General features: G+C 45.0%; 1 protein-coding gene and 1 pseudogene across 9 annotated transcripts; both read right to left on the bottom strand.

Annotated features, from left to right (window-relative positions):
* Positions 1-38,125: 38,125 nt before the first annotated feature.
* NTM (neurotrimin) lies at positions 38,126-918,034 on the bottom strand. 9 transcript variants are annotated; one of them, XM_048512955.1, is made up of 10 exons: positions 917,701-918,034; positions 393,400-393,484; positions 190,184-190,416; positions 143,280-143,405; positions 69,774-69,908; positions 67,273-67,393; positions 60,844-60,995; positions 52,630-52,665; positions 44,301-44,333; positions 38,126-39,156 (listed from the first exon to the last, which is right to left on the bottom strand). In XM_048512955.1, the coding sequence occupies exons 1-10, from the start codon at positions 917,780-917,782 to the stop codon at positions 39,056-39,058; spliced, it is 1,104 nt and encodes a 367-aa protein (XP_048368912.1). In that variant the 5' UTR covers positions 917,783-918,034; the 3' UTR covers positions 38,126-39,055. The 9 variants fall into 9 exon arrangements, with proteins under 9 accessions (XP_048368912.1, XP_048368921.1, XP_048368913.1 ...); XM_048512964.1 differs by lacking the exon at positions 917,701-918,034 and adding an exon at positions 393,634-394,284; XM_048512956.1 differs by lacking the exon at positions 917,701-918,034 and having other exon boundaries at positions 44,301-44,330; positions 393,400-394,284.
* Positions 715,019-715,137, bottom strand: LOC125442311 (annotated as a pseudogene).
* Positions 918,035-923,017: the final 4,983 nt, after the last annotated feature.

The following is a 923,017-nucleotide window of genomic DNA, read 5'->3' as shown; positions in this document are numbered from 1 at the left end:
TAAAGACTCTGAGGACAAACCTTTGATAATAACAGCCTTTAGCATCAATGTGCAATGACCTTATTTTATAGGCCCAAATGTAGGACAAGAGAAAAGTGTGAAAGGAGAAGAGAATAGTATGGACTGTCCTAAAGTGAACTGCACATTTTAAATAACATACATTATTTTTTTTAAAAAAGAGAAATTTTACTTCTCTGCTACCCCAAGAAGAAACATCTGGAACATTTTTAAATGTTGCTTGGTGTACTGGTTAAGAGCAGCAGACTCTAATCTAGTGAAATGGGTTTGTTTCCCCACTCCTCCACATAAGTGGTGGACTCTAATCCGGAGAACCAGGTTCAATTCTCTGTTCCTCCACGTGAAGCCTGCTGGGTGACCACGGGCTAGTCATCTCAGAACTGTCTCAGCCCACCTACCTCACAAGGTGTCTGTTGTAGGGAGAAGGGAAGGAGTTTGTAAGCCACTGTGAGACTCCTTAAAGGTTGAGAAAAAGCGGACAATAAAACTCAACTCCTATTGCTATTATTACCCAAGACTGATAACTACAACAGCAGGCAAATTTTGATGCAGCAGTTTGCATCTTTGTCCATAGGGATAAGTGAATGGTGTTAAAAAATAATGGCCAAAATAGTGTGAAAGGCGGGTGACGGCCTTCCACAAATATGCCTTGTGGGATTGGCTAGAACAGTTAATCCCACATTTTTCATTTCTAAAGGCTGGAACTGTGGATCCCTTCCAGTACTAAAAAGGATTACATAGAATGCCCCTAACTTGCACTCTCAAAGTTGTTATTGGAGACCCAAAACAAAGGAACACAACTGAGTCACAAACAACCTATCCCATACTTCCTGAACAAGCCCCCATTTCAGAATGTTTTTCCCCTAGTGGGGAAGGGGGGGGGGGACCAGAACCATATCAAAGATTTTCAGCAAGTTCTCAAATTCCCTCTGCTTCCACTGACAGCAAGAGCTCTCTTTTTTTTCTGGGGGGGTGGTGTATTTGCACAATAAAACTGAAGTGCAATTTTTTTCCAAAGAAAGGGATGATTAAATTCTCTGTATAATTGGCAGGTGGTATATATGTCTTTTAGCTATATGAATTCTGAAATAAATTCATTCCAGACTGGACAAGAAGTTTGCTCTACAATCACTAGCAGCAGACAAAAAATAGAACAGACAAAAGAAACACTTTGACTTATGTGCATTGTTATTAAGGCTGCAGTCCAAAACTTTGTAAGTTTCCTAAGAACATTCGAAGCTCCACACATGCTCATATGGAGTCCTGTGAATAAGCTGGAGCCACACTGGATCATCACAGTGTAAATATTCAGATCTTACAAGCACAGGCTTGGTCAAACTGTATAGCATTCGCCTCTGATCCAGAGATCCCTGGGTATCCATAAACACTCACAACTCTGCTGCAGAAAAAAGGGACTCACAATTTAAAAGGGCACACAGAATGCTCTCAAAATTCCTTGTGGATCAGGTTTTCCATTGAAATAGATGAGTGCTGTATTTGCAGTGGAAATCCCATGCATAGGGTAGACCAATGAACAAGACAAAGGGCAGGTTTCATTCAGCTTCTTTTATTAAGGTGCCCAATATAAGCGAGATCAGAGGCCAATGAGACTGAAATTTACCACATCTCTCACACAATATGGAAATCACAATCTTTGCCAGGATCTCTGCAGGGGGGTTGCATCTGCCATGGCTTCCAGAATCCCAGGACCCCAAGCCCTGGTGAAGGCCACACCAATCAATCTTTGCGCTTATGGAAAAGAACCCCAAATCCTCCCCAAAACAATTGAAGAATTGCTTCCATTATTTCCAGCTACTGGGGAGCATTAAAAAAAAAACCTGTTCAAGTTACTTGTGCAATGTATAAGTACAATTGTGAGGATCCATGTTGGGTGTACGAAACTGTTAACCTGTCCATTTCTGAGTCCTTCTCTTTGCTAGACTTTGAAGTTCTTCTGTGACTTAAATGCAATTCTTCTAGCTGTGTCAAAGCTATGGACATGCACATTATTTTCACACAATTTATCCTTTAAACAAACAAAACACACACACAAAATAGTAAATAAATTCTCAGTGTTCAAATGCTTTAATGAGAAAAAAAACAAATTCTATCAAATGCAAGTTTTTGAAGCATTTTTTTCTTTTGTTCCATCAGACTTCTAGAGGTATTTTTTTCAGTCTTCATTTCTCAAGAAGCAAAGTCAAGTCTCTTATTCCCATCAATAATCGTATTAAAGGGTGAATATACTACCTGAATTTTGTGCATGTTACATTGTAGTTGTAACCTTTTCTAATTCGAGAAAGAATAAGAGATGGTTGTGATTGTGCAGTGTACCAATAAAGTTTGAAGAAATTTGTACCTTTGGGGAATTTTATCTGAGGCTAGATTTTTTTTATTCCTGAATGACAGATCACACAATAACTAAAACATACACACAGCTGGGCACCTAATTTCTTTATAGTACCCTAATAATTTCTTTACAGTGCCTTCTTTATAGAGCCAGTGTGATGTAGTAGTTAAGAGCAGGTGGATTCTAATCTGGAGAACTGGGTTTGATTCTTCACTCCTCCACCTAAGTGGCAGAGGCTTATCTGGTGAACCAGATGTGTTTCTACACTCCTACATTCCTGCTGGGTGACCTTGGGCTAGTCACAGTTCTTCAGAATTCTCTCAGTCCCACCTACTTCACAAGGTGTCTGTTTTGGGGAGAGGAAGGGAAAGGAGCTTATAAGCAACTTTGAGTCTCCTTACAGGAGAGAAAGGTGGGGTATAAATCCAAATTCCACTTCCTCCTCCTCCTCCTCCTTCTCCTCTTCCTTCTTCTTCTTCTTCTTCTTCTTCTTCTTCTTCTTCTTCTTCTTCTTCTTCTTCTTCTTCTTCTTCTTCTTCTTCTTCTTCTTCTTCTTCTTCTTCTTCTTCTTCTTCTTCTTCTTCTTCTCCTTCTTCTTCTTCTCCTTCTTCTTCTTCTTCTGTAGTACCCTTATATGAAATGAATAAACAGTACAGTACTTCTAACTTTGGCTTTATGCACTGATGCATGCCAAGACCCGCACTGGCACAACCAGGGGTTGTTTAACTCCATTCACAATTGTGAAAGTGGACTGAAAGTGCATTATTCTGCATGTATGAAAGAGGCCCTAGTGGTAGGTGCCCTGTTGTCATCCAGATGTAAAAACTCCATGGTGCTGAAATATTCCCTGGTCTGACAGCTCCAATCCTAAACAGTCATTTTAGTACGTACTCTGATGGCTCTCCTGAACACTTCCTACTCAAACTCCACACCCACACTGGCCTGTCATTTTACGTCTGCCGACAGTCTCATCTCTGCGTCTCACATCGTGAACGGCTGAAATCACATCTGACCATTTTATGTTAAAGGTCCACAAAGACCAAAGGAAAAAAAATACCCCCAAATACAAAGGTGAAGGTCGGTTAGAATGCACTTTTGATAGAAAACAGGCATACTTACCTTGCTAAATAAACTCTTCCAGTATCTCCTTCCATTTTCCCTTTTGTTTCCATCACTCTTTCTGCTCTTTGAATTTTCTTTCATTTTGCTAACCATCGTAAAAAATCCCTCTGCCTCTACCTCCATCCGCACACGGGGCAGCTTGCCCCCTGTTTTCACACTTCACTCACCACTCTACATAGCCATGGGAGAAGTTTGAACTACTTTGCCCTGTTTGAACCTGAAAAATTGTCTTTCCCATTTCATTTCTTCTTCATGATGAATCCAGGAGATTTTTTTTTAAAAAAAATTAAACAGATTTTTGGTGATTTGAATCAAAGCTTTCCCCAAAAATAGACTGATTTTTCCTAACTTTATTTTGCATGCTGCTAATATTGAGATTTTTGTTTTTGCTTGTAGGCCACAAACATACATAGCAGGTCTAAAAATACCCATATAAGTGCAGACAAAACTAACAAAAAGTAGAGAACTGATATGGTTAACAGATATGTTTAAAAGGATTATCCATCCACCCTCTGGAAGGAATATCCACCTACACTGGCATATTCCTCCTCTTCTTTTTGATGAACCATCCAGACACCCCCTATCAGTGTGCCTGCCCAGCTCGCTTTAAACACGGCTCGTTCCACTTTACAGAAAACACTTGAGCATAATGAAATCTTTCCTTTTATCTCCACTGTGCATACAGCAGGGGAAGCTCAGTGCGGCAAGTCTATAAATATACCAGTTAAAGCAAGCAGATAAAGAAAATGTATCTTGCCCCCAAACACACACACACAGAGACACACAAACAACCTACATATGCTTTTTTCAAAGTGTCACTGTAAAACAACAGAAATGCTTCCCCAGATGTAACAATGTTGAAGATGTTTTCGGTTTCTATTAAGACCAAAGGGGTGGGTTGGGGAGTGGATTAAGGGAGATCAAAGAGGACATACGCTTAACTCCTTTCAACTAGCCTTATCTAATTTGGCCATTAGAGAAATTATTTGGATGCTGCAAACCCAGCAACAATTACTGTGCATGGCTTGTTCTTAGCCTCTGGGCACATGTTTTTACACTTCAGTTGGGAATCTATAGCAGGGGAAGAAGAACAGAGGCAGACTAATGAACAAGTCAAGGCAATAGGCACCACCTCTTCCCACCACCACGCTTCAGGGGTTTTTTTATAAATGGCACCAGGCTGTACATTTACTAGGAAGAAAGTCCCTTACAAGTCAATAGAAACTACTTCTGGGTAAACATGCTTAGGACTCAGTTCTTCTAAGAACGCCCTTCTGTTTCCCACCATAATGCAATGCAAATTTTTGGTTTTGCCGTGGTTTTCTTTCAACTTCCCTTTGCTAGAGGTGACGGGAAACTGGATTTGAGGGCATTCCAAGAATATCTCCCCAAAATGCATCAACACATTCCACCCCCACCCCGCACAAGGAACTTTCACTTTTAGGTGTTTCTTTTTGCATCGGAGTCTGGAAGCCAGCTGCCAATTAAACTGGCTTTAAAATGAGAAAGGTGGGGATGATGGAAAGCACCATCAAGTTGCAGCCAATCCTGCGGGGTTTTCAAGGCAAGAGATGTTCAGAGGCGGCTTGCCATTGCCTGACTCTGACCCCTTCCACACTTGCAGAATAATGCACTTTCAATCCACTTTCTCAATTGTTTGACAGTGGATTTTGCTATTCCGCACAGTAAATCCAGCTGCAAAGGGCACTGAAAGTGGATTGAAAGTGCATTATTCTGCATGTGCGGAAGGGGCCAGTCTGCATAGGAACTCTGGACTGCACTGGGGGGGGGGGGGCTCTCCCACCCAAGTACTCACCAGTATCAAGTCAACCCTGGTAACTTCCAAGATCTGATGAGATTGGGCCAGCCTGAGCCATCCAGATCAGGGCAAATCAAAATTGACCAGAATGCTCACTGACACATTTTCTTGCAGACCTGACCGCCTTCTGCAGGAGCCACTCTTTTCTAACACCACTTAGGAGTTAACCATCTCTCACGCATCACGGAGACATGCTCAACATCAGAGCAGGCAGAACAGGGGGCAGGCAGGGAGCTGGCATGGGATGCCAATCTCAGAGAAACATCCTTTCCCCATGCCCATCACTCCCTTTTGCAAATAAGGAACCAACTGAGTGGCAATTAAAATGAGGCGGCTGCTCACAGAGGAAAGGGGGCAGGCATGGTTCAGTTTCCCAGTAATCAAGACAGACAATGCGGGTCTCTCTCTCCTCGCTGCGAATTCAGCAAGAGAGCTCACTCCTGCTCGAGATCTGACAAACAGATCATCCCCACAGACTCGCATTAACAACATTTACACAAATGGAGTGCAAGAGCTCCGAGAGATATTTTTGGTCTCAAGCACAAAGGCCCATTTAGGCTGTTTCTGCAAGTGATGTTTACAGCAGTTGCTGTATTTTCCAGGTTGGCATTCTTACTGTTAGGGATGCAACAAATTACACATTTTTTTTTCTTCCCTCCCCAGAGCGGAATATCATATAGCTGCAGCTAAAGTCGGAAAACCTCTCAGTTTTTGTGGTTGCCAACAAGTTTGTTGACCGCACCATGTCGTCGTGTCTGAACTCTGTAATTTGGAGTAGAGAAATTGCTGCACTGTGATTGAAAACCTTCCTTCTTTTTACTATTTCCCCATTTTCTCGCATCTCATATAATGCTAATATTAGTTTCCAAGTTGTGCGCAGAAGAGAACATGTCTTGTTTAGGTATGGTTGGTCACTTCAGGTCAGACCCATTTAGCATACGTGCCTCCACTTGTTGCTTGCTTAAAGAAAGACATGGCAAGTCACATTGCAAGGCAAGTCACCTTAGAACATCTAGAGTTCCCAATGCAGTGTCTGCCAACACCTTTTAGGACACCAGCCAAGTGTTTTAAGGAAGTGGATAGAACCAGGTAGGGCTTTTGTTCAGCAGTGCTTCTGATTGACTATTGGAGATTGGATTGACAGTGCAGATGTTTTTTTGAAAAATGTTGATTTGGCAGCAGCTGTCACCACAGCATGAGAATCCTCACTGTGCAAATGAAGTTAAGCTGTGGCAATTATTTTGAGACTGGAATAGCCTCCTGCAGCAGCCATCGTCTGGCTGCCATTTTCATGTTCGGTGTGTAAGAAGAAGAAGAAGAGGAGGAGTTTGGATTTATATCCCCCTTTTCTCTCCTGTAGGAGACTCAAAGGGGCTTACAATCTCCTTGCCCTTCCCCCCTCACAACAAACACCCTGTGAGGTGGGTGGGGCTGAGAGAGCTCCGAGAAGCTGTGACTAGCCCAAGGTCACCCAGCTGGTGTGTGTGGGAGTGCATAGGCTAATCTGAATTCCCCAGATAAGCCTCCACAACTCATGCAGCAGAGCTGGGAATCAAACCCTGTTCCTCCAGATCAGAATGTACCTGCTCTTAGCCACTGCTCTTAGCCACTACGCCACTGCTGCTCCTAAAGTACCATTAAGTTGTAGCTGACTCATGGCAACCCAGTACGGTTTTCAAGGCAAGAGTTGGGTTCCCATTGCCTTTCCATGCAAAAAAAAAACCCTTGGCATTCCTCTGTGGTCTCCCACCCGAGAATTAACCAGGGCCACCTGTGCTTAGCTTCTGAAATCTGACAAGATCAGGTTAGGTTGAGCCATCCAGGTCAGAGTGTAGCTGTCATGCTGTGTCAGAATTCTCAATGTGCCCACAGGCTCAAAAAGTTTGAGGGACCCCTGATATACAGAGCATTTCTCCCACCCAGCTGAGCAACTGCAGCTACTCTTCTCCGCAGGGCTTCCCAGCACTTGCCAAACTCCCACCATTGCTTTTTTTTTCATTGCATTCACCTCCAACAGCATCACGCTGAGGTCAAAAAATGCTTTTTCTGGGAACGACTGTGAAAGCTCCCAGCGTCATTTCCTGAGTGCTGCGGCCTCCACTGTACCCGCTCACGTTGCTCGCAGGTCTTCTTCCCAATCTCCGCATCCCAATTTCATGCTGGTGATTTTCTGAGCTTCGGCAAGGAAACCGCTCTCCCTCCGAGCAGGCCGGGCAGCAGCTGTGGTGGGAAGGATACGCCCGAGCGGCCGTGGCAATGAAGCAGATGGGATGTGACATTTCCTCTGCTGAAGACAAGGGGTGAGACCATTAATCAGAGGGCCGGGTGGGAATAGCAGGGGACGAGAGCTGCACCCAGCAGATTCGCTACCCTTTACCGGAGAAGTGCTAGCAAAGTCTCTTGCTCACTGTAGGTAACAGTGGACAGATGCAGTGCCTAGCAGCTTTCTATGCAACACGTGCTTTTTTTGCCAGGCCTGATGAAGGCCACAGTAGTTCTAACCATCATTCTTCACTTGCAAATTACACTGGAAGGGCTGTGAAAAAAGATTTCTAGCTGGAACATGGTAAAGGTGCAGGCTTTGTTCAGAAGAATGAACATTGCAGGAAATAAAACGGCAGTTTGAGAGCAAAAAGCTGGTGGAGTGGCCCTATCAGTCATACCCCCAAGAATCTGCAGACATTACAACTTGAAGCAGTATGTGGGTAGAGTCCTTGCTTCCACCAACAGATATGAAATTGCGTAGACACTAAGCACGGACAGGCAGCACACAGTTGTGTATACCTGCCTGCCTGCCTGCCTGTTTGTCAACCACAATTCCATTTGACTCTTCGAATAAAGAGACTGAGAGCCTCCTGCTGGAAGCTATGCAAGCTTCCTTCCAAACAGGCAGGGCTCAGATGCAGCTGCTGGAAAATTTACTTCTCTTCTGAAGTTCAAACAGAGACTGCAACGTACTCTTGGCGCTATTGATTTTATGTCCTGCAAACATATGTGCCACCTTAATTGTGATTTGTGCGATAGTTCAGTGGCTGAAAGCTTTCGTTTATCTCTACCTGGTTAAACAACTTTAAATAATAACAGGTCAATATAACCGTCCATTGACCAACTCATCGGCCCCTCTAACTTCAGGGTGGGGGAAAGAGTGTTAATCTCCCAGGGCTCCAAAGTCATATCTGAATAGCTGTGAGTCCAGGAAGCTGCTCTTTTGTTTGCAAGACTGGCACCTTCTACCATTTCTCTTGTACTTGGAAGCAACCAAGCAGAAATGCTAAGCCAGTCCGGTGAGCAGCTGCTGGAAGCCACAAGGAAGACGAGGAATTGCAGCTGGTAGTGGTCTCTGAGTTCTCCAATGCATGGGACCTAAAAAACCATCCCCATCCAATGAGCAAAAACAAAGCTTCAAAACACAACTGTTACTGGAAATGAAACAATGTTGCTAGTAACATCACAAGTGCTAGCCAATAGGTACTGATGACTAGCACAGTTGTATTTATTAGATTGTATGTGAAAAGTATTGTTCCCTCCCAAGTGAAAAGAAATATCATTTTAAAAAGTTTGTTTAGTTAGGGTTTTGTGACAATTTGAAGTTCAGTTTTTCAAAACATCTGTATCCATCCTCCAGTGAATTGCAGCAAGCTGGAAATCTCTGTTAGTAGTCTTGAAGCCGAACAATGTTAGCAAGACTTTCAAACAATGTCAGCAAGACTTTCAAACCTCATAAATATTCTGAGTCTACTGGCTATCTATGAGGTTTTCCTTAATGTCTTGGGATTATCTCCCACTTGTGACAAACATATATTCCCGCACCCTGTCACATCTAGATATTGGGGAGGAAGGGCAGTCATGACGCCTGCTCAGTTTTGCACTCAAGTGGTGGATTTAGACACTCTCTCGCTTGTTACTGAACTTCAGTCAAAGGGGTTGTTCTTTTTTTCAGTTCTGTTCTATTGCTCTTCTTTCACCAATCAATAGCAATTCCATTAGCATGCAATCACTGTCTAATTAACTCTGCATTCAATCACCACCACTAAGTGATGTGGTCAGGAATCTCCAACCTACTGCCAGCAGTACACAGTTCACTCTTTAAGTGCGGGGAAAGGAAAGAGACAACACAAAGCATGGGAGGGAATGTTGGGGAGCACGAATCTTTGCTGTGCATGGAAAGGCAAGCATTAGGAATGTAGCCCCATTTTACCTTCGGCTCCCTTCCTATACCTCCCTCCAACATCTCAATTTCTTTCTGAAAATGTTGGAAGTGAGAAACTGGGTATGGATTCTCCATAGGGATGTGAAAATATACTCTTTTCCATTTTGAAAACGTCTTCAGTTGCTGTGCTAACACTGGTGTTATAACACCATCCTGGAGGGACCATGGTGTTTTCACTACCTGGAGGGGCCATATCATTGTGGCCATGTGTATAGCCCTCACCAGGAAGTGTCAGTTCATACAATCGATTACCAGCTTCACTGATCCATGCTTGACTGCAGACCCACCTGTGACTCTGCACTTTCCCATGATTATGCTGTCTTCACATACTTGGGACACTCAGGCCCAATGAACTCATCTGGTTGCCCCTCTACAGCCTTGACACTGGCACCATGAAGTGGATGTTCAAAGAGTATCATAAACTTAAGCACCAATGCATGGAGTCAGCCATTCCAACCACATGCCAGTGATGAAGAAATTCTCTGGCTCTCAGATGGTTCATTTTGACAAGAGGAAGTACTTGGTTCTCTCAGACATCAATGTGGCTTAGTTCATATGGCTCATCTAGCTTCCTTCCAAGAAGGCAGTATTTCTCTTTGTAGACAATGGTCCAGGTATTGAAGTTTTGGGTGTACTCTAGGGCAGTGATGGTGAACCTTTTCGAGACCGAGTGCCCAAATTGCAACCCAAAACCCATTTATTTATTGCAAAGTGCCAACATGGCAATTTAACCTGAATACTGAGGTTTTAGTTTAGAAAAAACAGTTGGCTCTATGGCATGTGTTACTCAAGAGTAAGCTTGGTGAAGCAACCGTGCAGTGCTTCGAACAGGTGAATCACGACCCTAGCAGGGTTTACTCAAAAGCAAGCCCCATTGCCAGCAACCGAGCTTACTCCCAGGTAAAGGATCACACTTTAGTTCTTCTAGCCCCCCCCCCAACTCTGTGTGCGCGTGCCCACAGAGAGGGCTCTGAGTGCCACCTCTGGCACCCGTGCCATAGGTTCGCCACCACTGCTCTAGGGTATCCAGAGGGAAGGTGGCATGGTATATCCTGGTCTCATCTGAACTTGGCAGCTAAGTAGGGTAAGTACTTGGATGGGAGACCACCATGGAAGACTGCAGAGGAAAGCAATGGCCACCACCTCTGCTCCTTACTTGCCTTGAAAACCCCTTGCTGAGGTCCCAATAAGTCAGCTGAAACTAGACAGAAGTTTTACACACATAGTTGCCAGCCCTGAGTTGAGAAAAACTTGGAGATTTTGGAAGTGAAACTGAGGAGGATGGGTTTGGGGAGGGGAGGGACTTCAGTGGGGTATAATGCCATAGAGTCCTCCCTTCCCCCCCAAAGCAGCCATTTTCTCCAGGTAATCTCTATTGTATGGAGATCAGCTGTAGTACCAGCAACCACCTGTAGGTTGGCAACCCAAGCACTGTACCCAGTGGTTCAAGTTGCAAGGCACTTAGCCTAAGAGTCACAGCCCAGAGTTAGATGGAAGATCTATCAGTGGAGAGAAGAGCAGTTCTATACTTAGCCACTGCCCTCCTCCAAGTATCTATTTTCATTGTCATTAGGTGAGATGTATTCTAAGCTGATTGGTTCCCCCTTTGGAGGAAACAAGGATACAAAGGAACAAATATAAATATAAATTGGACTATTTTGAGGCACGTTTTATGGCAGAGTTCTAATTAAGCAATAATTGCTGCACATAGGAAATTTCCACACATTTGTATATGTGTTAGTTCTTCCAGAATAATGAAGATAATACCACAAAACCAGATTTCCAATTAAGCAAGAATTGCTGCATATAGGAAATTTCCACACATTTGTATATATGTTAGTTCTTCCAGAATAACAAAAATAATACCACAGAACTGGATTTCACGTATGTGGTAAAACTCACAAGAGGATGGTTGGGTTTTTTTTCCCACTTGCTTGTTGCTGAGGTTTTCTAAACACGGGCAATTAGGAGAAGGAACACAAGCCTTGAGACAGCAGGTCAACGCTGTTCAACTCTTGTGCAGATTTTAGTACAAAAATGCAGCCACGTTATTAGATTTTATGAGCATAATGAAAAGAAAACATGTGGCCAAATTGATCTGTGCTAGAGATGAGAGTTACACTCATTTTGATGCTCAGAGGACGTGTTCTCCGCTTGCCCTGGGCCGTCTGTCTAAGGGTAATCTCCCCCCTATTTGGATGCTCTGATTAGTTTAAAGTTACGTAGAACCTTTCTGCACTCAAGATTTAGTTGCCCCTTTTCAATGGTTTTGCTGGGTTGCCTGCGGAGGATCCCTTTTGCAGAGTGGCTATGGCCCTGCCCCCCTTCAGCCAGTAAACTCCTTGGTTCACATATTTTTGCAATGCCCTTATGCGTCCCAACTTGGGACTAACAGGGCATCCCCAAATGTAAGTGACCAGTGATTTTTCAGGCACAGTCCCCTGTAAATCAGGACCATGGACAAGAACCCATTGTTACCCAGTATTCTACATGATTTTGCTAAAAGATTCTTTACTTATATCATTGAGAGGCACATGAAGCCTATTCCTGCAGGGCAGAGGATTGGGCTTGGTGGCCTTTGTGGTCTCTTCCTGCTTTATGATTTGGTTATCCTTGCACCATGGGCTATCTAGCATCTGCAAGTTGATACGGGAGGGGGGGTTGCTTGTGTTTGGTGCACACTGAGACCCTTTATGCACTGACCAATAAACACGGGTGAAAAGCGAGTCACATGAACCTGTCCTTGTCCGGCCCCATTCGATTGGCTGACTGTCCTGGAGTGCATTGCCTGGGGCATGCGCCTTCGCATGGAGGTGTGTCTTTTTTTAGTGTTCTTATCTGCCTCTGATGCGTAGCCCTACAGACAGGCACGGCTGATCCCCTAGAGCCATGATAAGACCATATGTTTCCCCACGGCTGCACAGACAGGAGCTGGGGAACACCAAACACACCCAAGATTCTTTTGTTTTGATGCACCTGCCCCCACCTGCGAGGTGTAGTAAAACAAAATAATCGCAAAAATCACGATTCTTGAATAACCGAGGTTGGGGGAGGGATGCAGAGTGGATCCACATTAAGAGCAGGAACTGTGCAAAGCCCCCCCCCCCCTCAATCCGGCTTTTTTTACTGGTGTTATCCTGGTTTAATTGACCTGTGCAGAAAGGACCTGAGATGGTTGTATGAATAAGCTCCAAGTGCAGAAAACAGCAAAGGTTCAAGAAAGGCTGAAAATCATACCTGCAGTACTCCAATGTTTCCAATAGAGGTTATATCATTTGACCTGTGATAAAATGTTTGAAGGCGTGCTCCCAGAGATGCAAAAAGTTAGGGAAGTGTGGAAGGGAAGAGAAAGGCAGTGTCATCCTCGTAGGTGACAGTCTGGAATCCAACCTCAATGCAGACTGCCCCTTCACCTCACTGCCTGCTAGCTTTCTTTCCGGGCTTTCCCCCTGATTCATCATACCGAGTGAAAAGTAAAGATGGTTTTTGCCCCGTAGTTGATATTAGCAAACAGGTTTCTCTCACAACGCCTCGTGAATGTATGGCTCTGCTCATTTCAAGTGACTGTGTTTGAGAGAGGAAAATTCTAGCCTTCCCTTCTCTGGGATTATTATGAAAAGGAAGTAAAATGAAATTTATGATCCGTTGGGTTCACGGCAAGGCTCTGCAGATAAACTGGGATTGATGGCTGCAGTCCCGAGTGGCTTGCTACGCGACGGCTGTTTCTGACATCTCTAGGACTAGTCCACAGGAAGAGATGCGGGGATGGCCTGCCAGCAGCCCGATTCTGTACTACAAATCTGCTTCTGCTGCAATTGCAGGCTTGATTCTGCTTGCAGCAAGAACTGCCAAGCTGGATCAGACCAAAGCGATCTGACTAGCCTGGTTGGGTAATGTGGCTAATTGTTACAGGCAGATCCCTCCTCCAAGAATGTATCTGCTCCCTTTTTCAAGCTGTCTCTCGGCTCACATATCTGCAATGAAGAACACAAGACTGTAAGGGAATACGTGTCAACCACTTACTCGTATGAATTTGGCTGGTCTGGTTTGACTCTCTCGACCAGTCATGTATGCTTTTTTGCTGCAAGCAATTGTTCTGTGTGGCAATGAGTCCCATACCCTAGAACAGTGATGGCGAACCTTTTCGAGACCGAGTGCCCAAATTGCAACCCAAAACCCACTTATTTATTGCAAAGTGCCAACACGGCCATTTAACCTGAATACTGAGGTTTTAGTATAGAAAAAACGGTTGGCTCCAAGGCACGCATTACTCAGGAGTAAGCTTGGTGGTCATCGATGGCTTTGTTTTGACGCAACTGTGCAACTTTTCCAACTGATTAATCACGACCCTAGGAGGGTTTACTCAGAAGCAAGCCCCATTGCCAACAATCAAACCTACTCCCAGGTTAAGGATTGCGCTTTAGTTCTTCCCATGAAAATCAGTGGGGTTTAACAGCACTTAACAGGGTTACCTACACGTCGTGCCCAGCGGCCCAGGCCAACCTAGATGTGTGTGTCGGGTGGGGGGGGCAATAGGTTCGCCACCACTGCCCTAGAACTACATGCAAGAGGGTTGACGTTAGGACCTATCATCACATTTTGTGGCAGTGAGTTCCATACATCAGGTTAGTGTGAAGACATCCCTTTCAATCTACAGCCAATATAGTTCATTGAATGATAATGAGACAGGGGAAATTTACTTGCTTTATTTTACATCCTACCTTTCTCTCCGGTGGGGGCCCAGAGCAGCTGACATTGTTCTCCTCTCTTCCACTTTGTCCTCACAACAACCCTGTGAGGTTGGTTAGGCTGAATCTGTGTGACTGGCCCAAGGTCAGACAACAGATTCAAACCTGGGTTTCTCAGAACCTAGTCCAATACTTCAGCCACTATACCACACTGGCTGGCCTTTGGGTTCCCTTTCTCCAAGCTGACTGTCGTTTTATATGTTTCTGCCATCCCTCCCCTTTTTTATTCCCCCCCTAAATTAAAATGGCTCAGCTGTAGGCTTTTCAAGATGCTGCAGCTCCTTATTCTCAGCTTGTTAGATTTATATCTTGCTCTGTCTCCTGGGCTTGGAGCGATTTACAGCAGATTTTCCAAATGCAAATACCCCCCGGGGACTCTCAGTCTAAAACATAATAACCTGTTGATTTTAAAATGCCCAAAAGAAAAATGACACACTATCTCAAATTCACAGTCAGATCAGATGCTGATACCATTTTCAACCATCCCAAACAACCATCAGAAGGGCACTGTTTTCTGCAATCAGCTGCCTCTGAAATGGTTATCCCATAAACAGGGTTTACAGAGAGAAATATGTTGGCCTTAAACAGCTTCCTTTTTTCTATAGCTTTTCCAGCTTTATTACTTTTTTTTAAGGGGAGTGGCAAACACATAGGATTATATTTTTTATCTCCCCTCCTGTTACCAAAGCCCTACCAAGTTGTGTTTTATTAGCCAAAGTGAGGTTCCTCTTTGCACATTGATAGCTGGAGATCCGAGGACTATGCCAGAATTCTACATCTCCCTCAGGAAGATTCTGATACTCAGAATACAGCTAGCATACTATACTTTCATAATAATTTTATCTGGAGGTGATTTTAATTGAAACATCTGCTTAGGCAAGACTACAAAACCTATGATGGAGTGTAACTGAGAACTGGTCTCCAAGGCTTAATTTCTTATCAGTGAAGCCAATTTCTCCCAATGTATGCTCCTGTGGTTTTTGCACATCCATTACACTATGTCCAGTTGGCCAATGGGGCAAAGTACAAGATCCTATAATGCAATATAGTTCTTACTCAGACCAGAAAACAGAAGTATTCATCACTGTAACCATTCTCCTCTAAGAAGTCTATACAAGGTGTCTCCCAGATCTTCCCTAAGAGCCATCAACATATGGATTCCTCTGCTCGGCATGCAGCTAGTCTAAGATTTGATCTGATTAAAGAGCTAACCCCATGGAGCGACTTAGATTCTGTAGCCAATGTACTTTCCAAAGAAGCAAATCCTGAATGGTATTCCTAGCCTAGCGTAGAAGGCTAGCTACTCCCTAAGCTACTTAAAGATTGTCGTTTCTAGAAAGACACCCTCCAGGAAAGCAGCCCGAAGCTTAAACTCCTTAAAGAAACTGCATTCACAACATGACAGAAATGTGACAAGGTCCTTTTACGATTTCAAAATTAATCTGAGAACTGGTTACACTTCCGAACCTCTGTTGTACAAGTATTGCACTAGAAGAAAGCACACAAAGGGCCAGAATCAAGTGAGCTTTTGAGAGCCCCTCTTCGCATTTAGAGCTTGTGTACGGTTAGTTATTTGAGGGTGTGGAATGGTACAATATAGTCCAGTCTCATCAGATCGGGAAGCAAAGCAGAGTCAGTACTTGGAGGGGAGACCTCCAAGGAAGACTCTGCAGAGGAAGGCAATGGCAAACCACATCTGCTTCATTACTTTCCTGAAAAAACCCACTAGGAGTTGCTATAGGTTGGCTGGGACTTCACAACACTTTATTTATAGAATCCTTTATCAATATATCAGTATATCAGTATATAGAATCCTTTATCAATGGGTTTTCCCCTTTGGGTTACAGATTAGGCATGGTAAAAATACATTCACTATATATTCTGTTGAGGGTCCAAAAGATTTTTCTAAGTTTCTAGAGAAGGAAGGTGGTGAGGCCAGAACTGAGACTGGATGACAAAGGTAAGTTGTTCCAGGTACACTCTATCTGAGGATACTTTAGGGAAAAGGGAAGCCCATATTTCGGAACAGAGTTGCTTGGAGGAGCCACAGAGTGAACTAGTTCAGAACTAAGTTTGCCCTCTTTAAGACCAGGGTCTCTCTCTCTCTCTCTCTCTCTCTCTCTCCTGATGTGGGATAATACATATGTATAACATCAGTTTGCTATCAGTTAATGTTAACTGTCTTAACAATAACATTAAATGGAATTTTTTAAAAAGATTATTACAAAAAGAAAAAGCAGACATTATCTATCTATCCCAAGAGACTCCTATAAAGGAAGAACAGGAACGTCATTTTAGGGAAGTATATATAAGTTTAATTTTTCATGCTGCAGCCCAAAATAAAGCTAAAGTGTTCAGATGGCCATGGAAGGAAGGAAGGAAGGAAGGAAGGAAGGAAGGAAGGAAGGAAGGAAGGAAGGAAGGAAGGAAGGAAGGAAGGAAGGAAGGAAGGAAGGAAGGCAGGCAGGCAGGCAGGCAGGCAGGCAGGCAGGGAGGGAAGGAGGGAAGGAGGGAAGGAGGGAAGGAGGGAAGGAAGAAAGAAAGAAAGAAAGAAAGAAAGAAAGAAAGAAAGAAAGAAAGAAAGAAAGAAAGAAAGAAAGAAAGAAAGAAAGAAAGAAAGAAAGAAAGAAAGAAAGAAGCCAAAGGTGGCCAATAAGCCGCCAGAACACTGTCCCCTATGGTAGTATTTGGGGAGGGGGGGCACCCCCACCCTGTGCAGCCTGTGAATCGTATTCAAAGACCATCAGTGCATGAATGAAGTTAATACCCATGTTCAGCAGTTTAAAAACATAAAGGTGTAATAAGGTGAAAACGTCTGCTATCTTCTCCAATTCACCTTAAAAACAATCTTTGAAAAGCAAAATGACATACTGAGGGAAGACTGATTCTGTAGACAAAGCTTGGACTTTAGGAGATGGAGGAAAAAACAACCTCCCTCCATTCCCCAGAAGATAAGTAGAAAGATATCAACGGCTGATCGCAATGACCACTTCTCCCCCTGAAAGCCAGCAAAAATCATACTGCTTTTCTCTCCTTAATCGGTGATCACTTTGTTTAAAAAGCATGAAATTACCACTTTGCTTTTCCAAAGTACTGGTTGCTGGGGATAAGACGATTATTATATCAGAAGCAATGGGACTCAACAAGGCCAGAAACTCTAGTAAGAAATAATCAAGCAGAAATCTCATGGATTTCTTAGGCATTTCTCAAGTTTGGGCAACTCTTAAAAAGGTATCAGCCGGCTCAGCCAGTTCTTTCTGAACAAAACTGGGGGTAAATGCAGACATTATGTTTTTAGATCTGTTCCTATTGCTGCAATGTGTTCAGAATCAAGCAAGAGCCAGGATAGGCTGCACTTCCGGTCAAAGATTTGTACAGAGACATGTTTTAGCCAGTGACCGCTCAACTTGTAATGCTCTTCTCCAAGTTTTTCATATTGGACCAACTTGGGCAGAGTCACAAGTGCATGCTTGTGAATCTACCCATCATCCTTGGTTTAACTCAGTTTTGTTTAAAACACTCTTCCATTTTCCTCATGAAGGTGGGGGATTGGGGATTGTCAGTCTCCTAGCAAAAATGCTCTTCCTACGTGAGGTGTAACTCATCCCTTGCCAGTAGTCCCTCTTCATCAAACCTCAGACCATGGTCCAAGAAGCCAAAACATTCCTGGTGGCACCACCTGTGAAGCCACTTATTCACCTCCACTATTCTTCTTTCCCCTCCTGGGCCCTTGTCCTTTAACTGGAAGTAATGATGAAATGACAACCTGAGCATCCAGTTTCTTCAGCTTCCTTCTGAGAGCCTCAAAATCCTTTCTGCTGTCCCGAAACCTATGTCTAGCAGTGTCATTTGTTCCTACATGGATTAAAAGAAAGGGATAATGGTCTGTGGGATTGACAAGTCTTCTCAGCCTCTCTGTGGCATCACAGATTTTTGCCCCAGAGAGACAGCACACCTCTCGACACATGTTGTCAGGCCTGCAAATTGCTGCTTCTGTTCCCCTAAGCAGGTCCCCTACCACCACCACCACCACACATCTCCTCTGGGGTTTTGCAGGTGACATTTCATTCTCCCCTTCTCCAATCTGTTTTGCTCCCAGCAACTCTCAAGTGCTTGGTCTATCTGCAATGACACAGCAACGAAATGCTTTTATTCCTTCCCTACACCAGCCGTTCCCTGCAATTTATACCAGAGACCAAGGCATCGTTGCTCCCGCCGCACCATAACTCTGCAAAGCATTCTACAGATTGCTGGCTGTAAGGAGGACAGTATACAAAACAGACTTGTAGCGTATTGATTGTGCTGTTAGCAAAGCACTCTCCTGTGCAATATCCAGACACAGGCTGTTAAAAAATGATCTCTGGAAACCCAGCCAGTGGAACAAAAGAAAAGAAAAACTGCAAAAAGACAATGCAAGCTGCTATGATCATAACAACACCTATTTTGAAGCACTGACAAGGGTAACCGGCTGGTTTCCAGGTCCTAGTAAAGGTGCTAGCTTTAACTGTTGAAGTCCTGAACAGAATGGGCTATGGGAAGCCATGCCAAAGTGTTGTTTTTATCTTAGGAATCATTCTGACTGGCTGTGACCAAGAAGGTTTGGTTGATCTTGCATAGTGAATGTATAACGGGTTGCAATTGTTATAAAGGAACCTGATTTCCTTTTTCCCATTCACATACATGCCATGCAGGCAGAGATTGGAGCCCATGGAAACCATTCGGGTTGCTTTCGCACCTTTGCACAGAAACACTTCTTTTGGGCTTTCTTTTAATTGCCAGAAACAGATAACGTAGCTATGCAGGAATGCAGAAATGAACCCTTCAGCCATGTCGATCATCCCACCATACGATCGGCTGCACCTGAATAGCTGCACATGTGCAATGCGCAAAAGAGAAGAAAAAGGGGCTATCCTGCAATGGCAAGGCAATAACAGGCAGATTCTCCCTTGGCCAGGAGGCAAATAAAGCGCCTTTTCCTGGCTGTTCATGCAGGAGCCGCTCCAACCTGGGTTTTTGCAAAAGGATCGCTGATTTAGTGATTTGTGAAAATCCCATGCTGCGGGAAATAAAACAGGGCAGACTCATTTTAAGGACTGGACCTGTGTGGCCCCCCCCCCAAAAAAACCCCTGTTTATATAGCACCCTAAACCTGTGACATTTGCCCTGTGCAGAATCAATCTTTCTCTCAGAACACACTATCAGAGATGACTGAAGATGCTCTGAATCCTTTTGAATGCACAAAACATCCTCTACCACTGAACCACGCCAGGCCACTTTCTTGTCAGGAAAGAAAAATAAATCTTGTGCACAGATCATGGTAATCTAAATGACAGCACCTGTCATCCCAAGTCAGTTGGCAAAACCTGATGCAACTGAACCAAACCAGTTTGATCCAGTACAGTGACCTTCACAGTGATTGGTCAGTGATAGTATATGGATAGAGCACATTCATTGTATAGTGTCCGTTAGGGTTTCTTAATTGCTGCGAGGCATGCTGCCGGATTGTTCATTTGTTTCACTGTATATAACCTGCACCAACAAGTAAAAACCTTCTTTGAAGTATAACTGCTGTGTGGTGTGGAGTTGTTCTTGTGCCGTGCCAAGCCGTCTACAGCTGCGCTTATCTTACTCTGGTAACGACGCACCTTTCCGCTGATAAGCCGTCTACTCTGTCATTTCTTTGGTTCTGATGCTCCATCTTTGCCACTCTACTACTGTTTTTGTATTATTGGGATTTTAAGCACCGGTGCTACAATTCTTCTTCCTTGAACCTGTAAGCCATGTTGGAGGCCATTGGAATAAAAGGTTCACTAGGAGTACAAAGTCAATAAATAAGGTGGTTCTTTTATTACTGATTACACATCAAATTCCTGACAACCTCAGGAAGTTCCACCTCATGGTGTATACCTGACCTTTTACATAATCAACAGGCCAGTTTCCCTCGTTGTTTTCCCTCTTTGGTTCCTTTTCCAGCTCTGCATTGTCCACTGCTCTTAACCACCATGCTGGTTTCTTATGTGCACATGAAAGTAAACAAGGCAAACTTATCCACCCAAATAGCATTGTGTGTATGTGTGTGTGGTGTGTAGATTGCCGTGAAGTCACAGTCAACTTACAGCAACAACCTTGTGGGGTTTTTCAGGCAAGCGGGAAACAAATCCGGTTCAACCCATTAGAGTCCAAGGCTCATGTGGAGGAGTGGGAAATCAAACCTGGTTCTTCAGATCAACCATTCTGAACTACTACATCATGCAATCTAGTTCTCACAAGTATCCTTCAGACCAGGCAAAGGAGACACAGACATCCTTCAGCAGCAGTGGCGTAGGAGGTTAAGAGCTCGTATATCTAATCTGGAGGAACCGGGTTTGATTCCCAGCTCTGCCGCCTGAGCTGAAGAGGCTTATCTGGGGAATTCAGATTAGCCTGTGCACTCCTACACATGCCAGCTGGGAGACCTTGGGCTAGTCACAGCTTCTCGGAGCTCTCTCAGCCCCACCTACCTCACAGGGTGTTTGTTGTGAGAGGGGAAAGGGCAAGGAGATTGTAAGCCCCCTTGAGTCTCCTGCGGGAGAGAAAGGGGGAATATAAATCCAAGCTCCTCCTCCTCCTCCTCCTCCTCCTCCTCCTCCTCCTCCTCCTCCTCCTCCTCCTCCTCCTCTTCTTCTTCTTCTTCTTCTTCTTCTTCTTCTTCTTCTTCTTCTTCTTCTTCTTCTTCTTCTTCTTCTTCTTCTTCTTCTTCTTCTTCTTCTTCTTCTTCTTCTTCTTCTTCTTCTTCTTCTTCTTCTTCTTCTTCAGCGTCATGCCTAAGAATTGCCCTAGCTTTTTGGATGGACAGTGATAAAGGAGGCTTATTTTTTCCCACTCACACATCCAAATGCAACATTTCTAATGTCACGAAAAGGCTGAGCACATGCAAAAATTCACCCAGTTGTCTGTTTGGCTAAGGGGGACACGTGTTGGGAAGCTGCTTTTAGTCACTAAACATCTTCCCCAGAAGGGCTTCGATTGATGGTGTGACCTCAGCTGCCTTCATTATTACGTGCGTCGAGAACGAGGAGGCTATGACAGCAGCCCGGATGGCTGACGAGGACTCTCAAGCAGCGGAAGTTAATACAGCTACATTCCCGGGTCAGTGGAAATTATACCTCATTAGCAGCATTGCTCTCCTTTGTATAAATATCCTATGCGGAAGAGAGGCGCCAGAGCCAGTCCTCGGCAGTATAAGCCACAGGGCTACATGAGAGTCAATAGACTGATGCTGATTTATACCACCGGAGGAGCTGGCCCGGTGTTTTCAATATTACATTTTAAATATTCGATTAATGGAGTTATGACCCCAGAAGGGAGCTCAAAGGAGCCGAAAGCCGACGGGAGAGTGCACGTCAATTCCAGTTTAAATCAGGAGTTTTTCTTCCACTTTGCATTTGCTATGAAGGGAATATGTAACTAGCAGCAGGGAAAAGTGGTATGTGGGGGGGTTGTTCTTGCCATTTAATACAAACAGCAGGAGTATCGTCTTGAGTTGGGCTAAAACCATGACTACTTGGGAAAGGCTTCTTCAAGCATAATAGAGGGATGTGACCAAGGCCCCTTCTGCACACGCAAAATAATGCGTTTTCAAACCACTTTCACAACTGTTTGCAAGTGGATTTTGCTATTCCGCACAGCTTCAAAGAGCACTGAAAGTAGTTTGAAAGTGCATTATTCTGCATATGCGGAACGAGCCCAAGTTTCTGAAGTTCTTAGGCACCATTAGGATATTCTCATTTCAATTTTCTCCTTGCAAGAACCACCAAGCCCATAGGAATCTTTCTTTTCCACTCCTTTCTGCTTCCCCACACCCTATTTTTTCCCATCAAAATTAAACTATTTTCAGTGCTCCCCACCTCCACTTTAAATAAATAGCATACCGGGCGGGGAGGGGGGGGGAATAATCAAATCATGAAACCATCAGGGACTGAACTCAGTGACAACAGACAAAAACAAAAAGGGCCATATCCACTCTACCCTACAAAGGAACAGCTAAATTCTCTCTCTATTCCCTTTGCAGTGTGATCCAAACTTGGAGTGATTACTGGGATTCTTAGTGCAGGACAAGAAGAAGAGTGTGGATTCAGACCCTGTTTGTCTCAACCATGAGGAGTTTCAAACTCCTTCCCTTCCTCTTCCCAGAACAGACACCTTGTGAAGCAGGTGGGCCTGAGAGAGTTCTGAGAGAACTGTGACCGGCCCAAAATCACCCAGCAGGCTGCAGGGGGAGGAGAAGGGAAACAAACCTAATCACCTCTCTTAACCAGTACACCACGCTGGCTTTCTAGGTAGCTGATTCAGCAAGACATTGTTCTTTGTAAGAAGTGACAAAATAGCATTACATTACTTTGAAAATAGCTTGTATCTCATAATTGGTCAGTGCCCTACCATTCCAATGGGCAAAGTCCGTAGCCTTCGTCTGTACCCAGGAGCATTCTTTCAACTGAAGTGCCTCTTCCACTTAATGGTGGAGTGACCATTTGGCAGAAGAAGTGCACTAAAAGGGGAAGAACAAGCTAACAAAAGACTCCTTCAGAGGAAGGAAATGGCAGGATAAGACAGCACACTGTCTAATGTCCCTTAAGTTATCTAAATGGAGCCCATGCTTTTTGAAGTCCAAGCTTTTAGCAGGTTCAAGCTTTTAGAAAGCCCGCAAGGTATAAGAACAGTGGACTCTAATCTGGAGAGCCATGTCTGATTCACTACCCACCCCCCTCCCCACCCCGAGCAGGTGGACTCTAATCCGGTGAACAGGATATGTTTCCTTGTTCCTCTTCCAGAAGCCTGCTGGGAGACCTTGGGCCAGTCACAGTTCTCAGCCACACCTGCCTCACAAAATGTCTGTTGGGGGAGAGGAAGGGAAGGAGTTTGTAAACTGCTTGGAGATGTATTGTCCAAGGCTTACAGGAGAAAAAGGAGGGGTATGCATCCAAACTCTTCTTCTTCTTCTCTTCTTCTTTGAAGTGTTTCTGTGCATTTTCCATGGCACTTCCCCACAGTGATTCTTATAAAACTCTCCTTTGCTAATTTTCTTCCTGAGAGGAAGAGCAGCATGATATAGCCTGATCTCACCAGCATGGTATAGTCCGATCTCAGCAGATTTTGGAAGCTGTACTTGGAAGAGTGACCACAAGGGAAAGCTTTGTAAAGTAAGGCGTTGGTAAACCAGCTCTGCCTCTCACTTCCCTTGAAAACCCCTTTGCTAGGGTCACCTAAAATCAGCTTTGACTTGACGGCACCTTACACACAAACATTTTTCCTTAAGATCAGGGGATTCCATTATTACCAGCAAAATTTACTTAGGTGAACTTATAACCTGGAACTTAATGTTGCATTTCCAGAATGCACTTGAGTTTTTAAAAATCCAGCTGAATTGTGTGCATGTTTTTTTATGGCATAAAAGAGCACAGTTGTTGTCTTGTACAGCATTAAAAAAACCCTTTCAAAATGAAAGATTCTTAATTTTTATTTTCATATCGCACCAGAGTGCAATTGTGTGCTTCAACTGTGCTCTTGAGCAAGAAAGGAATTGGTTTGAGAAGTGCCTTTTCTGGGAGACTAGATTGAGTCTGATTTTTTTGTCATGTTTTTATGCAGCACAGGTGTGCTGTTGTACTTCTCTGGAAAGTTAAGAAAATTTTTGCTCGTTCTGAGGAGCAGATTGTTTTATGAAAAACACTTATAAATCTTGAGGGAATAAACGTCTGTCTTTGCACAGAATTTTTCATTAACTCTCCAAAATGTCCGTTTCTTCCTGGAAGACAATGAATGTGGAACTCAAAATATGATGATGGAGACACAGATTAAGGGCACATAATCTGTTCATTCCAATTTATTATGTAAACAAGAAGAAGAAGAAGAAGAAGAAGAAGAAGAAGAAGAAGAAGAAGAAGAAGAAGAAGAAGAAGAAGAAGAAGAAGAAGAAGAAGAAGAAGAAGAAGAAGAAGAAGAGGAGGAGGAGGAGGAGGAGGAGGAGGAGGAGTTTGGATTTATACCCCACCTCTCTCTCCTGTAAGGAGATTCAAGGTGGTTTACAAACTCCTTTCCCTTCCTCTCCCCACAACAGACACCTTGTAAGGTAGGTGGGGCTGAGAGAGTTCCAAAGAACTGTGACTAGCCCAAGGTCACCTAGCAGGAATGCAGGAGTACAGAAACACATCTGGTTCACCAGATAAGCCTCTGCCACTCAGGTGGAGGAGTGGGGAATCAAACCTGGTTCTCCAGGTTAGAATCCACCTGCTCTTAACCACTTAACCACGCTGGCTCTCTTAAGCAAGCATTTCGTTCAATTTCCTAACACAGATTATTTATACCTTAATTATTTAAAAGATCCTAAGTATATATGCTTTCTTGCTAAGGTTCACACACATCTGATTTCATCAAATCTTTTTTAAAAGAATGTAATGGTTATACACCCTTGATGCGTATGTGTGCATGCGTCACATGCTGTCAAGTTGCTTCCACCTTCTAACTTCCAGCAATCTTGTGAATTAACAACCTTGCTCAGGTCTTGCAAACTAAGCTCCTTGGCTCCCTTGATTAAGGCTCCTTCCACACATGCAGAATAATGCCCTCTAAACTGCTTTCAATGCTCTTTGAAGCGGTGCGGAATAGCAAAATCCACTTGCAAACAGTTGTGAAAGTGCTTTGAAAATGCATTATTCTGCGTGTGCAGAAGGGGCCTAAGTCAATCCTCTTTGTGTTGGATCTTCCTTTTTTCCTACTGTCTCCAACTTCTCCTAGTTTTATTGTCTATTCCAGTGAGTCTTGTCTTCTCATAATGTGACCAAATTGCAATAGCCTTAGTTCAGTTGTTCTAGCTTTCAGGGAGAATTCGGACTTGATTTGATCTAGAATCCACTTCTGTGGCTTTTGGCTGGTCCACGGTATTGACAAAACTCTTCTCCAACACCACATTTCAAATTAATCAACTTTCTTCCTGTCAGCTTTCTTCACTGTTCAGGTTTCACACCCATACACAGTAATGGTGAATCATATGGCATGAATTATCTTAATCTAGTTCATCAGCTACACAGACTTATACTTAAGCATCCTTTTTCTAGTTCCTTTATATCTGCCTTTCCCAGCCTCAGTCTCCTTCTGATTTCTTGTTGGCAGTCTCCCTTTTGGTTGATGACTCAGCCAAAGAAAAGAAGATCTACTGATGGCTGAAGGTAAGTAAATCAGCTAAGTACATTCCTTCATATCTAACATACAGATTCTGATTTGTTTCGGCGATGTGATCCTCAGGAGAAGATCTGCAGCACTTTATTTTTTTTTTCATCTTGCCCTCAGATCAAGCATTTTTGGCACCAATTTTTCTAAAGGATATGTAAGATAATGGGTTAAATTCCTTGAAGATCGTTTCAGAGGGTAGTACAACAGCTAGATTTGAGTCCAGTAGCCTCTTTTTGGGGGCGGGGCTGAGCTTTCAAGAGTCAAAGCATACCCATAAAATCTGGTTGGTGTGTAAAGTGTTACTGAGTCTCGAATGTGGTTAAATGCTGGATAACTTGATGAATACTCTTCGATGTTGCCTGGAATATATTATCGAGGAAACAGATTTAGAACTGGCGGTCAGCTTAATTAGGGCTGCTAGGCAACATGCAGCTGCTAACTTGGAACCACAGATTGGTGTTTCTATTACAGAATGGTTTACTTGCATTTGAAGTAATAACTTTTATAAAACTAATGTAGGAATATGGGCTCTTAAGGAATCATTCTGACAACTTTCCCACATTCTTGCTTGTAAACCCTGCTCCAAATGTCAAAACTATCTCTCAGCAAGCATGGATGATGGCAACTCCTCCTAAGGAATTGCATATCCACTTTGTTGTTTTTGTTTCAGAGTCACAGGGCACCTGAATGCTTGCTGGTACACCATCAATTTAAGGCACTAACACTCATGTAGGTCTACTTCTGGTTCTATATGTAGTTCAACTCTTGGTTGGGAAATTCCTGGAGATTGAGTGAGGTGGCAGAGCCTAGAAAGGGTTGGGTTTGGGAGGGACCTCCATAGGATATAATCCCATAGAGTCCATCCTCTGAAGCAGCCATTTTCTCCAGGAGAACTGATCGTTGTGCTCTAGAGACTAATGCTTCCCAAGGCCGTTTCCGCACGAATGCTCTGCGGCGCCGGCTGCCCGGCTCTTTCTAGGACCGTCCGTGCGGACGGTCCTAGCGTCATCGGGTTGGCGTCGAGTACTCCAGCGGCGCAGGGCAGGGGGGTGTGTCCCATGGCCTCGGCGACGCGCCGGAGGCCCGGGGACAAGGTAAGCAGGGAGCTAGGGGGGGAAGCGCTGGGAAGCCGCTGCCATTCGCACGGCAGCGGCTTCCAGCCAGCGTTTCCCCAACAAGTGCGCTTCTGAGTGCACTGGGGAAACACTCAGTGTGAAAGAGGACCCGAGGTGGGGCCCGGTGCAAGGGCAGCTCGGCTGCGAAACAGCTTCATGCCCTAATGCGAATGGCGGTCTGGGGACGGCGTTTTTTGCCGTCCCCAGGCCACTCGATGCACTCCGATCTTGAAAGCGGCCCAAGATTAACTTAAAATGAGGGAGGCAATATATGAGAGGAGGTACCCACTTGGAGATTAGCAGCCCTGGTTCTACCCCAGCTGACAACCACAATAATGGAAAGAAAGTGCACACATACATCTGCAAAACATAAGAAATTCCTTGGCTATGCAAACATCAGCATTTCAATGGTAAATCACCAACCGTGCTTCTAACACAGCCCTGGAAGCAGAAGCCCATGGTGTGAATCATTTTCTGATGGCCTTATTAGATCACAGTTATTACAGAAGCAACGGGAGGTGGAGCTGAGAGCCACCGTTGCAATGATGCAGGGAGTTGAGTAGCACCTTATTATTCAAAAAGGTTTATGGGCGGGGGGGGAGGCATGTCTGTGTTTACTGGCAAAGAGGAGATTAAGAGGGCAGTTTTGCAAGGCTGGTGGGTAGGAAGAGAAGAAGCAATACAGATAATACACTGTCTGAGACTGTAGCAAAAGCAACAATAAAAAGGGAAGAGCGGGAGCTGAAAAAGGTTCAGCCTCAAAGAGAGTTTATAGTGGAATTTTTCAGTACAATAGACTATCCAGCATGCATAACTGACAACCAAGGGCACTAGAAGGCCTATTAAAAAGTAGAACAGATGCAGAATATATGAGCATTTGTGAGTTCACAAGGCCTCCTTTTCCTCATATAATACAGGAGCCCTCATCACAAGTTAATAGTAAAAACGGGACAGTATTCTAAAAGGATTAGAATTAAAAGGTCACCAATGTTTCCTCTGCCCTTTGACTCACATCTCTGGGGCCCCCTCTACACAGGCCAATAAACCTGGGCTAACCACGGGTTAAAACCCATGTTTTTTTTGGGGGGGGGATTTTGCATGGATCCCACTCCTAACTCGAGTCCGTTCCATGATTCCCCTCCGCAACCAAGGTTTTTCAAGTATCACACTATCAGTGATTCTTTTGTTTTACCTCGCCTTGCAGCTGCGATTGAGCAAATGGCCCTGGGTGGGAGATGCTTCAGTCTTTGTCTTTTATTGTTTTCTGCCTCTCTCCTGTATAGCTCTGCTGAAGCACATGACTAGGGTTGGTCAATACTAAAAAAATTCGGTAAAATTCGGATTTGGGTATTTTGGGGCATAAAATGATTTGTATGCCCGAATCCGAATCATAGCCGATTCGGATATGCCCGAAAATTCGGGTAAATCCGAAAAATTCGGGTCCGTTTTATTATTTTTTTGAATTTTGGGTGTTTTTACACGTTTTGGCCTGCAGGGGTGCAATTTTAAAGGCTAGCAGCACTAAACTTTCAGGATATCATCTGGAGACTGTCCCTGGATGATTCTCCCCAAGTTTGGTGCAGTTTGGTTCTAGGGGGGGCAAAGTTATTGACCCTCAAAAGGGGTGCCCCATCCCCCTATTGTTTCCAATGGGAAGCTAACAGGAAATGGGGGGCTACACTTTTAAGGTCCATAACTTTGAACCCCTGAACCAAAATCTCACCTGAAACTTTGCTGGAGTATCATAGGGATGCATGCTTTGTATGATACCCCTGACTGGATTCTGCTTTCATCCACTCCCAAGTGACAGTAGCCTCTAAAACTGCACCCCTCATAGTCACCCAAACAATTTCCCCAGATTCTGTGCTCTGTGGTGGCTTAACAGCTGGCTCCATTGCAGCCAATGGGAAATTTCTGTGGGAGGGGCTGTGGAGTGCACATTTCTCATGGTAAACCCACAAAACTTTCAAGGGTGGCTTCCCTATAGGAGAGTCTCTTCATGAAGCACCATCCAGGTTTGGTGACCCGTTAAGCTTGGCAAGGGGTTCAATGTTATAAGGGTAGGGTCCATCTCCCACTGCCCCCATAAGCAAAGTTCCTCAAACCCTGGATGGTGTCCATCCAAAGACTCCCTCCTGAAGATACCCTATGGAACATTTTGTGACTGGTACCTTGATAAATGTGCACCCCACAGCCTCCACCAGAAATTCCCCATTGACAGCAAATGCAGAAGTCACGGCAGAAAAAAGTATCTTGGGCAGATTTTTGGGGGTGCCTGCAGGGGCGCATTTTTTAGACATATCAGCACCAAAATATCAGGGTATCATCAGGAGACTGTCCTGATGACAGTAGCCCTAAGCTTGGTGCAGTTTGGTTTAGGGGGGCCAAAGTTATGGACCCTCAAAATGGTAGCCACCATCTCCTTAGCTCTCATTGGAAACAATGGGGATAGAGAGCCCCCCTTTGAGGGTCCATAACTTTGCCCCCCCAAACCAAACTGCACCAAACTTGGGGGGGGTCATCAGGACAGGCTCCTGATGATACCCTGAAATTTGGTGCCACTAGCTTTAAAAATTCCGGTTTTCATGTTTCACCGCTCCTGCACATGAAGCCTGCTGGAGTGAGTGAGCGGTGAAACACGCTGAAACCAAGCATTTTGAAAGCTAGTGACACTAAACTTTCAGGGGCTATCATCAGGAGACTGTCCCTGATGATAATTACCCCCCAAAGTCAGTGCAGTTTGGTTCAGGGAGCCAAAGTTATGGACTCTCAAAGGTGTAGCCCCCATCCCCCTATCAGCTACCACTGGAAACAATGGGGGATAGTTGCACCCCTTTTGAGGGAAAGTCCATACTGAACATCAGGAACTTGCACCAAACTTGGTGGGTAATATCGTGGACAGTCACCCGATGATACCCCTGATAATTTGAGCCGATACATCTCAAAATGCGTCTCCTGCACTTCTGAGAGTTTGCCCAAGATTCTTTGTTCTGCAGTGACTTAGGTGTATTGCTGTCAATGGGGAATTTTTGGTAGAGGGCTGTGAGGTGCACATTTCTACAGAGGTAGAAGGTCACAAAACTTTCAGAGTCTCTTCCAGGAGAGTCTCTGGATGACACCATCCAGGTTTGGGGAATTTTGCTTCCGGGGGTTTAATTCTATGGGAGCCAAAAAAGGGTAGGGCCCAGTTCCCACTCCCCCCTGAAGTAAAGTTCCCAAACCCTGGATGGTGTCATCCAGAGACTCTCCTGAAAGATACCCTGAAGAGTTTTGTGGGTTTACCATGAAAAAAAAAAATGCACTCCACAGCCCTCTATCAGAATTTCCCTATTGACATTGCAATGCAGCTAAGTCACTGCAGAACAAAAGAAATCTTGTGCAAATTTCTGGGGGGGGGTGCCTGCAGGGGTGCATTTGTAGATGTACCGGTACCAATATTTCAGTGTATCATAAGGAGAGTGTCCTGATGATACCGTCCAAGTTTGGTGCAGTTTGTTCCAGGGGGGCCAAAGTTATGGACCCTCAAAAGGGTAGCCCTCATCTCCTTAGCTCCCTTTCTTGGAAAGAATGGGAGATAGGGACACCCCTTTTGGGGGTCCATAACTATTCGCCCCCCTAAACCAAACCTCACCAAGCTTTGGAGAGTATCATAAGGACAGTCTCAATGATACCCTAAAATTGAATTATGATATGTTTAAAAATGCGCCCCCTGCAGGCCGAAACGTGAAAAAAACCCCAAAAAATAAAAACGCAATTCGGCTGGTGATCCGAATCCCATGGATTCGGATCTGTTAGGATTCGGACAGTTCAGATTCGGCCCCTCCTCGTCCGAATCCGTCCGAATCAGTGCAGATTCGGTAAAAATTCGGATTTGGACTGGCCGAATCTCCAACCATCTCGAGATGGCAGCATGGCTGTGGGGGGCCAAGTGTGCCTGGCTGCGGAGCTATGCAGCGTTGCAGGTGAGTCATGGAAAAATAGATGCACCTCCATGTGAAGGCACGTCAGTGACCCACATTAACTCTGGGGCTGTCCATGTGGAGGCGTGTGAATGTCCTGTGGCTGCACCATGCTCATGTACCCCACTGCTTCATGCTTTGTTTTAGCCATGTGGAAAGCATCTGGGCCAAGTCATTTAGCTCTTTTCAGGAACAGGGAGAAATAAATATGTTTGGGTAGGGGAATAGGACCATGGGAGACCCTCTAGCCTGGCAGATAGAGCCTTTGAACACAAACATGAACATCCTTGAAAACATGAAGTTGCCTTATACTGAATCAAACAGTCAGTCCATCAAGGTCAGTAAGTGGATAATACTGAAAGGTCAACATTGTCTCCTCAAACTGACTGAAGCTCTCCAGGGTCTCAGATGAAAGTTTTTCACATCACCTAGCGCTAGTTGCTTCTAACAGGAGGTAACAGAGACTGAATCTGAGACATCCCAAGCAGATACTCTATTGCTGAGCCACAGCCTTTCCCTGTACATGTGTGGGGCTCCCTCTGTGCAAATATACGATAGGATCACATGGTGAGAGTCTTAAAGACATACAAGGATAAAAACAACCACATAAAAGAGGGTTTTTCATCATGGGGAGACAGGCTCTAACAAAAAGGCAGTGATGGATGAGGTGCTGGAGGTCATCATGACCCCAGGCCTCATATTTAGATGTGCAAGCCTTAATTAAGGATGGTCCAAATCAGACATTTTTGATTCTGTCTGTTTATTCAAATATTATCTAAAAAAGAAGATGTTGCACATGGCTAAAGTATGAGGGGAGAGTAGCATTCTCCCAAATTTCCCAATTTTTCCACTTGAAAAACTGATAGACCTCCAACTGTTTCAAGTTATATACATTTTTGAATGTGGTCAACCTTGCCTTAAGAAGCATTTTAATCTTTCTAGAAAGGGGGATCTTTTTTTCCCAGCTTCCCCGAATTTTCCAGTTTTCCATTTGAAAAACAGAAAACCAGTCCTTGGGAAAGAATGCTTCTCTTTTTTTCCTCCCTGGCGCCTTAACAATCTTGAGTGATGACTTCCTTGAAACAATGCTAGGAATGGTAGTTTTGAGAGGATGCAGAGGATTCTGTTGTTAGACATGAATAGCACTTCTTAGTTCCCAAGGGCCTAAAAATGACTATCAAACCCACTGTGAAATCAGTGGCTCTCTCTGTAATTACCTCCCTTTTCTTTCCAAAGGTGAACAAGCAGAAAGCTCTAAGAGTCATTGCTGCTATAGAAAAGCAAGGGGAGGGGTGTCAAATCTTGTGTGTCCTTGCTTTGGTTGCCCATGTAGCTCCCTTGCCTTTTATATGCTGAGTCTCCATGGATTCCTTCCTAACCCTTTTATGAGGCATGGTTTTCATAAGGTTTCTAACTCTAGGTTGAGAAACTCCTGGAGATTTGGGGGTTCAGCCTGAGGAAGGTGGAGTTTGTAGAGGAAAGGAGCTTCATCAAGATATTAACATGCAAAACACACTCGAAAAGAATACAGTGGAACCTTGGTTTTCATTGATAATCCATCTGGGAAACCTCGGTGAAGTCCGAAATCGATGGAAACCAAGGCAAACACTGGAAAGCAATGGAACTGCACGGGTCACCATTTGTTGTCGCAAAATTAGTGCGTGTGTGCTGACGAAATCCGATGAAATCCAAAATTTTGGGGGAAAGAATCGATGAAAACCGAAACCGACGAAAACCGACAACAACAAAACCGAGGTTCCACAGTACATGCAATCATGTCGATCTTACCTGAGAAATAGAGGCAGATTTGATCTGAATAAATTAAATGTAGGGACCTTCCCATTATAACTGCCAAGGAGTAGGTGCTCAGTCTGGCCAGGATGAACACTCTTTAAAAGGTTTTGGAAAGGCAACTGGTAAGTATAGGAGGAACAAAATTTCAGAGGAGGGATACCAAAACATTGGGATGAACAGCTTTCTAATGCTCACAGGATATTCATACTTGCTCCCTACACGTGCCCAGAATTTCTGAAGCCGTGAACCTCCTTGTTCACTTCAGTAGAGAAGATTATAAAAATCCAGATGATGTGAGAAAGAAGCTGTGGCTCAGTGGTAGGGCATGGAGAAGGTCCTGGGGGCATTTTCTGTTGGGGCCATTTTCTGGCATCTCCCAGGATCCTCCCAGTTAAGATGAGACATTGATAGAACTGCTCATAGTATAAGGCGATTTTATGTGTTAAAGAAATGGCATTGAAGGATACCTACTTGTTTCCGAGGATGCCCTTAAAAATCTACAAATGGACCCCTCAGTACCTCCAACAGTTGTCAGATTAGTGCAGCTATCCTGTAAATTTGTCAGTTTCACTTCCAAAATCTAGTTGAGGTTCTCATTAGTACAACAGACTGAGCATTTGGATTTCATATTTTTATACTGTTTGCACCCAATGAACAAATAATTACTGGGGTGCTGTGTGGTTTCCGGGCTGTATGGCCGTGTTCTAGCAGCATTCTCTCCTGACGTTTCACCTGCATCTGTGGCTGGCATCTTCAGAGGATCTGAAGATGTGCAGCCCTGAATCAGCCAGCTAATCCGGGGAAACAGAATATATAAATACCTGACCATCTTCAGCTTCTAACAATCCTGTCAACCATGAAAGCCTTCGACAATACATTGAACAAATGATTACTTTGCAGCCAGTTCAAGTGAAAGTCTCAAGGTGTTATCTGTATGCGTATCGAGTATACAAGTGGTTTGGGGGAACTACATATCGGGGTGCAGCAGTGGGGGAGAATGAAGGTGCAGTTGGGAGAGGGTTGCTGCTGCAGCTGACAAGCCCAGCTATTACAACTGATTGCCAGACAGCCAAGATCCGTTCCCCTGGCTTCTTTGGAGGATCGATTCTACAACATTGTTCCCTGCTGAGGTCCCTCCCCTCCCCCAAGCTCCAGCTCCAGCATCTCCGAGTATTTCTTAACTCAGGACTGGCAACCTTTGCTGCTCAAACACAAAAGCAAATGTGTGTGGTATCTTGAAAAAAAAAACCCAAATTTATTTCAATCTTATTAAACATGCCCCAGATCTTGCATACATCACATACGCCATCTTCCAAGGCCCCTCTAGCAAGGGCAGCCAATGTTACCCTTTGAATTAAAGTATCGGTGTCAGATTTCAGAAGGTATAAAGAAAAAATATCCTTAGAAATATTTCTTGCTCCACCAAAGTTATGAACCTATTTCCCAAAATAGACTTACCTGAGCACCGGTAGAAAGTGTTGCAAGACCTATTGTATGTTTGGTCTGGCTTTGGAAACTCGGAAAAGTCAGGGAAAGGTACAGAAATTTCAATGAACAGGGAAGGAAAATTGGTAAATACATTGATCTTGTGTTAACTGGTCTGTTGTCAGTCACTAGCTTGACCCATGTTAGACAGCATAATTTATATTATTCACAGCAGGACATAGGAGGGCGGCATGTCATGGCCCAGTCTTCTCAGACGGAGGATGGCTACTTGGATGGGAAACCACCAAGGAAGGCTCTGCAGAGTAAAGCAATGGCAAACCACCTCAGCTTCTCATTTGCTTTCAAAGCCCTGGCTGGAGTTGCCTTTCCCACTGTGTCCCCTGAGAGTGTTACACTCTGCTAGTAAGAACTTGCTGGTCACTCAAAAGCTTTTCTCAACTAGAGTCAGGGCTTTCTCGATCTTGGCCCCAACCTGGAATGCTCTGTCAAATTAGACCATGGCCCAGCAGAACTTATCTCAATTTCATGGGGCCTGCAAGACAGAGCTGTTTTCGCCTGCAGGCCTACAGTTGAGAGCAACAATGGACATGTTTCCATCTTAGCTGATCTCCCTTTCGTTCCCTTCCCTGTTTAGTTACACTGAATTTATTCAGGATATAGGGTCCGAAACGTTCTGAGTCATTCCATCCTTGGACCGAGCACCATCTCTACATGTTTTCTATGTTGTATCATTGTTTCTTGTAGTATAATTTTATTCATGAGACCTTAAAGAATTTCCAAAATAAAAGACTGAAATCTAGAAATCCCCCTGCTTTAATACTGCACAGTTTAGACAGTACTTGGAAATTAAGAACAGAATGGCAAAAGAGATGGCAAGATAGTGGGCGGCAGAATGAACATATTGATTTGAAACCGCACTTGAGGTTTAAGGCGCATAGGAAAATCTAGCATAAACTAAATAGAGTAAGAACTAGACATGGTTGGCGCTGGGGATACTTGCAACACAAATGCAGAATGACCAGAAACCCCAAATGTCTATGTACACACCCTAAACAAACAGTAAACCATATAGCAAAGGATTGTCCACTGAAGGTATATCTAGCACCTAGGCTGGATTTTGTTTTTTAACAGAAACAGCACAGCAATTTTTAGGAAAAAAAATTTTTCTTTTGACTTTGATTTAAGATATATTTTTAAAAAAATTACCTATATTTTAAGTTACTGTGATTTTAAATGGACTGATAGATACGCATTTGATTGAATTGCTCTGCAATACGAAACAATCCCATACAATAAATAAATAAATAAATAAATAAATAGTTTTTATGCTGTTGTAAGCCTGTTGCAGAGGGAAGAGCAGGATGAAAATAAAATAAATAATAAATAATAACAACTCAATGACACTTACATACATTTTTACAGCAGGACATGAGATTATCTCACACTGTGGCTCACTGTCTCTTTCTTGAGAACCACATAGTTCCCTCACAGATGAGGAAACTCTTTAAATGCTGGCCTTCGGTGACTTTAGTCCAACCAATGCTTTGAACGGTGTCCCCTTGGTCAAGGCCATTGACTGACCTTCTCATGTTTGCCCCATAAAGAAATCATGTTCTGTCAACATGGACTAGGTTCGTTCATTTCATCTTGTGCTTTCTGCGGCTCTGCTCTCTCATGTGTGCTCTTTTGTGGGATGTTAAATGACAAAAATGGAATAGAACAAGCAGTCAACAGCTTTTCTGCCCCACCCCCCAATGGGCACTGAACATGGATTGGCTCATGACCTTTGTCTCTTTGCTATTGCTCGCCTGTCCTAGCTAGAGGGAATGCCAAAGCACCACACCAATCAAAAGTCTACAAGCAGCAATTGAGAAGAAGATCGGACAAGGAGGTTAAAAGTCCCTTCCAGCGTTCACCATTGAAGCATCTATAAAGTGACAGAGAAGTGACTGTAAAAAAAGAAAAAAGCCAATTGCAACCTTTATGCCTTTCTCAGATCTCATTACTTGGAGCTCTGCATCTTATATGTTCTTATAGCTTTGTTTTTGAAGGACATGCTATTCCCATTTTAACCACCCCCCTTAACTAGTGAATTGCAGCCATTGCTGTTTGAGGAGTCCTAAGGCTGGTGATTTACAAATGCAGGCAATCAGCCATGTATTGTAGCCCACCAGATGTGTGCCAGAAAACACACAAATGTTTTTTGAAGTCCCAGGCAAATAGTCAAAGATTTACTGATTTATTGACTGGTTTACCACATAGACCTTTTCTGCATATCAAATTTATAATAGGTTGCAGTCGGGATAAAGTAATCCATTTTCCTGTTTTCGCATTCACATGCATCCGTGCAGGCAGCGATTGGAGCCCATGGAAACAATCTGGGTTGCTGTTGTGCCTTCACACGGAGACGCGTCTCTCTCTTTTTCTTTTACTTCCCACTGATGCATAGCTATGCAGGCATGCACAAATGAACCCCCACAGCCATGCTGATGTCTCACAATACGACCATCTGCACCTGCGTAGCTATGCAGATGTAAGCTGTGAAATTTTAAAAGAAGGAAAACAGAGGCAAATAAAGCGCCTCCTGTCCAGGATTTATGAAAAGACTAGCTAATACCGCTATTCTCAAAAAAACCTGATTGAGGGAAATAACACAGGGCAGACTCGTTTTAGGGGCAGGATCTGTGTGAATCCCCCCCCAAAAAAAACATTTTGTTTACGGTCCTGCACCAATCTGTGTTTATTGGCCCATGTGAAACGGGCATATGCAGGCAAGAATGCAGCAAAGTCCATGTGGTTAGTAAGTATGATAAAATATACCAAAGCAGCTACTGTATTTTTCCCATTTTTTCATGATTACTTGTTAAACACTGGTCTTAGGGGTTTTTGAAGACACTCTGATGTTTTTGATGCTACCCCCAGAGAGTCGGATGGATTTCTGAGGGGTTCCCCCTTTCCACATGGCATAATTTAAAATGCATTCCTCTTCCACACTTAATTACAAAGTATGAATAAGAGTCATACATCCAAAATTCCAGTTAATTGCACTAAAGTAACAGGATAGTACATAAACAGTACAATCCTAAAAAAAAAATAATTAAACCCTGATAATTTCACTGAAGTTAATGGACTTAGAAGGGTGTAAATCTGGCCCCTTCCGCACATGCAAAATAATGTGTTTTCAAACCACTTTCACAACGGTTTGCAAATGGATTTTGCCATTCCGCACAGCTTCAAAGAACACTGAAAGCAGTTTGAAAGCGCATTATTCTGCATGTGCGGAATGAGCCTCTGTTTAGGATCGCCCTGGAAACCCACTACCCTTCCATGGGATTTGCTACCAGTTTGGTTCCCCAAACCAGCTCTCTCCTACTGAATCAACATTCAACATTTTATTGAAGACCAACTCAATGCAATAAGGGGATATATATAAGCACATCTATCTAGAAAACCAGGGTAAGAATGAGGGCTCTGAAGGACATCATGAAACATATGCTCTTTTAAAAATGTAAAGTCAAAGACAACCTCCCAGTTTTGACATTCACACCAACCCAAGACAAAGGAGAGGGGTTTTTTTTGTCTTCTGGGAATCCCAAAAGCTCCACATGAAAAGCATATTCTTCCAGTTCTGTCTGATGAAAAAGAAAGGGGAGGGGGATCAAAATAAGTTGATTTCTCATGTAGTCACAGAATTTTTTCCCCCAAATGAAACATATGTTTATTTGAAACTTCTTTCATTTTATTTTGTGTCCTTGTGTCCCCATCTGAAGGTGTGTGTAGACCAGGGAAAACGAAGAAATTATATTGATTAACATCACCCCCCTGTATCAATCCAAATTCAGAATGAGAGGCTGCAGAATTTTTTTTTCATTCTTTCTTTTTCTTCTTTTTTTATAAACGTCTCCAACAAGTAAATAACCCATGGGAAGGCCAAAAAAAATGTAGGCAGGAATTAATTACACAATTACCAATAAAACTCTATCCTTGTGTCCGAGAAGACCAATACACAGCTAACTCCATATACAGCATGCAGTAATGTCAGGAAAAGGACCCGGCTGAGAAATAATGTCCTAGAATGCTAACCAAAAGAAAATAATAATAATAATTATAATATATATATATGTATATTTATATATATACTGTATATATATATTTATATATATAAGCTCATAAAAAGAATAAGCATATCCATCTAACTCAACATACAGTGAGTGTCCACCTCTCGTACTTCCAAACAGTATGAAGACAGCAAAAAACCTTCTCGACTTGGAACACCATAATCATGAATGAAAACTCGAGAATGCTGGCGGAGGCAGTGCTTGTTCACCTTCTGTTCGTTTTGTTTTTCGTCTGCTGGATTTGTCAACTCTCATCCAGACGGACCACACAGACAACCGGAGACAAGTTGACCTTCCACCTCTTGTAAACCTAGTTTAAGAAGCCCGCTACTCGATTTGTTTGTAATGCTTAATAAACTTCTCTCCCTCCCTTTTTTGTTTGTTTTTTGTTCTTTTTTGTTGTTTTTTTATGAACTAACAAAGTTCTAGGCTCATATCAGAAAATATAATTAATAAAATTAATAATGAATCAGAATCCCTTAATATCCGTGATATCCATGTAGTACAATGAGTCAATGTCTTAACAACTGGGTAACTGCGTGTTGTTGTTGTTGTTCCTTGTGGCTGCTTGTGGTTGTTCTGTTGAATCAGTTGTGGTCTGTGGTGGTTGCTGCAATAGTTTGCAATCAGACAAATGAAGGTATAATCCGTGAAGAGGAGGGTAAATTGGAAAAAAAAGCCATGAATTCTTGCACATGGGGCAGCTTTGTAATCCTCCATATAGGAGAACCGAGCACAGAGAGAGAGAGAGAGAGAGAGAGAGAGAGAGAGAGAGAGAGAGAGAGAGAGACTGATGAACCATCTGCCTGAGCAGGATGAGGACAAGAATAGGCACTAAGCCAAATGCACTGGTTAGTCCCCATCAGCTGCATACATGTCCATAGCAGGAAAAAAATGGAAGGAAAAAAATAATGAGAGAAAAAAAAACATTCAGTCGTATTCAAACATCAGCAGGACAATTTAGATTCTTCTTGTGTTTCAAACTCCCTTTCTTTCCCTCCCAGATTTCTTCATAATATACTCTCTTTACTATTGTGATTATTTTTTAAAATTTTAATATTCTTCTTTTTCTTTCTTTCTTTCTTTCTTTCTTTCAATCATTCATTCTTTGTTTTTCTTTCTTCTTCCTTTCACCATAGTTGACAGGGTCAAAACTTGGGAAGCAGGTGAAACAGAAGGACGGAAAGCAGCCAGATGCAGCCAACTCTTCTGGATCCACTACTATTCCCATCATGCACTGCTCCAGGTCCTGTGGGAAGACAGGAGTCACCATGTCAGCTAAGGGAATCGAGAAATAAACAAACTGGACCTAGGCTGCTCCCCCCTCCCCCAAAACAATATCCATTACCGTTGGGGACTACCCTCTTCTTGATAACAACAACAGATCTATCTGCAAATGAAATCCTTGGTGTAAAGGAAAACCATTTCTGTATGCTTTGTGATCCCTGTATTCATAACTGCAATGGGATCCAACTACGTTCAAAGCAGAAGCGAGCCACAAAAGAGTTCATTATGAAGAATCACAGTGTTGAATCTTTTGAATAACTCAAAACACTTCTATGAATGAAGATGCAGATGTTCAAGACTGGAGGAAAAAGCTGCTAAATCATTCCAACAGTACTCACTTGTAAACCATGCAACATGGCCCAGGCTGACCTGATTCTTTTTAGAAAAAAATGCCAGCATGCTTCTTGAATAAAGGATTTATTATCCCACATATTTCCCCACATTTTTTAAAAAAATGTTTATTGTTAATAGCAAATAAAAACACCCGTATAAAATAGTATGAAACAACAATAGAAATAACATAAGCAGAGAACAGATCTGAGTGAATTATAATTTTGGAAACATAAAAACTGATGTAATTAAACAAATAATATTCTATAAAGGCACAAGAATACTCAGTGGGAAAACAGTAATGATTTTTAAACAGATAATATAAAGTTACTATTATAACTACAATAATATTAATTTTTTTGTTTGATATACTTTTCTATTCTATTTCAAAATCATTTCTAACCTTTTTCCCACACAGTTTTTTTTTATTACTGAACCAAAGCAAACTATTTGGCAAACTAAGCAGAGTTGGCCCTGGTTAATACTTGGATGGGAATCCACCAAGGAAATCCAGGGTTGCTATGCAGAGGCAGGCAATGGCAAACCACCTCTGTTAGTCCCTTGTCTTGAAACCCCTAAGGGGTCACCATAAGTTGGCTGCAACTTGGCAGCACTCACCACCACAAAATCTATGCTCCTCGGCTTTACCGGACAACATTAATCTAAATGGCAATATTATTGCCTACCATACAACCTCCCAAAATCCAGTTTGCACCCTCCCAAAATCCAGAATATCATCATTGCTTAACATCTGCATGTCAAGAAGCAAGACCTTTTGAATGATGCATGTATGAAGCTGCTCTACAACAGGTTGCCCCATTGGTTGATCTGTTCTTATATTGTCTGATTGGCAGCTGCTTTCCAAGGTCTCTCATAGACAACTTTCTCACCACCTGATCCTTTATTAGGAGATGCCAGGGATTTATCCTGGGACCAGCTGCATGAGCTACAGCCCCGGCCTAACCCAGTTCTACAGCTCTCTTAAGACCACTCAGTGTGTTTGTAAAATCTTGTATCATTATCATGTTGTAGTTTTCTGTTAAATGTAAACATAGTGTAAAATGCAACTTGGTAGGGATGGACTGACAAAAGCAGCTAAACCCTCTGCAAAAATTCAAGATATGTGGCAAATGAAATTAAGCTTGTGTTGCATTTGTGTCTTTCATCTTCCAGAGAAGGTTGCAGCCGTCACGCTTCCTTCTAGAACGTTCTATTCCTAGACTCAAATAAATCCCAACTTCATAATTTCTCTCTCCCTCCCCAGAACAAACCAAAAAAAAAAAACCCCTCTACGAAGTAAAGAAATATTTCCTGCCCCTGTTAGATCGAATGAGTTTATCGTAACACAGTTGTACCAGCCACCCAGGAAAGCGGAAACCACCAGATTCTTGAAAGTGAAGTTGGCTGCTTTGAAATCTTGTAACGAGTTTTAGAAGGAGCCAAGCACAAAGCTGCATGGAAGAAGATAATGGAGCGCTGGCTGCCAAAGCTGCCATCAATGACAGCAGAGTCAACAAAGAAGCCGGAGCGCTCCTGCTTGGCCTTTGCTGTGGCTTCTCTCCAACATTCATTCCTTGGAGCTCATTAAGGAGACATGTGACAATCCAAAATGGCCAATAAACAGGCCCTGTGGTATCCCAGGGAAAAGAAAAGCTATTTAGTGGCAATTATCCAGTCATAGCAAGCGAGAACAAAGACAAATCATGGGAGAATGAGTAGCCTGGGATACCCTCGTGAATTTACTATCCAGGTGCCAAGTTTGAGCTACACAGGTCGCCCTTTGGTGTCCCCCTGCAATAGTGGAACTCTCTTCCTATGGTGATTCCCTGAGGGCCAGCGGCCACCAGTAAGTTCTGTTTACTAAATTCTCTTTGCATGTGCAGTTTGCTGCAGATATCTGTTGCTTTCATTCATTTCCAGATTTTTATACTATGTGCACATTATTAAAACTGTTCAAAAATGCAATCTTTATGGGCTCAGTTGTGTTTCTGTGTGGGGTTTAACTTGAAGGACCACCACCTTTCATACTGTCTTGCTGATCTAGTAAGATCTTCACCTCAGGACCTGCCCTCTGTCACACTGGGATCCACTATTTCATGATTATAGTCATGCAATTTGGGGCAGATGTACCATGTTTCTTTTCTGCTTTGTTTGAAATCTTTTAGTTTCATATCTTTTTTCTATGTCTATTAATAATATTGTGAAAATTAATTTTAAAAATACTTTAAAAAAGACCTGCCCTTTGCACCCATTTGTGATCTTGACTACAGCGAAAAGACTCACACTCTAGTCCAACTATCAATCACCCAGGTAGGGGGCTGTCCCCCATTTTCCACCACTCATGCATCCTTGAATTATCTATTTTCCCTGGAGACATCTTTGCATGGCTGTAAATGGTTTTTTCACTGACTGCAGAAGAGGAAGATTCAAGTACCGAAGCACCTTGAAGACCAAAAAGATTTCCAGGGTAGAAGCTTTTGATTCAGTGGTCCCTTCATCAGATTTTTTTTCTTTTTTTGTCATCAAGTCACAGATGACATGGCAACTCCATAGGATTGTCAAGGCAAAAGTTATAAAGAGGTGGTTGCCATTGCCTGCCTCTGCGTAGCAGCCTTGGTACTCCTTGATGGTCTCTTGATGGGAACAGCAATGGCGTAGTGGTTAAGAGCAGGCGTACTCTAATTGGGTTGGTTCCCTGCTCTGCTTGAGCTGTGGAGGCTTATATGGGGAATTCAGATTGGCCTGTGCACTCCAACACATGCCAGCTGAGTGACCTTGGGCTAGTCACAGTTCTTCAGAGCTCTCTCAGCCCCACCTACCTCACAGGGTGTCTGTTGCGGGGGGGGGGGGGGGAAGGAGATTGTAAACCCCTTTGAGTCTCCTTACAGGAAAGAAAGGGGGATATAAATCTAACTCTTCTTCTTCTTCTTCTTCTTCTTCTTCTTCTTCTTCTTCTACTACTACTACTACTACTACTACTACTACTACTACTACTACTACTACTACTACTACTACTACTACTACTACTACTACTACTAACCAGGGCTGACCCTGCTCAGCTTCCAAGAACTGAGAAAATGGGGTTATTCTGGGCTATCCAGGTCAAGGACTTCACAACTTTCAGAAGCTCATACTCTAGAATTCTTGTCGGTCTGTAAGATGCTACTGACACTTAGGCTGATCATGTATTGAGCAAGGGTTTGAACTAGATGGTCTGTATGGCCCCTTCCACCTCTATGATACTATGACTCTATGACTCAAATCTTGCTCTTCTACAGCAGACCAACATGGTTACCTACCTGAAACTGTCTTCATTGATCATAGGCGCAAACATCTCAGCATGACCCACCCTTTACAGATGTCAGTTATTCAACTGCACCTTTACATGGTCTTTCTGAATCTGCTTATCATGTCTCACACAGTATTTTCCTTAATTCCATTTTATGCTAGTCCTTCCCAGCCTTTTTAGCAACAGTTAGGAGTGGTCTTCACCCATTCTGAATTAATTATTTATTGACTGTTTCTTGTTTGATGCAGGCTGTCCCCTTTAACGTTTCATCACATGCAATCTGTTTTCCATTCCTTGTACCTTTAAATATAAACATCATTATTACAGATTAACAGTGTTGTTGGTCATGAAAACTCCACTGGACTCCTGTTTTAATTTTGCTGCAATAGAGTAACATGGCTATGTGCCTGAAATCATTGTTTTTCCTTTATCACAGTGTTTTGTGTGGGATTGGCAGGAGGTCAGGCCTTTTGGGATTTCAGGATTTGGTCCAAGTAACCTTTGGGTGTGTTCTAATTCTATGAGCCAGTTTACATTTTCATGGACATCACATGATTCCTCACGGATTCAACTTAATTCATACACATGTAGACTGCAGTCTCTGCTGCTTGTCACACTATGTATGTACATATTATCCTGCTCTTACTACAATGCTTTCTATTTTGTAATTCCATTTTCTGCATCATTTAATATAGTTAGTAATGTGTGTATTGTTTCTAATCCTAGTCCTATTGCATTGCTTATTACATGTTTCATGCCACTGGATTACATTTATGCTGTATAATTGGCCTAGAGTCTCATTGAGAAAAACAGATTGTGAATACAGTACTACACAAATATTGTCACTCAGGCTGCTTTGCTCATCTTTACTACCAATGTTATGACTGACAGTCAAAGTGCAAACTTTCCCTGTTGGAAGGCATGACCTCTGAAAATGACTAATGGAGCTAGAATTTGATTTATGTATGTCATTAAGACCCATTCATACATGACGTGGATAACAAAGATAACATAACAAGGATCTTGTATGTATGAAGTGAGCCTGGACTTCCAGAACAAAGGTAGATCTGAAACTTGACCTTTCTCACACAAATAACGTTTTGGATGAGAAGTGGCAAAGCAAGGAGCAGGGGGAAAGGTCCACAGCAAATAGATATGGAAGCTGTGTAAAGATTACTACAATGCATAAGGCTGCAGGACATGAGGACTAGCCGCACTATTCCACAATAAAGATGGCTGACTACAGGCAGCGTCTTGCTGCCAAAGCAGATCTTTCACAGCAGGTGCACAGAGGCCTTCGGGGTTCAGCAAAACAGAGGCAGGGGTGCGACAAATAAGCAGAGAAAGGAAGCTGACCATCACTGCGACTAAGTCCTTGATGTTAGCTTAGCTGCAGGGGAAGGGGAAAGGGCTGCAGAAAGCTGGGTGAGATTTGAGGCCAGAATTGGGAAGCAATCAGCAGGGTTGGCATGTCTGTTTTTACTGACCTTGCAAAGTTGTCTGGAGTGCAGTGGTTTCTTCTACAAAATTAAAGAACACTGTTATCAAGGGACGAGGAAGGCTGGCGAGGCTTTCTGGCCTACTTGGGACATTTAAGCTGGTGTCCTAGTGGGTAGTTTTCAAGGAACCTGTCAGACAATTCCTGCCTAGTTTTTGGCAAAATGGCCTTCTGGGTCCTCCATCCACAAGCAGTTACCAAAAAAAGATTAATAAATGGCTAATTGATGGCTGTGACAATGATGTGATTGAAATACTGATCACAGTGGCTTAAATTATCACCCAGAATCATTTAAAAGGTCCACTTACTTTTTTTTAAAAAAAAACCCTCATCTGCATCTCCAATCCTACAAAGGATACTACCACACACAAAAAACCTGTAAAGGATTTGTAAATGACTCATCCACCACGGAGCGAATCGATACGTTGGATGTCAAGAGCTGCTTCACAGACGTGAAAGCCGAAGAAAAGTAAAAGTCTAAGAAAGGAAATCTGGGAGTGCAGATCTAAAAATATGTGTTTGGATCAATCAGATGACGCAGTCAACTTTATCCCATAATCCCATTCTGCATGGATTCCTCGGCGAAAAGGACTTCAGGAGTTGCCGAGGAAGCTACTACTGAGGTCAAGTTTCTCAATGTTGCCACAGATTATCACCCCCGCTCCAAATACATGCACACTTTTTCGTTAATCTGACAGAGAAAACTTTGACTCTCGAAAGGTGACTGCTCAATCCAGGGTGGGAGAGCTGAACCTGCCTATGGCTGTGGCGCAGGGCGGTGCCAGCAGATTTGCCCTCCCTGGAGCATTTACCTCTGCAGAGGGGAAATTTGTCAGAGGGGGGCCACTGCAGCAAGAAGACATGATGCAGAGCAACCTGTCAGCACTCCTGTGCCCCCACCACCTCTGCCGGTGTAGTGGGGAGTTCTGGAGGCAAGATTGCAGGTGGAGCCAACATTAGTTGGCTTCCGCCAGGCCTTTGCCTGCCAGTGTTTCACCTGCCTGCCCCACCAAGAAGATCTCCTGGAGGAACTCCGGATTGGACTGTCCTACTCCAAAAATCTTGTTGGTCTCTAAGGTGATCCTGGGCTCAAATCAAACACAAAGGTGGGTGCCATCATTTGGAGAATGGCTAAGTGGGGAAAGAGCAGAGATGGCAAAGGTAACAGAGTTTTTCAGTTAGCTAATAAAACCCAACACCTTGGGGGTTGGAGCCTACACCCTTTTCTTTCCCAATTGTAGCACCCATCCTATATGGCTTCTGTCCATGTAGGTCACAGAATCAAAGAATCATAGAATTGGAAGGGGTCATACAGGCTGTCCAGTCCAGTCCCCTGCTCAATGCAGAATCAGCCAAAAGTATCCCTGACAAATGTCCCGCTGATGATTGAAGACTGACAAGTCCCCCACTCTAACAAAGACTATTTGGGGGAAATGGCCCCTTCCTCCTTTTTTTCCAGAAGAAATGATGGTAGGATCAACTCCTGCTCTCATCTAATTAAATGGAGGAAATCTAAATATAATCTGCATAGTAAGTGATACAGTCCCCTCCCCACACACTAAGTGCTAAAAAGGTCACCCTGACCGAGATGGTCCAGGCAAGCCCAGTCTTATCCTTTCCTAATTGTTCCTCTCTACCATCTTCAGATTTACTACAGCCTTGTGTTTGCTCATAAATTGGCTTGATGACTGTCATTGCGAGTCTCATAGACAACACTAAGGCAACTGCCTTTCTGGAGTGTTGATAGCATCATTAAAATAGCTTAATGACCGGAGGATGAAAGATGGAAAGGTTCTCCGTAGTCCGACAGCAGGCAAGTGGTGTTTTAGCAGGAGGAGATGGAAATAGAAAGATAAGCTTCTGTCATGACTCTTCACCTCAGGGAGTATATACATATATCCGTGTTTGTTTGCAAATGCCTTTATCATGGCTGCTATTTACTGTGGTTTTACTTCTAATTGGCTGGAAGTGTGATGTTGGTTTTGGATGTTTGATTACAGCTTTCTCCCAACCTGCATTCCTTGAGTCTTCTTGAAGCTTGGCAAGAGGCAAGAGAAAGGTCAACGGTTTGTGCAGGCAGGGAAATGAGGTAAAGTTGAGGAGCTATGGCCCTAAAGGTGGCAGGATCAACTGGACTTCTCTCAAGACTGCATATTGCAATTTGGAACCCGCACAACTCCCTGCAAAGAGAAAACCTTACAGCAAGTGAAGGGAATGAGCAGAATCTTTCTCTGTGGCCCATTATGCATGGCCTGCTTCCCTCTTTGCTCCACAGTGGGGCCACATTTCTCTGTTTACAAGTGCGGAAGAGCCCCACTGCTGTGTGGCTTACCTGCCCTCACCTCCAGGTCATTCCTGGTCATTTGCAAGATTGCTGGCTTTAAAAAAATCCCTTAATTTTTAAATATAGTTATTCTTTATATTGTTATTGTAATGGGTTATTATTATTAATTTTTTTAAGTTGATCATCAATCTCTGAAAACGGCCATGAGGAATGAGAAGGGAGAACCAGATGCAGCAGAAACTCTGAAGCCAGGGAGAACATCGAGATTGACCTGCTCACAAGAATCATGGGACTTCGGGGACCTGAGATGCTGTAAGTGTGAGCGTACCTGCAATCAAAGCTTTGCCTTGAAAGAGGGCACCCTCACTGTGGGGCAGAGCACCAGTGGATAATTGGCCCCTGAAATGCTCATTTTCTACTTGTAGAGGGTTTCTTTTTAAAATATATATATATGAAAACGCATACAGGTATAGAAAATTATAAAAAAAGAGAAAACAAACCATGTAACAAACAACACATTAACACACACACACACACACACATGTAAATAACAATAAGATGGATCTCAATATTCGATAAATACAAATCTGAGAGAGAACCCTCTATCTTTCTTATTTCACTGAACAGTCTGTCATGGCCTCCGCTGCTGCAACCGACAGATCCTCTGAGGAAGCCCCTGCTGTCGCTGATAGCTCGCCTGAGAAAGGGTTAATGGAGCCTTGCAGGGAGATTCCAGCTGAACTGGTAGAGCCTGAACTCACACAGGCTTCTGGCTCAGTAGGGCTAAGGAAGATGCTAGCAGCTCTGGGGTGCAGATGGAGATTGAGACTGGCCTTAAACAAGAGATGCTGCTCAGCAAGACTACAGGCTAGGCCAGGGGTAGGGAACCTGCGGCTCTCCAGATGTTCAGGAACTACAATTCCCATCAGCCTCTGTCAGCATGGCCAATTGGCCATGCTGGTAGGGGCTGATGGGAATTGTAGTTCCTGAACATCTGGAGAGCCGCAGGTTCCCTACCCCTGGGCTAGGCATTACCCAGAGCCTTTGCAGGAGCAGCCCTAGGCAAGTAGCTCTGGGGAATAAAAAGCCTTGGGCAGGAACTGCAATTGTGGTTGCAAAGTAGATTCTACCTGACCTTGTCTGCACACCATTGCTGTATCCCGACCTGACTGACAACGGACCGGATTTTGACCTTGATTCTTGAATTCTCCCGATTGCTGGATGCATTCTGGCATTTGACTCCTGACCCGATTGACTTCTCTTTGGACTCTCACGCAGACTTGGCGACCTTAGACTTTATTCTTTGCTAAACTGCCAGCAACCCAGGCCCAGCTCTGAGCCTCCTCAGTACTGCATGTTGCTGTGGCAGCGCACCAGCCCTGCCTAGCCTGCACACATTCTGCTATTCAGATAACACCCACTGATATGCACAAAAGAAAGAGTTAAATATAGCTTTACAAACTGGCCTATTCAATTGATTCCTCTTATTCTAATTTTAATCCCCTTCGGTGGTATTATTATTATTATTATTACTACTACTACTACTACTACTACTACTACTACTACTTCTTGTGGGGAGTTTTGATGCAAATGAATCTTCATGCTGCAACTCTCCCCAGCAACAGCTTGGAGTTGGTGCAATCTACTTTACCAACTCAGGGTTTGCCATCTCAATACAATACAATACAATAGACCTTTATTGGCATAAGAAACAAAAGCGTGAGTATAGACCATCACTAAATTTAAAAGAGTTGTACATGGCGTCTATGAGTAGTTTTACATTCTAAAATCACACTTCATTTATAAAAATAACGAAGATTAAAAAATTTTGTCCATTCCATTGTACATGGGATTGTGAACAGGTATAGTAAAACTACATTTAAAAGACAGGATTAAGATATTCGTTATTCATAGCCTATTTGCTAAAAAGGTATAGCCTTCCCCAAGATCTATAAATTGTATATACTAATTAATACTATAAATTAATTAAATTTCCATAAAATGCAATAAATAACAGTGAGCTCCTTATAAACACCTTCTAAAATACCCCAGGAGTATCAGAGGTATGGAGTATTTCACATTTACAAGACATGGGGATTTCTCAAGAACAGAAGTCAACTTGAAAAGTGTTCCCTGAAAATAAAAACTTGGAAAACCACTACCTTAAGTAATAAAATAATACATATGTACACTAAAAATAATGTATGTAATAGCTGTTTGCTGTTCCTGCCTAATATCTATTCTGACACTTCATATTTTAGGGGCAAGCGCACGAGACTTCTCTCTACAACACCAGACGATGAAAATTCCCATATCATGATGAGGCTCAAGAGATCCCTTCACTTCTGACTTTACAGTAATTTGTCAATTTTTTTTCTATTCCAAGAAAGCTTTTAGTGTTTGTGTCCCTGACCTGTATTGATGTTATTTATTTTTAACTTCTAATTTTATGGCTCCTTTTTTATTCATTTATTTTATGAAATTTTGTATCATGCCCATTCCCAACCAGAGTTGGCCTCTGGGTGGCATACAAGAATTAAATTATAATAATACAATACGTACAATAAATAATATCATTAAAACCTAATAATATCTAAAAGTACAATCTCTTGATGGCAAATAGCAAAATCCTATGTAACCTGTACTATATTTCTCACCACCATGACAGTCTACCCACTCTATCTGAGGCTAGGGGAGAGCAAAAAGAGGGGTATTGGTGTTTGGTAGTTGGGAGGTCAGCAAGATGCAATAACAAACAGCGGGTAGCCTTACAAAAGCCTGGTGGAAATTCTCCATCTTTCAGGCCGTGAGGAACTGTTTAAGTTCCTGCATGGCCCCTGTGTTAGCTGACAGAGTTCCACCAGGCTGGAGCCAGGACTAAAAAAAAGTCTTTCCTCAGGTTGAGGCCAACCTAACATCCTCAGGGCCAGGGACCACCAGAGGATTACTACTGGAGAACCGAAGGGTTTCCTTGGACAACATGGAGAAATGTGGTTCCAAAGATACAATGATGTAAGCTGCTTTGTGTATTATAATTGTGGGGAATAAATAAAAATAACTGTCAAATGCTGTTCTATTCATAAATTTGGCCCAGCATTTCACCCTTCTTCCAAGAAATGTACCTCAGTCTCCCTCTGCTCCATGTTATCCTCATAGCAACCCAATGAGGTAGACTTGGATGAGAAAGAATGACTAGCTGCCCAGTGAACCATGGCTGAGTGAGGACTATAGCTTCAGTCTCTCTGCTGTTATCTGGCTCTACTATATGATAATGCCCTGAGCTGGATGGCCCAGGTTAGCTCTATTTCATCATATCTCAGAAGCCAAGTTGGGTTGGTCCTTGTTAGTACTTGGATGGGAGACCATCCAGGAAGTCTAGGGTTGCCATGCAGAGGCAAACTACTGCACTACTGCAAACTACTTCTGGCTGTTTATTGCCTGGGAAATCCTATGGGTCAGCCATAACTCAGTTGCAGCTTGATGACACTTTTCACCACCAACTACGATATCACATGGGCTCTAATGTTAATACAGAACAACAGTCGCACTAAGCAGTCATATGGTGATTTTATTTATTTACTTATTTAAAATATTTATTAGCTGTATTTTTACCTTAGAGGAACTCAAAGTAGAAATAGAAACATAGCATTCCAAATACATAAATAAAGTAGCTTATAGCATAAAGAGCAATAATCACAACCTTGTATGACAGCAATATATTTCCTAGTGCCTACCTGGCCCTGCTCCCCTCTCCACCAATACCCCACCATTTTGGCATAAATGTTCTATCAAAGTACCATGTTCAATAATGTACGAAATAATGGTTTTGATAAAGGCAGTGCGTAATAATGAAAGGTAATTCTCATATTTGTTTGGGACTATATTCTAATGCAGAAGCATACAACTTAGTCAACTGCTGCACCTCAACAGACCAAACTATCATCTTTCTGTGGGACAGCATATAGTGGCGCCTATACAAAGTTTGGCCGCCCACGGAAAAGACATGATCTCTCCACCTTTTTATCCCATAATTCTGGCAAGTTTCCCATCAAAGTCTACAGTTTTCAAGCATTTATTATCCCCCTCTCCATCCCTGTGATTTCTTGGTAGCCCAGCACATCTGTGTAATCAAAGACCTCTCATTTTTCCTCTCCCCCCAGCAAATAATCACCCATCTCCCCAAGCTTGTCTTTTAACCACCTTCCAACCCGCCCGCCCCCTCACACCCCTGCTTTAGCAAATACAAAAGGCTGCAACTTTGCTAGAAGCTGGTAGAGAAGCCAGTGGTACTTACATGGCAGAATGTAAGGAGGCATGAGGAGGAGACACACAGGGAAGCCATGCAGGAGGAAAGGAAAAAAAACAGAAGAAAAGGAAGAAAAGAAAAAGAAAGAGATGAGTTAATAAATAAGCTCTGCTTTTCCAAATGAGGCAGCTGCGTATCAGTGTCAAGTTCCGTAAGGGGAAAGGGAGATGCAGAGAGAGACAACAAACTACATTCATTTCCTGGGAGTGGTGATGGAATCTGATGAAGATCCACGGAGCAAAAGGATAAGTTAGGTCCATTCCTGAGATGTGTCTTCAATGGAAATGGTAGGGAAATTGGAGAGCTGATTGTAAGGCTGAAAATCCCTCCTCACCTACATTCTGTTAAGATTGGGTTTTATTTATTTTTTGGTTAACCTGTTTAAATACCAGGATTTGGGGCATGCTCCCTTTCTACAATCATGCTTTTTCATCTGCTAGGCTAGGGGATGCAAACTCTTTTTACTTATTACCAGTTCTACATCTCCTCCTGCTAATATTGATCCTTCCTTCTAACTGCCCTGGAGAAAAAAAAAATGCCCGGTCTGTTTGATAGAAGCTTAGGGTTGGATTTAATGCAAAAATTTGGCTTCGGCTAGGGTTTTTATGGAAGTTCAAGGAAAAGGCCATGGTAGCTATTCGCTGTGTCAAACTTCCTGAATCCTCACTCGAGCGTCTACTCACACAAAATTCTGTGTATCCAGTTTCTTGATATTATAACAGATAAGGAGGAAAGTGCTTGGTACTGCACAAAATTCTGCACAAGCAGAAATGGGCTAGATCCGTTTCTGCTTGCCCACTGCCAGAGACAAGTCTTAAAATAAGGAAATGGGCAATTGCAGTTCTTCATGGTATGGAATTAAAGAATGCCGCATGGTGAATAACGTCCTGTTAAGCCACTGTTAAAGGAACAGGTCATCTTGCAACTCGCGTCCCTTCACTCAACATGCTATATGGCATTTTCTTTTGCAGTGGATCTTCCCCTCCCCCCCCACCCTCATTTGAACTGCTTCATCAGCACAGCAGTAGCAAAAAGGTTGTTCAAACTGTACATAACAGTACAGGGTTAACAAACAACTGAGTTCCATGTAGGAGAAGGTGCTTCTCTTGTGCTTCTGAATGACATGATGCTGCATCCATGCGTTGATCTATGCAGGCTTGTACATGCTTGCTGAAAGGGCAACTCACTCAATATGAGGCCAGATCTCATGGTGGTATGTCCCACAACTTCTCTGCCAACATTCACTCTGACCATGGACTCAGAGTAAGTGTACTGAGAAAGAAATGAGGGATGGGAGGAAAGAGCTCTAAACATCTGAATGCTTCTAGTTCTACAGACCCTTCTACTTGGAAAAAGTGTATTTGTTTAATATCAGTTTTCAATGTGATCATCAAACTAGAATCCCTCAAGATGCTGAACATGATTAAAAAAACTGGCATGCTCATAATTGCTTGGAAGCAAGTCTCAATTCAGTTTCTGGTAGGAGGAGATCTGGAACTGGATCCTGAAGCTCTGAACTAAGGGTTGACCAATCAAACATGGCAAGATGGAGAGCAAATGGACCAATCAGAACCTGTGCTCTCTTTCGTTGCCTGGCCAGAAACAGGGCCGTCCTCCATGCAAGTCAAACAGGGAAACAGGCAATGTATAACAGAGGAGTAGGGATGAGGGAGGGTTGCAATTCAGGGCAGCAGAGCAGATGTGACATACAGCAAGCACAATACTGACCTTGGAACAAGGTTGAGCTTGTGGGCTCACTTATTTCTAAACCAGGGGAGGGAACAATGGAAGAGAAAAAAAATGAAGATAAAAATAAAAATACTGTTCCATAAAAATTACCACTCCGTGAAGGACAGTGCTGTGCAAAAGAAAGCGTAAGAAAATGGGATGGAGAAGGTGGATGGGCCTTGACGTGGATGGGCCAACCAGAAAATGGCAAACACTTTCCAAAACTGAAGTGTGAAAGGAAGATGTCAATAACGTTGCAGACGCATGAGACCAGCCTTGCAAAAGAGCTCTTTTTCACAGAGGAGCGGCCATGGCAGAGGAAGAGCTCAAGTCAGGACCTGTCCTAGTTGGCCCAATTGTCGTCTCAGGCAAGACTAATCTGAACAGAACCACCAAGGACTTCCAGAGTGCGCTCGGCCCCATTTGACCACTAAAATGCTTATCTCTATCAGATATGTTATCCAGATCCAAAATAGTCAAGTGGCAAAAAAAGCAGTGGGCAGGAGGGACAGGTGTTTTCAACCTTCCCAGCCACTGCTGTTTTCCCCCTGCAATTTCTTCTCAGCCCAACATCTGCTGCTTTACCCCCACTGCTTACATCTTAGGGAACAGCAAAGGCGAGCAGTGGATCTCAGGGGCAGGAAATAAGTCATAAAATTCCACAGGCGCTATAAGAAAGAGCTGTTCCAAAAGGCATGTGGTTGAGACAACTATGGTGATACATCAATAGGCCCCCTCCCCTCTTTCCCTTCTTCCCTTCCCTTTCCCTATTTCCCTGTTCCCTCTTCTTTTCCCTTTTCCTAATTTCCCTTCCGTTCTTCTTTCCTCTCCTCCCTTTTATTTGTTTTTTATTTCCCCTGATTCCTCTGCAGAGGTCCCATTAGTAAAGTTCCAACGGAAGGTGTGACCTTTGTGCAAACTAAACTCACGGCCTGTGTGAATATTTTAAATTTAAATAATATTTTATCATGTAATTTTAAAGTTTTTATAGGATTTAATGTATTATTTTTACCAGATAGTGGAAACAGCCTTGAACTACTCAGGGAAGGGCAGTGAATAAATCCAATTATCAATAAGTCAGTCAACCAATCAATCTTTGGTTGGCATCTTCAGAGGAATATCACTACATGCCCATGAATTCTGTCTGAAGATGTCAGTCATAGATGCAGATGAAACATCAGGAGCAGCAACTATCAGATCACGGCCGCACAGCCTGGAAACCCCCCAACTGTGTAAGGCCAATATTATTTCACCTATGTTCAATGAAGAGAACAACACCTTGTCTAAGACCACACAGTGAGGTCAGAACTGAACCAAACTTTGAATCTGGGTCTGCTGACTTGCGACCCGCTCTCACCTTTCCATCCGTTACGATCAGATTTGTCTTTTACTCATCAAAGGGGACATTTTATTACTACCAATGGAATGTATTATCCACAATGTATAAACCACAACTGCTCTGTCAATAAAGATTAATGAAGGAATTGGGATTCTGTTCTCTGTTTCTCTGGGCAAAGCTCTGGGTCACCTGTGCCAGAATGACACCTTGGTGACCCTGTCAAATCTCTTTCACATTGATTTTTAGCATGACATGGCCCCATATTCAATGCATGGAGTCTGTGGTTGCCCCTAACAACACAGGGGCCTAGAACTCTGGCTCTTCATGGGAGACCTCTTATGAAATTAGTTTCCTGTTAGATTAAGGGCACTGTGCAGAACCAAAGTGAAGTCCTGCTGAGCTGGCACTGCAGCCAGACAAAAGGTGGGAGTGGAAAGAGAGGAAGAAAGTGGCTATGTTGGGGTTGCGGTAATCCAGCTAGCTATAAAGTGGGTCCCCGCTGCATTCACTTTAGCTTCTCTGGCAATGCCTTTGTGAGCAGAATGAGCCTAATCTGTCACTCCTGAGCTGGCTCCTTTAAGGTACCCCACAGTTCGCAAGATTTAATCATATGACAAAGGTACCATCCTTAGGGGCTCAGCCGTGGGGCGGGGGTGTGTGTGTGTGTGTTGTAATAAGCCACAGCCAGCCCCGCAGAAGAAGCAAAGGAATTCAGGTTAAGAATTTGCAAATAACATTCTCAGTGAAGGCAAACAAAGGAGATATAATGGTGGGAAGCCAAATTCCTTTTTCATATTGGGCTTTCACATCCATTAATCCAAATTCAACTATGAAGCCTGGCCCATCTAAAGCTACCTGTCTGAGTTCTATATAATGGGGCCCACCAAAATTTCAAAGCTATTTTAATGAACATTCTGGATGTACCCCATGACTGCTTTGATAGCCCAGGGACCCCAAATATACTGATGGCATCAGTGAATCATCCAGGCAGTAGGTTACAGCTACCACAGATCCCCCTAAGCCCAAGTGATGAAACCACTGGCATGAGCCATGACATATGAGCTTCAGGGTAGACTTATGTAGCCAGGCACTGGAGTCGAATGAAAATGTGCCTATTACAGAATTCAACTTTCCTGATAAACTCAATCAATCAACCAATCAAATAAAAAAATAGCCAATGAGATTTTGTTTGGTGCCCAGGCAGCCAGATCTCTGCCTAAGCAACCGGGGCATCGAAAGGACTGCTGTGGCTAGTGGTGTGGGAGAAGGCAACAGGAATACTTTATACCTGTCATCACCTCCCAGATCTTTCATAGCCATGAGCCAAGTCCCAAATGAATAGTTGAAATGCTGTCAGAGTTGCTGAGATTTGCATTGCTCCATGAATGTTTGGTACGTATATCCTGCCCTCCCAGGATATACCAACATATGTAAAGGTAGATGGTGCATTTTTGATACTTGGCCAAAAAAAGATTCTCTATCCCTGCTCTAGAAGTTTCCAAAAATCACAATCCATCTCAGTCTTGGCTCAAAGTAAAATAATCTATAATGCTACAGCTGTGGTTTCTTTGTCACTCATCGCAAAGGTGTTGCATTTGTCTCTAACCGTGAAAGTCATGAACTAGCATCAGTTAACCTTGATACTGCAGTTGGGAGCACAATTTTTGCAAGGCTGCATGCTACAATGTTGTGATGCATGTGATGGGAAAGATGTCATCAAGAGTTCATCAATCAGCACTATACATGGTTGCAGGTCCCAAGGTTGGTGTGGATGCCCCACTGCCAGATTACCTGAAAACCAGCTTGGCCTTAATTCAAGCCACACCCACCAGAAAGACTTCCCTTGAGTTTGCAGTGTTCTCACCGAACAGTGGCTGCTTTGACATTTATGCCCAGTGACCTCCAGGCAACAGTCCTCTAGCAGCGCCTCTCCAACGCTAGAGCCAGGGACATCCAGGGAACAAGGCGATTTGGCTGCTTGAGCTTGCAGAAGCTCCCTGATGTACTTTACTGAAAAGGATGTTTTCAGCCTAAGAGCAGATTGGGTCTGACTCCAGCTTCTCCAGATGTTCTGGAGACCTTCAACAGGTGAATTTGTTGGGACTTATCTTAGACCTGCTGGTTCTGAAAACATCTGGGTTCAGTAAGTGTGAGTTGCCTTCAGCTTTAGGCTCTGCCTTTGGCTTTAGAGTCTTGCCAATCTGCTAAAGCACTTTTAAAAAGATATTTCACCCCCATTTTTTACCACTTGTATGCCCCAAGTCTCTAGGGAGTGGGGTAAGAGGGAATTTAAATTAACCAATCGATATAAAACAAAATGAAGAATGAGGGGCCTCATTTCTCACAATCGCACTTGTGATGCAAACAGAGGTAAGCAACCTGAAGCTCACAGAAGCTGAGAATCAGATTTTTTTTCACTTCTAAATTGCTGTGATATATCAAGGTGCCATTTCTGATTTCAGCAGGGGAGACAGAAGAGATTTCACAAGGGTAATGGACCAAGAACATCAAAATCAGATTCTAAAAGAAGCAGTGCGTTTTAAGCCAGTTCGCCCTACTGATGTTTTTTTTACTAATTTCACGTAATCATGTGACATTATCAAACAGTTCTCCTCTCTCTCCTGATTTTTACCACAGGGATTTATGTTTTTAGCATGTCTATGCCCAGTTCCTTCATTAGTGAATTAGCCAGAAACACAGATACCTGCAAAAGCCAAACAAGGCTTTAAATGTCAGATGTATGTAACAGTCTCTCAACAGTTTTCATTCTGAATATGAAAATTCGTTGCAGGAAGCTGTGAGTTTGCATAACACTTTGCCCTCTAGCTGTCTCTCTGCCCATAGGGGATATATACACACGCACATGTGTGCAGTGCCATCAAATCTCTTTCAACTTATGACAACCCTATGAATTAATTACCTCCCAAATGTCCTCTTGTGAACAGCCTTGCACAGGTCTTGCAAACTGAGGGCCATGACTTCACATCTCCCTAGCATTACTGGCTTTGCCAGCATCTTCTCATAAGTCTTCTCAAAGTCATTTTACCTTCTAGGGATTGTTACACACCAAAAATATTGCTTGGGACAGGTTAAACCACCATACTCTTTTGTTCCAGTTCCTCTGCTCCAATGCAAAACTTCTGCAAGAGTGCTTTATATTATTTTTTTTCAAAGATAGTTGCATCATGCCAAGAGATTTAGGCCTCACTTTGTCCCATTGGCAGACTGTGAAATGTAATCCTCAAGCTCCAGTTCTTCATAAGTATTCTATAAAAAGGAAAAGCACTTCCTGTTTAAGAATATTTTGTGTGTTTGGCTCTGCCTTCTGTCTGGCCCATATCTTAGGTTCCCTACAGTGTTCTGGAAAATGCTGGAAACATTTTGGGGGGTGAAGTTTTTGAAAAATAGAGTTTGGAGAGGATGTGATGTCACTTCCAAATGACACCCCTTGTTGCCTCCCCTAGTCTCCTTGACCTTTTCCTAAAGCATTACAGTGTGGAGTTCATTTTGTTCCTCTTTCCTCAGTTTCTTAGCAGCAGGATATTGGGGCTGTAGGGTGGACATTCCCCACCCCAGCTGGGTAAATGAGAGTCCTTTCCTCATCTTTTCCTCTTCCTTTCTCCTTCTTCACTGTCACCTTGGATACTATGGAATCCAAGGACAAATAGTGATGTGACAATGAGCAAATTAATAGACTCCTGAGATGAGATTCAAGTATTCTGCAGCCAGAGTGAACTTATGAGCCTATGAAATTGACTTCCATTAGTCCTTCTAGTCCAATATTGTCATCTCTGGATGCCAGCAGCTCTATAAGGTTTCTGGCAGGGGAGGTTCTTTCCCTACACCTTCAATGGGAGATCTTTAACTGGAGAAACTGCTACCTTCTGCATGCAAAAAGCAGATGCTTGCCTTGACCTCAACCCCACAGAGGGGAGAGGACAAGTAGCTATTCTTCCCAGCTGCTATCACTTTGCAATGGGGGGATCGGGGAAAGTGGTCTTCCCCTCAGCTCCCAACTACCTTATAAAGCTAAGCAACAATGTGCCTGCCATAACGTGAAGAGCCGTGACAAATAAGCCAGGCAATTACAGCTGTCCCTGGTTGTGAGTGGTGTCAGATGGATCCATCACTCTAATCAGAGCTCTGGCATGTGGAGAAAATAGCTTCCAGATAAGGCTACAGAGCTCTCCCTGCCTCCCTTTGGTAAAGTCAATTTTTTATTTTATGTAGCAGTAATAGAAAATGCGACTTGGAAGCAAACCTACGATTGCCGAGCTGCTTGGGTTGTTTATTCTCAAAAGCCTCACCTAACAGATTTGCACTCCAGGGTGGCGGATGTCAGAGAGTGCTCTTTGAGGGGTTTGTTTACTTGATGGTATATAAAGGGGCTTTTTTCATTGCCACATGCCTGTGTTTGCCTCCCCCCACCTGAGGGCAATATCTCAAGAGGGAATGTCTCAATATGTATTTAGAAGACACTGACGAAAAATGGCCATAAGAAAGAAGATGTCCAGATAAACCTCTGAAAAACAAACACCCTCCCCCCAAAAATGGAAGATGACAGTAGAGAGGACACTGCAGTTCCAAGTAGCCATGTTGATCTGAAGTATTTTTTCAAAAAACCATATTGTATTCTCTTTTTTAAATTAAGGCCAACCCAGAATTACACATTGCGTTTCCAGTTGAGAAGTCTTGGCATTAGCTGCTGTGAAAGACCCTAGAAAATCACTCCCAGTGAGTAGACATTATTGACTTAGATGGACCAAGGATCTCATGTGTTCATTTAAGCAATCCTACTGACAAATGTGCAGCATATTCCTCAGTTAGAAATCCGGGAAGAAGAAGAAGAAGAAGAGTTTGGATTTATATCCCCCCTTTCTCTCCTGCAGGAGACTCAAAGGGGCTTACAATCTCCTTGCCCTTCCCCCCTCACAACAAACACCTTGTGAGGTAGGTGGGGCTGAAAGAGCTCCGAGAAGCTGTGACTAGCCCAAGGTCACCCAGCTGTGCTCCTTGAAGAGAATTCCCAAACAATTACAATTTCTGAAGAATCCTACCTATGACATATCAGGTTTTTACTAGAAGTGATGTAACTTTTATTTATTTATTTTTCTCCCACTGCCCTGTTCAATGCTCTCTGATTTAAAGATGTTCCCCCAAAATGTCAAAGCTCCAACGAGAGGCCAGTTTTGTGAGCAGACTGTATCTATTCTGTGATCCTCGTGTCAGTATAGAACCTTTCCCCTCTCCTTCTCAAGAATGCAGCTTCCTGCCAAAACTGATCTTCCATTCTTATAAAACAGAAGCTTCTAATTCTTTGGGCACTTGGAGGTGCCTTTCTGTTTTAGAGCAGGGAAAGTATTATGTGCTATTTCCAACAACATCTCTGACCTTCCTACAGAAGTTAGGAAGAAAAGAGAAAGGGCAGACTTTGGAAGAAGAAAAGGACAAGTTAACAGGAAGAATAGCACATGAGTCAATTTGGGGGTGTATGATGAGACAAGACACCCAGTTTCTCCAATAACTAGACAATGCCTTTCAGCCAAGAAAAGGAAACAACATGGAGACCTGCTAAGAATCCTGTAGAAAGCAAAAGTCAAGGCAAAGCTTTGCTTTGACAAAATTTCCAAAGAATGTCTGGAGAAGGTAGAAGAGTTGATTTGATCAGCAACATTTTTCAAGGGGTTTCAAATGTATTGGTTGATTTTCACAAGTCGATTAAAGAGAGGAAGGGGCTGAAGGAAGCAGGCCAGAAGAATCCTTTGCCTGTCACAGTTGCAAAGTGTTGGTTGGACAAAGCAAGACATGGCATCTGGATTGACTTTCCCCTTATGTGGAACTGCTCTGTTTCCAAGACTCCACCCTGGTAGGACATTCCACTGTTTGTGGTTCCAACACTATCTGAACATGCTGAAAAACCTGTACCTGAAAGCAGTGTTCTTGGGAGCCATATATCACACATTCATATCTTCCTGGGATCTGTATATCACCCATTAATATCAGTAGAAAAAAACAGAGGGGAGGGGGGTAACAAAAATGGTGTCCTACCTGGGAATATCCAAAGGATCAGATTTGTAGGTAACTGAGGTTACCCAGTCTCTCAACAGTTACTCTAAGTGTCAAACTAGAAGAAGAGTTGAAGAAGAAGAAGAATTTGGATTTATATCCCCCCTTTCTCTCCTGTAGGAGACTCAACGGGGCTGACAGTCTCCTTGCCCTTCTCCCCTCACAACAAAAACCCTGTGATGTGGGCAGGGCTGAGAGAGCTCTGAAAAGCTGTGACTAGCCCAAGGTCACCCAGCTGGTGTGTGTGGGAGTGCACAGGCTAATCTGAATTCCCCAGATAAGCCTCCACAGCTCAAGCGGCAGAGCGGGGAATCAAACCCGGTTCCTCCGGATTAGAATGCACCTGCTCTTAACCACTACGCCACCAGATGATACGTGTGATATGAGTTGAGTCACGGGTCTGTGACTGCAGTAGGTGGAGCAACACAGTGGGCCAAACAGCCCCTCTTGCTGTTTCAGCTTGGGAAAACAGCACAGTGAGGAGGATGAGGGCCCACTTGTCCCATGCGCACTCCTGAGCTACAATGGGTCCTGGAGCACTTGGGAATGTTAGCTCTCCTGATGGCACATTTGTCTGCAAGTCATGTCTGTGGATCTGACCTCTGGCCGACTCCCTGACCTGACACCTGTCACATGCAGCTGGGTCCTAAGAAGGATGCCACAGATTTAGCAATTGTCTGGCCCACCTCTTATATGCTTCCCACTGGAACCCTTCCTTGCAAACAAGCCCTTCCAATTTTGGCCTCTTGATCTGCCTCTCTCCCTCAACCCATGCCACCAAGACAATGCCCCTCACGTGCTCTACTTACCGTACAGAATGATGCTGGCATTAGTGTTCCCTAACTGGTTGTAGGCAACGCAGGTGTAATTCCCGTAGTCTTGTTCTGAAACGTTGAAGAAAGTCAGGCGGGAGAAGAAAGCTTTGTTTTCCACTTTCAAACCTTTCTGGCCTTCGATAAGCCTGAGGTGAGAGAGGACAGCAAACCAAAAGGGAGGGGGAAAGATTCAAGATGAAAGATTTTTTTTAAAAAAAATGGCTATCAAGGGCTGGCTGCCTCTTTTAGAATTCTCACTCTCTGCCTTCCCTGAACGTCCTCCTTGGCACCATTTTCTCAGCTCGCTCTTATATAATGCAGAACGAGGCTGTAAAGCACTGAAGCACCGATTCAACACAGAACTAAAAATAAAGAAAGAAAAGGGGGGGATCACATAATAGTGGCCAGAAATCATAGAAACATAGATTTGGAAGAGACCCCAAGGACCATCTAGTCCAACCCCCTGCAATGCAGGAACACACAATCAAAGCACTCCTGACATATGATCATCCAGCCTCTGTTTAAAAACCTCCAAAGAAGGAGACTTCACCACACTCTGAGGTAGAGCATTTTACTGTCAATCAGCCCTTACTCTTTGGGAAGTTTTTCTGATGTTTAGGTAGAATCTCTTCCTTCACCTTGAACCCATTACTCCTGGTCCAAGTCTCTGGAGCAGCAGAAAACAATCTTGCTCCCTCACCAACATGAAATCCCTTCAAATATCGAAACATGGCTATCATGTCACCTGTTAACCTTCTCTTCGCCAAACTACACATACCCAGCTCCCTAATCATTTTGAAGGAGTGAGTGCGAACAGAAAGAGCAGCCCTGAATTAGCAGGGCCCGCCATTGCTGCCTGGGATGGGCACTGCAAAGAGGCCTCGCTATGCCTCCCCTTAGAAGGGCGGAAGGCAGGCGGTGGCCAGGCCCACTACGGGTGTCAGCATCATCAGGAGGGGCGGCCGGGATCCTATATAAGGCTTCTACCCAGCCCTTCGCCCCTCCCTGGAGCAGAGTGGTGGCAAGTTTCCCACCCACCTCTCCCCTTTGGACAATGTTAATGCATGTGTATGCTGTCATAGCCATAGCCGGCAGTTGGGCATGGGAACTGATCTGATGGTGAGGGGAACTGCAGAGCTAACCCTCTTTGGCAGAACCTCCTTAAGAGGATTGGGGTGGAGCAAGCCGTGGGTCAGGACGCCCAGCCGGGGGCTACTGAGGCTTGCGCCCCTTAGCGGTAAATTGGATCTTCAGACAGCAATCTGTTGCCCACCTGAGTTCCACTATCGCTGTGCTGCGCAAAACGGATCCCCAGAAAGGGGCACTTCGCCAGCTGGGTTCCACGGTTGCTGCGCAAGGTTAACAGTTTCCTCCAACATGCGGGTTGGAGGAAAGTTTTCACTGAGGGACAGCACTCGGGCTGCCCAGTGTTCAGATCAGATCCCATGATGTGCCTCACACTTCTTTTCATCCTTTGTCAATAAAACGGTTTGGCTATGGCCAAAATTTTAACCCACAGACAAGAGTGTTGTGTGGTTATTTTGGTTGGGAACTCTGAGCAGTGTCAGTCCCACCCTCGGGTGGCAAGGGGGGATTGAACACGTTTTACAAACATTTTAGGAGATTTGGGTGGAAATGGCATTAGAAGTGCATCTGGGAACAGTTCAGGCATGGTTTTCTGCGCCCACAATCACTGTCTGAAGTCATTCAATTGAAGAAGTAAGCCAAGAATGGGAATGCTTCCTATTTGATTTTTTTTTTTTTGCTGGTAGTGTCTTTTCACAGCATTTTGCTGCTGGATACATGAATTCAGTTGTATTACCGTATCCATGTTGCAGAGCTTTTACATGCAGTTTAAGACGGCACTTATAATAAATGGAGGTAATGTATCCAGATAGAATACATAACATTTCTGATGTGCAAATAACATTTAAAAAGCGTATATTTTACAGAAAACATTTGGTGCAAGGAAACAGAAAGAGAGAGCAGCAAGAGAGACTAATGGATTTGCTTTGCACAAACAAATCAGAAACATAACTGCCTTTCTTGCTTCACTTAGGTCCTCTCAGCTGGGGCCTACTCTTGTGATTTCATACCACTGGAGGTGAGACAAGGGAGCACGGAGGAGGACAAACCATTTTCAACCTTTGCATTTCTCCCACAAGAAGTCAAAATCCTCCTCTTCTCTTCTGTTGCCTGGTAAAGATTTTTTTTCACTGTATGATCAAAAGCTTTCAAGGCCAGACTCAACTTGTTGCTATAGGTTTTCTGTGTTGTGTGGCCACGGTCCAGTAGTTTCTCCTATTGCAGAGAAACACATCTTGTCGAGATATGCCTCTGAAGATGCCAACCATAGATGCAGGCAAAATGTTAGAAGCTTAGGCCACCAGACCAAAGCCACACAGGCAGGAAAAACCACAATAGCCATTTCCCCCTCTTTTTTCAGAAGGAGTTCTGAAGAGGGAAAATAATTAATACATTCCAAAATTACCACTGCCGTGCTGATTTTGCAGTGGATACATTCTTTGCTGATTGCCTTTTCATTTTATAATGGGCACCAGTTTGGTTATATATAGATTTTGATGATCTGCTTTGTATGTTACCCAACACAAAGGCAGGCCCATTAATTTTCCCAATAACATCATTAGTAGGAATGATCAGTCATCCTTCTTCTTCCCGCTGTCAAGTCACATCTGACGTAGGGTGACCCCTGTTGATGTTTTCAAGGCAAGAGACTAATAGAGGCCGTTTGCCATGGCCAGCCTCTGCATCATGCCCCTGGTATTCCCTGAAGGTCTCCCACTCAAATACTTGCCTGGGTCAGCCCTGCTTAGCATCTGAGATCTGTTGAGATCAGGCTAGCCTGGGCTATCCAGACCAGGGCAATCAGCCAGGTTGGTGTGGCGGTTAAGAGCAGCAGACGCAACAGAACCAGGTTTGTTTCCCCACTCCTCCCCATGAGGCCTGCTGGGTGACCTTGGGTCAATCACAGTTCTCTCAGAACTCGCTCAGCCCCACCTACCTCACAAGGTGTCTGTTGTGGGGAAAAGAAGAGAAGGCGTTTGTAAGCAGCTTTGAGACTCCTTATGGTTGAGAAAAACTCTTCTTCTCTTATATACTCAATATATGTAACTAGCATAATAACAATAGACATGTAGCTATATATATATAACTGTATAACTGTATAACTCTCTCTGTGTGTAACTAAAACTCAAAGTCCTAGAAACACATTTAGACAAGTTAACTCAGAGGCTCATTCCACACATGCAGAATAATGCACTTTCAAACTGCTTTCAGTGCTCCTTGAAGCTGTGCGGAATAGCAAAATCTACTTGCAAACAGTTGTAAAAATGGTTTGAAAATGCATTATTTTGCGTGTGCGGAAGGGGCCAGAGTTTGGCAAGTTTCCCACTTAATTATTTAGTGGCACTGTGGTGTGTATTACACTACATTATTACACTAGGATCTGATAGGAATCGAACAAAACTCTAACATAAAAGTTTGGCCAGTCATTATCCCTCAACCTTAGCAACCTTACAGAATTGTTGTTGTTGTTAGGAAAAGGAGTAGTAGAAGATGAAGAGTTGGCTTTTATACCCTACTTTTCTGTACTGAAAAGAGTCTCAAAGGGGTTTACCACCTCTCTTGCCCCCACCCACCCCCAGGCATCTTGTAAGTTAGGTGAGAATGAGTCACTCAAGGTCACCCAGCAGGCTTCATGTGGAGGAGTAGGGAAACAAACCCAGTTCACCAGATCAGAGCCTGCTGCTCTTAACTGTTATGCCGTGCTGGTAGAGGAGAACTATTTTGTGATATGTTTTGGGTCCCCATTAGCAAACTATCCATAACCATAGTCACTTGCTCCGTTCCATCAACAAACAGCTTCCCCCCTTCCCACGCCAGACCCCACAGTGCAGGCTTGTCACCAAAAGGTGGCGCTGCGGTACAAAATGCTCCTCAACTGGTGCAAACCCACAAACTGACTTTTCCTACAACAAAGGTGGAGACGTTGCAAAGAATCAAAATAGTTCTTAACATCTCTGCAATCAATACCCATGCCTGAAATTGACTGGAAGCTGTTGGACGAGCCCTTTTTGCCAAACAAGACCCTTGGATTTTATTTGTCCCTTTTTGTTTTCCTAACCCTCCCCCACCCCCAGTTTACATAATTTGGCTTCTTCATACATAGCTTTTCCCTCCTGCTCTTTCAAAAAATCAACTTCGCTAATTTTTCCCAGCAGGTGCCTTGCTCTGCTCTACCACCGCCCTGGCTTGCTTTTGATTCTGATTGACGGCTTGTAGCAGCCTCCGATTTGAATACATTGCTCACAACACAGCCTAAAACTTTTGAAGAATCCCTTAATCACACAGGCAACAAATCTGGATTTGTGTTCCAAACGGATCTCTGTATTACTGAGATAATTAGGAGGGAAAGGAGCCCTGTGTCCAGCAATTTTGGGGGTGTTTTATAAACAGAGAATGATTCATTCTCCTTTTATTATTGTAGAAAATCTGATAAATAACCCCCTGTTTATGAGTCTGGAAGGAATTATTGCAGACGACCCTTGTTATGGTAATCAGCTTTAGCAAGGAGAACTAGTATTAAACCTAATTGTAAACTTTACATACCAAGGATTATCTTAGGGCGAAGGGCCTGTGCCACCCCCAAACGTTGCCTGCATACTTCTTGTTCAGAAAATTAAGGGTGAATTATGGAATAATTCAGAGTGGGGGCAGGGAGAAATATTCAGTCTTAAAAATTGATGCCTGCCCGACAAAGCTTACAGCAATCTTAGTCAGAGAGGTGACCAAGAGAAGGAAGTAACAGGAGACACAAGGTCACCACAGGCAAATGTGCTTAGACTCCACTTCTTCTCAGAAACAAATCCCTCTAGTTCTAAATCTGTCTATGAGTAGCTACTTGCCATATGCTTAACATCTCTACTATTAATAATGTCTATTTGTGGCTACTAAGGAACTTCCCCATTCAGAGGCAGTAAACCTCTGAATACCAGTGCTCAGATGTAGCTTTGGCTTCTATGCCCTGTGGGTGGCCCTCCAAAATAACTGGCTGGCCACCAGTGGTGTAGCTTCCATGAGGCAGGGTGGGGACAAATAATAATAATAATAATAATAATAATAATAATAATAATAATAATAATAATAATAATAATAATAATATACACATAACAACACAGCACAAGTGTCTGGAATTCATCTCTGAATATCGAGTCCTTCCCAAGGACCTAGGATATTAGAGGTATTTGCGTAGAATGTGTGCAGTTCCTAGAAGTGCTGCTTTCTGCAGCATGTGGACTGATGTTCTGTCCAAGTTTAGGCTTTCCAGATGTTTTTCAAGATTTCTTGGGATTCCAAGAATAATATTATTATTATTATTATTATTATTATTATTATTATTATTATTATTATTATTATTATTATTATTATTATTATTATTATTATTATTATTATTATTATTATTATTATTATTATTATTATTATTTATTGGGTTTATAGACCGCCCTCCCCCGAAGGGCTCAGGGCGGTGAACAACATATAACAGAGCACAATAATAAATTAAAATCCAATAAATATAAGTTAATATGGCTCTAATAATAAACCCTATCTTATTAAAAATACAACATTATTAAACTTAGCATTAAACTAACATTAAAACAAGATGGCGCCAGCTTCAGTTCACCCAGAGCCCCAGAGGGGGGATGCCCCGGTCACATGGGGGGCAGAAAACGGCCTCACACCTCTCCCCTTTCCCTCCTCGGCCGGGCCCGGCCCTGCCAGGCTGCTCCTTCAGCGGGGGGTGCCATTTTGCTCTGGGCGCCATTTCCCCACGCTACACCTCTGCTGGTCAATGTGTGAGTCAGGATGCTGGAATAGGTGGACCACTGGTCTAATCCAGGAAAGCACTTCTTATGTTCTTACAAATTGCCTCCACTGGTTCAATAAATAGGATTTGGTGGAATCCACCTTTCTAATTCCCCTGAGGTGTGAAAGGAACAGTTGTTACAATATCTTCAAGAGTCAGTTGATATGATATGGTTCCAAAGTTCATATTTCAGAAGTGTATGAACACATCCATTTACCTTTTTAATTTTTATTTTTGAACTTTAATGACGTTTAATACAAACATGTGTTAAAATCAAATAATTGTTACAAAGTACAAAAAGTAATAATGATTGGTATTAACAAGTATAGAGAAAAGAGAAAATTTAAAAGAAACAGAAGGAATAAAGATGGGGAGAGAAGAGGAAAAAGAAGAGAGGGGGGTCAGGAAAAGTTATAAGATATACCAGTACAAACTTCTGGAAAGAATATAGAAGAAAAAGAAATTGAAAAGAGAGAGGGAAGGAAAAAAGAGCAAACATGCTTCATAACAAATATTCTAAGTTCCAGACATTCATTTACCTTTTATCATCTTTGTACCACTGGAACTGAGCTGATGGAACTGCGGAGGCATCACATTGGAGGGTTCCCTTCTGTCCCACTGGAACCCCATGACTTTTGGCTCCTGAGATGTATGGTGCATCTGTAGAGGAAGGAACAGGACAGGGGGGTTTCCTTGAAGGTACTGAGAAATGTCATTATCCTTTATTGGCATCAGTATATCATCTTCTCCTCTTCCACATAGCAGATGCCAAAACAAATGACTCGAGGCAAATATTTCTTTTGCCACACAGGGTTTGCGGAGAGTCCCTGATGTGGCAAAGCAATGCACAGGTTCTGACATGCAACACTTAGAATGCAATGAGATGTTCTTCTTTTACAGACCTACCCGGGGACATGCAGCCATACTGCAACTGGGCCACAGGTGGGCCTGATTCTGATTGGGGCAGTGTCGGAAAAGAGGAGCGGCTCTTGCCTCCCATGTTAATTTCAACTGCCAAAATGACCAGCTTCTGACTTGTTTTGTCTACCAAAAATAACATGGGGGAATGTAGGAACCCCTCTTGCCTGCTGCAGCCTTGATAAGAATCTGGCCCATCTGTGAGCTGTCACAAGGACACAGGCAGGGAGAGCTCCTCTCTTTGGCTTACATATCCCTCAGTCAAAACAATGCCCAGGTGCCCAATAAACGACTTCTCCTTGCATTCCTTTTGGGTGAGAAAAGTGAACTGGTGTCTGAGAGAGGGTTCTTATAAACACATGCAGGCCCACAAAACATTGTGTGTAAGAATGTGGCAGCATAGATATGGAGTATTGTGGATGGGCCTGCTTTAGGGTGACCTAACTTCTAATGACTGAACGTGCACATTGAGGCCATGCCAAAGTGCTCTAGTCAGTCATGCCACTCTTCAACCTTCTCTTCTCCAGACTAAACATACCCAGATTCCCAAGTCTCTTGTCGTAGGGCATGGATTCCAGACCTTTTATCATTTTGGTCACCCTGCTGTGGACATGCTCTCCAGCTTGTCAATATCCTTCATGAATTGCCATGCCCAGAACTGGACACAGTATTCCAGGTGAGGTCCAACCAGTGCAGAATAGAAAGGTACTATTACGTGTGCTGATCTAGACACTGTACTTCTATTGATGCTGCCTAAAATTGCACTGGCTCTTTATTTGCAGCATTTAGCTATTTGTTCTGCTTTCCACACCTAGCAGTGCAGCGAATGTGTCCAGTTCTTCAAGCAAAAAGACACGTGCATGCACACAGACACACACGCTCCATCAAACCCATCAGTCAGCATTGTCTACTCAGACTGTCAGCAGGTCTTCAGGGACTCAGGGGGAGGTCTTCCTCATCACATACTATCTGATCCTTAACTGGAGATGCTGGGAACTGAACCTGGCCCAGGAAGCATTCTCCTCACCCAGGGTCAGAATCAGATACCATTATGATTAACCGCATCTCCACTATGTTGTCATGAAATCCAACCGAGAGAAGCTGACAAGTCCTGCCCTCTTTATGTTTAGCTTCACAGAAGTTCCAGATTTGACTGCCTGGCTAAAACCTACCCTTGCTGTGGGCAACACTTGCTGTTCTTTTGTTTAAAGAATTGAGGGGCTGGGGGAGGGAGTGGAGCTGTGAAATGAAGAAAACCATGGAACAAGTATTAGTTGTTGAGGGTTTTCCAGGCAGTGTGGCTGTGAGTTTTAGCTCCAAACATTGTGCCCTTATCCCCGGCTGGCATCTTCAGAGGCATATCATGGTAAAATGTGTTTCTCTCTGTGGCACAGTGTGCAGCCATTGAGAGAATCATATTACCATGATATGCCTCTGAAGATGCCAGCCATAGATGTGGATGTTACAAAAACTACCAGTCTCGAAAACCCACAACAGCCAGTTGGTTCGACCCAGGAAAGCCTTTGACAATACACCAAACAGGTAATTAATCCCCAGTTCAGAAGACCAGGTAGATGCTGGATGTGAAAGACCTCTACCTGTGGCCCTGGAGAGCTGTGGCCAGTCAAGAGATCAGATGGAGCTTGAGAAGACCAAGGAGCGACTGACAGGATAAAACAGTTTTGGGTATTGAAGGCTCATTCCGCACATGCAGAATAATGCACTTTCAAACCGCTTTCAGTGCTCTTTGAAGCTGTGCAGAATGGCAAAATCCACTTGCAAACAGTTGTGAAAGTGGTTTGAAAACGCATTATTTTGCGTGTGCGGAAGGGGCCGAAGTTGGAAAAAGTCAGCTTGGTTGTAGGGCGGGCTGGCTCATCCTTTGAGTTAGGGAGCCAATTTCCCCACAGGTCCCTTATTTCAGAGCACCAGTCCTGTGAAAGTGCTGCCTTCCCTTTGTGGGACATTTCACTGGATATGAAAATTTTGGTTGAGCTGTCCCTTATGGGTATTAACCAAAACAGCGAGACTGTTCCATGGAAGGGGGTGGGCCAAGGAAGCTGGAAGCCCTTCTAACCTCCCCCCCCCCTGCCCAGCTAAATGATAGCCAAAGTGCGCTCACAGTTCACAGTGACGTTGACTCTTCGCACAACGGGAGGTGACACATCATTGGAGGCGCTGCACTCGTATTCTCCTGACTGCTCCCGGGTAATGCCAGTGATCTCCAGGTATTCGTCTTCACTCAAGAATCCCCCAGCTGCAGAGGGGCAAAGAGAGAAAATGACAACCATGGGATATGAGGCACAGAAGAGGGGTCAGGGGGTAGTATCAACAGAGGGGCTTTCTCCAGATCATCATCTTTCACCTGGCACGGATGCTGATGACATTCCCTGATGCAGTGCTTAGAACTACCCCATCTATTTGTCTGTCTGGGTATCTTCACATGCAGGAAAGAAACATTATATATAAATGAGAGGTAAGGCACCCAACCTTGGCAGCCTGCCATAGATAATCTATGTGCAGAAGACACCAAACCTGATGGTTCCTGTGAGAACATTGTGCTCTATACGCAGGAGGATTCCTTCGCTGTCAAGAGAAGAGGCAGACCATGTTCTGATGCATACAAATAGTCTCAAGGTACACACTTGCAGCTCGCTCAGTGTGCATTCATTTCCCCTTCAAGACACTCGAGCTGCGGGAGCAGTTGCACACAAACCAAAAGAGCCTGCCTCACAAGAGAGCCTATGTAAGGGCAGGGAAGCTGCATTGCCGATCCCATAATAGGATACATCAGCCCTAAAAGAAAAAGCAGTTTCAATTCTATTTTATTATTAGGATCCCCAACCAAGGTATCTTGACAGAATATTAGAACCCCCACCACATTTTTATTGAGATAATGAAGAGTTAACCGAGTGTCAAACTGGGTGAAAATTGTAGTAAATACACACAATGGTTCCACATGGCAAGGGCTCTCCATTTTGCATTCATCAGTAACCTAAATGGATAAATGCAGAGGAATTTGCAGGGAGAAGAAAGCATCCAGGAGGAAGTTTTGGTACACCTCCTTCTGCCATTTACCCTGCATTTTTCCCTCACAGCACCACCAGTAGGCTTTTAGAGGCTTTTAAAAACGGTAATTGCTATAGTGCTATAATGTTATAGCACTACAGCAATTTCTATTTTTAAAAAAAGCCCTCAAGAAGCTCTAAAGTGGTCTGGCAGGGGAAACAGCAGATTCAACAAACTGATGGAAGAAAAGTAGTACCAATGTGGAAAATACACACCTTCTCTTCCCGATAGTGTGCTAACACATTGCGGCTACATTCTTTCAGAAAAGACTGCAGTAAACCAGGTTCAAGAGAGAGTGTGCGGAGATGGGGAAAACCTGGAAAACGGATCATTTGAGGATGGTGTCAAGTGACTACTAACCAAAACAGTGCTCCAAGTTGGAGGAAAGCAAAAGAGAACCCCCAGCCCCAGCCCAGCCTCTCATCCAAATGGGTGTGGCCAAGGTTGCAAAAGTATAAAACAGTTTAAAACAGTAATCCAAAGCATGTTCATATGGAAGTAAGCCTCATTCAGCCAGCATGGTGTAGTGGTTAATAACGGTCAACTCTAATCTGGAGAACCAGGTTTGATTCCCTATTCCTCCACATGAGCAACGGATTCTTATCTGGTGAACTGGGTTTGTTTCCCCACTCCTATTCATGAAGCCTGCTGGGTGACCTTGGGCCAGTCACAGTTCTCTCCAAACTCTCTCAGACCCACCTACCTCCCAACATGACTGCTGTGGGGAGAGGAAGGGAAGGAGTTTGTAAGTTGCTTTGAGACTCCTGATGGTTGAGAAAAGTGGGGTATAAGTCCAAACTCTTCTCTTCTTCTACTCCCTACTAAGCCTAGTACATAAGTTTAGGATTGCCGCTTTAGATCTCTGTTGACTTTACACTCTTATGCATTTGTTTCAATTTAGAAAGTTCAAAGTTGGTCTTAAAAGACGGGAAGGAAGGAAGGAAGGAAGGAAGGAAGGAAGGAAGGAAGGAAGGAAGGAAGGAAGGAAGGAAGGAAGGAAGGAAGGAAGGAAGGAAGGAAGGAAGGAAGGAAGGAAGGAAGGAAGGAAGGAAGGAAGGAAGGAAATAGTTCTTTGAGAGAACTGTGACGGGGAAAAGCAAAGCACAGATGGAGCTGTCTTGTTTTTTCTTCCCTCCTCTTAAAATCACTTCATCTCCTCTTATCAAATCTGTTGCAGACAGGATGTTGTAATTACTGAGCAAAGCAACTCTGAGAACAGAGTCACACTTAATATTCCTATTAATTTTAAATGGTAGTCCTTGGTACATATGTGTGGCAATTGGTGTCATATTTTAATTAGGCTTGCCCTACACCATCTGAAATTAATAAAAGCTCGCATTACCAGTGTAATTTATAAATTAACATTGCTGCAGCATTAGGAAATAAATTAGCTCTGGACAGCTGTTTCTAGCATTGCATGACAATGGCAGGGGAAGGATAAAATGGGTAAGGGCTCCCCCACACGAACATACATGCCCAGCCTGTTGGAGATGGCAGCTGCTGTCAACTCTAGTCCATGGGTCTCATTACAACCCAGGCTCAAGAGTCAGGCATCAACTTATGGAGTTAGCAATTATGCTGTAGTTCCTTTACAGGCGACAGTGTGTGATTGGTGCATAGGTACGGCACAGCCATGGGTAGGCCTCTCAGGCGGACCAATTGCAAAGAGTGGAATTACAAAAATAGTTCTTAGCTCTTCCAGACAGATTCAGCTAATGGATGTTGCCGCAGAATTCCCACGCATGTAATCAGTGTTATATATAAAATGCAAGCTTTGTATCCTGTGTTAATTAAGAGCATAGGAAGAGCCCTGCTGAATCAAACCAATTAATCCACGGGGGTCCCAGCAAGCCTCCTTGTTAGATGGGGAGGACATCAGGTTTCCAGGTGGGCTTTCAAAGATTTTTTTTAAAGGACTACTTGCCTCCCCCGTCCTCCATATCCAACAGAAACTTCTTGGACACTCTAATTTGAGATTGTGAATCTATGGCTGCAGTCCTACAAAAAGTCTTCTGGGAGTAAGTCCCAGTGAGTAAAAATATGACTTACTTAAGATGATCAGGGCAGAGGTCAGGAAGTCGATAAGGTGGGAAGTGGTCATTCAGACTGGAAGCCAGCAAGGAAGATGGCTAAGATTTCTTAAGAAAGGAGAGGGCTGACATATTTCTAAACTGCTATAAAGCTTTGCCTGGAATAGCATTTTGAGATTCCTGTTCAGAAGAAACACCTGAAAACCTAAATAAGCAGAAAAGAAGTTCAAGAAGTCTAGAAAGTTTCTTAGGGGAGACCCCCCTGTCCCTAATTCCTAAGAAAGGATAATACTTCACAGTTTCTGGAAGAGTAGCTATGCTAGTCTGTGGTAGCCAACACAGCAATAGAGAATATTTTCATGACTAACAAATTACCAGTAACTGTGCTATAAGTTTCTGTGGCCAACTGTCTTCTACATCTTCACTTCATTCTGCTTTGCAGATTTCTTTTATTTTCTGTTAAATGCTTTCATGGACACACAAACAGTCTCTCTCTCTCTCTCTCTCTCTCTCTCTCTCTCTCTCTCTCTCACACACACACACACACACACACACACACACACACACACACACACACACACACACACACATTGTCTTCTCTGTCCCACATACACAATTGCAGCCTCGGAGAGAGGCCCACAGCAGACACTGTAAAGAGCCTGAGCCATTTTAAAAGGGGCCAAACTGAGCCACTTGACATAATCAGCATCTTCACAGCACTGTGATGAATTGTTCACATCCAGATCCCTCCGAGGTCCAGGGCTGGAATTCCCTTTGGAATATCTCACTGTGGGGGAAAATGCTGAGCTCATCACTTCCTAGCAACATTGAAGGGGAAAAATGCAAAGGCAGTATCCCTAAATCAATATCCTTAGGAGGGAGGGGGAGAGAGAGGCAGAAAAAACTGTATTTTTATATCCCACAAGCTGCCTGGAATACGGAGAAATAGAAAAATGGCTGACCTAGAATCAACTTCTCCGTCGCACGGTTGTGCGCCGCTGATAAAGTGAATATGCAGTTGATCGTCTGGAGGCAGTCCATGCACAAATCCCACTCCAGTTTATGAAAAAAGGCAGCCATAACTCACTCCTCTCCTCATTTCCATGACCACCTTTCCCCAAATAGACATCGACCATTTAGTGAGTCTGTCCCTATCCGGCTAGTATGCCAAAACCCTCAACTGTTGGGAAGGACCCAGTGCTCATTTGAAGCCTGCGGCTTGTTGCTGCGGTCTGAGGGAGAAGCTCTCGGTTTCATTAGCATACATTATAAAAAGCCTACATTATAGCCTACATTATAAAAAGAACGGTGAAAATATTTTTTTTTCTTTTTCTTTGCAGCAGGGAAAGTTCAGCAATAAAAATCTCCCCATCTCTTTTTTGTTCTAGGAAAGAACAGGTGATTGACATGAATGGATGAAGATTCCAGCCAGGAGAGCTAAAGGCACGCGGTCAAGGTCGCTGAAGAAGGATTCGTTAGCCTGTAGTTCTTTTCATCGTTCTTCCATGCTGTGGCTGAAGTGTGGCAAAGGTGGGATCTGCTCACAACGTATTCATTAAGGGAGACGTGAAGCTTCTAAACCATGTAGGAGCTAGATTCGAGCCAAGTAACACCTTCGAGACCAGTCTTGAAAGCTATTACCCTGAAAATCTTGTGGACCTCTAAGGCGCTAACAGAGGGCCTTTCCCCACTTACCGTAAGCCCCGCGCTACTTGAGGAGAGTAGTGTGGGGTTCCTCCTCCCTCCCCACGGCAGGGGCGGCCACAGCACAGCCGCCCCGACGCTGCCGCTGTCGCGCCCCCTTAGCGCGCGGCATCCCAGGCGCTCTTCCGAACGACGCCTTTTGATGACCCCGCACAGAGCGCGGGGTTGTGGGGACGCCTGGGCGCGTGCCTGGGATGCCGCGCGCTGAGAGCAGCGCGCGGCATAGGGGGGATGGAAGGGAGTGGGGAAAGGCCCAGAGTCGAATCTAGTACTTCTGCTGCAGACCAACACAGATAACTTGAAACTCAGCTATAAAAGTTACTGTGAGCACAACATTAGTTATGATCTGTGAGGGATCGGACCCCAAGTCTTCAGGTTTTTTTTTAATTCAGAGGTAGTTGTTTATCTGCTTGGGGAGGGGGAAGTGATCTGTGTTGTTCAGGCAAGGGAATGGTCAAGTTCCACAAGTAACAACCAGATACCAAAGTAGACAGGGTTGTTAATTGTGGGTACTTGGAGATTTCAAGAGTGGAACCTGAGAAGGACAGGGTTTGGGGAGTGGAAGGAGGGTGTGGTGTTGAGAGCCAATGGTGTGTAATGGTTAAGAGCAGGTGTACTCTAATATGGAGAACCAGATTTTATTTCCCTCTCCTCCAAATGAAGCCTGCTGGGTGACCTTGGAATAGTCATAGTTCTGTCACAACTCTGTCACCCCACGCATGTCACAAGGGGTCTGTTTTGGGGAGAGGAAGGGAAAATGTGTTTGTAAGCTGCCTTTAGACTTCTTACAGGAGAGAAAGGTAGGGTATAAATCCAAACTTCCTTCATCAGTGTGTGTGTGCCGGGGGGGGGGGGGGGAAGGTATAATGCTATAGAGTCCACCTTCCAAAAAGGCAATTTTCTACAGATGAGCAGTTGTATGGATACTGAAGATCTACTTGGGGCTTGCAGTGAGGGAAGACAGGGGTCCTCATCCCCCTTAAAAAGAAGGGCTGAAAACAGATTTATTTGGGGGTCACCAGACAGGTATTAATATAGCGTTCCACACATATCTGTAAACCCTTTCGATGCTATGTGTCGTGGTGGTATAAAAGCGTAGTTACAAATATATCTAAAACTCCCTGACAGTTTTCGTGTCAGGGGCCACAGTACCAGTAAAAGGTTATAGACTATATTTTATGGAAGGCAATAGTAAATAGCCAGGTTATGACTCCACTACAACAGGTGACCAGTCTTCCATCCTGCCTCAGCATCCTGCTTCTTTCCTTGTTCGCAGCCATCCTTCAGGGAAAGCCATTCGAGACAGTTCCAAGGAAAAACAGGATCTCCTCTCAAGTTTCTGTTATTTCCATTTTTAAATAAGCCCTTGAAACCAACGCTGTGTTTTGATGGACACAAGAATAGTAAATAAAATCTGAAGCCATAAACCTGTTCAAAACCCCAAACCAGCTGAGACTGTTTACACGCACTGGGTACCAAATAAAACAGGACTCCGTCTCCAAGAGGCATGTTTATTGGCAAGCTTTCAGCCTCTGGAATACATTATTATCTTTTCCAACACCTCCTTGCCCCTATAAAATGAGATTTAATAGAATCGTAGCTGCAGCCTCCCCTGCTGGATGCTACTAGCCATTTTATCTGTCCGCAGAGGAAGGTGGAGATTGAGAGTAATTGCTGCAATGCTGGGGCATTTTGGCCTCTGCATTTTTTGCCTATTTATAGCAGGAAGCCTCATTGAGACTTGGAGACAAATCTCAAGCATTAGCAACCGCCAGGAACAGAGGAAACAAATAGACTGGACCCAAGGAACAGAACAGGGGTTAAGTAAGCACAATCCGTAAACACAGGCCTTTTCCGCATGAGTGGTTTACATCATTTCATACTGTCAAATGCCTTGTGTTATTTTTTTTCAATTTCCACACGTTTCCCTCAGTTTGGCTTTTGAAACGTTTTCTCTTTGTGTTTTCCCAAACAAAATTTTAACCACCATGTGTGTTTTCCCCTCCTGTCCCATTCGGAACCAGTTTCCAGTACACGAGCGAAATGCCCCAAACTTTTTTCCGACCCTCCGAATGGCCGGCAACCCCCAGTTTTTGCCCCACTGAACGGCCAGCACTTCATCAGCTCCCCCCACACTTTTGCTCTATGAAGGAGCGAGAGCAACCTGAAACATGTATGCAGATTTCCGTCTCCTTTCCTCTCTGCTCTCCCGCCCTCCTTCTGCCTTCCCTTCCCATTTTAGCCCTCTTTAATCTGGTACCATCTCAACTAGCTGAAGCAGAGGCAGTGACAGCAGAGAAGGAACAGGCCATGGCAGATGAGAGCTCCCCTCCACAGGGAAGAAGGCAGGAAGCAGACTTGGGAGATTTGCTTCAGAAGCTCACTTGCTCTCTCCCTCACTAGATATGTCCACTGCAATGAGGAGGAAGTGGAAGAGGAATCCTCCCACTTGCCAGCCAGGATTATGGCTGTGATTGTTGTTCTTGCCCCCCCCCCCACACACACACACATTTACCATGCTTATTTTAGAAATAGATATAATATCATGGAATAATGACTCATGATAGGACACTTAAGTCATCCAGCATGCATTGCCTGGCCTAGCATTACAAAGCACTAGGAAGCTCAAGGAGTGCTTGATGGTTTTCTATGAGTAATGGAGTGGCCATCTGCTTAAAATGTCAGGAGTCAACACATATATAAAGGAAAAAGCAAACTGCTACAAGTTCTGTAAACATACGTAAACACATTCTGGTTTGTTACAGGACAACAATCTGAACCATCCCCAATATATGGTGCCCACCTGGCCAGACATGCCTCTTCCCCCAACACATCCATTTATGTTTCCTAAGAAAGCAAAGTACTACTTGGAAAAGAAAAGTGAGAAAATTGGACTGTATTAGCAAATGTGCAATAGTTCACTGATGATATCTGCATGTGCTGGTCTCTTTCAATGTGTTAGGACAAAGCAAAGCAGACTAGGAAAGAAGAAGAAGAAAAAGAAGTTGGATTTATACCCCACCTTTCACTCCTGTAAGGAGACTCAAAGTGGTTGTTGTGGGTTTTCTGGGCTGTGTGGCCGTGGTCTGGTAGATCTTGCTCCTAATGTTTTGCCTGCATCTGTGGCTGGCTTCTTCAGAGGTGTATCACAGAGGGAAGTCTGTTACACACAGTCATTGATATTCGGCAAACTACTAAGATAGGGCACAAGATACAATGCCTGAGACTTTGTATTACCCAGGACTTTGTATTCTTTGGACACGGCAACACTGCCCTTATTTCCTTCCTGTCTTGCTTGCCAACAGAGTAGAATGTGCCTATGATGTTTCGTCTATATGCCGAGACAAAGAAAGTCACGCTTCCCTGTTTTCCAAGGACATCTCTCTTTGCAACATAGGCAAAGCATCACAGTAGAGACTTTAATCATTCCTTGTCAAACACTCCTGAGAGCTTCCTGGCTGTCACAATCAGGATTTGTTCCATTTCTACTTGTTGCAACAGCTTTTGTGAACTTTTAAAAGGATATCTTTATAAGGGTACAATTAGGGAGTGAAATGCTGCAGGAATTAATATTAAGATCACTTATTCCTCAGGGCTGCGGAAGCCAGTATAGCCAGCTCAGGTTATTATTACTATTATTAATAATAGTAATATAACATAGGCTGGAAAATTGTGCAGGCAAAAGTCAGTTTCCATCAAATACACATTCTCCATTCATGGGCTAATTGTACAAAAGAGCGATTGATTCACCTAAGTAAATGAAATTCCACCTCTTCTCTCCTGTTGCTGATTCTGTGTCTGTGCCTATAATCTGCTCCAATTCATAATGCAAAAGAAAGAGGGGGAGGGGAGTTTGCTGTCACACTAGGATGATTTTGAAGACATCCACACTTTACTGGATTGTACCATTTGGGATTCCAGGTAGAGAAACTGCATGTTTGAATGCTTCATTCGTCCCCTATGAAAACAGAGATGTTGCCAAAATAATTACCTGGTTTAAAATATGAATATGTCCCACATGTAATATTTAGGTGTATTATGAATTGAGCATCAATTCCCAGTGAAGATCTCTGGCTTGGAACGTTACATTAGATTTTGCAAATACAAAGCGTGGCTAAGAATTACCCTGGCCGCCGTTGCTGACTGAGAATGGATAGGGAGACAGGTGGGCTCGGCGCCAGCATCCAGCTCAGCAGGTGGGGCCATTCTGCTGCCGATGTGAGCACATGATGTAGGTGGAGGGGGCGGGGCCACGACCTTATAAGGACAGGCCGGGGCTTCCTGTGGCTCCCTTCCACTCAAGCTACAATGGCTCCCTCCCTCCCTCCCTCCCTCCCTCATTTTTCGACCTTGTTGTGTTGCCCTATTGTTTGTTGGGTTTTGCTGTTATTTACCTTCATCTGTCACAGCCTGGTGGGTTGCGCATGGGGACTGAATCATTCAGGGGAGGAAGAGCCTGTGTGCTGAGCCTCCCCTTTTGGTGGGGGCCTCCATAAGAAGCCTGGGGGGTGGTAGCGAGCATGTGTACCACATGCCCAGGTGGGGGCTGCAGGTGGCTCGTGCGTGCCCCTTGGCAGCAAGGGGAATTCATCCAAAGGCCAGCACCCAGATGGCTCCCACTATCTTGCTGCTCCGGGTGTTGGTTTTTCCCCCATGCATCAGGCTGGGGGAAAGTTATTACTGGGGGACGGCAAACGTGTTGCCCAGTGCCGGATCTATCCCCTATGTTGTGCCTCTGCTTCCTTCAGCCAGCTTACCAATAAACAGGCTGTGGCCAGATTTTATTCCACACAAGGTAGTTGTCTGTGTTGACTTTCTGCACCCGCGAGCTCATTCTCCCCTCCTTGGGTGGCAACAGGCTGCTCTGTAGGTATTTGCACGCACGCACACACGCGCACGCGTGCACACACACACACACACACACAAATGTTATTTAATGTTCGCTTCTTACTATTGAATGTGGTTGCGGTCTTTATCCAGATGTAAAAGCGTGCCTGCTTTATGGGGGGGGGGTCATTATGGAGGATTTTCCCCTGTGGTTCTCCATTATGGCTGGGCTGGGAGTTACAGCTCTCAAGGAGTAAAATGATAGCGAGCCAAAAGAGAATGTCAGAAGACAAGTAGATCGCTGCAAATGCTCGGAACTGCTGCGCCAATTCTAAATCAGGCCAAGAGGAGCTCAGCCATTGTTAATTAATTCCCTTTCATGCTCAAAACTAGCCCTTGAAGGAAACAGATCTAGCCCAGCAAGATGACAGTCATGAAATGGAAGGCCCAATGGGGAAAACAGGAAAGAGGGGTTGCAACCACCTCATCTCTGGCTTTATCGGTGCATATAAAAGCAAAGTTTTGTTCTCTGAGCTGTAGCCTGGCAACCCTATTCAAATGGACATGAGAACTCTCCCCTAGAAACCCTTTGGATGTTGCACACAAATAGTGTGTCAAAGCAGATGACACACGGATTGATCGGTTTGCCTGATGAAATGCTATAGATTCTGTCGTACAACTCTAACCATCAAAAAAGACGTACTGGAATATATGTTGTAGAAACACTTGTGTAGTTTTAATTGGCATACAGTAAAAGCTTATAAAGATGTGGTAGTTTCATTTTTTGTTTCATCAGTGACTTCCTCCACCTGTCCTTGCAAGAATTTTCAGTTACCAACTAAATACCACTTTGATTTACAGCATATAACTGTTCAAGTAACGTTTTTTCCCAGTTACATCAACGCCAATAGGTTGCTCGTGATGCAAAACTTAAGCTTTAAAATGACACAGAGGTATTTATAGGGAGGGTGCAGTTAGCTATGGTGAGAAGGGATCTTGGTGCTGGATCTCTGAAGTCTGCATAGGACTGAAAGGGTTTGGTCACCATGAACCCACCAAGAGACCACACTGTCTTAAATAATCTGCATTACTCCCAAGTCAAGCCATTTTGAATTTTGAGCATCCAAGCCCTGAAACAATCCTACTGCTCCTTTCATTGAAACCTGGAAAGACTCCTTACCTGTTTACATGACGTGTGTTCTCTCATCCTAGGTTTACCAACCTCAGGGCTGGGCCTGGAATTACAATTGATCTCCAGACTTCAGAGAGCAGGTCTCCTGTAGGAAATGGCAGCTTATGCCATAGAGTCTAGAAGAAATGCTAAGTCCTAGGAAGGCATCACATCCTTACTGACCTTCCTCCCCTCCTCACAGATCAGTTATCTGGAAGAAATTACAGCTTTGGAGGAATACACTATGGTAGACCTCAGAGTTTAGGAGAAATGGACATCCAAGAATGATATCACATCCTTGCTGACAAGCATGATGTAGTGGTTGAGAGCAGTGGACATGATCTGGAGAAATGGGTTGAATTCCCCACTCCTCCATATGAGGGGCAGACTCTAATCTGGTGAACCAAGTTGGTTTCCCTGCTCCTCTACGTGAAGCTTACTGGGTGACCCCAGGGTAATCACAATTCTCTTTGAACTGTCTCATCCCCACCTACCTTACAGGGTGTCTGCTGTGGGGAGGGGAAGGTGATTGTATTTGTAAGTCGCTTTGAGACTCCTTTAGGTAGAGAAAAGTGGAGTATAAAAACCAACCACTACTACTACTTCTCCATGCTGTTAGATCATAGGTGTCAAATTCGCGGCCCTCCAGATGTTATGGACTACAGTTCCCATCATCCCTTGCCAGCATCATGTTGGCAGGGGATGATGGGAATTGTAGTCCATAATATCTGGAGGGCCATGAATTTGACACCTGTGTGTTAGATGATAAAGTGGGAAAGCCAAGCACTGGACTGCTCTTTGTCACATGTTCACAATTACATCAAGTTTGATTCTGAATTACACTAAGCAAACTACCCTGAAGGAGCCCACACATAGTGACTTCAGAGGGTTAACGAAACCAAATTAGTTTTCCATAAATGTGTGCTCTATGTGTAAAACAGAGAGAAAGAAAGCCAAAGAAGCAAGGTGTTAATACCTCTACTAATCAGATTGGCTGACTTTGAAACCTGCATCTTCAGCTTCTGGGAATAATGAAGCCCATTCCTTGTTAGCACCTTAATCAAGTCTCCCCAAAGGGAATCTAGTTCTTTCACGCTACAGTCTCTCCAGAGGCCATGCTGGGAAACCACCTCATTTCTCCATGGGAATTCATTCTGTAAATCATCCAGACCTTTCCTAATTAAATGCAGCTTCTCAAAGCCAAAAAAACAAAAGTATTCATTAGCAGGAAAAACCGTGTGGGTTGACTGAGGTGGCTTGCTCAGCAGTGCTGATCCACCAAACTACTCATTCACCTAGAATCATAGAGTTGGAAGAGAGCACAAAGGCCATCAAGTCCAACCCCCTGCAATGCAGGAACACACAATCAAAGCACTCCCAACATATGTTCATCCAGCCTCTGTTTAAAAGCCTCCAAAGAAGGAGACTCCACCACTCTCCAAAGCAGTGAATTCCACTGTCAAACAGTCCTGATGGTCAGGAAGTTCTTCCTAATGTTTAGGTAGAATCTCTTTCCCTGCACCTTGAATCCATTACTCTCTGTCCTCGTCTCTGAGGCAACAGAAAACAAGCTTGCATCCCTTCAAATAAGCACAGCACAGGAGCATTATGAATGCCTCCCAGTTTGAACTCAGGTGAGAGAAACCCCCATAATACCAGAAATTGGAGGCACCCAGTGAAGATTGGCAACAGTCAGGACAAACTAAAGGAAACTACTTCTTGACTCAATAATGAAATTGTTTTAACTTGCTGCTAGTGGACATAGTGATGGCCACAGACCACGTTGCTTTAAAAAGAGGTTGTCAACAGATTCATGAGGGAGAAGTCCTTCAATGACTACTAGCCATGAGGACGACAAAGATCCTCTACATGGAAAGTGCCAAACAGTCACAGCTGACATATGGCGACCCCATATGGTTTTCAAGGCAAGAAACATGTGGAGGTGGTTTGCCACGGCCTGCCTCCACATGGGCTGAGAGAGTTTGGAGAGGGCTGTTGTGAAGACAGAATGAAGAGACAAGAACTAGTGTCAGTTTTGGATTCCCATTGAGGAGAAAAGTGCAGCATAAATGGCCCATTCTGAACAAGTTGAAATGTTTCAAACCCCCACCCCACCCCCGTTTGTCCGCACTCACCCCCTGAAAACACTTCCGGGCTCCCATTTTGTGGTTGTTCCGTTTTGTTAAACTTCTTCTTAGATTCATAGCTACAAAGCTTCAAAGCCTCATGCTTTGATTCTCTAGGGGCTGCATCTATGTAGTTACTTAAACACAACCCCCCCCATAAGAAAAAAAAACCAGATGAAAATACAGTGCGAGATGTCCACTGCGAGTTCAGAAAATGGTGCTGACAAGGAAGTCTAGGGACTGTGGAGAGGCATGGGAAATATTTTAAAGAGATTGCACAGCAAGTGAAAAAGTTTCCAAAACATTTTAAGAAAAGAATCACTAGGGAACAGCATGCTTATAACCCATTTTTCAGGCAGGAAATAAAATGTTTTGGGCTAAAAACCATGCGGAACTCCATGGAGGAAACATTTTATTTCCTGCCACAAAACGTTTTATTTGGTTTGTGCAGAAAGGGCCAATATCTTAATATGGTTGAGGCAGCAACAGTTTTTATCATCTAGTGGCTTCCCTCTTTCTCACCTCCTCTTCTTCCTCCAATCCTTTGTGTTTTTATCCTATGTGTGCTTTAACCACCATCTGGATATATTTATATTTTAAAAAATAAGTTAGACTGAAAGATGTGTATAATTTTATTATATTTATCTTATGTTGGAAACCACCATGAGCCTGCAAGGGGAAAGATGGCTTACAAATAGAACAGAATAAATACATATCTGTTACTGAATTAGTAGCAGTAATGGCTAAGTGGAACCTCCCTATTCAGAGGAAGTATACCTCTGGATATCAACTGCTGCTAGGCAGCTGTTGAGGTAGACTTTGACCTTTGTGCTCTGCTCACCGGCCTTCTAAAGCATCCAGTTAGCCACTGTGAGAAACAGGATGCAGTGGTTAAAGTTTTGGACTTGGGTTGATCTGGGTTTCAATCCCTACTCGGCCTTGAAACTCAGTGGGTGACTTTGGGCTATTTTACTCTCTCTCAGTCTAGACTGCCTCATAGGGTTGTTGTGAGCAGAAAATGGAGGCCAATGTTATACACACTACCCTGAACCCCTCTGAGCAAAGTCATGATGAAAATGTGACAGACTGATAGACAGACAGACAGAAAAAAGCTCTGAGCTGATTCAGCAGGGCCCTTTTTACGCAACTGGGATGACTTTATTTACTATCTGTCCCCACCTACTTGGGAATGTGTCTGTCTATATCCTTGTCCCAGTCACTAGTAAACTATGCTTTCTGTTTTCATGTGTTGGAGATGCCATGTTAAAATAGTGACGGGGTGGATTGCTGGAAGTGTTGTCCTTTGAGGTTCATCTCCCTCCTCAGGGTATCTAGAAATTAAATCTCTAAACGAGGAGAGACATCTTGTCTCTTCTGTGCATGGATGTTGTCAAGGCATGCTCATGACTGCTATTAAGACAGCACGCAAAGCCTGCACATTTCAACTTCTGTGTTAGAGGATAGTTACGTTTGGCAAAAATGTCTTGAACCAAAACCTTGCCTTTTAAAATCAGCAGATGACAGATTTTTTGAAAAATAAACTGATACAGAAGATGCAACAGCCCTGCAACGAGCAATCATGGGGATGGAGGGATGGTGACCCTTGCTGTTAGAACAGGGGTGTTACAAGCACAATTTCATCTTGATCAGCAAGATAGAAGACAAGATGAGGGTTGTATTACTTAGAATTTATTATTCACAAAAGGAGCAAGTTAAAAATGGAAGCAATAGCACACGAGAAAGGTCACGCGGCTAGCGTATTTTCATGATCACTACCAGCACCTGCTGTCCACACAAGAGAGCCAGCATTGGATAAGATGCAGATTTATCCTGGAATAACTATAAAAATATTGGGGATTCAGATTTATCCAGGAATAACTGTTACATATTGGGTCCTATATTGAGCGAACCACTGGAAGAGAGGCTGGCCGGAAACAGAATGCCTGGATATCCAGTTTTCCCAGGAGAAAGTCTGTGCTGAGTGGTGCGGCATCTACTTTGCATATAGAAGGTTGCGGGTTCAGTCTCAAGTGACTCTAGTTAAAAGGATCTGGTAGTAATGGATGTGAAAGACCTTTGCCCTGGACAGTGGCTACCAGTCAAGGCAAACAGTGCTAAGCTTGTCAGATCACTGCTCTGGCTCCGTATAAGGTAGCTTCATGAGACTGTGCAGTCTAAAGTTAAGATTTACAGCCCCACGAACTGCCAGGTGGACTCCAGAGGCAATGCCCCTTTAGGTGTCATGGGGCCTTTCCCCACTCCCTTCCATCCCCCCTATGCCGCGCGCTGCTCTCAGCGCGCGGCATCCCAGGCGCACGCCCAGGCGTCCCCACGACCCCGCGCTCTGTGCGGGGTCGTCAAAAGGCGCCGTTCGGAAGAGCGCCTGGGATGCTGCGCGCTAAGGGGGCGCGACAGCGGCAGCGTCGGGGCGGCTGCGCATTGGCCGCTCCTGCCGTGGGGAGGGAGGAGGAACCCTGCACTACTTTCCTCAAGTACCACTGGGGAGGAGTGAGTGAGCAGCTGCACCCCCCATGCAAACAGCTCCCTAGGGACAGCGTTTTTGCCATCCCTAGGGCCCTGTATACGGTCCATGCAGAAAGGGCCTGAGTGAATTCTGAAGCACTCAGGTGGAGTCTGCATGAGCCAAAAACAGCACCCATGGAATGGTAAAAACACCGTTCCAGGGGCACTTTTCGCACGGCTGCCGCCTCCATGAGGCAGCGCTGTGCTTTTCCCACCACCACCAGGGCATAAATGTTTCCTTTGGGAAACAGTGTTTCCCTGCCGGTGCCATGGGAATGACACCAGGTTGGAGACACTGCTTTTTGGAGCCTCCATTCCCCCCCCCCCCCATGCATGCATAAATGGTCCATGCCCTAATCTCGAAAATGGAGTGACAAACAGTCAGTCTCATCATGAGACAACACCCTCTTCATTCTTATAAAAGCAAAGTCTTGGAGTTATCATATGTACCAACAAAACTGACTGAGTGGATAATTAATCTAGATGTGAGACTGTAAAACTTATCACGCTCTGTTCTGCTTTATAGCTCATGGCCCGAAAATGTTGTTTGTGGAATGTTGTCAGTTACTGTATTTTATTTTATGGAATCTGACTGAGCAACATTATGCAGTGGTTTTTAAGAACTGGCTTTAAGATTTATTGTATAAATGATTTTTAAACATCTGCATATGGGAAGTGCACACCTTATGATAAACAAACAATTTCAGGCTCCCTCCCTGACCCGCAAGATCTTGTTTTGGGATTCCTTTCACCTCCCAGCAGCTTTCTCCTCATCTCACAGACTCTGGCTTCACCTCCTTGGCCAAGGAAACTTTTGCGGTCAGAGGCTGCTAATTCAAAAAATATCCAAAAGATGGTTTGCATTCTTTGGGAGGAGATATGCTTAATAAGTCATTGCCCTGACTAACTCAGCCCTGCAGGACTGTTCAATAACCATTAATGGAGAGCAGAACTCTGCATGGAAGCTAGCCATGAGTTGCCTAAACCTCAGTTACCTTTGAACAGTAACTAGTTGCTGGAGGGCGGAGATCATAGAATCATAGAGTTGGAAGAGCCCCCAAGGGCCATCAAGTCCACTCCCTGCAATGCAGTAACACACAATCAAAGCACTCCTGACAGATGGCCATCCAGCCTCTCTTTAAAAACCTCCAAAGAAGGAGACTCCACTACATTCCGAAGTAGTTCATTTCACTGTTGAACAGTCATAAGAAAGAGCCTGCTGGATCAGACCAGAGTCCATCTAGTCCAGCTCTCTGCTACTCGCAGTGGCCCACCAGGTCCCTTTGGGAGCTCACATGCAGGATGTGAAAGCAATGGCCTTCTGCTGCTGCTGCTCCCGAGCACCTGGTCTGCTAAGGCATTTGCAATCTCAGATCAAGGAGGATCAAGATTGGTAGCAATAGATCGACTTCTCCTCCATAAATCTGTCCAAGCCTTTTTTAAAGCTATCCAGGTTAGTGGCCATCACCACCTCCTGTGGCAGCATATTCCAAACACCAATCACACGTTGTGTGAAGAAGTGTTTCCTTTTATTAGTCCTAATTCTTCCCCCCAGCATTTTCAATGTACGCCCCCTGGTTCTAGTATTGTGAGAAAGAGAGAAAAATGTCTCTCTGTCAACATTTTCTACCCCATGCATAATTTTATAGACTTCAATCATATCCCCCCTCAGATGTCTCCTCTCCAAACTAAAGTCCTTACTGTCAGGTAGTAATGAGGATGGGATTACTACTTTTAGGTTTCCTCGAAATATCAGGAAGGCTAGAGCCTAGAGCCACCCACCCTTTGATTCGATGGTGTCCTGTTTGATAATAGGAGCCCACATTAGTCTCACAGAGAGAAGGTATTTTTTCAATGAAGCACTGAAATAATATGAGCTTTCATTTTAACATTGCCGTGAGGTCCCCACCCCGCTCGCCTGCATATGCGTTTCTCAGACGTAAGATGGTGGGTGCAGTGTGTGTATTTCCGATCCCGGATGCCTTACGCATCAATTCTCTATGGCTCACTGGGTAGCACAGAGCCTATTTTGCATGAATCAACCCCCAGGTTCGCTGCCCGGCGTCTCCAGTTAAAGTATCCCAGGGGTGCCAGAATCAAGAAAGGATAATGAGGCAGGCATGAGACCTATATTACTAACACCACTCAAAGGGATCCCGCAGAGTTTGTTAATAGCACTGGCATCATGTCATTCAGGGCCCGTGTCCTTTCTGGAAGCGGGTGGGAGGCAGACGCAGTGGCAGGAATGAGCCTAGAAGAGAAAGGTATAAATAACAGAGCGATGTGTCTCCTGCGGAGCAGCAGAGATAAGCCAGAGCGGGTACATTACAGAGATTGCCATCTACAAGTTGGAGGACACTGTCTCGCTTTGCAAAGCCCCCCGGCTGATGGGAGCTCATCTGTCAGAAGGGGAGTGGGGGTGTCAGCCGGCCAGCAGGCCTGCCCCAGACTAGCAACACTGTCATATGGGCACAAGGAAAGATCGGATCAGCACGAAGAGGCAAAGGAAGGGGACTGGCAGCGTTGCCGTTGCCCATGAAGCAAGAGACGAGTTTCCCAAAAGACAGGTCAAAGCCATGTGGCGTTCTGATACTGATCTGCTCCCATCTTCGTTTTGCAACCATCCCAGAAAGAAAGCCGTATTCTCAAAGGATAGAGAGAACACAGGGCATAACACACTTTCAATTCACTTCTGATGAACTGGAGTGGATTCTACTGAGTGAGATGGCAAAATACACTGCAAATGATTGCTAAAAACAGCACTGAACATGGATCAGGAGTGCATTATTGAGTGTGTGGAAAAGAAGATTGAGTCTAGGATATAACTAGGAGGGCGGGTTGGGTCTCCTCTACTGCTCTTACCAAACAAACCACATCCACAGGCCATACTTCCCAGGGTGAGTGGATAGTTGCTGAAGCCCACTTTGTTCTGCACAGACTTTAGCCAATAAAGGCTCCCCACAAAGAAATGATTGCCCAGAATCCCTTGCAATTATCATGGGATTTGGGAGTACTGTAGGAGGGTCCCCAGTCTGGTTTGAAGGTCTCAGTGCTATCAGCTCATCTGATGATATTTATATCTTGGAAGTGGTACTTGAACTCGCAGAGGCTCAAGAGAGGCATACCTGTGACCACAAGGAGGGAGCAAACAGAGAAGGATGTTGGGAAAAGGGATAAAAGCCATTATTCCTTGCCCTACAACCTGGAGGAGGCAGAGCTGATTGATCATTTTTTTTGTTCCACATGACAGATAATCCCAGAAGAGAGTTGATGTGGCATAGTGGATAGAGTGGTGGAGTAGGATCCCGTGAGATCTGGGTTTGAATCCCTCCAGCGTGGTATAGTGGTTAAGAGCTGGTGGACTGTAATCTGGAGATCCGGGCTTGATTGCACATGAGCAGCGGACTCTTAACTGTTGAACTGGATTTGTTTCCTCACTCCTCCACATGAAGGCTGCTGGGTGACCTATGGTTGTCATGACTGGAATCAACTGGCTGTTGTGGGTTTCTGGGTTGTGTGGCCATGGAATGAGAGTTTTTTGCTTCTAATGTTTCGCTCACAACTATGGCTGGCATCTTCAAAGGCATGTATTGGCAAGATGTGTTTCCCTTACCATGACATGCCTCTGAAGATATCAGTCATAGTTGCAGGCAAAACATTAGGAGCAAAAACTACCACACCATGGCCACACAGTCCAGAAAACCACAACAGCCAGTTGATTCCAGTCATGAAAACTTTCAACCAATTTCTTGGTGAGCGCCCCCTCTGCCAGCCAGCACCTTGGCTTTGCAGGAGCTTGCCTATCCTTCTGGAACAAATAGGACACAACTCTGGAGACTGTTCACAAGTTCTTTACTTCTGTCAGGTAGTTAACAGCATTTCTGCAAACTTGAGCCCCTGCACCACCCCAGCCTCCTCCCTCTTGCCCTGCCTCCCTTTTATCTCTCTCAGGAGGTTCCCAGCCTCCAGGGAGCTCCCTGTTTTAGCCTCCTAGTGTCTGGCAAGCTGTCCGTCTTGCCCTGCTGGCCTAATACTGCGTCTTCAGCTTTCCTGGCTTTCCTCCTTGATTGCAGCCTGGCTGAGCCTGTGTCAGCTCCACCCCACTCTTTGAGGTCAATGTGAACTGCTGACTGCAGCTTGGCTAGGGCTGTGCTGCCTCCACCGTGTTCCATGGAACTGCTGAGGCTTGCTCTAAGCTGCTCAGGCTCTCCTATCATTTCTCTGCTGTTCTTTATTGCTGCTGGTTTCTGGAGGTCACTGCTCCTTGTAGTAAGTCCAGTGGTTGGGTTGTGCTCAGGGTCTCTGGGTGGGCATTTGGGACAAGGAAGGGGTTTGGTACAGGTTGCTGGGTGCAGGGAGGCAGCTGCATATCTGGACACCCTTCAATGTTCCCCACTCCTGTGCACTGCCATTTTAGGGGGGGGGGAGGGTACAGTGAAAGTTGGTAGATCTGACCCTATCTAGAAGACATACACAAAAGCAGCACAACTTATCTGTGGTTGCAATGATAACAGTCTATCTATGACTGCCACTGTGTGAGCCAAGACTTGGACTAGCTGCGAACGCAGCTTCAGAGGCAGAATATTTTATGGAGATAATTTTATTAAAATGTTTACAACAATACAGCCATCGGCATTCAGCTTTAATCAATAGCACAATTTATCGTCCTTCAAGGTGAACATTAAGGCAGGCTTCCCAATGGTCAATACTTACCCCGAAGGTCTATAAATCTTTACACTGCCCCAGCTGAGGCTGACAGCGGCTGATTTGAGATAAGTAAAAGTAAGAGCGTGAAAGATTGCTTCTTTTTTGGAGGCGAAAGACTAACTATTTAATTACAGTCCCTAAAGCAATTCAGAGCCAATTTACGGCTGCCTTCGAGTAATAAAAATTAACACCGAGAGAACTTGTTGCTCTTGGTGACATCCTGAAAAGAAGGGTCGTCCATTTCGCAGGGTGCTTCGGCTCTGGCCCTCAGCCTAAACGCATCTCATAAATACAGGCATTAAATAACACTAATAGAAAGGAGGGGTTGTAAACATGGGGAGGGGCAGGGAGGAATGCATGTGAAACAATCTCTAATTGCTCATGACCTGCAGACCACTGCTAACACCCCAAGTTATTTGGGCAGGGGGTATACAACTCTGACTTGCAGACTCAGATAATCTAGCAACCCAGAGGACTATAAACTTGGCAAAATGAATGTGGTCCTCCTGCAGCAAATGCTCCAAGATTGTAAGAACAGCAGTGGCGTAACTAGGCAAACTGGAGCCCTGGGCAAAACCTGAGTTTGATGCCCCCCAGGCGCGTGCCCAATGCAATGCGCACCCCCCTTGTAGCTACATGCAGTGGTTATTATCTGGAGGCAAACTGGAGTTTAGCGCCTCCATGGGCAGCCACCCTCCCCACTCAAGCGACTCAAGCAATGATTTTTTACACCAGGTTGTTTCAAAGTCACCATCACATTATAGAACATGCCCCAACTCACAAATCTGAGCACAGCAATAAGCCATGCCACACAGCAGAAATAATTTTTTGAAAACATTTTTAAAATGCTTTCAAAATGTTTTATTACTGCTATGAAAAACATTTTACATGGTAAGTTGTATCCGAGTACTTCCCCAAGCTGGAAACAGCATCACTTTTATCAAATGTTTCAAGGAGAATCTGGGCTCCTAGTTTAAAGCAAGTGATGCTGGAATCCACCCCAAACAGCATCATTTTCAATGGTGTTCCATTTTAAGCTTTAGGGAGCCCAGATTCTCCTTTTAAATCTACCTTAAAGGGAGAATCTGGGGTTCCCAGTTTAAACAACATTAGGAAGTGATGCTTCATTTTGGGGCTGATTCTCCCTCACCCTGAAAGCAGCATCTGCTCTTGCAATGTTTTAAACTGGGGACCTCAGATTCTCCCTTTAAATGCTTGTCAACGGCGAGGGGATTTAAAAGAAGGAAAAATCCTGGGGGAAATTTTGGAGGTGCCTGCTGCGCCAGCAGGGGAGTGCACATTGTTAGAGCTAGCAGCACCAAACTTTTCGAGAGGTATCTTTTAGGAGACTCTCTATCGATGATACCACCCAGGTTTACCTAGTGAAGTTTTGGTTCTAGGAGTCCAAAGTTATAGACCCCCAAAGTGCTTGGCCTTCCCATCTTCTGTTAGCTCCCCATTGGAAACAATGGATGCATGTGGGCACCCCTTTTGAGGAGTCCCTAAGTAGCTTTGGACCCTGGACCAAACTTAGATGAGAAACCTGGGTGGTATCAGTAAAAGATTCTCCTGATGATATCTCCCAGGGCTTTGAGGTGAAGTTTGACCCCAGTTCCAGAGAGAGTCCAAAGTTATCGACTCCTCAAAGGTGTAGCCTCATCTCCCTATTAGGCCTCCCATTTCTTCGGGAAAACAATGGGGATGGAGGCACTTCCGGTGGGAGTCCATAACTTTGGACTCCCTGAACCAAACCTCACCAAACCTGGGTGATAGTATCAGGAGAGTCTCCCAAAACATCCCTGAAATTTTGGTGCTGCTAGCCTAAAAACTGCGCCCTCTGCAGGCCAAAAATCCCACAAACAAACCTGCGCCCCCCCACAGGGCTGCGCCCAGGGCAACTGCCCACTTTGCCCAATGGGAGGAACGCCTCTGAAGAACAGGGCATAGATGGTGCAACCCTTGAGTGATTAATGGAGGAGAACTGCAGACTCTGCAAAGATTCTCCATCTTGACCATCTGCAAAAGGTACAGTGCCCCTCTAGAACTTTTCACACTGGCTCCTTGAGCCTTCTTCGCTCCAGCACAAACTTCTCATCCACGCCTTTGACACCATTCTTGGCCTTTCTCCATTAACTATTTCAATCTCAGATCCTGACCCAGTCTTGATAGGATTGCCAATTTACACTTGGGAATTTTCTGGAGGTTTTGGGGTGGAGCCTGGAGAAAGGAGAGTTTGGGAAAAGGAAAAGCCTCTCCAAGGTTACACTCTAAAGCAGGTTTCTATTCCTTGCAAAATGTGAATATATACCTAGAAAGTGTATGGACAATGCTTCTGAATTTGGTATAAAAAGGAGCAGCTGAATAAGACTGGTGATGGTCCCCTTCACTATTCTTCACCCTTTCCCTTAACACAACCTAGTAAATTATGCAGACTGAAAGAGCTGTTATGCAAACATGCTCAGTTTGTACCATGTATACAATTCTGGAATTCAGTTTTTCTGAGCTCAGAATGCAGATTACTTGGGCTGGGTGTGGGATGTTCATTTGTTATAGCATGGAACACATGCAGGGTAGAGATATGCATTGGGTGATTATGCAAAATGTGACTACACGATGCCCCAAGAATGGTGAAAGGCAATCAACACCCATCTTCCCCACCAGGTTGGGGCATTTTCTGCTACTAAATGGCAACCCGCCCCTTCAAACATGCTTAAAGGTCAAGTCCTGAGTGTTATCCGTGAACAGAAACATTATTTTGTACACCAGGGTAACGTGTTACATCGTCTAGAGGCACATAACCAAAAAATGAAAAGGTCCCTGCCCCGAGGAACTTGCAATGTGAACTAAAGCAATCGGGCAGAGGTTGGAGAGTAAGAAGACAAGAGTCCAGCTCTTGGTTCTGGTGGGTTTTCCGGGCTGTGTGGCCGTGGTCTGGTGGATTTTGTTCCTAACGTTTCGCCTGCATCTGTGGCTGGCATCTTCAGAGGTAGATCACAGAGAAAAGTCTGTTTCACACTGTGTCCTTTGCTGTGTCTCTTGTCCTTTGCTGAGAGTAGCATTTGCTGCATTTTCCTGGGGGGTTTGAAGATGGTCTGTAGGTAATGCTTTTTCATCAGTTTCCCTATTTGATCTGTGATTCCTTTGATGTATGGTAGAAAAATTTTCCGATGGTGGGCTGCTTCTCCTCAGTCCTCTGGGTTTTTCTTGGCTTGAAAGCTCTTCTGATTTCTGTAGTGGAGTAGCCATTAGCCTGCAGAGCCCAGTCTAGATGGTTGATTTCATCAGGGAGGAGATGAGGTTCACAAATTTGTTTTGCATGATCTGTCAGAGTTTTGATTATGCCCCTTTTCTGTTGTGGATGATGATTGGAGTTTTTATGTAAATACTGGTCTGTGTGTGTTGGTTTTCTGTATACTGTGTGGCCCAATTGGTGGTTGGGTCTGCGAAAGACCAAGACATCTAAAAAAAGGCAGTTTCCCTTCTTTTTCAGTTTCCATGGTAATTTGTATGTTTGGGTGGATGCTGTTGTTTGCATGGGAAGAAATCACATGATGGGCTTCTCTTACTCAGTCTAGAAGTGGCATGACACAATTTTTAAGAGCAGGAACTGCAACTCAGAAGGTCTGTGATTTAAAGCTCATCTCTGCCATAAGAAATCACTAAATGGCCCCGCAAATCGCTCCAAGCCTCTATGTGTAAGGATGATAATAGGTCTGTCTGATCTACTTGGTAGGGATGTTGTGAATGTTACACCAAGTTAACGTACACTGGACACTTTCAACATTTTAAAACACCATTTAAAAGCACTATTTTAAAGCAGAGTGAGAGGGTCACACCCAGGCCTGTTTCTAAAAGAATCCTGTAAGACCTGGTAAGCTGATACCAGATACTTGCCAAATGCCCCCTTAAATTTGTAATTTTAGAAGAGCAAGCATCCTGTTCATTATGCAAACAGTTTGTTTAATTTTTTTTTAAAAAAACAAATCTTTATTGAAATAAATCTTAATGCTGGGGTTCCGAGTTCTAGGAATTTTGGATAAATAGTTCCAGGTTGACTCTACCTGCCCAATAAATGACGATGGGGGAGGGATTCTGGTATTCTTTTAAGTCTGAGAGATCTACCCCTTGCTCCGAATCTCTTTCACTCAGGTTCCAGCAAGAGAGACAAGAATCCTAGCAAATCTCCATGGCAGCAGGTCAAATTTAAAGTTCTTGGTATTATCACCTAAGTACAGTGAGTGGCTTAATAATATAATATTTCCAAATTCTCCCTCTCATTCTCATACACTGGAGAGACGATTAAGCATCCGGGTAAGGATAGGGGAAGGATTTGAGGATTAGCTTGCAGGAACACAGGCCATTTGCTCTTTGCAACTTATCCCAAATTCTTCTGCACAGTCTCTGCCAATCATGCCTGCTCGCTCCATTGACTGGGAACAATGCTTCCTCCCCCCTTTTCCCCCTTGCAAATGCACAACTGCTCATACAGTTTATAAAATTGGCTCCAGCAGAACTTTCACATCCAATTTTTTCTCTCGCCCTACCCAATGTCGCCTTCAGGGCTGGGCTGGAGACGGCCGCTAAGGGGTTTTTGTATGAAAAATATGCAGTCATACGTCCAAGTCACTTATGAAGAGTGTAACAGATCCTTGAAGAGTGCTAAAGCAGACTGAGCCGGGTTCACTTCCACTAAGACAGACATCACATCCACCCCGACCTCCATTTGTAGAAATCTATCTCACTCAAATGGTAAGCAGGTAAGCACCTTATTTTCTGTCCTGAATAGTGAGCAGGTTTCCCCTTCCAAAGGTTCCCTAGGAATCACATTTCACTCCTCTCAAATGCCAATTGGACTCACAAAATTAATTCCCCAACTTGGAGCATGTCCATTTCCATCTTCCTTCACTTTTCACTGCAAATCCCACAGCACATGAAGCTGCTTTTTATTGAGTACATCCCATGGTCTGTCAAGGTCAGCAATGTCTACTCCGACTGCCATGAGATCTCCACGATCTGAACTTAGTAGCAGAGAAGAATAAGAGTTGTATTTATACCTTGCTTTTTCTCTACCACAAAGAATCTCAAAGTGGCTTACAACCCCTACTCTTCCTCTCCCCACAACAGGCACCTTGTGTGGTAGGTGAGGCTGCAAAATGTAAGAACTAGAAAAGAATCTCATCTTGAACAACCGTCCTCAAATGGGACTCTTTAACTTGTAAGCAAACTAACAGAACAAAGGCCGATTCTAATTCCCATCCCCTCCTATGAATAGGCTACAGACTTCAAGGATTAGGAAAAGAAGCAGCTCCGAAAACTGGTATTAGACTTTTCAGTCTTCAGCGCATCAGGGAAAGGGGTTGGGAAAGAAACCACAAAGGGCAACACATTCAGCATCCAGAAAACAGATGAGATTGAGCCCTGATCTCCGGGGAAAGATCTAGGCAGCCATCCTCTTGATCCCACTATGTAGCTAAGCAGAGAAATGCGGAAGCCAGCAGAACCGCAGGTGCAAAGCAAGTCTAGGGAGAATTTACTGGGGTTTGTGTGTCTAAAAACAGGAGAATCCACTCTGACTGGGACAAAGGCTCATCCTGCAAGTGTGGATATTTTTATTTTTGCTATTAAGTCACAACTGAGGTTTCAAGGCAGAAGACATTCAGAGGTGGTTTCTCATTTCCTGCCTCTGTGTCACACCCTGGGTAGGTATTCCTTGAAGGTCTCCCATTCGAACGCTTATTGGGGTCGAGGCTGAGAGTGGCCCAAAGTTACCCAGAAAACTTCCATGGGAAAATGGAGACTTGAATCTGAGTTATCCAGCTCATAGGGCTCTTTCAAACATGCAGAATAATTCAATCCACTTGCACTATTGTTTGCAAGTGGATTTTGCTATTTCTCACAGTAAAATCCAGCTGCAAAGTACATTGAAAGTGGACTGAAAGTGCTAGTCTGACACCTTAATCACTACGCCATACTGGCTCTCTCTTACTGGATAGGAGCATCCCAATTGTGCCAATTCTGCTATGTAAGTGCATACTCCAGAAAGAGAGTTGCTAATGTGTCTTCCCAAGACTATTTAATTTTGAGGCTCTTGTCCATCGGGGGCAAACACAGGGCCTTTCCCCACTCTCTTCGATCCCCCCTATGCTGCGCGCTGCTCTCAGCGAGCGGCATCCCAGGCGCGCGCCCAGGCGTCCCCACGACCCCGCGCTCTGCGTGGGGTCATCAAAAGGTGCCGTTAAGAAGAACGCCTGGGATGCCGCGCACTGAGGGGGCCCGACAGTGGCAGCGCCGGGGCGGCTGCGCTGTCGCCGCCCCTGTCATGGGGAGTGCCGGGGAACCCCACGCTACTCTCCTCAAGTAGCATGGGGCTTAAGGTAAGTGGGGAAAGGCCCTGAGAGGACAAAATGGTCAGGGAGAGGGCCCCATCTTTCAAATTCTTGTTGAAAAATTCCTGGAGATTTGGGGGTGAAACCCAAGGAAGGCAGGGCTTGTGGGGAGAAGCCACATCTGGGTATAATTGCATATAATTCACCCTCCAAGACAGCCAGTTTCTCCAAAGGCTCTGATGTCTATTGCAGGAAACCAGCTGTATTTTCAAGATACCTTCAGTTCCCACCAGGAGGTTGGCAACTCTGCTTAGATGCAATATGCTACAGCCCCATTGCTCTCTGAATTACAGTGGCAATTCTAATGCCTGCGCTGTTGAAGTTGTTCCGAGCCAGTACAGTGAACAGGCAGAAAAGCTGGCAGGCATCTGGAGTATAATTCCAGTGATTACTATTTATTATTTATAAAAATGTGGTGCCTCGGCTCTATCATGCTCAATGCGACGTAAAAAACAACGATAAATCTCCATTATGCAACATGTAAATGCCCTTTATTGCTTTTGTGTTGTGCTTGTTATGGAAGCAAAACACTAGGAAATGGCAAGTTTGAACCCTGCCCTGAATAAAGATAAGTGAGGATTTCAAGCAGACGAAAGCAACTGCTGATGGAGTCCTTTCTTAACGCCAGCTCTGTTGCCGAAACACCTGCTTAATGACAACGACATGTTTTTTAATACCACCCCGCTACTGTCCTGTTTTACCTTTTGCCCTGCTGCAATTACTCGTAAGCTTTCAGCCTGTGCCAGTGATCAGATATAGCGCGTTAATAAATTAAATGATTGGGGCATAACAGCAAATCTGTTCTTGGTCAGATGGATCTTCCAAAGCCTGCATCAAGCTGATGTTCCCCCTGGCAGCCATGGTGTGGATTTCCTTGGCACCAGACATTCTTCATTGGTTGGGGCAGGGAGCAGCAGTTTCCACTTAATTTGCTACAGAACTCCACTGGTTTATTAGCAGCTGAAATGTGGAGGACATGAACTTTCCATCGGCTGAGATGGATATAAGTTTTGCGAAGGGCTCGGCTTTGTGCGCTTTATAACTTCTCTCAGAATATTCTCTGGATAGGTTTTACCTTTGTGGTCAGGGTTTAAACCAGGGCTTGCTTAAATGAGCAAAATGATATTGTACCAAAGGAATCCAAATCCTGCACTAAGAAAAGCTGGTTATGAGATCTAAGCACACATATGGAACTATGTATTCTGGTTTTCAGCGGAAGCAGCAAGTCAATAAGCCAGTTCTTCAGCTCTTGTCCCCTAAATCCCAGGAAACCATATTCAGCAACCCTTGGTCTTCGGGGATTTCATTACATAAGAATCAGAGATGTCAATTCTCGTATGAAAACTCCTGGAAATTTGAGGTTAGCGGCTGGGAAGGGTTGAATTTTGGGATTGGAGGGGGCATAATCTCCAAGTCCATTCCCCAAAGCAGCCATTTCCTCCAGGACAACTGATCTATGCAGCCTAGAGATCAATTATAAATCTGGAAGATCTCCAGGCCCTACCTGGAGGTTGGCAGCACAACACCGGACTTGCATACCCTTCCAACTCTGTCAGGTTTCCCACTTTATTCTATTCTCAGGGCTTTGGACCCAAACTTTCAATTTTAGGACTCATTCTCAGCACAGCAAGTTGAAATCTCAGGGGCATAAACATTTGATGCCATCTTCTAAACTTGGTGCAAGTCTGCTGGTGGTAAACACTCACATATCACTCGGAGATGGGAGATACTGGCCCTTTCTGCACAGATACTTTAAAACATTTTGAGGAAGGAAATAAAACATTTCCTCTGTGGAGTTCTGCACTGTTTTTTACCCCAAAACGTTTTATTTGCAGCCTCAAAACGTTTTAAACAAATGCTCTTTTAAAAAGACCCTTTAGTGGAAATGTTTCCAGAATGGCTTCACTGGCCTGTGCAATCCCTTTTAAGACATTAAATACATGCCCTTTAAGACACGCCTCTCTGCCTTCTCTACACTTCCTCACAGATGCCGTGTTCTCAGCTCACTCCTTGCCCCTCACCAGTTTTTGCTGCAGGGTTTTCTTTTTATTGCAGGTTTCTTTATGGGTGGGTTGACGGGAATCATTGAAGGATGGACTGCAGAAAGTGCAGAGAATTGCAGCGCTCTGCTGCGAAGCACAGAAGCAACGTCTCAAACAAAAAGGGAGAAATCACAACATGGCAACCAGGAATGGTTTGGAGGGGCTGAGTGCAGACATACATTGTGGTAAAGGGGTGGATTGAAAATGTTTTACAAACATTTGCAGGGATTTGTGCAGAAAGGGCCAATAAGCTGACAGTAACAGTTCTAACTAGAGATACAGCCTCAAGGTGAGACCTGAGTATCCCCTGGAATTGCAACTTATCTCCAAACTATAAAAATCATTTTCCCTAGAAAAAAAGATATTTTTGCCTCAAAGCACAGCTGACTGATGGTGACCCCATAGGGCAGTGGTGGCGAACCTTTGGCACTCCAGATGTTATGGACTACAACTCCCATCAGCCCCTTCCAGCATGGCCAATTGGCCATGCTGGCAGGGGCTGATGGGAGTTGTAGTCCATAACATCTGGAGTGCCAAAGGTTCGCCACCACGGCCATAGGGTAATGAAGGCAAGACCTGTTCATGGGTGGTTTGCCATTGCCTGCCTCCAAGTCACACTTCTGGTATTCCTTGGAGGTCTCCCATCCAAATACTAGTCAGGACTGACCCAATTTAACTTCTGAGATTTGATTAGATCAGACCAGCCTAAGGCCATCTAGGTCAGGGCTATTCAGCTGCACTTTCATTGTCCATAGGCTCTATTTACCCTGCCTCTGCCTCTGCCTCTGCCTCTGCCTCTGCCTCTGCCTCTGCCTCTGCCTCTGCCTCTGCCTCTGCCTCTGCCTCTGCCTCTCTTTCTTTCTTTCTTTCTTTCTTTCTTTCTTTCTTTCTTTCTTTCTTTCTTTCTTTCTTTCTTTCCTTCCTTCCTTCCTTCCTTCCTTCCTTCCTTCCTTCCTTCCTTCCTTCCTTCCTTCCTTCCTTCCTTCCTTTCTTTCTTTCTTTCTTTCTTTCTTTCTTTCTTTCTTTCTTTCTTTCTTTCTTTCTTTCTTTCTTTCTTTCTTTCTTTCTTTCTTTCTTTCTTTCTTTCTGCTATAACCTAATATGGAGATGAGGAGGATTGGGGAGAAGGAGTAGTAGTAGTAGTTTGGATTTATATCCCACCTTTCCTATAGGGAGACTCAAAATGGCTTACAAACTGCTTTCCCTTCCTCTCCCCACAACAGATACCTTGTGAGGTAGACAGGGCTGAGAGTGCTCTGAGAGAAGTGTGACTAACCGAAGGTCACCCGGCAGGAATGCAGGAGTGCAGAAACACATCTGGTCCACCAGATAAGCCTCTGCCACTCAAGTGGAGGAGTGTGGAATCAAACACAACTCTCCAGATTAGAATCCAGCTGCTCTTAACCACTACACCACTCTGGCTCTGCAAATCCCTGCTCTGCCATGGAAGCTTGCTGGGTGATCTTGGGCCAGAAATACAATGTCAACCTCAACCCTGGCAAGTATTTGGATGGGAGACCTCCAAAGAATACCAGGGACATGACGCTGAGGCAGGCAATGGCTAACCACCTCGAAATGTACCTTGCATTCCAAACCCTATGATGTTGCCATAAGTCGACTGTGACTTGATGGCAAAAAGAAAAAAAAATGCAGTCCCATGCACTGTGAGAAGACTGCTGCTCTTTCATCAGGTGCAACACTCCCCTGCCGCCATCCGTCCCCCTCCCCTCACAGGCCTCGCTTTGCCTGGCTCTTCATGGATTATTCCTTACATTGCAGAGATGCTAGAGAATGAAGCCAAACATGTGCTGGGCTTTTTTTGTGCTGGCTTCTCCCCACCCTCCACGTCCTTTCTTGCTTAATTCCTCCCCCCCCCCCCACTCGCCCGCTCACAAGGTGAGAGAGGACAGCATTGCTGGAATGAAAGATTCCCCTCCATGCCCTCTCCCGGCAGCAGCCCTAATTCATTTTTCATGGACCCTCACAGTGACAAAAGCCACTGCTTCTCTCTTGTAAGCGTGCGCCACGCAATAAGTCAAAGCTGATGTGCATTTTCCCCCTGGGTGCCGGAGCTGCACTTTGATTTAATTTGTCCTGTTGTTTGGCTTCCCGACTTCGCCGGGGACTCTTCTTCCCAGACCCCATGATGCAGGGGCCCCTGAGGAGGGGAAAGGGAAATATGGGGGGGAGGGGGTGTCACTGATAGATAGGGGCTTGCTTAAATGACTAGCTGCAATGTGAAGACAGTCGAGAATGACAGATGCTCCAGTGGAAAATTACTCACACACAATCCTATTTGCAGGGAGCACCAGCCCCAAAGTACATCTTAGTGCAATTTGGGTTTTCTTCCATCAGTCTCTCTCTCCCTCTCTCTGTGTTCCCTCTGTTATTTTCTCTTATGGATATATGGCTTAAAGGAAGGGGGGGGGGGGAAGAAACCTTCATTGGTGAACGTACATCATTTTTGCCAGAAAAGGAACCCTGTGAGGCTCCGCTGTGCTTTTTGCTTGCAGATTTCAAGGCCCAAGCAGAGCAGTGGGAGGTCATGCATGAATACAGGGAAGGGTTGCCAGCCTCCAGGTGAGTCAACCATAATGAGAGTGGGGTAGGTAGCTTGAAGGTTAACCAACGAAAAAAAGCACCAATAAGGCTAATGGTATATAAATACCAATCACTTCTAATATTCACTAAACATAACTTAAACGAGCTTTTATACAGCGATAATAATAATAATAATAATAAACAATCTTACAGAAGAACAGTAAAACAAATAGTCCCTCTACAAAGGGCTCCAGGGGTGTACTGCTCAGGGCGACATATGGAGTCAAACGTCCCCAGGCTGCGGCCATTTAGTCACGTAGGGGGTGGAAAATCGCTCCCCTCCTTAAGATGACCTGGTACAAAAAATCATTGTTGGGTTGTGGTGGGGGAGGGTTCCTGCCCATACAGGGTGGAGGGGCGGAAAACTCAGATTTTGCACCAGGCTACATTTTCCCTACAATAATTTTAACATTGGAAACGGTCCACATGGGCTGTCATTCCCCGGTTGGGCTCCCAATAGAAGGCCTGGAGACCAGAGCGGAGCAATGGCCAGAGTCTCCATCCTGGGGAGCCAGGTATTAAGTTCGATAGAAAAATAAGTATTTCTTCTTGACCCTTTTTGGAAAAGGGTTTCTTTGTAAATTTACCAAAAAACGGGCCAATAAGACATACGAAGTCATTCAACAACCAGGATATTTGGAACAACTCCTGTAAGCTGATATTAAGCGAGATGCCAAATGAAGAGACTTGAGTTTCCAGACACACTTTACTTTCACAGTTATTGTGATATTTATTTTCAGCTTTTCTCTCCCCTGTTTTTGGGTGTAAGAAATACCGTGGTATCTGCCATAGAAAGAAGTTGTGTTTTGTTTTGGGTTTTTTTTAAATAATTCAAACAGATCATAAGAACATAAGAACAAGCCAACTGGATCAGCCCAGAGTCCATCTAGTCCAGCTCTCTGCTACTCGCAGTGGCCCACCAGGTGCCTTTGGGAGCTCACATGCAGGATGTGAAAGCAATGGCCTTCTGCGGCTGTTGCTCCCAAGCACCTGGACTGTTAAGGCATTTGCAATCTCAGATCAAAGAGGATCAAGATTGGTAGCCATAAATTGACTTCTCCTCCATAAATCTGTCCAAGCCCCTTTTAAAGCTATCCAGGTTAGTGGCCATCACCACCTCCTGTGGCAGCATATTCCAAACACCAATCACATGTTGCGTGAAGAAGTGTTTCCTTTTATTAGTCCTAATTCTTCCCCCCAGCATTTTCAATGTATGCCCCCTGGTTCTAGTATTGTGAGAAAGAGAGAAAAATTTCTCTCTATCAACATTTTCTACCCCATGCATAATTTTATAGACTTCAATCATATCCCCCCTCAGACGCCTCCTCTCCAAACTAAAGAGTCCCAAACGCTGCAGCCTCTCCTCATAAGGAAGGTGCTCCAGTCCCTCAATCATCCTCGTGACAAGATCATGTCTTGTCTATTGTAACTAATTGTTTTGCCTGTTATAAACAATGGACTCTAATGGGCTGAACCAGGTTTGTTTGCTTGGCCCTTCACAGGAAGACTGCTGGGTGACCTTGGGTAGTCACAGTTCTTTCCAAACTCTCTCAACATCACAAGGTATTTCACAAGGTATCTGTTGTGGGGAGAAAAAGGGAAGGAGTCTGTAAGCTGCTTTGAGACTCCTTACAGTCGAGAAAAGCAAGGTATAAATCCAAACTCTTCTTCAAACGTACTGATTTTGGTCATCTGGGGATCAGCTGTAATTCCGGGAGGTCATGAGGCCCCACCTGGAGATGGCACCCTTATAAGACCACAAAGCAACATCAAGCACACATACTCCTCTCTGTGGCAGGTCTTAAATGGTAGAATTATCGTAAAATGCATTGCAGTCTTCTAATCATTGGGAAGGGCTTACAAACTTTTTTCTTGATCCATTTTGAACTGCCGATTTCAACTGCACATCTTGGATTCTAGTTTCCCTGTTTACAGTTTTGTGTTTTTATGACTGATTTGATTTGATTTATCTTTAAAATAATCCTATTTCTCCAAAAGCTCAAAGCGGCCGACAAACAGATTAACACTGCAAGATTTATAGTATCAGCAACAGCAACTGCCTTGTCAACACATTAAAGACCTTGGCAGCGTATCACCCAGTGCCCCCATTTACACAGCCATTTGGACTAGTTGTAAGCTGTCTTGGAATGGGGGAAAGATGTGGAACCATTTTAAGAAAAGAAAATAAGTGAAAATTCTACTTGCTTGGAGCCAAGGCAGTCCAGACATGTGGTACAGGGGACACATATAGTAACAGGGATTGTTGGTTAAGGGGGTCACAAGCATAAAGGGTACTAGAGGCATGGGAAGGAATCCCCTATTATCCATCTACAGAGAATTTGATAGAGCAGGAAGGTCAAGTTTACTGGGCAATTATTTCTGAGTTGGTTGTTTTCAATGCAGTTTATACAGCAGCTGCACTCAGAAGTCATGATAAAGCATGGATTATAAATCGTGGTCAGATCAAACCCCAGTTAGCTGTGACATCTGTGGGCTGAAAGTCCAACCCCCTGCTTCCTTAAAAAAAAAACCCTGGACTTTGATTTGGTTGACATCTAATTAGGATTTGTAGAATTTTGTACTCCTCGTGGCATGCTGTGTAGTCTGAATTCATACACTACAGGCTGTGGCACTCTTATTGTCTATTTTACTTTAAACATCTGAACCGCTACTGAAAAAGCCCATAAATCGGCCGCCGTTCTCACTTTTACAGTGGTCCGAATTAGGACTACTCCCAGGTTGTGAAGATTTTTAAAGATAGGTACCAGTACCTTGAGCTGAACACACAACACATTGCCAATTGGCCATGCTGGAAGGGGCTGATGGGAATTGCAGTCCACAACATCTGGAGTGCCAAAGGTTCGCCACCACTGCCCTAGAGTTTTCCTGGAATTTCCAATGATTTCCAGGCTGATCTGTTCCCCTGGGGAAAAGGCAGCTTTGGAAGGCAGATTTTGTGGTATACCATAGAGATCATGTTACTGTGAAACTCCTGACCCTTTCCAAACTCCCACCCTCTCCAGGCACTGTGCCAAAAATCTCCAGGAATTTCTCATTGCAGAATTGGTAGCCCTGTCTTTGCAGCTGACTCCTAACAATAAGGAGGCTCCTTTATCTTGCACTCCTTTTGGTTTCTGAATCATCTTCAAGGGCAGCTCCACATAAAGTGTTTTGCATTGGTTGGGTCTTGAAGTTGCTGTCGCTTGGGTCAACACTCTCTAACTGGGTGATCCAAAGGGGAGGGGGGAGACCCCCTCTTTGCGGCATAGATTTACATAACTGAAAAGGATGGCATAAGCCATTCCAGACAATGGGCTTTCCCAGGAGTGACTGGGGCTCATTCCGCACATGCAGAATAATGCACTTTCAAACTGCTTTCAGTGCTCTTTGAAGCTGTGCGGAATGGCAAAATCCACTTGCAAACAGATGTGAAAGTGGTTTGAAAATGCATTATTTTGCATGTGCGGAAAGGGCCAAAGATTTTCTCCTTCTCTGCTGGTGCTCTGTAGTTTGGCTCTTTGGAAGTTACATTGCGGTGCCATTCCTGGCCACTGTTCTATCCCCCACCCCTTTGGATTGGGCGATTAATAGTAGAGGGAAAACGTCTGAGAGTTAATAAAACTGCTACTGTAGCTGCCTATTTCTCTAATGAAAGAGATGGGTCTAACAGGGCATCTAAATGTCCATCTAGTGTGGGGAGCAGTCTGCTGCACTATCAACTAGAGTCATCTCAGTTACGCCAGAATCCACTTTCAGTTTCTTTTGTCTTAGCTGTTTGGCCACTGTAGTTTGGCTGTGGCCCAGGGCAGATCAGCAACACTTGATTGTTTGTTTAATACCATATAAAGTTGGATAACATTAGCATGCCAGTCTAGCCCAATCTTGGAAGCTAAGCAGGGTCAGACCAGGTTAATACTTGGATGGGAGACCATCAAAGAATACCAGGGTCACTATGCAGAGGCAGGAAATGGCAAACCACATCCTTGAAAACTCTACATACTTGCCATAAGTTTGCTGTGATTTGACACCACTTTCCACAACCATTGGTGGCAGAATTGTAGCAATCTATTCCAAAACTGCAGGCTACTTCATTAAAAGGTATCAAACATATATTAAATAACTTTGGAAAGAGAGACATCATAATATGTGTCAAGGAATTGACTCCTGGACTCCTGCCGTCCCTAGGGGTGTGTCCAACCCCCCCCCCCAAAAGATTTAGCCTACTACTCCAGCCACATCTCCACCTCCTCAATTGGTTCTTAACAGTACAATCTAGAGGACCAATGGTCTTAGACTGGAATAACTTTCCTCAGGATTGCATTGGAAGTGTCCCAGTAGTTCTAAACATGGGTGACAGATCCAGACAGTCAGGAATGCATTCCTCATGTCAAGTTGTAAACAGATCCCAGGGTGAGACCGTGACTCTTTGGTTGAACCTCTGCTTAGCATGTAGAAGGTCTCCGGTTCAGTCTTTGGGAACTCCAGTTAGAAGGATTAGGGACTGAAAAGCCTCTTCCTAAAACTCAGGAGAGTGTCTAACAGCCAGAATAGATAATACTGACTCTTGACAGGCTTAGTAAAATACCCAGGCAGGATGGGGATCCGGGAGGGGGTGGGGAGGAAACTGCTTGCTGCTGAGCATTATAAATACTTTTTAAAAGCCTCTTTGTGAAATGCAGCAACATATGTGGTTTCACAATATAAAAAAAAGCTTACTGTTGTTTAAACAAAATTGTGTTAATTAATCCAGGTTAGGCAATCTTAATTATAAGCTCAAAATCACCCTATAGAGTACACTGCCACATAATCATTATATTTTGAATTAATTAATTTAAAATAGCTACCACTTTGAGTTTCCACACTGCAGTTCACTGCTGCAAGTTTTAATTCCTCTTCATTTGCAGAACATGCACACTAGCAACTATTACGATGCAACCTCAGTAAAAATAATGTGCCAGCCGTTTGCAGGGTTGGGAGCGGGGTGTAGGGAGACCCTCTTTTCCCCCTTAACACCAAAACAGAAACCTATCCTTAACAAGGGACCATTGTAACCCATCTAGAAGATGTTCACAAATAACAATAATCCAGAGGATATCTGCAATTTATTCTAGATATTCTAATGGGACAGACAGGTCTGGGGGAGTAATTACATATACTGCCCCCCCCCCCAGTTTCTGCCAGGGATCTGTGTTTTCACTCAAACACACAGAGAGAACTTATGATTGTCTCAGACTGAGCAAAAAGCTGCCATGAAAACAGAGGGCTGTTTAACCCTTTCCTTCCCAGTGGTTTCATGAGAACATAAGTACAGCCTCCTGGATCAGATTGGTGGTCCAGATAGTCCAGCATCCCATTTCATACAGCAGCCAACGAGTTGCCTGGAGAGCCAAAGAAATGGGGTGTAGAGACTGAGGCCTTCTCCTGATGCTGCCTCCTAGCACTGGTGTTTGGAGGTTTGTTGACTGTACAAATGGAAGTTCCCTTCAGTCACCATGGCTGGAAGCCTCCTCCCGCCCATGAATCTGGCTAACCTCCTTTTAAAGATATGTATGCCTGTGGCCATCATTATCTCCGCCAACAGTAAATTCCAGAAATCACTCGTTGAGTAAATCAGTATTTCCGTTCATCTGCACTGAGCCTATTTTCCAGCAACTTCATTGGATGCTCCCAAGTTCTAGCATTATGGAAGAAACAGCTCCCTCTATCCACTTTCCCTACTTCAGGGGTGTCAAAAACACATGACCTGGGGTCTGGATCCAGGCCCTTGTGAGGGCTTATCAGGCTTGTGAGCTCCCTAAAACAAAACCCGAGAAGAGGAGAGGGAAAGCAAAATAAAAGCCAGAACAAAAAGGGAGATCTTCTTTCTTTAAAATCAGCAGTGGACAGAGGTGTCTACAGATCAGAAGGTGAGACAATCCAAGAGCAGAAAAGGATATTTTCAGGAAATAAATGAAGAAGTCCTCTGCTTAACAAGTAAGAAGGTATTGGCTAAAGGAAGAAAATGTGGATGAGCATAAAGCAAAAATAATCACTGGACACATAATTGTCTGGACACATCTGCAGAGAAAGAAATGATTGTGTAAACTGGCAAGATCATGTGAACACAACTGGGAGATGACCAGAGGTCCTGCATGGCACAGACCCATGCTTCTAATAGCTAGCACTTCCAGAAAGAGGACTGGTGATTGAGGGACTGGAGCACCTTCCTTATGAGGAGAGGCTGCAGTGTTTGGGACTCTTTAGTTTGGAGAGGAGGCGTCTGAGGGGGGATATGATTGAAGTCTATAAAATTATGCATGGGGTAGAAAATGTTGATAGAGAGAAATTTTTCTCTCTTTCTCACAATACTAGAACCAGGGGGCATACATTGAAAATGCTGGGGGGAAGAATTAGGACTAATAAAAGGAAACACTTCTTCACGCAACGTGTGATTAGTGTTTGGAATATGCTGCCACAGGAGGTGGTGATGGCCACTAACCTGGATAGCTTTAAAAGGGGCTTGGACAGATTTATGGAGGAGAAGTCGATTTATGGCTCCCAATCTTGATCCTCTTTGATCTGAGATTGCAAATGCCTTAACAGTCCAGGTGCTAGGGAGCAACAGCCACAGAAGGCCATTGCTTTCACATCCTGCATGTGAGCTCCCAAAGGCACCTGGTGGGCCACTGCGAGTAGCAGAGAGCTGGACTAGATGGACTCTGGTCTGATCCAGCAGGGTAGTTCTTATATTCTTATGTTCTTATGCTTTGGACTGGACCCCCTTCCAGGCTCCATCTCTATTTTCAAGATCATTCAGGGATGCTCTTCTAACAATATAACTTGTGTGTCAAATGGTGTCTAATGCAATGGTTTTTAGCGTCTTCCCTGCAGCTTTGGATCTGCGTTCCCCAGAGACTCCTCAAAGCCTGAGCTTGCGTATCTTCCCGACGTGGTGTCAGGTGCTTTGATTCCAACTGAGACAGTAATGGAGACTTTGGCAGGTTTTACCTGTTCCAAGCCCTTATTAAAATGTGTGCTGTAAGTCCCAATAAGGAAGGCCATATAAGTCCATACCATAACACCTGATCCCTTCCTGCTCTGAGGCCGAGGCGGTTCTCCGTCCGTTCGTTATGCAGACCAGAAACTCTTTCAATACAATGGCCTTCCCGCACTTGCTAGAAATTCTGGCACAATGGACTGTGTGGAGGATTTTTATTCTGAGCTGGGGATATTTTTATTCTCCGTTCCTCGCCTCCAGGGGATTGGGAAACACAGGAACAGGAACCATATTGAAGCAGCAGATCTCTGAGGCTCTCTCCCTCTTTTTTGCTTTGCTCTTTTTTCCCCCTCTCCCCCTCCTCTCTCTCTTTTTTATTTTTGCCTGCAGGATATATCTAGTTCGTCAAATTAGGAATTTGCTACATGATGCCTGTCAGAAATAAATGAGAAGTGCGGGAATGGGGCGGGGAGGGGGGGCATCTGGCAGGGAGGCGAGCAAAGGATTGATCATAGATAAATTTCCAATTTTTCATAAGACAAGGAACAAATGTTGAAAGAAAGTGTGACAGAAGAAGCGCCGATAAAAAAGACATGGTGTGGTGACCCAGAGTGCCTCTGGGGAGCAGGAGGAAGCCAAGCAGGTGTGTGTTCTTCAGGGATCTGCAAGGCAGACAGACGTTCTGCGCTTAGCCCTTAGGGTGAGTCTGAAATTTCTCTCTGCCTAGTACAGGAAGAAGACATTACAATGGAGTTGCCACCACAAGACTGAACTTTTCAGTGGTGTGGTACAAGGTCACATGACCAATTACCTGGGTGACTTGGTGCACCTTCTGTAGAAGAAGAGTTGTTTGTTATATCCTGTCTTAATTTATTTTTACTTTATTTTATTATTTATATCTATTTTTCATAGCCCAGAACTCTGTAGAATACCATGGAGTTTTACAGGTTCTACAGGTGAGGCAAGGGCACCTGGGAGCGATCATGTAGATGGCCCTCTTTATCTCATCATTCCAAAGAGAGGCCAAGGCCCTGTCAGGTACACAATCCATCCCAGTCGGAAAATCCCCCAGAGCATTCAGGAGCCGCTCGGTTTCTGTAGGTCTCCAAGGGTGGACCGTTTCAATGGGTCTCTCTTCTCTGAGGATTGTTACTGCAAGTCCAAATCTTTCCAGGAAATGGTAGGTCCACGACCATTTATCATAAAGTGGCTTCAAATTCCTTCCCTTCTCCTCCCGACAACAGGCACCTTGTGAGGTAGGTGAGGCTCTCTATGATTACACTACACACATATAGGATGCGCAGTGTGAATCTATGGTTTCCATAGAGTTTTGGGGAAGAGTGCCAGAGAGTCCCCCCGAGCAATGCTGGTGCTGCCGGTTAAACCAGAAGTTATGTCATTGTGCAGGGTACACCAATCACTCCCTTCTGCCTGCCTGCTTTTGCCTGCCAGCGTGCAGAAGAATGAATCAATGGGCAATTCCTCACAAATAGTGGGCAGTTGGGAACCCCAGGAAGACCACAGGCCATCTCAAGGGAGCAGGGAGAGCCATGCAGGGAGTATGGAATCAGATTAATCTACCAAGCAGCACTTGATCAGCTTGCAGTTCTTTTCCGACCGACAGATGCTTTGATGGAAACACAACCAGAGGAGAAGGTCTAGTCCTCAAAGCTCATGTTTACAACACCAGCTGACTTAGAGGCTTAATCATTCCACCTCCCATGAATAGGAAGTCTCCAGCCCAGCAGTTGAAACTCCTCCTGGCTCTCCTCTCTTGCCTTTGCTTCATATGGTGGATGCACACCAATTATCTGAATTCAGGAAAGTCTAGCGATAATGATCTCTGCCATCTTTCCATCATCTCCATCTTAATCTCCTTTTCTGTCCCTGGCATGCTATTTTCCAGCCCAGCGATCTTGTTCTGCCTCTTATGTTTTATGCCGCTGATATCTCCATTCCAAGGCAAACCTATTGCTCAGCACATATGGACAAAACCGGAGCAGAGCAATAGAAAGAAGATAAGATGGTCTGGGAGATAGAATTACAAGTGTGCTGATAAATGTTCGTGCAGAATAGGGTTGGAGACCTTTGGGGCCTGCAGGCCAAATCTCTTCCCTCCATATACGCAAATGTCCTTTTTCAAAAAGGGAGGACTTAACTCCCCTGGCTGACTGACGCTGTCATTTCTCTGAACAGAGGTATTCCATTTCTTCTGACCTTCTCTCTCAGCTGTTCAACGCTTCTCAGAGAACCCTACAGGCTTCCCCGCATTCTGGCTTCACATCTGGCGAGAAAGTCAAAGTCTGCTGTGTAACAAAATGCTTATTAAATAATCATTTTGTAGGTAGTAGGAATGAAGAGAGCAAATAGGAGGGCTGGGAATGTGTCCCACTTGTGACGGAACAAATTAAATCTGGGGTAGAAAAGAAGCATTTTGAAGGGTGGCAATGGAGAGATTACAATGGTTAAAGTTTTTCTATTCCTGGGCTCAATTGTGAATCGAAATAAAGACTGCAATCAAGAAATTGTCCGTTTCCCCACTCACCACGATCCCCCCTAACCATAATCGTTTTCCCACTCACCACGATCCCCCTATGCTGCGCGCTGCTCTCAGTGCGCGGCATCCCTGGTGCATGCCCAGGCATCCCCACGACCCCACTCTCTGCACGGGGTCATCAAAAGGCGCCGTTTACAAGAGCGCCAGGGATGCCACACGCTGAGGGGGCGCGACAGCGGCAGGGTCGGGGCAGCTGCGCTGTCGCCGCCCCTGTCGTGGGGAGTGCCGGAGGACCCCGCACTACTTGAGGAGAGTAGCGCGGGGCTTAAGGTAAGTGGGGAAAGGCCCAGAAAGAGACTGAGGCTGGGAAGGGCAGCCCAGAAGGAGCTTGAAAAGATCCCTACATTTAAGGAAGTGTGACTGGAGACTGAGCTCAGGATACTTTACACTATGGTTTTCCCCAATACTATGTATAGATAGAAAAGCTGGACAGTGAAGAAAGCTGAGGAAGAAAAGGGATTTTAATTGTGGTGCTGGAGGAGAGTGTTCTGGATACCATGGCCTGCTAGCAAGACAAGTTTGCAGGTTCTAGATCAAATCAAGGCAGAATTCTCCCCAGAGGCTAAAATGACTAAACTGTTGCTGTTGTTCAGTTATCCCTCCCACATCATGACTTTCCATATCACAGTTTTCCAGATGGTGGGTGGAAAGCAACCCCGGGGCTGCATTTACCTGGAGGCTTGGGACAGAAGAGAGGCTGAAAAGGCAGCAGGGCTGCCAGTGGGAGCAAACAGAGGCAGGTACGACATGGAGCAGCAGCCTTAAAGGGCCAGAGGGAGGGAGGAAGAGCCTGTCCCCAGGAGCAGGGCATGGACTGGAAGTGAGGGAAATTTTATGTGGTTTTGCACTGAGCCCCTAACCCCTGCGATGCGGGTACTTTGGTTGTATCATGATCTGGCTGGTCCAGGCTATCCCGATCTTGTTAGATTTCAGAAGCTAAGTACTGTTGGCCATGTCTGATGAGAGACCACTATGCAGAATCAGGCAACAGCAAACCACTGTTAATCTCTTGCCTTGAAAACCTTATGGGGTCACTGTAAGTAAGCTGCGACTTGACAGCACTTCACACACACTCTCTGTCTCTCTCTCACACACACACATCATTAGAAGACAAGACTTACTGGAAACAACAATAATGCTAGGAAAAGTTGAAGGCACCAGGAAAAAAATAAAACGCAATATGAGATGGATTGACTTAATAAAGGAAGACATTGCCCACAGTTTGCAAAACCTGAGCATGGCTGTTAACAGCAGGACATTTGGGAGGTCATAGTCAGAAACAACTGGACAGCACAAAGCAGATCCAGAGGGGAAAAAAACCCAAGATATAAAGATTTACATGAGCATTTCCTTCCAATGGACCCTTTGTAGTTGTTCCGTGGTCTTTGGTAACTGGGCCACACCATATGTTAACCCCATCTCTGCAAGACCTGTAATAAGCAAATCAAAGAAAAGTCCAAACAGATGCCCTCACTGAGAAGAAAGGCTCAAGCTCTCTTTCATTCCCTGTGCCCTCTGATCTGTAATCCTTTCACAAACCACAAGTTTGTGTAATCAAGAGACTCCAGAGTTATCTCAGCCCACAGAAAGCTTCCTAGGGTGGCAGCAACTGACCAGTGCTGAGGTACTAGTAGAAATTCTTGATAGGGCCCTGATAACAGACCACTGCAAATGCTAATGGAAATACATAAGTGCTGTCAAGTTGAAGCTGACTTCTGATGATCCCGTAGGATTTTCAAGGCAAGAGAGGAGCGGAGGTGGTTTGTTATTGCCTGCCTCTGTGTAGCCATCCTGGATTTTCTCAGTGGTCTCCCATCCAAATTCTAACCCGGGCCGACCCTACTTAGCTTCTGGGCCATCTTGATCAAGACATTTATACCTGAAGCAGAACTGTTGTCCTGTTTGTTTGTTTTTAATTGCATTTAATTATTGGCATTATTTCCTACTCAGAGCCTGTTGGAAGCATGGGGCATCAATGGTTTGAATAAATAATGTACAATACATTTATGAGGAAAGCAGACCTTTTTTTCCATACACCCATAAAAACACATGCCATGCTCCAACTCTCCACATTTACCAAGGACAGCTTCTTTTTCCTTCTCTAGTATATCCCTGAAAAGCCCCTATTTTGTTCCTATTTCAGGAGAAATTTCAGGAATAAAATATACTGACAATGCATACACTAATGAACCACCCTGGTAACTCAATATCCAGAGAGTAAATGTGTTAAAGATAGATTCATTGTGAGATTAAAAACAGAAGAAGAATTTAAATTTATAATCCACTTTACCCAACCATAAGAAGCTTCAAAGCAGATAACAAACTCATTCCCTTCCCCTCCCCACAACAGACAACTTGTAAGGTAGGTGGGGAGAGAGTTCAGAAAGAACTGTGACTAGGCCAACGTCACTTAGCAGGCTCCACATGGAGCAGTGGGGAATTGAACCTTGTTCTCCAGATTAGAGTCCAGTGCTCTTAACCACTATACACAACTGTTATTTTTAATATCTGATTCGCTAACACACCCTGGGATTCAGGGTCAGTTTATGTCAACTAAGGGCATGACCAAGAACATTCACAACATTATCCCTGACTTGGAAGGCCCAAGCTAGCCCGATCTTGTCAGATCTCAGAAGCTAAGCAGGGTCAGGCCTAATTAGGGCTTGAATGGGAGACTACCATGAAGGTCCGGAGTTGCTCCACAGTGACAGGTCATGGCAAACCACCTTTGCCTCTTTCTTAGAAAACTCTACAGGGTCATCCTAAGTTGCTTGTGACTTGATGGCAAAACTAAAATTACATATGAATGGCACCACCAAACTCCTACTGGGATACATGGTCAGCCTGCATCAACTAAGGGCACGTCCAAGAGCACACAGAACATTATCCCACAACTGTGGATTGCAAGGGAAGATCAATAATGTTGGGGAAGCTCTCTTTCAGGGAGGCTTGTCTGCCGTTATTGATCTTCTTAGTGAGAAACCTCATTAAATCTCTTAGGAAAAACAGAGTTCCCTGCACAAGCCATGCAAACCATATTGTGAACCTCACACTTTCCACATTAGCCACCGACAAATTGCTGGACTCTTGCCTTCCTTCTTCATCTATCACTTTGTTCTTTTCTCCTGCCTGCATGACCACCTCCCTCTTGCTTCCTGCAGCAGAGGGCTACATCCTGTTTAAACCTGAGTGTCTTCAGCTCCTTGGTGACACCAGAAAGATTTGAAGCCATGGAGCACTGGACAGGAGGGTGCCCTGCGGCAAATGTTATTTAAGGTTTGCCTGTGCCTAGGACAAATGGCTCAGATGCATTCAGGTGCATTGGAAGCCCAAACCTGTGGGGCAGAGGAACAACAGAAAGAAAGAGAGGACGAAAACAAGAGGAAGAGGACAATAAAATAAACTAGAGGTTGCCTCGTCCAGCTGTAGATATAATCCCCCCTTGCCAGCTTTGAAGTTCTCCTGTTTTTTTTCCTTTTGCCTCTGCCTCTTGCTGAAATGGATTCTGCCAGTGTCCCACACATAGGTAAAGTGTGTGTGTGTGCGTGCGTGTATGTGTGAAAAATCCCATCCTTTTCATGTCTTGTCACTGCCGAGTCGAGATAATAATAGTCTTTTTCTGATCCCCTGAACTTTCCCATCTGCTTGGTAAAACAATGGCAATTCTTCTTCCTCTTGCTCTCTCTGTCCTGCTCTCTCTCTCTCTCCTGTCCTCTCTTTTATTTTCATCTTCCTACTCTGTAATTTAAAGCCATGGAGATGCTCTAGCCCCCGGGTCCATTCCCTTCTCAACCCCCCCTTAACCAATTTTTTTTTTAAATCCACTGCAGTTATTTCAAATGGCCTGTCCTCTCCGGCTGGCACACTTTTCTCAGCCGCCCCTGGAGATATAGAACATGTCTCTCCCTATGAGGCTCTCGTCTAGACAGGAGAGAGAACTGCCTCATTAGCTCAAGAAACCGGATAGATCTTGCACAGTGCGTTTGTCCTCGCTCCCGACCCAGTGCTGGAAAAGAGGAGATTCCTTGCCTCCCCCATTACCTTTTCTAAACATGGCATGGATACAACCCAACCTTTGTACGAGCAAATGGATAAATACAGATGAGCATTTACCAAGGGGTACCTTCAAAACCACAAAAGGAGAAGGCTGTGCCGTGTAAACAACAGCTGCCAAAGGAAGGATGCTTCCGAAACAGACTAATTACAGAGTATCAGGCAAAAGGACAGCGTGGTGAACACCTGATGAAGGCAGACATTCAGTAATTACAAATCCTGTTTGATACACCGACTATGCAATAAAGGAAAAATACTGGACAAGAAGAATGAACTTGGATCCCGTAAAAATGCCCGAGGCTGCAACCCCATCGCTTTTTTTCAGTTATGGATAAAGAATCACACCTGCTCTGTCTGAAATTGTACAACTAGAATTCCTTGTAACAAAAGAGAAGTCTCCTTTATTACTGTTTCACTTCTTTATATAATAACAGACTATATGATTTTGTATTTTCTTTTTGGACATCTCAATAAAATAAAATAAAAAAGAATAGCAAGTTCCACCCAAACACTTACTGATTGGTTCCCCACCCTGGGACATGGACAATATACCCCACTAAACAGCAGTGGCGTAGGAGGTTAAGAGCTTATGTATCTAATCTGGAGGAACCAGGTTTGATTCCCAGCTCTGCCACCTGAGCTGTGGAGTCTTATCTGGGGAATTGTGCACTCCCACAAACGCCAGCTGGGTGACCTTGGGCTAGTCACAGCTTCTCAGAGCTCAGACCTACCTCACAGGGTGTTTGTTGTGAGGGGGGAAGGGCAAGGAGATTGTAAGCCCCTTTGAGTCTTCTGCAGAGGAGAAAGGGGGGATATAAATCCAAACTCCTCCTCCTCCTCCTCCAATGCATCTCTGAAGATGCCAGCCACAGATGCAGACGAAATGTTAGGAGCAAGATCCACCAGACCACCACTGCCACACAGCCTGAAAAACGCACCACAATCAGTAGAAAAGAATTGTTACTGCCGTGCCACTTGGTCCCTCTTCTGACTGGATTGCAATCTCTCTGCAACAACTAGACTTGGCCAAAAACCCAAGAAGATACCAGTGCCTCTCCCTGTTTCAAAGGCATCTTAACCAGGCACATGTAGAGCATGCAAGGATACAGAAAGGGGCCATGTATTCCAGGAGATGGTGAATACAAGAATACCAGAAAACACCATATGCCACTGATAGTAACCTGATTTTATAGAAGTTGAAAGGAAAGAAGTAGACCTCTTCCACAAAGCTCTCAAGATCATGGACTTGGGCCAAGCTGAAACTTTAGAGGGGTCGCGGTCTAGCATTGAGGAGAATTCCTCAGCTCCTTGGGCTCTACAGAATGAGAGGAGGATGAAACACCACATGCATGTGAGTAGCTATGCATTAAGGGCCTGATCCTAAGCCCATTGAAGTCAATAGAAAGACTCACATTGTCCTCGAGGGGCTTTGGTTCAGGACCTCAGCAAGGAAGTGAACCAAAGAGCAAACATTCACAGTGGCCAACATTCACGCTCTGTTTTCATCCCTGCTCTTTTTTCCTCCCAGCAAGCAACATTGAACATTCTGAGCTTCAGGGTCTGAGTTATCAAAATGACTGTGCTGAAGCATGTATTGGATATGTTAGTTTGCATTTGCTGTCCTGGTCACATATGGAGGAGTCTTTGGTGCGTGAGAATGCACATGGCTGTGCCATTAAGGTCCCCTTCTTGCAATACATGTAGAAAGGGCTGCAAGAGGACTCTGCATTCCTATACCATCAGAGTAACCCCATGGGAGAGTTTCTGGAGGTCTGATACCCAGAAACTGGGATCATGATGACACGGGAGCAAGCCATTCGCAGTGCAGGAGTTTCACATGTGCCCTGAGGCTTTCCATATTATATGAGCTGTGTGATAAAGAATTGCCGAGGTGGAAGCTTTTAAAAGTGCACAACCAGACACAACCTGTGCAGTTTCAGAGGAGATAAAAGATGAAGTTTGGTTTCACAAACTTCAAGTTCCAAGTTGACAACTTCAAGTTCAGTTAGAGTACCATTATGCTACTTTGATCTTTTAAGAAGTTGCCGCGAACAACCTGAAATGTAAATAAAGTCATCCAGGCTCCTCTAGAGCTTGTATGGTTGATAACCTCCAGGTGGACCCTGGAGATCTCCTGGATTATATCTGATGGAAAATGGCTGCTTTGGAGGGTGGACTACATTGCACTATATCTTCCTGACAACCCTTTCCTCCCCAATTCCTGCCTTCTCCAGGCTTCTCCTAAGTAACCACCTTTGAAATGGTGGCTGGAGATCTCCTGTTATTAAAACTGATCTCTGAGTGCCAGAGATCGGTTCACCTGGAGAAAAAGGCTGCTTTGGGAGATGGATTCTACAGTATTGAAGTTCCTTCCCTCCCTCTCAGGCTCCACCCCAAAAATCTCCATGTACTTCCTGACCCAAAGCTTTCAACTCTAACTCAATCCCCAAAATCTCTAGGAATTTTCCAGCCCAGGGTTGACAACCCTAAGGACCTCATACCTGATGAAGCAGAATAAATTCCTTCCCCCTTGTCAAAGACACACCCTACAAATAGGGTTGCCAGCTCTGGATTGGGAAATACCTGGAGATTTTGGGGGTGGAACCTGAGGAGGGTGGAGTTTGGGGAGGGGAAGGACTTTAGTGGGGTATAATGCCATACAATCCAAAGCAGCCATTTTCTCCAGGGGGGGTCGATCACTCACAATCCCAGGAGATCTCCTGCTATCACTTGGAGGTTTGAAACCCTCCCTCCAAACTCCTGAGCTGTAACAATGTGCATAATGAATGGAAATCACAATTACTCCTGCACTGGGGCATCATGAGAACAAGGTCTAAAGCACTAGATGTTGACACTAGATTCTGTGCATGGACTTCTTTGATGTCATCATCATCAGCAACATTCTCCTCCTTTGCTTTGACATTCTCTTCTAAACTCCACAGCTTCCTAAGTTTTAGCTTTACCTTGCCATAACCTCTGGTCCCATGCCTGGAGGCCTCTTATTTTCCTAGCCCAACACAGCCTCCTAGCAAACCTCTTTAGCGTCTGGAGAGTGCCTCCAGCTAATATCACCACCAACTGACATTTCCTTGATGCTTTTCAGACAGGCGAAGTCCCAAGATGCCGTGCAAATTAACCACACACAGAGCTAGCAGGAGCCCCTGCCTTTGAACCCCATCCCCCCCACACAGCTCACAGCAACACTTCACAGGAACTTGGAGGAAGAAAGGAAACTGCTTTGTGCCCGACCAAGCAGTCAGAGGTGACCGTGCACAAGCCGATACTTCGTCAGACTGCTCGAATAATCCCAGGGTTCCTATAAATACTGTAGGATTAAGGCCCCTGTTTCAAAGCCTACTAGGTTGAGAGTGATTGAGGAACTGTACTTTATAACATATGTAGGTACTGATAATAAACGACTCAAACACATCTCGGCTCCTCATCTGTTCGCACATTTAAGGGCTCAGCTGGGGGATAAAGGGTCTCCCTGCAATAAGGGGGTCTTACTATATATGGCAACACAGTAAACAACATTGATAAAACACTATAAAATGACATACCAATCAAACAAAAAAAGTGGTTCAGACTCCGCCACTGAAGGCCATCCTAAATAAACCAAAAAGACATTTACAGAGTTTATGTTATGTGCAAGGCAGCCAGAACTCCTTAGGTGCTCCAGATCAAGGACACAGCCAGCAAAAAAAGTCCTAGTGTGGAGAAGGATGGAAATTTTCTACTTTATTGGGCTGGAAACCCTATAACATGCTCAATTCCCCCTCTCTGAATCCAGTTCAGGTAACAGCTATCAACCCCAGAATAACGAAGGAAATTGCAGCTCTAAAAATGGAGGGACTGTAATACCCTCAGCCAGGTCAATGTCATGATAAGCAACATGTAAAAAGAGAGCTTTTAAGCAACTCATCAGGCATCTCTAATACTACGATCTCCAATCCACCATGGAAAGTTGCTTGGTGACCCTTTCTCAGCCAGACTTATCTCACAGGGTTGTTGTGAGGATAAAACGGAGGACAGGAGAAAAGCCATGCTTGGTGGCTCCTCTGTGAAGAAAGACGACTTTTCTTCTTCTTCTTCTTCTTCTTCTTCTTCTTCTTCTTCTTCTTCTTCTTCTTCTTCTTCTTCTTCTTCTTCTTCTTCTTCTTCTTCTTCTTCTTCTTCTTCTTCTTCTTCTTCTTCTTCTTCTTCTTCTTCTTCTTCTTCTTCTTCTTCTTCTTCTTCTTCTTCTTCTTCTTCTTCTTCTTCTTCTTATTATTATTATTATTATTATTATTATTATTATTATTAATTGGGTTTATAAACCGCCCTCCCCCGAAGGGCTCAGGGCGGTGGACAACATAAGTAGAGCACAATATCAGATTAAATACAATAAATATAGATTTAAACGGCTCTAGTAAAAATAAACCCTACCCCATTTAAAATGCAGCATAAATTAACTCAGGATGGCGCCTGCTATCAATTCCCACTAAACCCCAGAGGGGAAGGAGTGGCAGGATCTCCATGATGTTATAAAGGAGTATGACATTTGTTATAAATTTAATGTTGCTGACAGTTCACTCTCCCCCACCTCCAACAAAAAGACAGCTATTGCTTCATCAAACATTGCTGCAACCCTTTTGGCAGGTGGAAGAACTGACCTTTCAGTATTCCAACTACTGTTAAATATTGTGAGCACAGAGATCACATGCAGGTCCCTCGTATCTATAGGAGCCATAATAGTTGTGTAAAAGATGCAGAAGTTTTTCTTCCTGTTTCCAGGAAAGCTGTGCCTGCCAAAAAGGCCCAAGACATCTGCTCCATTTGCCAGCCAGTGCCTCTAAACACCACACTCTCTAGCCATGTATCTAATTTTGTAATTTTATGTGTGTACACACTTATCTTTGTCTACCAATACAGGATACACTTCTTACATCTGATGAGGTGGGCCCCAGAAACTTCATTCATATATGATAAATCAGTAAGAAATCTGTTTCAGTTTACCTTTGTAACTTTACCTAGCCCAAAATCTGTGCTAAACTGGGTTATGGTGATACATGACAAGTACCAGGATTGATTTTGCTGACATTATCTAAAAGATTACATCATTTGTCATACAGAAAAATAACCTTTACAAAAAGGGCTATTAAATTCCGCCACCAACACAAAAATAACAACAACCCAGTGCCTGGACTGAGTGCTCTAACTTTTGTTCTTCATAGATAACCACAAAAACAGATTAACGTTAACAAAGGTTTGCTACCATACTACTATTAAGCATATTCTGAATACCTTCTAAGTTGCCAAGCTGGATAGGAATGAGAAGGAGTTGAGACTTCATAATAAGGGGTGGGAGGACATAAAGAAAAAAAACAACTGAAAGGAGAAAGAAATTAATGAGGAAAGAGTAGAAAAGGAGGAGACAAATGAAGGAAAAGAGAGGGAAATGTTATTTTATCTTGCTGCAATACAAGCTCTTTTGCACAAGAGTTTTCTTTCATCCTGCACAGAAGCGAGTCTGGCCTGTAGTCAGAGTGCCTTTTTCTTGAGCTTTGGCTTCCCAGTGTCTCTGATGGCAGCAGGCAGAATTGCATCATGGGGGAAATAAATGGAAAAACATTAGGCTGGACACAGAATAACCCAGGCTTTGAGGGTCTTCCAGATGACTTGCCCCCCTCCCCCCAATTTTTGACTCTCCAGATCCCCTCTCTCAGCAGCCCTGATTTGTTTCAGAAGGAGTGCAGCAGATGAGTAAGATTCAGGTCCAGCAGAACCTTAGAAAACCAGATTTTTTGGAGGATGAGCTTTTGAGAAAAACCTGAAAAAAGGCATATCATCTTTTTGGCCTTTTTCTTTTACCAATTAAAAAAAAAACCCAGGTCTGTTCAAAAGGCTGAGTACACCTGAAGTTGAAAAAGCCGATAACATTCGGCTTTTTTCAGCTTTTAAAATCTCCCTCCTCCACCCCACTCCTATTTCCCAAGTTCATGTGGACTTCAGAGCCAGCGGAAGAGGAAGAAGAGAGAGATCTTCTGGAATATTGGCTTTATTCGGCTTTACCGAAAATCTCTGGGTTAAAAACCCCGAGCTTGAAATTTACAGATTTTTTTTTTTTTATCAGTGCTCATGCCTAGTTTCAAGAGTTGGTTTCATGAGATCAAAGATGCTTCCAGGAGATCAAATATGGTTGTCAGATTGTAAAGACAAACAAAGCCCTGACATCATCAGTTATTTGAAGGAAACCAAGACTTTATGTTGAGATAAGCGACAGTCTAAACGAGAGCATTGCAGAGATTGTTATGGTTGCCTGCTGGTAAAGTTCTGAATTGCAAGAACACGGTGAACTGAGGATGACCCCCCTGTAGTCAGCAAAGAGTGTGGTTAACACACCCTGGAATTGCTCCCCAAGGATAGATAAGATGAACGGAAAAAAGGAGGTTAATGGCACTGCTAGGTTTCAAAAGAAGGTATACGGAAAGCACAGATGTAAAACCCATCTCTCGGGACAGCAAATAAGACACACTGGGATCTTCTTAATGGCCTGGAAACAAAACAATACGCAACAAAAAGAAAATGTGTCTGTTCAAAATAAGAAGGGGGTTAAGTCTTAAGAAGGTAGATGTAGGTTAAGTTCTACAAAGATCTAAAACTTGAGCACTATAGTAATGGAATGAGCCCTCTTGGTTGCTTCAGTGAAAAGGCTGGGCAGGCATCTGTTGCTGCAATGCTTCATTACACTCTACTTAGCACTGCAGCTTGGCTTAAAGCAAGATCCAAAGTGCATTTATGGATTTCTTCTGTGGGAAAGCCTTGATGTGATTTTAAAAGGGAGCCAGTCACCCACCCATCAGTAAGAGCACCAACATTTCTTGGGGAAAGTGTGGAGGTAGGATGGGGAAATTTTTTTGCATGTTTCTTGATTTGCAGTGGTTTATAGCGATGGACTCCAACCTGGAGATATAGGTTTGATCCCTCACCTGTGTCTGTTTCCACAATTCTCCGCATGATGCCTGCTGGGTGACCTTGGGCCAGTCACAGCTCTCTCAGAATTCCCTCAGCCCCACTGACCCCACAAGGTGCCTGTTGTGGGGAGATGAAGGGATTGTGACTGTCAGCCAGTTTGAGACTCCTTAAGGTAGAGAAAAGTAGAGTATAAAAACCAACTCTTCTTCTGTTGCCAGAAGTGAAACTTTTAAGTGAATGTGGCAGTTCCTGTTGGGGCGGTGTCTAAAGGGAGCCCCACCCCATAGTTTTTTGTCCTCTAGATGGATTTCACACATCCTGACTCAAATTCCATAAAGCATCTTGCTGGCTCTCGATTCCTACTGGTGGAAACAAGGGGTTTTGATGGAGGATAACAAAACTGGAAACCACTAACTTTTGAAACAGCTACAAACTCAGCTGTTTTTTTGTAAACAAGCCTGTTGCAGCCAAGAGTTTGACCCACAACAAACCTCCTTAGCCTGTGAAGCTGGACTGGCTTATTCAAACCATAGAGACCTGGCAGGCTTGGCACATTTCCTCCACCCTGGCCCAACATCCAGCTGACATTCAAATCCCAGGGCATGTGGTAGCATCTGGCTAGGCAGAAGCTTTGGGATAGCGACATTTTAGGCCAAAGTGCACAATGTTAGAAAATTAATAGGTGGCATGTTTGAGAAAGTTGTGCAAGGAGGGTGGGTGGGATGGGAAGGTCTTGCCAGTCAGCCACGTTGGCTTCCACACAGGAAAAGGGGCAAAGACTAGTCTTCCCTCCAATAAAGCTTCCCCTGTTGGCCACAAGAATCCCCACTAGAAATTGCAATTTGTACTAAATCATTTGCAACTGAAAGGCCTGACAAATCTTCTTATTTGCATAATGGAACCAATAGGAAACAAGAGTCCCCAGAAGCTGTTCACTAGGCTTGTCACATGGCATCATTGCTGCTCCCTGGTGGAATGAAGAGCCAGAGTGTAGATGCAAATGGATCCTTTTCTCTTTGGAACAGGTTCTACCAGATGAGACCTCACTGTTCAACCAGCAGGCTACAAAAGTTCAAGCCACTATTAGCCACGAAAGTGGTACAGTCTCAGTATCTTCATGCTGCTGTGAACGAATGGGTTAGTGCAGGGGTCCCTAGTGATGCCCACTGAGTATTTCCTGATGTATTTGCAATTGGATTCTTCCATCTGTGTTGCCAGAACTTTATCACCTTAGGCCAGCTGATTGATGGCAAGGGGTAAGGGGCAGGGGATCCCATGCTTCTGGTGGGGTTGGTAGCCCTGCCCCACCATTCTGTGTCAGAATTCTCAAGGTGCCTACAGACTTGAAAAGACTGGGAACACTCGTATAGGTTCAAAAATCCATTTCCAGGCACATGCAAAGCTGGTAATAGACCCCAGGCCAGATGGGAAATGTAGGCACTGTGTCAAACTGCTCATTACAGTGTTTTTGTTGGTTTCAGTTCTCTGCATTTATATATCTACATTTTATCTGCTTTCAGCTTTCACAAAACTTCTTTAGAATATCGGTATTGTGTACTAAAGGATCCCCCTTGACTCTCTTTGCAATATCAACATTCTTTACCAAAGGGTCTCCTTTGCCTCTACCTGGGGGAGTAGGCTGCCTAAAAAATGCCAATGGGCCGCTTACCTTCAAGCCCTGGTTCTGGCCTTCCCGTTTCTTCCTCTAAATATACAGTGGGTTCAAGCCTTCCTGAACAATCTCCTGAGGACAGCTGAAATCAGGCTTTAGTTCCGGTGAAACACCAGGTCAGGCTTAGAAGATCAACCTTCCGCTTTCTCTCCCCCGCTAGCTCCAAGCACCAGTCACATACTCATTCCTTCACCCTGCTCTGCCTCACACACAAATCCCAAACGCGGCTGGGATTCCTCCCAGGCTAATCCGGCAGCAACTGCTCTTGACGCGCTTAATATTCACGGCAGCTAGAACATTTCACGGCGAATTGGATGCACATTCAACTGGAAATGGAAATTTTATGACTGTTCTTACGCCGAGCTGCCGATTACACCAGCTGAGAAAACATGGAAGCAAATGAACAACCTGTGAACTGTAAAGTATATTAATAATGAAACCACAACCCGAGAAATGAAGGCTTTATTCTGTTTATCTTCTGCTCCATTAATAGAAAGCATCCTTAGCTGGCTCCGCCCCATTAGGCAATTGTCTGTGCAAGATGAAAGCTCAGATTCTGGGAGGAGCCACAGTTCACTCCTCCTATCAGGACCAACAGAATAGGCTACATATTCCTAGGTAGACTGTAAGGTTCCAGGTGTCATGTTTCTGGTATCCTGCAAGCCAGATCATGAGTCCCTAGTCCCAGTACAATGCATTAAAAAAAAACCCCTACAAGATGAGATGTGTGTCTGGAAAGTGCTGTCAAATCACAGCTGACTTATGGTGACCTCAGCAAGGGCCTTTCTTGAGAGCCAGTGTGATATAGCGTTTAAGAGGGTCAGACTAGCATCTGGGAGATCCAAGTTCAAATTGCTACTCACACCATGGAAGACTGCTTGGTGACCTTGGGCCTGTCACTCTCTCTGAGTCTAACCCACCTCAAAGGGTTGCTGTGAGGATAAATTAGACGGAAGGAGAACGATACAAGTCACTTTGGGTCCCCAATGGAGAGAAAGATGGGACATAAATGAGCTAAGCAATTAAGTAAAAAAAACCCTAACCTACCTCACAGGGCTGTTGTGATGATAATACAGAGTAGAGTAGAATAATGTGGTAATCTGAGTTTGGTCCCTATTGAGGAGAAAAGCTGGTATACATATCTAAATGAATAAATATGGAAGGAGTGGATATCTCTGCAGACAGATTTTCAGCAAATAGAATAGAATAGAATAGAATAGAATAGAATAGAATAGAATAGAATAGAATAGAATAGAATAGAATAGAATCTTTATTGGCCAAGTGTGATTGGACACACAAGGAATTTGTCTCCGGTGCATATGCTCTCAGTGTACATAAAAGAAAATACATTTGTCAAGAATCATAAGGTACAGCACTTAATGATTGTCGTATAGGTCTAGTAAGCAATCAGGAAACAATCAATAGTAATAAAAACATAAAACGTAAAATCATAAAATAAAATGAAATGTCAGCACAGGCTACAGTGCACAGCACTGCAGGCTTCTCAAAAGCTCCACTTTCATCCAGACTTTGAACCAAAGAAACCTTTTTGTGCAACCTAAAGTAAATATGCTTCCAAATTTCTCCCCATTAGGAATTGTCCCCTGTACTGATCTGTGTCATCTATGCTGCCAAATGCAAATTATTTTCACCCATTTTCCTCTGATGACTTCCAGATTTGCACAGAAAAGGGTATGCATTAGATAGATAGATAGATAGATAGATAGATAGATAGATAGATAGATAGATAGATAGATAGATAGATAGATAGATAGATAGATAGATAGATAGATAGATAGAGAGATAGATAGAGAGAGAGAGAGAGAGAGAGAGAGAGAGAGAGAACACATGCAAAATATATACTGAAATGTGCTTTGTATATGCATGCACACAAATGAAATTCATGGAAAGCTGCAGTAGACTGTTGGAAGGAGACAGAACAGGGCTTATAAAAGTATGGGAATGAGCTCAGAAAGGATTGAATGGCATATGCCTAACTGCGGTTTCATGTTCACCTCTGGAGCTGTAATAGGTAGAAATTTGCTTTAAAAAGGAATGCTGAACTGGATGGCCATTGCCTGTGGACAGACTGCAAAAGGCTAAGCAAATCTGGAGGAATCTTGCATGAATGTATGTGTGTAACACATAATCAAGTTGTAGCCAATTTATGGCCATCCTGTAGGATTTTCAAGGCAAGAGATGAACAGAGGTGATTTGACATTGCCTGTTTCCGAATAGCAATCCTGGATTTCTTTGGTGGTCTCCCTCCAACCAAGAACAAAGCAGGCCAACCCTGCTTAGCTTTTGCAATCGGAAAAGACTGAGCTAGTCTGCATATTTAGGCCAGGGTACATGGATGCACTGAGATGTAAAAGATGGTGGGATTTGGATGCTCTCACTGCAGACCCGGGGCCTGTCTTTCAAACCCGCAGTTCAAATTTCAACAATTGTACAACATGGAAACCGATCTGAAAAGAACTTGCTGCAAGTGCCAGCATTGTGCAAAGACCTCCGTTCCTTTTGTTTGAGCTGTTAGGTTGCATTATTTGCTTTATGAGACAAAAATGCCATTCAGCAGAAGCAAAGTTGGATCTGAGAGACGGTTTGTTTGCTCTTAATTGCAAAATGAGGAAATGGCTTCTAAAACTTAAATGTAAGTTTTGTGGAGGATCACACCACAAACTCTCACCACAAATATTCATGTCAACTTTGTATGAAAGGGCAGGATCCAGAGAACTGAATAGAGCTAGCATGGCACAGCAGTTGGCATTTGGGCAGAGATCTGGGAAAGCCAGGTTTGAATCCCAACTCTGACACACAGAAGATTGCTGGGTAACCTTGGACTAGTCATACATGCTTAACCTCACCTACCTCACAAGGTTGTTGTCCTCACTGGGGAGAAAAGTGGAGTGATGAATTAATGAATAAAGAAATTTCTCCTGCTGCAGCCATCTTTATTGCCAAAAGCCACTCCTGAGGGTTGGTGAATCCTTGGGAATAGCTTAATGTGTGGCAGGGGAGAGTGCCCTGCAATTCAATGAATGAAGAAATGTCCATTTCTCTGCTTGCATCAAGGGGTGGGGGGTGGGGGGTTTCAATCCAATCCATAATAGCCTTAAGAGTGTCTGTTCACCAACTAAGTCTGGAATCCAGCAAAACTGGACCAGAAAAGTATATGGACTTGTCTCCATCTCAGTTTAGTTTGGCATTTTTGGGCTTCCATGAAATTATGGGTGGGAGGGCTATTTGGTAATAAGGATTTTTCTTGTATAGTTTTATAATAGACATTTATTTATTCAAAATGGGCACCTTCGGGAAAGTACAGACCTGATTTACTTTCCTGCGGAGATTTAAAAGCTCCTTAAAACGGGACCCCCGAGGCAAACATTTAAACTGACTCTCCAGCCCCGCTGTTCCCCTACACTCCGTCACTGCACATATGTTGTAAATAAGTAGACATTGTAAACGCAACGCAAATCCCCAGTGATCTCTCCTTCAAAAAGAAACCAGCCAAGCACTGGAGGGCTGCTGCTGGAATTTCTCAGCATTCAAGCAAAGGGGGAGAGCGTGTAACAATACTGAAGGTGTTGCTGTAAATTTTGGGGTTTGCATGAAAATGAAGATGAGGAGGGGTGGGGTGAGCAGGAGAGTTATTGCAGCCTTAGCCCACTCATTCAGTGGGCTTAGATGGAAGCAATTCCACATAGCGCTACCTGTCGTAGAGTTACACCTTTCTACACGCATTGAACTCAGTGGGCTCGGAAGGATGTAATTGTTTAGGATCGCACTGTGCGGATAGAGACAGGTCTAGGGAAAGAGTCTCGTCAAGAAGATCAGACTCTCATTCACCGCCAGACATTCCATCTTAATTCTCGGCCAATCTTCTGTCCTTGGAAGCTTACGAAGGTACAGTTTTCAATCTCGTGAAGTTTTTCGCCGCCTCCCAGAGGGCTAGAAACTTACTTTAAACAATAAAGGTGATATTCTCACACATCTGACAAACACCAGGCAATAAAGAAATCTAATAATATAAAATGGGATCCCAGACAAGCTCTAGCCTGACATTTTCTAAAGAGCAGCAATATTTCTAAGCTTCCTGTTACCTTTGTTTCCAATGCCCTGAAGCTACAAATCTTAATTCTGGTCCTCTTGTACCCAGGGCCAGTCTGCGGAACAGAGAACCAGGACTAGCCAGGGAGCTCAGAAACCGCCTCCAGCTTTTGGAATTGACAAATTGTTCTCAAGTGCCAGGCCATCCCTCCACAGCACAACAGGGGTCCTGCCCATCTTCTCTGTCGCTCCCTCGCCTGGAATGATTTACCGACCTGCAGTGTAATTAGTGACAATTGGAAAAAATGCCAGTCTCCGAGAAGCTGGCTGAGGGAGCCGGCAAGATGGGGCGCCAGATGGCAGAGACTGGAAATGAAACTAGGGGACCTCTTGGGAAGGACAGGCCGGTTTGCTGAAGCTTCTCTCGAGGAGCCGCAAGCTCTCAAAACTGGTGCTTGAACTGAAGGATGATACGAAGTAAAAATAAAACTGATATCCTCACACACACACCCAACACCCCCTCCAAAATAAACAATTAAGAACAGATGAAGTTGAAAAGGAGAAGTTTGTATCTGGAAGCTTTCTTCAAAAACCAGGAACTAGTGCTTGGAACTACAATTTATGGAACACTCTCCCCTCCCCCAATCTGTAGCGTATTCTTCTAATTAAAAGTGATCTTGTGACTGAAGCCAAAAAGGTTGAAACACCTGTTCTGGGCTGGAATTTTCTCCCCTCCTTTTTTGTTTGTTCTTGCAACCAAGTCAACACATTTGAGAGAAATTTTAAAGAAACTCATATTATTTAACCTCCATACTCTTCCCCCTAGTAAAGCAGGATTCAAGTTTGATGTCTTGGTTTATCTCCATTTAGTGAATGGGTTGCCAGTCTTTAGGTGGGGCCTGGAGATCTCTTGGAATTAAAGCTGATCTCCAGATGACAGAGATCAGTTTGGCTGGAGAAAATGGCTGCTTTGGAGGGTGGACTCTATGGTATTACCTCTTTGCTAAGTTCTCTCTCCATCCCCAGATCTCCAGGATTCACTGCTCGGCTCACAGAGAGCCATATTTGCAAAGACCATCTGTGGTGGAATGACTTGTGGGTCCTGCTCATTTTGGCCCTCTGAGGGATTTAGGTACCCCAAGTTGCCATCTGACAAGCTGCTGTCCTGGTTCACCCAACACTCGGAGGGGTTCTCTTGCATTTCTCTTTTGGTAAGCTGCCACCAACTGTTAAATTTCAGAATTACCCATCAAGCGGGTCAGCACATCTAGGCCATTTACACACTTGTGGTTTCTTTCACATTGAACACACATTACCCTTGGGTTGGATTCTTGAATATGCACATGTTTTCCCCTCTTCTGAACCCACCTTGCTCTCAGATCAGAGAACTGCTACAGTTTCCAACAGCTCTCAAAGTGTGACTTTTTCACTCCCTTTGCAGGGAAAGTGAAGGAGATCCATGCTTTCATTCATTCTTCGTTCCTTCCCACCTTCCTCCACCTAGACCACAATAGTTCCTCCCACCATTTCAGAACCAGAGGGGATTTTAAATTTTTTGAAGGTCTATGGATAGACTCAGGGTGACTGATATGAAATTGACCATGTCTAGTGAAATAACACTAGAGCAAAGACTACAACGGAAAACAAAACAAAAATTGGCAGGTAACTCTACAAATGGAGTTGCACAGAAGCAACAAAGTAGTGGCAGACTGGCAACCTGGTGGCTCAGCTTGGCTAGGGACACTTCGCAGGAGGAGAATCCCCATGCAAACAGAAAGCTGCAGGAAAACCTGTGAAGTCGTGGGGTGAGTACTGCATGCATAAATGGTCCTTGCTTTCCTTCCATTTTTCCTTCCACTCCACCTAGTGCCTGCATCTCCTGCTACCCAACTACTGATTACCATGGGGACAACCACTCAGTGAGCTTCATGGCAGAGTGGATTTGAACCCAGGTCTCCCAGATCCTAGGCCAGAGCTTGAAACATTACATCACACTTGCTCTCAAGTATAATAATGGTGTCAGAGTACGATTCATTTGAAATCAACATCACTAAAAGAATGGGGCAACCTGCAAGATAATCTACATTGTCTATAGAAAAGGATCCTCACAGTTTAGAGTCAGATCTAGGGCTATTTGACAGCACTCTCCTGCCGCACCCTTTGTGTGCTGAAGAATCTGCTACTTTACTACAGGCATACATTTATCATCTAGATTCAAATTCCTATGAGTGCATAATTGACTTATGGAACTTATTGCAACCATGTTCACTAGCTTTAAAAAAATTGGAAAAAATCACGAAGAAAAAGATCTACCCATGATAGTTAAGAATAGAACTTCCATTTTCAGATTCTTGGGGAGAAAGGAAGACCATTACATCCATGCCATGACTGTAGGTTTCCAGTTTGGCTTAGACCAACCTTGCTTTGGCCCAGCAAGATAATCCCAACACCCTCTGGCAAACTGAATGGGGCAGCCCTTTCAAGGTGTGGGACACTCTGTGCTTGCACGTGAGGTTCTACAGACACAGCAAATCTTGGAATTGGAATGAAAACTATGCAGCCTGCAGCTGCCAAGTGAACATCAGCACCTCAAACTGAATTCCTGTTCTTTTAAAGTCATTTATGCCTTTGGCTCAGACGCTGAGAAAACCTGAACCACCTGCTGAAGAGTACAGCTGAGCTTCCCTCCCTACTTGAGCACAACTACTACAGCTTATACAGGGGGGAAGCGCGCGCACACACACACACACAAACCCACATCACAGAAGCTAAAATGAGCTGGAGCAGAGTTTTCTGCAGCTGAGGCATCCTGATGTTGACAGAATGGGGACGCATTTCTGCAGCTCGGAATTTTATAATAATACCTCGGGGGAGTCGCCGGCAAAGTTTGGCCAAAATATAATTAGTTTGCACAGCTATTAGAGGCTGATAAAAGGTTTTAATTTGTGCGGAGATCTCCCGAATCTCAGACACTCTGTTCTGGGTTCTTCCTCTGCTGTCCAGAGCTGGCCAAGCCAGTCTGAGCCACGGCGGTTTCCATATTTACAGAGGAAATACGGATGGAGTCCTGAAGGCATCTTTATTACAAAAAAGAGAATACGATAATCTTGCGACACCGAGCGACTCCCACTTTCCCCTCTCTCCTTTCAAAACATGTGCAAATGCACACATCTCTCTCTCTCTCTCTCTCTCTCTCTCTGTGTGTGTGTGTGTGCGTGCGTGCGTGCGTGTGTGTGCATGCGCGTGTGTGAGTGTGTGTAGCTTCATTCATGCCAGGGAACAGAATATAGCAAACTCATACGGCGCTTGCTGCTTGGAGACAAAAATTAACATCTCAAGCAGAGCTCCCAAGCAAAGGGGCTCTGAGCTCAGAAGCTCAGCAGGAACTTGGGAGAGGGAATACATCACTCTGCTAGCTCAAGGCAGGTGTACAGACCTCTGTGGGTTGTGGCTGAGAGTCGGGGCGCACGATTATCCTGAAAATGCACCTGCCTGTGGCAAAATGAGCCGCAATGCTTCCTTGTCGAACCCACCAGCACACCATGCAAATCAAAAGAGACAGACCTGGCGTCAAAAACCTTATGATCTGAATTATCCAGACATCAGAGATATTCAAATGTTCCATCTTACTTTGGGGTTGAGGTACCAGCTGAGGAATACAGAGAAGCTTGGGATCTGAAATGTGTCACTAGACACCCCATCTGCAGCCTCCAATAAATGATCCACATCAAGTTCAGGCCTACTGGACCTCTCTCCAAGAGCCTGTTGGGCTGACTTGGGTGTGATGTAAGGCCAAACAGTAGTTTCTGTGAGCCTTAGTGGGCCTTCAGTTTTACTCCTGGAATCCCTCTGCTTTCAATCTACTGTCCAACCAGCCCTTCAGACCAGATTACAGACTGCCATTCTTTGCAATCCTGAAGGGCAGGAGCAAACACAAACTTGCTGGCCAATGCAGATGTAACAGCAAACAGCTACCAAAAGTGGGGGGAAATCTCATTAGCTCACTACTTGCAATTAGGGTTACCAGCTTAGTGTTGGTAACCAGTGGGGGCATTTTAGGGGTTGGGAGCAATGGGACATAGTGCCATGAAATCAGTTCTGGTTTGTACTCATCACAATGGTCTAGCATTGGTTCATCTCTGTGGTTTTTGCCATAGGTATGTGTTCCTAGAGTGTTATGCCATCAGTTCTTCCTACAAACCAGAAGTGACGTCACCCTGATCCCTTCATCCTGCTGGAGCGAAGACACTGTGGAGCGACTGGAGCCTGGGGCCAGGATCTTGCCTACCATCTCCAGTAGAATGACAACTCTATATGCCAAGTTGCCTGGAATCCTGTCAGAATTATAACTCATTTTCAGACAACAGCAATCAGTTCTCCTGGAGAAAATGGCAGCTTTAGAGGCAGGACTTTCTAGCATCACATCCACCACCAAGTTTCCTTTCTGAGGGCCACCTGAAAGTTCCTTGAATGTTTAATAGGCAGAGCCAACCTATGGTCTGCTTTTCCAGCTTTTCACTTCCAATATTTTCACCACATCTTTCGGTGTGGTTTGCAGTGCCAGCTGGGCTCATGGTGTGTTCCTGGGACTGTGCATACACACATGAACACACACAAGCAGCATCATAAGAAAATCGGAAGTCCAAAGAAAATGGCTTGTGCCAATTAGGGGCAGCCAACTAACATGATAGGCACCAGTTCGGGGGTGCCAGTTCAGTAGCTGCGCTGGTTGAGATGCCCAGGGACTTGGGTGATGGGTGGAAAATAAGTCTAAAAGTAAATAAAATAAATAAATCTACTCACACTGTGCAATTGTTCCCCTTGGAGAGCAATCCCCTGCCCCCATTTCATCCTAGAGCCCTGACAATCTCACAACTGAACTCTGTGTTGCTGAATGTCTCAAACCCCCGAAGTCAGACACAATGGCTCGCAGACTGCAAGTGGGCAAACACTTTTACAAGGGCTTTGTTTGCCACAGACATCCTTCTTCCCCACACCCCAATTTCTTCTGCTGCAATTCAACTTCGTACCGCTCTGCTCTGGCAACAGCACTAGAACTGCTCTTAGGTAAGCAAAGAGTGGGAGTTCAGCGCAAAGAATGTCCTTGACATTGTCTGCGGGCCTCTTGCCATGGCGGCTGCCTTGGAGACGGCAGAGCCACGCTTGGGCATAACCTTTCCCACCCCCTTCCCACCACCAAAGCTCCCCTCTTGCCCTGTTTGATTAAGTGCCCATCAGAAACCATGGCAGATTTACAGGTTAAGGCATGATTTACTGGCCTGAGCCGTGGCCAAATGAAAGCTGGCTATAATATAGTTTACCTCATTAAACAATGCACACCAAGATCCCATCTGCAGTAAAACAACTGGTCTCCAAAGTCTAGTGCTCATCTTCCAGGGTTTCTGGGAGATAATAAATGGGTAATATCCCAGTGATAATGGTAATAGAGTCACGGCTCAGAGCTAATATTATGGCAAAGCAGTAATTATTTCAACAGTAAACAAGGCAACGGTTGAGCTGCCGACAGAATTTGAGCCTGTTGAAAGGTTTCAGATAATTCAGCAGGATTTCAGGATGGCGGGTTGGCTCTCCGGAAGGAGAAGGCCTGCTCTACCTGCTGAGCACATAAGTCAAGCTTTCCTATCATCTGCTGGTTTCTATAGGGTCACGGCTTTTCAGCTCCATCATGCACATAATAAGAACTTTTTACTATTCCTGGAGAATGTCTGACAGTAAAAGTGAAGAAGAAGAAGAAGAAGAAGAAGAAGAAGAAGAAGAAGAAGAAGAAAAGAAGAAGAAGAAGAAGAAAAGAAGAAGAAGAAGAAGAGGAGGAGGAGGAGGAGGAGGAGGAGGAGGAGAAGAAGAAGAGGAGGAGGAGGAGGAGGAGGAGGAGGAGGAGGAGGAGGTTGGATTTATATTCCCCCTTTCTCTCCTATTGGAGACTCAAAGGGGCTTTCAATCTCCTTGCCCTTCCCCCCTCACAACAAACACCCTGTGAAGTGGGTGGGGCTGAGAGAGCTCCGAAAAGCCCAAGGTCACCCAGCTGGCATGTGTGGCAGTGCACAGGCTAATCTGAATTCCCCAGATAAGCCTCCACGACTCAAGTGGCAGAGCTGGGAATCAAACCCGGTTCCTCCAGATCAGAGTGCACTGCTCTTAACCTCCTACGCCACTGCTGCTCCCACTGAACTGAACAAAGGATGGGGAAAAGAAATTCCTAGAAGTTAAACCGTTATCAAGTCAATCAAGGCGTCACATTTCTTCAGCAAAATACTCAGATGCCTTTTAGCTAGACCGACAGAGTTTCAAATGAGACGAATACCTCAGTAGGGGGAGATGATTAAGCAGATTTTGTTGCGCTCAAGCGCTAACTGCTGAGGCAAAAGGGCAGAACATTTAGCTCAGCCGAAGAAGGCAACTGACACCCTCCTTTAGGTGAGGTATTAGAGGCGGTAAGATATCCTTGGTTTTGTTTAAGTTCCAAGTTCTCTGCAGGGATACTCAGAAATTGGTGGGAAAAGAAACTGAAAACAGTGATGCAGCGGCAATGTTGAGTGAAAGCAGGAAGCAGGGCTTGCCACCTAATTATGCCTGAAGTAAAACTTCCTGGGTCTTGCTCGAGTGGAAAAACCTAGCAGCCTTCTGAAAGAGGGGAAACAAAACTTTTGAGAAAACTAATGACATTTCCGGAGGGTGCCACGCATTACCCCTAGCATTCTAAAGCAACGTCGATCAAGTGTGGGAGGGGCGCTCAATATTTATTTCTTCAGGCTTCTCATCAAACAAAATAGCATTTTAAAATTGGCACTTCGAATTTGGAAATCGCATTTGGAACTCCCTACCCCCAAAACACAAAAAAAAATCCTCATCTGTTCCTTTTAAATGTCATGGACCTAAAGCGAAGACAAACCTGCCAGGAGCCGCGCCACCAGTTATTAATACCTATGAATGTTCTACTTTAAATTAGGCAATTATGCGGTGTCCCTCCCAATGCCAATATAGCTCAGTTCTTGACATTCCCTCTCTCTCCATTGCTTACAAAAATCATCTCCATATTACCCTGCCCATCAATAATTGGATTCATCTGCAGACAATTCCCTCCACTCTCGGGCTGTCTATTTCCATGACTGTCTGAGCAAAGCTTGTCATGAGGAGCAGAATCACCAAAAGGCACTCGGTGAGGCGGGGAGAGAGGAAACTGCTGATGGTCAAGGTTTTCGACACCTGAAAATGGATTTCCCTACAGGACCATCGTGTTGCAGGCAGTTCAACTTAGTTTCTAAATACCTCCTTGGTTGTAAACTGTCCTTCCCACTTAACCAACAATCATCGGGACTGCTGTGTGTGGGGAGTGTTGCCAAGTCACAAGCAACTCATGGATATCTCCATGCAGTTTTCAAAGCAAGAGCCTAAGACAGAGGTGGTTTGCCATTGTCTGCCTCTGTGGAGCAAGCCTGGTCTTCTTGAGGGGCTTCCACTTTATAGCACCTCCGAACAATTGTCATGACGGGAGCCTTCCTAACTTCTTTAGGATAGTTATTCGATAGGAATTTCACCAATGTTGAAATGCCCCAGACCATCCAAACTGAAGCAAATTTTGGTTAGTGGCGTAACAGGAACTTCTGGGAAGACTGAAGGTTTATAAGTTAAAAATTTCCCATGCTTGGGACTCAGCTGAGGGCAAACAAGAATGAAAAACATTTTCCCAAGGAAAGAAATAGCACCATTTTCTGTGTGAATCTGCATACAAGTTGAAATAGTCAACACAGGTTCTTCTTTTAGTATCTACTCAGTGGAAGTAAGACTACGGTTGACTGAATATATGCAGGATTTCCAGAATTTCCACTGTGGTGGGAAGTCTTCTGCTGATTACTGATGTTGCCTACCACCACTTAGGAGAAAAATAAAATTGCCAGTAACTTAGGTACCCATAGATCACTTCCAGGTACCACCCAGTAAAGGAAATTAGTAGATCTAGGAATCACCAGAAACTCTATCATAAAACCTATTGCCACATCTGGGTTGTATCCGGAAGTAACAAAGTAATGCTGGCAACATCACATGTTCCTCCCAAGTCCTCACCCCAAACCTGGTGGGTTTTGAAGCTCAGTCTACCAACCCTAAATATAGGGCCAGTTTTATGTGATTGTACTGTTTATATAGAACTCCATCCTAAGGCGTGTTTATTATATTGAGGCACTGAGATACATTTGATCCATTTACAATGACCCACACTCCTTTATTACTTTATTTTTCATTATGCCTGTGTCTATTTCTGTTTACTTGCTACTGTTCATGTGGTTTTAGCCACTAAATTGATTGTTGTTGCTGTTTTTTTTAGCTAATTAACATGATACAATGCACCTTTGACTAAAGGGATTCATCTTCCATTACATAAATTGGATGACTTTGAGGACGAGAGCCAGGTGTCTTCTTTGCTATCTGACCAATGACCTCATACAACTTGTGAGGTTGCCAAGTTTCTTTGGATAGCTATGAGGCTATGAGAATATAAGATACATACTGTCTGAATGTATATTTTATGTGGTTTATTTCTCTTTGTATCTCATTTGATACCATTAAAGGTACTGACTGACTAAAGAGAGATGTCAACCCAATTTAATCATCGCTTTTGATCTATGCTTCCTTCACTACTGAGCCCAATCTAGGTTTCCAAACTTGTCTAAAAACCCAGAACTGTTTGTAAACATATCATCATTTATTCACCCATCATCCTTGTAAATGTGTGTAATTGCCACTTTTTTACTGATCTCCCCCTTTGAAGCTAAGGGGCAGGGGTGTATCTACGGAAAACAGTGCATAGGGAAGGCACGGAAGACCCCTTTCCCCTCTCTCTCCCCTGCTGCCTGGCTGAGTCTAGTGTTAAACTGTATGTGCTGCTTCTGAAGTCCACTGACTTTGGAGATGGAACCTGCAGTTCAATGCTGGACCCGGCCAGGTTGATCACAGTGTCAAACTGCAGCCTCAGACTTGCCAGGTCCAGCTTTATACTGCTAGCTCCACTTTCAAAGTCCACTTGACTTCAGAGGTAGGTTTCAAAGGTGGAGCAAGCAGTATAAAGCTGAATTGGCCAGGTCAAGCCCACAGTTCCTTATTGGGCTCAGTCTGGTTGAGTCTAGCTTTTAACTGTGGACTCCACCAAAGTTCACATGACTTTGGAGGTGGAGTCCACAATTTAAAGCTGGACCCAGTCAGGTTAAGCCCAGCATTGATCGGTGGGCTTCACATCCAAAGTCCATGTGGACTTCAGGTGAAGAGCCTATAGTTTAAAGTTAGACTTCTCTGGGATGATACAAAGTTCTTGGCAGGGAGGGGACTGGACAGCTAAGGGTGCTCCCTTCCAGTGGTACCCAGTGCTCATGTCCTGTTTTCCCCAACCTAGATATGCCTCTGCTAAGGGCAAGTTCAAAGGAATTGTGCAGAATGCAACCAAAACAATCTTGGAGGTCTGATAGTTCCATTAATAACTGAGTTTACAAAGATGATTATGTCTGGAGAACCAAGATGGGGCTCAGTATGAATGGCAGAGTTTATCTGCAGCAGTGATACTTGGTGGCTCAGGAACTACCCATGGCTCATCTGAGAACTGTTCACCAATATGACACTGCTTCATTTTCAGAAAAGTGGGCAAGGCCCTTGCCTGGGACAATTTGCAGTTGCCAAGTGGCTCCCACCTTGAAACAGTCACCACCCAAAAAAATGGGACAGCAGCCATCAACCCAGAGGTGCAGGCCTCCTGACAGGTATGAAAGTAAATATGGCTCTTTGAGAAGAGGGCAATTGCAAATGCAGCTCTCAAAGACCCACTCAACAAATGCCACTGATGCAAAGAAACTGCAGCCTTAAACAGGCAGGGCCTCTCAGCATAAACTGTTTACCAAAGTGTTAATTAAGAGGTGCCTACTTGTTATCTGCTGCCTTTTGTGTGTTCCTGGCAATGCATGCATCTACCGCCCTGCCTACTCAGTGCCAACAGTTCATGGTGACACTCTATGCAAGAGGTTCTAGTAAGGTCCATGCCAATACCACCATCACCTTGACAACACAAGAGATTCCACTGAAGGAGAAAGTGGTTACCATGGAAACAATGGCTTGCCCATAACTAGACTTCCTTAACTAGAGCGCTGTGATTCCTTATTCACATATCTGTAGACAGTGTCAACGCTGCAGGGCTAGAGGAGGGTGAGATGACAGAAGCAACACACACACATATGCACACCTCTAAAATGCTTTTCTGCATAAATGGCATCATCTTTAGCCCTCTTTGGCTGAAGGTTTCTTATCATGTGTATATGAATTCACTCAGGAAGACAATAGAGTCTAATCTCAAAAATACCTTCTTTGTCCATTCTTTTTTGCAGGGAGGTGGTGTTGAAGCTCATGGCTTAAGAGCAAGTCAGGAATATGGAACTGGATAGTCTACAAGCAGTTTAGTCTGTTTCTGAGTCAAGTGACTTATAGTGCCATCCAAAGCAGAATTAAAGACATTGACTCTGTTTTGGATCATCCTGTTAAACTGAGAAGCTATGCCTGAACCAGCAGCTTAAAAAATCTTATTGTCCTCTGTGACAACTAATCTGGTCAACTGTAATGCCATGTTCTGCCTATTTCTAGTGGTGGCGCTGCAGGGCACCAGACAGCAAGTGAACAATTCTTATTTCCAGTGTGTGGCCGTGGTAACATACTTAGTTCCCATAGGGTCTCCAACTGAAGATCCCTTTAACCATGGGTCCCCAACCTTTTTGAGCTTGTGGGAACATCTGGAATTCTGACACAGCATGGCAAGTGCACAACAAAATGGCTGTCACAGGAGGCGGAGTCAGCCACGAAATGATTGCGACAGCTTAGCTTCAGTAACACAGTGTAGATCTTTGTGCTATGGTGGCTGCTGCTGCCAAAGCAACATTTAGAAAAAAAATCCTCACAGCCAATCAAATCAGCACTAGTCAATCAGATGCCTTGCTGGGCAATTGTCCTACCTGGCTGCAGCCACTTCCTAAAAACATTAGGTGAGCATCAGAAAAGTTACTGGTAAGAGTCAAGGCACCATGTTAGTGTTCCTGTCTTAAACTATGCATAACACTTAAACTTCAATCCGTCTGTTCTGTCCTCTATCAAAATAGCATAACCACAACAAAGCATGTAACTTGCATCTTGACAGATTTTGAATACACATGCATTTAAAAAAATCTTATTTCCCCCTTAATCACTCCTTTTTCATAATTTTGTTGAATATAAAACTTCTATTACCCTGCTCTGCATTGAGGGAGTCGGACTGAGAACTACGGGGGCACATCTGAGAAATAATTATAATATGGAAATTGCAAAAGGCAAGAGGACCAAAAATGTTGCCTCAGGGCCAAATGCTCTCAGACATCCTAATCACCCAGGCTCCGTCCCTTCTTGGCATTTGGGGTCAATTTGGAAGGCAAACCAAGCGGCTGGAGAATCAAGAGTTGAGGTTAACGTCTCTGCGCAGCCTGTTGTGGCAGCGTGATGAGATGTTCAAACTTCTGTCGTGGTTAACAGACTGAAAGGTCTGTGGCTGAACCCAATTAATTATAGAGCAACTCTATAACTCCACTGAACAAGTTCACAGAGAGGCTGGCAGAACTCTGTGTGTTTGTGTGTGTGTGTGTGTGTGTGTGTGTGTGTGTGTGTGTGTGTGTGCGCGTGCGCGCACGTGGGGGGGGAGGCAAAGGGAGAGGAGATCTGTTCTCAGTGCCTGCCTGCCTCCCACACACTGTTATGTCAGGTGACCTTCAGTCTGATGTTTTTCCCACTTCCCGCTTGCTTGGCACTGTGGAGGATGCGTCTCTTGCCTGCCAGGGTAACAATCTTGGCCCCTCGCAGGACTTCGACGGCAACCATCTCAGCCCAGCTTCAGGCTGCCGGAGCTCTCCCCTGCCAGGTGCCAACGTAGGCCTGACACCTTCTGCGCTGAAGAGCATTTCATGGTGTGACATCTGTCGGCTCAGGCTAACCACATGATGCCAATTAAAGCTTACGGGCTCAAGCTGATGAAGAGCAAGTGCTTCTCAGCCAAGAGAGGTTGAAAGGGACAGGCCAAACACAGGAGGCTATAGAGGCCTCCTGAGCTGAGGAGAAACGAAGGCATAGGCAACTGCGCACCAGTCTTTTCTCTCACTATAATGAAAATTACTCCTCACTATCATTGGTCCTCTGGGAGCAAGCTTGTTTTCTGCCACCCCAGAGACTAGGACAAGGAGTAATGGGTTCAAGGTGAAGGAAAAGAGATTCCATTTAAACATCAGGAAAAACCTCCTGACAGTAAGGGTTGTTCGACAGTGGAATGCACTACCTTGGAGTGTGGTGGAGTCTTGGAGTCTCCTTCTTTGGTGGTTTTTAAAGAGAGGCTGGATGGCCATCTGGCACGAGTGCTTTGATTATGTGTTCCTACATTGCAGGGGGTTAGACTTGATGGCCCCTGGGGTCCCTTCCAACTCTATGATTCTATGATCATTACGAAACATTCATGAAATATTTAGGAATGATAGTGCCAGAGATTGTACGAAGAGACTCTCGGAAGGAAGACGTTGGGAACAGAATCTGCAGGCTTCAGCATGTAAGTAGGTTCTGTCCACTGAGCTATGGTCCCTCCCTCCATTGCTTGCAATTTAATTCTATTTCATTTGACAGCCAGAAGAATTTGGAAAGGAAGGCACCCTTGAATGACGAGATATGCGAAGGCACAGCAGGCTCCCCTATCCCCATGGGCCTTGAGCATTCAGAGAGATCAGTGGTGGTGGCAGCCCCCCTCCCTTTGAAACAAAGAACCATCAGCTGGAAATTTATCTTCCAGCTCTAAGCAAAAGAACTGAAGTGGTCGGATTAGGGACGCTGCAGACAGCCGTGATGTTTCACTTTCAGTGTGGAAATGACAGATTCTGAATACAGAGGCTCAGAAATGTTTCCGTTTGGCAGGCTGCATCCCAAGTAACCTGGGCCCAGGAGGATTCATATGAACATATCAAAGTGTCTTACACTGAGTCAGACTTCCGGTCCGTCTTCCTCAGTACTGTCTTCTCTACAAGTACAGGCAGAGGATCTTTTACCAGATTCCAAGGACCAATTCTGGCAGGCAAAACATAAGCTTCATCAGATGGCAGTGTGGAAAGTGCCATCAAGTTGCAGTCATTTTATGGCAACCATAAAGGGTTTTAAAGTAAGGGATGTTCAGAGGTGGTTTGTTGTTGCCTGCCTCTGCGTAGCAACCTTGGACTTCCTTGGTGGTCTCCCATCCAAGTACTCACGAAGTACAAATCCTGCTTAGCTTCCAAGATCTGACAAGATCAGGGTAGCCTTTGCCATCCTTGTCAGGGTGCTTCATCAGACACCAGGGGGAAATATTGTAGAAGCATAAAGCAGGCTATTTACTGAAAAGCCGCTATTTAACACTGAAAATCCAAAGCAAGAGTGCTACCTAGTCTTGGCTTGAGAATGTCCGGTATGGAAAAGATCAACACCTGTATCATGTCCCTGTTTCTATTGCCAAATTGCTCTTCCCATTAGGAAATTTTGATTAATGTTCAATGGCAACCTACACTCCTGTAGCATTCTTGAAACCTACTCTCCTGCAACCATTTCCTGACAGCCAGGATGGTGTAATGGTTAAGAGCGACAGACTCTAATCTGGAAAAACAACCTTCGTTCCTCACCCTTCCACATGTCTGGTGGACTTTAATCTGGGGAATCGGGTTTGACTCACCCACTCCTCCATATGAGCAGTGGACACTAATTTGGTGAACTGGGTTCATTTCCGCAATCCTACACAAGAAGCCTGCTGGGTGACCTTGGGCCAGTCACAGTTCTCTCAGAACTCTCTCAGTCCCACCTACCTCACAAGGTGTCTGTTGTGGGGAGAGGAAGGGAAAGGAGCTTGTAAGCCACCTTGAGTCTCCTTAAAGGTTGAAAAACTGTGGAGTATAAAAGCCAACTCTTCTTATTCTGAAATTCCACAGTGAACATGTAGATCCCAGATTGTGAGGTAGGGAATCCATGAGGGTTTTTTTGACCAAAATGAATCAAAAGTTTTTGATAAAATGAATGCAATTTCATGGGGGAGTTCTTTTTAGCTGTTTTCTTGATATGTTGACACTTCTAATGCTGATCTGACCCTCTGCTTGTTTCTCATGACCTTTGCAATCCTGATTGATCATTCCAGGGCCTGCCAGATACTCCTGGGCTTTTCCTCCAGCTGCTATGTGTCACTTACAGGTGTTGCGGCTACCGCTCACTTGCTGCAAGGATGTCTTCTCTCTCAGCTGCCATCCATCCGGTTTCTTTCCCCTGAGCAATCTTTACCTGACTTTGGACCAGATGTCTCCATTTTATTTAGGATTTAGCTGCTATGGAAACAGTCAAAGCACCAAGGGGAGAGAAGCAAGCTAATCAGAAATTACCCGTGGAGTCAGGTAATTTACTGGAGCAGTTTTCCCAAGATTTCCTGTCCAGATTACATGCTCTGTATTTACAGCATGGTCATCCTTAAAAAATTAGGTGTCGGGGCTCTTGGGTGACATTTCAGCAGAATGTCTGAACGTTCCCTCTACTGAAAGACCGTCAAGATTATGATCAACATTTTGAGTACCTTAGAGACCAACAAGATGTTCAGGGCGTAAACTTTTGAGAATCAAAGCTGCCTTTGTCAGGTATCAGTCGGAAGGGAGATCTCTGTTACATTCCAGTCACAAGGTGGGAGGGGTGAGGCAAAGAAGGAACTCAGGGTGTGGATGGACAATGCACATTTAAATCAGATGGATTAGAAGAAGAGGACAAATGCTTAAGGGTAGAAGATTAGTATCTGAAATGAGTGTTGGAATAGGCAATGGCCCGTTCTGCACAGGCACTTTAAAACATTTTGGGACAGGAAATAAAATGTTTCCTCCAAGAAGTTTTGCAGTGCCCCCCCCCCCCCACACACAAAACCACTTCATTTGCAGCTTCAAAGCATTTTAAACGATCCTCTTTTCTAGCAATTATTTTGGCTGAAACATTTTTAAAAAATGTTTTTAAAATGTTTAAAATATTTTAAATGTTCCTCTGTCTGCTGTCCCTTTAAGATACCATTTTGTGAATTCACTTCTTGCCCGCAAGAGCAAGAGCCCTGTTTTTGGAGCATTTCAGAGCCTTTTTGGAGATTCGGAGGGGTGTGTGTGTCAATCTTCACAGCATCCACTATAGAAGACTCAGGGAATTGCAGCATGTGTTCTAAACTCAAGGAGGATTCATAAATATGAGCAGGTGTGTTACAAGGTATGGCCCTCGCCAGACAGTACCATTTATGACTGCAAGCAGAGAATTAAATGTTTGACTATTCACTTACTTTGAAGTTTCTGTAAATGGAAAGCTGGCATATTAGATTGGTTAAAGTCTCTAAAAGGCTAGGTTTCCACAGACCGGGGGGGGGGGCATGTTGTGGATCAGGATTTAGCTACATTTAAAGTGCAACCATCCAGAAAGCACTGTTCCCTACAAATTCTGTTTTTCTGTTTCAGTTCAACATGCTGAAAAAAAATGCAATTTTCTCATAGTAAGACATTTCTGCACATCAGTATTCTACACAAGACATACAAACAGCTATGGAACGTTGCTATATGAGTGTTTACAGAGGAAGGAAATCAGCCATAACTGGAAATCTAGGAACATGTTTCTAACTACAACCACTTATGAAAACCTTTGCATCAATGTAAACATTACTCTCTGTGCATCGATGTTCATAGTAGTTCTTCAACATAGGAACATTGATAACACCTCCCATAGGCCAAGCACAGAGGACTATCCACAAAGCTACTAGATCTAAAGAGATGGATCCCATTTGCATTAGTGCTCTGGTGCAAATGGATTCACAAGTAGATGACTGCGATTAGCTGCTAGTCCTCAGTCAAACTTATTGCTTCCCAACTAGTGTTTCAGTTTGCACAGGATATTCCACAATTCCTGGGTGAACGCACTAGGCGTTACACAAGGTCTTATACAAGCAAATCGGTGCTAAATATGTTTATGTTTCTGCTGACACACTGTTGGAGCCAAGCCAAGATCATCACCCAACTTCCAACATGTCTGACATCAAGAAATCCCACAATTCGTGACAGGGACATTGCCCACACTAGAGCGCACGGTGTATCACACATCATACCTTTGGGCAAAATGTGTCTCCAAGTAATCATGGGGTCTGGCCGGCCTGTAGCTATGCAGGTGAGGCTGATGTTGCCACCTTCGTTGATGGAGATGTCTGAAGAGATCTCAACAATTTTCGGAGGAACTGCAATGACATAAGGAAAGCATGAAACAGGACCACTTAAAGGGACAATGATGGTTCTAACACTTCCGCCTTCTTAAAAAATTGACCAGTTTGCATATAGCCAAAGAACATTACAATCAATCACAAAGAACATAAATCACATCTTTAAAATAACAAAACCTACAAATACTTATGTTAAAATGTTTCATCCTTCAGATACAAATTTTGCTTGTATTTGCTTGACTGCCAAGGCAAACAACAGCAGTCTGTACAAAATGAGCCAGTCAGTACTCCAGAGAAGAAAAACAGCTTCTCTGCTCCCAAGGAAGAGTTTTCTAGGCTTTGCATAAAGAGGGCAGGACAGACCATAATGGGCTAAATCCTCGTGAACTGGAGCAAAGCACAAAGCAGTTTGGGGAGTAGCAACCATCAAGCAAAACTGTTGGTGGGTTCTGAAACCAAAGAGACATAAAAGCTATTCTGAGATTATGAAGGGTAAAATAGGAGGTTTGGACAGAGTTCCTTTTAATCAGTTTAAAGCAGAGTGAAAATGTGGAACATGAGAAAAGTGGATTGTTCACTGACGGGCTTCTGACAAACTACTACAAGGAGAAAAAGAAGAGTTTGGATTTATATCCCCCCTTTCTCTCCTGTAGGAGACTCAAAGGGGCTTACAATCTCCTTTCCCTTACAATCTCCCTCCCACAACAAACACCCTGTGAGGTTGGTGGGGCTGATAGAGCTCAGAAGAAGCCCAAGGTCACCCAGCTGGCATGTGTTAGAGTGCACAGGCTAATCTAGTTCCCCAGATAAGCCTCCACAGCTCAAGTGTCAGAGCGGGGAATCAAACCTGGTTCTCCAGATTAGAGTGCACCTGATTTTAACCACTACGCCACTGCTGCTGTTAGACCAAGAAGGACCAGCAAGTAGAGAAAGAGAGAGAGAGAGAGAGAGAGAGAGAGAGAGAGAGAGAGTGTGTGAGAGAGAGAGGGGGGGGTAATCAGAGTGTGTGTGGGTAATCAGTCACACTGGAAAGCCAACAAACAGGGTAGAGGTCAGGGATTGCCCCTGATGTTGACTCCTATCTATGATGTAGCGGTTCCCTTTAGTCACCATGGAGATTAGCTGCTGGCAGACCTGTTCTTTATGAATCCATCAAACCCCATTTAAGACTATCTATGTTAATGGCCACCACTACATTCCACAATTTAACTGCCTCTTGATTGAAATAGTACCGGTTTCCCTCCTATCCTGAAAGAACTTAACCAAGCACAAATCACAGGATTATAGAGTTGGAAGGGGCCATACAGGCCACCAAGTCCAATGCCCTGCTCAATGCAGGATCAACCGCCCTACAGCATCTCTGATAAGTGTTTGTCCAGCCATTGCTTGAAGACTGCGAATGAGGGGGAGCTGACCCCCTCCCTAGGCAACTGATTCCACAGCTGAACTACTAAAAAATGAATGCTCCAGACTTTTGATTCTTCCTTACGCTCTGGCACTGGTAGCAATAGATACACAAACGTCTGGGCCACCCACAAAAAGACTGAGTAGAACAGCAAACAAAAATACACTTCCAGCTTCCCAATTGTTGCCTGGAAAATAACATGGCTCCCAATGACATTTTTTTCTCTAAGAAAGGTCTCTGTGACATTCTACTTACTCAGATAGCAAAGGGCTGACTACAAAGGTGCCCTAAAGGGTACTGGAGTTCATCTGATTCACACACAAAAGATAAGGAATGGGTTTGAATAAATCTTACTGATTTTACTAATAGTATCTCTTATACTGTTTGGCGGTAGGCTTTATTAACACCCCCTGGTTACTTGTGGATGCTTTGATCATTCAAACAGAGCTAAGAAGAGAACTAGGGGAGAGGGTTTGTTGCTAGAGGCAGTGTAAAATAATGGGTGAAGGAGAAAAGAAAAAAAATTGGATCTACACCCCACTTTTCTCAACCATAAGGAGCCTCAAAGTGGCTCATTATAATCATTTTCCCTTCCTTTCTCCATAGTCAATGGGGGCAAAAAAAAGTATTTGGAAAACAATGGAGGCAAAAGAAGTATTTGGGATGAGAGTGAGAGATGAACTGTGATTTAAGGGGGAAAGAAGAATCATGGCTTTCTGGCCCATTATTTAGCACAAGGTCAACAGGATGACCAGATCCAAGACCCTTCATGGTGTTGGTGCGCTGAGTCATGGCAGAGAAAGGAGTCCTGTGCTTCCTTGGCCCATTACTCCTTCCCTACATTCAGGGCTGGAACCAGCGTACCCTGAGATGGGCCAACTGCAAGGGCCCACACTTTTGGGAAGGGCCCATCGATGCTGAACCCCCACTCATCTGCTCAATTGTTAGTGCTTCACAATGCCTGCTGCTAGCTGCACACACTGCCCAAGGCCAGCTGGGGAAAAGATGCAGGTGCACATGGCTGATGGGAGGGCTTGTGAGCACATGGGGAAGAAGCAGAAGAAGAAGCAGAAGAAGCAGAAGCAGAAGCAGAAGCAGAAGCAGAAGCAGAAGCAGAAGCAGAAGAAGAAGAAGAAGAAGAAGAAGAAGAAGAAGAAGAAGAAGAAGAAGAAGACCCCAACTTTCTTCCTTGTAGGGAGACTCAAGGTGGCTTACAAACTCTTTTCCCTTCCTCTCCCCACAACATACATCTTGTGAGGTAGACAGGGCTGAGAGAGTTTTGAAGAAATGTAGGAGTGCAGAAACACATGTAATCCACCAGATAAGACTCCATCATTCAGGTGGAGAAGAGGGGAGAAGAGGGGAATCAAATCCAGTCCTCCACATTAGAATCCACCTGCTCTTACCACTACACTATGAAGAGGGAAGAATGTTACAAGCATAGGGCACAGTGATGGGCAGGGGAGGAGAGGGATTCCTGGGAACTCTGCCCAGGGCCCTCCAAAACCTGGAACAGGCCCAGCCTACATTCCTTCCTACTAGCGCTCTCGCATGTGTCAGTCACTGGTGCAGACACAGGCTTTTCCAAGGGAGCTGGCTGAGTGCAGAGCAACTGCAGTGGCCTTGCATATATTGCCTCTGACGCGCAGGTAAGTAATTTATTGATCCGTAAAGCACTCTGAGACGCTCAGGAAGGGATTATGTCATGCCAACGCCGTGCAATAAAATAAAAAATGATGGACTTTTTGTGAACACGAGGGTGATTTAGGGTTTGTAGCTGGAAGTGTAGTTAAAGTACATTTTAAGTGGAAATCAAGGTAGGTAATGAATTTCTCGACGTCCAGGAGAGGCTGCCGGGAGTTCGTTTTCTCAGCTTCTGACTCGGGAGCTAATATTCTAACTGTACGCTAGAGGACAATAGAGGATCAAACACAGGCCTCTGGCACTGGATAGGGTGGGGAACAACATTAAATGAAACAGCAGAATATATCTCTTCTCCTGTAACTTAGTAATTGGAGGATGCTGGAAAAGAGGTAAAGCAGAAAGTAATTATCCCAGGGTGGGTTGTATTTCTACAGGTGTCATCACATGGTGGAAATACCATTGCACATTTTATCTTGTAAAACACATCTCATGGAGGTCCAACAAACAGTCTATCAAACTGGCACTCTTGTTTATTGGTTTAAAACAGATTCAGGTCCCTTCCGCATGTACAGAATAATGTACTTTCAATCCACTTTCACAATTGTTTGCAAGTGGATTTTGCTGTTCCGCACAATAAAATCCAGCTGCAAAGTGCATTGAAAGTGGACTGAAAGTGCACCATTCTGCATGTGCAAAAGGGGTCTTATCCTATATATCAGTGGTGGCGAACCTTTGGCACTCCAGATGTTATGGACTACAATTCCCATCAGCCCCTGCCAGCATGGCCAATTGGTCATGCTGTCAGGGGCTGATGGGAATTGTAGTCCATAACATCTGGAGTGCCAAAGGTTCGCCACCATGGCTATATATTGTATGTTCTGTATGCCAATAAAGGCTTATTGAAAATTGGGTCTTACCCTGGATCTCCATCCAGTTGGGCCCCCAAAGGAGCTCAAATAGTTTCTTCAAACACACACCCTTGCTTGGGTCAGTTATCTGAATGGCATGAGACCCCTGGCCCCATAACCTGACCCCAGGCCATTTCAATAAGATTGAAGCTAGTATGTTGTAGTGGGTAGACTGTTAATTGGGGAATCATGCAGGAACAAGTGGAATCTATGAGATTTTGGAAGATTCCCACAAGATTCCAAAGAAACAGTGCACTGTTGAATCAATGTAAGGCGGAATAGCTGGAGTAATGCAGGAAGTGGACTTCACAGGTTTTTGAAAAAGTTTTGGGAACCATCCTGCTCTTCACAATGGAGATCCTTCAGTGCAGTTTCAAATGTGATGATGGAATTTAATATGTATCTAAGATGTTAGTTTATCCTTTCCAAATTTGATTAATGGAATGTGAATGATAAATATGAATCTAGTCTATATAATTTACACAGTGCACTAATCCAAAAATTTAGTCATGTTTGAGAATGCTTTTAAGAAACCAGTTTTAAAGTGCAGAAGGCTGGATTTTATCTGCACAATGCAGCATTTTGCAGAGGAGTATCATTTACCTGGATTCATTGGCATACTACCATTTCAGAGGGGGAGAATTTGTGATTCTTCTAGTGTTTCAGTTTGTGATACATTGCCAGGGTATGGGTCATTGTTCCTCAACCAGTGACATCCCATCAGCAATGCAGAGGTTACAAAAACTTACAGTGAGACAGCTTTTGAGTTGTGCAGTCCAACTAATTGGCTGAAGGTACGGGGAAGGTACACTCAGTTCAGAATCTCAGTTCAGTATTTCCTACCTGGGAACCTTGAATGGAGACACTGGGAATTGAGCCCATACCCATCAGGATGCAAAGCATCTGCTCTACACCGAGCCATGACCCCTTCCCCAAATGACTTTGCACAGTTATTTAATTATTGTTCCTACCCTAACCCTCCCACAGTCTAGTGAAGCTCAGGGCTAACAACACAACCCGAACAACACATGCAAATATAATAAAATAAGCTTTAAACTATTACAAACTAAAACAATAAATTTGATAAGATTATTTTTAAAACCATAAAAGATCGTTTTTAATATAACTGATAGTCTTGGATTAATTAGAAGAAGACGAAGACGAGGAAGAGGAAGAGGAGGAGGAGGAGGAGGAGGAGGAGGAGTTTGGATTTATATCCCCCTTTCTCTCCTGTAGGAGACTCAAAGGGGCTTACAATCTCCTTGCCCTTCCCCCCTCACAACAAACACCCTGTGAGGTGGGTGGGGCTGAGAGAGCTCCGAAAAGCTGTGACTAGCCCAAGGTCACCCAGCTGGCACGTGTGGGAGTGCACAGGCTAATCTGATTTCCCCAGATAAGCCTCCAGAACTCAAGTGGCAGAGCTGGGAATCAAACGCAGTTCCTCCAGATCAGAGTGCACCTGCTCTTAGCCACTACGCCACTGCTTCTCACTGGGTGTTGGTCAAGCAAGGACTGATGGCATACAAAAGCTAGCAGCAGTCCAGGTGATAATCAAAGTTACTAGGTGGGAGGACAGGTTGGCAAGGTGCAGAGGGGGTCCCATGATTCTGACCAGTACCCGGTGTTAAACACTTGAAGAAAGTGAGCACGTGGTCACATGAATCAGCCCATTGGCCCATCAAGACAAGTATTGTCTACTCAGACCGGCAGTGGGTCTCCAGAGTCTCAGGGTGAGGTCATTCACAGCAATTACTACCTGAGCCTTCTAACTAGAGAGGCTGGGGATTGAACTTGGGATTGTCAGCATGCCAAACAGATGCTCTGCCACTCTGCCACTGAGCCACAGCCCCACCCTGCAGCATCGCCTCTCCTGAGTTATTCAAGAACATCACCTACTTAAATGGATTGTGGCTGCTGAACCCAATTACTGAACCCTGATGTCAGTGAAAGATTACGCATTATTTGCATTATTATTTGGGCTGTCAACCGATTAAAGCTTAATCTATTAATTAATCAATTAAATGTAAATAACTTGGCATGTTACCAAAAGCCCAATATAAATGTCTTTGTTATGTCTTGAGAGGGATGTGAGAAAACACTCAATCTAAAAAACAAAGGCCGTCCATAATTGCAGGCCTTGGCAATTTTTATTTGGATCCAGGAGCCAATCCTCAAACTTAAAAGCCAGCGTCACCTTTTCACTCTTTGGGGTTTTACATTTTCAGGAGCCGCATTTTCTAGTTATTTCTGCCATAAAACTTCATCCTGTTTTCATTGTTGTACTTTCATGAATGTTTACGTTAAAAATGTTGTTGTATATAAATATATATGGGTTGTCATCATAGTAAAAAACTAACCTCTAAGCCTGATGCAAAACACCTGTATATAAAAAAGAAAACAATCAGCTTGGTCCATATAGTTAACTCTCAAATATGCCCAATGGGTTTTTAGGGCCTCAAAGAAAATATTCCCAAGGTAAAAGAATGGTGTTAGAGCTGGCAGAGATGGACAACTTAACTACACTAATTAAAAAAAACAACTTAATTAAGTTTATGGACAGTTGGAAACTCTTGATAAAGTATTTAAACAAAACAGAAAAAAATACATTGTTGACTAGCGGCTTTGAAGATTATGGACTGCTAATATAACAACAAATAGAGAAAAGTGAGTGCTTTTATCAGCAATGATATTAAAGATTGAATTTTAATCTAGTTGCTTAATGACCATGTTCCTGATGTGGCTTTGGAAGAATAAGAATCACCTGACCTCCCAAAAACAGGATTCCAGGTACAGTATAAGGCCCCCATGCCCATCCTAAAGGTCAACTGGGATTCAAATAAGAAGAGTTTGCATTTATACTCTGCTTTTCTCAACCATAAGGAATCTCAAAGTGGCTTACAAACGCCTTCCCTTCCCCAACAGACATCTTGTGAGGTAAGTGAAGCTGAGAGAGTTCCAAAGAACTGTGACTAGCCCAAGGCCACCCAGCAGGCTTCATACGGAGGAGCGGGGAAACACATCTAGTTTACCAGACAAGAGCCTGCTGCTCAAGTGGAGGAGTTGGGAGTCAAACCCGGTTCTCCAGGTTAGAGTCCACCTGCTTTTAACCACTACACCATGCTGGCTCTGTTCTGTCGGTCAATGTCAAGTGATAGTCACTGTGAGAAACTCTAACCTGAATTAAAGAACAGTTTTAACTACCAAACAGTATGGAAACTTGTGAAGAGGAGCCTCAATCTCAGGGATAATGAGGATGCTGTTGAGGCCAATGTCCCCATTCCACCAATCACAACCAAAAATGCTTCCTTTCCCCTCCCGTCCCTCACCTGAACTTCGTTTGAAAAGGTGCGTTAGAAATGTCAGCTGTGATAATCAATTAATTATACCCCAACCGGCCATCAATGGGTTCCCATTCACACCTATCTGAGAAAGCCAAACTTGAAAAGGTTTGCATCAATCAGCCCTGGGAGCGCAGAAGGAGCGATGACATTAGGCTGACTAGGAAAGGGAACGCAAATGACAGAGCCAAAACCTCCTGTTAGTTACCCTTTTAATTTAAGTCTGCAAAGCTCGGATTTAACACGACAGTTATTATATGCTAATTAAACGTTTGAATAATTAATCAAATGAATTATTTAAAGTGCCTTTCCTGCGACATAACAGGTATAATCGGAGATTTTAGCCCTCTGGGGGAACAAAGACTTAATAAATAAGTGATAATAAATATAAACCAGATATTATTTAACTGGTGATCTCATGCTAGCTATATTAAAATATTTTATTAAGACATCGGCAATTCGGGAAGGAGCAAAACAAACAAGCGAGCAAAGGTGAGCGGCGACGTGGAAGTCGCTGCAGTCAGATGGAAAAATGCAAATGGAACATCAACTCCAGTGGGGGAGGAAAGGAGGGCAGAAATAAATAAATAAATAAACCAGGCATCCCTAGTGGGAATCCTTGCCTGCTTTTGAGTCCTTGTTCTTGCCATATTTCTCTTGCTTGGAGGTGATTAAACATGGCAGCCCCATCGCCGGCTGCTCCAGTGACACAGCGCAGATTTCCCCAGAGCGGGGCCTGTTCTTCTGCAGAGCTCATTTGCTGTGCCATGAAGATGAAAGTTAAAAAGGGGCTTGTATTGTTCAGAGCTGATTCATTCCTTTCTGTAGGCCTCCAGGACTCAGCCCTGGCATCGCCTCACGTTGTGTGATTCTATAGATCAGCTTCAACTACAACTGTGATGCTTGCAGCTAAAACCAGATCCTGGAAGGGGGGTGGAGTGGGAAGGGGAAAGAGTGTCTTCTTGCAGGCCAAGAATTGGATATTGGAAAAGAAGTTACAAATGTGGGACAGGATTCCAACTGTTCCTTCCATGAAACATCCTTATAGGATAAATCCTTCCACAACAGATTCCTCTCTGCTCTGTCGTTGAACGTAGGTCCTACCAGCTAACTTCCACTAAGTGATTCTCCTGATACTAATGTGAATCCCCTCATTTGTATGTAATTGAGCCATATGAACATGCACAGCAGCTTTAGATTGTGTCAGATCATCAGTATGGCATAATCTGACCAGCAGTATCTTTTCCAGATTCCTAGCTAAGAAATGTCCTTCCAATCACATGCTTCTTTTTATCTGGATACATTGCAGATTGAATCTGAGTTCCTTTTCTGATCTCAAGATCTCTTTGAACCCGATGAAGGGTAGGCCATCACATACGCCCAGGTGGACACCACACCTCTAATGGTGATGATTCAGAAGTGGACGATGCTTTGTGTAGCACAGCCCCCAGCTATCTTCCCTGCTACCTGTTCATGTTCACTTGTCCCTGCAAAAGCAAGATCAGCAACATAGTACAATATTAGGACTATAAAAACAAGGCATTGAGCACCTGTGGGTGGAAAATCTAGGCCAAGATCATTCACAAATAGAAGAAGAAGGAGGAGAAGAAGGAGGAGGAGGAGGAGGAGGAGGAGGAGGAGGAGGAGGAGTTTGTATTTATATCCCACCTTTCTCTCTGGTAAGGAGACTCAAGGTGTCTTACAAGCTCCTTTCTCCTCCTCTCTCCACAACAGACACCTTGAAAGGTCGGTAGGGCTGAGAGAGCTCTGAGAGAACTGTGACAAACCAAAGGTCACCAAGCAGGGATGTAGGAGTGCAGAAACACACCTGGTTCACCAGATAAGCCTCTGTCACTCAAGTGGGGGAGTAGGGAATCCAACCAAGTTCTCCAGATTACAATCCACCTTATCTTAACCATTACACCATGCTAGCCCTCTCAAAGAATGCTTGGGAGGATAATTTGAACTGATAGATTGTACAGTATGGACAAGGTAGTCCTAAGGCAGTGGTGGCAAACCTTTGGCACTCCAGATGTTATGGACTACAATTCCCATCAGCCCCTGCCAGCATGGCCAATTAGCAGGGGCTGATGGGAATTGTAGTCCATAACATCTGGAGTGCCAAAGGTTCGCCACCACGGTCCTAAGGCATATAGGATCTTATGGGTAAGAACCAGCAGTTTGAATTGTGCCCAGAAACAGATACATAGCTAGGTGCAATATGATCCCTGCATCCCCCATCAACAATAGCCTAGCTAGCTGCCCTGTTCGGAATGAATTTAGATTTTTGACAGTTTTCAAAGGCAGCCCTATGTAAAGAAGATGATAGTAATCTAGCCGGGATATGATTTGAGAATGGATCACTGTGGCCAGATCATGCCTTTCAATGAATTACTGCAGAGTTTATAATGAATCAGTTCCTTGGTTCTCTGATTCTAGTCACCTTTTTGAGATACTGGGAGGTCTAAATTTCTATAATGGCCTTATTTATTACATTTGTACACCACTTGTCAAAGAACAGTCACCCAAATAGCTTGTTCTAATCAAGAAGCACAATTTCCTGCCATCAAGCTTACAAGCTACAAAGGGAAGATATACAAGACAACTGGAGGAAGGCGATAAGTTTGACTGCACATCATGTTTCCTGTTCCAAGACAAGACATAGCAGTGAAGCTGTCCATAAGGCAAACAATAGTGAGTAGCTAAACAGCTTAGATTTTACATTAATCATGTTCCCATTTGAAAGGAAGGCACGGGGTTTTTTTGAGCCGTTTGATGCCGATATGAATCACCGTTGTGCATTCCAACTGGGCTAACTACAAAACAGCTTGCACATCTAATAGTTGTTTCTGTTTCTGCTTATCCGAGGAAATTCTTTGCAAATATGTTTTCAGATCAGGAAATGTATCTGCAGTGATGAGCAAATGGGTTTTGCATGAGGAACTGGAAACCACAGACATTTGCAGTATGCCTACGTATAGCGAACTATCCAGATAGTTAAGACAGGGAAAGAAGGCAGGCTAATATAGTATGATCTTGTCAGATCTCGTAAGCCAAGCCGATACTTGGGTAAGAGATCAACAGGGAAGACGATGCGGAGGAGGACCCTGGCAAGCCATCTGACTTGACAGCGTTTATTTACCCAAGCAAAACCCACTGCATTGGAGTGGAGAGGAGGGTGGATTTTTCAAGACAATAATCCAACAAGCTTCGTCCATACTGAAGATAGCAAACAACCTGTAAGGAAGAGCTGCACAATATCTTGCAGTAAGAGCCTAAGCTACCTCAGACACTACCGCACGAGACTGTCGCTGGAGAATACCACTGGGATGTTTTGCACACAAAAACAGCATAGAACATGAATATTTCCGCCCAGCCGACTCCTGTGTCAGATTAAGGGGAACAACAAATATACTATCCCCAAAGAGAGCACGAGAGAAGCGTGCTTTGTGTCTGCGGCCGAAGCTGTGTTTGGCAGCTTCTCGGCTCCCAGCTTGAAACAGCGATCAGGATGTAGGTTTCGTTATTTGTTGACCTCACAGAGGTTTCTGGACAAAGGAAGGGATGGAGCTCCATTGTCTAAAAAAGACAGACGGGGAAAAAAAGGTGCATGGGGAAGTCAAGTGAATTGTGCAGCTCTGCAGCTCGCGGCTGGATGAGCAGTGACAACCCACTTTACAACTGCAGATGTGCAATTAATTAGCTATTTGTTGATTCATTATACATAACAGCTCTTCCTTCAGGAAGTGAACAGAGGCTTATTTTCAAAGGTTTCTCATCCAGCTTAGTTATTTAATGTCATCCTGCTCGTTTTCCAAAGAGCTCAGGGCAGCAAATATGGGCCGCTCCTTTTCCATTTTATCCGCACAACAACCCTGTGAGGTAGGTTAGGCTGAGGGAGTGTTAAGTGGCCCAAAGTCACATAGGCCCTTTCCACATGGGTCAATTAAACCGGGACAACACCGGTAAAAACCCCTGCATGGGTCCTGATCATCTTGTGGATCTGCTTCTTGTTTTCCCCCACAACCTAGGTTTTTCATCAATTGTGTTAAGTGCCATTCTTTTGTTTTAACATGGTTTGCAGCCATGGCCGAGCAAACAGCTGCAACTGTGAGCCACGTTAAAACAAGAGAATAATGTGATTCCCAAAAACCCCTTCCCCAGCACCTATCTGCAGAGCCACGCAGGGGAAATGGGCCGTATCATGGCCCGGGAGGTCAGTCCTGCCTGCCTGCGAAGTGCAAAAAAAGGCAGGCAGTGGAGGGGGGAAATGCACCTTTGTGTAAAGGTGTGTGCCTTGGCCAATGCACTGGCTGTCTATGGGACAGCCAGCTGTGCAAAGGGACTGGGGCAAAGGTGGGTTCATATAACCCCCCCTTTCCCCTGCTTTTATTGGCCCATGCAGAAAGGGCCTCAGCATGTTTGATGGTAGAGTGAGGGTTTGAACCTGGGTTTCCTAGATCCTAGTCTAATACTAAATGCTACTCTGGGAGCCTCATCCAAAAAGTTGGGTGCCCAGGTGTGGTGCCATGGCTGTGCAGGCCTGCCAGTCCCGAGAAGGTTTTTTCCAGAAAGTCTCTGCAGAAAGGGCCACTGATAGTGCTGTGATAAATTAGAAGGGTGTGACATTGTGCTAGAATTGTGATCCTGTTGTGGTATGGGGGGGGGGGGGCTAGTAATATTCACACCACAATATTCCCAACAGTACCATCACCTAGGGCCACAGCACAGTGTGCAGAATCCTGAGCCAGTCTGCTGAAAGAGCTTGAGAATCCAGGCAACGAAAGGGACACACATTGGAAACTTAATAGGCAATTAATAAATAACTAATAGAAATTGCTCTTTTTAAAATGAGGCCTAATGAGATGTGTCATATGTTGCAGAGATGTGTCTAAATGATTTTTCAAAACAAATAGCCTCTCTTGTTGTAGCAACAGAGCTTTCCTCTCTGAGCTGGAGGATATAAAATTATTTACATGCATCTCGACAGCGTATTATATGATAAAGCATCGTCGTAATTCATTGCTGCGTGGGGAGGGAGGGGAGATTTTTAATCATGCATTAGTAAAGTATTTGTAAAACGATGCTACATCATCCAGGGTAACCGGCATGCTACTCTAGGCAATGCTTTATAAAAGCTCCAAGCTGGTGACTGATTCTGATGTCTTTTACACCAGTGTAAGAATCCCGCTGACACGATGTACACTACCAATCTTGAAACTTTTGGGGCTTTAAAATAGGTTCAACAATACTATTCTTTAAAGCAACCAACCCCCAACCCCCAAATCATTTAATTACACTTGCTGCTGTTTGGTTTGGAATCGTATGCATGTATTGAGGAAATCTTCATCGTATCTTTAATTCTGAACCGGTCTCCTCTGCAGATGAAAAAATGCAAAGAATAGGACTAGGTAAGAATATGGGGCATTTCTCTACAGACCTGGAAAACTGCCTAGGTTAGAAATTCTGAGGCCAGCCAAGCCTTGCTGATCTGTTAAACTGTTTGCAGATTTTTTTAAAGTTTATTTCAAAGTTCAGGAGAGATAAGATACCCCTCTTACACTGTCATCCTTACAGCTTTGAGATGGAATATTCCTGGATATTTGAGAGTGGAACGTGGAAAAGGCAGGGTTTGGGGAGAGAGAAAAGGACCTTAGCAGGGCATAACGTCTACTCTCTGGAGCTGTTATTTTCTCCAGGGGAACTGATCTCTGCAGTTTGGAGATCAACTTTAATTCAGGAGCAAGCCCAGTTACTCCCACCCCCAATATATCCAGGATATCTCCAGCTTCTTCAAGTGACGAAGACATGGACATTGGCCCGACTGCTCATGCACTCAAAATTGACTGTGGCTCATTCCGCACATGGAGATAATGCACTTTCAAACTGCTTTCAGTGCTCTTTGAAGCTGTATGGAATAGCAAAATCCACTTGCAAACAGTTGTGAAAGTGATTTGAAAAGGCATTATTTTGCGTGTGCAGAAGGTGCCTGTGATTCAGAGAGCTGGCATCACTTTGCAATAATACTGCTCAGCTTGTGCCAAGGATATTCTAACCAAAGTCCTCCCCCGAAGCCTTAAGTACTGGATCTACTTTTTTTTCTCACTGCTGAAATCACCATTCTTTCTCCACAGCAAACCCACATCGCTTGGCCTTTTGACCTGAGTCTCTCCTGGCTTAACATCACAAGGTCTAGGCGAAGAAGTACAATGCCGCAGAAGCACACAACTGGCCTTGAGAAATCTGTCGCTTAGCACTGCCAGAGACCTGAATCAACCTGCTGGGAGTTTAAAGGGAAACTTCACATTATTTTGGAGAGGCATCATTGGATATCTCAACAAGGACTTTAACCTTAAAATGCACTGGTCATAGCCATGGGGATTTAACTCTTTACCCCCAGATCATTTCCCCAATGGAAGTCTCCTACCAAACAAGATGTAGTTATTTGGGGAACGGATGGTGATTTCTCCTGCAGGAAGAACTTAACTTCCCATCCAAGTGTCACACTTCTGAGTCAAATTTCCTCCTTTGGCCTTGCGCTTTAAGGTTAAAATGCATGTTGACAGATATGAATATAAGAGCAGTCACGCTGGCTCAGACAAATGGTCCCTCTAGTCCAGCATCCTGTTCCCAACACCGGCTGTCCGGATCCCACGTGGAAATCCACAAGCAGGGCACACTGTTGTCACAATCCCTCCCTCCCCCCTGGGGAGGGGCTGTTAGACTGATTTACTGATGCCCAAGTAGCATAATGTTTTTGCAGGGAAAATTAACTGCAAGAAAATGGCATGAAAATAAAGAATCACAGGTTAGATCCACAAAAGGGGCCAAAACTACATTGACACAGAGATTGTGCCACTGAAATAACAAGGATGAAATATCTGAAATCATCCGCTACAGTTCTCAAGCACAGTTAAGGAGACTTTGGTTGCCGTGAGCTGCCTGTCATCATTAATCTGTTGGAGGCTAATTTTTTGCTGCATGGTGTTAAACAGGTAACTTTGTTTATGTGGTCACATTATCAAGCAATCAGTACTTAGTGGCTGTAGAAAATGTATTTATATACTGCAATAATGTAATGATTATCAGGTTTCTGCAGCTCTGGGAAACCATTTTTTTTTAAAAATTAATCATTAAGCAGGTTTAATAGACAGTGTTTTGGCATAGAAACGACTGTGGATGGTCCCTGGTCAACCCTTTCAATTTAAACATTGCTGTAAGAAAAATAACCTGCCTATAGCATGCCGGTTTTAACACTGTCTGCTGCCTGAAAGAAGCAAGTATTCCATGCACAAGAGTGGTACATTAACCACTGGTATTCCTGCTGGAATCCTGAAATCTTGCTAAAGAGCAGAGGGTCTGAATGGTGCTGGACAGCAGAGGTGTATCTTGGGGAAATGTAGCCTGGTGCTTTTGACCCGCCCACCCAGCCCGTTATGGGCAGTCGCCATCCCCCACCACGACCAAATATGTAAAATACCCGCTTTATTGGAACCTCCTTATGAGGTTTGGGATGGGGCAAGGCAAGGGGTCACCTGTCCAGATGTGGGCTTCTATGGCTTGCGACCCTGGCAGCTAAGAATCTTCAGGAAGAAGAAGAAGAGTTTGGATTTATATCCCCCTTTCTCTCCTGCAGGAGACTCAAAGGGGCTGACAATCTCCTTGTCCTTCCCCCCTCACAACAAACAACCTGTGAGGTAGGAGGGGCTGAGAGAAGCTGTGACTCGCCCAAGGTCACCAAGCTGGTGTGTGTGGGAGTGCATAGGCTATTCTGAATTCCCCAGATAAGCCTCCACAGCTCAGGCGGCAGAGCTGGGAATCAAACCCAGTTCCTCCAGATTAGATACACAAGCTCTTAACCTCCTACGCCACTGCTGCTCCAGTGTGTGATAATTTTTCATCGGCAGGTGTGCTGAGAAAAATTTAGGTGTCTGGGGGACAGCACGAGTGCTGCCCATCACACAGATCAGAACCCTATGCTGCGGCTTATGCTTTGTTTACCTTGAACCAATTTCTGTTAATAAAATGGCTATGGCCAACTTTTTTCCACACAAAAACAGTGTGTGGTACTCTCATTTATTCCTGGAGTAGCTAAGAGACCTTTAGTTTCTTCCCTCAAACAGCAATGACTATAGCAGGATGGAGGGAGGCAAGAAATTCCCCTTCCTCTGTCCGAATCACTTTCTGTCAGCCAAAAAATGTATCCTGGATCCAATCCTTCCTCTTTCACTGTGGAACCTAATTGCTGTTGACACCTGCTCAGAGTTACGTGCGACCCAACTCAGCCAGCAGTCAAATGGATAACTCTCTTCCCACCCGGCTTCTGTATCGCAAGGGTGTGGTACTTCCTGAACGTGTCCGTCGCATCCTAAAAGTCCCAGCAGTTGACAGCGGCTCTCTTAATCCCCTTGCGAAATGTCACCGTGCAAGAACCCGTCGAGGAGGGGAAAGAGAAAGATAGAAAGTTTGAACCTGGCTTCTTGTTAATACACAGCTTGTCAAACCCATCACCTAGAAATGCTGAATGTCTTTATTAGATTCCTTTATCTCCCCCTGAGATTGGAGGGACAAGACGGGCTGATTCTCTACGGAGATGTCATCATCCCGAAACTAATTAAGGTCTGAGGAGGAAGTGGGGCGTTGCACACTCTAGAGAACAAAATGTATTAGCAACTGAAGTCAAGGAAAATATTACGAGTGAACTTCGGATCGGAAAGGGCAAACTGGGAATTTGACAATAACTCTCTTCTCAGCTACCCCCACTCCCTCTGTCTGCTCCCTCTTGGTCTCCCTCCCTGATGTCTTGTTTTGACACAGACCCCCAGAAGCCCACAGGGATTTTCATGATTTCCTGACATTATAGCAAACGGTTTGCAACCTCTCGGTGGGCAGGAAGATCCGAGGAGCGTTAGACCATCTCTCCCAGTCAAGCTGCACAATTAGCAGAGTTTGTGTCATGCTTTTCTTGGTGGGCTCTGAACACTTAAGACCGCGGATAAAGGAACCAGATGTTTTCAGGCATGACAGCTGGTTTGTCGGGAAGAACAAAAGACTGGAATCTCTGTTCCTTGTGTGTTTTTATTTCTATGGACCCTAAAGAAGGGAAGGACAGCTGCACTGCAGAGCCGGATCTCATCAGAGCTCAAAAGCTACGCAGGGTCAGTACTTGGAATGGAGACCTCCAATGAAGTCTCTGCAGAGGAAGACAATGGCAACCCATCTCCGCTTCTTAATTGTCTTGTGAGACCCTTGTTGAGGTCACCATAAATCAGCTATGACTTGATAGAACTTTACACACACCCTAGGGAGATGGACCTGATGTGGACAGCCTGGGCTAACCTCATCTCATCATACTTCAGAAGCTAAGAATGATCAGTCTCGGTTAGTACTTTGATGGGAGACCACCGAGGAAATCTAGGATTGTTCCACAGAGGCAGAGTTCCCCCTCTGAATGTCTCCTGCCTTGAAAACCCTCTGGGGTAGATGTAAGTTGGCTGCAGCCTGATGGCCCTTTCCACTCACCACTAGAGGGGCATTCTCAAAGAACTTCAAGAATGACTTACTTATACTCCTAAACCCTGCAAACAGAATACTTGTTAGCCCAGCAACTGAAGTAGACCTTGCATATGGAAGAAAGCTTGCAGAAATGGAAGAAAGCCCCTGGGATTGGTGTTTTCTTCCCCTGTGGAACCAATAAGTGTCTCCACCTGCAGCCAGGTGCAAGGAGATTTGTCTCCCCAACTCCATCCTGGCCATTAGAGAGGGCCACAGACAGGCAGTATTGGAAGCTTCTCGGTTGCTTGCCTCTCTGTGCCTTGCTCAATTGAGATACTGATGTCTTATTTGCACAGAAACTGGAAAGTACTAAGGTCACCCTGGATGGACAGACAGTCTGGGAGATGTTTCCTTCAATGTGTCATAGTGAAGGATGCCCTTCGCTCCTCCCTCCCATTGAAAACATCTTTTCCCTCTCTCACTCTCTCCCTCCTTCTTCAGGAGGGCAATACTGCAGAGTGGTGGCTGAATGCCTCATTACCCTCTTGCGGAAGACTCAGCAGAGGAAAACCAGACTCTGGGCAGTGTAGTGAGCCCTACAATTGACAGGGAATGAATAGATTAATCCGAGGTTATTATACTTGTTCTGTCATTGTTTGTACAACATGCAGCAACACCCTTTTATATAGGAGAATTCATGGTCACTGGATTAAACAGAAGAAACCACTGCCAATAAATACTGCCAAGGAAATGAGGCTGGTATAACAAGTCAGAGGGTGGAACATTTATTCAACACGCACGCACGCACACACGCATGCGCACACACACACATACCCATCACAGTAGAAAAAGTGAGGCAGAGGGTTACTCACTAAATCCAACTTGGTTTACATCCAACAGACGCTGTTTGCAAACGAAGATGTCTTCATATTGTCGAAGGCTTTTAGACAGTAAGCAATCAAAGGGAACAAAGGCCAGGCTACTTCTACTCAGATGACCTCACCTACTGACCTTGCCATCTTCATTGTTACTCACATGCTAATGGGTGGATCCCACTCAACTCATATAAATCTAGCTTGCTAACTGCACCCTTTACTTGTTAACAGACAATGGTTCTTTCCCCCACCCTGGATACTCCAACAATTATATATATACTCCACTTGCTTTCCTTCTATCAGATCCTCTGAAGATGCCAGCCACAGATGCAGGCGAAACATCAGGAGAGAATGCTGCTAGAACACGGCCATACAGCCCAGAAACCACACAGCACCTGAAGATGTCTTCGTTTGGAGGTGGCCATGTCCTGGTATGACACCGTTTCCAATGTGAAATTGGAAGAGGCAGCCTGGGTGCTGGAGATGACTGTCAGGAAAGCGAGATCCCAGTTGATGCTCATTAAGGCTTATCAATTAAAATGTTTCCTTACAGATGTCCATGCCTATCTGAAAGCAGTAAAGTGCTATACCATATCTGAGTACTGAATGTTCCAAGTAGCCAGCATGCAAAACACTCTGATGTTCCTCTTCACAGACTGCCATGTCCAATTTCATCAGACTACTGGCTCAACATTAAGCCATTCCATGGGTGTGGTGAACAATGTGCATCAGAAGGTCCCAGGTTTGGCAGCCCAGTTAACTGGAATGCAGGCCCTGCATGCTGTGAAATACTTCTCTTTGCCCAAGACCCTGGAAAACCAATGGCAACCACAGCAAGTGCTGAACTAGATGGACCAATGGTCTAACTTGGACTAAGGCAGTGACACTCACAATGTGGACTGCGGAGAGCCATGCTCTCAATTCCCATTGATCACAAGATCCACATGACCACTGTATGCCTCGTGCATCATCCCAAACATGCCCAGAGAATAATATGTAATACAAACCTTTTAACTTTCAGAGCACCTCTAGGCATTCCCACTACTGGGCGTTTTGTTTTATGTGCTGACCTTCAACTGTGGTACACTCCCTTCCACCCCCTTAGTCAGCTACATGCTGACCCAGGCCCCTTCCCCGCAAAAGCCCTACATCTATACAACCACAACGTAACTGGTATGAACAAATTGTGTTGTTTTGCAATTATTTGTATTGTCGAAAGCTTTCATGGCTGGAATCAACAGGCTGTTGTGGGGTTTTTTGGGCTGTGTATTCAGGGTTTGGTAGTTTTTGCTCTTAATGTTTCACCTGCATCTATGCCTGGCATTTTCAGAGGCATGCCATGACAAAGCATGTCCCTCTTCATGGCTTAGGGTAGAGTCATAGAGATATACATGTTACCAGTAACAAAGTGGTTACAGTTCCTGCTGGGCATCGGGCTAGCAGCATAACTTATCTCTCTTTCAAGGTTTCACATCTTATCGTGACATGCCTCTGAAGATGCCAGCTGTAGATGTGGGCGAAACGTTAAAAGTAAAAGCTACCAGACCATGGACACACAGCCTGAAAAAACCCACAACAGCCCAAACCATTTTGCCTTGGACCCACAGCAATGATGAAATAATTTCTATTTTTGAAGAAGTTGTCCACTTTCCTGGCATAGGTGCCATGGGGAACAATGCCCAGAAGAGCCACCGGTAGCTTCTGTGCCACTGAATATCACTGGTCAACTCTGTGTGTTCATGGATGTTTGTGTCTTCTGAACTGACAATGGCTGAATCATAGAATCATAGAGTTGGAAGAGACCCCAAGGGCCATCAAGTCCAACCCTCTGCAATGCAGGAACACACAATCAAAGAATTCCTGACAGATGGCCATTCAGCATCTCTTCAAAAACCTGCAAAGAAGGAGACTCCACCACACTCTGAGGTAGTGCATTCCACTGTCGAACAGCCCTTACTGTCAGGAAGTTTTTCCTGATGTTTAGGTGGAATCTCTTTTCATTCACCTTGAATTCATTACTTCTGGTCCTGGCCTCTGGAGCAGCAGAGAACCCCTCCCTCACCACCATGACATCCCTTCAATTATTTAAACATGGCTATCATGTCACCTCTTAACCTTCTGTTCACCAAACGAAACATACCCAGCTCCCTCTCTCCTCGTGGATTCCAGACCTTTTACCAGTTCGGTTGCCCTCTTCAGGACCTATTCCAGCTTGTCAATATCCTTTTTGAATTGCAGGCCCAGAACTGTACACAATATTCCAGGTGAGGTCTAACCAATACAGAATAGAGAGGTCCAATTACATCCCTTGATCGTGACACTATACTATTGATACAGCCCAAAATTGCATTGGCTGAAATAATCTTTACTCTCACTGGAGCTATGGAGAAATGCTGTTTCTTGAAAAAAATGTTTTTTATCATTATTATTTCCAATGCAATGATTTCTGCAGAAAGTTTTGGGAATTGGAATCTTTCCTGCTTCCTCTAAGACTAGACCCCCCCCCCCCCCCCCGATCTGTTAGTTTGCCCCCTGAAGCCACATATCACGCACTCAATTCCTGTGGTCCCTCTGGATTGTCTTGAATGGCATCTAGGCTGACTTCAGAATCCATCCAATTAGTCTGATGAGCTTTCCTTCCCAATGAAAGGGTGGCGGCTGCACAATGGAGACGTTTCAAAAGAAGCAGCTGCTGTCTCCATTAGTCTTTTCCTTGAGGAGGTACGAAAGTGCCGTGCAAACTTTGCAGCAACAATACCTTCAAACGCAACCCAAGCTACCAACTGAGAAGAGCCGTGTCAAGAGGAGGATCACGACAAAACACAGCAGGAGTTCAAAGGTGCTGATCCTACACAGATCAGCGGAAGATGAACCAAAGAAAACTGAGCACATGCACACATACACATAAAAAGGCTACCCTTAAATCCAAATGCCTAATTGGTCCAGGGTTGATGGCTCCGTACTCCTATTTTCTTCTGCTGTTTTCTGCTGTGTTTTTCTTTCAAGGCAAAGTGAAATCCAAAGTCTGAAGTGAACATTGCTTTAAAAGCAAACTAGAGGTGGAAGCAGAAAATTGTGAATGGATTTCCTACTGTTGTTCGAACTGCTAACTGCCGCTGCAAAGGCCATGGATTTTGAATCAGATTCTGGTCGGGGGTGGGAAGGAAGGGGTTTAATCTTCTCCCCAGACAGTGTTTTCTGATCCCAATCCCAGCCCTTCCTTACATGGTGATTTACCCCAATGAAAACACACACATGTACCTCATCAGTCAACCAGCAGCCAACCTATCATTCTCCTGTGGGACAAATCACAGTCCTTCAAGAGGATGAAACAGTATTTATGACACTACCCATGCCCCTTCCACAGCCCCAAACAAAATTTAGTATGGGTAATAATCTAAATTACCTGGGAGTAGAACAGAAAGGTGCCATTCTAAGCGAACATCACATTCTGGAGTTCCAAAATGTCCCGTCCAGGCTTTCCAAAACCATCTCTGCACTAATCCAAACCTCACAGCCAAACTGTATGTTACATTCCGCCCCGCCCCACCCCCCACCCTCCCCCACTTATTTACACTCCTGCTTTCAGCTACCAGTGTGTTATTACACTGCACTGGAGACAGGAATTCCTTTACTGGTTTTGCTGCTCCACATGGAGTCTGTGTGCCCATGGAGCAGCAAAGCAAGCAACAGAACTCAATCCCAGTGCAGATTTTCATGCAAAAAACCCCCACAAGAAACCCAACCTCCTGGGAGTGAGGAGGCAGTTGAAAAGGGCAGGGTATAAATATAATAAGAAGAAAAGAAATGGCAAAGAATGGTCATTCCTTCAAATCTCTCACAGGAAAATCTAGCAATCCACCCTCACTCCAGTCCCCCAGACAATAGAATATTCACACACACAGCATGACTAGCCTGCACATTGGAGATCCAGCAGGTACCAAGACATTGTGTCTCCTTATGAAGTGTGAACCTTTTCATACTTAAAACTACCAGGACTTTGATATGTGTATCACATATCCTTCTCTTAGGCTTTTTCTGCACAGGCCAGGGAGGTGGGCTCACACTGGTGTACTCGACTCTGGCAGAGCCCCGGGACTCTTTGCACAAGCTCATGCAAATGGCCTCGCAGCTGCTGTGGACCTCAGATGCGCCTTCGCATGGAGGCACATCTGTGGTTCTCTTCCCCACTGCCTCCCTGCTCGTCCCTTCTTGACTGCTTTGTGAATGGGAGCTGGGGGCTCTGTGAATGGGACCCAGGGAGGGGGTTGTGCGAGAATTGCTCCATGAGCAATTTGTCTGTTTACAGCGCCTGACAGCCATGGCTGTTCACTACACTGTAAAAGAAAAGAATCACTCATTGAGTGATTCTTGTATAGCCCGCTCTGAGGCCGCTGGCGCAGGTTAGGGGCAGTTTAGAGTTGTTTGCATGGTGGGAACCGTGTGAAGTTCCCACCCCAAATGATATTTATACTGCCCCCAACTTGGCTATATTGGCTAGTGCAGAAGGGGCCTTAGGCAGAATAATGCATTTTAAATCCACTTTCAATGCACTTTGAAGCTGGGTTTTACTGTGCAGAATAGCAAAACCCACTTTCAAACAATTGTGAAAGTGGATTGAATGTGCGTTTTTCTGCATGTGAGGAAGGGGCCTTAGATCCCTATTCATCTGAGATCAAGCATGACCAGAAATCTTTTCTGCGGTGGTGCCTGATCTCTACACCTCTCCAAACATTTGTTACTTGCCTGTTATTTTACTTCCTAGGACTTCTATAGCGTTATTTATGTTTCAGTTATTTGTCTTGAAGTTTTATTGGTACAGAATTGTATTTTATGTTAGCTTTATCCACTTCTATCTTATTTTTCCCCCTTTGTTGCTCTGTAGTATTTTTACTTAAATGCAATATTCTTTAAAATGTTTTTTTCTGCCATTCTGAGCAGCTTGCCCAACAGGTTTACAGTCATTTGATCAGCAGATTAAATAGGAGAGAGAGAGAACTAAAAGGTAATCAATACACAATCAGCAAGGTTACACTTTTGTTACATCAACCAGAGATATCCGTATCCTACTGGCTATATAACAAAACACTGGGTAAGAAATAATATTATCCTTATCCTCAAGTAAAAAAAACTGACCTTAAATTCATCTGAATGCCTAAAATGCCATCTGAATGGTCAGCAGTGTCACAATCAAACGTTTTCTAATATCTTGATAAAATTCACAGTGCAATATAGCAATATTCTTGTATACGTTAGAGTTTCCAAAGGAGCGATGCATCTTACACATTTTCTAAAGCAGGATTCCCCAATGTGGTACCCACCAGTACTTCCCTTGGTGCTTGCTGAGATTTTAAGAAAGTAGTTGGGGGCATTGTAAAGCACGGCTAGTCATTGGCTGCCTTCATTCAAAGCAAGAGTGTTTCTGTTGCTACAAAAACAGGAAACACTGGAGGTTTAGGAGGACTGGTAAGCACTTGAGCTTTTCTTAGTCACTGTATGGTTTTAACTCCTGCTTTAGGCTTTTCTTCATTCCTAAGAGTACATCTAGCTCATGTTCCCGTGGCAGGCATTTTGGGGTGGCACCACCCCCTCTCAAAATTCTAAAGGTTCCTGCAGGATCAAACAGATTGGGGGCCCTTTCTGAAGAAAGGAGCCACAACCAACAGTGTTGTAGTAACCAGTGGGATTTTGGTTAAAGGCTGGTCAGGGAAAGGTTTCAATTATGGTTCTGTTACACAGAAGAAAAAGAAAAGTTCTGGATTTATATCCCGCCTTTTTCTCCTGTAAGGAGCCTCAAAGTGACTTACAAACTCATTTCCATTCCTCTCCTTACAACAGACACCTTGTGAAATAGGTGGGGTTGAGGGAGGTCTGAGAGAACTTTGACTAGCCCAAGGTCACCCAGCAGGTTTTATGTGGAGGAGCAGGGAAAGAAATCAAGTTCACCAGATAAGATCCCACTGCTCAAGTGGGGGAATGGAAAATCAAATCTGATTCTCTAGGTCAGTGGTGGCGAACCTTTGGCACTCCAGATGTTATGGACCACAATTCCCATCAGCCCCTTCCAGCATGGCCAATTGGCCATGCCGGAAAGGGCTGATGGGAATTGTAGTCCATAACATCTGGAGTGCCAAAGGTTCGCCACCACGGCTCTAGGTTATAGTCTACCACTCTTAACCACTACACCACTCTGGCTCTCCCATACCATAGTAATCCCATACCAAACGACACAAATGGCATTCCCAGTCAAGCTCTCTACCAGGCCCTGTCAAAAGCCAGGCCTGAGTAGCTTCTGCTAAGCTGCTGCTCCAGATGCCTTCAAACCATACTCTGGCACCTACAACACCATATGGCAAGCCTCTCTCCTGAGCGCAAAGCTCTAACCGCGTCCTGACTGTTTTATTGTCGCAATTTGACATTTTATCAATTTTTATTGCAAATCGCCCAGAGTAAAACACATTCCGAAAGGTGGGCAATAAATGTCAGTACCAGTAAGCATAAAATGAACAAATACTTTTCTCTCTTCCTTCAAATGCGGCGACACCTCTCTTCGGTTTGTCAACGGTTAACTTCTATCCACTGTGACATCTCCTCCGCATCTGCTCTGGGTTGTTTCAGGAAAAGTCTATTCTGGCCTCCTGCTTACTATTGATCCTTCTAATCATTACAAAGATTGTTTACACTGAGATTTCATTTTTTTTGTTTTATTCCCTCTGCTTCTTCTGTATCTTCTTTTTTTCCCCCCCTCGAAGATGGGAGGTTTATAAATCATTATTGTGTTCACTCAGTTTCTGTACTTTTTAATTAAGTTACTTTCCTCTTTTGAAAAAAAAAATCTAGTTAATTTGTCTCTGTTCCTCTTATCCATCATTTCTTTTCTCCTCTCCCAATCTGTTCCCTCTTCCTCCCCCAAGGCAGCCCTGGGTGTGAAATTATACATTTCCATCCAGCTAATGATCACTTTGAATTTTTAAATGTTATTAAATTGGATCACACTGTGGTCACCGGACTATAGTCATCTTGCTGAGATATTTACTCGCAATATTGAAAATGAAATGGGACCGAAGGCGGGGTGATGGAAAAGGGAGGTCAGGGAAGGAGGCTGAGCTGTCCGTGGTGCTGAAACTAAAGAGACTCCCTGGAGACTTTACAGCGAACGAGTTCAAAGGGACTTCTCCTGTCAAGCCATGCACGTATTGTAATATCTTTAATAAATCAATTATTTTTTTTTGGCAGGGAAGCATCACTGCATCTCAAATCCTTGTAATCGCTTTGCTGTTTCTGGGTTTTAAATGCCAAGAAGCCCCAAAAGCAGGCGGCGACGGAAAGAAGCCAGCAGAAAACTAATGCTGGGATTCAGCTCTTTGGCCCGGAAGAGGCAATGATAAAGTAGCAACTGAAAAACCTTCTCTCTGGGGCGCAATTACATTTTCCATCCTGACCAAATCCATCAGTGACCTGTGAACTGGAAAGATCTTCACCCCTCTTGTTTTCCTTTCTAATTCCTCTTTTGATGCGAGGCAGGAACCACAACACACACGGAGTTTTATGCGTGCCTTAAAAAAAAGACAATTCACTACTGAGAAAGGCACTCCCTCCCCTCACTTTGCAGGCTGCCCATGTTGCCAATGTCCTACTGCCTTGGTGAAATATGCCCATAGATGTTATAGCCAGATTTCAATGCTGGGCCATCCGTGACACTTGTCTGAGGATAAAAGAGCATACGGAGTGTCTACCTTTTATCATTGAGTCACACCTAGTACTTCAGCCAAGGGCTTGTAAACTGTATGGGTGGCAAAAGGTTTGAGCTCTGTGTGCATTTTAAAAGGAAACATCACAGCACAGTGATTTAATTTCAAAGCAGAATGAATGTTGCAGAGAGCCCTACAGTGCCCTATAAGGAAGTTGTTTCTGGTAGCCAGGTCAAGGTTGACTTACTTCCAGTCTTCTAAGGTTGGTAAAATGAGCATCCAGCTTGCTGAGGATAATGTGTTAACAACTGGGGAAGGCAATGGCAAACCACCCCATAAACATAGTCTGCCCAGTAAACATCATAATATGATTTCACTACAAGGGTCAGTAATGACCTGGTGCTTACCTGGGAGACTACTTTAACTTAAACTAGGTAGATTTTTTTTAATAAACAAGGTAGTTTACACATGAATCACCTCAATTCACATCTGCACCTTAATCACACTGTGCACCTTCACAGCATTATTCAGTTTTCCAACAAAGGGAACATACAATTATTTTTTCTCTTCTCTGTTTTTCTTGTAATATTTAGCATCAGCTCAACCTTTGTGGGACTTGGGGCATCAAATCTAGCCTGCAGGCTACCCCTGGTCCATAGGAACCTCAGGAGCCATGTCCAGACAGCCAGAAGGTTGGCCAGTTCACAGATATCAAAAACTGCTACCAAGTCACCATTTCCATCCCTTCCTTCCTCCTTCAGTATTACCACACCGTCTCTTCCTTTATTACTTTAATCACTGGCCATGCACTCAGCTTGGCTCCCAAAGCATGTTCAGCCACCTGGTTCCTGGCAGCATTGGTCGTTGGCACCAGCAGCCCATATGCGGCTCTTAAATAGGAAAGGGAGAGTGATCACAGTCCAGCCAGGAGAGGTCAGCTCAATCCACCTTGACTACCACCTGCTTGCCAGTCTCCATGTGTTCAAATTCTCCTCCCTTGTAGCAACCACAGGCAGAAATCCAGACATTCAGTGGGTTCTTTCGGGAGCTGTGCTTTTGGGCAAATATGTGTGGTTTATTTCAGGGAAGGGGCAGTTGTTGCAAAGGGTCAATTGAGGACGGGACAGCCCAACAGCAGCGTTTGAAGGGAGAGAAACGCCATAGGCTCTTTCTCAAGTTCCAGCATCCATGACGCTGCAGGGTACCTGACACTTATGTCTTCCAAAGTGAATGTGAGAAGCAATCCTTAAACAGCCAGACAGAATGTTGGGCCTCAGTTAGTTCTCTGCAGAATGGGCACTTACCTTGCACACAAGTTACAGAGAAAACAGGTTCTATCCATGCACAGGGTCCACTGGATTGTGTTTAATACGTGTGTTAAGGTCTTCTCAAGTTACATTCGGAACATGGACAACTTAATGTGTGATACAAACACCATGTTTATCCAGTTCCTGCCTTCAGTTGCAAAGCAAACAAACTAGAAAGTCTTCCAGAGAGAGAGAGCAGCTGCCTTATTCCAAGAGAGAGAGCAGCTGCCTTATTCCAAGTCAGACAAGTGGTCTACCAGGGTTACTCTGACTGGTATTGGCTCCCCAGAGTTTCACATGGAAGTTTTTCACATCACCAATTACTTGATTTTTTAAAGGACTGTTATACATGCAAACTCAACCACTGAGTTATAGCCCCCTTCCTCTGCATTTATGGTACATACAAGTCCTGTTCGCGAGATAAACTGAACGCAAGTACAATTTTTTTTAACTTTGTAGTTCTTTATACTTGTGTTGAGCAATTTTCATGTTACATTCAATGCATGCACGGCCGAACATGTGATTGAACTTACACATTTATCAAAGCACCGGTCTCTGCTTTCATTTGGAAAAAGAATGTGTGCATGCACATGCATGGAGAATGTACCCACAATCACTAGAGGGCATTTCACACATGCAGAATAATGCACATTCAACCCACTTCCACAATTGTTTGAATGTGGATTTTGCCATTTCCCACAGTAAAAGCCAGCTGCAAAGTGCATTGAAAGTGCATTATTCTGCATGTGCGGTGCCTTTGCAGATGTATGCACATGCAAGCAAGATGTACCTGCATCCACTGTAACATGTGAACAGGGCTTTTGCAGAGGATGGGGGATGGGATGGCTGCTTTCCCTTTGAAATTTCAGCACGCACACACACACACACACACACACGGCTTTACCCATGTGGGGGACACGTTTTGCAAAATCAAATAAGACAGCAGGCTCAGCAGCAGTTGTGCTATCTCTGAGCTAGAGGTTTGCTTGGTGTGCCCAATGCCTTCACCACATGAAGTTACCTTACGAAGAATCAGACTGTTGGTCAATTGAGGACACTATCGTCTACTCTGACTGGCAGCAGCTCTCCAAGATTTTATGCAGAGGTCTTTCGCATCACTTCCTACCAGTTCCTTTTAACTGGGAATTCCAGGGATTTAATCTAGGGTCTTCTGCATGCTGCTAAATAGATGCTCTGCCACTTAGCCATGGCCCCTTCCCAGTAGTATAGTTTGGAAGAGGGGAAAAAAGTTTGGGTTCATTGTGGTCCACACTTTCTTATCTCTTTCTGGGCATCTGTGTTTATGTTTAGTATTGATACTGGGGAGAAGGAGATGTACAGAATACTCTAAATTCTATACATCTAAAAGAGAGCCAGTGTGGTTTAGAGGTTAACAGCAGGTGGATTCTAATCTGGAGAACCAGGTTTGATTCTCCACTCCTCCACCTGAGTGGCAGAGGCTTATCTGGTGAACCAGATGTGTTTCCGCACTCCCACATTCCTGCTGGATGCCCTTGGGCGAGTCACAGTTCTTTGGAACGCTCTTAGCCCCACCTACCTCACAAGGTGTCTGCTGTGTGGAGAGGAAGGGAAAGGTGGGGGTATAAATCCAAACTCTTCTTCCAAATGAACCAGCACATGCTGGTTGGGAACACTAGGAATGGGAGAACAGCTGGGGGGAAAGCAGGAGTTTCACAGGAAAACAGCACCCCAAGGCAGTGCAAGTTGTCTGTCCAATACCCCTGCTGTACACAGGGTCCCACCCATCACAGTCACAGAAATGCAGAAAAGTTAGCCCAGTATTAGATCCCACTTCATGCAGGGGAGTTCTGACACACTCTTCCCCTCACCAAAGAATCCAGACTTAAAAAAACCCCAGATCTAAAGATCAGCACGGACAAGAGGAGATGGGGAGAGAAGAGCTGGATTAAAGTAAAAGATCAGAATTTATGCTCAAGACTTAAAGTTTAATAATGCAACAGAAAATCAATATTTAATAAAGCAAATGATGGGAAAAAACAGTGAATGGCAGATGAGGCTCCTGCACTGTTTTCAAACACGTAACTCTCAGAGGAGGCTGACTTGGCAGCCTGGATCCGATACCAGACGGTCATGAAGAGCTGGCACACAGCAAGAATTTGGGTCTCATTGATTCCAATTTCTGGTATCCAGAGGTCTGTTTTCTAATATTAAAGAACAAGCAAAGAATTACAATCTGACCAGGCCACACCACTGAGGGACCCGGACTCTGTAAAGGGACAGGACAATTAACAGATATGTGGACTGGAGCAGGAAGGAAAACAGTCATCCATGACTGAAAAGTAGCAGAAGGGTCTGCTTGGAGATCCGCGCATCAGCCAGATGGACATCCACAGATCAGTTGTGAGGGTCGCATTTTTCTTTTCTTTTCTTTAGGGAGACGAGCATTTAGGAGTTGTGGGCTTGGAAGGGCACCAGCAGCCACCTAGTCCAGCTCTTTGTTATGAAGCAGCAACATCTGCCTGCCAACTCTCTGCGGAACAGCCTGCCCAATCCAGACCTTAGCATGCTTCAAGCAGACTGGATTGGAGGTGCCAGTTTGGCCACCTGCTGCGTTTTTCTGACTGCCAACAAATATTCCATGAATGCCCTTTTCTATGGGGGTAGATCACTTGGTAGCAAGGGCACAGACCATTCCTTTTCTTTCTTTCTTTCTTTCTTTCTTTCTTTCTTTCTTTCTTTCTTTCTTTCTTTCTTTCTTTCTTTCTTTCTTTCTTTCTTTCTTTCTTTCTTTCTCTCTCGCTCTCGCTCTCGCTCTCTCTCTCTCTCTTTGGGTTGTCAAGCCACAACCAACTTTTGGTGACCCCCAAAAAGTAATAAGATGTCTCTGAGGAAGACATGCATCACCCTCCAGCATGGAATGGTGGTTAGGAGTGGCAGGCTCTAATCTGGAGGATTGGATTTGAGCCACCACTCCTTCACATGAGCAGCGGACCACAATCTGGTGAACTGGGTTTGGTTCTTGTCTCTTCCACATGAAGTCTGCTGGGTGACTTTGGGTAGTCACAGTTCTCTCAGCCCCACCTACCTCACAAGGTGTTTGTTATTGTGGGGGGAAGGTAAGGTGATCATAAGTCACTTCAGGACTCTTTAAAGGTAGAGAAAAGCAGGCTATACAAACCAAATCTTTGGAGGTGTGCACCATATATTCCAGAATTCTGCACCTACACAAATCTAAACTCTTCACCCCTGGCCCAAACACTTGCCACTTAGAAAAATGATGCAAAGGCTGCCCAATTCCTTCTGGGTTTTTTAAGGAGATGGTCAAGGGGCAGAGCAATCATCTAACCAAGTTGCCAACACTGGCCAGGGAAATTCCTGGAAATTTCAGCGTGTTGCCTAGGAAAGGTGAAGTTTGAGGAGGAAATTGATGTGATTCCATAGAATCCAGCTTCCAAGACATCCATTTCATGCAGGGAAGTGGCCCTTGTGGTTGGAAGATCAGTTGTAATTCCAGGAGCACTCTGGACCTGACCTTGAGGTTGGGAACCCTATACTCGGGGGCAGTGGTGGGATTCAAATAATTTAACACCTGGTTGTTTACAAGCACCATTTTAACAACCGGTTCTGCCGAAGCGGTGCAAACCTGCTGAATCCCTCCACTGCTCGGGGGGCCCATCACTAGCAACTGGCCTTCAGCCACTCATCTGGTTTCTCAGATTCCAGCATACGTTGCCTTCACCCATCCATCTTCTTCAAACTTCTGAACTCCAATTGACTACAGCTGTTTGGGGCCTCAGTACACAAATCATTCCCTGCCCAGAGACAGGAGTCCCTTTTGCAATGGAACTGCTGGGGACTGAATCGGGAGCACAGGGGCAAAGACGCTCTATCAGTGCACTGGACACCGCCACCTCCTCCCTTGATGCAGCAGCAATTGCAGCAGAAAAAAAAGCAGCAATCTCTGGTCACTGAAGTTTAATAAAGAAGAGCGATTTAAGTCAGATGCTGGGAAGAGATTAGCAGTAGCAACTACTCCCTCCCCTGGAGGCTGCGGCAAACTGCATTTGACAAGGACAGATGCTACTTGGCTCTGGCAGCAGCTTCACCGTCCTCTGTTGGCAAAGTCTCCTCCATCCCAGGGGTCCGTTATGTGTGACAAAGTGTATTATGCAAGCGCAAGGGGGAAATTCAGTAGTCTATTATTAAGAGAGTTTCTCAAGCAACAGAGGCTTGCAGTTTTACAGAACAGATTACTCCAGGCGCTTGCATGAGTTCAATGTTGGAGGTGTTTTTTTTGTCTTGAAACAAGGGTGTCCAACTCTGGCCTTCCAGATGTTCATGGACTACGATTCCCATCAGCCCCTGCCAGCATAATGCTTCACAGATATCACTTCTGCCTAGAACTGTCCTATCACTCAGTCTACCATATTTTTGATGGCATCAGCTCACACGTATCAATCTTTCCAAAATAGAAAAAAAAAACCACAGGGCTTTGCCCTAAGGAAAAAAAAAACAGACACAATTCATGAGCAGGTCTTTCAGAGCTGTTCGGAAAGTCTGATCAGGTTTTTGTTGGGTCCTTACAGAAGGGCATCCCAGGATATGCATCCACATGATTGCAGAAACATCTAATATAGCACATCCCCTAGTTATTGCTTCCAAAAAGTTATTTCATCTGGACACGGTGGCACACTGTTTTCCACTACTGACAATCACATGAACATCCATGAGTGCTTTCTCCCACATCAGACCAATCTACTCCAAAGGGCAGCAGCTCTTCTGAATCTCAGGAAGAGAACGGTACTTTCCAGCCATGTTACCCAAGATAATTTTTAGCTGGAGATGCCAGTAATTGGTTGTAAAAACTAAATCAATCCAATTGTTTTCAACTGCCTCCTGAAGATTGAAAGTAAGGGGGGCAGGCACTCTGCTCTAAGGAAGTTGTTCCATAATCATGGGGCTACCACCAAAAATCTCTTTCTTCTGTACCCCCAAAATGAGTTTAATTAGTGAGTGCAATCAGGAGTAGGGGCATGCATCATTTCCCCCCAAGTTCAAGTTTAAAAGACCCAGTAATGTATGAAAAAGCCTAATTAGTATTGGGTGTGGGGGGAGGGGGAATTCCTGCCCCCCCCAATTTTTACAGGCCTTTTACATTTGACTCTGAAAAAATTACAAGCCACAGAGCTTGAGCCAGCATTCATCCTTGAACCTCCTTTACCTACAAATCCATGTGGCTTTAGTTGGGGGCAGAGGGACATATGAGTGAAGACAGATGCCCCAGTCCCAAGCAATGGAGGGCTTTAAAGGACAACACCAACAACTTGGATTGGGTTTGTCAGCAGACCCACCAGCAATCCAGTCGTAGAATTTAGCACTAGCTGCAGCTTCTAAACACTTTTCAAGTGTACAAATGTACAATCACTATGGCAAGTGTGGGGGAGAGACAAGACAAACAAGGATATAAAGAGACAGAAGGTATGTTCTAGGCAAGGGATTCTGACCTCCTTCCTTCTGTTCTGATACTCCCTGGCATTGCTCACAATGTCACTCTCTCATTATGGGTATAAGAAATCCCACACTGGCCAGCTCAAAGAAAGCTGTATCAGTCAGTATCCCAGGCCACATATATCACAAGATGGGCAAGTGCCACGCGGGCTTTCTATAATGTGTCTCTTCTTCCCAACCTCAGGCTAGGTAACTGCTAATTAATAATAACACTTAGCACTTTCCATTTTCTAAGCGCTTTGCAAGATATTAGATAATTAATCTTCTCATCCCTGCTGTGGTTTGGGCAAAGATTATTATTGCCACTGCAAAGATGTTGATTGCCAGAGTGGAGAAGTGACTTGGCTGGAGGTCAACTGAGGGGTCAGTGTCGATTACTGCAAACACTCGGCCACCCATGCTGGGTGTGGGCTACACTACTTAGGTTAATCTTTGCAAGGAAAGCAAATTAAAAACTGACACAGCCATCTTCAAACATTGTGTTGATTTTTTTTCCCCTTCAGACTGCTAAGTCAGTGTCATGGTGGCATGTAGCCAATGAAGGCATTCCACTGAGAAGGATCTAGAACAGTGATTTTTGAGACCGAGTGCCCAAATTGCAACCCAAACCCCACTTACTTATTGCAACGTGCCAACACGGCAATTTAACCTGAATGCTGAGGTTTTAGTTTAGAAAAAACTGATTGGCTCCCTCTTCCTCCGCCCCACCTGCTCGAGCAGGGGCCAGCCTGCTCTAGCCTCCAGCAAGTCCTGTGCGCACTGCTCTGTGCCTCGCTAGCATCTCTGCCTCCTCTGCCCCCCCGCCCCCGCAGCAGCCACCCAGAGCACAGGCACCAGGCCCGCTAGCCGAGTCCTCCCTTCTCACCGTGGTGCGCGCACATTGTGCTCTGTGGCCCAGGCCAGCCTAAATGTGTGTGTGTTTGTGGGGGGTGATTTTCCGCCCCCCACATGACAAACTCTGTGTGCGCGTGCCCACAGAGAGGGCTCCGAGTAGGTCCGCCATCACTGATCTAGAAGAAGAAGAGTTTGGATTTATATCCCCCCCCCCTTTCTCTCTTTTAAGGAGACTCAAAGAGGCTTACAACCTCCTTTCCCTTCCCCCCTCACAATACACATCCTGTGAGGTGGATGGGGCTGAGAGAGCTCCGAAGAACTGTGACTAGCCCAAGGTCACCCAGCTGGCATGTGTTGGAGAGCACAAGCTAATCTGGTTCACCACATAAGCCTCAACAGCTCAAGTGGCGGAGCAGGGAATCGTGCTCTTAATCACTACACCACGCTGACTCTACCTCCAGAAATCTCATGTGAGCTGTGAGCTCTAGTCTGAAAGCCTCAGGGAAATTTTTTCACAGTTTTTTGTGATGTACAAGAGGAGGCTGGTGAGAGCTGGACTACATGTTCCTTATGATTAAGCAGCAAATATCTTCTTGGATTGTACTTCTTCAAACTAAAGGTAGAACCGTGGTAAGGATTTTTTTTTACATCACTTCAAGGAAAAACCCAGCATATTAAAGAAGGCATCCAGAAATGCAATCAGGTACCTACAGGTACCTTGCTGGTTGTCCCTAGCCCCTCGATGATGCGGTTGGCCTCTACCCGGGCCAGGGCCTTTACAGCCCTGGCCCGTGTCTGGTGGAACACTTTACCACCAGCTATCCGGGCCCTGCGGGATCTTGGAGAGTTCCGCAGGGCCTGTAAGACCGAATTGTTCCACCGGGCGTTTGGAGGGGCCAACCGCTGATGTGTGCCCTCCCCCTCCTTCCCCCCCTTTTTTACGCTCTGGGCCCTTAATTTTTATGGGGCCTTAGCTTTTTGGGTCTGTTTTCCGGGGTGGGTTTATTATGTTTTATGAAGTTTTTGTCGGATGCCGCTGTAATTTTATTCAATTCGCTGTTTTAATTGGGATTTTAATGTTATTGTTGTTATTATTATGTTGTTCACCGCCCAGAGCCCTTCGGGGGAGGGGCGGTATATAAAATTGATTATAAATAAATAAATACATACATACATACATACATACATACATACATACATACATACACAGAGAGAGAGATACATACATACATACATACATACATACATACATACATACATACATACATACATACATACAGTATAAAGGAGAACACATCAGCAGACAGCATGCAGAACTTCTTTAACACAAAGAGGGCTGTCTTAATGCCTGGGCATGCTGGAGAGCTGCCCGGGGGCTCCATGAACATAAGGGCCCCAGGCTAATCTATATAGGTTGTGATTTACTGTCAATAAATAAATACTATACTACACTATATGTATTTGTTATTGGAAAATGCATATTTAGCACGTGTTTTACTAAAGATACTAAACAATATTAATGTTAGGTTTTTTTAAAAATAACAATTGGATACCGGCATTCGCCTCTGATTTAGTATTGCAGTCACCTCTGCAACCAATTGTGCATGTATACGAGAGAATTTCGTATCATATCATAAGTTTAATTTCATGCACTGCTTTGCCCAGGAGCCTACAATGCTGACAAAATGATCCTCCCCCACAAAGTTTCTGAGGGTAGCTGTGCCGGTCTGCATAGAACAGCTAGATTTCTGCCCCGTAGCCTCTCAGAGACCAATAATCTTTTGAAGGGTTTGATAAAGGGAGCTTTGACTCTTGAAAGCTCACACTTCAAAAGACCATGTTGGTCTCTAAGGTACTCCTGGATTGGCATCTCGACGCTTTCCCTCAAAGGTTGCTCAGCCGGTTTAGCAGAAGATGGGATGCTTTAGGAGAAGATCCAATTCCAAATGTGCATGACTCTTCTGAGTTATTGTGAGCATATCTGTCAAGGGACCTTAAAGCCAAGATCTGTTGCAGAGTCAGGTCAAGCAAGACAGAACCAAGACGGCTGAAGTGTGAGTCCTTACACTCCAGGGTAGCACCATCACCAGCCCCTTTTCTACCCTGCCTGCCAGAGACCAAGGAACAAAGATCTCCTGGGACTAAGATCAAAAAGTCATCCTTGCAAGGTAGGACATTTTGTCCTGTTCAGCCCATGCTGAATCAATATTGTGAAGAAAAACCCCAGAGATAAGATTGAAAATCATCAATCATAATCAATGGGGCAATGCCAAGTGATAGAAAAGATTTTCTGAGGCAATAGTTAAGGGTGGCCATCCATACTTTAGCCCCCACTCTCATGAGGCCTGTTTTAAGTCACAAAGTGGCATTAGAGAAACATTTTGGAACCTGAAGGGTAATCTTACAAATTGAGATTTTACCTGTTCCAATGTTGGGAAATTGGTGAGGGGACCCAACATGGCACCATATAGGAGTTGCACAATTGACTTGGCTTCAGACAATTTTGGCGCTGCAGGAACATAGTGGCCATCTTTCGTCTTAAGAAATTTAAGGATGGAAGTTTTGTCCTTCTGTGCATTACAGTTCTAATATGTATTTATCCTTTTAATTGCAGGTATCTTATTTACCTTACGTTTGCCTATGACTGTAATAAAGACCGATTGATTGGCTGAGCAATTGATTGAAGGTAAGACACTTAACAAGGTAGTTTTAGGAAACAATCAACCTGGCAGCTATAGCCAACAAGGGCTAACATATTGGATTCAGACTGTAACATCCTGAATTCCAGAATATCACAAGATATAACTAAAGTGTTTTATGGTAAAATAGTGCAGGAATATTCAATAAAGAGCAGTGAACAGTGAGGATGAAAATAATAAAGCTATAAGCCTTAACTGAACAAATGTACTCATTGGTTCAAGATCCAGATGTTATCAGTAAGACTGTGTCCAATAGAGTTTCTCTTTCAACACAGGGGAGGATTGAAAAACTGTCCTTCACCTGCAGCTGAAGATGTCCCTCTTCTAGCACCCCACATAGATATGGCATGTGATAATTCACAGAGCAGTATAAATGTTGCCAAAGGAAAATGTAGAAAGTCACAGTTCAGTGTATTGTGGAAGGATTTCACAGCCAGAATCTATGGGCTGTTCGGGTTTTTGGGGGGCTGCGTGGCCAGGGTCTGGTAGTTTTTCACTCTTGACATTTTGTCTGCATCTATGTTTGGCATCTTCAGACCATGTCAGACTACACAGGGAAACTATTGAAATCCACAAACACTGGGACAGTTTCAACCAAAAGGAACCTGGATACTGATACTTAAAACAAAACAAAACACCAAAACCAAAATCTAGAGACATTCAAATGCCAACAGCCAATGAACTCCACCAGGACACATGCTAATATAGTTGCAAACAAAATGGCAAATGAGATTACAAATGCAACAGCAATGCAACTGCACCTACAAATTAACTCCACCCAGACACATGCAAATGTGCTTCACCCCAGAGGCATATCTAGGGAAAATGCAGCCCGGAGCAAAATCTGAGTTTTCCACCCATCCCGCCCCCTGCATGGGTGGTTACCCTCCCCCACCACAACTAAACAACTTTTTTTGCACCAAGTCTTCAAGTCAGTCTATGGACCCAAGGGGAAGGAGGAGGGGTGTGGGGGTGATTTTCTGCCCACCACGTGACTAAATGGCCACAGCTCGGGGACATTTGACCCTATATGTTCCCCTGGCCAGTATGCCCCTGCTTCAGAACCCCTCTCCCACCTATGATGTGAACAAAACAAATACTTCACCATACAATCACTTCACATTGTGCCATTATGAGAAACACATCTTACCATGATATGCCTCTGAAGATGCCAGCCATAGTTGCCAGCAAAATATTGGGAACAAAAATTACCAGGCCTTGGCCACACAGCCTGGAAAACCCACAACATCCCACAGTGCCATGTTGCAACTAAACAGCAAGAAAACCACAGGAGGAAAAGGGCTCATCGGAGACCAAGGGAAAGGCTGCTCATATCTAGGGAACATATCACTTGCCAGGGAAGGCTGGTCCCAGATGTGCAACCCCCTGGCCAGCCCAATGCTGATGCACACAAGATGGGGCCTCCCTCCAGCTGACTCCGGCATCATCTATTTTAGCAGCTGGGGAAGACATCAGAGCTGCTTTTCACCTGAGTTGCACAGCTGGGCTACCAGAGCAGACAGGTAATTAACTATCAAACAATGGCCAGGATTTAGAGATTAACCCAGAGCACGGAAGGACTGGGAAAACTCATTCGAACTAAACAAAAGGGGAGGGGGCGATTAGTTGCTTTAGTCTCAGAAGTGAGAGCCAGATAGGGCCAGTGAAACTGATAAGATTCCAGAAGGCATAAATATCCCTCTGATTCTTGAGGGGAGGGACTTTCCTCCACTTCCCGGCCCCACTTCTTGGGCAAGAATTCCACCGTTTTCTGTCATGCAAATGCTCATGTCTAAGTGAGATTAAACACCAGCAGGCACACACTGCTCTGCAAAGTCCATTTCCAGGCGAGCGATAAGAGCAACTTCCCTTAATGCATCTTACAAGGCGCGGAGAATGTTTTCGCGCACAGTGCAAATACAAATATACCCTTTGTCTCCTCTGACTCTTTCACAGAGAGCAGCCAAGCTTGCAAAACTTAAAATGGACAAAGAATTGTTCGAGGAAAAGAAGAACTTGCAGAAAGTAGGGGGGAGCAGAGAAAGAGAGGGCACCTTGCGAAATTCCAATTCCTGTGGATTGGGTGGCTTTTTATTCCCAGAGCTTTCTTGCAGCGCTGTTCAGATTAGGGTCAAATACGGATGGAGAACCAGGAGGCAAGTGTGGTACAGGGCTTAGAAAGTCAGGAAGATCTGGGTTCAAATCCCCACCACCAAGTTTGCTAGCTGGTATTACAGTTAAGAGTGGTGGACTCTAATCTGGAGAACAGAGTTTGATTCTCCACTCCTCCCCATGAGTGGCAGACTCTTATTTGGTGAACTGGATTTGTTTCCCTGTTCTTACACAGGAAGCCAGCTGGGTGACCTTGGGGTAGTCACAGTTCTCTCTGAACTCTCTCAGTCCCCCCTTTCTCACAAGGTGTCTCATGACATCCCCTTCCCACGAGGTTGTGGGAAGGGGAAGGAGTTTATAAACCATCTTAAAACTCTTTACTGTTGAGAAAAGCTAGAGTGTAAACCCAATAGGGATGACATGAAGATAAAATGGGAAAGGGAGGACTAGAAAGCCACCATGAGCTCCCTGGATACTAGATAGAAGGGTCCTCTTATAGGTTTGCATAATCAAAAACAGGGGTTCCCCCTAACCACCTGGTGGGCACTTTGCATTACTCATGTCCCGCTGCTTTTTTCAACCATAAGGAGATTCAAAGTGATTTGCAAACTCCTTTCCCTTTCCCTTCCCCTCCCCACAACATGCACTTTGTGAGGTAGGTGAGGCTAAGAGAGTTCAGAGAGAACTGTGAGTAGCCCAAGGTCACCCAGCAGGCTTCATGTGGAGGACAGGAGAAGCAAACCCAGTTCACCACATAACAGTCCACAGCTCCTAGCCATTACATTATGCTTGCTCTCCAAGTGAGGCTGAGAGAGTTCTGAAAGAACTGTGACTGGCCCCAGGTCACTCAACAGGCTGCATGTAGAGGAGTGGGGATTCAAATCCGGTTCACCAGAGAAGAGTCCACTGCTCCTAACCACTACACCACTCTGGCAATAGGACTGACTTTGGAAAGTGTTCTGAGTGGTTTATCCAAGTAGAAAGAAAAGAGCAGGTTCATGCGACACAGTAATACTACAGAGGTCTGGATGTCAAGCCCTTCTGAAGGGTCCATCCATCACTGGTGATCAAAGGAGCATAGGGAAGCTGCTGTCAGGAGGGGAAGATCTTCCTGCCTTCTGAGGCTGGACCCTAGAGACACTGCAGCTGACCCCAGGGCACAATTTAATTGCTTGTCCAGCACCCCCTGTGTGTACGGCCCCGCTATCTCGTTTGCTGGATTTTGCCTGAAGGCCCTTTCTTATTAGCGGGAGGACATCAAGCTATATTGAACGTTTCATATTACACTCTGCTCTCTCGCTTTGGATGCAGCCATCCAGGCCTGTTGTCGGCCTCCAACGATCCCACAGAACATGATGAAAGTAATTTCCACGTGGACAGGTGGTTAACCTCAGCAGTGGAACACTTTGCCCATTTAAAAAAAATAGCAGGCAATTCTGGTATGAAAGAGGAACGCTTATAGGAATCGGTTTCGGAAGCAGAACGAGATCCTTACAAGCAGAACACAGGCATGTTTTGAATAAAGAAAAGAGAAAGGGGAGCCAGCTGACAAGGCAATTTAAGAGATGAGCGAAGGTTTCTTTTTGATTCTGTCACAATCTTTGTTACGGTTATTGAGCCTTTCATTTGTTTTTTATGCCACCCATGAGTACACAACGTTTACATGCCATTTTTAATGCTGTATGCCATTTCTGTGCAACTCATGAACAAAGTAACATTTTAAAAGTGCTAATTTCAGCAGCTTGATCTCATCAGGTCTTGGCCCTGGTTAGTGCTTGGATGGGAGACAAGAGCTCTTTCCGCATGGGCCCTTCTGCACGGGCCTCCGTGCAAAGCTTGCCCACATTAGCTCTGGGGCCTTCCTTGTGGAGCTGTGCAAATGGCCTGGGGCTGAACCAGGCTCATGTACCCCAGGGTTTATTGGCCCGTGTGGAAAGGGTCAAGCAATTCCAGGGTTGTTACCAAAGGCAGGCAGTGGCAAACCACCATTGTTTGTCTCTTGCCTTGACCTCGATGATCCAGAAGAAGAGAAGAAGAAGAGTTTGGATTTATATCCCCCCTTTCTCTCCTGCAGGAGACTCCAAGGGGCTTACAATCTTCTTGCCCTTCCCCCCTCACAACAAACACCCTGTGAGGTAGGAGGGGCTGAGAGAGCTCCGAGAAGCTGTGACTAGCCCAAGGTCACCCAGCTGGCGTGCGTGGGAGTGTACAGGGTAATTTGAATTTCCCAGATAAGTTTCCACAGCTCAGGCGGCAGAACTGGAATCAAACCCGGTTCCTCCAGATTAGTTACACAAGCTCTTAACCTCCTACGCCACTGCTGCTCCAGGCCAGACTAATCATGTCAGATTGCGGAAATTTTACCAAAATGATGCTGTAAACATAATGAAATGTTGGACAAACTCCGTTTAGGATACAGGTCCTTCTGCAACTGTTCTCAGAACATCTACTTCATCAGGATTTGAGTTTGGGCTGGTGTTTCTCTGAGTTGCTTCCTCCACTGCATTTTCCCACTGACGGAGCATTTTGGTTCCTACTATTATGCATTTCTTCAGAAATGTTTGTGCTCTGTATCAAAAAGGTTTTGTTATCAGTCTGCCTCCTATGGGAATCTCGGTATCCAAAAGTTGCTCGGAAGACTCACCGGCAATTTTTGTGTTGTGGTATTTTCATTTGTTCTGCCTGGTGATTCGAAGTGTGTCTGTATCTGATATGGGTACATCTGCATTTCTTCTTGTTTCATCCATCAGTGGTTCAAGACTTTTTAGAGTTCTTGCTAACTTACTGGTGATTTCTTCTACAGTAAGCAATTGAAAATGTTCTCTTAGAATTGCTTAGTTCATGTCTCTTGGGTTCAAACATATTCCTTATCTGATCTCTTCCAGCACTGCACACAACAGCGATTGCGTTAACCCTTCCTGTGGGCTCTTCTGCTTTTATTATTATTTTCAGACTTCTTTTTCCATCTGACTCTGTTCTTTTTGAATGTTTTCCTTCAGTGCCACTGGAACCTTTCTCAGTTGCACATGTGGATTTCTTTCTTTTTTTAATGGAGCATTATTCTGGCAAGCAGCTTCAAGAGCCCGTGTGATGTAAAAGTAACAGTGTCAGACTAGGAGCTGAGACACCCAGGTTCACCCTGCCACAGGAGCTCACTGTGTGACCTTGGAACCAGGCACAGACTTTTAGCTTAACCTACCTCAAAGGGTTGTTGTGAGGAGAAAGTTGTAAGCCACTTCAAGTTTCCATTGGGGGAAAAGGCTGGGTATAAGTGAAAGCCCTGGGGTTACCAACCCCCCGTGTGGCCGCTAGAGATTTCCCGGGATGACAACTGATCTACAGACAGAAACGATCAGTTCCCCTGGAGAAAATGGCAGCTTTGGAGAGTGAAATGTATGGCATTATACCCCGCTGAAGTCCCTCTCCTACCCAAATCCCACCCTCCTCAAGCTCCACCCCCAAAATATCTGGGTATTTCCCAAGTGGGAGCTGGCAACTCTAACCAGGGCCTGGTGATATCATTTTGAATAGCAGCGCTTCCACACATTTTATGTTTGGTGTCACAGGCTGAAAATGTTTGTAACGATTATTGCAAGCCACCTTGAACCACAATAAAAGGCAGGATATAGTTTTACAAAACAAATAATAAATAAACATCACTAGGTATGTGCCATATGGTATGTATGCATAGTCCCAATCATATGTCTTTGAAGCAAAGGGCTTTACAGCACAGTAAAAAAAAATAACTACATTAACTATGTGATAAATGTAGTTGAGATTTCAGTGGCAATTATTCCTTTCCATCTCCAGTTTATATGAGCAGTAGATGCCGCAAAGCAGACATGCACAAAAGTCTCAGAAGAAGAAGAAGAAGAAGAAGAAGAAGAAGAAGAAGAAGAAGAAGAAGAAGAAGAAGAAGAAGAAGAAGAAGAAGAAGAAGAAGAAGAAGAAGAAGAAGAAGAAGAAGAAGAAGAAGAAGAAGAAGAAGAAGAAGAAGAAGAAGAAGAAGAAGAAGAAGAAGAAGAAGGTTGTCGGCTGGCCTGGAGAAAAATGCCTGGTCCTTTTAATAGCGGCTTAATGGGGTGCTCATTTACCAAGTGATGTGACCTACCCGCATGCCATGAAAAATGTCACCTGCCCATTTCCCCACATTAAACCTCCACTGAATAAACAGGATACACTTTTTCTCCAGGCCAGTTGGCAACAATGCATGAAGCGTTCCTGAGGGTGAGTTGCCAACTTTAAGTACAGACCTGTCTTGAAACACTTGCCTGTGGCTGGTATTTAAACAAACAAACACAAAATAATAACACACTACCAAATTCAAATTAGTCCCAGCCATGGTGGTAAAACAGAGTGACTCCAGTCTAAGCACATTGAACACACTGTTAGACCTATTACAATTTGCGGTCAAAACCTCCTGCTACTTGGAATTCCAGCTGAGCTGTATTTAGCCATTCGATTCAGGTCACATTTGCCAACCGCTTGCAATCTTTTCCTGGAATATGTTACAAATCTGTTACCTGAATGCTGAAGCACTACAATTTTCAGTGCTTTGATATTTCCTCCCACCCCACCCCAAACTCTGCATTGATGTGTTCCGCTTAAAATTCACAATTCAGTGATCAGTGATGAGAAGGTCCAACATGGCTCATCTTACAGAGATTAGAAATTCTGCAACTTCAGACTTCTGCTTGTTCCTGTGGGTGTTGACATATCTTTGTGTGAATCGTTTTCTTTCTATCTCTTTCTCTCTCGCTTGAAGCTTTTCAGCAAACTTATTACATTTGCCATTTTCTGTACCCACATGAATGCATGCAGATGTCCCATGCTGGTCCATCACAGGAAATATTGTCTACTCTGACTGGCAGCTGCTCTCCAGGGTCTTAGGTAGAAGTTTTTCACATCACCTTTTACCTGATTCTTGTACCCAAGATGCCACGGATGAGAGGTGTATCTAGGAAAAATGTAGCCCAGTACAAAATCTGAGTTTTCCGCCCGCCGACCCCTGGTATGGGCAGCTGCCCTCCCCCACCACAATCAAACAACTTTTTTTGCACCAGGTCTTGAAGGAGGAGGAGGAGTTGATCTATGGCTACCAGTCTTGATCCTCCTTAATCTGAGATTGCAAATGCCTTAGCCGACCAGGTGCTCAGGAGCAGCAGCAGCAGAAGGCCATTGCTTTCACATCCTGCACGTGAGCTCCCAAAGGTACCTGGTGGGCCACTGTGAGTAGCAGAGTGCTGGATTAGATAGACTCTGGTCTGTTCCAGCAGGCTCTTTCTTATGTTCTTATGTTCAATCCCCCTCAAATTCATAAATTGGTCACATATACCTTTCTGGTTTTCCCTTTACTCTCAGATCTACTGTGCCATGTATTCATATTTAACATTTCCAAGCCCCTAGAACTCTTTGAATGTATGAATCAAAATCTCTCTTCCTTCTTCATGAAGAAAAGCTGACTCAGGAATATCCTAAATTCTTAGCGACTCCATTAGTAATGAGGTGCAATTCAAATATTTGTTTCCCATTTTCTCCAGCATTTTCTTTCTCCAGTCTCTGCCTTGGAGGGCTGTAAGTGTTCTGTTGTTTTGCTTCATTGTTTTACATTCAGTTTCCTGCACCCATTCACAAAGCCTGGAGTTCCTGCATCCATTGCAGTGGGTGTCCATTTTTAACCATTTTCTGACTAGGGATGCCAACTTCCAGGTAGAACCTGGGAATCCCCTGGAATTACAGCTTATCTCCAGACTATCGAGATCAGTTCACCTGGAGAAAATGGATGCTTTGGAGGGTGACCTCTGTGGAATTGTACCCTACTTTACTTTATTTAGATTTGTATTTTGCCCTACCCTGGCCAAGCCAGGCTCAGGGTGGCAAACAGAACAGTAATAACAGCATTTGTCCTCCCCAAGTCCCATCCCCAAATCTTCAGGAATTTCCCAGACTGGAACTGGCAACCCTCCCCCCACATCTCCCACCAGTGCCCAGAGGAGACATGTCAACCTATCCCTGATGCATCTAATACAGAACACAGCAATATGTACAGCTTGAGAATTTGAAATAGACTTAACAGATAGCATCAACTGCTCTTATTTACCAGCAGCCTGTCTGTATTTTCTGATATTTATCTCTGGCACATAACTGCCCTTATTTTGCCTTCACGGTATAGATTCATCTGGCCTGGCTCACTTCTGACTTCAGGAGAGAAATCTTGAAGTCATAGAATGCAGTAAGGTAAGTGGGGGAGGGGGTAGTTTTTTGCTTTTCTTATGTAGGAAAAAAAATCCCCCTCCAATCATCACCCCTTTTCATACAGGTGAAGGACCCTGTGCGATCTACTTTCGCTCCAACTCGCCTTGAGTCAAAAACATTTTTGGAATTGCATCCGTGGTGAGGATTCTACATGTTACTTTCAATGTCAGTGTAAATTAACCTATGTGCAGTGACAACAGAGAGCCATCTTGCAACTTCCCCTCCCCATTAATTTCTAGGCAAACTGAACACTTGCCTGCATCCTTCCACTTAAATATCCACAATAAAAAGGGCTAGAGACATACCCCGGGAATTCAAAGAAAACAGCAAATCTTGGTAATAGATGTTAAAGCCCCTTAGCAATTACTGACTTTTCTAAAGCCTTCATAAAGTGCCCCCCCCAGCAACTCAGTGGGAAAAATGGCAGTCACAAGGGGCCAACTGTAGAAAAATTGTGTTGATGTGACCTTTGCAAATGCACACTTTCCCATCCAGATAATGCACGAAAGCCAGAGAAAACCTGAAAAGTGGACCACTGGAGAATGATATGGTGTGGATTTTTTAAAGTCAAAGTTTGGAAGCAAAGACAGCACAAAACATCTGTGTGGGAGAAGCCCAGGGGACCAGTTGTTGAAGCATAAATGAATACAACACACAGCAGGAGCGGAAACCTTCAGCAATAATAAGGGGGGGGGTAAACTTTTTATGGAGGGTAGAATTGACCAGGAAATATTTCTTGGTGAGAGAAAAGGAGCACTGCAAGACATAAAATATCTCAGTTTTCATCCACCACTGGAGGGTATATATACAATTATTTTGCATTCCATCACAATAAACCACACATTATTTATGGCTGATTGCCAAAGGCCATTGCAAATCTTAATGTAAGAGGAAGGGGGAATAATAAACCACATTGTGTTGCTTTATGTTGTGTTACACCTTGGAGATGGCTGCATTTCACCAACCAGGCCTTTCTATATATATATAATAATATACTTTTCCTAGATCCAGCAAGGTTCTGGACGCTCCCAACTCCAATTAACTTCAAAGGCCATTAAAATGAGACCTTGCATTTGGGTGACAGGGTGTGAGCTACCTTGAAAGAACAACATCATGTAAAGCTTTCATGGACAGAAATTATTTGCTCTCTTGCGAGAACCCGATATCTTGCTTTCACATTACGCACACACCAGCAAATGTGTAGGATTGATTTTAAATACCAGAGGATATCAGGAATGTGGGTCAGGAAACAGGGCAGGAGAGCGAGGATGGATCCGATATAATTACACTTCCTCAACTTCCTGAGAGCAGTTTCAACATTTGTGTGTGTGTGTGTGTGTGCGCGCGCGCGCGCATGATCACCTTTGATTTAAGAAATGTGGACAGGTAATAAGAGCTTTCAAGATAAACAGAATGCCTGGGCTAGAGATGCATCCCCCTCCCCACTTTCCTTAATCTTTTTTGTTGTTGTTTCACAGGTAATGGAGACGGTGAGGAAGAGAAAAAAAATCTCCCTCTATTTAGTTTTCTTGATTGCTTTCAGGGGAGGAAAAAAGAGTCTTGGAATTTTTCTGCCCTCATATTCATTAGTCCGTCAATAACGCTCAGGCCCGCCATATCGACAGCGGATTAGCTCAGACCGACTCAGTGTACAAGACCAATGCCTTTCTTAACCCAGCTTGTTTCCAAATCAATACCCCCATCAGCATTTGAAAATTAGCCCTAGATGAGATTCCAATAGTCAAGCTGGTGTGTCAGGCTAAGAGAGCTTCCAGCCAACTCTTAGAGAGACGGCTGATGGCAAAGGGATTAGAATCTTGTTGGGGGTTTTTTTCCACTTTAATCCTGACTCGGCAGCGTTCTGCAGTTCTAAGAACGCTCAGCAGCGTTCTGTAGTGTTTCATGTGCATCATAGAATCATGGAATCATAGGTCGTTTCCGCACAACAAAATTATACCTGTGTACCACCGGTTTTTTTTAACCTGGGTCTATTTTATCCTGGTTTCTCCCTCTGCACAGCTGCCTGTTTCTTTCCAGAAGCCGAGTTAGAACCGGGAGGTAATACTCCATTTCATTTGTATTTACACCGCAAGTGCATCCCCACATGTGCAAACCTCTTGATTGGTCAAGAGCAAAGAGGGAGGAAAAATAAACCGGTTCTGCTCCTGTGGTTTTTGCACAGCAGTGGAGTCATCCCAGGATATCTGAAAAGAATCGCCAATTTGGTGATTTTTAAAAACCTAGGCTAAGGGGAATATCACGGGGCAACACGGGGGCCCGCTTGCTTTAGCACCAGGAACTGTGCAGAAAATTTGCACAAACTGGGATATATCACTTGCCCATCCCGGGTAAGAAAGGGCCATATAGGCAATCAAGTCCAATGCAGAATCAGCCTAGAGCGACCCTGACAAGTGTGCATGCAGCCACTGCTTGGAGACTGCCAGTGAGGGGGAGCTCATCCCTCCCTAGGCAGTTGATTCCATTGCTGAGCTGCTCCCACTCCATAAAGCAGCCTGAGAACTCATGAGCAGCAGTAGTGGTCAATGGCCTTTCATCTGATTGCAGGGAGGTGTCCAGTGGGGTGCCACAGGGCTTGGTATTGGATGAGAGGAGCCAGTGGGGTGGGGTGGGGAGGGAGGCTGAATGATACAGGTTTATTTGACCTTGAATCTATCAAATACTTTTCAACAGGCCATAGGATGCATCCTCAGCAGGCCTGACCCGCTTCCCTCCTGATCCCTACCTTGCACGATAAGATGGACCCGCAACGTTTTGGGGTGATTGTCTGTTTGCACGGAGCAGGTGTAGGGCCCCTCGTCATACACGTCCACATCCTTGATCTGGATGACGTACTGGGTCTGGGTGTTGGTGACCAGCTCCACTCGGGAGTCCAAACACCACTTGTCGTTGCCCGCAAAAAGGATGCTGCTGCGGTTCAGCCAGGCCACGCGGGTCACCCGGTTGTCCACGAGGCACCTGTGTTGAAAAAGAAATAAGCAGAGAAGGCGTCAGAGACTATCACTACCGGCAAAAAAACATTAAAAGAGGTTCTCTTATTTTATTTCTGACTTTGTGTCTCCTCTCTTTCCCTTGCTCCTTTTTTAAGCTTTGCTGCGAGCAGCAGTTTCTTTCTTGTGGGCCTGAGCGCCTCGGTTCTCCCAAGAGGGAAATATCAGCACTTTACCTGGATCTGAGTGATGTGCTCCAGGCGTCCTGCTCCATCTCAAATTGTAACCTTAACCCTCAGATCCATTCTGGAGATTTTCCAAGGAAATAATATCAATTATCTCAGTGTCACACGGCTTCGAGCTCTTGTTAAGCTGCTCCCTCGAGCACCCAAACACCATTTTCAAAGAGGATCTCTTCCCCTGGTCATCCTGAAATCTCCGCTCTCTTAAATTCTTCAGCCACAGGCATGACCAGCATCTAGCTCAAACTTATCTTAAAGTTCATGAAACTTGCGTTGGACTTTGGTGGTACTTCTTAGCAAAATTAAGTCAGGATTGCAAATCTGTCATCTACGCATTCACGACCCACCCACCCTGGGGGAGGGGACCCAGCATCTAGTTAGGACCCACTCACCCTGGGTGGAGAAGGAGGGGGATGGCAGCTAGGATCTGATCATGGCCCACAAACCATGGGGGGAAGGGGCAGGAAGGGAGGTCCAGCTTCTGGCTGAGGCCCATCAACTGTGGGGGAAAGAGGGGGAGGGGGGAGGCTGGCATACCAGGTGCCAGCCCACCTGGTATGCATTTCTTAGTATATTCTGGCACAACTTCAAACTGCATGGGGAATCTTGAAGGATGGTTTAGGAATCATTCACTTAACTGCCCTGACCTGAATGTCCCAGGCTGGCCCAATCTCACCAGATCAAGGAAACTAAACAGGAATTACTAGGCTAGAACCAGGCAATGACAAACCACCTTGGTTACTCTCTTACCTGGGAAACTCTGGGGTAGTTGCCATAAATTGTCTGTACCTTGGTTGAACTTTCTACCACTACCATCAAAACATTTTACATTGTTCTATCCTCACAACACCTCTGTGATGTAAGGTTGCCATCCACCAGGTGGGGCATAGCATTACAACTTTACCTCCTCAAATAATGTGAGATGGTTAAGTGGAGATCTTAAGTGGGACTCAGAGAGTCTCAAATGTGGGAAATGGACTAGTTCACCCCCACACTTTCATTGCCCATTCTGGGCAATGTGGAATGAAGAAACCATGGTTGCCTGGTCTCCAACAGTCCCTTTAACTGTTCCCAACCTCTGTACAGAAGTTCCCTGTGGCTGAGTGGAACTTTGCTGCCTGAAGAGTTCCCCCTGCTGGGCAGCCGCCTGATCCACATGGCGCAGATCCATGGTGTCTGCGCAGCTGCTGATTTCCCACCACACCAGAAGACCTCCCACCAGTAGCCCTTGTTGCTCGCCATTGCTCTTAGCAGTGGCAGGAGAAATGCATTAAAAATAAACACCTGAGATGTGCGTAGTGTGATGTTACACTGCTCTAGGAATTGCCAGAAACACTATGGTTTTACCATAGAGTTTCCACCAATTCCTACTGTGACATGGCATCATATCCAGCAGACCCCTGACTGCTCAAGCTTCCTCCAGTTGCTAGGCAAGGCAACCTTAGAAATAATATTCTAACATCTCTTCAGCAAATATGGGACTGTCTTACGTTAAGAGCTCAGTCATGCATGCAGATTTTCCACCTGCCTGTGTGAATGCCACTGCAGGAAATACACCACAGACAGACCTTTCCTGCCGTGTCAAACACAAGGTTTTTCAGAAGTCAATTCACACATTTAATAGCCAGTCATGGAGGTCTGTTTCACACATGTATGTGCATGAACTGAGTTCTCTGCTTTTGGTTATTGTACATTTGATGAGTGGGAGGCAACCAGAGCAGGCGTTGCCCTGGGTGCCATTTTACCCCCTATGCCTCTGCTATCTACTATCACCTTTCCAGCCCCAGAACAACATTGGTAACCACTATACAACACTGCCTTTCCCACTACCAGCAAGAACAGGAAAAAAAGTTTCTTTCATATAGTCAAATGTGGATTTGGCTTGCCCAAGCCCTACGCATTTTATAAAGAATCATGGCACATACTGAAGCTAGACTACTAAGGATGCAGCCCTGTGTTGGAGAAATCCCACTGAACATGATGGAACCAGCACTAGGGCCTTATCCATGCCATGGCAATAGATGTGTGACAATTCTTTTGCAAAGCGATAAAGCAAGCACCTGTTCCCATTTGCCACAAAATTAACATTGTTATTTCTAGTATCATCATCCACAACTGCTATTCTATTTATCTGCTTTCTTTTGCAAAATACATTTATCTCCTGCTTTTCTCCCACAGTACTCTATTTTGATCCCACCTTTCAGGCGAGTTAAAGCAATCTGAAATCCAACCACACACAAAGTGTCCATAAAATCCGATGAAAACAACAAACAATCCTCTACATCATCGGCCTCACCAACTCTTTTATGTTTCTGCACCGCTCCAAAGCACTCATATTTGAATGACGAATTTGAAATAATGCAGAAGTTGGGATACAGGTGGAAATCTCCACAAATTTCAGATGCCTGTAAATAACCCATATCTTTGTTCGATGCTTTCTAGCGCTCGCTTTCCCTTCCCTTCATTTGGGTATCAATCACTTTGTAACCTCATTTCATGAGCCACTTCTCTTACCCATTTTGGCTTTCTCGCTTGTCCTTGGTTCCAAATTTTGAACGGCGCTGTTAAGCGTAGGCATCGCACGCCGAGGCTTCTTGCCTTGACAGAGAAACCGCCCAGTGACTGAGCCAAGCAGGCTGAGATAGGTTTTGTTTTAAAGCATGCTTCATATTTAACAGCCCTTATAACTCAGCAGAAGAGCTTTGTTAAAAGGCCAATGACGGGGGATAATGTCCACGCGTAAAAACTACTCAGGCTAAAGACACAGTGTTCACATTTTGTCCACAGATTACTCCATTACTTCACCCCCACCCCCATTTTTTTACAACAGCGAGCGCACAAACTGATTCCCGAGTTACCGACTGATGGATCACTGAATATTACATAGATGTCACCCAACACAGTAGAGTTAATGGACCACATGTCAGATTGCTGAAGTCAATGAACCAAAGCCACAGTCTCTGTATAAAAAGGGGGCACAGCAGATTACACGGGTTTGCTACAAGGCCTGGATTGAATATCAGCACTTAATTGTGGCTTGCATGTCAACTTTTCATTCTATCAGCTACACCGGCTCCAGGTGGAATGCCGAATCTAGTTCACGGTTTTAATTTTGACTTGAAGCCCTAAACAGTCTGAGACTGGAATCCCTGCAAAGACTGCCTCTCTTGATATGCCCCCCCTCCCCCCTGAGCACTATGCTCTCATAGTAACAGCTTACTAGTGACCCCAATGCAAAGAAGTGTCTGGCTGTCCTCTCCTGCTAGCCAGTTTTATGCAATTTTCTCTGCTGTTTGCAGTACTGTTGTACAACCCCCCTTTTTTCTGTATGCATAATGTCCTCAACTGATGCCAGGGTATTTTTGGCCCTGGCCCCAGCCAGGTGGAATGCTCTGCCAAATTAAATCAGGGCCCTGCAGAATTTATCTCAATTCCGTAGAGCCTGCAAGACGGAGCTGTTCTGCCAGGCCTATAGTTGAGGACAGTGACTGGTATGTTCCATCTTAGCTGGCTTCCCTCTCTTTCCCTTTCTTTGCCTAAGGTGTACTCAGAAGCTACCCAGAATTCTAAGAATCACCTGGGAAGGAAGGGGAGAAGAGAAATTCTGTTCTACATTGGTATGATCTACTCTCCCAGAGTGCCAGCATGGTGTAGTGGCTTAGATCAGGTGCACTCTAATCTGGAGACCCGGGTTTGATTCCCAGCTCTGCCACTTGATCTGTGGAAGCTTATCTGGTGAATTAGATTAGCTTGTGCATGCCAACACATGCCAGCTGGGTGACATTGGGCTAGTCACAGTTCTTCAGAGCTCTCTCAGCCCCACCTACCTCACAGGGTGTTTGTGGTGAGGGGGGAAGGGAAAGGAGTTTGTAAGCCCCTTTGAGTCTCCTTTCAGGAGAGAAAGGGGGGGATATAAATCCAACTCTTCCTCCTCCTCTTCCTCCTTCTTCTTCTTCCTCCTCCTCCTCCTTCCAGGCAGTGCTTAACTAAGTGGTACCCAGACTACACTTATCTGGACATTCTAGCCTCTGAACTTGACTTCTCTCCTTCAGAAAATGCATCCTGCTACTGTTAGAAATAAGGGAATACAGAAGGACCAACTCCTCCCATATTTCCCTGTGTGCCAATTACAGTCCTCCTGTTGCTACTTTCTGGTTTTTGGCATCTATTCAGCGCTGGGTCCTTTTCAACAGTGATTTGCATCTTACAGAACTCCCCAAAGGAGGTGAGTCAGGAAACGGCCTGAGAAGTCTTCAGGAGGCCATTTGGTTTGTGTGGCCTTTTAGCGGGTCCAAGCTGTAAGCATTATCTTGGTGGAGAACGAATGAATGGAGTTTCATTCTGTATTTTGTATGGTTTTAATTTGGAACCCTGACCTGCAAGGGTCATAAATGTTTTAATAAAATAAATAAAATCAGGATGAAGAGAAAGCAGAGGAGATGTGATCAGGTCTCACACTAAGAAGCAGTCAAGGAGGGGATGTGGCTCACTTGAGCCTCTAGGACCCAAGTTCTGTCCATGGAATCTCCAGCCAAAGGATTCACTGTGTGAAAAACCTCCACCTCAAGCTCTGGAGTGCTATTCCCAATCTGAATAGAAAATATTGACCGTGATGACACAGGTCTGATTTGGTAATGAGGCAGGTTCCTCTGTATTGACGTATAGGAAAGAAACATACTTGACTTCTTCAATAATCCAGGTAACAGAACTGTTTTGAAACGCCTGTGGAAAGAGGTCACCTCCATTTTGCAACCTTGTCCATGAGGCCTGATCTATCTCTCTGCTGCCTTTCATAGCAACCAAACTCCCTTCCCTGAGGTGGATCTTGCTTTACAGTAGGGCTACCTATGAATGTGTAAAGATGTTTTCTATGTTTTGTGGTTTGGGGTGATACCACTGGAGATAGAACAGCAGATTCTGCTAAAGGTTTCCGGCTGTCGGCTGCCCTCTGACGAAAAGAAGAGTGTTTCTTTTACACCAGTGGGAAGGATTTTAAGAGAGTGAGGAGTGGGGGGAGGATCTCTTTTTAACTCTCCTTCCCGTCCCTTCCCTGCACGCCTGACCTTTGCAAAAAGCTCTGTCCCATGGACCGATGGACAATAATGGAGTCAGACGGTGTGTAATCCAAGCATTCCCTTCTTCAAATGGTCATTTAAGTGCTTTTGAAAAGCAATGGGGCTCAGGCAACGCATGAGGCTAGAGTGAAATAAGTGTTTTCACCCTTCACAGCGTCTGCTCACACAATCGCTCCTTATCGCAGGGACACGCTCCTCAAGCCCGCAAGATTTAGAAAGCTCAAGAGGCCCTGCCTTCCAGATATCATTCCTGAAAGCTCCAGGGACACACACACACATATGCACACACATACGCGCACGTACACACACACACACCCCTACCTACCTTAGGAAACACAATAGCCCAGGCTAACTTATCATAGGTTTGATTTCTAGCATTAAAATTACATCCAGGCTCCAGTACAACAGGGAACACAACACACAACATGTACATACACGAACATGTTAGATATGCAATGGTGTCTGGCATCTTTCCCCTCCCCCTCTCCCTTCCCCTCCCTGATGTGACAGTGACAGAAATGTACATAAAAATGAATGATAACTCTCCTATTCATTTGGGATTATATTGTAATGGGGAATCATACAATTTTCTTGACTGCTGCACCTCAACTGACCACACTAACATCTTTTTTTTTCTGAGGCAGAGTATAGTCAATAGAGTTATTTCTCTCTTTGGTTATAATTCTGGCCCATATCTTCCTGGCTACCAAAGCAAAGAAACAATTGGGTCAGTATCAGAAACGAGAAAGGACAATTTTTTTTGAGTCTGGGAAATGGTTTAAGTCCATCACTTTGCTTGCAAGAAATTTGGCTCTAGGTTCTAAATAAAGAGAACAAGATAGAACATAATGCAGTAAATTCTCAGGTATGAGTGCTCCGCATGTACAGAGTCCAGAGGCCAGTGGTATTTGGGAGTAATGCACAGGAAGTGAGCCTGTTGGTATAGTCTGGAAGTGAATTGAAGTGAAAGCCATTCTGAGATTTTGTGACTTGTAAAAACATTATATGTTGGCTGGATGTTAAGGTTCCAAGACTCTTGTTTTTTGCCTTCCTTTTAGGATCACAAAAGAACGTAAACTCATTGGGTATGAGCATCAAGCAGTACCGAAACAATGAATAAGAGAGGCTCCGTTTACATTTTCTGCCCTCCCCCGCACCATTATGGGCGGCCACCCTCCCCCACCACGACCAATCAATTTTTTTTGCACCAGGTCTTGAAGTCAGTTTATGGGCCCGGGGGGGGGGGGGGCGGAGAGGAGGGGCGTGGGGACGATTTTCCGCCCTTCACGTGACTAAATGGCCACAGCCCAGGGACATTTGATGCTATATGTCCCCCTGGGTGGTATGCCCCTGGTGGCCATGAGAATGCAAACAGGGCCTTTGTTCAACAAACAGAATGCTTCCACCCCTGGCTGGAGACATGCTTCAGAATCTAATACTTCCCTGATGTAAAAATGTCTATTGATAACACACTGCAAATAAATAATGTAAATGTAATTGTGCCTATAATGGCACTGATCTGCTATCTGCACAGCATTTTACTGATGCACATGTGAATCAGAAAAATACCAGAAGAAGAGGTTTTTTTTTAAAAAAACACACTTTTCTCTGCCTTTAAGCAGTCTCAAAGTAGCTTTCAATCACTTTGCCTTCCCTTCCCTTCCCTTCCAAAATCACCCAGCAGGATTTGTGTGGAAGAGAAGGGAAACAAATCCAGATCACCAGATTAGAATCCGCCACTCATGGGCCTTTCCCCACTCTCCCTATCCCCCCATGCTCTCAGCGCGCGGCATCCCTGGCGCACACCCTTTGCAAGAGCACCAGGGATGCCACGTGCTGAGGGGGCGCGACAATGGCAGCGTCGGGGCAGCTGTGCTGTCGCCGCCCCTCTCGTGGGGAGTGCAGGGGGACCCCGTGCTACTCTCCTCAAGTAGCGTGGGGCTTAAGGTAAGTGGGGAAAGGTCCTCATGTGAAGGAATAGGGAATCAAACCCAGTTCTCCAGATTAGAGTGCACCACTTTTAACCACAACAACATGCTGGTTGTCACCACACCAAAAGAAATCTTGATGTAACCACATGTGGGATCCTATCAGTATGGGGTGTTTTCTGTAGTTTCATTAACGTGATTTGAATATTAGAAACAAGAAAGGGGTTTGAATGAATTGCTGGAAATGACCGCTGTTGCAAACTGTGCATATTCAGTGGTTCCCAGAATCTGGAAATTAAAAACAGCAACAACTGAATCACAAAGTTCCTAGTGCACCAGTTCTACTTTGGACACTACAACCAGGGATACATTCAAAGGAGAAGCATTCTAAATTCCTTAAAATGCACCTACTACTTTTTTAAAAAAAAAACAAAGCCCACAGTCCACCTGTTCCTCTTTGTCTCTGTATCCAGCTCCCTTTTAGTATTTAACTCCTGCTGGTACTTACACAGCATGCAAATCCCATTTATTCCAACAGGGCTTAAATGCGCATTAACTGAATGCAGGGTTGCAGCATCACTTAACCACTTTATGCATGGAAAAGCTCCCAGCAAACTCCTTCTACAAGGCTTCCTTTCCTCTCCCCTTTAAGGCCCTTCCCGCTGATCCTTCCTTCCCCTGGCAAGATGGGCTTCAAACAGCTTGGTAAGCGGCTGGCCTCTCGACAGGCTTTTCAATCTCTGAGACCTCCGTGCCTTTGGCAGTTGCTGCAGCAGCGGCAACGGTGTTGGCTTTGGAACTGACCGTTGTTATGCCGAATTCTATCAACCCAAAAGGCTTTCACAAAAGAGAGACAGAGGTCGATTCTGCATAGGACAAATACAACAGGAGTAGGACACAATGCAAACTGGGTTTTTTTGCAGGGAGGGGACTTTGCACATGTCCCACCCCCAAAGCGAGTCTGCTTCGTTTTATTATGCTCAACCCAGGACTGCCTGCCATTGGAGGGAGATCCCTTTTTCTTTTTTTTAAATTTTGTGTGTTGCACATGCACAGCTACGCAGATGCAGACAATCATATTGTGGGACCATTGGCATGGCTTTGGGAGTTCATGTCTGCATGCCTTTGTAGCTACGTATGTGTTGCAGGATTTTTTTTTTTTTAAGTGAAGTGTCTCCGTGCAAAAGTGTGAAAGCAACCTGGATTGTTTCCATGGGCTCTAATTGCTGCCTGCATGGCACATATGTGAATGGAAAAAAGGAAAACAGGTTCCTTTATAATGACTGAAGCCGGTTATATATTTGCTGTGTAGAATCGACCAGAGAGGGTTTCAATCATAACAAACCACTCTGTCTGCAGCTCCATAGTAACTGGAGGAAACTGAAAGGTGGTGGAACAACAGTGGCAGTTTGGGGGTTCGAAAATGAATGAGGGAAAATTCACTGGGCCCCTCAGCAAAGATGTTCCACCACCTTCTTCGGGACAGACATTAATGTACCAATGTGCTTATACTTATAGCGCCAAAGATTCCGGAAGCCCCACAGTTAGCAAGAGTGGGGAAACGCCATTGTTTTTTTCTGGTTGCAGGGTTTCGCTCCGTCTGCCCCCTCCCCCCACCCACCCACATTCCTTGCAGGTATTTCCGAGGATTGATGGGCGATATACTTTTCAGAAACAAAAATGTCACATCAATATTCCTCAAGCCTGTGAAACAGCAATATGAGGAATATCACTATTGTCACCATCTGTGTTGAATTTGGAAAGTCTCAAAAGAAAAATGAAGCTTCTGCTTTAAAAAAGACCAGATTTTCCAGTTCCTTTTTCTGAAAGGTTGGGTGCTTCTCAACATTGGCGTATCTTCCAGAGGGACATGGAGAGTCAATTGACCCTGGGTGTCCCCACTGGATCACGTGGGGGCTGCCCCTCAGCCTGGCCCGGCTCTGTCAGCCTGACGGAGCATGGGTGAGGGGTGGCCCGTGGCAGGTTCCTGGTAAGTGGAGCATAGGGGGGCATGGGGGGGGGCTGGTGTTGCCCCGTGCAACATTTTCCCCCAGTATGCCTCTGCTTCTCAATATCTATGGAAGACTTCACTAAGTGAATGAGAGCATTCAAAACTTTCTTTTTTAAAAGCAGCTATAGTTTGTGAAATAAATTTACAGCACAAATATATTTTGAGTAATGCAGTACCTCTGGCCTGCTTCTGATGTTTAGATGGGCAGCAACAGCCTCAAGTTGCCAACGTCCAGATGGATCCTGGAGATCTTGTGGAACTACAACTGATCTCCAGACTACAGAGATCATTTCCAGTGGAGATAATGGCTGTTCTGGTGGGCGGACTCTGTAGCCCTTCCCTCCCCAAACCACATATCTCTAGGCTCCAACCCTAAAATGTCCAGGAATTTTCCAACCTGGAGCTGACAACAGAAGGAAAACACCTATCCCTCCACCTTCTGACTAGAGTTACCAACCTCCAGATTGCACCTGGAGATCCCCCACTATCACTATTTGTCTCTACTGGAGAAAATGGCTGCTTTTGAGGTCAGATGCTATGGCATCTTGTTGAAGTCCCTTCTCATCCCAACCTCCCCTCCTAGGGTTTCCATGTCCTCCATGTCCACCTGTAGGGAATGGAGGAGGGGTAAGATCCAGGTTGGCAAACTACTGGAAATTTGGGGATGGGGTTAGGAGACCACAGTAAGGAAACAATGCTATACAGTCCATCTTCAAAAGCTTCTCTTTTTCCCTAGTGAAACCGGTTCGTATAGTCTGGGGATGAGCTATAGTTCTGGGGGAATCCACAGATTTCACCCAGATGCTATACAAAACAATCCACTATGCATCCAAGGTCAACTCTCGCTACAAAAAAAACCCAAGGTTTGTTTCCTTATATTTCTTTAATACTCAACATTCATTAAGATACAATAGTATAGATGCTCTAATCAACTTTACAAACAAAAATAGGTTATCCAGATTTGTGTTTAAACTCAAAAGTAGCACGCTGCTTACACAACTGTGACTGTGCCACTTTAAACATTTCTAAACAGAATCTTGCTAACACCTTCACAATTTAGTTTTCATATGGGCTAACCAAACTCCAGTAAGTTTGGTCTCAGAAGTCCTTCATCTTGGACTGATTACCTAAATGTCAACCAATATTTTTAGAATAGAGAATTACACACATTATTCCAATAACATATGTTTAAAATTGGGTGGACTCACTTGCAAAACAGCTTATAAGTCTCTCAAGAAGTTCTGCTTTGACAATATTTAACTCCTGCTCTCCTGCAAGTAAACATACAGGTTGGTATGAAGGTTGCTCCATTAAACCAAGAAGTCTTCCCATATAAACAATGTTTAGTTTCTGCTTTCCTACAAATAAATATTCCACTTGGTATCACTGCTACTTCATTAACACAATAATGCTCAGAGAGTCTTTCTGTTGTAACAAAACTAAGTTCCTGCTGTCATACTAATACATACAAGTTAGTGTCTTAACCGCTCCATTAACATAATAATACACAGGCACTCTTTTGTTGAATTAAAGCATAATTACCGGGGAAGACGAAATGCTGCATTCTCTCTTGCTTTGTGTCTGTCCTCAAAGGGAGAGTAATGCTGCTTCGCTTCACTTCCCTAAATACAGGTGCTATTGATTAGTCCACAACTCTTCATTTTTGGAAATGTTGGGAAGTCTACAGTTTGATTGAGCCCAAATGGCTCTATGGAATTTAATTTGACTATGAATTGGCCTTCAAGTTGTAGTAGTTTCTGTTAGAGGTTTTGAGTGGTATCTCTTCTTTCAATTGTAGTCAGGGCTGTACTTTTAAAAGCATCTGGAGGATGATGTAGGTCCATAAAATGCTGAACCAGAGGGGCTTCATACACTTGATTGCAGATCCCAGAGATGTGTTCTAACATTCTTATTTGTAGCTTCCTTGATGTCTGACCAATATATGTCTCATGACATTCACATCTTATAACTAACTAAATAATTAATATTGCTTGTATTACAATTTGTAAATCTCTCCAGTTTCTTTTTGAAACCTAATTCCTCTACAAAAATCTCTTTATACTCTATAGTGAGCTTACAAATAGAACATGCACTACATTTGTAATATGTGAAATGTCTCTAGATTATTTCTTAACATCTGCTCTCACCAAGGTGTACCCCACACTTCTAGCACATCTAAGCTCTATCAAGGGCAGGTGTTGGCATCCAGATAGCTCTTTCATTATTGGCCAGTATTTTAGAATTGTTCATGTGATTCTTTCACTATGTACTGAGAACTGGAAAGACCCTTCTATCCTATTGATATTCCTAGTTGTTTTGGGTATAAAGAGATTCGGTCTTTCTACTTTGTCAGCTTTCCCCCTTGCTTTTTTATAATTTCCCAAGGGTACCTTTGATTTAGTAGTTTCACTTCTATGCTTCTGACTGCCCTTTTAAAGTCTTCAAGGGAAGTTGAATTTCGTTTGGCTCTCAAGAATATGCCACGTGGCAAATTATTTTCATATGGTATGGATGAAATGAATTGAAATGTAAGTATTTGTTTCTATCTGTCGGTTTCTGGAAAAGAGCCACTGCCACTGATCTACCTTTGGTAATCCTGACTATTAAATCCAAAAAAGGTAGCAGATGTAAACTTTTATTGGAGGTAAATTTAATTGTATAATGGCATGTGTTGAGCCAATGAGTAAATGAATTAACCTTATTGTGTTCTCTAAAGATGAGAAATAAGTTGTCTGTAAACCTTTTATAAATTGTGAAAGCAGTGTGCTACTTTTGAGCTTAAATACAAAGCTAGAGAGTTGATTTGTGTTTGTCAATGCTTGTTAGAGAATCGGCACTTTAAATACAAAGCTGGATAGCTGACTTTTGTTTGCCAGAGCTTGTTAGAGTATCTGTACTATTGTATATTAATGATTGTCGAACCTCATAAGAAATATAAAGAAACAAACCTTGGTGGGTTTTTTTGTAACAAGAGAATTAGCCTTGGAAGCAAAGCAGATTGTTTTGTATAATCCCATCCCATCCCAAACTTACCGTACATGCTCCCCAAACTCCCGCTAACCATAACCCGTTCCCCCAAATCTCTGGGTATTTCTCAACTCTGCCACCTGGAGAACCCTATGTGCAAAAGCTGTCAGATTCAGAGGTGAGACTCCACTGAGGTCCCTCCTCTCCCCAAATCTCACCCTCCCCAGGCTTCACAGGAATTCCCCAGCCCAGTTGGGAAGATATTCAGACTATACTTGGAGGTTGCCCACCCTTAAACTAGGCAAGGGACTTGAAAGTGCCCAGGAGGAAGTACTAAGTGAAGGCCAAATTTCCTCTTTATATCAGGCCTGGCTTCATAAAACACTTCATAAAGTAGAGATAGGGTGTTTCCCCACTTACCTTTGCTGCCCTTTGCTGCGCGCTACTCTCAGCGTGCGGCATCTCTGGTGCGCGCCTGGGCATCCCCACGACCCCACGCTCTGTGCGGTGTCATCAAAAGGTGCCGTTTCGAGGAGCATCAGGGATGCCGTGCGCTGTGGGGGCGCTAGAGCGGCAGCGTCGGGGCGGCTGCATTGTCGCCGCCCCTGTAGTGGGGAGTGCAGGGGGACCCCGCGCTACTTAAGGAGCGTAGCGCGGGGCTTAAGGTAAGTGGGGAAAGGGCCCGAAACTGTTACACAGTCCTGTTTCCTTCTGAAGTGAGTTTGGGGAGGTCCAAGCAGTTGAGCCATGTCTGAGCCTCAGATTGCAAGGATCCTCACTACAGTCTTGGGGTCTGTGATCTTCTCTGTGCCACCCTTTAATTTAGATACACAACAAATGGTAAGAAAGGGGGAATGCAGAAGTAGAAAAGAGGTCTTTTTAATGATCAATGTATAAGGAAAACTGCTCCAGGTGAGCTGTTGCCTCCTATGCAAATCACCAACATTCGGGTAAGGTGGATAGCTTAAACTCCACAGGACACAAAAGAAATGAATAATATTAATCAGGCCCGGAAAGGGGTAGAGCAAACTTAGCCACTTGATTGCTGCTGTCATGGCAATTCAAGGGAGGTAAAAAAACACACACCCTGTCTAGAAGACAGACTTAAATTTCTCTCTCTCCATGTATTTGGTCAGCAGAAAGACACCCAGCATGCTCAGAAACTATCCCTCAGTCTAGCCATGATCTCCAGAGAGACAAAATCCTGGTTCTGTATTAATTAGGCAAATGTGATTTCTCGGAGTGGTTGATGTACAACGGCATAGCTGGAGGTTATAGTCAGCTAGCTCCCAGATATAATGCAGATGCCACATACTAACAGCACAATCCAAAGGATAGTTAAAGCTTTTCAGTGGCTGTTTGAGGGACTACTGATGATCTCAATGCACTATAACTCCAACACCAGCCACTGATTGAGATGTCAGGAATATCTATGATTTGCCACTCACAGTCTCGGGGGCGGGGGGGGGCACAACTTTGCTGTTGCAGATAAGTATCCCAAATAGGCAAAAGAGCTGATATCATCACCCAGGAAATTGAAACTGGACACACACAAGGACACATGATGCTCAATGCTGATAATACCCTTGTGATGTGTAGCAATGATTCAGATGTGCATCGTGCTATTGAACGAGGACCCTGATACATACTGAACCTGATACATATTGAACCTGATACATATTTAAGCTAACTGTGCTGGGCTTCCTTGTGGTCTCCCATCCAAGTACTGACCAGTGCTGCCCCTGCTTAGCTCCCAAGATCCAATGAAACTGGGCGAGCCTAGGCCAACCAAGGCAATAATAAAGTGTCATCAAGTAGTGACTGACTCAATGTATAGGGTTTTCAAAGTAAGAGATAAATAGAGATGGTTTGCCATTGGGTCACTATCCACTCACCTCTTATTGTGCAACCCCGCAGCGCCCCCGCCTGGAAAAGCCTCCGTGGCTTTTGACCACGGAGACATTTGTTTCCCACTCGCTCCCTGGACACTGGTGGCGTCTCTGTCATTTGTCTCTCGGCGGGTGCTACAGCAACGGGGATCTCTCCCTGCTGTTGCTGTTGCTCTTGTGGTTTCTGCTGTTGCTGGCCGGTTTCGCTTTCGGCCTCTCGCTCTACTCCTCCCCCCTCCTTCTCGCTCTTCCCCCTCCCTTCTCCGTCGTTGTGGCTGCTTTCGCTTTCCGTGAAAATCCCCTCCGTTGCCAACTCCCGGGCTGAGTTTGGGGATTTTAGACTGTTTCGCCGTTCAGCCCCTCTGAGCGCTCCTGTCAGTTCACTGGAGGAGTCTTTGCCGCTCTTCCACCTCCTTGCCGCGGGGTTTTTGAAAATGTTCCTCTTCGTAGGGCCTTTCCCCACTTCCCTTAAGCCCCGCGCTACTCGAGGAGAGTAGCGTGGGGTCCCTCGGCACTCCCCACTTAGAGGGGCGGCAACAGCGCAGCAGCCCCGAAGCTGCTGCTGTCGCGCCCCTCAGCACGCAGCATCACAGGCGCTCTTCTCAACGGCGCCTTTTGATGGCCCCGCGCAGAGCGCGGGGTCGTGGGGACGGCCGGGCGCGCGCCTGGGATGCTGCGCGCTGAGAGCAGCGCGCGGCATAGAGGGGAAGGACGAAAGTGGGGAAAGGCCCGTAGAGGACCTAATTTGCCGCGCGGCAAGGAGGTGGGAGAGCGGCAAATCCCGGGCAGCTGCGCGGTGAGCGCCGGTGATGTGGGGACCGTCCGGGATCCCCGCGTCTTTTACAGAGGTGACCCCGCGGCTTATGGTGAGTGGATAGTGACCCAATGTCTTCCTCTGTGAGGTGGATTCCTTGGTGGTCTCCCATCCAAGTAGTCACCAGGGCCACCCATGCTTAGCTTCTGAGATCTGACAAGATTGGGAAAGCCTGGGCCACCCAGGTCAGAGCAAAAAGCTAACTAAACTTGAAAGTGGAAAAGGCAGGGAAGCCACAGAAATAAGAGGAAAACACGTGCCCTTGTCCATGAGATGGGTAAGAGTGGGCTTAATTTACATTGATTTCTGAGTCGACAAGGCTGCTGGCAGAACTTGAATTCCAGCCCCTGAATCTTATTCAGTGCCAGGATCTGACAATGTTGGACTTCGTTGAAGTCATTGCAGCAGCCTGCCACTCAAGATAACCACAGTCTGGAAAAAGTGGAATGCCCTGGTGCATGAGGAGAACCTGAGCCACAGTCAGGATGGAAGTGATTTTAGCTTTGCCCTTCCGATGTCCAATTGGAAAAAAAGCTCATGGGATCCTCAGAACCGCTCCCTCCTCTCTCTCCTAGCCTTATTGTTCGACAGCTCAGCACTCCCCCCCCCCCGCCCGCCAACTCCACTTGTCCTTGCTACAAACACCAAAATTTAGATGAAGCTGTAAAATCCACTGACAGGCCTGTTCGGAGGAAATGCGCAGTCTCCCTCCGATAGCCATCTTGATATACAGCGCTGACCCTCAAGTGCTGGTGACTGTCTAGCCACATGTAAAAAATGAAAAGTAAAGGCTGAGGGAAGGAAAAGAAGTATGGGGGAGAAATAACTTAAGATTCTCAGTGCGGCTGGATTTCACCGAAAGCACTGTTTGAGAGCCCCCGTTCAGGCAACACAGCAGAGAATTTCTGAGGGGTGGGGACAGGTTTTCAACAAGAGCAGCAAAATTTGTGAAGGGGGGGGGAGTTGCATACTGTGGCTTTTCCAAGAAATTCAAAATGGAGACAGAAGTTGCAGAGCATTTTCTTTTCTCCCTGGGAAACAGACAGAATGGTTGTCGAATGAATTAGCAAACACGGATTTCAGGATAAGTCCCCCTCTCACACATACCCAGACCGTCCTTTGGATGCTGGATGAGAGACTAAGTTGCCTTCCTGCCCCACGATGGGATTCCTTTGCAAATCACATGAAATGGAGACAAGCAAAGCGGCTGAGGCTGCCGCCACAAAAGGCCTCGGATGCGGGGATCTCAGGAACACCCGCGCCTGGCATTTGTCTTCTTCTGATAGTGCACGCACGCATGTGTACGTGTGTCACAACGCATTAGGAATCTAATTCCAGGCAGCTTCCTGACAGGCTCTGAAATTGGAGAGTTTCTGAGCAGTGGGAGATTAAGTCCTTTCAAAAGAAGCTGTGGCTAAGGAGCTCACACATTCTAAAACCTTGACGGATGAGTCATGAGAATTGGTGGCGGGGAGTCAGTGAGAGTCAGTCAGAAAAGGGATGGGGGTGGGCAGGGAGGCAAAGGAGCCTTAGAAAACAAGACCAGGTCACAAGAACCAGCCAGGCTTGACAATTTTGATCTGTACCTAATGCTGCAACCCCCCCCCCATAGATCTTTCTAGACTATTATTAGCTCCTAACACACCTATTAGTACAGATGTCACAAGGGGTGACATTCGTAAACCGGGGCGCCAGCATTTGAAAGAGGCGATCAGACTTTCCAGTAGCTCTGAACCACAATATGGGACATGTAGTGAATGTGCTGCCTTCACTTTTAACAGTTTGGGGTGCAGGGATAGTGTTTATAACAACAACAACAACAACAACAAATAAGATGCACCTGAATAACCAGGGGCAGCCATTGCTGCTGGGGTGAGCAGCGCAGCAAAATAAGGGGTTGCAAGGTAGGAATTGCATGCTGCAGAACCGGGTGCATTGATTGGCTCCCAGCCGCTTTGGCGGGAGGAGCCTGGGTAGTTATAGACGCCTCTTCAGGTCTGCGCCATTCCCAGCGGCGAGACCCAGCAAAGGCGTGGTGGTGTGGGTTGGGCGTCACGCATAAGGCCTGGAAAAGGAGACTGGTTGCTTGACCTCTAAACTTGCCCTTTTTGCTTTCCTTTTTCCGACTTTTCCCTCACCTTGCTTGTTCTCACTTTTATTCCTTCTTTCTCCTTGCTGGTCGTCATTGACGGTCTCGCCAGCTTCGCTTGGGTCCCAAAGCGGGCCAAGAGCAAGAGGAACCTTTCGGGCAGAGCTTCGAGCCCTCTTAAATAGGGTTGGCGGGTCCCAGACCCGGCCAAGCGGGGTCTCGAGCCCGGCCCGGTGGTCGGGCCCGGATTGGTGCAGCGGCGCTGGTGGCTGCGGCTTTGGGTCTGTCCTCCCCATTGGCCGGGAGCAGGCCCGCTGGCCCAGTGGACCACCCCTTCCCGGCGGGGGAGGAGCTCTCCCGCGGCCTCTCACGGGAGCCGGCCGGCCCGGCTGGCACTGATCGCTTTCACTGAGTACGCAACTTGGCAGCCCGGATCACCGGGCTGATGCACCTTCTCGCAGACCCTGCGGGCCGGCAGTGTGGCCAGCGATTCCGGTCCCCGCTGGGTGCAGGAGCCGGAGCTCCCCCACGTCAGGCGGTTGCCGGGCGTGGGCCTCGGGCGGGCACCTCGAGCTGGCAGGCGGCGGAGGCCCTCCCAGCTCTACGCCGCCAGTCCAGCTGGCGTCCACATCAGTGGGCAGCATCCGTTGGTAACCCCTCCGTTCGGGAGAGAGCAGGAGGAGGAAGCGGTCGCCGGTCGGCGTTCCCGGTCCTCCAGACCGGTCTCCCAGCTCTTCATCGCCGGGTGAGTCCTCCGAGGACTGGCTTGCATACCCAGGTTGGGGGAATTCCCTGGTTCCAAGGGGAACATGTGCCCGCTCTCCCATTTTTGGATCGCGAAAAATGCAGGCGCTTGGGGGGTCGCCGGAAGGCTGACCCTTCCCAGCCCGGCTCAGGGACGACCGCGGCAACCCGGCCTGGAGTCCCAATTCCTCCTCCCAGGAAGCTCAGGGAGCGTGGCACTTTCAGCCCGGAGTACTATATGTTCGATACATTCAAGTTCGGGCGGGAGGGCGTTATATGGCTTGTCGGGGAAAGCCGGACAGAAAGCGGCAGGACCCGGCGGCAGTCGAAGCGTACTCTTTTGCAACTGGCTGCAGGGTTTCACTGAATTCCTGGCCCTGCGTCGGGGCCGCCTACCCCTGCCGGTTGCCTGGCACCTGGCGGCCCACATGTCCCGTGCGGTTCTGCGGCACCGAAGCTCGGGCGCTTGGCCGGCGAGCCAGCAGCCATTGCCTCTGATGATGCCATCCGGAAGAACGCGTCCCACAAGAGCCGGTTCCGCTGGGATCTCATCCCACGACCAAACCTGGATGGTGCGTCGTCCAGCCGGCCGTGAAAGGGGCCGTCCCGAGCCCATCTGCCCCGGTAAAAAATCCGCAAGAGCTTTCCCGGGGCAGGCGGGGAACAAAAGGGCTTTGTTGGGAATTCAACCGGTAAGCGCTTGCCAGCCCCAAGTCTGCAGGGATTGGCTGAGCATGTTTGTTCCAACTTCGTTCTGGCAGTCATGGCAGAAGCGAAGCTGCCCCAAGTCGGCGGGGTGCTCCCTCTATGCGGCGAGGCCCGGTCTCCCCCGGTGCCCGGGCCACCCACACAAAAGTTTCCGGTGGTCAAAGCAGTTGCCCCCGCCCCCGCAAAACCTTGACGACTTTTCCCAACTGCAGTCGCTGGCTCCCACACCCTGTTCGCCTTCAGCCTTTGCTGGTGTGGCTGCAAGCATTCTGAACCCAGACAGTGCTGCCGCTGCGTCTGCTGGGGGGGTGGTTTCTCCTCTGGTTTTTCAATCCCCTACCGAATACCCTCGCAGGGTCTACTGCAGGCCCGGACAACTTAAAAGTCGGTCCAGGGAACTCCCCTGGCGTGGTGGCTTCATCAAACTTTAAGGCCAAAAAGAAAATCAAGGGTTATGCGACATGGCGGGCCCCTTCAGCCACCCGCCCTCTCCTCAGCCTCAGGGTCTCACCCACTGGCACTGGTGCCCTTCTGGCAAAAATGTGACATTCAATCTAAGCTTTCCGGCTCCTGCCCACTTTCCCGGACTTCGAGCTGCTGGGCATCCATTTCCAAGGCAGCTGGTTTTGTGGACAAAGGCCATGCCCATGGGCTGCTCTTTTGCCTGTGCAGCTTTTGAGACTTTCATGCACGCTCCCTTTGAAATGGGCTGCTCAGTAGAGGGACCCTCCGGGCGGGTGACCCAATATCCGCGATTTTTTTTGTTCATCGCGGGCAGGGCACCAGGGAACTCAGTGATTTTGCTTTGCAGGCTTTCCAGGCCCTGACGGCTGAGCTGGGGGTCCCCTTTGGTTTCAACAAGGCAGAGGGGCCCCCCACTGCCCTCTGCTCATTTAAGCTTCCACCTGGACTCGGTTCAAGGCATCTCCTCGCTCCCTCATGGATAAGCTCCTGGCCCTCACCACCCTGCTGCAATCCGCAAGCTCCATTTAAAAAACATGCAGTATTCGCCAGGTCCAGTCCCACTGGGCCACCCTTTATTTCGCTTTGCAGGGTGGTGGCGCTTGGCAGGGCGCTCTGCTCTCGGCTGGCTGTGGTCCTTTTGCCGGCTGTAAGCCCCTGATCACCGCATCAGGGTATCCCGGGGTCTGGCGAGGATCTGCAGGTCTGGCTGATGTTCCTTTCTGGGCTTCAACGGCATTTCCCTGTGGTGGCACCCCTTGAACCCGGCTTGGAGATGCCAGTAGGTGCACTCTGATTCCGGTGCCTTTGGTTTTGACGAGCTCTCAGGGCCGGTGGGCTCAAGGTCTCTGGCCCCGGGCCTGGCATCTGCCAGGGTATCACTCAGGGATCCTACTCTTTCTGGAGCTGCTTCCCATCTTGGTGGCGGTGCGCACGCCTGGCACCCACCTTTGGCAAAATTGAATAGTGGGTGCTTTTCTGGCGCGATAACCAGGCTGTGGTTCGGTGGAGGTGAACAGGCAGTCCTCCAAGTCGGCACGGGTCATGCGCCACCCACTCTATTCTTACCCGCCTCTCTTTTAACATTTCCCTTTTAAGCTGCTTTCAGTTCCAGGTTTGCGGTGAATGAGATTGTTGATGCCGCCCGCCAGCAGGTGGATCGATCGCTTTTCGGCGCCTCTGGCCTCATGGGCGGAGCTGTTCCCCGGCGACAGTGCTGGTGTCCCTCTGGAACCCTGGCAGCGCAGCAGTCATCACAGGTGTTTTGAACTCGCTGGCACCGCCAATACGGTGGCAGTAATGACCGGAAGCCGTAGTATGGACTTTTGTGAGCTTCGCCATGACCACCGGGAGGGATGTCCGCGGCGCGGGTGGACATCGGCCTCCTCCTCGAAAATTGTCCGGCTCCATCGGCAGGGGATGCAACCCCGCACTACGGGGTGTGCAGCTGGCGGGCATCGCCTTCTATTGCAGGGTCTCGGGTTTTCCGGACGCTACCAAGGCGTTCGCCGTATACCGGGTTGGTAGCTGGTTGGCTTAGGGTCGGCCCTAGGCAGAGGGATCTCAGGTTTCCAGTCACCAGGGAGGTGCTTCGGGCAGTCACCGGGGTATGCGGCAGGTGTGTGCTTCACGCTGTGAGCGCTTGCTCTTCACAGCCGCTTTCCACCTGGCACACCATGGGGCTTTCTGTGCCCGGGGAACTGGTCGCCTACCAGGGATCGGCCTTCCAGCACCGGTTGCAAAGGGAGCAGGCACCTAGTCCCGTCTGGGGACATGGTCTGGCGCGTGGCTGGCTCTTTCAAAAACCGACTGTGAGGGTCGCGGTGCTTCGGTCACTATGCCAGCCCTACTGGGCGACGCCTCCTGCCCCATCCCTCCACTCATCACGCGGGTTCGGCACAGGCCACGGGTCGGTGGTACGCCCTTAGTGCATGAGGATGGGTCCCCCCTCACCAGGTTCCAGTTCCTGGCGGTGTTCCGCCATGGGCTGCCGTCATGAATTTGGCCTGCACTCCTTCAGGATAGGTACCGCCACGGCCGCTGCACAGGATGGTAGGACGCAGGAAGACATTTGGCGCTTTGGGCAGGTGGCGGTCCGGGGCCTTTCGGGCTTACATTCGGCCACACACACCTGACTTGTTAATTCTCTTTCCACAGTACCTCCAGGGACGCCGCAGACCGTCTATCGACAGGTGTGGGTCAGGCACAGCCTCGTCAACCGTGTTGAAGAATACTTCTGCACTTCGGACTGGGGTCGACATCTCGGACTCAAGAGCACGCGAGGATTGTGTGGATGGGGCAGGGGCATTACGCTGTGGCATGAGCTGGACTCCATAATAATTGAATATATTTTCCAGTCACACACCGGACCCATTGGTCATTCATTTGGGGGAGGAGGACCTCCCTGCCAGGTCGGGCCTTGACCCGCGCGCGATGGCCACCACACTTCGGAGCTTTGCCAGGCATCGGCCTGCACAACCTTGGTTTGGTCTGCTGAGATGCTGCAGCGGGTCCACTGGAGGGAAGCTGTGGATCCCACTCGCCGTGGACAGGGCCTGCAGAAAGGCCTTCCAACAAGGCGTCCGCCAAGGTGGTCCTCTCCCCTTGGGGAGCGGTGCATGGACCACTCCGAGATCTCCTGGGACAACAGAGACTTCTTCGAGCCGGGATGGCGTCCGGGCTTGACCCAGCCAGTTTGGACATGTGGCTTCAGTCCATTCAACTTACTCTCCTCCTCGGATGGTTGGAGATAGGGATGGCTCAGGCTTCGAGGGAGTTTGGGCGGTGAGCTGCAAGGGAGGGCAGCTCGGTGGGTGGGTTTGCAACGGTGTCGTGCATACATCTGGGGAGAGAACGAAGCCTTCCTCGCTAGGGCTCCCAGGCTTGTGCCCTGTTATGGGACCGGGGGGTGGTGCGGGTAGGCTGGCAGGTAGGCAGGCCGGGCCGCTGCCCGACACCCCAGGGAGTGGGCTTGGGTCGGGCCGGTAGGCGGCCATGGGCTTGGGGCCGGTGCCCGGCACCACAGCAAGCAAGGCAGGAGGACGGGCTGTGTGCGGCCTTGGGGCTTAGCCGGTGCCCGTCTCCTCAGCATGGGCGGGGAGAGGGGGGAAGCAAGGAGGGTTATCTCTGGGTCTTCCCGTCCCGCCAGTCCCGTATGATGGGATGGATAAAATCTGCGACCCGTTTGTCAGCTTCCAGCTCTTTTGTATATAGTTATTGCTGTTATGTTTGATATTTCAATAAACGGGCTGCGGCCCATTCCTTTTCCAGCCTGTCGTCGTGGTGTATTTATTGTGCAAGTAAGTCTCACCATCTGCAGCAAATACTATGACAATACATTACATTGGGGAAAAAGAACATAAGAACATAAGAACTAGCCTGCTGGATCAGACCAGAGTCCATCTAGTCCAGCACTCTGCTACTCGCAGTGGCCCACCAGGTGCCTTTGGGAGCTCACATGCAGGATGTGAAAGCAATGGCCTTCTGCTGCTGCTGCTGCTGCTGCTGCTGCTGCTCCTGAGCACCTGGTCTGCTAAGGCATTTGCAATCTAAGATCAAGGAGGATCAAGATTGGTAGCCTTAGATTGACTTCTCCTCCATAAATCTGTCCAAGCACTTTTTAAAGCTATTCAGGTTAGTGGCCATCACCACCTCCTGTGGCAGCATATTCCAAACACCAATCACACGTTGCGTGAAGAAGTGTTTCCTTCTATTAGTCCTAATTCTTCCCCCCAGCATTTTCAATGAATGCCCCCTGGTTCTAGTATTGTGAGAAAGAGAGAAAAATGTCTCTCTGTCAACATTTTCTACCCCATGCATAATTTTATAGACTTCAATCATATCCACCCTCAGCCGTCTCCTCTCCAAACTAAAGAGTCCCAAACGCTGCAGCCTCTCCTCATAAGGAAGGTGCTCCAATCCTTCAATCATCCTTGTTGCCCTTCTCTGCACTTTTACTATCTCTTCGATATCCTTTTTGAGATGTGGCGATATCCTTTTTGAGATGTGGTGACCTGAACTGAACACAGTACTCCAAGTGCGGTGGCACCACTGCTTTATATAAGGGCATGACAATCCTTGCAGTTTTATTATCAACTCCTTTCCTAATTATCCCCAGCATAGAGTTTGCCTTTTTCACAGCTGCCATGCATTGAGTTGAGTATAAACGAAGGTTGGGTATAAATGAAGTGAAGGGCAGGCAAGACACAGGGAGATTGGGAGTAAGGCCAGCTTGGCTCACCCTGCCCCCAACTCCATGTGAAGATTGGAATGCCAAGGGACCATTCAACCTAGCCTCAGTGAGGCTTGGATCCAGCTTGGACCCAGATTGGATCCAGCCTGGCTGAGACCAGTCTCAGACTGAGCAGGGATGCTATCCCTCTCTAGTTTTGTACTATTGGCTCTGCCCCCTCAAGTTCCACCTCTGGTCAGGTGGAGCTTGGGAACAGAGCCAACACTATAAAGGTAGAGGGGAACAGTGCACATGCTCAGTCTGAGCCTGGCCTCAGCCAGGCTGGATCCAAGCTTCACTGAGGCCAGTCTTAAATGGGCCCTTGCTGGACTGATCTCTACATGGAGATTGGTCATGGGGCAAACCAGACTGGCCCCACTACCAATCTTCATGTGGATATTGGGGGCAGGGTGAGCTTCACTTGCCAATGTTCAACTGCACCCCCCAAAGGGATGGGGGCACAACTGTAGGGGCACGGCATGGTGAGCCCTGAACACCATTTTAAGTTGTTATACCTCTGTGAACGACGAACCAACGAACGAACGAACGAACAAACAAACAAACAAACAAACAAACAAACAAACCTTCAACCTAGGCTTCAAAGGCACAAGCTTCTTGCCTTCTCAGAATGGGGAAGGCAGCAGATGACAAAGTCCCGTTTCCTTGCCCGGTGGTACTGCAACAACTTGTATAACTCATTGCATTTTGAATTTAAAATTCTATCACTACTTCAAAATCTTTTCAACACAACACCAAAAACACACACAGTGAAGAAAAAATCTGTAAATTACAAAGTACTTATTCCATAAGGAGTTCCAGTTTTTTCTGTGTTGAATGTTAACTCTAAAAGCAATGTTTTAGCGCTTGGTCATTAACCACCTAAATAAAATTAGACCTTTAGTGCTGTTATTGATAGAGGTCTCACTTTACTGTATTGGTTCTTATTTTAACAATCTTCAGCTCAGGGTTATCCTCTGAAGGGCTGAGGTAGCTGTCCACCTGTCCCACCCCCAAACCAGCGCTGTGGGGAAAGTCCATGTTCCAGAGACGTTCTTTTATTCAGCATTATGTCTCCTGGTTCATGACCTTGCTCTGACATGAAAAACTACTTCCTAAGCTAAGATCAGAAGAGGTTTGGCTCAAGGTGAGCCCTAGAGAATAAGAGGTATATGAGCCAGCATCAGGAAAAAGGTGCAAAAGCCAGGAATCACTAAACAGATAATTCAATGCCAGGGTTCAAAGTGCCCTTTGGTAGGGCTGGCCCTAGCTTACAAAAACTGCTGGTAAAGTCGATGCCTCAGAACCCACTGGGTAGAACGAGATGAGTGAATGAGAGCTTAATTGAATTAAGCCCTCAAACGATGGCAAAAGACAGAAAACAGCAGAACATATGAGTAACCATGCAAGGTCAGCTCTGTTACACATGAAGCCCAGAATCCTATTGAATGTTGTGGCTAACCAGAACCTCTCCAGAAAGCCTATAAGCAGAGCACAGAGGTCAAAGTCTCCTTCTATGAACCCCCCACTATAACTGGTATTCAGAGTACATGTCCAGAGCCTTTGGGCATGGAAGCCCCATTTAGCCAAAGTTGCTAATAAACACTGATGTAATTACCCTCCCTGAATCCATTTAAAGCCCACTAAAATAATGGCTGTCATTACGTCCTGAGGCAGTGAATTCCACAGATTAATAACTTGTTAATGAAATGAGGAGAAAAACACACTTTAATGAAATGAGAAAAACACAAAGACTGCATACAGCTGAGTCTGCTTTCTATTTTGTTATTCAAGAGAAATATCTGGCTTATTAAATACTTGTAATCTGCCCTGTAGTGAGCATACATTCTTTTTGAGGCAGGTTTTCTGTTGCCTTCACAGGGAAAGCGAAGCAGAGCAGTGTCCATTTTATCTCATTTAGAGTTTCCACTCCTCTCTGCTTTCCCTGCCCATGCAAAATCAGTTCCACCCACTCCCTGGCAAGCATTTCTGGGAGAGCAATGGGCCTTTTGAAAAAGAAAATCACACTAATATTGTATCACAGGAGTGGCAGGACATTAAAATGCCCCCCCAATAAAAAGGGGGGAGCCAGCTTTCAATCAGTTGTCCTGGAAACATCTTGGAAGCACTGGCAAGCAAAATGGTGGCTCAGAGCAGTCAGTGGGGTCTTTTTGAGGGTAAACAAAGAAATGTGGGGAGCCTTCAGTGTGGAGCAAACTGAATTGGGGTAAGCAGGAGATGCATAAAGGGCCTCTGCTTCCTACAACAAAGGACAAGCAAAACAAGTGTGCTATTGGGTTAAAAAAATAGATCTATATACATTCAGCCATTTCCTCATTGTTTGGCTTGAATTCTCTTTTTAATCCATCTATTTCAGATTCATGACCATGCAGTTCTCTGGAGGACAACAGGAAAGCATTCCTGTATCTTGCTAACAAAAGTACCTTCTGTGAGATTTGCCCAGGGAATGACGGTGCATTTACACACATGTGGCTGGAACTAGTCAACACATGCGCAGAGGGACCCCATCCGCATAAATTACATAAACAAAGGGAGTTATCACAGGAACCAGTGGGAGCCGCATTAATATCAATCTCTGGCATCCAGGAGAGCAAAGGGATGCAGGGAGAATGAGATACAACAGACAGATCAGGTATCATATGGCCGAGTGCCAGAACATCCACTCCCTTAGTTCCCCCCTGTTTGATTTCCAGTCCCACGACATCTGCTTGAGCAAGTCCCATTAGCACTGATAATATTTATCCTGTGTGTTGTACACCTGAGTCTCCTCCCCAGTCCATACCGTTATGTTTCCCTTTCTCTTCTGCCTCACACCTGAATGTTTGCAAGCATCGGTTAATTTAATTTCACCTTGACCCTGTTGGGTACTCTGTGCTAACCTGAGATGCACAAGGGGAGTTGGAACAGCTTTGGATTTTGAAACATTATAATTAGAGTTCCTACCTAATTTTGCCTAAAGTGTCACTTTGAAGCAAATCTGGAGACTCCTGCACCATTGTGACCCCAAGACAAGTTGCTGTGAGATTAGCAGAATGTCTCATGATGCTTCTATCATATCATATCCTAGGATTCACACACACACAGTTGTGTTTGTTGAGCACAACTTTGCAATGGTTGTCACATGCCTCTCATTAGCCCCAGATATTCTGCTGAAGATCCAGGGATGGTAAAGAATTTCTCAGAGAGATCCTTCTTACCTTCACCTGGTGGTCACCTGACATAGAAGCAAGATGTGTGTGTTTGCTGTTGTATGTGCCATGTTGTGCCCTAGGGGTACAGTGCTATATCTTACATGCAGAAGGTCCCAAGTTTGACCTGCTCCAGCCAAAGGGCTCCACGAAATAGATACTGGGAAAGATCTACTTTTTCCCCCAAGACAACTTCCACTATCCACCATGTCAATGCCACGCCAATGCTCATGGTCTGACTTGCTACAAGGAAGCAACTTACATTAATGCAAGAAGAAAGGAGAGGACTACAGTAAGGAAAACACCTCCACTTTTCTTTTTACCAGTCTCTGAGGCTCCATTGGCTTCACTGAAAATTCCTGTGATGTTCTGCTTTGCTTCAAACTTTCCTTCATGAGAAGTTTCAGAGGCAATCTAAGCATACACAAAACTTCGGGGTCCCCCACTTCCACCCACCAATTTGACTTGCCTTGCCAAAACTCAGTTCCTCAGAATTACCCAGACGTTCAGCCTGAAAAGGAGCCCGCAAATGCAATTTGAAATCAATCACAGACTGCACCCCAGCATAAAATAGCAACCCAGTGGCTTCTTATTCCACCATGTGCTTTCATGAATCAGAGCTCATCTCTTCAGACACAGTGAACTCCAATGGACAGTTTAAACAGGTGAATGAGAGAACCAGCAATAGAGCATCTGCACTCAGCAGTCCCCATCTATGGAACGTTATGTGTATGCATGTGCCGTCAAGTCACAGCCGACCTATGGTGAGTTCAGTAAAGGGTTTCAAGGCAAGTGAGAAGCGGAGGTGGATGATCATTCCTTCCTCTGGTTGTCTTCCATCCAAGTACTGACCCTGCTGAGCTTTTCAAATCAGATGAGATAAGGCTAAATCAACCATACCACATCCCAACAGTACAATGCGTGCATGTCAAGAGCCTTCAAGTTGCAGCCAACGGCAAACTCAATGAGGTGGTTTCAAAGCAAGCAATTAAGCAGGGGTGGTTGGACACTGCCTTCCTCTGCAGAGTCTTCCTTGGTGGTCTCCAATGTTCCCTGTATGCCATCCGGCCATGCAATCACCATATTGGAGCCACAGCTGAGTTCCACTCAGAGGTAGGGAACTTCCATGCAGCACTGGGGAACCGTTAGAGAAACTATTGGTGGTCTCCCATCCAAGTACTGACTCCGTTGAGCTTCAGAGATCTGATGAGTTGGGCTATATACCCTACCATCTCACATCCTCCATGGAACTCTACTAGGCAGTTTCCTCCTCAGCTGCCTCTTGTTTAGAGAGAAATGCTGACAAAGGAGGAAGGAGGGGGGACACTCCCACCCTCTGACATCTTTTCCTCCCCCACCTCTCCCCTTGAGGACATCATCCTTAAAATATATTTCATTTCACAGCTGCATTATGGTACCACAAAATCCTGTGAATCCAATTTAAGAACAGATTACCTCCTCACTTACTTCATTTGAAGCAATTACATGTTAATTTTCATTGAGACCAGCCTAATGCATACCAATCTGATGCTGCAATCTCATTTGAATACTTGAGGGAACATTCCCAGGGCTTCAGGCTCCTGAGGCTCCTTGTTTAAAGGGCCACTTCACATCTCTTTCTCTCCCTCCCTCCCTCTTTTAGCTTTCCTTGGTTATTTATGCTCCTTCTCCCCCTTATGTTTCCCAGCATGAAATCCTGCTCCTTTCCCCCAACAGCACTTCCAACCAGCTGGTACCATTCGTGAGATTGCAGAGATGGTGGAAAAAGCTATCCTAACAAAAGTTCACACACTCTGATTAACTGAGCATAAAGTCATTACAAACTTGGTGTGGCTGGTAGAGAGCAAACAAGTCTGGAGATCTTCACAGCCTGGCAGCTGCATTCATTCCAGGAATTTGCTTGTCTTAAAGAAGAGTTTGGATTTATGCCCCACGTTTTTCTCCTGTAAGGAGACTCAAGGCAGCCAACAAACTCCTTTCCTTTTCTCTCCTCACACAGATACTTTGTGAGGAAGGTGGGGCTGAGAGTGTTCTGAGAGAGCTGTGATTGGCCCAAAGTCACCCTGCAGGCATCATGTGTGGGAGATGGGAAACCAATCCAGTTCTCCAGATAAGAGTCTGCCACTCATGTGGTGTAGTGGGGAATCAAACCTGGTTTTCCAGATTAGAGTCTTCCACTCTTAACCACCACTTCATGCTGTTTCTTCTTACTTTGCAGTGGATTAAAGCTGTCTCTGATACCACAACCATTGATAATGGCAGTTGTAGTCAACATTGGGAACAATGTCTGTGGGGTTTTTTTGTAGATATATAGCATAATGAATAACCTAACGAGCAATTCTGGAAAAAAAAGTCTTCCCATTGAGGAAAACACATTGAATGATCCATTATCAGCTGTAAACTAGCACTGAGCTCTGATAAAGGACTGAAATGTACTTGCTAAAAGTACCTGTAGCAGCTTATCAAACATCTGTTGTTACAGTCATGAGGATGCATTCTTGGACCAAGTACTCCTGGTGATGAACTAGAGATAATTATTCACATTTACTCCACCATTTTGTAAACAGCTTAAACCACGTTTGAGCAGAATCTCTGGAGAGAATATATATATATATATTTTCAAAATAAATAACACTTCCTGCTTTCACACGAATTAAGTTACCTGCAAGAACAAAGTCTAAGTGGATTAGGGCTTGCTGTCCTGGGTATCTCCACTCACTAGAAGAACCCATTCTCAGTTCTCCTCTTTTCCAAATGTATTAACGTAGCTCCAACTTTTTGCCCAGACAAACTTACAACATTGATTTTGAGTGCTGGGCTTTGGGACTTTTGGAAATCAGCAAGGCTGTAAGAGACTTTACAATCTGCACCCCACTGAGATTTGGGAAATGTTAAGTCAAACTCAGTTTACAAATTCAAGTGATAGGAATTCAAATTTGATGCTGCATCCTAATCAGATTGTCCAATTACAAAAAGCCCCAAGGCACCTGGGCAGGAAACAGATATGTTTATATTACACCATGATAAAATTAATTTTGAGGAGATAGAGATTCAGAAACCAGGAGGAAACGTGCCTTGGTCAAGCCTGAAGGAACATCTCCTGTCTGTCCCATCTTGGGCCTTAAAATCTGTGGGTGGCACCCTGACTGCCCTAGCCCTGTGGAGTGAAGTTCCACTAGTGAAAGCTACAGGGAATTCACCATCTAACAGGCCAGACCATTCCTGAATTTCTGAGAACTAGTTAAATATGTTTGTGAGTGTTGTTGGGGGGGGGGGTTACAACTGCTTTTATTAGATTTTGGAAATATTCTAGATCTTTGCTGATTGATTTCTTGGTTTTAAAATTTACTGTTTTTTTGTTATTTTTACTGTTATTTTGTCCTAGAAGAAGAGCTGGTTTTTATACCACACTTTTCTCTACTATAAGGAGTCTCAAAACAGCTTACGACTGCCTTCCTGTTTCCTCCTGACAACATACACCTTGTTCTGAGTTCTGAGAGAACTGTAAGAGAACTGTGACTGGCCCAACGTCACTGAACAGGCTTCATGTGGAGGAGTGGGGAATCAAACCTGGTTCTCCATATTAGAGTCTTAACCACTATGCCATGCTCCTCAGATTCTCCAAAGGCCCAAAATATGAAACAATAACAATGTGGAGTAGCTTAAGATGATATGAGGGAGGTCCCACAGTCCCTACTTTGGGTGTTGTTTTGTCTCCAGTATGACAAGCAGGGGAACAGGAAGAGACATACTTTGGGGGAGTCAACCAAAAGTGTAGGTTTGATTCAAACCTATAGTCCAATTGATGAGTTTTTCCTGTTAATTCAAAATCCTGTTGCCTGGCGCACTTGTTACAACCATGGCACAAGTTGGCTGCACAAAACAAACCTCTATGAAATCTGTGAAATGAATAGAAGACAATGGGGGATACCATTTCCAAGGGGACCCTTGAGCTGTTGGTGACTCATCTGTCACTTAATCGACTCTGTCCTTGTGGATACTTACAGAACGTTGTCATCGTTCTCACTTTGAAGCTGTGTCTACAAGACGATATGACGGCCCCCTCCCACTTCCCCCTGTTCTTCCTTTTAAACAAAGTTGTCAAACTTGGAACTCTGATGTTCTTCACTTATTCTTTTTTTTTTAAGAGACATGTCAGCATGTGGAGGGGGAAAACTCTTCAAAAGACTGGCCTAATTTAATATTTTATCTAAGGATTAGAGAGCAAAATTTGTTGGTGATCAAATACATTCAGGCGTATTAAAGAGACCTCCAGTGATCAGACGCTTGTTAAGGAAAGACATGAAAGTGGTGGGAGAAATGGGGGGAGCTAGAGTTGCCATGAAAGATGCCAAGATTCAACAAGAGATGCTGGGAGACCACAGACGCACTTTATATGTCCCATTGTAGCATGGGAAGACATGCTGGTTGACTGTTACCTTTATTTAAAGACAACTGGTGGTCAGAAAATAAATTGAAAGAAGGTTTTCAGCAGCCCACAGGAACCCAACATTTACATCTAAAACTGATTGTGGTTAGTAAGCATGCAAGCTGAGAAATCAGGTGGTGGATTGCTAGACACACACACACACACACACACACACACAAACATACACAATGCCCATTTCTGGGCAAACTTTGAAATTCACTCAAGTAGAATATTAATATAGAAACTCAGAAGAGATTAGAAATAAAGTCCAAATCAGGAATATAGACTCTTCAATCGTGGCATTTAAGAACAAAGCCCCGACTTGTTTATACTCTGTGCTTTAAAAAAACAACAACACTGAAATGCTGTTCCATTAAATGGAGAATTCCTCATTAGGAATGACTAATTATCGTGAACAATTAGTTGTTGTGTCCCTCCAACTAAATGCAAGTGGAACGCAGGCAACTGAATCCCAACCTTTGGGACAGAAGCAAAAGAATAAAAGCCCCGGCTGTTCTGCAACACTTGGTGCAAACAGGGCTCACATTATAGAAAGATGATTTACAAAGAGGGAATGTAATGAAGTCAGCCCAAAGCCTTGTTCAATTTGCTAGCCCAAGCAGGACTGGGGGGGGGGGAGGGGGGGTAATAGGAAGGGAAAATGTAAGATATTTTCATATAGATGTAATGAATTGCAGTGGGATGAGGGCGCTATATGAATCTGACCCCCTTGCTTATCAAACTTCCCTGAAAAGAAAAAAAGGGAGCGGGAAGCCATTAAGAAATCAGACCCTCTTGTTGCTGGATGGCAAACCAGCCGGATTATCTTTGGAATCCTTTAAATAGAAAAACAGAAGAGCCATTTGTTTTCATGCACCATCGGCGGTGAGCAATGCCCAAAGCTCGCATCAGATTAGCAGCCTGCTCCACCGAAGTCATGGGAAAACTTTGATTGTTCCATATGTATGTGCCCGGGTTGGAGCACAGAGGTCTCCAAACCCCAGTAAATGTTTTATTACGGCAATGCATACATCATGTCCAGACCATGCTCCTGTGAACCCCTTGGGATCTGGCCATGACTGGAGAGACTGTTCTCCTCAACAAAAGCATGACAAGTTTGGACTAGATTTATCTCTGCCTTTGGTATTTACTCAAATGCAAGACTAACTGTTTCTGCATAAACCAGAGGGGGTTCTCTTAAGTCTGCATACAAGTTACAGTAATGTCCATTTGTGCATGTAAGTGTATATGTACACAGCAGTGGCGTAGTGGCTAAGAGCAGTGGCAAAGAGCAGGTGCACTCTGATCTGGAGGAACCGGGTTTGATTCCCAGCTCTGCCACTTGAGTTGTGGAGGCTTATCTGGGGAATTCAGATTAGCCCGTACACTCCCACACATGCCAGCTGGGTTACATTGGGCTAGTCACAGTTCTTCTGAGCTCTCTCAGCCCCACCCACCTCACAGGGTGTTTGTTGTGAGGGGGGAAGGGCAAGGAGATTGTAAGCCCCTTTGAGCCTCCTACAGGAGAGAAAGGTGGGATATAAATACAAACTCCTCCTCCTCCTCCTCCTCCTCCTCCTCTTCTTCTTCTTCTAAGTGTATATGTACACATATACATTATGTAAGTCTGTGTATGTGTGTGTGTGTGTGTGTGTGGTTCAGGCTAGCCCACACAAATCAGATCTTGGAAATGAAGTGAGGTCAGTTCTGGTTAGCATTTGGATAGCCAACGAATGCCAGGGTCGCTATGCAGAGGAATGGTGAACCACCTCTGTTAGTCTCTTACCAGGAAAACCCTGTGGAGTTGCCATAACTCAGCTGCAACTTAACAGCACACACATCATGGGTTTTTAAGGTGTTTTGCATACATATGTAGATGTCTCTGTAAAGGTGGACATATGGCATCTTGTAGGTTACCCATGGTATCTTTTAGGTTACTCAATGCACAATTCAGGATTTGGGGGTTTCTTAAGCAAGGCAGTCCTGCAGGTTTCCCTGAACCTGGAAGCAGAGTTGAGGGAAATTCCTTATTCTATATATTATTTTCTTTTAATTATTATTGGTGCTCTGATAGTTTTATTACTCCAGCAGTTTGCTCTGCACTTGATCTTAATCCTCCTGAACTCAGATTTCATCAGGAGGATTTCTAAAATTAATTCCACAACTGGAGCATGTCCAATTTGCTCCAGGCAATGCCACACCAAAGGAAAATTCTACAGTTGATTTTTTTTGGGGTGGGTAGAGTTTTTTTCAGTTTTATCAATGAATGTAAAGGAGGGAAACCAAAGCAAATGAAACTGATGGGTGTCAGGTTCTGCTGAGGTTGGGTCTGAACCTGGGGCTGTCTCACCCTCCAGAGTTGCTTTAGTCAGGCAAACGTTCCAGGTTAGACCCTCAGAATAGAGCGAGTGGGGTTTTCCCTTCACCCAGTTTCCACCCCTTGCTCTGCTATTCCTACCACAAAACAGAGTCTAGCCCTCCCTGGTTCACCTTTTACATGTTTCCCCCCTTCCCGCACCAAGGAGCACCATCTCCAGCTCAGCCAATCATCCTTCCCCAGCCCAGTCCCCAGGGATTTCTTGAAAGAGTTCCTCTGGGTCTCAGTGCAAGAGTCATATCTGGTAGGAAGTCAGGTGGGTTGGCTTCTGCTGCTGAGCATGCCGCTGCGGGACAGCTGGGCTGCTCCAAGCTGGCTGATTCCCAGGTAGACTCCATGAAGACTGCACCTTGCTGTGACCTGACAGATGCATTCTCCATCCTCTGGCCTCCACAAGGGCCAGGGCTTTCACAACCCTGGCCCACATCTGGTGGAACAGGCTCCCCAGGGAGATCAGGGCCCTGTGGGACTTACAGTTTCCACAGGGTCTGCAAAACAGACCTGTTCCGCCAGGCATTTGGCCAGCTGGGTTGATTGTGGACCCATGACATCTAGGCCTCCTGTGGGCACAGTTAGGGGTGTGGGTTTTTATCACCATCTGCCGCTAGATAGTTTACTTTTATAGTATTAATGGTGGTTTTACTGTTTTACTGTTTTAATTATGATGTTTTAATATGATCTACTGGATTAAGTAATTGTATTTTTATGTTGTTCACTGCCCTGAGCCCTTCAGGGGATGGTGGTTGAGAAATTTAAATATAAATAAATGAAATAAATAAAGCATGCCTTCAGTGGGGCTTGTAGTCCCCCAGGGTAAGCGTGCGTGAGGGGCAGAGGGGTCAGAGGCATTGACCCTGGAAAAAGGGCCTAAAGTTTCAGCAAACGATGTGGGAACAATGCACAGTAACCAATTCAGAAATAAATAATAAAAAATAACAAAAATAAAAATAATAAAAATCTGGAAAACAACAGGTTATGCAAACAGAGAATTTTCACTAAGAGCTCCTGATTTTATTGAGCACTGTATCCAAAGTTAGACCAGTGGGCATGGCCCTTTTTGTAGTGAGCTGTTTGCCAGTCATAGATAGTGGTGACCAACCCTGCCTCCTAATCAAACTTGGCAAACCAAACTATGCCCCAATAAACTCAAGTTACAGTCTCCTTCCAAATATTCTTAGATACTTGGAAATCCATGATCATCTTGGTGGCATGGGGTTCCTAAAGCCCCCAACCCAACTTACCAGTTCCTGCTGTTGACCCACCAAAGCAGCAGCCACCTATTCCTAACCATAGCTAATCACCTAGAAGGGAGAAATTAAAGAAGATCATCTCTCCTTTTTCCTTTAAGGACACCTCATCCATTGTATCACTGACTCAGCACAGTCCTGAGCAGTGTTAAACCCCTCTGTGTCCACTGGAGTTAACTCACTTAGAAGACTGTAACTATGTTTAGGAATGCACAAAGAGACATTTAGTACGTATTGAGAAATGCAATTTTGATATTATTCTCACATAGTAGATAGTGGAAGACCAAGAATGAAAGACCCCTTCTGCACAGGCCACCGGTTAAGGGCAGGATAAAACCTGGGTTGGGGGGGAGACTTCACACGGATCCCTCTCCTAACCTGAGTCCACTCCGCATTTCCCCCCCAAACCTGAGTTTTTCAAGAATCGCAATTTGTGTGATTCTTTTGTTTTAATGCACCTTGCAGCCATGGCCGAGCGAACGGTTGGGCAGGAGGCGTGTTATGCAGCTGTGCTTTCTACTTTTTGTTTAATTCACGGCTCCCATCTGTGGAGTCATGCAGGCACTTCTAAGGACATGAGGCAACAGCAAGGCTCGGGGGCGGGGGTCATGTATGCCTGCCCGTGTAGCTGCATATCAGTGGGAGGTAAGTTTTTTAAAAAGATGCGCCTCCGTGCAAAGGCCTGTGTCCCGGCCGATGCGCAGGCTGTCTACAGGATGGCCAGCCATGCAAATGGCCCGGGGTGAGGACAGGTTCATGTATCCCACCTGCAACCAACTTTAAATTTGCTGTGCGGAAAGAGCCAAAGACAGTTCCTCACTTACCCAATAAGAAAGGTTCTGGTAGAGGCTAGATTTGAACTTTTTGACTAATGGAAGCAGCCAAAAGAACTTGAGGAAAACACAGTGCTATGCTAGGACCAATGACAGCAGCTGTTTTAGCACTGGAGTTTGAGGCAGAATTTCTCATCTAAGACTGAGCTGGCGCAGTGAAGCAGTTCACAGAACCTGGATGTTTGGCATGAAAACAAGCAATGGTCAGTATCCTCAGTGCAGACCCCTTCTCCCCTTGAAAAATATTTTCTAAAGAATGAGGCTACCGGGGGGGAAGACACTCCACCTCCACCATTCAAAGTCATGTGGGTTTGAGTTTTTAAAAATGTTATTTCTTGATTTCCCCCCTTCTGAAAAACACAGCGTGTGGAGGGAATGAAGAAAATGTATACTGTGGCTATCTAGCCCAGGGGAAAAGAAGCTTGCTACTGCAGAAGATTACTGAGGCAACTGGCTTAGCAAATTTAAAGAAAAAAAGGATTTGGCATTTGTTAGAATAAAAACAGCACCTGAAGTTACTTCATCCACGATAAGCCCATGGAAAGGCCAGAGTGTTTTAACACGAGGCTCCACAGAATTTCTCTCCTGATATGTGACCCTGGAGTATCACACTGTAGATCACATTAAAATTAACTAAATTGGCATTATTAATCTGTGATTCACATACAACCTGATAGTGTGGAACAGGGTATGAAGGGCGGGGGGCAAGCAAGATCTCTTCTCATCTGGAAATGGATCCCATGAAAAAAGATCCATGCATGCAGATTGGGGGTGGGGCTTTCACCAACCCCCCCTCCCCCCGGTACATCTCCAGCTCCTCTAAGATAGGCATTTGGGAGGCATTTCAGGCAATGAGGAGGCAGGGAAGTTCTTCCATGAACAGAACAACTTTTATGCACAGACATTTTAGACCGAGCCCAAGAATTGGACCTTGCAAAATGGCTAAACTGCTGTCAAGAAGAACCTTGCAAAATAACTAATCTGCTGTCAAGAAGGCCTAGCTACTGGCTAACAGAGAAGAATGAGAATTATGGTTGTGGCACAGTCAATCACATTTGTCTGCTCCCCCCCCCCCTAAATACCAGGGTAAACATGAATAGAGATGGACAGCAAGAGATTTGAGCATTGCAAGAACTCTTTGGATAGTTGAGCAACCTGGACACTTTCTGGCAGGTAATTTTGTTTACTAATCGGCAGCTCCTTTGGTACAACCAAGCTGCCCAGCTGTAGTGAGCTATCTAATTGATGCCAACAAGGAACTTAACCCTATTTATCCAGATGGCACAAACCTCCCACGTGCTGGGGTTCCTGATGCTTCTCCAGAAGAATGCCCAATGGTCTCATTATAATCCAAACCCTCATTTTCTCCTTTCAGCTATGCCAGCAAAATTTTCCTGTCTCGCTTTTCCCCATTGGGTACAAACAAAAGTAGAGCGAAGGGGGGGAGAAGGGGAATTGGTTCTATTGGAATGTTCAAAGAAAATCAACACACACAAACCTGGAATATGAATGTGTTTATTTATAAATCGAAATTCAAACTAATTATTAGCTGGAGGCTTTCAAGTAAAAATGTAGGTCATGCAATATTATGTGGGATAATAGCAATTGTTTCAAGCTTCAGGAAGCGCATAAGTAATGGGAACCCATTTGTTCTCTGGCTCAGTGCACCAAGTCCCGTCAGTGCACAATTTGAGTATAGAAATGTGTGTGCAATGGCAACTTCGCTCATGTGTTGGCATGCTATCAACACTACCTAGAAGACCAGTTTCTTGGGGTGAGTAATGTCAAGAAAGCCCAATATTATCTCAAACTTTCAACTAGGCTTAATACATCATAAAGTATGCCATATCCCAGGTTGTGAACTTGAAAAGCTCTGTGTTGAAAGAGGAATTCTGGAAAGTCAAAGGTTCTAGGGACAATGGAGACCATTCCATTAAGTTGTTGCAAAAGTCCCCTTTCTTGTAGGGACATCAGCAAATGATAAAGGAGAGTGTCTGGTGTCCAGCATTGTTTCAAACTTCCGAAAAGCAGGCTATCCATTGCAGGTTTTGGATCCCAGAATATGGGTGAAGGGTGCTAGCCCTGGCCAAGCTAAGAAGGTCTAGGCTGCTCGAAAGGAGACTTGAACCCATGCAGCTCTGAAGCAGCCTTAGAAAAGCTCTGTACACATGACATTATACACATGCAAAAACAGAAAAAGAACATGTGCAGCAGAACGCCTTGTGACTGAGAAGCAGCCCAGAGACCTTAATTCACACACTTGAACCTGAGGTCAAGGAAGCTAGCTTGCCAACACTGCTGGATAAATTCCTGAAGATTTGGGGATGGAACCTGGAGAAGTCGGGGTTTTGGAAGGGACCTCAGTGGGGCATAATGCAGTCCAGCTGGGGGAGCACAGGTTGTATGTTCATCTGCCACGATAATTCAATAAGGACCCTCACTGCTGTCTTCTGGACAGCAGTCAAAATCTGTTTCAGAGCACTTCCTTGGGGGGATTGACGAAGTAGCTATATTCTTTTATTCATTCATTTATTTCAGCTTCGAGGCCATTCAGGAAAGAATTTTCCTCGTTAGAGTCCTGAAGCAGTGAGAGATAAGTGGCAAAAGAGACTTGGAGAGTGAAGAATACGAGAGTGACAGAAACAAAGAGGTCTACATGCTGAAGGACTGTCATCATTGTGAACCTGCCCTCCAACACACTGTGAACGACACACGGAATTTTTAAAAAAGCCATTTTAATCTGAGACCAGACTGAACGCTTGTGACCTGCAGCAGTATGAGTATACAGCAGCCTGTGGCAGATCTGCAGGCTTCTGCCATCATCACAACCCCCCTCCCCCCGAGCGCCCGCTCAGAGAAGGTCTCGGTGACCACTGTTCAAGACTTCCTGTGTCATCATCAACCGATGGCTAAATCCACAGGTTGGCATGGAACTGATCTCAGGGCCTGAGGCAGCCAATGGAGAAAGGGTGGTTGCCTAGCAACCACTGGCACTCACCTTGACAGCTTTTGCAATTGGCACGAGGACCAGGAATGAGTGAAGAAAGTATTACAGCTGGATTTTTTGTGTGCGTGTGTAGTGGGAAGCACATTTTTAAGGCTTTGAAAGAACTTACCTCAGCGTCTAAACATTCTTGCCACAGTGCCAGGCCAGCAGAAAGGAAGATAGGCCAGGCCTTTTGAAAGTGTGTTAGTGGGCACCATTAATTACTGTCATTGTTATTAATTACACAACAAAGGGCCACCTTTGGAGATAGGCATTTATATCAGTCATGTTCATGTTAGAAAACTGTATGGGATGGGTATGGGGGGGGGGGGAGGCCTGCTAGCCACATAAAGGAATTCTGGGAAGTATGAGAAATGAACAATTGAGTTTCCATAAGGAATGTTCTTAGACATTTCCTACAGGAAAAAAAAGAAAGTCAGTCAATATCTGTTTTCCTCTGTGCAGACACAGTGCCAAATCCGGAGACTGAATTCAATCACTAAAGTGTGAAGCTGGGGGATTTCAGCCCTGCTTTGAGCACAAATCTCAATAAAGTCTTAACTATAGAACTGCTATCTGTGCCTTCAAAATAATTATCCATGTGAGGTTCAAGGTTAGCAGCTCTGCAGTTGCAAGCCTGAGCCGAGCCGTAAATAAGAAATACCACTGAGGTAGCAGAAAGAGATTGGGTTGCTCCGAGAATAATCCACAGGCTGGATCTACACTTTATTCCAAGCCGTCAAGGACCCCGCAGCCTTTGGGAGCACTGGCTCTGAGTCAGAAGGAAGAAATCCAGAGCACATCAGCCTGTCCAAACCATCCACTTGGATCGGTCTTGGAATTGCAGGGGGGCAGAATCTGCATTTATTCTGTATCGGGGATGAGATTCACCTACACAAGGATTCGTTGCTGCTGTAGCACCAGAAGGAGAGGGGGGAAAATCAAGATAATGATATGAAATAAGGTCTGACACCAACACTCCAGCCCTATTCTTTGTTAGAAAGGGATTAAACAGTGGGTTTTTTTGGGGAAGAATAATAACTTCACAACATTACAGAAACACAACAGTAAACAGAAAGGCAGTTAACATCTTTTCTGGGGAGAATATGATACTCATTGATGGTTGAAGTGGCAACAGAGGGGAGGGGCTCATTCTGGAGTGAACAACCCCCTCCCTCCAAAAACAGTAAACATCCTATGTAAATAAGGCCTCATTGCTTTTTCCAACAATCCCCTTCTCAATGAGCCTAATTTGCATTAACCAAATTTAGCTTCATTCTCAGTCTTTCAAAACTGTCTCTTGGAAGAGGCTTTGTAAAAATGTCAGCTGTCATCTCCACTGTTGGACAATACTGCATCTTGATAAACCCCTTCTGGTTCAAATCTCTTATAGCAGAGCATCTAATGTCTGCGTGCTTTGTATGTGCATTTATTTTTAAGACTACACCAATTTAAAGCCACTCCTGTTGTCTTCCATGAGCTGAATAAGCTAGAACCAGGGGGCATGAATAAGCTAGAACCAGGGGGCATTCATTGAAAATGCTGGGGGGAAGAATTAGGACAAATAAAAGGAAACACTTATTCACGCAACGTGTGATTGGTGTTTGGAATATGCTGCCACAGGAGGTGGTGATGGCCACTAACCTGGATAGCTTTAAAAAGGGCTTGGACAGATTTATGGAGGAGAAGTCAATCTATGGCTACCAATCTTGATCCTCTTTGATCTCAGATTGCAAATGCCTTAGCAGACCAAGTGCTCAGGAGCAGCAGCAGCAGCAGAAGGCCATTGCTTTCACATCCTGCATGTGAGCTCCCAAAGGCACCTGGTGGGCCACTGCGAGTAGCAGAATGCTGGACTAGATGGACTCTGGTCTGATCCAGCAGGCTAGTTCTTATGTTCTTATGTTCTTATGTTTGTGACATTCTTATGTCTTCCAAAATTTTAGCAAGCCACAGTGCTTCTCTACATGCCCCTGAAGCCAAAACATACTCTGTCTCTTTGGAAGAATAAGCCACTGAGTCTTGTTTGTGATCTGTCCAACTTACAGCTCCATTCCCATACAGCAGTACAAACCCACTAGTGGACTTATGATCTCTTCGGTCACCAGCCCAATCTGTGTCAATGTATCCTGCTAGTTTGACATCACTTGTTGCTGCCAGCTTTAATTTAGGATCAATTGTTTCCTTTACGTATCTCACAACTCTTTTCAATGCAGTCCAGTCCTTTTTGGAAGGTGTACTGACCTTTCTGCATAGTATAATAACGGCAGATGCAATATCAGGCCTAGAGGTAGTAGCTAGACATAATAACTTACTGATCACAGTTCTGCACATTTCATTGTTAGGTAGAGATGCACTCTCATCCAACTCCAATAAAAATTTTTTAGTACACATAGGAGTTATCACAATATGAGCTTCTTTAAGACCCAAACATTATATTAAGTTCATAATCTTCTGTTTTTGATTTAGAAGAAAGCTGCCATCTTCTCTTTCTATTTGCATACTCAAATAATAAAACAAATTTCCTAATCTTTTAACTCCCCCTTCCTTATTTAAATATGCAACAATATCTGCACAATCCTGTTTGTTTTCACTGCACAATATTATATCATCTACATAAATAAGTATATAAGTACTTTCCCCATTTTGCTGTCTTATAAAGAGACATAGATCTGCTCTACTCGGTATAAAACCTTGTTATAAAAGCATTTTATTTAATTTCTCATTCTTCACTCTCACCACCTGTTTTAATCCGTTTATCCCCTTCTGCAGCTTACAAACTAGTCCTTCACCTATTTCAAATTCCTCCTCGATTTCTCCATTCAGGAATGTAGATTTTATGTCCAGCTGTTCCACATGAAACTTCTTGGATGCTGCAACACAAAGTATTGATCTGATTGTACTATATTTGACTACCGGTGCAAATGTCTCATTATAATCTTCGCTTGTTCATCCATGTCTTCATACACAGTTCCTTCTTCTATCTCCATTTCCTTTTCAGCTGGTCAGTTCTTTGTATTTTGAGTAATAATCTCTATTTTTTTCATTTTCTGAAGTAATTTTCACTTGATCATTTTCAGTTACCCAGTATCACATCCTTTTTCTTTAGTCTGTTCCCCTTGATCATTGCTCTTGTTAGGGACATACCCATAAGATTCTTCTCCTTCTTTAAAATACACAACACTTCTTACTTTTACTTCTCCTGTATTTGGACTGAGAATTTTATTACCATTGCATTCATTTTCATATTCAATGATTATGCTTACCTAAGTTTTATTGTTAAACTTGGAACATTTCTGTGCTGGCACATAGGCAAAAGCCTTTGACCCTAATGTCGTAATGTGGCTCATAATTGCTTTTTTTAAAAAAAAACAAACAGTTTAAATGCTATTTTGCCCACAGCTTTTGTTGGCAGATTCTTCTGCAAATATGTTGCTGTCATTGCTGCCTCACCCCAATATTTGTCCAGTAATTTAGACTCTGTCAACATACATCTGAACATCTCCATTAAAGAACAATTTTTTCCCTTTCAGCTACTCCATTTTGTTCAGGGCTGTATGGTATAGTGTGCAAGGGTGTTATTCCATTCCACTCTATGTAACGTTTAATCAGTGGTGGGATTAAACAATTTAACAACCGGTTCCGGTGGTGGGATTCAAATAATTCAACAACTAGTTGTTTACAAGCACCATTTTAAAAACCGGTTCTGCTGAAGTGGTGTGAACCTGCTGAATCCCACCATTGCATTTAATGTGGATTGATGTGTACTCACCACCAATATTGGTAAGTATTACTTGTGGTTTCCTCCCGAATTAATTTTCAACTCTTGCAACAAAACTCTTCAATTTCTCTGCAGTTTCTGCTTTGTCCTTAAAAAGATAAGTTATACAGTATCTGGAAAAGTCATGAATGTTAATATATACTTATATCTTCAAGACATTGGTTGAATTGGACCACATATATCTGAATGAATAAGTTGCAGAGGCTTTGTTGATCTTCTCTGAGCTTGTTTGGGAATAGAAGGTCTTGTTCCTTTTCCCAAAAAGGTCTTGTTCCTTTTCCCAAAAAGGTCTTGTTCCTTTTCCCAAAAAGGTCTTGTTCCTTTTCCCAAAAAGGCTCATAACCTTTTTGTTAGGGAGGAATTAAAAACTTTACTTCATAACGTTACAGAAACACAACAGTGAAACAATAAATGGAAAGGCAGTTAACATCTTGCTGAGGAGAATACAATACAGGTGGCACCAGAGGGGAGGTGTTAGTTCTGGAGTGAACATTCTGAGAAAACAACTCCTTCCCTCCATAGCAAAGTAAGCAAGCTAGTAAAATGTAGGCTACCCAATGCTACTTTTAGGTGGATTCATAACTGGTTGACTGACTGAACCAAAAGGGTGCTTACCAATGGCTCATCTTTATCCTGGAGAGAAGTGGGTGCCACAGGGTTCTGACCTGGGCCCAGTACTATTCAATATTTTATCAATGACTTGGATGATGGAATAGAGGGCATGCTAATCAGATTTGCAGATCACACCAAATTAGGAGGGGTAGCTAGTAACCCAGAGGACAGGGTCAGAATTTAAAATGACCTGGACATGTTAAAGAGCTGGGCCAAAACTAACAAAATGATTTTCAACAGAGAAAAATGTAAGATACTAAACCTAGGTAGAAAAAATGAAATGCACAGATATAGGATGGGGGTTACCTGGCTTGACAACTGTATATGTGAAAGGGATTTGGGAGTCTTAGTCAGCAGTGTGATGTGGCAGCAAAAAAAGTCAATGCAATTCTGGGCTACATCAATAGGAGTATATTGTCTAGATCAAGGGATGTAATAGTACCACTCTATTTTGCTCTGGTAAGACCTCACCTGGAACGTTGTCCAATTCTGGACACTTCAATTCCAGAAGGATATTGACAAGCTGGAACAGTTCCAGAGGAGGGCAACCCAAATGGTAACAGGTCTGGAATCCATGACCTATGAGGAGAGACTTAGGGAGCTGGGTCTGTTTAGTCTGGAGAAGAGAAGGTTAAGTGGTAACAAGATAGCCATGTATAAATATTTGAAGAGATGCCATGTTGAAGAGGGAGAAAGCTTGTTTTCTGCTGCTCCAGAGACTAAAACAAGGAATAATGGATTCAAGGCACAGGAAAAGAGATTTCAACAAAAACATTAGGAAGACCTTCCTGGCAGTAAGAGCTGTTTGACAGTGGAATATACTGCCTCAGAGGGTGGTGGAATCTCCTTCTTCGGAGGGTTTTAAACACAGGCTGGATGGCCATCTGTTAGGAGTGCTTTGATTGTGTATTCCTGCATGGCAGGGGGTTGGACTTGATGGCCCTTGTGGTCTCTTCCAACTCTATGATTCTGTGATTCATTCTATGCAAATTAGGCCTCATTGCTTTTTCCAACATTCTTCTGCACAGCCAAGTTGCATTATATATGCTACAGGCTCCCTGGAGTTAAGGGGAATGTACAGCTTTTGCCATCCAAATTGGCAATGCTGTGCAGAGAAGAAAAGAGAGATACAGTATTTTAGTTTAATGCACCAATATGGGTACATTGTATATCCAAGCACCTGTAACTAAGCTAGAGGGCTTTTCAGCCAGGAACTTTATGACAGGGCTCATTCCCAACAGCCACATGGAACAAATTGGAATGGGAAAATGGTTCTTTCCTAACCAGGATTTCGTAGGTGAATAGCACAAATGAAAGATTTTTTTCCAGGGGGGAGGGAGCAGGGGAAGATGCTTGTTTGCTAGAAATACTGCTGGTTGAACTCTGCACATATATCTTCAAGTTTGTGTCTAGACATAGGACCAAGATAGACATTTGGAAGCACAACCAGGACTGGAACCATAGACACAGCTGTGGGGAAGAAGGCATGATTTGTAGCAAAATAATGAAGGTAGATTGTTTTATTGTAGGCCAGCTTTTGCACTGACAAAACAACAGCTGAGCCATCGGGCATTGCTGGGGAATAGTGCCTTCATCTTTGAAGACCAACTGGGCTGTTTTGATATTAGGGCCATCGCATTTCACCTATGGGACTGGCGCCTAACAGTGGGCAAAACTGAGGCGGTTTCCGCATGGGGAAACAATAGCGCTCCAGGGATGGAGGGAAAAACAGCCCCTGGGGCACTGTTCGCACAGGAGGCACTGATGCATCGCAGCAGCGCCATCCTGGCTCCCCTGAAGTGGCACGAAGATGCCGCTTCTGAAACTCGCTCGGGAGGCAAGTTGGAATACGCCAGTTGCCACCCGTTGCCAAGCGAACAGCAGCGGGTGGCAGCCGGTGTATTCCCGTGGCGCTCCCAAACAGCTGCCTACCTTTTCCCTGCCTTTCGTCGCTCTGAGGAGGGAAGGAGACACACCTCCTTGCCTCTGTCGCTTCAGTCATCGCTCTGGCCAGGGGGCGTGTCCCCTTCCCTCCTCGGAGCAACGAAAGCCAGGGAAAAGGTAGGCAGCTGTTCGGGGGGCTCTGCCAGCCGCACAGCCTGTGGGGCCATTCGTGCAAATGGCACCAGGGCTTGCATTGGCATCAATCATGCCAATGCAAGCCCGCGAGCCTGAATGTGTGGAAACCGCCAGAGAGATTTGCAGTTGGAACAACAAAAGAGCTAAACTGTTTATAAAATTTGTTGACTAACTGTGCAAGAGAGAGGTGAAATGTTTGTGCCATCTAACTTGACCTGTTTGAGCTTGCTCTCAAGAAGACCATGACTGCTCCAAAGTGAATGGAAACAAATTCAGAATTTAGATTGGAGTGATGGAAACAGAAGACTGCATGATTCTTCATCCCAAAACTATATAGACAATCAAATAGGGTAGGATTTGGTAAGCCTGCATGATGTAATTGTTAAGAGCAGTAGACTCTAACCTGGAGAACCAGAATGGACTCCCCATTTCTAACATGAAACCTGCTGAGTAACCAGTTCAGTCAGTTCTCCAAGAACTCTATCAGACCATGTGGAAGCAGGAATGCTAAACCACATCTGAACATTTCTTACCTTGAAAACCCTACAGGTCGCTATAAATCAGCTGTGACTTGATGGTACTTCCCACCACCCCCTCCAGGATTTGATGAATTCCATATTTGTATTCTAGCATAAGGATTATCATTTTCTTTCTGAAGGGCTAACTGGCTTGCAACTGCACACACTCAGAAATCCAAATGGAGAATATATGGGGATCAACGAGTATTCATAAGCATAGGAGTGGATCTTTGGGCATGATAGACCAATGAAGGAAGACCTCTCCAACAAATGAGAAACTGGGTACCAGCAGCCTGAACCATCTGAGTGTAGAGTCTAAGCCCCCAAAAGATCACTGAGTTACACTGTTCAAGAGAAAAACAGGATATAAATATTTTAAATAAATGCATTAAAAGAGAACTGACAAAATCCCAACTTTTACTTATAGCCTTTCCTTCAAGTTACTAACCGATAATCTAATGGAAGACCCAGAATGTCAGAAAAATGATAGAGGATCAGCCAGAGCCCAGGGAGGGGTCTCTACCATGGGTGCTATGACACCCACAGAAAATTTCCCAAGCACCCACTAAGTGATTTTAGAAAATGAATGGAACTAGCTGGGGGTTTTGCCCAGCAGGGCTTCTGACTGGCTGTGCAGATTTTTTAACAAAATCCTACTAAACAGAACTTCCACCTGAAATAGTGAAGAATTAGAGTTACAAATATCCTTGCTACCTGAAATTTCGTAGTGGACTCCACCTCCTGTGGCAGCCATTTTGTGATTGTGCCCACTGCCCTGTGTCAGAGGTGGCTGCTGGCTTTAAGAGTTTGAGGATCCCTGCTTCAAGAGATCTACTCCTCATTGAGATAGGTGGGGCTTGAGATAGTCAACCAGATGCTGTATAACTATGAAACTCTCAGATTTGCTGCTCAGGCTGTAAGGAGTTACCCAGCATCCTTCCCTCTCATTGTTACTGCCAGACCTCAAGTGATGCCAGCACAAATGGTGGGGGTATCACTGCATACTCCGCTCAGTTTGTTCCAACCAGTTCTTCTGCTCTCTGACTAGCCTTGACAAGATGGTGTGTTCCCCCCAAATGGATTCCACAGACCCCAAAAGTCACGTCAGAGTGAAGAGCAAGTGCTCTGAATCTCATTTTGGCAATCGTATAGCAATGCCTGCTTCCCCTCCTTTCCCGGTGACTCAGAATAAGCATTCCACTGCTGTCTGCAGTCACCAGAGCCGGCCATGTTCCTCTCTCTGCAGAGCTGGCAGTGCTTTGTTGCCGGGTCTCGTAATTCCTTTCCCCTTTTATCTCATACTTATTTATTTATTTGTTTCGGGTCTCTCTTTTTTATTATTCTTTTCTTTTGCAACGTCTGTACAATTTCAGCCTCGATAACGTGCAAGTTAATTAAGCCGTGATCTCCCGGAGACAGGTTGCTACAAGGAGATAAGAAACAGCTTCTGTTCACCGTAAACAGCTGCGGCCTGGACCAGTTTCTGGGGATTTGCAGCTTTTGTACCGGAGACAAAACAATCCTTCGCAATTAAACCTAGACATATTTTTGCCACGATCGGTGAGACTGCTGACGTCACTTGCTCCACGCACCTCTCAAAGGGTTTTTAGGAATTTAGCGGTGCTTTGTGCAGCTCCCCTGGGAAGCCCCGCGCTTGACAGTCAGATAAGAACTTCTAGTTAATCATCAGAGCATTTTTCTAACTACTAACAGAGGCAAAGACCTGCTTAAAACGTGAGTCATGAAATAATTTCCCCGAACAGGACAACAACAATGGGGACTACTCTTGCTTGATGGACTTCAAATGGCAACTCCCACCTGAGGAAAAGCAAGTTTGGGTTTAGCTCTGTGAGAAACCTAACACCAAAATATACAACGAAGTCAAGCTTTCATTTGTGATAACATATGTCTTCCAATCCCAGATAGCCCAATCTTATCAGATCTCAGAAGCTACACAGGGTTGACTGTGGTTAGAACTTGGATGGGAGACCACCAAGGAAATCCAGGGTTGCTATGTGGAGGCAGGCATTGGCAAGCCACCTCTGTAATGGTCTTGCCTTGAAAACTCTATGGTCATACTGGTGTGAAGGAAAGGAAAATCTGGACCCTTGCAGGGTCATACCTTTTCCAGCAAAATAATTGAACCAAAGCATCTAGACTGATCTTGGAAGCTAAGAAGGATCTATCCTGATTAGGACTTATATGGGAGACCACCAAGGAAGTCCAGGGTGGCTACACAGAGGCGGGCAATGGCAAACCACCTTGGTTTGTTTCTGGCCTTGAAAAGCATAGGGATATCAACATAAAAGAGCTGTGGGAAGTCTCTGAAATTGTTCACATCACTTGCGGTGAGATAAGAAAAATGTAAACCTTACTCTAGAAATACACATCTGCCCTATAGGCAATTTCTCATACCTCTTTTTAAAATGAGTGGCTGACTTCAAGGGCATATCTGCTCTCAGTTTCAAAACAAATTCCATGCTTGTGCCCTAAGTTCTGGAAGCCCAGAACCCCCCCCCCCCCCCGTTTGAGATATATAAACATGGAGCAAGATGGAAATTGGATGCCAAGAGATCACAGATTATTCTGGTTCCTCTGCAGAGTGAATGATTATCTTCCTGCTACTCTACAACTAATCTCTTAAATATAGTTTTATTCCACCAAGGAACTCCAGACAGGATATGTGATTCTTGCTTTCTCCATTTTCTCCTCACAACAACTCTATGAAGTGAGTTTGGCTGACAGAGTGAATTTTACAGCTCAGCATAGACTCGAATCTCAGTCTCCGCAGTCTAACAATTATACCACCATGGCTCTTAAACCACTGTACCTTGGATTCATAAAATCTCAGGATTATTTCGCTATTTATGCAGTAGCCAACATGGTGCAGGAGTTAGAGTGTCACACTAGGATGTTGGAAACCTAGGTTCAAATCCCCACTCTGCCACATAGCTCACATGGTGATCTTGGGCAGCCAATGGCAAATCACCATCTGAGCTACCTCACAGGTTGGTTATTGTCAGGTTAAAATGGAAAAAGGGAGAATTATGTTCTAAGCCACTTTGGGTGCCTATTGGAGAGAAAAGCTGTTGGGGTGAGATATTAATATTAATAATCATAATTCATATTTAGCAGAGTAGTGCAACAGAAGCAAACAGAGCCAGCACACTGCGAGATTTTATAAAAATGCTTCACTAAATGATACTGGATAGAAAAAGAATACATGGATAGAAAACATTAAACCAGCTTTCTAAGGTACATCTTAAGTACATAGTGACTAGTACAAGAGAGATCAAAAGTGGAAATGAGTGGGGAAACAAAGAGGGATATCTACCCAAAGTTCCCCCTTTTTCTGTGTTTGTGACACAAGACACATCTTCATTCATACCAATGGCCAAACAAGCATTTTACTAATTATGTAACAGACGCCTACATTCTAGAGAGGACCTAAACTCGGTGCCCTATTTGTTAAAAGAAAATTTAACTAATCTGGTAACAGCAACCAAAAACAACAGCATTTTTTACTCTTTCATGACTGGCAGACACAAAATCCAACAAAAGCAGGGTACAAATATCGAACTAAATAAATAAACTGCCATGAGGTCCTAACCTCCAGGTAGAATCTGGCGATCCCTTAGAATTCTGTATTGTATTTATTATTTTGTATTGTATTTGTTCTGTATTGTAATTTTGTATTGTATTTTTGTTTTTAACTGGTTTTATGGTTGTAATTGGGTTTTATATTATTGAATTTTATGTGTTGTACACTACCCAGAGCCCTTCGGGGGTGGGCGGCATAAGAAATCAAATAAATAAATGCATACAATTGATCTCCAGACTACAGAGATTAGTTCCCTGGAGAAAAGGGCGAACTTTATGACATTATATCCTGACTTATTTTTATTTATTTTTTATTTATTTCTTAAATTTATATACCGCCCGATCCCCGAAGGGGGACTTGCTGTAAAGCCCATTGTACAAACAAATATAATGGGTTCTAGAAAACTGTTGGTAGGTTAATAGTATTCACCAAGGGGGTTAACTCCTCCTGCCATTCTTCCCTGCTTGTCCTTGTCCTCCTCCTCTTCCTCGATGCTTGTATTCTTATACAAGGGTTAACGGAACCCACCAAGGGAAGGAAACCCTCCTGCCATTCTTCCCCACTGAATGCCATGTCACAAGCTCCCACTTCCTCCTTCTTGATTTCTCTTCTGATACCTCTTCCAATGCCTGTGCTTGCTTCTCTTCAGGCAACTAGAGAAGTGGAGTGACTATAATTACTCAGCAGTGGGGAAGAAAGGTGAGCATGCAAGACAGTAGCTACCTCATTTTACTGTTTTGTTTGTGGGGTTTTTTGCCCGTGATGTATAAGCCAAGCTGTGTGTATGTGGTGATTGGCTGAAAGTGAGTTGTGTATGAGTTCCCACTCTTCCCCAAATTCTGCCCCTCAAGTTCCATCCCCAAATCTCCAGGAATTTTACCTCCCATAGTTGGCAACAATGGTTAGCTAATAAGTGGGCATTCACCAGTGACCTGCAGCCAGTTCTGACTCTCTGCTATATGTACCTCTGTGATAAATATTTTTGCAAATGCTTGCTGCATTTGTATTTCCTATTTTTAGGGTGGATACTTAAACATCTTTGGTGCAAATTTAAAAAAAACCCACCATAATATATGAAGAACCAGTTTGTAGTGGGTGTATTGCATTACCACTTTTTAAGATAGGTGCCAACACAAATAGTTTGCTGAAACTTTCGGTGCCTTACAAGAATGGGATATCATGTGTTTCAATTTAGTTATGATATTGATTCCCCTGAAAATCTACAAAACATGTCATCACTTTAAAAAATGATTAAGCTATCACTGTATCTTACTGGCTTTACTGGCAGCCTTGTTTAAGTATTCTGAGCAACCACAGACATAGCCGTGAGCCTGACTGGTCCACACACAACGTTACTAGCTCTCTTGCTCATGCATACTTATCTAGTAATCTGCAACATGTTTACAGCCAGGATCAGATAGGGGCCAATTTCTATCCATTTTTTAAATTCCTGCTTTTTTACCCAAAGGCAATCCTTACTCACTGCTGGAAAGTATTTATTTACAATAGGTGACAGCAACAAAAATAGTAATGTTTTTTAAAAAAGGTTTGCAATTACACACCAGGTGAGAGGAAGCTATTCAAGGGGGAAGATTAGAAGGAAGGCACCATCACAACTTCAAGAAGGGAAGAGGTTGTTCTATTGCATGTAGCATGTCCTACAGTCACTGATGAAAAGAAAAATCTAGGTGGCCACAGAAGAGCAAAATCTCCCCCTTATTTAAAAATAATAATTAGAAGATGTATGCGATATTCTTTCTTTCCTGTGCAAGTGCAACTAAAAAAATATCCTGCTGCTGCACAGAGGTGGAGTGGGTGACATTTACTGATTGTGCATGTCTCTCTCTGTGTGAATTTACTGATTATTATATATGTGACTTAATGGCAATGAAGGGCAGCAGGACAAAACCTAATAAGATGGTCCGTCCGTCCGTCCGTCCGTCCGTCCGTCCGTCCGTCCGTCCTTCCTTCCTTCCTTCCTTCCTTCCTTCCTTCCTTCCTTCCTTCCTTCCTTCCTTCCTTCCTTCCTTCGAAAGCAGCAAGATGCTAGCCCTTAAGGTTGAGCAAATACACTGGAAAGTATGTGAGCATTCATAAATATGCACATAACACAAAACTGACCCCCTCACTCAAACACACACACCAAGACTGGTCTGGAAAGAGTCTTGAAAGCTTTTGATCTTCACAGAAGTTTTTCTTTCTGGCTTTCCTGTCTTAAGTAGAAAGCAGTGAAGATCAAAAGCCCACGAGCCCTTTCTTATCAGAAACTGAGCCAGAGAAGGGCAGTTCCTTAACCTATTTGCCGAGAGTTCTACAGTTAAACATCTAGGTGGGCTGTCATACAAAGCCAAAAGGCCAGGGAGGAGGAAAGATGTCTTACTAGAGTTCAAAATTGTTTTCAACACTGGCAATAGCTTTGAAGTATGCTAAAATCATTGCTTGATGAAAATGTTGCAGTTGTGCTCCATACGAGGACCATGCTTTATGTGGACAAGATTTGGAATGGAGAAGTAGGCTCCAAGGTCATAATACCAGCTCCTGTTCATCAATGGATGTTTCCACACAAGACAAATAAAATGTTTTGAGGATGGAAATGGAAGAGTTTTGGGGAGGAGTGCTGCACAGAAAACATTTTATTTCAGCCCTAAACTGTTTTATTTGGAAGTACTAAACTAGCAATCTTTTTTTTCTGAAATGGTTTCAAAACGTTTCCTGTGCAGAGATGAGGAATAGTTTTATTCTCCTACCTGATTTCTGAAGCTCTCACTTTTCATTTCTCTGGTGCTGGCTGCCCTCCATTTTTCGCCACTTTTCCGTGCTGTTTGCCATTTGCATATGGATGTTTTCTCATCTAGCATCATGGCCGCCCACCATTTCCATCAATGCTGTGCACTGATAAAGTAAGTATTGCCTGCCGATTATGTAAACATGCCGTTTTTCCAAGTTTTTCAAATTTTGTGCGAGGTATCTTCGAAGCTAGGTAGACATGCTATGAGAATTGGCAAGGACGCACAGATTTTGAGTCTCTGTAGCTTCAAAGATACAATGGTGTCTTTTTATATATATAAAAAAGAAAAGAACCATTTTCACCCAAAAAATGTTTGTGCTATGCGGACAATTTTTGTGTGCTATGTGGACAAAAAACCCTCACACAAAATGTTTGCACAATGTGTTTTCAATATGTTTGCACAACATTTTAAATCATAGAATCACGAGGACGATGGCCAGCAGGGTAAAAGTTTAGGGCCGTTTTTGCAACTGAAGTCTCCTCCAGTTGCATAATTTGCCCATGCCACTGGAGCCATGCGTCCCTCATTTTCTTTGTAATTGCTGCAATTCCAAGTCTTTGTCGTATGACTTTGTTTGTAACATGGGCCCCTTCTGCACACGCAAAATAATGCGTTTTCAAACCACTTTCACAACATTTTGCAAGTGGATTTTGCCATTCCGCACTGCTTCAAAGAGCACTGAAAGCAGTTTGAAAGTGCATTATTCTGCATGTGCGGAATGAGCCATGATCAGAAAGAGGCTGTTGTCCCTCAAGAAAACTAGGCACAGGATCCTGTCCTGTGCTTGCTGCTCGTGTCGCTGCAATGGCAAAATCCAGCAGGAGTGCTGCTGAAAGCTACTGAAATAAGAGAGTGGGGGAGGCTCAGAAATTTAAGTGGGGAGCAAACCTAGAGTAGTTAAGCTGCTTCTGGCTTCTTGTGGTTTTGTAACTACACATCAAGTTACAAATCCATCAGATCGGTGGCCCCTGAGTTATGGATTCTGAGGAGACCTCCACCCGCCCCCAGGATCGCTCTGTTTCAGATACAATTACTGGAATACAATAAGTCATAAGGTGGGTGACTCTCATTAAATACAAACGTAACTCTTTCAATCTTTGGGAGGTTAGAAAAGGGGATGGATATCCATTTTTATTCCCCTCTCTGAATGTGGCTTTAATGATTTTTAAATCCCTTCAACCCAATTATAGCCCCACATTCTGATTAGGGTCTCTGGGCTATTGTTTGCAGCAGCCATTATCCACAGAACCACAGAAAAATTAGTACCTGGAGAGACTGCATGGGGAAATAAATCTTTCCCTGACATTTGAAAACCAATTCTTAGCCAATTAGGGCAAACTCTACTATGCTAGTAATGTGCCTCCAAACCGCTCTCCTGACTGGAAAGGCCAAGAACAAGTAAAATCCATTCATAGAGGATGCACACATACGTGCACACACTCACATATTTCATGGTCGGGGATAAAGGTTCTTATAGTAATATGCAGGTTATATTTCCTATGCATCTTACCATTGGTTAGACCTCACCTGGAATATTGTGTACAGTTCTGGGTACCGCAATTCAAGAAGGATATTGACAAGATGGATTGGATCCAGAGGAAGTTGACCAAAATGGTAAAAGGTCTGGAATCCATGCCCTATGAGGAGAGACTTAGGGAGCTGGGGATGTTTAGTCTGGAGAAAATAAGGTTAAGGGATTACATGATAGCCATGTTAAGATATTCGAAGGGATGTCATGTTGGCAAGGGAGCAAGCTTGCTTTCTGCTGCTCCAGAGACTAGGACCAGGAGTAATGGGTTCAAGGTGAAGGAAAAGAGAAACATGAGGAAAAAACTTCCTGACAGTAAGGGCTGTTCGACAGTGGAATGCACTACATTGGAGAGTGCTGGAGTCTCCTTCTTTGGAGGTTTGGCTGGATAGCCAGCCATCTATCAGGAATGTTTTGATTATGTGTTCCTGCATTGCAGGGGGTTGGACTTGATGACACTTGTGGTCTTTTCCAATGATTCTATACAATTCCCTAACCATCCACCAATCACTTCATTCTAACGACAAACCCCCACCAACAGGCACACAGAACTCAGTCCTGAGTGTCCATTGGTGGGAAGGCTGTCCCTTGCCTTCCAGCCATTCCCCCGCCTGTATTCCCCTAACCTAGTAGCAAGCCCGGCTCAGTAGCCATTGAACTGGGAAGCCACCCTTTCCACCAGGCCAGCCCCCAATCTCCCCACTTGTGACCACTCTCCTGCTCCCCCCTGCCCTTCACCCCCACAAACCATGCCAGCCCAGCGGAGCAGCAGCACTTTGCTCAGGGGTGGGAAGAGATTGCTCCTGTCAGCCCAAAGAGCAGTACAGGCTGGAACAAGAGGATGCAATGAATTTCCTTGTAGTTAGATGGCCCATTCTCGACAGAAGAGACCAATATCTCATCTTCAACTCCCCAGGGTTTACTGTCATCTATGCAGATTATCTTATTCTGAAGATCACTGCAGATTGTGGAGTTGTTCCAGTTTGTGTATGGCCCTTTTTCACACTGGTGAAAAATGTAAAGTAGATGTGGATTAATGCTATGTGGAGCAGCAACTGAAGTTTTTTGATGTAGGTTTTTTCTTCCACACCTCACCTACATCCCATGGAAGGTATCTGGTCCTGCATCGGATTCAAGAAAGCCGACATTTCCACACTACCGAAAAGTGCTGTTGCCCTCGATTGCCATGGATGTCCTGATTGGCTGTCATGCTGTGCAGGGGCGGGTACTTTTGAACGCATTGCCGCGTGACGTGGTAACGAGAAGATGACACTCCTGTCTTCCTATTGGCTACCGTTATCTTGTGCTTTCTCGCGGGGGTATAACGAGATCTCAGAAACCTTCCTTCCAATTGCCTATCATGCGCTTGTGCTCTGCATTCCCACACATTAAGCCTAGACTTTTTTTTAAAAAAGGACATTTTCCAACAGATCTGTTGGCAACCCAAAAGCATGTACAAAGTTCTTTTTCATTTACAATGGAGCGGCTCTCCACAACTGAGCACAAGACATCCTTGGTTGGAATGTGTCTTTTGAAAAAGCAACAAGGACCTGGCTATTTTTTTATTAAATTCTGTCAGTTCCAAGTCTAATGAAAATAACAGAATACAGAGTTACACAACAGAATACAGAGCTAGTGCCTGCACTTTAAAAACAAACTGTAGTATTCTCACTTCACTGGGGTTATTAACTATCTTGGTTATTCTGATCTATCCTCCCTTCTATTCCAGCCCCCAGCTTGTCATGCCTGGATCCTCCTCCCCTGCCCCAGATGAGCATCTCTGAAGTACAGGCTGGTTGCATCCAAAGGGCAGCTGTCTGGGGGGGGGGCACATTTCTGAAGGCACAGTCTCAAAACTTTCAGAGTCTCATCAAGAGACTGCCCTGATGATAACCCCCCCCCCCCGGTTTGGTGAGGCTTGGTCCAGGGGGACCAAAGTTATGGACCCTCAAAGGGGGTGCCCTCATCCCCCATTCTTTCCAATGGGAGCTGATAGGAGATGGGGGCTACCCTTTGGAGGGTCCATAACTTTGGCCCCTCTGGACCAAACTGCACCAAACTTGGGGGGTGTCATAAGGATCGTTTCCAGACAATACCCCAAAATTATGGTGCTGATACATCCAAAAATGCATCCCCTGCAGGAACATCCCAGAAATTTGCCCCAAAAGCTTTCTTCTGCAGTGAGTTTTCTGCATTGATGTCAATGGGGGGGTGCAGGCTGGGGGGGCATATTTCTGAAGGCACAGTCTCAAAACTTTCAGGGTCTCATCAGGAGACTGCCCTGATGATACCCCCCAGGTCTGGAGAGGCTTGGTTCAGGGGGACCAAAGTTATGGACCTTCAAAGGGGGTGCCCCCATCCCCCATCCTTTCCAATGGGAGCTAAGGAGATGGGGGCTACCAGGACAGTCTCCTAATGATACACTGAAATTCTGTTGCCAATATGTCTAAACACGCACCCCCTGCTGGCATCAATGACCTGGCGCAAAAAAATGGGTTGTGGTGGGGTGGCTGCCCATGGGGGAGGGGGCAACTCAGGTTTTACCCAGGGCTCCAGTTTGCCTCGTTACACCTCTGGATAGGCCCCACCCCTCCACTGTAGCAGAGAATCCCCTTCCTTCTACAAGAGCATCTCTGAAGTACACACTGGTTGCATCAAAAAGGGGGGGCTCTCTGCCTCTTATGGACAGCCTCCCCCGAGTAAATGGCATAACAATAAGCCGTGTTCCCTTCCTGCCGATCCAACGAGTGCTACGGAGAGATAATGGAAAGCATGACTGACCACGAGGAGCAGTAAAAGGCAAGTGAGAGCAAATCGAAACCTAAAAATCTGTGCGTGCAACTCCAATTCAGTAGTGCCATCCAATTGGCTGCGTTGAATTGCATCACAGCTTAGGCGGGCACCTTGAAAGTGGAGCAGCCACAAAAGTTTTACACACTAGCCGGGCACATCTGGAGTTAAACCAGGGTTTTTGAAAAAACACTACATACATCCAGGGGCAGGAAAAAAAAGTTGTGTAAACGACCAGATGTGGCGCAAATCAGTAAGTGAGCAAATCTAATCTGCGCTAGGGGGCTCGACAGTGTGGAAAACTTGTGGAATATGAAGCAGCCTCAAATAATTAATCTACAGAAGCAGAAGCAAGCCTTTATTGGCATAGACAGCAGTAAAACAATAATAAAAACAGATTAAAAAGAGATTAAAAAGCATATACAACATAGGATATACATGTTAGGACAAAGGAAATCTACTGGCATTTAGTAATTTCCAGGAGAAAGTCTGCCACTATCATACAGAGAGAAGGATCAGGGTTGTCCAACAAGTAGTGTAATCTAAATAAATAGGGGAGGTCGGGTAAATGTAAGGGAGTGAGATTCACATACTTGGATCTGATTTCCTTGAATCTGAGACAGTGAAATAATTGGTGGGCCAGAGATTCAACTGAGCCATCGTTAAATGGGCACAATCTTTTAGCCTTTTCTTGCTTATTAAATCTGCCATGTAACAAGGCAGAAGGCATAACATTGAACCTGGCGAGCATTATGGCTCTCCTTTGAATAGGGTTTATTAAGCAATACAGGTAGTGTGCCAAGTGGCCCCGTTCAAATGGGAGAGAGAAATACAGGGGGGAGCACGTTTTCTTGGCTGCAGTGATTAAACCTGTAGTGCAAAAAGGGCCTATGTGTGTTAAATGCCATCAAGGCACTTCCAACTTTGGGCCTCTCCATGAATTAATGACTGCAAAATGTCCTATTGTTAACAGTGTTGCTCCGTCTTGAAAACTGAAGGCCATGGCTTCCTTTATTGAGTCAATCCATCTCACATTGTGTTCCAAATTACTGGGTCCTATTTCAGAGGCAAAGTAAGGCAATATTGCTTTTTTAAGAATTTCCATATTTTGCACAGTTTCATTTGTTTTCTTTTTCTCCCTGCTCGTTATTTCATTTATTTTACAAAAATCTATAGCCTTTTACATTCGAGGTGGCTAACAATCCATTAAAATCCAATCAGATTAAAACTACATCAATTAAAAACAAACAGAGATATAATCGGCTTGTTCCAATCCTCAAATCGTTAAAGCAGCAGTATATTTCAAAAAGCGGATCCCCCCCCCCCAAAAAAATACTTTCTTAAACTCCTTTCAAAACATTAGAGAGAGAATATCCTCCCAAGTGCTCAACAGCAAATTCCAAAGGACTGGGGTTATTGCAGAAATTGCTTGCAATCTGAGGAAGTTTGCACCTGTCATATGGAAAGTACAGACAGGATAAAATGTTCTCCGGACTTGAGCTGGCCTGTGAGTTTACAGGGACATGTGCTCCAGTCAGTAGGCACACGTGTGCAGTGATAAAACACTCCAAACAAGCAGTCTTCACAAGATTTTATGCATAGTGTTTCACCATGACATGGGACAGTAAAATAACATACACTGACCTAATCACATGTGTAATTGTAGCAAAAATGTCCCCTACTCCAATATTTAATGAATGTACAATGTGCACTGATTAACAAGAAAGTGAGCAAAGATGGAAATAAAGTAAAGGTATCAGAAAATGTGGCAAACTGCACAATGCATTTCTAAAATTAATTTTAGAAATTCTTTTATGCCAATTCAATTGAAATGCCTTTAATGGCATGTGTAAAAACCAGAATTAAGGATCAGCATAAAGCACAGTGAGAAACTGTGGAAAGCCTGCCTTAGATGGCCTGGCCTCTTCCAACCTTGGATGCTAAGCAGCGTGTGCTCTGAGCAGTACTTGGATGGAAGTCTACCAAGGCCGTCCAGGATTGCTGCACAAATGGCAAAGAACCTTTGAATGTCTATTGCCTTCAAAATCTTATGGAATCATCATATGTCAACTGTGACTGGACAGCAAAAATTAGTGGAAGAAATATCTGTCAACATTTATTAGCCATCAGCAAATGGAACCTCCATGTACTAAAGCAGTATAACTTGTGAAAGTGATCTTACAAGGTCGCAGCAGCTCAGTGAAGCAGCCAAGCTAACAATCCCTATGCTCGCTTTGCTCACATCTAGCACGCATCCATCATCCCCATGCAAGATTTGCCAGGCTGAAATGCACGCAAAAAACTAACAAAACATCTATTCGTTACCCACGACATTAGTAGCAGGATAACAAGCGACACATTTCCTGCTCCCGGTGCAAAAATCCAGCTGTGTCAGGGATACGGCCGGAGCAGACTGAATAAACTGCTGCGACTGCACACCCAGTCACTCAGCAAATTAAAAATTGCCCTGCATTGCCTCCAATTTCCTCCTGTCTCCAGCCCACTGGTAGGACTAATGGGTGGTGAAGATACCTCTGAATCGCAGGGAGTAGTTAAAGCACTCTGAGGCTCAGCCACCTGCGTCAAAGGGGAAATTGATGAGCTACAGAAGATGTGGTAGGTTGAGACGAGGATGACCCCGAGTTTCCTTTTAAGGCTTTCCAGGGCATCCTCGGTAGAGTTAAGCGGAACTCTGCTAAGGATGGCACTGTTGGTACTTGCTTGCTTAGGGGAATCCTACTTGCTGTTCCTCAGATTTTCATTGGAAAAGGAAGGGGGGAATGAAGACACCAGCAGAGTATGTCTAAGAAGGAAACCCCTTCTTAGATATCTAATGCACAATATTTATAATGTGCCTGAAAGACATATAAATGTGGGTTAATGGTACAAATGTGTGCTGTTGGCAGGAAAAAAATGGCTGGAGGAAATGGAAAATGTGGCTCATATGACAAACCACTGTTTTGAGCTGTCCAAGGAAGAAGCAAAATCAAAATGGGAATTTTGGGGGCAAAACATCAGGAAGAAGTTTCCCGGGACTGCCTTCGCAAATGGCAGGAGAGTTTGGAGGATAACAGAGTTTGGGGAAAGATGTGATGTCACTTCTGGATGATTCTCTGGGCTGCCTCCCTAAGTCTCTATGGTGTTTCCCACAGAGACTAGGGAAAATTCATAAGGTGTCAATACATAGAGGCCATTTTTTCTCCTGCTCCTCAATTCTACAGGGGTGGGAAATTGGGGCTGGGGGCTGGTGATTCCCTACCCCGAGCAGATAAATGGGAAACCTAAAATTACAAGGAAAAATGCAGGTCTATGGCTGGCCAGAGCTTTGGATTAACCCTGTAAGTGATAAGGTAACTGATGGCAGCAGAGACATAATACCTATATACCCGCAGTATAGATACCATAGTGATTAACTTTTATTTTCCTTATATGTCCTCTGAGTATAGTTTGGTTAATGTCAAGATAAGGGCTTTATAGTTTTAATTGGTTTAATTCTTTAATAACTGGAGATAGTGACTTATTATGAGAGCTGCTACCTTCAAAGTTATGGATTACAGCATCATGAGCATCAGTTTATACACCACATTTAGCCATACAGAATGGAAATCCATCAACCTCATAAAGAAACTTATACAGCTGCTGCTTGCTTGAACAACCGGGGAAAAGAAGGGGGGAGGGAGGGAAAAAAGGGGAAATGTATAGTTTGAATAAATATATTGTATGTAACAGTTATATAAACATTCTATACAATAATTTTTTTAAAAAAAGAAACTTATACAGGTACAAGAGGACATAATCTTTCTCATCAAATTTAGAAGACTGAACATCACACCTAATGGACTGAGAGTGAAGAATCTGCTGAAGTCTATTTACCAGCAAACCATGGTAAAAGTTTGTGTCATACATTCCCCAAAAGCTACTAAAACATTTGGTCAGTGTCTTGTACCAGAAACAGAACAGATCAGGGGGTGGGTGGGGGTGGGGGAACTCCCTGAACTTGACATCTCCCCAGATAACCACACTTTTCCAGAAACATTTCTGGAACAACAGAAGATGAGATGTTCACAATATGCAATGATCTTCTCCACCAAATCAAAAAGAGAAAAAAACTTTCCATTCTAGTCACCACAACAACCCTACTGATAATACTGTCAGTCTTCCGCAGCATACTGTCAGCTTGGCAGAGGAATCTGTCCTTTCAAAAGGTCTATCCTTCTGCCCTGTTACATCTAGACCAGGGATCTTCAAACGATGGCCCTCCAGATGTTCATGGACTACAATTCCCACCAGCCCTGCCACTTGGCCATGCTGGCAGGGGCTGATGGTAAGGAGTTGTGAATCCATGGCCATCTGGAAAATATAATTAGGCTATCTAGAGGAGTCTGATCTGGAACCAGTAATTAGCGAACGTATGGCACTCCAGATGTTATGAACTACAATTCCCATCAGCCCCTACCAGCACGGCCAATTGGCAATGCTGGCAGGGGAATGATAAAATGCTCGAATCCAGCACATCTGGAGTGCCAAAGGAGTTCTCCACTACGAATCCCCTAGATAAACAATTACACAACTCTGTGGAGACTTGGAAGCCTTTTTCTGTTGTCTACGGTTGAAGAATACTTTCACCACAAAACAGAACACATTGAAAGCAGAGAGCTTCCTCACAGCTTAAACAATCTACGCCGTACAACCGTCTCATACATCTACCAATGAACCATACAAGGATGACCAATTAGCTCTCACTCGACACCTCAGAAAAAAGATGTGGATTCCTTCTAAGGACCCAACATTACACGGACCTGTATTGCTTCCACAGCTGGGCCCAGGCTGAAATGATCAACAAAAACCACTGCTCAAGATCCAGTTTCAGCTGCATGAAGAAGAAGGCCATAAACAGCCTGAAGTACAATCCAAACATTATAATAAAAGGAACTGACAATAAAGAAGCCATTGTCACAAGGGACAAAGTAAAATATAGACAAGAAGCTGAGTGACAACTTGTAAGCACCAGTTTTACAGGCCACTATGCACAGATCCTACACAAGAATACCAACATAAACAATAAGATCATGAAGCAATTACCAAAACAAATGCAGCAACACCACGGCCTTCCTAAAGAAACAACAGCCCATCAATCATTCCCACCACAATGGACGTTGAGTCTCTGTATATCCTTCATGGGGATGGACTGCAAGGCATTAGAAACACCATTCCTGACAACACCACAGCACAATCCAAAACAGATCAGCTGCTTGATAATATAGTGGGTAGCCCAATCCGGGGGCGGGACCTGATATGAATTGGCCGTCTGCTGAGTCAGACCACTAACAACCCTGACTTGCAGCAGCATTCTGGGGACTCAGCATGTGATCTTTCATATAACCTATGGTCTAATCCTGGAGATGTTGGGGCCTGAACCTGCGACCTTCAGCATGCAACACCACAGTGCCTCCTAGAGTAAGCCACAATGTTCTGGACCAGGGGTAGGGAACCTGCGGCTCTCCAGATGTGCAGGAACTACAATTCCCATCAGCCCCTACCAATTGGCCATGCTGACAGAGGCTGATGGGAATTGTAGTTCCTGAACATCTGGAGAGCCGCAGGTTCCCTACCCCTGTTCTGGACAGACCAATGGTCAGTATGTGTCTGTTTCATATGACTATAAGGGGTAATGCCAGTCAACAATAGCAGCTGTGCACAGAGGCACACTGGGTGAAAATGACACCTGGAGCTTAACTGGCTCCCTGCACACACACACACACGCACGCACGCACCCCCATGTCCCACTTATGGCAGCCAGCAGGGAAGTTGGGAGTGCAGGACCTTGCCTGCCGCTGTGGCACCCGCCTGAGCCACCTGCCTGAGCCACCCACCGCCACCTCTGAGCCCTGCCCTTCCCGGTCTCCCTGGGGAGGACAGGAACTGGCCTGCAGCTGCAGCACCCAGCTCAGCTGGCAAGCAGTGCCCTGGCACAGAGGGAGCTGCCGGGCACTGTGTGGGTCGCCGTGCCACAGGAGAGGCCGGGCGCAAGGACCCGGATGGTGCCTGGTGACCCCCCCCCCACGTGACTAAATGGCATGCACCCAGGGACATGGGATACCCTGGCTGTGCACAGTGCAACCGATACAGGAATCTCAGTCTGGCAGAGATGGAATCTAAGACAATGCTGGCAGCAAAACCATTGCATAGATGCTTCTTTTAAAAGAACGAAGGTGGATATGTTGACGTGCAATAAGACAGGGAGTTGAAGTGCTTTAAGAAAAAAAATCTTTCTGGTGGATTCATAACAAACAAACATTCCAGAATCAGAACTGGCAGGCCTGTATGTTAAAACAGTGAAAAAATAAAACCGTCGCATATTGGAAACCCCATGGTGCTTTTCTTCTCCTCAGAAATATGGGAACTATATTTGCAAAGTCTGCTACAGGATTATGGCAGATATAAACAAGCTGTAGACAGGAGTGGGAATGGACAAAGCTTAGAATCTGGAGGGGGAAGAGCAGCTTGGAGGAAGCGGAAGGCAATGGAATTTGTGTGTGTGCATGTGCCTGCTAGGCATGGGAGAGGAAGAAGAGAAGATATCCTACGTTTTCCTCTGCATGGATGAAACACTGATGGGCAAATTCTACGTTCCAATAAATATCTGTTTCATCAACAAAATGTGCTGCTAGATATTTTAATCCTCATAAAGATACACAGATTTCTGGCAAAAAAATGGGCAGGAACAAAATACTTTGACTGTTGAAGTCACAATTTTTAACCGGCTGCATTTCAGCAATTTTTCATCTAATTTTTTTTTTCTCATGAAATCTGGACATGCAGCGTGCCACACCCGAGAGATTATTCCTCCCATGTCTCTTCTTGATAGACCGGCTCATCTTGATTTTATGAGGAACAGAATTTCCGTGCTTTACCATGGTTGAATTTTTTAAAGTAAAACACTCTGCCTGAACTATTCAGTGCATCTACCGTGTTTTATTCTACTTTTCCTCCAAGGAGAATGCATGGCTCTCCCCTTTTTAGAGTTCAGTGTTACAACAACTCTTGAGAGGTAGACAGGCTCACAGAGTGGCCCACAACAATCTAATGGGTCACCCGGAAGGCAGAGAATTTGAACCCAAGTCTCCCCAATGTCTATATACCATTGTGGTATTATCTATCAGAGTTTATTATACATGCCCAGGGTACATAAAAAGTCAGTGCAGGGGCAGTCCAAGGGCATGACTGAGGAAGTGTCTGACTTCAGTCGGCTCCCTTCCAGCCGTTTGCTGCCGTATGCCAGCAGTGTTCAGTTCAATCTTAAGGCACCAAAAACAGCGACGAGTACCATTGGGAGGTGTTGGAACATGCTGGTAAGGTTTTCAAGCATCAAGGTACACAGGGGAAAAGGTGGCCAAGGTGAAAAACTGCAGTGCAGGAGAGTTGGCTAATCGCCGCACACAGGGCTTGGCTGCAAATAAGTCCTATGCAGTGATTTGTTGGGGGTTTGTCATTGGTCATTCTAAACATTAAACAATTATGTATAAGAATAATCAAGGCCTTTTCTGTGGTGGCCCCGGTACTTTGGAACACTTTCCCCTCCAGGGATCTGCCAGACACTGATGCTGCAGGAGTTCAGGCACCTGGCTAGGACCACCCTTTTACCTGGGTATACAGTTGACCTTTTTTAGATAATTCCTACCCTCCCCCCCACTCTCTTTTTGTTTGGGGGGTTCTGTACCAGCTCTCTCCTGTTTTTTAGATATTTTAAAAATAATTGTATTTTATATAATTGTATTTTTATTGTGCTTTTATAATTGCACCCAACCCAAGGACTCTGGTGATGGGCAGGAAATAAATTTACAGAAACAGACAGACAGACAGACAGAGGGCCCTTCCACACATGCAGAATAATGCACTTTCAATCCACTTTCAATGCACATTGAAGATTTTACTGTGTGGAATAACAAAATCCACTTGCAATCAATTGTGAAAAGTGGATTGAAGGTGCATTATTCCGCATGTTTTAATGTTTAATTTATTTATTGTTTTAACTGAAACTATTTGTTGTATTCAAATTTTGATTGGTTTGTGAACCGCCCTGAGCCCTTCGGGGGTAAGGCAGTCTATTAAATTTAGATGATGATGATGATGATGATGATGATGATGATGATGATGATGATGATGATGATGATGATGATGATGATGATGATGTGCGGAAGTGGCCAGACAGACTACAAATTTCCCTGGAGGAAAAAGGCATTTTAGAGGGTGGACTCTGCAGCATTATGCCTTGCTGAGGTCCCCCCCCCCCAAAAAAAAACCTTTGCCTCCCCTGGCTCCACTGTGAAATCTCCAAGAATTTCCCAACCTGGAGTTGGCAACCCTACGACTGACACATAGCGTCTATCTGGCATTTTGCCTCTGCTTAGACAACAAAGAGAACCTTGCTTTTTAAATGAGATTTGCAAGGTTCTGTGGGCTTTGTGGTTCACAGTTCAGTCAATCTCATGCACAACCTCCCAGACATGAGTTGTTTTGTGGCTGGGGGACAGGGAGGGACGAAAACCAGAACAAGGCAGCTATTAAAGTCATCTGGTAGAAATGGAGGGGGGGTAGAGGAGAATGAAAAAGTGGCACTTAAAAAGCAGCCGTGTGTTGCCAAAACAAGATTAGATCAGCCACAGGTTGGCTCCGACACTAGCTAAATCCTCATTAAATCAGATTAATGCAGATGGGCTTTATGTAACTGACCAAGAAGATCAATATTGTTGTCGGGCTTGGAGAAGGGAAGAATTTGAAAAAAACAACAACACCTCTCATTTGATCCCCCTCAAAAGTCATTGATTGCATACTACAACATCAGTGAAACATTGCTTGCTCACAATTACCTAAATCAAGGCCAACTGAAAGAAGTGATACGTCACGGCTAGAAGTACGGAGGGAAAAGCAGGTAATGGACAGATACGGAACTACATCTTGCGAGGACACATTTCTGGAAGTCGTTTGAAGAAGGCTGGCACATTTCCAAGAGGCGGCTAAAAGAAAGATGTTGCCACTCATAAGTTTATAGTAAACCATTGCAGAATGTGTTTAGAATCCTCTTCCAAACCCCTGAGGCCCACTGTCATCTGAGACCAAATCTCCTCTAAAATTCAGGCGCCTCTTCTAATGAGCTCTCCATGGTATCAGCCCTCACTAATGTACCCCCCCCCCCATGTTTTCCACCTACATTTCCACCTACATTTTGAGAGCAAGCCTAGCTGGGCAGGAGGGAGGGGGTCCCTTTGTAGCTGCTACAACTGTGTCCCATGCACAAGAATTCATGGAATCCTCAGGACACCTACTAGAATGTCAGGGTCCTTCAGAAGCCTGCCTTCCATTATTCTTTTAGCCCAAGTGCAGTCTAGTCACGTTTAGGGAGGAAGTAGTGTGGTCATGTTTCTCCTTGTGATGCATTGTGCTATACCCATTGGGGAAGCTAAAGGATAGAGGAAAAGGATGGCAGTGGAGGGACTTTGGGAAGAGCTAAAAAGTTGCCTCCAAGAGCTGCAGTAGTGCCATTTCCGTCAAAGGGACTTTGGCTTGGAATGAGGTCCAGCTTAATCAAGTTTAAGCCAACGTGGTGTAGTGGTTAAGAGCAGGTGCACCTAAATCTGGAGAACCGGTTTGATTCCCCGCTCTGCCACTTGAGCTGTGGAGGCTTATCTGGTGAATCAAAGTATTTTCCCCACAGACAAAATATACTGGGATAGACCTGGGATCATATATCTCAGGGTGTTTTTATCCCGGTTTCTCCCTTTGCACGGCTGCCCGTCAGCGCGTTCAGGCTGGGAGGAAGAACTCCAGTGAATTATGCATGAGCCCCCAGGTTATTTTCATTTTCCACATGAATGTTTATGTTTACGTTGTTTACGTCATTTACATAGTTTGTGTATGTTTATGTAGTTTACATAGATTCCGTTTTTCTGACATTCTGATTGGCTGCAGCTAAGGGGCAGGGAGAAAAGGCAGTGACGCCGGAAATAAACTGACCAATTTTATCATTTTTTGAAAGCCACTGGATAAGGCAAACATTGTGGGGTGGGCCCAATTTAGGCACGGAATCCTTGTAGAATTCATGCCCAAACCAGGATGGTTCACTTTCTTATCCCAGGAAAAAATTGGCCGTGGGGAAAACACCCAGTTTAGCTTGTGCAATCCAACACATGCCAGCTGGGTGACCTTTGGCTAGTCACAGTTCTTCAGATCTCTCTCAGTCCCACCCACATCACAGGGTGTTTGTTGTGAAGGGGAAAGGGAAAGGAGTTTGTAAGCCCCTTTGAGTCTCCTTACAGGAGAGAAAGGGGGGATATAAACCCAAACTCTTCTTAATTCAAGCCTGCCTTGAATGGAGCTCAAATTAACTCATTTCGAGTCTTTCCAAACTGGCCCCCTTCCAGAGCAAGCCCAGGAGAATCTGTTCATTGCCACTCGCCACAGCAACTAACCAGGATTTAACTGCATCTCTTAATCAGGACAGCATGGATATTATCAGCCCTGGCTGCTTTCTGCCACTATTTGGGAAATGCCTCTGAACACCGAGATGGTACTTTGCTAGCAGTTCAAGGATAAACCTGCCTACCTTGAAATAAAAGTACATGTTGGTGGGGGTTGTTGATGGGGTTTTTTTCTCCTTGACAACCAAACCCTTTTCAAGAGCAAGTCTGGAGTACAGTAGTACCTTAAAGACCAACAAGATTTCCAGAGTATGAGTTCTGAGAATCAAAGCTCCCGTTATCAGATACTCTGCTGAAATCCTGGCCAGCAAGCAACCTATAGAGGCAATTCCCATCAGCTCACTAGCAGAATGCAAGGAAGAGTATTTTATTTCCATTAAAAATGGAGAAAACAGCTTTTAGTTTTGTTCCCTGTGCATCCGTCAGCCTTTCAGAGAGTTCAGAGAGAGAGCGAGAGGGTGAGGAGGAAAAAAGAGGTGAAAATCACCTGAGTTCCTGGATTGTTTTCCTCCACAAGCCATTACCCAGTGGCCTGCATTGAAATGAGCACCTGGCAAAGTTACTCGGAGAGATAAATCTTCCAGTGACATTTCAGGGCTGGTTCTTAACCAATTAGAACACACTCTGTTACACTGATAAAGCATGCACCTGTGTGAGAAAGGCTGAGTTTAGTAGAAGGGAAGTTCATCCAATAAAGCACGAACATATACAGGGAGACGCAGACACATTTCTTTCAGCACCACAGCACTGCGAAATGAAAGAAGTTTGACATTTCCCAATCGCAATGTAATTGGGGTATTGAAAGAACTGTGGCCCAAACCAGGAACCTCGCTGTAAGGATGGGGACGTAAGCTTGCTGAGCCACGGGAGCTATTGAAAAGATCCAGATGGAAATGGTTTGGTATGCCAGTCACTGCAGAGGACTCTCAAATGCAAAGGAAAAAAAATTGCTGCTCACAAAGGTGACACTAAATTGAATGGGCATAAGTACCAGGAAATTAGACAATGGAACCGAAGAAGAAGAGGAGGAGGAGGAGGAGGAGGAGGAGGAGGAGGAGGAGGAGGAGTTTGGATTTATACCCCACTTTTCTCTCCTGCAGGGAATCTCAAGGTGGTTTACAAGCTCCTTTCACTTCCTCTTCCCACAACAGACACCTTGCTAGGTAGGTGAGGTTGAGACAATTCCGAAGAACTGTGATTAGCCCAAAGTCACCCGGCAGGAATGTAGGAGTGCAGAAACACATCGGTTCACCAAATAAGCCTCTGCCACTCAGGTGGAGGAGTGGAGAATCAAACCCGGTTCTCCAGATTAGAATCTGCCTGCTCTTAACCATTACACCACACTGGCTCTCTGAGCTGGGGGATCTTGATGGAGGCTATCAAGCAGAGGACTAGAGGTCGAAGATGTTCTAGTCTTGATTCCCTTCACTGATATGGTCCTTTCCAACTGTTAGGACAAGCCACACCAAGCCTCTGGAGTATCCAGGCCTCTGGAATTAATGTTAGACTTTCTAATTACTCTGGAATTAAGGAGGAATTAAACTGAAACACTGATCACTCCAAGTGTGGAAAGGGATGCTACGTGGATGGGACAACTGATGGGGTGACAATGCACGACCACTTTGTATGTGGCCTGCCAATCCAGAGAGAGATACTTATAGAGAACAGGTCAACTGACGAGTATCTCTGAAGCTCAAATTGCAAATCTGCTTGTGTGTGTGTTAAGTGCTACCAGACTGCTTCCATTTCATGGTGACCCTATAAATCAATGTCCTTCAAAACATCCTTTTGTTAACAGCCTTGTCCAGGTCTTGCAAACCGAGGACCGTGGCTTCCTTTGTAGAGTCAATCCAATCTGCTCATAGGCATGACATAAAAGAGAAAGAGTTTTCATTTTGCTTTCCCACAGCCGTCAGTATTCAGAGATGTACCTTCGCTATACATGAATTTTCATTTAGCTTTTCAGTGTTTGTAGACCCACACACTACGGATTTGACCCATCTCTTATACAAACCATAATGCCTTCCCAAAAGCAAAGAATTAATGGAGTGTATAACTGCTTTGTTTGCCTTGAATCTACCGCCCATCAGCTTTATCCTAGTATTATGAGAAAAGAAGAAAACTTCCGTAAAATAGGAGGCCAACTATTTCCCCGCCCCCTCCCAAGTTGGGATTGACAGACACCCGGAATGAATGAGAGGGTGCATATTATACAAAATGTTCTCTCCAGTTCCTTTCTCCATACAATAGGAGCAGTGAAATATGCACATATTTTCAAGAGTTGCTTTGCCAGGCTATGCTTCCAGTGACTCACCACTCTGGCCCCATACACACAAAAAAGCGTGCATACAAAAACTGCAGAGATTTCCAGCGCTGCACACAGCAGAGTGCCCTTGAATGCAATGCGTCGCCTAAACAAGAACGTTCTGTTCGGCGTCCCTGCTCGTTATACAATGTTAAAACTCAAGACCAAGGGGGCCATTGTAAAATGTTGTTTTCAACTCTCCTTTCTGCAAGGATGTGAACGCTGTAATGTTGGCCTCGGGATTCTGTGCTGTATTACAACAGAAAAGTCAAGCACATGAAGAAATGAAGGCTGGGTCTTCAGCTTCTTGTGATGGCCCCTCTCCACTCAGCACTGTACCCCTCTCACTTCAATTCTGGGTCTTAACCTTTAGGCTAGAGAGAAATCATTGCGCATGCAAAAGCAGCCAAAGGGATACAATGACCTCTTGCAGTTAATCTGGAAGAGCTAGCCATTGCTTGTTCTGTCCCCTTACTCACTGTAGGACCCTGGTGGAACAAAACAGACTCCTGGTTACTTTGATTACCCATGGGTTCCTAGACTCAGTGGAGAGGGGAGGGCTGAATTATAATATGGCAAGCATGCACATTCCCTGTGTGCACTGTTCATGGGCTGTGGGGGTCCAGTAAACCAGGGCTAAAGTATCATCTCTGTAGCTACCTCCCTCTTTGGTAGACCTGAACATTCTGCAAGAATAATTGTCATTCTTGGGGATTGTAGCTCTTTGCAGACATTCTGTTCCAGTCACATGGAGACTCCACAGACTGTGCACATGGGGAATGATGCGCTCACAGTTGCTGTCTCATATTGCATTCCCGGCTCACGTGGCAGGAGGGCCCTCTGTTTGTGTAAGTGTCTGCAAAATGTTGCCAATGGCAGGGTGGAAGTTCAAACTAAGGGCCCACAGCAAAGCGGTTTCACTTCAGATACGGTCAGCTGGGAAAGAAGAGGGCAACTGTGACCAGGGCCAGCCCAAGGACTTCTGGCACCCCAGGGCTGGCAGGTTTTGCTGTCTTCCTGCATCCTGAAGAAGTGATGGTCCAGTCCCCCACAACATGACAAGAAACAGCTGTCTGCCCATTTGAACCCTTGAACCAGGGCAAGACAAGGAAAAGCATGGCAGTGAAGTGACGCAAGCCGCATTGCACTTTAGTGAAACCACTACCCAAATTCCTCTCCTGCTGCAAGAGGTTGGTGAGGGGAGGAAGAGAGCTGCCACCTGTCCTTACCGCAGGAAAGCAGGGCAGGAGGAAGGAAGAAGAAGACTGAGCCAGGCTTGTCAGCACTGACTGAGGAAGGGAAAGGGCAGGGTTTCATAGCCACCAACTGGGCCAGGGAGCTGCCTCCTGGGACCCCAGTGCTGTGAAAGGAGAAAAAGAAGAGAAGGATTTGGATTTATATCCCACTTTTCTCAACTTTAAGGTGACTCAAAGCAGCTTACAAACTTCTTCCCTTCATCTCCCCACAACAGACACCCTTGTGAAGTAGGTGGGGGTGAGAGAATCCTGAGAGAACTGTGACTGGCCCAAGGTCACTCATCAGCCTTCATATGCAGGATCAGGAAAACATACCTGCCACTCATATGGAAGAGCGGAGAATCAATCCCGGTTCTCTAGATCAAAGTGCACCTACTCTTAACCACTACACCATGTTGGCTCTGAGCAGGTGGGGGGAGAGGTCAACAGAGGCACTGCTCCACATGTGATGCTCCAGGTGATCATCTAGGGGTGCCCAGCAAATGGACCATCCCTGGCTATGATGTGAAAGGCTGATACTTAGCTAACAATAAGAGGTTCTAGCAGGTGAGCACATCTATGGTTCACCCTTGACGGTAGAATGGTACACTCTTCTACCTGGAATGGTTGTCCTCTTCCACCAAAAGTGCAGCTTCAGGAGAGATGCACATGGAGTGGTGAGAAAGCTAGGGGACACCTGCCTAGCCAGCCAGATCAGCTGAATCAACTCTGGCGATCAATGGGGTGACAGAGACGTCACAGTGAGATCACCCTCACATGTGGCATCAAAGGGAGTAGCTATTTAGTTTTCTAAAGCTGATACATTTAACCTGCTTTTTTTAAAAAAAGATATTTTACTTGTCATCATATAGCATGTGTATTTGGCTCTGATATGAACTTGTGTCATTTTAAATCTGTTTTACCAATAAACTTTTATGTATGTATATGTAGCCAAGGATATTATGCCGGGTTTGGGATCAACTCAGAATGATCTGGAGTTGCAAAAATAGAAAAGGTCATTTCGGAATGTTGCTGTTCATAACTTCAGCCGCTTTTTGCTAGAAAACATTATCACGAGATCAACGAAAACAAAGCATGCCCTGAATATGGAAGATGACACACAGCACAGCTAGAATGCAATAAGTATTCAGATTTACACTATATTGTTTAGAATAGGGATCAGCAGTTGAAGGATCTTGGTTTAAATCTGGCTCCCTGAGAATTGGTTTTAAGCTCCTCAGTTTCCAATGTGAAGGTCAATGGGTATAGAGGCCTCTGTGCCAACGTTACTTGCATCAACCAAAGCAAATACAGCATGCCCTGTGCGTGGTGGCACATACAAACAATAAATTGCAATGCATCTATGCGTAGAGTTAATATTTCTCCATTGCAATCATCATAATGAATCTGAAATCAGAAATTATGCAAAATCGACAGGACGGAATTCTTATTTACATTTCGAATCACCTCATCCCAAACATTTAATTGGGAATTTTCCCAACGGACAGTTTCTGCGATTAAAACACAACTCCTCTGATGTTCAGAATTTTCACAGCAATGCATATAAAATGTATGGACAGTTTATATAGAGAAGATATCCTGAGAACATTGTGGCAGAAGGACTGAGGAAATCTGAAGTCAGAACCAGAAATGATTTATTAAAAAAAGAAAAGGCTAAGAAAACCAATAAGAGATTTTCCCTGTCTTTGTAATGTAATTATCTAGCATTTAATATCACCAATATTATAAAGAGACACTGGCATATAATTTCATTTACACCCGGCTGTGCCACACCCGGCTGTGAGGACTTTCCTTTAATTGGGTATAAGAAGACTAAGTCATTAAAGGATAAATTATTATGTTATTATTATTATTATTATTATATTTTGTCATAGCACAGGCAGCTTCAGGAACTTCAAACTCCTAAAGCCTTTCAGATGGTTCTCTACAGGGAGATATCCTCCTTCCTCTTAGCGTCATCAAATCTTTTACCCAATCAGAGAGCAGGGTTGCCTCAGCCAATCAGATGGCTTCTCTAGGCCTCTACACCTGTCTCTTATAAACAATCATGGCACCTGACACATCTTCACTTTTTAAAAATCACACTTTTCTTTGCATTCTGTTGCAGCAGACTTTTCTTCTAATTGACCTCATTGTACATTCACACAACTTTGTATTTGCTGTCTCTGTGTGCAGTTGTTTCGAGTGCTGTCATTGCTGCAATTAATTTTCTTTAGAAAGCAAGGCCTTTCTTCTACCTTAACTGTTTTCAGGTTCATGTAACTCTGTAAGGTGTTGTCTCTGTATGCTACGGTGACCAGCCGTCCCGATTTTCGCGGGACACTCACGCTTTTGCGTAGAGTGTCCCGCATCCCGCCGGGCTTATGCCATGGTCCTGATTAGGGACAATAGCCCGCAGCAGCACACTGCCTTTTGCGGCGGCACTCCCCAGTCAGGAAACAGGGAAGTGCCCCAGAAGGCACTGCGGCTGCCGCAGTGCCTTCTGGGGCGCTTCCCTGTTTTCTGACCGGGGAGCGCCACGCAAAAGGCAGTGTGCTGCAGCGGGTGCGCACGCGCCCCACTTTTTAATAAGAAAAATCTGGTCACTTTACTGTATGCACAATGAATGCTTGCATTTTTGGTATTATTGTTATTTTGCATTTGCAATGAAGAAATAGTAATTTGCAAAGAAGAAATAGTAACTCTATGTATAGGTGCATTGCAATTTGTTGTTTATATGTGCCAGGCCAGCACACACAGTGTATGCTGTATTTGCTTTGGTTGGTGTATATTGTACTGTGTACCTTTTATGTAGTATCAACATAACTTACATGGCAAGATAATTCAGAAAGTAGTGAGTTTATTCACTGCCATCCTTCCAACTTTTTTAGAGTTTTCTTCAGGAAAAACAGTCACTCACTTGAGGCCGACAATACAATCCTAAGTGAAGGGTTTTTTTTGGGGGGGGGGGGGTTGCCATCAAGTTACAGTGAATTTATGGTGACCCTAAAGAGTGTTCAGGGCAAGTGACAAACAAAGGGGGATTACTGTTGCCTGCCTCTGTTCAACAACCCTGGACTTCCTTGGAAGTCTCCTCTCTAAGTATGAACCATGGCTGCCACTGTTTGCTTCTCAGAACTGATGAGATTAGACAAGCCTGGGCTATCCAGGTCAGAGTTAAGCAAAGTTATACCCTCCTAAGATCAGAAAAATCAGTTTGTACCTTATTGTGTCTGCACAGGGTTGCACTTCAGTTTTCAGTGGAAAAGAATAGGTAAAGTTGGTAGAAAATGCTGTCAAGTCACAGTGAATTTGTGCCAACCATGTATGCTGTTCAAGGCAAGAGACAAACAGAGGTGGTTTGCCATTACCTGAGTCTATGAAGCAGCCCTGGACTTCCTTGGTAGTCTCCCAGCTGAGTACTAACAAGGCCCTACTCTGCTTACCTTCTGAGACCTGAGGAGATTGTCCAACCTGGACCATCCAGGACAGGAGTGAACAATTGTGGTTCAAATCTGCACACTTACTCTTGCAGGTAATTGTGTGAAACCCTTAATGACAGGACATGGCCAAGTGGACGTACAGGGGCAAGTTTCCTTAAACTTGCCTTTCCAAAATGTTTTGAGTAATGTTAACATATCCATGCTTATCCAACGTCTCCGACGTTCTGGGTTGTCTAGGCTGTGGTCCGGTAGTTTTGGCTCCTAACGTCTTGCCCACATTAGGAGCAAAAACTACCAGACTGTGGCCATACAGCCTAGAAAATCCACAACAGCCAGTTGATTCCAGCCTTCGACAGTATCAAAACTGCGACACTCATTTGACATCTGCATTTTGATCACCTGCTTTCTCCCTGCTTAAAAATCAATTATTCTTCTGATCAAACACACACTCTCGCTAAATAATATACTATAACACTATAATTGGTGTGTATAAAAAAAGAAAGCTCGACTTGCATTGACTTAACAAGGCCACACAGTTCCCTACCACCCAAACAAATCAAAGGCATATTTTAATCAAATAAACCCTTCTGGTGATTCCACCGCAGATGACTCAGAGATGACTGGAATTGTGCTGGATTATTAAACCAGCAGTAGCCCAAAATACTGGGAAAAAAGGTGCCTTTGAAGATTTTTGTTCTGAACGGACCATATCTGCCTTTCTGCTGGCCTATTACACACATGCAGTTGTTGTTTGAACAGTTTCCTTCAGCCCAACCAGGGCATGATGCAGATCCTCTCAATTTATTTATTCCTATAAATTTCTGTGCCACATTATCTGCCGTTGAAACGACACACCAAGCAGAGAGCAACATATTAAAACGCCAATAAAATCACAGCAATAAAACTGTTTAAAATACTAACAGCTGCGATTAAGGCACAGTTATAGGACCATATATGAACACATCCATAAGAGCGGTAGCAGAAAAATGAACTAAACCCATTTGTTTTCTATGAGCACTAGATGTGTTCCAAAAGGTGGGTTTAATCAGTTTTTTTTTAAAGCACAGTTCACAGTGTGGGTATCCCAGAGAAGAACAGCTCTATGCTTCCATTTCTCGTTGCTGTAAAAGCTAAGAAACAGAGAAAGGGCTCTACAAATGGATCTAGTTTAGGAAATTATTCCTAAAATAGGGGTCTCCAACTTTCTAAGCCTGTGTGCCACCTTCTGTATTTTGAGAATGGGGAGTGGGCACTATCTAGGACTGCTAGCTTCTGTTACCTGGAGTGCACCTGTAGCTGGAGAGAGAAAAATAATGGGAGAACTACACCATCAACAATGTCATGACATCACATCCAGTGGAAAACTGGAAGTGATGTCATTGTCACTCCTCTTTAAGCATCACCAGAAATTCTATGATTTTACCACAGTTTCCAGTAATCTAGACACTAGATCACTGACAGTGTCCTTCCATATCTTCACCCCCTTGACTCCCACCAGTTGCCAAACAGTGGCTAGTAACTCTAGCACTGTCACAAAAGGGCTACTCAGATCAAAACAGCTGTTATGAGGTACAGGGCCAAATCACAAAATAGCTGGAGATTGCATGCTAAGCATCCTCCGACAATGGAGGATGCTGTTTCTGAACTGGTGCTCCCTGCAGACACAAAGGTGATAACTTCTGGACTCTTCTGAAGCACCTGCTTCTCCCTTAATGAGAAAGAAAGCTGTTGGGCTTGAGGAAGAATGAGCATAAGGAAACATTTTATTCATTTGTAATTTGTTTATTTAATCTTTACTTTATTCATCCATGATTTGTTTATTTAACCTTTACCTTGCTCTCCCCACCATAGTGGGCTGAGAGCAGCATATACCATATAATATACATTTATATACACAATAAAACAATACACGCTAAAACCTATTTAGATGGTGCATCAGTTACCAAAGATGAAACTCTCCAGATACTCCCAACCCTATCCTAAGCAAACCACAAAGCAAGCAGATATAGGAGGGACGAAAGGAAAAGGGAAGAGAAAGGTTGGCCAGCTACATTGGTAACATGTATTGCCTCCTCACCCACTCGAGCTATCCCTTTTCACTCTTTTTCGCTTGGCGGCAGCAAAGAGGTGGTGCAAAGGGAGCAGAAAGATGGTGGGCCCACTGAAGAGGGGTGGGTCACTGAAAGCCAGAGGCATAGCTCCAATGAGGTAGGGGGTGCATGATGCACCAGGCACGTGCCCCTGCAGGGGTGTGGTGAGGGCATGGCAAGGGCATTCCAGGGCGGGGGTGGATGGGGGTGTAGCTGGGGCAGAGGACGCACCAGCGCACTGGGCGCTTTCACCCCTTGCTCCGTCCCTGCTAAAAGCACCCTGCCCTTTAAAAGTTGGCATTGGTCTCAGGCATACCTCTTAAAAATTCACAGTCATGAGATCCATCTCTCATTTTATTCAAAGCTTTTGCTTTGCTACTCATTTTTATGGATTTCTCTATAACCAATGTGGAATATGACACAATTCGATTCACCAAGCCAACAATATCAAGCCAAATACCTCTGGGAACCACCAGGGGGAGCAGCATTCAGGAAGTAAAGGTGGAAATAAAACATGTCAGCCATAATGGCAAACACCAGTAGTAGGTAATAGGGTAATACAAAAGAGCATGACTATTTTGTGCAAACTACCCATTTCATTTGTTAAAAATAAAGAAGCTAAAAGTAAGCTCTTGAAAATAATTTAAGTAATGAAAAACAATCTGGAAGCTGGTAACTTTTCAGGTTACTGGCACATTCACAATACAATACCCTACACTGCTTCTTGAATATCTCATCTAAACCACTGCAGATTTACCATAGAAACAAGCAAGGTTTTTTTTTAAAAAAAATGAGACAATAACACTTCTGTGCAAAGAGAGGTCATAGCAAGCAGGATCGCAACACAGCCACAGGAACAGCTGCCACATACACAAAAAATGTGAGAAAGATCCTTTTAAAAAACATATAGAGAGACTAGATGCGATTCAATGTATCATTGTGGCAGGTGTTCGGCAGCCATTAAGCGCCTCTCTGTCCTTGACAGATGGACCTTGGGGACTATTGTCTAGAATCCAGCTTCCATTAAGGAGAGAGATTGTGTATGGGCTTCAGGACATGTCTGCATGGGCCTGCATCATTTGGATAGTAATGGACAAACAGCCAACACATGCTGGAACAGAAATAGTCTTCGCCTATTCAATACTGCAACCTGCTTTTAGACAAGGCCAAGGCTGAAAATGACCAGAACTGGCAGCAGATCAGTGGTTGAACCCTGGAAAGAGATCTGCCAAATCAGATCAAGAGCTCATCATGATCTTGAAGGTTCTACTTCTGGTGTGGAAGATGTCAGGGAAACTGTTGGCAGTTCACATTGGCGCATCCCATATGGGTGTGGTTGGTTGACACCGCATATGGCTGGCGCACGAGGGCCACGTCGACTGAACACAGCATGTCTGAAGCCTTCCTGCGCACGCATGTAGTGTAAAGTACTATTGAGTCGCAGCCAACTTATTTATTAACTTATATTAATTTATATTTTGATTCTAGGCTGCCCCTCACGTAAACAGGCTCCGGGAGGCTTAAAACAATAGATTTACAATTAAAACAAGTCAGTTTCATAGCACATTATGGTACCTCAGAATGAACAGCTAACCAAGGGGAATGAATGAAAGGGAGGGGAAGGAAAGGGAAAAGAAAGTGAATGGACAGGGAGGGAAAAAGAGGGGAAAGCTAACGGAAAGCTTAGCTCAAAGGCAAGATCAAGAATAAGGCAAAAATCATTCATCATACTTATTTGTATTTTATTCTTTAGGCCAACCGACACTGTTATTTGTTATTCATCATTGACCAAAATAAAGGATCTATTTATCATATAATATTAAGGATTGCCATAATGTATGTTGATGGCCTTTTGATTTATGATTTGGAAATGTGCTAGAATAATATATAACGAACTCGTGAACAATAACAGAACTGTTTGAAGAATATAAGGAAAATGTAAGTGAGAAAGTCTAGTAATGCCTTTTCTGAATGTTATGATTTTAGGATTTTAATCAATTTTATTCATTTATTTTAATTAATTTTACAATGGCAAAGGTATGATTATATGTATTTAACTCCTTTTTATTCCAGTTGTCACTATTATTTGTTGTTATTGGTCACTGACCGTAAATAAAGTATCGATCTTCCTTTCATCATGTTTTTAGCCCATCCTTCCTTGAAGAAGTTCAGGGTAGCATACATGGATGAAGTAATCTCATTTTCCCCCCCTTCTCACAATACCCTGGAAGGTAGGTTGGAAATATAGGTTTTTTTTTTCTGCACAGCACAAGTATAATGTCTTGAGGACATTATTTAAAAAGTGGGGCTTTTTTGTGGGGGGGACTCCGCACAGCTATCTCCCGCAAGACATCTTCAGGTTGGGTTTTTTCTCCCAAACCAGGGTTTTCAAAAGTTGCTAAACTAATGATCTCCCCCCCACCCACCCCAGGATGGGTTGAGGATGCTTTCCACAATGCTGTGTGGAGAGCAGCTCAGTTTATTTTTCCCCCCATCCAACTTAAATCTCGTTACTTTCATTTCCCTTCACAGAGAATGTGCCACTTGCCTGCTCTGTTGTGCCCGCCATTTTGTGAAAATTTCCTGGGACATTCGCTTTGCAGGCATTGCAGCTATCTGCCTTTTTACTGAATAAAGTACATCACTGAACTCAGCTCTCCTTGCTGATTTTGGCAATATATAGTTTGTCTGGGTTTTTTTTTTTAAAAAAATAGATGATGTGTCTTTGAAACTTCATGGTCTCGATATGATAATCCATGTTGATTATCATATTGGAGACACATCATCTATTTTTTTTTTTAAAAAAACCAAACCAGGCAAACTATAAATTGCTGAAATTGGCAAGAAGAGTTGAGTTCAATGATGTCCTAAGACAGGGATGGCAAACCTTTTCGAGACTGAGTGCCCAAATTACAACCCAAAACCCACGTATTTATCGCAAAGTGCCAACGCGGCAATTTAACCTGAATAACCCCCTCGAGCAGGGGCCAGCCTGCTGTAGCCTCCAGCAAGTCCCACATGAGCTGCTCTGCACCTCTCTAGTATCTTTGCTGCCTCTGCCGCCCCCCCCCCCCAGGCAGCAGCCACTTACATGGGAGCACAGTGCACCAGGGGCCCGGCCCAGCCGAGTCCTTCCTGCTCGCTGAGGTGCACTCACATCAAGTCCAGCAGCCCAGGCCAGTCTAGATATGTGTGTGTGTGTGGGGGGGGGGCGATTCCCCCTCACATGACAAACTCTGTGCACGCGTGCCCACAGAGAGGGCTCTGAGTGCCACCTCTGGCACCCGTGCCATAGGTTCGCCACCACTGTCCTAAGAGATCTTCACAAAATGGTGGAAGCAACAGAGAAGGCAAGCGGCTCTTTACCAGTGGGAGAAAATGAAAGTAAAAAGATTCAAGTCAGGCAGGAAAAACAGCACGCATGGGGGGGGGGGGGCGGGCGGGCAGGCTTGTCTCCTCAAATGCTTAATTTTTGTCTATGCACTGTGTGGACAAAAAATGAGGAGGCAGGTTTATTTAAGAGGTCCTCAGGGCGTCTTTGGTTGTGCAGAAAAGACTACAGAGAAGGACTGACCCAAAATAATCTAGTGAGCTTCAACATCAGAACAGGGATATAAATCCAGTTTTCCCTCGTCTGGATTCTCTACTCCGAGCAGTTTATCACAGGGTTCTCCTTGTTTATATGCAAGTTATTACACTCCTAAAAGTTACAGATAGCATAAGTGTGATAGCATCTTCAAAAAAGCATGTCACACAACATCCTCCATTCAGTCCCTGAGCTCAGCCATCTTCAGTGTTTAGACCCCGGTGTGCAGCTGCAGGGTGTGATTACGGCTCTCTAAACTTCTCCAGTAGAAGCGAGCGGGTTCATTAACAGCAAATGCTTGCTGAAGCTATAAGCCGCCTGAAAATCTGGTGCCATGGCAGCTTGCTCTCTGCGGGAGGTTCCCACCAGGTGGGCCTGTCCGTATGCAATGCCGTGCAAGAGGGCAGGAGATCACACTGTGCCACGTAATGAGACTTCTTGCCAACACAATGATTCCTGGCATGCTGCTTAGGGACAAAACAGAACCAATGCAACGTACACAGACAACTGGGGGGAGAGCGAGGGCGATTGCACACTTGATGGCTACGCTCGGGATGAAATGATGCCTTAATGAATTCCACGCATGCCTGGGCTGAAACAGCAACATCACTACTTTTTTGAATGGCAGAGCTGCTTGTAACAAGACATTTAACAGGTGAAGCTTTCTCTATCAATGCATGTCCCTGCTTGGGAAATGCTACTTTACTGCATTTCCACACATCGCTGTAGCTGCGAAAGGCACAAGGAGGTATAAGAAGAAAGATAATTCTGTCTGCCTCATACATTTATAGACTTCCTCCCTCATATGGGCCTCTGCCTTCCCTCTTTTATCCTCCCAACAACCCTGTTAAGTTTTAAAGAGAGCGACTGATCCATGGTTACCATGTGAGTTTCACGGCAGAGGGGAAAGATCAGATCTTAGGCTAGTTCCACATGAAATAGATCATGGTCTCTTCACAGGAATGGCAGAAAGCATTAGGGGAATGGGTAGGATTGGCATCCATCCCCACCCCTCATTCATTGACTCAGCCTTCTATTTTTTCCAAGGTGGGTAAAATGAGAAGCTTGGTCGCCTGGGATAAAGTATAGATCAGGGATCTGCAACCTGCGGCTCTCCAGATGTTCATAGACTACAATTCCTATCAGCCCCTGCCAGCATGGCCAATTGGCCACGCTGGCAGGGGCTGGTGGGAATTGTAGTCCATGAACATCTGGAGAGCCGCAGGTTGCAGACCCCTGGTATAGATGACTGGGGAAGGGAATGGCAAACCACCCTGTAAACACAGACTGCCTGATAAATGTTGTGATGTGACATCACACCATGGGTCAGTAATGAACTGTGTGTGCATCGGGTGCAAACATTTTTTCAAGCCACTCTTAGGAAATATATACATAAAGCTACTGTCTGCCATCAGCCTTTACTTCTTGAATACCTTCCAGATCTACCTATCTGGCAAAGAAAATACTGGATTTAACTATTCTGCATGCACACTCAGAGGCAGGAAATTCTGTAGCTTGTATGACACCATATTTTTTTTAAAAAAAGAAACCAATTTGCTACCCTGATGAAAATGTATTGCAAGAGGGCAGGAAAGTCCCCTTCTCTCCTTTCAAACTCCCTTTCAGCTCGCACAAAATCAATTTTTGCCTCTTCTCATTTCCAGAGCAATGGGCACATACCTTTGCCTTCCTAGCAAGCGATGCATAAAGCACTTGGGATATGCCAGCTCACCTAGAAAAGGCCACTTTCACAGTGTAAAAAAGGATCCCAAGAATGAAGGATTTGGGCAGATGTCACCTCCAGGCGATGCCGTCACCTGATGAGGAACGTGTCCTGAAGGAGGACCGATCCCGGCTGCAACCAAGGCATGCCAAAATAATGAGCCCCTCTAACACTGCTAAAACTTGACACGTATAATAATTAAACCTGGACAATTACCAGTGTCACCTGGCTGAGGTCATGGTTGCTCGCAGCCCAGTCTAGGAGTAAATTTTAACCAGAATAAAAACACAGCTAAATACAGATTAAAATCTATTTGGGTGTTGTGGGTTTTCCAAGCAGTGTGGCAACAGTCTGGTAGTTTTTGCTCCTAATGTTTCACCCAGATCTGTGGCTGGCAACTTCAGAGGAATGTCATGGTAAGATGAGTTTCTCTCCGTGACACACATGCCAGCTATAGGTGTGGGATAACGTTAGGAGCAAAAAGTACCAAACCACTGTCATACACTTTGGGAAAACCCACAACAGCTAGTTGATTCTGGCCATGAAAGTGTTCAACAATACATGAAAAAGATGGAACTTTGTTTTTATGTTTTTATTGTTACAACAGTAATAATATGATCTGCACAGAAATTGAAATCTCTGGCTATATCTACAATTGTAGAATGGTGAGTGAATGCAGAGAAGGCCAAGTTAACTTTGTTACTCGAAGAAAATAACTTAATTAATTTTATGGGCAATTGGAAACTCCTATCCGGAAATTCCTGATAGAGTATTTAGATAAAACAGGAAAAAAAATGATGATTAGTGGTTTTGAAGGTTAAGGATTGTTAAAATAAGAACCAAGGATTGTTAAAATAAGGGAGCCAGCATGATGTAGTGGTTAAGAGCAAGTGCACTCTAATCTGGGGAACTGGGTTTGATTCCCAGCTCTGCCACTTGAGCTGTGGAGGCTTATCTGGTGAACTAGATTAGCTTGTGCACTCCAGCACATGCCAGCACATGCTTATCTGGTGAACTAGATTAGCTTGTGCACTCCAGCACACTCCAGCACATGCCAGCACATGCCAGCTGGGCTAGTCACAGCTCTCTCAGCCCCACCTACCTCACAGGATATTTGTTGTGAGAGGGGGAAGGGAACCGAGATTGTAAGACCCTTTGAGTCTCCTTAGAGAAGAGAAAGTGGGGGATATAAATCCAAACTCTTCCTCTTCAATAGAGAAAAGTGAGACTGGTCTGACAGGACCTATTAGAAACAAATCCATGCTGGCTTCCCATGATCACTGAGTTGCCCTGAGATGCTCACAGACTGACCCATTTAAAATCTGCTGCAATATCTTCCCTGGGACAGCAATCAGACTGAATGGAGTGCCATTTCCTGGGTCATCCCTCCTCTCTTTTTTTGAAAACTGAGATAATGTTTAAACTCCTCCCATCTTGTGGCGCATCTCCCATCCTACAAGAGTCTTGAAGGTGATGGACTCCAGAAGCTCCCTAGAAAGTTCTTTGAGGAGGATGCTGATTGGACCAAGTAGGGTTCTTCCAGGGCTTTCATGTCTTCATCCTGAACTGTGTTGTTCAGTGAAGCACTGAGCAATGACAGGCTTCCATCCACTCTTTAGCACAGTGTACATTTTCTACTGGTGCATATTGATTTTCTATCTGGCAGCCTGGCTTGACTCTTCCTTTTAATTTACCCATTATACATCCTGATTAATTGTCCAATAAAGTTCTGTCCGGTTTTTACAGCAAATTCTCAGCTCATTTGCTTTTAGTGGAGCTGGGGGAGGGCAACTTCAGTGGGTTCCTTCAAAGTGATCTTGGCCAAACCTCTGCCAAACATCTAAGCACATAGCTGCGTCACCACAATCTGCTACTCGCCTGAAGATTTTTCCTTGTGACTGAGCAACAGACACTTGTTTTCCTCGAAATCCTCTGTGCTTTTTGATGTTTGAAATGATCCAGATAAACTCCAAGTGTCTGGAAATTCACTGAATTGTCACTATCTGAATTCTGCATCCTGTGTTATTTGACAGGATATCTTGCAGTCAGCATGGCATGGCATTTGATAGTTTTGGCATCAAATGCCAAAACAATCAAATGCCATGCCATGCTGTCCGCAACATATCCAGAGATGCAAATGAGTTCAAAACTGCTTGGATTTAAAGGTAAAATATTACGTTCACAATTGGAGAGGTTCCAGCTGATTCCATATACATTGTGAACATTTGGCTCTAACGCTTTGCAATCTACAATCAGCTCATTCCTGATAGGACATAAATGGTGAATGTGTAAGTAGTCCATCAATATACAATGGAGTGACATGGGAAGAAATCAAATTAGATGTGATTGACATAAAACAGATTGTTTTTTAGGTCACCTTTTACTTATCTGGCCTTGTTTTCCGTTAACCTTCCCTTTCTGGATGTTTAGGTAATGTAAGTGTTTTTGGTAAACATGTAGAATGTTTACCCATTGTACTGTTCTCTGTACAGACAATAAATGTCCTATATCTTTCCTTACTGAGGCCTCTTTATTCTCACCTGAGCAAGTGACAAACACCCTAAATTAAGTGATCAGGCTATCATATATGCTACCCAAATTATTTTGTTTTGAAGGGGGAGGGTTAAAAATCTGCATATCATCTGAATAGCTGGTACACTGTTTCAAAAACACTGGTTACCATTTTAAGTAATTATTGCCAGCATGGCATGGCATTAAGTACTTTCGAGTGCATTTACTCGAAAGTAACCCCCATGAAACTCAGTGGATTTACTTCAGAGAAAAAATGGTTGCTAATCTTGTTCTTTCTTAAAACAATCATGAAAGACAGATAGTTTTCTGGGAGAGAACAGCACTGCGGCACGCTCCCTTTCCAAAATGTTATTACCTATCACTCTTCCGGCATTAAGAGGCCCGGGTTCTTCTCTCCCACTGTTGATAAGCATGACAGAACATGGGAAGTAGGGATGGGATTCACATTTCCGAGTGCACGAAATGCCATTTACACGTTGATGGCGTTGTGAATTTTGAGCAGCTCTGGCAGGCAAGGGGGGTGGAGGAGGCGGCCAAGGGATAAGGAAACGGTCTGTACTTTTCCCATCATATCTGAAACAAATCAAATAAAAGGGAGAATTTTGAACACCCTGCTTCCCCCACCCGCTTTTTCAGTTCTGGCCAAGAAAGCGTGAAAGAAAGGAGGGGGGGCAGGGAACAAAGGCAACACTAAGGCCCCTGTCCTGATTAGGACGCCCAGCACGCCAACCGTTGCTGAAATCTCAGAGCTGCATCATTCCAAAGGGGAGCTTGGCAGCCAACCCCATTTCTCCTGTTCTAGGGAGGGGAGGATTAGAGGCACATTTGGCACCTGGCATGTTTTCTTTCTCTCTCGTTGGACTTCTGGGAGGTTGTTCAAGGAACTTCTTTGGGCCAGATGGGTGTTCTTTCGTAGGCGCTGGTTGGTTTTATAATGTCCCCTTTTGCTTCTCTTAACAAAGATGTTTCCTTTGTATGTAGCCTTTTCTTCTACATCCTCTGCTCAGAAATAACCAGATCCCCCCCCTTTTTTTTTTTTTACTCTCATGAGAGATGGGAAAGGAATCATCTTCACGGTCATTTCCTGCATGGAGATCCACATAAAGATCTTCAACTTCCAAAGCAGAAAGATGACACGGCCACCGGAGGTGACAGCTAAATTTGAGACCTGCAGCCCTTGACTATTGTACAGACTTGAGAGCCAGCATGGCATAGTGGTTAAGAGCAATGAGCTCTAATCTGGAGACCTGGGTCTGATTCTCCACTCCTCCACATGAGCAGTGGACTCTTACCTGGTGAACTGGATTTGTTTCCCCGCTCCTCCATTTGAAGTCTGCTGGGCGACCTTGGGCTAGTCACAGTTCTCTCAGAACTCTCTCGGCCTCACCCAGGGGCGTACCTAGGTAAACTGGCGCCCGGGGACAAAACCTGAGTTTGGCGTAGCTGCATATAATGGCCACCCTCCCCCACCATGACTAAACAATGATTTTTTGTACCAGCTCATAAAACACCTCCCACTCCCATCAAAACATACATGGCTCTCTCCCCACCAACTCTTTTCCTAATCACAACAACCCTATGAGGTAGGTTATTAGCCTGACAAACAACTCCAAGCCAGTGCAAGTGGGTATGAAGCATGTAAATCTCTCACAAATCACCCCCAGCAAAACATTTACCAAACAAATGTCAGCATCATCTCTCACAAATCACCTCCAGTGGAATCCACCCCCAAACAGCATCACTTTCAATGGTGTTTAAACTAGGGAGCTCAGATTCTTCTTTTAAATCCACCTTAAAGGGAGAATCTGCGGTCCCCAGTTAAAACAAAATTGAAAGTGATGCTGTTTGGGGGTGGATTCTCCCCCATGCTGAAACAGCATCACTTTTGAGGGTTGGAGATTCAGATGAAACAAATAGCAGATTCGGCTGGTATCTGGGCAAATTTGGGCACATTCAGACAAAAATTGTCCAATTATGTCCTGCCCAAATATGAACAAATGCGAATGCAAGGTATTTGGGTTGGGGGGGGGGTTGGTGATTTTTCAGCCTGCAGGGAGTGTATTTTTAAAGCTAGTGGCACTATGATTTCAGGGCATCATCCAGAGACTGCCCTGATGATACCACCTGAGTTTGGCAATCTTTGGTTCATGGACAACAAAGTTATGGATGCCCAAATGGAATGCCCCCATCCCCATTGTTTTCAATAGAAGCTAACCTGAGATGGGGGCTACCCATTTGAGGGACCATAACTTTGGTCCCCCTGAACATAACTTCACCAAACTTGGGTGGCATAATAAGAATAGTTAACAGATGATATCCTGAAATTTTGGTGTCACTAGCTTTAAAAATACACCCCTTCCAGGCACCCCAAGAAATTTGCCCAAGATTCTTTGTTTTGCAGTGACTTTGCTCCATTGTAGCTAATGAGGAATTTCTGAGGCAGGCTGCACATTTTTGAAGATAGAGACGCCAGACTTTCAAGGTGGCTCCAAGAGGCCTTGAGTAATAGCATCCAAGCTTGGTGAGATTTTCTTCTGGAGTGCGGGGGGGGGGAGAGTTCTGAGAGAACTCAGCCCACAGGCTTTCATGTGCAGGAGCGGGGAAACAAAATAAGCCTTTTGGGGGCCCATAAAATTGAACCCCCAGAAGCAAAGGTCTCCAAACCTGGATGCTATTACCAGGAGGCCCTCCTGGAGCCACCCTGAAAGTCTGGTGTCTCTATCTTCAAAAATGTGCAGCCTGCCTACACACTCAGAAATTCCCCATTGGCTACAATGGAGCAAAGTCACTGCAAAACAAAAAATCTTGGGCAAATTTCTTGGGGTGCCTGGAAGGGGTGTATTTTTAAAGCTAGTGACACCAAATTTTCAGAATATCATCTATTAACTATTCTTATGATTCCACCCAAGTTTGGTGAAATTATGTTCAGGGGGACCAAAGTTATGGTCCCTCAAATGGGTAGCCCCCATTTCAGGTTAGCTCCCATTGAAAACAATGGGGATGGGGCACCCCCTTTGGGGGTCCATAACTTTGCTTCCCCTGAACCAAACATCACAAAATTTGGGTGGTATCATCAGGACAGTCTCTGGATGGTACCCTGAAATTTTGGTGCTGCTAGCCTTAAAACTGTGCCCCCTGCAGGCCGGAACGTGAAAAACACTTAAAATAAAAAACACAAACAACCCTGAAATGTTGGGGCCCCCCATGTGACCAAATGGGGGGCGCCCGGGGACAGAGGGTACCCCCTGTCCCTAGGCAGGAACGCCACTGGCCTCACCTCCCTCACAAGGTGTTTGTTGTTGGGAGAGGAATGGAAAGGAGTGTGTAACCCACCTCGAGTCTCCTTATAGGAGAGAAAGGTGTGGTATAAAACCAACCTTTTCCTCCTCTTCTTTTTCTTGGTAAGGGATGCCACCCAAACCATGCCTTTCTCCTTGCAAAGCAACACACACACACACACACACACACACACACACACACACACACACACACACACACACACACACACACACACACACACACACACACACACACACACACACACACACACACACACACACACACACACACACACACACATCCTGAACAAGCACCAGAGCTGAAGATCCTTTCTGTGCATACGTTGTGGGCAAACGATGCACCTGGCTGCAGAACAGGTTGTGCCCTTTAGCCAACCATGCAACAGTATATTAGGAACGGTTCCTGGCTTGTGCTTCTGAATGAGGGACAACTGAGCAGCCGGCCAATAAATTTGAACAATAGACATTTTGTGCATATTTGAATGGACAATCGTGAGTAATAGCCTGGCCTGGGCTTTTGAATAGGGGATGATCTGCCTTTTTTTTTGAGCGCAATTTGAAATAAGGGATGAACAACAGCAATTTAGGGGCCGTTGAAAAAAAGAAAAAAAATGACCGACTGGTGAAAAAAACACAATATCTCCACTCACACAGATAAGAGTCATAAGCCCATATTGTCAGTGTTCAGGAAGGTGGAAATGTCTACGAAAATCAATGGGGAGGGGTTTACACAGAACATGAATGAAGAACATTATGTTGATTTCATTTCTTTGTTTATATTACTAGTCTTCTTTGCTGCCCTTCCCCTCACGGGCTCAGGGTGGCTCCAAATATACTTAGGAATGCATAAATAATAATACACAAAATCATACATACTTAATAATACATAATTAAAAACAACTGAAATCATTCTAAGTCCAATGGCACCATAGTTCCTGACAGAAGGGGGAAGAATAAGAGGGCAGGAGAGGAGGCCAGGAGGTCACATTGATGGAAACTTGTAACTGCCTCCTGTAGCTCTGTCTTACAGGTCAGGCCCTGCAGTTAGGAGCTGAGGATCTAACCTGGGGTACTGGGTTTGCTTCCCCACTCCTCCACATGAGAGGCAAACTCTAATCTGGAGAAACAGATTTGATTCCCCACTCTTCCAGATAAGCAATGGGCTCCATAAACCCCCAACTCTCCTTCTTGTTCTAATCTGGAGAAACAAGTTTGACTCCTCACTCCTCCACACGAGTGTCAGATTCAGATCTGGAGAACCAGGTTTGATTCCTTCACATGAAGCCTGCTGGGTGACCTCGGGCTACTCACGGATGTTGCAGACATTAAATGCAGTCTGTCACTCCAAGGTCACCTGCCCATTCTGGCTATCAATGCAACAGCAGCCCCCTGCCCCACTTTCAGACAGGGACGCGGTTTAGTGTGAGTCCTGCATTGGGAGCCTAGTCTGGAAGCACTTCAAGGCCCCTGCCAAGCACCAGGTAAGTGAGGCTGCCTGTGCAAAAGAGTCGGCATCCTGCCTCATCTCTGACAACTCAAGCCGGGCTGATTGACAGTGACAGCTCCCCTGGCGCACCATTAAGCCGCCGTGCTGCCGGATGGCCCGGGCTCACCTCATCCCTACGTTTGCCATCCTCGCCACTTGGAAGGCAATATGCTTTTTTTTTAATTTGCGAGAGGCGTTCCTGCTGAGTCCTGACTGTGGGCTAATTAATGGCAACTGGTTCTCCAGGCTGGCTTCAAAGCTCCCAAGGAAAAAAGATACACCAACGTGAAATAAGCCGATGCTATCCTGCTGCCAGAGAGGCGGGGAGTAAGACTGAAAGATGTCTGTTGCTTATTTTAAAAGGGGGAACTGTTCTGATGCATTAGGTCCCAAAAGAACACAACGGATGTGCCTCTCTTTCATATCTGCCGCATTCTCCTTTAAAGAGTTCCGGGTCCCTCCAATGCGAATGAGTCTCCTATCTTTTCCAGTTTTCAACAGGGAGACAGGCAGATGGGGAACAAGGAGAATAAGTGAGTCTAGGGGTCACATGTCCCCTAAACAGTCCATTGCCCTTGGCAGGCTGATGCACGCACAGCAGAAAAGAGCGGCAGCAGACGCTGGTGGCACAGGGATTTGGGAAAGCAGGACAGCAATCCTGATGGCAGATTACATCAGTCAGCTGCGCAACCCCTTCCCCAATTCTTTCTCTCCACAGCTTCGCCGAACGCAACACAACCATCTCAGCACCTTGACCAATCGTTCCAATGAACTGTCACGCCAGTGACATCAGTAAAAATTTCATCTCAAACGTGAGCGGAGGAAGCAATAAAGATCTCCAGCAGTGTTGATAGTTGCCAAGGTCACTGAATAAAGGACACTCGACTCTCCCGGGAAAAAAAGGAAAGAAAAAAAGAAAGTAGCCACCCAAGTTATATTGAGTTCGCAAGACCTTTTAAAAAAATATCTGACCTGATCTATAAAGTTGGTAGCGGCTGCCTGGTTCCCTCCGCAGGCCTCCTGTGCTTATCCACAGGTTACAGGATCATGTTCTGGCTATGATTTGGAGGCTCAACCAAGGCAGGAACCAATTGTCCCCCCAAATCTCTAAAGAGACAGACTATCTGGTAGGCTAGCTGCAGCTGCACAGGAGTAAGTGGCGAGATAAGGCCTGTTCTTCTTCCTTTTGTGATTGCTCGGGGCATACAGGAGGGCGAGCAGAGAGAGACAGAAATCCAACGCGCTCATGCACCATCCTCCTAAGAATCTATGCCTGCCAATTCTTGATGCTCGATGTCACAGAATTATCTGTGATATGTAGGATCTGATCATCTACGATCGATACTCAGTAGGTTGTAATCTGGAGCAATGACATATGCAACTCCTGACAGCAGCCAGAAATGATTTGGAGTGACATCGCTCAGGAAAAGCGTTATCATTTTGGCTCTCAGCTCCAGGCCAGCAACCAGATTACAACAAATTAAGTAGTTACATCTCCATGATGATGTAAAATGTAGGGATCCACTATGTCTCGGGGAGGGGGGGGGGAGGATGGGACACACACACAAAGCCTATTTGCAACCGTTGTCCTTTTTGCTGATATTTTTCTAATACTACAGGTTGGAAAGAACGCTTCTCTGCTATAATGAGCTCTGTTAGCATCAGTAGAAGAAGTAGACTTGGTTTTTATACACCACTTTTCCCTACCTTTAAGGAGTGTCAAAGCAGCTTATAACCACAATCCCTTTCTTTCCCTACAAGAGATATTTTGTGAGGCAGGTGGGGCTGGGAGAGTTCTGAGAGAACTGGGACTGGCCAAAGGTCAACCAGCAGGCTTTATATGGAGGAGTGGGGAAGCAAACTGAGTTCACCAGATAAGAGTCTGCTACTCAGGTAGGGGAATGCGGAATCAAACCTGGTTCTCCAGATTAGAGTCTGCTACATTTAACCACTGCACCATGCTGGCTCTTGAAAAAGTAATACAAAATACAAGTGCACATCCCTATCTTTTGCTCAGCTACATGTAACTGCAGTGGTGAGAGAACGAGGGTGGCAGAATGTAATGTTGCACTAAGATCTTGGAAATGCTGGGTCAAATCCCCACTCTGCCATGACAGTTTGATGGGCGATTTTGGGACATGGAGGCCCCTTCCGCACATGCAGAATAATGCACTTTCGATCCACTTTCACAATTGTTTGAAAGTGGATTTTGCTATTCCACACAGTACAATCCAGTTTCAAAGTGCATTGAAATTGCGTTGAAAGTGCATTATTCTGCATGTGCGGAAGGGGCTTCAGTCTCTTACTCCACTTACCCGACCTCAAAGGGCTGTTATGATGACAAGGTATAAAAAGGGTTAACCACCCCATCAGTGGCCTGGCCCCAATCCAAGTCATACCCCCATCTGCATTTAAAGGTCAAGTTACAATGGTGGGAAATGATGGATCTGCCATGTAATATGGAGTCTGATTCTCAGGAGACGTAGGAAAGACTCGGTCTGAAGACTGAAGAGCTACTGCACAGGTGAAGTGAACAAAGAGAGAGCTAGATTGACTGATGATCTTAATCAGTGTGATCAAACTTCACAAAAAACACTGGATATTCCAAATGTAATAGATACATGGTCCTAGGTATTGCACACCATTCCCTATTCACTCATTTTAAACATTTTGTGCCTCTCATTTTCTTTCTGAGCATTTTTCTTTCTTTGACACCACACTAGAGAAGACGACAGGTCCTTTAACCTCATTTCCCTTTGTGTTTTACAGCCCCAGCAATCCTGCCATGAATCTTCTTTTTGCTTTTCCTAGGCACATTTTATCACAATAATACTTTGCACCATGCAAGAAACTTCAATTACGGGTCCCAGAAGTCATTTGTACCAATTAAACCACTTCCCCAGCAATGCTCCACGCAAGAACAGTTCTGAGAGTGGAACAGTTTCATATACACGGCTGGGAGGGATCCGATAGAAACTTCTGGGCAGTGCAAATAAGTTGACGGAACCTTTCTGCTACCATCATTTCATACAAGCGTCCACACTACGGATCTTTCGGTATCGGGGGGGAAAGGTAGGAATCAATCAGCCAGCCAATTTCTCTCCCCTAAAGAAATGGAAGAGTCATTGACGATTGCTGGGGTTTGCTGGTTTCTGCTTGCTTGTTTTAAAAGGGAAGGGGGAGGGGAGGGAAGAAGAAGAAGAAGAAGAAGAGGAGGAGGAGGAGGAGGAGGAGTTTGGATTTATACCCCTCCCCCCTTTCTCTCCTGTAGGAGATTCAAAGGGGCTTACAATCCCTTTTCCCTTCCCCTGTCACAGCAAACATCCTGTGAGGTGGGTAGGGCTGAGAGAGCTCTGAAGAGCTGCAACAAGCCCAAGGCCACCCAGCTGGCATGTTGGAGTGCACAAGCTAATCTGATTCACCAGATAAGCCTCCACAACTCAAGTGGCAGAGCAGAGAATCATACCCGGTTCCCCAGATTACAGCTCTTAACCAAAAACAAACAAAAAATCTAGCCAACTGCTTCTGCAATATGCACAAAATAGTTCTCCATAATCTATTTTTCCATAAGCCACTCAACATTTATATCTATTAAAACATCACGCCCTACTTCACCCTAATATCGTTCTCATTATCAAAATCCATTAAAAATGAAACTAAGGCCCTTTCCCCATTTACCCTTATTGGAGGGTTGCTGTCAAGCACTCCCATGGCGCTACGCCCTGGTTTTACTCCACTCCGCGCTCTGGTTACCGTGGGGTCATCAAAAGGCGCCATTTGAAAAGGCGCCAGGAATTACGCTCCGCATCGGAAGTTATCAAAAGGCGCGCTTCATTTGAAAAGGCGCCAGGAATTACGCGCGCTTATGGGGCGCGAGGGAGGCAGTGTTGGGGTGGCTGCGTTCTCGCCGCCCCTGAAGTGGGGAGTGCAGCTGGACCCCGTGCTACTTTAGGAGAGTAGCGCGGGGCTTAAGGTAAGTGGGGAAAGGGCCAATGTTTTGACTTTTACTTCAACAGAGTTTGAAAATACCTAGGAAAAGGTAAGCAGTGCCATGTTATACCCCTTCCAAACAAAGTAATTGTACTGAACACCCCTCCTCCCCGTTCCCTCCCAATACAATGCCTCTCTTTAAGTACCATTATTGCAGAACCGTCTCATAAATAACATGAAAAGAATAATTTTGCACCGAAAATAGATGCCTAAACACTTTACTAATCTTATCCATGTACTCATACTTCCAAGCAATCACACAAGGTGAGAAGAATTTGAAAAGGAGGATTACACCGTTGAAGGCAATTTATTAGACACGACTGCTGCTTTGTTTGGAGTAATTATTAACACTCCTATTCTCGTTAAGTAGGAATGTGCAAAATCCCACTGAGAAATTTTGCTAGTATATTATCGAAAAGCTGTTGGCTTTCCCTCAACGTCTCCTGGATGGCATGCTTGAGAAACCTCCAAGATCATGTAAGACAAAACCTGGTGTCTACTCAAAAGAGGTGCACAACATTTTTATTAGTCCTATCACAGCTCTGTTACGCCCCTTCTGCATGGGTCAATAAACACATGTATAGGATACTAAATAATCTGGGGTTGGGGTGGGGGGGGGCTTTGCACAGATTCCACCCCCAAAATGAGTCTGCCCCATTTTATTTCCCCTAACTCGGGTTTGTTGAAAATTGCTAAACAAGAGATCCTTTTCAAAAATCCCGAGTTGCCGCCACTTGCAAGCGAATGGCCAGGCAGCAGGTGCTTTATTTGCCACTCTTAAGGTGGCAAGAGGAGGTAGAAAAGAGGGTGAGGCAGGGAAAGAACAAAGTCCTCAGGAGTAAGGTGCCGCGTGCCTATGCAAACTTGCCGGAAAAGGCTGATGGCCTACATTTTCTTTCTGTTGCAGCAGAAGCTGAGACGTGCCTTTGCATAGGAGTCATTAATCATTACTTCCTGCAAAAGGCCTGCCATTTCGCTGTGGGTAGCTGAGTCATTATACGCACAGGAGACACATTTCTGCAGCCATATGCCTCCATTCTTCGCTGCCTGGGTACTTTTGGCAGTCAAGTGGATTCCGCACGGGCCAAAAACAGTGTCCCTGGAATGGTAAAAACACCGTTCCAGGGGCGCTGTTTGCACGGCTTCTGCCTCTGCATCGAGGCAGCGCTGTGCTCCCCTCCCCCCCCGGGGCAGAAACGCTGTTTTCCTGCCTCACGTTTTAGCACCTCCATTTTTTCCCACACTAACCTTCTCTCCCTGCAGAGCTCCACAGGGAAGGTGAAGCACACCAACACTGCCCTTTGACTGCTGGGGGTCAGAGGGCAGCATGGGCATGCCTCCCTGTCCCTGTGGCGCTCCTCTGGGGCCGCTCGCACCTCAGTGTGCGAACAGCCCCAGGGCTCCACAGGCATCATACTGTTGTGGCCCGTGCGGAATCCACCTCAGTCTGGGAACAGCTGCATCAAAAGGCAAAATCCAAATACAGAGGCTATTTTAGGGGCTGTTGATGGCTGTCCTTCCTGTCACAACCAGGGTGCCACACAGAGAAATCCCTCAGACCTGACAACAGAAGTAAAATATCCCCATTGTGGTCCTTTCCGCACAACATGAGGCTGGAATATAATCCAGTCTTGAGGCTGGAATATAAAATGTTTCCCGCATGAATTCTGTGCAGTTTTAAGGCAAAACATTGTGGAGACATTTTATTTCAACCCAAACCAGTTTTATTTGGAAACGCTAAACTAGCAATCTTTTTTTTTTCTTGAAATGGTTTCAAAACATTTCCTGCTTGCTGTGTGGAGATCAGGCAATGTTTCATTTCTCCCTCCCAATGTTTGAAGGTCTCATTTTCATTTGTCTGACACTTGCCGCCTGCCATTTTTCCTTGGCTTGAAAGCCCCTGACTCCCCCACCCCACCATAAGTCAGTTGCAGCTTGACCACATGTATGCATGTTCATAATTCTCCTTGCCCATGTCACAATCCTGGATCCTGGATTTCCATTCCACGCTATTCAGCTGTAACTTCCTATCAGGCCCTCTTGCCAGTGATTACTGGCAAAACAGCCTTTTAGACACCAGCTTTCTGATTATTCTTCTTTGTGTGGCAGGCAATATTTATACAGGGAGGAAAAATCCAAACCAAATCCTGAGTCAGTACATTAATGCTCTGTGATGAAATAGAGCTCCGTATAAATATGTTCAGGGTAATTCAGAATGCATTTCAAGAGATTTTAGCTTCTAATGCCTGCCTGAAGCAACATTTTGAAATGTGTCTATCAAGGAGGGTTTCATTACCCGCTCTGCTTCCATTTTTCCCCCCTGATTGAATGTCTTCATGATAGCAGCCAGAAAAAGAAGCAGGGAGAGTGATGGAAGAGAGACCCACAGCTGTACAAGACACCACCCCAAAAGTCAACAACAAAGTGCAGAAATGAAAAGTTGCATGCGCTTATTATTGAAAAAAACCTTACTGTTTTTGATTGGTAACGTTCAAAAACAAGACAAGGACTTATGTTTGTGGATTAAAATCAGGGGCAGATACATTAGGTTAAGATGTTTGGAGAATTCATAGCTGCCTCTTCTAGCCAACAGATTTTGGCCTCTGCCAGGTACATTCAGGTTTATCCAAGCAGAAAGAAAAAAGCCTCCCAAATATCCCATTGTAGCTTATCTGCAGGTAGAACAAGACCCATGATACAAGGACATCAAATTCACTTGCTGATCATTGTCTCTGCAACTGAAAGCATTTCAGCTTTGTGTTATCACGACTATTGTCAGGTTGTTCTCAACAAACCTTACCCGAAGGGCCCCTGGCTTGCGGCTGCAGGTAACATTGGGTCCAAGGACAGGTTTAAACGCTGGCATGCTGTCACAGCTAGGAGTGCGAGCTAGCAAGAAGTCCCCCGTACAAATCACAGCCCCGAAATCAACTCTGCTAGACATCCTTAAGCAAACCAAAATGCATGCAAATCTGGGATACTCAATGTATAATTTGCTTCTTTAAAAAAGTAGCCAGGGAGGAAGCAAAATGTATTGCATTGGGCAATTAATGTAACTCTGTCCTCTTTCATAATTCCCCAGATTTAAAATGCCTGTCCCCTTGGCTGCTGGGGGAGAAGGGAGAAGTACCATACTCCTATTATTCTGGTCTTAATTTTCCATCAAGGGACTTAAAGGAGCTCAGTGGGAGCATCTTCAATCAATAGTGCGGAGGGAAGAAATAACCCACCCAGTTCCCCGGAGCAACAGTCCAGATTCAAATAGCATCTTCCAGCAAAGTTGCTTTTTTAGGGCCAAAGTTCACTTTGTGAGTTCAAATTACAGAACTCTAGTATCATTCACTCTGGTATCACTCTGGTAGCATTTGGCCCCATCAAACCCGCTCTGTTCCTCATAGGTAATAAGGGAATTGTCCAGACTACCCCGACCTAATCAGAGTTTGGAAGCTATTTGAGGCAGCAGAACCCTACAAGTTTTTTTCAAGAACACCCTGTTTCCTGTTTTACAATTTGATGACACATAATTATTAATACTGATCATCTTTTTAATGTGGTTTAGTGACTGGAGTTAGGGACTTGGAAGACCCTGAAGCAGTCATTTTTTTTAAAAAAATCTTGCCACCTCCATGTTATTCTCATAATAACCTTGTGAGATTGGTTAGACTGAGGCCTGTTCCGCACGGGCCAATCACAGTGGTCTGCAGTTGGTGTAAATGACACCAGCGCAGGTCCAGGCTGCTCGCATGGCCTGGTATCCTGTCAACAGCAAATAATTTGGCAGGGCTGCAAGGCTTTGCATGGCGATGCCTTGCAATCGCTGTTGTTCTTTCACGGTTGCAGATGTGCAGCTACATAGTAATGTAGAATGGACCTAATGTGGGCGTCATGGGCACTCGGTGCGATGATTGGTCGAGCTTCTTGGCATGGCCACCTTCAGAGGGGCTGACATTGCTGGGGGCGGGCTTCAAGGAATCGATTCCTGCCAGCCCCTTTGCACTACACCGGCTCCTAGCTGCTGTATTTGAAAAGTCTCTCTAGTTTAGCAATTCTCAAAAACAATGATTTGGGAGGAATACAGCAGTGCAGTGTCACTTTGTAGCCACATCCCATGCAAACTCCTCCTCCCGAACTGTGTTTTTATTGTGTTTTAAGCACTGTAATTGGCCCGTGCGGAACGGGCCTGAGTGTGTGTGACTGGCCTCAGGTCACTCAGCAGGCTTCCCTGGCACATTTCGTTCAGATCACAGTTCAATCCTTATGCAGCGCTGGCTCTACCGTGTAGTCAACATTCCCCTGCAACTTTGAACTAGAGAGGAAGGCCAGCTGAGTCTCTTGGAGAAGTTTCTGGCCATTCTTGCTCTCCTGATCAACAAAATTCTGAGGAACCACATGGATCTTTGAAACACAGACTAAAAAGCCTTTTTCTACAACCCAGTCTCTGGTTAAGCCAGCCTTTGCACAAAATGAGGCACATACAAGTTTTCAAGGTGTCCTGGCATATGACACATCTGTCTATTAGACAGAAACATACATGCGCAAGTTTGATCTTTTATGCAGTCAAAAGGATTCCTCCTTCAAAATAGAAGGATTATGTCCCCCCCTCCCCCCAGAACGGCCAGAAGAAAACATTATTATTAACTTCCAATTTCTGCTGGAACGGAAGGGGCACAAACGTGCAAGATAACCAGTTTGAGCAAACTATCTGTCTGGGAAATGAAACATCAAACAGACCTTTATGTAAACATATCGTACATTGTGACGGTTCAGAAAAAGAACACAGATGATAAACAACAATTATCCACAAAGAGGCCCATGGGGGTGGGCTGGGAAGGAATATGCCCTTTTCTCTGCTAAGCCTCCCCATCGAATTTGATCTTTCAAACACAGAGGGGCAGATGGTTTGAAGGTAAAAAAAAACCTCAAAGCTGTTGCACACAAGTAGAGCATTCTTGGGCAGAACAGGAATTATCAAGTTCTTCAGCATGAGTCATAGACTCCTCCCCAGACAAACTGCTTGGCATCCAGTCCTGCAGGCCAACCTTCACAGTTGCAGACAGCGTGCAGCCTCTCCGCGGTGGAGAGGGGTGCACTTGTAACCTGGCTGGGAAGACTACTGAACTGAAAGAAGCACCTCAAAATGTGGTTGATCCAGGATGTGCCCCTAAATAGGGCTGCCAAGACCCCAGTGAGTGTGAGGCATCACATGCTTTCAAGGCCTTGAAGGAGAGGTGGGACTTTTAAAAATGCAGCCATCTGTATTTACCAGAAGTTATACCATAGATCCCGGGTGATTTCCAGAGCTACCCTTTTTCATTTCCATGGTAGCTCTAAGAATTGCCAGAAACACTATGGTTTTACCATAGAGTTTCCAGCGATTCCTTGAACTATTTTTTGCTGCTTCTGATAAGAACTGCTGTTAAGTACATAAGGCTGCATTAACCAAAAAAAAAAACTCCTGCTATGGCATGCTCCCCCCCAATCGTCCAATTTCCAGGCATTGCCCAGCAACCCAACCCACAAAGCCTTCATTTGGTTAGCAAAAACGACTTCCCCAACATTAATGTAATCAACTGACTAAGGCTTTTTCTGCACGGTCAAAACAAAGCGGGGTTCAGCCGGGGTACATGAGCCTAGTGCAGGCCCAGGCCGTTTGCAGGCGGCCCTGGAGCTAGCGCAAGTCAGCAATTTGCCTTTGCATGGAGGTACGTCTTTGTTTTTTCCTTACCTCCCACCAATGCGCAGCTATGCAGGCAGGAACACTTGAACCCCAAGAGCCTTGCTGTCCCCAGAAGTGCTTGTATGGCTCCGCAGATTGGAGCTGAAAGGTTTTTTAAAAAGTGTAACCACATAACGCGCCTCCTGCCCGGCTGTTGGCTTGGCCGTGGCTGAAAGGCATATTAAAACAAAAGAATTGCACAAATCATGATTCTTGAAAAACTGGGGGGGGGGGGAGCAGAGCAGACTCATGCTAGGAGTGGGATTTGTGCAAAGTTCCCCTCCAACCCGGGTTTTATCCCGCCCTTAACCCATGTTTATTGGCCCATGTGGAAAGGTCCTAATATTTTTTTAAAATAAAGTGATAGCTCTAATTTCTACTCCCTGTCCCCAGAAACAGTCCTCTTCTTCTTTGTAACTGAATGGGCAAATGTTTGACACTGCCATACATATTTCACATAGATGCAGATGTAAAGAGCCAGGACAGAAACAGACGGTCACCTGACCCAAGACCTTGCTCCGACAAAAGACACTTCACAACCAAGACTGACATTCTAAATTATTAGACCTTATGAACTGTCTAACCTGGGGTCCAGCCATTTGGATCAAACATATTCAGAATTCTTATCTATAAAGCATGAGAAAGAAATATGCCTTTGTCAATTAGACAGGCCTTTGTGATATTCTCCTAAAGAGCAAGTTGTAAAATGCACACAAAGAAATGTAATTTCTAGCTATATAGGCCCCATCTGTTTCTTTACCCAGTGTCTATTTCATCAATTAATGTATCTTTCTTAGGCTGATTCCATAAAGCCTTGAAAGCAAAGTTTTATCCTTGAACCATTTTGCCCCATTCCCCATCTGTTTCTTGCCAACATCAATAATGGTTTTGTTATTCTTCTTAAAACTCCGTGTTTTCTAAAAGAGATGAAATCTGCTGCTTCATTGCATGGGTATAATTAATAATCACAATAATAGCTACACTTGCGCAGCACTCCTCCATCTGTGAACATCTAAGTGTTCTACGGATATTTTCACAAAGATAAACTTTAGGCTAATGTGCCAGTAAATTGGGGTTTAAAAAATAAGCACTGGCACAGGCTACAATCCAAGGGTCTTTCATCCAGCACATGGACCTCAATCACAACAGGGCTAGATCCTCCACAAATGAAAGGAATAAAAGTGGGGCTTGGGCAATGCAAAGTGCCTACCAAGTGTGTGTGTGTGGTGGGGGGACTCAAGGGCCTTTAGTTTGCATCCTCAATAGCCCGGCTTTGCTTGAATGTGGCATAGCTTGTCAGCTAAGCAGGGATTGGCCATGGTTAGCACTTGGATGGGAGACCACCAAGGAAAAGAGGGGTTGCTACATAGAAGATGACAATGCAAAATCACTTCTGCTCATCTCTTGCCTGGAACTCTCTGTATTTGGGGTTACCATGAATCAATTTAGATTCTTCTTCTTTGGCCTGCATGGAGTGCTTCCCATGAAGCCCGGTGCCCCGGAGTGCTCTGTTACTTGGGACAGCCTAGTAGTTGGTCAAGGTCAAATATTGTCCAAATATTCTATGAATCCCAGAGAGTCACTATGCATGGGCTCAAGTGTCTTTATTTTATTATGGTAGCAGACCTGGCATTACAGTAGACATTTTCTATGGACAATTTGCCACAGCTTCAGACAAACAGAACAAAGAGATTTGCTGGCCACTTAACACAACTAATGTAAAACCTGCTTTTAAGGAAGTTGTCGTTCTTTCTAGTTATCTTTTAATCCTACTTTATAAATGTACGTCAAGATAAAAGCCGAAGAACAGTGCCATGAATCCAACCATGCCATTTGAAAGATTTGAGTGAACTTGCACACTTGGAAGAGGCAACCAACAATCCCCGCCAATCCCCCCCACCAGCAGGGTTGCCAAAATCCAGGTAGGGCCTGGAGTTTTCTGCAAAAGACACCAGAGATCAGTTCTTTTGAAGAAAATACCAGCTGTGGAGGGCAAACTCTATGCTTTAGTATAAATTTTAGGTGAAATCCCTTCCCAGATTGACTGTCCCCTGGTTCTATCCACAGAATCTCTAGGAATTTTCCAGTCCAGAATTGGCAACCGTACCTTCCATTGAAGAACTCCATTTTGCCTTTGATGTCATATTTGTGTTCTATCCCCCCCCCCCCCCGGAACAAGAGCTGTTCCTCTGCAGCAAGAGAAGGAAGCAAAAAAGCTCTGCTCCACAAAGTACAGAAATGGTTGGCGACAATCCAATGAATAATTCACTTTGTTGGGATGCTGATGTAACTTTGGGAGGGAGGGTTGCATGGTACACCCTGATCTCAGGAGCTAAGCAGGGGTCAGTGCTCAGACAGGAGACCGTCAAAATGATCAGGGAGGCAGTGGTCAACCACCTCTGCATCTTGTCTTGAAAATCCATTGCTGGGGTTTCCATAAGTCAGTTGTGACTTAACAGCACATTTGTACATACCCAAAATTATTAACAGCATTTTTTTAAAAAAAAAATTGATGGATGATTGTACTTTAATTTGCGTAACATTGTTAGTTACAAATAATTATTGTGTCGTTTCACAATAACAGTGAAATAATTTGGAGATTCCTCCTCCCTGTAATTAGCATTAAGATCTAATCCGCTGTTGACTAAAATACCTTTTATGTGGATCCAACACAATTACTGCTTTAAAAAATCACTTCATTAGCTAATTTACTTTTTTTTTGCCAGTCATAGAGCTAAGCAGCAAAGTCTGGACTCCCTGAGCATCAAGCACAGCCATCAACCGAAACATTGCCTATAAGAAGATAAATGAAGCGCCAGTTGTAAACAAATGACCTTTGATGTGATCTTCTTGCACCCAAATATGCTGAAGTCTGGCTAGTATGCTTGCCCTGCAGAAGCAGGCATGCCCTGCTTGCAGAGGCGTATCTACGGAAAATGTAACCTGGTGCAAAATCTGAGTTTTCTGCTCCTCCCCCATATGGGAAGTCTCCCTCCCCCACCACAATCAAACAACATTTTTTGCACCAGGTCTTGAAGTCAATGTATGGACCCGGGGGGGGGGGAAGGAGGAGGTGTGGGGGGGATTTTCCACCCCCCATGTGACTAAATGGCCTCAGCCCGGGGACATTGGACCCCATTTGTCCCCCTGGATGGTACGCCCCAGTCTGCTTGCATTTCAACTAGGGTGGCCAGTTCTGGGTTGGAAAATTCTTGGTGATTTAGAGGTGGACCCTGGAGAAAGACCTCAGCAGGGTATAAAGGCATACAGCTTACACGCTAAAAGTAGCCATTTTCTCAGGGGAACTGAGCTCTACAGATTGGAATCACGTGCAATTCCAGGAGATTTCTGTGGTCCCTGGAGGTTGGCAACCCTAACTCAAACCCCGAACCCACACTTAACTACAAAACAAGAGTTGCCTTTTACCCCTCCCTTGTGCATTCGTTCTTTACTTTAATTTTAAATAGAACCTGCAGTCAGCTCCGTGGTGTTCTCTTAAATATTGTCGCCATGCATATTTGCCTTACACTGTTAGTTATAAATAATTACAAGAATTTAGAATTTAATGTAATTGTTTCATAAGTAGCTGATTTCTCCCCCCCCCCCCATCCCCAGGCAATTAACAAACATTGCCTTCTTTATTACAGTTGTAATCCACTCATGATGAAAATATTTGCTCATGATGTGACACCATTTGACTGGTCAATTGGCCATTTGACTGATCCAATGACCAAAGGCAGCAGTACATCTCTTTTTATTAACAAATTAAGGTCAACTGTGAAAATGTCCCTTGCAAAGAAGATCCTTGCTTCACTGATGCGCAGCCAGCCACCAAGATGTTACCTGTAAGACCATAAATGAAGCGCCAATTGTAAAAGAATGATTTGTGATGTTATCTCCCTTTACAGTGAGTTACTGGAGCGTTTAAATAGAGAATTAAGATTACATCATTCTGGTGTCAATCAAGATTATTTCACTGGGGTAAGGTCAAAGCCGCAGAATATACCATGCTGGCTTGTTACACTCATGCCAACACCTCACTGCTGTGACATAGGTATTCCTGGGGGAGAGAAAGCAATTTAGGACTCAAAAGGATCTTTCTTAACACGACCTTTTAAAAAGGATTTCAAAAGGGAAAGGAAAAGAGACAGGGGTAGTTCGAGGCAAAACACAGTTGGAGCAGGGTGCAGGTAAAAGCATTTCAGTAAAGGCAGGGAACAGGGAAAAGAAATGATTGCCTTCAGGGCAGGGATGCAAGTCTGAATTCCTACTTTCTCCTAGGTATCTGCAGACATAAAAGAAAGTCAAGGGGAATAAAAGTGAGCTCCAATTTATTCTTAAATTTAAAGTCCTTCATGGCTTGGGACTAGGATACTTGAAGCACCAACTTCTCCCATACATTCCTGTCAACGAGTCAAGATTGTGAGGAAATGCCCTCCTGGCTGCCCCACCAATTAAAGACACATGTTCAGTGCATACACAGGACAGCAGGGGCTTACTGCCCAAGGGGACATATGGGGTGAAATGTCCATGAGCTGTGGCCATGAAGTCACGTGGGGATGGGGTGGAGGTGGCCCCACACTCTTCCTCCTTCCCCCTGGGTCCATATACTGACTTGTTATTTGGTCGTGGTGGGGGAGGGTGGTTATCCATAGAGGGGGGAAGGAGACTCAGATTTTGTCCCAGGCTACGTTTTCCCTAGATACACCTCTGCAGGACAGTGCCTTTTCTGTGGCAGCCCCACAATCATGAAACAACCTTGACAGGGTGGTGGACCTGGTTCCTTAATTGCCAATTTTTAGGAAGTAGTTGAAGACAGTTTTAAGACTATACATTGATTGATTTAGCTTTTTTCTTGGCAATCCCAGGTGAAGATTTTTCTTTAAAAAATGATTTTATGGGTTTTAAAATTGTTGGCTTACTGTGTTTTTCTAATGCATTATTTATACTGTAAGCTGCAAGGGAGAAAAGCAGTTAATAAACGTTTTAAATGACCAAACACATTAGTCCTAAAAAATATATCAAACATGCACTTGTGCTACCTCCATTTGCTCTGAATTCAAGGAAAAGAGATTTCAAATGAACATTAGGAAGAACTTCCTGATGGTAAGAGCTGTTCAACAATGGAATACACTGCCTTGGAATGTGGTAGAGTCTCCATTGGAGGTTTGTAAACATAGGCCACCTATCAAGGATGCTTTGATTGTGTCTTCCTGCATAGCAGGGGGTTGGACTGGATGGCCCTTGTGGTATCTTCCAACTCTATGATTCTATGGGTCTGTGCAAGAAACAGGAAAGGTGTTTAACCCTTCAACCTCCACTCAAGTTCCCTATTAAAAACTGCCCCCTCCACTTCCCCCTGCATGTTTCTAAGATTAGGGCTGTACTCCAGGAAAATAAGTCAACATTTCTTGGATCCAGATTTCAAGGAGTTCCTTAAAGTAGAACAAACTGCAATCCTCTTTCCTGGAAGTAAGCCTCAGTGAATATAAAGGGACTTATTTCTGTGCTAATCAGCTTATTTCGGGGATAACACGGCACTGTACTGAGTCCCCAAGCTCTGGAACAACAGCTCCCAGACTAGAATGACAGTCCTTGGGATGGTGTGAGTGGTTTTCCAGGCCAGTTTTAATCTCCCATACCCCTACTTAAGCTGGTCCACCCAGATGCATGTCCTCTTTTATTCAATGACATTACTCCAAGGAAGAAGGACTGCATTCACATTACACTCGCAGAAACTATATTGGACTCTTTCCCATATTTTTTTCCTGGCAACTGTACCCATCTCAGAAGCTAAACAGTGTTGGCCATGATTAGTATTGGAATAGGAGACCTTCAAGGAATCCCAGTGTTGTGATGTGTTGTGATTCAGAAAGATTACGTCCTTGTGCTACAGGGGAAGTTTAAGGCCCAAGTTTTCTTTTGCTGCCCTTTTTATAAAGAGTCATGGGCAACGATTGTTCTCTCCCTCCTCAACAAATTTCCAGCTTGTTCACATAAGGTTTGTTTAGAAAAAACTGTTAGCTGATGAAAACCCTAATATCTTGAGGTATACGGCACATTTCTGTTCCTATGTAATAAAAACTTGTGGCAAGTTTAGTCATACAACATTTTAAAACTAAATATTATTATTAAAGATTATTTTTATGGAATTAAATAGTCTTACCTTTAAGTTTTATTGGTTAATTATAGTTACTGTTTATTTTGTATAGCAAATAAGAAATGATTAACAATTTTATGGTGAAGCTTGTATTGCTTTATTCCATGCTTTACTATTGGTCTATAACTGTAAACAAATAAATCTGAATTGGAGACAGGCAAAGGCAAACCACCTCTGAACACTTCTTGCCTTGAAAACACTATGGAGTTGTCGTAAGTCAGCTGTGACTTGGTGAAACTTTCTGCCACTGCCAAACACGCATTGCCGTCTTCAGCTTTTATTAACATTTATTAGTATTATGTGCAGAAAAGAAATTTACGGAATTCACTCAATAGGGTGGTATGACCTATTGGTTGTTGGGTGGCTTCCTGTTACCTTCTTCCAACCAAGGGACTGTGGCTGGAGGAGCGTAGGATCTTGGCCACCCAGCCCATCTTTAAGCAGGTCAAGTCAGATGAAAGAACAAGCCTCGCTCTGCTTACAAAGACCATATTCAATTTGTTCTTCCAAATGCATTCCTGATTTTAGGGGTTTTCCACCAATACCAGAACTGCTACACTGAGCTCCTTTGCAAATGAATGAATGAATAAAAAACAAAATGAAATAAAAAGCTAAATGATAACCCACAAAACCATGCTTGCCAGTGATGCTCAACATTCATTAATAACAACAACAAAAGGTGGAGTCTACTTTCAAACTCATTCATTTTGGAAGAGGGAATGAAGCATGACTGCAGAGCAAATAATTGTATCTATGCAATGGCGGCACTGAGAGGTAAGAGACAAGACACTTGCCTGAAAGCTGAGAGTGTGTCAGTGCTATTGTGAAGCCACCACGGTCCATCAATAAATCACTGGCCCCTTCCGCACACACAAAATAATGCATTTTCAAACCACTTTCACACCTGTTTGCAAGTGGATTTTGCCATTCCGCACAGCTTCAAAGAGCATTGAAAGCATTTTGAAAGTGCATTATTCTGCATGTGCGGAATGAACCACTGACACATTTGATTCCAAGGTGCTCCAAACCCACAGCAGTTCGAGCATCCCTATCCAGGGCAAAGCAAAGCAAGGAAGGCCAAGCCAGCAACATGCATTTTTTAAAATCTTTGCCTCATCTACCTGAGCCCCAACTTCTCTCTTCCTAGATAAATAAATGTCAGGCAGAAAAGCCTTAGGAAGGACAAATCGGAGTTTAGGAATGCAATAGATTAGGACAACAAAGGGAGGGAAACTTTGGAAAGAAGAAAGCATAATCTAAGTGTATTCCAACTTCCAAGCACACTCTTGGAACTAGTGACATGGAAGTTAAACTCATGTTTCCTAGGAAAACACACAATATTAGAATCATGTTGCTGCCTTTATAATATATGGACACATATAAAGACAGGAACTACATGGAAGATTTATGGCTGCATGCATCCCAACAACTGTTCACAATAGTAGAATCCCTCACACATTATTAACACTTTCCATTTTCACCCAAGCACACTTTGTGGTTATGAAGTTGTGCCTGGACCCCGTTCCCTGCCCCCTCTTCTTGCTATAATATTTAGTCTACAGCTGTGCTTATTTACATAGTTAATTTCAATACTGTTTGCAAACACAAATTAGTTTTGTGCAATTACTTTCCACACGGACACGGAGTTTATCCGCTTCGGTGGGTTTAACGGTGTCGAAAGCGACTGCCAGCCACTATATGGCTCTCCACGTATAATCACAATATTACCTGTACATATTAGTTACATAAGAGCTACCTTATAATTAGAGCACTTGGAAAGGAGTTCAAAGTAGAAATGAGGGAAGGAACAAAAGGAGAGGAATCACCCGGAATGGGATTAAGGTCGTTCAAGCACATAATGAAACAAGACTCATACATCATTGGGGAATCATAGGTTTGGATGTCTTGGATTCTTCTGTGCCACTTCCTCTGCCCCTCTCTACACACATTCACATGCTAACATATTTTCAGCTGAATAGTCATGTTGGTCTGCAGAAGAAGAGCAAGATTTGAGTCCAGCAGGATCTTAATCAACAAGATTTCCAGATAATACACTTCTGATAGTCATAGAATCATAAAATCATAAAATTATAGAGTTGGAAGAGACCACAAGGACCATCAAGTCCAACCTCCTGCCATGCAGGAATACACAACCAAAGCACTCCCAACAGAATGCCACCCAGCCTCTCTTTAAAAACCTCCCAAGACTCCACCACACTTAGAGGCAGCATATTCCACTGCTGAATAGCCCTTACCGTCAGGAAGTTCTTCCTGATATTTAGGTGGAATCTCTTTTCCTGAACTTTGAATCAATTATTCCTTGTCTTAGTCTCTCTCTGGAGCAATAGAAAACAGGCTTGTATTGTCAAAGGCTTTCACAGCTGGATTCAACTGATTGTTGTGGGTTTTCCAGGCTTTGTGGCCATGGTCTGGTAGATCTTGTTCGTAACATTTTGCCTGCATCTGTGGTAGGCATCTTCAGAGGTGTATCACAGAGAGAAATGTGTTATACACTGTGTCTAGTAAGAAGGGAATGTTTAGTGAGGTATATATTGTCCATGTCCCAGGGTGGGAAACCAATCAGTAAGTGTTTTGGGTGGATCTTGCGATGCAAAGGTGTGGTTTGACTGCATTGTATTGTGGGTAGGGTTTTCAGTCCATTTCCATTTTCAGTCCATTCCATTTACAAGCTTGCTCCATCTTCAACATGGAGTCAAAGCTCCCTCCATAAATGCATTAATACAAAGGAAGTTTTACTCTCGAAAGCTGAATCCATGGTAATCTTGTTGATACTTAAGGTGCAACTGGACTGGAATCTCACTCATATATCTTGTGTTTTATCTTTGGTGCAATCCAAACTTCAGGGTGCATTTCAAGTCCACCCATTCCTCCTCAAAGAGGCCAACTGAAAATGGTCCAAATATATACACACATCCAACTGGGATTTAGAAGGATCTTTGATTTAGAGATTCTTCTGTAGATTGTCCCTGACCACTATGCATACCAAGCGTTCTCATTTCACTCAGGAACAGAAGTCCCCTATGAACATGCACAACATGAAACTAAGAAGTATTCCATTTACACTGGATCAAGATACAAGTCTTAATATAATCCAGATTTTTTTTCCTGTATCAAAATAACAAATATTTTAAAAAATTAGACTGGATTTCTGGAAAGAAGAACTTACTGGGTTAGCAGCCTGCTCAAAAATCATGAAATAACGTAGCGAGCAAAGTCAATTAAAATGTAATGCATTACTTGGAACGATTAAGACAATGGCAAGGCAGTGTTTCAATGAAATACAACGTTGAAAAGGAAGATTTGTAACATCAAGGAGAATGGGTTAAAATTCAGTTACTGTCAAACGACATGAAAGCAAGTAGCCGTCTGCCAGCTATTGTACATCCTTCCCCATTCTGTGAAATGTGATTAATGTGCCATATCTTCAGCTTTCTTTCTCTTTTGCAGATTGACAATAACAGGTCATGTATTGCTGTATTCATGACAACCCTCTGCAGCTCTGAATAAGCAGTTTTGGGGGCCAGAAATTGTGAATATTTACTTGAACGGCTCTTTCCATGAACACATTGCACAGCCTATCTGGAACATACAAGTAGGGGCCCCTAACATGTTACCCATGGTTGTCATGGTGCCATTAATATTTTCCTGAAGACTGTCACCTGTTTTTAGGCCCTGGAACTACAAGGGAGGCTGCCAATGAAAAGCTTCCCATGTCTGCCACTATCAAGGTGCTGCCGCTGCCACTGCCACCATCCGTGTCTCTGGAGCAGATCCAGAGAAGCCAAACAGCCACCACCACACATAGGACACCAGAAAAACCTGCTGCCTCACTGCTCGCTTCCACCTGGAAGCAGCTTATTTGCCAAACAAAAATTAGACATTTTTCCAGATTGTGAGAGGCACTGTGCTCCTAACCCCAGCAATGTGGAAGGGACAACTGTATGCAATTCTAAGAACCAGGGGCAATTAATTTAGGAAATGGTTCTAGATCAGAACCATGAATTAGCAAGTTTGTTTGTTTGTTCCTTAAATTGAGGAAAGATGACTTTAGCAATTTAAAAAATTGGCCGCAAAACAAGAGAGTAATGTTATCTAGAGAAAAGGGGCAGTTTGGCTACCAAATAGCCATGAAATGAGCCGCACATTCATTTCCCATTGTCATGCTGTAAGGTAATTGTGATATTTGGATACAGCCAAAGACAGGGGCATCAGCCGAAGGAAACTGTGAAAACAATCTCCCCCCGCTGGTAGCTAGACATTCTTTATTTATATGGCACGTTTTCACATACAAGCCATCTCTGAGAGCTTCATACAAATATTAATTACAAAGCCCTGGGTGGTAAATTATAAATATCAGTTCTCAGAGATTTAAATTGGGGGAGGGGGGGACTCTACAAATAATCAAAGGATCTCACTGTAGCATATGAAGAGCTGAAGAAAGCGCTACTCATAAGTCAACCGGCAAAGCGTTTAACAGCATTGGACTCCAAAGGATGAACTGCAAGCAGGCAATTACTGACATTATTAACAGTTTCTCTAGTGCTTTTAACATCCATCAGTGTGTGAAATCTTGATCATGGCCGTTTTGATGTCTGCGTTCCTATTTTACAGATGAGAACCGTAGACAGAACGCTAATGATGTGCCCAAATTCAGATGACACGTCCATGAAAGAGCAGAACTGCAAACAAGTTTCCCCAAGTCTAGGTCCAACGCAGCCGTTTCACTTGACTGTAGGGAGAAGCCAGTGCTACAGGACAAACCACGGAGTGACACATCTTCTTTGCACAGGAGAAATCTAGACCAAGCATGTGCTTGCCTAAGAGCTGCATTTCATTCTCTGCCAGCAAGAAGTTCAAATACATTCATTTATTTATGTCATTCATACCCCAGCTTTCTCCTCAATTGAGGACTCAATGAGCTTACATCATTTTCCTCTCCTCCATTTTATCCTCAAACAGTCCTGTGAGGTAGGAGGAAAAACAAGAAAAATAACAGTTTTCCCTATGCTATGCAGACAAAAAAAAAAAGCTAAAACAGATCTTTTTTAAAAAGTCTGCAAGAAGGGGCCCAGGAGAGTAGAAAGATGTGGACCCTCTTGTCCACTTGTTCCGACTGAGATCCTTCAATAGCAAAAGACATTCTGATTCTTATTCAGCCATTTGAAGCCTGGTAAAGCACAGTGCCAAACACAATGCACTGAGTAACTCTACGCTGCAGGATGATTTCAGGATCTATGGCATGACAGGAGAAAGGTGACTGCCTGCCACCCTTACAAAGATGCTGAAAACGACAGATGGGACTGAGTGGCAAGGCCAGTACACAACTGAATCACAACAATCAAGAGTCAAGAGCTACAAAAGCCAAAATTGAAGGCTTCCCGGGGTGCCGTGGTCACAATTCCTTCAACATCCTTTATGGGATAAAGGCGGTGGGGGGGGGGGGGGTATTTTGCTACCAATGTCTGTCAGTTTCTGCAAAAGAATATAACAGAGAGGAAAAAAAGAACTGGAGACAAAAGGCAGCTTTGCCTTCTGGCTTCTGAAGCCTTTGATGTTCACTGAAGAGTTAAAAGTTCAAGTTGTATCCTTGTATCCCCCACCCCATCATTCCTCGCCCCCAACCCATCCCTGATTGCAAAGGAAACTGCAAAATAATAGGAACTTTGTTCAGCTATTCCTAAGGGTCACTCAGAATAGCCTTCTGTGTTTTCATGTAGACTTAATTGAGCAGAATTTGCCAGTGGGAGATCGCTTTGTAACATCTAGCATTGTAGGCTAGTTACAATTTGCAGGGGGATGTGAAATACTTACAGTATAGGCCAAATTCCTCGGAACTTGGAAGCTAAGCAAGACCAGTTCTCAGATGGAAGACCACCAAGAATGATGAAGTCTAATATCTTGATATCAATGTCATATATAAAAATCAAATTTCATGTTTTAAAAAAATCAAACTGTCCATAAGACCCAAAAGGAAAACCTCTGGTTTCATTCATAGTCTTTATCATCTTCTGGATTATTGAATGTATTTTTATCCAAAATTGGAAAGCTTTTTTAGAAGTCCACTATAATGTCCCTACATGATATTCACATTTCCAACGTACATTCAAAACATTTCTAAAACATTTTTGCTATTTTCTACTGTGACATAGATCAACATCATTCTAGAGAAGTTTCCTTGTAACGTAGTGTAAATTTAAGGCCCTTTAACCACATATTTTCCCACTGATCCATTTGTATATTATATCCAGTTATTGGCCCATTTTATCATACAATCTTTCACTCCTTCCTCTGTTGAAATTTTCAGAGGTTTATATATTTTGGCAATAACATGATCATCTTTCAAGCAAAGATCTACTTCAAATTCAGTCATACAATATTCAAAACCATAAGATCTTTCATCTGCCTTACATCTTTCTAATAACTCTGCATAGAAAAACCAATGACAGGTATATCCTTCTTCTACTAAATGTTGTCTTAATTTCATTTTGCATTCCCCTTGAGAAAAGATTACCATAGTGTGATATGTTAACCACCTATTTTCAAATATCATTTCTCGTTTGTATAGGGTTTCTTGTGATTAAAGCCATAATGGTGTTTTCTGTCACAGCCGAGGTTTATATTTGTACCATATTTTCAGAATGACATGTCTAATACAATGATTTTTTTTACAAAAATCCATATTGACTTTAACTTTATTGTACCAAAAATAGGCATACCATCCAAATCTCATATCGTGTCCCTCTAATTCCAGCAATCTTCTATTTCTCAACAGAATCCATCCTTTCAATCATATCGAACAACAAGCAGCAAAATATAATTTAAGACCAGATAAACCTAGGCCTCTTCTTTTTTTTGCATCTTGGAAAATATTATATTTCAACTGAGGTTTTTTTCCCCCTCGCCAAACAAAAACTGATAGATCCTGCTGTTACTGTGTAAATGGAGTGTCAGTTACCAACACAAGTATTGTATTGTCAAAGTTTTTTCGGCCAGATTCAACTGGTTGTTGTGGGCTTTCCGGGCTGTGTGGCCGTGGTCTGGTGGATCTTGTTCCTAACGTTTCGCCTGCATCTGTGGCTGGCATCTGGACACAATGTGTAACAAACTCCTCTGTGATACACCTCTGAAGATGCCAGCCACAGATGTAGGTGAAACGTTAGGAACAAGATCCACCAGACTACGGTCACACAGCCCAAAAAACCCAACACAAGTATTGTTTGAAACAAAAAAACCCATTCTGAACAAAACTTTTATCTTAATCAAATAAATTCTTCCTAGCAACACTAGCTGAAGTTTATTTCACTTTGGCAAATCTTTTTTACTTCATTCCATGTTTTGACATAACTATTTTGAAATAAGGTGAAGTTCATATTTGTCAACATAATACCCAGATATTTCACTTTTTTTTCCAACCTTAAAGCCCACTTTGCTCATCAGCTCTATTTGATTTTGTAATTTCATATTTTTGTTCACATCTTTGTTTTCTGTTTATTAATTCTGAAACCCACTAATGCACCAAATTCTTCCAGTTTTGACATTAAATCAATTCCTCTTAAGGGGTTTTCTTAATTTTTATACCCCCAGTCCTCTCATCATGTCTTATATCTCTATTTTATATTTCAAGAACTAGAATGAAGAGAGGAGGTACAAGGCAACAATAGCATTTCCCCCATGGACAAAATATCCTGGGATAGACCCAGGATCATACATCTCAGGATGTTTTTTATCCCGGTTTCTCCCTTTGCATGGCTGCCCATCAGTGCATTCAAGCTGGGAGGAAGAACTCCAGTGAATTACGCATGAGCCCCCAGTTTATTTTCATTTTCCACAGGAACGTTTACGTTTAAGTCATTTACGCAGGTTGCGTACATTTACATAGTTTACGTAGATTCCGTTTTTCTGACGTTCTGATTGGCTGCAGCTAAGGGGCGGGGAGAGCCAGAAAAATAAATCAGTCTGTCTCCCACGGTGTTTGCATGGGAGCAGGAGTGGGTGATTTTTTTAAAAAAAGAACCACCAATTTTATCGTTTTTTGAAAGGCATGGGATAAAGGAACTCTCATGGGGCGGGCCCAAGTTAGACCCGGAAGCCATGTGGAAGTCATGGCTGAACTGGGATGTTTCACCTCCTTATCTCAGGATATTTTGTCCGTGGGAAAAACACCATAGTCTTATAATTTTTTTAAATCTCATATGGTTTAGTTAATCTCCAATGATTTGTGCTGACTGTGAAGTATAAATCAACTTTATCCATTTTACAAAATTCTCTCCAAAATCTATATTTTCTGAAATCTTAAACAAAACAAGACCAAATTGTCAAACACTTTCTCTGCATCTTTAAAATTCAAAGCGGCTTGTTTTTCATGATGTTTCTCTAAATATCCCAAGATATCCAATACAGTTGTAACATTGTGCTTTATCTTTCTTTCAGGTAAAAAAACCAAACTGACCTTCATGAATAAACCCTTGTGAAACGATGTTCAATCTATCAGCCAAAATTGCTGCAAACAAATTATTGTCATTATTCAGTAATGATATTGGTCTATTGTTTCTTGTCAAAGGTAAGTCACGTCCATCTTTACAAAAAACAGCCCAATCCAGACTCAGCTGGTTGGTTCCATGGGGCTTTCCTGTAGCATGAGAAATATGAAAAAAGTTTTTTAAAGTTTTTTTTAAAAAACCTGGGAGAATAGAGATACACCACAAAAATCATGGTGTATCACTGCCAGTGGTTCCACTGGCTCACGGGGCCTGACTGGGCACCGCAGGCTGGCTAAGGTTGGCGTGCCCCTCAGAATGCCCAGGGAATGCCTCCAGCTATGTTGGTGCAGCATTTTGCACTCGTGGGGCTGGGAGAGGGAGGCTGCATCTGGGTCAGGTGTCACAGAGCTGTAAATGTTACAATAGCCTCTTTCAATGGCTCAGGCTCATTCCGCACACGCAGAATAATGCACTTTCAAGCTGCTTTCAGGGCTCTTTGAAACTGTGCGGAATGGCAAAAACAGTTGTGAAAGCAGCTTGAAAGTGCATTATTTTGCGTGTGCGGAATGAGCCTCTGATTCCTTTTCGCAAGATGGAGGTTTTTTTGTATTTTGTAAATAGTGTAAAATTTCATCCTCAAAATACTTGTAATACAATCCCAAGTATTTGGACCAGGAAACTTTCTTGGTTTAATTTCTTTATAGCCTTCACCCCTTCTCTTACTGTTATAATATCTGTTCTTCTCCAGCCTTGAATAAGTTTTGCTTTCTTATATATTCATCTATATTCATCAATGGAACCTCTTGACATTTATAAAGATTTGTTAAATAATTATAAAAAAATTGGATCATCACATAATCTATTAAAATATTGCCTCTCTCTTGTAATTTCAATACCATTTTCTTTTTTGTCCCTTTTCATGGGCTGATTCCGTATGGGCCAAAAACAGCAGTGCGAAAATGGTGGAAAACAGTATAAACCCTTTTACGCTATTTTCACACTACTGTTTTGACCCATGTGGAATCAGCTTATATGCTATCCACTTTCCTGGTTTGTTTGAAAATTTCAACATTCTTTTGCTTTGCATGCTTCATTTTTATTTCCATTTCTCTTAGGCCGTTTCAGCACGGCCCATTAACGACGGCCTGGGGCGCTAAAAATGCCGCCCCCAGGCCGCCGTTCGCACAGGCAGCGGCGACCTGACTCCGCTTCCCTCCCCCCAGGGCGGCCTGAGGCCGCCCTAAACAACAACCCTTTAAAGGGTTGTTGTTGGGGAGGAAGCGTCTTCCCGGCGGCCCGGTGCGAACCGCGCCGCCGGGAAGACGCTGTCTCCCTTCTGCGCCCCACTCACGATGTCCTCGTCATCGTCTGTTGGCGTCGCAGCCTCGCCCACACTGTCCTCCGACCTCCAGGGGTCGGAGGGCAGCGTGGGCGGGGCTTCGACGCCCAGCAGGCGACGACGAGGACATCGTGAGTGGGGCGCAGAAGGGAGAAGAGGCGGCTCCGTGTGGAGCCGCCTGCCGTCTGTCGGCCTCTGCTTGGCCCGTTCGCATGCTTGCATGCGAACAGGCTTCCGCCCCCACGCCGCCAGAACTCTTGGCGGCGTGGGGGCGAATGGAGGCCGTGCGGAAACGGCCCCTCTGTTACCATAAATAACCATTGTACAATTCTTATTTGCTGTGAGATACTTTGGTTTCATGGGTATTTTTTTAAAATTCATCCTCTTTTCTTTTAATCGCCTCTAAAATACTTTATATTTTCCTCTTGCCTCTTTTTTTTAAGTTCAAAGCTATGTTGTATCAAATGACCTCTAATCAAAGCTTTACTTGCATCCTAAACCATTGTCAAGTTTGTTCCCTTATTTAAACTGAGTTCAAATCATTCTTTTATTTTGTTTCTTACAGTCCTGAACAATTGTCTCCTTTTGAAGTAAAGCTTCATTTAATCTCCACCTGGAAGAATTAGATTTTCTTTAAAAGCCAGGCTTAAAGGATTATTATCTGAAAATGTCTTTGATAGAATTTCTCATTCTTTGGCATTTGTAGACCAAGCTTGAATGTCTGACAAATTATGGTACAACCCTGAATTTAATTCTTCTACTTGGTTTCCATCATAACTAATATAAATTACCCACCCAGTCCTCATGTCATTACACTTTGTGCTTCACTGTCCCCACCAGTGGCAGTCAGTAATGTGGGTTTTCCAGGTTGTATGGTCATGTTCCAGTAGTATTTTCTCCCGATGTTTCACCTGTATTTGTGGCTGGCATCTTCAGAGGATCTTTTTCAGAGGATCTCCTCTGAAGATTCCAGCCACAGATGCAGGCAAAACGTCAGGAGAAAATGCTACTGGAACACGACCATACAACCCGGAAAACCCACAACATCCTAGTCGAGCACACTGTCGAGAAATACACAGCACAATGGTATTAGGATATAGGATAAGGTACACTAGATATCATGGGGGAGAAATATGACATTGGAATTCTGGTCTTGGTAATAGCTTGATCCTTTCTCTGAAAAGGCAGATGTTTTCTTAGCACTAGACAAGGACTACAACAATAATTTGGTACATGCAGTGAATTCTGCCATTGAATAATGGAGGGCCTACTGAGCTGCATGGTGTTCATTTTGTGTGAAATGGCAATGCACAGATTTTCCATGCAGATACACCTACCATAGAGGAGTTCAGAAGTATGGTAGCTGTACCTTCATGGAAAATCCATGCCTGATTCAAAATGGCAACTGTGTATTCTGAGTTCACTGTGAATACTGTGTTTGTTGTGATAGCTCAATTGGCAGCCGGTCACCTCATATGGCTGTAAACATGTACATCCCATGTTAATATGCATAGAAATTAATCCTTAGCGTGGATCCTAGGTTTACTTCCTCTAAATAAAGTGTCCTATTCATGAGAAATCCATCCACTGCCTGATTCAAAATGGCAACTGTGCATTCTGAGTTCACTGTGAATACTGTGTTTGTTGTGATAGCTCAATTGCCAGGTGGTCAGCTCATACGGCCGTAACGTGAACATCCCATGTTAATATGCATAGAAATTAATCCTTAGCGTGGATCCTAGGTTTACTTCCTCTATCATGAGAACTGGACACCACTGTTAGCCAGTAGTTCATTACAAACTACTCCCTTGACTGCAAGTATACGACAGGCAAGCTGCCACAATCTTCAGCTACCTGAGTTGTTCTTGACATAGGTCACAGTGGTGGCGAACCTTTGGCACTCCAGATGTTATGGACTACAATTCCCATCAGCCCCTGCCAGCATGGCCAATTGGCAGGGGCTGATGGGAACTGTAGTCCATAACACCTGGAGTGCCAAAGGTTCGCCACCATGGACATAGGAGGACCTGCTTTAATAAAAAAAAAATGATTGTGGGACTTCACCAGCCAAGCTTCTCTGCTGCATGACAAACTGGACCCTTTACAGAGAGATAAACTCTTCCTGGACCATAAAGCAAACAATCTTTTGGAAGCAGTATGCTGCCAGACTTTTTAATCCTCTTCTCTTTGCCTCTTTGCCACCCTTGAGAAGAAGGCATGCCTAATGATTAGTGGCAATTTCCACTTTCCGTCGCTTCTCTTAGGCTTGTATGTCTCCAGTTCAAGCCCTGAGGGTTCAGCTCCACATTTGGAGCTGCGGCCACTGAGACCTGTGGGCCTTTTCAGAATTATTATTATTGTTATTATTACTCTCTTGGTTGGTACTGGCAGTGTTCCCCCTCTCTGTGTAGATCAAAGCAATCAGAGAAGAGCACAAAACCCTGACTTCCCGAAATGAAATAGGCAGGCAATCAAAGCTATTGGAAAGGACACACCAGGAAGTCAATGAAGAATAGAAATAACATTTACAAAACTGGGTCTCAGCGTGACAGGGGTGCTTTGGCTGACATCCCTAGCAGCGGGTGCCATTCTCTTCTGGAAAGAACTTCCTTACAGCAAAGTAAACAGCTGGTAGGTATCTGAGGGGGTCTAATGATAATAATGCTGATGACAATTATGGTGATAATAGAAATAACCGTCTCACATTTATATACTGCCTCCCTTTCAGATGGCTTCTCAAGCACTTTTTCCCCTCACAAACTTGTGCTGAAGGGATCCCCACAGGGAAGAAATCAAGGACAGAGCTATGCCACAAACCTAGATTGGCTTTATACCAGCTCAGTCGTCCTGGCTTCCACACATAGGATACTAGGAACTGGAGATTTATCCATCATCCTGCCAAGTTGCTTGTACATACGTAGGTGCTGTGAAGTCACAACCAACTTATAACAACTCCAGTGAAGGCCTTTCAAGGGAAGTGAGAAGCAGAGCTCGTTTGCCATTGCTTTTCTCTTCAGAGTTTTCTTTGGTGGTCTCTCATCTAAGTACCGATCTGTTTAGCTTCCGAGACTGAGCAATACCAGATACTTTCCCTCACCCAAGTTCAGGGTAGCATATTTGGTTCTTCCCTTCCTCTGTTTTTTCACCACAACAACCCAAGAGGTACACTAAGCTGACAGAGATTTACCCTCCAAAGAACACTCATTGAGTTTCACGGTTGAACAGGGACCAAAACCTGTGTCTTCACAATCCTAGACCAGCACTCGCAACTACTACTTTGTTGCTCTGTCATAAATGAATTCTCCTTCATTAAGCCTCTATTTGAGATTTTTAGGTCCTTTCACAGAACTACAGTTCTCAGAGGAGGGAAAAGTTATCAACCGTCCCAAGACGGTATGGTACATATGTTCAGACAGGAAGCCATTCCTAGGGTGGCTGTTTGACTGGAGCAAAGGGTTTTAATATCCTCCACAAGAAGTCTGAATGGACACCAGGGGTCTTAACAGCAATTCCTGAGCCATACTGTGCAATATGCTTGTCAGGAGAACAACAGTCCCTCTAACCTGAGAGGGAACTGCATGGAAATTCCCTACCACTGAGCAGGATAGAGCCACCTGTGAGAACTCTGTGAGAGTTCCCCTTGCTGATGGCCACCCAATTTGCGCAACCCCAATATGATATTTGGCAGCCAAACGGCTTACAAGGAACATTACAGGGGAGTATGTATGAGGAAGAAGTGATCCTGCATAAACAGGTGGAATGCAGTGGTGAAGAACAACATTTTCCATACAGTAGCTGCTTCAGTATGCCCTGACAAATACCACAGTCTTTGGTCAATCAACAAATGGCATAACAGAGTTCTGCAGAGAAATTATGCCAAGTTTAACTGAAAAGTCTGACTGAGTTGCGAGACCCACAACATGATTTAGATTGAGTGGGCTATCCTGACAGGTGAGTGCACACATCTTGTTGGTGTACCCACTCCAAATGCTGGACATTGTGGTGGCTATTACTGCCCCTGCCATGGGTCACATTATGATGCCTCTGCTAGGATATGAAAAAGCCCAGCTCCCCTAAACCTTGAGGTGCCACACTATGAATTTCCTTTTGATACTAAGGCTCCTTCCGCACACGCAAAATAATGCGTTTTCAAACCACTTTCACAATTGTTTGCAAGTGGATTTTGCTATTGCGCACAGCTTCAAAGAGCACTGAAAGCTGTTTGAAAGTGCATTATTCTGCATGTGCGGAATGAGCCTAAGTTATTGTGGGTTGAACTTCTCTTATTTATGTATTCCAGAGACTGATGCAATGCAAAAACCAACTGAACTGGAAGGTAATGCAAACTGTCCAGGTTCTCTGTTTAGTGATTTGAGTACTTGGCCAGTTTTAATAATTGAAAAGTCTGGAGTTTTGTTTTTTTTCTAAGGAAAGTTTTGAATTCTTTTCCCAATGACCTACCTCCAAATTTGACTCAACATTCTGCTTCAGGCTGAATTCAGTGGCATCTAGTTAATATCAAACATGGGCTGCGGGTGGCTCTCCTGTTCAGCCTTCCATGCAGCTCCCCCACTGCTGCTAGTGACCATTACTTGCTCAACCAGAATTGCCACTGGATTTTGCTTTAGGCAATGTTTCAAGCAAATTTGGAGGCTCCTGCTGAGGCAAGGCATTGGACAAATTCTCAAGGAAGCCCAAAGAGTTTGCAGAAGACTAGTGGAATGTCTTAAATGGTAAGGAGACAGACATCATTGATATAATCCTTTTGTATTATTATTATTATTATTATTATTATTATTATTATTATTATTATTATTATTATTATTATTATTATTATTATTATTATTATTATTATTATTATTATCCTTTTTTAAAAAACTGGGGGCAAATTCAGACAAAGGGAAGAAGGAGGAGGAGGAGGAGTTTGGATTTGCACCCCACCTTTCTCTCCTGTAAGGAGACTCAAGGTGGCCTACAAGCTCCTTCCCCTTCCTCTCCCCACAACAGCCACCTTGTGAGTTAGGTGGGGCTGAGAGAATTCCGAAGAACTGTGACTAGCTCAAGGTCTCATAGCAGGAATGTAGGAGTGCGGAAACACATCTAGTTCACCAGATAAGCCTCTACACTCACATGGAGGAGTTGGGAATCGAACCTGGTTCCCCAGATTAGAATCTACCTGCTCTTAACCACTACCCCACACTGGTGGTGTAGCTGCTCCCCCAAGTTTCATGTAGGTTCCCATTTAGGGAAAATGGTTATGCAACTGGATATATTTTTGCAAGATTTTAGAAGTCAGCAATCTGGGATGGATCAAATAAAAGGAAACTTGAGACAGTGCACAATTTGAACCTCGGTGCCCGGTTCTCATCTGTGAAATAGAGAGTGGTATCTTGAGAACAAAGGGCCAAAGCTGTAGGTTTACTAATGCAGTGAGAAACGCCATGTACGCAGATCAGAAATGCCACATAAAAACTCCTATCCGTTGTCTTTTCTTCCAACGCCATCCCTGCCTCACCCATCCACCCCAGAGCTTGCTCTTTCAGCCCCAGCTGTGCCTGAAAGGTCCAATTTCACAGCTGCTCAGTTCCAAATTGTACTTGTGTTTCCCAGCTGTAGTTTGAATAGCCCGTATTTGTTTGCGATCAGCTTTAATTAAGAGAGGTTTCATTAGCTGGCATAAACTCAACGCCCTCTGTGCCCCCCTTTTGTTTGTTTTAGTATCAAAGATGGCTGCTGCGGAATGAACAGTACTTTGGATCTGCAGCACTAAGCATGATAAATCCCCCCTCATGCCCAGAGGTTCCCTCAAGTGCTAGCATTTCCAAGAGTGATGAAGATGGAATCACATCTGATGCTGTGCAGATAAAAAGAAAAGAAGAGACTAATGTGGGCTTTTTTGGTCCCTGCTGGGGAGAAAGACTGTTGTTTTCCATGGCAAAGGCTGTATCGGGAGAGAAGATGGAAAACATAAGACTGATAAAGGTAGGTTGGTTGTTGGGTGGGAAGGAGGTAGTGTGCCAAATCCAGGTTGCAACATTCCTGAAGATTTAAGGAGTAGAACCTTGGAAGGGTGGAATTCAAGAAGGGGAGGGACCTCAGAAGTGTATAATACCATAGAGTCCGCCCACCAAAGCAACCATTTCTACCAGGGGACCTAGCACTACCAATGAGCAAGAGAGGGTTGACAAGCACCTGGAATTACAGCTGATCTCCAGATGAGAGGGATCCGTTTCCCTGGAGGAAAAAAAGATGTTTTGTAGGATGGAGTCTATGGCCTATACCCTGCTGAGGTTGCTTCCCTCCCCAAACATCACCTTCCCAAGACTTCACCCTTAAATTGCCAAGAATTTCCCAACCTGGAGCTGGTGGTAACCCTAAGGCGGACTGATCTCTGGAGCTGGGAGATCCATTCTGATTCAGGAAGAGCTACTGCCACCACAGCTGCGATAGAAGTGGGAGAGGAGGCAAATGGGAGAGTATGATGGGCAGAAAGAAAGACTAGTGGGGTGAGGGAGGGCAGAAAGCTAAAGAATGATGGGATTAGGGGAGAGAAAAATGACAGGCATGGAGGAGAGATTGAATAAGAAAAGTGTAGCAGGAGGGAGAAAGAGTGTGAGACAGAGAGAAGAAGAGTGGACAGGGGAGGAAGCAGAAGTGATTGAAATGGCATAGCTGCTCCTCCAAGTTTCTTGTGGGTCCCCATTTGCCAATATTAAGAATGTCAGTTCCCAAGTGTAGCCCTCATCTACAGATACTCAAATCTACAGATTAGGACTATGTTTACCCCAAACAGATGTTGTTGACAAATGTTTTCCCCCCACACTTGAGTCCCCCCACACCTGAGTCAGCAAAAAATTCTGAAATCAGCAAGAAAATATATAGGGGGTTAAATCCCTTCAAATACATTGCATAGTTTGTGCACCTGCAGACTATGCACTTACCACAGAGGAATGGAGTTGTTTAGGGTCCGTGGGTACCAGGAGTGACAAGAGCGAGAGACTAAGAAAAATAGGGGAAGAGGGCAAGAAAGTAAAGTTCTTCTGAGTTCCCCACCTGGAACCTTCTAAGTCTATTGGCAGCAATGGACATAGAAAAACATAATTTTGCTCAGGATTGCACTGGCAACCACTTATGCTGCAATAGTAAACACTTCTGCCCCCAATTTCCTTCAGGGATGAACAGAGAGTTTTGTAAACCACATACATGAATACATATGAAATTCCCTTATACTGAACCAGACCACTGGCCTATCAAGACTAGTATTTCTGAGGACTGGCAGCAGCTCTCTGAAATCTCAGGCAAAGGACTTTCACATCACCTATTCCCTGATTATTTTGACTAGAAATTGAACCCAGGATCTTCTGTTTGCCAAACAGATGCTCTACTGATAGGGCACTGAACCTCCCCAATTGCAGTTTCCAACAGAGCAACTCATAAAAAAGTGTGGAGGTTTCTCTGCAAGGCCCCTTCTGCACATGTAGAATAATGCATTTCCAATCCACTTTCAATGTAATTTGCAGCTGGATTTTACCATGCGGAATAGCAAAATCCACTTTCAAACAATTGTGAAAGTGGATTGAAAGTCCATTATTCTGGGCGTGAGGAAGGGGTCCAAGTGAGACATCGGCAGATTCCAAAGAAAACCCAACGAGTTTTATAGGACTTGTGGGATTTTCCTGAGGTGTTCTTTTGCACACTCCTTGATTGCCACTGGATTTCTCATACAGCAAAACTGAAAGGCAGTTTGGTGGCTCTTCTGAATCAACCCAGAAAATGGAGGAAGTAAAAAAAAATTGCTTAGACCTAGGCAAATTTCTCAAGAAGGTGAGGTTTTTACACATAAAGTTGTAAAGTTGTAAAGGCTGTTATTATCTTGCTAAGTTAATCTTAAACAATTTATATGCCATTAAAGGTATTCAAAATCGAAATCGACTACACATCCCGAGGCAAACCCAATTGAGCAGGAAAGGACAAAAAGAACCTCTGGCAAGATCCGAAGCTCTTGGCTCTCTGTTGTTCTTTCTGGGATGAGTGATCATGTATACCAGCAATTCCCAACCAGAGTTCCGTGGTACCCTGGAGGGCTGTGAGCATGTTCCAATACTACCGCCCCCCCCATTTTTGTGGTGTCTCCCATTGGCACCAGCAAGGATATGGAGCTGGCCCAGGGGGCAGGGCCTGCTGCAAGGTCAGCAGCCACTTCCCACCCACCCCCCACCCCCCATGCTTCCCTTCACCCTGGGAGGGGAAGGTGGGGAATAGCAAGCAGGGGAACTGGGAGGGGAAGGTGGGGGGAGAATGGCAGGGGTACCGTGAAATATGAAGAGTGAGGTCAAGGGTACCATGATGTCAAAAAGGTTGGAAAACACTGATGTATACTAATAGTTTCAGAAAGGCAGGGCATGTTGGTTTTTACTAGAAAAGCAAGATTTGAGTCCAGTAGCACCTTAGAAACCAAAAAGATTTCCTGGGTCTAAGCTCTGAATAGTCAAAGCTCCTTTCATCAGATTCTTATAGATGAAGGCAGCTTTGCGACTGGACTCAAACATCGCTGTATACAAATAGAGAGTTGTTATCTTTGGTGGGGAAGGGTTCATCCTTACCTAAAGAGTCATGCTGAGTGCCCCCGGGGCAGCCAGCAAAGAAGGATGCCAGAAACTCGTTGGAATCCCATCTTTGTGTTGTTATCTCAAGATTAAGAACTCTGAAATAGCACTCAACGAATCTTGAGTTTTGTAAACAATTTTCAGTGCCCTCTGGCTCCACTTCATAAGAAGGTGCCAGAGAAGAAGATCCCACAGTAGGATCCAGTTAATTCAGACCGCCTAATGTGCAACAGTTCTTTCTGTTTCCATGGATATTTCTTCGCACTCTCCAATTGGCATCACATCTTCAAGATGAGCATCCATAAGGGCAGATACGTGTGAATTTGCAAAGTGGGACCTGAATCATTGTTCCATACCTCATGCACAGCTTATATGCATGTGTCATGCTTGTTTATTTACTGACTTTTCACGGAGACTCAAAGTGGATTGTAAATTACAGGAACCCACGTGATCAGGTAGCACAAGACATCCCATAGCAATGCAATAGGACTAGGGGTAGAGATATTAGGAAGCAAAGCAAACAAACAGCTTCTAAGGCATGAGGATCAGACTTTATGGTGGTTAGAATGTCGGACTAAGATCTGGGCGACTCAGCCAGACAACTGCTTTAAAAAGGGGGATTCATTTAAAATGTTTTGAAGCTGAAAATAAAATGTTGTGGGGTAAAAACAATGTGGATCTCCATGGAGGAAGGGTTTTATTTCCTGCCCCAAAACATTTTGAATGAATAGTTCAGAAAAGGCAATTGTATGTACAACAGAGTTTACTGAGCAAGGTACTGGCACAATTCAGCAATCATAAGAACACAAGAAAGAGCCTGCTGGATCAGACCAGAGTCCATCTAGTACAGCACTCTGCTACTCCCACCAGATGCCTTTGGGAGCTCACATGCAGGATTTGAAAGCAATGGCCTTCTGCTGCTGCGGTTCTGACCACCTGGTCTGCAAAGGTATTTGCAATCTCAGATCAAGGAGGATCAAGATTGGTAGCCATAGATCAACTTCTCCTCCATAAATCGGTCCAAGCCCCTTTTAAAAGTATCCAGGTTAGTGGCCATCACCACCTCCTGTGGCAGCATATTCCAAACACCAATCACTCATTAAATGAAGAAATGTTTCCTTTTATTAGTCCTAATTCTTCCCCCCAAATTTTTCCATGTATGCCCCCTGGTTTCAGTATTGTGAGAAAGAGAAAATTTTCTCTCTGTCAACATTTTCTTTTCTTGTTTACAACTATAAACCTCACAACCACATGTTTTGGATAGTTATCCAAAAACAGTTAACGTGGAGATGTCGTTTCTTTGCTTTGGGAACAGAAGAGGGGGGAAATGTTGTCTCCACAATCTAAGGTTGTGATTTTTTTAAAAAAAGGGTCCTATGCTTTCATGTTTCAACAACATAATATGCAAATTGTTCAGCTTGTCTCATGGTTGCATCTCCAGATCCAGAAAGCTGCCTGAATAAATAATTTGTTATGACAACTAACTATAAAAACACAAGAGCCTGGCTCAGGAAATAGTGCATGGTTCAGATCATCACTAATCTTAACTTTTCAATTCTGCCTTCTTTTGCATTTATAACATCCAGTCCCATCTCTACCACACAACCAACATGCACATGGGAGCACATGCACAGGAGGACTTCCTCCACACACTATCCATTGGACTGCACTAAAAAAATCCCTCCCAAACCCTTCCCCTGAACAAAGCTGCTGAGAGCCAGCATGGCGTAGTGGTTAAGAACAGGTGGATTTTAATCAGGAGAACTGGGTTTGATTCCCCACTCCTCCATCTGAGTGACAGAGGCTCATCTGGTGAACCAGATGTGTTTCCCCACTCCTACATTCATGCTGGGTGACCTTGAGCTAGTCACAGTTCTTCAGAACTATCAGCCCACCTACCTCACAAAGTGTGCGGAGAGGAAGGGAACGGAGCTTGTTAGCCACCTTGAGTCTCCTTACAGGAGAGAAAGGAGATATCCAAACTCCTCTTCTTCAGAAGTCAAAATGAGCTCCCATCTGATTATCCAACATGTTCCTATCAGCTGAGACAGAGACATTTATCACATTAATGGAAATGATAGAAGAAAACTGGGATCCTGTCCAAAGCGGCCCTTTTACCACATGTTGCACTGCCTTACGAATGCAATTATCACCTGCCGAAGGTCTTGAGAGCAGTCACATTGCAACTTTGGAAATCATGAAAGGCCTGCAATGCACAATCCCCAGATCCTTCTGGCATTGTCTTCAGTAGAAAGTAGACACTTGCTACAGCTTTGATGGGTAGCATTTCAAAAGTCTCAGAATGGGACTAGATCTGACATTAGCATTTGAGAAAGGAGAGCAAAGGCACTGATATCTGGGTTGATTCTCCATCGTCTGACAATGACAGCTGAGGACTGCAGGCAGTAGACCAAATAGACATCTATTGTCCTGCAGGTTTAGAGAAAACAGATGGAAGTTGCAGGGAGATAATTCCTTGGCAGAGAGAGGTGCCATGTAGTGGCTAAAATATTGAACTAAGACCTGGGAGCTGACAAGAAGACAGCTGATTCGTTTGAAATGTGGCGTTGAAGGAGAGTTGTATGGATACTGTTGCCTGCCAAAAAGACAGATCCATGGGTTTTAGATCGAATCAACCCCAAACTCTCCCTAGAAGCTAACATGACTACTAGTATCTAGGTCACATCATGAGAAGACAAGAGCCACCAAAGAATACAACAATACTAGGAAATGTTGAAGGCAGAAGGGAAAGAAAAAGGCCCTTTGAGAGCCAGCATGGTGTAGTGGTTAACTGCAGGTGGATTCTAATCTGGAGAACTGGGTTTGATTCCCCACTCCTCCACCTGAGTGGCAGAGGCTTATCTGGTGACCCAGATTGTTCTGCACTCCTACATGCTTGCTGGGTGACCTTGAGCTAGGCCCAGTTCTTCAGAACTCTCGCAGCCCAACCTACCTCACAAGGTGCTTGTTGTGGGGAGAGGAAGGGAAAGCCACCTTGAGGTGGGGTATAAATCCAAACTCTTCCCCTTCTTCTTTATGCACTTACCTCTTGCTGCGTCACTGTGTGCTTTGCTGTGGGGTTTCCCCACAGCTTTTGTTATGAAAGGCTCCATTACAAAAGGCTCAGTGCTGACTCATCCCTTCATTCTAACCAGGCCATAATTACTTGGCATCCTGGGCTGGCCAGATGCAGGGGAGTGGGTGGCAATCATAGTGGTGATAGATAGAGGACTTTTCAAGTGCACCCAACCTTGCATATGGGATTGCACTGAAAGAAAGGGATGATCCAAAGGAAGGTATCAGAGTACTCATGGATCAAATTGTCTGGGCTGCTTTCCTTTTCAGCACCATCAAGTCAAATATGTTAGGGTATCAAACTAGGCAAACTCTAATCTGGAGAGCTGGTTTCAATTCCCTGCTCCTCCGCATGAAGCCTGCTGGATGACCTTGGGCAGGTCACAGTTCTCTCAGACCTCTTCCAGCCTGCACGGAGACAAACAATGGCAAACTACCCTCAAACGTCTCTTGCCTTGAACACGCTACATGGTCACCATAAATCAGCTGTAATTTGAGGGCACTTTCCACATCAAACCTGGGTTCAAATCTCTGCTTACCCATAAATCCCACTGAGGAACCCTGGGCCACTCACCCTCTTGCAGGGTTGTTGTTAGGATAAAAGGGAGGAAAGGAGAGGATCATGCATCCTTGGAGGAAGGGGCAGAATGAAGGTAGACAAACAGATTTAAAGAAAGGGGGGAAAAAGTTTAGCATGTTAATGGTTTTAAGATATGGCATGTACTTTCAAGAACATTCTCCTGCCAGGCAATCCTGCCCTCCCCATTTTGCATTAACTAGGAAGTCTATCACATCTATAACAGCAGAACAGGGAACATTTTTAATTTCCACTAATGGTGCTACCATAATATTCAAAGGCATGGTAGCACATGGGAGGAGCAACTAAGTGGGTCTTTACACAATGTTTGTCAAGTCATATACGTGCACTTGGAGTGACTCACGATCCATCGGTTTCCAGATTGGGGAGGGCACAGGTTTCTGAATTTCTCTCTTCATTTGTTAGAGCCACCAACCTGGGGGCATACAGGGCTCTGGAGTGTCGCTCTGAATTCACAGAAAGATCAGAAAGGACTCCAAGACTGACAGCTCAGCAGAGAAGACAGGGGACACCTGTCAGTTGCAGCCAGCAGCTCCTGAAATTTACAAGAGGCCCTAACAACACTGCTGATGGTTGTCACTCGCTTTCAATCTCATTCCCATGGAAACAGACAGCTTCGGAGAGTCTCCAAGTGTGGTAGGGAGTCATTGGGATTCAGATTCTCAAGCGAAGCAGGAGCACGGAAGCGTCCCGGAGTTCAAAATGAAAGAGTTATTAGGAGGCAGAAAGCCAACCTTGATAGCCACATGACTCAAAACAACTGCCATTTTGTCAAAAAGAAATATCAAACAGTAGAGCAGAAGCAGTAGGGTCCAGTGGTTAGCACATCAGGCCTGAATTGTGGAGATCTGGGTTGGAATCCATGCTAGGCCTATGAAATCCAGTAGCTGACCTTGAGCAAGCTCAACCAATCATGTCCCACCAGATAATTGAGATAGAATCAAGCCATTGCAGACAAGAAGAGAACTTGTAATGCTATTTGGGATAATTCTGCCATGAAAACGCCTTTAAGATAAATGCATAGCTAAGTTACTGAAGTGAACTTTTAAAATGCATTTTTGCTTTATTTTGTTTTACAATTGCAAAGTTATTTATTTAGCATGTTTTTAACCTGCCAAGGCTCAGGGTGGTGACTATTAGTCTTCCTTCTTTCAGTGAACCCTCACAACAGCCCTGCATGGTAGGCTGAAAAAGAGTGACAGGCCCAAGCTTAAAGGTGCAGTGAGAATTCGAACTTGAGCCTCCCTGATCAGATGGTCCATCACTTCCCCCTCTACACCAACTGACTATCGCTGCACTGATCTAACCCCATTGCTTTCCCTGTTGAATTAGCAGAGAATATAAGCATCCCTTCACTTGTATCTCCTTCAGAAGATGTATGGGAAGATCGAACCACACATGACAACAAGGTAATGGGAGAAAGATGAGAGAGATGATGTTCCTTTAAGAAGCCAGTGTGGTGTAGTGGTTAAGAGCAGGTGGATTCTGATCTAAAAAACCGTGTTTGATTCCCCGCTTTTCCACCTAAGTGGCAGAGGCTCACCTGGTAAACCAGATGTGTTTCTGCACTCCTCCATTCCTGCTGGGTGAACTTGGCCTAGTCACAGTTCTTCAGAAATCTCTCAGCCCCACCTACCGCACAAGTGGTCTGTTGTGGGGAGAGGAAGGGAAAGGAGCTTGTTAACCACCTTGAGTCTCCTTACAGGAGAGAAAGGTGGGGTATAAATCCATACTCTTCTTCTTCTGAGAAAGGGGCAAGAGGAACCCCAAAGCTTTCCACTGGTTGTACGTGGAGTTTAGAGGATGTGATAGTCTGTGATACTGAAGTTCTGAATCACACAAACGGAATGGCATTCGTAGGGCAAGCTCTGGGCAGGTGTAAATCAGAGGTACCGTACTGTAGATCATTAATGGCATTGCTACATTCGTTTCCCTTTGGACTGTATTTCCTCTTGTCTGAGTCTCTCTGGCTGATCACCGTGTGGCTTATGTTTAAATCTGTCTTGAAACACTTCCCACTCCCTCCTGGAACATTCAGCGTTATTCCCATCCAAGGACTGCTCTGTACTCGACCAGATTAGTAGCAGTTACTTACAGGTTATTGATTGTGTGGAGGGGCAGGGGGGTGGAGAGGATGAAGTACACTGGCCAGAACCTTTAGCACCAAGGCAAGGAAGAATTATCCCCATCCCCCTGCAGGCTAAGCTAATGCCCTGACACATGAGATCACTCATGAACACTGCTTGAACAAGCACTAATGCTAATGGTTACCAAATTAACAAGTTGCTCATCAGAAGACAGTCAGCTGCCGCAGTGGAAGAAGGGCCAGGGTTTTCAAGGCAAGAGGTATTCAGAGATGGTTTGTCATTGCCTGCCTCTGTGTAGCGACCTTGGACTTCCATCCATGTACTAACCAGGATCAACTGTTTCTGCAATCTGGGCTAGCCTGGGCCATTCAAATCAGGGCTTGGTTATATTACTCTAAAAGAACAAAAACAGCAGCAACAGCACACCAAAAAATCCTCCACACTCCCTCCTGCTTGTTTGTTTTAATCAAGCTTGTACCACTTGAGTCCAATCAGTCCAAAATACTCCACTAATCCAACGGTGGACACAATTAGTCCTGATTTTGCTACATGTGGGTGACTGCGACCTCCCCCCCCCCCCCTTCGGTTTATCAAGCCCTTTTAGAGCCATGATTCATGGTGAGAAGGCTGAGTCTGGCTCTGTGGATCAGAGAGGATTGGGTTGTTTTGTTTTGCTTTAACCCTGCAGCATTCAGTATTCTCAGGGTGTCTCCTGATAGGTAGAGACAGGGCTATTCAACAGCCAGTGGGGTGCAGTGATGTTAAGAATTGTGCAGTCTAATTTGGAGAACCCGGTTTGATTTCCTACTCCTCCACATGAGCAGCGGCCTCTGGTGAACAGGACTTGTTTCTCCCCTCCTACGTATGAAGCCTGCTGGGCGACCTTGGGCAAGCGCCAGTTCTCTCTGAACTCTCTCAGCCTCACCAATCTCACAAGGTGACTGTCATGGGGAGAGGAAGGGAAAGGAGCTTGTAAGCCACTTTGAGAAAAGCGTGGTATAAATCTTTGTCTTCTCCAAATCCTGCTTAGCTTCCAAGTTCAGATAAGACTGGGCAAATTCAGGATCATATGGTGGTAGGCCAACTGATCAGGGGGTGGTCCTTTACATCCGAGGAAATGGTGTGTGAGGGGAAGAATTATCTCTCCTTCCTGAAATACTGCAATCCCAATCCATACCAAGGAGGCAGCTTTTTAGGACTCAAACTATGTGCCAGGAATTCCACTAAGAGAGCTCTAGCCGTCTGCTTCTTTGTTAAGCGTCCTCAGGGACCTGCTTAGCCTCTGCGCCGGATGAGACAAACAAGATGGGTTTTTAGTCCCAGGTTGTCTCCCCTGAAGAAAAACAATCCCCTTCCAGTGTCCTGCCGATTCAAACAAGGAAAATAATGTATACAGCACATTAAAAGCCTTCATGAAAGACAGAACAAACAGGCCCCTTCTTACAGCAATTATGAAAATCGACAAAAGGATTTGAGGGTTTAGATCCTCCAGGAGAGAGACGCTACTCCAAGCGCACCTCCCCTTATTTCCACAGCCCTGGGTGTCCCTACAGCGCATTTGGAAGCGCGATGACACCCCCTCCGAAGAGGCTGAGTAGTGTTAATGCAATTGTTTCATCCTCAAATCCTTTCCTGGCAAAGCAAGAAAAAAACCCTCACAGATGTCAGAGCTTCACAAGGTTTGAACTGCTGTGATCCCTCCATATTCTCACCGCGGTTCCTGCCGCTACAATACATTTATGCTTTTGAAGAGCGTCTTTCACAAGGAAACAATCACTGAATGCCACCCAGCTGACTGACATCGGGGAGGCATGCACATGCAGGAAAAGCGTGGGATGTCTCAGACAATGCAGCTGAGCCGCCGTGCAGGTATGGCGGTGCCCCAGGTGTCTGGGATTGCATTTCATTTTTTTGTCCTTCACTGTCCTCATATTGGTCCCTGTGAGTTTCCCATACATAAGTGATTTTCCCATCATGGCTTGCAGCTGCAGGCTATATCCGTACGTAGGCTGATCTCACTTACTTTGACACAAGTTGTAGTTCAAAGAAAGTTGTGAACAGCTGGTTAATTATGTGGTCCTTTCCAGATGATATTGGCTCGTTCCATGCAAATCACCTAACACATTTGTAAAACATTTTCAGTCCCTCCCCTTTACTATGCACTCACCCCCTTGAAACAATTCATGGCCTTCGTTAAGTGGAGCAGCAGTGGCGTAGGAGGTTAAGAGCTCGTGTATCTAATCTGGAGGAACCGGGTTTGATTCCCAGCTCTGCCGCCTGAGCTGTGGAGGCTTATCTGGGGAATTCAGATTAGCCTGTACACTCCCACCCATGCCAGCTGGGTGACCTTGGGCTAGTCACAGTTCTTCTGAGCTCTCTCAGCCCCACCTACCTCACAGGGTGTTTGTTGTGAGGGGGGAAGGGCAAGGAGATTGTAATCCCCTTTGAGTCTCCTACAGGAGAGAAAGGGGGGATATAAATCAGTGCTTTAATGCTTCATGTTAGTGCTTTAATGTTATTCTCTATACCTTGTACAATTGATGCTTCAAATATTACCAAAAAACCCAAATTAAAAAAAAAAACCACCCAGAAATGATGAAATTAAACAGGCAAGTGACATTACAAAATGACACTGAGGAGAAAGTTCAGAGCCGGCACAGAGGCGTGAAAAACATAGTAAATAGATCGCACAGCAAGTGGAGATGTTTTGAAAACATTTCGAACCAAATAATTGTTTTAAAACATTTTGAGGCTGGAAATAAAAGGTTTTCGGGACATACGGGAGGAAAACAAAGTAGACTCCATGGAGGAAGCATTGCCTCAAAATGTTTTAAAAGGTTTGTGCAGAAAGGGTCACTAATTCATACTCTATGGTTGTGACTGCAGAGCAGATCTCTTTCTAACTTGCACCACTTCAGAAGACAGGCAGGGAATTGCATCTTTGAATATAAAACCCAGCTCCTTGAATGTGGAAATCCAGTATGTCAGAAAGAAGTTATTCTGTAGCCTTCCTATAGCCCCATATGTCCCACGTCGGTCCCTGCGATCAGCAGAGGCCAACTTGCTGGTAACCCCCGCCCCCTCTATGATGCGGCTGGCCTCTACTAGGGCCAGGGCTTTTATGGCCCTGGCCCCTGCCTGGTGGAATGCTCTTCCTCCAGCTGTCCGGGCCCTGCGGGATCTCAACGAGTTCCGCAGGGCCTGTAAGACCGAGCTATTCCACCGGGCCTTTGGTGAGACCAGCCGCTGATATGGGTGCCCGAAACAGCCTAAGAAATATTCTGAGACCCACTGTCCCCCCCACCTTTTTTTAAAGAGGAGTTTTAAATAGCTGGATGCCATCTATTTTAAATATTTAAACTTACTTGGATTTGAAAATAGTATGCTGCATTTTAAATTTTTTAAACCTTTTGCTTTATCTGTTTGTTAATGTTGTACACCGCCCTGAGCCCTCCGGGGGAGGGCGGTATAAAAATGAAATAATAAATAAATAAATAAATAAATATGCTAAGATTGTTTTTCTCGTGTGTGTGTGTGGTGGGGAGGGGGTTATGGTGCATCAGGTTGTAACAGACTTACAGTGATCCTTTCAAAGCAGGTGTGGGGACGGACCAGAATGTCTATAAATTGTATTTGATCAAGGAATATGGAAATTCGTATGAACCAAAGATCCTAAGAATGAAAATGGGGTCTCTGTATAAGTGACTAGAAGCCTGCATGTTAGCAGCAGGTCAAAAAGGAATGTTAGAAGCTTGTTAGTGATTATGCAGGCAAGCAAAGATAACATCTTTAAGATCTTGTCACTAAAGGCCATTGTGACAGAAGACATGCATTTTATAACCTTGTTTTCAGAACCAACTATAGGGGTTAGAAATGAATGTGAGTAGTTAAATTAAAAAGTGTTTTTCTATATAGTTAAATGAACGCAGAAATGATAATGAGAGATTCACATTTATTAGTATTTCACTATAATTCTATTGTGTTAGAATCAATAACTGTATTGGAATCGAGGGGAAGTTTTATGATCTAAACGAATTTCAAGCCTGCATGCCCTAGAAAGGTATATCTCTCAGAAGCAAACTTAGAAAACAGGTTTTTCTTGGAGACAGAAGTTAGTTTTGTTGCAGCCCTTTGCATATGAGCAGAGAGGGCCATGAGCTAACAGCATGCAGCGTTTGAATAACAGAAGGAATGTAACACGTAGAATAGAGGCTGTCTAGATGTGACAACGAGACAGAACTATCCAATGGGATTTTAAGGTTCATGCTTATAGCACGTGAAAGAGGTCTGGATCATGTACGTGGAAAAAGGGGATGAACTGTATGACGTCTATATTTTTGTGTCTATAAAATTGGTCCTTTTGTATGAAGTGAGTGTGCCTCTTACTTAAGGGGACACCCTGGTCAGATACTTATGCTGTCCAGTAAACTTACCTTCTGTTATGTTCTATAATTCTGCTAAGTAAAAACTGTCTGTCTGTTTCTGATGTCAGATGTCTTTTGCTTTATTTGGGAATTTGTTTCTAACATATCTTTTCTCAAAACAGCTGAGCTGGCCGGACTTGAGTTCTGGCCTCACACAGGAGATGTTCAGATGTGGTTTGCCATTGTCTGCCTCTTGTGAACAGCCATGGGCTTCCTTGGTGGTCTTCCGATGGTATTAATCAGGGCCAATTGCTGCTTAGCTTCCAAGATCTGACATCATCAAGATATCCTGGACCAACCAGGTCAGGGCTAAATCTCAACTATCTCAATCCAAAATGATAAACCCTTAACAGAATATATAGAACAGATGATCAGCAGCAAAACTTACTAAATTATTAAAAACAACAAGCAGTTATCAGTCAGAAGTTAGAAACCAAGAAAATCACAAAGTATAACAACAAAATCTGAAAAGATAGTAGCAATTCAGATAAATCATTAGAGGTAAGAAATCATTGGTGGTATGATCAATAATTAAAAGTAGCAATACTGATCCATAACTCATTCCATACAAAAACCCTTCCGGAATACATATGTATGAGTAATGCCATCCAGGAAGAAGTATACCACACTATTAAACAGCATATTTAAATCTGCTTCTCTTTGCCAAAATTGCCCTCAATGCTTTGGCACGAGCTTTCTCACTAATTGCATATAGATTGTTTAAATTGTCTTTTTGTTCCTTCTAGCAACATTTAAAAAATACTATTAGTCTTAGAACTTGACTTCACCATTATATGTCATCAATACTGTTGTCACTGTGCCACACAAAAAAGGACTTGAATTAGCTTGGTTAATACAGAAACGGGAAACATTTTCAACAATTTAAAGCACAAATAAGCCCTTTTAAGTTGTGATTTCGGTGCTCCAACTACCTGTTCTAGGAGAGTGCGATAGTTACTCAGTGGAGTACTGAATCAGGTTCAAGGTTTTCGTTCTAACCTTTAAAGCCCTAAGAAGGCTGAATTTCTGAAGAAGAAGAGGAGGAGGAGGAGGAAGAGGAGTTTGGATTTATACTCTGCCTTTCTGTCCTTTCAGGAGACTCAAGGCAGTTTATAAACTCCTTTTTCCCTTCCTTTCTTCACAATAGTTGCCTTGTGAGGTAGGTGGAGGTGAGAGAGTTCAGAGAGAACTGTGACTAGCCCAAGGTCACCCAGCAGGCTTCATGCCTAGAAGTGGGGTAACAAATCCAGTTCACCAGATAAGAGTCTGCCACTCATGTGAAGGAGACACCCTGGTCAGATACACTACATCATGCTGACTCTAAGCATTTACTGTTTCTAAATGGCTGCAATTCTCTGCTTTTCACTGTTAATTCTGTAGATTTGCTTGTTTGCTGTGTATGTACATGGCACTATGTTCATACACAATTTAAACTGAAATATGCGTAGAGTTGATTTAGGGCTGGATTCAGCAGTAAATTTCCACTAATGGAAAGGGAGCAATTTTCTCTGTTTCTACCCTCCACCGCAGACTCACAACTTATTCTTCATGTAGTTCCTTAGGGTCCCCTGTTTACCTGCAGCAGAATTCCTGGGAGCATTTCTAGAGAGGTGACAGAATTCTGTTCCTCCAGCAGAAATCCCTTTTATCAGCAGAAAGCATAATACACGAATAAGGATGAAAAATCAGGATTGCCAACTCTGGGTTAGGGAATATCCCGAAGTGGTTGGGGAGGAGAGCAGGGGGCAGGTGGAGCTAGGAGAAGGCAGGATTTGGAAAGGGAAGGGATTTCAGCAGGGTATTTATTTTATTTTTATTTTATAATTCAATTTATATCCCACCCTTACCCGCAGGACTCAGGGCAGCAAAAAAAACAAGCGATAAAACAACTAAAACAACAATAGAACAATTATAATAATAGTACAATAAATAATAAACAACCAGCAATAACAATGGCAGATGGTAGAAAACCCAGCTGCTTCCATACCCACAGGAGGCCAAGATGGTAACGTGGGATCAGATACAGCGATCAACCCGGCTGGCCAGACAGGAATGCCTGGAGGAATAGCTCCGTCTTGCAGGGCCTGCGGAGACTTTGTAAATCCCATAGGGCCCTGATCTCCCTAAAGAGCTTATTCTACCAGGTAGGGGCCAGGACCGTAAAAACCCTGGCCCTTGTAGAGGCCAGCCGGATGGCTTTCGGGTCCAGGAGCTCGAGCAGAAGAACGCAGAAGAACGCAGTGGCCTGAAGGGGCAGTAGGGGAAGGGTGGTCCCTCAGATAATGCCATACATTCAGTCCATCCTCTGAACCTGCCATTTATTCCAGTAGAACTGATCTCTGTAGATTGGATATAAGTTGCAACTCCAGCAGGAGACAGAAAATAGCACACACAAAAATCTCAGTTTGGGTTGGCACAAAACAGTGTAGAATACAAAATGAACTTTTTTTTTTTTTAAGGTTGAATTTGTAGGCCCTGACTGGGACAGCTCAGGCTAACCTGATCTTGTCAGATCTCAGAATCTAAACTGGGTCGACCTTGGCAAATATATAGATAAGGGACTTCCAAGGAATATCAGGGTCGTGACGCAGAGGCAGGCAATGGCAAACCACCTTCAAATATCTCTTGTCTTGCGAACTCTTGAGAGCCAGCATGGTGTAGTCATTAAGAGCAGCTGGACTCTAATCTGGAGAAGCAGGTTTGACTCCCCACTCCTCCACATGAGCAGCGGACTCTTATTTGGTGAACCAGATTGTTTCTCTACTCCTGTGTTCCTGCTGGGTGAACCTGGGCTAGTCACAGTTCTCTCAGAACTCTCTCAGCCCCACCTACCTCACAAGGTTTATGTTGTGGGAAGAGGAAGGGAAAAGAGTTTGTAGGCCACCTTGAGTCTCCTTACAAGAAAAAAAGGGGGTATAAATCCAAACTCTTCTTCTTCTAAACCCCACCAGATCACCATAAGTCAGATAATACTTGATGGTAGCCCCAACTACAAAAGTAGAATAAGAAATGTAAGAACCATCCTTATCTTACAGTTGATTCACTATTGGTACAATACCCCACTTACAAAACATATGCTATCTCTCTCCATAAAAAATATGCCACATTTTTGACAAGGTTATAAAGCACAAAGATTGTTTCTTCACATGCACAGACTTGTGGAGCGGTACTCAATTTGGGTGCAAGGAATCATATAGAAGTTAGGAAAATTACAAGTCATTTTTCCCCCTTCACTCTTGTCCTCGCTAGGGTTGTTTTCTGCCCAGCTCAAACTATATATTGCATAATGATTTACAATTATCATCATCATTTGTTATTGCAGCTCGGCTAGAACTGCTCAGCAATGGAAACCTGCGGGGTCATTTGGTGTAAATTCTTCATATGAGTCTGTCTGAGTGGTCCTCATAGAAAAAAAAATAACTTTTCATTTAAAATTGGTCTTGCCAGGCCAGATACACTTCAGTGATACTTATTAATTGCTTACATAAATGAAGGATTTCTTGCCTGTCTGGGGTCGGCATCTCTGCCCCCTCATTCACCTCAGTGGCTCCACCAAAGGCCACTGCACCAGCAAGCCTGAGGCTCATTCCGCACATGCAGAATAATACACTTTCAAACTGCTTTCAGTGCTCTTTAAAGCTGTGCGGAATAGCAAAATCCACTTGCAAACAGTTGTGAAAGTGGTTTGAAAATGCATTATTTTGTGTGTGCGGAAGGGGCCTGAGTCTGGAAAGTTGCCTGATGGATTGCAGGGGGCAAACCCTTGATGGAGTTTACTCAGCAACCAGTCGGCTTGAAGATGCCCAGCTAGCTCTCAGTTGCATATCCAGCTGCAGAAACCAACCCACCATAGTCCCTACCAGAGACAACCTTGGCATTGAGACCCATTGGAGCTCTGTATATGAAGTGCTACTTCAATCATTAGAGGCTCCGGTTTCGTCATCCAGCTCTTTAAAGAAGTCCCGGGGTAAGAGCCAGTGACCTCACCAACCCAAAGTCGGTGATCCACGGGCATAGGGGACGTTCGTACCCCAGGCCTGTGGATTGTAGCGCAATATCGTCATGAGACAGAGTTGGCATTCCCCAGGGGGAGATATTTTAAAGACGCAGCCAGGGAAGAAGGGTCAGACCCCTTCCCTGACAGGTGGGAACAGGTAAATAGCAGAGCAGGGGGTGGAAATCTGGGTGAAGAGAGACCCCCTCCCCTTGCTCTATTCTGCCGTTCCAACCCGGGACATTGATGCCCGGTAAAATCCCCGGAGAACGGGATTCTGAGTCGTAACTCTCCATTCCTGACAGCAGGGTATAATATAATGCCAGAGAGTCTACCCTTCAAAGCAGGCGTTATCTTCCCAGAATCACTGATCATTTGAAGCCCAAAACCAATCGCTCCAGGAGATCCCCAGTCCGCCGCGCCTGGAACCTAGCAACGTTTTCGGCAGCAGTGTATGCCGCTTAAGGAAGAAGAAGAAGAAGAGTTCGTATTTCGAACTCCGTGACCATCTCCCGTCCATCCGAGAGAATACTCAAAGGGGATTACACTCTCTTTTCTCTTCCCCCGCTCCCACAACAAACACCCTGTAAGGTGGGTGGGGCTGAGAGAGCTCAGAAAAGCTGTGACTAGCCCAAGGTCTCACCCAGCTGGCGTGTGCTGGAGTGCACGGGCTAATCTAGTTCCCTAGATAAGCCTCCACAGCTCAAGTAGCAGAACAGGGAATCAAACCTGGTTCTCCAGATTAGAGTGCACCTGCTCTTAACCACTACACCACTGCTGCTCCTAAGGAGGCATTCTGTATATGTTAAATGTCTTTTTTTTTAGTATTTTACATGTTCAACTGAATTTATGCACTGAAAACAGGATCTGGGGCTAATGTGTTGTGAGCACGAACCCAAATTAAGTCACATGTGGGAGGCAGGAGAGAAAGACAAATGCACACATCCCGGGTCTGCTACTTCTCTCAGGCTATTGATTTTAAAAGAGCAAGTGCAATAAATAAATAAAATTAAGCCAGATGGGGAAGCAGACAGAGAGAGAGAGTGAAAGATGCATCTACACGCCAGGTGCACCCAGTGGGTAGAAAAGGAGGAAATGAGAAGACAAGCTTGGACAATAAAAGAAAACGCAGTCTGATAAAAGAAAAGAGGGAGGGGGAAAACCCTTTAAAATTGGTTGCAGACGATGACAAAAGCAAAAGAAAGATAGTTTTCTCTTTAACAAATGCTTTGATCAGCCATACTTGGCATAATTACCATATAAAGCCACAGGTAGACAAAGATAAGATAAATATATCTATGCACAATAAAAAAAAACATCCACAATAACTTTCTTTATATATATCTCCTGTTGCCAGCAGTGCTAAGCTGTTTCAAAATAACAAGAAACTAGGGAGGGGATTACACAAGCAACTCTCCTGCTCTCTTTACCTGCATAGCCATTAAAAAGATGCAACTGTTTTCTAGGTGGCTGCCGGGTAACCTTTAGACTGCTGTTTAGGCCGTAGAAAACAGATGCAGAAAAGATCCCACAAGGTGGTATTCTGCAGAAACTAAGCTGTAACTTAGGTGGCAGAGATGTGGTTTTAAAAACGAAAACAAACCTTGAATCTTCGTAGTAAATAAATTGTGGAGTCTTCCTGGGTGGTTTTACTTGAGCCCTGCAGGGATAGGGCGGGATACAAATCCAATAAAATAAATAAATAAGTACTGACCCTGCTTAGCTTCCAAGATCTGATGAGATCAGGCTAGATCACACCCCTTTCCCTCCCACCCACCTCTGCTTCTCACTGATCTTGAAACCCCCTTGCTGGGGTTGCCATAAGCCAGCTGTGACTTGAAGGTGCTTTACACATAGAGTATGAGAGAAAAAGAGCAACTCAAAAAGCTGATTGTTCAACCCAGAGAAAGCCAATGATTACGGACCAAGTAAAACTGTCTAAAAAAAAAAATACCTGCCCACATCAAGTTAATGTCATATTTTAAACGAGTGGGGGGTTTTTTGGTTGGGTTTTTTTTTAATAAAGAAGTTGCTGACTGTTTGATTTGTAAGGAAAAGGTTCTCCATTTCTATGTCAGAGCAATGCAGTGAAATTGATCTCTCACGCTTATTCGGGAAAAAGCAAAATGTCACTGCCAATCTGCCTCTTGAGATCTCTCCAGAAGGACATTTGTTCTTCAGCCCCCTCTTTCAATCAATGACCTCATACTTTCCAAGTGATTCTGCTCATTTCAAGAGTCTTTGCTGTTAGGCTTTGCCAACTGCATTATAAGTCCTGACTAAACCATGGAGGAGGTTGGATAGTTCAAGGCGCTGGAAAAGTCTTTGGCTGAGAAGGCAGCTGGCCATCTCTTTGAATACCTGTTACCTGTGGATGAACAGGAGGAGGCATTTGATCTTCATGCTTGCTTGGCAGGGTTACCAGCCGATGGCTGCCAACCAGAGGGAGGCATAGTGCAGGGACGGGGCAAATGACTCTGCACTGGTGGTGTGATGTCATTTTATTTATTTATTTATTTATTTATTTATTTATTTATTTATTTATCATATTTATATACCGCCCTCCCCCAAAGGCTCAAGGCGGTGTCCAGTGAACACTGTGAACACTCAGGGCGGTGTCCAATTTCCAGTGAACACTGGAATAGTGCATAGTGCAGGGACGGGGCAAATGTCTCTGCACTGGTGGTGTGATGTCATTTTGGTGCACTGGCGGTGCACTGGAATAGGCATAGTGCAGGGACGGGGCAAATGAATAGGCATAGTGCAGGGACGGGGCAAAAGACTCTGCACTGGTGGTGTGATGTCATTTTATCTACCTACCTACCTACCTACCTACCTACCTACCTACCTACCTACCTACCTACCTACCTACCTACCTACCTACCTACCTATCATATTTATACACCGCCCTCCCCCAAAGGCTCAGGGTGGTGTCCAGTGAACACTCAGGGCAGTGTCCAATTTCCAGTGAACACTGGAAGTGACATCACATCACTGGCCCAATGCAGTGACATCACGTCACTGACATCACATCACTGCCACAATGTCCACGAGATGCGCTAAGATTTTGGTATAACTCTATGATTAAACTTAAACATCCCATCAATGTCATGCTGTCAGTTCGAGGTGTTCACCATAAGTAATGTGCTACCCAGCACAGCATCATTTAAAAGAAAATCTTCTTCCCAGCTCTACTGATTCTGGATTCATCTGATTCAGAATCTATTGATTCTGCATTCTGGATTCATCTGATTGGCCATTCTGGGAAACAGGATAGAGGACTAGATGTGCTTTCAATCTGAACAAAATTGCCACTTGTGATGTTCAGTGTTTCATTTTCCAACATCAAATGATAGCAGGGCTTCAAAATTCCAGTGTAACCTATAAAATATTCCCCCATTTGGCAGATATGAAAGGACCAGTTTTGCTTCATCAATGAACAGAGAGTTTTCTTTCCAATTAAATTGTCAGTCCATCTTGCCCTGGACTGTTGACTGGCAACCATTCTCCAAGCACCAAATACAGAGGTGTACTGGGAGAAAATGGTGCCCTGGGAGAACATTTGCTCCGGGTGCCCCCCCCCCCTGTGCCCAAGGGTGGGGAAAGGACTTGGGGGCAGGGCTCAGGGCGGGAGTACCTTGGATAGGCACCGCAGTGGCAGCAGGCCAGCAGCACCCCGAGCCCGCCCCTAAGGACCTGGGAAGGGAAAACGGCAGTTCAGACAGGCGCCGCGACAGCAGGCCAGCTCCTGGCAGTAGGCCGGCTCTGCTTTAGGCGCCTCCCCTGCACTGACCCAGCTCTTCTGAGCTGGGTCAGCACAGGGGAGGAGGGGATAGAGGGCAATTTTGCATGTGCCCCCAGCCATTGTACCCGGGGTAATTTGACTCTACCTGTTCCCATGGGCAGTATGCCACTGCCCAAATGTACAGAAAGGTCTTTCCAACCACCTGTCACTTAAGTCTCTTTAATGGAAGATGCTGGGTATTGAACCCAGGACCTTTAGAATGAATAGCATGTGCTTGGCCGCTGAGCCGCAAGCCACCCTACTCTGACACAAGCAGCAGTCTTCACAAACTGAAAAGCTCCTTTTCAAGGCTGTGCTCTAGCCTCAGTCGATCCTTATTTCTGGGATTACCTAATAGTGCCTACACAGCTCAGGTTTCTGAACTCAGGTACGGAGAAATTGGGTGGGTGGGAGGGAACCAAAAAGAAGACCATCTCCTCCTTGTCACATGCAAAGCTCCTGATATATTCGGACTGGAACAATTTGTCTGTGGCTGTAATTTTAACTACCTTCGTGCTGAGAAGCCAATCAGAAGCCACGCTCCGCTGAGATTTTTATGAGTTCACATAAAAGCAGCCAAATGAAAACTCAGGGGCCCTTAAAATATACTCCGCAGCTATGTGCGGTGCAATTGGAGGCTTTTATGACTCCTGTCAGGGCATTTATGACCCTGTAAAACTGTGCCGCAGCCTGGCCTAAAACAGAAAAAAAGAGAGAGAAAGAAGAAGAAGCCCCGTGCCATCATCAGAGCCTAAATGGTCGTGTACGTTTACGGGCCTACGGTAACAATGTGGTCAAACTCCACCCCTGTTCCCCAGGGGCTAGTAATGTCATTCATCTTTATTGCTACTGAACCAGGTGGGGGTATGTTGAGTAGTGGGTATGACAGATAAAAAGAAAAGAAGTGATTTACAGGCATGGCCCAGGTCTCTCTGATTGAGACCCTCTAACACAAAAACAATTCAAATGTGCTTAAAAGTTAGAGGCAGATAAGATGCTTTTATTCATCCATATTTTTTTAATCATTTCCTAAATAAAAAATAAAAGCTATCACTTGCTGGGAGCTTTACAGCTCCCTATGGATTTTTTATGACTTATGATTCTGAGGCCTGAAAGAGGCAGCAGGAAGAGAAGAACCACGCAGGGAGAGGGGATAGCATGGAACTGTAAGAAGTGCTAACCAATGTCCTGGGATGGCCCATCCAGTAGACCATCTAAGGTGATTGTTTTGGGTACCAGTGGTAGTTGAGGGGCAGGACATCGCATGAATGGGGGGGAAAACAGAGAAGAAATGAAAGAACGAGCTCTGGATTTTGCCATATGCAATTTTTCTTTTCCTTTTTTTCTAATATGCCTCATGGAATGTACTTAAATAATGACACATTTTCAGAATAGAAGAACCAGCCTCATAATGGAGGAGGTCATAAAGAGTCAAGGATGAAGCCATCTTATTTAAATAAATCACAATCAGTTTCTGGAACCAAAACATAGCAAGGCTGGATAACTGCTCAGGGCTCAGAGATCTTATGCCAAATCAATAACTTCCTCTTGCAGAAAGCTAGTACGGAACATTGTGAGGAAGGAAGGAAGGAAGGAAGGAAGGAAGGAGCGAGGGAGCGAGCGGAGCGAAGGAACGAGCGAGCGAACGAGCGAAGCGAACTAACTTAACCAACGAACGGCGGTAATCTAACTTAACGGTATCTAACCAACGAATCCAACGTAATCCGGTAATCCATCATCTGGTACTTCACTTCTTTCTGAGTATGTGTGGCTAGTGCAGGCCTTTTGACCAGGGGCTAACAAAAATGTACAACTGACCCTTGAATGAAAAGCACCATATTTTTCTAATCTCATATGCCAGGGTGGGTTGCCATTTTTTCCCCAAAGCCAGAGCCTTAAGCACTTCTCAGCAGTCACATTACAGTCAGGAAATCAACAGATGAAATTTCCTTCAGCATTGAGATGCAATTAAATAGAATTGTTACCTGTGGAATGACTAGATAGGCCAACCATTAAAAGTTTGAGAGCTTTGCCTCCCAATAAGAGGAAGATGCCGTTGAGTTGCAACCAACTCATGGCCACCCCTCCATAGGGTGTTTTGGGCAAGAGATAGAATCATAGAATAGAATTGGAAGAGACCCCAAGGGTCATCGAGTCCAACCCCCTGCAATGCAGGAACACACAATCAAAGCACTCCTGTCAGATGACCATCCAGATGAGCAGAGGTGGTTTCCCATCCCCTTCCACCCCATAGCAACCCAGTCTTCCTTGGCAGTATCCCATTCAGATGGTGACCAGAGTCAACCCTGCTTGGCTCCCAAGTCCTGACATGCTTAGATCAAACTAAGAAAACCAGGTTGCTCTTACCCAGTGGCCAGTGCGTGGAGGGGGCATTGCGGGGCAGGCAGCGCCACAGCAGTGGTGCAGGGCACACACATGCCCCGGGCGCAGTTCCCCCTTGCTCCACCCCTGCTCTTACCTCCAAAGCAAAGTGGAAACGTGAGGGGTATCACCCAAACAACTTCACCAATTTATCTTGTAGGAAACAAGATGATATACTTTTCCTAATTGGTTGCCGTTTTCGTTAATCCTTGAAAAGATAAAGTTTGGTTGCTTTTTCCTGAACCTCAGTGAATAATCAGAAGCAAAAAAAAAGAAAAATTCCCACAGAATATGTGTTTGCTCTTTTAAAACAAATTTGCATCAGCTGTGTTTCTGCCTCCTTTTTGTGTTTGCTTTCCATTAATATTTTAATGAATGAGTTTGTTGGCAGGAAATCTTTGTGGAAACAGCTAATTTTAGGCAAATACCACTGAAATGATATTTTTAATGCAGAGTTGCGAATATCGCTGCCATTAACTGTGAAAAATGACACAATACAAGCCGATAATGGAAACTTACTGTATGGCCATAGGCTAGTCCATACTGAAGCCAGCAGAGGAAAGATTTTATGAGGGGAAATTACCGGAGGGGTGGAAAAAAGTAAGGGAACAAGAGAGTCATATCACAACATAGTTTTAGAAAAACTGCATTGTTTGCCTAAATTGCCAGGATTCAAGACAAGATGAGAATTTTGTGTGAGAAAATACACATATATGTGCAGCCATATTTTGGTGACTCTCTTAGCCCAATGTGTAGACTACCTGATGATATCTAGCCATACAGGAGAAGCATGATCTGTGACAGAATCAGAGGCTCATTCCGCACACGCAAAATAATGCACTTTCAAGCTGCTTTCACAACTGTTTTTGCCATTCCGCACAGCTTCAAAGAGCCCTGAAAGCAGCTTGAAAGTGCATTATTCTGCATGTGCGGAATGAGCCAGAGTTAAAAAGGATCTTACACACCATCTATTCAGTCCCTTGTTCAGGGCAGAAGAAGAGCATCCCTGACAGATAACTTTTGGGCCTCTGCTAAAAGCGTTGGCTGATGGGAACAGGTTCCATTGTTGAACTGCTTTTGCCATTAAGAAGTTTCTCCTACTGTTCATCCAAAATATACCCTCCTGCAACTTTGTCCATTAGATCTAACCTTGGCTTCCAGAGCAGCAGAGAGCAAGTCTTCCTCTTCTTCCATATGATGGGGGTTTGAAAACTGCAGTCACAACTCCCCTGAGTTTTCTCTCCTTCGCCTAAACCAGGGGTAGGGAACCTGCGGCTCTCCAGATGTTCAGGAACTACAATTCCCATCAGCCTCTGTCAGCATGGCCAATTGGCCATGCTGGTAGAGGCTTGATGATGTAATTCCTGAAACACTGAGTTCTAACCTAAACCATACCCAGTCCTTTCCACCTTTCTTTACAGGATTTGTTTTCCGAACCCCTGACCATCTTAGCCGCCTGTTTCTTGGAAAAATGTGTGGAATGTCCAAGGAAAACAATGCAGCATTTGGCATCTGGAAATGTTTTAAACCAGTCAGACGGAAAAGACCTAAATCACTACCGGCTTCATAGCATTATTAATAAAACAAGACTCAAAATCTCACCAGACATCTAGGAAATCTGAGATCAGATCTGTCAGAAACATAATCTTTCTTTCTTACCGCAGGTAACCTTAAAGCTCAGCTCAGCACACACACACCAAAAGAAGGAATCCCTGGGCAGTTATACCGTGCTACTATCAAAACAAGGATTTTTAGTGAACAAAAAGGTGTGGGAGGGGGGAGGGGAGTCAGCATTTTTGTGCAGCATTCATCGCAATTAGCTTCTAGAGAAGAGAGGCTTCTTCCTAGAACGGTCAAGACCTGCCCTCCAACTGTCTCTCAAATGAGAGCAAGAAGAAAGATTCTGCCATCTCTTCCACGATCTCCGCAGGCCCTTTTTCTCATTACAGTTATTATTTCTAAGGCTCCTAATATTGCTAGGTGTCATACAAGGAAGGAATTCAATTCAAAGTGAAATCTTGCAAGTGTTTTAATAAACATCTAAAGCGAAGCAAGGAAGCCAGAGGCCGACACAGGGAGACTATCCCCATACTACGGTGAAGCAACAGTACCGGAATACTAAAGACGCTACTTTGGTTTGTAGTAGAAATGTATGAATAGATGTATTTTCATTTCTTTTAAATTTTGTACAAGACTAGAAAGTCCATTTTTTGCTCCATCCACATTTCAAATTTCCCTTTTTTGGGATGTTTGCTTGTTTTATGGCATTTTTATACCTTCCTGTTATCCCATACCATTTACACGCTACTTATTGACAATTGATTCATTAGCAAGTCTTTAACAGCAATATTGGTATGATTGAGAAAAAGAGCAACCCTGGTTTCATCCTCAATGCAGAAGAACATGAACAGACATTAGCAGTACAGATACTCCCTTCTCAATCCATTGACATAAAAGAGATGAAAAGGATGTCACTCACCTTTGGGGGAGGTGGTGCAGTATAGCCTGATTTCATCAGATCTCAGAAGCCCAGCAGGGTAGGTACTTGGTGGGAGACCACTAAGAAAGCCTCTATAAAGTAAAGCGATGGTAAACCAATGCTTCTAGGTGCCTTGAAAGCTCCTCGCTGGGGTTGCAATTTGATGGCACTTTTGAACCTGACCTTGTCAGATTTGGATTACACTGTTATGTTTTATTATCAAGCCAGAGTGGTCAGAAAATTTAGAAACAACCCCATTTGCACATAAATCCAATCTGATCTAGACAACTGTTTGGCCTTCCTGTCACAGAGAAACCATGCCCATTGTCCCTGGTCTATTCACAGCCTTTTAGCTGCAACTGATATAATTGTGCCAACTCTAGGAGGTACTTCTTGGCACCCCTCTACCACCAAAGGTCCAGCAGATGGGCAAATGTGGTAGTGCTGAAACTTGGCTATGCAGCATGTGCCCAAGAGAGGCCCACTCCACCCCCTCCCCCGCTTATGTTTCAATGGTCAGTAAAAAAATTGTGCTTCGGATGGACACTGGAGATAAATGGTTGATCACTGCTGGTGTGCTACCTCAGAGATGTTTCTAGGGTTCCCAGTCTCCAGGTGGTAGCTGGAGATCTCCCATTATTACAACTGAATAACTGAACTCCAGGCAACAGAGATCAGTTCACCTTGATAAAATGGCTGCTTTGTGTTGTGCTCTTGGACAGTTCAAGATAAGACTCTGTACTCTGTAGTCTATTATGAAACAACATCAGGAACAAGCATTTAGACTTCTATTGCCAGAACTAAGCATAGACAGCAATGTGGCCACCATTATACCCCACATTACCCCCCACGTCACGTCACCCCCCCCCCCCCTGGACTACAAGTTCCCAAGGGGGGATGGCATCCCTCCAGTCCCACAGTCTAGAGATGAAGAAGCCTTTCTCAGGGTCGAAACAGTCTACGTTCCACATTGCTGACAAAGGTGATAAGGAATTGCCTGAGAAGCAAAGTGAAGAAAAAAAAAACACATAAGCCCAGCAGGGAGGTGGAATGAGAAGAGAAAGGTTCCCACTTCCTAGGAAGGAGAAAGGAGACATGGCAGGATCAAACAGGAGCTGATCATGGCACTTTGAAAGATTGATTCTACCTCATTGAAGTTCCTCCCCTCCTCAAACTCCACCCTCCTTAGACTCCACCCCCTAAAAATCTCCAGATTGGCAATTCTAGATGTTTCAATTGGCAATTCTAGATGTTTCACTTGTTATGTTATTGGTAGTTTTACAAAATGTTTTACGTGATTCACATAATTGCTTAAATGATGGGAGACTTTTCAGAAGGAAACAAAGGGGGAAACAGAAATAGCTGATACTGAGAGGCTACCACGTGGGACTTCCTGCCAAGATGATGCATCCCACACATGCATCATTGCATGCACTCAAATCACCACTGGTGACTCGATTTCCGAGGTATCATTCAAGTTTTCAAAGGAAGTAATTGGTTAAACAGTTTTAAAAATTAGAATTTTAAAAAATGAAACAAGACAATTGTCTTCCTTTCCTTTTTTTGTTCCTGAACAGAGCATGGATGTGGAAAATAGCCTTATTGAGCTCACTTCCCTGCCTCACAGGCGCTGCAAATGTGATCCTTTGCAAGCTCAGGCAAAAATCTGTCATGCTACATTAGTCTTGATAGCAAATTCAGCACTTGCAAGCTTTTATCAAAACTGTATATCTAAAATCCTCATAACACAGGAAGGGGGAAGAATTGTCCTTTGCTCTGCCCTCTTTATTTCTCTCCCCCCCACCCCCACATCACCTCTACGTTTAGCATTTTTAAAGATCAGCTCCCAGTTCAGAGCACTTAAATTTATTATAGGGCAGTAGACATCGAGAGGGGGAGAAAAATACCACCTTGAGTAACCCATTTTAGGTGGGTTAAAGCAATCAACCAATGTGGGAGGAGAGAAAAAATGTGCATCCTACTTCATCCCTGTTTTGAAGTTCTAACCAGTAGGATTTTGTGAGATTTGTGTAGGTAGGTGGGGCTGAGAGAGTTCTGAAGAACTGTGACTAGCCCAAGGTCACCCAGCAGGAATGTAGGAGTGTGGAAACACATCTGGTTCACCAGATAAGCCTCTGCCACTCAGGTGGAGGAGTGGGGAATCAAACTCAGTTCTCCAGATTAGAATCCACCTGCTCTCAACCACTACACCACATTGTTTCCCATATTGGCAGCCATGTTGGTCTGCAGCAGAAGAGCAAGGTTGAATGAAAGACCTACAAAATCTCCAGGGTATAACCTTATGAGTGTCTGATGAAGGGAGCTTTGCCTCTGAAAAGCTTGTACATCTTGTTGGTCTTTAAAGCGCTACTGGATGCAAATCTTGTCCCTAAATGTTGAAAATCGTAAGTTGGAAGTGACTTGACATCCCTTAAAACACACAAGCTTTAACCCTTGTCAAAGCAGAGTAGTTTTCCTTTTTTCTGCCATCAAGTCGCAGCTGACATGGCAATCCTGTAGGGCTTCAACGGCAAGAGACATTTAGAGCTGGTTTGTCACTGCCTGCCTCTGTGTAGGGCGCCTGGTTCATACACATGGACAATTTGCTGTGGCAGAACCAGCTTATCTTCACCCACCTGCATTCTACAATGGTAACCATCACAGTAATGTTGCCCAGTGTGATTTATATCCATGAGGACTGGTCCTCAGAAGGAAGGAAAAGAGCCAATCAGAAAGCACAAGAGGAGGAGCCAGAGTGGCAAGCACCAATCCTATACACACTCTTTTGGGACCAAGATTCTTTAAACATTAGGGAATCACTTCAAAGTAAACAGATTTGGTTGCACATGACTGTGAAGGGTCAGGTTGTTTGCTGATGCTTTTAGTCAGCTGTGCAATCTGCACACGTTTGGAGATCTATTCGTCAAGCCAGGGAAGGCAATGGCTTTCTCATTTCAAGGGAATGCAAGACACAAGAAACACAGCCCCTACTTCACACTGACCTTGTGCAGGGGTGGTCTTCATGATTCTGGAGCCCAGGACAAAAATTCAGGACAGGGCTTCAGAATCACCGCTACTCCCCTCCTCCCCACACACATCCAACTTCTGTCATGCAAACCTCCTGTCACTGGAGTCCAAACAAGGGGCATCCCTCAAGGTGTGGGGTGGGTGGGAGCCACTGTTACCACTAGAAGCTGGCTTCCAGAGCTTCAGTCAGGGCAAGCGTGAGTGCCTGCCCCTACTGAGCAGCCTGACCCCCAAACAGGGTAAAAATCAGCAGATGCTGCCGCCAAGTCAGTTGACCCTCTCCAGTTGGGCTTCCCAGCATGGAAGCAGGGGCAGCTACCCCTGTTGCCCACTGGATAAGTCTGCCTTTGCCCTCATGATGACATCACACATGAAATCAGACTGTCTACATGATGTTATGGCATCGCTATGTTCATTATTACCTGGCAATGAAGGACAATGACGCAGGTGTCATCGAAGGAGGAGCAGAGAGGGAAACCATCCCTGCAAACAGGTGTAAACCACAGCAAAGAAGGGTCCCAAAGGCACCTGGTGGGCCACTGCGAGTAGCAGAATGCTGGACTAGATGGACTCTGGTCTGATCCAGCAGGCTAGTTCTTATGTTCTTATGTCCATACAAAGTGTACAGTGTTCAAGTAGTACAGTTGTGTATCTGAGACTTTTCCCCACTGCAAATCTGATGGGGTGAACTCCTGGTCCCCTTTGATAATATCCTGTGCACTGTGCCCTGATGTGAGGTTGCTGCTTCCACCAAACATTATTTACACAACCAGCTGCTCCCAGGCAAAAATGCACATTCATCTGGAATTCTCATGGACCCAACTGACAAGATGATCAAGTATTTAATCTTCAAAATATACATTTCAAGAGAAGAAAAGAAGAGCTCCTTGAGAAGTAAGGCCTTTTTAAAAGTTCTATAGCTATCTTGGTATAACTTGGCAATTAGCATAACCAAAAAAGGAAATACCAAGTACACTGCAGAGCAATTATTCAACCATTTGACGATGCCGAGCCAAACTACATGTTACATGCCCACAAATTTATTAAAACCCTGGTGGCTGATTCCAAAAACGGTAATTTTCAGTGGAGAAGCAGTGGGGAAGAACAGAGTACACAATGCAAGACTTTGCAGGCAATGTGGAATTTGGCTCTAGCATAGATTACACACAGAGGCCTGGTCTGTGTGAATATTCCCTTAGAATATCCATGAACAGAAGCACACACACACACAAACACACACATACACACACACACACCAGTCCAAGTTTTACAGGTTTTCTTTGTTTTGGTTTGATGCTTACTGTCCTGTAATGAAAATTCTTGCTGGCAAAGGTAGAAAAAGGAGAAGAAGAGTTTGGATTTATACCCCACCTTTCTCTCCTGTAAGGAGATTCAAGATGGAGATTATAAGCTCCTTTCCCTTCCTCTCCCCATAACAATCACCTTGTGAGGTAGGTGGGGCTGAGAGAGTTCAGACAGAACTGTGACTAGCCCAAGGTCACCCAGCAGGAATGTAGGAGTGTGGAAACTTATCTGGTTCACCAGATAAGCCTCTGCCGCTCTGGTGGTGGAGTGAGGAATCAAAACGAGTTCTCCAGATTAGAATTCACCTGCTCTTAATCACTACACCACACTGGTTCTTATCCAGGTACACTGGATAAAGGGTGCAGAATATGGTAACCAAAATTATCATGCAATTGCTACCCTTCCCCTATTCACAAATTGGTTAAAGAGGATATACAAGTCCTTCCCCCTGCTCCATTTCCCATCATTCTAAAACTCAGTCTCACCCCATGAAATGTTTGGACAGTAGATTCAGGAAGATAGATCAGTTCAAAGGGTAATTAATTTGTGCTACTAGTTAGTAATACCATCACAAGATACAGAGATGGCCATGAGTTAAGTTGACTTTCAAAGCTGACATACTCCTGAGGGACAGCAATTAGTTATGGGACCTCCACATTGAAAGGAAGCAGCCCTCTGCATACCAGCACCAAGAGGCTTTGGGTTCAATGCCCTGTTTGCACATTTTTCAGGGCAATCTGGTTGACAACTATGTGAAACAGGTCACTGGGCTACAGAGGCCCCCAATCTGATGCAGTACGGCTACTCTTACATCGTATTGTCGAAGGCTTCTGAAGATCCTCTGAAGATGCCAGCCACAGATGCAGATGAAACAACAGGAGAAAAAGCTACCAGGACACGCCCACACAGCCTGGAAACCATACAACACCACAATACTCTTACATTCTTCAGATATAGCTTGGGGTTCTTAGTAGAGCACTAGCTAATAGAGCCAGGATGGTGTAGTAGTTAAGAGAGGTGGACTCCAATCTGGAGAACCAGGTTTGATTCCCCACTCCTCCACCTGAGGCTTGCTTGGATCAGTCACAATTTTTTCCAAACTCTGTCAGTCTCACCTACTTCACAAAGAAAGAAAGAGCCCCCTCCCAGGCCTGTCCCAGTCCCCAGTCTCATACTGGCCACAGCGCTCCTTGCCTGAAAGTAAGTCAAGCTTAATTTTAAACCAGAGACTTACTGGCTTTTTTTGTGGCATGGGTGAGGGTGGCAGGGGGGACAGGTGGGGGCAATATCTCCTCCCACACACACACTGCCAAAGCTCCCTCTTTCCCATTTCTTTCTCTTCCTCTCCCATTCCTCCCTCCTTTCCTTTCAAAGATTTCAAGTGTTAATTAAATGTTAAAAAAATGCAATGTAGTGGTTTTATTAACTAAGTATTAACTTCAGCTCATTTTATCTTTTGAGCTTTGAATTTAAATAAATATGCACTGCTTGTTCCTCTTATTACTCCATTGCTCCAAATCCCATTATTGGGTCATTTATTTGCAGTCACAACATATACATTTGAAATAGCAGCAACTGTATTAATTACAAACATCTTGCTAATATCGAGGTACAGTTTCCAGAACTGGGTTGCCAGGAGTCACGTGATCTCGAGTCATCCAATGGGCCCTTATCCATTCACCAACTGTTTGCACACACACTGACATTATTTCCATAATAGCTGCCAGAGCAGTCCCAAATTGACAAGACGACATGACATTAAGGCTCTAATTCCAGGCAATTCCAGAAAGTGACTAGTAGCAAAAATGAAGCTGACAGAATTCCGCAATTAGTGAAACCAAGTCCAGTGCAGAAAGTTACAACAGCATAAAGGAAATGGAGAAAAAACGGATGCCTATTTGCATCGCTATAGCTATATATTTTTTAAAAAAAACTTTCCAAAGCCCTGCAGTCGGGATTCAGGGCCTTCTTTTGCCAAAGGCACAGTGAGCAATGCTTATCATAACATCTCTGGTGTTCGAGCTGCAAGCAGTGATCTACATCACAGCTGCCACCAGGCTGATTACTTATAAATCAAGTATTTTTCTAATATTCCAGCGTACACCCAGAAGTTTCCAGGCACAGTTGAACAGCATAGGGCACAAATGTTTCAGCTTTCAAGGAACCCTTTCCACATCACCTTGCTTGAGCAACCCCAGTGTGTTGCTGAGGATTCTTGGGTATTCTTTAATTCTGCAGGAACTGTCCCATCACCCAATTAAGTCCTTTAGAGAATCCACAGTCCTTATCTGTGGCTGGAAATTGCAGGGGCAAATTAGCAGTGGGATGGAAGTTATCTGTTGGGAAATTTATTAATTTGTTGTTTATTTCAAAGATATTTATTCATTTAATTTTGGAATTTAGACTCTGCTCTACACAGAGGTCTCAGGGCAGCTTACGAGATTAAAAACAGGCTTTATTAACCACCAGTCTATTTAAAGAAGCTCAAGGCTGCTCACCACACAGATAAAATACATTAAAAAAAATCTAAAATCACAATTCCAAACTGCTTGCAAACTTAACCAAATGCAGTCCTAAATGAAACCGTTTTTGAACTGTCTCCTTAAGGTCAAAAATGAAGAGACCAGGTGCATCTCGCTTGGGGAGGTTGCTCCATAATTGTGGGGCTGTCACCGAAAAGACCCTTTCTCAGGTACAGTCAGGAGGGCCTCTCTTTGTGATTGTAATTCCTGGACAGGAACATATGGGAGAAGACAGTCTTTCAGATAACCCTGAAAGCTTGCTGAATAATCCCTTATGAACCTCTGAGGATTTTTTTTTGTTGCAACAGCAGAAAGAATTCTGCACCTCTTCACTATTGCCCTCACTTGCCCAACTGACTTCACTTGCCTTCAGAAATATCATCACATCCCCAAAGCCAAACGGATGGCTGGCTACACGCCCCATTCACTGCAGAATCCTTGATTGGCTGAGATCACCCATGTGATTAATTCAGGAAGCACTGGCCTCCTCTCAATCAACCTCATCTGACATCATCACTCACTCAACTAATTTGCTCTGTAGTGGTGGTGATATTCTGGTCATTGTGTAATCCCTGATTGGCTTCTAACACACCCACAATGCAAGAAGGAGAAAGAACACACAAATGAGGGAGAGGAATGGCACCCGGACCACAGTAGCTTGGAAAAATAGTGAATCTAATTTTTTTTAAAAAAAAAATATTAGCAAAATTAAAGTGCTTTTCATTAAATAATTCTGAACACTTGACACTGTTATTTTCAGAATGAAAGCAATTAAAACCTTCGAGACTATTTGGCACGGAACGATCTCCACTCAGAGCTAAAACTCTGAAAACTGTCCCCTAGAGGAAGGAGGACATACTTATCGAAGATTAATGATTGAGGTACTCGTCCTTGAAAAGTACCTGACCTTAGTCCTGGCAAGGTACCACCAAGCATTCCCCAATGCCCACGATTATGTGCATGCCAAATGATAAGAACCACGACGGCTATTTATCATTAAGAAACTTAATCCACGGCATTTCTTCCGTCTCTTGCTCACTGGGCCGGCTTTATCCATTATGCTTATCGGATGATCTACCCTTCTCTTATTTTATCCCTCATTCCAGACACAGTCCCTCTGCATGCAGCAGGTATTGCAAACAGCAGGAGTAAACACCCTCCCTTTAACATCACTGAAAGGAAGACTGGGGCACCCTTCTTTGGAGGAACTGAAAGCTGGAACGGGGGCGGGGGGCTCTTTATAAATGGGAACCAATTCTGCGGGGATTTTTTGAGCAAACAGACAATCTAAGCTGTTTGATCCAGAGAGTTTTCCTTGTTGAAAGGTAAGATCAGCCGCACTGCTTGCTTTAAGACTCGCCTTGATTAATTTGGCTTTCCCCCATGCTCTCTGCTTCTAATTCTCCCACTCCTTCTCTGCACGAGTTTCCAGGCACCAAGTTACTGGCAAGAAAATATTTTAATAAGGGCCTAGATCTTAATGCTCCCGGCAACACGGTTTGTGGGAGGTTTTATGGATTGTAATGAATTTTTTAAAAATCCTAAACCACAACTGTTATTTTAACGTCATCACCCTGCAAATTAGAAGAATTTCATTTCACTCCTTTCTCTTACTGCCCTTTTGTTTGTTCAAACACTGCTTTAATCTGAGCCACACAACGAAAAGAGAGAGCAATATGATGTTGCCATCAGTGCCGATGTCCCGCTGACTCCCTCTCCCCAGCTTGCGTTGCCTGGTCCCCCCCAGCCACCAACAGGAAATGGAGGGCTCAAGTTGCCAGATCCAGGTTGGGAAACTCCTGGAGATTTTAGGATAGAGCCTAGGGAGGACAGTGGGGTACAATGCCATGGAGTCCATCCTCCAAAGCAGCCATTTTATCCAAGGGAACTGATCCCTGTAATCAGGAGGTAATCTGGGGGCTCCCTGCCCCTAGCTCTGTCCTCTAGAAGACTCTTCCAGTTACAAAACTATAGGGTTCACCAATGTCCCATGTAAGGTGTGGCATGGCTGCGGTGGAACCATATTGGTGCTGCACAGATAAGGAGCTTCCCGGTAGGAAGAGTTCTCCTGGGTGACTCAGTTTCACACAGTGTTTTCTGGCTGCCGCGCAGTACCAGGGAACACTTAGAGGGACCATCGGGGTTTGCTGTATCAATTATGATACCCTTAAAGCCAAGCAGTCAACACCGCTAGTAGTCCACAGTCTTTAGAAAGCTGGGGATGGGGGGAGGGGTTCACAGTTTGGCCTGTAATAACCCAGAACACATAACCTAACTCTACATTCATTTGATGCTCCTGTAAGAGGCACCAACTGTCTATTTATGTATTTAGATGTTGATTCCCATCTTTTCTGCAACCTGGAAACCCAAATTGGTATACAGCATTATTCTACAATTCTCCACAACTGTATCAACAAAACTATAATAAATCCACATGGTATGTTTGGTGAACTTCTATGATATTTGAACCTGGGTGTTCCAGATCCCACTCTGATTAAAATAGTACACTACACTGACCCATGAAAAGCAGCTCACTTTCCAACCTGAGCTCCAAAGCTGGGCTTAAGCTAACCTTAAAGTATGCAGTGTGGGATGCCATTAACCTGAAATCTACTCCTAAATACATCTGAATTCTTTCTTACAGAGTATTACACCATCTGAATACACTAATAAAAATTTGACCAGGTGGGGGGGGGGGAGTCAAAGAGCCAGCGTGGTGCAGTAGTTAAGAGAAGGTGGATTCCAATCTGGAGAACCTGGTTTGATTCCCCATTCCTCCACCTGAGTGGCCGAGGCTTCTCTGGTGAACCAGATGCGCTTCCACACTCCTCCATTCCTGCTGGTTGACCTTGGGCTAGTCACAGTTCATTCAGGGTGGTTCTTCTGGCCTGCAGAAGAACAGTGAAACTTGCACCATCAACCCATGTTGAATTTGGGTGCATCGCTGTGAACAGCTACAATGCATCAAACCATGATCTAAACTTGTGGTAGGATCATTGCTTGACCTCTGTCAGCATGCAAAAAAATGCAAGCAAAAAGAGAAGCTGTGAAGAGAGGTCATTGACCATAATAAGAACATTGGCTCCAAGTCATTTTCCCCCCACTGGACACCCTCCATAAAAATCTTGTACTGCTTCCAAGAGTCAGCATGGGGCACGCTGAGTGATGGAAACTGTGTAAATATTATTTTTATTATGCTATTAATAATGGTGCTCCTTTGCTCTTCTAAGGCATCTATTATCAAAGGATCATCAAGTGTTTTATAAACATTAATTAAAGGCTCGCAACACTGATTTCTCTAAGGCAATCTTTGGGTATTTCATGTCTTCTGTAAATGAATTAAACTTAAGGGAAGCATGGTTATTCGCTAAGTAATCAACAGTACTGGAATCCATTCCAGGGTTGGCCAACTGGCAAGTTGCAACCCTTTGGTCAAACTTGGCTCCAAAAGAGATTGATCCTAATCTTCTGCAAAATTAAAACAACATGGGGGAAAATATTTGTTATCTTGTATAGAAAAAGAAGCAATGAATCTACTTTTGTCCTGGATAGAACATCATTTTCCCACCACTCCACATTCTTCTTGAAAAGCCAAAAAACCTGCATCATCATGGAATATCTCATTCATTCCTCAGATTCCGTCATCCTTAATGACCACACACTATCAACCTACATGTTTCCATAACTGAGGGTCACTTATTGCTAGGTGATACCAACTCAATGACACATCAGGGTGTCAGACGACTCCATCCCATGTAATATGACCACTGAGAATACAAAATAAGCTATGCCTGCTCTATGTTAACTACGTGCCTGAACATCTTAGGAACTGGTCAAACATTTCCTGTCTCCCACATGCAAGGAGTCCATGCAGTGATGCACAAAAAATGTACTGTGCAAACTGAAGGCACACAGACACAGGAAACTGGTTGGAAACTTTGCAACTGTAGATGTTTCTGCTGACTATATACACTTATTGCTGGATCGTATGTGTTATACCCTGATGAGGTCTCTTTCCTTCTCTAAACCCCACCCTCTTCAGGCTCCATCCCGAAATTTCCTGGAAATTCCCAAATGAGAATTTGCAAGCCTATACAAGGGGATATACCCCCAACCTTCTGCAATTTTATTTCCTCATTTGGACATTAAATAGATAGATAGATAGATAGATAGATAGATAGATAGATAGATAGATAGATAGATAGATAGATAGATAGATAGAGAGAGAGAGAGAGAGAGAGAGAGAGAGAGAGAGAGAGAGAGAGAGAGAGATTTGTACTGCTATTTACTCCCAAGGAGAAAAAATAAATCAAACATAACATTGCGTAACAGCACTGAGATAGCAGTAATATCCATCAATTGTACCAGAAAGTGAACAGACTGGATTCTACCAACAGCCAGTCACAGATGCAGGTGACACATCAGGAGAAAATACTGGAACACGGCCATACAACCCAGAAACCCACAACAACCTAGTGATTCCAGCCATGAAACCTTCGACAATACAAAGAAATTCATGTCGGGTTTAGGGATTTAAGAATGAAACCAATTTTATGAAGACAATTTGTGAACCTTAACTCTTTTGCTGCTGTCTTTGACATCCAGCATTTATCTCTTTCCATGAATGCAGGGAACGCAGGAGTGCGTGTGTATGTGTGTATTTGTGTGGGAGTTTGGGACATCCTCTGTTATCTTTCCCTCTTCAAAAGATTGACAGCAAACATCCGGAGGGAGTACTTGCTATGTATTGTACACGTGCCGCACACATTCTTTTAATTCTCCCAGTGTTCTGTGATACTACCAGTTGCTTATTATTGTAATAAATCAAACAGTACTTTCTGTGTATTGGGAGTGAAATCCTAGAGATGGGAAAGACCTTTCTAGTCACCCTGCCTATTTCTTGCATCCTTGGCCAACTCCCGATAGTTCCCTATGGTGCATTGTTCTGACAACAAATACTGTAATTGGAGCGTTGTTTTGACAAAGAATGCTCTAATTCCTGTTAAGGCTGTAATTAAAGTCATCTTCCACTTACATACCACTTTTCATTCTTAAAGGGTCTCCAAGCACGCTCCGAGCTCTTGCACAAATGACTAACTGCCTATCTAATGCTGAAACATGGACACCTCGGAGAGAGAACGGCAGCTTGCTAAAACCAACTTAAATGTAGATTCAGCAAATGCAATTGGGGATGGGATTTGCATATGAACTGGAAGCTTGGCTAAGGTAAGGATTTCCAAACTTCCGACCTGTAAGAGAATTCCACCAACTTCTCTACTGGAACATTCCTTAAAACACATGGGTTTAATGTTGCACTGGGACTGGGAGATCGAGACATAGGCCGTTTCCGCACGGCCACGATTGGGGTTGGGTCGGCGTACATGACGCCCGATTCAACCCCTAAACTGACCGTTCGCATCGAACGGTACCAGAAAACCGCTAACTGGAGAAGACGGCCACTACGGAGCTGGCCGTCAGCTGAGCCTACCATCGCTGTGGCCGTCCAGCACGTTGCCGAGGCCTGGGGACACGCCCCCTGCCTTGTGCGACTGCTCTGGCGTCGCAGGGCGGGGGGGCGTGTCCCCAGGCCTCGGCGATCGCGGCTGGGCGGCACGCCAGCCGCACACGGTGGGTCCGACAATTCATTCAAGCGAGGAGGGAGGTCTCAAAGCCGCCGTTTTCCGTAAACCTTGCTGGGGAAGCAAGGTCAGAAAACGGCGGCTTCGCACTGCTCGGGAGGCGTGAGGGCGGCGCGGCTGCACAGCAGCTGCGCCCCCCGTGCGAACAGCTCCCTGGGAGCGGTGTTTTTGCCGTCCCCAGGGTGCTGTTTCTGGCCCGTGTGGAAAGGGCCTTAGATCCCTACACTACTATGTAGCTCATTGGGTGACTTTGGCCCAATCATTCTTTCCCAGATAAAACTATGTCACAGGGTTTATGTGAGGATAAAAAGGTTGAAAGGAGGACCACGTACTGAGCTTCTTGGAACAAAAATGAGATAAAATTGGGAGAATTAGGCAAACAGATAGCCTCTGTCATAGAATCTCCAAACCAAGACAGATTGGGCATGTCTTATTTCACTAACCTCCTGTGTGAATGGAGAAAGTGATATAGAATAAACCCAAAAGTCTTAGGTGGCTGCACTTTCCAGAGGAAAGGCAAGCTGTGGCCATTTATGCACTTGTGATCTCCTTTGCACTGAGCATAGATTTACTTTGGGTTTGATTCTCATTTATGCACATATTTCTCCCACTTTGGCAGTCACCCTGACTTCAGATCAGAGAAACACCATGGTTTCTGAAAGTCTAGAAGTACATCTTTTCCTCTCCGTTTGCAGGGAAGAAGAAGAGTTTGGATTTATACCTTGCTGTTCTCAACTGTAAGGAGTCTCAAAATGGTTTACTAACTCCTTCCCTTCCTTTTCCCACAAGGACACCTTGAGAGGTAGGCAGGGCTGAAAGAGTTCTTAGAGAACTGCAACTAGCTTAAGGTCTTTCAGCAGGCTTCATGTGGAGGAGCAAGGAAGGAAATCCAGTTCACCAGATAAGAGTCGGCCGCTCATTTGGAGGAGTGGAGAATCAACCCTGGTTCTCCAGATTAGAGTTCACTGCATTTTAATAATTTTATTTTTCTTTAACTAAAGAGGTACAGAAAAAAGAAAAAGAGTTAAGAATTGAAAGCAAGTAAACATAACAATCATATCAAGCTTCACAATTAAAAAGAGTAATTAGAATGAACACATAATCTTCTATAATCAGAATCAAATATAATCTGCATCAAAACTAAGTATGAAATGGATCTGCATTTATAATCTTATTACTAAAAATACACTAACATTAGCTGGTAAACTGGATAAAAACAACTTTAATCACTAAACTTATTAAGCAGCTTAGCTGATTTTAACTGCGATCGTACAGTATATATTTAATTAAATGAGTAGATAAGTACATGTAGTTATATATACATTTTACAAAACCCAAGCAAACTATTACAACAAAGTCTTTGCTCTAGTCTGGTTATTAGAATGTTGTATATGTTTGGCTTACAAGAGTCCACCACTCTAGCCTTCTTCTACCTACATAACAGCCGTTCTTCACGTTTTTGGGGCCACCATTTCAGAAGAATCAGAAGGGCTTTCTTTTATTTAAAAAAACCATGCTAAGGGCTATCTCGAGAATCACAAAACCCAGTGAAACTGACATGAAATTGACCAGGTCTAGTGAAGCAACTCTAGGCCGCACAGAAACCAGAAAAACAAAAACAAATAACAGGCAACCTCCCCAAATTGTGGTTGCACGGAAACAAGGAGGAAGCAGGGAGCAGGGGGTCAAATTGGGAATCAGCTCAGGGCTATGGCTGGAATCATAAACCCAGTGAAGCTGACATGAAATTGACCGGGTCTAGTGAAGCAACTCTAGACCAGACAGAAACCGGGGGGAAAAAAACAGCAGGCAACCTCCCCAAATTGAGGTTGCACGGAAACAAGGAGGAAGCAGGGAGCAGGGGGTCAAATTGGGAATCAGCTCAGGGCTATGGCTGGAATCATAAACCCAGTGAAGCTGACATGAAATTGACCGGGTCTAGTGAAGCAACTCTAGACCAGACAGAAACCGGGGGGAAAAAAACAGCAGGCAACCTCCCCAAATTGTGGTTGCACGGAAACAAGGAGGAAGCAGGGAGCAGGGGGTCAAATTGGGAATCAGCTCAGGGCTATGGCTGGAATCATAAACCCAGTGAAGCTGACATGAAATTGACCGGGTCTAGTGAAGCAACTCTAGACCAGACAGAAACCGGGGGGAAAAAAACAGCAGGCAACCTCCCCAAATTGTGGTTGCACGGAAACAAGGAGGAAGCAGGGAGCAGGGGGTCAAATTGGGAATCAGCTCAGGGCTATGGCTGGAATCATAAACCCAGTGAAGCTGACATGAAATTGACCGGGTCTAGTGAAGCAACTCTAGAGCAGACAGAAACCGGGGGGAAAAAAACAGCAGGCAACCTCCCCAAATTGAGGTTGCACGGAAACAAGGAGGAAACAGGGAGCAGGAGGCCAAATGGGGAATCAGCTCAGGGCTATGGCTGGAATCATAAACCCAGTGAAGCTGACATGAAATTGACCGGGTCTAGTGAAGCAACTCTAGACCAGACAGAAACCGGGGGGAAAAAAACAGCAGGCAACCTCCCCAAATTGTGGTTGCACGGAAACAAGGAGGAAGCAGGGAGCAGGGGGTCACCGGTGGAATCAAGCTCAGGGCTATGTGAAACGGGAATCATAAAACCCAGGTGAAGCTGACATGAAAGGGACCGGGTTTAGTGAAGCAGCTCGAGAGCAGACAGAAACCGGGGGGAAAAAAACAGCAGGCAACCTCCCCAAATTGAGGTTGCACGGAAACGACATAAGGAGGAAGCAGGGAGCAGGGGGGTCAGAATTGGGGAATCAGCTCAGGGCTATGGCTGGAATCATAAACCCAGTGAAGCTGACATGAAATTGACCCGAGAGGTCTAGTGAAGACAACTCTAGACCAGACAGAAACCGGAAACAGCAGGCAACCTCTCCCCAAATTGTGGTTGTTACGGAGAACAAGGAGGAAGCAGGGAGCAGGGGGTCAAATTGGGAATCAGCTCAGGGCTATGGCTGGAATCATAAACCCAGTGAAGCTGACATGAAATTGACCGGGTCTAGTGAAGCAACTCTAGAGCAGACAGAAACCGAGGGGGAAAAAACAGCAGGCAACCTCCCCAAATTGTGGTTGCACGGAAACAAGGAGGAAACAGGGAGCAGGAGGCCAAATGGGGAATCAGCTCAGGGCTATGGCTGGAATCATAAACCCAGTGAAGCTGACATGAAATTGACCGGGTCTAGTGAAGCAACTCTAGACCAGACAGAAACCGGGGGGAAAAAAACAGCAGGCAACCTCCCCAGGAGAATTGTGGTTTGCCCGGAAACAAGAGGAGGAAGCAGGGGAGCAGGGGGTCAAATTGGGAAGTCAGCTCAGGGGCTATGGCTGGAATCATAAACCCAGTGAAGCTGACATGAGAATTGACCCGGGGTCTAGTGGAAGCTGTAACTCTAGAGCAGACAGAAACCGGGGGGAAAAACAGCAGCAGGCAACCTCCCCAAATTGAGTGTTGCACGAGGAAACCAACAAGGAGGAAGCAAAGGGAGCAGGGGGGACCAAATTGGGAATCCCAGCTCAGGACTATGGCTGGAATGCATAAAACCCAGTGGAAGCTGACATGAAATTGACCCGAGGGTCTAGTGAAGCAACTTCTAGACCAAGGCAGACAGAAACCGGGGAAAATTGAACAGCAGGCAACCTCCCCAAATTGAGGTTGCACGGAAACAAGGAGGAAGCAGGGAGCAGGGGGTCAAATTGGGAATCAGCTCAGCTAGGGACCCTGTCCAGGAGGACAATCTCTGTGAAAACAAAAAAACTGCAAAGCAAACAGTTACAGTGTAAGTAGTGCATACATAAATGACCTGTATTTCCTGTAACCTTCCAAACCAAAACTCTCAAATAAAACAGGACAGAAATATGATGACCTGCATAGACTGCTGCTGCAGAAGACTGTAGTGTTGACCACAGGCATATAAGATGAAGCATAGCAAACACTTAGGGGCACAGTTACAGTTCAGGGACTAGGACTGCCCACCACAGCATCTGAGTTCTCCTTTATGGAAGAGCAACAAGGCAGACAAATGGCAGGACAGAGATGGAAAGTGTTATAAATAATGCTTGGTTGGTTTTATTCAGGCAGCTTCATTCTGAGAAATGACCAGCCTTTTCTTACAATTGCATGTGGGCTTGTGTTAATTAATAATGCTGTTGGTCTTTAATGTGCCACAGGACTCTTTAGTTATTTGTGTGTGTCATACATCTCACGATACAACGAAACTACATCAGTTAGCTTTTTGAGCCATGCAGCAGTTTCCTTCATGGGTCATAAAATGGACAGCAGCTGTCTTTTGATTCATAGGTCATAAATCCTATGGTACCACCTGTTCCATCTGGGGAAACCCTGCAGCAATTCACACAGACATGGAACTCAGGAGTGCAAATGCCTCATTTTAAGACTTCTATCAAGGAGGTGGTTTTCACTGGCCTGCAGTTGCTCACAAGTTAAATGAAAGCTAAGGTCATGTCAGCAACAGGTCAGCTTTATATTCTAATATGATAAAATGGTATCAAACGTATGGAATATAGAGTGTGTTGAAAGATAATATTTCCTGGCAGATGACAGGATCTATTGGCTGCTGTCGGTTTTCTGGGCTGTGCGGCCATGGTATACCCACCACACACTCCACGCTATGTCATGAAGAGAAACACATCTACATCATCATCATCATCATCATCATCATCATCATCATCATCATCATCATCATCATCATCATCATCATCATCATTATTACATTTTGTTTAATATCACAGTTACCAGTTCTTTAGCTGGTTGTTGGCCTTTCACTGCAATTCGAACCTCACCCCAAGGCCTATGTAGTTGTAATGTATCAGAGTAGCATTTGGGCGGGTCCCAGAAGGGCTGCCTCCTCAAACTGACAGATGTTGATTCTGTCAATTTGAAGATGTTTCAAGTGCCGCTCTAGCGTTTCAGAATGTCCCCCTCAAGCTGCTATTGAAGAGAGGCATTCACCGAGGTAGGGTTCGCAGCTAGAAGGGAAGAACTGCAGTCTGTTCTTACACATGAGAAAATACCTTAGGGGTATGCACAGGGACATACTGCCCAGGGGAACATATGGGGTCAAATATCCCCAGGCTATGGCTATTTTGTCACTTGGGGGTGGAAATTCGCCCCCCACCCCACCCCACCCCACCCCTCCTCCTTCCCCTTCTACATGGACCATTGCTGTGTTCAGATTTGTGAGTTGGGGCATGTTTTATAATGTGATGGTGACTTTGAGATAACTTGGTGAAAAAAAATGTTGTTTGGTCATGTTGGGGGAGGGGGCTGCCCATACGGGGGTGCGGTCAGAAAACTTGGATTTTGCACTGGGCTACATTTTCCCTAGACAGGCCTCTGGGTATGCAAGGGGCTCTCAGAACTCACCAATAGTTCTAAATGTGCAGTTCGGTATAATAGTTGATGGGGTGGAGTTTCAGTTTTTGCAGGAGATACGCCATGCTGTAATCCATCTCATTTTAATGGATACTTAGGAAACGAACAGTTAAGGGGAAAAATAGCCTGTCTTCTTAGATTTCATGTGCATCTCTATGCCCAGTCAATACAGGTTAAAAGCAATATTAAAAGGAATTCACTTAGAATGAATCAAGTGCTTTATAAAAAGACAGTTATATATTTGATCAATGAATAGGTTAAAGTGGAAACAAGACCGGGTTCCTATTTCCAAAAGCTTCATCCAGGAAAATCATCTCAAACCATTTAAAAAAGAAAATGAATTTTTGTTCAGCATCTTAAATTTCTTCGAGGACTGTCAACCCAAATCCAACGGTGCAACATAAAAGGCCAGTTTGCACCCTGTTCTATGCATGTCAACCTGAAAACAGTTTCACTGTATTAAATGGGACCCTTTCCAGTAATGTGTACTAAGGACTGCAGACTTTGGAGTACCTTACAGAGAATGTAACTCTCAGAAGAGTGTGGGCAGCTGGCTGTTGTGGTTTGTAGTTAAATGTCAACCATCCTGAAAAATCTGCAGTAGCAGAACATGCTCTAAACAAAACTGGGCATAACATTTTATTTCAAAACACTGAAATTCTGAACAACTCGGAAGGTTACTATGGGCCTTTCCCCACTTTTCCCTCGGCCGCCGTCGCTGCGCGCAATTCCCAGCTCGCGGCATCCCTGGCGCGCGCCCGGGCATCCCCACGACCCCGCACTCTGCGCGGGGTCATCAAAAGGCGCCCTTTGCAAGAGCACCAGGGATGCCTCGCGCTGAGGGGGCGCGACAGCGGCAGCATCGGGGCAGCTGCGCTGTTGCCGCCCCTCTCGTGGGGAGTGCTGGGGGACCCCGCGCTACTCTCCTCAAGTAGCGCGGGGCTTAAGGTGAGTGGGGAAAGGCCCTATGTCAGACTACACAAGGAGGCTATTGAAATCCACAAGCACAAGCACCAAGAAAACTTCAACAAGAAGGAAGAATGTCTGAGAATTAACAGAACTTGGCTACCAGTACTTAAAAACACCAGAATCAAAGGCCAAGGGCATGCTAAATACATGGACAATGGACTCCACCCAGACACAGGGTTTGCTGCAGGGAATGCAAATGTGAATCACTCCCTGAACTGGAAAACCCCACCCACATTACAATGCAGTCAACCACACCTTTGCATAGCAAGTTCCACCCAAACACTTGATTGGTTCCCCATCCTGGGACATGGACAATATATACCCCACTAAACTTTCCCTTCTCACTGGACACAGTGTATAACAGACTTCTCTTTGTGATACACTTCTGAAGATGCCAGTCACAGATGGAGGCGAAACATTAGGAACAATATCTACCAGACCACGGCCGCATAGCCCAGAAAACCCACAGCAACTAGCAAATGGACAGTACTTGCATACATGCTGGGGGGGGGGGGGTGTTGGTGGTGTGGATCTTATGTTCCATTCTGTACATGAACTCCTACAGTGAAAGAAGTCTTCATCAGATGGACTAAGCCTCCTCCATTGGAGGAAGGTCCTTTGTGTAGAGGGAATGATGCATTGTCAGAAGGATGGAAGGATGGAATCTAATCCCTGTTTTGAATTACAGTAAACTATGTCTATGATAACCCTTCACTGAACAGATTCTCATCTCCCCAATGTCATTTAGACCCACATTTCCTTCTTTTCTTTCCCTGATTCTTAGTTCCAAGCTGGCCTTAACTCTAGTTCACAGAGGAATTCAGAATCAAAGTTTCTAAGGGCAACCCAGGGTGGAAGTTTCTGATTAAGCAACTGACCTATTTCCCTTCTTACATTTCCCAGAGCGTTCTTAATTCAGATCTTTTGTCTCTATAGTTTTGAAGAACAAGGGTTTTAAGAGTGGAATGCAGAAGGCCTTAAGTTCCTCACGGGACCCATGTCCCATCCTAATGGCTGTATGTGTCTTCTTATACCATTAAATAATTCAAGCAGCCTTCGCTGCTGAATTGGCAAACAGATCCAAGACTGAGAGCCTTGAAAACCTGAACCGTCTCTGGAGAATCAAAGCCTATGTAGGAAAAGCAACATAATGTATAGTATGTTCCACCACCATATTATCATGTCTTTATAAGGGAGGATAGAACCACCAGTGGTACGTGAGCATTTCAAGTCATAGCATGCTTCCAGATAGTTTCAAAAATATTCAGTACCACCAGATGTCAAGTTGTTTTAGCAAACACTTACCGACAGGAACATTTAAAATAACTTTGGCAATGCTGGATCAGACTAAATTAGGGAAGGCAAATCCCACAGAGTTTGCTCTGCAGCTCTGCTCTGTCACACGTTTGGTTGCACATCTTCCTTTGGACTTTGTCAGAGAAGATGAAGAGGTTCATATTTTACAGAAATGGAATAATTATTGGGCATGTAGTGCAATCCATATTAATACTATATGTTTAAATTCACTGCATATACCTTCCTTCATAAGATTTACAGAAGAGCAAGCAAGCATCCTCCCTACAGTCATATCAGCTTGGAAAAATGGCATGGGGGCGGGGATGCTGAAGACCCTCCCAAATATGCTCCTAAGCCAAATCAGACCCCAGACTGATTGGCCCCTGATGGTTCTTCTGCCTGTCCCATGGTAGATATGTCTACTTTGGCTTATATCAACAACAGGGAAGGGCATGCACTGCCCTGCCTGCCAAACCCAGTGATTCTGGGCTCCACCCAGAGCTCAACAATCACTGAAATTGCCTCTAGACAGGAATCAGGAAATATCTCTTGGCCCAATAAGAAGGCGGCCATTAAAACTTCCTGCCAAAGGAGGATTTGGTACTCCATACTGCCATATACCCAAAATATCAATGATTCTTAAGCTTTGTTGCATTAAGGAACACACTAGGGTGGTAGCTCTTTGTGGATCACAGCTTTTCTTATTTTACAGCGTCTGTCTGTCTGTCTGTCTGTCTGTCTGTCTGTCTGTCTGGGGTGTTTTGTCTGGGGTGTTTTGCAGAGAAGAAGAAGAGTTTGGATTTATACCACCCCTTTCTCTCCTGTAAGGAGACTCAACCAGGCTTACAATCTCCTCCCCCCCCCCCCCAAACACCCTGTGAAGTGGGTGAAGCTGAGAGAGCTCTGAAGTGCTGTGAAGAGCCCAAGGTCACCCAGCTGGAATGAGTTGGAGTGCACAGGCTAATCTAGTTCCCCAGATAAGCCTCCACAGCTCAAGTGGCAGAGTGGGGAATCAAACCCAGATTAGAGTGCACCTGCTCTTAACCACTACGCCACTGCTGCTCCAAGGCACGGGCAAACCACTTTCCCCCCGAAAACCCCATTGTCCTTGAATCGCCCTGAGTTAGCTGTGACTTCACAGCACAATATTATTATTACTATTATTATATGAGAGGAAGTTTGAAAGACTTGTGAAGCAGAATTCAACACCCGCATTTGTCCTCTATAGTCATGATCCCACAAAGCTAAATGTATGCATGGGGGAGAACCTTGTGGGTGTTCTATGGTGACCCCTTGCACAGATGCACAGGAAGAATGTTGAACGTTGACACTGCCACACGGTCGACACTTCAGCATGCGAAACCTCCTTCTCTTCAGCTTTTTTCTTCTTATTTTTCACTGTGGCCCTGAGAACGACAGTGCACAATTCCCCAATCTATTGTTTAAGCATCACTACATCATCTTACAGCACACATTCTTTTTTATCTTCTCTTTAGCCGAGAAGTAGAATGCTGAAGCATCCCAGGAAATGAAACATTTCAATTCACGGTATCACTGAGTTTGCCGAAGTAAATTAAATCATCTTGTTTCAGTCAAAACATGCAACCTCTCAATCCCCGCGAGTTGTTTCAATAACATCTCGGTTCTTCGGAGCCGCATTCAACCCAGACTACTTGCCTCAACACAGCCCTTGTATTTAGCTCCCATGATGCACTGCAGCTGAAGCCAAGAAGCAGGATTTTCATATCAGACATGAAATGAAACCTTGCCTCTCTCCCTCTCTCTTTTGCACTTTTGACAATAAAGGAAAAGAAAGTAGCAAAATCAGCTTCTTCACATCCAATATACCCATTTTAATAAAAACGTATTCTCTCTCTGGGGTGCTGAGATGCAAGAGGCACTTTTTTTCTAGCGTAGTGATTTTCAAACTTTGGTATCCTGGGGGTTCAGCCACAAAAACTCCAGTAATAACAAACAGCGTTCCAAGAAAGACAGCTTGCCTGCCGCTCCCCACCTTCCCCTGCAATGCACAGCTGATTGATGTTCCCAGTCACACTCTCAGTTCAGGTGGAACAACTCCAGGATTCAACCAAACTTGTTAATATCCCATGCCAAATCACTACAAGCAGTGGTTCTGAACCCTTAGAACAGACTCCAGGGCTCTTCGGCAGATGACCTGATGTTAAAAAAAAAGAGAGAGAGAGAGTATTCCCTGAAGATAAGAAGTTTGAAAACCATCTTTTCAGAACAGGAAGAGATTTGTTGCAACTGCTAGAAAAGTTGTAGAACCGTAATATTATTCTTATGGCCCAGGCAAGCCTGATCACATTAGATATCAAAAGCTAAGAAGGGTGAGTCCCAACATTGCCTTTAAGCTGCGCGGCCATACAGACACCGTATCAGTACCACAGAGATCAGGCAGCCATCAGCAGAGAGGCTCGTAGGTGACTCTGTGTTGCTCAGTGGCAGGGAACTTCCATGCAGTTCCCTACCATGGTTAGAGGGATTATTGGTGAGCCCTGTTGGGTATGGCATGAGAAACCACCAAGGAAGTCCAGGGTCATTACACAGAAATAGACACTGCCTCTCTTTGTCTCTTGCCTTGAAAAAGCTCCAGGATAGCTGTAAGTTGGCTGCAACTCAACCATACTTTCCAACACATATTATTTATATCAAGACCATCATCAAGGACCAGTTCTCAAGATGGAACAACTGCTAGAAAAGCTCTCTCAAATCTAGCTATCCATCTGGCTCAGTTTTCTTTTTTTTTAACTTTGAAAAGTGTCGTTTCTGGTTCTCTGGCAGAAGTAAGTCCTTTCCAATATCTGCTTCCTGAGATCCTTCAATGGGGGATGCCGGGGACTAAACGTGGGACCTTCTGTATGCAAATCAGCTAAGCCACCGACTCCGCTCCTATTAACAAACATAAACTTGCAAAGCAGAGGCTGGGTGTAAAATAAATATCCTTCTGGGGCTGCTAGCAAAAAGAGGGAATTATTGACTGGGTCAACAGAGAGTTTGCCATGATATTTCTACTCTGGGGGGTTGACTCCAGAGCACCAACCTGGTGCTACTGAGGAATATAAAGACTGGAAAGAAGGTCTTCCCTCTGTTCCTCTGGACATTTTCATTCTAGCCAAGTCGGACCTTCAGCCTGCCCGCCTGCCTCCAGAGCCCTTTCCCATCCTTGCCCTTCCTGCTTGGCCCGGGATCTATATATGGAGCTTCAGCAGCAAATCAAGCCAACCCTCTTCTTAAATGACTCAGCAAAATGCACTGACTAATGGCTGACCTGTGTCTACTACTAGCGACATGCTTTCTTGACCTCTGCTTACATAAGACACGACAACTTCTGTAGCATGTGCGCAAAGTTGGGGGAGTTGTCCCCCTGCTTTATTCATAAATGATCAATTTGTCACTCAGAGGCAATTTACGGAGGACACCATTACGAAAAAGAGAACAACACTAAACATTTTCTCATAGGAGCCCTTTCTGCAGAATCTTAATTGGTTTTTCACCATGAGTGAAAAAAAAGGCAACAGCCGCGCTTGGGGTCAGGACTCAACTGATGAAATGCAGCATTAATACTCTCATCTGTTTGCCTCTGTTTCCTCAGCATCTAACACTTGTCTCCAGAAGATCCCCTTCCCCCTTAACTATGCAAGTAGATTAAATCTAATTTCACTTCACTTGGCACTACTGATGCGGGGAGGGATGGGGAAGAGACGCTCTTCCACCCTTTTTCCTTCTTTGTCTCTGCCTGCTTTCTGGCAGGAACAGCCCAAAGAACCATCTCAATGTGCCCGACGTCCTTAGCTTCTGAAGAGTGCTAAATTGGGTCACATTTATGAGTAGTGGGGTTACATGTGCCTCATAGAATTTGCTTGAAAAAGAGGAGGGGAAAATCTCTGAACCATTAATGCTTCATAAAAAATTTACAAGGTTTCATCTGAAAAAAAAGCAAAACAAACAGAGAGATGGTGTCAGCGTTCAGGCATTCTTTAAATCAAACATTCTCTGTCTGATGCATTTCATCCCCTTGTATTACCAATCAGGAAAGCAATCAAGTGTGAACCCTGCAGCTTCCTTCTCTTCTGTTTCTTGATTCTTATACCCACTCAGATTGACACTCCCCAACCTGCTTACAGGAAATTAGGAAAAAAAGTAAACACCACCAAAAATACCCCCCGCCCAAACCCACCCTCCAAACCACACCGCTTCAGTACCAACACAAAACTAGCATGTAGCCAGTTACTGGAATTTTGCTCAGCTTTTCATTCTGCTGTTCAGCTAAGCTGATACCGATGATTTCTCACAGCAGAAATAAAATGTCTCGAGGCTCTATCAAACCTCAGGTCCCAACTGGGCTCCCCAATCTGAGCAACTGGTCCAGTTGATACCAGGACCCAGTGACTACCTTACACTCCAGCACTGCATGAACACTGGTGTACCTGCTTACCTGCCTAAGCCTTCCTTTTCTCTCCATTTAGCAAGGATAGTTCAGTGAGGACAGGGGTTTTTGCCTAACAGATCTGATCATAACTGTGTCCTCAGAAGACCAGCCCTGACCATTTCCAGTCCCCACAGCTCCCCAACATTCAGGAATTATGAGTAGTCAGTGGCCTTTTCCACCAGCAATTACACAGACTGACAACTAATGCTTTACATAGCAACTAGAGTCTCCACTGCCACATCACTAGCCCATTCTACACTGTAACAGGGTAACTAGAGATTTGGGATGCAAATCTCTTTGCTTATGTGTGTCTAACAGATAATGATTCTTCAGAGCAATCCAAGGGGACTTCCACAACTTTCACAGTCCCCACGAAAAAAAACCTAGCAGCATTACTGAGGTTCACAAACAATGTCTCACCTTGAACCCCAACAATGCAGGTACAAATGAGGTTCATGTTTCAAGATTTTCTCTGGTAGCCACCAGAATTTGAACATGTCTCCCAGACTAAAAACCAGACAAGTGGGTCAGCTTGGTGAGTACTGAACAAAACCCTGGCTAGCCTTGCCACTTCCATTGCTAAACCCTTCAGTATCCACTTACAACCTGGAGCAGAGGTCACATCAGCCTCTGCAGACCTAAGCAAAGAGCTTGATTGCATCCCAAATTGATGTGGACGGTTTCCAAGAAAACACATCAGCACAACACAATAAATAAATGATAGAGGTATTTGGGAGCACCCAGGATCCTAGGCATTTTTCATGGACTAGTAACTTGAGTAGACTTATTTGTCCTTCTCTTTGTCCTGGTCAAAGCATCAGCCGTGGGTACAATGGACAGGCCCACCAGATAAACCTGGCTATGACATCAGCACTCTGAAAAAAGGAATAGACAGGATGTTGGAGTTCACATTATTAAATGAGAGCCAGCATGGTGTAGTGGTTAAGAGCAGGTGCACTCTAATCTGGAGAATGGGGTTTGATTCCCTGCTTTGCCACTTGAGCTGTAGGCTTAACTGGGGAACCAGATTAGCTTGTGCACTCCAACACATGCCAGCTGGGTGACCTTGGTCTAGTCACAGTTCTTTGGAGCTCTCTCAGCCCCACCCACCTCACAGGGTGTTCATTGTGAGGGGGGAAGGGAAAGGAGATTGTAAGCCTTGTTGAGTCTCCTTACAGGAGAGAAGGGGGGGATATAAATCCAAACTCTTCTTCTTCTAAATTAGCAGAAACAAATCCCAAAAAAACCCTAAGGATGGAGTTTGGGTTGGCAGGACTCTCCTCTTCCCTACTCAGAGTCAGCCCCACTCTTTGATGCAATCCTGGAGATAGGACAGAAATCTATTGGCCCAAGTTCTATCAGTGGGGCAGCAGAAGGGAGATCAGGTGGCTAAACTGGAGCAGCTGGCCAGAACAGTAAGAAGATGTTGGCCTCCTTACAAGGCTCCCCTCCCAAGGTACTTTTGGCACAGTGCAGTAAACAATAGTCCTGGCCTCTCACAGGGCTCTAAGCATCTGCCCCTGGCAACTTCTTCTCTCTGCCCACCTGCTTCGTTGTTCTTTGGTCACTTGTCGTTGGCTTAAAAATAAATCAAAGTGCATTGGGAACTGGACATCCTGAACCCTTAGGCTGCAGTACTGATATTTCAAAAGACTGTGTTCCTTAATACATCAAACAACTTCGGTTTATGATGATCCCACATAACGGTCCACATTCCTGGGATGTTTCCTGGCTACCCTCAATTTCTGGATTCAATCCAGGTGCCAGCCAGTGCTTGGAAAGCTCTACATATCTCTGGAGATTGCTTGGCTATCCAGGTCTTCTCTCGATCTTTAAGGTCACTCTAGAGAGTGAAGAATGATCTCGAACAATATAATCCATGCACCTAGTTAGAATACTGAGGTTATACAGGAATACGGCTGACCCAGGTATATGCTGTGTGTCCCTTCTCAGAGCCCTAACCTGGACATATTTCAGGAGCTATGTAAAATCTCTTGCTTTTGTCAGGCAATTTGGATGCCATATTTTTATGCCTGATCACTTCTAAAGTTTCCTGCCCTTGAGTCTTCAGGAGAGGGGAGTCTAAATTCAAGGGTATGCACATGCCACAATTCCAGAAAAAAAGATATTTAAAAGAATGCTCAAAAAGTATTTGAAGGAGCCCAGGGTGATGATTGCAACCATCAGTTTCTTTTTAAAAATGCAACTTGCTATTCCTTATGGTTCCGATGATATGCTTGAAGGCATGTGAGTTGTTTCTTGGAGCAGATACAAAAAGAATTTCAATAACCAAACTAGCTTGCAGACCATCCCAATCTGGACTTCTCTGAGTTGTCTGACTGACATGTCATTCAGTTCAATCAGTTCAATCACTTAAGCCTTTTTAATCTAAAGACAAACAGTTTTCTATTTAAAAAAATTTTTTTAAAGCATGTGTGAACACACAGGAAATTGCTTCAGAAGGCTTCCTACAGATATGACGTGCTATGGCTGGGAAGACATGGAGCAATGATGAGTTATTTCAGCATCAGGAGAAGCAGTGGCGTAGTGGTTAAGAGCAGGTGTACTCTAAACTGGGAAAACCGGGTTTGATTCCCAGCTCTGCCGCTTGAGCTGTGGAGGCTTATCTGGGGAATTCAGATTAGCTGGTGCACTCCAACACATGCCAGCTGGGTGACCTTGGGCTAGTCACAGTTCTTTGGAGCTCTCTCAGCCCCGCCCTACATCACAGGGTGTTTGTTGGGGGGGGGAAGGGAAAGGAGTTTGTTAGCCCCTTTGAGTCTCTTTACAGAAGAGAAAGGGGGATATATATCCAACTCTTCATCATCATCATCATCATCATCATCATCATCATCATCATCATCATCATCATCATCTCTGATTATTCCCCAGAAGTTCCTATCCTAGTTATTATTACAAGGTATAAAAGGTAAGAATGAGCACCAAAAAACCCTCCTTTTTGCACAGACTGATTATAAACAATGTCATAACACAGTTGCTAAAATGATTCACTGGAACATCTGAAAAAATTATCATTTGCTAACACAAAAAAAGTTGGTGGGAACACACTGTTGAGTAGTCGAAAATGAGCAGGTTCAAAATATTGTGGGATTTCTGAACACAAACAGATAAAGTATTGGCGCATAAGACACCAAACATAACAGTGGTTAAAAAGAAAATAAATTGTGGATAATTGTTGTAGCAATACCTGGTGATAGCAGGGTTGAAGGAAAAGCATTGGATAAGATGATGAAATACTAAGATCTGAGAGTGGAAGTTGATTTATATGGCACAAACCAGTAGTTGTGATCCCAGTAATTATTGGCATGCTGGGTGCCATACCCAAAAAACCTTGGACGAACCATTTATATATTGATAAAATCTCTTTCTGTCAATTATAAAAGGCTGCATTGCTTGAATCCACACATATACTATGGTGATACAATAAGACATCCTAGGTTCTTGGGAAGAACCTAATGCACATGAAGGCCAAAACTGGCTGAACTTCTGGCAGCTATGATTTCATAAAATCATCACCAACCTTATCCTCATCATCTTCATCATCCACAAGCAGGTCTTGGGATCCTCCTCTTGATCATTTTCCTTCCCCCCGCAGTAAACCCCACATTTCAAGACTGGTGCTGGTGGTTAGTCAAGAAGTTTACTAAGTTAACCTGCTCAACACTCCTGATCATTGCAGAAAACCAGAGCATTCCCAAGATATCTGCTTGATGACCTCCACGGAGGGGGAGCCGGCCACTCCCCTGGGTATTCTGTTCCATCCCAAACTGGTCTCACTGTTAAGACATTTCTCCTAACATTCTTCTGAAATCTACCCTTCTGTTAACACCATCTCCATAGATACAGTCTTCCCAATGGGAGTAGGAGAGGACAAGTGTATCCTCTCTTTTCCACAGCAGACCTTCAGGTATTTGAAGAGGACAATGATGACTCCCTGCCATCTGTTCCTCTCTAGGCTAAACATACCCAGTTCCTTCAATCATTCCTTGCAGGACAGGTTTCCCAGACCTTCCCCTAACTATCTCCGTTGCCCTCCTCTGAACCCATTTCAAGGGATCTATATTAAGTGGTATGTAGATGGTATCTCATTTTGAGGCTGTTGTTGCAGATGCTGGCCTTTTGACCCGATTTATGGGCAGCCGAGCACCTGGCACTGGAGCAACTCCCAATATTTATAGTCTGCATACTTGGCCATCACTATGGGAGCTCTTAATCCAACAGCATCAATAGCCAGAGGGATTCCCAAGCAAAAAGGGCTTTGCCTCCTTTGAGACATTTTCCTATTAGTTACTCTGCAAACCAAACAAAGTCCCTCCCCAATAAATGGAGCCATTGCACACAGACTGAGTACAGTCCTCATCTTTCCTCTGCATGATATGTCTCCTGCTCTGCCCCCCAGGTTTATGGGTTGTGTTATCAGATGTAAAGGAGTGCAAGATCAAAAGGAAATAGCAGAAGCAGAGGAGACTTAAGCGAGCAACAAAGCAACCTCGGACTTACAGTCGGCTTTGCAGAGCCGACATTTACTGACTAATGCCCCTCCACTGTGTCTCCATTCATGGGAAATCGATGAGAGACTCTTGGGCTGCAGGGACACACAGACACTACTTTTCCCCTTTGCTCCCTGGCATCAATAGCCCTGCCAGGCCGACGATACATTTGCATGCAACATCCCTTGCATTTCCTCCATGATGCTGCCGGTATTTTAAAAGATGCTCTGAAATATGGATCACAGCATGACTTAGCGGATAGTTCAATTGGAGGTATTAAAGCAAGCTTGGCACATATCTCCACCTAGCTCAGGAATTGATGCAAAAGTCTGAACACCGGCCTGGCAAGAAATGGGGCAACAACCAGTGCTATTTGACTTCACAGGGAATCTGGGGGAAAGGGTTGTCAACACAAGCTTTTTTTGTGGGGCTCTGATATATGGAAAAATGACCCTTTTTTTGTTTCACACAGAACAGGAAAGTGATAACTTCCCTTGGTGCCTTTATGTCACTCACAGTCTTCATCAAACTTCCCAGATCATTTCTAATGAGCAAGCCTATCTATCTCAACTGCTTCTGGGACCTCAGATTATTCCACTAACTCTCACATCTCAACCATCAATGATGCCACCTATGCACTAGAGAGGAACATAGAGCTAACGAGCCCTGACTGAGCTGTGACACTGAGAATCTGCAACCTCTTCTTCCAAACCCACAAATAAGCCAACACACCAGCATTATATAAGACTGAATACATTATGCAATACTGTACCAATGTGAGATGCCTGATTCAAATAGTAATTATAGTGACCATGCTCTCTTTGCACCAGGAAACAGAAAGATGCATTCAAAAACAGATCGCATAGAAGTACAACACGGTTACAACTACAGCTCTCACCTACTTGACACTCTCTTCATGTTCATATCCCTCCTGCACATTTCTTGGCCTCAAAAGTAAACCTGCCCTAGCCAGTGTTATTTGGATTGGAGGTCAAGTGCAGGACTTCACAGCAATTGTGCTGGCAGATGCTCTGTTTGCTGTCTCCATGGCAAGTGTAAAATGTTACAGGCACTGGCAAAGAAAGCTCTCCAGAGAACAGCTGGCCCCAGCCCCAAAATTATTGTCCACTGGTAAATGCAAGCCACCATGTAACAAGCCGTTGTTTGCAAAGGCCTTCCAACACCTCTCACCGCCCTGGGCACAAGCTCTATGCAGAGGAATAAGAACTAGCAGTTTTGGACTCCTGTTTCCAGGACAAAAAGTGCCCATGGAAGCCAAGTTTCCTGTGCATTCTAGAAGTTGCTCTCTGGTGCAAGCAGTTCCCTCAGGTAATTCTCTCCTATAACTTGTGGCCAAGTTTAAGACAGAACTCCCACAACCAAATTATGGCTTTGCAGGAAGTCTTGAGGTTACTATTCTCTGGGTCACCAACCATCACTTTAATGTTTGCACCATGGAGAAAAAAAAAAACACACCTCAAGAACCAGGATCCAATGACAACATGTTCTCCTGAATCCCCCCTCGTCATATGCTCTCCACAATCTCTAAACTTTGCTTTGAACTGCTTTTCATTTCCAAAGAAGTTAGGGGATTAACTTTTAAACAGCTCCCTACCTTCAACCACCATCCACAAAGCAGATCCCCCCTCCCTTTCCTACATTGTAATGTACTGAGAGCAGTTGGAGGTCCTCGAAGGATATTTGACTCAAAAGAAAAAAAGGTGCATGCAGAGAATACCTACAGTCCTTTTGAATCCTGACTGAAGCAAGTGGGAAGTGGCAGAAGAAAAAGAAGCAGCAGAAAAGAAGACGTGGGCGATGAATTACATAGTGCAGGTACAGTAAACAGCATACAGTGGTACCTCGAAAATCGACGCCTTTGATAATCGTCGATTTCAGTAATCAACGATTGCTAGGCGCCAATTTCTGCATGCGAAAATTGTTGGTCGCTTCGATTTTTGGCGGACGCCGAGGGTACGCAAATGCCATTGCGTGGACGCAAACAGTGTTTGCACATGCGCAAACGGCATCCCTCGAAATACGCCATTTTCGGAAATCAACGATAATCTCCAGATGGATTATCAGTGATTTTCGAGGTACCACTGTATTAAAAAGCCACTAGGAATTGCTGAGAGATACCTACCTACCTACCTACCTACCTACCTACCTACCTACCTACCTACCTACCTACCTACCTACCTACCTACCTACCTACCTACCTACCTACCTACCTACCTACCTAATCAATAATATGTTTCATCCGTTTGCCATTATTGGGGTACAGCGGACTGCCTTGAAGTCGTTGTGCTCCTTTCTCCAGGGCAGTGGGACAGAGAATTGCTACAGAGGAGAGATCTGGCAAATTCTATTCATAGATGTGTGGTGTCCTTCAGGAGGCAAAACTCTCACCGATTTTATTGAACATCTATATGCAACCTCTCCACAGGTTGATTCAGAGGTTTGGACTGGGTTGCCATCAGTATGCCATTTGATACAGGGAAAATCAGGGGTGGACTAGCTTCATCTTATGAGAGCTTAGAAGCTAAGCAGGGTTGGCCATGGTTAGTACTTATATGGGAGACCACCAAGGAAGTCCAGGGTCGATGTGGAGGAAAGCCATGGTAAACCACCTCTAGTTGGCTCTTGCCTTGAAAACCTCAGGATGGGGTTGGCATTCTTGATGGCATACTCAGAAAACACACACAAAGGAAGGATTACTGAGCTAATGGAAAGAGCTTTGAACATCCCCAGAAGTGCTACATAAGTACTGTGTTTTGTTAAACATGTACATGAATGCTTGCAAAGATGAACTGTCTGTCTGCAGGGAAGCATAATCCATAATGTGTACACTTAATTATAATAAAGTAGGAACTTCCTTGCTAAACAAAATCAACAGTTTCAGAATGGCTTTGATTCGGCTCTTAATGCCTTGTACTGCAGAAGAGAACCTACCGTGATTCATAAAGCATAATAATATATTGTGTTGGTTATGTTTGTAAGGAAAGGCAGCATGGCATATCCCAGTCTCATCAGATCTTGGAAGCTAAGTGGGGCTAGTACTTGGATGGGAGACCACCAAGAAAGATTCTGCAAAGGAAGGCAATGGCAAACCACCTCGGCTTCTCACTTGCTTTGAAAAGCCCTTGGCTAGAATCATCATAAGGCACTTGTGACTTGATGGCACTTGCGTATGTACGTATGTTTGCATGCTGCCTTTTCACTAATGAACAGACACAGTGTGTGTGTGTATAAAGTGACATCATATTACAGCTGACTTACAGCAACCCAGGAGAGTTTTCAAGGCAAAAGACTAACCGAGGTGGTTTGCCATTGCTTTCCTCTGCACAGTCACCCAGAAAATCCCTCTTGCTTTACCATCCAAATACTACCCAGTACCGACCCTGCTTAGCATCTGAGATCTGATGAGATCAAGCCAGCTTTGGCCATACAAGTCAGGGTAACACAAGGATTAGGCTTATCCTATTATCCCCATGAGGAAGGATCAGGGCGAAAAGGGCCAGAGACACAGAGAGGAGAAACTGGTCAAGGTCACAGTGCAGCCACCAGAGTTAGCCCCATCTATGCACACTGAATTAAACTGACTTAGCTTTGGGACTAAGCATGGATCCAAATTCTTTTCCCTCCCAGACTACATCCAATGCTCTATGTACTATACCACACTGTCTCCCCCATGCTTCTTCCTTACCACTTTGATGAAACTAACCCATATGGCATATATGGAATGTTACAAGCCGAGATCAGAGGATCACCAAAGCCATCTAAACTCTGCCTGTCCTTATTCCGCCACAATGAAGCCACAAAGGAGCCAGTCTGCTTAAACAAAGCGAACAGCCTGAGCTGATGTGACGAATAAAACAAGCGTGGAAAGGGAGCAGGTCAGGAGCACTCAAAGGATGAGTTTTATTCATTTCAAGGTTCCTTCTGACTTGCCTCTGTAAACATTCGATTTGGAAGCAGTGCCACGAAACTCACTCTGGGCGGCCACAGCAGCTCCCAGCAGGTACAGATGGGTTTGCTGAGCTAGATGACTAATTTGGCAAGTTCCAAGGGACTCGGGCACAAGTACATGCTTGGCTCGCTCTTTACCACCACCTGCAGCTGAAGGGGCCAGAAGGAGGGGAGAAGTCAATGGACCCCCCTCGAGTCAGGCGACCTTCTCCTCCCAGCTTTCACGGCCAGCATGCTGCGATGCATCCCTGAATGCTCACAATGCCCTCTCGCGGAGGCATCATTAGAGACCATGCAGGCATGCACCCGCACACCATCCGCAGTCTCAGACAAGGTTAACAGGGTAGAGAGGGAGCATCTGTTTATGAGGGGGGTTATCAAGCGAAAGGCAGTAACGCTGCCTCCAAACCAGCTTTTCATAGCCTCTTACTTATTATTTAATTTGGCTCCAATACGTAAAATTAGGCTAATGGCTGTTAAGTGGTTAAGGCTCGCATATTGTCCATCTGCCGAGAAGGCTCCGGGCCATTGTTCTGTTTCGAAGGCTAAGGAGGGAAAAAAAATAATAGGAGAGGCACATGCTGTTAGCTTGAGAGCTAATGCATTCTCTCCTCGCTTGCTTGAGTTTCTTCTAGTGCAGATATTTTCTTTCACTCGCTTGCTGCAAGTATTAGAGGGAACTTTCCGAAAGTATGATTTTATGAATTGAAAAGCCGGCCCAGCTGCTCGCTCTCTCCATTACCATCAAGGAATGGCTTTGATCTTCAATATCTACCCCGTGAAGTGCTTGGTTGCCTCAACTTGCATCAAGGTCAATGGCAGATCTAAAAGCATGCGGCGCACACAGGATTAGGCCCTTCCCTAAATGGCTGTCTCTTTCTTGCTGCCTCTTGACACATGGATCAACAATGGGCTCTTCTGGAAAGTACATGAGCCCTTTCTGCGGGAAGCGTCTTCAACTCGACCTTTTCACCACAGGGTCTGCCTCAGTTCGACGAGAGGGGCCAATTCTTCAACCTGTGCTACCTCCACCAACTGCCAAAAAAGAAGAAGGTGAAGAAGAAAAAGATAAGAGTTTGGATGTATATCCCCCCCACCTTTCTCTCCTGTAAGGAGACTCAAAATGGCTTACAAACTCCTTTCTCTCCTCCCCACAACAAACTGTGAGATGGGTGGGGCTGCGAGAGCTCCGAAGAACTGTGACTAGCCCAAGGTCACCCAGCTGGCATGTGTTGGAGTGCACAAGCTAATCTGGTTCACCAGATAAGCCTCCACACTCAAGTGACAGAGCGGGGAATTAAACCCAGTTCTCCAGATTAGAATGCACCTGCTCTTAACCACTGCACCACCAGCTTTGGGCTGAGCAAACAGAGGGTGCTGTAGTAGGAAATCAGCAATGCAGGAGTGCATGGCTCTGATGCTTGAAAGCCCTACTAGACTGGGGATGACAACAGCCAGCGTGCTGTAGTGGTTAAAAGCAGTGGACTCTAATTTGGTGAACTGGGTTTGATTCTCCTCTCCTCCACATGTGTGGTGGACTCTTTTCTGGTGAACTGGATGTGTTTTCACACTTCCCCCCTTGAACCTGCTGCGTGACCTTGGGCCAGTCACAGTTCTCTCCAAACACTCTCAGCCCCACCTACCTTACAAGGTGTCTGTTATGAGGAAGGGAAGGCATTTATAAGCCACTTTGACATTCTTTAATGGAAGAGAAAAGCAGGGTATAAAAAAACAACTGAAAAACTGAGTTGGGCTCTGATCGTGGGAGGAAGTAATGCCTCTTCTCCTAGGGAGCTCTCCTGGGTACTGAACGTGTGGGGTACAATCCAAACTCTTCTTCTCCAGCAAATGAGGATATGATTAATTGAAAAAAGCAGAAGACCACCATGGGAGATGAACCTCTGAACAACTGGTTGCTGGCCTAGCATGTATTCATTTATTATAATTAAATTTATATTATACTTATATCCCACCCTCCCCCTTCAAAGGTTGGGCTCAGAGTGGCAAGTTCCTAGTACTCCAGATTCACAGTGGAGGCTACCTGTGTGATGGAAAGAATGAATGAACTTAATCCGTAATCCACCACATCACTCCAATGTCACTCTGGGTGAATATACAAATCAGATCTGGTCTCGAATACTTTGGCAACAACAGGCAAGTTCCTTTGAGAATCTTATTCCTTTGAAAATCTTATTCCTCAAGAACAGTTTTGGAAAACAGGACATCTTGTATGCTCCCAACAGAAGCTGAGGCAATTAGGAATCGCTGCCACCCTCTCCAAGTTTTTGTCTCTTCTTGACGTCAGAGACAATCTTGGCAAAAGCACCAGGAAATAATGATTCGCCAACAAAAGATCTTGAACAAATCTCAGAATCGGAGGCAGGTATGAAAGATGACTCCAAATCTCCAAACAGTCTTGTCCCAGGGAAGGAAGAAAAGAAGAAAGCATAGCTCAACGTCAAAGAGGCTTTGTCAGTAAGAAAACAGAGGCATCAAAGTGATGGCAAATGTGACAGAAACGAGAAGTCCAGAGGAAAAGTCGATGAGTGGAAGAAAGCAGAAAGGTAAGGAATTTGAAATCCACTTTCTCTGGCTCTTGCCAACTAATTGTCTCCTCCTGCTTTTCAAGTGATATCATTGCCCTGAACATTTTTCCTAATGAAGAGCCTGATCATCCAGCCTTATGGAGAACTCAAAAGCTTGTTCCCGGTTCTCCACTACTTTGGCTTTTATTTTTGGACTTTGCCTCTGATCACTCCAAAGCCGGTATAAGGGAATGTTTCTCCCTAGAAAACATCCGGCTGCAAGAGATCATGGGGGAAATTCTAACCATTTGACAATTAATGATTTTAAAAGAGCCTGGAAATCACCGATGAGATAAAATAACAGCCACTCCAGGTAACCACATTAGAAATGAATCGCTACAGCCATCAACATCAAACAACCACTTAAAAGCAGTAGACAACCCTAGCTGTATTTTCCCCACAAATACAAAAAGCTGTTCCACAACATGATCCATGTTGTCCTTCTGAAATACGCCAATTATACAACTGAGAACAAAGAAAATCAACATCGGTACAGTTTCAAAAATGTATTTCTGTCATATTTGACCAATAGCTAGGATATATCCAGGGAAACTAATCCTATAACAACAAAAATAAGGTTGGGGTGGACCCATGGCTCTATGGTAGAACATCTGCCTTGTGTTCAGGATGGCATTTCTAGGCCATGTTGTAGGCCCGTGGTGGCGAACCTTTGGCACTCCAGATATTCTGGGCTACAATTCCCATCAGCCCCTGCCATCATGGCCAATTGGCCATGCTGGCAGGGGCTGATGGGAATTGTAGTCCAGAATATCTGGATTGCCAAAGGTTCACCACCACTGTTGTAGGCAATGTGGAAAATTTGTACCCCAAATCCTGGAGAGGCGATGCCAGCCTGACATGCTGTCCTTTGTAGACTGGTGATAAGGCACTACCAGGCTCTTTCTTTCATAGCCAAAACCGAGTGGTGGTCCTTTGTTGAGGCGAAAATCCATGAAATGGGTCTATCCTTGGATGCATTGGTTTTAATGAATGCCAATGAGCTAAAGCTGACTATCAAAAAAAGCAGATTAGTATGATCTCGAAAGTATAGTCACCTGATGCAGCAGGCTAATAAACGCTGCTCTCCCTTGCACTTGGGTATACCATTAAAACCCTATACCATGGCCAAGTATTTCCATTTGGTCTTAGAACCCAAATTGCGACGAGCCCTGACCCTTGCCAGGTGCAATATTCTCCCTTCAGCTACCACTCAGGGCAGAATACAGAAAGTGCCGTTTAATGAAAGATTTTGTCCCTGCAGTTCAGCTTACGAAGAATCAATCCAACACGTGATATTACACTGCCCGTTACACAGTTTAGCCAGGAATAAATATCTAAACCCGTGGTTAAAACCCCCCATTGATAATATTAATCTATCAATTGTGGTAACGATGTTGGATTGTGGTTCTGCAAGTGTATTGGAAGCGTTGGCTAACTTTTTGTGCTCTGTCATCAGCAAACGGTTATAACTGTACTGGAGATTGTATCATTACACTGAGGTCGCCATTTTTCTGGTATATTGCTGCTGTTTTAATTATGCCATTAAAGGTTTATATATATATATATATGGTGATAAGGCAGTTTCATGGGTATACAGTATGGTATGTTGAGCAAGCACATGATCCATCCAACAACCTTGATGAAGTTAAGTATATCTTGGTGAGGTCAAGATATCCTAGATAAGCTATCTTGAGTGCCATGATGCAAGAAAGGCAGGGTAGAAACCCACAAAAAAAACATTTGTAAAGAACAACAGAGCATCTGGCTTTTTAATTCAATATCGGTGAAAACCCACTCCTCTTTCTTTTCAGTGTCAGATACCATTTCCAGTAAAGTCAAGAGGACTGACGCAAATAAGGAAGAGGAGAAAGATGTATCTCATGTCCTCAAGACCATCTTGCGAACCTGTGCTTCTATATGACAGGTGGTGCTGCGGACTTCAAAGGCATAAACACAGTTCCGAAAGACCTGCTCCACGAATGTCGCCACACCAAGACAGGAAGTCTGGACAACATTACCCATAATGCTGTGGGCATTACTGTGAAAAAGAAAGTTTCTCTCCATAACAATAAGGACAAGATTCTTGCCAAAAGAATTAATGAGAGTATTGAACCCACTAAACCTTCCAGACGCTGAAACGGCTTTTTGTTGAAAATGAAAGGGGAAAAAAGCAAAAGAAAAAGTGCTTGGTTGAAATTAAAAAGAAGTCCAGAAAGAATCAAGGGTAAAGAGGGCAAAGATAAAGCTTCTGGATGCTATGTCCTATGTATCCACAGCAAAGTATAGGTAAACACAATGAAAACTCTCAGAAAGAATGGTACCTAGGGAAGGGGGGGACCACTACAAGTTTACCTATGCCAGCCATGTGACCCAAGTTGGATTGAGGATCCTCCGACTTCATTCACAGCCACACCTAACATCAGAGGGCTCATCTCAGAATGAAGGAAGGTAAAAACCCTCCCCCAGCATTCCTGAGCTCCAGTGAGTAATGGAGAACTTTCTATGATGAGCCCATTGATGGTATGTATGACTGAGTCCCCAGACCTGATTCCCACCTGCAGCTCATGTAGATGAAGCCTGCAGTTCTGAAGTCATGTAACACACACAAGTTTAACACTTTCTCAACACTGTTGAGAAAAAAAAATGTTATTTATGAAGGCAATGCTCTGGAATCCTCAAATACCCGATTCTATTGGATGTTACTTGTATCTCTAAGGCCTGGTCTACATAAACAGCAGGTCATGTATTAAAATAATCCCTTAAATCCAGTGGTGGGATTCAGATAATTTAACAACCAGTTCCGGGGGTGGGATTCAAATAATTTAACAACTGGTTGTTTACAAGCACCACTTTAACAACCGGTTCTGCCGAAGTGGTGCGAACCTGCTGAATCCCACCACTGCTTAAATCTATCACTTTTACAGATCCAGAAGATCTGGTTCCTGAGGCTGGTTCCCTACCCAAAGGCAAAGTATAGGGTACAAAATGGGATCCATAGGGCAAACTGTGCTTGAACCCAGAAGACTGAGGGTCCCCAAAGTATGTGTTCACCCTATGACATTAAGAGTGTATAGAATCACATTGGTAGCCTAGTGTCAGAATCAGTGTGGTATAGTGGTTAGAGTGATGAATTAGGATTTGAGACCCAAGTCTGAATCCACACTGTGCTCTGGAATGCTCAAAGGGTGACTTTGGGCCGGTCACTCCCTCTCGACCTAGCCTATCTCGAAGTATTGTTGAGAGGATAAAACAGGGAGAGGAGAACAAGGTGCTTTGTGTCCCCAGGAGGTCGAAAGGCAGCCTACAAATGATATAAATAAAATAAGCCATTTACCATTTCACTAGCTTCATGATTGTTAATAAATTTATCATCATTAAATGCTATATACTAAATGACACCAGTATGTATAGTATGTTGATATTTCATGTATTTAAATGCACTGCAATAGGGGTACAGGAGGAGGACCAACAGACTTAGGCTTTGCCCCAGAGGTATCTCTCTCTGGCCCATCATGTGCAAATATCACAATTCCTCCTGGGAGCCTGTGTGGCGTCTCTACTTTTCCGAGATCAATCATTTGCTGAATCCATGGCTTCAGCCTTTCAAAGTCTCTCCGTCACTTATCTGTGTCCTGCATCTCTCTAAGGGCATCCTGTGCGAATGACTCTTCTTCTTGACTGTATCCATCGCAATTTATTAGCTGTGTACAATGTGTATATATACTCTGTCAATCTCTGCAAGTTCTGATAGCCAGCGCAGGCGGAATGCAAGTGTGGCTGGGAGCCAAGAGCAGAGGAAGTTAGCTGTAATAGCCAAACAGATTCTCCTGTCTTATAACATGTCTTTGCCTGTCTCTCTAGACCTTACTGCATCGAGAACAGTCTGATGCAGTTATAGATTTTGGAGTGCAGCACAAAGCAAAAAGGACAACATGGATACTGAAGGCAGGCACTGGCGGTTATGCTCCGAGAATAATTATGGGTGCAAGTTACATCCCTTTGAAGTCATTAGCAAAACTCTCATTGATTTTAATTGATCTTGATTAAGGCCTACAGCTGCTGAAAGGGAAGCACTTGAAAGTTAAATGATATCTGTATGTCAGTATTAGATTGGGTGGCCAACTGTCCTGTTCCTTTTGGGGGGGAGCACTGTCAAATCTTTGCGCACCTGAGAGCCAGTGTGGTGTATTGGTTAAGAGCAGTTGAATTCTAATCTGGAGAACTGGGTTTGATTCCCCACTCCTCCACATGAGTGGCAGAGGCTTATCTGGTGAACCAGATGTGTTTCCACACTCCTACATTCCTGCTGGGTGACCTTGGGCTAGTCACAGTTCTTTGGAACTCTCTCACCTCCACCTACCTCTCAAGGGGTCTGTTGTGGGGAGAGGAAGGGAAAGGAGCTTGTAAGCCACCTTGAGTCTCCTTAAAGGAGAGGAAGGTGGGGTATAAATCAAAACTCTTTTCTTCTTCTTCTTGTAAAGACTGCTCACAATTCATCCCAGTTCTGTATCTCTTATGCTTCCTTGCACTGCATAGGAGTCACAATTAACCGTTGCTAATTTCAGGACATAATTTTATCTTTCGCTCCTACCCCTTCAAATGATTTGGGGGCAAATTTAGAAGAAGCATGGACCTTAATGGCTCCTTCTACTGAGATTCCAAGTTGTGGTTGTTCAGACAGACTGTTCTTTGTCAAAAGCTACAGAAAATCTCATATTTTTTTCTTCCTTCACCAGCAATTTTATGTGTGTGTGTGTTTATATGTATGTATGTATGTATATATGTATATATGCATATACACATATACATGCATACATACATGCATACATACATACACACACACACACACAGAGAGAGAGAGAGAGAGAGAGAGAGAGAGAGAGAGATATGGGCTCCATCTGTTGCTATAGAAAGAAGATAAAGTTATGGGAGTAAAACAAGTAGATGATTGAAGGGAAGATAAGACATCTGGCCAGCCAGTGGAAAGATGTTATAGAATGTGATGTTGTCTATAGAGAATGGGTTGCATATCTCCTAAATCCATTCCCTTTTGTGCTTGCACATAATGGTGAAACATTTGGGTTATGGGACTTTTTCACACTGTACTGATGAAAAACTAATTGGCTATTGCTTATTGCATATTTATATTAGAAGCTCACAGCCAAAAACTGGCTGATTATTTTACTTGAATACAGGACATTTCTTTAGTCACTTTGCCTCTGACCTCCCTGCCTGATAAGACCTCTTTCCAATCTTCCGTGTGCCCCACCCCACTACACGTTTCCAAGGAAGGTGCCTGAGGTTTGCATCGCAGTCAAATGTACCACCTTTCCCTTTTCTGACAAATGCTGGACATTCTGACAGCTTTGTCCCTGCAGCAGTTGGAATGGCCATGAATATTCCGTGCCACCATATCAGCTCAGCCAATCGATCTCAGCAGCTTCATTGTTATAAGTGCTATGCAATAGAAATCCTCATTATTGTGCTCTTGTTTTGTATAGCAACACTGAAATCCTGATTTGAACAGATTAAGCATTGGCCCAAAGGCACTCAGGATTCTGGGGATCAGGATGGAAAAATACCACAAAACAGAATTTAATGCTGAGATATACATGCAACCTGATTTTATACATATTTGAATGTATTATTGTGTTCACTGAGGCCAGTTCCCAGGCAAGAGGGTTAGTCAGATATCTTTTGCTCCTCTCACAGAAAATTGACTTCAAACATTCTGTTCAGCTTTGTTTTGGAAGCAACTGGAATGACTGAGAACATTCCATTCCTCCACATCCACTCTGTCAGTGGAAGGCTAACAATTCACTGTCATTAATGCTAAGCAATACAGAGTCACTGACTTCACATTGGTCCCTTGCGCACATGCAGAATAACGCACTTTCAATCCACTTTCACAACTGTTTGCCAGTGGATTTTGTTATTCCGCACAGCTGCAAAGTGCATTGAAAGTGGATTGAAAGTGCACTATTCTGCACAGGACTGCAGACTAAACAATGTCATGAAATACAAACACAGACTTTCTTGCTATGAACAGCTTATATTAGGTAGATAGAAAAACAGAACAGGATTCAATCATGGATAGTATGTGTGTCCCTGTGTACAAAATGCAGAGCTTTCTTGTTCCCTGCATAGTAAGGATGATGTAGTGGTCAAGAGCGGTAGACTCTAATCTGGAGTACCGGGTTTGCTTCCCCACTCCTCCACCTGAGTGGCAAATCTAATTGGGTAATACAGGTTTGTTTCCCCATTCCCACACATGAAGCCTGCAGGTGGTGACCTTAGGCACAGTTCTCTGAGAACCCTCTCAGCCCCACCAACCTCACAAGTAGTCTGTTGTTAGGAGAAGAAGGGAAGGAGTTTGTAAGTTGCTTTGAGACTCCTTAATAGCTGAGAAAAGCAAGGTATAAATCCAAACTTCTCTTCTTCTAACAGGTTATAGGATTGGTCATTACAGGGAATGTTTCCCAGGAAGGAAACAGTGCTTTTGATGCACTGGCATATTTGCTCGTTTGACAATATGAACGCTGAGACAAGCACACCAACAGGCAATGCAACTCAGTAATGGAGCTACACGTCTCCAAACTGCAAAATAAAATGTGGGCAGAACTCTTCTACATTCCTTGGCTCCTCCTTCCAGTTAGCCACAAGACATCTGCTTCCTCTGCTGTCTATAAAACACCACACTAACTGTTATGCCCAAGCTATGTGAGGTGTGTCCTACCCTACCAGCCATAAGTGTTCACTGATTATCATAATACCTCTAGGCAACCAGCTTCCACCTGCTCTAGAAATATCAACCGACAATTAGGTAGTTCCACAATAGAATCATAGAATCATAGAATTAGAAGAGACCCCAAGGGCTATCAAGTTCAACCCTTTGCAATGCCAGAACACATAATCAAAGCACTGCTGACAGATGGCCATCCAGCCTCTGTTTAAAAACCTCCAAAGGAGGAGACTCCACCACACTCTGAGGTAGTGCATTCGACTGTCAAACAGACCTCACTGTCATGAAGTTTTTCCTGACTTTTAGGTGGAATCTCTTTTCCTTCACCATTACTCCTGGTCCTTGTCTCTGGAGCAGCAGAAAACAAGCTTGCTCCCTCACCAACATGACAGCCCTTCAAATATCTAAACAGGGCTATCATGACACCTCTTAACGTTCTCTTCACCAAACTAAACATCCCCAGCTCCCTAAGTCTCTCCTCATAGGGCATGGATTCCAGACCTTTGAATAGCTCATCACCTTCAACTGACACCACACAATGGCATTTCCATTTCAAGAGAAAAAAGGGCACAAACTCCCAAATCTGCATGAGTTTCTTCCCTGTTTTCCTCCCTGCTGCAGAATCAAACTCATGTCTTTCTGTAGAGGAAAGTCCAAATGGTCACAGCAGGCACCAGCTCCTGCATTAACAGCTCGTGCAGTCCAGTGATCCCCATGTGTTTTCCCTGGCAGCCCCGCCTGCACATCCAGGGAAAATGGAACAGTGCTTCCAGTTTCCCATGACAAAAGAAGTGTTTACAGCAGGCGCAGTGACAGCTGTCTGAACGCCACATTTATTTACAAAACGTTAGTTAAATTACTGACAGTTGGCCCAGCAAAGGGAAAGCAGAGGAGGCCAGGATGAGAAAGCCTGTGTCTCGATCATGCAGCAGTGTCTGACTTCTCCCCATAGATCACCTCTCCCCCTTTTTAGAAAAATCCCCCCCCCCACCACCACCAAATTTTGTTTCTTGGATGGGTTTGCATTCCTCCACTTGTGGGCCCTGCACTGCATTGGGAGAGCGCCCACTCTCCAGGACTGCATGGGAAAGCGCCAGGCTCCAAACTGGAGTCAATGCAGCTCTTGTTACAAGCTGTTGCACAAGCTGCTGCTCAACATCAATCCAGAAGAGCTGTTTATACAGAGTTTGCCCAGGCCAGCATTGTCCTCATGTTGACCCATGGAGGAACTGGGTAGCAAGAAGGACTCAGAATAGAATTGTTCCAACTGGGAAAACCAAGACCAAGGAATGTCGAAGAAGAGGCCTTAAGTCCATGGGTTTGGACTTTCTGATGGTTGCAGAACCCATCACAAGGTTTCACAGAGCTGCCACTTTTTTGCTGTCTTTTGGAGGGCCCTTAAGCTCATGTGCATGAAGAAGTAGAGTTCGGATTTATACCCCATCTTTCTCTCAAGTAAGGAGACTCAAGGTGGCTTACAAGCTCCTTTCCCACCCCACCCCCCAAAGTCTGCTTTGTGGTTTCATTTCTCCTTTGTCCAAACTTAACCTGTGATTGTGCACCATTTTCTTTCCCCCCACAACTAAGTTTTCTCATAAATGTACAAACTGTGAAAAATCAAGAAGTATTGGATAGAAGTACATATGAAAATGCAAAAAAAAAATACTTAAACAATTTTTTTCCTTTATTGCCAAAACTATGCTATTAGGTATTTTGCATGAAAATCTTCCAAAGAAGCTTAGTGAACTATGTTGGCATTTATCAACAGCTGCAAGGGTTATAGTTGCATCCCGCTGGAAAGTTGGAAGAGATCTTAACACAGAATTCTGGGAAGATAAAGTTAGAGAATGTGCCGCAATGGCCAAATTAACAAATCATGTAAACAGAGGCCCTTTCCGCACGGGCCATAAACAGGGTCCTAGGGATGGTAAAAACCATGTCCCCTGGTCTGTGAGACACGCCGGAAGGCCAGAGGGGACGGTAAGGCGTTTGGGGGACAGCACAGCCTCTGCATAGGCTGCCCTGTCTTCCCCACCCCTACCGGGACCATCCATGCGAATGATCCCAGGGGGTGCGTTGGCGTCGTTTATGCCGATGCACCCCTGCAGCGTGGCCATGCGGAAATGGCCAGACAGTGAAAACAAGAGTTTTATGAGAAATGGGAAATGTATTTCTTGTACAAGACTGAATCGATTATGTAAGAAGATTAATAGTAAAAATATTAATTCGTTATTGTTTAAGATATAAATAACTGTGTATTAGACACTCCTTTTTTGTTTTGGAACTAAGGTTAGAGGGTAATGAATTCTGAAGCTATGTAATGTTCTTGCTAAACAATAGCCAGCATGGTGTAGTGGTTAAGAGCAGGTGGATTGTAATCTTGAGAACCGGGTTTGATTCCCCACTCCTCCACTTAAGTGGCAGAGGCTTATCTGGTGAACCAAATGTGTTTCCATGTGTTTCCGCACTCCTACATTCCTGCTGGGTGACCTTGGGCCAGTCACAGTTCTTCGGAACTTTCTCAGCCCCACCTACCTCACAAGGCAGGTGTCTGTTGTGGGGAGAGGAAGGGGAAGGAGCTTGTAAACCACCTTGAGTCTCCTTACAGGAGAGAAAGGTGGGATATAAATCTAAACTCCTCCTCTTCTTCTTACTTCTTCTTCTTCTAAATCATATCAGTGTTGTAATTTTATGATCCAATGTGTTTATGTGTACTGTATTTTCTTTTTCCTCTTTCTATATTTTGTTATCTATTTATCTATTTTTAAACTCTACTTGAGCACATTAATAAATTTTAAAAAGAATGATAAAATATTGTAAGTTGGCTGTGACTCGACAGCACTTTTCACTACCATGCACTAACAATTCTCCCTCAGGTCCATCTCCAGTAGAGATAAGGTCACTCCCAAGGAAGAATGACTTCGTTAAGGGTAGAACCATCTTTTTTTGGAACTGTGTGAGGTTAAGTTTCTGAATGGAAACAAGTGGGGCGGGGGGGGTGGGGATGTGAATTTCTGCATGATGTCAAACATTTTGAAAACCTGACCTGCCTGCAGACTGTGACATTTGGAGTTTTGACAAGAAACCAGAACTGCATGAGAAAAGATAAGTGCTTTTTCTGGCCTTCTGAGAAAGATACTTGGAGTTTTACGAGTTCACAAATGGCAATTCTTCTACTTCAGTGTGCTCGTTTCTTTTTGTTCCAAGGTTGTTAATCGTTGCCACGAGACTCTGGCTAACTAGCAAAATTAACTACAGTTTAGCTGCAGCTAAATTTGCAGAGAAGGAGCAGTTTTTTTTTAAAAAAAAGAGGCGAAATTAATGGGGCTTTTGAGAGAATGAAACAAAACAACCTCTGAGAATCTAAGCACCTGAATAATAAATCCCGCTGGATTTTCAAGTGCGCTTGGTGAGGAAGTCCGTTAAAGTTTCTTTGAAAATCCTAGCTTAGATCCTTTAGTTATGGCTTGCTTCGAAAGCTGATGTTAGCTTTCTAAGCACGCTAGGATTCGTATGAAGATCAAGAGAAGGGAACACAGTTTACTAGAGATGGGTGGAGAATTTAACGCCTTTACTCTGAACAGCTTCTGGATCAGATGTGTGAACCCGATGCCTAATTTGTAAAAGAAACAGTACTGGTGCTCAAGGTGGGAAGCAAAGACTCTCCAAGAAGCAGTATTCACATGCAGGAGAGTAAGGTAGCAGAGGAGACCAAACTGTTGCAGGTGGTAGATTTCAGTTGTTAAACATTTCTTTCCACCTCTGTTGTCATTTTGTCCAATGTGTGGGTTTGTTATTAGACACAGTTCCTGTCTCTTACTCCTGCATATGTGAGGCCCTTTCTGAATAGGCCAATTAAACCAGGATAACACCGGCCCTTTCCCCACTCACTGTTTGCTGCGTGCTACTCTCGCCGAGTAGCGCGGGGTCCAACTGCACTCCCCACTACAGGGCGGTTACAACGCAGCCGCCCCGACTCTGCTGCTCTTGAGCTTTCAGCTCGAAGCGGGTCATTCTAAGGCGCTGCTTTCAAAAGCGAAGCGCGCTTTTGATGACTCACGCAGGGCGTGGAGAGCAGGGGAGACCCGGGGAACAGGACCCTCGTGCTAAAAAGGTCTTGGACCAGACAAAACGGATGTCATTTTAAAAGTGGGGAAATGGCCACCAGTAAAAAAACCCGGGTTGGGGGGGGGGGGAACTTCGCATGGATTCTGATCCTAACGTGGATCTGCTCTATGTCTCCCCCCCCCCATCAGGGTTTTTTGAGAATCATGTTATGTGCAATTCTTTTGTTTTAACACAGTTCGCAGCCCCGTGGCTGTGAGTCGTGTTAAAACACGAGAATAGCACATTACGTGATTCTCAAAAAACTCTTCCCTGGCTCCCATCTGTAGAGCCACTCAGGGGAAACGGGCCTGTATCATGGCTCGGGGGTTGGTCCTGGGGGAAAAAAGACAGGCAGGGGATGGGGGGAAGTGCCTACATGTGAAGGTGTGCGCCCCAGCCAACGTGCTGGCTGTCGGCGGGACAGCCAGCCATGCGAAGGGGCTGGGCCAGGACGGGTTCATATAACCCACCTTTCTTGGCCTGTGTGGAAAGGGCCTTAGAGCTTGCTTTGGTTACACAGCAAAAAGACATTCTGCACATGCTCATGGGCTCTCTGTTCTCCTGATGCAGGGAAAAAAAGTCCCACCAAGTGGAAGAGCCAGAGATCCTGGTTCAAATCCCCTCTTTGGCCATGGAAGTTCATTGGGTGACCATCACAAACTCTCAACCTGGACTCTCTCACAGATAAGAAAGTTGATAGAAAATTGTAAGAAAGTTGATAGCAAGTTGAACCACTCCCTACCTTTGGTGAAGGTTGTAAAAATGAAACGTTTTACTCTTTGCTTACTCTAAAAAATGTTGTCTACATGACAAGATTGGATAAGGAAACCAAAGGTTGACTAAATACTCTAACCCTGAGATTGTACTTTCTAGACCTAAACTATTTCTGAGATAAGAGAAAATGTTTTGTATTTTGTAAAGTCCAGGATTAGCTGTAGAAACCAAGAGAAAACTCAGGGCACTTTCGCACATGCAGAATCATGCACTTTCAATCCACTTTCACAATTGTTTGCAAGTCGATTTTGCTATTTCTCACAGGAAAATCCCGCTGCAAAGTGAATTGAAAGTGGATTGAAAGTGCATTATTCTGCATGTGCAAAAGTGCCCTCAGAGAACTCTACATTACTCCAGGGAAAACCTATAGACTGGGTGGGAGCTTTGGGAGTGGACCAGGAGAATCAGATAGGTTAGAAGAGGCTGGCAACAGGTATATAACAACAGTGTAAATTAGTATAAAATTACACAAGATCTGGAAGAGATTCCAAAACAATTCTAGCCATGCCAGAGACTCACAATTTAATTCTAAGCAAAGTGACTCCCTTGTGAGTCCACTGAAGTCAGTGGACTTAGAAGAGGGTGGCCAACCTGTAGTTGGGGCACGGAGATCTCCTGGAATTGCAGCTAACTTCAAAAGAACAGAGTTCCCTGGAAGGAAATAGTTGTTTCGAAGGCTGAACTCAATGGCATTATTGGGTAGCTCCCCCCTAACCTTGACCTCCCCAGTCCACCCCCAAATCTCCAGGAATTTCCAACTCAGAAGCCTTAGCTTAGAAAGTTGCTTTGGACTACACTGTCAGCCACTTAAACTCGGCTGAAATGCTTCATTCGATGTCAGCCAAGCAGTTTACGAATATTATTCTTGTAATCCTTATGTAACAGCTGCACCAGGAATGGATGCCAGCAAGGCTTGGAGCTGAAGAATAAATCTGCATCTTCCTTTCCAGATTGCAAAGCTCAGGTGTGTCTCCAATCAAGTTCTCTGTGCATTTAAAAAAAACCACTACCTCTTTGCCTCATAATCCATATCAGGTTCTTGAAGGTAGAAGCAATTCAGGACAGGCAATTTGGCAAGTTGCTCTCCAGCTTCCGGGAGGCCTTCTTCTCCTCCATTACCAGGAACCAAGTGTTATAGTAAAGTGGAGGCAATGCATAGACTCCTTTTAAAGATCAGGCCTGAAATTGTCCACAGTGATGGAGAACGTGAACGTCCAGGGGAGGGGGTAGAGAGATACGAGCAATTTTCGACAGAAAACCAGGCTCTCAAAACCAAATGGACAAACATTTCTTGGAGCCGTTCCGGGGCTCTGCATGTGTCTGATAAAACAGACGCAGGTGTTGCACTGTTTATGGCTGGAAACATCGAGTTGGTCAAAATCACCCATTTCTAGTAGGGGGGAAATGTGATATTTCACCAGCTGCTCAACCTGGAATCCATGGCTACTTTTATTTCACTCTGTCCTCCATGTGAAAATACAGGCTTCTCTTGGCTCCTTTATGCTACACCTTCCCCAAATGCATGCATCTCAACAACCAGTTTGGCCTGTGGTTTACACAGAGGATGCTCTGGACCATGTTTCGCAAAATCTCATTTTATGTACACCTCATGCTTGCCCCCGTGTAGCTACCATCTGTTCCCAGGCTATGAAAGTAAAAGGCTGTGGACTATCTCTAGTAGATTCATTCTTGCCTCTTGATGGATTATTTCTAATCACTTTTTAATGTTAATCAAAATGAACTGAGACTTTTTTTCAGAGCTAAAACTTGCAGCTCGTTTCCTACAAAACCTGCACAGAGACTAACTCAGCTGTCTAATTCAGCCCTGATGAACAAGCAGTGATCTTTACAACCCAATCTTCTGTATGTTTACTTGGGATTCAGTAGGATATTCACCTATTAATCAGTAGGTGCCCTGGGATGCTATCCTGAAAGACTAGTCCTCAAGAGATGTTTATGAAGGTTAGAGCCACTGATTTCAACAGCATCTCCTTTCTGGTGTATGCTTAGAATACATTAACACACCAGGATCCATCTTTAACACAAGCCTGGAAGCATTTGGGTGCTCATTTTAGATACCCTGAGCATGATCCAGCCCCAGTCAACCATATTCAGTCCCATTCATTTCAGCAGGAGGGAATAAAGATCTATAAATCTTTCCCGCTGACATCAATGGGGCTCAAATAAATGAGGTCCATCGCAGTTGGATCATGCTTCCTCTTCTTTTTTCCATTAGGCTATTTTGTGCAAAATTTTGCACTGCCAGCCCAGAATATTCACAACAAAGGCCATGAGTTCTTACTCAGAATATTCACCACCATGTCCATGAGTTCTTACTCAGAATATTCACCCCCAAGTCCATGAGTTCTTACTCTAGGTACAACCTCAAGAAGCTCAAAGTGGGTATTAAAAACCACTTGTAGGATTTTATTTAAAATAATATCAAACAATGTAACATTTTCACCACACCATAGCCAAGTCTGCTTTACAGATGAATAACCAGAGAGCTGCTAGGTCCAAGGCTTAGTAAGGGCAGCAGGCCAGGCAGTGTGACAATGTAGCTTTTTCTTAATCCGAAACCAGGAGCTTTTTTTTTTAAAAAAGGAAAGTACATAATACTGCTTGTGAATAGGAAACATTTGACATGAGACTGCAACTGAACTAGGACAGCTTACCTGAACAGTGAGAACTCAGAATTTGTGTTTCCACAGCCATCCTCAATTATCCTCCATGGTGGTTCTGGAGGAGATAAGCATCTATCCCGGGCTGCAGAAGTGATTATGTACAGTGTTCAGTCTCCAAAGAAGGCAAGTGAGTAGAGGGAGAGGGTCAGAAGAGTAATCTGTGTCACCCAAGCCAATGGGCCCTCTATGCAAATGAGCGAAACAGCTTGCTCTGTTCCCATGCAAAAGCAAAGGCCATTGAGATGCTGATGGCAGGAACATCACTTGAATCCTGCCAGCCTGTCACAACTGTACCAACAACAGTGTTTGGAATATGCACAACAGTTTCTACCAATTTATAAAGGTGTAGCCCGAAACACGGGCCTTGTGTTTTTAACTAACCTCACTGTGTAAACTATAAAATACTACAGATGTTATAAGTTTGCTGCTCAGCCTCCGTGGTTCTCTGTATTGTTTTGGTTGAGTTCTTTCCCCCCTTTTTGGAATTCAGTTTGGCCCTCTACCAGACCAAAGATCTCAGCAGGTGCCAACCCATGCCACCTGCCCTTCCTGTGAAACCATCATAAAAAAACACCTTCCCACATCCCTCTTTACCTGCACTGACATGGAAGTTCAGGCCCCTTCCACATATGGAGAATAATGCACTTTCAATCCACTTTCACAATTGTTTGCAAGTGGATTTTGGTATTCCACACAGTAAAATCCAGCTGCAAAGTGCATTGAAAGTGGATTGAAAGTGCATTATTCTGCATGTGCGGAGGGGGCCTCAGAGTTGACAGTTCAAAGGCAGAACTGTTCAGAAGGGTCACATTTTGGAAGGTACCCCCACCAGACTGCAGGCCTTTGGCTTAGTCTGCTTGCAGCCAAGTCACCTGAAGCAGCCGCCCATCAGCCGATGTTCCTCTTTCCCTAGCTTACTTCGCCTTACAGCTAATCCTGCCTTGAGTCCCCAGCATATTCCTGCTGGTCTTGAGAGACTCCTGCGTCAACCCCGCAGTTCTGACAGAAGCGTTATGAAAGGGAAACGTCTTACTGGCTAAGCTACAAGGAGCTGAGTCTGCCACTGACAGAAATTGCCTTTTAAAATCCTTGCATACAGCAATCTTTTCACATTCAGACCGGCTCTGTCTTCTACCACTCTGGCTCTCGGTGCTGCTGACTTTCTGCTTTCCCAATAAACTGCTCCCCCACCTTGGAAAAAAAATCAGGAACAACAACTCTGCATCAGCGCCAGCAAGCGAACCAAAGAGACTGGGAGCCGCTGCTAGCAATCTTCTTTGCCTGCTGCTGAATAGACAAGGTGTTCTCAGGATTCATTTGAAAGGTGAGCTTGAGAAGGGCCATCAGTGGCACCCCTAGCTGGAGTGCTTCAGAAGAAGCACATCAGAAGGGGATGAAGTTACTAACTGCAGAGAAGGGGCCCAGAAAAGAAGTCTTGGTTTCCAGTAGCTCCTGCCAGTAACCATTATTTCTTTAATGGCTGTATATTGGGAGAAAGGGAATGAGGGCATTTTCAGCTCTTTCTGCTCAGAGGTTATCTGTGGTCACAAAGTGTGTCTGGGGGGAGTGCTAGAAACCTCTTCTTTTTCCTTCAAAGAGCAGGGGAAACTGGAAACGGAGAGATAATCTTGTATATAGCACATGCACCTACATTTTTATATCCCAAGGGGTATGGGCCGTTCCTCCTAAACAACTACACAATTCCATTTTGGTTTGTTTTCTTTGGATCACAGCAAAGCAGAAAGCTTTCTGGCATGCCACCAACTTAAGCAGTCACCTTACGCAATGCACAGAGAGGGGCCATAGATCAGTGGCAGAGCATCCACTTAGGAAGCCAGCGTGGTGTAGTGGTTAAGAGCAGGTGGATTCTAATCCGGAGAACTGGGTTTGATTCCCCACTCCCCCACCTGAGTGGCAGAGGCTTATCTGGTGAACCAGATATGTTTTTGCACTCATACATTCTTGCTGGGTGACCTTGGGCTAGTCACAGTTCTCTCAGAACACTCTCAGCCCCATCTACCTCCCAAGGTATCTATTGTGGGGAGAGGAAGGGAAAGGCACCTTGAGTCTCCTTACAGGAGAGAAAGGTGGGGTATAAATCCAAAACTACTACTATTACTACTACTACTACTCTTCGTTGCTCCTTACAGCTTTGTCATCTGTTGATTGAATATTGGCCAGTCCCCTCCCGGGGGGTTAATGCCGGACATCATCTACTTATTTTAATTGTGGAAGATCACTGCTGCTAGTGTTTTAATGTTTAATTTGTTTATTGTTTTAACTGAAACTATTTGTTGTATTTAAATGTTGATTGGTTAATTATTCGTTATTGGTTATTATTGGTAATTGGTTATTATTAAATAATAATAATAGGTTATTATTATTAAATAATAATAATAATAGGTTATTATTAAATACTACTACTACTACTACTACTACTACTACTACTAATAATAATAATAATAATAATAATAATAGTTATCCCTGGGCGTACTCGCTTTATGTGTTCAAGAGCATTAGATGTAGCCTTGACTCAAGGGGCCAAGCAACAAAGCCATTATAATGCCCATTTGCAAGCACAGGCACTTGTCAAACCAGGGATATGCTCAGTGAAACTCTTCATAAGCTCCTTTCCTTTTCTGTGATAGGTATCACTCAATATTTATTAGCAGTATGATTAACGGGGCTTGTAAGATGGAGATGTTCCACCAGGCCTATAGTTGAGACAGCAGTGATTATCTCCACATTTCCCTAACTTCTTATCTTGTCTATTACTACTATGTGATCTAGCTGGGCTGGGTGGACTTGGTGCTGTTAGGTTTCTCCTAAATAACCACTGGAGGGTAATTTAAAATTCTATGATACATATATAGTATTGTAAGCTACCCCGAGTTCATCTTTGATTGGGAAAGGACATGGTATCAATTCAGAGCCAACATGGTATAGTGGTTAAGAGCAGGTGGATTCTAATCTGGAGAAGCAGGTTTGATTCCCTACTCCTTCACCTGAGTGACGGAGGCTTATCTGGTGAACCAGATGTGTTTCCACACTCCTACATTCCTGCTGGATGACCTTGGGCTCATCACAGTTCTCTCAGGACTCTCTCAGCCCCACCTACCTCACAAGGTGTGGGGAGAGGAAGGGAAAGGAGCTTGGGCTAGTCACAGTTCTCTCAGGACTCTCTCAGCCCCACCTACCTCACAAGATGTGGGGAGAGGAAGGGAAAGGAGCTTGTAAGCCACCTTGAGTCTCCTTACAGGAGAGAAAGATAAGGTATAAATCCAAACTCTTCTTCAATATTTTTTGAAAAAAATTAAATAGGGTCTCTTGAGGAATAATGGCATGAGGTCTGAAACATTCACACACATAAAAAAGGTTCAGTTTATGGCAGGCCATGGTAAATATCATTTTCTAAGTGAATTCATACAACAGTCCATACAACTTTACTGATTCTTTAAGGTCAAGGCTTTGCCACTAAGGGAGTTGCACAGAAACAGGGCGAGACCCCATCTTGTACTGCAAAAGGGGTGGGTGGGGGGGGGGGGACCCTGAAATGCCAGGCCTTTTCAAAATGCAATAATCCCCAGGAAAGTTAAGGAGGAGAACAGGCAGAAGCAGGTCAGAGTTATATTTTTATAGTCCAGAGCTCTGAAATAAATAATTTCAGAGGATGAAAAATATCAGGCACTGAACTTTACGAACATCAAAATGAGATGAATATTTCATGGGAACTGTGAGCCACAAGTCTGAACCCTGGAAGGGAACATGAATACAGATCCGATAACAAGGATTCTGATGGTCGGACAAGAACGGAGGGAATAAGTCAGGGCAGAGAAAGAGAGGGTGATGTGCGGATGAGCTGGAGAAAAATCCCAATCACCCCTCCTCCACTGATATAGACAGTCAGATCTATACCTTCTCTTTTTAAAGGCAGCCTCGTATTCGCAAATCCCTCTCCACAACCAGCATGCAGGCAGATGACTGCCTGGAGCATGAGCCGTGACTTATAAATACTGTAGAAAAATAAAACAACAGCGGTGTGGAAGCTAAACAGAGAAGGAGATCCCAGGGAACTCTGTGGTCACAGCTGGAGGGAAAATTCAACCAGGGTCATAGAACCGGCTGCCCCAGTATACATAACACTATTTACAGTAATCTTTTCCCACCAGACCATGTCTCTGCGCATGCGGCCATGCAGAGGCATCTGGCCATGGCGATCTGTCTTAAGTCTGCATTTCAGGCCACAATTCTAAAGGGCACTTTCCTGGGAGTTTGTCCCATTGAATAACATGGGACTTGCTTCCGAGTAGACTGGCTGAGGCTTGCTTTCCTTGTGATTGCCGATGTTTTTAAATTGATCTGGTCTCCTAGGTCCATGTGCCTCTGAGCATACACGGAATGCATACACGCATAAAATGAAACGAGCTTTCTTTTAAGGACTTGATACGTGTGGATTCTGTGTTACCAAACACACTTTACAAATGGATGCATATCACTGTCACATTTAAGGAGCACAGCTCGTTGTGAAGGCAAACCCTGGGTGCAGCTATACAATGCGACAAAGGTAGCCATACCTGTATGTGATGCCTTTATGCACAGACATGCTGTATGACAACAAATACATACAGACATACTAATAATAGCAAGAACTATTCAGCAGATTTTTTCCCCCTGCCTTTTCATCCTCTGTTTTTGACAATGGGCCAGAAATATAACAATTCCGACTAGACAAGTAATGTTTTAGCAAAACAATAAAAGCGAGGCCTATTTTGTGTTAACTCTCTCATTGTTAAGACTGGTATATTACTATACCCAGGACCGATTTGGTCTTAACCAGAAAATAGAATTTTATAGTTATATGTATGCCATTAAAAAGTCAAGTTCAAAGATGTTTGAAATCTAATAGCTATTTGCTTTGGATCAGAAGGGATCCAACTTGCATTTTGTTGCGTAGGTAAATGGAACCCTTTATAGAACAGACATGAGGTTTTTGATAATAGAATCTTTCCAAACTCATTCTTTCAGCTGCCGGGAATAGTTTTGGTTTCTTTGTTCGTTCTATCCAGCCTGCAATAAACTTTCATTATACCCCAAAACGTCTTCCAAAGGTATACACGTGTATCGTAAAATTTGCAAAAGATATGCATGTAAAACCAGCCCTAGATAAAATACACTTTACAAAAAAGTTTTGTTAACTTTTTGCAGTGGCATATCCATGACAGTTGGCTGTACTTCCACAGGTCTAACTGTCCTGCTTTGCAAGGTAGAGTCCTGGTCCCTATTTTATCTTTTGTTAGTACGAGTGGGTAGAACTGGCAGTCTTCACATTCCAGTCCTATTTCTCCAGTTTCCAGCCATTTTTCTCAGTGTGCAAGATGAGTTTTCACTCTAGCACGCACACACATGCCAATGCACATGCCCAGAGACATCTCCCCAACAGCCTTTACAGATAGAAAATGTTGCTGAGCATCTTGGTGCGGCAGATGTTGTGCTGTGAAATCTATCATTCGTTTTAGACACTTCTGCAGGAGAGTAAATCAGAAGCAAGTAAAGAGCAGTATTCAACAACATTTGATGAAAGAAAAACAAGGGCTCAAACACTTTGGTCCATAATAGTCTGCGGCTGTCATCTACTGCTCAGAATGGAAGAAGGGTCTTCCAGAGGGCATAGCCAGGTCAATTAATTCAACTACTGGGGACATCTTTTTTAAGAATGCCACCTTTAGGCTGGCTACCTAGAACACACCGATGAGACTCAGTCTGGATCCTTGAAATCAGGTCCTCAAAACTGACACATCTTAGGTTCCTCCAGATGTTTTTCCCTGAAGCCTGAGTACCTGACTTTTGCTCCCGCTGCTTCACATCCTTTTCTATGTATAGATCTTGCTGACTCATGGCAGGAATGACTTCAGAGCATCATACATTTGGGAAAGGAAAGCAAGTCACCTGACCTGAAAGTTACGTGCCGCCTTCTGTCACTGCCCAGCCCCTTGTGCAAAGACTTTCATGTGATCCTTGAACAGGTGGGGAGGTGAGTGAGCTGTAGTATAGTGACTGCACAATTACCCCCTGTATTAAAGTCACATTGTCCAATTTGCAATCAAAGAATCCAAACTTCTTCAACCTTAGTGTGGTGTAAAAGACTAAGATGCTGAGATGGTGAGGAAGACTGGATGACCTTGGCCAAGTTACAGAGGATGAATGGGGTGTGTGTGTGTGTGTGGGACAAATCATGTATGTCTCCCTGAGCTCATTGGAAGAGAGGAGGGCTGAAATATTACACACAAGTCCAGAAGCAAGTAAATCAGGGTCTCCCATCTCTCATTCGACAGTCCTCCCAGACCATCCAGTGGACAGCAACTGTACCCATGAAGAATGATTGTGTATAGATAACAAAACCAACACACTTCATGGTCTTCTTCCTCCTTTTTTGAATTTTGTTTGGGTCATGCATAAAGGAGGGAGGCAGATTCTTTCGTGTCCCAAAGACATTAAATCAGGCCCCAAATTACAATCAAAAGGTATTCCCCAAACCTTCGCCAGAAAAAAAAACCCCTCATCACAGACATAAACCAGCCTGACAGCAATTTCCCTCTTTCCAAATGATGCCATTCTGAAACGGAGCAACAGAACATCGAGAGAAGGGGTCTCATTACCTTCACCCACCTATCATGCCCACGAAGCTCTGGGGCAAACCACATGATTTAAAGTGGGCTAAAAGTGATATGAAGTTTGCAGTGCACATTTGGAGCTCTTCCCGCCCACCTTTCCTCAGGATCAGCATCCTGTGTTAAGGACCTGCTATATCAACACTTCATGGACTTCATTACTTGGTACTCCGGAAGGACGATGCCTCTGAGCGTCCAAAAGGCCCAATGCCAAGACATGGCCGGATACCCTGCCCCCTTTTCTGCATCTCTCCACTACTGGCACTCAAAGCGGCCTTTCGCTCTGTCCTGTTCAACCCAGGGGCCATATAGCTCGGCACAAGCAACCAGCCAGATTTTTCACGCACACACACAAAATGAATAACTTTATTTCCTTTTTTTTTTTGCAAAAAAAATAATCAATCCAATGACAGGGCAAACTCCTCCTATACAGGATTCACTTTACAATCACAGATCAGTCGAAGCGGCAGCAGCCTCCTTGCCCTCTTTTTTTCCAAACGGACAAAACCTTCCATCTCCCCCACCCCAAACTCAGGAACAACAGAAGGAAAACAAGCCAAGCCAGACCCTCCTAAATCCTTGAACACGCCATAACCCTCCACGACAGGAGAGAGACATACCCAAAATCTAACGTCCCTCTGGGCTGAAGAGGTAATAACAACCACTGATTTCCTTCCGTTCTTCTCATATCAACCACATAGAAGACCCACCCCGCTTAACATATAACAAGCAATCCCTCCCCTGCCTTGTCTCCCCAAAGCAAACCAGGCTTGCTACAAATCTCCTTAAACATGCCAGGTTTTTTTTTTATAACATTCCTTTCTACAGCTCTCCCTCTCTGCCTCCAGCACTGCTTTTCCTGCATGCAGTTGTGGATAGAACTAGACCCAGGACACCGAGACACACAAACCCCAAGCCCCAGCCGGCTGGTGGCTTCACTCCTGTCTGGCGGCCCCTCCCAGAGACTTAGCTGACATTCGAGCACCCACACGTGCCCGCAACCCCCGAACGCCTTGCCCGAAAGCAGTTTCCCCACCAAGTCCCGCTCCCCACCCATGCTCAGAGGAAAGGACCCTGTTCCTACCTGAGGATGGCGCTCTCCCCTTGCCTGACGGTCACGTTATCCATCGCCTTGGGGAAGGTGGCATCTCCGCTGCGCACGGGCACTCCTGCGGGCACAAGGAAGAGCAGCCTGAGACACAGGACCACCAGGCATCTCCAGGGCAGGACTAAGCACCCGCCGACCCCCATCCTGGGCTGCACCAACTTTCCGCCAGGCAAAACCACCACCAGAAAAGAGAGAGAGATTTCTAGACACCTGATGGTGTGAGCAAACACAAAGGGAGGGGGGAAGCAACCAGGAGGAAGGGGGCGATGCAGGGAGACCCCCCAGCTCTTCCTAGAGGTCGGCAGAGCCCTTAGCAATCCAGCCTTCGATATCCACGCTCCCCAAGTGGGATCCAGAGGGAATCTCCAGGATGTCTTGGGGAAGAAGCAGAGATGCTGGACGCCTCCAGAGCCAGGCTCCCGGTTAGCAGTCCATGCCTCACACTTGGCCAGAGAAGCAGGAGGAGGAGGAGCAGCAGCAGCAGCAGAAGAGCTCCGGCGTGGTCGGACTTGCCTGGCGCTCCCCAGTGCAAACTGGGGCTCCCCGGCCAAGAGTTTCCAAACTCCCAGTCTGCAAAGCAGAGTCACGGGAGCAGCCAGAGGAGAAGAGAAAGCCACGATGCCAGAGGACGTCAGTTTCAGGGGGAAGCCAGCAGGGTCTGTGTGTGGCTGTCTGTGGCTCTGTTCAGCAAAGGGCGGCTGGCAGCAGAGGCACGCCGGGGTCTGCGGCTGCTCCGACTTTCAGAATCCCAGCCCCGCTCTGCCTCCTTTCGCGGAGCATCTCCTCCTGGTCCCCCTCTCCCTCCAGCGCTGTCTTCCAGGGGTTGTCATGGCAGCAACTCCATCACTGACCAACACTTTGGCTCCCCGGCACAGACATCTCTGAGAAGCACAGACTTAGCACATTAATCTTAGCCAAGGACTGGGGAGGGGAGGGGAGGGTGGGAGAGACACTCCTGCTTTAACCCTTGCTGTGTCAGGTATACCTTGAAGCTCAGGGAGGGTGTAACCTTTTCAGGGCCACGCTGAAGCAAGCTTGCAGGGCAAGATCTTAAGTGTTCAGATGAAGATCTTAAACTGCTTAAACGGGAATTCAGATGCCTGAACCATGTCCGTGGCTTGAATGCAGCCTAATTCCAACCAGACGACCAAGGGTAGTGTTCTCTACCTGGATCGTAGTGGCTCTCTAGGGTCTCAAGGAGAGGTCTTTCAAATCGCTGACTGTCAAATCCTGTTAACTGGAGATGTGGGGGACTGAACCCGGGACCTTCCTCAAGCAGAAGCTCTGCCATTGGGCCACACCCCTTCCTCACAATTATTACATATATCTTTCCTCTGCCAATGAGGTCTGGCCTTTCTTGAGTGGCTTAACAGCTCAGCCACTTGGTCAAGAAGGTAGATTTAGACGGGCATCCTTTATGTACACCCCAGCCCTGTTCATGGAGAATGCCCCCAAGCTCGTCAAGGTACAGCCAAGTATGGAGCAAGAGAGTCTCCAGTTCAGATCAGGACCTTGGCAACAAACTTACTAAATGGATACACACAAGCCACATTCTCACAGTCTTCCACCATCTCACATTTGCTAGAGGGGGGGGGGGGAATAACTAATACTTGGGTGACTTCGATGGCTTGTTGGAAGGGGAGATAATAGCTGAGAAGAGCTCCGACTGTTCAAGAAGCGTAATGTAAATTCTTGTTAATCTGAAGAATTGCTGCAACATAAAACTTATTTTTAAAAAGCTATTACATGTTGCATTGCTTGAAAGACTGCATTCTTCACCATAGCCTTCTGCAGACACCAAACAGGATTTCATGTCTGTAAAAGAGTGACTCTATTGCAGCATTTACTTTAGGGCACTCAGTCCCCCTCGGTCAGAGGTCATTTGCTGCAAATGGACTAACTCACTAGAATTGGCATGTTACAACCGTAACACTCTCCTGTTCTCAGACCATGAATCTCTGCCTGAGAAGACCTCTCCCCTCTACATCACTCACTTCTGACGCTCTGTCCTCACCTGCTACCCCTGTGCTATCATTCTGTGTACAATAATCCTCCCAGTAGCATTGTGGTAATATTATAATAAACTGAATCATAAGTGTCCTTTTTCAAAACAAAGGGAACATCAAGAACAACTTCACTCTCACAAATGGAACTGGTTGAACGTTGAGTAACTTCAACTCTAACAACATCTACCCCATTGGCTATGCAATTTTGGGGAGGAGGAGCTAACTTTTTTAAAAAAGAGCATCTCCAGATTCAAAACAAATAATTTACCAGAACAAGATGCATAATGGATATATGGTTTCCATCTCCACAAAGCTCCCACTGGGGCTTAACCCATTTACCCCAACGCCCCAAAGTAAGTTTCTCAGCTTCTTATTTTATGTTCACAACAGCCCTGTTAGGCAGGGCACACAGACAGATAGTGACTGACCCACAAGCATCATTTATTTATATTGTTAGCACATTTTCACTGCTCCCTTCATCCAAAGAACTGCGGGAAGTTTCTCTGCCACCATTTAATTCTGAGGTAGGTGAGGCTGTAAGCAATTGACTGGCCAAAGTTAAATTTGATGGCAAGTAAGCATTTGAGCTCAGATCTTCACGGTCCCAGTACAACACTCTAACCACTATACTACACTGAATCTCTGGCTCATTCCGCACATGCAGAATAATGCACTTTCAAACTGCTTTCAGTGCTCTTTGAAGCTGTGCGGAATAGCAAAATCCACTTGCAAACAATTGTGAAAGTGGTTTGAAAACGCATTATTTTGCGTGTGCGGAAGGGGCCTCTGTGAGTCAGTGAGCGGCATAGCTAGGCAAGGTTTGGAAACCAACCACCTCATTTCTAAATTTATAGTTTATTCCAGCCCATCAAAACTGGGATCATCCACAAGATACTCCATATTTTAAAAATCCCTTTTATTCCTTTCCTCCTTCCCTTGATATACTCTGGCCCATTTTAACCTCTTTGAAATCCTTCCTTTGTCCCGGCTTTGCTATCTCAGTGAGTGTGCTGGCTAGAGTACAGGACTAGAATCTGGGACCCAGGTTCGAATCCTTCTTCTGACATGGAAGTTTGCTGGATAACCTTGGGCCAGACATACACACTTGGCCTAACCTACCTCTCAGGCTTGTTGCAAGTATTAAAATGGAGGTGAAGAGAACATTTGCAAGACACTTCAGGTTGAGAGGCAGCATATACATGAAGTAAGTTAAAATAAAATCCATACAGTGTTTTGACTAGCAGCAGAGCTCATAAACTCGCTCCATTGAAAAGCTTTGCTTCTGAGACAATGAGAGGAAATTAAAACACCCATGCCCCATTCACACATGCAAGTTATTCCCTTGACACCTGTGAGGGTCAGTCACTGATCGTCCTCTACTCCAGCTCGGAAGCAGAGAGCCAATACAATTCTACTTTAAGGAAGGGGGAAGCCAGGCATTAACAAATTACAGTCAGCAGCCCTCAAGTCTTAAAATCTTCCTTGAGGATAAGATGCAGTTTTCTCTGAGAGTGAGAATTTTGTTCTATGATTCACAGTCCGCTCGCCAGCTGGGGACGGCAGCTCAATTCCTAAGAATGTTTCCTATCTCACAACATGAAAACACCTCATTTCTCCATAGGTAGACGAGCTCACGCTCCCCTCTGCTATTTGCTAACTGAATTATTATTTCTATATATAATCTCCCACTGGTAGAAAGTGCTAGACATAAACAGCCCCGAGAGTATTGAATCCTTTATCTCAAGAAGAGAGCGGCAAAGATGAGTTCCCAGTAATGACGGCCCCTTTGCGTATCCTTTGTTTGGCTCATCCGCTATCACTTTAAACTGAGAGCCAGAACGGTGTCGTGGCTAGAGTATCGGTCTAGGCTCTGAGTGACCCAGCTCCAAATCCCCACTTAGCCAGCGGAAGCTTGCTGGGTAACCTTGGGCCATTCATATATTCCCAACCTAACTCACTTCACAGGGATGTGAGGACGTCACAGGAAAGAAGATAATGGGATTGGCCACTTGGGGTCCCTGCTGCGGAGACAGGTGGGGTCAAAATGAAGCAAATAAATCACATAAAGAAAATGTGGCTGATTTGTTGATGCCAAGGAGCTCATATGATGGGTCTATCATATGGAGCAGCAGTGGCGTAGGAGGTTAAGAGCTCGTGTATCTAATCTGGAGGAACCGGGTTTGATTCCCAGCTCTGCCGCCTGAGCTGTGGAGGCTTATCTGGGGAATTCAGATTAGCCTGTGCACTCCCACACACGCCAGCTGGGTGACCTTGGGCTAGTCACAGCTTCTCGGAGCTCTCTCAGCCCCACCTACCTCACAGGGTGTTTGTTGTGAGGGGGGAAGGGCAAGGAGATTGTCAGCCCCTTTGAGTCTCCTGCAGGAGAGAAAGGGGGGATATAAATCCAAACTCTTCTTCTTCTTCTTCTATCTGGGTCACTTTGGTCACTAATGGGAAACACTCCATTTTAAGAGCCAGTGTGGAGTTGTGGCAAATATTAGGGTAGCGCTGCTGTCACCTGAGTTCATAACCCTCCTCTTCCATTAAACTCAATAGGGGAATGTGTACCCTTCACATTTATTTTCTTATCCTAACCTACCTCCTAGGTTGCTGAGAGGTTAAACTGTAGGAAGGCTGACCCACTCACCTGAGTCCTATCCAAGAAGGGTAAGGTAAAAATGAGACAGATCCAGAGTAAATCCCACTGAAGTCTGTAAGGACATTTGTTTATTATGCAACCAATCACTTTTAGGGGTAAGATATGAAAATATAACATGGTGTGATGCTACGGCTATTAAATTGATTATTTCAATTATACTGAAATCACACCAGCCTCCAGAAATTCCTTCCTAAATTTCTGGACTCGCACAACACATCTGGTTACTCTAAACAAATCAAATATGTAAGTAATGATACAGTTGGCACTGCTTTGAGACTCCTTATGGTTGAGAAAAGTGAGGTATAAATCCAAACTCTTCTTGACAAATCACAATGTGGTGGACAGCGCAGTACTGAAAAAGCACTTTTCAGTTATGTCCACGCTGCCTAAACAGATTCTCTCTCACGGATTATAAAAATTTGGCTGGATATACTTCAAAAGCATACGAAAATAAGGATCACACAGAGCTCCACCTAGTTTGGCCTTCAGTCCCAACAGGTCCTCTGCCTCTGGACATTAACTGGAATGGTATGAAATCACCCATTAGGAAGCCCTTGTGACCTTACAGTGCATTAGACCACCCATCCAACACAAGGACTATATTGTCTGCTCAGACTGGAAGCTGTTCTCCAGGGTCTCAAGCAAAGGTCTTTCACAACACCCCCGTCCTGGTCTTTTTAGCTGAGGATGTCAGGGATTGAACTTGAGACTTTTTAACTCCCTAGTCTTTTTAACTAGAAATGTCAGGGATTGTAAAGCACAATCTCTGCTTCCTGAGATACAGCCTCTCCCCTACATTCTATGCATATTCCAATGACCCTGTGTAGGTTGGAGTACAAAGCTTAATTGTACTTCTGTACCACCTCTGTAGTCCTACATCATCCACACACCTTTGTTTTCCAACCCTAGAACATCTCAACATGGCTCAGTTTCCTGTATCCAGCATCCCTCCCCTGATATGTTCTCCACACCTGTCCCTCAGAGGCACTAGTCTGCCTCCGCAGATGGAAGCTATACAAAACTCTGGGTCTACTCTTTTCTATTGAAAACAGACTGCCTTAGAGGGTCTAATATTGGTTTGGTTGGATTCTGTTTTGTGACTATATCTGCAGCAGCTTTGTGTGCATTATTTATGGCACGTGAAAAAGCCCTTGCCAAACAAACAAACAAACAAACAAACACACACACACACACACACACACACACACACACACACACACACACACACACACACACACACACACACACACACACACACACACACACACACACACAAAGGCTTTGCCTTAAATTTTAGCTTCTGACTTCCAGCTGCTTCCATGACTAAAATGGAGGATTTAGGGCACACGTTCCCTCCTCTGCCCCCACCCGGGACTCACCAATTCATTCCACGTCGGAGCGCCCGCCGGCGATTAGACATTGCCACCTTATTAAAAATTGCTACCAACATGAGTTGGATTCCAAACTGGTGACCTAGAAAGGCTCCACAGCCTCATCACTAATCCCCAGAGTCATCCAATACTCGGTAAACTATTATTTAATTCACTAACTGTGCTATTTAATCTCAAGCATTGCAAGATATGCCAGGCAGAGAAGACACTCCATAAAATAATAAAGCTTTATTATTATTGCTTGTGCTGATGGGTCACAAGAGGAGGGGATTTCTTTCTAGGCCTATTTATTTCCTCACTTTCCAATCTCTTTTTAAGATTACTGGGTGCGTGCCTTCAGCACTTGTGAAAGGACGTGGATTAAGAGCCCTGGAGAATAAAAGGCAACTCAGAAGGGCTTGTTTTTGCTGTGTTTTTTTGCTTCTCTGAATCTTCAGAAAGGGAGGAGGGGAAACAGACTTTCCAGTATTTAAAGAGACACGTGCAGAGTAATTATTTCTTTCTGGGGCATATCCAATTAGTGACAGAGATCGCATGCAAACTCTCTTTTGTCAAAGGCGAGCCAGTGTGGCATAGTGGGTAGAGTATCACACTAGGATCTGGAAGAGCCAGGTTCAAATCACCCCTCTGTCACGGAAGCTTGCTGGCTGACCTTGGGCCAGTTATATCCACCCAGCCTAAACTACCTTGCAGAATTGTAGTAAGGATAAAAGGGAGGAGAGAAAAACACTGTAAGTCACTTTTGATCCAAACTGGTAAGAAAGGCAGGGTAGACATGGAATGAATGAATGAATGAATGAATGAATGAATGAATGAATGAATGAATGAATGAGGAAAATGGCTTTGTATTAGCTATATGGCCCCTTCTGCACATGCAGAATAATGCACTTTCAATTCACTTTCACACTTGTTTGCAAGTGGATTTTGCTATTCTGCACAGTAAAATCCAGCTTCAAAATGCATTGAAAGTGGATTGAAAGTGCATTATTTTGCATGTGCGGAAGCGGCCTACGAGAGCCAGTGCAGTGTAGTGGTTAAGAGAGACAGACTCTAATCTGGAGAACTGGGTTATTTCTCCACTCCTTCACATGAAGCCTACTGGATGACCTTGGGCCAGTCACAGTTCTCTCAGAACTCTCTCAGCCCATGTGGAGGCAGGCAATGGTAAACCACTTCCTAACATCTCTTGCCTAGGAAACACTACAGGATCACCATAAGTCAGCTGTGACTTGACTGCACTTTCCCCTACCAACGTAATGCCCAGAGAAGATGGAGATTGCAGAGCATTCTTAGCAGCTAAAAAGTCAGTCATACTCCCTCAGCCCCACCTACCTTACAAGGTTGTTGTGGGAGAGGAAGAGAAGGAGTTTGTAAGCCACTTTGAGACTCCTTACTTAAGAAAAGTGGGGTATAAATCCAAACTCTTCTTCTCTTCCCAGCAACTGCACCCAGATTATGACACTCTTTGTCCCAAGAAACCTGCCTGATCCCCTCACTCATTGCAATCTCTGCATTTTAATTGTAGCAACTAGAAATGACAACAGTGTGATGAGGCAGTTGAAGAGGAACCAGTGCATATGTGAGTGAGGGTGGGAGAACTATCAGGATCCTACTACAGAAAATGTGGTCCCCAATCTAACAATTATATGTGGCATGACCAGTCCATTTTGGTAGAAACTAGGAAAGGGCCCCCAGAAAAAGAGCAGGGGTTTTGAATGCAACTGACCACCAAGCCCAGTCCTTTACCATCTCTCCTTAAAGGGCATCACTGGATCCTGGGAAAAGAACCTATGAAATGGTACTGTATAATTCACTACCAGATGATGTAGTAACGGCCACTGGATTCATTGTCTTTTAAAAGGGGATTCTACAAATTCATAGGTGCCACGTCTACCAATGGCTGTTAGCCAAAGTGATTAAATGGAACTCCATGTTCAGAAGCAGTATACCACTGAATACCTGTCCAAGGAGGGAACAACCTGGGAGGGCCTTGGCGTCCATGTTCTGCTTGTACACCCTCTGGGGCGTCTGGTCGGCCACTGCATAAAACAGGTTGCAAGACTGACTCAATGTGAAAATGTTTCAAATACTATCTGCACACGTACTGACCCAGGAGGGAGGGAAAGGATTTAGGAATGAAAATGTAAGGAGGGGGGCTGCATGAGCTTGTAAGGGGTTGTACCTAGGGATACTGACTGATTCACGGCAGCCAGTGTTGACTTATGTCACAGTGTCAAGGTTGCCTTTATTTATTCTTTGATTTATAAGCTGCCTTTTCCCATGGCGAGCCAGAGCGGCTTACAGAAACCAGTTTAAAAACCCAATTTCAGTCCTTAATAGTGCCATAAAACAAGGGGAGTGAAGGCAAATGGGAAGAGAACAGAGCAGGAAAGTTAAAATGGACAGGGAGGCCACATAGGATGCAAAATGCCATGGCTGCCCTCAACCATAGGTCTGGCGGAGCAGCTCCATCTTACAGGCCCTACAAAACTGACACAAATCCCAGAGCCCCAAGCTCATTCAACTGAGCATTTTACCAGGCCAAGGACAGAACCAGAAACTCCCTGGCCCAGATCAAGGGCAGCTGGATATCTTCCAGGCCAGGGTCCACCAGAAAGTTTTTATCCACGGAGCGGAGTGCTCTCCCTCGGGCGTATGTGGAGAGGTGGTCTTGCCTTCGCTTCTCCATTAATTCAGACTTCCCAGTTTAGGAATCCTACACTCCAATACAAACATAAGAGAACATAGAACTATAAGAGCTGTCAGGAGGGTTTCTAAATAACACTCTAAATAAAGGATGTGAATTAATCTTGCCAGAGGCAATTGGCTGAGCCCTAGCCGGCAGGAGGAGGGAACAGCTGCATTTTGCTTGGAGCTATCAACTGCCTGGTTCCAGTCCTCCTGGTATCTATACCAGGCATTCCTAAGCAAAGTCTTCATTGGAGAAAGGTACCTCCTAACTGCTACCTGAGATCCTTTAACTCAGTCTCCAGGGAGTGAACTCCTGCAAGCAAAATCACAGCCCTCCCCTGTACTTCTTGGAAACCAACTGGAACATCATTTCAATGTATAGTGGTGCAAATGGGAAACGGAGAAAATATTTTCAGCAAGGCTCAGCATAATTGGAAAGAGGCAGTATTTTAGTGTGGTTTGTCTGACAGACTCATTATGAAGTACAGAATTGTTATTTCATTGTTTACTATGCCCACTTTGGTCCAAGCTGAATTTAGTTGTGTCAACTTTTCAGTTTTGGATGAAGATTGTATTCAATTTTTGTTGCCTTTCCATTTATTACTTATATTGTAGCTACCTTTTTCTTTATTAGTTAACATTTTGGGGGAAAGTATGATAACAATCTTAGTGCATCAACTAGCCCACCTGTTTAATTAAAGTAAATAAATAATTGATTATCCCTATCACTTACAGATATTTTATTGCAGGTCTAATTTGTAGTGATTTTCACCTGTATTTCTTTTGATTATGATGTTATGGCCTATGGCCTCAACAAATAAGGTCATTCATTCATTCATTAATTCATTAATTCATTAATTCATTCATGCATTCATTCATTCACAGAATTGCCATCAACAAAGGTCAAACATTCATCTTCTCCACTGCATTATCAGCAGAAGGATTTGTGCCTGCGCTATAGCTATCAAGCACTCACGGACATTTCATTGTTTATAACGTCTGATGGAGTTTGGACCAGAAATATGGATGCTTTAAAAGAAGAAGCAGCATTTGTGGTTTGAAACATAGGATGGAAGACCAACATTTCCCCCCTCTCCTTCCTACATAATATGTTAGAAACTCAAATACAAAAGATTTTGAATTTCTCATTCCATATACTTTCCTGAACTTAAGTTAAAGTGAGTCAGGGTGGCAGTTTTTCTGCAGAAACTCAACAGGAAGAGAAAGAGTCACAGGAACACTGACAGAACACCGCAAGCAGACACACAAACTTGTTTTCCTTTCCCAAAAGTGTGAACACCACCTGCCCTTATAAAATAAAAAAAGTCTTAGAAAATGGACACAGGACTGAAGGGAATGTACAGTTTCTGCCCTGAATGATGGGAAACACTAAAAGAACATGTTATTTACACCCAAAAAGACTCAGCATCTATTCCTGGAACTTCCTGCCCACTCAAGATTGTGAGAGCTGCTTGAAGTCAGAGCAGACTATGCCGACCTGGGTGACAGAGTGGCCTGGGTTGGTGAAAAGAAGCCTTACACATTCCACCTATGCACAGGGTTGATATCCTGAGGACTCTCTCACGTCTGCCAGCTCTATGATTTTTATGTTACATCTTCACTTGCCTTCATGTTCCCAGTATCTGCGGCGCTACGCTCCAGGTTACTGGAAACTCTTTACAACAAGGGGACTCAGTAATGAGGTACATAAAGTATGAGTTTTATTGATTGTGTCTGCAGTGCAGCTCTAAGTAGACTCCCAAAGTCCCTGATCAGCACAATGGCAAAGAATGAGAGGGGTTCTCTTGGGGGCTGGCTTCTTGGTTGCCTCAAAACCCTAATCCAATCCCTCATGGGGAGATTACCCAAATGGCACCGTCACACATTTCATCTTCCACATTCTATTAGTTTTGTTTTCAAATAAAGGCCTTCGTTCGCGAAATCCAATGCCCTCTACTCTACTCCGTTTCTACTTGTGCCTGCAAAAGACTTGGCACCATAACAGAAAAGAGAGCCCATAAAATATGTTTGATTAGTGTTGTGTCCGTTGACCTCCTCCTGATAACTAGACTCAGATTAACTGAAATCAATTTATTGAATCAAAGTAAACAAACAGGTATATTCCAGAATTTCTTTGCTGGATCTAGCAGTTTCTAAGCAGCAGCCTATATCCCCCATTAGGCACCCCCTCCCTCTAACAGTTTTCCTAAAAGTGAAAGAATTCTTAGGCTGTGCAGTTTCTCCAAGGTCAGGACTCTGATAAGGGTCCAGGTACTACCTGACTATGGGAAGGTACAGTTACTATTAATCTCTGAACAAAGCAAATACAAACAAAAGCAAGGGATAGAATCATAGAACCATTGAATTGGAAGAGACCCCAAGAGCCATCAAGTCCAACCCCCTGCAGTGCAGGAACACACAATCAAAGCACTGCTTCCCTACCTCTCCCCTTGACAGACACCTTGGGAGTTAGATGGGGCTGAGAGAGCTCTGGAGAGCTGTGCCTGGCCCATGGTCACCCAGCAGGCTTGATGTGCAGGAGTGGGGAAACAAATCCAGTTCACCAGATTAATGTCCACCGCTCTTGTGTAGGAGTGGAAAATCCAACCCAGTTCTCCAGATTAGGGTTCACTGTTCTTAACCACAACACCCCAAGGGAGGCAGGGGGTACACTTATCCCAAACATATGTTTCTGAAAACCTGGGAGACCCCTGAGGTCTGCAGAAAAATCTGAAAATCTTTTCTTTGTGAGTCTGTCGAAAGAAGGACTGTGAGAGGGTGGATGATGGAGCAACTACAGGTGAGGCCATCAAGAAAGGAACTGTGGGGAGGGCTTTGGTGGACTCGCCCAGAGCTACTACGGGTGAGTTCCTCAAGAGAGAGACTGTAGGGGGGGAGCCTCAGTGGGTGAGTCTGAAGCCACTCTTGGTGAGCTTGCCAAGAGAGGGACTGTAGGTGGGAGGCCTTGGCTAGCATGTCTGAAGCTGTCACCAAAAGTAGGTGGTGCGGCCTACAGCTGCAATGGGTGGGGAGGTGAGTCTTACAGGCCTGCCACTTGTACAGGATAAACCTAGGGCCCTTTGTTCATTGAGTTACAACTAAGATGTTATTTGAGCTAGGAGGCACTGTGGCTTTGTCCTGTTCCCTGGGCAAAGGCTAAAAATAGTGACTACACTGCCTTACTGGATCAGACACAAGTCCATTTAGTGTCCAGCAATGGCCATCCAGATTCCTTATGAACAATGCCCTTTTTCCTGTTCCCTTTCCTCTAATCTGATATACTGCTTCTATACACAGAGGTTCCATTTAGCTGCCCTGGATAGGAACCATTAACAGAACTACCTGTGCCCAAGGAACCCCAAAGAGGCTGTACTGCATCACTGGAGGATTATTAATTAGTTATTGTCCACCTTGGATTAAAAGGGAGGTCTTCCATATTATGACAACGGCATCAATATCGAGCCAAAAGCAGTCGGACAAACTGCTCCATTTCTATGTAGTGGAGGGCAAAAACACGCAGCAAGTGAGACTGTGGATCGAAATCTTCCGGAATCCCACCTTCCCTCCCAAATGAAATTGCAGCTCTCTTCTCTTCTGAGCTTGCTTGAATGCAGTTCCGCACACCCACCCTGCCAAAATACGCCAAGCTCCAGCCGACCTCCCTGCTCCGTTCCCTCCACCTCTTTTGCATCTGCACAATGTATACATAAATCAGCCTGTCACTGCTCGTCTTATCCCTGACAGCTGTAATTGCTTCAGGTTTTAAAAATATCTACAGACAATAAACACAATAAACACACACATGTGCAATATATATATATATATATATATATATATATATATATATATACACACACACACACACACACACACACACACACACACACACACACACTATATATATATATATATATATACTATATACATATATATATATATACATATATATATATATACACACACACACACACACACACACACACACACAGAGAGAGAGAGAGAGAGAGAGAGAGAGAGAGAGAGAGAGAGAGAGAGTTGCTTAAATTATTCACCAGCCCTGAGACAGAAAGCACCAACAGCTCTCAGTCCTGCTGGGAAGGTAGAGATGTGGCAGGCGAGAGTGGAAGAGGCATGGGAAATCTTTTTGGAAATCTCAGCCGAGAGGCAGATGTCTGGCTGGCCGTTTCAGGCCTGACACCCACTGCCAGCAAGACGGAGAATCTCGATTCAGTCCAGCTTTCTTTGTGACAAATCGAAGCTTGTGTGGCCCGGATAGCCAGAAAACTGACAAGCAACCCAGCCTTTTCCTGCTTTCTAACAAGGCGAAAGGCCCCCATCTCCTGGCAGACAACACAAACAGTTCGGCCAGTCGGCACTGCAGGCAGACGTGGAGGGTATAATGGAGCCCAGGGTATGGTGGGATATATACAAGCTTTTATTTGTTTTTGTTTTTAAGTCTTTATATCTTAACAATGTCAGACATAGCTGCAAGAGCATCCTAGAGAGCACTATGACTCATGCCCTCCACTGCACATTTTTCTTTACGTCAAGTCACAACGGACTTATGGTGACCCTGTAGGTTTTACTGCACAATGCTACTCTCTAAAAGTCCAAGAGTATCAGATGATACAGTTCTCTGATTAGAATTCTAGATGGGCCTCTTGATAGAACAATGGTCTGACTGTTCAAGAGTCAGCGTGGTGTAGTGGTTAAGAGCAGGTGTTCTCTAATCTGGAGAACCAGGCTTATCTGGTGAACCAGATTAGTTTATGCACTCCAACACATGCCAGCTGGGTGACCTTGGGCTAGTCACAGTTCTTCGGAGCTATTTCAGCCCCACCCACCTCACAGGGTTTTGTTGTGGGGGTGGGGAAGGAAAATGAGATTGTAAGCCCCTTTGAGTCTCCTTACAGGAGAGAAAGGGGGGTATAAATCCAACTCTTCTTCTAATGTGCTAAGTGTGTGTTAGGGGTTAGCTACTGACAGACCCTGCGTGGTGCCATTTGGCCCTCAATTACAAACCTCAGAAAGAAGAATGGATGAGCTCTGCTGGGACTTGGAAGACAGGCATTTTAGTTCAGTTTAGAGAGGCAAAGGTACGAAGGCTCAGCATCCGACCCGCTTCTCAAAATACTACCTTGCCAGTTTTGCTGTGGATCTCATCGACAGAGATCATGCCTGGTAAATAAATTGTTTATTTTGAAGTATAGAAGTAGGGGTGCCAAGTCTGGCTTAAATTCTTGGACATTTAGGGACAATGCCTATGTAAGGGTTGGGATTCGGAGGGAGATTTCACCTAGAAGTTATGGCAGGGGTCCCCAACCTTTTTGAGCCTAAAAATACCTTTGGAATTCTGACACACAATGGCCCTTTCGGCACAGACACTTTGAAATGTTTTGAGGCAGGAAATAAAACGTTTCCTCTGTGGAGTTCTGCATTGTTTTACCTCAAAATGTTTTATTTGAAGTCTCAAAACCTTTTAAATGAATCCATTTGAAAACGATTCTCTTGCTGAAATATTTTCAGAATGGCTTCGTTTGCCTGTGCTGTCCCTTGTAGACACATTCCAGGCCTCTCAGCCTTCCCCAAACTTCTTCCTCACTTCCATTTTCTCAGCTCACTCCTTGCCCCTCACCTGTTTTGGAAGCATTTTGGAGCATTTGAGCATAGTTTGTTCGGGGGGAGGAGGGTAAATGTTGAAGGATGGAGTGTAGAAGGTGCAGAGAATAGCTGCACTCTGCTGTAAAACCACTGAAGCCACGATTCCACATGACAAACTCAAAATAAAAGGCCATGAAAGTCACAAAATGGTAGAGATAATTAATATGGTCATAAATTGTTGGAAAGGGCAGGGGGATTGAAAATGTTTTGGGAACGTTTTCAGAGATTCAAGCAGGAAGGGCCAGTGTGTTGGCCACAACCACAAAATGGTTGCCAGAGAATGTGAAACTAGCCACAAAATGGCGGCTGCTGCAGCTTACCTGAAGTTACACTGGGAGGATCTTTGCGCTGTGGTGGAAGATGCTGCCAAAGCAACATTTTTAACATCTGCAATTGTAACCTCAGCTTGTGGGTTCTGTGGGGCAGTACTTGGAAGGAGTTGCAAAGAACCAAATTTAAACAAAACAGTTTACTTTACTTAACAAATAACACTTTTAAAACATTTAACATTTACACTTTGCAGTCCTGTTAAGTTTGCATTTTCAAGTCCTTATTTACAGTCTACTGATATTGCCAAGTCCAATTCTTCTTTGCTGGTGGTTGGTTTTGAAGACTTCTGAGGCTTGGTGAATGGGCTTCAAGATGATGAAGGTTCCCAGAAAACTCTCACCATTTACATACACAAAACCCCTGAAACAATAAATTCTAACATTTACAATATAGCAAAAAAATAAACTCCCTTCCCACTAGTTCCCCACAACATTGCAGTTACCTTAAACAAGGTGTTAAGGGCTTAATAAAATCAATCAAGGTCCCAGCCTGGTAGTCTCACTTCCTCCAACCTCATGAGTTCTGCAGCATTCTACTTCATTTCAGACTCCACCCCTTTCTGGGTCATCCCATTCTGACACAGGGGTTACACAATCAAATCTCCAATAGCCAATCAGAAGCCTTGCTTGGCAAAAGCCCCATCTAGACCTGCCCATTGTCTCAAAACACTTGGCAAAACACCTGGAGGTGGGTAACCCAAGCCTGTCTGATGTTTTAACAAGCACAACAACCATTACTTTTGTTAATAATAAATGCAAATAATAAAATTGAAATACGAGAGGAAAGACCAAACCATCCCCCAAGTGACTAGACTTTAAAGGGCAAATTGTGTGTTATTTTTTTTTAATGGCTAAGAACAGCACCTCGTGGAACAATGAACACATGAGAAGGATTGGTAGCAGCAAAGACTCAACTAGGCTTTAGGGGGAGTCTCCCAAATGCACACTTAATTTAAATTTAATAGGACAGTTACTGTAAGTTTAAATAAATGCCAGTTAAATATTAACAGCATCTTTATTGGGGGATTAATGGAGCCTCATGTATTGTTTTTAAACTTAATAATTATGCTCGTAATCAACATGGCTTTTCTTCAGAAACAGCAACAGCTGGTGCTTTTGGTAAATTTAATTTTTGTTTTTGTTTTTTTTCCATATTTGGGACTGCTCCCAGAAAGGCAGTTTCCCAAACAGCAAAGACCAGCTTTGGGAAGGACGAGGGTCTGAAAATCAGTAATTTGTTGGACAGAAACAGAGAAGGTAAGTTGGTCAAATTTTCCAAGCAATGACAAGAGGAATTGAGATGAACATGACAATATGGCACGAGCAAAACCACAATTCCAGTTAATTTCAGTGAGACTCCCTGTTGGTGGACATCCATTATTAACAGAGTTCAGCAGACACCAATAAGAGGAGGAAGAAGAATAGTTTGGATAAGGGCAGCATGAGGGGCGAACTGTGCCTGGGGCATGAATGAGCCCTGCGCCCCTGCTGCAGTGCTGCCCGCGCACCCCCACCCTGCCCCCGCCCCGCCCTTCCACGCCCCTCCATGCCCCTGCACTGGTGGGCGCCCGGGGCGTCATACCCTCCCACCCTTCCCCGCTGGAGCTACGCCACTGGTTTGGATTTATATCCCACCTTTCTCTCCTGGAAAAAGACTCAAAAGGGGCTTACAATCTCCTTTCCCTTCCCCCCTCCCAGAACAAAAGCCCTGTAAGGTGGGTGGGACTGAGAGAGCTACATTGTGATGTCACTTTCAGAGAAAACCTGGACGTGGTATAGCATAACTCTAGGAATTGCCAGAAATTGTATGGTAATACCATAGAGGGTCCAGCAATTCCTAGAGACACCCTATGTCAAGGGGCAGCTCTGGTGCCCGAGTTGCCTGTCTGACACCACTGATGTAGGGGGTGTTGATCCTGCTTTCTTCTCTTTCATTCCTCTTTCTTCCACCCATTTTTTAAAAATGTTCCCTCTACGCTTTTCTTGCTGAGTCCATTCTGGCTTCTTACCATTGGCAGAATCAGGACCTTTAATTTCTGCTCAGCTACTTTAGGTGCACTCCGCATGGCCAACACAATTATCATTCACACAATGCCACAGCTGTGCATTGGGTTTAATTCTTAAATATTCATACAAAGATTTCTCCCCAACCTCCTCAAAAAAAATATTACCTGCATGGCTCAGATGTCCTGAGTCACGGTGGCACAGGGGAAGTTATTAACCAAAATTGATCTTTGCTGTCCTTGGTACAAATCAATACTGCTCTTTAAATTAAAAAAATAGAAATATGTTGCATTGGTCATGAAGTGGCTTTGTTGCGTTCACACTTTGAAAAATGAAAATCACCCTGTATGCTCCAGCGTCACTTTTCCTGTCTGCATTTGATCAGAATAAGGATAGCTGATGGAGTCAGATGAAAAAAGCAGCCCCATCAGTCATCTAATAGTATTTTATATGCATATTGCATTAACCTAGGGCTTTAACAAAGCAATCCAGAATGAATTCTAATAAGCACAGGTTTGGAACAGGGGGGTGGGAAGGTAAAAAGTGACTGACTTCACTAAGCTAGTATAAAGCTAGACTACTGCATATCCCTTAAAGCACTTGGGAGAATGAGAAAGGTTTGGTTCAGATTTGAAACATAAAGGCAAAACGTTCCAAATCTTCCTTTGTGCCCTATCCTCTGTACGAGGTTGAACACAGAATGAGAACCAGCGTTCCTCTAATCTGTTGGCTTTTTAAGAGTTAGGCTGATCCTCGGGGGACAATAGGGATCCACCCCAGCTGCCCCTGGGTTGGGCCTGGAGCCAGACTGGAAGACCACCAAGCTCCCCATCACTGCAATGGACTGACACAGTTCAGACCCTGCAAAACCATGGTGTCATTGAACCAACTGCAGTTTGAGTGCTAGCTGTTCTATCAACTAAGGTTAAAGACCATCAAACAAGATTATGAAGCCAGTTGATTTATTGATGACAGCTTGCTAGAACTAAGCAAACATCTTGGCTTAATCCCAACTTCTTCCTAGTGATACCCACCCAAGTGTTTGTCAGTACAACACAGTTGTGAACCTCTGTAAAGTGAATCCCGGTTTTGCAAACAAATAATGATTAAAATAAACCATGGTTTTGCATGATGTCTTAAGTGAACTCCTGGGTGTCCCATTCCCTAGGATGACTGATAAACTGGGAATCCATAAAACACTAATAAGGCTCAGGATCCATTGGTAATATTCAGACAGATTAGGAGTTCTGGTAAGCTTGAAAGCTTGCAAGTGTTTTGGGTCAATTTGGCTGGTCCTAATAAAAGTCATTACAGGAAGGGGAGGTGACATGGAATACCCTAATGGAATAGGTTAGAATATACCCTTCACTATTTCACAAATGAAAAAGAAGGGCATCCTTGTAAGCCATTGATATACCAAACAGGGCACAAGCCCTCTGCCTCATAACAACGCTGAAGGTTTTTAGGCTGTCTAGTATATTTATGTACTCAGCCCTAGCCTGCACCTCACTAATTTAACGCATGTCATCAAAGATATATTAGAAAAATAATGCATCAAAAATATATTAGAAAAAATGTCCTACAATGTATTAGTGATCAACGTAGCAATACGGCAAGCCATGCAATATGGAGCCATTGTCATCTAATGAATGCACATGTTTATACAATACAGGTTAGACCTCTTGCCATCAGACTGAAGTTCTAGAGACCTAAAAATAGGGAACCATAACATGAATGAGGAGAAATCTAGCAATTCATGCCTGCAAAATTTTACTATGACATCTACAAATGGCAAAAAAAGGGCAAAACAGAGACAAGGATTTACCAGAGGAAAGCTCCAGAAAATCCTTGGTAAATCCATTCATGTTCACCCATCCATCTCCCAATCTTCGTTTACTGAGCTTAGGGCAGTAGACATGCTTTGACCCCAACATTTTGTGCTCAGAACAACCCTATGAGGTAGATCAGGCAGAGAAAGAGCCATTGATCAAAGGCTACTTGGTAAACTTTGTGATTGGAGTGTTTTTCTGTATTTAAAACAAAACACACACACACACACACACACACACCCCTGTAACCAAGGAGACCAATGTATGATGGATATTCCAAGTGACTACTTTAAATAATAATTTACAACCCACCACCAGAGAAATATGGCTGCCCAAATCCTGCCTGAGATATTTCTCTATATCAGCTGTCAAGACCTTTAGATGTTCATCTTTCAAGATGAAGAATTATTCAATTCCGCAGGACATGGGGTTAGCCAAAATATTCATTCTTAAGTAACTACAGTAAGCCTGGATACTCTATTAATGAATCCATTTCTGATTTGGTTGCCCGTCATGCTGACCCTCACAGCATTTGCCATCCAAGAATAATATTAATAAGAACAGTGCTATTAAGAGAGATGCTTGGCTTGAATCTGAAAATTTTGAGAAATGATCTCATAAATTAAATTCCCGGGGTACCATCCATCGTCGCACGTTAACAGGTGGAGTTGCTTCTGAATTCTGGGAACTGAGCATAATTACATGGAAATTGACAAGGCACAAATGCCAAGAATTCTGTTAACCTTTAATATCTCGAAAAAAACCCTCTCCCCTTGTAATTATCTCATTCCTTTGTCTTAAATGTTACTGATGAATATTTAGTGGGAAAAGCAAATAAAAGAAGGCTAAGAGGTGCCCTGAAACTGGCACCTTGCAGAGAATGGTTCCACAGACTTGGGTATCCCTGACAATTCATTTCAAGTAAAAAGAAGAAAACCACAATACTCAACATAATCCCATAATACTCATGGGACATCTTTATTCCTGCCACAAAAGTGGTTGTGTTCACTAAAACCACAATCATGTTCATCCATAATTTGTATATGCTTCAACTCTTTTCTTTCAAGCGGAACATCTGCACTTCAATCCTAAACAAAGTTACAGCCTTCTAAGTCCACTGAAGTAAGTCTGCGAAGACAGGTGTAATATGTAGCCCGGTTCAGGATTGCGGTGTCAATTCATATGTCACAGATCTCACAGGAACCTGACGTAGCAGGTAGTCCCAGTAGGTCATTTATTGGGACATGGAGTATGCTCAGGCATGATTACCTTCAATTAGGTTATGTACCTTCAACCCAAACCCTGGGATTGATGGGACAGCCTGAATCCAGACCTGGAGTAGACTATGCATCTGGAGTTTCTGCTACTGGAGCTGGAGGCTACAGGTGGCATTATGACTTGAACAGAGATTTTGAGAACTTTAATGCAAGTTTGTTCACTGGCCAAACTAACTTTGATGGAACTCCTTTTTAATATATGAATCAAACACTCACTGTCACTGTTCAATGGCTGACTTGAACACTGGGCTGGAAAACCTGGCACCTGTGTTGTGTTCCAGGCTCACAGTCTCATTGTGCCTTGATATACGCAACTCATTTCCTTCCATTGTTGAGTTTTGCAGCTGCTTTGCATCTGTGGGGTCAGGAAACTCAATCTTCTTGTTCCCCAGTGGGTCATTAAAGTGACCTACTTTTCAAGCACAGATGACTCTATGTTTGATGCTTCTTTGCACACATTTATATGAATGATCCTTTTTAGACCCAGCTACCCCATAGCCCAATCCCATCAGATCTCAAAAGTAAGCAGGTTTGACTTTATTAAGGACTTGGATGGGAGACCACCAAGGAAAGCCAGGAATGCTATGGAGTGGCAGGCAGTGGCAAACCACCTTCATTCATCTCTTGCCTTGAAAACCCCTTGAGTGTGTAAGTTGATGCAATTTGATAGAACTTTCCACCACCATCACCCCATGGCTCCAGCCTGGCCCAATGAATGGGCATAGCTTGTTTTTTTTTTTAAATGACAGGGCAGTGTGGCTATTACATGACTCACATTTTGCCACCCACTTGCTCATTGTTCTGTTATCTCCTCAGATCTGTCACATGTGCTTTGCAATTCATGCCAACCCTGTGAATTAATGACCTCAAAAAAAAATCCTATCATTAACATCCAGAAGAAATGCCTCATACATAGAAGAGTTGCCAACTGATCACAGGACTCCTAGCATGGTCTGCTCTTTGGTTAAAAACCATCATTCAGTGTGTCAATATTGACTCATACATTAAATCTGAATCTTGCCTTCCTTCCTTTTTTCTCCCTCTCTCCCTCCTTCTTATAGGCTGCCCTTCCCTACAAGTAGGCTCAGAGTCTCTTGCGATGATAGATAGAACAACAATATCCATATATGTTCTGAAACCTTAGTTACTAGGTTAGTCATCCAGAGGAGGAATAAATTAATACAAGAAACATAAGAGACAATATTCAACTAGAAAACAATTAGTAATACCAAAAAAAACCAGGGAGACAGAAAAAGGTAGACTAACTGGTTGGATACTGCTGCCTCAACCACAGGCCATAATGGAAGACAAATGAATAGTTCCAGATGGGTTGCCTTATCAGTGGGCATCAGCAAAATAAATCCAGTCCAAAACAAAACAGAAAAAATAATAAATTTTAGTCCAGACAATGTTTTTGTGGTGTAGTGGTTAGGAACAGGTGGTTTTTAATTTGAAGAACAGGGCTTCATTCTCCACTCCTCCACCTGAGTGGCAGAGGCTTATCTGGTAAACCAGATGTGTTTCCGCACTCCTACATTCCTGCTGGGTGACCCTGGGCTCATCACAGTTCTTTGGAACTCTCTCAGCTCCATCTGCCTTACAAAGTGTCTGTTGTGGGGAGAGGAGGGGAAAGGAGCTTGTCAGCCACCTTGAGTCTCCTTGCAAGAAAGAAAGGTGGGGTATAAATCCAAACTCCTCCTCCTCTTCTTCTTCTTTCATGAATTTGATGTCAGTTCATCAGACTTGACGAAGTGAGCCGTAACTCACAAAAGCTTATGCCAGAATACATTTTGCCTTTACGATACCACTAGATTCCCATTTCAAGCTGAGAGAATAGGATTCACCCTTCAAGGTACTGACCATATGCACAGCTTATTGGGTTCAGCAAAGCTGCCATGACTTTTAACCTGAACCCAGCTCCATCAGATGAAATTTTCTCAGCAAGGAATGAAGCATTAGTTCTTGATGAATGCATGGATAACAAGCATGCAGTGGCATTAATGCTTACAGCTGTTTAGAGAAGCTGGAGAAAAACCAGTACAAAATTAGCAACCCTGGTCATGGCTTGGTTTCCCCCTCTCCCAAATAACATCTTCCAGTTTGCAAGTTTCCCCATGCAGTGAAAATGATCCTCCTCCCCTGGGATCAAAAATAGCATTGTCCCCCTGATTTCAAACAAGGACTGATTGAAGGGAGACCGTTCTCACTAGAATCTCATTAATATTTGTCATCACTTTGGCATTTCCCCCTGTAATGAGAAAAAAATACCTACAGAGACCAAGTGGTTTTTTAAAGTTCTTTTATTTAAGCAAAGCCCCTCCTTTCTGCAAACTCACCATGACAGCTGAAAAATCTTGATGCTGCATTTACTTTTGGCCAAGACAGATTAAATACACGGACCAGTTCCTTACTTAAGGAAGGCTGTAAGCCTAGGACACATAACCACCCCTGCTGCATACCCAGGACAGCATCGAAAATGAATCTTGAGACGTCACCTCCTTTTAATCAATCATTTGACTGATTGTTGCCTCTGTAGTCCCAGTTAGACATACATGGCAAACACTCGTGTTTTGCAAGCGAGCCTTACGTGACATTTCAGTGTCAAAGGAGATTCACGGGACTTGTGCTTGGATCTCAGAACTCAGTTCCACTGTCTAAGGAAAGACCAGAGGTCAGTGGTAGAGCGTTTGCTTTTCAAAATCCAGTATCTTCACTTGAAAGATCTCCAGTAGCAGGTGGTAGAAAAGACCTTTCTTTTCACAGGGCTTGTCAGCCTTTCTTGCTGGGTCCAAGGGGGCCTTCAAAAGCTTCCACAGAAAATGATTTCCTGAAATTATTTGTTTCAAAATCTAAACGCCTGGCAAGTTTATGTGGAATTGAGTGTGCCCAAACTGGTTGTGTCAGATGCACAGATTCTGAATGAGAAGTTATTTTCAAGCTCAGAAGCATTTACCTGCGTATATCTCAATACTATCGTATATGAATAACCATCTCCTAAAATTAGTGATGCACATTGTTGAAGTATCCTGTCATACTTATTCATGGTTGTTAAAGAGGGGGTTTCAAAATTACTTAAACATAGAAACAGTGCTAGTGATCTTGAAAAATCCAGCTGCAGGAATTATGGACGGGTGGTGCTGGAATGGCCATATGGAACACCACCTTACCCAGGAAGCAGCAATTTTCACTTTTTGATGTAGGAGGAATGTAGGAGTGCGGAAACACATCTGGTTCACCAGATAAGCCTCTGCCACTCAGATGGAAGAGTGGGGAATCAAACCCGGTTCTCCAGATTACAATCCACCTGTTCTTAACCACCATACCATGCTGGCTCTCAGATTTGTACTCTATAACAAACTCTTATCCTTCAATGGAAAGCATCAAGTTGTAACCTAAAAGGTCTGGGGTCTTCTTATTCTTAGGTGGTACATCTTACTCACTAATGCTTTTTTCTGAGTAGAGGGGCACTCAGGTGCAATCACAGCAGTGTAGAGTACCCGCTTGATAGACCAGTGATCTGACATAGTATAGGCGTATGTAATGTATGTTGCTTTTTTGTATTCACAGATGCAGAGTTCGTTTTCGAGGATTTAAAAATAGATTTGGAGAGTGACATTTTGAGATCTCAAAACCTGTTTTTGAGACATCTCCTACAAATACACCCACATATGTGTGTATGTGTGTATGAATGCATTTGCATACTAAATAGAAACTGTACTCTTGATTGCAAGTGGGTTCCAGAAATATATGGAAGCTTAGAGCAATGTTTTATATGAGGAAGTGATCCAATTCTGGACTGCGCCACTCCAGAAGCAAAAAGGAAGTAGGGCTTAGTGGAAAAGCAGGGGTGATTTTCAGGAACATTGTCCTCTGTGTCAAAATACACCCCACCTCCTGACAAATTCAGGGTCCTGAGGAACTGTGCTTGAATGTCCACCAAGTAAACAACTCTCAGGAACTAATACACTTGCACATTGGGTGTGTGGGGAGAGGGGATTGGCATGCCCTCCCTCTGATATGTTCATTTATTATTTTTTTCATTATTAAAAACAATATATTTCATTTTTCCACTTGGTTCAAGGTGTTGTTGCCACACATAGGAAGCTTTAAATGTCCAGAGTACTGAAAAATGTGACAAACAGTTCCAGGATCTCTGTGATGGCACAGTCTAGAATGCAACTATGTCAGTTCAATGATTAATAACTTCTAGAGAATCCTTGGTCAAACTCTCAAAGAAACCTAGGCAAAAGGCATGTTTAATGACAGACAGAAGAAGAGAGAAAAGAGTTTTGGATTTATACCCCACTTTTCCCAACCATAAGGCGTCTCAAAGCAGCTTACAAACTCCTTCCTTTCCACTCCTTGCAGCAGGTGGGTGAGGCTGAGAGAGTTCTGAAAGAACTGTGACTAGCCCAAGATCACCCAGCAGACATCATGTGGTGGAGCAGGAAAACAAATCCAGTTCACCAGATAAGAGTCTGCCACTCATGTGGAGGAGAGGGGAATCAAACCCGGTTCTCTAGATTACAGTCCATCACAGGAGTTCTCCTTTTTCAAACAGAATGGTATTTCCAGTCTCCGAGCTGCTTTTATGCTTCTTTAAAGGGTTATTACAATGCTCTTTATATTATAAGAAAGAGCTGTAAAAGGGGCTCCCCCCCCACCTCGCAGTAAATGTGGTTAACCTTTCCCTTTGTTAATGTGTTTTTCCACAGCTATTGTTCCTGGCTACATCTGAGAGGATGGGGGGCAGTCCTTTCTGATGGATCCTACTACATACAGTGCAAGTGTGAATGGCACACCAGAAGCCTTATGTGGATGTAAAACCATACGGCCAAACTGGTGAGAAAGCCTCGACTGGAGAGCAACAGGATCAGAATAGCTTTGTAATCACAGGAGACAGGTGCCTCACTAAGGGTAACTGGTTACCATGTAAACATAAATGCCACTGCAAATGAGAGGCCTGTCGCTGAAATAACACCATTCTGCTAAATTACATAGTTTTCTCCAAGAGGCGAGGTATATTATGCTCTAAAAGAATGCAGCACAGAGTCAGTCTTTGTGCATCAAGTCTGGCTGGGACAATGGGCACCCACATTCCAAGGTCTGTCTGCTACTGGAACAAAACACTGGAGGTTTCTGATTGACTTGGAAACTCAGCAGGCAAAAACTATCACCATGTAATGGCAATGCATTCAATTTCCTGGCTAAATCCAGAGGCCCTTGACTCCCTGACTGCCAGTTGAAGGAGCTTGTGTAAAATACCACACCCGCTTCTGTGTCTCAAGAGGACTGGGGACCACAAACCTAGATAGCTCACTATCTTCAGATCTTGCTTCAAAGATCAGAATCCCTCTCACAATACTGTGATTGGCAAATCATTATATATTCACTATATTATGAGTTGTCAAAGGCTTTCATGGCCGGAATTGCTGGGGTGTTGTGCGGTTTCCAGGCTGTATGGTCTTGTTCTAGTAGCTATATTATGAGTATTTATGGCCATTTGATGCTCTGTGTTAGCTTTGACCTGCACAGAGAAGCGGATAACACACTGATTAAAAAAAGTAAAAGGTGTGTGCACGTGCACGCACGCATGCACGCACATATATAAGGGAACTACATTTAGAATAGGAAAGGGGAAAAGACAACATTTGAGTTTCTCATGCTAACTTCCATGAAGAAGCAGGATATCAGGCCTAAAAGTGTCAGTCTAAGGATAGACAAGAGGTGACACAAAGGGAGGTGGGGATCACTTACAACCCTCACTAGCTGACTACTTGACCATCCCCTTCTGGGTCTTCTTTTCAGTTCCTTTGCACATTAGATATTGCTACTAGAGTTGGAAGAGACCCCAAGGGCCATCAAGTCCAACCCCAGGGGTTGGACTTGATGGCCCTTGGGGTCTCTTCCAACTCTATGATTCTACTTTCAACATTGGGTCCCAGGATAATTCATTTTTCTTCATGTCGAAGCTGACTTAAGGTGATTCTGTAGGGTTTGCAAGGCAAGATACCTCATTGTCTGCCTCGGTATAGCAACCCTGGACTCTCTGGTTTTTTTTCCTGTACAAGTACTAACCACAGCTGACCTTGCTTAGCTTCTGAGATCTGATGAGATAAAACTAGCCTGAGCTATCCAGATCAGGACTGAGTAACACTGGAAGCCATATAACTTCATTGAAGAGAATCAGGTATGGAACTAGACAGTTACTGGAGGGGAGAACTACCAAGAATCCTAGGCAGCAAACAGTACAAACTTTTTAAAAATTCCAAGAATAAGCCCCATTAAGTAGACCTATGTGGGATCTAAGTTGACTTAGCTACCTTAAGTCCTATGATGAAAGATGAGTAGTATATAGCCTCAATGATAGCGGGAAGTGCTGGAAATTTGTCAAGTGGTGCAGTGGTTAAAAGCTGTGGACTAATCTACTGAATGGGTTTGATTCCCCACTCCTCCATATGAACAGTGGACTCTTAACTGGTGGAATGGATTTGTTTCCCCACTTCTATGCATGAAGCCTGCTGGGTGACCTTGGGCTTGTCACAGTTCTTCAGAACTCTCTCAGCTCCACCTACTTCACAAGGTGTCTGTTGTGGGGAGGCGAAGGCAATTGTAAGCTGCTTTGAGATGGCACAGAAAAGCAGGGTATAAAACCCAACTCCCCTTCGTCCGTCAAGGGAATCTGCTCAGCACAGGAAAAGGGAATGGATCAGCTATGATCTGAAGGCCACCACTGGACCACTGAAGGCCACCACTGAAGGCCACCACTGAAGGCCACCACTTGAGATACACAGCCTGAGATACACTGAAGGCCACCACTGAAGGCCACCACTTGAGATACACAGCCTGAAGATCTTCCTTTTCAGTTTTAGCTCCATATTCAGCATGCAGTTCAGTATTTTTATCACCACGTCAGAAGCACTCCTACCTAAACCAAGCCAAAATTCCCTGCCACAGAAGACACTTGCTAATTAACCCAGTTAATTAACACTGCCGGGCTAAACAATAATGATGCAGGCAAATGATCAGCAACCATTCCCAAAGAGGCAGTGGGTGACGAGAAGAGGTTAGCATCTATGGTTCCCACAAGGCTTCAGTCTCTGACATCAGACAATCCCCTATTTATAAGAAAGAAGGGCATCTCCACTGAACTCTCATTAGTATCTTGTAATCATTTCAGATTCCTATGATTGATGGTTGACATCTAAGCAACCGCAGATATCCAAGCGGGAGAAGAATGAAAAGTATTCTATTAAGCTCTGCTAAAGAGATGCTATTATTTTTTATCAGAATCTTTACTCCGTGGTATTTTACCAAGTGACGTAGCTAATAAAGGCGGCAAGATCTTCAGAGTGAAGACATATTTTTTAAAAAACATTCAACTGTTCAAAAGAATCACGTGGCAAATATGAGCAATCCAGAGAACTGTAAGAGTTGAATTCCATGGCAGGTCACTTCTTTGTTTTGCTCAATGTTGGCATCAGATTCCAGGTGAGACAGATTTGTTCCTACTCAAAAGCCACCCATAAAGCTTTTCTGTATGTTGCTTCTTGTGTCACAGCATCATTGGCAGGTTGTTCACAAGGTGTCGTGGCTCAGTGGTAGAGCTTTTTGCTTGGGATGCAAAAGGTTTCAGGTTCAATCCCTGACCTCTCCAGTTAAAAGGACCAAGGGATATGAAAGATCTCCACCTGGGACCCCGGAGAGCTGCTGCCAATCTGTGCAATCAATACTGACTTGAGCATGGTGGCAGGGACTGATGGGAATTGTAGTCCATGAACATCTGGAACATCTGATTCATACCGGGTAGCTTCATCTGTTCTTTGGCAAATGAGTTAATTTGCACTTTCCCTCCATTACATAGTAGCTTTTATGCATGCACAGTTGGTATGTGCGCTGGTTAAAGGCATATACCCCCAAGGCCATTGCAGTGATATGATAAGGTCATTACAGTGATCTCTGTTTTGAGCACTAATCACTTGAAGTTTGCCCTCTCTTTGTGCCTGCGTGCTCAGGATGTGTCATTTAAATGACCTACAGTCCATGTGTTGCCTTTTGTTCCTGCGCAACCAGAAATACATCCTTTAAATCACCTACGCAGAGTGGCCTTTTGGATCAGAATTCCTCACTCTGGCACATGCTCAGAACCAACAAGGAGAACTCATACACACAGTATATTCTTGATTTGGAAACTCTGCCTGCCTTTTTCATCCACTTCAGACACCAGATCTAGAACTGTGGAAGTTTCACTTTTTCTTAAACCTGCAGGAAAGTTAAACGAGATGGCACTCAAAAGTGCAAGCGGAATCCAACATGCCTGAACATTTCAAACCTCCACCAACCAATCTGTCCACCGTCAGCTGGAGTTGATCCTAACTTGCAAACTGTCTGCAGCAAAAACCACAGATGCTCGACTGAGAGTTTTGAGACGGGATTTGAAGAGAGAGATGTGGCACAATTTGCTCTCACCTCCCCTACTTGGCAGAGAGTTCTAGCATAAAGGGGAGTAAGAGAGAAAGGGTAGTCACTGAATAAAATGGGCAAGTTCAATGCAGCTGAACATGCTAGAACTAAAGAAAAGGTGAGCGGTTTAAAATAAGGGCAAATAAATATCATGGGATAAGGCTATGGAGAACACATGGTTATTTATGGCAGTGTATTTCCTAGGCTACAATCCTTCCTTCCCATCGAGTTGCCACTCGTTCAAGGGTTCTTATTGAATATTTGGCTGTTTGGAAACTGTAGACTGGCAGGCATTTCACCCCCAATAATCATTTGCAGAGAACCCTGAGTTTTGAGTGAAATTTCAGGTGTCTGGAGTTGGCACAGACTCAGCAGCTGCTGGGCAGAGTCAAAAGGGATGCCAGGGCTGTGATTCCCAAAGCCATCAATGAACTCGAGGGCAGCAATTTACCCCTCTGGGTCTTTGTGATATGTTAATGGGCCACATACAGGGCATCAAAGCCATGCAAAAAAGAGACAAGAGTGGTAATTAGGGCTTCCCCTAGGACCTGTTATGTCAGACACGCAGTAAAATGGTATCTGCCAGTGTGGAACATTTCAGAGGGAGACCAAGCATCAGACAGACAGACTGTGTGGGAATGGCTAATGAAAGAGGCAAGGGGGTGGTGCGAGTGGAAGGATAGAACCATGTTCCCTTTCCCAAGAGATCTAGCTTATGATGATAGGAATGAATTGGTGGTAACAAGAACTTTCAAGTCACAGCCGACTTAGGCCGTTTCCGCATGGCCATGCTGCGGGGGTGCGTCGGCATAAATGACGCTGACGCACCCCCGGATGTGGACGGTCCTGGTAGGGGTGGGGAAAATGGCGCAGCCTGCGCAGAGGCTGCGTCGTCCCCCAAACGCCTTACCGTCCCCTCCGGCCTTCCGGCGCGTTGCACAGGCCAGGGGACACCCCCCCCCCGCCCTGTGTGACAGCTCTGGAGTTGCAGGGTAGGGGGGAATGTCCCCTGGCCTGTGCGACACGCCGGAATGCCAGAGGAGATGGTAAGGCGTTCGGGAAAGGGGGGGAATGGCGCCTTCCAGCCATTGGAAGATGCTGCTTCCAAAAAACCTCGCTCAGGGAGCGAGGTTCGGAAGCAGCGTCTTCACACTGCTCGGGGGTTGTGAGGCCGGTGAACCCTTCCCCAGGGACTCTGTTTTTAGCGTCCCTGGGGCGCTCTTTACCACCCGTGCAGAAAGGGCCTTATAGTGACCGCATAGGGTTTTCAAGGCAAGAGATGGATGGAGGTAGCTTGCCATTCCCTGACTGTACATAGAGACCCTGGTATTCTTTGGTTGTTTCTGCATGGCATAATTATACCAGGTTATAATCTGAATCTTACAATCTGGATTGATTTTATCCCGGTTTCTTCCTTCACATGGCTGCCCATTTCTGTGAAGGAATCAAGTGAAGACCGGGACGAAATACTCCAGTTTGTTTCACATGAGCCTGGGTAAGTGCTCCCAGGACTTGTAAGAATCTCCTCTTTTTAAGAATCTACTTGAGGAAACTTCTCAGGGCGAGAGTTGAGCACTATGAGCATTTTCCTTGTTGAGTTGATGCTCAAAACTGTTAAATCAAAACTGTGAGGCAAATGTGTGCATTCCCGCATGAATAGAACATCTGAGGAATTCCACAAGAAGTGGGTGGGAGAGCAATTTAGCGCTAATCTGGAGAACCACATTTGTTTCCCTGCTCCTCTGCAAGAAGCCTATGGTCTAGTCACAGTTCTCTCAGAACTCTCTCAGCTCCAGAGACCTCACAAGATGTCTGTTGTGGGTGGGGGGAAAGCAACTTTAAGCTGCTTTGAGTCTCCTTAAGATAGAAAAAAGCAGGGTATTCTGATAAAGCTGGTGAAACCTCGGAAAGATTCCACGCATTCCAACTTAGAAACCTAACAGACAGTCAAAATACACTGTGGACAGTCAAAATACATCTCCATCATCACAGAGCTTCTCAGGTCTACTGGCAGTCCATGGTTGCTGGAGAAATGACTCAAACCATAGGTAAGTCTGACAAACCATCTACTAGAGAAGTCACTAGATTTCACCTGAACTAAAATTTAAAGGTAAGCTCCTGTTCAAAGGAATTTTTACAGAAGTGAAAAGAACGTGCTTATGTTAGCACAGCCCCAGTTCCAATAAAAAGAGTGTGTGTTCAATGCCTGTTATCACCAATTAAATGATCTCTACATGTGGAAGCATCTCTGCGTGTTACTCTGGAGAACCATTGCCAGCCATTGATTACACTGAATGTTCTAATTAGAGAAGTAATGGACCATTAGACTATTGTAAGGCAGCTTCTTATATTAGATATCTTATATCTAATGGGGCCTGGATATACTCCATGCATATCTCACTTGGGCGCCTATCAGGCTGAGATTAGGTATTAGTACTCTGGAGTACTTGCTGAGGCCTATCGTCTTTCAGAGATTCTTCGCTCATCTACTCCCAAAAGGAAATGGAAGAACAGTCCCAGTGACCTCTGAAGAAATCTCATGTGTCTTGGCCCCAGAGGAGAGTGGAGGAGCAACTCTCCTGCTTTGTTTAGATCCATCACTGATCCTGAAGAGATAGGCAGACTGGGCATGCATGCATGCCAGGGTAGCCAATTTCCACATTGAGCCTGAATTATCCTGGAATTACATCTCCAGATTACAGACACCAGTTCTCTTTAAGGGAACAGCAGTTTTGAAGGGTGGACTCTGTGGCATTACACCCTGTTGCGCTTCCTCCCCCTCCCAACGTCCACTCTCCCCAACCTTTACCCTAAGGAGTAAGGTTAAGAGCTCGTGTATCTAATCTGGAGGAACCGGGTTTGATTCCCAGCTCTGCCACCTGAGCTGTGGAGGCTTATCTGGGGAATTCAGATTAGCCTGTACACTCCCACACACGCCAGCTGGGTGACCTTGGGCTAGTCACAGCTTCTCGGAGCTCTCTCAGCCCCACCTACCTCACAGGGTGTTTGTTGTGAGGGGGGGAAGGGCAAGGAGATTGTAAGCCCCTTTGAGTCTCCTGCAGGAAAGAAAGGGGGGATATAAATCCAAACTCCTCCTCCTCCTCCTCCTCTTCTTCTTCATACATTTGCATATGGGTCTGATTGATAAAGATGGGGTGGAGAAGAATGAGGCATGGCATGCATGTATAGTCGCAGGGAGTGCATTTTACTTTCCCTCCCTAAAACCTGGAGCCAACCTCATGTACATAACCAGCTATGTGGAGCTTTGACAAGATCATTTTCCCACAACCGTAATGAGAGGAAATTTTACTTTTCCACCTCAGATACAGTTGAATCAATCAACCTTTTAGGAAACTGCAAAGAAGCAGAGTCAGGCCTGAAGGTTTCCTGAGGCAGCATGGTGTAGTGGTTAAGAGCAGTGGACTCAAATCTGGAGAACCAGGTTTCATTCTCCACTGCTCCACATGAGTATTTTCCCACTCCTATGTTCCTGCTGGGTGACATTGGACTAGTCACAGTTCTTTGAAACTCTTTCAACCCCACCTACCTTACAAGGTCTCTGTTGCGGGGAGAGGAAGGGGGAAAAGTTTGTAAGCAGCCTTTAGTCTGTTTACAAGGAGAGGAAGGTGGGGTATAAATCCAAATTCTTTTTCTTCTGACAGAGATATCATGGTGTTGTGGTTAGAGTGTCAGGCTAGGACTTCAGAGAACCAGACTTGAATCCCCAATCTATCATGGAAGCTTGGGCCAGTCCCAATATTTTTGCCTAACCTACTTCATACAGTTCTTTATTGTGAGGGTAAAATGGAGGGAGATAATAATGCTATAAAGCTTTCTGGGTACCCCTTGGGGTGAAAATCAGGGCCTAAATATCTAAATATATATCAGAGAATATATAGCACCACACCAATTTGAGAGTGGTGTCACTTCCTAAGATTTAGTAACAGATTTTTGCTTTGTTTTGTTTGCTTGTTTTTGATCCGCTGATGCTTCTGATCAAACAGGTTTTGCAGGTTTCTGAAATAATACCAAAAGCTGCGTAGTAGTGATAAAGGCAGAGTGACTATGCACAGCATGAGTAACAATTTCTCTTTCAAGCCTCCGTCATCTCTCTGAGGGAAAAAAGCCCACCACATACTGACAGATAATAATCCGTCCCCATTCTTAATGAGCCCAGAAAATTGTTGAATGCTGCTTATAAATACCACAAGGAGGGTGGGAAGTAATTTACCTTTTACACCTACATATGAATGAAGGAAAATGGCTGTGGTTAAGAAAACAGGAATGAATGACAGTGTGCTTTTCTCTTAGAGGGCTGGGGGAGAATATGGTCTTCAAGAGGTTGGATGGTAAATTGAGAGGGGCGGGTGAGCTTGTTTCAAAAGTTAAGTTGCATACAAAAGATGGAAAATGAGTGTTGGAAAACAGAAAGTGAGTCCTTTGCTTGGCCTGTGGAGCAAGCTGTGGTTTCTTTGAGGCCCTGCCATTTCTCAGGCAGCTGGAAATGAAACGTGCACTTTGACAGCTGGGGCCCTGATGTCAGGGGAGCAAGAGATGATGTTTCAATGGAACCCACGGAGAGAAATTAGTGCTTCCGCACAGAGTCTTTACTTAGACCTGCCAGACATCTTGTCCCCTTCTCTGCAAGTGTCCTCAGACAAGGTTGGGAGAGGGGAAAATACCCAACACAATTTGGGTGGCATTTGAAATTCATTTTTATACACCCCCTCCACACACACGCACGCACGCACGCACGCACGCACACCAACGAGCAACTGTTGAGACTTTGAAACCACCACAGGAAACATTAAAATGGAAGACTGGGCTCAGCACAGAATGGCTGGCAAACGCCTGCGGTTAAGAAGATGAAAGGGAGGCGGTGGTCTTGGATGTATTTCACTTCAGAGGGAGGAAGAGGAGAGGGAAAAAAGCAGGAGGGCTCAGTTCTGGTCCAAATCTGCCAGCCGGAGAAACTTTGCTCCTCTCTTCGGTGAGGGAAATAGAATGATCTCCCTCAGCTGCCTCTGCCTCCAGGCAGGTGTTTGGGATGCAAAAGGGGAATCGAAAAAAGAAAAGACACCTCTAAGAGTTGAACTCTCAACTGTCATTAGAAACCCGGTCGCAGGGTGTCCAGTGTAGCGGCACACTAACTCAGGGCTCCTTTGTTTGGGAGGGTTTTTTTAAATGCAGCCATGAAAGAAATTTAAGTAGGAAGTTTACGCCATCCTCTGGAGGAGGATGTGAGGTGTTGCAGAGCAAAGCAGGCAGCTGTTCTGTTCTAAATATCTAGCTCTAATGTACAATATTTGCATCCCCCTTTTGACAACATATATTGAAGGCAGCTTACAGAAGTTGAAACAATCTATGCAATAACACAAAACAATAACATAAAAGGAGTGGCCCACGATCATAAGAATTACTAAAGACAAGAAAGGCCCAATGTTATCATTTAAAAAAAAAAACCAGCATCAAAAGAGCTAGAAAATAGCAGATAAAAAAAATACTGGCCTATACTCATAAATCACAGATCAGACAATAGAAGTGCCAGAGAAACAAGCCGTCAGTCAACCAAGGCAGGCCCCTAAACATCATTCAAAACCTTCAGTAAATTTTAAAACAAAAACACTTTGCTTGCACTGGAAGCTAGTAAATTTTCACCCTGGCAAACCACAATCTTGGTGCCACCGCAGAGAACACCTTGTTCATTTCTGGTGTTTAACCACTTCTATATGCCAATGAGGAAAAACAGAGAGGTACCTATGCAAGAGATCTCAGCTTGGAGGCTGAGTCATATGTGAAGGTACTTCAGCATGGATGGTCTATGGCAGAATGGGATTGGTGTGGCCAAGGTGGCCCCTTTACGGTGAAATAGCATCAGCACCAAATTAAAGGATATGATTGGATCAAAGTTGAATCAAACAATCACCTTTTCCTAAATACATTTCTCTGCTCCCCACTGTACCGATATTCTTTTTCTATTTTTGTTTCAAGGTGACCATAAGCTACAAGGAACTCCAAGGCAGGTCAAGTCTGCATCTGTTCAAAATTTGCCCCAAAGAATCAGCAGCACCATTCACATTCAAAATATGATTTTCATGCCTGATTAAAATGAACTTCAAAATTAGAGCGTTCGGTACGTCTCAATTGTTTTGACACTGCATCAAAAGATGAAATCCCATGAGCTGTCATTAAATATTAAACATAGTGACATGGCATCTGTCAAATTGTATAGCATTGTAGCTCACCTTTCTGGGTCCTGGCCAAAGGATAGATCAGCTTAATTCTTGCCCCCAGAGCAATTTTGCTAATTAAAATTACCCCCAGTGGCCTGTTCCTTACAGGTGAAAGAATACAAGCTGACAAGATTGTAGCCCGTGGCTGCTTTTCATTAAAAAGAAGGGGGGATTACATGCAACTAGGTATAGTGTGCTTGTTGGTCCTCTCTAGGGAGATAAACCATCAATGGGCTATATCACATCAAACTACTGGTGGGGGTTCCCATGATGCAATGCTCTCCTATGGTGGAAAAAAATGTTCCTATGTATAGAAAACTAAAAAAAAAAGTCATGGCTTGGCTAGATCTTAACTATCTGACCTAGCTTTTTATCTGTGGAGGAATTTCTATGTAGGGAGGAGAATTCTGTCAGGTGACTCACCACCTCAGTGAGAACTAGGCCTTATCCTGGCCTAGGAAGCCTGAAGTTTCTTGGCAACCTGCTTGCTTGACGAAGGGTGATAAAAGTCATCTTTCTTTAGTTGAATTGGACTGTCAAAGCCCTTGCCAGCATCCAGCTTGCCAGCTTTCACAATCCCTTTCCGCTGCCATTGGCACGCAGCTAGCAAATGGAGCGGTCCAAACGTCTCCCTGGTGCGTCTTAATTGAAGTCAATGGACTTACACCAGGGAGGAATCCGGTCCAACATCTTGGATTGGAGGCCATAGCAAATCCAGCTGGCAGAATGCTTGCAATGATAATGGCAGCAGAGATCCCCTGCTCAGAAAAGGGCTTAGGGCACTGGATTGTCTTTGCCCAGTGTCAGATGAAAGCCAAAAAAAGAAACACTTTCTCGATAGATTATAATTACCAGCCAACCCCCAAGTTTGACTTAAAACTTTTCAAAGATAATAAATGCACCAACCAAATCTATTTAAGAATTCAACAAATGTTCCTTATTTAATTTCTTTTATGGTTGCTTATATTTGTGTCAGTGTTTTCAGCCCCCTTTTAACAGTGGATACTGGCCTTTTTTGCACATGTCACAAACATTTCCAGGATGATAATGAAATGTTTCCTCTGTGGAGTTCCACACTAAGTTTCCCTCATTTGGTTCTGGAAACATTTCCAAACAACTTTTTCTCCACTGTTTCTGAAAATATTTTACCGCATTATTTTTTTGCTGGAATGTTTCCAAGATAGTTTCCCTCACAGAACCCCATATTTGAAACATTTGTTTTCTTTCCCATCAAAATGGTGAGCCTCTTTCCACGCCCTTGTGTGGTTGCCTGACACCCTCCCCCCGCCCTTTGGTGCTTGCTCAGCCATTTTTTTGTCCCTCAGTTTAACGCTTCACTCCTCTCCTCTCTCCATTTCTAGGTTTTTTTGCCTTTTACCTTCTTTCCCATTTTTGGGGACTATCAGAGCTATGCTATGAATCATCACTGCAGGAAACGATGTTTGGAAGAAGGGAGTGCAGACACACTTGGTTGTAAACAATGTGATCGAAAACACTGGAAACGGTGTAAGTGCGGTGTGTGGAAAAAGCCACTGTAGATTTGTTTGTATTGTGCATATATTGTATCGTTTTTTATATGCAACTGATTCTTACATTTCGCATGATTTATGTGTATAATTACATATAATACTTATTTATTGATGCACAAGTGGTACTGAAGCATGCACAAATTTAGTGTGAGAAAACAAAAATGAGTGTGGGAATAAAGAATCATGGGCTGGATACACATAAGATAGAAGTCACATTGAAGCCGGGGTTGTTTGTTTGTTTCTCCCTTGCTTACGTCAAAACAGCAGCATTTTAAATCATTCCTAATTCCTCTCAACTGTTACTCTAGTTTGAAACAAATGAAGCAAGTAAATAAATGTAATTATTGGAGTGACCTCTGACCTGACAAAAGGATTTCCTGATCCGTCTTGACTTTAACCGATTAATTAGCTATTTTTTTTTTAAAAAAGGACAACAGAGTTTTGAAAGAGCTAGGACTCTGAGAGTATTTAATTAAGGCAGAATACAGAAATCATTTATCATTGAAGAAACAATTTTAAGCACCAAGTTAACATGGGTGGTGGGGTGTGGCCAGATAAAAATCAAGTTAAGGTTCTCAGCCATGATAATAACTAACTTCAGGGCTCAAAATATTTCACAATTCAGGGCACGAAGCATAGAAAGATTAATCTTCAACTATGGGAGCAATCCTAAGCCATTCTACTCAGAAGTAAGCCCATGTTATTCAATGGCACTGATTACAGGGATTCTTGCAGCATCAAAGAGGAACTCTAAACAGGTCTACTCAAAATCTTAAATATATTCAGTGGGACTTACATCCTGGAAAGGGTCTTTAAGAATGAGATTCTAAGAACACTTTCTAGGGAGTGAGAAATAACATTGGGGCTTCTTCTGAGCAGACCTGCTCAGGATTGCTCCTTGAGGCACCAGGGTCAAATTTCCTGGAGACCTCATAGTGACAAGGATGGAAGGTGGCAATGTATAGTCTGATCTCATCAGGTCTCAAAATCTAAACAAGTTCAGTAAGTGGATGAGAGACCACCAAGAAAGCCTGGGACGGCAATGCAGAGGAAGGCACTGGCAAACCACCTCTATGGCAAACCACCTTGCCTTGAAATATTTTAAGAGGTTTCCATAAGTTGGCTGGGACTTGATGGTAGCTTTAAAGTTTGGAAATTTCAGCCAGAATACAGCAGCCAGATTAATAGCTATGTCAGGTTATTGCGATTAGCTTGGTTATTTTGAAATAATTTCACTGGCTCCAAGCTGCCATATACTTATCGGTGAACAGAGAATCTTAAAAACTACATGTTAATATATGTACTATCTAGAATAGAACTAGATGAGGCAGTAAAAGAGCAGAAAGAGTCCCATTTGGGGGATTTGTTTCCTCTGGGTTACTGATCTTTATGTCTCCTATAAAATGGCACTTTTCACCTTGGCAGCCAGGAAAATCTGAGCTAAAGAGCCTTTAAAGAAAGTCAACCCAAACTGTTGATTTGATGTTATAGACTTTTGATATACATTGTTTTAATCTGTGTGTAATTAATATTGTATTGCTCAGTACTTGTATTGTGAAGGTTGTCTACAATAAGTTTTTTCCATTCTGTTCTATGTACTTACTAAGATTTGAGCGCCTCTGCCTTCTGAAACGGGGCAAATGGCTACCAAAGACAGGACCTTCTCTGTAGTGGCACCCCAGTTGTAACTTCCCTCTTCAGACATGCCTGATGTCTATCTTTTTAGAAGGTAAAGGCTGTCCTGTTTTCTTATGCTTTTAATCACATATAAGAGCTACTGCTTTTTGCTTTTAATCGTATACATGAGCTACTGTTTTCTGAAATATATGGTTTCATGGTGTGTGTGTTAATTTAGTTAGCTGAATATTTACTACTACTTTGTTAGCCTTTCAGTGTTTTTTAAAACAGAAAAGTGGGATAAAACTTCTGAAATAAAAGAAATAGGTCTGATTTTTGTCTAGCCTACATTAGCATTTTATTTTATTTCTGGCAGGACAGGCAAATAGAACTTAATAAACAGCAGCTGTGTGTTTGCTGCTCTGACAACAGAATACACTTTCCGGGACTGTAAAAAAATATTTTGAATTTCACAATACCAGCATCAAATTTCTTGGAGTCTGGTACTTGGGGATTTTCCAAAAAAGCTCTGTCACATAAGCCAAGGTTATCTCCACATCCTGTATTTACTCATTTCTAATTTCTGTGCCAACCTTCCTTTGGAAAAGCACAAATGAGTGTGCTATCATAAAGCAACCAACAGTAAAATCTATTATCAAATCTAAACAACATAAAAGCAATTAGCGACAAAACCTATACAAAATGATTCAAGTCCCCCAACAATTGACAAATAATATGAAACAATATAAAATGGTAGAGGGCATCGCAAAGCAACATCTGGCATGAGGATAAAACAGACAATAATAAACAAACCCACGTGGGTCGCCACAGCCAATGAGATTAAAGGGCAGTGTGGGCCAATGAGGTCAAGGACAGTGAAGGTACTGCAGTCATCCAGGAATAAAAGGGTACTAAAACAATGTTAAAATTAGGGTTTCTTCTAACCTTCAGATTGCATAGATCAATTCCCTTGGAGAAAATGGTTGCTTTGGAGGATGTACTATGGCAGGGGTGGCCAACCTATGGCACTCCAGATGTTCATAAACTACAATTCCCATCAGACCCTGCCAGCATGGCCAATTGGCAGGAGCTGATGGGATCGGTAGTCCATGAGCATCTGGAGTGCCATAGGTTGACCAGCCCTGTACTATCACATCACACATTTGTTGAGCTTCATTCCCAAACCTCACCTTTCCCAAACTTCAGCCCACCCACCCCCACTCCATATCTCCAGGAATTTCCCAGTCCAGAGCTGGCAACCCTACTTAAAACAATATGGATGTTCAGCACACACACACAATCAAAACCTTTATTAGCAGTCACAAAAAAGGATAAAATGATTTTATTGCTATAAGATTAACCAATTAATTAGCACCACACTGATCCTGCAAAACTGTTTTTGAAGACACAATTGCTAAAAATTCTGCTACTTTTGCAGTAACCTCAGGATTATAATCTGCTAAAAGAACTGTAATGCTTTGATAATCCAATCTTGTTTAGGCTTGCAGAAGGGGATAAATCAATTGAGAATGTAGCTGAGTACTGAGTACGCGCAAGAGGCTATGCACAAACGTTTCAGGTTAAGTTGGCAGCAACAAAGTCTTTATTCATGAGGAATATTCGAATATCTGACTGTAACCATTGCAGACCGGAAGATGTCCAATCTGGCCTGCATGAACGCTCGATGCCAATTAAGTTCATAAAATACTGGGCCATAGTCTTCTTTGAGAAAAACAGACCATGAGAGCGTGGGAAGCAAATCTTATTTGTACCAGCATCTAACATCAATGTTTTTTCAATGTCCCAGATTCCTCTTTTTCAACCGTCTGGAATAAATCATCTGCAATTAATCATCTGGATGTTCAGTAAGGATATCACCCCACCCCAAAATCTGTTCAGAGGAGTCATATATGCTACTTCCCAAATGAATTCTGAATAGGGTTGCCAGGTCCCCAGCAGGGTTTAAAAGGGTAGAGGTCCCAGCTCTGGGTTGGGGAACTCCTAGAGATTTAGGTACAGAGCCTAAGGAGGGCAGGAGCCTCAATGGGGTACAACATCAGAGAGTCTACCTTTCAAAGCACCCATTTTGCTCTAGAGGAACTGACCTCTGTAGTCTGGAGATGAGCTGTAATTCCGATGTATTCCCAGATCCCACCTGGAGGCTGGCATCCTTAATGCTGAGCTTAGAGACTATTTGACCCTCTCTAAATGCATCCTGACCAAGTTTCGTAACCTTTATTAAACCAGGAATTACATGCTGGTAAGAAGTGTTTTTTCTGACCTTGGTGGTCCAGAGTGGCTACGGGAGAAGCAAAACTCTGGTGCCTCCACCATCCATCCAGTTATTCCCTAATTCGTTCAAGCTTCCTTGCAAACAGTTTCTCTACTTGCTAATCCAATGAGAGGCCAGTCCCCTTTGCACTTTAACAACATTTACCGCAAGGTGACATGTGGACATGAAAATGCAGTGTGATTAGGACAGAATATTTCTGTGCGTCGGTTTCTCCACTTCTGCCTTCCTGCCCTGCTGTGGCCTCAGTTTATTCTGACAATTATGTTTATTAGGCAGCATTTGGTCGCAGTCTCAGCTGGCAAGGGAAATCTTATGCAAAGATCAACAGGCCACCAGAAGTAGCCATTAGGAGTGTGTGAAATCAGATTATGAAAGAAGGAAATTGCCAAAATGGAAGAAGCGCCAAGGTGAAAGTGAGCAAGACCTCAATGCCTTCTTCAGCCGTACTGTCTTATTCAGAAATTTTACAGATAACCTGGATCTACTTCAGCTACATCATTGCTCAGAATTGCTCCTGATATGTCCTGCACAAGATTCTTCTGCTGTGTGGACCCCTCTGACCCCGTATAACTCCCTTCCAGATGCCTTTGTCTAAGCCTGCTATCCAGAAGACATTTGGGCCCAGCTATCTCCGAGTCATTGTGAAACTGGCATAATGTTCTTTCACATTAAGTATCAATGCACTACCAGACTAGGCCGGTCTGTTGGGTACAATTAACAACTCAGAGGTTGCCAAGCTGGATCAGACAAGTCATCCATGTAGTCCAACATCCTGTCACTGATAGTGGCCTCAGCCAGCTGCTGTTTTAGATCATGCATGGAAACCTGAAGTTGGCACATTCCTGGACAGCCTGCCCTGAGGAAAACTCTCTTCCCTGCCGCCAGTCATTAGAGGTCAGATCATTGCCCCGTGGCAAGAAAATTCTAGCCCTTTCATTAAGAAGGGACAATGCATGGAAACATAAAATTAAGCTCTAAATTCTGGTAGGAAAAGCTTTGCAACAAAGGCTGTTCACTGGGCAGTACCGTAAAGTTCTCTCAAGAGTAGCAGTGAAGAAACCCCATCACTTGGAAGAGAAAAAAAAAACTTATCCCAGACAGTTGACAAGAAGTGGCTAGGGTGTAATAATAATCATCAGCAAAAAGCGCTCATTTTTCCTCTTCCCCACTCGTTTCTCTGATGGATTCTGGCCTTTGCGTTATCCTGTACTGAAATTATTCAATACCACCTCTCTCAAGCAGTGGAACATAAGAGAAAATATATATCCTCAGAAGCTCCGAGGCGGCAGAAGAGGCACAGCGTTCCCAAAGGGAAAGAAAGCACGGATATTTCTGAGTCTAGCAACACAAGAAAAGTTGCTGCGGCATCATTTCCATTCTCAAAGTGAGAGGAAGACTTCTCCAGATGTAAACACAGTAGGGGGAAGGCTTTCAGAATGATTATCAAAGGGTAGCGAGATACGGAAGGCTCCTGTTAATACCGCCTGTGTTTTGCAGTTAAAAGAACACATAATCAAATTCCTTCAGCATTTTCTGCACCACTCTGTGAAGCATTGCTGGTGAGGGGCAACGGGAGAAGAACTGCCAAGAAAAAGAGCAAAGGAGCGTCAGGGAAGGACAGCTTGTGATCCCTCAGCAATTCCTCTATTTCACTAGGCACACACCTCTTTCCGAAGTAAAGGTTTTTGCACCTAATGAAGGGCCAAGGAACAGCCTCTGCTTCATCACTGTTGATTGAAGATACATTATTAAGGGGCAGGATGGGGGAAAGTCTTGGCCAGGGAGCAGCTAAAAGGACAGTAACAGACAGCTAGACACAAACAGATACAATGTTTGACCCTCAAATTGTCTCCCTGACTGGAACAAAGGAGGAAAACATAAGACAAACCCAACGGATGTTCAAACATTCCTACACATGATTTTTAGTTGTCAATATGGAAGCTGTCATTTCTACAAGCCTCCCCCATTTTGTTTTAGTTAAATAAAATCCTTGAAACAAGGTGGGGGGTTGTCGACTCAGGAACAAGGCTACAATACCTATGAGGTCATGTGAGAGTTCCCTATGAAAATTGTTCTCAACTGCTTTGTAGGCACTGATGGACACTGAATTATGCACACAGAGATAACAAAGTAGTAAGTCTCAATTTAAAATATGCAGCATCTCCTACTGCCCCTCAATCAGATATATTTGGGAAGCAGCCAAACAGTGTCGAATGTGCAGTTTCTATGGTCATTACCCTGGAACAGGATACAAATCTGATAAGATTATCAAGAACCACCCCTTGAAACTCATTGGGTGATCCAGGGCTACTCATTCTCTCTCAGCCTAATTTTTGTGAGCATAAAATGTTAGGGGGAAAACTATGCATTGCCCCCCAAATTCCTCTGAGGATGAATGGGGTAAAAATGCTCTGAATAAATAAATGGAAGTATCAACCATTATAGTATATTTTTGGGAAATCCAAAAACTCAGTGAGAACAAATACTTTAGAAACAGGAGTAATTACTCTGAACTAGCCAAAATAGAGCCTTCCCTGACCTGGCTGGCCTAGGCTAGCCAGATCTTTCCAAATCTTGAAATCTATGAAGGTTGTTCCTGGTTAGTACTTGAATTGGAGATCACCAAGAAAGTTCAGGGTTGCTACATAGAGGCAGGCAATGTGTTGTATTGCAATGAATTAGCACGGTAAATAATAGGTCAGAGATGCAAATGAGTTGTTTTGTAGAACTTTACTAGATAAAAACGAATTTTCACTAATTATAGGAACAGCAAATTCTACCTATGCAAGGATCCCATTGGGGTGTCTGTTAAGTCTGTCTGTGTCTGTGTCCCTTTCCTCTTTTGCTGGAAGAAGAAAGGAGAGAGATCTTTCCAGAAGCTCATGGGATTCCAGTCAAGTGACTTCAACATTTAACTCTTGCTTGACTGAATGAAGCAGACATCTGTAAAATCCTAACACAATGGCAAACCACCTGTTTGCCTCTCCCCTTAAAAACCACATAAGGGGTTGTCATAAATTGGCTGTGACCTGACAGACCTTTCCGCCATCCAAATAGATCCTGTGGGTGGTGAATAACCCAATGCAAAGAACGGGGGTGGGGGATGCCCAGTTTGTGAGTTTCAGAAGTTAGTTGACTGGTTGCTGTTGGCAACCAAAAGCCATACTTGCCGATATATGACAATGTAATTTCCTTATGTGCTCCTAACTCCATCAAAACTCTAAGCTCTAAGGAAACAAGATGTATCTTTAATTAAAATAAAATATTAATGCCATTTCAACAGCCAGGACTGAACCAAATGACAATAACCCATCAGTAAGACTCTTATTTCACCAAGACCAGTTCATGATTACCAGTCTTTGGGACTACAGACAAAGGGAGGGTTTTCCTAGTCAGTGGTCACAATCCACATAAAGCAGGACATTTAAGATCTATCAAGGGCACTTGAGTCTCATTGATTTCAATAGGCTCAAGGGTGTCTCATTTTCTCTAGGCAAAGCCCATTAAACCAAGCAGTTAAGCGCCTGCTGTAAAACAGCTTAAGTGGAATTTATTGTGAAATCACACAGGCCAGGGAGTCAGGGAAAAAAAAGTTAGCTCGGGTGAATAGGTTAAGCTCCTGCATTTTACAAAGATTATTCCATTCATCTTTTCCACTAACGTCCTGTTTAGCACATTACTGAACTTCCGACACTAAAAAGTATCTCTTGGGTGTCCCTGGAGAGTCTAGTCCACAATCCTCTTTCTCTTGCTGCTGAAAACTTCTGGCTAAAAGGTAGGCAAAAAACTTTTTTTTCCTTACGTAGCTCCAGGCCATCCTTCCTTATCCTCTGAGACTGTCAGTAATTTCCTTCTCTCATTTATAACATCGCCTTAATGGTATTTATAGGCTGCCATCTTAACTTGCCTGAACCCTCTTCCTTTCCTCAAAACTATGGCTCATTCTGCACATGCAGAATAATGCACTTTAAAACTGCTTTCAGTGCTCTTTGAAGCTGTGCGGAATAGCAAAATCCACTTGCAAACAGTTGTGAAAGTGGTTTGAAAACGCATTATTTTGCGTGTGTGGAAGGGGCCTTTAATTTTGTCAAACCACAGGATCACAGGGAGCATGCCCAAAATGTCCATGTTAGAGGCTTCCTCAATGAATGACTCCTTTTTTGTTTGCAGCATTCCTTGCAATAGCTTCAGCATTAAGAAGAAAAAGAAAAGAAAGCACATCTGACCATTTTGAAATGGTGGCCCGAAGAGTGGGAGAAACTCTTGTTGTGTGGGTGGGGGAAGGTGGAAAGAAGTGAGAAATCCTGAAAAAAGCTTAACACACAATGATCTCCTTCCCTTTCCCTGTGAAGGAAAAGACAAAAGTTGCACTTCAACAGTTTCCAGAAATCGCAGGGATTCTCTGATCTGTAAGCACAATGAGTTCCTATGAAGGGAAAAATGTGTGTGCAACCGAAAAATCAAACCTGAAGGGAACATATGCTCAATGTGAAGGAGACCACAAGTGGGTGGTCACAATCTTGCATCGTTGGCCAAATTCCTATATGTCTGGCAACGATCTACACTATGTGTAGAGCTGAAACAACAATTCTCAAACATGTTTTGCTGCGCTGTGCTGCTATGTGGAAGACTAGATATGGACTTATTTACGGGTACTTCCTCCAGCTGATTGACACCTCCCTCCTTCTGTATGCAAAGTCTGCCTTTCCAGCTTGATCTTCACTCTGCTGGCCACTTGGATTGGAAGCCGTACGTCCCTCAGACCTTCTCTGCCATCTTTCTGGTCAGGCTGCCCTGCTTTTTTTTTCTTAATAAGTGCCTCCCTCAGCTGTCTTGTCCTGTTTATTCCCCTCTCCACCTGGCTGCTTTGTTCTACCTGCCAAGACTGGAAAAGAAGAAAAGGGAGGGTGTGCGATGACACTGAACCGGCTTCCAGGAACAGTCACCTGAACTTTGTTCTGTGCATGTAAATCAGCATCCCTGGGATTTCTGGTGTCTTCCCAGCATGCGGCCTTCCACAGTTCAGTACGTTCCAAGCTCCCTTGCCTCTCCCAGGGCCTTCCCTTCCCAGAGGAACACCTCAGTCAGGAGAGCAGCTGACATATATTGCCCCAAGGCCCATGATGGAACAGCAGGTGCCAATTCCCCCACTATCCCCCCCCCCCATCAATGTTACTGCCCATCAGGTCCTTGATGGGACAAGGGACGCTTCATGTAAAAGCAAAGATGACATTTGCCAGCAGTTTTGTATTCAGGGACACATTGCATCCCCCCCCCCCCCCGGACTTTCATGTTTCTTCAGGAGCAAAAGGGGAAAGATTGCTAATGGGAGAAAGAAGGAAATGTGAATAAATTGACAGAGCTGTACTGTTCAAACAGTCAGAGTCAGGCTCCTGCCACTCCCCCTATTCACCTCAGAAAGGGTGTTAATTTTGTTTTCTCTTTTCCCTGAGCAGCTGGAGGGGGGGAAGCCTTGGGCCTTTCTGAGATTTTTCTGTCCAAAGTCAGGGGGAAAAAAGAGAGATCCCAGCTCTCCCTGAAAGCCCCCTCTCCAAACAAAGGTAGGGATATGGAGGTCTGTGGGAACTGGTGTTAGGGAGGGCTTGCTGGAGACAGGTGGAGGTAGGGTTGCAAACCTCCATGTGTGGCCAGGAGATTGGCTGGAATTACAGCTTATCTCCAGATGACAAATGCCCCTGGAGAAAAATGGCTACTTAGGAGGTTGACGTCTACGGCATTATATCCTGGTGAGCCCCATTCCCCCACAACCACCTCTTCAAATCCTGCCTCCATTTGCTTCACCCTCAACATCTCCAGGAATTTCCCAGACCAGATTTGGTAACCCTTGTTGGGGGTAAATGAGCCAGGCTGAAATCAGAAGGACTTAAATTTGGCTCATAACAGGCTCCACTCATCCTAACTAAGGTGGTTCATATTCATGCCCATAATTGGGTGGGGAATGCACATCTCATTCACATACACACCAATGCACCCAACTGGGTTTTTGCTTTTATGCAAGACAATTTATGCTTTTTTGCCACTACTTATCTTTTTACACTAGACCTCCTTCCAAATTAACCTGACACGAGTCCCTTCCACACGGGCCAATAAACCCGGGCTGGGGACAGGGAAAAACCCATTTTTTTTGGGGGGGGGGGTTCTCCTGGCTCCCACACCTGAAGTGAGGCTGCCCTGCGTCCGCCCCCCAAAATGGGTTATTTGAGAATACCCACTTTTCTCAACCTTCAAGGAGTCTCAAAACAGCTTGCAAGCACCTTCCCTTCCCCTCCCCACAATAGGCACCTTGCAAGGTAGGTGGGACTGAGAGAATTCCAAGAGAACTGTGACCGACCCAAGGTCACCCAGAAGGCTTCATGTGCAGGAGAGGGGAAACAAACCCAGTTTGACAGATCATAGTCTGCCTGCATGCAGAGGACTGGGGAATCAAACCCGGTTCTCCAGATTAGTGTCCACCACTCTTAACCACGCCAAATCTCTTCTGTGTAGTCTGGAATGGATTCCAAAGCACTTTTTTTATAGATTTGTAAGCTCCTCAAGGCAGGGAACTGGGTTCTTGTATTCTACAACAAACTATCAGCATTAATGGGGTCATAATAATAAAGCACAGTTTTGATTTTCAGTTTTGTTCAATGGTAATAAAATGCAACAGTGTGAGATTTGAATGTTAAAAGGAATTGTTCAGAATGCTGTCCTCATAGAGTCTGGGCTGGATGATGAACCACCCCTGGATTTGGAACTTGCTTCTGTGTGCAAAATTACAACCAAATCTGCTTTCAGAACACAGTAGGAAGCCAGACTTAAAAATCTGTGTGTATGAAGGCAGGTTGATATAAATGGGGAAATGCTTCCGTAGCGTTCCACATCCTGCAGAGCATTAAAATGATGCAATAAAGTATACATGAGTTATTAAATATTGTAATCAAGATGAGCAATAAGTCAGGCTTTATGGTTTCTGGTTATAAATGTATTTATGTTAACTGCTTCTAGACAGACCAATGGAGACGCAATAAAGGATTGAAACCCAGCTAACGCGATGATAATTTTTCACGGTGTGTTGTAGAAACCGCGCGCATGGACACAGCATCAGGGGTGCAAAACTGTGATGTTGCGCTAACAAAAGTTTACGACAACGAATGCCAACAATCATAAGAACATAAGAACATAAGAACAAGCCAGCTGGATCAGACCAAAGTCCATCTAGTCCAGCTCTCTGCTACTCGCAGTGGCCCACCAGGTGCCTTTGGGAGCTCACATGTAGGATGTGAACGCAATGGCCTTCTGCGGCTGTTGCTCCCAAGCACCTGGTCTGTTAAGGCATTTGCAATCTCAGATCAAGGAGGATCAAGATTGGTAGCCATAAATCGACTTCTCCTCCATAAATCTGTCCAAGCCCCTTTTAAAGCTATCCAGGTTAGTGGCCATCACCACCTCCTGTGGCAGCATATTCCAAACACCAATCACATGTTGCGTGAAGAAGTGTTTCCTTTTATTAGTCCTAATTCTTCCCCCCAGCATTTTCAATGAATGTCCCCTGGTTCTAGTATTGTGAGAAAGAGAGAAAAATTTCTCTCTGTCAATATTTTCTACTCCATGCATAATTTTGTAGACTTCAATCATATCCCCCCTTAGCCTCCTCCTCTCCAAACTAAAGAGTCCCAAACGCTGCAGCCTCTCCTCATAGGGAAGGTGCTCCAGTCCCTCAATCATCCTTGTTGCCCTTCTCTGCACTTTTTCTATCTCCTCAATATCCTTTTTGAGATGCGGCGACCAGAGACTGGACACAGTACTCCAAGTCGCGGTCGCACCACTGCTTTATATAAAGAGGCATGACAATCTTTGCAGTTTTATTATCAATTCCTTTTCTAATGATCCCCAGCATAGAGTTTGCCTTTTTCACAGCTGCCATGCATTGAGTTGACATTCCCATGGAACTATCAACTAAGACGCTAAATCCCTTTCCCCTGGTCTGAGACTGATAGCACTGGACCCCTGTAAGCGTGTATGGTGAAGCTTTGGGATTTTGCCCCTATAGTGCATCACTCTTACATTTTGCTACATTGAACTGTGGCATTTTGCCATTTCCTGAGCCCACTCATCTGAATTTATCAAAGGAGTCCGCTTGGAGCTCTTAGCAATCCTTTGTGGTTTCTCCCCACCCTACATAATTTGGTATCATCTGCAAAGCTTGGCCACCACGCTACCCACCCCTACTTCCAGGTCATTTATGAATAGGTTAAAGAGCACTGGTCCCAAAAGCGGATCCTTGGGGACACCTCACTACCACATCTCTCCATTGTGAGAACTTCCCATTTACACCCACTTTCCTTTGTTTCCTGTTTCTCAACCAAGTTTTTAATCCATAGGAGGACTTCCTCTTATTCCTTCATTGCTGAGTTTTTCTCCAACAGTCTCTGGGTGAGGGAACTTTATCAAAAGCCTTTTGGAAATCCAAGTAGACAATGTCCACCGGGTTCACCTCCCTTGTCCACATGCCTGTTTACACCCTCAAAGAACTCTTAGTAAGTTTGTAAGACAGGATTTGCCTCTTGCAAAAGCCACATGCTGACTCTTTCTCAGCAGGTCTTGCTTTTCTACATGTTTTATAATTTTTATCTTTAATGATAGATTCTACTTCAATTTACTTCAGGAACAGATGTTAAAGCTGACTGGCCTGTAATTTCCTCGGAGTCCCCCCCTAGATCCTTTCTTAAAGATTGGTGTCAGGACATTGGCCAACTTCCAGTCTTCAGTGGGATGGAGCCTGATTTCAGGGATAAGTTGCATATTATTAAAAGTGAGAAGATCAGCAATTTCATGCTTGAGCTCTTTAAGAACTCTTGGGTGAATGCAATCTGGGCCAGGGGATTTGGTAAAATTTAAGTTTATAAATGGCTGCCAGAGCTTCTTACTTGTCTACCACTATCTTCACTAGTTCCTCGGATTCGCCTCCTAAGAAGCTTCTGGTTCAGGTGCAGGAATGTTCCTCACCTCACTCTTGGGTGAAGACAGATGCAAAGAATTCATTCAGCTTCTCTGCAATCTCCCTGCCATCTTTTAGCACAATCCCTTTGTTCCTTTGTCATCTAACTTGGGCCTACCGCTTCCCTTGCTGGATTCCTGCTTTTTGATGTACTTGAAGAACTGTTTGTTTGCTGGTCTTGATGTTTCATAGCCATGCGTTCCTCATAATCCTTTTTTTTTTTGCCTCCCTTACAGCTAACTTGCTATCTCTTTTGCCACCATTTGTGTTTCCCTCTCACATATTCTTCTACATCAGCCAAACTGGACTTCCATTTTCTAAAAGACATTTTCTTTTTTTCTGATAATTTCCTCAACCTCTCTTGTTAACCATGGTGGCTTTCTTTTGGACTGGGTGCTGCCTTTTCTAACCTGTGGAACACATTCCAGCTGAGCTTTTATTACTGTGTTTTTAAATAACCTCCAAGCATCCTGGACAGTTTTGACTCTCTTGATTTTCCCTTTCAGCTTCCTGCGCACTATCCCCCTCATCTTTGAGAAATTTCCCTTTCTGAAGGCGAATGTAACTACATTAGTAGTTGCCACTTGTTCGCATGCTGAGATACTGAATCTGACAGCATTGTGGTCGCTGTTCCCTATCGGCTCAACAACACTGACTTCCTGCACCAGGTCCTGGGTCCCACATAGAATTAGATCTAGGATCACCTCTCCCCTGGTTGGTTCCACAACCATCTGCTCTAAGCCACAGTCCTTTAGCATATCCAGGAATGCTCTCTCCTTACTATGACCTGAACATGCATTTTTCCAGTTTATATGGGGATAGTTAAAATCACCCATTACCACTACATTTTTGTTTTTGTTGGCCTCTCTAATTTCTTTTTCCATCTCCTATATTCCTAATATTAAACTGTCCTTCACACCTGGTATTGATCAAAGCCAGGCCTGCTCACCAAATTATGCAACTCCACCCCCCACCCCCACCGCTTGCCACTGGGTGCAGGACCAGCCTCTTGCTGCAACGTCAGATTAAGCGGAGGTCAGTGGATTTCCCCAAATGGTCTGGAAACTAAGGTGTGTATGTAACCCCCATGCCCAGAATGGGTTGACCCAGTAAGGGGTGGAGACTCGGAGCAGCAGAGAGGCTGAAAGAGCTCTTTTGCAGAAGAACAAGGGTACCAGACTCGGACCTTGATTTCTATAAGCCCTTAACACCTTGTTAAGGTAATTGCAATATTGTTGGGAACTACTGGGAAGGTAGTTGTTGTTTTGCTATGTTGTAAATGTTGGAGTTTATTGTTTCAGGGTTTTCTTTTGTGGTTGTAATGGGTGAGAGTTCTCCTGGAGACCTTCATCATGTTGCAACCTGTTCATCAAGCCCTTGGAGTCTTCAGAAGCCAACCCACTTGCAAAGAAGAATTGGACTTGGCAATATCAGTAGACTGTAAATAGAAGGACTTGAAATGCAACCTGAACAGGACCTTGAATTGTAACGTTAAATGTTGATGTTTTAAAAGTGTTAATTGTAAAGAAAAGTAAACCATTTTGTTGTTTAAAAATTGTTGTTGCAACTCATTCCAAGTACTGTCCCACAGAACCCACAAGCTGAGGTTACATGTACATTATTCTAATTTGTGAACCAAAGCTTGCTCCCATGTTTTGCATTCAAACCTGAACTTCTTGCAAGGTGTTTTTCATGGGCAGTAGACCTGGCTAGCCTTATCTCATCAGATCTCAGAAGCTAAGCAGGGTCAAGCTTGGTAGATATTTGGATAGAAGACCTTCAAGGAATATTGGATGGGAGACCTTCAAGGAATACCAGGGTTGTGACACAGAGGCAGGTAATGACAAACCACCTCTGAACATCCCTTGCCTTGAAAATTCCATCCAGTGTCACCATAAACCTGATGTGACAGTGGAAAAAACAACAACCACCCAAGGCAGTAGACCTAGACGTTGGCACCTTTCCCTAAGATTCCTTAGGGGGACACATCCTAATTTGAAGGGGAGTATGTCACTAATTCAAGCAGCTATGCTCCCCCTACGACTGTGCATTAGGGACATCAGATTCCAGGGGGATCAGGGAATCCTGGGATTTAAGTATCATCTGGCAACCCTACCTCACCATCTTCCACCAGTGGCAGGAAAGACAACAGCCCTACTGTGTGCCAACAGAATATTTTAAAGGCACAGTGCCAAGATGCTCCTTAAGAATATCCAGGCCTTTTTGTGGCGACATGTACTGTTCCTGAGTAGTGGTACCGTTGTGGAGGGGCTCTTCTAAGTCCTGAGAAGGAACTGGTGGATATTGGTGCAGCCTTACGTATGAGTATTGGCACCTCTTTTTAAACAAAATAAGCCCTGAGAATATCTAACCCCCAATAATAACACGGGGGCCCCATGGTGCAGAGTGGTCAGCTGCCAAACTGCAGTCTGCTCATGACCTGAGTTTGATCCTGACAGAAGTTGGTTTCAGGTAGCTGGCTCCAGGTTGACTCAGCCTTCCTTTCTTCCAAGGTTGGTAAAACAAGCACCCAGCTTGTTGGGGGTAAAGTGTAGAGTCCTGGGGTAGGCAATGGCAAACCACCCCGTAAACAAAGTCTGCCTAGTAAACATGCTGTGATGTCATCCCATGGGTCAGTAATGACCTGACGCTTGCACAGGGGACGACCTTTACCTTTAATAATAGCATTCAAAGAAAGAAGCCCTCCCAAAGAGCACCACCCTAATTCATCAAGATCCATCTGTGTGCAGACAGAAGCTCATAGGTCTAGACAGGGTCTTATTCAGTTCAAATAAGCTCCCTTTGTTACAGAAACTGCTTATGCCTACACATGGCATATGCCTAGTTGCTAATGTGGGCCTCTTGGTTTCAGAGCAGAAGAAGCGGGACCTACATTTCATGAACAAGAAAAGTGTGCAGGTGAGTGCATGAGTTGCTCTCTTTTCCCTAGCTGGAAACTTTGGTCAGAGAAAGGAGGAAAGAGCTATAGAAACTAATAGGCACAAGAGTTACTGGCCTGCTGGGAACAGCTGGTTGAAAAATTATGTTTGACAATTTGTTTGAACTTTGGAGTTATTTCCAAGAAAGCAATTTCTTTGACATTTTCTATTGGCATTTGAACGAGACAAGAAACTAGGGGAGGGGGGGGGGTGTATCTCCAAACAGATACCATCCATACTCCCCTTCTCTGCATTGATACTATTCTTTGCTTCGGTGAAATCTAACTTGCTTTCCTACGATACTGAGGAATGGGGAATATTTTTTTTAAAAAAAAACAAGAACAACCCTTGTAAACTGCTTAATAGTGGGCACAAGTGAAGGTCATGAAGAAGAAGAAGAAGAAGAAGAGTTTGGATTTATATCCCCCCTTTCTCTCCTGAAGGAGACTCAAAGGGGCTTACAATCTCCTTGCCCTTCCCCCCTCACAACAAACACCCTGTGAGGTAGGTGGGGCTGAGGGAGCTCCGAGAAGCTGTGACTATCCCAAGGTCACCCAGCTGGCGTGTGTGGGAGTGCACAGGCTAATCTGAATTCCCCAGATAAGCCTCCACAGCTCAGGCGGCAGAGCGGGCAATCAAACCCGGTTCCTCCAGATTAGATACACAAGCTCTTAACCTCCTACACCACTGCTGCTCCTGAGACATATTACAAAGTTTATGTACTAGGCAATTCGTGCAGGAAATAACATAACATGCAGGAATTTGTCTAAAGCTGCCTTACAGAGAGTCAGACAATTGGTCCATCTAAAGAAGTGCTGTCTTCTACCGGCATCAGCTCTCCACGGTCTCAAAAAAAAAGGCTCCTCACAATCTTTAGGTCAAACCACAAATTGCAAATTTTTTTGTGTTGATTGTAAATGAGGTTTGAATGGCATGGGGATAGAAAGGAAAGCCTTCTCCCCTGCAGTTCTCTCACAGAAAGGGTCATTCCGCACAGGCAGAATCATGCACTTTCAAACTGCTTTCAGTGCTCTTTGAAGCTGTGCGGAATGGCAAAATCCACTTGCAAACAGTTGTGAAAGTGGTTTGAAAACGCATTATTTTGTGTGTGTGCGGAAGGGGCCAAAGAGTCCTCTGCTCCTCAACAGCTTGGATCCTAACAGGGGGGAAAATAAGCACTTATGGTTTCCCCCCAGAAGTAGTAGAAGCAGTTTGGGAAAACACAAAGCAAGATGGCAGCAAAATCTGGCAAAAAATGGAAATCTTCATCGTTTGTTTCTTGGAATTCTGACGTCATGCATAGCGTTTGTAACAAAGCTGTGGAAAGGACAGTGGGTGTAAGATCTGGGGATGATGTGGGAGCATCACAAGCTACAAATCTCTGCAGAAATTGCCTCTAGGAGAAACCCCCTTCTCTCTGTCATCTTCAAGAGTCAGAACCTGTGAACTGGGACTTCTCTTATGCCATCTCCAGTCTTCTTAGAGCCCCCATGCAAAGTAAGAATACTAACAGCCCCTCCCTAGCAGAGACAATCAGCACATTTGCCATAAAAAGAGGAACGCATGCAGAAGGTCCTATACAGATACCACCACGTGCTGCCTATAGGGATCTCCTCTATATTCTGAACATGGCATATCTTGTTCTTTCCTCCATTTTCAAAATTGTAAGCAACACTGCCATGAGCTTTACTGTTTTGCCGAGTCACAGAGCCAGCCCGGAGGTGGATGACTTGCCCCTTCCTGTCCCTGTGCAAACACTCCTTACGTACAGGTTGTATATCCATCAGCTGGTAAATAGCTTTCCTTTCCTTTGAGTAGAGCACATCACACACCACATATCATAAATATCTGCCTTGCTCCTGGCACCACGGCCATCAAGCTCTGGGTTATTAATTGCCTGCTCCAAAATCCTCCACCCAATTATTTAAGGACATCTTAGATTTCTTTTTGCAAGCAAAAGAAGGTACAGCTTGCAGGCCAATTGCCTCTTGTTGGAATGCTAAACAAACAGAACTATGTCCTTCTCGGAAGTAAAAGCTTCCATTAGCTGAGAATTTATTCATACAGTCCTGAGGCTCTTTGCTGAACAGCAAAAATGTCAAAATGTAAAATGAACTTAACCCCACACCAGAATCTGCAATATATACACACACATATATATGGCTCCTTTGCCCATATATACAGGCTCCTTTCCCGCACTTTAGAGACCAACAAAATTTTCAGTGTATAAGCTTTCGAGAGTCAATCTTTGGTGATAGGCAGGAAATAAGTATGCTGTAAGTAAGTCAGTAAGTAAATTAGCAGGAGTAATCAACTGCAGAAGACATTCAACTATAACTTGAGTAACGTTATGTGTAACTTGAGTAATTTATGGTCTGCTATACTCAAAGGAAAGGAAAGCTGTGTATCAATTGATGGATACACAACCTGTACATAGGGAGCGTTGGCACAGGGACAGAAAGGGACAAGTCATCCACTACAGATGTGGGCAAAATGTTAGGGCAGAAACTACCAGACCATGACGATGCAGCCCGGAAAACCCACAACAGCCAGTTGATTCCAGCCACGAGAGCCTTCAACAATACAAATCCACCATATGTTTGGTTCCCACATTAACCAAGTCCAATGTCAGGACTACACAGACCTTGTAAGTGGGTTGAAAACAGAATGCCTGCTCCCATGTTAAGTCCCACCCACTCTCCCATGATATATAGGATCCCTTACAGGCCCTGTTAATCTTCAGTTGAAAACAGAATGTCACCCTCTAGGTGGGGCCTGGAGATCTCCCGGAATTACAACTGATCTCCAGACAACAGAGATTGCTTCCTTTGGAGGTTGGACTCGAAGGGATTCTGCCCTGCTGAGCTCTGGCCCCACCCCAAACTTCACCCCTAACATCTCCAGAAATGTTTCACCCTGGAGTTAGAAACCCTAATCAGAGCCCACAGCAGCGATGCCCAGCAGCCAAGAATCCTATCAGAGCAGAATATGTTTCTACTGCTGCTACCTCTGTCCCAAGCCAAACAAGCTCGCCCAACAGTTAGATTACAAGCAAGCCAAGATTGTCACATCATCTCAGCTGATTCATGATCCTGTTAAAGATCATTTAGACAGGGACAAAACCTCCCACAAAATGTGCCATGATAACCCTACCGCCTGGCACTTAAATCCTGTCTCTTGGCCAGCAAAGGTGACCACGGGGCAACTCCTGTTTAATTAGGACTCGTAAAAATTTCCCCAAGCCACGTCGGGAGAGAGAAAAGGCGCTGCGACAGATTTGTGGCCTGTAAAAACAGAGCCGGTTACTGTTTCAGCAGTTTTCCATGCTGGTTTTTTATGAACGGTGTAGTTGAAAGGTTTGTGCCTGGTAAACTTTTATAGCTCAAGTGTCTGGAAATGTGATAATAACTGAGCTGAAGAACAGGATCCAGCCAGTGGAGCTTTGTGCAGTCAAATGAGTGCACCTGCACTTCAAGAGGGGACATGGCATGATATGCACAGAGACCATCTCTGTGGGTATAGGAAACTATCACGAGCTCAAGACTGAGGGCTCCAGCCTTGCCTCTAGAAATCCGGGTTCTTTTCCAACCAGGCACTCCAACTGCTGAGTTTTTAAAGTCTCTTATCTTGAAAACCCTGCAGGGTTGCCAAAAGAAACCTGTGACTTACGATCCTTTACACACACAACCATGTAGTAGGTAGGAGAGTGTTATTAGTTCTATGTGATAAAATGCGTGTAGGTGGCAAGGTTATGAAGAGACAGAAAAAGCAACGTAGTAAGTTTGGGCCACAGTTACAACTTGAAGAAGGGGCTTTCTGCCAGCATGGTGTAGTGGTTTAGAGCAGGTGGATTCTAATCTGGAGAACCAGGTTTGATTCCCCACTCTTCCACCTGAGTGACAGAGGCATATCTGGTGAACCAGATGTGTTTCCACACTCCTACATTCTTGCTGGGTGACTTTGGGTTAGTCACAGTTCTCTCTGAACTCACTCAGCCCTACCTACCTCAAAAGGTGTCTTGTTATGGGGAAAGGAAGGGAAAGGAGCTTGATTCTCCTTATAAAAAATCATCATCTTCATCATCATCTTCTCCATTTCTTCTCTCTGCCTCAGTTGTATCACACCCTTCCTCCAAGAAGTCCAGGGTGGCATATACAGTTCCTCCCTCCTCCATTTGATCCTAACAGCCCTGTGAAGCGAGGGCAGCTGGCAGAGGTCATGCATGGAGCTTCATGGCTGAGTGGTGATTTGAATCCAGGCCTTCACTCTAGCTCTGTAAACCAGGTCCTTTCTACAACCACTCTCCTCTCACTCAGCTGCTAAGCAGCCATCCAAAAACCCTCCTTACAGGTAAGCGCATAGCACATCTAGGGTCTCGTCTATCCGGCAACTGCAAACCCACCATTCAGCATTTCCTTTAAAATGATCCTCATTGAGGACCAGATCTGGCCGCTTACGAAAGGAAAGAAAAAACTGATGAACCAAGCTGTGGCCATTAAAAAGGTCAATTGCGCGGGAGTCTGACAGTTTCAAAATGCTATGAAAAGTGTAACTAAAAAGGGGCACCATGGAATTGACGGGGTCAGGGTCACCAGCAAAGGACATCAATATCCATCACTCACCAAATAACCTTTCTATAACTTCTGACCTGCTCAGGGATGCTGCTAAATTGCAGTGAAACATTTTTTAAAGGAACAAACACGGTCATTCGGCCTGGAGGAAAGAAACTTGTGCAGCTGGAAGGATGCCGAAGGAACAACAAGCTTTGGTGACAAGAGCCAAATGGGACATCAGACTCAAGGGATCCTCTTTTAGGCATAACCCTCCTCCCAAGGAGACCAAAACAGGATCTATTATAGTCAGCAGTACAAAAGAGGGAGGAATCCAAATGGTACTTGGAAGGAAGACACTGGAGAGGAAAAACTACAGAGTGTGCCTGTCAGTGCTTGGGCTGAGCAAGAGAGCGCTCGCTCCCATGGGAGACTGGAAGGACACTGCAAATGTAACCCCAACAGCTGGGACACAACAAGGATGCTTCAAGAGGAGGAGGAAGCCAGGCTACCAAAGTGTATGAATTCTCTCTATTTCTCCCAGGTTCCATTTTCTCTGGCCATGGAAGGGTCAGCTTTTCTCTCTGCGTGAACCTTTTGCCTGTAGTTCTGTGATGCATGACTGGAAAACTTGGTGTGATTCTTCAAAGGAAGAAAACAAAACAAAACCAAATCCAGAGAGATTTTTGAACCTAGTGGTTTGAATGCTCCCCTGGCTCCTAGGAGGAGAGGGTTGAAAGAATTCAAGAATGGAAACTGTGATGAAACCTAACCATTTGATGTTTGGAAAGAAGCAGTCAAAACCCCGTTCCCTGACCCCACAATACCTTGCCCACTGCCACCAAGGGATTCTCTCCTCCATTCAGATTAATGGAGTTAGGATTCCCTCTCTGGGAGAAATCTGGCTCTCTGCCAGAAGAACCCTCAATTCCAGATGTTAAACAAAAGGTACAGGTAAGCAGGATGTGATAATGGGACAACCACAGGCCACTCTGGGGTACAAAGTTCTTGGACTGGTATCCTTTTCTCAAGCACAGCCCCCTAACCAATCTTGCCATTCAGTGACTTCAAGAATGCGTGCACCTGAAAGGTTACATAACTCGTGTTAGCTCCTCCTTGAGAATCTTTGCTAATATATCTGTTGTGGAGCTGGGCTTTTGGATTCATGCTATCAATTATGAAAACAGACTCAGAAATACTTGTGGAATAACTAATGAAGATTGCAAAAAAAAAATAGGTGTCTGATATCCAAGTAGTGTCCCCATTCCCAGGTTCTCTCTGGGCACCTAAAATAGATGTTCTGCAGCCTTGTTCTCTGTGACATACTATGTTTCCACTAACTGAAAAAAAATAATCTGAGCCTCATTTCCCAACTCCCCTGCAGCTGGAGCAAGGATGGGACATGTCTGAGAGCCAGGGTGGTGTAGTGGTGAAGAGCAGGTGAATTCTAATCTGGAGAACTGGGTTCGATTCTCCACTCCTCCACTTGAGTGGCAGAGGCTTATCTGGTGAACCAGATGTGTTTCCCCACTCCTACATTCCTGCTGGATGACCCTGGGCTAGTCACAGTTCTTCGGAGCTCTCTCAGCCCCACCCACCTCACAAAGTGTCTATTGTGAGGAAAGGAAAGGATTTTGCAAAGCATCTTGAGTGTCCTTACAGGAGAGAATGTGGGATATAAATCCAAACTCTTCTTCTTCTTCTACATGACCTTGGTAGCATCCGTAGCCACCATTCCCACCAATAAGCTTCTTTCCAAACATCCCCACCAAAGCTCTGTGATCATTTGAGAATAATTGGCTCTTTCTGCACAAATCCTCCCCCCCCCCGCAAAAAAAATTCTGAAACATTTCAGTCCCCATCTTTTTCACGATGTACGTCCGGACTCATCCCCTCGAAACAATTCCTGGCTGCCATTTTGTGATTTCTCCCCCCTCCCTTTTTTGAGCATGCTTTCCAAACAATATTCCCATGCTTCACAGCAGGGTGCTGCCATTCTCCATGCCTTCTATAGTCCAGCCCTCAATGAGTGAACCACCCTCCACTCCCCCAGGAACAAACTCTGCCCAAATGCTCCAGAAACAGGGAAGGGGAATGGAAAGTGAGTTGAGAAAATGGTGCTGAGGAGGAAGTTCAGGAAAAGCAGGGAGGCATGGGAAATGTCTTAAATGGACAGCACAGGCAAATGAACTAAGGTGACCAGATTTTTACTCCTGTAATGTGGGGCGTGCACTTGCGCGGCCGCAGGACCACACTGCCTTTTGCGGTGCTCCCCAGTTGAAACCTGTGACAGGGCGGGAAACAGGGAAGCGCCCCAGAAGGCAGTGTGGCAGCGCAGGAGGCGCACGCAGCCGCAGGAGTGCATTGCCTAATCGGGACAATTTTAAAACCCCGCAAGACGCGGGACACATTGCGGAAAAGCGTGAGTGTCCCGCCAAAAGCGGGACGGCTGGTCACCTTAAAATGAACCCATTTTGAAAATAGGTTAGCTAAAGAATTGCTTTTAAAGGGCATTCATTTAAAATATTTTGAGACTGCAAATAAAATGTTTTGGGGTAAAAACACTGTGGAACTCCAGCAAGGAAATGTTTTGCCTCCTGCCTCAAAAAGTTTTAAAGTGTCTGTGCAGAAAGGACAGTCCTTCTGCCTCATACATGAAGTTGCCTTATGCAGAACCAGATCATGGGTTCATCAAGGTCAGCAGTTTTTAGTCAAATTGGCATTGGCTTTCCAGGGCAGAGGTCCTTCACATCATCTACCACAGGTCCTTTCAACTGGACACCCTTGGGATGGAACCTAGAATCTTCTGCATATTAAACAGAGCTTCTTCCACTGAGCCACAACTCTTCCCTGATCTACCACCCCTTACTCATATCAATTCACACTGAAGCAAGTCTTTCTTAAGGGCTACAAACTTTAACTAGTTTAATTGGTCAATCAATCAGCTAGAAGTAAGGGATCAATTTTCATTGGTAAGGTTTATAAGCTAAGGGCACACATTAATTTTGTGATCCTACCCTGTTGTCGCTGTTATTAGGAAATGGAAAAAGAAGATTAATAAAGCTTTTGTACATAATTTTCCATTAATATATCAAAAAGTGTTATGATTTCGATAACGCAAAATCTATTTCAGTTTAACTGAATAAGTTAATCAGTGAAAAGCAGATAGCTGATTAACTAAGGATTGTTTACATTTTTTTCCCTACTGTATGCATACAGCAGCACTTGGAGGGAGCTTCACATACATCGTACTCAGATTCAATGTCATATCTGGGGAGGGGACAGAGGGGGTGACAGCCCAGGAACCACTTTCAAGGATCATGTGCGGGGGTGCATTGAGTTGGTTCCTCCCCACTTGCCCACTGCAATTGCTTCTGCCAGGAGCAAGCAGGGTCCACCACTCACTGACCCTCGATAGCTTTTTCCCACCACCGTAATTTTTGGGTGCAGAGCAACTTCAGTGCTGCCTCGGTGACATTTTATGCAGGTTCACCACTGCTGAGATCTCGAGGGAGCTTACAGTGAAGTACATAATAAAATCATAGCATAAATATCAGCAAAATCAAGCCACAAATAAGGAAGCTTGCTGTGTGATCTTGGGCCAATGACTCTCTCATAACTGGATCTACCTCTCAGGGCTGTTGCTGTAATCCTTGGAGGAAGGATAAGATGAAAAACTGATTGACAGACAGATCAGTTGTTTGGATCCGTATATGAAATATTCCCCGTGGAGTTCTGCTTATATTGCATGAAATAGGCACAAAAGAGTCCTTGGTTTGGCACCAGCCATTCAGGAGTGTTCCAAGTACAGTTCAAAGGACTGGTTATGATAGCTAAGAATTAGGACACTTAAAGAATTCATTTGGGTGCTGTGTGGTTTCCGGGCTGTATGGCTGTGTTCTAGCAACATTTTCTCCTGACGTTTCGCCTGCATCTGTGGCTGGCATCTTCAGAGGATCTGATGTTGGGAAAGCGAGTGGAGTATATATCTGTTGGAGTGTCCAGGGTGTGTGGGGAAACCTTGCCTGTGAGTAACAAAGGCGGCAACCAGGTCAATAGTTGAGGGCATCTGAATAGAAGTATGAGTAACAATGAAGACTATAGCCTGGGAGTAACCCTGTAGATAGCAAGGTCAGAAGAAAGGTTAGAGAACACAGTAAGTGTGCTTTCCTGAGCCGTAGTTTTTCCAATTTCCGTGTGTCTTGGAACAATTTCTCCCCGTAGAGATGTTCAATGTATTGTCGAAGGCTTTCACGGCCGGAATCACTTGGTTTGCTGTGTGGTTTCCGGGCTGTATGGCCGTGTTCTAGCAACATTTTCTCCTGACGTGAAAGCCTTCGACAATACAAAGGATTCATTGTTCGCACATAACTGCATCCTTCTTGGGTAGACTCAGCTTCAAAGGCATCTTGATGGTAAACTCCCTTCCTACCATTACCCATAAGGCATTTCTCTTTAAACACTTGGTTAAGACTCTTCCATACAGAACAAACTTTGCTCTAAGCCCACTGATTTCAGCAGCAGAGATTGGAGTCACTCTGCAAAGGACTGTGCTGCCTTTCATCCAAGTTGAGGTCTGGTTTGGATCACAAGCGTATTTTCAGAATGCCAGCCATAATCATGACTTTTGCCATCATTTTACTAGCATTACTGCCTATTTATTTGATTGTTTTAGCCAATATTTTTAGGTGAATGCTGCCTTAGCAAGTGATGCATATTTAAACATAAACAAATAAAACGATTTTGTGTCCAACACTGTGACATCTGAATACTTTCAGAACTTCTGGATAATCCAGTTTCCCATGGAGAGATATGAAAACAAACCTCAGGAAATGCAGAAACCACGAGACTGCAAGGACCAGGGGAGAAGCAAATGTGGCTGGAAATTTAAAAAAGCTAATTTGCCAGTTGATTTACTGACGTGCTAATAATTGCGATCACAGAATCACGAGGCTCTGGCCCAGACAGTGCCAACCATCCATGGACAGGAAGGAGGGGGACATCCTCTCCAGCCGAGCTCACTTGGACCCTCTCCGATGCCAGCCAGTGTTTGGCTTGCCATCTGGGCAGCAGATGTGTCCACGTTTGAGCGAGCATCATTAATGCAGGGCGCGGCCCGCTGCAGACAAGGCCTCGATTAGCGCGCATTTTCTAGGGCTGTTGCTTCACCTGCAAACCCGTCGCGTGCCCTGCGTCCTCTTTCCTTTTGTTTGGTTCTCAATTACAATCTATTTAGTCATCTATAAAAAGTTTCGCCTGCTGCCAAAAGGACCGCAGTTCACTGCCAGAGAACACGCGGCTGCCACTTGGCAACGGCATATGGGGAATGGCTGCCTCTCGTTCATTTTGGATGCGGAGGAAAGAAAGAGCTCGCAGCCAACTTTCAGAACAACAACAAGAAGAAAAATAATAATAGGCTGGGTGCTTTAATCAATAAACTTTGGCATGGGGGTGGGGGTGGCAACTTTTTGTTATACGAACTACACACTATCTCTGTGTGTACATTGCCACCCTACATGTAGCTCCTCTCTACTAAGCTACACCACTGGCTCACCTTGCCCAATGTTATCTATTCTGGGTGTCCAGGTTTTTAAACAGAAAAAGGCCCTTCCCAGCTCCTGAGTCTTTTAACAGGAGGTGCTAGGGACCAAACCTGGAACCTTTGATATGCAAAGCAGGGGAAGGTAGAAAGGGCCATCAAATCACTGCTGACTTGTTTTGCGACTCTATAGGGTTTCAAGGCATGAGATGGACAGGTGTGGTTTGCCATTGCCTGCCTCTGCATCACAATCCTGGCCACTGGTGTAATGCCCATTGGGCAAGGTGGGCAGCTGCCCAGGGCATCACCTTGTGGAGGCATCAAAATGCTGGGTTCGTTTTTGGGTATTTTAGTGGTTTTCCATTTTTGGCCTGCAGGGGGCGCAGTTTTTAGGCTAGCAGCACCAAAATATCAGCGTATCATCAGGAGAGTGTCCTTATGCTACCCCCCAAGTTTGGTGAGGTTTGGTTCAGGGGGTCCAAAGTTATGGACTCCCAAAGGGGGTGCCCCTATCCCCCATTGTTTCCAATGGGAGCTAATATGGGGCTACAGTTTTGAGGGTCCATAACTTTGGCCCCCCTGAACCAAACTGCACCAAACTTGGGGGGGGGTATCATTAGGGCAGTCTCCTGATGAGACCCTGAACGTTTTGAGACTGTGCCTTCAGAAATGTGCCCCCCACAGCCTGCAACCCCCATTGACAGCAATGCAGAAAACTCAATGCAGAACAAAGATTCTTGGGCAAATTTCCAGGATGTTCCTGCAGGGGGTGCATTTTTGGATGTATCGGCACCAAAATTTCAGGGTATCATCTGGAGATGATGGCACCCCCCCCCAAGTTTGGTGCAGTTTGGTTCAGGGGGGCCAAAGTTATGGACCCTCAAAACTGTAGCGCCCATCTCCTATTAGCTCCCATTGGAAACAATATGGGATGGGGCACCCCCTTTGGGAGTCCATAACTTTGGACTCCTTGAACCAAACCTCACCAAACTTGGGGGGTAGCATAAAGACAGTCTCCTGATGATATGCTGAAATATTGGTGCCGATATGTCTAAAAATGCACCCCCTGCAGGCACCAATGTCCTGGTGCAAAAAAAATTGGTCATGGTGGAGTGGCCGCCCAAGGGGGGGGGGGGGAGCATCCAACTCAGGTTTTGCCCAGGGCTACAGTTTGCCCAGGGCTGCCTTGTTACGCCCCTGATCCTGGCCTTCCCTGATGGCCTCCCATTGTCAGAACCAACTCTTGATGGGGCTTGGTGCAACCATGTAGCCTGCTCTGTGTCTAATCTGATTAAGGTACCTACTGACTGATATGCAGCAGAGGTCTGTTTCTTGCTTTCTGTTTTTCTCCTTTGAAGTTTATTGCTTGATAACAAATGTAGGTGAGACCCTGGAAAACATCATGCCTTTAGGCAACAGGATATGTCCGTTACACCACAGAGGGAAGGTTTTGCAGGTAGCATAACTTTCTCCCTTATGTGTCCTTGAGACACCTTGGCTCCTAAACAATTCCTTTCACACCATCTGGGAAAAAGGGAGTGGAGCTCATTGGGGATAAAACTGCCTAGGAAAAGCCAGGTCGTCAGAACTGGCTTTCTCAAGCTTGGGACAATTGCCTTACTGCTTTCGATAAACACTTTTGATCAACTATCTGAAGTCTGTTTATTGGCTGAAGGGCTGAGACTCACATCCATTGTCAGGGGGATGTTATCTAGTTGATTGAGATCCATTCCCGGAACCATGTTCCTGCTTAAAATAACACATTGCTGCTGCTATGAAGATATATGTAACCAGCCTACTATGTGTACCCACTGCCATCTGCACATTCTTTCCTTGGTCTTTGCTTTATGGCTTCACATACTTGTAGACAACTAGGCTTCCCCTGGCCCTCTTGTCCCACAGGAACAATGTTCCTTTAGTTATTTTGTGGTGCAAGAAGCCAGGTGGCTTTCTCTTGCAAACTGCAAGTGACATTGGGGCACCTTAGCTCCAAAGGCTGTTTTTCACAAATTCTTGGGAAAATGGGAGGGGAGCTTGCTTGGGGATAAAGGGGACTGTGAGTGCCAGCTCCATCAGAACTGGCTTTACCAGTGCAGTGCTTCAATGCCTACTCAATAAATGCTACTGATCAACACTTCAGAGTCCGTTTATTGGCTTAAGGTTCAGAGACCGAACACCCATCCAAGTACTAACCAGAGTCAACCCAATTTTGCTTCCCAGCTATAATGAGATCAGCTAGCCTGGGCAATCCAGGTCAGATACTCTGCTACTAAGCCCCAGATCTTTTGCATGTCAAGCAGGATCAGTACCACTGAACCACTGCCCATCACCACATTTAAGAAATCTTGCAAACCTGTTTGGCTTTCCTCAAGTATTTCATCCAAAGAGAAGCTGGAAAGTTTGCTCTGAATTTTGCTTTTGGTGACTGACATTTCAGTGACAATTCTAAAGCCAATTAAGGCTAGCACTATGCATGCTTTTCATTATTATTTTTCCAGAATTCTAAAGAAACTACAAAGGCAGAGGAAAAGTGTCAGATCCCAAAAATAATCTTTGGATTGAAATGGCAGTACATCCAGCGCATCTTGCTTCTTTTATTTGTTCAAAAATCATTTCTGGGATCTTCTCTTCTACAATTTTTGCATGATCTTACTCCTTCCATGGCAAATTTCTGGTGTTTTCTCTGCTGTTTGCTCCAGCAAGACTCATTAAACACACACACACCCAAACACACACACACACACACACACACATTTTGTAAGGATCCTATAGTAACAATCATGATCCTCATGATTCAAATGTTACACTGAAACAGACCAATGGGCCTCTCTTCCACAGAGAAGACTATTCCTTGCAACAGTGATATTTACTAAAGCTAAGACATATGAAAACATAGGCCCCTTCCGCACACGCAAAATAATGCGTTTTCAAACCGCTTTCACGGAATTTGCTATTCCGCACAGCTTCAAAGAGCACCGAAAGCAGTTTTAAAGTGCATTATTCTGCATGTGCGGAATGAGCCATAGACATTTAGCAATTGCAGGAGAATGTTCCTCTTCTTCCATGAGATGGTTTGCAGTCATGAGCTTCATTACCTCTCAGAATTAGTATGGACACTTTTGATGCTGGTTTCTATTAAATATGTTTACTGCAAGAGGAACTGTTAGACAAGAGAAGAGGAGAAGAGTTTTGGATTGATAACCTGCCTTTTTCTCCTGTAAGGAGACTCAAGGCAGCCTTCAAACTCCTTTCCCTTCCTCTCCCCACAACAGACACCTTGTGAGGTAGGTGGGGCTGAGAGAGTTCTGAGAGAATTGTGACTAGTCCAACATCACTCAGCAGGCTTCATGTGTAGGAGTAGGGAATCAAACTTAGTTCTCCAGATTAAAGGCCACCGCTCTGAAGCACTATATCATGCTGGCAGCAACTTTATTTCAGTGGGACTACACTGGCTGAATCCCAAATTACTGAGACTTCGGCATTTACAGCAATCCCTGCCCAATCTGGAATATTATGCAATGATCAAATAAAATAGCACACATTTTGAGCTGGAAGTCTTTGAAAGGAACTGCAGGTCTTTGACATACCCTGGACGTTGCTCCAAAATGAATCCAAAAAGGGAGCTGTTATTAACGCCAGCAGTACCTCAAGCCAGAGTTTTCCCCATCAACTCACATCAGGGTGCCTCTGCCTTGCTCGCATAAAGATGCCAACAACCAGGCTCTCTGTGCTTCGTGACACCCCCACTGAAACTGAAGATTCATGTGAGCTTCTCAGACGGCTGGCAAGATTCCCAGTGGGGCACTCCAAATGCCATTCTGTTGAGACCTACATGTCGCTTCGCCTCCCTTCCGTGAACAATAATTGGCTTGGCTGCAAGAGGCAATTCTTAAACCCCTATAACCTCATCCCCTTATCGCTTTCTGCCCAAAGAGTGTCTGTTTCACCTGTGTAAGATGTCGCGTCTCCCTCCTGCTTCCATTTACCATCCTGGGCTTTCTCAGTGACACTGTTACCCACGACGATGTCTGCCATTACGCCTCCTGTTTCTTTCCCCCCAGAATCCTTTAAGTCACATTCATTAGTGAAATATCAGAAACCTCTGGGGCAGCAGCTTGTGCTTCTAATTCATCTTCCAAATGTATAATGAGCCAGGAGTGAAATTTTTAGGGTGAATTTAATTGACCTTTACAACAGCATCAGGCAGATTGGCTTAAATGCTATTAAAGCATAATATAACCCAGGGAGACCGTAAGGAAGGTTATCAGGAAATTTATCAAGCTGTTGGGTGTTGTTTTGTCTTCCTTCTTCACCAGTTCCCTTTTCCTTTCTCTCCTCAACTTGTCCACCAAGGAAGTAGAAGACGGATGGAGGTCAGGGATGGTTGACCTCTGAGTTACAAAGATTGAGCGTACCAAGACTGTGCCCTGGAGTAGCCAGTCCTGAATCTAGACCCAGACAGTGTGTTTTCCACCCAAAGGGTCCCTTGGGTACCAGCCACAGAATGGGCACTATTTATAAGCTAGCCAAACCTGCCCACAGCTAGAAAGGCAACGTGAATGTTTATTGTGCTGCTTCAGTGCAGCAGTGGCATAGTGGCTAAGAGCAGGTGCACGCTGATCTGGAGGAACCGGGTTTGATTCCCAGCTCTGCCTCTTGAGTTGTGGAGGCATATCTGGGGAATTCAGATTAGCCTGCACATTCCCACACATGCCAGCTGGGTGACCTTGGGCTAGTCACAGCTTTCCGGAGCTCTCTCAGCCCCACCCACCTCACAGGGTGTTTGTTGTGAGGGGGGAAGGGAAAGGAGATTGTCAGCCCCTTTGAGTCTCCTACAGGAGAGAAAGGGGGGATATAAATCCAAACTCTTCTTCTTCTACTTTACACAGTGAAATAGATATGAAGCAGGGGCAGGATATTCCCCTTTAGCTATCTCTATCATCGGCTCATGATAGTCATGGAAGAATATCTGGCTTTGAAACCTGGAACTAAACTCCCAGAAGCACAGAATTCAGTATCTTTTCTGGCCCCCCCCCCCCCCCCCCCCAGACTGTTGCTTGTTGACATGCTTATAATCATACCTGCATACCTACATAGAGTAGGGACTGAACTCTTTTTGTTTCTTTTGAAAAGAATCTCTAAGAACCTGAATCTCACACTGCCACATTCTGCATTTCTTTTGTGTTAACACCAAATAGCCCTGGTCCAGGCTAGCTTGAGCTTGTCAGACTTCAGAAGCTAAGCAGAGTCACCCCTGGTTGGTAATTGGATGGGAGGCCACTAAAGAATGCTACGGTTGCTGTGCAGAGGAAGGGAATGGCAAACCACCTCTGTCAGTTGATTGCCTTGGAAACAAAACAAAAAAAACCACAGACCTATCTGTTTTCCCTGCGAAGCACAGGAAAAAGGTCACTCTTTGCCCACTCTCAAAAGCAGTGGTGATTATCGGATCTGCTGCACAGAGAGTGTGAGAGAGGGGAAAAGGCATTTGCAATGTAAGCTCTGCCCCGAAGAGAATCTCCCTTCATTGCGGGTCAGAGCACCAGTATATAATCAGTCTAAACGTGGAGGCAGCCTGCTTTGGGTAACACCCACATTCATAGATGTTGTTTCCCCTGAAGAGTATCCCATGGCTGTCCTTTATTCCAATTCTCCCCAGCTGAAGCACAAAAAAAATTCCACAGCATTCAATACAATGTCACTCATCTCATCATAAGCACAAACCTCTTCTCAATTTAATTTCCCTTGCAAACTTTGGCTATTTTTATCTCCTTCAATAGGCGAACAAAAAAAAAATAACAAAAGCCATTCAAAGAGCAGAAAAGAGAAGCATTTGAGAGGGGTACGACCATAAAATAATAATAAAAAGGAGTACGTGCAAGTATGTACTTTCATGGGAACGATGGAGGCTTTGGCATGGATGGGACAAAAGCAAACCGGACGGAGCTAGGCTGAGAAGGAGGCAAGAGTTAACCATGATGCCAAGAGCAATTTCTATCTCTGTTAGATATTCATTCTCCATAGATCATCTGCCTGTCCCCTGCTTGTTTGAAATTCTCAAGGTTTCAAGCTTCAAAGCACACCATGACTGCCTTTTGCACGGAGCTCATGGATCCGTGGGGAGCCACATCAGCAGGTTATGACAGAACGCGCGGGGAGAGCTCCCGCTGGGACACCGGCTCCTTCTGTCAACCGCTGCCTCTGCAGCAAGGACATGATGGCTGCCAGCGGGGGATAATATTACAGCTGCTCAATGGTATATGGGGGAGGATGGAGAACAGAGATGCTAGATAGGAGGAGGATAAATGTTCACCCTCTTTAGGGCAAGGATCAACTACACTTGCTAATGAGACCTCCAAAGACCATCCTTTCCTAATGCCTAGTTGCATTCGTAAGGAAGCTGTTCAGAAGTAGTGTTGCTAACTTTTGGTCCTGCTGCAGCCAAAGTCAAGGCTCAACATAAAGGGTTGGCAGTGGATCCTGGGTACAGCCCTGAAGGTGAAGGCAGAGCCAAAGAAGAAGCAGGCAGGTTATGGGCAAAACCTGTCAGGATCTGGCCTCAGGTGGCTTTTCACACCCTGATACAGATTGCTTGTTGAAACATGGATGTACTAGTTGGCCCGGTGAAATAGCAACTCAATGACACTGCTAGTCAGAGCTGAAAATGGATATCTGACAGATATTTTTCTAGTCCCCTAGAAAAAGAATATGCACTAGGACAGGGGTGTCCAACTCTGGCGCTTCGAATGTTCATGGACTACAATTCCCATCAGCCCCTGCTGGCGTGGCCGATTAGCCATGCCAGCAGGGGCTGATGGAAATTGTAGTCCATGAACATCTGAAGCGCCAGAGTTGGACACCCCTGCACTAGGTCCTTAAAACTTAATGAAGCCCCTTGTTCCTTAAACCCTGCCTTCCTTGGCCTCCACCCCAAAATCTCCAGGAATTTCCCAACCCAGAGTTGGCAACCCTACCGTAGAAGCTGGGGAAGGTGGGGTTTGAGGAGGGAAGGAGCCTCAATGGGGCATAATGCCATGGATTCTACTCTCCAAAGCAGCTCTCTGCTCCTGGGGAAGTGGTCCCTGTAACTTGGAGATCAGCTGTAATTCTGGGAGGTCTCCAGGCCTGGAGGTTGGCAACCCTGCCACCCATGCTGAGATAAAGATTTATGCATGTTTCTGGCTCTTACTGCTTCTTATCTTCTAAGGCTGAGGGAAATTCTGATGCTAAACTGAGTCCCTGGCCTCAGTTTAAATGTAGGCAATTAACTGCTCCTAATAGCTTCATTACGAGCCTGGCTAAGTGTCTGTGAAGAGCAAGGATTGCGAGGGGCGGGACGGCCCTTTACTCCAAATTATCTCCTCCCTCTCTCCGCTCTCATCACCTCAACCTTTCCCTGCAACCCTTTCATCTCCTCACTCTCTCCTGCTTCCTGCCAACTTAGACCTTCCCTCCTTCTACCGCTCAGCTGCGCCCGTCACGACATCCCTGCTCTGCCAACTCTGAGGAAACTCATCTGTTATAATTAGAGCCGCAGCCATTTAATTGATTAATCCGTTAGATCAATTAAAAACCTTTTGATCCACCTAAAGAGCAGCCCCCCTGATTAATCCGGGAGCTGATTTTAAAAATAATTGTAAGTAGAAGTATTCAAAAGCACTGCTGATGCAAAGCGCCATCTTATAGGTGGATTCCACAAAGCGTATGTGTAACGGGTTGCAGTCTTATAGAGAAACCTGTCTTACTTTTTCCCATTCGCATGTGCGCCCTTCACACATTCAGGCAGAGACTGGAGCCCATGGAAACAATCCAAGTTGCTTTCAAACGGTCGCACAGAGACACTTCTCTCTCTCTTAAAATTTCCTGCAACACATGTGTAGCTGCACAGGCATACAGAAATGGACCCCTGTAGCCATGCTGATCATCCCACAATATGATCAGCTACACTTGTGTAGTTGTGCATGTGAACACACAAAATATTGCCCTGCAACAGCAGGGTAATAATGAACATGTTGCTGTAAATCGGTCACACTCTCTGCCAGGGGAGAAAACATTCTTGAGGGACTGTACCCTGTCAGGCATTCAGAGAATCTGCCTACAGCCTGCTGGTCAACCTCCCTGACAGTGAATGGCGCAGAACTTTGAGTGAATGGGTGGAAGGGAGGGAAATAAAGCATCTCCCACCTGTTGTGTTCATGCAGGAGCACCTCCAACCTGGGATTGTGATGAGGGATCACTAGTTTAGCGATTTTCAAAAATCCTGCACTGAGGGGAATAAAACGGGCCAAACTAATTTTGGGAACAAAACTTGTTTGAAGTATCCCTCCCCGCAACACACAATGGTTTACATAACATCCTACACCCTATGCAGAATCCACCACAAACAATGCATCCCGTTCTTTTTTACACTTCTGAAACAGAGACCAGCAGTGGAAACATACCTGCATCACCTAAAAGATGAAGGGAGTATTCTTTTTGCCCCAGTCAGGACTATTGTTTTTAACTCATATGCAAATGAACGCAAGTGTAATTGTATCATTAATTAATTGATTCCCATACCAAGATTCGCTTTAAAAAAACCCTGGGTGTCAACTTTAGTTATAATTTGAGGTGAGAGAGGAGGGAATGGATAAGGAAGTGTTATGCAGGGGGTGATTTGGGATATTCAGTGTGTGATTAACAAAATAAAGCCAAATGAATAAATAACACATTAAAGAAAATATTGTTGCAGAAGCCAACACCTTCAGATTCTTTGGGGCAACCATATTGTGATTCTGTGTGATTTCTGCTTGGCTGGGTTCACCCACATGGCTAATCAACTAAAAAGAAGGAAAAGCAGTCAAGAAAATAGGCTGCCAAACAAACCTAAAAAAACCAAAACTATTTATACCATTCAAATGTTTTGGGTAGACATCTACTCCTCTGAAACTATCTGTTTCTATGTCTAGGGTAAGGGCAATGAAATTAACGTTAGAGTCCAGATAGCAAATTCTTTGTGCCATCAGGTATGCTTGTAAGCAGAGGGAACCACTGAACTGAATTCTGTGGCACTGCAACACCACCACTAGAGCTGGCCACATGGGGTACTGCAACTGTAAACTCAACCAGACACAGCAACGAACATGGACTCATCTGACTCTATACAGCTGTTTCCTCTTTGTGGCTCCTACATCAGAGACTTGTATTGCTTTGTGCAAGCTGAGCTATTGACAGACTCCCTGAGCTGGCCATGTACCTCCAGATCACCATCCCCCATAGCAGCTGAAAACATAACATGGCTAAGTTATAGAGCTCCTGGACTCCGATCTCACCCAGCTTCCTTCAGTGAAAACCAAAGGGCCTCCTGTGTGAACAAGCTGGTTTGACTGGTGCCTTGAAAATTAAGTGAGTAAACAACCCCTCTCCAACAGCCTTGCTTGAACAAACAGCTCATTCACACATTGTGTCGGTCTCTGCAAACCCTTCCTGTGATTGGAATAGTACTGTAAAACTAGCAAAGTCACATATGACTGTGAAAAGCATCTTTGCCTTTTGATCTCCTGGAGGGAGGGCAGGAAACTATGCAGAGGTGCTAGGATGAAACTTCAAAGTTACCTCATGGCCTGAACAGAGTTTTCCTGGGAAGGGGAAAACAAAGGTTTGGGAATTCCATCTTGAGACCTGGTCAGAGAAGCATCTCTGGGCCATGGGTTCCCGGAATGGGGACAAAGAACCAAATGGGAGGTAACCAGCTAAGCAATCCCTTAACTGCATCTAAGTTTTATTTCTTTGTTTTCTGTTTTTCAATAAAAATCATTGAGACCTCAGCTGGTTGGAGTTATTGGAGAAAAGAACCCAGGTTTTAATGAAACAAGTGTGGCTCTCCCAGGCTTGCTTTCATGATACTTCCCTTTCTCAGTTCTTCAGGCCCTGTTGATTAAGAGCTCTCAACAAGTTGTTTGAAGAGTTCCTTTCTCAAGCAACCTGGAAATCTGCTTCATAAAGTTGTTCTCTTTCTCTCCAAGAGGAAGGTACTTAGGATGACAGCAGGTAGGGGACAGGTGGAGAAAACTACCTTTTATCTGTGAGGAGATATGAAAAAAGCATGGCCTTGCTGGAAAGAAAAGACAGCTTTGGCCCCTTGAGAATGCTTATGTCGTTGAATGAGGAAGATAAGTCACCGAGCGGAAGGCTGTCAATGGGAATAAGAAGGCACAAGGAGCAGAAAAGAATCTGGTCCGTGTCTTGTGGTACAGAGTTTCTTTTCATTTGCTGTTTCATTTTAAAAAGGGGAGTGTTTTAATCAATTCTGGAATGCCAGGGCTTGTTTTCCTTCTTGGCAAATGAAGGCAAGAGGTTGTGAGAACCATGAACCTCAGCGTGCAAAATTACAGATGCCCTTTCATTGGGGAGTAGAAGCTCGGGCTTTCTGCAGTCCCTCCGGGGATGATTTAAAACTTATGATCTTCAATGTTGCAACTGGAATTTTTCCCTTTTGATGTAGCTTCTCTTTCTTGCAAGTCAAACATGTGAATTTCATTTTTTGTGCCATATTTCCGTTTGCCTTGTGTCTAATTTTCCCCCATAAATCGTATGCATTTCCAACGTTACTCGAGCATTAGTAAATCAGCAGCATGCATTACGCCTGTCTTATACATCTAAATGGCATATATTTGACAAATAAATATCATACGTCACGTACAAAAACTGGGGAACATGCAGAACAAATGAACTTATGAACCAACAGCAAAAACTGACGCTGTCATCAAAAATATAAGCCGGCTGAAAAAAGAAATTAAACATGGAAGTTTTATTCGTGCGTTGTCCCCTGTGGCATGCTCTAATTGTAATGGAAAAGATACTCTGCCGAAATGCATCTGGCAGGACAGAATGTTTGCTAAAGCACAGAATTAATAAGTAAGCAGAATATAAGAGGATGGTAGTTTTGGTCACAGGTCAGAATCTCAAATTCTGAATGTCCTTATTAAGTCAGTACTCACACCCTTTTAAAAAGGAGAGCAAAGTGTGCCTGAAAATTCTGAATTCTATATTCTCTTTCCCCTTTCGAAAAGGAAAATTGCACCCAAAGACTATGAACATAATTCAGGTGAACTGTGAGTAGCAACCTGTTCCTCTCCATGTTTATTCAGGAGTAAACCCCACTGATTTGAATGACCTTACTCTATCAAGTATCCATATGATTGCACTGTAGTGGCAGAAAATGTCAGCTGACATGACAATCCTATAGTGGTTTCAAAAAAAGAAATGAACAGAGGTGGTTTGCCATTGTCTGTTTCTGCACAGCATGTTTGGACTTCCTTGGTAGTCTCCCATCCAGCTATTAACCAGGACTGAACCTGCTTAACTTATGAGATCTGATGAGATCAGGCTAGCCTGTATCACCTAGGTCAGGGCAATTGTGGGCTAAGGCCCATAAAAATCAATTAAATCACAGTGAACAGCCTAATCAAGGGAGATTCTGTGAGATCCAAAAATTGATTTCTCATACTGATTTCTCTTTGCAGGTAAATGGCATCTAAGGATTCTTGATTCAGCAAAAGGATGGTCAAATGGGCAGACATGAGACACAGAACGCTTCCTCTGCAATGTTTTCTAGACTTGGAGCTCTGATTTGCCCTGCTTAGAAATCCTTAATGTGGCAAACAGTAGCTTGGGCTGGGGGATGAGATAAAGAAAATAATTAGCTGGGAAAGGGCTACTCTCATAAACTCACACACACACACACACACACACACAGAGAGAGAGAGAGAGAGAGAGCACTTATGGCCCTTGTCTGAACTAGAGGTCTGTATGGGTGCTATCTGCTAAGCTGCACTTGGTATTGCTTGGGAGATCCACCCAAGTATCTTCCAGGATTTCACATAGCCTATTTGGTTGTCTAGTGAATCAGCATTCATGACAATCAAGTCAATAAACTGTCATCAGATAGTACACATAGAGAGAGAGACACACACACACACAGAGGAGAGAGATTATATTGATACACTACATGCAAATATACTATCAGAGCTATAGCTTTTTAAGTCAATTGACAACAAAAGGTTTAGAAGTGTAACTCTGCTTAAGACTACACTATATGTTACTTGAACAGAACAGAAACCTTTATTAGGCATCAAAAAAGGAAAATCAACAGGATAGAGACAAACAAATATCCAACATTTGTCAGGGTAGTATAAACAGAGGAAAAAAAGAACCTAAAGGATTAATTCAAAGTATTAGCCAGAAAATTGGCCACCATTTCCAATATCTTGGAATCCTGGTTGTTCAAGAGAGAGTTCAGTTTAAAATTAAGAGAGCTAGGACCTGCCAAGGTGGGGGCCACAAGAAAAAAGTTGGGTCTAAATCCCATAAATTTTGGGCCAACAAACAAGGTGTGCTCAAGCGATTCATCGAGAGTTTGGAAGTAAGTGCAAGCGCGTTTCTGATGTGCGAGTTTCAGAAACCTTCCTAGAGATAATGTGAGAGGAAACATGTTGTATGTTACTTACTATATGGGATGGCAGTGTAGCACAATATTCATGGCTGTGCAGATGCACTTGAAGCGAGAAGGTGGTAATTTCCACCTGCCACATTATAAGTTTTCAGATCTTCATGAAATGCAAAAGTTGACCAATGGCAGAGCCCAAATGCTTCTAGCCAGTAATCTCCCTCCCCCCTTTTTTTAAACCAGGACTTCTGTTCCTTTAACAGCCACATAACAAAGATAATCCAACTGGTGAAGCATCCTGCCCTTACTTCTGGAAAAGGTGCACCAGTTGGATTTTTTGCCCTTTGTGCAACTTTCAAAGAGAGAAGAGGAAAGAGTCCTCAAGCCCGACAGCCCATAAGACAGCTGGCATTTGCATCCCAGGCTGATTCTCTGCATTGTGGCTCCTTCTGTGAATAAAAATACAAATCCATAAAGCGTAATGGGCTGTAGTGATTTATTAAGTATTAGTTTAGACTTGGGGACCTTGTGACACTGGAGACCAAGCCAGCTCCACTCCTGGTTTTATGATGCTCCCAAGACCTCTCTATGCAATTATTTCCTTGTCTCCCCGCAGCCCATACATTATTCTCTATAATAATATGTTTTCTGAAACTCCTTTCCATAAACTACTGTAGCAGGCAGCAAGAAACCATATTATTATTGATATCGTGTCACATCAGTAGTAAAATGACTTATAGAAAATGGACTGTGAATAGAGACAGTTTCAATTTAAAACATTCTGACCTTTCAGATTATTAAAGTGGGGGCGGGGAGGAGTAAACCCGCACCAAACTCGTATGCGATAGAAGCATGTTTGGGGAAAAAAATAACCTTGAGGACAGATTCAAGGCTGGGTTCTCTTCATCAGATCTAAGCTGCTGGTAGTCAAATTAGGGTCCCGTGCACCGTGAGATTCTTTAGAATATCTTCAGAGGGTTTTTTGGAAGATCTGCAACACAGAGATGGCTCCATAGGGTCAATTATGCACAGCACTGCTCTTGTCTTGCTGTGCTGACAATGTGGGCCATCAATCATGGCTGATCCCATTCACCATCTTGTGCCATTTTTTAAAGCAGGTAAGAGGAGGTTACCCTGATTTGGATGCTGCGGGCTAACCAGATCTCATCAGTTCTGAGCCCTAACAAGGGTTGGCCCTGGTTAAAACGTGGATGAGAGATCACCAGTAACGTCCAGGGCTGCTACATAATGGTAGGCAATGTATGCTTCTGTGAGGTCTTCAGAAGAAGGGTGAAATAGCTCATGAAGATGCCTGGTAAACCTGAGGCAAGAGGATATTCCAACCAAGGTGTTGCCAGAGAAAGGGCCTATTGTCTGGTAATAATTTCTACTTGTGGGACAACATGGGTAAAAAGTTCATGAGATTATTCTAATTGCCCACTATATCTGCATGGTAGCTAGTGGTCCTTTTCTTGAGAATACGTAGGGCTTTATTAGCCAGGGCCCAGAACTTTGAATTACGCTGAAAATCAAAGTGGAAGACATTGGCCCTTTCCCCACTTACCTTAAGCCCCGCGCTACTCTCCTCAAGTAGCGCGGGGTCCCCCGGCACTCCCCACTACAGGGGCGGCGACAACACAGCCGCCCCAACGCTGCCGCTCTCGCGCCCCCTCAGCTTGTGGCATCCCTGGCGCTCCTCGAAACGGCGCCTTTTGATGGGGATGCCTGGGCGCATGCCAGAGATGCCGCGTGCTGAGAGTAGCGTGCAGCAAAGGGCAGCAAAGGTAAGTGAGGAAACACCCATTGAGTTCTTTTTGGAACTGGGGGAATAGGTTTCCAGCAGTTCAGTCATCCGGCTGCTATGTTATTGAGCAAATGTATTTTCTGAGAAGAGTTTTGAGAGAAGAAGAGTTGGATTTATTTCTCTCCTGTAAGGAGACTTCCTCTCTTCACAACAAGCATCTTGTGAGGCAGGTGGGACTGATAGAGTTCCTAGAAAACTGTGACTAGCCCAAGGTCACCCAGCAGGAATGTAGGAGAGGGGAAACAAATCCAGTTTATCAAATAGGAGTCAGCCACAAGTGGTGGGGAAACAAACCCAGTTCTCCAGATTAGAGTCCACCTGCTCTTAGCCACTACACCACAGGTGTCAAGGTCGCGGCCCTCCAGATGTTATGGACTACAGTTCCCATCATCCCCTGCCAGCATGATGCTGGCAGGGGATGATAGGAATAACAATCCTAACTTTATCTGGAGAGTCGCTACCTTCTCTTCTATGCACTACCACCATACTATGCGGCAATAACATCCAGTGCATTACAGCAATCAAGCTAAGATGGAACCGGAATATGGATATCTGTGGCAAGATCATCTTTATCCAAAAGGGTTTACACAGTTCATGCTGATAAAATCACTTTGTGCTACAGATGCTGCTTGGACCCATATCCAAAAATACCCCCAAGTCACAAATTTTAGTCGTATGATCCCCTTCAGAGCAGGAGAAAGTCCATCTTGGCTGGAGTTACTACCCAATAACTGCCTTGGATTGCAACTTTAGCCTTAAAATAGTCAGCTTCCCCCCTCCCCCCCATCCCCCCTTCTTATCAGCACATCCAGGATCAGCAAGTTTATTTTAAGGAGGAAAAAGCAATGCATCAACAGGAGGAAAAAAGTTTTATTTGTTATTCAAGCAAAAGCAATAAAAATTGACCAAACTGTCCAAATCTTTTCTGGACGCTTTCCCATGCTATAAACCCACAAGCTTCAGCTCACTCTTAATCTTCCTGTTTGTTTATCACAAGGCCTGTGTTGGGATGCTCACTGTGGGACATATTTAATCAGGGATCAGATTTTATCTAGCCATCGGTCTGGGACCAATGCAAGCTAGCAACTGTTTATTGGTCCAGAAAGCATTTCTCCCATTTCACCAAGTAAGCGCCTTTGCAATGGTCTTTTCCCACTTGATAGTAACATCTGATAGCTCCTGAGCTGCTAGGAGAAGATTGATGGTCATGCTACATCTATGCATTTGAAAGCTGAAATTTCGAGCCTGCTATATAGCAGCTGTTTCCAGCTGTATTTTGCTTCCCTTTCCCAAACACCATCCAGAAATAGATTGCCCGAATGAGCTCTGCAACATTTGAAATCTGGTTGCTACTGAACGGAGGCTCGAGGGTGAAGGCTTAGATAATAGGTATGATTTTAAATGGCCAGTTTGGGGGAGGGAGGGCAATTGGGAGCTGTCATATTTATTTATTGTTATTGATAGTGTAAAGTGTGATTATAAGTGCTACAGGGGAACAGGAGCATGGAAAGGGGCAAGAAAGCTCGTTGTAATGCTGGGCATGGAGAGGGAGATTAATAATAATTTATATAGCATTTTAGAGTGTCCAGCCAAATACTTTTAATGTATTATTCTGGCAATATTCAGAATAGGTCAACATTGAGGCCATTATGTTTGGGAACTGGAAGAAGAAGAAGAAGAAGAAGAAGAAGAAGAAGAAGAAGAAGAAGAAGAAGAAGAAGAAGAAGAAGAAGAAGAAGAAGAGCAGCAGCAGCAGCAGCAGCAGCAGCAGCAGCAGCAGCAGCAGAACAGCAGGAGGAGTTTGGATTTATATCCCCCCCTTCTCTTCTATACAGAAACTCAAAGCTACCACAAAGGACTGCATAAATTACATACTTGATGCTCAAAGCAAAGGGGCTTACAATCTCCTTTTCCTTCCCCCTTCCCCCACAACAAACACCCTGTGAGGTGGATGAGGCGGCGATGGCTCCATTCATGTGCAGTGGGGGCTTGAGGGAGAAGAGGAACTGGCCCCAACGGCTGTTGATTGCAATTACATGATGGTACCCCCAAATCTCCATGAATTTTCTGACCCAGAGTTGGAAACCTTACATGTGGCAACGCCTGCTCCGCCCTTCCCTCTCGGCTACTCCATGTGTTGCTCTCAGGCTTTCTGTTCCGCCTCACTCCTCAGTAGCATCAACCAGGCTGTGAGTCGCTTTCGCTGGCTGCTAGGGAGGAAAGAACCCAGGAAGATACCTGATCCTGGGTTAGATGGAATGCTTCATTGGGAAAGTTCTGCTTTTTTTTTTTTTACAGAGGAAGGTATTCCACAGCCTCCCCAACAATATTTGGAGCCCACCCTGTACTTGACATGCTTTGGTCACTGTTCTAAAAATAGACCATGACAGAAAGGCTGAAAGGTGAAATCAAACATTTTACAATCATTTGTGCGTAGGAATTTGTTCATAGGTTTTTTTTTTAGTCCGGCCCTCCAACAGTCTGAGGGACAGTGAACTGGCCCCCTGTTTAAAAAGTTTGGGGACCCCTGGATCAGACTATACCATCCTCCCTCTCTAGGGCTGCGTAAAATATAAACAAAACACAATAAAACTATTATAAAACCCTGTTACAAAGTCACAATTTAAAAACTCAAATTAAAAGGTATATCTAGTCCCTTGGGCAAGCCTAAGTAGTCCCAGTCATTACAGAAGAAGCGTTTGGATTTGTACACTGCTTTTCACAAGGAGTCTCAAAACAGATTAAAAACTCTTTCCCTTCCTCTCCCAACAACAGGCACTTTGTGAAATAGGTGGGACTGAGAGAGTTTGGAGACAACTTATCTACCTTTAAGGTACTCCCTGCTCCCAGATTCCAACCACTTTGCATCAGACTTCTTCTACTGAACCTCTCAAATGTGTCAAGAAAATGATGGATTCTTTTTCAACCAGCTGTATGTCATTCTCCATCCCAGATTGGAATTGCTCCTTCATACAGGAAGTATAAGAATTCACAGAGGGCTCCAAGATCTGAGAACCCACAATGCCATGCAACTCGGGAGTCTGGATGCCATCTTCCAATTAGGAGTTTCTTCATTCAGGTTTTAGACCTTGCACATCCTATGGAACCATTCCCAAGAAAGCTACCACAAAGGACTGCATAAATTACATACTTGATGCTCAAAGCAACCTTATGTTCTGTCCAGCCCTCGTTTTGGAAGGAAGCAATGGCTGCAAATAAGAGATTATGCAAGCAGCGAGATTGCTGATTCTCCAGACTGTAACAGCATGTACAAACATGTCGAGGGCAATTTATTGCTGTTGATAGCTTCATACGCAAAGTAGGTGAAACATAATGTAGCAGAGACTCATTTGAGTGTGACACGGGCAACCTGCAAGAATTATTAAAAGCATCTGATAAGCATATACTAATGATATCTCTCTCCAGATACTAAATTGATTCCTTCGCAACTGTGATGGATTGGAGGTAAGAATATTGACTTTTCATGCCAACCTGCTTTCCCCTGGAACACATATGAAGCTGATAGCGAACCAGACCATGGGTTCATCCAAGTCAACATTATCTGCTTAGGCCGGCAGCAGCTCTACAGGGTCTCACTCCCAGATTCTTTAACTGGAAATGCTAGGGATTGAACCGGGGAGTTTCTGCATACAAAAAAGAGGCTCTTCCACTAAGCCACAGCCCCTCCCCTTTTACACTGTAGTAAAATCACAACAAGGGTAGGAGAAGTTGAAGGCAGCAAGAGAAGAGGATGTTCTAACATTTATTGAGGTAAATAATGATAGAAGAGCTTTCACAGTCGCTAGACGTTCAGCTCTGCCAACAGCAGTGTGTTGGAGGGAAAATATAAGTCTGTCTTGCCTTCCGTTTGGGGAAATTTTAGTCTGTCTCCAACTCACTGCCTGAACACTGCATTAAAAAGAATCAGTGAACAACTAGAACACAAGTTCTGGGTATGGAGAACTCAGAATGAAGTTCACTTGTAGGCCTCAAGCACGCCCCTGTTTCTCAGACTGATTTTTGCAGATGAACCTCCACACTTGTTGCCATCCTAGACTCTGCACTGCAAAAGCAGAAATTAGATACAATAAAATGAGTGCAAACACAATACCTTGCCGTTGGAGCTTTGGTTGTTCATTTGTTTGTTTAGACTGAATGATCCAGTGTTCTCCAGTTCTTCCAGAGGTACACAAACAGGCTTTCCCCTGATGTTAAGGACATAAGAAGAGCCCTGCTGGATCAGACTAGTGGTCCATCTAGTCCAGCATCCAGTTTCAAACATAGTGGCCAATCAGTTGCCCTGGAGGGCCAACCAACAGGACATAGACGTCAAGGCCCTCCTCCGATATTGTCTCACAGCTGTGATATTCAGAGATTTTCTGCCTCTGAATACGGTGGCTCCCTTCAGTCATCATGGCTAGTGTCCACCAATGGAACTGTACTAAATAAATGTAACTACTTTTTAAAAAGCTCGTGGCCATCACAACATTCTCTGCCCTTTCTTTGTAGGAAAGTCCCAACTCCTTACTCATTGTGGTTGCATTCTCATGTACTTTTGGGGAGGTACTTCTTATTTTATACTGTACTTTGTGCCAGGATCTTTCTCCTAACCAAAAGAAAAACCTCATGGTTTGGGACCTTCCACATCTGTCCAGTCTTCCCATATTGACCTTCCAAATTCAACCTGGTCCAGACATATCATATTTGGGTGTTTGTATCTTGTTTCATTGATAGATCTGCCTTTTTGAGAATCATAATTGCACACCAGAGATCACAGGCATTTGGAAAGAGGTCACTGCGATCCATTAGGAAGGGGAAAGGTAGAGGGTCTGGGATAAAATAAATATATAAATAAAATCCAATCTCCGTTTGGAGGCACTAAATTCCCCCATCCCTTTCCAGATGGCTGGGAGATTTCTCCCAGGTGGTAAATATATTATTAAGAACTCATTTCACCGTGAAATTGAGTATTCAAAACACAGACAGAAGTTAATATATTAGGACAACCTGTCTGAAAATCCACATTAGGAGGAAATTTATTTTTGTTTAATATAAAACCTTGTATTAGACACGTGGCTTTCCTTCCCTGAAGCATCACGCTGGTAAAGCCATCCCTGGCTGTTATAGGTGTATGAGTGTCGAGACGTGTTGTTTGCATAAACTTTAGATTCTTGTTTGCAGAGCTACTGAATGTGTCCCTTGCTATGAGACAACTGTGGGATGCACAAATCAAGCGCCCCTGGAAGGCTGTGAACTTGCAAGGCAGTGGAAATGTTCATAGTACACATGGCACTGGAAAGCTGTAATTTATATACTTCCTTGCATTTCTGTTGCATGTTATAAGGAATAAATGGCTATCGTTCAATGAGAAGCCAGACCACAGTAAGGTGGATCACTATAGGGAATTCCAGGTGAGCCGGGAATTACAGCTGATATCCAGAATACAAAGAATCCAGAATTACAGCTGATATCCAGAATACCCCCCTGAAGAAAATGGTGGGTGCATGCCATGTTCTTATACCCCGCTGAGGTCCCTCCCTTCCCCAAACCCTGCAATCCACAGGCTCTACCCCAGACCTCCAAGAATCCTCAACCTGGAATTGATCACCCTAAGCAAGAATCATTCGCATTGCAGGACCAGATGGGACTGTACTACCTTCTGTTGCCCCCTTATGTCACATTGTTTTACTGAGTAGGCAGCTGCAGTTCCATCTCTGGCCATTTGCAGTGGGGGCAGTACTGTGCAGCAGACAGCAGGTCCCTAGTCTCTCCCTTTTGCCTGGCACCATGATGCAACAGAGATTAATGGGACAATCTTATGAAGAGTTACTTTCATGCAGTCCTAGCACCAACAGTATGAGTCCCTTACCTGAAAGCCACCCCCCACCCCTCACCCCCTCAACAAGATTTACACTGTTGGGGAGTATGCTATTTGTTTTTTGAAAAGTTATCCCAACTTGTGGTTTTCAAAAAGACCTTTAGATGACTTAGATAAATAGGAGCAGTATAAAATCAACTAAAAAGGTCAAATAACACAATTTCTCCACGCAGGCTAAATAATATAACAAGCAAGCATACTTAGTTCCACAGGGAATTAAAGCAGTGCTCTGCCAGCCCCTTTGAAAGCCTCCTGACATTAAACTATTGAGCTAGTCATCTGCAAAGAATGGAGAGGTGGATAATGAACTTCATGGGGATGGCTGATGGTCAAAATGGATTGTATGGACTTCTGAGACAGTGGGGGGTTGGTGGGAGGGGTGAGGGAGGCTGGTTTTCAGCACGGCTTGTGGCCATGGCTAGTAGCATTTGTTCTGTCAATATGGCACTCAAAATTCCTTGGTCATTTCCTTCAAATTCCATGTTAAGTTTTACCCTCAGCCCTCATCTCCTGGCTGTGGCTCCAAGTGAACACACCAGTATCAAATTCTACCAGTAATTCTCAGAAATATGGGTTCCATTTCCAGATCTAAAGTAGCTTCTAAGTTGCTTGGAGAGAGGTAATGTGGTATAGTGTGGAATTAACACAAGCTCTGCAGGACCAAGTGGTAGAGCCTAGAAAGCCTAATAAGTATCTCAGAGATGGCCTGGCTTCTGAATCTTGCCACTAATTTGCAGTGCAAAGAACCATATTTGCAATTATTCCTCCTGTTTCAGAGCAGTGTGTTTCGTGACAAGTCATTTCTTCACTTTGTTCCACAAAAACAAATGTTCATTATTTATGTATTTATTGCATCTTGCCCTTGCTTTGCAACCAAAGCAGCTTAGAACAATGGGAAACTAATACAAATGTCAAATACAATATAATTGTAGTGAGTTCTTTGGTTAGGCACAACGGGAGGCAGCTGCTGTCTGTCAGGCCTTGCCGATGAGTATTAAAGGTAGCTTGGAGGAAAGAAGTTCTCAGGTGAAACTAGATTTTGAAAATGTGCACTTTGCCTATGACCTATATATGTTTTGCTTAAGGCCTCATATTATGTAGGGGTATGTGGAAACTTATTGATGCATCTTATCAAAAGTCACTCTCTTTCTCTTTGGCTTCCCTCAAAATTATTCAGATATTCTGTCTGAGCCAGAAACTCAAAATTCACTTCAAACTTCAATGTAAACAAAATCTCATGGTAGTCAAGGCCAGCTCTAACATGAGAAGAACTGAGGGAGAGGTTTCCAACTCCAGGGAAGGGGTACATGTGACTATGGTCAAAATGTTGGTTAAGGGGCAGCAGGGGAGACAGATGGGAGTGTGAGCACCCAGCTTGATATAGAGGTTAAAAGGAGGTGGATTCTAATCTGGAGAGCCAGGTTTGATCCCCCGCTCCTCCACCTGAGTGGCAGAGGCTTATCAGGTGAACCAGATGTGTTTCAGCACTCCTACATTCTTGCTGGGCGACCTTGGGCTAGTCTCAGTTCTTTTGAACTCTCTCAGCCCCACCTACCTCCCAAGGTGTCTGTTGGGGGGAGAGGAAGGGAAATGACATTGCACAAATCCAAGCCACCTTGGGTCTCCTTACAGGAGAGAAAGGTGGGATATAAATCCAAACTCTTCTTCTTCCTTCTAGTTTAGGACACCTAAACTAAAAGTTCTAAACCATTAAGTTTATAATTTAAATATTTAGATGCCATATTTCCTCTTTAGTCCATGGTGGTCTACAGATATGATTGCATGCCGAACAATCTCCTTGCTAATGCCCAGTTTAAATCACAGTTTATTTCAAAAGCTCCAAGTTTAGGGTTGCCAGCTCTGGTTTGGGAAAATACCTGAAGAGTATTTTGGGAGCAGAGATTGGGGAGGTAGGGTCTGAGGAAAGGAGGGACCTCAGCAGGATATAATGCCTTGGCGTCCAGTCCACCCTTCAAAGCAGCCATTTTCTCCAGATTAACTGATACTGGCAGGATTGCCAACTCTGAGTTAGGAAATACTTGAGAGTATTTGGGGATGGAGCCTGAAAATAGGATTTGGAGAGAGGAGGGACTTCACTTGGGCATAATTCCAGCTTCCAAAGCAGCCGTTTTCTGCAGGTGAACTGATCTCTGTTGCCTGATCAACTGTAATAGCGGGAAATCTCCAGACACCACCTGGAGGTTGGCAGCCCTGGATACTGATCATTTGGAGATCACAGGCTGGAAAAGATGTGCAAAGGGCGTGCAAAAAGGGATTCTGGCTGATTCCACATGGGCCAAAAGCAGCAGTGTGAAAACAGTGTGAAAATGGTGTAAACCCTTTTACCCCGTTTTAAACCCTTTTACACTGTTTTCATACTGTTTTCACACCACTGTTTTTGGCCCATGCGGAATTAGCCTCAGTTTCAGTTTAGCATCATATTCTCAGCAGTCTTAGATAATATAAGAAACACTAATAGACAGAAACATGGCGAAAGGCTTTGTCTCGGCATGGACAATAGGGTCACCAACCTGCAGGTGGAGTGTAGAGATCTCCTTGAATTACAGTTTATTCCCACACTAATTCCCTCAGAGAAACATGCTTTGAAGGGTAGACTTTATGGCATTATACTCTGCTAAACTCCTTTCCTTCCCCAAACCTCATCTTCTTCAGGATCAACTCCCAAATTTCCAGGAATGTTAATCTAGAGCTGGAAACCCCACATGTTGCAGGACTTTCAAGGTAAGAATCAGCATTTTGAATGGTTTCCAAGACCGAAACATCAGCCTGTGAAGATCCTTCAAAACTGGCAAATTACAAAATACAGTTATAAGAACAGACACACGTTCATATTTTGAAGTAAACCACTTGTCCCAAGAATGCAGAGACATTCATCATGAAACATATCTTTTTGTACAAATGTAAATAATGTTGGATAGCATCCCCAAATTAGTCCGTGCTCAATTGTTAAACTCAGCTTAGCATTCTCCTCCTCCCCCCCCCCCGCCCCATTATAGCTCCTTGGGAGTATGCCTAATGTCATATCTGAAGTCCATCGCTGCCTAATCAGACAATTAATTTATTAGGCAGCAGTTAATAAGAAAATTATAGGGCTCTGACTAATTAATGAGTCCACTAAACCATTTCGTCAGTCAATTATTGTGACTTAAGCAATTATTTACTTAAATAAGAATTTGTGGGGAAAAGTCTTGAGTATTTTCACTGCCACTTTGGAGTAATTTAGCAAATGAGAAATAAATTAAGCCCTGGGAAGAATTTCGGACAAACAGCCAAGTCAGGCGAGGACGTTCTTTGCCTACAGATTCAAGCCTTCCAGTTCACAAAGGCAAAAGAAATGCAAACATTTCCTAACTTATGGTTTTTTAAATAGCCTCCTCTGCTCATGTTCATCATGTTAATATTCAGCATTTATCTGTCTTATGTCAAAGCACTGAAAGTATTTCATATAATCCTCTTCAAAACACAAATAACAAGTGTTGTGAGATTTTATTATTCATTATAATTTTATCCTGCCCTGATTCTGAGGAGATCAGAACAGCATAATTGGGCCATTCCATGCCAATTTATCCTTACAACGTGACTGAAATTCATCATTTATCCAGGTACTGGTTCCAGGTTTCCTTTTTAAAGTGAATGCATTCTAGATCTTTCTGACAAACATGTATATACTCCATAGGTTGTGCCTGTGTTCACTGTAACATGTGAGTGGGATTACTAATTTGAGTGTGTGAGGGAGGAGGCAATTCCTCTGTCATGTCACAGCAAATTGTGTTTAGTGTGTGTCAGGGTGAGTGACCACAAGATTCAGAGTGGAATTTTCAACCTTCTCGTGCTAGCTGGAGATCTCCTGGGATTACAAATGATCTTCAGATAACTGAGATCAGTTACCCTGAAGAAAATGGCAGCTTTGGAGAGTGGACTCTATGACATTATATTCTTCTGAAGTTTCTCCTCTCCCTAAACCTCACCTCTCCAGGCCCCACCCCCCAAATCTTCAGGTATTTCTCTACCCAAAGTTAGCAACCCTAATGCAGAATGGCATTCATAATGAGAAAAGGATTTGAATGGAGGCCATTCCAGTTTGAAGGCTAAAAGTACATAAAGTCTGTCAGTCTACCAATGAAACTCTAGATATGCGCTTTGGCCCTAGAAGCAGCTGCAGGTATGACCTCTTTCCCTTTGTAGCGTGATTGGAAGGGCAAAACTTTGGCCTGTTTATGGCTTACTAGGGAAACAAAGGAAGGGCAGGCTGTATGGCATAGCCCTGGCTCGTTCTGCACATGCAGAATAATGCACTTTCAAACTGCTTTCAGTGCTCTTTGAAGCTGTGCGGAATGGCAAAATCCACTTGCAAACAGTTGTGAAAGTGGTTTGAAAACACATTATTTTGCGTGTGCGGAAGGGGCCCCTGTCTCATCAGATCATTGAAGTCAAGTGGGTTGGTTTTTAGATGGGAGACCACCTTTTCAGAGGAAGACAATGGCAAATCACCTCTCCTTACTTGTCTTGAAAGCCCCTTGGTGGGGTGGCCATATGTCAGCTGTGGTGTGATGGCACTTTACATACACATGATGGGTGGAACTATGACCTGAATGGAACAGGCTAGCCGAATATGACAGACCTTGGAAGCTAAGAAAAGATGGCTCTGGTTACTGCTTGGATGGAGGAGAACCAAAGAAGTCTCAGATTGCTGGGATTGCCATAATTGGTTGCAACTAGATGGAATGTGCACACCGTCTCACATACTTGGGATTAAAAGAAGAAAAGTTTGGATTTATACCTCCCTTTCTCTCCTGTAATGAAACTCAAATGGGCTTACAAAATGTGCCCCCACATGACCCACACAAATGGCGACTGGGTCATATGCCCCTTCTTGTCCCCCCCTAGATATGCCATTGAGTCCATCTGCTCTTAACCACTACACGAGTGTCATATTGTGCCAGCTTTTCTTTGTAGAAGATGTGTCAGCTCTGAGAAGGCCATTTCCAACTGGAGACTCTCTCTCTCTCTCTCTGTGTGTGTGTGTGTGTGTGTGTGTGTGTGTGTGTGTGTGTGTGTGTGTGTGTGTGTGGGTGTGTGTGTGTGTGTGTGTGTGTGTGTGTGTGTGTGTGTGTGTGTGTGTGTGTGTGTGTGTGTGTGTGTGTGTGTTGGGGAGAGAGTTACCCCACCTCGGTGCTGAAGGGTGTGTCCCTAATTCTTGTCAGGCTAACCCAAAGCTACAGTTTAGGGGCAAATTATCAGTTCTGCTTGGGGTGTCATTTGACTGCAAGTTCAACTCTCTGCTTTGTACCCGAGGTGACACCGGAACAGGAGACTTCAGAGCTCACGGCTCATTCAATATGCTATATTAGCTCCCTTGATGAAGACAGGACCTCGCATAATGTAGGGACAGCCTGGAGTGTGTCAGAGTGCAAATTTAATTTCATGCTAAACTGCATGTGAGGTCCTCCACTTGCCGAGTTTGTCTAGCCTAAAATATGTTTGGCTTAATTGCATCTCTCTGTGTGGGACTCTTAATCCCCATGAACTATAAATTATAGAACTATTCAGTCAATTCAAAGTGTAGAGATGTTTTTCTCACTCTATTCCCACCAATCTGAATCAACGTGACTAAATATCTCAGATTTCAGGAATGCTGAGAAAAAAACCATGAAGTCAAGACTCGTTTGGGTTTTTAATATGGGAGTCTAGCAGCAATTTAATTCCTGAACCTCAACTGCAATTAAGAAAGGCTTTGGATGCTAAATTTTGCCAACAAAGAGTATGAGATACCTAGTATGTCCTTTAGCTCATAAAGATCACTCAGTGTCTATGAAGTACTTTGAATGTTTGCAGAAAGCATTATACAACTACAAAATATTATTCAGCCTGCAGCTGGTATCCAGAGATCTCTCGCTGTTACAACTGGTCTCCAGACAACAGAGATCAGTTTGCCTGGAGAAAATGGCTGCTTTGGAAGGTGAACTTGATGACATTATATCCCACTGAAGTCCTCCCTCTTCATTTGCTCCTGATGCACCCAACTTGACCACTCTGGGACTAGATCCAGCCAACTTTGCTGATGGTTAGCACAGAGGAAGGGATTTTCTTCGACTGCCTATGCTGGGAATTATTGGCCTCAAATGGATACAAGGTATGTGGGAGAAGGTTTGTGGTAAGGAGGGGAATTAGGAAGAAGACGAAGAGTTTGGATTTATATCCCACGTTTCTCTTCTGTAAGCAGTGATGAAGGGAGGGGAAACTGCGCCCAGGACATGAACTGCCTGCACGCCCCCTCCCGACCCCATCTTGCCCCGCCCCCACCCCTGACATGCCCCCAGTCTCGCCACGTGATTGCAATGGCGGTGCCTGGTGCGAGCTGCTTCAAATGTCCCCATTGCAGCTCTACCTCTGCCTGTAAGGAGACTCAAGGTGGCTTACAAGCTCCTTTCCCTTCCTCTCCCCACAACAGACACCTTGTGAGGTAAGTGGGGCTGAGAGAGTTCCGAAGAACTGTGACTGGCCCAGGGTCATCCAGCAGGAATGTAGGAGTGCAGAAACACATCTGGTTCCCCAGATAAGCCTCTGCCACTCAGGTGGAGGAGTGGGGGATCAAACCTGGTTCTCCAGATTAGAATCCACCTGCTCTTAACCATCACACAATGCAGGCTCAGGAGATACTGAGTGAAAAAGTTGGCCGTATCCAATCACCTGTGATTAACAAAAGCAGCCAAAACCAGAATTAAATCCAGTGTATGTCGTGGTTAGAGCAGGGTCTGGAAAATTCAGGTTCAACCTTCTCCCCCTTCCCCCGCCATCAGCCAATGAAACTCTCAGTACCTCACAGGATTGTTGAGCGGGGCAAAATGAAGGAAAATAGAACCATCTATGTCACCCTAAACTCCTCGAGGAAGGGCAAGAATAAAAAATATATGATAGATGGCACATTCCTTTTAGATTGCCATTATAGTGAGCTGCACTATATAGTGAGATGCATTGTAGTGAGCTGACTCCACAGGCCATCAAGAGATATGTTAAAACTTGAAGTAGGAAACTCAACCCCCTGTCCCCCCAAATTTTAAAAAATGTAATAGTCACTTAAAAAATTAGAATTTGCTCTCTGGCCCAGCCCTGCAAGTTTGCTGGTGAAATGGTTCTTCCTCTTTTAAATGTAGTTAGATATTTCTTATGCCTAGGCCAGTCTTGGCAAGACAGTGTTGAGGTTTCCTGTTAGGCAAAAGGCCAAGAGGAAGAAGAGGGAAAGGCCTCATGTTAAGTGATTCCTACTCCGACAGCAACCATCAATCCCGCCTTTCCAAAGCAGCAAATAAATTCTTGACGAGGATTTTTCTGCTACATCCCTCCTGGTTTTCATTCTCCTCCATCTCCTTTTGCTCATGGAATAAGAGATCATTAATCTAGTCAGAGGAAATGAGACTTTCGCTCACATACAGCAACCCATCTGAAGTTCACACAAAAAGTAACACATTACCTTGATACCCTGACACTGTGAAAAACGATTCTGGGGAGAACGTCTTGCTCCTTCCCCCCCCCCCTTCAGTTATTCATTCAAGACACTGAAAAACCAACTGTTACAAGGAGATGGGATTAGCTTCACAAAAGGAGGAGAGGAGGGCCGGGGGGAAAAAAGACAGCGGAGAGAGAGAAATTTCCCGATATAGATTCTTGTTCTTTCTACAGATGCAGATGCTAATAGCATTTGACAAATCAGTAATTTGTGTTTCCCTCCCCCCCACCATAATTCATTTAGTTTGGTGTGCTTTATTACTGTACATTTTACACATTGGTGAACAGAAGACGTTGCCGGCTCCTTCTTTCTTTATTAAACAATTTTATTCTTCTCTTTCGGCAATCATTCATTCATACGAGCGCTGTAATAACATTGGGAGAGAAAAAGGGAGAATAAAGAACCAGAGAGGGAGAAAGAGAAATAGAGAGAGATTGAGGAGGGTGTCCATGTCAGGAACAAAGAAACAGAAATGGGGCGGAAGGAAGGAAGACTTGGCCGGGCAGGACAGGAAATGGATTGCAAGAGTCTAGTGGGCAAGGAGACCGTAAAGTAAAGTAGGGTTAGTTGCCTTGGCAACGGTGCAACCAGTAAGGTGATTTGTACCTGTAAAATTAAAAAGCCTGTGCTCCAAAGTCCCTCAGGAGAACCCCTGCCTCCTCTTGGCTGGCAAGTGGTATTTTCAGGTATGGCAGGGAACAGATTATTATGGGAGAGTTAAGAGAATGAGACAATCATGATAAAGGATGGGAGAGAAGCAGAAGAAGAAGCACAGGGTTATCAAAAAGAAAGCCACATAGGAAGGAAACAGTCACGTATGAAGGAAACAGACAGGGTTGCCAGCCTCCAAGTGGGCAAACACTGAGGCAGATTCTGCATCGGCCAAAAACAGCGGTGTGAAAACGGTGTGAAAATGATGTAAAAGGGTTTAAAATGGTGTAAAAGGTTTTACACCATTTTCACACTGTTTTCACACCGCTGTTTTTGGCCCATGCGGAATCCGCCTAACACAACGATCATCTGAAGATGTCAGCCACAGATGCAGGTAAAACATCAAAAGAAAATGCTACTGGAACACAACCATTCAACCCGGAAACCCTACAACACCCCAGTGATTCCAGCCATGAAAACCTTCGACAATACACTAACACAATTGCGTTGTGTGGCTTGCAGCCAAATTGCTGAATTGCTTAAAGGAATGACTTTAGGAGCAAGGAGTGTCCTTTGAAAACTTTTAAAACACAGAGCAACTCGAGTTGGACTCAAAGGTCTTATATTGGGTGATGCTCTCAATTATACACATCAAATTCAAGTGAGACGAAATGCACAAATTCTGTATACAGAGTGAATGTGGCTCCAAGAGTACACAAAGTACACAAAGATTTAAGACCACTGAGCCTAAAAGGCACCCAGATAGAAGCCTGACCTCGCCAATGCTTCCAGGGCTTGTGGTTTGCATGCAATTCTCTCAAATTAGAACTGATACAAGGTTTTCACGCTATCATTCAGTTGTCCCGTCACTCAAAGGGAACGAACAATCGCATTCCAGACTGCAGTCTGCACGCTCATCTCTTGGTTGCTGTGAAGCTGTTTAGGTGGGGACTGGAGATCTCCTGGAATTGCAACTGATCTCCAGATTACACAAATCACTGGTGCATTATTTATTTATTTAAAATACTTATCCCAGCAGATGGTTTTGGTTTTGAGGTGCTTTAGGGGGAGAGAACCTACAGGGCTCGCCTGGAAATTCTCAGTTCCGACCACGCCAGACATGTATACCATTCACAACTCTCGATCAATGAAAACAGGTTACGCCGACGGTTCAGTTAGGACTTATTGGGGAGCCAATAGACAGGACAAAGAGAAGCACTTACAGACATGCAAGGGGAACATTTGTTTCACAGCCACTTATGAATAGGCCTAAATTCATGAGCAAGGGCAGTGCTTCCAGCCCTTCGTTTGACTGGCTAACATTATACAACCCATTTGCAATCTTTCCCTGAAGAAAAAATCACTGAAAGCAGTGTACTTCTTCTGTGACTGAAACAAACTTCCAAAGAAAGCCACTCATCCCAGCTGAGCAGAGGCGGAGCGAGGGGAAACTGTGCCCGGGGCTTGTGTGTGCCCTGTGTCCCTGCTGTGGCACCGCCCGCCCCTGGAATGACCCAGAACACCATGGCTCTGCCCAGGGCACCACACCCCCTGGCCCTGTTGGTGCTACACCACTGCAGCTGAGCCCTATAAAGAAGCCATCTTGCTCCAAAAGAGCCGTGGATGTTACTTTCTGTCAGTGGGCTTTGAACCGACTTTAATTCCCCGCTCATTAATAAGAAAAGTGAGAAGGACAAGAATTGCTTAAACTTGTTTGTCTTGTCGAGGCTTTGTTGCTTGGGAATAGGGACAAGAAAAGAGGGTCTTCTGAAACCCTCTGACACCAAGGCGAGCTGCAAGGAAGAGACAGAAATCAATTTTCTGGAAGAAATTCAGAGACAGAGAATGAAAGAGAGAATGAGGGAGAATGTATTTATGAGAGAAAATGGCACACACACATACACAACTGTGCATTAGCAAACAGGCCGCATAATCCTATTACCACAGCTGCTGTCTCCTCTATGGGACTGCCGATCCAAGGAAAGAAATGATAATTAAAATAAGGAAACAAAAATAGCCTCAACATTACATCTTAGAGAAGGATACAGGCTGATGATATTCCAGTGGGACATGAGGGAGAAATGGTATATCGCCAGTAGAAACTGAGAAAACGAGTAATTATTTCAATTATTTCAGTGGGGCTGGGACCTCTTAGTCAAAGACGAAATGGATCTCTGCTAGGCTGGACCCTCTTCAGCAAGCCTGTTTGCCAAGTAAACCAATCAAAAGTCAACCCTCCATTGGCATGACAACTTGGTGCTTTGTCTATGCATGAAGCAAAAATACTGAGTTGGCTAATCTGCTTCAGACTGGAGGTGTGGAACAATACTTCTGGATGCACACCTGATATCAATGCACAAGGGGAAAGTTCTGTAGCAGGGTGCTCCTAGCTGGGCTAGTTTTCTGCTTGCACAGAGTTCCCCCCCCCTCCCTGCCCATAGAGGAATGTAGTGGCACGGCACCTTTGAATAACACTTGCTAGGGATGGAAAAAAATGGCATGGTAGTTGCCTTCATACCCTGCTTGTAGGTTTCTAATAGATATTTGGCAGGTCACTTGTTAGGAAAATGTTTCTGTACTTTGTGGGCTCCATGTCTAACCCAGTAGCTTTTTTTAAAAAAAGAAACATGGAATTGTAGCTAATGTGAACTTGCCTTTGTGTTCCAGTTTTTAAATATTCTTTCTGCATGTATCAGAGCCTGGACCTGAATGGCACAGGCCAACATGATCTCATCAGACCTCAGCTGCTAAGCAGGGTTGGCCCTGGTTTGTACTTAGATGGTAAACCACCTAGAAACTCCAGGGTTGGTATGCTGAGAAAGGCAATGCCAAACCACCTCTGTTCTTCTCTTGCTTTGAAAATCCCACTAAAGCTCGCCAGGGGTCGACTGCACATTTCCCACCTTTCCTTGAAAATAGGAGGGCTAAATACTTGAAAGGCAAAGGAGAAAAGAAATACTATACTCTTCAGGGTTTGTAGGTCCTAACAGCACGGACTGAACATGTTCCATCTCCCCACACCTCATATTGAGGTAGACATAGGAGAATAGGAGAATAGTTTCACTCAGCTACTCACAGGTGCCCAGGAGTTCTTTTGAAAATCCCTACTGATACAAATAGAGCAAAGACCCCCCCTCCCCCAAAAAAGGCCATGTTTTTTGACCTTCAATCTTCCCACCTCAGTCAATCGGTGCTGGACTGAGAGCATTCATCCTGTTAAAAGCTATTTCAAATAAGTCTCCAGAAAGAACAAGGAAGATCATATGAAAGTGGAATGAGGAAATGTGTGACTTCAGGTAATGGAAATCTGTAACCTGTCTTGGAAAAGAAGAAACACAAATAACTCCGTGCATTTAGTTCTGTTACTTTGACAAAACACCCAAAGCAACTGAAAGATCCAAATTTTAAGATACGAATCTAATAACTAAGCATCATCAAAACATGCTACTCTGTCCATTTGTCTGTGGTGTCTGGACACAACCCAAAGCTTGAATCTTGAATCTTGACTGATGTTTCCATGGGTACATGGACTTCTACCCATGCAGTGAGATTTTTCTACTTCCGTCCACTTTGAGCAGCTTGAAATGACCCCTGAAATCCTGTTCCTGGGAGTCCCCTGTTTCTTGAGATTAGGATTTTAGAGGGCATTTTCAGTTGCCACCAGAAGAAGGGGTGGGGTAGAGAAATCTCATTCTGTGTGTAAAAGTCATGGCACCCTCAGAAGACATCCGCTTGGATCAAACCCTATGTAAAAAGACAGAGAAAGTCCTAGCAAATTTTCCACAGAAGGCCAAGATCTAGCAATGGCAGAGAAACAGATTAGTCCTACTAAAAGAGATGTCCCTTTTCTGCATCATCTGAGATGAGAGATGATTTCTATTCTGTCAAGAGCGTCCATGACACTTTACGAGATTAATATATACACATCAGGGTGCTGTTTTTTTTAAAGCAGCCATATTCCATGCTGGGGTAAACTGGTGCCACAGGATCAAATGCAAAGAATCATTACTCTGCCCAAGAACACAGCCTCATATCTCTGTTTAATAAATAAATCAGGGTTACTCCCCAGTGATTCACTCATGACAGTGGCTAGGGAAACCTTTCCATATACAGTTCCTAGTTATTAATAGGAGAGAGGGGCTGAGATCTGTATATTAAGAGAAGAATAAGTCTGAAATTGCACTGCCCTATCTATGCTGCAAACATTTTCTGCATGTCAACGAACCACATCTTTAAAGGACGATAGGCTAAGAGAGATGCAGAGGGGTCAAGGACTGTAAATTCCAGTGCTTTAGGACAGTGGTTTTCAAACTGAGCTCTGGGCTTCCTGGAGCCCCAGTGAGATGTGCTCATGTGCCCCTTTTCATTTCTGTTCTCCCATGTTGCTGTCACAGGCCTTTCTTTTTGTCCATTTCTGCTGCCCCCGATTCCAATTCATTTGTTTCTCCCACGCCATCTGCAATTGGCACAAACTGTTGTCAATTTCAATGGTAAAATTCCTATCAAGTTTGGTTAGTATGATTGAATGGCTGTGGGGGGGGGGGCATTACAGTGAGGAGAACCCACACCAGAAACTCGTCATTTCACATAGGAACATACATGAAGCTGCCTTATTGTATGATTCAATGATTCATTAAGGTCAGTATTGTCTACTCAGACAGAGGCGGACCGCCCATTGGGCAGAGTGGGCAGCTGCCTTGGGCGACGGAATTGCAGGTCATGTGAGGGGCAACAAAATGTCTGACCGGCCCCACCCACTTCGGATGGTGGCTGGCCTGGTCAAGTCACCCGAGCAGCCAGCAGGCTGCAGGTCACTCACTGATGACGTTGTGAGTGAGTCACATGGGAAAGAGAGCTCCACCTCCGCCTCCTCTGCAGTCCCGGTCCCGCCCATCTTCCCCAGCCTGAGCCTGCCCAGCCCCTGTTGGCCCACCGCAAGCGCAACTTCCACCACTCACAACTCGGAGCAGCAGCCACCAGCCGGCAGGGCAGCCGCTGCCCAAGGGGTCTTCCACATGCCTGCCCCGCCCGGCCCGGCTTGGAGAGCCTACGCCTTGCCCTCTGCCACCCGCTTTCCTCTCCTGGCTGGGGACCAGGTCAGCCCGTGCCCGGGCAGGCTGCCCTGGAGCAGCAGCCGGCAGGGCAGCCGCCACCCCCAGGGATCCCCCACATGCCACCGCCGGCCGCTGCGGCCTCTCCTCTGCTTCTTGCTTTCCTCTCCGGGCCAGGGACCGGTTCCCCCCCCCCCACACCCGGGCAGGCTGCCCCAGAGCAGCAGCCGCCAGCTGGCAGGGCAGCCGCCCAGCCGCTACGGGGAAGTCCCCCACATGCACGCTGCCCGGCCAGAAGGAGAGATGGCGATGTCGCGTTAAAGAGCCGGGAGGAGGAGGGGGGGCCTGCCCGGGCGTGGAGGGCGCAACCTGCTCCCCGTCCAGAGAAGAAAGCGGCCCATGGGGGGGGGGGCACCAAACTCAGGTTTTGCCCAGGGCTCAGGTTTGCCTAGGAACGCCTCTGTACTCAAATCAGTAGCAGCTGTCCTGAATCTATGGCAGAGGTATTTCATTTCACTCACTAACTGGTCCTTTTAACTGGAAAAGACAGGGATTGAGATTGAGACTTTCTGCATGCAAAGCCGAGACTTTTCTACTGAGGCCCTTTCAGCACGAACCAATAAACCAGGGTGAGAGGCCGGTTACATGAACCCTTCGCATGTCCCGTTGAATGGGGCGTGCGCCTTTGCACTGAGGTACATGCTGCTTTGGGTCCCTGCCTCCCTGTTATGGCCCGTTTCCCCTGCGTGGCTACGTAGGTGGGAGCCGGGAGCTGTGATTCTCTAGTTTGATTGCAGCGCCTGAATGCAGCTACCTCCCACAATCGCAGCCATTTGCCAGCAAGGCGAGATGTGAGGTGCGTTAAAATAAAATAATAGTTGAAAATGTGATTGTCAAAACCCCCACACTGCAGCCAATAGAGGGGGTGATGTGCAGGTTAGACTCGAGACAGGGGCGGGAACAGTGGTGGGATTCAAATAATTTAACAACCGATTCTGGTGGTGGGATTCAAATAATTTAACAACTGGTTGTTAACAAGCACCATTCACAACAACTTGGTTCTGCTGCGAAGTTGGTGCGAACCTGCTCAATCCCACCACTGGGCAGGAACCGTGCGAAGTTCCCACCCAACAAGGGTTTTTATCCCACCCTTCCCCTGCATTTATTGTCCTGTGCAGAAAGGGCCTGAGTTCAGCCACTCCCCAAGGTAATTATCAGATGGGTCATAATGCTTCCTTATACTGAGTCAGACCAGCGGTTCATTAAGCTCAGTATTGTCTGCTCAGACTGGAAGCAGCTCTCCTGCGTCAACTGCAGAGGTCTTTCAAATCACCTACTACCTGGTTCCTTTAAATCAGGGGTCCCCAAACTTTTTAAACAGGGGGCCAGTTCACTGTCCCTCAGACTGTTGGAGGGCCGGACTAAAAAAAACTATGAACAAATTCCTATGCACAAATGATTTGCTCCCAAAAATGTTTGATTTCACCTTGCTTTCAGGCTTTTCACCTTCATGTGGGTCTATTTTTAGAATCAGTGACCCAAAAGTGAAAAAATGTCCAAGTACAGGGTAGGCTCCGAAATATTGTTGGGAGGCTGTGGAATATTATTTTCCTCTGTAAAAAAAAAAAAAAGCAGAACTTTCTTGGCCAATGAAGCATTCCATCTAACCGGATCAGGTATACTTCCTGGAGTTCTTTCCTTCTCCTAGCAGCCAGCGAAGCGATTAGCCAGCCTGGCTACGATGCCAATGGGAGTGGTGGAACAGAAAGCCTGAGAGCAACACATGGAGTAGCCGAGAGGGAAGGGTGGAGCAGGCGTTGCCACATGTAAGGTTTCCAACTCTGGGTCAGAAAATCCATGGAGATTTGGAGGTGCCATCATGTAACTGCAATCAACGGCCGTTGGGGCCGGTTCCTCCTCTCCCTCGAGCCCCCACTGCACATGAATGGAGCCATCGCTGCCATGCCTGGCGGGCCGGATAAATGCCTTCAGGGGGCCACATTTGGCCCCCGGGCCGTAGTTTGGGGACCCCTGCTTTAAATGGAGATGCCAGGGATTGAACCTAGGACCTTTTGCATGAAAAGCAGAGGCTCATAGCTAAGAGTTGTCAGTCTCCAAGTGGTGACTGGAGATCTCCTGGGATGGCAACAGATCTCCAGGCAAAAGAGATCAGCTCCCCTGGAGGAAATGGCCATTTGGGGGGAGGACTCTGTAGCATGATGCCCAGCTGAGGTTCCTCCCTCCCCAAAACTTGCCCTCCCCAGGCTTCCTGAAATCTCCAGGAATTTCCCAACCCTGAGCTGGCAACCCTACTCACAGCCCCTCCCTGTGTTTCAAATCCTTAATAGTTGTGAACATGAAGTCTGGAGGCAGGAAATGGGTATGTGCCCCAGAAAACAGCCTTCAGTTTTAAGCAGCACGCTGAAATCCCAAGGCAGATGCTCCAGAAGTCCTTGGCAAATGAGTCGATGCAGCAGAAATTATGAAAAAAAACCCTCAGTTCCAGGTCCTCTAAGGCCAAGGACTACCCAGTGCCCTCAGCAGTAATTATTGTGTTGTAAGCAGAGCACAAGACTAGGCTGAAGTTATTTATGGGCAAATAATTGTATACATCTAAAGATGCCAACTCTGGGTTGGGAAATTCCTGGAGATTTGGGGGTGGACACCTATTTTCCTCTACCCAAACAAAGAATAAAATAGAATAAAAATCAACAGACTCAGCTTAAGGAATGATCAGATTATCCTCATTCTATGCCCATTAAATCAAGCAGACACTGACATCTTGCACGGATATACATTATATATTATATTGATATACATATGCATTAAGCTGTACACCAACCAACTAGCTGTGGGTCATAAATCGGGAAGACACCCTGGTTGGATAGCCCTGCATTTTAAATTTTGAATGTAAGGAAGGTGAGGAGACTGGCAACATGAACATGTTTCTAGTAACTGCTACAGTCCGCCTCTTAGGCTATCTATGGGTCAGCTCAGCCACTGCTTAGTCAACCTAGCTCTTTAAAAAATCCCAGTGTAGACACTGTGGTTGGCTGTCATGTCAGCTGAAATGGGGAATGGGGGGAGGGCACAAAGGGATTGTGATGTAAGCAACCTCTCCCCCCCCCCCCCCGCCCTTTAAGCCCATCCATGGCTTCCCATAATCCCCTTTCTGGATGGCTGGCTGTTTTTGGAGATACATTTTCCTTCTCTTCTCTAATCTCATTAAATTTACCGGGAAGATAATGGGCCCCATTTAGCCAAGAGATAAACTGGTGGGTTTTGAGAAATACACTCCAATGGACTGTCAGGTGGCAGGCAAAGATGTGATGATAATTAGCCAAGTTAGAGGAGGTGGTTGAGGTAGGATAATTGTACAAAGAACTTCCCAGCTTAAGCCAGTGATGGTGGCCAATCCTTTTCCTGGCAAGTGGACCTGCAATCAACTGCAAAGAATGAGACTTTGTGTCACTCCGGCAGACACATGCAGCCCGCCCCCAAGTGTAAGACACTCTCTAGTCCACTGAGCTGCGGAACTGAAAACAGCATAACATAGAAGAAGCACGCTGCACTACAGGCCAGATCATCACTCACATGTAGGTTTGCCAACCTCCAGGTAGGACCTGGAGTCCTCCCAGGATTACTATCAGCACCCAGGTCAGAGAGATCAATTCCCCTAAACAAAAACGATGACCTCAGAGGGTGGATACTATGGCATCAAATCCCTGCTGAGTTACCTCCGCAAATTCTGCCCTCACAGGCTCTGTCCCCAGATCTCCAGGAATTTCCTTGCTCAGAATTGGCAACCCTGGACTCACAGGCAGGCCATGTTCTCAAAAATTGGATTTTGTCTGTTTAAAGCCTATTAGAAGCTCCCTATATATTGATGTATTCCCTTCCATCCATGGATGGATCCTCCATTTTAGAAGCACTAATATAACGGGTCACAAGATTTATTGGTACACATGAAGTGGCCTTATTTTGAATCAGACCCTTGGTCCATCAATATTGTCTACTCAGGTTGGTGGTTGCTCTCCAGGATCTTAAAAATCACATCACCTAGAGTGTGATCTTTTTAACTGGAGATGTTGGACCTTGAACCTGGCACCTCTGCATGCCAAGCAAAGGTTGTGTCCCTGAGCCATGCCCCATCCCCATTTGGCCTCTACTTGGAGAACATCTGGAAGTTCATTACATTCACAAAGTTCATACTTCACATATTTTATATTGAATTTCATCCTGCCTTTCTTCCATTGTGGAACTCCAGGAGGCATACATATGGCTCCCAGAAGATCCATGAACTGTCCATGCACTGACTGGACCAAACCTTCTACTCTTCAGCAGATTGTTGGACCATGAAACTATCATACATCTAACCATCAAACCCATTACTGTCCAACCTGCTTTGCAGAAAGTACCTGAGATCTCAGGAAGAAGGACTTTCCCAGGATTTATGCATAGAACTGGCTGTAAGCAAAGTTATGTGGTCTGCAACTAAGCTGTGCCTTCTTCCCTAAACATGTTGACCACATACCTGTGCACATGAGCAAGTAAGGTGTGCCATCAAGTCACAAGCAACTCACGGCAGCCCCATGAATGGCCATCTCATTGTGTTTCAATGCAAGAGATAAGCAGAGGTGGTTTGCCATTGTCTTGGGCTTCTTTGCACAGGAACCCTAGTCCTCCTTGGTGGTCTGCCATCCAAGGACCAACCCTGCTTAGCTTCTGAGCTCTGACAAGATCAGGTGACTTTAGGCTATTGGGGCTGCTGCATGAACCCCCACAATGAACAGTCAGACACTCCCAAACTGCTCTGGGTTTTTGAGGCTACCTAGCTAGGATTGTATTTGGAGCCAATCTCAATGTAGTCCCTCTTATCTTGCTTCCCCAATACCAGTGCTGTCAATGTCACAAGCAATTTTACATGTAAATGAGTCCATCCATCACTCCCCGGCTCGGAAGAGCCCTCACTTCCAAGCACGCAAGACAGTTACGCCATTAAATCTTCCAGCTCTACAATATACATCATGACATATTTGACATCAATCAGCTGTGTCAGTCTGCTCACTGTAAACCGTAAACTCGCTCTTCATTCCACGCACAGTGATTAAAACCTTCGCAGGCAAGTTTTCTGATTACCGTGATGAATAGTGATTCCTTCCACTCCTATGTCGCTGCCCTGTCGGTCTCCAGTCACCACCTCTACCTGCTAAATCCTGTTTACTCATATAAAAGAGGCACTCATCCATCTTTGCCAAGGGTTACACCCATCTGTAATTACTTACCTATCAGCTTCCCCCCAAAATCTCCCTCTGAACGGATGGTCTGCCTGTATTTGGAGTTCTATATTTTGGCATTCCAAGCAGCCTTATATTCTCAAAAACTGATAACTCACATAACTGGCTTCATCTTGTTTAGCACCTCACTCAAAAATACCTTTTGATTGGGTGGCAGAGGAGTGCCGGGGCCCACAGTCTCCCACAGAGCATATGGCTACAGGTTTGCTGAAGATGGAGGCAGGAGGGGTGTAGAAAGGCCATGAGCCATGGGCTTTCCCAGGTGGTGAGGGCTGGCCGTGGGCTGGAGCTGCAGGGCAGAGTGGTACCTCAGCCACTCCTGGCTGGGAAGGGGTACCACTGGAAGTGTGGACACTGGGCTCATCAGGTAGACACTGGAATGAAGTGGTGGGCTGCAGTGCTGGAGAGGGTCCTTAAGGCTGTTGACCCAGCATGGTGTAGTGATTAAGAGCAGACTCTAATCTGGAGATTGGAGGGTTTGATTCCCCACTCTTCCACATGACCGGCAGACTCTTATCTGGTGAACCAGATTTGTTTCCCCACTCCTACATTCCAGCTGGGTAACATTGGGCTATTCACAGTTCCTTAGAACTCTCTCATCCCCAACTACCTCACATTGTGCGGACAGGAAGGGAAATAGGTTTGTAGGCTGCCTTGAGTCTCCTTGCAGGAGAAAAAGGCGGGGTATAAATTCAAACTCCTCCTCCTCTTCCTTCTACAAACGAGCCTGGATAAGTCGGGAGCAGAAACCAGTGAGAAGGTGGGCCCAACTGGAGGGAAGTGATAGAATAGTCCCTGTAAACCTGGACTAAAATCACACTGATACAGCATGAGTGAAATGATTGGGGCTCAACATCTATTCAGTGCAGAAGTACCAGCATGGAGGGTCAATCTCCCTTCAGACTCCTATGCAACTCCACACTGCAAGTAGCCAAGACCAGCCAGCCAACCACACCTGTCCCCACAGGTGGCCGAAGGGTAGCCACTTCTTTAAATGCAAAAGCAGATTGAACCTTTTGCTTAACATTACAGCTATGTGACAGAGGTGGCACGTGTTTTTCCTCGATTTTAATACTGCCAATTAACTAATTTTTCTGTGTTAGGACTATGGTGACTTTTTAGGGTTTTCAAGGTAAGGGACTAACAAAGGTGGTTTTCCTTTACCTGCCTCTGTGTCATTATCCTGGTATTTTTTTGAGGGTCTCTCATCCAAATACTAAGTAGGGCTGACTCTGCTTCTGAGATCTGGCTAGATTGGGCTGTCCAGGTGAGGACCTTGGGATGATACCAGAGTTAAAAAGCACGTGGTGTCAGACGCAGAAGAGGGGTGCACAATAAGGAAGGGAAATAAAAACACTAACAATGTCTTTCCGTTCATACTTGGGACATCCAGAGAATAATGCACCCTTCTTTTGTGCAAGATGAATGGGCAGCTGTAGTATACAGGTTATGAGTGCGATGTTATTGCAGATCCATAAATCTGTGTCAGAGACCCCATCTGGAGGGAGTTTTAATTTAAAGAAGAATGATGAATGTGGGAAGACAATAAATCAGCCCCCAAAAAATCCTGCATTCACACAGGCATTAACCTTCTATCAACACAAACATCAGTGTTGAGAGGTACAATCTGGTTAAGGAGGAATCTTTTGGCCTTGAAGTCAAGGCGACACAGAAGGGGAGGAGCTGGATCCAAACACTTGCTTTGCTGGAATGCAGTTATGGGGGGTGGGGGGCGAAGGTGTGACACGGGAGTTATCTGTGAATCATCATTCAGAATCAGAATATAAGTTTTTCTAGAAAATCAAATTTTCCTGATGTGTGTGTGGGGCGGGGGGAGAAATGAGAGGGGAGATAGGTCAACTTTTTTAAAGCCACCAAGATATTTTAAAACGATTTCTGAAGATGTTCTGACTGGGAGGAAGCCTGCTGACTAGCAGGTGGGACCTAGAGATCTGGAATTACAACTGGTCTCCTGACTCCAAAAATCAGTTCTCTTGATCTTTATTCTGTACAGACACCTAATGACAGAGTGCCCTGCCAAAGTTCCAAAGGGTTGCCTGCAATTATGTTTACTGGGTTCTAAAAATAATCCCAACGTGACCAGGGGTGAAGAGCCCTTTGCAGATTGAACTAATATTACACGTCAGTGACGTGGCAACTTGCCAGAAGTACCCTGATCAAAGAAAAAGAAGAAAGAAGAAGAAGAGGAGGAATTTGGTTTTATACCTCACGTTTCTCTCCTGGCTTACAAGCTCCTTTCCCTTCCTCTCCCCACAACACATCTTGTGAGGTAGGTGGGGCTGAGAGAGTTCTGAAGGAACTGTGACTAGCCCAAGGTCACCCAGCAGGAATATAGGAGTACGGAAGCACATCTGGTTCACCGGATAAGCCTCTGCCACTTGGGTGGAGGAATGGGGAATCAAACCCAGTTTTCCAGATTACAATCCACTTGCTGTTAACCACTGCATCACACTGGAAGGGAGTGTACCATTGGGCCAGCCATGCCCATCACATTAGAAAAGAGTGCTGCTGAATATAGGGTTGCCTGGCTTGGGAAATTCCTGGAGATTTGGTGTGGGAGTTCCAGAGATGGCTGGATTTTGGGGATGAGAAAGAGTTTACCAAGGATGTGATATCACTCTGGAACATCCATTTTTTTCTAGTCTCTATGGTATTCCATCCTTCAAAGCTTAATTTCCTTCAAGGCAGCTTATCTCTGTAGCCGAAGATCTGGTATAATCCTGGAAGAACTCCAGGCTCCACCTAAAGATTGGCAACCCTAGCTGGATGGCCTACACCTTTAAGGGTGCAGCTTGTTTGCCAAACCACTGATTTTATCATGGCTGATCCCCTAGTGGTACAGCTTGGTGGCTAATATTATCATGTCTTTAAAATAGCACACACAAGGAAGATGGGGAACGGCTGAGGAAAGCAACAGTCTGCAGACAGTGAGATAAGAGAAGTCTCAGAACAGAGATTTGTCATTTTCAGATATGAGACAGATAGATGCCCAAATTCCTAACCCTTTTCCTTCATTCACATTGTGGAAAAGGAAGTCAGGCTGAAAATTGACTTAGGTTATTATCGTATACTGTGGTTGATTTTCTATTGTATTCAGGCTGGCTTGTGTAGTTAAATATCATTATTATTCTTTTTTAAAAAAATGCTACTGAGTGTTTGGAGATGAGGGTACATTTTTCTCTCCCTCTCTGACAGGTTGTGTCTTTCCCCTACCTGTTGCCCCTTGCTTATTGATCAGGACGGTTTAAATCCTTCCGTCCGTCAGATTCTGGAGATGTTGTCAGGTCTGGGAACTGGGTATGATTCCCGAGCTGTCCTAACCTCACCTTGACAGAAAGGAAAGATAGACTGACAGATATGATAACAAAGCCTGAAACACGAAGCCTCCATGGTCCTGTGATCCAAAAACTGCCCCCTGCTTTTGTTTCCCAACCACAAAGTGGAAATCATTAACTATCCTCTCCAATTGTTTTCACAACCTGTTTTTTTGTCTATTACAGCTTTTTAAAAGGTTTCAATGAGAGGCCTGCATTTTTTTTGCATTGGCAGTTTAGCAATAGTTCTGTTTGGGTGCAGGTGTGCACCTGTACGAGGGCATGGAGGGGGCATTCTGAAGTGGGCGGGGGCAGGCAGGGGGGCAGGGCACACACGTGCCCCGGGCACAGTTCCCCCTCGCTCCAGCCCTAGCCAGAAGCAACCACGATGCATTGTTGTTAAACACTGTATCTCAGCTACATTATCAAAACACACATCAGGGAAACATAAACCCTAAACCCCAGGGTTTTTCACCCCTACGTGGCTTGCAGCCCTGGTCTGGATGGCCGCAGCTAGCCTGATCTCATCAGATCACAGAAGCTAAGCTAAGCAGGGTTGGATGCATTTGGATGAGAGATCACCAAGGAATACCAGGGTTCATGACTTCTGGATGTCCCAAGTATGAAAGCAGCAGAGGTGTTAGGGTTTTCATTTCTCTTCCTTGTTGTGCTTTTTGACTCTGGAACCATCACAAGGTCCTGGCCAGGACAGCCCAAGCTAGCTTGAGCTCATCAGATCTCAGAAGCTCAGCTGGGTCAGTCCTGGTTAGTATTTAGATAAGAGAGTCTCAAGGAATACCGGGATCATGATGCAGAGGTAGGAAAAGGCAAACCACAAACCACCTCTGAACATCTCCTGCCTTGAAAATCCTAAGGGGTCGCCATAAGTCAGCTGTGACTTGGAGGCAAGCAATGGCAAACCACCACTGTGGTCCCTTCTGCACAAGCAGGATAATGCACTTTCAGTCCACTTTCACAATTGTCCAGAGCAAGTGTTGTCCCCGGACGCCATTCCCCCCCCCCCCCGCCCCATACGCCTCTGAATATCAGTTTCTTGGAAAAAATGGCTTTCAGTGGACTATATGGTGTGATTGTGAAGACCCCTCCCCACACTCATCCTTCGCAGGCCCATCCCCAGATCTCCAGGAAGTTCCCAACCTGGAGTTGGCAACCCTATATAATAACCCTTTGGTCTGATCCAGCAAGGTACTCTTTATATTCTTAAATGATCTGTTCTCCACAGTGGCTGAGAATCACAGTCAAATTCCTAGCAGTTCTTGTGGGGGGCAGGGAGCAGTTAGGAATGAAATTCAAATTAATAGTAGTTTTGTGATTCTCAGACTGCTACTTCTCAGTGGGAACGGCAGCTCTTGTCACTGGGAATACACTTAGATCAGCTTGTGTTAAGTAAACTGTTGGTATTTGGCAAGTGCCAGTCACACAATCCAGTAATGAAGGAGTTAATTTCATGCATGCTAATTAGTTAGTGAGGTCAGAAATCACTGACCAGGTAATTGATCCCAATTGGTCAAGCAGACCTGACATGGGCTACATGCGGATCTGCACGTAGGCCACAGGTTTATATTCTTTGTTACTCTCTGCACATGCTCTCCAGTAGCTTGTTAGCCATTTAATAGCCAAGTGGGAGCTATTTAGCAAAATATTTCTTGCTTTCTCCCAAGTTACCCTACCCTTCTTTTATAGTAAGTAAACATTATTTCAGTAAGCAACTGACCCTGGCTCATTATTGCGCTAACTCAACTTTACAAATATTCCAACATAAACCATCCCCAACCTCCTACCAACATATGAACAGTTTGTGCAGCCTGTAGAAGAATGGCTGCTGTAGAGAGGCATCTTGCCAAAAAGTGAAGTCATTGGTGACACTGTCCTTTAGCATCCAGCACCAGGAAGGCCAACCAAAGCTAACCTTTTTAATTATGCCCCCGCTTATCCCTGATGACAAGCATATGTTCACTGGAATCATGTCAGCGAGTGAGTAATATCTGGCTTGGAATACATCATTCCACACAGTGGCCACATTGGCCTCCTAGGCTGAGCAAGGGACGGAAGAGAAGAAAAAGAGGATAACTGATCTCTAGATGACAAAAATCAATTCCCCTGAGAAAATGGCAGCTGTGGAAGCCAAACTCTATGGCAGGGGTCTGCTCTATGGCGTCATATCCCTGCTGATATCTCTCCTTTCCCCAAACCCAACCCTTCCCAGTTTCTGCCCTAAAACCTCCAGGAATTTTCCAATCTGGAGTTTGCAACCTTCAGCACAGATATTTCCTACAGTGGGAGGTCTGACAGAAATACTAAGCTTGTAACCAAAGCCTCAGTGCCATTTAGATGCCAATTTGGGCACTGTTTCTCAGATCTGCAAACTGTACTGTCCATTCCAGAGAGCGAAATGGATAAAGATGCCAGATCATAGGGCACACTGGATCTTTCATCAGAAGCCCCCAGCTGAGTGTGAAAACTTTTCTGGTATTGAAGCTGCCACAAAAGTTCTTCCTCGGCTCCCTTTTGCTATCCCAATCACAGGCCCTCTTGGAAGTCAGGAAAGAACTGAGTCAGCTTCACACACGCCTTACAATCAAACCCCCTGCTACTTCCACACATCTATTGATCCTGCTCTTGTCCTCAAAGGCACCAGCCCACAAAGGCCGACACATATTTTGCATTTGAATGCAAAATCCCATAAGGCAGAAGGGGGAGGGAAAAAAAGATTCATGCACTCCAATTATCATCCTTAGCTGAGTCATATCTGCTCAGGAACAACATGGCCTCCCTGTGGTTCACTGATGTGCAAAAGCATTTCTGGCCCTTTGTTCTCTCTGCCATTGTTTCAAAGGTCACCATGTTGGTAAAATTCCCTATTCTGCTCACAATTAGCTCATGACCTCCTCCGACAAGCTATTCAGCATAGGTCTGCCTGATCAAGGACACTGAATTGTCTCACAATAGGCCTGCTCCAAGTGGATCAAGAAATAGAAGCTATACAGCCAGCGAATTAAAAAGGCAGCAAAGAACAGGACGGGTAGCCTGGGTCATCCTGTGGAACTCGTGGTCATGTGATATTGGTGACATTTATTGAAGAGATTTCTGCCCCCTGTCTATTCAAGTAGCACATGTGACAGCTTGCATGCCAACTTTTTAAAAATGATTAAGCTGATGCTGTGAGAGCCAGTGTAGTGTAGTGGTTAAGAGTGGCGGCCTCTAATCTGGAGAACCAGGTTCGATTCCCCCACTCCTCCAATTGAAGCCTGCTGAGTGACCTTGGGCCAGTCACAGTTCTCTCAGAACTCTCTCAGGCAGGCAATGGCAACTCACATCCAGCATCTCTTGCCGTGGGGTCACCTTAAATCAGCTGTGACTTGCTGGCACTTTTCACCACTTGCCAAACACTAAAAACAGAGAGGAGGGGGGACGTGAAAAAATGAAGAAATCAAAGCATTCCAAACTGTAGCCAGTCATATAAAAATATACAAATTATTTTTTTTAAAAAAAAAACCACAGCAATCAGCAATAAAAGTTGCTTGGGAAAGTGAAATGGCCCAGTCACGTTTATTTGTTTAAAAATGTATATCCCGCTTCCTCTTGCAGGTGAAAACAGCAATAACACATCCTAATGACCAGCGTATGCTATAGAAGAAGAAGAAGAAGAAGAAGAAGAAGAAGAAGAAGAAGAAGAAGAAGAAGAAGAAGAAGAAGAAGAGGAGGAGGAGGAGGAGGAGGACGAGGACGAGGAGGACGAGGACGAGGAGGACGAGGAGGAGGACGAGGAGGAGTTTGGATTTATATCCCCCCTTTCTCTCCTGCAGGAGACTCAAAGGGGCTGACAATCTCCTTGCCCTTCCCCCCTCACAACAAACACCCTGTGAGGTAGGTGGGGCTGAGAGAGCTCTGAGAAGCTGTGACTAGCCCAAGATCACCCAGCTGGCGTGTGTGGGAGTGTACAGGCTAATCTGAATTCCCCAGATAAGCCTCCACAGCTCAGGCGGCAGAGCTGGGAATCAAACCCGGTTCCTCCAGATTAGATACACGAGCTCTTAGCCTCCTACGCCACTGCTGCTATACATCTCTGCAATGGTAGTCTGATGTTCAAAATAAAAAGTCTGTCCCGGTGGATCTAAGGAGAGAATCTAATATTTCCCTCCACCTCAAGGTAGCCAGCTCTGGGTTGGGAAGTTCCTACAAATTTGGTGGGAGACAGCCTGAAGACAGTGGGGTTTGTGAAGGGGAGGGAGCTCAGCAGGGTATAAAGCCATGAAGTCCACACTCCATAGCTCCTGTTTTCTTGGGGGGGGGGGGGATGATCTCTATAATCTCTACTCTGCCTGGAGATGGGCAAGCTTAGTTCCTTTATTAGATGTTCTACTATAGTGAAGGCCAACTGGTTTAGCCTGAAGGGAGTAAATCACATTTTCTAGCCTTCCTTTGTAGCCACGGACTTGAGGCATATGCCTTTTTGAAAAGCAGGATATTTGGACTTTAAACGAGAGCTGAACAAAAGGAATGCCTTTAATATGCTTGCATCCTGCTTTAATATGCTTGTCATATGCTTCTTTCTTGCTTTTCCTTTCAGAAGCTCAGGGTGACTTACATGGTATTTTCAGTTGTCTCCCACCACAGGCCAGGCAAAGCTTTAGGAATGCCGCAGGACGAGAACTTGAAATCTTGAAAGTACAGTCCCGTAGGGCACCAATTCACATTGGGAGGAGGGAATAGAAGGGGGGGGTCCTGCCTCCAGAGTTTCTATTTGGATTAAGGTAGAGTTGCCAGTTCCAGGTTGGGAAATACCTGGAGATTTGGGGGCGGAGCCTGCAGAGACCGGGATTTGGGGAACGGAGGGACTTCAGTGAGGTATAATGTCATAGAATCCATCCCCCGCCCGAAAGCAATCATTTTCGCCAGGGGAATTGATTTCTGTTGCCTGGAGATGTTGTAACAGCAGGAGATCTCAAGCCACTACCTGGAGCATGACAACCCTAACCGCTGGAGGGGAAGACAGGTATCGTAACTGTCCCTGCTCTTCTCATAAAAGTAGCTTGAGCAGTCCAGTAATAATAGTAAAGATTACAAAAATGGTGTGTGGTATGTGGGGGGGGGGGGTTACAAAACACCTCCTTCCTCCCGTATGGCATCAGTCAGGTTCCCAAGCAGCTATGCTTTAAAGCGGAACAAAACAAAACAGGAAACCCATTAAAGAAACTCCCACCATCCTGTCTATGGTAGTTTGTTCCAGCATTGGAGGTTAAGATGCAGCCTCCTGGTCAAACGGCATGACTGCGTCTCCAAATGTGTATTTTAGCAGGACAAGGAAGCAACTGGGGGTGGTAAGCAAAAGGGATTGAGCCCACAGTGTGGAGAAGATATTTTTAATGCTTCACCCCCGTGCTGCTTCCTCAATAAAAATGCCCCTAGAAGAAGAAAATATATATGAGTAGAAGAAGAAGAAGAAGAAGAAGAAGAAGAAGAAGAAGAAGAAGAAGAAGAAGAAGAAGAAGAAGAAGAAGAAGAAGAAGAAGAAGAAGAAGAGGAGGAGGAGGAGGAGGAGGAGGAGGAGGAGGAGGAGGAGTTTGGATTTATATCCCCCCTTTCTCTCCTGCAGGAGACTCAAAGGGGCTTACAATCTCCTTGCCCTTCCCCCCTCTGAATTCCCCAGATAAGCCTCCACAGCTCAGACGGCAGAGCTGGGAATCAAACCCGGTTCCTCCAGATTAGATACACAAGCTCTTAACCTCCTACGCCACTACTTCCCCTGAATACCCAGTCAGGGGAAGATTTCTCACTGAAGAAGTGACACAGTCCATCAGTACCATAGCGCCAGTCAGGACTGCTAATTCCAGGTTGGGAAATTTCTGAAGATTTGGGGTGTGGAGCCTGGGGAAGGTGGGGTTTAGGGAGGGGCCCCATTGGAGTTTAATGCCTTAAAGTGTCCCTTTTCTTCAAGGGGCCTGCTCTCTGTCACCAGGAGATTTAGCCACCACCTGGAGATTTGCACCTTAATCTGCATTCAACTTGTGAGAGTCATAATATACCAAGAGTGCTTCTGGGTCAGTCCAATGGTTCGTCCAGTCCAGCATCCTCTGGAAGTCCAACCTGAGGGCCTAGAGCAGGGGTCTGCAACCTGCGGCACTCCAGATGTTCATGAACTACAATTCCTATCAGTCCCTGCCAGGATGGCCAATTGGCCATGCTGGCAGTGGCTGATGGGAATTGTAGTCCATGAACATCTGGAGAGCCGCAGGTTGCTGACCCCTGGCCTAGAGGCTAAGAACCTTTCCACATGGACCAATAAAAGCAGGAGAAAGGAAGGTTACATGAAACTGCCCTTGCCCTGGGCCATTTGCACAGCTGGCTGACCCATGGACAGCCAGCACACTGGCCAGAACGCACACCTTCACATGAAGGTGCATCTTTTTTCTTTCACTGGCAGGACAGGCCCCCTGGGCCACGATACGACTTGTTTTCCTTGTGTGGCTCCGCAGATGGGAGCTGGGGAAGGGTTTTTCAAGAATTGCAGTTTTAGCAATTTTCTTGTTCAAACGCGCCTCACAGTCACAGCCGTTTTCTCAGCCGCAGCTGCAAGGTGTGTTAAAACAAAAGAATCGTGAAAATCGGGATTCTCGAAACCCTGGGGTGGGGGGGGCATGGGACAGGTTTAGGGGTGGGAACTGTGCAAAATCCCCACACACGCCGGGTTTAACCTGTGGTTGTCCCGGGTTTACTGGCCTGTGCGGAAAGAGCCTAAGAGCTTCTTTCGAGGTTGCCTCCTGGCACTGGGATCTCTGAATGTGAAGATTCCTAATTCAAGCCTGCTAGGCCAGGTTAAATGATGTCCAGGGTTTTCTAGGCTGTCAGGTAAGATACATTTAATTTCTTTGTCACCACCCACCTAATCGCTCGCTTCAGTTTTTCTCCGACCTCCCCATTGGTTCCGGCTGCCAGAAGCGTTGTTAGCAGTAGCACCTTTTATCGACTAACAAGGCTCGAGCCTGACCTGTAACCTCACCTCTCAAAGGCTGGGAGACAAAAGGGGCTCTCTGCCTCTCCCACCCCCCACCCCCCCCACCATCAGAGCCAGAAGCTTTGACAGCGAGACCGTGAAATGAACAAGGGCATTAACAGCTTTTGGGTTATCATTAAAAGGCAGGAGTGAAAAGAGGTCAAATAAATATTATTTAATATAGCTATTAATATCTGCTCTTAATTTCATTCCTTTGCTCTCTCTCTCTCTCTCTCTCTCTCTCTCTCTGCCTTCCCTTCTCCCTTACGGATAAAACCTTCCTTCCCTTCAACTCTGCCCGATGATCCCTTTTAAGGAGGTCAGGACAGCTTGCAAGGAAATTGATCCCCCCTCCCCCAATTCAGAAACATATTTCCTTTAAGGAGTTCAGGGTCAAGAAAGATGCTTCTTTGGTTTCATGTTACAAGGAGATGGATTTCAAAAGGGTCTCCAGGGACAGAGATACTGTCTATAGGAAGCAGTGTTCCTTTCCTCCTAGGAGCAGGCCAGAATATTGCTGCCCACAGACGACAATTTGGCTGGCAACTTCAAAAGGCTGATGATAGCTGAGAGAGCCAGTGTGGTGTAGTGGTTAGGAGCAGTGGACACTAATCTGTAGAACCAGGTTTGATTCCCACTCCTCCACATGAGTGGCAGACTCTTATCTGGTGAACTGGATTTGTTTCCCTGCTCCTCCACATGAAACCTGCAGGTGTGACCTTGGTCCAGGCCTACACCACTCATGGTTTGTCATGCTATCTATTTGGCCACACCAGACTCAGCCAGGTGCCTCTTTCTTCACTTGGCATGGGGCTCAGCCGGGTCCTCTACCTCTTCCCCTGACTTGGGCTTCCATTGGTTTACTTTAGCAAAGGTTGCAGCCCACCCCGCATCAGCCTGAGGGTATTCCCAGGTCCTACCTGGAGGCCAGCATCCCTAAATTCTCCAAAGGTCCATGCTAAATAAATATTACAAAACCCAAGAGTGAAAGGTACGGAACCAAAACCATTGGCAAAATATATAACCAGCGTAAAAATGAATGGTACAGGGAATAGTCACTCATTCCTGTTTGAGATCTTGTACAAGCCACATGGTGTTCTGGGACATTCTAATCTTCTACCCTAAGCCTCTTTGCTCTGATTTTTTTGGACCATCCCCAAACCTCCTGCTCTAAAATCATCTGTTCTCCTTGGCCTGTCACCATCTCTGCTTGCTGCTTCCTTTTGTAGACCCCAGAGTCTTCCAGCCCTCCTTCCCTAAGCTCTTCTGTTTCCTCTATTCTGGTAAGCTTCCAAGCTGCAGGAAGGAACACAGACAAAAATCAAACAATCTGGACTGATTTCCAAAGCAAAGCCTGCCACAGGATTCCGTAACAGGTTGCCCGACTGACATTTGCCTGTGCAAGTTGACTGATATAAATGGTGTTGTCATGATAACAAGACCGTCTTCAAATGGCACTATGGGGATCATTTTTTAACTGTATGACCCCTCGCTTTCCTCCTTCCCCATTTCATTCATATATATTAGTGTCTTTTAAGAGTATTGCCTACCAGAAATTATGGCAATTTCCTTCCACTGGAATAAAGTGCCTAACTTTGCAAGCTCACAGTGGGTAAAGCCATTAATTCAACCGTTTGTGCGGGTAGATTATGGTGGGCAGCTGGGATTCCATTAGAGGGGCCAATTTCAACTCCATTTCCCTGATAAACAGACAGGAGTCTGCTCCTAAATGGGTCTTGATAGATTTGATTAGGGCAGAGTTTTCACAGGTTGTGATTTCAGCAAGCAAAATTGCTGTTTGATGCGCAAGGTAAAATTGCACTTGAAATCCTCTTGTGACAGAATGGGGTGGGGACAATGATGGAGCATCTCGCCGTCCAGCCAATTCCTATCATCCAGTTACCAGGGCTGTCAAACTGACACAAGCAGCAGAACCAGGTATATGAGGGACATTGCCGAACAGAGACGTGTTAGAGGAGTTTAAAAGATTATACACTGGAGAGAGGAAGTTTCATTTAAACAAGACATAACCAAGTCCAGGTTCTCTTTCTAAGTTGAGAAAGAGGTCCTGGGTTGTTCACAGTGAACAAGAGTTTTCATGCACCATAATTTGTTTTCCAGCTAGAATGCCTTAAAAACAAAAACTTTCAGTTAAGGTAAGTATTGATGAATCTCCCCTAAAGAAACATTTTGCTTCCTTGTTTTTTGTTGTTGTTTTTACAATTTTCTTCAAAACCAGAGGTTCTCCTGGGTTTGCAGAACCCTGAGCAATAAGATTGGCCCCATTGCACAGATTTGAGTATCTGCACAAGACTCAGCATTTCACAGTTAAATAAAGGAATTGAGAGCTACTTCCAAGTAGTGACCAAGAAATCCAGGAGAGAAACAGGAACTCTCCGGTTCAATCTCTGCCATGCCTCACCAGTTCATTTCTTGCAAAGCAGAAACAAAACTGGACTGTACCGATCTGCTTTCAAAAATCTTGGCTCAATCACGCGTTACCTGCCTCACACCTCTGAGCTACAGCAGGCCAAAAGGATTTTCAACAAATAACATTCTACAGGCGTCTCAATATATCCATGCTTCTGCCAGCTGCATTAAGAATTGCATATGTGGACAATGCTATGCATACATACTAATATAAATACCAGTATCACCCAGCTTGTAATTAATGTTCTTATTCCCATCACAACTTGCAGAAATTATGAATAGCTGTACACAACTTCAGGAAAAAAATATAACTGTAGGCTATGCAGCACAAGAAGCTCCATTTTAATCATTTTCGCTATTATAACCCATTAGGTATGTTAAGTGGCAATCATCAAGATTGAGGGCTGACTCATACCACCTGCAACACGCCAAGATCAATGCAGCCTATTAGTCATGTACTGCGGGTCTGAAGGGGACACGGGCAGCCAGCCCCCTGTCCCCATCTCTGTTCTTGCAGTCCCTATGATAGCGGAGCCAGGAGAGAATCCCGCTCCTGGACTGTGTCTGAACTAAAACGATTGAAAGATTATTCTGTTTTGTATTTATTAGGTAGAAACTAGTTTGTATTAGATAGAAATAGGATTTGTAAGTTTCCCTGTACTTGTGTTTGTATGGAACCTCCTTGGCCCAAGGCAGAGAGCCATCTCTGCCTCACCCAGACCCATCCCATTCACGTGTAAAGTTTCTTGATGCACGCGGACAAAGGGAAACCTCCATCGAGGCGCCTTGCCCTGCCTAATCCCATCAGCAGGCAGATAAGGGGAACACGTCATCGCTCTCTGCCTCCTGACCCTGGACACCTGGAGAAAACCTTTGTGTTTCCCCCGTCAGTGAACACGTCATCGCCTCGCCCTGCTCTGGCGCGAAACTTGAGAAGAGGATGCATATCGGACACTGATTGGTTCCTGCATGTTGCAAATGAATGATTGGTTGTTTTAAATAGTGGTGGGCTGTCTTTGGTTCTCCCGGGCTCCCGACGGGAGAAAGTGTACTTAAGGGATTGTAAGGCTGCTAGGCAGCGCAGTGTTTTGTGCAGAAGGGAGGTGCTGACACTTAGGTCAGCATCTCAATAAATCTCTTTTATATATATCCAAGCCTTGTCGGGTCTTGCTTGGGTTCCTGGGCGCTGCCGAGAGCGGGATACCTCTGGAACGGAAAGTGTTATCCTGAGCAGCGCGGTAACACCTAGACAGACAGTACAACCAAGAGGAGCCTGGAGTCCCTAGCACCGTGGTGGCGAACCTTTGGCACTCCATATGTTATGGACTACAATTCCCATCACACCCTGCCAGCATGGCATATGGAGTGCCAAAGGTTTGCCACCACTGTGCCTAGCATGTATGAATTGTCTGTGCACAGATCTGGATGTATACCAAATCTGTAAGCAGTCTCAAAGCAGCTTACAAACTCCTTTCCTTCTTCTCCCCACAGTAGATACCTGGTGGAGTAGGTGGGGCTTAGAGAGAGTTCTGAGAGAACTGTGACTGGCCCAAGGTCCCCCAGCAGGCTTCATGTGGAGGAGTGGAGAAACAAATCCAGTTCACCAGATAAGAGTCCACTGCTCATATGGAGGAGCAGGTGTTACCAGACCGACCCGTGATGGGTTGGGAAAACCCTGCTTCTAAGACAGCAGTGCCTCTATTCATTCTGACAGCCCTTGGGGTGCCTAGCAGTGCAGTGCCAAAACGGGGAGCCCGTTCTCTGCATTGGCTCATGTACCCGCACGGGCACAGAAAAACCTGTCTGGACATATCCTCACCTACATCTGCCATACAAAGCACCTGTCTCACACCCTTCCTGAAGGGATTAAGAGAGCACACCGACCCTGCCCAGGAGAGCATTCCCATTTACAGCCTTGGACTATACACCCCTCCAGAGACAAAGGACTTGTTAATGGGTTTGTCCCGAGTGTTCCTTCCAAGTGTTGTAATAACCCAACAACTTCTTCCTCTAACTAATCTCTCTAACAACCACCTTATTTGCATAGTCACTGTCCTGCAGCTGTAATTTAATCCGGTACCTTCCCCCTTTCAGGCACTCCCAAATTAAAGCCCCAGCCCATTAGATTAGCATTAAGATTGATAATAGCCTGTCTGGAGTTCAGTTGCTGTTGCGTGCCACCTGCTTTCTACCATGCTTCCTTGAGGATCATGTGTTTTTTTTGTTTGTTTTGGAGGAGAAGTAAATTGATTCTTTATGTTTATTGTAGATTAGAACAACCACAAATTGAATGGGTTTCAGTCAGGCCAGTGTAGTGGTTAACAGCAGATGGACTCCAATCTGGAGAACTGGGTTTGATTCCCCACTCCTCCACATGAGCGGTGGACTGTGAATTAGTTTCCTTGCTCCTTCATGTGAAGCCTGCTGGAATGACCTTGGGCTAGCCACAGTTCTCTCAGAACTCTCTCAGCCCCACCCACCTCAAAAAGTATTTGCTTTGAAGAGGGGCAAGGGGAATTATTGTAAGCTGCTTCGAGACTCCTTAAAAGTAGAAAAAAAGTGAGGTGTAAAAATGTGAGGTGTAAAAACGAACTCCTCTCCTTGTTCTGCAATCTTTTTTTTTCCTTAGCAGTGTTTGGATCGCTTCATCACATGGCAATTTTTGTTTTGTTTCCGAAAATGTCAAGGACAACGTTAACATTGTATACAAGATTTTTTATTTCTGCTATTCTGCAAGAAGTATTTTTGTGTAAAACAAAAATGACACGTTCCCTCTTCCATTGACTATTGTCTTAACATTATCCTTGCTAGTTGAATAGAAATCAATTTTCATTAAAACACAGATAAAAATGTTTCTTTTTTGTTTTTATCCCATTTTAATCCAATCATTTATTTGGGGCTCATGCATTCTTGTATGGCCTTGTGGGAGCCAGAGGTCTCTCCCTGCCTAACATCATTTAATTTCCTGACTCAACCATCCACAACCATCAATTCCACCTACTGTGCAGGTCCAAAAGGCCCTCATAAGGCAGAAGGAATCAAAACTCATTTGTCCACACCTGAAGCTTCTTATACTGAATCAGATTCTTGGTCCACCAGCAGCACTCTTGGTCTCTTTTGGTCAGCAGCAGCTCTCCAGCGTCTCAGGGAAAAATCTTTCACGCCACCTATTTCCAGATCCCTTTAACTAGAGATCCCAGGGATCCAGTGCCAGATTTAAATGAAGAGAGGCCCTAGGCTAGGGCCCTAGGCCAACCTATGGTGCTCCAGATGTTCATGGACTACAATTCCCATCAATTGGCCATGCTGGCAGGGGCTGAGAAGAATTGTAGTCCATGAACATCTGGAGCACCATAGGATGACCACTCCTGCCCTAGGCTTTTCCACTTGTGAAGCTCCTCCCGATCCCTCACCCTCACAACTAGAGTCCACAAACTGAGGTCACAAAATGGGGTCCACTTCAGTGAAGTCCTGGAAGGACAAAATCAATACAGAAATCAATGCTAATGTTGAGTTATTGGCTTAAAACAGGATTATCCTGAAATGGAGTTCAAGGAAAATGCTGAAGGGTTGTTCAGAGACTACAGTGCATTATGATAGCATGTATAAGAAAGGCCTATGACAGTGTCCTTGGCTGGAGGTCCCCTAGATTGTGAGGCTCCAGGCTTCTACCCACCAAGCCTATAGGAAAATCCAGCACCGCAGGGTTCAAATCTGGGACTTCCTGTATTGCAATCAGATGCTTGACCACTGAGCATCAGTCCTTCTCTAGGGGTCAGTGAAGGTAAAACTGATCGGCAACTTCTTGAATTTAAAGCTGATTAGTTTTACCCCCACTTGGCTCACAAATTGTCACAGCTATTGGAAAATGTTATGTTTGCCTGCTTAGCACTGCTGAAAAGTACGGGGAAGATCTATTCACAGATTTCTCAGAATGGTTTGGCACTAAGTCACTCTTTCAGGTTTCCTGCTAACGGGTGAGAATGAAACAGAACCAAGGAAGGGTGGGTGGGATCAATGCTAATTACATTATCTCCCTCTGCCAATCACTATCATTCATTATCAGAACATCCAGAAAGAACAGGTATCTCAGGGAACTCAGTGGGTATTGAAGGGACAGGGTCTGAGGAATGTCATCTAACACAGAAGTCACACAGAGCTTAGCATCTGATTTCCCAGGACTGTAAAGATCTTCCTCTTTCAAGCTACTTTTCACAAATGAGACCAATAAAGATGGATGATTTTTATAAGGTTGGAAGTTCAGGCCTCAGTCTAAGAGATCGAGTAGCTTTGCCAAACACTCTGAAAAACTCTTTTTCTTCGCGTTAATGAGTCACTGTTCACCCCCGTTCCTCAGTTCTTCCACATACAAAGGAGTATCAAGAACATTTCCATCCTGTGGCAAGGTTTCTCTGACTTTAAAGACATCGAGTCGAAAACTGGAGTTGCCACTCCATAAATTAGATGGCTTCTCACGGTGGCATCCAGAAGTTCTCTTCTAATAACTACAATTTGCAATGTTAAGAAAGCAGCTCAAAAGAATAATAATGAAGATCGGCCTTTTAAAGCAAAACCAAGCTCCCTCCCCCCACAAAACCACTTTTCTTCCCCTATCAAGAACAGACCTGAGAGCATTTTGTAAATTATAGATCAAGCCGAAGCAATCTTTCAGCAGCAAGCTCGGCACTGTGTTACAATTCCAGAAACGTTTTTGAGGGAATGCGCAGGGCAGGAGGTCACACCGATCATAACAGAGTGTTCCCTTCTTATTGTTGTTATTTCTATATCAGAATAGTAATGTTTCTTACGAAGGAAGACAAGCATCACACAGCATTATGTGAACAATGACAAGAGACTGGGGAAACGAGGCCAACTTCTCCATTCAGTTCCCATAAAAAGAATCCAATCGTCTCACCAGCTCCCAACTGAAGCATCACCATATAATCTAACAGCCAATTCATTTCCCCCTTCCCTCTGACTCTGAGCAGCTCCGCATGACTAGATAGTAAGTTATTCCCCACTTTCCTGCCCAATAGGGACTAGGGGGGGAGCACCTTTTTCTTTTTTACTCTCTAAAATTTGGGTTTGAGTTTTAAAAATCTACACATCTTTGATAAGGCTGAATAAAGCTTTTGGGTTTTTTTTGGGGGGGGGGGGGATTAAACCTGACACTTTGAGGGAACCTGAAATTTACCAGTACTCCTTAATGGAACAGACAGATGCTCAGATGCTTTGTATATATGAGTTTACTAATATAAAGGGATGGTTACATGGAGATGAAATAAGAAATCCTATTTTTCCTGTTACACATCTACATTACTGTACGTTTGGTTACATCTTGGTACCTATCTGCTGTCTCGTGCTCATGGTCGGGGGTGGTGGTGTCGTGTCTGCTCAAACAAAGAAACAATAAACTTTATAACTTCAGATGTACATGCCACTAACATGGCTATTTGAATGACCAATAGCTAATCAATAGATCAGGTCATAAACAGTGACTTCAGCAACCTGTTTACATACAAACAGTTAACCCTTTCATAACTGAGTTGTGACAGGCACTTGCAAAATACCAACAGTGCTGGCGCAAAATAGCTGCCAAAGGAGGGAAAGCTGGCCACAAAATGTCGCCATGGTTTACCTTCAGTCGCACAGTGAAAATCCTCGTGCTGACGCCAAAGCAACATTTTTAAGAACCTGCACAGCCAATCAAATCTCCAGTGGCCAATCAGAAGTCTTTCTGGTTAGAAGCCTCACCTGATTTCAGCCATTTGCTAAAAGACACAAGGTGGGCAATGGGAGAGGGGTTGGCAGGTGCCATATTGCTCACACACAACACTTCGGGGACCCTGAGCTACACTGCATCATTGGATTCAAGGAGATTTGGTGGTGACTATGGCTGGATTTAGTAAGCAGGCACAGTAGTCATCTTTGAAGTCGAGTTAGAAGAAGCTCAGCCTGCGTTAAATATGTTAAAATTCATTTAAGCAGCACTGTTTGGGAATCGGAAGCCTGATTATTTTGATTTATGGAAGCCAGCAATGTAATACATCAGCATTATATTGGAAAAGACATTTTGGTGACAATGTGATTAGTACAAAGCCGGGGAAGAATTTATTCATAATGGGATGAAATACAAATATGGTGGTAAAAAGTGTCATCAAGTTGCAGCTGACTTCTGGCAACTTGGTAGGGTTTTCAAGGCAAGAGACATACAGAGGCAGTTTGACATTGCCTTCCTCTGCATAGCGACCTGGACTTCCTTGGTGGTGGTGGAAAGCACCATCAAATTGCAGTTGACTTATGGTGACCCATCATTCAAAGGAAGTTTGCCATTGCCTCCTCTATAAAACAACCTTCCTTGGTGGCCTCTCATCCAGGTACTAACCAGGGCCCATGCTGCTCATCTTCTAAGATCTGATTGGGCTACCTTGGTGAGGTCTATCTATCTGCCTGTCTGTCTATCCACCTACAAACCAGCCCTGGCATTTCTTTTCTATCCCCCTTCTTGTTTTGCACTCTGGAAAATACTAATACATAATTGGGGTGAAAAACCCCTAAAAGGGATATTTCCATCAGTGACAGATTCTGCAGAAGGCAAGCTCAGAATTAGTCAGAATTGACCCGGGTTATGAGATTGTGCTTTTCTAATCCATCTCCTGAGCAAAAGCTCCCTCTTTGCCATGCAGCACCCATGGAGGACTTAAGAGCCGTGCCTTCTGTTTTTTACCCAAAGAGGAAGAAGCTGGGAACTGGGGAGGCCTTGGGGGGAAAAGCCCATCAAACGCAGAAATAAGCACATCTGATGAGCATAACCGCGTCCTCTTAAGAGGCACAGACTGTTCTTGGCACCGTGCAGGGCAGGAGGTTCTGAAGCAAGCAAAGACATCACAGAAGAAACAGAAAGGGTGGGGGGGGGGTAGTAAAGGATAAATCCAGCAACAAGGAACCTCTTCTCAATTGCTCCACTTGCTGCCTGCGGAGAGGTAAGCTCCAGTCCCTGATGCCATTTCCCGAGCCTTTGCTGTTGGTGTCCAACCCGCCCATCAGCGGAAGGGATGCCAGCCTTTCTCTGCCCAGATGGGAAAATAATACCTTTTTGCAACCTTTGTAAGATGGATGAAAGACGTGCCGTCTCGGCTGAAAACAACAGATGTCCCATGTTTTATTAAAACGACGTAGGCAGGTATTTCTCAAGCTGCAGAGCAGCGTTTACCCAAGAACAAAACAGCGGGTGGCCATATGAAGGACTGCTTGGGCTGTTTTCACAAAACGTGAGTAAAGGACAGGCACTTGGGAGAACAGACTAAGCAGGATAATCTCATTCATGCTAGCAGTGATGTTGTCTAAGTCACACGCAGAGTAAAGGGCATCTTGGCCTGGACAAAGGATATGAAGTTAGAAAGTAGCAAATGTTCAGGGGAGGAGCCATGGCTCAGCAGGTAAAGTACCTGCTTTGCATACAGAAGTTCCCAAGTTCAATTCCCAGCATCCCTAGTGAAAGGATCCAGCAGCAAGTGATGTGAAAGACGTCTACTTAGTTCAGAACCTGGAGATTCACTGACAGACTAGACAACGGCCCTTTACGCATAAATCACCTAAAACGTTTCGAAAACATTTTCTATCCCCCACCCCTTTACGCTGCTGTATGTTTGTACTTACTCCCTCAAAACAATTCATGGTCACCATCACATGACCTTTTAGTTCTGTGTTGAATTGATGCGTCAGTGCTTCAAAGCCTCATGCTGTGGTTCTCTACTCCTCATACGCTCGATGTTTCAAAAATTACTATCCCAAATTAAAAGAGTAAACAGAGAAATGCTGCAAATAAACATGTGAGGAGGAACTGAGTGAGATCAGAAAATGGCATTGAGAAAGTTCAGGAAAGCAGAGAAGTGTGGGAAACGTAGTCAATAGATTGAACAGCAACTGGAGACATTTTCAGAACGTTTCAACCAGAGAACTGTTTTAAAAAGGGATTCATTTAAAACGTTTTGATGATGCAAATAAAGCTTTTTGGGGTAAAAACAATGCAGAACTCCATGGAGGAAATGTTTTATTTCCTGCTTCAAAGTGTTTCATAAGGTTTGCGCAGAAAGGGCCAACGTCGATCTTGACTGAGCCAGCTAGATCTGAATCCAGAAGCACCTTAGAGACCCACAACATTGTTCAGCTATAAGCTTTTGAGAGTCAAAGCGCCTTTCATCAGATCCCCCCTTGTCAGTGTCTTGTGACTGGTGCTTTCACTCTTCAGAGCTTATAGCTTGAAAATCTTGTTGGTCTCTGAGGTGTCCTGGATTCAAATCTAGCTGTTCTACAGCAGAACAACATGGTTGCCCTCTGAAACTATCTTGACACATCAGTGACCTTTCAACACATGAATCGCCCTTATACAGAATCAAACTCTTGGTCATCAAGACCAGTACTGTCTTCCTGGTGCCTGTACCAGTGTAGTGCAGTGTAGTGGTTAAGAGCAGGTGGATTCTAATCTAGAGAACCAGGTTTGATTCCCCACTCCTCCACCTGATTTCCCGTTCCTCCATTCCTGCTGGGTGACCTTGGGCTAGTCACAGTTCTTCAGGACCCTTAGCCCCACCTACCTCACAAAGTGTCTGTTGTGGGGAGAGGAAGGGAAAGGAGCTTGTAAGCAGTGGTGGGATTCAAATAATGTAACAACCAGTTCCAGTGGTGGGATTCAAATAATTTAACAACTGGTTGCTTACAAGTCCCATTTTAATAACCGGTTCTCCCAAAGTGGTGCGAATCTGCTGAATCCCACCACTGCTTGTAAGCCACCTTGAGTCTCCTTACAGGAGAGAAATGTGGGTAAAAATCCAAAATCTTCTTCCTCTTTCTCTTCTCAGATTGGCAGCAGATCTCCAGGGTCTCAGAGAGAGGACTTTCACATCACCTACTGCCAGTTCCTTTAACTAGACATGCTAGGGCTTGAACTTGGGGCGTTTACCTCCCAATTAAATGCTCTTCCAACTGAGCTACAGTCCCTCCCTTGCTAGACCGATGTTTCATGCAATCAAGTGTTCAGACCATTGAATGACTATGAGCTGTATGCTCAATCTCAGACTTCTGTGGGCATGGGAGGCTCATGTGGAAGAGGTCTGGCAGACTGGAAGAGCATACAGTTTGAATCCAGGAAGTCCTCTTTCCAATCTTGGACATCTCTGGCTGAAAGATATGTATCAGCAAGCGATGTCAGTAATTAAAGGGTATTAGAGAGGGTTAGGTAAGGTCTTTATGTATTGCTACTGATCAAAGGAAAGACTGATGGATCATAGTTCAAAGACAGAACACAGATGCTGCATGCAGAAAATCTGACGTTCGCTGTATTTAGTAGCAAGCACAGGCACCAGGAAAGATGTATTTGCATGAGGCTTTGGACAGCCCTCAGAATGGACGATCCTGGGCGAGGTAGATGAATAGATGGACCACTTCCTCTGTTCAATATCAATCCCACCACACCCGCAATTCACAGAGGAAAAACCCTTTTAAAAAGGCCAGTTCTGGCACCAAAACCAGTCCTTGAACCTTGTCTGATCAACAAAGCAAGATCTTCCTCCAGCTGACTTTCAGACTTCAGTTGAAGTGAGAAGCCTCATCCAAAGGGCCAGGTGTCCTGGACACAGCGCCACAACCACTCCACCCTCCCATTCCAAGGGGGCTTTATGCCAGTGAGGGGGGGGGGAGAAGCACAAAAAGTATCTCCACTGACAGAAAGTCCCCATTGGGCTTAACAAACTTACGCCACTGAAAACATGGCATTTGTCGAAAGCCCCAAGCACCGGTGTAGCAGTGGCAATGGCTGGGAGGAAGCCGGCTTAGCCTCAGCTCTTCCCCTGACCATGTTGAGAAAAATGGGAACACAACAAAGGTATATTAATATAAAGAAAATGGGATAAGAATTGTTAAAAGGAAATAAGGCTCATTCTGCACATGCAGAATAATGCACTTTCAAACTGCTTTCAGTGCTCTTTTAAGCTGTGCGGAATGGCAAAATCCACTTGCAAACAGTTGTGAATGTGGTTTGAAAACACATTATTTTGCGTGTGCGGAAGGGGCCTAAAACACTTAAAAACTATAAGAGAGGGGTAGGCATGTGAGAACAATGAAATTGACAGGTAGAAGATTACAACTATCACATCACAGTATATTCTAATAAGACAACCCTAATATTCATTAAGCCTGATAGCACAGACCACCCTACGGTGTATTTCAAGTGGTGCTACACAAAACCTGTGGAAGCTTAAACTTCCAATCCCACACAGTGTCACCCAACTCCGGGTTAAAAATTTTCTGGAGATCTGAGGTGGAACATGAGAAGGGCAGGATTTGGGGAGGGAAGGGACCTCAGCACGGCATAATGTCATACAGTCCACTTTCCAAAATAGCCATTTACTCCAGAGGAACTATAGTCTGGTGATCAATTGTAATCCCAGATCGCCAGGCCGCACTTGGAGGTTGGCAAAGTTACTGACAACAGCAGGTACCCTGAGAGACCATGAGATGGGCAGCATTCATTCCAGGTCTGGATTCAGGTATTCCTGCCCACGGTCTCAACCTTACCCTGACATACTGAACATCACAGTGAATGTTTCCCAAAGGTTCTCACGGGCAAATATCTGGCTGCTCTCCAAAGGCTTGGATAGTGAACACCTTGCTTTCTCCCACTCAGTTCCCTCCTTTGGAACTGAAGTCCTGAATCTCCTCCTGTGGGAACTTCTTCTAGCATGCTGGAAGCCCTCAGAGGAACAGGCCGATCTGCTAGGGGCAAAAAAACAACCACCCCTCTTTTTCAGCAAGCTGCCAGCGACAGTAGAATCAGGACAGAACAGCTGGTTTTAAGGACTTCATAAACCCGTGAAGATAAAAAAGCCACAAAGCCAGCAATTTTAAACGATGCTCCATGCTGATGAAGCAACACATCACACAAGACATGGAGATAAATACGACAGGCTGTATAAAACCTCCGCTCTCTATTTTGGTTCTCCCATGTGAACTCACACTAGGGTTCATTTTAAAGGCCAAATCCCTCCGACCTAAACCACAGGGCCCTTTCAAATAAATCAACCCCCCTCCCCTTCCACCCAGTCTTGGGCATCTGTTAATTCTAACAAGATAATTTCCTCAACCTTGCGCCATTTGTCCCAGCCCTCACACCCTCCCTTTCTCCACCAACACACCTCCCTCATGGCTCTTCCTACTCGAATTACAATGAGGTTTTCTAGATAGACTGAGTAATTTTTCTGCCCAAAGTTAATAAGAACTGTCTGCAGGTTGAGAAATAATTGGACTTCCCAAACAACAGTTCTCCTCCTTTTCTCCTCTCCTTTCCACAGAAATTGGCGATAGAGCTCATTAATAATTCAAAATTAATCCTGCTTTTCAGATGATGGCTTCACGTTACAAAAGAATTATTTAGGTTTTCATTAACTTCTACCTAAACGGCAGCCTCCCTGTCTCCCAATGACAACAGAAAGCTGGCTTCGGGATGGGCTGGGGAGGGCAACCTCACAACAGCATTAGTTCCACAAGTCAATAAATCCGTTCCAGCGTCAGCCGCCGCTTGGAACCTCCCACGTTAAAAGATGATGGAGGTTTTCGGTAGTTCAAATCTCCCCACAGATTTTGCTTCCTTTCTTTTCCTTCTATTTGTTTTTCATGGCATGATGAAGAAGCGAAAGACATCTTCCGATGCTGCACCATACTGGTGGTTTATAAGGCTATTGGAGAGGATGGTTTGATTCCCCAGAGAATTTAGAAGTGGGGAGGAGAAGAAAAGAAGAAGGAAGAGGAAGAAGAAGAGAGGAAGGAGAAGAGAGGAAAAGAAGAAGAGGAAGAGAGGAGGAGGAGCAGGAGCAGGAGGGAGAGTAGTTGGTTTTATACCCCACTTTTCTCTATCTTTAAGGTGCCTCTCAAAACAGCTTGCAAATCCCATCTCTTCCTCTCACAACAGCAATAAAATAGATGAAGCTGAGAGAGTTCTGACTAGACCAAGGTCACCAAGCAGGAATAGGAGAAAGGAAATGAACATGGATCCCTGCTCATGTGTGGAGGAGGGAGGAATCAAATCAGTGCTCCTGATTAGAGTTCAGTAGTAATGGATTTATTACACCATGCTGGCTCTCAGCAGACATGTTCTGACACAGCACCTTACTGGTTTATAGGAGAGTTGCCAGGTTTTCCCAGATCATGAAGTACTGAGCAGGCGGGGGGACTGGAGTTTTCCAGATCGGAGGTTGGGACTCTACCATCCAAAGCATCCATTTTCTCAGGGGGAGCTGACCTCCGTTGTCTGGAATATGGCTGTAGCTCAGGGGATCCTCAGGCCCCACTTGGAGCTGGCATCCCTTAGGCCCAGATGAGTTGCTAACCCAATCCTCTCAGAGTCTGACACATCTCCAGATAGCTTAGGGATCAATTCCCCTAGAAAGGTAACACTTATGACGAAGAGTACAGCCTATGGCATTATACCCAGGATTGAGGTCCCTGATATCTCTGTTGTCCTGGAGAGAAGCCATTCTATGAGAGATCTCAAGAAGCCCCACTGGAGGTTGGCAGTGCCATATTACTGAACCGAACCTTCTGCAAACAAAGCACAAGTTCTGTCACGCGTTTCTCTACATGTAAGGAAAGCTCAGATTCAGGGGACTTGCTGACTTCAGACAAGCATGTCTAGGCCATCAGAAAACTCTCGAAAAGTATATCTAGGGATATCATAATTTGCAAAAAAAAGAGAACACAGTGGAGAAACTGGGAAGCAAGCTAGTCATACTAATAAATGTTGCTTATAGAGAAAGGTCAAAGCAGCACCAAATGGCTGGGAAGTACCTGGACGAGGAGAAGGGAGAATCAGACTTGGGTAAGACTAGAAACATGTCTTGAGGACTGTTTCACCACCGCGATCCCACACCACATTGTTAATTTCAAGGAGGGTCTTTCCTCTCTGTTTTTAACCCTCCATTGCTTGCCTTGGTCTGAAGAGGGCTACTCCACGATCCACAGACCAAACTGCCATGCCTGTCCTCAGCTTGAGATCTCAGTGGAGATTGCCACAGACGTGGCCTCTTTCTCACCCTCCTTGTAAAAGCTGCCACGTTTGCTGGCTGTCAGCAAAAGTAGGGGACAAGTGATCTCAAAGGAGGGGCGGAAGGTGTGGGTTCTCCAGGCCACACTGACAGGCTGTAATTTCATTTCACAGCTGCTTGTTCATGATGACATGGCAGAGTCTGACTGGTGCTAATGCAGCCCTTACAACTTGTCTGGGAATAGGTTTGCCAGCACAAAAGTTCAGTGCAAATGTGGAAAGCAGAGGAAAGCAAAAAAAAGGGAAACCCTGTTGTACTTATAAGGCAGAAAAGGAATGAGTGAGAAAAATAATGAAAAGCATCTCAGAGATTTTTTTTGGGAGGTTGCATTTAGATAACTTGGCTGCAGCACTCATTTTTGTTATCTTAGGTGGCATCCCAGAATCCCTGGGAGATTTGGGGAGCAGCAACAAGAGGAAATGATGTCAAGCTAAATGATGGCAACCTGTCGACTAACGTTATGGGATTACCATAGAATTTTAGGTGACTGATCTGAAATCACATCAGGTTTTGTACATAGTCCAATGTCATTTCCATCCTACACAGTTTCTCTTGCTGGCTAAAGCAGGCATCCACCATGCTTAAACATAAAGCATCCATGCTCATCTGTAACATATTTACAGTCTGCAGCTAGCAGCCACTTGCCTGTAACTGGGGACTAGGACCCAGGAGAGCCATTATCTGACTGGGGAGGGCAGGGCTGTATATAAAGGCAGTCTGTGGGTGCTGACTCACAGCAAGAAAGGAATAAGAATCTGCAGTGGGGGGTATAGTGCCAGGGGAAGACAGGCCAGGCCAAGGCAGGCCAAGCCATGGCACAGCATCTGGCTGTACAGAGCCAGTATTATTTGCCATCACCTCCACCAGAGGGCCTGCAGTCTCTTGCGATCACCTTGGACTGTGAACCCATAGAAGCAGCAGTGTGGGATCCTGAAGAAGGTCACTGATGCAAGCTGCATCCTAGAATACTAGCAGGAGAATACTACCAGTGGCATGTTGGTGCCCCTCCAGCCCCCCAGAGACTGTAGTATTTGAAGATTGCACATAAGTTGCTGGGTAGGTGAAGCTACTTCCCTTTGGACTTCATGGGATTGGTTGATTGATTGGAGCTCCCCAATCCTCGTACATTTCAGTATGCTGTATGGGAATGGCATAATGTGTTGAGCCACTTGTCACTAAACTGAGTTCCTTCCTTGTCAGAGGTGCTGCAGTTCAGTGGAAGAGTGGCCCTTTCCCCACTACAGTTTTGTGCAGCTACTTTCAGCATAAGTCATTTCTGGTCTTGAGGGGTCATGTGTTCCTCTGCATTAGGGTCATCAAAGACATTTTTCAGTGCAAAATGACAGCTGAGAAGGTTTCTGTGAAGAGTTGAAATTGTCGTTGTCGCCGGACTCGTGAGGGAGGCGCCGTTGGACCCAGCTGTTAGGAGAGTAAGCGCAGCTGATGGAGTGGGGAGAAAGGGCCAGAGTCTGCTTCACAGGCAGAAAGGTCCCAGGAGTTCAATCCCGGTATCTCCAGCCTAAAGGACCAAGCAGGGGTGATCTGAAGGCCCCGTTTGAGAGTCTGGAGCCCCTCTGCGGAAGTGAGTAGACAACACTGACATTTGCGGGCAATTGGGTCTAGGAATCCCAGTTTAAAGGCAGCAGCGTTTATAAGCTGTGGCAATGCATGGAGTGTGCAGTGAATATTGACTAAAGCGTGTCAAAGCTGGCATGGCTCTGCAGCTTGCAAAAGCGAGCCTAATGTTTGAAAAGGCTGCAGAGCCTTTCAGTTCAAGACAGCCCATCTTGACAACCTTAAAAAAGCCCGAGCATCTCTGCACAAAGCATTGAGACAGCCCCGCCTTTCCATCACAATCTCGGGGAACCTTCCTCATCTCCCACTCTAAGCTCCGCACCTGATGCTTGTGCCATTTAAGTTTGCAATAAACCTGCAGCGTCCCATCTATCTTGAGCTTATTTTTGCTGCCGTCTTCTGCCCTGGTTTTGCATTACAGGAAGCGTATCCTTTCTCCTTGTGGACTGCCTGCTGCTGATACATACGGCTGTGACTGTTGGCGCAGCTCTCTTAAAACTTTGCTCCTCTATCTCTCACCACGGCATGGATAAGAGGTTGACAGCTAACGTTTCCGCAAAGTGATCTCTTATATTTATATTTGCCATTAACAACACAGTTACATGTGCTGGGGAAAAAAATGTCAGTTTTAAGGGGCGGGGGGGGGGGGACGCACCATTCTGTGCCCACGCAACAGATACATGTCACATTCAAATATATTTTTTTCCTTTGTTTCCCCATTGCTAGAGCCGGGGCATCCAATCAAATAGCGGGTAGCAGATTCAGGACGAATAAAAAGAAAATACTTCTTTATACGAGTCATTAAAATGTGTAATTCTCTGCTAGAGGACACAGTGATGACCACAGGTACAGGCAGCTTAAAAGAAGACTAGTAGATTCTTTGGAAGAATGGTCATTACAACCTTCCACCCAGTCTTGGGCATCTGTTAATTCTAACAAGATAATTTCCTCCAACCTTGCTGTTGTCCCCACGCCCTCCCCACACCCTCCCCCTTTCTCCACCAACACACACACATCCCTCATAACTCTTCTCCGAATTACAATGAGGTTTTCTAATTAGACTAATTAATTTTCTGCCCAAGTTAATAAGAACTGTCTGCAGTTGAGAAATAATTGGACTTCCCAAACAGCAATTTCTCCCTCCCTTTCTCCCTCTCTCCTTTCCACAGAGAGTGGCGATAGGAGCTCCTTAATAATTCAAAATTAGCTCCTGCTTTTCAGATGATGGCTTCACGTTACAAGAATTATTTAGGTTTTTCATTAACACCTAAACGGCAGCCTCCCCTGTCTCCCAATGACAACAGAAAGCTGGCTCGGGATGGGCTGGGGAGGGCAACCTGCAACCGCGCATTAGTTCCACAAGTCAATAAATCCGTTCCAGCGTCAGCACGCCATGGAACTCCCACGTTAAAGATGATCGGTTTTCCGGCGGATTAATCTCCCCCACAGATTTTGCTTCCTTTCTTTTCCTTTGTTGTTTTTCATGGCGCATGATGAAGAAGCAGACATCTTCCGATGCTGCACCATACTGGTTTATAGGCCTATTGGAGGGATGGTTTCGATTCCCCAGGTAGAGTGGGGGGGGGAGGAGAAGAAGAAGAAGAGGAAGAGGAAGAAGAAGAAGAGGAAGGAGAAGAGGAAGAAGAAGAGGAAGAAGAAGAGGAGGAGGAGCAGGAGCAGGAGGAGGAGTAGTTGGTTTTTATACCCCACTTTTCTCTATCTTTAAGGTGCCTCAAAACAGCTTGCAAATCCCATCTCTTCCTCTCCCCACAACAAATAAAATAGATGAAGCTGAGAGAGTTCTGACTAGACCAAGGTCACCAAGCAGGAATAGGAGAAAGGAAATGAACATGAATCCCCTGCTCATGTGGAGGAGGGAGGAATCAAATCCAGTGCTCCTGATTAGAGTTCAGTGTAATGGTTATTACACCATGCTGGCTCTCCAGCAGACATGTTCTGACACAGCACCTTACTGGTTTATAGGAGGATTGCCAGGTTTTCCCAGGTCACTGGTAAGGGGGGGGGGTTAGGTTTTCTAGATGCAGGTTGGGACTCTACCATCCAAAGCATCCATTTTCTCCAGGGGAGCTGACCTCCGTTGTCTGAGATAAGCTGTAACTCCAGGGGATCCTCAGGCCCCACTTGGAGGCTGGCATCCTTAGGCCCAGATGAGGCCTGGCAATCTCTCAGAATTACAACACATCTCCAGATAGCAGGGATCAGTTCCCCTAGAGAAAATGGCTGCTTTGGAAGGTACAGCCTATGGCATTATACCCAGTTGAGGCCCCTGATATCTGTTGTCTGGAGAGAGAAGCCATTCTGAGAGATCTCCAAGCCCCACTGGAGGCTGGCAGTCATAACCCGAACCCGAACCTTCTGCAAACAAAGCACAAGTTCTGTCACATGATTTCTCTACATGTAAGGAAATGATTCAGAGGACATTCAACAAATGTCTAGGCCATCAGAAAATATCGAAAGTATATCTGGGATCATAATTTGCAAAAAAAAGAGAACACAGTGGAGAAACTGGGGAAGCAAGCTAGTCTTACTAATAAATGTTGCTTATAGAGAAAGGTCAAAACGAAATGGCACAAGGGAAGTACCTGGATGAGAGAAGGGAGAATCAGACTTGGGTAAGACTAGAAACATGTCTTGAGGATGTTTCACCCACACGATCCCACACCACATTGTTAATTTCAAGGAGGGTCTTCTCTCTGTTTAACCCTCCATTGCTTGCCTTGGTCTGAAGGCTACTCCACGATCCACAGACCAAACTGCCATGCCTGTCCTCAGCAGAATCTCAGTGGAGATTGCCACGGACGTGGCCTCGTTCTCGCCCTCCTTGTAAAAGCTGCCACGTTCGCTGGCTGTCAGCACGAAGTGGAGGGGACAAGTCAGTCTCAAGGAGGGAGCGGGAAGGTGTGGGTTCTCCAGGCCACACTGACAGGCTGTAATTTCATTTCACAGCTGCTTGTTCATGATGACATGGCAGAGTCTGACCGGGTCTGTCACAGCGCATACAACTTGTCTGGGAATAGGTTTGCCAGCACAAAAGTTCAGTGCAAATGTGGAAAGCAGAGGAAAGCAAAAAAAGGGGGGGGAAACCCTGTTGTACTTATAAGGCAGAAAAGGAATTAGTGAGAAAAATAATGAAAGAAGCATCTCAGAGATTTTTTGGGGAGGGGTTGCATTTCGATAACTTGGCTGCAGCACTCATTTTTGTTATCTTAGGTGGCATCCCAGAATCCCTGGGAGATTTGGGGGAGCAGCAACAAGAGGAAATGATGTCAAGCTAAATGATGGCAACCTGTCGACTAACGTTATGGGATTACCATAGAATTTCTAGAGTGTTGACTGACGTCTGAAATCACATCCAGGTTTTTTGTACATAGTCCAATGTCATTTCCATCCTACACAGTTTCTCTTGCTGGCCTAAAGCAGGCATCCACCATGCTTAAACATAAAGCATTCATGCTCATCTGTGACATATTTGCAAAGTCTGCAGCTAGCAGCCACTTGCCTGTAACTGGGGACTAGGACCCAGGAGAGCCATTATCTGACTGGGGAGGGCAGGGCTATGTATATAAAGGCAGTCTGTGGGTGCTGACTCACAGCAGAAAGGAATGAGATCTGCAGTGGGGAGTATAGTGGGGGAAAGACAGGCAGGCCAAGGCAGGCCAAGCCATGGCACAGCATCTGGCTGTACCAAGAACCCAGTATTATTTTGCCATCACCTCCACCAGAGGGGCCTGCAGTCCTCTTGCGATCACCTTGGACTGTGAACCCATAGAAGCAGCAGTGTGGATCTGAAAGAAGGTCATTGATGCAAGCTGCATCCTAGAATACTACCAGGAGAATAGTACCAGTGGCATGTTGGTGCCCCTCCAGCCCCCCAGAGACTGTAGTATTTGAAGATGGCACATAAGTTGCTGGGTAGATGAAGCTACTTCTCTTTTGACTTCATGGGATTGGTTAGATTGATTGGAGCTCCCCAATCCTCATACATTTCAGTATGCTGCAGGGGGACGGCATAATGTGTTGAGCCACTTGTCACTAAACTGAGTTCCTTCCTTGTCAGAGGTGCTGCAGTTCAGTGGAAGAGTGGCCCTTTCCCCACTTACCGTTTGCAACACGCTACTTTCAGCGCAAGTCATTTCTGGTGCGGGGTCATGTTCCTCTGCGTGGGGTCATCAAAAGGTGCCATTTTTTCAGTGCCAGAAATGACACGCGCTGAGGGGACACGAGAGCGGAAGAGTTGAGGTGGCTGCGTTGTCGCCCGGACTCGTGGGGAGCGCCGTTGGACCCCGCGCTATTTGGGGAGAGTAGCGCACAGCAAACGGTAAGTGGGGAAAGGGCCAGAGTCTGCTTCACAGGCAGAAGGTCCCAGGTTCAATCCCCGGTATCTCCAGTTAAAAGGACCAAGCAGGGGGTGATGTGAAAGGCCTCCTTTTGAGAGTCTGGAGCCCCTCTGCCAGTCTGAGTAGACAACACTGACATTTGCGGAGCAGTGGGTCTGAGTCAGTTTAAGGCAGCTTCAACGTTTATAAACTGTGGCAATGCATGGAGTGTGCCTGCAGGCTGAATATTGACTAGCGTGTCCATGGCATGGCTCTGCAGCTTGCAAAAACGGAAAGCTAATGTTTTTTGAAAGAGACTTCTGGGCACCTTTCAGTTCAAGACAGCCCATCTTGACAACCTTAAAGAGGCCCGAGCATCTCTGCACAAAGCATGTTGAGACAGCCCCCCCGCCTTTCCATCACAATCTCGGGAACCTTCCTCGCTCTCCCACTCTCGCTCCGCACCTGTTCTTGTGCATTTAAGTTTGCAATAAACCTGCCTTGTCCCATCTATCTTGAGCTTGTTTTCTTTTCTCGTCTTCTGCCCTGGTTTTTGCATTACAAGGAGACGGATCCTTTCTCCTTGCGGACTGCCTGCTGCTGATACATCAGCTGTGACTGTTGGCGCCGCTCTCTTAAAACTTTGCTCCTCTATCTCTCACCACGGCATGGATAAGGGTTGACAGCTAACACCGTTTCTCAGTGATCTCTTATATTTATATTTGCAGTAACAAAACAATTGCATGTGCTGGGGGAAAAAATGTCAGTTTTAAGGGGCAGGGTGGGGGGATGCACCCATTCTGTCCCCACGCAACAGATACATGTCACATTCAAACATATTTTTTCCCTTTCTTTCCCCCAAATACTAGAACTTGAGGGCATCCAGTCAAGCCAAAGGGTGGCAGATTCAAGACAGACAAAAGGAAATACTTCTTTATACGAGTCATTAAAATGAGTAATTCTCTGCTAGAGGACATAGTGATGACCACAGCTTAAAAGAAGACTAGACAGATTCTTGGAAGAATGGTCCATTACAAGTCATGGCTACCAGTCATGGTGGCTAAAGGGAACTTCCATATTCAAAGGTAATAAACCTGTAAATGTCAGCGCTGGAAACAACATCAGGGGAAGACCTTAGCCTGCAGAGGATCTAGTTGGCCACTGTGTAAGAAGTGATGACGGACAAGATGGACCGCTGGTTTCATCCAGCAGAACTCTTCTTATGTTCTTAAACATTCTATTGAATCGCAGTTTGGGTGGGCTGGGCATTCCAAATCCGGCACGGAAAGCAGGTTTGCAACCAGTGTTACAAGGTCCTAGTAGATGTCAACAGAACCTGTGAATTTATACCATTTGGGTGGGAGCAAAACCTGTTCCCTGATCATTGAAACAGATTCCCAAAGGGAACCTGTATTAATTTGTTGCAGCCAAATGGAAGAATCTTGCATCGCTGTAAAGAGATTCATTGCAGAGGCCTCCATGTCACAGGTTCTTCACCCCAGCCATTTGGATATTAGGGATGAGTTAATGTATCAACAGAGGCAGAACAAACAAACCGCAAGATGTCACAGTCCTGCTGTATATCAGGCCACACTTGGAGTATTGTGTGCAATTCTGGAGGCCTCACTTCAAAACAGATATGGACAGAATGGAGTGGGTGCAGAGGAGAACAACGGGGACGATCAGGGGGCTGGAGACCCAGCCCTACAAGGAAAGGCTGAGGAACTCGAGAATATTGAGTGTGGAGAAGAGGAGGAGGAGGAGGCATACGATTGCTTTCTGGAGTATTTGAAAAGCTGTCAGAGGAGGGCAGGGAACTGTTCCTGTTGACAGCACAGGATACCCAATAATGGGTATAAATTACAGGCAGAAAATGTCAGGAGCTGAAGGTATAACAGCTGCATGGCAAAACCCTTGATTGCCTTAATGGACTGCTGAAGGACTAACAGCAGTCACCTGTTGGCAGTCAGCCAAAGGGAATGACTAAGCATGATTGCATCAGCTATATAAGAGTCATGTGACCTTTGACTGTACTAGCCATAGGCTAATTAATGTATCATAGTGTATATAAGTAAGCTAACTCAGTTAAGCGTGTTCCTTGCTGGGGACAGGACCTAAGCCGAAGGCTCTGTCCGTTTAAACTGTATATATTGTATCAATGCCAATACATCCTTTCTTTGCGTGAACTCCCTGGCTCCAGTGGTTATTGCCGCACTCTGTGTATGCTCAGTTGCGCCTACGCTGTCAACTCATGTCAGAAAATACTGGCCTGATATTAGGATTTTATTACAATAAGAATAGTTCAGCAGTGAAATCATCTGCCTATGGAAGTGGTAAGCCCCTCCTCCCTGGCAGTCTTCAAGCAGTGGCTGGAGGAAAACTTGTCAGGGAGAAGCAGATTCTATTCCCCACTCCTCCACATGAGTAGTGGACTATTATCCAGTGAACTGGATTTGTTTCCCCGCTCGTACACATGAAGCTTGCTTGGGGGACCTTGGGCCAATCAGAGATTTCTCAGAACTCTCTCAGCCCCACCCACCTCACAAGGTATTTGCTGTGGGCTGAGGAAGGGAAGGAGTTTGCAAGCGGCTTTGAGACTCCTTACAGTTGAGAAAGAAAGGGTATAAATCCAAACTCCTACTCCTCTTCTGCTGAATTTCATCCTCTTGCACTTCTCATTCTAGCTCACCTGACCTTTACGGCTGTTCCTTCATGTCATATCATGGCCCTAGAGATCAGTTAGAAGGGACTCCAGGGCCCCTTCTGCACATGCAGAATAATGCACTTTCAATCCACTTTCACAACTGTTTGCAAGTGGATTTTGCTATTCCGCACAGCTGCAAAGTGCATTGAAAGTGCATTATTTTGCAGGTGTGGAAGGGCCCTAGAAATAGAGAGGAACCTGGGAATTTTTCACAGGCCTTCTGCGCAGGGATTTCTGAATGCCAGCCAATGTTTGGAATTCTGAACTCTCTTCCATTCCAAGTTCCAGCATCCTACAGTTACATTCCTTCACTTGCTGAGCCAGCAAGGCCCCCACAACAGATTTCAACCAGCGAACAACCACCCATTTGAATGGGCTCTTTCCCTAATCCTTTGCACTGGAGAGAAAAGCAGCCATTCCCATAATTACCAATGAGATATGCAAGGATTCTATTTAGTGTGAGTTATTTCCTCTCTTTTTTTGCTTTTCAGAAGTTATTTTAAAAAAGTGTTCACATATTTATAAGTACCCAAAAAGTACCCATAAACATAAAATATAACTGCCCGTGAATTAATTAGTATGAAATGATTAGTCGTTAGTTACCCAAGTTCCATATGAAACCTCGCTGTATATACTGTTTGGCAAAGGCTGGACAAAATCCTTAGCTGCTGTTAATAATGTGAATTATTAATTTTATTTAATTTTTAATACTCCTCCTCGCTTGGAGGTATCTCCTGCAGGAGTTGCTCTCTCTTTCTCTCTCTCCCTTCACCGCCTCCACTTACCAGAGACTATTTATCACTCAGCAAGGTTACTGGCTTCAGGATTTTCCTCCATAATCTCTATTCATTTCCACCGAGAAATACCTACGGCAAGTACCTGTTCCAGAGAAGCTATAATAAATCTGTAAAGGTGAAATGAAATGTTTCCCCCATATCCTTCCCTTTAAAAAAAGAGAGAGAGAACATATAGCATATACAGCTAAATCTTCAAGAGCCCAGGTCTGTAACAGAGCATACGCAGAGAGTGAATTACAAATAAATTCATTTTTACTGGGAGCCAGAAAGCTTATTTTTTTGATTTTTGCCTGTTGGGTTGTGAAGCTGGGTCCCGATCAAACTGCAGGCGGCTGCTGATCCGCACCAAGTGCTATATTTCTTATGCTGATTTACCAAGTGGTGGTGCGATAGACCCCTTTCCCTGCATGCATGGAGAGCAAACCCTAGGAGGAAAGGCTGAGGGACTTTTGGAATTGTTCCATCTGGAGAACAGCAGATTGTGGGAAGACATTACTGTCCTTTTTAAGTATTTAAAGGGCTGTCATAGGAGGGCAGGGAACATTCCTGTTGGTATAACCTCAGTCTGTGGGCTCTGCGGGGCAGAATTTGAAATGAACGTCACAATAATTCAAAGAGTATCAAACATTTTTGTTTTGTTTTTTTAAATGTTTCATGCAACAACACATCATGTTACAACCTAGAACTTAGTAACGTAACAGAGCTGTGATCTTTCAAAGTTTAACAATTAACATTTCCCTCTTCACAGCTTGCCAGTCCTAAAGTCCCTTTCTTTCTTTCTTCTTGTCAGTGGCCCACAGTCTCCAGCTGAACACTCTAATGCTTCGAAGATGAGGGTCCCAAGAGAACTCCCCACTGGAGAAACACATCCTGGAAACAATTCTAAAATTTACAATTCGGAACAAAAGACTCCCTCCCTTACAAGTTCCCGTACACACATCATAGTTGCCATAAACAAAGTGTTAAGAGATTATAATAAAAATTCAAGCTACCAGCTGGGTAGAAAACTGGTATTGCACCAAGCCACCTCACTTCAAACCACACGTCTTGGGTAAATCCTGGAGTGACTCCCCATTGTGGTGACATCACTTCCAGGTTCACACCAGAAGTGATGTCATGGCATCAGCACAATGCTGATCATCAAGCCTCCTCCCATCCCGCCCTTCCCATGTCTCCCAGAGTTTGCCAACACTGGGCTGGGAACTCTAGACTCAGCACTGTGCATGGAATCTCGCATGGTTGTCTAAATGAAGGTTCATCTTCTGACTGTGCTTCCCATTTGTCTCCTCCCAGTCCCCAGTTTCTCATCCCTGATGGTCTGAGAAAAGTTGGAAAGATGCCCTCCACATAGTGATACTCCAGGACCTTCTAGGTACTCTAGCGCATCATCTGGAAGTGGCATCACATCTTCCAGGCACCTGTGCAGGGTTGGGAACCTGACTTCTGATATGGGCTATGATTGTTTCAAGCCAACCTCACCACCACAAGGGCAGACAAAATAGGAGCAGGCATTCCCAGCAGGGATTGTAGCTGTTCAGAAGAACATCTCCAACATGGTGTCCCATGGGGAAGATGTGGCTCAGCATCGATTCGCTATGGGGGGTGGGCTGGTTTGGCAAAAGATGGAAAGTCCCTGGAGGGGGAGAGCCAGGTAAGGGGAAGTCAGTCCTTGTCACAGAGAGTTCTCCAAGGCTGGCTCAGCAACTCATTCAGGCCACATGGCCATGCTAGGATAGGCCCTGAATAGGACTGCCAGCTCTGTGTTGAGAGATTCCTGGAGATTTGGGGGTGGAGCATGGAGAGGGCGGGGCTTGGGGAAAGGGAGGGACCTCAGCGTGGTTTAATGCTGTAGATTCCTCCCTCTGAAGCTGCCAACTCCTTCAGGGGAACCGATCTTCGCAGTCTGGAGAGATCATTTGTAATCCCTCTTGATCCCTGTGCCCTACCTGCATCTTAGCAACCTTAGCCCTAAAACAGTAATTTAGAAGCTGGACTGGGAGTAGGGAAACCAGCATCAAGTCTGGTGCTGGCGGAGGGGGCGGGGGAGATGGATGGATTGTGGCAGCAGATAGGTTTCACCTGCCTTATTCACAGAAATAAACCTCAAGAACTACCAAGTCCCCTGAGGTCTGGCAGGTGAGAAATATTAATGTGAACAGAAGCATCATTTATATGTATAAAACAAATGTATAAACACAAAAAATAATGGCAGGGAATGCAGAGTTTTAACAGGAAAAGTTCCGTGAGAGGAAACTGAAAGGGGCATGAAGTAAAAGGGCAAGAGAGAAGTAAAATCAAAATAGGAGTGTTAGGGACAGAACAGCAGAGAGAAGAAATGCCAAATTATCCCACTGGCTTGTGGCCTGAAAAACAGTCTTCCACACTGCAGGCAGAAGTCAACTTGAGTTTATACCCTGCAGGGCTCCAAATTTTCCGTCCCCCTCTGCCATCCCCCAAAGGTCATGGAAATGATCAAAGATGATCAAACCTCCTTTGTGGCGATTAAGTTCCGCCAAGAGTTGTGCCTGCCCTCCGCACCAGCTGCTGCATCCAGGGTCAATAAACTATTATTCTAACAGCTTTTCACAGCCCACTGCCTTAAAATTGACTGCCTGGAGCTTTGTGCTACTTTATGGAGGACAGACAAAAAAAAATAAAGCTGGAAAGAACCATGGGGAAGAAAAGAGGGGAGGAAAGTCTATGGGGGGAAAAAGAAGTGGTAGGAAGAATTATTTCTCAAAAAACTGACTGGCCATCATGTCTGACTTACATACTTTGCATACTTCTAGTGTCACTTTTACACATGCTATATATTGAATTAGAAATCCACTTTCCATGGATTTCAACTTAAGTTTACTGTGGGCTTTTCCACATTCTTATTTTCCTCGCTTGGGTGTTTCTGTTACATCAGGTCCCCTGCACACACACTGTTCTGCATGGGTTTTGCTCCCTCTAGTGGTCAATTCAATATTGCATTGCTTTATGTCCAGCATAAAACCCTGTGGTTTAAATCGGCCAGGAGATACGGTTTAAATCGGCCAGACATAAATACAATGTAACATCAAACCAAACAGTAGTGGAAACAAAATGCACCCATTAACCAAATTAACCTTGAAATAACAGGAACACACAAGTGAGGAAAATTAGAATGTGGAAAAGCCCATAGGAAAATAGCAAGGTACAGTTGCAAATGTTTGGTAAAATGCACTGTGGTACACTTTTCAGCATATATGAGGGTGTCCTAGACTGAGCAGATTTTCCTCACCAACAAAGAATAAAGAATTCCTACTCTATCCTGTTTTTCTCTCACGCTCTTCCTCCCAAGCTCTATGTAGCATACACAGTCCTTCCTTCCACCATTCATCTTCACAACAACCCTGTAAAGTAGGTTACGCTGACAGTTCAAGGTCACCCGGATAACTGCAAGGAAGGGTGTGCATTTAAACCTAGGTCTACTCTCTTCTAGCACTCTAACCACTAAACCACACTGTCCTGTTACATCTCTTCTTCATAGGAAACAAGTCTAGGTATCTGGAACTCCAAATCTGGGAATAAATTTGGTCATAAAGCATCCCTAATCTTTACTTGAGCTCAGCTATTCAGGAAGGGCATATCTCTCTCTCTCTCTCTCTCTCTCTCTCTCTCTCTCTCTCTCTCTCTCTCTCACACACACACACACACACACACACACACACACACACACACACACACACACACACACACACACACACACACACACACACACACACACACACACACACACACACACACACACACACACACACACACACACCCCCTAAGGACTTGTTTTTCTTGTCTCATCAAAACCTTTCCCCCGTTTCCTCCTTTCACTGAAGCAAGAGCCAGCAAATGTGCCTCCAAGAGCACTTTTGCACATGTACAATAATGCACTTCCAATGTACTTTCACAATTGTTTGCAAGTGGAGTTTGCTATTTCACACAGTAAAATTCAGCTGCAAAGTGCGTTGAAAGTGGATTGAAAGTACATTATTCTGGATGTGTGAAAGTGCCCCAAATGTGGCTTTAGTGACCACCTTAGATGACTCTGGCCATGCTATACATTTCACCCCTTGCTCAAAACTTTCAGCGTGCTTCGGCTAGGCAGTCTAGCTTTTGCTAAGCATACGTACACAATAAAATGTTGCCCCCAGAGACTGCGGAGTGGTTAACATCATGCAGATTAAGCAACATTGTATAAGAGATGCAAATTAAGCACTTAGTTCATACAATTTATTCTAGGGGTTTTTTTTGTAACAAGTGCATTTTGTGCAGGATTTGGATGGCTGAGTTTTTTTTTAAGGGGAGGGGGTTGCTTCTGTGGAGCATGGACTGGGTGATGCCTGGATAGAATGCATAAAATCTTCTAGGAATAAAGATCTGTGCTACAGACCACAGTGAAAGAGAGTGAGCCAATGGTTTACATATGACTGTGTATTCCAAACCTGGCAGCTGAAGTACATTATTTTCTGGATGCAAATTGGAGCCAATTTGATTCCTAGTCCCAGAGGATCAGTGAATTCTGAAAGAGTCTCTGATCTGGGCATGATTTCTGACTGAAGGGGGAAAGACCAGAACTGTGTCTCATGCAGACACACAGAAGGCAGCCCAAGATCCAATCCACTTGAAGTCAAGAAGTTACATAGTTATCCTTCATCCACAGGGGCTGAATAACAGGCAAGGTTGTCTGTACAGAGACACAGTGGGCAGCCTCCTCCACATGCAGCTACTTAGAGCCTGTAGTTATCTGTTTCTTTTTCTTTGGAGTCCCTTTAACAGTTCCCCCATGGCACATTACAGTGCCCAAGTGCACAGTTAAGGAATCACAGACAAACTACAACTCCATTTTGTTCCGGCCCTTGCAGTGTTCAACTAGCCAGAACCAATACCCCCAGGGGCAGTTCTCTCTTCATACAGACATGGTGATCGCAGTGTCTGAGTTCCTCTAATGTACAATCGATTTAGCTTCATGACACCAAAAATCCCTTTGAGGTGGAGAAATATCGTCACACCCAATTGAATGTCAACAGATGGAAGAACATTGGTTCATTCCCACAAAGGACTAACCTCATACTTCTTGTTCCTCCTCCACCACCACCTTTTACTTTAAAAAAAGTGTACACATAACAATCAATAAAAACAGCTTAGACCTGAGTTCCTTTGGTTCATGTGTAACCCAGTATTAACAATCCCCTATATATATATGAAACATAGAATTGCAGTGAAATTTCAACTCAATACTTCGAATGTGGTCTAAATTTTAGACCATCACTCTGAACTCTCCTGCCTGCCCACATCCAGATTTCCTCCCTTTGAGATTCTTCTTCTTCTGATTCTTCCTCCATTCCGTGTTGTTCTCTTCTATTGGCCATCTAGCTTGTTTCCTCTGTCCTAGGTCTTCTGTTTTTCCTTCCTGTCCCTCTCTAGAACATCGCAGCAGCTCCACCAACACTATTAGAGAATCAGTGCCATTCTAAACCAATTTTTTCTAGTTTAAGACAATGGCACTGGATTGGACTAACCCAACACTGGACTATGTAGTTACTCATTAGCTGTCTTGTCTTATGACCTCCTTTCCTGAGCCCAACTCAAAAAGCCAATCTTCTGAGAAGGTGCTGGAATAATCAAGAATCTATCATCAAAGGAAAGTAATCTTATCCTGGCTGGCTCCAGAACTGTTGGTCAATATGGGAGAGGATCCTTCTGAAAGTGAGATGCATGCTCATTGCTGCATGGCATGAATCCAGTTCAGTGCCTACAACAGAAACAAAGGCTGTCTTGTGCTACCTAGACATCACACTCCTTTCTCTGTGCCTTGATTCCCCTCCATTTATGATGCGATGCTGCAGTAGGAAAGCCATATGATTCAGAAGTCCTTGTCGAATGATGCCATCTGGTCCCAGTAGGCACAGCTCCTACTTTGGCAACTTTGCTCTGGATTCTACACTTTGTTCTATAGAGCAGCTTTCCCCATCATGGTGGCTGAAAGTGCTGTCAAGTTGTAGATGACTTATGGAAACCCTGCAGGGTTTTCAAGGCAAAAGAGGTGGTTCGCTGCTGCATGAAAAACCTGGAATTCTTTGGTGGTCTCCCATCCAAGTATTAACCAGCATTGACCCAGCTTAGCTTCCAGGATCACACGAGGTTGGGCTAGACTTGGCCATTCAGGTCAGGGTTCCTCCCATCATGTGTGTGAAGAGCTGTCAAGTCACAGCCAACCTATGGAGATTCCAGCAAAAGGCTTTCAAGGCAAGTGAAAAGCAGAGGTGAGTTGCCATTGCCTTCCTCTGTAATGTTTTCCTTGGTGGTCTCCTTTTCAAATACTGAGATCTGACAAGATTGGGCTATATCATGCTGCTTTTCCTAGACCTCCCCTTGCTCTGATCATACCAGTAGACAAATCTCTAGGTTTCATAATATATCTATGTTGGTGGAAACAGGGTTTCTGCCATTAAATCTCTTTTGTGTATTCCAGTATAGATTACGCATTAAGGAGGTCCCCCCCCCCCAATTCTTCTCCAAGAGTCACATTTCTAATGCTTCCGTGACAGTTGCAAGAACCTGTCAACCAGTTACAGGTTCTTTTGATTAACTGTCTCCTGTTTTTAAGTAATTAACCAATTAACTTGCTGTGAAAGGTAAAAATTACAATATCACTCAACACAATCTACATTCAGAATCAGTTAAGTGAGAACAACTGTTTCTCTCGAACAAACAAAACAGACAACTATTTTATCACTTGGGAAACAAACCATAAACATGCATGGTCTGAATCCAGAGACATACGCTGATTAAAGTTGACAATACCTCCAGTGCTGAGAAACTGATTAAAAACCCCCACACATTTTCAGCTGCAATTAATAACATTTTTGAACAATTAAAACCTGCGCCCTTAAATATATACTCAGATTAAGGCTGCTTGTAAAACTGTCTTCATCTAAAATTCTCCTTGGATTTTGGAAGTTCTCAGTTGCCCAGCCTAGTTTCTGAATCTGAACTGTGTTTGATGCATTAGGGGGTCTTGGTTGTTTTATTTTTCATTTTCAGGTTTTTGTGCAGAGCACTGTGTATGTTCTGAACGCTTTCGCTTTCTTTGTTGTCCAGCTTCTAAGAGTGTATCTATAACAAAAACGCAATCACAACGAGCCAGTACAGAATGATACAGCACAAAGGAGATCATTCTTCTAGGATGCAAAACTCCCACAGATCTTAATGGAGTGGGATTGCAGACAAAATAAAATATGAAACATGCTCAATGTGTTGCAGTCCTAGAGGTCTGTACATGACGCTGCAATGTTTCAGAGCCATATGAGGAAAAGAACTGCAGATCTAAGTTCAAATTAGGGGAGGAGCAATACAAATTGGGCTGCTGAGCCCCTGGTGGGAGCGGGGGATGCCTCACCCCCAGGTCCGGATGACCAGGGAGAAAAATAATTTGTAAAAAGCAGGGAGAGCCAGCATAGTGTAGTGGTTAGGAGTGGTGGACTCTAATCTGGAGAACTGGGTTTGATTCCCCACCCCTCCACATGAAGTCTGCTGGGTGACCTTGGGCTAGTCACAGTTCTTCGGAGTTCTCTCAGCCCCATCCACCTCACAGGGTGTTTGTTGGGGGGGGGGGAAGGGAAAGGATATTGGCAACCCCTTTGAGAAAGGGGGATATAAATCCAAACTACTACTACTACTACTACTACTACTACTACTACTACTACTACTACTCCTTCCCAGAAGAACAGAGTGTAGCTCTGCTCTTCCCAGAAGAACAGAGTGTAACTCCCTGATAGAACCATAAGAGTTTCTGGCAATTCCTAAAATTACCTTTCTTTTTATTTTACCAGATGTGATGCAGTACTGTATGCGACACTGTACCCTCCCATGGTCCTGCCCACAACACTCCCACCTGTTGCCAGGCAACCATATGGGGCTAAGGCTCAGTGACAGAGGATCTACTTTGTATTCAGAGGTCCTTGGTTTAATCCCAGGCATTGCCAGTTAAAAGATGGACACCTTGAGACCTTAGAGAGCTGCTGTCAGTCAGTGGACACAATACATACCTTAATAGACCAATACATTATAATTAAAGCTTGGCTGCCAGACAATGCCAGTTAGGCTGTTATCTACATGTGTTTCTTTTCCATCAAGAAATTAATTTGGAGATCAAACAGAACCCATTAACAACAGAACGCAAATAGGGCAAGGAAAGGTAGAAAAGCAATGAAGAATCTTGACACACCCAGGGCACTGGCTTGCTCAGGAGTGGATTAATAGTTCTGACAGATATTTGAGAGAGAGAGAGAGAGAGAGACAGAGAGAGAGAGACAGAGAGAGAGAGGTGGCCATGGGGAACTTGCTTTGCAACAATAGCAAACACTGGAAAGTATTTCCTGATGTGATTCCATAAGGGAAAATGTTTAAAAAGAGAGTCAGACACACTCACCCTCTTTATCACACACAAGCTCGATAACAGCAGACATCTATTAATCTTCTTTCTTTTTTTTTCCTAGAGGGAAGAACTAAAACAATATTTGATGCTCTTTGCTCAGCTCTGGAGGCCAAATCAAATACCAAATAAGGGGCAAAAAAAGGCCCTTAAAAACAACACAGTTTAGAACGCATAAAAATGGATGCCCGGCAAAATAAATAAGACAGGGGAAAAGGTGGAAAGGGCTGACAGAGGGCAGGAAAAGTGTTATTTCTCACTTCTAGGAGAGACTGTTAAAATAGCCTTTTTATGCTTCAGGTATGGGAAGTTTCTTGAGTCACCCAAAACTTTCGATGTCTTTTGTTGTGGACATTTTGAGACCAATTAACTTGGCCCCATTTCTGTTATAGCAAATAAGGGTTTGGAGTCTGGGCTTCCTCATCATATTGTCAAAAACCACTGGAACATGTTCATACGAAGTCAAGGTGGATCAGGGCTATTATATCAACCAGATTAGAAATGCCTGAGCAGGGCTGGCAAACCCTGGGAACTTTTGGAGGTCAGAGCATGGAGGAGAGGGAAATGCTGCTGGTGCAGCAACATCACTTCTGACTAGTCACCACCTCCTTGCCACATGCCACTCTAGGAATTTCACCAATCTCTATGGTAAAAATCAGAGTTTGGTGAAATTTCTACAGCATCAAGGACACAGCTGTGTCACCAATATTGTTTCCCCTCCCTTTTTGCCCACTAAAAGAGTGAGTCAGAGGCCCTTTCCCCATTTACCTTTGCTGCTCTTTGCTGCGCGCTACTCTCAGCGCGCGTCATCTCTGGCACATGCCCGGGCATCCCCACGACCCCGTGCTCTGCACGGGGTCATCAAAAGGCACCATTTCGAGGAGCGCCAGGGATGCCGTGCGCTGAGGGGGCACGACAGCGTCAGCGTCAGGGTGGCTGCGTTGTCGCCGCCCCTGTAGTGGAGAGTGCCGGGGGACCCCGCGCTACTTGAGGAGAGTAGCGCGGGGCTTAAGGTAAGTGGGGAAAGGGCCAGAGTCATTGAAAACAGGAATTGCTCACTATGACATGCAACCTTGTACACCTAAACTAGACAGAAAATTAGCACTCTTAAAAACAAGAATGTAAGCAGTACAAATGAAAAAAAGTGCACAAACTCCTCATTTTGTCCATGATTTTGTTTCTCCACTTTTCGCTCTTGCTTTTGTAAATTCCTTTGACTGCTCTATGCATACTGAACAGTTGCTGAAATTTAAATGGTATTCATGCACTCCACCAATGCCATTTATGTGTATAAGTAATGTAAATGCTGATTTTTTGATGTACAAATGTTGAAGGATGTGTACATTTTATGGGGAAAATTTGGTGCAAGGAAACAGAAAATGATATAGCAATAGAGTTTTGGGTGCTGTGTGGTTTCCGGGCTGTATGGCCGTGTTCTAACAACATTCTCTTTTGACGTTTCGCCTGCATCTGTGGCTGGCATCTTCAGAGGATCTATAGAGTTTTGATTTGCATAACGGAGAAGCAAGATTAAAACAGTGATTTGGGAGTCACAATAGCAGGGATGAATACTCCCTAGCTGGCAGGTGCAGCTTTTTCTTCACCGTGCATGACAAGGTAAACATTTCAGGGTGAGTAGGAAGCTCACATATGCTTTATACACACTGGAGAAATGTCACTCATTTTGTCATTTGCTGAAACGCTTTTGAGCTCTACTCACTATTCCTACCCGACACATTTTTATCCCAACCTTCCTCCAAGAAACTCAGCGAAATGTATACAGCTCTCCGTTCCAACTCCATAGGTGAAGGGTAAGCGGGAAACTGCATTTGTGAGGGAACAGACCTCAAAATAAATCCCCACGAACCCTCATTCCGACCAAGAAACGGTTGCCTTTCAGAAAAAAAACAGAAAGGGCGAGGGGTTCGGATTGCCAGCTCTGACTTGGAAAACCTCTGTAGATTTTGTGGGGGGTAGAGCCTGGGGACGGTGGGGTTTGGGGAGGCCTACTGGAAGACAGGCGGCCCAATCTAGAGCCCCAGGCAGCCGGGGATGGAGCAGCTGTGGTGCCACCTTGTCCCCTGCAGAAGGCTTTCTGGCAGTGTGGGGAGGCAGAAAAAGCTCCCCTTCCCCCCAAAAAACACCTACCACCAGAAAGTCCTCCATAGGGCTTAATGGACTTAGACCACCCAAAAAGTGGGGTAAGTCCAGGACCTAGGCTGTGGCACAACCAGTGGCAAACCTGGAGTGGAAGCTGACTACCCATAAAATGCCCCAGGCCACCCTTCCATGCCAGCATCTGATTGGAATACCAGCACAGTCTTCTGGCTTTTGCCACTGCAGAGTCAAAGGGCGGCTGCCCACCAGTGCCTTTGCCTTCTCTGCCGAAAGGTGCCCCCCAGGCAGAGGGGTCAAGTGCATCAGCGCAGCCCTGGGCCACCTCCGCAAGTGGTCTCTCCACCCCACCCCACCCCACCCCAATCTGGATTAGCCACGAAGTTCAATGTTGACTGTGCCAAAATGAAATGTTTTTTTTCTTTCCCCCACATTGCATCTGATGTTTCTGGGGATGATTCCTCTGACGTTGTGCCTTCAGCCAGGACTGTATGGCTGAGACTTAAAACTGCCAAATGTACGGAGCAAAATGCCCCTTTAGTAGAGATTAAATGAGTGTCATCACCTGACACTTGTTTACTTGCCCTCTTCATTGAGACCATGCATTTCTCTTCAACAGGGACACCGAGTAGCTTGCAACATTCTTTCACTAGTTTTATCTCAAACCACAACCCTGTGAAGTAGGTCTGGCTGAGAGTACATGGCCAACCCTTTATAGGGTTTTCAAGGTAAGATGTGCACCCAAGTGGTTCGCACTTTAGCATCAGCACTTCATGATGCCTTTTCATCTGACATCTTTTATGTCCCCCAGGGGGCTTCTTTGCTTTTCCGAGGAATTTCTGACTTCTGAATCGCTTTGAATCTTTCGTTATAAAAGCGGCACGAGGTTCGGAATATAAAATGAAATCTATGCTCTGAAGCTTACCGAATGACCCTGGGCCGATCGTGCCACCTCGGAATAACCTACCTCACCGGGCTGTCGTAAGGATTCAAAAACGTAGTTCCCACGAATGCTTTCTTGAGCTCCTCAGTCGAATGCTCACAGATGTGTAAGATGAAAAATAGGTTCTCATTCCAGAAATAAATGCGGTGATGCACATTACCTTCGGATGGACTACTGGCACTTATTTCCTAGTCTGTTACAGAGACAATAAATTGATGCTTGAGAGTGATAGCACTTGATGATTGGGTTCTAGTATTCCAAGGTGGCGACGGAGGGGTACAGGCAGAAGCCGGGAGTGATTTGATTGATTGGTGAGAGGCGAAACAGGCATTCTCTAGCTCCTTGCAGGCTCATAAATCACATTTGCCTCAATGGGATTTATGAGGCACTTGCCTGTCGCTTCCGGAATGCTCCATAGACTATGAGATGCAAATTTTCTCATCAGGAATAATCCCATTGACTTCAAAGGGACTACTCCAGAGTAAGTGCTTTTAAGGATTTCCACTGCCTGCAGGTTTCATCTGCAACGTCGGAGTAATTGCATTTAAAATCCCCGTAGTTGGCTTTTCACACAGGCCGTGCTCTTCTTGTCGCTTTGAAATTGCTTTTTTGTCAAAGTGTTATTATTTGTTTAAAATATTTCTATCTGTCACTCCTAAATAAAACTGGTGGGGTAGATTACAGTAGCTGGTATTATTTGAACACACACACACACACACACACACAACTGCACTGAAACAAAATAGCAACCAGTAGTGGATAGAAGTCAATAATACAATAGAATGCTTCTCAGTCAAATCTTAAAGGCAGCTTAGCGGAGGCAAAAGAATTAAAATCAGAAGCAGAGAAACCAGCTTAAGAAAATATTCAGAAAAGAGCCACTTGAAAATGAAGCTGTGAAGCTGCCCTTTCCCGACTCAGACCATAAGTCTGTCCAGCTCAGTGTTGTCTACGCTGACTGGTAGCAACTCTTTAGGGTCCTGCTGGAATTCCTTTAACTGCCCGCCCTCCCCCAGGAAAAGTATTTCTACCATACTTCAAGGAAATTGCTGATCAAATGGGAAAACTGATGGGGAAACATAACCTTCAAGCAGTCTTCAGACCCACCAGAAAAATACAACAAAGGTTATGGTCAGCAAAGGACAAGAGAAACATCTTTGCCTCCACAGGAGCCTATCCCATACCAAGCAGCTGCAGACAAGTATACACAGGGACTACAAAATGCAACATTCCGACAAGAATTAAAGAACATGAAAGGAACTGCCAACTGATCTAGCCTGAAAAATCAGAAATAGCTGAACATTCTGAAAACCAAGCTGGACATAAAATCTTATTTGAAGACACAGAAGTTCTTGACAACTCTGACAGCTGTCCTGTCAAGGAAGCCATTAAACTCCACAAACACCAAGTCTGGAAATCAACAAAGCCTGGCTAACAGTACTAAAAAACACCAAAATGAAAAAAAAAACAGATACATTCAAATGCAACTGCAACTGATCTCCACCCCGACACATGCAAATGTGCCTCATATGCCCCTCCTGCCTGAGAGGTGGACAAAACATATACCCCACCACACAGTCATACCACTCTGTGCCATGGAGAGAAACATATCTCACCATGACAGGCCTCTGAAGATACCAGCAATAGATGTGGGTAGAATGTTAGGTGCAAAAACTACCAGACCATGGCTGCACAGCCTGGAAAACCCACAACAGCCCATGAATTCTATCTCAGCCATTCCCCCAAAAGTCAACACAGAGTAGTGGTTTGAGTGACAGGTTAGAATGTGGAGAACCTAGATTCCAATCCATACATTGCAGACACTGTCTTTCTCAGCCTAACCTTCCTTGCAAAACAGAGATGAAAATTTGAAGGAAGGATCCTGGGCATAAGCACAAAATCTTTGATGAAATAAAAACCTATATGAAGTTTTATCACACTGAACTGGAGAGCGACACTGCATACTGCAGTGGCCAAGAGAGCGTGTCATTATCCACAATGTCTGCTGTTCAAATCTCATCTCTTCCACAAACTCAGTACATGACAAGCTTGTGTAGGGGTTAAGAGCAGGTGGATTCTAATCTGGAGAACCAGGCTTGATTCCTCACTCCTCCACCTGAGTGGCAGAGGCTTATCTGGTGAACCAGATGTGTTTCCGCACTCCTACATTACTGCTGGATGACCTTGAGCTAATCATAGTTCTTCAGAACTCGCTCAGCCCCACCTACCTCACAAGGTGTCTGTTGTAGGGAGAGGAAGAGAAAGGAGCTTGTAGGCCACCTTGAGCCTCCTTACAGGAGAGAGATACAAATCCAAACTCCTCCTCCTCCTCCTCCTCTCTCTCTCTCTCTCTCTTTCTCTCTCTGGGCATTTCCCCACTCTCCATGATCCCCCCTCTGGCATGCGCCCGGCATCCCCACAACCCGTGCTCTGCGCGGGGTCATCAAAAGGCGCTGTTTTCTCCAGCGCCAGGGATGCCACGTGCTGAGGGGGTGCGACAGCGACAGCAGCAGCATCGGGGTGGCTGCGCTGTCGCCGCCCCTGTTGTGGGGAGTGCCTGGGGACCCCGTGCTACTTGAGGAGAGTAGCACAGGGCTTAAGGTAAGTGGGGAAAGGCCCTCTCTCTCTCTCTCTCTCTCTCTCTCTCTCTCTCTCTCTCTCTCTCGCTCGCACGCTCTCTCTCTCTCTCTCTCAAACTTGGCATCATCAAATTCAGCAGACCTGTGACCACAACTTTAAAAGGTGCTGTGAACTTTGCACCAATCAGGTTCAGCAGGCACACATGCTATGTTCGGCAACTGTGATCCCTCCTAAGACCAATCTCGGATCTATTTACTTTGCCTCTGGTCTTCTTGAGCAGCTGGTGAACAGCTTTGTACTGTGCAGTAATAGGCATGTGAAGGAGGAGAAAAATCAGGACTCACATCAGGCTGTGTGATAATGTCCATGGCTGAAATACCACGGAATGCACTGAACTGTACTTGACTGTTTTAATACACAAAATGGACCCCGATAAACAGCTGGGCTACTTATGAACAAGCAAAGTTCTGAACTTGGCCCCTGCTCATGACTGGTGAATGTGAGTCAAAGCAGCAGATGCTTGAGAATCCCCTCTCATTTCTAACATCTGCCCATACATCCAAACTCAAACAAGAACTCAACAGAAACGTTATCAATATATGGGACTGAAGGAAAGTTCTAATTGAGGCTGCTTGGATGGAAGACACATCAGCAGAACCGGGATGGGGGAGGGGCTATTTTATATAATAAAAAATCCAGAATGTGGCAAAATTCCACGTGACCTCTGAAACCGTGCTAATTTTCATCATTTATACTGTGAAGAACATCTCCCAAGGGCATCTTTTAGCACAAAATATACTTCCATCATAAAAAAAAAATGCTGGATTTCAACATCTGCCAAGTTATCAACGTTTGTTGGCTCCCTGAGCGGGTGGCTGTTTAGGGGCCAAAGGAGGCCTCTTTCTTTTATGAGTGTAATTTATGCTCCTCACTAAGCTCTAGCACACTTCGAATGTGTTGGGAGACTTTTAGACATGGAGCTACAGCAGTTCACGGAGTGAAGAAATGAGGGGGCGGGGACCTTCTTGGGGGAGTTCGTCTTTGGCGATCTAGTGATTTTGAAAAAAGGCCAAGTTGTTCAGTATGAAATATATTGACTTGCTGAGAATTCAGGGAGGCATTAAATCAGAAGTAATTGTGCCCTGCATGCATACTGCTACAGATACTGTATTTAGGGCAAACCTATTGGGTTTTCAAGGCAAGAGATGTTTGGGAGTAGTTTGCTGTTGCCTGCCTCTGTGGGCTAAGAGAGTTCAGAGAGAACTGTGACTGGCCCACGGTCACCTAGCAGGCTCCATGTGGAGGAATAAAGAATCGAACTTGGTTCTCTAGATTATAGTCCGCCATACTGAACCACAACACCAAGCTGCAGATGCTAGGTTGAGCCTAAAGGAGCCCATGTTCTAACAGTAGGATATTGTAAACCACTTCAGGACCCCATTGGGGACAAAGTAAGGTATACAAGTCTAACTAACTAACTAACTAACTAACTAACTAACTAACTAACTAAAACACCTTCCACTGACTAAGTTAGTGATGTCTCAGCCTGGCAGGTTTGACTCTAGCTAGTATTTCTGTGGTTTTGACAGGCAATGTGTACAAATGAATGATAATTCTCATATTCATTCAGGACTATATTCTAATGCGTAAGCATACAATTTTCTCAACAGCTAAACCTCAACTGACCGTACTAACATTTTTTTCTGAGACACAGTATAGGATACTTCTTAAAAACTTTTGATTTCCATAAACAAATCTTCAGCTGTTTATATTCAGATATCTTTTTACATTGTTTGGCATGTCTTCCTGATCTTAATGTACAACCATCCCCATCCAGTTATGTGCTTATGTTATCACATTTTACCTTTTCTTAAAAGTCTGGGGTGGTGGCATGAAATTATCTCCAGATCTAATTTTAACTCACCTCCGTTGAGTTGCCTACGCTGAGCATCTCAGTGATTAAAATGGCTTCCGCTCTGGCCGGACCGCGCTCGTCATTCAACCAGATTTCCACCCCCGCACTTTCCAGAGAAGATAACAATATTAGCGGTTTGCTGCAATAATAATAATCCCGCCGATAATTATAATAGCGGTAATTCATGGTCATAGTCATCAACACAATTAGCTGCTGTCGTTCATCACTGGCCTTATTAATTACTAGCGGAGATGGCCTCGAGGCAAAATACTTTCAAACTCATTTGCAGTTTAGACGCTTTTGGGGTGAGGTATAGGAAGCACACAGGTTCTCCGGCAAAAAAACTTAACTTGGGTGGTGGTTGAGGCTTGAGAAATCAATATCTGAAAAAATATTAAGAGCAGACAAAGGTCCTTAACGTTCGCTTGAGGGAGGGATTGAGGGGCCTCTTTTATTGCTTTCAGAAAGGTTAATGCAACTAACTTTTGCTAGATTGTGTTCAGAAAGTGTTGAATTGAGGTGCGGGTCTGGAAAAAAAAAACCTAGAAAGGTGACCAAGAAGGCAATCCTAGGCTCACTTACTCCCTAGTCATTTTTATAGCCCACTCTGAAGTCTCCTGGGGAACGTAAATACTTTTATTGTGACATGAACTGTTATAAACCAAAGTAGTGTTGGGTGTTCCTCGTCTCACTGAGTTTGACCCCCTACCAAGCACCCCTGTCAAAAATACTAGGGGGGGAATTTGTTAGTGATGAAAGGGAGAACTTGCAAAAATCTGTCCACATCCAGACACTGGCTTCTGCCCCGGGTCTTAACGACTAACAATTGAGCGTAGTTTTTTCAAGGGGGAAGGTTAAGCAACTGCTCTTTGAGATTACTCTTTTTTCCCTATTTTCTGCAAATTATTTTCTCCCCATTTCCCCAATAAGCTGACATTTGATTGGGTGTGTGTGTGTGTGTGGTTTTCTTTCCTGGCCAAACAAAGTTTTCTTGGTAGTTGCAGAAGTCTGGGAAGAAGTAATTTGCAGAAGAATAATTTGAACCTGACTCATTTTGGGCATTTTTGTTTGAGCAGATATCCTCGGTCGATGGATATTCTTTCTCCACTGAGAAAGTTAAAGTTTGTGACTTGGAGGGAAGCTGCAGGTAGCAGGGTTGTGAACTCAAACTTGGGAAATTCCCAGTCTAAAGGGCTGTAAAAACCAAAAACGCAACCTTCACTCTTGGTTTTGGACAGGGGAGTGACCCAGAAGAAGAACAAACCCTGAAGCGAGAGGGAAACACCGGGGTTTCCCCATTCTTGCTAACTGCGGGGCTTCCAGGATGTTCGGCACCGCAACTTGGATGGCGTCAGTACAGAAATCTGATCTAGCAGGACTGTTAGCGACAAAGCCTCAGGCAAGTCATAGGTTTTCCAAAATAGAAGGTACTTCTTGCCCTTTGCTTGCAGATGGCAAAGTCTTGTGTCTGAAAGTCTTCCCTACCTTCTTTGCACCAGTCAGCACACGTATCAAAGATCTGCCGAACGTGCATCAAAACCTGAACCCCCACAAGCTTGTCTGCTGTGTGATGGTCTAATAAATTAAACAGGCATGTAAAATACAGTTGCTTTGGAGACTAGTGGTGGGAGGAGGCAATGAAATGAAACCAGAGTTTAATCTGCAGTGGTTGGTGACCTCGAGGGTCCTGAAAGCTATCAGCCTGTTTTGCAGATCTTGTTTTTAAAGTATCAAAATCAATGTGGAGAGGGGATGGCCCCTCATCGTGGAAACCCCAGCAAGAGAAAAGGTTGCCTCTAGCAAGTCTTGGGGAGGGGAGCATCCGATTCCACCACTGGTTTGAAAGGCAAGCAAACCCCTTCCCTGGGAAATCAGATCTCAGCCTTGACGTCTGCTTTGCTCTGGGCTCCACCCTGAGGCATCTCTGAGGCACTGTAGAAAACAGGGGGAGCCTTCATCCCCACGGTGTTCAGTTCCAGCAATACCAGAGAGCTGTTTGCAGCTCAGATTTGGATTTAGACTAATGAAAATGTTGCGGCAGTCAGTCAGTGTTATATGTTTGTGGATTCCTAAATGAAACAGAGAGCTGGAAGGAACTTCAAGGGTCATCTAGTCCAACCCTGCACAGCATGGGAAATTCACAACCAACTCCCTGTTCAAAGGAAGGCAAAAAAAACCTCCAGTCTGGCCTGGAGGAGAATTCCTTCTTGATCCTAACAGCACTGCTAGCAGCTAAGAGTTGTTTCAAGGTTGCTTACTACTGTATCTCTGCAATCCTATGCAGAGTTGGTAGTGGGACTTACGTTGACCCCATGAGGTTTTCAAGGAAAAAAGATGGACAGAGATAGTTTGCCATTGCCTAGCTCCGCCCAGAAACCCTGGCCTTCCCTGGTTGTCTTCCATTCAAGTATTAACTGGGCCAACTCTGCTTATCTTCTCAGATCATACACAATTGGACTAGTCAGGAGTTACTTCAGTCTAAATCTTCTGACTTGGAAGGGGTTAGATTGCAGTAACTCTGCACAGAAACTATCACTGCATTACTGTTTGGAGGCTGAGGACAGGGACCTGCAGACAAACTACATGAATATGTGGGTATTGGCAAGGCCCATGGATGCTTGGAGGGCATTCATACCCAAAGACATGAGCAGGAAGACATTTCCAAGTGGAAGAATGAAGAAATGATCTACATGCACATGGATCCATCTTCACTCTTTCTCATATAGCACATTAGAATTTGGATTATCTACTCTGCTTTTCTCTACTGAAAGGAGTCTCAAAGCAGCTTACAAACTCCTTCCAGCATGGTGTAATGAGCTCTAATCTGGAGAACCGGGTTTGATTCACCACTCCTCCACATGAGCAGCAAACTCTAATCTGGTGAACTGGTTTGTTTCCCCACTCCTCCATATGAAGCCTTCTGGGTGACCTTGGGCTAGTCACAGTTCTAACAGAACTTTCTCAACCCCACCTACCTCACAAGGTGTCTGTTGTGGAGGAAGGAAAGGAAGGCAATTGTAAGCCGCTTTGAGACTCCTCACAGGAAAGACAGGGTATAAATCCAAACTCCTCCTCCTCTTCTTCTTCTCGTCTCCACAACAGAACCTTGTGAGGAAGGTGTGGTTGGGAGTTCTGAGAAAACTCAGACTTGTCCAAGGTTACCCAGCATGCTTCATGTGAAGGAGTGCGGGACCAAACCTGGTTCACTAGATTAGTATCTGTCACTCATGTGGAGAAATATGGGGAAGAGTGGGGACTCAACCTAGAGGAGGAGGAGGAGGAGAGGGGAATTACAGATTAGAGTCCACCTGCTCTTAACCACTAAATACAATAAAAAGTTGTTGCACAAGAAAAAAATATTGTGCTTGCATTTGACCATGTCAAATAGCAAAAGGCACATCCCAGCCCACCAGAGTAGTGTGCATTAGTAAGTATTACTGCCTTTTCTCAGGGGCAGGGGGAAGAAACCAAGAATCTTGCACAGACAGAAGTTGTTCAGGAAGGCAAGAGCTACCCAAGATATTTCGCTCAATTTCCATGGATGACTGAACGCACAGGGGAAACAAAAATAGAAAATGGGGGAACAAGTTTCACACTTCCCTAAGCTGGAATTGGGCAGGCAGGGGAAGATCAGGGTCTTCTGTTGGATGGTTTCATCAAGGGACCATTTCACCTGTTCTCTCAGCCAATTCTGTTCTGATTGCTTCCACCAGCTCCAAAAAGAAAATGAAATAGATTGTAACACAGACGCACACCAGTGTGCAGCATGCAGAAGGCTGGTGGAGTTTGCAATTGGTGCCTCCAGCCCTGACCTTTATTTTCCATTAATGGATGCAGGTGAATGTCAAACGCATTGGAAGCTGTGTATAATGAACTGAAAATCAGAGGGATAAGCAGCGGCTGTTAATGACTGCCTAGGAATGCCGAACAGATTCCAGGACAGTTACTGGGGTTAAGTGTTCTTTGCATGTTCCGGCAAAGGTGTATGCACCTGGATGTAAGAAAGACTCAGGTTGCCAACTCAGGGCTGTGAAATTCCTGGATAGTTGGGGTGGAGCCAAGGGAAGATGGCATTTGGTGAGGGGAGGAACTTCAGCCTAATATAGTGCCACAGGGTCTATCCTCCAAAGCTGCGGGTGAAACTGATCATGGTAGTTTGGAAATTAGTTGTAATTCTGGGAGATCCTTAATATCCTAAAAAATCCTGAGGAACAGACAACACTAATTCACTTCACAAATAACCCTGGAGACCAGTACCTGTCATGCATGTGTTGAATGTAATGTGAGAACCATCCAATACAAATCAGGTGTACACTCTATATGGACTGAAGAAGCTTGAAACCAGCTTTGGGCATCTTAAACATATTAACAATAACAGCCACAAGGATAAGCATAATAAAAACATAGACATAAGTGATGTGCAGTCCAATCCGGGGTGGTGGTGGTAGTGGTTGTGAAGTGGTTCCTGGACCTAGTGTGGAGCCACGCCACCATGCTTGCCCACCTCTGCTGATTGCAGTTACATACCACTAATGGGGACATGCAGTATCCCATGTCCCGGGCGCATGCCATTTCGTCATGTGCCTGCCTCCCTGTCCCCCCCGTGCCCAGCTCCCCCCACACCCCACTTATGGGAGCCAACAGGGAGGCCAGGGGAGGGCGGGGCTCAAGGGGGGGCTCTTACAGGTGGCATGTTGGCAAGCCGGCTCCTGGGCCAGACTGTGCCAAGGTGCCTGCCTGGCCCACCGAACCCCGCCCCCCGGCCTCCCTGCAGGCTGGCTCCTGCACTCCCCAGGGTGGGAGGCGGTCATTCCCCTGGGCACCATTTAGGCCCGGTACGTCACTAGCTGGTTGGGAAGGCAAAAAGGGCAGCAGGTGGGAACCACAGGTGGGCATCTTGGTGGTGCCCAATCAAGAAGAGCCTGTTTCTCCAATAGTTTTTTCCCCTCCATTGCTTTTAGGCTGCACAGAGGTCCTTTGATGCAGCCTGGTGCCGCGAAGGCCCCATTGAGCCCCCCCCCCCCCCCCGGTGCATCTGGATTTGACTGTTAGTATGGTTCCAGGACCGGGCACTATAAAACTTTCTAGTCATGGATCCAAATGTTAACAGGATCATGATATCTCATGATCCTTGAATAGCAAGCAGGGATGGATCTCAGCTGGATTTCATTTATTTATGTAGAAAATGCTGATTCACAACCACAATATTCTTTAGTCATTCCTTTCTCCTTGCAAGAGACCAGCAGCAGATAATGGGCATGTGCAGCTCGCCACACAACCCTCAAGAGAGGCCCAATGAGGAGATGTACAGTTTCTTTCATCAGGCTGCACTGGAGAGAACCAAGAAAAGAGGAACAAGAATCTAGAGACTCTCCTCCCCAGACAATCCTGAAACATCGTAGGTTTCCACAGGGATTTCTTGGCTCCCTCACAAACAGTTTTATACTTATTTTCAAGGAAACCAAGGAAATGAGGGTAAAAAGGTTAACAGGACAAAATAATAGCTTAGATGAACTATACCAGGGAGTGCGGGAGACCAGGAATTCAGTAGCAAGGGGATTCAGCTTGATGTGACCTATTTATGCCACTTCAGAAATAATGTCTACAATTATGGTTCATGGCAGGTTGAGACTGTAGGTTGGAGTTGTGGAGGCGACACCCATAAGAACATAAGAACATAAGAACTAGCCTGCTGGATCAGACCAGAGTCCATCTAGTCCAGCATTCTGCTACTTGCAGTGGCCCACCAGGTGCCTTTGGGAGCTCACATGCAGGATGTGAAAGCAATGGCCTTCTGCTGCTGCTCCTGCTCCTGAGCACCTGGTCTGCTAAGGCATTTGCAATCTGAGATCAAGGAGGATCAAGATTGGTAGCCATAGATCGACTTCTCCTCCATAAATCTGTCCAAGCCCCTTTTAAAGCTATCCAGGTGAGTGGCCATCACCACCTCCTGTGGCAGCATATTCCAAACACCAATCACACGTTGCGTGAAGAAGTGTTTCCTTTTATTAGTCCTAATTCTTCCCCCCAGCATTTTCAATGAATGCCCCCTGGTTCTAGTATTGTGAGAAAGACAGAAAAAATTCTCTCTCTGTCAACATTTTCTACCCCATGCATAATTTTATAGACTTCAATCATATCCCCCCTCAGACGTCTCCTCTCCAAACTAAAGAGTCCCAAATGCTGCAGCCTCTCCTCATAAGGAAGGTGCTCCAATCCTTCAATCATCCTCGTTGCCCTTCTCTGCACTTTTTCTATCTCTTCGATATCCTTTTTGAGATGTGGCGACCAGAACTGAACACAGTACTCCAAGTGCGGTCGCACCACTGCTTTATATAAGGGCATGACAATCCTTGCAGTTTTATTATCAACTCCTTTCCTAATTATCCCCAGCATAGAGTTTGCCTTTTTCACAGCTGCCATGCATTGAGTTGACATTCCCATGGAACTATCAACTAAGACGCCCAAATCCCTTTCCTGGTCTGTGACTGATAGCACTGACCCCTGTAGCGTGTATACATGAAGGATTGTCAATCCCCAAGTGGTGGTTGATGATCTCCAGGAATTACAATTGTTTGATAAGACGACAGAGATCTGTTCTCTTGGAGAAAATGACTGCTCCGGAGGGGGGCCTCTATGGCATTATATTCTGCAGAGCTCCTACCCGAAACTCCATCATCCTCCGGTTCCACCCCCAATTCTCCAGGAACCACCCAACCAGAGTTCATACTGCTATACCCATGTGACAAATTTGTGCCAAGCCCAGATAAATGGTGCTTGGGCTCTGTACGTACTGCAGTATTGGAAGTGAGACTTCTTGGAACATGGTGCTTTGGAACCAGTAAAAGTGCAACAGACTGCAGAAGAAAATCACACTTTGGTTCCCCAACCAGTGTCTGGAGATTAAACAGCTCCTCTCCTAGTCACCTAAGATCAATTTTCTACACATAAGAGTGGTCAGTTTTGTGGTGGCTGCCCCGAAGTTGAGGGAAATGTTTGCTGAGGTTAATTTGGTGAATTGTAGAGATGTTATATGACTTATTGATTATAGTCCATTCTTTTAGATCTGCGGGGGAAAGGGGTATTGATTTTGATTCTGCGAGACACTTGTTTTCTCTTTTTTTTTCTGAAAAAAATTGCTGATAATGTGCTTTTATCCCATTTTATTTATAGTATAGGGTTGTGGTAATGACCACAATGGGTGAAATGATAAACGTTCCCTCAGATAATGTTGCCCAAAGTTTATGATGTAAATTAGGGAAGAATGAATGTTTCTTGCTTGCTTTAAAAAAAATATTCGTTTATATTTCTGTCAGAGGTTACCTGCTTGACTCTGTTGGCTTTGCAGAGTCAATAGAGTCGATTGTTAGCATACAGACATGGTACAGTTTTTATATGCCTTTTAAATAATATTTACATGTTCAATGCATGCCACTTAGTACACATGCTGATTTATTGACGCACAAATTATGCTGAAAAAATGGGCATAAGTAACAGGAAACATTTGGTGAAAAAGAAAATGACACGAAAATAAGGACGCACGCATTCAAGTTGCAAAAGGCAAATGTAAATGAGGATTTTCCGGTTGAAACACCAGCAATGAGAAATTCAAAATAATCTCTAATACGAAAGTGGCAAAATAATTTTGCATCATTTATGCTGCTTGTAACATCCAGGGTTTCAAATGAAAGCACTGCAAACTTCAGCAGTATTTTACCCTTCTGGGCCTATTGACTTCAATGGAAGAAGAGTTGGTTTTTATATGCCGCTTTTCTCTACCTTTAAGGAGTCGTGAAGTGGCTGACAAGCTCCTTATCCTTCCTTACCCTAGGAGCAGCAGTGGCATAGTGGTTAAGACCAGATGTGCTGTAATCTGGAGGAACCGGGTTTGATTCCCAGCTCTGACGCTTGAGCTGTGAAAGCTTATCTGGGGGATTCAGATTAGCCAGTACACTACAACACATGCCAGCTGGGTGACCTTGGGCTACTCACAGCTCTCTCAGCCTCAGCCACCTCACAGGGTATTTGTTGTGAGGGGAAAAGGGAAAGGAGCTTGTAAGCCCTTTGAGTCCCTTACAGGAGAAAAAGAGGGGATATAAATCCAACTCTTCTTCTTTTCTCCCCACAACACAAACCTTGTCAGGTAGGTGAGGCAGAGAGAGTTCTGAGAGAACAGGGACTAGGTCACCCAACAGGGTTCATGTGTAGGAGTGGGGAAACAACCCCGGTTCCCAAATTAGAGTCAGCTGTTTGCTCGGTTCCATCGGATCCAACTGTGTCTGTTTCGAAGCGATCAGCATCAACTGAACTGAACTGGTGCACAAGAAGGCCAAGGATAAGACCAAGAACATGGACAAGTCACACAATGCAAAAAAGTATATCTCCATGTGGCTCACCACCAAAGGCTGTGGCGCATAGTTTCAGAGTTGCCTGATTCCAGTCAGAGGTAGCTGCTGAGAGGGATTGTGTTTTTACCTCTGACCCCGCTTTCCCCTTGGATCTGGATGCCCTGCTACGAAATCCCAGCCCCTGGCCTCTTGTCTCTCATGTGAGTAGGCACATATTTTCTACACACATCTTAAAATTCAGGTAGGCAGCTGTAGCGAGGTTTCTGCTTCCCTCTTTCCTTCAGTGCCACAGACTCTGTCGGCCCCCACAATAAAGTTCTGATTTATAATTTATAAGGAACCTTCTGCTGGGTCTTTAATGTTTTTTTATTTCCTTGGGAAACACTGGCACACGGGCCTGAGTCAGCACATCTGAAGAGGAGTTGCAGGTGTTTCAAAGGCCCCCGACGCAAGCCTCGGCAGCCGACAATGGGCTCGGATAAGCAGTTTTTTAAGATTCCTGGCACACACTGTGCCAGCTAACTCTTTAATACTTTAAATCAAGCCTTGTCAATCTCCCAGCTAGGCCTTTAATTTAAAATTAACAAGGTAGCGATTCTACCTTTAATAAATAACTATCGATTGTTTCGGGGTTTTTTTTTAAAAAAAAGAAGAGAAAAAGTACCTGGATGGAGGGTTTATGCCACCTATGGCTAGTTACATGTGTCAAGATATACAACAGCTATTAAACTGCTATTAAGCCCCCAGATCCGGGCAGGGTTTGAACTGACTCTCACTCTTTAATTAACTGGGGTGCGTGTTTTCAAGGGTTTGAGCTGGGTATATAAAAAGTATGTGTAATTTCCTTGAGAGGAGGTGCTGCTTGCAAATGATGGGAGGGGAAAAAACAGCTCTGTGAAACAAACAAGATGTTTTTTATCCTGAAGAAAAAATATAGCACAAGACATAAACTTTCCCGTAGCATGCCTTGGGGCATCACCCGTTTCTATGTAATTTTTCTATTCTTTGGTTCTATACCGCACGGCCCAACGTAACATGTCCTCTCTTTGTTCCGGTTTTTGGCTGTCTGTTCTGAGTGAGGCCTGAAGATCTTCTGGAATGACATCTGATTTCCAGTCACAGGCCTTTTCCACACAGGCAGAAACATTCAATCCACTTTCACAACTGAGCACTAGTCTCCAATATGGCTCCCACCTTGAAATAGCTGCTGCTGGAGGAACTTTTTCTCCTGTAAGAGCTGTGAGGCTTATGTCAGGAAGAAAGTACACATAGGTCTTTGGGCTGATGGTGACTTTGGGTTGTGAGGTATGGGTTGGGAAATACCTGGAGATTTTGGGGGTGGAGCCTAAGAGGGTGGAGTTTCAGGAGGGGAGGGACTTCAGTGGGGTATAATGTCATACAGTCCACCTTCCAAAGTGGCCATTTCTCCAGGTGAACTGATCTCTCTTGTTTGGAGATCAGTTTTCATCCCAGGAGATCCTCACCTGGTGTTTGACAATCCTATAAAGGAACAGATTATACAAGGAACAGACTGAGAGGCGTAGCTGCAGAATGTACAAACAAACCTGTCCCTGTTGAACAGAACAAGTGTTTACATAAATAAGGTTTCAATTTACATTGATAATGTATTCGTTTTGATGACTGCATATATACATGTGGAATATATTCTTGTTCACTACCCTGAGCCTAACTTTGTTGGGAAAGGGTGGGATATAAAATAAGTAAAAAAACAAACAAACGAATATCTCCAGAACTTCTAAAAGGACATTCTGGCCACTGAATCAGATTGGCTCCTGGGGTTCCACTGGAGAGGCAGCCACGGACAGACCTCCTGATGTGCTGGCAATCCATCCCACCTCACCGTGTTCTACAAAGTCATGTCAAGCTGGCCCCAGTTGACTAGAGGTGCCACTGACAAGCAGCCAGCCCCTACTGCGTCATCAGCTCTCTTTAGAAGGCTGACGCCAATACCACCTCCGCAAAGCGTCAGTGCCATCCCAGCTGCCCTGGCGGCCTTTGACATATCCAGCCAGCTGCTGGCTTTGCATCAAACTTTCTTCATCGGAAGGACAGATGCTGTCATTGCCTCGTACGGGCCAGCGCTTTAAACCAACCTTTTCATCTGTCACTTTATTAAAAATAAACGGAGGGAGCTTTGGAATCTTTTTTTAGAAATCTCTGCACCTGGCAATCACCAATTCACACTGGAAGGACGTGGGGAGATTAAAACAACCCTGATTGCTTTCTGTTCCCTTGGTTCCGAGCACCCAGCAGCTTGTGGCACCCCCTCTCCCTCTCTCTCCCCCCACCTTGCGCTTCTCAATCAACTATGAACGGAGATCATGACATGAGGAATTCAGTGAAGGGAAGTTTGATGAGTTTATAAGCTATGGGTCTTTAGCAGCCCGCAGTCAGCTCTTGCCTACTGTTTCCTGGAGCACGCAAGCTCCATTCCCCAATGAGCCGACCGAAACGTAGCAGCCAACTTTCCCTCGAATCTTTCTCTGGTACTAGGCAGAAGTTCCAAAACACTACACAGAGCTGAGCCACCCAGAAGCACTCTCCCTGCCTGGTGGCCCCTTATCTGCACAGCACCAATACTGTGGCTGTGTGGCCATGCAAACATATGCTTTACAGGGAACATGGTAGTAATAGTTTCAATACGGACTTTCCAACCTTACTCACCAGAGATATTGGAACAGTTGAGAGGGGGATGTTATATGGTACGGCCTTACCTCTTTTCGATTCAGCTTTGCTTGACTTGGAATCTTTCAACCTTTTGTGACTGGGCCAGCCCCTTATGGAAGCCATTTTGGAATGAGCCCCACCTGAGGACTACCATTTTGTGGTGGCCCCCAAATACCCTTTTTCAACATTCCAAAAGAGCCTGAAACTTTAATTAAGCTGTGGAGATGCTCAGATGTTTTCAGTCTAAGCTTGCATAAAGAAGACTAATCCAGCTGTGCAGACTGGATTAAGAGAAAACAGAAAGGCTAGAAGACAAGTTGGTGGGATGCATATGGTCCACTACTAGCAGAATGCAGAAAACTTGGGGATGAGAAAACAGGAAAAGGCTGCTGAAGTCAATTCAGTTAAAGTGCGTGATCAAGAGAGAAAAGTTAGATATCATCCATTGTCTACACCAGGGGTAGGGAACCTGCGGCTCTCCAGATGTTCAGGAACTACAATTCCCATCAGCCCCTACCAGCATGGCCAATTGGCCATGCTGACAGAGGCTGATGGGAATTGTAGTTCCTGAACATCTGGAGAGCCGCAGGTTCCCTACCCCTGGTCTACACCCTTATCTGTCTACCTCTCCCTTCTATTTATTACATTTCCATCCCACCTTTTTTCTGAGATGCTCATGGTGGTATGTATGGTTCTTCACTTTATCCTCACAAAATTCCAAAGTTAGGCTGTGCAGCTGGCCAAGTGGGATGCAAATTTAGATCTCCTTGTTCATAGCCCAACACTCCAACCACTAGGCAACCCTGGTCTCCCATTCCTCTCTCCACAGTACCTGTTTGAAGGAGCCAGTTTGTTTCCAAACTCACCAATCAGAGTTGCCAGCTCTAGGTGAGGAAATGCCTTGAAATTTTGGGGGTGGTGCCTGAGGACGGCAGGGTTTTAGGGAGAGCAAAAATTTGGATGCTCCAAAGGGGACATTTTATCCAGATGAACTGATCCCTGTCACCTGGGGGCCAGGTGAATCCCAGGAGATCTCAGGAGGTCAGTTGTAATTCCAGGAGATGCCATCACCTGGAGGTTGGCAACCCTATCATCAAGCTACAATTCAGGTTGACCAAAAAAAGAGAGAAAATAAAAGGGTTGCTGTTCACATTTTCATCCAAACAGGTGCAGAAAATTGTTTTTTGTACTGCCTCAATATCAGTTTTCTTAGGAGGAAAAAATTCTAAAGACTTCAGCTGTTTTTCGCAATAAGCTGTTTACTTACAAATGTACAGGCTGACCCGAATGAAAGTAAGCATGCAGGTAGTACTTGTCTGCGAGCAGCGGCAGCCCAATAACTCAGAAATGGCTCATGAAAACTAGAAATCTGCTTGCTACACTTCCCAAGAAGTTCCATTCCCTGGCAGATCTTTTCTTCCTCCCAACTCACATTCAAGCAGCAAACAAAACAACACAAAACAAAATGGATTCCTCATCAGCCATCTAGGCAGATCGAGTGGGATGCAAATTCCAGGGGCTAACAGTATAATTTTGTACGATGGCCAAGGGTAGCCTAATTTTGGAATATCTTGGAAGCTAAGCAGGATCAGCTCCGGCTAGCATTTGGATGGGAGACCACCAAAGATATCCAAAGTTGCCATGCACAGGCAACCAATGGCAAACCACCTGTTTGTCTCTTGCCTTGAAAGCCCTATGGGGTTGCCATAAGTCATCTGCAACTCAACATCCCTTTCCATCACTACCCTGATACAATCCTAACCAGAGATACACCCTTCTAAGTCCACTGAAGTCAGGGGACAAAGAAAAGTATAACTCTGTTTTGGACTGATCTGATAGAATGACCGATGCCCAAAAGGTCCTTTCTGTTGGCCATCAGAGGCCAGTCCTCATCAAGATCTCTGTGTGTGGGGAGACACTTCACAGCACCAAAGAACTATAGCTCCTCTAACCATTGTAGGCAACTGTGTGAAAATTCCCTACCACTAAGAAGTATGGAGCTGTCTGCAAAAGCTCTGTGAGAGCTCCTCTTACTGGTGGCCACCTGATCTGTGTGGCACCAATATGGTATTTGTGCAGTTGCGTGGCCCACACTGGCCTACACGTAACACTGACTCAGAGCAATGCAAACAAAAGAAAAAAACAGAACTGAAAGAAGAGAAGGATTGAGAAACCATTCAGCCATTTGAGTGACTATGCTCATGAAGTATCTAGGCCAGGAGCCTGCAAAGGGGGTTGAAGAAGAGAAAGACAGAGACTCTGTAAAGTGGGTTGAAGGGGAGAAAGACAGGACAACAGGAAATACAGACTCAGCAATTGCACCCCCAGACATCCCAGTGCCAAAGCTGAGAGCTCTGGTGGGAGAAGGATCATATGATGACTAGTGACAGCTAACATAGAAGAGAATTGGCCCTGATTCTCGGTGTTATTTTGCAGGCTGTCACCCAGTAAGCAGCAGCACTGCAGCAGTTGCAGCTGGAATTCCCAGTTCAATCACAGCTTCTTCTCTTGGGTTCATTTCTCCCTATCAATTACAAAGGAAGCAGCAGCAAGCTGGGGATAGGCAAGAACAACCGGGTGGAGAGGGGGGGCAGAGAAAAACCGCTGGCCAACTCTGCCAGTAAGTCATTAAAAAGCAGTTTCTCCTCACTCACTGTCTTTCCTTCCATCTGTCCAACTAACAAGTGCCAATGTGCAGTGAATCAGTGATAATCACCCACGGAAAATCATCTTATGGAGTGAGAAAGAAAGGGAGTTTCTTATTAACTGAAGGGGAGGGGGAGAGGGCTGGACAGCCAGAGCTTCATGAGGCCTGAGCTGATGCATGTTTACTCAGAAGTAAGAGTCACAAAGCTTAATGGGATTGATTCCACACATGATGGACTGAGGTGGAAGAATAAGAGAGGAAAATGTCTGAAATTCTCCAAGTCCCAGTTTGACCCGAGGTTTTGAAGAGCTGCATCACCTACTCCCATTGACATGGAATTTGATTCCTGTGTTTTTCTCTGTTTCTTTTTTGTTTCCAAATTTGTACAGTGCACAGGACATGTGCAACTTGCTACACCATTGAGTCGAGACAGTAAGTCGACAATATGAGATCTAGATCCAGCCAAAGGCCCCTTGGAAGACTTACAAGCAAAGTTACACAGACCAAAGCCTATAATTGGTTTCACCCCTAGCTCTTGCATACACATTACTGTTGCTGAACATGGAAGTTCTAGTTAGACATGGTGGATGAGAGCCATCTTATCCTATTTTTGTTTTGGCCATCAAGTTTCAATCAGCCTATGGTGACCTCATAAGGTTTTCAAGGCAAGAGACTAACAGGGGCGGTTCACTGTTGCCTGCCTCTGCATAGAAACCTTTGTATTCCTTGTAGAGCCAGCCCTGGTTAGTTTCCAAGATATGATGTGACTGGGCTAAGCTGGGGTATCTTCTCCTCCATGCGCTTGTCCAATTCCCTGTTTTAAGTCCATTTAAGTCCATTTAACTAGCAACCATATCCACATCTTAGTGCATGGATTCTCCATGTTAGAGTGAACAAAGTCTTCCTTTTGCCTGCCCTGAACTAACTTCACAGGTGGCCCCCAAGTATTATGGTAGAGAGAAATGACATCCTTATTCTCAATTTTCTGCTCCTCATATATAAGTTCATAAACCTCTCTCATGCATCCTCATCTTAACCATATTCTTTCCTAAACTAAAAAGCCTGTGAGTGTCTAAATGCAATCTCCATTACCCTAGCATGGCACCAGCACTGACAAGGGGGTCTAGTGGTCCAGAGCTTGTAAGCTCATTATCTCATGATGTAGTCTATTTCCATCCTTTCAGGAAAATTGATTTCTTTCCTTGCACTGCTTGTGAGGTTATATTTATGAGATAGACTCCCATATGGTCCAAAAATGATGTTTTCAGTCTGTCTGAAAGTGGTGCTTTGCTGCTATGTTCTCCTCCAAACCTTATTTCTTCCCCACGTCAATCTCAACACACCGGCTGCTTCATAGGCTAGCATCTGGCCTACATGTACCTTCTTCCACCCATCCACTGGAATCTCTCATACCAGGGTTAATTGAAACCAGTACTATTGAACAAAGTTAACAGGGTCAGTAGATACCTGGACCAAGGCAGGTCAGCACAGGGTTGCAATCAGCAAAATAACCTCCACATGCCACGCCAATATTGTTTAACATCTATATGTAACCCTTCATCAGGTTAATTCTAATCTGGAGGAACCGGGTTTGATTCCCAGCTCTGCTGCTTGAGCTGTGGAGGTTTATCTGGAAAATTCAGATTAGTCTGTGCACTCCCACACACACCAGCTGGGCGACCTTGGGCTAGTCACAGCTCTTCTGATCTCTCTCAGCCCCACCTACCTCACAGGGTGTTTGTTGTGAGGGGGGAAGGGCAAGGAGTTTGTAAGCCCCTTTGAGTCTCCTACAGAGAAAGGGGGGATATAAATCCAAACTATTCTTCTTCTTCTTAATCTGGAGGTTTAGACTAGATTGTCATCAGTATGCTGATGATACCCAGTTGTATCTGCTGTCAGCAGCCATCTAGAAGCTGCCCTGGAAGTTCTGCCAGATGCCTGGGAGCTGTGATGACATGGAAGAAAGAGAGCCATCTGAATCTGAATCCGAATCCAGTAAAGACAGAGGCCATGTGAATGGGCCCTTAAGGCTCTTTGCAGCCTGGAGCCCTCTCCCCATATGTCCCAACTCGGCCTCTGCAATCTTCAGCGGCAAATCTGCTGGTGGTCCCCGGCCCCTCAATGATGTGACTGGCCTCTACCCAGGCCAGAGCTTTCACTGCCCTGGCTGCTGCCTGGTGGAACGCTCTCCTTTCAGCCATCAGGGCCCTGTAGGACCTTGGACAGTTCCACGGGGCCTGTAAAAAGGAGCTGTTCCACTGGGCTTTTTTTGGAGGGGGGGTCACTGATTGCCTCCCATGCCATTTCCTTTACATACCATCATTATTGGCCACCATGTGCTATGCCCAGTCCCCTCCCAGGAGGATAAGAGGCTTCTTTTGGGTTGCCATCTAATGTTAGGGGGTTTTTTTTCCTGTTTTTGTTAAGGCTGTATTTAACTGAGTTTGTTTTAATTATTAGATTGTGATTTTAATTGTTTATTTTTTATCCTCTGTACACTGCCCAGAGCCCTTTGGGTGTGGGTGGTTTAACAAGTTGAACAAACAAACAAAGAAACAAATGGTTCTATTGGGGTGGGGAGATTGCTGTGTAGAGAGTCTTGACTGCCAACCCTGGACAGCGTACAGCTGACAGCTGCATCGACTGTCAAGAATTTGGATGTGCTCCTGGATGCCTCCTTGACAATAGAGGCCCAAGTAGCACAGACCTCTCGGATGATGTTTTTCTAACTGTGCAAAGCGGCTGGCACCCTCTCTCTCAGACTGGTCTAGCCACTGTGATCCATGTGACAGTTGTAAGTGACCTCTAGGCAAGACTGCTGCAAATCACCCTTCACAGGGCTACTGTTGGCCCTGCTCTGGAGGTTCCAACTTTTCCAGCTCTCCCCACAACAGACACCTTGTGAGGTAGGTGGGGCTGAGAGAGCTCCAAAGTACTGTGACTAGTCCAAGGACACCCAGCAGGAATGTAGGAGTGTGGAGACACACCTGGTTCACCAGATAAGCCTCTGCCACTCAGGTGGAGGAGTGGGGAATCAAACCCGGTTCTCCAGATTAGAATCCACCTGCTCTTAATCAGTACGCCACACTGGCAGCACATGATTACATACTGAAGAATGAGGCTCAGCTGATGGGGCCTGTTTAAATTCTAGGCCTGACACTTACAGAAGCTGATGTACAGAACAAATAATTTTAGCCAAATGCTACAGGGTCAGGCAGCCATAGCTTGCAGAAAGGGCACATTTGTGCTGAAGTTGCAGGATACCCCTGAGCAACAGCTGCCACTTGTCAACCCACCTTTTCTTCCTCGGGCTGCTCCCGTTTTGCTAAACAAACATTAAAGGTGTCATCTCCGGGAATGAGATACAGGTTTCATTTTTAATTTATTTATTTACTTCTGGCACGGCTTCTGGTTGATATTTCGCTTTGTCCCAGTTGAGTCTGCCATCTGTCAAGCGGTCACCCTGGCAGGCACATTTGCAAGTGTCGGGATCAGCACCGGTAGGAAGGTGACATTTTTTCATGAAGGAAGGAGTTTTTGCTCTTCTCTTCATTTTTCCCCTCATAAGAGATGGCATGTGAAGGGGGGGGGGGGCTGTCACAGCTTGCAAAATACACAACAGCCCTGTTAATCTTGCATCGCAGTTACTTAAAGCACAAATCGTGCAGCAAAGTTTTCATACTAATCTGGATATTCATTCATGGGGTTGGCTCTAGCCCCCTTTTTCATTCAATCTCACCACATTTCCCTCCTTACTCCTGGTCCATTTTCCATGGTTTTGTCCTTGTGGGCCAAGATCCCCAGTATAGCCTTTTTATTGTCAAAGGAGATCCCTCCCTTCTTCCATTTGAGTTGTTATTAAAATTGCAGGATTAAATGGCAGGGTTAAAATTGTGTTACAAAATCATTAAAATTAACCCTCTCCTGAACATGCATCATTAAAACAAAAACCGCCACAAGCACCGCTTTGTCACTGGGTTATGATAACTTTCCTCTGATACATAAATACTGTCACATCACAAACAACTTATGGCAATCCAAGCAAGACTTTCAAGACAAGTGAGAACTAGAGGTGGTTTGCCATTACTGTTCTCTACAGAGTCTTAAGAACATAAGAAAGAGCCAGGTAGATCAGACCAGAGTCCATCTAGTCCAGCACTCTGCTACTCGCAGTGGCCCACCAGGTGCCTTTGGGAGCTCACATGCAGGATGTGAAAGCAATGGCCTTCTGCTGCTGCTGCTCCCAAGCACCTGGTCTGCTAAGGCATTTGTCCTTAGGAGCAGCAGCGGCGTAGGAGGTTAAGAGCTCGTGTATCTAATCTGGAGGAACCGGGTTTGATTCCCAGCTCTGCCGCCTGAGCTGTGGAGGCTTATCTGGGGAATTCAGATTAGCCTGTGCACTCCCACACATGCCAGCTGGGTGACCTTGGGCTAGTCACAGCTCTTCTGAGCTCTCTCAGCCCCACCTACTTCACAGGGTGTTTGTTGTGAGGGGGAAGGGCAAGGAAGGGCAAGGGGGTAAGCCCCTTTGAGTCTCCTACGGGAGAGAAAGGGGGGATATAAATCCAAACTCTTCTTCTTCTTCTTCAGATCATGGAGGATCAAGACTGTTAGCAATAGATCGACTTCTCCTCCATAAATCTGTCCTTGGTGGGCTCCCTTCCAAATACCAACCCTGCTTAACTTCTGAGATCTGGTGAGATCGGGCTACTCTCAATGGGCTGTTTAATGTTGCCTTACACTGAGCCTGATGATTTGATGAGCTATGGCTCCTCTCTGATCAGCTATGGCTCTCTCATCCTCAAACAGGGAAAAGTCTTTCCCACCCCTTACTGGTACTTGAGATCCTTTACTGGGAGTCCATGGGGACTGAATCTGATACCTTCTGTGCGCACTTAACTACTGGGCCCCTCCAAGGATTCTCCCCATCCTAATGTATTGCCTTGGGGTTTAGGATGGTGAACGGAATTGGATAACCAAGTACTAAGTGAGCAAGTAAGTGTCCTTGCCTTTCTGTCGAGTCACCACTTAGATGACAAGCCATTTGTTTCTTCTAATTACCAGCCGGGCTTCATTTTAAAGCTATTTACACTGATTGCTTCCACTACTGCCTTCAGTAGTCAATAGCGCCGATTAACTAATCTGCCTACAGAGGGGAGGGAATATCCACCTCTGTTCCTTTATTTAGTGTCCTGCTTTGCAGCTTCTTGGCTGGAATTCCTCTCCACTCGCTCTCCTAATCTGACATGACTCAAAAAGGCTCTCCACCAGCAATCCGCTCAGTTCTCTTCAGAAATCTGTAAACCTTCAATGGGGCCTCTTGTTAATCTCTTCTTTGCTAATGATTACAGACAAAAGTCCCTGACCCCAGCCTGAATTAGACAACTCCCCAGATCCCTCTGGTCTTACTCTGTCTGCTTCTTGCAATGTCTTCACGTCACTGGGCCAGCATCCACAAAACGGTCCGGCAAACAGCAGTCCAAAACGTACAGTGCAGTGGATCCCAAATCTTTCACTGAAGGGCTTCCCTGCACACACTATCCTCCCCATAGTTCCCCCCATAACCTTTTGAGACACTACCATCTACCATGTGACAATAACTCAGAGCCTTAATTAACATTTCGTTCACCTCAGGAAGGTCCATGGATTGGGTGCGGAGATGCGGGTTGTGTTCACACGCATGTTGGATAATGCACTTTTGATGCACTTCAGCAATCGTTTGAAAGTGGAGTTTCTTTTTCCACACCACAAAATCCACTTGCAAATGATCGCTGCAGTGCACTGGAAATGCATTGCCTGACATGTGTGAAAACAGCCCTGATCTGGAATTCTCGGTCTCCCACATTTACAGAGTCATAGAAACATAGACTTGGAAGGGAATTCCAGCCTCCTGCACAGTGCAGGAAATTTACAGACTCCCAGGGACCCCTGCCCTATATTCAGAGGAAAAAAAAAACACCCCAGGATTCCTGGCAAATCAGCCCTAGAAGAAAATTCCTTCCTGATCCCAAAGTGGCAATTGGCATTACCCTAGGCATATAAGAAAGGGCCACAAGATTGACTCATTCCTTTCCACTGCTGCCAATAGGAACAGCTCCCTGACTTCCTATAAGTTTTAAATACTTAAAGAGAACAATCATGTCCCCCCTCAACCTCCTTTTCTCCATACTGAACATTCCCAAGTCCCTCAGCCTTTCTTCATAGACCTTGGTCTCCAAACCCCTGATCATCCTCCTGGATTTCATCTACATCCGCTCCTTGATGTCCACATCATTTTCGAAGTGAGGCCTCCAGAACTGAACATAGTTGCTCCCTGATCCATGTGGTGTACAGTGCACTGGTGATGTTTCACCAGAGGGGCAAACGACAGTTCCCTGGTGCTATTCCAGGTCAGGGAAATGGTAACAGGGGAGCAGGAGGACTAACCTATGCCTCAGATCCTAACCAGGCAAACAAGTGATTGAGACCTACAGAATTCCAGAACACATTTCTCTCCCCAAACCACAGACACCTCCCAGGGCAAGTGTAGCATATTGTCAGTCCTTCATTCCTTACCGATGAGAAATCCAAAAGCAGGTTCCTATTTAAAGCTGGGGAAAATAATTAAAATCCATAGTTGCCCCTGTAAAACCTTTTGTTGCCCAGGCAACCAGGGAGCTTGAGATATTTCCAATCTCTGTTCTGAAAATATTGTTCAAGAATCCTTGGTGCAAACTTCTCGGGAACCTCACGGTGGGTGGCTCATTAGAAGGAAAAGAGATGTGAGTGAAATAAACCCTTTTGATTGACTGGGAATAAGATGTCTCTGGATTGGCTATGTATGGCCTAGATATTGGGTGTCTGACTTTCTATTCCGGCCTAGTTAGCAGTGCATTCCACATTTCAGTCTCCCAGCAATGGATGGAATTCAAAGTTCCAAATCCAGCTCTAGATTTGGGTTGGGATGTTCACTACAGGGGTCCCTATCCTTTTTGAATTTGAGGACACCTTCAGAATTCTGGGACAGCATGGTGGGTGCAGCCGGACTGCGACTGACATGAAGCAGAGCCAACCACAAAATGTCAGGAGAAAAGTACATGCATTAATCTAACCAATATTGTTCAGCATTTCAGGCAGAAGCTCTGTTTAAAATCCTTTTCAAAGGAATGTATTGTTTTTAAAAAATGTTCTTGCCCACCAATGATTTACTGTCAATTAAAATCCTTGTACTGTGATGGCAGCTACTGCCAAATCAATGTTTTCCTCTGTTTTTAAACTGCACAGCCCATCAGAACTCCAATTGCCTCTGGGAAGCCCGATGAGGTAGAAAGCCCCACCTGTTTTCTAACAAAAACTCTCGGGGGGCACCAGGAACTGTTGGCATCATGGTGCCCAGGGGTACCACATGGGGGAACTTTATCTACCACTTCAACCAGGCTCTGAAGATCCTGAATTGCAAAGGCAAAGGCAGAAAGAAAGGAAGCTCTGAAATATGGCAGGGAGGGAAGAAGACGATTCTGGCATAGGGTTGGATCAAAGCAGGTAGGTGTATTGAGATGGAAAGTGTAACAGACTATGAATGAATATGTGCCTGGGTCTGAATGATGGATATCTGAGCAGACAAGCAATCTGCACACCTCTTGGTCTCCCTGCAAGGGCATCTCTGCTTATTCGCGAGCCTTCACTCTCTGAGTTTCTGCTTCGGCAGCTCGCCGCGGTTCAGCGTATCGCAAACTCCTCACAGACTTGGCACCGGGAGGATAAGCACCTGCATCGGAGCCAGCCAACTTGCAGCTCACTCACACACACACACACACACACACACACACACACAAAGCACAAATCTATCTTTACACATAGGTGTGAGAATAAGTCAGAAAAAGAGAGAGGATTTAATACATTGCTCGCAATAAGGGCCAATGTGTAGCAGTGAAGAGCCAAACAGCTCCTTCCAACTCTGCGTGGATGTGTGTGTTAATATGTTTCTTTCAATTTTTGTGCATGGTTTAGAAAGAGGGTTGTCAACTACTGGAGATCTCCTCCTACAACAACCAAACTTCAGGTGACGGAGATCATGGAGAAAAGTGTCGCTTTGGAAGGTGGGTTCTATGGCATTATACCCCATTGAATTTTCTCCCCTCCCCTCCCCCAACCCATACCCAACATCTCCAGGTATTTCCCCACCATATTGGGAAGACCATTTTTAAGCCCTCTGTTTTTCAGGAGCGGCACCCCTCCTCTTTTGTTGTGTCTGCATGACGTTCTGTATATTATTCAACATTTTTACGCCACTTGTGAGGAATCTCACCTGACCTGGATGGCGCAAGTGAGCCCAATTTCCCCAGATCTTGCAAGCTAAGCAGGGTCGGCCCTGTTTATCCCTTGGATAGCTGAACATCAAGAAAATTCAGGGTTCAGGGTTGGGAGACACAGGCAGGCAATGGCAAACCATCTCAGAATTCCTCTTGAATGCCCTACTGTAGGGGTGTCAAATTCATTTGTTATGAGAGCCATACATGACATGAATGCAACTTGGTCAGATCAGGTCTGGGGGGAGGGGGAATTGGTGACTTGGCTGGCGAGTCCCAAGAAGACCTGCCAGCCTAGATTGGCATGAGAAAAGGTGGTCGGCATTGGCAGGGCGGTGGCTGTGTCAGCTGACAAGTCTACAGCAGGCTATCTTGCCCAGATTGGCAGGGCGGTGGCTTGCCAGGATGGGTCAGGGTGGGGAGGTAGGTACCTGGTCTGGCAAGCCTGAAGCAACCTTGCCAGGCCAAATGGTAATAGAGGGGGGTTTGCCTCAGTTGCCTCATGGGTCTGATAAGCCCTCTCTAGGGGCTGAATTCAGCCCCCAAGTTACATGTTTCACACCCACAGTGGTTAAGAGCAGGTGGACTCTAATCTAGAGAACTGGGTTTGTTTCCCCACTCCTCCACCTGAGTGGCAGAGGCTTATCTGGTGAACTAGATATGTTTCCGCACTCCTACATTTCTGCTGGGTGACCTTGGGCTGGTCACAGTGCTTGGGAACTCTCTCAGCCCCACCTACCTCACAAGGTGTCTGTTGTGGGGAGAGGAAGGGAAAGGAGTTTGTAAGCTACCTTGAGACTCCTTACAGGAGAGAAAGGTATGGTATAAATTCAAACTTCGCTTCTCCTACCCCAGCCCTACAGGGCTGCGATAAGTTGGCTGCGACTTGATGGTACTTTACACACACAAAGAAACTCCCCCCCCCAAAAAAAACAGGTGTCAATATCAATGTGCCTACAGAATTTAATTAATATGCTCAGAATTAAAAGGGATCATCCCTTTCAGCCCAAGGATGGAGAAACTATAAAGGCCACTCAGACTACTGAATCAACCTAAAAGGATCGGTCAATGTGTGCACTGTAACATGAATTGGGATGCATGTACACACAAACACAACATGAATCTGACCCTAGATAAACCTGCTTCCCTAACGGAGCAACAGAATATATTGATGATACCTAATGCAAATTAAAGAAACGTGGCCACTGCGCGTGTCATATAAAATTAGGTCTTGTGAATGGACTTGGAGAGAGCATATAAAATGATGCCAGAAGGCCAGCAAGTTCTGTATGCCCGGATATTTAAACTTTATTCCGAAGGTCCTGTAATTCACCTTGCTTCAGAATATTCTCTTAGGAGCTCTGTCATTAACTTGAATTTGTTTTGTTCTAATAATGCTTTGCCCACCAGCTGGTATCTCCATAGAATTATCTGTGAGTTGTTGCCACCAACCCTGTTTTAAACGGGTCTCCAGATGGGGCCTTTAGCGCAGCCTCAACCAGCTCCACAATGAGCCATTTGAAAAGTGCCTTTAAATCCATAATATATGCAAATACATGTGGCTTTTTATACTCTAAGACAATAACAGCAGTAGTGTCCCTTGATATTTAAAGCTTTCAATCAAAATGAAGATCAGAAATATCATCCCAGGATGGAAGGTCTTCTATGGAAAAGCACAGATTTCTAAATAATAATAATAATAATAATAATAATAATAATAATAATATCATCAAGATTATTTCATTTGGGTTTTTTTTTAATCAAATCAAAAGCTCCCCAGTGATTTCATATATCCTGAGTCCCATCATCGATCTGAAATGGTCCAGAATGTTTCCTTTTCTGGAAACTTCCATAAAGCTAGATTCAGAGGGTATCTATGTTGGTCTGTAGTCAAAGAGCTAGAGTTGAGTCTAGTAGCACCTTAGGGACTGACAAGATTTTCATTTTTCAGCTTTTGAGAGTCAAAGTGCCCTTCAACGGGGAGCTTGTTGGTCTTTACTTTGCTGCTGGACTGGAATCTTGCCTTTTTTGGACCGTTTCAGATTCCCAGATGTCAGGCTAGAAGGGTCAGTGCTTGAAGAAGCACAGACTCATTTTGGTATGCTTTGGACACAAGCATATCAAAAAGAGCTCAAACAGTACTGTGAACCTCTTTCTGATGCAAATCAGTCTTCATCATCAGATGCACAATATCCGTGTGGGAGGAGGTACACTGAAATTTCACACCCAGCTTTCTGTCTTCAAGTATGATGTTTCCAATATATGCCCCTGAGTGGCTATCCCTACAATACCAAATGAATCAAAGTAACCTGCTCATTAAATAAAGGGACTTTCTCATAATATCTGTTCAGAATCAGGAATTTTGATTTTGAAACTCTGTAAGTAGGATCAGCGCCAAGAGGTTGGGGGGTGCGCACGATGCACTGGGCACACGCCGGTGTGGGGACATGGTGGGGGCATGGTAGGGGCATTCCAGGGGGGGCAGGGGTGAGAAGGGGCATGGCAGGGGCTCATGGCACACACGTGCCCTGGGAACAGTCCCCCCTTGCTCCGGCCCTGGTAACATCACTGACAGAATCATATCTACTGACTGAGCAGAGACCAGGCGACTCAAGGAGCCAATAATAGTTTTCTCTGGCCTTTGGCAGCTGCTGATTCTGGCCTATCTCCTCTGACTGAGCATCAAGTTCATCTTGGTGTATTCAGCTCACCAGAAACAAGACTAATCGCCATATCCCTGACTGCTAAGCCATGCACTCAAGTGTTTGAACCATGCACTGAAGCGTTGATAGTGCAATTTAATAAATAATTAGAAAGTGCAAAAATTGGGCAGATGTGCAAAGATTTTATATATGTATATGTATATATATGTATGTACATATAAAATTCCTATGTCATAATAATAATAGCAGCACAGATATAAATTAGTCCACATAAGGTATAAACAGAATATGTGTACTATTCTCCATAGAGGAGAACACATGCACCAGGATTGTGCTTTAGGAAACTCTACCAGTTGAATTAAATGACAGCAGAAGTGGATATGGTGGAGAGGACTCAGCCCCCAACCTTTCAGCAGCCCCTGGTCACTCTCCCTTGCTCCATGCCTGAGTCTTGCTCACTTGCTTGTGGGAGCAATGACAGTTTCCTCAATGAATGATCTTTGTGCCATGCCTCCATGCAAACACAAAGTCAGCTTCAGCTGGCATTTAATGGCCTGGAACGTTTACCCTCCAGTGCATCGGCATACAGCTCCGAAGCCATGTTCCCAGGCGCTGGGCTCTAACTTTGGAAAGGGGCACAGAGAATACTATGCAAACTTCTGCACGTGTGCCTTTTAAAAAAGCCACGAGAAAGAGAGTACGAAAGTATTGGCACCGAAACAAGGAGGAAGAACACACACACACAACAGTAACACACAACCCTCCTCTCTGATAGTTGTACATAAGACACACACAAGTGAGAAATGGGACACTACTCATCTATAGCAAAGTGGATTGTGCAAGGTCCCTTCCACATGAGCCAATAAAGACAGTTGATGCTAAATAATCCATGGGGGAGGGGGAACTTCACACAGGTCCTGCCCCCAAAACGAGTCTGCCCTGTGTGATTTGAAAATCACTAAACAAGCAATCCTTTTTTAAAAAAATCCTGGATTGCAGTTGCTTGTGAGCAAACGGTCAGGCAGGAGGCACTTTATTTGCCTATCATTTCCTTCTATAATTTATTTTTATTTTATTTTGTGGCTTACATCTTGGTATCATGGCACATTGGCATGGATGTGGGAGTTCATTTGTGCATGTCTGCATAGCCACACATGCGTGGGAAATAATTATTTAAAAAAATAGACGCATCTCCGTGCAAAGGTGCAACAGCAACCTGGATTGTTTCTGTAGGCTCTAATTGCTGCCTGCATGTGAACGTGAAAACAGGAGGACAGGTTCCTTTATCCTGACTGAAACCCATTACACATTTGCTTTGCGAAAGGGGCCCAAGAGGGATACAGAATAGTATAGCCTAATATCAGATTTTAGAAGCTCAGCAGGGTTAACGCACCAGTATGGGAAACCACCAAGGAAGGCTCTGCAGAAGACGGCAATGGCCAACCTCCTTAGCTTCTGATTACCTTGAAAGCCCCCTGATGGCCTGGCCATCAGTCAGTTGTGACTTTCTAGCACTTAGGCCTCTTCCGCACATGCAGAATAATGCACTTTCAATCCACTTTCAATGCACTTTGCAGCTGGATTTTACTGTGCAATTATAGCAAAATCCTCTTACAAACAATTGTGAAAGTGGATTGAAAGTACATTATTCTGCATGTGTGGAAGGGGCCTTAGATACACACTGCACAAGAATATGTTCTTTTGTGTGAATGTGTCTGTTATATTTTAATAGCTTTTTTCATCTAAAAAGCAGCAATTAAACTTCAGTGCAATTAAAAGATCAATACCAAATGTCCATTGGGAAGGGGATTCCTAGCAGCCCCTCGATCCGAGCAAGGAAGAGAGGTGCCAGTTTGCATTTTATCCTTCCTCTGATGGCCCCATCAATTGCAGCTGGAAGCAGGGGGAGGCGGGCACTCGGTTGGAGCTGGAACCAGGCACAATAGAAGAGGCATCTATAGTTAAATGCACAATTACACCAAAAGCCTGGTATATTATGGAGGATCACACAATATGTTCCCAGAGTCACAGAAAAAGCCATGCTTCACAATGTCTTCAATTAACTATTGTATGCTACCCAATCCCTTCTATAAGAGATGAAAGTTGACCTGTGATAAGAACCCTCAAAGACCTCAGCTATTTTGCAATAGTATATTTCTCTTACATAAATTGCAGATATATGGCTTTTTCAGTGTTCTGTTCATTTCCGCACAATGCTCCTTTAAAAAAACACATCCGTACATAATGCTTGTGTCCCTTCCTTAGACCTCATCTCTGCACATCAATACTGGAGTGCAATTGTGTGTGCGTGTGTGTGCAGGTATGTGCACGTGTGTGTGTGCGTGTGTGCGTTCATGTATGTCTTAGGAATGTCATCAAGTCTATTGGAGAAAAATCTCTGGCTGCTTTTTTGTCTGCCAAAGGAACAGAGATTAGCAGTAGCTATCAAGACAGCCGTGTAGGCTGGATAACATTGGGTGACAAGAACTATAAAGAAATCAAAGGAGACACTGAAGACTCTCCAAATTGGGGGACAAACTGAGCTTTTTTAAAAAAAACACACAGGGTTTCACAATCAATGTGACAGACAAAATGTTCCAATAACTGAAGTGCCAGTTCGGGTCTCTTAATTGGCATTTCTGATTAGAGAGAGGCATAAGACTACCACTATCAATAATGCACAAGCTTTTTACATCTGGAAATAATGCCCAAGGGCCCCTTCCACACTTGCAAAATAATGCACTTTCAATCCACTTTTACAATTGTTAGCAAGTGGATTTTGCTATTCCGCACAGTAAAATCCAGCTGCAAAGTGCATTGAAAGAGGATTGAAAGTGCATTATTCTGCATGTGCGGAAGGGGCCTAGGAGGGGCAGGAGCATAATACAAAATGGGGAAACTCTGTTTTGCCAATGAAATTACTTGCCCTGCGCATGACCACATTCAGGGGGAAAGCCTGTGATTGTTTGATATTATATAAATTTAGAAACTAGCGTTCAACACAGAATTCAACATCCCAAATATCACTAACCTTTTGAAAAAAAAACCCCTGAAGGTTCTACCCCTTAAGACAAGAATGGCAGTAAGCACTTGGGTACTCTGTCTTTTTGAGGATGATGAGAAAAGAGGAGAGACAGGCTAAGATGAGCAGCACAGAGCTGGCATGGAGGATGGCTTTTTCAGGGACTGAAGTATGATCAAGCCATTTCCACTATGCACCCCAGTCCCCTCCCACCCCAAACCGAAGTCCCCCTTCAAATGCATTTTGAACTAAGCAAAAACAAAATCGCCAAGCAGTGGTTTTGGCTTCCAGCCAAAAAGGAACCCCAGCACAGGAGAAAAGGGAGATGAAAAGAAGGACAAGATCTCCCCTAGGATAAGGCTGGTATGCCCTTTGCAAGTGGCAGAGTGGAACAAAACCCCATGTCATTGCATAGCAACGACAAAACAACTCATCATCTTCCACATTTGGCAAAACAGCCTACTCAGAAATTATTTTCATTCTGTTTTAACTGGGATTTCTATTATTTTTAGTGTGAACCTGTAGAAGCACAAGCATGCATACTGTAGCACTGTAGGGGGGCAAGGTCGCATCAGCTACAGCACAGTTGTATAGGAGCCTAAACTATCACTCAAGTCTGGGCCAGATGGATTCTTTCTGGGATACTCCCAAGTCCCCTCTTTGTGAACCACATTAGATGCATGATAGCCATGTTTAGATATTTGAAGGGATGTCATGTCAAAGAGGGAGCAAGCTTGTTTTCTGCTGCTCCAGAGACTAGGACCAGGAGTAATGGGTTCAAGGTGAAGGAAAAGAGATTCCACCTAAACATCAGGAAAAACGTCCTGACATTAAGAGCTGTTTGACAGTGGAATGCACTACCTTGGAGTGTGGTTGAGTCTCCTTCTGTAGAGGTTTTTAAAGAGAGACTGGATGGCCATCTGTCAGGAGTGCTTTGATTGTGTGTTCGTGCACTGCAGGGGTTGGACTTGACGGCCCTTAGGGTCTCTTCCAACTCTATAATTCATGAAACAGCCTTCTACTGGATCAAATGCTTGGTCCACTAAGGTCCAATTTTCTGACATGATTCAGAATCCACATTTGAGATCCCTTGAAACCATGGCTTTTGGGAGAAAACCTGGTGAAAAAAAACCCTGGAAAATACCTACAAGATATTTGTTTTTCTTTTCTTTTCTTTTTGGCTTTAGCTTAATTTCTCCATCTATATGTCAGGGTCAAGACTGAAAGTGTGTGGCAGGCCCAATGTCACCAAGGAAGATTCTGTGGTTGTACAGGGGTTCAAATCTGGGTCCTAGACCCTAGTCCAACACTACACAATGCTGCCTATTTGGCCACAAATAAGATTGTTAGATTGGCATTGGGCACAGGGAGAAGACGACAATTGAGCGCTCATCATAAACATCCTGGGTTATGTTGATCCCTCAAATTAAGGCCCCTTCTGCACATGCAGAATAATGTTCTTTCAGTGCACGTTCAATGCATCTTGAAGCTGTGCAGAATAGCAAAATCCACTTGCAAACAATTGTGAAAGTAGACTGAAAGTGCATTATTCTGCATGTGCGGAAGGGGTCTTAGTCTTGAGCCCTGCCAATCACCAGTCAAGTGGGTCAATGTTCTACAGACAAAGGCTCTCTAGTCTGAACACAGCTAGATTTGCCCAATCATTTGCTATGACTGGCAATCTCCCCCAGCTTCCACCTCCTGGTCCCTGCTGTGCTCAAACAAGGACCCAAAAGAGACTTAATTGGCACCTTAGACATTCACCAATCTTTCCTGTTCTACCACTTCTATGCTGATGCTACATACACAACATCCCCCCCTTAAAAAAATGTTCTGCTCCTCAAGGATTCCCAGGTACAGCAGCAAGTACCTTGCAACCCTACCACAGCCTAGAAACCATCCAGCCGTGATCTAAAGGTTGCCGGTTCAACTCAACTAAACCAGCCTCAAAGAACCCACTCTCCTTTGAGAAAGTTAGCCTCGTTTTTAACAGAATACTGCCCTTGGGCATGCTCTGCCTCACCTTAATATCTCAAGGCCTGTTTTCTTCCAGCCTAGCTCCGATTTCTGCTTTGATCACAGAACCTCAGGCCGATTCCTTATTTCTCATTCCATCCACCTGCTTCCACCTGCATTTCTTGCACTTCAACGAAGACTTTCGCGTGTTCTACACGACCCTCCATTTATAAAGCAGACCTCAGATGGGGGATGCAAATGCCAGGGGACACACTGCAAACTCAGGCCGCCTCTCGGCTCTTGAAAGGATCGTATTAATGCATCAACACAGAGCGAGGGGGGGGAGCTTCAAAAGTGAGAGGCCCCAAATAAACCCATAATTCTGCCACTTCCATACATGCTGTCTCGTGGATTGAGGACAGTGAAGGTTAGAGGAAGAGTTAGTGCTCAACTCTGGAACTGCGCTCCTATAAATTTTGTTTTCCCCAACTTATCTCTTTTGTTCTAAGCTCTCAGCGGCGATGATGACAGGGGTGAGAAAGCTTCTCCAGAAGCGCTGCCCTGCTTTGCCTGGCTGTCTACTGCCATCTAGCGCCTCTCCCCTTCCTTCAACGCTCAACACCTTTCAAACAGAAGAATAGTAAAGGATAGTAGAAAGGGAAGCATGTTTCCTATATAGATGGGGTGGTCACTCCACTGGAGGGGACATGAAAGCAAGGAAGGAGCACAAGAAGGGGGAAAGCTCCAAGTCGGAATGCCATTTCATTGCAAAACTGAACACAGGAAGCTGCCTGATACTAATAAGCCAAACCCTTATTCTATCAAGGCAGGGGGGTATCTGCCTGCCTCCCCTGCAGCCTTGACTTCAGAAGCAGAGCTTCTGGGAAGAGCCAGCATTGTAAAACTTGACCTGGCTAGTCGGGGCTCACAGTTTAATGCTGGGCTCAGCCTGGCTGAATCCAGCTTCAAGCCTGCAGGTTAAAGATGGACCTGACCAGGCTGAGCCCAGCATTTGCCTGGGGGCTCCACCTCCCAAGTCCATGTGGACGTCAGCGTTGGACCCTGCAGTTTACAGCTCCAGGGTGGAGTAGAGTGCAACGGGGGCTCCTCCCTTCAAGTGGCGCCCAGGGCATGTGCCCCTGCTGCTCCACCCTAGATGCATCAAGGTTGACCTTGTTTATTGTGGCTGGGGGCAGGTCTCCAGGGTTTGAGGCAGGGGTCTTTCACATCACCTACCACTTTTTTAAAGTGGAGATGCTGGTGACAGAACCTGGCACTGGGGATTAAACCTGGGACCTTCCAATGCTCTCCCTTGACACAATGGATCCTCCCCCATTCTTTACTTGTTTTATTAGGAATAGAATGCAGCTAGCAAAAGGCTATGTTTGACAAACATGGAAGGTACAGTTTGGACTTTCAACATCACACTATCTTTGACTCCACCCACTGCTCCATTGACTATGAGAAGGCTTGGATGAGGGACAGCAGGTATGGTCTCAGTCCCCACTCCATGCGTTCATCAAGTGGCATTTCATCTTCAGAGAACTTGAGCATCTGCAGTCGTGCGTCTCCTGAAGTGCTTGCATATCGTGTGAGGGACACACTCCAAGGAGGAAACTTCTTCGTTGGAGAACCCAGTGAAGTAGAAAAGCCCAGCACGCTCTGACTCTCGTCTTGACTAGAAAGCAAAAAATGCTTGCCATCATCAGCAACTTATCAATAGGCCACTTTAATGTTTAACTCTGATTTCACCTGCACAAGCAGGTCCACCCACGTACTTCACTGATGCACCTACGTACTTCATTAGTAAATGTTTGTACACTTTCCAGAAATGTCAAGTGCTGCAAACGTATGAAGTATTTTCGAGTGAAAGAATTTCTTTTAAAAGGAAGGTGTTTTCTTTCTTCTTTTTCGAACACTTGCTTTCCAGACAATGGACAGAAACCGGAGTAGCTGAATGCCTGCTGTTGATAGGCGTGATCATGACTGTTTATATTGGGAATGTCAGCATTTGTGTACTACAGAATAACACAGGTTTGGACAGGCTTTCTTCATCCCCAGGGGACTCTGGGGAGTATAGTTCTTATTAGAGGTGGTAGGTCCTCCAACACAGAATTCTCAGCACTGTCACCTAACTGCAGTTCCTGGCATGTTTTCAGGGAAGCCATGACAGTTAAATGGATGTAAAAATGATAAAAAGTTCAAACACGCACCTTCCTAAAAAGATCTTAGAGTTGTGATTGTATCGAAAGTCCCAGAGGCAAATACACCTAATGAAAAATGATGAACCGTATATTATATAGACATAATTTTTGCTGGTTTTGATGGTTCTGTCACTATAATTCCATTTCCCTTCACTTTTTTCTTCTACTAATGCAACTACAACTCTCTTTGCTCCCTACCCCTTTAAAAAGAACCACATACAACAATATTAACTTCTGGCATTTAAAAATATATATATATGCTGCCTCTCCAGGGAACTGCCTGAAGCTGCTTGCAACTAAAACAATAAAACAATAAAACCCTGCCATCAAACAAATAAACCATTACAAAAACAAGGCAAAGTCATTAAAAACAGCATAAAGCAGGGGCATATCTTTAAAAAATGGCACCCAGGGCAAGCACAGAAATTGTGCCTCCCAAAATAAAAACATTGTGCACCCCCCATGAAGCTCAAAATGCACTCTTCTTAGCTTACCCCCCAGCCAAAGGCTGACCAAAGGTCTACTCCAGACAGTTCTCAAAAATCAATAAGATATCAATGCTAGAAACCATCCATGCAAGAACTATCAAAAATAAACATGCAACACAAAGACACTGGGGCATAAAAACGCCATTGAGCTGCTTAAAATAATACTTACAAAACAGTCTTCAGGCTATAAGCAGGTGAAAAATAAAAGACAGTAGGAACCAGGTGAGCCACAAAATGTATTTGTGTGTAAAGTGCCATCAAGTCACAGCTGACTTACGGAGACCCCAGCCTGGTTTGAACATGAATGGGAGATTACCAAGGAAGTCCAGGGTTGCTACACAGGCAGTGGCAAACCACTTCTACTCATCTTTTCCTATGAACCTCCCCCAAAGGGGGGTCACTATGAGTCCGTCGTGACTTGATATCACCAGTGCATATCTCACAGAGATGCATGTAGTCTCGTTCTTCCATATACTAAAAAAAAGGGGGAAAAAACAGACAAGGGTGTGGCATGGGCATTATTCAATAAGTGCCCACAGCAAGCACATCCAAAGAGATGCTTACTGCAGACATACATAGTATCTGCTTCGCGGGAGTTGATTTTGGCTTTTCTTGAGTCCTCCTGTTTGAAGGGCTATGAATACAGGCAAAAGGCAATCAGGCCAAAGGTCAAGAAACCGTACTGGTGCAAAACTGGCACAATAACAGTGTGTGTGTGTTTTAGCACTCTCTCAGTCACCGAGAAGGTTATTGCCTCCGCACGGCCTTGGAAACATTCCCCGTTTCAAGGTGCATTCTTGTGCAAGTCACCCATTTCCTTTTCTGACACTCAAACTTTTTAAAAAAAGGAAAACAATGACATCTAGTGCCGCTGGCTGATCATTGCAAGTGACAAATAAAGCTGTTCCTAAAACAGATACTAAAACAAAACAAAATTCCTAACAGTTGATAAGAACAATATTAGCTTCATGCCAATTGGCTGAATGATGGAAATGCAGAGGAGGAGGCCACCGGCTGTGTAAGTGACTGTACATCCACATCACATATGTACTGATGAAGTCATTAAAGAGAATGAATGGAATACTGATAAATTAGATAAGTAAACAGGCTGTATAAGCCTCCAGGTCAAAGGTGAAAGATCAGACAGGCAAAATGCTGTTTTTTTCTTAACATCAGGCAATGTCAACAAATACGTTGGAGACCCTCAACCTTGTTGGGCCCAGAGAGGGTTACTGGCCATAGCAGGCAATGTGGATGATATATTTGGGTGGCGGGAGTCAATTGTGTCAGTATCCCTCCAAAATGCAATGTCACTTCTGACACAGAACTGGAATGGATGTTGCCTTGGTGGCATGACTCTGTAGGATTCATCCAAAACTCTATGATTAAACCACAGAGTTTTGGTTGAATTCTAGACCATCATGCTGGTGCAGTGATGTCACTTCTGGTTTGATGGTGAAATTGACAGTGCATGTTGCCATGACACCAAAGAACTCCCACTCCCCCTGCCTCACTGGCCTGTCAAGTGGCAGCAGGGAACAGAGGAGCTGGGAGCAGTTGGCCCCATAATCCCCCTGGTCCACTGTGCAAATCATCTTTCACCAACCTGTTGCAAGGCTAAAAATGGATAGATGTCATGTCTCGTCCTATACTTAAGAATATGACAAACACATCTGATCACTTGATAACACTGAAGAAATTACGTGGGTTGTTTGCCTGGCTGGAGAATACAGGCAATTTTGCCATTCCAGGGTTCAAGTCTTCTGTGACTTTTCATAAAAGGAAAAGGCTGTTGAAGAACTCAGCTAGTAGTCAAGTGAGTGGCTTTGGACAAGTCACTCTTTCTCTGTGCTAGTTTTCCTGCCATGAAATTGGTATGGAAGAGATCCACTTTCAAAAAGGTTCCTGTTTATTTACTTAACTGCTCCAAAGAGGAAATTTACTGGGCTTCCTGTCTGAATGCTCTCCTAGGAAAGATGTACTCCCTGCACTTAAAAAAAAAAGACAGCCAAGCTTTTCTCTTTGACATGCTATTTTTTTTCAAATGTTGGCAGTAAATTTTCCGCATAAGCATTCAAAACGATGCTCTTTCTCAAGTAGGCCAAAACAATCCAATAAGAAAAAGCTCATACTGATGCCTCTGCCTATAAATCGGCCCACGAGGTGGCAGTGTGATGAATTTGTTTGCAGCCAGCTGAATAGGAAATCCATGTTTCTAAAGGCATATACTGAGGGCCAGTGTAGCTATATAGTACCTCTGTCAGTGTTACATAATGGCTAGAGTACTGGTCAAGGATTTGGGAAGCCCGAGTGTAAATCCTCACCTAGTTTCACTGGTCTCATAAGGATCAAACAAGGATGAGAGTACCATGAACATCATGCTGAGCTCCTTGGGGAAAAGATGGGATAAAAGCATGCTAGAAAGGTAAATAAACCAAGGAAGTCCCCTGTGTTTATCTTAGGCCCCTTCCGCACACGCAAAATAATGTGTTTTCAAACCACTTTCACAACTGTTTGCAAGTGGATTTTGCTATTCCGCACAGCTTCAAAGAACACTGAAAGCAGTTTGAAAGTGCATTATTCTGCATGTGCGGAATGAGCCCTAGTCTCTTCTAGGAAAACATAACCATTGCCAGCTGGGTGACCTTGGGCTAGTGAGTCACAGCTCTTTGGAGCACTCTCAGTCCAACCCACCTCACAGGCTGTTTGTTGTGAGGGGGGAATGGAAAGGAGATTGGAAGCCCCTTTGAGTCTCCTACAGGAGAGAAAGCGGGGGATATAAATCCAAATTCGTCTTGGTCTTGGTCTTGGTCTTGGTCTTGGTCTTGGTTGTCTTCTTCTTCTTCTTCTTCTTCTTCTTCTTCTTCTTCTTCTTCTTCTTCTTCTTCTTCTTCTTCTTCTTCTTCTTCTTCTTCTTCTTCTTCTTCTTCTTCTTCTTCTTCTTCTTTTCTCAACCTCAATGTCTCCGCTGCATTTTGTTCATACTTGAACATGAATGTGCTAGAGTAAATATGCCAGTGCTAGGAATTTGTGCCACATATATACTGTCTATTATTATGTTCCTAAGTATCACAAAGATGGAAAGTAGCTTTATTGTGGTTCTGATGCTATATTAGAAGGACCCTCTCTAGGATTGCCAGCTGCAGACACTTTGGTGTTTGTCTTTTAGAAAGGAGAGGTTTATAAGTTGTTCCTTCTGTTCAAAAAATGTTGCTGTTGATTTTGTAAATGAATGGTTGCAGAGACTTTTTATCTGCCAAAATATTATTAATTAAGAATACTACATTATAATTGAGTTTTGAGCCACACATGCAGTTATTATGACATTCACCATCCGGAAGTTGGCAACTCTAATCTGGAGAACTGGGCTTGATTCTCCACTTCTTCACATGAATGGTGGACTGGGTTTGTTTCCCTACTCCTCCACAAGAAACCTTTTGGGTGACCTTGGCCTAGTCACAGTTCTCTCAGAACTCTCTCAGTACCACCTACTTCACAATGTAACTATTGTGGGGAGAGGAAGGGAAAGGAGTTTGTACGCCACCTTGAGTCTCCTTACAGGATAGAAAGGCACAGTACAAATCCAGACTCTTCTTCATCACTCTTTACTCTAATAGTATCTCTCTCATTTATTTTTATGTATTTAAAATAATTTGACCCTGTAATTCCCACAAAGACACCAAGCAGCTTAGAAAACTGTTATACCATCAAGACAGAAAATGACATGTAAAAGACTAAGAAACTGCAAAGAACAAAATACAAACATAACTGCAGATTATCACTCAAATGTCATAAATATTGCCCTGCTGAACCAGTCTCCATTACTCCCTGTAATAACAAAACTCAGGTGGACCCAATGGAGTTACTGAACAGTAGATTCAGGATGGACAAAGGAAGTACTCCTTCACTCAATGATTAATAATACCCTTGTATAGTACATAGTGAGGATCACAAGTATAGATAGCTTTAAAAAAGGGAGTACAATGATTCATGGAGGACAGGTCTAGTAGTGGTTGCAAGTGGGCCTGCCAGTTCCAGGTTGAAAAATTCTTGAAGGTGGAGCCGGAGGATGAAGAAGAAGAGAAGGACGAGCAGCTTGGATTTAAAACCTCACCTTTATTCTGTAAGGAGACTTAAAGGAGCTTACAAATTCCTTTCCTTTGCTCACAACAGGCACCTTGAGTGGTAAGTGGGGCTGAAAGACTTCAGAGAGAACTGTGACTAGCCCAAGGTCAACCAGCAGGAATGTAGGAGTGGGAAAACAAATCTGGTTCACCAGATTAAAGTCCACAGTTCATGTGGAGGAGCGGGGAATCAAACCTGGTTCTCCAGATTACAATCCACCTGCTCTTAACCACTACACCACTGTGATGGGCAGAGTTTGAGGAGGAAGCTCAACAGGGATGTGACCCTGTTGACCAATCATAGACCACCCTCTGTTTTCTCCAGTAGAACAGACCTCTGCTGTTTAGAGATTACTAGTGATTATTACAGGAGAACTTCAGGCTCCCCCAGGAGTTGGCAACCCTATCTACTAGCCAAGAGGATGCTAGGGAACCTCCACGCACAGAGACATTCAGTCTCTGAACAACAGTGCTGACAGTCAGCAATTAGAGGAGGAGCATCTTGGCCTCTATGTCCAGTTCATTGGCCTTCCCAGTTACTTGATTGGCCACTACATGGAGCGTGGTAGTGGACCAGATGAGCCCCCCTAGTCTGATCCAATAGGATTCTTTTGAGACCTTGGGGCATCAAAGCCCACCAATAGTACAGGCCAGGAACGTCTGTCAATATTGCGAGGACTCACCATTTTGAAGCTAGAGGCCTAGAAACAGATGAATGGAACCAAACACTTCCACTCATCCCTCCTCATAATGCATAAATCAGCCATGAGACACACAAAAAAGAAAAAGAAAATGCCATTTGCCACTTTGGCCTTCCAAGTGAAATATTAGGGCCACAGGCCTCATCCTTCCTGTTCTCCCTCCATTCTACAAACACCTGGATGGTTAAATTGAAAGGAGCCACAGGGAGGGAAAAGGTCCCTATTAAAATATGAGTGAAGGTGGAAGAGGGGGAAAAACTCATCAACATCTGTTTAAATGTCAGAGCCTAGCCCTGCCTTCGCTCTTGGGATGCTCTCTGTCGACTTTGACAAAGATTTGAGTTATGAAGAGAAGTCGCCTTAATGAGGGAAACATTCTTTTAACAAGCCCATTTGTCACTGAATCTTCCACCTCCATTCCTCAGTACTCAGTCCTTGAAGAGACGCCACAGGTAATCACCTTCTAAGGGGTTTGGAGCATTCCAGAAATCTGTGAGGGAATTTTGATTAAAAATCAAAAGAAGCCATGATCCTCTCATCCCTTTCATCTAGCCACCTCTCCAGGTCAGAACAGTTCAGCAGGATGTCACTCCATGCCCACAGAGACTGATCAAACTACCATTTCCACAGAGGCTAATGATGTCCTCAGGCTAATTAAATAGATAAGTACACTTCCAGACAACAAGAGGAACCAATTTATCAGTTCGTCCGAGGAGCAGAATATGCCAATAAACGTTTGCACTCTCTGTTGGAGGCCTCTTAGATCCCAAGCAAGTCCTATGGGAGTCAAAGCTCTTCCAAAGCTGGTCTGTCTGTTGTAGAGTCTCCAACCTCCAGGTGGTGGCTGGAGATCTCCTGCGATTACAACTGATCTCCAAGGGACCAAAACATCAATTCACTTGGAGAAAATGGCTGCTTAGGAAGGTGGACTCTGTGATGTCATATCACACTGCGGATCCCTCCCTTCCCAAACCCCACCTTCCTCAGGCTCCACCTCCAAAACTTCCAGGTGTTTCCCAGATTGAATTTGGCAACCTTACTGAGTCATAGAATCATAGAAATGGAAGAGACCCCAAGGGCCATCAAGTCCAACCCCCTGCACCAAACTAAACATACCCAGCTCCCTAAGCCTCTCCTCATAATAAGGCATGGATTCCAGACCTTTTACCATTTTGGTTGCCCTCCTTTGGACCCATTCCAGCTTGTCAATATCTTTCTTGAACTGCGGTGCCCAGAACTGTACATAATATTCCAGGTGAAGTCTAACCAATTCAGAATAGAGAGGTACAATTACATCCCTCAATCTAAACACTATACTTCTATTGATACAGCCCAGAATCACATTGTCAATAGGCATGAATACTGCTACCAGCTTTTAAAGATCTTCACATCTCAGTCTTGTTTATTTTCCAGCCACCACGAAGCAGAATGTTTTCTGCTGTATCACCACCTGACACACTTACCCTACACACATCCTGTAGCAGCAAATCAGTGGGCAAAATGGGAGATAACTTTACAATTCTACCCAATACTCCTTGTTTTTTCTCCAGTCAGGCTTAATTATAGTCTCAGAACCTGGCTAGGTGAGGAGTCAGAAAAGAGGTGGGGAGGGGGGCGGCAGGAAAGCATCAGTAAACACCGGAAAGGTTAATGCCTCATTGATTATCTGGGAAAATGTCTCATAGTCCTCACATTAACGTTATAAATCAACCGTGGGCACTGAAAGTCCGGTGTGTTTCATGAAGTGTCATTCCAGCTGCATCAATACATACCTTATTTAATGGTTTGCCCCTCAGGAGGCTGATACTATCTTACTTAACTGCAGTGTCCTAGACCTGTTTCGACAGTAAAAATGAGAGTCATTCTTGGTGTTCATAGGATTCGATCTCCTTCTTGGGTATCTGGCACTTCTACCAGTAGATTATTATTATTATTATTATTTATTATTTATTTGACTTAATATACCGCCCAATCCCCGAAGATGAAGAATGCTGGGCAACCTGAACATGAAATACATGCAAAATACATGGTTTACTGGTTAAGAGTGATGGTCACTAATCTGGATAACTGGGAATCAGAGAACTGGGTTTGATTCCTCACTCTGCCTGGTCGCTGTCTTGGATCTCAGGTGGAGGTTTGTCACATCACCAATCATGTCAGTATTTTAACTGGAGATGCCAGGGATTGAATTTAGGGCTTTCTGCATGACGTGGATGCTCTACTACTGGCCATGCTGGCATCTCATCTTTGATCTCTGGTCCATGTGGTTTTGTCAACATGACTTCAATCACCATTGGGCTGAGCATGAGAACTACTGCCTATTATGAGTACTACTGTGCTACCACTGTAAGGTATCATGGTCTCCTGCTCAAAAGCGCAGACATTTCTCAAAGCAGTTGAATGCTGATCCGGATAATTATTGCGCATCACCTGCAGAGTATTATCATCTGCAATTGACTTAATTGCATGTTCTTTATCCATAAAGTACGGAAAGTGAGGTGATGCAGTTTTTAATATCTGTTTCCCATCACATGAGTAATTGGTTTATTGTGCATCGACTCACACTTCCGGTCTCTGCATTCCCCCACCCCACCCCGTGAATTTGACAGCATTATGCTCAAACTGACTGCCTATTCAAAGTCCTTGTTCATAACTGATGGTCTACACTCCACAAGTCAGAAGCAGACAATCAAGAATATTCATGGCATCCGATGAACCAATCTAACCTTTGCAGACAATGCTGGGATTTGCCCCTACATTAAATCGGACTTCTCTTAAATACTGTTACACTGCTGGAAAAATTATCCTCCTTAACCCTGCTAACAGGAACCCTCTCTGTTTCAAGGACAATATTTCTGGGAGTCAACATGGGGTAGTGGTTAAGAGCAGGTGGATTCTAATCTGGAGAACCGGGTTGGATTCCCCACTCCTCCACTTGAGTGGCAGGCTTATCTGGTGAACCAGGTGTGTTTCTGTACTCCTACATCCCTGCTGGGTGACCGTGGGCTAGTCACAGTTCTTCAGAACTCTCTCAGCCCCACCTACCTCACAAGGTGTCTGATGTGGGAAGAGGAAGGGAAAGGAGCTTGTAAGCCGCCTTGAGTCTCCTTACAGAAGGGAAAGGTGAGATATAAATCCAAACTCCACCTCCTCCTCCTTTAAAGTAATACAGCTGTTTCTCTTATCCCCCTCCTTTCCCATTGTAACTGCTCCATCAAACCCCATATACCGATTTTCATTTTTTTCTGTCTTTGTGACTTCCAGTCCACTGGGTAGCAATCATGTCCCTATCTGCATTTTGTACAGCCCCTGATGCACAACTCAGGACAAAGAGGTGCTCGCTAGATAAAGCAGTATTTCAAAAACATCTGATAGGTGGATTATTAACACATGGACACAGCCATCTATGTTGCATGACAACGTTTTAACTCTGCTGGTTTTGTACAAATATCCTTGCTATTCCTGAAACAGATGCCTTCTTGCATATCAAAACCTCCAAAATGTCTACTTCAAATACGCCCTTCCCCGTCTCACCCTCTTCCTTTACACCTTCCTTTCATTTATTTTTTATTTCCCTTTCGTTTTCATAAATGGCTCGTTCGGCTCCATAGCTTCAATGCTTTATGATAGCCGGGCCAATTGATTATTTGTTTTGGGTGGAAAGGGATGGAAAGGGAATTTTCAAATGGCTGTATACGCTGAAAAACAAAGTCACGCGTCTACAAAAAAAGAACTTCTAAGTGTTCAGCATCTTCCGGCGTCCTCATCAGAAGCTGACCCTTCCTGACTTTTTGTCCTCCATTTCTCCTGCATCAAAAGGCTTGACGGAGCTTTTTGGGACTATTGATTCACCTCTAAATTGGCTCCTTCCATTTAACAGGCGGGTCGGTCAGGGATGATGTCTGGATGCATTAGTAACCAGCACTCTTCCTCAGCAGAGACGCCTTTCGCTTAGAGCTTCACCGCCTCATAAGGCTGAATTAAGTGGCAGGAGAGGCTGAAGCATCTGGAAAGTGGGTTGGGTGGAGGCAGGAAGCAGCAGGGTTTCAGATTTGGGCTGGTCTCAAGGCCAATCACCCTTTTCAAATTTGGAGGATGAGAAAAGGGTGCTCGGGAATTCCAGTTGGGGCTTGAAGAATTGCTCCATTATGTCTTTATTTAACATATCCTGCCTCACAGCAGGGGGCTCACAGTCTGCTACAAAAAAACCAACGAACTGTACAGTCAGCACAATCCTTTCCTCATGAACAAACAGCACTGAAAACTCAGCTGTAAATACCAACTCAAGGCAACAAAACTAACAGGCACCGCAGTCACTGTGCAAGGGCCCCCAAATTAGCAAAGTTTAAACAGCTGACAGTTTTGAAAGCTATGGGAAAACAAAAATCTGGGTTGGGAGATCTGGGTTGGGAGATACCTGGAGATTTTGGGGGGGTGTAGCCGGAGGACGGCGAGGTTTGGGGAGGGGATGTAATTAGGATGTAGTGCCATTGTTATGCCATACAGTCCACCTACCATTTTCTCAGGGTAAACTGTTCTCTGTTCCTTGAAGCTCTCCTGTAATCCCAGGAGATCTCCAGCCGCTTCCTGCTCATTTGTAAGTCTATCTGACGCCCTGAGGTCAAACAAGAGGGTGCCAGGTAAGGGGGCACAGGGGAAGAATTCCACAGGGGAGATGGCACAGCAGAAAAACAAAATCCTCATCAATCGCCTGTCCAGTATCAAAACATGGGATGGCTTCAGGAGATAAGGCCTCCATGTCCTCCAGCAGTTTCATAGTTGTCCCTGTAAGAAGGAGCCTCAACTCGCATCCTTATGTGTCTAGTAGTTTTTAAGTCTCTTTTGGAAGTGTTTCATGATGGTCTGCCACAATTGCAGTTGGGGAGGTTGTCCAGCAGAATTTCTATCTGTCTGCCCTGGTCTTCATAGTTGCAGCCCTCTTGTTAAGATTTCAGCTCTTTTCTGGTTCTTACCATGGGACTATGGGGTGAGCCGGGAGCAGGCAGAAATCTTTCCACTAGTGATTTTTCGTTTGGGTGTGCTGTTAATTTCTCATTCTCTAAGTCAGCCAGAACCTGACATTATCTCTGGGTTGGCCTTGGAAACTCTGCACTGCCTTAGAACGCTTCTAGTTATTTTACCCCACTAGAATCTTGAGAATTGGGGTTGGAGAGAGGTTTGGGAAAGAGATATTAACCGAGAGATGTTTTAGGGGAACTCACTCCCAGCAAAGCATGCTATGTACATTGTTCATATTGTCCAATTCCTGATTTTGGAGCCTGGTTATTGCGGGGGTTGATAGATCCTGATACCTCTCTTCCTTCCAGAAGGAAAGCTTGAGATACCACCACTACCAATTCTTCCCAGACCCCTGTAGCCACTGGTGTTAGGTTGGGGTAGAGTCACCAGATGTAGCTTCAGAAACTGTTGGAGATTTGGTGATAGACCCTGGAGAAGACAGGGACTACACCATAGAGCCCATTGAAAAACATTCATGTTCTCCAGGGGAACTGAGCTCTGTAGTCTAGAGATCAGCTGTAATTCCAGTGGATCCCCAAATTCCATCTGGAGGCTGGCATCCCTGTTCCCAAAGCTACTACCAAATCTTATCTGGGAAAACCCTCATGCCCGTCAGACTCAACCTAACTCAACAGTGTGAAAGCATTTGCCTGCCTCCATGGGCACCCCTCTCCCCAAATCCTTTCTTGAGGAAGAAGGGCAGAAGCCCAGTTCTAGTTATGGAGTGTCAGTACAGATGACCATCTCAGTCTAAGGAAAACATGAACATCTGGACACAAGCTAAGGTAGCACAGTATCTAAGAGAATCCCCATAACCTCCACAGGTAACTGATTCAAATTTAATCTCTGCTACAGACTAACTAGATAGTCTTATCCAACTTTCTTCACAGCCTTAGCCTTGCTGAGAGTCAGTGCGGTGTAATGGTTTAGAGTAACGGACTCTAATCTGGACAACCAGGTTTGTTTCCTCGCTGCTCCACAAGAAGAGTGTTGGGTGACCTTGGGTAGTAACAGTTGTCTCAGAACTCTCTCAGCCTCACTTACCTCACAAGATGCCTGTTGTGGGAAGGGGAACAGAAGGTGATGGTGAGCCACTTTGAGACTCCTTAAAGATAGAGAAAAGTGGGGTATAAAAACCATCTCTTCTTCTCTGCGATCTTACAAAGTTGTTGAAAAGACTTTGAACAGTGAAAGTGCTGTACAAATGCTGAGTATTACATCCCCAATCACATTTCCACAGATGATACTGTACTCTATACAGAATATTTTTTTTAAAAAAAATACCTGTAGATACACAGGTTTCTTTTATGTAAATGATGAGTGTCTGAGGAGGTGTTTTTAAAACACTAAACACAGTTCAAACCATTTCCATTTTGCCTTTCAGGCCTTTCTGTGAGCTGGGAAATCTCACGGGTGTCTTTGCGATCAACAAATGTAAATGTGTCGGCTTATAGACATTAACAGTTGGGGTTGCTATGCTATGCTTAGATGCCCCAGGGCTCTAATCTGAACTCCAGGCTGGCAAATGGATGTAAAATGCCCTAGTGTCTGATAAAAAGACAACTAGTTCTGGCTGGGAACTCCGATGGAGAAATTGCAGAGGTGAGGAGCAGAGAGTTGCAAGAGGAAAACACTTGCCTGCAAGCTCTCTCTTGGGACTGAGGCTCCCAGGCAAAACTGAAGCTTCCCATGAAAGTTAGACTAATTGGAGTCATCAACATTGTCCATGTTGATGATGACTCCATTTAAATTGTCCCTTTCACATACACAGAAATCCACGTCCTCCAATAGCACAAAGGTGTGCAAATAGCATACCACAGACAATTAACTTATGGAACTCTCTGCTCCAAGATTTAGTGATGGTTACCAGCCAACAGGGTTTGAAAAGGAAGGTGTGTGAATAACATGCCGTGCACAATCAACTTATGGAACTCTCTGCTTGAGATTTACTGATGGCTATTAGACAAGGTGGTTTGAAAAAGGAATTAAACAAATTGATGGAGGATAGGCTCGTTGATGATTATTAGCCATGGTGACTAAATAGATTCTCCATGATTAGAGGCAATGCACCTCTGAACCCCTGATGCTGAGAAACAAGATCTGACAAGATCGGGCTAGTCTGGGCCATCCAGGACAGGGCAATCCCACACGAGGCTATGCCAAAACCATTAGCTGTCCTTTTCCTTTCTCCATCACAAGTCAAGCATGCTGAAATCTTACTCCTCTGCCATGCTGATGGGAAGCCTCAGCAATGAGCGAGGCTAATTAATTTACACTTCTAATGGGAACGACTTTTGTGGAGTTAATAAATAAATAAAAATTAGAAGGTCACTGAGTTGTGCTTGGAAACCAGCCCATTAGCATACATCTGCATACTAATGAAGGGGGGGAGGGAGGGAGAGCAATTTAAAAAGAGCTAGCAATTTACCTTTCCAAGAAAACTTCATTACCTTTAAGGAATGCCACACGTCAAGCACTAATTCACACTTCTAACTACCCTGGCACAGATGGCAATTGTGGGTCTTGGTCGATTTGCAGCAACGGATAAGGTGTCCTCCTTGCTTCGGATGAAGGTATTCCTGAAGCAGTGGATTCTTGAAGAAGAACCAGGAAATACTCAAAAGGGGAGGGAGGGGGTGAGGAAGAAAGAAGCAGCAGCAGAAGGCCATTGCTTTCACATCCTGCATGTGAGCTCCCAAAGGCAGCTGGTGGGCCACTGCGAGTAGCAGAATGCTGGACTAGATGGACTCTGGTCTGATCCAGCAGGCTAGTTCTTATGTTCTTATGTTCTTAAAAGGCACAGTAAAAATTCACAACACAAAAAAGAGGTACGGGCAAAGTGCAGTTTTATTGTGTTGAAGAACCAGGAAATGACATAGGGATAGTTCACTGAGAGGAGGGGAACTGCCTCAGCCATTTCAAATGAGTTCCTACCAAGTGTATAAAGTGTTATCAAGTCACAACCAACTTTTGGCAATGCCGTAGGGATTTCAAGGCGAGTGACAAACACAGGTGGTTTGCCATTGGCCCCTTCTGCACTTGCAGAATAATACACTTTCAATCCACTTTCAATGCACTTTGAAGATGGATTTTATTGTGAGGAATAGCAAAATCCACTTGCAAACAATTGTGAAAGTGGATTGAATGTGCATTATTCTCCATGAGTGGAAGGGGCTATTGTCTGCCTCTGCGTAGCAACCCTGGGTTTCCTTGTTGGTTTCTCATCCAATGGCACCTATGAAACCAGGTTTAAAAGCAGATAGTCAGATTTCTATGAGCTAGATTTTGTGCAGCAGCTCTTGAAGTACATCACAGGATGGTCCATGCTATAAAACAGGCTTAATGAATACTGAGGTTTCTTATAGAGTGTACTGTGATCTAATAGCTACAGTCTTTTATCTGCCAATTTTATTGTTCCCTTATGCCTTGTTTCCTTTTAATATTTACGTCCTTATCCCATTCCCTTTATGTTCCCATACCTTTTTGGAGTTCCCAATTTTCTTCTGTCAGTAGATTCTTTTAGATACCTATTTATCGTTTTAATATAGTTTATCCTTTTAATTGTGAGTATCTTATCTTCCTTATGCTGGTCTATGACCATAATAAATATTGATTGATTGCAATAGTAGGCAAGGAAGAAGAAGAGGAGGAGGAGGAGGAGGAGTTTGGATCTATACTCCACTGTTCTCTACTGTAAGGAACGTCAAAGTGGCTTAAAAATTCCTTCCCTTCCTCTCCCCACAACAGACACCTTGTGAGGTACATGGAGCTGAGAAAGACAACTGTGAGCCGAAGGTCACCCAGCAAGCTACACGTGGAGAAGCAGGGACACAAATCCAGTTCACCAGATAAGAGTCCACTGCTCATATGGAGGAGTGGGGAATCAAACCATGTCCTCCAAATTACAGTCTGCCGCTCTTAACCACTAACCCATTGATCACCAGGCAGGAAGATTTGATAAAATAATTTTCCTTTTTGTTCCCTAATGCCTAACACAGACAATAAACATGTACTGATAAGCTGCCGTAGTAAGCAATGTAAAGAGCTAATAGATCAAATTCCCTGACCTGGATAGCCCAGGCTGCCCTCATCTCATTAGATCTCAGCAGCTAAGCCTGGTCTGCCTTAAGTGGACTGCAATTCGACAACGCTTTTTACTACCAATACACACAGTCTTTGTATTATGATGTTTTGTGATCTTTAGTCAAAGCAAGCCGACCTAGAATCAAAGGGTTTTGTCCCTCAATGAGATTTTTGCATGACTGGCATTGTGGGCAACTACCAAGGACATGGTCTTTATGCTGGTGGGACCAATGCTGGGGATCTTCATCTCGTTCCCCCTCTGCTTAAGCAAATGCAATTTCTGTTTGGGTTTTTTTGAAAACTGATTGATTATTGTGCATTGGCTCTTAGCCAGAGCTAATACATGGTTGCAGTATGGTGCTTTGGTCTGTTTAATTACAGTCGACTCCTTGCCCTTTTATTATTTATTTATTTTAAAGCAAATCTATGCTGCCTTTCTAACTGAACTGGGTCTCCCAAGTGGTGAACACCATCATGTTAGCATCATTATTATTAACATTATTACTAAAGTGGGCTTTCCTCCAGAATTGTAGAAGTTGTTGTATGCATTGAAAGTGAATTGAGGTTTCTCAGATAACTAAAGAAAAAAAAATGAATAGATGCTCCAAAGAGTTTGCAGGGGCAATTCTAGCTCTCCAGCACAGACAATGTGAGGAAGCTGGTCTGATGCGTCAAGATCATGGAGATCCAGCAACAGACCAGGGAATGGCAGGAACTGACAGCCTGAAGACCTAAATCAAACAGTCCATATACGGGTAAAGCAGTTGTCAATTCCAAGGGAAACTTGCAAAATAGCTCCAGCCATCAATCAGGCAATAGGCTGATAAGCAACAAATGGGATGGAGGTAATGGAGCACATGGGATTAGGCAAGCCTTGCTTGGGGACTTTGGTCCTGACAAGGACATCTACTTGGTATCCAAGTTTAGGGCTTAGGTACATCAAAAGCAGCAGCTTCAAGTGCATGTTCTTGCAACCAAAACTCCAGCACAGGTGCAAGGTGTGCCTAGTGGTTCATCACTATTACGTGACACTGCCTTATACTAAATGAGACTTTGGGTCCATTGTCTACTCAGATTGGCAGTGGCTCTCCAGTGTCTCAGGCAAATGTATTTCATATTACCTAATTGCAGATTCTGGGGATTGATCCTGAGACCTTCTGAATGCAAAGTTGAGACTTTTCCACTGAGCCACAACCCTTCCCCACAGGACTGGATAGCAATTTTGTGCACTAGTGAGAGTTCCTTACAGTCCCAAAAGGCTGCCCTGATCTTCTATGGGTTCATTTTCTTCTATGGGTTCAGTCTGTCTGTCTGTCTGTCTGTCTGTCTGTCTGTCTGTCTGACTGTCTGTCTGTCTGTCTGTCTGGCTGGCTGGCTGGCTGGCTGGCTGATATCCCGCCCTATCCCCACAGGGCTTGGGGGGGGGGGGGTCACAACACATTTTGTACAGAATAACATGCATGTGAAATTTGTTCCATACTTTTACCCCTTTCCCTTCTCTCCTCGGCACCCCTCCACATGAGCAAAACACTGCAAAAAAGCAATTTTGATGGGATTTTCCTAGAATTGCATCAAGATGCTATGGAGGCAGTGTTTTGCCAATCTACATTCACTCTTGCATGTGTCACTAAAGTGCTGGATCGAAAAGGACCTCGATGTAAGACCAAAATTACTCTTTTGCGTAGTTTTAAATCAGCACTCACGCGCGTGCTTTAGAATCATATAGGGAAGTGCCAGTTCAACACTTTTTGCAGTCTGCCAGACCACTCAATGCTGCTGCTCCTCCCACCATGCCTCCACCTCTGCCTCAGATCTGGAGGAGATGATTCTACTTGCATTATCTCTCCCCACACCCCTTGAAAACAGCACAGCCAACTACATACGCCTGTCAGGGCTTCCTGAACTCTCTCGTGAATCCTTCAATTTGTGAGAATCGGTCCTCCCTTTGGGTTGCCATAGCAACCCTGCTGACCACCATAGTTACTTAGGCAACCCAAACGATGGCCAAACTCTGGCAAGGTGAAAGAATCCCGTCAGAACTCAGCCAGCTCTTCAGGTTATGCAGAGCTTGTTTTTACAGAGAGAAAAGCAGGCAGGACTAGCTCTTCAGCTACCAAGCTCAGAGAGAGTGACGGCAAATAGATATGGTGGCAGAGGAGGTGAGGGTGAGGCAGGAGGTTGACAGCAGGTGAGTGGGACAGGAGGTTAACTGGCAACTGCCTCAGTGAACCTCCCGATAGATCCATCCCTGATGAGGGAGGCAAAAGTTTACACAAACTAAAGCAACTGTGATAGATCCCAAGTTTGGAATTAACGGTAGAAATTCCCCTTGTTAAACTGGAATTAAGGATAGGGTTGCCAAGTCTCTCTGGCCACTGGCGAGTGATAGGAGGGGGTGGGGTGGGGGTAGGGTTTCCAGATCCAGGACCTTTCTGCATGGGCCAATAAACACGGGTTAAGGGCAGGATAAAACCTGGGTTGGGGGAGAACTTCGCATGGATCCTGCTCCTAGCATGAGTCTAAATTTGCTGTGCAGAAAGGGCCCCAGTGCTGGGAAACTCTTCGAGATTTGGGGATGAGACCTCAGTCAGATACAATGCCAGGACATCCACCCTCCAAAGCATCCCTTTTCCCCAGGTATAGTCCACAGTCTGGAGATGAGCTGTAATTCCAAGGGATCTCCAGGTCCCACCTGGAGGCTGACATCCCTAATTAAGGAGGAGTGAAGCATTTTTGAAGAGCAGATGGCAGAAGCCATAAAAGAACACAACTAGACGTGATCTATTCATTTATATCTTGAACATCCTTCATTCCCTCTAACAGCAATTTTTACCTCTGATGTGATCTACACTATCAAATGCTGATCGTGACATTACCTCCATTAATTGTCCAGACGTGCCTGCTCCTTGGTAGTATCAGAGCTGACTATCAGCCCTATCCATTAAGCTGGGATGTCTTCAGCCAGTATTAAGGCCTAATGGAATAATTCAAGATTGAAACAGAAAACAATCTGTTGCTCCCCCTGGTTCCTTTATCTAATCTGATGCAGGACGAAACTGATCTCCTAGAAGAAATGTACGGTTAGGGGCCTAATCTGGCAGTTAATCGAATTTCTGGTTTATTCTTGGTAAATGCATAATATTGTGTGAGCACAAAGGGAAATAGATTTACCAGATAAGATATATTATGATCTTATCTTTAATTATTTGTTCAAAAATCTTCAGTTATAGTAACAATATTGGTTATACCGTGTTCCCCTGAAAATAAGACAGTGTCTTATATTAATTTTTGCTCCCAAAGATGCACTATGTCTTATTTTCAGGGGATGTTTTATTTTTCTGTGTTCTGTTCGTCGGGCATGCTTCCAAACAAAAACTTTGCTACGTCTTACTTTCTGGGGATGCCTTATATTTCACACTTCAGCAAAACTTCTACTATGGCTTATTTTCAGGGGATGTCTTATATTTGGGGAAACAGGGTACTAGTTAGATTCTCTCTTTTTTCCCCCCCTCCCTCTTCTTGGGGTTCCCCATTTTCAGGTAAAAAAATACCTATAAGGTGGTTTTAATAAATGGTTCAGATCTTGAATATGGCATATTACCTATAAAGTGTATTTCCAGATGTGTTTTCATTAACAATATTGTTTTGTTATGACCACTGAGGATGACTGACTAGTCCAAAAACATATCTGACCTCATACTCGTCATTTATAATGATTATATCATCAACAACGTCTGCAATCTTTGCAACAGTTTATACTGATTTTTTAAAAAATGTGTCATCTCTTTTCCAAACCACGTGTTTTTAAGAAACCTTTTTTGTGTATACCATATTATAAATATAATTATTTGGTCAGAGTAGCGACTCAGAACCTCTTTCTGATTTTGGCCTGGGAACGTTTGCTCATCACTTGTGTGGCCAGAAGTTGCCTGTTCATAATAAATATGGGTCTTTCACCACTAACACTGTCTCACCCTGAAATCTAAATAGTATATCCAAAAGCTAAGTTATAGTATCAGTTTAAGGTACAAAAGACCCCCTCCACGGCAATGTTATCATTATTATTTTGCTTTGAATAGGCTATTGTTTGTGTGATAGGCAATATTGTTTGAATATACCCATGGTTTGTAGGAATAGGCAGAAATGCTTCCAAATTCCTTCCAGAAGGATAATTTGGGAAGTCATCTTCCACACTGCACTGGGGATTTTTAACTATTTATTTATTTATTTAGGACAGATACAATTCTAGCCTTTGCCACCAGAGGCCACCCAAACCTCAATATTGCCGCAACCCCCATAATTTATACGCAACTCTGGCATTCCTCTGTTTTGTTCTGTGTATGTTTATTTGGCGTGGGGTCAGGACTATGAAGGTTGTAAAACAACACATTTTTCACCTGTTTTCTTCCTGGATCTCATATAAAGCACTTCTAAAGTCATTTGTCTCCTGGATACCATCACCCCTCCCCCGACACTCAATCCTTCCCCTCTCTACTCTCCCCATACCCAATGGCTTAGTTGCTCTGCAATCTTTGTCAGTGAGAGGCTGAGAAAAGAAAAGGGGAGAATTCCCCCCAGAGACTTTTCATTTTTTCCCCTTAGTGACTTCTTGTTTTTCAAAGAAGTCAAATCTTTAAACAGGAAATGGCGCTAAAAGACCAAAAGAATCCAAACTTTCTCTTATGTCTTAGTTGAGAATACGAAGTGATTCTTGTGTGGGTTTGTGGAGGGGGTTATTATACACTATGCATAACTCTCCCCCATGCTAGTGCAGGTAGCTTGCTGTGATGCCTGAATGGGCTCCTACAACACCTGGTCCACATTAGTGATGAGCAAATGTTCCTGGGCCAAAATCAGAAAGAGCCTAAACTATTAAAAATCAACGTGCATTGATTTGACACATGTCTTGCCATTGCCCCACGTGTAGATCTAGGGCTGACAAGCCCCAAATGGGTTCCATTGTCTGCTGGTACTGAAAGCAGGAAAAGAATGAAAAGAGGATATAAAGAAGGTGGGCGAGAGACAGAACTCTGTGGCCCGTTCACAAGCCAGAACCAGTTCTGTTTCTCTGGTGGAAACTCTTTCTATCCAATCAGAAAACAGCAAGCCCATGGATAACAACTGAGTGGTTAACAGTGTCAAAAGTCACTGGAAGATCTAACAGTGTCAACATGCTTACTTGCCATCACAGTGACACATTATTCCAACTTCTAAAGGAACTGCCAACTCTCCGGGAACATAAAGCGTGGGGGGGCCATGCCGAACAATTCTGAGAACAGCCACAAATGACATGTCAAAGAGCAACATATGCCTCCTGAGCCACTGAATCACTGCCTCAGATGGTTTGGAATCAGTTATCAGCATTGCCATTCTCCGGGACTTTGTTCTCTTGCCAGGGTTTGCATGAATGAATTCTTGAATAAATGAAAGGACACTCCTTCTCCAATGTCAATGTATGCACATGAACATTAAAGCACTATGGGCCATTCAACCTGATATATTTCATGCACCGCAACACGCAGAAGCATATTTTGAACTGCTAATATAACCTGCCACGTCCCCCCACTCACACTGCCAGCTTCTTTTGGGAAAAGAGAACAAATTATTTCCTGGACCTTAAAAGCTGTTAAAGGCAGATGATCACAGAGGGAATGAACACAGCATTCAGAGGATGAAGAACCTCTGCTGAAAAATAACTGAGGAAGAGGGGCAGGCGTCTTCATGTGATATAATAAATTAAAGCACAAGACACCTCTATGTTTTGCCTATGAACTATCAGAGGGCACGTGGCCAATGCAAAGGGACCCAAATAGAAGAACAAATGATTTTTATACACTGCTTTTTTTCCTACCATATAAAGTCTCAAAGCAGTGGGGACTGGTTCTACAAATTAAAGTCCACCATTCATGTGGAGGAATAGGGAATCAAACCTGTTTCTCCAGATTATAGTCTGCCAATCATGTGAAGGAGTGGGGAGTCAAACCCAGTTCTCCAGATTAGAGCTCGCTGCTCTTAATCCCTACACCAGGCAGCCATCATATGTTTATTTGGTGGCTTTTAATTATTAATCCATCTCCATCTTTTACCATCTCTATCCACTCTGTTCCAACATGTATGTTTGTTTCTGCCTTCCTTTTCTCCAATTTGAGTACCTAGAAGATTTGGCAAAAAGCTCAGGGAAAAATATAATATAGTAATAATATAAAGATTTGGAAGAGGCTGTTTTCCCCCTTTCTCCCAATGTTCCCTTTGGATGATGATGATTATTTCAGAGCACAACAAAAAAATTAATGATATGACAGAGCTCATTATGGCTCTAATAAGCTGGGGAATCAGGGAAGATTAGAAATGATTCCTTATTAATTGTTCCTTGCTCTTTCTCTGCCCCTTCCTTTCATTGTTAAGAGTTTGTCACTCAGAGGGGGGAAAGATGAATAAATATGCAGGGGGAAAAATGTAAACTTGTAGTTGATTTGCATATGCAAACATCAAATGTCTCTCTATAGGGATGTCCAAAGCCTTCCTTGTCATTTCCAGGCATAGTTCTACATTGCCAAAAAGTGACATTGGTTTTGGGGGGAATAATTCCCTCTTGCTAGCTTGCATTCTTTCTTTACCTCCTTTCAGATGAAGTCTGGTTTGCTGTTGCATATGGTGCTTGCCATGGACGTCTGTCAAAATCCTGGCCATTTTACAATTCCATCCTTGTTCCGCACCAACATTTGGATTGCCAGGGAGATGGCAGGAGGTGGGAATGTACCAAGAAGAGTGCACAATCGTCCTCATGTGATAACGTAACTTCTGGCACAGCCAGGAAATGATGTTGTCACAGCCGGGGTGACATTCTAGCACTCAGTCAAAAACTCTTTAACTGATGCTTCCAAGTCGCTCCAGAAATTGAGTCGTCATTTGGGGATGATCATCACCAGTTTCTGCCTGCTGACCAAATGAACACCTGCAGACAACAATCACTGTCATCTAGAGATCTCCTAATGTATGTGGGCAAATGAGAACCCGAACTGAAATGCACATCACCATGCAGATGTTACCCCATTCAGGGGGCTGACCAGTTTGTGCATAAATGCTGGGATTCTGCTCTGTATTTGTTCGGATCTCTTAACCTGACTTGGTTATTGTTGCCCCCACATTTTAAAAGCTGACGGGCCTGCTGTCACTTTCCTTGTTCCACATCAAAATGCGTCACATGATTTCATTCAAGGTGCCGACTGGTCTGTTATTTCATTTGATGCAGGGAAATTGATCATTGTTCCCATCAAAATGCTGACCAGTTTGTTATCACTTATCCTGGTCTCCCATGAAAATGGAGAACTGGCCTGCTATTCTCTACTCTGGTTCTAAATCAAAATGCTTATCTTACCCCTTCAAAGAGCTGACGAACATATAATATTGGGGTGCTGTTTGTCTTTGTTCCGTACTACAATACTGGCCAACCTGCTATTGTTCTCTATCACAATGTGCATCAAATGGTACATCTCACTCCATTCAATGTTCTTGCTGGCTCGCTTTTGCTCATGGTAATGGGTTGCTGTCTGACAGTGTTCCCTATCTCAGTGTATACCGGCTTACTATTACTTGTACTTGTTCCCAATCTAAATGCCGCTGGCCTGTTATTTCTTAGCATTGCAAGTACTGGGTTGCATTTGGAGAGAAATTTCTGCTTGCACTGAAACACTTGCAGAAGGGGGTATTCAAGAAAAAGATGCAGAAATCGTTTGAGGTAAGTCGTATTTATTGCATCCCTGTGTGTGCTTCCACTTGCACAATTTGTTCTGCAAATAATTTCTAGGTAGAGACATTGTTGCCCTACGAAAACAGGCCTCCCCCCACCCACCATGGGTCTGCCTGGTAACAATAGCACCCAGAAATTATTTGTAGAACAAATTGCGCAAGTGGAAGCACACACGAGGATGGCTTATCCAACCCAGTAGGATTTTCAAGGCAAGACATGAAAAGAGTGGCTTGCCATTGTTTTCCTCTGTACAGAAGGTCCCAGCCAAGTGCAAACTTGAGCCAACGCTTCTTGGCTACAAAGATCTGATGGGATCAGACTCATCTTGACCATGAAGGTCAGAGTCACCATAAGTCAGAAGTCATGTCAGCACATAACACCACACAAATAAATTTACCACAATTATTCAGAGACAGACTGCAGCACATTCCTGGACCAGGTCAAACTCATCAGAATAAAGGCCCTGATTCTTAATCCTTGAATTGTGTAGGGTTGTCAATTCTAGGTTGGGAAATTTCTGGAAATATGGGGGTGAAGCCTGGGAAGGCTGATTTTGGGGAAGGAGCTCAGCAGGGATATGATGCCGTAGAGTCCATCCTCCAAAGCCAGCATGGTGTAGTGGTTAAGAACAGTGGGCTCTAATCTGGAGAACCAGGTTTGATTCCCCACTCCTCCACATGAGTGGCAGATTCTGGTGAACTGGATTTGTTTCTGTGCTCCAACACATGAAACCTGCAGAATGGTCTTGGGCTAGTCACAGTTCTTTCAGCACACTCTCAGCCCCACCTACCCCACAAGTGTCTGTTGCAGGGAGAGAAAGGGAAGGAGTTTGTAAGCCACTTTGCAACTCCTTATGGTTGAGAAAAGTGGGACATAAATCCAAACTCTTCTTCTTCTGCCATTTCCTCCAGAGGAACTGATCTCTATAGTCTGGAGATCAGTTGTAATGCCAGGTTTTATCTGACCACCTGAAGTGTGATTGCTTGAGAGGCTTGTTGAAATGCTTGTGCTTGGAAGGGTGGGAAACCATCTACTCCTCTCCTGCTAATATCCATCCATGCTCAACCTTTCCCTAATTTGCCATTGAATTCCTTTCTGCCACTGCTGTAACTGCTACTCCCTTCCACAATGGTGTTAAGTTTTGAGAGGGCTCCCAGAGATTGCTTGCATGAAAGACACTGTACAAAATAAAGTTGCATTGTCACATAATTGCACCTGGAAGGCACAGAGGCAGCTGTGACCAAGTACCATGCATTGGTTCTTTGAAGCTGCCTGTTATAAGAAACAACAAAGGAGAAAAACGGGGGCAGTCAGCCTTAATGTGGTGGGCAGGACACCGCAGAGAGCTTGCCGACTGGGAAGGGGAAACGGAACGGTTGCTTCTTATTACTTCAACCTCCCCACTGAGTTTCCAGCTCTGCCCACATCCCCTCCCATTGCCAGTCCTTCGGAATGCACTTAAGCAAATCTCAGGATTCCTGTTCAGCATACTGGCCTCAGTGTTTCTTCATGGTGCCCCAAACTAGTCCATCTGTCTGCATGCACAGAGGCCCAAAACTTGTGGACAAGCAGTATGTGGGGGTCTTACTATTTTGAAAACTCAATCTGGGATCAATTTCAACCAGCAATGTCTTTATGAACTCTACCCAGACACTGGGGGGGGGGTGGGGGGGGGGGGGGGTGGGGGGGGGGGGGGGTGGGGGGGGGGGGGGGTGGGGGGGGGGGGGGGTGGGGGGGGGGGGGGGTGGGGGGGGGGGGGGGTGGGGGGGGGGGGGGGTGGGGGGGGGGGGGGGTGGGGGGGGGGGGGGGTGGGGGGGGGGGGGGGTGGGGGGGGGGGGGGGTGGGGGGGGGGGGGGGTGGGGGGGGGGGGGGGTGGGGGGGGGGGGGGGTGGGGGGGGGGGGGGGTGGGGGGGGGGGGGGGTGGGGGGGGGGGGGGGTGGGGGGGGGGGGGGGTGGGGGGGGGGGGGGGTGGGGGGGGGGGGGGGTGGGGGGGGGGGGGGGTGGGGGGGGGGGGGGGTGGGGGGGGGGGGGGGTGGGGGGGGGGGGGGGTGGGGGGGGGGGGGGGTGGGGGGGGGGGGGGGTGGGGGGGGGGGGGGGTGGGGGGGGGGGGGGGTGGGGGGGGGGGGGGGTGGGGGGGGGGGGGGGTGGGGGGGGGGGGGGGTGGGGGGGGGGGGGGGTGGGGGGGGGGGGGGGTGGGGGGGGGGGGGGGTGGGGGGGGGGGGGGGTGGGGGGGGGGGGGGGTGGGGGGGGGGGGGGGTGGGGGGGGGGGGGGGTGGGGGGGGGGGGGGGTGGGGGGGGGGGGGGGTGGGGGGGGGGGGGGGTGGGGGGGGGGGGGGGTGGGGGGGGGGGGGGGTGGGGGGGGGGGGGGGTGGGGGGGGGGGGGGGTGGGGGGGGGGGGGGGTGGGGGGGGGGGGGGGTGGGGGGGGGGGGGGGTGGGGGGGGGGGGGGGTGGGGGGGGGGGGGGGTGGGGGGGGGGGGGGGTGGGGGGGGGGGGGGGTGGGGGGGGGGGGGGGTGGGGGGGGGGGGGGGTGGGGGGGGGGGGGGGTGGGGGGGGGGGGGGGTGGGGGGGGGGGGGGGTGGGGGGGGGGGGGGGTGGGGGGGGGGGGGGGTGGGGGGGGGGGGGGGTGGGGGGGGGGGGGGGTGGGGGGGGGGGGGGGTGGGGGGGGGGGGGGGTGGGGGGGGGGGGGGGTGGGGGGGGGGGGGGGTGGGGGGGGGGGGGGGTGGGGGGGGGGGGGGGTGGGGGGGGGGGGGGGTGGGGGGGGGGGGGGGTGGGGGGGGGGGGGGGTGGGGGGGGGGGGGGGTGGGGGGGGGGGGGGGTGGGGGGGGGGGGGGGTGGGGGGGGGGGGGGGTGGGGGGGGGGGGGGGTGGGGGGGGGGGGGGGTGGGGGGGGGGGGGGGTGGGGGGGGGGGGGGGTGGGGGGGGGGGGGGGTGGGGGGGGGGGGGGGTGGGGGGGGGGGGGGGTGGGGGGGGGGGGGGGTGGGGGGGGGGGGGGGTGGGGGGGGGGGGGGGTGGGGGGGGGGGGGGGTGGGGGGGGGGGGGGGTGGGGGGGGGGGGGGGTGGGGGGGGGGGGGGGTGGGGGGGGGGGGGGGTGGGGGGGGGGGGGGGTGGGGGGGGGGGGGGGTGGGGGGGGGGGGGGGTGGGGGGGGGGGGGGGTGGGGGGGGGGGGGGGTGGGGGGGGGGGGGGGTGGGGGGGGGGGGGGGTGGGGGGGGGGGGGGGTGGGGGGGGGGGGGGGTGGGGGGGGGGGGGGGTGGGGGGGGGGGGGGGTGGGGGGGGGGGGGGGTGGGGGGGGGGGGGGGTGGGGGGGGGGGGGGGTGGGGGGGGGGGGGGGTGGGGGGGGGGGGGGGTGGGGGGGGGGGGGGGTGGGGGGGGGGGGGGGTGGGGGGGGGGGGGGGTGGGGGGGGGGGGGGGTGGGGGGGGGGGGGGGTGGGGGGGGGGGGGGGTGGGGGGGGGGGGGGGTGGGGGGGGGGGGGGGTGGGGGGGGGGGGGGGTGGGGGGGGGGGGGGGTGGGGGGGGGGGGGGGTGGGGGGGGGGGGGGGTGGGGGGGGGGGGGGGTGGGGGGGGGGGGGGGTGGGGGGGGGGGGGGGTGGGGGGGGGGGGGGGTGGGGGGGGGGGGGGGTGGGGGGGGGGGGGGGTGGGGGGGGGGGGGGGTGGGGGGGGGGGGGGGTGGGGGGGGGGGGGGGTGGGGGGGGGGGGGGGTGGGGGGGGGGGGGGGTGGGGGGGGGGGGGGGTGGGGGGGGGGGGGGGTGGGGGGGGGGGGGGGTGGGGGGGGGGGGGGGTGGGGGGGGGGGGGGGTGGGGGGGGGGGGGGGTGGGGGGGGGGGGGGGTGGGGGGGGGGGGGGGTGGGGGGGGGGGGGGGTGGGGGGGGGGGGGGGTGGGGGGGGGGGGGGGTGGGGGGGGGGGGGGGTGGGGGGGGGGGGGGGTGGGGGGGGGGGGGGGTGGGGGGGGGGGGGGGTGGGGGGGGGGGGGGGTGGGGGGGGGGGGGGGTGGGGGGGGGGGGGGGTGGGGGGGGGGGGGGGTGGGGGGGGGGGGGGGTGGGGGGGGGGGGGGGTGGGGGGGGGGGGGGGTGGGGGGGGGGGGGGGTGGGGGGGGGGGGGGGTGGGGGGGGGGGGGGGTGGGGGGGGGGGGGGGTGGGGGGGGGGGGGGGTGGGGGGGGGGGGGGGTGGGGGGGGGGGGGGGTGGGGGGGGGGGGGGGTGGGGGGGGGGGGGGGTGGGGGGGGGGGGGGGTGGGGGGGGGGGGGGGTGGGGGGGGGGGGGGGTGGGGGGGGGGGGGGGTGGGGGGGGGGGGGGGTGGGGGGGGGGGGGGGTGGGGGGGGGGGGGGGTGGGGGGGGGGGGGGGTGGGGGGGGGGGGGGGTGGGGGGGGGGGGGGGTGGGGGGGGGGGGGGGTGGGGGGGGGGGGGGGTGGGGGGGGGGGGGGGTGGGGGGGGGGGGGGGTGGGGGGGGGGGGGGGTGGGGGGGGGGGGGGGTGGGGGGGGGGGGGGGTGGGGGGGGGGGGGGGTGGGGGGGGGGGGGGGTGGGGGGGGGGGGGGGTGGGGGGGGGGGGGGGTGGGGGGGGGGGGGGGTGGGGGGGGGGGGGGGTGGGGGGGGGGGGGGGTGGGGGGGGGGGGGGGTGGGGGGGGGGGGGGGTGGGGGGGGGGGGGGGTGGGGGGGGGGGGGGGTGGGGGGGGGGGGGGGTGGGGGGGGGGGGGGGTGGGGGGGGGGGGGGGTGGGGGGGGGGGGGGGTGGGGGGGGGGGGGGGTGGGGGGGGGGGGGGGTGGGGGGGGGGGGGGGTGGGGGGGGGGGGGGGTGGGGGGGGGGGGGGGTGGGGGGGGGGGGGGGTGGGGGGGGGGGGGGGTGGGGGGGGGGGGGGGTGGGGGGGGGGGGGGGTGGGGGGGGGGGGGGGTGGGGGGGGGGGGGGGTGGGGGGGGGGGGGGGTGGGGGGGGGGGGGGGTGGGGGGGGGGGGGGGTGGGGGGGGGGGGGGGTGGGGGGGGGGGGGGGTGGGGGGGGGGGGGGGTGGGGGGGGGGGGGGGTGGGGGGGGGGGGGGGTGGGGGGGGGGGGGGGTGGGGGGGGGGGGGGGTGGGGGGGGGGGGGGGTGGGGGGGGGGGGGGGTGGGGGGGGGGGGGGGTGGGGGGGGGGGGGGGTGGGGGGGGGGGGGGGTGGGGGGGGGGGGGGGTGGGGGGGGGGGGGGGTGGGGGGGGGGGGGGGTGGGGGGGGGGGGGGGTGGGGGGGGGGGGGGGTGGGGGGGGGGGGGGGTGGGGGGGGGGGGGGGTGGGGGGGGGGGGGGGTGGGGGGGGGGGGGGGTGGGGGGGGGGGGGGGTGGGGGGGGGGGGGGGTGGGGGGGGGGGGGGGTGGGGGGGGGGGGGGGTGGGGGGGGGGGGGGGTGGGGGGGGGGGGGGGTGGGGGGGGGGGGGGGTGGGGGGGGGGGGGGGTGGGGGGGGGGGGGGGTGGGGGGGGGGGGGGGTGGGGGGGGGGGGGGGTGGGGGGGGGGGGGGGTGGGGGGGGGGGGGGGTGGGGGGGGGGGGGGGTGGGGGGGGGGGGGGGTGGGGGGGGGGGGGGGTGGGGGGGGGGGGGGGTGGGGGGGGGGGGGGGTGGGGGGGGGGGGGGGTGGGGGGGGGGGGGGGTGGGGGGGGGGGGGGGTGGGGGGGGGGGGGGGTGGGGGGGGGGGGGGGTGGGGGGGGGGGGGGGTGGGGGGGGGGGGGGGTGGGGGGGGGGGGGGGTGGGGGGGGGGGGGGGTGGGGGGGGGGGGGGGTGGGGGGGGGGGGGGGTGGGGGGGGGGGGGGGTGGGGGGGGGGGGGGGTGGGGGGGGGGGGGGGTGGGGGGGGGGGGGGGTGGGGGGGGGGGGGGGTGGGGGGGGGGGGGGGTGGGGGGGGGGGGGGGTGGGGGGGGGGGGGGGTGGGGGGGGGGGGGGGTGGGGGGGGGGGGGGGTGGGGGGGGGGGGGGGTGGGGGGGGGGGGGGGTGGGGGGGGGGGGGGGTGGGGGGGGGGGGGGGTGGGGGGGGGGGGGGGTGGGGGGGGGGGGGGGTGGGGGGGGGGGGGGGTGGGGGGGGGGGGGGGTGGGGGGGGGGGGGGGTGGGGGGGGGGGGGGGTGGGGGGGGGGGGGGGTGGGGGGGGGGGGGGGTGGGGGGGGGGGGGGGTGGGGGGGGGGGGGGGTGGGGGGGGGGGGGGGTGGGGGGGGGGGGGGGTGGGGGGGGGGGGGGGTGGGGGGGGGGGGGGGTGGGGGGGGGGGGGGGTGGGGGGGGGGGGGGGTGGGGGGGGGGGGGGGTGGGGGGGGGGGGGGGTGGGGGGGGGGGGGGGTGGGGGGGGGGGGGGGTGGGGGGGGGGGGGGGTGGGGGGGGGGGGGGGTGGGGGGGGGGGGGGGTGGGGGGGGGGGGGGGTGGGGGGGGGGGGGGGTGGGGGGGGGGGGGGGTGGGGGGGGGGGGGGGGGGGGGGGGGGGGGGGTTGGGGGGCAGGGGGAGTTGGGGGGAGGGGGAGGTGGGGGGGGGGGGGGGTGGGGGGGGGGGCGGGTGGGGGGGGGGGGGGGGGGGGGGGGGGGGGGGTGGGGGGGCGGGGGGGGGGGGGGGAGGGGGGGTGGGGGGAGGGGGCGCTGGGTCAGGGGGGGGGGGGGGGGGGGGGGGGGGGGGGGGGGGGGGGGGTGGTGGGGGGGGGGGGGGGTGGGGTTGGGGGGGGGGTGGGGGGGGTGGGGGTCAATTGGCCATGCTGGCAGGGGCTGATGGGAATTGTAGTCCATGAACATCTGGAGTGCCATAGGTTCACCACCATGGCCTTAGGAGGTGGCATACAGAGAGCTATCTCCAACTTTTCTCCTCACCATGATTGGCTGTATAAAGTTTAGAAGGCAGCAGAGATCCCCCAATCCTAAGGAAACTTTCCCAGAAATAAGCCCCATGGAATAATGAGGGACATAATTCTGAGCAGATCTAGGAATGACTGCTTTCTCAGTGAGATTGTCTTTGGACTGAACAATTCATTTGCTGCCTCACAGAATTTCCAGGAAAGCATCCTCAAAGATGGCTTGTGGGGGGGGGGGGGCTTGTAGTTTTGGGTTTTTCTCTGGCTGCCAGAAAGCAAATGATTTCATCTTTAAATGTCTTGGGCCCTGCCTACCTAAAGGAACATCTACACCCATATGCACCAGCCCAGGCACTGAGGTCGCAGGCGGAGGTACCTGGTGGTACCTCCCTCTGCTGAGATGCAGAAGTGAGGGCACGTGAGAGAGTTTTCTCTGGGATTGCCCTCAGGCTCTGCAGTAGTCTTCTCTCAGAGATTTGCCATGCACCTACCCTTTATGGGTTTTGGCACATGGCAAAGACCTTCCTCTTTGCCCAGGCATTTGTCTAGTCTTCCTGGAAAGCTCCTCGACAGTTGCCACTCTGGGGGCTGGCAATTGAGGTTGGGGTTATTTTAATGCTATTTTATTGCTGTTTTAATGGTTATATTTTATTTATGATTTTAATGGTGATTTATTGTTTTTAACCTGTGTAAACCACCTAGAGATGCTGGTAGAAGGTGGCGTATAAATATTAAATATTAATCAATAAAAATAACTAAAATCTAAGCGATGGAAAGAAGGCTGCAATAATGAGAGAATAAAAATTGGAATTTGAAACTGGGCAGCTTTGTTCACTTCCATAGAAAGGTAACTTTCAGACAGCGGGGAAAGAGGACTGCATTTCTCCCTCATTTCATTTTTCTTCTGCTCTGTGGTTGTTCGGCTATTCTTGCTGAACTGTATGGTTTTCCTTGATGTAACCAATGACTTTAATTACAAGTAAAGTTCCCCACACACACTTTTTTTTAAAAAAATCTGGTCTTAATGTGGTCATTCTGCTCACATAAAAAGCTTAATGGCTCATCCATATTAAGGTACAAAGAGGGAGCCAGGAAAAGCCCGGGGTTCTTCATCTACAGAAGAGTCTTTTAAGAGACAAGAAACAGGATCCAAATGAGCAAACTTCAAAAGTCTCTGGCAGTAGAAATTTGAAAAGGATCCCCTTTCTGCTTAGGGTGATGAAACTTGTGCAGAAGTGAACTTTTCACCAAGGTGTAATACAGGGGTCCCCAACAGCACCCACCAACACCTCTATGAAGTCTTTTTAGAATGGGGTGGGGTCAGGTGAGCTGCTGCCTGGTAAGTCTTCTGACCGGCCATTTAATTTTGTCTCAGGGCCTTTCCCCACTTTTCCCTTGGCCGCCGTCGCTACGCGCAATTCCCAGCGCGCGGCATTCCTGGCGCGCACCCGGGTGTCCCCACGCCCCCATGCTCTGCACAGGGTCATCAAAAGGCGCCCTTTGCAAGAGCACCAGGGATGCCTCGCACTGAGGGGGCGCGACAGCAGCAGCGTCGAGGCGGCTGTGCTGTCGCCGCCCCTCTCGTGGGGAGTGCCGGGGGACCCTGCGCTGCTCTCCTCAAGTAGCGCGGGGCTTAAGGTAAGTGGGGAAAGGCCCTCAGACTCCTCTTTCCCAGTGTATTTTTAATATTTACTCCTCTTGTCCCTGACACTTAAGCTTCCTCGGTGGTCGTGGTTGGCTCTGCCACTCATGGTGGCCACCCCGGTCCAGTGACTCGATACATTAGCCAAATTGGTAAATTATACCTCTACCCTCCCTTGGTACAACAAAGGAGCCTGCATGGCCCAATTTGTACATAGGAACAGTAAGCAAAGCCCTGACACAAGACTCGCAGGACACGCTACAGTTTCACATGAATAAACCATTTGCTGAGAGACTTACATTTGATTTGCAAGAATTCTTTCACTGGGACAAACAGAACTAGTGCATCTTCACAAACAGAACCGCTACGCTGCTGACATGGCAGCACCCTCACGGTTGTTATAATCCAATCTGGGGGTATCTTTTGGTCCCGCAATGGAGCTTGCTTAGGATTTATTCGCTGATTTATGATGACCTGTAGAGTTTTCAAGGTCAAAGATGCTCAGATGTGCTTTGCTGTTGCATACGTCTGTAACCCTGGACTTCCCATCCAAATACTAAACTGGCCTATCCAAGTCAGAGCCTTGATCTTGTAGCTCCTCCTGCTCCTTTTTCTTACAGTGTGTAACTATGAACCCCACCCCTTAATAAGCACTCAATTTACATTTATCCAGACATGGACTGGTATAGGACAAATAATAATGTGTTCCACCCAGAATGTTTTTCCAAAATTCTGTAGCAGGTGGTCTCCAACTTGCCTAAACTCACCAACTCCAGACTGGAAAATTCCTGGAGATTTGGAGGCACAGCCTGGAAAGGGTGGGATCTGGGGGAGAGAAGAACTTCTGTAGGGTATAATATCATCAGGCTCACCCTCCAAGGCAGCCACGTTCTCTAGGAAAACCAATCTGGAGTCTGGAGACCAGCTGTAATTCCAGGACACTCATGGAGAATCACAGCCCTACTCCCCTTTGACAATTTGGCCTGTTAAAAGATGCAAGAGAGAAAAGCTCTGCTGTTGAGACCAGTTCTACAGCCTTCCCATGGGGAGAAAGCTAGATTCTAGACACACAGGCAGCTGACCCCTGCCAGCATGTATGCATAAAAAGCCCCCCTGGGGGCAATCCTGAGTGGCAGCCTCCCCCTCTAATCAGTACATGGCAGGAACATATTGTAATGCCGCTCTCCCCAATGGTATCTGTTATTAACAGCTGACACTTCATTTCAAGAGAGCATCAGGATTGTCTAAATATTTGTCTCGAATACACTTCATCTTTCCGTGCCCTCCTCCATTCCTCCAGTTCCCCCAGGAGGGCGGCTTTTACTCTGACAGCCCTCCAGATCACAAACACAAAGCTTCCTCCGCCACCACAGAGCCACCCAAGTATGCTTGCTTGGGAGTTTCAGCCCAAGAGGGGATGGTTTGGAATGGAACAGGGCAGGGGACATCAGGAATTGACCGATGGGCTGGCAATTGTTGCTGCTGCAGAGGGGATCATTGGCATGACATGGCCAGTGGTCAGAGGCTTACCCTAGAGAGGTGAAGGGTAACGTGTGGAAAGGTCAACCAACTTAGAAAATGCAGAACAAGGGCAATTTGGAAGTATAAGGAAGAAATCTAATCAGCTCCTGAGCAGGTGGCTGTTGGCAGTGGCAATATCTCTGGAGTTCTGGAATCATGAAGGGGGCATACAGGCCATCTAGCCCTACCCTCTGTTCAATACAGAATCAGCCTAAAACATCCTTGGCAAGTGTCTGTCTAGCTGTTGCTTGAAGACTGCCAGTGAGGGGGAGCTCATCACCTCCCTTGACAATCAATTCAACTGCTGAACAACCCTTTCTGTAATTTTCCCCCTAATATCCAGCCAGTACCTTTCTGCCTGTAATTTAAAACCTATTATTGTGAGTCCTATTCTCTGCTGGCGACAGGAACAGCTCCCTGCCCTCCTCTAAGTGACAATTGTTCCATACTTAGTGAGAACAATTATGTCTCCCCTCAATCTCCTCTTCTCCAGATTCAGCATCCCCAGGTCGCTCAGTCTTTCTTTGGCCCCTTCCGCACATGCAGAATAACGCACTTTCAATCCACTTTCACAGTTGTTTGCAAGTGGATTTTGCTATTCCGCACAGTAAAATCCAGCTGCAAAGTGCATTGAAAGTGGACTGAAAGTGCATTATTCTGCATGTGCGGAAAAGGCCTTTGTATGGCTTGGTCTCCAGGCCGCTGAATATCCTCATCACTCTCCTTCACAGGCTGTGATGCTCATGTTCTCATGCCAATGCTCATGTTTTCAGAGGGTAGAGAACTGGCCCCAGACTTTTATTTGCCAGTGTCTGTCCACTTCCTGCATGGAGTACATTTTTATCTCGGTCCATTCCTCAATGGCTCTTTCCACACAGATCCCCAAAAACATTTGTAAAACATTTCCTATCCTTACCCTCCTACCCCCGTTTGTCCACACTCACTCCCTCAAAATGATTCCTGGCTGCCATGTTGTGATTGTTCTGTGAGGTTTTTTTAAAAAAATTCTCTATGGATACATTGCTTCAAAGCCTCGTACTGCTATTCTCATCGGTTGTGTATGCAGGCTTCAAAGATTCAGCCTCCAAAATAATTTTTTTTAAATGATGAAAATAAACAGGTGATCCAATGGAGGGAGCTCAGAAAATGGTACTGGGGAGGAAGTCTGAGGACAGCAGAGCAGCACGGGAAATTTTTTAAAGAAATTCACAAAGCAAGTGAAAACGCTGTGAAAATATTTCCGCAAAAGAATCGCTAAAGAAGAGGACTAATTTAAATTGTTTTCAAGCTGAAAATAAAGCTGGGGGGAAACCATGTGGAACTCCACAGAGGAAATGTTTTATTTCCTGCCACAAAATGTTTTATTCGGGTTGTGCGGAAAGGGCCAATGTGGAACTGCCCCTCTGACTAGTGTCTGTAGAACCCCTATAATCCCCCTTCTTGCCATCTGGCTTTCCTCCAGGGCAGTAAATGTAAAATCAAGGATTCTGCCTCTCGCTGGCTGCACTCAGGGAGTCTGATCAACTATTCTGCCCCTCCCACAGCCATCTCTGAAGTCTCCTTTACAGAGGTGCATCCTGTCTGGTTTTGGACCCTTGTCAATGATGTCATTTCCGATGCCATGCAGTCCATTTCTGGTTGTCAAAGGGGCAGCCCTGGATATGTGCCATCTTTCAATACTTCATTTAATGCCCACAATACAAGCTGCTTGACTCATAGCTTGAGAACTGGTCCATCATAATGGAGTTGACGAAGATGGCCAAACTCACTTCGTCTCTTAAAGAAAAGAACGTAATTGATTTTTTTGGACAATTGGAAACCCTTGATAGATTAGCTGGAAAAAGCTTAGGGGGGAGACAAAAATGATGATTAGTGATTTGGAAGATCAGGGGGTTGTCAAAATAAGATCTAATTCAGAAAAGTGTGACTTTACCAGTAGTAGCCTTAAGGATCCATTTTTCCCTATGTTCTTACAGAGCAAGTAGCAATATCTTTTAGGGTGCAGATGAAATTGGGAGTCCTTATGGTAAAAATACTTTTTTCTTGTTTTTCCCCCCTCTTTGTAAAGGTGTTCAAGTACTAATAAAAACTCAGTCTCGAGAACTAGCCCATTGTGGTTGCTGCCAGTGGCAGCTCTTCGAGTTGGCGAACATCACGACTAGATTACACCCATTGTTCTGGTTCCCTTTCAGCTCTCGCTGTATACAGTGTTTAATGCCATGCTTTCTACCCCTATGATTTTCTCGCTTGCTGCTTGCCTAGTTTCTCAGTCCTGGCTGACACTCCTGTCCAGCCTTCCAAACCATGGGATGGAGTCATGCTACTCCCATTCACTGCTTCCCCTTCCAGGTCTAACAACTCCACAGTGACTGTGGTCATAGTCCCTGCCTGACCCAGTAGTTATACTCCATCCTGCCATTTGAAACTCAAGCAACTGCAAGCCTCATCAACAGCTCATCTCTATTTCTTTATTTGAAAACAAACATTGAAACATGGAAGACTCGGGATTGCATCTCTGCCAAACAAGCACCTACTCAAACCCCATCTGCATCCTCGCAGAACTAAAGTGGTTTTTTTACAGTCAGCAGAATGGCTCTATATAAACTTGACGTCTTGATGGCCCCAGCTAATTCTCTCTCAACCACTTCCCCGATACTCTTTTTCTTGATTTCAAGTCAAATAACGTGCCTGGTTCTTTTTCAGTGCTGCACCTGGCACCGACCTCTTGAAAAATCTGGCCACCAGTTTCATTCCACTTTACCATCAATAAAGGAGAGAATCATCATGTCATATTCTGATGATGCAAAGAGAGATGGAGAACCATTTCATTCCTTATCCTGATTGGAAGGAAGGAGCAATGTTAAAGACAGCAGAGTGTAGAATCACACTTAGGCTAAACTGAATATGATGTTAGGGCAGCAACTATCTCTGAAAACCCGAAGCTCTCATTCATCTTCCACCACCACCACCCCTCCCCCAAATGCTATTCCACTAAGAAACTGTTTTAACAGTCAGGAACGTTTTCCTAGTGTTTAGTCAAAATTTCGTTTGATTTAATTTCAGCCCATTTGTTCTGGTCTCACCTGCTGGGGCTAGAGAAAACAACTCTGCTCAGTCCTCTATCTTCAAATGCTTGAAGACGACTATTGTATCACCTTTATCATATCAGCTTTCATTTTTTGTGACGGTTTGAGGTTATTATTTATAACTTACGTTTATAGCAACCTTGTAAGGAAATGATGGCATTCAAAAGCTATTATTTAGTACAAATGAAAAGCAAAGTAAGTAATTGCAGAAGTCCTTGAAAATTCAGAATGAATAAAAAAGTCAACCTTACAGCAGATAACCTTAACCACACATACACTGAACAATCAAAGAAGAAACACCTAACACTAAGTGATGGTTCTTCCCTCTTTCACTACACTGTTTGCAGTTCAGACCAATCTTTACATTGTTTCACAGTACACACTACCAAAATATGTACTAAGAAATATCACCCCTCAAGCTTGTCCTCAAAAGTTTTTAAAAGCAACAAATCTAAACATTTGTATCTTCTCAGTGGTTCCATCAAACTGTCTTCCTCAAAGACATCCAGGTAACCACAAAGTCTCCATTAGGTGGCAAACCTACCTGAGCAATCTTCTTTACAGCCACCTCTTCCGTCACAATTCTCCTTTCTGCATTGTGTTATTTTTTGCATAGCAAATCTGTCTTTGACACTGGAAACAATAAAACCCACACATGCAAGAGAGCCATCCAACGCCGCCGTAGGGTTGAGCAGAATAAAACGTCACTTACCTGAAAAGAGAGAAAGAAAAACGTTAAAGTGAGTTTCTTTGAAATTGGGTCAACACCGAGCTTTGAAATTGCAACGGTGAAGATGATTTCCCCTACATCCCTGAACTTTTAAGTGAAATTCTGCCCTCTTCAAAACTCATTTCTTGGGGCCAAGGATTCCCTTCATTATCCCCTTTTGGTTTTCTTTGTATAAACACCCTCCTTTTTCACCCCCAGAGAGAAGAGGTCAAGAAAGAAGTACAGAGATAAAGGAAAAGGAGGAGGGAGGGAAAGATATTGAAAAGAACTTTGGAGATTAAAATACAAAACTATAGTAAGCCAACTGAAACTACAGACAAGGACACTTTTTTCATGCTCCCCAGGTAGCAATGGGAGCATTGAAGAGGATAGGTTGGTTCCACTAGGGCTAAAATCAATGGTTATTTGCATAGATATTGTAGAGGGGTGTGCGGATCAGAAAATGGAGAAAACTAGGTAGCCCCAACGAGAAGAAAATAAAGCTGGCACATGAGTTTGCCCACAGCCAAAGAGGAAATATGCACCTGGTATGTACACTGTCAGCGATCACATCCTGGGAAGTAAAGAATTCTGTAAGCAAGACTATGCCAAGCTCTTGCCCACACAATACAATCTTACTTTAGCTAATACAAAATTCATTGCTGCAAGTCCATTTGTAATGTATCGAAATGACGGATGAGATTTCCCCCAGAAAGCTATTCAGGCACTTAAGAGGTTTCCCTTGCTGAACAGCATTTCCTGCTGTGTCACCTTCCATCCTCCCTAAAACATGCCTGACTGCAGTCTGGGAAAGTCAGAGAGTGACTCTATGTGGGTTTATTTGTTTAGTACATTTGTATTCTGCTTTTTCCCCAATGGGGATCCAAAGCAGCTAATAACACGCAGAGAAAGAAAACAGCAAAAAAGAATGGGAAGAGAAGCTTCTGAGGACCCTTCCGCACATGCAGAATAATGCACTTTCAATTCATTTTCAATGCACTCTGCAGCTGGATTTTACTGTGTGGAATAGCAAAATCCACTGGCAAGCAATTGTGAAAGTGGATTAAAAGTGCATTATTCTGCATGTGCGGAAGGGTCCTGGGTGGTGTTCAAGTGCTCTGTTTCTCTCCACTATCTTCTGCCAGTTCTAGGTTCCTTCCAGTCCTCAGGCTGAGAGTCAAAGGTCAATCAAAGATGTTTCAGTCTCATAATTAGGCCTAAATTCAGATTAGAAAGGATCTAAGCCAGGGGTGTTTAACACTTGCCCTCCAGATGTTCATGGACTACAGTTCCCTTCAGCCCCTGTCAGCCTAATGTCGGTGGGGCTGATGGGGCTCATAGTCCAACATCTGGAGGGCCAGAATTGAAAACCTAGGCAACTGATTACAATTGAACATCTAAGAAATTGATTGGAAGGGCTCTACATAATTGATACACATCTTCTCCTAACTTCTACAGGTTTAGAATAAGGGACCAAAGGTAAATCTGGACTGGTTCTCAAATGTCAAACCCCATACATTCTCCATTTGGGAAGGACCGAAAGGCATAGCTGGGAGGTTCTCGTATTTGGTATGCAGTACCGTTCACAGCACTGCAAAACCAAAAACTGTTTCAGTGAATCACCAGCTGCTCTTTATAGGACTAGCATAAAATCAAGAGTGATGACAGTCCAAATGCGTCTAATCAGTTTCACCTGAAGAAGTTCTATGACTTGACGAAGGCTTTCATGACCGGAATCACTAGGATGTTGTGGGTTTTCCGGGTTGTGTGGCCGTGTTCCAGTAGGATTTTCTCCTGACATTTTGCCTGCGTCTGTGGTTGGTATCTACGTAGGCGAAATGTCAGGAGAAAATACTACTGAAACACAGCCATATAACCTGGAAAACCCACAGCATCCTAGTGAATAGGTACTCTGGCCCTAGTTTTTAATAACACAAGCAAATGTTTAAATAGATTAACCCCTCATCTCCCAGGTTTTATGCAAGGCACTGGACACTGGAAGGAATAAAAATGAGTAGGATTATGATATCACACCTGTTTAAGATATTTATAGGCCACATTTCCCATAAACAAGATTGGTGCAGCTTTCATGGAAGGGAATTTCACAAACATTTTTGCAAACAGGGTGGAAAGATCTCAATAAAGTGGAGGTTTGTTGTCTTTTGGGGGGAGGCTTTGCAGAAAAATATTCACACAAAAAATAACTCTGGATCAGTTATAAATGTTGATCATTGTGAAAAACAATGCAACATTATTATTTTTAAACTGTTATCCTGAATTATCTTTTTTTGTTTTAAAAAATGCCTGAACGATTCAGTTGCTACAGCATTCTGTGGGGTTGAACTACCTGTGGGCCAAACTCTCTTCCTGCCATCTAACGCTACAAACCTTCCAGTTATCAGAATAAGCCACGGTCGGCCCCCAAGATGCTCTTTGTTCTCATATACCTGCACTGACTTATTTCCACAGGAAAATTCTTTTTTAAAAAAATCATTATTCTGTCATACCTCCATTTCACGCCATTATTCTCTATAGGAGAGCTTTTACTTACCCCTCATTGCTTTATATTGAGTTTTCTCTGTGTATTAAACCCCCACCCCTTTCCCCTTTTTCGCAGTGAGCATATTTATTGATTTTCACATTGGGCAAAGCAACACGTTATCTACTTGTGGGGAATCTCCATTTCAAAAAGTCATGAGGCTCCTGCCAGTCCATTGTGCAAAGAATGGAGCATTAAAGAGAGAGGGGAAAGCTACACAGCAGGCCTCCCTCCCCTCTGACAAGCAATGGGGCAGAGGCCCCATTTACAAGGCAGAGTTACTGATGTGTTATTTGGAGCGACAGACACACCAACTCAAATATGCACGCAAACATGACCTTGCCAACAAATCCCGGCAGCAGAAATTCTGTTAATTCCTGTTTACCTAATTTACCCTCCCTAAAACCCAACAACCCATTTCTGTTCCTCTTTTTAGATATTTGCAATTTTTGTCTAATCAATTTTGATTTGATCCAAGAGAAATTTGAAGAGAGGAGGGTCAAGAAGGGAAATTCTGCAAAATTTTAGAATTTCTCTCTAAAGCTGCTCAGAGGTAGGCAATGTTTCCTCTAACTTTCCTAGTATCCTGTTAGTGTGCCACTCTGGGATGTGTAGCATGAAATGCCTTAAGGGAAGAAGAGTTTGGATTTACAGCCCGCTTTTTTCCACCTTTAAGGAGCCTCAAAGCACTTATTATCACCTTCCCTTCCTCGCCCCACAACAGAACCTTGTAAAGTAGGTGGGGTTGAGAGAGTTCTGAGGGAACTGGACTAGCCTAAGGTCACCCAGCAGGCTTCACATGGAGAAGCAGGGAAACAAACCTGGTTTATCAGGTTAGAGTCATCACTTATGTGTAGGGATGGGGAACCAAACCTGGTTCTCCAGATTAGAGTTCAATGCTCCTAACCACTACACCAAACTGAAGTTGCAAAAGGTTGCATTGATTTCTCTTTATGGAGTGAGTTCATTTCAATGAGAAACAAAAGAGAAATCCCTCTTTTAAAAGAGAAAAAAGAAAGTGAGAGGTATCAATGGCTATACTAAAAAAGCTATGCCAATAAAGACCATTGTTGTATACTTTAAAAAGCAAATTTTGGACAAAGCAATCCCCCTTCCCATAACAATCCTACCAGCCAATTGTGACTATCCTTATACATTCCAAGCCTAACCAAGTACATGGGTGGGTGATCACTTGTAAGGTCTCCTGAGTGATGCTTTTTTTTTAAAAAAAGCATCTGATGCTGTTACTTAGCAATAGTCTAATCACATGAGTCAGAAAACCATAGGTCAGAGCAGAGCCGTAGTGAGGGGGAACTGTGTCTGGGGCACGCGTACATCCTGCTCCCCTGCCACGCCCCCACCATGTCCCGGAATGCATCCACCACACTCCGGAATGCCCCGCCACACCTCCACCATACCCTCGCACCGACACGCACCCAGTGCATCATGCACACACACCCCGCCCCCTTGGCACCATGCCACTGGGTCAGGGATCCGAAAAACTGCTTGTTTTTTACTGTGGATATTTACAACTTCCTATTAGGGATGTTAATCAATTTCACGTCAACCCTGGTTCAGTTGGAAAGCTTAAGTTTCCTTTACTGTTTACCCATGCTGAGGGTGAAACTACTCCCTTCCCTTTCCCCCGATAGCATTTAAAAAACTGACAAAGAACTTGCCTCGAAAATCAACAACCACTTGTGCAACTGCCTAGCAAATTCTGTATAGAACAGCACACACACTGCCATACGACACTCCCATTCAGTGGTATACCTGCCAGAGGGACGTGTGGGGTCACATGTCCCCGGGCGACACTCATTTGATTATGTAGGGGCATGAAATCACCCCCACACCCCTCTGGTGGAAGCTGCTGGGAGGATTGCACTGCCTGCCCTCTTGGGCGGAGGACATCCCCCTGTGCTGGGCTGGACTGGGCATCTTGGGCTCCTCCCCATGAGCTCCTCACCAGGCTGAACAACCCGGGGTGGCCCCAGTTGCCACAAGGCGGCTGGTAAGCAGGCAGGGAGGGGGGTGCCGGGTGGGCTGGGTGCCCGGGCACGGCAGGCAGTGCAGGAGCAGCAGCAGCAGGATGGCCATTGCTCTTGCCCTCCTGGATTTCTCCACCTCCAAGCTTCTCTTATCCAGGCAACAGATAAACTCATGGGGCCAGGCAGGGGAGGCATGGGGGGCACAAAGATGTCCGGGGTCTTGTGGGGTCAAGGGGCACAGGGGTACATGGGTTTTTTGCTATTTTATTGCTGGTATGCCAAGTGCTATTTTATTGCCAGTATGCCTGTGTCCCCATTCAATAAATCAGACATCTTTCTAAGCTGGCTGTTTTCAGACTGAATTCTAGGCACCCCCAAGATTCCTTGGAAGCTTATCAGGGATTCCTCATTGAGAAGATCAGCAATAATGGACAACCTTCTCTGAAAGGGTGCACAACTTCAACATCTTCTGGGGTGTGAACTTACAGGGAACTGTAGGGTGTGTTTGAGGTTGTTAACTTCAAGACTGTATTAAAACTTTTGAGGATTATAATAATACAACCACCATGAAAAACAACAACTGTAACAATGATGGCTAAGAAGATCATTTCTGCAGATTTGTTTACAACGTTTATACAGGTGACTAGAATAATGGGCAATCCAGCTGGGACAAAGTCACAAGAAAAGCGTTTTACACAAATTGAGCTTTTAAAAGTTTAGCATAAACAGCTTTATAGTCAATAAAGACTCGAAACTTGTTATCAACAGAAGCTCAAGGTTAGATAACAGCAGAAGCTTAACAGCAGAAGCTTTATAAGCTATCCGGTGCAGGCTCATTTAGTGTAGTATATATTTCTGTAGTGCTCTTGAAATATCTTATGGTTTTAAATATCATCCACAACTTGAATCTTGTCCAAAGGCTCCCCGCAATCCCAAAAGATCTGCTTGGGGTCTCGATTGGCTGGTAAGCTTATGAAGCTTCCACTGTTAAGCTTCTGCCATTATCTACCTTGAGCTTCTGTTGATAACAAGTTTCAAGTAGTTACTGCCTATTAGCCTGTGTATGCAAGACTTTTAAAAGCTCACTTGGTATAAAATGCTGCTCTTGCAACTTTGTCACAGGCAGATTGCCTGTAATTGTCATTATCTGCATATATGTTGTAAAATTCCAGGTGGCGACTGAAGATCTCCTGTGATTACAAGGAATAGTCCCTCTAATTCAGGGGTCCCCAAACTACGGCCCAGGGGCCAAATGTGGCCCCCTGAAGGCATTTATCCGGCCCGCCAGGCATGGCGGCCATGGCTCCATTCATGTGCAGTGGGGGCTCGAGGGAGAGGAGGGACCGGCCCCAATGGCTGTTGATTGCAATTACATGATGGCACCCCCAAATCTCCATGAATTTTCTGACCCAGAGTTGGAAACCTTACATGTGGCAACGCCTGCTCTGCCCTTCCCTCTCAGCTACTCCATGTATTGCTCTCAGGCTTTCTGTTCCGCCTCACTCCCATTGGCATCAGCCAGGCTGGTGAATGCATTTCTAAGCCTGGCTGCTAGGGAGGAAAGAGACCCAGGAAAGATACCTGATCCTGGAGCAGGTTAGATGGAATGCTTCATTTGGAGAAAGTTCTGCTTTTACAGGGGAAGGTATTCCACAGCCTCCCCAACAATATTTGGAGCCCACCCTGTACTTGATATACTTTGGTCACTGTTCTAAAAATAGACCATGACAGAAAGGCTGAAAGGTGAAATCAAACATTTTACAATCATTTGTGCATAGGAATTTGTTCATAGTTTTTTTTAGTCCGGCCCTCCAACAGTCTGAGGGACAGTGAACTGGCCCCCTGTTTAAAAAGTTTGGGGACCCCTGCTCTAATTGTTCCCCACCACTGCATGGAACTTCCCAAGCACTGAACAGAATTGAGCTACCTAAGAGAGGTCGAATATGGTGACTGCATAGCTTACAGGGAATGTTGCTTACAAGAGATCTCCAGGTGAAGGAGATCAGTTCACCCAGATAAAAGAGCCACTTTGGAAGGTGAACTCTATTGTATTATATTCCATTGAATTCCCTTCCCTCCTCAAGCCCCACCTTCCTGAGACACCACCCTAGAGCTGGCAACTCTAGGACGGTTTCTCAGTTGATGGAGGATGACTATGAAACCCAGTGGAACTGACCTGCTCACCATCTGATCTATGCACACACCTGGGATATCTCTTGCAGACTACTACAGAACAAAAGAAAAGTCTTCTCCAGAGCTTGAAGAAAACCACCTAGAATTTGCACAAGATTGCAGTTCATTTTTTTTGCCACCACCTTGCTTTTCCTCTATTTAATTGCATAAGAAGGAAAGTGGAGCCTCTTTGACACAGAGCACCTGGCAGAATGTCCCGTCCCCCACCAGTGTTGTCTTCTTCTGTTAAAGATAGACAAAGTAGGCAGAGAGATGTGCTTGTTGTAAGCCAGGACACAAAAACCTGCAAGCATATATTGGCATGGATTTAAAGAAGGAAAAAAAACCCCAAATTTCATGCAGCTCCATTTGCACTGGATTTTGTGCAACACATCATGCTTTCTTCCCTGAACATTCAGAGGTGTATCTACAATGGGGAAGCAAGGGCAGTGCTCTGGGCACCACTTGAAGGGGATGGTCTTGGCTGCCTGACCCCCTCCCCCTCCAAGAACTCAGCCACCCTGGACAGATCCAGGTTTAAACTGCAGGCTCAGTCTCTGAAGTCCATGTGGGCACCAGAGGTGGAGTCTGCAGTTTATAGATGGATCCAACCCAGCATTGAACTACAAGCTCTACCTGACCAGGTCCAGCTTTATACTGTTGGCTCCACCTCTGAAGCTCCACCCCCAAAATCACATCAGGAAGGCTGAGGGCAGGGCTTGTGGCTCACTCCTGGAGCATCTACTAGACATGCAGAAGGTCCCAGATTCAATCTCTGGTATCTTCAGTTAAGGATCAAGAGATATGAAAGATTTCCTCTTGAAGCCCCAGAGAGCTACTGGGAATCTGAGTAGACCATATTGAGCTTGATGGACCAATAGTTTGATTCAGTAAAGGCAGCTTCTTGAGCTGGAGGTAAGAGTCAGTGTCAGAAGTATAGAAAACATTAGGTGCAACTCTGTTGACTGAGCAAGAGCATCAGCCAAACACAGGGATGGAACTTGCTTAACCTGAATAAGGCTCTGAAGTTGGAGCGCAGAAGTCCCACACAACTTTGAATGTCGTCCTTGGTGAAACTATGAGAACAACTTGAAGCCTATGCTATTTCAGTCTCTCCATCAGCACAGAAGACGGTATAGGAGAAACCCATTGATGTCCCAGGTTTCTGAGTATGTGCATGGCTACAATTCATACATCCTGCAGAATCCCTTGATGCTACAGGGAATGAACACCCACACGGCTGTTCTGAAATGACAAGGAAATTGTATGCCTCCATAATTAAATGTTCCCACCTGTTACTTTGGAATAATTGCAGATATTATTGGATAAATGCAAGATTTTTAAGAACTAACACAATCGATTTTGAATTATCTGAACAGCCCAGATCCCTGAGTTTTGGTTTGGGGGGATGTCTTCACAGGACTAGGGGTTAAGTAAGTATTGTCATCCTACAGCCTGAACAAACTATACATGAAGGTTGGCTACAAAGGGCACAACCTTGCTGGTGTCTAAACAGCTCAACCCACTCATGTGATTGCCTAGTTTGGGGTTCTGCTCATCCAGAAATCTGTTAAGACGGTGCACATCTTGCATGTCCCTTAATTTACCTGCCACCATTAAGTACAGGAATGCTGATGAGGAAATTATGGACAGCTTTGCTTGGATCTCGCAAACTGAAGACCATGCTTTTTTTTTTATTTAGTCACCTTCTCATGTTAAGTCTTCCACTTTTTCTACTGCTTTCAATTTTTCCTAGCATTATTGTCTTTTCTAGTGTCTTCTGACAATGTGACTAAATGTTACCCCTCTGATATCTCTTTTTATTGAGAAACATCCAGCCTAGTGAAGAGTTCTGGTGAACTCAGAAGCTTGAACATTACTTGGTATAATTTTGGCTGGTCCTAAGGACTGACAGCCAGCATGGTGCAGTTGTTAAGGCATCAGAAGGTTCAAATTCCTTCTTTGCCATGGAAACTTGCTGGCTGACCTTGGCCAGTCACATACTCTCAGCCCCGACCCTGGCAAGTATATGGATGGGAGACCTCCAGGGAATACCAGGGATGTGATGTGGAGACAGGCAATGGCAACCACTTCTTTTGCCTTAAAAACCCTTTTGCCTTAAAAACCCTATCTTTTGCCCTAAAAACCCTATTGGATCACCATGTCAGCTGTGACTTGATGGCAAAAAAAAAAATCAAAGCTGTGACAGGTACTGGGCTTTGTCTTTAGACTAGAGAACCTATATATAGAGAATATTTTGCTTGACTCCATCTTTCTCCAGGTCCCACCTAGAGGGTGGCAACCCTGTTTTCAGAACCACCAGCAGTTCAACTGGCCCAGCCACCAGGCCAGCTCCCACAAATTGCTAAAACTGATGCTCTTGCTCTTTGATTCTCTTCAAAAGGTATGGAAAGGTAGATTTTCCTGGACTAATGGCTAACAGAAACTGTTGTGAAGACCTTGGGAGAATGGAGGGGATCTCCTGGAATTGCAAGAGATCTGCAGCAAAACAGATTTTTCCCCCTGGAGAAAATGGCTGTGATGGAGGGTGTGATGGAGGACTCTTCCCAAGCCAGCCCTCCTTAGGCCCTATCTCCAAAATCCAGGAATTTCCCATCCCAGAGTTGGCAGTTCTAATTTCCTCCCAAGCAAAAGGTGCTAACTAGACAGCCTTGCAATGAATATTTGTGCAAATGGATTGCAGAGAAAAATGGCCACATCCAACATTGCATTATCTGAGGCAGCAGCCCTGCAGGAAGCTAAATGGCTCGGCCAAGATCACACCATATATCAGTGGCATGGACGAGAACAGCTTGGCTCAATCTTCTGCTTATAGATGTTTGGGCTGCTGGCTTTCCCCAGCTCTGCTGTCCTCCCAGCATTGATTTATGCTTCAGGCTCCACACCCACCTCCATTAAGGCATTTAAACTTTTGGCCTCTTGCTTTGTGATCCAATGTGAAGACACTCAAAAGTGGCAACTGAATGGATCACCCCCTTCCATACTGGAACCATTGCATACATTACCTGCAGCTGCTCATAAAACAGGATGTGATGGATCAACTTGGGCAGGTGGGTTTGATCCATCAAGCCACTAATGCAGCCCCTGCAAACTCAGGATTTCCAGCCCTCTCCCAAATGGGTCAAAGGTATTATTGCTATGCAGGAGAGCTGATATCATTGCTAAGTATGTATTGTCGAAGGCTTTCACGGCCGGAATCACTTGGGTGCTGTGTGGTTTCCGGGCTGTATGGCCGTGTTCTAGCAGCATTCTCTCCTGACGTTTCGCCTGCATCTGTGGCTGGCATCTGATCCTCTGAAGATGCCAGCCACAGATCCCCAGCGTCAGGAGAAGATGCTACTAGAGAACTGCAACCGCCCTTCAGGCTAGTAGCCACACAGCACCCAAATTGCTGAGTATGTTAAGCAATGTTCAGGAACCCTTTAGCGTTCAGGGCACTGAAAAAACTCTTAATTCCCCCTTTTCGTAAAGGAGCTTCATACATATACAGAAACGGTTGGCTCGTGTGCCTAGTCAAAACTATATTTTGAGTTTCTAAAAAGTCTAAACTGGAGTGGGTAGGAAAACCTTCGTGACCACATCTACCTAGGCAGCTGATGTGCTGGCAAATATAATGGGGGGGGGGGGCAGATTGGTCCCAAGAGAGCTCACCAGAAGCAGTTTCCATTCAGGCTCTTTGCCAATTTAGCAAGACTCCTCTGTGCTTCATATGGCTAGCATTAAGGTCCTGAGTCCATGCCAGAATCATCCCAGCAGGCCTGGTCTTTTGCTTTTTGCCATCAAGTCATGACACCACGCTGGCTCTCACACCTGGTATAGTTACCATTTTTGGCTACATGTCAAAAAATGCAGTTACTACCTATTAAAACATTGGTGTGCTGACACACAAATTGGAGGTGAGGGATATGGGACATATGTGGTCAGATATGCTTGAAATAAGCCAAGTTCCAGCGCTGCTTAGGGATTCACTTCAGATTCAGTTCCGGCTGCACCTTCGAGATTGCATTCTTCCTTGTTTCTGTCTATATAACTTGATGAAATTGACCAGGATCCACCCATAACTTATTAGGAGCATTGGAATAGGAGCATAGGAAAAGTACTCATGATGCCCAGATATAAATAAATACACCCTCCCACAATTTCTCAAAAAAGTATCCCACCTGTAAGCCTCTCTTAATAAGCCTTTCAAAAAGTTGCCGGCTTTTCTATTAAGACTTGCTGCAAATGTTAATTCCCAAAGAATGTCTACAATTAAAAGTGTGACAATAACAACACTTATATATCAGGAGGGAGCCAATTCACCTTTTGAATAATTAAGAACGTGAATATGCTTCATAAATGAGTCTCATGCTGTCACACAGTGTTCAGTGTACTGTCAGAGCCCGAACTTCAACACTATGGCCCTTTCTGCACAGGCCAATAAACACGGGTTAAGAGTGGCGAAAAACTCGGGTTGGGGGGGAACTTTGCATGGATCCCACTCCTAATGTGAGTCCGCTCCACGTCCCACCCCCCCCCCAGCCCAGGTTTTTCAAGAATCGCACTATCTGTGATTCATTTCTTTTAATATGCCACCTCGCAGCTGTGGCCGTGCAAACGGCAGGGCAGGAGGCACATTATGTGGCTGCACTTTCCCCTGTCCCTTCACCTCCCTGCTTCCATCTGCAGAGTCATGCAGGCACTTCTGGTGTCTGCAAGGCTTTGGGGGTGCATGCAATGGTGGGATTTAAATAATCATTTAACAACTGGTTGTTTAGAAGCACAATTTTAACAAACTGTTCTGTCAAAGTGGTGCAAACCTGCTGAATCCCACCACTGGGTGCACGCCTGCGTAGCTGTGCGTAGGTGGGAGGTAGGTACAAAAAAGATGGGCCTCCATGCAAAGGCCCTTCTCACTGTGAGGCCACCCACATGGAGCCATGCAAATGGCCCAGGGCTGCACCAGGCTCATGTATACACCGGTTGCACCCCGTGTTTATTGGCCCATGCAGAAAGGGCCCAAGACAGTAGTGTGGGGGGGGGGGGCTGAGTATGTATTGGGATGTTTTTCCTAGATGCACAACCTTCCCCATAAACTTGTTTAACAGCCTAATGTTCTATGTTCAAAGGTATCAAGCACATGCGAGCTGATCACCCAGTCTGTTTGGTTCATGCCAAACAGCAGTGAACGCCTGTCAAACATCTGTATCCTTTTTTCGCAAACCTGTGCAAAAAGGCTGCTACTTTAAATCAAATGGCTGCCGCTAACATCGCTAGGGACTACTTAGGCGAACACCAAAAGAGTAGGATTTTATTAAAACACAGCATTTATTAATGACTAATTTATATGATTTGTGACTGCTCTAATTGTGTATTTAAACAATTGCCTGCTGAGCAGAGCAATTAGGCAGCAAGGATGGGTGTAGCAGAATTCAATCAGGCTGTGTGAGAACATGCACACGTAAAAAGCTGCACGGTGCTACATGGTTCAAAAGGAATACGGTGGTTCGAAAGGAATGCCACAAACAGAAAGGAATGGTTCGAAAGGAATGCCACAAACAGAAAGGAATGGTTCGAAAGGAATGCCACAAACAGAAAGGAATGGTTCGAAAGGAATGCCACAAACAGAAAGACTAACAGCCAAACAGATCATCAAAAAATTGGCTCTCAGTTCACAACCAGTGAACGGTAGGTGAGCTGTACCACCAAATGGTCCGACATCCCTAAAAAAAGATATTTGGACTTTATTAAAGTAACTAATGAAGGGGAAATGGACTAAGGCTGGATGGCAGAATGCATTCTTTGCATGTAGACAGTCCCAGATTCGATCCCTGACATCTCTGCATAAAAGGTGTCAGGCATCAGGAAAAATACTTTGTTGCTGGATAACCATTGCCACTTACAGTAGACAATATTGACAGATCCAATATTCTGATTCAGTATAATGCTATAGATACGTATATGTGTTGAATAATTGCACTGGACATCTAATATTAGTCAGATCAGCAAATATATACAGTCAAACCAATACTGAAAGCTCTAATATCGTCTAATTAGTACCATGTTGTTCCCATGCTATTAAGTTATACTGCTACAGGTAGGTTTACCAAGTTTCTAATCCACTACCTTCTGCCTCGGTTCTAACTCTTGAGAGCACTGGCTCCATCACTGATTCTGCCCAAAATATCTGCAGAAGGAAACAATTCCATCAAAGGAAGATGGCTTTCTTATCTCCTCCTCCCACTGAAGAAGAAGAGCTTGGATTTATACACCGCTTTTCTTTCCTGTAAGGAGTCTCAAAGTGGATTACAAACTCCATCCCTTCCTATCTCCACACAGACACCTTGGGAGGAAAACGGGGCTGAGAGAGTCCAAAGAGAACTGTGACTTGGCCAAGGTCATCCAGCAGGCTTCATGTGGAGGCTCAGAGAAAAACCAGATCCAGTTCACCAGATAAGCGTCTGCTGCTCATGTGCAGGAGTGGGGAATCAAACCTGATTCTCCAGATTACAGTCAATTTCTCTTAACCACTCTTAACCACTACACCATGCTATTTCTGCACCTAAACTTCCCCAGAAATATGATTCCGGAGGAAGAGACCGCCCCCTCCCCCCACCAGAACAGCATGAAGGGGGCTTGGAGGAGGAGGAATTGGTGAAAATTTCCACCTCTTCAGGTCAGCTGAAATCCTCTTCAGGATCCACTCGTGCCTTTTTGAGATCCAGCTTTGACAACTCAACAAGTTCCTTCTCGTTTTCCCTTCAACATCAGCCGCAGAACTCAGCACTGAACAAGTTTGCAGCACACCCACTCAGCCCAGAGCTCCCTATCTGCATTGCTACCACTGAACAAGGTGATTAGCTCCCTGACCTGCACTGCTTTAAAGCAACCTCCGAGAATAGATAGAATCTTGTTATCTTGTAATGAGTTTTATGGCGTATTTCAGTACATTTCAGCCATGTTTCTCCAGTGATTAGGGGCAATTATTGGCCGGCGCACAGCAGGATTATGAATTATAGAGTTTCCAAGATTTTCTAAGGAAAAAAATACTACAGATAGTAAAAATACCAACCATCTCCCAATAGTCCTCCATATGTCCAGTACCAAATTTTGAAACTGGTGCCTCCATGAATATATTTTGATGTGGGCTTACAACAATGATATAACCAGGGCAAGACAGTTAGGGAGCCGGGATGGGCGGGTGGGCGGGGAGTTGGTCATGTCCACGGGCACCATTTAGACTCAATACGCCACTGCCATCTACAATGCAATATTTGTTAATGAAGGTCTCTAAACTGTAACATATATTAATTTCAGTGAAAAGGGTAAGTCCAACGCTTAATCCTCTGCTGTCCTGATACTACCTTTCTGCTTTTTGGGGGAGGGAAGGTAAGAAGTAAGCATTCAATATTAACTAATGCAATTAATTTACCTCCAACAAACAAATCATCTTGCCTCAAGCTATGTGCTGGCAGATGAATTGCCTCCAGCCTGTATATCCAACAGCAATTAGATCTATTACCATAAAAGCAATTTTCATATCATTTCACCACATATGATTTTTTTTAAAAACACCAGACATGGTAAATTCCTTCCTGAAAGCAGTTTAACATAGAAAACTTATTCAAACTATATAAACAGGGCTAAGCATTCAGCAAAACCATGCATTTCAAATCCCCAATTTCCTGGATGTAGAACACCGGCTCAGTGATTTTCAAACTATTTTATTCAATCCTTGATATGCTGACGTGTCCTTTGGGATATCTTTGCTAGGTACCCCTGCTGTTGGCTGGCTCATCTGAACATCACCATTTCTATCAATGCTGGAGACTGTATTTGAGAGCACATCCAGTGTTTCTCTGTGGCTCTGCATTTTGAAAAAAAAGATGTCGGGCATTGAGGCCCCTGTCAATCAAGTGTCAATCCATACTGACCTTCTCAATGAAGAATCCCTCTAAGAAACACAGTTCAAAACACAGGCACAATGCCCATTGTGCATGGCACTGTCATTGACTACAACATGTACAGATAGCACCAACCCATAATATTGTTACTGCCTAGGAAAATAGCCAAAATATTTTCCTGAGTCAAGTTACCTGACTACACTGGCTTCAAGTCAGGACACAGAGACCTGTGTGGTTCAGAAGCCTCCATAAGGCTTGCAAATGACATATATCTGTGATTGTGCCAATGTTATATGGTTTCCCTCTTGCCTCTGCCCTTTTAAGCTGTAATGAAAGCTCCTTTAGTGTTGAATTTATGATTTGCCTGCTGTTTAGGATTATATTTTGACTAGGTTCTCCAGTTGGTTTAAGGTTTTGTTATTGTTAATTTAGGAAATTCTTATGTGATTGTACTGTACTAAAGACTCTCTACGGTTTTCTCTAATGTTTAAAGGATAGAAATGTTATTTTTGATATTTGTGTTTGTTAGTAAAAGCAGTAGCCTGTAGAAGCTGATATTAAGGGAAAAGGAAGTTAGCCCTGGAATTCAGCTTAGACTAACACCCAGCCGACTCTTTAGCAAAGACGAAGACCCCTTTGATTTTGCAAATTAAATCTGATGGCAGAACCCAGAGGTCCCAGCCATTGGAAAACGTGTCAGGACCACCATTGGACAGTTTGAACTCTCCTTTGTTGTGGAACTGAGGTGCAGGAGCCTCAGGTCATAACTGAAGGAAACAGCCTTTCTGATAACAGAGATAACTGGGCGCGGCAGCAGGCCCACCCAGTTCTATGAATGGACCTTCTCCACTCTCCTTTCAGCACCATTGCGAAGTCTTGCGGGAAGACACTTGACAGCGGGATTTCGTGATCCCATTCACAGCAGTTGTAATTGTATCTTTCTTTTGTATAGATGATTCTTTATTGGTGTTTGGTAAGGGACCTGCCCCCTTACCTGCCCCCTTTACCTGTCCCTTTGCCCCTTTTGAGGTATGTGCATAAAAGTTCTTGTGCTTGGTTACGAGGGCGCGATTCTTCTGCCTGAGCTGTCACCACCACTCCCGAATAAAATACTTTGCTTTGAAGAACACCGGCTTCCTGCGCCTCAATACGTTGCTTGAGCTGAAATCACTTATTGTTACCCAAGCAGCAGCGGTAACAATATCATGCCACTTCTTTCCTGCTGTGACCAGGATCAGTCTAATCCAATAGGCAGATTAGGCAGAGATTGATGACTGTCCTCCAAATCAGACTGGGAGACAACTGGTATGTGTCACTTGAGCTTATTTGTCTCTATGCTCATCCCCTCACTCTCTATCCAAACCCTACCCCAAGCTTCAAAACCATCTCTCAACATTGGTAACCGACTAACTGGTCCTAAAATGTTTGAGGCAGAAAATAAAATGTTTCCTCCATGGAGCTCCGTATTTTAGCCCAAAACGTCTCATTTCCTGGCTGAAAACATTTTATTAGCATGCTGTTCCCTAGTACAGATCTCAAGAAATCAGGGAAACAGAGATCTCCAGAAACGAATTCATGGCATTCATTATCTCCAGAGAACTACATCTCTCAGAGATCATTGTGCCTGGGACATGCTTAACGCAGAGTCATCCTACAGTGTCAGAAGCCAAATGCAAGTGAAGGACAGGGACTTTCCACTGCAGCCCTACAGGGAAAAGGACCTAGGGAACTTTGGGGAAGAGAAATTCAAGGAAGCAGGGAGTGGGATCATGAGTTCACTCATTTTTTGACAAGCAACTTTGTAGGCCCCCAATAAAACAATAACTTTTTTTAGAAATCCGCAGAAGGAAATCTTAACAAAACCAAGTGCTTCCAGCCGAGGGAGATTTGCCTGTCACCATCTATCATCAGGCAATTAGGCTCTCTGCTCTTCCTGGATGTTCCCATTCAGCATCAAGAAGTTATTTTTGACTTCCTAATCAGTTTTAATCCATCACACTGGAGAGCCAGCGCTTATTTTATACCTCTAATGCCCCTCGCCGATTTAGTGCTAATCACATGGCAGGAATCACCCATATGGTGAACTATCAGACCTGAGCGAGCTTGCTCGGGCGATGAGAGAAAATCTTCCCCCTGCAAATGCCAACATTATATAACTTCTCTTGTGGCCTGCTGGAGGAAGCATTTGCCCTCCATTCAGGCTACCCAGAGAGCATAGGGATGATGAATAGCCTTATTCAAACAGCATGATGCAAGTGGAGCTTAATCAGAGATTAAAACAAGATCAATGGCTAACACAACCGGGATGCTTGAGTTCTCCTGGTGAATCCTCTTCACATCTCATGAGCACGCTAGTGGTCTGTTAAGGTTAGCATTGTCTACTCTAACTGGCAGTTGCTCTCCCGGGACTCATTTAAAGATTTTTCATTCTACCCATTACCGGATCCTTTCGACTGCAGATGTTGCAGCTGTCCGAGTCTTTTGTAATACAATAACATCATAGCTCTGATGAAAGAAAGGGATTTCTGGGCATCAAGGTACACAATGAAACCAGCCGGCCAATAAAATTTCAAGAGAATGCACAGTTATTTGGGAGCATTGCTTCTAACCCAATCAGGTGGGGGTTTCTCAGACTCTAGAATGTGTGAAGTCATCACATGTCTCTAGTCTTCCATCACCCCTTCCATCCCCTACAGGGATAGGGTGGGATATAAATGTAATAAATTAAATAAATAAATATTTGACGTTAGATCAACAATATGATGCTGGAAACACTGGTGACTGAACCTGGGGATTGTTTTATTTATAGCGTAAGTTACCCTGAGTTCAGCAAGGGAATCAGGTGGCTAATAACATTTTAAAATAAACAAATAAACACAACTGACAAAACTGATGTTCTACCATTGAATCCTTGAGCTGCAGACATAGGCCCTTTCCGCACAAATTCCCAAAAAACATTCACAAAATGTTTGCGAAAACGTTAGCAACCCTCTGTTTGCCTGCAGTAACCCTTTGAAACAATTCCTGGCTGCCATTTTGTGACTATTCTGGGTTTTTGTTTTTGTTTTTTGGTGGGGGGATTCTCTGAGAATTTGATACTACATTGCTTCCAAAGCCTCATGGTGCGATTCTCATAGGTTGTGTACATGAGGCTTTGAAAATTAGACCTCCCCATTAAATAAATAAATAAATAAATAAACAGGCGAGCCAATGGAGCAAGTTCAGAAAATGGTGCCAAGGAGTCCAGGGACTGCAGAGAGGTATGGGAAACATTTTACAGAGATACATACAGCCAGTCACTAAAACAGAGGGTGCATTTAAATGAGGCTAGAAATAAACATTTTTGGGAGAACTTTGTGGAACTCCTGGGAGGAAACGTTTTATTTCCTACCTTAAAATGTTCCATTTTGGTTGTGTGGAAAGGGCCCTAAATTTAAGGCTGAATTGAGTTATTCAGATCAGAGCACAAAGCAAAAAAATGCTTAAGGTGCTGCCAATTTTGAATTGATTTGTCACAATTTACATTGACAAGCTACTGACTACTTACCCGGGCTCAGCTATATAGCATGATGCAGAACTGGCCGTAAGAATGGTAGTGCTGGTTGTAGCATGCAGTTCTCTGTGATACACTGTGCTTTTCGTATAGATGCTTAAACTAAAATAAGTTTGGAGATGTCAGATCACAATCCTGATGCCTGAAAAGGGAAAGTGTTTACATCTACAAGCTTTGCTCAGCTTAAACAGCATATCAGCTGAAACCGTAGGTGGTTATCTGGTGCAAAGGAAATGTTAATTGTGAATTAAAAGCATACTTGTTTCATGTCGAGACCATTTATGTCCTAGAATGGTACTGCACCAAGGAATAAAAGCAGAGATATTCATGAAGTTCATCCTTTGTTAAAGTGATCATAATCTAAAACACAATCAAGGGCAAATAAACCCACTGATTATGACTGGTGGATGGTAACTTTTTCTTATTGGATCTAAAAAATCCAACACTATCTGAAAAAAGACTTCTAACTGCAGTGCAAATATATTTAAATTGCAAATATATTCAAATTTAATCAATTAATCAGCCTGTTAAGAGGCAGATGATCTGTCAACTGAGGACCTCCTTCATCAGATGAGAGTTCTAATGTTTTTCAGTAGTTATGTGAGTTTATAGGAAGGAGCTCAAGGTTTCTTTTGAGAATCCAGCCCAGTTGCGAACAAAGTAGAAGATCTGATTTAAAGACGGAAAAGGTATGCAAACAAGAACAGCTGAAAATACAAGATGCAGACTTATACTGATACCTGGGAATTTCATCCCTGAACCTTCAAATATGATTAGTCTTGATACTTATTTACTCAACTGGCTATTGTTCTGGTACTTTCCTCCTAATTGAGCAATCTTCCTATATTAAAGTCCAGCTGGTGTTCAAGCCAGGCTGGGAATCAAAGAATCATAGAATAGAATAATAGAATCATAGAGTTGGAAGAGTCATCAAGTCCAACCTCCTGCAATGCAGGAATACATATGAAGTAGGGAAGCCAAGCCTACTGATATTCCAACTCTGTGATTCAGTTGCTGGAAGCAGGAAATGGTAAGGGGAAAGGAGTGCACACTGGCATTGTGCCAGCACATTTAACATCTGGAAAAATCCAGAAGTGATATAGTAAGCTCTCTAGCATTTTCCAAATCCATAGAATTTTGAAAGTCATAGAGCATCTAAAGGTGTCACTTCCAGTTTTTAGGTCCCAACCTTCAATTTCTGCCTGAAAGTTACTCGCTATGTCATGGCAACCCTAGGATAAAATATGGATTGAACAGTAGACTATGAAAAGACTTGCCAGTGGGTCAAATGTTCACTGCCTAGAGGTCACTATTTAAGAGGAAACTCAGCATCGAAATGTTTTAAATACGTAATTAATGTCATATAGCACCCCTTTCCATTATGGTGGGACGTTCTGCTGCAACCTGTAGATGTTCTTTGGAAGATGTTCAGAGTTCCTTCAAGCACAAAAAGAAATGTATAGGTGCAAATGGGAATCCTGATAAAGCAGGGCTCCTGATCATAGGTTAAGAAATTTGTTTACGCATACTTGTGCATGTCTAACACATACAGTTCCCAACCGCCAGGTGAGGCCTAGAGATTTCCAGGGAACACAACTAATCTTCAGACTACAGAGATCAGCTACCCTGGCGAAAATGGCAGATTTGAAGCTCCCTCCCTGAGCTCTAACTACAAATCTTCAGTCACTGGAGTTGGGAGCCCGACATCTACACATTAAACCACTTTTCACCTGAGGTTCTGGAGAAGGAATCCCTAGAACCTCGGCACTACCAATTCTGAAAATATATGTTTCTTGTAAGCTAGAACTGTACATTTGAACACAGGAGCAGATTTTTTTTCTCCACTGTATCGCCATCCTCCCTGTGACCTAGGTGGTCAAAACTGTGGGATTGTGGCATAAAATGAGGCACCCCTAGAAGAAATAGAACCTCTTTCTCTTTCAGGACTATTGGTTTCCGAGTTAGCAGCCTCACTTATGAACGACAGCAGAATCTGTCTGGTAGGTGACACAAATGTTTTTAAAAAGAAACTCATTAGCCTCTCCCTGGAGCCCTTTCATCTGACTTAATTCTCGATGTGATCGTTATCAGATGGATGAGGGAGAAATGCAGCTGCAGTGCCTTCTGTATCAACATGCATTCGACAAAACCCCTAATGAGGTTGTCTGTGAGTAGTCACTCAAATAAATATAAAAAGAAGGCATTTCGGATCCATCTTCTCGGATTGGAAAGAAGAAACAGCCAGAACTATACAGGCAGGGATCCTCATTTCTTCTTCCTCTAGTGTCCACAACATTTTAAGGTATGATGTGGGGAAAAGGATGTTCTCACATTGGGGCTTCCTGCAGCCAAGTGCTGGAGCCTAGCCCCTCATGCCACCAACATTCTGTTCCCATGGGCATTGCAAATCAAACTCTATGATTCAAAAGTGCCCCCTAGGTTCAGTCACTTGAGAAATCAGTCAGTTGATCCCAATGACTAATCCTTGTCTACCAAACCCTATACAATCTCAGTCACAGGGTAATGGGGATGAATAATAAGCCTCTCGGGATGATACTTTGTATGGCTAACTTCCTGTTCCTTTCCCATACTGCTGAAATATTTTATCTCTCTCCTTTCTTGGACTATTGTAGGACTTTCTGGGACTATATTCCATGTCTCTGGTAACGTTGGCCTTCAGCTGAAACTATAGAACTTGGCCAAGGATTCACTGAAGGCAACTGTTTGCCTCTGGATCCAATGGGCATGCAGCTAGCTCCCCCCTGGGACCTTGAAACTTGATGACCCGTGTAACCCGTGCACACTTAGCAAGACAAAGGTCCAACAGGATAAGAACATAAGAACATAAGAACAAGCCAGCTGGATCAGACCAAAGTCCATCTAGTGCAGCTCTCTGCTACTCGCAGTGGCCCACCAGGTGCCTTTGGGAGCTCACAGGCAGGATGTGAAAGCAAGGGCCTTAAGAACATAAGAAAGAGCCTGCTAGATCAGACCAGAGTCCATCTAGTCCAGCACTCTGCTACTCGCAGTGGCCCACCAGGTGCCTTTGGGAGCTCACCAGGTGCCTTTTTTGTGGACGCTAGAGGAAGAAGAAGTGAGGATCCCTGCCTGTATAGTTCTGGCTGTTTCTTCTTTCCAATCCGAGAAGATGGATCCGAAATGCCTTCTTTTTATATTTATTTGAGTGACTACTCGCAGGATATTGTCTTGTAAGTTCTCCTACTCATTCCCCATATTGTTTTCAATGTGATGCCATCACACAATCTCCAGCTCTGTCCCATTGGGTCCATTCCATTCTCAAAGAGCATGTTGGGCCTTTATTATCAGTCCAGAAGGACATGCATCTTTGGCAGTGCCAGATTCCAACGGTATCCCTTTTGCGTGGACAGAAATTTGAGATGGCATAAATGTAGCCGTAGACAGCTGGCTTCCTTTTGCAATATGTCTCCAAAGACACTCTCCGAAATACTATAAAAGGTCAAAACATCTCATTGACATGTGCAGAGATTAATCCAGCACAGACTGGAACAGTTATGTGTCACGTACGCATTTCATGCACAAGTAAATCCGTCATTGACCGGTCAGCTATGTGTTTAACATTCAAAGGGCAACTTTTAAAAGTGATTCTGTGAATGTCTGTATGTCCATTGAACTTATTAAGTTCACTGCTAGCCCATTATTAAGTTCATTGCTATTTTCTAGAACTTTCATGGCCCAAGGCTGACACTGTACTAAAGGACTATGTCCACTTAGGCATTAAAATCCTCTTCAGAAGCCAAAAAAGATTACAAGTGTGAATTGCAGCCAGGATGAAGTTGCTGGTCTGGCCAAACTTAGCATAAATACTGGAAGACATGCCTTCTGTCCCTTCATAGTCAATGGTCATCAATGAGGCTATCTGAAGAAGCACAGAAAGCAGCTAGACATTCTTCCACCTTGCCTGGATTGACCTTCAGCTGAGTGCCAGGCTGGCAGGTAGTGCCTGGCAACTGGTAGGAGGACTGTGGGCAGGATAAAAAAAAACTGGAAGTGACACAGGGAGCTAAAGGAATTGCCAAAAACTCTATACTAAAACCACAGAGTTTCCAGCAATTTCTAGAGCTACCCAAAGTGGCTTCCAATTTTTTTAACTGGAAGTGGCATGATGCTTCTGCAGACATCATGGGGTCTAAACGGGATCCCCAAGGGAATGGAAACCCTGCCTACAATGACGGGGCCATCGGACAGACAGCAGGAAGCAGGATATCCCTTTACCACACATGGACCCATCTGAAAATCTTCTTTCCAATGAATATTTGTATTTCATTTTAATGGACATGCTGGCAATTTTGATTCCCAGGGAGATGCCCAGGGAGCAAGATAAAAATATCAACAAAAAATAAACATTTTATTTTTTGCTTGTTCTAGTCCCGTGGTGGCAAACCTTTGGCACTCCAGATGTTATGGACTACAATGCCCATCAGCCCCTGCCAGCATGGCTAATTGGCCATGCTGGCAGGGGCTGATGGGAATTGTAGACTATAACATCTGAAGTGCCAAAGGTTCACCACCACTGTTCTAGTCCTTAGATTCTGTCTAAGCTTCTAGCACTGAGGGCTTCAACTAACCTCAGAGATTATGGCTTCGTATTGTAGCCACAACACCATCCTGGCTGTCTCTCACTTTCCTCTACTCTTGAAGCAAGTTTATGCACAGAATGGGAATTCCATATTAAGAGGTAGTGATATTAACTACAGAATGGAAGACACGTGAGGGAATTATTCTGGATTCATTAACATAGAGTATGAAAGAGTGTGATCTTATGTATATGCCCTGACATAGAAGTCAGAAGGGTGAATTGTGCTGACATAATCATCTTCCCTTAATTTGGCCTGAACAGCTCTGTTTAATTATATTGATTCATGTTTTGTTTTCTGCAGAACAAGCACTGGAAATTGAGTACTGATTGTTGAAAGTACCAACGACAGCACCAGAATTTCCTTAATGGGAGCAGAGATACGACCCCAATCCCATCAGTCTCCCTGTTGTCTGTTATTATTTCTAAGTGCAAAATATTAATTTTGTGTAGAAGTAAAATTGAGCTCTGGAAATGGGTTCCAGGAAATAAAGCTGTCACTGGGCTTAATTAAGAAGCAATTATGTCCAAAAAGCTTGCTGCAATAAGGGGTTTTCTAGAGTAGGGTGGGCTGGGTCATTGGTCTTATTTTTCTAGTAGTTGAGCAACAGAGCCTTTTAGGGGTCAGTGGAAAAAATCTTGGAGATTTCTTGGTCCAGCTCCCATGGGACATCGAATTAAAAATCAACCATCATTAACCATACGGAAAGAGCTGTAAAAAACCACTGTTGCTTACAGAGACCCAAGAAAAGGAGACACACAACAAGCTTAGTAGGGGATTTATGAAAAGGCAATGGCTCTATGGTCAAGCATATTCTTTACATGTATAAGATCTGAAGCTATTTTCTAGTACAGCAGAAGAAGTTTGGATTCATACCCTGTCTTTCTCTCCTGTAAGGAGTTCAGAAGTGGCTTACAAACTCCTTTCTTTCCTCTCCCCACAAAAGACACCTTGTGAAATAGGTGGGGCTGAGACAGGTCTGTGAGAACTTTGACTAGTCCAAGGTCATCCAGCAGGCTTCATGTTTAGGAGCAGGGAAACAAATCCAGTTCACCAGATAAGTGTTCACCACTCATGTGGAGGACTAGGGAATCAAATCTGGTTCTCCAGATTAGATTCTACCACTCCTAACCACTATACCTTGCAGTCTATGTAGGCTGGTAATGGGTCTCTATGGATCTTTCTCTATGGGCCTTTCCCTATACAGGTTACCTGAGATCCTTAGACCAAGACTGAAATTGCAAACTTCTGCATACAAAACATGTGTTCTGCTATTGAGCAGTGACCCTTTCCCAGACAGAAAATCTCTATTATTACTTTTACTGCTATTGTTATCGCTGTTTTAAAGATTTTATAATTCGTCTATTTATATTTTTTGTTGTACACCGCCCAGAGCCCTCCGGGGATGGGGCGGTATAGAAGCTGTAACAATAAATAAATAAATAAATAAATAAATAAATAAATAAATAAATAAATAAATAAATAAATAAATAAAAAGTAGCAATGAGAAAGACCTGTGCCAAGAATACTAGAGGGCCACTGCCAGAGTAGATATAACTGGACTCTATTATTGGCGCTGAGTCCAAATTTTGAAAGCCGTCTGGTTCAATTTGAATATTCCTATTTTGATTTTTTATTTCTCCGTGATGAGAAACAGATTATTTTCACAGCAGTTCTTCTTTCCTCACATCAAGCGTTTCCCATTAAAATTAACACAGTTCTCAAGATTGCTTTCGTGTTGGTCCGCAACATACAAATGCAGATGTATAAACAGAGTGCACATATCAATGACATAAAAGGGTGTAAAAAAAGGATAATCAATGACAGCAATGAAAAAGATGAGGCAAACCAAAGCTGATTACATGGTGCATGTGCTGTCAAATCACAGCTGGCTTACAGTGACCCTGCTGGGTTTTCAAGGTGAGGCACATCAAGAGATTGTCTGCCATTGCCTGCCTCCACATCATGACCCTTGCAGTCTTTGGAGGCCACTCATACACCCAGGCTTTCTGAAGGGTTTACACTTGACATTCTAGCATTTCAGCCTGTTCTTTAGGTTAATCACAGGAACATTTACTACAACACAATTCTGGAAAAGGAATGGAACAGAGTGAGTAGCCGGATGTGCATTTCAAAGTGGCCCTGAGGCTCCTTTCCCCAGGGTCCATACACTGACTTCAAGACCTGGTGCAAAAAAAAAAGGTGTTTGGGTGTGGTGGGTGAGGGCGGCCACCCATACGGGTGAGGAGGGGCAGTGGTGGGATCCAAACATTTTAATAACAGGTTCCGATGGTGGTGGGATTCAAACAGTGGCGCCGCCGCACACACGCACCTCCAGTCCCTACTGGGCGGGGAGGTTGCTTTAGTAACCCCTTCTCGGCACTCAGAAAAAATTAGTAACCACTTCTAGAGAAGTGGTGAGAACTGGTTGGATCCCACCTCTTGGGAGGGGGACTCAGATTTTGCACCGGGCTACATTTTTCCTAGATATGCCTCTGCCTGGGTATGTGTCTGTTGGTATTCCCCCACCCCCGGAACTCCCCCACATTTCTGAGAAATCAAGAGAATGTTTTCCCCGCCCCCATCTCATTTTAATCACATAATTCCATTGATGCATAGAAGCAATGATGGAATGGGAAATAAAACCATTTTTAAAAGTTTTGGGTTTACACAGCAACTTCAACAACTGGGAAGAAGAGATGGGTGAACACAGCAGCTGCAGTTGGGGCTCTTCCTTGTGTTTAGCGGGAAAAATGTGAGGAGAGCCCAATGCGAAGCAAGCCGCCATGGGACAGGCACAGGGCAGGCGGGTATGCATCACCAGCCAGTGATAGCCATCCAACCTTGCTTGAATGATTCAGTTCTTACCTGGTTTCCAGCACAGAACCATGCAGCTGACATTGCTTGCATTATTCCGATTCTGTGCATGCCATCTCAGCTCACTGCTACACAACTCTCTGTGCAGGGAATAATGCATGCTTAGCCCAACTCCTCCCTACCATTCTGATGAGATCCCCCTTTTCCACCAGCTGATTTCTCCCTCCGTCACATCCATGCTGTCCCTTTCCAAGCTCCTTAGCCTGCAGCATAGCCAGATTTTTCCAGTTTGTCACTAGTAATGGGTCTGTAACAAGGTGCCCAAAGAGATCTGCTCATCCAAAGTTCACCTTTTAGCTTGGTCCTTGGTATGAAATGCCCCTTCCAAATCCCCTCCAGGGCTGCCTCCCTTGAGGCGAAATTGGGTCAGGCATCCAGAAGATGACAGCTCCAATCCTCCTTGTCCCTTGAAGAAGGTAATTTGAGGTAACAGCTTTTTCTGACACTTCCTCCCTGCAGAAGATGCTAAAAATGCAAATGGGGGAGACTTTGCCCTGCACCTGCAGAGCTAAAAACCACCATAGAAACATGGGGTAATTAAGTCTCACCAACCCTGTTGTGGAGACAATATTATACCCATTTCCCTTGCCATTTAAAAAGAGAGGAATAGGAAAGGACCAGTGATTCAACTTGTACCATGTGTAGCCTACAAAGTCCCTGGGTTCTTAGCATCGCCATGACAAAGCAAAGATGATTGGCACTTTCAGCACAACCCAGTCAACACACCAAGTTTCAGACTCTTCATGCCAACAGCCAGGAAGGATTTCCCAGTCTCCACCAATCAAGATACCCTAGTTGCTCCAGTTTGGCCTCCAGCAAAAAATAATATAGTACTTATAAGTGTTTTCTATTGGTCAAATAGCAACAGGGAGGGAGAAATTTAGACCAGGGAAATAGCAACAGTGAGAGCCATCATGGTGTAGTGGCTGAGAGCCGTCGAACTCTAATCTAGATTCCCAGCTCCTGCACATGAATCCTGATTGGTGACCTTGGGCCAGTCACAGCTGTCACGGAATTCTCCCAGTCCACATGGAAACTGGCAATGGCAAAACACCTCGGAATGTCTCTTGCCTTGAATCATCTATGGGGTTGCCCTAAATCAGCTGCCACTTTACACACATATAATGGCAAGAGTGGGAGGATTAATTCTTAACTCCTGCCGCACTTTGGACCTAACCAAATTTAGTCCCTTCCCAGTTGCTTTATCATCCTCAGCATCCCCTATAGTTGCCTCTAGAATCTGGGGACCTTGGGAGGCTGGTCAGTTTCTCTTAATGGCTGGGCTAGCCTTGATCTCAAAGAGGGATGGACACTGAATCAGAATGCAAGTGAATGTGTACAATGTCCTACTGCTTCCTGAGTGGCATCTACTAATTATCCCCACAAAATTTATGGGCTCTTCCGATGCAAGCAGATGGACATTTAAGTTAACAGCAGGCTTGCAATGTGCCCTATTAATTCCAGAGCTGGTTTGATCCGAGCTCTCTGGGTTCCAGATTGACTATCCATTGGATACTTGTCAGAGAGCAAGTTAATAATTTAGCACAGGTACCATTAACTCCATTCTATCTGCAAAGCAGGGCAGGGTTATGGAAATGTGGAACGGAAATGTTTCCGTAAATGAATGTTGCTATTGTATTGGCTTGTGATTCTCCCCAGCCCTGGTCCTTTGAAGAATCTGGTCTTCCTTGTATTTTACAGCAGTGACTTCCACAGTGCTCTGATACTATTCTCAAAATGCATTTATTTTTTAGTTTTAATTTCCTCTTCTCCATCCTGGTGGTTTTGCCCATTTTCACACCAGAAGAAAATTAAAGAGAGGATATTTTCCATTTTGCTTATTCAGCATCCTTCACCGGTAGCATGAAGAATGGGCCTAAATGCCTCTGAAAGAGGTGGAAATATTCAACAAACAAGACTCACTCTCTCTGGCTGCCTTCCTGGGAAAACAACGCAATAACTCTTTAGGATCCAAAGTATCTGTCTTATCTGTTTCTATTGCCTCTTGCTGAAATTTGGCTCCAGTTCAGGGGAAATGAAATTTCAGGCAAAAGGTAGCAGAGGGGGAGGGGAAAGCAGAAGAAATCCCTACAGTCAGGAGGAGATGCAAGGCAAGAACATCAGTGCCACAGTCATGCTGGACACATTGCTGGAGCTAAAAGAATTCATTACGGCAAAGGTGAGAGGATCAGTATGCACGGTTTGTTGGTCCATGATGCCAATTCTGTTTGCATCATTCTGACACCACCTAAAATATCTTGCAATGAAAAGCCTGGCCATTAAGGTGGCCTCCAATTACAATTCAAATTTGCACCAGAATCAGTCAGTGGATCCAGATGAAAATAAGATCCCCAGTTGAATAATAATTTGAAAAAACAGTCACTTGGAATGCATTCTGTAGACCAAGATGGACCAGCAAACCTCCATCGGTAGGGAAAGAGGGTTGAGACTATTCTGTGTTGGTCAAACTTCCCCTGGAATATTATGCCCAGTTCTCAGCACTGCAATTCCAGAAGGATATTGACACGCTGGAATGGGTCAGAGGAGAACGACTAAAATGGTCAAAGGTCCAGATTCCATGCTGTATGAGGAGTGGCTTAGGGAGCTAGGTAAGTCTGGTCTGGAGAAGAGAAGGTTGAAGGGTGACATGATAGCTACATTTAAATAGTTGAAGAATGTCATGTTGAAGATGGAGCAAGTTTGTTTTCTGCTGCTCCAGAGACTGGGTCAAGGAGTACTGAGTTCAAAGGGCAGGAAAAGAGATTTCACGTAAAAATCAGGTAGAACTTCCTGATGGTAATGGCACAGCCTTCCCCAAAAGAGCTCAAGGAGGGACTCCAAGATGGATTGCCAACCTGGCAGTTCAGACCTCCTCAGCAAGGTATCAATTAATCTCTGCTGTCCCCACAACTAGACACAACATGAATCCATTCAACATACCACAGCGAATTGCTGTAGAAATGTTAGCAGCTGTTTTAACTCCCTTACAACTTCTCCTTCATTGTAGGTCTCTAAAAGAGTTGCCCTCAACTTTTAATAGAAAGACTAATTTGATATTTGGGAGGTTTTTTTTGGAAAGGGGCGTCATTGGAACAATGTCTCAACCATCATGCCTTAGGCAAAATGGCCAATGACCATAAAAGGTATCTGAGAGGAATAAGCTTTTTCGTCCTCACCTAAACCAACAGCCATTTTCCCAAGATGCCTGGTTTCCAATGACAAGCAAAGATGGCAAAGATGGCAAAGATGAGAGGATCAGTATGCTCTCATGGAGAGAGGGAAACTATCCTCTTAGCTCTCGCAGCTACAACCGGTGGTGGATAGATGGAAGCGATAAGCCAGCGGGGATGGCCTTCCTGCAGATCCCTGTCTTGGATCTCAGAGAAAGACATGCAAATAGCTCTTTCTTGTACCTTTTAACCCCCCTTCCCCCCATTCTAGTATGCCAATTGCCTCAATAAGCTTATGTTTCCCATTGTTACCAGCATGCCAATGGGGAGCTGATTTGGAGAAAGGGGGAACAAGAGGGTATAAGGAGGAGGCCATATTAGCAACGTCCTCATGGCAACTCTTTTCAAGAGGAGTTATTAGAATTTATTTTCAATTATCCACTAGAATAAGCCATCTGCAGTATAGTTAACTTTCAATTTCAGCCAATTTTCGACGCAATCATAGATGCCTCAGTGATTAAGAATCTATGTTGCAAAACAATTCCCACTTCGCAACAATGCAATCAAACAGATCTACAACACATAACCCATTATCCAACACTTTTGCAGCTCAGTGGCAAAGTGAAATAGGATTTTCCAAGCATCCCCTTTTATACCCAGAGAGTTCCAAGGCTCATTTGCAAACAGACCTGCAAACTCAAAACAGCACACAAGAGGATTTTACTTTTTTCTCGCTCATCCTTTGCAAAACTAGAAATCCAGACAGGCATGTACCATGGCCAGTTTCCTTACACATTCCTTACACATGACATTGTGCCTCTATTTTGCCTCCTACCCACCAGCTTCTTCATCTCCCTGTCCTGTAACTGTAACAGATATGCAAAAGGGTTTAATCAGTCTCAGGAACCTAGAACAGAAGCTCATGCACAGAATATTTCAACTTTGCTGGTTTGCAACTGTGTTGCCAAAATCCTTTCTTCTTGGCTTGGGAGTGTGTATAAATTGAGTAAGGAGCAAAGGACTCATATATGCTGACATACACTCTGGGAAAGCTCTAAGCATTTTCTTTGAGGCCCATTGAATTTGCACCCCTGTCTGTGTTGCCTTGAATCTTGACCTGCGGTGAAAATAACAGCAAAAGCTGAATCAAAACTTCCACACCATTTCAAAATTTGGCACATTCCCCAATTTTGTCACTCAGATGCTGAAGTAAAACTTACTTGCGTTCTCTTGAAAGTCAACGGTCAAGTAACTGTCAAATATTGACTGTCAAATATCAAAAAGGAGCTCTCTGCAAGCAGATTCTATTCTAGGTCTTCACCTTTCCTGAAAGATTTATTTGTGTTCCACAACAGAAGCATTAAGGGTCAAACTGCATGGTACATTCTTTGACAACTGGGTTCCAAATTGAGGTCCAACTCTCTTGCCCTGCAGCTACGCAGCAGCTGTGGGAAAGGCATTTTTAAAAGTCCCAGAGCAAAGGTCTGACCCTGAATGTGAAACAGAACAGTCTGGTGTGCCAAGGTCAGCACACATGCAGGTGGTTGCCCACATCTGCAGTAGACCAATCCTTCCAAAGTCAGTCCTTGGCCATTTTATTGCCTGTTCAATGACACCGAAGGCAACTGTTGATATATTGCCATAGTTTTATTTATTTATGTTTGATTGGATTTGTAGCCCACCATTTCCCTAATACAGTCAAGCTCATGGTGGGTCACATCACAATATAAACAGTAAAATTACAAAAGCCACAGAATAATAAAGACTTATTGTTAAAATTCTAACTATAAAATCCAGTCAATGCCATTGATAACATTTGATTAACTCATGGGAACCACCAGAAGAAGAGGGGAAGGAGGAGGAGTTTGGATTTATACCATGCCTTTCTCAACCATAAGGGGTCTCAAAGCAGCTTACAAACTCCTTCCCTTCCTCTCTCCACAACAGACACCTTGCGAGGTAGGTGGGGCTGAGAGAATTCAGAGAAAACTATAACTAGCCCATGGCCACTCAGCACACTTTATGCGGAGGATTGGGGAAACCAACCCAGTTCACCAGAGCCCAGTTCTTCTGTGGAGGAGTGGGGTATCAAACTAAAAACAACAGATAACTAAAAACTGCAAATGAAAACAGGGATAAGGAAGCCAGTAAGATCTAACCATCATTGCCTCACCCATAGTAACATGAAGGCCAGATAGGAGCAAGTTTAAGGAGATATTATAAAGATATTGTACCTCCTAGATATTGATCACCCTGAGCTGGATGGCCCAGGCTATCTTGATTTCATCAGATCTCTGAAGCTAGGCAGGGTCAGCTCTACGCAGTACTTGGATGAGAGATAACCATAGAGAGGCAATGGCGAACAACCTGTGTTCATCTCTTGCATTAAAAACTCTACAGCGAAGCCCTAAATTGGATGGCACTTTCCACCATCAGATATTGATTGAGATTAAATTTAGGAACCCAAATTAGCTTGGGTAAGAACAGCTCTAACTGTAATGTGAGTTGTGTTCCAGAAGAAGAAGAAGAAGGAGAAGGAGAAGGAGAAGGAGAAGGAGAAGGAGAAGGAGAAGAAGAAGGAGGAGGAGGAGGAGGAGGAGAAGGAGAAGAAGAAGGAGAAGGAGAAGGAGAAGGAGAAGGAGAAGGAGAAGTAGTAGCAGTAGCAGTAGCAGTAGCAGTAGCAGTAGCAGTAGTAGCAGCAGCGGAGGAGGAGGAGGAGGAGGAGGAGGAGTTTGGATTTTTATCCCCCCTCTCTCCTGTAGGAGACTCAAAGGGGTTTACAATCTCCTTTCCCTTCCCACTCACAACAAACACTCTGTGAGGTGGGTGGGGCTGAGAGAGCTCCGAAGAGCTGTAATACGCACTTCTTTGAAAATCCATTTCACTTTGTACTTCATTCAGTACTGAATAAAAACAAAAGGGGCTCGTGTGATGCTTTTGCTACAGTTACCTGCTAGGAAGGAGGAGGAGAGGAGGCAGAAGCAGCAAGATGGCTAACATTTCCATTCCACCCCAACCAGTGGAATGATTTCAACAGAAATGAAATCAATTGCCAAGAAAAGAACAAACATAGGAATATCATATCCCTGGTATGGTCAGTAACTTGACAACTATTACTTTGTATCTCCTCTGACAGCAGCTGTTTTTTAAGGATGCATAAGGATGCACTTGAGTATGATGATAGTCATTAGCCAAACCAGGCCATTTTGAGTGCCACATTCAGAAACTAGCCAAGCCCTGAGTCTTTTCAGTTGCTTGGAATAGCCCTATTTTTGCTAACTTTGTGCTTCCTTAATAAGGTTAGAATGCAATGAAAAGAGCATGGGGGCCATCAGAAGCCGACTCTTACCTGATTGGGGTGACATCTAAGAGGTAACTTCTGATCCCCCTCCCTTAAATTTCTTAATGCCTCTCTACACGTTTGGGATGAGATACCTGTTTAACTCAAACAGGCATGAGCTGACCATGGACAGCAGAGCAGCCTGTGAAAAAATCAGCCCTGATTGCCACTGGTGATCAAAAAGGGAGCTGAAACCACAAGCATTCAAACATCACTGCCTGTATTAGGATTTCACAAAGCCACATCCTGCAGATTGTTTTCCCCTGTAACATCCTCTTTTTTCCACCTATCTCACTTTCTACCCTCACTAAATCCCAAACTTTTTCTGTCGCTTTCTCAATTGTCCAGCTCCATTCCATGCCCTTGAAACAAATAATTAGCTGTAGCCTGGATGAATGCGTATAACTGTACCAAATATCCCTGAGGTTCAATTTTCAGATTAAAAATAGCAATTTCAGTGGGCAGGACTGTTTTCTGAAAAGACAATGGGATCACATTAATGGTCTTCACATTTGTGCCATCCTTTCCAGCTTCACTGTTTACTTGTCTGCTTCTGTTGCAGCATTATTGACTTATTTCAGCTGGTTCAGCTGGTCCTTCCTAGATCAGACACATAGGAGATCCTGGCTAATCAGGATATCCAGTGCCATGGAGAGATACACCGCTCACCGTGACATGCCTCTGAAGATGCTCGTCATAGATGCGGGCAAAACATGAGGAGCAAAAACTACCAAACAGGAGAATGTCTTAAAGCAGGAATGTGGTTTCTCCCCAATGGTGGTAGGATCTAAAGACAATGGAGTAGAGGAAAAAGGGATCTGGGTAAAATACCAGGGAAAAGGCCCCAAGGCACTTCCAAGGACCACAACCAGAACTAGAAGTTTCTCAAGAGACAGAGATACCTTTCTTTCATGCTTGGGGGTTGTGAGTCAGAGAGAATAAAGCATGAGCCAGTTACGCAGACACAGCTGTACCTAGCCACTCCCTCCCCCAAGAGTAAGGTGACCAGATTGTCACTTTTTAAAACTGGGATGGGGGGCGCGCGCACCTGTGACATAGGGGACGCACTGCCTTTTGGGGCGCCCGGTTTCCCGCCCTGTGACAGGGCGGGAAAACACAAAAGGCTCCCACAGCTGCACGGGAGGCTGCCACACTGCCTTCTGGGGTGCTCCCCTGTTTCCCGCCCTGTGACAGGGTGGGAAAAGGGGAGCGCCCCAGAAGGCAAAATCAGGCCAGTTAAAAAACCCTGCGGGACACGGGACAGATTGGTTTAAGGCAGGACTGTCCCGCCAAAAGCGGGACGTCTGGTCACCTTACCCAAGAGGCTTCCTGGAGGCCTGGGAAGGATGACAAACTTCCCCACCACCGAGAAACTTCAATGGGCCGGACTGCAGCCAAAAGCCTGGCATAAGTGTGGACTGCACCCCATTGGCTTAGCGCCAGCAAAGTCCAGAAAGTAGCAGGATCCAATGCAGTTTCACAGGGCCTGCAAGACACAGCTGTTACACCAGGCAGATCTCTGCCCTCCTCTCTCACCATCCCCCCCCCACTCACTCCCTCTATTAAATGGTAATTTCTTTTTTTCCATCCTCTCCCTGTTTGTAGGATTTTCCTGAGCTCACTGTTAATGGGATATTTTTGCCATCTTAGCGCCTTGGGAAGTACAGCTTTTAACTTGAATTCATTGTCTTATAGTTTATTGCATTTTTATCTCATTTTTATGAATTGTTGTGAACCACCCTGAGCCCAAAAGCCTCAGAAATGTAATGAAATAAATAAAAAATAAAATAAATAAGGTTGCCAACACCACCGACGACGCTGCAAGTATTTTCACATTGTCTCTGCCATGACAGCACTGCTGTTGTCTATGGTAGCGATGGATTTCCGTGGCTTCTGATCTGTATTTCGAAAAAGCCTGCCCTTTTTTGCAGGTTGTCAGCGAGCGAGTGAAGGGAAGACATGTGCAACCTGTCATCCCAGTCTTTGCATGATTAAGCCCATCTTGCACTATTCGGTTCTCCTAGAAAGACCTTTCAGTGCGGCCTAACCCTCCCTTTTCAAACGCAAGGAGATGCCAGCGAAGAAACAACCGCTTCCTTTATGCTCTGCTTCACGGCGCAACCAGCATGCAAATCAGGCCGCTGCACTGCAAGCACACCGTGGTCACTCCACAGGGGCTGTGTCTCAAAATGCAAGCCACTTCCTCTCTTGGGCTTCTGTTGGCGAGAGCAATTTTAAACAGATAAATATGATTTAAGGCATCAGAGATGGTCGTCACAAATTCCCCGCAGAGAGGAGAAGGCAATTATTCATGCTCCTTCTAGATGCCTGGGTGTGCATCGTCTATTCCAGGCACATATGTCCTGCGTGATTACTGAGCTACATACTGAGGATTGTCGGGGCTATCGGCAAAGAGCAGCTCTCCCTAGAGACCTTCAGAGTGAATTGGGGAAGGAAGAACCTCAGGGCTCCAAACTTCTTAAGCAGAGATATACATTTTCAAGTGCTAGAGAGGAGTCCAGTAGCACCTTAGCGACTAACAAGATTTACAGGGTATAAACTTTCAAGAATCACAGCTCCCTTCATCAGACTCTCAAAAGCTTACACCCCAATAATCTTGTTGGTCTCGAAGATGCTACTGGATTCAAATCTAGTTTTTCCACTGCAGGCTTCCATCTGCAACGGATTACCAAGAGTTTCTCACTCTTATGATCAAAGCTAACAAAATTTGGGGAGATCTGTGATGGGTCTTCCGAGCACTTGAACAATTTTAAAAGGGCCTAATAATTCCAGACCTGGGGCTGAGTACACTTTGGGGAATATCCCAAAAGGGAGCTTGCTATTTTAAATCTGCGCCAGGCTGACCCATTGACTAGTTAGTTAGCTGTGGAGAAGCAACAGTTCAAACTCACACTTAGCTGTGAATGTAGGGGTGGCAGGCTGGGGCAAGTCCTTGACTATCAGCCTCAGTTTTTTATCAGTTCTCTGGGATAATGCTCTGAGAGGTGTTTAGCCTAAATTCCACACCCACCTACAGTAACTGCTGGAGTATAGGGGTGAATGTAAGGGAACTGAAGCCCTTCCTTTCCCACTGAAATGCCAAAGCCAAGGCGCTGGGCCCAAAGAAGGGTAAGGTTGCCAACTTCCAGGAAGGACCTGGCACCTTATCGATAGTTTTCAGATTTATTTCTCTCCCGAAAATGGCTACGATTTAAGGGAGGCAAATGACACCAAATTTTTCAGATCCCAAATGATGCTGAATTTTTCAGTGTTTCTCAGGTTACTTCAGTCCTGACTCCATTTAAAAAAATAAAAATTGAAGAGGGAATTTGTTCTCCCCCTCCCTCCCTCTCCCCCTTACTTACCTGCTGGCTGGCTCAGCATTCAACTTTTGTGCTGCCTCCAACCTCCAAGACCCACCTGGAGTTCAGAAGTACCATGGGAGTTTTCAGATTCAGATTTAATACCCCCCCCCCAAAAAAAACCCCCATGAATTTCCAAAGAAAGTCAAGCAACCCTTCATACCAGTAGCTTTTAAACATTTTTTTAAAAAACCAATTCTATTAAACCCAAATTTGAAAAATACCCCCCCCCCCCAAAAAAAAAGATGTGAATCCCTTCCTCTGGTCCTGATCCATCCTTGCCTTCTTTTTACAAAAATCCCAACTTGGAAGATTACTCTGCAGCAGCATTTTGTAAGTTCTGTGATTTCTGTAGCCTTCTGATTTCAGGCATCTTTTTTATTATTTAGTTATTTATGCTAAAACTACATTCTTTTATGTGTGCCAAGTTTTTAAAGAAGCTCACATCAAGTGTCCTACGATGACCTGTAATCCAATTGCTGCAAATGTTGGCTGAATTATGCCTATGCTCGGTCACTGGCCCAGAATGGGTGGCTGATGGTTTCTCACAAAGTTGGGTGATTCTGCTAAGTATCCACAAGGGCCTAAAGGTGGTAGCCCCCAGAGCTTAAGTGCTCTGGTTCAAGTGTTTAAGGAAATAGTAGTTTTGCATTTGTTTCATCCGATTCTATTCATCCTGTTCTGTGTGATTTAACCTATTGTGTCCCTTGTCAGTCATTATGTTTCGCCAGGCGCGTGAGAAGAAAGCACAACACAAACTGTGATCCTCCATATACGTGTGTTTGCCATTTTGTCTGAAAAGAAAACAGTGCTTTTTTTTAAAATTTCAGCTGCCATACATAGTGGCATGCATTGTCCTCATATGACCGATGAAATGTAATAACTGAAAAGGGCTCTTCTGTCACTGTATCACAGACAACAGTCTCGGAAAGGAACTTTTTTGGTAATTCAAAGGGCATTCACAACAGCTGTGATTAAAACATCACATTCATCAGTTAAAAGCCTTTGGTGCCCAAAAAGAAATGGATTGGATTTGTCTAAAAAAGAGAGAGAAAAGAAAAAGAGAAGGCTGTTGTGTAGCATCAAGAATTAATGATCACTTACAAACCTAATTTAAAACAAATCAACATTCTGAGAAGACTCAGGAGTTCACAGAGCATATACGTTTTATTCTTGAGAAGACTTGTTCCCCCTTGCAGCAAGTGTCCTGAGGGAAAAAGTAAGGCCATCGGCCAAGTATACAAATAAGAGGCTTACATAGAAAATGTCCTATTTCCTATTCCTTGCAGGTGGAGCTCCTTCTTTGCACAAAGACACCCCCCCCCCTTCTATGAATACTTAACAGAACAAACAGGGAAACCAACTAATTGTCTCTTAACAATTAGTGTCCATTGATTAAGCATCAGCTATTCTGAGCCATTAAGCTAACAAAGGTGCAGTCAGCCAAAATGCACAGAAATGTTATTATAGACTACAATAGGACCCTGGGGAATACACCTGGTGTGAGGCCATGCAAAATAAAAACATAGAGACACAAAGACAGAGGAGGACGGCACACAAAAAAGAGGGAAAAAAAGAGAAAACTGATAATTGAAACACACTAGAAATATGCTTCTATTTGATAAACTGTCACACAAGCCTTGGGTGGGCTGTAAATCAGAGGTAGAGCAACTGCCTTGTACACAGAAGATAACAGGTTCAATCCCTGACATTGGGCCTTTCTCCACTTTTCCTGCTGCTGCTGTCGCTGCGCGCTGCTCTCAGCACGCAGCATCCCTGGCGCGCGTCTGGGCGTCCCCACTCTGCACGGGGTCATCAAAAGGCGCCATTTTTGCCAGCGCCAGAGATGCCGCGCACTGAGGGGGCGCGAGAGCGGCAGCGTCGGGGCAGCTGCGCTGTTGCCGCCCCTGACGTGGGGAGTGCAGTGGGACCCCTCGCTACTTGCGGAGAGTAGCACGGGGCTTAAGGTAAGTGGGGAAAGGGCCATTGACAGGGTTGCTAAGTTCCAAAATGGGAGTAGAGTTCTTCTGTGGTTAGTACTGTTCTCCAGACTACAGAGATTACTTCCCTTGGAAGAAATAGCTTTTTGGAGGGTGGAATTCAGTGGTGGAATTCTAAAATTCCAGCCACCAGTCCCCGTCCCCCCCTGCATTCCCTCCCGCCCACTTACCTGGCTGTTGTGTTGCACCCCCCCTTTCTAATGTTCAGTGGGGGGAGGCGAGGGAAGATGGTGGCTATGGGGGGCCAGATGGCCACCAATTTGACTCTGTGCAGCTTTCGCTTCAGGGGAGGCCTGCTGGAGTGCCAGTGGGCCACCACTCTATCAGGCCGTGCCACCACGTGGCCTGATCTGCAGCCACCCCAGTGGGATTCCAGCCAGTTAGCTACTTGTTTGGGAGAACCGGTGCGAACTGGCTGAATCTCACCTCTGGTGGAATCCACGCAACTATATCCCGGCTGAGGTCCAAACCTCCAGAAATTTTCCAAATCAGAACTGGCAACCCTAAATGGATCAACAGTGGGTGATGTGAAAGACCTCAGCCTGAAACATTGGATAGAGGCTGCCTATCACATTCTGACCTTGTCAGACAGAGACATGCTTTAATTTGATTGTGTTTTCCTGATATTGTAGATCCATTCAAAACACAGAGGTTCAAGCTGAACCCAAGACATGCAATTATGTTTTTCAAGAAGGTGGTGTGTATCCAATGATTTGTAGGCTTTGAGAACGGGACATTCTCACTTAGTTCAGCTCTCAACATTTTATTCCTGCAGGTCAGGGGACCCCCTAGAACAGCATAGAGGACAAAATGGGGGGGGGGTCTGCCATGGGAAACAGGAAGCAGAGGAAATTGTCATCCTCCCTTCATAAACAGAAATGCCTTTCCATTAGGATGGTGTGGTTGGTTACAGGCCGATGTTTGCAGTAGCCATCTTTGCTCAGAAACTGTAAGACTTGGTTGCAAATCTGACTCACCCTTAGAAATATATTGTTTTGCTCAGCATGATAAAGGATATTGCAAATATTTGTGATATCCCACGGAGAAAACTGTGTAGAGTAGCAGATATGTGTCCTTCTATAAGCAAGCAGTGTCTGAATAGTTATCATACAGCTCCCTTCCCTCCCCCCCCCCCATGAAACAAAACAGAATGGCAACTCATTATGAGTGCGTAGGACTAAGAAGTATGAACAACAGCCTATCAAATGCGACAGAATAAATAATAGAATAAATCATAAGCTTCTGACTGGGAAACTATCCAAGATTAATCCGCTCCCTCATCCCATACTAGGAATAATTCTCTGAATTACTTTTTAATAAGGGTAAAAATCTGTATATACTATATGAGCTTCAATACATTTTAAAAAAAGAGACAAGGGCTCCAATTCCATTCCAAATCCAATTAAGCTTGGATGGTTCATTTTAATGGGGAATCTTCTGCAATTAAGCCAGGTCTCTATAACTATTAATGGAGAATGATGTGCAATTATGAGCAAAACAACAATTCAGAAAACCGTACCCTTGTGAGAAATGCGTACTCTCCTTTGTGGCTGAAGTGTCCCACACATGCCAAGGTAGAACTACGGGAACAAACACTTGGGAAGAGTTTATGTGTCCCAAATACTCTCCCACTTCTTAATGCTTATTTGTGAACAGTCTCGCAGTGCAAATGTACAGAGAACTATTCCAGTTTAAAAGCGTCGACTGCAGTGACTCTGTTATTGGTTTGCATTATTAAACCGGCATAGGAGGCTTGAATGGCCTTATATGTGAAATAGAACCTATATCTCTGGGAAAGAGGGCAGCCCAGTTTGAATGATAGAGCCACGCAGTCTATGTGTCGGGGCAAGGATGAAGGCGGAGGGTTAGGAGGTTTGCAGCAGAGCCAGAAGATTTGTTTAGATCTAAAGCATTTGGTACTGCAACTACCTGGATCTCCTTCCATTCCTCCTTCAAACAGAAAGGCAGCGCAAAGGAGAATACAGGCTCTGCATCGGAGTCCTTAGATTTTAAAGGCCAGGTAAAGAGTTTGAGCACAAGATAATGAAAGAGCTTTGCCTAAGGTCATAAACCATGTCTAAAAATCTGACCCCTATTTATATATAACTCTGTATATTGGTTTTTCAATAAGAATTCTGTCTGTGTGGTGCTTATTTCAAGGCAAGAAAAGACTAGGACCAGAAACTGAGCAGAGGCCACAAGGTTGGATCATTTGTTCATTAGTCTTACATCTGCCAGGCTTCTCTTAGCAATCTCAAGAAGTCATCAAAGCTCACCCTCTTATTTTTGCTGGCTTAGACCTCATAAAAAAAGAGAGAGAGACCTAACCGAGAACTGGTCCCACACATCGGATGGGATCCAGCCAGCTTTTTCACTAGTTCAAAGTGGGGGACAAAGTCTTAGTTGGTCACCCAAAAAGGTTATGGTGGGGAAAGCCAGTGTAGTGTAGAAATTAGAGCATTGGACTAAGATCACTTTGCCAGGGAAGCTTGTGGGTGATCTTGGGCCAATCACAAGAGCTTTCCACACAAACCTTTTAAAATGTTTTGAGGCAAAAAATAAAACTGTTTTCCATGGAGTTTCACATTGTTTTTATCCCCAAACATTTTATTTGCAGCCTCAAAACAATTTAACTGAATCCGCCTTTAAAGCAATTCTCCACCTGAAATGTTCTGAAAATGTCTTCAGGTGCTGTGCGATCTATTGACTACATTTCCCACGTTTCTTTGCTTCCCTGAACTTCTTCCTCGGTGCCATTTTCTGAGCTCACTCAGCTCCCCCTTGCCCATATGTTTGCAGCGTTCCTTTGTTTGTTCTTTTATTGGGGGTGCAATCTTCGAAGCATCGAGTGTACAAGGAGAAGATAATTTCAGCATAAGGCTGTGAAGCACTGATTCAGCACAGAACTAAAAAATTGGAGAAACCCATGTAATAGCGACCAGGAATCGTTTGAAGGAGGCAGTGACGTAGGTATAGATTTTTTTATGGGGTGGGTTTGGTGACTGAGGGCTTTCTGGCTGTTCCATTCCATACATTGTTTCAAGCAAGCTGGACATGTAATGCGGAGGTTGAACCCGAGAAACCCCCCCCCCCCTTCTTAACCTATGTCCCTGCAAGGAGGTGAGTATAGATACACACTGTTGTAAAAGAGTGAAGGGTTGAAAATGATTTAGAAATATTTTAGGGGAATTGTGTGGAAAGGGCCACTCTCTCTCTCTCTCTCTCTCTCTCTCTCTCTCTCTCTCTCTCTCTCTCTCACACACACACACACACACACACACACACACACACACACACACACACACACACACACACACACACACACACAAGATTTAATAAAAATGCTGGCTTGATCCAACCCATATGCATGTACATGTACTGATTATTTCTTAGCTGATCACCATGTTCTTAATGACTCCCAGATCACAGAATCCTTGATAAGCAATGCATCCAGAATATCTTTGTGGGTCTAGATCTTTGATAGCTCATTAATATACTAGCCATAGTCTGGATGCTGAACCCCATCCCCAAGTACTGAAAGTCCATATGCCTTTATCTGTCCTTAGAGATATATATGTGGAGGAATATATTTGGTGAGGGAATTTGGGGGGAAATTGTGTCACATGATACTCTAGAAATTCCTCCAGTCTTTATGGGGCAGTGACATCATGCTGTCTGACTCCTGCGACATCATTTCCCCCTCCTCCAGTTTTGTTTCTGCTGCTACATTGAATGAGGCAAGCTGAGACCGGAGCAGTGGAGGCAGACAGTTTGGTAAGTCTACCTCTGAAGCCCATCACAGAAGTACAATCAAATGTAGGGCTGCCAGCTTTGAGTTGGGAAATTCTTAGAGATTTTGGGGTGCAATTTGGGAGACTCACAGTGGAAAGTGCCCTCAGCAGGGTATCATGCCATAAATCCCATTTTCCAAAGCAGACAAGCATGTTTCTTCAGAGGAACCGCTCTGACTATTAGCTATAATTTTGAGATATCTCCACCCCCACCTGGCACTTGACATCTGACCATGGCCTTCTTGCAAATATTACTTTCAGATCTTCTCAAAGCCACCCAGGCCAAGGGCAGGATTAAAGCAGCGTTAAAATAAAATAAAAAAATACCCCTGAGGTATTGATTTTGCAGGACTTTCACAAATCCCTCCCTAAATTTCGTTAAAAGGGCTTTATGCGGCTCTGTCTCAATAATTTCTTGCCTTATCCACTTACGTCTGGCTACTGGCACAAGAAGTCCTGAAATGAAACCAGGGGTAAATTAACAAGGTCTTTGGAGAGAAGACTCCGGTTCAGGAAAAGAGGTTAACAATCTCTGCGTCCTCCTCATTAATCTCAGTGGTCTGGTCTCATTTCAGTTTAAAGCTAGTTAGGGGCTTCTCAGCCCATCATGAGGTTTTCATTCAATTTTTCATGAGGCCGTTTGGTTCTTGGCCTCGCTCAATCCCTTTTCTGAAATAGCTTCCAATCTATTTATTGACTTTCAAGGCACAGAGCTCGAGAGGTCTTCCAAGGTGAAGAACTGGCTAGGGACCACTGGTTTGGCTAAGGAGGGTATTTTTAGAAAGAAAAGAATCTTTCCCCCTCACTATGAACATGCGCCTGATCCATATTCTTTCAGTTCCAAAAGCTTCTTAGAGATTAAAAGACAAGAAGTTGTTGTATTTTTTGAAGCATAAATCTAGCTCAGGCGGAAAGAGAGAAGGGCTACTTCTAGTTCCTATTGACCTGTGCACAGAAGCAGACGCGTTCAACAGCTCGGCTGGCACCAAGCTGACAATCTCATCGCAAGAACTCATCAGCCATCAGGCAGATTTTCCTTACCATTTTCCGCAACGTGGGAAAAAGCCCAAAGTAGGACTAAGCTCAAAGAATGCCTGTTCCAGCAACTTATCTAAACTCATACAAGCAGGAGAAGGTACACCATAATACTGGTAGAATACCTCCAGCATCCCTATTCCCTAGCAAAACATATGACACTAGCAGTAAAGGCCATTTTAAATTAAAATAAAATGGGCTAATGATAGGGGGTGGGGAAGGGCAGGAAGGGGACTGATCAGGCTGGGGGGGGGGTGCTGCTTTTTCTGCCTGCCCGCCTTCCCTTCCCTTCCCTTCCCCCCACCTTACCTTTCACTTCTGCCACAGAGTAAGTCTTTGCTGTGGGCTTTGGGTGGGGGAGAATGATATGGGAATGGGGATGGTTCTCCCTGACCCAGGGGGGCAGCTTCCCACAATGGCCCTGCTGTGTGCAGCTTGGTTTTGGGGTGGGGGGAGAGCAGGCTGGCTGGCTGGTTTTTTGTTTGGAGGAGGTGAAGGGTTGGGGAATGCGGGGGGGGGGGGCTTCTGCCGGATCCTGTGGGGCATTGGCAGCTTACTGCCAGTGCCCCACAGCTTAGTCCTGTGGGGGGGAGACAGCGGGAGGTGGAATGGGGGTGCTCCTGGGTCGGGGGAAGGCAGGTGGGAGATTGCTTGGAATGTGAGTCGAGGACTTACTTCCTGCCAATGGGCACGCAGGACTCACTTCATGAATCCACCTGTGAGAAGTGTGTTGTTGCCACACGTTCCAATCTCCAGGCAATTATGTCTAAGGGTTTCCGGAAGGGGTTATTGCCTCTTTCTATACAAGGAGGCCTTACAGTTTCACAAGAGGAAACTACTTTCCCCACAACAGAATGGCCATTTAATAAATGCTGCATTAAAACAGACTATGTTTAATGTTTAAATTTTACTGCCGCGAGAGACTGATGCATCGCATAATGACTGCATTTAATGCCATTTGCATTATTGTATTTCTTGTGAATGATTGTCAGACATTTGAATCACATTCATTTCACCAACAGAATATTGACTGCGCACACAAAAATAACCAGATGAACAAGCAACACACTGCGAGTCAGAGTGGTCTGGTGGTTAAGAGAGTGCGGACTCTAATCTGGATAACTGGGTTTGATTCCCTACTCCTCCACATGAGCGACGGACTCTTATCTGGTGAACTGGATTTGTTTCCCCATTCCTACGTTCCTGCTGAGTGACCTTGGGCTAGTCACAGTTCTCTCAGAACTCTCTCAGCCCTCCCTCCCTCCCAAGGTGTCTGTTGTGGGGAGAGGAAAGGAAAAGAGTTTGTAAGCCATTTTGAGCCTCTTTGCGGGAGAGAAAGGAGTGGGAGTAAAACTCCAAATTCTTCTTCTTCATTTGCATGTTCCTAATGTAGAAACATTTGGGTGCTGTGTGGTTTCCTGGCTGTATGGCCCGGAAACCACACAGCACCCAAGTGATTCCGGCCGTGAAAGCCTTCGACAATACAATGTAGAAACACTCTCTATGGCCGTTTCCGCACGGCCCATAAACGATGGCCTGGGGGCGGTAAAAACGCCGCCCCCAGGCCGCCGTTCGCACAGGCGCCGCTGCTGCAACGCAGCAGCGGCGACCTGAATGCGCTTCCCTCCCTCCAGGGCGGCGTCAGGCCGCCCTAAACAACAACCCTTTAAAGGGTTGTTGTTGGGGAGGAAGGCGTTCTTCCCGGCGGCAGCGGTCGCGAACAGCGCCACCGGGAAGAGCGCCGCTCGCCCTCCTCCGTTCTACTCCACGATGTCCTCGTCAATTAAGCCTGCTGGCCGTCGGAGCCCCGCCCGCACCGTGCTCCGACCTCCAGGGGTCGGGGGGCAGCGTGGGCGGGGCCCGACGGCCAGCAGGCTGACGACGGTGACATCGCGGAGTAGAACGGAGGAGGGCGAAGAGGCGGGTTCCGCGGCCGCCTCTGGCGGCCTCCGCAACCTGCTTCGCGACGCTTTGCATAGCAGCGGGCTAAGGCCCCCACGCCGCCAGCACTCTTGGCGGCGTGGGGGCGCAAGGAGGCCGTGCGGAAACGGCCTATCTGTAGAAAACTAGCATGCCAAGGACAGGCATAGTGTACAAACATGACTTCTGCTTGACAGGCAAATGATCTGCAAACTATGGCCATGCAATTAGCCATCTGGATTCTGGTGTCCCAAGAGAGACCTATTTCTGGTTAGGTCAGTCATCAATTGCCCCCATCTAACATTGGCCATATGCATTTGAGTCTCTTACCATGAAGAGGGAGGGTGCTTCTTCCTGGATCTGAACGCTAGCAAATAATTTCAGACCGAGCTGATTTTTTTGAATTGGGGGGGTGAGAGATACGAAGAGTAGCTGAAAGACACCTGGAAATGACAGCGCACTTGTGCTACAAGATAATTAGAGATTATTATAATCGAGATTTCATTGCCACATCAAGCTCTGTCTTTTAGCATTAATTAATCTTCTCTCACTGCTTGGAGAACTCTGGGGCTCTCTCCCGCTGTAGGACAGCAGCTTGTCAACACACCGAACATTCACATCTCATTATCTTATCAAAGGGGAAAGCGGGAATTAAGAAACCAAAAACAGAATTGCGTTCCTGAGATGTGCTGACGAGGAAAAATGGCTGCATATTCAGAGTGATTTACAAACTGATTCAACAAGACATGATATTGATCAGCGGGGGAATGGTGACACTTCTTGGTTCCTTCCCAACAGTTATGCCCACAACTGCTGTTTTGACATTTACCTGTGATGCTCTACCCTGGTGGTCTCCAAAATTATGTTCTAGTAAACCTTTTGAAGGGGAAGATCAGATGTCACACAGGAGACACGTTCAATGGTCTGTTGAGTTTGTAAAAGATGAAGAATTGCCTTGTGTGGCTGCGATCAGCAACAGAAGTAAAAGGAAAGAGATGGTGTAGAAGAGTAGAAGAGATGGTGTCCTGCAGCTACAGCTACCAATGCTAGATAGGGAAATACCTGGAGATTTGGGGGTGAAGTCTTGGAAGGGTGGTATTTGAGGAAACGAGGGATCTCAGTGGGATATAATGCCATAGAGTCCACTCTCCAAAGCAGTCATTTTCTACAGGGGGACTGAACTCTGTAGCCTGGAAATCAGTTGTAATTCTGGAAGATCTTCAAGCCCTACCAAAAAGGATATTGAAGAGATAGAAAAAGTGCAGAGAAGGGTGACGAGGATGATTGAGGGACTGCAGCACCTTCCTTATGAGGAAAGGCTGCAGCGTTTGGGACTCTTTAGTTTGGAGAGGAGACGTCTGAGGGGGGATATGATTGAAGTCTATAAAATTATGCATGGGGTAGAAAATGTTGACAGAGAGAAATTTTTCTCTCTTTCTCACAATACTAGAACCAGGGGGCATTCATTGAAAATGCTGGGGGGAAGAATTAGAACTAATAAAAGGAAACACTTCTTCACGCAACGTGTGATTGGTGTTTGGAATATGCTGCCACAGGAGGTGGTGATGGCCACTAACCTGGATAGCTTTAAAAGGGGCTTGGACAGATTTATGGAGGAGAAGTCGATTTATGGCTACCAATCTTGATCCTCTTTGATCTGAGATTGCAAATGCCTTAACAGTCCAGGTGCTCGGGAGCAACAGCCACAGAAGGCCATTGCTTTCACATCCTACATGTGAACTCCCAAAGGCACCTGGTGGGCCACTGCGAGTAGCAGAGAGCTGGACTAGATGGACTCTGGTCTGATCCAGCTGGCTTGTTCTTATGTTCTTATGTTCTTACCTGGAGTTTAGCAACCTCATCTGGACCAGAAGTGTGGTGATGGGGAAGAGAAAGGCATTAATTCATTTTCCTCTGGACATTTTATCATTCAAAATTCACTCCCCAAACTCCATCTTCTTAACTGAAACCACTGCACTCCAATTTCCAATGTAGACAGGTAAGGCCAATATTAAAAATACTGATGTTAAAAGCCTTCAGAAAGATCCAAGAGAGTCATCTACCTCCAAACAAACATTGTCAACAAGCATGGGTCAAGGCAGTTTCTCTTCCAAACCCCTGACAGAAACCAAACTGAAATGGATCCAGATAACCAGCTCAACCGAGAAGTGCCTTTCTGCTGGCTATGTCAATCCAGTCAATGAAAGATCATGCATGGAACTTAATGGAAACACAATGGAAGGTAGGCATTGGGCTACATGGAACCATCACCAAGCCAATTCAGGAAAAAGCCAATGTTTTTCACATCATAACCATTTTCCATCAATTTGTTCCCTCCCCTGAAAACCTCTAAAATTACGGATCTTCTTGCAGGGTGGCAAAGTCTTCATGGAAAGTACCTCCCAGTTCTGGCTCAATTGCACAACAACTTGTATTCTCTCTTGAGCTCCAATCAGAACACACTACATGTTCAACCAAGAAGAAACATCTTTCCTAGCACAAGATTGAACAGTTCACAATTACAAAGATCCATCCTGACCACTGGACTGCTCATCAATAATATGTATTCAATTGTCTGTGCAATTCTATGCACATTTGGTTCAAGCCCACTGAAATCAACTATGCATATGACAAAACCGTGTCCACATCATTTCTTAGCTAGAATCTCAGAGTAGTTTATAAAACTGGCCCTAAACTAAAGACATGGCCCATATGCCTTAGTTTGCTCTCTTTGTTAGGATTTTACAAGTGCCTGCTTCATTTAGCCAAGCAAGACTTAACTGCTGACATCACATGCCTAGAATCGCATGAGCTTCTGGGAGGGACGCACATGGAGCGGTGAGGGAGGTAGGGGACACCCGCCTAGCCAGCCAGATCAGTCGATTCCAAAAAATACCAAAGACCGAAAGATTATGCCCTTGCAACAGCATACAAGTAGAAACACTAGAGCATATCATGTTTCACTGTCCAAATAGGGAATGCTTAAGGTATAAGTATCGACCATTGTTTACATCTTTTAATGTAGATATGACAGATGATCAAAGGATAAAGTATTTCCTGGATGGATCAAATCAGGATTTTTCTGAATTAGTTGCCAAGTTTCTGTTGGATATAATTGGCACATCTGCTAAGGGAGATTTTTATATTAAATGATGGTTATTTGAGTTGTAACTATGTTATTCTGGTTGTAAAACGTTTCTGGTTACAAATTGTTTTACTGTATGATGCCAATAAAGGCTTTGTGTGTGTGTGTGTGTGCATGAGCTTCTGGAAAGATCTCTCCCTTCTTCTTCAAGCAAAAGAAAAGAGGGAGATACACAGGCCCAGATAGGTTTCACAGACACCCAGACTGACACTTGCATGGACACAGTTTGCTGTTGCAATGTGTAGTTTTAAATTCATTTTTTATCAAGTAAAGTTCTGCAAAACCACTCACTTGCATCTCTGCCCTATTATTTGCTCAGGTAATTCATTGCAGTTCAATATTCTTTCCCTACTGACAATACAAGCACCTTACACATCCGGTGTCCAAGATTCTCTGCAATCTGAACTAGAACTTTCACATTCTCTCTCTCTCTCTCTCTCTCCCCCCCCCCCCCCCGCATTCACGAACACACAAACAGATCTCACATGAAATGCACAACTTTGTGTTGGATAAGTAAGGGTCACTAATACTGCCAATTGAAATGTTCCACCAGGCCTGTGGTTGAGGGACCAATAGTGTACCATCCAGCATCCCATTCCCCTCCTTTACCTTTTTCAGTCCAGCATAGGGAATCTACATCTCTTTTAACTGCTAGAGTTTTTTATGGCATCTGGATGTGCTGTTATTGGTATTAATAGTTGATTTTACTGGTATTATTCCATGTTGGAAGCTACTCTCTGCCTGCAAGGTTAAGGGTATGTATGAATGTATGTATGTATGTTTGAATGAATGAATGAATGAATGAATAAATAAATAAATAAATACAAACAGGAAGCTCTACCTGTTTAATACTTCCTGTCTGCCCCATGTCTAGACATCTGTAACAACAGCTGTCTGTTGATTTGGTCAGGAAAATGGACAAACAGGAAGCAGAAATAGAATCTTAAAAATGTGCAGTTGTTACAACTGCTAAAGTTCTTTCCTCAGTGCTATCCAAAGCATAGATACCTGGTGCTCATCACTCTTCTTGGATAAAAGCTGCTTAAGACTGGTAGGGCTTTCTGTTGAGTGGCTCTCTGTCCTTTTTACAGCTTTCTTTGGTATAGCATTTTCCTTTACTTACTGCTTCCTACCTCCTCCTCGCTTGCTAGGCATTATGGATTTTTTAGGGAGGTTGATGGAAGCCTTTAATTTATTCTTCACACCATTTTTTTCCTCCTGTAACATGCACCATATATTACCCGCCGTCTTGTATCATTTAACTCTGGAAAGTGTTTGGAGATACCATTTACTTGAAAGATGCCGTGCCATCAATCCTGATTCTGCATTCCCGCTTCTAGTGTACTGGCCCTGTTGGCAATTCTCCCTGCAGTAGCATCAGGCCAGATTTGTGTCATGCTTGGATAGGAAGGTGGCAGGGCAGCTCTGTGGACTCCCTTGCCCTCATTTTAATTAAATAGATTCCTCCAGACAGAAAGAAGTAACTGATGTATAGATCTATATTCATATAGATACTGACTGCTCTCGTCTACCAAAGCTTCACTTCAGTTTCATTCTCTAACAATTCATTTCTAAGAAATAACAGCTGTCCAGTATAAAATGGAACACAGTACAGATTGTGTGCATCAGTGGTGTAGCTTGCACGGGATAGGGTGGAAATGGGCGACCTGGGCGGCCACCGTGAGGATCATGTGGGGGCAGAAAATCATCTCCCACACCCATCCTCTTTCCCCCCTTGCCCCACCCCACCAGTCCTGGCAGTGGCTGCTGCTCGGCCAGCCAGGCCTGGTGGAAGCTGCTGCCAGATGCCCCTGCCCAGCCCCGCCCCACCAGGGCACCCCGCCAGGGCGGGTAGAGTCCGCTGCATGCACCCTGCCCAGCCCAGCCCCGACCCACCAAGCCCTGCCACCGGTTGAGATAAGTGTGGCACGAGGGGCCCATGGAGGGGGGGGGGGCAGAAAATTCAGAGTCTGCCCCGGGCTCCATTTCCCCTAGCTATGCCCCTGGTGTGCATGCATGGGTAAAGTGCTATCAAGTCACAGCTGACATGGTGACCCTGTAGGGGTCTTCAAGGTAAGAGAATAACAATGGTAGTTGGTCTGCTATTGCCTGCCTCCGCATAATGACTCTGGAATTTCCTTGGTGGTCTCCCATCCAAATAATAACCAGGGTCAACCCAGCTTTGCAGATGAGATCTACAAGATCAGGCTAGGGGAAATTTACTAACTAATACTATTTTGGCCCAGTCATTCCATTCCCCTCCACCAAATTCCAAGATCGTAGAAAGCAAACATACATAAAACCCTCTTCCTGCCTAACTTCTTCCCTGGGGTGACCACACATGGTCTGCCTCCAAGGACAGAAGAGAAAGACAGGTAAAAACCCATGTATCTCTTCCTCTCAAAATTGGCCCTCTCTAGTTACCATCTTCCAAATCTCCAGGAATATCTCAGCCAGACTTGACCAGCCTGATTGGGTTGGATCTGCCCTGAGCCCTGCGGGGATAGGGTGGGATAAAAATCAAATCAAATCTGTAGTCGTGCCTGCGAGGTCAGCGCAAGAACGAGACGAGACGCGGTGATAACATCTGGTGGAGAGCGCCAGCAGCGGGAGCGCGGGTGTCCGTGTTCCTAGCGACTCTGCCGCGTGCTGGTTCCTGGCACCTTTTATTATGATTATAGCGGGGGCGTGTAGAAGGGCGGATCGGGGGGGGGAATCCGGGAGAGCGGGAGAGCGGGAGACTGAGAGATCATCATGTGATGCATGATCTCACCTGGCTGCTACGTGCGGAGAGGAGCATCAGCGTCTGGGCCTAATCCTCACCTGGGGGCAAGACCATTGTCCCTTTGTCTGGGACACCCGGTGGTTGTGAGCCAGGCAGTTCATGACCCGTGACTCATCGGGGGGTGAGGGGTGGGGGAGCGGTGCGACCAGAAGACCGTAGGAGCGCCGGTGTTCCAGCGCTCTACTTACGGTGCTGCTGGGTCAGCAGCTCATCCCTACATAAATCAAAATAAATAAATAAACAAGCAAGCAAGTAAGTAAGTAAGCAAGCAAGCAAGCAAGCATTCTGTTTGTTTTGGGGAGCTACCTGGAACATCTCAGAGAGAGGCATGTAAAAATGTTGGAACAAATGAATAAAAGAAAATATAGGAAGGAGAAAGGTACAGTAACAAAAGGGCGAAAAAATGCTGCAGCAACGTTAGGAAAATAATGCCATTGCAAAGGCACTGTATAAATAAAGGTTTATATTTGTTGGTATTTGCAAGTGTCTGTCACAATTCAGACATGAAGGGGTTAACTGTGTGCATGCTAATTAGCTACGGAGGTCAGAGTTTTATGGCCAGTCCATTGATTACGCTATTGGTCAACTAACCCCAGCACTACCTATGCGAGATTAGTCACGCAGACAGAAGTCATAAAGTAAAGTATGTTTTTTTGTTGAACCACATGAGGTAAAACTTATTGCCTTGCTAGGTAGGCACCATGTGGGATCACATGGTACAAAGCTATGTAACCAAGTTAGTGCTAGAATAGAAAGCTGTTCTTTATTGTTCTTCCATGTAAATCCTCCCTAATAGATAGTAAACATTTGTATCTGTTTCTCTTTCTGTACTCTTTCTCACCGAAAGATGACAGGAGATTTGTGAATTAATCCGCCATTTTCTGGATCTTCTTTGTTCTAGAATGCTCTGCTTGGGTCCTAGTGCCTTGGGGACACAACTAGATAAGCACTAGGACCCACGTGGAGCATTCTAGAATAGAGATGGTCCAGAAAATGGTGAATTAATTCACAAAGATCCTGTCATCTTTCAGTGAGAAAGCGTACAGCACATTTTAATTCCATCCTTTCTTCAGGGAGCTCAAGGCAGTATACACATTTCTCCATTTTTCCCCCTTCCCCATTTTATGCACAAAATGACCTTGTGAGATAGGCCAGGCTGAGATAATGTAATTGGCCCGAGGTCACCCAACAAGGTTCATGGACTGGTTCGGAATGTAACCCCCCTAGACCTCACAGGATCCCAATTTGTCTCAAAAGCAAACTCAACAATATCCAAAAAAATCCTTAAAAATATCATTGCAACTTTGACAACACAAATGACCCGATTTTTCTCAACGAATTCACTCCCCCCACCCCATTATTTCCCCAGCTCTGAAAACCCCCAGTAGTTTGATTGCAAGTTAATCAGAATTCAACAGGAACCTATTTCTCATTTACAATTCTACCCCCTCCCCTTTTCAACAGAACTATGGTTGGTATTTGTAACCTTTCACCAAGACAAATATGAAGGAGGGGGGAGTCATCTGCGAATGTTTGTGTACATTCCTAATGCCATAATTTAAAGACCAAAGCATTAGCAAGAGGCACAAGGGCATGAAGCGACAGCCTTCTTGGTGGAAAATGCAAAATTACCATTTTAATGGATGGTGTGTTGACTTGCCTCTTCTCCCTGGGGGAGCCTGTTTGATTTCATTTGCTTGTTAGCACGAGGATTTGACATAGGCGATTAATGCAGAGTTCATTAAGGTAGTATTTTTTTTTCTACTGGGTTTCAAGAGAGAGAGAGGAAAAAAAACACAACAAGTAAAAGAGAGCAAAATTGCATTAACAAAGAGATGGAGATTTAACATGCCCTCTATTATAAGCACCTAAATCTAATGATAGAGGCTCCGGGAAGCTATCAGAAAACCATCAAAGCTTTCCCAGAAAAAAAAAAGCACCCTGAACTTTACGTTCCATAAAGAAATCACTAATTAGTTATGACCTCTCCTGCACTCTCAAAAATACTATTGCTAAAACTTTGAGCAAGAATCATCTGACTGAGATTTAACAGGAAAACCGGGGATTAACCCTTTGCAACAACAGGCTCCTTCAAATAGTGTTTTTAAAGCAATTCACAGGTTTTAAGTGGTGGCTGAAGACAAGTACTCAAGTTGAGGCTTGAGAGGATTATGAAGCTAAAAGGAGCCTTCCTGGGTCAGACCAGCGGACCACCTACTTTTATTTTCATCATTATTATTATTCATTTGATTTGCACCCCACTCTCTCCCGGTGTAGCTGGTCTCAGGGCAGCTTCCAACAACAATAAATACATTAACATTATATAGCTGAAACACATAAACCCATGAATCCAACTCTAAATTGACAAGAAGGCATCCCGTACTACATGACTGGATCATAAAGGTAATGTGTCCTCAACAGAAGAGGTGTGTCCTCAACAGAAGAGGTTAGTAGAAGGATGAGAAAGATGACAGAAGGGGACCAACAGCCACCTAGAAGACCACAGGTCCCAAGAAAGAAGGGAACAAACAATCAATTTTAAAAAATCACAAATGATGAACAAGTATGAATGTGTAATTTTCAATTACATAAACATGAGGTAAAATGAAGCGGCAGCGCTTGTGTAAATGAACATGCATACCGGTTCACCAGATAAGAATCCACCACTCATGTGGAGGAGGGGGAAATTAATCCCGGTTCTCCAGGTTAGAGTCTACCTGCTCTAAACCACTACACCGTGCTGGGTGTTTATTTTTCAAAAATCTAGGTTGCCAATTTTTTTTGCCCCCTGGTTTCACCACCATCTAATCTCAAATATTCCAATCAAGGCATGAATATCAACAATCCACTTATGATTTATTTCTTTGGAAAATGTACATGCTGCCTTCTCTAGAATATTTAGTCTTACATTTAGTTGAAGAATAATATTTTGAAGATTAACCTCTATTTTGCCATCAAGTTGCAGCTGACTTGTGGTGACCCCTGTCAAGTGCTCAGAGGTGGTTTGCCATTGCTTGTCCCTGGATTTCCTCGTTGGTCTTCTATCCAAATTCTATCCGGGGCTGACTGAGCTTCCAAGATCTGATGAGATCAGGCTAACCCAGGCTATCCAGTTCAGGGCTGATCATCTATATGATGTAGCCCCCAAGACTGTTGTACAGGGGTGACTGATGCTTCCTCTAGATATCAGCTTATTATCTGCTATACAAATAACTGCAGCCAAACAGCGGCGTAACAGTAAAACCCCATCAATTGTGGTGCGGCAGGCAAAATTTGGCAGATTGTTAAAGATTCTCATAATTAACAGACGTTATTCGACTGAAAGACAACTCAAAGAAATATTTGAAGTCAGCTCAGCTGGAAACCTTTACTTAGGTTCTGAGAAGGACAAAGAAAGTGAGATATAAACCATTATTTTTGGCTTTCACCAATTTAAGTAACACAACACTCAAAATGAGATTTACTCCAAATTAATGCATTGCTGTGGGATGTCCTCCTGCATTTTTTATTATATTTTATATATTCGACTGATTGCTCTCTCTCTGTGTACACACACACACACACACATATATATATACGTGCCTTGGTAGGGATGCCAGCTCCAATTTGGGAAATTCCTTGAGATTTGGGGATGGAGCTTGGGGATGGTGAAACTTGGTGAGACAAGAGAGCTCACCAAGAATTTGATGTCACGGAATCCACCTGCTAAACCTGCCATTTTCTCCAGGGAACCTGTTTTCTGTAATCTGAAGATCAGATGCAATTTTGGGAGAACCCCAACCTTCACTTGGATGCTGTGTGGTTTCCGGCCTGTATGGCCGTGTTCTAGCAGCATTCTCTCCTGACGTTTCGCCTGCATCTGTGGCTGGCATCTTCAGATCCTCTGAAGATGCCAGTCACAGATGCAGGTGAAATGTCAGGAGAGAATGCTGCTAGAACACGGCCATACAGCCCGGAAACCACACAGCACCCCAGTGATTCCGGCCGTGAAAGCCTTCGACAATACACTTCACTTGGATGCTAGCAATCTTACTTCTCAGTGGCACTTTCTGCCCAGAAACTTTAAAAGGTTTTGAGGCAGGAAACAGAATGTTTCCTCTCAGGAGTTCTGCAATGTTTTTATCCCAAAACGTTTTATTTCCAGCCTCGAAACCATTTAAATGCATCCTCTTTTCTAGCAATTATTTTGGTCAAACGTTTTCAGAATGTTTTGACTTGCTGTCCATTCTCATTACAACATTTCCCAGGCCTCTGCACAGTCCCTGGACTTCCTCCTCAGCGCCATTTGCTGAGCATGCTCAGGCTGTTTTGCCTGTTTATTGTCATCATTTCTGAGGTTTCTTTAATATTGGTGATGAAATCTACATTACACGAGCCATGGAGAATCGCAGAATGAAGAACTGTAGCATCGAATCCATGAGGAAGGGTTTTTTTTAAATCGCAAAATGGTGGCCAAGAATTGTTTCGAGGGGGTGAGTGCAAACAATCAGGAGGGATCAAAAATGTTTTGCAAATGTTTTTGGGGACTTGTGTAAAAAAAGCCAGTATGTGTCTTCTTGTGTTGCTTCCTCATATATTTGTTCATTGGCTTTTTCAAGAGCTAAGGCAGTAATGAATTGCAAATGATGTTCTGTTGTTTTTATTTCTTTTTACAACTATTGCCTGCATGTACTTGTATTTGTCTACAACAATTTTTTAACAAAAAAAAATGCTTCCCGCCTTTCTGTGCAGATTTCCTGGAAGTGTGTCCCAGTTTGCTTTACTCTCAAGTAAACACCCTAAGATTGAAGATAAAGTAATGTATCACTGTGTCACACACACAGTTTTTGCAGGCACAGGCTGTGCCAACAATTACGCAGCCATTAATGCTTGCACCACTTTAGAGCAATGGGTGACCCATGGGTTACAATCGATTGGTGACTTTGACTCCATGTTTTCATAGATTTGTTTGAACAAAAACGTTTGTAATGGCTTTGATTGTATTTTGTTTAAATGGCACTGAGATCTTTTTGGGATCACAAGGTAGGGCAGGAATTAATTCAACAGAAAAATAGCATGAAAAATCAAATCTTGATCTAAATTCGGACAGCAAGAACAGTTCTGGTACAGTCCGAAAATTTCATTTCTACTGGAATCCCTGTTTCTGCACAAAGATAAAACCTTCAGGATCCACTTTCTCCTTTCCAACCAACCTGCAGAAAAGATGTTTTCGATTTCTAGTGCTGCATTAATAGGACCAGCCAAGACAGTCCAAAACCGCAAGAGGCAGAAAGATCAAAGAGATAAATCCAATCAAAAATACAGTCAATTCCAATATATCCCCAATTCCTGTGTTAAATGACCTCCAGTAAACCAGCAGACGAAGCACCCAAGCCTGAAATGATGCTCAAATTGCTACATCAACTAAACCTCTATTGAATGACAGACTGGGAAGCAGAATTCACAACTGGTCTGGCAGTGGATTCCTTCACACGGCTAACGTCCTAGCAGACTATGTGCTCAGAGTGAAATGTGCAAACTTATGGCAGGTTCTGGCCAAGCAGGGATTTGTCTAATGACTAGAAGTGTAATCCTGTGAAGCATTACTCAAGTCGAAGCTCAAAATTTGGGTCCAGTAGCACCTGAAGGACTTCCAAATTTTTACAGTATCTCATTTTTTTTTACAGTATCTGAAAAATTTTACAGGTTTTCCACCGTATCTAAAAAAGTGATCCTTGACTGGCTAAAGCTTAAACCCTGGAAAAGTTTGTTGATCTTTAAGATGTCACTGGACTTGAATTTTTTTTTCTACCTTATAATCCAATACAACTATCCTCTGAAATTATCTCCTGTCTAAATGCATTGATTTCACTGAATTTAGAGTAGAATAACTGCACAGGAGTGTTTTGTTGGAAAGAACAGGTGGCTTTTCAGAAGCATGACGTACACTGAAAACTTCAAAGAGACTTTGTTATCCATCATAGGGCAGGGAACAGAGGGCACACCCTCCCTTTTATTCAACAACATACTTTCATTGAAGTGTTTATAGTCCGACTTTTACTGCTCCTTTCCCTGGTCAACAGTAACTCATTACAACCATACCCTTACACTTCCAGGCTGGCATGGACTGGCAACAGATGGACTCCTATATCTACAGGGTTGCCAGGTTCCCCCCCCCCCCCCAGCACCAGCCACTGGAGGGGATGGTGGGTAGGGTTTTCAGGTTCAGGTTGGGAAACTCTTGGATATTTGGGGATGGAGCTTCAGGAGGACATGGAGTGGTGTACAATGCCACAGAATCCACCCTCCAGAGCTTCCATTTTCTTCATGTGAAGTGATCTCTGTAGTCTGGAGATGAGCTGCAATTCTAGGGGATCTCCAAGTCTGTCCTGGAGACTGGCATCCCTGTTGGTTCAGTGCAAAGTCCACTGCAGAACAGAGACATTTGGTTCATCTGCTTCCACCAAGACTGAGAGATTGCCGTGAAGATCCCTATACAACAATTCCCAGGATTCTTCAGAGGAAACTTAGACAGTTAAGGCCAAAGCAGCGGTCATTGAGATGTCCTCAGGCACAACCTTCATGGTTCGTTTTTTTCAATAAGAGAATGCCGCAGAAATTCAGATTGGGACTGTGTGAAATGAAGGAAAGTTTATGCCTCTGCCATGCTCTTTCTGAACTGAAATCACCCGAAAGTCCTGCTCAGGCAAAGTCGAATCAGTTCCTATGTTTTTTTCTCCAATAGGGTACATAGTGGCTCAGTAACACTATTTCAGGACAGGTAAACCCCACCAGAGGAAGACTTAACCTCTCCTTTCCACCATGCCATTGTCCTGACCCAATCAGCCCCCACATGTTTGTTATTTAAAGAAAATAAATGCCAAGAACCCTATTTATGGACCTCCTGGTACCGTATCTGGACTGCCCCACAGTGATGCAAATCCAACTTAAGTTATGAAGGCGATCTGCTCAGAGGCGAACCAGAGATTTTGTGCTGTCACTGATCAAAAGATGCATATAATATGAAGATTGTTCCTTTTTAGTAAAAGGAGGGAAACACGTTAAAGAAACTGCCTCTTTTTTGGTACTAGGGAAGGGGTAAAAACTCATGCATGAGCTTCTTTTGCAACCATTAACCCATGGTAGCCTCTCCATCAGCATCCGCTCACATCCAATGGGCAATAAAATGGCAGAGAAAGGATCCTTTTCCACCTAGTCATTTGGGTTTCACAACTTTTCTGAGATTTCTTGCGCACCTCCAGGCTTCGCGTACGCTCCTAAAAATGGGTCAAGCAAGCTGTCACTTTGCTTGAAGTGTTGCACATTTATTTTATGATACAATGAGTAATGGGGACCTGACAAAAATCTTGTCAAATCTTTGGGATGCTTATCGGTCATAGCAAATCCACGGGAGAAGGAAATTACAACAAATTTGCAACATCCTTAAATAGGTCACTGCTGAACTCATGTTTCACATGCGTTGGGTGCCACCTAACCGAGCAATTCTTCTGAGCCTCAGTTTGAATGCACAGTTTCAGTGTTTCTCAGACTCATGATAGCTGGAACTCTTGGGGCATTTCCCCACTCACCCCGATCCCCCCTATGCCGCGCGCTGCTCTCAGTGTGCGGCATCCCTGGCTCGCGCCTGGGCATCCCCACAACCCCCGCAGGGTGGGGTCATCAAAAGGCGCCCTTTACAAGAGCTCCAGGGATGCCGCATGCTGAGGGGGCGCGACAGCGGCAGCGTCGGGGCGGCTGCGCTGTCGCCGGCCCTGTCGTGGGGAGTGCCCCGGGACCCCGCGCTACTTGAGGAGAGTAGCGCGGGGCTTAAGGTAAGTGGGGAAAGGCCCCTAGTTTCTGAATCAGAACTATAGGCAAGCTCCACTTTCACCCCCCAAACAAGTGTGGTACCCCACTCAGTCAAAATGGTCACTGTGTGGCTTTGGCCTAGTCATTGGTCCATTCTGCACAAGCCCCTAGAAATGTATTGCAAACATTTTGCAAATGTTTTTTTTTTTTAAAAAAAAAAAAACCCTGTTTGTCTGCTCTCACCCCCACGAAACAATTGTTTTGGGTTAAAAATATTTGTAGAACTCTATGGAGGAAATGTTTTGTTTCCTGCCTGAAAATGTTTTACTTCTGTTGTGCAGAATGGACCACTTCCCCTCAACCTGTCCTACCTTTTCACGTTGTTGGGGATAAAATGGAAAGAGAGAGTTCCCTGGAAGAATGAGATTAAAAGTAAGATAGATCCTTCCTCAAAGGATTCTGTCCCCTATGTTTCTGCATGAGTCATTGTTCTAAGCATCTTCCTGAATGGGAGGTGGTGAGCCCCAAATCAGGGGCATAACGAGGCAGCTCTGGGAAAACTGTAGCCCTGGGCAAAACCTGAGTTAGATGCCCCCCCTCCCCCATGGGCGGCCAGTCCACCACGACCAAATTTTTTTTTGCACCAGGACATTGGTGCCTGCAGGGGGTGCATTTTTAGACACATCAGCACCAAAATTTCAGCATATCATCAGGAGACTGTCCTCATGCTACTCCCCAAGTTTGGTGAGGTTTGGTTCAAGGAGTCTAAAGTTATGGACTCCCAAAGGGGGTGCCCCATCCCCCATTGTTTCCAATGGAAGCTAATAGGAGATGGGGGCTACAGTTTTGAGGGTCCATAACTTTGCCCCCCCCTGAACCAAACTGCACCAAACTTGGGGGGTGCCATCATCTCCAGATCATACCCTGAAATTTTGGTGCTGATACATCCAAAAATGCACTCTGTACAGGAACATCCTAGAAATTTGCCCAAGAATCTTTGTTCTGCATTGAGTTTTCTGCATTGCTGTCAATGGGGGTTGCAGGCTGTGGGGGGGGGGGGGCACATTTCTGAAGGCACAGTCTCAAAACTTTCAGGGTCTCATCAGGAGACTGCCCTAATGATACCCCCAAGTTTGGTGAAGTTTGGTTCAGGGGGGCCCAAGTTATGGACCCTCAAAACTGTAGCCCCCATCTCCTATTAGCTCCCATTGGAAACAATGGGGGATAGGGGCACCCCCTTTGGGAGTCCATAACTTTGGTCTCCCTGAACCAAACCTCACCAAACTTGGGGGGTAGCATAAGGTCAGTCTCCTGATGATACGCTGACATTTTGGTGCCACTAGCCTAAAAATTGTGCCCCCTGCAGGCCAAAAATGGAAAACCACTAAAATACCCAAAAACGAACCCAGCATTTTGATGCCCCCCACAAGGTGATGCCCTGGGCAGTTGCCCACCTTGCCCAATGGGCATTACGCCAGTGCCCCAAATGGTGACTCACTCAGAGTTAGAGCAGTGCAACCTTCTCTGAAGGCTGGCTGTTCTCTTATCTCTCTGCCTTAGGAATGATTTCTTGATTCAGCCAGACATATATCTCAATTTGCAGTGCCCGATGACTGGAAGGAGATTAGGCCATGCAGAGTTGCAGTAAACACCCTCCTCTGAGAATGAGTTCTTTCATTAAACTCTTGGGACACTCTAATACTTCTCTTGTGACACATACAGCAAGGATGACTGCCAAAGTTACCGTGATTATTAACTGTTCACCTTGTCTATGTGCTCTCTCCCTCAGTCATCTGCTGTCTGCCTTATCAGTTATGAGCCTCAAACGAAATAAGCCCAAAGTTTGGGTGTCTTTCAGGCTGCAGCTTTGCTTTGCTGAATGCACAATGTGCATTTCAAATGTTTCTAGACTAAAATGGTGGTGCGGAGGGGGGAGAAGGTGGAACTACGCAAATCCTGGAACTTATTTCAAGGTCAATTTGCTTCAGAATCAAAACCCATTTGCTGTAAAACACAGAAATGTCGAGAGGAGAGGGTGGAAAAGGGGCCGAGAGGGGAAGAGGCACCAATTGCCCTTTTCAAATCATCTTTTTTTTAAAAAAAAAGACTAGATTCTGTGCTTTTGGGTCCTTTCATCTATAATCTCCCTCTCCACTAGCTTTCATGCTAAGCACAGCTCTGTAAGCAAGGGTTCCATTTCCATATTTTATCACCTGCAGGTAGAACAGACACTTTTGGACTTAGCTATTTCATTTTAAGCCACCAGTCCAGTATTAAACTGCTGCCTTATAGAATTTTCTTTTTTAAAAAATCAACAGCTCTCACTATAGTAACACATTTTGCCACGTTCTTTTTTTTCTACTTTTTTGGTTCATATTTTTTAGTGCTTTCGTACAAGTTTTCATAAAGGAAGGAAGGAAGGAAGGAAGGAAGGAAGGAAGGAAGGAAGGAAGGAAGGAAGGAAGGAAGGAAGGAAGGAAGGAAGGAAGGAAGGAAGGAAGGAAGGAAGGAAGGGAGGGAGGGAGGGAGGGAGGGAGGGAGGGAGGGAGGGAGGGAGGGAGGGAATGTGGCAGTTTTATGGCTTTGTGCCACTATTCAAAAGTGGCCCACCAAAGTTGGGGACCCCCCCTCCCCCGCGCCAGACTGGAGTTGCAATGGAGCGGCTAGTCAGGCAGGGGTGTTGCAGGAGCACTGAGGGGCAAGTTACACCTTCCAGATATGGATATGGCTTTCCAAAGACATACCATAAACCCAACAAATAAGCCTCAGATTTCATTTGTATATTGTCCTTAAAAATCTTTTGAATTACTGTATGTATTAACCTCCAAAATCCCTTAGCATTCCCACAAGTCCACCATAAATGATAAAACATCCTTTCTTGATGTTTATGTTCCCACCACTTACTTGACATGTTTTTATAAATCTGAATTTTCCCATGTTCTGGATGAAGGGGAAAGTCCAGGGTTCATTAGAGAGAAGTAATTTCCATCTTCTTCTCAAAGTGTTCTTTCCAGTGTCACTACGGACACACCAAGGTTCTGTGCAACCTTCTCCCAGTGCACGCAGTGCGAAGCAGAGGTTGTTATTTTTTTGCTTGGGTTTGACATCACCTCCTCCCAGAGGAAATAGCACATTTTGCGCTGTTTGGCCTTGGTTGACTCAGACAGCCCAGGATTTTCACTGTTTGGGAAAAACTGAATTAAAAAAAAAACAGACTCAGGCAACCCAATCGGAGAAAGGGGGAGTAGTGAACTAGTGCAGGTTCGCGCCAGTGTGTTTGCCTATCCCGCTGACATAAAGAGTAAATACGCCAGCAGAGAGGAAAAACACACTGGCAGGTGGCCGCAACACAATTCTGCGAAGTATACTCCAAAATTGGCTCTCACACTGGAGGTATGCTGGCATAAAATGGGACACCGGTGCATCTGGGGGTGGGCTAGGGATGTTCCAGGGAAAGGAACTGCTTGAAGTTGGATTCCAGTGGCCTTTTGGCCTGGGAACATCCCCAGTGTAGCCCTTTGGCTATATCACGAGAACATATGATGTAAGTCACTTTTTCCTCTAAATGTAAATAATCTGCAATCTTTTTTAAACTTAAAGGTTAAACTTTAAAAAGTCACTTTTTCCTATAAAGTTTTCTGGGCAACAGCAGGTTTCCTTTTTCCCACTGCTTGCTGTGTTGCCTGGAACTCCATTGGAGGCGGCACCATTGCAGCAGCATCCCTGGGCGCCACCGAGTGCCCCCCCCCCTTTGGCTGTTAAATGAACACTGAACTTGCCATACAAACACTGAGGTTGTATTGCAATTAATAAAGCTGCTTCATTCCAACACTGCATGATTGAAGAATGATGGATACTTGCTAATTTGCCTGGATTATACATTGTCCGTTTCAATTTCTTCTATTTCCATCATCTTGTTTAGAATAAATCATGAAGCGGGAACAGAAACTAAAACTGAAATACAGCCAAAAATGAAGTCAGGCCTTGGAGACAAATCCCTCATCACCTTTTGCACAGGCAGAATATTCCATCCTGCGTTGGAAGCGTCAATTTTCAGAGTGAGAATGTTTAAAAATAAATGTCTGCCTTGCTAGTATTGCCTTCTAGATGAAGCTGTAATTATAGGCCAAGTGAGGCAGGCTTAGACCCTCTGAGATCAATTGGCTTCAACATGAGGATGAGGTTACTGCATAGGTAGATTGCCTCTTTTTTTTTGCATGAGTGCCCCTAAAAAACCCACAAAAAAAACAAAAAAAACCACACACCCTCTAACACCATGGTGGCGAACCTTTGGCACTCCAGATGTTATGGACTACAATTCCCATCAGCCCCTTCCAGCATGGCCAATTGGCCATGCTGGCAGGGGCTGATGGGAATTGTAGTCCATAACATCTGGAGTGCCAAAGGTTCGCCACCACTGCTCTAACAGTATCTACCAATGAAGACACAGGCAGGCCAGCAAGGGAAGGGTGTCTCTTGCCTAGAATTACCATCTCCAGCTGAGGAAATTCCTGACAATTTTGGAGCGCATCCTGGAGAAGGCGGAGTTTGGAGGAGGGACAGACCTCAGCTGGGATGTGATGTCATTAAGTCTGCCCTCCAAATTTCCCGTTTCCTTCAGGGGAACTGATCTTGGTATTCTAAAGATTAGTTGTCATCCCGAGAGAACTCCATGCCCCACCTGGAGGTTAGCACAAAGAACAGGAAGCTGCACTGTAAAAGGCTTGCAGCAACACAACGCTGTCTAATTTCAAAACCCCTTTACAATTTAATATCCCTCACTCATGAGAAAAAATAAAACATCATAAACAAACTCATCTCCGCTGGTATCAATTCTGATTACAAAGTGTAAAATACCACAACGTAACAGTGATTCTTCATTCTGTATAGAAACTCCTCTCAAGTTTACTCAGATTCTTCATGTGGCATACATTTCAATATAAGACGCAAAGCACTATTCCACTTAACTAAAAAGCCACCGGTAAGTGCCTGATCTCGCCAGTGTATTCGAAGACTCATGGTGTCTACAAAACAAATGAATTGCATAACTATTATCTTATAAACCGTTACACATAACCTGAAATGGACCTCCCATTTCACTTACATTCAGTACTCTCCCGAGTCTCACAAAGTCTATTAATTTCAAAATTTCTGTAAAACAAAGAACATCTTCACATGGATTTCTAACCTTAACACAAACAGTCTTCCATACTAGAAACCTATTTAGTCCTATTAAGATCATTACCATCCAGGTCTGTGAACTCACAGTGATTCTCTTATCCATCACGTTCCTGTCCTGGGGGCTGGCAACTCCAGGCTGGCCCTTGGCCAGACATACTGAGGGTAAGTTGAAGACTCAAAGTGGCTTACAATTTCCTTTTTCCTTCCCCCCTCATAACAAACACCCTGTGAGGTAGGTGGAGCTGAGAGAGCTCTAAAGAACTGTGACTAGCCCAAGGTCACCCAACTGGCATGTTTTGGAGTGCACAAGCTAATCTGGTTCACCAGATAAGCCTCCACAGCTCAAGTGGCAGAGTGGGAAATCAAACCCAGTTCTCCAGATTATAGTGTACCTGGTCTAAACCACTACACCATACTGGCTCTCTCAAAGAACCACCGTTGTGGTCTTCACACCTTGCCAGACCCTTCCCCTAATCCACATGTAGAGTAAAAACAAAAGTGGCCGCAGCACTGTTCTCGCAACATAATACACAAAATCAAAAACCGTTGATTAATTAAGAGAAAGCACGAGTAATTTCATGTCAGGTGGCAGAAGGCGCTGCCACTTTCCATACAGCAGGCTGCGCAAGACCAAGCTGGTGAACAGTTCCTTTAACAGTTGGGGAGGGACCGTCGCAGCCCCAATCCCCGCCATAAAACAGAGGCAGTCATAAATGATACAGCATACAACTGGCGGCCAAAAGAACAGCTCCGCTGGCTGCCAAGTGTACTGGAAAGATGTGAGGACAATTAGCAGCGCACAGGGGCTCAGACACTGCAGTTGTCTCCCTCCTGGACACCAGATGCCAAGGGAGCAGGAGCGCTGCGCTGGCGGCCACAAGGCCTTTTCAGCCGCTCTCCAGAGTAATTCCACTTGTAACCTCATAAAAGCACCTGCGACTCTGTTCGACAGCTCCAGCAGGGATCTCAGTGGGGCCAGGATTTTGTACGAGCCCAACGGAGTTCTTCAGGCTATTCAAAAGCTCTCCGAAGTTGCATGCAAGGCCTGAGCAGGACACAGTCTCAGGCATTCAGGGCATCAAAGGGGATTATCAGGGAAACGATAAGAGATTTTAATTTAGATCCTTCAGGATGGGCCTGGGAGGGAAGCTGGGAGGGGAGGGGGTGTCGAGAAGGCATCCAGCTTAGCTTCACAGGGGGGGAGGGGGGAGGGAGGGAGACAGAAGCAGCCATGGCCAGCTGTTTGCTATTCTAAGCATGGATTTTATACTGCCTTGGATTTTGCCCTCATAATAGTATCTTTTTTTAATACGTCACGAACGTCTGTAATGCTGAAAACAAAAGTCCAGAATCCCAGACAGAGTTATGTTATTAATGCTTTGTGTTTACCGTGGAAAGGGATAGGGTTGCAAGCCTCCAGGTTGGATCTGGAGATCTCCCCAAATTACAAGTCCTCTGGAGAAAATGGATTCTTCGGAGGGTGAACTTCATGATGTTATACTCTGCTGAGGTGCCCTCCCTCGCCAAACCCCACCTTCTTCAGGCTTCACCCCTAATTTTTTAGGAATTGTCCAACCCAAGGTTGACAGCCCTAGAGAGAACATGTTTACTTTGTCTTGGGTAAGTGGATGGTAGCCATGCATTGAATGAAAATTATGTGGTGTAGTGGTTAAGAGCAGGTTCATTCTAATCTGGAGAACTGGGTTTGATTCCCCACTCTGCCACTTGAGCTGTGGGTGCTTATCTGGTGAACCAGATTAGCTTGTGTACTCCAGCAAATGCCAGCTGGGTGACCTTGGGCTAGTCACAGTTCTTCGGAGCTCTCTCAGCCCCACCTACCTACCTACCTCACAGGGTGTTTGTTGTTGGAGGGGGAGGGAAAGGAGATTAGAGTCTCCTTACAGGAGAGAAAGGAGGGAGTTATAAATCCAAACTCTTCTCCTTCTACTACTACTACTACTACTACTACTTGGGGACAATGCTAGGGTGTGAGAACATGATGCCTCAGACTTTGTTGACAGGGATCACAGAGGTGATTATCTTCTCAGGAATCCTGGCAGGAGGCAAACTCTCCTCTGACAAATATTTCACTGTGCCTCATTGGGAATTTTATTGGTAACTTTCAGGCCATGGTAGCCACAAGTAGAAGAGCAAGATCTGAGCCCAGCAGCATCGTAAAGACCATCAAGGTTTCTAAGGAACAGGCTTTCAAGAGTCAAAGCTCCCTCGGCATCTCCAGCTTAAAAAAGGAGCTGGTGATGAGAAAGACCTCCCTCTGTGACCCGGGAGAATTGCTCTGAATCAGAATGGAAAAGAATGATCTCAATAGGCTGACACAAAAGACAGCTTTCCATCTTCAGCTGCTTTAGGGGAGGGGCTGTGACTCAGTGGTAAAGAATCTACTTTGCTCACAGAACACCCAAGGTTCAGTCTTTGGCATTTCTCCAGTTAAAAGAATCAATAAATACATGGTATGGAAGACCTCTGAAGGGCTGTTACCAGACCTTGATTTGTTAATAATCTGACTCAGTAAAGGAAGCATCACATAATCATACCTTTGAATGCTTTCCCATGGAACAGTCACTGCACGCTTAAAGGAAAAGGGCTTTGCCCTTGCTTTCTCCTTATTAAGTTACTTCTCTATCTGTCAGGAGATGTTTGTTCATGAGGCACTAGGGATGGCAGCCTCCAAGAGGGACCTGGGGATCCTCCAGAATTGCACTTAATCTCCTCACTAGAGTGATCAGATATTCTGGAGAGAATGGATTCTTTGAAGGCGGGACTCTATTGACATTGTACCCAACTGAGGTCCCTTTCCTCCGCAGGTTTTATCCTCAATTCTGCAGGAGTTCCCCAACCTTAATCTGACAACCCTGACCCCCCAGCCTCTGCCAGTGGCCAGGGGGACCTGACAACCCTATGGGGCACGTTCAAACATGGAATACGCAAACACAAAATCTCATTGCACCTTCAGTTGGAAGTTACAGTTCAAGAAGTACTTCTTTTGAATGTGTAAGGTAGAGTCTCAAATTCACATTCCCATCACATCTCGCCCTTTTCCTGGTCATCAGCAGAAGTGTCAACACTTTTTTTATTTGCTTCCGTTTCAACCTGACTACTTTGGAGATATCTCAGCAAGAACCTGACCATGGCCATCAGCGCAACCGTATTCAGATTAGCACTGAAAGCATCTATTAATTAATTGGCATAGCTCATTGATTAATTCATTAAGCACAGATGTTAAAATGCAGATTTTTAATTGGATTTTAATCAGAGCTGGTCCACTTTCAAAGGATGATCAGCGCTGATGACATTTTCTCCTCCCTTCTTTCTTTTGTTTTTTTTTTAAACTCTACATACATCTTTATTCTCAGGAAAAAGAAATCTGACCAAATTTAAGACTATTTCACTGAAATAGCTATCCCAATTCCTTCTTATGGTATAATAAAAATTACCCAAGTCCTCATGTCTCACTGATCCAAATTTCCTTGATCCCATTCTATTGTGTGTAGGAGGGCAGTGATACTTGGGACATCCAGTGGGTATAATGACACCTGCTACAGTTACCAATCCCAGCTTGGGAAATTACTAGAGGTTTGTGGATGATACATTGGAAGATGAAGTTCAAGAAGGAAAGCGAGCTTTGTAGGATGTGATGCCACTCTAGGACTTCCATGTCTACTGTACTCTATGATATAAAATTGTCTGCCCTCTGAAGCTTCCCGTTTCATCCAGGGGAACAGACCTCTGTGCCTGGAGATTAAAATTCTGGGAGAACTCCAGGCTCCTGCTTCAGGTTGGCAACCTTCGTACCCAACCATGGGTTTCTTGGTAGTCAGTTATTTCTTCCTCAAAGCAAACAGTCCTGGCTTTCCTTTACTGCAGTTGGAGTTGCTTAAAAAACTATCAAACAAACAAACAAACAAACAAACAAACAAACAAACAAACAGGGAGCATATTTTTTTTGCATTTGGAATCTGCTGCCTGTGTGGTATAGTGGTTAAAAGCAGGTGGACACTAATCCGGAGAACTGGGTTTGATTCCCCACTCCTCTACATGAAGTCTGCTGGATGACCCTGGACTGGTCACAGTTCATTCAGAACTCTCTCAGCCTCACTTACCTCACAAGGTGTCTGTTGTGAGTAGAGGACGAGTTTGTAAGTCACTTTGAGACTTCTTACGATTGAGGAAAGTGGGGAATAAATCCAACACACACTCTCTCTGTGTGTGTGTGTGTGTGTGTGTGTTCCAGGAGAAAGCTTGGCTTGCATCCTCCCAGCATGTTGTGATTGGACCCGGTACCCATGGCAGCCATTTTGTAACGATTCCAACCCCACAAGATTGGGGACACCTGCCTAAATCACTGTCCTACACGTGTACAGTCCTCCTCCCCCATTCTTTTGGAACACTGTTGGACGTGCCAAGCTGCTTTTTGCTGTGTTTAAAGTGATAAGTGTAAGGCAACAAGACATTTTCCCCCCACTGCATTTCCCCACAGTGGTCATGGAAACAGAGTGAATGGAAATGAATGAACCATGCTGCCAGGTAGCGGAGGGCCATAATTAAAACCTCAGGGTTTTTTTTGTTTTCCAACCGGCTGATTAAAACGCTTGTAAAACTTCCTACACAAAAGCATCGGCAAGGAGTCCCCCACCCCTTTTGCGTCTAAATGGAATGAAATGGATTCTCTTCTCCCCCTCTCCCCCTTCCCAAATACCACACTGGTATCCACTTAATAATACATTGCCCATAGACAGGACAAATAATATATATTTTAATCGTTTTTTCTACAGGCTAAAACTGACTGCATGGGATCTGCCCTTCACTGGTGCCTGGAAATAATGAATTTTTCAATAACCCTTTTCTATTATTCATCTCGTGTTATTCCGTTAACATTTTCTGCATGAGGAATGTGCTCACCAGACATTTTATGAAGCTTTTCTATTATTTATTAAACAGCAAGGTGTCTCCCTGTACAACCATGACCCCTCCCCTCTTCAACCACACGCTTATTTCCACCCTTTCAGCTCCCAAGAAAGTTGAAGATACCATGAGAGGGGGGGGGAAGGGAAAGGGTACATATGGGCGTACAGTTACAGTGAGATGAATAATAATTCCCCATTGGTAAGCAAGATGCTGCTGAATCATTCCTGTGATTCAGCAAACTCAACTACTAGGTTTATCATTTAACACTGGCAAGGGAAGCTGAGAGTCCAAAGAGGCAGAAAGGCCCCTTCTGCACATGCAGCATAATGTGCTTTCAATCCACTTTCACAATTGATTGCAAGTGGATTTTGCTAATCCGCCCAGTTGCACAGTGAATTGAAAGTGGATTGAAAGTGCATTATTCTGCATGTGCAGAAGGGGCCAAAGAGTGGCTCTAAAGTGCAGAATGGTGGACCATCTGTAAAGGCAAATAGCCTAGGAAAAAGAAGAAGAGTTTGCATTTATACCCCGCTTTTCTCAACCATTAGGAATCTCAAAGAGGCTTACAAAATCCTTCCCTTTTTCTACCCACAGCAAACACCTTGTGAGGCAGACGGGGTTGAGAGTTCTGTGGGAACTGAGACTAGAGAGGGGAGAGAAAAACAAGATATAAAAACAAACACTTATCATTTTTGTTCTTAAAAGGGATCTCAGGCGCTCACAGAGACAATGTATGGGATGGATGGTCTCTAGAGTTTCCAACCTGCAGGTGAGTCCTGGATGACTCTCAGAATTGAGCTGATCTCCAAACAATGCAAATCAGTTATTCTGGAGGAGATGGCTTCTAAGGGTGGAATTGCTAAGGCTCCTCCCCTATAAACACTTCATAAGCTCTACTCCTAAATTTCCAGGAATTTCCTAACCTGGGCTGACTCTCCAGTCATGGGGAGAGTCAAAAGAGGGTAAGTGGGAATGCCTGAAACTCTTTCCTTAAGTTTACAGTGCACACACTGAAGCTACCCCACAATGGGAAACAGAACTCTGGAGGGCCCTGTAGCACCAGAGGGGCTCCTGGATCATCACCTCCTTACACTACTATAAGTCTGCCAGTAGGTTTCACGGTTCAATAGGTATGAATGTGGGCCCCTCTGCTCCAATATTCTCTCCAGTTACCATATTGGGACCACAGCTGTGCAAAGCAAAAAAGCCCTCCTGGATGAGACCAATGCTAGCCTAGTATTCTATGTCCTACAGTGGCCAATCACTGCACTTGGAGAGTCAAAAAGGAAGGCAGGAAGGCAATTAGACAGAGCAGGTTTCTTCATGAGAGCCGGCATGGTGTAGTGGTCAAGAGCAGGTGCACTCCAATCTGGAGAACTGGGTTTGATCCCCCAGTCTGCCACTTAAGCTGTGGAGGCTTATCTGGTGAACCAGATTTGCTTGTACACTCCGACACATGCCGGCTGGGTGACCTTGGGCTATTCACAGTTCTTTAGAGCTCTGTCAGCCCCACCCACCTCACAGGGTGTTTGTTGGGGGGGGGGGACGGAAATGAGATTGTGAGCCCCTTTGAGTCTCCTAACAGGAGAGAAAGGGGGGATATAAATCCAACTCTTCTTCTTCATGAGGCATTGGTATTCACAGGTACAGTGCTTCTGAACTTGGAGGTTATACATAGCTACCATTGGTGGAGAGTTCCTCCATGGATGTGCCTCTTCCCTTTTTCAAACTGTCAAAGTTAGTGGTGATAACCAGGGTTGCTGACTTCAGAAATATCTGGAGGTCTGAGGGTGGAACCTGAGAGAGTGGGGTTTAAGGAGGCCAGAGGTCTTGTTAGGGTATAGTGTCACGCAGCCTATCTTTCAAAGCAGCCATTTTCTCCAGGAGACGTGGAGTCAATGTTCTAAATTATAAATAAGAAATAAATAAGTGATTTGTATAATCTGGAGATCAGTTGCAATTTCAGAAGAATTGCAGATCCCCCACCCCTCCCTGGAGGTGGGCAACCCTAGTATGTCTTGTGACAGGAGTGAATGAACCGAGGTGTACCTGCCACCCTCTAATGGAATTCAAGGTTTTCTGCCTCTTGTTGCCTCAAAATACAACCTGCACTGCTATATGGCAGTTTGTGATTAGCTATATTTAAAGCAATGTGAAGACAAGTGTGGAAAACAGAACACTGAAGACAAGCCCAGGTAGGCAATAAATCAGGTACTGTGTGGTTTCAAGCTTTCAAGAGCCACTCACCCAATTCACCTCTTGCCAACCACTTAACATTCCTCTCCCCTCCATGTATCAATTTGTCAGTCATGAGTGTTTGACCCAGACTGAGCCACAGTCTGATCACTTTACCTTAAGGATTAAAGTAAAATCAAAAGCATGAAGATCAAAAAGTCACGCAGTCCTCATCATACACTGAAACAATGAGGCATCAAGGGAAAAACAAAACTCCAGAGAACAACCTATAACACACCGAAGATAGCACCATGGCATCCAGAATCATCCAAGGAAACAATTTCATCCCAACCTTAGTAACTTTTAAAAATTTAATTAAAGAGGTGCTTAAAATGTACAGTGCCTCTAACCTGTTTGCTTGGTATTCCAGGGCAATAGCTGACCATCAATGAAATTGTAAATGGGACCAGATGGACCACTGGTCGGAACAAGCAGGCTATTTTTGTGTTCTGAAGAGGCAAACCAATTCACAAAAGGGCCTTTGAAGCATATCTCATTGTAGCCAGGTTCACACAAAATCTGGTAGTTCTTGAGAGTTATCTGGTCCTGCAACCCATTAAGAATATTACAGTATAGGGGTGTCCAACTCTGGCCTTCCAGATGTTCATGTACTACGATTCCCATCAGTGAATTGCAGTCTTTGAACATCTGGCAGAGGTGTATCTAGGAAAAATGTAGCCCAGCGTTCAGCAGAGGTCAATTTGCTGGGGGTCCCCGGCCCCTCAATGATGCGGCTGGCCTTTACCCAGAGCCAGTGGGGTATAGTGGTTAAGAGCACGTGGATTCTAATCTGGAGAACTGGGTTTGATTCCCCACTCCTCCACTTGAGTGGCAAAGTCTTATCTGGTGAACCAGATGTGTTTCCACACTCCTAGATTCCTGCTGGATGAACTTGGGCTAGTCACAGTTCTCTCAGAACTCTCTCAACCTCACCTACCTCACAAGGCACCTGTTGTGGGGAGAGGGAGGGAAAGGAGCATGTAAGCCACCTTGAGTCTCCTTACAGGAGAGAAAGGTGAGGTATAACTCCAAACTCTTCTTCTTCAGTTGGTGATCTGAAATATCTCAGGCTTGAGACCCTGGAGAGCTGCCAGTCAGAGAAGGTAATTCTGACCTCGATAAATCTATGGTCTGATTTATAAGACAGCTTCATGTGCGCATGTGATTTGTAATTCACCAGTCTGCTCCAGAGCTACCCTTATAAACCACTCTGTTGCTGGGCCTGCTGGGTAGTGATATTGCCCTGAGGGCACATCCTCCTGACTTTCATAACCCTCTTAGGAAAGAACCAGATGGCACACTATCTTGATCCATCCTCGTACATTCCGTGCGAATCTGGTGCTCTCTCTGCATACAGAGGGTTTCATAAGTTTGTTTGCAGTCTTGAGGGGCAGAAATTAGTTTTACTCAAGTTGCTGTTTCCCCTGACTCCAAAAGCAATTTCTCCTCCTGCCAATTTTCTCTGAAAGCAGACACTTATTTCGTCTTCTCCTGCCCTGCTGCCTTTTCAGAGTCAGTGAGCTTGGGCTTTATAAACCAATTACAAGCTATTTGCAGACAATCACTTTGCCCAGCATCCCAAGGCAGCTGCCGATGGTACGAAAACATGGTGCTAAGAATCTGCAACAGATCACAGGGAGGGCCAGGAGACAAGGAAGAGGAATCTACGGTATGGCCACATTCGGAATATGGTATACAATTTCCAACAGCCCTGTGAAAAAAACACCTCCCACCAAAGAATTCACCCCAGTATTTCAATTATTATGACTGCTTTCTAGCCAACAGATCTGAGACCCTCCCCACCTTCAGTGGCCTTTATGCACGTACCGATTACCACGTGGCTGAAAAACAATATTCGCTTCAAAGTGGCGTTTCCCTGAGTCTTTTTGTTTGGTGTTAAACTCCTCCAAAGGGTCTCTATCCCGGCTGATTCGCCATTTAGCCCCCACCCACCCCCCCACCCCCCGCCTGCCACTGGCCCACTGGGAAAACCCCAGTGGCTATAAGGGTCAGTCTGCCCCATAAGGCAAAAAGTACTGTGCACAGTATCCAGAGGTGTACTGTGGGAGTGCAGGAAGGGCAATTCACCCTAAGCGCCATTTGTGTGGGTCATGTGAGGGGCACATTTGGGTCGCCTGCCCCCTACAGGCCAGGCAAGGGCCGGCTGGAGCTAACACATGTCATCTATTTGATCTCTTTCTTTGATTGCAGGGACAGTGGTGTGTGCATCTTCCAACGCTCCTCCCCAAGAGTGAAACACACGCCCCCGCAAAAAACCCCGCCACCCCAGAGGAAGCCTTGGTTCATTCCCAGTCTTTCCTTCCTAACACATTTTACCCATCCTGGCCCCCAGCTCAACTTTTGTTGTCTTCTTAATCAGTTTCCATCAGCACCCAGACTGGAGGGGGGGCTGTGCCAGAGAGAACCCGTGCCCTACCTCTTCCAGCTGTCCAAACAAAGCAACACCAAGGGGAAAGAAGCGCCTTCCCCAGGCCCCCCAGCCATGGACCCACCAGGCAATCCATGGAGGGAGCTGTCAATCAAAGGCAGCATCTCCTCCAACTTAGTGCCTTCCTCCTCCCTAGCTGTCCCTGAGACCCCAACGCCTTGCAGCTCCCAACTAAAACCCAGAGCTCTCCCTAGACCAAACTTCAGCGTCCTCCCCACCTCTTTTCTTCCTTTTCAAGGGAAACAAAGAACAGGGAAGCTCCCAGGAAACCTTGCTGCGCATGACCCCCCCTCACCCAACGGGGGAGGAAGAAACAGGTGTAGTGTGGAACTGGGAGAGGGAAGATTTCTGGGGGAATAGGCACATTTCATCACTGTCTAACATTCTTCTGCCTGCCTGTCCTGTCCCTCCCTCCCTCCCTCCCTCCCTCCCTTCCCATGCATGCAGAGAGAGAGAGGCAGGGAGGGAAGGTAATTCTGTGGAATTGGGGGGGCATTGCTGAATATTCGAGCAGTGGGGGACACAAAAATCAGTTCTTGTCCTGGACTCCATTTGCTGTAGGTACACCCTCAACAATATTCCCAAAGTATTCCACAGTGTTTTGTGATCTCCCTTTTGTCCTCTTTTTTTTTTTTTGCTGTTCCGTAAGTTTTAACCATCCATTACTGAATTTGGTTCTAGCAGTTTTCTTTTCCCCTGTTCTCTGTTTTAGTTCTGAAATATACCAAACCGGGTTTTTTTTTGTTTTTAATTTTTTGGGGGAAATAAATAAATATATCATTTTGATCACCGAAAAATCTGGTCACAGGAAAAAAAAGGGGGGGGGCGAACACCCCATTAAAATGTATAACAACTTTAAGTCCAGTAACTATGGCTTGATGAATGAAGTTAATTGCCACGCGCAATGTGCCAAATTCATAACGCAAGGTCAGAGACATACACGGGTGACATCATTCTATAGCCTGTGATGATGGGAACATGGTACAAATAATATGATTTGGACCTTACTCAAATAGTGAATGAACTCTGTAATGAACGTAAAGGAAGACCCTTTCAGGAGACATTTCAGATAATTGAAGAGACAGAGCTTAACTCTTATCAGCCAACCAATGAACACTCAGTATCTTGTCAAACCCAACATTCAGAGAAATAGGGCCCATCACCTCAGTGGACATCTGCCATTGCTAAATGTACCAAGTTACGTAGTCAACCGGAAAGTCAAGAAAAGCAATATTCAAATGGCTGCATCAAGAAAAAAACATGCTGATAGAACACTTAAATCAAATCGACCATATAAAATCATAAGGAACTAGAAGGAAATGACCAAGCATAGACTCTGACTTTCTTGTATCCTGTTTGAGCCTGCAGAATTTGGAAGAAATCCAAATTCACTGTAGTTTCAGACTTGAGATGGAACACTTTTTGTTAAGGGAAGTATGGAAGTTTCTGGACTTCCATCAGAACTCTTTTGACTTCCTGGAAAAGTCATCAAATGTTTTACTTTGGGAAGAACTTTCAAATGCAGTAGCTGGAGGAACAGTGGTGGCTTGCCCACTGACAGTGTTTTGCTACTCAAACATGATCCCAGAATTGTGCCCCAACATCCTTAGCAGTGTAGCAGAGAACACTGGAAAGCTGATATCAGATCATGCGCAGGCCTAGGAAGTCCTGGTGATGAGAACCAGATTAGCTATAGCTTCATTGGTGCTGCTGAAAATATAGCTTCCCAAAGAAACTAGGGTTAGGTCAATGAAGTTATGGTTCATCTCTGAGACATCTCTCTTTGCCTTCAAAACACTTTTGACTATACAGTCTTACAATCTGTTCCATGCAACTAAAATTTTGCTACTATGTAGCTAATTGTTCCACCTTAAACAAATTAGGTGGGGTGGTAGAAAATGCCATCAAGTGATAGTTGCCTTAGGGTGATTGCATAGGATTTTCATAACAAGAGCCTTCAAAGGTGGTTTGCCATTGTTTGCCTCTATACAGTGACCCAGGACTTTCTTGGTGGTCCCCCTTCCAAATACCAACCGGGGTGAACCCTGCTTAACTTCCAATATTGGAAGAGATCAGACTAGCCTGCACCATCCAAATCAATGTTATACTTTTCTAAGTCCATTGAAGTCAATGTGCTTAGAAGTCTGTAATTCAGTTTCAGGTGGGTAGCCACATTGGCCTTCAGTAGAAGATCAAGATTTGAAACCCCAAAGCACCTTAAAGACCAAACAGATCTCCAGCATATAAGTTTGCTAGAGTCAAATTAACCCTCTGATGAAGGCAGCTTTGATCTCTTTAAGGTGCTATGAGACTTGAATCTGCTGGAAGGTGGCACTGTAAATATATTACCTTCTTTGACCCTGGGTTTCTTCTTTTTTTTGTAATCACGCAGCAGCTAAAATGACTTCCACAGAATTAAGCGAACACCCCGGCAGTATATTGGAAAGTTATTTTCTTTAACAGTTTGCCTCTGACTTGGATGTTGTTTGCTTGTTTGTTTGTTTGCTTATTTTAGGGGATTTTTCACTCTCCCTCCCCTTCCCTGGGAGGCTCTAGGAGATTTCCAATCTTTGCTAAAGCAATACTGATTCATAATAAACACTTTAAAGCTCATCTTATAAAATGCATTTAAATTTAAAATATAACACACACAATTACCACAGGCCTTCAACCAGTTAATGCCCAAGTCCTTCAATCATCATCATAAAATCATTTAGTTTGGGTGGGACCCCACAGAAGGCAAAACCGGAGCAGAGAGGAAAAGGAAAAGAGAAAAAGAGGAGAATTTGTGAGAAAAAGGAAGAGGACAGGAAGGGGAGGGAGCATTGATATATCACCGCAGCTGCCTCAACTCTGTGCCTGGTGGAACAGCTCTGTCTTACAGGCCCTGCAGACTTGCATGATTTTATTATTATTATATTTATTATTTAGTTGATTCCTATGCTGCCCTTCAAATGCATCCCAGGGCAGGTTACAACCATCTAAAATGCTTCCCTCATTACGATAAAAACAGCATCACATTCATATAAAAATTCCTAAAATCTAGATAAAAATTCCTAAAATCTAGATAAAAACTCCTAAAATACATACCTAAAAACTATTAACCAAGAAAAACAATTAACCAATCCAAAAATTTCCACCCCTCCTTAACCCCCCACAGGTGCAGGTAGAGGGAAAGTTCTGAAAAAGCCCAGTGGTTTGGGTGGGGGGGGGGGGAGAGATTGCATCCAGTAGTCAAATTTCGGGTGAAATTGATGGTCTAAATCCCATAGGGCTGTGGTCTCTCCTGACAGAGCACTCCACCAGGCACTCTGGTTACAGGAAATGCTAACTTCCTCTACACATACATATAAATGGCTGAACAGTCATATGTTGCTTTGGTGAACATCCTATGATTAATAAAAATCCACTTCAAAGCACCTTGCAAAGCCGCCTCCCCTTTCCTACCAGGTGCAAAGTACAGTCCAGATCCCATCAGTACCAATCAAGTACAAAAAAACCCACAACAGACTTCATTTTGCCTCATATCCAACACCTGTATGTAAAGCATTCCTTAACCGTGGATGAAGAAGAGTCTCGATTTCCCCAAAGTCCTCATTAGAGAGAATTCATATTTCATGTCCAGCACCAGCTATTTTTAAACTTTTAAATATAACATCATTAAAAGGGCCAGCAAGTCAAGGAAGAAAGAGGTGTGCCACCGCTAGCAAGGGATGAGATTCCGCACCGCATCCAGGTATCGAAACGGTAACCAGCAGCAGCAAGCCCTGCCTTGTCTCTTGTTATTATACCTTCTGCATAGGGAAGAAAGGAAGAGGGGAAGGACAAGGCATAGCCCCCCCCCCCCCCCCGCTTGACAGTGGGGCACTCTTCCTGCCAAAAGTGCTGCTCGCAAGGGCAGATGCTGACTCCTAGGGGAGTGTGGTTGCCAGCAAAACAGGACAAGATAAAATTGCAAGTGACAGTCGAGCCTATGTCCGCAATTACAATGCATTGTAAACACGGGCACTTGCAATTCCAGCTGCCAGCCCTGTCCGGTGATTGACAGAGACGCCACAGAAGGTGGGGGAGGTGGGTGGCAGCTTCTTCCTCCTCCAGCTGGGCGAGATGTCGAAAGGGAACCAAAAGGAGGAGGAAAAGGGGGAGTCACGGGATAACTGTTATGTGGGGTGGGGTGGGGTGGGGAGCCAACTCCTCCTTCATCAGCACAGTGTGGGGTATTGTTGACCAAAGTCAAGGAACAGAGCGATTGGCCAGCAATTTGGTGACTTAGCATATTCAGGATTTGTCTCGAACTAGTCCCGAAACCCTTGGACTTGGTTAAACTCAGTGGTTTCCACTCGGTGGAGTCTGCATATGCCACATCTCAGAAATGAATAAAAAGCTTAAGTCTGAGAGGGAGGGCAGGAAAGGATGAGGCAGCTCGGCTCTTGTGACCCTTTCTTACATGCCCATGTTAGTGCTGATTGCCACTTTGGGGTAGCAAAGGAATTTTCCTCCAAGCCAGATTGGCCAGGGATCCTGGAAGGGTTTTTTGTTTGCTTGCTTTCTGCTATCTTCCAAGCACGCAGCAGGAGTCACTGGGGGTTTGGGGAGAGGTTGTTGTGCATATCCTGCACAGTGCAAGTGAATTTCCAGTTCTATTATTCAGGCTGCCCAATCACCTAGGAGTTGGCACAACCCTTTGCTAACATGGGTGCCCATCCTACCAGCAGGAGGAGATATACAGGCAGGCAGGCACTGCACAGCTCCACAGTGCCCAACCCCAGATGCCGCTGCCATTCCCCAGCCCCACTGGCACAGAAAGATGTGACAGTGTGGCTTTGGACATTCCAAGGGTATACCAGGGGGTGGAGCTGACCACAGTCAGCTTCCAATGCCCTCCCAGGCCCTTCATGCTGACATAGTGGGCCTCAGATAATTTTATTTATTTATTTATTTATTTATTTATTTATTTATTTATTTATTTATTTATTTATTTATTTATTAGGTTTATAGACCGCCCTCCCCCGAAGGGCTCAGGGTGGTGGATAATGTCTACACCTCTGGATAATGTCTATTATCCAGAGGTGTAGCTCCAAGGGGACAGTGGGGGTGCAATGCACCGGGTGCGTGCCCCTGTGGGGGTGTGGCGAGGGTGTTCCAGGGCAGTGCGGGAGCGGAGGACCCACCGGTGCGCTTTCCCACCTTGCTACGCCTCTGCCATTATCCCCTATGAGCAACTTTGACTGGACAGGGTTTGCTTTTTGTTTTTGGACTTCCTGAATTGAAAAGACCTTTGGAGGTGGTGGGATGATAAGTACTAAGTAAAGTGTCTAATTGTGATACCATAATTTATGAGACACATTTCATAAGAAGAAGAGTTTGGATTTATACCCTGCCTTTCCCAACTGCAAGGAGCCTCAAAGCAGCTTACAAACTCCTTCCCTTCCTCCGTCCACAACAGACATGTTGTGAGGTAAGGTTCAGAGAGAACTGTGACTAGTCCAACCTCAAAATAAAATAAACAACATAAAATAATTATGGAATACACTTAGGCCTGCTGAGTCCCTGCTAGGGGAAATATTTGGGCCTGAACCACCATCATCTGCCACTGTCCCAAGCACTAGCATGGGATGGGATTTTAAAAAGTCTCACAAGTCTTGTGAGTGTGATATGTCCCTTCTGTGGACAACTCACAAAAGGCAGTGGTAACTCTAGGAATTGCCAGAAACTCTATAGTAAAATCACAGCGTTCCCGACAATTCCTAGAGCTACCAACATTACATCTGGGTTTTCCTCAGAAGTGAAATCACCATGCTCATGAGATTTTTAACCCCCCTCCCCCCAAAAAACCCCATTGCCACCTTCCCATGCTCCATACCCCAGCTGTCCTTCTGCTTGCCAGGTAGAGAGCCTGGCAACCTGGAATATGCATGACATTGACATGCATTTCTGTGCTGTTCTCCCAATAGAGCTAGACAAATAGGGTCAGTACCTTCATCCATGGCTAACACCTGTCATGAAAACACATGGGCTGCCAAGTTGCTTTGCAAAAACCTAATGATAATGAGATTGCACAGAATGTAATCTTCTGAAAATCTGACCCCCATCTGCTGAGCATTGGCAATATGGACCACTTAATAGCAACTAGCATGTTGTTTTAGCATTAAAAAGGAAGAGAAAACATGACCAGAATATTTACCTGGCTAAACTAATCGAAACTCCTTGTTGGATGACTTAACCAGCTATAAAATCCTGCAGTTACAAAGATATAATTACAGCCGCTTTTATTTTTCCAAGGGAAAAAAATCATTAAGATGGAAGTTAAAGGTGTAAACAGGCCATTAATTCACAATAGCGTTATCAGATCAGCTACAGATATTAAAAGAGCAAACATCTGGAAACCTGATAATAATTTCATGGTTTTTTTTTTTATTCAGCAAGAGAGAGACAATTTAACAAGTGACAATCTAAGTTCAGATTATCAGATCTTTGCGAGAGTCTATGGCAGCTTTTGTTTTTAAAAGGGTACCAACTGAATCAATGGGCCCCTACTTGCTCTTATGAAATGCTATACGGCAGGGCTTCACAACAGTGATTTTTAATGATGCCTGACCAATTTTTAACTGTCTTTGGCAGTCTGCAGCCGGATGTACAAATCTAAATCATGCGCTAAAGAAGATCTAAGTAGATCCACTAGAAATGCTAAAGAAGATCTAAGTAGATCCACTAGGAATGAAAAGAACAGAAACCATAAGCTGCCAGCTCACATCAAAAAAGACTGGCTCACATGAAAGACGCACAAAGGTTGTTGTTATCCACAGGGTTATAGCTGGACATTCATCCTAACCTGAAGATAGTTTCAGAGGGTAGCCATGTTGGTTTGCAGTTAGAAGAGCTACTTTCAAGTCCAATAGCACCTTAGAGACCCACACAATGTTCAGAGTATAAGATATCAAACAAAGGGAGCTTTGACTCTCAAAAGCTTATACAGATTCCTAGAGCTACCCTGGTCACTTCTGGTTAGTTCTAGGAATCAGCAGGAACTCTAAGGTCAGAACTACCTATAAATAGCCAAGGTCTTATTTTTACTATTTTCTCCCTGGAATAATGGCCTCATAATCTCCAGCCATAAATAAGCAAATGCCAGGCATGGCTCCCGCCCTCCCTGGCACCACATTGGCTGAGACCCAAGGCCACACGGGGGCATCCTTTCATATACTTAACTGTCTTATGTTAATGGGCCTTTTGTTTTTAATCACTGTGCTTGGAAGCATAGTAAGCAGGTGACCTCGCCAGTGGCCTCCGGAATGGGGGATTGAAGAGGCTCCGGCAGAAGACTACCACTTGGCCTTGAGACATTCTGAACTCCATAACAAAGCTTTTCATACCTTGTTCTACTAATCTGTGGGAAAATGGGAGGGGATGAGTGAGCGGGAAATCGACAAGAACAAGCATGCTTGCAAGAAGCCAGGGCCTTAGATCTGGCTTCTTGCCATTTGAGTCTCTGCTGACAACCCAATAAAGACTACTGATTTTGTATCTAGAGTCTGACTTATTGAACATTCTACCAGGACCAAACAGCAAACGAGATCCCTAGCAATGAACAAGCAATGACGATTTGATGGACGGTGGTGGGGTGTCAGAGTAGTATCATAGGATTTGGATTGCCCACCTCCAAGTGAGCCTGGAGATCTCCCAGAATTAAAACTGATCTTCAGGCTTCAGAGATGGGTTCCTCTGGAGAACGTGGCTGGTTGACAGGGTGGCCTCTATGGCATTATACCAGGCTGAAATCCCTCCCCCAGGCTACACCCCAAATCTCCAGAAATTCCCCAACCTACAGTTGGTAACCCTTCAATCTGACCTGCTGCCCTTAACAGCATCAAGGGTTCTCTTGCAATTCCGGTTTCCTTGTAGCTCCACCTAGCGTTGCCAACCTCCAGGTTATGGCTGGAAATCTCTCACTATTACAACTTCTCTCCAGGTGACAGAGATCAGTTCCTTTGGAGAAAATGGCTGCTTTGAAAGGTGGAAGCTGTGGCATTATCCTCCACTAAAGTCCCTCCCCTCCCCAAACCTTGCCCTTTCCGCACAGACACTTTAAAACATTTTTGGGCAGGAAAAAATGTTTCCTCCGAGGAGTTCTGCGTTGAATTTTCCCCAAAACCTTTTATTTGCAGCCTCAAAACCTTTTAAACGCATCCTCTTTCTAGAGATTCTTTGGGCTGAAACATTTTTTTAAAAGGCTTCATTTATGTGCAGTTCCTTTAGGATGCCATTTTGTGAGATTACTCCATGCCTGCAGAAACCCCTTGCTCTGCTTTTGGAGCAGGTCAGTGACCTTTTGAAATATTGGGGGGCTTAATCTTCACAGCAACGACTACAGAAGACTCAGGTAATTGCACCATGAGGCCGTGAAGCACAGAAGCACCCATTTGTCCAAACACAGGGGAAAAACAGAAAATAGCATCCAGGAATTGTTTCAATTGGGTGAGTGGGAACAAAAGGGGGGGGGGGCTGAAAATGTTTTACAAACATTTTAGGAGATTGGTGCAGAAAGAGCCCTCCTTAAGCTGCATCCTCCCAAATCTCCATCCTCCCAAATCTCCAGCCTGGAGCTGGCAACCCTACTCCCATGTAGAGACAGCAGTCTTACAGGAGTACACCAGTGGAATCTCTGCCTGCCTTCCCCAGAATCCCAGCTTCACTGCACCCAAAAGAAGACAGCCCACCTGGTTTCAGGCTTTCTTTTCTGGTGCCACCTTGTAAAACCAATCTGGAGGAGGGTACCAGCAGGAGCAATGATTATTCATGAGCCAGGTGCCTGCCTGCTGCTTTCCTGCATTCATTGGCAGGAGTGGCGAGCCAGCAAAGCGATACAAATCAAAACGAATCCTGCTCTTCTGGCCAGAGTGTCTTTCGGCTGACATGTATATTTCCATCCCCTACCGAGAATGAAAGGCTAGATCATTCTTCAATAGTGCCAAGCCAAGCACAGCCATGGAATTGTAACCCCGGTAATGAAAGACTTATTACGCTTTTAGCTTTCCCCATAAACTTGGTTTGACAATCTTCTCCTAGCTAAGGGACTGGTTTCTACCTGCAAGTATGTGACGGTCCCTCTGAACGTGATGGCTGGCAGCTGAACGTATAAGTGGGCTGCACTGAGAAGCACTGCCTGCTGTGGTGGCCGGCAAAATCCATCTGGTCTTTTCATAATGCAAGTCATCGCTTCACACTTAAGTCATCAAATAGCTGGCATGTGCGAACCAGACAGCTTACGCAGATCATGCATTTCATTTTGTCTCTAACTGTGTTTCGCACAGCTAGATAAACTAGAGAGGACCAGCCAATCAGTGGCTGTAGACCATAACAGTAAAGTGAAAACTCCATGTTTAGATGCAAAATACCTCTGAGTACCAGAGGCTGGGACAAAACAAATGGAGATCTTCCTTCCTTCCTTCCTTCCTTCCTTCCTTCCTTCCTTCCTTCCTTCCTTCCTTCCTTCCTTCCTTCCTTCCTTCCTTCCTTCCTTCCTTCCTCCCTCCCTCCCTCCCTCCCTCCCTCCCTCCCTCCCTCCCTTCCCTTCCCTTCCCTTCCCTTCCCTTCCCTGGCACCAAGGAGGAAGTTCAGGAACAACAGAGAGGTGTGGAAAATGTTTCAAAGAGCTCGCACAGCCATGCAAATGTTTTGAAATCATTTCAGCCAAAAGAATCGCTAGAAGAGAGGATGCATTTAAAATGTTTTGAGGCTGCAAATAAAACATTTTGGAGTAAAAACCATGGAAACATTTTATTTCCTGCTTCAAGATGTTTTATTTTGGTTGTGTGGAAAGGGCCATTGAAAGAACAATTATCCCAATTTGACCCAGGAAGCCTCTGCAGAAGAATACAAATTCAAACCTGGATCTCCCAATCCTATTCTAGTACTGTAGCTGCAACACCACATTGGTTCTATCCAGATGAAGGACAGGCAAGAATCCTGTTGAATGTTACTGCATCCCTGTTTCAATGCTAAAATTCATTTCATTTTTTTCTTGTGGAACCAAACCTGAGTCTTCATTTTTGCAGAGGTTCTTAGTACATTTACTCAACCGTTACTCAATATTTACTCAGTATTTAAACTTACTCAGTTTCTAACAGGAAACAAATAGTAGAGCAACAAACTATAAGAAATAAACTAAAAGCACAAGATCTGAAAAGCTTCACAACCACAAATTGATGAAAAAACACCTTTTAACATGTGGTTCTTAAGTCCTTTGGCAGCTGTAGGGTCAAGGAGGCTACAGGGTCCATCTCTTGCATAATATGAAAGAAGACAATTGCCTTTAAATGCAAATATGGAAAAAAATAATGCACAGAGAAAATCAAAAGGCTGGAAAGAAAAAGAAAGGACACTGCAGAAGTGGGGAAAGAGAGGGAGAGAGAAATACTAGGCTTGAAAATCTTTGCAACCTGAGCACCTCTCACTTTGCAAGGTGTGCCAAATGGAATATTATTCCAGGAGGACATTATGGATCTATACAGACGATATGCCGGCACTTGAGCGGTAGAACAGCTCAATAGTCTGTATTGACTAGGCAAAATTCTATCATTCCAGGACCACTTTTTTAAAAAATGTCTCTCTGGATCCAGTATTTTACATCTCTGCTTTTTTTTTTTTTTTTTTTGCAAGGCAAGAGACTGGGAAATAATTTTTAACAAGGAACACATCGCCAAGACACCAAAACTAAGTCGGCTTATTTGGATGGAAGCCCTGAGGAAGTCAAAGAGACTAAAAGTATAGCTTACACAATCAGCAGAAGCAAATCATGATCACTTTTGCTGGACTGCAATACTTCATGCCAAGGGGAAGAGGAGGTCGGACTTCAGAATTTCCCCTGACGGGGTCTCTTTCATGTCAAGTCAGGAAGAAATTCAAGTTGACTTTTCTGTCTGGCACATGCAATGAGGGTTTTTCCCCACCTAAAGCTGCTTGATTTTGCATCACAACAGTCTATTCAAGTCAGTTGTCCACTCTGACTGGCAGAAGTTCTCCAGGGTCTCAGAAAGAAGTCTTTCACCTACTGCCTGACCCATTTAAATGGGGATCCCAGAAAGTGAACATGGTACCTAGGACACTGTACACTGCATTAGTCAGGACTCACCTGGAGTACCACGTGCAGTTCTGTAGGCCTCACTTCAAACAGGATGTGAACAGAATGGAATGGATGCAGAGGAGAGAGATAAGGTTTATCGGGGCCAGGAGATCAAACCTTCTGAGGAAAGGTTGAGTGGTTTGGGAAAATTCAGTCTGGAGAAGAGAAAGTTGAGGGATACATGATTGCTGCCTTTAAATATTTGAAGGACTATCACATAGATGAGTGCAGAGGGATGTCCCTGTTGGCAGCAGAGAGTAGGACTTGCAATAATGGGTTTAAATTATGGGCAGAAAAGTTCAGTCTGGATGTTAGGAGAAAAATATTGGAAGAGTTGTGCTACAGTGGAACCAACTACCTAGGGAGGTGGTGAGCTCCCCCTCACTGGCAGTCTTTGAGCAGCAAGTGGACAAACACTTCTCTGGGATGCTCTAAGTGATCCTGATTCCTGAATTGAGGAGGTAGTTGGACCTGTATGGCCCCTTCCAACGTTATGATTCTATACTATCTATGTGCAAAGAAAATGCTCTACCACCAAACCACTATCCCGCTCCCAAGTGACACAGTGCAAGGAAAGCAATACTCCTTATTTTGACTGTGTAACCATAGTTTGGACAGGGTGGTAAATCCCATCAATTCTTCCTCCTGTTTTCTCTCAGTCCACAACATCCGTCCTGATTTATTTCCCTCCCCATTCAAGAAAGAAAACTGCAAGAGCATCTAGAAATGGGAACTCTCTTGGGCTACAATTAGAGATATGCTGAAAGGGACACTGGGTAATCCATCAGTACTTTCTTTCCTTGGGCTTGTGTCTGTGTGTGCGTGCGTGTATGAGCTTTGCTATGACCTTTTCTGAGATAGGTCACTGGGTGGTTCTCCTTTGCCCAAGGGCCGATTCGCATTCTGATCATGTCTACACTTGGCTCTTCATCAGCAGAAGAGCTCTGACTGATCTATTTTTCCCTGCGAAAGCTAAACCTCTCCTCTCCTGCTGATTGGACTGCGCCGTCTTCTCAGCCAGCTCCTTCTTGATCACATGAACTTGTCCGTCTGCACTCTGGCAGATTAGAAGGAGCTGCAGAGTGGCAGAGCACAGCTGCTTCAGGCTTTGAAGAGCTGGCTTTTCCATCAGAAATTAGGCTTCTCTGCTAGAACAAAGCAAACTTTCCCCCTTCTCTATTAGGCAAAGGTTCCCGGAGCCTTACCAGCATGTGGAGCTGAGCCAGGATGTATGGATGATTCACACTCATGTATCCTTGGATTATTGTCACTTCATCAGTGGATGAATGCATGAAGTGGTTTTCTTGGAGAGCATAACCTTTGCAGTGATGTTGGCTAAGGTGTCAAAACTCTCCGTGGGGCAATAAACCTGTGACAGTGCATTCTCACATGCATATCCTGTGACCTTGTGGTGATTCAAAAGGTCAGTGTATGCTTGTATGAACCAGCCTAAAACAGGTGGCAGTGCTTGAAGGACCACACCTAGGAATTCTGTAAAGTTTATAGAAGAAGAAGAAGAAGAGTTTGGATTTATATCCCCCCTTTCTCTCCTGTAGGAGACTGAAAGGGACTTACAATCTCCTTGCCCTTCCCCCCTCACAACAAACACCCTGTGAGGTAGGTGGGGCTGAGAGCTCCGTAGAGCTGTGACTAGCCCAAGGTCACCCAGCTGGCGTGTGTGGGAGTGTAGAGGCTAATCTGAATTCCCCAGATAAGCCTCCACAACTCAAGCGGCAGAGCTGGGAATCCGGTTCCTCCAGATCAGAGTGCACCTGCTCTTATAGGTACAGACAATCATGCAGAACAAAAATCTAGTTTTGAGGCAAGCAAAAACTCCACTATTTTCCATGGTCATTTTCTAACACTCATTGTAAACCTGTTTGCTTGGCCTTTAAAGCGGCCTTCATTTACCCTCAATTGTCCTCACTAACCTCACTTGCTTCCCAATGGCATAATCAAGAAGCCAACTATGATTGGCTACATAACGTTTATACGATTCTGGCTGCCTTGGACAAAATCCCCAACAGTTCTAAGCCAGGAAGGAAGCAGCAGGAAAAGGTGAAAAGAACTTGCCTCCTCAAGAGCTGAAGGATCAGCCATGAGATATTCATCCAATTTTAAGATCTTTCAAGAGAAACGTACACTCCACAAAAACTGCTACTTTTGACCCCCAAAAAATCAAAAGTGGAAACTATTAATAGCAGCCTGAATGCTGTTCTGGGTCTATCTTCCTGGCGCCTTTTAGACCTGAATCTCAACTCTCTGCAGTGCAACTAAGCAAAAGCTGATTAATTCTAACCCGAGTTATATCTAACGTTCTGCTCTCAACCTTCCACCCGGCTCTCACAATACACTTCCGGCTGATTGCTGACCTATCCCACCTCTTCCTATCCCATCCTCCTTCCAAATACTGCTTGACTGCTCCCACATTTCCTCTGGTGATATTCTGAGCGGCTTCCTCTCTTCCTCTGTGCTCCCGCCAATTAGGAGAGGGTTAGAAGGACCTCGGTTTTGAATATTGTCTGCAAGAGTCAATTGCACCAAAAGGCAAACTGCACAGCTTTGCGGAGAGGCTGCGCTGACTTCTAAAAATCTCCTCTGTTCTAAGGCAAGTACCTGGCAGGACTTCTAATCACACCCAATTGATATTCTGCAGAGCATCTTTAGAAAATAATCCGCAAACAAGGAGCCGCAGGCTATAAAAGTCTCTCCTTCATCTTTGCTTTAGATCGTGGCTTAAATAAAAACAAAACACAGGCAGGGAGAGAGAGAAGCAACCCCAGTGTTCAGCCCGGTCATTTTTATCCTGAAAGGGAGCATTAATCAATTTTAAAGCAATGCCAGTGATTTTAACGGGGTGCGGAAAGAGGCCTCCTCTGTATCAAGATTTGACATCAAAGGGCTCAATTAACAGAACGGCCAGACAAAGAAAGCCACACACTTTTTTAAAAAAAATGGATCCACACTGAGCCACAATCAAGATCGATACTAAGAGCCATTTTGGCTACGCCCCAGCAGGCTGCAAAGACACACGTCTGCATTTGGAAGAAAGCTGGGGCTCTGGCTTGCTGGACTCACGTGAAGGCTGAAAAACATCTGTGATTTTTGGAAACTAGTCCAGAACTTGGCCATTTTCTAATGGAAAACAGGCAGGTGGGCTTGTAAGTGTAACCTCCAGTCTTCTTACAAAGTTGGGGGGGGGGGGGCACATCTTTTAATTTCCTCCTGAAATCAAAGAGGGGGATAGTTCCTAGCTTAAAGTGCCCACATGATTCCTGTCAAAACCCAACAAAATCACAACTTTGGCTACCCAACAAAATGCTGCCAGCAGCAGTGGAAGCAACCAAGCTATTTTGAGAAGGGTATGGCCACCGTAACCATCTCCAGCATTAATCCTAAAGAACTGCATTAATTTCCCGGGGGTGGTGGTGGTGGTGGAATGGATCTAAATGCTGAATGGAGTCCTGAATGAATCAGCCGTGTCTTTTCAGCTGACCATCTCTAACTTTCAGGGGCAATCCTAAAGCACAATTTTCTGAGAGGAAGCCACATAAAGCGTGGGCAGACGTGAGTAGGATTCTGAGTGGAACCTGCTTCGGATTGCTCTCTTTGAAGGTCTTATCAAAGGAATGGGATGCTGGGAAAGATTGGAGCAATTGCTGCTTAGCACAGGCTAGGCTAGAGCTATTTGCTATGAATTTCTTTGCAGTCAGGACATACGCCAGACTGCACAGTTTGAAAGGATGAAGGGACAGATGCCTAAAATCTGGTATCTGAATTCACCTCCCCTCCACTTTACAGTTTGCTGCCTCTTTAGTGGTGGTTCTTAGCTCAGAACATTCTACTTTTTTGCAAGGATACAGGGTTGCTAAATGGTGGCTAGAAATCTCCTGTCATTACAGCTAATCTTCAGGCTGATTGGTTCACCTGGAGAAAATAGCTGCTTTAAAAGGTGGATCTTCTGGCAATATAATCCATTTGAAGTCCCTCCTCTTCCTAAACGTCTTCCTCCTCAGGCTCCACCCCCAACATTTCCAGGTGTTTCCCAACTGGGAGACAGAAATCCTAACTACTCAGCACCCCATTGTTTTGGTTCTGGCTTTACCATAGAGGTTTTGTAAACCCTAGAGCATTTCATGACATCATTTCTGGTTTTTACGAGGAGTAACATAGAGTTTGGGGTGGCAGCCCCACACTCACCTGCTTCAGAGGATACTACCTGGTGATAGTCCCTCTAATTGTCCCTATCTCTGCGTGGAAAGTGGCGAAGAAGAAGAGGAGGATGAGTTTGGATGTATACCCAACCTTTCTCTCCTGTAAGAAGACTCAAGGTGGCTTACATGCTCCTTTCCTTTCCTCTCCCCACAACAGACACCATGGGAGGTAGCGGGGCTGAGAGAGTTCTGAGAGAACTGTGACTAGCCCAAGGTCACTCAGCAGGAATGTAGGAATGCAGAAACACATCTGGTTCACCAGACAAGCCTCTGCCACTCAGGTGGAGGAGTGGGGAATCAAACCTGGTTCTCCAGATTAGAATCCACCTGCTCTTAACCACTACACATTGTCGGCTCTCCAACAAAGTCCCTCCCATCCCCAAACCATATCTCCCAAGGCTTGATCTCCAATCTACATTAATTTCTGAACCCTGAGTTGGCAACCCTATTTGCTATTTATCTGTGAGGGGCCTTGAAGCAGGAGGATAGCCATTCTTTATTGGTAAGAGTACTAGCCTGCACAGGCTTACACTGACCAGTATAGATTAATGGTCTGACACATTAGAAGGTAGTTTCATGTGACATATTCCTACATGCACCACAGTCATTTGACCAGAGACCCCTGGGTCTACTAAACTACACTGGCTCTCAAGGCCCTTGTGACATCACCACAATTCACACTGTTCACTGAAGTAAATAAAAGCAGGAAATTACTGATGTGGTTGCAACTGTGGATTCCCTCCCCCTCCCCAGAAGCTACTGCAGTCAGTTCTTTTCAGACAACCCATTAACCCTATTTCTTCCAACGTGAGATTCTAGTGCCAAACTTCAGCCCCCCAGCCAAATTCTGCATGCACAAGATGAAGTTTAATGGCCCTCTAGCTCTGAGCTCACAGTGCTGAAGGTGCCTTCGCACATATTGCTGGGAGAAAGGAGTTGGGAGCCCTTGGAAATTACAGCTCAATCATTCTTAAACACCACTGCTATTTGTTGTAGTCATGTGACTGGCAAGGTCCCCTGAAGCCAAGCTGTTTTCCATTTAGAGACAGAAAACAAGGCTAGTGGCTCTGCAGTTGGGTTCAGGTATTTCCCAAGCTCTTTATAGGAGGTGTAATAGAACAGCTCTTAATCTATGATCCTCAGGCACTGGCAATTTACAACACCAAGCGTCCTGTTTGGAAAGCAGGGAGCAGCAGGATCCATGATCTCATCCAGAAGCCGACAGAGATGCTGCTTTCCACACAGAAGAGTGGGGAGGAGAATAAAGAAAAGTAGGGCTAGAAAGAATGAGAGGCCCAGCTAGTGCTCACACATCAGATTCCAAAATATCCAAATATTCTTAATACCCCAATAGTCTCTATATTATGGTTACCAAGCTCCCTGGTAAAGCCCCTGCCATAGATTGCCGGTGTAAGAAAAATTAAGAAAAACAAAAGCCTCATGTTTCTACCAGAGGTTCATCCAGGAAGTCACAAAAAGTAGCTCTTAGAATTTCCAGGAACTCTGTGGTTTTACCATACAGCTTCTTGTGATTCCTAGAACTACCCTTTGTAACTTCCTACGTGAACTTTTGGTGAGTACATGAGGCTTTGTTTTGTTTTCCAAGCCAAGATGCTGCACTTCTCTAACAACACTCTCAACCGCATATACTCCATAGTCGGATCGCAGCATGCCACAAGGGAGGGAACAGGAGAGACTAGGAACTATGTTGTTTATCACAAGTTGGAGTTGTGGTCAGTCTCATCTCCCTGGAGCATACATAGGAGCCAGTATAAATCAGTTACTGTGGCACACTTGGACATGCAAGACTAGGGTTCAAGTCAGCACTCAGCTATCATATTCATTGGGTAACTTTGGGCCTGCAGGTCTCTCAGTTTAACCTCCTTCCCTGGGCTGCTGAGAGGATGACATGGAGGAGAGCACAAGTTGAATGTATGTCATCCTGAGCACACCGGAGGAAGGGGGAGATAAAATTATTGTCAAATAGCTGAAGTGCTAGCCATACTTTGTCTGGCAAAAACCAGGGTTCAAATCACCACTCTCCCATGAAATCCAAAGGGTGACTTTGGGTCAGTCTCTTTCCACCCCCAGTCTAACCTATTTACAATGTTATTACAATGATAAAAGGAATGAGAAAGAAGGAATTCTAGGTGCTGGAATTTTAGGAAGGCTGGAATACAAAGGTGACGGAGTGATGTGTGCATGGAGACAGATGGGCAAATGAGCAAAAAACCTCCCATTTTGCCAGCAAAGAGCTTAATGGTTTTCTGTGTACATTTACTTTATATCTTACATATATAAGGACTACACAACTTTTCCAATGGTATCTGTTGCAGGACCCAGCAATGAGCTGGATCCAAAGACAAAGCTCAAAAGTTACAAATGCTTTTGTTTATTTCTTGCACATTCAAAATGTTGCCCCAAATCTTCCTGATGGCACCCTGCCCCCTCCCCCCCAATACATATTTCTTAGTTAAGGACAGGAGTGTCTGTCTGTTAGAGCCATCCTCACAACTCAGTAGCAGCAACCTCGGGTTGTGCCATGGGTCGCTATAGCCAATCAGGGCTGCCTGACAAGTATGACAGAGACGATTTCAAACGGTTCACCCTCACTGCTTCGGCTCCCCCTTTTCAATCCTCTTTCTCCCTTGTGCCAATTAAATCTGTGATTCTTTATTTCCATGCCATTTTCCAGCTCCTTGCTCAGAATTTTCCTGTAAAACATATGCCTTTTTCAACATGGTTTAGGCCTCAATAAATCACAGTTATATGGATAAATAAGGTAGAGCGTATATACAAGTACAATATAAATTGCACATTAAATTTGTACAACATGGAACAAACAAATCTACAAACATGACAGCCAAATGCGGAAGGCTGGGACCGTCAAGTCGCACAATAAAAAGAAATCAAACCAGAAATATTTGATCCTCACAACTGTACGATAGCATATGCAAATAAGCACGAGTCATTAAAAATGTAATGGGTACACCAGCACAGTCCTGACTATTCTGCCAGATATAACTATTTCTTGCGCCCTGAGGCAAATTCATACCAGCAGCTTACGTGATAGAGCTTACTCATTCCTCCCAGATAAAATGCAGTTCTAACGCAATTGTTTGTTGGGGGGGACTTGCTGTGTCGAGTCTATTATCGTGGATTGTTCTCTCATATCACATCTGATTACTGACCTCCCACCCGCACTTGTTAGCTGATGATCTGATCCGATATGCCATGATACACGGACCCACAACAGCAGCTTCACACCAAGAGATTGCAAGTGTGCTTCCAGTTTATCACCCGAAAAATCATTCCAACACTAACTCCCAGAAGAGGAGGGGAACAAAATAATCTTTCCAAGGTCATCACCGCGTCACCAGGTTAAATACAGGACTGTTCATCTTCCAGAATTCAGAATGTGAAGAATTTGGCATGGGATTCAAGTTGTGTTGAAGTTTTGTTCTTGGAAAGCAAAACTATTTTGAACCTGATTGTTCAGTATCTCTAAAGCCTTTCTGCACAGAGAAAGGTTCATAATGGCTGAATTCCCACTGAAAATTTAATTTAGATGCAACCACATTTCAAAAGAATTGGCAGCTTTTCATCCAGGTTCCAACATCATCACTGCAGCATGTTTCTAGTGAAGACATCTAGCTCCGACCCAGCGGGGAGGGGGGTGCCTGCTGTCAGGGGTGCAATTGTAAAGCTAGCAGCACCAAAATTTCAGAGTATCTTTAGGAGACCCTCCTGATGATACCACCCAGGTTTGGTGAAGTTTGGTTCATGGGGGCCAAAGTTATGGAACTTCAAATGTGTAGCCCTCATCTCCTATCAACTCCCATTGGAGTGGTTTTTTTTTAAAAAAAAGGTGCATATACAAGCAGGTCCAGGAAAAACCCATGATAAGGGAGGGGAGGAGTGCCAGAAACGGGACTGATCTGTGTTCCACAGTTCGGCTGTGAGGAGATCTTGAGGGAACCTGGATATTTTGGCTAATTATCCCAGGATTAATCGCCGGTGAGGAAATCACCGCAGTCAAAGTGAAGAGCTTACCAAGGATTTCAACAGAATACTTGGGGAAACCTCGGGGTTCCCATATACTAGTGGTGGCGAACCTTTGGCACTCCAGATGTTATGGACTACAATTCCCATCAGCCCCTGCCAGTATGGGGCTGATGGGAATTGTAGTCTATAACATCTGGAGTGCCGAAGGTTCGCCACCACGGCCATATACTGAGTCAGAATATCGTTACATCACGGTGAATATTGTCTACTAAGACTGGCAGAGGATCTCCAAGATCTTTTGCAGAGGTTTTTTTCCTGGTCTTCCTTTCTTTTCGTAAAGCACAGATGCCCTGGATCAAACCTGAGATCATCTGTAGGCCAAGCAGATCCTCTACCACTGAGCCACTACTCAGCCCCACACACTGTTTGGTTGCTACTGCCCAATCTCATTAGGGTTGCCAGCAACCAGAAGGAGACTTACCAGGTGGGCAAAGGCTTTGCTGGCAATGTAATGACATTTCTCAGTGATGCACTGATATCACCCTCTGTGTGCCAAGAAGTGATGTCAGTGTGTCGCCAGGGAGTTTTACCCAAATGCTAGAGTTCCCTGGTAGCACACTGATGCCACTTCTGGGTATTTTAGGGGTGATGTCAGCACATCAGGACACTCTCCATTGCCCTGGTTTTTGCCACTATTTTTCCTCCTGTTGCCCAGCTGAGCAGTGGAATCCTGTGCCACTAGTGGGCACCCCAGAAAGTTTAATCCCTACCCTCACCCCATACTTGTACAGCAGCTACCCCAGTCAGGAGCTGGAGGAAATAACTTTTCTTATTTAGTGCTACTCCTCCTTTCTTTAAACAATAGTGTGGCAAGTGATGAGTGCCTTCAAGGATGGTCTTAGTGACCCTGGATCCCTGGGCAGAAGTCCAGAATGGGGGATACAGAATCTCTGCCACCTCCCCATCTAGGACATCTCAGGCTCAAGCAAGGCTGGCAAGTGAGTGCATGAGGTGGTCACTGCCAGAGTCCCAGAGGGGCCACTCACATTCATGTGGAAGGTGGCCACCAAGACAGCCATCTGCTGCTGAAGTCCTGGAAGTAGATGATATCCAAGCCAGCCAACCTCTGCCTGAGCCCATGAAAAGGTGGGTGATTGCATGTGGTGGCCAGCTGCTGGCAGAGCGCTGAAGGGAGCCAGCAACAACTGAGTTGATGAGCAATTGCCCAAGCCCCAGGAGAGGTGGGTATCAGCCAGCTGCTCCTTTCCCCATTTGTGAAGGGGGCAGGGATGTGGGAGGACAGGGTCTAAGCCAGGATGACTTGTGGCTAAGACTGACTGGCTCTACATGTCCTTTATGGTTTTGTAGCCGTTTGTGAGATACCTTCCTCCACCAGCTGGGAGGTTTTCTGGCAACAAACCACCAGAAATATTGTCTGGACTCTTGCAAGAGGGAAGCATCTTGGGAGAATTTAGGAACTGGCACGCACTGTTCGCTTTGCTGTTCTCTGGAGAAACAAGGAGACAAGCAAGATGATCTTCTTTGGCTCTCGGATGGAGTGGCAGTTGCGTAGGCAGCCAGAAGACAGGCGGCAAATGGGCAACCCTGGTGGGTGGGGTGGACATTTGCCACCCCTCCAAAAAAAAAAAGTCTGCCGCCTGAAGCGACAGCCTGAAGCCATCTCATTAGAGAGCCTGCCCTGGAGGCATACAATTGTGTCTCCAGCACTGAAAGCAGTGGAAGTTAAATTTAGTGCGTGAGAAATTTTGCACAATTTTCTCCCATATAACTATTCCTGGCACTGGCATCCCTGTTTTGCAGATGGGTGATTGATGATGCTGGGGAGAGAAGTGGCATGGTATGGACCGATCCGGACAGATCTTGGAAGCTAAGCAGGGTTTGTACTTGGATGACAGACAGCCGAGGAGGAGTCTGCAGAGGACGTCAATAGCAAACCACTTCTGCTTTTCACTTGCTTTGAAGGCCCCTTGCTGAGAACGTGGTAAGCTGGTAAAGACATAACAATGCTTATGTACATATGCAGTGGATTCTGAGAACCAGCAATTTGCCTTGGTCAAACCAGAACATTTTCATCCATTCATTCTATATGCCACCCTTCCCTTCATTGGCTCCGGGTGGCTTCTAAATACAATACAGTACCAATTTGAAAATAAAATCTACATCTAAATATCAGACATTTCTAAAACCAGGTGGGCCAATTAAATTTCAGTAGAAACCAGAATACAGGAGGGAAGTAAAAGGTGGGAAAAAAGAGAGGGAGGCCAAGATGGTAAAAACCATAGCTATCTTAACCATATGCCTGGTGGAACTGTGTCAGTGTGTGCTCAATGTCTGGGTTTCTGAGTCTTCCTTCATTCCTTCGTACTCCCTTCACTTGCACCAGTAGATAATGGAGGCATCTCTGGCTTTCTCCGCGAAGGGAGGGATAACCACTTGGCTCCATATCTTTCCCTGACCCTTGGGAAAGGACTTTCACTTTCACTTTCCTTCTCTCTTTTCTTTTACATAGTTGGGGGCAGGGGAGGGAATGGACACCAGAGATAATAAAGTTATGGGCATTTGGGGAGTGCTTTAGAACTGGCTGTGCAAAAGCCAGGGGTTCAGTATTTGTTTCAATAAAAGCTGCTGCGTGATAAATCCCAGAGTCCGTCCTTAAATTAATCCTAGACCTGACAAATAGATCTGCTTTACAGGTCCTGCAGGGTCAAGGTCTCACTCAACAGTGCATTCCACCTGGTTAGGGTCAAGGCCGAAAAGGCCCAGGTTGAGGCAAGCTGGGCAAATCTGGGCCAGGAATGATCAACAGATTTTCATTTAATGACAGTTGCAAACTTCAAGGAATGTATCAAGAGAATATGGCTGATTAAGAATGTGAACTTCACTCTCCCAAGTACACAGCCAGGGCACTACTAGACTGCCCTTTGGCACACTCAAAGTTCACCAATCCTTTCCTTTCCTTTTTGTGGGATAGTTTTACCTCCCCAAACATTAGCATCACAAATTTCAGGACTTTCATGGGCCAAAGTAAATACACAATATTTATATCAATAAAACATTCACAAGTGACCACTGCCCGCTGCTTCAACAGAGCATACAAACAATTGGTTTAATTGTGCATCACTTTCCCGCTTCTATTGGTTAAAATTACTGTTTTACAGTTGCACAACATATGATTTATGGAGCCTTTGATTTGCATCCATGTTCACATGGATTATTTAGCCATGTCAGCAGCAGGAGCAGCAGCAGCAGTAGTAGAAATAGTAGTCGTAGTAGAGGAGGAGGAGGAATATGGATTTATACCCCATCTTTCCTTCCTGTAAGGAGACACAAAGGGGCTTACAAACTCATTTCCCTCCCTATCCCCACAACAGACACTTTATGAGGTAGGTGGGGCTGAGAGAGTTCCAAGAGAGCTGTGACTGGTCTAAGGTCACCCAGCAGGCTTCATGCATAGGAACAGGGAAACAAATCTGGTTCACCAGATAAGAGTCCGCCACTCAAGTGATGGAGTGGAGAATCAAACCTGGTTCTCCAGATTAGAGTCCACCTGTTCTTTTTACCAGTGCACCATGCTGGCTATTAGAAATTCACATATATTACCTATCTGGTTTTATCTGCATATTATTCTGCATTTAAATGCACAAATACCAGGTTTAATTGTGCATTTCTTTTCACTCAATACCATTTCTGAATCATTGTTGTCTCTGATGCTTATGGCAGCATAATTTCACACAGCTCGCACAAGGTCACTGTTTTGTTTTGTCTTTTTATGAATCCAGCCATCTGGTTTGCAAAACTGTTGATTGTTTGAGACCACAATCCACAACAGCAAATATGGGATCTTTCACTTCAGGAGGGGAAAACAGCAAGCGTTTGTGGCGTTCCTGCTTGAAAAGCGAGCTCGAAGTTCCTTAGGCGGTTTTGCATTATTTGTAATTGCCAAGGTCTTGCAGGATTCCAGAAACAGAAGATACACAGCCTTGCTTTCTTCACCCACATCCTAATAATAAAGCAATGGCTGACATTTGAAAGAAGAAAGAAGTTAAGGCATTCTTTAAAAAGGCCAAGCATGGTAATGTGGAACAAGACAAACTAACCCCTCCTGTCTCCATGGAAATGACACTGTGGATAATTCTTCCTTAGTCGAAAAAGATCTACAAAAACCACATTCCCTGCCAATCAGTCGTAGTGGGCAATACTGGATACCTGATGTTCCAAAGCAAAGGCCTTGGTACGCTTCCCCTTCACAACGCCTACCATTAGACAAAAGGGGTTTGGGAGAACTGCTCCAAAATCCAGCTGTCATCTATTCCATTCTATGCCTGGTTTAACAACTGACAAATACCACCAGTTATTTCTTTCTTCCCCCCTCCCCCTGCCCTGCCACCTCACACACACCTCTTCCTTTGCAATATCTAGTTCGACTGACATTTTGATATTCCCCCATGAGATTCCACCTCACATAATGAATTTCCCCTTTCCCCTCCTAGTCGCTGCTGCTTCGCTTCCCCTCGGTCTTAACTCTACCGTCTCTCTGAGTGAACCCCATACAAGATGAATTGTCCTGAGACTCTCCGCACATCTTTCTTTACACTTCACCTCTCTCTAGCAAGGATGAGAAATAGGCCTTTCCCTCATCCATCATAAGTCAGCATGACAAGACTGTTTTTCCTGGGCACATCTGTGCTGTATCATTCCCGCTCGTTTCCCTGCTTCAGCAAGCAGCCTCGCTTTCTGGGGATGTTCCGGGATCTTTTTAAAGGGCTTAGGTTGTATCAAGGATTCAGACAGGCACGCATGGACCGGTGCACACATATTTTCCTCAGACTCTTTTTCGTTCCACATTATCACAGCCTGGGGCTCATATTAGCCGGACACATAATATTCCACAGATCACAAAGTTTTTGCTATATTCTCAAGTTCCATTTTACCAGGAGGGCCACCATTTCTTTCTGGAGTGAAGTCAAGTCACAATCAACTTATGGGAAACCCAGAAAGGAGCCTTTAAGGCAGGTGAGAAGAATGAGAAGAAGAAGTGGTTGGCCAATGCCTTCCTCTACAGAGTCTTCCTCAGTTGTGTCACATGCAAGTACTGACCCTGCTCAACTTCTGAGATCTAACAAGCTCGGGCTATACCATGCCACCTTCTTTCCTCCTCCTTAGTAAGTCTTGACCAAATTATTATGCTAAGTACTGTGCAGTAGAGGTCTCTAACCCAGATCAAGGCCCCCAGGTTTGCTGTGAAGCCCTATCTGTTCTGTTACAAGCCCCTCCCCACTATTTTAACTACTTCTCTTTGCAAGAGCTGGCTACTAGTACACATGCAAATAGAACAAAGGTGTCTACTTCTTGCATCTTTTAACATTCATGGGTGTTGTTTTTACATATAAGTCGCCACAAATAGGACTCTGGAGATCAGGTTGCCAACCTCCTGATAGGGCCTGGAGATCTCCAAGATTACAACTGATATCCAAACTCTAGGTTCTACCTGGAAGCTACAGAATATGCTGTGGGTAGGTGCACCTGTAGAGATATGTAATAACAACTGCACCAATGGCTCAAACCTCAATTGTAATGTATTATCCTTAATAAATATTTAAACATTCATTTACAAAATCAACATCAAACTTTCAGACAGAGGCAGCAACGTATAAACCTCTCCTTTAAAAATAGCAACCATTAAAGTGTTGTAGAACTAAAAGACCCCTGGGTCACAAGGGCTTCATTTGCTGTTGCTTTTGTAAATTAATGGTTGAATGATACACAGAGACTGTTATCTGGATATTTAGTATGAATAGTACGTTATAATTGAGTTTTGAGCCATTGGTGCAGATATTATTACATATCTCCACCTAGAATTTGGCAACTTTACCTCTAAGAAGCTTCCCTTATTTTTACTATATTGCTGTAAATCGTGGATCCTCCACCCATACTTCTCTTGGCCTGGTACCTTTTCGGAGTATCCCTTACCCTTGAGGTCTCTCAGCTGATTCAACCCCTTTCTGAAATCAGACCTTAGCTCAAGACTTGCTGACCATTCCATTTGCCCAACTCTACATGAAGAGAGAGCCGTTCAGCCAATCAGTGCTAGATATTTTCCTGCCACTGTGACTGCAAAAATCAGTTAGCAATATCTGAAAGGAAGGAATACACACATAACTTTAATCCCCTTGAAACTCGGGGCATGCAATGTCTCCCCTAACAGAAGAGTTCTCCACAAATGAAGGCACAAGTGAGATAGGAATATGGTAAAAAGCTCCTTCATATTTCACAGGTTTCAAGAATCACTGCACATATTAGAGTATTCTCAGTGGCAGCCAGGAATGTATCGTGCATGTAGAATGCAAGCTCCATTTTCCAGTACCATTATATCCCTTTCCCATCCCCACTAATCACCCTGTCTCCCTCTCAGTTCAGCTTCACTAAGAGATATAAAATCCCTTCATTGGACTCTGGGCTTATTTATGATGGTAAAAAGGACTTGCGACAAAGTCAAGGCCACACTAGCCTGGACATGAAACCATGCAAATCAAAACAGAAACAAGTATGCTCCCACAAAGTCCAGGAACCAGGCAGTTCTAAGTTGAAGAATATAAATATTCAACTGACAAGTCAAAAGGACGGGGAAGTATAGCAGGAATGGCACGCTTTGCTTAAATAATAAATTTGACACCAGAACTTTGCGATTTATTTGGGGTTGTTCCCTATGTGATATCTCAGAGGATTTCCAAGAGATCAAGCAAGACCGACAAAATGTCTCTGAAGAGTTTTGCCCATTTTGAATTCCCACTCTGCAGTGGAAGCTCGCTGGCTGATCTTGAGCCAGTCATATATGTGGGGATAAAGTACCAATTGCTTTAGGTTCTCACTGGGCTGAAAGGCACAGTGTAAATGACGGGAATGAAATAAAACACCCTAAGTTGTTTATCAGTTCTGCCAGAAGTGAAATTCCAGTTTTGTTTCTGAATTTCTGAAAATCCTGAAGAGAAAGGCAGAGGTTAAAAAATTCCAGTGAGGCTAGACATATTTTTTTAGAGAATACTACATGAATATAATGTAACCTATTGTGAGAGACAGCATGTTGTATGGTTAAGAGCAGGTAGACTCTGATCTGGAGAACCCAGTTTGATTCCCCACACCTCCACATAAGCGATAGACTCTTATCAGGTGAACCAGGTCCTGCACATGAAGCTTGCTGGGTGACCTTGGTTTAGTCACAGTTCTCTCCTTTCAGCCCCACCTACTTCACAAGGTGTCTGTTGTAGGGAGACAAAGTGAAAAAGTGTATAAGATGCTTTGAGATTCCTCATGGTTGAGAAAAGCAGGTAAAAATCCAAACTCTTCTTCTCTTCTAAAGCCTCCTCATGTATGTCATTGGTTAGCCTGCTGAGACATCCTCAGACAAAGAGGAAATATAGGCAGAAGTCAGAGTGAGAACACACAAGAAACAGCAGGCAGAAGTCAGTGTGGGGCATGAAAAGCAGCCACAGGCAGAGGTAGACTCACTTTGTCTGCAGCCTTCCAGCTTGGGAGGCCAGGAGTACCTGAGGCCCAGCTCCAGTCAGAGTTGCCAGAGGGCTCAGCAAAGCTGCTGGAGCATAGCAGAAGATGGCTCCAATTAGAAATACAAGATAGACGGTGGAGTGCCCGGCTACAAGCCCAGCGAAGATCACTCACTGACAGCAGTAATGAGGCCAAACAGGACTGATTTACACCCAATGGCTTGGAAGGCCACAACGGTCTAATGGGTAACTGCCGGCTCTGATTTTCCAGCAAAGATCAGGGTGTATTTAACCAGTCAACGAGAGGGGACAATTGTGGGAGCAACTTGCTGCAACCACTCTGTGTATCAGCTGTGAGGACTTCCTGTATTCTGGTCTCCTGTTCTCCTGACTTCTGGACCAAACAGGACTCTGGACTTGGATTGCTCCCTCTTGTAGCGACGCCTTGGACTTTGCCAGAATGACTGGACTGATTTACTGACTATGCTTCCTGCCTCTGTCTTAAAAGAAGGTCTTGCACTCCCATCAAACTCCATCTTCGTGGGCAGCACAGCAATGAAACTGCTTTATGCTGTCAGAACATCGATCCATCTATTGTCTGTTCTGAGTGACAGCAGCTCTCCAGGGTCTCTGGTAGACTCACACTAGGATGCAGGCCTCCCACTATGGTGGGAAGCCTCCTGCTGCTCCAAGTGGCAATGGGGAAAGAATAAACATCCTTCCAGACTTTTTGTTGGTATGTCACTGTACAACCTTAAATTCCTAGAGCAAATAGGTAGGTTGCTGGAAACTCTACATGGTAGAAACCCAGAATTGACATAGTGACATTGGTTACATCATATGTGCTCCCAAACCTCCTGATGGCTGCGAGGCTTGGCCATCCTAATAAATGCCCAACATCCACTAAGATGTTTTAATTTTAGGTGCTAGAGGTATGTGTGTGCGTCTTCAAGTCACAAATGACTTGAAGACGCACACACAAATGACTTGTGGTGGCAACTCCACAGGTTTCACAGGTGGGTTGCCATTACCTGCCTCTGCATGGACTGAGAGAATTCTGAAAGAACTGTGACTGGCCACAAGTAGAGCCATTTATTAGACTTTTCAGATCCCCAAGCTTTTTGTGGAAAGCTTTGTCAAGTGATCTAATAACATCCTTCGAATTGCATTCAATTACATCCTTTAAATTACAATTACATCCTTCGAATTACATACACACATACAATTACATTCATATTATGTCAATTAAAATTAGCCTACAAAATATTAATTGATTTTATTTTTTAAAAAATTAAAATTACCTCTAAAACTATGTTTAAAATAATTTAAGAGAATGGCATAGGGAACCTTACATATTCTCCAGTGTGATACAAAAAATTGGACAGTTTATATAAACTGAAAAAAGATAAAAGAATGGGAAGAAAACATTAATAAGGGTCATAGAATCATAGAGCTGCAAGAGACTACAAGGGCCATCAAGTCCAATCCCCTGCCATGCAGGAACACACAATCAAAGCATTCCCGGCATATGTTCATCCAGCCTCTGTTTAAAAACCTCCAAAGAAGGAGACTCCACCACTCTCCAAGGCAGGGAATTCCACTGTCAAATAGCCTTGACAGTCAGAAAGTTCTTCCTAATGTTTTGGTGGAATCACTTTTCCTGCACCATGAATCCATTACTCCATATTAGATCATGTGGAATACCTTACACAGAAACTTCTCTAGCTCCCACCTCGGACCAGTGGATAAATTGGGTAGAGCTCAGTTTATTTTATAATCAGGTGTGACACACGTAGTCCAGATACCCTTTTAACCCTTAAAGAACTGAATGTCTCAACAATCCTTAGTTCCTAAGATGAGACCAGACATAAGGTCTTGGTGAGAAAAAAATTGTGGAGGAAAAGGACCTCAGTTTGGGATAGTGCTACGAAATTCTTCAAAGAACAAATCTCTGTAGTCTGGACCCCTGCTGTAATTCCTGGAGATCTCCAGGACTTGCCTGGAACATGGCAACCAGGCTTTCCAACTTCAGGTTCAGAGATACCTGGAGTTTTGAGGGTTCAGCCAGGACAGGTGGGATTTAGGTAGGGGAGGGACCTTGGTCGGGTATAATGCCATATGCAGTCCACCTTCCAAAGCAGCCATTTTATCCAGAAGTGGAATAACGTTTCCCCTAAAGTAATAAATAAGTGATCTCTGTCACCTGGAGAGCAGTTATAATTCTGGGAGATCACCGTCTTCCCCCAGGAGGCTGGCAATCCCAGGGGGAGATGGTACTTGACGTCTCAGACTATAAGGCTGAACAAATACAGCACCCGGTATTCCCAGGTGGAATCCCATCCAAGTACTAACCAGGCCCGACCCTGCTTAGCTTCCAAGACCAGATGAGATCAGACTCGTTCAGGGTGGTATGACCGTAGGCACCGAACAAGTACACTTTGAAAACCTGAATTTAGTAGTTCTTCCTAATAACCCCCAGCAGAGAACAGAAGTTCTTGGAGGTACATTGGAAGGTTGTTTAGAGAAGGTGAGGATTTAAGCCCCAGTCTGGCTGCAAGGAAAGCCCACACTGCCGAACGGGGAGGCCTGCTCCAGCCCTGAGCTCTTCTTCCATTCCCCAGAGAAGCGGTTCTGCTATGAAGATAACATTTAAGTATGTTTGCTTCAAAACTGGCAGCATGAGCTTTTGCAGGCCTGCCAAGCAAGATTGATTCCCTAAATAAGTTATAAATCGCTCAAAATTTCCCTTGGCATATGAGGAAAAATAAAGGGGTGTGTGTGGGGGGCGGGGGGATGACGAATTTTTCCATTAGGGTTTCTGTATCAGGAGAACATTGTCATTTAGCTGCTTATTTGTTTATCATGTTTCTTAAATAGCATGTTGGGTTATTTTTTTTCATAGACCACTCACCAAGAAATGATCCCCCCCCCCACTCCCACTCCCATGACTGATCCTCCACTTCGCTGCCGGCTTTTACTTCTTTGACCGATCTCTCTTTGCATTTACGTTCAGCTCTCCCACCGGCAATGGAGAAAGACTGTTAAGAGTGTGTTGTTGAGCAATTATGCCAGAGCTCTTGGGATCAGTTCTCACTTTTGGCAATTAAATCTCCACGATTGGAGATGAGATTGTACCAGACATGGATTGATGAAAATGCAGTATTTTAAAAAATGAGAGGGCGTAGGACGCTCTCGCACAAATGCTCAAGATCTGAATAAAGAGCGAGAAAGGAATTTGCTTTCAGGATTGCAGGGGAGGGCCAGCAATAGCATCTGATTTTGGAGTACCCCTTGGGTGGATGACCTATGGCAGTGGTGGATTAACCTTTGACACTCCAGATGTTATGGACTACAATTCCCACCAGCCCCTGCCAATTGGCCATGCTGGCAGGGGCTGATGGGAATTGTAGTCCATAACATCTGGAGTGCCAAAGGTTCGCCACCACGGACCTATGGGATCCTAACCTGAAGACAGACAGCCCATTCATTTGAGGTGTAGTGGTTAAGAACAGGTGGATTCTAATCTGGAGAACTGGATTTGATTCCCCACTCCTCCACCCGAGTGGATGAGGTTTATCTGGTGAACCAGATGTGTTTCCACATTCCTACATTTCTGCTGGTGACCTTGGACTAGTCACAGTTCTTCAGAACTCTCTCAGCTCCACCTACCTCACAAGGTGTCTGTTGTGGGGAGAGGAAGGGAAAGGAGCTTATAAGCCACCTTGAGTCTCCTTACAGGAGAAAAAGGTGGGGTATAAATCCAAACTACTCCTACTCTTTTTCTTCATCCTCTTCCTTCTGTCCAAAGAGCAGGGTTGCCAACCTCCTGGTGGGGTCTGGACAGCTCCCAGAATCACAAACTGATCTCCAGATCAGAGAAATATGTCCCCTTTCTGAAAATTGTTGCTTTAGAGGGTGGACTCTATTGTTTTAGATTGTGTAGATATTCCTTTCACTCCCTCCACAACCCACCCTTTCCAGCACCCTTCCAGGTATTTTTCAACCTAGCACTGACAGCCCTAACAGAGGAAGAGGATGATAGTAGGTGCCCCTTCACTTTTGTGACTACTGACTCACTAGAACAAGGTAGGAAAGCAGGCAATAACTGCAGAGAACAGCTGGAGCAAGTAGCACAATGAGCTGGCATTGGAGCTAATAATAATAACAATATTAATAATAAGCCATCAAATCACAATTTATTTATGGGTACCCCATTGTGTGGTTTTCAAGGAAGAGATTGGCAGATGTCTTCCTTTGCAGAGCAACCCTGGGCTTTCTCAGTGGTCTCCCATCCAAGTTCTAACCATCACTGACCCTGCTTAGCTTCTAAACTCTGACAAACTCAGGCTGTACTTTTTTCAACATAAAGATGAGAAGAGATCTGAGAATTCATCTGACATTTCCTGGACCATCTTTGTTCTAGAATGCTCTGTTTGGGTCCCAGCACCAAATTCTTCCATTAGGGTTTCGGTATCAGGAGAACCTGAGTGTAGCAGGTGAATGAGGTTATGTAGGTATACAAAATTTGTCCCATTAATTCCTTGAGCTCACTCTCCTTGCAGGATCTGGCCTCCTGCAAAGAGATTTGTATGTGCAGATAGGGTAGGTATGCTGCCATAGGAGGTGGTGGTGGCCACTAACCTGGATAGCTTAAAAGGGGATTGGGCAGATTTTTGGAGGAGAAGTCAATCTATGGCTACCAATCTTGATCCTCCTTGATCTGAGATTGCAAATGCCTTAGCAGGCCAGGTGCTCAGGAGCAGCAGCAGCAGAAGGCCATTGCTTTCACATCCTGCATATGAGCTCCCAAAGGCATCTGGTGGGCCACTGCTGGACTAGGAGGTCTGATCAGAGTGCTGGACTAGGAGGCTCTTTCTTACGTTCTTCTGTTCTTAGAGAGGCTGGGAGACAGCCAGAATGGTCCATACTATGTTCTGAAGTAACTGAGGGGAGGGGGAATTTGCCTGTCATTCATGACAATCTGCCTATTTTAATATCCTGGACAAAATTTGGAAAGATAAACCAATGTATTAGAGGAAACCTAATGCATTGGTTCCCCTTTGGAAACGAGGCCAAATAAATCAAACTCAACTGAGGAATTGACATTTTGCAAAGGAGAGAGACAACAATTTGAGTGATGAGTCACATTTTAATCCAGTTGAAAGTAGAACTCCAGGACTCCACCCTGGATGTGTGGCATGGATGTATTGTGCCAGTTGCTGCCAAATCCCCACATGTACATGCAGGGTTGCAAGTTCCAAGGCAAGGGTGGGGAACTCCTGCTCCCACATTTACTCATCCTCCTTTTGGGTGAAAAATACAGGGTCTGGATTATGTCATTTCCAGCTGCATAACCTGAAATGATGTCATTGTCCTGCTGGCTACTCTAGCAATCATTTAAACTGTGTTTTACCACAGAGTTTCAACAGAATTCTAGAGTGTCCAACACTGCAGTGACATCATTCTGGCTACCCGATTAGAAACGATGCCATCCCATTACCAAACACTGTTCTACCTCTTCCCTCCCCACAAACAGACCCAAAAGCATCCTGGGTCTGTCTGCGGAGAGCAAAGGAACTTGAGCTGAGAAAGAACATTCCCTCTTTTCCTTCTATCATTACTTGTCTCCTAGCTGTCTGCACAGCCCATATGAATGCAGGACATGTTTCTCACAATTAGCCAATCAACCTCTACCTCCTTTATCACTGCTATAATTGCGAATCTCATTTTCCTCTCTCACAGGCCAGTGACGGAGAGATGGCAGGGCTCAGATAGTGAGGTGACAAACGGCCAACCGATGGGAGTAAAGAGAAAGAGATGGAGTGCTCCGAGAAAGGGAGAGAAGTCAGGCGGCTGAGTTGGAACCTGTAGAGCTAATTGAGCTGTTCTCCTACCCACCCACTCTTCCAGTCGTCCCCAACAGAAAAAACAGGGTTATATTAATGAGCAGAATTAATGACTGTTTCCTGGTGTCATATCTATGTCCCACTGCTCGGAACTACAAAATGGAGACTTGGTGTGGGAGTGTATAAATTGTGTTCAGTCCATCTCTCTAGTACATTTTATTCCACCCTTTCTTCCAAAAGATCAGGATAGCATACAACGGTCATTCCTTTCCTTATGCTATTTTCACAACTGCCCTGTGAAGAAAGTTAGGCTGCAAAAATGATGGACTCACGATCATGCGATGAGATCCGTGGCAGTGTGGGGGTCCCTTTCATTTAGATTTAGGCCCCTGTAAGAGGATTGGCCTACAGTACTCATTATCCACTAGACTGGTTTATTTCCACAATGATAAACCGGTTGCAAATGAGTGCCATAACACAAGGATAGTGTAACAGCCCATGATGCAGGTTTGGATAACATTCTCATGTCCTTTCATTAAGTGACAGTATGTACTCCCTACTCTATGCAATGCTGGTGGCTGGTGGCAGGGAATATTTAAGAATGTGCATTATAATATCAGGATATGCACAAGCAGTCCTAGACATTACAACAGGGAGAAAGGGAATCAAACCCATAAATGGTATTTTAGGCTTTGCAGCATGTTTAATGTAGTGCATTGCAATTCCATGCAAAGGCTTGATTTAAATCATACCAGCTTTTCTGTTTGATCTCTTCTCATAGCCCTTCTCTCTGCAGCCATCGTCCCATGCAACTTTTGACTTAGTGGGTTCCACAGTCCTCAGTGTAGAATTTTCAGTGACCAAAGGGTTTCCCCTTTTCCCACTTTCACCAATGGACAAGCTCATAGGATACAGCTCATCCAGCAAGGTGTAGTGGTTAAGAGTAGGTTGATTCTAATATGGAGAACAGGGTTTGATTCCCCATTCCTCTACCTGAGTGGTGGAGGCTTATCTGGTGAACCAGATGTGTTTCTGCACTCCTACATTCCTGCTGGGTGACCTTGGGCTAGTCACAGTTCATTCAGAATTCTCTCAGCCCCACCTACTCACAAGGGGTCTGTTGTGGGCAGAGGAAGGGAAAGCAGCTTGTAAGCCACCTTGAGTCTCTTTACAGGAGAGAAAGGTGGGGTATAAGTCCAAACTCTCCTTTGTCTAAGAAGTTGTATGCCAGTGAGTAGCCCTGTTGATCTTAGGACTTACCTAACTTTGATGGGTATCCCTAGATTTACCCCAGGGATACACTTCCATTTAAAAACTTCATCATGGGATCCTGATTCTGGGTGAGAACATTGTAGTGCAGCAGGGAAAGAGGGGATCCTGCCTCCCCCACAGCTGTCTTTCCTCCTTGAAACAGCATGGAGAAGCATGTGGGCAAATAATGCCCACTGGCTCTTTTCAGAAAGTAAAACACACTGCATTAACCCTGACCAGAATCTACTTCCTGAGGTAAAGTTTAAAAGAGTTTCTGATTGGAAACTCACTTTTTAAAACAGAGGTGGATCCCAGAAGCATCATGTCTGGATGGGCCCCGAGTAGGATTGCCAGGTACCCCTTAGCAAATGACAGAGGACAGGGAACGGGGATGGGTGGGGAGTTACTAGCTACAAAGAGAACACACAATTGATGCATTTGCCATCACTTCTAGAAGTGACATCATCATGTTAGCAACAATTGAAGGGACACTCTGGTATTTGGGCAAATTCTGTGGTAGAAGCCATTTTTATCAGAGTTTTGCTCAAATACCAGAGCATCCCTGCTACTGTTGACAACATGATGATGTCACTTCTGGAAGTGACTTTGATACCAGGCTCCCTTTGCAGCAAGTAAGTCCCCCGCTGACTGGCTGAACAGCACTGGTGTTGGGTTCATTGCAACCCTATTCCCAAATCATTAAAAGCTGGGTTTTGATTTCTGTAGGGAAAGAGCACAGGTTATCTGGATCTGATCTGTTGGACTAACCACTGCAGGAACTGCTATCCATAGCAGTCTGTGTCCGAGAGACATTCAACCGTAAAGAACAGCAGAAGGCAGTGATTCCAAACGCAGCTTTTGCAGGATTGTCAGCCAATACCACCCTGGTGAAGTAAGGTCCCCTAAATCGTTTTTCAAATTCTGCTTCTGGAAAGGCATTCAAGTTGCCACCAGTTAGGCTCCTCAGAAGACGCATGGACCTTGGACTTCTCCAGACTGTTCGTCTCATCAGAGTTACTGTTTTGGATAATGAGCAAGCAGGAGAATTGATTTGAAGCTTAATGAATAATCAGCTGCCATCAATAATTGTAATCACTAATCTGGTGCAATTAGAGGCAATTATAATAAATGCAATTTCCTCTCGAGCTGCTAACGAACTACAGAAATATGAATTGACTTAGAGGCTGGCTGGTTATGATTTATGTGGCTGGTTGCTCAAAGATCCTATTATCATGGTGAAAGCTGTTAAGGGTTTACCTTGGTGAGTTGCCCCCCTCCCATAGCAGTAGGCATGGCATTGAATGAAAACTCCTAGTAACCTTGAATAAAGATCTTAATATCTTCTACACCAGTACTTCAAATTTAATGTCCCTTCAGGTTCAGCTCAAATATTTTTGTTTCAAGACTGGATTCTTTTCACATGAAACAAACCCCAACTCTCTATTTTTGTGTAATTCTGTTTTCTGTATCCATTCTCTCCCATTTGTCGAAATATAGGCTTTAAAAATGTGTTAGTTTGGCATACAAATAACAAATAACATCAATTCTATAGCAGAAGTGGCATCACGCCACAGATGATATTCTAGGATTCGAACAAAACTTTATAGTTTTACCATAGAATTGTGTCTGAATCCTAGAACATCACACTGGTGACATGATGTCACTTCCAGGTATTTGACGGAATTAAACATTGCTCCATCAGTGCACATTCATCCACCCCCTGACTCTACCCCCTCCTTCTCCAGCCACAGTCTGACAGTTCTTCAACCCTAGACACGTATACATCCCTACAGTATCATCAAAATTACTGCAAATGCTGCCCTCTAGAGCTGTAATTCTACAATTCTACACTACTCTGTTCCAGGACCATGGTCCTCATCATCACAAGCACATGGTCTACTAGTGGATGGCCCCCTCCTAAGCCCTTTCAGCTTGAGGCTTAGGAGGAGGCTGTCAGCCAATACAGTGCGTGTCCTCATCCTAAACTCTGGGCCAAAGTGACTTATGATGCCAACAAAGAATTACGTCAGAATTTCCAGGAATGCCCATGGTGTAGCCTTCAGGCTTATGCCATGGGTCCATTTTGGGCTATGGAGGGCTTTCAGGTGACTGGGGAGTTTCAGGAGTTTGCTGTCTCCCCACACCACCTGGAAGCCCTCAGGAGGTGGTACAGTGGTGCCATCTCCAGCCACCTGAGCCCTGTGGATTGGGCTGCTAAGGTTACATAGATCTGAAAGTTGCATAAAATGAGCTCCCAGGTATTACTCATTTTGAAAAGTGGTGTTTTGTTTGTTTTAAACCTTCTCATTAATTCGAGACAAGGTGATTCACATAAATTTGGTGTAAGACCAAGATGTTCTGCCTGGCTGCTAGAGGTTTGATTTCAGCTGGCTGCCCCATCCACATACCTAGAATCCATCTAGGTGTTGCTTCTGGCTTTCTATAAAAGCTAAACATGCCACCATCCCCTCTGCCCCCACTGCCAGCAATATTAGTACTCTTTGAAGGGATGCCATATCGAAGAAGTAGCAAGCTTGTTTTCTGCTGCCTCAGAGACTAGGACACGGAGTAAGGGATTCAAGGTGCAGGGAAAAGATTCCACCTAAACATTAGAAAACTTTCTGACAGTCAAGGCTGTTCGACAGTGGAATTCACTGCGTTGGAGAGTGGTGGAGTCTCCTTCTTGGGAAGTTTTGAAATAGAGGCTGGAGGAACATGTTTGGAATGCTTTGATTGTGTGGCAGGGGGGTTGGACTTGATGGCCCTTGGGGTCTCTTCCTACTCTATGATTCTATGACCCAGTGCATCCATTCAGCCTCCCCCCCCCCCCCAATCAGTGAACAATGTTATAAGACAATCCAATGCGGCTGGATGGGTGGAATTAGCACATGCCATCTAGGAGTTTTTTTAGAGTTACATTATATTTATATTTTAATGTGATGTTACTTTCTGTATTTATATATTTAGGATTTTAATATATGCTATATGTAGTTAGCCACTATGAACCTTACCACTGCAGGGGTGGGAGTGGAATGGAAATCAAATAAATAATAAATATTGTATATAACAGCAATAACAGTTTTAAAATTCACTAGATACAATTATGTATCAAAATCCAATGTTATCAAACATCCACATGTAAGTGATATAAGGAACAATATAAGCAACAACCTTGACTAAGAATTAATCAAAAGCATTTGACGTTGTAGCAGTGCAAAGAGAGATAACAACTAAAAAATATTACAGTAAATATATAAGATTATGTAAACAACCAAAAATATGCTCACTGAAATGGAAGCATTTAAAAACAGTAACAAAGCTGAGCAGATAGTTTTTCTCCAGCCAATTGCCTTCAACACATAAGATGGTCATGAATGAAAACAATCCCCCGATTAGATAAAATATTGTTGCTAATGACTTGCAGCTGTTACATGCAACAGCTTTCTAAATAATTATCTGAAAGAAACCTTACTAAAAAAAGATAGCTAATTATTTATAAAAACACTGACCATTCCAGTTTGTCACTAAAACCTCTAGGACACGTTGTATCAAGAGAATAAATCCAAAACGCCTCCATTCTTAGAAGGGCCTCTTCTATTTATATGCCTTTGAAGTGTTTAGATGAAACCTCCTCAATAACAAAGAACCGAATCAGAAACTGAATGAGATTTGTCTTTTGAATGTTCTGTCAAAGGAGTCTCACAGATACCTCTATGAATTTTATCCTTATGTTCAATAATTCTGTTTCTCAACTGTCCAGAGGCCTGACATGTATAACAGATTACAAGGGTAATTGATAACATAGATAATGTTGGGAAACATTCTTATGTTTAAGATTGGTAGCTGCACTGGTGGGAAACAACATCAGAATGAAGCTAGTCTGGTACTAAAATAACCACTATGTAACATTGCTAGACCTCTGCTAGGAGCAGGAGAGCCTCCACATTGGGGTCCCTCTCCCCAGCACTGGCTGGCAACAGGACTTATCAATGAGACATCAAAGTCACTTCTACCACTCACCAGAAGTGACATCATCATATCATTGATGATGTAGGGACACTCTAGTATTTGGGCAAAATCTCTATGGTAAAAATGGCTTCTGCCATAGATTTTTGCCCCCAAAATCAAAGCATTCCCACACTGACAGCAACATGATGATGACATCACTCTCACTGATTGATGGAAGTAATGTCAATGTCTTTCTGGTGTCAGAGGCATTGTGCACAAACAACAAGAAGTGGGAGCTATTTTTTGTTGTTGCTACATTTGGTTGTTATGCTTGTATCTTTACAGGGACTCCACCTCAACACCTAGACACCACAGTGACAACACCTAGACCCCCTTACAGTGGTGCAAGGTCAATGAACCCCTCAGAGGCAACCAAGGGAGGACAAGTCCCAGTCTCAAACCAGGATCATGGCTATGATCCCTCCCTGTCCTTCCCATATACCCGTAGTGGCGAACCTATGGCATGCTGGCAGGGGCTGATGGGAATTGTAGTTCGTGAACATCTGGAGTGCCATAGGTTCACAACCACTGCATATACCTACTCTATGTATTGGTTTAACAACCTTGCCTGTTGCTAGCATAAGCAAGCCATGATTGAGTTGCTCAAGAGCCAGTTACCATCAGTAACCTGTACTAAAAAAGGGAGTGGAGTGTTTATTATCTTGCAGATGAGCAATTCATAAATTCAATTCATATTGGGTGCCTCTTGTCTTCATTCAGGGAAATATGCTGCTGATCAGCACTTAACAGTTGAAGTCTCCAGTGCTGAAAATTGGGGAGGTGCAGAACATTCTAACCCAAACAGAATGGCTCAGGATAGCCTGATCTTGTCAGTTCTTGGAAACTAAGCAAGTGTCAGGATGTGTTCTCCAGCCATCAAAGAGATGGGTTTGGGTGAGAGGACTCACACCTGGCCATGGGAAGGGGGGTACGGTCTTCAGCTTCTAATATGTTAATAGATCTTTTCCTTTTCTTTTATTTTCCTTTTATGTTACCAACTGTAGACAACTTGGAACAATCCTGGTGCCTTCCCAGCAGGAGGGGGTGGCAGGTGGCTGAGTACTATTGCAGTGCTGGCCTTGAGATGCTCAACTCCCAGATATTTCTCTTTCCGTTGTATTCTCACATTCCCTGGGAATCAGGAAGGGGGATTTATGATGGGAACTCTAGTGGTCTGACAGAACTGGCTTTCTGAAAAGTAGAGTACTAGCTGTTATCAATAAAGACTTCTGATTCAGCACCAAGAGTCTGCTTATTGACTTAAGATCTGACAGCAGGGTTGGCCCTGGTTTGTATTTGGATGGGACACCACCAAGAAAGTCCAGAGTCACTACTTAGAGGCAGGCCATGGCAAACTTCCTCTGTTCAACTCTCACCTTAGGAATTTCATGGGGTCAACTGCAACAAAATGACATTTTCCACCACCACAGAATATCCTCTGTCTTTACACCCTTCAAACAACTATAAACCCCATGGGTCCTCTGACTGAGTACCAAAATGGCTTTGAAACAGGTCTTAATTTATGGTGTAGATGTGTTCCATGAGTAACCCAGCCTCATATCAACCTTTTTCTAGGATTTCCTCGGCTGAGGATTTGAAAACTGAGAACACCTGCATGCAAAAACAGAAAAACAAACATGCACAGATTCCTCGGCAATTACCCGGCAGCTTCCTAAAGAGACACAAATAGCTTACGGTGCCTCTTTTTTTTAAAAAAAAAACTTGCATCCATTCCAGCTTAGGGCTTCTAACTGCAAAACATTCCCCCACCCCCTGGCGGCTCAAAGCAAGTAATAAATATGGAAATCCAAGGGCCAGGGAGGGGGGAAACCAGTGAGTCTCTTGCCAGCTAAGTACACAGCCGCCTCAGATGGCAATGAGAAAGTTTCTCCCTTCGCTGCATTCTCATGAATTCCTTATGGCATCCATGTTATTGCCAGCCCATCAAAGCGACAGGTGTCTTTCTTCCTTTGACACTAGAGCCGGCTGTTTATGGGCTATCAGGCAGGCAGTCTCCCAATGCCTGCTCCCCTGCCAGCAACCCCAATTGAGGTGCTACCATTCTCTTTACCAAAGCGGCTGAAAAGCCAATGTAAATTCATTACCAGTAAAATCAATGTGGAATACAGATTCAATTGATTGAGCAGAGAGAAACAGGGTCTGCAGGGGATGTGGGGAGGGGGGGGGCGTGAGGGGGATGAATCACAAACACGATGCTCCCTGCCGCTGGATGTCTCCGAATTCTCCATTAAGGAGGCCTCAGGTTTCCACTGCTGCATATGCAATGCCAATCATTAGCAGATGAGTTTCAAATCTTTTTTTCAATATGGGTGTCCTTTTTGGGTTGGCGACGGGGAGAGCAGAACTTCAGGGATTTTGCTCTAAGATCCCCATTAGTGCTGAACGCACATCCAGCAAGCCTGAAGTTAAGTAAAACGGGATTATTCGGAAAAGAAGATCACCATGAAGGTGGCAAATGAGGCCAGAAATCTATCTTGATGATCAGCCTCTCTAATGGCATCCAGCATTACAATCATTTGGAGGAAAATGGCTTGAATCATCCGCCTGACGGTGAAGCGGAAGGACGGTGCTAACAGGGAGGGAGACTGGATATCACCGGCATCTCAGGCTTACAGGTAGCGTGGAACTGACTGGCAAAGTTGCCAGCAAGGGCTTGCATGTTGCCTTTTTGAGCAAGAGCAATTCATTAACTATTTGATTTATTTGAACGCATATACACTCATCCAGTTGGGGTGAGTTTGCTGCTTACTTTTTGTAAGGGGCACTGGTCACACCTGAACAAAGAGGTGGGATGACTCCTGCCAGCAATCCCCAGATCAGACTGGCTTCCTAGAGAAAGTATCTGCTCGAGTCGCTCAGCGTATTATTTCATTTATTCTTTCTCTGGGCCCCTTTAACCTCCACTGCATGCAGAATCCACGCAGCTGGCGTTCTTGAAGGGGAAAAAAAAGCAGCAACAGACAGAAAGCTATTGATTCTTCACAACATTCACACAGGCTACCAAATCAAAATGTCTGCCATCAACCAAATGATCCATAGGAAGGAGAGCAGGATTGGTTCCACATGGGGATGTAGGAAAAGCCACTCCTGCTGTGCAAGCAGCAACCAGCAGGGCAGAGGCACACAGGGAAAATATTCCTATGCTTCTCCCTATCCTCCTCATCATATCCACAATCCCTTCTCCCCCTGCCTGCCGAAAGTTGAGCAACAACTCAATTGTCAAAGGGAAAAAAAGGACCATGGAAAGGATAAAAGAAGAGGAGGAGTGATAGAGCCATTTTGAAGGTGCCACTGAGTTCCACCTCCCTCCAAAATGGATGAGAATAGAGCTGTTACACACGTCTTTGCATGCTGTTGGTATGCTGGAACAAGGGAGGTTTTCCTTTGCTCCAGCTTAAGGGGAAAGCCCCAGGAGCCACACCAACCATGCTTGGAAAGATCAGTGTCATCCAAATAAAACAGGGGGCATGATGAATTCCATTTGAGGGGAAAACCCATGTGCAAAGAGCCCAAATGGTAACAGCTCTGAACTGGATGGAAAGGCAGACTTGCCTCAAGCAGGTAGGCAAGTATTTCCTTCCTTCCTTCTCTCATACAGGTAGACTTACAAGACCTTTCTTCCTTGCATGTGACAACTTTGTCCTTGTTGGGAACACAGGCCTTTTATGCATGCCCTACTGATCCCATGGCTGTTTGTCTCCCGGTGGGATTTTCCCTTGGTTTCCTGTTCTCACCCTACATCCACAGTTGAGGTAATCAGCAATTTTCCATACAGCTGAGGGATTGGTGGCTAAGAGAAAAATCTCAAGAAGCTCCGGTTGCAAGACCAGATGAGGAGAGGTGAATGAGGGTGTGGCAGAAGAAAACCTGCCCTCTTTTTTCCCCTACTGGCTTTGGTCTAGACCAGGGGTATCCAACTCTGGCCCTCCAGATATTCATGGACTATGATTCCCATCAGCCCCTGCAAACGTTATGCTAGTATTATGATGGCAGGAGCTGATGGGAATCATAGACTAATAACATCTGGGGGGCCAGAGTTAGACACCCCTGGTCTAGACCATTAAAGCAAACAGAAAAAAGCAGCCTTTCTGATGGTTCTGAAGAGTGGAAAGTGCTACATAAGAACATAAGAACAAGCCAGCTGGATCAGACCAGAGTCCATCTAGTCCAGCTCTCTGCTACTTGCATTGGCCCACCAGGTGCCTTTGGGAGCTCACATGCTTGATGTGAAAGCAATGGCCTTCTGCAGCTGTTGCTCCCGAGCACCTGGACTGTTAAGGCATTTGCAATCTGAGATCAAAGAGGATCAAGATTGGTAGCCATAAATCGACTTCTCCTCCATAAATCTATCCAAGCCCCTTTTAAAGCTATCCAGGTTAGTGGCCATCACCACCTCCTGTGGCAGCATATTCCAAACACCAATCACACGTTGCGTGAAGAAGTGTTTCCTTTTATTAGTCCTAATTCTTCCCCCCAGCATTTTCAACGAATGCCCCCCGGTTCTAGTATTGTGAGAAAGAGAGAAAAATTTCTCTCTGTCAACATTGTCTACCCCATGCATAATTTTATAGACTTCAATCATATCCCCCCTCAGACGTCTCCTCTCCAAACTAAAGAGTCCCAAACGCTGCAGCCTCTTCCTCATAGGGAAGGTGCTCCAGTCCCTCAATCATCCTTGTTGCCCCTCTCTGCACTTTTCTTATTTCCTCAGTATCCTTTTTGAGATGCAGCGACCAGAACTGGACACAGTACTCCAAGTGCGGTTGCACCACTGCTTTATATAAGGGCATGACAATCTTTGCAGTTTTATTATCAATTCCTTTCCTAATGATCCCCAGCATAGAGTTTGCCTTTTTCACAGCTGCCATACATTGAGTTGACATTCCCATGGAACTATCAACTAAGACGCCCAAATCCCTTTCCTGGTCTGTGACTGATAGCACTGACCCTTGTAGCTTGTATGTGAAGTTTGGATTTTTTGCCCCTATGTGCATCACTTTGCATTTTGCTACATTGAACTGCATTTGCCATTTCTTAGCCCACTCACCTAATTTATCAAGGTCCGCTTGGAGCTCTTCGTAATCCTTTGTGGTTCTCACCATCCTACATAATTTGGTATCATCTGCAAACTTGGCCACCACGTTACCCACCCCTACACCACACTACCCACCGCTACTGTGGTGGAAGGCATGGAGGAGGCCAAAGCAAGTTTAACCCATTTTGTTCTCCTTCACTTTCCTTGTGAAGCAACAGGAAAAGTCATAACTAAACAGCTCTCGGAAACCATGGGGCTTCTCAAATCTACGGCAGGGGGAAAGCATGTGTTAGTGAAAATCAAACCCACAGGGAATGCATCCTGAAAGCGAAGGAGACCAGACATGTGTAAATGGCCATAATCTCCCCCTTAGGGTTACCACTTGAATCCTGGCAATCAGCAAGAGCCTTTGGGGTGTGGACAGTGACACCGTGTGATGATGCCTAATGCTGTGACAGCACTTCCAATTCATACATAGAAATGATGTAATGGCCAATTGGCAGGGGCTGGCAGGGTCTGATGGGATTTGTAGTCCATGAACATCTGGAGAGCCACAGGTTGCAGACCCCTGCTCTAGGAATTCACTCATCTCTACTGTTTCTTACCATAGAGATGCACAAATTCTGAGAGCACCAGCAGGACCACAGAAGATGTGGAGTCACAACATTGCACATCATCACTCAATATTGCTCCCCACTCCTTGCTCCCTTAAAGCAAAGAGGCCTACTAGGGACTAGGGCCAGAAGCTTGCCTGTGGCTTCTTGGAGGATGGCAACTCTTTGGACCCTAAACAGGCCAGAAAGCCTTGGAAGCTTCTCAGCAGTCGGCAATGTGGAAGACTTCTGCCAAAGAACTTGGAAAGCTGCTGCCAATCTAATCAGGAATACTGTCTGCGATGGACCACTTCAGTATCAGGCAATTTTGTGTGTGAGATAAAAATGTATCTGTCTACACAATTAGAAAGATCTTCTTTGGTTTGATACTCCGGAGAGCTGCTGCCAACCAGTGCAGACAATACTTAGCTAAAGAGTCCCTGGTCTGATTCACTATCAGGCGGCGACATACATTCCCACAGCCTCATAAAACAAGAATAAGGGTCTTTCACAAAGAAAACATTCATTATAAAGCAATACTGGAGTCACTGGAAGACTCGAAAGCAATGAGCAGAAGATGCGCTTGCTAGCCACTCAGAAGGCTAAGCACCTGCGTCAATATATTTAATATCAACACATTTGCCAAGGTGAAAAAAAAAATCCTTTACTTTCCATGTAACTCCAGAGTTGTTCAGAAACACCTGGCACTAAAATGCCTAAACCACCTATTACTATTGGAAATTATAGCAAGGGAATTTTTCGGGATGTGAAACCGAGCGACTGTGTAAAAGGATGCACTTAAAAGCTGTTCTGAATGGCTCCGTAAGATGTTATTGACATGCTATTTGGGCTCTGCTGCCAGATGTACCCTGCAGTTAGCATCAGCAGCGAACATATTCTCTCTCCCTCACCTCATGCACACACAACAAGCTATAAAGAAAAGCAGCGCAGTGTGAAACGTTTGCTTCCAGTTCCTCAGAAACTCATACGCAGCACAAAGACGGGGCAGCATTTGTGCTGGTGCAGTCAATTAATCCCGAGTTCATCATCTGCAAACAGAATGCACCCCACAATTTTTATAGAGAGGGAAAGAGTGACTTGTTTGTTGATTGTTTAAGGCAGGAATTCTGCTGTTTATTTTGGAGGAATAGTCCAGGACCAGATGGCCGGCACAGTTTATTAAGGACAAACTTTTGGAACGGATATCATCTGCCAATGATCATCACTGAGTTTTTCACGGATCTGCTTTCTGGTTCTCTCATAGATTCATGCTAAGGTTATATGTTACTGGGATAGCTGAGCTCAGATCTTCTGACTAAGGCTGCCAACTCTTGCTGGGAAATTACTGGACATTTGGGGAGTGGAGCCTTAGGAAGGGTGGAGCTTGAAGAAGGGAGGAACATCTGCATGGTATGAAATCCACTCTCCAAAGTGGGCAATTTTTCCAGAGAAACTGAACTCGGTAATCTGGAGATAGTTGTAATTTCTGAAAATCTCCAGGACTCACCTGGAGACTGTAAACTCCACTCACAAAGTATTTTTTAAACAGGCTTGTGGCAGGAGGGAGAATTGCATCAGGATTATAATATTGAGGGAGAAAAGTCAAATAGGCCTTCAGTTCAAAGTCCTGCTCAATATGAACCTCACTGGGTGACCTTAGTCTAGTCATTTTCTTTCAACCTATCCTAGGTCTCTCATGAGGATAAAAGGGAGGAGCAAATCACATACATCATTTTTATCTCAGTGAGAAAAGACAGGATAAACATGGATTCAAATACATTTTGGTGCCCATTTTTTCAGCAGAAATAGCATCAAATCAACAAAAAGACCAGGGTCATTTTTGGAGTGGTTTCCTGAAATAGCTGAACCCATACACTACTCTGAAGTGATACAATACTTTGCAAGTTCCTCAGAAGACTCTATATCGAACCAGCATTCACCACTTAACTGATATTTGCTAGGTGCTTCCGCTCGGGGTGGGAGTTGGGGGAGAACCTCCAAAAAATCTTGCATTGATTGGCCATTGCAACTTTGATGGGCCTCTTATAAATGGAGCCACCGTGGTGTAATGGTTAAGAGTAGGAGGATTCTAATCTTGAGAACCAGGTTTGATTCCCCACTCCTACATTCCTGTAGGGGGCTGTTGGAGTTAGTCCAGATTTGCGGGTGCTTCAGATTTTCAGGAACTACAATTCCATACTTCAGCCCTTCTCACCAGCATGGCCAATTGGCCATGCTGGTAGGGGCTGATGGGAATTGTAGTTCCTGAACATCTGGAGAGCCGCAGGTTCCCTACCCCTGGGCTAGTCACAGTTCTTTAGAACTCTCTCAACCTCACCTACCTCAAAAGGTGTCTGTTATGGGGAGAGGAAGGGAAAGGAGCTTGCAAGCCACCTTGAGTCCCTTTACAGGAGAGAAAGGTGGGTTAGAAATCCAAACTCCTCCTCCTCCTCTTCTTAGACAGCAAGAAAGCAGGACCATGAAAAACACAGAGGTGGTGGGGAACTATCACAAAAGGTAACCTTGCAGAGAATAACAAATGAAGACCCCCAAATATCTGCAGCTGTGGGTTGGTTTGTACCTGCCCCCTCTTCACTCCTTTCTACACATACATCTACCTTCCCCCTTCTTACTATCTCTTGAAGGAGAAAGGGCTGGTTAAATTACTCAGAGAAGCAGCCTTAGAACTGTAGAAGGAACAGGCGGTGTGTGTGTGTGTGGATGAGGAACTGGGAAATCTTCTTTTTCTCCCTCGCCTCAGTATTCGTTGGCTGATTGGTTCTGGCCTAGCAGCTTTCCCAAAAGCTCATTTGCAGTCCACGGCTGTTCCTCGCTGTCATTTCCTTCTTTCACCTCGCCCTTTCATTTCCCAGGCCTACTCTTGGCTGGAGCCCTTTTCGCTGAGGTTGTCAGGCCACATCTTGGATGCCAAAAAAAATCGGTTTTGTTTCCCCGCATCACTTTCAGTGCCTCGGCCAAGCTATTTGTTCAGCCCGGCTTGGATGTGTCTAAAATGTCACACCCGGATTGCAGAAGCCACTCCGGCTCGTGTGCCCGGGAAAGTCTGAGCGCAACAGACACATGCAATTTGCACTTCCTCGAGTGAAAAATCACATATTCGCAGCAACAACGAAAAATCCCAAATCAAGCCACAAGATTCTGAATGATTATTGGACACTCACCCTCCCCAGCCACAAGGGTAAAAAGCAGGAGACTTGTTTACCAAGTAAGCGGATTCATGCAGAATGTCAAAGAATCCTTGGTACTCTGGTCTTGACAGCAACAGACCAGCACCACATGCCGCAGTGAGCCGGGCAGGGTTTTGATGGGGAACAAACACACTACATAAGCAATTCGCCAGAGATTTCAGTACCTTCTATTTGAAATGCCACTGTTTTCCTCTCCATGTTTTGGAGATGCTCACACACACTGATAAAACACTGAAAACAAATGAACACCAGATCTGGATGCAGTTGCGTGTATGGCTGTGTGATGATTTGGTTTGTGTGAAGTTTTAATGACGTGCACAGCAGCAAAATATTGCATTAAAAAGAACAGTGGTGTCAACTGGATGACTCCAGATTGCTTTTTAATGTTGCCTGAGAAAAGGACATGTGCATCTCACACGGGTAAAACATGGCATCCAAAGAATCTCAGTGCAGTTGTATCAAGATGACTGTTTGCAGCTTCTCACTTACTTATGTACTCATAGTCTCTCGTTATTCCACACCAATCTCTCTCCCACACCAAAGTGGACCAACCTTGCACATATACATTGATAAGGCAGAGGAAGGAAAACTGAAACACCAAAATGGGAACTTGTGGCTAACCATTAATGTGCAACCCTTCATACAAGACATGGAAAGGGAACAATGGAACTAATGCACTGGTTCTGCTTCCGAAGCAAGGGCAGGTCATTTGAAGCTCCAAAATCTGGGAATAAATTTGCATCAGGGAAATGTTGAAAGCATTGCTATAAGGATGAGTCCTCCAAGCCTTGAAAAATTCCCCACAGATTTTAATGGAGTCGAAAATTTTCAGCTATCCTATCCCCACCCGCCACCCTAAAAAAAAAAAAAGCTGGAAAAAACTATTTACTGGTGTGGGTATTCACCTTTGGGGGGGGTGGCTTTTCTGAAAATTTTCAGGGTCAATAAACTGTAATCCAAAAAAATACCACCACCCCCGGTACACACATCCTGAGTTGCTGCACAACTCAGTTGTGGGTCCTGACCCCATAACTGAAGACTGAGATTGTAGACCATTCCAGAGTCATTTACAGAAATCCAGCAACACCATCTGATGGTGAAGGCACGCACAGAGAGATGAAAGAAAGACCAGAGTGACACGCAGTCTGAATTCCAGGTACTGAGAAAGTGGCTGTGGTGCTATGAAGACACAGACCAATGTGTATCTCTGTATGTTTCCATGGTGAAAGCCGTCTTTTCTTGCCGAGAGGAGACCCCATTAATTAAGTCTTGTAAATGCTTACCAGGATATCCTCCAGACTTGGACCACTCAGCTCTGAAGGCCTAGAAGATGTTGAAATTTGATTTATTTGGCTTAAATTAATTCACTTGCAGACAGAGGCATAGCTGTGTAAAACGGCCCCATGGCTCACCTTGGGTGTCACCTCCCACAGTAGCACCTGCCCCCGGACTCTACGGGGAGTTCAGGGTAGGGACACAGTTGGATGCCAGCCAGCAGGGCTCACCTCACCCTGAACTCCATGAGACGTTTTGGGGCAGGGTACAGTTACGAGGGAGAGGGGCAGCCCCACAATGCACCCCCACATGGCTCTAGGAAGTGGAGCCCAGGGCTCTAGCTCCCCTGAATCCCCTTGTTATGCCACTGCTTGCAGAATCACATTTTTCTCCAAATTGACTTAATTACATAGCTTTTCTTCTTTTCTAAAGAAATAAATCTTCGTTGCTTTCATCCTGATGCATGGTTAACCATTTGGAGGCATTTCACCATTTCTCCCGAGGCATTCTGTGTGACCCATTACCCGCAGATGTTTCTAAGTGCTACATAAACAACCTGCTGCCCTGACTGGTTGACACTAAAATACATGCCTGTGAGTCCATTAAAACAAAGTCACAAATGGAGCAACAGGTTTGGCAGTAGACTGTTGGCTAAACTCCTCCACAGTCTCAGGACCTTCAGTGCCAATTGCTTAGTGGGCCTAAAAATGTATTGTCCTGCAGATCACTGTTCTAGGGATCTTGTTCTTTGTAGACAATCCAAGGGGCCATAAAAACTCCCTCCCTTATTTCAGTGGATACTTCTGTTCTCCTATCTACTGGCTTTGGCTATCCATCCAATGGTGTGAATCTGTACACCAATCCACAAACTCCTTTTATGTGAATGTTCTGAATTTTTTTTAACTAATGACTAGAATCTCAGGTATCCGTTGGCTTTTAGTCATATTTACACCTTGCATCTCAATCACGTTTCAAAGCACTGGAAAAGATATAGGTTTTGACATGAACCTGGCTTAAAGCCGCATCATGTTTGCTACTGAATTTCTCACCCCCTCTAGCCTGATGTTCTAAAAATTGTTTTGATTTTGCTTCTCCTTGCGCAAATAACACATTTTCATATTGTTTCTTCTTTCTTCAAACTGACATTTTTTTGGTTAAAATTAACACTCCCCCCCCCCCAATGTTATTTCTGCATTAGTTTCATGTAAGTGGTATATCAGTGATGCATAAATAGCAGATAATGCCTAAATGGTGAAAAGGGGAAAGAAACCTGGCAGGACAGAAAGGCTTACAATCACAACATATGAGAACAAAATAGAAGTGGTGTCTCCATCACACATCTTTAATAATGTTTCTCATTCGAAACACATTTCTAAGCGGTAGAAATCCTACTGGGGACAAACATATGGCTTATGATAAAAAAAACAGCTTACAGCTGCATCACGTTTCCTATTTGAAATGCATTTCTGAGCCTAAAACAAAACAAAACAAAAATCACCCAAGTGGGAAAAACAGATATGGGTTATAATCAGAAGCTGGGTTAAAGATGCATCATATTCCTAAAGAGGCACATCTGAAATTTTGAGGTTGGAGGGGTGGTGGTGGTTGGGTTAGTGTGCAGTTTTTCTCTGCAACTTTCCATGTGTGTTTATTTTAAAAAAAACATGTCTGCTGTAGATAATCTTCCATATAAAGAAAAAAAAGTATAGAAAGAAAAAAGTGTCAAAATAAAACTGAACATGCAGATTTATAGGGGGAAATGTAATTTTGACAGTTTGCCCTTTTCCAATCAGGTGAACGTCACAACAGAAGGGAAAAAAACCTGACTTAATCACAAGCTGAAGTTTTTGAAATCGCTGCAAGTACTGGCCGCTGTGTATTAAAAAATCAATGTTTCAAAAAGTAGAATGAAATTGGATTTTCTTGATTTTATAGCATCTTTCTTTAATACAAGCTGGTTTAAAAATGAAATCTACATTTAATACAGATAGATACGTTAAAGTCTACAATTACAGTCTTTTAAAACTGAATCAATACCATTTATCACATGCAATGAATTAAAGGTTGCTTTTTTATATATGAAAAGAACAATGGGGAGAAATGTTAACCTTCTGAGGTTAAGCACTATAAGTGACAAAGTTAAGTCATCTCCTGCATTCATTATTGAGGACTTCCTACTACAGTGAGGGATGAAGTGATCAGACATTAAGATTTGGGAGATGCTATCACCTGAATAATCTACTAGGCTCACCTGGGTGATCTTGTAATCCTGTTATATTTCCACCAGACACCTGAGCTCTGGGAAGTGGGATGGTACAATGTATCTCAATCTTGACAGATCCTGGAAGCTAAGAGAGCTACCCCTGGCTACCCCATCTTTCTGTTCATAGAATTCATTATCCCATTGGAAATAGCTTGTAGCGAGACAATGTTGAAACAGGGCTGTGATGTCCTTAGGGAAAATCCGGTTAATGAGTGTGATGGTGTCTGTAATGGGGACCTCAGTGAATAGGGAGACCACATCAAAGCTGAACAGTTTGTCATTGCAGTTGAGTTTTAGATTGCTGATTTTTTTTTTCTATGAAATGGGTTGAGTCTTCAATGTAATGTATGGTCAGTCCAATATGGATTTGTAATTGTGCAGCTGGAAATTTTGCCAAATCATATGCAGGGGAATCGACGGTGCTCACAATTGGTCTGAGCGGATTGGAGTTCATGTGGATTTTTTGGGAGTCTGTAAAGTCTTGGAGGGAGAGCTTCAGATTTGCTTAGATGTTGGCATGTGTTAGGATTAATTGAAGAGTTCTTAATCAAAGTGTTGGTTTTTCTGGTGATTTTGTTGGTAGGATCCTGTTTCAGTTTTTTTTGTATGTTGTGGGATCCAAAGTTGTCCGATTAGAAAAAATCAATTAAACGGATTAAAATGTCAGACAACTGCTATGAGGATGCCCTCACTAATTGATTATGCAACTTCAGTGTTACATACATATGCTAAAATGGGTGGATTCTACTTAACACATGCTAATTACACTTGTAAATTGAACCCTTAACACTTTTAACCAATGCAAATGGTTCTTTCTTCCACCCTGGACATTCCACAGGTATATATACTCCACTTGCTTTACTACCATCAGATCATCTGAAAATGCGAGCCACAGATGCAGCCGAAACATCAGGAGAAAATGCTACTGCAACACGGCCATACAGCCCGGAAACCCCACAACACCCCAGTGATTCCAGCCATGAAAGCCTTCGATGATACATTGATAGTTTCTCAGGCCAGCCAGCCATTACCTGCTCCTTATCTGAGTTTCGGCCTTGGAGGAACTGCATGGTCTGTGAATGCTTTCATTTTTGGGGGAAACTGTTAGGGGGAAGGGGAGCATAGAAGGGATTTAGGCTGCTGCAATGATAGATTTGGCAAAAACCCTCTGGAATGTGCCTGTTTCTTACTCTGATACAGCAAACCTGATTTTTGCAACCCTGAGTCTGGTTATTGGGAGGAGTTCACTGTGCACAATTGTTGATCTTCTAGTATCATTGTAGAAATAGTCACGGCCCTGCAGATGTGATAGCCAATTAGCTCCCATCATCCCCTGCCAGCATCATGCTGGCAGGTGATGATGGGAACTGTAGTCCATAACATCTGGAGGGCCGTGAGTTTGACACCTGTGTCCTAGGCCGATGGCCGATGATAGCAATGGTGTCTATACATTTCTAGTTGGATTCCCTCCCCATTCCCCTTTCTTTTGATATTTAAGTCAAACTAAACTGTATATGAGTGAAACTGTTTCCACCCATCCTGGCTGGATTTTACATATTCAAATGTACCTTGACAACTATTGTTTGCATGTTAACATACAATTATTTTGATCACTGAATAGAGAAGTCATGATGTAAACCATTGTGAGCCCATGCAAACAAGTAGGGTATGGAGCACTAAAATTATTTATTATTAAATAAATAAATAGATAAATAAATAAAAATAAATAGAGCACAGAACATCAGTTCCTTTATTACAGGTTTATTAGCAAAAAGCACACACTTAGGCAGGGACGAACCACTCAGGGGGGGCATATGGGGTCAAATATCCCTGGGCAGCGACAATTTAGTCATGTGGTGGATGGAAAATCGCCCCCCACACCCCTCCTCCTCCCCCCCAGGTCCATACACTGACTTCAAGACCTGATGCAAAAAAAGGTGTTTGGTCAGGGGGCAGAGGCAGAAAAATCAGATTTTGCACCGGGCTACATTTTCCCCAGATATGCCTCTGCACTTGGGTCAGGGGACCCCAGCATGTGTCACAGCTAATGCGTTCCAGAGAGTGAACTGGATCCAGACAAGTTTTCACTCAATGTCACCCAGTTCCTTCCTGTACTCTGTACTCCGTTCCCCATCCCACATGGCTTTTGAATATGCAAATCCTATGATTCTCAGCATAGCCTGAGTGGTTGGTGGAAAAGGATGCCACTTTCATTTTTTGCCTGAAGCAAAACTGGTCAAATTCAATCCCTTGATAATATCTCTCTCTTGCCTCTTAAGATGACATTGACTGCATTCAGCTGTCACAAACAAACCATATTTTTCAGAGCATCAACAAGGTTGATAATTCCTGGCCTTGCAATCCACAGGAAGACTGAGATTGAATCATCAGTTGATAATATGCCAACATTTAGGCACCTTATCAAAGGGGGTTTGGCGGGTACCCACAAGCTGGGATTCTAAACCAGATATATGTCCAAGGATTTGGGACACATTTATGGCACTACCACGTGCTTCTCTCTGGATGTCTGAATATAGCCTTTAAGTACTTAGAGTTTTGCAATTATGTTTTTGCAGTTATGCTCCCAGCTTAGATGGCAGTTTTATTTAATTGCAAACCAGTACGTTTTACATTCTGAACAGCCCGCTGTGCCCATGTTTGTTCAGGACTGATACAGTAGACATATATTTCTAAGTGGGAAACTTGAATTAAATCAGTGTTTTCTTCTTAGCTATTTAAACTGCCCCGATTTAAAGCAATCCACTCTCTGATTGGCTGTACAAGCTTCATTTTCAGTCAAGGGCTGAGATGTTACAGAATACTTATGAACATTTAAACTGCGCAGGAAAGTTTAGGAAGCATCTACACAGAGGGCTCTGGAATTTGCGGGACGGTTTGCTATTGTGTGGGAATATGTGCAACAGATGAGGCAGTGGGCAAAATTGCAGGTCAGTCTCTCTGTCTCAGTCTCTCTCTCTCTCTCTCGTGAGTGAGTGAGCGAGCGAGCGAGTGAGCGAACGAGTGAAAGATGTGAATGTCATGGGTAGAGAGGATTTCAAATTTGTTATTTTGACCCAAATATTTTCATTTTGAAACTGGATTCTTCGTGTTTTTTGGATTTAGGTTTTTTTTATTTATATCCCCCCATTCTCTCCTGCAGGAGACTCAAAGGGGCTTACAATCTCCTTGCCCTTCCCCCCTCACAACAAACACCCTGTGAGGTAGGTGGGGCTGAGAGAGCTCCGAGAAGCTATGACTAGCCCAAGGTCACCCAGCTGGCATGTGTGGGAGTGTACAGGCTAATCTGAATTCCCCAGATAAGCCTCCACAGCTCAGGTGGCAGAGCTGGGAATCAAACCCGGTTCCTCCATACACGAGCTCTTAACCTCCTACGCCACTGTGTGTCATTTTCTACTCCTTTACATTACTTTCCCCCCTGTAAATGTCCACATTTCTCAACATTAACCAGCATTAGTAATGAGACAGTATCACACATATAAATGAATACAAGTTGTACATAAATGTTTGGAAACCCAATTAGGGTTTTGGCAGGCACAAAGTCTTCTACCTGCAAAGCATGACCCTTCTCTCTTGTCTCCTCCTATGAGAGCCTTATGTGCCCCCAATACTGTTCAAGGGGGTTATGTTCTCTGCCAGGAACATAATTTGAGGAGGCATTTCAACCTGTCCAACCTGATGCACAACACAAATGGAATCTACAAAAGTAACTGCAAGAGGGGGAAAAGCAAAGAAGAGAATCGAAACTATTGACAGAAGTATTAAAAAGGACCAAAACCTGGAGCATACGCTCATCCCCAGTTACCTGTGACTAAGCTTTACATGTAAATGGAGGCATTTATGAGCTGTTAAAATGGGAAAACAGACACGCGGGTGGTTTTACACAAAGAAATACACATTGGCAAATTGGTGTGTATATCTATTTATACCCCCAATAACCGTCCGCAATAATAGCGCCGTTCACCAAGGAGAGGTGAGTCTTTCAATCGGGGACAACTGCACAAAGCAGAAACGTTCGCCGAGTGAAAACAGCGAGTGCTAGCTGACAATTCCAGGAACTTAATTCTTCATTCCATTTGCTGAGAAGGAACAAAAAGCTTTGGCGGCATCAAAGAACACCAACAGACACGGAAAGCAGACCTTCAAAGAATTCACATCGGTACTGGAATGATGAAAAATCAACCCGATTTCAAGGAATTACTCTCCTTAACAGATTCTTGTGATTAGCACTCTATTAGAAACTAGACAGCTCCCCAGAGAGGTTTATTTGTTATTCATAAGAATAGCTCTGTTGGATCCTCACTGCTTCCAACAGGGGATAGCCAGGAATTTGGTATGTCTAATATGAATTTATTCATGATTTAGCTAACATATTTGTAGTAAATGGTTCAGGCCAACCAGGGATTCTTCAAAGTGCATTTTTCAGTGCGTCTAGGTGTTGTTTCCCCCTTCCATTCAATCTCCTTATGCATCTGACTCTCCATTACTGAAGCAAAACATTGCTCATTTAAATATTTAACATGTCGTGTTGTCAATCTGTCTGGTAGTATATTTCTTTAAAGTTTAATGGATAATTATTAGGATGCAAAGCTACAGTGGGCCTCCAGATTCAGATTTTGTGATCCATTCAGGGATTGAATCCGATCATCTGTATCTAAATTAAGCTTAAAGGAGGCAACTGCATGTTAATCAGACCAGCAAAGAGTCCTCTTGAACTAGAGGTGCCAACTCTGGGGTGTGAAATGTCTGGAGATTTGGGAGGCAGAGCCTGGGAGAAGAAAATGACTTTGGATTTATATCCTGCTGTTCTCAACTGTAAGGAGTCTCAAAGTGGCCTACAAACTCCTTCCCTTCCTCTCCCCATAACAGATGCCTTGTGAGGTAGGTAGGGCTGAGAGAATTCTGAGAGAACTGTGACAAGCTCAAGGTCACCCAGCAGGCTCCATGTGGAGGAGCAGGGAACCAAACCAAGTTCACCAAATTAGAATCTACCACTCTTAACCACTACACCACACGGGAAGTTGGGGTAATGGGAAAGGAGAGAGGTGAAGGACTTCACAATAGTTCATGATTTGGTTATGTCTTGAAGGTTGTGTGTATCTACCATTGTGCCCAACTAGCTCTTCTTCCTCGTGACCACAAAGGAGGGCCTAGTTCTATTAAGAAAACTTCCGTACGTGTGAGGCTTCATAATTCTAAACAGAGTTACAGCCTTCTAATTCCACTAATTTCAAGAGCCTTACAGAGGTATGACTTTGTTTTGGACTGCGCTGTTAGAATATCACACCACCATTTGTATGCACGCTGAATATTGATCAACTGTAAGTACCCTACACCCTACACTATGGACATCTTCCTTACATCTGACAGACAGTTCCTCAGCTCTGGTCCATTGGGCAGCCAGCAAGTCCAATATCATTATTAGCCATTCTGGTTTTAGCACCCCTCCACACACACACACACACACACACTCATGCCATTCTGCATTGTTTTGAGAGCTGGCAGACTGTTAATTAAAAAGCCAGAAGTCAATTGCCCTCATCTGTCCCCCTCCAGAGCTTCTCTGCGCACAAGGATTAGAGTCTGCTTCTACTTTAAGTCAATTAGAGATAAGGCGGGTTATAGAAATGTCAGCTTCCCCTTATCGGCCCGCTTGAAAATGACGCAGATTGAAATGTAAAAATATTATCTCCTCAGCTCTCCCTTCGTCCCCCTCCTTTTTCCCAGAGAAAAATATAAAGTGGAAATCTGACGACCCGCTGCTGATCGTTTCGGATAGCCCCCTGATGGAGAGAGTTATTACGAATTCCAGGACACAACTGACGAACAGCCCGATAGGTGAGCGAAAGATGAAGATGTACAGCAGCAAGGCTGCTTGTGGGTGGTGAGATAACCAAACAAAAAAAAATAGATAGCACTCCGAAGATAAAGATGTAAAAGAATATGAAATCCCAATAAATATCTCAGGTACATAAAACATGTAAAAGAATGACCCCCAAAACAGCAACAGATTCCTGGCCATCTCTCATTTTATAGGCCAGATGTTAGTATAAACCAACTCACAGAGGCACAGCGAGAGCGAAGATTTGTGGAAAGCCTCAATGTGAAGATAAGCGGCCATGGCCCACTCCGACGTTAGCTGGTCCTCCCAGAGCTCTCCTAACTGGGTGTCAACAGCCACCTTAGAACAGAGAGAAGGGAAGGTTGTTTATGTCACCAGGTTCCTCCTCCTCCTCCTCCTGTTGACTATATTGCAGTCAACAACGTGTAGTTGGGGACCCATGAAGCTGCCTTCAACTGAACCATGGGTCCATTCCAGTCAGTACACCATCTACTCAGACTGGCAGAAGCTTTCCAGGGCCTTAGGAAGAGGTCTTCCACATCACCTGCTGCCAGATCCTTGAAAGGGAGATGCCAGGGATGGAGCATGGCACTTTCTACCAAGGACGTAGATAAGGGGGGGGGGTTCTCGGGTTCAGACCCCACCATTGCATGCCCGAAGCTCCCCACCTCCCATTTGTGGGTTTTTGTATTTTTAAAGTGTTTTTCGGTTTTTGGCCTGCAGGGGGCGCAATTTCTAGGCTAGCGGTATCAAAATTTCAGGCTATCATCAGGTGACACTTCTGATGAAACCACCAAGTTTGGTGAAGTTTGGTTCAGGGGGTCCAAAGTTATGGACCCCCAAAAGGGATGCCTCATCCCCCATTATTTCCAATAGGAGCTAATAAGAGATGGGTCTATCCATTTGAGGGTCCATATCTTTGGACCCCCTGAATCAAACTTCACTAAACCTATGTGGTATCATCAGGATAGTCTGCTGCTGATACCACCCCAGTTTTGTGAAGCTTGGTCCAGGGGGTACAAAGTTATGGACCCCCAAAGCAGGTGCCTCCATCCCCCATTGTTTCCAATTGAAGCTAATAGGAGATGGGTCTACCCATTTGAGGGTCCATAATTTGGGACCCCCTGAACCAAACTTCACCAAACCTGGGTGACATCATCAGGAGAGTATCCCAAAGATACCCTAAAACTTTGGTGCTGCTAGCTTAACAATTGTACCCCTGACAGCAGTCACCCCCCCCCCCAAATTTTCCCAGATTCTCTATTTAAATCCACCCCCTTCGGCACAGATTTAAAGGGAGAATCTGAGGTCTCCAGTTTACACATTGAAAGTGATGTTGTTTCAGGGTGGGGGATAATCCACCCAAAAACAGCATCACTTTCAATATTGTTTTATCTGGGGACCTCAGATTCTCCCTTTAAAATAGAATTAAAAGGAGAATCTGGGCTCCCTAATTTAAACACCATTGAAAGTGGTGCTGTTTGAGGGTGGATTCCAGCATCACAGCAGTCACCCATGAGGGAGGAGGGGTGCACAAACCTCACATTTTGCACTGAGCTCCATTTTCCCTAGCTACCCCTCTGCCTGGAGGGGAGAGAGAAGGGACTGCTGGCTGCCAGCTGGGAGCCCAGCCGGTGAGGGAGGCGGGGCGGGCGGGTCACGGGAGTCTGCCATCCCTTGCCTCAGAGAGCTGCTTTTATAAGCACTTAGGCTGGGGGTGGGGCTTGGGGATGCATGGCCATGCCCCCAGAGGCAGGTGGGGGCATGGCATCGCCCCCGAACTCCCCCATAAAAAATCTATGCCTATGTCACCGCCTTCTACATGCCAAGCAGATCCCCCTCCCCTGAATTACAGCTGCTCCCACTCCTTATCAGTTTTTCCCTTAGCCCCTTTTAAATACACAGTAGCAAGATACACATGGCTTTACACCTCGTCTGACCTCTCGCAGCATAAAGGTTTCCAGAGAGAGATTGGGAGCTGCTTTGGCTATTCCTAACATCTCATCTTCCTCTAAGTTACCTGGAATGCTGCCAATCCATAGAGAATGGGGTGGCATTCTAGCCTCACCTCCCCACAACATGAGGAAAGTTCCCAGTACTAGACACAGAAAGGGAGACTTCTTGCTATAGTGGAAGGCCTGACAACCTTAAATGAATGTCATGCAGCCAAACTGGGGTAGCACTCTTGAGCCGATGACAAAAAAAAATAGCATTAGGAATAGAGATTCCTTGAAGGACACAATTTCTACCTGGCACGTCTCTGGGCAGGCTGACATCCACATGTTTTTGTTTTTTCCCCTGGATGACAGATAAAGAAATATCCATTCCATTAGGACTGAATTCCCCATCTCTAAAAACATTGGACCTTTTAAATAATGACAGCCAGCCTTATCATAGGTCAAGTTTATCACATACTTTACTGCCAAACCTGGAAATGTTTCCTCTATTGGAATGTGGGGCAGTCCTAAATCTCAAGATAAAATCAGAGGACTAGGACATATAATCCAGCCTATTATTGCTTTATCCCGCTGGGTTTCACCACAGTCCTATGTAGGATGGCATTTATAATTTACTGTCTTAATTCAAACAGATAGAATGCCTGTTACCCAATTCCCCATCTGTTTCTTACTTGATCACATATTCTCTATTGCTAAAAATTGCACTAAGCTGTTTCCCTATATATCAATCTCAACTATATGTGTATATATTTGTGTGTCTAGGTCCTACATGCCCCAAACTAGCTCAAATGTTGTACACCACCCAGAGCCCTCTGGGGGTTTATAAAATGAATAAATAAATAAATAAATAAAACCTACCACAATATTATCAATACTTGCCAAGATAGGATTAAAGGGCTAACTGTTTCCTTATCCTCTTTATTCAAACATCTTTATTCAGACATCTATGGTTAGATATGACTGCTTCGACTTCATCTGAACTGACATTCACTTCAAATTTTCTTTCAGATGTATCTGCATCAAGAACTACATGTAGGGCACCTACCAAAGCCCATTTCTAGGGCAGCCAGGCTCCTGAGGACCTGGGGAGAGGTGAAGATGTGGGGGCATTAATTGGCAATGGCGTGACATCACTGCCTGGAAAACCTGGAAATGATGCCATTCTTTGGTGATTCCTAATCACCCAAAACTCTATGGCAAAACTATAGAGTTCCTGGCAGTTCGTAGAGAAGACCAATGTCACTTCTGGGGGTTGTCTAGACATTACATAATGCTGTCAGGTATTTTTAAAAATCTAAAAACCTGTCGCTGCTCTGAGTGGCAGAAGGAAACAAGAGATGGGGGGCCGAGATCTTCTGCAACTACTGGAGTCTTGCTATTTCCCAGCAAGGGGCCATGGAGCAGCCAAGCCCTGCTTCTTTTCCTCTTTGGACTTGTTGCCTAAGCAGCAAGATGAGGGAAACAAAGACACAGTTACATCATTCTCACCAACCCCCTTTCAGAAGGAAACGGGGAGCTGACCCCAGACAGAGCACAAGTGAATGACAAGAAGCAAGGAAGCTGGGCCCCCATAGGGAGAGAGGCCTGCTGAAGGGATCTTGCCCAACCTCTAGGGTTGCCAATTCCAAATTGAGCATGGAATCCTCCCAAAATTACCTCAGACTTCCAGACTACAGGAACCAATTCCCTTGGAGGAAATGGCAGCTTCAGAAGATAGACCCTGTGGCATCACATCTCTGCTGGGTTTCCTTCCTAAACTCTGACCTCCCTGTCTCTGCCCCCAAACCTCCAGGAATTTCCTAATTTAGGGCTGGGCACCATATATTCAGGGCAACAATCCCTCTAATGGTTCCCTATTTCTGTGCACAAATTCCCTCACACTCAGCCACCTGTAAAAATTCCCCCTTACAAGTGGTTGCCTAATATGCACGGCACCAATATGGTGCCTGCGTGGCTGCACAGCTTACAGGGAATGTTGGCCCAAGGGCTCCCCCAAAATGTGGGGAAAGCACTGGTTGCAGAAGAAACTGGATGGCATTCCAAAGATACAAGGAACTCTTCATATATTGTTATTGATCAGCTGGGAAAGGGGGGCTTTCCTAAAAATTCCTTAGTGATCTCGTCCAAGGAACACCAGCACTCACTGCAAATTTTGCTCTGGCCATTTTCATGGCAACTGTATTACAATACAACCCCCCCAATTCCCTACAAAAAGAAAAAGAAAAAAAGGAAACGGATGGCCTCTGAGATGCTTCACTCTTCTGGCCTCCTCAGTTGGAGCCCCATCTGTTCCAGGATAGCTAGATGCCAAATATAAATTGCAGATCAGTTAACATCTTTAGGAGAAAGAAATGTCTAGAAGAAAAGCAACAGCCCTGTATGATTTTACAGGAGTAAATTCACTGCTGTGGCGCCAAATGTTTTTTGGGGAAAAATTGAAATATCAGAATTGCCAAGCAGAAGATCACTGACTCCACTTGGAAGGGAATGAGAGAGAGAGAGAGAGAGAGAGAGAGAGAGAGAGAGAGAGAGAGAGAGAGAGAGAGAGAGAGAGAGATATGCTGGGAGGTATTTATGTGGGCAGACATTGCCTTTTCAAGAACCTAGCCCTGTGCCTCCCATCACCGTTTCGTAGCTTGTTGACTGGCTAGCGCGAACGTGTGAAAAAGAAAATATTATACAAAATGGCATGGTGTGAAAAAGTAGATAACTGCACTGCAAAAAGAAAGAAAGAAAGAATGCTGTGAATATCTGTGATTTCCCCCCCCACACACACACACTTTCCAGATGGTAAACTCCCCCAACAACTATCTATTTGTTAAAGTGTTGCTATGTCCTAGACAGGTGGTAGTTTGAGTTCATCAACCCCATCTTCCTCTGATGGGCGAAAAAGTGATCGCTCGGGCTGAAATCTAGGGTTGCAAGCATCGGGTGGGAAATACATGAATAATTTGGAGATGGAGCCTAAAGAGGGTAGAGTTTGGGGAAGGGAGGGACTTCAATGGGGCATATTGCCATAGAGTCCACCTTCCAAACCAGCCATTTTCTCCAGGTGAACTGATCTCTGTTTCCTACAGATCAGTTGTAATAGCAGAAGATCTCCAGATACCACCGGGAGGTTGGCAAACCTACAGCAAATGGTTGCAGAATCAAGCCAACTGCATCCCAGCAATTCTGGTCTGTTTTGCATAGTACTTCTGAATGAGAAATGTGACGCACAATTAAGCAAATTGCTGATATTAATTGCATGCAATGTAAGTTACATCAAATATTCACCATGTTTGAACTTCAGACCGTGTTCAGGGACATGATAATTGTTAGCCAAAGAGGAATACACCTTATCAAAATGCCAGTTTCATTTAGTCATTCAAGATACAATTTCCCAGAATGCACTGGATTTCTACCATCCATTGATATCCCATAATCATGAAAAGTGCTTCTCTGAAAATTACTTACATGGATCCATAAAGTTGCTAAGAAAAATAGGACGTAACAATTAGTATGACGTTAACATTGTATTTATCGAATCACCTATTGTGAAAGACAGGCTAGATTCTGCCTCTCCCTAAGAGAAACCAATGAGAGATGACAAAATGTTGGAGAGAGAGATGGAAAAGAAGAGTTAAGGACAGCACATGGCAGTTGTCAGGTGGTGAACTGAGAGGAGAAAGGAGGATGTTTGAGGCCCCTTCCACACATGCAGAATAATGACCTTTCAATCCACTTTCACACACACACTTTGTTTGCAAACCTGGACCCCAGGTTTGCAAAAGGGGAGGAGTCACCAGGGTGCTGTTGCCTTCATGCACCTGGTTTTGCAACAGCACTGCCTACTCGTTGGAAATTGGCTGTGCAAAGGAAGAGTATTCTGCACAGTGACTGCCTTCGCAAAAGCTGCTGGGAATTGTAGTCCTTGCCCCTCTGTGCAGAGTTAGAATCTGCACCCTCTTGGATGTCCGAGGACTACACATCCCAGCAGTCCTTGTTTTCCCTGATTCATTGTCAGGAACACACTGCTCAGTTATATAATAAGATTACTTAAAACATCAACTCTAAGCCATTTATATAAAAAAGTATTTTCTTTCTTCCATTTTTAATAAAATTGGATTATGTCCCATGGGGAGATTTCCTCTATCAGATTTCTTCATGGTGATAAAAACCATCATTTTTAACTTAACGGTTCAGAAATTCAACTCATATTAAGCAGCTATTAAAAGACATATTTAGTTTTCAGTGTAATACTTCAGTGAATTTACAGAGCAGTTTTTTATGTAAAAAGTAACCATTTCACTCAAAGCTGTAGAGGCAGCCGTTGGAAGAAAACTAAAAGTAAGGAGAAAGGAACCTTAACTTTGTACAATATATAGAAAGTTGAGAGTTACATCCAAAGTTGAGGTCATTGCTAATCAATCTGTGGAATTCTCTGCTCTCCCTCTCCAATGTGGTGTAGTGACTTACGGTGGTGGACACCATTCTGGAGAACTGAGTCCACACTCCTCCACAAGAGCAGTCAACTCTTATTTGGTGAACTGGATTTGTTTCCCCAGTCCTCCACATGAAGCCTGCTGGGTGACTTTGGGTTACATTCCCAGCAGCTAAAGAAGTAATTTCCTGGCTGCCTTCCCCCAACCTTTATCTCCATGGTGGCCATTGTTGGGAGCAGAGCAACCTCCTAAGGATGTGTGTGTATGAGAGGGGGGGGGGAGAGGGAGAGGGAGATGCAGGCAGAGAGGGGGAGAGAGTGAATTATCAAATATTGGCCAAGGAGGGAAGAAAGACAGGAAAGCTTGCCTCCCTCAGTGGGTGCGCTTAACCCACCAACAGTTGTGTAGAGCCCATTTTCTTTGTTCACAAAATGGTGCTTTACTGCTAGTGGTTCTATAATCCACCAGTTGTCATGGGCCAGCCTGTGGGCAGTTACCTGGACTCAGATGCAGAACCTGCTGACGCCGGGCACTCAGAAGCGGCTCCTGATGAGGAAGCAGAAGCTGACCACACTGTTCAGCCACAGCAGGCTGTCTGTGAGGAAATTCAGGCACCAGAGTCAGCCCTTCCTCACCTGATGCCACTCAGCTGAGAGAACTTCCATAGTCCTCAATCAAGCCCTGTGATGAGCCAGCTGTGCAAAGGAGGTGGAGACAGCAGCAGCTACAGAGCCAAAGGAAGAGTGCTCGTTTCTCTGCCAGGTGTGGCAGAAGGCTCTTTGAGATGGAGGCATCTGCATCTGAGGAGGACTGAGCTCTTGCAAGATCTCAGCCTCAGTAACCAGAGCTTCCTATATAAACCTTGCCTTGGGCTTAGCTCTGCTTGGGTCCAATGAGTGCACTTCCTGCTGGATCTTCCCATGCTTGCTGTGGCTCCCAGTCTGCCTGCCTGCTTTGATTCCTGTGCTCTGGACCTGGGGCTATCTGCCAATGCCTCACCTGACCTATTGGACTATGACATGACTACGCCTTGCCTGCTGCCTGCCTTGGCTCATTGGCTTGTGCTTGCTGCCACATCAGCCTGTGAAGCTGCACCTGACCACACCCTGCCTGCCGGCAGCACAGCAGTTGTGCAACTCTGATGAATTTTGCCCAATGGTTAAGCTGTAGCCAGCTGTCCAAGGATTGTAGACAAGTGTTTGCTTCTTTTCAAGATGGTCTCATTGCAAAGGCACAGTCAAAACAAGTGTAGCTTGGGCTATATCCACATAACACTAGATACTGTGTTCTCATTGCACTATAACAGTCACTCAAGACAGGATTGCCTTGTCCACACAAGAAAATTCAGGTGCCAGGGATTGCTGCAATGCAACAATAATACAATGGACTTGGTTGCACAATTCATTTAAAATGCTTTGAGGCAAGAAATAAACTGTTTCCTCCATGGAGTTCCTCATTGGTCCTACCCTCAAATGTTTTATTTGCAGCCTCAAAACATTGTAAATGAATCCCCTTTTAAAACTATTCTTGAGGCTGAAACATTTTGAAAACGTCTTCAGATGCTGTACGTATGTCTTCAAAACATTTTCCAAGCCTCTCTGCAGTCCTCAGACGTTCTCCTCAATCCCATTTTCTATGCTTAGTCTCTGTTTCCCCTCTCCTGTTTTTGGAGCCATTCTGCTGTTTGTTTGCCTTTTTTTTTTGGGGGGGGGAGCTATTATTTGAAGGATGTGGAACAGAGAAACACAGCACAAAGCTGAGAAATACAGAAGGCAGAAATCAAGAACGTACCAAAAAGGGGGGGGGAGCAAAATCACAAAATGGCAGCCAGGATTCATTTCAAGGGGTTGAGTGCAGACATACATTGTGTTAAGGGGAGGATTGAAAAGGTTTTACAAACATTTTTTTTTTGGGGGGGGGGGGGTCTGCAGAAAGGGTCTTCAATACAATGTGTAGACACAGCCCCTGTCCCAGCCTTCAGTGGAAAAAGCCTAGAGGACAGAATATTTTGTGCATGTCTCCCGAGAAGCCATTATGGGAAGCTATAGACCCAAGGATGAGGATTCTTTCAAGTCCCTGTAAACCGACAGGCATTTTGTTAAGCCTCAAATGTATGAGGAGGCAAGGACAAATCCATCCCAGTCCTGCTTAACAGTAGAACAAAGATGTTTCATTGAAACTGAAAGACGGGACTTCTAAGGCAGACACAATGAGTTCCATTTCATATACAACAAATAATTAACCTTGCCGCCACTAGTTATCATTGAGACTAAGAGCTTAGCAGAACTGAAAGAAAGGATTATACATTTATATAGCTAATAAGAACATTGATGATTACATTATATAGGATTGTGTGGGGAGGGAGTCAGAAGGGCTATTAACCCCATGTTTCAGTGTCTTGGCCATTGAGTAATGGGCTGAGATCAGGAAGAAAAATCTTTCCTGGGAAGGCTGGTTTCCAATAGCCCTTGATGAGATTCCTGTGGTTTGAAGCTGGCCACTGCCGAGACAGTGTATAATGTCCAATAGCCTGTTGGCATAATATATCATGACACCGCCTTTGCCCCTGAGCAAGTTCAACTATGGAAATAACAGGGAAAGCCTGACAAAAAATCTTCTGGGTCCTTGACAGGGTCACTGGAAGGCCTGCCCTACATTATCAGTTTTAATGAGCCTTAATGTCCTCCATACGTTGATCTGACCCCAGAATGCCAACGCATTCTGCCTTCCCTTTCCGCCCAATATTTGAGACAAATTGCTTTGGGCACAGGGAGAAGCCCGCTAATTTCCACTCATGAAAATTCAGAGCTGCTGAAGTTGTAGAAAAAGGGATTATCAAAATTCTGACCGTGCGCAGGGAGAATAATGCACTGTCAATTTAAGCAAAAGTTGAGCCTCAGAGAGAAGTAAAGGAGAAGGTAGTCCCCCTTTACTGACCCATGGGGCGATGTCACATCAGTGGTGGGATTCAGCAGGTTCGTACCACTTCAGCAGAACCAGTTGTTAAAATGGTGCTTGTAAACAACCAGTTGTTAAATTATTTGAATCCCACTACTGGAACCGGTTGTAAAATTATTTTAATGACACCACTGTGTCACATCACCGTAGGGTGGTTTGCCATTGGCTTCCTAAGTCATCTACTCTTCACCTTCAGCCAGCTGGGAACTCATTTAACCAACTTTGGAAGGATGGAAAGAGTCAACCTAGAGCCAGCAATCTGAAAGCAACTTCTATCGGAGATCGGACTCAAGTCATGAGCAGAGTTTGGACTGCAGTACCACAGCTTACTACTTTGCACCATGTGGCTCTTCAACGTAGAGAAAAAGATGGACTATAAATAAAATAAAATCATCTATATATATAAAAAGCTAACAGTGACTTTGTTAGTCACGGCCAACGCCAACACGGCTGGATGGATCACCCCCAAATTTTCACATGACGTCCCTCCCTGTTCTGGGCAGGTAATCGGACCTTCAAATCGCCGAAAGTCCATACCTGAGCCAGGTAAAAGTATTTTCCTGGTGCACCAAGCTATGAAGCTGGGTGTGTTTAACTGTCACCCTTAGAATATTCGTGCAGCTTGTCTGTCTGTGGCCTGAGGGCTTAGAATGTTCGTGCAGATGGGCAGAGATGAGCAGTGAAAACAGTAAATAGGTAACACTGGTAGGTAATACGAGTGGAAGTGAAACACATACACACTTTGCCATGTGAGACGTCAGGTGGGGTTCCCCCCCTCACACACAAGTAACTTTCACTCTCTGTGCCTCACCCACTGCTACCACACAATACACATCCAGCTCATCCTCACACACCTCACTCTGCCCTCCCTCACATCCAACCACCACTTACCCACTTCCTCACCCATATTTGCCACAGCTCTCTTTTACTAAAAGCGAGATGGAGTTTGCCTTTTTCCTCTAAGAAAATCCACGGGGTGGGGGTGAACCAACACTACTGGTTCTGCTTCTTTTGCACATGGCCCTTTAAGAACCCAGGGAGCTGGCCTCGATCTGAGCGCCTCACCACCCTGCCTCTGCTGCCTGACTGGGATAGCCTGCTTGCCCCAGTTCTGCCTTACCCAAGCCAGGACTGTGCGTGTCAACCAGCCTCATGGACAGCAGGATTCACACTCTGGACAGTTCCGTTGTGGAATGGAAAGGGTTACCTTATACTAAAAAAACAAGACACCACCTTATAACAATGTGAATTGAAAAGGGAAAGACGGATTCCATTTGACCACCCCAAAAGGCTATGCTGCGGATCATTGGACCTGCATGGACATCTGTTGCGGACTGTGATGAGAAGGACAATTGCCACAGCAACGCGTGGCCGGGCCCCGCTAGTATTCAATAAAAGTTGTTGACTCAATGCTTCCAGATGAGACACAATGACATTATCATGGCATGTTGAAATGGAGACCGACAGTGTGTTTGTTTTTCCTACTGCAGCAGAAAAAAAATATCTTGTGCTAGGTCTTATACAAATGGAAAAGACAGTAAGGGTACAATGACTTTCAGCTAGTACAAGTGGAAGGCAAGGAATAATTTTAGCACTTCTGCTTGTGCAACCAGAGAACTGAATGGGATTCACTTTATATTGAATGGGATTTACTTTATAGTCCACCTTTCTCACTGGGATTCCACACCAGTGATTCCACTACTTTATAACACTGATTTTTTTTGTCACACATGAGAAGATAGGGAGAAAAAGATTCATCCTTTCATAGGACAACATTGGTTCAAAGCAACAGAAAAGAAACAAAAGGGAGGTATTGCAGGTTCTATTTGGGCAGGAAATGTTTATGTCATAGTAGCAGGGATGAGAAATTCAAAACATTCCTATCCCCATTTTTTAAGGCTGAAGGGCCAAATGTTCAATTATTAAACAGACCAGAAAAAAATGCTCTACAACATTTTCTGCCTGAGATTCCAACTACAAGCAACTTTGTTGATAGACACAACTACACTCGCCTACCTGCCCAGGGACCCAATTCTTGTCTGCCCCAGGCAAGCAGCAAATTACAAGGTTTGTAGAAGAGATCTCATGAAAAGAGCGGCATCTTAATCATACAATTCCTCCCCAAATGGCTCTTGAAGTCAGGGTGGGCAGGGCATATTTGTGCACCTGCCAATTGAGAAGAGTGGGTTTTAAGCTCAGTGTGTCATAGCGAGGTTGCCCGCTTTGTTGAATCTTGCGTCTCTCGCTTTTTTGATAAAAGTAAAAGAATCAATGGGAAGAAAGGGTGAACACGAATGCATGTTTTCGCGAGACCTTTTGCAAAGAAGACCTTTTAAGCAAGATGAGCCACTTTGATGATGAGCAATTATAAATAATTGATAAAGGACTGCCCTCAGATATGGATGAACGGTTCTCTGGCAGGGGGCAAAAATAGTCTAAGGAATCGTTTATGTTCTTGTAAGATCAGGGGATCTGGCTTCACACTGTTAATGCGAGGAAAACAGAAGAATTCCAATTCATCTTACTTTGGTAACTCAAATACCTAGCAATCCAAGTGCCCTGTAGCCTTGTTCTAGAGCTTACGGGCCTCCCAGTGGTGCCAGCCCAGCAATTAAGGGTGAGAATTTAGCTAAAGGTGAACAGAAAAACATTACCCAGTATCTGTTTGCTGGCACGATATCCTAAAAAACACACAAACACACACACACACACACGCAAAAAACTGTTGGTGAGGAAAACTGTTTGCAGCAAGCCACTTTATGTTCAGCATGGCGTGTTCTAGATGTTTATCAATTACAGCCATAATAAAATATTTCAGAAATAGAGGGAGAGAGAGAGAGACCGTCAGACATCCCTTCCAATAGATACTGACTGACATGGTGTGCCCTCAAAGATCTTTTTCAAAACCATGGCTGATTCCTGGACACTCTGGGAATGGAGAGGGAGTTAAATCAGTCAGCTAAACAATTTATGGTTAATTGTTTGTTCGGCATGGTTTGTTTCTGGGCCTGGCCATCCCACCTGGAATCAGGGAGAAATTGGTTTCTCTATTAATGTTCTTCACCGCTCTGTCCCTTTTTATTGAGTGCTTTTCTAAAGGTAGGTAGGTTCACTTTAGATTGAATTTCAGGCTTGGCTGACCGTGCAGGAAGAGAGGCCACAATGCATATAGTTGCCGGTGCCCTTGTTATGGAGTCAGCCATCTCCGCAGCTCGGGAAGCAGGTCAGTGGGTCATTTTTTGCAAGAGATCCTTTGGAGAGGGAGGAGATGGCATTGGGCAATTGGGGAGAGTCATTTTTTTCCTTAATGGCTGTAAACCTTGTTTGTTGCTCTTTCCGATGATGTCACTTTTGAAGCTTGGCAAATCCTTCTTTCCAGCCAATGTGGGAACTGTGAGTAGGTCACTTCTCTAAATCTAGGGTTGCCAATCTGTGGGGGGGGGGGGGCTGCAGTTCTCCTAGAATTACAATTCACCTGTTGACGACAGAGATCACTTCCCCTGCACAAAATGGCAGCTTCAGTGGGTGGACTGGATGGTGTTATACTCCACTGAGGTCCCGCCCCTCTCCAAACCTTGCCCACCCCAGGCCCCACCCCCAAATTTACAGGAATTTGCCAGTCCACAGCTGATAACCCCATGTCGCAGATCTCGGAGAGTAACTGCGCAATCCATAGAGGGAGAGGAGGAAAATGGAATCTTGGAAGCACCATGGAGTTGCAGGAATATGTTTCCCAAAAGAGCAACATTAACACAAACTCGGTGGTGTAGCACCCAGGGTGTGTGTGTGTGTCTTGCACCGGGCACACGCCAAGGTGGGGCGGGGGAATTCCAGGGCATGGCAGGGCATGGCATGGCATGGCACACACGTGCCCTGATCTCTATTGCCTGGAGATAAGTTGTAATAGTGACGGCTGATGAATCTCTACTTAAAGCTGTCATGCAACACTTCTTCATCCCTTGGATAACTTGAAATACACTGAGATACTTCACCATCTGTACTCATATATGGATGAGCTCCTTCCCTAACCCTAACCCCTCCCCCTCCCTTCTAGGGTGGGCGGGCCTCAACCAGATGCTGAGACCCCTCCCCTTCCTCCTAGGATGGGTGGGCCATGACTAAACGATGAGCCCCCTGCTCATTAAAATATTTTCCACACCTCTCTGCCATCCCTGAACTTCCTCCTTGCCGCCATTTTGTGAGCTCGCTGTCCATCCCTCCTCGCCTGTGTATTTCATCATTTCTGTGAGTTTCCTGTTTTGTTTTCTCCCCCACCCCCACCCCCCCTCCCCCTTTTTTTTGTTGTTTCAGGTCCTTGCTTTTCACTGCCCGTTTGGTAGATTCATCTGCCCAATTTTGTGCAGCTCTTACAAACAGAGCATGTGGTGTCTGCCCGTGCAATATGCATTGTTTTTGCATACAAAATATGAATGTCATGTGGACTGATTAATGCACAAATAATGCTGGAAAATTCAGTAGGTTTTATAAGAAGGATCCGGCACAAGGGAACAGAAGAAAACAGAATCACAGAGCCGGGTCTCACAAGGGAGAAATGAAACTGAAATGCGACTTTTCAGATCAAAATAAAAGGGATGAGATGCTACAAATCATTCCTGTAATGGGGCCCTTGAGATAATCTGTCATCTCCAATGATATTCTGCTTTGCACGTTCAATCCCCAGCATCTCTCGTTAAAGGATCTGGCAGCAGATGATGTGGCAGACCCCTACCCCAGAGACCCCGGAGAGCTGCTGCCAGTCGGAGTAGACAATACTGGCCTTGTTGGACCAATGGTCTGAATCAGGGTGAGGCAACTCCAGAAGCTTAAATGTATATCATACTATCAATCTCAGCTTCGTATATTTCCTGTAAAAGGTCCAATTTCTGGGCCCTACAGTAGTAGTAGACGATGTTGATGATGTTGAGGTTGATATTGATGATTATGATGATGAGGGTATTGATGATGATGATGATGATGATGATGATGATGATGATGATGATGATGATGATGATGATGATGATGATGATGATGATGATGATGGATTTATTTCCCACCTTTCTGAAGGAAACCTACAAGCTCCTTTCCCTTCCTCTCCCCACAACAGGCACCATATGAGATAAGCTTTTATCTGTTGTACACCACCCAGAGCCCTTCGGGGATGGGGCGGTATAAAAGCCTCAAATAATAAATAAATAAATAAATAAGTGGGGCTGAGAGAGCTCTGGAAAACTGTGACTAGCCCAAGGTCACCCAGCAGGAATGTAGGAGTGCGGAAAAAAAATTGGTTCGCCAGATAACTCTATGCCATTCAGGTGGAGGAGTGGGGAATCAAACCTGGTTCTCCAGATCACAATCCACCTGCTCTTAACCACTACATCACATGAAGGCATTCAGTTCTTTCAAGCAAGCCCAAATTCTTTCTGTCACCCTGAGCTGCTGAAGTCATCTGCTTTCCCTTTCTTGCTGTGGCTTCTTCAAGACTCAACAGTTGCCACGCACTGATGCTAATCAGGATTAATTCCACGACTATTATTTAATATTAGTTGAGAGCTAAGAGCATGCCTTTCCCCATGTGTTCACATGAAAGGTCTCGAACGGGAGCCTGGATAGATCATTTCCAACTCATTAGATGATTTATTTCCTCTTTTTTTTTCAGAATGCATTTTAAAACAAGGAAAAGAGGGAACCTTAGAAAACTCAGTTCAAGCCATTGGGTCATTTCCAGCTCACCCTCAATCATTTGACGAGCCAAATCGGCCACAAACAGAGGCGATGAGGGAAAGTCTTGGATTCAGGGCCGTAGCTCTTAAGTTCATTAACTCTGAATTATTACTGGAGTCAGTCTCTACTTTATTTTAAGAGTGGAATTACACATTCCAAAAATAATGTCCCTGACACAGGCAGAAAACTGGCTTTACAGCTCTGACCTTGAACTCCATCAGAACTCCTTCCTCATCTGTTATCCTTCTCCAGATACAAAAGCCAAGGCAGCCCCGCCACTTCACCTTTAATTATGCTGGAAATTTAAGAGCTAATGTTCATAGGAGAGGAGTATACGAGGCCATAAACGGCTTTTGCAGGTGATTAAATGCCCAAGCGGAGCCGAAGCCCCTGATAAGCGCACAGACCATTTGTTCATTTCTAATCACAATGCCGTGAACTTGATTCCTGCGACATGACAAGGTAGGAGATCATTCAGCTAGACTCAGAGGAGAGTCCCTTGGGCGCTGGACACAGAATTGCAAGAGGATTCAATGGACTACCATAGCCGGGGAAGGTGACAAAGAGTCACTGCAAAAGTTCTTCGCCCTTCCTGGATGCTGTGAGACCAAATCTATGTGACAGAAAAAAACTGCCACTTGAAGAAGAAGGAGAAGGAAGAGCAGCAGGGGAAGGGGAAGAGGAGGAAGAGGAGGAGGAGGAAGAGGAGGAGTTTGGATTTATACCCCACCTTTCTCTCCTGTAAGGAGACTCAAGGTGGCTTGCAAGCTCCTTTCCCTTCCTTTCCCCACAACAGACACCTTGTGATGTTAGTGGGGCTGAGAGAATTCTGAGAGAACTGTGACTAGCCCAAGGTCACCCAGCAGGAATGCAGGAGTACAGAAACACATCTGATTCACCAGATAAGCCTCTGCCACTCATGTGAAGGAGTGGGGAATCAAACCTGGTTCTTCAGACTAGAATCCACCTGCTCTTAATCACTACACTACGTTGGCTTTCAGAACCAGAACCTAGACCTTTGGGAATATGTATCCCATTCAAAAAAGCCCTGCATCAGATCATCTTGGATATGGTCATGTTGTAGTATTATACACCATGGAATCTACTTTGGATGGGATCTCAGCCAAGTTAGCATAATGTATTTTTCATGCATCTGATTTCAAACCATGACTGCACTGATGCATAGGGATAACTTGGGTTCAGCCTCTTTTTCTCCTGAAACTTAACACTAGAAGTGGATATATAAAACTGGCTGTTGTGGGCTTTCCAGGGTGAGTGGCCACACAGACCATGGCCACACAGACCACGGCAACACAGCCTGGAAAGCCCACAACAGCCAGTTGACTCCAACCGTAAAAGCCTGCAACAGTACAGTGGAGACACACTTCAGCAATCAGCTACTGTAGCTCCCTGCTTCTCCTTGGGTGTGCATGTCCTGTCCGAACCCTGCTGCATTCTGATGTTGGGATCCCAGCCATCCCGGCTGGCCTTTGCACCCACCATGTAAACAGCAGCACAGGCAACATGGGTTCATTTAACCCACTGGCATTGCCTGTGCAGAATCAGCCAAAGTCATAGTTGACCAGCCTCTTGAAAAACATGCGGTTTCTTTTATTTGCAGCACAGTGACTTTTGCAGAGGCAAAAAGGAATTCATAATGGAAAGTCTACAGCAAAGGGAAGGAAATCTCGTTGCAAGGCAGCATGTAAGTGCACCAAGAGCCAGGATCAATTCCCAAGCTCTCACTGTCCTTGCTACGAAGTCACAAGCTCATCCACCGCAGGGAAATGCCATGCTCGCCCTTCCGCTTGCTTAAATCCCATCAGCACTCCCTGCTCTGTGAGAAGAGGGAGGATGGCTGAAGCAGGCTATAAATCTGAGTGATATAATATCTCCTAAAAGCATTGGGAAGAGTGCAAAGCTTTGTACAGTAAATAAAAAGAACACGAAAGGGAATAAATTTCAGCGGAGAAAGACCAGCCGAAAACAAAACCCGACAACAGGCCCGGAGAGGGTTGCTCTGACCGAAAGCTTCTGTATTGGGATTATTTGAGGCAATGCAGCTTGGCTAATCTGAGAAAGATAAGCTTCGCACAGGATCAAATGTTTGTGGTAGTGGGGTGACGTAGAAGGGGGGGAAAGAAGGGGATTTCTGTGACAAAAAAGTTGAGTGGGAGAAGAGAAGATTCAGCCCAGATTTCAAGGGGCCCAGCAGTAGAAAATTGGCTTCAGAAAGGTTCTTAACATTATTAAAATTACCACTATGTGAAGTTTTCTTCCCTGACCTGGATGGTCCATTCAAGCGGGAACTCATCAGATCTCAGACACTAAGCAGGGTTGGCCCTGGTTAGTACACGGATGGGAGATCACCAAGGAAGTCCAGGGTTGCTTAGCAGAGGCAGACAATGGCAAACCACCTCTGTTTGTCTCTTGACTTGAAAGCTCTACAGCATAGGTGTCAAACTCACGGCCCTCCAGATGTTATGGACTACAGTTCCCATCATCCCCTGCCAGCATCATCCCATCCTCCCCTGCCAGCATCAGCATTATGAACTACAATTCCCATCAGCCCCTGCCACCAGCCAATTGGCCATGCTGGCAGGGGCTGATGGGAATTGTAGTCCATAACATCTGGAGTGCCAAAGGTTCGCCACCACTGCCCTACAGGGTTGTCATAAGTTGGCTGTGACTCGGCAGCCTTTTCCGCTGCCACCTATGTTCCCTTCTCTGTTGAGAGTAATTGGACACGGTTTAAAAACAGTACATGAAAAGTCAGTCGTTTCTCTGAGGAACAGGCAAACATCTCCCTCTTTGTTTCTTTCTATATTCTTTTACAGTTCTATCAACTATTGTGATTCTCAACATTTTGATATAAAAGTTCATTTATCTTGTACAGGTGCATTGCCTGGAGCTTTCACACAGTTTATGTAGTATTAGTTCATGCAGCTAACGTTGTGTATAACACCACACATGTCAAACAGATATATATCTATGCACAGATTACTAAAAATAGAGGGAAGAATTGATGGAGGGGAACAAAAAAGGATGCTAACTTATTGATTGATGGACTGATGCAAAAGTAAAGAACGACTCGGAAGAGTTGGACAAGGGAGAAGTTAAATCGGAATGGGGTTGTTCAGGTTGAAATGGCCAAGATAAGAAATTTGAATTCATACCTTGTTTGACTTAGTAAGAACACCCAAGTTTGGCAGAGCGGCAACCTAGTGGCATTTCATTGGCCCTGTTTCTGCAGAAGGGCAGCCCCATCCAAACCAATCAGTGGCAGGACATGGTGCTGCTGCAGCATCCCACCCCCACCCCCCGTCACCTCCAAAAGGGTGTTCTGGTGGGACAGGGAGCAAAAAGTGCTCCCAATCCCCTGCCGCCAGAAACCCCTCATGTTTGAGGGCTTCAACACTGTGCTATTGGTCCTAAACCCGGAGTTGGAGCTGACTAACAAAGACTCTGCCTCTGGGAACTCCATGCCACCCTCCCCCACCCCCTAATGCTGGCATCCAATCGAGATGCAAGGACAGTCCCGCTGTGCACCGGACCTCTGGGTTTTACGTTGGCAGAGCCATGTAGGAAAGGCAATGAGTGCACAGGGGTCGAGTGTGGCAGCTCATGCATAGGGCATCGGGAAAAACTAGAGTTCACAGTCTTTTGAGACCACAGTGCTGAAACCCGGTCATCTAAAAGGCAGGCTGATTGACAGCTTCAGACAACTTTTCCCCGGAGGCTTGTACCACATTTCCTCTTTCAACAGCGGCCAGTTTGCATATTGGTCTCTTGTTCTGCTGCCGTTTCTTGCCAAGCGGGGTTTTTAAAGGATCATAAAACTGCAAAACTCATCAATAAAATAGAAGCTGGGTGAAGTAAGCATATAGTGGGCTGCAACGGTTCTGCCATATATACAACCTGCAACTCCTTGAAAAAGCCATCACCTGTCTCCATTCTCCCTCTCCTTGATGCCACCGTTTCTTCCTCTTCTTTTCTCCATTCCACCACAGTTTGTAGCACAACATTACAAATTATGGAACAACACATGACAACTGTGTAACATTTAGTCCTCTGCGAGGTTATTCAAATTCCTAGTTCATTAGCAAACAGCACTGAATTATAATTTAGTAACTTCCACGTTTGGGAAGCAGACCTACATAATGTCCCCCTGGGCTAAACCCAGATACCTCAAGCACCAGTCAAGCTCACCTTGCCTAGCAGCATCATTCTGGCAGCCCGCCAGTGTCACGTAGCCCAACGCAAGTGATGTTTTGCAATGCGGAAGTTCATCTGGGCTCATCTCTCCAGCCTAAAAATAACTTCTTGGAATTGCCTTCTAAAAGGTGGGGAGAAATATCAACTTGCACACTTAACTATGTTTTGACAAAGCTGAATGTCGTCTAAGAGGGCGGAAGAATAAGGCGCTGCCTTCGAAACGAAAGCAAGCTGAAAAAAATTAGAAATTTCACAACACTTCCAGGTCGAGTACCAGTTCTGATCCATTCTGGCAGTGATATTGCTGGACTGGAGTTATTATCAGCTCCAAGTTGCCCATCAAGTCAGGGGCTTATTTTGGTTTTAATTTTCTTTCTCGACAAGAAAGTGCTGTTTACATGCTTCAAATTGGCTGACTGAGACCTCCATGATGGAACCTTTTCCCGGGAAGTTGATAATGGAGAAGCTGAAACATTTCTTGACAGGTGGCAAGGGCCAAATTAACACCAGGCGGAGAATCCAATGGCGCTGACGGAGTGGAACCAGCCAGCGTGCTAGCCCCATAAAATGTACAACGATTTTGAAGCGCTTCACCGAACGGAGGATGATATTTCTCCTTTTCATTTCAAGGCTGGTGCCTGTTCCAATTTCCAACACATGATAAATACTGAAGCCCAGAACTAACAGGCATTTGTGTTGTCAAGGCAGGTTTTTGTAGATGATCCAGTGGAGTACAGAGCCTGAGCTCTGTGTTAAACAATGGAGCATCTCCAAGTATTGCTTTCTCTAATGAAGGTTTGCTATATCTCTATCACAAGCGCCTTTTGGGATTTTTTTTTAAAGTTACAGACAAGTCTCAAGAATTGGCTGAGCAGTCGGAATGGCACAGAACGGTGGGGCAAGCCAGCTGATGGTCCTATTTTCCTGATTCTAGACAGGGCAGGTCAGCCTTCTAATGTTCTTTTAAGAGCAGTCTTTTGGATCAGACCATAGGTGTGAAAACCTATACCAAGGATAAAACTTTATTGGTCTTAAAGGTGCCTCTGGACTCAAACATTTTATCCATTGATGAGTCATTCCCTCCCAGACCAACATGGCTACCCACCAGAATCTGACTCATCAATGGGCACCAAATGGGCCCCCAAAGAGAAAGAGAGAGGGCAGGTGGGTCAGTGGATAGATGACATACATACATATAGACAGACAGACAGACAGACAGACACACACACACACACACACACACACACTTTGGTGATGGATGCGTAATATAGAGACAGACAGACAGACAGACAGACAGACAGACAGACAGACAGACAGACAGACAGACAGACAGACAGACAGACAGACAGACAGACAGACAGACAGACAGACAGACAGGGACTTTGGTGATGGGTGGGTAATATAGATACAGATAGACAGACACACAGACACATAGACACACAGACAGATCATAGAGCATATCACAGAGATGACCTTAGGGTTGCCAACCTCCATACGGGGCCTGGAGATCTCTCAGAATCACAGCTGACCTCCCGACAACAGTGATCAGTTCCCCCAGGCATTATATTCTGCTGAAGTCCCCCCTATCCCAGAACCTCATCCACTCTAGGTTACCCTCTCCTTAACCTCCAGGAGCTTCCTATCCCAAAGTTGGCAGTCTTATATGGGCCTGCAGGTTGCCCTGATCTACCTGGACGGCCAAGGCCAGTATGCCCATTTCTGTCTCCTTGTTAGATGTGGGCCCTTGATAATCATTCTTCCCATCTTTCTGTCTTCTGAACTCAATGGGCCTTCCGCATCTGCAGAAGAGACATTTCTCACAAAGGGCCTGAATACACTTTTATGACGAGCAGCCGCAGATTCATCCTCTCTGAGAATCTGCCGCACTGTATCAATTTACAGGTGAGCTTAGTAAGAAAAAAGCTCATGGGTGCCCCAGGGGTGGTGATACATCTTGCAAAATTGGAACTGGGGGTCATTTCTCTGGAAGCAGCTGGAAGGAACTGCAGGCAAGTGATTGCCACGAACAACAATCCTCTCATTTGGGCTTAGTGTGATCAGACTTGGAGGGGAAAAAAAACTATCAATCCCAAACTGAGATTGGATACAGCAATACAATATTTATGGGCTGAGTCAGGGGCTCACCCAGGAAAGTGACACTGTTCACTTATGGAAGGTTTTACTGGACTCTCCCCTCAAGTCACAGGTTTTCCTTACGGATGTTACATTTTACCGCCGTGGGACTTCAGAGCTACAGCATAAAATCTGGGCAACTGTCGCTTTTGAATGGTGACAGGAAGGCGGATTTTGTGTCAGTTGATCTCCTGAGACGGAAAACCTGCAAAGCGGAAGCCTCGCCAAGTGTCATTTCTACAGAGATAACAACAAAGCAGTATTGATTGGAAGCAAGCGCCAGCCTCATGCCCGACCTTTCTGTGTCACCTTATGGCACAGAGCAGAAAAGTTCAATCCGAGACATACCTCATCAGCCTGAAAATCAGATCGTCCAGAGGACACATTCTTTTACTTTTGGTCCAGGGATATTTCAGAGTTAGTGTCCTGGAGGCAAGTAGGCGGGTAGCCAAATGGGCAGGTGGGTGGGCTGGGGACAAGAACTCAGCCTCAGGCTGTGATTGAGAGATGAGTTGCTTAGCTTTAGGAGCCAAGCCAAGCTCATCAACTTTACAGGACCAGGTAGAATCCCTATTGGACCTTTGTACCAACTAACACCTGCTGAGTTGGTAGATGTATTACCATCTTCAGACCATCCAGGATGGTGGCACTAAAACACAACAGACAGCATACTGGCAGCTTTCTCCTGGAGCAGACAACTCATAGTAGTACATAAAAGGTGTAGAACATAAAGGTGTAGAACATAAAGGTGTATGGTTCATAGCTGAAATCCCCAGTGTGAGAAACTGGATGGGATTTGGAAGATCCCACATCCAGCACGATAAAGCCTACACTGAACAACACAATCCATGTCGGACAAGAGAGGTTATACATGCAAGTCAAAGACACTCCCCTAATGTTTCTCAGGTTTTTTGAAAGTTAAATTCAATTGATTGAATTCCACTATTTGACCCACATACATCAAAATGGCAGCTACAAAATTAGTAATTGCAAACCTCAAACAGAACCCCCAAAAAATCTGACAACAATGATGGCAAGTCCATAAAAGGGTTAAAAATATCTAAAAATATATCCACACACTACTGTTTTCTATATGCTACACAGGCAAACATTGATAAGGCTGTAAAGAACTCAATCCATCGTTGTTTTTGAAAGCTTCTCAGGTATAGCATCTTACCATTTAAATAGGATTTTATATACATTTTACGTTTTAAAATGTTCTTAACCCTTCAATCTGGCAGAAGGAGTAAGCCAGAGCTAAAAACTAATAACCTCTTTTCTACTACTCTACTGACAAAAATCTGAATAGGAGATCTTCTTCCAAGGATACATTCACTTAAGATGGAGGAAGGTTTCTTAAACTGGAAGAAGTCTCCTCAGGTGGCCTCCTCAGAACTTCTTCCAGATGAAGGATACTACCAAGTATTCCTCCCAAGAACAGCACAGCTCGAGAGCCACTTGGCTATGCATGTTCACAGCTTTGCAAGGAACCACTCACATTCTGAGAGCCAGTGTGGTGTAGTGGTTAAGTGCAGGTGGATTCTAAACTGGAGAACCTGGTTTGATTCCCCACTCCTCCACCTGAGTGACAGAGGCTTAACTGGTGAACCAGATGTGTTTCCGCACTCCTACATTTCTGCTGGGTGACCTTGGGCAAGTCACAGTTCTTCAGAACTCTCTCAGCCCCACCGACATCACAAGGTGTCTGTTGTGGGGAGAGGAAGGGAAAGATGCTTGTAAGCCACCTTGAGTCTCCTTACAGGAGAGAAAGGTGGGTTATAAATTCAAACTCTTCTTCTTCTTCCTCTTCTTAACATAAAGCAAGAGAAATCATTTCCCTTTGTCAAATGATGGACCAACTTCAACATCCGAAAGACAGTTTAGCTGTATCAGCAGCTCTCCTGCTTGCTCGCTGTGCACTGAACTTCCTCGAACTAAACTAAAGAGTAATATATCCTACAACAGACATTAATATTTCATAAGATTATAGTAGAAGTTGAGAATGGCTGACACAAAGGTCAGAAACGATAGGCCTCATCATAATTTCACGCACAACATACTGCCTAGCAACATGGTCACCTTCACCTCACAGTGTAACAAGCACATGAACATGCTAAGCTGCCTTATACCAAATGAAACCACTGGTCCATAATAATATTGGGCAGAGAAGCAAAGAAAATGGCTGTTGTGGGTTTTCTGGGCGATGTAGCTGTGGTCTGGTAGTTTTTGCTTCCAATGTTTTGCCCACATCAATGGCTGGCATCTTCAGAGGCATGTCATGGTAAGATCCATCTACTTTAGGTTGCCAATTCTGTCCTGGAAAATCCCTGGAGATTGTTGGAAGAGAAGGACGGCGTAAAGTCCTTCTCTTCCAACAGAGAATTGGGGAGGGCAGAGTCTGGTGGAGGAGAGACCTTCCATGTGAATGTTATGTCATACAGTCCAACCTCCAAAACTGTCATTTCCTCCAGAAGAACTCATCTGTATTCTGGAGATCAGTTGTAATTTCACAGCAACTCCAGGCCTTCTCTGAAAGTTGAGAACCTTACTGCTCACACTCTACCTGCTGGTCCGAATCAGGGAACTGTCTGCTGGATTGGAGAACTGTTATGTTGCCCTTAAGGGGTCCAACTAGATTGCCCAACCACCAGGTTAGAGTTAGGGTGGTGGTGGTGGCTGGAGATCTCTTGGTATTACAACCAATATCCTTGAGACAGAGATTAATTCCCCTGGAAAAAATGGCAAGGTGGACTCTCTGATGTTATACCCTGATGAAGTCCCTCGCCTCCCCAAACTTTGCGCTCCTCTGGCTCCATCCCAAAATCTCAAGGTATTTTCCAACCCAGAGTTGACAACCCAGTTTCAATCCTGCTTGTTAGGATACTCTTCATCAGTAGTGTGGTCGCCACAGTGCCTGGTACTTCCCCAGTGCTGGTCCATGCTTCCCAATGAGATAGGGGCCATTTAACAGGATGAACTTCTCATGCATCTCCCCATGGATGTGCTGAAGCACAGTAGCTCTCTCCCCTTCCCTCAGCACCTCTCGTTCCTCCCATGGACCCAATACTCCAATCCAGCAACTGCTCAAGGCCAACAGCAGCTGAGCAGGCAGGCCAAAGCCTCTGCTCCCAAGTGGTCATAGCAATTGAACATGACATTCCTGTCCACCAAACCTGCTCACGGTGAGCAAAAAGTTGCTGTGAACTGGTATGATATGATTGCTTATAAATCTCTGGAATAAAAATGGAGGAAACGTGAGCAGTAGAAGGAGCCAGAGGCACCAGTGGGAGACCTACCATCTGGGATCCCAGTCCCTTTTTCCAACCACTTAACAGGCCAGAAGGGAAAAAATTAAGGGGTTCCTCAATGTTCAGGTGAATGTACAATGTCACTTCTGGCAAAACACCATGTTGGGGTGACATTCTAGGATTCACCCAAAACTTTATGGATTAAGCATTTCTTTTGCTGAAAGAGAGGATGCAAATCAATGTCATGTTGAGAAGATTGTCCCAAGACTCTCCAGTAAGGCTATAAACCTTAATCAAGCAGTCTTGCCAAAACCACACTGTCAGAAGAATTTCCTCTATATTCATCTGGATCCTGGAAAATGTTGACCTAATGGTCGCAAACATTACTGTTCATGATGGTTCCCACTCCAGACAATGATATTTCAACTGTACCAAACAACATCAGTACAGTGGTGGGATCCAAAAATTTTAGTAACAGGTTCCCATGGTGGTGGGATTCAAACTGTGGTGTAGCGCCAATGGGGCTGGGCGGGACACGACGAGGGCATGGCCGGGCATTCCGGGGGTGGGGCATTCCTGGGCGGGAAACAAATGCACGCAGGTGCAGGCTGCCACACATGCCGGTGCACCTCCTACTAGACTGCTTCAAGTTCTGCGCGCTACTGCTGAGAGGAGGGGTGTAACTAAGGCAAAAATCACGTGGCAAAATCACCAATTAGTAACCCCCTCTCGGCACACACAAATAATTAGTAACCTACTCTCGGGAACCTGTGAGAACCTGCTGGATTCCACCTCTGCATCAGTAGCATCTCTCAAAAGCAAACAATTTCTCTCCTCGAAGGCCCCAGTGAGGCCTGCCCACTTCCTGGAGCCAGATGCTTAACATTTCTCCATTATCTCTTTGTTTGCCCCCCCCCCCAACACACATGAGAGGGACGGGTGAATTTATAGGGCTGTCCCAGTGACACACCGTCTCAGTAACTGCAGAATGGCAGTTGTAAAAAATCCCATTTGCCAGCCTATTAGAATCCTATTAGCACTGCCGGCAGAGGAATAACCGAGGCCCTCTCAGTGGAATACGGAAACTCATGGGTCCGGCACCTAAGCTTTATGGCTGTTCCCCCCCACTCAGAGATCAAATGGCCAGATATAAAGCTTCGGGCAACGAGCGTCCTTGGTCCATAAGCCCCATGACAAAAGGCCTTTGAAGAAAACAGAGGGGACTGACAGCACAACAGCACAATGACTTGAGCAGAGCTGTGAGGAGGAGATTAAACAGGCAGCCGGCGTGCTTGTTTCGGGCACACTTTCAGAGGTAATGGAAAATCCAGCCTGGCTTGTCCCTTCTTTCCTTCTGATCCCACAACAAAGTTCTGCGGCTTGCAATTTGTAACATGACGTCTTCGGTACCTTTTCATCCCCCTTTTTACCTTTAAACCCAAGAACGGAATTTCTACCAAGGGAATTTACCAGATCATCTCGAAACTGGAAGCGACTCCACCTGTCAGACATCTTTCCCACATCCTTAACTGCAGTGCAAGACAGTCATGTCCAATTCCGGCAAGACTACGTCCATCTGATTGAATTAACTCATGGTGTAGTTCCCCAGGACGATTAGAACCTAAAACCTTTACTGGATGGGAAGCAAAAACGTAGTATCATTGCTCCAGCATCATGCAGACACATTGCTGTGAGTGGGCAGTAGTACTTTGAGTTGCCAAATCCACGGCTGCCAATTGCAGGTTTGGAGATTGGCAACACTAGTAGTTCCTGGAATACATGTAAGTGAGACCATCATTTGGCAAGAGAGTTGCCAGGTTCCAGGAAAGACCTGAGGAGCTCCCAGAATTACAACTCATTTCTAGATGACCGAGATCAGTTCACATGAAGGAAATGGCTACTTTGGAAGGTGACCTCTATATTCTGCTGAGGCCTCCACATCCAACTCAATCTCCAAATCACCAAGGATTTCCCAATCCAGAGCTGGCAAACCTATTTGGCAGTAGCACATTCTCAGAGGTGAATCAAGGGGAAACTGTGCCCGGGGGGCACGTGCGCACTGCATCCCTGCTGTGGCATGGCCCACCCCCACCCTGGAACAACCCCAGAATGCCCCTGCCACACCCTCTCCACAGCCTGGCCACGCCTCTGCCACAGCTCCACCCGGGGCATCGTACCCCATCCCATCCCGTGGGTGCTACACCACTGCACATTCTAATGATCCCCCAAATTACAGCCCTCCCTGTACCTCCATTGCTACTACTTCACACCCTCTGGGAAAACCGATAGATCTGGTTCCCCTATCAGTTATACTCAGTTGTAAGGTCCATATTCCTCTCAACACAACCCCCAGTGAGCCATTCAGGTATGAACAAGGTTATCGCCTTAAATTCCTCCCCTGTGATGCTAGGAAAGAACTGGGGGATTCAGTTGCAGAATGGGGCAGATACTTGGTTCCACCAAATGTGTCACAGCTTGGATCAGCTTGTACTTTCTTTGGGGTAACTCCAAATTGGCTTCCAGAATAATGTGAGAACCTTAGAATGTCCTTCTACCCTAGTTCAGGACTTAATTCTCAGTCTAGAGTGGGAGTCTGCAACCTGCGGCACTCCAGAGGTTCATGGACTACAATTCCCACCAGCCCCAATTGGCCACGCTGGCAGGGGCTGATGTGATTTGTAGTCCATGAACCTTGGTGCGATGGAAATCCTCTGTGTTTAAATATGTTTTTATTCATATGTATGATGCTGTGGAGTCCTGGCTGAAATTACAGTTCAAAACTAAAAAGTGTAAAAAGAAAAACAAAGCATGTTTGGAAACCAGTGGTTTTTGATGTATTCCCTATTCCTGACCCCTTCCCCAAACAAATCTCAGATCTTGGATATATAGCATCCTTTGAATATATACAATGTGTACATATACAATTGGTTTCACTTTAGAAGACTTACTTATTTTGCCAATCAGATATAGCATTGGGTTTGCTCTTCTAATGATGGAAAAGGTACAAATCTTGCTTTTGAAAGTTTTCACTGCCCAGAACATGCAATGGAGGGAAACATGACAGAAGATATAGCTACTTTCCTTGTTGCCAATCACTACAGTAAATTCCACTAATTGGCTAGGGCAGGGGTCCCCAAACTACGGCCCGGGGGCCAAATGTGGCCCCCTGAAGGCATTTATCCGGCCCGCCAGGCATGGCGGCGATGGCTCCGTTCATGTGCAGTGGGGGCTCGAGGGAGAGGAGGAACTGGCCCCAACGGCCGTTGATTGCAGTTACATGATGGCGCCCCCAAATCTCCATGAATTTTCTGACTCAGAGTTGGAAACCTTACATGTGGCAACGCCTGCTCCGCCCTTCCCTCTCGGCTACTCCATGTGTTGCTCTCAGGCTTTCTGTTCCGCCTCACTCCCATTGGCATCAGCCAGGCTGGCGAATCGCTCGCTGGCTGCTAGGGAGGAAAGAACCCAGGAAGATACCTGATCCTGGGTTAGATGGAATGTTTCATTGGGAAAGTTCTGCTTTTTTTTACAGGGGAAGGTATTCCACAGCCTCCCCAACAATATTTGGAGCCCACCCTGTACTTGACATACTTTGGTCACTGTTCTAAAACTAGACCATGACAGAAAGGCTGAAAGGTGAAATCAAACATTTTACAATCATTTGTGCATAGGAATTTGTTCATAGTTTTTTTTAGTCCGGCCCTCCAACAGTCTGAGGGACAGTGAACTGGCCCCTTGTTTAAAAAGTTTGGGGACCCCTGGGCTAGGGTGACAGAGGGGGGCAGAATCATTCTTGCTTCTTTGCCATTAGTTGATGTTTGTGATACTTGGGTAAGTTTGCTCCTAACTGAAAATGCAAGAGATCAATACTTTACAGGAATGAAAACTGGTAATTAATATACATCTTTTCTGCACAAACTTAAAAAGTTTTGAGGCAGGAAATAAAACATTTATTCCATGGAGTTCTGCATTGTTTTTACCGCAAAACATTTTATTACCAGCCTCAAAACATTTTAAATAAATCCCCTTTTAAAACCATTATCTGGCTGAAATGTTTTGAAAACATCTTCAACTGCTGTGAAATCTATTTACTATGTTCCCCAGGCTTCTTGGCACCGTTTTCTGAACTCACTCAGTTCCCCCTCGCCTGTTTATTTAGCATTTCTCTGTTCTTTTATTGGGGGGGGGGATCTTTGAAGCATCAAGTACAACGAGGAGTATAGAATGCAGCATGAGGCTGTGAAACATAGGTTGTTTTCCCACTTTCCACAATCTCCCCTATGCCGCGCGCTGCTCTCAGCACGTGGCATCCCTGGCGCGCACCTGGGCGTCCCCACGACCCCACGCTCTGTGCGGGCTCATCAAAAGGCGTCGTTTACAAGAGCGCCAGGGATGCCGCACGCTGAGGGGGCGCGACAGCGGCAGCGTCGGGGCAGCTGCGCTGTCGCTGCCCCTGTCGTGGGGAGTGCCGGGGGACCCCGCGCTACTTGAGGAGAGTAGCGCGGGGCTTAAGGTAAGTGGGGAAAGGCCCATAGAAACATTGATTCCCCAGCTCCCCAAAAGGGAAAAATCACATAATGGAGTCCAGGATTCGTTTTTGAGTGGTGAGTGTTGATGTACATCATTGCAAAGTGAGTGGGCGGAACTAAAAACATTTTAGAAACATTTTAGGGTATTTGTGTGGAAAGGGCCATAGTCTAGAAACCAAGTACGGCATAAAGGTTAGAAGCTCCAATGCTTCCTCGCTTATATCCCATGTAATTCACCATGTCACAGCCCAGTCTCCGAAATGAAGTTAAGCACTACAGTTTCCTTAGGGTTGCCAACACTGAGTTGAGAAATTCCTGGAGATTTTGAGGACGAAGGCGGAGGAGACAGAGGAGAGTCCTCAGTCGGGTAAACTGCCCAACACTCCGTCCTCCAAAGCAGCCATTTCCTCAAGTGGAACTGATCTCTGCAGGCTGGAGAGGTCAGTTGTAATTCTGGGGGACCTCTAAGTCCCACCTGGAGGAATGCAATCCTAGTTCTCCTTGACATTTTCTTTCCAAGACTTGGCTGCAAAGCAGTTGTGAGATGCTTACGCTTGAAGAGAAGACAGGAGTTCCTCACCGGTTCCTGTCTCACTCAAGGCTCACAGAATGCAATTGAAAAGGGTGGGGAAGGAATTAATATATAATGGTGGACGGCTTGCTCAGCACTGCTGTAAATACTTCATGAGCTCCCAGAGATTTATGGCCTTCTGTGCTAACGAGTTTGCTTCCTTCGTCTGGGGATTAAAGGTAGATCTGCAGAAATTGCTTTAAATTAGCAGACTTTGTAGGACCTGGTAGGGGTGAAGGATGAGTCAGCCATAGTCCCCGGAAAAGCAAAAGTGGTTTTTCATCTTGCAGCTGGACAGAAAGACTGTTTGTGTTTTAACCTGTTCTCAACCACCTCAGAGGACCTTTGGCTGGAAAGGCAGCCCAGAAATAAACCAACCTCATAAAAAAAAATATTTCAGGTGTTTTGTATTAAAAGAATGCAAAGAGCCAGCTGTGGTGTAGTGGTTAAGAGTAAATGGACTCTGATCTGGAGAACTGGGTTTGATTCTCCACTTCTCCACATGAGCAGCGGACTCTAATCTGGTGAACTGGATTTGTTTCCCTGCTATTATACCTAAAGTCTGGGGGGTGACAATGGGCTAGTCACAGTTCATTTCAAACTCTCTCAGTCCCACCTACCTCACAAGGTGTCTGTTATGCGAAGAAGGGAAAGGAGTTTGTAAGACTCCTTACAGGAGAGAAAGAAGGGTATAAATCCAAACTCTTCTTCTTCAAAGCTGTTGCACCCAGAAACTGATGAACTGGAGATTTTTCAGTGCCTTTTCTGGAAGGCCCTGAGAAATCAAAGTGCTCAAAAAGTTGCAGGATCCCTTCTATGAATCACACTTTGGTCTAGTCAAGAAAGAGAAATCAATATGGGGCTAAACAGTCAGCACAGGGGTCAGTTCTCAAGAGAATGCAATCAATAAGACTCTTAAGGAGAGCTCAAACATGTGGTCCTCAAACAAAAGCAGGTTAGTCATCCCCTGAATATACATCACTGGCTTCTCCAATGCAAATTAATGGTTGCCATTCACTTCTATGGGGAAAGATAAAACCATACATTCAAGGCAAAAAATAAATAAATAGGAAATGTTCATTCAACCTGCCTTCCCTTCATAATAAGCATTTCCCTAAGTCAGGGCTTTCCAATCTTTGGCCCTCCGGATGTTCATGGACTACAGTTCCCTTCTGTTCTGCCAAATGGCCATGCTGGCAAGGGCTGATGGGAATTGTAGACCATGAACATCTGGAGGGCCATAGTTTGGAGATTGCTGCCCTAAGTGATTGCAGTAGCTGCAGATGCCTGCCACTGCTATCCCTGCAAATGTTTTTTGGTCCAGCCCAGCAAAGGATGGAAATTCTCCTGTTTGCAATCCTCAGAGCCAGTCCGCTTGTCTCATTATGTGCCTTCACATTTTTCAGAGGGTTATATTTTCACCTGTAGAACCATCAGTCCAGCAGCCCACAGTAATATCTGGAGTAATAGAGTCTGGGCACAGCAGGCTTAATCTTGTTTTGCCGAAGCCTCCGGTGTCCTCGTCAGCGAAGCCAAGTCTGTCATTAGGAATTCCTTTCCCCTGGCCGTCAAGCTTGTTTTGTTTAAGGTTATTATTTTTCCCTCTAAAGAGAACAGGAGCTCTCGAGATTGATTTATGAGTTCCGCGATTCTTTTATGCAAACTGGCAAGCCTTCCACACGCTGAACAAGAGGAAGAAGGGATTGCCAATGACCTCTTTCGCTTCCCTTTTTCCCTCCTGCACTGCTTTTTAGCAGCTCACAACTTATTCAGAGCCTGCTCACAACTTACTCAGGGTGCTGCCCACAGACAGGTCTTAAGCAACTAAGGGCACAATTCTGGAAAGGAACTGCATGGCTGCAGCAAGACGCCATGATGCCAGATGCCAAGAAAGAAAGATTTGCACTGCAGTAAGGAGGTCCAGGGCTACTGGAAACTATGAGCAATGTAGTCCTCTGGTTGCTAGCAACAGGCAAACAGCGTTGCCGACCCTGGGTTGGAAAATATCTGGAGATCTGGGGGTGGCAAGGTTTGGGGAGAGGAGAGAACTTAGTTGGGTATCATGCCATGAAGTTCACCCCCTGAAGCTGCCATTTCCTCCCAGGTGGTGGATCTCTATAATCTGGAGATCAACAATAATTCCAGGAGATCTCCAGGCCTCACCTTGAGTTTGGCAATGTTATGCAAAAAGGAGGGATGCCCTGAACCAAGACAACTGCATTCCCCATGGTCCCCAAAAGATTTAATTGGCTCTATGAGTTTTCAGTCTATGTCTTCAGGAAAATGATGCATAATAGCATAAAAAGCCCAAGGTAGGCTGGGTGAGCAGTTAATGAAGACTTATCCATATCAGGCTCATTCACAACTAATACATTTGGGTGACGACCCATCACAGGAAAATAAGGCTCACCTCACAGAGATACGAGGATACAGCACAGGAGTCCCCAACCTTTTGTAGCCTGCAGGCACCACTGGAATTCTGAAACATCATGGTGGACACAGCCACAAAATGGCTGCTGCAGTAGGCAGAGACAGCCACAAAATGGTTTCCACTGTTTACCTTCAGTTGCATAGTGAAGATTCTTGTGCTGTGGAGGCAGCTGTTTAAAAACTCATAGAGCCAACTAAATCTTCAATGGTCAATCAGAAAAGCCTCACCTGGCCACATCCCCCTTTCTAAAAGCACTTGGGAGGAACCAGGAAAGGTCTCAGCAGGCACCCATGGGTCCCAGAGGCTCCATGCTGAAGAGTGTGCTGCAGCAATTCCATCCCCCAGCTTAAGCCATGCTGCCTAATGGCCCAGGCTGATGGCTTTGTGTTGCTCTCACCTTGGCTTAACTCTATGCTCTCAGCCCTCGGAACCTCTTGGAAGATGGGGTGGAGATAAACATCAGAGATGGCCGGTGCCAATGCTTCACAGCCTTAATCCAGTTAAAGCTTTTTGACATTTTCCAACTAAAATTGCCGGCTTTGTCAGAACGATGACAGCCCGGCAGCTTACAAGACAGAAGCGGTGGGGAGCTACTTCGGTTGCAACCTGTTTTGGGATGTCTTGCTGCTGGAAGAGCACACTGCTCGGCTGGCCTCTGAAGGCCTTTTGCAGTTTTCAATTTAAAAAACAACAACACAATAATTAGAAGTAGTTTGGGAGTGTTCTCTTTGATCACCCAGATGTGTATGCAGGAGAGTGGCACGTGGTCTTACTCTGACCTTTTTTCTTTGGGGCATGATTTGTTCCTTGAGGGGGAAAGGGGATGATAATGTGGGGAAACAAAGGAGCTTTCATGGCCTTTTATCCATGTCCTTCCATCCGGGCATTCCCTTTCTGTGGTTGCTTCCACCGTGGTGACTCTCTGAGCCTCTAGCTTCTTTCCGCACAGTTTGCCTGGAGGCATCGCTTCAGGAATATGAATGAGGGGAGGGGGCCTATGAATATGCATAAGCCAGGCAAACTTTCAGCCAGTTGGAATTAACACTCTTAATGAAATAATCAACTGGGCAGTATTTTTCCTACCTGGACATTCCATGGTGTCCTTGTAAGAACCTGATTACAGAAAATCAGAGAAGAAGAAACAGTTCTTGAAAAGGACTTCATTCTCTTCTCAAAATATGCATTTCTTGAAATATTATCCCACTGCGAGGATGTTAAACCTGTTCCCTGACCAGTCCCAACAAGAGTTCTGCTCTTGAATTCCAGGACAATCCAAAGGGCCCCGTGTATGCTGAAATTCTGGAATCTTTTTAGAAAATACTTAGCACCTTCCTCGGCAAAAGACAAATTTCTGGTCTTGCAGGTTTGTTTTGAGCGTGTCCATTTTTAACTCCCCTTCTGCCATCCAAGCATCTGACCATATCTTTGGGAGACGAGGTAGCCAATTCCATCCCACCCATGGCAAATCCCCTCTCTGTTCCCTATGCTGTTACGCAGCATTTGTTGGCCCTGAACATAATTTTAAGGGCAATACACTAGGCCCGTGGTGGCGAACCTATGACATTCCAGATGTTCATGGACTACAATTCCCATCAGCCCCTGCCAATTGGCCATGCTGGCAGGGGCTGATGGGAATTGTAGTCCATAACATCTGGAGTGCCAAAGGTTCGCCACCACTGCACTAGGCTATAGAACAGTGGTGGCGAACCTTTGGCACGGGCGCCAGAGGTGGCACTCAGAGCCCTCTCTGTGGGCACGCACAAAAAGAGTTCATCATGTGTGTGTGTGGGGGGGGGGAATCGCCCCCCCCACACACACACACATCTAGGCTGGCCTGGGCCACTGGGCTCGATTATTTGGGGAAGCAGTGTAGGTAACCCTGTTAAGCACTGTTAAACCCCGCTGATTTTCATGCAAAGAACTAAAGCGTAATCCTTAACCTGGGAGTAGGTTTGATTGCTGGCAATGGGGCTTGCTTCTGAGTAAACCCTCCTAGGGTCGTGATTAATCCGTTGGAAAAGTTGCACGGTTGCTTCAAAGCAAAGCCACTGACTACCACCAAGCTTACACCTGAGTAACGCACGTCTCGGAGCCAACCTTTTTTCCTAAACTAAAACCTCAGTATTCAGGTTAAATTGCCGTGTTGGCACTTTGCGATAAATAAGTGGGTTTTGGGTTGCAATTTGGGCACCCGGTCTCAAAAAGGTTCACTATCACTGCTGTAGAAGGAAGGGGAACCAGAAGAATCCTGCTATGCAAAGTGCTCTTCAGGATCAGGTCTTGCTATAAATGTTTGGCTGCACAAATCATTGAATACTAGGTTATCATTGTGCTTTATCAATCATTCCCAATTTGACTGTCTTGGTCACATTAAAAAATACTTGCAAACAATTAAAGTACCACTGCAATTGTCAACAGTCACAATGAAGATGAGGTGGATAGGAAGTGGCGACCATGAAAATGTACAAATTCAGAAATGGCCAGTATTGACTCCTCCAAATTTGACCACATTCTGAGAAATGATGTCAAGTATTTTCTTTTTGGAAACTTTTTAAAATATGCAGGTGACTTGCACTACTTACTAAACTTTCATGCCAGTGTTCTACACTTGATTGCATCCGCTTCCTTTCTCCACTGCCGATGATTCCGTGCAATTACAGGATCATCGCTCGCTCAGTCGGAGAATCTATCATATGAATTCTCGTTGGCTCACCAGGGGGTGTTGCCGTGCCAGGTTGTGCTACTGCTTGGATACTAGATGCCAAAGCACCATTGGCCAACGAAGAGTTAAGAGGTGACCAGAATTTGGATAATTCAGCAGAAGGGCAGAAACAGATTGAAGTCTCTGTCTGTCTCTCCCTCGTCAAATTTACTGCAGCGGATTAATGTTTTCGGGAGAGATTTGTCATTGTTTGTGGCGGCTCGGAAGGCTCCTAAATATGCCCGATGCAATCGCGGATGTAAATTGCAGAGAAGAAAAAGCAATTTGTGAGGCATTAAAACCCCTGCACAGGTTTCTTTGGAATGATCAATGTATGTAAACTGCAGTGTTATCTTGGCACAGACCACAGATGCCGGCCCAACCCAGGACACAGGTGCGCCAGTCTCAGTTGCTAGTACCTGCCCATATTTTTTTTCAAAAAACCCTCACCTACTTCTGCCTTCTGGGAGACTTTTGGAAGTGCTTCACAAAAACAAACTCATACTTTAGGTGCTTCAAAAACAAAACAAAACCATACTTTACATTTACACACACACACACACACACACACACACACACTACAAGACTGGCTCCTGCAGAGGAAACAAATTCAACAAGCAGCCAATGGAGAGTGTCTGTCTGTCTGTCTGTCTGTTTATTTTTATGGTGCTTCTTCCATGGGGCTCAAGAATGCATCCACATCTCTCTCCATTTTATTCTTGCATGTGAGAGAGGTTTGTCTGACAGAGAAGTACTGGTTGAAGGTCACCCAGCAAGCTTTATGGCTGAGTGCAGATGAGAATCTGTGTTCCTGTGATCCTGGTGGTCCAATAGTCTAACCACTACACAACATTTGCTCTCTACAGAAGAGTCTTTATCAGTGATGCAGTTCAGAGAAAGGATACTCAGATAACCTGCTGATTTGGCTGACATTCATTTTCCCATCATGAGAAGGGAGTCAAATGTCGGTCAGGCAATTCAGGTCACTCACAAGCAACTCAAGCCTGTTCATGTGTTTCCTTCTCTGCATGCACATTAACGCTTACACACATCGTCCCCATTCCCCTGCCAGTTGTTGAAACAAAGCACAAACAAAAGCAGTCAGTCATGAAAAACCAAACACAGTGTATTTGTTTTTCAAATCTTACCGCATGGTGTCTGTCTCAACAAGGTTCACAGCTGCCAGTCTGCCTAGTTCTGCAGAAATTTGCACAAGAGCATTTCCACAAAAGCGCCACCTGGGACTTACCGTGGACCACTGTTGATGCCAGGGGGAGGGCGAGAGGCAAGCTTTTTGCCAGCTGTTTGGGGCCCAGATGGGCAGAGTTATTGAGGCCTGGCTGGGGTGAGCAGGTGAGGTGGCTGAAACTGCAGCAACCTGGCCATTTAAGCAGTGGTGGGATCCAAAATTTTTAGTAACAGGTTCCCATGGTGGTGGGATTCAAACAGTGGGGTAGCGCCAATGGGGCAGGGCGGGGCACGACGGGGGCGTGGCCGGGCATTTCGGGGGCGGGGCATTAATAATTTCTCTGTTACTGTAAAAACCTCTTACTGTTAAAAAAACGTTCCTAATTTCCAGCTGGTATCTTTCTGTCCATAATTGAAACTCATTATAGCAAGTCCTATCGTCTACTGCCAACAGAAACAACTACTTCTCCCCTAATTGACTGCCTGTCAAATACTTAATACTTTCAAATACTTAATTTTGTTTCTAGAAATCAAAAGAAGGATGCTTTCCTTAAACAAGGAACTTTACCATATTTCTAAAACATGTTTTTAAAACAGCCCAACAGGGAGAATTATTCTGTTTTCTACCTTCGCTAACCAGCCACATAGGAAACAACAGGACTTTGTGATTTTTGGACCTAATGGAATTTCTAATGGAAAAGCAGATCCAATTAGTAACCCCCTCTCGGCACACACAAATAATTAGTAACCCACTCTCGGGAACTGGTAAGAACCTGCTGGATCCCACCTCTGCATTTAAGACCAGGTGGGCCAGCTCCTTGTCTCTTCAACTTTGTGCTCCACTGGTGTCACCCACCTACCCGCCCTCTTTTATGAATGGGTTGGGCTTTGTTGTTATGGGTTCTGTTTGTTATTTAGATAATCTTTCATAGCTTGGTGGGCTGCCCATGGGGACTGATCAGTTTTGGAGAGCAGGAGCCTGTGTGCCAGCCCTCCCCATTTGTGGGACCCCCAAAAGGGCACATGGGGGTGAGGTGAGCCTTGGTACCACATGCCCAGGTTGGGGCTTGCTGGTAACTTGCATCCCCAGGCAGCGAGGGGAGTCTACAGACCAGTGCTCAGATAGCTCCCACAGTCTGTTCTTGGGGGCTGGGTATCACTGGCGAGTGGCGAACAGCAAGTGTGCTGCCCTGTGATCACATTCATCCCCTTTGTTGAGACTTTGGTTCCTCAGCCAACAAAACCAATAAACAGGATGTGACCATTTTTATTCCACAAAACAACTGCCCTGCATCTTACTGTGGGTCCTTGATCTTCCTCTCCCCTCCTCGGACGGCAAAGTCCAGTAAGAGCCAAAGCTTTCCAACCGCTGGAATAGTTTCATTACTTGACTCCATCACCCACGAGTGAAGGGCTGAGCTCAGACATTTTTAACAAGCCTAAGAGTAAAACCCAGCACAAAAGGGATCCACCAAGATGTACAGCTTTTTTAAAAGTTATTTGGAAGAAGGAGGGTGACCATCTGTGCTCCCTCCCTTTCCTGGACAAAAGAAGGGCTTAAAAAATAAACATCCAAGCTATTTATTTTGATGGTTGGTTTGCAAACTTGGGTGTCACTTGTGGCTTGGTGGTTATTAGGGATGCTCCAACCTTCTCCAGGTCATCTTCCATCTTGTTCACCAGCCAAGAAACAGGGAGCTGATTTTTCAGCGATCAATTTGACTGTTCGTCAACCTGTTCATGGCTATTTGGCAGGCTGCTTACTGTAATCCTTCCTAACCATGCAGCACAGCACAGATGAATGTTTGCACATGCAAGTTCTCAAACACCCCAGTTGAGTTCTGCTGCCACCACCCCATCACTGATGCACAACTGCTTGGCTTGGCAGGCAACTGATTCAACAGACAATTAAACCAGCCACGAGTCAAATAACCTGATCATCAACAAATGCTGTGTTTAAATAAAATCCTACCCTCAGCTGTTCATCTGAGTAGTCTCAAGTGCCACTAATGGCTGCTTGATTGGTTTGAATCGGCAGCATTTTCGTGCATGTAACGTTTTGCAAAAACAATGCAAACAGGTTCGGAAGGCATTTGTGGCTGTTTGGCACAAACCAAAGAGGCTGGATCCTAAGCTGACACTTTTGGCACTTTTAAATTGGCATTTTTATACATGGTAAGTTTCACTGTTATCTGCAGCAAAATTTACAGCATCCAAAGAGGTGACCCATAACTGGAAGACTGCAATCATCTCAGTACAGAGGCGCACCACCCAGGGGGACATATGGGGTCAAAAGTTCCCATTAAGTCACATGGGGAAAATCACCCCCCCACACACCTCTCCTCCTTCTCCCCAGGTCCATACACTGACTTCAAGACCTGGTGGGAAAAAAGTTGTTTGGTCATGGTGGGGGAGGGCAGCCACCCATACCGGGGGTGGGGGGTGCAGAAAGCTCAGATTTTGCACTGGGCTACATTTTCCCGAGATACGCCTCTTTCTCAGTGGTCAATCTGTTACATGCTCCTGTCACGGGCCATTTCTTCATGGGGCTAAATTTGACCTCGGGCCACCCACATTTCAGCTTCCGGTCTGCCTTGTGATGCTTGCAAAAATGACCAGAGAAAGGAAATTACGTTACAACTTCCCATTTCAATCCTCAGAATTCAAGACCAATGTATGGAGACAAAGGGGAAGAAGTAATCAGAGATGCAGATTTTTGAAAAAAGATTTTCCCCCCATTCATTCTTGTCAATTTTGATCTACAGGTCCCTTAAGTTCCAAGAAAAGAAAAGTTGGGAGAGAAACGGGGGAGAAAATGGATGAAAAAAAAGTTTAGAAGGGTTAAATACATCGCTTTCCTGGCTCCATCACTGGCAAAATTTCTGTCTCTCAATCAGTAATAGATTGCAATCAGATGAAAGGTGTCGCTTGCATTAAACAGATCAGATGGAGGTAGGCGGCAGTGGGGTGGGGGGGGGGGAGGAGAAGAGAAGCAGAATGCTCAATCTGGATAAAAATGTATGTCCAAAATTGCAAACAAAAATAAGAACAAGCTATTTCCTTTCACTGTCCAGTTAGCGCTCCGATGTCATGGAGCAATGTCCCCCAAACTTTTGATAGCTAAAAGAAATGTTCACACATTTTTACAAAGTTAGCGCCCCCTGTTCTGCTCCCAGGTGGTTGTTTAGGTGCCTGCACCCGGCCAAAGCAGAATGTAAGACTCACTGATTCAGTTAACAGTTCAATACTTAAAGCTTTAATTGTAACAATGTTGACAGACCCTGACTCCTCCCGGGTCTAACTAAATAAAGGTTACTTTGTTGCAGAAACTTTCTGGAGTCTGGAATTTATTGTAAACACTGTGAGACTATAACATCTATACTGTGAATCTATAAAATCTTTGACTGTTTAACTTAAATACTGAGAGTCTATAACATCTTGGACTGTCTAACTTGTTGCTGTCACCCAGCTTCCGTTGGCACCTAACTGCTGCCGTCACCCAGCTTCCGTTGCCAAATCAGACAGGTTGCTGGGTAATAACTGCCGTAGAACACCAGCCCTAGGGCTTCTTAAAGGGACAGAACTAAATTCGGTTCCCTCCCACTGAATACTGTACAAAACATAGCTAAACCCATACTAACTGTGGGGAAACTAAAGGGGAAATAAACAAAGGCTCTGTGGGGGCATGACACGTCATGGAGCAATGTCCCCCAAACTTTTGATAGCTAAAAGAAATGTTCACACATTTTTACAAAGTTAGCGCCCCCCCCCCAAAGTTAGTGCCCCTCCATCCATCCCTCCCTCCTTCCCTCTCTGTGCGTATATATATATATATATATAAACAAATGTATAATACACACTTCAAAAACTGTTTTAACTCACCTAATAAATCAAAAGAACATATCTTCATTAAAATGTCATGACTTATAGAAGAATTTTGAACTACTTTTAAATACATTGTTTTAAGCTTGAGTCTCATCCATTTTCAGAAATTTCCATGTAATCCTGAGGCCTTGCATATTTAATAACCTGTGAATGTGGGAAAAAATTACATTGTGGAGACTTCACCTCTGAAGATGCCAGCCACAGATGCAGGCGAAACGTTAGGAACAAGATCTACCAGACCACGGCCGCACAGCCTGGAAAACCCACCACAACCAGATGATAAAATCCCTAACTACTGCAAATCTTTAGGTAGCCTGCAGGGGGAGTAGTATCTCAGTTTGGGAAGTAGCCTGCAAATAGGACGTGATATTGCCATTTAATAAAAAAAAATTAAATAGATCTATTAACAGAGAGTAGAAATAATGGAGAAAATGGCTGCAGGTTATCCCAGGTGAGTCTGGATTTCCTCACCATCCACTGTTAAGAATGGCGAGTACCAAAATTCCCTTCTCTAACAGTAGGTTAGGATGTTCAACAGTAGTCTGTATCCTCTGGGGGACTTCTAGCATCTCTGCTGAGTAGGCAGAGAGGATTCATTATTATGCTTTTCTGACAAATCAGGGTCTGCCAACACATAGGTATGTAATTTGTAGTGGCACATGAAGGATGAGACAGATGTGCGTGTAGGAGCCCTGAATATTTCCTCTAGACACATGATGCAGTCTCCTTTCAAAGAGAACAATTCTCTTGTCTCCTTAGATCAGGGGGGATTGAATGATCCAATCACATCCAATACAGGTACACCTAAAATTCCCCATTCCGAGGGTAATTAGGTGGAGGCTAGGTCAGAACACTGAAGCATGCAGAGAGACAGCATGCGGCTTCAGCTACAATTGGGTATTTTGAGCTCCCAGTGGTTTTTAATTATTTTCTTTCTCATGGTGTAGTGGCATGTCCTGAAACAGAATTTCCGAATTTCGGGATCAGTGGCAAAAACTCATGGCTACCCCACCAGCCAGTCTTGGTGGGACTTATTCACTTCTATGCCCTTTGCCAGACTTTCCATTACTTTTTTTAAAAACCAACCACTAATTTCCCCTTGTGTTTTCCCCCTAATTTAATTCTCCGCTTCTTTCAAACACCATCCAATGAAGCATCCAAATTACATCCAAATGCTCTTTAAAAGTGTTGAATTATGCAATTAAGGGTGGTGTGCTACAACAATAACAGGATAAAAACTTGCCAATCTCCCTAACGCCTGGTGGAAAAAAAACGACAGTGATCAGAGATTTGTCGGGGAGAGAAGAACAGGGATACAAACATTTTCTCCTCATTTGCGCTTTTTATTTCAAAGTTTGTCCTAAATACCAGTTTGATGCAATCAATTGGGAGCCTGAAGAAGAAAAACTGCTTCAGCTAAAGAAGAATTTAGATTTGTAGCCTGCTTTTCTCCACCGCAAGGAGTCTCAAAGAAACTCACAAGCTCCTTCCCTTCCTCTCCACACAGCAGACACCTTGTGAGGTAGGTGGGGCTGAGAGAGTTCTGACAGAACTGTGACTAGCCCAAGGTCACCCAGCAAGAGTGGGGAATCAAACCCAGTTTACCAGATTACAGTTCGCTGCTCTTAACCACTACACTACACTGTCTCTCTGGGTTGGGATTTCTTCTGCAGACCAGCCAAGCACTCCAACTTCTCTGAGATACTTTTTCTCACATTCAGTGCTGTCAAGGGTGAACGGCTCTTGAGTATTTCAGTGGACTGGCTTCCATGCGGGAAACATGGATGAGACCCTTGCCTCCCACCAATGAGTCAAGGCTGGAACATTATATGAACACTTTTTAAATTTCCTTTCCTGTGATGCTGTTGCCTTGATGAGGATGGTCCAGGCTAGCCTGATCTTGTCAGATCTTGGAAGCTAAGCAGAGTCACCTATGGTTAGTGCTTGGATGGGAGGCCACCATGAAAGCCCACGGTTGCTATGCAGAGGCAGGCAAATCACCTCTGTCTCTTGCCTCAAAAATCCCATGGGCTTGCCATACATCAGCTGTGACTTAACAGCACTTTCAGCTACCTGGGATTAAGAGCCAGCATGCTTGGTCAAACTGGTCAGACCCCATTCAGCAGTCTTAAGGGGGTGCAAGTGGATGGGGCAGCAACTCCCTAAATGCTCCACCAGCTGGTCAGAAAGTCAATTTTAAATATGAGGATGCTGAGGATGGCCTGGCATCTAATTTAAAATGAGTGCTCAGCTATTTAATTTGTAACCTTAGGATGCTAAATACCTGTATCTAGGTGGGTGTTGTGCTGGTGTAATGATGTTATATTTAGAGTAGCACTATGTGCACAATAACACAATTTAACTGAGATGCAGGGCCCCATGCAGGATGACAGGGGTAACTTCTTCTTGCTGGCCAATGATGCATTGAAATCAGGCCTACATCTGGAGAGACCTCAAGATGTTTAAATAGCCAAATCTTCTATTCCTTATGACACAAATATGTCACCATGGGCTCTAGTAATGATTCTACCTTATCCCATAATAAAATAATATCCAATAATATCAGTCACATAGCAATCACCACCTATGAGTCATGACTATGGTTGCCAGCCCAACCAGCAGCAGCTCATCGAAGAGGGCTCTGAACCAGTGTACCGATGTCACTTCCAGCATGCCCCGGAAGGGAGGATGGTGCATCTGAGTGATTCTCTAGCATTCATCAAAATCACAGAGTTTGACACGATTGTGTCACTTACAGGTTGTGCTGGAAATGACATCAGTGTGTTGTTGGCCTGCCTACCCCTCCCCATTTCCACACACCCTGTGCTCAGTGATCAGCTGAGATGGGGTGGGGATGGGGGAACCAGAAGGCTCCCAACCAAACTGGGAGACCTGCCATTCTTAGTCATATCACTTAACCTTAGAAGCTACACTTTGTATGGGCAGCCTAATCCAGAGTGGGGGAACTGAACCCACCTCTGGAGCCAGTGCAGCCCTGCACCAGTGTGGGTGCCCATCCTGGCAGCACAAGGGCCAAATGCACAAGCGAAGAGGCATTTTACCTGGGCAGGTGCTGCACTGTTCATGTATAGGCCTGCTGGCACAGAATGCTGCGCCAGCATGTCTGGGGGTATTGCAGGGGCAGGCCAGAGAATAAAGTAGACCTTAGTCAACCATTGCCCTCCCCATCCCATCCCACTCCACCCCCCACCCCCCACCCCCCGCAGCCTCCATGCGCTGGCAGAGCTGGCCTCAAAGACACACCAAGTTTTTTTGTAGCATATTTCTGTTATCCCATATGGGAGATTCTCCAGGGCAGTTCATTCTGTCTCTGTCTCTCTCTCTGTCTCTCTGTCTCTCTGTCTCTCTGTCTCTGTCTCTCTCTCTCTCTCCTCTCTCTGTCTCTCTGTCTCTGTCTCTGTCTCTCTCTCTCTCCTCTCTCTCTCTCTCTGGGCTTCCCATGCCTCGGGGAAGCCCTTTGGAAGAAGCAGAGAGGCACTGGAGAGGCACTGTCCCCATCCACCAGCCTGATCTGGATTGGGCTGTAAATCAGTTTATTCACTCAGCTGTGAATCATTACAGGCAAAGGAATCAAGGGTCAAGAAATTATGGCTTTTACCAGCATCTGGCTCCACTCTAGTCTGCAAAAATACTTCTAGTGACTGGAGATTCAATTGTCCTGCCTCAGATATTTCCATTGCTTACCAGTACACATTTACTTTCTCCAGTAATCCCAGTGACCCATCCCAGGCTAGCCAGAGCCTTGCATTCAAAACAATCTTGTGGCCGTGAGTTCCGCAAGGTTAAACGTTCACCCCTTCTCAAAGAAATGCTTTCCAAAACTACGCGTCAGCAGATGGAAAGGCCCAGAATAGCCTACGCCAGGCCATTCATTACAATTGCTCTCTTTACAACCCCTCCTTTCAAAACCCTTGCACTGAAGTTCAAGGCCAAACACATGAAAAGCAACCATTTCACCCTGAGTTTTGCTTTGAGGCTTTGCTGGGCTTTGAACAGAAGCTCAAAGTGATGCTGCTCAGTCAGGCTTTGATGACCACGTGAGTCAAGTCTGAACAAAAAGTTCCTGGGAGACCCAATGAACTCACTTTCATACAGATTTCACATCATCTTCTCTTTGTCCCATCTCCCATTGCAAAGGTTCCCTCCGGGGATCGGGCCACTGGACACCAATCACAGCTTCAAACACAGAGCACTGCATTTAGGGCCCAATTCTAAGAACTGACTTAAATATTTTAAAACACGGTTCTAGTCCCCATACAGCAGACAAAAGTAACTGTTCCCCTTTACAAATGTAAAAATACCTGGCCACACAGAGGAGGAATGCTATTTCAAAGCAAAGATAGATCTCACTGCTATCAATTTGCCATAATACAGGCTGGTACAATGAATCACAAGCACATACACGTATAGAATTTTTCTTGTTATTAAAATGAGAAAGACCTGAAATTCACAGTGCAATCCTAAACAGTATTATATGCTTTTAAGTCTACTGAATTAACGTATTGTAAAAAGGTTTTCATGGACTGAGTTGTTTTTTAATTTGAGGATAAGGATAATATTATTTCATACGCAGTGGCTGAGTTGTGTTATATAGCTATAGGGTGCAGAGATTTCTGTTAAAAAAATGTAATCTTGCTGATTGTGTATTGATTACCTTTTAGCCCCTAATTGACAGTCATATAGTTCATTCAAAATTTGCTCCCTGGTACAAGAGCTTAAATTTTACTTTGATTTCTACCCAGCCCTACTGCTGCCAAAGGGTTAAAAAAAGGGTCTAAAGGTCTTAGAAAAAACCATATACGCCAAAGGCATAGCAAGGGAAGAAAGCACCCAGTGCACTGGTGCATCCTCCGCCCCCGCCCCACCCCGCAACGCCCCTATCTCGCCCTGGAACGCACCCGCCTGGAATGTCCCTGCCCCGGAACGCCCCCGCTCCACCCTGCAACACCCCCGCCATGCCCCCGGAATGCCCTCGCCACACCACACAGAGGCGTGTGCCCAGTGCATGCCCCCCCCATCCCCTTGGAGCTACACCTCTGGGGAACACAGAGTGGATCCATGTTAGGATCATGAGCCATGCAAAGGTTACACCCCCCCAGGTTTTTTCACTGGGGGGGGGTTATCCCGGTTTAATTGGCCTGTGCAGAAAGAGCCTCTGACCTACATACTGTCCTTCTCCTTTGCAACTTTTTCTCCCAACTTTTTCATCCAAGTCTGGATCTGGTCTGCATTGCTTTCAAGGGCCAGGGGAGACTCTTGTAATTTAAATGGATTTGTTTGTCTTTAAGGGGCTCCTGGACTCAAGTCTAGCTGCTACGTAAACTGTTAATCAGCGAACATAACAAGCGGCCTTTCACTGAGACAGATCACAGTAGACATCTAGCTCGATATGATTTGCTTGGATTGGTAGCAACTTTCCTTAGTGTCACGCAGAAAAAAATTTTTCCCAGTGCCTGGCACTCAAGTTCCATTTGTGAGAGACACCCAAAATCGAACCTAGGTCTCTCAACATGGAAAACATATGCTCTCCATCACACGATGCATGTTTAAGCACCTCCCAAAAGTCTTTATAAAAAGCCAGTTTGGATTGTTATTGGAGCATGCACAATAAAAGATCGCACATCCCAGAGAACATCGAAAGGCTCTGTTTAGCTTGTCTGGATAAAGGAGGCGCTGAAACAAGCAAAACAAATAGAACATGACATTATGGCGACAGATTCCATTTGGAACCAGAGAGATGCTTCACCTGTTCTCGGCACATAATATGTGTAAGCAGGCCTCCCTGCAGCTGCCATTCCCTTTATCTGCCTTCCAACAGGGCAGAGTCAGGAAAATAAATCTTTGCTTGGGCAATTTTCTCTCCAAACACAAAGATATTTACACATGCAGACTTTTATGCAAGGAATCGGCATTGGGGAAACCAGCTGGAACGCCGTCCAAGATTCCACAAAGAGGTTTGGTTATGTCAAACAGATTTAGCATACATTTCTATGACGGTGGGACTTGGTAACTGAACTGCATATCGTTCTCTTTCCATTCATAGCCATTTGACAACTTTTGCAAAGCGCTTCACCCTGCAAGAGTAAACTAAGTTTTGAACCAGCCGTCTCTTGGATCATGGTTTATTCTCCCAGCGCCTGAAGGTGAGCAGATACTCTCTCTTTCTCATTTCTTTCCCGACAGCAGTTTTTGTTTGGTTTACACTGTTGGCTTTATAGATTAATTGCCGTACATATACCTAAACAGTACTTACACACAATTCCCATGGTATATTTTTAAACGCAAGCTGCATACTGTTTATATTATAATATGCATATAATGTACAGTGCTGATTTATTGTCGTATTAAAATGTGCCCAGCGTGGCAGAATGTCTCCTTAACATGCAGAAAGTCCCCGGTTCAATCCCAGGCATCTCCTGTGAAAACAACTGGGTAGGAAGGAGTTGGAAAGCCCCTACCAAAAGCACTGGGGAGTTGCTGTCAGTCACACCACGTTCCTTATCCTTACCTTTATTGACATAAAAGGGTTAAATACAAAACTTGTCCCTTGAATGAGACAGAAACTGTTCAGCATGCACTTTTGTGCTGTAGCTTTTATGCAAACGTTCGGAAAACTTTCATCCTCTAATAAATTCATATAGCACCTCATCTGTTGAGAGATTTGTGATGTATTTATTAGCTGATTTTAATCCACTTGCTACTAATACAGTAGCTAAATTTCTTGCCTTAGCTGTGAGATTAAGAGAACAACCGTGCTAGTTAAGCTGATTCTAAAGTCTGTTGTTAACTCTTTTATGCCAATAAAGGTAACGGTAATGAAGACAGTCACACTAGACAATGCGGACCTCGATAGACCGAGGATTTGCCTTAGCAGATGGCAGCTTCATGTGTTCATGTCTGGAGAAACTGCTACAAGGCAAGAGAAAATGATACTAAAACAAAAAATCACAGGTCCAGTTGGCACGGGGGAGAAGCAAACTCTGTGTGAAGGTTTTTGTGTTGAAACAAGAGAGGTGGGGAATTCAGAACTGTCCCCATTTTCACCAGACCCCAAACTTGCATCAAATCCCAATTGTCCAAGCACAAGTTGTATAATATCCTATATGTATGTTCTTGTCGATCCTGGATTGGGTTAAACAGGGACCTTGTACCTGCAGAAAAGCCAGTACAGTTATCATGTCAAACTAGGATCTGGGGGACCCCAGTTCAAATCTCCCCTGACCTTGGGCCAGAAATACACTTTCAGCCCAACGGATGAACTAGAAGAGAGGAGAATGATGTAAGCTGCTTTGTGTTTCCATGGGTCAGAAAAGGGAGGGAGGGAGGGAGGGAGGGAGGAGAAGGAAGGAAGGAAGGAAGGAAGGAAGGAAGGAAGGAAGGAAGGAAGGAAGGAAGGAAGGAAGGAAGGAAGGAAGGAAGGAAGGAAGGAAGGAAGGAAGGAAGGAAGGAAGGAAGGAAGGAAGGAAGGAAGGAAGGAAGGAAGGAAGGAAGGAAGGAAGGGAGGGGAGGGTTTTTCAAAACCTTTTTTTCTGCATACAAAATAAGGAACCTCCAAATGCACCCCAGCATTGCATTGCGGGGGGGGGGGGGCAGTGGTAACAGTTCCAGATCCTGCAAAGCAACCTGCAATGTTCTCCTAACAAAATAAAAAGCAGGAAAATTATCTCAATCATCTGCCCTGGCCAGATGTTGACAGATGCCAGCAGATTTGTGCAAGAGCATGCAGCTGGCAGCATCTTTTGGCCCTTCTGGGGGGAAAAGGCTGTGTATTAACACCTCTGGATGAAGTGCAGTATTAAGCGTATGGTCTCTCTCACTGTACGGAGGCAGTGTGGCGGCGAGGATCAATGCACGCGAGTGGGAGGGGAGGGGAAAGCACTCAGCACTCTGCTCCTGTTTGCCGTGCCAGTTTTCATCTGCGTTTCACATGCCGCAGCTGTCTCTGCTTGTGACTGGATTTATGCAGAAGCAAATTGCTTCTTTCTGGTTGTTGTCTTCCTCCTGCATTTCTAATACACCAGTCCTCTGGGCAAAATCCCATCTACCATATCAGCCATTAACTTCTGGTCTCTAAATCTAGGAGCTATTTCAAAGCCTCGCATTTTCCTTACACTTTTTTTTTAATGTACACCTAAGGGCAGCTCGATGAACTGCTAGCTGGTAGGAAAATGATCTAGTCTTAGCGAACCACCTTTTCGCTTCCCCCCAATATTCTTCAGAAACTTTGCGGGGAGCTATTCATCTCACAAAATTCTGTCTGGAGTCAGATGATTGGAAGGCAAATTTTAGCCTCTATGCAAATGCAAATGCAAGTGAATTCCAACCAGACACATGCAAATGTGCCTTGTGCACGCATCCCTCTACCACCTGGGAGGTGGACAAAACACATATCCCGTCACACAATCTCTCCACACTGTGCCACAGAGAGAAACGCATCCTACGGTGACATGCCTCTGAAGTCTACTGAATTAATGCATTATCAAAGTTTGTCGTAGCTGGAATCAATGGGCTGTTGTGGGTTTTCCAAAATGTGTGGCCATAGTCTGGTAGTTCGTGCTCCTAATGTTTCACCCACATCTATGGCTGAAGAAGTCACATTCATTTCATATTTGGCCCTCATAACCAACGAGTTTGACACCCCTGAGAGCCTCATCCACCCCAGGTTCCACCCCCAAAATCTACAGGTATTTCCCAACCAAGAGTTGGCGACTCTAATAGACTTGATGGGTCTTGGTGGCTACCAATAGTCTTAATGGGCCTTTTTGATCAGTGAAACTTTGTGGGGATGGGGGGGGGGGGATCAGGTTCCAAGGTCTGGATCAGGATCTCCTTACAGTTACAATTTCCCAGTTGAAGCAGGAAGAGGACAAGCAGGAGGAAAAATTTGGATTTTTTACCTTGCTCTTCTCAACTGTGAGGAGTCTCAAAGCGGCTTACAAACTCGTTCCTTTCATCTCTGCACAACAGACACCTTGCGAGGTAGGTTGGGCTTAGAAAGTTCTGAGAGAACTGTGACTAGCTTAAGGCTTCCTGTGGAGGAATGGGGAAGCCTGAGGAAGGCAGGGTTTAGAGTAGAGAGGAATCTCACCAGGGCATAACGCTATGGAGTTCACTCTTCAGATCAACCATTTTCTTCAAGGGAATTGTGGTCTGGAGATGCGCTGGGATTCTGAGAGATCTCCAGGCCCTACCTGGAGGTCGGCAATCCTACTGAGAAATCCAGTGACTGATCTCCCAGGCTGTCCCTCACCCACCGACCTGCCTCTCTATGTTTTCTGTGGACTATGCAAATGTGTGCCAAAGTCCCCAAACACCCAGTCGCTTCTTCCCAAATGCCCCAGCTGTTTTGCTTGCAAAAGAGACCTCCACGTTTGTCTCAGAATTGCGCTTGAGGTGAAACCCTCATTCCAGCATCTCCAGGGCTGCAGCTTTTAATCATGCTAAAATGGGAGTGTGGATGAGGGGGGGGGGGGGGAGAGATAGAGAGAACATTGAAATTAACTTCAAGGCAGAAGGCTTTTCTGCAATGCCGCCTGTTCATTAGCGAAGGGGACACTTAACAGAACGCAGGCAGCAAATTAGCTTTTCATCATCCCCTCCTTTGCCGTGTACTGCAGTTTTAAAGTGTGCTTAAAACCCAGCTTCTCCGTGGATTCAGCCAGCCTGGGGGTGGGGGGGGGGGGTGCACAGAAGGAACTCCAGCTCCCCTGATTATTCCCTAGCCGTTGGGATGTCTCAGATCAGCCGAATCAGGGAGCTGCTTCGGCAGAGACGCTCCAGCACAGCTGACAGAAAGTTCACGGAGGAAATTGAGATTCGCTGCAAATTCTTTTGGATGATTTACTGGGAATGAATTAACTCCCAGGAAACGTGGGGGGAATGTGAGCAGTCGCTTTCGGGGACCACATGCTCAGGCGCGTGCAGCAATTGCGTGGCTAGGTGCCACAAAGCGAACATCTGATCTCAGGGACTACTGGAGAAGGAAACCCCATTGACCAATTCCTCAGGGTCCCTCTCTAGACCAGAGATTATACCACTCCGATGAACCATGTTAAGAAGCTGTTAACATCTGCCTAATGCCTAATGATCCTTGGGGAAACGCGTCCACAAAAATGCATATCATTATGAGGGAATCGGTGAATTTGCTCTGCCAGCCTTGTGGAACAAACCCTGCCAGATGGGCTGATCTCATCTGTCTTGATGCAAGCTTGCAGAGTTAGCCAGGTCAAGGAGAGAAAGGAACTCAAGAAATAAGGATGCTCTATGAATTTCTCAGATAAGGGCAAGTTCTAAGGTGAAGGAGCCGCAACGTTTAACAGTTCCTTCCCATGGAGAAAAGACCCTGCATGTAGAAAGGTAGCATTTTAACCTTGTTATTCTTATTTTCAACTTGCAGCGAGTTAAAGGGTGTTTCCCCCTCAATGCAAAAGGATGGGATGGTATAAATAAAGAGGCTGAGTTATACATGTACAAGGTGACAGAGTTATCAGTGGCTCCCATTTCGCTCTAGGGAATGAACAGTAATTGGTAAGTCAAGATGTAGAACCAGCTTATCAGTTTTCCAGATAACAATGTTGTTGTTGTTTTCCATTTCTGAATTAATAACAAGTAGGGTTTCCAGCACTGCCTTGACAAAACACCAGGAGATTCTGAGGATGCCTAGGCAAGACGTGATGTCACTTATTTTTAATTCATGTTTTTTAGACCACGTCCTCCTCTCCCCACCCACCCCACCCACCCCCAGTGCTCGGACTGTTTTACAACGTGATTCCTCATACAAACACAATACAATAAGATAAGCTTACAACATGACAAATTCAATCATGGAACCTTAAAACCAAGTAAAATCAAGTGAAGGATTCTGAGTGGTGCTCTAAGAATTACCCTTAATGATGGTAGTGACCATAAAGACACAGAGATTATCACTATGGAAGTAATTTTCTGGCCATTTTTTCTCCCATGCCTCCCTTTCAAGGTGGGGTGTTCCCCGTCACGGTCAGGCAAATAGCAAGCTATTCTTATTTATGAGAAATAGTGAAGAAGACTATTGGGGACATCTGCCCCTTGTTATCAAGCAGGGCTTAATTGGGGTGCCAGCTATTTTCATTGACACATTTTCCTGTGCAAAAGAAAAAAAAAGTATTGCAGTCCCCTGGGCATGCTGTTTGTCTGCAAACTTTCCTTCTCTCTTTCTCTCTCTCTGCTCTGCCTGTCATAATGATGGGCATTTTGCTACCATCAAAAACTTTGAAGTACTTCCTCTCTTCGCCACACAAACAAGCACCAGAATTTAGAAACAGGGCCATTCCGACAAGGGGAGGAGGGATTGGCTTGCAATGGGTTTGCACTTGGGTGGAATCTAAGCCGGATAGCACAGCTGTCAACACTTCTGTTTCACACCTCCTTTGATGCACAGCATCTCTAGCCAATATGACTCTCCGCTGGGTCATAGGTTCACTGGGCATTTATGCGAGAAAACACATCAGAAGCATTTGGATGCTGAACCTGCCTACCCTGTGACAGTTAAAGTCCTTGAGAGAGCAAGGAGAAGGGTGGAGAAGCATTCCTGTTGCTCATGTTTCTAGCAGCACCTTCCTATGCCCAGCTTCTTCTGCCTTTCCATGGAAAGTAACTTGCCAATGGAGCCAGGGAACAGTGCCACTGATTTATAACCTAGGAAGCTATGACCGGTGCAAGACAGGAGAATCCGTGAGTTTTCAAGAGATGAACAGATTTCCCCTTTATTATTGCTCAGGATTCTCTCTCCTCCTTAATTCTGGATTAACTAGGAACATTTCTAAAGAATTCTAGAATTGCACTTTGGCCTCAGGCAGTTCCCTTGGTCATTTTTTTTTGACACACGAATAGACAAATTGCCAAGCCAAACAGAACCAAAATCAAACCAGAGAATCTCTGCAATGGAAACTCGGGGGGGGGGGGTGTGGGTAACTGTTGTAAGCCCAAAAGAACCCAGGCGCAATCTGGCAGTGCAAGTTTAGCAGAACCTATGTTAATCCAGAGAATTTCTGCAGTAGAAACTGATGTTGGCTGCACACGTTTGCAAGCCCAGAAGGACCAAGGCACACTGGCAGAAGAAGAGGAATTTGGATTTATACCCCACCTTTCTCTTCTACAAGTGACTTGAAAACTCCTTTCCCTTCCTCTCCCCACAACAGACACCTTGTAAGGTCAGTGGGGCTGTGAGAGTTCTGAGAAAACTGTGACTGGCCAAAGATCACCCAGCAGGCTTCATGTGAAAGAGTGTGGAAACAAACCCCATTCACCAAATAAGAATCCACAGCTTATGTGAAGGAGTGGGGAATCAAACCCAGTTCTCCAAAATAAAGTCCACCACCCAGCAAAACCCAGAGCTACTGTGGCAGGGCAAGCCCAACAGAAGCAAAATCAAACAGAAGAAACTCTGCAGAAGAACCTCCTGACATTTATAGAGATTCCTCAGTGGATCAGACTTTCTCGGGAGGTGGTGGGTTTTCCTTCCTTGGAGGTGTTTAAGCACAGGCCCCTTCCAACTCTCTGTTTCTATGATTCTTCAGTAGAAACTGAACTGGGGTGTGCAGGGCACTTTTGGAAGTCTAGCAGAACCAATTGCAATGGGCAGAACCCCAGCAGAACCCAAAGCCTCTGTGCCAGTGCAAGAATAACAGTGCTATCATTGAACCAGAGAATCACAACAGAACTAATCCAAGCAAGGCTGGCAGATTTTGCAAATTCAGCAGGACAAATTACAATGTACAGAATGCCTGGTAGAGCCCAGGGCCTCTGTAGCAGTGCAAACTCAACAGGACTAATGTCAAATCAGAGAATCACCAATTCAAGCATGTGAATGTGGGGTGGGTGGATTCTGCAAGTGCTAAGCAACAGGGTAATAACAGGGACAGGGACATACAAAGCAACTCCAGCAAAGCAAGAAAAAACCCTGCTGAAACTGATAAACATACTTGAACTTGACACAAGCCTGGCGAACTCATAGAACCCCCTCCCCCAAAGGCACAGAAACAAAAGGGAAAAGAAAAAGAAAAAGTCCCTAGGAGCCTGCAAATGCTGGCTCCCAATCGTATCTTCCCACTAAATTCTGAATATTTCCAGGATTTTTCGCAACCATTTTTTCGGTATCACGAAAAATTCCCAGCTATACATAAGAGCTCAGTATAACTGAAAAAATTTTCAGCTTGGGTGTGGTCAAATGCACATGCACATTCTGCAGTTAGAGAAGAGAAGAGTGACCTGGGTAGACCAGGTCCATCTCAACAGAAGGCAACTTCACGTTTGAGAGTCCATGGCGGAGAACTCATGAGGTTCTTTGCCTCCACTGTGGACTATTCTTTCTCTTTCATCAGCAGAAAATTTAGTCTGGATCTAACTGATACAGTCCAACCTAATAATTACAAGAATGAAAATAATGGTAAACTTTGGGGATGGCAAGAGATGTCCGCTTATGGCGATCCTGTGAGGTTTTTAAGGCAAGAGTAAATTGGAGGTGGTTTGCCATTATCTCTTCTGAACAGCAACCTTGGTCTTCCTTGGTGGTCTCCCTACTAACCAAGGCCAACCCTGCTACCTTTTCATACCTGATGAAATCAGTCTAGCATGTGCCATCTGGGTCAGGGCAGGGATAAACTTTCTATGTCACAATATTAACTGGGGAAAAGCAAGACCGGGTATTTTATGGCATCACAAAAACTCTTGGTTCTCTGCTGGCTGGATAATGCATTAAAATACTAAATCACAAGAATGTCAAATAGAGATGTTTTTGAATTTCTCCTGGCTGTTGTTTTCAATGCCAAACATCCCATTGTGATTTCCGTCAATCCTTTGGGCAAATTGAAGCTGTTAATCCTTATTTTTGTGCCATTCTCTCTTCTACTGCACTGATTTTTCCCATTTTTTTTCAAACATTATTTGTGCATCAATAAAACAACATTCTACATTCTACATATATTACACATACAAATGGTGTACATTATACATAAAAATTGCATAGAAAAGCCATTCGACGTGCATACACAATACAAATGGATCTATAAAGCCAACAGCAAAAAACAGAAAACTAAAACTACTTGGTAAATTACACACAGGGAGAGAGGAGGTGTGTGGGGGGTGGGGGGAGGGGGGACAGGGAACATCTACCTCATCCTTACACTTATTTTAATGGATTTAAATGAATAATAAAATAAAAAGGGGAAAGTTAGGAAATGCTGGAGCTGCTTGAAAGTGGCATCCAAAATCTCAACATTCACTCTCTTTATTCCCTGATGCATATACTCTAGGCATGCTCACTTTAGCAGGAAAGCACATATTCAAAGGTGTCTTTTCAATAATAGATTCTGTGTCTTCAGGGCCGTGATTTTTCAGTTTGCTAGATAGGCTTGCCGTCCTCCGCCCCGTGGTGGATAAACCCCCTTCTTTGCCCCCAATTACCCACTCTCAAAAAATTGAGAAGGGGGAGAGAAATGTCCCAAGACTGGCTTCCACAATGATGCTCTGGGAGTTTGCCTGGGCCTCTATGTTTTCCCCCACAGAGATTAAGGGGAGTCCTACAGCATGCCTAGAAGTGACAGCACATCCTCTCCAAACTCCACCTTCCCAAGGTCCCACCCTAAAAATTTCCCAGTACTTATTTTTATTTATTCATTTATTATCGTATTTATATACCGCCCCATCCCCTGAGGGCTCTGGGTGGTGAACACCAGAATAGTGTTACATAAACAATCGTAACAGTAAATACGTAATATAAAAATACAGCGTCATTAAAACATAACACATAAAATTACAGCATTCCACTTGGCGTCCAGTATTAAAATATAAATAAAACCCCTCCCAAAGAGGGGACGGCAGGTCTAGGTGTCACAACTCCCAAGATGTTAAAAAGGGAGAGACAAAGAGGGCGCTCACCCTCAACAGCTGGCCTTCCCAAAAGCCCAAGTGCCAACACTTGCTGAGGCAGTGTTGGCACTTGGCAACCCTATTGCCCACTTCCCGCTATGATTTCTAGTGATCAGCCAGTTCATGCCAACATTATGCTCAAAGAAGTGGCTGAATTGCAGAAGAGTCTGCAACCTCTCATCTATATGAACACTCTCCGTATCACCACACAGTCCAGCAGAAACTGGGATTTACAATCAAACTCCAGCAAGCTCTTACACCCTGCATAAGCTACTGTATCCCACTTCCTTGGGCAAAAGTTTCCAGCAGATACGCCTGCGAATCTGTCTCCTGAGAAACGGTAATTGCTTGCAGTGCCTCCATGCCACTTCTCAGAAGCGGCACACTCAACGTTACGGTTTGCCAAAGCAAATCAAACTTACTGTACAACACGACAAACATCCCTCATGGCCCCGCGAGGGTGGAGACCCCATCGCTTTACAAGTTTCACATTAGTGTTGTGATGAGAGATGAAAAGCTACACAGAATCTGACAGGAAGCATAATATGCCCTGTGGGAGATAAGGAGGGGGGAGAAAAACCACAGCTAATATGAACCTTTGTCCCGCAGCGCAAAAGCAGGCACAGCAGGGAGAGATGCGGAGCGGCCTGTAGCGGGGAGATGAGAGAAGCATGTCTTGGATCCTTTGGAGATCATTACAGAAAATAATGACATTCATAAGAGCACTCAGGGATGGAAGTCCCATTGTACAGATAAAAAGTAGCCAGTGTGCCTCACACAGCAATCCTAAAGGTAATCAGCAATCCTAAAGAGATTGAAAGTAAAGGTCATTATGGACCCATGGTATGACATCACATCATGACGTAACGTTTACTAGGCAGACAATGACCACTTACACACTTACATTCTCCCTTGCAGTGAACTTACCTTCCTCCTCCACCACAGACTTTCCATTATGCATTCATTTTGGCCTCTTCCAAAATAATCACTTCACAGATCAGTCAAGCCATGTGGTCTTCAAAAGCTGGTAAACTGTGACTTTTCTTTTCATTTTGAAGCAAGCCAGGAAGCGCTACACTTCTTCTGGGTTTTGTTGCCCTGCCCCACCCACAAGGTTGGGAGAGAGGCACAAAGAAAAGGTTGAGGAGAGCAACGGGAGCGAAAGAATGTCAGGGGGTTCTGTGGAGTTGCACGTTCCAGTCACACAAGGCGGGCAAAACAGCAATTGGAGTAGTATGGCTGTAGGATGCTTTGCAGTGAGAGACTCCTTTCTAAACAGGAAACTATGGGGGAAACTCCAAGAGAAGCACCCAGCTGTGCCACAAGTGCCAAGTACACAAAAGACCTGTGTTTACAGGATGATTTGCCACTGTCTTCCTCAGTCATCTACACTTTACTCCCAATAAGCTGGGTATTCATTTGACCAACCTCAGAAGGATGGAAGGCTGAGTCAACCTTGGGCTGGCTACAAGAAACTGACTTCTGTTGGTATCTAACTTGGGTCGTGAGCTAAGCTTTGACCACAGTACTGCAGCTCATCACTCTGTGCCATGGGGCTCATATATATTTTGATATCCATTGATTTCCAAGAACTAACAGGTGAAACTCTGTTTTGGAAGGCTCTGTCTCCCAGTCTCTGCAGCCATCCTCAGAAAAGTTTGCAAACTCCTGATCTGAGGTTGAAACCTGGGGAAGGCAAGGATTTTTTTTTTGGTGGGGGGAGATACTGCTCTGCCAGATATAATGCCATAGAATCCACCCTTCCAACCAGTCATTTTCCTCTGGGGAGCTGATCAACCTTGTCTGGAGATCAGTTGTAATCCCAGGTGATCTCCAGGCTCAACCAGGAAGTTGACACGCCTACCCTCAGGTGTTCAGTTTGGCTGAGGGGGCTTCTGTGACATCTCCAAGATTGTGAAATGCCTCTCCCATGAGATGTAGTTTTACCTCCCCTTGAAGTTTTTAGAAAAACAGCATTTTTTTTTGTCCAGGTTTTCTTGTGGAGCTAGTTTTAGACACTGCTGTTGTTCAGTTTTCTGGAGTTCCTTTAATTTTTGCATTCAGTGAGACAGTGTTTTAATTTTAAATTTTAATAGCTCCTTGTAGGATTTTTTCTCATGTGATTGGAAGTTACTTGGAGAGCAAACTTACTCCAAAATGGGGTGTAAATATTTTAAGAAATAGTTAGAGATAATAATAAAGTATGTTGATGAATAGGACTGCCAACTTCCAGGTGCTGCCTGGAGATGTATGGCTATTACAACTGTTCCCCAGAGGACAGAGATCAGTTCTCCTAAAATAATTGGGTGTTTTGGAGCAGATGGGCTCTATAGTATTAATCCCTGCTGAGGCCTTGTGCTAGCCCACACTCCACCCTCAAAATCTCCAGGAATTTCTGAACCCAGTGTTGGCAACCCAACTGAGAGATGCCTCTAGAAGAATCCCATCTCCGCATGCAATTCCTGGTGCAGAATGTTACACACCAGGCCTCCAAATGTCAGGGGACAGTTCAGTGCTAAAGGGCCCAGATCCGGCTGGGTGCTATCAGTTGGCACATTTGTGGCAATCACAGTAATCGATACACATAAAACTGAGTGCAACAGATCCAGGTCTGTCAAAAGGGAATAATCCTTCATTAAACATCATTTCTCAAAGTATTTCTTTCCTTTCTTCCAACAAGTACAAGGTGTAATAAAGGGTTCTCCCGAGGGATGTTATCAAAGCTCTAATTCCTGATGGTTAGGCTCAAAAATCTGTTTTGATTTTGCTTCTCCGTTTTATGGATTCTTGTTCAAATTGTGACCTTTTCCCCCTGATGACAAAAAACCTTCCTGTTAAATTTTACAGTTTCAAGCATTGTCTTTGATTTGGAGTGGACCAGTCGGGCTCTTTACAACTAAAAGACGCAGCCGGGGTTGAGAAAATGAACCTGTGTGACCACCGTGTTTCTTCCAGCTATTCTGCTTTTCTGCACCTTCCATAAGGATACCTGGATGTGTATCAGCTCAGTCACAACACTGGTCACATCACTGGCCTCTCGGAAATCTCCTCTGGAAGAAAGCACCCGCTCTTCAGGGGTTTAGAACATGTTGTTAATCTGTGCCATTGGGGGAATTTGCAAGAGTCTGATGATCCCTGCTTTGAATCTGCAGGTGTGAATGACCTGAACTATTTCACACAGAAGGCTAACGAGACCTCATCTAAAGATCATGACCTGAAAAATCTGATTCCCTTCAACTCGATGTTTAATTTTTTTGTAACATCCAATCTGATAATGAGTTCTGGTGAGCTCAAAAGTTTACTCCATTTTTTTGGACGGGAAGGTCTTTTCAGTCATTCTAGAAAAAACACACGATTGCATGTCTTTTTTTTTTCTTGTTCTTTGATTTGGAGTGGACCCGTTAGGCTCTTGACAACTTCTCTGGAAGGGCTAAACCTTTAAGATAGCTAAACCTTTAAGATAGGGCCCCAGAATCACAAAGACAGCACAGCGGTAGGCAAGGATTGATCAACTATGGGATGGTGCGGCCTCCCTTGACCAGCTGACCATTCTCCCCCTGTGTTGCCCAACTGGACTCCTGAAATCACAACTGATCTCCTAACCACAAAGTTCAGTTCCTCTGGAGAAAAGGGCTGCTTTGAAGGGTGGTCTCTAGGGCCCCTTGGGCACACGCAAAATAATGCGTTTTCAAACCACTTTCACAACTGTTTGCAAGTGGATTTTGCTATTCTACACAGCTTCAAAAACCACTGAAAGCATTCTGCATGTGCGGAATGAGCCTATGTGTCAGGGAGGTGTTATTTAAGTGACTGAAATGTGTTTTCAATTTTATGTAATTGTTTAAGATTATAAATTAATGTTGTTCGAAAGATGGTGAAGAAGAAGAGTTTGGATTTATATCCCCCCTTTCTCTCCTGTAGGAGACTCAAAGGGACTTACAATCTCCCTTCCCTCCCCTTCCCACCCTGGGGCTGAGAGAGCTCTGAAGAACTGTGACTAGCCCACGGTCACCTAGCTGGCATGTGTTAGAGTGCACAAGCTAATCTAGTTCACCAGATGAGCCTCCACAGCTCAAGTGGCAGAGCAGGGAATCGAACCCGGTTCTCCAGACTAGAGTGCACTTGCTCTTAACCACTGCACCACACTGAATATATGTAATTAATCAGTTATATGCAATTATTGCTATTTGTGTGTTTTTAAAATTTTCATTGTATGGTTTTATATGCTTTGTAGGACTACAACAACTGCCCTCTTATCTTTTTCAAAGTTGATTTATCACAATCCTGTGATTATTTATAGATATCTGATTGGTTACAACTAAACAAGAGATAAGTGATATAAGTGTAAATAAGCCAATTAGCATGTGCATTTGAGATACAATTGATATAGCTAGATAAGAAGGCTAATCTCTTAAAAGGCAACTATACTAGCCTTTTCTAGTAACTGTTCCAACTATACTCTGCTGAGGTTGCTCCCCTCCCCAAACCCCACCCTCCCCAGGCTCCACCCCAAAATTTCTGGGAATTGCCAGCCACAGATGCAGGCGAAACGTCAGGAGAGAATGCTGCTAGAACACAGCCATACAGCCCGGAAACCACACAGCCCCCAAATCAGGTTTAGGATTGCAAATCTCTCACTGCCTTCCAAATGATTTCCCTCTCCCTACAGAGCAACTTCGGGGCAGCAGCTGGCTGGACAGCAGTGGGGACAATGGGACCCCTCCCCAGCATGAAGCTTGGGGCAATTACTGCATATGGCCTGTGACTATTGGTCGGATGCTTTTCTCAACCACGCAAAGTCTCAAAGCAGCTTACAAACTCCTTCCCTTCCTTTCCCCACGGCAGATATTTTGTGTGGTAGGTAGGGCTGAGAGAGTTCTCAGAAAACTGTGACTGGTCTGAGGTCACCCAGCAGGCTTCAGGTGGAGGAGCAGAGAAACAAACCTGGTGAACCAGACTAGAGTCTCCCATTCATGCGGAGGAGTGGGGAACCAAACTCAGATCTCCAGATTAGTGTCTACTGTTCTTACCCGCTACACCAGTGGTAGTGAACATAAGAACATAAGAAAAAACCAGCTGGATCAGACCAGAGTCCATCTAGTCCAGCTCTCTGCTACTCGCAGTGGCCCACCAGGTGCCTTTGGGAGCTCACATGCAGGATGTGATAGCAATGGCCTTCTGCGGCTGTTGCTCCCAAGCACCTGGTCTGTTAAGGCATTTGCAATCTCAGATCAAGGAGGATCAAGATTGGTAGCCATAAATCGACTTCTCCTCCATAAATCTGTCCAAGCCCCTTTTAAAGCTATCCAGGTTAGTGGCCATCACCACCTTCTGTGGCAGCATATTCCAAACACCAATCACACGTTGTGTGAAGAAGTGTTTCCTTTTATTAGTCCTAATTCTTCCCCCCAGCATTTTCAATGAATGCCCCCTGGTTCTAGTATTGTGAGAAAGAGAGAAAAATTTCTCTCTGTCAACATTTTCTACCCCATGCATAATTTTATAGACTTCAATCATATCCCCCCTCAGACGTCTCCTCTCCAAACTAAAGAGTCCCAAACGCTGCAGCCTCTCCTCATAGGGAAGGTGCTCCAGTTCCTCAATCATCCTTGTTGCCCTTCTCTGCACTTTTTCTATCTCCTCAATATCCTTTTTGAGATGCGGCGACCAGAACTGGACACAGTACTCCAAGTGCGGTCGCACCACTGCTTTATATAAGGACATGACTATCTTTGTAGTTTTATTCTCAATTCCTTTCCTAATGATCCCCAGCATAGAGTTTGCCTTTTTCACAGCTGCCGTGCATTGAGTTGACATTCCCATGGAACTATCAACTAAGATGCCCAAATCCCTTTCCTGGTCTGTGACTGATAGCACTGACCCTTGTAGCTTGTATGTGAAGTTTGGATTTTTTGCCCCTATGTGCATCACTTTGCATTTTGCTACATTGAACTGCATTTGCCATTTCTTAGCCCACTCACCTAATTTATCAAGGTCTGCTTGGAGCTCTTCGCAATCCTTTGTGGTTCTCACCACCCTACATAATTTGGTATCATCTGCAAACTTGGCCACTACGCTACCCACCCCTACTTCCAGGTCATTTATGAATAGGTTAAAGAGCACTGGTCCCAAAACGGATCCTTGGGGGACACCACTCCCGACATCTCTCCATTGTGAGAACTTCCCATTTACACCCACTCTTTGCTTCCTGTTTCTCAACCAGTTTTTAATCCATAGGAGGACTTCCCCTCTTATTCCTTGATTGCTGAGTTTTCTCAATAGTCTCTGGTGAGGAACTTTGTCAAAAGCCTTTTGGAAATCCAAGTAGACAATGTCCACTGGTTCCCCCTTATCCACATGCCTGTTTACACCCTCAAAGAACTCTAGTAAGTTTGTAAGACGGGATTTGCCTCTGCTTCCAGGATCCATTTTCTTTGGGCACCCCCCCGCCCGCCCCCAATTTGTTCATGACTTGCTTCCCACTTTAAACCAAACATTTCTTTCTGAGGGTATTTGCTCCTGCAGTAATCTTCAGCATGGTGTAGAGCTGTGGTGGCGAACCTTTGGCACTCCAGATGTTATAGACTACAATTCCCATCAGCCCCTGCCAGCATGGCCAATTGACCATGCTGGCAGGGGCTGATGGGAATTGTAGTCCATAGCATCTGGAGTGCCAAAGGTTCTCCTGAGAACTACACCATGCTGAGATTACTGCAAGGTAGCCCCTCAGAAAATGTTAACAAAGATGGGAAGCAAGTCATGAATAGAATTGAGGAGTGGCCCAAAGAAAATGGATCCTGGAAGCAGAGTAAGTTCAATTTTTGAACAGCATGCATGAGGTTCACTAAATTCAGTGAAACCAACTTTAATCCAAAGGCCTGCAGAGAATTATGCCCCCAGTGCCAATACCCGATCGACATCCCTTTTTCCATTCCTGAGAGCTTTTTAATGCTCTTTGGGATACGACTGTAAACCACTCCAAGCAAGTCTTCTTGAATGAGAGTGGTTGGCGATCCTGATTTACACCAACGTCTGCAAAACACCCAGGCTTGGCTAGCTTAATTCTCTCGTGGTTGGTTTATGTGTAGCCCCATCCATAACTGTCTAACTGCTGCAAACACTTCCGAAATAAGCATGAAAATTGGTTTCCAAGCTCCAGCAGTTTCTAAATAATGGATGTTTAAGATAATAAAAAAAGGTAGTGACACGGAGTGGGTTTGTGGGTGGGGAAGAATGAAATTGTCTCTGTAAACTTTTGAGAGAGCATGTGGGGGGAAATCAAACTCGTGCGGGGCAACAAAGCATCAATAAAAGGGAAATCAGTCCATTCTAGAGGGACAGGGGAGGAAGGTAACGTTGCAAGCTTCTCTTCCTTTGTTGTAACTTCATTTCCACTTAGACCCTCCCCCCACCCCACACAACAACTTCACTTCATTTTATACTAGCCTTGATGTAGATATAATATTGGAGGGAGGGAAGGAGGGGGGAGGGAAAAGGGAATTTACATGGACACATCAAGCTACCTTACATTGAATCAGACCACCATCAGACTCCAAGGTCAGCACCGCCTGCTCAGACTGGCTGCTACTCTCCAGGGTCAGAGATCTTTCACAGATCTTTTAACGGGAGATGGCAGGTATCAAACTTGAGACCTTCTGCCCCACAAGCACATGCTCTGCCACTATGCCATGACTGCATACAAGGCGGCTAGAGCCCCAGGAGCCACTTCCTGGGGGTGAACTGCTGCAACCCCTCCCCCGTTGCTGAGCATCAGCAGAAAACACCTATGTGGAATGTGTGCCTTCCCTCCAAGCTGTATTAATAACAAGCCATTTTGAGTCATGTGTGAAAAAATAATGGGGTGCTAAATAAATTAAATGAATTTTTCCACCAATATTCACAGGTAGCTGGAGAAAGTTCCACATTGGTCTGGAGCTGCCCCCCATTCATGTTTCAACAGCAATCCTTTAACAGCCCTCCCTTTCTAGCCTGGAGAATATCTGTCTTCATTAACAGCTACCTTCAGAAACCTCTGAAAGCAGTAGCAAAGGAAGCATCTTAGAAAGACGAGCCCACAAAAGTAACGCAGGAAATAGACTGAATGTCAGCAGAAGGCTCCTATGTGGGATTTGAGCCTCTCCTTCAAGCTTTATTCATAACAAGCCATTTTTTAGTTAAGTGTGAAAAAATAATGGGGTAACCGAGGTGCTAAATAAATTAAATGAACCACTCAGCCAATATTCACAGGGTAGCTGCAGAATGCTCCACATCCACATTCCCAGAGGAGAAGTTTTGGAAGCGAACACATTTAGATAACAATGGCAGCCTCTTCTGAAAGCCTTTCCCATGATAATCCCCCAAAAGTAACTTTTCAGAATGCCGGCAAGCCGACACAAGCTGGGAACAAATACTGACTTTAATTATAAGAAGTGGACTACTTTGCCATGTCACCCAAATTATATACATGCACAGTAATTCACTCAAGGGGCTTTTTGCCAATGTCAGCAAAATGAAAAGAGATTCAATTACAGCCTTTGAATTGGAGGCCTGCTTATTGTTATTTATAATACAATGCATTCTGACGGCAGGAAAGAAAAAGAAAGAGAGATGTACAGATGCCGAAATGCCGTCCGTCTTACTAGTTAATTGAAATGCCTGCACCTTGCCGTGATTGCTTCTTCTGGCCTTCATGACATTGGCTGGTGTGATGTACCTGTCATAGTGTAAAAAAGGGAGAAAGGGAGAAAGAACACCTGTGGATGGAATAGACATGTCAACAGAAGACAGCTTCCCTGCTGGCCAAATCAAATAAACCCTGCAAAACAATATGGGCTTTGCAGTCAACCTGGTCGATCGCTGTTAAAGACTGAGGTGGGTGATTCCGTTTTCTAAAGTGCTACCACTGGCCTCCGACAATGCATTTTGTTCACTGACTTTAGCTCCAACTGTGGCCAGAGACGAGAATGTTAATCTGTTTCTCCTTGAAATTGCAAACTTCTTCCAAGATGTGAGGAATTGTAACTTGACCCTTTCTGTGCTAGTAAAAAGGTGCAGTCCTGGATCTGGTTGGCCCCTGCTATCTGGATCTCATTGGAGACTGGGCTTGCCCATGGGGGGGGGGGGAGTCAGGGAGGAAAGGAAGGGCCCACAGAGCGGCACCATCCAGGCAAGCCTCAGCCTGCCCCTCCAACAGTGGTCCTGAGCTAGGCGACAGGCCAAGAGACCTGCCTGGGCAGTGCCTGGCTGCTCTGTGGCCAGCTTGAAGGCTGGATTGGCTGCTGCCAAAGGATGGGTCGAGTCAGAGGGGGGGCACAGTGTGGTTTGGGGGCAGGAGGAGAAGAAGATAGGAGTCTCTACCTTTGCATTGACCCACCCCTCGGGCAGCAGCCAGAGTACGCCTACCAGACTGGCTGGCTTGAGGAACGATTTTCTGCCCCCCCCCCCCATGCGACTCCACAGGGGCATCACAGGGCAATTGTCCCCAGATGTTCCCATGGCAGCTACGTCACTGCGCAGGGTCTGTAAGACATGAGCTGTTCCACCAGGTTTATAGTTGAGGCAGTTATGGTGTAGTATCTAACAGCCTCCCTCTCTTTCGCACTTCTTCCCCCATTTATTGGCAGCCTACAAAAATAGGAATATTACAATGTTGAGTGTTAGTCACCATTGAGTTTTAGGATAAATTGTTGAAAGTGGGTTTTAAGTCTTGTTTTATTGCATTTTTGTGTTGGAACATCATGGTATTTTTGTACTGCTGGAAGCCATCCTGAGCTCGTAAGCAAAAGGTCAGCCTATACATATAAGACATGAAATGAAATGGGGTGAAACTGGTGGAAGGAAAGGGTCATGCTAAGGCAAACTGATGAGCAACCTGACCTGAACTTCACCTGAAGCTGGCTGAACTTGGGGGCTTGAAGTTTGCTATTACAAGACCACAAGTTAGTCTAGGGTTGGTCAATACCAGCCAGATTCGTTCCAATTCGGATTCGGCCCAGATTCGGATCAATGGGTTCGGATTGGCCGAATTCCGAACCTTGCAGGTTCGGACTGGGCCGAATCTGTGGGAAAATCCGGGAATTTTGGGTGTTTTTTATTTTTTTGGGTGTTTTTCCACGTTTCGGCCTGCAGGGGGTGCATTTTTTGATATATTGGCACCAAATTTACAGGGTATCATCAGGAGACTGTCCTTATGCTACTCCCAAGTTTGGTGCAGTTTGGATCAGGGGGGCCAAAGTTATGGACCCTCAAAGGTGCCTATCCCCATTGTTTCCAATGGGAACTAAGGAGATGGGGCTACCTTTCAAGGTCCATAACTTTGGCCCCTGATCCAAACTCACCAAACAGGGGTAGCATGGGACGGTCTCCCTGATGATACCCCTAGTGGTGCCAATGTCACAATACACCTACAACACCTGAAATATGTCCAAGATTCTTTGTTCTACATTTACACAATCCATTGCTGTCAATTGGGAATTTCTGGGGGTGCCTGCAGGGGTGCATTCCTAAGCTAGCCCAGCACAAACTTTCAGGGGTATCACCTGGAGACTCTCCTGATGACACCCCTAATGTTTGGTGAAGTTTGAATTAATGAGGGCCAAAGTTATGGACCCTCAAGGGTGCCCCATCCCCATTGTTTTCCAATGGGAGTTAATGGGAATCAATGGCTACATCTTTGAGGGTCCCATGGCACAGCCCTCATAATCCAAACTTCACCAAACCTGGAGTGTCAGGAGGAGTCTCCTACCCTGAGAGTTTCAGTGCTTCTGCTTTTAAAGTCTGGTTTGTGTTTTCACCGGCTCACTCACTCCAGCAGGCTTCATGTGGGAGGGTGGAAAAAACACAAACCAGAATTTAAAAACTAACAACACCAAACTTTCAGGGTATCTTTAGGAGACTCTCCTGATGATACTACCCAGGTTTGGTGAAGTTTGGATTATGTGGGCCAAAGTTATGGACCCTCAAAGATGTAGCCACATCTCCTATTAACTCCCATTGGAAACACTGGGGGATGGGGCACCTTGAGGGGTCCATAACTTTGGCCTCGATAACTCAAACTTCACCAAACTGATTAGAGGTAATCAGGAGGTCTCTCTATGATTCCCTGAAAGTTAGTCTGGTGGAAGTCAAAAAATGAGCCTCCTGCAGGCACCCCCAGAAATGTGCCCAAGATTCTTCGTTTCTCTGTGAATTTGCTCCATGTCTCTCAATGGGAAATTTCTGGGGGTGCCTGCAGGGGGCTCATTTTTTGACCTATCCACACCAAAATTTCAGAGTATCATAAAGAGACTATCCTGATGACACACCCCAGGTTTGGTGAAGTTTGGTTGAGGGTGGCCAAAGTTATGGACCCTCAAAAGGGGTAGCCCCCATCTGCTTAGCTCCCATTGGAAACAATGGGGGAAGGAGTACCCCTTTTGGAGTCCATAACGTGGGGTCCCCTGAACCAAACTTCACCAAACTTGGGGAGTATCATCAGGAGAGTCTCCTGGAGGTACCCTGAAATTTTGGTGTCACTAGCGTTAAAAATATTTTTTGTGTGTTTCAGTGCTCTTGCACATGGAGGGTCCACAAAAAGTTTTTTTTAAGTTAGTGACACCAAAATTTCAAGGTATCTTCAGGACACTTTGCTGATCATAACCCCCAAGTTTGGTTGAGGGGGGGCCAAAGTTAGGATTAGGATCCTTGAGAATCCATGCTTTTTTACCATGTTTTTGTGCCACTGTTGGGCCATGAAGCATGAGATGTGTGATTGTTTTGTGCAGACACGTGTCTAAGGACTTGTGCTGTGGTGTGGTGGTGATTTTGGGGTGTGAAGTGAAAAACCAAGTGGATCCTTGAGAATCCATGCTTTTGACCATGTTTTTGTGCCACTGTGGGGACCCTGAAGTGTGGTATGTATGATTGTTTTGTGCAGACACGTGTCTAAGGACTTGTGCTGTGATGTGGTGGTAATTTTTGGGGTGGCAAGTGAAAAAACCAAGCCGGATCCTTGAGAATCCATGCTTTTGACCATGTTTTTGTGCCACTGTGGGGCCACAAGTGTGGTATGTGTGATTGCTTTGTGCATACAGATGTCTAAGGACTTGTGCTGTGATATGGTGGTGATTTTGGAGTGGCCAAGTGAAAAAATCACACTGCTAGTATAGTATGCAATTGCTTGCATATGTGTATGTGTATTCCCCCCTTCCACTTTGTAAAATCAGTATACAATGCAAATAGTGAAAGCTTATATGGTAAATACATTTTTGCAATGCTGTAATTTATTTTTACTACTGGTTTAATCCTATTATATTAAAAAGTCACCTTCAAGCTTTTTTTTTAAAGCTCCTAAGCAATTTGTTTAGAAGCTACGGTATTCAAATAAACAAAACTGGCTCCAGCCAGTTGACTGCATGGGTATTCTTTAGGTGGACTGGGAAGCAGAAATCAATAGCATTTCAGTTGTAAGGAAAATGCACAACTAGATATTGTGCTGACTCTCCATAGGATGATCCTAGATATGCTATATTGACATATTAACTTTAAAGAAGAACCTGGCTATAAATTCTTTATATAGTGAGGTGTGAAGAAGGCCAAATATTATGAGAAAAGGTGTGGAATCTGCTTGCATAAGTTGCTAAAATGAAAATAATCACTGATGAGTGGTATCAAAGGATAAATATTACTGCGGTAAATTTTATATAAAGCCAGTTGTAGAGAAAAAATAAACATTGAAATAAACCTCTTGTCTCCTTTCTATTGGACAATGAAAATGCTTTTGTGATAAAATTTGGCTTTAGTCACTTGAAGTTATTAAATATTTGAGACTTGCTTTAGTACAAGGGATAGTGTTTCCCTTCATTTAGGAACTGGTACAGTAAGGGAACTTTATGCCACTTATATATCTCTCCTCCAAAGCATTCTCATAAAGACATTGAAGACAGAAAATAGTGACTTTGTTCTCCATTCAATAAAACTCCAAGTGGAAAAATGGTTCTTCTCAACCAGTAAACACATAAAAGGGAAAAATACAAAAATCAGTTTGAAATAGAATTCATTAGGAAGTGTTTAAAACTGTCACCTATCCTTGTGGGCCTGAACTTGTCTTATTCTAACAGCTTTCTGAAGAATTTTAAGCACTGTTCAATATTTATTTAAAACATTGTAGTCTCACTTTTTTCCCAGATAAATGGAACTTAAATGAGGTAATAAATAATAAAGCCAACACAATACCTATATTAATGTCAATTTCTCTCTCTAGTCCCCCCCCTCTCTCTTTCTCTCAGTCTTTTTTCTTTCTTTCTTTGCCTTCTCTCTCTCTAATTCTCATCTATGGTCCCATCTATGGATGAACAGGCAAAATAGATCTGTGTGTTTGTGTGTAAAGTGCTGTCAAGTCACAGATGACTTATGGTTTGCCAGTGCCTTCCTCTGCAAAGCAGACTTGGGCCTGGGTAAGTCATGCAAAGTGCATAGTAACCCAAAAGCCAGAATAGTGTAGTAGTTAGAGTTTCACACTAGGAATTGTGAAATCTCCCCCACATTTTATGTATACACCACCCCGTGAGGTAGGTTAGGCCAAGGGTGTATGACTCGCCCAAGGTCACCCAGCCGAATAGAAGATTTTCCATGGAAGAGAGGGGGATTCACACCTATCCCACCGAGATCCTGGTCTCACACTCCAATCACAGCACCATACTATTTTGAACTAGCAATGATTTGATTATTTATCCCATCTTTTACTTCAAAATGTATGTTTTATAACCAATATCCTACTTGTGTGGTTTTAAAAGATTCATTCTTGACTTTTTTTATGCTGTTGTGCACTGTTTTATGGTGATTCTGTGACTGCTAAACAGGGATCATTTTATTACTGATAGGTATTTCATCCGATTACTTTGAAGATTTCTTTGGAATGCAAAATGAAGGAGGAAGTGGTAGGGAGAAAGCTGAATATAACACAGACATGCCAAAGCATTTGGAATAAAATGTAGAATAATACCCAGTGTTTGTTACCATGTGAACATTTTCTCTTGTGTTTGATGGGGCTGCTTTCAGTTTGCAGTCCAAGCATGGGTGTTTGTCACCACACATTTCCAGGACATTCTATGCACAGAAATGGACTGGGAAGCAGGAATGGAAACGCTCCCTGCTCTGTGTGTATGTGTGTGCTTATTTGACTTGCTCTTGCCGGCCAGCAGCAGTACGAGGAGCAGTGAGTGCGTGCCTGAAGTTTTTGTTTAAAGTGGATTGAGAAGCAGGGAGGGGAAGTTCCCGCCCGTGTGTTTGTGTGTTTATTTAACTTGCTCCTGCCGGCTAGCAGCAGAAACTACGAGGGGTGAGTGTGTGCCTGAAGTTTTTTTTTTACTCTCAGCACCTGGGAAGGATCACGCTGGCTCTGCTAGGGTCCTTGGACTGGGGGGAAGTTCGGAGGGGGGAAATTTGAGGTGTTGCACAGTGTAGGAGTGTGGCTTGGTGAGGGAGTGTTTTTTTTTACTTAATCCTTTTTTGGCCACTGTAGGGAGGGTTTTCTTTTATTTTTTTACACACCAGGTTAGGGCCTTTAGCTCTGAGGAGCAGCAGCTCGACATATGGATTTGGGCTCGCGAGTTTTGGGCACTGCAGTCTCGGGTAAGCACTCCCGAAACTTGCCCGAAACCTGCGCAGCTCGGGGCTAATTGCAGTTCGGAGCCCCCCGAATCGCCAACTCTAGATATTACTAATGATCATCAGCAGAGTCCCTTGTGAAAAGATAATCTATTAGGCTGAAGCTTGAAAGTTACTATGGGGAAAGTTTTCTCTTACCATTGTATCATGTTCACATTTTATGGGATATTAATATCCATCCATTGTTGTTTTGTTTGTGATGTGATCTGTTATTTTTCATTTCTACAATTTTCGACTATGGTCTGTGTATTCATGTGGATAAAAAATATTTTAAAAAGAAGGTTGCTATGGTAACCTCCAATGTTAATTTAACTAACTAGTCCTGGTATTTTCATCGGCAGAGTGCAAACAAAACGCTATCTTCTGGAGTAAGCCAGAGGTAAGCCAAGCACTATTCTCTGGGACTCCTTATGGTACAAGCCAAACCACAAAAAATGTCTGCTTACCACAGATCAATAGCTAAATACATTTAAGGCTATCAATTCCAGCTTGGGAAATCCTTGGAGATTTGGGGGGGGGGGGCAGGTCCCTGGGAAAGTGGAGATTGGCGTATGGAGTTAATGAGGCCGTAATATCACAGATCCTTCTCCCTGAAGCTGCCATTTCCTCCTGGGGTGCTGATCTATGCCTGGAGATAAGCTGCAATTACAGGAGAAATCCGGGCCACATCTGGAGGTTGGAAGCCCGAAATATACCCATGAATCTTGTGTTAGCACACTGAGGCAAGCAATTCCAAAGGTGAGAAAAATGAGAAGCAAAAGAAGCCATTTTACTGGAAGCAAAATGATGCACTTCGAGAGGAAAAGCCTTTATTCCAAACATTTGGAAGTTACTATGCACAAGAAGAGCAGCTACTGAAAACTGATATATTAAACCACTAGTTACTTACAACAGAGAAATTTCCTTTTAAATAAACCCTTTCCATGTTGCCTCCTTCTATGAAACCTTTCCTCAGGGTCAAACCCTACATTATGCTGCCTTCTACTTTTATTTTTAAAGTCCCTTCCCCATGAAGACTCTGCGTCTGTTTGCAAGGAGAAATGGGAGGAAGTGGGGGATGGGGAAGGGAGCTACAGAGTGTCCTCTCTCCTCCTTTTTCCTTTTGAAGACATAATCGCAAATACCTGGTCAGGAAATACCTAGAGATTTCAGGGGTGGAGCCTGAGGAGGACAGGGTTTGGGAAGGAGAGGTATTTCAGTGAGGTACAGTGTAACAGAGTCCACCTTCAAAGGTATCCATTTTCTCCAGACGGAACTGAACTCTAACCTCTCAAAAGATCTTCATCCATCATCCAGAGGATGGCAACCCCATGGCTAGAGAAATGGAAACCTTAAGTCTGATGTATTGTTGGCAGTAAATTCAGGGCTAGACAGGAAGGTCTGTTTCTGGACAGTGCCCTACCAGTCACCTCTATTGGTGACATATCCAGTTCAGACAAAGATGGATGCCATATCTTAATCCTGGATTTTGATGCCAAGAGAGGAACTTCATCTGAACTCCCACTCAATATACATAGCAGCTCCCACTCAATAGCATACTCCCACTCAATATACATAGCAGCTAGCAACACCTTTCCTGCAGCTTAAACTGTTGCCATCTGGATAACAATAGCCCAGCCCTGGAAAATACACACCTGTTCTCTAGCCACAAAGGATATGCAAATGTTACTCAGTCCTAGTAAAATCAGCTTTCCTGACGCCCTAGATGATGGTCCAATCACACCCTTCCTATCCAACTACCAGAGAACCTTCAATACTTACTTTGAATTGGAATATCCTGAGTTGTAAATTCATCAACTCTATCTAAAATTTAATCAAAAACTGGACTTTTCCTGGCTCTGACTCATCTTACGGAAACCTATGGAAATCAATGCACTAGCTCGGGGGTCAAATAACCAGACTTGTTTGTTAACGGAATCAACCAGACAAATCGATCCACCAACTAAGAACAGCCATGAATGAGACTCTGGCATGCTAACTGGTTATGCAAACCCCAAGCTAGTGCATTGATTTCCATAGGTTTCCGTAGGTTTGGTTGTATATTGATACGTTCTATTGTCTGATTCATCTTAGCCATCGTCCACTGTATTGTTCTCTCCTGAGAATGATTCTCCTCATTGTCTAGCATAGTGGTTCTCAACCTGGGGGTCGTGACCCCTTTGGAAGTCGAATTACCCTTTCACAGGGGTCAGCAAAGACTCTCTGCATCAGTGTTCTCCATCTGTAAAATGGATAAACGTTAGGGTTGGGGGTCACCACAACATGAGGAACTGTATTAAAAGGTTGCGGCATTAGGAAGATTGAGAACCACTAGTCTAGCAAAATTGATTCATAGACTCTCTTACCATTGCAAGAGGGTCAAATTTTCCTATATCTAGCCTGCCAAAAAGTCCCTTGCCCAGTGCTTTCTGCTTTGGTTTGGTTGCACTGTGTGCCCAATGTCACCTCTTTCTCTGTATCTAGTACTGGCATTGAATCCTTGGACCTTTTTATCCTGGCTTAGGTAAATATCACCCCCTTTCTCTCTCTCTCTCTCTCTCTCTCTCTCTCTCTCTCTCTCACACACACACACACACACACACACACACACACACACACACCCCACACATACAACAACCTCTGCTATTTCAAACATATCTTTAACTCCTATCTAAATCCTAGGTTTTTTGAAACTCTGTGTTTGTGTGTTTGTATATTTTTGACAAAACTGTGTGTGTACTTTTTATTATTTTCATTCTTTAATACAATTATTAAAACTTCTACAAAATCTTGTTTCCTGCAGCTTCCTAAAGAGAAAAAAACCCTGGCAAATCAATGGTAAAGATCCTGGAGCTCATCCTCTTGTATAGCAAGGTACCTGCTAATTCCCCAATCTCAAATAGGACAGATCCCTCTTATTCGGGTAACAAGCAGGCTCTGAACTACTCCCAAATCACCCCGGTTTGGCCCCTGGATTTATTTCTGACTCAATTAGCTGGACAGACTTTTTAAAAGTCCAAAGCCAGCAGTAATATCATGCTCCCTTGGACATCCCCCCCCCCCCCCCCACCCCGAGGCTGGGAAGACAACATTTGCCTCAAATCCCAATATATCTCTTCTGGCAAAAAAGCAATCTGCTCACAACCCTAGAAGAGGGCACTGGAGGGCTGAGTCATGGAATAGTCCCAGGAGATCAAAGCCCAATCTATACACTTTCTCTCAATTACCTCCTCTGCCTACTGCAATAGCCATGTGTGTTCACAAGCAGACAGGCATCTGGTATCTATTTGCTAAATAAGCCTATCCATTCATTCAGGGGACTGAATTTGTAGCTATTATGATTCAAATGGCATGACATGCTTTATTTTTCTGCCATCGAGTTAAAAGAAGCAACAACCTGAAAATTGCAAAACCAAAGCAATTTACTTTGCATAGGGACACCAGGGCAAATAAATTCTCTTTATGTGGATCAATAAATCCCCCCGGCTGCTGCCTCCTCCTTCCCTTCGGACAAAACAGAGACAAGGGAACACTCTCAATAATTTAGAGAGGACTCCCCCAACCCTGTTCTGCACATGACGTGCCGTCGACAAGATGACACATGCAATATTCATTACCTGTTGATTTTAATTTTTTCGCTCGTCAATGTAATCCACTACCAGGAGTTTCAGCCCAGCCAAATCTTCACGATGTCAATCAATTAATTAGATGTTTGTTTGGCACGTCATGTGGATTGTCATCTCCCATTAACCCACCATGCCAAAATCAATCAGAAAGGGAAGAAAGAGAACCAGTGGAAAAAAGAAGCTCTATTGCTAGCTGTTGGAGATCAGACACCTGTTTGACACCATTTAGGGAGGCATTAAGAAGACTCTTCTCTTTTCCCACGTTTCAGATCCCATTTGATTGTTTCTCAGGAGCACCTAAACTGCTGGCCAATTTGGCCAGATAGTGGAACTGTTGAGGAAAGTCTAATTCATAGAAACATAGAATCATAGAGTTGGAAAAGATCACAAGGGTCATTAAATCCAACCCCCAGCTATGAAGAACACACAATCAAAGCACTCTGAACAGATGGCCATCCAGACTCTTTTTAAAAACCTCCAAAAAAGGAGACTCCACCATACGTGGAGGCAGCATAGTCCACTGTCAAACAGTCCTTACCGTCAGGAAGTTCTACCTGATGCTTAGGTGGAATCTCTTTTCCTGCACTTTGAATCCATTACTCCTGTCAGTCTCCAGAGCAGCAGAAAACAAGCTTGTTCCATCTTCAACATGACATCCCTTCAAATATTTAAATATGGCTATCATGTCACCCCTTAACATTCTTGACATACACAGTTGGGGGACTCCCAGTTTATGTGACAAAGGGGACAGGTAGGGGTGAGTCAGTGCTTGACTCTCATTACATGCCCAGAGTAATGCTGATCACCACTTCTGGGTCAGGAAGGAATCTTCCTCCAGGTCTGACTGAACAGGGATCCCAGAGGGATTTTTGCTTTTCTCTGGGCGTAAAGCAGGGGTCACTGGGGATGTAGGGGAGGGGAAATTGGGAATTTCCGATGTTTTTCAAGGGTTGACTAGATGACTCACGAGGTCTTCCCCAGCTCTATGTTTCTCTGATTTCACGTTCTTAAGGAAGACCACATATATCTGACCTTCACTATTTTATTATTCCAGAAATTCACTGTGCACCAAGTCCTGCTCCTACTAAACTACTCAGAGAATGTCTAAAACCAGTTTTGGAACTGGAACATGAGAATGTGGAATTAGAACGTTAGCAGCTGGCTTCTCTTCTCCCCTCCAAATTATCAGATCACACACTGATAAAACTCTACTCTTTAATAGCGATGTTTATGCCATAGCATGCATCAACAGTGATGTTTGTGCCGTAGCATGCATCATGACTCTACTCCTGTTGTGCTTTCCTGATGCATGCATAGGAATTCCTACTTGTGGCTCACAACCCTAAAGGAACCTTAATTTATTTGTTTGTAAAAAATTTATACCTTGCCTCATACCTGCGTCTCCAAGCAGCTTACACAGGTTGCTACAATCACAGATGTGATAAAAACAAGAGTGCCTTTTTAAAAAAAGGTTCATTGAGGCTCAGGAACATAACCATCATGTCTGGGAGAGGAAAAGACAAGAAAGCACTGGGGGAACTGGAAACTTTGCTCGTGCCCAGAGAACAGAGAACAGAAATGGGCAGCCCCATCTAAACTTGGGGGGCTGAAAGGGTTCGTGAAAAGGGTGTGTGGCCAAAGATCAGACAAAGAAAAGAAAGTGAAACCATGGACTATTCCGAATGCATTGGTTGTATCTTGCAGAGAAGACCATCTAATTCAGAACACCGGCATTCAGGAAGATGTTGCCATTACAAGAAGTTTAGAAGCATAACTACGGGAGAAACAGCTTTTAAAGGGTCTGCATGCGGAAGGTGTGAGCAGTTAGCATGGCGTACCCCTTGCGATTCCTCCATGGAGAGTATCAAAACCACAGTAGCAATTATGGATATAATAGGATGGCATTATGCCAGTAGCTGTGAGCACCTGCACTTCTCTTACAGGTTTCTTAAAAAAAACTGTCAATTGTGAATGAGTGGTTCTCTGCCACCTCAGGTGGTAAAACTATTCCTGGACCACTCCGGCTTGCTGGTTTTATTGCAAGTTTTTTTTTTTACAGGCAGCTCATTTTCAATGTGTGCAAAGTTTTATATAGATGATGTCTCTGAGACTTTGTTCCCATTGACAACTAGTGGCCTATATAAAACTTAACAAAGAGAAAATGCATATAAGCCCAACGCAGATGCCCCCTCCTCATGCACTGACTTATCTTGTGGGCAGAGAACATTCCTACAGTTGCCAAGTTCTGTTGAGTAAATACCTGGAGAATTTTGGCGGTGGAGCGTGAGGAGGGTGGGGTTTGGTGAAGGGAGGGGCCTCAGCAGGCTATAATGCCATAGAGTTCAGGTGTCTGTTGTGGAGAGGGGAAGGAAAGACAATTGTAAGCCACTTTTGAGATTCCTTGAAGGTAGAGAAGAGTGGGGTATAAAAACCAACTCTTCTTCTTCTTCACCTACCTCCAAGGTAACCATTTTCTTCAGGGAAACTGATCACAGTCATCTGGAGATCTCCAGCCCTCACCTGGAAACTGGCAACCTCAATTCTGGCTGAGTGATTACCTGAGCACCTGAAAATTCTGTGTGGAAGAAGTAGCCAGGAGCATGCGTCCTCCCTGTGATGAATAATGCTGTGTTTGGATCACTGACAAACATAGGGAGCAGGTATATGTAGTGAGTCACCTGTACCAATACATAAAACCTTTTTGTGCTGTCAAGTCACACCTGACTTATGGAGACCCCGGAGGGTTTTCAAGACAAGAGCCATTGCAAGGTGGTATGCCACTGCCTACCTCCATGTCATGATCACAGTATTTCTTGGAGGCTGCCCATCCATATGCTAGCCAGGGCTGACCTTGGTTAGAAAGATGGCCTCCAAACAGCAGTTCCACACACACCTCCTGTAACGGACCCTCCATACCTTCCAACATCACCCAGGCAGGGAAACCCCACACTGACCAGGATCGTCAGATTTTTCCTACCTTTTCCACCTCAGGGACTGATCTGCTTCTAACATGGTAGCATACGATGAATAAGAAGCACTTTCCCTCAGTTCTGTTACACTCCCAGAAGGTAAAGGATGTCCATTATTTTAAAACATTTTTTGGCAAACCCCTTTATATAAGGCACAAACTAATAATACTGAGGCAGAGAGAACTTAAGTGAGATAAAATATTTATTTAACAGAGAAAGGAGATGGGCGATAAATAACTTGGATGAAAGAATGGAGGAGGCAGCAGAAATACCTATTTACAACTTTGCCAGTGAATCAACAGTATTTGTTTCAGGCACAGGCTTAAAAAAAGTTTTTTTCAGTTTCAGTAAGCTTAGATGGTATTAAGATGTTTCCTAAGATGGTGCAGTTCCTTATATTTCAGATGGTACACTGGTTAGGGGATTATTCACATTGGGTGCTATCAGGCTTGGTACATTTACCTCAGTACCCTCACTCAGCCCTCACAGATAGAAAACCCTCAAAATAAAACATAGAACATTCTAATGAGGAAACGCAAAGCAAAACCCCATACAGCAAATTAACTGGTCTTTGGGACTCTTCTTCCCTCTTCCTGGAAGATCGACCCCTCCTTGGTTATACATATGCCCGTCAGCCTTGGCCTTCAGTAACCTAACCACCAGTTTTCCTAGTCTGTATATATCTGCTTTCCAGTACAGCACCCAGGGCTGACACATACTGGGACAAGACAGAATCACACACAGACTGCCACTACTTTCCTCAGATTTTTTACATTAAGATCTTAGATAAGGCAGATAGCTTTTTATTTCAGGAATTCCACACCCCAAAAGCCTTTCAGATTGTTCTACAGAGGGAGATAACCTCCTACCTTCTAGTGTCATCAGATCTTTTACCCAATCAGAGTGCAGAGTTGCCTCAACCAATCAGGTGGCTTCCCTTTCCTCACTCTGAGTGTAAATAGTAATGGCTCCTGACAGATCTGCACTTTAAAATGAACTTTTCCTCTGCAGTCCATCACACCTCCCCCCATAATGCAACTGCATACGAGATAGGATGTCGTCACATTACCAGTTTCTCTCTTCTCCCACTTCAGCAATTAAAATATAGAACAGGACTGGGGGTGGGGGGGAGTGGATTACAACAAGGGACACATGAACGCCCACAGATTCAGCTTGCACTCTGCTCACTGACTGCAAATAGAGACACAATTTTTCTTTTGACGATCACATAGCATAATCCATTTGTGGGTGCTAGGTTGTTTTACTTTATTTCTTGCCATGGAGTACAGCACAACTGGCTTCTCATGCATATAGGTTCCCATACAGCCCAACTGAAGTCTACTGCCTCTCCATCTTTGATTCATAACTCCTCTGCTTAGAGGGCAATTGCTTAAATACACTATTAGATCACTCATAAATCAAATAAGCTAGTCATTAATAAACACTGTGTTTCAATAAAATCCTACCCTTCGGTGTTCATCTAAGTAGTCCTTAGTCTTGTTAATGCCTGCTGATCAGCTGCAAACAGCAGCATCTTTGGGCATGCGCTGTTTTGGAAAAACCCAGTGCGAACTGGTTCAGATCACACTCAAATCATTCAATCCAGCTATCAATCAATGCAGAGTCTCAATAAAACGCTACCCCGTTGTGTTTGCTGAGTAGTCCAAAGTGATGCTAATGGCTGCCAATCATTTTGAATCAGCAGCACAAGTGCCCTTGTGCAAGCTCAATTTTAGGAAAACTTGATGCAAACTTCTAGCATTCGGGGCTGCTCGACACAAACTGAAAAGACCATGTGACCGGCTCACATCTGATAGCTACCTTCGAACATGGCAAGTTTGACCACCAATTTTGTCAACAGCGAAATGTACACCGTCTCTAATTTTGTCAAAAGCTTTCACAGCCAGAATCAGCTAGCTGTTGTGGGTTTTCCAGACTGTGCAGTTTCTGTTCCTAATGTTCCTAACATTTTGCCCACATCTATGGCTGGCAACATCAGAGGTATACCACTGGTTGTTGTGGGCTTTCCAGCCTATGTGGCCATGGTCCATTCCCTTCTCACTGGACACAGTGTGTAGCACAGATGCAGGCAAAATGTTAGGAACAACATCTACTAGACCACAGCCACATAGCCCGGAAAGTCCACAACAACCAGTTGAGTCCGGCCATGAAAGCCTTCGACAATACATCTTACCACAACATGCATCTGAAGATGCCAGCCACAGTCACAGAGCCTAGAAAACTCACAACCACCAATGCAGAATTTTTTTCTCATATCGAGTCACAGCTGATTGATGGCTACCCTGTAGGGTTTCCAAGGCAAGAGATGTTCAGATGTCTGTGTCATTTCCCTGGAACTCCTTAGAGGTCTCCCATCCAAACACTTGCTGGGATCAGGACTGAGTGTGTGACTGGCCCAAGGTTACCCAACAAGCTTCCATGGCAGAGTAGGAATCTGAATCTCAGTTTCCCAGATCTTAGTCCAGCACTTTAACTACTACACCATCCTGTCTCTCAACCACACTTGCCGCATATGGAAATGAACTTCACACTGAGCTCATAGCCTCGTGTGGATTCTGCACGAAAAGGCATTCTCATCGTAGCTTGTGGGGAGGGGCAAAATCGAATATTTCCAGCAACCAAATTTCTTCGCCAACCGGACAAGGGTGGGGGATGTCTGCCGGAGAGTAAGCCGCATGAATGGCATTTAAAAAACTGAAAGCTGTTACTTTAATTATGGGCATTCTATTTTATCACCAATAGCGTTTTCTCACACATCTATCAGCAGACTTGGTGATAAATCAATCGTGTCTAGCCAGAAGCTGCAGTCTGGCTTCATCCGTTTCCCCTCCCTGTTTCCCAGCTCCCTGGGAGCTCCTGAGCCATTAGTATGCAGCTCAGCACTAACAGGCCGTGCATTTTGCATCAGCTCTGGACGAAGCTGGTATCAAGCAGATGCCCCCAGCACAGATTCCATGTTGCTGGCTTCGGCAAGAAGGAAAAGAAACAGCGGCAAAAGAAGGCAGTGGATGCTCCCCCACCCCTCCTGCATCATTCAAGCACCCCGTGTGCTTTTTCAACACATTTCACATCATGCCCACAGGTCTATGGGGGGGGAGGGGAGAGATGCACATAGTGGGTCTCTCTGCACAGTTCAGTTTGTCTGTTTAGAAAGAAATCCTTGCAAATCTCTGCCTGGGTGCACGCGTTCTACCTCAGGGTATGCAAAACCTCCCCATTTCTTCTTATGCCTTGTTGAACACAGGATTTGCAAATTTGGGATACATATCAAGTGGATATTTACAACACCCACAAAGGTAAGATTATACAAATTGCTATGTCGCATCCTTGCTGTGCATAACACGTGCAATTGGCTTAATTGAGCATCATTCCTCATGTAAAAGCACAGACGCCTGACTTAATTGTGTATTGTCCCCCCGTTTAAAAGTGGTGGCAGTGGGATTAATTGCCCATCATTCCCCATTCAGTAATGATCTGAATCCTTCTTTGATGTGGTTTTTTAATTGCCCAACAGCTCACTCAAGGCTGTGCCACTTTATTATCCCACCCCCTGCCCACACACTTTTATGCTTTGTGAATCTTACCACTCACAATACACGTGTAGGACAGTTACCACCAACAAGGAATCTCTAATTTGAGCTTTAGGAGTGGAGGATGGGAGATATTCACAGCCTTTAACCATTTCTTATTGGCACAGAGCTTGGTACCAGCCAATATTTAGGCACCACTACCCACTCTGAAATCTGAAATACTTTGTTGTATGCCACAGTACAGGGAATGGGAGGATTCCATCTGTGAGCACCTCTTGACAGCCAGAAAGCCCAGTTACGGGAGTAGTAGGCCCAAACACAGCAGGTCTTGTTACTTCACAACAGACCATACCAAACTCAGACATGTTGGCTACAATCCTAAAGAACCTTTCCTTCAAGTAAGCCCTACTGAATAACATGGATCTTACCTCCAAGACCTGCGTAGGATTGCTCCCATCACCTTGCATATTAGCAAAGCAAACCCAAACCCTCACTGCAGAGAGAAAAAACCGACCCGGCAAGTTCAAATGGAACCCTTCTTCCCCAAACAAGGCTTTTACTTAGACATGCAATTCTCTGCAGTCTGAACTTAAGCGATCCAGTCCAGCAAAAATGGCACCACACAGTTCTGATGATCATACAGCTCAGCACTCTATTAATGTTGCCCCCCTAGTTGCTAGTGGAGGTGGCACAACCTTCTTTCAGAGCTCCATGGCTATGGCTACTAGCAAAATTGTTTGCCAGATCAATGGGGAGGAGACCTCCAGCATTTCCATTCCGTTGCTACAAAGCAAAAGCAACCCCCTTCCAGCTGTGGGACAGCTGGTACTTCTATCCATTCCCGAAAGCACTGCAAGGAAGCATGCTTGCAGGAAGCACTCTCTCTGCAGCCCATCAGTCTCTAAACCAGGGTGTCGAACTCATTTGGTACAAGGGCCAGATATGGCATAAATGTGCTTTGGTCAGGTTGGGTCCTGGCCGGGGGGGGGGGGGGCTGACTGTGTGGCTGCCTCAGTTGCCCCAGAACAGCATGAGGGAGGGGTGTGTGCCTAGATTGGCTAGCCCACAGTGGGGTGCAGGAGGCTGCCTTGAGAGGGCTTATTAGGCCCACAAGTCAGCCTCAGCTGGCTTGCAGGCCTGATAAGCCCCCTCAAGGGGCTGTATGTGGCCCCTGTAGCATACCCTATACGTTACCCTTGCCCCAATCAGTCACCTCTCCATGCAGCTGCTGGCTAAGATAGCTGGAACCCATGGGTCATTTCTTTCTAATGGACCTGGAAATCTCTGGAGGGACAGCGGAGTCCAAAGAGCAGCCAAAAGCAACTTGGCAGGGGGAAAAAAAGCTACACAGGCAGAGTTCTGATCTGCTGCTTTGAAAGTGCCCGGCAGATCAGGAAGCAAGAGTCCTAATAGTCTCTTCTTTTTACTCACTAGCCTTGGCCCGAGCTCCTCATGGCCCGGGCGATGCTGCAGTTCCACATTTCCTATTGATTAGGAGACTGCCACATCATGCTGTCTTGCACTCCAGCCATCTCAGCTCCTGAAAAATAGAGCCTTTTATCTCTCACTGAGCTCCGAAGATGGAACTATCAGGCTTCTATTAAACAGCAGATACTGTCGAAACGTTTAGAGACTGCAAGGAGCTCGGCAGTAATGGCATCTCTGCCCCACCAGGCAGGTGGATCAGAAATCTTAACAAGGAGAGAGAGGCGGAGAGAGAGAGTGTGCACCACTAGAGGCACTTTTCTACCCCTTGAAAGGGTTGAGAAGAATGGATTTGGGGTGGCTGAGAGTCACGGCGTGAGGTTGGCAGCCTCCAGGCAGAGCCTAGAGGTCTCTGGGAATTATGACTGATGTCCAGATGACCAAGATCAGTTTTCCCAGAGAAAATGGTTGCTTTGGAGGGTGGACTCTATGGCATCATATTCCACTGAGGTTTCTTTCCCACCCAAGCCCCCTCCCCCCTGGGCTTTACTCCCAAATCTCGAGGGATTGTCCAAAGTGGAGTTTGCAACTCCGGAATCACCGCTGGCTCCCCCAAATTCTTTCTGTCTTCTGTGAACAGCAGTGGCGTAGGAGGTTAAGAGCTCGTGTATCTAATCTGGAGGAACCGGGTTTGAATCCCAGCTCTGCCGCCTGAGCTGTGGAGGCTTATCTGGGGAATTCAGATTAGCCTGTACACTCCCACACATGCCAGCTGGGTGACCTTGGGCTAGTCACAGCTCTTCTGAGCTCTCTCAGCCCCACCTACCTCACAGGGTGTTTGTTGTGAGGGGGGAAGGGCAAGGAGATTGTCAGCCCCTTTGAGTCTCCTGCAGGAGAGAAAGGGGGGATATAAATCCAAACTCCTCCTCCTCCTCCTCCTTCTCCTCCTCCTCTTCTTCCTCTTCTTCCTCTTCTTCTTCTCCTTCTTCTCCTTCTTCTCCTTCTTCTCCTTCTTCTTCTTCTTCTTCTTCCTCCTCCTCCTCCTTAGATGTGGGCCCGAGACCCCGGAGCACTTTTACCAGTCTGAGTAGATAATACTGGCCTTGATGGATCAAGTGTAATTTAGCACAAGGCAGATTTATTTATGTATTCACGAACTGATGAATTGGGGCAAAGGCTACTGGGCAGAGACAGTGGCCCTTTCTGTACAAGTCACCGAAAACATTTGGGAAATATAATCAGTCCCTTCCCCCCCTTATCATTTTGTATGTCTGCACTTGTCCCCTCGAAACCATTCATGGCTTACATAACATGATCCCCCTGCCCTTTTTTTTAGTTCATTGGATGAATCATGTTTCATTACTACACAGTTTCGTGCTGTGATTCTCCATATCTCCTAAAATCAATGCCTTGAAGATTACCCCCCTCCCCATTTTTTTAAGAGAAATGTTAAGTTAGACAAATGAGCAAATAAACAGACGAGGGGGAATTGAGAGTGAGCTGAGAAAATGGTGCCAAGGAGGAAGTTCAACAAAGGCAGAGAGGTGCGGAAAACGTCTTCGCACAGCAGCGAAGCCATTTTGGTGATCGCACAGCAGCGAGACCATTTTGAAAATGTTTCAGCCAGAGGAATCGTTTTAAAGAGGATTCACTGAAAATGTTTCGAGGCCAGAAATAAAACATTTTCAGAACCAAAGGGGGGGGAAAACAATGCAAAACTCCAAAGAGGAAATGTTTCATTTCTGGCCTCAAACCATTTTAAAAGGTTTGTACAGAAAGGGCCAGGATTGAGCTAGATGAGTCTGGCTTGGTGTACAGCAGCTTCTTACATTCATTCATAACATTTCAATCCACGCCTAGTCTTATTTTCAGTTTTTGTCATTGAACAATCCTGCTGACAACTGTTTACTCGCAGCTCGAGGTAGCAATCCAGATGTAAGTGATTTCACATTCCTTTCCCTTTCCACACCCGGGACGTGATGCCACACTGCAGGGTCTGGGCAGCTCAATGCAGATGCCATTAATTTCCACAGCCCAACATGCCGACTTTCGAACCTCCTTGCCTATCTTCAGGGAAAGAGCCTACTGAGGCCAAGCGCTCAGATCTATAACTTTCCACCCTGCCTTTCCCTTCCACAGCATATCTCGAGATTTCAGGCCGGCTCCTCGCTCACTGAAGTACAAATAGCCCCCTTAGGATGTGTTAACGTCAGATACACAAAATTGACTAGCAGCAGTGAATTAATAGACAGAGAAGCCTTACACCAAACCACAGTCCAAGCCTTCACAGCTCTTTTAGTTGGAAAGGCAGACTGCCCAACGGGCAGGGCATTTTGCAGCCTTCTGTGTCTTAATATAAGCATTAGAGACAAAATTAAGTCGAGCAGACAGTCAACAGTTTTCAAAGGTTCAGCATGACGCCATCCCCGTTCCAACACATTTTAAGTTAGGCACTGTGCCTTTGACGGATGCAGCTTTGCCCGGGCTCTTCTGCTCTTGTGAAAAGCACAGCCTTGACTGAAAAGTGCTGCTCTTTCAATTGGAAATATGGTTGCCAACTCTGGGCTATAAAATTCCTGGGGATGTGAAGGATGGAGTCTGGCAAGGGTGGTTGGGTTTTGAGGAGGGGAAAGACCTCAGTGGGGTATAACTCCATAGAATCCACTGTCCAAAGCAGCCATTTTCTTTGGAGAAACTGATCTCTATCATCAAGAGACCAGTTGTAAGTCTGGCCTCACCTGGAAGCTGGAAAGCATAGCCACTTGAATAGCAGCTTATATTATGAATTGCGTCTTAACCACTTCCTTGAATCACTTGCGCAGTCTCGCTTAGAATTTATACCCTGCTTGGATTGCTTGCTTGGATTGATACCCTGCTTTTCTCAACCCGGAAGAGTCTCAAAGCCGATTACAAACTCTTCTCTTTCCTCTCCCCACAACAGATACCTTGTGGAGTAGATGGGGCTGAGAGAGTTCTGAGAGGACTGAGACTAGATCAAGGTCACCCAGAAGGCTTCATGTGTAGATCTGGGAGAGAAACCTAATTCAGTGGAGAATCAAACCCAATTCTCCAGGTGACATCAAACACTCTTAACCAGTACACCATGCTGGCTCTTCAAATAGGTAGCTATGCTGTTTGAGTGGAACCTCGGTATGCTGTAGGAGTCTTCCTCCAACTATCAAAAACATGGAGGCTGTCAGTCTCTTTCACTCATCCACATGGGACAGCATGCTCTAAAATGGAAGGACAGGAAACTATCCTCAAAACAATCCGATTGCTGTGGCAAACAGTCCTTCCTTCACCCAGGAAAGCGATATGCACCATTATGGCGGAAGCCACTTCCTTAGAGGGATCAATTCTCCAGCAATAACTGCTCTTTAATTATTCAGCGACGATAAAACACCTTGAGATCACCCATTAGTACAGAGAGGAAGCCCATGACCTGAAGAAGCTTTTCCTTCATCTTTATCTCCTGCCATTCTACGTCGGGATGAAAGGATCTCTTGATTAGGCAAAGAATCGGTATTATTAGATTTCCTTGGAGTCCTAACACAGAGATATTAGATTATTACAGCAGATATGCTTCTAAGGCATTCATCACTAGAGTATCAGGGTACCAATTACAGAGATTTAGAGATCTTTTGTGCCTCTCTTGACAGAGATGAGATGGTAGAAGGGACGGGCATGAAAGCTTTCCCCCGTCATCATCTCCCCAGATTCACCCCCACACTGGAATGTCAATAATACTTAAACACCATTGGACTCTATAGAGTATCGCAAAGAGGAAGCATTCTCTGGCCTAAGAGGCTTACAATCTAAACACCTCACAATGGAGAAGGCAACAGAGGAAAGGAGATAATTGTGCACAAATACAATTACGGTCAGGGTTGCAACAGAGAAAGGTGAGATGGGTAAACGAAAAAACTTCAGGAGAAAAGCTGGGATTTGAGGTGGGAACCTGGAGGAGGCAGCGGTTTGGAGTAAGTCCCAGCTTAAGAAAAGGAAGGGGCTCAGCTCAGGGGTAGAGCATATACATATTACCTGCAGAAGATTACAGGTTTGATCCCTGACACCCCCAGTTAAGAGATCTTGGGTAGCAGGGCGTTAGTAAAGATTTGCCACTCAGAACTGCTGGGTCAAATATATGAATGGGCTGATTGCATAAGGGAAGTCCTGTGCAGTGTCAGGAAGTCAGTTTAAGATCTGGGAGACCCAGGTCCACATTCACACCTCTTCCACAAAGCTTACTAGATGGTCTCGAACCTCTCTCTCTCTCTGGTCCTTTCTGCACAGCTCATTCACAATGAATGCAACTCATTATGAATGATCCCATTTCCGCCTCTCTCCCATCGAACATGAGAAGCTCACCTGTTCAGGATGTGGCAGCAAATGCTGCAGCTCCTTCGCACAGAGACACTTTTCCCCCCTTCCCAGGATGTCTGGGTAGGTGTGGAGATCTCTAGGGGACCTCTGTGGCCACGCAGTGCCCAGGCAAGAACATAAAACAAAGTATCCTCCCCCCACCCTATCGTGCTTAGGACTTTGGAATGGTGGGCTGCCAGAGATTCTCCCCCCCAACCAAGAATCCCCCCCCCATCTGAACATGGTGGCCACCACTTGAGTGGATTCTCTAGAGCAGGGGTAGGGAACCTGCGGCTCTCCAGATGTTCAGGAACTACAATTCCCATCAGCCTCTGTCAGCATGGCCAATTGGCCATGCTGGTAGGGGCTGATGGGAATTGTAGTTCCTGAACATCTGGAGAGCCGCAGGTTCCCTACCCCTGCTCTAGTGAATCCCCTCAAATGGTGGATGGAAGGGGGGAAATTGGAGGCTTCCTATTGCCATAGCTTGCAAGGGCAAGCAGGAAATGTTTGAAACATGGGTTACAGGAAAAATATTGCTTGTTTTGGGCTCTCTAAAACAGATCTGACCCATTTGGGGGGAGTGTTCTGTGTGAGCCTCTGCCCCAAAAATGGTATTTCTGACTCCTTATCCTGTTTTACTGTGTGGAATCTCCCTCTCTCTCGCTCAGTCTAAACCACCACAGAGTGGTAGTGACAATAAAGGAAGAGGAAAGAATAAGATCTACTACCTTAAAGTCTGGAGGAAGGACAGTATCAAAATGTACAAAATCAAGCACGAATTATATCTTCAAGAGACAATGGCCAGAGTCATTTAAGAACACAAGATGGCAGAACTGCAAAGACAAAGGGCTTTGGCAGGACAAAAAGAAATTGATAAATTTAGCAGAAATGTCAAATTAACAAACAGAATAAGAAGACAAGACCCAGAAGGGTATCTTAACACCTGGAAACCATTTATCGCCTACCTGATGAAATGTAAAAAAAAAAAGATTTGTTAACTGTACACTTTGTACATTAGAAAGAAGAGAGTAGATTCCATGGTGTAAGACATTATTATAAGCATATTAATACAATGACAGCAAGTGATGACATAGAAAAAGAGATTGGTCCTTTCTCTGAGAAGACGTGGGAAGTCTTTGAAGTTAGGGCGGAATATCTGTGAGAGTGAAAACTTAATGTTTCAACATTGTACTTTTTAAATTGTGCATTACAAAGTTTGAAATTATAAGGACAAAAAGGGGCTTTTCAACATTTTGCATCTTATAACTGTGCATTTTTTTTATCATGTCTGGCTCTTGTCCATAAAAAAGTGGGTACCATTAAAGAAAATGGAGGAAAGATCTATGGAAGACCAGAAGAAATTAGAACATTCACAGCAGATTACCTCTTGGTGGTTTACTCCTTGATCTTCAATGCATAAAATGTGGTCTGTCCAGTATTGTCTATTCTGATGGGTCCTCCCACAACATCAAGTACTAAATTACCTTTTCACTGTAGGTTTGTAACTGACTTGGGATCTTGCACATGGAAAGCATATGCTCTACCAATGAGTGACAACCTCTCTCATTGGATTGAAGGGCTCCAAGTCCTGGTCTTTATGGGTCAAACGATTGCTGACATATCCTTTGTGTTCTAAATAATGTCCCATCACAATATTTTGCTTGGAGGCTGTGACACCCACCCACCCGCAAACCCACTGAATTTCTTGTGCCAGGTTGCTAATCTTGAGCATGAACTGCCACCTAGGAACTCAATTACTGTCATCACTGACTGAGCTGATGAGAAAAATAAAATGTTAAGCACATAATCTGTTGGCACAGATGTATAAGCACAGAGACAACAAGTTCCCCAAATATTCAAAGGCTCAATTGTTTCCTCCTTTCCTTGCTATTCTCAAGTACCTCTCTGCTTGACATACTCTGAATCCCAAAAGAAGATGTGCCTTGAATTCCATTTTGTTCCTTTGGTTTATTTATTATCCTTTCTGTTTGACTTCCACCTCCTTCTACAGAGGGAGCAAGAGGAGATAACACAGCCGCAGCCTCACAAGGTACGAGGGCACAGATGAACCCAATCATATGTAATAAATGAGCATGCCATCCTCTCAAAGATACTTCAAATTCAACACAGCGAGATTAACTTGAGACCAACCAGTGCAATGCAGGACCAAAAAGATCAGCCGGCTACTCAAAGTGACCAAATTGCCTACGGACACATTTTTCACACTTCTGCTTTATCTTTCCTAAGAGAAACTCAGCCGAACACGCATGGGGCCTTCCTCATTTTATTCTCAAAACAACCTTGTTGGCTGAATCAAGAGAGCACGTTAGGAAATGACTAGATGTGTGCCCAAAACTGCTGGACACAGAAAGTCCTTTTTGTAACTCCTGAAACAGCAAAGCCAGTGCAATCCTTTCCAGTGCAATCCTAAGAACACTTTCCTAGGAGTAAGTCCATTTGAATAGTCCTGGAGCTACACAGAATAGCTTGCTGGCATACTTTCCCTTCCCGTATTCCTAAGACCTTCCCAGGTAACACTTCTGCTCGTGTGCACAGAACGTACCTATGATTAGAATGAGGTGAAAAAGCAGGTTTGGGTGAGAGCTGTAAGAACAGAAGGAACCGATTCAGTTTCTAGCTGCAGTATGCCCTGCCAAGCTGACCCCATCTATATTTATACCGGCAAGTAGCAAATAAGTAATACACAAGTAACTAAACAGAACCCATGTGGGTCCTTTTCATTTCTGACGGGGGTTTTGTCCAGCCTCCTGTTGCCCGGTTGCTCCAATCCCTTCACCCCGGGATCTCCAGCTGAAGGTGAAAGCAATCTCTTTCACTGTTTGAGCATCGGAGCTGGATTTGCATTGATTTATTCAAGGGAAAGACACAAGCGGGTTGTGGGGGGAGGGATGCCACTCTCTGCCATGCAAATGGAGCATTTGCGTATGTGGAATACCAAGTGGGGACCTGCCTAATCGGTTCAGGATTGCTCTGGAGCTCACCACACATCTTTCCACTGTATTAAAGTGGAGGAGAAGAGAAGAGTCCCCAGGCATGAGGATGTGCGAAGGGTCAACTCAGAGAAGATGAAAACCTTGGAATCAATTAGCAGCTGTGGATTCCTGGATCGCATCTCCTGCTGGCTTCACTTTCTTTCCCCTCCTTTTCTGAGCAGCCTTCTGCCCTAGGCGGTGGAGAAGAAAGCAACCAGGTGCACTTTCTTTCTGTCACAAGGTGATGACCTGGATCACCAAAGCCAGCCAATGTTGCTCTGTGCCTGGAGGCGTTCTAAAGAAAGGCCCCCAGGGGCTGTTCTTGCCAACACATTGAGTGGCAAACTTTACTTTATCGTACCTGGCACTTGCTAAAAATTATACGAGACTCAGAGAATGTGAATGAGCTGGACGGGAGTTCCTCGAGGGATTTCTGGGAGGACTTTTTTCCTCGTTTTGGCACTAATGAAATCTCACTGCTGTTGGGCTTCTGATAGGTTCTGTCATCCATGTTAATGCACTTGCAAACCAAGAGTATGTGTGAGAGGTGAACGGAGGTGGAGAGGAGACCTGCTTTCTTAAAAGGGATTGCTTTTTTATGATTTTAGGGTTCAGGGGATGATCAGAGGATTCAGCTGATCCAAAGCAGTGGATTTTAAAATCCACCTTCAACAAAGCTCTTTTGCATCAGTGCTTTGGCCAAGCAATCCCCATCCTGTTTTTCATGGAACCTCAGCATGTTGCAAAGGAAATTGGGGGCACATTCCAGGTTGCGCACATTGTTCACCCAAAGAGCTGGACAAAAGTCTGAGGTCCCACCCAGTGCCATATTTAGGTGAAGAGCGGCCCTAGGCTATTCCACTTGTGAGGCCCCTCCCGATCCCCCAGCTTCATGACTAGAAGGAGGGGGAAGTGTTTTAAATAAAATTGAGTTAAGCAATTGAGTTAAGTGTTTTAAACAAAATTGAGTCGAGGATGATGACGGGTGTTACAAATTCCGCAATTCACCACTCCTCCTTCTCCATAAGATGATATTGTTAAATACTGTAGTGATTGAAAAAAATGCATAAATGCATAAAATGCATAAATTAACACTGTGAAAAACATTTGCTGTAACCAACGTTTGTAAACATTTTGGGAAACAAGCAGGAATTTTTAATGAAATATTATGTATTATATATGTATAAAAATATTACATACCTTGGCTGGAGACCCCCTAGATCTCGAGGGCATACCTGTCAGTGTGGAACTCGAGGGCATACCTGTCAGAGAAACATGGGGTGTCCTATGTCTCTGGGCATCACCCATCTGATTTCTTGGGGAGTGCAAAATCACCCCCACACACCAAAGCCATGGTTGAGCAGGGTGGGTGGCAGCAGCCGGTGGGTTGTGGCAAGCTCTGGGCTGGGCTGGGCTGGGCTGGGCTGGGCTGGGCTGGGCTGGGCTGGGCTGGGCTGGGCTGGGCTGGGCTGGGCTGGGCTGGGCTGGGAGCCTGCTGAGGGCCCACCAGGCACCCCTCAAACTAGCCTGGCCCACTGATGGAAGTTGAGCTGGGGAGAGTGGCAGAAAGGAGACTGTAAGTGGAGGCACGGGGGGGGAGCGTGAATGGGTGCCATTTTCTGACGGAATGCTTCTGGTGGAACTGCATCAGATCCTGTAGGACCCTGGTCTCATTTAACAGAGTTCCATCATGTCAGGGTCAGGGCTAAAAATGCCCTGGCCCTGTTGAGGCAACCTGGACTTCCTTGTGCCCAGGGGCTACAAGTAAATTTTTACTCAAAAAGTGGCGCATTTCTCAGGAAACGCAGCAGGACAGACGTCGCCATACGTACATTGGCTCCAGACTGTTTAGGGCTCTGTAAACAAATGAGGCTGACAGGAAAATGGCGCCCAAAATAACCAGAAGAGGAAGACAGCAAAGCAAGGTGAATGTTTAATAAGATACTTGGGAGAATATTTCAGTGTAAAAAGACCCCCCCCCCCAAAAAAAAACAGCTTTGAATAACTGTGGGAGAAGAAGGTTGTATCTGATATGAAAAATCAGAGGGCAGCTGAGTCAGGAGCTGATTTTCTTGCAAGATGCTCCCCACCAGGCTTAGAGAAGCAAAAATGTGAAGCAGAATAATTCATTTATGTGCACAAAAGATCTCTGCTTATGCGCTAGGGAGATTTTACTCTCAAACAGTAGGCAGACCCAGTAAACCGGGGACTCCCCTTGTGCCTCATTGCCTGTAAAATCTTGTGTGTCCACTGGAAATTACAAAGTAAACCTGAATAAATATTTTTTCCTTGATATTAGACCTGATCAGGGGAAGGGAGAAAACATTTTTATCTATGTATTTATTTTCATGTTCTCCTATGAAAAAAAGGTCACTGGTACTAAAGCTGAAAAAATTGCAAGAATGCTAGTTTCATGTGCAGCAAAGCAGTGTTGTTGCTAAGAGAGAGTCTCACTTCCTTTCTATTCAGGTTCTTTCTGAAATCCAACAAATTCATTTCTTTCTCTCTTTTTGGGAAGTTAGAGTTGATTTCTAATCAATTCTGGTTTGATAAAAGAGAAGCCTGAAGAAAGAAGGGGTCGAAAGGGAGGTTTTGTAAAAATTTACCGTCTCAGTCCACAGAGGTTCAGAGGGAACAATGCCTTCCCAAACCTTCTTATCTTCCTGACAGTGTGCCACCCAGTGGTGTGTTAGACAAAAGAACTGCAAGGGCTGATAGAAAAGGGTGCACTGATTTCTCTTCAAAGAGAAATCAAGGAGAAATCCCTCTTTTATGACTAAATAAGAAAAACCAGTTGCTATATAAAAAAAAATCATGAAAAGAATTCTTCCCATAGCACGAGTAGCAAGTGACAATTTAGACGCAAGACCGTTTTTTCTTTAACGTTGAACATATTTCCTGAAATTTTGCCTGACTTGCAGACCACACAAACCAGTTCCCCGGGGGAAAATGGCAGCATTGGAAACTGGGCTCTTTGGCATTACACCATGTCCTTTGTAGGCTCCACCCTCGCAATATTCAGGAATTTCCCAACACACAGTTGTTATCCCTATTCGACCTTAGTATATTGACTTTACAAAACACATGAGCAATTTTCACACAGCTGATCTGAAGTACTACACATGTACCTCTTTTAGCTCTTTCCCCATTTAATAGCATGGATAGCTACACACTGGTTGTCGTGGGTTTTCTGGGCTGTGTGGCTGTGGTCTGGTAGATCTTGTTCCTAACGTTTTGCCTGCATCTGTTGCTGGCATCTTCAGAGGTGTATCACAGAGGGAAGTCTGTTACACACTGTGTCCAGTCACAGTGACTACACTAGCAGTGTTCTGGCACATCATGTTCCCTGTCCAAAAGCAGTACATTAATGCAGATCTGAGCCAATACAGTGAACTCCTTTTGGCACAACCAGTCTACCAAATGTGATATTGGATCCACCAGTCCTATCTTCACGTCACATGTTTCATGTGCCATCAAGTTGCTTCTGATGCATGGACACCCTATGAATTAATGACCTACAAAATGTCCTATTGCTAATTGCCTTGCTCAGGTCTTGCAATCTGAAGGCCATGACTTCCATTACAGGAATAATTTTTCTCATGTTGGGTCTTCCCTTTTCCCTGCTACCTTCACCTTTTCCTAGCATTATTGTCCTTTCCGGTGACTCTTGCTTTTTAATAATGTGACCTAAAGTACCACAGTGTCAGTTTAGTCATTTCAGCTTCTTGGAACAGTTCAGGCTTGGTTTGATCTCGAACCCACTGATTTGGTTTGTTGCTGGTCCATGTGTCTGTAAAATTCTTCTCCAACACATATCTGCATACCTAATGCCTATTCAGAATACTTAGAATCGTAGAGTTGGAAGAGATCCCAAGGGCCATCAAGTCCAACACCCTGCAATGCAGGAACACACAATCAGAGCACTCCTGACAGATGGCCATCGAGCCTCTCTTTACAAACCTCCAAAGAAGGAGACTCCACCACACTTTGAGGTAGTGCATTCCACAGCCCTTACTGACAGGAAGTTTTTCCTGATGTTTAGATGGAATCTCTTTTCCTTCACCTTGAATCCATTACTCCTGTCCTAGTCTCTGAAGCAGCAGACAAAAAGTTTGCTCCCTCACCCACGTGATATCCCTTCAAACATCTAAACATGGCTATCATGTCACCTCTTAACCTTCTCTTTACCAAACTAAACATCCCCAGCACCCTAAGTATCTCCTTGTAGGGCATGGGTTCCAGCTGGTAACAATAGAAACCTGAATTTGCTTTTGCTTCGAGGTACATCCTGGATACTCACAGCATTTCTAACACAGTGGTTATGCCACTGAACACATGGCACAGACGGCTGTGATGCAGACATCTGCCCAGAAACACCTTGTCTTCTCCAAGGCAGAGTATTTGAGTCTAAATATAACTTATTTCCTTCTCCTCTTCCATCCTCACCTTCTCCCACCCAGTTATGAAGTTTGTCACTATCTGTTACAGTTATTTTGTGCTGGCACCCATCCAGGCACAGACACAGGGAAATTAATAATAATTGTTGTGTCAAAAAAAAAAACCCACCACCACTCTGGATGCAATCAGGCTGTGGAATGGAAAGCAAACACAAACAAATGGTATTTATCCTCTCATCAGATCCTCTTTCCTCCCTTTCCCCAGGGGATGCTAATAATAATGCTCACGAAACAGATGAATCAGGGCTAATGTAGGGATTAGGAATGGATTCCAAAGCCCCGGCTTGGGCTGAGAGGAGAAAAAAACACACACGCAGGTCTCTTAATTGAAATTAGAGCTGGGATTTTGAAGCCTCTGCAGAGTTGAGTGAAACCCACTGAGGCTCGACAGACAGGGAAATAAGAATGGCATCTTTATGCTCGGGGCACGAAGGACAGCAGAAAGCTTCTTTGAGTCTACACAGAGCATGCCTTGGCAGAAGGGGGACAATCATCTAAGAGGGCGAAAGGGGGTGCTCATGGAGTATGCAAGCATTTCCTTTGCCTCAGTAGCGTCTCTCTCCTGGGCAACCAGGGGCTGGAACTGCTGGGATATTAGTTTGGCAGTGTTCAAGGCACATGATGCAGCAGAGTCAATCCTTTTGGGTGTGCTGCTAGGAAAACAAAGTTACACACAGACCCTCTTGATTTTTGCGAAACCAACACAAGTTCTTCGTTGTAAGGAACTCCATTCTGGACATGACAGAATAGAGGCAGGAAACTAATCGTGTCTTGCTGGCTAGGATGTACAGAGATACAAGAGACACGTCCCGCCCTTATGGTGCCAAGACGGAGAAGAGAGGAGAACAGAGTGAAGGTGTCAGACAGAAGGAAGGAAGATTCCTGAGGCCGTTTCCGCACGGCCCATTTATGACGGCCTGGGAAGCAAAAGGCGCCCCAGGCGCCGTCCCTGGCCCGCTGCTGCAACGCAGCAGCGGCGACCTGTCTTCTTCCACTACAGGCATCAGCCGCCCTGGCAACAACTAAAGATTTGTTGGGGAGAAGGCGTCTTCCTGGCAGTCGCGAGCAGCGGCGGGCGCTATCCGGCTCCGCCCTCACGGTGTCGCAAATTAGCCTGCGAAGCGTGCAGTCCCGCCCACCTGTCCTCAGGCACTCCGGGGTCCGGAGGGCAGCGTGGTAGGAGCTCAAACCCTGGCAGGCATTCCGTAGATGAAGGCGCAGAAGCTGACTCGATGCGCGGAGCTGCCTGCGATCTGCCCGACCTCCGCTTCTCCGTTATGCTTGCATCTTGAGCGAACTCTTTTCCACGCACGCCCGCACTCTTGGCGGCGTGGAAGCGCCAAAACGTCGCGGAAACGGCCTGAGAGTAGCAATCTACACATCAAAGGGACTGCACATCAGAACCGTAGAAATGAAGGCTGTCCAGGGTCCTGATCTATCTATCTTTCTGACTCTGCGATGTATGTTAGTGCTAAAAAAATGAGTAACGGAAGTCAAAGCTAATTTATTGATTTACTTTACTTCTATTCTACCTTTGTTCCCAAGGGTGACCAAGAGATGATTACTTTGGTCTCCTCTCCTCCATAGGATGGCTGGGGTTCTCCTAGCTACTTGTGGAGGATGGGGGTATAGGGTTGCCAGATCCTAACTGGGAAACCCCTGGATATTTGGGGGGTTTAAGCCTGGGGAGGACAGGGACCTTAGTCAGGGGCAAAGCATCCATCTCTGTAGTCTAGAGATGAGCTGTAATTCCAGGGGGGTCCCCAGGTCCCACCTAGTGGCTGGCATCCCTACGCTGATATTTTATCCTCACAACCCTGTGAAGTAGATAAGGCTGAAAGTGTGTGACAGGTCCAAGATCACCTAGGAAGCTTCCATGACAAAGGGGGGATTAAAGCCCAGGCTTCCAAGATCCGAGTCCAATGCTTTAAGCACTACTCAAATTCCCCTGCCATTGCAAATAGCTTGGGTTGGGGGACGGATCTGGTGATAACCTGCGCCAGGATATTCCAGTTCCTTCATGTCACCATAAATCAGCTGTGACTTGATGGCACACACACACACGCACACACACACGCACACACAGAGTTGGTAAGTTGTTTCTTTCTCTTACTTCTCCATGGATTGTTGTGAGGAAAAAATGAATGTCAAGAATGATATATGCCTTGGAATAAAGTCAGGATTATTATTATTATTATTATTATTATTATTATTATTATTATTATTATTATTATTATTATTATTATTATTATTATTATTGGAGCTTAATAGACCGCTCAACCCCCGAAGGGCTCTGGGCGGTGTACAATGAGACATAAAACAAATACAATATAAGGTCTCATAAATACAATATAGTGATAAAACATTAAAATTCATTAAAATACATTATAGCAGCAATTCCAAAAATTACAAATAAAAATGCATGCCCAGAGGCATGCACAGATGGCCAACCCAAAGTGAGGGAGGGGCCAGCATTGCCCAGAAATGGATGGTATCAGCGATCAGGCAATGTTGAAGATGGTAAAACTGTCGTGGGGGCTACAGTTAATGAAGAAGACAATGGTGTTGGATTTATACCACACCTTTCTCAACTGTTAAGTGATCTCAAAGGGGCTTACAAACGCCTTTCCCTTCCCTCCCCACAAAAAGCACCTTTTGAGATAGGTGGGGTTGACAGAGTTCTGAGAGAACTGTGACTAGTCCAAGGTCACCCAGCAGCCTTCATGTATAGAAGTGCGGAAAACAAACCTGGTTCATCAGATTAAAGTCCGCTGCTCATATGGAAAAATTAGAAATCAAAAACCCGGTTCTCCAGATTATATCCCTATGCACTTAACCACTGCATGCTGGAACATTTTCCTTTGGATGGATGTTTTTAATCAGGAACAGCTCTAAGGGAAGTTGAAGCAGAACCATCCACCAATTAAAAAGGTTGTTTAGCTAACTAGTTGTCTGCCATTTGAAAATCAGATTAAACTACAAAATAAAATGTAGCTATTACCCAAGCATTGTTGCAAATGAAAGGAGCATGAGATTACAAAATTGTAAGTTACAAAAGCTACCACTTACTGGTAGAAAGAAATTTCTTTAATATTTTCTTTCACTTCCTCTCGCAGAAACACACAATAGCCTTTCTTTAAAAAGTATGCGATGCCCCTGACTGTCACCCCCACTAATTAAAATTCAACTTGAGGACAAAGATACATGTTATGTTGACAGCATACTTTAACTTTAAAAAGAAAATGTGTTGCTGGGGGACAGTCCTAGGTTGTGGATAGGAAGAGATACAATATGGTAGCAATAATAGCAGCTAGGAAGATGGGATTTGAATCAGAGAAACAGCAGATTTGAGAGCCGGCATGGTGCAGTGGTTAAGTGCAGGTGCTCTAATCTGAAGAAGTGAGTTTGATTCCTCAATCCTCCACCAGAATGGCAGACTCTTATCTGGTAAACTGGTTTCCCCACTTCCTCACATGAAGCCTGCTGGGTGACCTTGGACCAGTCACAGTTCTCTCAGAACTCTCTCGGCCCCACCTACCTCACAAAGGTGTCTGTTATAGGGAGAGGAAGGGAAAGGAGCTTGTAAGCCACCTAGAGCCTCCTTACAGGCGAGAAAGGTGGGGTACAAATCCAAACTCTTCTCTTCTTATCGGTGAAGGATACCCTTATCCACTGCCACAGACCTGACCCAAATATACCTTTATTTCTACTCCCATCCCACTGTTTTCATAGTGCATACAGTTAGATTTTTTGAGTTAATCAATTATACCTCCCTTTTCTCCTCAATGGGAACCAACAGCAGCTTACATCATTTTGGCCTCCTCCCGCTTAGCTTCTGAGATCAGATGAGATTGGGCCAGCCTGCCCACCCTCATTCAAAAGGAAGAGTCTGCCACTGGAGGATGAGGAGGACTGGAAAGGACCTGCCTGTTTCACCTCCCCTTTTCCCTCCTCCAGATTTCCTTCCTTTTCATTTATTCTTCTTCCTCCTCCCTCCTTCCCTTGTGATTTCCTTCATTTCTTTTTATTTCTTTTTATTGTCCTGGTGTGATTTTTTTTTTTTTTTGCAAAGCAAGGAGGGATGTATTGAGTATGGCTCCACCTCCAGCAGCAGCAAATTTGGGTTGATGTTCCCCAAAATTATCTCAAAATTCTAAAAGTCCCCACAGACTGGAAAAGTTTGGGAACCCCGGTCCAAAACTCTAACCACTACACCATGCTGACTCTGATTAGATCATGAATTCTATAAGTACAGTTTGGCCCTCCCCCCTTGGTTAGCCTTACAATTTTATTCATTCTTACCCGCAAGGCAAGTTCCAACCATATTCAGCAGGATTTACTATAATGGGAACTGCCACCTTATTTGATTAATCTCTTTATTAAGGATTGCAGACCACTTCGTATTGGGTAGGAATCGGTGCCTTTCTCTCAAGCCTGTTTTCATTTCGTACGGTATTTGAAAGATCGACATCTGAATCAACAAGTGGAAATCATATTAAATTTAATTTTGTAGCACAAACATTTATATTGCAGGCTACTAGAAGAATTCGGAGTCACCTTCAATTAAATTCCAGTCATTACAGCTCTAGAAAACAGAGAGATTGTGGGAGATAATTTATAAGTGTTGGAGCGAGGAGAATTTTCTTGTTGGACATGTCGAAGAAAAATGGATATGATTTTTGAAACCCAATTCGTCAATACATTTAATAAAACCATTAACTGTTATTTGTGGTGGTTATGTTTGCGGATTGTTTTACACTGTGCCTTGCTATTAAAATGATTTGAATAGTTTATTTTATGCTCGTTCCTTTTTCCTAGTTGTACCGAAGGAAATCTAGAAGTCCATAGAATTTCAGGATGCGGCTGTGCTTGGGCCTAGAAGAAGTTCCTTGCCCTCTTGTTTCCGACTTTTTAACTTTGAGGTTTAACTTCTTTCCCCACAGATATTGAGAAGGCAACTAAACTTTTCAAACTCTAGGTCAACCCCAGCGACCTGACCTCCCTAAAAAAAGCACCCCATTCCTATTTTCATTCTAATCCCTACTTTCGAGGGTGATCAAGTTTTTTTCAAACATCAAATCAAACACATACAAAAGTACCGAATGGGGAAGAAGCAGCGGGCTTCTTTTTGAACTATTCTGTATGGCACCAGGAAACAAAAAGCAAGAAGCAGTTCAAGGTAGCCATGTCCTACTGTGAGAGTCTTTACTTCCAGCATCCTTGAAATAGAGCTCCATGGGTCCTGCACATCTCCCATTCAGTTCAACTGCAGCTGGACTGAAGAATGCCCTGGCTTTTCTCCTTTGGCAAAGGATGCCCTGCAGCTTTCCCCAGCACTTCTGGTACCAGCGGCTAATATTAGAGAAAAGGGAGAAAAGGCACTGGAAGAAAGGCAAAAAGAATGTAGAATAGGAGAGGGTTTTTTTCTACGGATGTCAAGTTTATGGTTCTGACCCTCATTTCAGAGCTATAGCCTCCTCCAGGTTTGCACTGAATGAGAGATGTCTCAGAACGAAGTGCCAGTTGTCCCAGTGCCCAGAAGGAAAGCATTTTCATGGGAACCAATCACACAATTTCCATGGAAGCCATACCTCCCCTTCCAGGACGCTTAACCAGAGCCAATGGCTTGAGCCCTAGCAAGCATGAGTGCTACTCCACCATTACAATTGCCATCACTAAGGCCCCTTCCGCACACACAAAATAATGCATTTTCAAACCACTTTCACAACTGTTTGCAAGGTGATTTTGCCATTCCGCACAGCTTCAAAGAGCACTGAAAGCAGTTTGAAAGTGCATTATTCTGTATGTGCGGAATGAGCCTTAGCTAGAAAATACCTGGAGATTTTGGGGGTGGAGCTTGAGGAGGGCAGGATTTCAAGAAGGGAAGGCCTTCAGCAGGATTCTATGCCACAGACTGCACCCTCCAAAGCTGCCATTTTCTCCAGAGGAACTGACCTCTGTCGTTTGGAAATTAGTTGTAATTTTAGGAGACCCCCACCTGGAGGCTTACAATGCTACCCACCCTCCAAAGCTTCAGGTTTTCATCCTCCCGGTGAGTATGGGAGCTTGCAAAAGCAGGGCTTATGACAAGCACGTTGATGAACTGAAAGCGTTAACGAAATGCGGCAGGGTCCCCGTAATGAGAGAAGGGAGCTGCGCAAATTGGTTGAGGAGATTGAAGCTCAGTGTCCATGGTACCCAGAGGGGGGGACATTGAATCTTAAGGACTGGGAAAACATCGAGAGCACTCTTAGCACAGAGCCTCGTAGCGCCCGATATGGCTGCTACAGACGTGGAGACAATGTTTTGTAAGCCCATCAGCCTGCAGACCTATGAAAACCACTTGCTAAGGCCGCCCTCCTTTCGATCTTTCACCTTCAATTTCAACCCCAGAATTTTCTCTATCCACTAAGTTGGACGCCTGTCCTCCTTCTGCCTAAAGCTCCTTCACCCAATTCAAACTCTCGGCGGCTCAGCCGCCCCCTCCCCCTGCTCCGCCTTCATTTTCCGGAAGCCACTGCACCTCCGTCAAGCGCCGCGTAGTAGGCGCGGGTTTCAAAACTCGCCTTAGGCAGTATTAGCCCGCGATCTGCAGAAGAAAGAAACCCTGGCCGGAAGACGATGCCGAGATTCTTGCATTGTGCCCCGTCCACTTCACAGATACTGGCAAGGGGGGGAAGGTAGGCGTCGTTCGGTGAGTTGTCGAGTGCCGCCCTTTAAGCTATAACATCCTCACTGGAGCTCCACATAAAGCAATGCGGGACAGTAGGAGTCACTAGCCCCTACGTGAGAGGCATGCTGGAGGCCATTGCAAGGAACCACCTAATGGTTCCAGACGAGTGGAAGACCACCTTTCGTATGCTCACGGGCCCTGCACAATTTGTAGTCTGGGAAAGTGAGTTCCGCCGGCAGTGCTTCAACGGAGCAGCCACCTCCGGTAGCGCCTGCACCGCCAGCAGCAGCTTTACGGCTTCGATGCTTTTGCCCAGCCCCAGCGATCAGATTGTCCTGCCTGGGGAGGCCACCCATACGATTAAGCCTCTGAATAAGCCTATAAGGCATTTTGTTAAGGTCCCCAACGCCGGCCAGCTGGCCCAGAGTTTCTCCTCCATCCGGCAAAACCCCAAAGAGCCCTATGCCGAGTTTGTAGGAACCAGGCTCCAGGAGAGTAGCTCCAGAGGCAGATGAATAGCGAGGAGGCCCAAAGCGGAGCTCCTCATGCGCCTCGCATAAAGAGCGCGCCTCCACCCGAGATTACCGCCAGGGGCGATCACGGGCCTGGGCAAAAATCCTGAACTGGCCGACATGCTTAAGACTTGCCAGGACATCGGGTCCTCCAGCCCACCAAACTAGCCTCCTCGCCGCTGGCCTCTCCGGCCGGCGGAAGGCGGCCTCAGGATAACTGCTTTAACTGCGGCAGACCCGGACACTTCCGAAGGGAGTGTAGGCAGCCCGGTGGGGGGGCCTACAACCCGGATGGAGGAGGAGTCCTCCCCCAGGAGGAGAAGGCCACCCTAAGAACCGGTGCTTACGTTGCCAGAAAGGTTTCCACTGGAGAAAGCGACTGCCCGTCGGGAAACTCCCGGCCAGGCGTCTCCCAAGCCCAGGACCAAGGAGGAGAGTATAAGACGAGGACCCACAAGCGCCAAGGGCCCTGCCAAAACCACCCCCTTCTCGTGGCATCCTGCTTTCATGCGCCCAGCCCATCTCAGCGCAAGTTCCCCCACGAGGTTCTTGTCGCCCCAACCCGGTATGACGAGCCCATCCCTACCGGGACAATTGGGCTAGTGCTGCCGAAGGCCGCTGCCGCCTGAACAGGGACTGTTCATGCGTCCCCGGAGTGATAAACTCCGCGCTTAGGGGACCCATCCATCTCCGGGTCTGGACAAACATCCCACAGGAGTTGCCTGCCGGAGCCAGCTGCGCTCAGCTGATTCTCTTGCCCCATCTGGCTGCCCGCTGCCGACCCAATGAAGGCTCACGAGCCCCAGCGGCCAACATGGCGCAGCCTACACCACCGTCGCGGCGGTGGAAGCGCCCTGCTCGGGAGCTCCCATACATACCTGGAGCTTCGCCATAGAAGGATGTAAGTTCAAGGGGCCTGGTGGACACACGGTGGCTGATGTTACGATCATCAAGAGCAGCCGAGTGGCCCGACCAGTGTTGACCGAGGCTTGCCAGCACATCTGGGGGGTGGGGGGGAGACAAACCGGCGAGAATGAGGGCATCCGCCCGGCTCACGGTCAACAGCCCAGGGCTCGAGCGGCGGCTCACAGTCCGCCCCATGTCGTCTTAGACATCCCACGTCAATCTCCTGAGAAGGGACCTCATAGGTCAAGGTCAAAAGCGGCTTTGGGGTCGCAGGATGGGTAAAGGCCATCACGGATGCCTGATCCCAGCTGTGACCTCAGAAGTTCACTCTCTATCTCCGTAAGGAAACTGTTTCCCTCTCCCCTCCTTTTCTCTTTCTTGTTTTTCAGCCAGTAGAGGCGGAAGGAGGGCCAATTGGCTGACTGACCCTCCCTGGATTAAAATCTGGGCCCGTCCTGATACCGCAGCACTGTCAGGACAGGCCCCAGTTTAAGGAGTTGCTGCAAACACTGAATCCACTCATGATTTGGGTGGGTGGTGTTTGCCCAGCACCTGGCGGCACAATAAGGCCAGGCATTTCGGCCGAAACAGCCCCTTAAGGAAGCGGTCTCGGCGGACGGCAATTCCCAAAGATAATTCGATCGAACATTTTAGCACCATCCAGCTTCCTGCATTAGCCCACCAAGGCCACGGTAGAGATTACCAGCTCCCTTGCAAAGAACCCCCCCCTCCTCTTCCTTTGTGTAATGCGAGGAATTTGCCTCTAGTTGCCTGGTTGCTTCATTCCCCGGATGCGCCCATCACCCCAAAAGGCGCCTCCAAAGCCCCCTTTGTGTTGCTGATTAAACATGCATACCCACAATCCCCCCAGGACCCGCCTGCTCCCTCCCCCCCCGAGGCTCGGACCCACCGCCTTGGCGCTTCCTGATGACGCTCTGAAGCCAATTCCCACCAGGATTGTACCTGCCTCCTGCCACTCCCTGTCAAACAACTAAAGAAAGAGGGAGTAGTGGCCCCCAGGAGGAATTGCATTAAAAGCAACCTTCACAGGCTGCAAAGAGCAAGCCTTCTTCCTTCTTATACTAAATTCTAAACACTAAACTCGATCCCAATCTCCATGCATCCGGCTCTAAAACTGAGCCTGGCGGGACCCGGCCCCCCCCCGTAACCTGGGAAAAGGGGGTGTGTTTCAGTCCCTCTTCCTACAGGTCCCTGTGGACTCCGATTCACCATGACAGGCCAGCCCATGGAATTCGGCAGGAGGAAACCAACCCCATCCCGGAGATGGAGGCATCTCTCCTGCAGGATCCCGCTAGCCGATCTCAACAGGAGCGCCGTCGCCAGCGCCCAAAGGAACCGAATGACCTGGGGGGGGGAGGCGTCCAGAAGCGACCACCAGCCAAACCCTAGAGCTGCTCATGGCAGCAAGACCACCCCGAGACGCAGAGAACTTGCGTCTGTGCCGCTCTCGCCGAAATCATTACCGCCAACTCAGCGACCACCATCGCTTTGCCTGCTCTACTGCCTCCTGCCGATGGCGATCGGCCACCCCCTGTGAGCTTTCGCCAGACCAACATCTGGGAGCAGTTTGCTGCCGCTGCCAGCGTCTCATCCTTCTGCCGCTGGGCCAGTACCTAGGAGTCAGGGGAGCCTGCTGGCTCCTGCCTGCTCCCCGTCTGCAAAGCGCCGGGAGACTTCTAAGCGGAGTCTGGGCTAAGCCCCTTCATGAATGCCTCATCCATCAGGTACTCTATGAGCGCCGACTGGGGACCTGTCATCCAAACCCTCTGACCCGCGCTCTCTCCGCTAATCACCAAGACTGTCGCTAACCACCGAATCTAACACCTGCGCCCGCATCGCGGTAGCGGTAGCTGAGGGAACCGACCCGGGCCCATTCATCGGCTCGTGGTGGAACTGCACACACGCGGAGGACATTCCCCCCATGTTGGGAAACATCCTGCTGCTCCCCACAGGGGAATGTTGGTTCTGGACATGTGGGGAGAGAACGTTTAATTATATTCCCGCCCGACTCTCTGCCGGAACTCTTTGTTTGCCTCCGAGTCGCCTCACTGTCGTCCTACCCCAGGCTCCACCCCGGGAACCCGGCCGCCGCCAGCAGCTCATCTGCCTTTTCGACCCCTCCTGTCGGAGCGGCCCAGCGTCGCCCTCTCCGAAGCGGAGTTCGTCTCCCTAAACTTCCCTAGGTGTTAAAGGTCCCCGGTTCGCTTCTTGATGCTAAGACTATTGGCCATTTGGCCTGTGCCCATGCCGAAGTCCATCAACCACCTCCGCAGCTCTGGGCCCTGGCCTCCGAGCAGCAGGAACTTCGATCCAGCGACCCTGAACAATCGTGCGGCTATTGATTACTTGTTGTTGTTACACCACCAAGGTTGTGAGAATGTATAATATGTGTTGTTTTAATCTTTTCTACAGTAATTCCAGCTGATTCATGAAGTCGCGTGAGCTGCAAGTTGTATCTAATCCCCGAAGTATGATGTTCTGCCCCATTGGTGGTCAGCCCTCTGGAGCTGGCTGGCTGCGGGGGATGGTTGAGAACAATTGTACAGCTCTGCATTAGTTTAGTTGTATTGCCTCATTATCCGGATCTTGTTTAGTTCAATGCGTGTCTAATATTGCCTATAGCGTGTGTAAGAAGCCCCTCGAATTTCCCTTACCCCGCAGCCAAAGTTTTAATGTTGCACAAAACGAAGCTTGGTCAGCTTGACCAGACGGCGGAGGACACAAGCGTCCCTTTAAATGCGCCCCTTAAGCGTTTTATTTTTTCTAAAATGTAAAAAAAGGAGGATATGCGTAATGCACTGCTGATCCAGCAGCACCCGTGAAATGCCAGAAACGTTAGGGACGCCAGCGGACCCTCACGGCCCTTGCTGATCGCACCGCGCCCCCACTCCTCATCCCCCCATGAGTCCGCGGGTCATGAACTGCGCAGCTCAATCACCGGGCGCAGGGACAATGATGCTTGCCCCGGGTAGGGATTAGGCTCGAACGCTTACGCTCACTCTCCGCACGTAGCCGGATGAGATCATGCATCACATGATGATCTCCCGACCTCCCGCTCTCCCGGAACTCCCCCCGGTCCTCCCTCCCACACGCCCCCAATAGGATAACAATAAAAGGTGCCAGGAATCGGCAGACGGGAGACTCGCTAGGAACACGGACCTCCGGTCTCCCGCTGCTGGCGATCTCCACCAGATGTTATCTCCGCGTCTCGTCTCGTTCTTACGCTGACCGCGTGGGACGACTACACACTAGATGAAGGAAATCAAAGGTGTAGCTGCATATTATAGGTGCATCAGGAAAACTTGGACCAGATGCAAAACTACACAAACCTGGGGATAGGTTGGTCCCCAAATATGATGTGGCAGGGGAAGTATGTGATTGTGGAAAGAATAAGAGTGGGTCAAGTTTCCTTGTGAAATTATGGGATTTGTTCCTTTTAGAAATGCAATGGTCAGGGAGGGGTTAGTGAGTAACAAGAACGTGAAGAGCCCAAACACAAAGTTCTATGATGAATGGTTGAAAGAAGCCCAGTCTATGTAACAGATTATTAAAAGGGGGTGGAATATATGATCGCAATCTTCAGCTATCTGAAAAACTGTCACTCAGAAAGCCTTAGGGACTTGTTTCTTGTTACTCCTGAGGGAAAGATTACGAATAATGGGTTCAAATTACAGGAAAGTAAATTTCACTCAGGGATTAGTAAGAATTAGTAAGAATTTCCCAACAGCTCCTTGAATGGAAAATAATTGCCTCAGTGGGTGGTACTGTGGTGTAGTAGTTAAGAGCAGGTGGCTTCTAATCTAGAGAACCAGGTTTGCTTCCGCATTCCTACATTCCTGCAGGGTGACCTTAACGTAGTCACAGTTCTTTCAGAACTCTCTCAGCCCCACCTACCTCACAAGGTGTCAGTGATGAAAAGAGAAAGGGAAAGGAATTTGTAAGGCCCTTTGAAACTCCTTACAGGAGAGAAAGGGGGTGTAAATCCAAACTTCTCCTCCTCTTCTTTCCCCATTGAAGGCTTCCAAACAGAGTCTAAACAGTCCCCTTTCATGGGTGTTTCAATATGGGACATCCTAAGCTGAGTTTTGCGTTGGGTTAGGTGATCTCTGAGCCCTCGTCTAACTTTGGGATTCTACTACATTTAATGCTGGGCATCAGAGACTTAAGCTACATAATTCACTGCATGAATATTTCAGTCAGGCCAGATAAAGTCAGAAGGCTTGTTGGAATAATCCTGGAAACTTTGAGCACTGCTGATCTATTTCAGCCTTAACTATAATCAAATGCATGATTTTTACTGCCTTAGTGATAGTTGGCATAGAATTACCCAAATAAATGGGTTATATTTCTCTGCCACAGAATCCAAGACAGACGTGGCAAGAGAGAGCCCAGCCATCTACCAGCTTTTCTTTAGAAAAGAAAAGGCCATTTTACATAAAATATAAACTCAAGGCTTTAAAGGTTTCCAGTCATGAGCTCCCCGTAGCAGACAATTGTACAAGCCCTTAGGTTTTCTTTCCAAGATGACATCCTGTTGACACCCTTCAAAAACATTCCATGACATCTGCAGGCAGTTAATGAACCTTCACTGCAGGAGGTTCACTGTACAAATAACAGTGACTCTGCACATATGTATGAGGTGTGGAGAAAACTCATTTGTATGCACATGCCAAAAATCTCACACATTGTATGGTTAATTATGGAGGACTGCCTGCAAATGTCAGAGAAGGTGAGTTGACCAGAGGTGTTTTGGACAGTTCCTAGTTAACACGCATCACCCACATGAAAATGTTGTCTACCGTCTTTATATGGCTCCCAAGGAGAGCCCATCATCATCATCATCATCATCATCATCATCATCATCATCATCATCATCATCATCATCATCATCATCATCATCATCATCATCATCATCATCATCATCATCATCATCATCATCTATTAGATTTCGTAGACCGCCTCATCCCCAAATTAGATTTTGTAAACCGCCTCATCCCCACATGTGCAGTGACAGACCAATGCATGTGCTATCCAACTGTATATGCCAGCTGAACATGGTGAAAGAACTCTGGCTTGTACCCTGCCATTCAGCTCAGTGTAGTGGTGTCTGTTGTGGGGAGAAGAAGGAAAAGGAGCTTGTAAGTCACCTTGAGTCCCCTTACAGGAGAGAAAGGTGGGGTATAAATCCAAACTCTCCTTCTTCTTCTTCTTCAAAGTTTGTTTGAATAATAAATTTAATTTTTTTCATAATTAACATAAATAAAAGAAACACATAGATGCATTATTCATTGAAATGGATCTTAGCATCAGTAACATTGTATCCTTCAAACAGCCTTTAAAGTTTCCCAAATACTTTTCCCCAAAAACCTTAGCCATTAAATTCAAACAGATTTTAAAAGTTAATTGCTACCAATACATATTAACTAACAGAAACATTAATATGATAATTCCACTATTATTTCTATGCCTTACCATTTAACCTCTTATACAATCTCTTTATCAACATTAAAAGAGTAACAATAGGCTTACTCTTGTTTTCAGGGATACTATGCAAAAAACCCCAATTTCCATTCCTCTTGGAATGCTTGATTTGGTCTTCTAATTGCATAGTTTGTTTGCCAAAATAGCATTTTTTAAAAAAATTATTCTCTCTGTTTTCTAGGTGAGGACATTCTTCTACTTCCTATTTAATTGGAAGTTTGAAGCCTTTTTCCAATTTAAGTAGCTCGTCGTCTGGTGGAAGAGCCATTTCCATCAGAAGAAGGTTCAGTCCTGAGTGGAATGGTTGGACAATGATGGAAAGGGCCGTTAAGTTGTAACTGTGTTATGATGATCTCATAAGGTTTTCAAGGCAAGAGATGATCAGAGGTGGTTTGCCATTGCTTGCTCCTGTGTAGTGAACTTCTTTGATGAGCCAGCATGGTGTAGTGGTTAAGAGCAGGTGGATTCTAATCTGGAGAACCGGGTTTGATTCCCCACTCCTCCACCTGAGTGAAAGAGGCTTTATCTGAGGTGTATCATCACCATTACCATCTTCATCTTCTTCTTGATGGTCTCTCATCCAAATATGAATCAGGGCCAACCATGCTGAGACATGCTGAGATCTAATGATATCAGGCTATCTTCTGGGCCGTATCACCCCCTGGCTGGGTCCCTAGGCTGTCTGATCTTTGGGAAGCACAGCTTCTGCTTCAGCCATCATTTACAATTTTGCTATTCACACGGACACCGACACCCAATTGAAAAGTCTGCTGACCCCTTTTCTCCCCAGCACAATTGTTTTTTTCTTTTCTTCTCTCTTTTGAAATCCTGACTTGTGCTTGTGCACACTGGTTGCTATTTGCTCTTTTTCAAAATGTATCAATAATAACTGTTTTGGCCTCATGGGAAAGTTCGAGCACAAGCGATAAAGGTCACCACTAGACTGCATTGCCCATGGAGGAGTAATAAGGGAGGAGGTGACATGACAATACAACCCTGATGCAAGCATGCTTTTAACTTGCTGTCTCCCCCCCCCTCACTGACACAAAACAAACCTCAGCTGACTACGAGTGCACTATGCAACAATATTTTTAGTATTTTTACATAACCATGGCTTGTTCAGCATATGGCTAAGATAAGGGACTGTAGAGATTCTATAACATTCCACAGGTAAGTGGAGGAGTTCACAATAAACATGGTCCTAATTCCTGTGGGACCTTTGGGCTTCAGCTAGACAGCCTTATGGATTGTATAGCTATCTTGGGCCATTCGGATCAGGATACATGGCACCAATTCCTACATGTACACATGCTCCTCACTTCATTCTGGCTGACCACACTCTTCACTGATATCAACACATTTATGATAATGTCCGTATGCATGCATGGGAAGCTGCTACCTATACAGGATTTGCTAGCTTCTCCTGATCCTAGCTTTCCAGCCAACAAGGATATGGGGCCAGAAATGATCTAAACGAAGGAAGCAAGATGAAGGACGTTGTAATTTCTAAGGGAGATTGGTCTCTATCCTTTCTATGCAGGAATCCACCTAAATGCTTGCATGGAAGAGCGTTTGGCTGTCTTCCTATCCTCCGCCCCCTGTCAGAATCTGTTAGCAGCCATCTTCCAAGTGTACCACCTATTCTGGTGTCTCACAAATGAACAAACCAGCAGTAAAAGTTCCTCTAATGCATGAGACAAAAAGTTTGGGCCACCTCCCCTGGTGCCATTCTGGGTTGGAGAGCCCTCTGCCAGCTCACTAACCAAGGAAGCCCCCACCCTCCAGGGCCGATCTGACCAAGTCACATTTATGCTGTATCCAGCCTCATAACAAATGAGTTCTATACCCCTGCTCTAAAATGAGTCGTTGCAAGGCCCCGAAAGGATGCACCACATTTTGACAAGGTGTAAAGCTTCATTTGCTCATTGGAAATCCAGCTGAGGGCATAAGGGTTGAACCAAGAGCTCTGCAAATGGCCCCCTGGATGCTCCTAGAGACTAGCCACTGAGACACTACTGCTTGTCACCAACAGCTGTACAGGCTCTCCTTTGCTGGAGATTCAAATCAGTTTTGCAATGCAAAGACACAGGAAGCGCCTCAGGACAAGCACAGCGAAGGCCATAGCCTGGATCATAGATTGCTAACAGCATGAAAATGCATTCATATGAGTTTGGAATATAATACCTGACACAAGATGTATCACCTCTGCCACACTCCAATCCCAGATAAGGACACAGCGGTAACAGATGGAGGAACACGGTACTTATCTTGTTAGCCGATGGATTTATCTTTCTTCCTCCCACCCCGGCCCCAGCCCCTTTCCTTACATATTCCATAGTATTTAGTGTGCTGTGTTTTTTAAACCAAAGTGACATATGGAGAGAGAATGGATTCCTCTCCCTGCTCCCACCCAGCTCCCTTGATTCAATAAGAGCCAGAGTGGCAGATAAACAGATTGTGGTGCCGAGGAAATTTCAAAATAGGCAAGAAAATGTCAAACCGCCTCGGTTAAAAAAAAAGGGTGTCAATTTGCTTCCTCTCTCTTCTCAGGAAGACAACCAGCAAACAAAAGACTATAGACGCATACGCAGGCATTATCGGCAGAGCTGGATTTAAAGCGAGCAGACGAAAAGTACTGTCAGAACAGTTTGGATACATACCTTGCTCTTCTCAACTGTATGGAATCTCCAAGTGGCTTACAAACTCATTCCCTTCCTCTCCCCACAACAGACACCTTGTGAGGTAGGTGCAGCTGAGAGAGTTCAGAGAGAACTGGGGCTGGCCCAAGGTGACCCTGCAGCCTTCATGTGGAAGAGTGGGGAATCAAACCTTGTTCTCCTGATTAGGGACCACTGGTCTTAACCACTACACCATCCCCTCATCAACTTCCCTTTTGGAGATGGGCCCACCGTTACTTCATCTTGGCTTAATGGAACGGACTGTTAGGTCTCGATCCTTGAACCAATAAACAGGCTCTGGATTGTTGATCAGTAATGAATTGAATTGAACTAAATTGAAATCTTTAACGGCATTTCAAGAAATAGTGTACAATGGGTTTTAAGAATACAAAGATTAAAAAACATTAAATAAAGTGATTCAAAAAAATTAAAAATTTTGTTTGACAAAAAATTCAGAACGTGTGGTGACAACGATCAGTAGTGTTTACTGGAAAGATAACGTAGAACCCAGCTTGCAAGAAGCCAGTTCTGCCTAACCTGGCTTTTGCGATCTTCTTTAGTCAGAAACAATCCCCCCTCCCATTTCCCAAAGAATGTGCGAAAGAGTTACATGGGAGTCTAAGCATGCCCCAAGGTCAGTGACAGATAGAGATAAAGCCACCTGGTCTCCTGCCCACACAGAGCAATGGAAACATCCTGCTTCCCATGGGAGTTGAAAGTGTCAGGGACCATCTATAGTTTATATAGCCATGGTCTCAGGTTAGGAATGCACCTCAATCAATTAGGTGCCGTCCCTGACACGGAACAATGTGTTCAATTAGGGCTGCCAGCTCTTAACTGAGAAATCCCAGAAGATTTGTGAATGGAGTCAGGGTTGGGTGGGATTTGGGGAGAGGAGAAATCTCAACAAGGTACAACACCCTGGAGTCCATCGTCCAAAAAAGCCACTTTCTCCACTGATTCCTGCAGTCTGGAGATGTATATCTGTAATTCCTGAAGTTCTCCAGGTGCCACCTGGCGTTTGGCAGCCTTATGTTCCATACTTCCATTGAAGCTCTGACTGCAGCTGAGCATGTGCATTATGCCAGGCAGTGAATGCAATGTGATCCATTAGGCTCTTGGCCTAATGGTTGCAGCCTGAAGTTGGGCAGAAGATCAGCCAGTGAAGAGAGACGGATGACTCAGTCATGGGAGGTTTCCACTCCCTTTCTTGTTTACTGCTGTATTTGTTTTTTCTTCCTCTGCATTGTTAGCAGCTTTGAGGAGAAAAGTAGGACACAGCTACACAAAATAAAGAAACAGTTAATAAAATCAAATAAAGAGATCCTCAAAATATTCCACTGGCACAGGTTCTGTAATCAACACTTGAACAGTTTGCTTCAGAGCACATGGAAGATTAGAGACTGAATTCTACGCAGCCGTTTGATTAACTGGAGTGCAAATTAGCATGTCCTGGAAACTTATGTTTGCCACCTCTGGGTTGGGAAATGACAGAAGATTTTTAGGGGGTGGGGGGAATATCCCAGAGAGGGCAAGTTTTGAGGAAGGAAGGAATCTCAACAGGGTATAATGCCATAAAGTCCAGAGAAGGCATTTGCTTCATGTGAACAGACCTCTGCCATCGGAAGATCAATTGAAATTTCAGGAGATCTCCAGATCCCACCAGGAGGTTGGCAAACCTTCAAAAAACTGACTTCATATTACTATTTTTGCCATATAAAGGCCATTTATTCCCATGCATGCTGCCACCAGGCTGCCACAAATCACAGGACTCTGCTGAGCACTCTTCAACATTGGCAGCGAGAGCAGTAGCTGCCCAACTGGGAAGCAGAAGCAAGACGGGCAAAGTGTTGGGCACAACAGATGGTCTGAAGAAGCTTGTATTATGCTACTGCAGCCCTCCACAAATTGTGGGGTTCTCAATCCACTAAAGTAGTATAACCACACTGCAGAAGAGTTTGGATTTATACCCCACTTTTCTCTCTTGTAAGGAGTCTCAAAGTGGCTTACAACTCCTCTCCCTTCCGCTCCCCACAACAGACACTTTGTGAGGTAGGTGGAGTTGAGAGAGCTTGGAGAGAACTGTGACTAGCCCAAGGTAACCCAGCATGCTTCATGTGCAAGAGCAAGGGAAGAAATCCAGTTCACCAGATTCGAGTCCGCCGCTCATGTGGAGGAGTGAGGAATCAAACCCAGCTCTCAATCTTAACCATTGAAGACTGCAGAGACAGTTCTTCAGACATACTAGTCTGCCATACAAGGAGATAGAACATCAGGAGAGGCAAGTGGAGTTTGTTATTACATTCAGCCCATCCCTATGTCATTGAGAATCTCAGCGTACATTTCCAAGGTCAGGTTTGATGGGAAGAGAGGGGACCATAGTCTTGTTGTGTCTTCTGAAGTCAGTGGTGGATAACTGCCAGCCCACTGCAGCTACAGATGCACAAATGAGAACATTCAGGGATGTGTGAAAAGAACTTTGCCAAATTGGCCCCCAAAGCAGGCACAGCATTTCCAATTTCCACCAGCCATTATGCTGCCTCATCTGGCTTTGGAAAGATCCTGCTGTCTCCTCTTGGGAGGTTCCCACGTCCTCAACTAGCAGTACAAGATGGTCTTTACTGCAGCCCGTGTTTGCAGAAGCGAAGGCTCAACAGTTTCAGAGAGCTTTAAATGTTTTCTGATTTTCACGTCTAGCTTCTGTTTTTATTGTTTCCTTTTTTGCTACATATAGAATAACCTTCATATAGAAACTAACTTGTCATTAAGAAAGATTCTGGACCAGACTTCTTAGTAATATTTTTCATGTTCAAGAAATTTGTTGTATATGAGGAACAGTCAGGCCCTTCCGCACATGCAAAATAATGCACTTTCAATGCATTTTCAATGCACTTTGCAGCTGGATTTTACTGTGTGGAATAGCGAAATCCACTTTCAAATGATTGTGAAAGTGGATTGAAAGTACATTATTCTGCATGTGCAGAAAGGGCCTCAGTCTTGTGAGCCTTTCTTGCATTCTGCAGTGGTTTCGCCCAACCACAGATTTACTACTTCAAGACCATTGAGTTGGGCACCTGCTGTGAGAATGAGATGTAATTAATTAAAATCTGACGGAAAAATGTCCCATTCATGAACCTGCAAAAGATAATGCCAATGCAATTTCCTCTGGTTTTCAGGAATATTGAGGAAAATGCTGTTACATTTACCAGAGGTCGGGGCATTGAGTTAAGGAAGTTATTACTACAAAAATGATTCTAGGCAGTAAGAATGAATGGGAAGAAATAAGTGGGAAGAACTAATGGGAAACTAAGCAACTTGGTATCAAATACAGTCCCATTCACAGGCCAGGCACCTGGGCACGGCGCTACAGCTATACCACCACACTGCTCCCAAATGGGTTTCCTGAGGGTGTGGGGAGGCTGAAAAAGTGCAAAAACCTCCCTTCCACCAAGCAGCCACAGTCAGCATCATGTCCAAGTGCTGGGCAGCTGTGGCAGTGCACCAGTGAAATCATTTTCCCATTGGGTTTAAGTGTCCTGGGGATGGCGAATCTGCCGGCCTACCACACCCAGAGCTCTGAATCATGATGAAGTGAGGGAGAAAGTTCTGGTAGACCATATTACAACAACAACACACAACAACACAAGCCTTTATTGGCATATAAAACAGGACAAAATTTAGACCATATTAAGATAATCAGAATCTCCGAGAACGCACCATCCAGAATCTGCAAGAATCTTGGCTGACTAGCAGTAGCAACTGATCAGCACCATGGATAGCTCAGTAGAGTTCAATACAGATGAACTGGAAAGCAGAAATTGGAGAGGAACTCCAAGGAAGATCTGAGGCTGCTGAGGAAAGTGGTCTTGCTGGATGTATGTCTTTCCATGCTGCATCTACAAGCATTCTGTATTCCAGAGAGACACATTGGGTACTCCAGACAAGTTCCCTGCTGACTTAATAAGAAACCAAAGAAGAACCCCCTTGAAGTACAGATGGTTCCAGGGAGTTTGAGACCAAGGGAAACGCTGCCTCTTCAGAAAATGAGGATGAAGGCATCCTTGCTCTCTAAGGGAGTCTCAAGAGAGGCAGTTACCTGTGAAGCTTGCCTGTGATTCCAGACATCCCTGAGTTTTTGGATTCATCCAATCCGTCTAACCCTTTGGCCACATATATTAAGCGCAAACCTTTATTATACAAGCTGAGATATAGACTGAACAGACAGAAGGCTGGGTCCCTGTGACAAAGAAAAACCTACCCATGTGATGCTGAACATGCCAAAAATTTGAACTAGGTTGCTACATATATGTCTCTGTGGTAATCTTTGCAAGCCAGTCCAGGTCACAGATCTTGAGTTCTAATGCTGCATGTGTAGCAAATTGAAGACCCAGTTTTAAGGGAGCTATTAGGAGTGTGTGCATCACTGCATGGGCAAATAACCTTTCCCACTAGACTTGCCTAAGAATTGGACCATCTGATAGCACTGGCAAGAAACTACGAGGAGTCTTTGCTAGAAACTCCTGGGGAAACCTTTCTAAGCCAGGCGGAAATCCCACAGTAGTCTGGAGTGTTTTTTTCATAAGCTTAAAGATGCAGAGCAAATTGAGTTCACAGGGGTCACTACCGCTCCCACTGGCTGCGACAGAAATCCCCAATGAACTGTTATGCCAGCTTTTCTCCTGGCTTCTGTTTCCCTTTTATGAGGCTATGTCATTCTATTATCCACCTGCAAGTTGATCTTTACCACTTTAACCTCTTGAGAAGGAGGAGAGAAGAAATATTGGGTTTGGGGTTTTTTTTTAAGAAGGGAAGAACACAACCGGGATTTTGGCAATATGCAAGATATGTCTGTGCTGTGAATGCATGTGTGGGCCATGGCCACAATTATACACAACACTGGTACTCCATGACCACAACTTTGTGTGTATAATCTGATCCTAAAAATAACAGCTATGGGAAAGCCCAGTCTATGAATACCAGAAGTTACTGTTTCCTGAGTCAGATTATCGGTCTATCAAGTTTAGGTTCATCTGCTCTGACAAGCATCTGTACTCAATGTTTTAGGCCAAGGTATTTCAAATCACCTGATCTTTCTAACCAAAGATCCCAAGGAAAGAGCTTGGAATCTTCTGCTTACAAAGCAGATGATCCACCCTAAGCCACAGCTCTGGCCTTTAAGTTAACAATGGGCCATGAAGCAGAGAGGTTTTCCAGATTTAAAAAGTAGTGCTGCTAAGACTGGAACAAGATGGGTTTGTTCACACACGCACACCCTGAAACATTTCAGGGAAGGATTTTCAACCAGAGAAATAATGCACTCATCCCATTCCACAGTGCTGCCATTATTAAACTATTTTTTTTAGTTCCACAGTTGTCAAGTCTCCGTTGACTCTACAGGCATCTCCCTGTAGAGTTTTCAAGGCAAGAGACATCCAGCGGTGGTTTGTCTTGCCTGCTATGTCCCTGGTATTCCTTGGTGGTCTCCCATCCAAATACTTCCCATGGTCGGGGCTGACAGCGTGTGATTGGTTCAAGCCAATTCAGAAAGCTTCCATGGCAAAGTGAGGATTTGAACCAGCATTTTCCAGATCATAGTCCAATACCTTAACCACTACACCATGCTGGCTCTCGGTTGTATGGAGGGTTTTTTTCAAGGTATTAAAGACATGAAACAAATGCAATTACCAGGAGCCATCACTGTATTCCCTTTTTCATTAATGTTTTTCCCTTTAAAAAAGTTCATAATTCAGGGGTTGTGAAGCTTTTTTGTTCTGCTCATTTTCACAGCTGCTGTTCCAGACTCCTTGGTTACTATTACACCACTTAAATGCTATTTATGCACAACCAATGCAAAACTGACTTTAATGGACTTTTTCAGTTTTTGATGAGAAAAATTGAACACGAGGAATCAGGTAATAGCACAAAAATAAAGACACTCCAGTGCAATTTTCACAAAAGAGCAGCAAAACGAAAACCAGGAACTTTGAGCTAAAGCAACAGGATCAAAGTTCTGATAACATCCCTGTTTTTTAAAGCCGTGCAACATTCAGAGTTTGGCTCAGAGAACTCCAGTATCCCATAGACTTGGTCACATCCGTGAAGAAGAATTCTACCTGCAGTCTAAACGGTTACAACCTAGTGATAGGTTGAATGAGGGCAAGGACTACAGCTCACCTTTGGAGCTCATATTTTGCATTTCAAAGGTCCGGGGTTCGATCCCTGGAATCTCCAGTCCACTGGACCTTAGGGAGAAAGTGTTTGGAAAACCCTTCTTCAGTTTGAGACATGGAGAGACTCTTCCAGTCATAGACTGGAACTCAGTTAGGGATGCCAGCCTCCAGGTGAGGCCTAGGGATCTCCCTAGAATTGCAGCTCATCTACAGAGCTCAGTTCTCCTGCAGAAAATGGCTGCTTTGGAGGATGAACTCTATAACACTGGACCTCACTGAGGTCCCTGACCTTCCCAGGCTCCATCCCCAAATCTCCAGGAACTTCCCAAAACTACCTCCCACCTGACTTTTACTGGGAGCCACGGTAGACCTGGCAACCCTACGCCCAACAAATCAATGACCTGATTCAGTAACAAGCGCAGAAATACATATGCATGCACATTCATGTTTCTGGTTCATGCTACCAGCCCCTGGAAACTGTTCCTGCAAGCTCTCACTTAATTGCCAACAAGGAGTGACTGTGCAATCCCTAAATAATAAATGTGAGTTCTTGGCATGCATGTTAAAAGGTCGTGCTCTGGGAATATTGGAGAAGAGTCTCTGTGATGGTGGGAAGAGTATACAGCATGACTCCTCCCAGGGAGGGGTTCCCAAAAAGCCTGTTTCCTCCTCCAGGGAAGCCAGCTGCATGCAAATGGCATTATGTGCTGGCCGGGTCCTCGTGCCTGTTCGCCTGGCTGCCTTCCCTTTAATGAGTAGAAATGCTTCTGACTACGCATTGCCGCGCAATGTAATGATGCAATGAGCTTGCCATTTATCATCATAATGCCAGTCAAACGAACCCCCTAATCACATAAACGCAAGGAGGAAAAACTATTAGAGTTTATTTGCGGAGCAGCTTTGAAGTCACTCCTGCCACTCAGGCTGGGCGAGAGCAGAAGGGGAGACAGCAACTTGGCGGGGCCAAGCAGATTCCTTCACCGAAGGCTGGTCCCCAGCTGGCCAAAAGCCTTCCTCTGCAAGAGAGAAACACCCACCAGGACCCAAGGATCTGCATTTCCAAAGAAGAAAACTGGACAGTCCTGTTTGAAACAGTGTGATCTGAGCCTCACCTTTCCCAGAATAAACAAAAGCTCACTCCTCAGAGAAGCATTGTGAAAACTAAATGCAGGCTGAGAAAACCAAGTGTGGTCACAGCAGGCTCTTTGAGAGACAGATCTCTCTTTCCAAGGCCCCACACTGGCATTCCTCTCATTCATCAGGGTCAGCAGGGTCATAGGGCTATCTCACTCCAGGTGAATCCTGGACATCTACCAGGATTTTAACTGATCTTCAAACTATAGGGAACAGTTTGCCTTGAGAAGATAATTTCTCTGAAGCAAACTTTTGACCCTGAAGCAAACTTTTGACCCTGCAATAGTCCTTCTGACCACCATAGGGAACTGCATAGAAGTTCCCTACCACTGAGCAGCACAGAGCTGCCTGCAAGAGCTCTCTGAGAGCTCCTCCAAATGGTGACCACCCAATCTGCGCAGCACCAACATGGTGTCTGCATGGCCATGAGGCCACACAGCTTACAGAGGACGTTCAACACTTGCAATATTTTTTCAAGCCATGGGGAACCCCTGCACGTTCAGACTCAAATATAGGCCACAAGTTACAAAATTATTATATTTGTTTCATGTTTAGGTTTGTATATCTGCATATATGCCTGCAGGGAAATGTCTGAGAAGATTTAAATTCTTCATTATCATGATTAAACTTATCAGTATTGTCTATTCTACAACCCTCCTCTTCTCTCTAACATCTCCTCTTCAAAACCCATCACACTGGACTCTCAGACATGACTTAATGATCATGTACAAAATCTATTTAAAATAACAGGATAAAATAACCACAGGAAAACTGGAGGGAAAGACTGATATGAGGGAGAGACTGATGTCACAGGCCAAGTTCAATGGGTTAATTTTATTTCCTGAAAAATGCACACACACACCCCCGCTTCCTGCAATATAGCGTTCACCTCAATGGTCCCCCCTTTCTTTAGTCAAAAATCAATAATGGATTCAACCAAATAAACACTGCCCCATAGAACACTGCCAAAAGAAAGAGAAGAGTTTGGATTTATACCCCATCGTTCTCTCCTGTAAAACTGGTTTACTAGATGAGTCTGCCACTCATGTGGAGGAGTGGGGAATCAAACCCGGTTCCCCAGATCAGAGACCACCTGCTCTTAGCCACTTACCAATGTATAAAATTAATTATCTTGTCTGCCCCACCAATCCAAGTTGAAAACCCTAGCCACGGTGTGCTAGGTTTTTGTAATTCATGGAAGCGCCATAATGGGCCATACACAGAAACTGCAAGTCCAATCAGTAGTAGTGAGAAAAACAGTCTTTCTGAGTAGCTTGGCTGCCGCTATCAATCTTTTCAGGGAATACTCAGAAAGGTTCCAAAGAACCCCAGAATCATTCAGTTTGAAAGCCACTATTTGGAACACATTTGTGCACCCCCTTTACACCTCCCTCTACATGAGTACTCTTTTGCCCCTGCCTCCCCCTCCTCCTGTCTGGTTGCCACATGCCACATACCCTGACAAGACCCCCGCCGCCCCAGCCACACATTTTAATTGTGACCTGTAGCTTTCCTTCTGCAGCAGTCCTGAATCTGTCTTAGAAGTCAGCTGAAGTGTGTTTATTGCACAATAATTTCCTCATTAAGTCTAAATTAAATGCATATTTCAGAACCTCCGAGTGAAAGCAAACTGTTAAGTCTAATGCCAGCACGGGGAGGGAGGCGAGAGAAGGATAGATCTCAGGGAGGACAATGACTTTGAGCCAAATTACCACCCTGCTGATAGGACCGTGCAAATCCCCATGGCCACCTAAATGTCACATCATCAGCTGAGGAATGGGAGCAGGACAGCAGAGGGAAGCAAAACACATCCTGTTCGATGCATGAGCGCAGCCATTAACTTAAGGAGCCCCTGTAATTCCACTTGCAAAAGTAACCCTCGCATGTTTCGACGGGGGAAAGTGACCATCGCCCATTCCATCCCCAGGCAGGTTTGAACGGAAATGACAAAGAGCAGGGCAGGACTCGTATACCTTTAATGAGAGGTGAAGGTGAAGAGGCCATTCTGGCAGGTGAGAGGAAAAGAAGTGAAGGAAGTGACCCCAGCCCAAATTCCCTCTGCTATTCAACTTTGACTCCATCAAGACAGCCATGGTCCTGAGTTTGCAAGACCAGAGCAAAGTTGTTACCTGTAGGGTGTTTTGGACAACATTAATTCCTGGAGTCACCATAATTCAGAAGCAACTTGATGGCACTTAACACCCATAACCATTTAAAACACATAAGCCTCATCTCTGCACAGCTGCCCTTGAGTAGTTAAAGATAGTACCAAAAGTAAGGGGAAGTGATTCTTGCTGAAAAGGACAGCAATAGGGTCGATGGGTACCTCCTGGCAACCAGTGGGGAGGGGGCTGGGGAGGGGGGGCTTACCAGGCATAAAATGAGGTCCAGACCTCGATACTGTCAGCTCACTGACCATCACTTCCTAAACTGAAGTTGTCAGGTCAGAGGTGACATAGGTAGGCCAATACAACACTTGAGCACCAGGCTTTCCCTCCCCACCACTCCTCCCTCAACTCTCCCACCAGTACTCAAGGAACTGGCAGGCATCAAAAGGGGTTGCCAAGCGGCCTCTTGCTATAGTAGGAGGTTGAGCATCCCTACCAGTAGAATAATAGAATCATTGAGTTGGAAGCGACCACAAAGGCCATCAAGTCCAACCCCCTAACATGCAGGAACACAATCAAAGCACTGCTGAGATAGGTTCATCCAGCCTCCATTTAAAAACCTCCAAAGAAGGAGACTCCACCAATAGAGTCTGTTGGAAAGGGGGTGGGGAGTGTATCCATACAGATACAAAAAGGCACTGCTCTTAGCCCCGGTCATCTGTTCTCTGTAAACACTGACTAGGTTTTGGAGAAAATATTGAGGACTAGAACCTCCAAAAATATAACTCAGCAAAAAAGTTCTGGATGCTAAATTTGCACACCAAATACATATTGCTTCTACAAAGAGAACTGTCAAAGGCTGAATGACCCAGGCCGCTTCCACATAGGCAGAACAATGCACTTTCAATCCACTTTTACAATCATTTGCAAGTGGATTTTGCTATTCTGCACTGCTGCAAATTGGATTGAAAGTGCATTATTCTGCATGTGCGGAAGGGACCCCCGAAAAGAAGCCCACACAAGATCCTTCCCATCTTGATGCCAGCCAGCATCCTGAGTGAACCACCTCTCGGCATGCAGCCGCGAAGGGGCTTCGCAGACAGAGTGACGAAAGCTCAAAGGCTGCCTGGGAGCAAGTCAGAGATGCCTTTAGGGAGCAAGAGTGATGATGAAGGAGGAGCGTCGAATGGGATGACAAAAGAGATCACAGTAAAACACAAGGAAAGGGAAAGATTAATGAGGATCTCACAAATATGATAATTTCCGGACATCACTGCATTAAATTTAATAGTGTCTCAGTCAGCCAGAGGAAAAGATGCCAGCAAAGCAGCTTGCATGGGTTTGCTGAGAACGCAAGACTGTTGGGGAGTCTGTCTGTGCAAGCAGGAGTGTACATATTTGCAAAGATGCCCACTTCGGAGAAGTTTTCCTGCGCCATACTGCGCTTGCCTGACAGTTCGCTGCATTTGTTGGGGCTGCGCAGAATGAGCAAAAGATGCCCCTTTCCTTCAAGGCTTCACAGCTAATAATATTTCTTTAAGCAAACATCTTGTAGCCCCCAGTGCCTGTTTAAATGAGTATTGATGGCTGGTAGCTACAGGGTACTGGACACAGCCCACCTGCCGAGATACAAATCAGAAGCAAACAGCTCAGCAGTCAGAAGGTACCCAGCGAAGAGAAGCAGAAGTCAGAGTTTCACTAATGGCTGGCAGAAAAAAACCTGGGGCATTTGAGGTTTCTTAGGCTAGTGGGACAGGGATCTGATGCTGTTTTAAGGACTAACACCTTCTAGATTGTTACCTGCTCCCCCCCCCCAACTTCCCAGTACTGTGTCCCTAATCTAAAGACCAACAGATAACTACAGAACACCATAAGCCTCCTGTCAAAACAAAATACTGGTTTGCAAAAGGCCATCCTTTGAGGCTTTTTGCTCCAACAGTAGCACAACATTATAAACAACTGAGATTCTCAGCAGCAGTTTAGATATTCCTGCTCTTTTAGGAAGTCCTCTCCCAACCACCCGTGGTGTACCAGTAGGGAAAAGCTCATCCTGTAAGATCTGATAAAAGTGCACAAGCCAGTTTGCTCAAAAAGTTGGGCAGCATTTGATACCAGAATTTCATTTATAACAAAGAACCAGGATCGACAATTGTTGGACACTGTATTGCTGTATTTTTTGACAGAAAAATACAGGAGATAAGTGATTCTAAAGAGTGCAAGATCCCCCCTATGTAGACTACAGTCTCAGGCGAAACTTTATTATCCATTGGTGGTGTCATCCATGAGAGGGAAGGAAGTATGTTATAGTCTGCTCTCACCTGATCTCAGAAGCTAAGCGGAGTTGGTGTTTGGATGGGAGACCACCAAGAAAGACTCTGCAGAGGAAAGCAATGGCCAATCCCTTTTGCTTCTCAATTGCCTTGAAAACTCCTTGCTGGGGTCACCATAGGTTGGAGGCTAAGGAGAATTGGTATTCGGATGGGAGACCCTCAAGGAAGACTCTGCAAAGGAATGCAATGGGAAACCCCCTCCTCCTCCTCCAGGCAGTGCTGGATTTACCTATAGGCTTGGCAGGCCGAAGCCTAGGGCCTCAAAATCTAGGGGGCCTCCAGCCAATGTGTACAATGTTTTTGACACTGTCATAGGCCTTTCTTACTCATGCTGCCATAGTACACTGTAGTCTCTGAACAACCCTTCAGTAATTTTCCTTGCACTCAGTTTCAAAACATACTGTCTTAAGCCAATAACGCGACACTAGCATGGATTTCTGTATTGATTTTGCCCTTCCAGGACTTCACTGAAGTGGACTCCATTTTGTGAGAACCCCCGTTCATGCTTTCCTTTCTTAATAACTGTTGAAGATTAATTTTACTTATCTTCGGATTCTCACCTGAGCATGAACAAAAGATTTGAAAGTGTTTCCAAAATTCAGTTATAGCCAATGAATGGTTTTCAATCGCCATGGTATTTAACAATAACATCCTTTTAGAAAAGGAATTGGGAATTGAAGGATTTTAAACACCTGTCATCATCCTTGGCTTTACTCAGTTTTGTTTAAAACACTCCTCCATCTTCCTCTAGTTGTGAGGGATAGGTAGGAGCCTCTCTCCATCTGAATCTGGCACTGCCCCCAGGTTCTGTCAACTTTATCAGTGCTCTCCTCATTTTTTTTGCATGCTGTAGGTGAGCCCGTCCATCAAGAAGCTTCCTTTTCACCCTGCCTGTTGACTAGATTTCTGAGGGCCTTCCACAAACCCCAGTGTGAGCGTAGGGAAGAGGAAACACTGCCACTTTCCTAGAGGGTCCCTTCAGAGCTGGTGATGTGCATGAGTAATTCCAAAGCTGCCACTCATTAACTCCTTGTTTATAGGCTGGGGGACAACCAATTTCCACAGGTTCCCCGTCAATCATTCAAGACACTGTTATTAGGCTGGAGGTGCTCCCCCCCCCAATCCTGTAGCTCCTTTCATCCCTCAGCAAAGCCTTTGTGTTTGCTCCCCATTAAGCTTTTGTATGCCATATAAGAATTGCTTTATTGACATTTAAAGGTCTCCGTCAATCCAGTCCCACAAATCTTCATTATTTTCTGCCTTGAGATAAGCTTGCCAGGTCAGACAGGGAGATAGAGCGAGTCGGCCAAAAACCATCACCCCAAACCTGACCTTCCTCCGTTAATCACTGGGGCTCATTGAGCTATTTTTCACAAATGATGCTTGTTACGAGTGTGGCTTATTAATGATTCAGAATGTTATAACATTGGGTTCTTTGTTTGGGGAGTGGCGATGGCACATTGACAGCAAAATGACCATTCTGGGGCCGTGGCTCAAGAAAAGGCCGACTGCTTGGCATGTAGAGGGTCTGAGATTTAATCCAGTAGCAGGAAAGGAAAGCAGTAGTAGATGACGTAGCAGACCCAGGAGCGCTGCTGCGATCCTGCAACTTTCTGTGCCAGGTAAAACGTTCATCAGCTGGCAAGGTTGGGTGATGGTAGAAAGTCACCAAGTTACAGCCAATGTATGACATCCCAAACTATGGCCCTCCAGATGTTCACAGACTACAATTCCCATTAACCCCTGACAGAATCCAGTGGCATGGGAGGGTAGAAAGTGGGAATCTGATTTGGGGCCACAGCACTAGATGAGGGTGCTAACACTTCCCTCTAGCTCATTTTCCTATCCCCCTTCCAGCTTTCCAGCAGGGAAAGACTACAGTCAAATACAGAGTTAATGGCACCCCAGAAAGTGATGCAGTTTCAATCAGGAAAAAAGCATCATGGGCAACAATGACACACACACACACACACACACACACACACACACACACACACACACACACACAGAGGTCCCATACTGTGACCTTGATCTAGCTATACCCCTTAAGTTATTTTAAGAGGACTGAAAGTTGTCCAGCTGCCCTCAACTGGAGCCAGGGCCTTCTCAGCTTTGGCCCCAGCCTGGTGAAACATGCTATCAAGTAAGAGCCAGGTCCTGGGTGACTTGGAGCAAATTCACAGAACCTGTAAGATGCAACTGTCCTACCAGGCATGCTGTTGAAAATAATAACAGTATCCATCTATTGGCTTCCACTCTCCCTTTCCCCTCCCTTTCCCTCCCCCTTTGACTGGTATGAATGCATTTTTAAGGGATATAGTCAATTATAATTGTTATCCCTTCATGGAGTAATGACACCAGGATTCAACTGTGGAATTTTATTAATTTTATTACTGTCTGTATGCTGCCTTGAGCCCATTTGGAGAAGGGCAGCCAATAAACTGAATACACGAACAAACAAACAAATGGGAAATCTGATCACCCATCCATGGAACAAACAGTTCTCCCAGACACCGAATATAGGGCATCAACAAAGCATGTCTGCTGTCACTGAGTTTTACCTTTCCTGTGCCCAAAGATTTTTACATGCACCAAGCAACTGGAAGCCTGACAAATCATGCTCATTAATATTAAAAGAACCGAGAGAGAGAGATTACAATGGAAGAATATTCACAGAGCTACAGTCTGAGAGTGCGATCTTTACTGCCAGCCAAAACCTTGCTAATCACCGTGCATGATTTCAAAGCAATACAAGGGCCATTTCATCTCCCTTGGGATAAACCTTAGCATCAGGTCCTGGTAGAATGCTATAGTGAAGCACAAGCCGCTAAAAACCAGAGTACAGCCCTAAATCACCAAAATAGAACGTTAAAATGGGTTTAAAATGCAATAAATAAGACAAGTTGGCAATCCAACACACCGCACAGTGGTCCCTAGGGCCAAGAGATGTACTGAGAAGAACGCCATTTGAAGGAAAGGCACTTAGATGTGGTAATTCTACCTCCGCTAGGCTGCCGCTCCTTCTCCTTCTGGAGCTGCAGCAGAAGCCGATGCATATTTACTTGGGGCCAAAACAGGTGATAAAAAGACCGTAGCTCACTGCTGCTGTGCTCCAGGTAGGGAAATTTCAAGAGATTTGGGGGTGGAGCCTGTGGAAGACAGGGTTTGGAGAGGTGGGGCTCAGCAGAGTACAGTGCCATAAATTCCACCCTCTGAAGCAGTGGTTTCTCCAGGGGAATTGATTTCTCTTACCTGGAGATCAGTTGTAATTCTAGGACAGTAGTGGTGAACCTGTGGCACTCCAGATGTTCATGGACTACAATTCCCATCGGGAATTGTACTCCTTGAACATCTGGAGTGCCGCAGGTTCGCCACCACGGTTCTAGGAGATCTCCAACCCCCGCCCCACCACCTGGAGGCTGGCAACCCTATTCCCAGGGGAACTGCTCTTTGTCATCTGGAGGATGGCAAATGTAAAATGTTGAAATAGGAGCGGAATCACAATTTGGAGAGGGGCCAGTGGAGTTCATTGAATTTAACCCATCAACATCTGCTTGATTTTGTTAATAAAAACAGAGACCCCTATGATTTTATTGGTGTTTTTAAAAGGAAAAACAGAGCATCTTTTAACTCTATCTCCTGCCACCCTTCTTTTCAAACAGCACCCTAGCTTCAGTTAGCAAAACCAAGTGGGGCTTGCAAAATTAAGTCCCTCCTCTCTCTTTTCCCATTTGGCCCCAATCTGAAATGTGGGTGCACACGTATGCCGTTTCCCTTTTACTTGCGATCTAGCAGGGTTAGGAAATACATGGAGTTTGGGGAGGTGGAGACTGAGGAGGGCGAATTTGGAGAGGGGGAGGGAGCCCAGTTGGGTATAATGTCATAGAGTCCAGCTGGCAGAAAGCCAGCGTGGTGTAGTGGTTAAGAGCAGGTGGATACTAATCTGGTGAACCAGATGTGTTTCCACACTCCTACATCCCTGCTGGGTGACCTTAGGCTAGTCACAGATCTTCAGAACTCTCTCAGCCCCACCTACCTCCCAAGGTGCCTACTGTAGGGAGAGGAAGTGAGAGGAGATTGTAAGCCCCCTTGTAAGCCTTACAGGAGAGAAAGGTGGGGTATAAATCCAAACTCTTCTTCTTCTTCCACCTTCCAAAGCAGCCATTTTCTCCAGGTGATCTGACCTGTTGCCTGGAAATCAGTTTTAATCTCAGAAGATCTCTTGCTACCACCTGTTGACTGGCATCCTTACAAGTGTCTGTTTTGGCTCTTCAAAATATGTTCCATAGAACTCACTGAGGTTTACTCCCAGGCCAATCCAGACAGGTTTGATATAAGGGATACAAACCTTTTAATACTTACTTGGGAACATTAACCTCAATCTCAGCATCTGAAGTCAGTAAGATTTAAGAAAACGGGTAAGTTCCAATGCACTGAGAATAATGTTATCCAATTTAGTTTTGTTTTATTTTGGGGACTAGCGAGTTTCTGAAGACACCTGTGAGCAGCTGAAAGCAACATATGGACTGAATTGAGTGTTTTAGGGAAAAAAAGGAAACCAATCTGGTCACTCTTTCTCCAAATTTGAGTTTAATTAAAAAATATATCAGATGCAGAATTTGCAGCTAATATGTTTTCACCTCTCCCTTCCTGCAAGGAATTACAGAGAGTGTGCGTAAGTTTGCAACCCTATCGGTGCATGCACCACAATCATAAATATTCTGTTCTATTGGTATTAGGGTTGACGTGGCCTCTGGGGGTGGGAGATTTCCTGCCTGGAGTGGTTTTACCGTAGAACTTCTGGCCATTCCTAGAAGGGCATCACTTCTGGAGTTTTTTTTCTGGAAGTCATGTCTTACCATTGCTGACGCCTCCATGTTCTATTGGTATTAGAGTTGATGTGGCCTCTGGGGGTGGGAGATTTCCTGCCTCCAGTGGTTTTACCATAGAACTTCTGGCCATTCCTAGAAGGGCATCTCTTCTGGAGTTTTTTTTCTGGAAGTCATGTCTTACCATTGCTGATGCCTCCATGTTCCCCCACAATCTCCATCTGGTCTCCAGGCTGTGCAGTTTAACTGGGGAGGGGGAACTGGTTGGAGGAAAAAGAAATCGTGTGGAAATAAACGTTCATGGGGCCATTTCTGATACGGAAGAAGTCAAAGCGAAGACACTCAAAACTAAAACAGCGCACTTGCAAAATTCACTTTTATCTCTACCTTTAGGCCAGCTTTTCTCATAACTACTACTGCAATGGTAAACAAAACCTATTTCAAAAAGGTGCTGTTCTTGCATACAACTTTACCTCAGCCTGACAGAAACAGTAAGAAAAGGGTTTCACTTTTTGTTGAGGGTTGTTTTTTTTTCTGCTTTCCCAAGTGCTGCAACTTTTAAAGGGGAAAGTGGGACAGGTCCTAATCAAGCAGAAATTGTTGGAAAGTGCCGAGCTGCACACAAACCCACTTCCTGCTCAGGGGACAAGAGGAAAAAGCCTGCAGTCAAAAATAGCAGGGCTGGAGGGGGGGGGAGATGAGGAGTTTGGGCTAGTGAGGGAAGACACAGTATTATTTTTCCAGATGCTGCCTTCCCCTCTTACTCAGCAGTTCTTGAAAATCAGAGGTGGGGGAAAGAATTCAAATACGTCAGAAGGCTGCAAAATCCAAAATATCTGAGGACACAATAAAGTCTTTTTAATTCTCTTTGGGAGATCCTGCCCCTTATTACTAGATCTCGTATTGGGTCATAGACACAGTGTGTAACAGACTTCTCTCTGTGATACACCTCTGAAGATGCCAGCCACAGATGCAGGCGAAACGTTAGGAACAAGATCCATCAGACCACGGCCACACAGCCCGGAAAACCCACCACAACCACTAGAGCTACACTTGAAACAACTTCAAATTGACGAAACCAAAAGGCAGCCCTCCTGGGATCCGCACGAATATGCTAATACATTACAACATCTTAGGCCTCTGGGTGGGGCTCAAATTTTAATGAAATGACAACCACCAGCTGTGACATTAAGCAAAATTAATTAACAACAACAACAATATTTTCAACCTTCATGTTAGCCCAGACTGTTTATATCTGTTAAGGAACAGCTCCATAAAGTTGCCAGGAGATCGTGAAGCCTGGAGATCTCCTGGAATTACAACTGATCTCCAGATCACAGAGATCCATGGAGAAAATGATGGTCCTAGCCTGGATTCGGCAACCCTATTAACATACACAGGCCTCACTTTCTCTATTTGGACGGGAGTCTGAAAGCAGAAGCCTCTCTATTCTAAAAGCTATTATTTTGTGTGTGTTTTGTTTTACATTCATTTCTCATCCACCCACCAAAGAATCAGAACAGAACTGAATAAAAGGGAAAATAACAGGAAAGAGAATGGAACAAAAAAGATGAGAATGATTCTGAGAGAGAGAGAGAGAGAGAGAGAGAGAGAGAGAGAGAGATTCTGAGTGTTTGGTGTCTTCTTTTATCAGGCCTCCTTTATCTCCTTGACCTCTTCTTAGACACCTAATCATAGTCTGAGCCCATTTTTATTTGCTCTGATCAGAGAGTGAAGGAAAAATATTAGAAGTGAAAGGGCTTCAGAGATCTGGGTTTAGTGGAGATTTGGAAGAAGCCAGGCACAACTAGCCAATCCCACTAGATAGAGGATTAGGTTAGGGGGATTATAGGAACCAACAACTGGAGCCATCTGCTCCAGGTTGGGAGGTAAATTTAGTCTTTGTAACACAGACCTGAAAATAGGAATAGTTGAGGAGTACTGGAAAAAGAGGAAGAGGGAAGCAAGTGTGATTTTCTAGGACCCTCCCAAAATTCTATGAGGTTTTTTGAGGGGATCCTAGAGCGTCGTGCCAACATCAATGACCTTACTTTTGAAGAAGTGACATCATGCAATGATTCCCCTAATTCTGTCCCACCCCCCAACATCCTGCTGGGCAGCAGCAGGGACAAGAGATGAATGGCAGGAGGTCCCCCCATGTCAGCTGTGACTTGATGGCACAAAAGAAATCTGGTGTAAGTATCATGAGGTTCAATTTAAGACTACCACATACAACAACCCAGATGGAAAATAAAGATGGAATGCTCACTAAAGATGAGAGAATGGCTTGTGAATATAGTGGTAGGATAATGAGGTCATACCTCAGATGATGGAGTCCCTCAGTCGTACTCTTCAACCTACTTTCTTGCCTCTTCCCAGAGACTTCCACTGTCCTACTTATTTGCCTGTTTCCAAGATGTTCCATTCCTCTTCTCTTCATAAAGCCATTGTTCCCACATACACAAGCTGCTTCTCTCCCCTCCCCAGGTTCTTTTCCAAGAGGAGATGGCCCATGACCTCTAATTCATCCATCTCCCTGTGCTACTTTGAACCTCCTCTTGTCTCCTTTTCTTTTAGCAGATCCACATTCCTTCATACCGGTAAGAAAAGAGATGAAGAATGATAAGACCAAATCAAATGGAACAGCAGGGACCCACTGTGGAAGCACCAGGTGCAACAGTCAGAGAGACACATCCTGTGGTCCCCAAGTATGCCAGCCCCTCCAGACTTGGTCTCCTTTCCTTGACTGCTCCCAACTTTCTAATCTCTCAGGTGACCCACCGCATTTGTTGAAACCATTGTGCTGATGAGTGGGCTGTTCACATCTCAGGAACAGCATGCCTTGTCAGAATGTTTCTCTTTGATGGTCTGAATGGCAGGCCCACCACACAGTGAATGGAACACACATATATCCAAAGGTTTGACAGACACATGAAAGGCATCTGCAGGGAAGCCACATTTAACTAAAGCTCTAAGTATGGATCCATTGTGAAAGATGCACATCTTTCATTTACACTTGTGCATATTTGTGAAAGCAAAGAGCTGGTCAGCCAAAACCATTCGGATTGCAATGCACCTCCCATCCCAGAAGAACTTGGGTCCACTGTTCTTCCTGTCTCAGCTCTGCTCTCACATCTAAAACAAGACAAGCCTCCTTCCTGGCTGGGCAGAATGCTCTTGTTTCATCTTCTCTACAAAAAGGAGAGAGAGCTTTGTAAACAATATTCTTTTTAATAAAATCCCAGTTTGGCAGGCCAGCTGTTTGAGTGTCTGTCTTAATTTAATCAGAATATCTGTTCTCTCCAGTAGCAGCCGCGCATGAAAAGCATTAGCAAGAAATTGGGATATTGGCGAAGAGGGGAAAAAATAGAAGTTCTCTGCAGACCAGAATTTATGTGACAAGGCAGTTCAGTTCAACCCATTTAACTTGAATTTGCTGGCCTATCACCTTTGAATTTGACAATGTATCCTCTGGTCTGTTCCTTTTGCCTGCTCTCCTCCATACCATTCTTTAACCATCTTCTAGATCAGGAACTTTTGTTCTTGATCAGTCCGAATCCCAGGTGGGTTCTATGAAGATCCACACCTAGTGTTACTGGTTTTAACCATGATACAACCACAGTAATTTTTTCAGTGCTAGTATTGCCCACTCCTGGTTGGCAAATTCTTGTAGATTTCAGGGATGGAGTCTGGGATGGGCAGGGATTATTGCCATATAGAGGCTTTTTTTACACAAGTCAATAAAAACCTTTGCAAAATGTTTTTAATCCTACCCATTTGTTTGCACTCCCCACCCCCCTTGAAACGATTTCTGGCTGCCATTTTGTGCTTCGTTTCTTTTTAAAAAAACTTCTCTGTGGATCTAATGGTTCAAAACCTCATTTTGCAATTCTTCATGGATTTTGCACTTGAAGCTTTGAAGATATCACCCCCCCCCCAAAAGAAGATAATAGGCAAGATGATGGCACAAGCTGAGAAGATGGCACCAAGGAGGAAGTCTAGAGACTGCTGAGAGGCATAAAAGATGGTTCAAAGAATGTGTGCCTGGCCCTTCCTCAGCCCCAGGGAGTTTGAGGGGTGGCATGTAAGGGAGGGGAGGCGGCCCAACATCTAGACATGGCCCACCCACTGTAACGGAGGGAGGCAGGGGGAGGGGAGGGAGGGAGAGGGTGGCATGCAAGGGAGGGGGAGTGAGGGAGAGGAGGGAGGGAATGAGGGGTGGCATGCAAGGGAGGAGAGGAGAAGGGAAGGAGTTTAAAAGATACACAGCAAAATGTTTCAATAAAAAAAATCACAAAAGTCAAGGATGCCTTTAAAATGTTTTCAGGTTAGAAATAAAATGCTTTGTGTTAAAAACATTGTGGAACTCCTTGGAGGAAATGTTTTATTTCCCGTCTCAAAACATTTTATTTTGGTTGTGCAGAAAAGAGTTTATTCTTCCAAGAAGCCATTTTCTCCAGCAAAACTGATCTCTACCATCTGGAGATCAACTGAAATTCCAGAAGATCTCCATGCTCCACCAGGAGGTCGATAACCTCAGTTCCACCTCCTGGGACATTTTTTTGTGCTGATCTCCCTGTGCCAGAATTGCAAAGGGCCTACAGGCTCAAAAGTTCTATTTTACTTGGTTCCTTGGTTCAGATTTGGTTCCTTGGTTCCTTGGTTCAGGTTTGGTTCCTTGGTTCCTTAGTTCAGATTGGTGAAGAGCTGGTGTGTTTATGAATGGGGCTGCATTTATGAACAAGTCTGAAACCTCAAATAGATCTCCCATTTCAGCTTAGATACCATGATCTTTTAAAGGCAAGTCTTCTCACACATTCAACTGCCCCTTGTCAACTGGGAAACTCTGTAATATGAATGCATGAATCTGCCATTTTTACAAGAGTTCCCGAAATCTGAACAAACCTTCACAGGTCTTTCAATAAATTTCCTGTTCTAAAAGTCCAAACTTTAATTATGAGGCATTCCCCCCACATCTACACACGTGCACACACTGAAAGTCGTTAAGGGGTTGAGTGTTGAGGACAGGAATCAAATATTAGATCATAAACATGCAACTAAAATACCATTATAGGTAAAACCATCACGCATAATAAGATATCAGATATACATTTTTCAAAAAAAATCGTTGAGTAGATGGCAAATATCAATGCTCTGAACAGCATCTCAATTGACAGGCAATATTCAGCATTTAAATGTATCGGGATGAATCAGAGGTAGCAATTCATTTTGACTCCACTACAGTTCAGCATGGAGTGGTATTATGTCCACAAATAACTCCATGTATTCCTTATCTATCAACAATTATCATCACTTGCCATCATTTGCCTTTAATGCCCTCTTTTCCCTTCTGGCATCTCTCTATATACTGCTGAGACTGCATGGGCGATAGCATATTTGTCAAGTTATTTTTCAACTGATTTAAATTGTATATATATTTGAAGTTGCCTCTAGCAAAGTAATAACAGTGACATAGCTACAACTCCTTCACTGAAGCCAACAGCGATGACCCCAACATGCATGAAATCTGGAACAGATCTCTATCTCAACGTTCTGCTTATCACTTCCACTGTGTCCAATCCATAGAGCACCTCCCGACAAAAAGTGTTAATCAAAATATACAGTATTAATAAACTGCCAATTAGCACTGCAAGACAAACAAATCAGCTGCTTATTTGCTTGTGTTTACCAAGGGTTAGGGAATCACTGTGAAAATCACTTACAGCATTTCAATATTTTCAAACTATGCATTAGGTAGCAGTCATAAATGCCACCAGTAAAGCAAATATGCAGCTCAGCAGTGTGAAGGAATTAATTAGAATTTAATTGCTTTAAAAAATTGCTGGAAGTTCTTTTGCTATCATTAATCACTTTTAATGACTGCCGTAATTACAAGTCGTCTTCCTCTTTGGGTGGTCCGTCGCTGCGGGGACTCGAACCGGAGCATCCTCCCCCCACATCAGTAAAGAAGGGATTGACTCAATGTGTAAAAATAAAGAACACAGTTCTTCTGGAAGAGGATCCGAGGACATGATATTTCAGGTGATCACCTGTCATTTCTCCACAGGCAAGGGAACACCAAGAAAGGCAGCAGTAGAGGGTATATAGTAGAGAGTTACATAGAAGTAAGCAGTTCTTATTTGGCTCTGCTTCCAAGAAACTTAGTACTTCATAGGTCAATGCCAGCCCTCTGAAATGTGCTCAGAACAAATTTGGAACCTAGTATAATTTGTATTGTCAAAGGCTTTCATGGCCAAAATCAACTGGATGTTGTCCTTCAGGCTGTGTGGCTGTGGTCTGGTAGCTTTTGCTTCTAACATTTTGTCTGCATCTATGGCTGACATTTTCATAGGCATGTCATGGTAAGAGGGAGAGAAACACATCTTACCATGACATGCCTCTGAAGATGTCAGCCATAGATGCAGACAAAAAGGTTAGAAGCAAAAACTACCAGACCACAGCCACACAGCCCAGAGAACTCACAATGCCCACCAGAACAATTTCTTCAGAATTGGAAGGATACATGTTTCCTATAGCCAACCCATGTCATAAATATAGGTGCCATATTCTGGTCCAGATGAATGTACCCCAGAGACAGCCTCATTACAAAACAATAATCAACCTTAGATGTTAACCAGAGTGTGGATGCCAATGAACAATATTCTGGCAGAATATTGGCTGAGTTTGATAGAAGAGGCTTCAGGTGCAAAGAACAGGCAAAATCTGACTATGTTGAGCTGGTCACATACCAGCAGAGCCAACCCATAGACATACCTGGATTGAATTATCCCTCATCAAGCCCAGGAGATTTGTTTCTGATTGATAAACACGCTACAGGAGTCAGTGCTATCAGTCACAGACCAGGAAAGGGATTTGGGTGTCTTAATTGATAGTTCCATGGGAATGTCAACTCAATGCATGGCAGCTGTGAAAAAGGCAAACTCTATGCTGGGGATAATTAGGAAAGGAGTTGATAATAAAACTGCAAGGATTGTCATGCCCTTATATAAAGCAGTGGTGCGACCGCACTTGGAGTACTGTGTTCAGTTCTGGTCGCCACATCTCAAAAAGGATATTGAAGAGATAGAAAAAGTTCAGAGAAGGGCAACAAGGATGATTGAAGGATTGGAGCACCTTTCTTATGAGGAGAGGCTGCAGCGTTTGGGACTCTTTAGTTTGGAGAGGAGACATCTGAGGGGTGATATGATTGAAGTCTATAAAATTATGCATGGGGTAGAAAATGTTGACAGAGATAAATTTTTCTCTCTTTCTCACAATACTAGAACCAGGGGGCATTCATTGAAAATGCTGGGGGGGAAGAATTAGGACTAATAAAAGGAAACACTTCTTCACGCAATGTGTGATTGGTGTTTGGAATATGCTGCCACAGGAGGTGGTGATGGCCACTAACCTGGATAGCTTTAAAAAGGGCTTGGACAGATTTATGGAGGAGAAGTCAATCTATGGCTACCAATCTTGATCCTCCTTGATCTCAGATTGCAAATGCCTTAGCAGACCAGGTGCTCAGGAGCAGCAGCAGCTGAAGGCCATTGCTTTCACATCCTGCATGTGAGCTCCCAAAGGCACCTGGTGGGCCACTGCGAGTAGCAGAATGCTGGACTAGATGGACTCTGGTCTGATCCAGCAGGCTAGTTCTTATGTTCTTATGTAATGGCTATATAACTAGAATCCAAGGAGAACTTATTTGGGGAGTGATTTTGCAGATTGGATCAACTTTCACATAAGGAGGCACTGTCTACTTCCAATGGGTGGTTCCTCTTCAGCTTAATACGATTAGCCCAGATAGACTATTATGGAGCATGCAAGAGGTAGACTGCACTTCTCAAAAACTCTGTAGGTATAATAACTGTATTTATTAACAGCAGCCAGGGTGATACTGGCATACAGATGGAAAGCAGAAATTTGTCTGGATCGAAAAACCTGGGAAGGGAAGATAAGAAAATACACTACAATGGCTAAGCTTACCAGCCTTGTGAACAGATGGTCAAAACAGGAGTTCCATGAGAAGCAGAAGTTAAATTTTATGGATTGTGCTGATATGTCTTAATAACGTTTTTGTAAACCAGAAAAGTAACTAAAATATAAGGAGTAAAGTGTTTTATACCAGTATTAATGGTAATAGATTTTAATGTTGAATTAGTAAGGGTATTCTATTATTTGTTGGTATATGAACTGTAGTCAGCATATTGAATGATTAGTAGGTATTTTTCAAAGAAAGTTATAGATGATTGATAAGAAAGGCTTCCTAAAACTTAAGAATATAACAAATCAAGATTCATTTTTATGAGGATGTAATTTGGGGTTATCTTTTATCTGTAAAAGTCTGTTCTTATACTTGCATTTATATTCGTCATACTTTTAAATATAAAATCATGTATATAAATACATGATTGATAACAGCTATATAACTATATGTCACATCCTCCATCTATCATTTACCATTCATCCAAGAAATTCAGAGTATACTAAAGTCTGTAATTAGCCTGCATCCGTATTGTATCCATCATGTCTATTTCATGGCATTATAGTGAAGTCACCCATGATACTCATCTGGGAAGCAATGCAATCACTTGCCTTCACTTATCCTATCACCCTATCCTATCACTTGCCCTCACTTATCCTATCACCACTTAGCCAAAGTGAATGGCTAGGTGGTGCAGCAATATCACTCCAGTCACTATAGGATCCTGGATGGCCTAGGACCATTTGATTGAATCAGTGAAAAGAAACTATGGTCTTTTCCGCACAGCAAAGTCTGAGCGGGTTGCAGCCGGAATAATCGAACCCAGCATAGTCCCAGGCCATTCGCATGGCTTGCTGTCCTGTGGACACAAGCACATCGGCCAGGGCGTGTACCTTTAAAAAACTTAAAAAAAACCCTTACCTCCTTGATGTGCAGCTATGCAGGCAGGAACATATGCTCCACCTGAGCCTTGCTGGAGCCAGCACTGCCTGCGTGGCTCTGCAGATGAGAGCTGGGGGGAGGACACAAAACAAAAAGTGCAGCCGCATAATACACCTTGTGGCGCAGCCATTCACTCAGCAGTGGCTGCAAGGTGCGTTAAAACAAAAGAATTGCAGAAATCACTATTCTTGCAAAACCTGGGTTGAGGGGGGACACAGAGCAGACTTGCTCCAGGAGCAGGATCCATGCAAAGTTCCCCCCAACCCAGGTTTTATCCCGCCCTTAACCCGAGTTTATTGGCCTAAGCCGAAAGAGCCTGTATCAGGTCACCACAGCAGCATGACACAGAGAATGGGGGGGGGGGGGGGCGACACCTCCGTTCCTCCTCCACTCCCCAATTAATCATTATTTCTAGTTCAGAAAGTGAAATCAGAAAGTACTTGGCACAATTCTACCCCAATTAGATGCCACCTTCTGCTCACTCTATACTAGTTGCATATTATATTGCACTGTTCGTACGAAAGACAAATGTTCCATATTTTGTTTCTTTTTATATCTATTTACATTTTGTCAACAGTTTCAATTCTCTTTGTCATTGTTAGTACCGTAGATTTTATTCAATCTTCAGTCCATGGGCGTAAAAGCGGGCGAAAGGCTAGCAGCAAAAACTGGCAGACCAGGCAGGGCCAAACTGCCTGGAAAACCCACAACAGCCAAAAATAGTTGGCCTTTAATGCCCTGCCCTCCACCCCACAATACAATAATATTTCCTTTAAGCTCATCAGACCCAATCCAGCCGAAGTGGGTTCAATAAGAGGTCCCCAAATCCAACTTTTCTCAGCCTGTTGGGGCTGGCGGGGAGGGAGGGAGGGGGGAACAATGGAGGGGCAAAAACAAACCTTTCTCAGGCTGTGACAAAGCAGCTGCTGCAAGGGCTTCCTCCTGGGCCTGCTCACCTTTCTTTCCCTTCTGTGCTGGTGGCCACTGGCCAGTAAGCAGCAGGGGAGGAGGTTTGTCTGTGCAACCACACCCTGACCCTGGCAGAAGGCAACGAAGAGAGGTGGAGCTTGCTAATGAACTGAGAGCTGGAACTCGGATTTTATTTTATAAATGCACTGGCTTGGATCCTAACAGTGGTGCTTACTCCAGATGAAAGGAGCCACCACTAACAGAATATATTTAAAGGATCCAACCCATGAGATAGTTTTTATATGCAATGGTTGCAGCTGGTGGGAACCTATAGAAGGGCTTCCACAGTTGTTTCCTCAGGGCTTTGGAATCCTCCCACAGGAATTAAAAATGGCTGCCTCCCTAAAGGTCTTCCAGATGGCTTTGAAAGTCTCCCTTTTCTGGAGGACCTTTGTATTCAATCAAAAATAAATGGCACAGCAGGGTGGCAGCAGTATTAGGAAGCCTATATTTGATTCCTATGGTATTTTAACTGAACAATTATTGTACTTTACAGGGGGGTTTAAACTGACGTTCATTGTATTTATTGTGCAGTTATTTGTCTTGGAGGCTGAAGGGGGGGGGTCTGTAAACACAATAACCAAATATATGTCATTTATATGTATACTTCTGGAAAGAAAACAATGGTGGGAAAATAAAAAACTCATATTTGATTTGCAGGCAAGCGCAGCAGACATGAAACAGGAGAACAGGCAATGGAAATGAGACATGTGAAATCATTCCTGGTTAATACAGAGGTACTTGTCAATGGACACTTAACCTTCACTGCCTGAAATGCGATGTCTAGAAATCAAAGCGTGTGACAAATTGCCACATCAACCCTTATACATCTATCAATGGTATATATGGCCAGTTTGCCCAACATCCCCATCCCCATCAACAAATGACCCGCAGGAAATATCCAGCTCCCCCAAACTATTTTACTGACCCTCAGCCCTCAATTTATACATATATGTAGCAGGTAAACGGATTCTCAGTTCTATTGGCCATTTGGCATTTATCTTTTATACGAGCACGCCTTGCCTCATCCCAGTTATCAGAACTGTTAAGTCCTACCAAAAAATATCATCCAATTTAGTTTTTGAAACCTTGCCATTTCCTTTGGCTCGCAGAAATAAAAACTCCCATAGAAACAGGTGCTGTTTGTATGAAAACCCGCAAACCAACATTTTCTCTTTCTATAAAGAGAAATATCTAAGGTGAGAAGGCCAAAGACGATAGAAGCCAACACTGGCACACCGAAGAAATGCTTCGTGGGGAAAAATACACAACAACACAAGACACAGCAGATCTCACACCCAACTGGCAGTGAAATGAAAGGAACCATTTGTACAAACTGCGGGGAAAAATATTGATCTGGTTAATTATGATACAGTGCAGCTTTTTAAAGCATCTGTCTCTTTTTAAGATGGAATCAAAAGACAAAATATCTTGTGGCTTAACAGCAAAAAAATGCTTTTCCCCTCCCTTTGACTTTTTTTTTTAAAAGACTGTGAGCGGATTGGGGGTCATGGCATTCCCAGAAAGATTTGTATTGTTTGGCAAGTGATGGCCTTTCAGTCTGTCAAGAGGTACTTCTTTTTTACTTCAGTTTGTGGAATTCGTGTACACACTGCAATCCAAAGGACTAGAGACTGACAGGTGAAGATTTGTACCACCGTAAATCACATTTTGTCAGGTTGCATCTGAAGTACTGTGTGCAGTTCTGGAGGCAAAACAGAGAGGGTGCACAGGAAGAATGATGAAGATCATCAGGGGCCTGGAGACCAAACCCTATGAAGAAACGCAGAGGGATTTGGGAATATTCGGTCTGGAGAAGAAGAGATTGAGGAAAGACTCCCTTTAAGTATTTGAAAGGCTGTCACTTAGAGGTGGGTAGGGAGCTGTTTGAGTTGGCAGCTGAGGAGAGGACTCACAATAATGGGCTTGAGTTATGGGTGGAAGGCACTGACTAGATATTAGGACTTTTTTTTTTACAGTGAGAGTAGTTCAGCAGTGGAATCGGCTGTTTAGGGTGGAGGTGAGTTTCCCCTCACTGGCAGTTTTCAAGGAACAGCTGGATTAACACTTGTCAGGGGTGCTTTACGCTAGTCCTGCAATAAGCAGGGGGCTGGATGGCCCCTTCCAACTCTATGATTGTATTTGACTCTAGAGTTGCCAACTGAGTTCCACATGAAGACAGAATACGTCAATGTCAAGTAAGGATACTCAATACCTGAAAAAGAGGCAACTGGATGGGATAGCTTTTCAATGGCCATTTCCACATCGTCAAAATATCCTGGATTGAGCAAGAAAAATATCCCTGTGCAGCTGAGGATTCCACATGGTTCTCAGTGCTAAAGCGGGCGTGCCCCAGTGTTGCCCCATGATATTTCCCTTACCCCAAGATTTTCAAAAATTGCTAGTTTGGAGGTTCTTTTAAAAAATCCCGGTGTGATATTGCTTGTGCCTATTACCACACAAAACCAATTGGGAGCAGGATCGGTTTATTTTTCCTGCCCAGCTGCCTGATCTTCCCGCCTGACATTCATTCAATCTGCCACTCAAAAACAACAGCCAATCAGAACACAGAACACTGGGCATGCTGAGAGATGCTTACAGCTGCCACTCAAAAACAACAGCCAATGAGAATGCGGGACACCAGGCATGTTCAATTATGCTTGTGAAGTAAATACAGAAAGTCCCAGCCTTATACAAAAACAAGCCGGAGTATTTCCTCCCAGTTTTCAATAGATTCTTTCAAAAAGCAGACAGCCATGTGGACGGACACCCCAGGATAAAACAGACCCAGGTTTTAAAAAATCCGGTGGTGCACAGGTATAATTTTGCCGTGTGGAAAAGGCTTCAGGATGTTTCCTTGTTGCTATTCTGCTTATAGAAAAAAATCTGGTACCTTTAATAAGGACTTTATGAGGCATTATTTACCCCCATGCCATGAAATGCTGCTGAGGTCCACTTCCCTACATTGAAACTCTATTAAAGGGACAGAGCATTTTTTCCAGGACTGCTGGCAACTCAATTTATGACTGCACAAGGACCATATTATTGAGTAAGATTCCAATACAGCAAGACACTGAGAGCCACTCTAAAGGGTGACTAAAGACTCTTGAGAATCTGAGCTTTTTAAAAAAGTCAGGTTTCTAGACCCTGTAAAAATGGAACATGCTTTTAAACGCTTAGCAAAAAAAAAATGCTAAAAGGATGGAAGAAAACCTATTCAATAAACAGGTCAGCATATTTATTCTCCAGCCCTCATTTCAGAGGTTGCTTAAAAAAACAACTTCCATGTTTTGTACATTTTGATATAAAAATACTGTACAATAAGCACAATGTGTCCACCAACTGGCACTTGGCACCTGGCATGTTCATGTAAATTATATGCAAATTGAGCTACTTACAAGCAACTAAGGAATGCAAATCAAATGCAGTTTTCTGGTTCCAGCACACTTCCAGCACAGACCTCTGGGCCAAGTCAGTTGTTCCTGGCCACACAGAAACAAAGAAGGATGGACGGTATCCATATAACCAACAAAAGGGTACAGCGTGAGACAGTAACTTAAAATAAACACCAGGACACTATACCTAGGCTGCAACAATGTGCAAGGTAAACATTCATCCAAGCAATGAGCATGTATTTATTAAACAAACAGCATGCAAAGTGAAAAAAAGCAGATCTGCTACAGACACAGCTCAGAATTCAATGTCCTCTAAGAGAATCATCTATAAGAGAGCATGTCTCAGACCCCAATCATATGAACAGTGTTCAGAGTGTCCAAATTCATATGAGCTCCCCGGTGCATGCTCATTTTGTGGATGCCAGTCGGTTTTCTCAGAGTAAGATTTCAGGCTTGCCATAATATTCTGGGATCAGTATCTTTGGGATATATATTGTAGAAATTAAATGCAATCCTACAGATGTGTGCCCACTAAATTGGGCTGAGCAATAGACAGATTTGTTCTACTGTGCGTCTACGATTGGTATCTGAGACGTGCTTTTCACTTTGCATGCTGTTGGTTTAATAAATACACACTCATTGTTTGGATAAATTTTGACTTTGTATATTGCTCCATTGTGTTCCATAGGTATAGTGTTCTGATGTTCCTTTGAAGCTATGGTATCCGTGTACCACCATCTGCAACATTATCAGCAACCCAAAAATCAGGTACCTACATTTTAACCCAAGACTGATATTCTGACAACACCAAGGTCTGACACCAGAAGCAACTTATTAAGAGTGCCTTCATCCCAAAAGGGACTTCAAACCCATTTGCCCTCTCCTTCATGTTGGACTTCTTCCAGTTAGCAAGAGGGAATCTCTGTTTTCCTTTTGGTACAGAACCAAGCCTGCCCTTTCCTCGTTGATTCCATCCTCTGAATTGATTGCGAAGCACCTGCACTCCAGGTATCCGAGACTGTGGAGAAGACTAATGTTTTTACAAAGGGAGGAGGAGAGACCGTGTTTTAAAAAAAGATTTCCCCCCCAACCAGATGAAAGACAAGCCCAAGGAAATGTCCATTTGACTCAAACATGTTCCATCAAGTCTCCCTCTGCAGTACTTAACAGCATTTCCAAAGCAAGACTATATGAATGCTAAATGAACACCGGGCCCTGTTTCCTCACCACAAAGAAAGGGAGGGGGGAGAAGAGCCCTTATCTTTTATATACAATAATTCCTTTACGGCTGGCACTGTGCATCACACGTTGCTTCTATCAGCCTCACTTCAGACACAAACACCGACCTTCACAAAGTCACAGTGAAAGCTCTGCTTTGTCAGAGCTTGGAAGCATCTCTCTGAGGGAGGGAGGAAGATTCAAGCTCAGAAGGCCAGAAGTTAGAACTCGGTTGTAGGGAGAGGTTGCGGCTCAGAGCATATGCTGGCCATGCAGAAGGTCCCAGGTTCAGTCCTCGGCATTCCCAGTTAAAAAGGACCAGGCAATGAGAAAGACCTTGACGGCCAGTCTGAGTAGACACTGCTGACCTTGATGTACCAATGAAGAAGGAAACCCTAACCCTGCTTTTCTCAACCATAAGGTCGTTTACAAACTCCCTTTCCCTCCTTTCCCTTCAACAGGATACCTTGTGAGGTAGGTGCGGCTGAGAGAGTTCTGAGAGAACTGTGACTGGCCCATGATCACCCAGCAGGCTTCATATGGAGGAGATGAATTTTTCCAGATTAGAGTCTGTCACTCATAGGAAAGAAGGAGGAAAGTTTGGATTTATGCCCTGCCTTCCTCTCCTGTAAGGAGACTCAAGGCGGCTTACAAACTCCTTTTCCTTCCTTTCCACACAACAGGTATCTTTAGAAATAAGTGGGGCTGAGAGAGTTCAGAGAGAACTGTGACCAGCCCAAGGTCACCCAGCAGGCTTCATGTAGGAGTAGGGTAACAAATCTGGTTCACCGGATAAGAGTCCACAGCTCATGTGGAGGAGTGAGGAATAAAACCCAGTTCTCCAGATTTAGAGTCCATCACTCTTAAGCACTACACCACACTGGTTCCTAATTCAGAATAAAGTCTAATCCAGTACAAGGCAGCTTCAAATGTACAATCAAGAGAACTCCCATATGTCTAATGATAACAATGGAAGCCATAAGCATGGCCTGCTGGGACTAAGGAGAGACATGATGAGGCCAAGAGAATTTGGTTTAAATTTTGGTCAACACAAAACCACTGCAGAGTATTCTCAGCACAGGAAAGAGTCCTAGGATGTACAATCCATTGATAAGGGTGCAAAACCAACATATTAGATTTCATGGCTGTGTCCCACACCTTGGTGAACGACCAGAAATCCTCTACAGCTGCCAGGTGCAAAGGAAGATCAGTTTCACCAAAGTCATGTATCACCACTGATCTTTTTTTTACTGAGAAATAAAGTTCTACGAAGGTACAGTATGCCCTCAGATATAGTCTGAAAACCACTCGGAGGTTACCCTTGGCCATACACTGAAGTGGCAACCCTCATCAGTTTGAACTGCCTCTTCAGCAAGCCCAAATAGTTTCAATAAAAAGAGCAAGAAAGCACCCAAAGTTTCTCACTCAAGGGTATATTCTAGGCCTGGGAAATTCTTTTTCTTTCTTTCTTTCTTTCTTTCTTTCTTTCTTTCTTTCTTTCTTTCTTTCTTTCTTTCTTTCTTTCTTTCTTTCTTTCTTTCTTTCTTTTTTGCAGACAATTTTGGGTTCAGCTTTGAAAGACATTACAAGTTTCAGGAAAGGACAAAAAAAGCGTATACTTTGCGAAATAGCCTGGGTTTTCTGGGGGGCACCCTCCCCCCGAAAGACGTGGTTTTTTTCTTCAGGTTTTTTTGTCATTCAGATTTAGGGAATGATCAGCCCTGATATGTACAGCTCAGTTGTGCTGCAGGAGCAAACCCCAGACACAGGATTGTCCCTGTTCTACAACAACGTAGCATCATGTAAATGGTGGGCATTCATGCACCACGCTGAAACAGAATGGCTTTCTTAAAAGCATTTTTGTGGGTGGGGGGAGGTCCCTAATGTCCACCTCTTGGATCATCCAAGGTTTTTCTATCTTTTCACCTTGTGTCCTTCGCTCCTGGGCTCAGTTGATAGCCTTCAGGCAGGTATCTTCCTCTTCACATCTCCTGTCTACATAACACAGGGATGAAGCGGGGGTTGGGGGAAGAGACGCAAATCCTTGGTACAGCACAGCGATGATCAATTCATCCCGGATCAAGCACAAGGGGTGTTGAAAAGCTCAATTAGAAAGAGTACACAACTGCGCTCAGAGCTTGTTAACTAGCACATAATTGTTAAATAGTATAATGATTGCCTCCAGAGATGCAAGGGTTCGTTAGAATGACAAGGATGATGGATGCTAGACAGACAGACAGACCCGAAAGCACTTCTGAGAAATCAATGTGTCAACCACAACTTGGATACAGGACCCCAAACATGGCAGCGGAAGGTACGCTGGCCATTTCCTGCCATTCTCAATGGCTGCTACCAAGAGAAGCAGAAAGTCACAGAAAAGGCTATCCATGTGATTTAGCTTCTTCCGAGGTATGGCCCCTTCCACACATGCAGAATAACGCACTTTCAATCCACTTTCACAATTGTTCACAAGTGGATTTTGCTATTTTGCACAGCTGCAAAGTGCTTTGAAAGTGAATTATGCTGCATGTGCGGAAGGGACCTTAGTGATGCAGGGGCTGGAAGAAGTGATCTCCACGTATGTAAAACTGGGATTGAAATGGCTTGTCCCTGCTTAGGACTTCTATGTCAGCCAATAATTTTCTTTCCCAGAAGATTGTCTCCAAGGTGGGCTTGGAGAAAGCATGAACCAGAGGGTGTGGATTTCTGCAGCTCCCAGCACACAACCAGTACCCTTCTCATTCCTGTGCTAGTTTTTTCTTGTTTAAAAAAGACCATATTGGTTGTAGGTACATTGCTACAGTATCTGACTACTAATTTAAAAAGCCCTGCAAAAAGCCCTTTGGAATTAAGGGCAGAAACATATGGCAGGCCCCACCTCCAGGTGAGAGCTGGAGATCTAGAATTGCAACATTGACAGACAGCATAGATCAGTCCCCTTGGGGAGAAAAATGGCTGTATTGGAGAGTGGACTGTATGATATTCTACCTGCTTGAGGTCTCTCCCTACCCCAAACTTCACCCTCTCAGCCTCCACCACCCCCTAATCCCTAGGAACTTTCCAACCCAAATGTTCATGTGCCTATATGCTCTTAAGATATGGGTCCTCTCTCTAGCTCAAAGATATGGGTCCTCTAGCTCAATATTTACATATTAGACTCCCTAGTAAAGGAACAAACCGCTCCAAAATGACAACCCCAGCAACCTATGCTAAACTTTAACAAATTTCCCACAAATCCCCACAAATCAGAAATAGGGCCCCTAATGTACTACAAGAAGATGACTGAAAATAGGAATTATCTCTGGGGGTGGAGGTGGGGAGAACAGAGATAATTTGAATCTACAGGAAACCATGCATTACTTCATGATTTATATCAAATCTAGATGGACTTCCCAAAATAATGAAATCAACAGCCACTGGGAAATGCGCAGCAAAAGACCTGGATTATAATGAACTAATAGGTAAAGCATTCATGGGATATTCAGTCAGTTGCTATATCCAATTCACAGCTGAGTATAGCCATTTACTAGGTAACTAATGAAAGGCAAATCCAGTTTTCTTCTATAGTATAAGGTGGTGAAACTCTCCTTATCTAAAATACGGCTCTGTAACCCCAACAGCAGCTTTCAAGGGATAACAGAAATGTTATTGTATTTAAAACCTTGATAAATCTACCTTTCTCCCAGATAACTGGAACCCAAGGAAGAGAACAACAGTAAAGGCAACACAAAAGGCATAATTTTACAACCAAGAGGAGAAAAACACTTTTAAGAAGAGGTCTGTATGCTGCTACTCATTCATCCTTTTTGATGCATGGGAGTGTAAATTTCTACAGAAAAAAAGATCCCAGAGCTCCCTAGCCTAGCCCTCTGGTGGCTGAAGTAAGCACAAATACTCAGCGGCTGCATAAAGACCATTATCTACTTTGAAAAATCGACTCCAACAGCAAAAAGACCAGCGGGCCGCCACCATAATTAATCGGAGATCATGAGTTTGGGATAGGCCTCTAAATCCTCATTAAGTTGGGTGTTGAGGCATCACGCATTAATCCCAAATGTTTCCCCTTCAGCCCAAACAAACAACTGCTGTATAATTCAGCAAGAGTGTGCATGTGGGGGGGCGGGGAGGGGGAAGCGGCCAACTCTCTGGTTTTGAGTGAATAAAATCATCTGCCCACAAATCTATTAGGCAAATTTTAAAACCTTGACAATTGAAACAGCAGATCACCAACAGGCAAAGCATTAATTAAAAGCCACAGTTCATTAAGGCAAGCATTCCTCCTTGCATTGATTCAGCCAACCTAGGAGAAAACTGGAATCCAGGGAAGCGGTAAATAAGCAGAGGTGCCATAGATCCAAAAGGGTCTTTTTGCAAGAGTAAACTTCTGCAAAAACAGCTGATGGGTACATAACATGCTTCTGGCCTCCAAGTTCCACCAAGTACACAGGATCTAATCCAAACAGAAGTAATTTCTGGGTGACTCTCAAGTTTCAAGCAGACTGGTGGGTTTCTGCAAGAAATTTTGGTCTCAGGCCCCTTGGTTGCAGGTGGATTTTCAGCCAATAATAAATTATAGCCTCCAAACTTTAGTCTCCACCTTAGAATCATAGAGTAGGTCATAGAGTTGGAAGAGGCCAGAAGGGCCATAGTCCAACCCCCCACCAGGCATAAATGCACAATCAAAGCACTCCTGAGAAATGGCCATCCAGCCTCTGTTTAAAAACCTTCAAATAAAAGACTCCACCTTTTGAAGCCCAGTCTCTGTTTGAAGCACCACATTCGTGATACACCTAGGAGTATTACAGGGCAATCAGGAAGCTTGACTGTACTTGCTCCAGCATGGCAAAACTAACCCTGTCAAAGTGTTCCGGAAAGAGTCAAAGGGTGTCTTGAGAGACAACAGAAACAGACAGGTTTATTGTGGCACAAGCTTTTGTGGAGCACAGCACACTTCATTGGATTATTGTTTTTCAACACGACTGACTCAAAGCTATGCTATAATAAGCGCCGTCAGATTCACTGTGAGATTAAACATTCGTGAGACTCTTTTTTATTAATGTAAACTGTTATGGTGAATTTACTAACACTCTCCGCTTCGGAAGCCGGTACATAGTGGGCTGTTTTCAGATTAAATGAACAGCAGGGAGAGCAAAGCCTTCAGCAATGTGTAGTGGCAGTCTGCACGCGCACGTTCTGGCAGCGATCACAGCGAAAACAGGATAGTTGCAAATTAGAGTTGTAGTAAAGCAACTGACGACGGGTTGTCTTTTTTTTTTAACAACTGTTTAGTGCTATACGATTGGTTCCATTTTTATTGTGTGTTCCTGGGCTGTTGAGTATAAAAACACAGTATGCATTAAGTTAAAGATGCAACTGTACATATGTTTCCTTGCAAAACATGGGAAGGGATGAGAGGTGACTTTCTTACCCCATAAGGCTTGCAATGAACACAACTCCAAGAATCGAGCTATATCTTCCCTGATAGACTTGAGGCTCAGGTTGGTGTGTGTGTGAACAGATTTGGAAACTTAAATGGCTATCTATTCTCACTGAATGACAATTTCCTCTTATGATGATTAGAGTGGTGAAGGATGCGCAGATCTTTCGTGCCAGACATACATGAGAGTCTTCAGTCTTTCTGCTATATTTGCATCTTGTCTGTCTAATAAGAAGAGAGCAGCAGTGCCGTAGTGGTTAAGAGCAGGTGTACTCTAATCTGGAGGAACCGGGTTGATTCCCTGCTCTGCCGCTTGAGCTGTGGAGGCTTATCTGGGGAATTCAGATTAGCCTGTGCACTCCAACAATCGCCAGCTGGGTGACCTTGGGCTAGTCACAGTACTTCTGAGCTTTCTCAGCCCCACCTACCTCACAGGGTGTTTGTTGTGAGTGGGGAAGGGAAAGGAGATTGTAAGCCCCTTTGAGTTTCCTTACAGGAGAGGAAGGGGGGATATAAATCCAACTCTTCTTCTTCTTTTATATATCCCATCTCATTCTCTGAGCATGTTAAGGTTCATGGATTCCACTTTTTAAGCTACTAAATCTCTCTATCCTGCCAGGCACTGGTCATTTCTATTCAAGCCACTGAAAACACTGGCAAAACGTTGGCAAAATGTTCTCATTCCTCCCCATTTGCCTAGACCACACCCCCTCGAAATACTTCCTGTCTGCCATTTTATGATTCTCCCGCTTTATTTTTTCTGCTCTGTGGATTTGTACCTTCGATGCTTCAAAGCCTCATGCTGCAAATCTTATACATTGTGTTTCTATGGCTTCGAAGACATTACCCCCATTTTTTCCGTAAAAAATGACAGAAGCAAACAGGCAAGATGACAAAGCGAGCTCAGAAAATGGCAGCAAAGAAAAATACATTTGTAAAACATTTTAAAGAGCTCCACACAGCAAGTGAATCGCTAAAATCTAGGATGCATATAAAATATTTTAAGGCTAAAAACCATGTTTTGGGCTAAAAACCATGCAGAACTCCTCAGAGGAAATGTTTTCCTTCCTGCCTCAAAACTTATTGTTTTGGTTGTGCAGCAGGAACCATTGTAGAGCAGTACAAAGCTCTCGGCCAAACTGCTTGACCACCTGTGTCCATGAAGCTGCCTTCTACTGAAACAGACTCTTGCTCTCTCAAGGTCTATACTGTCTACTCAGAATGGCAGAAGCTATTTGGAGTCTCAGGAGGAGGTAATTCATATTTCCTACTTCTGATCCCTGTAACTAGAGAGGCTGGGGGTTGAAACCAGGACCCTCTGCATGCCAAGAAGATGCTCTCCCAATGAGCTACCCCCCTTCCCTGTGTATCTATGTCTGAATTTCCAGAACTTTGTTCTATGTAACTTGCAACAGTTATTTTAATGTAGAATACCTTTAAGTGTTATCAATCCACTGTGTGTGCATAGAATGTTGGTTGATTTAGAGTAAATTCCCAGTATGTGAACTGTCAAGCTTTAATGGTACACTTGAATGATGCTTTTTGTGGAAAAAAATAGTGAGTTAATACTACACTTTGAAGTTCTGAAACAGAAATAATTTAATGTTAATTAGTGGGGTTTGTGGTACATATTTTGTTGGTTTGGTTACCTCCTGGTGGCTGGAGATCTCCCAGTGTTACAACTGATCTCCAGGCACAGAGATCAGTTTCCCCAGAGAAAATGACAGCTTTTGAAGAGTAGACTCTATGGAATCATCTCTCCCTTGAGCAGAAAATAAAACAATTCCTCTGAGGAATTCTGCATGGTTTTTAGCCCAAAACATTTTATTTCCAGCCTCAAAACATTTTATATGCATGCTGGATTTTAGCAGTTCTGCCTTTCTTGGGCTTTGTCTCCAAATCTCCAGGAATTTCTTAGCAATTCTAGGCTGGACTCAATGACAGAAAATAGTACGAGCAAACCTCATTCTTGCTCTCTGTTGGCTGCTTTTTGAGTTCTTGTTCTATTTGTCAGGACTTCAAAAAAAATACATCCCTCAAGTATATCATTAAATCCTGATCGTTCACTTACAACATATTGAAAATTAATACTTTAAAAATTAATACTCTAAATCAGCCAAAATTCTCAGCGCACAAAGTGGATTGACAGCACTTAACGGTATTATACATAAGAACTTTGTTCTATATAACTTGCAAGAGTATTAATTTTGAGTAGATCGTAAGTGAACTATCGTTCACTATTGAGTAGATCGTAAGTGAAGGATTTAATGATATACTTGAGTGATGCTTTTTGTGAAAAACTGCGAGTTAATACTGCATTCTGAAGTTTTGAAACAGGAAGTCTTCAATATTAATTAGTAATGTTTGTGGTACATATTTTGTTGTTTTGCAATCGTATTGTCGAAGGCCTTTTTTTCAATCATTTTTGTACTACTCCCTACTGTATTGCTGTTCAGTATCACCATCAGGAGGTTGGCAACGCTTTTCTACCTCCCAAAGAGCCAGTGTGGTGTAGTGGTTAAGAGCAGGTGGATTCTAATCTGGAGAACCGGGTTTCATTCCCCACTCTACCCGTGGCAGAAGCTTATCTGGTGAACCAGATGTATTTCCACACTTTTACATCCCTGCTGGGTGACCTTGGGCTAGTCACAGTTCTCTCAAGAACTCTCTGAGCCCCACCTACCTCACAAAATGTCTGTTGTGGGGAGTGGAAGGGAATGGAGTTTGTAAGCCACCTTGAGTCTCCTTACAAGAGAGAAAGGTGGGATATAAATTCAAGCTCTTCTTTTTCTTCAAAGTTATCACAGAAACTTTGAAAGGCAACCTCAGTCAAGTAGTCTTGGCAATGTTGTTTACACTTCATGGTTCAGCACGTCTGCACTGTCTCCTTTCCACTTAGAGTCAGACCTTAAAAACCTGAACTAACATTTTAAAAAGAGTGTTAAAAAAGCAGATGTGCTCCAGCCCTAAGTAATCAGAAGGTAATGTCCTGGCAATTTTATTAAATGGAGTGACATGTCTGCAGGTATTAATTATAAATAGGCATAACTGTTCCACTGCTCGAGGAGGTAGTGTTGGAAAGAGACCTTTCCCTGCATAACTACCTGGACAGCCACTGCCGGTCAGAGTAAATCAGACAGACGGATGCAGTTTATCTTCATTTATTAGTAAAAAAAAACAGTTATTACATATTGAAATAATATTTGGATTACACAAGACAGTAGCCAGGCTTCACCTATCACTGTAGGCTGCCAAAAAGAGGGGCCTGGAGTTTTCCCACAATTTTTTGACTGCAGAGATCAGTCTTTGAGAAAAAAGACTAGAGAAAAACAGCAGCTACAGAGGGCAGACTGTATGGTATACCATAATTTGTGAAATCCATCCCCAAACTCCCCACTCCAGAGGCAACCCCCCAGATTTACAAGAATTTCCCAGGCCAGAGTTGCCAACCCTACTCAGAAGTCATTCCTACAAGAGAACAAGGAAGAATCCCCAGCATTTTCTTGGAAGGAAGAGATTCAAGCTGCACAAAAGGCAAACGGAAGGCAAACAAAGCATGTTCTTTGGGGCAATGAGATTCCAGAGAAGGACCTCTAAGTAAAGATTTGGTATTTCCGTCATTCCTTTATGTGCTGTTAAACTATACAACATCCTTAAAAGGCTGATTTAATAGCTCCATGCATCTTAGCATTACATATTTCCTAAGTCTCAACAGAACAACACATTTTCAAATTAGTTCTAAACTGGTTCAGAATTGGAACAGTTTCAAATGTCACACCAACTCAGGCAAACAATCCAGTTGATATTTCGAACACAATCTGAGTAGCAATAGAATTCAGCAATCATCCATTCCCCACCTCCCACACTTCTTGGGGGCTGTGGACAGCTATCATGGCCTCCAAGACAAAGCTTCATCTTGTCCACACTCAGCCCAAAATACTATATTAAAAGCACACAGGGTTGTCAATTTTATCTTGGGAAATCCCTGGAGATTTGGGAGTAGTGCCTCTGGATGGTGGAGCTCAGAGGCGGGAAGGAATTCAGCAGGGGCACGATGCCACAGAGTCTGTTCTATGAAGCTAGAGAACAGCACAGCTCACCATGTCCCAGATTTGTAAGAGGGAAGTCATACTCCATGAATGGGCACAACTTCACAGTTACACACACACAAAAATGCTTCCCTTCAAGGAAAAAAAGCAGGAGTTGTTTCCCACACCTGCCCTCTTCTCACAGATGAGAGCCACCATGGTTAGAATGTAGTGGTAAGACAAGGATATGGAAGATTCCAGGTTCAAATCTCAACTCTGCCATGGTTGTTGATGGCGATCTGAGGAGTAGGCTGAGAATGACTGAGAATGTTCTTATGAGGATAAAATGGAGATGAGGGGAATTATAAAGACCTACTCTGGATCTACATTGGGTGTAAATATATAAATATATACATTTCTGATTGAAACTTCGCACTGGAAGGAAAGAACCTAGAGCCGTGGGGAAATTTCCACTAAATCCATCTTTAGCTTAAAACCTAGATATGGATTCAGTAATGAACCTCCAGTATTTTGCACTGAAGAATGCACATTTCAGGTCTCAGTTCAAGCACAGCGACCTGCATCTCCAACATGGTCCTAACAACCTATACCTTGTGATTATTCTCAAGCAACATGACGATTACATAGCAAAGCATTCTGGGAAGGCAGTCCTTAGAATCCTTAAAAACAATGGCAGGACTGCTAGAAATGAGACAAAAGATGTAGCACCTCGAAGACTGACGTTTTATTGTGGCATTAGGATCTATGAGTCAGAGTCCATCACATGAAGACCATTATGCATTTAAACAAGCCACATGAGGCAAAGTCACAAAGCCTGAAGTAATCTAATGAAGTTTTATAGGGTGACTTTATTCGCCTCAGTTCAAGCACTTCACAGTTGCAGTGAAAATTAATCGCATCCCTCACACCATACAAAGAAGTGGAGCATTTGCCCACTTCATTGTGGAACTTGTAAAATCCAGGTCTACTGATGACTCAAATCCCTGAGAAAGAACAGATGAGAGATGTAACAGCAACAAGAGAAAACGGGGACAGTGGCAGAAGGTGGGGAAAGCACTTTCAAATTGAAGGCAGCTCGTTCTGAAGACATCTTGTGTGATGTTGCGGTTAAGAGTGGTGGACTCTAATCTGAAGAACTGGGGGTTTTCCCGCTCTTCCACATGAAGCCTGCTGGGTGACCTTAGGCTAGTCACAGTTCCCTCAGAACTCTCTCAGCCCCACCTACCTCACAAGTGTCTGTTGTTAGGAAGGGGTTTGTAGACTCCTTATGGTTGAGAACAGTGGGGTATAAATCCAAACTCAACTCTTCCCTTCTTTATCGACACTGGCCTTCAGAAGTTGAATTAAGTGATGTTTCTTCAGACTATTTTAAGAACCAAGTACAGCAGGATGTGCCATTTTTGGCATGAATGAGTCCCACAGGCCTTGGAAGGTACTTTCATTCCACTCAGCTCTGGAAAACAGAATTGTTCTATCTCTTCAAACTCAACAGTTTGACAAAGACAACAATCCGGCCAATAGTATGGGACATCACAGGCAACCTAGGTATTATCTCACTACCTTTCAATAGCCTTAGAGATACTATTATGTGCCTCCAGCTCTGGAGAGAGAGCACACACTCAGGTGCAGTACACAAGAAAATAGAATAGGATAAATGATGAATTAGACCCTACCAGTCAATCACAGCTCTCTAAATGTTTTATATCCCAAAAGCTATAAAAGCAATATTCCTCTCCAGCCTTATTGGAGCCATTTCTGTGAGGCAATCAGATCTGTTTCCTTGGGGATTGGAGTCGAAATGCGCATTGGCTTCCTTTACCCTTTTTTATTTACACTCTCAAGCCTACCTCTAATGGAGGGTCAAAGCCCGCATACCAATCAGGGAGAAAATGCTATGTGCCAAAGATAGCCAAGGCAGACAGCGAGGGATGGAGAAAGGGCTCAAAATCCAACTTGTACCCAACCGTGCTTGTCAGGCACTGAAAAAGCTACAGGAGCAGGAAGCTGGAAAAGCCTCACATATTTCCTAATTGTCGTGAGTGATCGTTCCTTCTGGGCATGCTTATTACCAAGGCACATGGCCTGGGGCACCGAAGTCATGTGTTACTTCAGATGTTCCAATGTGTTTGTGACATCATCATCATCATAAATCTAGCAGCCTTGAGGATCCAAAAATTGTCAGCGACCGGGATCTGGATTGGCCCTGACATGGACAGTCCAGTTCAAAACAGAAAGAGACAAAGTCTAGCAAGGGAGGGGAGGAACGGAGGGGAGGGGAGGGGAGGAAGGGGAAGGGGAAGGGGGCCCGGCATCTGGACATGGCCCACCCACCCTAGCAGAGGGAGGGAGGGAGGGACGGGGGTGTGCCATGCAAGGGAAGGGGGGAGGGGTGGCATGCAAGGGAGAGGAGGGGAGGGGAGGGGAGGGGAGGTGAAACACATTTGCATATTAACACACATAATGCCATGCTTACACCGACTGCTGCAAATCTGGATGGATGGAAGGAAACAGTGGATGGCATGATCTTCACACAAATATGGTAAAAACAGACATCAAAATCCAGTTTTCAAACCTGAACAAACATGTGTCAGCCAAATAGTCTTCCTCAGTGGTCAAAAAAACAAAACTGAACAAGTCTTAAGTGCCAGATGATAAATATTACTTTTCAAGATCCTTATGACTGTTGTGCAATATATTGCGGGATTAATCATAAATAACACCAGAACTTTTTCATATACTTTAGGCTTCAATCAGAGGTTGGTACACTGACCCAGAGTATATCTTTCTCATGAAAGAAAAGATGTTATATTTAAACCTGTGGCAGAAAAAAAATAACCTAATATCAAGATCATAATGATCCCAATAAAAGGTCTGGAACATGCATCAAGTAGTAAGGTCATTGCAGCAATTGGCTGGGAGGTCAAAAATAGTCCTGTCGCAACTGTGGCCACATGTGGTATCACTGTTCACCTCAGCAAGTGCCAATCCTGGACACCACTTATTATCTCAATGGAAATCCTGTGCCAAATCTGTGGAGTGTAGAGGGGAAGAACAGTGGACTCTAATCTTGAGAACCAGGTTTGATTCTCCACTCCTCCACATGAGTGGCAGACATTAATCTGACATCACCACAGACATGGTGAACCATGGCTTTTTCTGCACAGAACAAATAAAATATCTTAAGGATGGGGAAAAAAGTGTTTTGGGGATGAAGTCTGCACAACTTTTTCCCCAAGATGTCTGCAGGATGTTTTATTTCTGCTCAACCCAGGTTTTGTGAAAACACTGAACTAGTGATTCTTTTTTGCCAAGTTGGCTTAAAGTCATCTCCTGATTGCTGTGTGGAACTCAGGAGATGATGTATTTCTTCCGCCCAATCAAAAAAGCTCTCATTTTTGTTTTCTTCCACTGGCCGTTTTCTGCTGCTTGATACCTCTGTTGTGTCTGCTATTTGCTGAAGTAACTTAGGACATTTCCTCTGTACGCATCATGCCCGTGCTTCTTCCTCGAAGCTGCCTTTGAAGAGAACTGCGGCTAATTCTCATATCATGTGTTTGGGTCTTCGAAGACAGCTCATTAAATTGTTTCTGGAAATGCAAAGACTATATATTGCTGGAATCTGCAGGAAGAGCTGAGTTGAACCATGTACTTTTTCAGCTAAAAAGAAGCTCGGGCACAACGTATGCAGAGGAAACGTCCCGGGAAACTTTAGCAAATAGTGGGCGGGGGGGGAGGGGGGTTAAGCAGCAGAAAATGGCCAGTGAGAGAAAATGAAAGTGAGAGGTTTTTTGATTGGGTAGGAGAAATAAGCTGCTTCCTAATTACAGTTCTCTCAGAGCTCTCTCAACCCCACCTACCTCACAAAGTGCCGGTGGTGGGGACAAGAAGTACAGGAAATTGTCAGAGGAAAGTGGAGTATAAATCTCAGCTCCTCCTTTTCTTTCTTTCTTTTCTTTCCAGGCCATGTTTGCTTCCAATCTGCCTCTGTTGGGAAGTGCGGCACCATCTCTAGCCACAGCCCTGGCCCTAAGGGTGGGTCGCATGAGGGGGTGAAGCTTCCCAATTGTATGTGTGGGGGGAGGCAGTGATTATGACAAAGTCCTTTGCCTAGGGTGCCAAAATCCCTAGGGCCGGCCAGGGTCTACAGCATTTAGTTTGATAGTCCCGAGGTTGTTTTCTTTTTATTTACTGTCACAGCATTGCCGGGCCTTTTCCACAGCAAGTCATTATTTCAGTTGATTGGAAAGCGGTGCTGAAAAGATTTGCCTCTCCAGTAGCATTTTCTTCATATCCTATTAGATACAATTACAGTGAATACATCCACTCCTGATGCCCGGCTTCTCATGGAAGCAGCCGCCTATTTAAAAGCCAGCTTATTAATGGAATTGTACATCCCAGAATTAATCAGCTTGCAGGGGCCATTTACATTTCTCATTCTACCAGCCCTTTTGTGTGCTTAATAGGCTGAAGTAGCTTGAAAATGACACAACTTAAAGCCAAGCTTTGCCTCCACCGAGTGCCGTGTGGATCACCAGCAAATGTGCAGCCCTAGGAAAAGATCTGTCATATTCTATCAGGAGAGATGAACAAGGGTCCTAACCCATTCAGCACAGCATGAAGGAGCTTTATGCCATTGGCTGGAAACTGGGGGTTTGGGGGGCAGAGACATGGGGGACACGTTCAGCCAACACATTTACATAATTTCCAAGGAAAACTCAGAAGTGATGCCAGGCCACTCTAGGAATCACCAGAAGCACTATGACAAATTCCTAGAGTTTCTGACAATTCCTGCCCTGTTTCTCCGAATATAAGACATCCCCGGAAAATAAGACGTAGTAGAGGTTTTGCTGAAGTGCGAAATATAAGGCATCCCCCAAAAGTAAGACGTAGCAAAGTTTTTGTTTGGAAGCATGCCTGACGAACAGAACACAGAAATATAAGACATCCCCTGAAAATAAGACATAGCACATCTTTGGTAGCAAAAATTAATATAAGACACTGTCTTATTTTCGGGGAAACACGGTAGATTGAGTAATAAGACTTTCTGGGTTTTCTTCAGAAATGACACCGCCCAGAGCCCCTAGAGGATGGGGCGGTATAAAAGTTTAAAAAATAAATAAAATAAATAAAATAATGCGGCTGCCAACGCATAGGGTTGTTTTTTTTAAAAAAAAAACCTATTTTGTTACCTGTCAGACTAACAAGAGGATACAAAACCAAAGATGGGGAATTCTCTCACCCTTGGTGTTACCTGGCAACTCTGAATTTGAGAGAGAAGAGCAGAAGCAAGCTAGTGAAAGGCCTTATGGGAGGTCCTCTGGGTAAACAGAAATGGCAAGAAGTAAGATGTCAAATGGTTTATCTGATGGGGACAGCAACATATTAAGAGACCAACAAGGTTTTTACGGTAGGATCTTTTGAGAGACAAAACTCCCTTCATCCCATTAAAGGAACTTTGACTCCCGAAAGCTCATACCTTAGAAACCCTATTGGATTCCAAGGTGCTATTGGATTCTTACCTTGCTGTTCTAAAGATCAACATGGCTACCCTGTGAAACTATTCTAATGGAAGCAGTGACTGACATGTTCATTCCTTTTATTATTGCAGTTGCTAGAAATAAGATCCTCTACCCCACTCCCCTTCCAAAAAAAGAGGAGGGAAGCATGACAAAACACACCTGCCTTGACCCCTGGACTGCCGGACTTCTGCCCACATACATTATCTGTCTGACTTCTGCACTGCTGGACTAGCGCTACCTTGTACCACCTGTCCAGGCACTTGAGCAGCTTAACCTGTGCAACTAGCTGGCTGCCTCAGTCATCTGCTAGCCTGTCGTGCCTGGATCCAAGAAGCACAGGCTGCTTTGGAGGGTGGACTTTCCAGCATTATATCCTACTGAGATCCCTCTCCTCACTAAACCACACTGCCCAGGCTCTGCCCCCAAAATCTGCTGGAAAACTCTAGCAACATTAGCCATCTCCCCAACAATAAAGAAGCCATTTCACGCAACTCAGTAGTAAGGATCGTATTACACATAATCTGGGACATTCCTGTCATTCAATGCCCCAAAGCAATCCTTTTCTCCAGGGAAACTTATCTCTGTTGTCTGAAGGCCAGTTGTAATATGGAAGGATCTCCAGACCCCACCTGGAAGATGGCAACTCTCTTGTACGGTGGGGGAAAGGGAGATCAGTCACACCTTTCCATCTGCTGGTCACCTGCAGTTAAGTAGTGGGTCACCGTCTCCAAGCACTGATATTACTGCAGGTGCCAAGTTGATGTGTGTTGAAATGTCCTAACATTGTATGACTTTTCCTTTTAATGGGATTTTTCTAGACCACTAGGAAGGTGGCGTGGGGGAAGGGGGTTGAGAAAGACTCCATTAGCCACACGCTACAAAGACACCTACTTATTAGTATTTTATAACTGTGGCCCAAAACGTTCCTTGAGTATAATTATTGCTGACAAATATGAAAATTGAAATGAAAGTTAAATTTTCAGCCACGGCAGCATCACGCTGGCTTTCCACCTATTGCATCAAGTTATTTATTCTGCCAATAGGCTCCACAGTAGATTGGATATTTTGCCCGATTCGCCACCCCTGTAGGTTTTGAAACATTAACTCTGACATATTCATCTCAACTGCTGGCTCTGGGTAGCACATGTGATACATTTACCAGTCACATACACTTGAGGGATCTAAATATAATTCAAGATGGAGGGAAAGGATTTTTTGTGTGGGGAGAGGGAACATTTTAGGAGTCAAGGCCAACACTTGGTTTGCTTATACTCAGCTCCTGAGAGCTGAACTTTACTTCCTGGTTTTGACATTTAGGAGAATCAGCTGCAATTCCATCCTATTTTTTCCACTTTTTGGCCTTTTTAATGTTCAATGCCATTCAATCCCATTGGCTGCACTGCACCATGTGATCTGGGAAGGAGTGACATCACAGTATGGTTTCCAACCTCAAGGTGGGGGATGGAGATCTCCTGGAATTACAACTAACCTCCAGACAACATAAATTACTGCTTTGTTTATTCCTTCTTTATTTGAAACATGTTTTTCACTTCTCCTAGAGAAAATGGCAATGAGAGCATGGTTAAATCCCTTCTCCCAGGGGGCCTTCCCTCCCTTCATCTCCCATTGGTGGGGCAAAAAAAGATTCACAGCCTACCCATTCACCTGAAATCCGCCATGTGAAGATCCGCTCCTAAATACATCTCCCATTACTCTAATTCTGCAGCCCTCTGGCTCTTATTTATAATTAAGTTTATATGGCCATAGTTCCTACCATCAGCAGACACCTTTAGCCACTAGCTGCTCCGCACTGATGTTAGCCATCTGGGATCTGCCTCTCTGAAAAGTCAACAATAAACCATCTTTCCTATTTTTCCCTACGTAGCAAGCCTTATGCTGTATCATTATTTATCCCCCCGCCCTTGACCTATGCTCTGCGGTATAGTTTCAGTAGCTTGTGAGTTTAGTTTTTTAGTCACAAGTGCTGTCCTTGTTCTTGTCTCTAAGTGAAGACGGATATCTGTACTGATTTGATAGCTTGATTAGCTTCTATGAGGTTGCTTACAGTTTCCGATGCAAGCAAGCTTTAAACTTGTAACTCTGTTCATAACAGAATTCTGTTCCACCCTCCCCAGCAGTAATTTTATATTCTTTAGCAGGAGCTTTAAACAATTTCTATAAGGTTGGAATCCTGCAAAAGCAATGTTTCTTCATTTCTCACAGGTAGCCTGGCTGTGTTACTCCCCTCCCACCAGTTGGGATGAGGTGGTCAGGTTTTCAGATCCAGGTAGGGATACTCCTGAATATTTGAGGATGGAGTCTGGGAAGAAAAGGACCTCCCAGGATACAATGCCATAGAATCCACCCTCCAAAGCAGCCATTTTCTTCATGGGAACGGTCTGGAGGTGAGCAGTAATTTTAAGAGATCCCTAGGTCCCACATGGTGGCTGATATTCCTAACTCAGTGGCCTTACACCCCAATGGGGTTTCTTCCTAAACCTGTGACTACCCAAGTTCCACTCCCAAATATCCAGGAATTTCCCAGCCCAGAGCTGGCCGTCCTAGCTATCCACTAAAAAAAAACAACAAAAGCCAAGCAAGAAAAAAAAGATGAAAAGCAATAGCCAAGGGAACTGAAACAGACATCGCACAGCTATGCGACTGTTTGTTGATATGAGCATTGTATTATTCCGGCCCCCTCTCCACCGAAAACACTGAAATCATTTGATAGATTTCAAAATTCTCCGCTATCACGGATTTGAAAAGACTTCTTGTCAACACATTTCCTTTCCCCCCCCCCCCCCCCCGCATTAAGCATACTATTAAAATCAATTCCTTTTGTCATCTGGCTGTTGCTTGCACGGATGTTTAATGGATGTCGAGGGAACTAATGAGTGCGGCAAGAAAATTCATTTTAGATTTGCTATTTATAAAGTGCTCCATGCTCAGGTGGGAAATTATCACCAAGACACAGGGAAAGACGACAAAAGGAGAAAATAAGGCCACGCGACCGAGCCGCGAGGACTCGCGTCTGATGGGAAGAAAGTGGATTAAATTTTCTTCCTCCAGAGATTGTCATCGTCTTTCAAAACTGCTTCCCGTCCTCGGCAGTGGGGCTCAGATCTGGCAAAGGCATAAGAACATAAGAACAAGAACTAGCCTGCTGGATCAGACCAGAGTCCATCTAGTCCAGCTCTCTGCTACTCGCAGTGGCCCACCAGGAGCCTTTGGGAGCTCATATGCAGGATGTGAAAGCAATGGCCTTCTGCGGCTGTTGCTTTCAATCACCTGGTCTGTTAAGGCATTTGCAATCTCAGATCAAAGAGGATCAAGATTGGTAGCCATAAATTGACTTCTCCTACATAAATCTGTCCAAGCCCCTTTTAAAGCTATCCAGGTGAGTGGCCATCACCACCTCCTGTGGCAGCATATTCCAAACACCAATCACACGTTGCGTGAAGAAGTGTTTCCTTTTATTAGTCCCAATTCTTCCCCACAGTATTTTCAATGAATGCCCCCAGGCAGGACCAGTTGGATCAGAAGGCTATGCGCTGAGGCACATATAACTGTCACAAGGACGGGGCACACTCTGGGCATGTGCAGAGGGCACTCCATCAGATTTTTAATTAACCTTCATACTAATTTACACACACTTCCACATTTGGCTCAGGCATTCCCAAACAGTTAATCCACAATGGGCAAGCAGTTAAGAAAGTTGCTGACACAGTGGTCATGGGAACACTGCTAAGATCTTCACCCTGATTATCAGAACAACAATCTTGCGAGGTAGTTCTGTATTAGACCCAAACTGTTGAGTGCTGAGGATGAAGCTCCATATGTGTAATTTGTCTTAAGAACAACTGCAATGTGGATCAGAAGGCTAGGGAATCAGACCCAAGCTCTTGCTATGCCATTCCTCTCAATCAGAAATGCCTCCTCCCCTTTAAGCAGGCAGGGAAAAGAAACACACACAATCTGGGTACTTTTTGTGTTTAAAACATCAGGCAGGGTGCTTATAGGCATCGAAATAGCATGGAAAGAGAGAGATAAAACCATTAATGTTTCAGTGTCGTGGCCCTCAGCCATATTAACTCTTCCACATCCTTTAGCATCTGGGACCTTCTGCTTGCTAACCAGATATTCTGCCACTGAGCAGTGTCCCCTTTTCAAAGGGAGATGAAACCACAGATTTGAGTACAAGTCATTGCTTGAATGATCCAAAAACGTCAATCTCTCTGCAGAACCCAATTTGTAGATGGACAAGCTCTCTCCCCACGTAGAGAAACAGAGCCAATGGATAATGGGCTCTTAAAACTGAGAACTAATAGAGAAAAGTGTAATGGATATAAAGATATCATTCTGTAATGTTACTAAGGACCAAGAGGGATATTTATTTACAACTAACACTCGATGCAGACGAAGTTGAAAGTCCCTACCATGAAACTATATTTGTAATCTCTGTACTTTTCTTTTGTTGTTAAAGGTACAAATAAAAAAACCTTCAAAACATACAGGGAGCCAATGGCATCCTCTCCCAACATGGCTGCTAATGAGATGCTGGCAACCTAAGGGGCTCAGTCTGCTCATAGACACTTACATGCACACACATGCATGGAAACTGCAGGGACTCTGGGAAAACAGTGCTGCCAATGAGCTAGATCTCTGTTGTGCAGGATAATGCCACTCTGGCCAGCTAGCAACCATTGAGGTGTGACCCAAGAGCGGGTGACATAGGATGGACTCGCTGGTCTGTCCCCCAAACTGTGCCCATTACAAATCACCTCCTTTTGGAGTGAAGTCCAGCAGGAAGCAAGAATAATCTAGATTTTGCTATTGTGTCCCCCCCGCACTTCTGTCATTTCCTCCTCCCACCCCCTCCGTCTTCCTGCAGCTCCTCCGTTCAAATCCTCCCTCTGTTATAGCTGGATTAACCACAAATCTCCCTTGATTATCCCGTTACTGTCGAAACAGACAACCTGTTGGCATACGTTTGATTGCCAAGTCCTAGGGGAGTCCCTTGTAATAGAGCCAGAACCAGTGCCGGCCGGACCCGCGCACAGCCGCGCAGCGTCGTCCAGGCCGCCTCTGAAGTTGCTTTTGCCAGGTTTAATTTCTCAATAATAGGCTTCGTGCCGCAGCCCTTAAGCTCCTGAAAGCAATCTGAAAACCACTTTTCCCCCCTTCCATTTACATAAACACAAGTGGATCAGAAGGCATAATCATAGTTTTATGCATTATTTGGGGGCCTTGGAGCTGGCTGCTAATGCAATGTCAGCGTTTGAAGCCTTGAAAACAGGTACAATAGGAAAAATGTTGACATACGAGAAAAGCCACGCTAAAGTAAACAATAAATAATACAATATCTAATGCGGCATTCAGCGACATGCCGCCTTGGCTCACTGAATTGAGAAGGCACTAACAAATCAGCTTCACGTGCGGCTTCGTGCCCAAGTACACCTCATTAGAAGGAATGTCACTCAAATCCAAATTGGCCTCCGTGCCAAACCGCTCGGAGGTTATCCTGCGATTTGGCTAGTCAGTGAGAATCACTGTGTCGTCCTCAGCTCTTGACATCACACAGGCTTTTGCTGATACAACGGTGGAATGCAGATGGAGGGAATAGGGTCACCGGGATGCCAACCCTGCCTTCTACTGCATCTAAAAAAAACTAGATTTACTCTGTTTTGACTGCCTGCAACTTGAACCGGTGATTATTCTGCAGCCTATTTTTCCCCTACAAAACATTGGTTCTTAAGCACGGCTTGCAAGTCAAGGAAACAGCAAGCTGGATGCCATCCATCGCAGTCATCTGCACAAGGGGAATGGTTTTGGGCTTTTACTCTGTCCCTGGAAGGGTTGCCAACCTCCCGGGGGGGGGGGGGGGGCTGGAGATCTCCTAGAATTGCAGCTCATCTCCAAACCACAGAGAAAATGGCTTCTTTGAAGGGCTGACTATATGACATATCTCACTGAAATCCTTTTCTCTCTCCCTAAACTCAGCCCTCTCTAGTCCCCCAAATCTCTAGGAATCTACCAATCCAGTGTTGGCAGCCTTACTCCTGAATGATATTTTCAACTTTGGTCTCTGTCATTTGGCCACCAGTTGCAACTCTAGGAGACGCCCAATATGGAGGTTGGCCACTGCAGATCTTGGACAGCAATTTGATCCCACATGAATAACACAGCGCCCCTCGGCATGTAACCCCTATGGGAAGAGCCATCACTCTAGTCGGGTTCCCAGTGAGTTCCTTTCATTGTGCCACATCCCAGGATCCCTCACCTGGCTTCACCCACGGACCAGAATTTCTTAACAGTCTATTCATGAACAGCCAGTGCTTCCAGATCGTGCCATGGCATCAGAGCTTTCGATTTGGCAGCAACATGCTCGGATTGCACTGAAGTTTGATGCTTCGGCAGCATAACAAAGCCACTGTTCTCGTTTCCTAGGGAATGGAGAGGCGGCGTCGACAGTTTCTATCCACACGCCTTGGCTGGGTTTCTTTTTTTAAGGCTGGGATGAGATCAGAGCCACTAAGAATTCATTCACAGTGGAATACCGGCTTGGCTGCAGGGTTACCCCTGAGAACTTGCCCCTCTAGCTTACAACCTTGAGCAGACCAGGCATGCCAGGGGGAAGGGGGAAGTCCAAGAGCAGAGGATCACCTGGAGTGTGAACAGTCAGGAGGTGAAAGGTATGGAGGCAGAAGAGAGGTCTGGTCAAAGGGGCCATTAATTTACAAGTACGTTCAGTGTCAGATACATTAAACATAAGTGTATTTAAAAAATCGACAATCTCCTTCTTGGCAGGAAATAATAGAGCAGCGGAGGCATCAGTTGTGATTTATTGTTATAGAGAAAGAACAAGGTGTAAGCTTTGAGAGGTTGTGGGGTGAGGAGAAGAGGTAGTTGTTGCTGGCCTCCTTTCTCCATCATTAGAACCCCAATGATTCTAACACAAAATGGTATTACCAGTTTCAAAGGGAACAGGGCATGTGGCCTTAAGACTCATGGGCGTAAGGTAGGAAGTCTCTGGAACTCTCCTATTATAATGAATCTTCAGATCACCAGGAGTACTTGACCTGGAGAAAATGGCTGCCTTGGAGGGTGGACTTCATGGCACCCTGTGGAGGTCCCTCCCCTCTCTCTGCAGGCTCCACCCCCCAATTTTTTAGGTATTTCGCAACCCAGTGTTGACAACCCTAGAGTGAGGCCATAAGTAGAATATAAGGAGTTTAGCTCCAGATGCAGAAGTAACTTCTGGAACTCGATGCTGCTTGATGTAGCAATGGCTTTTTAGTTCATGTGGCTATCAATAATAAGTGAAGGTTGAGCTTTCCAATGGCATCTCGGCAGCCACAGTGGAATGGGGTCATCCAGAAGGGTTCTTCTTATGGCTACACAAACTGTTTTGTCTGCAGGATTAAGCAAAGTCAAAGCAAGAAGACTTCACAGTTGTGAGGGGATGGAAAATCCATGTGTCTTGATTTTATACTAAAATAAGAATTTGGCAATAGATGAAGTGAAAGAACTCTGCCTGAGATAGGGTTGCCAACCTCCAGGTGGGAGCTGGAGTTGCCTTGCTATTGCAATGAATATTCAAATGACAGAGATCAGGTAAACTGGAGAAAATGGCCTCTTTGGAAAATGGGCTTATGCCATTATATCCCACTGAAGACCCTTCCCTCCCTAATCCCGTCACAAAATATCCAGGCATCTGGAGCAGCAGTGGCGTAGGAGGTTAAGAGCTCGTGTATCTAATCTGGAGGAACCGGGTTTGATTCTCCGCTCTGCCGCCTGAGCTGTGGAGGCTTATCTGGGGAATTCAGATTAGCCTGTGCACTCCCACACATGCCAGCTGGGTGACCTAGGGCTAGTCGCAGCTTCTCGGAGCTCTCTCAGTCCCACCTACCTCACAGGGTGTTTGTTGTGAGGGGGGAAGGGCAAGGATATTGTAAGCCCCTTTGAGTCTCCTACAGGAGAGAAAAGGGGGAATATAAATCCAAACTCTTCTTCTTCCTCCTCTATCTCCCAACTTCGAGCTGGCAAGCTGAGTCCCTAGACAGTTGCTGCCAGTCTGAGCAGACAAGTGCGGAACTAGATGGACCAATAGCTTGATTTGGTATCAGGCAGCTCCCAATGGAAATGGTTAATCCACATACAAACTTCAAGGTACTTGAGGCCAAAAGTGTATGACTGCCCAAGGCAGTGTAGACAATACGCTCCTTGAGAAGCCACAGGCTTGACTCAGTAACAAACAACTTCCATGTGCTCCTCATAGTAGGACACAAGAAACTGAGCATATGTACGACAGGCAACTAATAGCTTCTTGATACCACTTCTGAAAAGTATGCCATTCACTCTAGTATTCTCCAAACTTTTGATACACCGTTATTTTCTGGATTAAAATTGAAGGTGTACTCCACTCTATACTCCAAAAGAGATACTTGAATGACTTGTCTCCCATTAAGGAAACTTGAATGACTTTTCACAAACCTTTTATTTTTGGCTCCGAACAAGCATCAGTCAACAGAAAAAGGGTTCGCAAAGACACAAAAGAAGTCAGCTTTCATATTTATGCTGTGTTGCATAGCCAGTGTTGCAAAGTGATTAAGAACAGCAGACCCTAATCTAGAGAGCTGGGTTTGAATCCCCATTCCTCCACATTCGTGGTGGACTCTTACCTGGTGAACCAGGTTTGTTTCCCCGCTCCTCCACAAGAAACCTGCTGGGTGACCTTAAGCTAGTCACAGTTCCTCGGAACTCTCTCAGTCCCACTTACCTCACAAGGTGTCTGTCATAAAAAGAGGAAGGGGAAGGAGGTTGTAAGCCACTTTCAGATACTTTATGGTTGAGAGAAGTGGGGTATAAATTCAAACTCTTCTTCTTCTCTGGTTTCTGTGTTTTGCATTTTCAGGCTGTCACTTAATGTGTTAGTATTTTCTTTGGTGAGCCAAGTACTCCAAGCTCTCTTGGGGTCTCTTCCCCCGTCCTCACCCACGTTTTTTTTTTCCGTTTAGTTGCTTCAGTTTCACCAGCAAACATTTCCCATACTTTTGTTTTGTTTTCCTATTTTGAAGGTGGAGGGCGGGAATGATGCCTTGACAGATTTAGGTCAAATTGGCAGAGTCTCCCTGTTCCATGCTGACTTGCTTTTCAAGAGCAGGAAGAGAAGTGGACCAATCCAGTTTCCAAGTCCACTGTGTGAGGAGTGGAGCCCTTCTGTCTGCCAGCAGCCAGAGCTGCCAACTCTAGCTTTGGAGATTCCTGGAGATTTAAGGGTAGTGCCTGAGGACAGTTGAGTTTGAGAAAACAACGGAACTTGGCATGGATGACACTATGGAGTCACCCTCTAAAACTGCCACATCCCCAGGGGAATGAGACAAATGTTTTCACTCCTCACACCAAGAAGGCCTGAATCTAATCAACTAACCCAGATCCACAGGCCTCTAGGCTGGCTACCTCCCTTCCTAATTTTGTGCCCTCGCTGGATGTATTGAAGAAGAGCAGAAGAAGAGTTTGGATTTATAACCCACTTTTCTCTCCCATGAGGAGTTTCAAGGTAACTTACAGAGTCCTGAGAGAACTGTGAGAACTGTGACTGGCCCAAGGTCACCCAGCAGGCTTCATGTAGGAGAAGGGAAACAAATCCATTTCACCAGATAAGAGTCTGCTGCTCATGTAGAGGAGTGAGGAATTAAACCCAGTTTCCCAGAATAGTGTCCACCTGCTCTTAACCACTACAGTCCAAGGGATGATTTCACCTACCAGTCATTATGGCAAATGTCCCTGAAGAAGCAAGATCTTCTCAACGACACTCATGTTAACCTACATGAGAGCCAAGCATACTCAGACTTTTAGATGTTTTCAGAAGCGAGTGTGAAACCATCTTGAAACCATTTCACAGGCTATGTACGCTTAAACTGCAATACCGTGAAGGCTTACTAAATTCTACGCCTGTTAAAATAAATGGACTTAGACTAGCGTAACTCTACAGAGGACTGCACTGTTAGCTAAAGTAGTCATTCCAATTTTATAGAGACCAGCATACGCTCCTATAGTGTGGAAACAGCACCTGAAACCTGTTCCTTTAAAAAATAAAGCAGAGATTCTGCACCTTGAAATTCATTTTGTGCTTTTCCAACATAGATATACAACTGAGGTGCACACACATACCTCACACTGATATCCTTCACAGTGACAAGGATACACACAATGGAGTGCCATCCCAGGTCTGAATTACAGATCCCTTCTCACTTCATTCCAAAGGATTTAAAATTAAAGCTAGCACCTTGTAACGCTGAGGGGAGAAGATACATGATGGAGAAAAGCCACATTGCATCTATGATACTTACCATACCTGCAAACACACTGGCTCACGGTCATAAAGAATGCACTGTACTTGCGCCCTCTGTAATTGGGATGTCTAGGACTGTAAACATCAATTATTACTAATATTATTTATTAGGCCTCAATTGGCGGCTGCCGAGGTGAACAATAACGATTTCATCGAGCCAAGTAGTAAATATTGACCCCAGTGAAGGCAAGACTATTATTATTTTCTGCAAGGGACAATAAATCTTGATATTAGCCGAAAGGGTGGGGGGGAAGTCAATATATTTGTTTAAATACACATTCATTGGTGTCATCTTCCACGTTGTGGATTGAGAAAGTCAAAGACAGTCTTCCTTTTGTTCAAGACAGTTGCTTAAAGCTACATGCCTACCCCATGCTGGGGAAAATAAGCTTGAACTTCTGCAAGCGATTTGTTGCTCGAGCTGTTTTCTGTAGAAGAGGAAACTTGGCAAGAGACACCGATTTCCCTTCCTTGGCAATCCTGAAAACGTGTAAATTGGCACCCTCAAACACCGTGGCCTGTTTGGAAAACACTGTACATGCCTTTTGCCAGTTCCCTGTGTGTAAACAAGTGGCAATCGGGCCATCTTTGTCAAGAGGAGAACTAATGTGGTGGAGTGCTAAGGGAGACACGGACACACATTTGCATATGAGCAGGGCTCCAAGATTGGAGTGGTGAACCAGAAAATCTCAAGCTTGCCCATCACACATTCAAGTCAAAGAGAAGGTTTTTTTCAACCTTTCCTGCCTCTTGGAGCCAGTGTGATATGGTAATTAAGATGGCAGACTCTAATCTGGAGAACTGGGTTTAATTCCCCTCTTCTCCACGTGAGCGGTGGACTCTGGTGTACTAGATTTGTTTCCCCACTCCTCCACATGAAGCGCGCTAGGTCTCTCTCAGCCCCAACCACTTCACAAACTGTCTCTTCTGAGGATGGGAACGGGTGGCAGTTGTGAGCCACTTTCAAATTCCTTCAAAGTAGAGAAAACTTGGGTATAAAAACTACCTCTTCTTTCTCTTTTTTCTAGGTGGCTTAGTCTGGAAGAGAGTGATTGACCCAAATAAACCCAGTGATCTTCAAGGCAGTGTGGAGCTATGAGCTGGGGTCTCCCAGGCTAGGCCAACCTCATCAGATCTCAAAAGTCAAGCAAGGGCAATCCTGGTTAATATTTGGATAGGGAACCACCAAGGAAGGGGAGGCGAAGGAAAGGTGAAGTCGCTTTGAGACTGCTAAAAAGTAGAGAAAAGCAGGGCATAGAAACCAGTGTGAGGCTTTAAGAGCATAGTCGAAATTATCTATTTAGAAATTATTGTCAGCCTTTAGGGATGGATTATCTCTACTAAGGAGTAAATGTAAATATTATATATGTAATTTAGCTAAGATGTATTAATAGACACATATACACATGTGATATAAGTGGGCTGTTTCCTATTTCCATCAAAAATAATGTGAGGCTTCAAGTGTCTATTCATCCCAAATATGGATTTAAAAAGATATATGTATACGTATATATGTGTGTGTGTGTGTGTGTGTATTATATTCAATAGGTTTAAGTGTTAGTAAGGATCTCAAATTAGAATAAGTTTTGTCTGTATTACAGAGAATACAAGACTAAGCATACAGACCATTTTCACTGTTGGTGCATTTCCTGTTTCTAATTTGTGCATTGTAGAAACCCATTTATTGTAAGGCATAAGACAAATGCATGAACGATTCCATACTTCTTAGGAAGATTGTCAAAAATGCTGTTTACGTAAGGAGCGTTCAATATATTATTATGTAATTAGAACAATACAGTGGACATCGGAGAATGGCTTACGTATAAGTCCCCTTCACTTCTAACTCTTTGGATTTATTTGGAAGGAGGATAATTCCCACATTAATTTGGATTCATATGAATAGTCTTTGACTATTATTTCCTCAGCAGGGGTGTGACGGGTTTTCTTTGTACATGGTATACGTGGCACTGCATTGTGTGTTTTGATATTGGTTTTATATTTCCAGGTTCCACCCAGAGGCTGGCATCCTCCTGGAGGGAAGGGGACAATCTGGGACTTTGAGATTTTGGAAACCTCTAATTCTTCTGACGAAAATGCACGAGAAGACAAAATTTAGGAACTTCAAACTTCAGAGCACAAGACTCTTTGCATTTCATTTTCCTCCTGTGTTTTTGAGTTTTTGCATTGTGGCATTTAACAGCAGCTACTTTGAACATTCTTATTTCCCTGCCCACCCCCTCCAGTCCCCATTCAGCAATTCCAAAATATTACAGCCAACCCCAAATGTCACACTCATACTTCTTTTTTAAAAAACACAAAGTTAATTAAATTAAAGAATAGGGCGGGGAGGGGGGGGGAGCCAGCCAAAATCTGCCAACCAAGATGTCTGCTGCTTCATTATACCCAACAGAAAGGCTGGCTTTGCAAGAGATATCCAGAGGACTTTAGTTTGGGAGATAAAGGAATGAAAAGGAGAGAAATACTTGGTTTAACAAAGATTGCATCCCATGTATCTACGAAGGACAGCTAGTCAGTAATAAATACAAAAACTGCTTTCACCCACTGAAACAAACAAGAAAAGACTTGTGTCATAATAGCACAGTTTGCAATTATTCACAGCCAAGTTTTTTTAAAAAAATAAGAAAGCTGTATCTTCTAAATTTTAATCCCCAATCCAATCACAGTTGACAGGGTGCAAAGTTATGTCACTTCTGTAGTGGGTGGAACAGCAGAAGGGTAGTGGGGGAAAAATCTGGAAGTGGCAATCTGCTCTCCTCGCTGCTCATCCGGGCTCTGCGCCTGCAAAGGAAGTCTCTCCCCTGGAATTCAGCTGCAGAAAAGTCCCTCTGCATGGGTGGCAAGTGAGAAAGGCATGCCAGTTTCCACAGCCTGGTGAATGATGTGGGTGAGACAGACACTGGTCCTCTAAGCTTTCCCCTTCCAGGAAATATGTCTCTACCCAGGGATAGGAGGAAGAGATGCACAGACACAGCATGCCAAAGTGCCCACAAAGGAACTACAATAGCAGCAACAACAAAGTCAGGAGAAAGACAAAGCTGATCAGAAGACATTCAAATGGAACAAACCTTCTCAATAGGAAAGGAGCTGATTTGTGGGGGGAAAGGAAGCAAATGCAAAATAAAAAATGCAGAATTATGGGTCCCATGTGGAGCCTGGGCAGGAACTGGAAGGTATGTGCTGAAGGGACAGCTCCATAGTAAGCCAGAATCTCTTCACTAATCAACAGCGGTTGCTCAACGCCCGGGGAGCTAATCACCCCATTCCCTCCCATTGCTATTCTGCTAATCAAATGTCAGTACCTGGGGAAACTCCTCATCTTGCACACCTTAAAAAGAAAGACACCACAACCTGCTTCCTAAAACAAGACTCATTTCCAATAGGTCACTAGAGATTAAAGAGCAAGAACCTGAACCCCATCGAAGACTAAAAGAGGACATGGCATCAAATGTGGGCTGCTTCTTGAAAAGAGCAGCTGGATCCGTATGAGGAGTCTGGGTTTTTGCAAGCCACTGCAAGGGTTACCTGGATGGGATGGAGGCATTTTTATCAGTATGTGTTCCATTTGGCTCTCTCTTTCTTTAACGTCAGTATCTCCTCAGTCCTGATGCATTTCCCATCCCATTTTTTTGTTAAACCAGAAAAAGGATTGAGAATGCTTTTTTAAAATTTCCAACATAAACCCACATTAAAAAATAATGCCTTTGTTGTTTCCAACTCACTTGTCCTTCAGGTTCATTTTTCTCATCCCCGTTGCCTATTCCACATTCACCAAGTGGCCATCTTCTCCCTGGTCTTCAACTCCTCTTAGTCTTCCCACCTCCTGGGACAAAGGCACAATCCCCAGCCAGTCCCATAAAAAGTCATTCTTGCTAGAAGGGTGAGGTTTTATTCTCAGCTAAACTGACCAGTGTCCCTTCCTGGACAGAACATGGGCTTCAAGCATTCTGACAGCTTTGATCCACAAATGGTCAAAATAATTATGAATGCACCAGTTTGGCCAATCCCCACCTTCACTGTCAAAAGCACAATACAACACTGGTTACCATTATTTATTTATTTATTTATTTGGTTTGCTATCCTGCCCTTTCCCAGCCAAAGTTGAGCGCAGAGAAGCTAATATACATGTAATATGCAATACGAATTTCCATAACATATAACAAGTAGATGAAAACATTAAAGGAACAGTATCAAAACAGATTCTAGAGACGGTGAGAACAAATCACTCAGGTACCATTTCCAGGCCTTGATTAGCTGAAGAATTTTCCTTCTCCCACCCATCCTAAACAAATTAAACAAGTAGCAGGGAGATAAATGGGCTGGATCAGGAGGCCAGCAAGATAAAAAGGATCATAGCTGCTTCAACCCAAGACCCAGTGAAATATCTCTGTCTTGCAGGCCCTGAGGAACTGACTAAGATTGGCAGGGCCCTGGTGTCACTGACAGAGTTCCACCAAGCTGGAGCCATGGCCAAAAAAGCCTGGCTCTGGTTGAGGCCAACCTAACATCCTTGGGGCCAAAGACTGCCAAGATGTTAGCACAGGAGCAGCAAAACATCCGGGGGTGGGTGGGGTGGGAATATAGGAGATAAAATTTTATTCATTTATTAATGCAATAAATTGTATTTATTTCATTTACAGTCCACCTTTCTTGTTGAGAATCAAGGTGAGTTATCCCATTTTTAAAAGATATCGCAATGGAAGAGTGCAGTGCACTATAACAGACAATGCAATACAAGCTGCCTAAGTTGACCATAGCCATGAAAACAACAACTATGGACATTCCCAGCTAGAATGGCAGAAGAAGGGATATGCCAAAGAAGCTTCAATTTCAAGGAAAACCCAGTAGCACATCTGGAGACAGGTCCTGCAAGCTAAGCCAATACGGCTCCATAAAGACCGATCCTAGCAACAACCAAGTTCGGAGTGCTTATCATCCATTTTGAGAATTTTATTTAAAAATATAAGTTTTGTGGTTCTGCACGTTTAAATTTAGGAAAACAGAGCTTCATCAAATATTTGTCAGGAAGTTCATCTTCACATTGAGTTAATCTGCTCATACAGATGGCCCATGTCTAGCCATATGATTCTGCAAGCTTCCGAACACAAAATTAATTTCAGCTTTTACTCTAGGGGGGGTGTGTGTGTGGGAAACAGCTTCATCAACTGGTACGATCCCACAAATGAGCTACATCCAAAAGGCACCATTTGTCATTGATTAAGTTGAGGCACAGAAACTGTGTATGCCCAGTCTACAAGGGGGTGGGACACAGGCCCAAAGCCTAGACCAGGGGTAGGGAACCTGTGGCTCTCCAGATGTTCAGGAACTACAATTCCCATCAGCCTCTGTCAGCATGGCCAATTGGCCATGCTGGTAGGGGCTGATAGGAATTGTAGTTCCTGAACATCTGGAGAGCTGCAGGTTCCCTACCCCTGGCCTAGACAAACTGCTTCTTTCATTGGCTATCAAGTCATACCTGACTTACAGCAACCCCACAGGGTTTTCAAGCCAAGAGATATTCAGAGGTGGTTTGCCATTGCTTGCCTCTACATAGCAACATAGCCATCTAGTATTCCTTGATGATCTCCCATCCACATAATGTCCAGAGTTGACTCTGCTTAGCTTTCAAGTTTTGACAAGAGTGGGTTAGCCAGGCCTATCCAAATCAGGGGCCCAAACTGGTTACAAATGAGAATTCCGGTTGCAAACGAGACGCGAGGGGAGAGAATAATTCATCTCTATTTTTCTTTATTTCGGAGATTTAATATTCTGCCCCTCCATTTTCAGGTTTGGGGTAGTATACAACAACCGTAAAAACAATAAAACATTTGAAACATCCAAATATCACATTGATGAATACAGGGTATCAAGATGGCGTCTAATTTCAACTTTGGAGCCTACACATCAAGGGGCCATAGGCCAGGATAACAACACTGTTGGCACATTAATGGCCAAAAATTGCACTCAAGGAAGGGGAAATGAGACAGCTAGTTCCTCATCACTTTCCCTTACCCAACATGACTGGGAAAATAGACAAGAGGTTCAATACAGCAGCCCTAGTCGCCCAATCTCATCACAGCCTAGAAACTAAGCAGGGACAGTGTTCATGGGAGGCCACCAACACAGACCAGGGCTCTCATGAAGAGGGAGGCAATGGCAAACCACCTCTGCTCACCTCTTGCCCTGAAAGCCTCACGAGATGGGACTTCCTAGGGTTGCAGTGAGTCAGTTGTGACTCCACGGCAAACTTTATGTCACTTCTAATGCCGCTGAAGGGCAGACTTCAAACCAGAGGCGTACGGGGCCTAAATGGCTCCTGGGCATGACTAGTGGTGCCCCCCCCCCGCCTCCTTGCAGGTCAGCTTCTGTGCTGCAGCAGACAGCCCAGCTGGCAAGTGGTGCCCCGGCATGGAGGGAGCCGCCAGGCACTGGCCAAATCGCCACACCACAGGATAGGCCGGGCATGGGGACCCGGCCAGTGCCCAGAGCCTTCCTACATGACAAAACAGTGTGCACCCAGGGACATGGAATACTCCATGTCCCCATGAGCGGTATGCCCCTGCTTCAAACTGCCTCTCTTTCCAAACACAAACATGCTGTCTTAAGATGCAGGCACATGACTGGTCATTAAGAAATCAGAACAAGGGGGAAAAATCACCATGTCACTAGCCAACAATGGCCCACTGGCTAAATACGAACAGAAACAGCTGTGATCCCAAAAAGAGGCATCTTCCATTCTGTATTGCAACAACAAGTTCCACGCCCACAGCAAATTTTGGTGAGCTGCTCAAGATGCAGATATAACACAGGGTTAACCCAGGCGGATGTTTACCACCTGATTCATGCTTCCACTGAAAAGTGATTCTAGGTGTCTGCCTAGGGCAGCAGTTTGCAGGGGGAGCACTCCATTAAAGCTGAAAACCAAGGGAACTTAATGCAAGTATTTCTGAATCTCTGAATCAGTGGGAAGCAGGGTTACCAGTTGGCCTGGAGAAATATGCCCTGTCCCTTTAACAAAGGATTGCTAGGTTATTTACCAGGTGATGGTCCAAGCCCTGAAAATGTGAACTAGCCCATTTAACAAATTAAGCTCTGTTAAAGGGACACAGCAATTGGCAGCCCCTAACAGGAAGGGATGAACATTCCACTAAAATAGTGTAGAGTCAGTGAACACCCAGTGGCCTGAAGGCTGGCACTATGGGTGCCCAGTCAGACCTGGGAATCCACAGAAGGAAGACCATTTCAGAATGAAGTAAACATAGAATGAAGTACATAGACGAATGTCTTAACACCTAGAAGCCATTTGTCACCTACCTGATAAAATGTGAACAAGATTTGATAACTGTAGACTTTATACAACAGACAGTATATTTGGTCATTGACCATAAATAAAGTCTTCTTCTACAACAGACAGTAGCCAGTAGATTTAACTGTAGTAAAAAATGAGACATTATTATAAGAATAGTAGAAGGAGGAGGAGTTATACCCCACCTTTGTCTCCTATAAAAAGACTCAAGACCCTTCCTCTCCTCACAGCAGATAACTTAGGAGGTTGGTGGAGCTGAAAGAGTTCTGAGAGAACTGTGACTAGCCCAAGGTCACCCAGCAAGCTCCATGTGGAGGAGAAAGGAAACAAATGCAGTTCAATGGACTAAAGTCCACCGGTCAGGTGGAAGAGTGGGGAATCAAACCCGATTCTTCAGATTAGAGACCACCTGCTCTTAACCACTACACCACGCTGTCTCTCAAGTTCAAGACAGCAACTGATGATATAAGAAAAGACAGTAGTCCTGTCTGTGAAGAAGTGGGAAGTCTTCGTTTGAATTTAGGTTGGAACATTGGTTAGAGCGAAATCTTAAAGTTTTGACAATGTATTCCTTTTTTAAATGGGACATTTAAAAAGTTGAAATACACCCCAAAATAAGGATGTTTAAAAATTGAAGTCCATACTTGAATACTTCCCACATTTTTCAAAAGCACCTTGCACATAAACATCAACAGCACAGGAAGTCCTAACCCTCCCTCCTCCTGCATTCTAGTTTCCCACATGGAAGGAGCATTTCTTTTATTAACCCAGGAGCATTCAAGCGCACGCCCCCATCTCCTCCAGTCAGGAGAAGTATGGCTCAAAAGGACACCGCCTCCCCATAAAACGGCACCAAGGCAGAGAGAGAAGAAGGCTGGTTCACCAGTCTCAAAATCTCCCCTGCAAAACCAAACCTAAGTAAATAAATAACAGAACAGGAAAGAGGGAATGCCCCTGGCGCCAGTATTTTGCCTAGAGCAATGTCAGCTTTGATAAACTGTAACTGTTGGCTGCGGTCTTCAATCACTCTGCAGGATAAGACATTAAGTCTTCGCTGGCAGTTTCCTATACCTTGTGCAGCAAGTCAGTCCCGGGCACGAACTGTATTGCCATTTAATTGCAATTGTGCAGTTTAGCTTGACAGACATGGGATCACACCGGGACCCCAAAGGACAATCTCCTTCGCAGCCCACCGGGCTATTATCAACATTACATAAGGTGATGGGATTGTTATCATCCGACTCCAGCTGCACACCCCCTCATGGAAAAAAAAGAAAAGGCCCCGAGGGCACCTCTCCAGATGGCCCTGCGGAAATTTAACACAAACTGACACGTTCTCCAGCATGACGAAGGCAGAAACATATGGGTCATTTTTTCCTCCTCTCTCGTAAAACGCATCCAACCACTTCTTGGGGGAATTGCCAACATGCCCAGACTTCATGCCCACCTGTCTGGCTTCCCACACCCCTGCTGCCAGCCAGTCCGTCCCCTGTTGGGTGTCCACCCTGCATTCCCCATGGCTGGAATCCATCCACGCACCACCCTTCTTTCCCATTTACCCCAGGAATCTCCCTTTGGCTCCACAGAGGAGTGAATCAAGTCTCCATCAAGTCTATTGACCTCAGCTGGAGGGGTCAGAGAGGATTATAAGGAAAGTCTTTAATCAAGTTTATGGAAGGGCTCCCAAGACGGAAGGAGACAAGGGGGAGGTGTGGGAAGAGAAGAAGGATTGAAGGATGAGGTACAGGGAGGGCTCTTTTCTTGACCCCCCCTCCTCCCAAGCCAAGTTTTTTGCAACCTGGCAAAGCCGCTAAGCTAAAGGGGAAAGACGGAGCCAGTGGATAACTCCAGAGATGACAGATCTACCACCCCCTGGCTCTCTGCCTGTGGAGTTTCCCCACCTTCCTGCAATCTTTAGGAAAGGAAACCCAGCGAATTACAGGGATTGCTAGGGATGGAGCCTACTTAGCAACAAACTCAGCCTCTCCGGGCATCTCCGAGAGAAACCGCGTCCGGAAAGCATCTTTCATGGAGACCCAAGAGTGATTATGGAAGGCTTGCCTCTTGGCCAGAGTCAAACTAGGGGAAGGTCTGCGCATGGATGGCTCGGACTCGGCCCCTGCTCTGCAGGGAGCTTCAGCTACCCAGTAACACACACAACTTTGTCCCTTCCATAGAACCATCCTGACCCTTTAACTCTCTCACTTCACCTCCCATGAAGTTGCTGACCCTTCCCAATCCACCCTGGCTGCCAATGGAGCGCTCAGAGGTTTCAGCGGCGCCAGGCAGAATGTCAGAAACCACAGATTTAATAGGGGGGGGGGGGTAGATTTGATTCTTGCCCAGCCATTTTCCTTCACAACCTCCCTCCACATTGCACTCAGCACTTGCAAAAGTTGGGGCAGGGGAGTTTGCAGCCCCTTTTCTCTGGCCGTCCCTTCAAAAAGCCCCCCCCCCCCGCCCCAAAACCATCAACGCAGCGCACGGCCAGCATCCACACACGCCTTGCCAGCCAAGGCGACTTCTGCAGGCATCAGAAGAACCAGCCCCATCAGGTTTCAGAAACAAGGAACCAGAATCAGAACCCGGGTGGGGGGGAGGAGAAACACCCCCCCCGACCCAATCCGGCGCAGAGGAAGGACCCAGACAGCCAAATCCGTGCAAAGCAGAGAGAGGAAGCTGAGCTCCCCTACCTTGGAAGAGAAGCAGCCAGACCATCCCAGCCGAGATGGCCCAAAAGAGAGAGGGGTGCATCTTGGCCCGAAGTCCAGTCATGGTCCAAGGGGGCTGTCCGGGCTGCCTAGATGGGGCTGGTTTCCTGCCCACCGTCTTTCTCTCTCTCTCCCCTCCTGGTGCCCTTCCCGATCTGGGGGGGCTCTGAAGCTGGCAGAGGCAAAAGGGAGAAGAGCTCTCTTTAGAAAAAAAATAAATGAATGAATGAAGACAAATCCAGCACTCGGCTCGGCTCAAGCGGCTCCGGGCGAGCAGAGACTTCTCGCCAATTCGCTCCACTCGCGCTCTGGAGCCCAGACGCGCTCCCAGGGATGCGCCGCCGAGCGCCCGCCGCTGCGGCGCGCTCATTGGCTGCCGGGCCGCGATTGACGGGGCCGCCGCCCCAATAGCGACCCACGCGTCGCTGGCGAGGTTGCCGAGTGTTAAAGAGACCGGGAGGAGCGCGCGCGGCGTGCGGGGTTTTGATAGCGTTGTGCGGGTTTTTCACCGGGTTGTGCGGAATTTTTAGCGCATTGTGCGGGGTTTTTGTTTTGTTTTTTTTACAAATTCGGTCCAGCTTTCTCGATAATATCAGCGTTTGTTACATTTTATTAGGTATGCCTCAACCATGGCGATGCCTCTCGCAGTGTTAACCTAATGCCGGGTGCGCAAAGTTCCTATCAAATCAAGTAGTGATGGGTTGTAGGTTGCGCAATATTCAGTCTGGGCTTTCAGACAATTGCTAACCTTCGTTGTTTATGTTGAGAACATATCTGACATGTTGAGAACATATCTGACTTCTGAGGAAGCAATTACAGAAATAACAGTTTGCACGGAAACTTGTCAACAAGGGATCTTGTTGGTTGCGATAATAGTGGTTTAAAAATCGGGCTTCATTTACTTTGTGTGGACTTGATGAGTTTTGTCATCATTATTCCTGTCAGCGATGGTTTCAAAGCACAGGCTGAATTTTGTGCAATCACCATTTGATTTAGTATGAACTTTATATATAATATATTAGGTTAACGTTATGAGAAGCATCATTATTCTTTATGCATACATAATAAGTCTGAGTAAATTTAGATATAATTGAGTTGGTAATTATCCTTTTGGTTACTACTCCACTGCATCTTATTTGCATTTTTTGGAAAAGTCTCTGGGGATGAGAGCTACTCTAGCATCTCTCCCATTACTCTATCATTTCATTTAAAGAGATGCATTCCACTATTTCTTTCTTTTTTGAGTACTTAAGGCTGCCTACCCTATGCACCCTTACTAACCCACATGTGGAAGTCAAAGGTTCTTCAGGGATGAAGTCCCCTATTAGGACTTTACTTGTCAACTTTGGCAACTGTCACGTATGAACAGTTTGCAAACCCATAACTGGTACTGGAATGTGAAATCAAAAACCTGGGCCTGTTGCAGCTCCCCCACTGGCTATATTGTTCATTTAGAAGTCTGAGGCTGTGCTTTATATGACCTGTCCCATAACATCAAGTGAAATTTGCTTCTAGGTAAACCTACTTAAGGAGCAACATGGCATAGCAAATAAGTGCTTGCACTGCCACTCACACGGTCAGGAGTTCAAGCCCCCTATAGGCCAGATATTGGGGCAGCTGGCTCGTGGTCAACTCAGCCATCCATCCATCCATTTCTTGGTCGGTAAATGAAAGCAATGGCAAACCAACCCACAAAAGAGGCTGGCCTATGAAATCACTACTCACAGTGGTACCTCAGGGTACGACACAACTGAAGGGGAAACTTTACCTTTTACCTAAACCTGCTTAACAGTTCCAGACTTTTTCTCTGGTCCTGGTCTTCTGGCAGTAACCTATTATTATAGCTAACTTTTCAGCCAGTGAAGTATTTTCACCTGTTCCATTTCAGCTTGTCAGGCTGTCTGAGAAGGAAAAAGGGGCGGGGGGAACCCAAAACAACTTTTCAAAAAATGATGTGGATTTTCCAGGCTGTGTGGCCGTGGTCTGGTAGTTTTTACTGCTAACATTTGTCTGCATCTACAGCTGGCATCTTCAGAAATACATCACAGTATGGTGTGCTTGTCTCCATGGCACAGTGTGGCATGATGGTGCGGTATATGTTTTCTCCACCTCATATGTTTGTTGAGGAGTGGGGGTGAGACTCGTTTGCTTGTGTCCAGTTGCAGCTGCAATCCCACCAACCTCCTATCCCTGGAAATCTGACACCACCAGTTGATTCCAGCCCTGAAAGCCTTTCACAATACATTAAACTTATGAAGGTGGGCCTAAGAAAAGTCAGTCCTCTGACATGACCAAAGTTAGCCACCAGACTGTCAAACCTCCCTCCCCTTCCCCCTTCAATCTGTAATATCCCTGTTTATTAACTTTGTCTCTTTCTTATGATTGTGCACCTTCTTGTGTTTGGCACCATTCCGTTTTTATCACTTACATTATTGGGATTTTAATGTATTGATATATTTAATTGTTGTGTTGATGTGTCTTTGTTGGAAACCATCCTGAGCCCGACTTGTCAGGACAGGGCAGGGTATAAATTAAGCAAACAAGTTAATATCTACACATCTGCCACACATACATATCAGTTTCTGAGCTTGTTTGCTTGTGGAAACCAGGGTTACCCTGGATTCTAAGTTTGGGTACACTTTCCAGCTGAAGTCAGTGCTGGAGTATACCAGAATTCAACAGAACACAGAGACATATTGTAAAACCTGCCAGAATGTCACCCACTGAAATGATTTTATGAAATGGTGGCAGTTGTTTATCTGTTACTATAACATGCTTTTGAAATCCGCAACAGAGTGAGAATTCTTCCTCCAGCCCCCCTGGTGGGACTGACTTCTCCTTGTGTATTGATACATTTCTGAATATTCTCTGTGTTTGCTTTTGGTCTGTTCATCTTGAATTCCCCTACAAGGCTGTTGTTAAAGGAACAGGAGCAGAACAAATAGAGAATATGGCCGTGGCAATCAGACTCAAGGTAAACCAATCTATAATCAAGGGGCCTTAAAGAGAGACTGTCCTAATTCTAGGACTCTCAGAACTCTGTGGATTCTGCAGCCAACATTAATGATAATGAGCACATGTGGGGAAAACTATAATTTTCATAGGTTTAATGGCTGATAGAACATAGTATTTAAACCCTAAGGTGAACAATGATTGGAGTGATCTTCAAGCCGGAGGGATGCTCAGTATGCTTTCTAGTGGACAAGAGGCAGAGCTTGATGGCTCCTTCCTGTGATCAAATAAAGTAGTACAAATTATGCAAAGCAGGTATAAAATTGAATAATTTGCATAATTTATCATAGCTGCACAGTTCTGCTCTGGGTTGTAAAATCCTGACTTTTTAAGGCAGCCATCCCTAGCCTGCAAAGAATTCAGAAACTTTTGGATGACTGAGATTTTAGGTTCTGTCTTGATATCACCTAGTAGATCCTATACAGGAAAGACTGTATAGAAATATGAAGGTTTCCTGAACCACTGTATTGTTGGCCCTCTCAATAGTAATGCCTGCTCTGAAATGCTGCAATTTTCTGGAGTCTCTGGCAGAGAAAAAACTTCTCCCAGACCCAGAGACACCTTTAAAAACTCCTCCATGCAAGCTGTACCATGGAGCTGCCAGGCGTTGCTTGAAACCTGTGAAAAAACTGGAGTAGACAGTAGTAAGTAATACGAGCTATTGACCTGACTGGTGAAGCAACTTCCAATATACGACTGTCATCCCCCCCAGCATTGCAAAGTACTCCTTCAGCCTGTCTGCCTTCTCTTCATTCAAGACGGCTCACTTAAGCATTTCTTTGAGCACAGCTTCAGAAGAACGAGCGCTTTGTGGCTAAACTTTCTTCTGCCTCCATGCTTTGAAACGAGAGCAGAGAATAAAACAAAATGCTGCTGGAAGGCTGGACCCAGCATGAAGAAAGAGTTCGCTGAGCAGCCTGAGAACAGCACCAGACTAGCTGAATGGCAGGTGGGGGCTGGCGATAGAAAGAAGAGAGCGTCTTTGTCCTCAGTTCTTACATGGACGAAGGAAGCAGAAGACTCAGAGAGAAATGGTGGGAAGAACTGGTCCCCGGTTGGTGTGTACCACACAGAGCTTTCTAGCAGGTTTACCCTCACCAACACCTTTATCAGCCAGAGATAGTGCAGCACAATAACTATGGATTTTGTTTAGTTGGAATGTTTAGAAAACCTTGTCCCAATTGAATCCCATGCTGGAGGCAGCTGTGGCTAATCATGAGCAACAGGTGGCAACCAATCCCAAGCTGTTAACCCCACCTGAAGTGGAGCCCACACGTTTATTTGACAGCAGCTACTAGGATTTCCAACAACCTGGAGAAAAGCATGTCCTGTCCCTTTATATTCTTAATGCCTAGAAATGGGTAGATGAAGCTTTAAAAAAACTTCCCATTCAGTTTCTATTAAAAGGGCAGGATCTCTCTCTCTCTCTCCTGTTGACTCAATGAGCAGCTGACAAAAATACTGGTGATCCCTCACCCAAAATCTATTCAGCTGGCCTCAACTAGGGCCAGAGCTTTCTTGACCTTGGCCCCAGCCCGGTGGAACACTCTGTCAAAGGAGACCAAGGCCCTGCAGGACTTCAGCCAATCACGGTGTGGTGTTTTAGAATGATTAAGAGATGGACCCTAATCTGGTGAACCAGGTTTGATGCCTCATTTCTCCACCTGAGAGGTGGACTCTTCTCTGGTGAATCAGATTTGTTTCCCCACTCCTACGTTTCTGTTGGGTGACCTCGTAGTCACAGTTTGTTCAGAGCTCTCTCAGCCCCACCTACCTCACAAGGTGCCTGTTGTGGGAAGAGGAAGGGAAAAGCGTTTGTAAACCACTTCGAAGCTTCTTACAGGAGAGAAAGGCAGGGTATAAATCCAAACTCCTCCTCCTCCTCTTCCCCTTCTTCTTCATTAAGTTCCTCAGAGCCTGTCAGATGGAGCTGTTTCACCAGGCCTATGGTTGAGGCAGCAACTGTTCCAACTAATGGCCACCTCCCTTCTTCCAATCCTCTTCTTCCTTTACTTTTTCTGGGTAGGCTGTGGGGATTTTATTACGTAATTTATTGAGATTTTGCTGAGATTACGTTTTCTTGACAGGTCAGGTTGCTGGATCTGTCTATTATTTTAGAGTATTTGAAACTGTACTGTTTTATGTTGGAAGCCACTCTGAGCCTGCAAGGGGCAGGGTGCCCTACAAACAAATGCAGACATAAATAAAAATCCTAGCAGCATTCTGACGGCGAAGCAGCTGAGTGAGGTGGCCAGCTTTTTCATTTCAGCCCTCTTTCATCTGCCCC

Source organism: Sphaerodactylus townsendi, linkage group LG12, assembly GCF_021028975.2.
Source record: "Sphaerodactylus townsendi isolate TG3544 linkage group LG12, MPM_Stown_v2.3, whole genome shotgun sequence".
NCBI classification, from domain to species: Eukaryota; Metazoa; Chordata; class Lepidosauria; order Squamata; family Sphaerodactylidae; genus Sphaerodactylus; species Sphaerodactylus townsendi.
Note: the sequence above shows the minus strand (reverse complement) of the source record. Positions and strands in the feature narration are given on the sequence as shown.

What these genes read in the sequence shown, in the direction of transcription:
- NTM (XM_048512955.1), bottom strand. Translation starts at nt 917,782, where the DNA reads ATGACTGGACTTCGGGCCAAGATGCACCCCTCTCTCTTTTGGGCCATC. An exon ending in GGTCCATCTTATCGTGCAAG is followed by an intron (nt 143,406 to 190,183) that starts GTAGGGATCAGG and finishes ATGTCATTGCAG; the next exon opens with TTCCTCCGAAAATTGTTGAG. An exon ending in TGGTACAAAGATGATAAAAG is followed by an intron (nt 60,996 to 67,272) that starts GTAAATGAATGT and finishes CTCTCACCTCAG; the next exon opens with GCTTATCGAAGGCCAGAAAG.